The 947438-nt window shown below is 41.8% G+C and overlaps 6 protein-coding genes across 8 annotated transcripts; 3 read left to right on the top strand and 3 right to left on the bottom strand.

Annotated features, from left to right (window-relative positions):
* Nucleotides 1-96207: 96207 nt before the first annotated feature.
* On the bottom strand, nucleotides 96208-97221 carry NEUROD6 (neuronal differentiation 6). The gene has a single exon (XM_077809244.1). The coding sequence runs from the start codon at nucleotides 97219-97221 to the stop codon at nucleotides 96208-96210; it is 1014 nt and encodes a 337-aa protein (XP_077665370.1).
* A 106907-nt stretch (nucleotides 97222-204128) lies between these two features.
* Nucleotides 204129-260197, top strand: ITPRID1 (ITPR interacting domain containing 1). The gene is made up of 16 exons (XM_077808727.1): nucleotides 204129-204185; nucleotides 204311-204361; nucleotides 206520-206694; nucleotides 208654-208702; nucleotides 210056-210099; nucleotides 212750-212801; nucleotides 213633-213719; nucleotides 214331-214533; nucleotides 223439-224028; nucleotides 225553-225607; nucleotides 241489-241571; nucleotides 242660-244162; nucleotides 249411-249538; nucleotides 251746-251857; nucleotides 257992-258330; nucleotides 260168-260197. Exons 1-16 carry the CDS (start codon nucleotides 204129-204131, stop codon nucleotides 260195-260197), a joined length of 3558 nt encoding a protein of 1185 aa, XP_077664853.1.
* A 42969-nt stretch (nucleotides 260198-303166) lies between these two features.
* PPP1R17 (protein phosphatase 1 regulatory subunit 17) lies at nucleotides 303167-315541 on the top strand. The gene is made up of 4 exons (XM_077809243.1): nucleotides 303167-303248; nucleotides 305052-305204; nucleotides 305694-305855; nucleotides 315462-315541. Exons 1-4 carry the CDS (start codon nucleotides 303167-303169, stop codon nucleotides 315539-315541), a joined length of 477 nt encoding a protein of 158 aa, XP_077665369.1.
* Nucleotides 315542-330854: 15313 nt separating this feature from the next.
* Nucleotides 330855-836434, bottom strand: PDE1C (phosphodiesterase 1C). Of its 3 annotated transcripts, XM_077809239.1 has the most exons (20): nucleotides 836122-836434; nucleotides 707970-708020; nucleotides 698946-699117; nucleotides 452228-452341; nucleotides 451358-451540; nucleotides 449314-449380; nucleotides 442507-442623; nucleotides 437706-437846; nucleotides 419952-420052; nucleotides 418555-418683; nucleotides 408191-408292; nucleotides 406705-406825; nucleotides 403053-403134; nucleotides 397741-397861; nucleotides 395515-395690; nucleotides 390980-391279; nucleotides 375853-375930; nucleotides 345623-345688; nucleotides 344255-344338; nucleotides 342858-343058 (listed from the first exon to the last, which is right to left on the bottom strand). In XM_077809239.1, exons 1-19 carry the CDS (start codon nucleotides 836432-836434, stop codon nucleotides 344325-344327), a joined length of 2448 nt encoding a protein of 815 aa, XP_077665365.1. In that variant the 3' UTR covers nucleotides 342858-343058; nucleotides 344255-344324. The 3 variants fall into 3 exon arrangements, with proteins under 3 accessions (XP_077665366.1, XP_077665367.1, XP_077665365.1); XM_077809240.1 differs by lacking the exons at nucleotides 342858-343058; nucleotides 344255-344338; nucleotides 836122-836434 and adding exons at nucleotides 330855-331024; nucleotides 753942-754026; XM_077809241.1 differs by lacking the exons at nucleotides 342858-343058; nucleotides 344255-344338; nucleotides 698946-699117; nucleotides 707970-708020; nucleotides 836122-836434 and adding exons at nucleotides 330855-331024; nucleotides 575285-575311; nucleotides 606654-606754.
* Nucleotides 836435-859186: 22752 nt separating this feature from the next.
* Nucleotides 859187-866759, bottom strand: LSM5 (LSM5 homolog, U6 small nuclear RNA and mRNA degradation associated). The gene is made up of 5 exons (XM_077811062.1): nucleotides 866642-866759; nucleotides 862899-862994; nucleotides 862616-862643; nucleotides 861398-861470; nucleotides 859187-859441 (listed from the first exon to the last, which is right to left on the bottom strand). The coding sequence occupies exons 1-5, from the start codon at nucleotides 866685-866687 to the stop codon at nucleotides 859409-859411; spliced, it is 276 nt and encodes a 91-aa protein (XP_077667188.1). The 5' UTR covers nucleotides 866688-866759; the 3' UTR covers nucleotides 859187-859408.
* Nucleotides 866760-877295: 10536 nt separating this feature from the next.
* On the top strand, nucleotides 877296-946560 carry AVL9 (AVL9 cell migration associated). The gene is made up of 16 exons (XM_077811061.1): nucleotides 877296-877553; nucleotides 892988-893108; nucleotides 901588-901673; nucleotides 911251-911322; nucleotides 912758-912847; nucleotides 913253-913319; nucleotides 914097-914137; nucleotides 915346-915384; nucleotides 918685-918754; nucleotides 919650-920197; nucleotides 927201-927335; nucleotides 928620-928839; nucleotides 931093-931210; nucleotides 932164-932217; nucleotides 939472-939560; nucleotides 940552-946560. The coding sequence occupies exons 1-16, from the start codon at nucleotides 877458-877460 to the stop codon at nucleotides 940644-940646; spliced, it is 1941 nt and encodes a 646-aa protein (XP_077667187.1). The 5' UTR covers nucleotides 877296-877457; the 3' UTR covers nucleotides 940647-946560.
* Nucleotides 946561-947438: the final 878 nt, after the last annotated feature.

Below are 947438 nucleotides of genomic sequence, written 5' to 3'. Positions count from 1 at the left end.
ATTTCAGCAGAATACATCAGGAGTGATTCCATTGACATGCTGGTAAGGGAGAGGAGAATCAAGCCCTGTGTGTTAGAAGGAGATGAAAAAGGAGCAAGATCACGACTGGTGTCTGATTGCGGCATGATGAAAGAGTACTGCAGGAACACCGAAGACCTGAATGCAAAGAATACACAAGAAATCTGCATGAGTACTTGTCTGATCCTTACACTTGTGAAAAGGCATTTTCTTTGCAAATTCACTATCATTTCCAGCTACAAAATATGAACCATGTCCATACTTGTGCATTTTTTATGTGTCCCTTATTATTTGGATGCAGGTTGATACTTTATGTAGCAACTTTATCTATCTTAACTTCTAGGGAAGGAGACAGAGATAATGTTGTATCCACGCTAAATTTTGTCACTGAAGGGCCTTCTTATCTATGTCGGATTGGAAGTATGTTCAGCTGCATTTCCAAAATGATGACCGAAGTATAAATAAGAGAGAGTTAGGTCTTGTCTACTCTTACAGCCCTGCAGTGGCGCAACTGTCCTGAGGTGGTACTCCTCCCCAAGAATTGTCTACGCCAGGGGGTCAGGTCAGTATAACTACATCGCTCTGGAGTGTGGGGATTTTCCACGCCCCTGGGTGACGTGGTTATACTGACATATGTTGGTAATGTAGACCAAGCCTCGGTGTAGCAAATGACCACATAGCCAGAACATGAAAGGATCCAGTAAGCAAGAACATTGCTATAATCACTTATAGAAAGCTACAAATTATTTTTTAATGAGCACAAAGCCAAAGGATGATTGTCTCCTATTGCACTATTTAGTATCCTAGACTTGAGCCAAATTCATCCCTGGTATAATTCCACTGACTTCAAAGTACTTTTGCCAGGAATGTATTTGGCTACATGTGTCTGTTTGTACTGATAAAGTACTGAAGAAGGCTACAGACTGAGAAAGGTGTGCTGTTGTAAGGGACTGGATAAAAGAGAGAGAATAGATGCAGTATAAGGGATTGCCTAGGTCAAGTCAAGATATGGAGGGAAGGAGAGAGATCCTTATTTAATAATAAAGATATTTAATATGTCTCTTGACTCATACAAAATGATGTTGTTTGGCTAGATTAGTGACAATATACCATAAATAATCAAATCATAGAGGATCTCACCTGCTGTGTGGTGTTAGGTATTTTGTGGTTCAGATGTCACAAAAGGTTTAGTTTTTCTATATGAGCTCATCATGAATTTCTCTATCAGTTTCTTGGCACGTTCCACTGTGACTGCTCCCTAGTTCCACTTAGGATGGTAAGATTTACCCATGAAATACACTAGGACATAGCATATTTAAAAATAATAAATTCAAATTTCATTAAACCTACAGGTTTTGATCAAGTATCAGTTGGTTTTAATCAACTTCTGAAAAGAAAACCAAACCCTTATGAAAACGTAGTACACTTCAAATATGTATATAAAGTAGATATGTGCTAAAGGTGTGCTGTTTTTTTCACAAGGAAGCACAAAGATATAAATCACTTAGGGCTGTTTCTGCCATGATCAGGGTGCCCCCTTAGAGGTGTCGAGCACCCTTGACTCTCCTTTACAGTCAGAGAAAGATTTGAGACAAAACTCAGTGAATAAAATTCACCTCTGCGCAGAGGGCTAGTGTGAGGCCTATGCACTGCTTAACACCTAGCGAATCCCTATCTTGAGTGAATAAGTGATAGAGTGCTTAGGTCTTGCCTTAGGGCAAGGGTGATGGGGGAAGAGATGACTTCTTAAACGCTGCTGCAGGAATGGCACCCAATATATAGGGTAACAAAATCCTTACTACTTTGAAATGTAAACAAATAGTGAAGGACCCTCTTTGAAATCAAGAATGTTCAGGTAAATGGAATTGGCAAAAGCAGCATTGGCTCAAAGTGCAAAGGCTGCGTTTGATAATGCTTAGTGCCATCTTTCTTTGAATGTCTTCTGTTTATGGGCACATTTTGGAATCTTGCACAATTTTCAGGCATGATATTATTATCTATGTGACAATGGAATATATATGTTGTTTTCACTAAAGGATTTAAGGGAATCATAGACCTAACTTCTGCCTTCATTTAAATTCATACGCTCAGTGGGATTGCTTGGATGTAAATGAGGGTAGGAATTGGCTCACATTGTACATTGATTAAACTGGCATGAAGAGTGTAACTGCTTTGGAGCATGAAATTGCATATACAGCAGGGTACCTGCACCATTTTCACTCTTTTTTTTTTCTTTTAAAATTTCACTCCTTGTGTATTGTAAAATTGTAAATTTCTTTTTGTGAATTTTTGGTGGAAGAATGTGTTTCACTATTATCCATGTCACCTGTATTTAGAAGCTAGGTGTGCATCTGTATTCTGATTCACTTGCACTGTTTTGGAAATGTCAGGTTTACAAAACTACAACTTTTTTTGGGAATAAAAAGTGGCTACAAAATTATTCTAATAACATGACTATTCTTATCACTTTTGTCCAACTCAAATATTTTGCTTTTGATTAGTTAAAAACATTTCCTAATTGTGTACCCACTTATTTATTTATTTTTGGTATTGGTAGCCTTTTATTGAAGTCTATGCATGTTTTAAATCAGGATTAGGCTCCGATCCTACGAACCCTTATGTAGTTAATTTTACTAACCTGAGTAAAGTTAAGCAAGCCACAGGCACAAGTGTTTGCAGGATTGGGTTCAAAGTTTGAATGTTTTGCATTACTGTTAATACTCTTTGAAATTTAAGGTAATCTTCTATATTTATTTGATGAAAAACTGGGAATTTGACTACATTATGGTAAATCCGATGAAATGATAAAGCTCATTGCCATTAATTTTATGTTTGATAGTATCACATTAGCTTCATCAAACCAAACTCATTCCGGAGAACTGGCCTCTCAGAAAGGACAACTCTGTCAATGGAGCAATATTTTAGTTAAGCATGAACTTGGATGAAATTTAAAAATTATTGTAGTGTGCTTGTCAAGACTTACACTTTAGTCCAGATTTAGGAAAATTTTGAATCTAAAAGCAAGATTTTCTTTAGCTCAATCCACCCTTCTCCCTTCTATGTCATAGTATATGAGTAAAAACTGTTTTTGTCTGGCTTATCAAGCCAGTTTACTCGTTTAGTTGCCCTGTTTGTCCTTTCATTTCTATTTCTTTTTTTTTTTTTTTTACTTTTCTTTCTCTGGGTTTCATTTCAGAGTTTTCTCATAATTTCAAGGAGAGTGAAATCTATTTAATAAAATAAGAACTGGCCTTAATCTTCATTTAAAAAAAAAGAAAAGAAAAACCTTTGAAGTGAACCTGAAACTGTAAGGTCCCAAACGTTCCTCCCATGGTGAAAAAAAGGCCCTGTTTTACAGAAGGCAGCATGTCTAGTGGTTGGAGCAGGGGACTAGGAGTGAGGAGTCTGCACATCTGTAAAGATGGGATAATATCTCTCTTTTGCAACACACTTTGAAAGCCTTAGATGACATGAACTCTATGAAATCCAATGATTCTGTAAACAGAAGAGAAAAGAGAAATTCTGTGACCATTCTGTGACCAATACTGTGCTTGCAGACACAACCAGAAAGTCCTGGAAATCTCATGAGAGCCTGGTCCAGCCAAAAATTCCAGACTAATGCAATTAGTCTGAGCATCTACATTTATAGACACTAACCTCAGCTGAATTTCAAAACGTCTTTAGATTTGTTCATCACTGCTAGTGCAGGAACTCAGCTGGCTCCCGGTGTGGTCTCCTATCAATCCAGTGAGCTCGGCTTGGTCCAATAGACTGTCACTAAGTGACTGTGCTCCCTGATTGAACAGAAGAGCCAAGAGATTCCTATTTAAGCCTGGCAGCAACAGCAGGACGGGCTGCTTGATGCATTCCACCCTTGCATTTGCGCCAAACTTGCTTCCAGTCCAGCCCTTGCTCCACCGCTTGCCTGCTGTGCTCCAGCCCTAGTCCCTGCCTACCTCTGAACCCCTCACTGTTACATGTTGTTAAACATGAAACGTTAAAAACTATGTTAGGTCCTGTGACCTCTGCACCAATATGAAGAACCTGCAAGCCAAATCTGTGGGCCTCCTTCAGCTTCTCCCCACCCTTCCATGGCCTGGGTCCACCCTCTCAATGGACTCAGGGTGGAGTTACCATGCTCCTAAGGATACTCAGTTATCCTGACTGTAGTGGACCTTCTGACCAAGATGGTCCATTTTATTTCCATGAATAAACCGTGCAAGCTTTCCTGGAGTACAGTTTTTTAGTACTATGGCATACTGACATGCATCATTTCAGATCCAGGCCCTCAATTTATTTCTCAGTTCTGATAGGAATGTCTTCACCTTCTTGGCACCAAGCCCCGCACCTCTACAGCCTACCATCTCCAGACTGACGGTCAAACTGAAAGAGTCAACCAGAACCTGGTGCAATGTGTAAACTGTTTTCTGAATTTCCATGAGATTGATTGGCTCCCACTTGTCCCACCCTTCAACCCACCAGACCCTATTCTTTGCAAATTTTGGTTTTCACTCCTGATTCCATCCGGCCCTGCCTGAAAGCTCTGCCATCCCAGCAACCAGAGACCTGGTCCTTCACCTGCAGAAAACACACCAGGAGCTTAAGAAGCACTTACTTGCTACTAAAGAAGTAACTTATAAGCATTGCAATAGGGGAAAAGGTTTGGCTCTCTACTTGGAACCTGAGAACAGATTCTCCTTCCACCAAGACCGTCAAAACTTGGGTCCTTTTCAGATCATGGAGTAAACAAATCCAGTGGCCTTCAAGTTTCAACTCCCAGAATCTCTCAAGATTCTCCTCCTTTCATGTTTCTTTCCTCAAGCCATTCATCAACAACCTTTTTCCTGACCAGGTAGCCCCTCCTCCACCCCCAGTAATTGTCCATGGATAGGAGGAATACAAAGTCCATCAGGTCCTCAACTTCCAGCAAGTCAGAGGGAAGCTCCGGTATCTGTTAGACTAGAGCAGCAGTTCTCAAACTGTAGGTTGGGACCCCAAAGTGGGTCACAAACCAATTTTAATGGGGTCACCAGGGCTGGCTTAGACTTGCTGGAACCCAGGGCTGAAGCCTGAGCTCCACCGCTCAGGGCCAAAGCTGAAACTTGAGGGGCTCAAGTTACAGGCCCCCTGCCTGGGGTTGAAGCCTTTGGGCTTCAGCTTTGTCCCTGTGGGGCTCAGGCTTTGCCCCCCCCCCCCCAGGCCGTGCGCTTGGGTGGCCTCTGGTGTCGGTCCGCCCTCCAGGGGTCATGTAGTAGTTTTTGTTGTCAGAAGGAGGTTGCGGTGCAATGACATTTGAGAACCCCTGGACTGGAGGGGGTATGGGCCAGAGAAGCAGTCCTGGATTCCAGAAGAAAATGTTCACACTCTTGATCTCTTGAAGAAATTTCACCAAAGATATCCTGAGAATAGGAGGAGCCCTCGAGGGGGGTACTGTCAGGAACTCAGCTGCCCCTGGGTGCAGTTGCCTAGCAATCCAATGATCTCTTGGCCCAATAAACCCTCACTAAGTGACTGTGCTCCCTGATTGGACATAAGGACCAATGGATCCATATTTAAGCCAAGTGTATTCCATGCGAGCAGCTGCGCCAAACCTGCTTCCCATATTGGCCCTTTCTCTACTCCTTGCTTGTTCCTCTGCAGCCCTAGTCTCTCTCTATCTCTGAACACCTAATTTCTAGCCCCTGGCTCTGACGCCTGGCTTGTCTCCTGACCACGACTCCAGCTCTGCTCTTTGGTTCTGTTCAGACTCCTGGCTTTGGCCATTGGATAGTCTCCTGAGCATGACTCTGGCTCTGCCCTCTGATTGTGCTTCAATCACTTGGCCAAAACTCTGTTCTGACCACTAGGTTGCACTGCATATACCTCGGTGTGCGACAACCAGTCCTAATACATTCATTAAAAGCACTAGCCCCAAAACAAGCTCATTATAGAAAGCATTAAGGAACACTGTCTAGCCTGGATACTACTGTTACTGTATAATAAGCAATGCTACTGTAGAGAAAGGGGGCATGGGCGGTGATGTACAATCTCTGTCAAGCTATATTTGTAATGATTGACACTGTACATTTTAAATAAAAGATAAGTCACCACAGTTCTTTTTTCCCCTATGTTTTTCTTCCTGTTTTTAAAATAACCTAATGCCACTATTCCAAAAGTACAGACCCTGCATTTATTAATGAAAAATGCAATTGAGACTTCCATAGATTTAGTTATTCAGTTTCTAATATGTGCCTATTATCAGCTATTTAATAATGATAATCGAAGGAAACAATCTTAACTAATAGCATTAATTCATCCATAAATACGTAATAATGTCCTGTAATTTTACATATTTATACATAGTATATTTGTAAAGCCATTATCTTTAAGAAAGATGAAATAGAGACAACATTCCCTTGCTCATTTTACAATTAAATATTGGGGCCCTGATCTTGCACCGACATTCATGCAAGCACAGGGCTCATAGGATTAGGGCTCAAAATAGTAAAACTTTAACAAGTGATCAGGACATACAGGCAAATGAATAACAGACACATGGGCTGGATTTTAAGTGCCTGAACACAGCTTTATTTATTTAATCCTGGGAAGGATGTTATGCGCCCAACTCCCTACTCTTACATACCAGGCATTTAACTGGGTCCAATGTGGTGTTCAGGACTCCCATACTACAACCAATAACTTGGCCCACCACTAGGATTAAGAGCACTTCTGAATCCTCCCCAAAATATTAAAACTCTAACAATTGTATTTACTTTTCAGTGTTGATGCTGTTTGCTGACATTTGGCACTTACTTTATTTACTTTGTTTACTCTGCTTTGACAGTTAATTAAAGTTTTACTTTTTGTTTTTAGTTGCTTTTGCTCTCCAGGTAGTATCACCAATTAATGCTGTTATGATTCCGGTCCCAACACTTCAGTGGAGAATGTTTAAATAATAAAAAAATAAAAACTATAAAAGATTAAAAAAAATCAAGAACATTTCTATTAGTACAAAAGGTTTGCAACCTCCTTTTCTTTCCTTTCTTTTCTTCTCCCGCCCCCCCCCCCCCACGTTTTCTTTTTTTATTTCTTTTTCGCAGAACCTAAATTTAAGGCCCAAATTTCCTAACAATGTTCTGTTAAATATATATTTAGATCATTTTGACTTTCAGATATTTCTGGCTAGCTAAGATATTTACATGGTCCCTGTGCTGAAGTTTCTGAGCACCTCACAATTGTTAATGTATTTATCCTCACAGCATTCTATAAGAGAGGGAAATGCTGTTCTCCCCATTTTACAGATGGATAACTGAGGAAAAGAGAAGTTGAGTGACTTGGTGCTGAGACCCCCCTTGTGCCTGGTTGCAACACACTCACTCAAATTTGGCCTGGATGCCCCTCCCTCATGATGTAGGGACAGTCCAGCCAAACCTGAGTGGTGCTGTGATCATGTGCACCAGGCTGCAATTGCCTGAATGGGAATCCAGCCCCAGCCCCACGGAACAGGAGCTGCTGCTGCGAGGTGAGTGTTGGGTGGGCTGTCTCTCGAACCACCCCCTTCCTTTGGGGTCTCAGTTTTGGGGATATGTGCTCAGTTTCAAGTTTTGGCCCAAAAACCCTCTGTGTGGCCCTGCTCTTGCACTGGTATAAATCCGGATTAACTCGACTGGCGCTAGTGGAGTTATACCAGTCTGAAACTGGTTTAAGGGGGAAGGAGAACGAGGCTTAGCAACTACAAATTTAGAGCGGAGCATGAGCTAGCATGTTAGAAATCATGACTTTTTCAGGCTAAGGAATAAAAATCTGAGAGCATTAGCTCTGAGGTCGAGGACATATTCATTGAACTCTGCATATATTGAGGATCAACATTGCTTTCTCAATGGCAGTAGAGAACATAACCGAGTGGGTGAAAGTGAGATGTCACAGAACATGCCTCTAATGGTGGAGGGATGGAAATTAAAGCACTGTACTAATAGCACCTGAAGCAAGATGCATTTAAAATGTTTAGCTCCTGAGGAAGTAGTAAGGTCGCAGTCCTGCAAAGGCATATGAGAGTAACCTACTGACTTCCATGGAATTTGCTGGGCTAGAAACCTAAATATGGTTTTAGGCAACCATATTTTAATGTTGACATACAGGACCAAATATGGTGTACAATATTTGCTACTGTCTATAAGACTGCCAGTCATGAGTTAGCCTGACTAAGGAGTAAGACTGAATCAGACCCCAGGGTTTAGTCCATTGTACCTACAAAATGAAGGGCTTAGATAGTTTTTGCTACCATTATGTCATTAACTCACGGGCAACAGAAGAGAATCAAAATTTATAGTAAAATAAATAGATAAATCAATAGATGTCCTTTCTCACGTTAAATGTCATGGTTCTAATGCAAAGGATGAACCAGTCCAAAACTCCTGCAGGTTGTGACCGAGTGGCAGATGGTTACCTCACACAGTGGGAGTGGTACACTTAGACATACAAAAATAATAATGGGAGTTTGCGTGAGTAAAGTCTGAAAACTGAGAAAAGGACTTCAAGATATTGCTCCATAATAAATAATAAGGACCAAATCTTGGTCCCACTGTGGAGCGAGTTCTATTTTGTTTGACTTAACTGGTTTTGCTAACTAGGATCTTGACAGCACCTCTCAACTCCCACTGGCCTGATCCTGCGCCCATTGATATTAATGAGAGCTAGTCAGGAATTTTTCAACAGAACTATTTTTTGTCAGAAAAGGCTGATTTGTCAAAACTGAGACTGCGGAAAAGGGTCATTTTTAACAAATGTCCTGTTTTGAAATGGTCAGAATGGGACATTTTTGAACATTTTTGGACATTGGACATTTTTGAAAAAGTCCCACTTTTCAGGGTGAACTGACTTTTCAGTTTGAAATGTAAAGTTAATTTATAATAAAAAGTCAAAAAAATACAAACAGGAGTAACAGCAAAAGATGCTTTGGGTTTTAGCCCTCTTTGTGAATATTTAAAATGATCTCAAATTACACAGGAACCTTCAAGCAGCAGTGGTTTATAAGGGAAAACTATCAGGTAAATAAAGAAGGACCAACTAGTTTAGTTAGTATCTGAACTCTGAATCAAAGCACATTTTACTGGAGAAAGACCATTGCTTTATCTAGTGCAAGGCCAAAGGAGATATGAATACTCAAAGCAGGTCTGGGTCATGACATGTAGCTATCACCCTTGAAAGTAAAAACAAATGTTCTTCACCAGGAAAGCTTTCTCCAGGGAAAAGAAAACATTCTGTAAGCAAAGCAGGGTATGATGACGCTCTTGCAGAACAGGAATTCAGCAAACATTTTGCTTTTGAGGATTAGTAAAAGCTTTAAGTGAAGCAGCAGCTAAAATAATAACCAGAAACATTTGGGTCTCCTAATATCTCTCTTGTTATCATGTGAATGTGTTTATTTATAGGACCTAGCAATGGATTTCCTGTCCCAAGAATGCATATTGATGATTTGATACTGCCCTCTGGGGGTCACTCTAGGTCTTTTTTTAAACAAGCAAAGCACAGAACAACAATGGGTAAAGAACAATAAATGAAGTGTGGTACTTTTAACCACGCCTTTTGGGCCTGGTCTTGCAAACACTCAGCACCGGGTGTGGTGCGTACTGCCCTGAGTGGTTCTGTTGTTTTTCTGATCAAAATTTTAAGCATATGTAACTGTCGCTATGGTTAATGCCAGAATGTTTGAGGAGAGGACACATTGAAGGAAGCCATTAAATACCTAAAGAGATCTTGCACTGCTACTTGGGGTGGGGGGAAGGGGGGGCAGTCACAAAAGCTGTACATGGGCTAGCTTTCCCAAGCTATCTTAAAGTCCATCTGGTGTGAGTACCAATAGCAGTGAAGACAGTGCAGTGTATGCTTCAGCATGAATAGTACAAACCCACGTGGACCTTGGATACATACTGGGTTCACTAGCCATTTCTGAAGCCAGTGTTGTTGCTTTCATTGCTATTGTCACCCGTACAGGCTGGATTAAAGCTAGCTCGGAGAAAAAGGGAGATGGGAGTGGTTTATTTCCTGCTTCCTCCTAGAATCTATGTCGTCTTCCAGAAAGATGTCTGGATGATTAGGAGGACAGGATCAACTCAAGGCTCATCTTCCCTGCCCCACCTTTCTACCTTAGCCAGCAAAATTGGCTGGGTGTGGAGTTGACTGAATGCCGTATCTTCTCCAAGTCTGATTCAATGGCCACGCTGGTGTGAACGGTCCAGGAGCCTACGGGTGGAATTCTGTCTAAGCCAGGCTGAATTCCTCCTGGGGAGGAATTGCAATGCACTTGAGGATGCAAAAGGAACAAACCAGCCCACAGTCTAAAATAATTAATTATTTGCTTTATGAACAGCTCTTCCAGACCTCAGACTGTCAGGCCACATTGCTCTTTAAGGCTATTTCTACACTAGAGACTGGCACCAGCAGGTAGTGTACATGTAGCTACATGCCGCAGTGAAAAGCACACTGTGACTATGCTGTGGTGTGCAGCTACACGTCAGTGAAAGGCTCTGGCAGGGGGCAGGCAGCAGAGGAAGGCTGAGATTTCCCCACTGCCAGAGTCTTTCCCTACTGCAAGGAAAAGCTCTGGCAGCAGAGAGGCAGTGGGGAAAGGCTCGGCAGCGTGGAGCTTCCTGTGCGTTTCCCCACTGCCTCTCCCAGGCCAGTGCCTTTCATGCGGTGGGAGTCTTTTCCTGCTGCAGGAAAAGGCTCCAGAAGCAGGGAGCAGCAGGATGCTACCCTGCTACAAAAAGCAGTGCAAAGGGGGAGGCACTGCTTGCATGAGCAGAGAGCTGCGTCGGGTCTGTACGTGAGCACACACCCATAGGATGCGTCTTTACTCTACTTGCCGATGAAGTGAGCTGTAGCTCACGAAAGCTTATGCTGAAATAAATGTGTTAGTCTCTAAGGCGCTACAAGTCCTCCTTTCCTTTTTGTGGATACAGACTAACACAGCTGCTACTCTGAAACTTGCCTAAGCTGCGGCTCACAGGTGACGCTGCTATTTATACCCCCGGGTATGGAGGGGCTACACAGGTATGTGCTCCACATGCCATCAAAAGAAACGAGCAGTGTAGACGTACCTTAAAGGGCCAGATCTTTGGCCAGGCTCAATATGTGTAGCTTTACACCAGCTGAGAATCTGCACCACTAGGTTTGAAATTTTTTAAGTGGGAAGCTCATATTACTAATGTTTTATTTGCAATTTTTTAAAAAATGTATTTTGCTCTTAGGTCATAACTTCTTGTTGGAAAAAGTTTAAATGTAGTTTTGTAATGTGCTGATATCCGACTGTTATGATTTTTGGGCCCCTTAGTTAACTATAGTTAACAATACACTAACTCCTTCTGTGTTGAAAAGCTGATCTTACCTCCTTTTTTGAGACCAGTTTATTTAATTATGCCATACAACTGCTGTACTTTCAGGCAGCTTGGTGCCAGAGTTACAATGCACTTGATGGCATCTGTTTTTCAAAGGATTGGTGTCATATTCAGATGGACAAGTGGATTTCATGGCCTACATCTGCTCAGATTTTCACTTCCAAGGTTTTAACATTTTAAACATGCATATGAATAGAGGTTTTCATCTGAGAACAGTTTTAGTGGAAGTAAACCTGGAAGGCAGAGAAATTAATTGTTTTACAAAAGGGCAATGGAAATTATGTGTACAGTTGTAATGATCTAGCCATACTATAATTACCCATGTGTGTCTGAAGGAATTAACTTATAGCAGTATCTTCCACTGGAATTTCACGGTGCCCTCCGTTTTAATGTACGTTGTATCATTTGAAAACCAGCAACCTCTAAATGTGCAATTTTTTAAAAAGTTAGCCAGCAATTCAGCTATCGGGAAGAATCATTAATACCTGGTGAATTGGTGACCTTGAAGAGTCTTCACAGTGCTGAAGAGCCATCATATGACCATAAACTGGTACAATTCCACTGACTTCAGTGAGAGGTAGTGTGGTATAGTGGATAGAGCACCCAGCTGGGACTCAGGAGAGCTGGATTCTATTCCCACTTCTGCTGATAGACTGCTGGGTGACCTTGGACAACTCATGTCCCCTCTCTGTGCCTCAGTTTTGCCATCTGTAAAATGGAGATAATGATACTGACCTCCTTTATATAGTGCTCTGCCAGCAAGGGTCAAATACTGTGTGCCTTACACCAAACCTGTGGTTGTGCATATCATGTGTAAAGAGATCAGGAGGTGTTATCCCCAATGTTTATCTAAATTGAATAATCATGGCTGTGCAGTGTGGATTTGTTTTTAATTCTGATGGATATTTAGATGTTGTTTACAGTGTTATTTTTATGGTGACCGCAGACAAGAGAAAGCTGAATAAAAATGAAATGCTCAGTTATTAGTTAGGATCAGAATACGTGCTTCAAGTTTTAAATTCAGTAAGAAGATTGCAGCGATTTAAAGTTTCTATATATATTTTATTTGAGAGATTGCTGAAAGATAGTTAAAAGCAGAGATAAAATGTTTCCCTCCCTTCTGATTTTCAACAAGAAAAAAAAATGATCAAGAAAAAGAAAATTAATTTTAAAACAAAAGAAATTACAGTCTTTGGGAGGCCAAGATTAAGTGGCACATAAAACAGAAGGAACTCAAGTTAAATTAAAGGATCTTGTTATATCCCTTAGACCCAGGCACTGTGCCTCCATGACTATGAACTTTATTGAGGGAGGAGGCTATGCTAAAATACAACTTGCTTTGTCAACACCAGAGCTTCAAAAGGGGTTAGTCAGGCTGTGGGAGCTGACACCTTTAAAAAAAATCTTTTAACCCTAATGAAAACAAACCTTGTGCTGCTCATCAGCCCAATAGCTGCTGATTGACTTCAGGGAGGGAGAGGGCAGAGATTAAGCACTGCAGGATACACCACTGGGCACTGCTGCCCTCCTGTCCATCAGATGCCTTCTCCCTTCCTCCTTCTCCACAGGCTGAAAGTTGGGGAGTTGAAGGAAGTACCGCATGAAAGTTGGGCTTCATCGCAGAATGTCGTCCCCCATCCCTGACCTTGTACTATGGTTCATAGGCTGGGAATTTTGCTTTCTGCTTTTTGTGCTTCTGTCTGCAGTGTATAGGGTGACCAGACAGCAAATGAGAAAAATCGGGACAGCAGGTGTGTGTGTGTGGGGGGGGGGTAATATATAAGAAAAAGACCCAATATAAGACCCTATATAAGAAAAAGACCTTAAAATCAGGAGTGTCCCTATAAAATTGGGACATCTGGTCACCCTAGCAGTATATAACCTGGCCCAAGATGCCTGCCTATGGGCTTGTGCCTTTAAAATTAAACTATACCAGTTCAGTGTTAGTTCTTTGGTATTAGGGTGACCAGATAGCACGTGTTAAAAAATCAGGACAGGGGGTAGGGAGTAATAGGCACCTATTGTGACAGGGTCGGGCCAGATGGCTATAGGAGAGTAATAGAAGGCAGATACATTAGCCCCAGGCTAAGTAGGTCCCTTTTCCCTGGGTAAGGTAACAGGGAAGGTTCCAGAACAATCAGGAACCTTCTGGAGACAATTAAGACAGGCTGATTAGAACACCTACAGCCAATCAAGAAGCTGCTAGAATCAATTAAGGCAGGCTAATCAGGGCACCTGGGTTTTAAAAAGGAGCTCACTTCATTTTGTGGTGTGCATGTGAGGAGCTGGGAGCAAGAGTCACTAGGAGCTGAGAGTGAGAACGCGGACTGCTGGAGGACTGAGGAGTACAAGCATTATCAGACACCAGGAGGAAGGTCCTATGGTGAGGATAAAGAAGGTGTTGGGAGAAGGCCATGGGGAAGTAGCCCAGGGAGTTGTAGCTGTCGCACAGCTGTTCCAGGAAGCACTCTAGACAGCTGCATTCCACAGGGCCCTGGGCTGGAACCCGGAGTAGAGGGTGGGCCCGGGTTCCCCCCAAATCCTCCCAACTCCTGGTCAGACACAGGAGGAGTTGACCTGGACTGTGGATTCAGAAAAATGGCCAAGCTAACGGCTGCCTTGAAGCTCCAAGGTGAGCAAATCTACCAATAAGTGCAAGACCCACCAAGGTAGAGGAGGAACTTTGTCACACTATATAAGACAAAGACCCAAATATCAGGACAGTCCCTATAAAACTGGGATATCTGGTCACCCCATTTGGTGCACTGTTGTGCACTAAGACATTTGTGACAAACTAGGCTGGTCTTCATTCATGCTCAGCCTTTCATGTGATAAAACACACATTTTTAACAGAAGTATGGAAAAACTGAGCTCCTAGAAACAAATGCACTTAAAGCATCATTAATTATTACCTAATTACCTGTACCAGCATGGCATGGGCAGAGAAGTGCTCTGAGATGATGAAGTTGTCAATTATAGCTGATAATTAAGGGGCCAGGTGCATGTTCAATTTAACAAGATAAATATCTGCCCAGATGTTGTGTGTCTGGTGGTATGTAATCAGGTAGGTAGGTTAGAAGGTTTCCAGGCACTGCAAAACCTATTAAATGTACAACTCTGGTGTGCCAAAAACACATCTACTCCTTTAGCAGGTATTCAATTAAGAGGGCTCTATTTTTATGAAACAGATTTGGGGTTAGCATATGAAGAATATATTTATTTAACAGATCTGTTTCTCAGGCAGCCCATCTATGTCCCTATGGCTGCAGAGCTGATTTGCCTTCATATACCCTGTACACTGAATTTTAACTATTTTATTTTGTTAATTATCTGATTTGGCAGAGGTGCAGTATATTTCTGAGTGCTCGTGTACCGCACACAAAACGGACTCTTTCAACAGGTTCATAGGCAGTGTGACCATTTTTCAAACTAACGCATTGTTCAAGTGACAGGTGACTGAGACTAATTTAAACTTTGAAAGTTATACTATTAATTACTGCTAGGCCTTTAAATGCAGTCATGAGGCGGGGAGGGATATAAGCTTCTACTTCTGCTCTGGCCCTTTTAAGCAAGATAAATGGCCCAGAGCAGTGTAAAGCAGCCCTAAAAAGCAAGAGAGAATTCTCACAGTGCAGGTGCTATGGAAGACAGTCTTATTAATCTCTCCTCATATGGTAGCCATTCCATACCCCTAATCATAATTGTTGCCTTTTTCTGAACCTTTTCCAAGTCCAATATATTTTTTTTGAGATGGGGCGATTACATCTGCATGCTGTATTCAAGATGTGGGTGTACCATGGATTTATGTAGAGGTAATATCCCTTTCTTAATGATTCCCAAAATTCAGTTTGCTTTTTTGGCTGCCGCTGCACATTGAGTGGATGTTTTCAGAGAACTGTCCACAATGACTCCAAGATCTCTTTCTTGAGTGGTAACAGCTAATTTAGATCCCATCATTTTATATGTACAGTTGGGAATATGTTTTCCAAGGTGCATTACTTCGCATTTATCAACATTGAATTTCATCTGCTATTTTGTTGCCAAATCACCCAGAGATCCTTTTGTAGCTCTTCGCCGTCTGCCTGGGACTTAACTATCTTGAATATTTTCGCATCACCTCACTGCAAATTTTGCCACCTCACTGTTTACCCCTTTTTCCAGATCATTTATGAATATGTTGAACAGCACTGGTCCCAGTACAGACCCCTGGGGGACAACACTATTTACCTCTCTCCATTCGGAAAACTGACTATTTATGCCTACCCTTTGTTTCCTTTTAACCAGTTACCAATCCATGAGAGGACTTTTCCTCTTATCTCATGATGCTTACTTTGCTTAAGACCCTTTGGTGAGGGACCTTGTCAAAGGCTTTCTGAAAATCTAAGTACACTCTATCCTCCTTGTCCATATGTTTGTTGACCCCCCTCAAAGAATTGTAGTAGGTTGGTGAGGCATGATTTCTCTTTACAAAAACCATATTGACTATTCCCCAACAAATTATGTTCATCTATGTATCTCACAATTTTGTTCTTTATTATAGTTTCAACCAGTTTGCCCAGTACTGAAGTCAGGCTTATCAGCCTGTAATAGCCGGGGTCTCCTCTGGAGCCCTTTTTAAAGATTGGCATCACATTAGCTATCCTCCAGTCATTTGGTACAGAAGCTGATTTGAATGATAGGTTACAGACGACACTTAGTAGTCCTGCAGTTTCATGTGGTCGCCCCGTCTCAAAAAAGGTATATTGGAATTGAAAAAGGTTCAGAAAGGGCAACGAAAATGATCAGGGGTATGGAACGCCTGCCGTATCAGGAGAGATTAATAAAACTGGGACTTTTCAGGTTGGAAAAGAGATGACTAAGGGGGATATGACTGAGGTCTATAAAATCATGATTGGTGTGGAGAAAGTAAATAAGAAAGTATTATTTACTCCTCCTCATAACACAAGAACTAGGGGTCACCAAATGAAATTAACAGGCAGCAGGTTTAAAACAAACAAAAGGAAGTATTTTTTTCACACAACGCACAATGTCTGTGGAATCCTTTGCCACAGGATGTTGTGAAGGCCAAGACTATAACAGGGTTCAAAAAGAACTAGATAAGTTCATGGAGGATAGGTCGATCAATGGCTATTAGCCAGGATGGGCAGGGATGGTGTCCCTAGCCTCTGTTTGCCAGACGCTTGGAATGGACTTCACGGGTTATGGATCACTTGTTGTGGAATAGTCAATGTGGTTTTTCTAAAGGGAAATCATGCCTCACCAATCTACTAGAATTCTTTGAGGGGGTCAAAAAACAAGTGGACAAGGAGCATCACTCAGTACACTTTTTGACAGGGGATATGGATCAGCCTGTTCTGTTCTTTCCCTCTGGGGCACCTGGCGCTGGCCACTGTCAGTGGACAGGATACTGGGCTAGATAGACCTGTAGTCTGAGCCAGTATGGCCATTCTTATGTTAAGGGTGGATCTCTCCAAATTGCTCTGTTCTGTACACTCCCCATGAAGCTCTGGTACTGGCCACTGTTGGAGTCAGGATATTTGGCTAGATGGACCATTGCTCTGACCCAGTCTGGCAGTTTTTATGTTCTTAAAACAATTTTGAATTTTTTTCATGAAAATAGATTTTTATACTTTCAACCAGCTCTAATGATTGGCCCTCTCAATTTGAAGTTTATCATCAAAGGCTATTTTATTTCACTTTATGGTATGGGTGTGATAATAGTAAAAATGATAAGGATTGAAGAGCCCAGCTTTAGGCCCCTATGCTTGAAAATCTTAGCCTTAGGGTCTTTATTTTATTTTAACAGACACATTCTAATATTTTTAACAACGCTTCTCTTTCCAAAATTATTTTGGAATAAAATAAATACTACAAACTAAAAACTACGATAGATCCCAACTTTTTCACGTGCCTTCTTAAAACTCTCCTTTTAAGGTATTTTCTCCCTTAAAATATTCTCTGGTCATTTTGGTAGGAATGTTTTCCATGATTTAATGTTTCTTGCTCCTTTTGGCATAGCTCTTGGTAATTTGTTTTACTGTCTAGTGTTCTCCCGTCATATAGCAGACAATGCACGTCATTCCCCCTCCCTTACTGAACATATGTTACTTCAGCAGAACATTTCAGATATTCCCAGAGGAAACTTGTCCTTCAGATGCCAATCAACAACATTAACAACAACAAAGAGATGCAATGTGATTTGCTTAGCTCATCTTGAAAGCTAAGCAGCTTCTAAAGGCTAGTGAAGGACATGAGTGTTTGAAAGTTAAAGTTATCCTCCTAAGGGACATTAAAGAACTTTAATTTCAGAATGACCCGTGAAATAGCAGGGGATGACTGTTTCTCCCAGGTCTTTGTGTTTAACCATCCACTGTTATGCGAGGCTCGAATTAGTGTTTATACTTTGTTTTTCCTTTTTAACGTTTACTGTTTCCAAAGATGACCTAGTTCTGGTGAAAGATGCCAGGCTGATGGCTCTGGAAAGTGAACCCCTCTATTTATACGCAGAGCAGGTACAGCAAAGGCAACAGAAGTACAAGCTTCCCCATATTGCCCTGTGCCAAGCACCTCAGTTGTGATGTGAAACGAGGCCCCTCTGGAATGAGAAGACAGATCAGTCTCCATTCCCGTTTAGGCTTTGATCCCAAAAACACTTACACATGTGCTTAATTTACTACCGTGAGAAGCTGCATGGGGAGAGGAATGTAACATACAAGCAGGCTGAAAATCGTGGTGATTGGCAAAAGTACGGTTAGTTCTATAATTTTTAAAAAATGGCTATTGTATTGTACGACATAAATTTTGACACTGCCGCATCAATCTCAATCTACTTTAACTACATACTTTAGATGACAGATTAATATCAAGGTTTGACGTCAGTTGACATGGGCCATTCTTTAACTTTGAATTCAGATTTTATTAGACACAGCTGAACTACTGAATAAGCTCCTTTAGCCTTGCAAAGAACAGTCTACTTGAAAGTCCTCACTTTCCCCATAGTGGTGCAATATAATCCCAATGAATGATAATCTGATTAACAGAAATGTGCCTTCCAATGTAAAATTCCCGCATTCATCCAAAACCTCATTCCTGGAAATGTTTTTAATACATCCCTAAAACCTTCTCAGATAGCCAGGTCTGTGCTGCAATAGAAACAGTAAGATTGGCCATAAATATGTATCCCTGTTGTAATTCGGCTTCATGAACTAGAGGAAGAGCAATTCCGTTTAGTCTGACCTTTCCAAGTGTATTAATTCATCTATGATAGAGCCTGGTGTAGAGCAAAGCATATATGTCATGCTTCCCTTTAAGTGTGTGACAAGTCCAACTGAAGTCCTTTGAGCACATGCTAGTGAAGTGCTCCATTGGGGACAGGCTTTTCAGCACATTGTATGATCAAGGTACTAGGTCTCATTCTTGAACTACCAGGGTTCCTAATGTTTGTGAATGATTTCAATACTGATATTCTGCCATGTAAAGTGCTACATGGTTCATTATTGCCCAGTTACTGAATCCCAAATGATGCCATCTCCTGAAATAAGATACGGACAATTGTAAATTTCATGCAGGTAGATTTAAATGGATTATAGAAAACCCAGGGCAGACTTTAGAGTAAAGAAAGGGTTAAGGAGAAAGAAAGGCGGGGGTACAGATCTTCAGGTGTGTGCCTCAGCACATTAAAGAAGATGGATGTGGACAGGACACAATCAGTGGAACTACTTGTGTGAGTAAAGATTACTCATGTTAGTAAATTTGCTGACTTAGCCATTTATTGAGAGAGTGAGCACTTAAATTACCATTGAAATGTGGTCACCTGTGGGATAAAACCCGGCGTTTATTGGTGTGTTTGTTTATTTAGAAGCACAAACAACCATGCTATGACAAAAAAAAAAAAAAAGCTTATGCTCAGATAAATTGGTTAGTCTCTAAGGTGCCACAAGTCCTCCTTTTCTTTTAACCAGGCTGTGCATCAGCTTAGGATCAAAGGTGAAGAGTATGTATCCAATGCGATTTGCAATTTAGGAATTTTCCAGAGGCAGAATGTAATTAACCAAGCTGGAATCTGCCCAAGCCACTGGAGTTTGCATCCTTTTTTTGGTGAAAGTATCATGGAATCTTTAATGGCTGCACCTTCTATTGTACAACAAATCAAGGTAGAATGCTGCCTTTTATCCTTGGAGGAGCTCCCTGTAAATACTGTATCTGCAAAGCCACCTCATTGTCCACCTTTCAAGTCCCTCCTCAAAACTTTTCTGTGATGCTTGCAGAAAACTTGACAATGGTGTGCTGCAACAGCTGCTTATTGGGCTGCCCAGTATCTTCTGATTATTTCCTTGGGTTCCTTTCTTCAACCCCATCTGTTCATGTTTGTTTTATCCACCTAGTGTTTATGACTATGGAGATTCAGGGCAGGGATTGCAATAGATATGATGCTGCAGATGCAATCATTGGCTCTCAGATCCAGATTGTCTCCACACTGAATCATGAACAGAAAGGTGATGTTAGAAACTTGACATTTTCTCACTGAATTTGAAAGACATCATCTAATCTGTCACCTTTCTCTTTAAAGTAAAGATTACTTTCAGATTTTAATAGACACAACTGAGCCCTAAATGTGAGCAGAATTTAGCCCCCTAGCTATAAAGTGCATGAATGTAATTGAGAGCAGAATCAAGCCCACTACCTGGAAAGCTCATATAGCTCACAACCAATTCAATTCATTATCATCATAAGCATAGGAACTGGAGCAGCCTGCCAAAGAAATTCTGCAGGATAGTGAAGGCAGGACAGCTGTAAAATTAGTGATCAGACCAATTCTTCCCTAACGGTTGTAAAGATTAGCTGCTCTGCTTTAGCCAATTGCACTTAAAGAGACCTTGGTGAAATTTTTAGACAAAATATATTAGGAAATAAAGGTACTTAACTTAGTTTAATTCCCAATAAAAAAAAAATTATCTGGGGAAAGAAAGAAGATGAAAATGATTTTGGAAGTGGAAAGGAATGAGGATTGCCCACTGGCTTGCTGTAAACATTCCTTGCCTAGTTTTTCACAATATTCAGCACTGGAATCTCTGAGCGAACATTTTCTTCCCACAAAACTTTATTTGTCTACCTTACAGTCCAATGCTAGTGTTGTCAAGCACTACATGCCAAATGAAACACTGGAAGTAAAATCCAAACCATATAAACTCAGAAAAGCCAAATCTATATGGCTATAAAAACAACTCACTGCTATTGAGCAAATCTTCAGCAATAGACAGAATATCATAGTTACTGTTTTATTTCATGCCTCCTGTGCTAGTTTATCATTAAAAAGTAGAAATGTCCTGTTAGCATGTACAGAAATTATATAAGAGGACAAGAGTCTATCCAATAAAGTTATTAGAGATAGAAAAGAAGATTCAAGAACGTGGATTTAGTGATCCAATTTTATAGATTGACTACTATATAAAGAGGTTATTCTTTATTAACTCATGTTCCTGAGAAGAAAAGCACTCCAAAACCAAATAAGTTCAATACTTTCCTCCCCCACCCCACTATTCTGATTTAGATCTTTCATGCTAGTTTGTAATACTATAACTTCAGGACTGGTAATCTGATCTTTATTAGGTTTCTGGATGCTACTTTACCATGTTAAAGTGGTAGTAATCTCTGTTATATAAACTGGTTTGGCCTTAACACTTGAGGCCACAGGCAAAAGCCTCGGAAAGACTTCTCAGCTGGCAACAACAGTGGTTTTGGATTGATTACACATTTCATGCATTTATTGTCTTTGTGCAGACTTCAAAAAGAGTGTTACAGAAACCTAAGGTTGTTGAAGTGCTATACTTTTTCTGATGTTTTTAAAGAGTCTTCAGCAAGAAATGTCTTTTATTGCTGCCAAATTTTCCCATGCAGTTAAATACTACTAAGAAATATCTCTTGTCTTCCACCTGGGGTTCCAGCTAAAGTACTCCATAAAATTACAAAAAAACTCCCTGCACTATTCTCTGAAGCTTACTTAGCGACACTTCCCAAGTCCATGTAAAATTAATTGTTGTTATTGAATAACACTCAGAAATACTTTCTAATGTATCTGAATAAACAGCCAGGAAAAGTGGACGCCACCTGAATGTAGCAGAACAAACTGTACTGCACCCAGATCATCTTAGATTGTTGTTGCTGTCCTTGTTGTTATGGTCGTGCCCACAGTTCCCCATCTAGGTTCTATTGTGCTAGGTGCTGTATAAAAATATATGATGACCTGGGGCGAAATCAATGGGGCCAGGATTTTACCAGGAACGTCAAGTCATTGGGTCCAGGATTTCACTGATGACCCCCATCCTGAAGAATTTACAAGCCAGATTTTCTCCTTCATATTAAATGAATATTACCTGAAGAGTGGCCACCTTTTAAAAACATGACATTCCTGATATTTCTTCCCCCATGTTATGTTCCATCGAGAGACATTTTCTACTGCTTTCTGGACTTTTATTGTCCCTTGCTTTGCTTTTATTTTTATCAGTGGATATTCTATTAAATCTTTGTTTAGCTTAAAAAAATTCTGTTCCCAAAATACCTTGGGATAAAATTGGGCCTGCAAACTGAACAGAAAAAAAAAGGTAAATCTAATGGCATGTAGGGCTGAATTAGGGCTGGTCTGAATATACCTATATTTTTTCCACATGAAAATGAATATTATGCTGGTGGGATTATTTATAGAGTTTCAGGTCAGAAGGGATCATTAGATCTCCTAGTCTGACCTCCTGTATATCAGAGGCCATTAATTTTCATCTAGTTACCCCTGTATTGATGGAGGCCCCTCTCACAAAGAAGTATTAATTTGGGAAAGGGAAAGGTCCACATAAAACCAATACTAATATGGGGCCCCAATGTCACCCCATGTTTTTAGTATAGCACGTGACATCGCAAGCCCACGTAGATCCAGCGTGAAGCCAGAAGTACTGCAGAAACTTGTGCTCAGGACCAACGGGCCATTATTAGATTATACCACAGTAAATATGCACCAGTAGCAGTTCTGCCAGCTAAGACAAATGGATTTTGATTTTTCTTTGCAGCTGATTTTCAAGCCCCTGTGAGCATATTAACAAGTGTGAATTTTACAAACAAAACAATATTCAAAGAAAGTTGGTCACATGTTGAATAGCCCCTCGAATTTTAGGGAAGATCTGAGTGCCAGATCCCCAGCAGGTGTCAAACAGCAGAGCTTCAATGACTAGAATACAGCTATGCCAATGACTTGATCGCTCAAATGTTCATAGGAATCAAATGTGAAAGGAGCCAAATGTGACTGAAGAGAATTCATTTAAAAAGGCAACTCAATGCGGCCTGATTCAAAGCTCATTGAAGTCAATGAAAAGCCTCTCACTGACAGGCTTTGGTATAAGGCCCTATTTCTGGATTTATTTATTTTTGGTATTATTCATCCACTCCCCATTATCCGTGATTTGTTTGGTGATTGAAATGCACTATTTGCAGTGTGGCAGTTTGGCTTATATGTGTGAATACCACAAGTGATCACAGTGAATGAAAAGAATCATAAACATGCTCCACTTTCCACTTACACTGTTTCGTTCTACACTGCAGGAGCTAGTGAGCTGTAGCTCACGAGAGCTTATGCTCAAATAAATTGGTTAGTCTCTAAGGTGCCACTAGTCCTCCTGTTCTTTTTATTGACTTTAGTGGCGTTATTTCTGATTTCTACCCGTGTCAGGGAAGAATAATATATCAAACTTTAAATGGATGAAAATAACAGGTGCCGGTGTGAAATGTTAGGCACTAAGGGACAGAAGGCCAAAATCATGCTGGTGTAACTTCATTGCATCAGGGTAAATTTGCCCCAAGCATTCTGTTAACCAGATGGCTTAATAGGAGCTCTGAATGCTAGTAATCCTGTTCTAGGGTGACCTCTAGTGTTGTCTGGGAAAATTGTTACCTGTATTATTGGTTTCTTCTCTGCAGTTACCACTGAGATTATGGAAATGCAGCTGAATTGATTTGGATCCACTATCCTGGCTTTACTGTATGAAGCAGTACCAGCAAGTGGAGTTACATTTTTTCCTGTTGTCTGGTGCATAGTCAAAGTGTGGTATTTCACTGACTGTTTTCTGAAATCATACCAGGAGCATTAGCAAGAGGATTTTCCCCACTCTTTTAAATTAATTTTCATGTATATTCATTTCTATTAAGAGTCTTCACCTTTCAGTAGAATGACCAGATGTCTCAGAATGCCTGGAGCAATACTGGCATCAGGATATGTTGCCTCCATCCTGAGTGGATAGAGACGGGGATGTCAATATGTTCTGGTTTGTAATGGATGACTGATTTGCAAGGCTGCTTTGCTCTGATCCTCCCCTGCTTAAAGAAGCAATGGACCACTTCTATACAAAGCAGCATTTTCCTGTGTCTGGTCTGGTGGCCAGTAAATCTGGTTATATTACCTAGCTAACAGGTTGCTGTTACAATTTGGGGACAAATCCCAATCTCTGTGAGTAGGGCAAGTATCTTGACTGGGTACTGGGGCTCTCTTCATGGGGGACAAAGTGCAATGAGCTGCCCCAACAAGGGCCTGGAGAGGCAGCCGCGATATTTTACTGAGTGCAACTGTCTAGCGTAGTCTCCTTGGGTTTAAGATGTTACCTCTGCAAGGGGAAGCATTGGAAGACTTGTGTAGTAGCATCAAATCCCCTATCCTCATGGCCAAACCTCTTCATGCCTGGGGACCCCTTTATATATGCCCCGTGCACCTTCATGCTGTGAGACCATGCAGAACTTGCCCCTCCAAATCCTGTCCCACCATTGGCAGCAAAACGACACTGCCAGAAAGCCCTCCACACCCCTGAAGAGACAGGATATTTGTTCTTTACCGCATACTTTCTGCTGTTTCGGTAGGATTAGACTCCCCGGGGTGAAATCCATAAGGATGATGATTACTGAAATTCTAGTGCAGGCCAGACCTCTGTGGAGAAGCCTATCGAAAACTATAAGCCATAGACTGGAACCTGCTGACAACTGGAGAGACTGGAGCTGGAGGATGTTATAAAATTCCATTTATTTTCCCCTGCCCATTCTTTAAGAATTTGGATGGAGTTTGATCCAACAATAACTCATTTATTCATTAACCTTTTCCAGCTCCCAGGAGAGTTTAGTGCATGGTGCAAATTAACTACCCAACTTTTACAAATACTAGCAACTGAACTTCTAATTCCTCATTCATTGCAGAGTGCACTAAAGCTTAACCCATGTAAATGTTTACATTTCACCACTTTATGGCCCCTTTACATCACTCTGGCAATGTTAAGGGGCTCTAGAGTAAATGGGAATCAGGCTTTTATTATATTTTAAAGCCAAAAAAGGGGTCATGTTGATTCAGAACAATACTTGTGAATGATTTAATCTTAGGTACCAGAAGTCTTAATGCTGTGTTGCTGTTTTCCTTTTAAAAGACTTATTTTTTATTACAAGGTTATTGCTAGATTTCCTTTTGGGAGTAATAGATTTAACTGCCCAGTGGCTGGCTCCTTCTTTCACTGAACTGAATTGGCGTTTTGCCACTGAGTTCAATGGAAACAAGATTGGCTCAAATTCTCTTACTACTCTGTAATCGTATGTTTTTAGGGTCTTATGCTATTTATTATATGACTCCGTTTTGCTGGGAAACAACCTCTTTATGTCAAGTTGATATTTGCAAATACATATTCAGAGCTTGAGGTACCTGACAAAGGTAAATAATAGGGGAGATGAATAGTAAGTAAAAATGAATGTCTTGGCAGTTCCATGGCTGCATGTGAGATGGATCAAATGGAATCCTCACGAGGTTCCTTTTATGCGGAATAATGCTTTTCATCCAGAAAAAGGAAAATCCTGCAGATGTTCGGGCTGCCCCTAGAGGTCACTATGATCCAGGGATTTTAATGACTCCTCCATGGCACACAATGAGGTTTATATATGGAACATTCATAAGAACAATGTGACTTCCTGCAGGCTTGATCTGGATGTAAAATCTGCAGGTATTTCATAACTTCAGTAAAATTCCTTTCTCTGCCTCTCACTCATCAAGCTTACAACTGGGTACCAGCAGGTAGTTAAACCTTCTGTTTTTCTAAAGGATTAAGGGCTTTGTTTTATGCAGTGACGTCATAGCCGTGTTGGTCCTAGGGTATTAGAGAGACAAAGTTGGTGAGGTAATATATTTTACTGGACCAACTTCTGCAGGTGAGAGAGACAAGCTTCCGTGCTTACACAGAGTTCTTCTTCTGGGTTTCGTTTGTTGTTTTTCATTTCTTTTTACAATTCTGAAACTGAAGAAGACATAGTATTTCCAAGTTATTTTAATAATAGATAATTATTTTTCATTAGGGGTCAAATTCACCTCTGTGCGGAGGACCTTCAGAGCTCAAATGATGCCTAGCCCTGTATTGACCCTCTCTCTGTTCGGGCTTATCTACAAGGAGCGGTAAAGTGTATTAGAGGGGAATGATTTGTGAAGCGCTTTAATTTGCTGCTCTCACTGCCCCATATATACCTTGCTGGTGCGAACTAAAAGCTACTTGGGTTGCATTACCTTTTAGTTCACGCCAGCAGGTTCTACACAGAGCAGTTAGAATACAGCACATTAGCGCACTCTAGAAATCACACCCTTCTAATGCACTTTAGGTGTGAGTTTTATCCTATTTGATCAGCCTTGTAAATCTTAGATTGCATACATGCTGTTAGCCTAAGGTTAATGTAAAATAAACTCCTTGGATCCAGCCTACATTTTTGATTTCCATGAAACTCAAAGTTCTTCCTTTGAATTGCATATTTTGTAAGCAGAGCTGCGTGAAAGCAGCGTGCAGCTTTGCAAGGGGGCGTGCAAACACATTTGCTTTGTGTGAATTCACAGTTCCTGACTTCCTCTTTGACATTTGGCTTTCAAAATAGTTCACTGCTAACTTGAACTGGGCCCAGATATTCTACTACAATCAGCTGATGGAATTATTCCTTTAGATCAAGTGGCAAGAAGACATGTTTTGGTTGAAGGCCCTGGGTTCAATTCCCGTTGAAGAACCCTGATGTGCTCATTGTACTTGCAGTGTGATGCTGTCTCTGACAGCTAGTAACCCAGAGCCCCCTTGTTGTCTGGGAGACAGTGTGAGCTAGCGCATAGAACACTGGCCTACAAGTCAGGAGACCTGGGTTCTGTTCCTAGCTTTGCTACTGACCAGTTGTGTGTCCTTTGACAAGTTTACATCATTTCTCCTCCATCCCATTGTTTGTCTTGTCTATTACCAGTGTAAGGTCTTTGGTGCAGGAACTACCTCTTACTGTGTGTATGGACAGAGCCTAGCAGAATGGGGGCCCAATTTGAATCTGGTTCTTTAGGTGCTACTGTAATAACAAGAATATATAGTAATATGTTTCATTTGCAAGGACAAGACACTGATCAAGATATGGACATTATTAAAGATGTAACGAGTGCAGGTCTTGGGGATAAAGCTCTCCAAGCTTGGGAGATTAGATCAGGCAAGTTCCATATACTCTAGTGACCTAATTTTCAGCCACACACTCACCATAAAGCTAGCAGTAGAGTAATGCCAGCGTGATGGGGAGTGCACACTGCACCAGAGATAGACTTGTTGTAGCATATTCCTTCTGCATCAGAGGTTTCAGGAGGAAGATTGTGACTCCTGGATTCACATTCTCCCTTTCAAGCTACTCCAGAGGCAGCTCAACAATGGGTTGCTCCTGGCTTGGAGCTAGATTATACTGTCACGATTAAAGCTAGGCAGGGATTTTTCATGGGAATGATTTTTTGATGCAAAATGCGGTTCCTGCAAAAATCAAAATTTTCTGTGGCGACATTTTGATTTTGCTGAAAATTTTCATTTTTCCACCAGGAAAATTACCTGAATCAGAATATTTTGGTTTGTTGAAATTACCCAGAATGCTTTGCTTCAAGTCATTTCAACATTTCCCAATCATGTGCATGTTGCCTTATGAAAGCTGTAGTTCTGGCCCCCATTTTCCCCTGTTGGTCAGTATCCCTTACATCTCCTATAATGCAATGTGGGAAATGAGCTGCATGGTGCATCACGAAACTCACACTGCATTATGGGAGATGTAGTCAGGGCGGGGACCCTGGAGAGAATAGTTAAACATGTGAACCTTGATTCCACTCTGACTTGTTAGCATAGTCAGAAGTGTATGCTTAGCCAGTTGCTGAACCATTGTGGCACCAACAGCCACACGCCTTTCTTGAGAAACCTATTATATTTCACCTTACTTGAAGAGTAGCCTTTTAATCTGCTGTGAAATCTTTTTAATAGTCTTAAGGCTGGTCTGCACTACCAGGGTAAATCGACCTAAGTTACACTACTACTCCTACATGAATAATGTAACTGAAGTTGATGTAGCTTAGGTCGACTTACCGCAGTGTCTACACTGCACCAGGAATTGTTCTCATGCTAACTTCCCTTACTCTTCTCTGGGAGGTGGAGTACACTAATTGATGGGGGAGCGCTCACCATACCTGCTAAATTGACACCCGCTGAAACGATTCCAGCAGTGCCGATCTACCGGTAAGTGTAGACATGGCCTTAGCTATTGATACCATTTATTCCAATTATAATCTTCCATTGATATACCTTGTTTTGGAACACGTCTAGTGGTTAGAGCAGAAACCTGACAGGACTCCTGAGGATTTATGCCTGGCTTTGCCACAGACTCATAGTATATACTCTGGCAAGTCACTTAACCTCTTTGTCGCTTGATTTCCCTATTTGGACCAGGTTCAACAGAACTGTAGCAATAAAGAAGCTTTGTTCATAGCTGTTGATGTGCCCAGTTATTTAAAGAAAATTGGATAATGTTATATTGCAAAATGCAGAAATTATAGGCATTCAATTGCCACAAGCCATACGACTAAATATCTGTGGTATAATATCACACTAATGTGAAGTAGATGTACTGTAATGTGTGTGGTTGTTGCATGGAAAGTGGAAGAAAGGCCCACTATAAACAGTGCGTTACTTTTAAATAAAGCTGGCATTTCTAGGTTCCCGCAGATTAGCTGGATGGTAGGGGGTATCGCTGATATCAGCCTCGCCGGCCCCAAAGGCTGGCTGTGAATAGATACTTGCCATGAGAATGTGTGAGAGTTTGCTTCAGAAAGGAGAAATATATGGACTATTGGACAGCTGTGGATGCCTTTTGTTGCTTATTCTAAAAAGAAAGGAAATAATGTAAAAACATGAGATTTGTTTTCTATGAATTTATGATTTAGGGCCTCCTTCAGCAAGGTACTTAAGCATCTTCCTAACTATACACATTTGAATAGTCTTATTGAGGACAATGAAACAGTTGGCATGCTTAAAGCTAGGTATGCTTAAGTCCCCTACTCTATTAGAGCCTTGAACTCCTGTTTGAAGTATGAGTCAGTAACCTTACCTAAATGTTAGATGGGTCATTATATCAATTTAATTGAATTTTTTTTAAAAGGTGAGGGTGCCATCCCAGTAAATGATATGTCTATATATATATATATATGTACATCATGAAAATGTAACTTTCTAACACATAAAAATAAAGCTGTGCTAATAATAGACTCTCTGACAAGATAGAACTGTTTTCTCTCTTATGTTTTTAATATCATGTATTTAATATTTGGTTGTTACATAAGGAAAAACAATTGCAGTCCAACAAATATAACTGTAGTCCTGTTCCAGTGGGAAACTTCTAGAGAGCCATGGGAAGACTACTCGATAGCAAATGTCCCTCTACTGTGTTAGGTATTGAAAGCTATTTCCCCTGCTGGGCTGGCCTGCATTATGTGACAGACTCCTCACTCTGACAAGTAGCATGGGTTTTATTAATTGGCAGCATTACTTCTGGTTGACATTGTAGTATCGGGGGTATCTAAATGAAGGACCACATAGTCTTAAAAATCCAGCAGTTCTTTAACATAGCCAGTGCCCTTTACATAGCAGTGTTTGTGTTCCCACCAAACGACACCATTCCCAAGAGCACTATGCTTCTCTTTCCATTGCCCAACCTCCTTCAACCCACACTGCCTGCGATCCAGCTAGTGGGAGAAGGGAAACCCATTGCACTGCTGTTTCCTTGGACAGTGGTGTAACCTTTTGTAACCCTGTCCCATGACATATGCTGGCTGGGAACTAAAGGGCAGCTTCTCAGAGCTGCCAAGTTTGGTACAGCTCCATATGTGACTTTTCTTCCCAGTAAGGTCATGTGTGGAGAGATACAAAACTCCTCCATTGTCCATGTATGTCAAACTACCCCGAGACAGGCCTGTAGCATTCAAACAGAAGTGAGGAGCTATGGGAAAGCAACAAAACTTTGAATGGCAGGAGACCATTGGCTATCTCCAAGAGCCTCTCCAGGACCCACTCCCAGAACAGTCCACTGCACTTAACTCCTCCCATCCAGAAACAATAAGTGCTTCCCCCTACCTCATTTGGTGACTTGCTGCTTCTGCCATGTTCCTGCTGTCTCCTGTGTGTGTGGAGAGACCCTCAGTTGGGGAGGGGCATTACAGCAGAGGGCACAGGTTCTTCACTTACCAGGAGGAACAGCAGTAGCTGTGGGAGACAGGGAGCCCTGAGGAGGCACAAAGATGCAGAGGCTTGGAGGAGGTGGTGGTGTCAGAGACTGTAGGAGGCAGCTTGGCTGCTTTGAGCAGCTGCCAAATCAGCTGGCTGACAGCAGGGCAATGGACAGCTAGTTGACGAGGCAGAACCCCAAATGCCCCTGAGGCTGGGCTCACCCCTGTAGGTCAGGGGGAGAACTCAGGAGAAGGGGATCAGCTCATTCCCCTGCCCCCTCCCCCTGGACCGCAAACAAAGTTGTGAAGGGGTGGAATGTCTCCCTGGAGGATCTATGTGCAGGGAGGAGAGGGACCTGAAGGCTAGTCTGGAGATGCCACTCTGTCCAGTGGCAGGAGTTTGTCATGTCCACACTCCGCTAGCCTTTTAGAAGACAGGACCTAGCGCTCAGTGGGCTGAGCTCAGTAAAGAGACTGGTCTAGCAGGAAAGGAAGGGGCCTTGAAGATGAAGTTTCTCCTTTGGATTGTTGGATGGGGGGAGCAATGAAAGGCTGCAAAAATGTAAGATGGGCTTTGGGGGCAGACTGGTTGGTCATCCTCAGAAGACAGCGTAGGGAAGGGGATTTAGGGTAGCAGCTCCTTGCCATCTTGGTCCCTACTTATCCCCTAAAAGGATTAGTAATCATTTGCTTTGATACCATACTCTCTTCCACAGCTGAGAGATCACAGCTATTGTGTGGGATAGACTGACACTACCAAAGGGAAATGCATGTGTCACACCAGATGAGTGACACTTACCAGAACTGCTTTCTTACTAGCACTCCTGCGTGTCATTGCACTCAGCCTATCAGAGAGCTGGCATCCTGCCCCTGCCTCATGAAAAATATGGCTTCCTTGCAACCACTGAGAGGTGAATGGAAAAAAACCTCAACAACAACAGCATGGCAGCTCCTGGGACAGCTGCTGTTTTTGTTGCAAAAGAAGGGTGAGAGCCTATTTGGTGTGGCTTAGCCGTCTGGCTTGTAATTAGTGATAGGTAGATGGACAGAAACTGGCTGAGGAAACTAATAGTAGCATTTCCTTCCAAGACAGCTCCATTGTGTACACCACCTGAACCCTCAAGAGTGTTATTTGTCCTTGTTGCATGGCGCAGACTTATCAAATCCAGTTGGGCATAGTCTGTGGGATTAGTGTTAAATGTATATCCTTTATTTTTGCCCACCATAACTTACGGTTCATTTTTAGGGCGAATTGTTATCAACCTGCTTCCCCTGTTGTTTACGTACTGTATCCAGAGACGTTCCATCTCCAGTACTGATTCCAAACAAAATCTGACCCTGTGTCCATCACGTGCTGAGGTGGGAAACACCACTTAGGCAAGACAGGCTCTCTTATTTTCCTGGACTACAGTGCAGACAAGGAAATGGGCCTGAGTCTTCCCTCATTTACACTGACTTCAATGGAGTTATGCCAGTATGAGATCAAAATCAGGCCTGAAGTTTCCAGGTTGTGGCTCTAACCAAATTATTAGTTAGATAGGGCCCTGTGACAGAGTTCAAGAGTGCTTTGTGTATGTTCAACATACAGGTTGGCTGGCTGGCTGTCCTGGGGGTCGGTATTCATTGTACATTGCTACAGATTTTTGCATTTGATCTGGAGAGCAGACTAGATTAAAAGGATTATGAGTGTAGTCTCCTCTCAGAGAAATGTATTAATGTCAGCAGGCCAAAATCAGCTCTCAGTTACCCCAGAGAAACCCCATCAACTTTACTTGGGTACTTTAAGTCCCACTGACTTCATGGGATGGCACTAATGTAAATGAGAGTGACCTCAGGCCCGGGGAATGTGTGTACTGTGTGTGTTGAGCGAAGTACATAGCCTTAGCTTAGAGTTTCCCAAACAATGGTCCAAGCTGTGCCTTAGTGAGGCTTCAGTGAAAGTCTCACCAACACACACGTACGCCACTGCTCACAGTGTTTCGCCATTAAGCTAAAAAATTAAGACTTACAGTACTTCGTACTGGAACTCAATGTTATATTATGGAACTGACCCTGCGAGGACAGGAAATCCCACAGTCCACTAACATATAGCATGTTAAGCAGAATTGTAGAAGTCACTGTGGAAATTATAGCGATGGCTGACCAATGCACAGCTGCTACTGACAAATAAACAGTATGGCAATACTCTTGGCGGAATTATTTCCAAATTAAAGTGCAGTTAACATATTAATCATTTTATAAGTAACAATGAATGATCGAATTGGTTATTTACCCTTTTAAAAACTTTAAAAGTTTGCTTTGATGATTATTATCTGGCTGGCAATAAGTACCCAAGTATACACATAATACATACACAAGGTGACTGGCAGGCATGTTTATAGAAACAGTGAATCTGAAGAGAATATTCATAGAAAGTGAATTTAAAATATGTAAACAGGAACATTCATTGTAGTGGGTTCCATTTTTTGATTGATTCTGAGAGCCAATTTCACTGAATCAAGGTAAAGCAATATTACCAGGTGACCTTTGTGTTCAAGAAAAGCTGTGCAATGTTGCTCAAATTTGGCATTGTGAATACTTGTGTCAAATGGCTTGTGACCAATGTACAGCCTAAGAATTATTTATAGCAATTCTTCAGCAAACTATTTTGAATATCAAATACACTTGAGCAAAGAACAGATGTAGAGGAAAATTTCAAAGAATTGGTGGTTTTGACCAAAAATGGAAAAAAATTCATTACAAATTTAATGATTTTTTTCCTTAGAAAATATTAAACTACTCATGGACAGTTAATAGACAAAAAAAGACACTAAATTTGTTAAGAGCTATGAATTACATTCTCAGCTTCATTCAATCCCCACCCAATAAGAACTAGATTCGGAGAATCTACTCGGTGCCTTTTTTTTTTAACCTCTTTCTGCAGACAGTGAAAAATTCCTTCTAATGAGGTAAAAAAATCTACACTAGGTACATTAGGTTTTCATCTGATTTGTGCCCAGTACATGGGAAAAACACAGCAGATTGCATGTTGTGTTGACTAAAGAACATACACTTGCATTTAAATCACTTACAGCTTCCTTTTTTTATGATGCAATTGTGAATTATGTTCTTTTTGCATTTGTAATTAGAGGGCAGAACAGATGCGAAAGCTTAGTTTAAAGTGATATGTCCATTAAAATAACCTATGCTGCCAAGTGATTGTTCACTATTACAGGGGAATATACCCCCTGTAATAGTGGTTTTGTTCTATTTAAATACACTGAAAGGACACAAGCCTTCAGGAAACGTTCCCCATATTGTGGAAGTCCCAAAAACAGGGTTGTGCTGGATTAGTTTGGATTTGTTTACAGAGGAAAAATGGTGCCAACGACACCATACCTGACTCTGGAATAGAGCAGAATGGCTATTCAAAATCATAAAGTCTTAATCAGTTTAGTGCTTCTTCCCAAAAGCTTTTGTTTTCATTAACTGAAATGAAAACCAGTGTTTACCCACTACAGAATTTATAATCCAAAAATAATTTAAAATATTAGCTATTGGGGTCTTCATTCTGAACCAAGACTAAACAAGGACTCATATTTTGATCAAAGACAGCTGCCTGGTAATCTGTAGTTATGCTTGATTGAGATAGGCTCTGACAGCCAACATAATAATAGACAGACCATTCTTTAACATATTAACCCTTGTGACCTAATTAGCCATCCAAAAAATGCAAATCAGATCCTGTGCAACCTTTTTAACTATTCGGCTCTCAATGACATTTGATTTTCCTTTTGCAATGTCAGTGCACTTGTGTTAAAATTTTAAAGACGTTTAGCCTTTTTGCAGAACAGATGCACACATTAAGCTCTTGCACTGCTATAATTGGAAACCTCCGTCTTTAACCACCAGAGCTCACAGCAACATTCACAAGCTCAAGGTTGAAGATCTGAGTCTAAATAGAATATTAACCATCCACACTACATGGTTTGCACATTTTCTGATAATCAGTAACACATCTGAAATTGTAAGCTAGGAATGTGGGGAAGGCAGAGGAAAAGCTCAAAACATTTGTTCTCTGTTTACTTTTACAAAGGATGTCATATTTCTCTAAGACTACGCCATTTCAGGCTTAAATGGAAATAAGCATAGGATAATTCACATGATATAAAATCTAATACATGAGAATATCTCCTTCCAACAAATTGTTACTTTTAACTGGCATTATATCACCAGTGCATGTCAAATGTGATACAGTCTCAGTGTTTCTCTCTAAGAACAAAGCCATGAAATCCACCCTAAATATCCTTGATTTTCCAGCCAAGGAGATTCAGATCAATAGCTGCAATGAAAGGTTTGAATTCAAGTCAGAGAAATCCCAACATGGTTATGCTTCATTTTTTCCATTGTATTTCTCTAATAATATGATCATTTGCAAATGCTGTTGAGCCCGTTGCAATTGCATGCAAGTAAAGTATATTTGCATGTGCTGTTTGTCTATCTCCTTTAGAGCTTCACCTCTCGGTGTCCTTCTGGTGCACTATCCTCTGCTTCTGTAAGAGTACAGGCTGTTCTGGGAAGCCATGAGTTAGGCTGGAAATCTTTCTATGTGTAGTATGCTTCAATATCTAATCCTTTATCATCTAAACCTGAATTTGCTGTGCAATAACATACAGGCCCATAACAACTAGGCGTTTGTAGGTGATGAACCTGAGATTCATTCAACTTGCATTAAACTTGAGATGCTCAGACACTGTAACAGAAATTAAAAAAAATAATCTAAATAGTTTTGGCCATCATGCAATTCCTTTTAATACTCTTGAAGAGATATATCTTTAAAAATTCTAGTATATGTAAAAATACACGAGAAAGCAACAGGGTAGAAAGAAATGCATAAAGGGGTATTATTTATAGTAGTTCCAAACCTGATTATTCAAAAATCATGAGTCAGGCTCCCCAAATTAGCTGATTGGCCTAAAAATCATGAGATTTAAATAAAAAATACCCAAGTTTGCAGTTCTTTTCCTTTGCCTTCTGTTTTATGAGATTTAGGGCACACTGAGAACCCATTTTCCAGCTCTTGCCTGCAACCATGAGGGGTAAAAACTTACTTTTTTTGAAAATGAAAACTGAGATACTCCTATAATCCAATGATTCTCTAAGCTGGGGCTTTAAGAGAAACACCAAATATGGCCAAACTAACAATAAAATCATGAGAGTTGACAACACTGTCTCTTCACCTAACAGAGGCAAACTGGGAGTAGATGAGACCAGGCTTATGATGTTTACTCACTATAAGGAAAACTGGTGATGATTCCAGGGTTATGTGAGGTAAAAACCTTAGTTAAAAGGGGTTTTTTTTAACCTCAGACCCTGAAATGAACAGAACTTTCTCTTAGAATCCTTGGAAATTTTGGGTCAGGTACTGGACAATGATCACAAATCATATGGTGGGATACATTTTCTGATCAGTGGTAAATAAAGGTGTACTGTTTTAATAAAAGGTAGCAGGGACCAGCGTTTGCCAACAGCTGCCACGTAGTGCTGTCTGAAAGCGAGGCCTACACTAGGAGCATTTTGCCAGTATAGCTATATCTTATAGTGGCAAAGCATTCTTGGTGGGAACGCAACTTGTATCACAAAGCTGTGCTTTTACTGGTTGGCCTTATTCCACGCACACACACACACATACACCCCGCACCCAAACAAAACAAGCTATACAGGTAGAAATGCAGTTTTGAGCAGTATAACTGTGTGTGCCTTGGGAGCTTTTGCCCGTACAGCTATGTCAGTCAGCTATCACATCCTGACCAATACCTATCCCAGCAAAAAATCTATAGTGTAGACCTGGCCTCAGTGTCAGATGTGAGTGGAGTGACTTTGTGGTATCCACTGTCAACTGTTGGCTTTTGATTGGTGACTACTCTGGATTCAGAGCTCCTCACTTCTTCTTGTATAATTACAAATGTGAAATATGTAGAGTGACAGCGCATTAGCAAACTTCTGAGCCTATCATGGTGATGTACATCAAAGGGGGTCGGGATGGGAGGTCGATTTTCCCATTGCTGCATTGTTAGTGCATTTCACATGATAATCCCAAACAGCATTCCGAACATACATGCTATATTGGCGTAGTTTGAGTGCAATGCAACATTCCCCACAGAGGGAAGTTCCCCTGCATGCCCTATGGCATAGCAATAGAGAATAGGCAACGAGATTAATTTTAAGACGGTAATAGGATTAGATTTAGTTTTGTAGTATTGCCAGTCCTACTAAAACCAAACTCTACCATGACTCACTCACTGATTAATGTTACCATTTCTTTCCCCTCCCCCAATTTTATTTTTTTTACCATGTTGATTTGAGTAAAAAATATAACAAGATATGAGGTCAAATTCTGCTCTCAGTGACACTGGTGAAAAATCAAAAGTAAGTATATTGAAGTCAATGCAGTTATTCTTGAGGAATGTATTTACATAACTCTTGGCAAATTTAAACATTATTGCGGGTGTAGTCTCCATACCAGTTTGGTGGTTTGAGAAACACGGATCCCAACAGCTCACATAGTCAGCAGTAGATGCTGTGGGTATTGAAACTACCTGCCTCATTTGTGCTTGAGCCTTGATAGGCACAAACTGCCTGTGGAGGCCAGACCAGGAGCTCAGCTGACAATCAGGGCAGGACCCAGCATATAGCTTGGAACTGCCCAAGCATGTGAACTGAGCCTGGACAGACACTGTGTTTGGGAAAAGGAGTTGTTACTGGGCCACAGCCTGATTGACATGCCTGGTTGACCAAATGCAGGCCCTGGAGAGCTCGCATGTGGCCAGGTCAACTCCCCTATGTGGGTAGTGTTTGTGGAAAGAGCTCTCTCCAAGGAGTTGGGTTAGAGCAGTTGGAAGAGAAGTAGTCTAGGTGTTGCTTCCTGCAGCAGGAGGAGAGAGATGCAATTTTATCTCTCTTGACCTGAGGGCTTGTGACTGACCCAGAGCTCCCAGCTCCACAATGGGGATAGTGATCCCCAACACTCTGCTCTACATGTGAAGACTGACTGCTAGGCCACCCCTCCACTGGGAGCGAGGGGACAATGGGGGCTTGAGACAGCCGGGGTCCCTCTCCAACTAGGAGAGAGAGAGTGTGGCTTCCCAGTGCAGGGCATCATGCCTCTCATTGATCTACAACTCCATCAGCCAGCTGAGGCTTGGGGGAGACTTTGGGGGCATTCTTCTTGTTGTTCCATACTTGTGGTATCTTAAGTGTTAAATTGTTGCTATGTGATTGGTTAGTCACTCATTATGTTATCCCCGAATCCCCTGCTTTTTGTCCCTAGTTCCTGCCCTTTCCTCTTCTTTATTTTACCGCCATCTTTTCTTGGAACAAATGTTTCTTTATCTTTAACTGCTGCTCCTTGATTTCCTGTAATTATCTGTGTAACCCTTCTGCCCATCGGAGTTGGCAGCAACAAGGGCCGGGTTCAGTATCTAGGGGTTCCATTCCAATAAGACAATGCAAAACCGGCTCGAGCCCCGCCCCCCAGTGACCTGGGACAAATATATACCACCTCTGCTGGGTGCCTCCAAGAGGCAATACTTCCCCTCTCACAAGCACGGAGTCTGAGTGTAGCAAAAAGCCTTTTAATAACAGAGAGAAACAATGTGGCGTTATGTTGGGGAAACACCACCAACAGGATTCATAACACAACCCATGAGCAAAAACCCACCCCAAGCAAATTGGGGCATGTCTTTTCCCTTGGGTTCTTGAGTCCAGCAACTCCAAATCACCCAAAGTCCCAAAAGTCCAATGGCCCAAAAGTCTCTATCCCTGGTCAGGGCAGCCCAGAGTTCGAAAGTTTATCTGCAGAGTTTTACCTCCCAACCTGAGTGGAGATGGTGGGGGGTGGGGGAGAGAGGTAAGGGGCACCTTACAGGATCTGAAGCTGACTGTCCCAAAGCTCCACAGAGCTGAGCTCCGCTCCGCCAGCCGCTCCACAATGCTTTGCTCAGCGTCCCACAAGCAGCTCCCGCCGTCCCATGAACTGCTCCACCAGCCGGTCCACGAACTGCTCCGCTCAGCGTCCCACAAGCAGCTCCCGCCATCCCAAGAACTGCTCCACCAGCCCGTCCATAAGCCGCTCCAGCCATCCCGCAAACTGCTCCACAATATATCTTCAGGCTCCCCCACTACTTAACACAACACTCAGTGATTTCAGCTCTTAACCAGTTTTTAGCTCTTTTGTGATTTCAGCTTGTAGTAGGGGAGCCTTAGCGCTGGTGCACCATTAGCCCAAAGTGAGCTCAGCAGCCTGTAACTAGACTCCTAATGGAATCAACACTAGCTCTGATATTCCAGAGAGGAGGAAGTGCAATTAGCATGTAAGACCCTCACCAAGGGGCCCATACCACCAAGTATTAATACCTGTCCCCAGCCTCTCTCTATTCACAGAGTTTTGGAACCCATGTCCCTTGCCTAGCGAGTGCTACTTAGTTGATGGCGAGTCCCTCCATCATAACAAAAGGCCCAGTACAGTTCCAAGCACAGTTCCCATAATCAGGGTAATAACAATTTATTCTTCCTGCCCCAATAACAGAGACACTGGGGATCCCACAGCAGCTAAAGTGACCATTTGGGCAGCTATGGCCTCATTCTAGGTGTGGTGGGTGTGCCTATGCAAATGAGATCAGCCCCTGAAGTTCTTTTCCACAACTTGCCACACCTCACCACCAGATGTCAGGGTGGGGCTCATCCTGACTCTGCTTACATCTGTAATAGCCTAGCATTCATAAGGGTTGTCTATTAGTTACTAGCCAAAGGGTGGAGGCACTGAGCACACAGAACATAGGGGCCCAAAGTGGGTCTTGAGGAGGAATAAGAGCTCAGGAGGGGGCTACACATGTATAAGATTATATTGTTGTCATTCATCTTTTCTAATTTACCAGTACTATGTTATTGGCTTTCCCCATGGGCCTCTCTTACTGGACTGGGCTCAATAACTCTGCCTGATCTAAGGTTGGTTCTTGGACTATTGGCGGGCTGAGTCCAGGTTCTCGGCCATGCTGTGCCAGTGTTGCTGTGCTTCACTGGCACAAAGTGACCATAAAACTGGCAGATCTACCATTGGAGGATTCCACTGTAGTCGTTACTATGCCACTACATTAAGTTTTGTAACAGCTCCTAGGCCAGCCTCCTCCCACATAGGGGGTATGGGTAGAGAAAAGGGAGCAGGGCCAGGGCATTCACTTTATCCCAGTAATTCCTTGCTGCCAGAAGAGCTCTTGGATGCCATTGGCAACTGGGGTAATGTAGAGCAGGCTTGAGGCCTCTCTGTTTTGTGTAGGGGACTAGCATTGCACCTGAGCAGTCCTAAGATAAGGGAACACAAAGGTGGCTTAAAACCACTTTTCTCTTCTCCTCAGCTGCTCCAAGTGCAACTTGGCTAGATCTGGCCTTCAGAGTTGAATAATAATAAGTTTTCTCTGAAGCATTTCAATAGCACAGATATTGAACTTGAAGCAGGAATTAATACAGGGAAGTTCTGTAGCCTTTGTTGTACTGGAGGTCGGGTTAGATGATCACAATGGTCTCACCTAGCTTTAGAATCATAGAATCATAGAATCATAGAATATCAGGGTTGGAAGGGACCTCAGGAGGTCATCTAGTCCAACCCCCTGCTCAAAAGCAGGACCCATACCCAATTAAATCATCCCAGCCAGGGCTTTGTCAAGCCTGACCTTAAAAACTTCTAAGGAAGGAGATTCCACCACCTCCCTAGGCAACGCATTCCAGTGTTTCACCACCCCCCTAGTGAAAAATTTTTTCCTAATATCCAACCTAAACCTCCCTCACTGCAACTTGAGACCATTACTCCTTGTCCTGTCCTCTTTCACCACTGAGAATAGTCTAGAACCATCCTCTCTGGAACTACCTCTCAGGTAGTTGAAAGCAGCTATCAAATCCCCCCTCATTCTTCTCTTCTGCAGACTAAACAATCCCAGTTCCCTCAGCCTCTCCTCATAACTCATGTGTTCCAGACCCCTAATCATTTTTGTTGCCCTTCGCTGGACTCTCTCCTATTTATCCACATCCTTCTTGTAGTGTGGGGCCCAAAACTGGACACAGTACTCCAGATGAGGCCTCACCAATGTCGAATAGAGGGAGACGATCACGTCCCTCGATCTGCTCGCTATGCCCCTACTTATACATCCCAAAATGCCATTGGCCTTCTTGGCAACAAGGGCACACTGCTGGCTCATATCCAGCTTCTCGTCCACTGTCACCCCTAGGTCCTTTTCCACAGAACTGCTGCCTAGCCATTCGGTCACTAGTCTGTAGCTGTGCATTGGGTTCTTCCGTCCTAAGTGCAGGACCCTGTACTTATCCTTATTGAACCTCATCAGATTTCTTTTGGCCCAATCCTCCAATTTGTCTAGGTCCCTCTGTATCCTATCCCTGCCCTCCAGCGTATCTACCACTCCTCCCAGTTTAGTATCATCCGCAAATTTGCTGAGAGTGCAATCCACACCATCCTCCAGATCATTTATGAAGATATTGAACAAAACCGGCCCCAGGACCGATCCCTGGGGCACTCCACTTGACACCGGCTGCCAACTAGACATGGAGCCATTGATCACTACCCGTTGAGCCCGACAATCTAGCCAACTTTCTACCCACCTTATAGTGCATTCATCCAGCCCATACTTCCTTAACTTGCTGACAAGAATACTGTGGGAGACCATGTCAAAAGCTTTGCTAAAGTCAAGATACAATACATCCACTGCTTTCCCTTCATCCACAGAACCAGTAATCTCATCATAGAAGGCTATTAGATTAGTCAGGCATGACCTTCCCTTGGTGAATCCATGCTGACTGTTCCTGATCACTTTCCTCTCATGTAAGTGCTTCAGGATTGATTCTTTGAGGACCTGCTCCATGATTTTTCCGGGGACTGAAGTGAGGCTTACTGGCGTGTAGTTCCCAGGATCCTCCTTCTTCCCTTTTTTAAAGATTGGCACTACATTAGCCTTTTTCCAGTCCTCCAGGACTTCCCCCGTTCGCCACGAGTTTTCAAAGATAATGGCCAATGGCTCTGCAATCACAGCCGCCAGTTCCTTTAGCACTCTCGGATGCAACTCATCCGGCCCCATGGACTTGTTCACGTCCAGTTTTTCTAAATAGTCCCTAACCACCTCTTTCTCCACAGAGGGCTGGCCATCTATTCCCCATGTTGTGATGACCAGCACAGCAGTCTGGGAGCTGACCTTGTTCGTGAAGACAGAGGCAAAAAAAGCATTGAGTACATTAGCTTTTTCCACATCCTCCGTCACTAGGTTGCCTCCCTCATTCATTAAGGGGCCCACACTTTCCTTGGCTTTCTTCTTGTTGCCAACATACCTGAAGAAACCCTTCTTGTTACTCTTAACATCTCTCCCTAGCTGCAGCTCCAGGTGCGATTTGGCCCTCCTAATTTCATTCCTACATGCCCGGGCAATATTTTTATACTCTTCCCTGGTCATATGTCCAACCTTCCACTTCTTGTAAGCTTCTTTTTTATGCTCAAGATCTGCTAGGATTTCACCGTTAAGCCAAGCTGGTCGCCTGCCATACTTACTATTCTTTCGACACATCGGGATGGTTTGACCCTGTAACCTCAACAGGGATTCCTTGAAATACAGCCAGCTCTCCTGGACTCCTTTCCCCTTCATGTTAGTCCCCCAGGGGATCCTACCCATCCGTTCCCTGAGGGAGTCGAAGTCTGCTTTCCTGAAGTCCAGGGTCCGTATCCTGCTGCTTACCTTTCTTCCCTGTGTCAGGATCCTGAACTCAACCAACTCATGGTCACTGCCTCCCAGATTCCCATCCACTTTTGCTTCCCCTACTAATTCTTCCCGGTTTGTGAGCAGCAGGTCAAGAAAAGCTCCCCCCCTAGTTGGCTCCTCTAGCACTTGCACCGGGAAATTGTCCCCTACGCTTTCCAAAAACTTCCTGGATTGTCTGTGCACCGCTGTACTGCTCTCCCAGCAGATATCAGGAAAATTAAAATCACCCATGAGAACCAGGGCATGCGATCTATTAGCTTCCGCGAGCTGCCGGAAGAAAGCCTCATCCACCTCATCCCCCTGGTCTGGTGGTCTATAGCAGACTCCCACCACTACATCACTCCTGTTGCTCACACTTCTAAACTTAATCCAGAGACACTCAGGTTTTTCTGCAGTATCGTACCGGAGCTCTGAGCAGTCATACTGCTCCCTTACATACAGTGCAACTCCCCCACCTTTTCTGCCCTGCCTGTCCTTCCTGAATAGTTTATAACCATCCATGACAGTACTCCAGTCATGTGAGTTATCCCACCAAGTCTCTGTTATTCCAATCACGTCATAATTCCTTGACGTCACCAGGACCTCCAGTTCTCCCTGCTTGTTTCCAAGGCTTTGTGCATTCGTATATAAGCACTTGAGATAACCTGCTGATCGACCCTCATTCTCAGTATGAGGCAGGAGCCCTCCCCTCACAGACATTCCTGCCTGTGCTTCCTCCCGGTATCCCGCTTTCCCACTTACCTCAGGGCTTTGGTCTCCTTCCCCCGGTGAACCTAGTTTAAAGCCCTCCTCAATAGGGCTATCTATGAATCTATTAATTTCTTTTTTAAATCAGTTTTGTAGGTATCATACTATGCTTCCTTTTTACTTTTCTAATTTCCAAATGGTAAATGTAGTAGAGTGAAATAGTATTTAATACCTGCAAGGACAGGCACATCTGTAAGAGCAACTGGCAGTTGTAATATGAATTGAATTCTCTCTGTGACCTGCATAGCTATGAAGTTCAGTTCATTTTTATTAGACCAGATGGGTCAATTTGAGATTGTTGAAAGATTTTGTATTGAATTATTGCAACATCAAATAAAAATACTATCTTTAGAATGGATACTGAACTGAATACCCAAAGGGTAATATGTGCCTATTCTTCATTAGTAAATCCTTTCCTGACATGAATATAAAAAGGGGGTAGATTTAATATTAGCAGGGGCTGCTGCCATATAAAGATACATTTATTTTAAAGAGTCCCACTGTTTGTTGAACACTTACATGTAATTATTGGGTCCCTTTAATTTATTTCTTCTCTTTGATCATTATCCTTTGACAATTTTTGTTGCTATGTTAGATATTTTCATCAACTTGACATTGCTCACTACAGCTAAAACAAAAGTAGTTTGTTCAAACTGTAGGGAATACAGTGAATTAATACTAATGACTTTTACCATATTCCTGTTAACTAAAAAGACAAGTATTTTTTAAAAATAATTAAACCTTGTTATGTTTCAAAAACCTAGCAGAAAAAGACAGGACAGAGCTGGACACCTACTGTCTCTCAGTCCTGGTGTGAGAGAGACATTATGATGAGAGAATCTCATACATCCTATAATCAATATGCTGCTGTCAGTCATTGGTGACTGAAGCTATCTGAGGTTCATAATAATGCACAGCTGCTATGCAGAAGAAGTACCATAACTAAATGAACATGGTACAGCACTAATGGTTTGATTTGTTTTTAACATCTTAAAAAGCGGATGATAATTTCCTAAAATATTAGACAGAATTTCTCTTTCCAATTTATTAAAGCAATTTCAGGGATTGTTTCTGCAAGTAGTCCATATTCATGTGACTGGTCCCATTCACTCCCATGGGACTCCTGCCAGTAAGGATTGCAGGATTGGGCCTTAAGTGTTATGCACTTTGATTGTCGCTAGCAAATTTGGAAATACACTAATAACATAATATTTTCGTATTTCTCATGATAAATTCTACTATGAACCTTTTTTAAAAATCTCAGACCAGGGAAATATAGTTCCTAATCATCCAGCAAAATGAGAACTCAAGAACCATGTTTTTAATTGTTATGCAATGTATTCATCAGTCCACTGGGCAAAGGTTACAGATACAGAACAGTACATGGGGAATTGCTTCAGGCCAGAGCACTGGAAATTTGATTGAAAACAACCAAAATAGGGACCACATATAGCCATCAGTTTTAAAGCAGAACTCCCCATTAAAGTCAAGCCTTTGAAATCAACACATTAATATTGATGGCACCAGAGGGTCCCTGAATTAAGAGACACAAAAAAGGGCCTAATATAACCACTGCTGAGGAGTTTGCCATTGATTTCGATAGGAGCAGGACTAGGTCCTGACATATGAGAGGAGAAATGTGTGTCTGCAAGAAAAACAACTGATGAGGACTGACATTCAAATTCTTTTAGGATGAAATCCTGGCCCCACTGAAGTCAATGAAAATTTTTGCCATTGACTTCAATAAAGCCAGGATTTCACCGCTGGTATTTTTTAGACCATCTTCAATTTAAAAAAGCAATCCCTTTTTTTTAATACATTCATGCAATATGCACACATGCACATCTAGTGTTTTCAGTAACTCTTATTTCTTGCCTTTGGGCTTGCTTTCAAAATATTCAAATATATTTGGCTTTTGTAACTTTCACTAATTAAACCATCTAAAGCAGATGGAATTACAGAAATTACAGGGTTTAAAATATCATCCTAATTGGTTTACGATCTATGTGACACTACAGTGCCATTCAGACTGTGTAATGTTTAAGGACTGCACAAAAGAGAAATCTTGCCAATTAATTTTCTTAAACTCCATTATCCACAATTTTCTCATCTTTATAATCTTTTTCCCCTCAGCTTTGCTCGGAATAGACCTTGTTGTATAGAGGCACAAGTAACTCCACATCCATACTAGGAGGGTCTCCCTGTTTGCTGAGGAGGAAATTGCTTATTTTTCATGTGCAACAGTATATAAAAATAAGTGTACTGAAGGAAGCCCAACATAGATAGACCCTGTGGAGATATACAGAGAATTATATATGTTACAAATGTAAATGCTGCATTGTGCACTTCTGACACATCTTCAGGTGATGGGAATTTGAAAACAGAGAGTAAAATGTTCCAATCTTGAGAGCTTAATCATGTGAAGTTATACCAATATCATGATTTTCTTTTGCAGAGATTAAAAAAAAATCCTTCTGTTTCTTTAAAGTATCTCATTTTGCCACTTAGACATGATTTTAACTCACTATTCCCTTTTGTTGCTATGGTAACAGGTTTTGGCCCTCATGGTGACAGAAAAGTATCTCAGTCCTTGTTCCTGTTTGAACGCATATGTTTCTATGTATCACTGTACAGTGTAGGGAAGAGAAGTCTGAGAAGATCACACCTTTCAGAGCAAGGTAACTACTTGTTCCAAATAAAGCCTGCAACTGGAGAAATAGTCTCTAGCAGGCACAGATTTATCTCTTAGAGTCACTGCGTGGAGTAGTTCAGATTCCAGTTTTAATGATTCCAGAGAGGATTGGGGTTTTTTACCCCCTCTCCTATGTGACATTTCAGGGACATTTTATATATATAAAGCAAATATTTAAATGAAGTGTGTTTTCGGAGATTTCTGTGGAGCTGGCTATAAGCATTGCAGGGGTCAGCTAAGAGAACCAATCATCTGGTATTCGAACTTAAAAAGGAAAGAGAAAGAAAGAAAGAAAAAAGAAAAAGTGGGCAAAAAGTAATGTTAAATAGCATGGAGCATGACTAATGGCACAAGCATGTTAAAATCATTGGGAAAATGTCCTTGGAAGACAAATGAATTTTCAGCAGAATAATTAACTTAATTAACAAATTTGCATGCATATTCATCAGGCTATTGAAGTCTTTCCAGCACAGCTTGATGAGCATTGGTGTAATAATTGTCTCATTTACATTCTGCAATCTACTACAATTTGGGGCATGCAAAAAAAGCCGACCTCTTCCCTTTGACTTTCTTTAGGACCCTGACCCTCCTAATAAACACATGCAAACAACATGTAATGTCCATTCAGTAGCCCTTAGTTCAGCCCTTTTAGCAGAATCTTTCTCAGACTCTACCACATTTTCCTCCTCTCTCATTTCCTTTGCTTTATTTTTTTTCCTTTGGCCCAGGTTCTCTGTTTTGCCTCTGCTTGCTCTCCTGGGTAAATCTTGGCACCAGTTCTGACTTCAAATCTCCTGGGCCGCCAGACTGCATCATGTAAAAATTGCCATTTTCCTCTATCTCTGCAGGGCAATCTTTAAAGGCAGTAAGGTGTGACGCTCCAGACTGGCAGCTTGGCAAGAAAGAGCCCATGGATACCAGCACAGGAATCTGGAGGGCTCACTCTGACAGCCAGTCAGTACTGGAACAAAAGGAATGTTTTTTCAAAAGGGGGAAGCAAATGTATTTTTACATATTGTAGGCATATGGCCACAAGACCAGCGGAACAACATGTAATTACTAATCTCATGCATTACGGAAGAAAAACTATACAAACGGTAATAACATGTCCGCATTTAATTTTTCCCTTCAGATAAAAAAGTGAATGAGGAGTAAATAAAAGTAAAAAAGTAAATAAAAAAGTAAATAAAAAGTAAAAAAGTAAATAGAAAAAAAGGAGCCTTCCAGGGCAGCATTGGTCAGCTGTTTTAAATATAGGCCCTATCCACACTGTGGCTTGACCCTTTTACACCGGGTTTGACAACCATTTGTGAATACAATCTGTTAGTGTTATTCTAGATTAGCTTGATTGTAGCATGATTTCCATGTCAAGTGTGGACAGTATGTTTTTTTTTTTTAACGCAACTTTTCTATTTAATAATGGGATTCTTTCTATTGACTTCAGTGGGCTTTGGATCAGGTCCTTAAACCACGCTGCAAAGACTTTCACTGCTAAGCAGTCCACACAACGTTTTCTTCATTCAGTTGGAACACAGTTGACAACTAAATCTGGTGTGGATGCAAACCATGTTATAACTGTGTTTAGTCTGTAAGTCATTGTGCTGGAAGGAAATTTCACATTTGATTACAACACAAGCCTTATTATGATACTTACATCTCCCTATTCCCCACTATAAGTCAGTTATATTAAAAATGTAGCCTGTGGCTGCTGACTAAATCGTTAAAATAAAAATGGTAAAAAAACACAGAGAACAGTAGCAGTCATATAAAAAGCCAAAGTCAATACAAAGATATTGGGCTCCAATTCAGCAAACACTTAAGAACAGGCATACCTTTATGTATGTCCTCAATTGGTCCTAGATAACTATTTGCTTAAGTGCTTTGTTGAACAGTGGTGGGTATAGAGAGGAAAGATGCTCTTGCAGTTAAGGAACTGGACTGATATTTAGAAGCTGTGGGTTCAGTTTGCAGATTTGCCACAAACTTCTGTGTAACCTTAGGCATATGACTTAATGTCCCCATCAAAGGAGGATAATAACGCACCACTTCCTCCCCCCCTTCGTCTGCTTTATCGATTTAGGATATGTGTACACAGCAGCGCGGAAGTGCAATTCCCTGCTCGAGCTAGCACCTAAAAATAGCAGTGTGGCTCACGCTAGCTTTCTGAGTACAGTCTTGCTCAAACCCTGGGTATTTGGATGGCTAGCTCATGCTACCACAGCCACGCTGCCATTTTTAGGTGCTAGCCTGAGCAGAGCTATCTACCTGAGCTGGAAATTGTACCCCCACAATTGCTGTGCAGACATACTCATAGATTGCAAACCCTTTGTGGAAGGGTCAGGGCCGGGTTAAGACCTTGAGAGGCCCTAAGCACTGAAAAGGTTATGGTGTCCCACCCCATATGTAATTCAAAATAAAAACAATACTATACCGTAAAATAAAATTTTATTTTTCGAAGTGACACAAAACGTACATGTATGCTGAAATTAAATAGCTTCTTTCTAGATTTTCTAATTGCAAAATTCTGGATAAGTTCATCAAAGCTGACTCGACGAAGCATGTCCGCTTCCATACCCAATAGGGAAAGTGAATCAAGTCTGTCCTGACACATTGTTGTTTTTTATTCTTTTCGGCTGAGAAAAAGAGCGTTCTGCAGAGCAGTTAGTAATCATCAATGTTAGAAAAATACGTAGTCTGATCTCTACATTTGGAAATACACATTGTATTCCGTCTTTCAATATTGTGTCATGAAGATCAGTGTGACTGAATTTCATTTTTCCTGTTTCATTAAACTTTTTGCGCATATAACAGTGGAACTGCCGTACTTCTCCACAGAGATTCATGTTCAAGTCAACAGGGTATGAGTCAACTAGCTTTTGGGAATCTTGTGAATATTGTTCATCAGATAAGTCCATATAGTTCAGAAAAGAAAATCTATTTGATACTTCTTTGTACACTTCACTTCTCCTCTTCATATGAGCTTCAAGTGTATCAATTATAGCGTAGTAAGTAGATACGCAAAATTTGTCTCTAGGATTCAGTGCTGTTTCTGTTGCACTGCTATCATTTGCTTGTTTTTCCCTGATTCACTTGTGGGACTGGGCTTCTTTGTAGTTAGTATCAGGCAAGATATCTTTTGATATGTCTTCAAATCTTTTGAAATCATTCCTCAAAGTATGTAAGTGGTCTGCTAATGATTGACAGAGGTCTGCACATGTTTTCAAATCCAATTCTTTTTCTTGGAGAGCTTGACTTGTGTGGTAAAAGTGTTGTAAAATTTCATTCCACATGGTCGACATGAATACAAACTCTAGTTCTTGCATCTTGTTTGCAATGTTTTCTGCCTCTCGTAGAGTTTCTCCCTTTTGTGATTGGTCTTCGGCTATACTTTCTAATGTGTCCACAATCTTTGAGTAGGACTCCAGAATTGCACTTGTTGCCACTGCATGTGCCTCCCAGCAAGTATTAGAAAGAGATTTCAACACACGATCATTGCCCAAATATGTTTTAAGAATTGCCCACTGGTGTGTTGAGGCAGAGAAAAATGTATAAAGCAACTGGACTGTTGAGAAAAAACTTACTGCCACCAGACAACAATCAACAGCACTGCGGCCAACCAGATTGAGAGAGTGTGCAGCACATGGTATGAATATGGCATGTTTGTTCTGTTCTAAAAGCTGCTTCTGCATTCCTTGATAACGCCCTGACATGTTGGCAGCATTGTCATAAGATTGACCTCTGCACTTTGACAAAGAGTGTGTAATGGAGTGTAAGGAAGTCTAACAAAGTTCTGATTTTTCCCATGATGACTACTTCGATGCTTTTTTTGAAATATCAAATATCAAATTTTTTCAGAAAAAAAAAATCTCCTTTTTTTTGGTGCCCCCTGCTTTGCTGGTGGTCTAAGCACTTGCTTAGTCTGCCTGTTGGGTAATCCAGCCCTGGGAAGGGTCTGTCTCTTATTGTGTGTTTGTACAGCGGCTAGCACAAAGAGGCTTCAGTCTCAGCTGGGGAGTCTAGGCACTTTTGTAACACAAATAACATAGCTATAATAGAGCTAAAGTAAAAAGCCCTATTTTGCAGGTGTAACTAGGATGTAAGTGGTTAATAGGCCTTGTGCTGGCCCATTACACTGGAATGCATTCCCCCTTCAAGTTACAATTTTTTGGATATGCCTATAGTGAGATAGTGGAAACATTTCCTCTTGATAGATGCATTCAGCTGTATTTGGTCTGACTTTCTAAAGTTTACATGATTCATTTTTCATACAACATACATATGAATATTGACTATATTGGCTAAATAAAAATGTGTACGACAGGCTTGCAATATTATCATTAGCATTTGCTGGTTCAGTCACTAGGTCTGCTTGCCCACCCATTCTCATTAGGGTCATAATGAAAAATCACAAGACGTAAACTAATAATAATACTTAGTATAATGGAACCCACAGTCACAACTCCATAGTTAAGGCTTAGTGCTGTTTTGCACTTAAAAAAGGGATTCCACCTCTTTGTTTTGTATGAAAAATACAACTTAGAGCACTTTTTCTTTGAGTACATAATTAATTCCTGAAAATTACATGTACATCCATTAATTAGTGTGGTTAAAAACTGTGTCCTTTAAGAAATTTAGCAGCTGTGTCAATATTTTCCTTGTCCCAAATGACCTTAACAAAATAATAACGCAGACACTTCAAACTTTCCATCTAAAGTTAATTGAATCTTGTGTATAAGCTGTATTTGAAGAAATTATGTTTGTAATTAAGCTATTAACAATTTTATCTAATTGTTATTATATAGGCTATAGAGGGGCCTGGGTCAACAGCTTAGATAACTCTTAAGTGGGGCCTTTGTAACATCAGAGGTAACTCAATCAATCACTTCCCTTCCTCTACAGCACATTTCCATGCAACAATTCTTTTGTTTGTGATGACTCTGTGGCATAAGGGAGATTGGGGCACATCTCAAGAGAGATTACTGTCACTGCCCTTTAAGATCAGTCCTTTAAAGGCTCCCCAGGGCCATTGCTACCTCTACTCCAGTGCACATTGAGGTATCACTGCTGGAGGGAACTGAAGAAAGAGCAGAGGGGAAGCCTTTAAAAGACAGATACGTTGAGATTTAGGGACTATGTTCCCTCTGGCATAGTTAAGGCATCTAAACAACCTTAACTCTGCCCTGTAGAGATGCATGAATGGAAAAAAGTTTGTGTCTTTAAAAATCAGTTTAATCTAATATGGACCACAAACACTATAATGCCTATATCATTAACATATGGTTATTGCCTGGTTTCACTGTAGGGCAGAGTTAAGGTTGGTTGAGTACCTTAACTGTATTTCTTACCTTGAAATGTTTGAATTTCTTTTAAGTGTAACCTTAACACTGAATTTCCTGAATTTGTAGTGCTTGGTTTTGGGGTAATTGCATTATCCCTGTCATGATTTTTACCCTTAAGTTACTGATATGTACTCTCAACTTTAACTCCCTCTTAACTGTTTTTTTAGGGGAGAGATGTATGTTGCACTTATCTTCAAAGTGTTTTACAAACATTAACCAATCCTCACAAGAACATTGTAAGTATTAGATATATTTTCAGATGGGGAAACTGAGGTTGATACATTTGCTTAAAGACAGAGGGAAAGAGATGGAAACTCAGGATTTTCTGGCATCTTGAAGGTTCAGAGCCACTAGATCAAGCCCCCCTCTTTCTCTGAACAGGCCTCACCTCGTTCTCACAGCAAAATGCAGACCTATTCATTTGGTATGGTATGGGGTTAAAGTATTGGCACATAGTTTTGCTGAAGTCTGCAAAATATAATCGATAAGAAGCCTAAACTAGGCAATATTACCTCTCTCTTTCTTTTAGACAGGGGAAAAACAGCATGTGTCTTAGGGAAGAAGAATGGCCAAGAGGAAAAGATGTGGAGAGACACTTACAGCAGGGCAAAATTATTTTGTCAAACATGCCAGAAAGGTCATGTCTTCATCTCCAGTACTCTGCTCCTTCTGTGTGTGTTGATATCAACATGAGAGTTCCATATATTGGAGTCATGATTCCGGGTGTGGAGCTGAGAGGAAATTTTGCCTTTAATCTCTTTCAATGTTAATTCATTTGTTGCCCTCTGTCTACCAAAGGATTTTCATTTTGTTTTCTAGCTAATTAAAAAAATCCACTTCATCACCATTAATGGCCTCATCTTCCTATGCACTTAATGAAATTAAGTTTTTGGAGAGTTAGAGAGGGTTTCATTTGTCCAATACATCATGTTTTTTTAAAGTGTGCAACATAAATTAATTAGTAAGAAAGTGAGACTATTCAGGGCTCACCTCTTTGTTAATTTTCTGAGAGCGAAAATGGGACTTCTTTGCATGGTGTAAATGGCCTGAGTTGACGAATCGGTCTTCATGCATTTAGTTTTCTTTATTTGAATTTGCCTTTCCTGTAAATAAATAAATAAATCTCCATGAGCACAAACACTTAATCAGTTGTTTTACAGTATGTTAGACAATTTTCATCTCCTTAAATGTGTGGCTGGCCAATGAGAAATGAACCAAGGAGAGAATACAGGGTCTTTTCCCACAAGTCAATCATCCATAGGGTGACCATTGCTCATCCTTAATTCTCAGAATTAGGTTGTAAGAATTAGGTAATGCTAGTAAAGCACTTTGAAGATGAAAAGTTCTGTATAAGTGCTCAGTATTACTGCAGTTTTCCCTGGTGAGTATGTTTTAAGATTACACATTTTACAATAGGGATATAGATTCACTTATTAACTTGTTAGAGTTCTCATTACTGAATGGCCTTTTCCCAGAATGATCTTCTGAAGAACCCCACATCTTTGCCACTCTCCATTGATTTGTAACCACAAATTTGTTTTGTTAAATGGATTCTGACTCGTCTTTTTCTGATACAGCTCCTTCTCCTTGCTGAACCTATGTAACATACTGCTTAGCTTTGTACATGTGTTGCCTCAGGTCGTGAGCCTGAGCCTAGGAACCCAGACAGCCACTATATCCTGCCCTTCACCCAATGTCTGCTGAAACCTGATAGGCTGAGAAGCCAGAAGGACTACCCATGGGACCCCTGATTGGAGGATTACCCAGGCTTCACCAGTTGGTTCAACCATGCTATTTAAGCCAGAAGGAGGCACAGGAGTTTGTCAGAGCAACAGGGTGGTTTCCTGTTGTGGCTGCATTGGACCCTGTTTGTGCCTCCCTCCTGCACCAACCCTGTTCCTGACTCTGGCTCTGCTCCTGGCTCCTGCCTTACCCCTGTCTTTGCTCCTGTTCCCACTACGCTCCTGCTCCATGTTTGATCCTTGCCTCTCCTTCAGTTCCTGCCCTTACCTTACTTCCACCATCAATTACCAGTCCTGTCTGTGACTCCTCCCTCTGACTTCTGACTCTGGTTTGACCCTTGGCTCTAGTAATTGGCAGCTGATTCTGGTGCTGACCCTCAGCTTTGTTCCCCAGCCTGGATGCCTACTCTGCCCACTACACCTGACTCTTGCTCTGACTACTAGGCCAGACTGTCCACATTCTGGTCCATAAGAGTACATGGCCTTTAAAAATACATCTTATTTCCTGGTTTTACACACTTGTTTTGACACAGAGTTTGTGTTTTTAACTGTATTTTCTTTCCTGAATACATTCTGCCTATTTAATACCTGCAGGCCTGGAGCTGTGTCTCTGATGATACATATTTTAATATAATCGGATAGGAGCATTTATTCTCTCCCCCCTCAGGCACACATGCTCTGAAACATCCCTCTTTATTTAGCACCAGGCTCACCTACGTAATCTAGTAAATGTTCTCAACAATCCTTGGTATACTTAAGGATTGATTCTTGTATCACACATGAAATTCAGGGTATACCATTACCTAACAAATAACAGCCACTTTACCGTTATTAGAAAGTTATTTATTTTGAGCGCTGGATCCAGACTTCCTTCAGTTTCTGTGCGGGCAGGTCCTTTCCCCTCACCCTTGCCACACAGCACTCAATTGTTAATAAATAACATTGCCTTAGACTTTGACTGAGCATTGTGTTTGGGAAGTAGTACCTTCCTACCTGTTGGCTGGTTCTAAACATCTTTGCAGCTGTAGTAGCCTATCTATATGACCTCTTAATTTATTCCAAGGATCTGTCCCCACATGAGCAGCATGTGCACAATGTATTGAGAAGGCTCTGCCAAAGTGTAAAGCTGGAAAAATGTATCTTTGTGCCACCTACCACAGAGTTTCTCAGATATATGATGTCTCCCGAAGGGGGTCCACATAGATCCCGTAGTAAGGTAGAAGTGATCTGCCACTTGGCAATGCCCCAAAGTGGGATTCAATATCTAGGGGTTCCTTTCCATCGATACAACACAGAACTGGCTCGAGCCCCCGCCCAGTAACCTGGAAAAATTACACACCACCCCTGGGCGCCTCTGAGAGGCAATACTTCCCCACTCGCAACCACAGAGTCTGAGTGTAGAAAAGAAACTTTTAATAAAAGGAGGGAAGTAACTTGGCATTAATTTGGGAAAACCCACAAACAGGGTTCATAAACATAAATCATGAGCCCAAGTAAGTTGGGCACTATCCTTTTCCCCTCAGGTTCTTAGCTCTAGCAACCCAAAAGTCCCTTTAGCGTGCCCATCCCTTCTTTGCACCCCACTCACAGTTGATGTCCGTGGTCAGTGCAGACCCAGAGTTCAAAGGTGCATCTGCAGAGTTCACCTCTCATCCTGGGTGGAGGTAAGAAGGCACCTTACTTGCTCCACTGCTCGGGCACTCATCCGCTGCTCCTCTCTGCCAGCCACCTGTTGGCAGCTCACTGCGCTACTCCACCAGCCGCCCTGCTGGCTGCTCGCTCTGCCTGTCTTCTAGCCAACTGTCAGTCATCTGCTGCCACCTGCCTCTCTGCTGTGACCTCTGCACATCAATCTCTTAGTGATTTTCAGCTCTTTGCAGGCTGAGCAGAGACACTGCCCCATCTCAAGTGATTTCAGTTCTCAGTGATGGAGTATTTAAAATAACAAAAGAGGCTCCTAATGAAGCCCATTGAGCTCTTTCTTTAAATAGTGGGGATAAACAGGTCAAACCAGTCTGGGGACTCCTAGGGAGATTCCATATACCTCCTGGCTAGGACATCTGTCCCCACCCTTCTTACTTCCACAGGGTTTTGGCATTCAAGCCTTTGGCTTAACGAGGTCCTTTCAGATGAAGGTGACCCCCCTCATTTGGGACAGGTTAAGCACAGTCCTGCTTCCCTGTATTCCTACAATAATTACAACATTTTGGTAACAGCATTTCACTACCCGTGCATTCAGTACTAAACTGATTTGTACCCAACACCAGCCAAAATTTATTAATTTGACACCACTCTATTTGCTAAATATCTAAGCAGAGCAGGAGCAAACTGTATTTACATAAACACACCCAAAGTCTCTCCTTCTCCCAGCTAGCTGTCAGGGGAGCATTCATTCAGACCCTGCTTACACATCCAACAAACCCAAGAGTAGGTAAAGCAACATCTTTATGTACCTAAGGCAGGGTATAAGCATTATAATGACTGCCACCAACAGGAAGTGCAAGGGAACAAAGGTGTGGCTATTGGACAAACACCCCAAGACAGTCTGACCTATCTGCAAACTAGACCTTAGTACATGGACCCTTACCAAATGTGCAGACAAATCAACCCAGTGATGGTCACACTTTGGTTTCTCCAGCCCTCAAGATGCATCCTGTAATTCATGCTTCCCTCCTGAAACCCTTCTCAGAAAATCACTTTCTTAACCTATAACAACCCTCCTCCCCTCACCGATTCAAGATTCAGGGACAAGAGGCGCATCTCATCCATGAGATCATAGATTTCCAGATATGACGAGGGAAGTTGTGGTACATCATCAATTGGGAAGGGGGAAAAAATCAATGCCTTCCACAGGGCATACCCAGATCTAGGTAAGACTTTCACTTTAACATCACTCCCTTTTCTCTTAGCTTTAAAATGTATTTAAAAGGAAACCTCTTGTTTGGTAGTTTTTTAGCTGGTATTAAAGATGGAAATAGCTGTTCTTTTTAGGGAAAAGAAAAGACGGTTATTACGTTGCTGTTAAAGTCTGAACCCGTTTTGTGGGAGGCAAAATCAGACAGCCACACACAAGATGGGGGGGAGAGAAGGCCAGCAAAGCTAGAAATGCAGCTTCGATCTCTGCTGTTGACTCCAACTTGCAACCTTACTGCTGGAAAAACACAGGTATGGCACTTGCTCTTACTAGCCACTCCAAGACCTGGGAAACTTGTACCAGTGTTGGGCTGTTTAGGTCATTACCTTTATTTGCTTTGTTGGTCACAGACTTACATTAGTGTTGCATAATATGCAGTCTTTGCTGGCTAAGCCAGATTCTTACTAGGTGGAAGGAAGGAGGAGAGAGGTAGGAAAGAGAAGAAATAAGGTGGAGAAGGAAAAGGGCACACAGGGGTGGGAGGGGGGAGGAACAAAATATCTTCATCTTCATCAGCTCTGGGATGTGATGTCATCTGGGTTCCTCTCTCTGGTCCAGTCTGTTCAGAACATCTCTTGGAATCAGGATAATGAAGGCTCAATGGTGTTATGGTGGTTCCCCGGTCCCATGAGATGGTGGAGGTGGCAGCCATGAAGGTAAAGCTCGCTGCAGCAGTTGTTGGCAGACAACTCCTCCTTCTGCTGCTAATTTTCCCCCAAAAGTATTTTATATTTTTTAAAAGCCCTTAAAAGGAGTGATGGGCGGAATAGCCCATCCTCTCATTATTTTATTCACAAATTAGGCCTAATTTCTGACACACCAGTTTTGGTCCATTGATTTCCAGTCTCACATTTTTCTTGTTTACCAGGCATGATCTGAGCACAGCTGTCAGGGTTCCCTCCCCACTCTGAACTCTAGGGTACAGATGTGGGGACCCGCATGAAAGACTTCCTAAGCTTATTTCTACCTGCTTAGGTTAAAACTTCCCCAAGGCACAAATTCTTTGCCCTTGGAGGGTATACTGCCACCACCAAGAGATTTAACAAAGAATCAGGGAAAGGACTACTTGGAATTCCTATTCCCCCAAAATATCCACCCAAGCCCTTACACCCTCTTTCCTGGGGAGGCTTGAGAATAATATCCTAACCAACTGGTTACAAAGTGATCACAGACCCAAACCCCTGGGTCTTGGGACAATAGAGAAATCAGTCAGGTTCTTAAAAGAAGGATTTTATTTAAAAAAGTGTAAAAATCACCTCTGTAAAATCAGGATGGAAAATAACTTGACAGGGTAACAGAAGATTCAAAAACACAGCAGAACTTCCTCTAGGCTTGGTTTCAAAGTTACAAAAAACAGGAATAAACCTCCCTCCAGGAAAGGAAAAATTCACAAGCAGAACAAAAGATAATCTAACATGCCTTGCCTGATTTTTACTTACAAGTTTTGTAATATGATAGACTTTTAGGATGGTTTATAGGAGAAGGAGTTTTCTGACCTGATGCTTCTCTGCTTCCCAAGAGAACACACAAAACAAAGCCTTCCCCACCGCCCCCAAGATTTGAAAATATCTTCTTTCCCCATTGGTCCTTTTGGTCATGTGCCAACCAGGTTATTTGAGCTTCTTAACCTATTACAGGTAAGGAGGAATTCTAGGGCCAACCTACCTTAGCTGTATGGTTATGACACCTCCCCCCCCCACCCGCAAATCACAGATGGTGATGGACAGCCTGTACCACACTGGCTGTGATTTCTTCCTGGAGCTCTAGGAGAAAACAGAGTTAATAAGACACATGCACCTCTCGATATACTACTGATTATATAAAAACTAACAATATTTTCCACATTTCAAGGATGATTTTAACCAGTTGATTCTGGGAAACTTTCATGGGAGAGTGCATCAGCCACTTTGTTAGAAGCTCCTGAAATGTGTTGTATTTCAAAATCAAAATCTTGGAGAGCTAAACTCCACCGAAGTTTTTGTTATTGTCCTTGACGGTATGAAGCCACTTCAGCGCAGCCTGGTCTGTTTGCAGGTGGAAAAGCCATCCCCAAACGTATGGGCATAGCTTTTCCAGAGCATAGACAATTGCATAACATTCCTTTTCGCTGATTGACCCGTGACTTTCCCTCTAGTTTCTTGCTGAGAAACACAACAGGATGGAATTCTTGATCCGGTCCTTCCTGCATTAAAACTGCTCCCGCACCACACTTGGATACATCTGTGGTTACTAGGAAAGGTTTGTCAAAGTCTGGGGCCCTGAGCACAGGTTCAGACATGAGTGTCACTTTAAGCTGGTTAAAGGCCTTCTGGCACTCATCAGTCCACTGAACTGCATTTGGCTGGTTCTTTCTGGTTAGGTCGGTCAGTAGGGTGGCGATTTGGCTGCAGTGTGGTACAAATCGCCTGTAATATCCGGCCAAGCCTAAGAAGGATTGGACCTGTTTCTTTGACTTTGGGATAAGCCACTTTTGGATAACATTCACTTTGGTCTGTAGTGGATTGATAGTTCCTTGACCCACCTGGTGTCCAAGGTAAGTCACTCTGTTTAGGCCTATTTGACACTTTTTAGCCTTAACAGTTAGTCCTGCCTCTCATATGTGCTCAAAGACCTTCCAGAGATGCTCTAGGTGTTCTGCCCATGAATCAGAAAATATGGCCACATTGTCAAGATAGGCAACTGTAGATTCTCCCAATCCCACTAGGAGACTATCTACAAGTTTCTGGAAGGTGGCGGGTGCATTTCGCAGCCCGAAAGGGAGCACATTAAATTCATATAGCCCTACATGGGTGATGAAGGCTGACCTTTCCTTGGCAGATTCATCCAGTGGTACTTGCCAGTACCCTTTGGTTAAGTCTAAGGTAGAGATGAACTGGGCACGTCCCAGTTTCTCCAATAGCTCATCTGTGCATAGCATTGGATAGTTGTCTGGGCGAGTTACAGCATTTAGCTTATGGTAGTCCATGCAAAAGCATATTTCCCCATCCGGTTTGAGAACTAGAACCACTGGAGATGCCCATGCACTGTTAGAGGGGCGGATTACACCCATCTGTAGCAAGTCCTGGATCTCCTGTTCTATAGCAGTTTTGGCTTGAGGAGGCACCCAGTAAGGTTGGACTTTAATTGAGTGAGCATTACCTGTGTCAGTGGAATGGTATGCCCGTTCAGTCAGTCCTGGGGTGGCTGAGCACATCGGCTCAAAGCTAGTGCACAGCTCCATGATCTGCTGGTGCTGCATAAGTCTGAGGGTCATGGAGAGGTTCACCTCTTCCACGCCACCGTCACTTTTTCCTTCGTAGTAGACATCTTCAGGCCACTCGGCATCATCTCCTCCCTGGGCTGTAAGCTGACAAACCCTTAATTCTCTGGAATAAAAGGGCTTTAGAGAATTAACATTGTACACCTTAGGCTTTAGGTTTGAGGTGGGGGATGCTATGAGATAGTTAACAGCTCCCAGGTGCTCCTGGACTGTAAATAGCCCATCCCACAATGCTTCCATTTTATGGGCCTGGAGCGCCTTCAAGACTATGACCTGGTCCCCTACTTTAAAGGAATGTTCTCTGGCGTGTTTATCATACCAGGCCTTTTGCTCTTCCTGAGCATCTTTTAGGTTTTCTCTAGCAAGGGCTAAAGAGGTTTGGAGGGTGTTTTGTAGGTTGTTTACAAAGTCCAGAATGTTAGTAAACCCCTCCCATTGCTGCTTCAACAACTGTAATGGCCCCTTAACCTTTGGTCATACACAAGTTCAAATGGTGAAACCCCTAAACTGGGATGTGGTACAGCCCTGTAGGCAAAGAGCAACTGCTGCAACACTAGGTCCCAATCGTTGGAGTGCTCATTTACGAATTTACGTATCATGGCCTCCAAAGTTCCATTAAACTTCTCCACCAGGCCATTTGTTTGATGGTGGTAAGGGGTGGCAACCAAGTGGTTCACCCCATGAGCTTCCCAAAGGCTTTTCATGGTTCCTGCCAGGAAATTAGTTTCCGAATCTGTAAGGATGTCGGAGGGCCAACCTACCCTGGCAGAAATGTCTGTTAATGCCTGGCACACACTTTTAGCCCTGGTGTTGCTTAGAGCTACTGCTTCTGACCATCGGGTGGCAAAATCCATGAAAGTCAGTATGTACTGCTTTCCTCTGGGTGTCTTTTTCAGGAAAGGACCCAGACTATCCACAGCTACTCACTAAAATGGGACCTCAATGATGGGGAGTGGCTGGAGAGGGGCTTTGACCTGGTCTTGGGGTTTTCCCACTCTTTGGCACACCTCACAAGACAGGACATAGGTAGAAACATCCTTGCCCATTCCCTCCCAGTGGAATCACCTCCCCAAACGGTCTTTGGTCCTGTTCACCCCAGCATGGCCACTAGGATGATTGTGGGCTAAGCTCAAGAACTACCAACTGTCTCTGAGGATGCCAGTCTTCCTGGTGCCCACCAGAAAGAGTTTCCTTGTATAAAAGTTTAAGTTTGTATAAAGAGTTTCCTTGTGTTTCCTCTTTCTACAACAAACTGGGATCGATTGGAAGAGCTGAGAGGTGGTGGGTTGCTCCGTGCCACCATCCAAGCTCCCTGGAGGCTTTCATCTGCTTCCTGTTTGTCCTGGAACTGTTCCTTTGATGCTGGAGACATCAGTTCCTCACTGGATTGTGGACCTGAGCTTGGTCCCTCTGGAAGCAATGCAGGTGGTGGGGCTGTTTCTGTTGACTGTGAACCGCTCTCTGCTGGTGTACTATGTGGTATTTCAGGCTCTGGCTGAGCCTCTTGTGTAGGGTTATCTGCTACGGTTGCCAGTGTAGGCTCGGTGGTGCCCTTTGGTGTTGGAGCTGTAGACGGGGTTGCAAGCGCTGGACTCAGTGCTGGTAATGGTTCTGGTACTGGTTGCTCCACCAGTTCCATTTCTGGGACTGGCTCTGGCTGGGTCTCTGCGACTGGATCCACTACTGTTGTTGCAGATGTTGGCATGGGGCCCGGTTCCACCACGTCAGTCTGGATCTCTGGTAACACAGACTGGGCCCTTGTAGAAGGTGCGGGAATGGAGCTAGGTCTGAAGGTTTGCTTACCCTGGCTGCGGGTGACCATTCCCACCCTCTTGGCTAGCTTCACGTGGTTGGCCAAGTCTTCCCCCAACAGCATGGGAATAGGATAATCATCATAGACTGCAAAAGTCCACATTCCTGACCAGCCCTTGTACTGGACAGGCAACTCGGCTGTAGGCAAGTCAAAAGAGTTTGACTTGAAGGGTTGAATCGTCACTTGAACCTCTGGGTTGATTAAGTTGGGGTCCACTAAGGATTGGTGGATAGCTGGGATTGGTGGATAGCTGACACTTGTGCTCCAGTGTCCCTCCACGCAATAACCTTCTTCCCACGCACACTCACAGTTTCCCTTTGCTCTGAGGTACCTGGGAGGCATCTGGGCCTGGGGACCTTTGGTGTGACTCCGGTGTAATGAACTGCAGTCTGTTGGATTTCTTGGGGCAGTTGGCCTTCACATGACCCAGCTCATTACATTTAAAACATTGCCCAGCTGACTGGTCACTGGGGCGAGGTGGGTTGCTGGAGACTGGTGTGGGGTGATGATAAGGTGTTTGGGTTTTTCCTTGAGATGTAGGTGGGGCCTTGGGCTGCCCCCAGTGGTAGAGTGTTGTCTCGGGTTGCCCCTTCTGATAGCCGCTCCAACTGCTATTAGTTTTTTTCTTTTCTGCCACCTTCACCCATTTGGTTCCAATCTTCCTCACCTCAATTACCATTTTGGGCTTCCCATCTAGGATGTACCTTTCTATTTCCTCAGGAACACGCTCTAAGAACTGCTCCATTTGCATGAGGAGAGACAGAACTTCCAGAGATTTAATACTTGCTCCTGATATCCAGGCACCCCAATTTTTCACAATGTGGTAGGCATGTCGGGTAAATGAAATGTCCGGTTTCCACCTTAGGGCTCTGAACCGCCGACGGGCCTTGGGTGTTAGTCCCATTCTGATTCTGGCCTGTTTTTTAAAAAGTTCATAACTGTTCATGCGTTCCTTAGGCATTTCAGCTGCCACCTCTGCTAAGCGACCACTGAGCTGCAGCCTCAGCTCTACCATGTACTGGTCTGTAGAGATGCTGTACCCAAGGCAGGCCCTTTTGAAATTTTCTAAGAAGGCCTCGGTATCATCGCCTGCCTTGTAGGTGGGGAACTTTCTGGGATGGGAAGCGGGTACCTGGAGAAGGATTGCTAGGGTTATCCGGTATATTTTGCTTAGCCCTTGCCATCTCTAACTCCAGTGCATGCTTCCTCTCTCTTTCCCTCTCCTCCTGAGCATGCTTCTGGGCCTCCCGCTGGGCCTCCATAGCTCTCTCATGGGCAGCTTTTTCTGCCTCCATCCATCTATCATGTTCTTTTTGTCTCTCATCAGCTTCGAATTTGGCTAATTCTAATTTCTTTTGGACGTCACTGTCAGTCATCCTAGCCTTTCTGTGTTTAATCTAGCCTAACCCGAGAGCTAGAAAGAAAAGAAAAAAAAAACTTGTGAATTCCCCTGCAGGAGGTTAACTACCCTGCCCTCAGGCAGAAGAAAAAAACTCCAGCTGCTCACAGCTTTAAAAAAAAAAAAAAACCCTTAAAAAAAACCTCCCTGCTTTCCAAGCAGCCAAAAGAAAGAAAAAAAATTGTCCTTTTAAAATCCTACTGTGCTTTTGGTTCAAAATGATCCCACCGCGCTGCCACCATGTCAGGATTCCCTCCCCACCCTGAACTCTAGGCTACAGATGTAGGGACCCGCATGAAAGACTTCCTAAGCTTATTTCTACCCGCTTAGGTTAAAACTTCCCCCAGGCACAAATTCTTTGCCTTGGAGAGTACGCTGCCACCACCAAGTGATTTAACAAAGAATCAGGGAAAGGACCACTTGGAGTTCCAGTTCCCCCAAAATATCCACCCAAGCCCTTACACCCTCTTTCCTGGGGAGGCTTGAGAATAATATCCTAACCAATTGGTTACAAAGTGATCACAGACCCAAACCCCTGGGTCTTAGGACAATAGAGAAATCAGTCAGATTCTTAAAAGAAGGATTTTATTTAAAAAGTGTAAAAATCACCTCTGTAAAATCAGGATGGAAAATAACTTTACAGGGTAACAAAAGATTCAAAAACACAGCAGAACTTCCTCTAGGCTTGGTTTCAAAGTTACAAAAAACAGGAATAAACCTCCCTCCAGGAAAGGAAAAATTCACAGGCAGAACAAAAGATAATCTAACACAACTTGCCTGGCTTTTACTTACAAGTTTTGTAATATGATAGACTTTTAGGATGGTTTATAGGAGAAGGAGTTTTCTGACCTGATGCTTCTCTGCTTCCCAAGAGAACACACAAAACAAAGCCTTCCCCCCACTTTAGATTTGAAAATATCTTCTTTCCCCATTGGTCCTTTGGTCAGGTGCCAACCAGGTTATTTGAGCTTCTTAACAGGTAAGGAGGAATTCTAGGCTACCCTTAGCTGTATGGTTATGACAACAGCCCTTGAGTTATATCAGTAAACCTTTGTGTGTAAACTAATTCAGTCTTTCTGTCTCCCTTTTACACTTTTTCCCACCATCATTTATTGTTGTAGGTTATTGTGATATTTTGAAAGCTTACATCCACTTTCCTGCAGTTGAACTCACAGCTAGGGTAAATTTGTAGGCCCAATTATTATAACAGTATTTTATGGCTAATCCCATCCATTTCCTTTGTGGGAGGCTGCCAGGTCATGTCTCCACTCCATAGTGCAACAGGTATCGTTTTAGGTGTGACAGCCAGCTTACGAACCCACTATTCTCCCAAAAGAGCAGTGGACAACAGTATAATGTTTTCTAGCACTGGTCTCTGTGCCTGCAAATCCCAGGAGCCCTTGTGAAGATGTTTCTAATAGACTTTTGCCCTTTTCATTGTGCTACAAGATCCAAATTTGGATCCAGTCTGTTGTCAAGATTTGGTTAAAATTTGGAATCTTGACTTCTAATTTTGGTGGCATCATGATCTGGACATAGTTGGGTCAGCCCATTTCTAACCTTAATGCCAGTGCTGGGACGGCGAATGGTAAAAGAAGTTATTAACCTGCTTGAGCCACTTAAACTTGATTTCTGTGCATTTACCTATCACAATTTAAAATAGTAAACAGCACTGTCAACAAATGTAAAAATTGTTGAGATGTGTGTATAGAAACTAAGTTTATGTCTGCAAGTAGAACTTCTTGAAGAATGGGTTTATTTTTCCTCCTATGGAAAATTTTGACTTTTTATAAAAAAACAAAACGTTTCAGGCTTTTGTTTTTTGACAAAAAGTCAACCTTTTCTATGTAAAGCAGACATTGTTGGCAGAAAAATTATTGTAGTTGAAAATCCAATTTTCTGTTGAAAAACAGTTTGAGTGGAAAACATTTGAGCAGCTCTACTTGTTAACCAATACCAGTATGCAGTTTCAATAATTCATGACAGAAATTAGTATGTTCAATAATTGTTGTATCAAACATAGGTAGGCTTTTAAGAATATCAATGGACTGTTCTTATCATAGTGACTCACAGCCTTTTACAATGAATATCCCGTGTTATATTGTTTGTATGGTACAGAAGAATGAATTCCCCCTCAGATGTGCTCTGTGAAATGTATGCAGGAGAGATCATAGGTCAACAGCTAGGCGCCTCTGGCACAATGGAACTTTCTACAATAAGAGTGACACTCATCTCTGCAGGAGACAGAGTTTTTTTGCAAGGGCCAACTTAAGACTGTGGAATGAACTCCCCCAGGAACAAAGGGCCACCACAAATCTCACTACTTTCTGCTCTAAGTGCTAGGTGCATTTCTTTTACCTTGCCTTCTGTAACATAAATATATAGAAGTGTGTGTGTGTGTGTGTGTGTGTATACACACAGAGAGAGGGGGTGAGCATAGGCGCCAGTTCTCTGTGCCCGGGGTGTGCTCAACCCCTCGCTCTGCCCCAGGCCCCCCCTTCCTGCAAGCTCCTGCCCCATCTCTTCCTGCCCAGTTCTGCCCCCTGCCTGAAGCATGCCCCATCCCCGTCCCTTCCAGAGCCTCCTGCATGCTGCGAAAAGCCAGGGCGGGCAGGAGGGCATGGGTGGGAGGGGAGCATTGATGGCAGGGCAGCAGGTGGGTGGGAGGCACTGGGGGCAGGGAGAGGGGAGGTGGCTGCCAGTGGCTGCTAAGCACCCACTAATTCTGGAGCACACACTAAGTTGGTGCCTATGAGAGAGAGAGAGAGAGAGATTTAAAATATCCAAAACAAATCACTCCATTGCACGCACTTCTCCCCCTGGGGAGAGAATGTGGGAACAAACATGGTACAGATGTGTAGTCATGTTGGTTAATGCACTACTGGAAGGTGCTCAGATACTATGGTGATGAGTGTGGTATAAAAACATATGTAGAACAGAAGTATTCTGGTGTAAAATTTATCATTTCTCTCCTTCTGCGATCATCACAAACATGAGATACATGCATCCTGTGAGACTATCTCAATGAGCAAAATTAAATTAAGATTTTATCACTAAATTCATTCCACTAGATTCTCAGTGACCGATTGATAAATTCAGTGCATTTCTTTTATTATAGGATACATTTATATAGGAAGTGCAATTATCAGCCAATATTCTTATTAATTTCTCTATTGTAGGCTGTGTATTTACACTATAACACTGTGCCCTTCAGCATTGGATGAAGTTGCACATTTGCTTCTTGGGGTTTCATTCGAAAGTTGTAGGGTTTGTAAACCCAATCCAATTTATTTTCCAAAATGATAACTTCTAAGGAGTGTTTGTTCCCCATATCACCACTCCCTTCGCACATGGATGCCTATCTGACTATGGTCCTAATTCAGCAAAGCGCTAAATACAGGGCTGATCTGGGGCCTATAGACCCTGTGTCTTTGGTGGCATAGTGGCCTTAGCTGGATATCTTGTGAAGTGCTGAGGACATCCAGTGAGGGACTCTCAAATCATTGGGAGTTGAGGGCACTCAACAGCTGACAAGTACCATGCCTTCATCCTGTACAGTAGTGTGGTCCAAATCCCACTTGCCTAACGCAAGTATGTGGTCACAATGGGCCAAATTAATCTAATCCCTCCTGTAAATGCAGTGAAGTTACATTAGGGATAAACTGAGCGCATTGCCTTCAGGGGAGTTACTTATGTGAGCAAGCCAAGCAGGATGCAGTCCAGAGCACCCATGCTGTCAATGATTACATTTTGCCTCTGATGCTACAGACTGCCCACTGGCATTTCTCCATCGAAGATTGCTTTAGTTTGTTTACAAGAGGAAGGGTGAGTTTGAGTTCCATTAAGCACTGTGACATTTTTTTAATGCATCATAATTACAGAAACTCTTGTGCTGGACAAAGTAACTTTTCTGCTGACTCTTTGGACTAGATTAATCGAGTAAGTGTGCTTCATTTATTTTTAAATACTTTTAACAAACAAATGCCATCCGTAGTTGTAATCTACTTTCTTTGGAAGTTTAACTGATAATTGCAGAACTACTTGTATTATTTATATATTTATGGGAGATGGGCAATTCATAAATATTAAATTATGCTATTATCTGCCTATTTGCCATTTTAATTAAAATACAGAGCTAAATCTTAGAGATTTATTTAAGATATATTTAACATACACTGACTTCTGCAGCTGTTAGTCAGGCAAAATTCCCATTGACTTTAATGGGAGTTATTGCTTGAGTAAGGACTGACAGATTTTTTTCTTTAGGAAATTGATAGCTATAGCTAATAAGTAACTGAATAAATCACATTCATAACACGAGAAAAAAAATCTTGTGGCCCCTAGTGGCCTCTGTGAATAGTGAATTCACAATTAACACCAAAGGCACCTGCATTCTTCAAACATCTCTGCCTGTCTGGAATAGAATTTTGGAGTTAAACTAGAGAAGAGCTAAGGGCAGTATATGCCCCATCCATTCCCTTTGCAGAAAGGGAGCACACTGGACAACAGTGGTCATGGAGTGGCTATGTAGCTTGGAGGAACAATTCCTTTTCCCACCCTAGGTCTGCACTGAGAGTCTTGGCAGTTAGGAACGGCTTAAAGTCAAGTATTTGGGCTTCAACACACTCATCCCCTTCTATAACTAAACATTCAAAAATATGTAACTTGAGGCCTTAATGTCTGAGTATAATTCACAGTTAAATTTTGAGGATTTTTTTTTAGTATTTTGCCACTTTTTAGTTGTATAGATGAAGTAGTCAGCATGGGAAAGAAAGTTCCTGTCATTTTTTTCTCAAGAATCAAAGACAGTTTTCTGCCATATATCAGTGCACTTGTCAAAAGCTTTGACACAGATGTCTAGTTTTGGCAACCGCTGAATCTGAATATTGTGGCCTAGTACATATCTATTCATAGAGTCAAATTCAGAACCTGTGTAGGTGGGTGCAACTTCATTGACTTGAATTGAAAGGCAGCCACCTGCACTTGATCTGATTTTAGGCTTATGAAGTTTGCCTGAAAGCAATCTGGGGACTGTTCAAAATTGTCCTCCGAGGCCAGCTCCATCTTTGCCTGAAAGTGAAATGATATCAAATGAATCTAGGCCTTGCGAAAACAGCAACAGTTTGAGAAGGAATAAGATGTGGAAACGGATGGGTTCTTTACAGCTGATCTCATACACAACAGTGAGTCAGCTGTATTTAAAACCCACATTTTTTCATTGAATCATCTAATGTATGTAAGAGCCTAAAGTGTGTAATCATGTGCTCTTACTGCTTGTCCCTCCATGCTCTGTTGCCTTGTTACTGCCCCCTCCCCCACCACTCAGCATGTCACCTATAAAGTTAGAGCGTAAGCAGAGTGGGACTATATCTTCCCAGTTGTTTTGTCAAGCTCATGGCCATATTTTTGGGTGCTATAAATATATTAAATAATTATAAGGGCCCTGATGTCAGTTATTCCTATAGAGAGGGCAAGAATCTCCAGGATTTTTCACTTCACAGAGTTTCCTACTAAACTTCAATGGGAGAGGAAGGTAGGATTGGGCCTTCACCCTTACAGAAGGTATACAGTGTATGGCCATTCCAAAACATAAGAGAAATAGAAGTTAAGGGCCTTGATGCAGAAGCTCTGTGTCACCAGGCCAGAGCTTCTCCTCAGCTCCAAAGTATGTGCTACCATTCCCAGTCTTTTCAAGGAAGTTTATTTCTTGCACAGAGCATAGCACAGAAAACAGTCTTAACTCAATCCTTGGCCCTAGGCTTCAGGCCCACCTCTGCCCAGAGGTCTCTGACACTTCCGTTCCTGGCAGCTTTCCAGCCTCAGTCAGCTTTGCTCCCTTTTTGGAGCAGCAGCCGTGAGGCTGCTTCCCTGAGCCCTTCCTTGCTCCAGGGACCTAACACAGGAGCTAGCTTCAGTCCAGTGTAGCTTTCCTTCCCAAGGGCTCAGCCTATCTCAGTCCTTCCTCCCAAGCTGGCTTAGGTGTAGCCCAGCCCTCTCTAGTTGGATTGGGCTCACTGGTCCAAGGGAGCTGGGCTTAGTCTATCCACAGGGACCAGCTACCCTGTGACACTCTGCAAGTGGTCCAACTCACCTCTGACCACCCACTGTACTGCGAAGGAATATCCTACTACCCACTGTCCCTGGAACCTCTTCCAAGAGAGTTTCACATTGCAGAGAGGAAACGAATGCTGACAGGATGAGCCGCAATGTACCTACTACTGCCCCATGTTTGTGGTAGAGGCTGCTGCCTCTGCAACTGTCACTCCCCTACTTATTGATCCTCCACACTGGAGCATCCCTTGGGTTGCTGGCAATCCTCCTTACGTCCTGCCCAAACCAAGGTCCAGCAGGTTTTCCTCCTCTCCACCTGCAGAGGTAGAAAAGACAATAGGCCCCCATGACTGAACATTTTAATCTGGAGCATGAAAGCCGATATAGAGAGTGTTAATATTCCCCAAGAGGATGTAATTTACTGCAAGTATCAAGATCTGTTAGCCTGACTCTTGACAATGATATAAGTGTAAGAGGAAAAAACCCACCCCAGTTTGTTTTAGATATTTTTAGGATTGGAACACAGGTGTCACAGTACATCCAAATGTATCACTGTATATCATGTCCAAAGAGGAGTCTCTTGAGATTGTTATAAAGGACTGATACTCGGTGGGTTAACATACTTTCTTAGCATAAACATCATGACTTTGAGCTGCATTTCTGGTATTAGCAATACAATGTAAAATACAGGATTATATTGCAGATATCCTATTTTACTTTGCTTAGAAGATGACAATGTTCTTGAACACCAACACCCACACTTGCACCTTAACAAGCCCCCAAACATTGATTACAAAACGACCATAGTACATCTTTCATACACCACCCCCTTTTGTTCACTCGCTATAAAATTGAACAACTGGGACTAAGAGACTTTGGCCTGGGTCCAAGAAGCTAGCTAGATACATCCACACTTGACTCGGTGCCCAAACATATAATATTCAATGTGAGTTGTCCTTAATTTTTGTTTGAATCATCCTTTTTCACTTGGTTTTTTTTTTAGGGAGGGTACAGTGCCTGAAACCTGCTTCCCCATGGCTGTGTCTGATTTTACTGCCATTTCTAGCTTCTTTTTCCCCCCCTGCAGAATTCAGAAGAGATGAAACTAGCTGGATTGTAAATAAATTAAATAGGGTCCTATCACAATTACTCTTTTAAAAACATATAATGTCGTAAATAATTATTTCATTTCTATAATTTATTTTAAGCGATCTAGAGAATATAGTAGAGATCATATCCCTGTGTAAAAATTTCTACAGAAAGGTTTCATTGTCTATTACTTTCTGTAGGATTTTTCCAGACAGGCAGATTTCTTTAGCTGACAGAGAAGTAACTGACATACTGCTAATTAACAATTATAACAATGGATTCACACTAAGGGCACCCACCCTCACAGAAGAAATGGTGTGTACGGCCACCCCAAACCATCAGCGTGATGGAAGTCAGGGCCATTGTTACAGAAGTCCTATGTTTTAAGGGCCTGATCCAAAGCCCATTGGAGTGAATGGAAAGACCCCACTGACTTCAGAGCCCACTAGAATTTTGTCTGCAATTGAATTTTGCTTGGATCATTCCTGTGCTACATGGCTTATGTTACTTGAGACTGAAATAGGGAAGTACATAACATGTAACCTTTGAAAGTGTATCAGATATGAAGTCAATTCTGTGCTGATATGCACCTCTTCTCACCATAGTAAAGTCAATGTGGGACATGGGGTAGGTCAACGTTGAAGCTGATCCTTAGCCTTCAGCTGGGAAAAACATTTACCATATTCCCTGTGCTTTAGTGCAGTTATTAATGCTAATAATGCTCAGCAGCAGTACCAATTATATCAGTGTAAATAACAGATTATAATGCGGTTAGGGATAATACAATTGACAATACATGCATTTAGTAAACAAGACTGTCAGTATGTATAAAACATTAGCAACATGTTATAGCTTGATATTTCATAAGACAGAAGAGCATGGGGAGTGCTTTGAGACAGCAATTTGAAAAAACATTTCCTTTATAAATGAAACGTGTTTCAGTGTTATAAACCCCAGCAGGCAATTCACTCATTGGGGCTAATCATTTAAGATCTGCTCTTCTATGGTAACCAGCTGAACACAAGAGAAAGAGAAGCATTTTCAGAGATGTCAGTGGCTTTTTTTATGTCCACAGGACTGAGATTTCTTTATTTTGATGATTTTCCTATTGAAACATACTATGTTCTCTAGCTGCAGAATGGTGCTCAAAGTATTGATTTAATAATATTTTACACATCTACATGTATTTCATATGCAAATAATGAAAACATTTATAAACTAAAAATACTCACCGGCATCAAGCAATTTCCCTTTTTTTATTCTGAACAAATTTTGTGGCATAGAAATATGTCTCCAATCTCATTTCCCCCTTTACCCCTTCCTCCTGCTTGTGCTCTATGCCTCTTGCCTGGACACTCCTTTGTTCCCCTTCTCTCGGCATCCTCTCTGCAACTTCTTCCATGCCATTCCTTATATTTTGAACCTTTATAACTCATTTGCTTGTTCACAAATAAAATCTGTCCTCAAATTCAAGTCCCCTATTAAAAATGTGCTTCCCCCATGAAACCTTTCAGTAATTACCTATCTAATATTGTATATAGTTTTAACCATCTGATCACATGAAGTTTCAACCTTCATATAGGTATTCCGTGTGTCTTGTGCATGTATAATCTATTTGGACAGTAGTGCTCGTGGCTCGTTTTAGACTGCAAGATCTTTGGGGCACAAGTCATGTCTTCCTTGTTTGGTACAGGTGTGATCACACCTTTAGTACTTAGTGGTTAATAATAAGGAGATGCAATTTTTCAACATCTTAGGGCTGCACATACCAATAGAACTAAACATTTTGGTGAGCTGGTTTGTCTGAGCAGTTCAGGTCTATTCACAATGTAGAGTCTGACATCTTTAGAGACAAATCCAGCCCCTCACACTATACCTGAGTAGCCACTCTGGGGAAAAGTTTCTTCTTCGGAAAAACAACTCCTCCTGCAGCACTAATTGATCAGCAGGTATTCCTGCAGCCCTGAGGCTGCAATCGCCCTTTTTCTCTTGTCCTTCCCCTTGAGATCACATGAGGTACAGAGCTCAACAGATTGCTGGGAGTGTGGGTCCGGGTACGACGTCTGCAAATCCACAGTATGGTGCTCCCACATCTGAGGCCACATCCGCGGCCAGTGAGGCCACAGAGATACTCATGTTATTCCAGCCAAGGACAAACGTAGAATGTCCATTGTATGACATGGCTATATTGTTAGATCAGAGTCCGAATGTGACATTTTAAAAATTGATTTTAAGATTTAAAGTTATTATTAGGAAGAAGCTGCTTATTCATTCAGCGTTTTGAATTTAGGGCAAGATCACAATTTTTGATAAGCATAATCTGTTTCTATAAACCTAAGGGTCTAATGCTATGAAATACCTGTTTTAACTGAGAGGAACACTACGCCAGATATAAAGACTCATTACATTTGGTTTCCTCCATCTATCTGTGGCAGGCTAGAGAGCTGTACGTTCTTTTGTCTGTGCCAGAGCCTGGGTGCCGTTCTCTGCTGCCCTTCCACAGGAAAGAACATTCAGTCTCTCCCTTGTCTGAAGCACATGAGCAGCCTAAGCATTTCTAGACAGCCATCAGTAATAAGTAATACCCTCAATCAGGGAGGTCTCTCTGTGCTGCTTCTTCAGCAACTCTAGGCTCTACTCTTTCAAGGTAGTATCTGCTAGGAAAAGGGCCATGAAATCACTTTGTAAATGAAACTGAGAGTCTCTTTACACATCTGGTTCTCCCAGATCAGGGGAATCATAGGTCAGCTCTGCCATAGCACCTACTTTGCCTTGCATTTTCTGGGTGTACCCCCCATCTCGGTCAGTAGGTTAGATTTCAAAAGCACTTTAAGGCTGCTTCAAAACAGCTGACACTTAGCACTACGGCTGATATAGAAGCATCTGACCATCACTTCATTTCTCTATTTTCTCTTTGATATTGGGATCCCACAGTCCATTTGGCTATTAAAAGGATCCTCAGACTGTAAAGGAGGTTTTTCCCCTGTAAATCCAACCTCACTTGATCTTTCCACAAAGTGTGGCCTCAGAGTAGATTGTCACTCCGAGAGGAAGGTGGGGTTTTTAACTTGTATTCCTACCATTCCTCCAAAAGATTGCTTCTCACAATCCAAATGGAGTATTATGAACATTTGATAAGTGGTTATTCACTTGATTTTGTTTCTTAATTTACTTTAACACTTCAAAGTACATTTTCCCCTCCAAAGTGGTGAGTGAGAGGTAAGTGTGCAAAAACCTGATAATGAAGCATTCGAAAATCCATGGAAATCATTCACAAGTTTAGTGCCATGTAAGAATGAACTGGAACTATGGGTGTTAGTCAGTGCAAGTATTCTGTGATACGCTCAAATGAGTGTGGGACTGGATACATTTAAGGTACGCACTCAAGGTTTCTAGGCCTAAAATGTCTGTGTTGTGTCTCAGCAGGGGTCCCATCTAGAAGGTGAGCATTTTTGCCTTGTATCTTTTTCAAAATGACCGATGCCAAGGGAATAAATGTCTGAGTGCATTCATAATGGAACCTTTCACCTTTAGGTTGACACAAAGGAAGCCTATTACCTTCTCACTGCCTTCTACCAGGTTTAACTTGTCTGCTGGGTAGCTGACATTTGGTAAACATTTCTACTGCTGGTGCTGCACAAGAAAGACTTGAACCCAGCTCATTCCTTAGTGTGTTGGCTCTGCATATTAATGGGGGTGAAAAAATTAAACGCTTAATTTTGTCAAGAAAGTTTGCAGCTGTATTGAAACAAATGGAGAAGATCTGATGATCAAGTAGTACCATTATTATATAATTAGTTTTCATGATAGAGCCACACTTTAACTCTGTTTTATTCCAGGAACTTCTAACCAGCAAAGATTGTACCACAAACAATCACATTATTATAACACTACCTAAGTGTGTTCTCTCTACCGCTAGCTAACGTCTAAAATAGCTATCACCACATATTCCCTCCTCTCTGAAATATGCACTTCCCACAGGATAAATAATAGAATTCCATAATAACTCTGTTAAATTGCTTGCAGGTGTCAGTCATAAATACAGAAATGAATAAACCAGAATAATGGCTCATAATATTAAAGCTTCATAAAACAGCAAATACAGCATGAATAAAGTAAAACAGCCAGGGAGTTCATATACAGACAGTCTTTTGTGGTGTCCAGTAACAATCTCTGGTCCATGCATGTACTTTTTATGTTCTAATGCTGCAGCAAGGTGGTACAACATCATTTTGTTCGGGAGCAGCTGTAGGTGCTAAGCAAACACTAGAGTCCAGTCCAATGAAAGAAGCAAGAGCATGATTCCCATGTTCTTGATGTACTGCAGGGTGTATGTCATGTGAAAGAGTGTATGGGGGAGAAGGGTACTTTTTCTTTAAGGGATAGGCTGGCGTCTAAAGCCTGAGGATAATCAAGGAGGCCCTGACCTGCCTGTGGGGCTCAGCCATATGAACAGGAAGTGGAGCAAGGAGAGACGGGGGTGAGAAGAAGCTGAGTAGGCTGCAGTAGGTGGGAGTTGCTTTCTCAGGCACTAGGAGACCAGCCTAACCTGACCCAGAAACTTGGGTGTGGACTATAAGATTGGGTGCCCTGGGGCCTGATGACCAGTTTGTTGTACAGATTCCTGGCCTGAAACGTGGTTAAAAGGAGCTGGTGCTTTGTTAATGTGTTGGCTTCTTCTTGCCCCTAGGTTGTTAAACTGAAATCTGTTGTTGCTGCACTTGGGGAAATTAAGGTGGCACACCCCTACAGGGAATGCCCACGCTTTTACAGTTATTATGTGTTTTCTCATCTGACGTCGAAGGCTTTGGGTTCCAGAATGCAAAGTCCATCATTGAACTTTCTTCACACATCTGGGTTTAGCCACTCTTACCACAGACCACTCTGGAAGTGTGGATGCTCAGCATGACAACAAATGTCTGTGTTTAATTTTATTTTGCTTTTGTAACTGCTCCCCTTACAGACAAAGGCAAATATCCCAGCTTCTTTTGTATGGTGGCGACCTCCTTTTTAGGGTTCAACAGTTGCATTGTCTGTTGTGTCAGATTTAAAGCAGTCTGCCACAGGGGAGATGGAGATTAAACAAGTACGTTCATTCTGTGCAGAAGTGGGGAAAAGACACATCTGTTGATAACCTGTAGTTTAAAGCCATAATTGGGTTACATTAACAGTAAGGCATAATAGCCAAAAATGAGGGCTGTCAGCTTTCATAACATAGAACTCTGCAGATTCACAATAATAGTCTTCCAGCACTGTTGGTTTGCTTATTTTGATTTATTTTAACATAAACCTGTTCAAAGTTCTGTGGACATGTACACTTAATAAAATATACACTTTAGGACCAATGTCCAAATTATGAGATAGTTAGTGCATCAGCCAGGACAAACGTTGCTTGCTTTCAGTAAATCACCAAATAGACTTTAGATTTTGTAAGCTGTGTACTTTGAATCAATATCACTTCCATTCAGCAGACCTGCCATACATGTACAGAATTACACCCATCACCATAGTACTTAATCACTTGGGTGAAAATGGTAATATAGCAAAGCTGTTCATGAACATGGGTGAGATGGACTGCAGCTATTTATGCTCTGGACAGGAACATCAGAGACCAGTGTAGCCTTTTATTTTATTTAATGTGAATTTTGTAATGTGGTTCAGCTCTGGTGGCTACAGTTTCAAGCTCAACACAGTGAAAGTCACCTCTGCTACTTGTTTCAGATTTAGAGTCTCTAGGAACAAATAAAGACCAAGGATAGTGACCACACATACATTTCACAAGTACAAGGTCTAGTCTGTTTTACAAACGTTGTTAAAGTTATGATTACCCAAGCATATAGGAATTCTGTAAAGGCCTATGCACAAGTTACAAATATAGTTCTACTCACATCCTTAAGGATATTCTTAAGGTCTGGTGGCTGCCTTGCCAATTGATCATCAGTAGAGGGATGGTTCCTGATGGAGTTTCCCATAGGGAGCTCAATTTTTCTAAGCTGGGGACCCTCTTTTTATAATGTGATTCTGATTCTAGCCATTAGTATTTATGCACATAGTTCCCCCTGCAGTTAGGGCATGTGTTAGAAAAATGTGACTACTGGGTATCTTGTAAGCAAAAAATTACTTCGTATTAATTTTTAGCAGTAACCCCTGTTGGCACATCTTTTCTCGGAACCTTGTGACACAGGGTCATTCTTTGGTCACTTACTTATGCCAGGCATTTTCTTAAGCCTGTGGCCTAGGATGGTTAAGCTAAAATCTTACAGGCCTCAGCTGTGGGCCTTGTGTTTCGGCCCTACCTACTTACATACCTACCACATAATTATGCCTTCTAACTGCTAATCAATCTTATGCTTCTATAATCCAACAATTTAACTCTGTTTAGCATACAATGATTATATATGACATAACATGTTAGTTAATCATAACATCACACAATAAAGGAACAATAAACTGAAATCATTGGCTACAGCAGAGAGCTAGATCCTCCAGCTCCCTGATGTGGAGCCAGCCCTGGCCTCAGTGCAGATTAAGCCTTTTGTCAGGAAGCTTTCAGTTCTCCCACTGATGTAAGGCCATTCATGGAACAAACGATGTTGAAGGGCTGCTGTGGAGGAGCTCTGCTGTGCCACACTTCTTTCCTACTCCCGACATCCCTACTGCTCCTGAGAGGGTGGGGGCAGAAGCACACAGCAAAAATGCACCAGCAGAGAGTTCCCCTCCAACGGGAAATTATCTGCTGGGCATTTACAACCAGATCACAGTCCCTTTCTGCCACCTCTGTGACACAAAGAGGCTGCAAAACAACTCGAGAATCTGGCCTAGAGACGTCATTTCATGTACCTACTTTCAAGAGCGAGCACACTATTGGATGAAGTGTCCCTCTGTCCTCACTGATGACACTGGGAAGCTCTTGCAGGGCATCCTACTTAGATTCCTACATGCAGAACAGATCCACAGTGGAAGCATAACTTTGTTCTGATGTAATATAAAATGCTGAGATTCATGAAGCTTAGTAGGTGTGAGAATTGCTTACCATCCATCATATTGTGTGACATTCCTATGCAGGTCTGGCATTTGCACTGTTAATGGAGTGACTCCTGGTATGTTGTCTGTAGTCCTTGAGCAATTATTTTTGCCTCTGCCAGAGAAGACTCAGTTTGGCTAGCAATAAGGATGGATTTCTGTAAAGTTAGTTCTGGTTCAAGCTGTGACTGCTGGTATATACATAGAATGGCTGTCGTTTTCTCCTCACCTTGATCTCAGATACTTGAACTAAATTCCCCTAAAGCACCACTAATATATTGGTCAATAGCCTGAATTACATCTAGTGCTCGCTATCAAATTACAGTACTTATAGTTCAGCTACTTGCATACTTGGTTGCTTCCTGTACAGAGAAGATACCTTTGCCTGGAGTGGAGGGCCAGAACTGATCTTCTCACAGGGGCCTAGACCAAAATAGTTTTTTTTTTTTTATTGCCAGGTGGTAGCCCTTAGGTCATGCATGGCTTGGGGAGTTTTGGAGCTTTCAGTTAGAGCAGTCTGTTTCAAGAAAAGGATTTTTCTTAGTGTTGCAATGACTTTTTAAATGTATGCATTTTGACTAGTGGAGTGTTATTTGTAATAGTCCCTTTTGTGTGTGGCATTATGTAAATAAGACTGTGGCCTGCACCTTCCCATAATGGCGTAGAGTGGAATTAATTTTTAAGGAGTGTCTATGTAAGCATGCCACAGTTAAAGTTCTTGATGTAAAGAAAGTCACCAATTCACAAAGGAATTTGATTACCTCTATCCATTATACACACACAGTGAGTGATCGTGCTACTAACCATCTGTCATCTATTTCATTTGCATCATCAACACCTGCCCTGTTTATCTGCTACATTCTTTTCTTCACTGAATTCTTACACTGCTTTAATAAAATACAGGAATGTTATTGTTATAAACCAATTAATTTACAATCCTCCATAGAGATAGTATTACTTATAATTCAATTTTGCTTCTAATGACCTGCTTTCTTGCAAAATGACTTAATTCTTGTGTCAAAGATTAGTTATTAGACATTACCCTGCTGTACCAGTCATGTACTGCTGAGAGAGGCAAAGCAGCTCTAGGTGTCCCTGCCCATTAATCAGAACTTGAAGACATTTTCCCTTAACTCATTATAGAACCTGGTTTCACATCCACTACTCTTAACTCTTCACTCTGTAGGCTGTTTTGAATCTCTCTCTCTCTCTCTGCAGATGTTCTTAACTTCATTGTCTGGACTGTAAGAGCAGAGCCAAAAGCATAACAATGTCAAAGAAATTGCCCACCGAAGGACATACCCTGAACTTTGTGCCGGCCCTCCACTGTGGAATTCATTTTACATCTCAACGATTATGTGCATGGGGCATGAAAAGCATACTCCTTTTTCCCTACATCAGATTTCTGGAAATTAACACAATTGGATTCTCCACACAATTACAGCGCTGGGTGTGCTTTCCCTTCTTATTACAAGAAACAGTATTATAAACATACATCACAGAAGCCAACCTTCTCATGCGTTACTAGTTTGGCAAAGCATACTACCTCTAGCCACCTCCTTTGTAGGCTTAACAAAAGGAATTGCTAAGCATATGGTCAAATCCAGCAAATTCTAGAAACATCAGCTTGGCCCACAGGCTTTCAGAAGAATATCTATTCTTTCAGTTTTTGCTACATTTGCTCATTTTTATGCAATACCTGGGTATTTTGCACGTAAAACCAGTTTACATGCAAAATACCCAGGTATTTTGTTTTTCCAATAGTTTTGGCCAAATTCTTCCCTCACTTTACAGCCCAGACAAGGTATGACCTCTCTAAAACTTCACTAATGGGACAGAGTCTGCCACTCTTGCTCATGTGGGGTAGTACTTTACCTTGTGAGTACTCCTATTTGATTTCTACAGGGTATTTGCAGAGTAAGGTATTATTGCATGCAAGTAAGGAGGCAGGATCTGGCCCTGAGCATTTCAGTTTTGGAAAATATTGCAAATTCTTTATTCTACCTTCTTGCATTTTTTGTTTCTGTGGTATGAGAGAAAAATATTTGCCACTAAACTAAATTAAGCCCCAAATCTTTACATTATTTCAGTGCCCCGGGAGCATAAAATTCCATAGACGACGAAGCTGATTTGTGTAGAAAAAAGATCTAAACCTCTCAAACAATTTATGTTGATAATTACACACAGAATTTTATAGGCATAAAAAACCTCAATCCCCCTAATCTTCCTTAAAACTTGAATGTATTCTAAAATCTGAGTCTAAACACATCCAGTTAGAATCTACATTGATGTATGTAGAGAGTATAGATAGCCGTATTCTGATGTGAAAAAAGTTCTTTTTTATGTTTGCAATTAAGTCCATATACTCCCATGAAATCTAATTTTTAACATATTGAACATTTTGCAGCGTGGGTCTGCCAGCAATTTTTATTTTCATAAAATGCACTCGCTGATGGATTTGAAGCCATTCTGTAGAATGTGCGAAGCAACTTGGTATTAAAAAATGGCAACTAAGGTCTGGTCTGACTTCTTGACAACTGCATGCCACACTGAATGGATAAATGCTGCTCATTATTTTCCTAAAGCAAAAGAATTGGTTGTACAGTGCAGGTTGATGAAACTTGAACAGCTGTCTTCTAAGAAGCATTTTTTTTTTTTACAATAGATTATCAAGGGACATGTGAACAGTACACCAGACTAACTCTTAAACAACAGGCATTCATACAAATGATCAAACTCAGCTACGAGTGCCTAAGAATAACTTCCTTTGGATTGCAGGGAGGGATGTTGATTTCGGTGCATTGCAAATACTGAGGCAATATATAAAATATCTTGCTTGGTGAATTTTCTGCTTATGTGATGTAGAATACTTACAGGTGAAATCCATTAGAAACATTAACATATTAAGTGTGGAGAGTTCTAGTCCTTTGGACAATATGGTAAATCTCTTTGTACGAGCATCCTTAACAGTAATGCTTTCAGAATGATGTACACTTGGGCTTCAATCAGATTAATAAATAATTTACGTTTCTAAATGGCTGTTGTCTATGCCGGGTGACAGAGCGGAGTGTGGGGGTGGGGTGGGAAACATCCATATAGAGCCAAAATGTCTTAAAATTGTAATCCTAAAATAATCTTGTTTTTGAGTGGTAAAAGTTCATGCCTCCAGCTCAGGCAGCGCATCATCAGCATCCAGATCAGGAGTTATGCCAAAATAGCTGCAATCTAATATGGAAATGAGATGTTGGCCTTGATATTGTGTCATTCTTCTGAATGGGATCACCTGCACCCATATCTCCGAGGAGGAAATTTCAAACAGAGTTAGCTCCTTAAACCTTCTAATTAAAATGAGAAATCCCTAGGCTTCCATGACTCAGCCTCAGAAAAAGATTATTAGGAATTTAATAGGGAAAATATCACATCTCAGACCATCTGTGACCCAGTGCTCTGTGAGAATTTAGAGAAAACGGGAGGGAGGAGGCAGCGCACGCCAATGCACGCTCCAGGAGTACTTTGTTGGGGCTGCAATAAATCAACATAGTTAGAGTACAGCCTTTTTCAGATTTAATTACTGTTACATAATTATTAGCAAAGCAGTCTCCTCTGAAACTGTAAAACTCATTACATCAAAAATCCCCAAGCTCCTGATGGAATTATGAACTAGTTACTTTCTTTCTAGCTCTGGGAAAATGCAATGGAATATATTCTAGTTGTCTCCAGCTTTTTGCATGCTGAGCTATTTTATTATTGTTATTGTGTTTTGGTGAATGTTTCCTATGTGCCTTTCTTTCACTATGAAAAGAGTTTCTTGTATTCTTCTCCTGCTTCCAGTCACGACAACTGGCTTATATAAAATAAACGCATTGGGCTGGACACACTCCTACTGGGGCAAGGTATTTAAATCACATATTTCTATGCCCCTGTAGCCACTGAACTAGAGAAGGGATTCACTCCCAGGCATAGCAAGCAGCAGCATTGTCACCACCCTTTCCCAGAGCTTCTGCTAGGGGTGGGCAGCTTTCAAAACCAGCCAAGGTTCTGTTCAAACCCTGCCGGGGAGGCTGTCTGGGCAAAGTGCCAGATCAGCATATCTCCCAGCCAGCCTGACCCCCATCCCCTCCCTGGCTGGCCCTGCCTACTTGGAGAGCTGTGACAGCTGGCTCCTGGTTCTCCTCTGGAGTCGGGGCTGTGGGCACTTTGCCCTGCCCACTCGCGCTCCTTGTGGACTTCTGCTGCCATGGGCTTTCAGCACAGATTCCACGGGCAGAAGCCAAATGAATGAGTCTAGCCCTTAACGTTACAGAGGAAACCCATGGCACAGCACAACGCTAGGCTCAAGTTTTCTGCCATTTAAATGAATATGAATATTATTGTTGTCTTCAAGAGGAAGCAGGACTGGACTAATCACAATAAGCCTGTGTAGACTCAGTCTCTCCACATCACAAGCATAAATTCTCCAGCTACCTTTCTCTCTGATGCAGGGTGGCTTCACATTTGGTCAAATTGGTTTGGTGCTGCATGCAAAATTGCACAGCAGATCAGGGCAACTTTGGAGAGGTTGCTAACTGCACAGATGAAACCAGTGCTGTTTATGTACACAAAAAATATCAGTGAGATAACTTTAATCCCAAGGTTTGAGCTGTATAACTTCATTTGTTTAAGTAGAGTTGCATGGACAAAACTTAGAAAATTTGGGCAAGAAACTGCCTTACATCAAGCAGAATTGAGAAATTCATATGTTTTCACTCTGTCCTTAATTTCATCTAATCTTTCCTATATTACAGAATAATGGGAAATCTATGCAATGCAATAAAATACAACTTCATTTTGCACAGCAACTTTCAGGTGATCTGAATCCGAAAATGCTTATTAGAGTTAAATTATACTATTACTGCAATAAGTAGTAACAGGGAAATGAAATTGAGAGAGAGAAGTACAAGAGAATAGGTGCTTTCTCTGCCGAGGGAGTAGAGGGGTCAGGAAGGTTGTCTCAGATGGCACAGCCTGGAGAGGAGAGGGCTGTTGCACTAACGTTGCTGAGATTTGTATGCAATAGATGTGCAGATGGTGTTGGAGAGCCAGGAGTGGAAACAGATGAGGCAATTTTGAACTGGTTCATGAAAAGAAAGAGGAGTTAGTTATATGAAGAGGAGATAAAGTTGAGCTTTTTGTATAGGAGAAATGGAGAGCTGGATCTTGGGGAGGCCACAGGGAGAAGAGATTTGAACTAATCAAGGTATGTGGAAATAAGGGCATGAATAAAGAATCCCCCAGAATTGGATTGAAGGCAGTGACACACACAAGCAGAACTGAAGATGTGGGAGGAAGACATAACACTATCAAGGACAACAGGAATGTTGCAGGCCTAGAGGTGGGGGATCTTGGTAAGGGACAGAGATGAAATTGTGTTTGAGGATCCACCTCCATATATACTGCTGTACCGTAAGTGCTGAGTTACCTAAGACACAACAGCAATAGCAGCCCTTTCTCTGAAATGTCTTCCTTTTGAAATTGTATTGGATCCATATTTCCTGAATTAGAAATTATATAAATGAAACAATTATCTTTATCACATTGATATGTTGGAAGATATGTCTGGAATATGTAATTGGACCGGTATGCCATTTGGCCAAGGAACCACAGGGAAAGGCAGACAATTTGGGAAGGTAATGTGGTCAGATGGATAGGATACCAGATTCTGAGTGAGGAGATGAGGATTGGACTCTGTTCAGGTGAAAGGTCACCAAACACTCAGTGTCTGACCTTGAGCAATCACTACATCTCACCGTGCCTTAGTTTCCTCATGTGTAGAAGAGGAGTAATGATGTTAACTCATTTTTCTAAGATGCTTTGCTTTGCTATGCAGGCTCATACACACTATGCTGCCATGGCTTCACCATTACTGTGGTTCGAACTAGCTAGACCACAGCTAGCTCAGGTCCGTCTATATGTGCTGCAATCACATCTCTGATTGCAGGGAAGACATACACTTTGTGTTTACTATTACTATTATCAAGTATAAATGGGGAGTATTTCAAGGACAGAAGTGAACTTTGCCTATCCTTAGTGACAAATTCTGTTCTCATTCATACCTCTCTAATTCCACTGAGTTTAAAAGGCACTGTATCTGTGTAAATGAGGGCAGGATTTTGCCCTAAGGATCTACCCTTCTGTTGATGAGTTTACAAAACTTCCCGTTATATTTATGGCAATTCCTTGTGTGCACTGAGCAGAGGTTTCAGAAAAATGCTTTCTTTCCAGCTTTTCCTTGTCACTTAAATTTTCTTTGGGTGTACTTGAAAAAAACTATGTATATTCATAACCCTCTGGTAAAGTTGCTAAATTGCCTATTTTTTATTACTATATATTTTTATATAATTTTATATTGAGAGGGGGGTGTTGTTTAAATTGAAGATGTTCCCCTGCGGAGGGTCTTTGTATTTCGTCTTTGTGTGTTGATCATAACATGTGGCACTCTAGACAGCCATTCTGTTCAGAACTGAAAAATGCAAAGCATTTTCTTTAATGCTACCAGTAAGGTGTTTTTTTTTTTTGGGGGGGGGGGGGTGTCAGCTTTTTTCCCCTGCAAAGTGCAACTCTGAGCCCCATTGAGTTCTTCAAGTGACAGAATCTTTTGGAGGATAAAGGAAAAAAATGCCAGTCTTTACTAGTTACAATAAGTATTTCCAAACAATTTAAAAGGCACAAAGTCCTAAAATATTTACTAATGCACATCAGTTACAATATTCTGCAACCACGTATTGTGAATCACATAATAAATGTATCTCAATTACTATTGTCATGGCAATTACTGACAGAATCACTGCATAATTTTAAAAAACCATTAATTGTATCTATCATATTAATGAAATATTTGCAGAATAAATTATACTATAGTAATGCAGGTGGTTCATATGTGTAATCCAAACATTTAAACCAGATAATTAAATGAATGCATTGCTGTAAAATGGTCAGCATGGTATTTCAGTGATATCTTAAGAAGACACAGGAGATGTGATCCCTATCCATTCACAATTGATTTTAATGTCTTTTCTATCATATCACAACTAGGTGCATCATGGCTTGTCCTGCCTTTCACCATATCATAATGAGAAATTGCAAGAGATACAAATGTAGCCATGTAGTCTGCCAAAAATCTTCTAAATCTCTGTAAAAATCATCTGATATCATTATCTGTGTCTCTGGTAGATAACAATGTACAGCAGCAGAACAAGAGCCAAAGGCTTTAGTTTAAGTGTCTTGCCCCCCAAAATATAGGCAGTCTCTAGTTATTTATCAGATTAAAGATTTTCAACAGAGCAGAGCTACCCCCATCGGCTACTGCTGCTGGGCTGGCAGTAGCAGCTGTCTCTTACCATTATGCCCTCAGGAAGCAATGGCATTTGCCAGCAAACTCCCTCTGTGTCTAACTCATTTCCTACATTCTCTTCTTTCATTTGCATAGTCAACTGGTCCTTATGCCTCAAGAAAATCAGGAAAGCATCTGAGGAATAAGTTGTTAGAAATGAAGTTTTAAAACATCACACCAGGAGGTGTATGCACAAAGCCTCATTATATTCCCAACGGCCTGCCAACTCATGAGAACATAACAGAAAAGTGAGACTCTCTGTACCAACTGACAATGCTAGAACAGAAAGAGCAGCTTCCTCCCTCATATTTCAGGAACTTAGTGTATAAAACTCAGTGAAGTATTTCTGCAAGCCCACTTTCCCTTACAGCATGCTCACAGTTGGGCAGGAACTTACTCATACCACAAGTGCTAGAAGGAACAGGATTTTAAAAATAAGAGCTGCCTGCCTCTATTGTTTTCTTTCCTCCGTCTCCTTCTCATCTTCCCTACTAGAGTGTGCTGGGGAGCCTCAATTGGTCAAAATAACCAGATATCCTTAGGGCTGAGGACTTCCCTAGGGAGCCCTTTTTGGCAAAAAGGCTTTTGTATAAGTGTTGCATTTGATCACTTGTCCGTGCTCAGTTTGGCATCCCCAGATGGGAGAGCTGTGCAGCTCTCAAGGGCAGTGTTGTACTTCAGCCTTTGTTGCTCTGCAAAGATCTGACACAGCTTGTTTTCTTTAAAGGATTGGTTGACACTAGCCACCACAGAGTAGTAGCAGCCATTAGCTGCTGGAAGCCCTCAAATATGGCAGTGGGGTCAAGTGCCTGAATCTTTGCACAGGCTAGTTCAGTAAAAGGGTGGTTGTAGAGGTTGGTTGCTTTTGATTTTTGTGAGTCTTGGCCTCCTACTTACAGCTGATGGTGTGTTTGTGGGTCTGCTGGTACTGATGCTCTCCTTCACCTAAGGTTGTACTTACTTGCCTTGGCACATTGTGGTTTGGTGATGAGAAAGTCTCCCTTCCATCTGAGCCATGTTACTTCTTACCTTGGATTTTCTGAGTATATACAGCACTCGGATTGTGGTTGATGTAGTTTCCTAGCAATATGTGGAACCCATCCATCGATGAGCAGTTCTGCACTTGTCAGACAAGTAGCATAAGTTCAACTTCTGGTGTAAATGGAAAAAAATACTCTCACATCCATGATTTTGTCCTTATTTGTTGTTCCAGGTGTTGCACACTGTTCTACAGCTGAAGTTGGTTGCCTGGTTGCAACAATACAGAAAGCACTCTGGGAATCTCCTACAATCTCTCTAGTCCCCATAACCCTTCTTATCCCACTGATAGAACCAGCTTCTTTTTCCCCTCCCAGAAGGTATGTGAACTCTCACAAACTGGCCCAGTTGCCCCCTCTGGATTGGTACCAGCCTTTTGTGAGCAGCCCCAACTGCTGGATCCCATGTGCTCCTAAGCCAACGGGGTCTAGGCAGTGTTGGGGCATTGTTTCTCACTCTGATTCTCTCAGGGTATGTCTACACTGCAATCAGGAAATGTGATTGCAGCATGTGTAGGCTAACTAGATCAAAGCTAGCTCAAGTGACAACAGCAGTGAAGCCACTGTAGTGTGAGTGGGGGATGCTTAAGTATGTACTCAGGGTCCTGGCAGGGTTAGTCGCGATGCCTTGGTGTCGCTGCTGTTGTTATTTGAGTTACTTTAGGCTAGCTAGATCAAAGCTAGCTCGGGTATGTCTATAGGGGCTGCAGTCACTCCTCCCAATTGCAGTTTAAATATGCTGACAGGGTATGTCTAGAGTGAAGGTGTGATTGTAGCCCAGGTAGGCATAGTCATGCTAGCCTTAGTCCAGTTAGCACAGGTAACAATAGTAGTATAGATGTGGCAGCATGAGCTAGCAACCTGAATACATACCCAGGCTCCCCAACAGTCTTGTACTCGGGTTGTTAGCTCATGCCATCATGTCTACACTACTATTGTTACAAGAGTTAGCTAAATCAAAGATGGCATGGGTATGCCTACACATGCTACAATCACACCTGCACTTGCAGTGTAGACATACCCAGAGGCAAACTCTCAGATGCCGTCCATGTGTCTCTGCATCCCTTCCTTGGGATATTGGGCTCCAGAGCCCAGCCGCCTTTACCCCAGTTAGGCAAAGGAATTTCTTAACCACAGATACTTCAATCTTAAACTGCACCAAAGAGTTACAGATCTTTGGAAAATAACATACAGTCCTGAATACAATTTCATCCCTCCTGTGAGTCCATAGGCTAAGCAGCCATTTCAGCCTTCTCTCTCCTCCAGCCCTTTTCTTCTGGCATGTGGCAGTGGACTCTTTCTTGCTTAGAAAATCAGCCAGCTTTTGAAACAGTCTCTGTCCCTCCCGTTACCCATGTCCTTTCGCTGGGGAAATAGGCTTCTCCCATGAGTACGGAGTCATTCAAAATCAATGGTTCTACCAGTTGAACACCCATTGTTCCAGAAGGGAAATGTTTTCAATGTAGATGGCTTTCATTGGCCTGTGACAGCTTCTCAGACATAATCTGACTAGTAGATGTAAAGCCCCCATCACAAATTGGATGCTCAAATCCTCAATGCAAGTCACAATAACCATGAGTGTTACAATCTAAAAGGAAGCCCCTGGAACAAAATGGCATTCACAAAAAAAGGTGGAGTTCACAGTCTGCCACAGACATACCCCCAATCTGTCACATGTATCTTTTGGAACACTCTGAAAATAAGATGTGATGTCAGCAGCATATCCTCCTTGCCCTCTGGCTATGGAATTGCTCTGTCAGCATTTTCACACTACATAGTTACCTCAGGGATTGTCTCTTTCCCCATGCTATACTGCCACAGCAGAGGCACTTGAGCTGGCTCCCCCTCCTTATAAAAGGGAGGGGACGGCTGGAAGAATATAGACTCCGTGAGGGCTCTGGGACTTTGGAACTTTCTCCCCCCCCCACCACTCCCTCTGCCCACTCTGAAATAGCCTGAATCTGGTGACCTTTAGGTACACAGCAAAAGGGCTGAGGAAATGCATCCCACAACAAGGAAGGAACATAAAGGAGATTTTGTAGATGGCTGGCTGAGTTCTTGGTTGAAATGACTATTGTATTGCTGCTGGGATTTTGTATTATTAGTTACTTGTGAGGCCACCTAGAGCCTTGGATTGGCAGTTTTTTATTATTTCCGTCTAAATACATGCACTGCCAATCCCTACTATGGTATTTAGGTGTTCTACAAGGGTTCCAAAAGCTCAAGAGTCCTCCCTTCTCTTCTTGTACCATCTGCCACCCCACAGGAAATGTGCTGGCATTAATTTATTTACTCCGTCGTTATGGTCATCATTATCTTCACCTTCACTGTCTCTTCTCTCAGGAGAAGGAAAACTCTTCTGTGTGTCACCTGCAGGTAACCCTCCTCTCCAGATTCACTGACTCCTGCATCTCCCTGTGGTAGCACAAGACCACTGCCCACATCAGCTTTCACTTCTACCCTTTTTACACTGCCTTACATGCTGAGAGTGCTTTACATTAGCTAATGCAGTCGCCCAACTCCCCCGTAGTGCAACGTAATGCAGTGTGGGGCCAAGTACCTTCCTAGAATATATGTATATTAAAATTGTTGTTGTGAGGCAGTTAAGTTATTCAGTCCAATTCTCACAAGTGCTTTTTCAGCCTCAATTTGTATAAAGCATATTAGTTAGAACGTAGCCTTCTACAATGCTTTTAAAATAAAACCAAGAGAGACATGGTTTCGATCACATACTACCATCAATTAAAAAGTAACAAAGCCCTGCACTTTGCCAATTAAGAATTAATGGGTTATATAAGATGCCAAGAAAACGTTTTCCAAATTACGGCTGAATTTTCAAAGTGTGACGTGTGTGGATGTTTTCTGTAACATACGTACGTACATACAACAGCCATGATTTTTAAATGATTGCCTAAATTTAGGATCCGAAGTCCACATTTAGGCACCTAAATAAATGGCCTGATTTTCAGAGGTGCTGAAGAAAGGTCACCAGATTCAGGCTATTTCAGACTGGGCAGAGGTAGTCGGTGGGAGGGAGGAAGTTCCAAAGTCCTAGAGCCCTCACAGAGTATATCTTTCCAGCTGCCCCCTTCTCTTTTATAAGGAGGGGGATCCAGCCCAAGTGCCTCTGCTGTGGCAGTATAGCATGGGGAAAGAGACAATCCCTCAGGTAACTATGTAGTGTGGAAATGCTGACAGGTAGAGCAATTCCATAGCCAGAGGGCAAGGAGGATTTGCTGCAGTAGCTCTCACCGAGTTCCAAAGGAGGTATGGGGTGCCCAGCAGTCTTGAATATCTGCCTCCTTATTTAGGTGGCTCAATGTGGATTTAGGAACTTAACATTAGGCGCTTACTTTTGAAAATATCGGCTAGCTATATGTGTGGCATTAGCTATACCTACACACCACACAATAGCTGAAGGATATTTTTATTTTACATTTTTATGTTGTGGTGCATATACAGACATCTCTTTATTTTTATTCTTTGTAATTGGCTATGCAGTCCAACAGTTCATTCCAGATTTGGCACCAAGTCATCTGTAGTGGCAAAAACATTTTGTGAACTTTAAACAGGTGGAGCCTAATCCAAACGCCACTGAAGTCAATGAAAGACAACCATTGACTTCAGTGGGCTTTGGATCAGGCCTGCGGTGCTTACAATTCTGGAAGAAAAAAATAAACGGAGTCTTTCTTTTTATGGTTTTTAAACATTTATTTTCGACCTTCATTTCAATAAGCACTAGCTGACTTCACATGCCTACAGAGCATTCTGCAAGTGATTCTGCGGATTGACCGGGATCCTAAAATTGAAGCCATATGGAAACTTACTGTGCATATTAAATGGCATGCAGCCGTGTTAACAGCATTTTGATTTGTGGCTGCAAGTAATAAATGAATTATATTAATTTTGTAGCTGCAAGCTAATTTCTTCAGAATTACTTTTTAATAACCAGCACTATGTTCACTGGTAAGATTTAAATACATTTAGGAACAAATCCGAGGATTTTTTGCAAAAACAAGTAATGCTAGATTATCATTTTGAGACTCTGAGTTTGTTTAATAATTCCCTCTTCACCAAAACAGTTTTAGAGAAACTGCTGCACATCAACGGAGTGACTTAGGGCCAAATTACCTACATGTGTTGCAGGAATAGAAGTAACCCATGTGTGCAGTGGGAAAACGAAGCAAAGAAGGTAAATTTAGATATACTCCACATTCTGTACCACTGCAGCTACACGTTTCAGTTTTAGTGAAGCTATGGAGCTGGCTGAGGGGGCATGTGGGTTTATCCCCCACATGGATGGTACTCTTTGAACCAATGACCCATCCTTCGTAGTATATTGGCAGCTTACCAGGCACATAAACCTTGGCTACAAAAGAGGGCATTTAGCAATGCGCTTGCAGTTTGGAATTGCTACTGCCTGAAATATAGGCTCAAGTATCTTATCTTGCATGCCTTAGTCATGCGGGAACAGGATTAATGTGTTATCAGTGACTCTACGGATCTTATAACTTGCATAGAACTAGGTTGAATGTGAGGGAGAACTTATGTTCTGCTAGTCCGGCACAAGAAGAAAATGCAGCGCATGACCCCTGTATAAGGAAGATACTGCATTTGGACAGATCTCATTGTCAGGCACTAGGCAGTTAAACTGAACTACTGACGAGCTTTTGCATAAGGCTATGCCTGTTGTAGAGGCCATTACTCATGGAGGATCCACCATCTTATAGAACACGCTGACATCTGTGTGAGTACCTGAGGGTACAGGAACTCCATGATTGAGAAGGATGCAGATGTATTGTACAGCTACATGTCTCCTCTAGGGCATCTTTTGCAGGCTCAGCTGTGGTGAAATGCTGGCTACTCCAGCATGAAGGCTGAAGTAACTGTTACAGGCTGGATGACCTGTTGTGCAAAACAAGTGTTTGGTAGTATGACAGACTGCTGTTAACAGCTTCAAATTGGAGTCTGTGGAAGCCAGCACCATGGTCATTTAGAACATGTAGGGAACTGGGTGTGGTTAAGGTAGAAGGGAGTACTTACACATGCTGGTAGCCTGCTGAGTTAATAAGGTAATTAGTTCACCAGCTGGAGAATCCAGGAAGGAAAAGGGGCTGTATAAAAGGCTAACCAGGGAGCAGGAAGGGGCTCCTCATAAATGCTGCTAATGTGGTTGTATTGTACCTGGGGTGTAAGAAGGAGACAAACAATAAACTCGTGTGGTGAAGGTACGCTGGTGGTCCTGTGCACTGCATAATTCCCCAGGAGGGTTTACCAGCCAGGGGTTTTCTGGAGAGGAAGGGGGAGCCTGTATTCACATACATAATAAGGAATGGGGGGAGGGATGTCCAGGACATGCCTGCTGTCCACGCAGGACCCACCAAATATTCAGCCTGTGTACCTTGCAGCATTTGCTTCTGTGAATGCTGCAGAGATGGATTTGTGTGCCCATGAAGCAGCTCTGACCACACACACCCAAATTGCTTTGTTATTGGAAGTGATGAGCAGTGATTCTGCCCGGAGCTGTCACGGGGGCACTGGGTACATTCCAGCACTGAACTGTACTGGCATCTAGTCACCTCCCAGTTAGAGTGTCATTTTTTGGATGGGACCATAGTGACAGTTGCAACCCTTTCCATCTCAATCCCTGTTTTTAATCATTCTGAACAACCGCCAGAAATTGGCCTGAATTTATTTTCTGCCTCTTCATAGGGCAGACATGATACTATATTCTTACAGTTCTGTTCTATTTCTAAAAATAAATGTTAGGAACAGGAGCAGGCCTGAGAGGCTGCTGTGACCATGATGACTGTGGTTGGTTATAATTCTCTGAACTCTGGGTGGCTGGTGGCTAGGCATGCTCAAGGGAGAGATTCTGCTTTATTAAAACGCTCTAACTCCCCTTCCATCAGGCTCTCAGATTAGTGCCCTTCAGGCACTAAAATTGGTGTAAGTGCATTTACTCAGTCAAACATTTTCCTGACTTTTGGATGGGCTTTCCTGCCTGTGTGGGATCTGCTTACTGGTGTTGGTAAGGTGGAAGCGGCCTAGCTGATGTGATTTGTTTATCTGTTGTGGGAAGCATTTCTCTCTGTGTGTGAATTTTTCTAAAATTGTGCCCAGATGCCAAGGCAAAGGGCATCTAATACATTTTAATTAAGGGTGAAAATTGAGTTCCCTTTGCAAAAACAGAGAGAGGGCTTTGCATGGGTGATCGACAAAGCATCCTCCCTCAAAATCTAGAGACAGAATGTGGATCCCCTATAGTACTTAGACAAGCTGTACCACCATTATATCAGTCTATGGGCAGAAGTAGCTTCTCTGTGTGCTGTATCTCCCTTTGCATGGGGTTGTAGTCCAATGTCTCCTGCCGTTCCCTGGCCCACTCACAAACACACTCCTCTTCTGGTCTCTGAGGGAGACCCCAGAGTAGGCTCTCTGTTTTTCAGCCCTCTGCCCAGCACAAATGTCATTTGAGCTGCAATTTGAACATTGTGTAGCTGCTCATGGGTCTGTGAATAATTGACATCAAAGGTAAGGGAAAGTTTACCTTCCTGCCTGCTTTAGGACCCGTCTGAAATCACTGTCAAAATGCCCATTGTCTTCAGCAGGACTGGGCACTTAGTTTCCTCATCTTGTATGTCACAATTTACATTATAAACCCTGGTTTTCAGGGGCTAATAAATCAGTATTTTGGGCTTAGATTCCATTGGTTATTGCGCTTTTGTTTTTCAAAAATACAATTTTGATCTAATAAAGCACTCAAAAACTTAATATTTCAGGCTCTACATTTAGACTCATGTGAAAAATACAATTTGGTAAGTTAATAAGCTCCAATTCAGGAAAAATATCTGTTTGGCACCTACTCTGCAAACAGATGATTTTTCAAGGCTTCTGCGTGTTTGGTGCCGGTGGTGGGGCTTTCATGTTCCCGAGAAAAAGATGGATTTTAAAATCGGTCTGTTATTCCCAATATCAGATGCTTTTAAAATGTCCCCAAATACCGCCAAGTCTCAATGGACACCAAAACCAGAATATGATAGAGGTGACAATCCAGCTTGGTTTTGTCTGGTGTCTTCAATACTAATGGCATCCTAGAATTAAGTAGTAGGCATGTAGTGCAGTCACAAAGATAAATACAAATATAATCTTATAGGGGAAGTTTAACTAAGAGGAACAGCTCTGGAGAAAAGCCTTCTTGGAGAAGCTCTATGCACTACTGTGTAACAACTTCTGTGGATGAGGCTGAGACAATAGCCCATTTTAGGGCATAGATCATATGGTCACTGTTTGCTTGCATGGGGTGTCCCCCTCATTCCTCATTCTTGGCATAAATAAATAATTAATTATTCACGGGCTATGTTGCTAACAAACTTGGCTTCCCTACTCCCTCCAGGTTATTCTTGCATATCCTTGGAAAAGGCTCTAGCCGAAGGGGCCAGCCTTTTACTGTCATAATGTGACAGAATTTTGAGAGCAGACCTGGCCATGTCTGTATTGGAACACAGAGCGTCAGGAACTGGGAACCTTGACTCCTAACCCCTTATAATTTAGTTCAGCTTTGATTAAGTAAGATGCAGCAGGGCTGTCCTTGAGATTCAGTGGTATTGTACCAACTGTCCTCTGGGCTGGCCTGTTTCCCTCCTGGATAAAACTGAACCTGCCTCTATTGTTTAGTTCTGGGTCAGATCCAAATTCATGTTTTTTGACTCTGATGACATTTCATACAGAGTGATGGCCTCACAAATTTCAGGCCAAGATTTTTGTTGTGTTGTCCTGACATTTTGTGAGGCCATCTTGTGAGCTTTTGATACTGTCAAATCAAAACTGATTTGACCTTGACCATGGACGATAAAACAAAACCATAGGCTAAATGTAATCCAGATCATAATCTGGAACATAAACCCACACAGCTAGCCTCTAATTTAGGGAGAGATTGGGTATTTGCTTCTGTGTTGAAGGATTTTGCCATATGTTTCAGTGGGTAAAGGGGATAAGAGGCGAGTAAACCAAGTACAGGTGAGAAAGGGAATCACTGGTATGAAAAAAACTTTGCCTTTATATGTGTATATATATATATGTGTGTGTGTGTTCATTTTCTCTATACCTTTTAAAGACCTCCTTGCATATATCTATGAAGAGAAAGAGCACAGACAAGTCCAAAGAGAGTAAAGCCAGGAGGTTTCCCAAAATGGGTGCATGAACATGGGAGGGTGACGTGGGTCTAGACTCCATTCAGAGCTTGGCAAGGGAGGGATTAACCCTCTTTCTCTGACTAGAAGAGTGCAGGGAAGGCCAGCTGTGGGGCACTAATTAAATCTCACCCCAGCACACTGAGGGCTTGTCAACACGGTGGGGTAATGGGCCCTTGGAGGGTCTGAGATCTAAAGTGACTAATGTGTTGTGCGTTAATCATCCCACGTACCCTGCTGGTGCACATTAAAAGTTCCCTGGTGTGCTTTCAAGAAGTGATGTTTAAAACAGTGCCATGTTAAAGTGCACTAGGGAACCTTTAGTGCACACCAGCAAGGTCTACACAGACCAATCAAAGTGCAACACATTAGTGTGCTTTAGAAATCAGATCCCCATAGTGTGCATAACCCCACCATATAGACATGCCCTATAAGAAGGATGTTAGAGGTGAAGGATTTGAGGAACACGGAAATTGCCATACAGAAACAGATCTGTGGTCCATCTAAGCCAGCATCCCACCACTGACAGTAGCCCGTACCAAGTGCTTCAGAGCATGGTGTCAGAAGAACCTTGAAGTAGGCAGATGTGCGGATAATCGGTCCCCTATATTAATGTGTATATGTGTAGGAGAGAGTGTCAAATCAAGGGAATTCCTTCCTCCAATATTTCTAGTCATTCAATAACTTACCAGCCAGGGGAAGTATTTTTCCACTCTGTTTAGGATTTTTCTGTGACTTGCTTTATCATTTATTGAGCATTGGTTGTACAATTTGCAGTGCCTTGAGGAAGAATGGTGCCCTCAAAATGGTGCCCTCACAGAGCTACCAGAATGAGTAATCTGGCTGTGAGTTGCCTCTCCTCTGGTCCTGTCATGGAGTTTAGTGAGAAGAACGGGACTGGCATTGATTTTCCTCCTTCCTGGTTCTGTGGCCAGAAGGAAAGCTGAACCGTCCCCTGAGTTACTGAGTTACCATAGGGCCACAGAGCTGGAGGCCCCCGAATTGCAAAGCCTGAAGTGTTCCCTTTTGCTTAGCACTGGCCCTGCATTTGCTAAGTATATTGTGGCAGGCATTTATTTCCCTCTGTACATAGCTTTGGGGTCTTTTTGTAACTTTCCCCACAACTTACACACATTCACACACAAACACACACACATTTTCACAAATATACCATTGTGGAAAGCGCACTTTGTAGTGCTCCTCTCTGTCTCTTTGCTGTTGAAGACAAACACTTGACAATCTAAATGCATAAGGCTTCTGTTTCCACCCAGCTGGGGAACACTCCAGAAAGGTTGGGTGTTTCTGAGTTCTTCTGCCACTGGCACAGTGTGAATTGTGGGTGCCTTTTCCTAGCTCCTGTCTTGCAATGCAGTGGCAGGATGATATCTAGACATTGTGCCAGTAACTGCCTGTTTCTCCTCCTTGCATTCAGCTCGTTCTTCCTCAAATGTCCTTCTGTCACCTGCTTCCCTTTTGTTGGTAAATATTATTTGGTGTTCTGCATATATACAGAAACAACTACTAGACAAAGGGTAGCTTCTCCCTCCCCTATTTCCCAAACCTCCAGTATATTCAGTGCAAATGACCTTGATGTGATTTTTGAGGTGGTCAAAAACCAAAATCTTTTTCGGCACTTGGTCCAATATAAAAAGCTGCTCTCTGCCATTTTCCCTGTTTCCTGTCACTGATAAAAGATTGAAATAGGCCCTAGCCAAAACTGTGGAACCAACAACCCTGAGGTTTGGACTGAGATCTCTACATCTGTAGTGATAGGACACCTATCTTTATTATGGATTCTGACAAAGCAGGCCCTGGACCCAAACCAGGCTCCAACTTCAGATTTTAGGGCATTTGGATCCAGATCCAAATTTTGTGGTTTGGGCCCCTTTCTAATTAAAGAGAAGCATTTATCAGAGATCGGTCTAGACCAGGAATTGAGCATGTTAACAGCTAGAGCTAGTTGTGAAATTAGGAATGAGGCAAACGGTGCAGTTAGCAGGAGAAATCAGCCTGCTCCCTCCATAATAAAGTGAGGGTCCAAAGTTCATCAGCCATTACCAAACCATTATCTAGGGCTGTGGTTCAGTCTGTGGTTGTTCCAAGTAATTTGCTTATGCTGTTTGTATCATATATGTATAGAATTTTTTATTTTCAATAACGATTCCTCACAACTCGTCATATACGCTGTACCAAGCAAAGTCATTCTGGTCCCTTAGAAGTGAATGCTTGTCAGTAGAGTTTGTGTTTACACCTCTAAAATCAGAGGCCTTGTCTACAGGCAGAAACTGCACTGGTTTAATTTCAATCAGTTTTTAAACCCGGTTAGCTAATCCAGTGCAAACTGCTGTGCGAACACTTAGGTCAGTTTAAAAAGGTCTTGTTTCAAGTCATCGGAAACCTGTTCTTAATTGACTTAGCTAAAGTGAAATAAACCTGGTTTAAACAGAGCTAAGAGTATCTACACTGCCTTTTGCACCAGTTTAACGAAATCAATGTCAAATTGCACTTTTAGTTAAACCGATGCAACTTTCTCATTAAACAAACCCTAAATTGAACAGCAAGCAGTGGTCAGGGAATCTGTCAATCTATAGACCCTTCCCCAACCCCTATTCCCAACATCAATTCCAGATGCCAGAATTGCTTAAAGACAACTCAGTGCTATTTGTTCACTCATCTGTCCCTGCATTGTACTAGGCTAGAAAATTGTCTGGAAATACTACACTTTACTATCTTTAATGAACATATAGCTGCTTCTGTTTAAGGATATCTAAGGTGTGCCTATATGCTGGTAAGGTACGTTTTTGAATGTGGTATGTAGTAAACCCTGATAATTGTCCATGGTTTCAAAACCCCAATGTAATCAGTAAGGCTGTCCAGAAAATAATGCTGTGCAAGAAAAAACAAAAGGCACCTGTGTACTGTGCAATAATAAGTATCAGGCAAAATACAGTATCACAGCTAATAGATGTACTTTATGACTGGAAACATCTATGTTTAATCGCATTTAAAATATGTAGTGAAAAAACCACAGTAATACATTTTTATAACAAACCCTTACATCTGAAGTCAGTATAATACAAAAAAGTGCTGATACCATTGTATTATTATGTTAAAGTAACTGATGCAAAATTTTGACAACATCTTCGAAAACGTTATGTAGCCCCTATCAGCAAACACTCCAAATTTTATGCGGAATAATTCTCAGAGGTGATCACCTATATTTTTCTTACCCAAGAACAAAACAACCCCCCCCCATCAAAGAAAATAATTTTTTTGCATAGCTTTAAATATTGCTGCACTAACTCCCCTGCATCTTGCAAGACCATCTCAATTTAGGGACAGTTCTTTTAAAATTCGGAATAATTTTTTAAAATCCAGTTCTTCTCAAATACATAATATATAATTTCTAATAATTATAAATACATCATTTTACTCATCTGATTTTAATAACATGCATTTGTATAGTTACTGTACAATTGAAACAGACATTGACTTTAGACAGTGTGTATGCGTTTATGTCAATTATATTGTTTAGACACACTGTTCAATGAATCAAGCGAATAGGGTGGAAAAAAAGAATAAGTCTCTGGTTAGAAACAATTTCACAGTGTTTACAGACAAAAAAACAAAAGGAAAAATATGTATAAGAAAAAGGATTTATTAGTACATAGAAAATTCCCACAATAGTTGAAACACACTTTAGAAACTAGTAAACACGTTAAATAGAGTTGTGCCCATTATGCAGTGCACAAGCATCTGCTTTGTCTTAATTAGACGGGGAGGTGAATGACCACTGTTTATTTTCATTTTCCTCATTAATTATGAAAAACTGCATTTAATTCATCTTGCATGGTGAGAGACTGGCTGCGCAGATGTAAGTCATAAGGGAAGTGGCTCTCGGTAGGCAACCTGAACATGGAGCTCTGCCCAAGGGGACCCCTGGGTGGCACTGCACAGTAATGCATGCCATAATTGTAATTTTTGCCATAGTCCAAGGCATCTTCTTGCTTCAGGGAAAATATCCCATTATAGTTAATTGGGGGAGGACTTAAGGGACCTTCAAACTGTGGGCTGGCACACTCAGGGGAAGTGCTTTCATAGAAAGATTCGTAAGCACTGCAGTAATTGTAGGGTTTCATAGACTTGGAATTGTCAAGAGTTCCGTGCCCTGGGGGAGTGCTGAGCTCAGGACTGTGATAGGGAGGATAGAAGCTGGAATATGGTGACCTTGTGTGATGGGCACTTTCCCCCGTCTGACCCATCAAGAAACTTCTGGCATTCAGCTGCAGGCATCCTGCCACCAAGTTTGTAGTTGGCTGGGATAGACCCTTGCACAAGTTTTGGACGAACGTGAGCAGGTCAGGTCTCTTGCCAATACGCAGGATTTCAGAAAGAGCCCAAATATAGTTTTTGGCTAGTCTTAAAGTTTCTATTTTAGACAGTTTTTGTGTTTTTGAATAACAAGGGACCACTTTTCTTAAATTGTCCAGAGCATCATTAAGGCCATGCATCCTGTTCCTTTCTCTAGCATTGGCTTCTTGCCGCCTGAATTTGACCCTTTCCACTCTTATCTTGGTTGTCTTTTTTTTTCTAAGGCCCCTCCTTCTAGGCAAACCATTCTCATCCTCCTCCTCTCTGTCTTCTTCCTCCTCTTCTTTTTCTGTGTCTTCTCCAGTGGCCCTTTTGATATTCTTTCCTCGGAGTACAATCTGCTTTGAAAAGCTTTCTGGCTTCTTAATTTGCTTTTGGTCCTCACTTTCTCTGGAAAACTTTCTGCACATCTGGGATTCTGGCATTACAACAGACTCATCAAATGGTAGTGTTAACATGGTTCTATAATCTTAAGTTACCTGAAAGAATGCCAGCACAATGTTTAAATGTTTCCATTTGTAAAGCTTGTATACTTACACAAACAGCGTCACATACCTTTCACTTGTGTATATACACACGTACATGTATAAAATACACAACACAATTTTCTAACAAAATATGTTTATAACTTGCAAACGTTTTTTCTATTTAGTATTTTTAAAAAACGAGCTGCCAAAATTATAAAAACATCAAAACATGCATTATATCATCACTAAACTAAGCAAATTTAGTACGAGTAAATAAAGAGTAAAACTATGTTTAATCGTCATAATCAACTCCCTGCACATTTGTATTTTTTTAAACAAGCTTTTAGAATCCCCAACACTGTGGAATTTAAGCAAATGCAAAACATGATAAAGCAATGCGGAAATTTCATTAATCCAAATTCCCCTGGGTAAAAAATGAGAAGGGAGAGACCAGTCTTAAAAATGAAAAGTGCTATATCTCTATTAACTGACAGACAAATATTTTTTTAAATCACCTATTAACTTTCATTTTGAAGTTTGTTCACATGCATTCTTTCATGGATCAATATATTTAAGTCCAGTAAATTGGAATGGGTTAGAAAGGATTTAAATGGAAAAAAAACCTAAGACAAATGAATCATTCAGTGACTTAATTAAAATGAAGTGAGGTTTTCTAATGATCAAAATGAAAAATATATGAAACCGAGTATTTATTTCCTATTAGAAAAAGAACAGGAATGATCTAATCCTAAACGTATTCATATAAAAAAGAGTTAGAAAATAAATTTTTTCTCTCTCATTTTTTAAAGGAAAGATTCTAAATTAATAGTACAGTTTTGTTGTTGGAATTAACTTGTTTTCTTTTTTTTTCTTTTTCAATCAATCAGGGTTAAAAAACCCAACCACCAAAAACAAAAACAAAAAACCCCTCCACGCGTTAGCAGTGTTTATGTTCTGCAAGAATCAGACATCTCCCTCTAGCTAATATCTGACAGGAATGGGCTGTGGATTCTGATTGCAATTGTGCACGTGTGTTCAGAATCCAGAATGAAATGAAGAAATAATTTTCTTTTTGAATTGTTGTTTTTGTTTTCAGTCTTGAAGCAGCAAATACTTGGATCCACTGTCCTCAGAGACAAGCACAAATGAATGCAGAGACTTTTTAATAGAATAAAACTAAACAAACCCCCCTAATAAAAGACTAACTGTCTTAGTATTGCCTATACACTTGCAGTATTGCATAATCCCAGTGAAAGTATGCAGTTACATCATAAGAATGGAATGCTAGGAGAAGTTATAGGTAGTAAATAGCATACATAAAATACAAGACAATTATACTGTATCTTTAAACACTTGCATGCACACATAGCCCCAACTGAAATATATCTTTATTTATATTACCTTAGCTTTTTATTTCATTCAATACTCAGTTTTCATTTTTTGCCTTCCAAATCTTTTCAGTCTGAATGTCGCATCGTCTCCTGGAGTCTAGATCTGTGTATCTCTGCACTATCTCATTGATCTCTAAAAAGTGACATTGATGCCAACTGCCAGAGCTGGTACCCATGCCATCTGCTAGTGACGTCACAGGGCAGAGAAAACCATGTGATCCTTTCTCCTGGGACCTTCATTCTGCACTGATCATCTGGCATCCCTGTAAGTGGGTACCAGCATTCATGTATCAACACAGAAGGTTAGACTGATAGGGGGAAAAAATCTGTACCAGCATTTTACATACAGTAGGTGCATTTCTACTGGATCTGCCTCTGTTTAACAGGCAATCTATATAGATAGCCATGTCAACATTCAGTTTTATCTGTACCTACAGGTACAGCTACTCCATAGTTGTTAATATTGTATTACTTATTTAAAAAAGGGTTGTGTCATATTGATCAGAATCCCCTTTGTGCCCCATGGTACCTATAAAAAAGCAATTAAGGGACAGCTGAAATCAGAAAGAAATGTATGTACTATGACACACCTAAGCAGGTTTAGCTCAAGTGTAAGAAGTCACAAAAGTAGTTCTTGCTAATATTATTGTGAGAAATCTATGTGTGTGGTGCAAATTGCTGTGTGCTGCTCGAGAACACAAAATAACGGAAGAGTGTGTCCTTCTGGGGTCTGTGTGAGAAATCTTCTGGGTTTTTTTCTTCAGGGACTTTTTGCAATAATCCTGAAAAAAATTTGAAATCAGAAATATATTCTGAATGTTTCAAAAATATAATATTCCAATGCAATGCATGCCCCCTGCAACATCAGAAATTAGTGCGTTGCCAAAAACACATACACACTCACTTTTCCCACCTCTGATAAAATGCACTAGCTGCTTTCATTGTGATCCTTTTGTAGTCTTTCCCCTTTGCTTACTTTCTGTGTGTCTTGCCTTCTACTAAATATTTCCTTTGAAAATTAAGAAGTCTTTTCTGTCTTAAAATTTTAATTACAATTTTGTTCTTCCTTCCTGATTCTCTTACCTGTTTTTCCAACTGGCTCTTTTCCTACTTTTATACATTCTCTTTTCCTATTCTCATGTTCTCTCTCTCTCTGTCTCTTTCTCTCCTCCTGTCAGCTCTCTCTCCTGCTATCTGCTCTTTCTCCCTTAACCCTTTTGTCTCTCTCATCAACAACAGACAAGAAACTATTAAATAAAGCTGACAAAGCCTCTCAGCTAAGCCTTGCTATAGCACTTGTGACAAACTCTACCTTGTTTTTAGGAGAGAAACGTCACACACAAGCAAAATGTTATCAAGACTTAAAATAAGAACGGACTATCTTATGTAGAAAAATATTTCGTCTTTAATATTATCACATTTTGTTGCTTTTTAGTGACTAAGTAAGCTAAAAAGTGAGAGACTGAGTAAGCTTTTAGTATTAAAGTAATCTCTGGCAGGGCTGCTATTGTTATGGGTCTGTGTCAGCATTTCCATTATAAATCCTGTATTTGAAGGGTTTATAACTCATCTGCTTTAATTCACATTGGGCCCAAGCTTGCCATTAATGTTCTCAGCCCTGATCCAATTATTTTTGTTTTCACAAAGTTTCATTTAAATGTGTTTTGGACTTTTTTTTAAAGAAGAAGGCAGAAAAATTGTGTGTGTGTGTCAAAGTCAATTTCAGGAACCCTTTTATTTTCCCTTCAATTACAAAAAAACAAAACAAGACCAAACAAAAAAAAAACCCACAAGCAAACTTTTCTTTTTTATTGCAGTGAGAAATCGCAGGCCATTAGTTCTTAATCTTGAGTGGGCCTATTTTTAAAAATAAATATATTTGAAGTGGCAAAGGTCTTAAAACGTAAGTAGCTATTGCAGAAGCACAGCAAGTAAGGTACTACTCGCACACTCATTTCATTCTATATTGACTATTACAATCTGTATAATAGAGCAGAGTGTAGCATCCCTTTATTCTCAACTGGAATTTATGTATTAAGATTTATATTGTGAAAGGTCCTAGGTATTGTTAACCTTTTCACAAATTTTGCATACTGAGAATATTACAAAATGCACAATATTCTAAATATGCAAAGTCCTGAAGCACTGTTTCAATGCATACTAAAAATACTATATAAAATCTAAGAAAAGGTTGACATTGTAACAGCTGTGTGTTAGTGGAAGAACTGTAAAATTTCCGGTCACAACATCTACTCTCCAAAAAACACATTGTCTAAGATATTTTGCACCCCTTCTCTCTGTTAGACTATTTAATAACAAAAAAAAAACCCTGTAAAATCTATTTTTGCAAGTATTTTATGCTACCACTAAAATTAAAATAAATGAATTAGGATGTGGGGAAGGATTCAGTTTTGCAGACGCTTTATCCATCATTTGGCCGCTTTCATATTTTCAAATAAATTGTTAAGAAACAAAATAGCTGTGATATCAAGGTTTAAAAAGCATCCACTGTGTGTGCATAATAACTTTTCCTAAGGATTTTTACTGTGCATTTTGTATAATGGTTATATGAGATGCAAATGTGTACTGGTGTTAATATGCATTCACAGCATACACCATAACTGCTGCGTTGCTGTCTACTGTGAATGCCTGTTAAGAATAATAGGCTGGTACGTGGTGCTAAGGCTATCATATGTACTCCTGAGCAATATATACTTTTTTGTCATTTTGCTGGTTTAAGCTATCCCTTTTCCTCTGGAATTACAAAGAACCAAGCAGCGTTTCTGTAAGAAACAGTCATGTGGTTATGCCATTTTTAGAAACTGTAGTGGTGTGATGGGGATGTACAAACCCTACACTGGGCCCAGAAGGGTTAAAGGGCACTACTGCCCCTTCAGGCCTGCAGAGCATGCTCCAACTGGAGAGGAAGCTTAAAAGGGAACCACTTATCTCACAAGGGTGAAGGCTGGAAAGAATGACAGGCCTATCCTGAGGGCTCCTGGATGGCTACCTGCTCAGCCCGGTTGGGGCTGACGGTTTAGTTGTCTTTTCTTTACTTTTGCTTTCTGACATTGGACTTGGAGACGTTGCCGGAGAAGGATGGTAGGAAGTGACCCAGGGAGGCAGCTCCTCAGGGTGCTCCAGAGTGTCCAATGTTGCTGTCTGTCATCGGGACCTGGGTGGGAGCCCCATGGAGTGGGAGGGCCTGGGCTTTCCTACAAACTGTCCTTGTTGCAGAGCCATTTCCACCAATCGCCCCCCCCCCCAGCAGGGAGAGGGTAAGGATGTTGAAAACCCTCAGATGAGTCACATACAAAAGTTAGGAACTGAACCAAAGGCCCTCCTGCTGAAAGGCGAGAGACTGGAAACCAGGTGTGCTCACCACTAGGCGACCTGGCTCTCTGGGACTCTACTGCGAGGGGATTAATATCATTACTCATAGTTTGTCATGGTACATTTGGAATTTATTTTTTTCTTTCATACGCACCAACTGGGGTTGTCATATTTTTGTTACTGTAACTTATTGATACATTTAGAGCAGCGGGTCCCCATAAAAAGTAAGCAGTTTTCAGAGGTATGGTGCAAACACTTGGCTACGGCAGACATTGCCGTATAAATATATAATATTTATAAATATATAGGTGACATTCTGATCAAATTAACAATACAGGACAGTCAATGTTCACTTTGTAATGGCAATCACGGTTAAAGAATGTAAATAATTGGAAACCTTGGTTGTATTTTTCACATTATTTTCACCTTAATTCATACAGCATTTCCAGTCTCACGGACTTGTTTACTCTGTGTACCCATTTGGCTATTTCTCCCTTACTTTAGGGTCCCAGTTTTAGGATTAGACAGAGTCTTTGCTCAATGCCCATTATAAGAAGAGCTGTGTAGCTGCAAACCCAAGGAGGAGCCCTGGGATGGAATGGTGACTTCCTTTCCCAGCGGAAGAAGTAATTAGTGCAACCCTATAATGGTGCAGATTAACTGTTGGTATGGGGCCAAGATACTGCCCAGTCTCTGCCACCTTCTGCTCAAGGTGAAGGAGAAGAGTACAAGACATGCAGCTCCATCTCATCTACCATGCTTCAGCCGCAGTGTGAAGAGAAGTAATGTGGCCACACAAAGGTGTGTGTGTGAATAGATCTTACTCCCCTTTACTCTATGGCATTGCTGCATTAGAGCCACACAATTTGCCGCTAAGTTTTTTGAAGATTGAGAGCGTTGGTGGTGTAATAAACATAAAGAGAGAATCTTCTAAGGCACTGATTGGCTTGGCCCAATTATCCCCACTGTTTGTTCAAGCAGAGGGAGCCATGGAGGGGGCAGGCTTCTGAGGAGATGCCTCTTCCTCCATAAAACTGGAGCACTTATTCCCTGTGGATTTCCAAGAGCTGTGGGGCTGGCAAGCCACACTCTGGGCTTTTGGAAACATCTCCCACCTGATAGGACAATCACTTGGAAACTCAGCAAGGTCCAGCTGTTGGTTTTTCTGACCCTTCCTGTTGACTTTGTGGGAGAGCATCATCCATTCCCTAATGACTGACCACACACTAAGGACCAAAACTGGAGTCTGCACTTAGGCACAGTGCCCTATTGGAATCAATGGGAGATTTGACTGAGTAAGGACTGCAGGATTTGCCTAGAAGAGCACAATAGCACATGCTGAGATGAACAGCTTATTTATAACGGCACAGCATGCTCTAAATTAAATGCAAGACACAAGGCTGTAAAGCAGTTAAATTAACATTGTATTGATAGAACCACAGAATAAAACCTAATGAAAACATGACTGATGTCAGCTTCTGTTGGACAGGCCCATTTTAGGAGATTGTAGGGTTCATCATAGGGGGAGCTGGTAGCACCTGTATATTTAGATTTTCATTTTACACTTTCCATTATAAATTGTTGCAAACTCTTTTGAGAAGTTCTGACATTTCTATTATTTGCATCTGATCTTTGAAATTCAGTAGGGAGAAAGTACTCAGGCTAGAGAAGTGACTTTTCTTTGTACTCTGTAATTCCCATTCAGGTTTAGCTGAGCTGTAAACTGTTAAACTGCCATTTCCTTTCTCTTACTTATATTCCTCAGGTAGCATGCCAAAATACTAACTGAACACCTATGAAATTAATTTTTAAAAAACTCTATGTTAAAAGAATGCTACGCAAGTTACTAAGTAAAGCACTGGAAAGTTAGGAAAAGTCAGATTTACGATTACCCGTGCAACCTTAATTCTGCCCGTTGTGTGTGTATGCACTGTGATACTCCCCCAACAAGTGAGATCAGCTGAGGTGCTTCTGTTTACAGACCCACAATTTTAAGTCTAGGATAGTGGGCTTCAGGGCATAAAGAATCCCCACACCTTGGTTGTCTTCTAAACTCTGAAATTTGTGACATTTTGGGCAAAATCCTGTGTTTACTGAATTTTCAGCACTCTGGTTTGATGAAGATGGGTTCAGTTTCCTTATAAAGAGCAGGAAAGTCATGGGACCAGGCAACCTGTCCCATAGAAATACTATTACCCCCATTTTACAGGGAATCCGGTGGATATGGGGAAGAGACACAAATGGAGATTAAGTGACTTGCGCAAAATTACACAGAAAGCTTATGCCAGAGCAGGGATTTTAACCCAAATCTTCTAAATCCCAATCTAGTGTCTTTCCACCAGATCATTCTTCCTCCTCCCTCTATAGCTGTGATCTAATGGTAGAATTCATCAATAACTAGAACAGCTTTTCTAAAAGTCTTAGTCAAAAAGCCTCCCAGGAAGTGAAAGACAAGATCAAGTTCGGCTCTTGTATAGAATGATTTGAAGTCAACAGCAGTTGGGCCACTTTTGCCAGTGGTGAGATTGATCTAAAGAGACTTGGCCATGGCATAAAATTTGAAGCCCAGGTCGTACTTTTCCAATGATGAGTTGATAATGCTATTCTTAGGCAATTATGTGATGCATTGTATCCATCCAGTTATCTTCCAGTGTCCGATGTTTCTCACCTTAAAAGGGAATTTATGTAATGCGTTTTTCATTAGATTTCTTGAAAGTCCACAAATTCATTCAGCAGGATTGTAAATTTCACATGTCCCCATTCAAAGAGTCATAATTTCCCTAGAAATGCCTGAGAAGCAGTGGGATGCCGTCACATTCACAGTAAGGCATGCGATTCTACACTTGCAGGCAAGACATAACCTCTCACGTACGGTGCGTATGAGGTGATGCTGTGCTGAGGATGGCGGTGTGTTCAGGAGTTGTACAGAATTGTCCTGAGGAAACAGCTGGTCCTAGTGCATACATACACGGCCCACTACTGCTGAGAGGAAAAGACTGAGATGGGGGAAAATACTCTCAAGTATCTTCTTCAAATGTATGGATTTTTGTTGTTGTTGTCTGCGTTCAAAATAACTGCAGGAGACAGAGTGCTTTTGATTTTTATTCTATCGGATCTAGACAAAGCTCCCAAAACAGGTTGTTGTCTGATAACAATTCAGTGATATTAGTTAAAATCAGCAGTAGGTCCTATTGCTGTCCAAAAGAGAGAAACAGTTATCAAATATTTGGGATGCAAGCTAATGCCAACCCTACCTGCAGTAATTTGTGCCCTTTAGCATCTGTGTTCAAATAATCCCTATGGGAATTGTCTAGACACCACGGTTTGTAAGCCTCCTCATACATGGGTGTTAGTCTTGACCAGAGATGGCTGTCGTTGGCTGTCTCACTCAGTGAAGTTGAATTGATAACAGTTCTCTACAAAAGGGCATCACATTACATTATGGGCTGGATTCTCATCTGTGCTAGACTAACACTTGGAAGGCAGTCATGGCTGTATGCTGCCTTTATTTCCCACTTGAATACTGGTGATGGCCAGGGGCCAGTCTGATTCCCATCACAGTTTAGAGCAGCATTAGGTCAGTGGCAATGACTAATTTAATGATCAACAGGAATAGACAACACTGAAGGTACTAGATTTACATGCCTTTGCAAATTAGGAAAAATGTTTTGCAGTGTTTTAATGGCAAGTTTTCTTGAGTAATTTTCTCAATTTCAACCAGCTAGAGTCTGGGGTTTGGTTGTTTTTTTCTTTTACTTTGTGTCTTTGTAATCATCTTTGATTAAATTTTCATTCCAAGCAAGCTGTTTCCTTGATCTCATCTGCAGAAAAAGTCCACAGCAAATTCTCAGAATATCAACACACAAACCTAATAAGGAAAAAAGTAGCCTTGCCTTCCAGAATCCCATTTTCCTATCAGATGTAGTGAGCAGGTAAATGAAAGTATAATTTAGAGCTAACTTCCAGGAAGCTCTCACATGAAATGTTCTCTTGAAGGTGCTAGAGCGGACTGTAAAAAGAAAAGGAGTACTTGTGGCACCTTAGAGACTAACACATTTATTTGAGCATAAGCTTTCGTGAGCTACAGCTCACTTCATCGGATGTGAGCTGTAGCTCACGAAAGCTTATGCTCAAATAAATTGGTTAGTGTCTAAGGTGCCACAAGTATTCCTTTTCTTTTTGCGAATACAGACTAACACGGCTGTTACTCTGAAACCAGTCAGAGTGGACTGTGTCTTTGCCGTGAGGAGTGGAAGAAATGTTTCCTGGGCACAAGGTTGTATGACAGTGAAAGATATTCAGCAGAAATAACCTGGATATATACAGTGTTTTGTGTTTTGTCCTTTGCTTCTGTCTGTCCTGTCAGTCATCCTCAAACTCTGGGAAATTGTAAAGCAGAAGGAATTATCAATTGGGCAGAACCACTTCTAGGGATGTGCAAAGAATGCCATCCCATGTGGGGTTGGGAGGGACAATGATTCAAGCATGTGTTTTTTTTTGCTAAATGGTAACAGGGTGGAGGGGTGAGAGCATACATTACATTATCAGCCTCTGCGCTACTTGGGTCTTATCCTGAGAGGAGCTGAATGTATTCAACCTGCACTGAAGTCAATAAGTATTAAGAGTCTGCAATACCTAGCAGATTAAGGCTCCTTAAGATCTTGGAATGCCTGGGCAATACTATCCATTGGTTTTTAATTAGTGTGGGAGATTAATTATTTTCTTGTACCACACATGGAATTCTTGTAGTATCAATAAGAGTTTTGTTCAAAGTTTTTGCACAGGGTCTGTTTAAATGCACAGGCTTCAGTAAAGGCAGAAATCTTTGATAATACGATGTGCGGTTTGACCTTGAAACTAGAGCTGGTTGAAGATGTTCCAATGGAATGTTTCCGTTGGCAAATGCCACTTCATTGAAATTGAAACTTTTTGCAGGACTGTGACAATTTAGACAAAGTTTGGTTCAGAAAGAAAAGCTGAAAAAAAAGTATTTAGAAACAAACCATTTTAATTTTTAATTTCAAAACAACTTTTTGTTTTGAAAATTTGCTTTATGTATTATTTTAAAAAGCAGCATTCAGAACAGTAGATTTTATCAAAATGAAATGTTTTAATTGAGCCAAAATTTAAAAAAATAGAATTTTTTTTCCACAGGAAATTTCAAAAATCATATCGGAATGAAAACAAATTTCAAAACGCTGAAACAGAAATTATGGTTTTTCAACTAGCTCTATAAGAAACCTTGTGCCACTTGTGCTGAATCAGGATCCTACAAAGGACAATTGTCAAACTTTCAACCATTCATTTCTGGATTTGTCATGGTCATTTATTAATCTGTTCTGTATCACTTCATGTATCACAAAATTACTCCAGTGTACTACTATTTAGCTACAAATATAAAAGCTCCTATATTCCCCCCAACCCTCCCCCTTTTAAATTTAATCATCAGTATTTCTCAGTAGTACAAGTTCAGTCTCCCCCAGCCCCAAATCCATTATACACCACACAGCACAAAAAATAGCCTTTGTTAAAAAGTTTAATGTTCTTAATTAGTAGAATTGTCAGACTAATTAGAATACCAATTAGAATTGGCAGGGCTATCGTTAACTTAGAAGTGCTGTGGTCTACTGTTAATTGCTATTAAACCTTATAGTTTGTGAAAGAAAGAGAGCAAGGAGATGAATACACACAGCCCAGCCCTTTCCTCCCCTCCCACGTTAAATGTTAAGGGTCCATAACTATAATGATCTGCGCTGTCAATGCGTACTTAGGGAGTGTTTAATCCATAAAGACATTGATGAAAAGTTAATAACTACTTACACACAATTGCACCACTTCCAAATAAAAACCTTGAACTTTTTGCCTATATCAAAAAAACAAAATCAGACTAATAGTTGCAAGATTCATTTTCATATGATACTAATGTAAACCACTCTGAGATCTTTGTCTGAAAAATCCCAAGAGAAATGCAAAGGCATATTATTGCGTATAGTATTGTTAATAATACTTTGAGAGCTTTGTCTGAAAGGGGGTTTAGAACTGCAAAGTCATAGGTGCTGGAACTAGGGGTGCTGGATGTGCTGCAGCACCTCCTGGCTTGAAGTGGTTTCCAGCATATAGAGGATTTACAGTTTGGTTCAATGGCTGTCAGCACCCCCACTATACAAATAGTTCAAGCACCTCTGCTCAAAGTGCTATGTAAACACAAATTATGCTTCACATCACTCTTGTAAGATGGATAAGTATGATTATACCCATCTTACCAATGGGGAGCTGCCCAAGTCCACATTGGTGGGTCAGTGGCACAGTTGGAAATAGATTTGAGAACTCTAGTTCTAACCACTAGAACACATTTCCATCCAATCAATCCACTTTTAACTTATAAGCAACAAAAATAATTTTGAATGTGACTTTTCTTTCCCCTTGAAAAATACAGACTTATTCAAAATGTGTATTAAGAACATCTGTTCCTGACTGAAACCTTCTAGAACAAGTTTCCAGTGAAGGGCACAATGAATGCACCAGTGAAATGTATGTGCACCCATTTCATACACAAGAACACATTTGCATCCCCCAAAACACAGAAAATGAGTGCACAGGTGACTACTTAGACATGCAGTGGCATGATCTGTGTACATTTCGGGCCCAGATGTGTTTTCCAGGCACAGCTATGTTCTCATCTTTGAACTGGGCCAAATTCTGTTCTGAATCTACAAATGCAGCACCTGTTGGTGATAAGGGGAACTGTGATGAGAATGTAATGCTTTTCACTACATGGTATGTTACCTAGCCTGATTCTGAAGATACATATATCTTAGTTTTGTGCGCCTTAGGTCTTACATTTGTGCATCTTACAAATTGCACTACAGTCAAGGAGCCCTTGTCTCATTCATTGTGAATCTTGTATATTAAGGACTTACGTAGACTCTGTTTGTAGTAGCCAGAAGTAGAATATACTACAGGTGTGTCTAAGGTTGGGGGGGGGGGGAAGAGAGAATAAAAAACGTGATTATATGAGAAGAGGGCAGAGTTAAGGTTGCAGATATAACCTTAACCTTGGTATTTCTTGCCTTTTTAATGCTTAAAGCCAAATTTGATCCGAAGAGAGTAAAAATCTTAAAAATAAAAGTTAGTTAAGAAGTGAAAAAATAAATATACTGAAATCAAAATGAATCATCCAAACAAATATTTTAATTAAATTCTTCAGAAGTAAATCTGAGTCATTAATTGTGCACACTCATCCTTTTGTACTATCTTTGTTGTTTAAGTTATAGATTCTGTTCAAATGTGAAAATATCCAGGAGAGCTAAAAATCAGGAATGGACAAACAAAATTAAGCCTTCATCCTAAACCAAACACTTTTGCAGTTTTAAAAAAGATTAGTTAAATTCATAGGCACCTGCTCTAGCCTGGGCTTTTTTTTTTCATAGTTCTATTTGTTTTTCTTTTGTTTGTTTTAATCCTAATTTACTTGTGTTTCTAGGTTTTGGTTGGGAAGTGTCTGTATACCATATGAAATACTGTCAACAACCCAGTATTTTCAGCAAAGTTGAAACCATTATGGCACTTGAAATCTAATAAGAAAACTGATTCTCAAATTTTCAAGCCCTTTTTCAGCTACATGAGCTCTGCAGATTCCATTTCTGATTAAGGAAAGGTGAGGGATGCTATTAGCCTGGAAACTCTGCTGGGGCTTTTATTTTCCAGTCACATTTCTGGTGCTTCTTGTGCTAGTTTAAGAACTAAAGCACAGATTCTACAAACTCTTAAGCAATCTCATAACTTTTTAATTCTGTGAGGTTAGTTCCTTTTCACTGCAGTGGTAAATTGGTACTTATATTTATATAGAAACTTGTAAGGTACATAGTGGATGATAGGAGTAAACACATGTATTAAGTTATGCATGGGCTTAAGTGTTCACATGTTCGGGACAGCAGTTGGTTGAGAATTTCTGCAAAATCAAAATTTTCTGTGGAAAAATTTCAGTTTTGTCCCCCAAAGGTAGGAAATCCAAAACAAAATTTTTGGTCACAAATTGGAATATTCCAGTTTGCTGAACTGAACTGAAACATTCGTTTAGAGTCAGTACAACATTAAACTGCATTTCCCTATTGTGGCACATTGCCTCATGGGAGTTGTAGTTTGGGCTCCTGTTTATCCCTATGAACTGGGTGCCATGGGTTGACTACATCTCCCACAATTGAATGTAGTTCCTCTTATTGATATGGTTTCAGAGTAGCAGCTGTGTTAGTCTGTATCCGCAAAAAGAAAAGGAGTACTTGTGGCACCTTAGAGACTAACAAATTTATTTGAGCAGACGCTTTCGTGAGCTACAGCTCACTTTATCCGGCATCCGATGAAGTGAGCTGTAGCTCACGAAAGCGTCTGCTCAAATAAATGTGTTAGTCTCTAAGGTGCCACAAGTACTCCTTTTCTTTTTTCTGATTGATATGGCATTTACAGAGGCTCTTGGCTGCAGATGTATCATGGGAGATGTAGTCCAACCAGGGAGCCTGGCAGGTGAGAGAATGAATGGGTGCACTAGGCTCCTGAACTACAACTCCCATGAAGCAATGTGACGTCATAGGGAATGCAGTTTAATGTTGAACTGATTTGAAATGCTTTGCTTTTGGTCAGTTCAAGAATCTGAAATGAACATTGAGATTCAGGAATATAAAAATATTTAATTTTATTTGAAAATGTGGAAAAGAAATACTTCAACATTTCCAAATCAAAAAATGTTGGAACTAGGGTGACCAGATGTCCCAATTTTATAGGGTAAGTCCCAATTTTTGGGTCTTTTTCCTATATAGGCTCCTATTTCCCTCCACCTCCTGTCCTGATTTTTCACATTTGCTGTCTGGTCACCCTAGTTGGAACTATTCATTCCATGGAAAAATTTGGGTATTTTAACGTTTTGTCATGATTTCAGATGAAAATAAATGTCAAATTATCAGAATTTTCTTCAGAAGAGAAATTCTGATCTTTCTCTCAGCTCTCTTCAGGACCTAATAGTCAGAACCTAAGAGGCACCAGCAACACAGCTCCCTTTTTAACGTTCCGCCTGTTGAGATCAACCCCTTCTCCTCAGTAGGACGTGTGGTACCAGCAACAGGGATGTGAAGAATTTAAAAAAAATTAAAGTTGAAAAAGCCTGGGCTTTTTTTGCGCAGATGTAGCTACACTGATGTAACCTGCACCGGTGCAAGCCCCTGGTGTAGCTACTGGACCAGTGTAAAAAGTGACTTGCACTAGTTCTGTTTACTCCATTTTGAAACCAAGATATCACTGACAGTGGTTACTTTTTACACTGGTGCTGCGCATCTATAGTAGTGCTCTGCAGGATTTCAGCTACACTGGTGTAGCTGCAGTGGTGCAAAGCAAAGCAAAACAACCCCCTTGCAAGTGTAAACAAGGCCAGAAAGGAGAGCGAGAGAGAGAAAGAAACACCCCTTCTGGGAAAGATGAACTATAGAGATGAACAGAAGCCACAATTTACTTCTCCAGATATCAACTACGTGGGCAAGAAGGTGCCCTTCTTGTCGGAGTGCCTGAAGGCGAAGAGCTGTGGTCATGGAGCTGCTCAATAGACAAATGATTTTTTTTCATTTTACTGCAATTTCCCCAATCGTTATTTTTATTTTTTGCTTAGGTGGTTTGCAGTTACCATACTTATTCGTTTTATTGTTTGCCTTTAGGGGTTTCTGTGTGTTGTCTCCACCATTAGTCTGTTCTCTTTTTATTTTCTCACCCCCGCCCCCAGTGATTTAATGTAGTGTATTTTTTTATTCTAGCTTTTTTAAAATCTATCCTCTTGTCCATTGTACATACAATCGTTTCTAAAGGGATGAACATTATTAATTAATTTCATTTTTGTACAAAATGCCTCATGTATTGCACCACCTCTTCCTCAGACAATGAAAGAGTTTTTTGTTTGTTTTATCGCTCAAAAGATTAGTTGGGAGAGAACAAACCAAATTTCAAAACCCACCTACTTCCATGAGAGAGAGGATAGTTTAAGGATAGGATCCATAGTTAGGAGCATAGGAATTGCCATACCGAGTAAAACCTGAGGTTCATCTAGTCGAGTGTCCTGTCTCTAACAGTATTAAGTACAAGGTTAAAGGTGTAAGAACTCCACAGTAGACAAATGTGGGGTATCTGCCCCTCCTCCATGCTAGGTCTTATTCTGATCTCTCATTGTTAGAGACTGGTGTAAGCCCAGAAGCATGAGGTTTAATATCCCTTCCAAACATTGTGTTGTAATTAATTGATTACTCTGAATATTCTTGATATCCGTGTACATATCCAATCCCTTTTGGAATCTTGTTAGGTTCTTGGCCTCAACAACTTCATGTGGCAAATAGTTCCACAGTTTAATTACATGTTGGGTGTATTTCAGATAGGGTGCTTTATTTTTGTTGCAGTGTGCTTCTATGCCTCCATATATCTGAGCCCATCAAGCCCATTCCATTGGGGGTCTATCAAGACCATCCAGTCTTTGCCTCCTTCTCCAACACCATGGAGCCCTTTATTTCACTGATCTCTGGACAAAGATGAATGAATCAGACTCTCGTCAGAGCCCATAATTATTGTTGAAGAATTGGATAGCCAGAGTCAATTTACAGCACATTTCCTATCCCCTAATCCCTGACCCTATTCCCAGATCTTACTGGTCTAATGGACATTTGAGGACAAGTCTGCAACTCCAGTTCATTGTGTTATACCGTGTGCTGCATCTTTGCCATTGGATCAGTGCAAAGGAACCAGGCTTGATCCAGGATATTATTTCTGGCTGACCAATTCTTTGAAAATAGGAGAATAACAAATGCTGAATAGTAAATAACAATTAGCAAAATACTGCTAATAATAAATAGCAAATACTCTTGCTCATTCATTAAAAAAATTGACACATGAATATGACTATTTGTATGAAGAACAACCATTCTCCAAATCCATTTAAGTAAATAGCTAATTATAGGGGGTACAAACATGGTCAGTCCAAACAGTAGTCTGAAATTCATGGTCAAATGCCAAATGGATCTTGCAATGTTAAAACTGAAGAAAAATCTTGATTTCACAGCATTTGTAGACAGATTAAATGTCATTTGAAAGAAATTGCAGGAGCATAAATATGGGAAATGATTATTTAATTTTTCAGTCACTTTTCTGACCATAAATTTTTAAGACCTGCGAACATCTTTTGGAAACAAATGGCAACAAGCCCTCCCTCAAACCCCCCCCCCCCCGGAAAGTTTATAAGCAAGATCAAAACATTTAAGAAGTTGCTTTTATTTGCAGTTTCTGCTGCGGTAAAACCTTTTGTAATTTGCTGCTAATGAAAATGCTCTCCTTGTTTTTTTCTTTTAATCAAAACCAAAAGATCAAACATTGCCAAATTGGTCTTAAGGTACATCTCATGTTCAGATGCAGGGGCATGGATTGGTGTTCACGTCGTACTCCCCATCAGTACATGGCCCAGTCCAACTAGAGGACCAAATTCGGTGTTGAATCCTGATCACATGCCTCCTGAGGCATGTTGCACATATGCTAAGAAGATTTGAAATTAACATTTTGAAGAACACTTCCAACAGCCAGTATGGAGCCCTATTACCATCTAGTATCTATTAATTATGAAATAGTTACCTGTGGAGATTTGTCAAAAGCTTTACATATTAGTCGATGCAAACTTGTAGAATTGCAAAGAAAGCCATTTGCTAATAGCAGGCAAATATCACTGCAGGTGGGGGCGACTGTAATGTAGAACAAACAGTTCTGGGTCCCTTGTGACTCTGAGAGCTTTCGAACTTGGAAAGAGCAGAAAGCCTTGTTGCCTTTTAAATAAATATTTTAATTTGCATAATTTCTAAACAGTTAAATCATGCTTGTGCATTGGACATTTAAGCAAAGAAGGAAAAGTTCATACAACTTTAATCCAATTCTTCCCTAAATTCTTTCCCCTGTATTGCTATTTAGGCCCCTTTCCCAAGAGCTAAAAATCTGCACAAGACCTAAGGTTCTACAGCACCTTAGATCAATGTGTATATAAGGTTGGAGGCAGAAAACCCTCTCCCAGGGCTGGAAATTGTATGAAAAATATACAGATCAAGTTCTGGTTAAACCTAGCATGATAAAGGCGTTTGGAATTTAACTACCTGTTACCTCATTTGTTGTTTCAGTTTAAAGCATATAATTTAAAGCATAAAGCAAAATGTTTGCTAATGGCTTCTTTATTTTTTATTTCAGATTAATTTTAAATGTTGGATGTCTGATGCTCCAGATATTAAACCACAACATTGTTGACTCTTTGAATCTGTATCTCTATCTATTTTTCAGGATTATCAAGGCTGACAATGTACAAACTCTCAAGAAGAAGCTCAGAATGTGTTACCCAAATTTATCCAAATGACCGTATGTAACAGTGAAAGTGAAGTAAGAATAGGGGGAAAATATTCCTCTGGTTGCAGGAGAAGAGTGCACGAATGAATGACACCATTCCTGATTAGTTACTTTTAATCTCATACAAATATAAGATGGTGAATCTTCTCCCATAGCTTTCCAAACCCCTTATGAAAGAATCCAGGCACTATATGCTTAGGATGAACTGTGCACCACAGTGTTGAGTAATGAGAAGCCATATCTTCAGGTGATGTAAATTGGTGTAGTTCCATTGACTTCAACTGAGCTATGCTGGTTTACACCAGCTGGTGATCTGGCTCATTGATTCTACTGTTGTAGTCCTGTGCTGCTGAATAGTTTGCAATACTGTGGTGAATAGAAGCTCATTCTAGGTGTATAGTACCTGGATTTTTTCACAAAGGGTTTGGAACTGTGCTTCATTTGTGCCAGGACCGAGCCCCAGCACCTCTAGGCTTGGCAGTTCATAGCCCCAGCACCTGTGGGCTTGCTGCCTCAGTTATGAATATAAAGAAAATTGCTTGAGCTGCAGTACCTCTTTCATTGCAAATTAAGCACCGGTTTGGAAAGATATGAAAGAAGCTTCACTATCATCTTCATCAACTTCAATAGAGTTAAGCTGACTTGCAGCACTTGAGGATTTTGCTCAATTTGTGGAGAAATTTAATGCTAGCGAAATCAGACAGTATTAATGTGGGATGAGAACATCACTGGAAACTATGCTACTATACATTTCAAACGTCAACAGCTGAATAATCTGTGAGTGGAAGGGGGAGGATAATGAAGAGTCTGGAAACCAAGAGTGGCCCCACAGTGGGACTGTGAAAACAGGACTCAGTAGCATGTTGGTCATGATGGTGGCTACATGCAGGAAAAGAGGAAAAAAAGGAGTAAGAAGTGATAACAAAATGAAGAGCAAAGTGAGAAGTTCCCCATCTATGTCAGCTCCGAAGTGTGGACCAGGGCTGGCGAGAAGGGCTGACCAATCAGCATCCTTTGAACTCCCTTCACTGCCTCTCTTCCCCTCTCCTGACAGTTCACTGAAATGGATCTCTCCTAGAATTTAGTGAGACTCCAAGATAAAAGGGCATAGATCTGTAATGACTTTAGCATAAATGGCCTCTTGAGATCCAATTCTGATCCCATGGGGTCCACTGAGGTAAAGTGAACTGAATGCTTTCCAGATAGCTATCTTTATTTTTATTATATATATAAAGAAGCATTTGCTGCAGAATGTGTGACCTACTGAGCTTGGAGTCACAGCCTGCAGCGCAGCAAACTGGCTTTTTCTGAAGCTCATAATGTGATAATTAAATTGCTAACAGGCACCTTAGTGATGGCATTTGCTGAAGATGTGAAAGCCTTCTCACAATTGTACCTTTCTGTAGGGGACTCATCAGTACAAGCAAAGTGGTCAGAATAGATTTTTATATATATATATATATATATAATTTTTTTCCTTCAATGAGTACATTAAATTTTTATGTGGAGTGAAATGGGACAGGACTTGTTTCCCTTCCACTGCACAATGATTTATTACCCAAAAAAGACTGCAGAACTAATTAGCAGAGTAATTAATTAATATAAATTTGCATATTTGCATTTGCAATTAGTGCAGCCGACTGATTAGTCTGAAAATGGGAAGTTTGACTCATTAGATGTTAGTGTCTGCTGGACTGGAAAACGGCTGCCAGATGAGGCGAAAAAGGGTGGAATAAGCGTGTGTGTGTGTGAGAGAGTGTGCACTCATGTCTTTTGTTAGAAGAATGGAGGATGTGTGAATATCTGGCCTTCAAAATCAGAGCTTACTAATATTTTTTTTCTTTTTTAATCACTTTTGAATCTATCTGTCCCACTCACATGTTCCCTAGCTCTTTCCTGCAATGAGATACCCCAGCTATGAAATCCAATAATGCTTCTTAAACAATAATGTTTAAAGAAGGAGAGCACCCATAGAATGTCTGTCTGGTTTTGGTGTGGATAGGGGAACTGAAGGGATCCCTTTGTCTTGTGAAAGACTGAAACAGAATATTGCCCCTCGCCTTAGTGATAATGGCTAACCAATTTTCTAACCATTGAGCCTGCTAGAATGGTTCTCAGGAAAAACACGCTCAATGGTTCTCAGGAAAAACAGTGTCTGTGGGTAGCTTTCCAGGTTGTTCTGTGGTGTTTTTCCCAAAAGATTTTACCCTAATAATAGGAGACCTTAGTCCCTAAAATATATTTTCATGTATGTCTCTCCTAAATGTTCTTTCTGATTTGCACAGTAGTACAGTACTTGCTGAGAGCGACAAATATGTGCACATCAAGAGGGGAATGTAATTTTCCTTAACTTTAAGGAGACTTTTGGGAACATATTGAGGTGATCTATGTATCTATCTAATTTCTGAAGTACCTAGTTGCTGCCATAATATCATAATATCTAGGTGGCAACAAGAGGTAGTACATTTGGAAAATAGAAACAAAGAAGACTAGTTTAATTTAACACAGAAAAATAGGCCAAATCCTGAGCATCTGCAATTCATACTGGAGGTGACGATGAGTTTCTGAGCACCCGCAAAACCTGCAGGAATTAGGAGTTTTAGAATCTACTCCCAGCTCTGCTACTAATTTGCTATGAGACCTTAGGCACATCACTTAGCCCTGGTCTACACTAGGACTTTAGGTCGAACTTAGCAGCGTTAAATCGATGTAAACCTGCTCCCGTCCACTCGATGAAGCCCTTTTTTTCGACTTAAAGGGCTCTTAAAATCAATTTCCTTACTCCACCCCTGACAAGTGGATTAGCGCTTAAATTGGCCTTGCCGGGTCGAATTTGGGGTACTGTGGACACAATTTGATGGTATTGGCCTCCGGGAGCTATCCCAGAGTTCTCCATTGTGACCGCTCTGGACAGCACTCTCAACTCAGATGCACTGGCCAGGTAGACAGGAAAAGAACCGCGAACTTTTGAACCTCATTTCCTGTTTGGCCAGTGTGGCAAGCTGCAGGTGACCATACAGAGCTCATCAGCAGAGGTGACCATGATGGAGTCCCAGAATCGCAAAAGAGCTCCAGCATGGACTAAACGGGAGGTATGGGATCTGATCGCTGTATGGGGAGAGGAATCCGTGCTATCAGAAGTCCGTTCCAGTTTTCAAAATGCCAAAACCTTTGTCAAAATCTCCCAGGGCATGAAGGACAGAGGCCATAACAGGATCCGAAGCAGTGCCATGTGAAACTTAAGGAGCTGAGGCAAGCCTACCAGAAAACCAGAGAGGCGAACGGCCGCTCCGGGTCAGAGCCCCAAACATGCCGCTTCTATGAGGAGCTGCATGCCATTTTAGGGGGTTCAGCCACCACTACCCCAGCCGTGATGTTTGACTCCTTCAATGGAGATGGAGGCAACACGGAAGCAGGTTTGGGGGACGAAGAAGATGATGATGATGATGAGGTTGTAGACAGCTCACAGCAAGCAAGCGGAGAAACCGGTTTCTCACCCTGGACCTGGAGACAGTATCCCCCGAACCCTCCCAAGGCTGCCTCCTGGACCCGACAGGCGGAGAAGGGACCTCCGGTGAGTGTACCTTTTAAAATACTATACGTGGTTTAAAAGCATGTGAAAGGATTAATTTGCCCTGGCATTCGCGGCTCTCCTGGATGTACTCCCAAAGCCTTTGCAAAAGGTTTCTGGGGAGGGCAGCCTTATTGCGTCCTCCATGGTAGGACACTTTACCACTCCAGGCCAGTAATACGTACTCGGGAATCATTGTACAACAAAACATTGCAGTGTATGTTTGCTGGCGTTCAAACAACATCCGTTCTTTATCTCTCTGTGTCATCCTCAGGAGAGTGAGATATCATTCATGGTCACCTGGTTGAAATAGGGTGCTTTTCTTCAGGGGACACTCAGAGGTGCCCGTTCCTGCTGGGCTGTTTGCCTGTGGCTGAACAGAAATGTTCCCCGCTGTTAGCCATGGGGAGGGGGGAGGATTGAGGGGGTAGCCACGCGGTGGGGGGAGGCAAAATGCGACCTTGTAACGAAAGCACATGTGCTGTGTATGTAATGTTAACAGCAAGGTTTACCCTGAAAGAGTGTAGCCACTGTTTTATAAAATGTGTCTTTTTAAATACCGCTGTCCCTTCTTTTTTCTCCACCAGCTGCATGTGTTTCAATGATCACAGGATCTTCTCCTTCCCAGAGGCTAGTGAAGATTAGAAAGAAAAAAAAAACGCACTCGTGATGAAATGTTCTCTGAGCTCATGCTGTCCTCCCACACTGACAGAGCACAGACGAAGGCGTGGAGGCAAATAATGTCAGAGTGCAGGAAAGCACAAAATGACCGGGAGGAGAGGTGGCGGGCTGAAGAGAGTAAGTGGCGGGCTGAAGAGAGTAAGTGGCAGGCTGAAGACAGGGCTGAAGCTCAAATGTGGCGGCAGCGTGATGAGAGGAGGCAAGATTCAATGCTGAGGCTGCTGGAGGATTAAACCAGTATGCTTCAGTGTATGGTTGAGCTGCAGCAAAGGCAGCTGGAGCACAGACTGCCACTACAGCCCCTGTGTAACCAACCACCCTCCTCCCCAAGTTCCACAGCCTCCACACCCAGACGCCCAAGAATGCGGTGGGGGGGCCTCCGGCCAACCAGCCACTCCACCACAGAGGATTGCCCAAAAAACAGAAGGCTGGCATTCAATAAATTTTAAAGTTGTAAACTTTTAAAGTGCTGTGTGGCATTTTCCTTCCCTCCTCCACCACCCCTCTTGGGCTACCTTGGTAGTCATCCCCCTATTTGTGTGATGAATGAATAAAGAATGCATGAATGTGAAGCAACAATGACTTTATTGCCTCTGCAAGCGGTGATCGAAGGGAGGCGGGGAGGGTGGTTAGCTTACAGGGAAGTAGAGTGAACCAAGGGGTGGGGGTTTCATCAAGGAGAAACAAACAGAACTTTCACACCGTAGCCTGGCTAGTCATGTAACTGGTTTTCAAAGCTTCTCTGATGTGCGCCGCGCCCTCCTGTGCTCTTCTAACCGCCCTGGTGTCTGGCTGTGCGTAACCAGCAGCCAGGCGATTTGCCTCAACCTCCCACCCCGCCATAAACGTCTCCCCCTTACTCTCACAGATATTGTGGAGCGCACAGCAAGCAGTAATAACAGTGGGAATATCGGTTTCGCTGAGGTCTAAGCGAGTCAGTAAATTGCGCCAGCGCACCTTTAAACGTCCAAATGCACATTCTACCACCATTCTGCACTTGCTCAGCCTGTAGTTGAACAGCTCCTGACTGCTGTCCAGGCTGCCTGTGTATGGCTTCATGAGCCATGGCATTAAGGGGTAGGCTGGGTCCCCAAGGATACATATAGGCATTTCAACATCCCCAACAGTTATTTTCTGGTCTGGGAATAAAGTCCCTTCCTGCAGCTTTTGAAACAGACCAGAGTTCCTGAAGATACGAGCGTCATGTACCTTTTCCGGCCATCCCACGTTGATGTTGGTAAAACATCCCTTGTGATCCACCAGAGCTTGCAGCACTATTGAAAAGTACCCCTTGCGGTTTATGTACTCGCCAGCTTGGTGCTCCGGAGCCAAGATAGGGATATGGGTTCCGTCTATGGCCCCACCACAGTTAGGGAATCCCATTGCAGCAAAGCCATCCATTACGACCTGCACATTTCCCAGGGTCACTACCCTTGATATCAGCAGATCTTTGATTGCGTGGGCTACTTGCATCACAGCAGCCCCCACAGTAGATTTGCCCACTCTAAATTGATTCCCAGCTGACCGGTAGCTGTCTGGCATTGCAAGCTTCCACAGGGCTATTGCCACTCGCTTCTCAACTGTGAGGGCTGCTCTCATCTTGGTATTCATGCGCTTCAGGGCAGGGGAAAGCAAGTCACAAAGTTCCATGAAAGTGCCCTTATGCATGCAAAAGTTTCGCAGCCACTGGGAATCGTCCCAGACCTGCAACACTATGCAGTCCCACCAGTCTGTGCTTGTTTCCCGAGCCCAGAATCGGCGTTCCACAGCATGAACCTGCCCCATTAGCACCATGATGCATGCATTGGCAGGGCCCATGCTTTGAGAGAAATCTGTGTCCATGTCCTGATCACTCACGTGACCGCGCTGACGTTGCCTCCTTGCCCGGTATCACTCTGCCAGGTTCTGGTACTGCATATACTGTTGGATAATGCGTGTGGTGTTTAATGTGCTCCTAATGGCCAAAGTGAGCTGAGCGGCCTCCATGCTTGCCTTGGTATGGCGTCCGCACAGAAAAAAGGCGTGGAACGATTGTCTGCCGTTGCTCTGACGGAGGGAGGGGCAACTGACGACATGGCTTACAGGGTTGGCTTACAGGGAATTAAAATCAACAAAGGGGGTGGCTTTACATCAATGAGTATTTCAGGCAAGACTTCACAGAGGGTTCCAATAAGAAATGGTGCACCTAAGTAATTATTCTTATTGGAACAAGCAGGTTGGTCTGGCCTCTGATTGATACATGGCTAGATTCACCTCGTTGCACCTTCTCTGCAGTGTGACCTAGAGGAATGAGTCCACTAGACGCGGGAGGGGGGGAAGCAAATGAGTACAAAACAAATCTGGTCTATTTCTTGTTTTGATCCACTCCATATATCTTTTACATCTTTGGCTGGCAGCAGAAGGTGCAGAAGGACTGCAAGCCATCCACATCTCATGGCTGCTCGGCAGAAGATGGTGCAGTAGGACTGCTAGCCATCCTCATCTCTTGCCTGCCTGGCAGAAGATGGTACAGTAGGACTGCTAGCAATCCGTATCGCCTGCCTGTTCACCATAAGATGGTTCAATAGGACTGACTGTAGGACTAAAGAGAATGACCTGGTCAAGTCACTTCTAATGTAGTCCCTGCACCCATGTCTGCCCAGGTGCTCCTGGCCGACGTGGCCAAGAGCACCTCAGACATGACGATGACAGCTACAAGTTCTACTGCACCGTCTGCTGCCACAAGGCAAGCGGTTGCTGCTGCTGTGTAGCAATGCAGTACCACGTCTGCCAGCACCCAGGAGACATACGGTGACAGTTACCTGAGCGGGCTCCATGCTTGCCGTGGTATGGCGTCTGCACAGGTAACTCAGGAAAAAAGGTGCGAAATGATTGTCTGCTGCTGCTTTCACAGAGGGAGGGAGGGAACGGGGGCCTGACGATATGTACCCAGAACCACCCGCGACCATGTTTTAGCCCCATCAGGCATTGGGATCTCAACCCAGAATTCCAATGGGCAGCGGAGACTGCGGGAACTGTGGGATAGCTACCCACAGTGCAACACTCCGGAAGTCGACTCTAGCCTCGGTACTGTGGAAGCACTCCGCCGAGTTAATGCACTTAATGCACTTAGAGCATTTTCTGTGGGGACACACACACTCGAATATATAAAACTGATTTCTAAAAAACCGACTTCTATAAATTCGACTTAATTTCGTAGTGTGGACATACCCTTAGCTTGCCTTTGTCTTGGGCTTGTTCTACAATTAAAGATTTTGCCAGCATCACTATGTTGGGTAGGAGTGTGAAAAAAAATCTCACCTATAACCAGCATAGCTATGCTGCTGAATACCCTAATGAAGATGCAGTTATAATGGCAACAAAGTCTTTCACTGCCACTTAGGGAACTGGTTTAAGCTATACCAGCAAAAGATTTTTTGTTTGTTGGTATAAGCTGTGTCTCCACAGGGGTTGCCAGTATAGCTACACCAATATATCTATACTGGCCAGCCCTTTTAAGTGTAGACAAGGCCCCAGTCAATGGGAAATGAGAATGCTCAGTGCCTCAGAGGGCTGGAGCCATTGATTTCAATGGGAGTTGCAGGTCTCAGCAGCACCTCTCAGAACTGGACTCTTTGGAATGTTTCATCTCAAAATTACACAAGCAAATTCACAATTAAATCACACCTGTAAAATGAACAAATCATGCTTCCCCCTTTATGTATATATATTAGGGCTGTCAATTAATCGCAGTTAACTCACACAATTAACTAAAAAAAATTAATCGAGATTAAAAAAATTAATCACTATCAATCGCAGTTTTAATCGCACTGTTAAACAGTAGAATACCAATTGAAATGTATTAAATATTTTGGATGTTTTTTCTACATTTTTATATAGATTGTATTGTGTTGTAACTGAAATCAAAGAGTATATTATTTTTATTACAAATATTTGCATTGCAAAAATGATAAACAAAATAAATAGTATTTTTCAATTCACCTCATACTAGTACTGTAGGGCAATCTCTTTGTCGTGAAACTGAAACTTACAAATGTAGATTTTTTTGTTACATAACTTCACTCAAAAACAAAACAATGTAAAACTTCAGAGCCTACAAGTCCACTCAGTCCTATTTCTTGTTCAGCCAATTGCTAAGACAAACAAGTTTGTTTACATTACAGGAGATAATGCTGCCCGCGTCTTATTTACAATGTCACCTAAAAGTGAGAACAGACGTTCACATGGCACTTTTGTAGCCGGCATTGCAAGGTATTCACATGCCAGATATGCTAAACATTCATATGCCCCTTCATGCTTCAGCCACCATTCCAGAGGACATGCTTCCATGCTTATGACGCTTGTTTAAAAAATAATGCATTCATTAAATTTGTGACTGAACTCCTTGGGGAAGAACTGTAGGTCCCCTGTTCTGTTTTACCCACATTCTGCCATATATTTCATGTTATAGCAGTCTCGGATGATGACCCGGCACATGCTGTTTGTTTTAAGAACACTTTCACTGCAGATTTCACAAAACTCAAAGAAGGTACCAATGTGAGATTTCTAAAGATAGCTACAGCACTCGACCCCAGGTTTAAGAATCGGAAGTGCCTTCCAAAATATGAGAGGGACGAGGTGTGGAACTTGCTTTCAGGAGTCTTAGAAGAGCAACACTCCCATGCAGAAACTACAGAACCCGAACCACCAAAAAAGAAAATCAAATTTCCACTGGTGGCATCTGACTCAGATGATGAAAATGAACATGCGTTGGTCCACACTGCTTTGGATTGTTATCAGGCAGAACCCATCATCAGCATGGACGCATGTCCCCTGGAATGGTGGTTGAAGCATGAAGAGACATACGAATCTTTAGCGCATCTGGCTCATAAATGTCTTGCGACACCGGCAACAACAGTGCCACGAGAACGACTATTCTCACTTTCAGGTGACATTGTAAACAAGAAGCGGCAGCATTATCTCCTGCAAATGTAAAGAAACTTGTAAATCACTGTAGTGTTTTTGAAAATGCTACCCTTTGTCTAAAACTAAAGATGGGTCTGGGACAGCTCTTTGACTTGGATTCAAATAGTCATTCAGTAGTGAGCCTTAACATCCACTGCTCAGTGTGTGTTACATATCCCCCTCTGTACTCAATCCACAGAGCAAGTGAGTTTGTTACATGCAGACAGGTGTAAGCGGGGGAATAGTCCTGCACTTGTGGGGAACTTTCCTGGCTTCTGCACTACCCCGGTGAAGTTGGCTTGCGAAAGGATCTGAGTCCTCGCTCCCACTTCCTTTAACCAGTGGCCTCCCTGCCCTTGAGGACTCCCCTTCTACTCTCCTGTCTGGCAGAGTCCTCGTAACCCCAACAAGGCTGGGCCCAGGATTCCTGGGGGGCTTGACCCCCAACCCCGCTGTGGTCACCTAGGACAGGGGCTAGGGTGTCCCCACTCCGGGGTACTCTCTCTGCACTGGGCACTTCTCTGACCAAGTCAAGTGGAGTGCCCCAGGGGTCGGTCCTGGGGCCGGTTTTGTTCAATATCTTCATAAATGATCTGGAGGATGGTGTGGATTGCACTCTCAGCAAATTTGCAGATGATACTAAACTGGGAGGAGTGGTAGATACGCTGGAGGGCAGGGATAGGATACAGAGGGACCTAGACATATTGGAGGACTGGGCCAAAAGAAATCTGATGAGGTTCAACAAGGAAAAGTGCAGAGTCCTTGCACTCAGGACGGAAGAACCCAATGCACAGCTACAGACTAGGGACCGAATGGCTAGGCAGCAGTTCTGCGGAAAAGGACCTAGGAGTGACAGTGGACGAGAAGCTGGATATGAGTCAGCAGTGTGCCCTTGTTGCCAAGAAGGCTAATGGCATTTTGGGATGTATAAGTAGGGGCATAGCGAGCAGATCGAGGGACGTGATCGTCCCCCTCTATTCGACATTGGTGAGGCCTCATCTGGAGTACTGTGTCCAGTTTTGGGCCCCACACTACAAGAAGGATGTGGATAAATTGGAAAGAGTCCAGCGAAGGGCAACAAAAATTATTAGGGGTCTGGAACAAATGACTTATGAGGAGAGGCTGAGGGAACTGGGATTGTTTAGTCTGCAGAAGAGAAGAATGAGGGGGGATTTGATAGCTGCTTTCAACTACCTGAGAGGTGGTTCCAGAGAGGATGGTTCTAGACTATTCTCAGTGGTAGAAGAGGACCGGACAAGGAGTAATGGTCTCAAGTTGCAGTGGGGGAGGTTTAGGTTGGATATTAGGAAAAACTTTTTCACTAGGGGGGTGGTGAAACACTGGAATGTGTTGCCTAGGGAGGTGGTGGAATCTTCTTCCTTAGAAGTTTTTAAGGTCAGGCTTGACAAAGCCCTGGCTGGGATGATTTAATTGGGGATTGGTCCTGCTTTAAGCAGGGGGTTGGACTAGATGACCTCCTGAGGTCCCTTCCAACCCTGATATTCTATGATTCTATGATTCTATGACCCACTGACCAGTACATACAAAGCAAATGCAGGTTATTTAATTAACAATTAATTTTAAAAAGAATAAGGAAAATTGGGAAAGGTTAAAGGAAACACATCAACCCGCTCTGTGGCAGGGAACATCACAAACAGTGTCTCTGGAATGTCAGGGCAGTTCACAGTCTGTTCCTTGTAAGTCCTAGGCCTTCTTCTCAGGCCCTGGCTTTGCAGCAGAGATGCTGTGGGTTGGACACTCGCTCTGGTGGTGGCCACACGCTCTCAGGCTCTAGGTGGCAGGGCCCTTCTTCCCAGTGTTGCCCCCGCCCTGTCGGGGTTATGATCCAAGCCTGGCCTGCAGAGCCCCTTAGCTGAGGAGTCTCCCTGTGCTGGGCCTGCTGCCCAGGGTCCCCCTCGGTCTCCCCAGCTGCTCACTGCACCCAGCTCCGGACTGCTCCAGCCACAGCTGCACCACTCTGTCTCTGCACTGCTGCTGCTCTGCCTCCAGCTCCCTGGGCTGTTTCTTTGGCCCCTTTGGCTCTGGTTGCTGCAGCTCTGCTCCCAGGACAGGTCTGCTCTGCAGGCTGCTTCTGTGACTCTGCTCCCAGCACTGACCTGCTTCCTGGGCTGCTTTTCTGGCCCCTCTGGCTCTGGTTGTTGCAGCTCTGCTCCCAGGGCAAGTCTGCTCTCTCTGGGCTGTGCCTCTGGCCTTGGGGCTGTAGCTCTGCTCCCAGGACAGGGGCTGCTCTCTCTGGGCTGTTTTTCTGGTCCCTCTGGATCTAGCACAGCTCTGCTTCTGAGCTTAGCTTGGGCCCCTGCTTTCTCCTTAGCTCAGCCCCACTCTGTCTGACCCAGGCAAATCCAGCTCACATGGAGGACGGGACCTCCCTGATTAGCCTGTCTGCCCTGTCATTCAGGCTGACTTGGAGCATTGGCCTCTCCCCATTGTTCCTGGGGGACTGTCAGTCTCAGGGTCCTGATTTCCCATAGACCCTTTCCCTTTTAGTACTGGGAGCTAGCCAACCAAAACACCCCCACTGACTGTTAGTAAGGAGGCAACAGTCCCCTTACATAGGCCCTTCAGCAATGTTCAGAGATTAAGCTGATCCTCTTCTCTCTCCAGGAGATGCAAGGACTCCATTGCTCCAGTCAGATGATGCCAAAAATCAGGGGAAGCGTGGAGAAATGGATCACACTGAATTGTAACACTTCCTGATGACCCTGGAGTATGGCATCTAGGGGTACTGTTTCCTGTGCCGGTGGCCCTAAGGACAGAAGTGACCCATCTATTGTCTCCATGAGAATGGATGTAGGCTTTAAAAGGAGGGGGATTTGTAGTGCTTGAGATGCTTCAGCATCTATGAAATTATCTCTAGGAGGGCATACAACCGAGTGCCCGTTAGGTCAGGAGACAAACGGAAGACTGCCTTTTGGAACCCCTATGGGCTCTTCAAATATTTAGTAATGCCATTTGGTCTGACCAACACTCCTATGACCTTTCAACACTTCATGAACGACATATTTGGAGACATCCTGGACTAGTCTGTAGTCATCCATCACAATGACATACTTACCATTTCAGATAATCCTGAGCAGTATTAGTACCATGTTTTTTCCATCCTGGAAAGACTACGGAGGCATGACCAGTATGTGAAACTGGAAAAATGTATCTTTGACTAATCCTCCACAGAATTTTCAGGTTGTATCCTTTCCCTAGATGGCATTAAAATGGACCCCCCAGAAGGTGGAGGCCATCTGCAGTTGGGGCGGTGCCCAGGTCCTCCTCTCCCCATGACTTATGGCACTTCCTAGGCTTTGTGAATTTTACCGAGGGTTCATTCTAACCTTCTCTGGGAAATAGCCCCTATGAAGAACCTCCTCTGCAAGGCTGTCAACTTGTTTGGATGCCTGAAGCACGCCATGCTTTTGAACAGCTCAAGGCTGCTTTTACTATCACTCGCATACGAGCACATCTGGACCTGGCCGAGGCAGTCACAGTGTAAGCCTATGATGCCATTGGAGCCACACCTCTCAGAGGTACCACCCAAAGCAAGTATTGCACTGCTGTGCATACTACTTCTGAAAACTCACCCCCACTGAACGGAAATATGAAACACTATATAAAGAACGGCTCGCGATTAAATCAGCCTACAAAGAGTGGCGCCATCACCTTGAGGAAACCCAACACCTGGGTGCAAGTCTCTTCTCACAGTAAGAACCATAAATATCTGCCTAAGGCTCAAGCCTTAACTGAAAGACAGCTCAGGTGGGTATTATTCTTCTCTCGGTTCGATTTCATCATCACCTGTTGCCCAGGAACCAGGAAAAGGAAAGCTGATGCCTCATCCCAAAAGGGGGAATGCTGCCAAGGAGCCTAACCAAGAATCACCCTTTCTGCTAAAATCTCACAACTTTCTTGGTGCCACCATACACCAAGACCTGACTGAGCTAATTGATCCACTTTGTGGGGAGATCCATTAGCCCAGGAGGTGATGGAACGTCCTGAGCAAATTAGAGCCAGAACTAAAATGCAATGCTCCACAAAGGATGGGATCACATATCCCAGGTGACTCCAGCTAGAAGTGCTTCATCTCTGCCATGAAGATCCATTGGCAGGCCATTTTGACTGCCTTAAGACTTTCCACATGACTTCCTGTTTCTTCTGATGGCCCTGCATACAAGCTGAAGTCCAGCATAATATTAACTCTTGTGAACTGTGTGCATACACCAAGATGCCCCATGCTAAGTCCATCAACAGTCTAGTAACTCTGGATAACCCATCTAGACCCTGGCTCTCGATCATCCTGGATTTCATAGTGGAACTCCCCAACTGATGACCACACAGTGGTCTTGACCATTGTAGACCAAATGACCAAAATGGTGCACTTCATCCCTCGTGACTGCCTGCCCTCTGCTGAAACAATGGCTCAACTCTTGGTGGTACATGCTATCCGTCTTCATGGGTTTCCAAACTGTATCACCTCAGACAGAAACCTGCAGTTTGTCTCATGCTTTTGGCATGAAATGCTCTGGTTACTGGTCGTTTGGCCTTTTACCTCATCTATGAACCACTTCCAGACAGATGGGCAGACAGAGAGGGTGAACTAGAGTAATACTTACAGTGCTTCTTCAACTACCATCAAGATAACTGGTTCTCCCTCCTATCTTTTGCCAAGTTCTCATAAAAGAACTCCGACTATACCTCCAAGGGGCAGAATCCCTTTTTTGTAAATTATGGGTTCCACCCTTGTTTCCACCTGACCTTGCTAGCTGCCTCTGTGAACCCAGAAGCCACCAACTCTATCCAACCAATTCATCATATCCGGGGGGAGCTTAAGGACCACCTTAAAGATGCAAAAAATGACTAAAAGTGGTATGCAGACTGTCGACACCAGGAAGGCCCAGCTCTCAGAGGGGGCCAAAACACCTCCATATGAATAGGCCATCCTGCAAGCTAGACTACCAGTTCCTCAGACCATTTCAGTTTTGTCAGCAAATCACCTTTGAATTTCAGCTCCCTTGATCTCTTAAGATAATCCCGTTTTCCATGGATCCCTTCTGAAGCCTTACACGGACAATCTCTTTCCCTATTGGTTCCAGCAGCCAGCCCCACCAGTCCAGATCCAAGGACATGAGGACTATATAGTCCATGCTATCCTCAACTCTACCTACAGTGTGGGAGACTGTACTACTTCATTGACTGGGAGGGGTATGGTCCTGAAGACCACTTCTGGGAACCTGCTGCCCATGTTCATGCTCCTGAACTGGTTAAAAAAAAAGGTTCATCAAGCTCATCCAGACAAACCAGCCCCAGTGCCAGCCCAGAAGAAGGCATCCTGAAGGTGGTGGTGGGAGATAATGTAAGGATCTGTGGGACTAGAACAGAGGTCTGCAGGGCCTGGGACAGCTGACGTTACCACATCACCACCAGGCGGCCACACATAGCCATCTCCAAGGAGCACTGTGGAGACTGGGCACCACAGAAAGTGCTGCCCAAACAGTCCTGAGTGACAGGACCCAGCAACCCTCTGATTGGCATATGCAGACTATTTAACCCTGGAGGGTGCCCCAGGAAGTTGTTTGAGCAATCACACAGGCTTCTGTCCTTGCTGCGACTCCAGATGGCAACTTGCTTTTTGATCTCTGGTGCTTGAACCCAGCCTGACCCTGACTCTTGCCTCTTGATTCCAGCCTGGTAACTACCTCTGACCTCCGGTCTCCAACCCTGGCTTGACTTTGATCCGGACTGTTGCTTATTGATCCTGGCTCTTAAATTATTTCAATCCCTACTCACTGACACCCATCTCATGGCCATTCTTGACTTGTGGACACCAGCCCAAGAGTGACCACCTGTACCCTGGTCCTTTACACTATCACAGCACAAAACATCACCGCGGTTCAGGAAGGAAAAAGAGACAAGGCATTCAAAGCCAGTCCAGCAAAGAAGAATTGCTCGGGGGAATGTTGGCAATGGGATAAAGAGCCTTTTCTCCACTGGGCTTCTTGTTTTTATCATACCCAGATTGGGATTGGTCAGCAGTTGTTACAGAACCGTCTGATGGCTATTTGGCATCCAATGTGAAATGCAATAGTTTCCACTAAATGGGGAACCTGACAAAATAACAAAAATCATTACTACAACTGGAACTAATTGGCATCTCTGATGATTGTTTCAGCAGAGATGCTTCACATTGAACGGGAATGGACAATAAGGGAATAGGGAACGGAGACTTAGGGTATGTCTACATTAGAAATTAAGTTGATCTTATAGAAGTCAATTTTTAGAAATCGATTTTATACAGTCAATTGTGTATGTCCACACTAAGTGCATAAAGTCGGCAGAGTGCGTCCACAATACCATGGCTAACATCGACTTTCGGAGTGTTGCACTGTGGGTAGCTATCCCACAGTTCCCACTGTCTCCACTGCCCATTGGAATTCTGGGTTGAGCTCCCAATGCCTGATGGGGCAAAAACATTGTAGCGGGTGGTTTTGGGTACATGTCGTCAGTCACCCCTCCCTCCGTGAAAGCAACAGCAGACAATCGTTTTGCACCTTTTTTCTGTGCAGATGCTATACTGGTGTCAGCAGACGGTGCAGTAGGATTGCTAACCGTCGTCGTCATCCACCACTTCCACTGCAACTCTGCTCTGCTGCTTTTGTCTCAATAGCGAATTTTTCCATGTTGTCTGTCATGTGCTGCCGGGTACTTGTGTTCTTCCTCGGGAAATGTGCGTGGTGCTAACCATCGTTCTCCACCACTTCCGCTGCAACTCTGCTTTCCTGGTGCCATGAATCCACCTCGCAGGTCCTCTCGTTATTCTGTATAAATATCTATTCTCGTGGCATCTGTCATCATCCATCATCTGCTTCCTCTGCAACTCTGCTCTCCTGCAGACGACATATCACGGCAAGCATGGAGCCCGCTCAGCTCACCGTTGCTGTTGTGAGCATTGCAAACACCTCGCACATTATCCTGCAATGTGTGCAGAACCTGCAAAAGCAGGCGAGGAGGCAACGACAGCGGAATCACGATAGTGATGAGGACATGGACACAGACTTCTCTCAAAGCACGGGCCCTGGCAATTTGGACATCCTGGTGGTAATGGGGCAGGTTCATACTGTGGAACACCGATTCTGGGCCCAGGAAACAAGCACAGACTGGTGGGACCGTATAGTGTTGCAGGTCTTGGACGATTCCCAGTGGCTGCGAAACTTTCGCATGCGTAAGGGCACTGTCATGGAACTTTGTGACTTGCTTTCCCCTGCGCTGAAGCACAAGAATACCAAGATGAGAGCAGCCCTCACAGTTGAGAAGCGAGTGGCAATAGCTGTCTGGAAGCTTGCAATGCCAGACAACTACCAATCAGTCAGGAACCAATTTGGAGTGGGTAAACCTACTGTGGGGGCTGTTGTGATCCAAGTATCGAACGCAATCACTGACATTCTGTTATCAAGGGTAGTGACTCTGGGAAATGTGCAGGTCATAGTGGATGGCTTTGCTGCAATGGGGTTCCCTAATTGTGCTGGGGCGATAGACGGATGCATATCCCTACCTTGGGACCGGACCACCTTGGCAGCCAGTATGTAAACCGCAAGGGGTACTTTTCAATGGTGCTGCAAGCACTGCTGGATCACAAGGAACGTTTCACTGACATCAACGTGGGATGGCCGGGAAAGGTGCATGCCGCTTGCATCTTCAGGAACTCTGGTCTGTTTGAACAGCTGCAGGAAGGGACTTTATTTCCAGACCAGAAAATAACTGTTGGGGATGTTGAAATGCCTATAATTATCCTTGGGGACCCAGCCTACCCCTTAATGCCATGGCTCATGAAGCTGTACACAGGCACCCTGGACAGTAATAATGAGCAGTTCAACTATAGGCTGAGCAAGTGCAAAATGTGCATTTGAACATTTAAAAGCTCACTGGCGCAGTTTACTGACTAGGTTAGACCTCAGCGAAACCAATATTCCCATTGTTATTGCTGCTTGCTCTGTGCTCCACAATATCTGTGAGAGGAAGGGGGAGATGTTTATGGCAGGGTGGAAGGTTGAAGCAAATCGCCTGGCGGCCGATCACGCACAGCCAGACACCAGGGCGGTTAGAAGAGCACAGCAGGGCACGCTGCACATCAGAGAAGCTTTGAAAACCAATTTCATGACTGGCCAGGCTACAGTATGACAGTTCTGTTTGTTCTGTTTGTTTCTCCTTGATGAATACCCACCCCCTTGTTTGACTCTACTTCCCTGTAAGCCAACCAACCTCCCCCCTTCAATCACTGCTTTCAGAGGCAATAAAGTCATTATTGTTTCAAAATCATGCATTCTTTATTAATTCATCACACAAATAGGGAGAAAACTTGCAAGGTAGCCCAGGAGGGATGGGTGAGGAGGTAAGCACTGGGTGGGGTGATGGATGAGGGGAGGAGGGAAGGACAAGGCCACACTACAGTTCAAAACTTATTGAATCCCAGCCTTCTGTTGCTTGGGCAATCCTCTGGGGTGGAGTGGCTGGAAGCCCGTCGCCTCCCCACCCTCTCCCCCGCGTTCTTGGGCATCTGGGTGAGGAGGATATGGAACTTGGGGAGGAGGGCAGGCAGTAATACAGGGGCTGCAGTGGCAGTCTGTGCTCCTGCTGCCTTTCCTGCAGCTCCACCAGACTCCTGAGCATGTCAGTTTGCTCCCTCATTAGACTCAGCATTGTATCCTGCCTCCTTTCATTGCGCTCCTCCCTCCTCTCATCATGTTCCTCCTTTCTCTCATTGCGTTCATCTGACGCTTTCCTGGTCTTTGCCATTATTTGCCTCTACGCATTCTGCTGAGCTCTTTCAGTGCAGGAGGACTGCATGAGCTCTGAGAACATATCATCTCAAATGCATTTTTTTTCGCCTTCTAATCTGCGCTAGCCTCTGGGACGGAGATGATGGGGGAGCGTATAAACATTTGCAGCTCTGGGAGAAAAAAAAGGAAGATTAGTATTTAAAAAGATACATTTTAAAGAACAAAGGGAAGACTATTTCACACTGAATCAAGCAATTCACATTACATAGCACATGTGCTTTTGGTACAAGTTCGCATTTTCCCTCTTATATTGACGGCCTGCTGGTTTGGTGTGAGACACGCTCGGCTGGGCAACAGAATTCGGCTTGCAGGCAGCCATGGTAAGGCAAAGAGTTTTGGCTTCTTCAACCGTCATAACATGTGGGAATGGTTTCAAACAGCAGCGTCCTCCTTTCCCATACCAAGCAAAGGCTGTTGGGTTTGCCATTTAATATGTGGGGCTGCTGTTTTAGCGTGAATGTGCAGCACAACCCAAACCCCCCTCCCTCCAAATTCTCTGGGATGATCGCTTCACAAAGAGATAAAGAACAGATGTTGCTTGAATGCCACCAAAGCACGGGCCCTTTTGCTGCAATGCTTTGTTCTGCAATGATTCCAGACTACTAGCTACTGGCTTGGCATGGTAAAAGCGTCCTACCATGGAGGACGGAATAAGGCTGACCTCCTCAGAAACCTTCTGCAAAGGCTTTGGGAGTACCTCCAGGAGAGCTTCATGAAGATGTCCCTGGAGGATTTCTGCTCCATCCCCAGATACGTTAACGGACTTTTCCAGTATCTATACTGGCCGCGAATGCATCCCAAGTCTTCAGGGCAAATTAATCATTAAACACGCTTGCTTTTAAACCCTGTATTATATTTACAAAGGTACACTCACCAGAGGTGCCTTCTCTGGCTTCATGGTCCGGGAGCCCGCATTGGGAAGGTATTGTCTCCAGGGTGATAAACAGTTCCTGGCTGCCGGGGAGAAGGGATTCTCCACTTGCCTGCTGTGCGCTATCGTCCTCCTCCTCATCATCATCTTCCCCATCCTCAAAATCCTCATCCCTGTTGCGTGAGACTCCCCCCTTGCAGGTGTCCATGGACAGTGGTGGGGTAGTGGTAGGGGTGCTCCCTAGAACTGCATACAGCTCATCATAGAAGCGGCATGTTTGGGGCTCTGACCCGGAGCAACTGTTTGCATCCTTTGTTTTTTGGTAGGTGTGCCTCAGCTCCTTAACTTTCACACGGCACTGCTGTGTGTCCCTGTTGTAGCCTCTGTCCATCATGCCCTTGGAGATTTTGGCAAATATATTGGCATTTCGTCTTTTGGAATGGAGTTCTGACTGCATGGATTCTTCTCCCCATACAGCGATCAGATCCAGTGTCTCCTGTTCAGTCCATGCTGGAGCTCTTTTGTGATTCTGGGACTCCATGGTCACCTGTGCTGATGAGCTCTGCATGGTCACCTGTGCTGATCAGCTCGCCACGCTGGCCAAACAGGAAATGAAATTCAAAAGTTCCCAGGGCTTTTCCTGTCTACCTGGCCAGTGCATCTGAGTTGAGAGTGCTGTCAAGAGCGGTCACAATGGAGCACTCTGGGATAGCTCCTGGAGGCCAATACTGTCGAATTGCATCCACACTACCCCAGATTCGACCCACTCAGGTCAATTTTAGCAGTACTCCCCTCGCCAGGGAGGAGTACAGAAATCAATTTTAAGAGCCCTTTAAGTCGACAAAACAGGCTTGGTCAGTTCAGGGTTAAATCGACCTAACACTGCTAAATTTGACCTAAACTCATAGTGTGGACCAGAGCTGAGCTACCTTCTCGCTGTTGGAAGTGTTTGCTCTTGATTAGGATGAGACTCATTGGTGATGCAGGGGAAGCAGGTATTGAAGTTTGAACTTGTTTGGAGCTTTTTCTGTGGCTAAACACACAACTTCAGCTTCCAGTACTTACCATTCTGGCCTCTTCCATGAGCCAAAAAAACTGAACCAAAAAAAGAGATGTGAGGCCAGGAAGTATTGGATTTATGTTTTCCTTTAGGATAAGTACACCTCCCTCCCACCCCCACCCCCAGTCCATATGAATGAAACACACATTCTACGGATTGCTAAGTGAAAATCTAGGCTGTGAGGATAAAAATGTAGAGTTTAATGAACGAAATGACCACTTTATTGAAAAAATAAAGTGAAAGTTTGAAAAATATACTGCATACACATCTCCTCCTAGGACAAAGGAAGTGTTCAGAGGCCTTGGGGGACCATTAGATCATGCTGATAAAATAAATTAACACATTTTAAGCTATTGTACCTACTTTGTGTATTTGTGTAGTAGGGACTAGTTGTAAATATTCACAGTGAATAATTATTGTACTGTGAAATGCAAAGTACATTTAGAATTGAAAATAGTACAGTTTAGCATCCAATCCAGTGTCCCTACTTAGATTTTGTGTTAAAGGAGCAAACCAGCATCACTGACAGCTCCAGAAATGTACTTGGTTAAACCTATTATAGCAGTCCACCAATGAAGCAAGCTGCTATTATAGAGGTGCTTGCAGTTCTAGTGTTAATATTGTGTTTCATATAATAATCTCCATGGCCAGAGCTATGGAACTTGGTTGTAAATATTTGATTTGAACTACAACTCGACAAACAAGGTCGTGGTATGGTAGCAAGTGCTAGCTGTGAGAAGGATTTGTAGAGAGAGATTGAGCTGTGTCTTCTCCTACTGTAAATGGATGGTGAGAGTTTTGTAACACGTCTTCAAATGCTGCAGTCCCATTTCACATTTTGTTCAGTTTAAGCACTTTTCCATTCTGTTATGTTCTCTGACACAGGAGGTCTGATTCTCCACTGACTTGCAGCTTGTGTAATCTTTTTACATTTGTGCAATGAGAATACAAAGTGGGTAGAAAATACAAACGTTCTGACTTCGTTATGTTTGACACTCACAATCGTAAATGTCTATGCAAGGAGAAGCAGGCCCATGATATTAGAGACAAATATTTCTACATATATTGCAAACCTACATTGAAATATACTTGACAGCATCAAGGTAATTAATTAATATTAGCTATTTGTTTCTGGTAACAACCACAACATGTTAGGTATTGTACTAATGCAAAAGGAGACATGGAGTAATGTTTTCAAAAGTGCCTCAGTAAATTAGGCTCCTAAATCCCATTTTCAAAAGTAACATAGGCATTTAGGAGCTTAAGTTCCTTTGACTTTCATTGAGATTTAGGCTCTGAAGGGCCAGTTTTTTAAAAGGAATTTTGACACCTAAGGATGCAGATAGGCATTTAGCAGGATCTTCAAAAGCACCTAGGTGCCTAACTTGCAGTGGGAATTAGGCACCTAGGAATTTTTGAATATTCCAGTAGGCACCTATCTGAATCTTTATGTGCCTAAATACCTTATGGTCAGATTTTCAAAGTGCCTATGTGATTTTTCAAAATGGAACTTAGATTCCTCAATCATTTAGGCACTTCTGAAAATTTTACCCATAGCGTTTACCCTGAAGAGCCTTACATTCTATAAAGACAGAACAGACTAGAGACAGAGGAAAGGAGAACAGTACATATGTAAAAAATTAGGTGAGAATTGTCTATGTCCTGATAAAAACAATTTTAAAAAATGTATCTCACAACCTTGCCTTGATGAACAGGTTAGTTTCTTGCAGGTATCACAGCACATGTGGGTCTTCTGGACTGATTTGAATGCAGAGACAATTTGAGGGACAGCTTAGAAAGAGGATTCCACACACAATGATGGCACAAAGAAAGAGCAGAGATGTTTGTGAGCTTTATAGGCGATTATCCATCTCATTCATGTCACAAGTGAAAACCCAGAATAGATGGGGATAAGAGGATCCAATGGGTGTCACAAATCCACATAAACATTCTTGACTGTTATGTCCAAACATGCATGTGAGAAGCGCTGCCCCCCATGAGCAGTCCCATTGGAGCAAATGGGAAAACTTGTATTATGAGTAAAAATAATCAAGTGCATAATTAGAACCATAGGGTTAGAATGACAAGGGTCATCTAGTCTAACCCTATGCCAAGATGCAGGATTTGTTGTGTCTAAACCAGTGATACTCAGACTGAGGCTTGCGAGCTGCAGGTGGCTCTTTAATGTATCTCCTGCGGCTCTTTGCAGCACGTAATACTGTGTGATTTAATTATTAACCAAACAGGATGCTTTTACTATGCTATTAACCAATTGTAATTGATAAAATAATAATACTTGGCCACTGTGTAAATACTGTGTAAATATGAATACATAGTACTATAGTAAATGAAACAATGAATTCACAAGACTGTGGCTCTTTTGGGTAATGTTGATTGCTAATTTGGCGCCTGAACCACTGAGGTCTGAGTATCACTAAATCATCCAAAACAGATGGCTCTCCAGCCTCTTGTTGAAAGCCTCCAGTGAAGGAGCTTCCACAACCTCCCTAGGCAGTCTGTTCCATTGTCCTACTGTTCTTATAGGTAGGAAATTTGTCCTGAGATTTAATCTAAATCTGGTTTAGACACAACAAATCCTGCATCTTGACACAAGGTTAGACTAGATGACCCTTGCCATTCTAACCCTATGGTTCTAATTATGCACTTGAACCCACTGCTTCTTGTCGTGCCTTCTGTGATAAGAGAGAACAACTTTTCTCCATCGTTTTTATGGCAGCCTTTCAAGTATTTGAAGACCGCTGTCATGGTCCCACATTTTCTATTTGTAGCTCTGAGTTAGCTGAAAATGAACTATCAAATACATGAAGACTGAACCTTTTGACTGTGCATCTGGGCCCTGAGCCAAAGCCCAGTGAAGTCAGTGGGAGTCTTTTCATTGTCTTCAATGAACTTTGGATCCAGGACCTTGAAGAGGATTGAGTACATTGTTTGTTTTAGCAACCATATGGGATATATTGCGCTTGTGAAACATGTTCCTGATACACCCGTTTCAGAGAGTAAGGTGCAATAGAACTGCACTGAAATAAATAAATAAACTAATAAAAGAAGTCCCATAAATACTAATTGTGCTTGGATTGTGTTTGCATTCATTTTCCATAGATACTGTAGCAAACAAGTTACTAACACAGAGGTGGGCAAACTGCGGCCCGCGGGCCACATCCGTCCGCAGGACTGTCCTGCCTGGCCCTTGAGCTCCTGGCCCAGGAGGCTAGTCCCCAGCCTGTCCTCTGCTGTTCCCCCTCCCCCACAGCTTCAGCTTGCCATGTCGCCAGTTCTCTGGGCCAAAGGGCTGCAAGCTCCTGCTGGGCAGCGCGTCTGCGAGAGCCACCGGCCTGCTCCAGTGCTCTAGACTGCACAGTGTCGTGGCTGGCTCTAGCTGTGCGGCGTGGGTGCCAATCCTGGTGCTCTGAGTGGCATGGTAAGGGGGCGGGGAGCAAGGGGGTTGAATAAGGGGCAGGGAGTTCCAGGCGGCAGTCAGAGGACAGGGATCAGGGGGTGGTTGGATAGGGGGTGGGATCCTGGAGGCAGCGGTTAGGGGCGGGGGGGTCTCAGGATGGGGCGGTCACGGGACAAGGAGCAGTGGGGGTTGGATGGGTCGGGGGTTCTGAGGAGGGCAGTCAGGGGGGTGGAGTGGGAGGGAGTGAATAGGGGCCAGGCTGTTTGGGGAGGCACAGCCTTCCCTACCTGGCCCTCCATACAGTTTTGGAACTCTGATGGGGCCCTCAGGCCAAAAAGTTTTCCCACCCCTGTACTAACAGGAAACTGGCAGGAAGTTGGCAAACTGGTGTAGATTTTAAGCATCTATTCTAGAATAGCCACAGAAACTGATTTTTGAATATGCAATGGTAAGCGTAATGAAGAGTTAGTTATACAGACAGGGAAGAGACATGTGCCAGGTATCCTGTGTATCCAATCAAAGCAGCAAGACTTTCATATACCCACAATGAAATGCTCACAAACGAACTTGACAAGAATTATTCACAGAAATTATTGTGGTGAATAATTTTGAATAAATTCCAGAAAATCACTCTCTGTTTATGCACAGAAAAAAGAGCTGGAATAAAATTTGTTATTACAAAACAGTTCTTGATATAAGTAACTGTTCCCCCACACCTTCTTGGTCAAATCACACAGTGCTTCATGTAAGATCTCTGCCCCTGCCCCCAGAGCTTGTTTATAGCACCCATTAGCAGTGTTGTGGAGACAGATCTTCTACCTGAATAGGTCAGCCTGGTCTATGGCTGGTTGTGTGTCCTATGTTGTCTGCTGATAGGGCCAATTGTGTTTAGAAACTGCAGCACTGATATGGTATGTAAAATCTCTGATCTGTAACACTTACCCAACCTCTAGGTAAAATAGTGTCTTCTGAGATCTAAGCAATATTCATACCTCTAAATTGCCTTTTTAAAAATTGTTTACAGTATTGCCAGCCCCAAGTGTTCAAAAATCAGGCATCAGCCATCATGAGATTGGCCTAAAGATCAGCTTGCCAGGGGGGCTAGGGACGAGAAGAGGACTGCGGCACCAGGCCTAGCTGCTAGAAGGTGTTCAAGAGGTGAGTGCCCCCGCCCCCCCATCACAGTAACCTGGAGGTCTTCAGATCCTACAGTGTAAGTGAAGATGACCATGTAGCACCAATGCTTCATAAACTAGAGAAATATGTTATAGGGAATGATTTTGCATTGGCTGGAAAATGGACCGGCTGATCTCATAGGTCTTGTGCATCTCTAACTTCTGTGATACCATGATAAAACTTACTCAAGTATCACAATGAGAGCAGAAGAAAAATCTGCCCTAGTAACTGAAACTTTACATCAGGCAATCATTCATTTCAATGTGTCATATGTACATATAACATGAAACTATTGAGAAATCCAGCCTGTAAACCCCCCAGCCAAACCATGTATCTCAAGTTTGAACCATTTAAATTCCAAGAATATATAGCTGACAAAACTAATTTTTGGAGATTAACATTTTTCACCTGGGTTTTATATTTCTGCAAGAAATATACACTGCATTGGTTATGCATTGATCAAACTTTTATTGTGCCAGCTGTACTTCATAGACCTGAAAAAGTGATTCAGGCAAAAGAAAAGAGAACATAAAGTACAACTATAATGGTTTTAAATCCCAAAGAGGCAATTACAAGTTTGATTCCAGTGATACAGCTGGACTACATTGGAAAACTGAACACTTTACACATATTAAGTAGATATGAAGGCTAGGACTAGGAGTTTAAATAATAAATCCACTCTGCCGTTACATTTGTAAAGTACAGCTCTTTTAATAAGTTGGGAAAATAAGACAATAACATTCACACTAATTCATACGCAAAAGATAGTTTTTTACAAAACTGAGATATTAAAACAGGTTGGAAAAAACAGTAAGTTACACAATAACTAATCATTTAGATAAAACAAGTGGAAAGAAGATAAGAATAATGTGCAATGAGAATGAATTCTTTAGTCACTAAACATGGTAGCGTGTAATACAGCTTTTTGTATGCAGAGTGTTTCTTTGCCTGTTTGAAAAAGGAAGGTAATCAGGGCAGTGTGTACTGTCTCTTTCTCTCAAAAAAAGATGAAGGCAAAAGAAAAGAGGGAAACCCAGGGCATGGTATCAGGTGCCAAACCACACAATAAAAAGTAAGATGAGTTTGAGGGTTAGAAACACATAGGTCCAGATTGAAACAGGCCTTACCCAAGTGCACAGAGAAGGAGTGCCTAAGCAGTCACTCACAATGGCAGTCTTGGAGATCAGAGATATGCAAGGGACAGCTCCCTTAGTGTGCCTTTAAGGGGGCGGAGCCATCCCCCCACCACTTCTCTGCACCTGCTCATAGAACAGGTGAACCACATTGGGTGAGAGCAGAATGCACCATCCTGAAGGATGGAACAGCTTATGCAGGTCACCTAGCTGCTTGGAAAAGATTTGTGTCGACCGGAAGTAAAATCCTTTCCTGAATGCTCCATGAGGTAGGGCAGCTGTTTATTCGTGACTCTTAAGGGCCAGTGAGAGGCAGACACCACAGCTTGACTGAATGCATCTTTATTCACAGGACAGGTGTACTCTTAGATTTGTTGAGTGCCAGAAATAAAATAAAACAAAAGAAAAACTAAAACACTTGAATGAAGGAAAATGAAGGAAAGTCCTTCCATGAGCGCAGGAGACTGGACTAGATGACCTCTCGAGGTCCCTTCCAGTTCTATAATTCTATGAAAATTACAGCAAGCAGGGAAGAGGGGAAAAGGCCTTTAAGTCCAAACAGGTTTTGGTTCAAACACCCCTCTTTGTCTTATGAGTTCACATAAGATTTGGCCATAGCTGGGTTTGGGGTTCTTGCATGCTAGTGGGAGTCTAGTGGGTTTGCTGGCTTTCTGGGACCAGAGGTGAAACTAATGGGAACAGAGAAAAATACCATGCAGTGTTAGCCATGTGACCTTTCCCCACTAAAATGATAAATTTGATATTTCAGAGCAATCTGCAGCCTGGGCATGTTAATGGATAGCCAGATAATGCCAAAATATTCATATCCAACACTGTTATCCTAATTGGTGGATATGACTAAAATTTGTTTGCACAACTTCTGGTTCATGAGCACAGGTTGAATTTGGATGTGGGGTGATTTTTAAATGCGTGTGAAATTCAAGTCTAATATCTCTAGTGGATGCCAAGAGAAAACTAAAGCTAGATGGCCCCAAAAATAAAATGTGAAAAGATATTTTTCTTGGGAAATATTTGGGAACACTAACTGAATTATTAATAAAACTAGTGCCACCTATAGGGAAAACTGAACAGGCTGTTTGCTGGTTTGCATATGAAGGGCACGGGAGGAATGGCTTCTATATTTTGATGGTATTAGTTGATCTTCTAATTTTAAAAGTTTATAAATGAGTTATATTTGATTTACCTCTAGAAAGAATGTGTATTGTTGCTAGAGTTGGTTATCCTAACCTGTGGAGAAATGCAGGAGGATCAAATGAGAAGCTTTCATATGAGTCACTTTCCTTCAGAGGAACCTGTGTTTCTGATCCCTTTCTCTGTAACACAAGGTTAATGAAGCTGAAACAGTCTGGAACCATCCTGCAATGAGGCAGATATGACAAGGTTTATCACCCAGAGCTGGAGCAGGACCAGAGTAGGGTTGTGAGGAGAGGCTGGATTGGGGCTTGCTGAAAAGGGAAACCAGACCATCCTAGGGCCATCCTGACAGAAGCCAGACCAGTGTCAGGATGTTTGTATGATAAGCGTCTGAAGAAAGTGATTAAGGACCTTCTGTCAGCATAGTGGTGATTCAAACACAGTTCTAAAGAGATTTGCAGTTTGATATTCCTTTCCTCTGTTGTTTGTGATGATTATTTTAAACAAAATGCGCTTTTAGAATACCCAAGCCAGTGGTATAAAATTGCCCTTCAGAATAAATTCGAAACAGTTAAAGGGCCATCGTCAACTTGAAATCTAGTCAAGTTTCAAAAAACAAATTAAAACAGCTTGAGGTTTATTCCTGTCCCTGAGTCTGAGCCCTACCAAGCTCTGTGATTTAAATGACCATTTTCCTATTATATACAAATGCTTCTTCGCTTCCTTTGTGTGGAAGACCCTGGGAATGAACAGGGGTCAGCGCCTAAGGCACAGATTCTGAAGTTAAACCTGAGAAAGCGGCCACTTGGGCTTGTACTGAGTCCCTTTGAAGGTTCAATTAAATCTCAATAGGTCAAATGCTTGGATCAGCTGCAGTATCGGGGCCTACTTTGCTGTTCAGAAGGAAGTATACAGCCAGTTTTATTCTTTCTTGCTAGATGCTAGTACAGTTTTTAGAATTGTTTTGCAATGTTCTTCTACTGGCTTAGTATTGTTGCTGGATTATAATTAACTCTAACTCAGGTATTTGTGTGTGTATGTGATCTATCTATCTATCTATCTATCTATCTAACTATCTCTAATGTGACGAGCCTTCCTATGGAATTTTATGTTATCTTTCTTTGCTTCCTGATACTAATCTCTGGGGTTTTCCATTACACTCTTTTTTGTGGAGGGTTGTATTTTGTTTTTCTGCTGCCTTTTGTTGATGTGTGTATCTCATGTTTCATATTTCTAGGAATAAAGATAAAAGATATTTCAGTTTTCTAAACCTCAGGACATCCTTTCTGTCTGATTCTTTGTGTGTGGTTGGGCTTTTATTATAAACTTGAAGTGAGTTAGTCGTGTAGGAATTAGTAGGAAGACAGAACCAGTGTGGCAAGCTTGTTGCAGACCTCAAAGGCTTTGTTCTCTGTGTACGTTCTATTCCCTTCTGTCCCATGCTGATGAAGCTCCTAAAATTATTTTTCTAGCTTTAAAAAAAAACAAATTGAGCTATTATTTTGTTGCTGATGTTAATAAAATGTATGGTTTCTAATTTCCCAAATAATGAGGGTAAAACCTGCCTATCTGCAACAGCCATCCGTAATCATTTAAATACTGCTTCCATTAAGTACCACTTCCTAAAAGCACTGAACTGAAGTTTTGGGCTAAGACTAACCAACAGTACAAGAGGTAGCATATTGGAATATTTAACCTAGATTTATCAGCTCTTTGGGACAGAGACTGCCTTTTTATTACGTGCTTGTACCAGCACAAGGAGTCCCTGATTCCTTACTGGAGCTGCTAGGTGTTAATCAATACAATTATTAAATAATCAGTGGTACATCTGGGTGGGAAATGGTTTTCACATCCTGGGAATTTTTTCAAGATTTTAACAAATTTTCCAGTCTCAAATTGGGACAAAGAGTTAAAATCTTGAAATTTTTTGTGAACTAACAACAAAACTTCATTTTGGGTCAATTAAAATTATTGTTTTGATGATTTTGAAACACTTGATTTTGATTTTGACTGTTTTTTTTTTTACTTTAATAAGCTTAACTTTCTAACCAGAAAATTGTTATGAACCAAACTACAGGTTCTTTTGACAATTTTAAAACTTTTTTCTGCCAAAATTTTTCAAAATTAAAAATTCATAGAAATTGACCCTTTCTTACAAAGCTTTTCAGTTTCAATGCGTTGGCATTTTCCGACCCAAAAAGAAAGTTTGTCAGAAAATACCTGACCAGTTCTAATCACTGCGAACTACGAAAACAATCAGAAAGAAATCAGACTTACTTATATACTAATGCATTTGGCCATTGTCTGGGTCATCATTAGGATACACAGGAGTGTGGATAATTGCGGGAATTACTGGACAAGTGATGCGCACCTTGGGGCATGACCAAGAGTCAAATAAGAGGAAGCCTTAAATAAGGTTTGGATACGGAGGTTTGTACTTTATACTCTTTTTAAATGTAAACTGTCTGTAAAACAGAGTCTACGGTTTCCAAAGACATCAGCGTGTGTGGTAGTACTTAGCTACTAGGGTTGACAGGACCTCTCACATACTTGAGCTGGTCGAATGACCTCCTACCAAGTAGCAGGCACTCATGACAATTCTCATTGTGAGGGACAAATGAGACACAAATGTTCATGTTTTATGGTACAGATAAAAGTCTAACAGATAGTTAAACAGCTGAGGGTAGTGGAACCATGACTGTAAGATGTGTTGTGTATGAAAACTCCAGAACAGGTCAGTTGAGAACACTGCTTATGCATGCGCACATCTGCTCTCTCTCTTTTGCTGTACACTGCAGAACAGTTCAGTTGAGAATAATATTGCTAGGTGGACATGTTACACTATATCAGGAACAAGTGATTCAGACGGGCATGTTATGAAATCTGAGGCCCTGTTTAGGCCCCAGTTCTTAATTTTAACTTTTACCTCTCCATGGTAAAGGGCTCAGGATTCACCCCCAAATTGGGAAGATCCATATATCGATCCCAAGGGATTCACATAAGGTCAAGGTCAACCTTGTGGAACTCTCATATCTCTGCACCAATTCTTGCTCTCAGCATACCCATCCCCCCTCATCCCTGCTCTCTGGCACTTTGCTTCCTCTGGTACCATATTACTAAGGGCTGCAGCTGTAGTCTCTTCTTTTACTAGTTTCTGCAAGGTCAGAAAGGGGCTGAAAGGTTCAGAAAGGGCCTCCCCCCTGGCCTACCCATTTCTGCTTCAAATGGCCCAATATCTAACCACTCCCACAGCACTGACCTGGATCGCATGAAGATGCTTCTGCAGTGTAAAGGGTTGGGGGAAGATGATGCTATGAAGGCCCCTGAGTCATCCTTTGGCATAGACAGGGAAAAATCCATTCCCCTTTGCCTGTGTCTGTAGGAAACAACATGTCCAATTGTTCGGCTAGAAACAGCAGGATGCAAGACTGGATTGATAGGGTTTTACCCCATTGATTTACTTTAAAATGAAAGCTTAGGTGCAAACATTTCCAGGAGCTTTCATGCCCATTGAAAAGTGCTTTGATAAAAGCACCAAGCCTAGTGCAAAATCTGCACAGGTCTTTTTCTTCATCCAAAAAATAAATACAGAAAGCCAAAGGCTCTGTCCACACTGGGCTCAGAATTGGGCTAGCTGCAACCACGTTGCTGCTGATAAAACCACAGGGAAACATCTGCAGCCTCTGTTTACCCTTAATCCTTATTGGAATGTCATGTAATAATGTATTTAATTATAGTACTGCAAATGTGCAATAAATGACATTTTTTACCTTTATATTAATAATAGGTATTATTTATCCTTTATTACCCTGCAACATTTTAGGGACCGTTGTTAATATTTTGTAGAAATAAATGTTTATGGAATCATTAACTCTGGTTTTATTGGCCATATTTCTTGAAAAGATTCTGAGTCATGCCTTCAAATCTGCTAGAATTTGTGAGCCCGTTTTTTTGTTTGGTTTATATGTTTTGTCTGACTATGTAATTTGAAGAGAGAATTGTAGAGTGTAAGTTGGAGGCAAGTATTCTTTATTTTAATTAAAATGCTAACATAAGAAATTATCTTATTGAGTGATTGTATTATAGCAGAGCCACTTGTTCTGCCATACAGTAGTTAAGTGTGATTTGATGCTTCCATTATAAACCTCTATTCTCTGGGGTTTATAGAGTAGCCAAAAAAAATTCCCTTCTGGCTGAAACTTGGCACACAAAATCTCAGCCTAACTTCAACAGTTTGTGTTTGAAATTTAAACACCAAAACTTTGTTTTTTCCTATTTTTGAGTTACTTGGGAAACAGCTTGTGAAGGGCTTCAAATCATTTTTTTGGGTTAACTGCATAGCTCAGAAGTGCTTCTGATATTAAAAGTGCAGTGTTGCTGGCAGCTAGTTCATGATGTGAATGAATCATTGCTGATGGAGACAAAAAGAAACCAACCGCTGGCTGAATTCTTGATGGTTACTAATGATATCCTAGCATGTGGGGTAAAAATTATGGCAAATTCTTTGGCAAACGATAACTGCATTGTCGGCCCTGATTTTCTCTCATTGGTTTACACTGATGGAGTTCAATGGAGTTACTACTGATTTACACATGGATGTGAGAGGGGAATCAGGTCCATTATAATTTGAGGATACTCAGAGATTGAAGACTCCATGCAGAGAGATTGTAGGACTGGGGCCAATATATGTGTCTAATTCTTTTCAATAAATTGTGTTTGTGACTCATATCTTTTCCTTTTAATAACATCCCTTCCCCATCCCACTAACATAAACATGATGGTTAGATCTGATGTTTTGAGTACACTTGGCATGGTGCAGAACTTATATGCAAGAACAGCCCTTTGCAGTGCCAAGAGACCCATGTGGATCATTCTGACCTTTCTGTCTGTGCCCTGCTGTTCACTGTGGTATCTTTAGTGCAATACAAAGATATGTAACTCTAAAAGGAAACGTGAATTTAGGTTCTCACCACTCCACCCTCGCACAAGTAGTGGGGTCCTTTCTCCTTTCTATCCAAATGAGTAATGAGTAACTGTCTCCATTCTTATGGCATGATCCTGCAATGTGCTGAGCACTGTGGCCCCAGTCCAGCAAAGTGCTTTTCCATACTGCTTAATTTTAAGCGCATCAGTAATTTCACTGGGAAAGTTAAGCATGTGCTTTGCTGGATAAGAGCAGGGTCTTTAGCATCTTGCAAAATCAAGCCCTTAATTTTCACTCTGTCCTGTGTGGGGATGCAGGGTGATCAGAAACCAAAGGGGTACATAAGATGGTAAAAGGATATTAAGGTAGGATCCTTCTTCAGCATGAAGCAGATACAGTCCTGGACATGACTTCTCACAGGGCCTTGCAGGACTTGGGATCTGGCTTCACTGACGTTACTCAGCTGCATATGAGGAAAGGGTTGCCAGATGCTGCAGCAGATCTAGTGGTGTTTGGAGGCCAGAAAACAGAACTCTGAAAGTGACATTAGTAGCCAGATTTTCCAAATGGGAAAAGAATCCAACGTGCTGAGCTCTTCTGTGAATCTGGCCAGAAGTATCACCCTGGGAGGTGCGAGGTACTGAGCACATCTAAAAATCTGACCCTAGCAGTCTTGCTGAACCTCCAGCACTATGATTCAGGTATTTTAAGTCAACCTCTGCAATTCACAGAAAAAACCCCACATGAATTAGCTATTTCTTTTCCTACTGTGACACTGACAGAGCAGCTCAGGCTAGAGCTGTAGGCCAATTCACTTGTGTGTTAATGGGGATCAAAGGAGATGTTAATTGAATTTTTCCACCTATCTATATCCTGTTGCTTACTATTACATGACATTTACATTATGCATGCCTGGTAATTAAATAACCCTAGATCAAAGTGTGTGTTAATGTAACTGTGTAGTCAGGTGTCAGAACTTCATGAAAACTAATGGAATGTTACTTGTATTGTTTTCATATATCTATTCCTATTATAATTAAATGACAGGCATTTACATTATCTGACTAAATAACTCACTGAATGCAAATGAAGAAGAATGCAAAATTCAAAGCAATTGGTCATTGTGTGGGTACAACCACTTATCAGATGGTTGTCTGGAGAAGAAGCTATAAGTACTGAATCAAAGGAAGCTCCTTTATCTTTAGACTGGATTCTAACAGGGCAGAATAACTGAAAGAGAAGATGGAGATCCCCAGAATCATTCTGGGTAGCCCTGGAAAAAACTTTTGGGAAACTAACAGGTTACTACATCTCTGCTACCATTTTGGACTTGCAAACTTTGACTCACCGGTTACAGTTGATGCTTGTTAGTAGCAATATATCAGTGCTCTTTGGCTACGTTGCTCCTAAGCAGCTGTTGCTGTTATGGGAAGTGTTGTCTGGCCAAAGGCAGCCTGCTTTTTCTCATACATAAAACAACTACATTGCATGCTAACTATCTATAATTGTAACGCTGCGTTGTATGTTGATTATCATTGCTACAGCATTAAATTAGTATACCCACTGTACATTTTAAACATAGGCTTTGTTCTGCATATTGTATCAAGAAAGCGGTATTTAACTGAGTTAACATTATGAAAGAATCAAGCTTTATATTTTATGTTTTAAGAACAAACATCAACCATAACAACAAACACAATCTCTACTCTTACTTGAAAACCATTTTTTGAACACACACTTAACTGTAATATTTTATATGCACTGTAAGGGTGTCTGCTAAGCAACTAAATCATAATAATACTGTAATAACCTCAATTAAAGTATTATTCCACATCAAAGTGTATTCTATTTATACAGTATCAACTTGTAGGTTAATTAAGAATGGATAAACTCACCCATTTTGGGTGAAAGGACTCTGTTAATTTGCTCTGCTTCTTTTCAGTCACAATTTTGTTTTGAAGGCGGGATTCAATGTTCCAAAGAGACCCGTAGAACCTGCCCCCAAGTCCCTCTAGCAGTGAAAAGTGCGTAAGTGTGTTCAAAGCCTTCAACAGCTCTGAGTTTGTCAGAGGTGAAACTTCATCAAAATCATCCTCCCTCTCTTGATTATCCTCTTGATTATGCTATGTTTCATCAACAGAAGCTTATTTCTCTGGGCTTGCAACAACTGCAGCATTCAGTAATTCCTCATCAGCTAGCTCTCCGAACATGAGCAAATCGTCATCCACAGCAGCTATTAAGTCCTCTTTTTCTATGTTAACTAGAAGTGGATCATCATTCAGGGGGTCCTCAAACTCTTCAATATCCTTGTCTTGTACATCTTCCTCTGGCACAACAAAGTTGTCTTTCCTGAAACAATTGGAATTGTATTGTTGCCTTTACATCTTGAAATGCCTCGGCAAGGAGATTAACGCAATCTAGCACATTTACAGTTTTCAGGAGCATCTGAACATCTGCGCCAGGGTCCACATCAAGAGCAACAATAATCCAGTTTGCAATTTTTGATTGGTAATGTCCCTTCATGTTCTTAATCACACCTTGATCCATAAGTAGTATCAAAGATGCAGTGTTAGGGGGAAAGAATTCAAGCTGGTCAGAACTAGTCCGTGAGGGTGTGCGGAGCAGTTATCCAGGAAGAGGCATATTTTACGGCTTTGCGAGTGAAACTGGCAATCCCACTTTTTTAGCCAGTTGATGAAAATCTCACCTGTCATCCAGGCATTCTCTGAACTGACATAACTGAGGGGAAGTTTCCTGAAATCCCTTCAGAAAGCATCTGGGTCATTTTGACTTTCCAATCATGAACACCGGGGGTTTGTCATTCCCATCCATGTTAGAACAGATAAGCACAGTTACCCTGTCCTTTGAAGCTTTCCCTCCTTCTAGCTTTTCATTTTCCCCCCTACTTGTCCTCTGTCACAGAGTCCTTTCAGATAAAGTCCTGTTTCATCAGCACCGTAGATGTCAGATGGGGAAAATGTTTTAAGAATGTGAGGAAGTTTTTCTCATTGCCACTGCTCAGCTGCTGGTTTGTCCACTGTTGTTTTTTTGCCATGCTTTTTTTGAAAGCGACATTGAAGAATTTTTCCCATTTGGTAAACCAACCATCACTTGCTTTAAAATTGTTTAATCCAAGTGAAAGGGCAAGCTGAAGGGCTTTTTCCTTGAGTATGGGTCCAGCAAGCAGTGGTCCCTTCACCCTCTTCTCCTTAAACCATATAAAAGAGAGTCTGGTCGATATCCAGGGCTTTTCCTTCATGCCTATATTACGGCAGCTATTCGACTGTCCATCTTCATATTTAGCCAAAAGCTTATCCTTCTGCTTCCACATACAACTAATCTGTGTGACTCCCACTTGAGCGCAACTTGGTTTTGAATAGCCCCTGGAGTTTGACAGTCTCGGATAATCTGTACTTTTTCTTTCAGTGAGAGATTTCTTGGTCACAAATGTCGCTGTTATGTGGCGGTTATGTTGTTGTTACCGAGTGGACGATTCATGGTAGGGGAAATGTTCCCAGGGGAAATGTTGCTTGTAAGCAGCAGTTGCTCTTAAAAGGTGTTGCTGCAAACAGGTGTCTACTATATTATATTTTACCTGCTTTAACCTCTCAATAACTGTCATTCTTTTTCTTAGCTAATAAATCTATAGTTAGTTTACTATAGAATTGGCTGCCAGCATTGTCTTTGGTATGAGATCTGGAGTACCAACTGATGTGGGGTAAGTGACTGGTCCCTTCGGACTCAGAGACACCTGATGTGGTGTGATTTTCAGTTTTAATAACCTTTTATCACAAAGTTCAGTTTGTCTGGGTAGCAAGATAGACTGGAGAGGCTCAGGGCACTGTCTGTGACTCCATGATAAGACCGGTATAGTGTTCCAGGGGTTCACGTTTGTTACTGGTGAAATCTAATTATAGAACCTACCAGCAGTTTGGAGTGTCTGCCCTTGTTTTCTAATGGTCTGCCATGAGAGTGACATAGTTGTGAGCCACTCCAGACAGTGAGACACCTACCATAAGGCCACTGTCTAACATGTTGTTCTGGAAACACCAAGAATTTCTCGCCACTGTGTTTCCTTCCAGTTCCGCTGCTGGGGCTGTGGATAGTGTTTGCTGTCCTTCTGCTAGGAAAAAATCCTGTAGAATTTAATAGAAAATTATAAGTTTCCTGTAGACTTTTCACGTTATTTCCTCATTTAGAAAATACTTTGGGACTCTTTTGTTATTTTGTCCCTTTGTGCATTAAAAGTTGACTTTATGGTATGTATTTAATGACTCTTCATAGATAGCCATGTGATCTGTGATCTCATTGCATTTGTCAAACTAAGCAGAGGCAGTCAGGGTAGGTCAATGCTTAAATAGGTGGCCTCCATCTAGGAGCTTCTCAAGGAGCACTGGTGTTTCAGGAGCTGGAACTCTTATTTCTGAGTCAGTACTGAGCCTGGCATGGCATCACGGTTCTGCTGGGGTTGCCATCTTTCAGAAGAGAGGAAAAACAGAAGACCTATCTACTTGTGGTCATTAAAGATCATATGGCACTAAATATATGTTGTAAGTATATTTTTACTCATCGTTATTGTTATCTGCATGATAGGCAGTAGGTACCCTTTGGGACTCATAGACAGACCTTCATGGACATATTATACCATATCCCAGCTTTCCTAAAGAAGGGAGGCAACTGGAGAAGTTCCTCCATAAGCTTAAGGGAAGGACGTAACACAGCTGCACCTAGAATCTGATCCAAAGCCTACTGAAGTCAATAGAGTATTTCCACTGACTTCAATGGGCTTTGGATCAAAGCATAAAGAGGGCAGCCTCCTTGGAAGGCTGCTGCTGCTAGGGAAATGACAACTCACCACTCCCAAAGAGATTGGTTAAAACATACGCATTTTTGGGAAGCGGACTGATGAACTGTAAGACCCGGAAGAACATAAGAGCATAACAGAAAGGACTATTATAATCATCTAGTCTGATTTCTTGCATAACACAAGCCATAGAATTCCACCCAGGGATTCCTGCACCTAGCTCAGAACTTGTGATTGAGCTAAAATATATCTTTTAGGAAGACAGAAAAAGTGTACTTATTTCTTGTTACGAACCTTGTTTTGAATGTGCAGACTGAGGAAACTTTATGAAGGGACTTTTATGTTGTGCCGTCTTTTTAAAAAGAGAAAAAGTTTGTTTCCCATACCAAAAAGTCTTCTGCTGGTTTGGGAAGGATTTTACAACCAGGCCCAGCCACAATCTCATGGTTTTTATGTTTTTTTTTTTAAAGGCAGACTAACATAAATAAAATGGTGCGATTGTTTGAGCTAAAATTATGCACTATGATTTTACTGAAGTAGCTCCATAAGAATATCAGAGATGAATTAAGCACTTGCACATGGAAGAAGGATAGGTGTTAAATAATAAAGCCAAAAAGCCTGATTCTGATCCCGGTTACTGAGTAAATCAGGAGTAATTCAACAGAAGTCCATGGAGTGACGTGTAGAACTGGCTAAGTGAGGTCAGAATCTGGCTCACAGGCTTTACTTCTTTAGTATTTCCTTATTTTTGCAAGCAGAGTGAGTGAACAAGGTGTGTCAATAGTACATAAGTAAAATCGAAGCCTACAGCAATTTAAATTAAAAGCTAAAAAGATTTGGAATGATAAAACTGAATACGTTTTAACTGAACATAATTTTATTGAAGACTATTAAATTACCACAGTGGAATAGAAGCAGAAAAAAACATAATAATGAACTACCAAATGAAATTTTTAAATGGATAAACTAAAAAATTACAGGTACCCTGGTGTAAGACATGCAGAGTGCTCATGATATGAAAATATGAATTATTTATTTCATCTTTAAAATGTAGAATGTAAATTTGTGTTGAATTAATTTCTGTTGGGAAATCACTACACAGTAAAACTGACTGTCTCCTAGGACAATATTTTTTCCTTCTAATTATTATTGTTATTATTTTATTTGATCATATTGTTTAGGGAGGAGAGGAAAATGGAAAAATGTATGGTAATGCACAATTAGGTTATGGTTAAATTGGAAAATTAAGCACTTTATTTCTTGGCAAAGTTAATCAGAATCTAGACAAGCATGAGGTAACTTAAGAGCCAGAATCTTAATGATGACTTGTTCCCTTGTACAGCTCTGGTGGCACAAAAGTGCAAGAAATTAGTTTCATCTTCCCAGAGGAAGAAAGCTAGTATAGCCACCTGCTGTAGGGGGCACTTTGGGGATAGAAAGGGTATATCCACAGCTCTACTGCTCCTCTGATCCCTGGTTGGTAGATAGCTCCTTGGGAGCCATAGCCAGGTGGCATAATTTAGATCGACCTGAAGGCTGCTGTAAATTATGCTGAGGCCAGTGCAAGCACAGAACTGGCCCTAGAATTAGGGAGCCTTTGAGACACTGACCCTCACCACTGTAATGACACATTTATTCTTATATTTATTTGTATTATGGTAGCACCTATAGGCCATGGTCCTATTGTGCTAGGTGTTGTATGAACATATAACAGAGACAATCCCAGCCTTGAAGATCTTACAATCTAACTAGCTAACTGTTAGGGACAAGCAGGTTTCCACACAGCTTATGTTCTAGCTTTGTCTTCATTGTTTACCAAGGACCACACGCTGTTTGGGATATTCTATACACCGGGTGAAATGGCTGGAGCAGCATAAAAAGGCCCTAAAAGACCTGGTTTCTGCTGGCACAGAAAATTTGGAAGACAGCCACAATTTTGCCTTCCAATGACTCCCCACAAGCCCTGGCAGGGTTTGGGGGTGGGAGTGGCATGTTGAGGGTGGGGTTGCAATGTGTAATGTTGCAGGGATTTTCATCAGCACTGCAGCCCATTGGGCAGCCTCAGGAGGATGCATAATTTAAGCAGGCTGCCAGGGCTATTTTTTAACCTATTCTGGTAGATTCTCTGTCACTGACCATTTTAAAATCAAGATTGGATGTTTTTCTAAAAGACATGCTCTTGGAATTATTCTGGTGAAATTCTATGGCCTGAATTATACGGCAGGTCAGGCTAGATGATCACAATGGTTCCTTCTGGCCTTAGAATCCATGAACTTCTGAACTGCAGTATCTCAGCCTTAATTGTATCCTGAAAGCAGTGACTTAAGACCTCATTTGAGTGGAAAGCTCGTATTGGATTTTCATTAAGCATTTTCTGTACCGTAGTATTAACCCATCTTTCCTTTTTCTTTGCACTCATTGCCTGGACAGTGATTATACAATAAAATACTGACTTTAAGTTGAAAACAGTAGATTTATGTATATAATTTTGTTTTATAAACTGCACTAATTCTTTACGCTATTTCTAGCTTTGACTGATGACCCATCTGGATGTGAAGCTCATTGCTAGCTTCAAAGCATGCTCTGCCCATTCTCAGTCCTCTGACAATGGGGAAGATGATGAGCTAAAGATGTAAAGATTTTTGTTCTTATTATTTTGGAACAACTGTTCTCCCGTTTTCTGCTGTTTTCTTTTCATGGACCATTAGCAGCTTCCAAAGGCAATATCCTTTCACTGTCACACTATGCCATAGGGTGCCATTTCAACAACTTCAGATGAGGGCATTAAGTACAATTCTGGATGAGAGTCAGAGCATAACCAAATAAAAATAATAAAGGAAAGCTTGTACGAGCAATTTGGAATGCTGTCCTGTGCTGAATTCATTTGCAACTTAGCAGAGAGCTACCAATCATGGATGATCAGCACAATACTCCACAGCACCTTATTTAATTGTAAAGTATTTCATATCCTAAGAAACATCACTGCTCATTTGCTTTTCCTTTTTCAGAGATCATCTTTGCTGAATATTGAGCCGCGAATCAGTGGGAGGGGAAGAAAATTTGTGTTTCTAATTTGAGGAGAAAAAAATGGACTTCTTATTGCTCTTCTTTCCTCCCCTCGCATGAAATCTAGAGTCACCCAATCCTTAGAATAGTTTTTTTAAAAAACCTAGGGGGAAAAACCACCTCACATAAGCTTTCAGTTAAACTTTTAACGCCTAAGGGCTGAATTCTGGCAGGTGCTGCATATGGGTACATGCCAGATAATCCCCCCTTCCCCCAATCCCTGCCCAGCAGTGGAAGTGTGGAGCAGACGCTATATGATCAATCCTGTCCCCCATCAAAACTCAGGAAGGGACCATTCTACAGGTCCTTCACAACAGCCTAGGGTTTGGGGAGGGCATGGGCTGCATGTGTATACTCAAATGCCCTGTGCCTTGGCATTGGCTGATTTGGCATCAATTTCTATGTACAGACCTCTGCACAGATCATTCATGCTCCTAGCAGGGAAAATCTATGAGATGCACTATGAATGGACTGCTCAGAGCTACAATGTAGGCAGACATTGACTCTGATTTTGCAGTGCCTCCCTGTACCTATTTGGAGGTGACAGATATGCTGTTTCCTGGCTGGAATTTGGATGCTGGGATCTATATATAGTATAGCAGCTGGCAAGCAGATCAGTTGAGAGGGTTAGGTTTAGGCCTGGGGGACAACAAACCTGAGTTCCAGTCCTGGCTCTGCCACTAACTCATTCTGTGGAAGTTACTTAACATTTCACTTTCAAAGTCCTTAAAATGGGGATAATAATCTACCATCTGATGTATTTTAGGGTTTTCTCTAGCACCAGACACTGTGCTTAGCTATCTTAGCTCCAACACTGAGGGCATAGTGAGGACTGATTAGTTAATGTTTGTAAAGCACTTACAAATATTCTTTGATCTGTGTGTTATTTATTATTAACAATGCACTAGCTTCTTGCCATTGGAGAATTTAAATTTGACTTGAGTCATAAGTAAGATGTGGTTTTATACTCACCTCCTGTCCATTGATCACCATTAATCTACAACATTGGCCCAATATTACAAAACCTTCATTCAGCTTGGCATGACAATTGAAGTCGTTGCAATGGAAAGGTCTAGGGCTAAAATAAAACTGGCATTGCAGAGCAAGATGCAATGGAATATGCAGAGCCGTATGAAGAAAGCTTGCAAAAATAGGGGCAGGGATTGTCATTAACTGCCTGTACTGTCTCTAGTATGATGGGCCCCTGGACTGGCCGGGCTCTAGGCAGTACTATACTATAAAAGTTAAATCATAATGAAGTGTTGGACAACACCACATTTAGCTTTGACCTCAGCTGTGCTGTATATATGGAAACTTCTGTTACACTGGGGTTGTTAGTGTGTTTCATAGTTACTGTGGGCAGAGTTGGGTGAAATTTTTCAGCTGAATAGTAAATTTGACAAAACATTCAGAAACTATTTGTGAATTTGAGCCAGCTGTGGCAATCTGTGCCAAACAAAAATGAGGAACCATTTTTCCCCCCCAAACAGCCCAAATGGTTCATTTTGACATTTTGTTTTGAAATGTTAATTAAAATAGACATTTTGTTTAAAAACACTTGAACATTTTTTTTCATTTCAGCAAGAAAAACAAAAACAAAAAGATCAGTTTGGGTTCAAAACAAATCCATTATTTTGGGAGGGGTGAGGGGTGGGGAAGTTTGGTTCGGCCACCCAAATGAAAAGGTGTTTATTTGCTGAGCTCTAACTCGGGGCTAAACTAAATTGTGGTATTTAGCTGCACCACTTCTCGGCCCTTCTTGGGTTTGCAAGTGGGATGCAGGGAAGTCTGCCTGCACCGTCGCCCATGCTAGGGCCAGAGACAGGTTGACCCTGTGGGTCTTGCATCACAGAATCATAAACCATTGTGTCAGTCATGGAAATAACATAGCAGCTGTGACTGGGCTAAATGGGGATTAGTTGCATCCTATTGTCAGGTGACAGCTCTGTAATTAATCCATATAACCACTTTATGTACGTGCATGAAAACAAGGAGCTGTCCAGACTAATGCTGCTTCCTCTCAGTTCTGCCTCTAGTTTGCCTCTATGCCTGCTTTATGACACCACACTTTATTTGACACCTTCAGTCATTTTCCTCTTATTGTACATTCACTGCAAAAGCAAAAAAAACCCAACCCCTCTCTAAAACTGCTGGACTGAAAATGAAATATGCGATGGCTGTAGGCGATGTTTTTCTTTGCTGCAAAGCACTGCCGTGGTAATTGTGTCTACAAAAAAGAAACTACTACTCTGGCAAAAACAAAACAAAACGAAAAACAACCAACAACAGTCATCCTCTGTTTGCTTGAACCAACCATAAACTATTATGCTAGTAATTATAGAAGCCAATTGCACAACAGCTTAGTTTGACTTAATTGGTTTTTTTTAAAAGTCTGAATCACAATAAATAGTCCACAAACTCAGTACACAGGTTTCAGAGATGGTAAATTTCACTTTAGTAAAAAGCCATAGATCTTGGTACTTGACTGAAGGTGTTGGATTGTAAATCACTTTAGTCAGATATAATGTTTAAAACACCCTATTTCTTTTTTCTCTGCAATAAATGGAAATGTATAGAGGTCTCTGAAAGCAGGCTAGGCTTTGTCTATCGCTTTGAATACTGGGTTCTAAAATGAAAGAAATATTGCACTTTGAAAGATCGGTCAGAGAGGGAGGGAGTTCATTTGTCAACTTTATTATTAGTTTGTTTGGGGCCTGCTTTTCCAAAAGTGACTCGTTTTGGGTGCCTAGATGGAGAAACATTACAGCAGCCTGATTTTCAGAGGGTAGGGGCTTTGTGCTTTCTGAAAAGCAGCCCCCTTTAACAGGTCTCAAATCCCAAAAACATTAATCACTTTTGAAAATTTAGGGCTATGGCACTTTTTTTTGTTAGTGCCCACATTGTGCTAGGCACTCTTCAAACAGAAAAAGTGGCATGGTCCTTATCCTGAGGAGCTCACAATCTACAGACAGGCATGCAGACCTATAGACCTGTAGGCTAGGGGGAAGCGGTGCAACATATGAGTGGTCAAGTCTGTGTTTGGTCTGAGTTTTGACCAGAGGGATTGAGTGAGTCAATATTGTATTTGTATAATCACAGCATTGGTAGTAGGAAGTACGGTAAAATATAAAATGCTGGATTTTTGTAAAGATTAAATGTATAAAAACTTTACAAATTTACTGTGATTAACCATGAAAGCAGGTAATTGGGCCTGCCAATAGCTAATTAGCTATATACCTGGTTCAGACAATGCTGCAGCCACAGAGTTATGTAATAGAATTCAATAGGATGTTTAGCAATCTCTAGAAAGGATCTCAGTTAAATTCTACAAATTTGTAATTTCTATAGGACCATAATTGGTTGCATCCCTATTCAATTCTATAGGGCTTTCCTGTATGCTTTTTTAACCATTAAACAGGTATTTTTAAAATAGTTTAAAATGATCTTCCTTAAGGAAAACCAGAACATTGAGAAATAAATCAAGGGGAATGGATGGCCATTGTGTTGCAACCCTGGGCCCAATCCTGCAAACTATTCACCGAGGTGGTCCCCTGCACTTATATAGCGCCCTGATGACTTCACTGCTCAGGGTAGTATAAGGGTCAGCCCACGTGGCTGAGCCTGCAGCACTGGACTTTAAACAGCACACATATTTTTAACGCACAATTAATTTCTGTCAGGAATACTAAGAGTTGGACATTTAACCCCAGGGGTGATGGAAGTAGGAGTGCTGGGGGGTGCGGCAGTAATTACAATCAAAGACATGCTTTCCATTTTTAGCACCCCACTATAAAAATTGTTCCCTCACCCCCAGCATTCAGTGTTTCCATCATATACAGGGTTTACCGCTTTGTTCAGTGGCTTTCAGTACATGACTTAACATGGCCAAGTTGCACGGTTCTGGTGGAATGGGGACACACTGAACAGCACACAGCAGCTTGTCACTACACTGGGGCGGGATTCTTGATTTGATGTCTTGCCCAAAAGATGGCAGCCCCACGGGTTTAGTCCTGAATCAGAGAGACATGTGGCAGCTGAAACACCAATATCATTCCGCAGTTCTAAAAGCATAGGCTATGCTGGCATTTGAGGTTGGGGGAGTGGGTTGCAGGGCACTGACCCTATTCCCTCTCCATCCCCTGGGTTGGAGGCCTGATCTCTGGTGGATGTAGAAGGAGCCACTCCCTACACTCCGCCTGACCCAGAGACTGTTATTACCAGAGGCTGTTGTGCAGCCACACAGGAGAGAAAGCATCTTGTTCATCATCCATCTCTCTGTCTGAAATTTCCTGCGTTAAGTCAAAGTAGAAAGAAATGCAAATAGCTGTGGTCTGTTTAGGAGTCCACCATCTTGGAGCATGAGCATCTCGAAAAGTTAGAACGCAAGCTGACCAGTATATTTATCTGCCACTCATGCTGTCAATGTAGAGATTTTTTTTGAATGATCACCCTGTTCCTCACATACTGTCTATGTTATTATTAATATGGAAAAGAATTAAATGCCATGAGTCAGACAAAACTAGCACTGTTTAATTGCAAAGGTTTTGTGTAGCATTGTTTCCTAACCCACTTTACTATAATGAGGTGACACTGTCTTTAAACAAAAGCATGGCTTGTTTTTGGGCTTACCTGCAAATGCTGGATCTCCCGCTAAGAACCGAGAGGGCTGACAAGCTAGCACCAAAATTACCAGTAAAAGCTGGTGCTGTTGGAAGCCTGCAAAGCTGATTTAATGTTGGAGTTTAAATGGCCTTGGAAGAAGAACTATTTGATTTCTCCATAGTGTAGGTAAACTCTGACATCATGTGGTGAAACATACATATTTACATTATTGCTCTTTTTTAAAAAAACATATTATCTTCATAGGGAGACAAGAACCATCATCAGACTGTGGATGAGCATAATCTTACCACCCATTCAACATTTTAAATAAAACAGATTTCACTAATGCCTTGCACCTTGTGTAATCCCTTAGACCATGGCAAAGTGTCATGAAACATTAAATCAGAATGGCAGCATTTTGCACTCACTTTGCACTTGTTTAAATGATACATAGTGCAGGGTATTGGAGAATCTGGTGCAATGTGAAGCTACAATGAAATACTAGTAGAGGAAGTGAGAGAAAGAGAGGTTTCAGAGTAGCAGCTGTGTTAGTCTGTAGCTGCAAAAAGAACAGGAGGACTTGTGGCACCTTAGAGACTAACAAATTTATTAGAACATAAGCTTTTGTGGGCTACAGCCCACTTCAGCAGATGCATAGAATGGAACATATAGTAAGGAGATAGATAGATAGATATACAGAGAAGGTGGAAGTTGCCATACAAATTGTAAGAGGCTAATTAATTAAGTTGAGCTATTATCAGCAGGAGAAAAAAACTTTTGTAGTGATAATCAAGATGGGCCATTCAGACAGTTGACAAGAAGGTGTGAGGATACTTAACATGGGGAAATAGATTCAATATGTGTAATGACCCAGCCACTCCCAGTCTTTATTCAAACCCAAGTTAATGGTATCTAGTTTAACTTGCAACAAAGCCCAATGCCAACTCGGTCCACATATTTATTCAAGTGACACCATCACAGGCCCTAGTCACATTAGCCACGCCATCAGGGGCTCGTTCACCAGCACATCTACCTATGTGATATATGCCATCATGTGCCAGCAATGCCCCTCTGCAATGGACATTGCCCAAACTGGACAGTCTCAACGCAAAAGAATAAATGGACACAAATCTGACATCAGGAATCATAACATTCAAAAACTGGTAGGAGAACACTTCAACCTCTCTGGCCACTCAGTAAAAGATTTAAGGGTGGCCATTTTGCAACAGAAAAGCATCAAAAACAGATTCCAATGAGAAACTGCTGAGCTTGAATTAATATGCAAACTAGATACCATTAACTTGGGTTTGAATAGAGACTGGGAGTGTCTGGGTCATTACACATATTGAATCTATTTCCCTATGTTAAGTATCCTCACACCTTCTTGTCAACTGTCTAAATGGGCCATCTTGATTATCACTACAAATGTTTTTTTCTCTTGCTGATAATAGCTCATTTTAAATAATTAGCCTCTTACAGTTTGTATGGCAACTTCCACCAGCTCTGTATGTGTATATATCTTCTTACTATATGTTCCATTCTAGGCATCCGATGAAGTGGGCTGTAGCCCATGAAAGCTTATGCTCCAATAAATTTGTTAGTCTCTAAGGTGCCACAAGTACTCCTGTTCTTTTTGAGAGAAAGAGAGAAAGAGAAAAAAGGTTGCACCTGGCTAATCACTTTGAACAATTAATCTTAGGTTTACTCCAAATTCTCTTGCAAAATGTTGATGTCAGGGTGAGCAAGATTGGGCCTTTTAAATTGCTGAAACTCCCACTGTCACACTTACTACTGTTATGAGAGCTTTGGACTTGACATAACTCGCAGCCATCTTGTGTACTTAGCTACCATAAGCTGGAAGCGAGGATACCACGTAGCAATAGAATTTATCCTTGCTTTTTAGGCCGACAAAAACAACTGCACAGTTAGTAACTGTGTGTTACTAACAAGGATAGATACAGTGAAGTGACAGATTCATGGGAATATAAGGCAGTGTGGCTAACTGACCGTCAGTCTCTGTAAGTTTCTTACTGGTGTCTGTAATTAAAAGTTTCTTGCTGAAGTTGCTTTGCTGATAAGTAGAATAATGAATTATTATTTGCTGTTGCTAGGGAAATTGTTAGCCTGTTAGGAGCCATTATGAGTTATGTGCTTTGTCTGGAAAAAACGATAAAGAGTTTAGTGAGAGTGTGTACTTTGGAGAAGTTTGGGAGAGAAGTTTGAGAGGATTTCTGTGAATTAGGAGACTGGCATCAAACTCCCCAGCAGCTAGGATGAAGGCCGGCCACCAGAACCCTGTTTCTGAATCACTCGACACCATCTCAGACTTTGGGTAACTATATTTATTTGGGGTGCACTAGACTACTGCTATTTTGATATGTGCTTGGTATTCAGTAAAAACAAGGATCTCTGAGTGGATGCACTCTTTTGTGTACCAATCATTTGTCAGATGGAGGTTCCATGGCACCCACTGATTTATTTCTGGACACTGCCTGGAAAACAGAGATTAGTTCAGATAACCCCGAGTAACACTACTTCCCCTAAGCCAATCAAACCAACTGCAAAGTGAGATTCCAGGTAGCGCTTAAGATGATTCGTCATCTGATATCCTCACATGCAGCTGAGAACCTAGCAGACTTGAAGTCTCCTTTCAAGGAAAACAGCAGAGCAGAAGGTGACCTGGTGTTACCTGTTCAAATCTGACACATGCGGGGTATGTGATCAAATGGGGAAACTCAAAACTTTAGCATGGAATTAAATGGAGGGTCCCACTTCATAGTCTTTCTTGAAATGTTTCTGAGGACAGCTCCAGATGTTAATGGTATTGTAGTGAAATTAAATTTCTGCAAAGTACACTGATAGAACAGCACAGAGTAGCACCTTTGTTAGTGCAGTTACTTTGTGAACAGCATCCTTATTGAGCCTGTGAAGAGACTCAGCCAGAGAAAACCGTAACTTATCAAAACTATATCTTCTACCATGGGTCTGATCCTGACTCCTGCTTTGGCCCCACTCTAGTGACAAAAAGGGGACAGAAGACTACTTTAAACACCAGATTGGGACTCCCCAGGTGACATAGAGCCGATGTAGCCATTTAAACCTCCCCTTCACTCCAAGTCACAATGCTTTGTAATGTGATTTCCAATCCTCCTTTCTTTCTTCCAGGCTGGAAGTACTGTGAGACCGGTTTTTTCTCACAGGGCTTCCCCCTGAAACTAGGAAATGTAGGGGCACACAAAAAAATAGTTATCTGAACTTTCTCAAGCCTCATGAAAAGTGCTGTTTTAGTTTTGAGTAAAGGTATATGTGAGTTTCATTTTATCTGAATTGGCTTTCCGATCCATAGCAGGAATATTCGAATTTCTATGCAAGGGCAACATTGGAATTTTGGTTCCTGAAGGGCTTTATAGTCACTGAAGACTAATTTATATATTGATTTGCATACTTTTACTCTTATTTCCCATTATACTTGTCTTTGAAAAGTATTTCCCATTATACTTGCCTTTTGCCTTTATACTCCCATAGCCTAAGTAGTCATTTCTTTTCCCTGTATGTTGACATTGCCTTTGGCTAAGGTAACAACCGCATAACACCCATGTGTACACACAGTGGCATACAGAAGGTATTGACTTCTGGTTGAAATTTTTTTCACACTTAGGGTTATATTTTCTTTTCTGGCAGGAGTCACATGCATGTGTTAAAGGAAGTCTATAACCCTAACTGTTGTAATTTTGCTGAAGCATTATCAGGTTTCATGTACCCCTATCCAGAACCCCTAAAATTCCGGTGTCTAGCCATTATGGGTCAGATCGTCAGCTGGTGTAAATTAGCAGAGAATCATTATCTTAATGGAGCTACAACAATTTATAGCAATTGAGGATACGATCTTGCCCTCAATGGAGCTACACTGATTTGTACCTACCAAGGATCTGACCCTAACCTTCTATATGAAAATTCTTTCAAAATGGTCCAGATTTTACTTCTGTCAGTGAACAAGCATTGAACAAGTGAATAACATTCTGGAAACAAAGTACCAGTGTCATCCTTTTTGGGCCCTATATAATTGACCCTGAGCGGTGGTCACATATAACCTGCTATGGGTGGCATAGCTGTTATCTTGCCAGGTTATCTTCTTCTTTCTTGTTGAAATCTAATACTCTCTCCCACTTGCAGTGAGAGTAACTGTTTGACATTCTTGCTTGTTTCTGTTCTAGTTTCCTGCCATATTGCTCTTTTGTAACTACTTCAGGCTTAATAGTCTTTGGCTTAAGAAGTTTGTTTGATTTTTGGCATTCAGGAGTTGGCCTTCTGCCCAAAATTTCTGAACTGATTTTAAGAATAAAGCACTGTTTTTTTTCCCAATAGATTCATAGATATTAAGGTCAGACGGGACCATTATGATCTAGTCTGACCTCCTGCACAATGCAGGCCACCAAATCTCACCCACCCATTCCTGCAATAAACCTCTCACCTATGTCTGAGCTATTGAAGTCCTCAAATCATAGTTTAAAGACTTCAAGGTGAGGAGAATCCTCCAGCAACTGACCCATGCCCCATGCTGCAGAGGAAGGTGAAAAACCCCCAGGGCCTCTTCCAATCCTGCCCTGGAGGAAAATTCCTTCCCGACCCCAAATATGGCGATCAGCTGAACCCTGAGCATGTGGGCAAGATTCACCAGCCAGATACCCAGGAAAAAATTCTCTGTCGTAACTCAGATCCCACCCCATCTAACATTCCAGCACAGGCCATTGGGCCTATTTACCATGAATAGTTAAAGATCAATTAATTGCCAAAATCATGTTATCCCATCATACCTTCTCCTCCATAAACTTATCGAGTTTAATCTTGAAACCAGATAGGTCTTTTGCCCCCACTGCTTCTCTTGGAAGGCTGTTCCAGAACTTCACTCCTCTGATGGTTAGAAACTTTCGTCTAATTTCAAGTCTAAACTTCCTGATGGTCAGTTTATATCCATTTGTTCTTGTGCCACATTGGTACTGAGCTTCAATAATTCCTCTCCCTCTCCGGTATTTATCCCTCTGATAAATTTATAGAGAGCAATCAGATCTCCCCTCAGCCTTCTTTTGGTTAGGCTAAACAAGCCAAGCTCCTTGAGTCTCCTTTCATAAGACAGGTTTTCCATTCCTCGGATCATCCCAGTAGCCCTTCTCTGTACCTGTTCCAGTTTGAATTCATCCCGACTGTTATGATAGATATCTTGAATCCTCTGGGACGTCTTTAAAAATCAAGTTGTTTGCTGTTTGCATTGACTTTTTGCTGACCCATTTGACTACACATAGGATTTGACATAATGTGTCTGAGCTGATGTATCAAAGAGAATCACTGCAAGAAGTCACGTGTGACTTGTGGACTCTTCTCTGTTGTTATCTCACTTGGAATCCCCTAGCAAGGCAACTGCAATTTAAAAATGTGTTATTATATTGTTGTGCAAAAGCTCAATTTACAAGAATTTGGAGAAGTAGTCCATCAACAAGAGCTACCCTTTCACATTAATTCAAATAGCTATCCACCAAGCTTGGACCAAGAATGATCAGGAATGTCATGTTGCTCTTGAGTCATATTTACTTCATCTATACTTCTTTGTATAGCTCCTTGCTCTCACTACTTACAAGAACTCATGAAAGCATGTCCACTATATGAAGTTTCTTATTATGCGCCTCAGATTCTGAATCTATGAAAGAGGGAAGTTGCTTAAAATGCGTCTGCTGAAATGGGAGCCAAAAGTGCAGTGAGGTGCATTTTCTTCTATCCAGTCAAATCATCCCATATCCTAGATTGAAACAAAAACTGAAAATACTCTTATATTTTGAAGTCTGGACATGACCTCCTCAGCTGTTTTATGGGGTAATGCTCATGATTGATGGCCTTATTCAACTCTTTTTAGTAGGGCTGTCGATTAATCGCAGTTAACTCACATGATTAACTCAAAAAAATTAATCATGATTTATTGCAGTGTTAAACAATAGAATCTCAGTTGAAATGTGTTAAATATTTTTGAATGTTTTTCTACATTTTAAAATATATTGACTTCAGTTACAACACAGAATACAAAGTGCACAGTGCTCACGTTAAATTATTATTTTTATTACAAATATTTGCACTGTAAAAATGATAAATGAAAGAAATAGTATTTTTCAATTCACCTCATACAAATACTGTAGTGCAATCTTTGTCATGAAAATGCAATTTACAAACATAGATTTTTTTGTTACATAACTGCACTCAAAAGCAAAATGATGTAAAACTTTAGAGCCTACAAGCACAGTTGCCAACTTTCACACAGAAAATAAGCACCCCGATTTTCACAATAAGCCTAAAATCAAGATAATCCCATTTCAAAACAAGGCCAAAACAAGCCAGTCCCTAAGAATCCCAACACTCTATGTGACTAGAGCACCCCGGTGTGCAGTCTGGGACTGTGGTGGGCCCGCTGTGCACCCCTGACTCTCTCCCCCACTTGCTTCTGGTTGCCCCTTCTTGCCCCAGCTTGCTGGGAGCCGATCAAGAAAAAGAAGCAACAAGCTACAAGTCAAAAACTGGCCAACAAGCAACTCACAAGCCACTTAAGCCAAAAACAAGCCCAATTTCTGCATTTTTTCCGCAGTTTTGGCATGTCTGCCTACAACTCCACTCAGTCCTACTTCTTGTTCAGCCAACCACTAAGACAAACAAGTTTGTTTACATTTATGGGAGATTATACTGCCCGCTTCTTATTTACAACGTCACCTGAAAGTAAGAAAAGACATTCACATAGGACTTTTGTAGCTGGCATTGCAAGATATTTACATGCCAGGTATGCTAAACATTTGTATGGCCTTTTATGCTTCAGCCACCATTCCAGAGGACATGCTTCCATGCTGATGATGCTCATTAAAAAAAAGAATGCGTTAATTAAATTTGTGACTGAACTCCTTGGGGGGAGAATTGTATGCTTCCTGCTCTGTTTTACTCACATTCTGCCATACATTTCATGTTATAGCAGTCTCGGATGATGACCAAGCACATGTTGTTCATTTTAAGAACACTTTCACTGCAGATTTCACAAAACACAAAGAAGGTACCAATGTGAGATTTCTAAAGATAGCTACAGCACTCGACCCAAAGTTTAAGAATCTGACATGCCTTCCAAAATCTGAGAGGGACGAGGTGTGGAGCATGGTTTCAGATGTCTTAAAAGAGCAACGCTCTGATCCGGAAACTATAGAACCTGAACCACCAAAAAAGAAAATCAGTCTTCTGCTGGTGGCATGTGACTCAGATTATGAAAATGAACATGCATTGATCCACACTGTTTTGGATCATTATCGAGCAGAACCCATCATCATCATGGACGCATGTCCTCTGCAATGGTGGTTGAAGCATGAAGGGACATATGAATCTTTAGCACATCTGGCATATAAATATCGTACAATGCCGGTGCCATGCGAACCCCTGTTCTCACTTTCAGGTGAGATTTTAAACAAGAAGCAGGCAGCATTATCTTCTACAAATGCAAACAAACTTGTTTGTCTGAGCAATTAGCTGAACATGAAGTAGGACTGAGTGGACTTGTAGGCTCTAAAGCAGGGGTCCCCAACGCAGTGCCTGCGGGTGCAATGGCACCCGCTGAGGCAGTTGTGTGCGCCCGCAGAACACAGCATCACCGAAATCCCACCGAGAAGCATTGCTGTTTCTCAGCAGCATTTTGGCGGCAATGCTTCTTTCCGCTGCCGCTTCTTGGCAGCATTTCAGCAGTGGGGTATCTGGTGCCCACCACAGTCTTCTGGGAATAGGAATGTGATAGTCCCACAGAAAGGCTGGGGACCACTGCTCTAAAGGCTCTAAAGTTTTACATTGTTTTATTTTTGAATGCAGATTTTTTTGTACATAATTCTACATTTGTAAGTTCAACTTTCTTGATAAAGAGACTGCACTACAGTACTTATGATGGGGGAATTGTTTTTTTACAGTGCTAATATTTGTAATAAAAAATAAAGTACATTTTGTATTCTGTGTTGTAACTTAAATCAATATATTTGAAAATGTAGAAAAAATCCAAAAATATTTAAATAAATGGTATTCTATTATTGTTTAACATTGTGATTAATTGCGTAATTAATTTTTTTAATCGCTTGACAGCCCTAATTTTTAGATCTATACAAATATTTCATGAGCTTTTGTGTTTTTCATGGTGGCCATACTATTAACCAAGTCACTTAGTAGCATCTTAGTAGCATCTGATTTTACCATCTGATCAAGTTCAGCTTTTACTTTATTTCTTATTGCTAGCAAGTTTTTGTATAGTGCCTGTATTTTTTGAATCCATAACACTGTGATGTATATCCTTAATGCATTCCAGTCTGCTAAACATCTCATACATTCATTAAGAATATATTTTTCACCCTGCTCTGTGGACAAGTGTAATGGGATGTACCTGGCCCTTCGAAGCCCCCTGCTGGGGGCCCTGCGATCCTACCATACCCTACCCCAGGAAAGGAGTAGTGAAGGTGGGTCCTCCAGGGCTGCCTAGAGAGGCTGCATAGAAGCAGCCAACCAGAGCTTAGCAGGCTTAGATAAAATGAGCTGTAGCACCTGAGCAGGTCCATTCCTGACTGAGACTAGAGGAGGGCGTGAGCCAGCTAACTAACTATCTTCCTGTTGGGCACAGGAGCTCCAAAGAGAACCAGAAGATGGGTCCGGATGGTATTTGCAGTCAGTGAGGAGGAAGACGATCTAAGAACTTCAGCCCTGAGGTCAGGGTGAAGAGAAAGAGGCTAGGTGAGTAAAGGCCCAGGGAATAGCAGCAGCGAACTGGAGGCAGTGATACGTGGCTGTTCTGGATTGAGTCCCTGGATTGGGACCTGGAGTAGTGGGCAGGCCCGGGTCCCCCCACTGGCCACTGCAAAGTGGCCCAAACGCCAAGAAGGGGATAAGACTTATTTAGAAGCCCAAGCAAAGAGCAGGGTTTAAAGGGCCCAGAGACGGGGCTGAAGACCCTGGTGAGGGCAGATAGTTCTTTTGGACTTCTGCTACCCCTGAAGGGGTTTATCCATTTAACTATGTGACTTGACTGGAGGACTGAGCCACTAAAGACCTGCCTAATGAGGTTGACAACCTATAGGGGTGTCAGGAGAAAAAAGATTGCAGCACCACACCCAGCCCACAGGAGACATTCAGGAGAGATGACAGTCCCTCATCACAAGAAGTTATACATGCTCGATCATTTGCATTTGCTGACCATTTTTCAACTCAAGAACACATGGATCTAACTGTTCCACTGTTTCAAACTTTATTGAGTAGCATTTGGCCTTATGCAGAGAGGCCAATATATCTTTTGTCACATTGGTTCATTTACTATCTACTATATGAAAGAAGCTCTGTTTATATTTTAATAGCAGATGGACACTAATTGTGCTTTATATGCCTGCTGAGGTTAGGATGCACTCAGTTCTAGTATCTATTTGAAATTCTCTTTTTGTACATTTAAGTCCAGTATTATGAACAAGTCTCTTGTTGAACCTGCCTTGTCAATGTATTGAGAGATCCAGCCAACAAGTTTTTTAAAAAATGAAACCTACTGTATTCTAAGTTCCACGTGGTTAGAGAGGATCAACTTTGGGTTTCAATGGAAGTTGCCTGGCTTTCTTACCTGAACTATATGTTTCAGAACAGACAGGTCTGCAGATGCACTTTTGTTACTTATATGTCCTGGAAGACATCGCCTTGGGTTTATAGTCTCTAGGATCTTCAAATGTTTGCATCTAACTCAAAAAAAAATTCACCCCTTTTGTTAACAATAACTCTGTGCACTGCTCATTGATGACTAATGCAGAATACAAAGATGAAGTTTTTCATATCAAGGTTCTTTTGAGATACAATTTGAAGAAGTTAAAGGATTTTTCCAAGTGTTAAAAACCAACTGTGAAGCTGCAAGTGGGAAGGCAGTTCTGTTCAGAAAGTTTGGGGGTATGTGAGTCAAAATCAGTCTCCAATAGCAACCATGGTTTTGTTAACTATAGGAGAAATATGATCATAATTCCAAACTATTGGTATTATACATGCAGTATTTTGTCAGACTGCTAAACTACCTTTATTCATCACAATTTATGGAAATGACACTGTGAAGACTATACCCTACAGCAGTTGAGGAGTGTACACTATAGCAAGTATTAATGAAGTGGTGAAATATGAAGGGAAAATGAATCAGATAAGAGGCTGGCAGTCTTGTGGTTAAGTTATTGGACTAGGACTTGGAAGTCGTTGGTTTAGTTCCTGGCTCTGCCACAGACTTCTTGTGTGACCTTGGGCAAGTCATGTGATCTCTCTGTTCCTCATCTGTAGTGTAGGGACAATGCTCCTTCTCTTCTGCCCTTTGTCTCTCTCTCTTTTCCATAGAATGTAAACTCTATGAGATAGGGACCATCTCTTACTGTGTGTTTTTTACAATGCATAGCACAATGAGGGAACTCCATCTCTGCTGGATGCTCTATGCGCTATTATAATGCTACTAGTAATAGGGTGACCAGACAGCAAGTATGAAAAATCGGGATGCGGGGGGTAATAGGTGCCTATATAAGACAAAGCCCCAAATATTGGGACTGTCCCTATAAAATCGGGACATCTGGTCACCCTAACTAGTAATAACATAGCCAAACTCTAGATTTGCCATTTCCTAAAACCTCACTCAATTAAATGAACGACACCTTGAATTCTAAAGGATATGCACATCATGACACTCTGTGTAATCTGAAATCTTGTGCAGAGACAGACTGAAATGCTGATATTTTAGATATGAGGAATAATATACTGTCATATCAAATGGCTTTATTTCACTGATTTGCAAGTTGCCATAATACTGTAAACAAAACTAAAACCCCTCACCCATAGAAGCCTTTGAAAAAGACTGAATCACACAAAAAATACTTGTGTATTTGAGACTAACCCACATATAAGTGTTGCAATGTTATCACAATGATTTCAAAGTAAAAGGATGAAGAAAGGAAGCCAAGTATTTCATAATGAATGCAGCATATAGCTTTTAAACAGGAGTAACATATGGTCCACTAATGTGAATGTGAATGCAAATTAGATACTTTTGATTGCTTTGAAATAAAGTCAGCAGATTCCAAGCTTCAAAAAGCAAATTGTGCATATTTAACCACCTGAGTGCCACATCCAGAATACTGTTCATACAATATTTCCATATGAAACAAGGAAATTAAACTATTTTTTAAAGGAAACTTGCCCTAGGTAACTTGAAGTGTTTGCTTTCTCTAGAAATATCTATTTTTGGTTTATCTGGTTTTATAACCCCTGTTTCTTTAAACATTGGTGGGCTACACTGCAGTGATTTCACTGTGCATCTCTGCAGCTGTTCCATAGGTTAGCTATCATTTGAAGAGGCTGTGTAGCGCAGGTTGCTTTTGAGAAGAAGCAACACAACTGGTGTGTAGCTGGAGGTAGCAGTTGCTGGGAACTCCTCAGTTAATGCAGTTGGAGAAGAATGTAGCAGATATTGTGCTAGGGATTTTAACATGGTCTGATTTAGATGACTAATGGAAGATCAGAGGCTAGCACAAAAATCTTGGAGTTAAGAGATGCAACACAGATCAGCACGAAACAATGACAGGTCACTACAGACTTAATCTTTCTATGGGAAGGAGTAGGGAAACCTCAAGTCATTGCTGGTTAGTCTCTAAGGTGCCACAAGTACTCCTTTTCTTTTTGCAAATACAGACTAACACGGCTGTTACTCTGAAACCTGAGAAAACAGTTGATTTTTTCTTGATGACAAGGAAAAACAACAGAGCTGCCCAGTGTCATGTCTGCAGCATGACATTCACAAATGGGGCAGCCCTGTCACGTCTGCTTGCATCTCAACCTGAATCTCTTGCCATTGGCAGAACTGCAGGCAGGAACTGCAGTTCCAACTGTGGCTGCTAGATGCTGCTGTGAAGCTTGGCTTCAGGCAGCCTGACCACATGTCTGCCTCGCCTTTGGCTGCTCTCCTTGCTGGATCTCAGGGGGAAGGAGCAGCAGCAGCAGAAGACAGGGGACCTCCTCTCCCCAGTGAGAACAGAAGGTGAGAGGGCTCACAATCTTAGCTCCAGCCTTATAGTGCCAAGTGATGTGTCACTCCGTGTCTGATCTCCACCATTGCTTGGGAAGGCTGTACTGACCATAAACTGGAGTGTACAGCCAGATGCAAATTATTTCATCAGCTAATTTCCACATTTGCAAATATTTAAATTAGCTCATGGAATGATTTGCATAAATGGTCACACCTGGAACTGTGCAAAACTTGGCAGCTATGACAAGAAGATTCTTTTTCAAATTAATAATTGAAGAAAAAGGAAAGTAAGCAGAACACAAATACCTTTGCAGTTAAATTAGGGGTAGAGAAAGCAATTTTGAACTCACTTTAACATTGTTTAACAAATTTAAAACCTGGCGTAAACAGATGCAATCCCGTCAATGTCAATAGCATGCTACCCATTTATATCATGTCTAAATTTGGTTTCATGCTTCAAAACCTTGACTTGAATGTTACTGAAGCAGCACTCTGCTGGGGGGAGACTATTCAAAAGGGGGGCAGAGAGGAAGAGCAAGAAATCCTAATGCGAAAAGGAAAAGGAAAAAAGGAAATGCAGTATTTTGAGCTATTTGAACGTTTGGGGGTGGTTCTATCCTTTAAACCAACAGGCTGTAGCCAAGTCTCCGTGGATGTGTGCACGTACCAGCTCAGGCAGAGGTTCACCTGCTAACTCTGCTCAAGCTAGCATCTAAAAATAGCCATGTGGCCTCAGCAGCACAGGTGGCAGCCACCTAAAATATGCATTGTACTTGGATGGCTAGCCTGAGCCCCACTCATGCAGCCATGGCTACACAGAGAATTTTAGTATGCTGGCTTGAGCAGAGCCAGCGCATGCATGTCTACCCCAGCTGGGAGTGACGCTTCCCAGCTGCTGTGTAGCTATACTCCGGTGTGTTCCACAGCCACAGTGTCCACGTCAACTTGTAACCTACATGGTTGTGGGAAAAGACCTTCAAAGTATAAAGCAAGTGTAACTTAATGCAGCGCCGTCTTCATGAATCTGGAGACAGCCTGAAACAGCAGCTCTGGGAACGGCCCCATTCATCTAATAGGGTTTTAACTCTGAAACTGAATTATTACACGCTAGGGATGAGATTCCCAGCTTGCCTACTCATACTTGTGCAGGCTTGACAGCTGGTGTAAATATAAATAGTAGTGTAGCCATGATAGCACAGGCAGCAAGCATGCCAAGTACATACTCAGGGGGTTCAGGCCACAGCCCGGGCTACTGTGGCTACATTACTTTTTAAAGCCTCACTAGTTCTCATCAAGCTAGCACCAGTATGAGTACCACGAGCAAGGGAATCACACCCCAGCACATAATGTAGAAGTAGCCTAAATATCAATACCTGTCCCTATTTCACTGCTGATCGTTTGAGCACAAACATCCAGCTAATGTGCTTATTCCTACAGTCCGAAACTCTTTTTTATGCTTTCCACGGTGACAAAAGCTCCATCTATCCACTACCCAGCGACCAAAACCATTAACGTCCCCCAAACAGCTTCTATGGTTCAGGCCAGGTCCACACTACAGACTTTTGCTGGAATAGCTGTGTCAGTCAGGGCTGTGCTGAGGTGTGATTTGTGACCGACATAGCTCTGTAGGGAAAGCCCCCAATATAGCTGCAGCTATACTGGTATAACTGTGTTTTTTGGGGTTAGCTTATTTTGCTCAGGACGACTGGAATAAGCTATGCCAGCAAAAGTGACAGAAAGCTGTGTCCACAGTAGGTATAGTGCACTGATATGGCTGTATGGGCAACTTGCTCCTAGCGCAGACCTGGCCTCAGTTATTCTTTGTCAGCACAAAATTCTGTGGCATATTGAGAACCGAAAAGGTGGAGGCATGGAAAAATAAAGTTAATTTTAATATCTAAATTAGATCTGGTCAAAAAATTTCCATTGTAACTGTTTTTTGACAAAATGTGGGCTTTTGCCAAGACAAAGATGACCATTTTGGATGAAAAGTTCTGTTTTTTCCAGGGAAGGCAGGAAACCATGAAAAATGCAGCTTTTTGTGTAAAAATAAAATAGAATAAAAATTCAGCTTTTTCGGATATAGGTGTTTTGGTTTGTTGACCTAAATTTCAAATGTAGCCCAGGCCTAGAACTAGTTCTGTCTACCTGCAAAATATCCAAAGAGGCTTGCAACCCTCAAACTCCCAAAGGTTCTCTCCATGTTGATTTAAATGGCACCCAGCGTGCTGAGTACTTTTGGGTGTTACTGACTACGTTGTAGTCTGCAGTAATTAATGTACTTATGTTCCCCTTGGCAGAAAGGATAAAATTGGAAATCTGTACAGGTAGAGGAAATTATGCTGACCTAGAGGAACACAACCCTGCTATTCCTGAAGAAAAGATATATTTCTTTGCCACTGTTTCTTGATTCCTTGTTGCAGTTCTTTTCATTTTGTTTACTTTGAAATTGAGGTCAGATTAGATAGTCCCCCATAATGGTCCCTTCTGGCATTAAATTCTGTGAAATTGGAGCAGGCCTGAGGTTCACATTTTTAATTTTTTTTAATCTTTGTTTTATTTACTTATATTTTATATTTAGAATCTCCAGTGAACAAAAGCACAATAGTTCAAATATTGGCAATACCACTAGGGAAAAATATTTACATTGCATGTCTGGCATTGTGTGTTGAATTCAGAAGCGTGCACGATGTTTGCACATCCTCATTTGCCCATATCACTGCTGGGGAGTGTACCTGAATAAAACTCACTTGTAGTCAAATTCACCTTGTTTGCAAATGCACATGATGTTTGGTTAATATAATTCTATTGTGTGTGGGCACCAGTGACAGAGCTTAGTCCTGCTAAGAGCCAGCTGTTCCTGTAAGGTGCTGAGCACTCTCAACTCCAGGTCAATGGGAGTTCAGGGTATGCAACACCTTGCAGGATCAGGGCATGGTTTCTGTGCATCAAAGGTAGGCTAGATAATGACAATTGCCCTGATTTGGGAAAGTATCTCTGTTCGGGATGTGTTTAAGTCTTAAAGTTAACCATGTGCTTAAATGCTGTCATGAATAGGGATGAACTTAAGCCCATTTTTATGTGGTTTTCTGAGCTGGAGTAATGACAGATGATACTACTCAAAATTTAGAGTTTGCTTCCATTTTGTTACAAACGTGTTTGGGCCTATGTTTGTGGAGAAATAATTGAAAGATGAAACTGAGCCTATTTGCAAAGATGACTTTCCTAGCAAAACTATACAAAAACTCTTGTTAACGGAAAGCGAAAATTCAGTGTAAGAAGTAATGAGAAATGAAAAAGCGCAACAAGTTTTCTTTGTGCAGCTCCATTGTGTGCTCTTCCGATTACACTAATTTTAACCGTAGTTCACATCTTTTAAATTCTGCTAAGGACAAATGTAGAATTAAAAAAAAAACAACTCAGTGTATGTTGAGAACTAAAGATGCACAAGGATTCTGTACCCTTCAGAAAGAGTCCCTGCAGGTCCTACGGGGAAGAATCAGTGTTGCTATTGCTAGAGGAAGCTATGAGTGTCATTAGCACACGGTGTTGAGGGGTTTTTCAAAAACAGGCCACATTTTATTATTACCTATGCAGCATCCAAAATGTGCAACTGTAGATGCTTTATGGGAACAAAGACAGGTCTCCTCTGACGGTCTTTCAGTCTACCTAGAATCTAAAACTGCACATGTGGGTGCAGGCAGGCACAGTATGCGGTGGAATGGATCGAATGAGGGACTGTACATACAAACAGGAACCATTACCCATTTTTTGCACTCAGCTGCATATTTCCCCCACATAAATATTGGATGCGTGAATGCATATTTTATGGACGCAGCTTGGGTACCTTTTTTTCCCCCACTCCACCCCGAGAGTCGACATTGGAGATTAGTTTGCAATGAATGTGACTCTCTTACTAAACATTCATTGTACTTTACCTCCCAGCTATAACACGCAATTTTGTCCTCTACAAAATTCCACAAATGAAATCCATTTCCTTGTTAATCCTTCAGTCGAGCAAGCTCAGGAAGGCTGCATGCAGCTATGAAGTTCAGTATAATATGTGAAAACTGCTGTGTTTCATATTTGTTTACTCGTGTACTTCATTTATTTAGGCGTAGCAGCCTCCAAACTCTACACACATGACCATTCCATTCTATTCAATTATCAAAACACATTGTTATGAAAAAGCCCACATTGATACGGCTGACAATGAGAAACATTCTCCAATTTACATAACCCAGAACCTTCCCACCCCTGGCCTACCGCATCAGAGACAGTCTGGGAAAAGAGAGTGTTTACAATAAGCCGTGAAGGTCAACAAACTCAGCTTCTGTCAGACCAAGTTTGTGTAGGCAGGTAGCAGGGTTGCCAACAGTCCCTTAGTGCAAGAGATGTCCCTTATTTTTTCCTCTCTGTACAGCAAAGTCTGGAGTTGCTGAGCGCTGAAGAAAGCTTCAAGAAATGGCCCTGGTCAATGTAGGTGCGTGCTGATTATTAATTATTATAATTATTTATTATTGTATGTATTGATAACAACATTATTAATTATAACAATAATTATAATAATACTGGGAGGAGTGGTGGGACAGGGGGTGCTAAGAAAACAGTCCCTTATTTTTGAAATACAATATTGTTAATCCTAGCGGGTAGAGAATAAGTGACAGAGCCAAGAGCCAGTTACTGAGAAGGCCCTGCACTCCCTTGTATAGGACTGAGTGGGCTGGATCCTGAACTCAGCACAGGACAGGTGTGGGGGGTAGAGGGAGAAGTGAGATAAAGCTCACCTTTGCACTTCCCAACCCTGAGGATGCTCTGTGTAGGGCCAGTCCCCTAGCATACAAGATGGTATTGCCAACCCCAAGGATTCAAAAATCATAAATCTGGCCCCAAAAAACTCACAAGACTGGTTTAAAAATAACAAAATTGGGTTCTTTTTATATATTCTCTAGATTTTGAGCTTATGGGGTCTATTTTTCTAGCTTTTCTCTGCAACCATGAGGATTAGAAACTTTCTTCTTTAAATAAAAGCTTCGTTTCTCACATGTTCACGTGACTCCAGGTGCTGGGGCTTTAAGAAAAATACCAAATATCACATGATTCATCAGACTATCACAAGAGTTAGCAACCCTGACATGAAGGAGCTCAATGAACTGAAACTGCAGTGTAGGAGCATCCCAGCCACCCCAACTTTCCTCCAGCCATCCCCTCAAGTTATCAGAGCATCTGCCCTGCGTGGAGATGATTACTCAGGTCTTTGGGCCAGAGTTTGCCAGTGGTTCAACAAAAAGTGTCCCCATTTTAGCAGAGGATCTTGTCCACTCTCTGTACATGTGACAAAGGCAAAACCATTCTTCTTACAGACAATGTTCAAAAGTGTCTTCTAAATTTATACTTGCCAAATTAGGTGTGCCAAACCTGCCTTTGCACAAGTAAACATGTGTTCAGATCAGGTAATCAGACAGTGATTTGCTTGGGCAAATGCAGTTGCACGCACAGATTGGTACCCATGCAATATAGCAAGAGCAAATTTACCAGTCCCCTTTGGAAATGTGAACATGTAAAAGGTAATCTCTGAACAGCAATGAAAATCGTGGGCATAATTACTCTCATACCATGATGACCATTTACTTTTTATGACAAGGTCTCTCTGTAGAATTAATTATCAGCATTGGGGAAATATGGGTAGCTTTTTATAGTTTGATAATAATTTATCAGCCTCTCTCCTACACTGCTTTCCTGGCTGGCTGCTCTAAAAGCACACAGTCAACAAGAGAGCAGCGAACAGAAATATTTTCAAGAGCAGATGGGATGTACCTTCAAAAACCAGGATTGTCCCAGTGCAACTGGGACATCTGGCAATCCTAAAAAAACCAAACTAGATGAAATAAAAATTATGAGATGGAGAAAAATATGTCTTTGCCTTGATTAGCAGGCAATGTAATTAATCTCCTTCAACTCCCTTTTCAGTCCTTGGTGTAAAATGAGGAGAAATAGGGACCTTATTGCTTTACCAAGCATTAATTCTCATATAGTAATTTCAAAGCAATAAGAGTTTTAAAACTTAGAAGAAGGCATAATTCATTTATTTTTTCTTCCAAACATTTACTATAAAGTTCCCATCATACTTTTAAGAAATAAAAACAACACCTTTATATCCAGAGCCCATGGAGTCTTTCCATGGATTTCAATCCGCTTTGGATCAGGCTTATATGGAACAAACAAAAATACATGGCTGTTTGGAGAGAGATTGTGAAATAGCACTAGCTGCTCCTTAGTTAAACATGAAACTGGCATCGCATTCTGAGACTGATTTTCACCTGGCCCAAATCCATCCCTTGGAAATTTCGTATGCCACATCTCACCCCAGGGTAGTCTTTTTCTGTGAAGTTTACAAAAACATAGAAAGGGAGTTTTTAAGTTGTAAAACAAACAAATCAGTCACTCCAAGTCATTCATACTCCACTGACACATCACACAACGGGAATGTCTAGAACTCTGATGTAATTGAATGTGTCCTTGGACTTTAATCATTTTGAAATATTTTCATACATATAGGATGCAATGTATACATGTAACAATCTACATCCATTATGTTTGTTTAGCACAGTGGGGCTCTAATCCTGATTGGAGTGCTACCATAATTGAACGTTGACCGTTGAATGTAAGCTCTTTGGGGCAGGGCCCATCTTTCTATTCAGTGTTTGTACAGGGCCTAGCACAGTAAGGTCCTGGTCTGTCAATGGGACTCCTAAGCACTATCACTATACAAATAATAATAGAAAGGATAAAGATATGTTTGGTTAGGCAGTGCAAACCTCTGCAGATGTTTGTAATAATGGAAATATGGGTGGGGAAAGTAGACCTTATGGCAGAGTACATTTTTATATCCTACAACTTGAATAATCAAAACTCCCTGTGATCCTAAATGCATCTATGTGTCCCAGAGTGATTGTATAAGAATCAGTCACTACTTGTCTCCCTTATGACCTAAGCTTCTGTTTACCCAGGTAGTTTTGATGCGCCCACCATCCATTTTGGATAAATGAGTTTGTGCTGTATTATTGGGCTCTATAGTTTTGTTTTGTTTTTTCCTTATGGTCGGCAGCTTATAATTCCCCAACTTCATCCAGCAACTGCACTTTGCAGTCCCTGATTGATTTTTCATCTCTGATTCCCTTTTAAATGTACATTCTCACCTTTTCTAAAGCTAGTAGTGAAAGAAAAACCACCCATAAATCTAAGTATATATCAGTTGCACAGAGGCATCTTGGGATGAATAGAATGTATTTCTGAGAAAGAACATTTGTGTCTGCAGGCATACAGTATATGTCCCAAACACTGCTGTCAGTGACACCCACACTGCTTAGGTGATGTAACGGAAGCCAGATTTGGCCCTTTATGAAGGGACTTACAGACAGTGGTGCTGGAAACATCCAGGGAAAGAGGGGACACAGATGGATCCCATGTAACCATTGCATTTATTCTGAGATTTATAAGATGCTTTACTGTCATATGGACAAATTTGCTTCAGAGAAATGTAACTTCTCAGCACAAATATTCAAACTGCCCCAGTTGCTTAACAACTAAACTATGCCATATGCACTAACAACATAAACAATGGAATATTGTTGATACTTCACGGCACATATTGAATTTGTTTGACCAGATGAGTATAGTTTAGCAACGCTGTTTTTAGCATTCTTCTTCACCCATCCCAGGGCTCTTAGCTTTGGTATTGTATAGTCAGTGTTTCAAGATGTTTCCTTAGATAAAAGCAGGCCTTTCACGAAGCTACTTAACTTATTCTTGGGCCAAAATGACCTCTGCTGGTAGAATTTTGTGCATCTGTTCAATTGATAAAGAATCAAGTCACATGAAAATCTTCTCATGAATATTTGCCTCAAAATGTGTTGTCTATGATTTTTAGTGTGTTTCCATTATGATGTGCTTGAATATTTTAGAGGCAGAAAATTGTAGTCTATCAACTGTCCTTAGTACCAAAAAGTACAGGATAGAATAGGTGTGAGATAAAACTTGACTGCTTGGATGTCAGGTCAGGAGGTTATTAAAGAGAACACTTGGGACACAAACTGATTTGTAACTGATGTCCAACACTGACTCATGATATTTTTATCAATTTTTAAAAATAGTGATTACATCCCAGCCTTTCAACAAAAGCCTGAAACAATGACTCCCACTCCAGTGATCACCTCTCCTCTCACATGCATGTTAATTTATGTGTATAATTAATAAGCACTAGTATCACTGGATTTAGATCAAGGATGATTTTGGCCCAGGTAGATCAGCTATGTTAGCATATAATCAATGAAACACTGTCTATATGGTGGACGAATTTGATATGAAATAATATTATATTACATTTACTAATCTATAGCGCACTTCATTTCACAGTACTGCAAAAAATGTTCTAGTCTTAGAGCCTGATTCTTATTTACCCTTAATCCATTTTACACCACTCTGGAATCTAAAGGGCCCTTAAATTGGAAATAATAAAATGCAACCACCTTTGGATGGAGGGTGGCAATCACCCAATGCACAACACATATCATAACGATGGAAGAATAGAAAATGTTGGCCAACGATACCAGGGCAAAACTTTATTCTTACAAAAAGTGTCACATGATCTTTATCCCCTAAGCAGAGCAGTGAGGGCCTCAGGTTTAAAGTTTTCTTCTGAAAGGAACAAAAGATAGCTCCTTTATTAACAGACATAATCATAATGAATAATACTGGCATTCACATGATGCCTTTCCTCTGAGGAGCTCATAACTCTTTACACACACTAAGTAAGCCTCACAACTCCCCTATGAAGTACAGCAGGTATTATTCTCCCCATTATACAGCGGAAGTAACTATATGGTGGTTCTCATGGAGCATTTGTATTTACTATTGAAATTATTTTTATTTAAACGCTAGAGAACACAGCAACCGGAGGCTGCTATAATCGGCAGCCGGCGCTGTCTGTTCTGCCCCCTGCAGTCCAGAACTTGCCTTCCAAAACGGTGGATGGCCTTGGGGCCTTGTCTACACTGGCAACAGGATGTAGGATATGTATAGCTACAAGCTGCAGTGAGAAGCAGGCTGTATCCTCACTGTGGTGTGTAGCTACACACAGCAGTGAAAGGCTGTGGCAAAGGAGACTCTGGCACCAAGGAGTTGCTAGAGCCTGTCCCCGCTGCCGGAATCATTCCCTGCAATGGGGAAAGGCTCCAGCAGCAGGGCACTATACTGCTAAAAATAGCAGTGTAGACGCGGGAGGCACTCCATGGGCATGCAGAGAGCAATGGTGCAAGTAGAATTCATTTCTCACCAGTGCGCTGCACCACGGAAAGGGCAGGGGAGGGGCACGTGACCTCCCCACGTGACCCCCCACATGACTTCTCACCTGACCCCTGCAACACCCCCAGCCCTAGGTCCCGCGCTGTCCACCTCCTCTCCTCACGATCCAGCCTATGTTACTGGGGGGGAGGGTGTGCGCTCCCAGTGGGTGGACACATCACAGCTGTTGTGTGGGCTGCTAAGAGAAGAGAAGGTGTCAGGGTTCCTTCCCCACTCTGAACTCTAGGGTACAGATGTGGGGACCTGCATGAAAGACCCCCTAAGCTTATTCATACCATCTTAGGTTAAAAACTTCCTCAAGGTACAACCTTTGCCTTGTCCTTGAACAGTATGCTGCCACCACCAAGCGTTTCAAACAAAGAACGGGAAAGAGACCACTTGGAGACGTCTTCCCCAAAATATCCCCCCAAGCCCTACACACCTCCTTTCCTGGGGAGGCTTGAGAATAATATCCTAACCAATTGGTTACAAAATCATCAAAGACCCAAACCGCTGGATCTTGGAACAATGGAAAAATCAGTCAGGTTCTTAAAAGAAGGATTTTATTAAAAAAAAAGAAAGGTAAAAATCATCCCTGTAAAATCAGGGTGGAAAATACTTTACAGGGTATTCAGATTCAAAACACAAAGGGTCCCCCTCTGGGCAAAACCTTAAAGTTACAGAAAACAGGAATAAACCGCCCTCTTAACACAGGGAAAATTCACATAAAACAAAGATAAACCAATCCGTCTTGCCTGGCTTACCTATAGTGGTTGCTATATGGGAGACTTGGATTAGGATGGGTTGGGGAAGATGGATTTCTGTCTGCCCCTCTCAGTCCCAAGAGAGAACAACCACGTAAAACAAAGAGCACAAACAAAAGCCTTGCCCCCCACCCCCAAGATTTGAAAGTATCTTGTCCCCTTATTGGTCCTTTGTGCCAGCCAAGTTAGCTGAGCTTCTTAACCCTTTACAGGTAACAGGATGTTGCCTCAGGCCAGGAGGGATTTTATAGCACTGTATACAGAAAGGTGGTTACCCTTCCCTTTATATTATGACAGAAGGGCTTGCTCTCTGGAACAACAGCCAGTTCACAGTCACACCTGCTTTGGGAATTGCCAGCAGAAGAGCGTCAAACCAGCTCCCTCTGACAGCAGAGAGTATTTTTTTTCAGACCCGTTGGCAATCGAGCCCCACACCGGCAGCTCCTCCGGTGCGGCTGTGCTGCCCCCGGCCCCGCCACGCAGCTGCATCTCCCGAGTCCTGTACAGAAGCCCTGCTGTAGGACAGGGCTGGGGGGCAGAGGGTGGGGCTAAGGGCGGTACAGCTGCGCCAGAAGAGCTGCCAGTGTGAGGTCCTGCTCCTTTCACCGCTGCGGATCAGGACTCTCCTGGGAACCACAGGAGCAAAAGGGCCATATCCTATGATTCCAGTGTGCCTTTACTCTCCTAAGCTGTGCCTTGCTGTCTACACTGCTGTTTACACCTGTGCTGGGGGTGTGCAGTGTATGTACTCTACTCTGCCTTAAGTGACATAGTCTGAGTCACCTCCCCATCCTTGCATTACAGTTGCAGCTGCTTCACATAGTAGGCTTTGTCCACATTAGAAAGTTGTACCATTTTAACTATACCAGTATAGTTCAAGCAGTACAATCCCCTGAATGTAGATGCAGTTATATGTGTTTATGTTGTTACAACTGATTGCTGTAAATTTGGGGAAATAGCCATATTGATATGAGATGCCTTCATACTAGTTATGGCCCTTTAAGGCCAAAGGGGTAGTGAAAGAGGTCAGTTATCCTGTTCCATGGGTCCAGGGAGGCAGAGGACAGCCACAAAATAATTGAAGCAGTAATTAGGAGAGAAGAAGATGTTCCCAGGGAGCAGTCAGTGGCTGGCAGAGGGAAGGTATGGGGCCGTGCCAGACCATTGTTTCTTTAAGGGCCTAGGACCTGGAGCCTTGTACAATGGGCAGGGCAAGGCTCCTCTCTCTCCCAGACAGTATGGACAGATTTGGGGGGTTATCAGACCCACCCGGGAAGCATTAAGAGACTGATTAGATGACTGGGCAGGTGAATTCAAAAGAGAGTCCAAGCCCAGCTACAGAGAACGGCTAAAGGGGAAGCTGCTGAAGCTAGCTGGAAAGAAGAACTCGGCCAGGACACAGCCCCAAGAAGGATGGCTGTGAAAAACCTGAACTTTAAGGGGGAATATTCAGAGGCTGAGACTTGAAAGCAAAGCACACCATCCTGGGAAGGGGAGTTCTGCAATCCCTGAGTTTTCTGGGGAGAGTCTACAGGCTATGGAGACCAGGACTGAGGAACATAAGTCTCAGAAAGGAGGTCTGTCTGTGAAAGCCCTGAACTTAAGGAGAAAAGTACAGTCCCTAGAAGGAGGGCTGTGAAAGCCTGAACCGGGGGTGGGGGGTGCATTTGGGGCTCTTTGGGGAGCCAGATGCAGTTTAATACATTAGACCCTGGAGAGGGGGAAATTTTAGAAATTTTGGGTGTAAGTGGAGTTATTTTTAAAACCTCAGAGAGAAACGGAGGCAGAGTTCCTGTGAAGCCAGCCTAGGCCATGACATAATGACATAACAGTATCCATATTAGGGGTTGTACCAGTAAACCTAGTTCGGTGAAAAACATCACACCCCTAAGTGAAATAGTTATACCAACACAAAACTGTATGTAGAGACCAAGCTTAACTGTGGCACAGAAAGACTGTTACACAAGTGTGTCAGGGGCAGAGCTGGGAATAGAGCTAGGGTCAGATTTTCAAAGATATTTAGATATCTGAAGAGGCAGATAGGTGCCTACCTTTGAAAATCTGGCACCTAGAACTACAACTGGTTGGAAGATGGGGGGTGAGGGAGAGGGAAATCCAGCAAATTTTGGGGGGAAAGAAGGGGGTTGTCTGAAATTTTGGGATTGAAAAATTTAAATTTTCTGCTGTGACTTTTGAAGCAAAAGGTACATTTTCTTTCATTTCAAATCCCAAGACCTAAATGAAATACATTTATTTTATTTCAACTACAAGTGTTCTCTTTTGATTTTTCTAAACCACCCCCCACCAGTTTTTTTAAAATTTGAGTCATCCCCCCCTTTTTTTTGTCTTTTTTTCCTATGTGGGGGGGGGGGGAGGAAGAAAAGGCAAAAATGCGGGAATACCTGTCTATTTATTTGCATTTCTTTTAAACAGTAAAAAGGTGTGCAGAACGTAGACTTCCCTCCACTTTCTCATGTTTTCTTGTAGATCCTTAGCTTCTGCCCATGTTGAAAGTGTTACTTCACTTCCAACACTTATCAGGATTTGCACATTGTGTCACTCTTTTTCAAAGGACAAAAGTCAGGAAACAGGCAGAAAGTGGTGGGGGGAAAAGCTACTTTTCCATACTTTCTGACTATTTACCAACTTTTGCCAGTTAGAGAATAGTAACAGTGGGGAGAAAGCCTATTATATCAAAATGAAAAACGTAGGGTTTCTATCTGAAATTTTTTTTTTTTTTTGAAAATTGAAAAATGTTGAAATTGACATTTTCCTTTAAAAAAATGCCACTTTCAACAAAACCCTATTTTCTGATTGAAAACATTTTCTATGAAAATTTTCTCACCAGCTCTAACTAGAGCTCATTAATAGGATTGGGCTCATTGTGTATATATTTTTTTTTTCTTTTGCCTTGGTCATGAGACTCAGTGTCCTGTATAACAGAGATGAAGGGAAGGAGGAAGGAACAGAGGATTTACAAATAATTCTTTGTGCCGTAGGTGGGAAGAATAAAATATTATCCTTCTGAATTATGTTCTTCACCATTTTCTGGCTAAAGTCATTCAGGACACAGGAGAAATACGGCTTCAACAGTACCACGTATAATTTCGCACAGTCACACAAACGTGCCTGTGTGCACTCATGTTCTCAAATCCCCTCCTTATTAATGACTGCCTTGTTGAAAAATGTTCTCTTGTGTTTTGCATAGTGTTCCAGAAATAGCTCTGACAGGAACAGTTTTGCTTGAAAGCCATACGTCATCAACGGAACTTTCATTTATTATTTGTATAGAAGGTGTATGTGTCCTTAAATTTTCTATGCAGCAACCAGCCTATTTGCATTTTTGAAAGGGAGGAGGGAGCAAGTTTGCTTTACTTGAAATATGTTGATCAAGAAAATTTAACAGGCTGATTCTCAGACTACGCCTTGAGGGCTAAAGCCCCGATTCAGGAAAACACTTTAGCACATGCTTAAATTTTAAGCACCAGCTTAAGTTTAGCTCTAGCCAGCAAAATACTTAAGCACAAGGGCTAGCCAGAAAACAAGAATTCTGTGTTGAGAAAAATCAGAGATTTTGAAATTTGTTTTCGTTCTGCGTTGGAAGAAACCTTTAGAAACTTTTGTGAAAAAACAGAGAAAGACCTCCCCCCTCCTCCCCCCCCCACACCCCGAATAGCCACTAGCCTGGTGCTAAGGCACTATGGGGAGAGATGGAGCACCCAGGTGCAAGCCCTTGCTCTACCTGATTTGGAGCAGGGACTTGAACCTGGGTCTCCCTCTCTGTGTGAGAGTGCCTCAGCCCCCAGGCTGTCGGCTAGTTGGCTGGGTTCCCTCTCCTGTTTTGACCAGAAATTCCATCCTGGATTTGAGAACCTTGAAAATGAAAGTTCTGTGTGAAACCAGTATATTGCTGGGAGATGTTTTGGTTCTGAAAGGGGGTGGGGGGAAACATTTTGTCAAAAACGTTAACGGTGTGGTCTGCTGAATCAGAGCCTAAATTCTGTCCTCGGTTACCTCAGTGCACCTGGTGTAAGAGAGCAGAATTTGGCCCTGTGTGTTTAAGGGAACACCATATCTACTGATCTTTCTCATGGTCATATCAACAAAACTCCCATTGTCTTCAATGTGAGTGGGTATGAACTGTTATTGCTACCACTGTGCTGCCAGCATTTTAACCTGGGGCTCCCACAAAACCTCTTCCCTAGCTTGTGTGAAACACCTCTCTTGGGGTGAAAGTCACTGCTGTGTAGAGTGCCAGCAGATGGGCTAGGCACCACTTAATCCCACTTCAACCTTACTTTGAGAAGACGGAAAGAATGTATGTGTGTGTGGGAAGGCGGGGGATGTCATTCATGTGTGTTTTTTTCCATTTAAACAAAAAGATTTCCTTGTAACCATAATGACGAAAGGAGGCTGCAGTGGTTGGCAAGCACACTGCTATGAAGTATATTTGCTGGAAATGTTTATACTTTCCAATGTACTTGATCAGGAACAAGTATGAGACTCTGTCCAACTTGTCGTAAAGTAAGATTGACAGGTGGGCACTGGGCAGGGAAGGAGGTAGCTGTTTTGAGAGGAGCCTAAGGGAACCTTTCTCTAGGAATGCTTAGTTTAAATCTCTGCCATTTTGGCTAATCAGGTGCATTCCAGAGGGGAAAATGACTCTTCAAAATTACTTTTAGGAGCCCAAAGAATAGATTATGGCAGAGATGAGTTAGAATTATCCAGAGAGGGGGTAGATAGGCAGGGAAATCAGCCCAAACCTCCTTCCACTTGGTGGTAGATGTTTAGGAAGCATTACTGAGAGCCTTTTCCAGCAAACTACCTCCTTTGACTCATCATTTTATGGGTTACTGGTTCCTTAAAATTATTTAATCTGGTTGCTAAAAGCCTCCAAGTTTCAAAATATCTTATTTGTTTTTTAACTCTACTATATCAGCAACAAATAAAGAAGAGAATGAAACAATAGCCATTCACCTTATGTAACACACAGCAAAAAATATTGAGCCAGTTTCTCAGTGAATGTAATTTGGCATAGCTCCACTGAAGTCAATGAAGCTGCACTGATTTATACTAGTTGAAAATCTACCCTAGTGTCAGAGGTTCCTTCTGTTGGGTAGACAGCAGCAAACAAAGACACACTGGGCCTCATCATGAATCATGTAGTCACCGGGAGTTTAGTATGATCATGCACCATTGTGTCAATGCGAGCAGGATCATGTCCATTGTCCCAAAATGTTTGCCCATGTCATTGATGATATGGTGAAGCTGATATCAAAGAGATTTTGCAGCACAAGTGCACACTTCTAATCCACTGCTGTAGTTATGTATTGTGTACATCCGTCATTCTGAGGGTTGGATTTCTGGCTTTGGGTGGCAGCTGGAATTCATTCCCTTTTGCTACTCATCAAAGCCCATGTCTGGCAATCTTTAGGATGCAATGTAATTCCACCTGGCTTTTTTTCCAGTTTTGGTCACTAGCTGGGAGACTACTTATTGTTGGTGGGCAGGAATGGCAGAGGTAGGATAGACTGAGTTTATTGGGAATTGATTGGGGTTTGATGGCTCAAAATTCCATTTCTTTATTCCTGGCTCCCTCCCCATAATGGCCATAAATATCTCTTATCCATAATGGCGTCCACTGGAAGACTATACATGGATATGTCACATGTCTAGTTTTGTGTGTGTGTAACATATTTATAAAACAATGTTAAAAGAACATTATTGAGATTGCAAAGTCAAGCACTCAAAATGCCAAAATGCCAGTGCAACCTTAATTTATCCCCCACCCATGTGCGTCCATTACGATAATCTTTAATTACATGATCACATACTACTTTTTTCACATGACCCCTGCCCCATTCAGTGGTTTCTTGTCCAAGTCTTTTTGCCCATCTACTTCCAGTTCTCCCCCTGCAAGCAGCTCCTTGTCAGATCTGTCTCCCCTCCCTCCTCATCTCTCTTCCCCTCCCGGACCACTGATTCCTCATCCCTGTCTCCTAGTCAGCCATTCCCTTCCCCCAGCTCCCTCAGTTCCTCCCACGCCCCTGGCAGCCAATTGGGTCCCAGTCCCCCACCCCGCATATTTCTAAATCCCAATCTCATGACCCAGTCTTTCCCAGTCTCCTTGTCCAAGCAGTCCCGGCCTCCTCTTCCTCACAGCTCAAATCTTGAGACCAACTTGTCCCATTCTCCTCCTGAACTCCTAGACACAGTCCTTCTACCCCCCCTTCCAATCCCAGTCTTACCAGAATGCTTGTCTCAGTCTACTCCCTTCCCTCCCTCATCCAGCTGTTGTCCCTTCTGCATTTGCATCATTATTACTGTAAGCCAGAGTCTGAATGAGCTCTCTTTGCCATCTATTGATAAACTGGGAGGAAAGACTTTAGGAGCAGACTGTTTGTCTAGTGATACCTACCTAGGTAATCAGCAGACAAACCTGCTTTGTCAGTGTTTTGGGTTAAAATTCACTTCAGTTTCGAGTGCAGGCGTAATGAAATTTTACCCTTCACTGATACAGTAAGGATAATAACAGAACTGAACGCAACATGCCCTAATTGAGGGGCTCGCCCCACTAAGCTGAATCCAAGTGAGAGTCAGCGGTGGCATGGGCTCTATTTAAAGAGTCCTACATACCATTTGACTGTCCCTTTCTAGATTTTCAAGATGGATCTGATGAGACCTTGTTTTTGTTCAGTGATCACCACAGCTGAAATCCTTGATGAGCAGGTCTAGGGGGGCGAAGTCTTAGATGTGTTGTGGTGAAAAACAATGCAGGGGGTACAGCAGGGTACTTGTTCATGCTTTTCTTGTATGGCTAAAAGGGAGCAGAGACTGAAAGTCAAATCTCTATAGGACTCCAACAGCGTTATAGCTTTGTGGGCTATACCCCTCTCTCCTTCATAGTCACCTGCTCCTTTGTTTTCAGCAGGCCTATCTACTCCCTTTGGAAAACGTTCTTACAAATGGATGTAACATACACATAAATTGCTTCACAACAATTTAGGGCCTAATTGTCATGTACAATAAGCTCCATTCCACCACTCTGGCAGTGTAAATGGCAATTAAGCCCATCGTCTGACTGGGTTAGACAGCTGCTGAGAAGAAGCTGGTTTATTGGGGTGGTCACCTGTTTAATTTGAATTTTTCATTTAATCTCTTTACTACAACATAAAGGGTGGGATTCACAAAGGGACTTAGATGCCTAACTGCCACTTTAGGCACTGAAGTCCACCATGCTGGCGCCACTGGCATTCACAGAACCCCAGCTCAGCAGCCACCTAACCCTGTAGGCACCTAAAGTGCCTGGGCACCTAAGTTTCTACTGTTAAAGTCCTCAAAGAACCTAAATTTTGGCAGCCAGGCATGCACACAGCTGCCTAAATTCTGGCAGTAGCTCAGCACATAACTCATGCCTAAGCCCCAGAGGGATTCACAGACTAAGGGGCTGTCGACACCTGAAATGCTACATCAGCATAGCTGTACCTCTGTAGTGCTTCAGTGTAGATACTACCAATGCTGACTGGAGGGGTTCTTCCATTGGTGCAGGTAATCCACCTCCCTGGGAGGCAGTAGTTAGGTCAACGGAAAAATTCTTCTGTGGACATAGTGCTATCTGTCCTGGGGGTTAGGTCGGCTTAACTATACCTCGCAGGGGTGTGGATTTTTCTAGTGTAGACTCTAGCCTAAGTGCTTCCCCACTTATCTTACCTTGGGGACTGATCCAGTAGACATGCTCAGAGATAAACCCACACAAAAGATGCTGCCAATTCTACCAGAGGAGGTGATGCCTCCACTCCCTTTACAACCTGTAGCCCAGTGGTTAGGACACTCCCCTGGATAGCTTGTGGGAGACCTAGATTCCAGTCCTACTGCTCTAATGAATATCCAATAATTTATACACAGGGCACCGGCTCCTATAGGAGAGCTTGAGAGAACCCTGCCCTGGAATATTCTGTAGACCAGCGGCTAGAGCACACTGGTGGGAGACCCAGGTTCAAGTCCTCACTCCACATCAGGCAGAGTGGGGATTTGAACCCACATTTCCCACATCCAGGGTGAGTGCTCTAGTCCCTCAGATAAAGTTTATGGGGGGAGGGCATCTCCTTACTATCTCTCATGAAAAACCACTAACCTGACTTAAGCATCTAACTCCAGAAGAGGATTCATGGCTGTGAATCCTGAGTAGAGGGAGCATGGAACTAGGCACCTAATTTCCTTTGGGGGCAGGAGCTTGGGCCACACCTCAGTCCTTGGTATTGCTGACTCATTAGTTTAGCTGCCTCCTTGCTCAGCCTGCTGCCAACTCTCCCCATCCATTGTATAGGGGCCTGGGCACCTAACTTGGCTGTGAATTCCAGTGAGTGACAGGGCATCTAAAAATTAGGCACAGGAACACTTTGCATTGCAGCTCCTAAATCCCCCCTGTGCATGCCACCTTGGGGGTGAGATTGCCTGTACCATAACACTATAATTTACTTGGTGAACTCATCCTGGCCATCTTAGAGGCTTAGGAGGCTAACAGGATTTTGAAACACAAAAATTGTGACAGACAGGAACTGGAATTGGAGTGGCAGAGGAACTTAGGACCTCCAAAACCAGAGGCTGTGTTTGTGAGCCGCTACTTGAGGAAGAGGGTCAAAGGGATATACTTTGAAAGACCAAAGGGATATATTTTGAAAGACTGGGAGTCAGAGAGGGGGAAAAGATAAATTACTCACAACAAAAGCACCTTTTATGTGGGTTTTTTCCCCTAAAATTCATTGTAACTAGACTTAAGGTGAACCTATCTGCATAAGCTTTTACAGACTGTCAGACTAGGTTCTTTTGTTTGCATCTAATCTTCTTCTCTTGCTATTCTTAATAGTGTTTTTAATTAGACCTTTGAGCCTTAGCGTGTGGTTTGGGAATTTCACACAGACCATCCTGGAGAGGTTGCAACAGCCTTCAGCCTTTAAGACGAAGTAGAAAAGGAAGAGAGGCTGGAGCCTGCTCTATTTAGGAGTCTGGGTCAGAAAGGCTGGCATAAGAAGTGGCTTTTCACAGGTGCATTGTGCACAGGGCTTTCGGCCTCTGGTTGTGGAGAAAATGCCTCACCACACACAAGAACTGAGTTTAAAGGGGTACAGGTAACAATTTACATAATGTATTGCCACTTTCAAGTGCTACAAATACATTAACAAATCAATCCTCAAAACACCCCTTTGAGAAAAGTAAAGTATTATAGACTCTATTTTTACAGGTGGTGAAATGGAGACACGGAGAAGTCAAGTGTTTGCCCAGCCCACAGAGGGAATCAGCAGCAGAGCCAGGTTTAGAAATGCCACCCACGCACATCGGCAGGTGGGGGAAATTGATGGGGCTGGTGGTGAAAGGGGAGACAGTCCCCATAGCAAGGGAGGGAGACACTTGCCAAGGGACAATAGGTAGCTCCTCCCATGGGAGTCTCTGTCGCCCACTGGTTAGCTGCGGGAGGGGTGTGCAATCCCCAGCTCCCAGGATTTAGCCCAGTGCCAGAGCCATGTGGAGACTCTTTCGGCTCCGTTCGAGCAGCCCACCCTACCCACCTGAACTAGGAATGAGAACCCAACCAGGCACAACCTGTTTAGGGGGGTCAGGAAGGAATTTTTTCTCCTCAAGGCCAAATTGGCAGAGGAGCAGGGAGTATTTTGCCTTTCTTGCAGCACCTGCAAGCTGCAGTGAGCTAAGGAGAAATCCGCATGGTGCCTAACTGAGGCACTGGGGTGGTATTGCTTACATGTCACAACTCACGGCTGGTTTCCACTGCGGTTAAGAAAATAAAATGAATGGTTCCCAGAGGTAAAAGACGTGGGATTTTGGTGATGGGCCTTGTGCTTGTGTGGCCTTTGCTGGCCGAGGTCAGATCTTGTGGCCCACGTGGGCTGAGATTCCTGCCTTGCTGTACCCTCTGTCCTCCTCATGGGGGGTGTGTGTGTGTGTGTTAGGACTCAGAGAAAGCTGAGTCCTGGGGAGTAGACTGAGGAGAGCTTACCCTGCATTGTGGGTTATATGGTACGGAGCCCTGTAACCCCCTGCACTAGAACCAATTAAATTCCTGGTGTAAGGTTGTATGGGTGATGGGTAGGTAGGGCCCCTCCCTTGTGCTGAAAGTTTAATAAAAGTTGCGGCCTGTCACTTAACTCCATGCATGTGTCTCTCCCCAGTTTGCCTCTGTATCCACATCAATATAGGAATTGTTGGCAACCTGCCCCATGAAGCATCCATGTTGACTAGTATCCTATATATTGGTGAACCCTCAGATAATAGTGTAGGCCAAGTGTAAGGACTACTGAGAATAGCTGAACACTCTCCCTTGAATGGCATATCTGTTAGCACATATGTATTTGATAATATTGTATTACTGAGAGTAGGTTTGTGTGTTCTGGTTTTGTTGTTTGGCTGTTTGGCTTTTTTAAGTCTGATGAGAGCAGCTTTGTATGCTTTGGCTTTATTGTTATTTTCATTTGTTTTCAAGGGCTGGGTCTGTTTTTGTGAGCTTGTCTGTTTGTTTTAAAAGTCTTGTTTGTTCTTCTGATTGATGTTTGAGAGAGCCCTGTGTAATTTACATGTGTCATGAAGGCATCAGGATTTATTGTTCCTTGATTAACTTTCTCCGGGGCTTGGCTGACCATTCCCCAGGAGCTTACTGTCTTTTGGGGAGCATACAGATCTTTGTACCTCTAGGAGATGGTGTTGATTTTTCAAAGATAAACTCTTGGACTTACAGGACAAGATAGTGTATGTGTCATCATACTGCCAAGGGTTATGATAAGATCTTGATATTATAAATATCCTGATTTCCCTTGAGGAGTTAAGTATAATAAAATAATTTTAAATTAAGTTTTTCAGCCATAGACTTTATAGACATGTAAATATGTTATGCAGAGGGCCCTACTTGACTTGCGGGATGATTGTCAAAAAATTGTGGCTTAGTTGCAGACAAGCCATGGAAAATTGTGGAAAAGTAACAATGGACCTTTATTATTTGTGATAGTAAAGTCCATTATTACTTTTCTGGCATTTTCCACTGTCGGCTGCATGGGGCTGAGAGCAGGGGCTCCCTCTGTCAAAATTGTGATGGAAACCTAATATTGCAGAACCCGCAATTTCTGCAAGATCACAAATTAAGTAGGGCCTTAAGTTAGGTCACCCTAACAATTTTAACTTTGCTGACCAGGAAGGGAGAGAAAACAACAATACCCTAATGGGCTTTTAAAAATCAGTTTAATGTAATTTGGGACCACAAACTCTACAATGCCTTAATAGTAACCATATGTTTATTGCAGGGTGTCATAAGAGGGCAGTGTTAATGGAAATGCTACCCATGCCATTACTCAATATGTCTGGATTTCTTTCAAGTTTAACCTTAACTCTGGATATTTTTGTGGGTTGGAGGGAGAGGAAAAGAGGGGAAAGATAATTGCAACATCCCCATAATTGTATGTTACCCAAAATTACTGATAATGGCATCAAACTTAACTCCATCTTGACACAGCTTTGTCAGGGAATATAAAATATGTCCTTCTCTTATACTTCATAATAATCACATGCTACATAAATGATTATAGTGTAACTGAAATTAGAGGGGGAAAAGGTGTACTAAACTGCTCCCCCTCCCACAAGTACAGGATAGACCCCAGTGAGAGGATGTATTGGATAATAAAGGGCTACTATATTTTATCTTAGCCAAAAGGCCAAGAGGTAGATTAACTGGAAGTCTAGTTGAACAGAAGAATGGGTTTTAAAAAATCTGCAAAATCAGTTTTTACTTTTTCCTTCCTTTACTCCAGTGCTTTTATACAAAATCTTGTCATCATCACCTGAGAGAACACACTCACAGAAGTCACTCTCTAGGCATACCTCCTTCTTTATTCCTCCTTGTTTTCAATCTGCCCCCCTGTCCAAGACAATTCTGAACAGGGATTGATAGGTCACAACAGGTTGTGTGTGGTTTTTTTTTTTTCCCCCCTCTCCAGTTTGCATGTTGAACAGTTTACTTAGCTCACTGAACACACCATCCCTTCCTGAGAACACAGGTGTGATAATGGGAGCAGATAAGGTGTATCTGAAAAACAGGTTTCTCTTTAGAATGAATGGGTGGGGATTATGAAAATGTCAATGATTAGGCAAATGTTTGTCCTTTCTCCTTTCTTCCACTGGGAACTGTTAAAGCTGTGTCAAAGATTTTTAAAGCATGAAAGGTGTTGAGCTAAAATGGGAAATTCCACCGGAGAGCTTTATCTGTTAGTTTTCTGCTTCTAGATGAGCTTTAGAAAGTGGTTTCTGGGTTTCATGCTTACACAGGTAAGGCTATTTCCTCTCTCTCTCTCTCTCTCTGTATATATATTATTTAACTATTATAACCTTCTGGTGTAGGGCTATAAAAATGAGTGAGCCTCACAGTAATGTTTTACTACTTTCCCTAACCTCTGTTAAAGCCATGTTTGTCTTACAAATATATTATAGCTATTCCACAGCTGGCAGAAAGGTGATGCCAAGGAAAATAACTTTTGAAGGACCAAATCCTTTGTACGCTAAAGTGTGTTATGCATCTAGGGCAGTATGAATGGTGCGACCAACTCACGAGTGATGGGAATGACTGATTCACTAGTGATCTCATATGCTGTCAATTAGTTGTGTCTATGGGAAATTGTTTATTGTTGTTTCTAGCTCAGATCGCTTTGACTGAGAAAACTGCATCACCTAGTGATTAACTAGTGATGCTAGTAGTCAAACACAGAGATTTTTTGACTCTCCAGCAATGCATTATTACTTTTTTATATATAAGGACAAATCCTAAATCAAACCTATCTATTGTACTATTTTTTCTCAGTTTCCATTCAGTCCTCACTCAAGCAAATTCTCATTGACATCAATGGACATTTGACTGAGTGAGGGATGCCCATAATATGGAAGATGTAAGCAAAGTTGATTAGACTATACATATGAAAACAGAATAAAATCCTTGCCCAAAGAATTTGCAATATAAATTCACAGACAGCAGAGTTCTATAGAGTCATTTTCACATGCGGGGCCTGATGCAGTGACATTTACTGCAGTGGGCATCTTTCCATTGACTTCAATAGGCTTTGGATCAGGCCTGTAGTCTCTCAGATAAACTGGGAACGATTTAGGAAAAAATCCTATCTACTTCCTCACTTAAATTCAAAAGGACTTTTGCATATGTAAGATGAGCAGAAGTTTGACCCCTGAGGGGGAAGAGGGAAGGTGCTTGTTAAATATTCACGAGAACAAATCTACCACATAACTGTAGTATTTAACATCTGATTCTGCCACTCTTACTCACATGGAGTAGGGGATTAATCCATAGACTGAATTCTGATAGCCTTATTTAGACTGAAAAGTATCTTGTTCCACATACTCTCATCGAAGCCAGTGGAGCTGCTTGTGGACTAGGGTGCATGGGTAAGATTGTCAGAATCAGACCCGATATGAGTAAGGAAGGCAGAGTCTGAGTGTACATTTCCTGCCTTATTTATTTTGGACACCAATCAAAAATAGTTATATTCACATAGCCAATGCTGATTTTGTACTGGAGATATAAGCCAGTGTTTGCATGTAACAGGGAAGTGGGAATAGACATTGGCAAGGAAATAGAATAGTTTCCAAAAGTTTATTATTATAAATATTAATGAGTGCAAAAATATTTTAAAGTTAAGTTCTACTTTGAAAAGCAGCCCTATAAAAATGACATTGCAGGGTTCTACGTTTATCTCACAGTATTTTCTGGATTAAATCTTGTTTTTCAGTCTGAGAGTTAAATTGGGTTCTTTCTGTCTCTGACAGTACTAAAAATAAAAATAACAGGCCAAATCTTCAGCTGGTGTAAATGTGTTTAGCTCCAATGAAGTCCATGAAACTACAGTGATTTATACTAGTTGGGAACATGGCTCACTGCATATAGAATTTAGCAAGTGCGTCAATTTCAGAGAGACAAGAATACAGCCTTCCCATAGAGGTGATGCCTCTGCAGGACTAACAGAATTAAAAAGAACCACACGTTTTTTGTCACTCAAGTAAGTGGATATATCTCTGAATAGTCACAGGGAACTGATCTACTGGATGGAGGATCTAGACCAAAGTTATTTCAGAGGTGTTGGGGTAACACCTTTTCTCAATGGATTATCCACTCAGACTGACTATTTCATTTAATTAATTTGCCATGCTACTAGAGTTTTAAAAGTTTGTGTTACCGGCTGGTGAATTTGCCATTCAAAAAACAAAACAAAAAGATGCCTGCAGGAGCATTTCAAAATTAATTTTATAGCAGTGGAAAATGGGGAGGAAGGAAAGGACTCTGCTACGGGACCGAAGTATTGGAACTGAAAAGTTTAAAGTATGAGCCCAATAATTTTCAAGCACCTATGTTAGAGGGCCAGGTTCTGCCTTTGCAGACGACAGTCAACACTTGCCAATTTTGCCTGAGGGACATGGAAAAGTTTACCTCAGTATTTGCTATACTTCCCTGCCCTTGCTATAGGGAATACCTGCAACGCTGAAAACACTGGACTAGACATGCCTGCCAGGCCCAGCTGTGAATTGGGGGTGGAAGCTCTGCTGCACTGCTTTGGAGGAGAACGGGGATGTGTCGTGCAATAGGGAACTCCTTGATAGGCAGGGGGAGCTCTTGTCCTGCTGCTGTACCCCTTTATAGAGTCCAGCCTACCTTCCTCTGCTGTCTTGTCCTGATTTATGGGCCAGTGTGAAGGGAAAGGAGGGCCACGTCCTCTTTGCAATGCTGTGTGCCCTGGAAGAGTAGCAAGAGAGTAACTCCCCTGAATGCAGTGTCTAATTGTGCAGGCTTTTCTTAGGCCATGCAAGGGTAGAGGAAGGGTCTTTGGGTCTGTTCCTTTCCCCATTCTTCCCCACACTGTGTGCTCACCTAGAGGGGTTAGCAGAGGGAAAGTCCTACTGAGGGGAAGTTATCACTAAGGCCGTGGGAGGTGCCTAAAATGTGCACTGGAGTATCTCAAAGTCTTGGTCCTGCAAGGTGCCAAGCACCTCCTGAAAATGGCACTGAGCATCTCATGAGGGACATTCAAAGCCTCACTGGATCAGGCCCTAAAGTGAATGTTTCAGCAACCAGGTAGATGCTCACATCTGAGAACTGGTCCCCCAATGTAAAGTAAGAGGTCAGCTAAAAAACAAACAATAAAACCCCAACCCTTTTGCAAAGCTTCTCGCTCTTTATTTTCTTGCCGTATTTGCTCAGTAATGCAATAGCAGTTGACTTTAGCTTTCTGCGAATATAGTTGTAAAAACACATGCTGGACTAGGCATGGTGCCAGCTCCCAGGTTTAGAAGAAAATGAAAAGCAAAACACATGTGGATGGGGAGGAGGAAGAAACATATTGGGTCTGATTCTCCTCTCACTTGCACCAGTATAAACAGGGAGCAAATCCATGGAAGTCACTGGAGCTACACTGGTGTAAAACTGGTTTCTGTGAGAGGAGAATTGGACCCACTCTTTATATACCAAGCAATTCTCTCCTCTCCCCTTTCTAGCTTCTTCCATGTCAAATCTCAGCAGACCTGCTGGGCTGGATGAGAAAACCCAATTGTTGCAGATAGTGATGATCTGGATTCAGTTGTGGTAGTGGGGACTGTGCCTTTAAGGGCTAAGCTTCCCAGACAGAACATCATATAGTAAGTGGCGCTCTGCCCCAAGTCAGTATGGAATTAATGCCCTAGCAGGCATTAGGGGTCCTGTTCGCTCTTGGAATGTTCAACAAACTGAAATTCTGCTCTCTGAAGATCCAATGACACATTTTATTCAAGTCAGGATGTCTATGCCTGTTGTCCTGGTCAATTTACAATTCTGGTAATTACATTTTACCTCCCTGAATCTCCCCTGGAGTTTCCCAGGTCCTCATTATCTGTCCTAAATTGTTACTCCTGGGGGAATTCTGTGCCACTGTGCATGCACAGAATTTATGTCGCCTGCAGATTTCTTTGCTTCCCCACAGAAAAATGAGTTTCTGATTGGGAAGCAAAGGGAAGCCACAACAGCGGTCATGTGACCCTCCCCTACAGTATGTTTTGGGTGCCCAGGGCAGCTGGCAGAGAGGTAAATCACTGTGGGGTAGAGGACGGGACTGGGAAAGACCTGGCGGTGGCTCCTACCCTGCATTGGGCTCAGCTGCTAGTCCCAGCTGGACTGGGGAGGACAGGACTCCTCTTTCCCTGCACGGCATCCAGGGCTGGGTCAGACCCACCCCCAGATTTCTCCCCAACTTCAGGAAGCTCTGCAACCAACGCCTCCTCACCCTGCTTCCTGCACCCATCACTTCTCAGAGGCAGGGGGAGGAATCCCTGTACAGGGAGCTGCTCCCCCATCCACCCAACTTGCATGCATCCAGACCTCCTCATACACAGACCCTCCCACTGAGCCTCACGCCCCCACGCTCAGAGCTCCCCCGATAAGCCCCACTCCCCAAGCACCTGGATCACCCTGATGAACCACCTGGATTCCCCACACACACACTGAGCCCCAACCAGCTGCACCTGGATCCCCACCCTACTAAGCCCTATTCCCTCATCTGGACCCTCCCACTGAGCCCCCCACACCCAGACCCCGCTGCCAAGCTCTATCCCTCTGATACCCAGACCCCACAGCTGAGCCCCAATCACCTTCACCTGGACCCCCCTGCCGAGTCCCATTACTGTTGCACCCAGAACCCCCAAACAAGCCCCTGTGCATCCAGATCCCCTCATACCCACATCCTCCACTGAGCTGCCCACATCCGGATTGCCCCACACAGAACCCTCTCAACCCACACCTGGATCCCCCCACATTAAGCCCTCCACATTTGGATCCTGCCTTGCTTAGCTTGCCTGCCCACACTTGGTGCACCTGGCATGGAGGGGCAGGGCCCTGGGGTGTTTCTGGGACAGGCCCGGTCCTTGTACTGTGTCAGGGTTGGGTGCAGACTCACCGCTGAGTCCATGTCCCAGGGGGGAGCTGCACAGTGATCTCCAACCTCTGTACAGTCAGTGGCCTGTGCTCCTCAATGCCAAGCTGGATCCTCCACATGTATTTGACAAATAAAACTTGCAGAATTCTAAAATATTGTGCACAGAATTTTTATTTTTTTGGTGCAGAATTTTTAACTTTTTGGCACCCTAAGGAGTAAATAATTGTGATGTAGTCTTGCTTTACATTCTGAATCAGCTGTTCTTTTCCCAGGGCTAGATTCTGCATAGCTCTTCTGAGGCTCCAATGGTGTATCCGAGACGGAAGGGAGGAATGCGCCTCCTTTGCCTTGCATGGCACATGTAAGGCTTGGGCAGAATTGCAGCCCTAATTTACTCCTCTGGGGGAAGACAGTACCTCAGATGGTGCAGGGAAGGGGTGGAGATTAGGCAGCCATGACTCTGCCCTCCTCGCTCCACCTACATTGGCAAAGCTGGCTGGCCACACAAAGGAGACCATGTTACAACCATTAGTGATGCAGCAGTTTGTGTGCTCCCCTATACATTGGGAGGATTCAGGGAGGCCCCTCTCTTTCTGCTTTCTTTGGGGTGATCTGACTGGCACAATCCAACCCCAAGTGACTAAACAGCATTTTTAGCCAAATGTCTGTATAAAATTCCTTTTTAAACTGTATCAGATCCTTTGAAATGAGAAACCCTTAGTAGGTTCTTGTAATAACTGACATGGACTGACAAATTTGGGGCCCAGTTCTGCTCCGGCTGAAAGCTATGGGAATTTGGGTATTTACCCCAATGGGAGCAGGATTGGACCCTTTGTATCTGGTATGACATGGAATAAAAATGATGTGCTGGACTTAATGACTATAATGATAGCTAAATTTTAGTTAATAAACAGAATTACTAGTAATCAATTATGTGCCATTCCTTTTGGGGGCAAATGACAGTTTTTCACTGTGCTATTTGCTACAATGCATTCAGACTGGATCCCTGTACCTCTGTTTAAGGGATTTTTCGTTTTATTCTTTTAGCTCGTACAGCATCTTGCACACTGGGGTCTTGGTCTATGTCTAGGGCTGCTAGGCATGATGGTAATACCGGTAACAAATAACAATAATAAAAATACAACTTTGCCACTTTCATTTCCATTCCAGTATTGATAGAAATCTAGTACTTCGAAAATATCAAATGATTTATACAACCATGGTGCCAAGTAGCTACTAAATTGGAAAAAAAACAAACTGAAACTACAGTTCAAAACTAGATATCAGTAGAGATGTCGTTTGCTGGTTACAAATTCTCAAGCACGAACGAATGTATCTGTTACTTAAGAATCTGAAACCTAAATCCTTTATTTCAACTTTTGCATTGTAAGTACTAGTGCTGGTCTGTAGGTCTGGCTTTTTATTTGTGAGCTTTTACATGGACGATCAGGTGCTGTGCATCCTGAATATCAAGTTCTGTGTCCTTCATTGCTTGTGATTGTTTGCAATGCAAATGGGAGGGTTTGTATCAAAGAGAACCATATCCATGGCAACCAAATGAAGACAAGTTTGCATTACTTCCTTAGTGAAGTGTAATCCTTCCCCTTGTGCATGTGCCAAAGGGTCACACTGTGTTAAAGGGATAGGAATACATTTCTTGCAAATAAAGCAGTTTCTGCTTTTTTATTTGTCTCGGTTCTCTCTCGCACACCCCCTTCACTCTGATTTTTTTTATTTTTTTTTTTTTAAGTCTTCTCATCCTTAGGAACAATGTCTAGTCTAGGTTCTACTTTCCTTTGGCAGGGAGGGTAAGCAAACAATCATCCATCTTAACTGTCAACTCAAACACCACTTGTTGGCAAACAGCTTTCTTGGCCCTTCGTGTTGGGTTTTTGTTTGTTTGTTTGTTTTGTTTTTTTTAGTTTAATGGGGGCTGGAGAGCCGACCCATGAGCACAAGTTCCCGTATCATGGTTTTTCAGTCTTTGAGTGTGTAGCACAGCACAGATGTAGACGCACCCAGACACCAATTCCTTTTTATTAACAGCTGGAGCAAGAAATACAGGTTAGATCGCAGCTAAGTGTTTTTATTATACTACAAAATGCCTTCTGTTCTTCCCATTTAATGGAAAAATGCTGTTTTGTTTTTATTTTTCTGGTTTACGTTCCAGTTAAAAGAACTGTAGCCTTGATTTCTTTGGCTTTTTCCCAGCCTTGCAGATTGTACTTGTTTGACCAAGAAATGTTATTAATGAAAGCAATGGAATCTGGTCAAATGGAATGAATTGCTAGACCTTTGAGATTGTTGCTTTTTTATTAGTTGTTCTAGTGAACAGGTTGTAGCAAGTTTCACGAGCTCTGTGCTAAATTTTCAGACTTTCCCTGTCATGACAATATTAAAGAGGTTTAAAAATCCACTATTTCTCTCTTCTCTGTACAGTTTTACAGTGTGTTTCAAATGGAAAAAAAAAAATTGGGGGGGGCGTGCTGTTGGTTCTTATCATCTGCTCTGCTCTGTCTTCTCAATTAAGAGCTAAATCATTATGATTAAAATGTAACATTATGGTATGATTCAGCTGCCAACACAGAATTGATTCACAAAGAGCTGCATTAATTTTCCTACATTGCACTCCTACTTCTACTTTAATAAGAACAGGAGTGAAATCCTGGCCCTACTAAAGACAATGGAAGTTTTCACATGGACTTCACTGTGACCTGTAATTCACCCCAGATTTTTAGCTACAAAATCATGATAAAAATTAGGCATTTTTTTATTTTTTTTTTCCATTTTGAGTAACTGCTGTATTTTTTTAAAGTTTTCTCTTTCTAGGGTGACCAGATAGCAACTATGAAAAAACAGGACGGGGATGGGGGGCGGAGTAATAGGCACCTATATAAGAAAAAATCCCCAAAAATGGGACTGTCCCGATAAAAACGGGACATCTGGTCACCCTATCTATTTCATACCATGGAATTATTTCATATTATTATTATTTCAGCTCCCGGTATATATTTTACACTTCTACAGCAGCGTCATATAGGGATTTCAATCTGCTTAACAAATAATTAATTTAGCATCACAATGTCTCTGTAAAATAGTTTGGTATACATGGGGAAATTGAGGCACAGAGGGCTAGATCCACAAAATGACTTATTACCTAACTGCTGCTTTAGGTACCTAAATCACAGAATCAGGCCCCCACTGGGAATCTCATCGCAGCTGCTCAGCTGCACCCGAATCTTGTAGGCATCTACAATCACTGAGACTAAATTTTTGTAGTAAACAGTCCTTAGACACCTACTTTTCTGCCTCTGAGCATGTGCACTGCAGACCACACCAGGTATCCAGACACCTGAATCCCAGAGCAATGCACAAACTGGGGGAAGATAGGTGTCCCTATGCCTAACTCACTTGTGGGAGGGACATGATCCCTGTGCTCTGAGTTTACCTACTGAATCAGGCTCCTGTAGGTGAGCTTACACAAAATGGGCTGGAGGTTGGGGGAAACAAGGAGGAGTCCTCCCTCATAACTTTTAGCCCAGTGGTTAGGGTACTCACCTGGGATGTGGGAGATCCCAGGTTCAAATATCCTCTCTGCCAGAGGGAGAGAATAGATTTGAATAGGATCTGCCACCTCTCAGGGATATTCTGATGTGGGGTTCCCTTAGCCTCTCCTCTTAAAGTTGTTCCACTGTGTGTATATACTTTTAAAAGGTCATTGGTGCAGGCAGATTGGATCCTGGATCTCTCAGGGGAGTGCTCTAACCACCAGGCTACAAAGTCATTTTCACAGTTGCTTTTTCTCTACACCCAAAGATTTTTCCCTGTTATTTCTCCACAGTGGAACATCTTGAACAGGAGAGATTGAGGGAGCCCTCACATCAGAATATCCCATAGCCTGGTGGTAAGCACACTCTCCTGAAAGGTGGGAGACCCCTAGTCAAATCCCTTCTCCCCCTCAGGTGGAGGGGGACTTGAACCAGGGTCTCCCCATCTCAGCTTAGTTCCTGAATTACTGGGTTAAAAAGTTGTGAGGGAGCTATTGCTTACAAAATCAGCATAGGGACCTAATGCCAAGGCAGCTTTTGCAGTTAAGAATCCCAAGCAGAGGGAGGCACCTCCCTTCAGCCTGGAGTTAGATGCCCATCTCTGAGAGAAGGGTGGTGTGCAGCTTTGCACTTGCCCCTTGGCTTGACATCTCCCATTGGTTAGTTTAAGTGAGGAGCCGCCTACCAGGCTGGCTTTTATGAATCCCATTCTAAGGCGCCTATCTCCCTCCATTCATTTTATAGGGAGCCTGCACACCCAAATCAGGCTTTGTGACTCTCAGTGATTTTCTAGGCACTATCACCACACCAAAGTTTATTTGTAAGTCTAGCACCCAGGAGGGTATCCAGAATCATACAGGAAGTCTGGGACAGAGCTGGAATTAGAGTTCAGGTCTAGAATTCCCTGCCTAGAATGTGGAAATTTTGCTAGATTGGCTGTTGTCACAAGATTTCCACCATCTTGGTCCACCTCCAAGCAGGAAACAGGCTCCAGAAAATTAGTCCCTTCCAGTTTTAGATCTGAACCAAAACTGTAATGGTGGATTCAAATCCAGGAATTTGAAGCTGAAACCCTCTTCCACTTCAAATTCAGCAGAGGGAGGCTTGAATTTGAGATTCCAGTGTGATCCGGTCTCTAGGGCTAGATTGTGACCAGTTCTGCACAGGTGCCTGGAGGGAGGGGAAAGAGGGTGCAAGAAATCTTCCCCCTTTTTTCCCTGGGACTGGTCACTGCTGGTGCTCACCTCCCTAGAGCTGGCGGGGCTTTGTTAGAGGAATGTGCATGCTACAACCTATGTCGCTCCCCTTCTGCGCCTGCCATTGTGCATCCTGTGTCTTCTTTCTTTTTTTTACTAGGTTAGGTACATTGTGCTCCGTTCACCTGATGGAGCTATATATTGGTATATAGAGAAGAGAGAACACTCAGGGTGATGAACATGATTCTATTCTATAAATACTTTCAAAGTAATAATAGGCCATTTTTGGGGGGGGGGAGGCTCTCATTTTTTAATCCTTCCTAAATGGAGGTGATCAATTTAGAACTATATGTAATATTCCACTTACACATCCCAGGCTATACATAACTTGTTATGATCCCAACACATATGTCTGAAAATAGCATTGGCTTTTTTCACAATGGTGTTGGAGTGCAACAGTATGCTTAGTTTGCTCCTATAATGCGTAAATCATTCTGGCCCCAAGAATGTGCTTGAGTGCTTTGCTGAATGGAGATGGAATTACTAATGTGTTTAAAGTTAATCCTGTCCTTAAGTGCTTAGCTGAACTGGAGTGCCTGTGACTTGCTGCTGTCTACTAATCCGTATCTGTGTGATGTATGTCACTTTCCTCGGAGCTTAGCTTTACATTTATCAGTACTGATTTTCATTACATGCAAGCCACTGTGTTGCTCTTGTCTTGTAGTTTGTTTCTGTCCTCCTCTGTTTTATGCAAACCTCTCCATTTTACTGTTATCAGTTGATTTGATGATTGTGGAATTATATCCTGTCTCTGGATGGTCAATAAAAACATTAAATGAGATCCATTCCAGAGAGTGACCCTTCTGGCACATCACTTTTCCATTTGGAGATCTTTACATTAATAATTAGTCTCTGTTTGTCAACTAATTTCTAGTTTTCATACCTGGCAAGTATTTATCTAATTCCTTTAAATGTTTGTTAACGTGTACCATGATGAATGTGGTGTGATGAAAGGAGTTCCAGAGTAACTTGTTTTTGTGAAATAATCATTTAAATATTGTCAGTGGCAAGGAGAATGGGGTTGCTAAGTGCTGGCAACTTTAAGTGAGACTGATCATCCTGAAAACTTGCCATAAATTGTCTACATGTTATTTCAGATGTATTTATTTGTTTATTTATTTGCTTTGTGTAGTTAAGAACCTGTGTACATAGCTCATTTACAAGAGTCTTTACTTCTACCTTGTTGCCTTCTTTGTGAACAGAGCCTCCAAGATGTTCCCAATGTGTTTATCAAATGAATAAAATACACAGAACATGGAAACTAGCCAGTCATTCATTTCATCGACAGATTTGCAGAGCTAAATTTGCTTCTGGAGATAGGTTAAATTAAAACATGTAGATGATGAGTGGCTCTGGCACCCAAACTGTGATCAAGAGGACATTCTTGTCTGAAAAGATGTACCTTGTCAGATTAATCATAATGTATTATAATTAATATGAAATCAAAAGGAACTCTTCCACTATCCATGGAAAAGAAGTTAATGTTGCTAACAATAATTAAGGCTAATGGGAGTTACATGTATACATCTCCAGATACAGGGCTTGATTCTCTATTGCCCTGCACCTTGTGTAGTTATTTACACAAGGGGAAAATGGGTAAAATACACTCCAGTTTGGATTTGGTAGTATTTTACACCCATTTTGTCCAGGTATAAAGGCCAACACAAGGTGCAGGAGAATCAGTCCCCTTCCCCCTGCCCCCCACCCAGATACAAAACTTGAAAATAAGCACAGTGAACTAAGCTATATCTGAATTTTTGTCCTTTACCCTCAGGCAATCTGTGTCACAGCATCTCACCTTCTGTTTCTGCTGGAAATGGTCATGGTGAGAAAAAGGAGATTCCCCTCTCCACATTGTAAAAGGTGTGGATTTACATCCTTTGTGTGTCCCACTTTCAAAGCATTTTTCACAGCACTTTTTTTTTTCTGACAGGCATAAGGCTCCACTTTCTTGCAGGCAGTAGTTCCTGTCGTCCCATATCCTCACTATGCGCCCATTAGCGAGGCAGGCTGTGTAGCCTTGCATGAGTGTAAGGAGAAGTTAGATCTCCCTGCCTTATATGCTGGCACAGCCTCTACTGAGGTTGGGCCTGTAGGCACAGGGCTAAGGGGGCACTGCATGCCCGCTTCTCTGCCTCTCTCGGCCTAGCAGGTAAGCAGAGATGGAAAGGTATAGCTCTGTCCTTCACCCCTGTCTCCCTGCAATGTGTTGGCCAAAACCGTTCACACAGAGAAGACCTCACATGTATACCCCCAGACACTGCTGTGTTTCCAAGGAGAGAGACAGGAAGGTCACTCTGTATCCAGAATAGCTTCACTTGGAAACGGAGCCAAATGTTTTTTGCTGTGAGGAATGTTTAATTTACTTCCCTCGCAGAGTGCCAGGACTAGGACTGTGCACAAGGTGTGAGTGTGTGGGAGAAATGCTTCCTTTGTTCTCTTCTTCCCTCTCTCCATCCCCTCCCCCTCTCCCCCCATGTCCCTCTCCATTGCCTGCCATAATCTGGACAAAAGGAGTTTGAATGGACTAGACTCCCTCCAAGAATGGGTAGGAGCACACTGGCAGCACAGCATGGGGTAGCTCACGCTGGCATTGTCTGTAGTAGGCCTGTTCTCTGCATAAATAGAGGACTTCACTCTCTAGTTCTTTCGGAAGTGCCCAGGTCACCTTAGAAAGGAAAGAACTCAATGGGTAGACCAGGTCATGTAAGCCAATGTTCCATGAATGAGCTTCAGCCAACAACAAAAAAGTTGTTTCAAAGGATGTTAAGAATCGCAGTTCATTTACCTTGACAGCATCCACAAAAGACAGACAACAGAGGGATTTTTTTACACCCCAGTTACAGACACTTTGCTTGGTAGGCTCCTGCCTTTTCAGTTACGTTCAGTTCCAGGCTTATTGTGTGTAGCTCTAACAGAACAAACTTTGAAAGGGATCTTTAGGCTTTGAAACTATAAGCGTCACAAAACTGCCCCACTGTTGGCTACAATCCCACTTGAGGGGAGATTCTCTGCATGAGAAGAGGTTGAATTTCCCAGAGGAGACTGTGGATAGAAATGAAGTGCCTTAGCAAAGCGAGGAGGGGAGACTTTCCCAATGCCTGCTAAACTGTGCCTTTCTCAAGCCAGTGTTGTCATTGACAGAGAAAAAAAATCTCCAGATTAATTTATAAAATTAGAGAGAGAACCTAACCAATGTTCCCCTTCCTCTCCTTTCCTCTGTGTCTCTTATGATAAAAAAAGCTCTTAAAAGCTGCTCTTATGGGGCTTAATCCTCTCTCCTCTCTTAAAATCTTTCATGCAGTCTGGCCTCCATCTGTCATCACACACACACCGAAAAAACAATCTTGTTGAAAATGTGATTCATGACTACAGTGATCTTTGTTAGAACGTTGCTGTATTGGCGGTCTGTGGGCAGATTGAACGGCAGCACTTGGAAGGTTCAGTCAGTGGCATGATATCAGGGCCACTTTTTTTTTACTGCAGACTTAGTGGGTGATTTGCTGACTGAAATGGGGAAGGTTAACAGCTGAACCATGCTAAGCTTGGTAGAGAGTGAGATGTGCCTGCAATGCCCCTTGCAGAGATATTTTAAATTTGTATTACAGTAGCACCCTACAGGACCATCGGAGACCAGGGACACATTGTACAGGACACTGTATGCACACATAGTAAGGAACAAACCCTGTCCCAAAAACCTTACAATTCAAACATAACCACATTGCAGACAGGGAGCTGAGATGCAGAGAGGTGAAGTGACTTGCCCAAGTTCATACAGGGAGTCTGTGGTAGAGTCAGGCATTGAATCCAGGTACCCTGAACTCCAGTCCAGTGCCTTAACCCTCAAACCATTCACTGTGGAAATGCAGGCCTCTCCCACTTGAGCTAAAGGATGAGCTCTGTCTGTAGGTTGCTTATACTGTAAAAGAGCCAGGATTTGTAAAATGTATTAAACATGATTTTCTTTGTATCTGTTTTCTTAGCTCACAAACTTGCACCCTGGGATGGCTTCAGAGTCTTACTGCCATGGGACTAGCAGTACCTGTGAAATGAACAAGAGGGGTATCCTGTTATCTGCCAAAGCATCATGGACTCAACTGGATGACGATTCTCTGACTCCAGCTGTAGTAGACAACCCTCTTCCTCTTTCACAGCTTGGTGAGACCTGGGAATGGCATTCCTGGGATTCTTAAAAGCCTGTTATGACAGAGGATAATGGCATTTTTACTTGCACTGTAGTGACTGCACTAATGACATGAGTACTAAGGCACAGGCTGCACTAGCAGTAAGATCAGGCTTATAGTCACATGGCTACCTGGAAATAATTGTGTCATTTTACAATAATTCCATGGTAGACAATATGCAAACTCCAGTGAAACAATTACACAGTAATAAGCATTAATACCATTGCATTATCTCCTAATAACTCTGGTGATACAAGTTATAAACAAGCATGTCACACAGTTTTTCTGTACCAAAGAGCCTTAAGTGGGGAGTATATGAATGTCCAATAAAAGCAGTCCTTTTATTTTTGTTGAGTTTGCCTGACTGCTACATTTGCCAGTTGCTCCCATTAGGTCAGTCCCCAGTCTTGTCCCTTGTCTATTCTATATTTCATTTCTAGTTATTTTAATGTTTTATACTGCCACCTATCCCCATAGGATTTGAACCCCTTCCACATAAAACTGAGAGGAATAGCAAAGTCCTTAGTAGGCTTCATGGAGTCACTGGCACTTCTTCTTTTTCAGGATGTAAACTCTGCTTGCAGTAAGTTTTTGTTTTGTGGCTTTTTTAGATTTTATTGGTTTACTTTTTAAGGCTGATTTGTTTCAGGGTATTAACTGGTTGGTTGATGTTTATTGGCTAAAAGAGGTATCAGTGTTTTATCTACTATTTTGTTAACCCCAAACCATACACTGTGGAAATGCAGACCTCTCCCACTTGAGCTAAAGGATGAGCTCTGTCTATAGGTCGATATATTGTGAAACAACCAAGATTTGTAAGGTGTATTAAACATTAGTTTCTCTGAATCTGTTTGGGGGGGGGGTTGGGTTTTTTTGTATTTTGTTTCCATTTTAGGCCCTGATCTGTTAGCGTGCGTGCACAGTGGGAAAAGATGCAAAACAAACCTAGGCCTTCTTTACATTCATGTTGCACTGGTTTAATTTGAGTAGGCTTCAAACTGATTTTAGGCCTGGTCTACACTAGGAAATTAGGTCAATATAACTATGTTTCTCAGGGGAGTGAAAAATCCACACCCCAATTTTTGGTTTTGTTAAAATTTTATTTTTGTTGTATTTTTCTGACCCTCTTTTATTTATATTTTGGTGAATGTAGTGTCTAACATCTGACAGTGCACGAACTTCTAGAGAATACTCTTCCAGTGAACTTTAATCCTAATCGTCTAATTAATTAAAGACTCAGTGGCTAGGTTATCTTTTAAACTGATGCTTTATCTGAACATCAAGAAGCAAAAAAAAAAAAAAAAAGCATTGATACATATCAGATTTTTGTTGTAGCATTTTTAGTGATTAAATAATGGTCTCTGTGCCTCAGTTTCCCCATATGTAAAATGGGGATAATAATCCTTCCTTCCACCTACCTTTTATTCATCTTCTCCATTTAGAGTGTACCATCTTTGGGGCAGGGACTGTCTCTTACTATGATTTTGTATTGTGCCTCGCACAAGTTGCAGTGGGGGAGGTTTAGATTGGGTATTAGGAAAAACTTTTTCACTAGGAGGGTGGTGAAACTCTGGAATGCGTTACCTAGGGAGGTGGTAGAATCTCCTTCCTTAGAGGTTTTTAAGGTCAGGCTTGACAAAGCCCTGGCTGGGATGATTTAACTGGGAATTGGTCCTGCTTCAAGCAGGGGGTTGGACTAGATGACCTTCAGGGGTCCCTTCCAACCCTGATATTCTATGATTCTATGAACTCCGTTTAGAAAGAACTCAGGTTATTGAAATGAATTTACTGGCAGTCTTTCCCCTAATAGCGTTTACAAATTCTGGGATTAATGGCACTGGGAAATGAAGCAGTTCAGTCATGTGGTAAATGGCTATAAACCAATCCGCAACTGGAGCCAGTGATCCTGTATCTTGTTTATCGTTATTTTCAGAAGATTCTAAAGAAGAAAATATTCGCCACTGGCTGGATTCTGGGTTCTTGTAAGTTTTGGTCATGTTATTGAATAAGTATTTGCTGCATCATCAAATTATGCCTCTGCACTTACTGATAGCAACAGTAGAGCTGGCCAGGGATTTTCTGACGGACAATGCGGTTTCTGGAAAATTGAAATTTTCTGCAGGAAAATTGAAATTTTGCTGAAAATTTTTAATTTTGCCATTGGAAAAATCAGAACTAAATATATGATTTTTGGGTGTGTTCAAAATGTTTTGTTTTGAATCAATTCAACATTCAACTATATTTCCCTATCACTGTGCATTGCCTCATGGGAGTTGTAGTGCAGTTTCCCATTCTCTCATATGGGTTGGGGGGCTACACCTCCAAAAATGCTGTATGATGCATCATGGGAGTCATGTGATTTAGTTGGATCATGGGAGTTGTTCTCTGTCGAGGGAGTCTGGTTTATAGAAAAGAATAGGCATCAGACTTCCAAATTACAGCTCTCATGAGACAATGCACCACAAATCAACATTTTTCAGAATATTTTGTTCCATGAGGAAAAATAAGATTTTGCTGTTTTATCCAGTTTGTGAGGAAAACAAATATTGGAATTTCCCATGGGACATAAATTCTGAATTTTGCTCAGTTGTAGCCATAGCCCTGTGGATATGGTGTTTCAGTAACTAGAACTACATTCCGCCTCTTCATAGGCAGAATTGCACCGGGGAGGAGAAGGAATGGCACAGACTTAGGAACAGTGTCTGGGGACATGGTGATGAGTATAAAAGGATGTAAGAAGCATTCGTCCTATATAGTCATGCCAGCACCTTTTAGGCTTAGCGTGGGCAGGACCGTCACTTGGTCATTTAGTACAGTATTGCAAGCTAGTGACCACCCCACCACACATATTGGATCTAGTGGGAACCGGATTATGGCTGCCTCCTGTGTGGGTGCCTCCTCAAAAGGGTAAGATGTTGTTCAACCTCTTCCCTCGCTAGTCCGTGTGGACAGGGGAAGCCATAATTTTAGCCCTTGATAGATTTAGGACCATAAACTGCATGTTTTCCTTAGGCAAAATTTTCATGGACATAAACAGAGGCTTTGTCTGTGGCAAGGACTGCAAGATTGGACCCTTAGTGCTTAATTAAGGTCTCTGTATGTTGGGGAGCAGGAGAGGGGGCAAGTACTAGTAGGAATTAAGTTGGGCACAGGGAGCATTTTCCTCAACACCATACATACATGGCAGCTCTAACATACATTGAATGCCTAGTGCTGTACTTTTCTATGAAACTGCATCCCCCTACCATATCTATTTAATGAAAAAGCAGCTGAGTGTCATGCTTTTTATAGCGATTTAATTCCTTCTTTTTAAAAAGCACATCTTATATTTACAGCTTGTCTACAAGTGAAGATTTACAACAAGACAGAGAAAAAGCAGGTAAAACAGTAAAAAATCTGGGAGATCTGCCTCTCTGGGCAAAGGATTAACATTTGTCAGTAATGGTAGATATTCTGGATGCATCAGATAGCGCATCCATGATTAATAAATAATCAGTAGACGTTTCACCGTTTGTCTTGTTCCTCTGAAGAGTTGTTCATTTGTACACTACTAAAAGGCACAGCTCTCCATTTGTCTTTGCATCTGTTGTGTTGAGCCTTTCATCCATAGGTAAACTCTCCGTTCCTTCTCCCTCTGGAGTCTCAATCAGAAGACCCCCAAACTAGCACTCAGCAGAGACCTCTTTAATCTCCAGATCCTAAGTGGATATAAATTGGTGTATCTCCACTCAAGTCAATGGAGATACATATGCAGATTTCTACCAGTGGATGATCTGGCCCACCGAACTTTTGTGGTGTTTGATTTGAACTGCTTTAATTCTTGCTTTGATTGTGACATCTCTCCTAATGTACTTGTTAACTGAAGGTAACAGATCTCCGGGTTATGTCAGTGATGGGGGAACATGAAGGGGAGCCAAAAAACCCAACCCCTTGTTTCCTCTCAGATATGTAAGTCCACCAAAGCTTTCAAATCTCGAGTACCTGCTGTGGATCCAAATTACTGCTTAAAATGCTGCTCACATTCTAACATGGTATTCTCAACTTCCTATTCAAAATTAAGAAGTATAGAATTTCGAAATGAAATTTCCTCCTATCTTCTCTTAAAATCCAGCATCTTCTGTGCTGCTAAAATGTCCTAGTCCCTCTCAAGTATTAGATACTACATTTAACCCTGCAAAATGGATTCTTTACTGCACATATGTAAGTACATTTTTGCCTGTGAACACAGCACCAATTAGCGCTGCTGTTGGCTTAGAAAATCCTTTTTTGTTTTGTTTTGTTGTCATAAACTTTCTCTGACTGATTTCTAAAGGGCATTATTTTCCCAAAAGTATATTCCAGCTCAGTAATCAGATGAAATGTTTTCAGAGTCTAGAATAAATGCATTTTTAGAGATCAGGAAGCATACCTACTGTGCCATCACACTACCTTTATGGCCTCTTAGTTTGAGAATGTATAGGTCTTCTTTCTTTATATCCTGTTACAATCCCACTCTTTGCCAGTTTGGGGATCTTCTAATTAAGGCTCAAGACAGGAAAGGGAAGTGGAGAGCTCACATGTGGATGAAAGTCTACTCAGCAGGTACCCTCAGATGCAAAGATAAATGGTTCTATGTTGTGTCCCAGCCTGTTACTGAGAGACTAGTTATGTTCCATGGCTACTCAAAACACCCGAAAGCTACGATCATTTCAAATGACCATGCAGTAGCAACTTCCACAGTGCTGTCTGTACTTTTACAGGGGTGGTGCATGTGTTCGTTTCGATCCCAGTAACATACGCTGTTGAGGAGTTTACTATAAGGTAAAATTTCTGTTGGCAGGACATCAAGTTCTTTTGGAAGGCAAGGCTTGGCGAGCCCTATCAAGGAAGAACTCTAATTAAACTTCCCACCATTTTTTTCTTTTGCCTTTGACAGGCACCCAGCATTTTTATAGCGCATCTCCAGGGCTAGGGCGTTAGGGTGCTTGCCTGGGCTGTGGCTCAACTCCCTTCTCTGCCACAGGCTTCCTGGATGACCCTGGGCAGGTCATTTAGTCTCTCTGTGCCTCAATGCCCCATCTGTAAAATGGAGATAATAGTTCCTTAGCTCACAGGGGTGCTGTGAGGATAAATAAATTTAATATTGCAAGGTGATCCAATGCTGTGTACAGGAAAAGAAGACACGTTGTGTCCTGAGACAAGTAGCAGATTCGTGTGCAAGTTGAGCACAGCGTTTGCTATTAGAGGTTCTGGTTTATGTTGCCATAGCAATTACAGAATGCCGACATCCTTTTTTGTTCATAGTTTTGATGGTTATCCTTGCAGCGAGTAAACCACAAGAATTTGTGTTAGGATTTATGAGCAGGAAAGTAATCCAGTAGAGAACAAGAGACGATGCTTTTCCCTTTCTTTGTAGACAAAGCTTTATTAATAGAAAGCAAATATTTAAATCTCAAGAAAAGAGGTAAAAAGATATTGGCATGTGCCACAGAACAGCATCTATTGTTAACCACAGGAAAATATTCTGCCCCAACTTCCAAGCAGCAAGGAAGATTTCGAATCCATGAGTGTGTTATTTCATTGTTGCAAGGAGAAATGAATTATACTGCCACAGCACACTGTATCCTAATCTCACTTATTTACAGTAGTGAGCAAGTTTATTAGATGGTTTAAACAAAGTGTAGCTTATTACTCCTAATTGTAGCACCCTAGAACTCCAGTAACCAGTGTTCAATACTTCCAGTTCCTAGCCAGACTATTTCTCTCACAAAAACTGTTTCACCTGCTCTGTGACTGTTTTAACTCCTTCCCAAACACATTAAAGATTTGATCCAAAACCTAGTGGAGTCAATGGAAAGACTTCCATTGACTTCACTGAGCGTTCAATCTGATGTTAAGAGCTTGTCTACGCTGGAAAGTGATATTTGCTGCTTTTGCTATAATAACATGGTCATGCATTAAAATAAATCTTACGTCTGTTCTAGTTTGACAACATTTCTGTCCTGAGAGGCATTAGGAGTACAAATATAAATGTATTTTCTTATTTGCAGTTTCCTTGGCTAACCCAGAAATGGTGCAAATGACTGTGCAAAGCTATATGAGGTAGGTTTCAGACAATGCGTGGCTATTATTAGATACAAAGGAAGAAACTTTATATTTAATATTTTCAAAGACACCACAAAGTTTTTTCTGTAGATAGTTTTTTTATTTTTTTTTAACATTAGTACCTTAGTACAAGACCTAAGCAAAATTTAAATCTTGTTTAAGCTGTATCTTGTGGGGCAGCTTGGAAGGATAGAGAATGGACCAACTTTTCATCCATAACTATATTAATGACCCTAATCACCTTAGGTACATGTGAGTAAAGTGAAGTCCATCTATTACAGAATCATTGAATTTGTACCTTAGAAAAAGACTACCAGATTACAGAATGTTCATTCTACAATGATTGGCTCCTTAAAAACAGGCATTATGATCCAGATTATTTATTACAAATACAGTCAGAAACCCTAACTATACAAAGAACTGAGATGTAATCTGAAATTAGTAGTTCCTGCTGTTGCTACTTAGTGAGCCTATTCTATCTGAAACTTTGTTAACAGCAATTATATCCTTTAGAAGTAGGTGGCTAGAGAAACTGTGCTCCCTAAAGGTTCCCCAAAGATTCACCATCTGTCAAAAGCGAGACATTCTGCCACCTTTATAATTAGCATTTACTGGTACCTAACACCTACATTTTAACACCTACTGTAACATACTGTTCTTGAGAATAAGTGTATTGCCACAGTATCATACATGCTCTTCTTCTAAGGCCTTGATATTGTGTATCATTATAAACCAAAACAAAATGCAAATGTTTACTCTGGAAAAAAAATCATAATGACATCCCAAAGGACCCCAAGACTTCATGGTTACTTTTTCCAACTCCTGTAGATCTCTGCATCAGTTTTCAGAAACTCCTGTTATGTCAAGATGGAACAGTTTCAACTCGTCCCATTCTCTTGCTAGTGCACCGAAAAGGTTAGTAGTTTCCAGATATTTTCAATCCAAAGCGGTAGAGATTAGTCCTGCTTAGAGACTGACAAATATATGAGGATTAAAAACCCAGTAAATGGAGTGTAAAGAATAAAGATACATGACACCCAATCCTGCTCCCATTGAAGTTAATGGGAGTTCTCTCATTTACTTCAATGAGAACAAAATGGCCCTCCGCTGATTAGTAGGTACCTGATACAAAGCCCATTGACAAGCTTTCCATTGACATCAGAGGTGAGTATTGAGGCATGTTTGTGAGGCAATGTGAGGAAGGCTGAATTGCTGTAGCATGTGCCTTATCTATGATGTGGATAGAAAGAGGATTTCAATCCATAGGAACATCAACTTCTACAAATGTTCCTCTTGCTACGTACTCTAGATCCGCCTTATCTTTCCAGGCTAATGCATCCCTGGGAGAAAAAATCATGGGCCTCTGAACTGGAAGAATATAACTGCCACCTCGTGGAGGAGTGCTGGGAAAGTGAGATGGGGGAAGGAAATAGAATTTCTGAGCAAAGGCAAAACCATGTAAGAGCTAAACAAAAAGAAGGGTGATGTCAGGACAGTGATATGAATTGTCTTTGTTTTATCCACAGCATCACTGAATGGCTGGAGCTCTGGGAAAATGATCCAGTTGAGATTCTACTGGATTTGGGGTTTGGGACAGAAGAACCTGACATTTGCACTAAAATCCCTTCTCGATTTATCAATAATGCTTCCGTAGCAAAAGGAATCAACATCCGAGTCTTTCTGGAAGCTCAAAAGCAGCGTATGGACCTCGAGAATCCCAATTTATATGGTAAGTTGAGAGTGTTTTGTCAGAGATGCAACAACAGAAAATAAAGTGGGGGTTGTGGAGGCAGGGAGAGGACCTTGAGAGGGAAAATGAATGAGACCTGGGACCATATTCAGGAAACATAAACACAGTTCTGCAAACTTACAGCATAACTTCTTCCTGACATGGTAAATACAATTATGATTTTTTAACTGTATCTAACCAGGTCTTCTAACATAACTGTTTTTATAGGGTAAACAGTTGTAATATCACCTACAACTATGCTAAAATTTGCTGTCTGGGCTGTTATTTTTTAAATTTCATTTATTACTTATATAGAAACCGCAATGCACTGTGCACTTCACAGACAAGGTCTTTACACCAAGGGAGAACAATGATACAGCCATGTTAGAGGGTTTTTTTGTTTTTAAGCTTAGGTCTGGGAGACACATGTTTGGACAATCAGTGTTTTAACATATTTGCACCTAGTGTTGTTCTGTCTTCCAAGGATATTGAAAATGTGAAAGGATTCAGAAAAGAGCAATAAGAATAATTTGAGGATTGGAAAACCTGGTTTAGAGTGAAAAGAAAAGGAGTACTTGTGGCACCTTAGAGACTAACAAATTTATTTGAGCATAAGCTTTTGTGAGCTACAGCTCACTTCATCGGATGCATGCAGTGGAAAATACAGTGGGGAGATTAATTTAAGAAGATCAATCCATGTAACTAATCAAAGAGCAGGTTAAGAGGTGGCTTGATCACAGTCTAAAGGTACATATGTGGAAGATATGATGTGGAAGAGAAGATTTCAACAATCTACCTACTGATGTGGTATTTTGTGGTATTTTAAATGAAGATTGAAGGGTCTTTCTAAAAGATATGTTCTAGCTCAAACTGAAGTTATGGTCTTGATGCAGAAATTACTTGATGAAATTCGCAGGCTTGCATTTTGCAGGAATTCAGACTAGATGATCATAATGTTCCCTTCTGGCCTTACAATCGATTACTCTTTAGTATAGCCAGGATTTTAGGATTATGACCACACCTTGTAATCTCTATAGTCCAATTTCTAATACAAATTACCCCATATTTATGCTGAAGACTACCTAACTCAGCTAATAGTTCCACTGAAGCCAATGGAGCTGCATATGAAGAAGTGTTAAAGTATCTACCATGAGTAAACCTACCAAAATCTGGATCCATGTTTCTTAGTATAATCCAAGTAACTGGTATTTTGTGCCCCATAAATACCGAAGATAGATAGATCACTTCACTACATCACTTATCTTTACTCATTCTTGTCTTGCTGCCCTTTCTCATGCATGCTCTGTGGTGTCAAGATGCTGCAATCCATCTTCTTCCAACACCCTCTCAGTACTACACCCTGCCACCAGCAGAGTAATGAGAATCTGTTCTTCAGCCTCAGCATTAAAACTGGTTGACATTTTTCAAATTTTTGAAATTACAGATTTTGATTTTTTCAAAGGAAAGGGAGATTTTTTTCATACTGCGGTCCTTTTTTCTACCAGCTTTGTTCAGCACATATGCCACACACAGCTGATCACACCATTCCCTTCCTCCTCCTGTTGCTCAGACACACCTTCCTTTTTTAAAAAAATCTGGACTGTACTTCCCAAGTCTGCAATTCTTATTCTTGCACAGCTTCCACGCCTGTCCGCTGCACAGTGATAGCCAGATGACCCTCAAGAGCTACAACAGGAGAGTGGGTTTGTGGGGGGGGGGGGGAAGGGAGAAAACCTGGATTTGTGCTGGAAATGGCCCAACTTCATTATCATACACATTGTAAGGAGAGTGATCACTTTAGATAAGCTATTACCAGCAGGAGAGTGGGGTGGAGGGAGAGAAAACCTTTTGTAGTGGTAAACACCCATTTTTTCATGCTTTGTGTGTATAAAAAGATCTTCTGTACTTTCCACAGTATGCATCCGATGAAGTGAGCTGTAGCTCACGAAAGCTTATGCTCAAATAAATTGGTTAGTCTCTAAGGTGCCACAAGTACTCCTTTTCTTTTTGTGAATACAGACTAAGACGGCTGTTACTCTGAAACCTGTCAGTTTGCTCCTGAGATGCTCATCAAGGCAGGATCTCATACATACTGGCTGCCTTCCTATTCAGAAACTTCATCAAGTAAGCCGTACATTATCAAATGAGAAATGCAACAGAAATGTCCACCCTTACAGAAAATATTTCATAGACCCATGTGCCCATCTAAATGTTTACAGCAAACCCACACATCAACGGGATTGGTGTGTGAGTGAGAGAACTCCCCAGATGGAGGAGAGGGAAAGAAGAAAATCAATGAGAGTGAAAGGAGGGAGTGAGGAGGAAGGACAGATTAAAGGAGGAAAAGAAAAGCAAAAGAGTGAAGGAGAAGAGAAAAAAAGGACAGAATGAAAGAGCAAAGGATTAAGATCTAGCCTGGGAGAGAGAAAAGGAGTGGATGACAGAGGAGGAAGAGATTTGTCTGTCTGGCTAGGCGACATGGTCTCTCAAGGGTTGTTGTTATGCTCAAATAAATTGGTTAGTCTCTAAGGTGCCACAAGTACTCCTTTTCTTTTTGCGAATACAGACTAACACGGCTGCTACTCTGAAACCTAGGGTTGTTGGTTTTTGAAATCTCCCAGCTATTAATTTCCCAGTGAAGTCTTTTCTGTTTGGGTTTGCCTGTTGGTGGCTGTGGTGGGAGAATAAACTGCGGGTTTGGCTTCCACAGTAAAGTCAGATTTATTATTTTCCTGAGTTTCTAGAGCTGTTTAATTGCTGATCTGACCTTTTCAAATGCATTTGCTGCTCAGTTGGTGTATTATTTGTTGATGCTTCTGTTTGATTGGTGGTAATTGATTCTTCTATATAGTCACTGAGCCAGATTTTCAAGAGCTCAGCAATCCTTTGGGCACCTAAATAAAAGCCAGAGGTGAAATCCTGGCTCCATCTAAATCAATGGCCAAACTCCCATTCGCTTCAATGGAGCCAAGGTTTCAGCTCTGATTTTTCAGAAGAGCTCAGCAGCCAGCAGCTCCCATTGTGATACAGATGGCCAGATTTTTATAAGAGCTAAGCACCCAAAATGCTGAGCTATTTTGAAAATCGAGCTACTTATTGTGGTGTCTAAATAGGAGCTGAACTCTTTAGAAAATCTAGCTAGCTCACGTCATCCTCAGATGGGAAAGGACTTTGCTGGGAATGAATAGCCAGAAAACACAAGTCTTTAGAAGAAGAAAAACATGTCAGTCAAATTTCTCTCCTTTCTCACTCACTCCATTCCCCTTCTGTCTTCCTCCTCCTCCTTTTTGATTTTCTGTGCATGTCTGATTTGAGAAACTTTATAGTTTGTACTTATGGATCATCAATATGGAGGTTCCCCAAGTTATTCTATATCATATTCTGCATATGTTAAATACTGCATTTTTGAAGCTCTTCTAAACATCCCTGAAAGACAGTTTAATATTTTGACTATAAAATCCAGAGTGCAATATTTATTGTGTGACTCACTGGAACAGAGGAAATATTGCTTAAAGAGGAGGAGGGCATATATGTGAAGATCCAGCATCAGTTCCTATTTTGTGTTAAGTTCCTAGAGCTGTTCAAATATTAGAATTTATGTCCCATGGAAAATCACAATACACCAAAATTTGTTAATGTCAATATTTTTTGTGAGATGGAAAGTTCAAAAAATTATGATTCAGAAAGGTTGAAACATTTCATTTCAACATATTTAATCTAGGGCTGTCAAGTGATTAAAAAAATTAATCACAATTAATCCTGTGATTAATCGCACTGTTAAACAATAATAGAATACCATTTATTTTAAAATTTTTGGATGTTTTCTACATTTTCAAATATATTGATTTCAATTACAACACAGAATACAAAGTGTACAGTGCTCACTTTATAATTATTTTTGATTACAAATATTTGAACTGTAAAAAAATAAAAGAATAGTATTTTTAATTCACCTAACACAAGTACTGTAGTGCAAATCATGAAAGTTGGACTTACAAATGTAGAATTATATACAAAAAAACCTGCATTCAAAATAAAACAATGTAAAATTTTAGAGCCTGCAAGTCCACTCAGTCCTACTTCTTGTTCAGCCAATCGCTCAGACAAACAAGTTTGTTTACATTTGCAGGAGGTAATGCTGCCCACTTCTTGTTTACAATGTCACCTAAAAGTGAGAATAGGTGTTCTCATGGCACTGTTGTAGCCGGTGTCGCAAGATATTTATATGCCAGAAGTGCTAAAAGATTCATATGTCCCTTCATGCTTCAACCACCATTCCAGGGGACATATGTCCATGCTGATGATGCGGACGGACGCATGTTCACTTTCATTATCTGAGTCAGATGCCACAAGCGGAAGGTTGATTTTCTTTTTTGGTGGTTCGGGTCCTGTAGTTTCCGCATCGGAGTGTTGCTCTTCTAAGACTTCTGAAAGCAAGTTCCACACCTTGTCCCTCTCAGATTTTGGAAGGCACTTCAGATTCGTAAACCTGGGGTCAAGTGCTGTAGCTATCTTTAGAAATCTCACATTGGTACCTTCTTTGTGTTTTGTCAAATCTGCAGTGAAAGTGTTCTTAAAATGAACAACATGCACTTGGTCATCATCCAAGACTGTTCTTACATGAAATATACTGCAGAATGTGGGTAAAACGGAGCAGGGGACATACAAATTCTCGCCCCAAAGAGTTCAGTCACAAATTTAATTAATGCATTATTTTTTTTAATGAGCATCATCGGCATGGAAACATGTCCTCTGGAATGGTGGCCAAAGCATGAAGGGGCATACAAATGTTTAGCATATCTGGCATGTAAATACCTTGCAATGCCAGCTACAAAAGTGCTATGCGAATGTCTGTTCTCACTTTCAGGTGACATTGAAAATAAGAAGCGGGCAGCATTATCTCCTGTAAATATAAACAAACTTGTTTGTCTTAGTGATTGGCTGAACAAGAAGTAGGACTGAGTGGACTTGTAGGCTCTGAAGTTTTACATTGTTTTGTTTTTGAGTGCAGTTATGTAACAAAAAAAATCTACAATTGTATGTTGCATTTTCATGACAAAGAGATTACATTACAGTACTTGTATGAGGTGAATTGAAAAATACTATTTATTTTGTTAATCATTTTTGCAGTGCAAATATTTGTTATAAAAATAATATACACTTTGATTTCAATTACAACACAGAATACAATATATATGAAAATGTAGAAAAACATACAAAATATTTAATAAATTTCAGTTGGTATTCTATTGTTTAACAGTGCAATTAAAACTGCAATTAATGGCGATTAATTTTTTTAATCGCAATTCATTTTTTGAGTTAATCGCGTGAGTTAACTGTGATTAATCATCAGCCTTAATTTGATCCAAAGAAAACATTTCAACATTCACAAATCTAAAAAATTTCCTTTCATTTTAACACTCATTTGTGTACTCCTGAGCTTCCATGGTGCTTCATCTGAGTTGTAGTTTGGGTGCCTCATGCACTCATTCTTCTTTATGGGCTGGAGTCCCCAGCCAGACTACATCTCTCAGATATACTGTGGTCTTATGACTCCCATGATCCATCACAGCAGTTCAATCAGAGGGGAGACTGCAATGCATCATTGTAGAGCTGATCTGAAATGAAGCATTTCAGTTCGACAAACCAAGATGACATGAACCAAAATTAAATATTTCATTTTGATTTTCAAACTGGTAAATAAACATTTCAATTTTGCTTAATCTTTTTTAATGGAAATATTTTTGCAGAAACTGCGTTTTCCATTTAAAAAACATTTTGTTGGAAAATTTCCAGTCACCACTAGAAACTCAAAAGGCCCCTCATTCATTTCAGTGATGGCCTCTTATGAGATTCTAAATCCTTATAGTAGTCTTCTAGACAATTTACCTTGGGATTTAGGTAAAGATAAACTAAAATGTGTGTTTTTTCCTCAGCTATTTGAGACCTGACCTTACAAATTCTTAGATACTGACCAAATTACACATGCTGTATAACTGAGTCAGTGGGCTTGTTTACAACATAATTATCCTGAGACAATTACAACACAACTGCAAATTCTAGTGTCTCATCTCTATTCCTTAAGGCAGGGGTAGGCCATTATTTTTTTGTCAAGGTCCAAATTTCTTGGTCAAGGGATGGTCAAGGTCCAGGCTCCAGAGAAAATAATAAAAAAAGTAATAACAATAATGATAAGTAGTAAATAAAAAGATTTCGGGGTTCATTCAAAAAGCATCTGGCGATCTAGATTTGGCCCGCAGTCTGCCTAATGACTACCCCTGACTTAGTCTCATCTACACTACAGATTTCAGCTGTGTTGTAAATGGCTGTGGGGATAACTGTACTGTTATCAGGATCTCACAGCTATAATGTGAATAGGCCCTGATTCACATGAGTAGTCTAATTGTCTTCAGTGGGATTGCATGCATGGGCAAGGATTACTTGAGTGAGTAAGGATTGGCACGGTTGGGTCCTTAGTATTTAGGAAAAGAGCTAAAAGCTTGGTAAGTAATGTGGGCTAAATTCAGACCTGCTCATCTTGCTCACATGTTTAAACATTACTCCTTGGAGAGATCCCATTGAAATCAATGGGGCTGCCTGCAAGGGGAGGATTAAGCAATGAAGCAATGTTAGCCTGATGTGGTTCCTCCAGTGACTTGGTTGAAGTCAGTGTAGTTACACAAAGGATGGATTTGACCCTGTGCATTGATTACATTCACAATTAGTGAATTATTGCTTGCTTCTCTTTTTCCTCATCATTTGATTCATTCATTAGCTGTCAGAAACTGAGATAGTTTTTGACATGTTGTTTTGCTTTTGCAATCTATTTCAAACTATAAAAGGTGGTTCTGATTTAAATCAGAAACGTTAGACAATTCTGTCACTAATAATTCAGAAGAGATTAGAAATTGGCATTTTTACATCCTGACACAGTTAACAGCCTAACAATGTACAATACTGAGGATATATGTTTTATTTGGAGAATATGTGATGGCATCATTGATATGCAAAGCCATGAGTGAGTCATACCATCATCCCAAACTCATGCCAATAAAATCTTTATATCCCAAAATACCACTGTGTACTCTGTATACTGATAGATCCAATGACTAGTTTTTAACCAGAGCTAGTGAAAGCTTTGTCATTGTCCTTAAAAAGACTTTGCCTGATTTTTAACTTCAGCGGATTTTGCCATCCCAGTGTTTGGAAAAACATGAGTCTCAGAGAGAAATGGTAACAGTCAGGAATTATATGTCATGATATTGGTCCCTCATGCACAGACCCAGCTCAGATCCATGTTAAATATCCCCTTGTTGTCTAATCATCAGTGAAGCGGCTTTAACAGTTTGCATGCAGAATACATGCAATAAATTTGGCTGCTCACTAGGAGACACAGAAGCCAAGAATGTTAGAACTTTGCCATCTATTCCCCTCAGTGAATTTCTCAAGGAATCAGGAGCCCTTCTGACATTTTCATTGCCTCAGGAAGGGTTTGGGACACAATATACAGGCAGATGTGTTGTAGCTCCTTTTATCAATAACCTGACAACATTTTACAATGATGGAAATCTCCAAAATTCTTTGGGGTTTTTTGTTTTTTTTTTAATAAAACAGATGAAAAATTAAATCATTTCCCTAGAGCTGTTATGCTGTGGAATAATATTTGCCAGCAAATTACAGAGACTTAATAAGCTTAACAAGCTGTGGGAACCTTATGAAACTTCTGTGTGTGTGCATTCTGCTCTGTCTGTGGAGGACAATGCACTTCTTGCAAGAACAGAGCCTTTAGGGGTTGTATTGGTTAATTCAGTGAACTATTTATTGACATAAATTACAGTACTTAATCGCTACCAGTTAAAGGGTTTATACATTTATAGGAGTCTTGGATGATAGCCAACTGTAAGTATTTGAGAACTGATTCTGATACACAGTGAGTAGCACCGTACTCTGGGTAGACCAACTGAGCTCAGTGGGGTGACTCATAGTACAAATCGCTATTCAGTCTTAATACTGGAATCAGATCTGGCTTATGGTATTTGGGAAATTGAGGCTTGATTCTCCAGCCCTTACTTATGCTGAGTAGTATTAACACAAGAAGACCCAATGAGCTCAATGAAACTGCTTCTATAAGTACTACCTGATTTAAGACTTGCACAATCAAGCCATTATAACCCTGATCCTAAACCCATTTGAAGTCAATGGAAAGACTCTGGTTGACTTCAGTGAACTCTGGATCAGGCCCTTAATGTGTTCATTAACAGTGAAAAGTTTTAAAATTAATTATGCTCCAGAAGGTAGTCAATTGTTTCAAATATACAGTTCATCTTAATTCACATACATGTAACATGCATGGCCCCAATTTAGCAAAGCACTTAAGCACATGTTTATTTTTAAGCACCTAAATCCATCCCTATTCAATAAAACAGTTAGGGAGTGATTCTCATTTACACTAAGGGCCCTTTAAATCCCGTGTTAACTGCCAGCATGGATTATAGGGCCCATAGTGTAGCTCACGCTCTTTAAAGTTCAGTTTAAGCACATGTTTATATTCTTTGCTGAGTCTTTGAGTCTCAAGTTAGGCTCCCAAAGCCATATTCATGCACCTCTCTCTGTATGCCGTGCAAATTTTGGTTGCAGAACTTTGGAAACCACTCTTCAAAATTTGGCCTTTAAAATATGGATAAAAAAGAATCCATAATAAAGGGATCTGGAAAAGCCCTAGCATTTCTTTCCCAAAGCAGCCTGTTATTTGAAGAATTCCCAGTCTCTCTGAAGAAAGCCGAGGGGAAAGGCTGAACTGCCTTGACAACTGTGTGTAACCTGATAGCGTTAGTTTAGGTCATGACTGCATCATTCTTTTCTGTTTTAACAATGGACCTTTTCATCCCTTTCTATCAAACTCAAGGGCGTTTTCGACAACTGGAAGTCCTGGATCATGTGACTAGTGCCTTCTCCTCTTTGCTGAATGGTGTTAACACCCAGCAACAGAAATCAGAGGAGAGTAATGGGGAAGAAAAGAGCATGACGGACATTCAGAGGAACAAAGCTGAGGCCACACGAGTGAAGCGGAGAAGGCTAGGTCATTTCCTGAGAAAAGCTTCTAGACAGGCAATAGTACTGCAAAGGAGTGCTCAGGCTTCTGGAAATTCAGAGTCATTCAAGGATAGAGAAGAACAGTCTCCCATCTATGCTGAGATGGACCAACGCATAGCAATCAGGACTGGCTTTTCTGAAAATAATACCTTGGTGGGTCTGAGAGAGGAACAGTCTTCCACTGAGGATGATGCACTGACATTATGCCGGCTGCCACAGGCTCCAACAGGGAAATCTCAGGTTTTGTCATATATACCTATAAAGCAGCCCCAGATTCCTTCTGCATCGGAGATGGCTGTCAAAGACAGACCAAGGAAGGAGTCCAATTTGCTCTTGACTCACACGCTCAGAAGGGTGTCTGGTACAAAGGGCAAGCCTCCAGATTCATTTGAAATGGAAGAGGTAAGGCAGATTTCTATGTACCGTATAATGACAATGTGCATATACAGATGGTAAATACAAGTATAGATCTGGCTTCTCTCCTCCAAGATGAGAGCTAAAGTAGAATGTTTTCAAACATCATATCCCTGCACCAGGGAGAGAAGCCAGACCCCTTTCTCTGTGTGTTATAGACTGTTTAAGGTTTTCAATTTAGGTATAAACTACTGTCAAAAAATTTGGCACAGGTGTTACTCAAAAAGCCATGATTGTGTCAACAAGTACTATCGTATAAAATGCCAATATGCTTTCCAGCAGTTGTTCCTTAAGCTCTGTGTCCTAAAAACAAGCTCATTCAAAGAAATGGCTTGTCCTCTGATCCACATTCCATGGAATGGCTCTAGACCCTGATGTTCTGCTGTCAATACATTTTAGAAACAATGGGAAGTGGATCAGGGTCAGTGTGGTGCAGCATTACCTGGAGTGTTTGTCAATCCTAGTCTTATATAAGATCAGTGTGCAGTTGCAACAGTGGGATCATCTGGAGTGTGTCTGGTCCCATTGCTGCAGAAAGAGGTCCAGGAAGGCTACTACCCTATACTGGCCATTCTAATAGGATGCACAGAGGAGCAGGCTTATCTTTCCAGCCACCCAAAGACTAAAGATAGGGGAAGGAGGCCAACAATTAGGGTCTCCCTGAAGAACCAAGGAAATGGGGAGAGGATACAGCCAGCAATCCACTACAGACAATTGGAACTTGAGAGAGAAAGAGAGAGGTGGCATGCCTCCTCCGTAGAAGATGGCAGCAGATTCAGGAAGGTTTCCACTTTCAAGGGTCATCTTGGGGAGGTGGGATTCTGGATCCATGGAGAAGAGGCTCGTTCAGCTGAGTCCTGTTTCAAGTTTTTTCTTTTGCTCTAAGAGTTTTGTCCCAGCCTACATTCACCTACAGTGGCTAAGAAAAATGCTAAGCCCTGACTGCAAGGTTGGGGTCATGGTGCTCTCCTCCCCCATCCCAGCTTGCAGAGAAACACATGAAACACTATTGCACCTCTCTGAGACAGTGTGGTTCAGCACAGTGGATTAAAAGGTCCGAACTAGCCGCATGAGTTTTGAAGAGCATCTAGCACAATGGAGGCACCAATCCCTATATAGGAGGTTGGGGTGCTTCTCTAAATACATTCTCTGAGCAAAATCCTTCCCTTCTTTACACCTCATTGCAAGAATTTGGCCCCATAGGTCTGATTTATGCAAATAAAGGCACATTTTCTGAGGGGCATTTGTTTGAGCCAGTTCAGTGGCAAGAGTTTGAATGTATAGTACAGGGGTAGGGGGCCTTTGTCCATTGACACTTAAATATGGGAGTTGGAGGGTGACCAGGACTAGATCCTGGCTTAAAATACTAAACAGTAATAAAAACAAGAGCCACTGAAAGAAGATTTAACAATATTTCAGTTGGAAATTCTTAATTCTAAAAGGGGAAATACACTTGTAATAATAAATAAGCTGTTTTTGCTTTTGTGGGTTTTTTTTTTTTTTCTGTCTCAGATCCAGAGCTTTGAGGATGAAACTCCAGGGGGAAATCTTCATGGCAGCACTTCAGGTGGGTATTAACAAATAAAATGTAGCTTTAAAAAAAACAAAACTTAATTTTGCTATGTATTTTTTCTAATTTCTCATCTCTTGCAGAGTGCATTCTCTAGCTGCTCCTACCATCTATGCAGTTTGGATGCACAACTATAAATGTGCCAACCAAACGAGCATTAATAAAATAATGTGGCTTACAAGTATGCACACCAAGTCAAAGGGGCTATATGTGTGTATGCTTAGAGGTCTGTTCATACACAACTCATTGCCAGGCTGGGTCTGCATTAAGTGCTTAAAGGCTTAAAGTGCAAACTGGACTGACAGTAAAGTGGAAGTGTGTCTTGACATCCTGTGGGAGGACCTGAGTTTGAGTCCTGAACTCTTTCTGCTAGAGAGATGGATGGGGAGTGCTGGAGAAGCAGGCTGGAGAATGTCTAGCAGCATTCTCAAGTTCCTCCCTCTAGCTGTGTTCAAAGCAGCAGTGACAAACTCCAGAGCAGGGGAGAGTCATTATGTAATTGAGCTTGAGAGTGGCAAGGAACAGACAGCCAGGAATAAAGGGAGACACCTTGGTGGGCCTCACAGAATGATATTGATTATTTAAATGCAAATCCATATTTAGTCACATAAATAAGTGGCCTGATATCCATAGATGCTAATCATCCATACATCCCATTAATTTACCCAAGAGTTGTCATCTTCAAGGGTGACATCTTGGTGGCAGTGTAGTCAATAGCACAAGTCCCGTTGACTGCAGTAAGGCCAGGAATTCACCCCAAGTGCATAAGCTTCACTTAGTAAATGCTAGAGCTGATCAAACTATTTGCAGTGAATAATTTATCTGACAGCCTTTCTTTCTTTCTGTTTCCAAATGATCTGTGAGCAGGTTTTTGTTTGAATGAGTGTGTTAGTGATACACCCACATACTGAGTTTATTGAACGATTATGTATTTCAGCTTATGGATTGTTTGTTTTGGTCCTGTCTTTGGCTGTTCACTATGGGCCTGATCCAAAGACCACTGATATCAATGGAAAGACTCTCAAGGGTATGTCGACACTGCAATAAAACACCTTCAATGTCCCTTGTCACCTGACCAGAGCTTGTGGGACTAAAAAATTGCAGTGTAGACGTTCAGGTTCGGGATGGAGCCTGGACTCTGGGACTCTCCAGTGGCCAGCCTGAGCCTAAATATTTACCCGCTAATTAAACAACCCCGCAGGCCAAGGCCTGTGAGCCCTAGTCACCTGACACAGGCCAGCCACTGGTGTTTTTATTGCAGTGTAGACATACCCTCATTGACGTCACTGGGCTTTGGATAAGGTCCCCTTGTTTGCTATTCATGGTGTGTTAATCACCTCAGTTACATAGTATTGTTTTGTTTCTGCTTCCTGAATGACAACTGAATCTTTATAAATAGAGACAAGCTCCCACACCAGTGCATAAATAATCTTCATACTGGTATTCACACAAAGAACAGTCATTCCCTAACATTTGTGCAAAGAAAACCTCATTTGCACAAGTATTCACAGAGAGTGAACGCAGTCAAACCATTTCAGGATTTGCTAAAATGCTCACAAATAGAGTTTCCTACTATTTGTCCAGCTCCAGTGAATTACTGTACCATGTAATGACAAATGGTATTAATTGCTCCAGATTGCATAATTATACTATTCTCACCATAAGTAAAGGAATAACTAGGTACCATGCATTCTGGTCTAAAACACAGAAATAAGCATGTGCTTAGTTGTGATTTCATGGTACAGTATGTAGAATGTGATTACTTTGCCTCTACTGACGGCAGTGCTTTGTCATCCAATTAAATGGCCAACCAATATCATATAAGTAAATAGTACAAGTATTATATTAATGTCTGTGACACAAGGTGTAGTTCCAAAATGTTATTTCAGCATGTGATTTAAATTCTGATCTTTCTCTGTTGTTATGGTATTATTGATACTTGTCTTAATTTCAACGAAGACAATATGGGGCCAGATCCTCTAATGTATTTAGGTACCTAACTCAGAACTGTGGATTCCGTTGCGGGCCAGGTATCTAGAATGTTGCACCATTGCGTCTAAGTCCTCTCTGTGGATCTAACCCTAAGGCCCCAATTCACCAAAGCACGTAAGCATATGCTTAACTTAAATTGAATACTGATGAACTTAAACATGTATTTAAAGTTAAGTATGTCCTTAAGTGCATTCCAGGACAGGGATAGACTTAAGCACATGGTTAAAGCCACATGCTGAAGTGCTTTGCCGAATAGGACCCTAATTATGGAAAACAGCCCCAAAAGTGAATGTTACCAAATTTAAATGTAGATTGTAATCTCTTTGGGGGCAGGGACTGTCTGTTACTGTGTTTGTACAGTAACTAGCACAATGGGACCCCTTTCTCGGTTGGCCAGCAGGATCTATTGTAAGAAACATAAGTTACAAGCCTCTGAAAACAGGGATGGAATGGAAGCTGTTCCACTCCATTACCTCTGGAAGTAGTGCTAGGTGATGAAGAAGTAGGGCTAACTAGCAACAGAGTATTTTGCATAAAGGGAGCATATTAGAAATGGGTGACTTATTGAAGTACTTGCCCTAATGGTCTTTTCCCTGGGCTCTGTAGCCTGGCCTCAATTTTAGTCCAATTGCTTAATTTTCTACACTCCCCATGAAAGCCAATTCCCTGTCTCCTGTGTGTCTTCTTTATATTTCTCCATCATGTAGATTTTGGCTGTTTAAATGCAGCAGGCTTTATGATAAGGCTTTTTTCTTCTTCTTTTCTCTCTTGGCAGAATGCTGAGACTTAATTTTAAAAGACACTCAACCCCCCAAACGTCCCAGAATGACTTACAAGGAAAACAGTGTTTTCTAGCTCTGTTTTAAAAAAAAATTACAATTTTTTATTAGGCAATTTTATCATTGTTATAAATAAGTAATTGTACTGGGGAGCAGGGATAATCCTTATTTAATTAAATTCATCTATACTCCCAGGTTGGCAGCAACCAGACATATGTGAGACTAATACCCACAGCCTGCCTGTATGCATGTGCAATTAAAAATTCACTCTACAGTAGCACTGGCAGTTTAGTGTTGCTTTTGGCATTTACAAATTCTTTTATTTTGTGACTTTTTTTTTTTTTTACCATACACATATGCTGGAGCAGATGTTGCTTATTTGTTGTTTATTCAAATCTGTAGGCTCTGGCAGCTAACTCCATTGTTCTGTAATGAAGCTTTATTCACTGTCCTGTATTAGGACCCAGCAAATGCATGACAGGCAGAGTTAGCTCCCAGCAGGAAGCTATAGTTATTGCTCTTACTTATTGGCTGTTTATATTCTAAAGCTCACAGTCGAGAAAGCTAGCTGGGCAGTGCAAGGGACTGGTGCTGTTGTGTTCTGAGGGAAATAACTCCACTGTATCTTTGCCCTGATGGGGTGCAGGCTTGCATGTAAACTCATCTGTTGCAGGGATTTCATATTCGATACTTGACAATAGAGCTGTTCTCTCTCTCTCTACCCCCCATCGTTCCTTCCGTTTTCAATTAGCCTTTGTAAAGTATTGGGTTTAACTAAAGGATGTTTTGTTGTTGTTCATGCCCGTTAACTCAGCACGTGTCTGAAGATTCATTTGCAGCAATGTCTATTAGGGATGCAAGGGATCTGAGGTTTATTTTTGTACAATATTGTATTCGTTCACTCCCACTTCTTTCTTCTTTACTCCTCAATGCCTTTCCCCATTAGGGGAGCCACACTATTGCTATGCAGGGATTCCAATGTGGTATTGACCAAAGAAGGACCTGCCGATCCCTGAAGGTTGTGTGCCAACATAAAGGCATTAGCCTGCTGGAAAACCTCTTTGTAGCCCAAAAGGCAATCAATCAGGGAAGTAACCACCTCCATCTGGCACATTGTGACATGGAAACTCACTATTAGAGCATTTGTGATTCATCTTGTCCCAACGAATGGTGCCAGGGATCAAACTATACTCCGTCTTCGCAGCAGCTGGGAACATTCTAGCTTCCCAGGATGCTAAGCTAACACATTAGCTCCTGTGACTTATCAAGTAGCAATTCTTTTAATTATCACACCTTCACTCCTCCTACCCACCAACTCCACATACAGTGTGGCACCATGGGAATATTTCCAGAATGCAATCAGTATTTTTCTTAATTGACTGTGTTCCAACCATGTGAATCCTGTTTCTTCTTTATTGTAACGTGCATGGCATTGATTGCTCCATGCCACCATGAGTATGGGAAAGGAATCCACATTTATTTCCATGTGTTTCTGCTACATCCGGATTTTCCTGTTGCCTCTCATCATTTTTAATATTTAGCAAAATAGTAACAACAAAGAGCCAGCTACCATAAGAAAGATTCCTTCTCGCCAGCGGAAGGGGGTAACAAGGTAATTCACAGTCCTGGTTACCACTAGAACCGTCACAATGTGACTATTTACACTATGGTCCTTAAATGTCCCCACTTTCTGAACCGTCCTGACAAGTGACCTTAGTGTAATAATGACCTCCAACAGATGGGGTGAGAGAGAAGGAAATGAGAGCATTGCTGGTGGAAATCCAGTGATGGATCTTGTTGCCTGTGACATAAAGGGGGCTGATTTTCCACTCTGTTACATGGGTTTTACACTGATGTAATTCCCTTAACTTCAGTGGAATTACTTCTGCGTAAGCATGGTGTAATGGAGTGACTCGGTCCCAAATATTTTCTATACGACTGTTACTTTGCTATAGCTGTTGTGGGAGATAGGTGGGCTTTCCTGTCCTCTGTGATGACCACAGTGGACACGCTGAACAGTGGAACTCTTCTGGGTGGCTTCTTTCTGCACTGAGGAACTTGAGTTCTTCACAGAGAAGTTCCAACAGATTCAGAATGACCTCTGTGGAGCTAGGGTCAAAGTGGATACTGGGTCAAAGAACAAGGATTTGCTGTGCTGCCCCAGCCCCACCCTCCAAATGAGTCTTATGCAGTATTCTAGTAAGAGGTATTTAAGTGATTGTAAGCTATTGTGATTTGGATCTAATCCCTCCCTCAGAGAGGGAAAGCTGCAGGGAAGTTGCGAACAAATTGTGGTCAAACATACTTTAAAAAATGGACACCAATATTGTGACTTACATGTGCTGTGGTAATGCTTATGAGCCCCATTCATGCCCTAGGCCCCCGTTGCGCTAGATGCCATACAAACAGAACAAAAAATGCTCCCGGCCCCAAAGAATTAACATCGCTTTGTCCACTGCGGGCTGCTGCTGAGCCTTTTCTTTCTGGTTGAGATCATTGAGAGGGCCATGATGGGTCTAACCCGAAATCTGATATCCTGAAGTCCTTAAATCCTCTTCTAGTCAGGCTTCTGGCTGGACAATAGCGTAGAAACAGAGCTAATAGCATTCGCTGATGAGCTTCATATCAAGTCATCCATGCTGACCTTTCAGAGGTTTTTGATACCATTTAGCAGAGAGTGTTACTGGACCTGGCAGGGAAGGGGGGAATGTTCATTCTGTTTGGGCTGATTCTATAGGCTGGTTTCGAGTGACTCCTCCTCCTTCATCAGGGCACTCGGCTGTTGAATCCCACAGAAGTTCAGTCCTGTCATTTCTTTTTATTCATATCTCTCTGCAGTTGCCACTTGGGGAGATTGTGAAATAATATCTGCAATGTCATCTGTATGCTGATGACACTTAGTTCTACATCTCATTTTCATCAGAACCAGACATAGCCATCACCAGGCTCTCCCGAAGTTTGGCAGGGATTGGAAGATGGATTAAAGCCAATTGGCTGATGCTCAATTACTAATAAGATGGAGGTGATGCTGGCTGGCAAGGAAAAATACAGGGAGGACCTGGCAAAGTCTAAAGCTGTTCCATCAATTGAAGGAGGATAAAAGACCATTGCCAAAATGGGCTGTAATCTCAGGGTTTAGCTAGATTAATCACTTCTCTTAGACTCCCAAATTGTATCAAGGGCTAGAAATAATTCTGATCATGCATCACTACCTAAAACCTTTCCTCTAAAAGGCAGATCTCACATTGCTCATTCACACCTTCATTATTTCTAGACTTGCCAATGCAGTCTGTTTATGACTAAGCAAGAAAGCCCCTCAGAAGCTCTGACTAGTGCAGAAAGCAGCTGCCTACCCTCTGAGTGAAGTCGGTTGTCAGAGCATATCACACCTGTGCCCTGGACTATTCCCAGTGAAAATGTGTGAAATTCAAAGTGTTGAGCAGTATCATCAAACCTAAAATGTCCCCACCCCCGATACCTTAAAGACAATACTCTCTCGCTCTCACTCTGACCCAATTGCCCTAAGGGTGTGGTTGCTGGAGCCAAAGATGAGGCATTTTCAGTAAGGAACCCCCGCTTCTGAAGTTTGCAGAACTCAATTCTGGCCTTTCTAGTAAGTTGCAACATTTTGTTCACTCGAGATTGTTGGGAAATATTTTTTCCCCATAAAAAATTTTAATTAAACAACATTTTTTCCATTTTCATCTAAATTTTCCTTCTACAATTCTGGGGGGGGTTGGAAAACACACTAGGCATATGCTCATTTATTTTTTATAGAAAAACAGAATTTTCTTCATTTACAAAGTTGTTCTAGAGAAACTTTTCAACCAGTTCCACTCCTCATCAAGGCTTTCTACTAAATGTGAGCTATGAAAGCATATGCTCTTAGAGAGAGAGAGAGAGAGAGCGCCCTAGCCATTTCACTATTTTCTAAAGCATAGGGCTCATGAGGAACATGATGCAAAGCGCCTAATTTCTCAGGTGTTTTGGGTGGGAATAGGTTGAAAGCTGAGGGCTATGGTGATGTGCTAGTTATTCTGTGGTTGTTATATGGCTAGTTTACAGGATGTTGTGTACATTTATTTTTATTCTGCGTGATTTAATCTTATGAAATGCTTAGAGCTTGGGATAATCACTTTTAAATCAAAATAACTAAATACATTTTGCTCCTTATATGTGGAAAATATAGTTCCCTTTCAAGTTATGTGAAGCGTGCCGCTATACCACGGTGCTGGGTGTCTTATAAAAACATGCGATAATAAATAATAGCGTGTACAGTGGGAGGAAGAAAACAGGAGAGAAAATTGCACAATTATCTACAATATAGCCACCATATAACTGAAAATGTACATGACATCTTAGATGTATCAGTGTTATCTGTGATAACAGAAAGAATAACAGGCCAGACTGTTTGAGAAGGAGGGTAAGAGGGTTCTTTAGTAAAAGTAGAATAATTATACAGCAAGATCTCTGGGGACCCTGGGTGCCTTGAAGTTTTTTATTCTTGTTATAAGCTTTCTGGGGGGCAGGAACTTGTCTCTTTGCTTTGTGTTTGTACAGCACAAACAGGGTTCTTGCCTATGACTGGGGCTCCTACACAATACCAAAATACAAATAAATAATAATAATAATTGTGTTTGGTACAGGATTTTGTATGATACTGATAATATGTGGTGGATCACAAACTCAACATGAGTTAACAGTGTGATGCTGTTGCAAAAAAAGCAAATGCAATTTTAAGTTGCATTAACAGAGGCATAGCATGCAAGTCATAGGAGGTGATAGTACTGCTCTGTCCAGAGCTGGTTAGACCTCAGCTGGAGCACTGTGTCCAATTTTGTTCACCAATGCATAGAAAGGATGTAGAGAAAATGGGAAGGATCCAGAGGCAAGTGACAAAGATGATAAAAGGGATGCATTGCAACCCATATGAGCAAAGGCTGAAGGAACTGGGTAGTTTGGAAAAGAGGAAATTGATGGAGGGACATGATAGCGGTCTTCAAATACTTGAAAGGCTGCCATGAAAAAGATGGAGACAAGTTGTTCTCTCTTGCCACAAAGGGCAGGACAAGAGGCAGTGGGTTCAAACTACAGCATAGCAGATTTAGATTAAATCTCGGGAAAAACTTCCTAATTTTAAGAATAGTAGGACAATGGAACAGACTGCCTAGGGAGTGGAAGCTCCTTCACTGGAGGTTTTCAGAAGGAGGCTGGGTTGCCATCTGTCTTGGATGGTTTTTAGACACAACAAATCCTGCATCTTGGCAGGGAGTTAGACTAGATGACCCTTGTGGTCCCTTCTAACCCTAGGATTCTGTAATACTGTGTATGCTAATTTAAACAAGAATCTCACTTAATCCAAATGGGACAGGGGACATGAATTTATCTAGCTAACCTGCATTTTGAATAGGATGTAACTGATGCATCATGGGGTACATAACCCAGTTTCCTATAATGTGGGTTTCAGATAAAAGGATTTATCTAACTTCTACTGTAGTTTTGTTTAAAACAAAGATCAGTGGAAGAGCATTAATAAAAACTGTCGTTTATTCCAGCACTGAAAACTGAAGTTTTGGTTTGTCTGCTGCTGCCACCTGGTGATCATTCTCCTATGCTGATGCATGTTGTTCTGTTGTCAGGTCTAGTCATATGGCGATGCGTTTAGTTGGGCAGCCCTTACTCCGGTGATAAATCCCATTGAAATGGGCATTCCTAGAAGGCGACAGACTATAAACATGAGAGAGGGTTGTAGAATTGGGTCTCATATTGTTTCTATTGAAAAAGTAAATATAAACAAAGATTTGCTAGCACCATCCAATCTGTACATTTTTACTTCTGCAGTGGCGAAAATAAAAGTTTTTAAATGCTTCAGAAAATATGTTTGAATCATAAACTTGCTGTTTTGTATTTCAGTGACACTAAGTGTGCATGGCATGGATATTAGTACTCAGAACAGCTGAAAAACAGCCCTTTAGAGTAGGCAGAATGTGCACTTGTGGCAGTTTTGCACTCCCCCATTTTGGCAGTGATGTGGAGCTGCCTTGCACATGTGCAGCCCAGGTTAGCGAAAGACATTTTGGTCACATACCTGAGGGGCCCGCATGCTCATTTGTAAGCTGTTTATCTTTTTGTTTTTGCATCCACATGCCTAGATGAAATATTTTCTTGTACTGTGCAAAACTCCAATGGACCGGGAAGAGGCCTCGGCTCAGATAATAGTTGTAAGCCCACTGTATATCTGACAACAAATAACTATTCCAGAGGGAGTTTTACTAGATTTGGTTGTAGCAGTTCGGGGAACAGAAGAGTGTGGAGTATCAATCAGTCCGGATACAGATGATTCTTTATCCTTTATTCTAGTTACTTTAACCTTCTCCAAATGATGTTCTGATAGCAATTAGATTGAATCATAGAATCATAGAATATCAGGGTTGGAAGGGACCTCAGGAGGTCATCTAGTCCAACCCCCTGCTCAAAAGCAGGACCCATACCCAATTAAATCTGAGCTCCCTGCCTATCATGCTGAGCAATATTGTCTCATTGTTTCCTTGTAGTCTCCCCATTGGTCTGTCTGTATCCATCTGTTATCTCTTATCTCACACTTAGATTGCAAACTCTTTGGGGCAGGGACAGTGTTTTTGTTCTTTGTACGGTGCCTAGCACAATAGGCTCCTGGTCTATGACTGGGGCTCCTAGGCACTATGGCAATACAAATAACTAATAAGAATAAGCGGATCTACTCAGCCCTGATATAGCAGGTTGGTTTGGAGATAGTGGGACATAACTGGGGAGGAATTTCCTGTTGATAGATGCTGTAGGTAAGGTTTTATTGTGGTGAAAGATGGCATACAAACCTAGCTAGTGGTATTACAGTACATAGATGGGGCAGAGACACCACAGGAATCTGCAACAACTGCCACCGATAGGGTTGGGGGGTATAAATGAGGCATAGTCAGTACCTATTCCAAAGTTAATACAGCTCTAATTTTAGTAGACTATTTCTTTTGTCCATCCTTCAAGACAAAAACCAGCATTTTAAGTACCACAATGTTTTGTCTTGACATCATGAGGTGCACTCCTGCAGGTAAATATTAAGACTGACATTTGCAAACTTTGTACCTAAAGTGAGGCACCTAAAGTGTCCTGCTTTAAGTAAGTTATGGAGGTGGGGGGTACTAAAAGAGACCTGATCTCCAAAGGTGCCAAACTCCCAGTTTCACAGGCACCGACTTTCCAAAGTGCTAGGGGGTGCATGACTCCACTCCACCCCATCACCCAAGGCCTCACCCCCACCCTGCCTCTCCCCGCTCCACCCCTGCCCCGCTTCTTCGCACACAGTTTGCCCCCTCCCCCGACCGCCCCATGTCCTCACTCCTCCCCCTCCCCCCAAAGCCTCCTGAACGTGGTGAATCGTGGCGGGTGGGAGGTGCTGTGGGGATGGGAGGAGCTGATCGGGGGGGCTGCCAGGGGGTGCTCAGCACCCAACATTTTTTCCCCATGGGTGCTCCAGCCCCAGAGCACCCACAGAGCCTATGCCCAGTTTCTTCTGTTAGAGTTTTGATATTGGGCACCTTTGAAGATAGGCTTCTATATAAAAGTGACCTATATATGGATTTAGGTGCCTAAGTTAGGCATCTAAAGTCAGTTTAAAAGCTGAGCTTTAATTTTTTACAAGTCACTCTAATTTGTTTTCATGCTTGTTTGATTTTTTATATATATGTTTTTAGAAACGAGAACATCCAATCTGTAATCAAATGTTGCCATTCAAGATCCACCACCACCATGTAATAGCTGCAGGAGACCTGAATTTCATCACAGTGGTAGCTTACCGTAGTTACACTGGGACTACTCACTGCTTAGAGTTAGGCATATGCTTACGTATCCTGCTGAATCGGGTTAGATGAGGAGAAACTCATGATTTATTATTATGCAAATACCTTGAGAGCTTTGTGTGAAAGACTGCAAAGTGCTTTACAAATACAGCTGACTGAATAATTCAGAAGGACTCCTTCAGCCTTTTTTTCCCCCATACAAAATATCCCTGATCTCTGTTTCTTGGAATGTATTTATTAGTCAAATATATGTGCTGGATATTTTTTAGAAAAATGTACACTGTGTGGGTTAATCACACATATTTACAATTTGAGCCACATTGCTTGCTTGCTGTTGGGCAGATAAGTCACCTCGTATTTTTTCTCTTCTGTGACTGGATGGGCAGGTGAGCACTTTGATGTGCATTTTCATATGTGTGAATTTAAAATTCAGTTTCTTCAAATATTCATTCAACTTCAAAAATTATGAATATTTGTGCCAATAAATCTTAAGTATTCAAATGCTCATGAAAGACAAACGAGGTGTGATCATGGCCCAAGTGAATTTATTTTAAAATTCATCTGAATGGTATTGGATACTTCTTTGCTGCATTCACCCAGCATTATTTGCATTATTAAACACAACACCCATTTGAGGTCACTGCTGCGATTGATGCAGCGGTGTCGATTTTAGTGGGTCTGGTGAAGACAAGCTAAGTCAATGGCAGAGCAATCTCTCATCGATGTCTGTACTCTAGCTCCCTGAGAAGCGTAAGGTAAGTCGGTGGGAGAGTGTCTCCTGTCAGCACAGTGCGGTGTCGACACCACTGTAAGTCAACCTAAGTTACATTGACTTCAGGTACGTAACTTGCGTAACTGAAGTAGCATAACGTAGGTCGACTTACAGCTTTAGTGTAGACCAGCCCTAGGAGAATGACCATTGCTGGCAACAATTTGTGCCCCTTTGGGTGACCTTCAACCATTGTTGAGAAAGTTTAGCTGCTCATGTGGAGTGGGCCAAACTATCTTGAATACTCAATCTGTATGCTCGATAGAAACCTGGTGTACTGAGTAATTCTGATTTAAGGGGCTATGAAAGTGTCAGTGTCCTAGTGTAGGCCAGCATTATTATATATGATACAGGGGAATTTATTGAAATACTAACAGCCTGCTTACAGTGGTAGCCATTAAATAATTTACAGTTATCATTGGCAAGAAAGTTAGTTACCACAGTATTCATAGGAAGTAAAATCCACTGCTGTGCAAAGAGCCAGCATAAGGCATATCCTCAACTGAGGGCTCATTCATCAGCCCTGTTTTGAAGGTTGAAGTGAAATGAAGTGGTGCATAGGCCTAGAGTTGACCCACAACACAGGGACCAAAGGACGCCTCCAACTGCTCACTCAAGTGTAAAGACATTAAACCTTGTCTACATTAAGTGCTAAGTGATGTTTCACACAGAGTCAGCTACCTCATAATAGCTACTTAAAGCAAATGCAATTTTAGATTACATTAGCAGAGGCATAGCATGCAAGTCACAGGAAGTGATAGTACTGCTCTACTCGATGCTAGTTAGGCCTCAGCGGGAGTACTGTATCCAGTTTTGGTCACCAAGGTATAGAAAGGATGTAGAGAAACAGGAAAGGATCCACAGGTGAGTGACAAAGGTGATCAAAGGGATGAAATGAATGAGCAAAGGCTGAAGGAACTGGGTATGTTTAGTTTGGAAAAGAGGAGATTGAGGGGGTGACAGGATAGTGGTCTTCAAATACTTGAAAGGCTGCCATAAGAAAGATGGAGAAAAGTTTGTTCTCTTGCCACAGAGGGCGGGACAAGAGGCAATGGGTTCAAACTAAAGCACGGCAAATTTAGATTAAATCTCAGGTAAAACTTCCTAACTGTAAAAACAGTAGAATAATGGAACAGACTGCCTAGGGAAGTCATGGAAGTTCCTTCACTGGAAGTTTTCAAAAGGAGGCTGTATAGCTATCTGTCTTGGATGGTTTTTAGACACAACAAATCCTGCATCTTGGCAGAGGGTTAGACTAGATGACCCTTGCAGTCCCTTCTAGCCCTATGGTTCTATGATTCTAACTTTTTTTTCCAATTTTGACAAGACCACAGACTGCAAAGCAACCCCTCTTCCCGAAAACAATGTGTCCCAGTTCTTCCAAATGCATGATGTGTAAGTTAAAATGGTTTGGAAATGGTTCAGTAATCTCTTTAAAAAAATCCATTCTCACCTTGAGCCCATACCCTGAGTTTCATATTCAAATTTTACATAGTCTTGTCATAGGCAGACTCTCACTGAAGAAAAAGAGATATTGGCCTGAATAAAAGCAAAGGAAAAACCTGAGTAGCTGGCCAACAAGAGAGAAAGTCTCATCTTTGCAAAATTTTAGGTCTTCACTTATAGAACTCCTGCAATAAGTCTGTCACTTCAGTGATCTGATGTAATATGCAACCTGAACATGTTCTGACCTGAACATGCAGTTCTTTCCTCCCCGCCCCCCATTCTGTCCTAAACAAGCCATGGGTGCTTTCAGACCACAGTCCTAAAGAGTTTTTATTTAAATAAACTACAAAACAGTAGAAGACAGAATTTGGACACAAAATGGACATTAAGCCTTCGTCTATATCACAGTTTGTAACCCCTTAGTGACGTGGTTGGCTCTGTCTCCACACTCAACATAGTTAATATATTGTTGGAAATCATGGCACCTAGGCATGTGTAATCCTTGCCAACAGGCTAGGCAGGCACATGGTTGTCTTCCTATATAGCTAGGTTGTAATGCTGTACTTTGACCTGTAGTCAGCTCAGTCAGTCTTCTATCCTCCTCCCGGCATTAAGGTTATCACACAGTGCATTGCTTCCCATCCGGCTGGTGCATCTTGTGTGCATGCCTTTCAGGGACTCTTAGATTTTTTATGGCTACAAACAAGGGTAGGTAGCATAATAAGTGGTGATGTGCAAACATGATTGAGTATTTGATGGCTGTGTTGGGGGAAAAGTTCTATGGGGATGCAACTCAATGCAATTTGTTATAAATTGGGTCATACAAGAGTATGATGACATGGTTACAACAAACTTGGTAGATGGGGGGCCTAAAAGGTTGAGCCTTCTATTAATTTTAAGAAGATTCCTCCATGTAATTCCCAATAGCAATGAGTTGCCTATAAAACCTGCATACAACAGCAGAAGAATAAACATCTTAATAATCACCACTCCCAAACAAATACGGGTAACATGAAATAATATGTTCTTCTAACAGCAGTGTGAATTTCCAAACTTATTGTGGACTGACCCTATCTGGGATGGGGAGTCTTCTTCATATAGGACATCAGTTTGAGTCTAATTCAGATTGGGAATACAGCAACTGAAAAATTATTACATTTAAAAATGATGCTCTGCTTTTGTTTCTTTATTGATAAATGTGAATGGATGTAGGACAGCAGGATACATCAGAAGCAGCAGCTGGCTAAGGTGTAAAAGGTAATTGAAACAGCTTGTTAAAAAAAGTTTAGAGAAGTGGTGGAATATTTTTCTCATGGGAGAAGTTGAACTGTGATTTGGAGACCACCCATAAAGCAGAAATTTTGGAGCAATCTTGATGCAAATTATTGACTGTGGAGGATACATGCAGGCAATTCCCATTTGAAATCAGGCAACAACTGCTAAACTGACAGTTTATCTGCTGGTGACAAGAAGACAGATACCATAGTTTATGAATTTGTAATATTTAACCAATGGTCTGGTCTTGATTTTATAATTGCCTTCACTTACAAATATTGTCCACTCTTTTTTAGTTCAAGCATCAAAATGGAATATATTAAACATTTCATTATAGGCTATTGGGTGAAGGCATCTTTTTGTGTTCCTGCGTTTTGTGTTTCTTAATGCACAAAAATGAGTATTAATTGTTCTTGCCCTGGAATTACAATGGCTTTTAGAACAGTGAATTAACCCTTAGGTAACTAACTTCACATACAATGGGATGAAAATGGTTGATTTCCACAGGTTGTGGGAAGTGTTGTGTTCGACAGAAGGGAGGGTTACGTAGCTGTTGGGAGGCTGGGCTGGATCAGAACTGTTGCCTGGAGTAAGTCCAGAATGACTCCACTCCTGGGAACCCCATTCTGCCTTGGCGTGCAATCCTAAGTTGACCTCTATCCGTTATTGTGGTTTCCTGACTGCTCCCTCAGATCAGGAGCCAATAAGGAAGAAGCAGGTTACATCAGAAGCTGAGATCAGGATGGAGATGAATTGACAGGAAAAACAGAGTAGCTCCTTGCAGGGAAGTGTCACAGGCCATGCAGTGGGGACAGGCAAAGAATGTGTAGTTCTCCACATCCTGTTAGGCATTTGGCAGCACGTTTCATTGGAGGAAAAGGTAGGGAGTGTTAACATTTGATCTACTCAGACCTGACAAGGAAGTGTTTCCAGGCCAGTGAGGGAGTAAATGTTGGGGGAGTCAGGGCTTCTGGCCAAGTGAGGAGAGCAAAATATCTGAGAAAACAGTTGTCCTTAGTGCCTTAATTTTCAAAAAGTGGCCACTGATTTTGATTGCATCCATTTTGTGGGTGCCCAAGTTGGCACCTGTAAAATGAGCCATTGACAAGTGAGGAACCCAAATCACTCACTGCTTTTAAAATTTTGGCCTCATTCTGTATGCACGGAAATGGAGAATGAATGGTGCTTTAATCTCCTTCGGATTCACTGAGAAACAAAATTGTGCTGGCACGGTAACAAATAACAAATTTTAAGGTATCTCAGTCTAGACTTATGTGGTTTATAGTCTTACATGCCAACTCCCTCTCACCTTACTCATGCGAGTTGTCCCTTGAAATCATTGGAACTGTTCATGTGAGTAGGATGAGTAGGATTTGACCCAAAGTGCTTATAATCAAGGAATTGTCAAAAGTCAACAATTTTAGCAAGTGAAATAACGAAGCAATAGGAAAAGTGGTTTATTGACGATTTACATTAGTTTATGTCGAGTGTTCAGCTGATGATGACCTTTGTTTTACAGATGTGTAAAATGGAACCTGCAGGTGGTGTTTATACCTGTTGTTAAATAAATGCCTGCCCTGGTATTTTCAGCTATGCTGGGCACACTTTATAGTTCATTCTAATTGTAGACATATAACTGGATTTAGAGCAATACTACTAGGACCAGGAATATACTTAGCACAGGAATGAACATTTAAAGTTCACCCACTGAGAAGCATTTACTGATTTTTATCCTGGCTTGCTGTTTGAATCTCTTTCTTTTCTCCCCTACTTTTCTCCCTGCAGAAGTGCTGGTGACAAGAACAAACAGCTGCCAGTCTGACAGCAGTGGATTTCTAGAAGAACCAGTGGAGCCTTTATCTTTACAAGTAAAGAGCTGGTGATATTCTTCAATAAGATTAGTTAAAACTAATACCCAAAAATTATCAGGTTCATGAAAAATAAAGCAATACAGGGGGATGGAATTTCCCTGAGATTTCCTGTGGGGAAAACAAGGAGATTTTCATAAACAAAAAAACTTTCTACCCCAATGGACTACTATGTGTAAGGTCCAAAATTATACCTTGTAGAACTATTCCACCTTGGCTACCCTATATCCTATCTTACTGTATTGTATTGTTGCCCCTTTGGCTCAAGTGGTCAGCCAACATTTAGGGCTTTGCTGGGTTGTATCTGTTAGGAAGAGATGATGTGAGTCAGGTATATTATTTGGTGTAATCTAGGTTATTTACAAAAGATTTACAGAAAGTCTTTCCTGCACACAGTAGAAACAGCAGGCTGTCTCCTCACTCAGAAATAGCCCAATGTGAAAACTCAAGCTCTGAGCGGATGAAGCTCTGTCTCTCTGCATCCCTTTAGGGCCACATTTGCAACAGCTTCTCTTGCTTTCTGTCTCCAGCCCACACTCAGCTGCAATCAATATTCTAGCTCCTCTGTTTGTATCCAAGGAAGCCCCACTGTCCATACAGCTTAGCTCTGACCTACCGTGTGGCGTAGTGTACTGAACAGTAGCCTCCATTGCTTTCAGATAAAGGAGCCACTGAGCCTGAAAATGGGTGCTTGTTGGCACACCTGTCTTTAACAAGTTTCTTTTTGGATCAAAGAGCTCCTTAATGGCAGCCATTGGCATCTCTCAGCATAACGTTGTCTAGGCAGTAGCACAATTTGAGGTTTCCAAATCCCCTATATTCAAATACGTGCAGTAAGATGTAACTAGAACTTTTAATGAGAATTCAAAATAGAGGGCTGGAATGTGACATTACTCCCTGAGCCAAAGCTTAGTGAAGTCAACAAGAGCCTTTTTATTTACTTCAATGAGCCCTTAACCATATACCAAACAAAAGAGTTCTTTTTGTATTTAAAAATTCTTCAAGATAAAGTCCCATTATCCATCTCATCAAACTACTCCATGGCATTGCAATATTATATGCTTAGTGTCTTCTCATTTTCCTTGCAGAATCCACCTTTTCCAGGACAGCTGAACCTCAGCTGTGATACCCATGACCGAAAAGGAGTTCTGCCACATAGAACAGCTCTCGCTGTGTCACACCAGGATTTTCATCAAAAGTCAAAGGGCCCTGTTGCTAACGCCTCCACTGCAGATTGCAAGAACATTTCAAGGGTGTCTAGTCCAGACAGAGAACACAAGGACCAGAGGGAAGAGACCGCCCTCTCACTAATTGTGGAAGATGGTCTACATCAAGCCTTCAGTGATCAGTCAGAGGGTTTTGTCAAAGAAATGGTGTACGATCCGAATAAGCAGGAGACTAAAATTGGAAGAGGGCAACTGGAGAAAGAGGAGAGCTGCATACAACAGCAAACTGCTGGTAGTCAGGATTTAGGAGATATTGTTACCCCAGAACTTGACTGTCATTTATACTTCAGTTCAGTACCCAAAAGTCCAGCTCCAGCTCACACTGAAGAGAATGGCTCAACTCCCATTGACTTCACTGGCAGTGGAGCCTGCGCTAAACAAGAGACAAGAGAGAGACCTTTGACTGAGGAGGATGCTGGGAAAGTATTTAAGGAAAATATCCAGAAAGGTATTACAGGACATGTAAAAGGAAAGCAATGTGATAAGGAGATTTTCAGTAAAGTTGATACCCTGGTTCCAGTCACCAAGGCCACAAGTGGTCAGCAGTTTTGCAAACTGGACACTGATATAAACAGTATAAGCTGCTCTTGTGAAACAGGGACACCAGAGACCCAATGGCAGGTCTCACAAGTACAAAATGAAAGCAAGGTTATTTCAAGCAGTTTTTTACAAGTGTCTAACTTTTCTGCTTACTGCCCAGAGTGCATATCTGAATTTAGTTCCCAGGAAAGCACAGAGACTTGCTGTTTGGGTGAAATATCAGGAGCCACCAAATTGGAGAAGGATGGTTCTGTCCAAAATGTTGAAATACGCACTAACCCCTCTAAGTCAGTTACTGTTCAGATGGCTTCAAGGCTGGTGTCCACTGTGCAAAAAGTTTCCCTGAGTGAAGGCCTTGGCAAAGGCCAGTCTTTAGAAATTAAATCCATAGAGTCCCAGTGCTCTGAGAGTGAGCTAGTAATTACTTCACAACTGGCTACTTTGAAGGAAAGTCTAAAGGAGACAAGGGAAGCTTCAATTCAAACTGACACAATTGGAATAAAAACACGAAATCAGTGGTCTGACCCAAATCTTCTCCCTCCATTCTGTAGACATGGTCATCTCACAAAATCAGTCTCCCTAGACACTGGGCTTTATGGGAAATACAGATCATCCTATCATCAAACATTGGGTGCCCAGCCTGCCCAGTGCGGTCACAGCTGTCATTGTGTCTGCTGCCATCATTGCTGCTTTCAGTGGGCCTTTCCCTTCACTGCTTCCTCCAAACATCCTGGAGCCTGTTGTTCAAATCACATGACCATAGAGTTGCAGCTTTTGAAAACATTAGAGCTCCTGCAGGATACAGCAGTGAGGAGTATTTCTCCGGTAAGTATGTTTCTTGATGAAATAATACATAGAATCTGGCGCATGGAGAGTAAACGCCTGTGGTATAAGTTATTTCAAGGTCCACTGTCCACTCTGTTCAGTGTTGTAGAGAAAGTGTCAGGAATGTAGCTTAGGAAACAGATGGGAAGAAGGGACAGTCCATCCTGGACAAATTGGGGGAATGTCAGAAATATACTTTGACCCAAATTAAGTTGTGTTCGACTACTTCTCTTAATGTTGAGAGTATTTAAATCGTACCTGCTAGGTTAACAACTGACCAAGATGAGCTGGAGGAATAAGGTTTACACAGATCAAATTCAGAGATGAGTCTGAGCTGCTGTTACTTGCTGCTGCTTCCACTCTCTTCAGTGTATAAATTCTACCAATCTGGGTTCCCTGAGAGCTTCTCTACATAAAAAGTTGTTTTGCTTTAAACTATACCAGTATATATAAAGCAGTACAACCTCCCCCTCCCCAATATGGCTGCAGTTATACAGTGCCTTTACTGATACGGCTTTATTCCCAGACAGACAAGGGAATAAACTGCACTGGTATAAGGCAATTTTGTACCAATATAACTGCATCCACACTAGGAGCTGTACCAGAATAACTATTTCAGTGGGGCAGGAGGGGGGGAAGTCACACCCCTAAATGAAATAGTTATACCAGTACAAAAATGGTGTGCACTGCAAATCAGGTCTTACACTCTCTCAAACCCAGTCAGCCTTCCTTAAACTCACATCTACCTATCAATATATATACCATTATGCACCACTCTGAATTTGGCCAAGTGAGTTTGAGCCCCAAAAAAGAACCTAAGTAGTTGTGATTTCCACACTGAAGGGGCCAGCAGATAGAGTAAGTTACACTAATTCAGACTCACCTCTCTTTGGCCCTGTAGCTTTATTTTATCACGGCCCTTACCCATGGCAAAAAATAATTTAGAAATGGCTAAAGGGAGGGAACGGTTTGTAGAAAAACAAGTCAAATTTATATAGTAATACGAGGTCAGCCAGCGTTTTGAAACCAAAGAGAAACTTTATGGTTTTCTGTGAACTTATGCAGCTTAACCACTTTATGTCTGAAGATGCAGAATGCCCTCCTTTTGGTATTTATACATGCTGCTATATACTGAGTAAATAAGGGTGAAATCCCATATGACCCAATCATCCCATGAATAGACTCATTGATTTCAATAAAATTGATATGATACTTTTGAGCCCTGATTTTCAGAGGGGCTGAGCAGTGGATGGTGAGTGCCCAGTATCTCAGCAAATCTGACCCAGGTAAAATAGGGAGCATTTTAGGGTATGTCTACACTACAATTAAACATCTGCGGCTGACCCAGGTCAGCTGACTCACAGGGTCCCAGAGCCCAAGTCTAAATGTCTATACCATAATTAAACAGCCTGGTAGCGTGAGCCCCACAAGCCCAAGTCAGCTGACATGGTCAGCTGCAGGTGTTTAATTGCATAGACATACCCTTAGCCAACCTAAAGCTGTACTTACCATGAGAACCATGTGAAATGTTTGCAAAAAGAACTGAAACTACAAAAAGTCACCAGGTTGTCACTTTTTTACAAACTCAAAACTGAGGATTCAGGGCCACCTGAGGGATGGAGGGCCTCACTTGTTTGAGAGGCACCCGAAATCCATGGAACAATATGATGCAGGGCAGCTGAGGTAAACTGTAGTGAGTGGCATTTCAACATGGCATTCAGGGTTGCAGCACTGCACAGGTTTGGCCCAGCCGCCCGTTGGTCATGACAGAGGGTGGGGGACAGCTGAGCCAAAACTTAGTGTGTGTTGCTGAGATCTGGTGCACAGGCTTGCAGTGCCCCTATGGGTAAAGCAGCCCCTGCATGCAGTGTGCCACGTGCCAGGTGTTCACCTGCTCGCTACCAAAACCATGGTGGCCCTCTCGGGGACTGGCTGGGACGCAGGATGGACCCAACACCTGAAGGGTAAGGTAAGGAGTGGGGTGGGGAGGCAGGAGAGCTCCCTTGAGGGCTGAGGCTCCTGGGGGAGGGCTGGGTGTAGGTGCTTATGTGCCGGGGGGTGGTTGTCAGGCTTTTTAGAAGGGTTGGGGGGCCTCCATTTCAGATTTTGCCCTAGGCCCCCATGAACCAGCCCAGCTAGAATTGTTGGAAAGCTCACAACGTTTCTGAGAAAAGCTGGGCCGATGGATATTTCTGCACTATGAGAAATGTGAATGTTTCTCCTGGTTTTGTGTTGAAACTATGCAAACTTGGTGGTTTCAAATGAGTTTCTTCCTTTGAACCTGAAACTCAAAGTGAAACTTGGGATGTTGTAACCACAAGTGGGTCAAAAGTACAGAAAACAGATTAACCCCTATGAACTGAAATTGATGAATTTCATGTTATTGACTATATCAGTACTGTGGGGGCTTTTCTTTAAACTGTTTGCTGGAGGGCTATGAATTTTGTGAGATGTCTCTCAATTGCCACAAGATGTCAGTGTTTTAGTACATTACAGCTGAATTTACATTGTCCAATTTATTTTATCACTCCTGTGATGGTGGTGAAGGATTAACAGTGATGCTTTTTCAGTAATCTGAGACTGAGGATACTGCAGGCATTGACTGCACACTACACTATTGTTCAAGCTCTGTTGTTTAAGCAAAGATGTGTTAAATCTGGCACTTGTCTGAGGTTAATCATGTGAAATCCAGCCCCTCCATCAAGGAAAGACCCAAACGACTGGGAAAGCTGGGATTATGTGAGTTGTGTGTAAGGGACATGTAGGAAAACCCATGTTGGGGGGTCAGAAAACATTCCTAGCTTGATGTACAGTGGAACTCCATACCCATGTAAATTGGAAAGCATTAGGTATGCTGGTGTGTAGTCAGTGGGTCTGAGGCTTTACTGGCCTAAAATCTTGGGGAGTTGCAGGGAGAGTAGCAGCAGGTTGCATCAGCGGCTACATCCTGTGTCTTAGAATTGCGGGTACTGCTCCACTGCACAAAGTCGAAGATTCTGCTCCTCACTTCTTCATATGGAGAAAATCCTGTGTATGTGGGCTTTATTCTACACGACAGGATTTGGTCCGTAATCTTTAGCCCAGTCTGTCAAGGGATTTAATCATCAAACGTTTGCTAGAACAAGAGAAACTCCTGAAAGTAATCAAAATCTATATTAACTGCAACATCGTTCTTGACAGAAGTCAGTGTTAATCAAATGTCATCAATGTCATCCCCACAAAAGTAATCAAAATCTATATTAACTGCAAATAGCCATCAGATTATATTGAATTTGCATGTTTAGATTTTATTTGTCTGGGTATGACATTTTCTTGTACAAGGAAATTATTTCCCAACAGAAACACTTTATTTCCATACCTTTTGGAGGCTTAGTTGCTGATTAACACAACTTTAAACAAATTTTTTTGGTTAGGTTTTCCAAAGTGGTCATAACATCATTCTAGTCTATTTATGTTCTTATACCATATCCATCACTGAGGTACTTGAGTGATCTACAGCAGTGAATTAGGTGACATGACCGACATTTTTGATGTCTTATTCTTTCTTTCTTTCTTTCTCTCATCCTCTCCCTAGGAGGGGAAATTACATTTTTTAACATATGACATGCTCAATCTTTATATTAGCAAAGTCCAGGTAGAAGAAATACACCTTGATCTTGGCATGGAAAGTTGTGAGGTTTGAGGTAGTTCGCAGATCCCATGGGAGTTGGTTCCACACCTTTGAACCAGGCCCTGAGAAAGCTCCGTCTCATGCACAGACAAGCTTTACCCTTGTGGATAGACTGTTCCATAACATCTTGGTGCACAGGAACCGCCAAAGCAGAACATACCAGTGATCCATTGATTATTTACTCAAATGTATAACTGATCTAAACAATTAGTCTTGAATCCCGTTTCTAACTGAGGCCCATGCTAGAGTTTTAATGGAAAAATGTAATGTCCCCAGAGAAATACTGTGCTATGGGGAAATTACTTCCCAATACCCATCAATGACCACAGTTAGACATGAAACACTGTAGACATTATTTCCAAATATTTAATTGAATTTTTAAAGATACAAACATACAAATTGCCATATTAGAGAAAGACAGTTCATTCAAACCAATACCTTGTGCAAGAGAGAACCTGGAGTGGACGATTATGGAGTAATCTGCCCGTAGAAATTTTTTTCTAGATCCTGTCAGTTAGTGATTGACTTTTTTGCCATGAAGTAGGAGAGTTTATATTCTTTATAAACAAATGTGCTTTGGCCGTGTTTGTATATTCTATCAAGCAATGTTACTGGCAGGAATGTTCCCCAAAACATTGACTTGTGAACAAATATTGCAAACTCTCTGCAAAAAGCAAACTTTGAATTTGTCTTGGAAACCTGATTCCAAGAGTTACACTCATCCAGTCTGGGGACAGAAATCGTGTGTCCTGTCAAAACGGTTCAAATTTCAAATAGTTAATAATGGATACTCGAAGCAATATTTGCCAAGGACAGTTGATGAGCAATGTATTGGCTGAAATATATTTGTATGACACATTATTTGAACAGTTTTGAGCAAATGACCAAATCTGTGGGAATTGTGATGTTTGCAGACTTTTGGCACAGAAAGGACTGAGCTATATATGTCATAATGCCAGCTTGAATCCCAAAAGACTTGTATAGCCTTTGGAATTTTATCCTAGCTAGTGCGATTGCAGTTACTATTTTTATTCTTATCAATATCTGATCCTCTTTACTAATCCTTTTGCCTCCACTAGTGATATAAAAGTCAGCTCAACGTTAACGTCTACAAATGGTGGGTCAAGAAAACGTGACGATGGTTCCAGACGTACAGTGCTCAACCTGTCTTTCAAATCAGACACATGGAGCAAACTTCTTCATTTGATAATGCTGATGTAAATCCAGGGCAACTCTAGTCAGTGCTAATGATTTACATAAGTATAACTAAGCTCAGAATTTGACCCATTGTATCAAAACTATGGGCAACATCCTGTCTCCCTTGAAGACAAGGGCAAAATTTCCATTGACTTCAAGGGGAGGCCTACGTGACTTAAGAAAGAAGAGCTGATCATTTATATTCTTCAGAAGTCATCTCACTTGTTATCTGGGAGCTTGTACCTATGAATGTCTGACAAGCCTGCTTATGATGTACCTGTTCTGTGGATGAGAATAGGACTGCTGCCTCCTGGGCTGTCAGTATGATAAATATTAAAAGGAAGGTAATGAAGTAGTCCCTCTTCTTGTTCTTCTTCGTAGTGCACAATTAATGAAATAGAAGCTATGAAGAGTTCTTGCCAGAGTTTCCGGGAGAAGCTAGATGAGATTGAGCAGCACCTGACAGAGCAACAGGATCTTTTTCCCAGTGCTATGTCAGCTGAAGGAAGGTAATTACATCACTACAGCAATACACACATTATGGTCATTAAAAAAGCAACATTTTGGACCAGCTATACCCTGAGTGTGTGTGCAGAGCATCTTGCTGTATGTGCCAACTCTCAGACTTAACATTTTTATTGTATAACACAGAAGTCAGTGTTCAATTGTTCTTTATTACTTTATTACTATCCATTTATCCAACCCATAGTGCTGCTTTAAGGTTAGGTTTACAGAAGGGATTTATAATATGTACCAACGAACGTACACTCTCTTTGATACTTCTCAGACTCAGTGGCTGGGATTGTTGTACCAATAAAATAAAAACCAGCAGGATCTTATTAAAGGGAAAAAGGCAAAATACCACATTTATTGTGAATACAGAAAGAATCATAGTAAGCAGTTAGTTATAGTTATAACATTCCATTCAATCTCATATTTATTCACACATTCATTCATTCATACACACACACACACACACACAGGTTCTGCAAGGTTGTTATCATAGTTACCAGCCTTAGAGTTGCTCATGCCAAGCCACTGGCACGGTGGCCTGGACATGAGGAGGGAGCAGGGCCTTGTCAGATGCTCATCTGATGCTCCTGGAAGTTGGTTTGCAGAATCAGACCCCCAAAGTTCTCATTTTTTAGAGTCTATTTTTATAGGAATTTCTTCCTATGCCAGTCTATGGGAATTGCTGCTTCATGCTGTTGCTGAATCAATCAGCAGATAGCACATTCCTGACGGCTCCAAGATGTTATCTTGTTCTTTGGTTCTCCCATTCTTGAGGCTGTTGGGTGGATTCCAGTCTGCCCTCCGGGGGGTCCTCTGGTTATTTCCACTTGACGCCTTCTTCAGCCGATGGACACTGGATTCTTAGGCTGGCACCTCCCTGATCATTCAGTTATTATCCACACCAAGCATCCATCCACATACATCCTCTATCTCTATTTTAATCACAATTGTTAATACAACAAAAGGGCGGGGAGTCTCTGGGTGCTGTTTCTGTTGTTAGAGTATTGTTTTGAGTCTCTCTCTCTGTGAATTGCTTTGAGAACAGACTCTGTCTTAGAATGTACTAACACAGTTAGCAGCTTGCAAGTTTCACACATAGAGGGAGAGAAACAGTACCAAAAACCAAGAGACCTCTTAATTAGTAATACCCTGGAATTTGAACTATGGGGAATCAAACTCATTTGTGATTTTAATACAGAACTTCTTTAATATGATCCAACAGGATTCCTCATGAGTATGACATCCCCAGTCATGAAGTTGCCATCATGGGTATTGTGCATGTATTGTGCCCACCCTGCAAGTGAAAAAGACTTTTTATGTAATTGTGTCCATCAAAAAGTATGACTTGTCTCTATTAATTTCAATGTTCAGAAACATTAAAATTAAAAATATGGTCTATTTTAGTTTAAAATGACTTAAAATACAATGGAAATACAGGCATAATTTGCAATAGATCTAATTTATTTTGACCTCAGCTTTCCAGATGAACATTTGTGGGGCGCAGGGCAGGGATTGATGATGAGGACGTTATACAGATTGGGCCATAACAAAAGGAAGCACTGTATTCGAATCATAGTAGTAACACCATCATCAAGATTGTAAAACAGTCTCCATTATCCACCTAATTTTAAAAAATAAGTCTTTCCTTCTAATAAAACTTGTTTCTGGCTGAAATTTTTCATGTGCAGTCGCTTGGCAGAGGAGGTTAGTTTGGGGAAAGATAGCAGTTAATCAAACAAGGCATTTTTGAATGAAGAGCACTTTGAAGTGAGGGGTGGAGGCCGGAAGGTATGTCTTTTTTTGTTCGGTTGTTTTGTTTTTGTTTTTTTTTTATGTCGTAACTCAAAATGGCTGGCTCCAAATCTGTTTAGTTGGGTTGTCTGCAGTGAGAACTAGTGCCCTGGACTGTTTTTGTACAACTGAATGGTTATTCCCCATGAATTACTATACAGAAAGGTTAGAAGAGAAAGGAAAGACTTTACAGTTGGGCCTATTCAGTTTTATTCAGAGTTCTGTGGCCTGCATACTGCAATGCAGAAAACGAACTATCGGACACTAGTATTGTTAGGTTATTATTTAGACTGCAGAATGTTCTGTGGTACTGTGTATGAAACAACACTGTATTAATTGCGTGAATAAGAAATGGATGCTTTGTGGAGCATCACTATTTACCTGATTGTTTTTCTTCTGCTGTCTACTACAGGGAGGAAAAAAGACAACTGCAGGTATTACGTCAAGCTGTTCGTCATGAGGTTTCTGAACTGGAATTCCAGCTGAATGATCGCGCTCGCCAGGTTAGGGAGGGAATGCTGATGGTACGTTGTACAAGCAGCTATTCTTGTGAAACATAGGAAAAAGGAATCTAGTTTAAAGACTCTTTATCCTATTGCCTTTACTGGTGCAATGTCACAGTGAGTGGTTGCTTTCTGTGGCTTCCACATGCATTTGCTGAGAGTTGAACATGTGGCCAAACCAACAAGGTTAAATTGTGTCATCAACCTTGGGCCAAGATTTTCAAAAAGGGACTAGTGCTTCCAGGTGCTTCAGTTCTTAGGTGCCCAACTTATGACTCCTTAAAGGGCTTTGATTTTCAGAAAATGCTGAGGTCCAACCTTCTGAAAACCAGACCCTCAAGGTGCTTCAAACCCTGGATACACTCAAAATCACTAATGGTGTTGGCCACACTGTTGCTCTTTCAAAGTCTAAAAAATGTTAAATCCATCAGGTATTTTATTAATAAACTGCTGTCAGATGCAAAGCAGAAGTTTTCTCTTTGGAAAGAGAGAACTTTATATTTTGTCAGCTCTCCAACTAATCACTTGTTTCTTGCCATTTGTGATTTTACAACCAAAAATGTCATCAACTTCCCTCCAAATCAACCTCTGCAGTTATAGAATTGCTGCATGACTTGCAGTCATGTACGTGTACAGACAAAACAACCATTTCGACACTAACTTCACGGTGCAGAAATTTTCAATTACTGAAGGCTGATAAGAGCCTGCAAAAATTAACATGGCTGGTAGGTGCAGTAAGGATTCACCTGGCATGGATACCCATCATCTGCAGTTAATATGAAAGAAGTAAAACAACTGCCAGGAGCAGTCAGTACTGAAACAGTTGATGTACACAGAAAACGTATCGTAGCTATGGAGCGACTGAAAGCTGTTGTTTGAGCAGTAACTAGAGCCAGCATGAGATTAAAACCCCCCAAAAATTTAAGTGCTCCTAAATTATTTGAAGGGTATCCCCATTAAGCATAATTGTCAGCCCCATTAAGTAACAGTTGCTGCTATAAAGCATTGTACCAACCCACCTACCCCCTTCTGGGTGCTGGACACAGGATCTGGTAGATGTCCAAAGGTAGCATGTCTGCACCTGTTTCTCTTCAGGTCAGGCATAGACCTGCTTTGCTTACATGGATCTGGAAACCCCTGCCACAAAAACACCCATGTGCACACAGAGTTCTGAGATCATTTAATTAGGCCAGGGGATGAGTACAGACCCATGGGCTGAAAGGGAATGGGGGACTGAAGTCAATTCAACAAGTGAGATAATAGCACCATCCCTTCCCCTACCTCCGCAGGTGCCCAAAACCTTGACCCCACACCCACACACTTGAGCCCTCCACTCCCACCAGGGATGCCCGTAGAGCTGGGATGCACTAGCCTGGAGAAGTGGCTGCTCAGTCTGGGCCTTTGGCCTGGTGGGATTTGCTGCTCCATGGCTACTCATGCTTCCCCCATCCTCAGGATATATGCAACCCTGAGTCCCCAGTGCTCATCACCAGTTCCAGTCTAGCCGTCTCTGACAGTCCTGTTCTTGGGCTCATTCACACCCCTGCCCAGAGCAACACAGTCCTTCCTCCTCCCACAGAACTCTCTCCCTCACCCCCAAAACACACACTACTATCAGGATGGCAAATCCCTCCAGCTTCTCCCCACTGTCATGGAATCCTCCAGTGTCTTGCCCCTCTAGGCCATTGACTCCCATGATGTAGCTGTTCACATTTAGGTGCCACCTGCTGGCTTATTACATTATCCCTCACTCCCACCTTCTAAAATGATGTGCCTCCGCATCCTGCTGAAGCTACTTCAAATAGTCCTTAAGCCAGTCTGTGCACCTGCTCCGGTCTGCCCTGGGATTTTGAGACTGGTGGCTGGGGTGAGTCTTGGGAATGCCCCCCTGCTGAGCCCTACCATGACACCACCTCGGGGGTTTGCTCACACTCACGATCCCCATCTTCATCAGGCCAAGGTACCCACTCTAGGCTTTCTGACTCAGGAACATTCCTTGTGTGTAGGAACTGCAGGGGATCTGCAATACAGCAGTCCTGAGAGTATTTTGCCTGAGGTTGGGTGGTCACCCAGGGCTCCTGTGTGGGCTCAGTGTCCCTGCCCTGAATTCACAGAGGGCTTCAACTGGTTGTAATGTGCCACAAAAGTTTATTGACCTGGCTCCCCGGACAGCTCACGTAGCATCCCAGACAATTTCCTGATGCCTGTAAAAGAGACCATTAAGCTTTCTGAGTAATTTTGGACCCTGCCCCTTCCTTCTAGTCTGGTCTCATACCCACACTGAGTCTCTTAGCTCTTACACCTCTCTGATGACCCGGGCATTGTAGTATTCTTTCTGTCTTTGTGTGGCCATAGCCTGAATCCTCTTCGCAGCCTGGCTCACAGAACTCAAGTATCCTGCTACCTGTGTGACATACTTGGATGGATTGCTAAACTTGTTTTCTCCAAAAACTTCAGCTCAGTGTGTAACAGCAGTCAAAAAGGCTAACCATGTTAGGAACTATGAAGAAAGAGAGAGAAAATAAGACAGAAAGTATCATAATCTCCCTATATAAATCCATGGTGCTCCCACACCCTGAATACTGTGCTCAGCTCTGATCTCCCCATCTCAAAAAAGGATATAGTGGAACTGGAAAAGATTTAGAGAAGGGCAACAAAGATGATCAAGGATATGGGACAGCTTTCGTACAAAGCGAGACTAAAAAGATTAGGGCTGTTCAGCTTAGAAAAGAGATGACTAAGGGAGTGGGGGATATGATAAAAGTCTATACAATCATGAATGGTATGGAAAAAGCGAACAGAGAAGTGTTATTCACCCTTTCCCACAATACAAAAACCAGGGGTCACCTGATTAAATTAATAGGCAGCAGATATAATACAAACAAGAGGAAATGCACAATTGGCCCACAGAACTCATTGCCATAGGATTTTGTGATGGCCAAAAGTATAACTGGGTTAAAAAAGAACTAGATAGGTAGTGGAGGGTATGTCCATCAATGGCTATTAGCCAAGATGGTCAGGGCTGTAACCCCATACTTGAGGTGACCCAAAACCTCAGACTGCCAAAAACCCGGAGGGGAAGCCAGCTGGATGTCTCCAGAATTGTCCTGTTGTGTACACTTCCCCTGAACCTATGGTAGTGGCTTCTGTTGGAGACAGGTTACAGGGCTAGGTGGACCATTGGTTTGACTTAGTATGCTAATGTTCTAACTCTTCCAATACATCTACCCCAATATGTGTTCAACAAGCAGGCAGATCTTCCACCAAATAACATCGTATAGGGTGTATATCCTGTAGATGCCTGGACACTGCTTCACTACGCCATCCTAACATAGGAGGAAAGCTCATCTGATTGTTTTCAATCAGAGAGGGCAGCATACCAACACACGTGTGATTGAATCATTGAACTAACCTTTCAGATCGGGGGTGATGAGGTGTAGTTCATTTTTTGTGGATCTCCCAAAGGTCACACACATCTTTGAACAAAGGGAATTCAACATTTCTTCCCTGATCAGCATGCAGGGGCTGAGGCATGTGTCTATGGTAGCATACAAACCTCTTGACAAATGCTACCATCTGAGCTTCCTGATCAGGAAGGGGATATGCTGCTGCACACTTTGAAAAACAGTCAGCCACTACAAGTACATATTTATTCCCTTGGGGTGTAATGGACAAAGGTCCCAGGATAGCCAACACCATTCTTTCATTCAATGTCCGGCCTGGGTAAAGACCATTGGAACTCTGGGTTTACTTCCCATTTCTTTTCAAGCCCCACACACCCTCACAATCCCCAGCACCTCCTTATTTGGCACCACTCCTTGAATAAGTTCAGACCTTTTCCAAGTTCCTGGCAGTTTCCGTACCTGGGTTCCCTGTCTACCACTTGGCTCAGACCACATAGTCCAATAGCTTTTCAGGCATGGATGATTCTGAGTTTCATCTGGGAATTCCCCACTACCAGTTCCGTTCCTATGCCAATCTATTGACTCTATGGGAAACTGAGGCACAGAGAGACTAGGGGTAAAATTCACAAAGGTATTAGGCATCTAATGCCATTGATTTCAATGGGAGTTGGCACTTAAATACCTTTATGAATTTCTTCTCAAGTGATTTGCCCAAGATAACACAAGAAGTCTGACAGACCTGGGAACTGAACTTGGTTCTCCCAAGTCTATAGCTAATGCCCTAATCACTGAACCATCCTTCTTTCCTAGCCTATGTTGCCTCCCTAAGGACTTATCTATGCAGGGAAATTGACTAGAGCCCAGTAATGATAAAAATGACTTTATTTTGGAATATTTACTCTGATAGAGTCACTTTTATGGTGGAATAGAGTGTTCACGTGGGGAGTTACTGTACAGCAGTGGTTCTCAAACTTTTGTACTGGTGATCCCTTTCACATAGCAAGCCTCTGAGTGTGACCCCCCCCCTTATAAGTTAAAAAGGCCTTTAAGTATATTTAACACCATTATAAATGCTGGAGGCAAAGCAGGGTTTGGGATGGAAGCTGACAGCTCACAACCCCGCATGTAATAACCCCTCAGGGGTCCCGACCACCAGTTTGGGAATCCCTGCTGTAGAAGATTACTTGTTGTGCTTTAGCTGTGCTTGCCATTTTCCCCTGTTTTGGACAAGCCCTAAAACACAACTCAAATTGGGGTCAGGGGAGAAGGAAGCCCCATCTTCATTTAGTGCAGAGTAGAGAGATGGCCACCAGAGTTGTATCTCCCCAGGACTGCTCTACCTGGTTTTAGTGTCACTTACAGTAGCTGAGGAAGAACAGTTGAATTGACAAAGCAGCACTCTGTGCCTGCCCCAACATGTCCACCAGCTTTCTCCTCCACACTGGGAATTGTCCATTAGCCATTTCCAGATTGAGTCCATTCACTTTGCAGTGCCTGCATGGCACACACTGGTGAATCTGGGCCACAATTTGTTAAGATACTAAACTGGGAGGAGTGGTAGATACGCTGGAGGGGAGGGATAGGATACAGAAGGACCTAGACAAATTGGAGGATTGGGCCAAAAGAAATCTGATGAGGTTCAATAAGGATAAGTGCAGAGTCCTGCACTTAGGACGGAAGAATCCAATGCACCGCTACAGACTAGGGACCGAATGGCTAGGCAGCAGTTCCGCGGAAAAGGACCTAGGGGTGACAGTGGACGAGAAGCTGGATATGAGTCAGCAGTGTGCCCTTGTTGCCAAGAAGGCCAATGGCATTTTGGGATGTATAAGTAGGGGCATAGCGAGCAGATCGAGGGACGTGATCGTCCCCCTCTATTCGACATCGGTGAGGCCTCATCTGGAGTACTGTGTCCAGTTTTGGGCCCCACACTACAAGAAGGATGTGGATAAATTGGAGAGAGTCCAGCGAAGGGCAACAAAAATGATTAGGGGTCTAGAACACATGACTTATGAGGAGAGGCTGAGGGAGCTGGGATTGTTTAGCCTGCAGAAGAGAAGAATGAGGGGGGATTTGATAGCTGCTTTCAACTACCTGAAAGGGGGTTCCAAAGAGGATGGCTCTAGACTGTTCTCAATGGTAGCAGATGACAGAACGAGGAGTAATGGTCTCAAGTTGCAGTGGGGGAGGTTTAGATTGGATATTAGGAAAAACTTTTTCACTAAGAGGATGGTGAAACACTGGAATGCATTGCCTAGGGAGGTGGTGGAATCTCCTTCCTTGGAAATTTTTAAGGTCAGGCTTGACAAAGCCCTGGCTGGGATGATTTAACTGGGAATTGGTCCTGCTTCGAGCAGGGGGTTGGACTAGATGACCTTCAGGGGTCCCTTCCAACCCTGATATTCTATGATTCTAAGATACACCCTTTTCAATCCAGGGCTGCCATACACAGCCACAGAGGTCTGTTGGGTGGAGCGGGGGGAAGGAGGGAGGGGTTGTACTAAGGCAAATATGTCAGTCAGTCACAGTAAAATAGGATTGAAATTTATGTTACTGAAACATGAACATGGGATTGAAATTTATTACTGAATCCTTTTCACAGCAGCATCTCAGCTGCCAAATTATACTTAGTTTTTTTGACCAAGAATAAGAAATGGACATGCTTCATAACCTCTCCTGTGTATCACTGTCTGATACCTTTTATAATTCTTTATTACTACAATATGCATGTCTTCCCTATTTTCTCTGCAGCAGCTGGACCAATTACTAGGAGAACAATCCCATCTGTTTTCAGAGCTTGGACTCCCTGATTGGTGGGAAGAAAGAAATGCCCAGAATAAACAAGGTGTTCCAGATGCTGCTGACACTATGCATCCTAGAGCTGGGTGCTCAGAAACAGTAGTTCCAAGACGCCTGAGCAGAAGTGAAACATTCCCATCAACTTCATCAGCCTCAATGCCAGGAACACCAGAGATGCAGTTTCCTGCTGTGGCAACAGCAGAGCTAGACCCATGGGAACTCCCCACCAGTAAAAAGGAAATAAAAAGTCCTCCCCAGCCAAAAATTGACTTTAAGGCTTTTCTACGGAGTGTAAGAATTCATTTTATTCTGGTTGCTTGCGTATTCTAATGTCAGAACATGCTGACACGAGATTACAATTGTATTTATTACAGCAGTGGCTAGAGGCCCAGCCAAGGGCCCCTTTGTGCTAGGTGTTGTACGTACCCCTACCAAGCTATAGTTTCTGCTCTAAATAGCTTACAATCTAAATAGCCAGGACAGACAACGGGCAGGGAAGCATTCTCAAAGTTAACTGCACCGGTTACTCATGGTAATGAGGGCAATATTATTATGTGGCATCAGCAATGCCTTGTCAGTCTAGAACTCCAAGTGCGATTGGTTGAGATCTATACCAAACTGTGTGAAATTAACAGGTAGCATTAGCCTTCAAAACAGCTTGAACTATTTTACATGGACAGCAAAGGTAGTGAATCAGAGGGGTAGCTGTGTTAGTCTATATCCACAAAAACAACTAGGAGTCCAGTGGCACCTTAAAGACTAACAGATTTAATTGGGCATAAGCATCATGCTGCATCTGAAGAAGTGGGTTTTTTTTTTTTAACCCATGAAAGCTTATGCCCAAATAAATTAGTGAATTTAGGGTTTCACTGGTTTTGTGTAAAAGTGAAAATGATCACCTTTTTGACTGATCTGCTCTTACAGTTTCACCATCAATAAGAAACAGATTTTTTTTCTTTATTGTTCAAGATACAAAAGCTTAGTAAAAGAGATTAACTAGAAAGTGGTCTAGCTAAAAAGTCAGATGGGTAATCATCGTGGTCTATTACTTTTTCACTTAAGAGTATGGAACCAAAGTTTTAGGGCTGGACCCTCTCTTAAGCAAATAGCTGGAGCCAAATTCTTCATGAAAGCCTCAGTGAAGTCAATGGATTTCATTCTTCTCACTTTTAGGGTTGCCAGGAGTCGACCAGAACATCTGTCAAAAAGGGACCCTGGCGGCTCTGGTCAGCACCACTGACCGGGCCATTAAAAGTCCAGTTGGCGGGGCTGGCAGGCTCCCTACCTGGCTCTGCGTGGCTCCTGGTAGCAGTGACACGTCCCACTGGCTCCAAAGCGCAGGGGCGGCCAGGGAGGCTCCATGCATTGCCACTACCCCACGCGCCAGCTCTGCAGTTCCTATTGGCTGGGAATTGGACAGCGCCAGTGCGCGAAGGCAGCATGTACTCCTCCTGCACCCCAAACACCTCATCCTCAGCCCCACCCGAGACCCCACACCCCCGGCGGGAGACCTCACTCCCCCACACTCCAATCCCCTGTCCCAGTCCAGAGCCCTCTCCCACACCCCAAACGCCTCATTCCCAGCCCCACCCCAGTGCCTGCACCCCCCAGCCGAAGACCTCACCCCCCCATTCCTTGCACCCTGAACCCCTCATTTCTGGCCCCATCCGGAGCCTCCACCACCAGCCAGAGCCTTCACCCCACCTCCTGTACCCCAATCACCTACCTCAGCCCAGTAAAAATGAGCTAGTGAGTGAGTGTGGGGAAGAGTAAGTGATAGAGGGTGGGGAAATGGAATGAGCAGGGGTGGGGCCTCAGAGAACGGGGCGGGGCAAGGGTGTTCGGTTTTGTGCAATTAGAAAGTTGGCAACCCTACTCTCTTACCAGTTTTACACACAGGAGTTGGCCCTGATTTATAGTGGTACAGCAGAATTATCTAATCATTTCCAAGAATGAAGCCCCTGGCTTACAGAACCAAACAAGCAATTAAAGATTTCATTTAATGTATAGTGTTCCTTTATACCAGATATTTAAAGACTAAGACTGTTTAGTTATTTAGAAACTAGTTTTTAGTTGATTACTAGTTCTTAGTTATTTAAAGACTAAGACTTATTTTTCTTTTTGCCAGCTTAAGAAATCATTCCGAAATTTTCAGTAATGACATAGCAGAACAAAGAGATTGATGGAAGACTGACAACTGTGGACTTTTTTTAAAAAATAGTTATGACTTCTTCCCTACAACAAACACTTTAAACTATCTGAGGCTTTACAAAAACAGAATGAAACAGCTGTCATTTGCAGCAGGGCATTCTATATATTTTTGCAGTGGAGGCCTGCCCTGAAAGGAAACCATTTTAAGGAATTATCTTGATGAGTGGGCCATGTATTGTGCTGTTCTGTGGTCATAGAATTTACTACACGCCTTTTGCCTATCATTTGGCACAGTATTAGACGCCAGATTGTAAACTGTCATTTCAAAAAACGGTTGAGCCCTCATAGTTGTGAAGAAAATCCTGGAAAAGTGAACCAAGTAAACTGATCCTGCACTGTCTTCCTGTACCTGCACCCAGCCTGAGAAAATAACTTGGAAAGGTATTAACTGCTGGTCATTGGACTTGAAGCATCTAGCTAACATTAATCCTCCACTCCAAACTTCCTCCCACACTTTTCCTATCCAGTAAAACCTCCATCTTCTCCCGACAACTTCTATGATGGATGTATCTATCGTCGCTATAGAAATCTGCAGCAATATGTGGACAGCATACAATGTAGATTGAATTGATTACCAAAATATATAACACAGTGAGTATTGTACTGATTGTATTAGTCATTTTCATATTTAATTAATAGAAACCAGTTTTAAAATAATATAACTGAAACCACTGCAAAAAAACCGGCGGAACCCAAGAAGGCTGCAGGATCCACGGCCATTGCCTCAGCATTCTGGTCCAGTTTGCTGTGGAGTTCATAGGGCTTTGATCTAGACACATAATCTATTAGCTTGGAAAGCATGTATAACCTCACAGGCACCTCTGGTTCTACCAGCTGCGTATGGGATGGCAATACATAAAGTGTTCAATATTAGAGACATGGTATTTTGTATGACCGCTTTACATCTACAAGGATTGACAGACATCTAACCATTTGTTTAATGCTGTGAAGGTGTGTTTGTGTCATTTAGGCCTTCATCTTTTAAGTCTTTCCCCAGTGTGGAAGTGGAAGTGCAAGTGAAGGCATCACTTGCTCAGCTGTAAAATTAAGTGCTGAATGGTAGTAAAGATCCATTTCTGTCCACTTACAGTGCACAGGGTAACAAGCAAGCAGGGCAAGGCTGTCATTGGCTTAAGCAAAAGCCTCAACAAGTTAATGGGGTGTTTATTTAAGCACTACTGTTGTAGGGTGAAATGCACCCCTCTGCAGATGGCCAGCATGGGACCTGTGCACCACTTACACCCTGTTTGAAGGCATAAGAGGGACTTGTTAGCCCTCGGCACAGGGGTGAATTTCACCTGCCAGTTAGTAGGCAGTCACAGCAACCCCCTTTAAAATGTCTGTGTGTGCTCCCCTCACTCATCACTTTCTACTTTGCACTTATATGTTCCACCCTCTGAGGGTGAGGATATGTCCCGTTTCGGCCAGGACAGTCCCTTTTTTAAGCCCTGTCCCGGTTGTCCCAACTTTTTGGGCAAAGGCAACAGTTGTCCCATTTGCTCTTGCTGACTTCATCAGCTGACAAAAGCAAACAGGCCAAATGCCCATTTTTGTCAAAAAAGCGAGGTGCGGCAGGGGGAGTGGTGGTGCCAGCACCATGCAGGGGGGGAGGCAGAGCTGTGAGGATACGTGAACCCAGCCCAGTGTGGGGGAGGGGGATGGAGCAGGTAGGGCTTAGGTGAGCTGCAACCCCCAGTCTCACAGGGTGGGAGAGGCACGGCTCATGCGAGCTGTCACCCCCAGCCTTGCGCGGGAGAGGCAGACAGGCAGGGTTCAGGAGAGTCGCTTCTCAGGTCTCACGGGGGGGGACGTAGGCAGAGCTTGGGCAAGCAGCAATGCTAGCCTTCCATGGGGGGCAGGGGGAGAGAAGGGGCAGAGCTTGGGTGAGCAGCGACCCCCACCCCATGCAGGGGCCAGGGGGTCAGGCAGGGGTTGGATGAGCAGCGACCCCAGCCTGAGGTGGAGGGGGGGAACAGGGCAGGCAGAACTGAGGGAAGCAGCGACACCCCCCCACAGTCTCACATAGGGAGGAAGGGGTAGGAAGGGCCGAAGAGAGCAGCCACCCCAGCCTCGCACGCAGGGATCTAGTGAATAGCGACCCCCCCAGCCCCGCTTGGGGGAGGGAAGGGTTCGAGTGAGCCGTGACCCCAGCCTCGAGTGGCAGAGCGGGCAGCAGCAGGAAGGGCTGGGGGAGACGTGATCCCAGTGTCATGTAGGGGACGGGGACGGGGCAGGCAGGGCTTGGGCAAACAGCAACCCCCCCAGTCTCGCATGCAGGCAGGGCTCGGGCTAGCAGTGACCCCCCCCCCCCCGGCTTCACACAGGAGGGGGCAGCAAGGGCTCAGACAAGCAGTGACTCCCCTAGCCTTGCGCAGGGGAGAGGGCAGGTAGGGTTGCCAACTTTCTAGTCGCACAAAACTGAACACCCCTGGCCCACCCCAAGGCCCCGCCCCTTCTCCAAGCTCCTGCCCCCACTGGCTCCATTCCCCTCTCGCTGTTGCTCATTCTCTCCCACCCTCATGCACTTTCACCAGGCTGGGGCAGGCAGTTGGGGTGCGGGAGGGAGGGGGGGCGGGTGAGCGGATGTGGTCTCTGGCTGGTGCTGTGGCCAGAAATCAGGGGTTCAGGATGGGGGGCATTGGGCTCCGTGCTGGGGCAGAGAATTGGGGTTTGGGATGCATTGCTAGTTTCCTTAATAAAATTGATTTTTAATCTATCCTGTTATAGAGACATATGTCTGCACCTGCCTGTTAGTTTTTGAGAAAACATTTACATGGAAGCAACAGTTTTTGTAAACAAAGTTCTCTGGCTCCGGTGCTGTGGATTCTGTTATTTAAAAACAGCTTTTGCATCAAGAGATTTTTCAAGGAGGAAATATGGGCCAGAGTGAGACAAATCTTGTTGCCTTAGTCACATAAAACTCCCACTGCAGTCATTAGGCGTTTGCGTCGCTAAGGCAAGCATGATCGGGCCAGAGGTGGTATCAGGCTAGAAGTTCTACTAACAAGAGTTTGATCCTGTCTAGTCCATGTTTAGAGGGTGTAGGGTGACCATACTTTAGAGGGTGTAGGGTGACCATACTTCTGAAGGGAAAACTGGGTGGGGCCTGAGCCCTTCTCCCCCACCGTGGGGTTGGCCTGAGCCCTGCCTGCCCCTAACCCAGCACGAAGATGAGGTTGCTGCATGCCTGAGCCCTACCTGCTTCCCCACCGCAGCCCCTGCGTGACTCCGGTTGCTGCTCACCCAAGAACTGCCTACCTCCCTTCCGTGCGAGGCTGGAGTCGTTTCCCCCCTGAGCCCTGCCTGCAGCTCCCTGTGTGAGGCTGGCCTGAGCCCTGCCTCCCCTATGCACGGTTGGGGTTGCTGCTTGCCTGAGCACTGTCTGCAGCCCCCTGCACAAGGTTGGGACAGCTGCTCACTCAAGCCCTTCCTTCCACCCACCACCCCCCTGAAGTGAAGTTGGGATCACTGCTGGGCCAAGCCCTACTAGACACCCATCCACATGTGACGCTGGAGTCACTGCTCACCCAAGCCCTGCCTGAAGCTCCCAGCATGAGGCTGGGGTCACTGCTTGTCTGTGCCCTTTCTGCCCCACCCTATGTGAGGTTGCGGTGACTGCTTGCCTGAGCCAGGCTAATCCTCCTCTCCCCTGCGAGCGCCTGGGGTTGCTGCTTGTCCAAGCCATACCTGCCCCTCTCCCCCGTGACACTGGGGGTCACTGCTTATCTGAGCCCTTTGTGCCCCGCCCCATGTGAGGCTGGGGTCACTGCTTGCCTGAGCCGTGCCTGCAAACCACCACCCCCCATGTTTGGTTGGAGGTTGCTGATCACCCAAACCCTGCGTGCCCTCCCCCTGCATGAACCTGGAGTGGCTGCTCTCCCAAGCCTTGCCTGGCCCTGGCCTCTCCCCCCGCCCCGTGTGACACGGGTCACTGCTCACCAGAGCCCTGCCTGCCAACCCCAACCCCACCATGAGGCTGGGGGGGTCACTGCTCACCTCAGTCAGGCCTGCCCCTGCTCCCCATCCCAGCTCAAGGCTAGTGTCACAGATCGTTCAAGCCCCTTCCCACCCCTACGTGAGGCTAGGGTCAATGCTCGCCCAAGCCATGCCTGCCCCGACCCCTTGGGTTGCCAGGCATCCAGTTTTTGACTGGAAAGCCTGGTCGAAAAGGGACGCTGGTGGCTCCGGTTGGCACCACCGACCAAGCCATTAAAAGTCCAGGTTTGGGGGCCCAGGGCTAAAGCAGGTTCCCTGCCTACCCTAGCTCTGTGCAGCTCCCGGAAGTGGGCAGCCACCAGGTCCTTGCGGCTCCTAGGCACATGCGTGGTGAGGATGGCGCTGGGCGCTGCCCCTGCCCCTACCCCTAGTGCTGGCTCCGCAGCTCCCATTGGCTGGAAACCACAACCAATGGGAACTGCACGGGCAGCACCTGTGGGCGCAAGCGCAGTGCATGGAGCCTCCCTGGATGCCCATGCTTCTAGGTGCTGAAGGGACCTGGTGGCCACTTCCTGAGAGCTGGGGTAACCCTGAACACCCTTTCCCACACCCCAACACCCTGCCCCAGACTGCTGTCCCCTCCTGTACCCAAATTTCTCCCAAAGCCTGCATCCCAAGCTCTGAGGCCCCTCCTGCACCCCCCACCCCAGAGCCCACACACCTAGCCAGAGCCCGCACCCCCGCCCCCAGTCCAGAGCCCTCACACCCCCACCCCGCACCCTAACCCCCTGTTCTAGCCCAGAGCCCCCTCATCTCTGGCCCCTTCCCAAAGCCCACAACCCCAGCCAGAGCTCACACCCCTGCCTGTACTCCGAGCCCCTTTTATCCATTCATGGTTGATACATGAACTTCTTGACCTTTTCAATTACAACTCAAAAGAGCACTTACATTGAATTATTCTTACTTTAAAAATCACCCTCTTCAATACTCACGGTGGGCTCCTTTAAAGTGTGTAAGCCTGTGACAGGAACCTAGGGGTACAACCTGGGACTGCTGTGCCCCCTTACCTCACTAAGCTGGGTTGTCTCTCACAATGCCTTACTGGTGACAAGCAGCAACCCTTCCAGGTGCTGTTGCCACTCAGTACAACTGCATGTGGCGTCCCACACCCATCTAGATTGCATGAATGCTCCCAGAGCCACTCACCAATCACACAGAGAAAGGCACCAGCCAAATCCTCCCTGCTCCCGGTCTTGTACCTCAGGAATATTCCCTCTTGAGCAATGCAAGATTATTAATTGGTTCACCACTTCATCAATGGAAAGTGGCCATACACCAGCCTTTGTAACCTGAGCAGATTTACCAAGCACTTCAGTCAAATGCCCTGCTAAGGATAAACATTAGAATAAGTTTATTGATTTAAAAAGATGGATTTTAAGTGATAGGCAAAAGGCCCTGCAGCTTCCCGCAGCTCCCATTGGCGGGGAACAGCGAAGCGTGGCCACTGGAAGCTGCGGACAGTCAACATAAAAAAATGTCTTGCGGCCTGCCAGCTGATTACCCTGATGGGCCGCCTGACAAAGGCTGCTGACCCCTGGACTAGACAATATGTGGATTAAGTAGTTTTTCTCACGCCATTGGATACTGCAGTTTGGTTACAGTCTTTCATATGCAAGTTCTTCCTGTTAGCCTGGGGACCAGTCTCCTCCGCTCCAGTGTTCTCATTGCCTTCAGTGCAGGTGGGAGAAGAGACAGGCTAAACCATATGGCCTCTGTTCCCTATATTATATCCTTATTCCATGTGCTTGAGGAACACAAGTCCAAGCATGTCTGGTGGGCACTGATGAGTCACCAGACAAGGTTGAGCAATTCCCCTTGTGTGGCCTTGTGTAAGGGAGTCATCGAATTGTAACTCCCTTGCTAGACAATGGCTGCTGATAGTTGTTCGACACCCCTCCAGTGCTGCTTAGCTCCCTTGCTGTTGTTTCTGGGGAGCTAATATTTTGGCAATTCCCCAACTCACAACATAGTTTAGTGACAACCATACAACACAATCTCATAACTTCATATGCATTAATGATATACATATTTAGATAGAACAATGGCTTTCAGCAGATCATAGCCATTCCCATGATACCTTACATAACATGCTTTATATGAAATATCACAATTATATACAAATGATGAATATGGGAGTTACAGGGCACTCCTTCGAGGTATAGAGTGTCACAGAGCCTAATCCATGAAACAATACTTGGAGTGTACACTGGGCCAAATTAGTATCTGGTATAACTCCTCTGACACCAGGGGTGAATTTGGCTCAGCATTTTCCCCAAGCTCTCTAATGCAAGAGAGTGAAAGCACAGCTGCAATAAGACTGAAGGTTGTACACATAAGTACTGTATCTCTGTGTATAGAAGATGCATAGGAAAAATGGATAAGGAACATCTGACCAATGACTGCTTGGGCCACAGAAAGAGAAGTCTGCTTTGCAAAGTTTCTTTATCTAGCACGTACAGTGGATGTGGATCCTCCCACAGAACTGTAACTAGCTCCTTTTCAGCAGAATGGAAAAATAGTTCCACAGACAAGTCAAGCTCCATGAGAACATGTATACTGTGTTACTGAGCTACACCCAAATCTCAAGGTATGAGTAAAGACCTCCAGCTTTGATACAATAGGTGAAATTTATCCCTGAGTAAAGAGGGCACACATGGCCTATGCACTAGTTAAATCCTAATCTAAGGGGTGAATTTCATTACTAGTGAATACATGTTCCCATTTTAGCAGTCTTTGCACGTTATGGCCAATTCATGGTGCTCAATACCATTCATCATTTAAATTTAACAGAGGAATATCATACAAAATAGTTTCTCACACGATGCCTAGAATTCCAAACAGTAACAAATATATCACTACTGAAACTGTACAGAACTTTTGTGTGTTTAGGGCTAGACCAGCAATTGGATTATTTTAACAGTAAAGATGGATTATTTCAGCAATAAAAGTATTCTGAGCAACAAGAAATAGAAAAGTTGTCAACTCTTTCTAATGTACAATAATAATGATCATACTTCGTTCTAAAATGCAACTCAGAGCAATTTACAAATATCACTAGTAGCTAAAAACCCCAAGCTGTCACATGAGCATGGCAGCTGGGTCAAGTAATCCACCATCTATGCAGTTCCTGTTATACAGCCAATGAAATTGTTGCATGCAGATTAGCTGTAGAGTAAGAGTGATGATTGATTGTGTTACCTCTGATATCACAGTGGTCTAGGACTCTTGGTATGGCACACACACACACACACACACACACACCTTACTGTGCTGTCATACAGGGTAATGCATAAAGTCAAAAATGGTTGAGACCTTAAAGATTGGATGATGATAGATTGTGGATCCCAGTTCTGATTGAATCTAGTGATAATCTAAACAAAAAGTGCTCCCAACCATATTTCTGTCACTTCAGGTTCATGGCTACATGAATCCATTGGTCCGAACTTCCCAATTTAGTAGAGCTCCTTGAGCCCTGCTGAGTTGCTTTGTAGATGCTATGGTACCATGCTAGTGTCTCCAAGTATCTATTCAATACACCCTGGAGAGTAATGGATGGTTAAACATCAGTGCTTCTCTGACACATTAATGTATGTACTGCGTGACTGAGTGCCTCCTACAGAATCCAAGAAGGAGGCATCTTGGGGGTTGTTCCTACTCCCTCTGAAGTCAATGGTAGTTTTGTCATTGACTTGAGGAGAAGGAGGCTTGGACTCATAGTGGTGGAGTTGGAATTTACACTTTTCTGATTGCCACTTTACACCAGATTCATCACTGGTATAAAGTGGTCATAAAGCAGTTTGACAATTTTCAGGGAACAACTGTGCATGGGAATATCCCTAGGAAGCACAGAGTTGGCAAAGCATATGCCATACCCCTCCCCCTCCTCCACATGCGCGCCCCATGTTGGAGGGCAGGTAGGAGCATGGCCAGGTTATTCCTACACTCCTCCTATTCCCTGGAAGCAAAATAAGCCACGTGTGTCATTGCAGCAAAGTGCAAATTTGCTTAAGTGGGAAGAATGTTATAAGAAACACAGTGACCAAAAGGTTAGAAATATTATTGAATTAAAATTATAAATATTACTTGCAAAAGATACTTGCATGCTGCTATATATACTGCTGTTCACAAAATATGCCACTACTAGAACCTATAGTATGCACAACAGAAGGTGAACATATTGTTAAATAGTCTTTGATGGCAGATGAGCAACCATCCCAGAATCAGTGTTTTTGCAAGCTATTATATTTTATAAAACAGTAGCACATACATTAAGGCTGGAACCTGATAGGCTATTTTCACTGTATCTTCAATCCAGACTATGCAAGTGCTGCCACAAAAAAGGGTCTCATTGATTTATTTATGGTGCAACAGCTCAGTTTTTAATCAAATTCTTGTCATGCATAAGCCAATGCAAATTCTCCTTTTCAGGTGGATCATATACAAAATGCCATGCTCTGGAAAGTAGAATCGTGTTGGTGTATGATAACCTCAACAGAACCTTCCATCTCATGATTTCCGAGCACTTTGCAAACATTAGTGAACTGAGTCTCATAACACTCCTCAAAAAGACAAGATGGGCGAGGTCATATCTTTTATTGGAACCTGACAATCACTATGCTCTCGAATGAACTCACACAGAAAAAATGAAAGGAAAAAAAACCCTACCATATTACATGTGGGCGAACACTTTTCACAAAATAATCACTCCGCATCAGACCTCTGAGTCCTCATATTCAAAGGAAATCTGCATAACGCTTACAAAAGATGAGCCTGGGAGCTTAAATTCACAACTTTGCTAAACACTAAAAATCATGGACTCATTAACTGGAGTTATGGCTCATTACAACAACCTGTAACCCATTAACACTCCTTTGTCCTACAACTGCAAATGTGTTAACTACCCACTTCACCTTGAATGTTCTCTTGCAACATGTGTTAACTCCTTATGCTAAACAATCTGTTCCACTTTGTGTTTAGCTGTGACACTCTGAGAACCTTTCCCAGACCTGAAGAAGAGCTCTGTGTAAGCACTAAAGCTTGTCTCTCACCAACAGATGTCACTGTGTCTCTCTAATATCATGGGTCTAACATGGCTACAACAACCTTGCAAACATTTCTATGGGGTAATAGTTCTTATATATGGGGAACAGAGGGACAAAACTGTGAAGCAGCTTACACAAGTTTACACAGAAGGTCTGTGGCACACCAAGGACATGAACCTCCCGAGTCCTGACACTCAGTTTGTATCTTATCCACCAGTTTATGTTCTCACTTGTGGAGAAGTTCACTACAACAGATAAATCGCACGTTCATTTGCAGTGGGAGACTTACCCTACAAATGCCAGCTATTTTATCCAGGGGTGTCACCATAAAAGCCCAGTACAAAGTTCTTTGCTGGTGTAAATGGCTGCAATAGCTAAATGGCTAAAAGTCCGTTTGACAGGTGAAGCAAAACCTCAAGGGAATTCACAGCAGCAAATTCTGGCCTCACATGCGTACAGTTGCACTGGGCCCCACTACAGGCAATTTATACTGCCAGACCAGCACAAAGTGACCTGAAAGGGGATAGCTCCCAGCACTAGCTCTACAGCCCACTCCTCAAATGCAGGAGGAGGCATGTCAAGAGAGGAAGTGGGTATGATGGAAGCCAGATGGAGTGGAGCATCAATGAGAAACTCTCCATTGATCCCCAGCCTTACTGTTGCAAGTTAGAGCAGGCCTGTTTCAGTGTGAATACAGTGCAATTAGGTATTGAGCCCTGCATGAATTAGATTTGAGTTGCACATATCCTCTTGCTGTGATAAAGTGAATATTCCTGCATTGGCAAGGAATGGATATTGTATTTTACAGTTCTAATTTCTATTATTTGTTAACAAATGGATGGGATCAGAGCTTAGATGGCCAGCATTCTCATGATCTGTTTTTAACCCTCCTCTTTTCGTATCCCTAACCAATTATTGTAACAGTGTTCTTCCATCATCCTATAATTACTTTTCAGTGGAAACCCTGAGCTGAGTTCAGGATTTTAGGTAGTGCAACATTATGATGGATGTGGTTGTGCCTTCAGCAGAAATATTCTTAGAAATGGGCCCCAGCTGGAAAAGACCACATGTACACTTGAAGCGGAGACGGACAGAGAGAAACCACAAACACAGGAATCATAACATCTGTCCCTGAAATGTCAACACCTTTGTGGTAGAACAGAGCAGCTATTTAGCAGCACACAACAATAGAGCCCTCCTAGAGTTTAGGGCACCACATTCGGATAAGAATACAGTATAAAAGGGTTTGAATGTCTATCTGGTAGAAGTTGTGACCGGGTGCCCAGGATGGACCACACTGAGAATGCCACATTCAGGGCAGACTGCAAAAAAACAGGGCAGGCTTTCCCCCAAACCTGTGGTTTATTCTATAATTAGATTAATCAAGCCAATAAAAATACTACTTCTGCAGTACCGCAGTGGTTAACCAGGAACCAAACACAGTCCCCTATAGGCATGCCAGCCTTTGGCACCTATCCAGACCAATAGGGCTAATATAGTGAGAGGTTACTGAAAACCCAGTTCATCATATGTGAGGTTACACCAAACCCACAGGATGAGACATTTACCCCCAAGTCAATATGTATCTCAGCTCTTACCCAAATATCACACTGTCCGCCAATCCTCAGTAAACTAAATAAAGATTTGTGAATAAAAAACAGAGTTAAAATGGTTAATAGATCGTATACATACAAATGACTGCAAAGTCCTTATATCCAGTTTGTAGCAATGATGAAATAGACGGCTGGCTTGCAAAAGTCTCTCTGGTATTTTCCAAAGCTTGGTAGGTCCTCAGTTCATAGTTCAAAATACTCCTATTAGTTGTAAATCCACAGTTCAGAGAGTTGGAGCAGGAAAAAGGCAAAATGGAGGTGTCTCGGTGTCTTTTATATCCTCCGCTACGTGCATGGAAATTTACTGTGCCAAACAAATCCCACACCCCCTGTGTATGGAAAGTTACTGCCCCAAGATGGAGTCTGGGATCACATATCCACATCACATGCCCTTACATGTTTTGCTGAATCACAGGTGGTGGCCATTAGCTCCTTGCTGTCTGAGGCATCCACAGCCAGACCTCCTGGGCAGGATGGGTTCCTTCAGTGGCCCATTGTGAGAGTGGAGTGTCTTTAAATGGGTCACCAACACATAGATGTCTATCCCTGATATAAATATATCGGGGGAGGAAGGGTCATCCAGGAATACAATACATGCTTAAGATACAAGCACATAGCCAATATCCATAACTTCAGATACAAATCTGACAGATGCATCTAAGCAAGATAAACATACTTAACAATTCAGAACTTTTCTATCGATACCTCATATGACATACTTTGTATAGGATTCATGGTAACTTTGTCACAGTGGTAACAACCGTGATATAAATGGTCACCCTTCTCACACACAGCATCACAGAAGTAACTAGGGGCAGGGAAAGGTTTTGGAGGGAAAAAACCCGAAGAGCGAGCTATCTCAAGAGGAAGCTTAGAATGAAAGCTACAGTTCTTATTATTTATGTTAGTAATAAAGACCAAGAGCTGGCAAGGAGGTAAGCATGGCCTCTAAACACTGTGTACAAGCAGGAGAGGAACTTCACCTGCCTACACATCACTATTTTTTTTCAGGGCTTAATGAAATGGAAGAGTGCCAGCTGTCCTGCAGCCTGAACAGCTCCATATTATCTCAGCTGGAGGTAAATAGGACTCTTCAGTCTCCATCAGACAATATGTCTAAATGCATCTTCCATTCTCTCATTACCATATTATCACAGTTTAGCCAATTTCCTTTTCCTAGCTAATTCTCTTCTCATACAGGATTGTAGGCTGTCAAAAGTTGTTTTTTGTCCTTCATGACAAGCAGATTGTGAAGAAAAAAAACAACAACCTGACTCAACACATTCAGCCAGCAAATCAGACTGAAAATCAACCGCAATAAGACAGCTATCATAACCCTTAATATTGCTTCCCCATCACCAGTATGGATAGAGGATCATGTTCTCACCAATGTAGAAACAGTCACATATTTGGGCAGCACCATCAGCCAGGATGGTGGAACAAGGCAGGATATCCGGAACAGAATCAATAAAGCCAGGAACACCTTCAGGAGCTTAAATACAGCCTGGAAATCATCAAAATACAGCACCAAAACTAAATTCAGGATTTATCAGAGCTGCGTACTTTCAACTCTACTTTATAGTGCAAAATGCTGGGGAATGTCAAAGTATGACATGTCCAAACTGTCTTCATTCCATACAACCTGCCTCAGAAAAATTCTCCATATCTTTTGGCCCAGAACAATCTCAAACCAAGACCTATTCACACAGTGCAGCCAAGAAGATATGAGCAGCATTATGATCGGGATCCCAGTTGGGACCAGCTATGGTCACTCAATTAGGGTGAACTGTAAAGAATGAGCAGACAAACCCCCAAAACCTGGTGAATATTCCAATACTTAGATTTATCAAACCAGCATAAAACAGCTTCTTTATTACCTTACTAGTTACTCAGAAGTCCAAATAACACAGTTACCTTAAAGTGATCCAGCCTCAGGCCTCCGTCCAGGTACCTAAGTCAAATATGATGATTTCCAAAAATCTTATATCATCATATAAAAGAAAACTGTCTACCAATCCCAAAGGATGGGGCACATTACCTCCCAGATTAATGAATGTTTTAGATTTTACCCAAATACACGCTACAGCCAATTCTTATTAACGAAACTAAATTTTATTAAAAAACAAAAGAGAGAGAGCGTGTGGTTAAAAGATCAATATACATATAGACATGAGTTCAATCCATTGAGGTCCAGATTCGTAGCAGAGATGGTGAGCTTTATAGTTGCAAAGAGTTCCTTTAGAATTGAGTTCACAGGTTATAATCCAATGTCCAAATATCATATTCAGAATGTATCAGCATAACTCGGACCTCAGTATTGCAACTCAAACTTCCCCTAATGAAGCTTAAGCAGATCTGAGATGAACAGGATCAGGACCCAAGGGTCTTTTTATACAGTGTCCTAGCATCCACTTGACCACACAGTCCTGGTTAAACAATAGGCTTTTGATGTAACCTTTTGCTTTCTAAACACCACCAGTAGTTATTTACACAAATTAACGTAGGGCAATTTATCCATTAGGCAGTCTATTACAAACTTCAAAGAGACATATAGACAATGACATTATTTTACCCAAGATTAATCCAAATGTTTAATTAATTAATCCAATTAATCCAACACCTCTTATAAAGTTGCCTGGAATTCCCCCTGAGTCCTTTGAACAGGGAGGAGACACTTCAGGCAATTACAATATTTTTAAAGCAACTTGTTTTGGCTGAAAATTGGGATTCCGAGCAAAAGTAATGCTACCATAAGGTTCATGGGACCCAGTGACATTTCACTGCCTTGCTGGTCTAGAAGAAGCAGCAAGAACTGGGGAATATCCGCACATGGTGAGGTGGGCGCTGTGCTAGTTACTACCAAGCCACATCATTTCACAGCAGATCAAGTTGTTTTTTTGGGGCTCAGGTAGGCAGCGGTGCATGAGGGGGTTTCCATATTATTAGCCCCCAGTTTACAAGTGGAGACACAGACTGACTCATCCAAGACCATGCAGAGCCAGGAAAATCCAGGAGTCCTGATCCCCAGATTCCCTGCTCTACCCTCTAGACAACACTGCCTCCCCTGAGTCTTCTGTTTCTTGTTCTGAAATCAATAATCTGTGAAGGGGCCTGGTACACCAAACAGAGTTGCCTGGGGAAATCCAAAGCAGCCAGGACCAATCTAGCCCTCAGTAAGCTCATCACAGGAGATGATGTCACAATGCTGTGATGTCAGCAGCTCATGTCCAGTTGCTGCCTTAGCAGTTGCATAACATTCTGTCCCCAGAGAGCCTAGGAAAGCTGCCATGACTGCACTCAGCAATCGGATTGGGATCTGCAGGCGCAAAGATGAGTGATTAGAAACAGCAGAGAAAGGAAGTCAGAGACCTAGGAATGGGTGAGGAAGGGTGTGGAAAATACAGAAAGCTAAAGGAGTAATAAGAGGTGGAAGAGGAGCAACAAGGGAAAGGAGGCACAATGAAGACCAAGATAAGGATAGTGACAATCAGAGAGGAGCTATAAGACTAGAGGTAAGATGGACAAGGGAGATGTGAACACATGTAATACCCTTCTGCCAGGTGGTTAATAGCAGCAAGAAGGGCTGACTACAGTATATCTCAGGTCCCTTGTGACAAATAATTAAACCAGCTTGAGCCTCCCCCCAACCAGAAACCTGAACTCACCCTCCCTGGATACCCTTAGTAGGCAGAACTTCCCCACTCACAGGCACTGTAGGAATGAGTAAAATCAAGAACATTTGTATTAAGGGAAAGGGAACACAACCGTAAATTTGAGAAAACACAGCAACAGAATTTATATGAAAAAAGAGAGCAAAATGCAAACCTCTTCTAGTAATTTTGGCAGCAGTATGCCTAACTCCCTTTCCACCTGCCAGTGAGACTGTCCCACTGTTGAGTCTCTTACCTGCACTACCTCACCTAGCCACCAAACCTCACTCACGGTTTGAATCAGCAATAGTCCAAGTATCTCATTGCACGTGTCTCTCCAGTCCCCAGGGAGCCACTTTTCTGGTGCCAGTTGAACGTGCCACCATTTAACTCAGTTTATTACTTCAAGTTTATTGATGCACAGGGGAGGCAAACCTCATTAGAACCCCCTTAAATCTGCTGCTGTTCTCTATGATGATTCTCACAGCAATATTACTTGTCTCCACTCTCTTACTACAAAGTCACCATAGGAGATAACTGAGAACAATTGGAATTCCTTCTAGGAAAGATCCAAAATCCTTGAAAACAAATTCTTCACTAGTTGTCTGGGAACCCACAATCTGCCAGAATCCAATTTCATGTATAGTTATGGTGACTCTAGAAGTGCCACTAGAGGAATTGTGGGTAGGTAGCCTATACAAATGAAACTCTTTATGGCAACACTTTTCCCTTTTCACCATCAAAGCATGTGGAAAGATTTTTTGTCTCTGGCAGTAGGGCTTACACATAGACAAAAGGATCAGTGAAAGGGTGCAAAGAATGACTGAGGTGTGACAAGCAGAGATGATGAGACTCATGCACCAAGAACAGAGGTAGGACAGAAAAATGAGAAAGAAAGTATGGTGAGGGAGAACAACTGCTGGCAGGAGACAGGTGAAGCTGGAGTTGGGACTTGCTGTGTTTGGCATTATTTGTGTCCAATAGTAGTGATCTGATTGGGGTTTCCTGTCTTTCCTAAGAGTTAGTCCCCTGTTCTTTCCCTGCCCTGGCAGACTATCTGCCACTGCTGCTGGAAAGGCACGAGCACTCCACAAAGCACTTGATACTTTGAAAGAAGAGTTCCACAATGGCTCCTGGTGAAACACCCTGGTCAGAATGGGTATGTCTACACTGCAATAAAACACACATGGCTGGCCCATGTCAGCTGACTGCAGGGCTATGAAATTGCAGTGTAGATGTTCGGGCTCAGCCTGCATATCTACACTGCAATCTTACAGCCCCACAAATCCCCACAGGTGTTTTATTGCAGTGTAGTCATACCCAAGGAGGTTACAGTGCTTGGTAGAGGCCTGGGCATGGGTCAGTGGCTTCCTAATGTGCTGAATTCCTTTGTAGTCACTTTTCTGCACCTATTGTCTTTCTTTTGTTTCCCCAGGATGCTGGATCCACTGGCTTTACATCCCCCGGCCCTGCTCTAAGCACTCCCTTCTGTGCCCTGCATTGCCAATCACACACAGGCTGAAGCTCCTGAGCTCAGTTAGAGCCTAGAGAGTCTCTAATTGAATTATAGGCCAAGGTGCTATGGTTATCCCCTCCTCTATGCAGTTATAGTGTGAAATAGCTGTGAATCCAATAACAGATGGGTAGTGATTGAGTTTCTTGAATGGAAGGTGCCAGGGAAGGGAAGGAATATGGTTTCTGTATGTCTGTAAAAGGGCCACCTCCTGGGGTTTGTTTCCCACTCTTAAGAGTCACCTTGGCTTCTCTGCTGTTTCACTTGTGAAACAAAGCTAAATACTCCCACTTCCATTATGGAGCCAGGAGTGATGTGTCACATCTCAGAGGTGGGGAAAAGTTCCAAAAGTCCCCATATTACAGCAACATGTCTCAGCATTGCCATCACCAAATGTTCAAAAACCATGAGCCAGGCCTCAAAAATCAGTGGCGTGGCTTAAAAAACAAACAAACACAACAGTGAGATTATTTCTATTTGCCTGCTGGTTTCTGAGCCTTTACAGTGCACCTGGGGCACAATTTCAAGCTCTTCCCTGCAACCCTGGGGCTAGAAACATACTTTTTAAAATAAAATCTGGGATTTTCATGCAAGCTCTGGAGAAGGATTTAAGGTGAGGGGGCTCATGATAAAAATCGGGAGAGCTGGCCGAAATGGTATCTATAATTGGGTACATGGTCCCAGGCAAAATGGCCCAGATCATCAGAGGCATTTAGATAGCTAATTCCCATTTAAATAAATTACCTTGGAGGAGCTGGGCCAATGAAAGCAATACCAACATAGGTGCCTCTTAGGGTGACAAGATAGCAACTGTGAAAAAACAGGACAGGGGGTGAGTGGGGGTGATATGCACCTATATAAGAAAAAGTCCCCCAAAACACAGGACTGTCCCTATAAAAATGGGACGTCTGGTCACCCTAGTGCCTCTCTTTAGCAGGACATTCTCAGTTCTCTTTGGCATGTTGATGAAATATTTGAGGAGGTAACTTCCTGGCCCCTCCCATCTCAGCATTCAGTAATAGGGGGAGACCGCTAAGATAGAGTTCTGTTATCATTCTTCCTAGAAGCCATCTGATCATCCACCTTTTCTCTTCTGTGCAGCTGAGTCCGGAGCTGCATACACTGTTCCAAGTAGGGTCACATGCACACCTCTGATCATTTCAAAGGGTAAGCTTAATATTTTCAGTTTGCATTTTAATTAGGCAATTTCAAAAGACATGGTACACATGAGAAGGGCTACATTTTAATATTTCTTCATATTTGTTATGCTGGAGAGGATGTTTGTTTTCAGAAAATGAAGACAGGATTGTAACAGTTGATTACATTAAACATTGCAGGGGATGAAATGCACATGCTGATAGATGCCTATTTTCAGGGCGAGATATTGAAAGCACCAATTAAGAGCAAGGAAATCAAGAATCATAAAATGCTGTTCCTGATCACCAAAGATATGAAGTATAAAATGTCAAGTTTGCCCTCAGAGTGCATCCTGACACTATTATTTATCCCCTACTGAGATGAAATTTACAGATTTTCATTACTAAATCTTCCCATAATTTTATGTTTTATGCAGGAGCCAACAGCTGGAGTTTTTCAGGTTGGTGTGAACACACAGTCAAACTCTGTTATCAGATTCAAGAAGATGAAATGTGTAAAATGTGTTCTACAGGACCTCCCAAATTACAAATCATGGTTTATGCTGGTTCAGTACCCCTTTCACATTAAGGCTAGTGGATTCTGTGATAAAGTTCCTCCTCTGCTCTGGTGGATTCTGCGCTTACTGGCGGATTTGCTTACCTCAGAGGTTCATAGCAGACCTCAGTTTGGCTCCTTTTGTTAGTGGCACAAACCTGCCATTCACTTGGCTAACCTCATCACTGGCCAGCATAGGGAAAAGGAGGAGAACAATGCCCGCAGTCTCTGCTGGCCCATCTAATGGGTCGGGGAACAAGCCAGAGACCTTCCCCTTGGTGGGACCCACAGTCCAGATCAACACCTCTTATATCAAATAGGGAGTTGGGGGGGATGGGGGGAACCCGGGCCCACCCTCTACTCCAGGTTCCAGCCCAGGGCCCTGTAAATTACAGCTGTCTACAGTGTCTGTTGTAACAGCTGCGTGACAGCTACAACTGGGCTACTTCCCCATGGCCTCCTCCCAACACCTTCTTTGTCCTCCCCACAGGACCTTCCTTCTGGTGTCTGATAACGCTTGTACTTCTCAGTCCTCCAGTAGTACGTACGCTTTCTCACTCTCAGCTTCGTGCACACCTCTTGCTCCGAGCTCCTCACACAACGCCTCACCAACTGAAGTGAGGTCCTTTTTAAAACCAGGTGCCCTGATTAGCCTGCCTGTCCTAATTGATTCTAGTAGCTTCTTGATTGGCTCCATGTGTCCTAATTAGCCTGCCTTAATTGGTTCCAGCAACTTCCTGATTGTTCTGGAATAGCCCATTATCTTACTCAGAGAAAAAGGACCTGCTTAATCTGGGGCTAATATATCTACCTTCTATCACTCTCCTGTAGCCATCTGGCCTGACCCTGTCACAATTCCCAAAAGTGACTAAAATGGAACATTGTCAGAATGATGAACTATCCATCTCTTATGTGAAATAAAGGCCTGTAAGTGAAATTATTGGGCAGCATCTTTCTCAGCTCGGAGCCACCGGATAGATAACTAAGTGCAAACAACTTAGGGTTGGTCTACATTGCAATTAAAAACCCACGGCTGGTCTGTGGAAGCTGACCCATGCTCAAAGGGCTCAGGCTAAGGAGCTGTTTAATTATGGTGTAGACCTTTGGGCTCAGGCTGCAGACTGGGCTTTGGGACCCTGCCACAATTAAACAGCCCCTTAGTCCAAGCCCCACAAGCTCAAGTCAGCTGGCATGGGCCAGGCATGGGTTTTTAATTACAATGTAGATATACCCTAAGGAACAGCATAGGTGAATTTACAAACCTCTCAAGAGGATTTAACATGCATTTGACATCTTAAATGTCACTGTAAAAATAGCACAATCTGAGTCAATAAACCTGCTCCTTGTGTGAGTGTAGAGTCAGATCAGCTGACTTTAATATCTAAAATAAATTGTAATCCTTTTTACTCCTATTAGCACAGTAAAACCAAACCAGCTAGGAGAGGATGAGCCAGTTTCCAGTCCTTCTTGTCCATCAGCAACAGCACTGTTGGCAAAACTCCAGTTAGTTATACATGTGCAAAGTCACTGAAGGCAACAGGACTCCACAGGTGACACTGAGGCCCATATCCTCAAAGGATTTGGAAAGACCTCATTGACTTTAGAGGGGTCTGAATCGGACACCAAAGTCATAATTTGGCCTGCAGAATCTTTATTACTGCTCATGACGAATGGGATGGAAAATCCCACCTTTTCTTTCAGAGCCCAGGTTGAATTTGCAGTGCTGGCAGTTAGGAATATTAACTTTATATTTTAACAGCATACTTTAAATCGGGAACCCTGCAATGACATTTTTACAGAGTCACTTTCCAGCCTAGACCTGTACTTTGACAGCTTCAATTAGAATCATCATGAAAGCACACACACAAAGTGGGCCACATGCCGCATACTGTTGGCAATTTTTTTACATGAGTAAGACAAACAGGATTTGGCCTTGTGACTAAATTTGCAGCATGGACATTCTCTTTGGATTTGCAAAGGGTTTCCTTCCATCGTAGTTCTCGAAATGGGAGGGTGAGACTAAATAAAACTTGCTTGGCTTTGCTAGATTATAATTTATGTAATGAGAACAGAGTTCTATTCAACTCATTTCTCAATAGCCACTTGCCAGAAGGACTGAATTGCATTTTCTAATCTTTGATGTTAATTTCATGGCACTGAGGGATAAAAAGGGAACGCTATAGTCTTTTTTGGTGTTTAATATTACAAAAGAAAGGTTGCTTTCACCTGTATCTGCAAAATGTCCTGGTATTAACATTCATTGTTCTGTAGTTTCATTATTGATGAACAGAAAATATAGCAATGAATGAGCACTTAATTAAAGTTCAGGCAAAGGAGCTACTTCATGCAGCCACGTGTTAGGAGACTGCTTGAAATGGAACAGCCATTGTCATGGAAATTCAACAGGAATTTATCATTGAATTTCAGGTCCACAAGCACTTTTTCCCTCCATACATTTTATTCTAGCATTGTCTGTTTCACATGCCCTACGCTGTTACCTTTCACGGTATGGCTATTACTTTAAAACGTGACCTTTCCCTACAAAGGGCAGAGTTATTTCGCAAAAAACAGTTGTGTAACCCTCTCAGAGAACATCTGAATCATTGTTATAAAGGTAAAAAAAAAAAAAATCAATGTTTTATTTGACCCTACACACATACTTGAAATGTGAAGAGATCGTGTTAGTTGTATTGAACATGAGCAATTTGTGTACTCCGGCAAAGCTCTCATTCTAATGAACGTCACTTCCTCAGAGATGCCGTTCTAGCAGGGCTGCTTAAAATGCGGGGATACCCACAGCAAAGCCAATACATGCTCAATGGGAATTTTATCATTGGCTTCAGTGGGGGAAGGATTTCATCTACGGTGACATACCAGGGTACAATCCAGACCAGTGGGGGCTGTGTCATCCCTGCCCTGTGTCCTGGGGTGCCTAGCAATGACTTGCTGCTATAGCCTTCAACCAGGACTGCTCACAAATAGCCACCAGTATACAGGTCACTCCCAGATGCATTTGTGTAACTGCAGCTGCCAGTCACACCCTGGCTCTCACCAGCCTTGGCTATACTGCAGAGTGACCCCAACACAGTCCCAGTCCTGGACTTTCCCCCAGAAATGTATCTCCTTCACTGTCCAGCCCTCTCTCAGACAGTCCAGAAATATTAAGTTCACTATTCCTTTAGGGAAATAACATGCACCAGCTTATCATGATAAAGGAAGTTACCAGACACTTTAACTTAAACACAGTGGATTAGATAAAACAGTAAATCAAGTTTATTAACTACAAAGAGAGAGGTTTTAAGTGAGTACAAGTAATGAAGCATAAAAGTCAGAAATGGTTACAAGAAAAAGAAAGAAAAACACAAGTGCCTAACTTAACAAATTATGTTAGATTCAAGCAAAATTTCTAACCGTATGCTTCCAGCAAGATTACTGCCCAAACTCTTCAGGTCAGGACGCCTCCCTCCAAATCCAAGGGTTGTTTCCTTTCGTCTTCTCAGGTGCTGAGAATGTGATGGGGAGGGAGAGGTGCTTTGGGGAATCTGCTCCTCCTTTTATAGTTTCAGTCCCCCCTTGAAAAACATTTCCAGCTGAGAACCAGGAGACAAAGAGTCTGTGTGGAAGAATGTTCCCCGCTGGGGGGGGGTTCCACCCATTTGAGCTTCTTTTGTTTCCCCTTCCTGCTTGATGACTCCGTTTACTGCTTATTAAGCAAATTAAGGCAAGCACACATTCCTTTGTTTAGGCCAGACCTGTTTCCTGACTTCAGCTTGGCAGGGCTGTGGGGTTTGGAACATGTGCTAATAACATCATACAAGGGACTCATATAACTTCACATACAATGTTGCCACACATAGTTTATCAGGACAATACTGACCAGCAGATTATGAGTTTTCAAATGATACCTTACAACGTATACCTAGTACAAAGATTATTACAAGAGGCTATAGAGTGTGAATACAGGGATGTATTATGTCACACCCACTACATGGCAATTGTACTGGAAACCACAGATTCCATACGGTAATTCTATTTGCCACTACTGATAGTGAGGTCAGCAGCTCAGTGGGTGTGAGCCCATGTGCAAATCTTTTCTTTGGTTCTTCATCCACATTTCTCTTGTGAAGCAAAGCATTGACTATTGTATAGCTCTAGGGAGGGTTGATAATAAATTGTAATGCACTTGCATTGGGACAGGTGTCTAGTGGGTTGCCTTCAAACTGGGATGAGCTGAATTGAATTATACTGATGCTGATAAGCCTGGAAAAATTAAAGAAAGGTGTGGTTCTGTGGTAGAATTTTCAGAAGCATTCAGTGTTTGCCTAACTGCACCCACTGAAATGTTTTACTGTTAAGTTCAGTGGGACCCGAGCTAGGCTAGTGTTTGTTGCTTTAGAAAAATCTCATGCTGTAGGTTTTTATCTTTTAAATCTCTTATGCCATGTCATTTGTTTAACGCCTCTGTACAGCCAGCAGTGATGGAGAGATGATCTCCAGAGGAGTTCAGGCTTCTGAGCCTATTACCAGGAAACAATTTGCTTAGACCAGGGATTATGCAAGAGCTCTTACAACAGTTCCTTCCCCAATCAAATGTCCCGTCAGGTCACACTTAGAGCAGGCTTGTGGAGATCATCAGATCTGAAATTCAAGAGAACTAGTGAGACTGTGGGATAAAAGCAGTGCAAAAAATAATATATGCCTTTTGGCCATTGCTTGCCTTTTGGTAGCATGCAACATACTGTAAATGCCTTAAAATTCTGTATTTCACCTAAAATAATATTTGGTCCAACATTAAAACCTGCCACAAAGAATGTATCAGTCAGCATTTAGCATAATCTGTCATACAGCATCTGTTCCCCTAAGGGAATTCTCAGACAGAGATTGTTTCCTTTATGTTTGTGGTACAACTTGACAGGACTATTGAGGAGCAGGTGTGACATTTCATCTTCCCCACCCATTCCATACTCTGTGGTTTGCCTCATGACTTTTAAAAATTTTGGAAGTCCATTTTAAGGTTGACAGTCAGTTTCTGTGCTGTGCCTCAGAGGAGGTGAGATGTGGGCCAGGGAGCAGGAGGGCACAGATGGCCTTATACCATCTTTGCAGCTTCCAAATTCGGGGCCAGGCCAGGGTGCTGCCCAGACCCTACTGCAGTTTAAAGCTCCAGGGGTGCAGTGTTCTGGTGACATGTAGCTACTTCGATCCTACTCAGAGACTGCCCCTTCCACTCTTGGACACACTCCTAGTATGCTGTTATGCCAGATGTTGGCGAAGTGTGGCTCTGCCAACCCTATTATAGCCAGACAATCCCTTTACTCAGGCTTTTTCCCCAAGAGTTGCTCTAAATAACAGTGACCTTGCAAGGTTGCCGATGGGCCGCTCTGCAGCCTACGAGAGCTGAAGCAGTGTGCTCCAGCAACATCCCTTCCCTCTCACTGTGCAGGAGAGTAGCATAGGACTCTTTGCCAGCCTTACAACAGCAAAGGAATACCTTTACTCAACAGGTATTCCCAGAGGGCCATTCTGCACCCTTTATGGCACCTTCTTTCAGCCAGGGCAATATAAGAAGGCCACAGGAGGGGACAGAATCATTCCTTTAACTTCCCAAGGAGCGCTCAGCAGTCTGAGCAGAGAATCAAGCAAAAAGGCAAATCCCATCCATTTAAATGTGCCTCAAGAAGTGGGATTGGAAGATGTCTGACTTGACTACAGGTGCATTAGTTAGCACATTTTAGGTCCATTTTCCACCTTATTATACCTACTTAATTGAGCAATTGAAATGCCTCTGTTAAAGATCCCTAATGCTAAAAAATTAACTTTCATCCACAGCTGACTGTGTGGCTTATACTTCTACTCTGTAGTCCAGTTTAAAGAGAGCTATGTTCTGTTGGTCCTCATAGAGGGCCTAAAACCAGCATGACTAAACAGAAAATAACACCAGGGCAGTAGTTTTTTTATGAAAAGCCTTCCCTAAGAACCTAAACAGATCAGAATAGAAACTATGGCGCTGATCCTCCTCCCATTGAAGTCAATGGCAAAACTCCCAATTCTGTAACCCCTAGGCCAGGCAAAATGGAAACCAGGAGTAAAAATGGCAATGAAATGACAGCAAGAGTAAATAGCCTAAGTATCAAGGAAAACAGTACAATTATTCAAACTAGCATACACTGGGCCAAGAAAGTTGTATTTTTAATTTGTAAAAAATGTATAATCCAGGTTTGCTAAACCAGAATCAGAGGTGAGTTGGTTCCAGATTCCTTTAGGTCCCCCTCCCCCGGCATAACCACCAAAGTTAGTGAAGGTGGAATTTAAAAAAAAAAAAAAGTGGTTTTGCCCCATCTTTACATTACCATTTTTATTATTTTTTTCTACAGCACCATAGGATTTGCACTTTGCATCAAAATTGGAGGACCAGGGGCCAAATTAATCCCCAGTGTAACTACATTAGCTTCAATGGAGTAAGATGACTTTGGTCTGAGGTCATTACCCTCATGAGCTTACAATCTAAGGCCTTGATCTTGAAAGTTGCTCCTCCCACCCATGAACACTCCCCTATGCACAGATCACCAGTTAAGTCACTGGCACTCTGCCCACACACAAGGTTCTGCCTTGCAGACCAGCTCACAGAACAAGGGCTGAAGCTAGAAGTTAGTGAATAAAGATAACAAAAAAAGTAGTATGAAGATGGCATATGCAACTGTACTCTCTCTAGATCAGTGCTTCTCAAACTTTTCCAGGATCCATTAATCTATTGCAGTTTCTTACTATAACCTACCTAACTTTGTGGGATTGCAGTCACTGCAAGAAATCCTGGCTAGTTTGTGGTGCTGGAACCCTTCTGAATCAGAGCTTTTATTGCTTTGCAAATATTTTTATTGCTTTGCAAAGGCAGATATTTTTAGAAATATCTCCTCCACTTCTTGGGTTATGCAAAATATAAGACTGTTATCTCTTCCTCCAGAAAGGAAGGATGATCTTGGAAGGCAACTGAACAGGGATTCAGGACACTGGGGTTCAATACCCAGCTCTGCCTGCCACAGACTGCGTAACCTTAGGCCAGTCAGTTTCTCTGTGGGTACATCTACATATGGATAAGCAACCATTACGCAGGTTACTGACTCAGGCTCTCAGAGCTTGGGCTCCTGGCTGAGAAATTGCTATGTAGATGTTTGGACTCAGGCTGGAGCCCAAGCTTTGGGACCCTCGCAGGGTCCCAGAGCTCAGGCTTGAGCCTGAGCCCAAATGACCACACAGCAATTTTTGAGCCCACAGTCTGAGCACTGCAAGCCTGAGTCAGCTGACCTGGGCCAGCCATGGGCTTTTTATCTCTGTGTAGATGTACCCTGTGCTTCAGTTCCCCATCTGTAAAATGGGAATAACAATTTTGTCTTGTCTATTTAGACTGAACCATCTTCAGCACAGAGATGATCTCTTACTAGGTGTTCTGCAGTACCTCGCACAATGGGGCACTGATTTCAGCTGGGGCCTTTGGGTACTACCATAATACACATACCTAGTGAGGACTGGGGATTTTCAAAGAAGCCTACTCACAAAATGAAAAAAATTCCCATTGAATTTCAGTGGGAGTTAGTTCCCAATTCCCTGGCTTAAGCTCCTTTGAAAATCCCATCCTGTTCCTTCTATCGGTTGCATGCCTTAGGCTTAAAGCATTGTGGTCCAGCGTCAGTCCATTCTAGTTTCACTGATACTTTCAGTATAACATTTTCTGTATAACACATATGTTCAAGTACTCTTTGCTGTGATTCTTCACAGATGCATGAGCTACAACCATTCCCTCTCTTTTTATTTTCTTGGTTTTAGGCAAAGACATACCCAGGGAAAGGCTGGAGTTCGCTAATGAAGCTTTGCTTCTAGCTTGAGAGAGAAGCACATTTGGTGTTCAGTGTGGTTTCTTACTTTCATGCATGTAATTTTCATCCAGTAGCTCAGAGAGCAGTATTCTTCCTAGGCTTGCACTCCGGTAAAACAAAGCAGACAGTACATATTATATTAGAAGAAAAATATCAGAGGAGTTTTATAAGCTTATTTTTAACTAAAAATAAATAAAGTCTATAATTTTATTTTAAAATATAGAATTCAATGCGCATAACCAGAAAACCCTGCAATAAAGCTCATTTGGAACGTTTTACAAGAAGAACCCAGTGTGCTGAAATAAAGGGGGGAAAAACAACAATTCAATGCCTAATCCCACTGCAGTAATTTATTAGGGAGAGGGGGCAGGAATGAAAGAGGAGGTGAAGACAGAAAAAGGATGTCAGGGAAGTTGCTCCAGGAAGACAGAGAAAGGCAAGGAAACAAGGAAGGCAGCAAAGGGGCCTAGACCAGATTAGAACACTCCTTTGACTCCCTGTCATATAGGGCCTTTGCATTTGAGGTAGAAGATGAGCTGCAGGGGTCAGAGGTCTTCTGCTCCTGCTTTGCAAAGAGTCATTATCCTGATCTCTCTGGAGAATAGATTTCCATTACCATCTGCCGTTTAGTGGATTTTTACATCTGTCTTTCCCTAAATGCAGGCAGAATAAAAACTGACCCAAAGAAATATAAATGGGGCTGGATGGAAATCATAGAGTTCAAGGCTTTAAGAATACCAACTCATTTGAGAACCTTTTCCTGTAATTTGGAGTTATGTATTTTTCAAGGGTGATTGCTCTGGGAGTTTCAGGGAAGCCTGTGCTTCGTGTCAGGGATGGGAGAAATCCCTCAAAATCTGAGGCTGGCACAAATGCATGTCTTGCACACTATATATGTAGTGGACAAAATTCTTCCCAATGACACCTTTTCATCCCCATTGACTTCAACTGGGGTGCCCAGGTGTAAAACAGTAGACTTAGGCCCACTCTATTTATATTTTCCTTGGGATTTTTCTTTCCCCTGTCCATTTCTTTTTTCATGGGGCTAGATTGTGCCTCACCCTAGAAGTGGCTCCAGAAGGCAGCATGCCCCCAAAACACGCCTCTGAGACACAATTCCCTCCCTGCTTCCTCTTTGCTCTGGGAGGCAGGAGGGAATGATAGTTTTGCTGCTGGCCTGTGCCAAAAGCAAATTATAGCATCCCCTGCAATGGCTTAGCCCTGGTCCACACTACAGAGTTAGGCAGCTTATGTCGATCTAATGCTGTGAGTGTCTACACTCAAATGTAGCTCCCACTGATGTAACTTGCCCATTACACCGACTTAACTCCACCTCCATGAGAGGCGTAGCAATTAAGTTGACGTAGTTAGGTCGACACAGTATCAGCGGAGGCACTGTGTGGCTTACATCAACTCTTGCTGCCTTTCAGAAGTTGATTGGCAGGGCCGCTGGCGGGCGGGAGGCATGCGGGGAGGGGTGGGGAACTTGGCTGCCAGTCGGTGCTGAGCACCCGCTAATTTTTTTCCCGTGGATGCTCCAGCCCTGGAGCACCCATGGAGTCGGCGCCTATGGTCTGTGCAGTGATATATGGAATAAATACCATCATTTGGGCTCTCTACAGAAGTAAGTGCATGGAATTCTATAGGTCAGACTACACTATCTGGCCTCACAACCTGTGCATCAGTCAGATAGCCATGGATTCGCTTTTAAAATAAGAAAAGAATCCACCAGGAGTTAATGTCTTCCCCTCAGTTACTGACCAGCTCTGTCATATGTAATTGAGTGCAATGGTTTGCAGTTATTTAAGGCCCTCCACCTATAATGTAGATTTTCCTTTCAGGCTATAGTCCTCCACAGGGCTTACCGTAACCTGGCTAATGGCAGCTCACTGTGATTCTTTTCAGCCTCAACACCATACAGTAAGGCTGTCATGAAGAGCTGACTTAGAAACTCCATTTGCCCCTCCAGATTGAGTTGTGCTCTGCCAGTCTTTCAAGTCTCTCCTATGGTCCTGCTAACATTTGTCGGGGCAGTGGGGAGCTCAGAGGTTTGTCTACACTGCAATTAGACACCCATTGCTGGCCTGTGCCAGCTGATTTGGGCTTGTGGGGCTCAGGCTAAGGAGCTGTTTAACTGTGGGATAGACATTTGGGCTCGTGCTGCAACCCAAGCTCTGGGATCCTCCCACCTCACAGGGTCCTACAGCCCAGGCTCCAACCAGAGCCCAAAATGTCTACACTGCAATTAAATAGCCCCTTAGCCCAAGCCCTAGGAGCCTGAGTCAGCAGGCATGAGCCAGCCGTGGGTTTTTAATTGCAGTGTAGACGTACCCAGAGACTGCTCAGGCCTCAGTGGTTTCACTCAGCTTTATAACAGACATAGGTGGTCTGTCTGCTGGGCAAGTACATTTTATTTCAGAACATGGCAAAGATTTTCCTAAAGTCAGGCTCCTGTTTTCGAAGATCTGGACCTATATGCCTTGCTGCAGTGATAAAGTCAATGGATAGTCTTATAGAAATGCAAAGGAAAATAGAGAAATATCATAATTTCTGTGACAGTTAGACTAGATTCCGTGCCCAATACGCTTATCACATCCTGAATGTATATGAATAACAAAGAAGCTATGAAGTTTAACACAAGGTAAACACTAAATACATCACTTCTATTTGATGAAAGGCCTTATTATATTCATTGATCTACTAGGTGCTGATTGCCTTTTACTACCACATCAAACCATCCTGACAGCAGTCACCTAAACTATAAGATAAATCACAGTTTATTACCTGGAGAAAATTTTCAAAAGTGTCTAAGTGACTTAGGAGCCTACCTTTCACTAAAGTTAATGGATTTAAACTTCTCAATGCCTAAGTCACTCCTGAGTCACACAGGCACTTTTGAAAATTTTGCCCGATGCTATAAATTGATAAGATTTCTGTCTGCAATCAAACTTGTACTACCATAACCTCTGATCATATTTCAGCAGAATGTCACCATTTGGATGGAAGACCATGATGGAAAACATTGTTTCTGAGGATAAAGAGGTTTTTTTTTTATTTTACACTACTCACATGTCCACAATCAGAATAAAATGGAACAGACAACTCTATCACCACTCATCTTCTGAACTATCTAATGTGTTAACACTGTCACACTGTTTGGAGTGGCTCATGACTGAGTACCTACCTCAGGGCAGACTGTCAAAAACAGGGCAGACACCACAAACTGGTAGTGTGTTCTATCATTAGATTTCACCAAGCCAAATGACCATGAACTCCTGGATCACTGTAACAGTCTTACCATGGAGTCACAGACAAGCCCCTTAGGCTCTCCAGTCTATGTTGTCACCCAGACAAACTGGACTTAGTGTAAATTGTCACTTACACCAAGCATCGCACAATATTCAGGTTGCTTCCACTCCCAAGAGACCAGTCACTTACTCCAGATCAATTGATACCCCAGATCTTACACCAGGCTACAACCCCTGTAGCCAATCCTGTAAGAAACTATCTAAAGGTTTATTAACCAGGAAAAATAAATGAGCTATTTACAAGTTAAAGCAAGCAAACATATGCACACAAATTAGTTATCATCTAAATCCTAACAGTGACAGAGTTCTGTGATCTGTCAATTCAAAGTGTCCTTCAGGTTTTAGTTTTAATCTCTGGTTTTAGTTTAGAGTCTCTGGCCCTGTCAGAGTTCGAACAGCAGAGAGAGATGGAAAATTTTCCTGTGGCTTTGTTTTATTTCCTTCATTCAGCTTCCAAGTCCACAGGATGAATTTCCTTGCATGTAGCATTTCCCAGGTGCAATAGGGCCATTAACCAATCTTTCGTATTGCTATATTTCTTAATGGCTCATCTAATTTTGATGGGTGGGAGAGCAGAGGTGCTGGAATAATTTTTATAGCAGGAGTGCTGAGAGCCATTGAACCAAACTGTAAACCCTGTATATGCTGGAATCCACTTCAAGACGGGGTACGGCAGCACCTCCCGCACCCCTACTTCCAGCACCTATGCCAGCGAGGAGGGGGAAGAGATTCCAATACCTGGTTTCACAAGTTCAGAGCAAACATTTTCAAAGTTATAAAGCAAAACATACATATTTTCTTATAGCAGGGAATATGGACATTACAAGTGAGATTAATGCACGCAGCAATTTACAAGCATTTCATAGAGTCTAAACACTAAATACATTCTTATCAGACTGATACCTATTTTGAGCAAAGTTAACATAAAGGTGAATAGATTTGGTCTCCAGCTATGAGTTTGTCAGTTCTTAGCTAATGCCTGTAGCCTGGCCAAGAGCTGGCATTTGGCCTGCCAGCATCACAAGTACCACCCTCCTCTCCCCATGATATCTGAGCACATATTCAAATCAGGAAACTAATTATAGTCCCAGACAGACATATTGAAACATTTTTCTTCCTTCTTTCTGCAACGTAACTTAAACTGCTTTTTGTTGTTGTTGTTGTTGTTGTTTTTCAAATCCCCTTCATAATCTTCTGCAGTAGATCTGAGGAATTATGGAGTAACTGTTAGAACATTATTTTAAAAATAGGTCTTATTTTGTGCATCACAGCAGTGATGTTCTCAATTATCCTCCTCTCTTTGGAGAGGGCATTCCACAGTTATGATTTCTGTGGATAGATACGCCATGGTATGAAACTTATCTTTAACTCTTGTCCCCTCATCCCCATGCATACCTTCTCCACAACTCCTCATGTTTCCCACGCATACTGTCCTCTCGCCTATGCTCATGTTCACTGTTCATTCCTCATAAGCAAGCTCCATAGCCAGCTCTGCATTCATGACATTCTTTCCAGACCACAATGTCCATAAAAGAGACGTCATATTTTAAAATGAATTAACTCAGCAATCCGGCCTCAGTAAAACTTTTTCAGGAATTAATTTGGGACCCATGGTGTGGGGAGAAGGGTGGAGGATAAGAAAACACAGACCACCACATTTTACAAGGGCTCCTGGAGTCTGAGGTTTTTGCTGCCCTCACAAGCTATTTCTTGCATATGCAGGGCTCACATCTCTGGGCTGAGTTGATGAATCTCATTTACGTTTTAATCCAAAGCATTTTGCCCACCTGAGAGGTAATTCAATTTAATGCAAGGGTGATTCTAGCCAAAAACAAGCATACCCCTCCCCCCCATGCACTCCTTCCCATATATATTCTACCATATATAACTACATTGGCACAAGTGGGCGCCATATATATCACATGTATCAGCTGGCCCAATTCTGCTATCATTCACACCAGCACAAACCCGTTTAAATCAAGTATGACTGCACATTTTGGATCACTTCTCTATTTTTTTCATTATACGTATTCTTTCTTCTCCACATTCTCCTGGTTTCTTTATTCCAAATCTCTCTTTAACAAACATGAGCCTACAAGTCTTTAGAAAGCCGATTCTTGTTCCACCAGTATATATCCAGTGACTTCAGAGGAGTTACTCTGGATTAACACAGGTGTAAATGAGATCAGAATCTGGCCCTGAGCTGGAGCAGATTCAAAATTAGGCAAAATGAGTTCACTGCAAACAAAGTTATATTCAGGAAAGTTTTTACAAGTTGCTGTCAATGGCAACATATTAACATGCCATTCCTTACATATGACAGCACTGTTTGATGGATAGGTGAACTTACATTACAAAACCAGAGTATATGTCTACTATGAAGAAGACAAGCAGTTCCACTGGTATCAGGATGCCTTCAATAAATCAGCCAATGTATTATTGTTTGGCTTTGGAAGCAGTTGCAGGAAGTGATTTTTTTTTTTTGTAAAGAAGGAGATTTTAAAAGGACAAAGAGCAGATAGGTGCCCAATTCCCTTGGAAAGTAAATGGGAGTCAGAATCCTAACTACCCTTTATGCCTTAGAAAATCTCACCCTTAATTACAAGTCAAGCCAAAACCAAATAGCAAATATATTATAAATGTTTATTACATACTCCCTTTTTCCTCATAGGTTGCTTGTCTTTTTATGCCTCACCATTACAAATAGTTAAGCACACGCTTAACTTTAAGCACATGAGTAGTTCCACAGAAATTAATGGGAGTGCTCACATGCTAATTAAGGGGAGGTTCAAAGCACAGATTTACCATTTAGTCAGCAAATGTATCAGGCCATCTTTCCCTGCAGAATAATCAAACAGACAATTCTCCAGAACTGGAAGAGTTCAATCTCTTTAAGGCTCTCCAAACAGGTAACAAGAAACATAGAGGCATTTAGGAGAGTAGCACCTGGGGGTGCCAAATCCTGCTCCCACTGTGCTACTGATCTGGTCAGGATCCCCATGGAGGCAGCCCACCAGATTGCGGAAGTGGTATCCCCAGCCTCTGGATCCCTGAATGTCTGAAGCCTCCAGAGTCTGTACAGGCATTGTCCCAATCTTGGGGTCCCTGGGCACACCTTTGGAGTGTAGATCCCTTGTCTGACACTCCCTCCTGAGAGCTGAAATCTCATGTTCCCCTGCCCAGGCCCTGGAACCAAGACTCCCTGTTAGCTTGAATGGACCCTCTCTGAGAATCCCACCAAAGGTATGAGCCTTCTGGTTTTCCTCTTCAAGGGGGAACATGGTAGGTGTAACATATACTGCACACAGACACTCTGCATAGAATTCTACCATGCTGTTGCTCTTTACTTAATCACATGATCTATATAAAAAAACCCAACTCTATACACATTTCCCCACCTTCATTTCCTCACTACTGCAGGGCATTCTTTGGGCAGGGGTCAGTGTCCTCTGGGGCCGTCCAGGTCCTTCTGCTGCAGAGCTTGCCTGGAGTTCCAAAACCTATAGTCTCTTCCCACAGCTCACCTCCTCTGTTCTTGGTTGATCTATGCCCTTCCTTCTTCCTTCCCAAACTTTCTCTGAACATCTCACTTCTTTCGCCCTGTGAATCCTTATTTAAACACCTAATTTGTCACCTAGCATCTTTTGTTCTGTTCCTGGTAAATTGCTGCTCTCCACTTTCCCCCTCTGCTCAGAGAGGTTAAGTAAAACTAGTTTCCCCTAAGATGCAGTTACTCTTTTGTTCTCCCCAGGTAAGACTTACTCAGGTGCTGATAATCCTTCATAATTGACTTGATCTGGCAGAGATGTGCCACAAGCCATGCCTGTTCAGGGTAGCTACACATGCAGAGGGGCATTCATGATCCAGCAACTTCATAATACCTTCATCATAACCGCATAATATCAGCCATCACACCCTGCTCATGTAAAAGTTTCTCGGTTGACAATAGGCCAGATTCTCAGCAGGTGTAATGTCATCTATGCCGGTTTACAGCAGCTGAGGCTCTAACCAAATGTGAGTAAGCTAATAGGCTTTGATGCCCTCGCTTGCACCCACAACTCTTGGTTAAGGGCTTTGGATAACATTTTCAAAAGCATTTAAATGAATTAGACGTAGACCTGGGCAGAAAGAATTGCTATCCAACTATTTTCCTGTCCTGAATTGAGACAAAAAGTTGAAATCTTGAAAAAAAATCTCAAATCCATAAAATGTCAGTTTAGGTCAATTAAAATGTTCCTTTTTACCTATGCCCTTTAAAACACACAACTAAAAATGTACCTAAATGATGTCATTCTGACATGAAAAACAGAAATTGTTTTCATTTAGAAAATGTCAAAATAGGACATTTCTAAAATGTTGAAACTTTTCTTTTAGTTTGAAATGGGAAATTCATCAAAACTGGCCCCTTGCTGCACACAGTTTTGGATTGGACCAATTGGCATTTTTCGACAAAAAATGTTTAGTTGAAAAATCCCCAACAAGCTCTACTTGACAATTTAAGTCCCGTTTTCAGAAGTGACTTGGGCATTTAAGTCCCATTAACTTTCCGTGAGACTTGGGATCCCGAGTGCCTAACCCACTTCTGAAAAATGGGACTTAGGGATCCTAAGTCACTTAGGCGCTTTTGAAAATGTTCACCCTCCATAGTCCTGGGATAAATGCCCATCTCTCCCAGTGAAGTCACTAGGAAATCTCATCTCAATGGGTACAGAAAGAAGCCCTTAGAGAATCAAAAGTGTTCAACACCTTGAGGGACTGGACTTGAATTTCACAGACAATGAGGGTGCTCAGCAAATCCCGGACTGGGAGCTAGCACCGAACATATTTGGGCCCTTGGCACACTCGCTTTCTATTGTATGAAAGAAAACAAGACTAATTTAAACCATATGTTGCAATGCCATAGTGACAGCATGGGAATGACAGTCCAAGTGTGACAAACCAACTGTCACCAGTCCCAGTTTTATAGAACGTTTTAATGAAAGGAGCTGGGGGAAGACTTTTTCATATGGGGATGAATGCTAAAAAGGGTGCAATTCATAATACCGTCAACTGAACAGAGTGCTTCGTCTTGATTTTCCAAAGATCAGGCATGTTTATATATTTTTCCTCCTTCCAAATAACAGTCCCATCTAACGCAATGGGCTAAAATAGCAGAGACTGGGCACTGCTGGCAAGGATACAGCAGCCACAGAAGACTCCCTGCCTGACCCCCTAAATGACATCAGTGTGTCAAGCTTGTGTAATGAGTCAAGGCCACATATGCACACAAACACCGCAGTCCTCAGCTAAACCTCACTGCTGGAGACTTAATGTTTATGGGCCTGCCTCCTCGCTCCTTTTTCATCCACTGCACAGCTCTGTATGACACCAAACAACAGTCTAGCGCTCTCTCGTCTGCTTCCTCAGTGACTCTCGCCACAGCTGCTGTCTCTCTGATTTTGTTTCCAGTTGGTACACTTTAAGATTTACCATCCCCTGTTTCATTCCTTTCATTCCTCCATCAAAATGTTTGGATCATTTTCTTTGATCTCTGGTATAAAAGGTTGTTTAACTGTAAACGTTTTTTTTTAATTTCTGCATAATTATTTTTCCCTTCGTTCCAATTAAAAAAAAAACAGCAGCAACCATCACATCATCAAAAATCTGTTTAGTGCACAGGCTAAAGGTTATTCTTTTTTTTCCTTTCTCCCCAGAGTACCCTTGGAACAAAGCATTACCATAGCAACAGCCCCGGCTGCTCCCTAGATAAGGAGGGCAGGAGCACACAGCAGCCGCAGTGAAGAAAGTTCCTTCTTCAGTGAGTGCTGACCCTGTATCACACCCATCCCAGAGCCTTTCAGCGGTCGGTAAGTACGTCTGCACACATGCACTTTACCTTTGCTTGAGTAACCATTTTTTTCTTGCCAGGTTTCAGAGCAGCAGCCGTGTTAGTCTGTAGTCACCAGGATCAAGTTAGTTACAGTCATTTGATATTTTCTAGTTGCACTTCTGTAGACTGTATTATCTATACCGATGCTGAGCTCGCAGTGAAGTTCAGGACTCCAAGTACTCCACGGGATCGATTTAGAAGAAGTAAACATAGGATACCATATGGGGAAAGTTGGAGGTAGACTGAGTGGTGAACGGGAAAGCTGGGATGGCGGATGAAGTGCTATGGAGACAAATGTGTCAGTTTATTTTAATTGCATTATTTCATGGACAAATTGTCAGAATATGAAAGATTATTAGGATTTTATCCAACTAAAAAGAAATGGCATGTGTCGGGTATGTCTTGCTCCTCGGGGAATTAATCAGGCATGTTCGGTAATCTCTAAGTACAGCAACTTTTTTGGACAGAAACTCAGACATTTTATTCTGCTTTTGAGCCATTAATTCAAGTTTAGCTTCTGCTACTACAGGGCCTGATCCAAATCCCCGTGTGTGAGTCTCTCCATGGACTTGGTAGACTGTTCAAAATCAATTTTGTGAGCTCGGTGCAACATACAGAGTTATTTGTCAGAGGTCTGGGTGGACAAAGAATGCACAGTCCGGGTTTTAAACACATGCGGTATTATGTATCATAGACATGGTACATTTTGAGGCTTTGCTTTATAAAAACAAATTCAGACTACCCTGGTGGGAATTTTTGGAAACAACCACCTAGGGTTAAATGAGACTTATAACTCTGGAGTAGAAACTTTGTATAATGCCATCAGGGCTCAAGTAAAGGCAAGTTACTCTGATGAGGTGGTATAAAACTACAGTGATCAAACTGCCAGTGAAGAATTTCACTTTGAGACCACTTGAAAAAAAACTGTCAGTCTCCTTGTGTGTGGCATACATTTTCTAATCTTAATGTGCTTAATTCAAAAACCTACCAGAGGACTTACTTGTGCAGGTGGCAGAATATAATCGGGGTATAGAAGAAAGAGCCCACTCTCTAGTAACGAAATCAACTCTTGACTTCTGATCAGAGGAGAATGGACCATTCTCCACTGTCTTGCTCCTGGAATAGTCATTTTCAGCTGTGCTAAGTGAGTGCGTAGTAGGTGTAAAACACTATTGTACCAGAATGGTAGCATTTTACACCCACTTTGCACAAATGTAAATGGCTGCACTAGGTGCAAAACAGGAATGAACTGAGCCTCTGGCTCTTTTTTTAGGGCTCAATCATAAGGCCTCTTGCTTTCCCATAGAGGGGACTAAGGCGATTCCCCACTCTCCCAGGTGCGCAATCCACATTGTAAGAGCCTCCAAAGGATTGGGGGCAGGGGAGAGAAGCTACCAACAGGCAGGCAGGGGTTAGAATTCTGCCTACCCCACCTCAGAGTCGACAGAGAAGGGGAAGCACGAGCAAAAAGGCTGGCACAGCTTATTTCCCCCTTGGTGTGAAGAAGCACCAGCTTGTGATTCTTGAAGTCACAGGCCAGGTCTACACTACAGAAAAATCCACACCCCCAAGCGACAGTGGGAAGGCGTCTCCCGTTGACATAGCTACCACCTCTCAGGAGGTGGAATAGGGTTTGCACACACGAGCGTTTACTTCAGTGTAACTTACGTCACTCAGGAGGGTGGCTTTTTCACATCCCTGAGCGACTTAAGTTACACCGAAGTAAGCGGTAGTGTGGACAGCGCTAGGTCGGTGGGAGAAGCTCCCTCGCTGACATAGCTACTGCCACTTGGGGAGTAATTTTGCCGATGGGAGAGTACTCTCCAAGAGGAGAGAGCGTCGGCATTCGCAGCGCTACGGCTACGTTGGTACAGCTGCGCCGCTGTAGCGATTCCGGCGTGGAATAGCCCTAAGTACGCCAACAGGAGAAGCTCTCCCGTCAGCGTTGGAGCATCTTCACTTAAGCAGCACAGCACAGCCGCACCCGTGCAGCCTTTTCAGTGCAGACCTGCCCACAGTCCGATTCACGTCCTGCCACTGAAGTAGCGCAGCCCTTCACTGCTATGCCCATTGGGCAACACCCTATCAAATATTCATAGTTACCACGTGCAGCTCTGTAGTGCATCAAGAGCAGCTAGAAAAGCACTGCTCACTTGCATGCACACAAACACATTCTTGCACACTTGCAATCCCACCTCTAAATATAAGGCTGTAGCTGGCGGCCCTTACTCACACAACCAGTCCTCTCAAAATAAGAGGATCTGATTCTGCTCCTATTAAAGTCAGTGAAGATTTTTCCATTGGCTTCAGTGGAAGCAGGTTGGGCCCAAGGCACTATTCCCCTGAGGAGGGGGCCAGATCTTTAATCTCTCATACCCTGTTTTTCTTTTTATTGAAATTTGATTGCTAAGAAGGGAAAAAATAAACAAGAAAATAACAGGTTTTAGAGTAACAGCCGTGTTAGTCTGTATTCGCAAAAGGAAAAGGAGTACTTGTGGCACCTTAGAGACTAACCAATTTATTTGAGCATGAGCTGTAGCTCACGAAAGCTCATGCTCAAATAAATTGGTTAGTCTCTAAGGTGCCACAAGTACTCCTTTTCTTTTTAAGAAAATAACAGGCACACAGTCCTCTAAACAAGCAGTCCTGGTCCTTGCCTCAGAACATTATAATTAAAACTGGAAGAATATTTGGGGTTATAAGTCAATAGCATTTTCCTTTTAAAATACTATACAAAAGTTCACATTAATTATTGGCATGTGTATATTTTTAATTAAGTGCACTGGGTCCAGGGGAAATGTAAGTACCGTGCATTATAACTATTTCTATGGTAACATTTTTATTAACTAGCAGCATAAATATTCATATTTAACCTGCATTACTTACCACCATATAACAAAAGAGTCTTCTCAACAGCTATTATTTATGCACCATCCATGCCAACGTTTCAAAGGTCTCTTCAACGATTGCATGCGGGGGTGTTGCTCTTATTTTTCTTGCTGATCACACTACTTATGGGCTCAGACCATCTTCTGGGTGAATAGACCATCCAGGGGCTTGTGTGAAAGATGTGTGTGCTACTGAGCCATTAGAAGGCGCACCTTGGTAAAGCTTGCAAGGCTTCAACATATATTTTGTAAATCTACCCTATGCATGGAAAGCTTGCAATAGAAATTTGTAATAAATCACGTCCCCTTAATGTGAAACACTAAGGTCTATTGTCATCTACAATTTCAGCAGGGGTTAGCTTCTGTTAACATTAATAGCAATTGCAACTGTAGTCACATAGCGAAGAATAGCCCTGCTGGTGTATCATCTGACAACTAAACAGTCATTTATTACTTATGCAACTTTTTAATCTTCATGCAGTTATAGTAAAAGAAAGTCTCAACCAGTTTTAAGCATATGTAATTGTGATGGAACTTAAGGGCATGATTTTGAAAGGTGGGCCTGTGCAATTAAGCATGAAAATAGCAGAATTCAATATGCACGTTGTCCACTTAGACAACTCTGTGCACAAACATTATTTTGTTTGTACACTCAGGCAGATGGCAAGGCAATTGGGCATATGCAATCATGCATGACTGTCTTTAAAAGCTAGGCCCCAAATGACCTAGTTATTACTTATTTTGTAAGGTAACTGCTTCTAATCAGTTATTAAGAGGTACAGGTGCACTTTTAGCTTTCTTTATGTGGTGACACGTTTTATAACGTTAATAAAAGCAGCAATAGGCTAGTAATAAAACCTCAAATCCCCAAACCTTCAAATTTCATTTAAAGAGGCCTTCATATTTGACACACAACCCACCATCCCCTCCTTCATGAATCCAAAGCTACCTCTACAGTTTTAGTCCTACGTCAGAATCAAAATGTGACCAAGGCCTATTTTTTTTAATTTCGTTTCAGATGTGGTAAAAATCTCAAACAGACAGGTTTTCCTCATGAGATTTTAGTCCAGGAGTGTTAATTTCACAAGATTCCTATCAATTTAGGCAGAAATCTGTGAGAACAGCTTTCTTGAATCTAACCCAAAACCCTAGCCTGCCTATGACCTAAACTTAAAACCTGAACTAAACCAAATCTAGATTTTAAAAAACTGCTTTCTTTGCCCCATCTATGTAAAATACTCTTATCTAATTGAAAACTGAACTAAACTTCAATGGAAGATGATTTTCAATACAGTAACTTCTCGCTTAACGTTGTAGTTATGTTCCTGAAAAATGCGAAACAATGTTAAGCTAATCCAATTTCCCCATCAGAATTAATATAAATGGGGGGGGGTTAGGTTCCACGGAAATTTTTTTCACCAGACAAAAGACTATATTGTGTATATATATATATATATATATATATACATATACACATACACATATACAGTATAAGTTTTAAACAAACAATTTAATACCGTATACAGCAATGATGATTGTGAAGCTTGGTTGAGGTGGTGAAGTCAGAGGGTGGAATATTTCCCAGGGGATGCCTTACTGCTAAATGATGAACTCGCACTCGGCTGAGCCCCCCAAGGGTTAACACATTGTTGTTAATGTAGCCTCACACTCTAGAAGACAGCACGAATGGAGGGAGGGGAGACAGCATGGCAGAGAGAGACAAAGACACACACCGAGTGTGTGTGTATGTGTGTGTGTGAGTGTGAGATGCGCATTGCCCCTTTAAGTAGCTGACCCCAGTCTAAGTACATTGCCTTTTTAAGTAGATCAGCAAGCTGAGACAGCAGCTGCTGCCAGCAAGCTCCCTCTGTCCTGAGCCCTGTCATATTCCCTTCCCCCCACGCTCTATGGAGATAGGGTAAAGGAGTGGGGGGCAGAAGTGGGGGGCAAGGGACACCCTGACATTAGCACAGCAAGCAGGAGGCTCCCGGGAGCAGCTCCAAGGCAGAGGGCAGCTCCAAGGGGGGTGGGACAGCTGAACTGCCGGGCAATTGATAGCCTGCTGGGCGGCTGCTACATGGGGAGCTGCCAGTCCACCCTGGTTCCAAGCCCCCACCAGCTAGCTGCAATGGGCTGCTCTTTCTGCAAGCAGTGGAGAAAGCAGGTGGCTGCCAAACATTATAAGGGAGCATTGCACAACTTTAAACGAGCATGTTCCCTAATTGATCAGCAACGTAACAACAAAACCATGTTAACTGGGACAACATTAAGTGAGGAGTTCCTGTATAACATTAAAACCTTTCAATTTTGGCAATTAATCAGTTACTGCCAAGAGGGTGGGGAGTTTTTTGTTGTCTTTTTTTTGTAGAAAGTGTAGATGTTTTCTTTGTGGTAAAGAAAGAACATCTGGAACATCTGTATATGTACTTTAAGGTGTTTTAATAAAGTCATCCAGTGAGTCAAATTCCTGGTCAAAAGGATTGCCTCATTTTTGCTGTGTTCGCCTTGGACTGTTTAGCAATTTACTGACGCCAAAGAAGCTGTTAGCGGGTGAGATGTTCCAGGTATTCTTCATCTGCCTTTCCATCCCCTGGACATATGAAGGCCAAAATGATTTGAACTATCACATGGCCGTGACTCAGCTAGTGAGCTAATCCCGAGAGGAACTGGATGGCCTTTAGTAATCTACCCAGAGTCACTGTTTTTTTCAGTCTCTCCAGCCATTCCCCAATCCTCCCCATCCATAAGGACAGCCATTAAAATGTTATGCCATGTGCTTTCACAATTAGCAGCAAATAGCCAACCTGCTCCAAAACTGGAACTCATTAATAGCTAAAAGAGAGCACTGTGAATGCCCCACTCCCCACCCACCTCAGCCCTGCCCGGTTTCAGCCTTTGCTAACCCAAGGAATGAGAAACTAGGTAACCCTTCCGGCCCAAAAGTGTCAGTCTAAATTCTTGCACAATCCTAATTCTTATGCAAAACTCTGCATTCATGCAGAAAATGTCTCACACTGGGCCAAATTAATCCCTCCTACAACTCTGATGAAATCACTAAAGTTGCACAAAGGATGAATGTGGCCCATTATCTCTACATACATATCTATCTTAATCCATCATGTACAATAATTTCCTTAAAAGATGACTGATATCAAGCAGAGAATGCAGAATGTCATAGCATGTTGGCCAGCTGAAAAAGAGCTGCATTCAAGATGCTAAAATATGAGCTCCAGAAAATATGTGCTTCCATTTCAAAAAGGAAATTAATTATCCTCACATCTTTCTGGTCTAGAATTTTTGAACATTATTCAATAATTCACTTCTTGGGTGAATTTTATGTTATTGCTTTGTGAAAGCACATTTAGAATTCTTCAGTTATGTGCAGATAAACTGTGCATGGCTTTCCGTTCTAAGTATCATTGCACCTAGATGCTTTGAAAAAATTTACACTTCATCTCTTTTAGAGCAACCTATTGGTCTGTGATGCCACAAAGCCTCCTGCGAAGATTTTACAGCTTTCTAAAATTGAGACTAGCTATGGGCAAACCTCAAAAGGTTGAAGGGTCAACCTCATCACTAGTAGCCACACAGGGGCTCTCCAGAAGTGCGAAGTTTGAATGGGTCACATAGTAATCATTCTGTATGGTTTCCAGTTTTCCAGTTCTGTCCTGCCAAAAGTTAATGGCCCCCCATTGATTTGAAACGGTCACACTTCTTTCTACATTTTTATTGTGGTTACAAACACCACCTAAGATGGCTATAGCTGAAAGGGATTAGAGAAGCAACAAAAACAAAAAAAAACAAAACACCACACAGTTTTTCGTTTATTTTTCCACTGTGCTTAATTTGTGCATTTGACAGCGCTTCCTGCTCTATGGTCAGTGTTACTGTTTCCCCTGTACAGGCTGTTTGTTAGTCAGTTTTCCCTGTCAGTGTGGATCTGTTGCAGCAACGTGAATGAGAAAATCACTTGTAAAAACAGGAAAATGTTGTTGTAAAACCACCAACCTTCCTCCCCCACAAAATAATAAGTATTTACAGTGCCTACCACAGTGGTGCTCGGGTCCTTGCATGAGTGCTTTAAATTAATGGCTCTCAACCTTTCCAGACTACTGTATCCCTTTAAGGAGTCTGATTTGTCTTCTGTACCCCAACTTACACCTCACTTAAAAACTGCTTGCTAACAAAATCAGACATAAAAATACAAAAAGGGTCACAGCATAGTATTACTGAAAAATGGCTTACATTCTCATTTTTACCATATAATTATAAAATAAATGAATTTGAATAGAAATATTGTACTTACATTTCAGTGTATAGTATATAGAGCAGTATAAACAAGTCATTGTCTGTATGAAATTTTAGTTTGTACTGACTTTGCTTGTGCTTTTTATGTAGCCTGTTGTAAAACTAGGCAAATATCTAGATGAGTTGATGTACCCCCTGGAAGACCCCTGCTTACCCCCAGGGGTACACATCTAGGGTCCGTCTAAGGTGTGCGCCTGCACGGCTGTGCAGGAGGCCACCAACGGCCGTGCAGGCATGCACACTGCACTTGGGCGTGGGGTGAGGTAGGGGGTGAAGTGGGGAGTGGTGATGGGGAAGCTTGGGGCATGCAGGGCTGCGGCAACTCCCCAGCCCTGGGGCTGTGGCGCAGTGAGGAGAGAGGCCTTTCACCCTCAGCCTGGGGCTGCGGTGGGGCAAGACGCCTCTCCCTCAGCCCAGATGCTGTTGTGGGGAGAGAGGGCTGTGGGGAGTTCTCTCTCCCTGCCGCAGCCCTGGGCAGCCTGCACCCCAAAGCTCTCATCCCCAGCCCCACCCCAGAGCCAGCACCCCCAGTCAGAACCCTCACCCCCCTGCACCCCAACCCTCTGCCCCAGCCCTGAGTCCCCTCCCACACTCCAAACCCCTCAGCCCCACCCCCGCCACACATCACCTCCATATTGGTGCACATAACAAAATTAATTTTTCTCATCCATGTGCAGAATGAGAGGGAACACTGGTACACGTACCCCCGGTTGAGAACCACTGCTCTGAATAAATAGCATTAACACTAACACCAAAAACAAATAGCAGGGGGACTCAGAGACTGGTATAGAACCTGGAACTATTTTTAACTTACAATTAGATTTCAAGTTCACTGTGCCCCTTTAAATAGATTCATTCAAAACTAATTGTTAAAAACCCTCCCATCTGGCCTGCTCCTTTTTAGGCTGGCAGATGTTGCTTTAGAATCTGCAGCTTTGCATTCACCAGTGGGAGTGGGGAGTCGGGGTCAGAAGGCAGTTAGCCCATACACCTCACAAGCACTCCAAGAACAACCAGGCCAGCAGTGGCTGTATGGCAAAAATCACTTTGAAAACAGGAACTTCCCAGGGCTGGTTGGGAGGAACTGATTGGACAGAATATAAATATATCTGTTTTATTATGTGCTGCTTTTTGTTGTTGTAGCTTCAAGAAAGAAAAACTTTTCAATGATGTCAACTGAATATGTGCAACCACTTGATATCCCAGAAGACAGATTGGACAAGCGAGACTCACACTGCAACCGTTTAGGTAAGTGTTATTATGGTGATGTTAGTCTCTAAGGTGCCACAAGTACTCCTTTTCTTTTTATGGTGATGTCAGTGACTTGTAATTAGAGAGGTGTCTTCTTTACATCATTAAGTACTGTCCATTGGCTTTTTCTTTCCAAGAGATACAACTGAGCCCTCGTGAAACCCGATAGACTGTGCCTTCTGGTAACACATCTGTTGCCAGATGGACAGGCAAAGGGTGTCTTTCCTGCACATAATATTAGCTGAAGCTCGAGAAGGAAATTAATTAAAGAGAGGAAAGGAGAAAGAGTCATTGTTCCTTTTCGTGACAGAGAAAGAGAAGCGCTTTTATTGATTATACAATAATAAACTGGAAGCTAAGATATATCTGAGCCTTTACTACACCCACTTTCTATGTGCAATTTCAGTAAAAGATTTTAAATTTTCCTTTTGCCTATATTTGCACACAATTTTATTTTTTTCCCTTTATTGTCAATCCATGTCCTTTCTAGAGCTGACTTTTTATATAACTTTTGCTCTTGGAGTACCAGAGGCATCTCTGCTCATACATGCTTCTAAATATGAGGCTTTCAAGACTTTGATAAATGTGCCTTTTGCATATTTTTGTATTTTGCATATTCGCCTTTGCTTCACATGTCATTACTTTATTCCAGCCTTCCAAAATTGTCATGAAGATTTGCTAACCCAGGCACAAAAATCTACTTGCCTACCCATACACTGGTGATAATAATGAAATACAAATGATATTTTATTTGTCCCAGGCAAGGATAATTTTGCAAGCCTGCTTTACTCACACACAACCAAGATATCTGAGTCTTGAGCGTGATTTCACACTGGACGCACCTGAGTTCCCAACCCAGTTCAGGGTTCTTTTATGGTAGGGGCTTTATAAACACAAAATAAAAAATGTCTCTCTTCTGAAGAACTTACCATCTAAATAGACAAAACAGACAAAAGATGGGAGAAAGGAAGCATTATTATCCCCATTTTACTGGTGTGGAACTGAGGCACACAGGAATAAATTATTTTACTCAAGATCACATGGGAAGTCTGTGGCACAGCTGTGCATTGAATCCAAAACTTCTGAGTACCAGTGCAGTGCCTTAATCATAAAGTCATCCATCCTTCCTTTCACTAGTCCATGGAAGTACGATGGTGTGAAATCTAGGAAGTGAAATCAGAATCAGGCCCCTTTTGTTAAGCAAAGTTTCCAAATGAAAAGCAAAGCTGACAAACCCAACCAAAGCCAAATTTAAAAACCAAATCTCTGGTTTGTGTGATATTATTAGTGATGGGTCAACCTCAAAAGACTCAATTTGTTGAGCTTGACTACGCATCCAGAAATTTGGATAACTGTCTAGAATGTACCTAGACTATCTGATGAGTCAAGTCCTGCTTCAATATACACTGGTGCAAATCCAGAGTAACTCCACCAAAGTCAATGGGAGCTGTGGTTACAGAGGACCTCTTAAAATTAGTCCTATTATTTAGGTGTCTAAATATGGCATCTAAGAATGAAAATATTAGCTTTAACATCTGTGTCACTCTATAATATGGGTATAATTCTTCCCTTCTTCACTGTGAGGTTTAATTCTCTAAGGCCAGCATAAGGCACTTAAGTCTCACTTATGCCCTGTTTTTAGTGGTATTAAGGCCTTTGTGATGGCCTTCTGTACAGAGGTGAATATACTTTGTGTTTTAACCAACTAGGGTGGAAGTATTGTTATTAAAGCGAGCCCTTCGTTTAATTCTGAGATTCATAATTTTCTATCAGCTAGGTATTTTTTTCCCCCCCATGCAGATGACCTTTCAGAACAGTTGATTAAGAATTGTGACCTCAAAAAGAAACCAAGAAAGGGTAAAAATATCCAGGCTTCCCAGAACAGCGAGCTGGAACAGAAAAAGCCGAGGAGAAAAGATACACCTGCATTACACACCCCACCACCTATACCAGGTAACACAGCTTAGTAATACTGAAATCTGACAAACCTCTGATGTTTCCTGGTTTACTTGTATTCACTAGGAATTGAATAAAAATATTTCTGCCCTCAATTCTCCTACATCTTTGTGTGCCTACCTATGGCAGGGAGGGAGAATAGGATTCTCAAAAGCACTCAGTATTGAAATGTATGAAAAATTCACACCCCTGAGACATGTAGTTAAGCCAACTAGAACCCCCTGTGGACCCAACTAGGTTGACAGAAGAATTCTTCCGTCAACCTAGCTACCGCCTCTTAAGGAGATGGATTAACTACATAGATGGAAAAAACTCTTCCCTCACTGTAGCAAGTGTCTACACTACGGCACTACAGTGGCCCACTCCAGCACCATAGTTGTGCCACTGTACTGTAAGCATACCCTGAGTATATTAAGTTAGATGAGTGCAATTTTTATCAGTGTAGATGAGGCTTAAGTAATATTTATTGTGTATGGTTCCCTGCAGGCATGCTCTCAGACTTTTCAGAACATTTAATTAGAAGGTGTGACATCGCAAAAAAACCACAGACGGGCAAAGTGAGTTCAGTCTCTCAGCTTACTGATCAGGAACAGAAAAAACCCAGGAGAAAAGATACACCTGCAATACACATCCCACCCCTTATACCAGGTAAGAGCATTAGCACAGCTTTCAAAGGTAAAAAATAAAGGGCAGTTAGCTGGGAACACCCTCTGGTGTAAGGGACATCACTGATCTTCCCACTCTGCTTAACTTATCTAATCAGACCTAGTTTGATCTACTTATTTTTCTTATTCCCAATTGGAATTATTGTTATTATTTGTGTTGCAGTAGTGACCAAAACGTGCTAGGTTCTGTACAAAGATAGGACTCAGTCCGTGTTCTGAAGAGCTTACAATCTGAAAGAAATGGAGAAAGGGAGATCTCTTTTGACTTACCCCTGATGAGAACAAAGAATGAGTTCAGAGTACAAATTAAAAAAAAAGAACAGACCCAAATCTTTGCCCACCATTTGGTTTGAATTTGACCACTTAGATTGTAAGCTCTTTGGGGGGCAGGAGCAGTTTCTTTGTTCTGTGTTTGTACAGCTCCAAACATAACGGGTAAAGGTGAGTACTCATGTGAACTCATCCAAGCCCCTTGAGGGTCATTTATCAATAATCTAGTCTTCCAGTTTTTGTTGGGACCAGAATTTTGTTATCAGTCCTCTCCTCACCTCTCACCCATGTAGAGAATGGTGAGAGCAGAAAGGAGCATGATTTAATAGGTAAAGCACAGGACTAAGAGGCAAGAACACCTGGCTTGTTATCCTGGCTCTGCCATTGACTTACTATGTGGCCTTGAGAAAGTCACTTAGACCAAAATTTTCAAAATTTGGGTGCCTAAATATAGGCACTTGAATCCATCTCTAGGCATCTAATTTAAGCATGGTATGATTATCGGTTGTGCTGACCACCTACAGTCCTGGGTGACTTTTAGGCCCTGATCCCTCACTGTGGCCAAGCACATTTCAGGAAGGGGATGTCGAGGTGGCTGTAAGTGCTCTTGTGGCCCCTCTGCTGCCGGGCTGCAGGATTGGGGGTGGGAAAAAAGGGGTTCGAATTATAGCCAGCCCCCGGTGGTTCCAAGCATCTGTAACAACAGTGAGGGACTGTCAGAAGGCCCCAGCGACGCCCCCTTATCCAGCTGCAGGGGCAAAGCGAGCATATGAGACTATCTCACTGGAAGATCATGACATACACTGAGGTGATCTGACAGTGGTGACCATCCAGACAACAATGGCTTCAGGGCCTTTCTGTAGCAGTGGTGCAGCCGGAGAGGCCATGGAGTAGTTAACTAGCTTAGGCATCCAGAAGGACTCCGCCACCCAAATTTGAACATTGTGGCCTTAATGTCTTTGTTTCTTAGTTTCCCGATCTGCAAAAAAGATACTGCTCCTTACTCTCCCTGCACCACAAAGGCATTGTTAGCCTTAATTAGCTAATTTTGCACAGTGCTTTGAAGATGTAAAGCATCATATCAGCGTCAAATATTACTACTGTTCAGGGAGGAATGAGCTATTGTCAGTCAGAAGAAGCAATGTCTCAGCTGTTTCCAAATCACTGGGGAGGGAGGGACAGCTCCAAAACTAGTGTTAAATGGTTCATAAAGTAAGATACCACTGGAGCGGGACACTTACTAGATAGTAAGGAGCACTAGAAAAGAAAAGGCCTAAGGACCTGATTCAGCAAAGCATTTCAGTGCATGCTTACATTTAGAAACACTTGGCACACAGAGAGAGAGACAGAAAAAAGTAAAGGAAAGAAAATTATAGAGGGGAACAATGATAAGAAGCACCTTAGAAATATTCCCACAAGACAGATGGGGAAAAAAAACCAAAAAAAACTAAAAATAGACCTGAGGAAATATAAGCCCTTTGGGCCAGATTTCCAATGGTATCTCAATGCCTAAAGTTATAGATAGGCATCACCTGGAATTTACAGAATTGTCTAAACAAGTTAAGCACCTAAATGTGTGATGCTTCCCGGGGCACCCAAGGTTGGGAGGCACCAGCCCTTTGCGTGAGGAAGTCTTGTCTGTGCCTGCTCTGGGTCAGCTCCCTGAAACCACCAGCCTCTGGCAGCACAACCGCTGCTTTCCAGGCCTCACTATCTGTAGAAGCAGTGACAGGCACACACCAATCCCCGAGTCCTGCAAGCATGCCCTATTCCTTTGAACACGCACAGAACTAAATCTGCTGTTCCCAAAGGAATAGCACACACCATCTTGTAAGCATCAGCTCAGAGTCCCTGCTTTACTTAACACACAGCATTTAGATAGATTAGATTAGTGGGAACAAGAATAAATTTATTATCAAAGAACAGAGATTCAAGTGATAGAGAGTGAGAATAAGGGAAACAAATGGTTACAGATAAAACAAAATCATAACACGCATTCTAGCGACTAAGCTTAACTAACTAAGTATTCCTCCACCTCCTAAAGATAGCTTACCCAAAGTTCTTTCTCCAGGGTTTTCTCCAGTTTGGCTAAGACTTCTTCTCATCAGATCAAGCCCACTGGCATATTGTCCTCACAGGTTGAAGGAATGAGGGTTTCAGAGTAACAGCCATGTTAGTCTGTATTCGCAAAAAGAAAAGGAGTACTTGTGGCACCTTAGAGACTAACCAATTTATTTGAGCATGAGCTTTCGTGAGCTACAGCTCACTTCATCGGATGCATACTGTGGAAACTGCAGAAGACATTATATACACAGAGACCATGAAACAATACCTCCTCCCACCCCACTCTCCTGCTGGTAATAGCTTATCTAAAGTGATCATCAAGTTGGGCCATTTCCAGCACAAATCCAGGTTTTCTCACCCTCCGCCCCCCCCCACACAAACTCACTCTCCTGCTGGAATGAGGGTGCATCTCCGCATCCCTTTGTTATACCCCCAAAAGTTAATTGTCCTTACTTGTAAACAGGGCTCTCCCCTGCTGGTTCACTTTATTCTGTAAATTTCCTCTCTTTGAAGATTTCTCAATCCTCCATTAGCATTCAGCTGAGACTATTGATGGAGGACCATTGTGAACCATACAATATGTAATTTACATGTAAACAGACAGATAAATAAACATTTCATGCCTGAAAGAAAACATGGTTTTTCCCTTTCTGGTGACCAGTCCCTAGTCAAGAGTGTAACAACATAATTTTCAGTATATATACACAACTCCTTACTCAACATCCATACGTACATATGGTCATGATGAGCAGCATGACACAGGCTTTCATTAGAAGCCTTACATGGCATTCTTTTGGTGAACCCAGGGGACCCCTATACAACCCTGTACCCTCTGCCAGTTGCCATCTAGAGGTTCTTGGGACACAAACTCCTAGTCAAATCAATGGGGCTTAGGTTGCTTTTGAAAATCCCACTAGGCAACTATCTGCATCTTTAGGTGCTTAAATATCTTTGTAAATCTGGCCCTTCCAAAGGGTCCCTGGTAAGTCAGTGCATCCGGTCATGTGAGTAAGGTTGAGCATGTTTGGAAGATCAGGTCATAGAGTTTGGCAAGTACTGGAAAAAACGAATCCACCAATATCCATCAAATTGCTCTGCACAATCAGACCTTAGCACTTGTGCCACCCCATTAAAATCTAGTGTTGACTGACTTGCAGGATCAAGGCCTAAACTGAATTTTCAAACAAATTTGCTTGCACTTTTTTTTGTTCCTTTCATTCAAATACTCTAGTGAACGTGCCTGGGAGGTAGGGGAAATCAATTTTAAGTAAATATTGGAATCATTAGAGGCATCTTTGAGGACCTGGGCCCAGGTGATCTCTCCAATTGCAGCTGTTTCATTTTCAAATGTTGACTGTCAAGCACTTGTAATGAACTATTCATAAGCAAGAGATACAGACCAAAAATTACTGGGACAAATTATTTGGCAAAAAATTTCAAACAACAACAAATCTGAAGAAAAAGCCGTCTCTTCGCAGTCATTTTGAGAGCAGAAACAGAGGTACAGCTTGTCAAACCATTTGTAATAAATTATTAACCTGTCTCTATCCTAGCTTGAAAATATAGAATCTGACTCTGTCCTGTACCTTTAGCTCCACCCCGACTCACCCTCTCAGCCATGCCTTGGAAGGCGGATCGTGTGGAACCAATTTTGTCAGCTCTACACTGTTCCTATGCTGTGGATATCTCCCCTGACCACTTGCAGTACCTTTGAATCCCCTCTATGTTATTGGGGCTGCACAGAGAGACCATAATGTATGGGGCAGCAGAAACCTCCCCCCATAAATTGCTATGTAAGTGGCAGGTATTTGGTGGCAGGAATCCACAGAGCATGGCAGAGATGAAGGCGTTAAAATGAAACTGAAAATATTTTGTTCCTGTTTTTAGTAAACAGCAATGTACTTCTTTTTATGAGCACTATATTAAATATAATCTCTGCTATAGCAGGATGCAGCTACGGCTGACTTAACATTTGTCATCCAAATTCATTTAGTTTAACATGTACCTCTCTAGCATTCGCAATCTCTAGCGAGCATTTAAATGAGAAAGAGGGCCCCTAATGACTGTTCAAAGATCTTTACCGTTTCTACCCCCAGAAGAGTACTTTTTTCATTCTGATAGAATTTGCAAAGGATAGAGAAAGTTAATGGAAGTTATAGAGTAGTAGAGGATTTTATTTTATTATAATCTCCAGAGGATTTGCCAGCCAAGAAACACCAAAAGGGAATAAAGTAAAACAAAGAAAAATGCAGTGGCTTTAAGCTCTGTAAAAAAAAAAACAGTGCATGTGTCCAATTTCTAAGGAATGTGGCCGCTGATAAAAAATGACACACACCTCAGGCTTGATTTAGTACTGACGTTTTATGTCAGCAGGACACAGCTGATTTTCATTTCATGAAACTGGACTAACAAAGTGGTGAATGAGCAGGCCCCCTTAATCCCCTATGAATTCAATCCCAGTGGCCTGCTCATTACTGCCTCTCCCTAGATACAGCATTGCCATCCGAGCTGCCTCTCTATGCATACAGTTCTCCTCATGTCCCATCTTATCATCCCTATGGCATATTCTGTGCGTGTGACACAGGTGGAGTGGCTTGTGTGCCTGGGTTTGAATGTCTCCCCTTTCAAAGAAGCGTATTTTCTTTTCAGGCTGGATACTGGAGGACAGAAAGCTGATATTTAGACGTAGGCTGCAGTGGTGCATGGCTTGCAGGAAGAGAGTGACTTGCTGTGGACTAGTCCAGTATTTACAATTTATTTACTTTTAGGGTAAGGCAGCAAGGAGAGAATAAATAAAATGAGGTCTTGTAGAACAGCTGAGCAAACCAAAATCTCAATTATAGGCTCAAACCCGAGATGCCCCAGCAGGGTTATTTGCAGCAAATAAACATAAAAGGGCCTTTCTGTCCCTACTCCTCTATTATTGCAGTTGCTGGATGTGCGGCCTAAGTAGCACACTCCATGTTCAGTGCTCTCTCAATAACTTGCACTGTTGGGTGTTCCAGTTTCAGTTTTTATTTTCCTCCCTAGTTGCTACTAAAGGCCAACACTTCAAGCATTACCAAAACTACAAACCAACACTACCTATTTTAGCTTAATTAACCAATATTTTGAAAGCTGTCTTCACAAACATTTCTCCCACAGACAGAGCTGAAAATGTCGCCCCTTGGCTCCTCCCTCCATTTTTGATTAGCTGTCCTTGATCACTCGAGATCAGACCTATCCACTTTTGGGTGGCCAGAGACTCTCCAGGGACTGTCTCCGTCACACTTCTCCCTGAAATCAATGGGATTGCTCCTGGAATGAGGGGGACAGAATCAAGTCCATACTACTTTACATCTTCCAAACACTTAACAAACATGGACTAATCTTCAGAACACTCCATGAGGTACACAAGTATTTACAGATTGGAAACTGAGGCACACAGAGGTTAAGAGTCTTGCCCAAGGCTACAGCGAGTCCCCAAAGAGGGAATAGGACTCCTGGTTCTCTCTCCAGTGCTCAGTCTAGAGCACAACTATCAATACCAGCAAGCTATGCAAAAACACAGTAATGTCCAGAATTATTACTTCTAATACATCAAAACATCCCAATGAAGATCAGGGGCCAATTGTCCTAGGTACTGTGAGAGAGTCCCTGCCTCAAGGACTTTACAAGCTACATGAACAAGACTGGTAAACGTGAAGGGGAAAGCAAATATTCTTACCTCCATGTTACAGATGAGGAACTGAGTCAGAGAGAGATTAAATGACTTGCCTGAGGTCACATAGGAAGTCACTGGCAGAGCTGGGAATTCAACCCAGTCTCCTGAGTCCCAGTCTCGTGCCTAAAGCAGAAGACCACCCTTCCTCTCCAGAATAGGAGATGCATTCAAAGGGATTCTGAGTCCCAGTAAATTTGCCATTCCTGCCTCATTTTATCTTAACCTTGTAGTTAGAGATACATGTGCAGCCAATCTACTCATGGATAGGGGATCATGTGTGTTGCAATAAGTAACCCAAAGTATTTGATAAATTACGGTGGCATTCAAGATGCAAATCTTACTGGAGCAATGCTTGCATTTAAAAATCTCTCTTTTCCCCAGTATGCTATGGATAAATGTAAGTTCATCATTAGTAAGTGACATTAAAAAATAATTAACAAGTACAAAACTTGCCCCATTAGTTGTTGTTTTTCAAATGCAAGCATGTGACATCTATAGACATACATCACTTTAGAAAAACAAAAGCTATTTGAATGGCAAAAAAATCAAATCATCCCACATCTTGGACTTCTGATGGAATAAAGGAGGGGAAATGGCCCCGATCTCCATCAGTGGGAGTTTGGCACCTCAGTACCTTCAAGGATCTGGGCCAATGTAACCACAATTCTAATATAGCTTCCCCCTCCGCCCTGACTGTAAATGATCAGCATCAGATTTGAAACACCTTTTATTACTAGCCTCACTTAGCAGCATATTCAAATAACTTAATTTCTGAAGAGCCCTCTGCAAATGCAGGGTTTGACAAGAATGTAACTATTTGGGAGAACATGGCAAAGCTGTTCCTGACAAATGGATATCTGAGATCATTAGAAAACCACACTTTCAAGCCCTCTTCCTCTCCTTTGCTAAGCTAGTTTAACTGACTCCCTCAGGATTTCCCTTACACCGAGGAAGTCTCTGCGTGTTGTAGCACCAGCAAAGCAGCTCTACACCATCCCCTCTCCAGCCTCAGTTTGATAGGAATTGCCCTGTGATTGATAGACAGTTAAATATAACCTAGAGTCACCCAGAGGAAGCTCTAAGGAGCACCAAGGACCACACTGGCAACAGATCCTCTACCTGCCCTTGCTAAACTGTACTCAGCACAGCTCTGACATGGACCTTAGAGTCTGAAGCCTTTGATAGCCTAGTGTTGGGCTACAGATTTCTCATCAGCACTAGGTTCTATTGCAAACTACTACTCCTACTTTATTTATTTAGACACTGCTTTATAATTCAAAGCTGCTGGCAGACATTAATGATAGATAATCTATTAATCCTTAAAACATCTCTATGAAGCTATGCTGAATGTTATGATGCCCATTTTACAGATGGGAAAGCTGAGGCAGAGAGGCTCAGTGAACTGCCCAGACACTAAATCAGTAAGCAGAGCCAGGATTAGCACACAGGTGTTACTAATCCCACTGCTCTGCACATTCAATCTAGACCACACTAGCTTTTGCTTTTGATCTACATACCACACTGCACCAGCTTCAGGAATCCTGCCAGGATTATATCTTGTGACCACTCTCAGTCGCCACTACACTCTATTCTGATGAGCATGTGATTTACTATTATTGAATGACAACTCCTCCTTATAGCTGGGCTGCTGATTTCTGTTGCTGCCCTCCAGCTGTGCCTAGCTCCCTGGTCCTTGAAGACAATTTCTGCTAAAATTAGCTGTGGCAGGTGGAATTGCTTCAAGCAGGGGGTAATTTTGATGCTCCTAGAGTCTGGCTAGGAGCCCATTTGCTTTTTCCTCATTATTTGGTAACTCAGATAAGAACCAAGAAGCATTGGAGATAGGATTATAGATCATAGCTCTAAACTTTAGTTTTGTTTGCTATACATTATAAGCCTCCATTGCAGGCATGGAGCATTTTGGAAAAGATGCAGAGATAAAGGGATAAAAATCAATGTCTGTATTTTTGCTCTGTGGAAATTTGTTTGCTAGGGGGCTGAGTTGAAACCTGGGTGTGGAACATTTCTCTGGCTCCATCACCTTAAAATAGCATCCCTGTTACCAGTTTCCAGTAACAGCCACTCAATGGCTGTTTGAAGGACACACCATTGTGTTTCAGACTTACCTTTGAAGTGTCATCCAACCCTTTGAAATGGTTTCCCTCCCCCAGTAAAATCAGCTAATTGGTAAAAAACCCCATACAAAGAAAACCAAACCTGAATTCAAAATAGTAATTTAGGTCAGTCATCTCTGTCCTTAATTCCTCACCTCTTGAAGAGAGTCCAGAATTGAAGAAAGCCTTCCTGTGTGGGACATGGCTTCCTTTGCTCTATTTCCAGACTTCATGAACTGCTTCATTATGAGAGGACTTTCAACACAGAAAGAAAGAAGATGTGTTGGTTTGACAGAACAACTTGGCACGTTGGAGTGCACTGACAGCAAAACAGGAGGCGATTTGCTTGGCTTCAAGTCCGGGTTTCCCTCACCCTGTTTATGGAATATTTTAGCCACCATGCTAAAGACAGTAGAAATAAAACATACTGCGGAGGCTGTTAATTGTTTTTTTAATAGGAACGGGCAAAACAAACCAGTTCAGCTCGAATAAGGATTGAGTAGAACCTTTGCCTGTTGGATCCTATTGGTTGATTTTAACATTTCATTTTAGGGGCATCATTTTTTAATTATATTTTTTTTCTTATTTGCATCACTGTAGTGCATAGAGGCCCCAGTCAGTAGTGGGGCTTCCTTGTTCTAGGCACTAGGTTCTTACATTCTAAACACACTAGACAGACAAAAGGTGGGAGCTCACAAACAGGGGCAGACACATTAAATGATAGGTCACATAGGAGTTCTGTGGCTCATTGAACCCAAATCTCTTGAATCCCAGTCCTGTGCTTTAACCACAAGATCATCCTTCCTCTCTGTATTATGCTGTACAGTTCTCCAGGGCCTTGGCAATAGGTGTTTGGTTTTCTTAATTATCCTTAGTATTTATTTAGACAGATCTTCTTTGATGCATGTTCAGTTCACGAAGTTCAGTATTGCTTGTGCTGATACAATGTCTTTAGTAATGCATGGGAGCCTGTTCAGCACTGATCCAAGTTCATATTTTTATTTACATTTGCAACATGTTGCCATTAGATTTGTTTCAGTGGGGATGATATTGGATGTGTGGGAGCTGGCTGTTAAGTCTTTCAACATTTGCCCATTCTGGAATCTGCATTTGCAAAATCTAAGTAATAAACAGTCCAGTAGATTTCCGAGAATAAACCACAATGTGCTAGTTATTTGAGCAGGTATCAGCAGTGTGTGAGAATGTCCAATAATTTTAATTACAAAGTGCAAATACAGACATGAGTTTCAGGTTTACTAAATATTAGGGGCCTGATTATCCAAATTTAATCAGAAGCAACTCCACTGAAATCAGCAGAGCTATGCTAGTGTCGAAACAATTGGAAAGGATAGAAAATTAGGCCCTTGTAAACAATGAATATGTTAACATGACTAGTATTGTTTGTTTTGTTTTGTTTTAATTTTTTTTCCTGTTTAAGGTACTAACATGCTTAAAGAAGAAAAGCAGACAGTGATTGTGGAAGATGATGAAAAGGATGGAGAAAAAACTCTTATTTAAGATTATTGAGATCTCCAAAACTTTTGTAAATAATTCCAGATCATTCAAAATGGTATAACAAAGCCCATTTGTTTTTATAAATAATTTTTGAAAGCATGCACTGCATTTAAGCTAGTACCAAATGCTTATCTGTAACTCATGGAGGTCATGGCTAGCATTGGAAAAGATGAAAGTAAATAGACTTGTGGTTAGGGTTGGAAGAAATATCTTGTATTATCTAGACCTACCATGCAGATCCCATTGAAGACACATTTTTTTGGCCATCTCTAACAGTGGCCACAAGGGATGCCAGCTAGCCATTATAGCTAACACCACATAACAGGGTGGGACAGTGTGGGATACCCACTAACTAATGACAGGCTTCTCTTGTAAGAAGAGAGCTGCTATAGGTCTACCCCACAGAAGGACAGCACCAGACAGAAGTAGGCCAGCTTCTACACCACCCCCATTTTTCCCCATGGTTGTGAAAATTCGGCTAAAGATTTTAGTGTGTGTTTGTGTCCTGATTCTGTATTTCATTACCCCAGCATGTACAGTATAAGTTCAGTACCCATATTTGTAATTTTCTCCTTTGTTATAACCTGTGAGTTTGCTCTAATACCAAAAATTAGAACCTTATAAGAGCCATCAACTTTGAAACCTTAACTATTACAAAGCACACTGCTATCAGCAAAGAAGCTTCCTAAAAGTGCAACATTTGTAATTTATACTGATATGTATTATTGAATTTTTAGTGTCAACGTTCTTTTTCCAAAGTTGGTAGAATATGAACTAGTTGGGTAGCTGATCTTTTAATCTGCATGTTTTCTTTTGGTAAGTGCTTTTAATTCAAACCTAGCCTGTTAGGAGGTGCTGTTAAGATTAAAAATCCTTGTTGGAGAATTCAGAGATAATCGTACACAATAATGTTTTCGCTATATTATGTGGTAACAGTTATTTACAACTTAATTCATACAAAATGTCTCATAGTGCATCACAGACAATTACGTTCGATATAGTTCAAACAAATAGAACTAGGTACCTAAAGAATGTGACACAAAACAGATGGTCTGAGTGTAAAAACTGGGTGTTCTCATGGTTGTTCCTACTAGTCAGGTATCTACCCGTACAAAGCTCCAATGCTACTAACATCAATCTGTCCTTTATTGAGTCCTTGACAATCTCAGCAGAGAGGTCAATGACTGTGTAGCCTGGCAGACTGAATTCAATTATCCTTTTAATGTCCAACATGCTTACCTCTTTAAGAGGGCTGAGGAACACTGGCTGCAAGGAATCTTACAACATAGCTACTTCTGCTGTACCTGAAACTTCAGTTTCCAAAGCTATTGATCCAGCAACATTCACAAGCATTCAATTCATTAATATTTAGAGGCAATGTATACCTTGTATGGTAAATCAATGACAATACCATAAAAATTACATGGCAAAACTTGTACAGTAGACTAGAAGTTACTAACTGGCTATTTATACATTAATATTCAGTTAAAAAAATCTATCAATAGATAAAATATTAACAGAAACCCACATATCAAATAACAATATTAATGTATGGTGAGCAGTGAGTGTATGTTACAGGTAATGCTTTGCCATTCAAGTTACAATTCATTTCCTGGTATGGTCTGTCTACACAACAAATGCACTAATTGTTTTTGAGCTATTATTATGTAGGCCATGGTTGTGGCTCTTTATTCACAGTTTTCTTTTAAGTGGTCAATGAGGGACAGCAAGCTCTGGTCAATATCTGCACCTTTGTCCTCTTTCTTAATGTAACACGCCTTTTCCACTGGAAGAATTTCCCACACCCTATTCCAATGGTCACAATCAGTGAGGAAATTGTGTATTTGATCCTAGAACATCACAGTTCAAGTAGCCCGAGCAGGGTGTCTGGATGAGGTGGCATGGCCTAGTGGATAGAGAACTGGACTGGGACTGTGTTCTATTCCTGGCTCTGCTACTAGCCTGCTGGGTGACCCTTGGGCGAGTCACAGGGAGGTAATGTGACTTAAGTTCCCATCTGTAAAATGGGGACAGCAATATCTCCTTTGTAAATCACTTTACACCAGATAAGAGCTAGGTACTATCAGCAGTAGGAGGAGGATTAAATTCTCCCCATGACATGGAGTGGAAGCAGAGCTACTACATGGCCAGCTCTGGCAGTTCAGGCCTACAAATTGTGGGATTCACATGGTGAATCAAGATGGATGGATAGCCATCAGCTAGGCCATTTCTTCTCCCCACGCCTTGGAGTAAAGGGAGGTCCTGTGAAGTACAACCCAGCAGCATGCAGGAGCTCCAGCCACCTATATGGACTCTCCACACTTTTCTTGCCCGTATAAGGGTTGTGTGTGTCATGAATTTACCTACCTCCAAGAAACTTATAGGCTCCAGACTAAACTCATTCCTGGTTTAAGTCTGTTGATGTCAACAGAGATACAGCAGAGCTGCTAAGATTGCTGTATTGCTAATGGTCCTGTAGGCTGCTGATTATCTTGGAGCCTAGAGGCTGTTGAGCACTGCTTAAGGATGTGCAAAGAGCCACAGCCTTCATACAAAGTAGCTCTATTTCCACACTGACATGAGCACTGCTGAGTAGGGGGAAAAGTGAGTATTGAGAGGTAGACGCAGTATGTGGCCAGGTCAGAGGAACTTTAATGTGAATACAAATGGCATCTGTAATAGCACTGCTAAAGTTTTTCAGCTCCTCCTGTTGCCAGTCAGAGTACTTCCTGACTTGAGTGCACTTCAGAGCAGCCATAAAAGGACAGCCGCTCACAGAGAAAAACATCTGGGGATTCTCCGAAAACAGCATTTCTCCCAGCCAGCCGCTGAATGCCACATGGCAATTGCTGGGCACAGTGCTGACCCTCCAGCACTTGCTCTTCTCAATTTACATCATGAGTCAAAAGAGTTGCTTAGCAGCCGAGGGGTAACTCAGAGCTGCTGTCTCAACCCTCAGCTGCAGCACTGAAGACCTGAGCCCTGTGTCTCCAGGACAGTGAAAGTTCTGATCTCAGTTCCGAACCCACATGTGCTCTTGCTATGCTGCTGGATCAAGTACAGGGGTAGCAGGGAGGATCCCAAGGCATCTCATCCAACTGAAAATAAACCTGCTTCAACAGTGTCTCCTCAGCATGGCTTCAAAAGTGCAAGAGCCCTTCAACGAGACTCAGACCTGACTCTCCTGTGAAATACTGGAGGAACATTTTCATCCAATAATGCAGCCTTTCCTGATGTGTGGAGTGGGCGCCGACTGAAATCTGTGTCCGCAATGGAGCTGCCATGGCGCCGATGTAGACATTTAGATAGGTAAGCCTTTAACACCACAGGGCAGGGGTGCAAATGGGGAGAAACTGGCTTCATTTTTCTGAAAAGTTTCAAAAGCTCAGAAATGTTGACCTAGTTTGTTAGTTCAACAAGACATTTACACTTAAAGCACTGTACATTTAAGCAGGAGTTACATCCCCAGTGACACCTCTTAATTTATCATCCCCGTGTAGCCCAATGCAAAAGCCAGCAATAAAAAGCCACTGAATAAACTTCTAGGTGTAGTTCATTTTAAAATATGCAAATTCATAAGTTGTCAAATGTGCATTTACTATTTTCCACCTACAAATCTATTTGAGCAACTGGAAAGTCATTTTCCATTTGGGAAATTGGTGAACAGTAGGTTCACTGGCAGGACCAATGTGTATGTAACCCCTTTGCCAGGTGGTGTTGGCAACAACAAGGGCCAGGTTAAATATCTAGGGGTTCCTTTTAGCTGGCTCAAGCCCTCACCCGATAATTTGGGAAAATTCACCACAACGCCTGGGCTCCTCAAAGAGGCTCTGCTTCCCCTCTCGCAAACACTGAGTCTGTGTAGAACAAAATAAAACTTTCATACAAAAGGGAAAGGGAGCCCAGCATTCATTTGGGGGTTCAGAATTCAGAGCTGCATTCGTGTAGGTTCACCTCCCACCGCTGAAAAGGTTGGAGGAAGGGACAAGCAATGCCTCAGCTGCTGCTGTCATCGTTGCCACTGCCTCTGTCGTTGGCCACGGGTGTGCCGTTTTCTCTGCCATCGCTGGCCACTCACTGCCACTTCTGTGATGCTGCATCCTCAGGTCCCACAAATCAGCCCACGTCTTAGTGATTCCAGCTCGTAGCAATTTCACTGGGTAGTGGGTGAACCTCACTGCTAGCGCAGTCTGTGTTTTTCCCTGCAGCACTGTCCCCACACCAGGCGTAAGGCTTAGCCCCTAAACCTGCTCGTCAGTAATTTTGGCTCTGGTAACCACCGAACAGAAACAAGGCCTTTCAATTAAGTCTAAGCAGCTCAGTCTTTAAACACTCGAGAAGGGAGGGTCAAATGGCATCAAAGACTCTACAAGCAGAGTTCCCACCCTCTCTCTTTCACTGGGAGTTGGCATCCCTGCCCCCTGCTTAGCAAGTGAGGTTCAGAGCAGGGTGACCCCCTCAGTCAGGGTGTGCTAAGTACAGTCCTGCTGCTGTTTACTCATACAATAAGGATAACATTTTATTACCCCTGCATTCAGTAGTAAAGTGAATTGTAACCCAAAACCAGCCAAAATTGATCACTTTGGCAAAGCTGGTCTGTCTGCTGAACACCTAGGAAGACCGGGTGTGTCTATGCAAATACTTTCTGCTCTTGAAGTCTTTCCCTCCGGTTCATCATTAGATGTCAGGGGAAAGCTCATTCAGACCCTGCTTACATGTATAATTTCTCACTGCTTTCAGCTGCTCCATTACATGAAGAGAAGGCACTTCAATGGGTACTGATCATAAAGAAATCTTAAAACCTTTTAGGCCTGGCAAAAGCATCACAGTGCTACAAACCGTGCGTGTATGTACGAAGCACTGTCTCCTTCCAAATGGACTCCGAATCTGTACCTCTCCCTTGCCACAGAGGGCCGGAGGCTGCTAGAGCTGCATGGGTTGCTCTCTAACTCAAGTGGCAGTGGGTTGTCCTTTTTGAGCAGAAATGTCTTTTTGCCCCGCATTCTCCCTGGGAAGTGCCAAGTCGCCATGGCACACCGTGCAGAGACAATATAAGGTTCTGAGACAGCCACAAAGGCCCAAACCCTACAAGGTATTTCAGGGCCCACCTCTCCATACAATAGGAGGTCGGCACCTAAATACCTCTGTGGAACTAGACAATGTTTCTGTTGTGGCGCTCCCATTCTACACATCAGCAGCGTGAAAGGAACACTGACCCCGAAGTCCTAATAGTCCCAGGAGCAGGAGGAAAATCCAGCCCTTCTAAATAGGAGGATGCCGCCGTTTGAGAAGGAACTGTGCGAGCTGCATGTGTTGCTGCAAGAATGAAGCAGGCTGGGAGTTTGAGCCCAGGGAACAGCTTGTCTGTATAGACACTATGGGCCTAGGTCACTCTAATCAGGACAATAATCAATCAGTCAGAACCCAAAGGGAAAGAGGTGCTCTGATCCACTACTAAGAGACTGATAGTAAAGAGGCTGAGGGACAATTTGTTTGCTGATAAAGGTGAGTGTTGCTTATAGGGGGTTTTTTGTTTACTGCGAAAAGGAGCTGGAGTGATTTCTGGGTGAATTTCTACCTCCCCAAAAGCTGTAAAAAGGTTTTCCCATGTAAAGGAAAGGGGGTGTGGGGGGGGGGGGGGGAGAGGAGAATGTACTTAACTACCTGAGAGGTAGCTATCCCCACAACATTGTGCTTTAGCAAGCAACTTTCAACCCAAGATCACAAAAGCCTATTACGCCTGCAAGTAAAGTATTATTAGCCCCATTTTACCGATGGGGACATAGAGGCCAAAGTGTTAAGTGATTTGCCTCAGCTAACCAGTGGTGCAGGTATGGTGATATGACCCAGTATGCTGTACCAGTAAGATATTTATAGCTGGTACGGCATATCTGAAAGACACAGGAGGAGCCACTCCCCAGCCCCACCCCCAGCCCTTCCACACAGCCACATTTCCTGAGTCCTCCTGCCTGGGGTCTCTACAGCAGCCCTGCCAGAGGACAGGGCTAGGGCCAGTACAACAGCCACACCGGAGGAGCTGCTGGCATGGGGCTGCCTGGCGGCCCGACGTTCTGCTCCTTTCCCTGCCAGGCAGCTCCATGCTAGCAGCTCCTCTGGTGCAGCGGCTGTACCACCAGCCCTTCCACACAGCTGTGTCTCTCAAGTCCTCCTGCCTGGGGTCCGTACAGCAGAAATCTCTGGCCCAGCGGGAGGAGGACACAGCTGCCCCTCCCCACCAGGTAATCATAGAATATCAGGGTTGGAAGGGACCTCAGGAGATCTAGTCCGACCCACTGCTCAAAGCAGGACCAATCCCCAATTTTTGCCCCAGATCCCTAAATGGCCCCCTCAAGGATTGAACTCACAACCCTGGGTTTAGCAGGCCAATGCTCAAACCACGGAGCTATCCCTCCCACAATGTGAGATGGATGTGTATCATGGGGAGGAGTCATGTGGGGGGGGGTCACATGGGGAGAGCACATTCACACACACAAAACCCTCGTGTGTCCCTCATGAGTGCAGCATACTGGCAAGAAATGATTTCTACTTGCACCACTGAAGCGAACACAACTAATCAGTGGTAGTGACAGAAGCCATGATTCCCTCTGCTCTACCCGCCCAGCTAACACGCTTTACTGCCATAGATTAAAGCAGACATTGCAGGTGTCAAGTTTAGGAACTCAGGCACCATTGCAGGCTGAAACTTTGTCCAAATCATTTAAGTAAAATTAATAGTTATGGCTTAATTGATATTTGCATTGTGCTTTGACCATCTAAAGCAGCACGTAAATACCCGTAGTTGGTCCTCTTCCCTCACCCAAATGCAAAATGTACACATGCAAGAGGCCACATGCTTATAAAGGTCATATTTCGAAAATGTGGCCTTCTAGCACCTATACCTGCAAATGAGAGTGCACAAAAATTGCACCTGCAAGTGAAAATAAGAAAGACATCAGGCTGAGGCCCTTTAGAAAAATGTGGTTTGTTTAACCGGAGCCAAGGTGTACTTAACCAGATTCATGACTCCTTTCATTCTGATCCTGACAACGCCAAGCCTCATGGATTGTTTTAAATGAGGTCAAACCCACCAGCACCAATCGAAATGAGATTTTGGAAATGTAATACTTCTGGTCAAATGAACGCAAGAAGTGACCGTTAAAATAAATTTTCATTCCATGTAAATGTTTCTTTGATCTTAATTTTCCCGCAGGGAAATTGGTGTCCTGCATTCACTCTGTCACTGTGCTTAGCTAGGGCAGTGCTGTAAGCCACGAAAGGGATCTTTCACCCATCTTTTTGATTGAAACAAAGACCTTGAGAAGACAAAAATGAGATAGAAGCTGGGGAAAGAAGATAAACCTGGGAAACATTCTCTGGGAATGTAAATGTCCCAGCAATGGGCTGCGTTGTCCATGTTTATTCTTTTAGGTGTGATAAGCAAGAGAATGGTAAAAGCTGACTAACTGCTGTACACAGGAGGTCAGACTAGATAATCTGGTGCTCCCTTCTGGTCCTAGACTCTGTGGCCACCATGGGTAGATTCCAACGCTTGTGCCAGGGTCTCCCAAGCTGTCCATTCATTTGTGTCCTGCAAATCATTTAGGAGCCTTAGGGTCTGATTCAAAATTGACAGATGTCAACGGAAAGGTGATCAGGAACAGTCAACATGGATTCATGAAGGGCAAGTCATGCCTGACCAACCTCATTGCCACCTATGATGAGTTAATTGGCTCTGTGGATATGAGGAAAACCAGTGGCCATGATATACCTTGACTTTAGCAAAGCTTTAGATGCGGTCTCCTACAGTATTCTTGCCAGCAAGTTAAAGTAGGATGAAGAGACTGTAAGGTGGATAGAATGCAGGCTAGATCATCAGGCTCAATAGGTGGGTGATCAACAGCTTGATGTCTAGTTTGCAGCCAGTGTCAAGCAGAATGCCCCAGGGGTCGGTCCTGAGGACGATTTTGTTCAACATCTTCAATAATGATCTGGATGATGGGATGGATCTCACCCTCAACAAGTTCACGGATGACACTAAGGTGATGGGAGAGATGATGCGCTGGAGGGTAGGGATATGGTCCAGAGTGACCTAGGCAAATTGGAGAATCCCTGCACTGCTACAGGCTGGGGACTGACTGGCTAGCTAAGAGGCAGTTCTGTAGGAAAGGACCTGGGGATTACAGTGGATGAGAAACTGGATATGAGTCAGCAGTGTGTGCTTATTGCCAAGCAGACTAACAGTGTATTGGGCTGCATTAGTAGGAGCATTGCCATCAGATCGAGGGAAGTGATTATTCCCCTCTGTTTGGCACTGGTGAGGCCATATCTAGAATATTGCATCCAGTTTTAGGTCCCCCACTACAGAAAGGATGTGGACAAACTGGAGAGAGTCCAGCAGAGGGCAATGAAAATTATTAGGAGGCTGGGGCATATGACTTACAAGGAGAGGCTGAGAGAACTGGGCTTATTTAGTCTGCAGAAGACAAGAGTGAGGGGGGAGATTTGATAGCAGCCTTCAACTACCTGAAGGGGGGTTCCAAAGAGAATGGAGCGAGGCTGTTCTCAATGGTGGCAGATGAGAGCAAGGGTCTCAAGTTACAGTGGGGGGGTCTAGGTTGGATATTGGGAAAAACTATTTCACTAGGAGGGTGGTGAAGCACTAGAACGGGTTCCCTAGAGAGGTGGTAGAATCTCCATCCTTAGAGGTTTTTAAAGTCCGGCTTGACAAAGCCCTGGCTGGGATGATTTAGTTGGGGTTGGTCCTGCTTTGAGCAGGGAGTTGGACTAGATGACCTCCTGAGGTCTCTTCCAACCCTAATCTTTATGATTCTACGAAAGACTTCCAATGACTGCAACGGGCTTTGGATCAGGTCCCTAACATATTAAAAGGGAAGACAGCTCATTTGTTTAATATTGCATTCTTCTCAAAATTGTCTCCATTTTTACTCCTCTTCTTGTGTTTCCTAGTGGAATTCTCTATTTATTTTTGGAACAAATGCCATCTCCGCAATACTCTATATAGCCAGCTGCTCTTTTATGTTTTTCCTATCTTGAAATCTTACTTTACAAAGACAAACTAACTAGACTAACCAGGATGAGTTAAATGGAAGTGTGGGGCCAGAACTTTTCTTCCAGGTGTTGCCTGCTTCTCCAAATACTGGGGAGATCTGGGGCTGGATCCTCAACTGGTGTAAATCTGCATAATCTCATTGAGTGCAATGTACTAACACTGATTTACACCTTCTCCATCTGGCAACTCTCCTAGATTTACAAGAGAGCAGCTGTGGGCAGTAGATTTGTTGCACCAGGACTCCCCTGGTGAAGTTTACTAGGTCTATGGGAGGCTGGGAGAAGAAGGGCCATGGATGGAGAGGCTGGCTGAGGTTCAATGAGACAGGCCTGAAGGCAGAATGGCAAGCTGGCTGCACAGCTGAGCAGCAGATCTTGGGAAGGAATGGAGCTGGAGAGACAGGTTGTGTAGGGATTGGGGAACAAGGCTCTCCACTGCCTAGCTTGCCTTACCAGCCCCACTGCCCACCTGACTCCCTTGCTTTGTTGTATACTCACATCCAATTGACTCACAGCTCTCTCCATCTCCCCAAGTCCCCTGCTGTCCCCTAGTTTAGCTAGCGCCTCTCCCTGCTGCTGAGTCTGCTTCCTAGAGGGTATGGAAGCCACACACACAATTATTTAGATAGATACATGCACACACAATATATATGGAATAAACCCTAAAGAATCCCTCTCTCTACTCTATAATTAAGTCATAGAGAACGTAATATTTTATAATTCAGATTTTAAACAGATTCTTTAAAGAAAATCCATTGCTTTGCCAGATGAAATGTCTCTGGTGATTAGAACAATGGATGAGTTCACAAATGAACCACAAATGGAAGAAAGAACAGGAGGACTTGTGGCACCTTAGAGACAAAACATTTATTTGAGCATAAGCTTTCGTGGGCTACAGCTCACTTCATCGGATGCATGCCGCGGAAAATACAGTGGGGGGGATTTTATATACACAGAACATGAAACAATGGGTGTTCCCATACTCACTGTAAGGAGAGTGATCAGGTAAGGTGAGCTACTACCAGCAGGAGAGAAATAAACCCTTTTGTAGTGTCAACTGCTGGAAGTGGCCCACCTTGATTATCACTACAAAAGGTTTTTTTCCTCTCCTGCTGGTAATAGCTCATTTTACCTGATCACTCAGGTAAGCTGGTAATAGCTTACCATACACATTGTAATGAGTGATCTGGTAAAGTGAGCTATTACCAGCAGGAGAGGAAAAAAACCTTTTGTAGTGATAATCAAGGTGGGCCACTTCCAGCAGTTGACACTACAAAAGGGTTTATTTCTCTCCTGCTGGTAGTAGCTCACCTTACCTGATCACTCTCCTTACAGTGAGTATGGGAACACCCATTGTTTCATGTTCTGTGTATATAAAATCTCCCCACTGTATTTTCCACAGTATGCATCCGATGAAGTGAGCTGTAGCTCACAAAAGCTTATGCTCAAATAAATGTGTTTGTCTCTAAGGTGCCACAAGTACTCCTTTTCTTTTTGCGGATACAGACTAACACGGCTGCTACTCTGAAACCTGTCAAATGGAAGAAAGGCTACATTTACAACGAAGAGTTGCAACAAATAATTCAATCAGGTCTAAATGGCATCAAAGTTTCCTGACTCAGAATTCCTGCGAGTGATATTTTATTCACCGTTTCTATACTTGCAGCATCTTAGCAAAACGCAAAGTTCACTGCAATGCCAGGTCTCCCTTAAACAGTGTATGTCATTCTTAAACACATTGCTTGGAAAAATTCTTCAATAGGTACACTAGATGGCAGTGTTGAATTGGTAGGGTGACAACATGTTCAGCCCTGAGGAGTTGGGCTGCCTTGAATTATTTGATTTAACTCTAGTAGTTTTTCCCCAAAAAACAATTTGCTCCAGTATCCAGTAGTACATGGTATAGTCCACACAAGCCTCAAAAGTTTTTAGAGGGCTAATATTAGCAGTGCATCACTATATAAAGTTAGAGAATCACAACAATAGAAGCAACGAGGAGTCCAGTGGCACCTTACAGACTAACAGATTTATTTGGGCATAAGCTTTCGTGGGTTAAAAACCCCACTTCTTCAGATGCATGGAGTGGAAATTAGAGAAACAGGCATAAATATATATATTTATTTCTGTAATTTTCACTCCATGCATCTGAAGTGGGGTTTTTAACCCACGAAAGCTTATGCCCAAATAAATCTGTTAGTCTGTAAGGTGCCACTGGACTCCTCGTTGTTTTTGTGGATATAGACTAACACGGCTACCCCCGATACTTGGCAACAATAGAAGATTATCCTTATACATTTCTAAATTACATATTGTTCTACGAAGAGACAAGGTGAGTGAGGTAATATCTTTTACTGGACCATCTTGTTTTGGTAAAAGACAGGGTTTCAAGCTACATGGCATGCATCAAGAAAACTTCTTTCACCAACAGAAGTTGGTCCAATAAGAGATTGGACCTCACCCACCTTGTCTCTCTAATATCCTGGGAACAGCACAGCTACACCACCACTGCAAGCAACATATTGTTAAATGGGGCATTTGGTGACATCACTCACTCTTAGATAAAGCAGTGTAGTCCAGTGAATACAACACTGGGCTGGGACTCGTGAGAGGTGGAATCTATTCCCTGACCTGCTGGATAACCTTGGGCAAGTCACTTTGCTTCTTTCTGCCTCATTTCCCCTTCCCCCTCCTTCCCCCCCGTAAAAATAGGGATAATTACTTACCTCAGTTGTAAAATGCTTTAAGTCCTATAGATTAAAAATATATATGAACTAATTATTGTTATAATTTGCAGGGACTCTCAACCAAGAACCTTGGGTGGGTATTTACAATCTGTAGTCCTAAGTATAGGACAGAAGCCAAATCATTGGCCCCTTTTTCACACTAATAGTGCAATATCAAATATATATTTTGGGATAAACTGACAGTTTTTATTTATTCATTCAGATTTGATTACTGCACTTCCCCGCCCCCATCTAGACACATTAAAAGAGTTATTAAAAACAAAATTAAGACATTTAAATCAGACTCACCAATTATAAAAGGGGGGGAAATCTCCTGTATCTTTTCGGCCCAAAATAACTCCCAGCCCAGCCTCCACCTCAGGCTGACCCCATCTACTTCCCCATCCCCAGAAAAAAGCTCAGGGGACTGGACTGTCTTCCAGAGGTGTGGGGAGTACCAGGGTGTGTTCAACTCACTGCTGGCGGGTACCTCCTTCTGGCCATTAGCTCTGCCCCGTTCACCACCCTCTTTCTTCTCTTGTACCATTGCATTCTCATCCCACTCACAGTCCAGCGGCTTCATGACTCAGCCCTTCGGCCAGATCACATTGTGATCTCCCCATCCAGGGGAGGTCTTTCAAAATCCTTCCATGCCAGCAGCCCTCATGCCCACTGCCCTGGCTATGTCAGTCCCGCAGTGCCTCAGGCAATCTTCCCAATCACTGCCCCTAGCAATACCACTCTGCAGTGGATGATGGTAGGGGAACCATCCTCTACTCTGGGTTCCAGTCCAGGGACCTACAGCAAGCAGTTAAGGTCTGGGACTTCACCAACCCTATTGCTCTCTTCTCTGCACTATTTCCTACTAACCCCAGCCTTCAATCCCCCCTCTCTCTTAGGCCTCCTAGATAAACCCTTTCTCAGGGGATTCCAATCCCCCACTTCTGTCTTCTTTATCTCAGACTTCCTTTGGTTGCCAGCCTCCTGGCTTTATAGAAGCCATGCCTGTTCCCTCACAGGTGAGCTTTCTTTCAATTAGAAGCCTCCCCACAGCCTAAATCTCCCCCCTGTGCAGCTTAATTGGCTGATTGGGCCCACCTGGCCTAATTCAACTCTCTCAGCCCCAGTGTGGGGGAGCATATCCCATCACAGGGACAGAGAGGGGGGCCAGGAGAGCTTGAAAAGAGGATGGTGCTGGCTGGGGAATGGCCTGGGTAGGTGGAAGATGATGCACTAATTCAGCACATCCCCTTCGCAGCCTACAACGGCTAGGCTCCTATAGAGCACCCAATGGATTTTAAAGCAGTTCCCATCTGCCATAAATGCCAAGGGAGGTCAGGCAGCATCAGTCCAATATGCTTTCTCTTCAGGTAAATTCCCTTTCATCAGAAGGAGCCAGGCTGGTGCAGGAAATGTCTTGTGATAAGGATGATGGATTGGGACTTGGTAGAACTAGATTCAATTCTTGGCTTTCCCATATACTTCCTGCATGACCTCAGGCAAATCATTTAGTTTCCCTGTGCCTAATTCCCCATCCATATGAATGAGATGACCATACATCTCTACATTGCAGGAGGAGGATACATTGTGAGGCTACATCCATTTTGTCTGTGAAGTGCTCAGAGTCTACAGTGACACAATGTAAATAATAAAAAGGAAGTGCAAATTAAACTGAACCCAGGGGAACAGGAAAGTGTATCTGGCCCAGTAAATCTAAACTGGTGTCATTTGAATGCCAAGGGTGTAGACAGGTAGGGGGAAAGGTCTCAGAGAAATTGTGGTAAGTCAAGGGCTGTTTGAGAGAAGGAAATGGTACAGACACAGAAAACTCATTTGGAATAACAATATATTGCTTTTCTCTACAACCCAGTCAGGTAAAACATTTCAGGGCACTTTATAAGCAATATATATAGTAAAAATATCTGCTCCTCATCAGGCCGAGAATTCCCAGATAAAAATCAGGTTTTCAACATCTTAGTAACAGAAGACTTCAAAATATATACTGTATTTCATGACATTTAGGTGGCTGGGGAGCACAGTAACTGGAGACTCTATCAGATAAGAATTCTGATAGTGTTTGAGGAAAATAGAACATAGAAACCAAATACATAGAGAGAAGACAAAGCCAATAGGATGGAGTTAATTGACAGGCAATGACATCAGTTGTGCAGCTGATGTGCTACTTAAGAGGAAGAGAACAAAGTAATTGCAAGTAGGAGCAATATGCTGAGGTCACCTATTTTGTAGAGCTCACTGACAGCAGCCATCTGTGAAATGCTACAGGACCTAGGATATTGTGCAAAGAACTGCAAGGTAATTTCTAATGAAGAATTGCAGTGCCTATAACGTTCCCCAGCAATTTTCCCCACAATACTCAGCCCTTATTATACTATCTATGTGGCACCACAATGTTATGCACATCAAATGTAGACGTTCTGATGTCAGGCAGACTTACACATTGGTAGCCAAATGGGACAAGAGGCTAGATGGGTAACTCTGCCATCACACCTGCATGCCTGTGGGACCAAAGAGACCTGTCACCTTGTGATGTTGACAATGGAACTTCACAACTTCATGTATTATTGAAATGGGGATAATGTCACAGCTCCAACCAATTAGTTTTCACTACCTAACATCATTTGTAGCAATGCCTTTCAGAGACAGCATTTCCAGGAATGACAATTCTTAGAGCACTAAAGATGGATATGGTCCAGTTTAGTGCTCTTTACAGAGAGACTGAAGTTGAGTACACATGTGATGAGGCTGCGGCCCTCTCCTCTTCCTACCACTTTGCTTCTGTATTAGATCTACCCAGCTTCTCTAAAACTAGGGGTTCCTTCCTCCATACAATGCTTTGGAGGAGTATGGCCTCCTAGATTTGGATTTCACTTTCCATATTGATCAATGGGCCAAAAGCCAGAAACATCTATTAGTAGCTGCACAAAGCTAAATAAGCCTCATGCATTTTAATGTGATGTTATGCCTTCTTTTTTTTCCCTCATGTGTGAAATTAGGGGGGAGGTGTTCATCTCTCATTCCTTGCACTTATGTGATTCTCAATCCTTATTGTAGTATAAATGTCAGGTGTCTTTATTCACAACACGATCAGTTCAAAGCTAGGCTAGGCAGGCCCTCATGATATTGGGTTCAATGCAGAAATTACTGAGTGAAGTTATATATGCCCTGTGTAATGCAGAAGATCAGACTAGATGGTCATAATGGTCTCTTAAAATCTCAGAATCTATACCATTCTTAATTTGATAGTAACTCTATGTATGCAGATTTACTTTTGAAAATTTAAAGTAACAGCCCAATATTTTGTGAGAATGTGAGAATATTCCATCAATGAGGAAGGCTATTGAGAATGGTTCTACTGGAAGCTTCCATGGAATTATTTGGCTACATCATATACTTGCTTGCATCTTGGATTATTCCCCACTTGGTGCAGAATTAAAATGATCCATGATTATTACACAATGTCCTTCATCAGCTTGCAAAGAGCAGTGTGAACTTCCTTTCTTCTCCTATTTCCTATTCCAGTTCTGAGAAATATGTTGAATCTTTTTCATCCTGCCTCTCTGGTCGAGCAGCTTGTATCTCACCAGATGTTCCTCGGATTTCTTGTGAAAGGGTGGGAAGTGGGTTCCTGAGTGGTAACTGGGTCTCTTGAAATGGCACAGTTGAGGTTTGATGGCTAGAGATTATAAAACAAAAACAAAGGTCACTGTCAAGGTTCCTTCCCCACTCTGAACTCTACGGTACAGATGTGGGGACCTGCATGAAAAATCCTCTAAGCTTATTTTTACCAGCTTAGGTTAAAACTTCCCCAAGGTACAAACTATTTTACCTTTTGTCCCTGGGCTTTATTGCTGCCACCACCAAGCGTCTAACAAATATAACCAGGAAAGAGCCCACTTGGAAACGTCTTTCCCCCGAAAATCCCCCCAAGCCCTACACCCCCTTTCCTAGGGAAGGCTTCATAAAAATCCTCACCAGTTTGCAAAGGTGAACACAGATCCAAACCCTTGGATCTTAAGAACAATGAAAAAGCAATCAGGTTCTTTAAAGAAGAATTTTAATTGAAGAAAAAGTAAAAGAATCACCTCTGTAAAATCAGGATGGTAAATACTTTACAGGGTAATCAGATTCAAAACATAGAGAATCCCTCTAGGCAAAACCTTAAGTTACAAAAAGACACAAAGACAGGAATATACATTCCATTCAGCACACCTTATTTTATCAGCCATTTAAACAAAACAGAATCTAACGCATGTCTAACTAGATTACTTATTAACTCTCTACAGGAGTTCTGACCTGCTTTCCTGCTCTGGTCCCAGCAAAAGACACACACAGACAGAGAGACCCTTTGTTTCCCCACCCCCGCCTCCGCCTCCGGCTTTGAAAGTATCTTGTCTCCTCATTGGTCATTTTGGTCAGGTGCCAGGGAGGTTGTCTTAGATTCTTATCCCTTTACAGGTGAAAGGGTTTTTCCTCTGGCCAGGAGGGATTTAAAGGTGTTTACCCTTCCCTTTATATTTATGACAGTCACTCATTCACAAAGCTATTGTCAGATTGGTGGAGAACAACCCATGGATTTTGTTGTATCCCTGTCCACACCAACCAATACGTCTGTCTGTATAGAAGAAAGAGAAAATGTATTGTCAGATTAGTGAAAGGGGGCCTAAACGTAAAGATCAAGTCTGTATTTACCTACCTATCTAGGTATCTGAGCACCAGGTCTCCTTTCTAAATATACAGTAATTACTGTCACACTGAACCAAAGATGAGTTTGAGGCGCTATGCTCGGATTCAGATCCAAACTTCCCCAAAATTCAGGGATGGTTGGATCTGGGATTTTTGGTCAGACGCATTAATGAGATAGTGGTCAGCTGTGAAATTCATGCCTGGATCCATACCTGGCTCTGAATCTTCTAAACTTTTAAATTGTGGGTGTTTGAATCCAGGGTTTGCTTTGCGTCCATTTTTACACACCTAATGCCAAAAATGAAGCATGAGATAACCAGCTATGGGTGTGATTTGGGTTTGGTTATCAAATGTAAATGAAGTGATCAGTGAAATAGTAGCATCAGATTAATATTCTATGGGAAATTATTACTTATAGCATCAAAGAAGCTAAAGAGATGCCCAAATGTGAACTACTTAACATTAATTTCTGATGCACAGTTCGCTTTCTCATGTTAATAAATCCCAGGAGTAATAAAATGTACTATAAAATGTTCTAGTAAACAAAGTACTTCTTATGTTCCATCTCCAATAATAAATATTCTGATTCTTTCCTGTTTTCCAGGAGACTGTCAATCAGGCAGGTAGAATTAAAGTCTGCAGTGTGTCCCCTCAGTGATTTACTGCTCTTCAAGAGGCATTCACTCTTCATATTCATTCCGTTTTCATTACTCAGCATTGTCTCGGCCAAACTGTTGTTGGATTTGCCACTGCTCAGCATGGAGAAAAGTGTATTGCTAACTGGAATTTCTACCAGAGTCACTGCCAAAGGAGATGAGTTGGCTGATAAGTATATGGGGTATATCCAGAATACTGACAGGCTGTTTTTCATCCTAATTCAATAGCTGAGTAAAGGGAACATGATTAGTTCAATTTCCTTAATCATTATTGACTCCCACTATGCGGGGAGGAGGGCTATGTCAAAAGACTGGGAGTTACGACCTCTGGCTTCAATTCCCAACTTTGTCACTGACTTGACCTTGAGCAAGTCACTTACCCTTTCTAGGCTTTAGTTCCCCCATCTGTAAAACAGGGATCATTATAACTACTTAACTCAGAGTTTTTGAGAGGCTTAAATAATTATTGTTTGTAAAGGTGATTAGGTGAATGATGCTATATGAGTAGCATTATTGTTGTCTAGGCTTCATGCTTGTGAGCCGTGATCTTATAGTTTTTTTGGGGAAATAGGAAGCACCTCTAAGACAATATTACATGGCACATTGTTCCTGGTTTGGGATGCACATTCATCATTAATGAAAGGGCCTTTATGAAAGCCAGTGCTGCTGTTTTGAAGCCCCATGCTGTGGAGTGGAGAAAATGTGCTACATGGAAGCTTCATCTGACAAAAAAAAAGCCATGGTGTTAAATAAAAAGCTAAGAATAGTGCACAGAATCAGGTGAAAACAAAATTTATTACATTCTGATTTTACTTAGTCATTTTTCTGAGCAGGGCAGTGTTCCATCTGTCCAGAAAGCAGAGCCGCCACTGACAAAACTTCCACGTTGGGGAGAGGATATGGCCAGAATACACTGTGTGGGCCTTAGGCAACTGAGCATAGAGTAGCGCAGCCCTATGTCTGCTCTAAAGTATGCTGAGAGTCACACTAGCCCCTGGATGGCCCAAGGAACAAGGAGTTGAAAATGGATTGCCTCACCCTCAGCTGCATGGCATGGATGATGGGCACAGCTGAGAATTGAAATCCAAATGTACATCTGCAGGGGGTGCACCATCGCAATACAGGCAAACAAATGCAAAGGAAGTAAGGAAGACTAAACAAAAATTACTGCAGTTAACCAAGAGCCAGTGGAAATAGAGAGTGTTACGATTTCTCGTGTTCTCAGCTGATGCCCGTGACTATGACTGTAATAATTGAAAATGTCAAATCTATGCACTACTGAGATGAAAGCAATGCTGGGGCCATTTTTACAAAAATAAATCCTGAGACCTAGTGAATAAAACTGGACTCTGATTATAATTCCCCCCATTACTGATACAGATAAAAAACAAGAACATCATTCCCTGAGCCTGTAAGAATATTGTGTGGTTTTGAGCCTTGCATTAGGGTCATGTAACAACTCATAACAAATATTCAACAAAGCTGAAAAAGTACAGAAGGAAAAAAAAAGCTATTCATGAAAAATCATTTGATTAAAAGCTTTAACTTCAAGATCCTTTTATTCACTTCCATACATTCGTGAGAGTGAAATTTTGTTCACGAGAGAGAGAGTTGTGAATACTCTTGTGACTATGGAAGAGTTCACACAGCCATCTGGAAAAGGAAAATGTGCTTTGGGAAAATAAAGAAAAAAGTATGATTTATATGAATTAATGTGGCATTCAGAAGTCCAAGCCGAGATCGGGGTTGCACTGTGCTAAACACTGTACATAAACATAACAAGAGACAGTCTCTTCTTTGACTAGCGTATTATCTAAGCAGATAGACTAAGAGTTGAAAAAATGAGGTATTAGTATCTCCATGAAGGATGGCACAAAGAGATTAAGGTCACACAAGAAGTCATGAGTAGAGCTGGGTATCAAACGTAGATCTTCAGTATCTCAGTTGATTGCTTTAACCATAAGGCCAACCTTCCCTCTCGCATTAGCCGACAGCTCACATCTACAAACACAAATAGCAATGACTCAAAGCAATAGCTGCAGGAAACCGTTTGTGAACCATCTCTAAACAGAGATGTTTTTGCACAAACCATTTCTTGAATAATTTTGAAAAAAAAAACACTTTGTGAGGGCCCGCTTGCAGATCATTCCAAACAAAAAGGAACTAAATTTATCAAATTGTTTGCTGTGACCAGTTTGCCCAGATCTAATATGTATGTTCTATTTTCAGCATCACAGTCAGGGACTGGGATAAGTCACCACCTTTTACCTGGTTTTCAGTGGAATAGGGCTAAGAGTTCTGATACTTATCTATGTTCTCAAACCAGCAGTCATGAGTAGTGTATTGTGCAACTTTTCACCTACTTGCTTCTAAGTTTTTGGTACAAACCTAAAACTTCGGCCAGATTCGCCTAAGAGTGACTGAGTTTTGAGCAAACCCGGGGTACAGGCTTTAGGGATACCTGGACAGTGTCTCAGGCAAATTTATAGTATACCAGGTTTAGGTTGGAAACCATGTGAAAAAATAAAGGGGGAAATGTTGTTCATCTGAGCCACCTCCTGCCAAACCCACTCAACTTCAGATAGTTCTAGTAAAGAGGAATAGACTGAGCCACAAACTCTAGCAGAAGTTAGAGTGGGGAGATCACAGGATACTTATACAAACCACTCCTTATGAGTATCAATCATACCTAACCCTGTGCTAAATATGAGAGCTACAGGAGGGGTGATGTACAAACCTTGAGTCTGGTGTTTGCCATAGTTATTTCATTCATAAGTGAATCAACAAAATGGAGGAGAGTCCATTACTGCCACAAGTGCAGACTTTGGGCCGAGGCCTGAGAAGTGCTGAGCACCCATTACTCTCTGAGACGTGCCTCTTGCAGGATCACCGCCTTATCCAGCTAGAAGATTTCACTTTGGAAAAATTCCTATCAAAGCCATATATATAAATCTGCATATTTTCCAGAATGCTAGATGGTAAAACCTTTGCTGAAATTTTATGGAAGTGACGAGAGTGCCTATATTTTAAAATTGGATATTCAGAGTAATGTATAACGTGGACGAAGCATGGGGGAAGTACAGGGGGCAGGAAAATCTGACTCTCCATGAACTGGGAAGGTTTATTTCCGCTGTGATATGTCATCTTGCCACATTAGCATAATACCATGTGAACTGGAGATTCAAACCAGGATAAGGGCATGATTCACACACTTATTTTATGTAACCCCTTGTAGGCTGTCTATTGAGATGCATGATATAAATGATATAAAGCAGTACAGAATGAACCAGCCAAAAATAATACAGAGTAAAAAAAAAAAATCTGACACAAGAATAAAACCAACAGCCATCAAGCAAACCTCCCTGTTCTCAGAGAAATCAACTCTAAATAGAACGTAAAAGGTCAACAGATACAAATCATGTCAGGGGCAAAAAGCTGTCAAAACAAGGACTACTGAAATAAACAAGAATTGCCCAATTTCCTAAAGATGGCCAGTGAGATAATCCAGTGGTGAGCCTCTTGAAGCGGTTTACACAACTAAAAACTCTTGACTAGGAAAGACTTCTCCTCCCATATTGAATCAGGGAACTTAGGGCCAGATCCAAGGTCCCTTAAAGGCAGTGGGAGTCTTCCCATTGAATTCAATGGCCATTGCATCAGACCCTTAGAGCAAACCAGCTCTGACACCAGTTAGTAATTGACAAGCAAGGACACACAACAAGAGGCATTCATTCAAGTACATAGGGCCTGATCCTGTGTTGTACTGAGCACTTTCATGTCCCACTGAATTGAGGGCTCTTTCCACCATGCATGAGAGGGCCCTTAAACTGTATTGCATGGTGCACTGGCAGCCAGTGTAGATGGCAGAAGGAAGCGTGTAAGCCAGCCAACTCCTATTATAAAGAACAAGGCAGAAGCTGCATTCCACATTGGAGCCTTTGCATCAGCTTCAAAGGAGGCCTAATTAGAAGCACACAACAGTGACTTTATCTGGATACAGCATAAATGGATGACCATGGTGAGCAAAACAGGGAGAGTCTCCAGCTAAGGCAGAGAGGGCAATCATGCCTCTTGATCCTTTTACTGACATAGGCCTGCAAGTAAAAAGAGCAGGTAAGGTTTCCCTCCACAAGCTCTAATGGCGTTTTCTACTCCTTAACTAAACAGTCATGCACAAACTGGCAACAAGCTCTTCAGAACACTTCCCCTTTTCCACAAATATGACTTCACTCCTGCCTGGTTGAGCTTTACCCACCTGTGTGTCATCTAAATAAAAGTGAAGACATTTCTAAGTACTTTGCATGCCCATTTGACAAAGCGTGGTTTTGACAGCGAATGTTTTGTAAGCCCTGATGTGATCAAGGATCAAGTAGGCAGGATTAGATTCTCTCCTCGGTACATGTGTGTAAGTCTTACTGGCATTCAACAAGACAAAAATATTGTGCATTGATGGTAACTGTGTGACGTGAAAGTGATGATTTAAAATACCACAATAGACATGGGAAATGAGTCCTTATAGAAAATAATATAGTCAACATCAGGTGCTCAGATCCAGTGTTGATGGGTTTGATATAAGAACAGAATACAACAGTTTAATTAAAGCATTCACTGCTAGATAATTGATCATGGACATTCTGCATCTCAGCTTGAAATCTAGAAATGCAATACTGATACCAAGGTGAATTGTTGTACATCTTGATGGTATAAATCTGCATAGCTCCATTGACTTCCATGAAACTACACCGATTTACACCTGCTTAGGATCTGGCCTGTTTCAAAGAAAAGGACGCTATTACTAACAGCATGGTACTAAAGTTAGATGTAGTCACTTGTAATACTTCAAAATACTAAATATTATAACCACCAAAGCTCCTGAAAATGTTTGAAAATGAGCTGTTGGTGTTACAGAGTAATCCAGTCCCATAAGAAAAAAAGTCTTAGCTTCCAGTGGGACTGTTAAAATGACCTGGAGCAAATGTAACTGATCAACTGGGTGTTGACAGGTTGTATTCATTTTAAAAGATTGAATGAATGTAAGGCCACTGCTGCAGCAGCTGACTCAATAGCCCACGTTTACGACAGGAATTTCTGTTGTAACAGCAGTTTGGATTTTCACAGAAATACAGCAGGATCTTAAAGACCTGATTTCAGAGATGCTGAAAAATCTGAAATTGAAATTAGTGGGTTCAGACTCTTAATGTACTTAGTGTAAAAAAACAAACCCCCCACCCCCCTTTTGTGAGACACGCAGCCTCCCACAGACAGAATCCTCCCTACAGTTCAGCTTTGGATGGGCACTGGGTTATCACACTTCCATTTGAATGCACTTTCTCTTTTTATTGTTGTTATTTAGAATGAGGCAAACACAGCCCAACATCTCTGCTTACATGGAGGTTCCCTGGCAGTGGCACTAGTGTGGTTCCTCTCTGGGGACAGGGTGAGACTGGAGTTACAAGATGTCCAGCTCCAGGACGGCACCATATACAACAGCGGAAAGGAGGCCCATGGGCTGGAGAAGGAGTGAAAATCGGAAGCTGCATGGCTCCTTACCTTGCGATGGGGTACACTGGTGTCACAGGATGCCTTTGGGCTGAAATAGCCCGTGCAGCACAGATGCAGAGCTGGATTTCATTCTTGACAAAAGTACTTTTTACAGATAATCAGCACACAATATGATACAACATACACGCTGTGCCTTTCAGAGGAGCCAGCACAGTGGGAACATTTCTCCCTGGCGATGCCATCCCTGAGTGAGCCATCCATGGCACATACACTTCCAGCATCCAGGAATCCCGCAATGAAGGAGAAGCTCTTCAGCCAGCCCCCATGTTTATGTGATAACTTTCATCTTCAACTGCTATGCAGAATAGGCAAACAGAGCTCTAGTAACTGGGCTTTATGAAGGATGCAAGAATCTCACCTTCTGTGAGCAGTATAAGGTTATATAATTTCAAAGGTACATAAAATGAACTAAACACAGACTATGTTCCATAAGTATAAGCCTTCATTAGTCCATTTTCATGGATGACTACTTGGGAAAGTTACAGATGCCGTCATTTTCTAAGCTGGTATTTAGCTGTTAAATGAAGTGAGAGCGTTCAGCAGCTTTTCTCTTACTTTCTCTTCCTTTGCCACTGAACGGATCTCACACAGTAATTAGAGCAGCATCTCAAGGATAGTGGAGGAGGAGAATCAAGATTGTTCATTCATTAAGAATATTGAAACGCTCAAGAAATGTCCCATGCTGGGGGAGGGGAGAGGAATTAGTCTCCAAGTAGTTTTAAAAACATCTATGTGTTTGTACAAAACCCTTCAGTAGAAAAACTCACATGAGGGAAAGAGAAAAACAGCACCTCCCAAAACAGCATGAGGACTGCGCTGGGGTCACCAGTTCATCCAGGATTCAAACTGCTGTGGGCCTCAGTTGCTAGGTATGAGATTCCTGTATACAGCTCACTGGCTAATGTGTTACATTGCTCTCTATGCTCAGTCATGTGCTATCAGTTTGAGAGCTTGGCTCTTTAGCTCATGCTGTGGTGAGAGAGGCTTTCAGCTCTGGAGGTCACCAGTTCAACCACTGGTGCATCAGCCACGAGGGTGGATATCACACATGCACCCCCCCCCCGGACCAATATGTGCACCCCTGGCCGTACCCCAAAACACACAATTTGAGGTGTTGGGTGCTACTAGCTATCACCGTCTTTCTGCATTCAACAGAGGGGTTTTGGCTGCCAGCTGAACAGAGCAGCTTCCAGGGAATGGTCCTTGAGTCTTCTCCTCTTCTCAGAAAAGTAGCCACAATTTGGCCCACTATTTGTAAAGTGGAAATTGGCAAAACTGGTTGGAAAATATATTTTTGTTTCCAAGCCTCGGAAAATGTATAACAGCAATGAACCCAAGAAATACAACTGGTAATTTATTAACCGTATCTCTTTCTTTCCCTTGTGTGTCTATCTATCCTGCCATCCATTTCTAAGGTTCTTACAATCTATGGGACGAAGGCCCAGATTTTAACAATTATTTAGTGGATGCAATGCTCAACTGATCTAGGAACGTATGTTTCTTTTTGAAAAGACCTAAGCCTAAATACCTTTAAAAATCTGGGCCTGAGAATCAAAAGTTATAGGTAAGCTATAAAATCAAAAAACCCCAAAGCATAAAACTTCATTTCCTCTTCGGTGCAGGAAAACTGAGGGGAAAAAATAACATTGACAAGTCATTCTTCCCACTAGCAAAGTTACACAGAATAATCACCAACCTGCGCTCCTACCTTTACCCTGAAGGTGAGTTCTGTAATACATCAAATGCTTAAAAGAGTTTTCTCCATCTCTATAGCAACATGAATTCATTAGAGTCAATTAACAATGATTTTTCTTCTGCCTAGGTTTTGCCTCTATCCTAACGAAGATCTTTTTAAAATCTACAGTCCTGGAGAAGATATGAAATATGTGAAAGTTTGTTTGGGAAGGATTGTAGGGAGGAGGGGGAAAGAGTCAACCTTAAAATGCCAGTAGTTCTAGCCATGAAGCAGAAGAAATGTCCCTTTGACAAAGGGATGTTGTACTCAAATAATAGACACCTAATTATTACCATTATTATGCTGCTGCAATATACAGCACTGTATGCAAGGTTAGATATTGTTGACCTCTCCTGGGAAGCTCACAAACTAAGTCACAACAATAGAAGTGAAAATACAACCTTTGGGTTCTACCAGTGGACTTCTGCTTCCTGGCTATTTAAATTGTAAACTCCCTAGGGCATGAACAATATCATTCTCTGTGCATAGAACAGATGTGGGCACACAGTTGCTGTGACGGGGCGCCTGCCCCCAAGAAGGTTAAAGCCAGCCTAGCAAAGCTGGGCAGCAGGCAGCCAAAGGAGTGGCTGCAGGGGAAACAGTCAATTAGGGCGGCAGCTGGACCAGCCAATCAAGGCCCAGCCGGCCCATATAAAAGGAAGCTGAAGACCAGAGCAAGTTGGTTTGTTGCAGGGAACCCGAGGGAGAAGACTGGCTTCCAAGAGGGCTACAGAGAGACCAGCACCTGGGGAAGGGCAGGTGCTAGCAGGGACTGGGGGAGCTAGGGAGAGCTCCTGACGGGCTGCCAGGACTCACAGGCTTGAGGCCCTGGGAAGAGGACAAAGGAGCTGGAGGCAGGAGTAGAAGGAACTGAGGCTGCAGGGAAATGGCCCAGGAATAGAGACAGTCAGCTGGAAGGAAGAGGCAGCAGGAAGCTTCTGTTTGCAGGGTTCCTGGGCCGGGAGTAGTGGGTGGACCTTCCCTCCTCTCTCCCCCCACCCCGCCCCGCCCCTAACCGCTGAAGGTGCAGCCCAGCTGTGGACTGCTAAGCCGCTGTGAGGGGTGGCTGGACTCTTATTGGAGGAGTCTCCTGGAAGGGGGAGAAACTGGATGGTGACATGGCTATACTACGAAGCAGATGCCGAGAGAAAGGAGCCTTAATGGGTCTGCAGGTGGAGATGAGGACAGGAGAGCCACCACCATCTGAGGGCATGCCTACTGGGACTAATTCCCAAAACGTCCAACAGCAGGTGCCAGTGTGGCGAGTGACCCCATGACAGATGCTTAGGAAAAAACACAACTAACTACAGCTTCCCATTGTTTTTCAGTAGACTGTATGTAATGTCTAAGGGAGTCTGTGGATTTCTTCAAGTGAATAGAAACTTTTCTATATAGGCCAGTAAAGAGCGTATCTTGTCCTCTCTATTTTATCTTTTAGATGGTAAGGTCTTCAGAACAGACTGTCTTCATGCTGGATCTTATCCAGCCCAGAGTAGATTTCTGGCACTTAATAAGGAATGATAATAAAGCCACCTTTTTTATTTTGGTGTCTCTTTTGTTGCTGGACAACTGACCCAAACCTTTGCCCAAAAGTTCAAAGGATCCAGTTAACTTCTTTATTTGTAAGTTATTTTTCATTTTCACTCACCTTTGCATTTCTGGTTCTGGCTCAGACCAAAGGCATAAATCCAATCATTCCACAAGAAAGACTGGAAGTAGCATAAAAACAGCATGGCTAGAAGCAGGAAATACGGGAAATCTAGCAAGAAAGGCCATTTTTGTAAGACCCAAAGTGGGGCAGATAGATCCAATTAGTTTTGGCTAGTAATCCAGAGTGTTTATCTGGACTGACTATCCAGACTGTTCAAAATTCACCCATAACTTTGTTAGTATAGATTTGCATACAATGTGCTGTACACCTGCAGAATGCTGGGAATAGAATCTGTAAGGAACTTCGGCATCCTTCCAAGTGAGAGGTGCTGCAGTATACATAGCTTTGTAATTTAAGGTTTTAGTTTCTGAGAACTACCACCTTTAAATTTCTGAGTCTTCTCTTTGCTGAAATCAGCTGACATGGTGTGTGGGATTTTGAAAAGCAGTCAGCATTCGTGACACTCTACTCCTACTGAAGTCAATGAAAGATTTGTCAGAAAGAGGTCAGCTCTGAGCATTACTGACAAACACACCCTTCAAATTTAATTCACATGCGTCCTGCCACAGAGGAGATGCATATACTGTGCTCTCTCATGGAGACTTTACATTCGTTCTTTCTTGCTTTGCTGTTTTCCCTTAATCTGCAATAAAATCGTTTGAAATGAAAGTGGATAGTTGCTCTTTGTGTATGGAAAAGAAAAGAAAAGTGGTGACTGTGAGAATTGTACAATGACAAAGCTCAGAGAAAGTGAGGAGTTCTCCTGATTAAATAAAACAAACAACAAAACTAAAGTTCTCCAGCAGAGAACACGATGCATGTATGTGGAAATAGGGGTGTCCCCTCCTGCTTCTTCATGGAGCACAGCTGCCTCCAACAAAGAGCAGATGCCTTGAAACTTAATGGTGCAGTACATAAATAGCAAATCAGAATTGTCACAAAGCTATATGCCCCACAGGGCTACATAAATATTACACTTAACTTTTCCCACCAATATATCACAAGTTTGTGGGTATGAATAACTGATTCATGCCCTGTACAAAACTATAAACATTTCTATGTGAACTCCACAATGGAGTGTACAACGGTACATTATTATACATGCACATTCAGAAAATCTATTAAGTCAATGCCAAAACATACACTGATGTGGGAAAGCTTTAATAAAGAGAGAGAAAACACAGGCAGTTATTTAAGTGCCACTCAGAAGGCTTCTTTGTACAATCCATTATGAGATTATCAATACACAACGTGACAGAGCAAAGACTGAATAGGCACCAGGTTTACAGTGTATGGATCAGCTAAACTACAGTAAGACAGTCTGACGTGTTCTCCTGCTGCAAGATACATAGATAGAGCCATTGCTGCCCTCACTCCTAAAGGGGGATGTTCAGGATTGCTGGTGTTCAAGTCAGGTGACCTAACCATAGTGAAAACAATGGAAATGTTAATTAGGCAGTACACTCAAAGTAACAGCCTGAAAATCTGCTCCATTAGCACTGCGGGTGTGGGGGGTAAGGGGGGTGCACAGGGGGATGGACAGCTGCTGCAATACGCACATTTTTGCTGCTATGTATACTACCTTTATGTATCAACAGTATAAGCAGGGGTGAAAGTAAGGCAGTATGAGCCGGTACGGCATACTGGTAAAATGTGGCTGCCGGTACTGGCCCCTACCGCCTTACTTTAAGGACCTCAGGCTGCCGACAGCGGGTGGGGGGAGGGGAGGGAAGGAGCAGCTGCCCTGGGGCCAGCAATTTAAAAGGGCCCAAGGCTCCGGCCGCTGCTGCTATAGCAGCAGCTGGAGCCCCGGGCCCTTTAAATCGCTGCTGAAGCTCCGGGCGGCATGGGCCAGGCAGAGTGGAAGGGCTGGCTGGGGATGCTGACCTCCAGTCCCACCCCTTCTGCCAGAGGCCCCGCCCCTTCTGGGGTGGCTGGAGCCGGCCCCTGTACTGGTAAGTTTTCAATTTTATTTTCACCCCTGAGTATAAGTCACAAATACAGCAGTATGTGCTATAGTAGAAGTATATTAACATATTCCCTCAAGTATTTATGTATTTGAATTCTACCACTTCTGTTTAAAATAGCTCTTTTCATAGCTCTCAAAGCAATTGACCTCGAGTAAGCGTTATTATCTCCAATTGTCTTTGAGTAAGCATTATCCCCCATTGTACAGAGGGGGAAACTGAGGCACAGAGTGGTGAAGTGACTTGCCTGAGGTCACCCAGAGAATTGATAGCAGAGAAGGAAACAGAATTTATATCTTGTGTAACGCTCTCCAGAGCCTGATTCTGTGGACCGTGCTCCCTCCTCTTTTTAACTACTTTAGTTACCTACATTTAGAGAGCAAATATTATATGCAAGTAGGCAGGCAATACCTATTATGTGCAAGTGCTCACTAGCTGATTACAGCAACAAAAGTCATGGACAACATGGCTGAAAATCAGTCTGTAAACACTGCTTGTTAAAACAAGTGTATCATCAGGGGAATGGTGCAACAGTGCAAACAACAAGCAATCTAGGACCAAATTCCTTCTCTGCTGTCCATAAAAGTTTAACTTATACATTAACCACCCTTTTAAAAAAATTAATTAATTAATTAATTAAATGACATGCCTTTCCAAAAAAAGTCTCCAAATTTTGGGGCTAGTCGGTTTTTATGATGATAGTAATCTTCAAGGCAGTCCTATCCAAAGTCACCTGAAAGAGGAGCATACATATAACAATGTCAATATAAATGTACACACATTTTTCAAAAAAGAATCGCAACCTGTGCACGGGTGTTAAAGAAATGGGAGCAGGCAAAATCTACAGCTAATGCTACAATGCCTATTAACTACTTCAGCCAATAATGAGGCATTCAATACATTAAGACAATGATTGTATGGTGTCTACTGTACCGTACCTTCTATTCAGGAATCACTTCAGGCAACGTACGTGACAAAGGTCTTCAGAGGAGTGGTGTGACCAGTTTCTTATGTTTTACTTTCAGTGATGGTCCATATTTGTTAGAGGTCACAGTTGCGCATGGGGCTTCAAAGCGTGTGCTGCTTCATCTGAGAAAATTAACATTTTCCAGTCTCTCTCCATCGTGTTACTGAGGTACAGTGATCTGTACAGCTTACACTGGGTGGTACCTCGAAGAAAAGTCATCTGACTGGGCTGCTATTTTAACAGGTGAAATTATGTCATGCCACGGCCAGCATGAAGATGTCAGTCACACAGTGATGTACTATTGCATATTGATGTCCATATGCAGAGCTGTATTGTACCTTGAATACCTCCATTTCCACCCCAGGTAGGCCTCAAAAAATGAACAGCATCACTAATTCTTCAATGCCTTTCCAAATCAGACGTGAACGGCTTTCCTTGGCCTCTCTTTTTTTTTTTTTTTTTTTTTGGAGCCACGCTCCAGGTGATTCAATATGAATTTACCTGTGCACTCATCCAATATCGTCCAAAGGTGTATGTCCTTACTACCCCAACCATGCTGAGTCATTCTGAGTCACCATTTCATATTGTTTTCCCTTATTGCCCTCCTTCCTTCTGTGTGAAATTGTGAGACACAGAGATAAAGGGCCTGTGGAGGATGGTATCTTGAACATATCAAAGACAGCAGGGACTTGGGGGGAGAGAGAACTGAAAAACAGCTGCCCTGTGATTCACCGAACAAATGTATGACTTCTCTTCTACTCCTCTATGTGGGTGACAAGAACGAAGCCCGTTTTTCTTACCACATTCAGCAGACTAAAATAATTTGTGCAAAGCAATCCACAAAACATAAACTATTTTTTTAAGTTCACACATGGTCCATTCAATCGAAATCTCAGGACAGAAGTGAATTTTTGAGTTAAGTCCTACCCACTAGGGTCACAGTTAATTCTTGGAGGAATTACCATTTGAAAAGACAAAAACCCTCCTGATTACCTATTTGTGTGGCTATGCATGATACAAACACATTTGGGCATGGAGGTACCTACTGACCTGGCAACGTAAGGCGGCTTGTCATGGAACCTGTGCCTGGTGCCTCATTTGAATGTCGCTTTGAACCTTTAAAAAGAAAGAATTGTCACAGAAGCGATGAGCGAGCTGCAGGCCTGCCTTTGCGCAAATGCTTTTTATACTACCACCTCCACTCGATACTGTCAGCTTCTTTCTGTCATGTCTTCTCAGCTGGTCCTTGGCAGCTTTAGTAATGTGGGGGGAGCTAACTTCCTTACAAAACCAGGCTACTTTCCTTTGTTTGAGCAGCCTTCTTTGGCTCTTTTGATCTTAGAGGAGCCAACAGCGAACACCTCTTCACGTGCTTCTGTTCAACCTTTTTGGCAGGACATGGGGGGGGGGGGAGGAGGGGGAGATAAATGATTTTTGTTGATGGCATCCTCCTCCGTATTTTTGACCTGTTTTTTAATAGTCATTCCATTATACATTTATTCCAAAGAAGGGAATCTAAAATATTGCAAGTGGAGATCAGCCCCCAAAACACCCGGAAACTTTGTATTTGGATCTGAACTTCACAGCTGGCCTCTATAATGGGTCAGCCAAAGGCCTGGACGACAATAGGTACTGAAACTTGTGGGCTGGCTTCCTCTCTACCTGAAGGAGTTTAGGCAAAGTGCTGAGAGTCTGATAAAAGCAACAGACAACCAGAATTTAACAAGATCAATTGATACCTATTGTGCCCTCATGAAAATCAATAAAAATGACCATGTGCTTGAGAGACATGTTGACCTTATTAAAAATAAGAAAAGAAAAGCCCCACAACCTCTTAGTGGACAGTCATGAACTGTATATCCTCCATTAAGGAGAAATGGCGGAAGTCTCTCTCCAGCACTGATGATCACAAGTCTCATTGTATTAAAAAGAGAAAGGCTGACAAGATCTTTAGAAAGGGGACTAAAAGAAAGAAAAAAAAAGGTAGCCACATTCTCAGAGCAAGCCTCTGCCCCTTACTCGTGTCACAAATAGTCCTGGTGAGTACATGTGGATAACATTTAACAGCAGTAAGGGTATCAGAACCTGGCCCACGGTGAGTAAATGTAGTTGTATTCATAGCTGGAGTTTATGGATGTGTAAGCACGATATGAACAGAGGAGTCCAGTGCACGGAGATTGGCACTGGATTTCCAGGTGGAGTGAAAAGGGTTGGTTTTAAGCTAAAAAGCTTTAAAGGGCTTGGGGCCTGCCTGTCTGAGCGATTGCTTCTTTCCCAGTACAGCATTGAGGCAACTGTGGTCAATGGACACAGCTGAGCTTGATTGCTTTCGTAGACAGTGAACTACTCGCAGTGCTTTCTCTGTGAGAGCCCCTTGACTTTGGCATTCACACCCCATTGGTCTGAAAGAGCCTGATTTTGAGGACTTTCAAGATATATTTCAAAATTCTCTCTTTAAGCAGGCTTTTGAGAGTAGCCGGTCATTATGTGGGGGTGTGACATTTTGGTGGGTTCTGCTGTGCTGTTTCTTTAGAGACTGTAATTTAAATAATCTGTCAAAACAGATTAAACCCTTGGAATAGGTGTTTTATGTGTTCAAACTTAAATAAACAAAATGTGCATATGTAATGCTATGATGTGCTCTAACATTGTAACAAGGGGATCTCACAAAAGTTTCCCCTTAATCTTCAATAAACCTCATGAACAAGGGATTTATCTGCTTGCAGAGAGGGGAGTGAATTATTGTGAAATCTATTCATTTACATTCCCATTTAAACATAAGGCGTGTGTAACTAGGGTTGCCAACTGTCTAATCGCACAAAACCGAACATACTTGCCCCACCCGCTGCCCTGCTTGCTCCTTCTCCAAGGCCCCACCCCCACTCACTCCATCCCCCCTCCTTCTGTCACTTATGCTCCCCACCCTCACTCACTTTCACTGGGTTGGGGCAAGGGGTTGGGATGCAGTGAGAGCTCGGCTCAGGGTGCGTGCTCTGGGGTGGTGCCAGAAATGAGGGGTTCAGGAGGGGTTTAGGAGGGAGGGTGGGGACAGCGCGCAAACTCCACGTGGCCGCCCCTGCGCCTAGGAGCCAGAGCAGGCAGGGAGCCTGCCTTAGCCCCGCTGCGCTGCTGACTTGCCTTTTAGCGACCCCAACCAGCAGTGCTGACTGGAGCCACCAGGGTCCCTTTTCGACCAGGCATTCCAGTAAAAAACCAGACACCTGGCAACCCTACATATAATCGAGGATGAAGACGGCATTTGGATGTCACTCAGGTGAACAGAATTGTTATTTGAAACAAAAGGTTTTGTTATTGGAAGACAGACATGAGTAGAGACAAACTGGCAGGTAGGTGTGTTTGGAAACCTGGGATCTAAATCTGGATTTCCCCTAAGCCTGCTTTTTGGTTTAAGCCCCGTCATAAAAATCTGGCTCTAGAATATGATCCAAATGTCCCAAAAATGTGTAATAATCCAGAGTTCAGGCCCATCTCTCACATAGTATATATAAAATAGATAAACTCACACTAAATACATGCACATACAAATATATAGTTCTGACCTTTAGACACAAAATATTGTTTAAATGCAGAGAAAGACACCCCCCCCCCCACACACACACACACTTCTGACAGTGTTGCCTGGTGGAATGGGACGGGTTTAGCTGTCAAGAAGTCCTAAATTCTAATCCCAAATCCAACACCAACTCACGTATGCGGCCTTGGGCAAATTACCTCTACATTCTGTCTGTTTCCCTAGCTGTAAAATGGGGCCTGTACCACCTACCCATCTTTTTCATAGGGGTTCTGATGAATAATTAATGTCCAGATAGTGCTTTCAACATGAAAAGTAGAACACCAGTGTTGAGTTTTGTTATTCTGCAAAGAGACAGTGCAGAGCTCCATGTGTGCGGCAGATATAAAAAGTGACTGAACAAACCAACCCTTCCCCCATTCAAATTCAAATGAAGTGGAGACCTCATTGACTTTATTTGGTAATAGGATGGACATACATGTACTCATTTACAGAAAAACTGGAATGCTGGAAAAGTGTTTTATACATTTAGAGACTACAAGCCTCTTCTTTCAAATAGGGAGCTTAACAAAAAATGCAAAACTGAAAGGAATTGTGCCCATGTAATGGTAAGTGTTCTCAACTCTGCTGAGAAGAATTTAAAACAATATTTATTGTAAAGTCTGAACAAAGCAAAGAGGTTTTTCTCCAACAAACTTGTGTTTAACTGTTGCTTTAAAATGGATTTTGATTTGTTTTCTAATTGCTTGATGCAAAACACATATAGCAACCTGACTCCTGCCTGCCTGAAAAAGGCTCTGGATTACAGGTGTATACTACTTATATTACTTCCGTTCAACAAGACATCTCCATTATAATTTCTGCTAATATAAAGATAGTCTAAAGTGTATGTTCAGCTTTATATATAGGACTCCCTGCACAACGTCAGCTGAGAAAAGATTATGAAATGAATCCTTGCATTTTGGTTAATTTCCACATTCCCCCCCCCAAAAAAAAACAGATTGAACGTTCTCTAGATTCATCAGGACCCATTGCTACAAATGTAATGTGAGAGCAATGAAATATAGCCTTACATGTAAACTGGTAACTTACAGACTTCCTTCCTGCAGAAGGTAGTCAGTGTACTACTTTGTGCGTCTGCTGTAACTTCCTACTGATCTAAGCTGCTTCACAAGTAGCATCATAGAAAGAAAGACTGATTTTTTCCTTATTATTTAAATCCATTGTGGAGCAAGCAATGCCCACCACACTGAAGGAGGGCACCACTACCATTATATATGGGGGCTTCAGATTGAATCACCCGGCATTTAGCATGCTGTATATATGTTCTCATTTACACTTTAATGCCAGTTCCCAATGGGGATGCTAGTGGAACTGAACAGAGCTTGTGCGCAACTGCCATCAGTTTCAGTGCAACCGCTGACATGTTTGGGCCCAATGCGTTGTTTTATTTTTTTTTGTTGCTCTAAGCTGATGTTGCAAATGCAATGGCTTTTGTCTACGGAGGGGGAAAAGGGAAGAGCGAGAAATCTTAATGAGAGAATCTGGGCCTGCAGACGACCAGAAGTTCTGGTAAAACCCAATCAGAACCCTACAAATAAAAATAGCAAATATTTAAAAAAAGTGTATATAAAATTGTATAAAAATATCATCCAAGCCAGAAGAAAAGGAAAATGGTCACTCTGCCACTAGGATTTATCACTGCCCAACACCTATGGCCATAATTGATTGTTTTATATATGCACTCCTACAATCACCCAGCAAAGATGATGAGATTATATATACACATCCTCCTACCACAGGATGGCTTCTAGAACCGGGCAAAGATGAGTACACAACAGGCCTTATATACGCACGCTAATGAAATAAAAGGAATACAAAGTGCCAACAGTGTATTGTGGAGCCTGTACGTGTGTACTGTCATGTGTTTGTGTACTTGTATGTGAGACAGAGGATGAAGAGTCACAGTTCTGCTTTGTTGCCAGTGAGAAATCTCACACTATATTTGCTGTGAGAAAAAGAAAAAAACAACATGCAGGGAAGGAGGAGTAAAAAATCTGAGAAACCAGAAACAAAAGTGCCTGCTTTGCTGTTTTAATGGCAAATAACGTGATCAAATGATTTGCTTATAGCTTGGACCACAGTGATCAGAGATGGAAAAGACCTAATCACCAAACCCCCCCTACCTGCAAGAGCAGGATAATCATCCCCTGAGAGAAGATGTTTCAGATATTAAATTGACACTGCACTTGATCTGAGCCCATGGTGGGGAATATTAATTGAAGTAAATGGACAAAGTATCATTGACTTCACTGGGAGCAGGATTGGAGCCTTAGAAGTCTGAAAGTAAAGTATGCTTTTCCTATCAAGTTCTCTCATTTGGGCCCCCTCTCCCACGCTTCATTATTCAAAAATCTCACATGCACAGCTGAAGACTGGTATTGGGTATGCAGATGGAAAATAGAGGGCTATTGTTTTGTGTTTGCTTATTTGATGATGAAGTGGTGGATAAAAATAAAATAAATAAATGGACCTGACACTCCTGTTGATCAGACATTGGTGATAATCAGGAGAAACACCACTGAGGTCGTAGGAGTTACACCAGTATGAAACTCATGCAAGTGTGATGAGAACAGGGCCAAATAATTAGATATTTAGGGAAACTCCATGAAGATGCACTGATTTTCCCCAGTTGAGGCTATGGCCCTTAGCCGGGAAGGAACTCTCATTCAGTTTCTATCAATGTTTAAAGGTATACCGATTTTTTTTTTTAATTAAAAAGCAGATCTGAAATCAGTTGTAGAATTTGCGTGTACACTCCATGAGCTAAAATTTAAACTCTTTGCAAATGATTTTCATGCAACTTTCTTCATACAGAATTTGCCCATGATCAGCTGTACGCACAAATAATAAAACCTACCCATTCCAAACCTCATTTGCACACAAGTTGAGCACAAACAAGCTTTGCATGTGTAAATTCTAGTGTATGTATGTTCAGGTGGCCTTTTTCAAAAATTGCATGTCAGTTTTTTTTTCCTCACAAGCACAAAAGAGGCTGCACTGAGACCCTTTTGAAAATACACTCCCAGCTACAAATCAATGGGTATTGAAAACAGAACAATTAAAAATAACGTCTTGGGTTTCCCCTGCTACAGGACAGAACAGCACTAGCACCTAAACGTAAACGTAAACTGATGCCTCTTTATTTAAAGAGACAGTGTTGAAATTGTGACTAGTCTAAAATATTTTAAAATCTGAAATTGCAAGAGTTTTTACGCACCAAGCCCCGGAGCCAGGCATCTCGGTTTCTCTTGCGACTGTGGATAACATCATTAACACCAAATGGCATTATTTATAAGGAAAAAGCAGAAAAACCGGAGCTCACGTCCTTAATGAAAAGCTGTGCAGTTCATGTTTAAAGCTGGTCAAGTAGTGGATATAAGCATTCGACCATGTGCTTTTAAATGCTGCACCAAAATTGTTTGTTTTGACAGCTGACCCTGCCTACTCCGAATTACCTGTGCACATTGTCAGAGACAGGTCCAGTTTCCTCATCAACTAAATCATGGCTCGAGAACAGAATTGGGAACATTTACACTTTAAAAAAAAAAAGTAAGTAAATTGTGACTTGCAAATAAAATCTGCTGACGTTCCTCAAGGGGCAGCTCGGGCCTTTGGTAGGCAGAAGCGCACGCAGCATGTAATTATGTGGACCGAGTTACGCCGGTTTGCTGAAGACCCAGTCCCTTCGAAAAGTCTACATATGGACAAGCTAGCAGGGGCCCCCAAGGAAATCTCTCCCTACTTATCGGATGTAAGCTGCCTAGATTTGCTTTCACAGATTCAGAGACAGTTTTTGGTCTGGTCATCCAGCAAGGTGGTACTCTGTGAGAGATCTGACCAGCACTCTCATCTGAAAGGTTGAAGTGGGTCATTTTAGTGCACAGGTTGACTTCCAAATCCAGGTCTCAAGCCGTAACCTCCCCATCCATCCCCCATGGTTGTGCTTACATGCATGTGACTCCCACAGAAGTGACTCAGGCCTGCAGCACGGGCCTTGTATTTTCAATATTTGTAGCTTCGTCTTTGTCTCTTTTAACAGACAAGCAGAAATAAGGCATCTACAGCTTTGTTTCCCTCACACAAAGGGAGAAGCTGAATGGAAGATAACGAATTAAGAACAGATATTTATCATCATGTTTTACCCACTGAGGACATGTATTTAATTGAACTGAATTGTGTAAAGAGCCATTCATTCAGTTTCATGCACTCACAGACAACTTTTGTGAAACAGAATAGGAGACAGTTCTGCAAATTTGTTATATAAGCACACCGTAACGGCTCTCTAGTTCCCCTGGGAGATGTTTAGAGACATCATTTCTTGGTTCTCAAAGTGCTAGTACAACACTATTAAGCACTTCAGGGAGATGGTTAATTTGAGAGATACCATCAAGTGTACAGGAACGCCTCACTTAACGTTGTCGTTATGTTCCTGAAAAATGCGACTTTAAGCGAAACAATGTCAAGCGAATCCAATTTCCCCATAAGAAATCATGCAAATGAGGGGGTTAGGTTCCAGGGAAATTTTTTTCACCAGACAAAAGACTATTTTTATATATATACACACACATTTATACACATACCTATGCATATATATACACACACACTAGCTATAAGTTTTAAACAAACAATTTAATACTGGTACACAGTGATGATGATTGTGAAGCTTGGTTGAGGTGGAGGAGTCAGAGGGTGGGATATTTCCCAGGGAATGCCTTACTGCTAAATGATGAACTAGCAATTGGCTGAGCCCAATTAACTCAAGGGTTAACTCTCACTCTACAAGGCAGCAGGAAAGGAGGGAGGGCAGAAGGAGACACACCCTGTGTGCATGTGTGTTTGAGAGTCAGAGATACACATTTCCCCTTTAAGTATGAAGAATGGGGTCAGAAGTACACTGCCTTGTTAATTAGATCAGCAAGCCGAGATCTGACTGCAGCTCCCTCTGTCTGTGTCCCCCCCTGCTCTATAGAAGATGGGGAAAGTGGGATGCAGGAGCAGCGGGGAGGGGGACACCCTGACATTAGCCCCCCTCTTCTCCCCCGCCCCCAGCAAGCAGGAGTCTCGGGCAGCAGCTCGAAGGCAGAGGGCAGGAGCAGCAGACAGCAGTGGTGGGAGGGACAGCTGAACTGCTGGCAATTGGTAGCCTGCTGAGCAGCTGCTGCACAGGGAACTTAGGGGAGCGGGGAGCTGCCGGTCCACCCAGGTTCCAGCCACCCACCAGCTAGCTGCAACGGGTTGCTCTTCCTGCAAGCAGTGAACAAAGCTGGCAGCTGCCAAAAGATGTTAGAAGGGAGCATTGCACAACTTTAAATGAGCATGTTCCCTAATTGATCAGCAATGTAACAACGTCAACTGGGACGACTTTAAGTGAGGAGTTCCTGTAGTGGTTTAGGACCTGAACCTGCAAAGAGAACCACAGGGGTAGATTCTTCCATCTACACCACTCTTCGCAGTCTTTCAACATCTACAGTTCAGGGTTTTTTGTTTTTTACAAAAGGCCCTGGAGTCGTCTAGAAGTGATTTAATGACTTTTTTAAAATGTCAAAAATATTTTTAAATGTTAACATACTGCTGCTCTATATTAGTAGAATTATAAGGCCAGAAGGGACCATTAGAACATCTGTTCTGACCTCCTGTTTATCACAGGCCATTTGGTTTCACCCAGTTATCTGTACATTGAGCCCAATAACTGGTGTATGACTAAAGCATAGCTTTCAGAAAGGCATCCAGTTTTCATCTCAAAACCTCAAGAAATGGAGAATCCATCACTTCCCTGGGTAGTTTGTCACTCTCACCATTAAACCTCCAGCCTGAAGTTGCGCTAAAGTGCTCTTGCGTGAGAACCAAGAAATGGCTGACCGTAGTTTTGTTTCATTGTCCAAACAGAGTGTGTTGTCAAAAACACAAAGAGCTGAAGATCAATTTTATTTTCAAAATTATTTCAGTTTTAATAGTCTAAAGAATTTCTAGTCACTGTAAACTAGGTAGGGATAACTTTTTTTTAAAATATGTGCTGGCTCAGACCGTATTCAAGTTAAACCCCAGTGGGAGTAAGGACTGGGTCAGCAATGCAGTATTATTTATATCTTGTCAATGTCCCAATAAAGACCAAGACACCGATCCACAAAAGGTATTTCGGCTGCTAACGTCCACTGATTTTAATGAAAGTTAGGAGCTTTAGTACCTTTGTGTATCTGGGCCTACGGGCCAAATTCTACAGGTCCTATGTGTGTGGAACTTCCATTGAAGCTGATGGGGGTTCTGGGTGTGGAGCAGTTACAGAAGCAGTTCTAAGGAATTAGAATATTGTGTGTTCCTTTACTTTCTTTAAGGGAACCAATATAGAGAAGACAGCTGGAGAATTTACAATATACTGTATGCTAACAGCAGTTACTTTTATATTTCTCCCAAGGGAAAATATTTTACTAAGCATGAGATGGACCCCAACTAAACCCCTATATCTGAACAAACTCAAAGGTTGGTGTCTGAAGTAAAAACTCAGATGGGAATCTGAATTTTGCGGAGTGGGTTGAACCAAAATCCTGGATACAAACATTCCTGAGCTATGGGATGTTCATGTTCAAAATCTGAACATGGATTAGCCCCACTGCTGCTAGTGGCAGGTGAGGCCAATACAGGTATGGCAATATTTCCTACTGCCATCTTAAACATGCTCATCCCTGTTCATATGCATTTTGAACAGGAGCTGTGGGTCTTTTATCTAATATAGGCTGGTGGTAGAACAAAGTTTTGTGCTTTGAACATGGAAATGGAATACAGATGGGTTTATTTTCCTCCTGAGGCCAGTGTTTTCCACATTCTCTAAAGTAGCATGAAAGGAGTCTAACTCATAGTAAAATATGCATGTGAACAGGGCAAAACTATACACTGACTAAAACAATGAAAAACCAACTCTATATGTGTATGTTTGTATGTTGAATTTCACATGGACAGGTGAAATCAAGTTATATTGAACTGGATCCATCTTGGGGCCCTAATCCAGGACAGCATTTAAGCACATGTTTAATGCTTTCATGAACAGCAACACTTTCCTGAATCAGGGCCTGAGTTAGTTTTGAACATGTCACCTTTAAAGTTTATGGGCCTACTTCACTCCAGTGGTATATCCTTTTCCAACTATATTTTTCTTTTCCTTTGACCCATCCATTCAATCATTGATTAAAGAAATGTCACACTAAGATGAAAGGAGGAATTGATCCATCTGACTTCCTAATGCCTGCCTTCTCTCAGTACTTCTAGGTCACGTAAACAGTGGTTACAGGTATCTAAGAAACAGATGTGAGAAACAGATCATTAATTGTAATGACTAGTTATGGAAGACAAAACAAAGAGTACATTCCTCAGAGTTTTAGTGGGCAACAGCCCTGAGCAAACACTCTATTTGTGAGTCACTACTAAAACAAAATAAGGAAAGTACACAAAATAAATCGAAGATTAAATGAATTTGCCCACAGGATAAATAAAAAAATCCATCATCATAGAGTGCTGGAAAAGCTGTGTAACAGTACTAAGTCCTAGTGAGAAGTTTATGAATTTAACAGTTCACCACCTTCATAAACAAAATCCTGTGAATTGATGCTAAAACTGGTATCAAATTCTCTGCCTAGCAGATGGAAACAATAGTACAAAAGCAGAGTAATTTGAAGCCCCTTTCCACACATTCCAATTTTCTGTTTCACCACCCTAGCGTGTCTTTCACAAGCTAGGGCTTTAGCCTAGGGAAGCAATGGCTTCTGAGGAGAATCCTCATTTATTTGCTTTGCCTGTCCAGAAAGTGGAATTTTGTTAACAAAAAACCCCCAGAGAATTTTAAAAAAGAAACTACACACACACTGGGAAAAAAGTGAACACACACACCCAAACCCCAGAGTCATTAACTGTGAAGTAGCCAGTGGGAGGAGGATTGTTTTGAAAGCTGTGTAACGCCTTCCCCAGAAACTGGTCTTTGCGGAAGGAGGAGGAGGAGAGGAATGAAGAAGCTCAGCTAAAATGATGAAAAATTTGCAGTCTCTTTTTTAATATATTTTTTTTTTACTCTTCTGTATCTGGAAAAAAAAGAAAAAGAAACGTGTCAATGCTGCCTTTTCCCCCAAGTGTCAAAGGAGTGGGAAAGCTGGGAAAGGAGGGGGAAAAAAAAGGTATCAGTTTAGACATGCTCATTCCTGCCAAATATCATGGCTTTGTTTGATCTCACAAAGACCATAAAATGCTCAATAGCTAAACCCTCTTGTGCACTTGGTTTGAAAGTAACTCTTTCCTACACAGACCCAATTGTCTTCCCGCCTTAGCCAATGGAAATTTAAACACTGATTTTAGTGGGATCAGCTCAAGAGCTTGGCGTGTTTTGACAGGCAGGTTGTATTAGTCTTTGGTACAGGGCACTCAACCACCCTTGCTTCCCAGCCTTTCAGCATCTCTTTGACACTAAAAATGGGCAACCCTGTACTTGTATTTTGGGTAAAGAAAAGTACACTCCAAACGAAAAAACAGATCCTCTCTTCTAAATGGCTCTGTCACAAAGAAACAATGGCTAGTGGTAAGGCAGCTCAGTGCACAACCACAAAGTTCATGTACTTGTTGAATTCACAGTAAATGGAACACCAGTCCGACATAGCGAATTTGAAGTACTAGCTCAGATCAGATCACAAGTGAGAGAGACTTTGGTGGTCATGTTCAAATCTCTAGGAGATATTTGCTCACAGCACCACATAATACAGGATATTTGCAGTCTCTGGTCAAGATACACAGATCAGGAAAAGCAAAGGCAATGGACAAAGATTATGGGGTGTAAGCAGAGCTGGGTGTTTAAGATTGACCCAATTATAGGGTGAGTAAGGTCAAAACAATCAGCATGACATTTATGCCCAAATTAAGATAAATCCAAAGGAGATGTTACTGAAATCACTAGTTTGCAAATGGAAGAGAAATAAAACCTTCCAGTATCAGGATCTAGTTAACATAGACTTCATTCATGACACAATAGCAGCAGTACCTATTGTGCTGTGAATTTATGGCAAGCAAAATGCACACGAACAAGTCCTTTAAGACTTGTTCTTTCAAGGCAAAGACATTGGTACTTCAGCTATAAGCTAAGATCCATTTAAATTTGAATTTTATATTTGTCTTCAATAGTGATAACAGACAAAGCCACAGATTTTACTATCTCAGAGATCCCAGATGATCAGTTAAAAGCGACAATAGCTAGCTTGGCAAATAATATCTCCAAGATTCAAAAGTAAAGTATATTGGACTACATTAATCCATGACACTAACTCCATTGTCAAATCTTCACACTGAATAGATCTCCACAAGGAAGATGCTCTGCTAAAGGAAGAGGCATTTTTCATTATTTCCAGGAAAAAGAAACCACTGTATTCAGAGCAAACAATCCCTTCCTCCCCCCCCCCCCCCAGTCCTCCTGAAAATTTATAAACTTGAAAACTGTACTTTGATTAGAAAGGGGTCAAACCAGTTCTGAAACCATTATGTTCTTGTGAATATCTTTGGCACCTCTGCTTAGCCACCCATGTTCTATCACCCACTCATATCAACTAGTTGCTGCTGAGGGGTTGGATAGTTCATGCTACCTAACCCATCTCAAGTAACAATGAATTGATTTATAATCCTTTGTATGCCTCAGAAGTGACTATGTCACAAATCTCTTTCTGCCACTTTCTGAAGCCAGTCTGGTCTGTCTCCATAAAGATGACAGCTTTTCCTTTGGGCAAGGAGCGTGGGATTTGCAGCATAGGTCTGATTTCTTAACTACATCTAAGATGAATAATATTGTATCTGCTGAATACATAAAACACAGCAGTGATTGTACAGCATTGTCTGCCCACAGATTTGCCTCTTTTATTGTACACTCAGCAGAGGGATTTTGTGTTATATAATGCTCATCTGTAAATTGCTGCAATGATTCAAAAAATTTGCACATGGTATCCTATCTGCCAAGATGATTATAACATTGAGAGTTAGACTCACTGGATTTCACTGGTTTTATTTTAATTTCATTAAACATTCTCAGCTCTAATAAGTAGAAAATCTAACAACGTCAAGTAATTTATACTTTTCTTATGCCTCCCATCTAAGGAGCTCAGCTGATTTGCAAACATTAACAGTTCTCACAGGGCTGTTGTGAGGTCATATCATTAGCCCAATATTAAAGAGGAGATACTGAAGCACCAGTGGTTAATGGTATCCTTTTGCAGAAATCCTGAGCACTCCTAACTGCAAGTAAATGACAGCTGTGGGTGCTCAGCATGTCTCAATATCAGGCCCTAAATTATTTGGCTATGGTCACATAGCGACTTCTATAGCAGAGCTGCAAGTAAAACCAAGTGTCCCATCTCCCATTCCTATGCCATACCTTAATCACAAGAGCATCCTTCCTTTCCTGCTAATGGAAAGGAAAGAAATACATTTTCCCCAGACTTTGAAAGTTCTCTATGGGCAAATGGAGCACAGATTGCCTTTCACTCCCATCCACCACATTACCAGCTGTACCAACAAGAAAATTCTAGTTCTGTACTTGCCTAAAATGCAGTATAAAACTCTAATCGTTTAATTGTTTTGCTTTCAGAAGGATGCTCTTTGGTGCAGAAAATGTGTTTGCCTTCTAGCTGGATTTCTCTTTGGGTACAAAAAGGGTTCCTTACCATAATGTGGAATTTTAACACAACTTTAGCCCTGAGTAGGATTAAGGCTCATTTTCATTTCACTAACGTATACCCAAACTGGGTTCACCACAAAATTAGCACATATTACTGCAGATAAGTGAAAAAGAAATATATACCATTCTATATCTGGTAAGGCTTTAAGTAATGTCTAGGCATGTATTTCATGTAATGATCTCAAGTATGTATGTGTATATGCGTACCCCTCCAGGGTTGCTGTCAAATTTATATTTTGTCAATGCTGACTTTAGACCTGTCTCGTGATCACTACCACAAATATCCAAATGCATGGTTCTTAACAGCGACTCCTGTTGTACTCCACTTTATAACAGTACCCCTTGCAGGTCTTAGATTGCAAATTGGTACAGAACATACAATTATTAATAATTTATACTATAGTATTTTCAACTAGTGTGCATTTAACTGGTTATTTACAAGTTTCTTATGTGACTGTTTTGGATAACATATTGAAATCCACATATACTATGATACATCAATCTCACTGCCTTACGCACTACTGTGCAAAATATAAATATATCTTTACAACTATGAGGCTGGTTGCTGATCATAGAAAACCAGTGATTAATCTTCCCTATTTCGCCTCCCTCTTTTTGACAAAACAAATGTCTACAAGTCCTTGAGCTTACAAGAATTAGAACTTGAAGCAGTTGGTAGTAATTATGCCTGTCTAATTGAAACTTTAGCAATCTGCTACCCAGTAAGGCACAGGAACAGAATCTCAGTCATTCAGAGTTGGGGTGAGAGTTTAAACTGATTGAAAAACCTAAGCCTGCTATGTGTGACTCATTAAGCCAGATCCTCAGCTGGGATAAGTCGGAGTAGCCCAACTGAAGTCAAAGGAACTACGCCAATTTACACCATCCAAGGATCCAACCAATAGTAATTAATGTCTGAAGATCTGACAGCTCTGACTCTCTCTGTACCAGCTGGGTGCCTGCCCCCCAGAACTTTGGAAAGTATTACGCTTATTCCAGGAACAGTACCTCCCAGAGCGACTACTGTACTTGGTTGATGCAACTCCACACCTCCTCCCAAAGCAGTGCTGTGTCTACATGACACAGTTGGGCCTGACATTTTAAAATCTAAAATATTTTTAACATTTTCCCCCTGCAAATACAGAACACATGATAACGCAGTGTGGCACAAATATTTTATTGGCAGTGTAACAGGGCAAACTCACCTCTTGCAAGTGCTCCGCTTCCCCCCCGCCCTTGCCCAAGTGCACATGCCTTCTCTCTCTCACTCTCTCTCTGTGGTGTGTCTTTGGTGACTCAACCCTCTGGCCAAGTCACACACAGTCAGTTTGTGTAATGAAAGCAAAGCCTCTTCCTGTGTACAAGTCCAACAGGGGTCTCTCCTAGTGTCCTGTGTAATGTCTTCCTCAAGTTGTCCCTGGTCCAGGATAGAGCAGTGCCCCAGGGCTCTCTCCTTGGTGACAAAGTCTTCTCCCTCCCCAAGATAGCAGCTGTCTGCTGTGTCCCTTTATCTAAGTCGTGCTGCTGCTCTAATTCCCTGGGCCACTTCCCCATTGCCCTGTGCCATCATCACCCTTACCTCAGGGCCTCGCCCTGATGGAGTCCCTGCAACCAGCTCAGGGCTACTTCTCGCTCTCCCCGGCTTCTGGCAGCACTACCTTAGCCAAGGTCCTGCAGCTCCCTCAGCCATCTACACTCCTATAGCTCCAGCAAAGAACTGAAACTTACTCTGGCCCTGCAGCTCTTCTTATACTGACCTTCTGGGCCCTGATTGGCTGTGTCCCACACAGCCACTCTAGGCAGCTTGGAGGACCCTCTCCACTGCCCTTTTCTGGGGCAGGGTGTGGCAGGTCCTCGAGGCGTCCAGCAGGGGACCTCAGAGGGTCTGATATACCTCATCACAGGCAGTTTTTGGGATGACCTACTTGGCTGTCTTGGGTGAGTAATGTGGCCATCCCTTTTGATAAAATCCATACACTTCATCACACCATCATGTGCTCTTTCCTTTCTGTGTGATTTTATATATAAAATCCCATTCCATATATTTGATTATTTCATCACTCCTATATTCCATTACAACTATAAAAATTTCTTAATAATTATGAGAAACATAAAGGGACTTTACAAGCGTCAAAGAGTCCTGTGGCACCTTATAGACTTACAGACATATTGGGATTAAAAAGGGACTTTGTGGTTAAGGTTGCACCAAGATTTTCCTTTTAACGAGACTGTGGCTGTCTTCTAGTTCAGTTCAGTTCTGGAAAAAAATACTTACAATGTACAAATATAGTCCCCTCGCTATCATGCCATGTAATGCTTCTGAAGAGCATTATGTCACCATGAGAGAGAGAAGTATTTGCTATGCTATCTATATAACATTTTGTGTCAATTATATGAAAACAACTACAAAAGTTAAAGACATGGAAGTCGTTTCTATGCTGCATCTCCAACATATTCTGCATTCACTATCCAAGTGTACCTGGAGCACCAGAGCACCTCATCCCCTGACATATACCTTTTCTCTCTCCTGTCTCCCTAAGCACTCACATTACAGAAACCCTCCCTACGGCAGAATAGCCACAACTCGCTCCAGAGCACTGCACTGCCTTTTCTTGTGCCAGCTAAGGGTGCTAGGGAATAATGCTAAGCATCCACAACTCCTCTGGCAACACACACAATGGCAAATAACCTAAAGACACAGGTCCTGAATAAGCCATAATCTGAAAATTATTCATCCAAAACATTTTGTGACTATTTACACACAGGGGAAACATTTGCAATTAACAGGACTGGTTAGTGCAGGGGTTGGCAGCCTTCCCGCGGCCCCTGGGAGCTGCGGGGAGCCGTGCCTGTGGACGGTCAACGTAAACAAAATGTCTCATGGATTACCCTGATGGGCTGTGTGCCGAAGGTTGCCGACCCCTGGGAACGAATCACAACGTCCTGCCCCACAAAAGTCCTCAAGTTTGTTGAATTTTTGATCTGACAGATGCTATTTGACCAGCTCTAGTAATGTGCTACTGCTATCCAAAGGGATCAAAGAGACCTGGGGGAATTCAAAGAGACGCATCAAAGGAAGAGGAAGCAGCTGGAGAGAAAGTTGGCCTTTTGATACATTAGGAGGGGATGAAATTAAGTGCCTCAAAAGCAGCTTAGAAACTGAGGTCTTGTACAACCCTGTCGTTAAAGCGGGAACTGTGTTGTCTGGAGTTCTCATGTCCTGTCTTCCCTTGGACACCTGCATATCAGACAGGTCTGATCTGAGGTTGTAGCATTTGCAATATATTTGAAGGGTATAAACATCAAGGAAAGAGAGGAATTATTTAGGGTGGTTTGGAGGATGTTCTTAGAGGGCTTATTCCTTCACCCTTTTACTTCCCTGGTCCTTCTCGCATGAACAGAGAGCAACAATACCCGAAGTCTGAAGGTGCAAACAAGTCAATGTTTATTGGGGTGAACTTCCAGCAAGCAATGATTCCAATTTCCTTCCTCAGTGTCCCCTTTCCCAGCTCTGACACCATAGAGCCTTGCCTGTGTCCCTGTTCCCGTTCCCCCCACCTTAGCAAAACATTATTCCAATTCCCCCCCTTACTTTCTGATTGACTGCAGACTATATCGTAAAACTTGAGTTCTCTTTAGCTATACCTTAACCAATCATTTTACTGAAATTTAACTAACCAATCCTAACATATTGTAACATGATTATCTAACCAATTATATCCCACCACCTTAATTGGTTTACACCCAACAAAATTAATGATACAGCAGACAGAAACAATCACAGAACCAGACAGAGATTATACAGACAAACAATAGGGAAATGGGGACTACAATAATAGAACAAAGAAGAAATGAGGATTTCACACCCCAGCTATTGATAAGTGAGTTCTTGCCAGACAGGATGCTATCAAACTAAGTTTTCTTTACATCTTCTAGGCTCTTCCCTTTCTCTGGAGGTGATAGATTGGATCACCTTTTTAACAGCCCAAAACTGCCTTATTTCAGTATGACTGGTGAGGATGTGACCGTTCGCTTCCCAGCTTATGGCTGCCCCTGCTGTTTAGCCAAAAGCCTTAGCCTAAGACCAGGGCCTTAGATGATCATAGTGAGAGAAGGCCTATAAACGGGCAGACTGATTTTGATTCTTGTTTTGTACCTCTATAACTTGCTAAGTGATAAACATATACCTAAATTCTTAAAGTATAGATCTTTGCAGACAGGCCTGAATATCTATAGCCAAACACTCCACTCCTTTTTTTCCCCTTTTTCTTTTGGGATCCTCCTGCCCAGATATCTGTGGAAAACATAGGACATATGGCAACACATTTCCTGATAGGGCCAGGCATCAAGGTGGAAGGTGTCGATATTCCATTTGTCCCACTGCCCCTTGGATAATACCGTGCCCTGCACCTTCTCTCATACAGGCATACCACACCTATTCCAATTAATGTTCCAGACTTCCCATTATAGTGGGCCCGAGAAGGTTGGGTCCGGGTTGTCTAGTACACTGTGGGTGGGGGAGTGCTTACTACATTACTTATAGGTTATCTTCATATGCAATGTAACAGAAGTATACTTAACAATACAGCAGCCGCTAAAATAATCCACAGGAACACCGAGAGTCCTGACCACTGCAGTATGGTCCAACATCCGAGCCACCACCAAAACTCTGCCTCTTCTCCTTCGACAGGGCCAAGATCTTAATGTGTCCAGTTGCTGGCAGTTGCAACAAGCTGCCCCTGCAGGTTTTGCGTGCTTTTGTTCATATTATAAGTCCACTGAATGTCCGCAGAGAAATGGGTTATTGTCCAAACCAACTTAACCACTTGATACGGAATCAGGCAGTATGCCCTAGTTTGATTATTCACAGCAATAAAATTCACAGATCCATTTGTGCACCAATGTCCAGATAACAGTGTGTAGTTTGGTTATGGGCTGGTGTAATTGTGCTCCCTAGTAATATGTACATTCCCAGCAAAACACCTCATACACAGTACACCCAATTGTCCAGCCCTTGCCATAGGCCATTGGATATACTCCTCCCTGGCCATCAAGGAGGGGCACATCCAAATATCTTCTCTGGATTTACACCATTTCACACACCTCTGCACTGATTCACAGTGAGCTTCTCCCCTTCTCATTATTCCCATAGGGCTTGTGGAGACCACCTTAGTTGCCATTCCAGGTACTACAGTAGCTATTACACAGGTGCTGGCCTCCTAGTTGAGCATTTTGCATTCCCATACACATCTCCCCCCCAGGTTAGCCTTTCGAAGCCATCCCCCACCCACGTCATGAGGTTTTTCTGTTCACTGAAACACAACAATGCTAGCAACAAGACAAACACCACAGACGAACACCACAAAACATATATCCATGGTATTCTGGGTTAGTCTTCTGCTGGTGGCAGCTTGCTTGTAGAGTGTCTGAAAAACAAAAGAAACAATTTCCACCCCCCTGTCCGAAGCGATGCATCCGAGTCACGGCACCAAGATGTTAGAGGGTTTATTCCTTCACCCTCTCACTTCCCTGGTGCTTCTCGCATGAACAGAGAGCAACAATACCCAAAGTCCAAAGGTGCAAACAATTCAATGTTTATTGGGGTGAACTTCCAGCAAGCAATGATTCCAATTTCCTTCCTCAGTGTCCCCTTTCCCAGCTCTGACGCCACAGAGCCTTGCCTGTGTCCCTGTTCCCGTTCCCCCCACCTTAGCAAAACATTATTCCAATTCCACCCCCCCACACTTCCTGATTGACTGCAGACTATGTAGTAAAACTTGAGTTCTGCTTAGCTATACCTTAACCAATCATTTTACTGAAATTTAACTAACCAATCCTAACATATTGTAACATGATTATCTAACCAATTATATCCCACCACCTTAATTGGTTTACACCCAACAAAATTAATGATACAGCAGACAGAAACAATCACAGAACCAGACAGAGATTACACAGACAAACAATAGGGAAATGGGGACTACAATAATAGAACAACGAGGAAATGAGGATTTCACACCCCAGCTATTGATAAGTGAGTTCTTGCCAGACAGGATGTGATCAAACTAAGTTTTCTTTACATCTTCTAGGCTCTTCCCTTTCTCTGGAGGTGATAGATTAGATCACCTTTTTAATAGCCCAAAACTGCCTTATTTCAGTGTAACTGGTGAGGATGTGACTGTTCGCTTCCCAGCTTATGGCTGCCCCTGCTGTTTAGCCAAAGGCCTTTGCCTAAGAACAAGGCCTTAGACAATCATAGTGAGAGAAGGCCTATAAACAGGCAGACTGATTTTGATTATTGTTTTGTACCTCTATAACTTGCTAAGTGATAAACATATACATACATTCTTGAAGTATAGGCCTTTGCGGACAGGCCTGAATATCTATATCCTAACAGATGTAATTAGTGTTAATGGGATGACATTAAAAAATAGATCATTTAGGCTGTTTATCAAACTTCCTGATCTATTAAGCTGTGGAATTGTCCCCCTGGTGGAATTCCTATTGCATTGACATTTAAAATTACACCGGGCAATAAAATGCATTAGAGGGACAATACAACTACGGCCAGGTGATGGACTACATGACTTATTTGAACTTTTCCTCATCTTTCATTTCAATGATTTAGGAACATCACCAAATTTTCCACTGTGTTAGCAATTTGAATTTTATTCTATTATTTGAATGAAATATTCCTGTTTCATATATACTGTTGTGACACTCATCTAATGCACATATTTAACTTCTCTACTAGAGCAGGACCAGACTGCTCAACACCTGGCAGGACTGAGCCCCTAAATAAGTGACCTGATTTTAAAAGGTGCTGAAGTATCTGTCCCCATTGGGTGCCTAAATATGCATTTACACATGGGTCCTGGCTTTAGGCACCCTAGTTTGAAAATTTTAGCTATATTTACTTGGTTAAAGTTTCGCAGCTAGGAATAAAACCCAGGGGTCCTGAGACCCAGTGTCCTACTCCAACCACTAGATGACTCTTTGGAGTTTTAACACTCACAGATTTCTTTTAGCAGCTTTAGTTAGATTGGGAAAGCCTTTTTAAAGAACATTTAGACCACGAATGAACAACTTGCACATTTGTGAGTCTCTCTTGTTTCTGTTGTGTCAGGAAAGACAGTAAGGAAGAGGCCCAAGAGATACAGCACAGTAAATCAACCAGACAAAGAGGAAACACAACATATTATGTTTTAATTCATCTCCATTATTTATTTTTAAAGGATCTGAAATTTTAGAGTGATAATTCTTGCTAAAGAAAACAGAACATAACTTCAAGGTGACAGAGTCCTGTTTAGCCAGAAAAACTGAGAATAAACACTGAGGGAAAAATTATTGAATACTTATTTGGTATCTGATTTTAAATAACATCTGTTTGATTTAGCTGATGACCGAAGTCTTTAACATTGATTTTGCTAGGGGGAAAAATGGTATTAGCATAGAAGAGATTCTGAATTTCTGGTTTTGGCACATAATTATCCTTAAATCATTCATGACTTCAGATAATTTGATGGCCTGTTCACATTGATCTTGAGACTTGTATTTGTCTGACAGCTTCTATTACATTCGACCTAAAATCATTTTTTTGAGGGGGAGATTAGTTTATATTATATATATATATATATTTCCCCCATGATTACAAGCACATTTTGGAAATTCATAGCACAGGAGAAAAATAACGAGTATGTCAAAAATGTCTGACATTGCAATGTACAGTGAATGCACCATCATATTCCTAAGCTCCTGTACTTTGCTCAGCAATCTACCGAAACCAGTGCAGAAACTTACTATACGTTTCATGATAAAATAAATAACTTATGAATATGCTGTTGTTAATAAAGATGTGATAAAGTGCATTTCAAGAGTTGCTCTTTACAAGTGGCAGCTAGAATGCTGGTGCTGTCTGTGCACAAGGAGGGTGAATAATTTTTTGGTATCTGATTTGAAATAGCATCAGTTTGATGCACCAGTACAGCCAAGGCTAACCAAGGGTCAGCAAAAGATTCTGGAGCTGGATCCCTTGAATAGGAGATGGCACATAATAGTCTCTTGAGCCTAGACTGTGACTTTACAGTCTGTGCTGACTAAGGTATGGCACACAGCTGCAGCACTCTAAGAGTAAAGCGAAGAATGAACTGTGATTCAGTCAATTCCTCCCTTACTTCCCCCATTCGGTTTGGGTGGAACAAGAGCCTCCCTTCTAAATGCAGTATTAAAGCACCAGGCACAAAAAGCTAACTTGTAGAAAGACAGTCTACCATTCATTGACTCTGTTGAAGCTAGTCCTGGTTTGAACAAGCCAAATAAGCTGAAACATCTTTATGTTTGCCCACAAGAACAGAGCCATCCGGCAGCACAGTGGATGATGTATGTACTGACAAAGCAAAACACAACTGACAATCTGGACAGTATCCCTTTAAAATTGGACTACGGTATGCTTCCTAGTTACAGTGTTTCTTCTTTCTAGGTTTCACATTTTCACTTAGACATATCAATGCTGCAGTCAGAGGCCCAGATCCTCAAAGGTATTTAGACTCCTAACTCCCAATGAAATCAATGGGAATTAGGTGAAAAAAACACCTTTGAGGATTAGGGCCCAGAGTCTCATAGAATTTAAGGCCAGAAGGGACCACCTTGTTCATCTAGTCTGACCTCCTGCACATCACAGGCCACAGAACCTCACTCAGCCACTCCTGGAATAGACCTATAACCTTTGGCTGAGTTACTGAAGTCCTCAAATCATGATTTAAAGACTCCAAGTTACAGAGAATCCACTGTTTACACTAGTTTAAACCAGCAAGTGACCTGTGCCCCATGCTGCAGAGGAAGGTGATCCCCTTTCCCTTCCCCCATCCCCGGAGTCTCTGCCAATCTGACCCAGGGGAAAATTCCTTCCCAACTCCAAATTTGGCGATCAGTTAGACCCTGAACATGTGGGCAAGACCCACCAGCCAGACACTTGGGAAAGAATTCTCTGTAGTAACTCAGGGCCCTCCCCATCTAGTGTCCCATCACCAGCCATTGGAGATATTTGCTGCTAGCAGTTGTAGATCACTTACATGCCATTGTAGGCAGTCTCATCATAGCATCCCTTCCATGAACTTATCAAGCTCAGTCTTGAAACAAGTTAGGTTTTTTTACCCACACAGAGCCCCTTGGAAGGCTGTTCCAGAACTTCCTTCCTCTGATGGTTTGAAACAGTCATCTAATTTCAAGCCTTAACTCATTGATGGCCAGTTTATATCCATTTGTTCTTGTGTCAGCATTGGTGCTTAACTTAAATAACTCCTCTCGCTCCCTGGTATTTATCTCTCTGATGTTTTGATAGAGAACAATTGTATCTCCCCTCAGCCTTCTTGTATCTAAATAAGCTTAGCTGCTTAAGTCTTCTCTCATAAGGTAGGTTTTCCATTCCTCTGATCATCCTAGTAGTCCTTCTCTGCACCTGTCCCAGTTTGAATTCAACTTTCTTAAACATGGGAGACCAGAATTCCAGATGACATCTCACCAGTGCCTTGTATAATGGCAATAACACTCCCCTATCACTACTGGATATATCTCGCCTAATGCATCCTAGGATTGCATTAGCTTTTTTCACAGCTGCATCATGTTGGCAGCTCATAGTCATCCTGTGATCTTCCATATCTTTTAGAATAGCCATGATCTGAGGGGATGTGCAAACTTGAGACTGACTACTGGTGGGGCGGAGAAGATAAGATGTGTTGCTTCTCGTTACTAATATCTCTTCAGCAGCTATCCCATATTCTTCCTTCCATCTTGAGAAGCTTTTCTGTCTGCTTTCTATTTCAGTTATTTACCTCGGCTGTGATCTGGTTTCACTCTAAGGGCACAATCTTGCTCCAGAATATGACCGTGTGGACATGTCAGAGTAGACTTGATTGTCCCTGGACTTAGTGGAGGGAAGATACAAGGAGCACTTTCCCTCCTTGGTGGAAAGCAGGAAGTACTCTGTCTATGCACCTCTAGGGGTACAAACTGCCCTAAAATGGGTAGACTAGCAGTGGGACCATAGCCCCACCTCTCCAGGCAGTGTGCAAAGTTGGAGGCTCTGCAGGGGGTGGGAGGAATTGTCACAAGGGATTTTGCAGGTTCACATTCCCCTTATATTTCAAGGAGATGGGGGGAAGCATTGTGACTCCTGACTTTTGTATTGCAGCTCTACATCGCCTCCAAAGTAGAACTATGGCCAAATGCCAACATCTAACCTGAGTATGCATCTTTTAAAGTTACCTAGACAAACAGCACACACAAGCACTGACAGCTGATTTCTCAAGACATGCAACTGGGATGAGTGAACCAGTTAAAGTACAATAAGAACTGTGCTAGATCTTCACCCCAAAGCTGAAATCAAGACACACTGCATTTCCTAATGCCAAGTTTTGCACCCTGGCTTCAACTGAGATTGGAAGTAAAAATAACCAAGAACCATAAGAAAGTCTGTGCTTTCTGTTCTTCCAGAAGGGATTGCTGGAAATTGGGCACATACACCCCAATCCTTTGTTTTCATGAGATTTCCACCAAAAAGAAGTATGAAGAAGTATGATAGGTTTTAGTTACTTATCCAAACATTTTCTTGCTCTCGTCATCTAATGCATGGCACGATTAAACAATATACCTGAGATCAGGGTTGAACACTAAGGCTGGGTTCCTGTAACTAACTTCCCTGATCACATTTACATTCTGTTTATTACCTAGTCGACATTAAAGGAGAGTAAAAATAATAAACAGATAGAGTACATACCTTTGTCTTTTCAAATTAAAACTTGCCTTTGGTATCACCTTTTGTTAAATAAGCCATAGCTGTGCCCCAGCCCAGACTAGAGAATAATAACTATTTATTTATTTATTTATTTATTTGCATAGTTATCCAGCTAGTGAACTATAATTAGATGTTTGGATAGCAATTAAGCATCTGTGTAGTAACAAGCAAAGGTGTGTTTGGATAGCAAAATGTTACCATGCCTTCCAGGGCAGTTTTTGGGTCAGGGACTGTCTTTATAATATGTGCATAGAGTCTAGCATAATCAGCCCCAATTCCTAGATTAGCAATAGAAATAACAAATAAAGGAAGGAAGGAAGGGAATAATTTATATCCAGCAAGTCCCACTGAGATCCCAATTTTCCTTTGAAGTTGGATTGTGTTGTGTCCCATGTAGCATAGAAACTGTGAGGACCAGAGGAAAGGGGATAGCTATCATATCTGCCTCATGAACCCTGCTGAAAGCTGAACAGAATTATGCTTCTGTCAACATGGAAGAAATCAGCCTAATATTTATGGAGCTTTGGACACCTCTACTTATATGGTCTCAAATTTACCCTCATTACCATTGCCATACTTCTAGGAAGTAAGGACAAATCTTGCTCATTTACCCATTTGAGCAGTCCCATTGACAACAAGCCTACTTATGTGAGTAAGGTGAGCAGGACTTCGCCACAAGATAGAGATTCCTTAGTGCAGCAGCCTACCTTCACTGTTGGATATTGATTTTGGCTGGATAGACATATAACTCTGCACTGCAACACTGAAAATCATGCCAGTCAGGGTTGCCAGGCGTGCAGTTTTCGACTGGAATGCCCAGTTGAAAAGGGACCCTCATGGCTCTGGTCGGCACCGCTGACTGGGCCATTAAAAGTCCAGTCAACGGCGCAGCAGGGGCCCAGAGCTAACACACAGCTCCTGGAAGTGGCCGCCAGGTCCTTGCAACCCCTAAGTGCATGGGGGGGCCAGGGAGGCTCTGCGTGCTGCCCCCGCCCCAAGTGCTGGTTCTGCAGCTCCCATTGGCCAGGAACCGTGATGAATGGGAGTTGTGGGGGAGAAGCTTGTGGGCACAAAGGCAGCGCGCAGAGCCTCCCTGGCTGCCCATGCACCTAGGGGCTGAAGGGACCTGGCGGCCACTTCCTGGGAGCTGGGGTAACCACCGCCAGGACTCTGCACCCCCCAACACCCCAACTCTCTTCAAGAGCCTACACCCCCTCCCCAGCCCTGAGCCCCCTCCTGCACCACAAACCCTTCATCCCAGCCCTACTCAGAGCCCACACCCCCAGCCAGAGCCCACACCCCCAGCCGGAGCCTGCACCCCCTCCCATACTCCAAACCCCTCAGCTCCAGCCCAGAGCACCCTCCTGCACCCCAAACCCCTCATCCCTGGCCCCACCCAGAGCCCATACCTCCAGCCGGAGCCCTCACACACCCCCCACGCACCCTCACCCCTGCGCCATCCCAAAGCCCTCTCCCACACCCTGAACCCCTCATTCTCGCCCCAGCCCAGAGATCACACCCCCAGCCCAGAGCCCTCACCCACCTCCTGCATCCCAACCCACTGCCCCAGCCCAATGAAAGTGAGTGAGGGTGGGAGAGAGTGAGCGACACAGGGAGGGGAATGGAGCAAGCGGGGACTGGGCCTCGGAGAAGGGGCGGGGCAGGGGAGGGACCTCAGGGAAGGGGTGGGGCAGGGGTGTTTGGTTTTGTGCAATTAGAAAGTTGGCAATCCTAATGCCAGTGCGCACTTCAGAAGGAGGCTGCAAAGAGAGGTGGACTCTTTGATGCAGCTGATATGTTTTAATAACAGCTCCACTGTTCAGAGTGACACCAGGAAAGGACATCTGTTAACACAAGTAGTAAAATGCCCTATAGAAACACGGAACTATTGCCATTAAAATGAATTAATGCTATAGAAGAGAGCATTCTATTCACCAACAATGCATTATATCAGAAGTTCAGGTAATCACACTAACTAATCTGCCACCACAGGTATTTTAAAATCCTCTTGAAGGATACTTGGGCACAGTAATAAAAGGAATTGTTGGCCCATAGCTACAGTATATTGGGTGACTAGGGAGTGATTGCAAATAGAATCAGCAGCAAATGACTGCAAGTAGGTGTTTGCAAGTGCAGCATATAACAACATAACTGAACAGGCTATGTTAACAATATTCGCCTGCTCATGTCAGAAAACCAACTCCTGATTTCTTGTTAAGTCTGGTATGCACAGAAATGTAGATTAGGTTTATAAAAATAATAAAACATATCTATATTCTCTCCATATTCTAGGACAAATATGTTCAATAGGAGGAACGTAATATTTTTGAAATTTCTACCTGGTAAAACATGGGGTTACAATTTAGCCACTAGATGGGAGCATTGCTTATTACACACTTATCTTTGGCATGTTTTCCTCTTTCAGAGTGGCAGTTCCTCCAGCCAAGAGAGTACAGATGTGAAACTGGAGTGTTTATTACTAGAATGATAAGCTCACATGCTTAGAAGCATAATAAAATCCTTCTAATTGTCTATTATTCCTAGTTTAATAGAAATAATAGAACAAACTGTGCTTTGATCCCAAGAGCAACAAATTCCAGTAACAACGATGACCTCTGCGTAGATCAGAGGAATCCCTAACAGGGATCCTCTCCCTACTTTTTTTGCTTACTGTCTGCCATTGTGCTGTTTCTTTTGCATCCTTAGCAAGGCAATTATTCAGTAAGTAAAAAATAGGTTTTCCAACCTTCTCTAATAATATTCTATCCAAATGGAAACACTTGACATGCTATTCATGCTGATGATGTTTCTGATAAGACTGTGTTGCTGCCATTCTATATTTCCTTTCTCAGTACTAAAGATAAAGTATACATTACTGAACAGGGGGCCTGCTCCATAAGCAAGGATATTCACAAGTAAAGAACTATAATAAAGCAATGAGTGTCTGGCTGAAATCAACCAGAATAAGTTTGACAGAGTGAAGGGAGAGGAAAGATGATCCACTGTAAAGGGGCTAGCTTAGGACTTGGGAGACCTGGGTTCATGTCTTTTCTCCACCACAGACTTCTTCTGTGATCTTGGACAACTTATTTAGCCCCCGTATGTGTCAGTTCCCCATCTGTAAAATAGGGGAAATACTTCCTTACCTCACAGGGTGTTGTCATGTGCTACATTAAAGATTGCAAGGCACTCCGATACTACAGTAATGGGAACAACAGAAATACCCAAATTCTGCTAACAATTCACGCTCTTCAATCACATTCTCAGCTTCTTACTCAGGAGTAACTCCCTTTGAAAGCAGTTGGAATTATCCCTGACTAAAGACCTCAGGATTTGGCTTCTCATGTACAGGTATAGCAGTTTATATAATATGCAATGTGGAGCTTCCAAAAAGCTGGTTCCTACTCAGCTACGGCGAAGTTTCTCTTTTATGGAGAAGGAGAAGATTATGCTAAGTTCCCCAGACTCTCTGTCTACAGAATACCTTATTCTGTAAGGGCTAGTCTACACTGGCAACACTAAAGCGGTGCCGCAGCAGTGCTTTAACGTGGCTTGTGTGGTCCCGGCCGAGCGGTGGGAGAGAGCTCTCCCATCGCTCTAACAAAACCCACCTCCACGGGGGGTGCGGCTCCCCGCGCTGGTGCAGTCTCTACACTGGCGTTTTACAGCGCTGACACTTGCTGCGCTCAGGGAGGGGTGTTTTTTCACACCCCTGAGTGAGACAGTTGTAAAGTGCCAGTGTAGACAAGCCCTAAGTGACTTAGCCCCTGCACTTTCAAAGACTTATGCACATGCTTAACTTTACATATTGTGAACTCATTCTGATTACTGATAGTGCATAAAGTCAAGCACAGGTAAGCTTTTGCAAGATCAGGGTCTTATACTCTATTATAGCAGTTCTCAAACTGTGGGTCAGGGCCCCAAAGTGGATCGCGACCCCATTGTAATGGGGTCACCAGGGCTGGTGTTCAACTTGCTGGGGTCCAGGGCTGAAACCCGAACCCCACCGCCTGGGGCTGAAGCCTGAGCCCACCACCTGGGGATGAAGCCTGAGGGTTTCAGCCCTGGGTGACAGGTCTCAGGCTTTGGCCCCCCCCATCCTGGGGCAGTGAGGCTTGGGCTCAGGCTTCAGTCCCCCCTCCTGGGGTCATGTAGTAATTTTGTTGTCAGAGGGGGTCACGGTGCAATGAAGTTTGAGAATCCCTGTTCTATTACATGCAGGTGTGACTCTATTTCCCTACAGTCTCTCTCTCTCTCTCTCTCTCTCTCTCTCTCTCCAGCTTACCTGAAGTTGGCTGTGTAAATATTTCATTATTCTGCATGTAACCATGTGTCTCAAACTAGCACTTCTTTTTCTAGATCCCCCACTCTGCTAGTAAAGTGCTTTGTTCCACAGCAAGTAACAGATAAAGATGATTGAACAGTATTTGTCAAAACAAGAGAGTGACACGTGTACATCTTTTCTTTGGTTTGAAAATCATTCACAAACGTTTTCTGCTTTCTGACAATGATGTAAGAGCTGTCTGAAGTGTCTAAATGAACAATACTCAGCCTCTGGGTTGTCCTTGCATTGTTTCATTTGACTATTTACTATGTGATTGATCACCTGGTACTGGTTCTGCTCTCTAAATGGATGTCTCGCACTTTTTAACGGGAGAGTAACAAATAGTTATTCTCAACAGTGCACAAGAAATAGTAGATAATAAAACATCAATAACAGATTCACGAAGATTTGGGGATTTGCAAATACTTTCATGACCATACAGAGGTCATCTGAATATTCATGATTAATTAATAACATGGGTCTGCAAACAGTAGTGAACTGAACCTGAATCATTTAGTCATTAATATAGCTGCCTTTCTGTTTTTTTCATTATTTGACCAAGGGTTTTTTGCTGGTAGATATTTATCTCAAGTGTGTAAAGAATATGGCTTTCTAACAAAATAAGCAACTCCTGACAGACATTCCTTTTTAAAAAGATAATTTTATAAAATACATATTCATGTGTGTAGAATTAATATATGTTCTTGCATCCACTGTGTTATATTATTTATGTTGTTAGTCACCTTTTCTTTTGAATTATAAATTATCAGGACAATGTACTTATTGAGTAATTCATTCACATATATCCAATTAAGGGAATATATTTTATTTCAGTGAAATAGAAGATATAATTATTGTCATTCTTAACTTTTGCTGTAGTAGTTACAATAGGATTATTATTCTTGAGAGTCAAAACAAGATACCATATTGTGTCTATAAAGGTGAAAACTGCATTTTCTCAGTGGATTTAACTGAGATATACAGACGAGTAAAAGGTAACAGCAAGTTATGTATCCATTTATAAATGTAAATTAACGTTTATTAAATCATTCCTATAGCAATAGGCCCAGATCCTCAGCTATATTGCAACTCCATTTGGCACACCTGAGGAAAGGGAGAGTAGTAAAGGTGGCTTACATTCGCTTTTATACTTCCTTGATTCCTGGGAACCTGTTTGACTTCTGGCATAATTTAGAGCCGCCTCAGGGCGGCTCTAAATTGTTTCCAGTTGCAATGACACCCAATAGGCTGTTCCACAGCTGTGGCCTGTTGGAATGCAGCAGTATTCCAGCCATATCTCTTCTCTAGGATGTCCTTAACATGCACACTACACCAGATGGGGAAGGGGATAGCACAAGGTCATCTATACTTGTTGTATCTCACTTAGGATTCCACTACTCCAGAGGAATTCTCACATAACCAGTTAAACCAGGAAAATCTTATTTCTATATTGGCATAGTGTGATATATGATTATAAACTATAGGCTAAATTTTGAAGTCAACGAAGTTACTCTGCATTTACAGTGATGTAACTCAGAGCAGAGTTTGACCAAATTAAAGTAAAAAAGATGGAGCTAAATGTAACCATGTTCTCTTTTGAGAAGCTTAAATTATCCAGGATTTTTCTTGCAGAAATTTTGAGAGTTCATGTGTAAGGAACATGGTATACCAACACAACAATTAAGTACTGCTAGACACTATTTAGGAAAGAGACAATTTTATCTGAAGATGCCCCAAAGAGTTTTGCCAAATGTTGCAGAGTATTTTTTCCCTGGATTTCTTACACTATAATTTTAGGACAAACTATTGGCTGTCTAGAATGCACTGCACCACATACAGTGGTGGGGGAAAAAAGTGATAGAAATTAGGTCCTTACCATCTGATTTCTTTGATTCATTTCCCATACTAGACTGATCTTTCTTGTCTGACTTGTTATCATCATCCTTCAATTCACCTGGAAATAAGAAGTGAAACATATAAGCATCTTTAATATAGGCTGTAGCTCGGTACTGCCTCTAATCCAATCAAATTAAAGTATTTGAGAAAGATTTGTCTTCATGGGAAATAGCACATATAGGAATTAATTGATATTTCAGATTAGCACACTATTGTGATAAGTCACCAGATAAGATTTACACAACTCTTAACAGAAAAATTAAACTTCACAAATATCTTGTGGATTTCAAATAATTGTGGGTATCTCTTTAAGTACAGAAAGGAAGTACAAATGCAAATTTATGTGCATAACCCCTTTTAGCAATAACAGCTGTGTCTCACAATAAAATGTAGCCTTGTTCTTGTTCCAAAATCAAGACTTCTAAAATGTGCACTTTTAAAGGGCAGTAGTTTTGAGAATGGCCACGGAACACTGTTTATACATGACATCCTCCCACAGGCAAATCCCCGTCTAAAGGTGCCACCTTAAAATATCCCAAACTATACAAAAAAATGTTATTTGACTTTTAGTTACTAATCACATCTACCTGTAGACCTGTTTTTATTGGATGATGCTTAAGTTTCATAGCGGTAAGTGGCTGGGTCCCCTAGGTAGCTCTAGTCCTGGACTCTCTCTAACAGTCCAAGGAAGCAAGGCCTTAGGTGACGTACAATGAAAACAGCAATTGGATCCTTGAGGTACATTCCTACTTTATGAAGCCTGGGAATGTGCATGGGGATCATCCTCAGTCTTCATTGCCAATTATTAGGTACTTCAATCACAAACTGAAGAGAACAGATTGACAGAGCCAGGAGAGTACCCAGAAGTCATCTACTACAGGACAGGCCCAACAAAGAAAATAACAGAACGCCACTAGTTGTCACCTTCAGCCCCCAACTAAAAGCTCTCCAGTGTATCATCAAAGATTTACAACCTCTCCTGAAAAATGATCCCTCACTCTCACAGATCTTGGGAGACAGACCAGTCCTCGCTTACAGACAGCCCCCCAACCTGAAGCAAATACTCTCCAGCAACTACACATCACACAACAAAAACACTAACCCAGGAACCTATCCTTGCAACAAAGCCCGATGCCAAATCTGTCTACATATTTATTCAAGTGACACCATCATAGGACCTAATCACATTACCCGCACCATCAGGGGCTCGTTCACCTGCACATCTACCAATGTGATATATGCCATCATGTTCCAGAAATGCCCCTCTGCCATGTACATTGCCCAAACTGGACAGTCTCTACGCAAAAGAATAAATGGACACAAATCTGACATCAGGAATCATAACATTCAAAAACCGGTAGGAGAACACTTCAACTTCTCTGGCCACTCAGTAAAAGATTTAAGGGTGGCAATTTTGCAACAGAAAAGCTTCAAAAACAGACTCCAACGAGAGACTGCTGAGCTTGAATTAATATGCAAACTAGATACCATTAACTTGGGTTTGAACAGAGACTGGGAGTGGCTGGGTCATTACACATATTGAATCTATTTCCCTGTGTTAAGTCTCCTCACATCTTCTTGTCAACTATCTAAATGGCCCATCTTGATTATCACTACAAAAGTTTTTTTCTCCTGCTGATAATAGCTCAACTTAATTAATTAGCCTCTTACAGTTTGTATGGCAACTTCCACCTTCTCTGTATGTATATATATATATATTCTTACTATATGTTCCATTCTATGCATCCGATAAAGTGGGCTATAGCCCACGAAAGCTTATGCTGTAATAAATTTGTTAGTCTCTAAGGTGCCACAATTACTCCTGTTCTTTAAACTGGAGAGTGGTAAAACTACCCAGACCAAACTCTTCCTCTTTCTCTTTGAACCAGACTATGTTTGTTGTCAAACTATATTGCAAATCAATATTTAAAAAGAGTCAGACTTTGTCAGTGATCGTTCAGCTCCAGAGTCCAAACAGTAGTGACCAGAGATATGTCTCGCTAGTTGCCCAGTGAGGCAGCATTCATGGACAAATGGGAAAAGCAGGCCCATACCTGAAGGAACAACAGTGGGTCAGCATCCCATCAGTCCCCTAGCCCACCTAAAGAGCTCCAAAAGACCTAACCTCAAATAGTCATACCTGGAGTGGAAAAATATTGTTTCCCTTTTCCAACCCGAGTAGCATCCAAATTTAGGTCCCTGGGGATGTTCCAGCTGGGAGTATAAATTGGTGATAGGTATTTCTTCGATGTAGTTTTGTTCATTTACAAAAAATGTGCGAAGTCCTGTCTCTGAATGCAAAAGGAATCAAATAGCACAAAACAGCTTCTTTTCCTCCCAGAACTAGGAACTCTCTTTTCAGCTTGCACCCCAACCCCTTCCGGGGTCAGACACAGGGCTTTCAGCTGCCAGCTGTCTGAGTCTCTGTTTTTTGTCTGTTCTGTGTGCGTGCGCACACACGCACATGCACACACACACACAACTCAGCAAAAGCTCCTGGGAGGCTTTACATACTCCTTTTTCTCTTTGGTGGAGGCCCATCCTTGCCCTTATGTGAACTGAAGGTTGTGTTCACTCTTATCAATCTCAAGAAAGTTTTAACTCAACCCACAACAAGGTTTCACCCAGTTCATCGTAACACCCTATAACACAAATTTGCACATCATCCCAATGAGGCCTAACATGGTGACACCCAAAAACTTATCCCAAACACAAAGAAAATAAATACTTTAACAAATTACAAGTGAAACAACTATAGTTAACTATTTACATATACACAGTGTCTTTCTGTCAGGACAGTTTTACCATCACCTACATAAAACAATTTTATTCTCTTTGGGGCTTTTCTCTGGATTTCCTATCAGTGTCTAATAACCCCTGCCCATTCTGCTTTAAAATGGGGAATTCATCCCTGTGACAACTTTTTCAGTTGCAATTTCCACCGCTATATTCTCAGATCCGGGGGGCAGCCAACCTGAGATTCTGTCCTTCAAACCACAAGTACTAGCATCTGTATCCAATATGAAGAGGGTTTTGAAACATGGATAGACCAAGACAGAAGCAGCCCCAAAAGCCTTTTTCTACTCTGAAATGCTAAATCTCACCCTGTTGACCACTGAAATAGTTTCCCTTTCTTACGATTTACTGCTTGTCAGAAACATTCAGCACACAAACAGGGATCAGTTCTTGTTTCAGACCTGCAAGAGATTTGGCAGCTAAGATTCCCCCCAAGACCCTGCATCTGCAAACAGGTTTCAATCACTTGCCATCTTTCCCTTGCCGGAAAGCCACCACAGCATGTATTGGTTATACTTTCTGCCCGGAGGTAGGACAGTTCATTCATTGAAAATGTAAGAACAATAGAACATCAGAATGGCCATATTGGGTCAGATCAATAGTCCATCTAGCCCAGTATCCTGTCTTCTGACAGTGGCCAATGCCAGATTCTTCAAAGGCAATGAACAGGACAGGGAAATTATCAAGTGATCCATCCCCAGTTGTTCAGTTCCAGTATCTGGTAGTAAGACACTTATGGACACTACAAGCATAGGGTTGAGTCCCTGACCATCTTGGCTAATAGCCACTGATGTACCTATCCTTAATGAACTTATCTAATTCTTCTTTAAACCTACTTATAGTTTTGGCCCTCACAATAGCCCCTGGCAATGAGTTCCACAGTCTGACTGTGCATTGTGTGATGAAATACTTCCTTTTGTTGATTCATTGGATAATCCATGGTTCTTGTGTTATGTGAACAGGTAAATAACACTTCCCTATTCACTTTCTCCACACCATTCATGATCTAATGGATCTCTATCCCATCCCCCCCAGTCATCTTTTTTGCAAGCTGAATAGTCCCAGCCTTTTCAATCTTTCCTCATGTGGAAGCTGTTCCATACTCCAATCAATCATATTTATTGCCCTTCTCCATACCTTTTCCATTTCTAATATATCTTTTTTGAGAAGGTGTCATCAAAATTGCACGCAGTATTCAAGGTTTGGATGTAACAGGAATACTGATTACTTACAAACTATTTGTCTCACCTAGGCCATATCTTTAAAGGGAACTTACATGGACTGAATTTGCAAGACACCTTTCTGGGCATTTATTACGCAGTTACTAGCCATAAATGAAATCCAAGCCAATTAATAGCTCATCCACTATTTCAGCCACCCAGACTTCTTGCTCAAATGCCAGAGTTCTAATCTTCAAACCCAATTTTCAGCTGGGTGCCCTTGCCCCAGCCACCGTCTCCATTTGAGACCAGTTAGGCAGTTCAGTTTTGGATCCCCGCTTGCCTCGTCTTGTGTCTGGTTTAATAACGGTTATGTTTGAGACCACGTGAATTATTCCTGGACACATCACAGAGCCTATTACTCCTTTAGACCCCCACTATTGTTGTATAACTGCCCAGAGCTAAACAAAAACGATGTGGCTGATCAGTATATTGCCAAACTTTGCCCCTTCGGGTTGGACATTCCTTCATTTTCTGAACTGGGAGAGAGGCTTTCACTAGATGCTTGCAACAATCTGTCTTGGCCTGCCTTAAATGTATTACAATCCTCCTTTTTGTGGCTAGTTTTGTTACAGTACAAACTTGACTGTTTTCTTTAATTTTTGCATTATTGCCAGTTTCCCTTCTTTTACAAAGAGAATCTATCATTTGTTCTAATCATTCAATAAGGTCATGAACCAGATTAGGATCCCCTCTTCCATCAGACATTAGACACAGATCTCTACTTACAGGCCTCATGAAGATCAGCTTCCATCCTCCTCAACTAGTGGTTGCTTCCTCTTCTGGTGCACTGCTCAAGGAAAGATTCGAGTTCTGTGACAAATTCCATGGCCTCTTGAGTGTCTTTGGCCTCTTTCTGCTGCTTTTGATCTGCGAGTCCAAGCCCAGCTGAGCATCTATAAACTGGTCCATTGCCAATTTATCCTGGGTATGCCAGGAACACAAGCGTCCGCAGGTCCTCTGCCAGTTCAGGTGAGGTTTCTTCTTTCTCTTTCCTTCTAACTCTTAGTTGTCCCCGGGCCAGCTCAGATTGATGGCTAGCTCCAAACTGCATGTCAAAGGCTTGTACAGGTCTGGATAATTCAATCTGTTTTCTGGGATAGGTTGTGCAGTACCCTAAGAGCTGGGCCACTCAAGCTGGCTACTAGAACCACCCCTTTCTGTCCACCATCCCAGCCATTCATTTGAGCTATAATGTTGAATTGAATCAAATAAGCTTCCCAGGGAGTTTTCTGCTCAGAAATAGTGGGCTTTTGCATTATTTGAGCTGGGACAGCAAAAGCTTTCCCCTCTGGGCCTCTGTGAGTTACAAATGGGGTAGGAAATGCTGATAGATATCTCACCCAAGCTCTGACTGCCTCAATTCCTCATCCAGACAGCTGCCTTCAACTGTGGTCAGTGACCCTTTGATTTATTCTCAGCTTTTTGAATCCTTGCTGCAATTCATCTCAGTTAGCAGTTCCAAACCCACCAAAGCCTGTTTGTCTCCACTAATTCATGCAAAAACTTCTGGTATATGGCAGTCCGACTGTGGGTCACCTCACCAATCTGTTTTATCATGCCAGCCTGGGTGTGTTGCAGCTAAGCTTCCCAATCTGTCCAGGCACTTTGTAGTTGCTGTTCCAACAAGGGTCTTATCTCAGAATGCAACTTCTCGCTGGGCATTTTCTGATTTATAACTTGTTTTAAGTCTTCCTAATTTATAACTTGTTTTAAGTCTTCTCTTAACTTCTGTTGCAAAGTCTCCAGCTCCTGTTCTTTAGGTCTTGTTTTAATTCCTGCTCTCTGTTTTTGCTTTTGGCAAGTACCTCCATTATTTGTTTCATCTTGGTTCACCAAGTACACCAGGCTCTGAATCTCTCTTCTTGGAAGCTGGATCCCACTTCTCACACCAGTGTTGCCCCTTTCCAACCTGAGTAACTAGTCAAAGCTTGAGGCCCTGGGGATGTCCCACATGGGAGTAGAAACTGGTGATAGTCAGATATTTCTTTGATGCAGATTTGTTTGTTTACAATTTAAAGAATCTGCAAAGTCCTGCATCTCTGAATGCAAATAGCAGGAAACTGCTTCTTTCTTAGAAAGCGCTAAGAACACTCCTTTCAGCCTGCACCACTAGCCCATATACCTCTCCCCAAATTTCTTCCAGAGCCAGAGTCACTCTGCTTTCAGCTGCTCCCACCAGCTGTGTCTCAAGTATTTTGTCTGTTCTCCCTCCTTCCTACACAAAACATTATTTAACAAAAGATCCTGGGTGGATTCACATAGTCCTTCGGTCTTAGGTGGGAACCTATCCTTACAGTTATGTTAATTGAAGGGTGAGTTCACACCTATCAATCACAGTAGGGTTTTACTTGAACCCATAACAAGGTTTCACCCTGCTGACAATAATACTTATGGAAAGGTGGGACTTTCTCTGGCAGTCTGTTAGACCTAGTTTAGATGGCCTCAGGCTGCAGGCTCTTTAAAGTAATGAAAGCATCACATCATACAATCTCTTGGGGCACCAGCCATGGTCATGCTGTGCCAGCCCTGCATCGCAAGTAGCCTCCATCAGCAAGACTCCAATGGAAGGAGCTATGATTTAGAGCTGTCCCCTCATGATGGAACCTCTATGGGAGAGAAGACATGCAAACACTAGCTATCCTCCCGCAGGAGGTGAATCATGGGTACTGCAGAATAATCTGCTGGTGCAAGAAGTGAACTGAGCCCAGCCTTGGTTAAAAGTGGGTTTAAAAACAAAACCAAGCAAACAAAACCTCCCGCAGGAGCCCAGTCAAAGCAGGATTTAACCACCGATCCTTATTGCAAGAGTAATACAATGACAGCAAAGCAGAACCTCACTAAATCACATTAATGACTGGGAAACCCATTGCAGATGATCAAATTAAGCAAATTATCCCGATGCAACAGTGGAAGAAAGAAAATAAAAATATTCCCAGCTTCCACAATCAACACTCAGTCTGGCACTAATTCCAGGCCAAAAGACCCTCATTTTTTTATTTAAGTCACAAGCACCTTTCTCTGTGCTGATGAAGAGTAGGTTAAAAAAAAATTCTTGAACTGTGAAATGGAGACTCATATTATACAGCTATATCAAGCTGCGATCCTCATTCCAATGAAATCAACAAAAAGACAAATATACCTCCCCTGATTTCAATGGGCTTTAGATCAGGCTCAAAGGGCTCAACTGTGTCTTATTGGAGCCAGTGGGGAAGAGCCAAAGTGAATGCTAGGATTGCAACTGTTGATGGTACCAGTATGACGGGGGAACAGAGCAGGGCACTTTATCTTCTAGTTCCTCTTTGCCAAACCACTGAAAGGCCAATCACAATCTGGTCCACAGTGGTTGCAGTTAAAATCTTGATATTTACACCATGTAGATTTACTGTAGTGCAATATTAACTGTACTTAGAATGGCAGATACCACAAATACCATGTGTGACAGGGTGCATGGCCATGCTTAGGCATACGTAGTGTACATGGCTTCGTAGGGCATCCAAAAATTTGGGGCACCATTTCCCTTGCTGGCTGCAGTGCGGACTCCTCTCCTTTCCGGCCCCTCCCCTGCGCTGGGCTGGCAGGCTTCTCCCCTCCCCTCCACCCTGGCCCCTCCCCTCTGTCCACTCACTCCTCAGCTGGGGCGTCATGGGGCCAGGAGTGGACGTTTGCAAGTGAGTGAGCAGGGGGAGCCGGGCCGGAAAGGTGTCAGGCAAGGCTGGGAACAGAGCTGGGGGAATACCTGGAGGCTGGGAAGAGAAGCGGGAGGCAAGTGGGCAAAGTCGGGCACAGGACTTCAGGGAGCGGAGGAGGAACCAGGCTAGAGATGGCTCGGGGCAGTCAGGCTGGGAAAGGAAAAGAGTAGGGGTGGGTTCTTTGTCTGGCTTAGTGAGCAAGCAGGGAATGCGCTAGGGCCTCCTGGGGAGCAGACTGGTGGCCCCAGGGGAGAGCAGCTGTTCCGAGCAGCCCCACATTATACCTGCACCTGTCCCCTCTTCTGCCCACGTGCCCTGCCCCGCCAGCAACTCCCTGCAATCTCTCTCCTAGTCTCCTTTTCACTCCACCTCCCTCTTCTCTGAAGTCTAAGACGACTCCAAGATCCCCTTTGGACCGTTACCTTTCCTCTCCTCCCTTCCCCAGCAGGGATCAGCAGCAGACACAGGCTGGGAGGCAGGAGAGGCACACACATAACCAGGCTGGGGAGGAGGGAAAGTTGAAGGAAAATAAAAGAAGGTGGTGTTTGCTTTTCCTGCCCATTCACAATATTCTAGTGTTAACAGGAGGAAATTGACACTAAAACAATGGGAAGAGGGGGATGTACCTGGAGCAGAAAAGCAGCAATCAGGACTGCAGAATGCAAGGGAGGGAGCGACTTCTTAGCTGGGGAGGAAGATGGACTTGCCCTTGACAAGGCTGGAGTAGCTGAAAAAACTTTTATTTAGGAAAAAGGGAAATGATTTTTTTCTTGTGGATCCAAGTATCTCCAGGGCTGTCTCTTAAGCTGGTAGCATTTTGAAGAGGGAGAGTTCTAAACAGTGCAGAGTTGAGTGGGATTTTAAACGTTCCTCCAAGAATGCAGCACCTTCTTCCTCACCTGTGGGAAAGACCTTTAAAAACGGCCTTAAATAATCCAAAACGAGAGCCACTGTTCAAATGAGACTTGGCTGGTTATGGCTCCAACCCCACTGTTGAAGTATTGTTGAAACTGCGTGCTGAGTTATATCCAGTACAATCCCACTCAGCCGTGTTTTGCAACCAGGTGTATAAATCAGGGGAGAAAGAAAGACTGGTGCCTAAATATAATTCCTTTTCTTGTTAAGCTGCACATCCCAAGTACCTCTTTTCTTTTCAGGATTTCAGGATTAGAGGGAAATGCTCTATTTTAGGGAGAATGAAAGGCCACTTGGGAGTAGATGGTCCAAAGCAGTGGCAGGCAAGGGCCTGGATGCGGGCTAGACTCAGACATTGTTATCAGCTATTTCTTTTTTGTCATTCACATAGGTTTTGGGTAATGGCTGACATCCCAGCCATCATGTAAAATGCTTCCCTGTGGCCTTTTGAAATGCACACAGAGGTATCTCACTGCCAAGTTCCTATCCTAGGAGGGGCGGGGAGAGGGAAGGCTGCAAGGTGATCTCCCACCTCGTGCAGCCAGTGGCCTATGCTTGCCACTGCCATGCTGGAGCCTCCACATTTATTTATTGACAAAATTTTGCAGAATTTTAAAATATTGTGCACAGAATTTAATTTTTTGGTGCTGAATTCCCTCAGGAATATGAGGTGCTGGGCAGTTGAGGGGCGCTGTGAGAGGGGCGCTGGGCAGCAGGGTGGGTGTGTGTCTGTGGGTGGGAGATCTCTGGGCATAGGGATCTGTGGTGGAGATCTCTGGGTGAGGGGCCACTGGGCATGGGGGTTGCTGGGCATAAGAGGGTGGGAGGTACAGGGCAGGGGAGCAGTGTGGCGGGGCACGCTGGCAGCGCAGGGCTGGTTTGGGTTACAGGTGGGAAGGAAGTGCAGGGGTTTGGGGTGAAGGCAGCACAATTAAACTGTTTTTAATAAAGTGCATGTGGCAAGTTTTCCAATACTGTAAGCTTATGTTTGTGTTGCTTAGAGTAAGTCGGGCATAAGGGCGCCAGTTTAATAATACTGTGTAGGGCCCCATAAATCCTAAGGACGGCCCTGACAGGGTGAGTACCCCACACAGGCTCTGAATGGGTTAATATGGCTGGAGAGGAAAATTAACATACCAGGCTTGGCTGTGTTGGGGGAAGGGCGGATGAAACCCTTAATTGTGGATGAAGCCCAGCTGGGGAGAGGACTATAATCAGAGGAAGTTGAGAGCAGGAGGTGGCTGCTAGGAGGGGAGGAAGGAACTCTGCAGTTCCTCTCTTTGGGACTAGAGAGGTTGTGAGGAGAAAGTCCAGGGGGAGAGTAAACCTGGGGATCCTAGCCCCAGTAGAGAAGGCTGGCAAGGAAGAGGAAGTGTAGTGCAGGCTCTGGAGGTGCACACTGAAAGAAGGGCAGGATTTGGATGTCTAGGGGGAGAACCCGGGGTTGTGTTCAGTTAAGGAACAAAGCAGGGGAACTGGAGGTGTACAAAGAAAGGAAAAGTCAAGCCTGAGAAGTTAGTACTTTCAGTTTGGGATTTTGTTGGGAGATTCTTGGGGAGAGCCCTGGGACACCTGCCCCCGAAATAAAGGTGAACTTAGGGAGGCTGTGGGGGAGAAGGTGTGAGAAAGGCCATGGTAGGAAGAAGCCCAGAGAAGCAGCAGCAAGCAGTTGGACTGAGCAGACCTTGGCTTCTAGTTATATGGTCCCTGGCCTGGCACCTGGTGTACTGAGTGGCCCCAGGTTCCCCTACCAGCTACTGGTATAGTGGTGCGAGACCAGAAAAGGGCACAAGGATGTCAAAGAGCCCTGAGAACCACACGCCCAGAGTTGGGACTGAAGGTTTGATACAAGGTCTTGGACATTTGTTTGTTGGACTTCTTGTTAACCTAGAAGGGCTAGACTTAAATGGAGACATGGCCAGAAGGTCAACTCACAGGAAAAAGTGGACCACTGGAGGACCAAAACAGCCATTGGCAGCAGGTGCCAGATGGGGATAGAGATGCTATGACACACACGGACATGAGGAGGCACCCCAGCAGTGAGGCCAGCCTTCTATATCATGACACAATTAACTCCTACATTAAATATCAAAATGATATTTTTGTTAAAAAAATTTAATGTTAAATTAAAAAGATGTTAAAAAGATTTTAACAGCATCTACTGTACACTGTACTAAAGAACAGGCAGGCATTACTTGTTTGGGCAATGTAGAGAGAGAATCTGAAAATCATCCGTCTCCAGTACTTCTGAAAATCATGTTCCCCATCTCCATTACTTTCAGAAACCCCCAATAATATGAGGGCTCTTCTTGTAATATGTTGCATGCCCTCACAACTGCTCGGTGACTGAAGGATCACGCCCTGAGGTTTCTCCCCCACACCCCAGTATCACTTTTGATTTCTCAGTTCATTGCATACTTGAATATTAAACCCTTTAATCTTTCTCTCTTTGCCTCCTTAAGGCCTCAGTTCAACAAAGCATTTAAGCATGTGCTTAAGTCTATCCCTATTCAGCAAAGCACTAAAACATATGTTTCAGTCACATTAAAGTCAATAGGATCTAAGCTCATGCCTAAAGTTGAGCACTTTGATTAAGAGGGATAGATGGCTGAATCGAGGCACCAGAGATGAATCTTTCCAAGTTTTATAAATAATAGCCATGGGGGGAGGAGAAAGGGAAGTAGAGAGAGAAAGAGAGGGTCTGCCTATGTGGAGCTCACTGAAGGGCTGGGACCTTCTCATTGCAAGACTGGGATCTGTCATCAGAGAAGAATGCCCAGGTTCCAATGGATATGTGCATCACCCTCGCAAAATTGGCATGAAAATTTACCAGTTAAAACACAAATGTCTACTCACATGCCCTTTATCATGATTGAGGATGAGAAACTAATGACACTTTACTTGCCCACTGAAAAATAAAAATGACTTGCCCCAACTGTGTGTACACAAGGATGATGAATGCCCAAATTAATATTCTTTCATCGTGCGCTCCCTCTGAGAAGCCACCAAGGGTCTGACTGACACAGATTTCAAACTAATGTGAGGAGACATTTTTTGAACTTTCACTGAATATAATTTATTATGAAAAGGGAAAGATATGAATATTATAATAGCTGGCCTACCATATCACTGCAGAATGGTAATGATAATTATCTTCTTGAAAGGAATTACCAAACAACTGAGATAATCAGGAGAATATTTTACAATAAGATATTGCCATATAGGCATAGCATAAAGGAAGCAGTATTGAACCTAAGGAGGTGAATGTTATGTTTCATGAGTCCGAAAGGCCCTACAGTAACTATAACTCAAAAGTGTTTTCCAATAAATTAGAGCACAATTTCTTTTCTTGAGCAACATATTAATTTTCAGAAATAATCCTTTTAAAGTATTTTTTGACACTTATAGAATTGACCCAATGGGGGAAGAGAGCAGCAAAAGGAAGTTACCAAAAGCAATGAAGTGCACGTCATCCCCATATCATTAGAGAAGTATATAAAACAGAAGGCTTCAGTAAAGTGTCTTTATCTGGTGCAGTTTAATGGGATTTTACATTAATGGGATTTCACACGCTGGAGCCTCCACTTTTATTTGACAAAATTTTGCAGAATTTTAAAATATTGTGCACAGAATTTAATTTTTTGGTGCTGAATTCTCTCAGGAATATGAGGTGCTGGGCAGTTGAGGGGGGCTATGAGAGGGGCGCTGGGCTGCGGGGTGTGTGTGTGTCTGTGGGTGGGAGATCGCTGGGCATAGGGATCTGTGGTGGAGATCTCTGGGTGAGGGGCCACTGGGCATGGGGGTTGCTGGGCATAAGGGGGTGGGAGGTACAGGGCAGGGGGGCGGTGTGGCGGGACACGCTGGCAGCGCAGGGCTGGTTTGTCCGTTCTGCGCTCATTCCCATGCATTCAGATAATGTTGGGGCTTTCTACCACAACATAGGAGAAATCCTATGCATTGTAGAACGCTCCAACTCTGCTCCCAATACTTCTCCCAAGGATAACAGCTAAATATGTAAAAGGAATATCTAGTTGTAGGTGGAGTGGGTTGCCAAGTGAGATGTACACACCTTGTGCATGTGGTATGCTCTAGCTAATCAACAGCTCCTGATCTCTCTAAGGCAGTAATTCTCAAACTTTAGTAGTGATGACCCCTTTCCCATAGCAAGCTTCTGAGTATGACCCTCCCCTTATAAATTAAAAACAGTTTTTTATATATTTAACACCATTATAAATGCTGGAGGCAAGCGGGGTTTGGGGTTGAGGCTGACAGCTCACGACCCCCCATGTAAGAACCTCGCAACCCCCTGAGGAGTCCCAACCCCCAGTTTGAAAACCCCTGCTTTAAGGGGAGGATGGGGAGGAAGGAGGGGGATAGACAACATCACTAGCTGTCCATTGAAGTTCTATTTGTGCTCTGTCCTGGAAGTTGAGATCTGCTGAGCTGCCAGTCCCTAGGTTTGTAATTCTCAGGCTGGGCTTTCTCAGTGGAAGGCCCTTAGCTAGAATTTGTTTACTCATTCTGGCCTGAGTTTTGATTCCATTTTAAGGCACACTGCAAGCCTATCTATTCACTCAGGGCATGTCGACACTGCAGCTGGGAACGCACCTTCCGGCTTGGGCAGATGGACAGGCACTAGCTCTGCTTGAGCAAGTGTGCTAAAAATAGCAGTGTGGACATTGTGACATGGGCATTAGTATGGGCTTGCCACCTGTGTTCAGACCCAGGCCTGCTCCCAGCTGCAATATAAACATATCCTTGGGGTTTTCCTGAGAGGGTTATTGAGAGTGGTTCGGGAGTAGTTAGCTAGCTGACATTCACTCAGTTGGTGAGTGGTGGTACATGGCTTTATTGTCACTTTCTGTATTTCTGCCTTGTTAACAGGCATATATTTATAAAATGAGAAGGTAATATGCTTTGAACACTTTTAAGATCTCCACCAGTTTCACACACTATATTTTAGGTTATATCAATTCAGGGATTTGATATACTTACTTCAAACTAACTTGCTGAATATATTTTCTCATATTCATGCTCAAGCCCTGTCCCCCTCTGCAATTCTTGCTCTGGAAAATCTCCCTTTAAGAGAAATAGCATGGCTCAGGGCCAACTGAGAATAGCCTGATGATGTAGCTAATAATTTTAAAAAAAAAAACATGTAACAAAACCTTTCTCATCTTGAGAGTGGGGGGGGGAGGGGGAGAGATGGTCAACATTTTATTTTTTTTTACCAGGTCTATAGCTGGTTTAAAAAATGGGATGAAACGTCCCAAAAAGGTACTATTTTTAAAAATGCAATTCAATATTTCTACCAAAAAATGTTGCCAAAAGATTGAATTTCAGAGAATATTGACAAGTTGTAGCTGTTATCATGATATGGCCAATCATTACCTTTTTCCCATTTTATGTTCCTTTTCTTTTTCCTACTCTTTCTATATTTGTCTTTCTATGCTGTAAGTTCTTGAGCAGGATCCATGCCTTCCTTCCTGCTTGTACAGTGCCTAGCACTGATTCAATGAGGGGATACAGGAAACAAGGCCTGTATTTGTCATAAAGAATAGCATAACAAAGGAAACAAGTCACATGTAAGTTAAAAGCTCAAAAATTAAAGGCCCAGATCCTCTGCTTCTCCTGAAGTCCGTCTGCATCACTGGAGCAGCGGAAAGGGACCTTAAACCAGCCCTGCAGCAGTTCATGAGCTATCTTTGATTCCCTCGTCCTCAGTACAATAAGCATGCACGCAGTGAAACTGAGGATTTCTCCCAGACCATCTGTTTCAACTTCCAGAGCGCACAGTGTACCTGATAGTTGCATGTTCATGTGGAGGCAAACCTCACCTGTACATCCAATGGTGCAGGAAGGTGCAGCTTGAGCAGGGCTTCTCAACCTTTTTCTTTCTGAGGCCCCCCCAACATGTTATATAAACTCCCCAGCTACCCCTGTGCCACAACGGCTGGTTTTCTGCATATAAACGCCAGGGCCAGCGCGTTAGGGGGCAGCAAGCAAGACAATTGTCTGGGGCCCCATGCCATAGGGGCCCGCACAAAGCTAAGTTGCTCAGGCTTTGGCTTCAGCCCTGGATAGCGGGGCTCATGACCCCAGGCTTCAGCTCCAGGTGGTGGGGCTTCGGCTTTCTGCCCTGGGTCCCAGAAAGTCTAACATTGGCCCTGCTTGACGGATCCCCTGAAACCTGCTTGTGGCACCCCAGCTGGGCCTGGACCCCTGGTTGAGAACTACTGAGCTAGAGCATACAAGGGAGTGGGTAATCTGTAGAGTCCAGCTCCAAGGAGTTCCAAGAAAACTTCCCACCTGTGAAGGGAGCAATCTAGGGCAATGGAGACTACTCCAACTGTTAAACTAGAGTAGGCTGCATGGAACTGCTCCAGGACCTTTTTGCTTCCTTCACACATCTCCCCAATACTTTGCTGAGATATTTGGGCTTAGGACTGGATTCACCCCTTAATGAAACAATGAAAGGACTTACCATTTTGGACATGCTGTTTCTCCTCTCCTGTCGCTTGGTGAGACTCACGGTCCTTGTCCGCTCTAGACTCGTTTTTCCCTGGAGAGGCTTCAAGTTTGTTCACACCACTTTGCTGAGTCCCATTTACATGACCCTTGCTAGATTCTGTGCTCTTACTTTCCCCAGGATTTGGTTCTTTGCTGTTTTCTGACTTGGCTGTCATGGTATCCTCGGCTGGCTTTTTCTCCTCTTTTTCTTCTGTTTTCTTTTCGTCTGTTCCCTGATGAGCATTTTCCTCTGCTTCTTTCTTAGCTTTTTCTTCTGTATCCTCAGCAAAGGGAGAACCAAAATGAAGGGGGGAAAAATCAAGACCATCAGCAGATTTGCCAGAGTGATACTGTATCCACTTTTAATTCAATTTCAGCCATGTCCTCTCAAATGATCTTAACTAAGATAAATGTGGAAATTAACATAACAAAAAAAAGACACAAAACCAAAACGTTTAGGGCGAAATCTGCAAAGCGCTCAGCATTGGCCTAGCTGTATTCCCGTTAAAATAAATATTTGTTATCACATTTGAAAACCCCACCACTAATGCAATTGCAAATATGGACCCCAAATATTTTATTTCTATGTATTTTAAAAAGCAAATTAAGGGAAGAACAGTTCAGCCAGCTGTGTAAAGGGAGGGCGAGAGGCTAGTTTCACCCATGGCATAAGCATGTGAAAATCAAAAAAATCCGGTTTGTCTCATGCTATATTCAAAACCAGCCTCATCTGGAAAACCATGGCCCTTCAAACAGTGCAGCATGCTTCCCTCATTTCAGTCTTTCTCTGCTGGCTTCTTACACCCTTCTTTTCCTCTCACTCTTCCCCACGTTTTCCTTCCTTTCCTTGTGGTCTAATGCTCTGGCTACTAATATTTTACATGTACACAGTGCCGTTCCATCCTGAATGATCGTAAATTGCTTCACAAAAATGCAATGATATACAGTCTACACTTGCACCACAGATGTGCAGCCACCTCTGGGGTGGAATTTGCCTTGGAACACCACAAACTAGTTTAGGTCAGAAAGAGAACAGTGGAGCCAAGCGAAAATGAAAGGCAGATAAATGCAGGCCCTTTATCCCCTCTCCCCTAAATCTGCCATTGGGGGCGTGTCACATCAGAAACATGGTCATGTAATTCAGCTGGCCCCTTCCCACCTCAGCTGCCCACTAAGTCAGCCATCTCCACTATTGGCCTTTTCTTTTCCAGGGACAGGATGCCTGTCAGCAGAATTGAGTACCTTTAGGACTTGAGTACCTTGAGTACCTCTATCATTGGGCCACCTGTTTTGGCCATAGGGACTTGTTTATGAGTTTTAAAACAATGGAAGTACAGGAAGGGCTGTTAAGCATGGAAACAATCAGCCCTGAGCAATAATAGCATTTCAGATTACGCATGTAAAAGAAAGTTAATAAAGAGCAGTAACTTCCCCTTTTAAAAGTAGTCTGTGTTCACGTCCAGCAAACTGAATTTTGGGTTTTGCTGTGACAGCAAATACTTAGAACCAGTGATATCGGTATCCTGTCTCTTAGGCAGTTCTCAGACTACTCTAATTCTGAGTAGTACCACACAAATACAGAACTCTGCCTCCTTTGGACTGCTGAACAATGCCCACAAAGTGCTGAGCACTCTCAATTTAAATCCAATTGCAGTCAATGGGAGTTGAAGAGTCGCTACATCTATGCAGAAGGCGCTCTGTATCTTGCAGGATCAGACCCTAAGCAAGGGAGTAAGAATTATAAAGTGTTTATTAAACATCTTCTCACATGTAACAAAAATTCTTTTGACAACTGAATCAGAGCAATTTTCTCCGGAAAATCTACCGAAAAGAGGAACAAAACAGAAGGGGAAGAAATGTCATTTTTGTAAGAAGCATCAGTCTGTATTTCCTTGCCAGCAGCTGACAAAAGTTAATTAATTTTTAAATTAATAAATTATGGATCACATGAAAATATAATTAAATTAGATATGAGCCTCCCACACTTTATTAATCATTTCTTCAATAATCTAGTTTCCATAGATGGCTCACTATGCACATTGATCTTATGCCTTAGGAAGTATGATACAGTGAAGGCTTCCCTGATACCTCCCCTGGTTTTGGACTCTCTGAAAAGTTTGCTAACACTTTGCAACCTAATCACAGGAAACAGACAAAACTCGTTTAAAAACTGCAGGGAACATTAATTCATATAAAGATTTATTATGATACGGCTAGAAATTTGCCTGCTATTAAAATTAGTGTCACAACATGCTTACTCTGTACAGTGCTTTTATACCTTGGGGCAGATGTTTATTCTGGTTCTTAATTTATAATTATGTAATAATGATCTTTTAAGTAGGAAGAGCTGAACAACAAACTCACTTATTTTGCCCACACAGTCCAAGACATTTTCCAAAAATACTATACTCAGTATAAAAACACCACAACATATTTCTGTTGATAATATCCTTACAAAAGACACTACAGTGTTCTACAGAAACAGTACAAATCAATTTCTTCTTTGCTTCTGATCCTAAATTGTTGTGTAATGTTGCTGTGCACTAATAAATAGCTATTATGTGCTACGATAGACTGTGACGGCATTCCAATTAATTAATGTATTATTATTGTTGTTAATATTATTATGTATTTGCAGTGTAATTATGTCTAGAGGCCTCAACAGAGACTGATGTTCCATTGTGCTAGGCCCTCTACAAACACACTGAGCGACAGTCTCCGTCCAAAGAGCTTATCAGATAAATAGGTAGGACAAAGTGTCAGGAAACAGAGGCACACAGAGGTGAACTGATGTGCCCAAGGTCACAAAACAGGCCAGTGGCAGAACCAGGAATAGAAGCCAGGACTCCTAATTCCCAGTCCAGTGCCTCACTTTCTAGATCCCATTGCTGAGCCAATCCGATGACAAGTCCTGTGTTTGTAAAGGTCTTTAGAATGAAAAGCTTTGTATAAATGTGGCTATTACTAAGCACACCCAGAAATGTATGAAAATTTAAAAACTGATGAGCAGAGACAAACCAGAACCTAACTAATGGTGCACGTGTCCATTTGAATCATGTGACTTCTTATGCATGTTTCAGTAAAAATCCTCACTCAAAGCACTCACTGCAAATGGGTAGAAAACAAAGTTAAATCCCCAGGACCCATTGGGGTCTATCTAATGCATTTGTTTGTAGGCAATTTGTAAAGTATATATTATTAAGTTCCCTGATGGTCTCCCCTGCATACAGGATTTAGATAATGTCGGTGTGCACTTTTGATAAACTAACAGTATATACTATAATGATGGCAATCTCATGAAGAGCAGTCACGTGTTAAAGTGAAATAGATTGGTCACATTCATTCAACAGTCATATACCAAAAACCATCTGGCCATACTAATGACTAGACTCATTTGGTAAACTTTCATTTGTTTTCATCAGATCTTTTTGATCCAAAAAGAACAGATGAAACACGTAAACACCATTTTAAAAAGTAAGAGCTATCTGAAATCAATTGGCAAATAAATGGACTTTGTTTTTTGTTGGCAAGAGAAGCTTAAAAGGGGTTGATACTTTGTATGGTATGTTTTAACCTCAAGGAAAATTTTATTTGGTTAATAAACTTGTCCCCTTCTACCTCCTAAAGAGGGTTTATAATTGAGGATGAACAATCTGCTTCAGCTAATATAAAAACTGAGCCAAATCTTCCACTATGCCTCAAGCCAAGTCCAAATCAGTTTGGTTAAAGAACTTTCACCCATCTCTATTCCTAACTTCTAAGAGATTATTATTAATAATAATGGATATCAAAGTAGCTCCTAAAGGTCACAGTCAAGATTGAGGCCTCACTGTGCTGGGCACTATACAAACACAGAAGAAGAAAGGAGTCCCTGCCACAGAGAAATGTATCTTGCCCTACAGTGACACAGTTTGATCTTGCAAACAGTTACTGCTGGGTGTATGAGTAGTTCTGAGCTCTAGTGAATGGGAGTCTTTATGGTATTAAGCCCCATGGCTGGCAAGTAAGTGTTTGTAGGATAGGGCCCATATACAGTACTGTACAATACTACTGCCATTCAAGAAAAAAATAAGGTAATAAAATCAAACTGTCTAAATCAAACAATATAAAATATACTGTCGCAGTTAATCAAGGATCTGAGCAACAGGCATGCAGCTCTGAAGAGATTTCACAAGCTGTCAAAGTCAGATCCTTCTTCTCATTTGAGGCCTGATCCAAAGCCCACTGACTTCCCTTTCCATTCCCTTTCAATCACCTTCTCTACTGTTCTCTTCCCCCCCAACACATACACATTTCCAACACCTGCACGCACAGTATACAAAAAGGTATAAGGCTTTCAGTTGAGTTACATGGTATTCCTGGCTCCAACTGTGGTGAGTGTTGCTGGCCTCTAGAGGCAGATGGTTTGAGAAGTCAGAGCTTACTTCAGGGCTAACTGGGCAGAAAAAAAGCCTGAAGGGGAGAAGGTAAAAGAGCTTTCAGCCTTTTATTATGAGGCTTGTCTGTTACCTTTGGTTGCTTTTGCTTTCCATTTCTCCCGGTTCTGCTGCACCACCTCGGTCCAGGTGGCTTTAAAACATTTGAAGTCCACAGTGAGTATTGAACAGTTGAGTGAGGCACTTCCTTCTGACCCAGTGCTCTTGACACTTGATCTTTTAACTTCTGAGGGGCTAATGCTATTCAAACTGGGAGACAAGATCACACAATGTGATAGGAATCAGCACTTCATACACTTAAATACAGCTAAGGAGTGAAACAGACCCTAGCCATAAAGTACTATACCGTCAATCAGAAAAAGCCAATATCCAAAACTTAAACTTCCTCCCTTTGTTCCTATGCTTGTGTTGGAAGAACCATATCATGAGACCATTGGGGAGATCTATTTTAGAACTGATGAGATAATCTGGACCATTGTAAGGAACAGAGAGTCTAATTCCAATACGATTTACACTAGTGCAACTCTGTCAATACAGTGAAGTTGTTCCCAGTTGACACCAGTGTGAGATGTGAAGTCGGCTCTGAGTCTATTGATATCCAACACTGTGAATTTCATAGACTCCCAGGGTTGGAAGGGACCTCGGGAGATCATCTAGTCCTGAGCTCAATACCGTTAATACCCATATATGTTGCCTAATGGTATTAGAGTTGTGTGAAAGTTTCCATTCTCACTTTGCAAAGTTTTCATTATTAAAATGGAAATTTGTGTGAAACTGCTCACCAAAAATGTCTTGCATAACTAAATTCCAGTCACTAAAAATGTGACCCATTTTGCCCTTACATAAATAGGAATTAGTGCCCTGCAACTCTGTTCCCTTCCTGGATAGATAGAAATACTATAGAAGATGCTGGCTCTATAACCTTTTTATGCCAGCACCTGAAAAATTACTAAATGTCTCTTGAACTTTCTCTGAAGTGCCTGAGGCACAACTTATGCCCTATCTCACCTTTCTAAAGGCCCCTGACTCAATGGTGGGCTAGAGGACTGTCCGACCTCATCGTCTCTGGACAGTAGTCTGAATTGGCTCTTAGTTCTAGAGCACTGAATTAGAACCTCTTGTAGCTTCTGGCACTGTCTGCTGCTTCGGTGAATTTTATGTATGTTTAAAATCAAATTCAGATGCAAACAAATTTGGAAGGAACCCAAAGAGCTACAAATATAATTAAGGATCCAGAAGGACTAATGTATGTGGAAAATTTAAGCGCCTAAGTAATTGTTGACACCAATGACTAAGGGCTGGGGGTGGAAGGGAATGACTGACTGGTAGAGGGCTTTATAGCTTGTCTAAAAGTAGAGAGGTAGTTGAGCTGCAAAATTTTAGTTTCAGTTCCAACCCCCTTCCCCAAAGTTCAAGGGCATTTAGGATTTAGGTTCTGGTGGTTTAGATTATAGAAACACAGGCCATGGAATCCAGCTTCTGAATTGTCCTGGATTTAAGAGGCATTCAAATATGGAATGTTGGTTTGATCCAATGTCTTTAAATATCTGTTTAGTGTAAAACACCAAGGATGGAAACAAATTATTGAGTGTGGCATAAGGGATAATAAGTAGGAGGAAAGGAAGAAAAGGAAAATTCAGTTTGATAATCAGGATATACTTCTTAATGGTGAGATCAATTAGACTTCTGAATCAACTCCCAAGGGAAGAGGTTGAAACTCCATTGCTGGAGACATGTACAAATCAATGGAGAATCTAAAATGTCTGGAACAATCCTGCACTGACAAAGGGAGGGGCTAAGTGACCAAATAAGTCTTTCCTCTCTCGAATTGGTATTATTCTGACTATTCAGATAATGGTGAATAGCATACAGGCTACCAGATTAGTCCCCATTCAAGCCTTTTGAATATTCACCCTATAATAGTGCTGGAATTATCCCAGAACCTGCACAGGAGAAACCCAATAATAATAATAAAAAAAAACTAATAACTCAAGACGGTTCCTTGATAGCTCTTATGGTGGAAGGTCAGGTTAAATGAAAGTGAGACTCTTTACATCCAAATTCCAATGAATTCTGATGTGGTTATATGCATACATCGAGCAATAATTAACCAGGTCTGATTGTACTTCATGATCAATCCATTTCTACTACACTTCCCAACCATATTTCTCTTCAGGTAGAAACCAGGACAGACGGAACCAATGGGAGGTCTTTGCTAATACCCAATGAGTCCAAAACAGGAAAGTGAGCCTAAAATGAGAGACAACACTTATGCACCAAAGCAACCATAGGTACTCACCTGGAACGTCTAAATCCAGTCATGCCAGAGCGGGAGGCTTCATCAATGAGTGGTGTTACAATCTTCTCTGTCATATCTGTCAGCACCGTAAAAGTGGGCTCCACAATGAAATCAATAAAACCTGAATCAAAACACAGTGGACGTAAACAGAAGAGGTAAGTTTTTATGTTTTGCCATTGCCTGTGAATTATCTAGTGTAGTAGCAGAGTGGATGAAAAGAATTACATATTGAAAGAGGAATTGAAAAAAGGACAAAGAAGAATGATATTATGCATTAATCTTGACCCACAAGCTGATATTTTGCATGCAATGGTAGCTCCTTAAATGTTGGAAAGAAAGTGTGGAAATTCAGAATATAAACAGATGCAATAGAACTTGTTCTGCATGAGTTTTTTTGAGTATCTAAGCCAAATTCTCGGGACAGTTGAATGAGACCAAACTTGAAGAATGAAATTTCTGGAAACAGAAAAATAAAAGAATAGTAATAATGACAGACTTCTCTGGGTATCTATTCCAAGTGTCGTGGAGCTATCAAATATCAGTGGGTTTTTGTGAATATTCTCATTTGAAGGTTTGCCCCGCTTGTACTCATTGAGGGTCAAACGTATTCAGATTCTATTCATTTAATTTTTAACAAATTCATATATTATTTTTAAATCAGAAGGAGAAGGGAAAAATACAGAGCTAAATCTTTCCCTCTATTGGCTTGTGTACGAGGGGTAGGGCTGGGAGGAAACAGCACAGTACGTCTTCCTGCAAGTCAGCTCTTTGTGCAAGCAACAGGGATGGATCCACCCAGAGTGTTTAGGAAAGCACTAAGTTTTGGGTCTGCTAATATGCACGCTTATACATCAGCTTTCAGCCATCCATAGCCGTGCCCTGTAGTGACACGATACAAATAACAATAGGGTCAGTAAGGCACTTTAGTGTTTGTAGTCACAGATTAGACACACTGATTTTTAAAGACAGATTTTTCAACTTTATTTTCCCTTCATGTTGTCACTGTTCAGTAGAGTTAAGGTTGTTTGGGAGCCCTAACTGTACATTTCCATACTGTAACGTATTTGTATTTATTTTTAAATTTAACCTGAACTCCGGATTTCTTGGGTTTACAATGCCTGGTCTGGGGATACTTTACAACACCCTCTAATGTATTTTACTCTAAATTACTGATGTATACTCTCCACCTTAACATAATTTTTTTCTGAGGATTATCTTACCCCTCATCTTTACACTCTTAGATGAGGGTCCCAAGGCCAACTGCCTAGAGCAGGGGTTTTCCACTTGTGATCTGTGGACCCCAAGAGGTCCACAGACTATGTCAAAGGGGTCCACAAAAGGTTATCACCACCATAGAACAGTGGTTTTTGATCTGTGGTCCGCAGATCTGCAGACTGTGTCTAAGATTTCCAAAGGCGTCTGCACCTCTATTTGAAATTTTTAGGGGTCTGCAAATGAAAAAAAAGGTTGAAAACCACTAGCCTAGTGTTTATTTTCATTCCATGTTAAAAAGGACACCTAGATCATGCTAGTTAGCGAATAATTTCTTGAGCGACTGCCATTCAGGAACAACCTCATTTGATCATCAGCTTTTGTCCTATATCTTCTGAAGCCATGATTTTCTTTCCAGCAAGCCAAAGGACAAAAATAAAAGGCTCTTGCTACATTAATCAGCTACAAGAGACAGTGATGACAACAAAGGCTGATCTCCAGTCAAATAAAGCTTCCTGCTGCCTTGGATAGAAAGAAAGGGGCTTTAAATAGTTTAACTCTCCTGCTGAGAAATAAAAACGTTGGCCTGGTAATTTTTTGCTATTTGCTGGGTTCCCCCCGCCCCTCACCTCCACTTGACCAAAGGCCTGACTTTAAGATGTGAATCATCTCTGACTGGACTCGTTCCCAACATTTTCTTTACAAAATGAAGTGGCAGGTGAAAGAATGTGTCTCTTTTCTTCTCTTCCTTTTAAATAAATGGTTCTTGTTACATTGTTTAATTTCTGTAGAAACGACACATGCTAAAAAACCCTCTCTTTGCATTTCTGGTCATCAAGCGCGTTCCCCTGCTGTGCTCTGTGCATCCATAACAACAACTAGAGCTGGCTGAAAAACTTCTGACAAAACATTTTCTCATCGGAATCTGCCAATTTGTCGAAATCAAAACATTTCACAGTGATGGTCCTGATTTTAGCAATGTTCTGATGGAATTTTACCTGGTTTCCACCCATTTGGCTCCTCAGCAGCTCACCGTACAGACTGCCCCAGAATCAGGGACCTCAGGGCTTCTGGGATTTGTAATTCTGGGACAATCCAACAAGCAGATTGTCAGTAAATTGGGGCTTCATCCCCTTTGCAGAGAATTTCAAAAATTTTGGATTTTATTCCAAATTGGAACAAAACCAGATTTTGAAATATTGATATCCTTTGCGAAAAGGAATTACCTTTTCTGCCCAGCTCTAATGACGACCTTTTGTAAAGCAGCAAAATATAACAGAACCTTAACTCTGAGCAGGAGGGAACCTCGAGAGGTGATTTAGTTCCATCTCCCCTGATACTGTAAACAAGCTGTTGCGATAGGCCAGAAACTCTATGTCCCCCCTAGAGAGTGGACTGAGAACACACACTTATCTCACAAATGACATTCCTTTCATTAGTTGAAAATGAGGGCTGCATGCTGTAGATAATAGTACAATTTGGAATTCATGAGGTACTTACTTCTACAAAGAAACTTAGTAATTACCATTCACTGGCACTATTTGTTAAAAGCTACCAATCAGATAAGCAAATGAATAGGAGCTGAATATTTCCTTAAGAATCTGGCCTCCGACTTTGAGAGGAATCTTACCCTCAACACATATTGGGGAAAGATAAAGAGTTTTTGATTTAATGAAGGAGACACTAAAGATATCAAGCTATTGCCCATATGTTGAGCAGACTGGAATGAAAACTTTATAATGTTAGAGGGTAAGATTTCTAGAGAGATTGTGCCTGTTAATGCCAATTGGACACAGTTAACTGCACAAATTAAATATAATAATAAATAGCACAGAACTAAATAAATCTCTCTCCGCTTATTGATTGAGTGCCTGTTTCTCAAGCTGTAATTGTTTGGATAATGGTTTAATTCACCATTAATTCTGCAATGATTTGCACACTGGAGGCGGTCATAAGGGTCTTTTTATTTAGAGACAAATTCTGGCCGACCTGTGCATGGAATACAAAAGAGGAGGAAGGTAAAAGCAGCTTCTCCACACAGGCTTGTGCCCTGCACAGAAGCTGGGAAGAATTCCTCGGAGCATGGCCCCTGCTCCCTCCTAGGGCCTCTGCAAAAGTGAAGGGCCTGAAACGGGGTGTGTGGAAGGTGAGGCCTTAGCTCCACACACCTTTCCCTTCACACCAGCCAGGAGAGCTGGGAGTGGGGAACATTGTTGTACCCCCTTCCAGAGCAGCGCAGCAGCCACGCACTGCCTGGGAGTCCCCAACAGGGATTCTAGTTGAGCTGCAGTTCCCCTGTATTTTCCAGTCCCTGTCTGGTCCCCCTCCAGCATGTCTGAGGTGCCTATGGAGCCATTTTGCCCTTATTAGTAGGGCTCCTCGGAGCTGAGATCAAGGGTATTCACCTGTGTGTATCCACACAGATATGGATCTGAACTTCTCCAAAGTTCAGGGATGTTTGGATTTAGGTTTCCATTTATCCCATGACAGTGCTGGGGACAGCTTTGAAATTTCAACCTTCTACACATTTTTCAGCTTGGTTATAAAATGTTTGGAGGGAAAAACAAAGACCCCCTCCCCCCCCCCAACACCTTTCTTTAAAACTTTCTCCCTCTGTCACATATTTAGTGTCAGGGGTGTGTCTACACCGCAGTGTAAGCCCAGGGTTAGTAGAACGCAAGTTAGCAAACCCTGAGTTTGTCAACCTATGGCTTGAGTGTCTTCGCTCATCTGCAACCCCAGATTAGGAATTGTTGAACCTTGGGTCCCAACCTGGGGCTCTAGCATGTACATTGTACACTGCATTACGTGGGCCAGAGTCAAACCATCCATATCCCAGACTTCCTAACACCTGCCCAAAATGTGGTTGCTCTAGTCCTTTGCTCATGGTGCAGTGAGAGAAAACTTGACAGTACACAAAAATTGACTGTCCAGAGCTCAAAGAAAGTCAGCCTGTGGAATTTTGGGATACTTCTGGTGGACTCCCAGAGCACGAGTCCAGTGGGACTGCATCTACACTGCAAATCCATAGAGCTAGAACTCTGGGTCCTGGCTTGACTCAGGCTTAGACCCTCCACCTCTGTAAGTTCCTGTGACGTGGATCTAAGCCCTGGGTTAGTGGGATCTGTGTGTAGATGGAAGCAGGTTTAGGCTTGAGCCTGAGTTCAGACCCTGGGCTTACATTGCAATGTAAACATACCCAGTGTTTTCTCAGTTACTCTTGCTGTCCCTTCCACCCACCAGTCCCTTTCTCTTTCCATTTCCCCTGCCCCTTGTTCCTCTTGTTCCTTCATTTCCCCCATTCAGCCTCAGAAACCCGTTTCCACAACTCCCGGTATCTTCTCTTGGCCCCAGACTCCTGCACATCTCTAGGCCGCTTCTCCCCTCTTCCTTGCCCCTCCATAGTTACAGATTTATTGCCCCCTCCCCATTTCCGTGCTTCTCAACAACTTCAGGTCTCTTTCACCACTCGCCTACTGAACATTCTCCCCAGACCTCATTCACAGTTTCTCCTGCAGGAGTAGGAGTGGAAAAGGAAGCACTGTTTTGGGTCACTGCAGGATCCCACCTCCCTTGCTGGATGGGGAGTGGGGAGATGAGGTCAAGAAGCAGTGGCTGGACCCAGTATAAGGTTGGGGGTGGAGCTTGCTGACTGGAGAAGTTGAAACACTGCTGGTGGGTTAGAAGGCGAGGGAATCAATTAAATGAGCAAAACAATGACTTTAGTCAAAAACTAAAGTAACCTGTATTGAAGCCAGGATCCCCGCTTCATAGTGCAAGTGGCTTCTGCGCTGCTTAGGACCCAAGGAACAGCCACCATACAGCCAGGCATAGTGGCTGGTCCAGCAGCAGCATTTGTGAACTAAGTTTCCCTTTAGTACAACTCTCATAAATCAACTCAACGTGGTAGCTATTCAGCTCAGACTCATCCATTTCGGGGCAATAGCGTCAGTGGAATTTTTTTTTATCTTTTCCCCCCTCTCTAAACTAATTCAAAGTGATGAGTGCCCAGAGTGATCTTACTCCCATTGGGGGAGAATAATTTTTTCCCTTTAAACTGCTGCTTTGAGTCCTAAGTGAAGTACATTGGAATGACATACCTATCTGAGACTGAGCTACCATAGTAGACTTGCGGTCACACAGTGGGGAGAAAGGAAGCCCTAGTTCTGCTTCTTTGTCACCCTGGAGAAACAAAATTGAGAGCATATTAGAATACAAGAACAGTCACTTAACATCTGTAACAGCTCTGGACACTGGAAAGGCCTCTCTCATTTTTTAATTGAAGCTCTTGTTACACCCTTAATTGCAAGACTCAGCTTTTTAACGGATAGCTTTGTTTATTCTGGGCATCCAAATCCTTTTCTTTAAGAGCTTCTTGTGGACAGGTATCACCTCACTGTCCACCTACAAGCCAACCTCTTCTTGCAGCAACTGTGCCCACTCTATTCTGCATGCTCCCCCACCCTATTCTGAAGGGGGCAGCTCCTGTTTCTCTTATACAGTTTACATCACTATTAACAAAAATAAATATTCAGAACTATTACTAAATATAAACCAGAATCCTATTTCTAAAACATCTACTCCAGGGACCTCACACTTTTAATATTTTTTAAACAGATAAATCACTTTGAAGGAGATCTAGAGATTGAAGCCATCAGAGACTGAATCCTAACATTTGACTGTGTATCACTATGCTACAGGTAAATGTTGATTACACAGCACTCTTTGCCTTTTGGGTGTTTCTATGGAACACCTTGAAAACCCAAGAGGATTCTATACAGCACTTCTCATGTGAAACCAACAGGTCATGGAACCCTATTATTAGAGTAAGTCCACCAAGAGAAAGTATCTGTCAGGACTCCTCCTCCATGGTTTGAGTTCTATTTGTATTTCTTTATATACATTTGTATCTCCACAGGGTGGATCTCACCACTTCAGATTTTCCCCCTCAATAAAACACTGAGACCCTCAGCGTGCTACAGCTGGTAGGGTTGTTGCCCAAAATAAATGCTGAAACTCAGATACCTGGACACATTTTCCAGCTACCAGAACTGCATGCCCACCCCTGTCATCACACAATTATGCAGGAGATGGAGTGTTAATATTCCTTCTGTGCCAACCCTTTTCATTGTGTGCATTCAAAATACATTTGCTCAAAACACCCTTTAATTTGTTTCACTCAGAAAACTGCGAGCAGAGAGGACAATAATTTACATGAGATAACATACATCTGCCAGTACTCCCCGCTGACCACTCAGATTTAAAATAACTTGTGAAATATGCTAGTATCAATGCTTTAAATCAACATCCCACTCTAACTTTGTTGAGCACGGTGACCATGTTCCACGTGGTTGTGACTGGGAGCCAAAATATACCACAGCAATTTCAAACTACCAGAGAAATCAACGGTGAGCATGAGAAGTCCTGGATGTTTCTTTTCTGTGGTGGTACACAGCCAGACAGGTTAAATGGTGCCTCAGTCACGACTGGGGTCTTTGGATGCAATAATAAATAAGTAGCAACACTCTTCCTTTATCGTATTCCCTTTGGCCCCTGTGTATTCTTTGGTCTGCGTAGTCACCAGTTCTTCGGTGAGCTTATATGTACTCAGTAGGTGACTATTCTGCAAAGTGTACTGCCCTTCTGACTTGGAAAAGCATAAAGATGATGTGAGGTGAGATTTTTCTTAGCACGTATATCACCACTTCTTGAAAAGTAAATCACTTTAATGGTTCCAGACCAAGGCTGGTAGTGTCCTTGTTAAATTGGGACTACCGCAATATCTTTACATTTAAGGCTTTTCATAAAGCTGACTGAAAAGAGCTACAAAGGGATCTCACTAAAGTGGATGACTAAGCAACAAAATGGCAGATGAAATTCAGTGTTGATAACTGCAAAGTAATAGACCTTGGAAAAAATAATCCCAATTATACATACAAAATGATGGGGTCTAAATTAGCTGTTACGACTCAGTAAGAGATCTTGGAGTCATCGTGGCTAGTTCTCTGAAAACATCCACTTAATGCGCAATAGCAGTCAAAAAAGCTAACAGAATATTAGGAACCATTAGAAAAGGAATAGAAAATAAAACAGAAAATATCATAATGCTGCTATATAAATCCATGGAATGCCCACATCTTGAATACTGTGTGCAGTTCTGGTCGCCCCATCTCAAAAAAGATATATTAGAATTGGAAAAGGTGTAGAGAAGAGCAACAGAAATGATTAGGGATATAGAACAGCTTCCATACGAGGAGAGATTTAAAAGACTGGAACTCTTCAGTTTAGTAAAGAGACGACTAAGGGGAAATATGACAGTGGTCTGTAAAATCATGAGTGATGTAGAGAAAATGATTAGGGAAGTGTTTTTTACCCCTTCTCATAACACACAACCAAGGGGTCACTCAATCAAATTAATAGGCAGCAGGTTTAAAAATAAATTAAAGGAAGTACTTCTTCAAACAATGCACAGTCAACCTGTGGAACTCATTGCCAGGGGATGTTGTGATGGCCAAAACTATAACTGGCTTCAAAAACAAATTAGATAAGTTAATGGAGGATAGGTCCATCAATGGCTATTAGCCAGGATAGACAGAGACACAACCCCATGTTCAGGGGTCTCTAAACCTCCAACTGCCAGAAGCATCTGACACTGGACACTGTCAGAGACATACTGGACTATATGGACCATTGGTTTGACCCAGTATGGACATTCTTATATTCTTATGGTAGAAAGTTTTTAAATTTCAAAATGTTGTCCATATTTTGAAATAAAAATAAACTTCAATGGCATTTTCACTCATTTTTTCTCCCTATGTTTCAACCATCTATGGAGCTAGTCAACATTTGGAAATATTACAAAATTTTCAAGTTGGAGAGGGGAAAAAGGTCAATAAAATGTTTATGATTTTTCTTCTTTTTTTGATCAGGACTACCTTTTAAAAAGTTTTTTTGCTATTAAAAATAAATTTAAAAAAAGAACTTTTATTGTACTTAAAACAAAAAAAACAACCCTTCTTAGGATCAGATGGAGGATCTTATGAGTATCACACAGGAATCAATCATGTGTCTGGATTTATGGCTCTGGCAAAAGGGGGCCCTGCGAGAACTATAGGTTAGAGCAGTCCATATGTCTACAGAAAGAGCAACATAATTTTTGCCATTTGTAATGATATATGTCCAGCTCTGTAATCTACAATTTACTGAGCTTTATTGGTTTCCATGACTTCATAGCAAAGTCAAAATAAAAATGGAGTTTAAACTGGCATAAAAGTGGCAGCAGAGTTCGGTCAAAGAGAAATAGGAAGACTCATTATTGAAAGAAATGACAGTCTGGACCTAATGCTGAGTACTTTTACTTAGGTGTACCCAATTCCTGAAGATCTTCAATGGTTGGCAAGCTGGGTACTATGTTAGACATTCTGCCTTTTGGTCATTAGAAATTCATTCAGGGGTGCTGGGTATAGTTTTGCTGGATATCTGAAAGACTGAGAATTTCCAATATGTTGATATGGACAGCATATCAGACACTAGCTTACAATCAGACAAAGCAGTGGAATTTCACTGAAGTCAGACGAAAGAAAAATTGTATCTACTTTGCTGCTATAGTGGGCATCTTCCCTATGAAAAATATAAGTGAAAGAAGATGTTGACCTATAGGATTCATTCTCCCTCTCCCATCCCAAGCCCGCCAACTCCATCTCTCATTCTGTCAGCAAAACTACAAAATAATTTTGTAAAGTCCCAGGCTACCTGTCTGAAGAACTCCTCTAGCAAGGACATGGTCCAGCGATGATGAAGGTCCCAAGCCTTGGCTGGATGACTGATGTCTGCTGTATGCAACAACAGTGATAAGGCTTTCGGCTTGTCGATTCTGCAAACCCAAATGACTGAACAAGTTAATTGTCTGCACCAGTATTGAAAGAGAAAGAACAAAAACCCAGCTAAGCAAGTAAATGAGGCCTTCATAACCTTTGGCTGGGCTACTTATAGATTTATTTGTGTGTTTATAAAACTTGACAACTATGAAAGATTAATCTAACTTCCCCAACATAAACCTTTCCTTTGGTAATGGAGTCATTCAAAAGCATAATGGGAAACTGGAAGCATTAGCCTCGCTTATTTTCTTTGCAGAGTTTTTGTGTGAAAATGAGTGAGTTTTGAACATTCCCGATATTCTCAGTTTGGGCTGGGTTACAGTCCATGAAACTCCAGTCAGTAAATAGTTCTAGATTATTTTAGTCTGTTGACTTGGTTAAACAATTAAGGCCTGATTCTGGTCTCACTGTGATAAGCATGAAAAATAATTCCATTTAAACCATGTGAATTCTACCGGTAAAAAGCTGGTGCAGGTAAGAGATCAGAAAAGAAACTCAAACTCTTCGGAGACACTACAGATCATAGAAGGCTGAAATCTTCTTAAAGCCATGCCACTGAGGGGCTAGCCCAGGAGCCTAGTGAATTATTATCGATACTGCCATGCAGTAATCCCAATCTCTCGCTGCCCCAAACTGGCAGGAGTGCTGCAGAAGCAATACACATAGCTCCTGAGAGGAGATAGCAGCTAGTATCATCCATGCCTGATTTAGGTACAGTTTTGGCTGGCTCTGGGAAGATGTGCGCCAAGCTCTCCTTGGCTGGAAGAATACTACCCACAATTCAGAGTTCTGAGGGTTCGGATAAAATGGTGTGTGGAGGGGGGCAGAGAGAGTAGAGAAGATACTCCGGGCTCTAAGTGGCTCACAGATGATCTTTGGAGAGGAGAAGGCCTTCCTCATACTGTTTTACCTGTTCTATAGCATACACTTGCTCTCTGTGGCTCTGAGATTGCTTCCCTATTGTCTCCGATTACAGAGCCGGCTCCCTGCAGTGGAGGCACAAGCTATACTCTGTGCAGCCGGTGTTGCTCCCGGCGCCTGTGACTTGAGGCCATAATCAAGCTCTTTCAGTCATACCCTTAGCTCGATCACACATGCCCTTTATCCTGTATTGTTAAGAAAAGGAAAATGAATGGGCTGATTTATCCCAAAGCTTTGCTATTTAGATGCTGTGGCCTGCCAGAATATCATACGGGCACGTGCCTGAGTGCTCACGTGTGAATTCATTCAAAATCCAACAACAGAAACAGACGTGGACATCAAAGCGTCCTCCAGAGAGAGACTTTTGAAGTTTAATACAATTGCAAAGTACCAGCTGAAATGCAGCCCTTCACTGCACACAGAATCAGGAGGTGACTCACCCTTCTGGCTGCTGCAAAGCATTCTTCATGGCTTTGATTTGCTGGAAGTGACAGGACATATCAGTGGCCAACACCATCTCTATCACCAAGGCCCTGAATTCCCTTTTGAGCGGATATCGAGCCAAGAGAAGGGAGAAAAGAGAAAGAGAAACAAGTTAAATAACACCGCTGTTTCTTTTGTTGGGTAGCTGCAAATCACTTCTGACATTTCCACTCTCCTCCACTTGCGTCACTGAACTCTTCACGTTATCAGGGCAAAAGGGGAGAGGAAGGAGGATCTCATGTTGTAAATACCAGCCACAGAGAGAGCAATTTAGTCAGATGATTAACTCTTGCTAAGAGAAATCCCAGAGGTTTCTGACAAGTCCATTATGGTCTGCTCTTTTCAATTAAACACAAAGCTCCCAAATCGATTTCTTCTATAGGAGGCTCTTAAAAGGAAGCAAGCAGGCTGTTCAAATAGTGTGCACGCCCTGGGTAGGAGTAAGAGAATTTTGAAACACAACTGTGTATTGACTTACCTTTTAAATCCGTTTTAAAATAGATTAGTTAAAAAAAACTAAATGGCTTGTGTCGATGTCTTAATATTTGTATGGAAAGTTCATGTATGTTAACTTCATAGCTTGTGCAAATTGAACTTATTGCACACACTGGGGCTCCTTGCATCCCTCTCCCGCCCCAACCCCTGCTCCTTTTCTGTGTGACACCCTCCCATCCCCCTCTTTTCCTGGACTTCCTGAACACCCTCCCCCTAAATCTCTTCCTTGCCAGGGTCTCTGTGTATCGCCCATTCTCCCATCCCCATTTCAGACTCCTCCATTTTCCCCTCCATACAACAGCTCTGAGCAACCCCATTCCCACTTCTCCCATACCTTTCATTTTCCTCCATGGCACGGGCTCTGTGTGCTCCCCCATTCACCCAGCCCTCCATTGCAGGATCCCCATTCCTGCCCAAGGCAGGAGCTCCGTGCCTCCCTCATTGCCCCTCCCCCACAGTAGGGTCTCTCATTCTCTCCATGCCCAGGAGTTCTGCATGCCCATGCCCCTACTCCCCATGCCAGGGGATTGGTGGGAATCCTCATTATTCCCTTCCATCAATTCCCACTTTGTCCTCCATGCTAGGGTTCTCTGTGCCCCCCTTCTTCCCACGCCCCATACCTGGGTCCCCCACTCTCCCCGCTGCCAGGGATTCATGCACCCCATTCTCCCCACCCCTGTGCCTTTACACCCCCTTCTTTCTATCTGGGAGATAAGTCATTCTGAGAGTCAACACATTAAATTCCATAGGCAGGATGAGCAGAGACATCACCACACCATGCCATCCTTACTTCTGTGCTGCTGCTGGCAGCAGCGCTGCCTTCAGAGCTGGGCACCTGGCCAACAGCCGCCTCTCTCTGGCCATCTAGCTTGAGTCCTGGCACCTCTTTCGTTACAAATTAAGCATTGGTTGGATCAACAGACAATTGCAGAGGTGCTTGAGGCTGTAGCTGTACTAAAGAGCTGGCGGGAGGTTCATGTGTTCCTCATTTCTGCCTTTTGGTTTTCAGATTTCCCCCAGAAATCAGTAGGGTTCTGGCCCTTCAATGCAATGAACGTTCTCTGAAATTTTGGGATTGCACGCAGTGCTATCACGTTAGACAGACTGAGAAATGTCATTAAGTTGTGCGTGTTTAACTCTAACCCTAGCCACCCCATAGCACTTTTTTTTTTCAAAAGAACTTTCCTGTTCAAGTGTATCACACTGTGTTCCTCATATTGCTACTCAAACTATTCCACAATGAATAAATGAATGAGTTAAAAAAAAATCCTACTTGGGAAGGATCAGATTGAAATCCCTTGGAAGTCAATGTGGATTTTTTCAGAACTTTAAACAATCAAAACTCTCTGGTCTATTTTCATTGGAGGTGTTCTGCAAGTATGTCCTCAAGTTTGTTTACCAATTTTTAATGAAATTCCCTGCTTAAAGATTGAGATGCTTGACTACTATGGTAGTGAGGGCCATAAAAGTGCCTTATGGACTTTCCACCAGCAGGGGACTATATATGCATATTTTGGTATATGCATGTAGGGCAGAATCAAAGCTGCAATGTTTCCACCAGGGGACAAAAATTCTATACATTTTTGTGAGTAATACAGTAATACTTCTATGCTATCTTTACCACTGATTACTGCACCTGGAGTAATAAATTATGCATGCATGAGTCACATATGTACTGTAGCTTTATCAGTAGGCTGGGGTCATTGATCTCTAGTCTGCTTTAATTTACACACATAAATTCTTTAAAATCTCTTGCATTGTTCCAGCTGAAGACCACTTTAACTTGCTCTTTCGGACAACTGACCGGAGGACGTTCACTTCATGAAATGTTTCATAATATTTATTGATGTTTTTTTCCATGCAGTTTTTCTCCTTAGCCCCACCCCAATTTATGCTCTGTCCTTCTGAAAGAATTAAATCCCCATAAAGTCACACAAATTGGAGTGGAAAAGGCCTATTAAGGTCATCTAGTCCATACCCTAGGGCCCAACAGCAGGATTGTTGCCAACAGCATAGTGCCTTGTCCATTCCACTTCAGTCAAATGCATGCATTTTTGTGCATAGCAGAAAATTATGTATAAACCATGGATAGTGGGTCTCACTTTTTTATTCTCATGGAAAATAATAAAGGAAGGAACAACACTGCCTTAAAGGCAACATTTTCAAAGGCTGGCATTACTCACAAAAATGTGCATGCATGCACACATACAAATACCCGATTTGGACAAGAAAAATATATAATTGCTTGTGCAAATGCCTGTATATTACATGCACAAATGAAGATTATGTGTAGGCAAATTTTTCATCCTGAACCTTCGCAAATGCATCCCTAGAAGTTTCAACCAGCCTACAAAAGGCATCACTGACCTTCAATAACGAAACAACACACACAGCATTATATGGTATGAGAGATCATATACACAACTGTTGGATCACAACTCCACGTCTACTAACAATGGTTTATGAAAACTTTCATTAGACACTATTTCCTGAGCTGTACACTGATAGGAGCTGAAGAGCTCAACATTTTCCAGATGCCTTTTTTATCCTGTACTTGCCAGTAAGGGCTTGTACTAAATATGCTCTATTTCAGTAAACTGCTTGGAAATGATTAGCACAGAAATACAATGCCAGTCCATAACAGTATCTTGGAAAGCATCTGTTCTCTTTGCAATTTATTGTCTTAATTCAGTGTGATCTGTTTTAGATTCAGTTTTATAATTTACCTGTTGACTACTTTAGCAAATTGGATTTGTCTGATGAAGCAACCTATCAACTTTTCAAATATTTAACAAGCAGCAGAGTTCTTTAATGTAAAAGAGAAAATTCCAGAAAATTAAATTAAGGACTAGGCTCTTTTCTCCCTGATCCCCGCAGCAGACCTCTTCTGGGCATATCTGCTCTCCCTGCATATGCAAATGCCACAAAGAGGTCTGCTGTGCTGATTGGATAGAAGAACCTTCCCTGAAAACACATTCCCAGACTAGAAAGACTGAACACCATAAAACTGATAAAACCCATATGCACAGACAGACACATTTCCCAAGTCTATCTTCACTTTTTCTATTGCAGTCTTAAATCTTAATGTGACCTCCGTTCAGAAAAGGCACTTTAGCGAATGCCTGAGTCTTGTCCAGAATCAGAGCCCGGGCCTATTCCTGGGGGGGACATTCAAATGATCAAATAACTCAAAATGAATAAATAAATTCAAATTCGGGCATGATAAAGCTTTAAAACTGGTTAGGCTAAAATTTTCAAGAATACCTTCTGATCTAAAGGGCCTTGGATTTTTATTGCCCAGATTAAGATACTTAGGGCCTGATTTTTTTTTTTTTTCGAGTAGCTTAAATTCCTGTTGTGGTGTAATGTAATGTACATTATGTATACATGTATGTACATTATAGAATGTAGGGTTGTGAGTTCTCAGCACCTCTGGAACAGGCCCAAGGCATATTACGTTAGACACTCCAAGATGCAGGCACCCAAAATCTGAAGCTGCATTTCAAAATGTGGGCCTTATTGTACATCCGAACAATGTCCATTATTCTGCAGCAGCTTCATGTGCAGCAGCTACAAAATAAGGCCCTAACTAAGACGAAGGAAAATTAAGCAATCTGGAAAAGATTCAAACCTAACTAAACATTTTAGTTCAACCAGTTAATGTGTTTCTTAAAGGAGATGTGTTACTCTTAGAGTCTTCACACATAAATGAGTATACCAAGGAACATGCATTCTGCCTAGAGCTGGGCAAATAACTGATTTTTTCAGTTCACTGGCAGTTCTGAAAAATAAATAAAAATTCAATTCAGGTCAAACCAAATTCAAAAGAATTCCAAACATATTTGGTGAATCAAAGTCTGGTTTGGGTAACACCTTGGAACTTCTCAATACCAACTGGCAAGGGAGTGCAGAGGGGTTACAAGGAATCTCTTGGGTGTGGCATGTACATTTTAGTTTACCAAAGAGTGTCACGTGATGTCTTGAAGCTTGTGTCACTTTGGTCATGAATATCTCTGTGAAATATGTATATGGATACTATGTAGAGAGCTATGGATATATACTGAAAATGTGTTCTTACAGTCAGACTCTAAAGGCAGATGGGCCATCATGATCATCTAGTCTGACCTCCTGCACATTGCAGGCCACAAAACCTCACCCACCCAATTCCTGTAATAGACCTAAACCTCTGGCTAAGTTACAGAAGACCTCAAATCATGATTTAAAGACTTCAAGTTACAGAGAATCAATCCACCATTTACACTAGTTTAAACCTGCAAGTGACCAGTACCCCATGCTGCAGAAGAAGATGAAAACCCCCCCAGCATCTCTGCCAATCTGACCTGGGGGGAAATTCCTACCCGACCCCAACTATGGAGATCAGTTAGATCCTGAGCATGGGGGCAAGCCCCACCAGCCAGACACCTGGGAAAGAATTCTCTGTAGTAACTGAGAGCCCTCCCTATCTACTGTCCCATTGCCAGCTGTTGGAGATATTTGCTACTAGCAGTCGCAGATGGACTACATGCCATTGTAGGCAGTTTCATCATACCATCCCCTCCATAAACTTATCAAGCTTATTCTTGAAACAAGTTAGGTTTTTTGCCCCCACTGCTCCCCTGGGAAGGCTGTTCCAGAACTTCATTCCTCTGATAGTTAAAAACCTTCCTCTGATTTCAAGCCTAAAATTGTTGATGGCCAGTTTATATCCATTTGTTCTTGGGTCAACCTTGGGGCTTAACTCAAATAATTCCTCTCCCTGCTTTGGTATTTATCCCGCTGATGTATTTATAGAGAGCAATCCTATCTCCTCTCAGCCTTCTTTTGGTTAGGCTAAACAAGCCAAGCTCTTTGAGTCTCTTATCATAAGGTAGGTATTCCATTCCTCAGATCATCCTCATAGCCCTTCTCTGCACCTGTTCCAGTTTGAATTCATCTTTCTTAAACATGGGAGACCCTATATTCCAAATGAGTAGTGCCTTGTACAATGGTACTAACGCTTCCCTGTCTCTACTGGAAATATCTTGCCTGATACATCCTAGGATGTTTATACTGTCTCATTCACAATGGGTCTCCTATCACCAAATGCAAATGAAGGATTGCAGTGACTTCAGAAAGAAATTAACAGGAAGAGAAAAGGAGTGGTGTGGGAAGGGGAAGAGGGGAGAGAGAAACCCTATCTGGAGGTGTATATCAAAGGTTTGCTCCACTGTATTTGGGAGGCAAAGATGATGCCCCGTCACTTTTCACTGAGGAAGAAAAAGTACTGCGATTTTGCTTCATTAAAAAGGGGTCTCAGCCAGGCTTGGTTGAACATGCTGGATAACTTTGGATGGAATCATTTTCTTTTGACAGGAGGTTAACCTGTTAGTCAAGTTTAGTCTCTAGAAAGCTTGTTATGATTTTGTTTTATATGTAACCATTTGTTTCCAATATTCTTACTCACTGTCACTAGAATTTCTGTTCTTTGACAATAAACATATTCTTGCTTTCACCATAAATACATCTAAGTGCTGTGGTGTTAACCAAAGTGATTCTCCAGAGTTGAATCTTACAAGTTGGTGTGTACTGGTCCTTTGAGAACAGTAGGCCTGGTAACTCTGTGAGTGTTCAGTGGAGAAGGAACTGGACCCTGCAGGAAATGCTCCAAGGACTCGCGGGTGGGTACATGCCTTTTGTTAGCTGTACAAAGCATGTGGCCTGCAGACCTGCCTGGAAGGAAGTGCTTGTGCTGCCAGAGGCTGTTGGTTTCAGGGAGCTGATCCACAGCAAGCAGAGACAAGACTCCTTTACAATAAAAGCAGGTGGTGGTGAGGTGCCTTATAACCGTGGGTACTCTGGGGGAGCGTTCACATTGGGACAAACAAAATGTGTTTGACCTGAAATGTTTTGTTTCCAAGTGTTTTTAAAGGCCTAGATTCGTGCCCTTCTTATAACGTTTAGCCCAGTGATTAGGCAAATTTCTACCAAATGTATCAATAGTTTCAGGTCAACCAAAATAGCTGTTTTCCAGTGAATAAACTGTTCACCCGATGTTTTTTGCCCTGTTCTAGTTCTGACACTATGAAGAGGAGGGGGTAGATTTTTCCTCAATCAACAATGTTTTAAAGTTTCAAGACTCAGACTATTTTTAGGAAGATTGTGCTCAAACTACCAAGAATATGGTCAAAAGCAGCTGCTAAAAATCTGCTTGTAGTCAATGACACATGACCTTTTACTGTAGCCCAGAATGAATTACTGCTTTTCATTTAATGGACAAAGCAATGCACAGTTCCCCATCAAAATTAAGAGTGTAGGGAGTGGTGGTAGGGGCATCACAGTGCTATTTATTTAATTTTGTTCTCTAGGTAGAATTTTTATTTATTATCACAAACAGTTTAGAGACTGAATTATTTCCCAGTGTTGATTCAGTGATTCATAGATATTCACGTCAGAAGGGACCATTATGATCATCCAGTCTGACCTCCTGCACAACGCAGGCCACAGAACCTCACCCACCCACTCCTGCGAAAAACCTCTCACTTATGTCTGAACTACTGAAGTCCTCAAATCGTAGTTTAAAGACTTCAAGGAGCAGAGAATTGTCCAGCAAGTGACCCGTGCCCCATGCTACAGAGGAAGGCAAAAAACCTCCAGAGCCTCTTCCAATCTGCCCTGGAGGAAAATTCCTTCCCGACCCAAAATATGGCGATCAGCTGAACCCTGAGCATATGGGCAAGATTCACCAGCCAGATACCCAGGAAAGAATTCTCTGAAGTAACTAAGATCTCACCCCATTTAACATCCCATCACAGGCCATTGGGCCTATTTACCATGAATATTTAAAGATCAGTTAATTGCCAAAATCATATTATCCCATCATACCATCTCCTCCATAAACTTATCGAGTTTAATCTTAAAGTCAGATAGGTCTTTTGCCCCTACTGCTTCCCTTGGAAGGCTATTCCAAAACTTCACTCCTCTGATGGTTAGAAACCTTTGTCTAATTTCAAGTCTAAACTTCCCAATGACCAGTTTATATCCGTTTGTTCTTGTGTCCACATTGGTACTGAGCTTAAATAATTCCTCTCCCTCTCCGGTATTTATCCCTCTGATATATTTAAAGATAGCAATCATATCTCCCCTCAACCTTCTTTTAGTTAGGCTAAACAAGTCAAGCTCCTTGAGTCTCCTTTCATAAGACAGGTTTTCCATTCCTCGGATCATCCTAGTAGCCCTTCTGTTCCAGTTTGAATTCATCCTTCTTAAACATGGGAGACCAGAACTGCACACAGTATTCCACGTGAGGTCTCACCAGTGCTTCATCTTTCAAAGACAGATAAATCCAGTTTCCATGTTTTCTATTGTGTTTGTCTTTAATATAAGACTTTCCATGACACTCTTCTTTGGACAAAACTATCTCCCCCACAAATACAATATTGTACAGTTTGCTCTGTTTGTGTGGTTAGCTGATGGCCTCCATCCAAAAAGTTGTAGCATTTCAATGACTGCATGTTGTAAACTGCATTGGGATGAAAGATGTGGTCCCCAAAATTATATTATGAGGAAGAAGGAGGGTATTAAGATGGTAAGAGAAAGAGGAGAATGGAAGAAATGAAGAGAATCAAGGAAGCTGTCATGTACCATAGGCCCATATTTGAGTGTGAGGACAATGTAGTTACAGCAGGGATGAATTTGCTCCATTGTGATTTGTACATCCCAAAATGGGGGTGGGGCAAAATTTAAATTTTGACCCCAATCTGCTTAGACAACTTCCTTTCATTTTTTTTCACTTTCTCTTCTCCTCCCTCATCAGCTCCCATTAAGTTTCACAGCAAGGTACTTAAGCACAGGCTTAATGCTGAACACCAAGTAGTCCACTAACTTCAATGTAGATACATGCTTTAGTACCTTGCTGAACTGGGACCTTTATTTCCCTCATCCTTGAAATATCATCATAGGTATAGAAACTTCCATGCCAAAGCACTTCACAACCTGCATGAATCCAACACTACTGAGGTGCCATGACCACTTGAGTTATGCCAAGGAAAAATTAGGCCCAGTGTGAACAGATTTGTTTGTAGGAAATTATGTTTATATTTTATATACTGTAGGGGAATGTTTACAATTTTAAAAAAATCTGTTTTCCTTGATATCTTATTTATCTAATTTGAGTCAAAACAAGTTGTATTTAAATTTTAAAAAAATCCCTTAGAATACTGAATTTAAACACAACAGCCTCATGATGTTAACTGAAATCACTCAGCTCCTTTTCACTGTGCAAGGTGAATGAAATGCAAAAAGTAAACAGACAACCTAGAAAAGTAAATTAGATTTTAATACCATGACCCAGAGAATGAGGTTTATTCCTTTTTCAAGATTCTTGTGACACTTTCTGAGTGTTAATGTGTTTTTTCCTCAGAGTTTGTCTGCTTATGAAGCCACGAGATGTTGAGTGGCTTGTCATACTTAGCCAGTCATCCATAGCAGACATGCCAAACCCGTGAAAAAAACCAACAGAAATTGGGTTTGTTTTTGGCTTAATTTGCTTATGAGTTGCTTGTTGACTTGTTTTTGGCTTGTAGATTTTTCCTTCTTTGGCTTGTAGCTTGTTGTAGTTTGTTGCTTCATTTTTTTTTTATCAGTTCCCAGCAAACAGGGGCAAGGGGGGGAGAGAGTCGGGGTGCACGGCGAGCCCACCACAGTCCCAAACTGCATACTGGGGGGATCTAGTCACATAGATGTTGGGGTTCTTCAGGATTGGCTTGTTTTGGCCTTGTTTTGAAATGGGATTAGCTTGATTTTTGGCTTATTGTGAAAGTCAGGGTGCTTATTTACCACGTGAAAGTTGGCAACTGTGATCCATAGTGATGACTTTTGAATGAAACCAACCACATGTGGTTCTGGGGTTTAGGTCAGGTGCTCAGACAGGGGTACCATCCCTGGCTCCACCTGTCATGAGGGTTTCTGGGCTGGGAAGACTGGGTGAATATGGAAAGCAGACCCTCCCTGACCCAGCTTACCAGGGCCTGGAGAAGTACTGCTGAGTGCCCTCAATTTCCACTGAAGTCATTAAGAGTTGAATGTGCTCAGCACTTTGTTCAGTTTGAATACATACATGAACCAGTATATGTTTGTCTGCAATAACACACGATAATATGCTTTCACTCCAGTGAGAAAAAAACTCTGATTAATACAATTCATTTAAGATTCTTCTGTCCGACCCAGGTAACTATATATGTTTTATGCATAATTGCTATTTTTAAAGTGTCAGATATTTCATTTAAAAACGAGATAAAAAGCCCTCTTTCAGTCTGAATAATCTGTTATTTTAAAATGCCGATTTTTGCAAATAAATTATTTCCATCAGGAGTGCCTGTTTTAAATTAGACCTTCTTTTGGCTTTTTGGCATGTCTGTTATACCCACTTATATGCTCTGGACCTGATTCTCATTTACACTAAAGCTCATTTATAATGTTCTGGCAGCATAAAGGGGCCTTGGAGTGGTCTTAATTGTAATTTATGTTTTTGTGTAAATGAAAATCAGGCCACCAGTATATTCACCTACACAGTGATAAGTGGATGCAGGGAAATCTATGAGAGACTAACGAATAGATTCCATTATAAGTTAAATAACTTCACACATCACTTCTGAATTTAGTCCTAAGAGTACAGCAGATGAAAATGAGAGGGGTAAAAATAGGATAAAGATTTTTAAATATCCTTTCTCTTAGTAATAAAAATACAGCTGTATATTATATTTTGATGGATACTATTATTCAAAGAAACGTAGTAACTACAATTGGCCTGGCTGAAACTTCCTCAAATGGCCCTACTGTTTGTTCTTACCTCCAATCATCCTTTGAGAGGTTAGACAAAATGTTCATCTCCTCGTCATCTTGCAAAAGGCGATAGGCTGCACTAACATGGTGATTTTCGAGCACAGATCGGTCATTGTACAGAATGGCTGAATCCGACCTAGAATTTAAAAAAATGTCAAAAAAGTTATGTTTCTTTCCATTACGTGTCAGTCTCACATTCAGAAATATTACTATGATTCACAATTACAGACTATATATTGATATTTTTAAAGTAAGTGTAATGCTTATTCATTGCTATGTAGCTGGGGGAAACATTAAAACCAATGGTTGAAATTCACCTCAGGGAAAAAGCCTTTAAAAACCCCATTCACTGCTTAAGACCCACCCAAATACTGTGTTAAAGATTTAAAAGGAGTGCTGAGAGACATTTGACTGCTAACTACTTCATAAATATCAGTCATTGGGTTAAACAATGAGGCTTTTGCTCAGTTCTTACTAAAGTCAAACTCTTATTTTGTGTGAGTTAGGGATTGCAATATTGGTCCCCGTATTATTTTCTGAATTGATTATTTTAAACAAGGAATTCATAGCGCAACCACTGACACCAACAGACCTCCTGCTGAGAACACCTGACCTTTGACACAAAGGGAAACATTTCCAAAGGCACACAGAGCAGTTTGGTGCCCAGCTCTTACTGAAAGTCAGGGGAAGTTAAGATGCCTAACTACCTTTTGTGCCTTTGAAAATCTCCCCCAAAAGAGTTGTCTGCTTCCAAAATGGCACTGGTCTATCCAAGTTCTTGCCCACCTAAATGTCCTGCAGGGCTCTCCAGTGTTTTCAAATATGGCTACCACAACAATCGTTGAAGCATTATGAACACATTCTATTGCTACAGGCATGGCACTCGGCAGGGAGAGGTACTGGCGAAGGCTGCTGGTGTGTAGTTTCCAGTTCTTTGAGATTTATTTATGAATATCTATTTTCTGTTTGATTCATTCAATGAAATGTTGGCTTCTTCAAGTTGAAACAAACAGAAGAAGAAGAAACATAACCAAAATACCTCCAAACCATTCCAGCATGGCCGACCATTTATTTAGCAACTGGCAGCTTTATGAAATATAAGTTATTCGTCCAAATTCTCTTCTAAGTGGCTTCAGTGTAAATCTGAGGTTACTCTATTTGAAGTCAGTGGAGTTACTCCAACTTTATGCTGGTGTAACAGAGGAATTTGTCCCAATGAATGGAAGACATTCATGATCACAAAATATAGTATAAGTGGAAGAAACTGAGATATAATTCTTTAACCATTCTACCTATGTATATATTAAAAGAAAACACAAAACAAAAAAGAGTCCCAGAAAAGTCGGGTATAGACAAAATTAGCATTCTTCCCTCCCTTCCTTAAGTAATTTACAAAGGCCTCACCGTGTCTGAATGTGAAAGTTGTTGGTGGTTCCAGTGTGTTCATAGTCATGGACGGCAGCTGCGAAGATCATAGCAAAGATCTCCAGCTCTGTCAGCCAGTGCTGAAATGGAGATTATAGAGCAATCAGATAAGCTGTCATTTTCTCAGGCATTAAGGCTTTCATCTGTTAAGGCAAACTTTCTCTTGCTGACAATACACACGGCACATTATTGACTTTTCCCTACAGCCTGTCAGCTGTTCCAGAGCAAACTTCTCCAGCTCCTACATGAAAGCTGAACCATTGTTTTTCCTCAAGGTGGATCTAAATAAATTAAACCCTGGCAAAATATTTTAAATTTTTTTGACACTAAAAAGGCTGAAGCAAGGGGAGGAGAACATTTACTTTCTTTAAAAGGAATACGAGCAAAAAAAAAAAAAGATGCAAGCTCAAGAAAGGGAGCGTTTTCTATTCTGAGAGAAACACAAAACCTAATGATGCATGTGCAAATATACACACAATATAAAATACACATGCAATCAGCTATGTTAGCCTAGAATAGTGATGTTACAAGCCTCAAATACACTAGGACTTTGCTAATTCCCAATGACTAGGAGACCCTTTGCGAATTACTGAATTATGTGTATTGACTAAAAGGCAAACACATGCAATATTAAAGCAAGAATATAGCATCACAAAAATGTAATTCTAGTTGTTTATTTATAATTAATTGAAAAATATTGAGAAAGTCATGGGGTAACATTTTCAAAAGCACCTAAATGACGTAGGAGCACAAGTCCCATTTTTCGAAGTGCTTAAATCAATTAATCATTCTGTGCCTCAGTTTCCCCACCTAACAACATGCACCTACCTCCAGGAGTGCCATTAGGATGAAAGTAGTTAATGTTTGCATAATATAGTGAAAACAAAACAATAGATATTGTCAAAACTACTAATATAATTAAATAAATCTGCAGCTTGGAAGCAAGGATAACCCTAGATTTTGAGTGCCCTACAAGTTGGGTGATCCCTCAACCTCTGCATACTCACAGCACCCCCACCGCTGGCCATCTCCTGTGTGCCTGTAACACCACTCCCCTTCTGTGGTAATCCTGACCCTCCCCCACTGGCGAAGTTCTATAGCCTCTACTGCCCTAAAGCTGGCGTACAAAGTCAGATTTCATCCTAAAAACAATATCAGATGTCAGCAGTAAAATATTTTGCCCAGCTCTAAAAATCATCATCAGAACTGGCACTCTTGTTCATAGAGATTAAGACTGGAAGGGACCACCAGATTATCTATCCTGCTCTCCTGTATATCACTGGCCATCAGCACCATCCGGCACCCGCACACGAAACCCAACAACCCAGATTAGACCAAAGTATTATAACCAATGAGAGATTAGATTATGATATGCCACAGGCAGAGACAAGAAGGGACCGAGGTGCACCAGTGCCCAAGTCCACTGCTGTCAAGGTTCCTCCCCCACTCTGAACTCTAGGGTACAGATGTGGGGACCTGCATGAAAAACCTCCTAAGCTTATCTTTACCAGCTTAGGTCAAAACTTCCCCAAGGTACAAAGTATTCCACCCATGGTCCTTGGAATAGCCGCTACCACCACCAAACTAATACTGGTTACTGGGGAAGAGCTGTTTGGACGCGTCTTTCCCCCCAAAATACTTCCCAAAACCCTGCACCCCACTTCCTGGACAAGGTTTGGTAAAAAGCCTCACCAATTTGCCTAGGTGACTACAGACCCAGACCCTTGGATCTTAAGAACAATGAACAATCCTCCCAACACTTGCACCCCCCCTTTCCTGGGAAATGTTGGATAAAAAGCCTCACCAATTTGCATAGGTGACCACAGACCCAAACCCTTGGATCTGAGAACAATGAAAAAACATTCAGTTTTTTACAAGAAGACTTTTAATAGAAAATAGAAGTAAATAGAAATGAAGAAATCCCCCCTGTAAAATCAGGATGGTAGATATCTTACAGGGTAATTAGATTCAAAAACATAGAGAACCCCTCTAGGCAAAACCTTAAGTTACAAAAAAGATACACAGACAGAAATAGTTATTCTATTCAGCACAATTCTTTTCTCAGCCATTTAAAGAAATCATAATCTAACACATACCTAGCTAGATTACTTACTAAAAGTTCTAAGACTCCATTCCTGGTCTATCCCTGGCCAAGCACAGCATACAGACAGACACAGACCCTTTGTTTCTCTCCCTCCTCCCAGCTTTTGAAAGTATCTTGTCTCCTCATTGGTCATTTTGGTCAGGTGCCAGCGAGGTTACCTTTAGCTTCTTAACCCTTTACAGGTGAGAGGAGCTTTCCCCTGGCCAGGAGGAATTTCAAAGGTGTTTACCCTTCCCCTTATATTTATGACACGCCCCCCAAATCTCAGCTAGGGTGAAACACTGGCTGGGATTTCTTCCTGGAGCTCTAGGAAAAACAGAGTTAATAAGACACATGCATCTCTAAATATACTACCAAGTACATAAAGACTAACAATATTTTCCACATCTTAAGGACGATTTTAACCAGTTGATTCTGGGAAACTTTCACGGGAGAGTGCATCAGCCACTTTGTTAGAAGCTCCTGAGATGTGTTGGATGTCGAAATCAAAATCTTGGAGAGCTAAACTCCACCGAAGAAGCTTTTTGTTAGTTTCTTTGACGGTGTGAAGCCATTTTAGTGCAGCATGGTCGGTTTGCAGGTGGAAACGCCGTCCCCAAACATATGGGCGTAGCTTTTCCAGAGCGTAGACAATGGCATAACATTCTTTTTCAGTGACTGACCAGTTGCTTTCCCTCTCAGACAGTTTTTTGCTGAGAAACACTACAGGGTGGAATTCTTGATCAGGTCCTTTTTGCATTAAAACTGCTCCCACACCACGCTCGGATGCATCTGTGGTTACTAGGAACGGTTTGTCAAAGTCTGGGGCCCTTAGTACAGGGTCAGACATGAGTGTTGCTTTAAGCTTGTTAAAGGCCTTCTGACACTTTCCGGTCCACTGAACAGCATTTGGCTGTTTCTTTTTGGTTAGGTCTGTCAGTGGGGCAGCGATTTGGCTGTAGTGCGGTACAAATCGTCTGTAATAACCAGCCAAGCCTAAGAAGGATTGAACCTGTTTCTTTGACTTTGGGACAGGCCACTTTTGGATAGCATCCACTTTGGCCTGTAGGGGGCTGATAGTTCCTTGACCCACCTGGTGTCCAAGGTAAGTCACTCTGTTTAGGCCTATTTGACACTTCTTAGCCTTAACAGTTAGTCCTGCCTCCCTTATGCGCTCAAGGACTTTTTGTAGATGTTCCAGGTGGTCTGCCCAGGAATCCGAAAATATGGCCACATCATCAAGGTAGGCGACTGCATATTCTCCTAATCCCGCTAGGAGACCATCTACAAGTCTTTGGAAAGTGGCGGGTGCATTTCGCAGCCCGAAAGGGAGTACATTAAATTCATACAGCCCGAGATGTGTGATGAAGGCTGACCTTTCCTTGGCAGATTCATCTAGCGGTACCTGCCAGTACCCCTTTGTTAAGTCCAAGGTAGAGATGAACTGGGCCCGTCCCAGTTTCTCTAACAGTTCATCTGTGCGTGGCATTGGATAGTTGTCTGGGCGAGTTACAGCATTTAGCTTATGGTAGTCCACGCAAAAACGTATTTCCCCATCTGGTTTGGGAACTAGAACCACTGGAGATGCCCATGCACTTTCAGAGGGGCGGATTACACCCATCTGTAACATATCCTGGATCTCCCGTTCTATAGCAGTTTTAGCTTGAGGAGACACCCGGTAAGGTTGGACCCTAATTGGGTGAGCATTACCTGTGTCAATGGAGTGGTATGCCCGTTCAGTCAGTCCTGGGGTGGCTGAGAACGTTGGCGCGTAGCTAGTGCACAGCTCCTGGATCTGCTGTCGCTGCATACGCCCAAGGGTCATGGAGAGGTTCACCTCTTCCACACCACCAGCACATTTCCCTTCGTAGTAGACACCTTCAGGCCACTCAGCATCATCTTCTCCCTGGGCTGTAAACTGACAAACCTTTAATTCTCTGGAATAAAAGGGCTTTAGAGAATTAATATGGTACACCTTAGGCTTTCGGTTGGAGGTGGGGAATGCTATGAGATAATTAACAGCTCCCAGGCGCTCCTGGACCGTGAATGGCCCTTCCCACGATGCTTCCATTTTATGGGCCTGGAGCGCCCTTAAGACCATGACCTGGTCTCCTACTTTGAAGGAACGCTCTCTGGCATGTTTATCATACCAGGCTTTTTGCTCTTTTTGAGCATCCTGTAAGTTTTCTTTAGCAAGGGCTAAAGAGGTTCGGAGGGTGTTTTGTAGGTTGGTTACAAAGTCCAGAATGTTAGTTCCTGGAGAAGGTGTAAATCCCTCCCATTGCTGCTTCACCAACTGCAATGGCCCCTTAACCTCACGGCCATATACAAGTTCAAATGGGGAAAACCCTAAACTGGGATGTGGTACAGCTCTGTAGGCAAAGAGCAACTGCTGCAACACTAGGTCCCAATCATTGGAGTGCTCATTTACGAATTTACGTATCATGGCCCCCAAAGTTCCATTAAACTTCTCCACCATGCCATTTGTTTGATGGTGGTAAGGAGTGGCAACCAAGTGATTTACCCCATGAGCTTCCCAAAGGTTTTTCATAGTTCCTGCCAGGAAATTAGTCCCTGCATCTGTGAGGATGTCGGAGGGCCAACCTACCCTGGCAAAAATGTCTGCTAGTGCCTGGCATACACTTTTAGCCCTGGTGTTGCTTAGAGCTACTGCTTCCGGCCATCGGGTGGCAAAATCCATGAAAGTCAGTATGTACTGCTTTCCTCTGGCTGTCTTTTTCGGAAAAGGACCCAGAATATCCACAGCTACTCGCTGAAATGGAACTTCAATGATGGGGAGTGGTTGTAGAGGGGCTTTGACCTGGTCTTGGGGTTTTCCCACTCTTTGGCACACCTCACAAGACTGGACATAGGTAGAAACATCCTTGCCCATTCCCTCCCAGTGGAATGACCCCCCCAAACGGTCTTTGGTCCTGTTCACCCCAGCATGGCCACTAGGGTGATCGTGGGCTAAGCTCAAGAGCTTGGCCCGGTATTTAGTTGGAACTACCAACTGTCTCTGAGGATGCCAGTCTTCTTGGTGTCCACCAGAAAGAGTTTCCTTGTATAAAAGTCCTCTTTCTACAACAAACCTGGATCGATTAGAAGAGCTGAGAGGCGGTGGGTTGCTCCGTGCCGCTGTCCAAGCTCTCTGGAGGCTTTCATCTGCTTCCTGTTCGGTCTGGAACTGTTCCCTTGATGCTGGAGACATCAGTCCCTCATTGGATTGTGGACCTAGGCTTGGTCCCTCTGGAAGCAATATAGGGGATGGAGCTGTTTCTGTTGACTGTGAACCGCTCCCCGCTGGTGCACTATGTTGGGATTCAGGCTCCGGCTGAGCCTCTTGTGTAGGGTTATCGGCTGCTGCCAGTTCAGGTTCAGTGGGGCCCTCTGGTGTTGAGGTTGCAAGTACTGGATTCAGTGCTGACACAGGGTCTGGTGTTGGTTGTTCGGCTGGTTCCGGTTCTGGGACTGGTTCCGTCTGGGTCTCTGGGACTGGATCCACTACTGCTGTTGCAGACATTGGCCTAAGGTCCAGGTCCATCACCTCTGACTGGGTCCTGATAGCAGTTTCCGGAACAGAGCTAGGCCTCACGGCTTGTTTAGCCTGGCTGCGGGTGACCGTTCCCACCCTCTTGGCCTGCTTCACATGATTGGCCAAGTCTTCCCCCAACAGCATGGGGATGGGATAATCATCATAGACTGCAAAAGTCCACATTCCTGACCAGCCCTTGTACTGGACAGGCAACTTGGCTGTAGGCAAATTGAAAGAGTTGGACTTGAAGGGTTGAATCGTCACTTGGATCTCTGGGTTGATTAAATTGGGGTCCACTAAGGAAGCATGGATAGCTGACACTTGTGCTCCGGTGTCCCTCCACGCGGTGACCTTCTTCCCGCCCACACTCACAGTTTCCCTCCGCTCTAAGGGTATCTGGGAAGTATCTGGGCCTGTGGACCTCTGGTGTGATTCCGGTGCAATGAACTGTAATCTGTTGGGGTTCTTGGGGCAGTTGGCCTTTACATGCCCCAGCTCGTTACATTTAAAACATCGTCCAGCTGACGGGTCACTGGGGCGAGGAGGGTTGCTGGAGAACGGGGTGGCAGGACGATAAGGGGTCTGGAGGGTTCTTTGGGAGGTAGGTGGGGCCTTGGGCGGCCCCCGGTAATAGGGTGTGGTCTGGGGTGGTCCCTTCTGGTCTCCGCTCCAACTGCGACCAGTTTTCTTCTTCTCTGCCACCTCCACCCATCTGGCTCCAATCTCTCCTGCCTCGATTACAGTTTTGGGTTTCCCATCTAGGATGTATCTTTCTATTTCCTCAGGAACACCCTCTAAGAACTGTTCCATTTGCATTAGGAAGGGCAAATTTACTGGAGATTCAACACTTGCTCCTGATATCCAGGCATCCCAATGTTTCACAATGTGGTAGGCATGTCGGGTAAATGACATGTCTGGTTTCCACCTTAGGGCTCTGAACCTCCGACGAGACTGCTCGGGTGTTATCCCCATTCTGACTCTCGCCTTGGATTTAAACAGTTCATACTTGTTCATGTGTTCTTTAGGCATTTCAGCTGCCACCTCAGCTAAGGGTCCACTGAGCTGCGGCCTCAGCTCTACCATGTACTGGTCAGTAGAGAGGTTGTATCCAAGGCAGGCCCTTTCAAAGTTTTCTAGGAAGGCCTCAGTATCATCGCCTGCCTTGTAGGTGGGGAACTTTCTGGGATGGGAAGTGGTACTTGGAGAAGGATTACTAGGGTTTGTTGGGATATTCTGCTGAGCCTTTATCTTCTCCATCTCCTCCACATACTTCCTCTCTTTTTCCTTCTCCTCCAGTTCTTTGTCCCTCGCTTCCATAGCTCTCCTGTGAGCAGCCGCTTGGTGTTGTTCTGCCTCCCTTTCTTGTTCCTTCTTCAGCCGCATGAGTTCTATCTGTCTTTCATGTTCCCTTTGTCTTTCCTCAGCCTGAAATTTGGCTAATTCCAGCTGTAGTCGAGCTGAGGATTTGGTCATTCTAACCTCTCTGTTTTTAACTAACTTTACACCCGAGGTTTAGAAATAAACAAACAAAACTTGGCTGTAAAATTTTGTTGTGCTGGAATAGAATACCTATTCTCTGATAGTGATTGTCAGCCTACAGAAAAAGACAATTCCCTTGTCTCTGCTCTGGGCCCAACTTAAAGCAAAAAACCTCCAACTACTTGGAAACCTGCTTACCCAGCCCAAAGAAAAAGCAAATGGGTAGAACACACACCCCCTATTTACTTTTAGGAAGAAAAGAAAAAAAAAAAACCTCTGGGTTGGAAGACTGTGAATTTCCCTGCAGGAGTTAAGTACCCTGCCTCCAGGCAAAGAAAACCTGCAATTCACAAGATAATCCCCTTTTGTCTCTGCTTGGCCACAAAGCAGACAAAACAATCTGCTTTCAGTTTCAACTGCTTTCTGGACTTCCTTTCCAAAGGAAAAAATAATTTCTTTTTAAAATCTGTATTTCTAGTTCAAAAAATCTCAACTGGATCTCAAAATGATTTCAGGTTAATCCCACCACTATGCCACCATGTCAAGGTTCCTCCCCCACTCTGAACTCTAGGGTACAGATGTGGGGACCTGCATGAAAAACCTCCTAAGCTTATCTTTACCAGCTTAGGTCAAAACTTCCCCAAGGTACAAAGTATTCCACCCATGGTCCTTGGAATAGCCGCTACCACCACCAAACTAATACTGGTTACTGGGGAAGAGCTGTTTGGACGCGTCTTTCCCCCCAAAATACTTCCCAAAACCCTGCACCCCACTTCCTGGACAAGGTTTGGTAAAAAGCCTCACCAATTTGCCTAGGTGACTACAGACCCAGACCCTTGGATCTTAAGAACAATGAACAATCCTCCCAACACTTGCACCCCCCCTTTCCTGGGAAATGTTGGATAAAAAGCCTCACCAATTTGCATAGGTGACCACAGACCCAAACCCTTGGATCTGAGAACAATGAAAAAACATTCAGTTTTTTACAAGAAGACTTTTAATAGAAAATAGAAGTAAATAGAAATGAAGAAATCCCCCCTGTAAAATCAGGATGGTAGATATCTTACAGGGTAATTAGATTCAAAAACATAGAGAACCCCTCTAGGCAAAACCTTAAGTTACAAAAAAGATACACAGACAGAAATAGTTATTCTATTCAGCACAATTCTTTTCTCAGCCATTTAAAGAAATCATAATCTAACACATACCTAGCTAGATTACTTACTAAAAGTTCTAAGACTCCATTCCTGGTCTATCCCTGGCCAAGCACAGCATACAGACAGACACAGACCCTTTGTTTCTCTCCCTCCTCCCAGCTTTTGAAAGTATCTTGTCTCCTCATTGGTCATTTTGGTCAGGTGCCAGCGAGGTTACCTTTAGCTTCTTAACCCTTTACAGGTGAGAGGAGCTTTCCCCTGGCCAGGAGGAATTTCAAAGGTGTTTACCCTTCCCCTTATATTTATGACAACTGCAATGACAGGGAAATGATTAAATGAGATACACCCAGATAATTCTGGCAAGTGACCAGTACCCACATACTGCAGAAAAAGGCAAAAAACCCCAAGGTCACTGCCAATTTGACTGGGGAAAAAATTCCTTCCCAACCCCACATATGGCAATCAGTTAGACCCCAAGCTTGTGAGAAGGAATCAGCCAGTCAAGCACTTGAGAGAGAAAATATTGATGTCACTTCAGAGCCCTGGCCCTCCCCACTCAATGTCCCATCTCCAGCTGTGGCCATCCCTGATGCTTCACAGGAAGAAGATTTAAAACAAAATCCTAGCATACATTTGGGGGTGGGGAATCCTTTCCTGACTCCTGCAGGTGGCTGGCTGAAACCCTGAAGCATAAGCTTTAGGAAGATAAGACATAAACCAGAAGTGAGTCCCAGGGCTGCTGAGCCCTGCCCCCTTTTATCACAAGCAATACCATCATACAATTATACTCATAAATGTGTCCAGCTTCTGCTTAAAGCTAATTAAGTTGTTTGCCCCCACAACTACTGGGAGGCTGTTCCAGAACTTCACCCCTATGATGGTTAGAAACATTCTAATTTTCCAGCCTGAATTTGTTCATAGCCAGTTTATATCCATTAGTTCTTATGCCAATATTGTCCTTTTGCTTGAATAGCTCTTCAGTCTCTCTGGTATTTACGAAGAGCAATCATATCTCTTCTCAGCCTTCTCATCCAGTCTTCCAAGCTCGTCCAGTCTCCTCTAATAAAATAGACTATCTGTTCCCCTGATCATCCCAGTAGTTCTTGTTGGCAGTTTTATTCAGATGGACAAGGTGTGAACAGGCATGGAGATTGAACTACTCTCTTATTCCCTTCCCCGCCCCTCCCCCCCATGTTCCCTCCAGAATTAGAACAGAGTTGGAAAATGCTGGGGGTTGTGAAGGTTTCATTGTCTGTATGTTGCTGTGTCTGTCCTGAGGATAAACAGCATTTACTATTGACAAGGAAGATGACTTCAAGCAACATGGAGGATAGGTCCATCAATGGTTATTAGCCAGGGATGGTGTCCCTAGCCTCTGTTTGCCAGAAGCTGGGAATGGACAACAGAGGATGGACCGCTTGATGATTTCCTGTTCTGTTCATTCCTTCTTAAGCACCTGGCATTGGCTACTGTCGGAAGACAGGATACTGGACTAGATGGACCCTTGGTGTGACCCAGTATGGCCAGATAACCTTAAGTTACATCAGGATGGCCAGACTGCTGGTTCTCTAGGAAGTAGCATGCAATAGACCCACACTTCAATTCTCCAGACGTGGTCTTTCATTTCCCAAATGGAGGCAGTTTGCTCAGCTCCTGGAGTTCCTTCTCTCAGCTCTGTTACTACTCTGATGTAGGTGGAGAGTCATTAAACAGGCTTGAAATCCCATCAGGCCCTCCATGGTCAAACAAGATCAGCACAATGCAGGGTTTTGAAATGGAGAGGAAGGTTACTGAGGACAGGAGTAAAATGCTATTTATTGAGAACACCCACAGAAAACACAGCCTAGGGTTACTACAGAAGAACAGTGGATGGCAAATAAAATTCAACGTAAATAACGTATAGTTAAAATAGCTCTGTGAATAAAGGGGAAAAATGAAACCTTTAGTAAATGATCAAAAGTTTTCAGTCCCCACTTCAACTACAACCATAATAAAGAAAATAAAGATGATGCCAGGCAGCCGGCATTTAACAGATGCAATCTCCATCCAAGTGGAGATATTACCTTTTACTTGTGGACTTCATCTTGCAGAATGGGGCTAGCTTTAAAGAACAAAGCCGTTAAGAATGATTGAGAAAGCAGCAGGGCTCGCCCATGTGGGGGGAAAGCAGGAGGGGGAGAGAGCAAGGAAATGTGAATGTTTTTCATTTCTGAAGGGGTGACAAAAAATGATCCAGAACAAACTCTTCAAAGATGATGGAAAGAAAGAAATGAATCAAAGAATGAGCATTGGATCCCAAATGGGGAACAAAGAAAGGGAAATGAGGCATGGCTGTCGTTCACAAAGGCATAATAAACATGAAGAATCAACTACTAAGAAGAGCCACTAGAGTCTAAACAAAAGACTCACTGTGTGCATAGGGAGTGAGAACAAGAAAAGACTAGATGAGCTTCCCAATACAAAAGTGAGTGGAATGAATTGCCAGGAAACACAGGAAAATGACACAAAGAAGAGAAGGATGGAGATAATTAGCGTATTCCTTTTCTCAGAGTTTATGTTCATTCATTCCAAAGAAGTTATCAGTTTCAGATCGCATATAGTCATGATGATCGGCTTATTAACCATAAAAGCCAGCAGGTTTTTTCTCCCCATTTGGTTCAAACACAAGTGTCAGAGAAATCTTATGCTTCAGCAGTTTAACAGCTCTGCCCTATGAAATGTGCCATTATCAAAAATTGCAGAAGTACAGAAAGCGCTCTCATCGTTTACGGTTTGCATATAACTGTGTGATTGCACAAAGAGATCACACAGTAATTCCCAATAATTATCAAGATTAATCAGATAATATTCATAAAGGGGAAAAAATAATTAAGTCACACTTGAACAACAGAGGTAATTAAAGAAAGGAAGAACGAGAGAAAAACAGATATCTATGCAGTGCAACTCTTAAAAATATTTCTAAGTTGTGTGCTTGAGTATTTATTCTCTGAAATATAAACATTAAAAAAATCCAGTATTAACTTTGTACATCAAAATTAGGATAATACTGAAAATATTATACTGCCTTGATATATACTGATGACAGCTCTTCACCTCGAATATTGTGTTCGTTTCTGGTCGCGCCACCTAATAAAGATATATAAAAGGTCTCGAGAAGTACAAGGAGAATGATTAGAGGTATGAAAAGACCTTTGCCTGAGGGGAGATGGAAGAGATTAGGACTACATAGTTTAAAGAGAAAATAAATAACGGGGGACACGATGGAGGTCTCTGAAATAATGAATGGGATAGAGAAGATGAATCAGAGACTCCTTTTTACTTTCCCCCCATAATATTAGGACAGAGGTCACCAGATGAAATTAAAGGCTCACAATTAAAACTGATTATAATACTTTTTTATGCAATAAATAATACTTCCGCGGGATATTAGTGAGTTCATGACCAGATTTTAAAAATATTTAGAAACTAATGTGAACAAAAAAAATATTCTCAGTAGGAACTAAACAGAATAATGACATTAAGGGGCATACATCATCATAACAACCACTAAGTGCCTGGGTTAAGCACAAGCTTCCACTATGCCAGTGCATAATTGCCTATTACAGAAATTTTCACATTCCTGTCCGGCAACTGGAGCCGGCCACTGTCAAAGACAGGATACTGGACTACTGATCTACCCAGCATGGCAATTCCTAAGGCCTTATCATTTTATTTGGATTATATTAGTGAAAAACCGGTCATTATTCACGAGGCATAAGCCTGACCTTGCTCACCTGAAAGCCCTACAGACTTCACTTGGAGTTTCTACATAGGCGCCGACTTCCCCTCTGGCTGGCGGGTGCTCAACCCCCACCCCCGGCTCCTAGCCCCACCTTTGCCCTGCCTCTGCACCGCAAGACTTCCACTGAAACCAATCATAGTCACTGCAATCCAAGGGAATTTGGCTAAAGACAAAAAACTCAGCAAAGATTGCAGGATCTGGCAGCACTGTATATTATTAGCAGCCATCAAAATAAATAATACCAAAATGCCCTAGGGTGTACACATAGGACTCCCATTGAAATAAACACTGCTCACGTGCACATTCCCAAGGTCAGCAGTTGGCACTAATTTGTTATCATCTAATTTGTAATCACTAAAGCTCATTCAGAAAATTATTTTTAGATTCGGAGCTGGATGATAACATGAGGAAGGAAATAGATCCTATATATATTTTTATTGGGTCATTGTACATCTGTTATGTATGTCTGTTTCCCCTCTGCCTTCCCCCAAAGGAGTGGCTTGCAGCCTTACTATTAGTGTTATTGTCAAAGGAAAGTCAACAACCTCATGGGGGTTGAGGCTACTCAAGCAAAACATTTAAAATAAATTGATCTGGACATTGAACAATTTACTGTAAAACAAACACAAAAATCTTTAAGCCAAAAACAAAGGCACCAAAAATATGAAGATGAAATTCACCAGCTCAGTATAAATCTCTATGCTCCATTCTGTTTAATAACTGACAACCCAAATCCATTCTCTGTTCTTATAAGTAGCATAAATATTTCTTCTAAAAACAAAAGATGACTAGGAGCACCAGCTAACAATGCTGAAGTTAACAGACTATCACATGCTGATAAAAACCCGTAAAAAAATCTTTTATTAGCTGGCTCATGACCTACTCTCAGGAAAGCAAGAACAAGAACTAAAAAGGTCAGATCTTAATTCCATCCAAGTCAACAGAAGTTTTCCCACTGATGTCCACTGAATCGGGATCAAGCTGTTAGTTAAGATGTGGGAGAACGGATTTTAACTTAACGGTATCAGTAACAAATTGTTAAAGTGCAATTACACTCTGAAAACTGCCCCTGGAAAAAATGTCATTTTGGGGTTCCAGGATTATTTTCTCTCAGCGGACTTCACATCCAGTTTGTTCAGTTCAAAAATAAAAAGATACTTTTTTCTAGCTGCCATGTCTCATCCTTGGATTTAAAATCCAAGTTGTGCTGTATCATGTATCGTCATCAGTGACTGGTGATCCCTCATTTTCGAGGATGATCTCTGCCACGGATTTACATATGGGTCCTGAGATGACTCAGGAATCCGATCCTGGAACCGCAAATCCGCCTGCAGTAGGTACAGACATTTTGTGGCAGGCCAGTGGCCTGCTGGGAAAAAGTTATTTCTTTTTCCTTCCTTCTCTCTCTTTTCAGCTTCAAGGGCAATGCATTTCTCCTCTAACAATAACATAGTCAAGAAGGTGCTGATGCCTGGAGTAAGCGTGTCTCCAGGTGGTCTGATACTTCTCACTTAGTCTAAAGAGTGTGTTCATGATGATCAGGCCATGTTCTACACACTTGCTCAGGAGGAGGATGGCATTGGAATTAGCCTTTCCTACTCCTCCTTTTCCAATAGTGCCATTCCAGAGATCTGACTCCCACCCGACTCTAGCATTAAAATCTCTGAGGAGAATGATCTTATGCTGCTTGGGAATGTTGATCAAGACTTTGTCAAGATCTGTATAGAATTGTTCTTTGATATCCTCAACAGAATCAAGCATTGGGGCATACGTGCTGACGACAGCAGCAGACTGGTTGTTGCTGAGCTCAAGACGAAGTCATAAGACGTTCATTGATTCCTGCAGGAAATTCTGTAAGCTGACTGACAAACTTATTCCTAATTGCAAAACTGACACCATGAATATGCCTGTCCTCTACAGATTTTTCTTGCCAGAAAAAGATGTAACCACCACCTTCTTCTCTCAGTTGACCTTCATCTTGGCACCTTGTCTCACTCAGGGCAGCGACATCGATGTTATATCTTTCAAGTTCCCTGGCAATGACAGCAGTTCTTCTTTCCAGCTGTACATTATCTTTGTTACCCATCAGGGTGCGAACATTCCATGTAGCAAAAGTCACTGTCTTTTTATAGCTTTGATTGCAGGCAGTGATCCCACTGGACGCGGTAATCCAGCCAGGAGTGTATGAGACAGCCTAGGTTTAAGGCACCTCCCCATGTGGGATGAGCAGAGGGGATCCTAAAGAGGACTGCTCAGTCATAATAGTAGCTGCCGAATTGAACCCTGTCTCAGTCCTGGTGCCAGACGACCATCTAATTATCACCACCTATGTGCAGATTCATGGCTTGGGACTGCCAGATCCACTAATCCTGTCCCCGTCACCACTAGTCTGTTGCCACAGGGCTTGGAAGGTTGGAAAGATGTTATTTCCCATGATAGAAGCCTGCGCATGATTTCTTTTAACGTGGGGAAGCTGGTGTGCCTATAGCAACCACACGATCGTGACAAGTTGGAAGTCTGGGGCCCAGTAGCAGGGAAAGTCCAAGACGACTGGAGATCTCCACTTGCTGCAGCCTTCATCCGCTTTCACAGCTGTTGAGATCCGAGGACCCTCTTACGCCTGATCCACCGTTGAGGACTTGGGGGATTGGACTGTGCTTTGTCTATGACCTCTCCTCAGACCTGTTCGCCTTGGGAGACCCTACTGGGAACATGAAGCTCCCAATAACTTAGCTTTGAGGATCATTGGAACACGCAAGCCCCTTCTCCACACAAGGTGATGGTCCAAGTAATCTGTATGAAGATTCAACAGGTCAGATTCTGTGATTATACCATATCCATCAAATTCTGCCTTTTACCACACCGGCATAGCCCTGCTGTCTTCAATGGGGTCAAACAAGTGTAACAGAGAGCAGAATATGGAACTTATAGCGTTCTGTTGGTGATGCATGAGCTAGAAAAGAACACAGCTCACTCTCCCACAGCTGTGATGGTGCTACAGTACTAACATGCCAAAAATAATAAAGTAACAAATATGACCCTGAAAACACACGGGCAGTAGGTCTGTTGAATAAGTAGGAGCCATTTTTACACAGTCACTTTTCTGAGCAGAACTGCACTGTACGAAGTAGGAAGAGTGCCATCTTTATGCTGTTTGAGGAAAGGAAAGGACTCAGTTGGTTCACCATCATAATGCAATTCACATTACACATGGCTTTAATATCCTTAGTAATTATGCCCTTCAGTGGGTTTTCTTTAACCTACATGCTAAATATCTGCAGTGAAACAGTTAGGAATATTAGACTGGTTTGTAGTAGTTAGTTGTGGGTCTGAATCTTATCTCACTTACTTTAGTTAAATCAGAAGTAACTGGTAGGAGTGAGACTGGAATCCAGCATTATGTCTGTACTGAAACTTTTATTAACAGTCAGCACAGCAGATTTAGTATTTCTTTAGGTCTCTCTGTTGCAGTCTCAGAAACTATCATCATCTCCAAGATTTATCAGCTGGGGAAAAGGACGACTAAAGTCTTACCAACAAGAGAGGAGGAAGATGCAAGCATTACAATGGGCTTGTCTACACTTGAAAAGCTACAACAGAACAGAGACAGCTGTGCCACCATAGGGCTTCAGTGTAAACACTACTTACGCTGATGGGAGGAGTTTTTCCTGAGAGGTGGTAGCTTGGTTGACAGAAGAATTCTTCCACCTACCTACTGTTGTATACGTTGGAGGTTAGGTCAGCTTATCTATGTCGCTCAGGGGTGCGGAGTTTTCACACCCCTGAGTGACATAACTGGGTCCACTTAACTTTTTAGTGTAGAACAGGCCTAACAATGCTGAGTCATTTGCAACTGGGAGTTTCTTTAACTTTGTCCTAATATTACAAGTTTAATAACAAACTCTGAAGAATCAAAGGATGTTATGTAAAAGATACTTTTCATTTGAAATCTAAGGCTTTTTTGGTTTCTGTTCAAAAGTAGTACATGGATACTTGCAATGGGAGGAGTCCATGCAGAACACAATTGTATGGGCTTAAGTAGGCTGTTTCTACAGTAAATGAACCGTATTTCAATAAAAATAAAGCACAGCACAATTTTATTTAACAACATACTAGTCACAGCAACAGCAACCAATTCATTCAATTGTATACCAATTAGTGTGGGTTGGAAAATGGAATTTTTCCCTTCCATGAAAAATGTCAAGCTTTCAGAAAAAACAGTTTCATCCCAAACTGGGAAGAAAAACCAAAATGTCTATTTTGCTGAAAGAAATTTTAATTTGTGTTTTTGTTTTGGGTCAACTGAAGCACTTTGTTTTTATAAATTTGAAATGTTCTTTCAATTTCAAGCATTTTCATATAAATAAAAGTAAATTTAAAACAGACTCATTAAAAAAAATCAAGTTTCCTTTCTGAAAATATCAAAACATCCCATTTTTGACATTTTTTAAATTCCCTTTTTTCCAATTTTTTTCTGAAACAAAATTTTACCAAAATCAGTACAACTTCACAACAAAAAAATTCAGTTTCCTCCAAATAACATGTTCTGACAGAAAACTGTTTCAATGAAAATTTTTTGACCAGCTCTAATAACAATGGAAAATGTTGTAAAGTGTTTAATGCTATTTTCTATTAACCTCTTTGTCAAAGACTCATAGACTTTAAGGCCAGAAGGGACCATTATGATCATCTAGTCTGACCTTCTGCATAACCTAAACCATAGAATTTCACCAAGCCTGTAACTTCTGGTTGAGCTAGATCAGATATTTTAGAAAGATATCCAGTCTTGATTTAATGACTTCAAACAATGGAGGATTCACCACGTTACTAAGTACATTGTTCTAAAGTACATTGTTATACACTTGCACTTGACTTTCAGTTTGAATTTGTCTTGCTTCAGCTTCCAATCACTTAATTTTGCTATGTCTTTGTCTGATACATTAAAGAACCCTCTGTAATCAGAAATCTTTTCCCTGAATAGGTATTTATAGGCCACAATCAAGTCACCTTTTAACCTTCTCTTTGTTAATCTAAACAGATTGAGCTTCTTTAGTCTCTCTTGCTGTAGGTTTTCCTGACTTCTAATCATTCTTAACTGCAGGGTCTGAACCCCCTCCAGTTACCGTAGGGGCATGCATCACCTCAAAGGAGACAAAAGGAGGTAAGGCCTACACCAGTTCTATCAAGGAGAGATTGTGCCATTCTACTTCACTAGAGTTTCAGTATAACCAATCTATCGTAGATACCTGTATAGCTCCCATCACCATACTATCTGAGATTCTCATAGTCTTTAATGTGTTTATCTTCATGACACCCTTGTAAATAATATTATCCCCATTTTGAAGATGGGGAACTGAGGCACAAAGAGACTAAATGACTTGCCCAAGATCACACAGGGAGTCTGTGGCTGAGCAGGGAATTGATCGCAGGTTTCCCAAGATTAGCACTCCAACCACAAGACCATCCTTCCACTCCATGATCATTATAAACAGAATTTCACTATATCCAAAATCACTATAAAAGGAATTTCACTATATCCAAGTTTTCCAATAATACTGAGCACCTACAGAGCACTTTTCATTTTCATAGCACTTAGAAACACCAAGTTCATCTACAGTAGGAATATGTTCCACTGTATATAATCTCTTTAATGAGTGGAAATGCTGCAGTCTCATTATTCTGGTATTCACGTACTTACCGCTACACCTGTCTTAAAAAGGAGATAATGTACAGTCTGTGTAACATCTGCTGCATGCATTAGATTGTGATAAGGATTTTTATGTTTGCTGTATCCAACTTCCAGTGCTTCCACAAAGGAGACAAGAGCAGAAATGGGAATCTAAAAAAGGAAACATGAAGTTAAATGCACTGAGGACAGAATTATCTTCAATTATTAGCATTTTTATGAGTAACTTTCAGCTAGTGCCCCAAAATGTGGTCTATACATAAATAAATCACCTAAAACAGCTTAGCAGACACTGCGGAAACTGACAGTAAATCAAGAAGTTTACCCATTCCTAATCACGTCAGGGCTGAATCACACACACATACACATTAACAAGACAGTACACTACTACGTGCCTGTTTGAAGACATAATGCAGAATAAAAAACAACAGACAGCCCTTGATTGATTGCCCTTGAAGAAATGTCTCAATATAGGTCACAAGGTGTTTGTCTGTTCTCTCATGACCCATTGTTATACATCATTGCTTCACAATTCATGGCTTAGATTATTAATGGTACATATTAGAGGTAGACTGAAACATTCCATAAGAGAAGCATTATTTACCTAAGTCTCTGCTTAGTAACTATTTCCCAAATTCTGCCCTCAGACCCAGTATAGGTTTGCAACACTCACTCACTTCAATAGTAATACTATACACATAGGTGAGGGCAAAATTAAGCGATTTCCTGGGGAGGAGAGTGACACTAATCCAACCACACATTCAAGGGAATGGCAACATCTGTTCTCCAAAGTTAGTACCACATGCTCAAACCAATTTCAGAAGTTCTTGTGTGGTGGCTATCTGGATCTGTACTTTCAGTGGCATTACCAGCCAGAAGCAAACTGTACACAACTCTGCCTTGTGTGTGCATGGTGGGACTGTGTGTGTCGGGGGAGGGGGGGAGGGGAAGGCAGAATCTGACCACCCTGGGAACATCCTCTTTAGATATGGGGCAGTCCCTAAAGAAGTCCAAAGAGTGGGAGACTTGAGGGGCTCTTCTTAGAAGACAACAATAGTTAGTGGGAACCTCAGGGCAAGACAGGTGCCAGGGAAGTACGGGTCAGAGAAAGAATTTGGCCAAGGCAAAAGGGTGAAAAGTCTCATGAGAACAGTTATTTTTTCCTTGTGAGGTTTCCACCATTTTTGTTCATGTTCCAGATTTAATTGAGAATACTATCCAAGGTTGGAATATAAAACCCAGCTTCGGCAGCATCTGGAACTGGACACCACTAGGTCACCAATCTCAAATTTTGTTTTACGCTTGACTGTTTAATTCCTTTCCCAAGCTATGAAACTCAAGACTCTAGAGAATGAGGTCAGTGAAAACATTCAGCGTACATGGCACACTGGAATGAGGTGTCCTCGAAAAAGTGTGAGAGAAAATAAGGGTAGAATCATTTAGAAATAGTATCAGTGGTGCATCTACTACTTCCATTTTTGCAACAGCCTCAAGACCTCAACAGAACTGAAGGCTTGAAATGATTCATGCTCTCCATACAGCTGAAGAAGTAATATAAAGCTTGAGTGGTGGCAGGACAAGCAAAGATCTGTCAAGGAAGATAAGGATAAAGTATTTGCCTGAATGAAGAGAGAGAGAGCTTGGTAAGTAGGCCCTCAGATGTACAGTATATCTCTATTACTGTCCTGTTGATAGCTCTGGTCAATAAGACACAACTGTGCAGAAGTGAAACTTGAACAGTACAGATCTGAAAGGCTGAATGAAGCAGACATCAGTAGCTGGCTCTGTGGATGAAATTTATGTGGGGAAAGTGATAAAAGGTTTTGTGTGTTCTAGTTCAAGGACTTGATCACAGTGCTTACAAAAAACAAGTATTGAGAAAAGATTAATCATTCATAGAGCTTCTTTCTGAAAAGTACAAATTCTAGTCAGAATACATGTATCATTGTAACATTATGCTCCATATTCTTCATAGAAACATTGATATGATATGAATATGGCATAACTAAGATATGTTTTATGCAAGATGGACCATGTGAGGTATCATTGGAAAGTTATGTCAGTTATGATCTACTGAATGTGATTATCCAATTTGCATGCATGCATAATTTCTGTATCTGAAGTTAGGAATATTGACCATGTAACAATTACAACTGTGTGTGTACTTGGGGAATGCCCAGCAGACAGTATGCAATCAGTCTGGATGGGCCATTAGGAAGGATAGTAGGACTGTGAAGATACTAATCTCCCTCCTTCCTGAGAAGTTTCCTAAGATGCTGCTTTGACACTGCAGGGTCATGTGATCATTTCACCTGGTACAGGATAGCGTCTTGAAATGCTGGTACTTTTCCATGGGAAGGGGATGGGGTTCAAACTAGGAAGCAAAGCATTCCCACCATATGCAAATCCTATTTGAGGCTGGGGAGTGAGTTAATCTAGGCTTTTCTCCACAACCACCCCGCCCAAGAAGGAAGACTGCTGAAAACACCGGAAGAAACAAAGGAACTGAGCTGGGGGAGGCAGGGGCTGAGACCAGGCAAGAAAGGTCAGCCTGTAAAGGAATTGTCATAAATATAAAGGGAAGGGTAACCACCTTTCTGTATACAGTGCTATAAAATCCCTCCTGGCCAGAGGCAAAATCCTTTCACCTGTAAAGGGTTAAGAAGCTAAGGTAACCTCACTGGCACCTGACCCAAAATGACCAATGAGGAGACAAGATACTTTCAAATCTGGATGGGGGGGGGAATGTTTTTGTCTGTCTGTGTGATACCTTTGCCGGGAACAGATCAAGGATGCAAGCCCTCCAACTCCTGTAAAGTTAGTAAGTAATCTAGCTAGAAAATATGTTAGGTTTTCTTTGTTTTGGCTTGTAAATTCACTGTGCTGGAGGAAATGTGTATTTCTGTTTTTGTGTCTTTTTGTAACTTAAGATTTTGCCCAGAGGGATTCTCTATGTTTTGAATCTGACTGCCTGTAAGATTATCTTCCATTCTGATCTTACAGTGTTGTTCTCTTATATTTTTTGTTCTTCTAATAAAGTTCTAATTTTTAAGAATCTGACTGGGTTTTTTGGGTCTTAAAAATCCAAGGCTGGTTCGTGCTCATATTGTTTATTCTCAAGCCTCCCCAGGAAAGGGAGTGTAAGGGCTTGGGGGGATATTTTGGGGAAATAGGAACTCCAAGTGGTCCTTTCCCTGTTCTTCGTCTAAATCACTTGGTGGTGGCAGCATACTGTTCAAGGACAAGTTAAGTTTGTGCCTTGGGAAAGTTTTTACCCTAAGCTGGTAAAAATAAGCTTAGGGGATCTTTCATGCGGGTCCTCACATCTATGCCCCAGAGTTCAGAGTGGGGAAGGAACCCTGACAGGAATGCCTGAAGATTTAAGATGCATGTGGTGCTGTTTACCTTCAAGAAACTCTGCAACCTGCTTGAAACAACATTTAGGGTGAGAAATTATTTGTAGCCAGTATTCCTTAGTGTATTAAGATTAGTTTACGTGTTTTGTTTTATTTGCTCAGTAATCTGCTTTGATCTGTTTGCTGTCCCTTATAATCACATAAAATTTACCTTTTGTAATTAACAAACTTGTTTTTTGTTTATTCCAAAACCCAGTTTGTGCAATTCATAACTGGGGGGTGAAGGGGGAAGCTGTGCATATTTTCCTCCACGTTGAGGGAGGGAGCAAATTGCATGAGCTTACGCTGTATAGATCTCTATACACTGCAAGACCAAATAACTTTGGGTTTACACTCCAGAGGGCATATGCACCAGAGTGCTGGGCAATTCCCCGAGCTCAGTCCTCCCACAGAAAGCTGATTGCAGACTCTGTGTGATTCTACAGCTGGGTGTGTCCCGACCTGTGTGTGTGCTGGAAAGGGGCCAGAGAGCCTGTCAGAGCAGCATAGAGTAAGGGGAACCCAGGCTGTTGGAACAGGTAGGCTCAGTGGGACCCCAACACATCAGGTGGCACCCCAGAAAGGGGGTCCAACCCATCACAGTCATGAACATGGCATGCTTGATAGGAAGCAAGAGAAATAGCACTATTTAATTTTGAGGGAAGACAAGGAGGGGTTACAGTTACTATTTAGATTGTGGCAGCATCCATACTAAAAATGACACAGTCGCAGCTCTGAAGAATGGCCAAGATTAAATGTATCCTGAGATTTTAAGCCCACTGTATTCCCCATTGAAAACTCTTCTAAAATGCATTCATTGCATCAGTAATTCGATAACACTAAACATGAACCTGTAGCCAGAACAAGTTGTTCAATCAACTGTCAGTAGTGCATCAACAATGCTTGTTTGCACAGTGATTAAATCTGCAGATTTCACAGCACACAGGAGTACAGTTGGGTATTCCCAATGATCCAGGTACAGTTTAGCCAGGATCTCTCTTAAAAATTACAGTTATTTAGTGATGGACTCATCTAAGCTATAATTTCTACCATGATGAGGGACTCAAGTACAACACGGCAATCTCTTGAAATGGTGAAAACACAGCTCATTCTTGAAGAGGAAATGTGACTGAATTATATTCCAGGACTGTAATGCAGCCCTGCAAAAGTCCAAAAAAGTTTCTTGATGACTTTGAAGGGAACGTATTTGAGCCCCAGTCCAATTAAATGCATGGTTTAGCAGACATCTGTAGCGCGCAGGAAAGTATTTTAATCATATTCGGGGAACTACTGCTACAACATAATAAAAGTTACAGTAAAAGTATGGGTGGAATATAGTTTGAATAAAGTTTGAATTTATTTCCTTCAGTGATCTTCTGGGGAGTTGGGAAGAAAAGTCTCATCTCAGATTTACTAACCTTGAAACGGCTGATCAGATCGTAGCGTGTGAGAAGTTCATAGAAAATGAATTTCAGCGCATGATCCCCACTAGCATCATTCAGTGCAAATACATCAAAGGACCATTTGTCTACATTCTGCAAAGTGTGGAAAAAAGGTGTTAATACAGTCATTTATTTTATAATTATATAATTTCTGCCGCTTTAAAACTTTAACAATCAGGAAAGCATCACTTTGCGGAATATGAAAGAAATTCATCACTGCTTCTGGATTCCTCTAGTTTCATTTAATCAGCGCATGTTCTATTTCAGCAGTTCTCAAACTGTGGGTCGGGACCCCAAAGTGGGTCACGGCCCCATTTGAATGGGTTGCCAGGGCTGGCATTAGACTTGCTGCGGTCTGGGGACGAAGCCCAAGCCTCACTGCCCCAGGACGAAGCCCAAGCCTGAGGGCTTCTTCACCTGTGGTTGGTGAGGCTCAGGTTAAAAGCCCCCCACCCTTGGGCTTCAGCTTTGGGTTCCCTGCCCAGGGCGGCGGGGCTCAGGCAGGCTCAGGCTTCATTCCCCGTCCCCTCCTGGGGTTGTGTAGTAATTTTTGTTGTTAGAACGGGGTCGCAGTGCAATGAAGTTTGAGAATCCCTGCAATGTGTTATGATCATGGCAAATCTGGCAGGAGTTTAACAAAAAATGTGCATTCAAAAATGATTTTTTTAAATTATGGTCACTCATGATATCTAACTACAATCAGCAAAGGCTGAATGTCAAAAGATTTGGAATCCTGGCTTGGGTAAGCACCCCACCATTACAATGCCTATACAGTCTACAGTCGGCACTGTTGCATATTCAGCATCTACTATATCTTTGCATTGGTTGCAGTTCTGTGCTTTCTCCTAAGTCTAGGAAAAGACTGTGGGTACTGAGCCAACTTAGAATGGTGAATGTTGAGATTTTAAAGGCACCTGTTGTGTCAGAACCTCCCAAGTCTGCAGAGTCTCTCTCTGCAGTTCTCACAAGAAGAGGCTCCCCGAAGCATGAAATACATTTCATGCTTCAGTCTGACCTAGAAACACAGAAAGAGCAGTTTCTCTTGTGGCACAATAACGGAAGAAATATCTGATGCCTGAGGTCCAATTTCCACTGGCTGTTACTCAGTTTTTACTAATTCATTAGGCAAACACCCACTGAAGGAGCTTGCCAGAGAGTCTGAGTGCAAACTGAGATTGTTTTAACTGGCAAACTGTCAAACCCCAAGCACACAGGACCAGTTCTGGTTCCTACCTCTGAGGATGTAAAGGCACCCCTGGCAGAGGAATCATTACATTTCCACTGGGCAAGGGATGGAAAGGATGTAGAAGTAACCTTTGAATGACCACGTCTGTAAAACTGAAAGTTTATAGAAGGTCACAATAACCTATAACAACAAATGTTGATGGGAAAAGGTGCAAAAGAAAGGCAGAAAGACTGAATTAATCCAAACAAAAAAGGCCTATTGGTAAAGCTCATGGACTGTGTTAAGATCATGCCAAATTAAAAAAAAAGTGTGGGACTGAAAATCAATGGAACAAAATCAGTATGTCAGAAATTAGGCCTAACCAGTGAACAAATTAATGAGGGGATAGGCCATTCCACCCATTACTCCTTTTTAGGATTGTTAAAAAGAAAAAGACTTGGGGGAAATTAGCAGAACCTGATTGCAAACAACCACTGACAGAGACAGGAGAACACCTAAGGAGCAAGTTTTACCATGATGGCCGCTACCCCTGCTGTCTCCTGTGACCTACCATAATACTACTGGGCCCTCATCATCCTTATCTTGAGAGATGTCCTAACCAGGCCAGAGAGCGGGAGTCAGATGATATTGCTACTTCCAACAGCTCAATCCCAACTGGGATGTGAGTCTGACTCTCTCTCTCTCTCTCTCTCTCTCTCTCTCACACACACACACACACACACACACACACACACACACACACAGAGTGAGTCCTTTTCCTTCCACACCTTGTTTCTTATCTTTCCTATCTCTCGCCTTTTGCCTTGTCTAATAAGGGTTTGGCTTAGCTGGCCAAGACTGTACATTTTGCAACATTCCTGTAAACCTGTGACCAGAGTGGCAGATACAAGCAGTGCCCTAAATGACTCGATGCTGGTACGAGTTTACCAGGTCTCAGAGTGGCTAATAAGACCATGTACCCTACCTGTATATCTCCAGCGAGGTTGCAACTAAAGTTAATACCAGTGATGGAAGCTGCATTTTCTATTTTTGCTGTTCTTTTCTCTCCCCTCTTGCATATATTTGCCTTGTTTTGCTTTTTAAGATACAGGATCGGACTTTAACAACAGTTCCAGCTTCTCTCAACTAACTTCATCTCTTTTCCCAAAAAAGGCCAGTTATTGCCATATTTAATGCCATCTAAAAGACTGTCAAACAGGGGAATATTCATTCTAAAGACTCTACAGATAAAAGGAAAGGGAACCAGGGATGCTGTTAAAATGAAAACCTTATTTAATACTTTACATTTCAAATGTTTTAACAGTTTTTCCTTTTTTCCCTCTATCTTTAATAAAAGGTTAAATGAATTTCTAATGGTGTGTTTGCCTTGGTACTAAGCAGGCTGCGGTCTCTGTGTACCAAACCGCACATGTTGGACAGTGACTTTGTCACATTAACACCTTTGACTCTGTGGGGCCATACATTCCATCTAAATTAATACAACAGACCAAGCCCACAAAGCACAAAGTATTTACTGACAAATTTGTACATGTTCATCAGGTATAATACCCAAATACAACTGGAATATTTTTCAAGGGATGTATTCAGACCTTTAAGCTATATGTAGGCCTGCAACCTCTCCCACATCTTCCTTCCCCATCCTGCTATTTAACACTGACCTATTTACATAGCCAATTTCAAATACAACTGGGGGGACTCTATGCAGCACTGAGGTCTCTATCTGAACAAAAAAGTACCTTTATCTTTTCAATAGTTTTATTCATCGAATTAGAGAACTGTATCAAAAGTCAAACACTCAATAGATTTGTTACCTGTATATTTAATTATGCTGAATGCCCATCATTATGCTAGTATAAGTTTAGCATCAGGGAGCCTACAACTTTTTAAATGGGTGGGTTTTTATTTCAATTGCAATTTAAAGACATAAAATAAATACAAAAATATAAAAATATAAGGAATAGTGGGGAAACAATTAGATACCCTCTCCCTCCAGTAATGCTGAAAACCAGATCCAAGTGGTGTTCAGTTCATGCTGGTTTTAATATCACTCCTACGTCACACGTGCTATTGTATATCCAAGAGTTAACATGACCCTAATTTTCTTCAACTTTTTTTTTTTATACACTAAATATATTCCCTCGGGCTCTCCGGAAAACGACAGAGTAGGAGAAAAATCACAGTAGTGTTAACTGCCAACGTTGGTAAGAGGGGTAGATATCCACATTCAGTTCCCCCTGCGCCTTCTACTGAACTATAAATTATATAGCAGAGCTGAGAGTGGAGGGATGGTGGGAACAGTGGGAGTAAGCGTTAAGCTTAGTTTATAAGACTCAATTCGGCAAGATTCTGAACACTCCTGCAAAGCACTGAGCGCCATCGTCACCTTTGAAGTCAGTGGGAACTGAGAGCACTCAGCACCATGTGGGATATAGCCCATAGTTACGTTTTGTCCGAGAGGAAGGTGTTTTTGAAATGTCATGTGCCCTCCTCTTCCTAGCAAAATAAGAAAAGGTGCTAGAGAAGGTATAGCTGGGAGAATGCTATACAGATCAGCAGTGCAGCCATCTTTGGCCTGAGACCAGCATTCCTGATTGCTGACAACTTTGTGGTGCAGCCAGCCTGAGCATATTCATGCCTAGCTGATTTACACTCCTTTAACTGTGCATTAAAGATTTACATCTTTAAATTGGACGTTATCCTCCACACTTAATCTCTGTTGCAGGTTGGCTCCCAATTTCCCAAGGCACTTTAATCGAAAAAGAAAGATGATTGCATTTTATTTATGCATGCGTACGGATGGCTTTGGCGCTGCGTCCCAGGGACGAGGAAGGAGATCAGCTAGACATAACATTATGCTGAGTGTTATTAAACAACAGACTCTGTGTGGAATATTCCTTCACTTTTAGCAAGACTAAAATCTCATTGGAAATTTCACTTGTGTAAGAGACGTAGAGGCAGATCCTCAGCTGGTATAAACTGTCATCACTACATTGAAGCCATGGAGAGATGAGAATTTACACCAGCTGAGCATCTGCCACTTAAGATCAGCCCTGAAGGAAAAGATGCAAACAAGGCTTATAAGCTATAAGTACCATGCAGCCATTATCCAACTAGCAGGACAGTTAAATAAGACCAAAGTACTGTGATTACATCTGACCATAATTTGGGCCTGATCCCCACAACCTCCCACATGCAGAATTCCTCCTGGAGTGAATGGCATTGGATATAGAGTCCTTGAAGGATCAAGCTTGTGCCTCAGAGTGAAAAACCCACGCAGAGCCTGGTGAAGGTCCCAGAAAGAGTCAGAGAGCAACAGGGGACACTGGGGTCTCAGTCCTGCTCTCAGAGAGTCATTTTCACATATCTTGGTAAATCATCTTCTACACAGCAACTGATTTTACAAGCACTGAGGATGAGGTCAAGCTCTTAGGGAAGTGAGTTGTGGACTGAGCCTTAGAAGAGAAATCATAAATTGTGCTTTTGGTTTTCAAACACTATCAGTGGGACTAGGCAAGAGAAGCAAATAAACACCCCCCCTGCAAAAGACTAAGTCCAAACTCTTTGAGCTATTCAAGAGAATGGGTGGGGAATAGGAGAGATGGGGGGAAACAGTGCACAAAGCGTCCACACAGTCCTTTTAAAAGCTTCACTGGTTTTAGGTGTTTATTTTGTTTTATAAGTCACTGACACCAGTCAGGGAAGCAAACGAGTTAATAATAATAATGTGTATTTGTACGTATAGACATCCATAATTTATACAAATATTGGAATTTTTAAAATTAAAATAAGAATCATAATAATAAAAATAATATACGGCTTGATTGTGAATACAATGAGAGTTTTGCCACAGATTTCAAATGGTAAAGTGTTTGTGTCCCATTTTTACCCGGTCAGTCCTACTTTTTCATATGATGGTCTATATCCCAGGAACTTCTTTGAGAACACCTGAAATGTCCCAGTTTTTAAAGTCAGCAATCAAAACATAGGCTTTGGGTTTTTTTATAACTACAGAATTATAGTTCAAAATGTATCATTACAGCAAAGAGAATTTGCTCTGTGTTTACAAGAAACAAACAGACTAATGGAATGAGGGTTCAGCATGACAAACAGTGTTTGGAGTGAAGAGGACAGCTGAATGAGTGTAGACCCTCTCAGAGCTGTTCTGTTGCTCTGAGCACTTGTTTACACAAACACATAGTTCCCAGCAAGCTGTGGTGTGAATCTACCCTGTGATAACCTGTCACGGTCTAACTGTTCATATATACCCTGCTGATGCACATTAACAGTCCGCTAATGCACTTTGATCTAGTCCAGTTCAAAGAGACTAGCTCAAACTGTTAATGCAGATCAGCAGGGTGCACACGAACAGTTAGACCGTGGCAGTATAATGCGGGTAGATTCACACCCCAGCTTGCTGCAAACTAACTGTTCATGGAGACAAGCCCAAAGTGAAGGTTAACCATGCTTGTTCAGTGTTTCATGATAAAATAATTCAGAACACTAAGGGTGAAACCCTGGCCTTGTTGAAGTTGGGAGTTTTGGCATTGACTCTCATGGGGGCAGGATTTCACCCAAAGAAGCAAGACAGGACCATAATGCCCTACATTGAGGGAGGATTTCAAAGTGCCTGGGCTTCACTGCTCTTCTGTGATGCAGGGAAATAGTGTTCCTCTATTTTACATATAAAGAAGTTGAAGCACAGAAAGATTCTGGGTTAGATCCTGCTCCATTTACTTCAAAGGAAGTTATCCTATTAACTTCAACTGGAGTAGAACATGGCACCTATGCTACATATCTCATGACTGTGGTAGAGCTGGAAAACAAATTCATGTCTTCTGACTCATAATCCAATGCCTTAAACACAAGGCCACTGTTCAGCCCTTACCTTGTTGAGCCTATAGTAAGAAGTGAAACTATGTGTTTGTGCCTGTCTCGTTGTAAAGGGCTGGATATCCAATCTACAGACAGGCTAAACTACAGTACTGAAGTGGCAGAATCTCTTCAAAGCATATTTCAGTTCAACACAGAAAAAGACAAAGGTTAGTGCTGACTCACTCATCCCTAATATAGCAAAGACTTGTATAAAGGCATTACCCATTAGGACATCATGCCTGGTTTTTCTCAATAGTTCACATAAACTGCCAGTGGGTTCATGATCTCCATGGTCCTTGTTGACATGAACAGGAATCACAAATGTAACACATTACCACTATAACAGCTCAATCTTCCCATTTAAAAGCACACAACTGGGAACAGGTTATTCCTCAGTTAAACTCGTGCATTGTAGTTTTCTTTATTTACTATCAAAGTCTCAAGTTGATTTCAGCATCCCACTCAGTTCTCAGTTGCCCTGAGTATTGTAACCTCCCACAGAGCTATGACCTCATCCTCCTAGTCATCTTCACCACTTGAAAATGGCCAGAACCCTGATCTGTTTTTTCTCAACAGGAAGGATTTTCCCTTAGGTCAGTAAATGATTAATGTTTGTGAACTATATTAAACTTCAGAGAGGATGAGAGGGAGAGTACAAAGACCTCCCACCAAAATATCACAGTGCCTTACCAACATTTGTTAAAAGACACTTTCATCGGTATTACCTTTAGGACTCCAATTACAGCTGGTGGGTAGCTCAGGCCAACCATATTTGATGTCCGTCTGTACATTCTACCAAAATAAAATAAGTAAATGAACAGAAAAACAAAATAGAAAACCAAGGATTCATTTGAGTTCTTTTCAGGAGACATAATTTATTCACGAAAAACAGATTGCAATTCTTCTTCATCCTTCCCTGCACATATCGTCCGTATCGTTAATAGAGTCCTAAGGATGACCTCAATTTTCCTCATTTTACATCCTTCCCGGTCCATGACACATACTAGGGCCACAGTCTTCCTGGACAAGTAGGACTAGATTGGATATCACTCAGCATCTGCCTCATCTTGATCTAGCAGAGGGGCTGCTCTTCAGCAATGCAAGACTTTCCTATTCTCCTACAGCAACTGACCACACTGTGTCTTCCACCCTCTCAGTCCTTGCTGGCCCAGGGCAGAATGCATTTCAAGATAGAGCTTCAGTAAACATATCAAGTCTGTTGACTGGACTTATTCAGCTCCTGAATGGTACAGCTTTTCCTGCCGATTACTTTGTTTTTTAAAACAGTCTTGTGTTGTTTGTGTGTGCAGGTGTGCGCAAAGGGTATAATCAGCAAAGCTGGGTAAATAATTTGATTTTTGTTTTTGGCTTGTTGGCAAGTCCAAAACCTCAAAATAAATATTTGCTTTGGGTTGAACCAAAAGTGAATTAAAAAAAAATCAGTGAATTAAAACATCGAAAAAATGTAAATTTGGGTCAAATTAAATACTCTGCTCAACAGAAAACTAAGTGTGTCAGGTCAGTTTTGAGCATATTTAATATTTTTGAATTTTTTAAAAATAAAATTAAAGGAAATTGCGAAGCAAAAAGTCATTTTGAATCAAAAAAATCAGAATGCTTCTGAATATGTTGTTTTTTCTCTCTAAACAAACAACTTGGTGAAACCAACACAAAATCACAAAAAATTTTAGTATTGTCAAAGCTACATTTTTCACTGAAAAAAGTTTAGGACAAAAGATTTTGCCCAGTTCTAGTAATTAGCACCTATGCCCCAATTCAGCAAAGCACTTGGGCATGTGTTAAACTTGAAGTGTGTGCTCAAGTGCCATTGACTTTAATAGGTTTGTACAGGTGCTCAAAGTTAAACACATGCTTAAGTGCTTTGCTGAATAAGGCCATAGGTGCTGACTGCACCCTTCCCTACATGTAAACAGCATAAGACCTAATGGAAATACATTTATACAGTTATTAGCAGTGACAAGTATACCATACATGATTTCCCAGGCTTTTAGTAAATGAAATATTTCAATAACTAATAATATCTTAATACAAATTTCAAAAAACAAAATGTCAGGGAAAGGAGATTCCTCTCTAAAGACAGGTGAAACACTGAAAGTTGGATACAGGGCAGTCCTAATTCAAACAGCAAGAAGTTTTAAAAGGGTCAGATGTTTGAAATTAGGTTTGATCTAGCTCTAGAGGTGTGATTTGGTGCAAGCTGCAGGAATCAACAGTGGAGAAGACTGAGGGAGTTTCACTGGTTTAGTGGACTCCTCTGAGTTCTGAACCTTTAAACTGATTTTGGTCTGCATGTTCTCAGTGACTCATGTAATTCAAGCCGAGAATGATGAGATACAGGTTTGGTTTACATTAGCCACCTGTCCATCCCTTTATACATTTTACTGGACCACAGAGGTAGAGTTACTCCAGGGACCGAATTAGCTGCCTTTGGTTAACCTCTTATTCCTATCATAGGAATATTTGAAGCCATATATTCTTTTTCCTCCCTTTGGCCCCTGAAAGCATACATTAAAAAAAAGAGGAAAAACCAAAATGGCTCCAATTTTAATATTAGATCTGTATTATACTAATAGCGAATGAATACTTTAAGTTTCCATTTATGATCAATTATTTAGTCCCAGTTTTCCAGTCCTTGCTCACCTCTATGTAACAATAAAAACAAAATAAAATAGTCTTCATTCAATATTAAAAATACAATCTGTGATGCCTGACCAGCCACTGGAGCAGAATAATTATATCTTCCTTTACCTCTCCACGAATATCCCAGCTTGCACTGCATGGACGATGCTCCTGAACCGAGGCTTTTCCTCGGTCCTTTTAAGCATCATCCCCATCTGCCGCGTGAAGGTGGAGGCCAACCAATCCCGGACCTCAGAGGGCACGGAGTCTGACTGAATATCACTGAGCTCATCTTCTGTGTCCAATAAACGCCTGAAGGGGAGTGGAAACATGGGTAAATAGAGGGCTCTTAACACAGGGTTATAAAGTCTCATATACACTCTAAAGAAGTTGTTAAAAATTCACTCTTTTTTTGGTAATCCTAACGGAACACATTTTTGACAATCTATAACAGATTGTTTATTTTCTTGGAAAGTCACATGCCAGATTGTGAAGCTCACTCCCAGGCAGATAAACATGAGAATCAGCACACTGAAACTCCATTACTCTCCCATGATTTCTCATCTTCAGCTTTCCAGTATTCACAGTCCCCATTTTATCATCCTTTTTAGTTGGTTGAGATTTATAACATTTCCAAATAACAATCAGATAATCACTTCCTTTTAAGTTTTGGAAAGTTTGCCCAAGACGCTTCTGTAGAAGTACATTTAGTTCTAGTGAAACGGATTGACTTGATAGATTTGGCAAATTTAAGTCACCTATTTATGCACATGTCAACGGGTAGAAGCAGAAGTGTGAACAACACCCCACCAATTTGCCTCAATCCTGACATGGATGGCTCCCTTAAGAGGATAGTTCAGATCTTGGACTCTCATCTGAGAATGACAGCAACTGTGCCTATTTTGGATGCCATTAGACCACCAGCTTCCCAACTAATATGTAAATTACAACTTCATTCGAGTCGTACAAAATATCAATACACAGGTGTAGTTAACTCACCTAGTTTCATCAATGTACACTGATTCCAGAACGGTAGCTGCATATTCCAAATTCTTTTTTAGGTCTACAACCGAAGCCTCTCCTCTCTCTAATTGCTTTACCAAAGACCGCAACCTAAGAGAGGAAAACAAGAACCTGGTTAGCACTGAGAGAAATGGGTTTGAGTTTGAGTAGAAGTTCAAAATACAATCCAACATAAAACATAACCTCAAATATTGTCAAATTAAGATCCTTTGAACTTTGAAGACACAGCAAAATTCCTTAGTACTATGTTCACAAGAAAACAAATACACTTTCGATAGTCTGAGGACCCCGTCCATGTAAAGGTCACAAAATACTTTCCTTCTTGAGAGATCATTATACGTTTAGGCATAGTCTACACAGCCCCACTGAGGAGGAACCCAGCTCAAGGAGCCAAGCAGCACACAGGATTGTATTTTGAACAGTTGTGCAACCTACTGTGAGCGGCGACTCACATGGGCAGAGCTTAGAAGAGTGCCACCGCTTCTTCCCCTCCCCCCCGCCACCAACTCAACTCCTTCCTAGTGCAGCACGTCTGCTGATGCACCTGCACAGTTATGCTGCTCAGTGTAATGGAGATGGAGACAAGCCCAAGCCTCCTCTCAGTTCCTCACCAATTCCTGCCCCTTCTTGCTCAACAGAGAGGGTGGGAAGAAATGTTTGGGTTCTGCAGTGTTTGCTTCCCTTCTCAATATGTTAAGGAGGTAGGGTGACCAGATGTCCCTATTTTATAGGGACAGTCCCGATATTTGGGGCTTTTTTTTATATGGGCTCCTATTACCCCCCACCCTCTGTCCCGATTTTTCACATTGCTAGCTGGTCACCCTGTAAGGAAGGCTTTTAGAAGTCTCTGTTTCCAGATTATGCAGACTGCCTATCTGGAAAGGAAGTATTCTAGTAACAAAAGACAATTGTGTGTGTATTTTCAGGTCTGGCCAAGCTGAAGACTTACTGCTCTGTTTATGGTCTTGTAACCAGTATTGTCATCTCAGAAATAAATGGCTGTCTCCATTCCTGGCCCATATGCCTTGAACCCCATCACCTCAGAAATTAGAATATTTGCTGTGTTGTGAAAATATTTCAGTTACATGGGCTAAACTTGCATGGTTAATTTGTATTTTTAAAATTTGTATTTTTCTTGGAGTGGCATCAATTTAAAATTTGTATTTATTGTATTAGGTGCAATTGCCTATGGCTAAGATGCTATATTAATAAACTAAACTACAGCTTCCCTTCCCATACATCCTCTTACTCCTTTGTGTTGGCATGCAGGGTGTGGCCCTTAACTAGTTATCATTAATACCACCTGTAGGTAGGCTGGATGAGTTAACATTGCAACGGTGACATTAAGTTTTGCATTTCTTGCCTTTTATTTCATTGGCTGAAGCACACAGCAACTCAAATCCACAAGACCTTCAAAAATTTGTACTCAATACTAGTACAACGAGTAGCTATTAGTTTATGGCACCCACACCCATCATACAAGAAGATTACATGGAGTATACTGCGCATCAATCATCTGGCAAACCAGAAGTAACATCACTATGATGGAATGGTGTCTCACAATCAATGTTTCTCACAGGTAAAAAATTACACTGTCTTGCCTCACCATTCATTATCTACAAATACTTTTGATTTATCTAGCAGCAGCTGCTGCTGCCTGTTACGTTTACTAAATATGAGTCCAGTGACATTATCCTTAATGTGCTGAATGCATCTATACAGTATTTGGTTGAAACAGTGCTGAACAAATCATAAATGTAGTGCCAGACTGAGCTACCCTCACTCTCACTGAATGGCACCTGACACCACAACAGTCCCACTGAAGTCAACAGGGCTACTTGTGGAAGAAGGTGCTACTCACCGTTAGTAAGGTGATCAAATCTGGCCTGTAGGTAATGACAACTCTAACAGCATCTCACCTAAGTATCATGTCACATGACTATGGCCACACACAGTTTCTGACATCATAACTGAAGCCAGATTGTAGGTCAAACTATGATTGTTTGCAGAACACTTGGTGGTGATCTGCGGAGAGTTGGCTGATGACATGATACTGGCTCCTCCTCCTTATTCCACCTGCTAAATTGCATTAAAAAGGCACCTAAAACACACAAAATATTTTACTAAACACTTTTCTGTAGAAGAATATGCTGTGGTTGGCAACTTCTCTGTTAAGGTGCAGTGCACCTGTGGGAAAAGCTTGAAGACCCTCATTCCAAATGGCATATTACCACACAAGGGGTTATTTCACATTTCAGACCAAAGAATAATATAATAAAATATACAAAGAGCCCGGTCCTATGCAGTACCGAGCATTCTCAGCTCCCATTGAGTGGAGCTAAAGAAACTCAAAACGTTGCAGGAGGTGCTCAGCAACTTGTAGGATCTGTCCCCATATTCCTTCCAATGCAAGGAAAGAATATCTATACTCCAACCACCTCTAAAGGGCACTGGAGCTAAATGGGAATGGTGCTATTCAATAAGACTAATAGCATGTTGTAGGGCCGGCAGGATTTGGTGCTCTGGGAAAGTCAGATGGTACCAAAGGCTCACACAAACCCCAAAGCATCATTCCTATTCTGGTCTACATTTCATTAGTGCATTATCTTGGAGATTAAAAATTCTGGACAAAACCTAAATTCACCATGGAAGTGACACAGCTTAAGAAACAAACCTAGCCTGCCAGTTTAAACAGAGTGTGGGTAGTAGCAGACAGTGCAGTTGTTTTCAATATATTGTTAAAAGTCAGCCTTTCTGAATAACTGTGTTCCAAGCATTCCCTCCCCCTATTGTTATAAATAAAGTGATAGCTGGGTACAAATATTTATCTCCTTAGATAGAGGGCCTGTTTTTGTGGTGGTGGTTTTTTTTAAATAGCGTTGCATATTACTGCAGAGCAGATTAACACTACCAGAGTCTGGATACCAGTCAACTTTAATTAATGTGCAAAGCACAAGCATTGCCTGAATACTCAGGATCAGCTCCTCATCTGGTGTAAATCTGCTTAGCTCTATTGCTGATCCTCAGTTTTATTTTAAATGCAACTTCTCCAATTCACCACGTTTCCAGCCATACAAAACCATGTCTCCATCTGACATTTTGGTATTTGGGATCCATCTATTTTGGTATTTGGGATGTTCCTTCTGACAAGCATGTTAAGAACTACAAAGACATGAATTATTAGAGTTGATCAGTGTGTATCCCCCTACTCCTCTCTTGGTATTGACTGTAAAGAGTAAATGAAATTATCAAGTAAATAAAGCTATTCTGAATTTATACCAACATAAGCAACCTCAGAATGTGGCCTGTCAAGGTTCCTTCCCCACTCTGAACTCTAGGGTACAGATGTGGGGACCTGCATGAACACCTCCTAAGCTTACTTAAACCATCTTAGGTTAAAACTTCCCCAAGGTACAAACTATTTTACCTTTTGCCCTTGGACTTTCGCTGCCACCACCACCAAACGACTAACCGGTTTATTATTGGGAAAGAGTCATTTAGAAACGTCTTTCCCCCCAAAATCCTCGCACCCCCCCTTCCTGGGGAAGATTTTATAAAAATCCTCACCAATTTGCATAGGTGACCACAGACCCAAACCCTTATATCTTAAGAACAATGAAAAAAGCATTCAGTTTCTTACAAGAAGAATTTTAATAGAAGAAAAAGTAAAAAGAATCACCTCTGTAAAATCAGGATGGTAAATACCTTACAGGGTAATTAGATTCAAAACACAGAGAATCCCTCTAGGCAAAACCTTAAATTACAAAAAGACACAAAGACAGGAATATCTATTCCATTCAGCACAGCTTATTTTCTCAGCCATTTAAAGAAATCATAATCTAACGCATATCTAGCTAGATTACTTACTAAGTTCCAAGACTCCATTACTGTTCTGTCCCCCGCAAAAGCATCACACAGACAGACCCAGACCCTTTGTTTCTCCCCCCCTCCAGCTTTGAAAGTATCATGTCTCCTCATTGGTCATTTTGGTCAGGTGCCAGCGAGGTTATCCTAGCTTCTTAACCCTTTACAGGTGAAAGGGCTTTTCCTCTGGACAGGAGGGATTTTAAAGTGTTTACCCTTCCCTTTATATTTATGACATGGCCCTTTACAATTTATATGCAACAGCTAATAAGCTTATTCACCAACCATTCACGCCACCATATGGAAAGACAAAAGAGTCTTTTTGACTTTGCTTTTGCTAATCCTTGTTTTGCTCATCCTCAAACTCAACAAGTCACAAGAAAAAACTTTTGTGGTTTCACCCCTTTTCTCAGCAAAGCCCTAGCAGTTGTGGACAGCTCACATATTATTTGTCTGTTTTCCTATTTATAAAATATAATTATCATTATGCCTAGCTCCTATTCAGTGCTTCTCAATGTAGATTTCATAGTGCTTTACAAAGGAGGTCAATATTATTATCTCAGTTTTACAGATGGGGAAACTGAGGCAGAGAGAGGCAACATGATTTGCCCAAGGTCACCCAGCAGCAGAGCCAGGAATAGAACATGAATCTCTGAAGTTGCAAGTCCAGTGCTCTGTCATCTATGCCACACTGCATCATGTAGGGAAATCAAAAAATATATACTCTGTGATCCAACAGCCTTGATATTTTTATCATTTGATTCTTTTTAACAAAATAAATATATTAAATTATATAGATTTTTTCATATGTAAATTTCACAAGCATTTTACAAAGGCAGATAAGCACCAGTGTCTCATTTTTAAATATGGACTAAATTAAATGCAGAGTGGTGGCACAATACGTCAGTAGAAGAGCTGGGAATATCTTCTAATTCCCAGTCTCATGCTCCATCAATTTCCCTGGCTACCATTATATATACTCTGCCAAAGGTGTGCATTGCACTTTCCAAGATGTCATAGTCCCTAACTGAAAGAGCTAGTACTGTACTATAATGTAAATGTGATACTAACAATGTCAACACACCAATAACACAACCAGAGGGGTCAATGGTCTCTTTCTAGACACAGTAAACCCAAGAGAGATGCATTAATTTCCTCCTTCATTGCAAATAAATGTATAGTTGGATAATAAACAAATCTATGAAACCATTCATCCCCATGAAATGGTTCCAGAGTTGCAACTAAACACGAATGAAACAGCAGTAGCTCATTGTTAACATCAGGCCCTGAGCTGTTTCTTGACTCAGTCTGGAATGTGCATTATAGCTTCCCAAGCAAAAAATACTGTTAGTGAAAAAATGAAATGATTTCAAGGCACCCCCGTTGGTCAGATACTGTCAAACAATCCTCGAAAACTCTTCTGGTGAGCTAATATTTGTGGTTCAGAACATGGTTTCTAGATCTGGAGGTTGCAACTCTGCCGGGAGTTGCAAACAAGCCCCAAATGGCTGATGACCACCCTCCCCTTCTTTATGACTAGATGGCAATTTTTCTGTTGTAACATGAGGTCACAGTATAAAAAAGGATTGTGAACCACTGTTTTAGAGAACAGAATGGTATAGTGGGCTGACAAAAGAAGGTGAGAGTGAAAACAAAACATCAGGCTGCAAAGTTTTCCCTGGAATCACAGTTTCAAATTCCAGCAGGAGTGGCTCAGCTCTTTTTCCAAATCTATTTCCCCATGTTAAGTATCCTCAACCTTCTTGTCAACTGTCTAAATGGGCCATCTTGATTATCACTACAAAAGTTTTTTTCTCCTGCTGATAATAGCTCGTCTTAATTAATTAGTCTCTTACAGTTTTTATGGCAACTTACACCTTCTCTGTATGTGTGTATATATATATATATCTTCTTACTATATGTTCCATTCTATGCATCCAATGAAGTGGGCTTTAGCCTATGAAAGCTTATGCTCTAACAAATTTGTTAGTCTTTAAGGTGCCACAAGTACTCCTGTTCTTTTTGCGGATACAGACTAACACGGCTGCTACTCTGAAATCAGCTCTTTATATTTCTGAAGTTTATTAAGCATTGGGACTTTGGGACGAAACTTTTTAAAAGTCAAGAGCTGATCTTCATCTGGTATATACTGACAAACATGAATTTGAATTAATTAGCACTTTGCCAATTTACACCATCTGAAGACCTGCCCTTGAGGATGTTAGAGATCCTAGAACTCATTTTGTAAGAGATGGGGTTTGTCCTCATACCCTTTGTCAAGTTTCCCCTCTCCCCACTCTTATGAAATGTTCTGTTGTGCTCGTCGGTGCGTCCTTCTGTCCCACATATGGCCACATTTCAATGGGGATGTATATATTTGTAAAATAAATAATAATAAAACTTCAAATAAAAATCCTTTACAGCAGTATAACACTTTAGAATAAAAGGTGATGTAGCAATATAAGATATGATTCTAATTACTAATAATGTTTCCATAGTTGACCCACTGCAGGAATACATATTTAATACCTTTTTTCTCCAGAACAAATACAATTAAACATTATTACCATTAACTCCAATATGGGGCAATTGTGTACAGCCTTATTCAGCACAGTGATTCGTCAGTAAAAGAGACATATAATTAGACCCACCCCTGGTTACAGTGAGGTTCTTCATAAATTTCCTCCGGGCAAAAAAGAACGTCATTCCAACTAGGCACCAGTATGGTGCACTTGACTCTGGCAAATCCTTGTCACTCATTAACTCTGGAGGAATGAACCAGAGGCACCTCCTGCTATCAGTCTGTGTTTATGAAGCTTTTATTAGTCAAATTACATTCATGTAATGAAAACTCAATGGAATGATTTCAAAGACCACTCATCTGTGATGAACATCATCTTTTGATACCCAACCCCAATTGCTTTTTTAGTAATTATAAAAATAACCTTTAAACACAAACAGAATAGTAATCTGAAGAATTACTTACTGGGCCTTATTTTATGAATGCAAACTTCAGAGGGGATGAGTGGAAAGCAAACTGGAACTGTTACAAGATACGAAGATCTATTGAACTAAGGGCAAAAGTCTTTCTGACCTGCATTGCAAACCCCCTCTCATTCTGTGCAGAGCATCCACTGACATCGATAGGAAATACATGCACAAAATGAGTACAGAGTAAGCAATGGAGATATGCAATATGGAGAGGAAAGAATACTGTGCGTAAGAATGGATTTATAAAGGTAGAAATTATGCAGCTATGACTAGTGGAATAAGGCAGTTCCATCATATTTGCTTTCATGTTGTTGACAACTCTCACCACTTTATCACCAGATTCATGATATTTGGTGTTTTTCTTAAAGCAAAACTGGCCACAGAAAGACCGATTGCTGTAAGTATAAAGCAAGCCAGCAGAGAGAGACACAGGAGCTTAGAGAGGTTCCCTCACGCAGTTTGGAAAATGGGCTGCCATCAAGCTAAAGGGGCAAAGTTTTGGGGTAAATGGCATAGCCCCACTGTTCTTGTGCAAATCTGGGCAATTAAGTAACCACACTGAAAGTCTGACAATTGCACATGAACTGGGGAGTGTAAAATGCATGGGGGTTGTAGACAGTGGTTCAAATTTAACTGTTATTAGACCAGACTTGCTGGGACTGGGGGTTTCTAAAAATAAACAGCTTAATTGGTGCCAACTGAAGACAGTAACTGGGGACAAAGCACCAGTCCAAAAATGGGGGACACTGGTCTCAAAATTTGGCCCCTAGAGCTTGAACAAGAAGTCAGGGTTGCAGAAATAGAGGATGAGTTTATCTTCAGGTTAGACTTTGTCACATCTAATAAATATATTTTTGATGCCAACCAAGGCTTTCTGAAGATGCGAGCAGTGGAAATTTCCTTTGAAAATGTAACCCAGACTAAACCGACGCCTTGCAGGAGGTTGGTGTGCTGTAAAAAAGTTGTATTAACTCCTGCAACTGAAATTATTCTGCCAAACTAAATGTGTGGGAGATGTGATAAGATATCCCACCAGATAAGAGATGTGAATTTATTGACACTTGCTTTGGCAAAGAAAGTCAAAAGGGGTTTCTCACTGCAAAAGTTTTACTTGACCTGAGTCAGGATTTTTTCTGTCATATTTCTGAATGTCTCAGATAAACCTCAGGTTATCAAAAGGAGCCCTACAATAGCACAATGTGAGCCAATGAGTTTGGTAGCAGCTGGCAGAGAAAAGGACTCGGGAGGGAGAGAATGAAGCAGAGTTCCCAGAATTCCGTCTGGAACAGTTCCAGAGCAGTGCTGTCCATTTAAAGATGGAACAGCAGGGAAGTTTAAAACACTTTCTGTGGAAAAATCAGGGGTTGTTTTCCTGGTCCAGTAACGATATAGGGAAACTGTGCTAGGGCAACACATGATTGACACTGGGGAAGCCAGACCACTAAAACAGACACCCTATTGGTTGCCAGCTGAAAAAAGGGAAGAAGCTTTAAGAGTTATTGAAGAACTGCAACAGGAAGGTATAACTGGATCCTCAGTCAGCCCTTGGGCCTTGCCCATAGTATTGGTAAAGAAAAAGGATGGCAGCACTAGATTCAGTGTAGAATATTGAAAGCTGAATTAACTCATCTGGAAAGATTTGTATCCTTTGCCAAGGATAGATGATACACAGGAGGCGCTGTAGCTGCCGCCTCTCATTTGCTGTTTCATACTTCCATGGAAATGATTTGAATGTCTTGTTTTTTGTACCTCAGAGGTGGCAACCCGATTTACAAGGAGCAATCACTGAAAAACACAGTTCATTCATCAGCAGGAATTACAGGCATTGTTTTGTTTCAAGATGCAAGAAGAAGACACCTTTCTTCCTGATGGATCTTCAAAATACCTTTTTTTTAGTACACAATTCATTTTTATTATTGAGAAATAGGACAGTGGAGCTGTGATAAACATAATGGCCCTGCCATAGCGAAGTCTGGTTGGCTGCGGAACCAACCGAACCTCAAATCATGTATGCAAATCTCAACCGAACTCACTGTCCCAGAGTTCACGTTCCCCGAGCCACATCAATAAGTCCCTCACTGACACCTGCAGGAAGGGATGGACTATGCCTGAAATTACTAATAAGCTTAGGCTGAATGTGGAGTTCATAACAACAGACCAAGTAAGTCCTAACTGACTTGTTCTGAAAGAACCCACAGGTCTCAGCAGAAAATTTCTCAACCATAACTTTTCCCTCTTGGTCTTAACCTCCCTCCTTACATGTGCAAACAAACACTGGTGTTTACTTTGGTTACACAGGAACAGAAACACCAGGGACAAAAACAATCAAAGGCTCATATCTGTTAAATGTGCGGAAAATTACCATGTAATAGACAGAGACAAACATCTGTTGCTGAGCATTACAACTGCTGCTCATGGATCCTTTCTAATTTCTATTAAAGGCAATAGGAGACTTTCTCTGACTTCATGTGTGTGGGATCAAGTCAAGTTTTTGTTGTGGGAAAGGGAGACACCACCAAACTAACAGCCTGCAACAATAAATCATTCTGGCCTACATTTTCAAATGAGATCGTTAACTTTGGCTGGCTCAGTTGATGGGACCCTGGCTTGAGACACTCTAGGTCTGGTTTCTGGGGGTGTTCAACACTCCCATCTCCAATTGAAATAGATAAGAATTGTGGAATGCTCAGAATTAAAGCTAGCTCGGGATTTGTCAACAAAACATTTGTCAGAAAAATGCCAATTCATCAGGAAGGTTTTGGGGGGAGAGAGACACATGCACGCCAATAGCCTGGTAGTTAGGACACTCATGTGGGATGTGGGAGAACCTGGGTCAAGTTCTGCCTGCTTTGGAGCTGGAACTTGAACCTGGATCTCCCCCCTCCCAGGTAAGTGCCCTAGCCACTGGGCATTAGCTGGTATAGGGTGAGTTTTGGTCTCTCTCTGTCTCTAAAATTTAACAGCCTTCAAATTCTTGTTTTCCAGCCAGCTCGACTAGAATCTCTGAAAATAAGACCAAAGTGCCTCAATCTGGGAACCCCAAAACTGAGATCTCCCCAACTAAATAGCCACTTTTACAAATTTCAGTCTCTACTGCCTCTGTTTAGGTTAAAAGGTTAGCACTGATTCCAAGACACGATGACCAATAATTTCACACGAGTGTCTAAAACTAAGCATATAAATCCATATTTAGGCACCCACAATTGAGAATTTTGGCTTAAGTCCACTTTACCCAATAGCACATATTTATTCAGGTTAGGTGCATCAGAGGAAGTTAAACCTTTTGTTTTGTAAAGACTGGTTTTCTTTTCTTTGAATCCATAGTTATCACATTTCTGAGTCCTTTAGTAAGGTCATTCATCTGCACGATTCTAGCAGATTGCTTTGTGCAGCTCTCAAAGTCAGCGCTACATACTGGTTCTTTAGTTAACGCTTGCTGCAGAGATCAGGAAGAAGTCCAACAGATAATTTAAAAAAAAAATCATTGTAACCTTAGTTTCCCCCCATCTGTTACCGTTAAAATATCCGCTGGCAGAAAGTCTGTAATTATCTTCTCCTTTCCAGTTTCTAAAATCAATTATGTTCCAGACCAGCTTTTTGGAACCCGCAGGCTGCTGAGGCAATTGTAACAGTGTGTGCACACAAAGTGTGAAATTCAAACAAGAACATTTTCCTGCCTGGGCCCTGATTCCTTGCTCCAACCACGAGAGACTGAGGGTTTTTGGAATCTCATTCTTCACAGGTGGCCCTCTGCTCCAGTCTCCAGAGTCAGATGAGTACCCTACACAAGTAACACAGCCAAATGGTCAACTCCAGTATGGCACCATGGGAATTTTTTTTTAGTACAATATTACTTTTTTCATGTTTATATTGTACGGACCAGGGTGAAATCCCAGCTCCACTGAAGTCAATGGCAAAGCTCCTGCTGATTCCATTGGGGCCTGGATTTCACCCCAGATCAACTGGCATTAACTGGACTAGCACCATTGAAGTTAACCCCATTGATTTCAGTGGGGCTCGGCTGATTTATCCCAACTGAGGATGTGGCTGTAGACTTATATGCTTTACACTTTCTTATAAACCAGTTTTTTAATTGATGTTATATTTTTGCAAATTTCTCATCCACGCAAAGGTAGATGATAGAGGTTGCTTTCAACTTACTCAGGCACTCAACTCTCAGATTGGAGAGCAAAAGATTCAGCCACCTTCCTGCATGTACCACTACCTGACGAAGATTTTTGAGGTAATCAGTAGTGTCTTGTATTTCATAGAGTTTATATGTTGTAGTACCTGACAACTAAACGGCCAAAGTATTCCTCCGGGCACAAACAGGCAATGAGGTCAGTGGGAACTGTGGGCATTTTTAAGGCAGAATTTTGTATTATAACCGATTTATGGGATGAATAAACTCTGCTGGATTTTTTGTTGTTGTTTGTTTTTTGTTTTACAAGAGAGCTACAAAAGTAAGATCCAACCAACTGGTTTTATGCATTCTGTCTTGGATAGCCCTCATTATGATAATCTACTTTAGATCTTTTATAGGTTTTTAATGTTCATTGCCTTTGAAAAATTGCCTGCAGTATATTTATGTGCTCTAAAATCAAGATGATGAGCATAGTATAAGAACTAGAATAGAATATCAAGAAAAAAAGATACAAAGACAGGCATCTTCAAGAACATCTCAGACCTCAGGAAGGCAGCATCTGAAGGGCTTGGAGGGATTTTTGAAGACTTCTTGCAGAACTGGACAATCATGGTCTAACACTCACCTCTAGAAGTCAGGGACCCTTGGAAGCAGACCCTTGGCTGATGTAAATTGTCAGAGCTCTATTTACTTTAATGACAACTTACATCAGCTGAAGATCTTCTGCTCCCTGATTTCTAATCCTGGCCTGATTCCCTTCGAGCCTTGGTTGAAGTATTTAGGCCTAAGTTTTCAAAAGTGCCCATTAGTTTTGGGAGCCTGAGTGCCCACCTCAAGCCATCTTAGATGTGATTTTCAATGTACAAACTCCAACTGAAGTTAGTGGGAGCGACAGCTACTAAGAATATTTGAAAATTAAGCTCATTATATCTCACATAGGGCACCCAAAAATTGAGGCATTCAGATTAGTGGATGCACTTAAAATTTTTCTGTCTCAGTTTTCCAATCTGTGTAGCAATTATCTATACCTCAGAAATGTTCTAAGAGTAACTAATTAGTACTAATAAAACACTTGGGAGAGAAATCAACTATGAAGGTGCTCTATATGGTTAATAACATTTAAGCTTGGCTAAGCACCTTTTAGAGTCTGATGAACAACTTCCAACTGTTTACAGGTGCTCACCACACTTATTTGCTAACCGCAGTATGAGCACTTGTTAGCTAAGGCAGTTGTGCAGCACTTTTCAATATATGATTTTAATTTTGCTCTTTGTACTAAAATGCAAACAAACATATCTAAATATGAATTCTCCCTGCAACCTGCAGGATTGGTGCTAATGTTCAATAGCACTACATTCCCAATGGGTGCTTGTGACTTGGCCCGTTCTGTTTCTCTACTGGCCGTGTCCTTAATCTTTATTTTGGAGGGATGCATTCTAAAAATCACCAGCAAACATTCTACCTTCACTTTTGCAAGGGGCTGGAAATCAAGGTGCTGTCCACTTCTCAAATGCACATACTTAGGCATAGAAGTTACATGTTTGCTGGGTAAGTCATCATGCCAGGAATTTCTGACTACCTGGACAACTAGCAATAGAATCATATGCTCTGGAAAGCAACAGCAACAGGCAATTGAAAAAAATACATTATGGGAATTGCCAAGCCATAAAATGACAACAAATATAGTTTGATTACAGTTTTAATCATCTTTTTAGCCTTCACATCTAATAAATATACAAAATTGTTCTTCAACTTGTGGTCTGGGCATTGCTACTGGCTGGCGCTTTGGTCTAACTTAATTGTCAGCCTGACTACTAAGCCCTGTACTGCCATTGACCACTAACCATTCAAATTTATATACTTGATGTGTGTGGGAATTGGAGCTGTTCCAAATCCAATCTCACAATCCAGCCCATGCTTCACTAATGATTAGTGCAAGTTCAGCTGAAAGAGAGCTGGTGGGCAACGGCTGGAACAGCCAATTTCTTTGGCTCTGCAAAGCCCTACTCTAGCCCAATACTCTATACTTATTCTAGGGCTTTTGTTTTCATTCCTGAAGCAAATATTACAAGGCCAGCACAATAAAAGTCACTGAAGTACTGTCTACCATCCTAGTCCCTGTGAAATCAGTAACATGTGAGCGAAGAAGAAAGGATTTTCAGAGTAGACAGATCTTTAATCAGATTGGAAACTAGTAGAACTGCTTGAAAAGCTCGGGTAACCTTGGATTTATGATGTTACAAATAGGTGGACATACAGAGGGCCATATCCTATGGGTCTCACTCAGGTTCCCATTGAATCCAGCAGGGGTTTGCTTGACTAAACACTGAATCAAGTGCTTAGGTTTTGGCCTACAGTAAGAAAAATCCTCTTGCACTTATATAGCTCTTTACATCATAGCATCTCACAGCACTTCACAAATACTAATTAAGGAAAATAATATTACACCCATTTTATAGATGGGGAAAGTGAGGCATAGAGCGATCAAGTGAACTGTCCAATAACATATAGCAATTCAGACCAGTAGCAGAGGCCTAACGCTCAGTTTCTTTGCCTTAATTACAAGACCAACCTCTCTCCCACTGGCTCAACGATTAGCTTACCGGACTCAGATTATTAATTGAAATTGTTATGGAAAAACATTTCTAAGGAATCTTACTTTAAGATACTCATTGGGTCAAAAATAGGTTTAAGCTAATCAAAATTGGAATACAGGTTCTGAAAATAAGTTTTCTAAGGGAAAGAACCTATTGAAATTCAGAGAAACTACCATCTACATTACTAGTCATTACCACAGAACATAGCAGATCAGTAGGTAGCTACAAAACATGAAGACTTTACACTGAGAATCTCCAGAGAAAGAACATTGCTATCCAACCAAAAGGTAAAGTATGGGAGACATTTTTCATTTATGGTTGTTCATGTAAGAAAAAAATTGCCTGTGATTTCCAACACTCACTCAAGGCAACACAAACAAGGCACTTCAAAAACATCTGTTTGAAATGACCCACAGTTAAAACAGAGGAACAACACTAAATGTGTCTTTGAACACTGGTAATAAGAAAAAGATATGACAAGAAATGAGAGGAAACCTGTAAGGATTATTTATTAAAATAAACTGCTCTTTACATAGTTTATTATTGTGTTTACATGGGCATGTGTCTCCCCTATCCCTTCTCGGCATGCACAGTTAGATTCTAAATGCCATTCAGTGGTATCATGAGTTGCAGACATTTGTAAACCAATTACAAATTGCTTTGCTGTTACTTAGACAAATGCTTCAGCTCCACAAGCAGTTCAACACTACAAATATCTTCCTTCCATCACATTCCCTAACTGAAGGGAATATTAACTCCCAGGTGAGCCTTTTGCAGATTAATGCTTTCATAGTCTCCTGGTTTTGTTTTCCTTCCTGAAGCAAATACTACCAGGCCAGCACAATAAAAGTCACTGAAATACTGGCTGCCATCCTTGAAATATTTGCTTGAAATCCTGGCACCAGCACCGTTCCCCCCTTCTCCCAATGCCTGGCTGCAATTTTGTTAGCAGCATCTCAGTCGTTTACTTTGCTTGACCTTCCTATGGCCTAATTTCTGTATTATGTCAATAATATTGGATAACAGCATAAATAATGCAAAACAGAGAGCAAATACATACTGTAGCCAAGATAGGTGCTTTTGCTCTGGCTTACCCCCGCCCCAAATAAAACAAAGTATAGCGGATAAACAAAATCAAACAAAAACCTTTTGAGAATCCTGTATCCAGTAACAGAATGTGGAGGCTTTACTTTGCACCTCACAAATACTGTGCCAAATGGAAACAGGTCATATGGAATGCATGTGGCAGAAGAACAGGAAGGGGGTATAGTGAGGGGATGGAGTCATTCAGAAGCAGCCATGCTGGGAATTACAGTGAATACAGAACTTGTATGGTTATTGAATTATCAAATTCACTTTAATTTTTCACCTAACTGAGCAAAACTGTTCATGACACATACAGCCTGTCAGTCCCCCCCAAAACCCGTAACATTCACAGCTCTTATGGAACCTTGTTTGAAGTTCAAAAGAAAAAGTTCAGATACAGCTATTGCTTTTGGAAGTTCAACATTTTTGCCAGTTGCCACAGAGTGGCTTAGGACTCAACACAGTTCCCCCATATTTAGAGCAGAATAGAAAATAACTATTCTGGCAAATATAGACTTTTTAATGTTCATCATGTAACCAGTCTAATCCAGCTCAGTTAACTTATTCTTTTTTCATATACAATTCTTCCCTTCCTGATTTCAGCTGGAACAGAAAGTATCAAAATGCTGTAAGAAAGACTGTTACTGTGAGGTTTGAATAAAGCTTCGGATGAGCATCTAGAACAATATGTGTATGTATAACTAGATTTAGCCACGAAGTCTACATGTCCAGAGAGGTGTGTTGTAAAGAGCACAGACAAAGCTAGAACTCGAAGTTGTATAGAAGGCTACTGGTGTGCACCTGTACTTCATCTTAGTCAGGAAGCATTTATTATACAAAATAACTATGAACAGTGATTCCACACTTCATCGGAACTCTTGGGTGCTTATCTGAACTAAACCTCAATAAATATTAATTAAGCACCATGTTACGTCAGTAAGGAAAAATTATTATTACTCAAGCCCTAAGCAAATGTAATCATGTTGATTTCTGTCTCTTTTGAATCACCCAAGACGGCAGAAATTGTTTTAGACTCCCTGAAAGGTTAAAAAACAGCATGGAAGGACCTAAAAATGTGTCTCTAGTAGTTATTTATCTACCCAAATTAAGGGTCAAATTCTTTTCACTCTTATATTGCCGGAACTATATTGACTTTAATAGGATTAATTTCACCAGCAGTGTAAGTGAAAGAGGATATGACCTCACATTTAGGTCTACACTCTGAGCTACACAGGCCATCTCAGCAAAGTTACTCTAAATTCTGTAAAAGAAGTATATATGAATGACAGTGATACATTTTCTGGTTCCAAATCCATATAAATGTAAATCCAAAAACAACAAGAAAGGATTCCCAAGTAATGGGTCCATTTTTGAGTTTGTAATGATAGCTAGGGGGGAAAACACATTAATTTCCAATATAATTGAAAACGGCGTGATTATCTAGTGTGATTTTGACAAATAAAATTTGCAGAGTTTTAAAATATTGTGCACAGAATTTTTAATGTTTTTGGAGCAGAATGCCCCCAGGAGTACATAATGTTCTCTAGTCACTAGGTGCTAGACCAAGGGACGTTTATCAGGTCATTTTCTTCAACACTCATCAGGCAATACAGTGTTCACAGATCAACTGCTACACTCTGCAAAGTGAGCGGCAGAAACTTATATAAATATGATAAAGAGATCCAGCAGCTAGAGGGCAATCTAACTCCCAATCCATCAACACTCTGTGTGTAGCTGCATATGCTATGCTGAACCTAAGAAACCAAAAGAATCTATATAGCACTTTCAGTACCACAAGCAGGATCCTCCATTTAAAGCCTTCCTGATAAATGATTTTCTGGTTCAAAAAGGAATTCCCCATTATTGTCAACTGGAAGCTTTACTCAAAGAACCTACACGTTTCAAACTTGCAGCATTGCCAGTTTTCTTGGGAGAGAGAGTTGGGAAATATGAGGGAGGGAAGTCAAGACTTGGAAACCAAAAAGAGGGGTCTGTTTGCAGGGAAGAGGAGAGAAGACAGAGAGATGTAAAAATCAGATGCATATTTGGACTTCGGAACAAGGACACTTCCACAGCAAATACAGCAACTGATCAAGTAAAGATTTTGACAACACAATATTTTCTAATGAAAGTGGGATAGTCGTAGTCTTAACTCAGCCTTCAAAAAGACAAACTCATCAGGCTGTCGCCTAGCTGGAATACAACATAGTATACAAGGATACATCTAGACAAGAAAAAATGGTGCTCGTTAGCCTAAGAGTTTAATCAACCTCAATCCTTTTCCTGGTCTATACTCAGGGCAATACCTTTTACCTCAATTTAGCTGGTCAAGGTAGACCCTAATGGGGAGCTAGGCTTCAACACCACTAGCTTAGCATGTGCTAAGGTTTACACTGCCGGTCTATACTAGAGTTTTAGAATGTATTCATTAGAAGATGTTAGTTAACAACACACAAGACAAGGTTGCAGGGAGCCCTCTGAGTGCTGATGACGACCAAACCTTTTCACTTCACCGTCAATCTCAAAGACTCAGTATGGTGGGAGTTTCATATAGCTCTGTCCAAAGCAGTCGGCTAAAGGGATGTTCAGAGAATGATGAGAGGCACATCCTCCACTTTGCCTTCTGAGGAAGAGTGCACTACTTTTACAGAGCTTGCACCTTTTGCTGGCTGTGGAGCTAGACTGCACTTCCACTAGTTAACACTGGCAACTTGGGTTTCGGTCTCAGAGAGCATCAGTATTCTCCATTGTGCTATACAACTCCCATAACTCATTCAACTCCCTTGTGATGAGGAAGGTGTTGCATCTGTATGGTATAATGCATGCATTTGATGGAGAACATTGATATGCCATGACCCACCCCTGGTTGACAGGATGGAGTTTTGAAAGTGCAATGTCCTAATATTCAATTTGGTGCTCATACTGAACCATATCAGATCCAACATTTTGTTCTAAGTCAAGGAGGGGGAAGGTTAAAGAATGAGAGCGTACACAGATGTTACATGGCCTAAAGTGGATATTACTGAGTATTAACTGGTCAGAGAGGTGGCTGCATTTTGCTGATGTGAGCAGTAGTTTTTAATGGGTAACTTAGTGACAGTGTCCTGGGTTATTAAAAAAACAACATTTATTAAGCCTGTCAGATATTTTAGAATTGTAGATATGTCAGAAAAGAGATTTAAGAAACATCTTATTGATCCTAGATTTACTGCTTTAAACATGCTTAAAAGAGTCAAGAATCTGTCCTTCTACACTGTGTTTATACAGCACCTGGTACATTGGGTCCCTTATTCGGATCAGGACCTTTAGACCATTGTGATACAAAAACATACACAACCAACAGCTAAGAATTTTAGGGCGAATATCTTCCCAAAGTGTAAGTAATAGTTTTGCTGGTGTCATTTCCACACCGTTGCCAAAATGTGGATTTAAGTCACATGGTTTACTAAGAATTAAAAACCAAAAAAACCAAAAACAAACAAAAAAAACCACAAACAAATTAAATCCAGTATTAAGAAAAGCAGTGAATAAATAGACATTTGACCTACCTCAGGGGTTTGTTCCCTGATATTCCTGTATGGGGACAGCCTTGGTGATGCATTGTGTGTAATAAGAATATATAGCAATGCCAGTGAGTTTTGGCTTCAGCGTGAAGAGATGCTAATAGGACGAATATACGGTTTAGTTAATTTTAATGGAAGTCTGCAGGCAGTATTAATTAAAGAAAAGATAAATATGACTATTTCAGTTAGTGAACAAAACCAAGACCAGCTCGTATCTGCTGTTTACATAATTTCTTCATCTCCCCTTTCCTTTATCTGCAGATTATAGGTCCTTTATAAAGGGAAGCAGCACAAAGATCTCCACCCATCTTTGACTACACCCTTTCCACAAGCTGACATAGCAACTGCATATTTCAAGTCATACATTATTTATGAAAGTTAGAAATACTCAGCATCATTTGTGCCTAATTACTTCCTATGTGGGAACAATGTTCCTGAAATGTTTGCATGGCAAGAACTTTCTTCTTTACTTTTATTGTTTTAAAGAGCTGAGAGAAGCTGACCTATCTGCCTGGGAAATTGTGTTGTCTCCAGAATCTTTCTACTCCTTGTTTTACTCCCTTCACAACATTAGATGAATGTTACTTTGAAGTCTAACTGCATGATTTCATGTTGAGCCTCATCTTCTCAAGCAGTGGTGTCCTCAACGCCGACTGATTTTTTAATGGGAGTTGAAGGACCTCAGCATCACAGGGCTGACAAGGATGTTGAGGGGGAAGAAGGGACAATTGTACCAAGGCACTGAGCTAAGAGGGCCCTTAAAAGATCTGTAATGTCTGCATAAATAAAGTGAAATGGGAGGGGATAGGACCCCAGCAAACACGTTGTACCGGGACCCCAAAATTTCTCTCCATAAACCTGCATCTCATAACATAGAGTCCACTGAAAGAAAACTCCCACTTACTACGTTGTGCTCATAGGAAGATTGTTTAGTTTGTGAGTTGGGAATTACCTTAATCAATGATATTTTAAATCCCTCAGCATTGTGCCTCTCCCCCTTCTTATCACCTTCAATATACTGTAATATTAATTTTTTAGCTGGGTAGTACAGAGACGGCCAGGCTGGGCTGTGATATGGCAAGTTACAAGGAAGTGCTGAGTGCCTTCAATTCCCATCAACTTTAATGGGAGTTGAGGGTGCTCAGCACCGTGCAGGATCAGGCCTTCTATGAAAACTTTCCCATTAAACTGAAGCTTTTACAAATTCTACCCTAATCTGTTTGACCACGTGTTTTCTAAACCTGGTGGTTTATTCCCTAATTCTGTCTCTAGGTTCAACTAGCAGTAACAGTTTGCATAGACAATTTCTCTGCTAACCAGTTAGTTAGATTAGGATGCAGTCACCAGGATCGCTCCACTCACTTTCCATCAACAGTTAGTGCCAGTGAAAGACGGCAATTTAGTAGTAATGGGTGAATTAATCTCAAAAAAGTTCCAGTTCACATTTAGATAAGGCCTCAATACTTCTGCTGCTTACCAGAAGGCTGTCTGAACCACTTGACTTTCTAAAACTAGGCTGAGAATTTGATCTGCAGCTTCAGGATACAAGCTATCAAAGGAAGTATAGAAGTCAAGAGAGACAGAAAAAAACATGTTATGTCACCTACTTCCCACCCTTGGGATCTTGCCATTGACTTCAGTGGGCTATGGATCAGACCTATGGCAATTAAGGGAATCTGGTTATGCCTCATGTGACAAATTCAGTTCATACTCAAAATCATGCTGATAAACTCTTTATACCAGGGCATGCCACACCATCAAGTATTTTGCATAAGAGACATATATTACTGAAAAGCTGTTTCAAATGGGAAAGTTTTTAAGCAATTTATTGGGACCGTTTCTCATATACATTCCTCTGTAAAGTCAGATGCTTTAATTACCTTGTCATGAATTGTGCAGAGTTTAAAGGGAACCTTTAACACCCCTAAAATAACTACACTTAGAAATGCCATAGTTTTAAAGTCCAGTATTTCAGGGTATTCTAGAGTCAGAAATAAGTAATGGGCACTAAACGTTCGGAATCTCCCCCTTCCAGTGGCAAAAAAAAATTCCATTTTTAAGTCAGTGGGGCCATGAAAAAAGCAGATTTTAACGCGGTTCCATTTTCATTCATAGTACAGTTGCAAATTGCCCATCTTGGGCCTTGACCAATGGTAATTTTGGGGAATAAATTTTGATGTGGACACAAGTGTATCTGTTGTTCCAGGGTGGTGCATTGTCCCTTAACAAAATCTTTACATAGAGTTATGCTTTATTTTTCCCTTGTATCCTTGAAAAGTAAACAGTCACCTTGCCCACAACTGAACAAGAACTGCATGAAATAATACCCAAGAGCCAAAAAACACTAAAAAGTAATTGAACAAGCAATTGAATCATACTTTAATGATTTTTAAGCAGGAAAGTTATAAACTCTGCAATGTAAACAACCTTCCCATTAAAAATTTCTACAGCCTTTTAAAACATTGTTATATAGCTTGAAGGCACCTCAGCAGTGAACAATCCAAAACTATCCATTATGGACTCATGACTATACAGTTGTATGAAGAGACAAGGTGGGTGAGATAATATCTTTTATTGGACTAACTTATGTGGGTGAAAGAGCTCTGTGTAAGCTCAAAAGCTTGTCTCTCTCATCCACAGAAGTTGGTCCAATAAAAGATATCACCTCACCCACCTTGTCTCTCTAATATCCTTGTACCAACACAGTTACAACACCATTGCAACCAACTGAAGAAATTTTGAAGAAATGTATGGTTTTGAGTAGAAATATTTCTTGTTTTGATAAAAAGTTTTAAAACATACAGTATATTTTATATCCAAATGTTAAAAAGCTGAATTTATGCATCACCTTTGACAATTAATATTTAATTAAAAAAAAATTCAAACCAGCACCCAATCTCCTAATTCTATAACAAAATACAAAGGGGATTAAAAAGAAAGATATGCCAAGGCGCTCATAATAAAACTTACTTTTCTCCGGGATATTGCTAAGATTGAATAGTAATTAGATTAATTGTAAACTGTTGTTCAGGTAACACTGGATTTAAAAAATAATTTACCAGATTTAAGACTATATTAGTTCACAAAAACACTTATGTCATGTCAGTTAAGGTTGCTCTATACATATATACCAAATACAAAACTTAGAAATGCTAGGAAACAAAAAGTTAAGGCTACCAACAGTATATACCTACCACAACCTTCTCCATATTCCACCTCTCTATCTCCCCCACAACCACAGCAAACACCACCCCATTATGCCATCCTTTACAGTTCCATAATGTTACACACACACACACACACACACATGCTGTGTGCAGGGAAGGCAGTGCTTTAAAATGATTAAAACCATCCCATTAGTGATTGATAAATAAGACTTTAAAACACTCCCTATGTACAAGGGCAAATCAATTAACTTCAATTTAAACAAATATATCTGCATAACCAACCTCCCAGATTGGTACAGGAGTGTTCTGGCACACAGAAACTGCATAGTAAACTCATACAATTTTATAGGGAAGTGGATATGTCAACAATAAAAAGTTAAATTTCTCTCTCTTTTTGGGGGAGGGGGGCAGGACGGAGCGTCGAGGGACACAGAAGGCAGTCTCTCTTATGACCCCCTGGGACCTGCCTCCTGGCTACACTTATTCTATCAAGTAGCTAACCATATCAGTTAAGATGTGATGCTGGCAGACCATGAGCCAGCTCATGCCAAGGGCCCTAGGCCTCACTGTACACTGACAAATGCATAGCTGGAAACTAGTCTGGCTAACCTGTGTGTTAGTATTGTTAAAAGAGCTATTAAGTTGATAAGAATGTGTTTAGTCTTGATGAAAGGCTGCTGCATGTATTGATCTCAAATATAACATCTGTAGCCCATGGTATAGAGTTATATTGAGCGTTTGCATTGTAAATCTCAAATTGTGTAACTCACCGAAGAGGAAAGGTATGCATTAATTAATGTAAACTGCTCGCCCTACACACAAAAAGGCCCATTGAGACTAAATGAGCCATTGTGAAACATCAAAGGACAAAGACTTTGTTAACTGCCCACACACAGAAGAAGAGGAGACAGGTGCCGGCACTTGTTCCATTAGTTTGAACTCTGAGGGAAGGGAATAAAAATTCCTGTCCAGAAGGAACTGTATCACTATGCTGCTTGGAATTTAGAGAGGACAAGATTTCTAAGCTTAAGCAGGGGACCCCCAAGCTGTTTAGCTTGAGTTAGCCCTAAAGGACATACAAAGTTCACATATTACAGCACCTTCCATCACCTTTTGAAACCTAAAACTAACTTGTGTGTGTATGTTTACCTGTTTTAACCTGCTAAATAATGCTCATTTCTTTTTCTTAGTAAATCTTTTGTTAGTTTATTACAGGACTGGATACAGGCATTGTCTTTGTTGAGAGATCTAAGATACAATTGGCCTGGGGTAAGTGACTGGTCCTTTGGGACTGGAAATAACCTGAATGTTGTTGCGATTTCTGGTGAAAGGGACCATCTATTAGGAAGGTAACCTTGCCTAGGTGGCGAGATAGTCGCCTTGGGTACCCTGGTCTATTTGTGACTCCATGTTAAGGCTTCCGTAGTGCTTGAGGAATTCATACTTGACATTAGGTTGGTGAAATCTAAGTATAGAACACACAACCAGTTTGGGGTTTGTGCCCTGTTTCTGAGCAGACTGCCCAAGGTTGGCACTCACAATCATGAGCCACTTTAGACAGCCTGACATTAGGAAACGTGGTCCTTGAAAATTTTAACAGTAACAAGGCAAATACTGTTACAGTTCTAGAGCTACAAACTTCTAGGCATGAGTCCTTGCTCCTTTAAGACTATCTCCAAAGAGTTCTTCTATTTATAGTTAAGTGGAGCAGCCCATTCTCATGAAGTTAACCGCACTAACTCTCACTACTCCCTGTTCTCCTGAAGAAGTTTTGCTTTTCTTCTCATACAGGGGCTTGAGGTCATCTTAACAACTCTTCCCTTTTGATTACAAGATTCCCTGCTCAGCTATTGTACTTCCATTTATAACTTCTACTGAGGGATGAGGTTGATACTGTGCCTCAGTGCTAAGTGACACTGAGTTGTAGGGGAAGAAAGAAGTGAAGTTCAGTCCTTAAAGCTGACAGACCAAAAATTATTTAGACTACTCCTACTGTATTTGAAAAGGGTGATAAGACTTAAATGTAAGGCTGAATGGTTCCATCTGTTCATCTTTTTCACTCTATTCATTACAGTCTTTAAAATGTAGGGATGGAAACCGTCATAATATATTTGTACAGCTCCTACACAAGGAAAACTTGATCCTGATTGGAGCCTCTAGATTGCAATATCCCCAATAAATAAAAATAAATAAAGATCATTTTGTATCCAGAAAAATCTTTCAGTAGGGCAGTCTGTATCTCCGAGAATGTTGGAATGTATCTCAGAGAATATACAGCCATGATATATGTAGTCTCTAAGATGATTAGCTTCCTGTGTGTGTAGGTCATATCATGAAGGTCTGATCCTGCAACCCTGGCGCATGTGAGTAATCCTGTGAAAGTAGTCATTGACTTTAATTAAACTACTCTCATAAGTAAGGGTTGAAGGATTAATGCCTTTGTTTTCCTGGAAGTCTTTTCCTGGAGGTAGTGCCAGGGGTAACAGCTTTCAGTTTTAGCCAGGATTTTAGCCACACAAGCAATGGCTGCTTATGGGATCTGCTGAATCAGTAGAAACACAGCCACACACCCTTCTGTATCACTCCTTTTTGCAGCTGCACAACTGCTTCCACCCCCTCTATTTAAGAGCTGCAAAAATGAGCAGTGGTTGCAGGTACCTCAAACTGTTCCAAGTTTCCTCCCGGTTGACTTTCCACCACCACCACTGAATCAAGCCCTTGCGGCTTTAAAATATGATTTTGATCTTTTGTCTCTAATTTTTTCTTTATCCTGTATCAGTCTTGGATTATTCCTACTTAAAGGTCAACAGTCAAAGCACAAGACAAAGAAGGCTTATTTGACTTGTTCCAGATAAATTATTCCCCTCCCACCCACGCCCAGTAGAAATTAGTTTTTTTCTTGATTAAAAGTTATCTGAAAAGGAAAACTGCAACATTGCAGAGAAGCAATAATCACAGATAGGTCTCTCTCTCTCTAAACCAAATTAATGTCAATATAAGTGTAAGTGAGTCAGACCCATGAGTCTATAAGCATTAAATTTCACATTAACTGACAAAAGGAGCTTTTTAGAATATACTGTTATGTTCTGACTCTATGAATGAAGCCACTGAAGGAATATTATACAGAACACTGTCTTGGGATATGCTTGAATTCATTATTTTCTGATCTCATAACTAAATTAAAATGAAGCAAAAAAATCCAAAGGAATTCAGTAAGTCACACTTCTCTCCTTCAAACTTCTAAAATAGAAGACGCATGAAAGTAAAGACCAGGCAAACTTAATGGTCCAATCTTTAAGATATCCATTGGGCCAAATATAGCCATTGAAATCTATGAAGTTACATCAGAGATCAACTGGATCCACTGTTTCTTCTCAAGGAACCCACATTAAAATGAGGTGGAAATCTTAGACAAAGATATTCCAGATTTGCTACATTGACCAGCAATATAGTCTCATTAAAGCAAAAAACATCTTGTTGCGGAGGTATGTTGCCAGAGCTAAAATAATCTACAGGTAAAAAATCTTAGTTAAAGAGCATTCAGATACAGAGATCACTCTTAAAAATGTGTCAGTTGCCCCAGATAATGTCTTATATAGCTAAATATAATATTTGCAGTATTCTACATATTTTCTCTTTCAAGTAAAGGGATGTCTAGGTAATATTGCAAATACTGATGTACAGAAGCTGTACTTATCTATCTTACTTAAAATTGAGAAGTTTGTAGGGGGTTAACTCTACAGAGACTAAAATTATTTGCAGATGTTTTAAAACTTAGGTCAAAACTGAGTTCTTCCTTAACTATCTTAAGAAAAGGTAATCTGGTAGGAAAAGTCTCTGAATTTTAAAGATATTTTGTTTTAGTTTCAACACCCAAAAGCAAAGAATTTTTTTAAAAGGACAAATATATTCCCAGTACTGGTATTACATTAATTAGTTATTACCAAAATTTTGGATCTTCCTGAAGATACCATCAGCGATGCTAGTGCTCAGTCAAAGAAATAAGCGTTATTAATTTTAGTTCAGTCATAACAGAAAAAGAAAGTTAGCATTTTCCATCTGCTTTACATGGTGTCAGCACACTAGATTACGTGTACTTTATTATTATCATTTATATTACAGTAGTCTCTAGAGGTTCCAATCATGATTGGGGCCCCATTGTGCTAGGTGCTGTACAAACAGATAGAAAAATAGTCCCTGCCCTGATGAGTTTACATACTAAAGAAACGAAAGACAAAGGCTGGGAGGGAAAACAGACAAAGAGAGGTGAAGACATTTTCCTAAGGACACACAGAGCATAAGGGCAAAGCTGGGAATTAAAATCCACGTGAAATCCTGGCACCATTGACCAGGTCTTTTGACTCCCAAATCAGTGCCCTATCCATAGAGCACGCTTTTTCTGACTATCACAAGGGGCCATAAGATTATACAGCAGCTTCTCTGTAAATCAAAATTCCAAGAAATGAGAACCAGACAACGTGGCTTCATGAAATGCAGCTCAAAGAGCTGAAGTAAAAAGAAACCTGTTGGTTCTTTCTAGGTGTCTATACCACCCTCTAAAGTGACAAGGTGGGTGAGGTAAAATCTTTTACTGGACCAACTTCTCTCCAATATCCTGGTACCAACACGGCTATGACAACACTGCATGTATACCCTCAAATGTGGAATTTGAGCATCTGTGAAAATAGAAGAGAGAGAACTTAACTAACAAAACTGTAAAGTCATAATGTTAGCTAAATGCAACATGAGGAATAAGAAGGATATTGTGGGGAGAGCAAACAGAACAAATGAAGTAGTTCCATCAACAAATGAGGAACAGAATAAAATTAATAAAGACACAAAAATGGCCAATAGGTTGGCTCTATTTTAATAAGTTTGAACAACTAGTTAAGCAGGACGACAATGTAAAAACAACTACTTAACAAAGAGCAGAGAAGGGAATACTTGGAAAATATGAATATATACGAATTAGCCGGTCTAGACAATACAGTATATCTCTGAGGATATTAAGGAATTAGCTACTAAAGAGCCTAAATTAGTAGGGAAAATCTATAAGGCTCTGATCCTGTAAGGTCCCTCAATCAACACGGACTTCAGCAAGGGGATGGGAGCTCTCAATGTCTCACAGGATCAGGTCTTAAAATGTAAGGTGATAAGAGCTGGGGGCAGGGGTTAGCAAACTATTAAATAGCACCGTACAGTGCTCTTCATAAAGTGCACATACTTGAACTAAAATTACTTTCAATTATATATTCTCCTACAACCTTTGTTCTTCCTCCTCCTGTTAACCCCATTCATCACATCATGCCTAAATTAGAACCTGACCTTGCAAACACTTAAGCAACTGGACAGCTTTACTCGCATAATTAAAGCCACACACACACACACCACTGTTTGCAGGGTCAGGACTTTAGCTGGTAAGATCTTTGGGATAAAGTCTATGTCTTTCTATGGAGCTGAAACTGCCCGCCCCCAACCCTGCATATACCTTCTAGCACACATTTTTTGTTACAAAAATATGACAAAATAATGATAATGATAATTGTGTAATATACATTAGCACGATGTTTGTAAAAACAATTTAGCATCACTCGCATGGATACTTTGAAATTTACCATAATGGGCCTCACAGGAAAATTGCTGAAAAGTACTTAGCACACAGCATCAAAGATCTATTTAGCTATCTTAAAAAACAATGAACCGGTTACAGCTTGACTCATGCTATCTCAGCATAAAAGTCACAAAAGCATAGGAGCATGCTTTATAGAAAGGGTTACAAAATGTACTCTCTCCAGTTCATTACATATTTTATCTATTTGAGTGCCCTATTAAAAGCTTAAAGAAAAATGATCTATGAATAAAATTGACCCTGTAGTTATACTAGAGTATTGTATGGTTCACCAAAACATACTGGACTATTGGCTTCAACCATGTGGATAATCAATCACTTTTGATAATTTTTTACATACATTTGTTACAGAAAACAGAAAATAAAAAAATTACAAACCAGATAAAAGCCCAATTTGTGGTCACCCAGCTCCAAGTGAGTGTGTACACGGCAAGACTGAGTAAAACTGTACCTTTAAAAATCCGACTGAATAGTTTTCCCTTTAGACTATGGTTACGAAAATGGGTGGAATTTTCAGAAGTGCTCAGAGCTGGCCAAATTCTTCCCCCAGTGAAGTCAACAGGACTTTTACCGTTCACATCAATGGGAACGGATGTAGCCTAATGCTGAGCTCATAGGGAAATTCCACCGAACATGTTTAGTTGCCCTTCAGCCCACAGAGGAAAGCGGGGAGCATTCACTATACAATATCATCTCTTCTGACTAACTTCTATGCTGTGGCTGAATCAGTTCATCCCCATGATACCGACTGACTTCAAAAGCCCACTAAAAAAAGTCTCCACTTCAGAACTGAGATAGAGACTGAGGTGTGTGCGCTGGTTCTTATTTGCTAGCTCCTTCTTTCTTTGAATTTGTCAGGAAAGAATACTAATGCAAGGTAACAAGGAAGGTATTGATTCACAGAATACAATAAAAATAATGGAAGAACAACTTTAAAAGGACAGTTAATGATGGCTTCATTCTGGCATTGCCTTTTACCCTTCACCCTGGCCCAACTTTTTAGGCTTATCTGTTGAATATTATTGTAATATGTTAAAGGGTATATTTTCAGCAGGGTTTAATTAACTACAGAATTGTTGCTTGAAATTCAAATTCAGGCAGAGATTTCAATAGCCGAGTCCCTATCTACCTGAGCATGGGTATAAATCAAGTAGCCATGGGCTCAACTCCGCAGATTTAGGCCCAACAATTTATTTTGTGGGCAAAAAACCTGGGTGTATATTTTGCAAGTGCCAGCAAATAAGAGAATTGTTTCTTTTCCTGGATGAAATATACCCCAATGTCTTAATTTAGGACATAAACACAAAATACCTCATTGTATTTCTGAGCTGGAATATAACAACACAGCCGGTTCTGAGTGCTCACGAGCATTCAAAGCTCAGCTGCATGGTCCATGCATGGTGGATTAGCTCATTCCTTTCAAATGGCCAGCAGCTGATAAGAATGTTCCTTCAGTCTAATTACCTTTACACTCCAGCCAATGTGAGCACAAGAACCTTTCATTTTGAATATTTTGACCCAAATGGTGCCTCTAGGCTGTATAGCAGCCATCAATAGACTCCTGCCTTAACATATTTCAGAAGTGACTTTGATAATGAAAATCGATGTAAGCTAAAGGCAGGATGGCTTCTGTAAAGCACCTCATAAGCAAGGTTTCCCGTCCTCAGACTCCAGCTATGATGTTTTCCCCTCAGTGACTCATGAACTTCATTGAAATTTCACATTGCTAACTTCCCCCTATAAAAAACCCACTCATTGAATCAATGTGTGTTTGGCCTTGAGGACACATTGAAAAACTACAGGCTTATTTTTAAGAGAAATTTTAAGTGGTTTGTAAAAGTCAATGTGGACAAAGTCGTTTAAAGGAAGCTAGTGCTGGAGACATCAAGAGAGATAGAGACAACAGAAAAACAATCAATCAAGCATGAATGGAAACAGATATTCTGTCAGATGCATGCATTATGGCCCCAATTCAGGCAGGTACTTAAGCGCATGCTTAAGTTTCAGGTAGGCATGTGCTAAAATGCCGTTCTGAATCTAATACATGCGTTAACTGAACCCAAAGACAAGAAAGTATTGACAAACATATTTTGAGACTGTTCTAAAACAACAGTAATCTTTAATCATCTGAAATAAGGCAGATTCTCTTTGAGAGCAGCAGCACAAGACAGAGAGAATAAGAAAGCAAGGACATACAATCAAAATATACAGAAGCAGAATGAGGCCTGTTACTGTAGAACACTTATGAAATGGATTTTTGTATCTCTTCTCCACGATATAAAAACAGAGCAGATACAAATTAGGAGAGAAATTTTTAGATGCCAAATGTGTATAGTACATGGAGGGAAGCAAACATTACAAAATAATATTTGTTCTTTTATTATGATGGTTCTGTTAGTGCATAGTAAATCAACAACAAAGGGCTACGTTGTAACAGTCACAAATTCTCAGCCAGAAACAACTCATGCCAGCAAAAAGACAGAGGTGTAGCTTAGGGGTGTCAAACTTACCCAGCAGAGAGGTAAATTCCATTTTTAATTATGCCATATTTCCTTCTGGCATTTTAACCCAGCTACCCAGGCTCTTTTATACTTATTTTTAAAGTATTTTTTCTATTTTCTACTTTCTGGTTTGTTTTTTAACCCTTGTCTATTTTTCTGTTTGTTTTGTTGGTAGTGGGGGTTTGTGTTTAACCATTTTCTCCCAAGCACCAAGCCTTTGTTTCAGCATCTGCCCAGCACCTCTCTCTCCAGTGTAATTTCTCCTTTCCGGCGCTCTGAATCTTCTCTCCCACGCACTGTACCAGGCCACTGAAGGCTGTTCATACTGTGTCAGGAGACAAATAGCAGACTAGTCAATAGTGAGACAAAGTCTGAGAAATGTTCACTCAAAAATTATGAACCATTTTCCCCCACCAAAATACAATGATTTTGTCTGGAAAAAATTATCAGAACTGCAAATTTTGGACCTTTTTGACCAGTTCTAGTGAATAACATCCCACAGCTGTAAAAGTGTGCTGCTCAGTCCCCTTAGTACTCCTGCTCCGCATGAAACTGATGGGATTCTATGCACATAACTGATGCCAATTTGTCCAAAAATATTTGGGCGGACACAGCATCATCACAGATAATTGGTCCCAGGCCATTTACGTCTGACTTCATAATATTTGAAGCCCATGGTTATGGTTAATTTTTGCTAACAAGAAACAGTGAGCAAGGAACAATTATATGCCAAACTATCCCTCAGGAAACATCCAGTAACAAGGAATGTTTATGATTAGAGTTGGTCTCCAGCCCTCTGTCTTGGTGAGAAGGCCTGTGAGTTAAAGCAGGAACAAACACATGGTCTTTAATTAACCTCCTTTCAACTAACACTTGACTTTTTCCAGGAGATACAGTTTCTCTCCCACTTCAGATAAGAATACTGGTGATTTTGAGTGGAAAGGATTCAAACTAAAAGAACAGTGATGACCAGGGTGGATGGAAGACAGTTTCAAGATCCCCAGAGTTGCTACCAGATGGGACAATAAAAACCGCTCTGCTTATCCAGAAACTAGGGTTGCTAACTTTCGAATCGCACAAAAATGAACACTCTTGCCCTGCCCCTGGCCCCGCCCCTACCCCACCCTTTCTCTGAGGCCCCACCCTCCACTCACTCCATCCCCACTCTCTCTGTCACTTGCTCTCTCCCACCCTCACTCACTTTCACCGTGCTGGGCAAGGGGTTGGGGTGGGGGAAGGGGTGAGGGCTCCAGCTGGGGATGAGGGGTTTGGGGTGTAGGAGGGGATTCCAGGCTGGGGCCAAGGGGTTCGGAGTATGGGAGAGGGCTCAGGGCTGGGGCAGGGCATTGGAGTGCAGAAGGGGACTCAGGGCTGGGGTAGCGGGTTGCGGTGCAGGAGGGGGTGCGGGCTCCCAGAGGGAGTTTGAGTGCAAGAGGGGACTCAGGGCTGGGGCTTGGGTGTGTGGGGGGGTGAGGGGTGCAGGCTCTTTGAAGGAGTTAGGGTGAGGGAGGGGCTTCTGACCTAGGGCAGGGGGTAGGGATGTGGGAGGGGTTGAGGGGTGCAGGCTCCAGCCTGGCAGCACTTACCTCAGGTGGCTTCTGGTCAGCGGCGCATCTGGTCTAAGTCAGGCTCCCTGTCTGCCCTGGCACTGCGCGGCTCCTGGAAGCAGCCGGCATGTCCAGCTCTTAGGTGGAGGGGCCAGGGGACCTGCGCGCTGCCCATGCCCACAGACACCACCCCCACAGCTGCCATTGGCTGCAGTTCCCGGCCAATGGGAGCTGTGGAGCTGGTGTTCATGGTGGGAGCAGTGTGCGGAGCCCCTGTGGCTGTCCCTACACCTAGACACCAGACAAGCTGGCCGTTTCCAGGAGCCGCGTGGAGCCAGGGAACCTGCCTTATCCATGCTGTGCCACCAACCAGACTTTCAGCGGCTTGGTCAGCAGTGCTGACCGGAGCCACCAGGGTCCCTTTTTGATTAGATGTTCCAGTTGAAAACCGGATGCCTGGCAACCCTACCTTCAGGCTGAAGAGAAAGGTACTATAAGAAGAGCTATAAAATTATATATGATGGCTCAAAACACCTGTAGAAAGGATCTAAACAGTTATGTAGGTTACTAGAGTTATTTTCACTGAACACATCTCTATTAAGCCTATAGCACTCTTCCATAAATATAAATATATACATTCAGTGGAATATTAGGTACAGTGTAAGAAACCAATAGCAACATGCTTACAGCCTCACCTTCTATCATCAAAACATACAGGAGCTACGTTGTAAAGTAGCAGATCCATAAACCTGTATCAGAGTTCTAACAATTCACTAAACTAGCTGAAGAACAATCTTAAAATGTCTAGGAAATAAAGAAGTACTTTGGAACTTAAGACAAGAAAATCTTTGAATGAGTTATCATGTATTAGCTGGCTCCATTCATGTGATTTAAGTGTCTCATTTGGGACTTTTTACTATTTGGTTATAAAACTAGTAGTGAGTGACCTTTGTAAGGTTTGATTCATGCATGCTGCAGGCAAACTAACCAAACACTGATGGTTCTACAGAACCTGAATCTTCAAAGAAGAGGCCTCTTGTCACAGGACATACCTCTCCTCCCTGCTCAGCCTCCACTGATAGGGCTCCTCCAAGGGAGCAGGGTTGAAACAATCAGGTCACATCTTCCCTCAGAAACCACGTCAAGTAAAGTGAAGGAGGCCTGTGGAAAAGCTAGGTCTCTAAAGATTTGTGGACATGGGTTGATGGTTCACAAGTAGAACCAGAACATGAACCCACCACATTTTTTTAGGACGGTGCAAAGTCTTAGCCTATTTGCACATCACAAACCACACACATTTCATGTAACAAAGCATAAACCGAAGCAAGATACAAAACCCTCTCCTTCTTGCCCTAGTATATGGGCAAGTCTGTCCACCCTGAGCAACATTCTGATTCCCAGTGATCCACAGTAAATAGAGTAATTGATTTCATCCAAGGCTAGCCATTATTTCCTTCCTTCTCCGAACATTCAAAAATGTTAGTTTCCTACACAGTCCCCACCACAACAGTAGATGCATATGCTCTAGCTCTCCTATTCATCACTGGTGAACAAACCCTGGGGGTGATTTCTGGCCTCACTTAAGTCAGTGATGAACTCCCACTGACTTCACTGGGAGCAACATTTAACCCAAGGAGTTCAATCCTGCACTTCTTCACCACACAAATCTTCCAGTGATTTCAATGGCAGGAAATTCAGGATCCAGACCCAGACAAGGTCTATGCACCCATCAGAAATATATACACGTGGTAAGTAGTCTAGATTCCATTTAAAAAGTAGCTGGGTGAGTGTATGTGCATACATGTTAAAAATATCTACAATTCTTGAATACAGAATACAATATCAAACGCAAGATATGATGGGGGGGGGGGGAGAAGTAGGATTTAATGTCTCCATAAAATGCTTATCTAAAACCCAAACTTACAAAAAACTCAACAGCAGAGCTGGTTGAACTTTTTGGTGAAAAACTTTAAAATTTTTCCAATTACAAATCTCAACGTTTTTTGAGGTTGGTTTGTTTGTTTATTTTGGTGAAAGATACTTACCATTTTCTGACCAGTTCCACTTAACAGCTGCCCAATAAGTACCAACTTACCATTACATCCACATTTTACAATCCCCATGGTGTTCTCTGGGGAAACTCAAGAATGACGCTAAATCGGAAAATAAGAGAACCACTTGGCAGAAGGCTTATTGCATATTGATTACACCAGGTTCTTTGCATTACTTACTCACCACTTATTACTTTATTAAAGAAAATTCACTTAGAACTCTAAAACTACAATTGCCTTGACTTGCCCACGCACCCAAGGCCAAATCCTGGGACAATCTATGCAAACACTCAAGACCCAAAATGCACTAGAAACAGGGAAGAGTTTTAGGGCGGCTCACTGTAAAGTGGGAATTGTAGGTGGACTAGGGCATAACCAGTGGAACTGTACCCAACCTACACTCACTGGATCAAAGCCACACGAAGGAAAGAGCTTATCAGCCACTAACCTCTTCCATTTTTAGTACTAGTATTCATAGCCCAGATTTCCCAACAAGCTGTCTGGTTGGGGCTGACAATTCCAGTCCTTGATCCTGTGACATCTTCTTATGGAACAAAACACCCCTTTTAGTTGGATTTTGCTCAATTTACTACAACTTTGTCCTTAGTGTTTCATCTACATTTTAGCCTAGTGCAAGCTATTATTAATATTATTAATCTTAATACAAGTTTGCAAACGCAATACAACAGTCAGCCAAATAGAGTTTTAACAGGGCATTACCGATTACTAAAACTTCACTGCAACTATTGTATGGGATGTGCACACTTCTGTGCTAACACACTGATTAAACGCACACCAAAGATCATTAAAAATTATGCTTAGGAACAAGGATGCTTTTAAGAATTCAGATCAACAAAATCAATATTCAGCTAACATCTCTAAAGGCCTAATTGTATTGTTTTAAAAAATAATTCCAATGTTTTTATGGAGAGAAAAACCAAAAACCAAAATATACTCCATTAGAGCATATCTTGATTGCTTAATGTAAAACAGCACATCATTTTTGTTATATTAATGAGCAGGGGTTTTTTTTAAGTCTGACACATTTGTGTAAATATTCAATCAAAACAATTTGGTGAAAGGGATTTATTCACCCTTCCCCCACTTTAAACATATGCTTAGTATATTTACAATGCTCTTCAGACCAGAAGAGCGCTTGAAGGCGTTTGATGAAATAATGATCTTTGGGCCTTGGCAAACATGAGCACCACCTTCGAAAGAGTCCAGTACAATAAACTGTTTTTAATCCAGGTGTATCTTGAAGGCCCCCATCAGTATGAGGATGCACTTTTCACATGACTTTGCTATTTGAATTCTCCTGTGAAAAGACCAGAATTCCCAGTGAACAAGTGAAAATGGCTCTTCACTGAAGCCCTGTCCCTAACTCGGCACATGAGAAATTATTTGCTATTTCTGGCATCCCCCAAAAATAGTCATGTCACCAAACTGACACCGGAGTCAGTACCTAGGTCCCCTGTAAACTGCGCGGCAGCGTGGCAAGCTACTTAGGACCATGCAGGTCCCCTCCTCTGGCCCAGGCCCACCGGCGCTGCCACGGCTGGCGAGAGGAGTCCCGCCCCTGGCCCAGCCCCAGAAAGGGACAGGCAGGTAATTGTTGGGAGTAGGCTGCCATTTATCTGTTCAGGTACCTAATCTGATAGGACCTTCAACATCATTGTTTCTGAGCGTCTCACAATCATTAGTGGACTTTATTCACATAATACCCATGTGAGGTAAGGAAGTATTATCCCCATTTTACAGATGGAGAATTGAGGCACAGGAGTAGATTGAGCGATTTGCCCAAGGCAGAACAGGAAATCTGTGTCTGAGCTGGTAATTGAATCCAAGTCCCCTGAGTCCTACTCCAGTCTCTCATTCACTGAGATGGTCCTTCCTTTCCTAAGCTGCTGCTCCTCTAAACTGGAGCAACATGAGTACCTGCAATTCGCCAGGGAGCACTTGCTGCTGGGTGTTTCATTTATTTTGTGAATTTGGGGTTTTAAAGGTTTTCATTTTGGATGAAATGCTATTTGGATCTGGTATGTACTGGGCCAAATATTTTTTCAGCTATTCCATGTTAGTTGTCCATACTGAAGGCCTGTAGGCATTTGATCCTTTTTATTACAAATATTCAAACAATTAAAGTTTCTACAGTGTTTGGATGATAAAAAGTATTGGTATAGCATTTTATATTACTACTGCTGCTGGGCTCATAGAGATTGTTCTTGCATCATGTAGGATTTAGGCTGAATTCATCCATGTTTTGAATTAAACAGGGTCATTTTGGGCCATTCAAAAATCCTTGCTCGCAACTTCTTGATGGGGAACAAAAGCAGAAGCATTTGGCATAAATGAACACTGTAAGGATTCTGAGGGCAAAGTATGCTAGCAGAGCAACAGGAAAGGTACCTATGTAGGCAGGGTAATCTAATGTGACTGCATGCCAAAGAAAATCCTCTCTTAATCTCCATGTTTGTCATGGTCCTTGAGGACTGATTCTATAGAATGAAATTAAAACCTAGAAAAAATAAGACTTCTCTTGGCTTTTTACATTACACATTCCCTTAAGGATACTGTCACACAGGAAAAGTTATTCTGAGCAATCCACGTTTTTTGTATATACGCAAATCTTTTACAGAGCTCTCTCTAGTAATCACTTATTGTCAATCTTTCATCCATAAGCGTCAGCACAGCAAGGAATACATGTGCGAGATCTTTGCACACATTTTCCCAGTACACTCTTTCCTTATCAATCTCATTAAGACAGAATTTTCCTGATATTAAACTAGTTGCTTTTTCACCTTCCCAGCCAGTGGAACAGGGAAATAAATGCCAAATGTTTCTGACTACTCTGCTGTATGATAACTACACAGTATAACCCATACAAGGCATTCTTATATAGAGTAAAAATAAGGATGAGGGACATGCCTATGGCCACAATTGCAAAAATAAACTGTTATTCTTTTGTATTGGATGCACTGAGAAAGTGTACTGTCACTCCACAAATTAACCCTCACATAAGAGTCGTGTTATATATAGATTGTCACTCAGCCCCTAATTAATGATAATAAAATAGGGCCACTTAAGAATGTTGAGTAGTTTTATCCAATTACTCTTGCTTCTGTAACACCAGAAAGGAATATGTTAAACCTTTAGCAGCATATTTAAAAGTGTCCAAATAGCATGAAGATTTCAAGTAAGCTCAAGTGGTGGTTCTTAAAAGGATAATTTTCACTGTGGTAACATTAAGACACACAGCAGTTTGCAGCGGATACAGTCACTGACACCTGTGCACAGTGGATGTACAATGTTACTAGTCCAATTATACCTGTGTAAAGCTATACGTGACTATAGACAGTGCAAGTTTGTGGAGAGTCAAGCCCAGAATTCAGAAGCTACTAGTACAATGCATCATTATAATAAAGTGTGAGTACATTACGTTGTTTTCAAAGTTTCTGGAGGAATCTCACAGATGGCTATAGAATTTACTATTAATCAAGATGACACAGACTAGAATGCTGCTCTGTTGTTGTATTTGCTTTGGGTCCTGCTTGATACATTAAGATGTGACCAATGCCTTCCCTTTTGCCTAGATGTTTGGCCAGCTATGGAAAGCTGCTTCCATGTTACAGTGGCTGCTTACTGATCTAAGTATCAAATCAAACTTTCCACTGTACAGAACTGTACAGGCTAGTCCTGCAGTGTTTTTCCTGAAGTCATTATCCTGGTCCAAGTAATTTCTCTTGGCTACACACTGTCATACACCCACAGCCCATTGTTGTTTTCATTTTTAAAAACTATATATGGGCAGAGTATAGGAGAAAAATCAGTATTCACTGGGGAAGATGAGGAGAAAGTTCCCCTGCTTCTGGTGAAGCTTTACCTTTGGAATTAATCAAATTACACTGGTTGGGCTCGTAAGATGGAAATACGCTCTCTAACCTCCCTAGAAAGGCTTTATTCCTTCTATGCTAATTACTCATTTTAAAAAAAGATTTTTAATTTTTTTAAAAAAACAGAACAAAACGATGACCTTACTTGCAACAATAGAAAGTGATTAGGGGATGCCTCAATTTTAGGGCGTGCTATCTGACTTCCCTAAAAAGTGGCTGATTTTCAAATGGTGGGTACTCAGTCATTTCTGAAAATTAGGCCCTTTTAAGCAGTCTCAAGATAGGCACCCACAAAATAATATTAGTCACTTCTGAAAAATCATTAGTCACTTTTAAAAATGTAAGCCAAAAACCTGTGCTTAATTTGCCATTTTTGCTGAGACTTCACTTTCACAGTGGAAAATTCTCATTAATACTGCACTTAAAAGACATGCTTATAGCAGCAGAAAACTGCATTTCACTTTGATATTTCCTTTCACTTTATTTGTTGCAATTTCCAATTACCTCAGTACTGGTTAATTAAGGGCAATATTTCATTTATAGACATACAACATGCATATTGGACTTTGCCAGAAGAAGTGAGACAGATTATTCTTGCAAGGAGACAAGAAATGGACTCCCTAGATTTATAGTTATCTTCATTCTAAATTGTCACAAGTTTGTTACATTCTCTTTTAGTTTGTTTGAATTTAGTGCTGGCAAAAGGTGCCAACCTCACAGTCCTGGAAAGTGATATCATAGTTATCTACAGAACAGACACTGTACGGACAGTAGCAGTGAAAGCTGCCTACACACAGCTAATATGCTTCAGAATGAAGAACCACCCTGGGGGTAAATGGATAGCTCAGTCACCATGTGTATTCAGTCCTTCCCCTCTGATGAGATTGCTCACTGAAGTGCCAATTAATGCCAGGTGTGGGGTGGTGTGTGTGGACATTGATTAGTCTTCTGGGAACTGGATTTAGATCACCACATCCATTTCATTTAGGCCACTGAGCAATTTTTAGTATTTGAACACACTTGCTAAAAATATTATTAGGCTGCTGAATTTTTAAGTTTTCAGCCTCACAACTGCACATGAAAAATCCTTTTATAAGAAAGCAGGACTTGAGTTCCTAACGGTCCAGAGGTAGAAAATGTGCACCTATATTAGAGTTAGCTTGCATCAAATGGAATAGGCAAATGTTTTCCTGAAGTCCAAACGGATCCTTTAACATATGCCAGAACTTGAGTTAGTCTTCATTCCCTTCTGCTCTGACAGGTTTCAGATGAAATACGAAGTGGAAAATATTAAAGCACCATGAGAGAAGCTAATCTCACATTATTTCTGATCTCGCTGAAATCAGGAGGCAGCAGAAGTCTCACCAGAAATCCTGAGCACTTGAGATTTCCGGCCTGATTTTCAGATTAAAGATGACAGGATAAGCACTGGAGAAGAAATTTAGCCAAGTCAAAGTTTACAGTACCAATGACTCTTTCAAGGTTTACCCATGGTTACTTCTGTGATGCTGGTAGATCAGATGCCAGCTCTTGCCAAGGCTGTAGACATCAACTGAGTACTGACAAATTCATAGCTGGAAACTGGACCAGCTCACCTGTATGTTAGCATTGCTCAAGATAGGTGTTAGACTTGTAAGGTGCACTAGTGTTTAGTATAAAATGCTTGTAAATTGCTGCATGCATTAATCTTACTTGTAATGTCTGTATACCATATGATAAGGTAATATATAAGTTTTGCTTGATAACTAAAAATGCCAGCTCTGAACTTGTGAACCCAGGCAGGAGAGGTGGTTCCCCCACCCATCAAGAAAGACTATCAAAACTAAGAGGATCAGTGTGATACAAAGACTGAGTTGATGGCCCTCTTACACCAGTGAAGACACTATGTTCAAGGAAGCTTGTCCCATCAGCTTGAATTCTGGAAGAAGAAAATGAAGATAGCTGACATGAAAATTCTTCATCTCTTTGCTGTTTTCTAGGGTGACCACATGTCCCATTTTGGCCAGGACAGACCCCTTTATAAGACCCTGATGTTTTTGGTAAAACTGGACATCTGGCAAGAGCAAATGGGATAAATGCCCAGTTTTGCCAAAAAGTGTGGGGCATGTCTCCTTAAAATGGTGGGGAGGAACATTCAGGGGGGTGAGCGGCAATGCCAGGCAGCTCAGGTCAGCCCTGCAGGAGGAGGGGGACTCAGGCCAGCTCCATGTGGTGTCTCATTTTCACTTTGGGAAATATGGTCACCCTACTGTTTGGACTCTCACAGAACCGGAGCTAGAAAAAAGCAGAAATCCCCAGGGTCAACCTGGGCTAGCCCAAAAAGACATTCACTGCTGACAGATTACAACATCTCTGTCATCTTTTGGAACCACAGACTAACTCATTTGTCTATTCAGAGTAACAGCCGTGTTAGTCTGTATTAGCAAAAAGAAAGGGAGTACTTGTGGCACCTTAGAGACTAACCAATTTATTTGAGCATAAGCTTTCGTGAGCTACAGCTCACTTCATCGGATGCATACTGTGGAAACTGCAGAAGACATTATATACACAGAGACCATGAAACAATACCTCCTCCCACCCCACTCTCCTGCTGGTAATAGCTTATCTAAAGTGATCACTCTCTTTACAATGTGTATGATAATCAAGTTGGGCCAATGGCCATTGGCCCAACTTGATTATCATACACATTGTAAAGAGAGTGATCACTTTAGGTAAGCTATTACCAGCAGGAGAGTGGGGTGGGAGGAGGTATTGTTTCATGGTCTCTGTGTATATAATGTCTTCTGCAGTTTCCACAGTATGCATCCGATGAAGTGAGCTGTAGCTCACGAAAGCTTATGCTCAAATAAATTGGTTAGTCTCTAAGGTGCCACAAGTACTCCCTTTCATTTGTCCATATCTGTTGCCTGCTTTAACCTGTAAATAACTCTCATTTCTTTTTCCTAGTTAATAAATCCTTAGATGGTTTACTATAGGATTAGCTACAAACATTGTCTTTGGTCTGAGATCTAAGGTACAAATTGACCTAGGGTAATTGTCTCTTGGGAGTGGGATCAAACTGAATATTTTGTGCTTTATCACTATGTCCAGCTTGTCTGAGTGGCAAGATAGACTGGAGGGCCCACGGACACAGTCTCTAACTCCATGATAAGGCTGTTATAGTGTTTCCGGAGTTCACCTTTGTTACTGGCTTAGTGAAATCTGATTTTTGAACATACCACCAGTTTAGGGGGACCACCCTGCGTTTTGACTGTCTTCCCTGAGGCAGGCACTCACGGTCATGAGCCACTACAGACAGCGTGACAACCTCATATGCTAACTTATATCAACATTGACGTTTCACGTGAAATGAACACCATCAGGTACTTTAGGCCCTAACATCAGTTTGTGTGGCTATTTTTTTAAATGGTTGGGAGGGGGGTGTTTATACAATCCAAGGTTATAAGAAGTATCATTGTGTATTTCAATGTAATTGTAAATAGTTTTCCATTTGGAATTAAAACTTCCTTTACAATGTTTGCAACCCTAACACCTTAACACTATGCTAATGGATCAGAACAGCGAAGTGAAACTGACAAGTCTATTTTCATTGTCCAAGGTGAGCAAAGATGGTCAAAATGGGGGAGTGCACACACAAAAAACTGAAAGAAAATGAACAATTTTCATTCTGTTTGAACTCTTTTGTTCCCTTGTGTGTCCAGCCTGCATATAGAATGAGGCAGGGGCCTATGGCCTCTGATCATGTAATTAAAGATCATAATTCATACACACACAAGGCTGAATTAAAGTTGCATGGGCTACTGTAATGCTCGTGGTCACCACCAGCTCCCCTTATAATACACATGTGGGAAGAGTCTTTCTGTATGCAATTTCTGGGATTCAGTCATAAAAAGCTTCCTTTATTCCTCTATGAAATATTAAGGAAACAATTCTTGACCCCAGATGTTGCCAGTCTAATACTCTTCAAGAGCTGCACCAAGTCACAGAGAGAGTGGGCCTGATTCTACTCTCACTTACGCCTGTTATATTATATTTACGTAATATCACTGGATCCACTGAAGTGACGTACTCCCTGTCACAAGGCAGGACATTCCGCCAGCTTGCCACGGTCTCTCTGCCATACTCACAGACACAACAAAAACAGTTCACACTCTTCATCTCAGGCTTTCACTGCCTCTCCTCCCACCTTTTATAGCTTCAGGTGAAGCACCGCTCCCTTAACTGGCCCAACTAGGAGCATCTGCTCCTGCACAGGGGAGCTGGACCTACTTCAGTTACAGAGGTCAACCACCTCGTGACACTCCTGCTTTACTCTAGAGTAAATAAAAAGACAAATCAGGGTATAAAGAGTAAAAGGAACTAGCCCCAAGTTACTTGGATCTGGATATAGTTCTTGCAGAACAGCAGCAGAGAGTGATCTACCTAAAGCAGTTTGTGAATTCTATCGTTAAATAACTAAAAGAGGAACAAGGTTTTGCAAATCGTGTTGTACCCACTAGTGTATATTATGGTGCTGTATTTCAGTGTTCACTTTTCATAGTTTTTCTGCAATTTTTCTTTTAAGTGCAATAATTGGATTTTATGTTATACTGTGTGCTGTTGTATTGATATAGTTTGGTGTAGGTTGTTAAATGTGTACCATAAAACAAACAAACTGCAGTAGGGCCCATTGAACAGTATGACAGAAATTTCAACTTTTTAATGTTCTGACTTTTATGGGAATATAGAAATTGCCATAAAGGATCTCAGTCCTCAACAATAGCCAGATGCTTCAGAGGACGTGCAAGAAACTCTTAGGCCTTGTCTACACACACAAGTTGTAGTGCTTTAATTATACAGATATATTTAAAGTGGTACAATTCTTCTAATACAGATGCAGTTATACTGGTATAGAAGGTGTTTATACTGGTGTAGCTTGCATAGGAAAGGGAATAAAACTATACACCCATAAGTCACCTTTACACTGGTATAACTGCATCCACACTAGGGTTTGGACCAGTACTACTATATTGTTAAAAGAAACCCACACCCCTACCCAAAATAGTTATACCAGTACAAAACCCGGTGTGTAGACCAGACATTAGTTGACAACTATGTAATACAGGAAATAACTTCCTTACAATGAGTGTATCTCCCAAACCACAATGATTTATATGCCTTCTGCATTTTTAAAAACACTTGCTTATATTACAGTGGATGTTTCCATTACTTGTATGAATGGATAATTCTTTTTTTGGATCCCACCAAGTTCTTGGCCTCTTGATTTCTTTTCTTACCCTTAACATTGCATTAACATTATTTTATTACATGTAATAAATCATAGAACAGTTCATTACAGGTCCACAAAGCATTTTTCAAACATTCAGCATGAAAACATCCTGTTGTATTCTTATTCTTAGATTCATTTTACCACTAGGGAAGCTAAGGTACAGTCGGATTAAAGTGTGTTCCTCCTCTAAAGAGGGACTATATAAAAATAGCATCTTCTTTCTGAGCAGTTCTATGTATCTTTTGTATGTTGAATGTCATAGGGTAAAGCTCTGGCCCCACTGAAGTCAATGGCAAAATTCCCTTTGACTTCACTGGGGCCAGGGTTTCACCAGTAGCTTTTTACTTTAGTATAAATATAAAAGGAGGACTTGTGGCACCTTACAGACTAACAAATTTATTTGAGCATTAGCTTTCGTGAGCTACAGCTCACTTCATCGGATGCATGTAGCTCACGAAAGCTTATGCTTAAATAAATTTGTTAGTCTCTAAGGTGCCACAAGTCCTCCTTTTCTTTTTGCAAATACAGACTAACACGGCTGCTATTCTGAAACCTGTCAGTATAAATATAGTTACTGATTTTAATTCTGGCTTGAGCCAACACAGCTAAGAGAGAAGGAGCTAGGTTCTATTCCTTCTCTATCCCCAGCATCTACAGAATGATCTATGAAATTCCTATCAGTTATCCACTGTGCAAGTCTTTGAAGACCACAGAGGAAGGAAGGAAGGAAGGAATTAATTTAGCCTGCAGAGCCTTTAGTACTGATGATGATCCATGATCCAACTTGAATTTCAGAGCCCAGGGTCACTTTCCAGGGTTCACTGTCAAATAAAGCTCCTTTTTTGTTCATAGACTGACCCCATATGATATCTAAATCGTTGAGACACAAATGTGGAGGACTAAAATACCACTTTTTACAGATATTTTACACAGTAGAACACAACCATAAATGGCTTGCTGAGAGTCACAAAGCAAGTCATTGTTGTCAAAACCAGTAACAGAATCCAAGAATCATCTACATTAGTCCTCTGCTCCAAATGCTAGAGAACACGGTCACTATCATGCCTCAGAAACTGATCTGACAGTAATTTATTTTAATTTTAAAAAATGAATAAGAGCTCTCCAATGACGTGAATGCTCACTAATGGACTTTCTGACCAAATTGTCTCAGGCTGTTTGGACAAACGAGGACATGAATTCCTAACAGATCTGATTAGATTAGTACCACAGCAAGCTTTTGATAATAACTAGGTTTAATAGACCACACTGTTTAACATCTTATTTGCACAGCTTAATGAAACAGCCATTAATGTACTTTCTAATCCCATCAATACTACTGCAAGCAGAGATGAAAATATGATAACCTCAAAGGTGCTGCTAGCAAGCAGGGGAGAATCCTTATAAGTGAGAAGAGATGTTTTATTACATCTTGAAAATGAATTTGAATCTGACTCTAATGATAGCTAGTAAGAACACAATCCAGTTACCCAAAATGTTCAAGTAACCAAGATTCTGTTTTGTCCCCAGAACCTGTACTGTGCTGGCTTGTACCTTTTCACTAGGCTCCATCTTCTCTGAACCTAGCACATGTTGCCTCCATGCTCTGAATGGACCAGCTGTTAAAAAAAAAAAAAGGGCTAGGAGTTTGTAATCACTGCACTGTTGTTGGCTTATGTGAGCAAGAGCACAGGTTTCAAAGCTCACAGGAACAGAGCTCATCGCCAATTGAACTTCAGGTTATCAGAAAGTTTATCATCTTCCTGAGACTTTTAGTACAGTATAAACCCATATATCTGAAACCGTTATCTTCTTAGTGCATATAGGTTCTCTACAAGATGGTTCTTTGCTAACAGAGGCCTGAGTTTTTGGAGCTAAAAGTTTGAAAATTTTGTATCGGTAATTAGAAAATGCTGCCTCAGAATTTGCAATATTTCCTGTTCTTCTTTTCAATGATAGAAAATCGCTAATATCTGAAGTATTTCCTATAATAAATGTGAACAAGAACAAGAACATCGCTAATTCTGTGGTAACCAAAGGTTAGTCCACTGGCCCACTTCTACCACTGCCTATGATGCCGATCAATATTGTCTCACTGTTTCCTTGCACTCCCCCATCTCTCTGTATCCATGTATCATCTCTTGTGTTATGCTTAGATTGTAACTAGATGAGGCTGGCACTGAGTTACAACAGAGATTGCTTTCTCAGGTGTCTGGCTGGTGGGTCTTGCCCACATGCTCAGGGTCTGAGCCATATTTTGGGTCAGGAAGGAATTTTCCCCTTGGCCAGATTGGCAGCGATCCTGGAGCGTTTTCACTTTCCTCTGCAGCATGAGGCTCGTCACTTGCAGGTTTAAACTAGTGCAAATGGTGAATTCTTAACTTGAAGCCTTTAAGTCATGATTTGAGGACTTCAGTAACTTAGCCAGAGATTTGGGTCTATTACAGGAGTTGTGTGAGGTTCTGTGCCCTGCAATGTACAGGAGGTCAGATTAGATGATCGCAATGGTCCCTTCTGACATTTAAGTCTATGAGTCTAAGTAGAGCTGGGTGAAGTTTTTCCAGAAAAAACTATTTCACCAAATCCCAGCAGGTACCCTTTGTATCTTTAGGTGCTAAATTCCTTGGAAAATCAGGCCCCTAAGTCTCATTCACGAAGAAGCGTTAAATGTCATATAGGTACTTCTGGAAATTTTAGCTTTTATGATTTGGCCCTTAAGGATAAATTATATTAACCTTTTTATCTGATCGTACATAAAGGGTCACATTACATGGAAACAGTGCTCAGTACAAGGAAATGAGGGGTTGGATTTTTTGTTTTATTTTGGTTTTTGATCTCATGTATATGTTGCTATCAATTAGTGTTTCAATATAGCACATTTATACATCTGAGTCAGTAATTTAGCAAAACATCCCTTGAGGTTTCCTTTCACCAATAATTAGCATTGTTCAAGACAAACACCATTTCAGTTTGCTTAATAAAGCCAAATTAAAGGGCCTGGATTTCTCCAGCAATTTACTGCAATGAAAGTGAGGAGTGTCATGCTGGCTAGCAAATGACTCGGCTATCCTAAACTATACAGTCAGCTGCAGATTACAAACAGATTTCTGCAAAATGAGGGAGGTGTCTTTTTTATTAATAGTTCTATTCAATACACCAGTGTGTGTGTATATTTTATATATATTTTATATATATTTTAAGATGGGGAACTGCAGACAATGCTATCACCGTTTTTCATTCCGCATTAACAACCTGGTACAAAACCCTGCCTGCCTTCACCAACCTAAATGTCTCAGCAGTAGATTCCCCAGTTGTAGCTTTAAATCATGCTATAGGGAAAAAGCTTATCTTACAGCCTCTGAGCAGCTCACAGGATTAGATGTGCTTTATGTTTTTAACAAGTTGCTTTCCAGTTGCTAAACGGCTCTAAGGATTAAATGAATTTTCTTCAAAACAGTGTTTCCAGCCTCTGAGCTGGAACATGAAATGCTGTATATTCCACGAGTCATTAGAGAACGAAGTCATTGGAGAACAAACTGAAATCACCAGTGCAAAACTAGTGAGAGCACAGAATAGGCTCAAAATTTCTTTTATAGCTGCTGGGTGGCTTTAAAAATAGTTTTATTATACCAATTTTTTTCCCCATATGTCCCTTCTTCCCAGTGTGTTGAACAAATTCAACGGTCGTCTCTGTTAGACGAGGGCCACATGATGAGAACAAAATCAGCCTCACTTTAAATTACTGCCATTTATATCGCTCATTGCTATAAGAAGGGCGTACAGCTTTATGTCAAATCAACACCTTAACATAGCTGGCCATAGAGCGCATATTGCCCACTTACTGGCTCCCTATTTATTTCTGGGGAGGATTCAATGGATTGATACTGACCTTTTTAGTAGTTCCCTAAGAGACTATCTACCTCTTTCCCTAGGCACCGCCACAGGAGATGAGGTTTGCTGACATGCTGTATGCCCCAATCCAGGAAGGTACTTAAGCATTCACATAACTTTAAACATGTGAGTGATCATGTGGCAATAGTTGACTTCAGTGGGACTATCCATGTGTTTTAAGTTTTCAGATACACAGTGCTTTTCTGAATCAAGGCCTAGGTCCCCAGATTAAAAAATCTGGTAGCTTCTGCCAGGGGATTTCAGGGGAGGTTCCTTGAGTCAGAAATGTCTTTCTTTGGTAACTAACACAAGATAGCAACCTTGATGTACCAATGTCTTTTTGCCAATGCAGTCATAGCATTTAATGGGACAGCTAATCCTGCTATACCTGTCCTGTGGGTAAAGGAGTTCAGGCTACAGGGCTGTGAACCCAGCACCTTCATGAGCATTCAAGTCACTTAATTTTTATAGTATTTTTAAAATCTTCATCACATCATGTAACAGTTATTGGACAGAAAAAGCCTGGCTGTCTCAGCTGAAGGGCCAAATTTTATCTACCCATTAATCCATTTTAGGTACTATATTTCTAAGGAGCATATCACTGCTGTTTCCAATTCTCCTTCCATTGGTACCATTGCAACGCATTGGCCACAGCTGAATTGCACCAGTGTCCATTCTCCTAAACTCCTATTCTTCCCCAACCCACTTGGCTACCATTGTCCCCCCATCTCCTTTTCTCTCTTGAATTCACATCCTCCTCCCCTCACTAATGAGAGTAAAAAAGGGAGCTGGACATGATACGGCTCTTTTACTGCCCCCAGGATTAGTCCAGGCTAGTCTTTCCCCAGAAATCAGTAGGAGCTGTGTCTTTCTTTATTCCCTAGCCCCAATTAGGGAAGAAGAGCTAGCAAGGGAGCTGATCTTCCTATAGAAGACACACGTAGAGGGTGTCTCATTGCTCCACCTGCCAGCAGGAAGGCCAGGGGCCCCAGCAACAATTCAGCCAGGCACTAGCTCTTCCTGGTAGATTTCCTTCACATTCCCCTGCCAGGTGAGTCCTCAACTTCATAAGAAAGTGAGGAAATGGGGAGAAGAGGAATTCTGGAAGAGCGACACCCCTCTAAATCTGGGAGAGGAAGAGCCTTCCCTTTGATTGACCAGGAATTTGAACTGAATTCCCCCATATTTTCCCTTTTCGCTGTTTAATAAAAAAATGGAATGGGATTGTCATGCTCTGGAGTGCAATCCAGATCAGTGATAGCTTGTGCCATCACCTCCCTTGTAACTCTGGGTGCCTTAAAATGCGCTCTCAGCCAGCATACCAGTATACACTTAGTGTCAGTGTCATAAGCAGCTTTGGACCAGCACCTCTGACTCCAGCAGCCTGATTGTTATACTACAGCTACATACTGGTTCAAAGGAAGACGGTCACCATGCTATCTTCCAGCGATCTGGCTGACCTGACCCACCCCCTTGGTCAGGATCTCCCGCAAAATCCAAAGTGCTCAGTTCCTTTCTCTTCTGAGATAAAGGATTCTTTGCCCATCTTTTATAGTCCAGTGAACCTTTGAAATGTTTATTTTTTAAGGACATGCCCAAAATAAAGTTTCTTCAGGCTGTGAGGAAGGAGACATGGACAGGGCCGGCTCTAGGATTTTTGCCGCCCCAAGCAAAAAAATTTTTGGCAGCCCCCGCTTTTTTTTCATGCCCCCCCCAGCTCCGCCCCCTTCCGAACCCCTTCCCCAAATCCCCGGCCCTGCCTCCTCCCCCAGGCATGCTGCATTCCACCCCCCATTGCTTCCTGCGGCTCTCCCCGCAACCCCCTGCCCTAGCTCACCTCCGCTCCGCCTGCTCCCCTGAACACGCCGCAGCTCGGCTTCTCCTCCCTCCCTCCCAGGCTTTCCATGTCAAACAGCTGTTTCACGTGCAGCAAGTCTGGGAGGGAGGGGGGAGAAGCGGAGCAGTGGCAGCGTGCTCAGGGGAGCAGGCGGAGGCAAGCTGGGGTGGTGGCAGCAATTTCTAGGGGCGGCATGGCCGGCACTGGAATGCCTCCCCAAGCACCTGCTTGTTTTGCTGGTGCCTAGAGCCAGCCCTGGACAAGGAGTCTGGTGGTCAAATCAGTTACATACTGGTTTATTTTCCCACTGGTGTTTGCTAAAATGCAAATGGATCTGTTCCTGCAATCTCCTCTCCCTGCTGTGATGCTGGGTGGTCATCTCCTTCCCTTGGTAGCTTGATGTTTTGTTTAAGTTTTATGTAAATTCATTCTGATTGTCTCAATGCATCTTGGAAGTACCTTTAAGGTGGCAGAACCACAATCCTTTGTCTAGGGTGGAGTAACTAAAACCCTACCTGGCAGACACACTTTAAGAACATAATTTCCAATATGTTTGTAATTTTGCATTTCTCCTCTGTACATACACCACACAATAAATAATATTAACAATCAGTCTGATAATAGCATTCCAATTGATATCTTACATGACACCTTTTAGATATAGGTTATGACATTAATGAGTTGGGGTACACTGAACTGGTCAGGCCAGCTGATATGCATGACCAGATATCAGCAAGCCCCTGGTCCACTTACATTGGGATGCTGTTAGGGTCACAGTGATGCCCTGAGAATTGTTGAGAGGTATTTACTGCGCTTTCTAAAAGCTGCAGCTTCAAGCAAGATTCAAAACATGAATTTTATCACTTTAACTCCACCAGATTCACTCCAACCTGTGAATGTAGACCACTTTCTAGCAACATGACAGACACAGGTTATTCCCTGTGGAGCCTGTCTGTGTATTTGCATAAGCTGGAAACCAAAAGATCTCAAGTTCAACAGATGCTAACCTGCCGAGATAGAAAATAAATCCTTGAACCGGGGGCCACATTTTACTCAAAAAGAGCAATGACTCATTCTGCTTCTCGTCAGAACCCATCCCTTAGGAGCTGCAGGAAGGATAATAGGGAGAGAGAAGAAAGGGAAGCATAGAAATGTAACTGAAAGAGTGAGCATTAAATGTCTGCAGCAGAGATCTTGGTTAATTGCATTGGCAGAGTGGGGCAGAAATAAAAGACATTTGTTTTCAAAGCTCACCTACTAGGATGAGATGATTGTAACTGACATATCGTGCATCATGCACACATCATGTTAATGTCCATGCCATACCATAAAATATTAGCCCTACGGTTTATAGAAACTTTGCTCATATCCCTTTATTTTTATAGTCACCCCCAAAAGAGTCAACAAGTAAAATCTTCATTTCATGAAGCTTCCATAGTTTCCATACACAGCAGTCATCTACAGGATATACAGCAAGGGCTGTGAAATATACAGACTTTGATAAAAAATTATTCATCATGATCACCTTTCCTCATTCCTACTTACACTTTTAAAGTCCTAAGTAGAAACACTCAGGCCCTCTCAGAGGTCCAGAGACCCTTGCCATTTCCAGCTTTTGAGGCCCCTTTCAACACACACTTAATCCAGCACCAGCCACTAGTAGTGGTTTGTGTATATAATCAGCTGATCTCAGAGGACACGTTCATCAGCGTCTAACCTTGTACCATCAGAACCGATAAATTTTTTATTAATATTTATAAACATTTTTAACTCTTTAAAATGACAAAATCTATATCAGTTAAGAAAAAAATTATGTCTTTTACCAAATCACATCTCTTATTTTCTTAAATTTGCAGCTCTAAGCTGAGAGAGTGTGTCACATTTTGGTCCAACAGGGATGCTCATAAAAACAAGTTGCAAAACTTATCAAATGCCAAAAAATTAACAAGTGTCTAAATCTGAGGCCCCCTTTGAGCTTGAGGCCCAGGCCAAATGGCCCTCCTGTGCCCCCCCCCCCACCTAATTGGCCCTGGAGACACTTATTCTTAAGAATGATTTAGCAAGAGGGCTGTTTTAGTCACAGTGGCCCAGACCCTCAAAGTAGGGTGACCACCCATCCTGAACTGTGTGGGACAGTTTCAAAATGCAGAGTTCAAGTCCCAGTCCCGGGCTTACTGACTCCAGGACAGCATTTCTCCCAGATTCCCTGCAGAGCCGCTCCACACCTGCCTGAGGCTCAGAGGTGACACCAACCTCTTCCCACAAGGCCCCAGTCCCTGCTCCTCTTCTCCCCCAAGGTCCTGCCCAGGGAGCCCAGACTTTCCACCTGCCCTGGGCAGCGCTCCCTGGGGGATGGAGACTGCTCTTGGGCCCCCAGGCCTCCACCCAGGGCAGGTCAAGGGTCTGGGGCACCCCAGGTGGCTCTTACCACAGCCCGGGCCCATCTTCCAACCTGGCCAGGGGACAGGGCCTCAAGGGGGAGAGGTGGGGTAGGGGCAAGGCCATGAAGGTGGCATGGCTCCTGCACATGTCCTGCTTCTGCTTTTTGAAAAAGTGGTTACCCTACCTCAAAGGTGTTTAGGTATTGATTTCAATGGAAGTCAGTAGCCTAAGTACCTTTGAGGATCCAGGCCACAAGTATCATCATGACAATAGGTAAAGATCTATGGCAAGCAATGAAATGGTCCTTTTTGGAAACCGCTAGTGGGGAGTTCTCAGAAGAGGATAAGATTCTACTATAGCTATCAGCAGAAGGAGTGACCCCCTTAATGCTCCACTGGTTGAAACCCATGTTTTTAACAAGGACAGTCCCAGTTTCAAACCCCATTGACAACCCAACCCAAGTGAAGGGCATGGGTCATAATACTTTAATAATAATAATATTTATTACTTTTTAAAATCTTCTAAGTGCTTTAGACACATTAATCTTCACAGCACCTCTGAAAATTAGATAGGTACATTCGTATCATTAATCCCATTTTACAAAAGGAGAAATGGTGGTAAAGAGATTAGGGACTTGCCTCAGGCCATAGAATGTGGCAGCATGAAAGCTATTATTAGAACTAAAGTCCTTGGATTCAAGATCTATGTTTAAATCACCAAATCATGCCTCTCTCCAACTTTAAAACATTATATTCTTAGGGCCTGACTCTCCTCTCACTTAGTGAGAATCAGTAATAACTTAATTGATGTATGTAAAACTGATGAAAATGAGAGGAGCCTTTAATAATCTCTGAGCAACATTCAAAAAGAAAAAAAGTTACCTGCCTCTGTTTTCAGTCATAGAGGAATCTGAATTAGAAACAGGCTCCTCGGAAAATCCACAGGAATTTCCCTGAGAAGCCAGGGGAAAAAATAAATGTGCTAGACTTTAACACACTTGTTCAAAACAACAAGAAATTATATAGATCTGTCTAGCAATGACTTGCCAAAGGCAGAATGATCTTTGTTAACAAGATGGGGCACAAGTCAGCAGGCCCACAGCATTTCCTTTATTTGCCTTTTTATTAACTAAATAGCCCAGTAGATCCAGATGTATTATTTTCTCTTCTCAATTATTTATTTTTGCCTTGAAATGAAAACTGCAAATGTTTTGATAAATGGACCAAAACACTCTCCCATCCCCTGCATAAAAGCTGTCTGTAAAGTACCTTCTTATTCTCCGCTGAGATGCTATTTTGTCACAGCTTACTAGAGCTAGGCAAATCCTGCAAAATCTAGAAAGGATTCATGATCACATAAATATTACCTTTTGACCTCTTTTAGTCTCTTCTAGTTTAGGTGAGAAAAAATATTATTCTCTTGGGTGTCTGCAGAACGGATAAGGATTGCCGACACTGAGGTGAATACGTATGTGTATGAGTAATTGAACCAGAGAGGGTTTTGTGGCCATCTTGAAAGCTTTTTTCAGATTTGGCAGACATCCAACTGGGGAGCAAAAATAACCACATGTGACTTCAGGGATCAAACAGCAAATTACAACTAGCAAATACTCAAAGCTGTATTGTGGTGAGTAATTCCCAAGCATATTCATAGACTAATACAGATTCACATAAATCTTTCAACAAATTATGAATAATGATCATATAGGTCAAAATCAAAACCTGTCCACTGATCATTTAAGAACAGGGAAAAAGGATGAAATCCATCTAATTAATTACCTTAAAAGTTTCAGAGTAGCAGCCGTGTTAGTCTGTGTCCACAAAAAGAAAAGGAGTACTTGTGGCAAACTAACAAATTTATTTGAGCATTGTTAATCTCTAAGGTGCCAAAAGTACTCCTTTTCTTTTTACCTTAGAAGTGTTTGGAGTCCTGGCTGGCACGTACAGAACAGATCTAAAATTTTGTGAAGCTCTTCTTCCAATTAAAAGAACAATACAAGGAGGACTGGCATCTTTCATTCATCACTAGACTTCCCCCACCTATTCTGATCTCTAGAACTAGGACTGCTGAAAGAGAATCAGAGAAGATGGCTTCTGTTCAGACTGAGATAATGCATCTTAAGCCTCTACTCCACGCAGATACTACAATGATGGGTCTTGGGTAGCCCAGTTTGACAGGCATAACTAACAAAACAGTCTACTTGGTTGGCTTCTCTTACAGTACCATTGCTAAGAAGGACCCTGATATTTTACTTCAAAGTATGAGTTTGCTGTTTTTTTCTTATTATAGCTCTGCCAACAAAACAGTACAGTGTGAGTTTAGATTACTTTCCTAAATGGGCACTTGCCCATATTGCCCCTGCTTCCTTTTAACTCTGTTAGCTTGATTGATAGGGAGTTTATTTGGCATTCTGACAGTTAGCCTGAATAATGTTACCACATTCACTAATCCTTACTCAGAGGTCAATTTGAACATTGCAAAGTGGGTTCAGTTGGAGTTCATTACGCTGGAAAAAAATGTACATATATTCCGTTCAATATTTGGGGGATAGATGGCTTGCTACAAATTGCCATGAATAAACTCCAAACACTGAGCATTGACATATGACCTATTGTATTTTATTATATATACACACACACACACACACACACAGAGGCCTTGTCAGGTAGATAATGTGGAACTCATGCTGGCGTATGACAATTAACATAAACTCAGCCACATTCCGTAAAGACAGCATGGAATTCTTTTTAAATGTATGATTTTTTAAAGTGTTGATAACACTGAGGGAGCTGATCCTTCCAACTGAAGAGTACAATGAAAGTGAAATCAAGTCATAGCTTCCTTTCTAAAAAAAAATTGTGTCATCATTTTATTTTGTCAGACACCCTTTCTGCAACCATGAACAAAAAATATCTAAGCTGTATTCAACAGTAATGTTCCAATTATTTAAATTAATATTTGTGTAAATGTATTTTGTTCATATTTTTTCTATTAGGTAGAGTGGGCACACAAAAATTAAACTATAATTCTAACATTGTTCCTTATTGTAAGTACACGGAGAATCTCTGAAATCAGTAATATAACTAAAACCTTGGGTGTTTTGTAAGACTCAGATTTGTACCTCTGTCTCCCTCGATGAGTTTGGTTATTACACTGCTCCTCTTTCTGTATATTGTAAACATTTCTTCTGTTTCGAGTACCAGTGTGGTAGATGAAATGCACTGAGTAATGCACCATATTAAACAGATAGATTCTGGTTATTTTAAGCTACAATATAAACTGATTCCACTTTCTTATTGATTCATTTTGAATTACTGTACTTCAGACAAGATGGAAAACTGAAGTACTGATCATATGCAGCCATGAAGACTCCATAGCATTATTTGTAAGAATTCTGCTACCTAAAATATCTCCTTCACTCTAAACAACTGTTTCACTCCACTCCTCAGGAAGCTAAATAGTTTCAGTGGTGGTTGAAGTGATTCTGTACAGACGGTCATTAAACTTTGGAGTTTGCTGTCCTTTATGATTAACTGTCCTTCATGAATAAATAATTCAAGTTATTCATATATCTTAATTTGCTGGTAGTTTGGAAAATACACAACTCTTTCTAACTTCATATTCTTGATTATTCTTCTCTTCCTTCTGTCCTCCAGAATAACTGATTTAGCAATAAATCTGAAGCCAATTCGTGCAAAGGTGAGTTAGATCAATTTGCAAATAAAAAGTTTTATTTTGTTTACCTCCCAGACTTACAAACTCAGCCTAGAAGCTTAAAGTCAAGCTCACACAGTGTTTCCAGAAGTCTAGCTATGTGCCTCAATCACATCCTAACTTCATCCCTAATACACCTCATTTGGGTCAAAGTAAAGTGAAAAGATACAGACTGAACAAGCTCATCAACCAACAGCACATACTGTAACTATACTCAGTGGAGAGAAGGATTGTCCAGTAGTTGGGACACTAGCCAGAGACCTGAGTTCAAGTCCCATCTCTATCAGAGCCTTCCTGTGTGACCTTGAGCTAGTCTCTTAGGGCCAGATTTTCCAAGGTATTTAGACACCTAAAGATGCAGATAGGTATCTAGTAGGATTGTCAAAAGTGCCTAGGCACATAACTCCCAATGGGAGTTAGAAATTGTTTTCAATGCCTCTGAGCACCTATCTACATCTTTAGGTGCCTAAATACTGTTAGCTTCTCTGTGCCTCAATTCCCCACCTGTAAAATGGGGACAATAGCACTTACCTACTCACACAGCAGTATTGAAAGGATAAATATAGTTAAAACTGTGAAAAATGGAGATACTTTGGTAACAGATGCCTTGTAAGTACCATAGATACCAATGGTACATTTACAGAGATCCACACACTTTTAAAAGCTCTTTCTTTGGTCTTTGCTCTTTAATTCCATTTACGGAAATCACTCAGATTCTCTTGAAACAGTAAACACATAACTCACACACATGCTTTAGAAAAAATATTTAAATATTTTCATCTAGAACAGCGGTTCTCAAAGTTCGTTGAACCGTGATCCCCTTCGGACAATAAAAATTACTACATGACCCTAGGAGGGGGGACCGAAGCCTGAGCTTGCCTGAGCCCCACTGCCCTGGGTGTGGGGCCAAAGCCCAAGCCCCACGGACCCAGCCAGGGGGGCCAAAGCTTAAGCCCAAGGGATACAGCCCCAAGCAGGGGGCCTGAAACCTGAGCCCCGATGCCCAGGGCTGAAGCCCTCAGGCTTTAGCTTTGGCCCCGGGTACTGGGACTTCAGCCCCAGACCCCAGCAAGTCTAAGCCAGCCCTGGCAACCCCATTAAAATGGGGTCGCAGCCCACTTTGGGGTCCCGACCGACAGTTTGAGAATCACTGATCTAGAAGCACAAACATCACACAATATCCTTTAATCATTTATTTTCATCATATTAATCTGGTTTTTATATTTATATGTGCTTGCCTCTTTGCATACTAAAGTATTTCTTATGGACAACTTCAGTGAAACAAAGTAAAAGCAACAGCCAAAGTACTGTAAAGCTAAAGGATTCCCTCACCCAGACTGGTACCAAGATGACATTTTATTGCAAAAATGACCATGTAGTGAAGACCCAAACTAAATAATTAATAAACTATCAATAACAGTGATAATGATCCGAAGGAAGTGGGAAAGTGTCATAGAGCATCCATGGGGAAGAAGATTTTGGGAAGAGAAAAGAGGACCTTTGGAGAGATAAAGCACTTGGATTGGTCAAAGGAACTGCGGCATATGGGACAAAGTATGCCGGAAAGCGTGAAATGGAGGTCAGTAAGTCCGAGACAGAAACAGAGCACGTTGCTGAATGATAATTGGGGGAATAGAGCAAATAGGTGAGGACAACAGGAGTAAGGAAATACTTGGCAAGAAGTTTGAAAGGAAGGGGAAGAAGAGGTGATGGGAAAGGAGGAAAGAGGTTGATTGGACAGGCAAATAGAGAGAAAATACTGAAGGTGGAAGTATGCTAGGGGGGTGGGGAAGAATGGTAAAATGAAGAGGGAACCAGAATAAAGACAAGTTTCTTATAAAGAAAGGATTTTGAGAGCGAGAGAGAGAGAGAGAGAATGGTCTTAGACAAAAAGGAAAATGACTTTTTAAAAAAAAATAATAAAAATACAAAAAAAACATGTTTGGGAAATAGATACTGAAAAGACACAAGGAAACAAACATCATGGTATGCAGCATCAGGGAAAGGAGAGGGAGGCAAAAACCAAAAAAGGAGACATAGAACAGGTTTTTTTTTCTTTTTAAATTTAACCCAATACTAGTGTGTTATGATAAAATACACATTTTATTTAGGCCAAAACTTTGAAAGCTGGGAGCCTTGGGACAAGCACCAAAATAAGTGGTCCATATTCATAGGCACTGAAAAACTGCAGGGTTTTTTTAACTGAATGGGAGCTATAGATGCTCAGTATCTATGAAAACCAGATCACATATTCACATGTCCAACTGGTCATGTAAAACTGGATGAGCACAAGTCCCTGGGGCCGGATGCGTTGCATCCGAGAGTGCTAAAGGAGTTGGCGGATGTGATTGCAGAGCCATTGGCCATTATCTTCGAAAACTCATGGTGATCGGGGGAGGTCCCAGATGACTGGAAAAAGGCTAATGTAGTGCCCATTTTTAAAAAAGGGAAGAAGGAGGATCCTGGGAACTACAGGCCAGTCAGCCTCACCTCAGTCCCTGGAAAAATCATGGAGCAGGTCCTCAAGGAATCAATTCTGAAGCACTTAGAAGAGAGGAAAGTGATCAGGAATAGTCAGCATGGATTCACCAAGGGCAAGTCATGCCTGACTAATCTAATTGCCTTCTATGACGAGATAACTGGCTCTGTGGGTGAGGGGTAAGTGGTGGACGTGTTGTTCCTTGACTTTAGCAAAGCTTTTGACACGGTCTCCCACAGTATTCTTGCCAGCAAGTTAAAGAAGTATGGGCTGGATGAATGGACTATAAGGTGGATAGAAAGCTGGCTAGATTGTCAGGCTCAACGGGTAGTGATCAATGGCTCCATGATACCGGCTGCCAAGTAGACAAGTGGAGTGCCCCAGGGGTCGGTCCTGCGGCCGGTTTTGTTCAATATCTTCATAAATGATCTGGAGGATGGTGTGGATTGCACCCTCAGCAAGTTTGCAGATGACACCAAACTGGGAGGAGTGGTAGATACGCTGGAGGGAAGGGATAGGATACAGAGGGACCTAGACAAATTGGAGGATTGGGCCAAAAGAAATCTGATGAGTTTCAACAAGGACAAGTGCAGAGTCCTGCACTTAGGATGGAAGAATCCCATGCACCGCTACAGACTGGGGACCGAATGGCTCGGCAGCAGTTTTGCAGAAAAGGACCTAGGGGTTACAGTGGACGAGAAGCTGGATATGATTCAACAGTGTGCCCTTGTTGCCAAGAAGGCGAATGGCATTTTGGGATGTATAAGTAGTGGCATTACCAGCAGATCGAGGGACGTGATCGTGATTGTTTCCCTTTATTCGACATTGGTGAGGCCTCATCTGGAGTACTATGTCCATTTTTGGGCCCCACACTACAAGAAGGATGTGGAAAAATTGGAAAGAGTCCAGCGGAGGGCAACAAAAATGATTAGGGGACTGGAACACATGACTTATGAGGAGAGGCTGAGGGAACTGGGGATGTTTAGTCTTCAGAAGAGAAGAATGAGGGGGGATTTGATAGCTGCTTTCAACTACCTGAAAGGGGGTTCCAAAGAGGATGGCTCTAGACTGTTCTCAGTGGTAGCAGATGACAGGACAAGGAGTAATGGTCTCAAGTTGCAGTGGGGGAGATTTAGGTTGGATATTAGTAAAAACTTTTTCACTAGGAGGGTGGTGAAACACTGGAATGCGTTACCTAGGGAGGTGGTGGAATCTCATTCCCTAGAAGTTTTTAAGGTCAGGCTTGACAAAGCCTTGGCTAGGATGATTTAGTCGGGGATCGGTCCTGCTTTGAGCAGGGGGTTGGACTAGATGACCTCCTGAGGTCCCTTCCAACCCTGATATTCTATGATTCTATGAACTGTGAATTCAGGTGCCTAAACTTTAAGTGCCCAAGTTTGAAAATGTTGGATCTATCCTGTTCATCCTAGCTTTCTTCCATCATTGCCAATGAACATAAGAAAATTAAGAATGTGTATCTTCAGAACTGATTAGAATCTCACATGAAATATTTTGTTAAATGGGTATCTATTTGGAAAGTCAAACACTCATGCATTTGACATGTAAATCTGTGGTAGGGATTGGACTAATCCCAAAACATAAACCAAGTGTTCTTTTGTTAAAACAGGAATAAGTTGCACACTCTCTGCTGTGTGATTATATAATGGGAATCAGGACCTGCATACATCAGATCGTTTTTGTTTTATGAATACAGCCCTAACAGAAGCCTGAAATCTCAAGTACTCAATGTAATTACACTGAATAAATGTGATAAAGAGAAGACATCTGTGTTATTGTTTAAATATCTCAAAGTAATGAGCATTATTTTTGCTTATTCATTTTCATTAAACTCCACTGTTGACGCCTTTTCCCAAATGATATTCAAAAGAAGTCTCCATAGAGACAGCAACTAATGTGAGGAATGCAGGCATCTATTTAATATTCCATTAATCAAAAAGAAATTAAAGGGCATAGCAATGCAGACAATTAACAATTAAAATATTTTGACAAATAGAAAAACATCAGAGAGCCCAAGACTGATCTTTTGATGATATTAACCTCAGAACTACCAACTAATATTTTCTCCACATTACATAGGTCAGTAACTCATAGTTGACTCATTTGCAAAAAAGGCTCAGTTTTCTTTTATTAACACAGTCCTTTATTGGTGAGACCAATTGAAAACGTCAGTTAAGAGTGTTGCCAAGACTTTGACAAGGAGTGTTAACACTGGATCTGGGGTGCGGGGGAATGGCCAAAATGGGACAACTGGCAGGTGTAAAGTCTGTAATATTGGACTGGAAATCTAATGAAAAAAGGTTTTCTTCTCAGTTTCTGATTCAGATGAGCCAAAAATACCCAGGCTGAACAAGCTGTCTCATAGTCTTTTGCCTTTTCCATTTCTGCTCCAGATAGAAGTAGACAGTGCAAAAGTGCGCAAACATGAAAAGCATATTTAAAAGAGAAGATAAACTTTTAGAACTGAAAAGTTTTGGTTCAGGTCACTTATTTAAAACAACTGTTTCACCCATTCCTATGATATAGAGGATTCCCTCTGTCCATATCTGAAATCTGTGTTTAGGCACACCATCTGCCAAATCTTGCCTATTTGCCAGGACACTGACAATATATTTTTGGATTACTTGTCATGGAGGATATAGTCTTTCTATATAAACATACCAAAGCATAGGATTTAGAGGTCTTCTTTTATTCAGTATTATAGTGTATTTTATAGAAGCATTTACCTAGTGTAGTCTCACAATATATGAGAGCAATATAAAACGTCTAGCAAAGCTCATACAACCCTATTGGCACATTCTGTACGCGTGGTCTCCTCAATACAGCTAATCCCAAGCATTTGAAAGTCATGAGTGAGGCCCTCCCAAAACCACGAAACATGGTAAAATAAACCTGGAAATTAAAAAAATAATAATAAAATGTGGGGTTCTTTTTATTAGCTTGTGGGGTTTTGAGCTTTTAGGTCTCCCATTTTCAAGCTTTTCTTGACAACCATGAGGGCTAAATACTTACGCTGATTTTTAAATGAAAGCTGGAATGCTGATGTAATCATAGGACTCTAGGAGCTGAGGAAGTAAGAAAAAATGAGTATCATGAAACTCATGATAAAATAATGAAAGTTGGCAACAATGTTTCTCCCTGTTGAAAGCAGGGGCCCTCGTGTAAAAGAGACATGCACAAAGGCATTGCATGCAGTGAGTTAAAAAAATAAAATGAGAAAACCCAAAATAGTAGCATAAAAGAGTGTTCCATTAGTGTACTGAGAAATCTGAGCAAGAGTGACATTACTGTGGTCCACAAATGAGATCCAATTAATCCATTAAAGAGATCACAAGAGACTATTTATATTGTAAACACTGGGAACAATCAGAAGGGGTTTATGATGTCGTTTCTCATCTTAGAGGGGATGAAAAGGAAGTGTTCTAAATGCAATATAAGCCTGTTTCCAAAAATAAAAAATGAATTCTATCAAACAATAATATATAGGACCAGATTCTGCTATTCTTTTTAGTGTGTTGACTAGGACAGACTGGACTGCTCAGAGAGTAAGGTACTACTCCATGGAATAAGAGTGACAGAATCTGGCACATGTATTTTTCCTATTTGCTAACAACTCATCACCAGACTGTAGATAACCCCCCTTCTTCAACGTCACAACCTGCAAGATTGCATATACAGTACTGATTAGAGAGCTAACCAAACTCATCTTTCAGTGCAGGGCTGACAGGTGTAATGTATCTCACATGATGAGCAGCCCTGTCGTATTCCTAGAGCCCAGCTGGATTTGGATTTGAATGGTCTAGCTGAGCTACAAGGATGAACTGGAGTGCCACCTCCCAACCACCAGAACTGCTGGGGCATCAACTCCACAGGCAGTTCCTCTGCCACCCCCTTCATTGCTCCCCCTGCAGGATCTCAGATGCAATCAGGAGGAGACAGCAGCTGTAATGACAGGTCGTGAGCAGACCAATACTGGCCCTAGCTTTCTCAGCTACTTTCCTCAGATGCTCCCCACCCAGATTTTCCTCACCTACAAACCAAGACAGCACCCCCAGGCATCCAGCTACTCTCCTAGAACTCACTGCTCAGCACTCACCTTCCCCCTCCAGCACCTAAGTATTCATCCATCCCAGCACCCCCACACATCTTCCAGCATCCCCTGACCTGAGCACACCCCAGATACCGTGCACTTCATGTCCTACCCCTGCCACTGGGGGCTAAATCAGGATTCTCCCTCATCTATAGTAACCCCCACACATGGAGCTGTACAAGAACTCAGCAACTACATTAGTAGTGACTGTTTTATTAAATGATTTCTCCTAGTAAAAATAAATACAAGTACTAAGGGAGTTGCTACAATCACTACACTCCTTTAAATGGTTTGGCTTTTCAGGAGAATCAAGATTTCTCCATTTTCTTGTAAGGATAAAACAGACCTCCTCATTCACACAGCAATGCTGTTGCATCCAGACAGAGAGATTACAAAGGGATTACTAGATGGAAGTATTCCAATTTTGAAAAACTGGGTTTTAATGTTACCTACTCAAAGTATTTTTTAAAGAAATATAATGCCTGTAAGTGCCTGTTATTTATATCTTCAATCACTGTGAAATCAATCTGTAACCTCAGAGAGATGGTGACATGCATGCAGGAACAACCTCAGGTCTTTACTCCATCTTTGGCTATTAAAATTTATCAGCAATGTACATTGCTCACAAAAGCTGTACATTACCAAGTGAGACTAGTTCCAAGCACAAAAGTACATTACCAAAAGACCTTTATCCACTGCACAATTCACTCTTACTTGATGTATTTTTAATATGATGAACTAAAGGATACATTCTTTTTCTTGATGCACTGGCTTAACTCCACAGTTGTGGTAATAGGATTATGGAGACAAAGCTACGGTCAAAGGACATGCAGTTATTTTGTAGATATTCAACAGACTGTGGGCCCCAGCATATAATCTGAGTTTTGCAGATAGACTCATATGGGCCATCAAAGTTAATGGGGTTCTGCATGGGCACAGAGATCCTGCATGGATCCAGTTGAAGGACTGGCACCTATATTAAAACCACAGAGCTAAACAATAGTATTTTCATATTTAGCCAGACACTAACAAAAGATGCCTGTGTCTCTTTCCTACTGAAGTTCTCTCAAATGATTCCAGAACATCGCATTGTGGGCATGTTTACCCAGCAAAAGCTGTGCTCGGGCTAATCTATCTGAACTAGCTTGAACCCAGCTAGTGCTGATAACAATAGCAGTGGAGAGAGCACTACTCAGGCTTCAGTACAGCTGGGCCACCTGCCTGGGCCAAATCCTGGGGAAGTACTTGGCTCACTAGTCCCTTCTAAAGCCCGCACTACACTGTCTTCACTGCTATCGTTACTCTCACTGGCTGGATTCAGGCTAGCTCCTGCAGGCTAGCTCCTGCACAGGTTTTTATGTCTAGACATACCTTGTGAGTATATGTACTTCAGGAAATTTAAAGTTTGTTGAATTTTCTTCTAAAATAAATAAATGTCGGATGAACTTTTCACAAAACTGTGCCCCAGATGACTCACTGTGTTCTTTTTAATAGTATTTATGTATACTGAGTGTGTATATTGTAGTGCAATTTGGTTGAGTTCCAACTTCCATTATAACTTTCTATTTCAGTTGCTAGATACAAACTAGTACCTTTAGGTGGATTTGAATGCTTGGAAAGTTTAAGAAAAATGGCTGAGTTGCTTCTGAATTATGACGGCATGAGGGGAAAAAAATGCCCTCCTCGCCATATATTCTGATCACACATATTGCCTGCAGATGGCTCAACAGTGCCTGAAATCTGCAATTTTTACTCCAATTTATTTCATAGAGCACAAGGAGGTCTAAAATTTAACCTGCATTTAAAGTAACCCAGTCCTGTAATTTTAAAGTTATGAACACTAAATATGAGATGGCTTCAACGCCTGAAAGGTAGTTTAGGTATTACAAAATTTTTGAATGCTTAATTCTGCCTGAATTTTTCATGCGTGATTCCTTAGGAGCGCTAGTATAATTTAAGAAAGAATAGGGCATGATGTGCATTTTGCATGTTTTACAGTCAAGGCACGTCAAAAGCTTTTCAAAAGAAGGAGTAAAACATTGCCACTAGTGTGACTCTTTTAGCAAATACCAGCATGGCAGCTATTATACGCTCAAAATTAGCTCAAAGAGAGTGCAATCCTGTTGTAATTTAAGTCAATGGGAGTCTTACTGTTAACTTGAATGGGTACAGGGTGCGGTCCATAGAGCCTTGAGACTTTGAATTTATTTGGTTCAGAGAGAATACGTTGGCCTAGATACAAAGGTTCTACCAACTCTTTCCAAAACATGCCAGCGTGTCATGAGAAAAACAGCACCTCCCTCCAAAGTACTATACTGCTAATGTACGTTCTGGTTATTAGTGAGATACACTTACTTTTTTTTGTCATATTTGCAATAAACACCACTGATGCACAAGCTGAAATCAGTAAAATGATGACATCACATTTAAAGCCAAAAGATATATCACTTGCCTGAGGCAAGATTCTATTATAGCTCCGGACCTCTGAAATATTAAGCTCTCTTTCAGGGCAAATGACGCACACATTTCCAGGGCACCCTCAACAATTCAACATTTACCATCTAGTGGAATCATTCAGCAGAAAAAAAAACACAGCTAGTCTTTTCTCAAAGGACAAAGTTGATTACAGAAAGCAAAATAAGTTAACACACAATAAAATAAATAGAAAAAAAACAGCTTAAGGTTCACGCCAGTCCTTTGGCCCCTGAGTATGAAGTTCAGTTTTCTCAAGGGCACTTCTCTAGTCTGCCTCTCAAACACATTCTTCTAATAGTCTTTCTCCTGAGAAGTGGGAGAATGAAGTGGCACTGAGGTTAACTCCTTGTTCATCGGAGGGCAGGTAGTGTCCCGGCCCCTTGGCACCCCCCCACATTAGTGTCTGAGATTCCAGTTATGTACTATTCCAAATGTAAAGGAATAACAGAGTTACCTAAGTTACCATTGTGTGGTAACTGAAGGAAAATGTTGACCCTGATGGTGACTGCTGTATAAACTCACCTACAGAAATAACTAGCTACCCCATGGCTTCATTACAGTCTTCAAATTTTATAAATTGAATGTTATAAATAATATGGCAAATATTGTATCATGTAATTGTTTTAGATGAGTATGGTACAATCAGCTACTGTACAGCATAATCAAATATATTCAAATGCTAGCTATTACTATTTTAGCTACTATTAGTGTTTTTGCTAATGAAATTTCCACTTTTAAACAGCATGGAAAAAATACATAAGTTTTGGTGACTGCTTGTAACTTGTCTTTATTCTACACCTATCTTGCATGTAGTTTGGTCAAATTCATGCTCATCTTCAACTATTACTTTCTGTGAATAAAGGGGATTACTCGCCAAATAACGTGTGGAGGTTCCATAGATTCAGTGGCCTGTCTTTCAAAGTAACCTAGTAAAGAGACAAGGTCAGTGAGGTAATATCTTTTATTGGATCAACTTCTGTAGGTGAGAAAGACAAGCTTTCAAGAACCCTGAAGTAATCTAGTAGAATTTGCTAATGTGGTAGTAACTCTTTTCAACTGCTGAAAATGACAGTACCACTTAAGGACCACATCCAATGCCTATTGAAGTAAATGGAGTGTTGGGTCACGTCCTAAAACCACTACACTCTAAGATGGCCTTCCATTCAAAACTCAGGTTCATATCAATCATTCTTACAGATGTGATGGTTATTTTGACTTTGGTTAGGTGTACTTGGAGGAGGAAGAAAAGCATATGCAATTTTTCTCCTGTCTTCTTTAGAGTTCTACTGTGTGCCCTTTTATTAAGTACTTATGGCTCTTTTTACAACTGAATTTTCAGCTGCAGTCAGAAACAGCCCTACTGAGTGCGTAAAAGAGATTTTAGAGTCATGAAGCTTTCACATAACCATAGAAATGTGGGGCTGGAAGGGACCTTGAGAAGTCACCAAGTCCAGCCCCCTGAGCTGAGGCAAGACCAAGTAAACCTAGACCATCCCTGACAGGTGTTTGTCCAACCTGTTCTTAAAAATCCCCAATGATGGGGATTTCACAGCCTTCCTTGGAAGCCTGTTCCAGAGCTTAACTACCCTTATAGTTAGAAAGTTTTTACTAATATCTAACCTAAATCTCCCTTGCTGCAGATTAAATTCATTCCTTTTTGTCCTACCTTCAGTGGACATGGAGAACAATTGATCTCAGTCTTCTTCAGGTGTGTTAAGGGCTTTTATGAAGACTTATCAGCTCCCCCTCTGTCTTCTTTTCTCACGACTAAACATACCCAGTTGTTTTAACCATCCCTCACAGGTCAGGTATTCTAAGATTTTTACCATTTTTGTTGCTTTCTTCTGGATTCTCTCCAATTTGTCCATCTCTTTCTTAAAGTATGGCACCCAGAATTGTATACAATACTCCAGCCAAGGCCTCACCCATACCAAGTAGGGTGGGACAATTACCTCCTGTATCTTACAGACAACATTTCTATTAATATACCCCAGAATGATATTAGCTTTTTTTTTTGCAATTGCATCCCATTGTTGACTCATATTCAATTTGTGATCCGCTATAATCCCCAGATCCTTTTCAGCAATACTACCCTAGTCAGTTATTCCACATTTTGTAGTTGTGTTTTTGATTTTTCCTTCTTAAGTGAAGTACTTAGCACTTGCTTTATTTAATTTCATCTTGTTGGATTCAGACCAATTCTCCAATTTGTCAAGGTTATTTTGCATTCTAATCCTATCCCCCAAAGTGCTTTCAACCCCTCCCTGCTTGGTGTCATCCACAAGTTTTATAAGCATACTCTCCACTCCATTACTCAAGTCATTAATAAAAATATTGGATAGTACCAGACCCAAGACTGACCTTTGTAGGACCTCACTAGCTACACCCTCTCAGTTTGACAGTGAACCATCGACAACTAGCCTGAGTATGGTCTTTCAACCAGTTGTGCACCCCACCTTATAGTAATTTCATCTAGACCATATTTCCCTAATTTGCTTATGAGAATGTCATATGCAACTGTGTCAAAGGCCTTACTAAAACCAAAAACATCACATCTACTTCTTCCCCATTATCCACGAGGCCAGTAACGCTGACAAAGAGGGAAATGAGGTTGGTTTGGCCTGATTTGTTCTTCACAAATTCATGCTGGCTATTCCTTATAACCCTTTGAAACAGGCCTTATCATATGTATATATGAAAGTTAGCATTTCACAATAAGATGTATTTATGCAAAAAGCATTAGGGCTAAGATGGGACCTACACTTCTCCCTGAGGTCAGAGGGAGAAGGATTTAACATGTTTCTGGAAGCAGTAGCACACTAGATTCATACAGGGATGGCAAAAGCAAAAATCACTATACCACCAGGTGCTGAAACATTAACAAACAGGGCAGATGCTGTTTCAAATCACAATCTTACTGCATATAATCTTCATCAAACATTATCATTCATTTTCCTCCTATCCCTGAAAATATTTACATCAACCAGGAAATGTCAAACAACATTTTCTCCTTCTCTTTAATCATCAGTATTTTCACTCATAGTTCTTTAGGGAGAGATGACTTTATGCAAACCCACTTGTGGCTTTACTTCATCCTACCACTTGTGAACTATGAAATCATCCCTAGCTTGGGAAAATACTTTTCTTACGAACATCAATATGTGTGCACACTCCGTCTCTTGCTAATACACTTCCTATTTTAGGGCACCCCACTGTGTAGGTGAGAGTATTAAAATTCTGTTTCTGAGGCTTTCATTTATTTTTATACGAAACTTTTTCAATTCTGAGGCTCAACAAGACAGTTATCAATTTGTGCACTTTGGAGAGCACTGGCCCAGAGGATATAGAATTGAAACTAAACTGTATTTATGATCCTTTTTGGGAGAAAGAGACAGAGTACGTTTACAAACTGCATAATAAAGACCTGATTCTCATTTCACAACAATTCAACACTAATGTGATCCTCCCTCCCCCCAATTTCAGTGGAATTACTTTCAATTTATAATGGCATGAATGAGAAGAATCATGCCTATGGACAGGCTGATAGCAACATCTTATAGTTAGAAAGGTTTTCCTACTATCCAACCTAAATCTCCCTTGCTGCAGATTAAATTCATTCCTTTTTGCCCTACCTTCAGTGGACATGGAGAACAATTGATCTCAGTCTTCTTCAGATGTTGTTAATGGCTGCCTAACACTTTCCATTATGAGAGCCTATTTTCAAGGGCTTATAACTTTATTAAACTTTAACCGCTGGGACCGGAATTTTCTCAGATGAGTGTCCGCCTCACGCTGAATTTGTGTGTTTAAATTTCAACCAAAACAGTTCATCCATTTCCAAGAACAACATTAGAAAAATTACAACTGTTTTGCCCACGTAAACAAATTCTTAAAACCATTTCATTGAGAAGCTCTAGCACTGCCATGCCTTGGTGCATGGAGACCACTGCTGTCAGGATGCGCCTTTTGTTATTCTGGTGAAAATCCACCCAAACTTGACCAAGTTATAAACTTTTTGTGAAAAGTCTCAGTTTGTACATGCACTGGAGGGATCTGTCAGAAGCTTGCAGCTAAATTCTCTGAAGATTCTGACTGTACTAGGCATAATTCCCACATTCCCACAAAGCAAGTAAACATACTTTTTACATAGGTTTCAGGGCCTGAGAGTAAGCCTTTCCATGCCTTTGCTCATTCTGACAGATGGTGGCCACTGTCAGTTCTGAGTGTCTCTCTCTTGTGTCCTCAATGTCCCCACCACTGATGCCCAGGCAATGTGGAGGAGGGGCAAGGAATCTGACTCTAATACAGAGAATTAAGGAATGGATGGGGAAATAGAAATGGAGGGGAAAGAGACAGGAGCTGAGGTGGGGAGATGATAAAGAATGGGAATGGGGGAAAACCCATGATAGGAGTCAAGGACAGGTATAAGAGCAGAAGGGGACAGAAATAGAAGTTGGTATACAAAATAGGTGATGGATTAAACAAAGACAAGAATTGAGAGTGGATGTGGACAGAAGCAATGGAGCATGTGAATGGACAGGAGCAGAGGAGGACAGAGTCAGACTGCGAGAAGACGGGGTAGCAGGGATTATAACTACTAGAGTAGTCACCCTGCAGAACCTGGAATTGAACCCAGCATTCCTGAGTTATATCATTCCTCTGCTGTCTGTTGTGAAATCCATAGGCCAATCCTGCCCTAGTGGCTGGTCCACCTAGCGGATAACAGCACATTGCCACGAGCTCACCATTAGCTCAAACGGCTGAGATCTGTGCTGTGGATCTAAAAGTCCTAACTCTGCTGATGACCCAATGCGGTTCCACAAGATGGAATTTCTGATTTTTCAGTTTGCTTTAAAAAAACAAAAACAAAAAACAACCTACGAAATTGTATCCAAAAAACAACATTAGAAGAACATTAAGGTTACTATGTCAAGTACTCAGAAGTTAGGAAATGCCAGAATTAAGGTTACCTTTGGATAAGCCTATGAGGAAGTAAATAATTTTGTATTCAGCCCAGGATTTCAATGATGTGCATACGCAACCTTAATTCTGGCATTTCCTAATTTTTGCGTCCTTACTTTTGCAACGTTAACATTCTTTTAACATAGTATTTTTCTACGCAATATCTATTTAATGTGTTTTTGTATTTAACTTTTTTTTATATATGTCAACAGTTTGCAGATTATCAAATAGTTATCACTTCAACATCTCTCATATATATTATTAATAGATTTAAAAAAACTGCTCATTGTGTGTCAAGTTTCAGCCTACAGTAAATAGCCTTGGTGAAGATATAAACTCCTGAATACTGAAATTTAACTATTGTAGGTAGATTTTCAAGTCAATGGGAGCTGGGCACTCAACTCCCCTTTCTTACTTTTGAAAATCTAATGTACATTCCCTCTATAATACTAGTAGCATTGTTATGCTAATCTTGGCCAGTCCTTTTATGTCCCATAAAGCAAAAAACAGGATAAGAGACAAACTAGCAATCTGTTACTAGAGAAGGCAAATAGACAACAACCTGTACTGTGATCTAAAACCCTATTGTGACTATTATCCGGCAAACACTTACACATATACATAGCTTTTCTCACATGAGCCTACTCATGTGAGTAAAGTTATACCTGAATTCAAGTGTTTGTAGGATAGGGTCTTATCGCCAGAGTAGCTGAGCACTGGGGCTTAAACTTTGGTAGAACCTTAATAATACCCAACACATGTAGTTTCACTTTGGGTATGTCTACACTGCAATTGAGTGCACCAGGAGCTCTAGCAGTAATACAGTCATCACCACAGAACCCACTAGCAGAGCTGCAGTCTTTCCTAGATTATACAGAATACAAATAAAAGCTGTTTTCATTGTGAAATTAGACAGGTTTCCTTTCTCCAGCTAAGTCGTAACTGCAACTCTACCACACACTTAAAATGCAATTAAAATATTTTTCCACATATAGCCATGCTCTGGCATCAACAAATCAGCATACAAATTATGGCAGTGTTAAGTAATGACAGCGCATCCAGTGATTGATACTGGTGACAGAGATTTCAAGGTAGCTGTAATGTGCATTCAAATGCTGCACACTTTGGTATATCAAGCACTTCCAAGATTATTAATGACTGCATGATTTTTTATGATGGTTGCTAAATAATAAATAGTGAAGGGGTTGGATCATATTTTCCATTATAAGAAACAAATTTGTAGATAGCTCTTTTGCAATTACAAAGGGAATATGGTGGGGAGATTAATACATTTAAATATTCACATCATTTATTATATAACATCGTATGTCCACAAAATATTTCTTTAGAGTTAATAGTGTGATGAATGTCATTTATTTTCAGCAAACTTATTTTTATAAAGCCTTTGATTTTAAAAAAAAAATCAAATAGGCACTGGTTTTGGACAAAGATTCGTACAGTGGAGTAGCCCCACAGATTGCAATACTGGTCTCAACTCCCCAGAAAAAAAAAACAACAACCCTAAATGATCCTTTGCAAGTTGCACTTACTTTTATTGAAAACTATGGGCTAGACTGTGAATGTAAAGCCACAATCCCGTAGCAGGAAGCACGGCTCCGACAGGCCTATACCTAATACAGGCTCAGTGCCTCCAAGGGCTACTTGGGGAGAGAGAGCAGGCCATAACACCCTTTGCTACATCCTTTGAAAAGGAGCAGCAAACACAACTCACTTTTGTCTCACACAGCTCCACTAGCTGGTGTGAAGGGGGAACTGGGCTTCACACCTCACCTCTCCTTCTTTGGGTAGGCTACCACCAACACCACCACCAGCGTGGAGCAGTCCTTGTGCTCAGTGAGCGCAAAGACTGAAATTGTGACTTGCCTCCCTGTTCACCGGCACAAAGAGGGGAGATTCCATACATTCTCACACCCCCACACAGGGCTAGTCACAAACTGGTCCTAATCTAGTAATATATTTGGGATGGGGATGCTTAGACTATTAGGACATTGTTAATAATTTAACACACAAGTGCTTTCAGGAAGTTCTAACTGTTTAACAAACTCACAAACTCTTTTGATTTCTCTAGGCTCCAACAATACCCAGACAAAACCCTGTGATGACAAACGCTTTATGCATCAAATTATATTTAAAGAATAATGGCTGTGATAGCACAGTTGGGTATCAGTGGCAAGGAAGGATGATAATAAAACCGACATGAGCATTATATGTACTAAAATGAGTAACAGGTAGATAGGAGATAAGTAGATCAGTGGAAATATATTGTTTCATAAACCACAGATTCTGCGCTCCAGGATAGGTAATTGTTTGGCTTCTGTCCTTGCCACTTCTTCCTTCTAAGCTCTTATCAGAGAAACCAAACTATAAACTAAACCCAGAGGCTCTAGTTCTTAATTCTAAAGAGGTCTCTACTGGGTTTTAATAATAATAAAATAATGATTAGCAAATAGATGTTCATACAGAGCCAAATTAACTCGTACAGCAAGATGGAATAACCATTCTTTGCAGAAAAATTATTAATCTTGTATAAATGACCTAATAATTCAGGGCCCACTTCTACCACACTTATGCATACTGAGTAGTGCCATTCTCTTCTGTATTTGCAGTGAAATTAAGGGCATGACTACACCTCAATTAGACACCCACAGCTGGCATGGGCCAGCTGACTGGCTCACGGAGCTCAGGCTAAGGCTCTGGCTCTGTTTAATTGCAGTGTGGATGTTCAGGCTTAGGTTACAGCCCGACCTCAAGGACCCTCCTCCCACACAGGGTCCTTGAGCCTGGGCTCCAGCCCCAGCCCAGATGTTTACACCACAGTTAAACCGCACCTGAGCCTGAGTCAGCTGACACTGGCCAGCCACGGCTTTTTAATTGCAGTGTAAACATACCTGAAGAGAATACCTGCAAAATGAGGTAAATCAATCCGTGGAACTACTCACTGACTAAGGTATCACTCAGTGTGAACAAGGGTGGACAAATTGAGCCCTCTCATTTGTGCATGAGTGTAGCTAATGTAATCCTCAGCCTTTCCACATCCCTTGCAAGGCTGCTCCTTTGATATGTTGAAATTTGTGGTACAGAACTTCCACAGAAACGTCATGATTCTGCTTTCAGTTCTTTCGCACTGAAGAAATTCTATAAATACTTTGTTAGACGGTATGATAATATAAGATTAGAAATGGTAGTCACAAAGGGAATAGCAGACAGGGTTGCCAACCCTCCAGGACTGACCTGGAGTCTCCAGGAATTAAAGATTATGTCATGTGATGAAACCTCCTGGAATATATCCAACCAAAATTGGCAACCCTAATAGCAGAGCAGGCAAATAAAGGCCAACTAGCTTTGGTGGATATAAAATCAAAAGTCATTTTGTGATGGGCATGAATTTGGTGGATCCAGGACCCTGCTATATTTATCCAAAAACAGGCAACACTGTGTTTTTACTCTTTCTCCTTTCACAAGTCATGTTTCCATCAAACCACATGTCCGCAGCTTAGCCCTACTTTTTGAAGACTTTGTCTTAAAATATCCTTTATTCTTAAATATGTGAAAGTATCTTTGAGACCTGGAGTGAGACTTTATAAAAATGAGACCTCGTTTCTGTTATGTGCTCCCTACAGGCCTGATTTATCAGAGGGATGTAGAAATTTGAGACTATTCTAATGTTAAGAAATATAGCTCCTTCTAGCTTTTTACCATTTGAAATATTTTGTATATATGCACTGGAAGCCACTTATTAGCAACCTCTCGGTTCCCAGCAAAAAGTTGCTATTACCTGGAGGTTGCTAAAGGCAGGTTTGTGGGGCTGCAGCCAAGAAAGGCAGGGCTGGGATGTGCTGAGCCTACACCCTCAGTGCCAGCACAGGGCGCAGCCTGGAGAGTACAGGGAAAGGTCCAGTGCAGCCCCTCAGGGCCCCAGTGCCTCCACTTCCTGCTCCCCACGGCTGCTCTGTCTGCAGCCTTCCCTCCTTACCCACCACAACAGAACTCCGGCAGCCCCCTTGCTGGGCAGGATTGTGAGCATCCCAGCCCATTACCTCCTGTGCGGGTGGCAGGTTCCTGGCTGCAGGCAGGTTTGCAGGGCTGCAGCCAGGACAGGCACTTCCCGGCACTTTCTTCCCGGGCTACAGCCCTGCAATCCTGCCTGCGGCCAGGGCCTTTCGTCCAAAGAAAGTTCTCAATAAGCAGTGTGCTGTTGCCAGTATCTGAAGACCATTAACATTTAAGTCAATGGGACGGGATTGGCTCCCAGCAAAAATGTTGCTATTAACCAAAAGTTGTTTAATATTGGGATTGCTCATACCCTTCATCCACTGTATTAATGTACTAGCTACAGTGATACCGACCACATTTGTACTTTCATTAACACTATGCTTTGGGGAAAATGCAGGTGACCCAGTGGATTTACAGCAGCATCCACAGCACCTCTAGTTCCAGCACATATGGCAAAGCATTTCAGCAGATGCTTAAGAGGACTTAAGCCAATGCTTAAAATTAAACATGTTTAAGTGCTTTGCTGAATGGAGATGGACATAACCACATGCTTATTTTGCAAAGGGCTTAAGCACATGCTTAATTTTAACTGAACTATGGCTTGAAATTTGTTACAATCTTAACACGTACCCATTAGCCCTTTGATGAATCCATTCTATGTGCCTTTAGTTCATACATTTCCAATGTTTCCAGTAGCCCAGGGGGAAAATAGCTGTGAAAAAGAAAGCTGCTTGCATAGTACTATGCTTTAAGTCTCATCAGCCACATTGCCAGCTAAATTCTGGTTCCAGTTTCTTTATTTTTGGTGATAGCTAGTCAGACTTTTTGGTGATAGCTGGTCAGACTGTAGAGGGCCAAAATAACATTGCTTGAGTTACATGTACCAGGCTGCGCTAGCAGAGCTGGCAGTCTGAATAATCCTCTTCTGTCTGATAAATGTGGATATGGATATGGAACACTGTGGATATGGAAAACATTGATGAGCACAACACTCATGGAAAACCCAAGATATAATTTTTATAGTTGCTTTTCTGAACATAACCACTCATTAAGAATTGCCCCGTAGTGTCTCGTATAATTTACTCAAACAAATTGAAAAAAGAGGGAGAGTATGCTGGAAAAAATAAAAAAGGGAATAATTAAATTAGAAAATTCAATACATATGTGAAAGATGCCCAGAAACTGCTAGCAAGCTACTAACATGAAATGAGGAGGACAGAAATGTTACTATTTGGTTCCAAACAAAAGATTTATGAGTAGGGTGATGGAAGAAACCAGCTAATGGCTTGGTTAAAAAGAAAAAAAAAAGAGGTCACCAAATCAGTAACTGTCTAAGAGTTATAGGCACTTTTACTACAAGCCCCCATAATGTTAGAAAGATTTATGAATTTTTTCACCACTCTTGTAAAGAGACATCTAGGCAGCAATGCTGGCTAATAACTTACAGGAAGACAGCTAAGTGCAAGAAAGGAAAATATTAAAAACACTTTAGGCAATTAAACATCTTAATGGGAAAAAATATTAGAGCTTAATGGCACAACCACTAAAATGTATACACATCATGGGCCTAATCCTGCAAGCTCTCCAGGCACAGAGCTCCCACTGACATTGGTGGGATTTCAGCATATGAATGGTTTGCAGGAATGGGGCCAATCTGATGATTTGGGGAAGAAAGTGAGGGGCAGGTGCTTTAATGGATAAAGCACTCATCTGTCACCTCAGGAACCCTGGGATCAGGCTCAGTTTAAGGTCCCAAGTAAAACAAATTTGATGATCTCAGCTTAGTCCCAGAGGACAGGAGTTCTCCTCACAAAAACCACACACCATCACATAGGCACAGTCTTTGCCCAGGACTGAGGCGAAATAAAAACTGAACTTCCTCTACCCCTAGAGAGAAGGACTATCCATCCCAAATCAGGGTGGTGATGATGCACAGGGAGACTTGCTCTGTAGCTATCTGATTGTACTTAGCCTAGGGAATAGAAAGGGAAGAAAAACTTCCGATTCCACTTCGGCCAGTCCCCTTCTCTTCAAAAACCACAAAAGATCCACCAAAAAAGAAGAAGTGGGGAAGCTCGGATAAAATGAAGATCGGGGTCACTTGGAGACATTCTGAATAAACTAGCTGATTAAGTTCACTCCTTACCCATTTCATTTATTTTGCTTATCAGTGACCTGCTCTTGTATATGGAATGAGTGGATCGAATATTGGGAGGTAGTGGTATATGTACACTACAACTGAAGCTGGGAATTGGCAAGTAGGGGAAGATAAGAGAGAGAAATCCTGGATGAAGGGGAGAAGGCATTTAGTATTTACCTATGCCTACCATCACCCGGATAAACTTGTTTGAATTTGGTATTCCTTTGTCTCCTTATACATCATGCGCATTAGGTCAGGATTTGCATTTTCTTCTGCTTCGGAAGCACATAACATAGAATGAGTGCAAATTAAATGAAATAATAATAATAAAGATGACTGAGCCTTGGTCTACACTAGGAGTTGAGGTCGAATTTAGCAGAGTTAAATCAATTTAACGCTGCACCCATCCACATGACAAAGCCCTTTTTTCGACTTAAAGGGCTCTTAAAATCGATTTCCTTACTCCACCACTGACAAAGGGATTAGTGCTGAAATCGGCCTTGCCGGGTCAAATTTCAGGTACTGTGGACACAATTAGACGGTATTGGCCTCTGGGAGCTATCCCAGAGTGCTCCATTGTGACCGCTCTGGACAGCACTCTCAACTCAGATGCACTGGCCAGGTAGTCAGGAAAAGGCCCGCGAACTTTTGAATTTCAATTTCCTCTTTGGCCAGCGTGGCAAGCGACAGGCGAGTGCAGAGCTCATCAGCAGAGGTGACCATGATGGAGTCCCAGAATCACAAAAGAACTCCAGCATGGACCAAACGGGAGGTACGGGATCTGATCGCTGTATGGGGAGAGGAATCCGTGCTATCAGAACTACATTCCAGTTTTCGAAATGCCAAAACCTTTGTCAAAATCTTCCAGGGCATGAAGGACAGAGGCCATAACAGGGACCCGAAGCAGTGCCACGTGAAATTTAAGGAGCTGAGGCAAGCCTACCAGAAAACCAGAGAGGCAAACGGCCGCTCCGGGTCAGAGGCCCAAACATGCCGCTTCTATGATGAGCTGCATGCCATTTTAGGGGGTTCAGCCACCACTACACCAGCCATGTTGTTTGACTCCTTCAATGGAGATGGAGGCAACACGGAAGCAGGTTTTGGGGACGAGGAAGATGATGAGGAGGAGGTTGTAGATAGCTCACAGCAAGCAAGCGGAGAAACCGGTTTTCCCGACAGCCAGGAACTGTTTCTTACCCTGGATCTGGAGCCAGTACCCCCCCCCGAACCCACCCAAGGGTGCCTCCCGGACCCGCCAGGCGGAGAAGGGACCTCTGGTGAGTGTACCTTTTAAATACTATACATGGTTTAAAAGCAAGCATGTTTAATGATTAATTTGCCCTGGCATTCGCGCCTCTCCTGGATGTGCTCCCAAAGCCTTTGCAAAAGGTTTCTGGGGAGGGCAGCCTTGTTCCATCCACCATGGTAGGACACTTTACCACTCCAGGCCAGTAACACGTACTCGGGAATCACTGTAGAACAAAGCATTGCAGTGTATGTTTGCTGGCATTCAAACAACATCCGTTCTTTATCTCTCTGTGTTATCCTCAGGAGAGTGATATCATTCATGGTCACCTGGTTGAAATAGGGTGCTTTTCTTAAGGGGACATTCAGAGGTGCCCATTCCTGCTGGGCTGTTTGCCTGTGGCTGAACAGAAATGTTCCCCGCTGTTAGCCACAGGGAGGGGGGAGGGATGACGGGCTAGTCCCGTGGTGGGGGGAGGCAAAATGTGACCTTGGAACGAAAGCACATGTGCTATGTATGTAATGTTTGAGGAGTTTGAGGCGCAAGTGGTCTTCTCGTCCATCCTCCCCGTGGAAGGAAAAGGTCTGGGTAGAGACCGTCGAATCGTGGAAGTCAACGAATGGCTACGCAGGTGGTGTCGGAGAGAAGGCTTTGGATTCTTTGATCATGGGATGGTGTTCCAAGAAGGAGGAGTGCTAGGCAGAGACAGGCTCCACCTAACGAAAAGAGGGAAGAACATCTTTGCAAGCAGGCTGGCTAACTCCCTACTGAGGAGGGCTTTAAACTAGGTTCACCGGGGGAAGAAGACCAAAGCCCTCAGGTAAGTGGGGAAGTGGGATACCAGGAGGAAGCAGGAGAGTGCGAGAGGCAGGGCTCCTGCCTCATACTGAGAAAGAGGGACGATCAGCGAGTTATCTCAAGTGCCTATACACAAATGCAAGAAGCCTGGGAAACAAGCAGGGAGAACTGGAAGTCCTGGCACAGTCAAGGAATTATGATGTGATTGGAATAACAAAGACTCGGTGGGATAACTCACATGACTGGAGTACTGTCATGGATGGATATAAACTGTTCAGGAAGGACAGGCAGGGCAGAAAAGGTGGGGGAGTTGCACTGTATGTAAGGGAGCAGTATGACTGCTCAGAGCTCAAGTATGAAACTGCAGAAAAACCTGAGTGTGTCTGGATTAAGTTTAGAAGTGTGAGCAACAAGGGTGATGTCGTGGTGTATAGACCACCGGACCAGGGGGATGAAGTGGACGAGGCTTTCTTCCGGCAACTCACGGAAGTTACTAAATCGCAGGCCCTGGTTCTCATGGGAGACTTCAATCACCCTGATATCTGCTGGAAGAGCAATACAGCGGTGCACAGACAATCCAAGAAGTTTTTGGAAAGGGTAGGGGACAATTTCCTGCTGCAAGTTCTGGAGGAACCAACTAAGGGCAGAGCTCTTCTTGATCTGCGGCTCACAAACCGGGAAGAATTAGTAGGGGAAGCTAAAGTGGATGGGAACCTGGGAGGCAGTGACCAGGAGATGGTTGAGTTCAGGATCCTGACACAGGGAAGAAAGGAGAGCAGCAGAATACGGACCCTGGACTTCAGAAAAGCAGACTTTGACTCCCTCAGGGAACTGATGGGCAGGATCCCCTGGGAGAATAACATGAGGGGGAAAGGAGTCCAGGAGAGCTGGCTGTATTTTAAAGAATCTTTACTGAGGTTACAGGGACAAACCATCCTGATGTGTAGAAAGAATAGTAAATATGGCAGGTGACCAGGTTGGCTTAACAGTGAAATCCTTGCTGATCTTGAACACAAAAAAGAAGCTTACAAGAAGTGGAAGATTGGACGAATGACCAGAGAAGAGTATAAAAATATTGCTCGGGGATGCAGGAGTGAAATCAGGAAGGCCAAATCACACCTGGAGTTGCAGCTAGCAAGAGATGTTAAGAGTAACAAGAAGGGTTTCTTCAGGTATGCTAGCAACAAGAAGAAAGACAAAGAAAGTGTGGGCCTCTTACTGAATGAGGGAGGCGACCTACTGACATAGATGTGGAAAAAGCTAATGGACTCAATGCTTTTTTTGCCTCTGTCTTCACGAACAAGGTCAGCTCCCAGACTGCTGCACTGGGCAGCACAGCATGGGGGGGAGGTGACCAGCCCTCTGTGGAGAAAGAAGTGGTTCGGGACTATATAGAAAAGCTGGACGAGCACAAGTCCATGGGGCCGGATGCGCTGTATCCAAGAGTGCTAAAGGAGTTGGCAGATGTGATTGCAGAGCCATTGGCCATTATCTTTGAAAACTCATGGCAATCGGGGTAAGTCCTGGACAACTGGAAAAAGGCAAATGTAGTGCCCATCTTTTAAAAAGGGAAGAAGGAGGATCCTGGGAACTACAGGCCAGTCAGCCTCACCTCAGTCCCTGGAAAAATCATGGAGCAGGTCCTCAAGGAATCAATTCTGAAGCACTTAGAGGAGAGGAAAGTGATCAGGAACAGTCAGCATGGATTCACCAAGGGCAAGTCATGCCTGACTAATCTAATTGCCTTCTATGACAAGATAACTGGCTCTGTGGATGAGGGGAAAGCGGTGGACATGTTGTTCCTTGACTTTAGCAAAGCTTTTGACACGGTCTACCACAGTATTCTTGCCAGCAAGTTAAAGAAGTATGGGCTGGATGAATGGACTATAAGGTGGATAGAAAGTTGGCTAGATTGTCGGGCTCAACGGGTAGTGATCAATGGCTCCATGTCTACTTGGCAGCCGGTATCCAGTGGAGTGCCCCAAGGGTCGGTCCTCGGGCCGGTTTTGTTCAATATCTTCATAAATGATCTGGAGGATGGTGTGGATTGCACCCTCAGCAAGTTTGCAGATGACACTAATCTGGGAGGAGAGGTAGATACGCTGGAGGGTAGGGATAGGATACAGAGGGACCTAGACAAATTGGAGGATTGGGCCAAAAGAAATCTGATGCGGTTCAACAAGGAGAAGTGCAGAGTCCTGCACTTAGGACGGAAGAATCCCATGCACCGCTACAGACTAGGGACCGAATGGCTCGGCAGCAGTTCTGCAGAAAAGGACCTAGGGGTTACAGTGGAAGAGAAGCTGGATATGATTCAACAGTGTGCCCTTGTTGCCAAGAAGACCAATGGAATTTTGGGATGTATACGCAGAGGCACTGCCAGCAGATCGAGGGACGTGATCGTTCCCCTCTATTCAACATTGGTGAGGCCTCATCTGAAGTACTGTGTCCAGTTTTGGGCCCCACACTACAAGAAGGATGTGGAAAAATTGGAAAGAGTCCAGCGGAGGGCAACAAAAATGATTAGGGGACTGGAACACATGACTTATGAGGAGAGGCTGAGGGAACTGGGATTGTTTAGTCTGCGGAAGAGAAGAATGAGGGGGGATTTGATAGCTGCTTTCAACTACCTGAAAGGGGTTCCAAAGAGGATGGATCTAGACTGTTCTCAGTGGTAGCTGATGACAGAACAAGGAGTAATGGTCTCAAGTTGCAGTGAGGGAGGTTCAGGTTGGATATTAGGAAACAACTTTTTCACTAGGAGGGTGATGAAACACTGGAATGCGTTACCTAGGGAGGTGGTGGAATCTCCTTCCTTAGATATTTTTAAGGTCAGGCTTGACAAAACCCTGGTTGGGATGATTTAGCTGGGGATTGGTCCTGCTTTGAGCAGGAGGTTGGATTAGATGACTTCCTGAGGTCCCTTCCAACCCTGATATTCTATGATTCTAATATTAATAGCAAGGTTTACCATGAAAGAGTGTACCCATTGTTCTATAAAATGTGTCTTTTTAAATATCACTGTCCCTTTTTTTTTCTCCACCAGCTGCATGTGTTTCAAGGATCACAGGATCTTCTCCTTCCCTGAGGCTAGTGAAGATTAGAAAGAAAAAAAAACACACTCGTGATGAAATGTTCTCTGAGCTCATGCTGTCCTCCCACACTGACAGAGCACAGACGAATGCGTGGAGGCAGACAATGTCAGAGTGAAGGAAAGCACAAAATGACCGGGAGGAGAAGTGGCGGGCTGAAGAGAGTAAGTGGTGGGCTGAAGAGAGCGCTGAAGCTGAAAGGTGGGGGCAGCATGATGAGAGGAGGCAGGATTCGATGCTGAAGCTGCTGGAGGATCAAACTAATATGCTCCAGCATATGGTTGAGCTGTAGGAAAGGCAGCTGGAGACAGACCGCCGCTACAGCCCCTGTGTAACCAACCGCCCTCCTCCCCAAGTTCCATAGCCTCCTCACGCAGATACCCAAGAATGCAGTGCGGGGGCCTCCGGACACCCAGCCATTCCACCCCAGAGGATTGCCCAAGCAACAGAAGGCTGGCATTCAATAAGTTTAAAAGTTTAAAACTTTAAAAGTGCTGTGTGGCCTTGTCCTTCCCTCCTCCACCACCCCTCCTGGTGCTTCTCTCCTCCACCACCCCTCATGGGCTACCTTGGTAGTTATCCCCTATTTGTGTGATGAATGAATAAAGAATGCATGAATGTGAAGCAACAATGACTTTATTGCCTCTGCAAGCGGTGATCGAAGGGAGGAGGGGAGGGTGGTTAGCTTACAGGGAAGTAGAGTGAACCAAGGGTGGGGAGTTTCATCAAGGAGAAACAAACAGAACTTTCACACCGTAGCCTGGCCAGTCATGGTTTGGAAACTGGTTTCCAAAGCTTCTCTGATGTGCAGTGCGCCCTCCTGTGCTCTTCTAACCACCCTGGTGTCTGGCTGTGCGTAACCAGGGGCCAGGTGATTTGCCTCAACCTCCCACCCCACCATAAATGTCTCCCCCTTACTCTCATAGATATTGTGGAGCGCACAGCAAGCAATAACAACAGTGGGAATATTGGTTTCGCTGAGGTCTAACTGAGTCAGTAAACTGCACCAGCGTGCTTTTAAACATCCAAATACACATTGTACCGCCATTCTGCACTTTCTCAGCCTGTAGCTGAACAGCTCCTGACTACTGTCCAGGCTGCTTGTGTATGGCTTCATGAGCCATGGAATTAAGGGTAGGCTGGTTCCCAAGGATAACTATAGGCATTTCAAAATCCCCAACGGTTCTTTTCTGGTCTGGGAATAAAGTCCCTTCCTGCAGCTTTTGAAACAGACCAGAGTTCCTGAAGACACGAGCATCATGAACCTTTCCCGGCCATCCCATGTTGATGTTGGTGAAATGTCCCTTGTGATCCACTAGTGCTTGCGGCACTATTGAAGAGTACCCCTTGCGGTTTATGTACTCGCCGGCTTGGTGCTCCGGTGCCAAGATAGGGATATGGGTTCCGTCTATGGCCCCACCACAGTTAGGGAATCCCATTGCAGCAAAGCCATCCACTATGACCTGCACATTTCCCAGGGTCACTACCATTGATATCAGCAGATCTTTGATTGCATGGGCTACTTGCATCACAGCAGCCCCCACAGTAGATTTGCCCACTCCAAATTGATTCCCAACTGACTGGTAGCTGTCTGGCGTTGCAAGCTTCCACAGGGCTATTGTCACTCGCTTCTCAACTGTGAGGGCTGCTCTCATCTTGGTATCCTTGCGCCTTAGGGCAGGGGAAAGCAAGTCACAAAGTTCCATGAAAGTGCCCTTACGCGTGCGAAAGTTTCGCAGCCACTGGGAATCGTCCCAGACCTGCAACACTATGCGGTCCCACTAGTCTGTGCTTGTTTCCCAAGCCCAGAATCGGCGTTTCATTGCATGAACCTGTCCCATTACCATCATGATGCCCACATTGCCAGGGCCTGTGCTTTGAGAGAAGTCTGTGTCCATGTCCTCATCACTCTCGTCATCGCACTGACGTCGCCTACTCACCGGATTTCGCTTTGCCAGGTTCTGGTGCTGCATATACTGCTGGATAATGCATGTGGTGTTTAATGTGCTCCTAATTGCCAGAGTGATCTGAGCAGGCTCCATGCTTGCCGTGGTATGCTGTCTACACAGAAAAAAGGCGCGGAACGATTGTCTGCCGTTGCTCTGACGGAGGGAGGGGCGACTGATGACATGGCTTACAGGGTTGGCTTACAGGGAAGTAAAATCAACAAAGGGAATGGCTTTGCAAGAAACAGAATGGCCCCCTCAAGGATAGAACTAAAAACTGGGTTTAGCAGGCTGTTGATTTCACGGAGGGAGAGAGGAGAAAATGAATACAAAACAAATCAAGTCTATTTCTTGTTTTGATCCACTTCATCTATCTTTATACATCTTGCTGGCAGCAGACTGTGCAGTATGACCGCTAGCCATCGTCATCTCCTGGGTGCTCGGCAGAAGACGGTGCAGTATGACTGCTGGCCATTGTCTTCTGCTAGCTGCAGATTAAAAGACAGTGCATTGCTGGTAGGACTGAATCGCCATGAAACGAAATTTAAAAGGGAAATGACTTGGCTGAGTCACTCCCATGTTTGCCCAGGTGCCCCTGACCTCATTGAGGTCAGTTAAAAGAGCACCCTGGACTACGTCGACAATGGCTACCAGTCATACTGCACCGTCTGTTGCCAAAAGGCAATAAACTGTTGCTGTGTAGCAATGCAGTACCGCGTCTGCCAGCACCCTGGAGACATAGAGTGACGGTTAGCTGAGCGGGCTCCATGCTTGCTGTGGTATGGCGTCTGCACAGGTAACTCAAGAAAAAAGGCACAAAACGATTGTCTGCCCTTGCTTTCACGGAGGGAGGGAGGGAATGGGGGCCTGACGATATGTACCCAGAACCACCCGCGACAATGTTTTAGCCCCATCAGGCACTGGGATTTCTACCCAGAATTCAAATGGGCGGCGGAGTCTGCGGGAACTGTGGGATAGTTACCCACAGTGCAATGCTCTGGAAGTCGATGCTTGCCTCAGTACTGTGGACACACTTCACCGACTTCATGCACTTAGAGCATTTGTGTGGGGACACACACAATCGACTATATAAAAATGCTTTCTACAAAACCAACTTCTATAAATTCGACCTAATTTCGTAGTGTAGACATACCCTGAGCAAAATGCAGAGTTTGGAGATCCTGTCTCAATCTTTTAATTGGTCCTTTACATGAGAATTCATCTCACAATACACATGATCACTGTGAATCTCTTTTCTGTGAAACTTAGATAAAGGTCTTTTAGAATGTAGCTTGAACCTCAAATTCGCATAAACCAGCTCTATGGTTAGATGACCAGCCAAGGTTTACTCTGTGAAGGCCAGCAATTTGGACTTAGAAATGTCTGTTTATCACAATGTATTCTGAAGAGCATGCTCCATAGGAAATAGTAAATGCTGGATTTACTAGAGAAAGACACAGGGCTTATCTTCACTACCAGGGTAAGCCGACCTAAATTACTCTACTCCAGCTACATGAATAATGTAGCTGGAGTCAACGTAGCTTAGGTCAACTTTACCCCACTGTCTTCACTGCGCTGCATCAACAGGAGATGCTCTCCCATCGATTTACCTTAATCTTCTCAGGGAGCTGGCGCACCAGTTGATCAGAGAGTGCTCTGCGGTCAATTTAGCAGGTCTTCACTAGACCCACTAAATCAACCCCTGCTGTATCAATTGCAGCAGCACCAATCTCCCTGTAGTGAAGACCAGCCCTGTCTCAAACGGGAAGGTAATGAATTCTGGCTTTTCATGTATGGGATGGATGAGAAATAAATATATATATTTATGTGTGTGTGTGTGCGTGTGCGCGCACTATAAACTTTGCTATAAATTTGAAATTGCCTTCACAATAGGGTGACCAGATATTCTGATTTTATAGGGACAGTCCTGATATTCAGGGCTTTTAATTATATATTTCTTTCCTATTACCCTCCACCCCCCTCCCAATTTTTCATACTTTCTATCTGGTCACCCTACCTCACAGCCGTGGTGTGGCCTGACAGGACCACTCAAGTAAGTCTTTAGAAACTACCCATCATCTTATAATAAGGGAAGTCTTCCTTTATCCACAGTTAAACTGTATTGCCTGCATCTCTGTTAAAATATATACACTGAAGTAATTTCTTGATGAGCCTGAATCAAATCCTTACAAGTGAACAAGCAGTAAAGCGTATTGCTCTCTTACTAAATGTATGATTAAGGAGATGGGAAACAGGAGATTAAAAGTTATAAAAAGAAAACTTTCCCTTGACATATATAAAAACGGTTAGACTGAATTATTTAAAAGAATAATCTCTTCTTCCCATATGGGTGCATCCAAACCTGTCAAGTGATACAAAGAGGAGAGAGACTTAAGCTCTGGATAAAAAAAACACCAAACCTAATTTTTGCTTGTAAATCTGATAAAATAATGGTATCTTCAAATTATGGACCTGAACCTGACTCAGAAAAATAGTTCTATAGACATTGCTTACTTTCAAAGTAGTCACTCAGTGAAATACTATCACATCCCAGAAAAGATCATGTCCAATCGTTAGAGAGATGTGACTTATAACTGTTACATTAAAAGGGGGCTGAAGGGAAATAGCACAAGGTTGCAGGAGATTATCAGTAGCAGCAATTATTTGGTGTCATACACACGAACGCTCACACACACACACAAACACACACGACAAAGTGTTACATTTTCAAACCTACAGAACAGGTTATATATGCACCCTGACAAAATCTGCATGCAACATGTAAAGATCTGCTCATGCAGCGTGTGCAAGTGCATTTTTAGAGGCATATCTGAAGTATTTGCCCTTGAAAAATTCACCTACAATGCAAAATAATGAATGATAGGTATAGAAAAGTGGCATGAATTCAAGAGCTCTCAGAGGCTCCCTAGACTGTGGGAAAAAAGGCTACCTGTAATAACAACAACAAAACCACAAATCTATATTAATAGGGTGCCCTATCCACCATAGCCTTTATTTACCTAAAAATGTAAGTAGACATAAATAGATTCAACAAAAGCAAAGTCAACATGACTTTAAATAATTAATCCAATGCAGAAACAAAGAGAACCCAACTCAGCCACCAAGATTATGGATCGACAGCATTTACTCTATTGTGAAAGTTGTTAGATTTTCCATTATGAGTTTCACTTACAAAGCTGATTTGACCTCCCCTCTAAAATCCACAAAATAAGACAGGTTGGCCTCATAATTGGGAGGTCACATCTGAGGCTGAGGTTAAATTGTGCTATGAAGTTTGACGTGAATCATATAAAGGATTCCTAAATTCTGAAACCACAAATGTAGCAATGTTCAGGCCGAGCGGAAACTTGAATCCAGGTCTCCCAGGGTGGTGTCCTATCCACCAGGCCTTCATACACACACATACACCTCCTTCCAAACCAAAAAGCTATGATTTCAACCACAAAATGGGCATTTTGACACAACTCAGTTTTTGCAAAAATGTTCAAATGGTTTTGGGTTTGTTTTGGGGTTTGTTCCAGAACAGAACCCAAATAAATTTCAACATCCTTGCGAGTTGCCATGAAACAGAATGGCCATCCTCTGGCCAGCTCTAGAAAGTCTCAGATTAATATGTAAAGCACATATACTCTGAATGTAGTAGGTGGCTGGGGGTTTTTTTGTTTTTAATCAAGTTCAAGAAAACAGTGACATGTGATAGAAGCAGATGCAGAATGAACCTGCAAATTTCTTCGCAAAACATTTGTTCCTAACATAATCAGAACATATCAAAATGCAGGAGGACTGTGCTTCATCAGCTGGTCTTGAAAGCTATTCTCTCACCTCATTTAAATCCCTCCTGAAGATCCACTTGTTCTACAAAGCCAACAAGCCACTGGCCACTATGTCACCTACTTATCCTATTTTATGAGGAGTGAACTGTTCTTTTAGGGGCGGGAGAGGGAAGAGGAGGACAGGGGAGTAAGAGCACAGGACTTGAAGATGAAGGTGGTTGAATGGTGGAAGGAAAATTGTGGACAGATGAGGAATTAATTTTAAAAAATGTAACTAGTATGATGTGAGACTGTCACCACCCATCTCCCTTTGCTTGTACGCTTCTTCCCTGTGTTTGTCCTTGTTTTAGTAGGTTTTTAAGTCTTTAGAACAGGAACTGTATTCGGAAAGTGCCCGGCACATTTTGGGTGTGCCCATTATCTGAATAATAATACTGGTAATAGAAGAGTATGCAGGGAGTTTTGATTTTCACTCAAGACCCTGTTGTACAAATACATCTCTACCCCGATATAACGCTGCCCTTGGCAGCCAAAAAAATCTTACCGCGTTATAGGTGAAACAGTGTTATATCGAACTTTCTTTGATCCACCGGAGCGCGCAGCTCCGCCCCCCGCGTTATATCCAAATTTGCGTTACATCGGGTCGCGTTATATCAGGCTAGAGGTGTATATAATTTAGTTGTGTCTTTTTACTGTTGTAACAAAAGAAATAGCACCTGTCCCGTGAGAGCTGGGGATATGTAGCTGGAAAGGTAGCCAGCCAGGTAGTTAGCCCAAACACGCTGCCTATTACTAGCACATCAGAAAATGGCCCTGTGTGGCTGCTAACACATTTTCTTTTATTTTTACTTTTGAAAATTAATCTAGCTCGGACCCAGGATTAGCACAACTGCATCCTCATACCTGTAATGTCAGTGCTGAAGCTCAAAACACAGAGACTTTTGCCTCCCAGCCAGTAACGCTGTATAAACATGCTTAATGCTCCTTCATGCTTCCTGGCCTGCGTGCACTCATAGCCATCTGTTGGAAGGGCATGCTACCTGCTCACGTGACGGAAGGACCCTTACCATAAGACACTGGTGCCAAGGAATGAGGGGTGAAGGCAGCAATCACAACCATCCAAGTGACATCTGCTCTGCAGAAAGTTTCCGCTCTATGCCAGAGCTGTTGTGCCATATGTCTGTTGAGGCGTTATACCGCACACCTGGGGAGATGTACGTCCACTAGAATGGCAGTCAGGAGACCTGGGCTCTATCCCCAGATCTGACACCGACCTGCTGTGGGATCTTGGGCAAGTCACTTCACCTCTCTGTACCCCACTTTCCCTATCTATAATATAGCAGAAAGAATATCTTTGTAAAGCTGATGAGAGACAAGAATTATTATTTGATTATCTCATAGGCCTTTTCCATCTTTTTTTCTGTGTGTGTGTGTGTGTGTGTGTGTGTGTGTGTGTGTGTGTACACATATCCATACAGAGAGAAAGAGAGAGAGAGAGAGACAGTGTGTTTAAAATATTTTTTCAAGTTCTTTGAAAGGCTTTGGGGTTTAGTCCTTTTAATCTGGCTGCATACCTCAGTCTCCCATCTCTCTCAACAGATCAGTACAGAAGCTTATTCCTTTGCATGTATGACTTTGTCTTGGCAGATGGAAGTCACCTCTTCACCCCTTACTAGCTTTCTTCTTTAGCAGCTGTTGCTCTCCCAGCCATAGAAGCTGCGATCTGATGGGAGGACTCATTTTTATTGTAAGGCTTTCTGTAGCTCCAACTAATAACAGAGGGCCACTGCCTTTCCACACCTCCAAAGTTGAGTCCCACCATTCAGATTGTCATTTGTTTTTGCTTATCTCTTTTGAGAGCGAGCTTTTATTCATCAGGATCTACTAGACCTAAGGACATAACTCTTTACACCATCCAAATTGTACCGCACAGAGGGATCATTCAGCTAAATGGGTTCTCATTTTCCCTCAACTAACACCACTAAAGCTTTTTTGCTGCTTCAGCATGCTAGGAATAGGGTGACTGTTCCTTTATCCTAATGGGAGATAATGATTCTGTACATTCATAGGATATTTTCTGATGTAAGTGGTGCTGACTAGATTGAGCGTATTACTCTGGGGGTTAAGGTGTGGGGCTCAGTTAGTGGAAAGGGGGAAAGGATACCGATTCATATAAAAAGAACCTGCATGTGCTGTAGGTAAAAACCTCAAGGGACTGGCCAGTCTTCTTTGAATACAGCGTGGGTAATTTGTAGCTTAACAACAGAAAGCTCACCTACCCAATAAGCGCAAGGAGACAAACTGCACCACAAATCAAGGAGTACAGCTGAGCTCAAAAGCAGGTTGCCATTCACCTGAGCATGATTAGCCATTAGCCAGGTTTTTGACACAGTGTAATGGAGGATAAGAATGCAAAATAAGTTGTATTAGTTAATTTAATTAAAAAAAAACTGTAGAGGATGGTGGGAGATAAGCATCCAAAGGACAGACATTCACATCAGATCGTGATTAAGACTGAATGAACTATGCCTATTATTCAAGGCCTGGCCATGCCTGTCGTTAGAGTTTAGCCAACCAGATTGAAGTAATTTTCTTTTAATATAGAACTGTTGAAATTTTATCATTGTCCTTTCTGAGCATGCTTGGTTACACAATTCAGATGGCATCAGCATGGGCCCCGTTCTCTATTTCAGTACACAATGAGTGTGATATTTCACACTCTGCTGGTCAAGGAAGGGCTGCTCCTACAGAGATTCTAAATAAATCCAGTAGCTTCCTGCAGAGCATTTACAATGAAAGATGCTTGATTAATTTTTTCCATGTTTAGTATCTATTATAAGGGAGACATCCTAACATTTTTCAATCTGACTGTGAAGGTTATGTGCCCCTTGCTTCTGGGAGAACAATGGATGTGGAGAATTTCTGGTAGGTGTGTTCCTTACAGTAACTGAAGTAGTACTGTGCTGTAGCATTGTAAATACGTACTGCATTTTATTATTACTGAACCAGTATAAATGAAGTAAATCACAAGCATGTACCCGTGCATGACTCAACTTCAAAGTGGAGAACTGGAATAAAGTAGTGTAGCAAAACAGAAAATAAATTACATAGCATAGGAAAAGGCAAGTAATTAAACAGTGACTTTATATAAAGTGTAATGCAGGAATCCGTTAAAATACGGACAACTCAAACAACTGGGTTAATAGTAAACTCTTAGACTTTACATGATTAAATTCAGTATCCAAGTGATAACATTGAAATTTATAGGGTGAAATCTTGACACCACTGTAGTCAATAGGAGTTTTGTTATTGATTCCAGTAGGACAAGGATTTCATCCATAGATTGTAAACTCTTTGAGCCAAGGCTTGGTCTTTCTATATTTAAGTACACTGTGTAATACAATTTGGGTGCTATATATAAGTACACTGTCAATTTGAATGCTATAAAATAATATTAATATCTGATGCCTTTGCTAAAACAGGCAGCAACGGAGTTTAAAATAGCCACTTCACCCACAATGCTTTGTGCCCTAAGAACAGCCTAAACTATTTATAAAACTCTTTCCATAACACAACTGGATTGTTGTCAGGACTTTACATAAAGCATAAATAATACCATATAAAATACCTGGGCATAATTTTCAGGTCACAAAGCAGTGAAGGTCCACTGAAGTAGTAAATAAAGCTATGACTATTTATGGCAGCTATGGTACAATTAGTTATATTGCAACTATTTTATAATCAAGACATAATGAATGTGCAAATTCCATGAAGCTACAGGTACTCTTACATTCAAAATTACATTTACTGATGTTACAGGAGTGAACTATGCAGTTCCATTTGAGGTTCTAACAGTACAGGACATACAAGCAGCTAATTTCATACTCATGTGTAACATTCTTCTGCACTGCTACTTAAGTTAAGTGCCAGCATCTAGTAAACAAATTTCAATTTAGACATTGTATACATCACTTAGGATATAACTAATAGCACTATATTTAGTGTTACTGCATTTTCCCTCCAGAGGAAACCCTTTGAGCTTGTTTTAGCAAGAGGAGGAGCTAAAAGGAAATTCATTTCACAAAATACTATTCAAAACACTCACCAACTTGCTAGCAATTGCAAATGTCCTCTGATCATTAATGCATGTTTACCAAATCAACACCACCAAGTCAGAGCAACAGTGTAATTTTAGAAACACTCCCTGCAACAGCCAGCAGCAACGAAGAAGGTCACAGCCAAGGTTACTGTGCCATTTCTTCAGCATAGGACTATTAAATAAACCATAAGAGTCATTTGAACACCCCCAAGGTGAAGTCAGTGATAGATTTATTGTCAAATATCAGGAGCCAGGCCCCCCAAAATCATGAAGGTGGCATAAAAATCATAAGATCTTTTAAAATATTTATTTTTAATTAGCCTTCTGGGTTCTGAGTCTTCAGGGTTCACACTTTCAAGCTTTTCCTCACAAGTGAAGGCTAGAGACTCAGTTTTTAATGAAAGCTGGGATTCTCACATAGTCACATCACTCCAGGAGCTGGGGCTATAAGAAGAATGCCAAATATTACGAGACTCTCAATAAAAATCACAAGAGTTGGCAACACAGTGACAATATCAAATATGTGCAACAAACAGCTTGCAAACAATCCACACAAGAGTTATTTATATACATTCACATTATATACATCTATTTCAAACAATGAATAAATCTAAGAAAATCATAAGTGACTTGTGAACAATCTCTATTACATCATACGAACCCACTGAATAAATTATTCACTACAAATTAGTCATTCAGCTCTACAAATTGTACAAGTATTACTTAATCCACAACTAAAGTACAATGAGATTACATTTCCTAGAGTGAAATTTGGTTAAAAAAATTCTCAGCAGCCAGTCACATAGTATTTTGACCATGGCATTGGCTAAAAGTACCTATATTAATGACTGAAAAAAACTAAGAATTTTTAGATCTTAAAAATATTCTTTTTTTTCTGGTAAATGTTTATGGCCCATATTTGAAGGGAAGGAAATCGAATGACATGGATAATCCTGGTCATTAGATATTATCCTGGGTTACTATGTCTTCGTTCTTTTTTGGTCTTGGGACTGTATGCAGCTTTCCATTCCATGACTGCTGAGGATAAACCAGGATTTAGGGCAAGACTATAAAGTCAGATTGGACAGCACAGGCTACAGTCGTCAATTTCGAGCTAGAGAGAACTAAATGGTATCTCTGTATCCAGCAGCCACAATAAAAAACCTCCTTTATATTAATTATTACCAGGGCACTACAGTCTTCATCACAATAAGCCATCTGTATCAATTAGCTATACATCATGAGAAAAAAATCAAAATGTAAAGCAAAGAGCTAGAGAGCTAAATTTCCTTCCTCTCTGAATTTCTCACTAAGAAAAATACTATGGGGCCCGTTCCAATCCCCTCTGAGGTCAATGGAAAGACTTCAACTGACTTTAAAGGAGTTGCACCAGGCATTCAGGCAGTGTAAAAGTGTATATACATTCAATATAAGAAACAGAAATTGGTTTCTCTGTATGGATGAAGCCCTCAGGTATTAAAATATGGCATTATGTAACTAGTTGAAATGATATATATTGCTATTACTAGTTTTATTTTTTCTCATGCCACACTAAAAACCATTTACAGGTATTTTATCAATAAAAAGGCAGGCACATTGAAAAGATAGTTTCTTTTATTTAAATAAGCTATTTCCATTTTTTGAAAGGCAGAACACAGTGTTCCCTCTTGTGCTTTTATTTGTTTTCCTGGGGTTTTTCTTAGCTTTATTTATAGCAAGTCCTTTCCCTTTATGTAGGGGGAAAACTCACAAATAGCAATCTCAACTTGAAAAAGGACAGTCACTATGGATTTGTCAGTACATAGAAAAAAAATTCTAGTTTTCTTTAGTTACACCTGCACACTATACAAAAATCAAACATTTAGATACAAGTGTGGATTTAGATGCCCAATGTATCCATGTTTAAAACTATTGGTCCTACTGACTTGGCTCAAGGTCACAATGTACCAACAGTACAGGTGAGACTGAAACCCATCTCTCAGGTCCCTCAGTCCCCATGCTTTATCCACTTTATCAACTTTAACTATAAGTACCATTCATCACTGAGCTAGTTGCTTTCCTACTATGACAGAAGCAAGTTCCAGTCAAGTACATTAAGTAATTAGTCTTTTGGTAAAGTAATTAATTTATGTTACTGATAACTTCATTATTGTTGGGCTGCTTATCAGTCACACCTGTATTGTTTCATTCATCTATTCCTGCAATAAAAGCAAAAGGAAATTATGGGAAAATATAGTAAGCAATATGAAACTGATACAAGTTAATTTTTTAACTCTCCCTGTGAGAAACATTCTTGTTTACCTTTTACAGAGTTTCAGGCTTTTAAAAATAACTTGTCTCAAGAAATCCTGTGCTATGAATGGGAGGAGGAAAAAAGCTGGAACTGTGGCTTTGTAGTATGAAATTAGATTGTAAATTTAGAGTAGGGACCATGTCTCTGTACTCATTTTTACAACTACTTGCACAGCACAGCCATGTCCTCAATTGGCACATTTACAAACTACTGTAGTAATAATATTATTCACAATTAAAATTGATCCACAATTTTTTCCCCCAGAAATTTGAATTTTCAACTGAAAACTTGAAAACCAAAAGATTTAAGACAAAATCTTCCAGCAGACACCTCTTGTGAAAAATTTTGTTCCATGAACACCCCAATTTTCCCTCAAAAAACTGCTCGACTGGAAAATTTTTGATGAGCCCTAATAATAAAATAATTAATAAAATAAAATAAATAAATAATAATAATGGAAGGAGGCTAAAACATGAAAAGGTGGCTTTGCAATAGAAGTTGCAGAGAAATACATCCCTAAAACCTCAAGATCAAATCTAGGCTCAAAGCTCTAGAGGCAGATTCAAGTATAAAGCTGGTAACTCCATAAAACTCACCAATTTTGCAAAAGATAACATGATATGGTTACATCAGTAGCTTCAGTATTCCCTTGTAGTTCCCTAAACTTACAATAGGAAATACCTTAAATATTGAATGTATCTACCTTGAAAAAAAATTATGCAGTTATCCAAGGCAAATGGCTAGTTTTTAAAGAATAACTCTGTACGTTTCTGTCACCCTCTTTCAGACGATACCTCTGTTTTACCCGTAAGGATATTAAAAGCCTCAATTTCAGTAATCAGATTTACCGGTACGATTTTGTGTCTACTTGCTGCATGTACAATTGTATGCAAGGTAGGGGTATGCCCAAGGGCTTGACTAGACAAGCCTCTATCTCGGGGAAGGGGGTACAATGATTGGGGCATGGGCATTCAGGCACCAAGCTGAAGACCAGAGCCGGAGTCAGGTGCCAAGCCAAAGGTCAGAGCCAGAGACAGCATCAGGGGTAAGGCAAAGGAGCAGGCACCTGGAATGGGGCAGGACAGCAGGAAATGGGAGTAGAGAGGAATCTGGGGTGGGAGAACAGGGACCAGGAGCAGGCAGAGAAGCAGGAACGCGGAGCAGAAAGGAATGCACGGCTCAGAAGTCAGGTACGCAGGAGGGGTCCATAGTAGCAGCCAGGCAAGGATTCTTCTAGTTATCACTATATGGCAAGACCTCCCTGCCCAATTTTCTTCTGAGCTACTGCATATTTAAGTCTTTCCCATTGCCACAAAGGAACATAGGAACTGACATTGCAGATCAAAACAATGGTCCAACCTGTCGTATACTCTGTCTCCAAAGATGCCTAATACCAGATGCTTCAAAAGAAAGGTGTAAAAGTCCCATAATGGATAATATGATATGGGAGACATTTCTTCGTATCCCCAGGCTATTAGTGATTAGTTTACATCCAGTCAGAATTTAAGAACCTCCACCTCACTCTCCTTCAAGTCCACCCTCAAAACTCTCTCAGCCATAATGCCTACAGGAAACTGCAACCTGGTAACAGTTAGGCATTTAGCAGCAGTGATCACAGCAAGCCAGCTGCCTAAGAATTGCATACACCCAATTATTTTTGTTGATCTGTCTCTACCACTTTTCCCAGCCCAGCCTCTTGTGTCTTGTGCACCTGTTTGGACTTCGCTTTTAGATTGCAAGCTCTATGGAGCAGGGACTACCATTTTTAAAATAGCACCTAGCACAATGGGGCCCAGTCTGGGTGAGACTTCTAGGCTCTAGTGCAATATGACTGTTATGCAATAATAATAATGAAAGGTTGATATTCCTTAAGTTTTTATCTTAGCTAGTGTCATTATGGCCAACATTCTTATTTATATAAATGTACTCCCTTTTGAATTCTATAAGGGACTTTGACTGAATAACATCTTGCAGCAGTGAATTCCACAGATTAATTATATGTGGTATAAAATATATACATATTTTTAACAGTTTTACATGTGTTGCCCATTAATTTCATTGGGTGGCTTTTTGTTCTTGTATTATGAGAAAGCGCAACCAGGGCTGAACAACTAACTTTAAGTATATAATTCATTATTTTATATGTCTCTAGCACATCTACCCCTATGTGTCTGTAATAACTAAATTAAGATACCTTTAATTATAAATTATGATCATTTTCATTAAGTACTATATTGCAAAATGTAGCAAGGAACCAAATGTTTATGGCAGTGGAGGATATACATGTGGTGGTGTTGTTGGTATTACTATTATTATTATTTTGTGGCTGGTTAAACACGAAAGTTTAACATTCAATAGCTGTTAAGGTCATCTGTGGCTAACCCTACCATATTGCCATAAGGTACTGAAGTCAGATATGAAGCTCAGTGATGTAGTTCTTGGTACAGCAGGCAAAATAAATAAATAATGGGAAAAGACAGTAATTTTTCCCCTCAGAGTGTATCCTTAACATTTTTTAAAAAATTTCAACAAAAATCAGCAAGTTTTGACCAAGCTGGTTTGCAAAACAGAGGGAGGGAAATTTTCATTTAAATATTATCAAAATTTTCCCATTTTTTTCAAATTTTGAAATGTTGATGAGATTTCAAAATTTGAAAATTTTTGACCGGCTCTACTTCTTAGCCTGACCAGAATCAAAAGGATTGGAAAAGTGAATGTGATGCTCACAGCTCTGGGCCATTAAATGCTTTAAATTGCTATCATAGCTGCCCTTCACCAGTGGTACACCAGAAGTTTGTCGCCAGTCCCTCTATCTCCTGGATTCACATGGAGGACAATACCACAAAATGGATGTGGTTTACAGAACGGGGATCCATGCTGTCCCTTGTCAAGTGGAGGAATCCATAGCAGATGTCGAATGAGGTTTCAGAAAGCTGCCAGGTTAAAACCTCAGAATTCTGTTCATTCCAGCCATCCTTCCACAAACCTTTCCTGGCTGGTTTAATTTGGATGGACTCCCCAGCATATGGGCAAACAACAAGAGAAAGCCAGAGATAAATGTTTGAGGCTGAAAAATTCCTGCCCCTTAAAAAAGACTGGAATGTTATAACACTCAGTACTTTAGGTCCCCATCTGTTATCATATACTGTATATCAAATGTGCTCTAAGAAACTTAGGCACAAAAGGACATGACAGACTCAAGTGGGTGAAATGAATAAAGAATGACATTTGGAATGTTAATGTTAGCTGTTGAGATTAATCAGCAACTCCCCAACCCCTACTGCTTTATCCAGTAACTATTTGCATGCCAAATGAGAGGATTTTCTTCAAATTATCATTTTCTACTGCATATATCAGTTACTAATGGTGCTCTCACTAAGCACTGTGGGAGAAGAACTAAAACATCACTTGATGACTTGACTTCCAGTTTAGTGATCATCTCTCTCCTTCTCTTTTGGATTATTTCTCAGGTAACTCCTGCTCATTTAATTAAATCCCAAAGCAGGAAATTAACTGGGGAACAGTCTAGAACTCCAAATCCACATTTTACTAGGCAAAATTCTTCCTTCAACTATATTCAGAGGGCTCTCATTGAAGTTAGATGGATCTGCATATCTGCATCCAATGGCACTTTGCTTCTAAAATTGACTGAACAGCTCTTTGCTAAATTATATAACGTTTGGCATCAACATGCAGCATCAACTACAGTCAGAATGGGAACAGCAAGACCAAAATGAAATGAAAACCAGAAAAACCGTTGGAAATCCCTAATGGGCATCACTCTGTGTTTTAATAAGGAAAGATTACGGGTCAGGTTCTGCCATCCTTGCTGAAGCTGAATACTTTATTCTATGGGAAGTCCCAAAGATTTAAATGGGACTTCTTGAGGAGTAAAGCTCAGCCTGAGAAAGAGGAGCAGAGTCTGACTCCAAGATAAGTGAACTAAAAAGGTAACAAATGACTACTCCAGTCATTTTCTATGAAGAGTGAATAGCTTTGACTGTTCAGAACATTTTATAATGGAGTTCTATCAACCCAAATCTGGGCAATTCATCCTAAAGCTTCCAGAAACTCTCACTGTCCATCAAAAAGTAATAAATTGAGCAACAGAACACATTCATTTTCTCTCTTCATCTTGCCTGAAACCTTTTCTTCTTTCCCTTTCTGCTCTCTCTCTATATTTCATGCATTTGCTACACAGTATTAGTTAACAAAGTACACAACACATTCAGCTCTTGCAGCCAGATATTTCTTTTTTAAATAGACATTATAATGAAAAAAGGAGTTTGGAGGCACCAGGGCAAAATTCAACTCATGAGGGTTCACTTGTAATTTTCAACATGCTGTCAACAACTTCCAACTTTTATTGCCTCTTTGCCTTGTTGCAATAAAAGAAGGAAAAAATGTAATGAGTCTGTGGAAATTTATTTCTAATCTTTCATTTTGAAATTCATACACAAGCTCTTTATGAAATGCTAACCTGAATCAAGCTCCCATCTGAATGTCAAAGGAAGATTGTACACTTATTGAAAAGGCGTTAATTTTCTTTAATCATCTTGCAGGTTAAAAGAAGACATACAAAATCTCTTTTCAGGTTAAAAGAGATAGCTTTTTTTTATGGCATCTACTCTGAAAAAATTATCAGGAATCTTAATGGGGTCTCCAATTATTTATACAAAATGCTTTAATGATCCCCAGGATGGAACTCTTACAATTCTAGATACTTTAATATAATGTTAACATTAATACATTACAATCTTGCTAACTCTTATTCGCTAGTCCAAAAACCTGGCTGTCTCACCCCACTTCTCAGATTTAAGAGGAACCAAGTGCCAGTGGTCCGCTTATTCTGGTATCTTGCCCCCTGACAATGACCTTGAGAGGTGCAATAGAATACCTTGCAATAGAAAATCTTGTTCATAGCGGAAGTATCTTTCTAGCTCTTATTAAGGAGTGTGACTTGTGGCCTGAAATATAAAGGTGTGTATCCCTTTTAAATAATTTTTCATATCTAACTTGAAGGTGGATGTTCTCATTAACAGGAATAGCTAAAGCTCATGCTCAAATAAATTGGTTAGTCTCTAAGGTGCCACAAGTACTCCTTTTCTTTAAACCTATTCTGAATCCTATCAAACTCCTTGCCTAGAATTACACCTTTTGGCAATCATTGTACAGCATATAAACACATATTTCTATTTATCAAATTTAATTAGCTAACTCATCAGGTGTCCCATTGTTGCTGAATTATGAAAAAGGGCATATAGGAGCTTTCTTTATATCATTTGTTATTTTCTTTACCTCTAATATGTCCCCTCTTGTTTGTCTCACCTCTAAATAAACCAGTCCTAACCTTTTCAACCTCTGCTCACATGGAAGCCTCTCCATGTTTCTATTCATTTGCATCACCACTCTCAAGACCCCTTCTGTTTCCACTACATTTTTTTTTCAGATGGGGTAACCATAAATGAATATAATATTTAAGGTCAGGATACACCATCAATTTACACAATGGCATGATGATTTTTTTCAATATTATTTTCTATCCTGTTTGATTTTCTGGCCACCACTATCCACTCAAATGTTATACTTTCAGGAATAGTGGCAAGAAACAGGGTGTCCACAAAAGATAAAAACATCAACTAACAGACCTTTTAATCTATGGGTAACCCACATCTTCATGACATGTCAAATGCCAGTTCAGAAAGGCTTATTCCCATCAATTTTATTGGCATCAGAACCAAGCAGCACCCTGGCAAGTCTCCACAGCAACATATCCTTTGCACGGACACATGACAAACTGGATAGAAGTCATTAATAAGGGTTTGCCATGACATGACAAAGGTTGTTCTAGATTTGGTTTTGACAAATAAAGAGGAACTGGTTGAGAATTGAAAAGTGGAAGGCAGCGTGGATGAAAGTGATAATGAAGAGATAAAAGTTCATGATTTTAAGGAATGGTAGGAGGACAACAGCACAATAAAGATAATAGATTTCAAGAAGGCAAACTTTAGCAAACTCAGGGAGCTGGTAGGTAAGATCCCATGGGAAAAAAGTCTAAGGGGAAAAATAGTTCAAGAGAGTTGGCAGTTTTTCAACGAGACCCTATGGTACAAGCAGAGAAAAAAGATGCTCCTTTAGCTCAAATGTTAGGAGATTCTGAAACAGGGGATTCTCACCTGTCCCAGCTGCCTCTGGGGTGTTCTGAATGGCCATAGGATGCAGCACACTGACAACTGTGAAAGTCATAAGTAGCCACAGACGTCTTACAAATAACAAAGGGACAGCAGTACCATTTGCAAAAGAGGAATAGAGATAAGCATATGCTGTCTCAAAGGGAAGTACACTCCAGTCACTAGGGGAAGTGTTGTATCACCCCATAAGCTATACTTCCAGAAGCAGTACTCCAGTGTCAATCAAAACTGGTCAGCCAGGGTGCTCCCTCCTGGATTTGCCATCATTTGGAAGAGGTGCTACATGATATGTTCTATTAACCGGTCAGCTCCTTCATGTTCAGCATATCAGTACATAAGGCAGATGTTGGGGAGTACTGCACATCTATAGGCAAGTGTTTCAAAATCTGTTCATTTCTGTAACGCCACAAGAACAATCTGTTGCCACAGCTAAATAAATTAAAGCAGGGAGCAAATGCAGCAAGAGATATAATAGGTCAAGTCTGAAAAATGAAACAGTAAAGTCTAAGCAGGGTCTTAAGGATTTAGTTCAATGGGTGAGATCCAAAGCTTAGATCTCTGCTTTTGGGCACAAGAATAAATCCCCCTGTCCCCACAATATCTATCAGTTTGGAATATAAAAATCATAAAGCAGAGTAATAAAGAGAGATGGGAGGATAGCAAACAGGCAACCAAGCATGACTGATTCTTAATAGCTTGTGGTATGCACATCATAATAGGTCTTTAGAGATTCAGTTGTGTGTTGTTTATTTTGTTTTTTGCTTTTTATCTATGTATGTTTAATATTTTCCAGAACAAAATGAAGAGAACATTTGAAAAAGAACTCTTGAACCATATGACAGACATGCACTGCCAAATTCAGGCTTACTTCAAAACAGTCGACAGATATAGTGGGCCAATTTTTTCAACAGCTAGTTTAACCAAGACAGCAATATTTGTGTGTACATTTGTCTGAACATGCAAACGTGGTTAAGCAAAGTTAGATACATTCATCCATATTCATGCACTAACATCTATTTCTATGTGCACCTCTTGAGTTTTCACATGCCACCAGATGCACTCACAAATACTGCAGGTGAGTAAAGGAGGCCCTTTAAAGTTTGGCCAAGTATTTGGAAACAACCAACATTTAAATAAACTATCAAAATAAACCCTAGATAGTCTATAATGAAATGTTCTGACACAAAAGTTCTAAGGGCTTTTGTCTGTGCATAAATTATTCCGGAATAACTATTCCAGAATAATTCTCTGTGTGTGGACAGTCTTATTAAAGGAATAAGAGTGCCTTTATCAAAGTTAGTTTAATTCATTTTGGAGAGATTTAAAATGAGAAAAAAATTATAACAATACTGGAAATATTTATTGAAAAAATTATGTCCTCCACATTTAGTAAATTGTAAACCTTATGTTCAAATGACAATTCCTTCACTCACTGAATTAATACCAAAACTGATGAGCAACTGAGAATTTTACATTATTTCTGAAGCTGAGTCACCTTCTTGCTAGTTAACACAAAACTAACAGCTAAGAGGATTGTAATGTACTGTATGAATCAAATGAAACAGATGGGGAAAACATGGCTTTTTACATTTATATGCAGGGTCAATTTTCCAAAAAATAATATTTACTTGGCAGATGTCTGTTTCAGACAAAGCTGTTATTACTCCATCTCGACATGGTCAGTGACTTTTACTATTAATTATCAATGACATTCTACAGGACACCCATTTAAAAAATGCATGCAGTTACAAAGCAAGTAACTATTTCCATTGAGGACACTCTAGATTCAAGTTAACAAGCCTCTTGGATCCTTTGAAGACCTAAATAGTTGTTGGTTTAACTGATAATCTACCCAGTTTGATAGGTTGTTTTATTACAGTGTAATTTGTAAGGGGACCAAATCCTGCTTCCACTGAAGTCCCCGGCAAAACTCTCCGTGGATTTTGACGAGAACATGAGCAAGTCCACAGCATATGACAATTTATTTCTAGACTCTAAAAGCAAGTATTAAAAACATTACTGGAGCCATTCTACAGCACTGCCAAAGCTTCAAACCTCAACTTTTAAACAGAAAGGCTTCTGGTACGCTGATAAGTTACAGGCAATAAACAGATGCTGAGGTATTGTCACAGGAATGGCAACACTAAGTGACAACTCAAGCTAATTCACCACAATGCAATTGCTTTATCTCTCTGTACTTCAACAAATAACACTGCTATTATTACTAAATGACAGAATGAGGTGCTGCAGTCACATGCAACAGAAATTTGTTCACTGAAGAAAAATTAATATGTAGAATATACTCTCTGCACAATCTTATTCCTCCACATAAAGTATAATTTTCAACAACTAGGTGCTTCTGAGTATTCATAGGGATAAGGCCACCTTTCAAAGCAGGCTGTGTATTCACTTGTATACCCAAATTGTCTGCAAGGGACAGTTCACTAGGATTTGGCAACTGACAGTACAAAGCCAGAGAGTATTGCACCAAATGGAGGACTAGAAGCAATTCGAGGTGTTTTCACTTTATTATAGATAGCGAGTGCCACTAATTGTTGTAAAGAAATGTAATGAGAAGATTTCTAATAAAGTAAACTTTCAGTGGTTTTCACAGACGCTTGCCATCTTGACATGTGAGGAATCATGCATCAATTTCCATGTCAAGATAAGTCTATAAAAAGAAATAGTTACTGTATCCTAAGTGCTTCATTCAGTTCAGCACAGTTAACCATTTGTGTGGTGTTAGTCTTGTCTGTGATAAGAAAAGGAGTATTGTGGCACCTTAGAGACTAACCAATTTATTTGAGCATGAGCTTTCGTGAGCTACAGCTCACTTCATCGGATGCATACCGTGGAAACTGCAGAAGACATTATATACACAGAGACCATGAAACAATACCTCCTCCCACCCCACTCTCCTGCTGGTAATAGCTTATCTAAAGTGATCACTCTCCTTACAATGTGTATGATAATCAAGTTGGGCCATTTCCAGCACAAATCCAGGTTTTCTCACCCTCCGCCCCCCCCACACAAACTCACTCTCCTGCTGGTAATAGCCCATCCAAAGTGACCACTCTCTTTATAATGTGTATGATAATCAAGGTGGGCCATTTCCAGCATAAATCCAAGTTTAACCAGAACGTCTGGGGGGGGTAGGAAAAAACAAGGGGAAATAGGCTACCTTGCATAATGACTTAGCCACTCCCAGTCTCTATTTAAGCCTAAATTAATAGTATCCAATTTGCAAATGAATTCCAATTCAGCAGTTTCTCGCTGGAGTCTGGATTTGAAGTTTTTTTGTTTTAAGATAGCGACCTTCATGTCTGTAATTGCGTGACCAGAGAGATTGAAGTGTTCTCTGACTGGTTTATGAATGTTATAATTCTTGACATCTGATTTGTGTCCATTTATTCTTTTACGTAGAGACTGTCCAGTTTGACCAATGTACATGGCAGAGGGGCATTGCGGGCACATGATGGCATATATCACATTGGTGGATGTGCAGGTGAACGAGCCTCTGATAGCGTGGCTGATGTTATTAGGCCCTGTGATGGTGTCCCCTGAATAGATATGTGGGCACAGTTGGCAACGGGCTTTGTTGCAAGGATAGGTTCCTGGGTTAGTGGTTCTGTTGTGTGGTATGTGGTTGTTGGTGAGTATTTGCTTCAGGTTGGGGGGCTGTCTGTAGGCAAGGACTAGCCTGTCTCCCAAGATTTGTGAGAGTGTTGGGTCATCCTGGATTTGTGCTGGAAATGGCCCAACTTGATTATCATACACATTGTAAGGAGAGTGATCACTTTAGATAAGCTATTACCAGCAGGAGAGTGGGGTGGGAGGAGGTATTGTTTCATGGTCTCTGTGTATATAATGTCTTCTGCAGTTTCCACAGTATGCATCCGATGAAGTGAGCTGTAGCTCACAAAAGCTTATGCTCAAATAAATTGGTTAGTCTCTAAGGTGCCACAAGTACTCCTTTTCTTTTTGCGAATACAGACTAACACGGCTGTTACTCTGAATCTTGTCTGTGATGTAAGCAGAAGGCTTTGTGAACTGCTCTGGCAGCCTTTAATAGTGGATCACTCCTTGCTTAATTAAGCTGTTAAACTACTTTTCACATGTATTCTTCTGGTGAGAATTTAGTGCTTGTGGAACAAGTTTCCTCACACCATCTCACAAAAGTCATCTTGACTTGGGGAAACTACCTCCCACGACCCTGTCTTGGAAGTATCTGAGACTGCTCTTTGACAGTATATCGAAATAGACAAATGGTGTGGGGTTTTTTTTGTTTTTGTTTTTTTTTAAAGCACATTAGCTAACACATTTTAATAAACATGTTATAAAACCCTAGTGTAGACAGAGCAAGCTGTTTTTAACATGACAGCTGGTCAAGGTGAATCCTAGGTTCCCCCTCGCGCTGTCTACATGAGAATTTTAAAATATGTTAGTTAAAACAAGCTAGGTAACATTTTAAACCCATTTTTTCTAGTCCAGACAGGGCATAAGATGATAATTTAGGGCCAACTGTGCTAATATTTGTGATATGAACATCTGTCCACAGGGAAAAGCACTTAAGTCACTAAACTCATTTCATACAAATCACTAAGCATCCTTCACTACAACCTGGCCTGGATTTGAACTAATGAAATTAAAAACCAAAAGACCCTATAAGCCCCTTCCCTTTAGCTCGGGGTGGCCAACCTGAGGCTCCGGAGCCACATGCGACTCTTCAGAAGTTAATATGCGGCTCCTTGTATAGGCACCGACTCCACGGCTGGAGCTAGAGGGGCCAACTTTCCAATGTGCCCGGGGGTGCTCACTGCTCAACCCCTGGCTCTGCCACAGGTCCTGCCCCCACTTCACCCCTTCCACCCCCTCCCCTGAGACTGCCATGCCCTCGCTCCTCCCCGGCAGAGCCTCCTGCATGCCACAACACAGTTGATCGGGAGGTGTGGGGACAGAGGGGAAGGCACTGATAGGCTGCCAGTGGGCAGGAGGCGCTGGAAGCCGGGGGGAGGGGAGCTGATGTGGGGGCTGCTGACGTATTACTGTGGCTCTTTGGCAATGAACATTGGTAAATTCTGGTTCCTTCTCAGGCTCAGGTTGGCCACCCCGCTTTAGCTGGTGCTATCCAACCCTTCCTTCTTTCCCTTCCTCACTTTCACAGACACATGCAACACATTTTCTTTCAGTATTAATCGTCCAATAGTCTGTGACTTTCACACTCAGATTTAGGGAGGAATCACATAATTCCAATTTGTAAGAAGTACAAACATATCAGCTGCTTAGTCACTATGAAGGAATGTAGGAAAAGTGACAGCAAGTTGATTGCTTTTCCGAGAATGTATGATATATTTTGAAAATAGCCTTAGATTTCTTTCCTAAGCAAATTTAGTGCAGGTAAGAGTTGTAGGACTGACTTCTTTGAAGACCAAAGTCATCTATTTATTTACAGAGCCAATAAAGCACACTTAGCAGCAGTATAACAATGCCCTACACCACTAGTATGCCTTAATCTTCCCTGTTCCTTAAACCTTCAGTGGAGAGCCCAACACAGGCATCAATGTAGCGGCTTCATGATATAGGTCCTTAACTACTCCAAACTGAATTGATGCCACCAACTCATTTCACACAGGGCACCAAACAACATCGGATACTAATTACTCTGTCTCACAATTGATCTGGGGTAGGATTCTGAAATCTGCTATATGATAACAAATATTTCAGCCACCGCCTCATTAGTCACAAAAGTAGGCAGATCCCCAATCAACAATCGGATTAAACAGTGCTGTCGGAATTTGTTGAAATATTGAGAAGTGAGAAATGGACAGGGATGATATATATGAACAGTGTGTAGCTCAGTTAGGGTGTTATCTGATTTGATCAGAATTGGAGAAAGTCCAGAATTTAAAACTGTCCTTTAACCAGCAAAGAAATTCGTACAAGAGGATTCTTAGTATGGAATACTCTCACAACAGACGTTTATGTACATCTTTTTGAGAAAAAGACAGCAAGGTCAGGTGCCATCTGCAATGAAGATTTCCAACTGGCAACCTTACAGTCCTAACCAAAAACTGCTTTTATCCAACCTTTGCTAATACAATTCTAGACTTTGAAAAGCAGTGAGATGAGCTAATGGACAACAAGCTTAGAAGAATTCTTTGTCTTACAGAATATGCATCTTCCACAGAGAATTACTTGTACTGCACAGTGCACTGCTCTCGATAATGAACAAGATGAAGCTAACTTAAGAGTGGAATTCTTTATTACTTATCACATACTAATCAAGGAAGTAATTAGAAGCATGTTGAAAAGACATTTATGTAAATATTAGTCAGTGAGTTTTCCAAAGCAATGAACCTTAATTACATGCACCAGTAAATCTGACTGCATTGCACAGGGGCCTAGAGATAAAATACTTGTGCACGTTAGAGCTAATCACTTCAGAAAGAGATCTTGATTTATCTATACCACTTTAATTATGTTCAACCAATTATTCTTTCCTCTCTGTGAAGCTAGTGTTATATCCAGATAAGAGTGAGTCTGGGATTATACACCATGAATCAGTATTAAGGTAAGCAGCTAGTAGCTATATTGAAAAAATTCATTCAGGCTGGACATTGATATTTAGTAGAGCTGCCTAAAACCCCCGAAGTCCTGTTCACACATGCTGTCGTGATAAACCAAGGCCAAGTCATTAAGAGTAATATCTACTTAGGTTTTTCCAAAGTCTTGATTCAAAACACAGAAGAGATCTTTATAAAATATCATGCCAAATTTTAGCAAGTTAACTACCAGATTTTCTAAATTAGATGCACATAATGTGGACATATATGTACAGTTGCCTAACTTGCGAGTGCAAATAATCAAGTATTTGTGCATACACCTGGGCAGTTAGACACATTTTACTAGCTGTGTGAGTGGGCAAGTAACACACACACACACACTTCAAATATTTACACAGGGTAATTGCAAAGTCAGGCACATGCAGGCAGGTACATGCGAGCAACTGCATATACCTACCTGAAAATCTGACATTTAAACTGTACAGAAACAGAGAAGAAAACATTCTTCCACACAACAGACAGGTAAATCAGTTGGACTACAATAGCCCCAGGAATAAAACATCACTTCAGAAACTGGCCAAGTATGTATGATATGATATTCCATAATGAGGATCCTATCTCTTCTGATTTACTAGTAGATGAATGGGATTAGGAAGAGGGGAGGCACCCGCCATAAAATATAGCAAATTACACCTTAATCTTCTTCATGCTGCAATTCACTGCATAATTTTAATGAACTTATGGTCTAGAAACAAAGTGGATAACGCACATGAAATATATTCATGGGCAGCTTTTTTAACCAATGCATGCACATATAAAGCCCAATCCCCTTGGTTTCTTAAAGTTTATTTTCCATTTTAAAAGTTAGCACTATGATGCCAACCTGTCAAAAAAGTTACTAGTACCGTTCTTCTTCACATGCTCTCCATATCAGCGAATTGAGTGCTGCAGTATTTCCTCCTTAACATGCGAGAGTTCTGTGCCCCAGAGAGTGTGATGCTCACAGATAGAAGGCATGAAGGAGTGGTGAATCTGTTAATTTGTCTTCCCATCCGAAGTAAAGTGCCATATCCTAATTATAACTGAGGAAAAGTGCAGCCCTACAGGGCAAATAAAATGTACTTTACAGAAAAGGTTTCTACTTTGTTCATAGCCATTACACCATGAATTTTGCTACTACAAACACTGAGTTCAGTCTACATAAACTGAAATGAGACAGGATGAAGAACACCTTCTATGAAGTGGGGGAAAGGGGAGAGTTTCTTCACATCTCCAGGACGTTGTTTAACAAAAACTGGCCATTTGCGCCAATCTACCTTGTCTCAAAAGTGTAAAATGTGCTTGTCACAAATATTTGGATGTGCCTTGAGGGATAATTTGCCCCAAGAGGGAGTGAGCTCAACCAGAGACAGGGAAATCACCCCACACTTCCTTTCCATTTGGTGGGAGCATTTTAATAATCCCAAGGGTCACTTGAGAGCCCTCTCCAGCACATGCTAGAGGGACTCAACTTGAAAGTGAGACACATTTTGAAAGCTAGGAAGCAGGGTTACATTTATTTTCTCCATTCACAGAGAAGGTTCCATAAGTGAAAGTTCATTGACCCATTAGCCCCATGAATGTCAAATACTAACTTGTTTTCCCTTTCTCTCTCTCCCCCTCCCCCAAAAGAATTCTGTCCTTCAGCTTGACCGCTGAACTAGAGAGGGATTAAAACAACTCATTACCAATTCAAATAAAATTTGAGACAAAACAAAGACACTGGGGTTTTGAATTAGTCACAGAATTGCTGCATTTTAGGATAACTTAAATGACCAAATTTTTGTAATTACCCTAGTGCTTCGAACTTGCCTAGAACTTGCCTAGTACAGCTCATACATTACAAATGCTAAACGGTAAGGTCAATGGACTAACTACACAGTGCTGTAAGAACCAGAAGTTGGTCCAGAGCTCATGTGATTATTGGCTTAAGAATCAGATCTAATTTATCATTCTGTAAAATCCATCTCAAGTTATTTTTTATTGTCTTTCTTCTTCATTTTATTCCCCATAGACAGCAGAATGCTCAAAAAACAATGCATGGTGACATGACATAAAAGCAGTGAGTTTACTGATTAAGATCCCAGATCCTATAGTTTCCCATTTATTTTTGCTGCCTTTTTTCTTTCAGCAGACTGGGCAGGGGGGTGGAGGAGAGGAGGGCTCAGGGAGTAAAGACTAGAGTTTGTCTTCCTTGTGGCGTAAAATAAAGAAAGGCCAGTTGAGATTCACCCTGCAAGACAGGAAGCAAAGGGGGGCGGGGGAAGAGGGACCTGCTGGTGTGAAGGGAGTAGGAAACAATGCTTGAGTGAGGGGGGATTTTGGAGGTATAAATGGAGAAAGAAATAATGTCACTAAAATGTTATTGTTTTTATTGGTTTTCTGAACAGCACTGTGTTTCCAAGACCAGTGCACACATACTACAAACAGTGCCAGTATATAAAGAAAATACACTATAAAGAAAAGTAAGCCTTAGAAGCAAAATGATCTATTCCAAGCCTCTACCTCTGCTAATATTTGTACCATGTGCCATAAGAAATAAGGCTGTTGAATTGTGGTCCCAAGCAGTTATCATCCAGCGCCAGAGACTGAACCATCTATTTCACCACAGAACGCAGGTACCCAGTGTGGAAGCTTACTCCACACCAACCTACTAACGTACCTTGTACGTGAGCAAGAGGACACATCTCTACAGAGTGACAAGGGGTAGGTTAGTGTCTGCATCTGCTCAGTTCTTGGCATTTTTTTTTTCTAGAAATTGTGACCATCAACAAATTTTACCTCATTTTTATCAAATAGATTTTGCTGCCTTTGTATCTAACAAAATTATTTCTGAGAATTGTATAACAGGAAAATTATCTCTGAAGAATCCTGGGGTCATAACAGAAAGTTTAGAACATTTTTAACTGATCTCTTTATTAGGTTTCCATTATTCATCTCATAGAAATTATGTATACATTAAATACTGAGAGAGATTCTCTCTCACACACACACACGCACACATACATACTCCTAATAATCCAATGCTCAATACATTCTATAATAAAGGATCTCCAACAGCTACAATTAGAGTGGAACACTTAATATGCATTCTACCTAAGGTAGAGATATGTTCAACACGTGTAAAGGACGAAAACTGCACAATCCAAGAATAGGGCAAACCAGTCAAATCAAATAAATGCCAACCGGAACTCGATCCCAAAACTCAAAAAGAAGCCACTCTAAATCTATTTCAAGGTATGATAAGGTTCAGTTTTCTTTTCTCCCCATTGCTTTCCATTTTCACACTTCCACATTTCCTGGCTCTAGCTGGCAGAAGCAGAAGAGCCAAAATACCACAAACAAAGGCTATTCTTCATCTAATCTAACTCAGCTATTTATAGAGTGTCAGTCACCATGGTATATAAGTGGTGAAAATCAACTCTCCAGTTGCCTCTTTCCAGACCTCTAGACAACAATTCAACAACGAAGACAGAAGCAGACTGTACTGGGAGTCTCATGAGACTGCTTATTCCCCCCTTATCAGATTTCTCCAGCCCAACTTGACAGACTCAAGAGTTTTAGAGAATCATCCATACGTCTAGAAGTATATTTTACTGACCCTCTAATTGATTTCTGAAGTTCTCCTATCACAAGAACAGTTTAATAATTAAATACTGAATACAATATTTTTATCCATATGTATTATTATACAAATCACAAAAGCTTAGGCCTGATTTTCATTTCACACCAGCCAGAGGAGAATCAGGTTCTGTGAGTCTGGGACATACTGCAGAAATAACTTCTTATGAACTCTCTCTTTTCCAGCTTCTATGATTCTGCCGCATAAAATGCACCCGTTTGGGGAGGAGGTTATTATACCTGTTTCCAGGTGCTGGCCAGAATTTGACCCAAACTTTTGAAACTGCAGTATAGAAGCTTTGAAATTTAAGCATCTAATTGGTGTTGCCATGTTTCTAAACACACAGGGTGAAATTCTGTCCGGGTAGATGACAAACACAAAGGATATTTCACCTTGTAAGTTCCACTGAAATGGTACATAGGTTTTCCCTGGCCCTCCAGAGGTGCCGGAACTATGGATGCTGGGAGTGCAGTAGCATCCCATTTTGAAGTAATAACAACAACCAAATACATGCTTTCCACTTTCAGCACCTCCACTATAAAAATTGTTCCAGCACCTCTGTGGCCCTCTACACAAAGATGAACTTCACCTAATCGCGAGCATGGAAAAAGCTCAATACTGCTTTGTTCCATTTTACAACTATCTATCGTAAGGCTTTATATTGATGCCCCTCACCACAGAGTCAAAGCTGACTTATGCTAATTTTATATAAGTTTGAGGAAGCTATTGAAGTTCATTTGTGTGTAATATATCTCATTGTTAGAATAAAGTTCCCCACAATCACAGAAAAATATTTTTAAGTGACATTGGACAATACTTATGATCATTCAACATTTTGTAATACTTTTTAAGTCTTAGGATCTTGTATTTTACTGATTCACGAGTACTCAGAACTGTATAACACCAGGCAGAACAAATGATATGTAGAAATTAAAATGATAGGGGGGTTTTAAAGGGGAAAATAGCAATAAAGGTAAGAGTGAGGGTAGCTGGTTACTGTTTAATCACATTTGGGTAGTTGCTTTGGCTTTCAGAGTATTCTAAAAGACTACTGTCTTTCTCCATTTGCCCCACATTCAGAGTGCAGGTCCCATTGCTCTGAAGAGATGATTTTAATTTCTCAAGTTTGCATTTTTTTTTTTTGAAGACAGCAGTTGCTGATTACTAACAGCTGGACTTTACCAGCAGTGATTTTATCCAGGAATGATTGCACCACCTTAGCAGGGGAAGGTAGGGCAGGATTCCAGGCACTGTGCATACGGTGCACACAGCCTGTGTAGAGCCCAACTTCACAGACACTCCTTGGTATGCAGGTATTAATAAAGGGGCTGGCAGAGGTGCTGGAACAATTTGTGTATAGAATGGGTGTTGAGAGCCATTGAACCAAACTGTAAACCTGTATATCAGAGGTGGGCAAACTATGGTCCGTGGGGCACATCCGGCCCGCGGGACCCTCCTGCCCCGCCCCTGAGCTCCTGGCCAGGGAGGCTAGCCCCGGCCCCTCCCCTGCTGTTCTCTCTCCCTTGCAGCCTCAGCTCACTGGGCCGCCAGCGCGATGCTCTGGGCGGTGGGGCTGCGAGCTCCTGGGGCAGTGCAGCTGCAGAGCCCGGCCTGACCCGGTGCTCTGTGCTGCGCAGTGGCATGGCTGGCTCCAGCCGGGCGGCACGGCTCTAGCGCTGCCAGCCACCGGTGCTCCAGGCAGCGCGGTAAGGGGGCAGGGAGTGGGGGGTCTGGATAGAGGGCAGGAAAGTTCAGAGTGGTGGTCAGGGGACAGGGGTGTGGATAAGGGTCAGGGCAGTCAGAGGGCGGGGAACAGGGGGCGTTGAATGGGGGCAGGGATCCCAGGGGGGCAGTCAGGAAGGAGAGGGGGGTTTGGAGGGGTGGCGGGGCAATCAGGGGCCGGGGTTCCAGGGGCGGTCAGGAAGAAGGGGTGTTTGGATGGGGCAGGGTACCGGGGGGGCAGTCAGGAAGGAGAGGGGGAGCTGGATGGGGTGGCGGGGGGCAGTCAGGGGCAAGGGTTCCGGGGACAGTCAGGAGACAGGGAGAAGGGGTGGTTGGATGGGGCAGGGGTCCCGGGGGGGCCGTCAGGAATGAGAGGAGGGGTTGGATGGGGCGGCGGGGGGCAGTCAGGGGTGGGTGTTCCAGGGGCAGTCAGAGGACAGGGAGCGGGGCGGGGGGGGGGCGGCTGGATGGGGCAGGAGTCCCGGGAGGGGGCCATCAGGGGCAAGAAGCGGGGCGGGGGCTGGCCCACGCCTGGCTGTTTTGGGAGGCACAGCCTCCCCTAACCAGCCCTCCATACAATTTCCGAAACCCGATGCAGCCCTCAAGCCAAAAAAAGTTTGCCCGCCCCTGCTGTATATAATGGAAACCACTTCAAGCTAGGGGATGCAGCAGCACTCCCAGCACCAGCAACCATGGAGACTGGAGGGTAGAACATCTGAAGCTCTGCATTTTCTTCAGTCATTCCCACCCCCACCTCACCCCACCTCCCAGACATGTTATAGACTACGGTGTTTTAGGGCAGTGGAAGATGCTTTGGCCTAACAGTATGGCTCTTCCTGAGAAATAAATTTCCCCTACCCTTCCCCCTGTGAAATTCTCCAGAACTCAGGCAAGTAACTTGAGCTAGGCAATGTACACCAGAATTTCCCCTCAGAGAACTGAAGGACAAATTTAATTTAGTTTTGTTTACCTAGAGCTTAGATAGACAATTCCTCAGTTCAGAACTATTCAATGCCTCTGCTATCTTACTATGCTACAAAAACCTACATTAAAAGACACTTATTGTGGTTGCAAACTCAGACGGTAGAAAATGCTATAATTGAAGTTGCCTGTGCAACCTTAATTCAGCCTCTTTGTGCATATGCATTGTAACTTATGAGACTGTCTTTAATTACATTATCACCATATGTTTTCAACAGGACCCTGCCTCATTCAGTGCATAGTATGGATGGCACTCACTAAAGCTGAAGCTATTCAATATTTTATTTCCTCATCAGTCCTCAGTGTGTGTGGCCTGAGGCCTTATTTACTGCCCAATATTCCAACTTTGCTCTGAAGACAGAATTATTAGTTTCTTCACAGGTGTTTCTACGGCACTCATCACTATCGTATTTGAGTGCTTCACAATCATTAACTTATCTTAACAACACCTGTGTGAGATGAGGTGGTGGTATTATCCCAGGTTTACACATAGGGAACTGAGGCACAGAGTGTTTACAATCAAAAGTGCTCACTAATTTTGGATGCCCAAATTGTGGCACCTAGAACCTGATTTTTCATATTACTTTACATTAAAGAGCTAGGTGAAATTTTTTCAGCTGTTTATTCACTGTAAATGCAGTTTTTGGTTGACCTAAAACGATTTGCAAAGTCATGCTGAATTTGCCAGAGTTTTGACCAAACCAAAAAGTCAAAACGTTTCAGTAATGTGGAAACAAAATGTTTTTTTCTGACCTAACTTGCAATTTTTCATTTAGATTTCAGACATTTGATGCAGGCAAAGGAGGACTAGATTCACAAAACATGGCAGGAGGGAGAGAAGCAGCTCCCTTATATAACCTTTAGCTCAGTAGTTCAAGAACTCATCGGGGTTATGGGAAGCCTGGGTTCAGTTCCACTCTCTGTCTGATAAGGAGAAGGGATTTGAACTTGGGTGTTACACATTGGAGGAGAGTAGCCTTGGGCATGGGGTATTCTGGTCTGGGAATCTCTCATGTCGCTCATATCGTGGTATAGAATGTGCGGCGAACACAGATCACCGTCTAGTGGTCACCTGTATGGTGTTGATGTGCCAACAGGCAGGTAAGCCTTCTGAGATGATGAAGAAGTTTGACATCGACGCATTCCATGTGCCAGGTTTAGCCAACAGGTTTTGTATTGACGTCAGCAACAGAGTCTCGGCTCTAGCTAATCTGCCAAGTGACGTGGAGTTTGCCTGGTCCCTGTTAACTTCTACCCTCAGCCAATCTGCTGAACAGATGATTGGCTATAGGCATCCAGCACACTGTCCATGGATATCATAGGATGCTTTCCAGATAATTAAATTGAAGGCTGCAGTCCACCAGTGTGGTGATAAGTGCACTCGTAATCAACTGAAGCGAAAATTTAACACCCTAGCACTCCGCAATCACGAGGCATATTATAACCAAATGGCGGATGATGTTGAAGTCGGCTTAGCCAGGGGTGACTTGAAGCCAGCATTCCGCACCATTCGCAACCTCAGCGGTCAAGAGGTAGTCACTACAAATGGCATCCTGAACGACAGCCAAAGCCATCCATGTAAATTGGATGATGACATTCTCTCACACTGGGTGGAACGTTATCACAGTGCCATGAACCACCCTCCAGCTGCCGCTTGTTCAGAGCTGGATGATCTGGCAGTCACTGCGGTTCCAGATCCAGACATTTGTACTGATGCACCAACATTGGATGAAGTGAAATGTGCCATCTCTAAACTGAAAAACAGACGTGCAGCCGGTGTTGAAGGCATCCCCTCAGAGCTGCTAAAATGTGATATTGATCCTGTAACACAATCACTTCTGGCCATTTTTCATCGGGTGTGGTGAACTGGAACCCTGCCAACTGCCTGGAAGGACAGGATTGTGATCTCACTCTATAAGGGCAAGGGACCATGCAGTGAATGTAAGAGCTACAGGCCGATCACCTTGCTTTCCATTCCAGGGAAGGTATTTGCACATGTTTTGCTGGCACACCTGGAGCCTTTGCTACATCAGAAGAGTTTCCCCAACAGTCAGGCTTTACGAGGAACAGATCCACATTAGATGCTTTTGGCCCTTCGCATGTTGTCGGAGATACACTGCGAGTTCAGGAAGCCCTTGCACGTAGCATATGTTGATCTTAAGGCTGCATTTGATTCTGCCCCAGCCCTGAGCCCCTTCCTGCACCGTGAACCTCTCATCCCTGGCCCCATTCTTTGCTTAGGAATTGGCATTTCTTTCCTTTATTCTTTATAAGTGGTTCTTAGGCGTACATTTCTGTGGATGCTAGACTGTCTGACTTGTAGGCCTTGTCTGCACTGGGTTATTTTACACCAACATAGCTGCATTTGTGCAAGCCCCTAGTGTAGACAATCCATGCCCAGTTAATCATGACTTGTGCCGACACAGTTTATCTCAGTGTGAAACCCAAATGTGGACAAGCCCTAAGTAAGGTAAAGACAACTTCACTTTATCTAAAAAATTAGTTTTATAAAAACAGACCCTTAAGACCCACAGAAAAATGTTCCCCTTTATTCTTTTAAATTGAAATTTAAATTCCATTGAAAACACTGTTTTTACAGCAAGGACAAATTTCCATCAAGTGTTCGCAACCCAAACATAACAACACTGAGAACTTGTAAGCATATTAATTGATTTTCATTGTCCAAGATAAGCAATGTGCAGACTGAGAGTCATAAATAGGTAAAGAAATACTTGTTTACAATATATGGCTTTCAGGCTGGCCATGTCCCCAATAATAGAGTTTTGCATTTCCCTCCCTGTGCACATTAATGAAGATTTACCCTTTTAGATTCCTTTCATCTTGGTTACTAGGCTGAAATATTTGTATAATAGTTAAAACAACAAATCCAATTAAATCAGTGTACATCCCCAGTAGTAATGCTCTGCACAGCCATGTCAATAATCCAGTTCTGCCTGCTCTCCAGCCTGGGAGAGGAAAGGAATGTCTTACCGCTCAGCCCCGGCCCCATCCCAGAGCCCACAACCCCGCACTCCAACCCTCTGCCCAAGCCCCTCCTACACCCCAAACTCCTCATCTCCAGCCCCACCCCAGAGCCCTCACTCCCAGTCAGAGCCCTCATCGCCCCCCAACCCTCTGTCCCAGCCTCCTCGTGCACCATGAACCCCTCATCCCGGCCCCACCCCGCAGCCCTCACCTCCACATCCCAATCTTCTGCCCTACCCTGAGCCCCCTCCCACACTCCAAACCCCTCGGCACCACCAAATGAATTTTGTGTAATAATAATAAACAATGGATAAATTCTTAATAAAGTTACCTAGAGAAAAAGAACAAAAGGATAATTCAGCAAGTGATGGCCTGAGTTCGACACCCTGCTTGCAAACTGACGTTATACAAAAGAAAAATGCAGCAAATCTAAAAGATAAGAAAAGGAGTTTTCATCAATCTTAGCTATCAAGATTTACGTGGTTGGAGTACAATAGCGAATTAGAACTTTTGCTTTTGAGAGTTATTGATCCAAGAGTGCTTGGCTTCTTCTGTATTCAAAAGAGTATTAATAAAGTTGATATTCATAGTTAAAAACATGTTTCTTATGATAGTGATATTGTGCAATATAGGGAAACTGTTAAACGCTTACTGTTTCCAGTCCATTTTTACATTGTTTTAAAAAATATATATCAGCTTACAAGGCAGGTGGAGGAGTAGGGGACGGGACTTGGACCTGTTCTGGGCACCACCAAAAATTATACAAATCTGCCGCCCCTGCTTACCAGTTCCTCCAATTCTCACATGGAGGTTCGGATTGGCATTGCAGCATCTGCCATGGACCATTTACAACAGATATGGAATCAACATCATCTTAGTATGACAACCAAGTTCAGGATTTATTCGAGCTATATCCTTCCCATACTGTTGTACGGCTGCGAAAAATGGACACTATGCCGCTCAGACTGGACAAAGCTGGAGGTTTTCCACACAAAATGTCAACGTCGTCTATTGAGCATAAAGTGGAATGACTTCATCTGTAATGCAGATGTTTATGGTCGCTTGGGTCTACAGACTACTGGGGCCATTGTCTGCAGGCAGTGCCTTACGCTTTTCTGACATGTCGCAAGGATGCCACAAGACATCCCAGTGAACGCTGTTCTCCAGGTGGCTTGTAAATTCCAGGACAAAATTCCACCAACTGAGGGGTGGAGGTGGCCCAGAGGCAGACTCCCTATTACATGGATTCATCAAGTCTGTTTTGATGTTGGACTCTCAGACTGTCAAGCCTTTGCAGCTGCATAGGAACAGATCAAATGGCGAATGAGCGCTATGGCCGACGGTCTGGCTAAGCGTTGAAGAGAGAGAGAGAATCTCTCATGTTGAAGCTGTTCCACATTTTCTAACTCACTAACTAGTCATTGGACAAGGATGTGAACTTGGTCTCCCACATCCCGAATTAGGTGAGTGTCCTAACCACCAGGCTATAGAGTCATTCTTAGTCTCTTTCCCTGCCCCATTCATTATCCATTGCCATTATAAAGGACTATGAACTGCCACTATGAATAACCTGATCTGCAGCCTTACTAGCCAGATGTTAGTTTTAGAGCCTGATCCTGTGAGGTACTGAGTGCTCTTAACTCCTGTTGAAGCTAGTGGGAGTTGAGGATGACCAGCACCTTGCAAGATCAGGTTCTCAAAAGGATAAATGCTTTTTCTATTAGTTATTAAACTGTAATCCTCTAATGTACCATGGATGCATCATATATGTTGCTGGAATTTTGTCTGCTTATTAAATATATATTTTTAAAATTACTTAATTTGAGCTGAGCAGTAGTTTAATTACTTGCAGAGTTTAAGGAATTAAGGATTTTTTTTAAAATTTGTAATTAAGATAATTTTGCAAGGTCATTAGATAAACTATAGAAATTAAATGTCAGAACTAAATAATAGTGGACTAAGTATATTGTCAAATGAAACAAAATGCCAGATGCCAAGACTTATTCCATGCCATGCTGATATTTTTAAAGCATATTACGGACAACAGTTGCCACCTCTGACTGCCCGTTCCATCCTTTAAATAATCAACGTCCTTAAGTATAGAACTTCCATTTTTTTCCATTGCTTCACTAGAATAAAGATCAGAATTAACTCCACACATCTTCCCAGGACAACAGTACACATGGTAACAATGCCATATCCTAAAAGTATTAAGGGAAAAGATTTATTCAAGGAACATTATACTAGACCAAAACCTCAATAGGCACATAAATAAGCAATTACCCAAAATTAGGCACTTAAAGAACTAAATATTTGCACGCTTCCTTAGGACACCATCCACTTGAATATCATCTGTCCATCTAAAAGATTTATTATTATAAGTAACCCTGAAGATTATAACTAAAAAGTATTAGAGAGAAAGAAAAACATTCAGTTGGTTTGGTTTTTTTTTTGACATTTGACTTTGTATATGGCTCGTGTGACTGTTGTACTTGTGGTGGACAGACCTCAATAGTGAGGCAAAATAACATTCGTAAAACTATTTCAACTTCTATCTTTTAATATTAGGTAATTACAAACTTGTTTGTGCCTTTACTGAATATTAAGATGCACCACGAGTATGTTATAGCCAGGGTACTTGAAATAGAACAATACCATTTATATTTAATTAGTTGTGTTGCAAAATGTTCAGGCTGGTTAAAGAAATTGCAGGAGGCTTCTGCTTCTATCTCCGAAGGACAAGCAAATGTCAGGAATTTAACCAACCCCTCCTTAGCATAAAACCAAGTTTCTTACCCCTAAGAGTGCTATACCAACTCAGAAAAACTGCATTTTTAAACTTTAGTTTGCTTTAACTTTATACTAGTGTAAGCAGAGTCAGGATGAGATCTACCCTGACATCTGGTGGCGAGTCATGGTGGGTTGTGGAAAAGAACTTCAGGGGCTGATCTCATTTGCATAGGCATACCCACCCCGCCTAGATGATCACTTTGGCTGCTGTAGGAGCCCCAGTTTCTCTGTTGTTGGGGCAGGAATAAACTGTTATTACCCTGATTATGTGAATCAAGGACAGTGGAACTGTAGTTGGCCTTTTGTTATGATGGAGGGACTCACCATCAACTAAGCAGCACTCGCTAGGCAAGGGTCATGGGTTCCAAAACCCAATGAATGGAGAGAGGCTGGAGACAGATATTAATACCTGGTGGCATGGGCCCCTTGGGTAAGGGCCTTACATGCTAATTGCACTTCCTTCTCTCTCTCCACTGTAGAATATCAGAACTAATTTTGATTCCATTAGGAGTCAAGTTACAAGCTACTGAGCTGAATTCGCTTTGGGCCAATGGTGCAACAGCACTGAGGCTCCCCTACTACAAGCTGAAATCACAAAAGAGCTAAACTTACTAAGAGCTGAAATCACTGAGTGTTGTGTTAAGTAGTGGGGGAGCCTGAAGATATAGTGCAGAGCAGTTTGCGGGACGGCTGGCAGAGCAGAGCAGTTCATGGGATAGTTGGAGCGGCTCATGGGGGCGGCTGGCAGAGCGGAGCGATTCGTGGGACGGCTGGTGGAGCGAAGCCCCATGGAGAGGTGGGGCAAATCAGCTTTGGACCATGTAAGGTGCCCCTTAACCTCCCCCCCATCTCCACCCAGGTTGGGAGGTAAAACTCTGCAGATAAACTTTCAAACTCTGGGGCTGCACTGACCAGGGACAGAGACTTTTGGGTTGTTGAACTTTTGGGACTTTGGGTGATTTTGGGTTGCTGGACTCAAGAACCAAAGGGAAAGGACACGCCCCAATTTGCTTGGGGTGGGTTTTTGCTCATGGGTCATGTTATGAATCCTGTTGATGGTGTTTCCCCAACATAATGCCACATTGTTTCTCTCTGTTATTAAAAGGCTTTTGCTACACTCAGACTCTGTGCTTGCGAGAGGGAAAGTATTGCCGCTTGGAGGCACCCAGCGGGGGTGGTATATATTTGTCCCAGGTCACTGGGTGGGGGCTCGAGCCGGTGTTACATTGTGTTATTGGAATGGAACCCCTAGATACCGAACCCAGCCCTTGTTGCTGCCAACTCTGGGCAGAAGGATTACACTAATTTATTTTGTGCTACATTTAAAATAAGTATTGGTTATTGAAATTTGTGCTTTGTACAAAATATTTAATAGCAAAACAGATTGTAACTCTAAGGCAGTTGAGTCATGAGAGAACCACAAGAGTGTTTTATCTAAACTAGAACATCTCTCTTTGTATAAGATACCAGTTGGTACAAATGTAACCCTTATCTCAAGAACAGAAACCATGTAAAACATTCATATTTTAGGAAGAGACCTGATTGTGGAAAGGAATGTAGGGTTGTGTTATCAGAGCAATAAATCTAGGAATAAAGTAGGCCTATACTAACTCCCTTTTCTTCGTGTGTGTTTAAAACTCCAGGAGAAACATGAGTAGCTGGAAATGTTTTAAACCTTTTGTTTGTTTCTAAATATGAAAATGACTAACCTTTGTGAAATGCATACTTGCAAATATGTTAACAAAATGCAAAGCTCCTAATATCATTGCTATGTAAATGGCTAAATGCTTTATGTACCAACTTGGAATCGAATGACCTTGCTAAACTAATTACTGATATAAGAGGCCATTTAAGTACAGAATATTTATATTAATGGAGAATTAATTAACTGGCAGTGTTCAGGCAATATAGCTGGAGCCATATCAGTTCCAGGATATTAGAGAGATAAGGTAGGTGATATGATCTCCCAAAGTCATGAAGCCAATGAATGAATGACCGCAACGAACTTAAATTTAAACAAGCCTGAAAGAGGTATGTTTTCCCAATTTCATGGAAATAGGAAGGAAAAATGGCACATAGATGGAGGGGCAGCCAGGCCACATTTCAGTGAGTGACATTGCTACCTGGAGCATAGGATCAAGTGCCACTCAAACATCAGTAGGGGGATGGGGAAAAAAGCCTTGTAAAATTTGTTAAGGGTTTTGTTTGTGTGTTTTAACTTTCGGGTCATACATCTTAAAGGGCGCTATCAGAAACCTGAAATTTACAAAAGTGTTTTTTTTAAATCAAGTTGATAGTACCTCTTTAATGTTTTTGCATGGTCTTATTACAAAGCTTTTTTTCCACATCACAGCCACATTTTTATATAGCTTAGTAACATTTTCTGTCTTATGTTGTATCTCATGTGCATACTAGCAGCTATTTTAAAAACAAACTGATCGATAAAATCTCATGAGTTTGCTACTATTCAGTTCTTTAGAATGAGTTCACTGTGAAGAGTTGCATTTGCATCTCAATACTGCATGCAGAGAGCCAAATTAGACAATTAGCCAATGTGCAACAATCAAAATAGCAATGCAAATATTCTAATGGGCCAGACCAAACTACAGAAATATGTACCCTATGCACAGGGCCAATACAAGGACTATGCACCACTTAAGTCTCATTTTCAGAGCTTAAGTGGGTGTTAAGTGGTGCACAACCCTCATGGTGGGCTCACTGTATAGGGGTGAATTTTACCTAAACAGATGATAAATCCAATCAGGCAGATACCTGCTCAGTGCTTCCTGAAAGGTGCTGGGTGCCCTAAATATCCATAGACTTCTATAGTAATTGAGGGTGCTAAGCAGCTCTAAGGAAGTAATGAGCACTTTACAAGATCAGGCTTCATACAGTTGGGAGATATGAGTGTAATTCAGTCTCAATAATGGAACAGAACAGTCCTGTCATACGAAAAGTGACAACAACTTGGGATCTGACAGTCCTAGAAAGTTTCTTCCTCTGTGCTAGTTATTTGTTTATCTACCCTGTAAAATATCTTAGGTAACGATCTATATATATATATATAGTCGTCACTAATGCAAGGTTAACTAGATGTGAAGATAACAGATGGCCTACATACTGATTAAAATAACCAGTGTCTCTGGTCCTGCAATGACTAATTTGCATCACAGCTCACTAGTTCAGGTACTAAACGGGGACTATTGAATTTAGGATTGCTTAGATGTCTGTGGAACTGCCAAGTTTATGAAGAAAATTATATCAATCTACAGTGGTTTTAAAGCATTTGAGTTACTCTTGCAATAACTGCAATAATTGCAAGAGTCTGTATTTGCCATACCCTATTACAATTTTAGTACAACTCAGATAATATAGTGATGAGGGCCATATAAGCATACAGGTAGACAGACCATGATAGTACTTTAGATGATGATCTACATTTGAAAAAATAATAGTGCAGAAGACCAATCCAAGCTGTTGCTTATTGTATGGCAAATATGACATTGAATGAGACATGAAAACGTCATTAAGGTAGTTGAGCAAATTTCACTTGCAGGAGAATCTTTTGCATTGTTTTTCTAATAAAACCATAAGGTATATATCACAAAATCTAAAACCAATAAAAATCATGATGATTACAATCCTTCATTTGTAAGAATGTGTTTCTTTTGTCTGGATTGAACTTCTCAAGCATCCTTGGCCAGTGAATAAAAAATGTATTGACAGTGCCTAATACTTTGTACGAATTGTAAATCCAAGTAGTCTGTGTACAAATTACAGTGTATATTAGGGTGAACAGATGCATAACAGATGCATAATAGCTTCAGTCTTGAGGGCAACCATTTAATAACACTTGAAAATTTTTCATACTGTAATGTTATTAGGGCTGCCTGGAAAAAAATAATTCCATTTGGTGAAAAATGCCGAAATTTTGGCATTTGGTGTCATTCAGCATCAGGATGAAACTGAGACATTTCGAATTTTTTTGCAGAAAACTAGAGAGAGGTTTCAGCAAATCAGCATTTTCTGATGAAAACACATCTCATCAAAAATTCCCAAAGAGTTGCAAATATTACTTGAATCCATCATATATAAAGATATAAGAGAATAAAATCGAATATGTATTTGCATACACTGTAAGACTGCCACAATGTCTCACCTCAGCCAAGACAGGTTATAAGGATCCAGCTGCCCTGGGCAAAACAGAAAGCTGCCATCCTCTGTTACTCCAGTATTTTGCTCCATGACGTGACTATCTGTTCTGTTCATAGGATAGAACTGGCCTCAATATAAATCAGTCCTTAAGACTGTAAGGTGCTCAGAGCATGGATATTTCCCTCCAAAATTTTAACTGCTGCCAACGATCTATACATCACTATATAAATAATTAATAATTAACAATACTACCACAAATAGATAAGCATATGAAACTAGATGCCAAAGCAAACAAAAGACCATTACAGCTGTCGCCCTTCTGGGTTTGGTGACATTTGAAATCATAGATTCTTTTGTGTGGAAGAAAGAAAGAAAAAAGACATGATTAATGAATAAAGGAAGACTGGAATCAAATCATTTCCATATTTTTGGAAACCCCCATTCAAAAGATAGCAGCCCAAAGTGGTACCTAATTGTATTTCCATCCTACAGCATCCTTTCCTGGAAGTACTGGAGCACATTAAGCTTCCGCCTCAGACCGTCATACATATAATTTCCTTTGCAATGTGATACCTTTGTCACACAGCGAGTGGCAAATCCAAGATTGAAGCTCAAAGCCAGCCATTTTGCCTTATAGGCAAGCAGAGCCTCGTTTCTAGGCACAACGACTAATTTGCTGCAGTACACAATATTCTGGCTGACATCCATCACTTGCTAAAAAGATTATCATTACTAGAGGCTAAGTAATTGCTGTGCACAGGCTCCTGCAATGACCTCTTACCTCCATGGGGCCAGTACCAATTGTCTCATAACACAAGGCCAAAAAGCATATATATCCTGTTGTGGAAAGCGTGGATTTCACCAGCCAACAGACACTGATACCAGCACAAGACACAAACTACACACACTACACATGCAGAGATAAATCAGCAATGGAACAAAAATCCCAAAAGACATAAAACTTAACCCCCATTAGTGGTGAGAAGGAAGAGTAACTGTATATGGATTAAAAACACACAACCAGGTATGCCATAAACATCTCTCGCACATTTCAGTTCTCAGTTAAGTTAATAAATACATGGATAGTGGGCTAACTTCTATGAGCTTATATTCTAATTTACCTCTCTTCTGATGCTTACAATGGTAGCTTAGTACCTCCTCATACAAAAAACCCCACCACCTGAACACACACACTCACACCGCTGCCATAGTAACATATATAGAAAACACAAATTAGATTGTTTACTCAGGTCAATGCAAGCAATACAAAATATGTACGTAGTGATCGTTCAGCTTCCAGGAAATTATTTTCTGCCCCCTATGAACCATCTCACAGCAGCCAAACACCTCTCGCTACAAGCACACCTGTTACGAAATAATTAACTAGCGGATCAAATCAGCAGCAAGTGAAACATGAGAGAAATAGAGTTCAGCTAAACACAGACAAACAGTGCAGGTTCTACTATTGGGGCACCTACCCAGTCAGAAACATACGTTTACCTTCATTCAAATTCTTTACAACATTGAATGCTGTTTACTTAACACAATAGCTTTCCCAGATGATAAATTCATGTACAGCAGCTGTTCCAGTGTCCCACAATGTGCAGGGTACAATTGCACAGTCCAATACAGAGATCTCCAAAGCAGCAGAAGTAGGACCTCACTGGAATAGCCACAACACAGCACTGAGGGGCAGATTCAGAAGCATCTTCAGGGCTAAATCCTTCACAGTGCAAAATACCCTCAACTCCCACTGAAGTCAATGGGAATGCACAGCACTTTGCAGGATTGAGCCCCCAATCAATAATCTGATGCAGCATTACGGCAAATTGCAGTGTCACACGCTAAAACTTCGAGCTAGAGTCACCACTGCCAATCACACCATCTGAAAGCAAACAAAAGCCATGCTCCCCAGAGAGCAATGAATCAGACAACCACTATTAAGCTTTCCTACGGCAAGGACACTGTAAGATAACTCGATATTTTGGCAGTACTAGGGTCTGTTTATCAATGGGATCCCAATCTTCCTTAGGTCTCCTGCAAAGGCACATGTCATCAGCAAGTCTAAAAGCCAACAAATCCATTTTTTTTTTTATTACTGCATGTGTACTGCTAAAAGCAAGAACTGGCAGATCTTGCCGAAGGAATTGAGAGAAAATTTGTTAGGACTCACAACCAAATCATTCAGCCCTTACGCAGACAAAACTCCCACTAACGCCAATGGGAGTTTTGAGGAATAAGTACAGGATTGTGCCTCAGAGTGGGCAACTGTCTGTGAAATTGATTCCCATGATGAACAAAACCAATACGCCAGATACAGTAAAAAACAATACATGAAAGTAAATTCTTTCTTCAACCTCTTTAAGGGACAGTTGACTTACAAACACCTTCAGAGTCTTCTGTGACTTACTCTTACCTCTGTGATGTTTTCTTGTATTTTCTCCTGCAGGAAAAACATAAATAAAAGTGAGATAAGGAGGTCAGGCCTTTGAAAACCCCACAGAAAGAATGGACCAATACTGCCAAATCAGAAGCAGTCACGTATCAGAAGCTAAGGCACAGTAATCTCTGCAATGGGGAAGCTCCAAATCTAATAACCCTTTTTCTTCCCAGTGTTGGTCTGCTGAAACAAATCTTATCCAGCTGTAATTTCAATGAGTGATAAGGGCCCGGTCCCACTTACACTGATGTCAATGGTGGTTTGGTTTTTTTGCCATTAACTTCAGTTGAAGCAGGAGCAGGCATGGCATGTGTGTGTATGTGTGTGCACGCATGCGCGTGCGAATGTCCCTGTTCATATTGCTGCTTTTTGTGAGACAGGCCCAGAGCAACAAAGCAAAAAAGGTATTATTTAAAACTAAAAACCATAAAAATCAGAAAATGCATGGACACAAGGAATGGAATGACATTTTATTTTTAATTGAAGGCATGGACCCTGTATCATGGTTGCCAAATGGTAAACCCTCTACTATCTTTAGATAGTACAAATTTGGCACAACAATCTCTGTCCCATACTCAGATGTTTTTAGACAATGAGCAATATTGGACTAATTAAACTTCTGGATATTTAGTTTTAAAAGTTTGAAAATATTTAGTTAAGGCTTTCCTGTGTGAAAATTCATTTGTTAGAATCCTCACACACAAGAGTAGAACAACAAAACATTCACAAACAGTAGCATCGAGACTTAGTGGATTATTGTCTACTACTGACATTCACAAAACCGTGATATACAAAGAGAAAAGCTCAAAGTCACTTGAAGTTATCTAACACTAGAGCACTAATTTTAATTAGAGCTGGGCAGAAAACGGAATTTCTGTTTCATGGAGGATTTTGAGATTCCAAAATTTGTTTTCAATCCAATTCAGAACAGAAACCCAAAGTTTCAAAATTTTCTGTGAAAGAAACTTTTTAAAAAATTCATTTCAGATCAACTGAAACATTTAATTTAATTTATTTTAAGACAATTTAAAATTCTAAATGAAAAGTCATTTAGAAAGGAAAAACATCAAAACAGTTTGTTCAGAAAATGTTGAAACATCCTGTTTTAACACTATCAGACCTTTTTACTTCACGACAACATTTAGACAAAATTACATGATTCCACAAGGTATTTTGATTTCAACTGCATTTTCCAACCGAAAACTGTTCCTTCCAAGTTTTCTAGCCAGCTCTAATTTTAATTTCTTTAACAGAGATGGACCTACATTATGGTGCTGTTTGCATTTGACTCACATTTCACTCTTCTACTCACTTGTAGATTTCTATCATTAAAAAAAGACTCACACAGCACTCTTTCATCTGAGATCAGTATATTGCATTAGAACAGTGGTTTTCAACCTGTGGTCCACGGACCCCTGGGGGGTCTGCAGACTATGACTAAGATTTCCAAAGGGGTCTACACCTTCATTAGAAATTTTTTCAGGGTCCACAAATGAGGGCAACAAAGGTGTGACAAGATTATGATGCTCAACAGATGGCTCAGGCACTGGTGCTATAAGGAGGGCTTTGGGATGTATGGCCGTTGCGAAGCATTCATGGACAGAGGACTGTTCTCTTGGGATGGACTTCACCTGAGTAAGGAAGGAAATAGACTTCTAGGATAGAGGCTGGCACAACTGATTAAGAGATCTTTAAACTAGGAATCTGGGGGAGATGGTTGGGAGATGTCCAGGTAATCTCCATGCTGGATTTTAACATTGAGAGGAAAGAAAACGAAGTAAGAAAGGCTACAGCCGTGGATAGGGAAATGGACATAAGGAGGAAAGGTAGTGTACATACCAGCCTAATAGGTGATACTGGCGGTAGAATGTCTGTGCCTAATCGGATAAAGAATGTGAGTGAGGCCAAACAGCAAAAATTAAGATGTTTGTACTCTAATGCAAGGAGCCTCGGTAACAAAATGGAGGAACTAGAGTTACTGGTGCAGGAAGTGAAACAAGATATTATCGGGATAACAGAAACATGGTGGAATAGTAGTCATGACTGGACTACAGTTATTGAAGAGTATGTGCTGTTTAGGAAAGACAGAAATAAAGGCAAAGGTGGTGGAGTAGCACTGTATATCAGTGATGAGGTAGACTGGAAAGAAATAAGAAGTGATGGAATGGAGAAGAGAGTCTATCAGGGCAAAAATCACATTGGGGAAGAAAGCAACTAGAGCCTCCCCTAGGATAGTGCTTGGGGTGTGCTATAGACCTCCGGGATCCGATCTGGATATGAATAGAGACCTCTTTAATGTTTTTAATGAAGTAAATACTAATGGGAATTGTGTGATCATGGGAGACTTTAACTTCCCAGATATAGACTGGAGGACAAGTGCTAGTAATAATAATAAATAGGGCTCAGATTTTCCTGGATGCAATAGCTGATGGATTCCTTCACCAAGTAGTTGCTGAACCAACAAGAGGGGATGCCATTTTAGATTTGGTTTTGGTGAGTAGTGAGGACATCATAGATGCAATGGTTGTAGGGGACAACCTTAGTTCGAGCGATCATGAGCTAATTCAGTTCAAACTAAATGGAAGGATAAACAAAAATAGATCTGCAAAAAGAAAAGGAGTACTTGTGGCACCTTAGAGACTAACAAATTTATTTGAGCATAAGCTTTCGAGCTACATGCATCCGATGAAGTGAGCTGTAGCTCACGAAAGCTTATGCTCAAATAAATTTGTTAGTCTCTAAGGTGCCACAAGTACTCCTTTTCTTTTTGCGGATACAGACTAACACAGCTGCTACTCTGAAAAATAGATCTGTGACTAGGGCTTTTGATTTCAAAAGGGCTAACTTTAAAAAATTAAGGAAATTAATTAGGGAAGTGGATTGGACTGAAGAACTTATGGATATAAAGGCGGAGGAGGCCTGGAATTACTTCATGTCAAAGTTGCAGAAACGATCAGAAGCCTGCATCCCAAGAAAGGGGGGAAAATTCATAGGCAGGAGTTGTAGACCAAGCTGGATGAGCAAGCATCTCAGAGAGGTGATTAAGAAAAAGCAGAAAGCCTACAAAGAGTGGAAGATGGGATGGATTAGCAAGGAAAGTGACCTTATTGAGGTCAGAACATGGTGGGATAAAGTGAGAAAGGCCAAAAACCATGTAGAGTTGGACCTTGCAAAGGGAATTAAAACCAATAGTATAATAGCCATATAAATAAGAAGAAAACAAAGAAAGAAGAAGTGGGACCACTAAACACTGAGGATGGGGTGGAGGTTAAGGATAATCTAGGCATGGCCCAATATCTAAACAAATACTTTGCCTCAGTCTTTAATGAGGCTAATGAGGACCTTATGGATAATGGTAGGACAACAAATGGGAATGAGGATATGGAGGTAGATATTACCACATCTGAGGTAGAAGCCAAACTTGAACAGCTTAATGGGACTAAATCGGGGGGTCCAGATAATCTTCATCCAAAAATATTAAAGGAACTAGGACATGATATTGCAAGCCCATTAGCAAAAATTTTTAATAAATCTGTAAACTCAGGGATTGTACTATATGACTGGAGAATTGCTAACATAGTTCCTATTTTTAAGAAAGGAAAAAATGTGATCCAGGTAACTACAGGCCTGTTAGTTTGACATCTGTAGAGATTCTGTGGCCTGCGTTGTGCAGGAGGTCAGACTGGACGATCATAATGGTCCCCTCTGACCTTAAAGTCTATGATTCTAAAAAAGGTTGAAAACCACTGCACTAGAAAACCTTGCAGTATCATAGGTAACAGTGTTAGGAAAGGGAAGGTTGCCTGATTTTCAAAGAGCATTATTCTGTATTGGTGGTATAATTTCCACACCTGCACTCCCATTACAGTCACTTTACATATGCAAACCAAGTTACTGATTTTGTTTATAGATATATAATTTGCATGGTATGGGTGAAAACAATGTAGTTAAAGGAACAGCTGTTTACAGGCTCAGTATCACTAATGCATGCATGCTTGTCTTTAAAAGAAAAAAAAAAAACTGTGTGTCACCAACAGCTGCAGGCATATAGCAATAAATTTATGGTATTCCTGCATTTCCATCCAGTGTTACAAAAACAAAGTCTGTTGCTGCTGATCATCAAAGCTGCTCGGGGAAGGAATTGACACTTTAAAGTTAAGTTTTCAAAAACAGCCTCTAATATGCAATCAAAAATAAGAGAATTTAGACATCTACCTGTTTGCACTTGCCTCCCACACAAGATCAGGTAGTTAGGACACACAATAGCACAAGTCATAAATTAGAGGCTGATTTAAGACTCCTTTGAAAACATTCTCAGAATCCACTAGTGACTAGAATCATCAATATTCATGTGAGCTTACACACTGAAAGACTACCTTGAGTTAGCAAGCAGAAATGGTCAGGAATGAACAGCAGCTCCCTCTGCAGTTGTCTCATTTGCCTACACGTAGGGAAGGGTGGGACGGGCTACCAAATTAATCTCATTACAGGAGGAATCTGATCTGAAAGGAGAATGTTGGAACTAAATTAAACTTACTCCTTGGGGGATTCTGTGTCAAAAAATTTAAAATTCTGTGCCCCAAAATTAAAAATTCTGCAAAATTCTACACATTTTATTTGTCAAAATAACGCAATATAATCACACCAGTTTCAATTTTTTGGCAAGTTATTTAAACTACAATACACAAAAAAGTCACAATAACTATTCAGCATTTCCTTAACACATGAAAGTTAAGTTACAAACACTTGGTAACTAATAACCTGCATCCAGTTATAATCCTAGATTTTCATTTAAATTACATTACAGAACACTAAACAGAAAAAAAAAAAAGAAAAAAAAAGGAGAATGTAATTTTAAATTGCTCAGACTTTCACACATGAAAGTCATACAGTTTTGCTAATCATTGTCCTGGACCTGACTGAGTACTTTGGGAAGTGCTTGGTTTTGATTATCCTGACATTTTATTGACTGCTTGGTAAATGTATTATTTGCCCTCAAAGTCTTCTTTTTTGAAGGGGTAAGTAAAATAAATCCTGAGCTGTAATCTAACCCCATTCTGCCACTTTGGCACAGGAAAAAAGTGAGAAAGCACATAGATCTTCTTAGCTGATTCCCTTACTGTCATTTATAGGGCTTTACATCACTCTGGCAATGTAGGGGCCTTAAAACTTTTACAGGTTTTATGGTCCTAGGGGAATTGACTGAGAATGGGAAGAGTTAACTAACAATAGGAACATTAACAATGTTACTATGCAGGCAGGCTGCTACATTTCTGCCTCAGGGAATGAGATCAATTAACCATTAACAGCAACATTAACAAAATGTGGGTTGGTTTTGTTTTTTTTTTAAAAAGCTATTTTCTTTAATTTAAAAACAAACAACTTTGTAACATGACACTAATATTTAAGTGTTTTTTCAATTCTCAAGAAGTTACGCACATGTTACTAGGCAGGCAGGCTGCTACATTGCTGCCTTGGGGACAGAGCCTTCCTTCTGCATAATAAAAAGACCTACCCCACTCCATGCCCAGCAAGCCCCAGTGGCAAGTGAGAGGGACAGTCTGTCTTGCTTGTTGGCCAGCCCTGCCCTCCTGATGGTAATCAACATTTCCCCCGCAGGCATGCACACCCAGTCCCCCTCCCCCCACAGTGATTTGCATCTCTGAGGCTGCTCCAGGCACACTGGAACAGATGCACTGTCTGCGATGCCAGGGAAGAAGCGCATGTCCCCCTGCAAATTTCTTTTGCATTTTTCTATGCGGGGGACAAGGGGGCCCACAGAAATATGCGGGCCACATGAATTCTGTGCCTCCAGGGGCAGAGAATTCTGTCCGGAGTATAAATTTTGGTATTGGGATAAACCTTGTAACAGATAGCTGTCCAGTGGAAACTCACAAGAACCTCTCTTTCTACAAACAAAGGTAACCAGAATGACAGCAGGCTAGTGAAGGCAGTCATGACTAAGATTATGTCATGTTTATTTTTTGTAAAAGTCACAGACAGGTCAAGGGCAATAAACAAAAATTCACAGAAGCCATGATCTGTCTGTGACTTTTGCTGTTGAGGCTCCCTGGGTTCCCCCACCACCATGGTGGCTGGGAGTTGCAGGGTGACCATATTTCCCAAAGAGAAAATGGGACACCCTCAGCCACTCGTCTGAGGTATCTCCCCACCATCGCTGGGACCCTGAGGAAGGCCCCCTCAGGAGTCTGTTACCTGTCACTGTTACCTGTCACTGCCAGCTCCAGAGTCCTGCAGCCCCCGGGGCTAAAGCAGAGAATGTCAGGGAGGTCTCTAAAAAGAAAAGGAGTACTCGTGGCACCTTAGAGACTAACCAATTTATTTGAGCATAAGCTTTCGTGAACTACAGCTCACTTCATCGGATGTCATGGATTCTGTGACTTCCATGACCGCCATGATATAAATGTAGCCTTAATCATGACTGATGCTGCATTCGTTCTTGTTGTACATCCCATGCTGATGGCCTATGATAGGGTTCAGGGGCTCTGCCAGATCTGGGTTAATAAGGATTTGACTTGAATTCAGCTTCCCTTCTCCTTGCATGGGTGCTCTGGCAAAGGGATATAAGGATCCCATTCAGCAAGTGTTATTAATGTAAATCCATCTATTGTGGAATGCATTACTACAATAAACCGCTCTTAACTTATGTTAAAGAACATACTAGCAGAAGCTGATATCTTTTTTCATACTGAATGAAATTAAGACTCAGACTCAGTGGACCCTCTATTACTTTTATTTAAATCTGCGTAAGTCATGAGTAACTCCGCCAAAGTCAATGTTGTTACAGAAGCCTCAGAGCAGTGCAAGGGCAGACTCAGTTATAATACATGAAGCTGCCAATGGAAAAGGGTGATTCATCTGCAAAAAGATTATATCAGAGCAGAACAAAATGGGGGATGGCTACAATAAAGCCTCTGAAGCAAATGAAGTAAAGTCAATGTATCAACTGAGCCAGTTGCTTCACTATCCATACTTCTGAACAGATAAGGCAAATTTCATACCAAGGCAATGCAGAAGCAAAATGAAAGGCTCTGTACAGACCTTTGCAAAATGAGAGTCCAAGGACAGAACAGGCATTTTAGATGATTTACCCGCTCATAAGTGATTATTTTTTATTATTCCAAATCATGGTTTAGGCACATTGCTAGCATTCCTACATTGCCACTGTCCATGCTGTATCTCTCCTGCAGATAAAGAGACTACTGTATCCAGCTATGGCAATCCAGCACCTTTTCATGGATATATTATGTCACCTGTATAACTCTCCCCATACAGGTATATAATAAAACAAACATACCTGTCGCCGGCTTGTACATCTCATCAAGCATTATTGATCAGCGGGGTCCTACAGTGTGTTATATTAAGAACATACAAAGTGTTCCAGGTTTGGACCAGAATCAAAATCCATGACTACTTAAACTGTATTGAATAGTATCTCAACGGCAACGAGACTGTGTAAGAACCCTAATATCCACAGAACATTCATTTTAAAGGTGTGCTGCAGGCATAGCTGATAGAAAGTTTTGTAACAAACAAATCTGACTGGTCAAGTCTCACACTGGTGGTTACAAAGGTTATCACGTATAGCCTTTCTCTCAGCAGAGAACTTCATGAAGTTCACCAAGGTGGTTTCTCTGGTACTGTTCTGAAGGAGGAGATACTAGTAGACAAATTTTAATCATTGCAGTGTTTATTTGTTGGGATCCTAGATTCCCAAAACATTCTTCCTGCAGATAAAAATATGAATTATTTTCAGCATGAATAACCGGTACTACCTACTGTAAAGTACTGTGATGTTGAAATATGCCTCATCACTTTGCTCCCTTATGATTGGCCTAATTGGTGTAAGTCCTAACACTGCTGTAGTTAATGACAGTTTTCCTTTATCTCATGTTTTTGGGGGCCGTGCTTTGGGAACACAAAGTCTGCAGTTCTATTCCCTCTTGATGACCGTGAAGATCTAGGCAGCCACATTCATTACATTACCTACGTGTGGTCTCCTGAGTCTAACTTTTCTGTAGGTGGTTACATTAACCAATCCCGCAGGACTGTAATATATACCTGTAAACAATTTTATCCTTATTATGTGTATCCTTAAAGAGTATTTAAGTTTTAGTTTTAGTGATGGTGAAAGGAGCTGGAAAAGAACTCTGCAGACTGAAAATCCCTGTTAGCAGAAAAGTTATAGCACAGATGGTGGCAATACATATTTCACCACACTAGTTGTCAATGTAGCTCAACTCTTGCATGGAAAAGACAATTCTAGAAGTGTGATACTGCTCAGTCTCCACGTACATACATTTGTTGACCTTTACCAAGACTACCAGTAAAGGTTCCAAATAGTAATTCTCTTTTAGTAACAAGGAAAAAATGTAAATATAAAAGACAGATTCCTCTAAGTGATAAATGGATCAATATTGGTAGTGGTAATAGTGACTTGGTTAGGTAGAATTAAAGATCTACTGGAGATAAAATAATATTCCCAGACTCTGGTTCACAAAGAGATTACGAAGCATGGCTACTTAATCAACACTACTTTATTTTCTCCTTCTCTCACTACTGTCCACAGTTTGGTTCGCTCCTCTCTCTTCCATTCCAGAGATGGCTGTATTTCAGTGGTGCTTTGGAATCCTTTGAATGAAAGACACTATATAAACGTAACTTAATTTTGAATTCTTTCTTTTCTTTCAGAAATCAAATAAAACAGTGTTTAAAAAGTTGGAGCAAGATCTGGATCTACTAATCTATGTGCACTTTGAAAGAATGCTGACCATCAGCTAGCCACTAAAGCTGGGGGGCTTCCTAGAGAAAACATATATAGCAGTAGGAAAGCTTCCTTTAATAACCCTCTGGTAACCCAGCAGTTAGGACATATATACTTGAGCCATAACTCAAGGAAGGACAAAAAAACATTGGGCAAAGTCTTTGTCCTTTTCCTGGGACTTTCTCTAAGAAATAAATGACCCATTACAGGGTCAACAGGATTGTCTTGTTCTCTTACACACCATTACCAGGTCACAATGCCACTCACTCAAATTTGACAGAGTGGCAGCTGGGCCAAACCTGAGTGGTGCTGCAAGTGCCAGATCACAGTACCCAAAAGGGAGACAGGAGCAGTAAGAGCTGCCACTGCAGGGTGAGTTTATTGTTTTAATTGTTTTTCCATTTTATTTTGTGTTATCTCACATTTGCAAAAACCACAGGGCTCTACTTATCTCCATAAGTTGGGTGGAGCTGAGCACACACCCCTCTGGTCAGCATCTCCCATTGGCTAGTTTAGGCAGCTACTGCCTAGCATGCTGGCTTTTATGGACTGAGGTCTAAGATACTTAACTCAGACTTTATGAATCACAGTGATTTTCTAGGCACCTAAAAGTTAGGCACTGTGACCATCAGTGTCACAACACCTAACTGCTTTTGTGCATCCAGGCCCACATGCTGGCAACACACGAGGAGTGTGTTTATCTCAGATAACCACATTTCCATATGTTAGCCCGCTGGGAAAAGTAGTTAAATTGACTGAGTGGGGGGAAAAGTAAGGCTAAGTAGCTCTGCTAACCATGTAGGTTTTTTCCCACAAAACCACACAACTCAGAATCTTAGTTAGCTAAACGAATTGCTCCTTCACTCCTACACAGTTTCTAAAGAATAATCTGAATCACTTAGGTGACGTTTCACTCTGAACAGTGACTCCAAAATTGGCATTGTGGGGTTCCATATTTACTGAATCTCAATAACTGATTAAATAAACTAACCAAATTTGCAATTAATAGGTTGCTTTTCTCTAACTGTGAGCCCCACAAACTCACCATGGGATCTAAAAGTCAAGCAATGTTATTTCCTGCTCATGTATCATTACCAGTAATAACAATCTTGCAGGCCCCAGTCCTACACTCAGTTACACCTGTGCAGCCTCATAGTCTTCAGAGTAAGTGAGGTTAAAATTGGGGACTTGGCAAATTGCACCTTTGATAATAATTTGGATAATGATGCATGAGCCAGAAAATAATCCAATTCATTATATTCTCTCCACTGGGCTGGTTCTGCATTGCTAGCAAGCAAGGAAGGCAGTGACAACTTATTTTTGTCACTAGAGTCAGTAGATCTGGCTCTAAATACACAGAAGGAGCATGCCTGTTGTTTAAGAAGGTACCTTTTTACAAAGCCACTTTTCCAGCAGAAACACAACCATCCAATGTCTGGTTTCTGCATGGAAATAATTTAAATGGGTTATTTCATGGGTCAGAGTGCTCCTTTTCCTTTTATATTTAAAAGTGTCTTAATTAACACATTTAAGATAACAGTGGGAACTTAATCACCCATTAACAGACACCCAATAATGTCTGTCTTTATATTAGAGCCCTGTTGTGTTCTCAGCTCAGGCAAAACACAGCCATTCATCATTGCCTCTCTATATAGGCTCATCTGAACAGATCATTCAGCAACCATGAGAGATAATGAGGTGCTGCTGTATTATAAATTCCACCACATAGTATGAAAGACTTTGTTGGATCTATGCTTTTCTGCACTGCCAGAACTGGGCTTCTACTGTTACAATAGGTCCTATGGTAAGGTTGTTATAAATAGGTTTAATATTTTAACAAGCTGAAATTGAGAAGAGTAATTTATGTCTGGCAAAATAGATGGGTGAGAGTCAGGGACATCACCACCTCCAGCTTCTTCCAATGATGTGTTACTAAAATATATTGTAAACTAGAGCTGGGTTACAATTTTTGGACGAATAGTTTATTCACCAAAAAAAATGCAGTTTTGGTCAAACACAAACTATTCTCAAGTTTGATGCCAATCTGAAGAATAGTTTTAGCCAAAAAAAGAATCAGGCTATAGTCACAAAATAGTGGAGAGGGAATAGCCCCCTTTATAACTTTTAGCCCATGGTTAGGGGATTCATCCATGCAGAGAACCCAGATTCAATTCCATCCTCTGCCTGATGTGGAGTAGGGATTTGAACTTGGATCTCCCACAAGACTGTCCCAACCACCAGCCCATAGACTATTCTAGGATGGGTCTATCTCAATTTCTCCTGTTGAAGGCTGGGCTACATTGTATAATATAAATTGAATGGTCATTGGAGCAGGGACTGGAACTTAGATCTCCCAGGTTAGTGCCCTAACCACTGGGCTATAGAGTCAGTCTCAAATTCTCTCTCTGGACCAATGGACTATTCAAGTATTTTATATAAAATGGAACAGCATCAACAGGAGAGACTGAGAGAGAATCCAGAATACCCATAGCCCAATGCCTCGGGCTCTTTCTGGGGAGAGGGGAGGCAAGTTCAAATCCCTGCTTCTTATCAGGCAAAGGAAGGGAATTGAACCCAAGTATCCTAACCATGGGCTAAAAAAGTACAAGAGGCCACTGCCACCTCCTCCCCCTCTTCTTTTGTAAATCTAGCCCTTTCAAAATTCCCAGTACCTCAGTGTTTCAGACCCGTCACAATGTTAATTCAACCCAAATCAGACTATTTACCAACAATTCTGAAAAAAAAAATGGATTTGGTTCAACCCAAACCTGACTTTTTTTTATTCAGAACCACCATGAATCAAATAATCAGTTATTCACCCAGCTGTAATGGATATACCAGTCTTTACTACCAGATCCTCTGAAATACCGAAAGCAAAGGGGGAGAGAGTAAGAAAGAGGAAGACTGTTGGACCAAATATAATCCAGATGTAACTCCAATTAAGTTAAGGGAGTTAACACATATGCTGGAGATGGTTGTAGCCCTGAAAGCGAAGATGGGCCACTGTCAGTGTAATATACATTTTCATTAGTTAACGATCACTACGTATTGTTCAGAAGTAGTAAAAGCAGAAGAAAATTGTGAGGAGAAGAGTGCAAGGTGAATAAAAAAATACATTGTTATTTAAAAAGGGGGGGTTGACATATTTGTTTAAAATTTACATTTGTCTATCTCTTGACATAGATGGCTGCATACTCACTACAAACCAATAGGATTATTTAAATAAACTGAAATCTCCTCTCCCAATCACTTCAATATGCTGAATGAATTGCATATCAATTCAAGTGTCATCACAGCAAGATTAACTACGTATATACATCAAAGTACTACAGCCTATATTAATAAAAATGTATACATCAAATTTAAAAATGAAATCATATAACCTGGACTATAATTTGGCCACCAGTATCCAAATTTCATCTTAACGCTTCTGGGGGCACTGAACCTATCTTAACAATTCACTGAGGCCACCAAATTTTCCAAGAACAAGCTATCTTCCTCCATGTGATGTCTTGCTCAGATCACACAGAATTGTAAGCCACTGTGTTACTGCCTCAGTAACAGTGAGGTTTGCTGCTGCTAACCTATATGTGTGCCAGGCATACCAGCTTGTCTGCCTTGTCAGCAAACTCTTCAGGACTCTGCCAGTCCAAACCTTGCCTTGAAGGGAACAATCAGTGCGCCCCAATTCCTGAGTTCTCTAGGAGATGTCTTTCTGCAGTGTCCAGTCCCTTTTCCTAAAGACACTCACAGAAGTTTTTAAGTTTGCTGCCTCCTAAGAGACAAAGTACAGAACAGCCTGTTAGAACAGCTGAAGACCTACACTTTACTTCAGTGTAGCAGCACTGAGTTGGCTGTGTAATAAAACAAGAATAAGTTTATTAACAAAGAACATAAGTTTAAGTTATTTCAAGTAATAGCGAAAGAGATTTGCTTTCTAGTGACTGAAACTTAACTTCAGCAAGTTACAATCTTTGTCTGAGCAGGTTTCTCACCTACAGTCAGTTCCCAGAGATTTCAACCCCCTTAGCTGAAGGAACCACCTCTCTCAGATTTTGAAATATCTGGCCTCTTTTCTTCCTCAGGTGACGGATACCAAAATGGCTTTCTGTTTCTCCTTATAATTCCCAGTGCCCACTGTCTGTTTCAAGAGCCAGGAATGCTTCCTGGGAGTATAGTCTCCATCCCCCTTCATGATCATTAAGTGGACATCTCCCCCACTTGCTAGTTTGATGACTATCTTCTGTGTATATGTGCTTCCATTATTTCTGGTCTTGCCTTGCTCAATTTACACTGGAGACACAATTAAGCAGATGAACCAACATTCCTTTGTATAGGACAGGTTGTGCTCATACACTGCTTGCCAAACACCTTTCAAGAACATATTTCCAGCACACATCTATAATTCTTTATACATCACCCGTACATACACCACGCAATATTATTAATGACCGGCATGCTACTAGTTTGCATATACCTCACATGACATGTTTTAGATAGATTATGACACAGTGAGTTTGGGGAAATGAGCAAGTCAGGCCTGATGTGAGTTATGGTATGCCCTCTGCCAGTTGGCATTGAGAGGCTCCCTGGGTCACAATTTGCCATCTATTTTAATTCATTGATTGAAACAGGACTAGTTTTCATGTTTTTTCCACTCTCGTGTCAATAATACAATACCTTTATCATGCAGAGTATCTTCCATACAGGCTGTATACCAGAATTCTCTGTTGAGTTAAACAATACAGCCAGAGATAAGTGACTGCAGAGGGACAGAGAAATTAAGAGGTAGGTGAAGGAAATAAGGTGAGATATCGGCTGCAATTTGAAATGAGATGTAGGTCAGCTAAAACAGGTATGTGTACAGTTTTAAAAACAAGAAGTGGGCATTTTGAATTGGATCTTATACTGAATGGTGGCCTAATGAAGTTGTATGGGGACAAATTTCTCACTACATGAGAGAATGCTGAGGACAATGTTCGGCACACAATGAAGCCTGGGGAGTTGGGATGTGGGCTGGCAATAGAGATGGGATGTGCAACAGTCATGGTGAGCATGAGGATCTATAAGAAAAATGTAGGATCAAGGATGACACTAAAGTTTTATACATTGGAAACCAGATCTGTCAAGAATGAAGATGAAATTTGTGCTCAGGTTCTCAAATAGTTCAAATTAAGAAAATATTCTCGCTACATCAGCGGAAAACAAAAGCATGTCTATCAGCTTAACAAACTGCATCTCACTTAGCTGACCAGTAACTTCCACCAATTTAGTCATTCAGTTTTCTTTGCAACTTTTAAAAACATGCACTTTTGGAACAGTTCAACTTCAGCCCCAAAACGGACAGCGGCTGGCATGGCTGAATGATTAATAGTTGCCCATTTTGTGGCTATGTCTACCTTTTTAGAACCTTTAGCAATAGAAGAGGTGTTAACTGTTGTGTAATGATCAACTATCCACATGGATATTCTGAATATAATCAGTTTACCCAAATTCTACCTGTAGTATCAACTGGAATGGTTCTTTTTCTGTTCTCCTTGTATTAAACACATTATCAGAAGCCTTGTTTGTGCAGAATGGCTTCTACTGTTCATCCCAGAGGTACCTGCATTTCTACTGGCAGGAGATGGATCCCTATTGTAAACAATTTGCAAAATGCCTTTTGGATCTTTCAGAATGATGGACATTATGGGCCTGATTCTGTGCCCGCTGAACTCAACGGAAAGATTTTCAATTCACTTCAATGAGCGTTGGCTAGGACCCCGTATAAATATAACATGTTATCTGAAAAACTGACTGTAGATTGAATATTAGTATCAACCAGGTAAAGGTATTTTATTTTCAACTGACATAAATATGCATACATGCATAAATATGGTTTGATATGATGATTGTACTGATTTAGATTAGTTTAATTTTTACAAAATGTGCATGTAAGTAGCAGATGAAAAACATAACAGACATCAATTTATACCAAAAACATGAAAAATTACTACATGTAATTTATTAAGTTAAACCACCTCCTAAAGCCCCTCATTGGAGTCTATGGAGTTACACCACAGATGATTCTGACCCATCCTGTATTGTTATAACAGCAAACAATCAGAATGCACTTAAAGGGAAAAAAAATCTATATGGTTAAAATCAGTGACTGACTGTAACTTATCCATTATTAACTAACTAAATATTATATTTCTATTATACCTGTTTGAGCCATATCTTATTTATTTAGACTTTTTAAATAAAAAATATTGTGGTATGAAGGGCATTCAACTACAGTTCTGCATGCAAATAATAGGCCCAGTTTTGTTCCCCTTGCTGTCTGAGGGAGTTTTACTATTTATTTCAGTGAGAGCAGGATTAAACCCTATGAGCCTAATTCAAAGCCCCTTTCATGTAAAGACTCCTATTAACTTCAGTGACATTTGGGTCAGCCCCACAGTGACTAAACTACACTCATTACGAGAGCTGGTCAGAGGTCTTTTTTCCAAACATTTTTGTGTATATTTAAAAAAAAATCCAGTTTTTCAATGAAAACTGAAAATCACACAAAAATAGAGTTTTTCCACCTTTCAGAAATGAACAAAATGTTCAATTTTTTAATAAAACCACCTGCAAATTAAAAAAAAAAACACACACAAAAAAAGTTTTCATTATTCTTGAAGCTTTCCACAGAAAATTTTCTCCATTTTCTTACCAGCTTTACCTATTAGTTTATCAATAAATAATTGTGTCTTTAATAATTATGTTATTATGTTGTATAACATGGAGAGAGAACGCGAAGCATCCCTTACAGCCTGTATCAGATATTATGTGTATCCATGAACAGAGAGGTATTAGCAAGACAACATAAGGTCTTGGAGCAGGGTTCCTCCCTTGACATAGCCGGTGTTGGCACCCAGCAGGGAGATACTGATTTATTCCTGCTGACTCTCTATGGCAGTTTTGGCTCACTAACCACCATGAATGTAAGGAAGGTGGGAGAGGATTGTTGGTGAGAGAGAGGTCTCTGTAGGAAAGACCTAGAAACACAGGCAGGCTTAAGGAGCAAAATGAGGGCTACATTTTTTTTGTTATCTGAACTATCCATGAGACCAAACCAAAAACATGGCAAGTTTGAAGTAAATATACAATGGGCATGATATTTTTGAATTTCCCTTTTTTTTTTTCTTTTTTTAAAGAACTGAATGGGAAGACAACGGAAGCCGTGAGTGCTTATGACTACTCAAAAACCTGGCCCAAATTTTGTAGATTCTGTGCAGATCAGGACTCTGAGAACTATGCCTGCTTTCGATTATGCTTAACATTTTGTTATAACAACAGCTGCCTGCATGGGCCAAATCCTGAAGTCCTTATTCTGTTTTCACTCAGTTTTCACGCAGACCTTACATAGGCAAACTTCCATTTAAATTAGTGTGGATTTATCTGAAAAAGAATTAAGTAAAACCTAGGCAAAATAGAGTTATTTTGTTAGGATTTGGCCCTTTGAAAATAATATGGTCTATTGATCTTTACCTATGTTGGTATACTATAAGCAAATATTCTCTCTCACACTGGAGACAAAAAGGATGAACTAAAGGTATGTTTATACAGTACACATATGTACTTACTATGTATGTGTACATACACACTGAAAGGAACCTACCTTTTAAGGAAATAAAGGCCAAGGGTATGAAAAGTATGGAACAGAACTTAGTTTTAAAGAAGTAGTTCCCTATATGTTTTATTCATTGTGTGGGGGGTGGAATAACATTTTACCACAGTTTGTGATCCTTTGCATGATTCCTGTTTGAAAACATACTTTTTATCTGATCAAATGCTTCTTAGTAGCTGGCTATCGGATACACTTGTGGAACATTTGGCACCAAAAAAGAGATGACCCTCAAAATACAGGATGGGTGGTACCCGATCACGCATACTCTGCGACCTCTCCCATTGAAATAGACTATTAAACTTTTTGTGGAATAAGCATGGGGGTGGGGGCTACATTTCCCTGGCATTCTGTGTAGATCCTGATAGATGTGTTGCACGTTGTGTTCACATGGCAACACAGAGAGTAAGGTTGATTCCTTGCTATTACAAGGTTTTAAATAACGGGACCATATACGCAATCTTTCCTGTTCGTTGTATCCTGTTTACTTTCCTACTAAAAGAACTGTTATGGAAACATGTCATATCGACAAGCAATGTAAGAGGGAATAGTCTTGCTGAAAATGAGATGAAAAGAATCTTTGTGGAACAAACAATGACAACATGTATGTATTATGTATGTTCAAAGCAAATAAATCATGCTTTGCTGGAATCTTGTTCCAGCCAGTAGGGCTACAAGGTTAACATACTTTAATTAAATGAAAGGGTATGGATTACATTTTTCAATCAAAGCCACTATGTGACATTAGCACTTTGAAAATCCCATGGAGGCAAACAGGCAGCTGTCCAGTTTTGTTTCAGTCAGGGTGGTTTGGCGATTAGTTACAGAATGCAAGATGTTGGCAGGGAAAGAGTCATCATTCATAACCTGGATTAAATATCAAGACAGGAAACATGGATTGGAATTACATCAACCCAGTCCAGCACTATATGCAAAGTCACAAAACAAATCTGCATCTTGCCCTAAGCTCTAGTAAATCTATCAAACTGTTGCTTGTTATTGTTCCCCCCCACACAAACATCCATCCCCACCCCCACTGTCTGCTACTAGACAGCTGGTATGACGCAGAATTTTAAATCTCATGTTTGTGCCAGCCCCTCCCCTGACTCTGGGTTACAGGCTGAAACACTCGGATTACTTTTCAAAAAACCTAAAGCTGGGGTGAAAAAATTGCTGTACAAAGATGCAGTGTTCCCTTTGCAAAACAATGCTCAAAAACTCCTGCTCAGGGCATTTACTAACAGCTACAAATACATTATCCAACGCTTTCAGTGACGTTACTTTGTGCAGTGAGGAGCTTTCTGGTGTTGCTCTGGCAGTGCTTCTAATTAACAAACCAAATATTAAATATCTTGCTCGTGAAAAGACAACATGCACATTTCTCATAAACAGTGTTTACTCTCTGTGTGTGTTCACAACCATTTTGCGTGAGACTGTACGTGAGCAGGATGCAGAGGACTGGGCCTTTAAGACACCCAGCAGTGGCCCCTGGCAGAGGAAAAGAAGCTCCACTAATGTTTCTGACCTCACCAATTACATACACCTCTGGCTTGTTAACACAGATACTGTGTCAATGTATCTTCACCATTTAAAACATTAAAACAATTGTATTATATATCATTTCTTCCCCCACAGAACAACAGGATAAATTCTGCCCTCTTCTCATTGGATGACCCTCCTAGAATAGTACAGAAATAGTTCCACTGAGGAGGGGAAGACGGCAGAGTTAAGGAGACCAGATAGGAGCTGCACTGCACATCTCCACGCTCCTGCATTGCATGTTTCTGGCTCAGTATGCCTCCCCATACACTGTCATCGAGGAGTTGAGAATCCACTACTACGTAAGGGGAGAGGTTAGGGAGAGTGGAGGGGAGTAATATAGAAGGAAAGAAAAAGAGAAGGATGAATGAGTGTAGGAAAAAAAAGCCTTCCAACAATCATGCTGAGGACTGTGACAATACTTTAAGGCATGTTAAGTGCTATCATTAACTGTTCTACAACCACTTACATACAGGAGCTCTGAAAACAACGGATTTTTTGGTTCAGTCACTGAACCAAGAAAATGGGAAGGGGAATCATTTTGGATTGACACCCCCCCCCCAATACATTTTATTTGAATTTTCTGATTAACTGAAAGTAAAAAAAATAATAATAATAAGACTTCAACTTTTTCAGAATTTGGGGGGTTTGTCTTGGAGTTTTTGACTGAAACAATTTGGCAAATTCAACGTGAACTCACAAAATGTTTCAAGTCAACCCAAATCTGCATTTTTTGGTGAAAAAAAGTTTCGTCCAATTTTCTATTTATTTATTTAGGTTTGCGCATACCTCTATTAGATACCACAGTGCTAGGTGCTTTCAAAAACTTAAGCTAGAAAGAGAAATACTTAGATAGCTCCTGTTGCCCTTTCCCCATGTTAGAGCTGTGACAGCTACTCTTGTCTTTAGTTCTGCTGCTATGCCATGGTCTTTAAGGGAGGATTCAAACTGCATAGCACCCATCTGGGACTTGTGCTCCTAAGTCTCTCAAGCACTTTTGGAAATCTTACCCCATGTGTGTAAATATGCTGTGTGTGTCATACGCTTTTATTTATCATATGCTTAAAGTTAAACAAACCTAAGAAATGTTTAGATAAGGTGATAAGGGAAAACAAGCAGGAATGGCTACACTGCTATTTTTCCTTTTTTACAATAAACTTCAATCTCCTTCCTCATCCTCTTCTGTGAATCTGTTTGCTCTGCTGTATGTGATCTCCAGATTCCTTCTCTCCCAACTTAGTCTCCTTTCACTTTTCAAACCGATCCAAGAAATCTGAGTTCTCTGGGCCACACTGCGTTCAGCCCGAGTGCGGGCGGGTATGTAGAGGAAAGGCTGCCTCATTTGTTCCTCTGTGCAGGAGGGACCAGCAAGAACTGCAATCTGTTCTCACCAAAAAACAAGGACCACAGGGGACAAGTCACCCCAGAAGGGGTAAAGGAAAAGGTAGGATCTGAGCCTCTCTTGTACCATCCATCTAAATTGGTCAGCCAGGCATGAGAGTTTATGCTGTTCTCCTGTTCCCTATGCTCTGCCTGCTACTCTACAAGACATGTTCCTCTCACTCTGGTGGGGTCCACTGCAAACCAGCACTATGGCTAAAGCCCACAATACAGCCTTAGCCATTCAAATTTGAGTCAAGATTTTGTGCCATAGAATTGTGCCAAGCAGAACCGTCGGATATATGCCAGGCAGCTCTCTGACTCTCATGGGAGTTTTGTGCATATATAGTGTCTGACCCCATGAAGAAAAGGAGTACTTATGGCACTTTAGAGACTAACCAATTTATTTGAGTATAAGCTTTCGTGAGCTACAGCTCATGAAGTGCCACAAGTACTCCTTTTCTTTTTGCGAATACAGACTAACACGGCTGTTACTCTGAAACCTGACCCCATGAGTGTAACAAATCACTTTACTACTGATGTGATGCCACAGACCTAGCAATATCCATTTGTGGTGTCACATTAATAGCAGCATAACAACACAGCAATATAGGAAAAACGTGGCACACATCACATTTTAGGTCTCTCTCTCTCTCTATATATATATATATATACATACACACACACACCCCTTAATAAACCCATTCTTTGCTCTGTCTCTCTCTCTGAGAGGGAGTGTGACAAGCTCTAACATGGGTCCACTAGTGATGGGGTACAAGGACCCTCTCCCCCTGCATGCCAGTCCCTGCATTCATGAGTACACAGGGACTTCACCCACCCAGGACCATATGTCATCCCAGAGAAAGACAAGAGAGGGGTAGGATGCACTTGGCTGCTTGGGAAGAGCTCCCCTAAGGAGGTGCACCACCTAACTTCCCCTTATCTGGGCCAACGGCTGAATTCCAGAGTTTACCAGGAGCAAGTTAAAAAGGCAGTAACAAGCAACCTGCAGTGCTTGGTAATTCTCTGAGAGCCACAACTTGGATTTTCTACATTCTGGGTGAAATCCTGGCCACAGTGAAGTCCATGGGAGTTTTGTCATTGACATCAGCAAAGCCAGGATTTCACCCTCTGTCTCCTTCATGGCTTTAATTTTGCTTAAATACAAAGACACATTCCAAATGAATCCACTTTTCATGCATACATTTTTCTTTTATGAATGCAAAAGACTAGTGGGCAAGTGTCTGCTGAGGCCAGGAGTAGAGTGGGCACAGAGACTTGCTTTCATTAACCCCAGGATGAAACTTTCGGAGTTGACGCACATCTCCAGGGTATTATGGGGGAAATTCTCCACTGGCATTGGCCATGCTTTTTTCTGCCCTAAGGATATATGGCCTTTCACGCGCACTAAATTACCTTGAAAATAGTTTAACACACATACACTCCAGAGACTGTGAGCCTCATACTAATTTTACCCCTATTAACTACATAGACTTCAATGAAGTTACTCCTTCTAGTATTTATAGCAGTGCTTTGTGAGATTGGGAACAGCCTTGTGAATCCAAAAGAAAAAAAATCCAACCCCCCTATAAAACCTCTGATTTACCCAAATCTCCAACATTTTGATGGAGATTCAAATCTGAGCAGACATGTTTCACAAATTTAGTGTTTTACTAGGTCAGTCCTGATGTGAGCAGTTGGGTCTCGATTCATCCCCCACTAGACAGCAGAAAAAGCCAAATGGTTTTAGTATTACAGAGATCAGGATTGGTGTAAATTTTTGACAGAATGAGACAGGAAAACTGACTAGGAATAATCAATATGAATTTCAGGAAGAAAAAACCCTTTAAAATCCTTTTAAAAGCTGAGTTGGTTTTAATACAGTGCTTGAATCCACCAAAAGCTGGCAGATTAGGGGATGAGCTGGCCTCATTGCCTTTAAAAATAAAAAAAACACTGAATTTTTCAGTGCTCTCCCCTCACCTACTTCCTCCCTTCTCCTTCCCTCCGTCCCACTCCCTCCTTTTTATTTCAATGGTCTCAGCATGTATGGACTCCCATCTCAGCATGGTTTTTTTGTTCTGTTTTGTTTTGTTTAGAACATTCCATAAAGAGATCCTTAATTTCCCCTTGAGCCAGGGGTTTAAATTTATCTTCCCAAAATAACTTTTTCATATCCCCGCTTTCTGTGCAAGATTGTGAGTTTTACCACCCAGATATACAGCACTGATATTTAAAAAACATTCAGTTTAATGTTTACAAAAGGAGCCCCTTTCTTATACTCCACACTACGTTTTATGTGTGTTTGTTTTTAAACTGTGGGAATAAATAATTGCTTCTTAAAGTGTAGACATGATTCATTTGCACCACTACCAGAAGAGTAAAAGCTTTTTTGTGATTATGGAAAAAAAACTACGGTGTTTCTTAGTCAACATTTTCATGTGAAACACAGTCTTCCTCTCTTATTGTTACCTACAGGGGTCATTTATTGATTTAAGATTCATATAAAAAGACATGAGGGAATAAAACTAACTGAAGGGTTGAAGCAAAATTTATCACATTCTACTGAACTACTATGCCTCCAAACACTTCTTTTTAATTAACTTCTCCCAAAGCTGCTGTGCTTTTACTTATTCATTAAAAATATTTCCTCCCCGTCCCTTTTTCATTCATCAGAGAAAACTGCTCTGAGAGTCTCTCACTTCCTCTGTTCCTTCGGAGATAACATTCCAGAAAGCATGAAGTAGACTTCTGTCCTCTCACATTGTGCACTGGCCTAGTGGTAAACTTTTGGGCCTTGTCCACACTACCAACAGGACTGTGCCAACAAAGGGCCCAATCCTGGAAAAATTTAACTCAGGTGAGTTGTCCTTATTCACACGGAGAGTTCAACCAAGGTAAAGCTCAGCATGAGGAGACCCCAAATCATGTCTCAATACAGTTGTTGCTAGCAAATATAACACATTCATTCCATAACCAATAAGGACTTCTTATTCTTTGGAGAACCACAGGTACTCAAGCTGTCCTACAGATGAACCAAATATGGGTTCAGTCCTCTGTTCCCTGTGCACCCCGAACTCCTGTGTTCAATGGGAAATTGGGATACAGAGGAAATCTGGATCAGGTATAAGAGGCCTATAGTGTGGTTTCATGACAAGGTCTGCAGACAGACAATCCCTGTCCACATTCATTAGGGAAGCCTAATGTGCTGGAGGAACCAGCTAGGGGCATAGCTCTTCTTCACCTGCTGCTCACAAACCGGGAAGAATTAGCAGGGGAAGCTAAAGTGGATGGGAACCTGGGAGGCAGTGACCAGGAGATGGTTGAGTTCAGGATCCTGACACAGGGAAGAAATGAGAGCAGCAGAATATGGACCCTGGACTTCAGAAAAGCAGACTTTGACTCCCTCAGGGAACTGATGGGCAGGATCCCCTGGGAGAATAACATAAGGGGGAAAGGAGTCCAGGAGAGCTGGCTGTATTTTAAAGAATCCCTATTGAGGTTACAGGGACAAACCATCCTGATGTGTAGAAAGAATAGTAAATATGGTAGGCGACCAGCTTGGCTTAACAGTGAAATCCTTGCTGATCTTAAACACAAAAAAGAAGCTTACAAGAAGTGGAAAATTGGACAAATGACCAGGGAAGAGTATAAAGATATTGCTCAGGCATGCAGGAGTGAAATCAGGAAGGCCAAATCACACCTGGAGTTGCAGCTAGCAAGAGATGTTAAGAGTAACAAGAAGGGTTTCTTCAGGTATGTTAGCAACAAGAAGAAAGTCAAGGAAAGTGTGGGCCCCTTACTGAGTGAGGGAGGCAACCTAGTGACAGAGGATGTGGAAAAAGCTAATGTACTCAATGCTTTTTTTGCCTCTGTCTTCACGAACAAGATCAGCTCCCAGATTACTGCACTTGGCAGCACAGCATGGGGAGGAGGTAACCCAGCCCTCTGTGGAGAAAGAAGTGATTCGGGACTATTTAGAAAAGCTGGACGAGCACAAGTCCATGGGGCCAGATGCGCTGCATCCGAGAGTGCTAAAGGAGTTGGCGGATGTGATTGCAGAGCCATTGGCCATTATCTTTGAAAACTCATGGCGATCCAGGGAAGTCCCGGACGACTGGAAAAAGGCTAATGTAGTGCCCATCTTTAAAAAAGGGAAGAAGGAGGATCCTGGGATCTACAGGCCAGTCAGCCTCACCTCAGTCCCTGGAAAAATCATGAAGCAGGTCCTCAAGGAATCAATTCTGAAGCACTTAGAGGAGAGGAAAGTGATCAGGAACAGTCAGCATGGATTCGCCAAGGGCAAGTCATGCCTGACTAAGTTAATTGCCTTCTATGATGAGATAACTGGCTCTGTGGATGGGGGGAAGGCGGTGGACGTGTTGTTCCTTGACTTTAGCAAAGCTTTTGACATGGTCTCCCACAGTATTCTTGCCAGCAAGTTAAAGAAGAATGGACTGGATGAATGGACTATAAGGTGGCTAGATTGTCGGGCTCAACGGGTAGTGATCAATGGCTCCATATCTAGTTGGCAGCTGGTATCAAGTGGAGTGCCCCAAGGGTCGGTCCTCGGGCCGGTTTTGTTCAATATCTTCATAACTGATCTGGAGGATGGTGTGGATTGCACCTTCAGCAAGTTTGCAGATGACACTAAACTGGGAGGAGAGGTAGATATGCTGGAGGGTAGGGATAGGATACAGAGGGACCTAGACAAATTAGAGGATTGGGCCAAAAGAAATCTGATGAGGTTCAACAAGGACAAGTGCAGAGTCCTGCACGTAGGACGGAAGAATCCCATGCACCGCTACAGACTAGGGACCGAATGGCTCGGCAGCAGTTCTGCAGAAAAGGACCTAGGGGTGACAGTGGACGAGAAGCTGGATATGAGTCAGCAGTGTGCCATTGTTGCCAAGAAGGCCAAGGCATTTTCGGATGTATATGTAGGGGCATTGACAGCAGATCGAGGGACGTGATCGTTCCCCTCTATTCGACATTGGTGAGGCCTCATCTGGAGTACTGTGTCCAGTTTTGGGCCCCACACTACAAGGATGTGGAAAAATTGGAGAGAGTCCAGCGGAGGGCAACAAAAATGATTAGGGGACTGGAACACATGACTTATGAGGAGAGGCTGAGGGAACTGGGATTGTTTAGTCTGCAGAAGAGAAGAATGAGGGGGGATTTGATAGCTGCTTTCAACTACCTGAAAGGGGGTTCCAAAGAGGATGGATCTAGACTGTTCTCAGTGGTAGCTGATGACAGAACAAGGAGTAATGGTCTCAATTTGCAGTGGGGGAGGTTTAGGTTGGATATTAGGAAAAACTTTTTCACTAGGAGGATGGTGAAACACTGGGATGGGTTACCTAGGGAGGTGGTGGAATCTCCTTCCTTAGATATTTTTAAGGTCAGACTTGACAAAGCCCTGGCTGGGATGATTTAGTTGGGGTTGGTCCTGCTTTGAGCAGGGGGTTGGACTTGATGACCTCCTGAGGTCCCTTCCAACCCTGATATTCTATGATTCTATGATTCTAAGCCATACTAGAACCCTGTTAGCAACAACTGTGTTTAAATATGTTTGGAGCTAGCACAGTCCCAAGGTGAACAGGGCCTTAGTTTAAACCCAGACTCTCAGGAGATTCAGGAAGATTGAAACTAAGACCAAAGACAGCAGGAGTGCCTTTATCACCTCCGGAAAGGAATTAGCATATTCATATTTTCCACTTGAGAAACTGATTAATTTACACATTTGCTAACAAAGTGGTGCTTTCTGAGGGGCTTTTTTAATCTCCCCAATCTGCTGCCAGCTAGAATATCTGGGGACAAAGTGTAGGAATATTTTAGGAATTAAAGAGAGCTCTCTGTTTTACCGCTTACTTGGGCTATATGAATGAAAACGAGGCAGGCCAGAGTACTGTCAATGGGAGAACCAGCTTTTCTGTATGTGGCATTTTTAAAGATGAAAACCTAAAAATACTGTAGAACACATACCTGACTGTATAAATAAGACAAATAAATAGATACATAGAATGGTGGCACTTACTTGCAAACTTGCCCTTTAACTCATGGAAGGAATCTTCTCTTACTGAAGTCAGTTTCACAACTTACTTCAACAGAAGCAAAATTAGATCTTGAATAAGTATAGGCAATAAGACCACCTCAATATCTGCAGTATTCAAGATACTTCCTAAAGTAAGTTGAGGGAAGTACTTATCTGTACCTTAGGTGCAATTGGTTAGTTTTAAAGGATCACCAACATCTATACAATGCATTTTTATATTTTCCCTTCAGATTCTAAGTCTAGTTTCAAAATTAAATTATATCGGAGGATCAGGGAAATGAGAGGAAGGGAAGGTAGAGCATCCCATGAGAGTCCTGATTCAGGGATGGTTACTCTATAATTTCCTCTTTAACAGCATGGGAAAGTATTATAATAGATTCATAATAAGTCTCTAACTCCATCAGTTTAGCACTGTAATCCTGGCTGCAGGGAAGAAGATTAATCTCCATTTTTTCCCGATTCCTCTGCAGTGCTGAGAGGCAGATAGTGTTGATGTTGATAATACTGTGTCAGCTAGAAATCAAGGTTTTATTTTTTGCACATTCACAGTAAAAACCATCATTGAAAAATTCTTCAGACTCCATCCTCTTCTGGTACAAATCAGCACAATTACTCCGAATCTAATGGAACTCTTCTGGATTTACATCAGCTGATGATCTGCACCATCAAAGCACCATCAAAAACAGTCAAAGACCTCAACTCCTCTCCTCATTTTCCCCACACACGTAATTGCAGCCAGCCTGTACAGCAATTATAGATCTGATTACTAGATCTGAGTGCATAGTCCGCTAATTAGACATCTAAGTTAAAAAATGCACCCAGAATTATTCACACCCACAGAAAAAGTATAAGTGTAAAATCAGAGGCCATGTTTCGAAATCAGGTTTTCATGGCCATTGTCCTTTATGAGCCCTGTTTAATATCAATGGACATCCTTTGTGAGGAGCACAAGGCTGTATTTACCAACCAAAATATTGTTAGCAAGTGGCCATGGAAGGGCACAGATGAGATGGAGTTAATTACAGATTGCCAGTTTTATCGACTTCTAAGCAATTTATCAGTAAAAGATGTTAGAGCCCCTTGCTGGGCGAGTCAGATTTGAATGAAGAAGAGCCTTGTAGATTAGGCATGTACTGCAAAGAGGCGAGTACAAACCTCCTGTTTGAACATGAGGAGTCCTGTTTCTGTCACAAGCAGCTGATAGGAGCCATAAATACACACTCAGCACGATCATCAGAAATATAGTTTCCTGAAGCCTTCTAAGCTTGTCAAACTTCATGGGACAATACTCTTCAGAAATAACAGGCACCGGAGATAACTGCTCATCTATTAAATACATGCTCAACAAGACAAGTGCCACACATATGCCAACTGCATGTGGGTGCCCACTGCAAAGGCAAGACAGCTTGCTTACTATTTAACCACCTGTGCATATCGATAATGGTGCAGCGTGAGCACACGTATCGGGGAGACTAAAACTGCATGGCAATAACGGTAGGCTTCTGGTTTTACCTTGTAAGAGTCAGGAAATTCAGCCCTGAGAATTCCATCCCTGACCTACCCTGTTGCACTTATCTATTCCCTGCCCTTGTGATACACTAACATATAGCCAAGTAAATACCTCATCATTTCAATGAGTTTCAGAAGTCAAGGAAAAACTACAACTGGTGTGCCCAGATGAGGGTTGCAGCTGGCAATTCGCCGAAGACCTAACATCGTAACCTAAGTTACATTAATTGGAAATGATGGCAGGCAGCCCACAACTAACACAGAAGAACAGCCCACAGACAAGGTACATTCATTGCTTTATCTTAATCTGAGCACAAAGGCATGCATATCAATATAGAGCAGGACCTGCAGGAACCTGAAGTCTCTGTGGACTGTTCCTCCATAAGAAGGATGCCATTGGCCACAGCCTAGTTTCTAGCATTCCACTTAGCCCAGAGGCTCATTGTGTTCACCTCACCAGTTCCCCCATGCTTTTAAAAAAAAAAAAAAACGAACATTCTCTTAAGCTCCCCCTGCACCCCCTTATCCTCCATGCTTTCCCAAGCATAGACCTCCAGACCTGCGGAGAGCTCTCTGTAGGTCCAAGAAGTGCAGGGGTGATGCCACAGTGGTTGCTGACTTGCTTTTCCATGGCGGAAGGACAGGAGCCACATACAATGGACATTCTCTACATGTGGATCTTGGGATGAATGGGACTGTAGTGACTGCAAGTGCCATTCATAAAGAAATCCAGAGCTGCTCACAGTTCAATTCACCTTTTTTCATTATGCCAGAGACTCAAAAATGGGTCTACTTCTGTGAAAACACACTTTGCTGGGACACACGCTTTTTGTTTTGTTTATTTTTGAAACAAAACTGGAAGAATTGTTTCCAGTGAAGATGAGCCCATTTTCAAGTGATGGTTGTTGTCACATCAGAAACATAACAATTTTGCTGATGCAGGCTTTTAAAGGGGAAAATTTGAAATCTCTGAACTGACATTTTGGAGGTGGAAAACAAGGTAAAAGGGCAAGCTTTTCAGGTGTGAAAATCCAGCAACACAAAAATTGAATTTCACACAGCTCTGACAGTACCTCATCACAGGTACCAGACTTTTTAAAACATGTATTAAACCAATGCACACAGGCCTCTTTTCCAGCTGTGATAAATCCAGCAAATGAATAGGTATTTAGGTAAGTTATAAAACAGTCATTGTTTACAATGTAGATCTCTAATCAGAGATACATTAACAGTTTGCAAGATATAATTTATTGCCTCAGTGAGGCAATTTTTTGCAGTCTTCTACCTGAGAGAGTATTATGGCTCCATTGACTCAATATTCCTTCACATTACACAAATTTGCTGTGAGGAACCATAGAATGTTAATATGTAGATGCCAATTAAATAACATTGAGAGAAGTGTTACTGCATATGCCCGTTTTCAAATGTTAATGGTGAAGGGATTTAGACTGTACATTGACTAAAGACCAAATCCTCATGCCATTGCTTTGGCCTAGTAGCTGGGCTGAACATTCAGCAGATACTTAGGGATAAGGACAAGGAAAAGTCTCTGATGCCACACGGGAGAGTTCAGCATGCTGGTTGGCTCTTACCTGCCCTTTGCCCACAGAGCAGAAGACCAAATAATTCAAACTGCAGCAAATTCCCTAATCCCAAACCCTCCTAACCTGCCCCTTAAACACTATCTCAGAGTTCTCAACACCTCCCTGGCAGTGTGCACGACTCTCACAAAGCCTCCCTATCTTGCACAGTAGAACTGCACTAAATGCGGTCCACAGGGACCCTCACCAGGGTCAGGATTTGCTCCTTATTTAAGCAGAGACTATTCTAAGATACAGTGGTCTAAAAACAATTAATTTAAAATAGAGTGTACCAGCCCCATGCCACCTTAGGCTCTGATCTTGTCAAAGCTAAGCAGGCTCAGATATGGTTAGTATTTAGTCAGACTTCCCAGGAAAATCTAGGTGGTGATTCAGTATGTTGGTCTGCCCACTGAGTCACTACTGAGTAGATACTCCATATGGTGTTAGGGGGTACTGCGTTGCTGCAGGTGCTGTCTTTCTAATGAGACTGAGATGTAAAACTAAACCCTGAGCACCTGTGATCATTAGTGATCCCATTGCCCTTTTCATATGAGAAGCGTCATGATCAAATTCCCAATTTGGGTAATTACACTGTGCCAACCTAAAATTCCTCGGGCAGTTTCAACCAGCAGTATTCTGTTTCACGTTCTGCCTTACTCTGTTTTGTAGAGTTTCTGTGTCTATGAAAAAGCTCCAGCATTATAAGGCTGTCTGCATCCCAGAGGTAGAAGAATGGATTCCTACATTTATCACAGTATATGGTTTATAAAGTGCTGTTCGATCTCTTGAGATGAAAGCCCTTGTATAGTTGTAAAATATATAAAATAGCCACATCTTTGCTTTGAAAATTACCCCCACACATATGGAAAAAACGAGAACACTTCTGGTGTGAAACAGTATGTGACAATTTTTTTTCGCATGCTAAACTCTTGAACATGACAAAAGGAAATGGAAACACTTCTGAAGTCTTAATCAGAGTAACACAATTGGAAAGCTGAAATGTATTGTCCTACAGTGAGACACTTTACAGAAAATCAAGGAAGGCTATCTTACAATACATTGTTTCCTACAGGAAGAGAGATCATGAAACTCGCAAGATAAAAATGGTTTTTTGTGGACACACAGTATACAGTACTTATGCACACACAAGGAAAGTATACTAGCACAATGCGTGTAACGTACATAACACAGCCTGATTCTGATCATTGTGCATCTGGTATAACTTCTTTGAAGTCAGTGCAGGTACCCAATTTGCAAGGGTGTAAAATGAGATTGGAATCTGTCTGTCAGACTTCTATTGAACAACAATGCTATGGAATATTTAGGCACAGATTTGAACAACAGGTGTAGTCTGAATCAGAATGCAGCTATTATTACATTTAGCCATAAATTCATGAACTAGTAATTATACAACATGGTGCAGAGACTTGAAAATGAGAGGTTTGGTTCTGTATAGCTGTTCTATTTGGAATGGTTATGAGACAGCTGTCATCTAGTTTGATTAAGCTTCTTCATAAAACAGGCTTTCTTGAGTGAAGCCTTCATAGAAATACATATTCATGTATGACTTTTAAGCCATTAAAACTCTTACAGAAGTACTGGATGTTATTTATAAAATATGACATCATTGCACCGATAAAATATTGCTAAAAAGCAACTCAAATTTAACTTGGACTCTTAAGTTTTTGGTTGTTAGCCTATGTTATACATGTTTCTTTGGCCCTCTCCTCAGAGGGAAGAAATTTTATAATTCCAACATGTGAGGATGAAAAGAAAATCAGTTCTGAACATCTGGACAGATGCAGCCTATTATAGTACCGTTTTCTAGGCTTCATCAGAAACTGAGGAGCAAGTAAGTGGTATGTGCTTTAAAACATACAAGAAGGATGAAAGATCCTGTCTATACAACCACTCTGGACTGTCTAATTTTACGTCTGATCCATCGCAGCACCTTCCTTTAGCGAACATACTTTTTCTGTGAAGAAGGCACTAGTTAATCTCTATGTGGCAAAGTTGTGCTTAACACAGATGTATAAATTAATAAACACAATCTGACCCATGTGTATGACTATTAATAAAAGAACATGGATTTCCTGCCATTATAACTGCTACTAGAAATGTTTTCAAACTGCGCCTTCTTCCCCATTTTGTTTATATTAACCACTTTAGTTCTGGAACTGGTGTACAAACAGCAAAAAGAATGTCTTCTTAATCTAGCTATGTCTATCAACTACCTTAAAAATACCTAGGCTGTGAATTAAGTGTCACTTTGTGTATACTGAAGCTGTTCTATTATAGCAAGCAAAATAATTTATACCTTGGTAACTGTTATAATGTTCTAATGTTACAATGCCTCTTCTAATGACATTTCAGCACCCTCACTGGGAAACGTTAGTTCTGTAGCAAGCAAGTTCAGCGCATTTAAGGAAGCAAACTGCTCTTTTGTGATAAGTAAGTGCAAGTCACTGTATTTACAGAGAGCAGGTGTGGAAACTCTTGGGTTATTTTAAAAGTACACAAAAGAAATGAACAATAAAGTAAAGGAGTACTTGTGGCACCTTAGAGATTAACAAATGTATTTGAGCATAAGCTTTCGTGAGCTACAGCTCACTTCATCGGATGCATTCAATGGCATCCGATGAAGTGAGCTGTAGATCATGAAAGCTTATGCTCAAATAAATGTATTAGTCTCTAAGGTGCCACAAGTACTCCTTTACTTTTTGCAAATACAGACTAACACGGCTGCTACTCTGAAACCGAACAATAAAGTGTTACAACAATTATTTTACAACAATGGAAAGAAATAGAGAGAAGGAAGAGGGATAAGAAAGAGTATTACTTACAATCCTCGCAGACGAAGCCAGATTTTCTCGATTTGTTCCGGCTGTAGATATTTCAGAGAGTTACTCTCAAATTCTTCAATTTCCTTAGTTGGTGACTCCATAGCTGTAGGTTATCACTTTGGTTAAAGCTCAGAGAGTATGGACACCACCCCTGACACATGCACACACTCCACCTTTAACACTGACCAGGAGCAGCAAGCATTTTTACAAACACTTCCCCCACACACACATACACCTCTCCCTTCGATTAGAGGAAGTGTGTGTAGACAGCAAGAACTCCAGGTATACACTGAGAGTAGCTGTGGCAACATGCCATGGTCCTGAGTCTGATGGAGGGGATTAGAGGCTGATCTCCAGATTGAAAGCCATCACAGATTTTTTACAATAAGCCAAGGATACAATCAGTAATGCCAGCTGAACAATCTTATCAAGGAGGGGCGGAGGAACCCTTGCTGACAATTGAGCTGTCTGATGAAAGACTGGGGAGTATTGGCAGTTGTACAGTTCCCGATTCTCTGCTTCCCTATTCGCTGGACCCTGTGTGTCCTCACTCCACCGTGCTGTGAAAGGCAGCCCTCATTCCCTCCAGTGCCGGTCCTCCCTCTCCTTCTCTTTCATTTCATTCTTGTCCCCTCCCTTGTTTTCTTCCACTTACCAGCAGCTCTGCTGACAGACAAGAAAACTGACAACTGAGGAAAAAGTCGTCTGTCAGCATAGCCCAGGCAATGTTTCTCGCGTCTCTCTCTCTGTCACACACACATACAGGCACCAGAGTGAGAGAACAGTCAGCTGGAGAAAGGTTGGCTGTAATGAAAAGGGAATGAAAATTAAAGGAAGTAAATTGCACAACTCACTTCTGAGTGCAGCCAGCGGGCTTTCATGAGTGAGCAATAGGGAGAATACGCAGCAGGGCTTCAACTTGGGAAAAATTAATTGAAAAATAAATAAATAAAGCTAGTGACCAAGCACCAAAACCAGAGGAAAAGGTAATTCCTTTGCTGAAGATATATCAAGTCCAGTGCAAACATTAATAATGAACATACATCTCCCCTCCAGTATTGTAAGCTACAAAAATAATACTTGTACATAAACAACAATATTTTTAATACTTACGCACTAGAACAGAACCTACAGGTCAAGTTTAAGAGGATTATTTCTGAGAGATTAAGGCCCCAATTCTGCAATCAGATTGGGGCTGGCCCCAGGTGGGTGTAAAGGGTCCACTGGCACTGCTCAGTTGCAGAACTGGCCCATTTCTTTTTGCAGTTTGCCCCCCATGTGTTTCTATTCAGAACAAGGATGATCCAAAATCACCTTATCATAATCCAAATAGTAACTATTCTAACTTTCACCAAGAAAAGCAATATTAGCCAGTTCTGAAGTCTCCACCAATGTATCTATGTTTGCATTTTTCATTCTGATTATTTGACATGTGCAGCTGAAAACACTGGAGTGGGGTGAAAATTATTTTTAAAACTGCACCATCAGATTCAGCATGTTCTGTCACATATTGCAGCCGCTATCTGGTGTCCTTTGAGAAACAAACCCTGCAGTGGGTGAAAAAGCAACCTCTGAAAATCTGTTTGCTCATTACGCCTCTCTATTACAGCTGTACAAATCTATCAGTTTACACTAAGTAATTTGTGGCATGAAACATGATCTATTCACTAATGATCCCAATTCTAAAAACTCTTATTCACATGAGTAGCCCTTCCTTGTCATGCAACTAGTTCCACTGTCTTCCATCAAACCCCATCTGAGCAGAGTAACATTTGGCTTTCCTTCCTGGGCCCATATCCTGTTGTCTGATATGAAAGGACAGATTCTTACACTTATATGGAGTCTCAGTGGAGTCAGTGGAATTCAGCATAGTTGTAGGGGTCTGTAGGGTGCATGATTCATGGTATGAATTTGATTTGTTTTGCTATTAATTTTGCAAATTGCATGCCCCACATCCATATATTTAAGACTACTTTTCATATTTAGGAATACTGAAGTAGAACATTCACTCAGGTAAAGGGCATTTTTCACAAGTTTAAATAAATAAATAAGAAGGTTTGAGATGAAACCACAAAATGTTTTGCTTTCTGCCAAAATAGCAAAAATATGATAGTGTAATTTAAAATACAATGAGATTCTTCCTCTCCTCCCCAAACACTGAGCTCTGCTCTCTAGAAATAAATCCAAGTAAATTAATTGCAAGCCTTTGTCTTATTTGAGTTTTAACTACATGAACTCAGCATGATCTAGTGGACAGAGCACAGGATTGGGACTCAGACTTTGGTTCTTTTCCCTGTTCTGCCTCTGGCCTAATGGGTGATCTTGGGCAAGTCACTTCTCCGCCCTATGCTTCAGTTTCCCCATCTGTAAAATGGGCTTAATGATGCCAGCTTCCTTTGTAAACATTAAGATCTGCTGGTAAACAGTGCTACACATTAAAAAGAACAGGAGTACTTGTGGCACCTTAGAGACTAACAAATTTATCTGAGCGTAAGCTTTCGTGGGCTACAGCCCACTTCATCGGATGCATAGAATGGAACATATAGTAAGAAGATATTTATACATACAGAGAACATGAAAAGGTGGAAGTACATATTCTTACTACTTTCTTTTACCCATCACCTGTCCAGTGTGTGTGCTATACATTTGAAAATTGGGCCCCTTGTAGATTTAATTTCAAAGTGCAGAGTGCATAATTTAAGGCAACCATTTATACATTTTGGTGCTCAAATAGCAGACACATTCACATTTTGCTATAAGAATCCTATTTGCACAGGTCTCCCAGGTGCTGGCTCCTAAGGCTTTACAGACACAAAGACAAGTGCCCGCATAGGGACTTAAACTCGCATAGACAAAAGTATGTGGGGGCATGTAGTCTACAGTATTGTTTCCTAAGACACTTGGCAGACCAAAAGTCCCTGTCCCCACAGCTTTCTGTACTTTAAGCTTTTTTAAAATTACTTTTCATTTTATTGAAAGACCTTTAGGGTTATATTTGCTCACTTCATCTTTATAGAAGAACCCTTTCTATTAAGTTCCATTTACTACAAAGTATCATCACCGGAACAGTGAAGCATTACCATGGTGCCATCAACCATCCACCCTACAGAGAAGTATTTTTCTTTAAGTAACAGGAATATCAACTTCAATTTAGGAATAATATATACATCAAAACTTACATCATAAGAGTAATAACATGGTACGATAAGGTGTGTGGCTAAGGGATCTTATACATCTACCTCAGGTACAAGACAGGTCAGAAAAATTTCTAAAGGAACCTACAGAGCATCTACTTTGACATTTAATTATTTCCCATATAAATGGTATCCTAAATCACATTATAGTAGAGATATGAACATCAGCAGAGGAACAGAGAAAGAGGTAGGTCGGGGAGAAAGCAAAAAAATATTGTTCTCAGCTGAGATTTAAGATGATGTGGAGTGAGATACAGCAGAGAGGTATAGGAATGTTGCTCCAGATGGCAAGAGCTGCACAGAAGCATGAGGGCCATGATTTTGAGGAGAGACATACAGAAGGAAGATACTAGACAAATCAAAGGCTGTAGAGTACCATTTAAAGTTGGATATCCCATAGATTTGCCCCTCCCCCCCGCCAACCCTCCTTGCCTCTCAGATGCTTCCCCACCACCAGCACAATGACCCCCTGGCCTGTGAGCTCCTACACCCACCCCCTCCAAATTTGAGTGAGTGTTGTTGCAACCTGGCACAAGGTGTCACACCACTGCTCAGGTGGTGCCCCCAATCGCTCCACAGCCTGTGAGACAAATAGAGAAAGCAGGGAAGAGTAGAAAGAGAAATGAGGCCTATGTAGCTGGCTGGGGCATGTCCACGCAGGTTAAGAACTAGGATAATTTTGAATTGGATCCTATTGTGAATGGTAAGATTGGGTTGCTTTGAATTTTCGGCTGCCTTGCACCTCAGTGGCTAGAGTGCTGGATAATGGGGCCAATGGGGTATTATTTCCGTACATTTTTAATCTTTGGTGATCTTTAAGATTATAAACTGTTTAGTGTAGGAACTGTGTCTTCCTACATGGCTGTATCACACCAAACACATTTGGGTTCTATTGAAATAATAATATTAAGAGTACAAAAGCTAGGAGTTGGGGCAGCTGTAGGGTCCAAATGAGACATCCTTTCCAAGGCAAAAATCCCACTGAAGTCAAATGAGGTTTTCAGTATGAAGGGAATTGAGGATTAGACTGATATGGAACTGCAAGAACCATGATAAGAAATAGTGAAGGCAGAGATGAGAATTTCAGCAGAGGAAGAATTAAAGCAAAGGTACCTAAAGGCAATGGTACAGAGATGTGATATGCAGATACCGGAGATGGGGGAGGAAAAGTACAGTGTCACAAGTGATGCCAGCATTACAAGCTGTGGGGAGCAATGGAAGGTCTGAGACAAAAGACAGAGAGGAGCTGGGAATCTGTTCGAGGATGCTGCTCTTGCCAGTAAGAAACACTTCTGCATTTGAGACATGTAGCTGAAGGAAGTTGAGATCAAAGCCACAAGTTTATCTGCTTGACACAGAGGTGGTGAGCAGGGCAGCGTCACTGAAGATGCAGCAGCTGGTAAGGTGGCTTCCTGCCCCATTTGATTTAGTGCAGTCTCATGTAACTTGGGATCAGGGAGCAGGCCCCTGGTGTGACTGTAGAGAGCAGCACAACTCAGTTAACAAAGTAAATAAAGCTACTAGGAGGAGAATCTAGCATTATCAGTTTGTATTATCCCTCCTTGGTTAGTGTTTTGTACAGTAGTTCAAGTACAGAAGAATCCTAGGAAAAATAGACCCTACATGATTATAAAACAAAGAATACTTTTTCTGGGCATACCTTAAAAAAACAAAACAATCACCTAAATATAATATGGTAGCTTATTCTTCCCTCCCATAATATGAAAATATAAAGTTACTAATCCAGTGCAATACTGAATTGCAGTGAGCAGGGGACTAGTAGTCAGAATCCTTAGTTACTCTGGAAAACTTCTAATTCCATTAGGGTTTCAGTGCATTCTATCTATGTAGGTATTTATATCTCACAGCAAGTGATTAGCACTTCACATAATCAGACCCTCTATAACCTTGGTCAAGTCACTTAACCTGTGTGCCTCAGCTTGCACATCTGTATAATGGAATGAATAAGAGTTAACCATTAAATACAAAGCTTATGCAAGATAAAACATTTGTCCACAAAAAGTATAATTGCATCTTTTTTACAGAGGAGGAAATAATTAAAACAAACTCCTGCTAGCCACAGAAATGCTCCAGGGGATGGGAGCTGGAACCTTTTCTACTATTAATCTAAAGCAGTTGTTCCCAAATTGCAATCCATAGATAACTGGTGGTCTGTGGAGCAATTGCTGGTGAGCTGAACAGGCTAGCTGGTTAAATTATGCAGGCTCTTCATGTTTCCTGATGTTAAATTGTATCAGCAACACCTAAAGATACATTAAATGTTTTTTTCCTATTACTACTTCAGCAACTGTTGTAGTTGCCACAGGGATGTTATGCCACAGTGAATGGGAGGGACAGCTTCCACATGAAAATTTTTCCCTGCAGCGTGAACGTTTATTAATAGTAATCTTGTAATTGTGGTGCATGGAAGAGCACCTTCCGTCTGTGAGGCTTCTGTAGGCTCAGCCAGCAGTTGGTGCAAGGAAGGGGTGCAAGGAAACTCTTCTAAAGAGCTAACAGAAGAAAAGGGTGGTTTATATTGGACTTCTTAGCATGAGAAGAAAAAACAGTGAAATGGAATGTGAAAATATTTATTTATTTACAGAGTTTCAGTTCTCAGGGTGCAAGCATGATTGTGAAGCATTAGGAACCTTCAGTTCTAATCTTTCTGCACTTCAGCATTCATTCAGGTCTGAACTGTGTATGTCCAAGCCCCAATCTTATATTAACAACGAGCTGTCCGTGATCCACAAGGTCTCACAAGGGAGGCAGAAGGAAGTGGGATCAAGATGGAACACCTAAGGAAAACGTAGGTGTTGCGGGTAGCAGTAGTGTTAATAATTCCGCAGGTGGCTCTCTTTTCTCTAAGATGTACTGGCCAACATACGTATATGCTGTTGGAGGCACTGTTTTTCAGAGGAGACATAAAACTGAGGATTAACCTCTTGAGGTTATTCAAATCTGATGGCAATTTTCCTCAAGAGTAGAGGTGTCAATGCTGGGGTCGTGGGCAAAATCTATCTAAACTCTTCGTGCACTTTCCCTTAGATATAATAATCTTCTTCACTTCTGTTTTAAAGAGTTCCTATGCACAATTAAATCGCTGTTGTGTCAAATGGGAAGCTGCGTTTCAGTGGTGGGTCGTATAATTACTATATAAAATATCTGTCTGTTTATAAATCACTTGGGGAAACTTCAGAGTGCACTTAACTGAAAGATATTATTACAACTATTTGCACTTAAGTTTGGTGTTTCTTCTTGCTTGCTTTCTCAAGTAAGCTGTTACCCTGTCAAATTGCACTATATAAATAGCATATGCTTAGCTTTGTAGGAAATTCCAAGACAATGATTATGAATGTAAACATTATGAACCTTTTCTAAAAAAATCCAACATTAACATACCATCTAACCTGCTTTATCTTCATACTGATCTACAGTGTGCAGGAGTAATGTCCAACTGAATGATGCTTATGGGCTGAGTAAAGGGGAAGCTTTCTTTAGCTCACTGAGGCAAGATGGTGCATGAGACGTAAGAGGGTCCAATTTCCATGCTAGGGTCCATGGCAGCATGTAAATTGCAAAAACACAGGAAGTTCAGCCACAAGATGGAGAATTACACCAACGGGTTAAGTTCATATGGAGTGTCTGACCACCATTTGGCAGATGCAGCAAAAATCAACCTACTGGTGTTTCTTATTCACCTTCAGAAAGGATTAGTGCTCAGTCAAGTAAAACCTCATGTGAACTCTGAAGTACACTACATGCCAAATTTTCAGCAAGGCTTCGGAGGGTGCATATTATGGGTCATAGCAGTTGTGTGTGCATGGTATGTCTATGGTTGCTGCAGTGCTGCACAGGCTCCGACCAACTACGCTGTACCCGTGCACACACATGCAGTCACTCAGGAGAGCGTGACATGCAGCATTAGGACTCAGAGTGATTCAGTACATTTGCTTCTGCCTCCAAACAAAGTACCTGACATGTGAACAGAATTACTTGCACCCAATTCAGCCTCTAACACGGGAAGAAAAAAAATAAAAAAAAGAAGAAAAAAACCTTCACAGAAATTGTAAACATTGTTGAAAGTAAAAAATTGAAATGATAGTTCAGATCTCTCAGGTACAGTTTAAGCAAGAAGATCATGGATAGCATATGTCTGATGAACCATCTCTCATGAAATGAGGCCTGATTAAAGTTATCAGTTACAGCAATGTGAATGGAAGCTGACGTCAGTGGATTTACACAGATATAATGCAGGCCTATGGTCTCAAACCTCTATTGTAATTCCAAATTCTAAGGGTTTAATAAAACTAGATGAATTTACCAAAACCATTCCTGCATCTAATGCAAAAACTATCCTGTTAACTATCCTGCCCTGACATCAGAACCCATGGGATTATAACCCCTGTGAAAGCTGAGCTTTAAGAAAAGGTCAATTTCCATTCTGTCATGTAAGGAGACAGCAAAATACTCAAGCTAAAGTACCACCATCTCTTTCATAGCCCATGAGACTTTATAAAGATGTGAAGCAAAAAACAAATATGTAACTGGTAGAGCTAGTTGAAAACATATTCTCCCACTGCAGAAAATGTCAGCTTTTCAGCAAAAAAAAAAAAAAAATCAAAAGCCAAAAATTTTTGACCAAAAAAATGTTGTCCAAAAACTGTTGGTTTAAAACTGAAAATGTTGATTCAGAAATGCCACTCTGGTGCCTCCTGGGAATTGTAGTTTGAGTGCCTCATGCCTCCATTCTCCTCTATGAGCTAGGCTCTGTGGCTAGACATCTCTCATGATGCACCATGGTTTCCTCTCTATTTGAGGCACTGTGATGCATCATGAGAGTTCCTAGTGCAGTCCCATCATGGGAAATGACAACCAGCTGGGGAACCTAGCATATAGGAATGGGAGCGTGAGCAACCTGAACTACAATATTTCTGAATCAAAATTTTCAGTTGTAAGGTGTTCCGGTGATTTTGTTTGTTTGTTTTTTAATGAAAAGTCCAAATCTTCAGCAGAGGCAGATGCCTATGAAAAATCATGTTTAATCAAAAACTCAATTTTTGGTCAAAAGTCAGTTTTGATGACCATTTTCAACCAGCCCTAGCAACAGGTTTGTCTGTCAAATACCACTGAGTAGTAGTTTCATCAAGGCTGGTCTGCTCTGATCTCACCTGCTCAACACCATTGAAACCAGATTTATAAGAAGTCTCTGTTCAGCTCCTTCTTCATCCCCATAACTACTGTGATACTCATCAAAAACTAAAAATGTCCAAGAAGATGACACTTATATTGTTATTATAAGCTCACATCACTGCATCAACTCCATGAGGATCTTCATAAATGAAGATTCAGATTCATTCACAGCAATGGCACTTTGATGCATTACAAAAAGCTCTGACAATCTGAAGAGCACTTTGAAAAACCTATTTAGGGAGGCTTAAAAATTATTTTACTATTCATGGAAGTAGAAGGAAGGAGGGAGAGATAATAGAGAGCTGATGGCTAGGGAAAAGGGAGCTTTACAAAATCCTCAGTCAATGAAAAATGAGGGAAGCTGGATGGTTGGAATCGGTGCTATGAAGCATCATTACTGTAAGTAGGTGAACTTAAAGGGGTAAACAAATGGAATTAATTAAATAAACGTACTTGTCATTAGAGAGAAGAGTTAAATAAAAAACTCCCTGAGCTTTAGCTTATTTTTTTCCCTAAGCAAACACTCTATGAAGTTCCAGTCAATCTATTTTCTGAGGCTCTGAAATATTTGGATAGCTTTCTTGCAATATTTCCAGCTGGAAGCAAAAGAGCTAGAAATCCTCTGTCTCATGAAACAGACTGTTCTCACAGACTTTTCAGACAAAAGAGTTGGACAAATATCTGAACTTACCCAAAATGAAGTCCGGCTCAGACTGTTCAAGGGTGGGGGTGGGGATGTCCTTGCCTGTTTGCATGTTACCAGTACATCCAAATCACTCATCATTACACAGACTGATGCTGCCTCCTACACCAGAAATGTACTCTGCTTGATCCTATGTTTGTTATACAAATAACAAACAATAATAATTAAAATTGTGTATTAAAATACACCAATACTTGATATCAGCAGTGGGTAGGTGATATCTACTTATTCCACTGGTGTTAAAAATTAAATTCATAGATATCATGACATACATATTTATACACATATATTGATTTATAGATGCATAGATTCCATGGCCAGAAGGGACCACAGTTATCATCTATTCTGACCTCTTATATAACACAGGCCAGAGAACTTCCCAAAAATAATTCCTAGAGCAAATGTTTTAGAAAAGCATCCAATCTTGATTTAAAATTACCACTGATGGAGAATTCACCACAAACCTTGGTAAATTATTCCAGTGGTTAATTACCCTCACTATTAAAAATTTACACCTTATTTTCAGAGCCTGAATTTAGCTAGCTTCAACTTCCAGCCTTTGGATTGGGTTATACCTTTCTCTGCCACATTGAAAAACCCATTATCAAATATTTGTTTCCCATATAGGTACTTACAGATTGAAATCAAGTTACCACTTAACCTTCTCTTTGTTAAACTAAATAGATTGACCCCTTGAGTATATCACTATGAGGCATGTTTTCTGACCCTTTCATCATTCTTGTGGCTCTTCTCTGGCCCCTCTCCAGTTTATCAACATCCTTCTTGAATTGCAGACACCAGAATGGGACACAGTATTCCAGCAGTGGTCACACCAGTGCCAAATACAGAGCTAAAATAACCTCTCTACTCGTACTCGAGATTCCCCAGTTTATGTATCCCAGGATCACATTAGCTCTTTTGGCCACAGCACTATACTAGGAGCTCATGCTCAGCTGATTATCCACCATAACCCCCAAATCTTTTTCTGAGTCCCTGCTTCTCAGCATTGAGTCCCCCATCCTGAAAGTATGGCCTATGTTCTTTGCTCCTAGAAGTATACATTTACACTCAGCCACATTAAAAAACATATTGTTTGCTTGCACCCAGTTTTACCAAGCAATCCTGATCATTCTGAATCAGTGACCTGACCTCTTCATTATTTACCATGCCCGCAATTTTTGTGTCCACTTCAAACTTTTTTAGTGATGATTTTATGTTTTCTTCCAGGTCATTAATAAAAATGTTAAATAGTGTAGAGATGAGAACCAGTCCTTGCAAGACCCTACAAGAAACACACCTTTTTGATGATGATTTCACATTTACAATTACATTTTGAGAGCTCTCAGTTGACCGGCTTTAATCCATTTTAATACATACCATTTGTCAGTCATCAGTATATGCTAGAAAAAGAGAGAGTATGAAAATCATTTCTAAACCAGACCTCAATCTTCACTTTGCCTCATTCCCTGTTCAGCAGACAGCATCCCACATGGGCCTATCTCATTCCCAGCTCACCTTACAATATGTATCGAGTAAGGCTGTGGAAAACCAAATTATATGATACTTTTTCTTGTATTACTTGAGAAATTTCATGTGGTCACGTAATTCAAGATTGTACACACTTGCAAAGTCAAAATTAAGGCTGAACATCCCATGCTGCCGTTTCCTGACCACAGTGCAACTTTAACTTTAACTGTGCAACTTTAACTTTCTCCCAGTATAGCTTTTTATTGGTTTTTCTCATTATAATAAAGTAGCTCTATTTTATACAGGAAGAAACCCAGAAGCTAACCATGAAGCTGTGGAAGGCCCAAAATGAAGCAGAAAAAGGAAGTTACTTGTCTCTAACTGGGGGTTCCTTGAGATGTGTGGTCTCCATCTGTAATTCATACATGGGTACATGTGAGCACGAGGAGCCAGTGTCCAGAAATTCTTAGTAAGCAGTGTCCGTTGGACTACATATGTAGTTATTCTCCTCATGTTCCAAACGGAGAGTATAAAAGGCAGTGCAGACTGACGCCTCTCCAGTTCTTTATCTTACTATGAATCTAGCAGCTGGGGATAGAGAGTGGGTAATGGAATATAGATAGGGATCACATAACGCAAAGAACCCCCAGTTAAAGGCAAGTAATCTCCATTTCTTCTTCAAATAATGGTCCCTGTGTTTACTCCACATGTGGGAGATTAGTAAGCAGCAGTCGCACCGTAGATTGGTGCGAGAATGCAGATGTCATGGTTGTCTGTAAAACTGCTGTCCCCACAGCTATGCAAAGCATAGTGTCTTGCAAAGGTGTGTAAGGCACTCCAGGTGATCATCCTACATATTTCTAGTAAAGGTACATCTCACAAATATGCCATAGAGGTGACTTGTAGTCTGGTGGAATGGATTCTGACCTCCTCCAGTGGGAGAAGGGGCAGGAGAGAAATATGAGCTAATTGGTAGCAAAGGATGATGCAGATTCAGAAACATTTAGAGAGTCTCTGGATGGACAGAACCTGACCTCTCGATCTCTCTGTTATGGTAATAAAAAGTCTAGGTATTTTTCTAATTACTTTTGTTCACTGCACATAAAAGGCCACGGCATATCAGATCTCTAGAGAATGGAGCCTTCTCTCCCCATCGGAGGCATGCAGTTTTGGAAAACATACTGGTAAGTGGATGGTTTGATTAATATGAAACTCCAAAATTACTTTAGGGATGAATTTTGGGTAGAGGAGAAGACAGACCTTCTCTTTATGAAAAGTGGCATATGGTGGGTCTGCTCCAAGCTCACCCACCCTCCTGGCTGATGTAATGGTGACTATTTTGTTATAGCCGTGTTGGTCCCAGGATATTAGAGAGACACAAGACGGGGGAAGTAATCTCTTTTACTGGACCAACTTCTGTTGGTGAGAGAGACAAGCTTTCAAGCTTCTCGGGACCGAAAGAAGAGCTCCGTGTAAGCTCAAAAGCTTGTTTCTCACTAAAAGAAGTCAGTCCAGTGAAAGATATTACCTCACCCATCTTATCTCTGTAATGGCGACTACAAAAGCAACTTTCACCAAGAGACAGGACACAGTACAGGTGGCTAATGGTTCAAAGGGAGGCTTGATAAGAACCGAAAGAATTAGATTGAGTTACATTGAGGTTCTGGCTTCACCACAGATCTAATAAGTCATTTCAGGAATCTAGTAATCACAGGATGAGTGAAGATAGTACAGTCCTTGATAGGAGAATTTGCTGCCAGATGGACCCATAGGAAATTGATAGAGACACCAGATGTCTTAAGGGTAAGTAGGCAATCTAGGATAACAGGGACAATAGAGGACTCTGGAGATAACAGGTACTGTGGTGATCAACAGGAGAAACACTTCCATTTGGCTGAAAAACTTTTCCTGCTAGAATCCTTCCTGCTCTGGTTGAGGATGGAGTGACTCACGATTGAACATGAGCACTCTCCTTCTGATGTCCATCCAAACACCAGGCCTTGAGTTGGGATGCTTAATCATTCCATTATGTGACATCAGCAGATCTGGAAATGGTAGGATGTCAAGAGATGGACAGATTTAAATCTTCAGGGGCTCTGAGAACCAGAACCGACTGGACCAGTTGTGCATGATGATGACTCAAGCCTTGTCATGGCAGATCTTTTGCAGGACTTGTGGTATCAGTAGGATGATAGGGAAGGCATATCTGACGCAGTCTGCCCAGGATAACAAAAGGATATCACCCTTCAAGCCTCAGCCCAGAGCCATTCTGGAGCAGTAAAGGGGAAGTTTTCCTGTTCCCTTGTGAGGCAAAGGGATCCCAACATTGTATTCCACATTGGTTGAAGATCTCATTGAGAACAGAATCATGAATCTCCCATTCATGGTCTGTTGAAAAATGTCTCCTGAGACAGGCTGCTAGGGAGTTTTATGCGCCTCGAAGGTATATGGCTGAGAGTGTTATGTGATATCATATACACCAGTTCCAGAGGTCAATTGTCTTTACACATAGAGAGAGGGATCTGTTCTACTCCTGCTTGTTTGTATAGAAGACAGTCGTCATACTTTTCGACATTACTTGGACATGGTGGAGTCAGATGAGTGGGAGGAATGCGTTGCAGGCATGAGGGACCACCCTTAATTCCAGTAAGTGAGTGTGCATCCTGGCCTCCCAAGGAGTCCAGGTGCCTTCTGCAGTGTGATTGTTCACATGAGTTCCCCATAAGGAGGTGCCTGAGACTATAGTTGCCTCAGGTGTAAGTCTGAAGAAAGGAATTCCCACCCTAACTTTCTACAGAGTTGTCCACTAGGTGAGAGGGGCCAAAACCTGGGTTGCAATTGTTACTTTGATATCAATGTTATCTTTTTTCTGGTGAGTACATGTTCTGAAGCCAAGTTTATAGACAGTGGAGATGGAGCTTGGTAAATGGTGTAATGTGGGCACATGAGGCAATGTGGCCAAGAAGGATAAGGTAAATCCTGACTGTGGTCTGAGAGTGACTATGTTTCAATAGATCATACATGATGTGGAATCTCTCAGTGGAAAGATAATCTGTTGCTATAGTTGAGTCCAGGGTTGCTCATATGAAGTCTATGGACTTTGTAGGCGTCAAAGTAGACTTTTCACAGTCGATGCAGAATCCCAGGGAAGATAGAAGATGGAGTAGGAAAGCTGTCGCCAACTGGATTTCCCCTGCTGGATCTGTCAGTCAAGAACCGGTTGTCAAGATATGGACAGATGGTGAAACCATTTTGTCTTTCCAAGATGCCACTACTGAAAGGATTTTTGTGAAGTCCCTGGATGCTGTAAATACCCTGAATAGAAGAACTCTGAATTGGAAGTGGTCCTGTCCAGTGAGGAATCTGAGGAAAAACCTGTTGGGCGGGTGAATGTCTATATGAAAGTAAGTATCTTTCATGTTGATGACCATGAACCAAATGCCCTCTTCCAGAGACGAAATTATTGATGCCAGTGTGATGAATTTTAATTTTTGAATGAATACTTTCAGTTAGCATGGGGTAAGAGTCTTTCTCCACCCACCAGATTTCTTGGGGACAAAGAAATATAGGGTGTAGAGCCCCTTCCTCTGATGTTGGAGGCTGCACTCGTTCTATGGTGCCTTTCTGGAGAAGAGAATTTACCTCTTGTGACGAAGTTCCTCCTCTGCCTTGGTGGGTCCTGCGCTTATTGGTGGATTTGCTCGACTCAGAGATTCATGGCAGCCATCAGTTTGGCCACTTTTGCTAGTGGCTCAAACTTGCCGTTCACTCAGCTAACCTCATCACTGGCCAGTATGGGCAAAGGGAGGAGAACAATCCCTGCAGTCTCTGCTGACCCACCTAGTGGGTCGGGGGAAAGGCCAGGGATCTTCCCCTCTGTTGGGACCCACAATCCAGGTCAACTCGTCTTGTATCATATAGGGAGTTGGGGGGATGAGGGGAACCCGGGCCTGCCCTCTACTCCGGGTTCCAGCCCAGGGCCCTGTGGATCACAGCTGACTATGGTGTTTCCTGTAACAGCTGCATGACAGCTACAACTCCCTGGGCTACTTCCCCATGGCCTCCTTCCAACACCTTCTTTATCCTCACCTCAGGACCTTCCTCTTGATGACGCTTGTACTCCTCAGTCCTTCAGCAATATGCCTTCTCACTCTCAGCTCCTTGCGCACCTCTTGCTCCCAGCTCCTTGCATGCACCTCACTAACTGAAGTGAGGTCCTTTTTAAACCAGGTGCCCTGATTAGCCTGCCTGCCCTAATTGATTCTAGTAACGTCATAATTGTTCTGGAACAGTCCATTATCTTACCCATGGGAAAGGGACCTGCTTAATCTGGGGCTAACGTATCCTTCTATCACTCTCCTGTAGCCATCTGGCCTGATCCTGTCATACTCTTGACAAAGAATCTCATGAATGTGGTCCCTGAGCAGGGGCTGGGAAGGGGGTTTGTGGTGGGGAGGTAAGAAACTCTATTACATAGCCTTGGGGGATGATGGCTAGTACCCACTTGTCTGTAGTTGAGAGCAAAGTGGGTAAGGCAGCCATCAAAGCTTTGGGGGGGGCGGGGAAGGAGGCATGGCATCAATATTGGTAAATGGTCCTCGCACTTTGGATGGTTGGAGAAGATGGGTGGAGGTAGAAGTCGTCATATATCTGGGTCTTTGAACCCTTTGCTTCTTACATGGGGGTTCATATAGGCATTGATGATAGAATGTCTGAGGAGAAGGTCTGGGGCCTATAGGGTTGCTCATGATGTTTCCTCTTTGGACATGGATGTAAATCCCCAAGAAGCAGAGGGTTGTCTTAGAGTCTTTTAAACTGTGTACGTTGTATAAAGACTAGTCAGTTTTCTCATTAAAGATGTTAGATTCATCAAAGGGAAGGTCCTTGATGCTATTCTCCCTGGGGAACCCTCAAGATGGCAGCCATGACTCATGTCTCATGACTACAACTCTGGCTCTAGAGGCAGTCTTGGCTGTCTGCGCTGCTGCTTAAAGTGATGTCTTGGCCACCAGCCTGCCTTCATCAATAAAGGCTTGGAACTGTGCCTTGTCTTCCTGGGGAAGTCTGTCTTTAAGTCTGCAAATTTGGCATAATTCAGGAAATCTTATTTTGCTAACAATGTTTGGCAGTTAGGAACTCTGAATTGGAGACTGGCTGATGAGAATACCTTGCTATCCAAAAGATTGAGGTGTTTAGCACCTTTGTCAGTTGGGGCAGTCTTGGAGTTCTGCACTGTGGACCTTTCTGTAGCGGCTTGCACCACTAAGCAGTTGGTGCCAGATGATTGAATAAAAACTCTGCCCCTTTAGCTGTCATGAAATATAATTTCTCAGCTCTGTTCAGAGTAGAGGCAGTGGTCTGGTAGGTTCCAAAATGGCTTAGTTGACTGTAATGCCTATCCTCAAAGAGCTATAGGGCTGGAAGATGTCCAGTAGGTCCTGTTGTGTGCCGTGGAGCTCTTTGACAGGTATCTGGAACTTGGTTGCCATCCACTGCAACAATTCTTAGAACTGCTTGTGGTCATTGTGTGAAGAGGGATGATGGAGCAATTGCCTCATGCGGTGAGGAGGATGACATACCCAGGACAACGGGTGGATCTGGCTCAATCTCCTGCTCCACAAATCCTGACAGAGCCAGTTGGTTTTGGCAGGGAGAGGAGAGTCAGTGTGATTCCCACATGTACCCATGGTGCCTGCTGTATGGATCCCACAGACCCCAGGAAGACCAGTAAGGATCCACTGGAGGAGGGCCCCAAGGTATTGGGTACCAGCAGTTCCCTGGGTAGCCATACTTGGAAGGAGGCAGATGGTTCCAGTACCTTTCTTGGTCTATGACTGGGTTTGTTTCTCCTGGGGAGAAGCCTCATCTGGGGTATGAGATTCACTTGATGATATGATAGACTTGTTCTCCTGGCAATGCCAACGGTACTGGTGGGAGTATATTCCAGGTTGTGGACATAATAGGGAAGGATACTCTTCCCCGCCAGGTGGTTTCCCCAGACGCAGAGATGTCCCTAAGAAGAGCGGGACCTGATAGCAAGGGAGATTGTAGGTTGGACAGAGAGAAGATATCCTCCAATGAGGTAAAGACTTCAGTCCTCCTTGGTGTCTGGCAAGTTCCAGATGAAGATACTGGTGGATCCGGGTCATCTGAAGGTCTAGTGTTCTCCTGCACAGAGAATGTCGGAGCCATCAGATGGGATCCTAGCACTGAACTCTCAGACAGAACTGCTAGGTACTACTCATTAGGTTTCTTGGGAAGACCCAGAAATGATTCTGTCAGGACCTTCTTTCTTCATGCCTTTCCTTCTGAGACAGAAGGCTTATGCAGAGCTTAGTCTTTGGGACACACACACACAAGGACTCACCCAACTTTGACCGAGATAAGGGGGATCCTCTCTTTTAGAGACATATCTGTATGGAGACCTGTCCTAATGCCTATGTTCATGTCCCCTACTCTCATGAGAGGGTTTCTTAGGCTTAAGAACTTTTGCTTTGACTGCATAGCTCATGCTCAGAAGGGCATCACTCACCATCTGAGGCCATTGTATAGAGGGGTCTCAGATGGTGGTCTCCCCATCACTCACATCTGAGGCCATTGTACAGGGGGGTCTCCTCAGTCTGAATCTGAATGGAGTTTCATGGTGCTTCTGAAGATGGAGCGCTCATCCCTCATGAGTTTGAGGAGGGAAGGACCAGCACTTGGTGGTGATATGAGACTCCCCAAGGCAAAAAAGAGTGCTGGTGGTTGTCACTGATGGAAAAGGAACAGAGGCAGGGGAGATAGTTCTTGAACCCCAGAACTCTTGGCATAGTCCCTATTTGGAGAGAGAAGCTCCCTGGGGCAGGGAGAACTAAACCAACTATGCTACCTATAAAAACACTAAAATACTAACCTATTAAAAACTATTTACAAATTGTATTCATAAGAACACAGTAAAGGAAGATCAAAACAGACATAGAGGATTCCAGCTCAAATCGCACAGCCCTCTATATTCTTGATTTGGAGCATAAGAAGAACAACTGAACATGTGGAGCAAGGGACATCGCTTACTAAAAATTTCTGGACTCAGGCACACGGTGCAGATGCATACCCACATGCAGAATACACATGGGGATCATCACGAAGAAGAGTGGCTGGCATGTTGCCACAGAACAGGGTGACAGGAAGTAGAGATACCTCGGCATCCCTCTGCAACCAAGGAGTGATGATGCACTGAATCTCTCTCAAGGGCAACATGAATGGAGGAACCTCTCAGATACACCAGATTATAACCATGTGAAGAGAAGACTAGTACACTGTGGACTGGCAGAGACTATAGTCATGGCGATGAATTTATGGCCTTTGAGGGCAACTGTGTTAAGAAGAAAATTTGCATTTTATTATCAATTAAAAAACCACCTGTGCTTTCTAAACTGAAGTGTTTGAATCAGACCCATCAGACCACTTCCCCAACTGCTTTCCACTGCTTCTCCTGCAGTAGCCCTGATATGAGCTAGGCAGAGCCAGATTAACCTTTTGTGGGCCCAGTGCCAAACATATTTGTGGGCCCCCATGGGGGCAATGGAGCATGGCACGGTAAGGTCAGAACCTGGAGCGAGGGGCCGGCCAGGGGCAATGAGGAATGCCATGGCGGGGGCAGCCCCACTATGCCCAGCGCAGTGCGAGGGCACTATTTACAAACTGGCAGCCTCCAGATGCACACTGGCCCGCCCGGCCCTATGCTGCCAGTGTGCCCCTTCCACTCGGAGGTGGGCCTGTGCCACAGCACACAGCCGCCGACTCCCTATGTCCAGTGTCCCCTGCCTAGAGACCTCCCCACAGACCCCTATGCCCAGTGCCCCCCTGCACAGAGACTCCTCTCCCAGGCCCCTGTGCCCAGCGCTCCCCGGACCCACTATGTGCAGCTTCCCCCACACCCAGAGAGCCCCCCACCACAAATGCCCAGCACCATGCATACCACCACCCTTGCCCAGCACCCCTCCGCCCACAGTCTCACCACAACTACCCAGCACTCCCCACAGCCCCACCACAACTGCCCAGCACCCACCCAAAACCCCCACTCCCTAGCGCCCCAACACACAGATCTTCCCCCACCCCTCACTGCCCAGCATCCTTTCCCACAACCCCACCACAACTACACAGCACCCCACAGACCCCCCGCCACTGCCCAGCACCCCAACACACACCACCCCCACCACCACCCCCAACACAGCTCGCCCTCCGCCTAGCATCCCCAAACACAAACCTTCCCCACTGCCCAGCACCCCCTCGCAGCCCAGCTCTCCCGCAGGCACCCAAGAGACCCACTCCCCTATGCCCTGCCCCGCCAGCTGCACTCATCGGACCTGCTGGGAGCCAGCAGCGCTGGCTATTGGGCTAAGCCAGCAGTGCTGGTTCCGGGGTGGGGAAATCACCCTGGTCTGGCCCCTTGGGACTGGTGCAGTCAGCCAGGCCAGAGGAGGAAAAGTGCCTGCCCGGGCCAGGCTCCCTCAGGAACCACTTGCATGGAGGGGCCCAACCAAGTCCACCACACTGTCGTCCCCCCACCTCCCACAACTGGCCGAGACTGGTCCGGATTCTACTCCGGTCCCAGGTGGCTTGGCTCCGAGGAGGCAGGTGAAGCCCCACAACTGGCGGGCAGCAGAGACTGCTCGGAGCCAGAGCTGCACTGGAGGCCAGCCAGGGGGCGGAGAGGAGCCCTAGTCCAGCCAGGCCCTTTTTTTTTAAAATGTCCCACCCGTGCTGCTGATTCGTTGGCCTGAATCACTCTGCACATGTGCAGTGAGGACCATGCCAGGTGCATACCCCCCTGGCCTGCCTACGGGTACGGACAGTGGAGTCAGAGCACAGTGCAAGTAGAGCGGGCCGGGGCCCCTTCTGAGCATGGGCCCGGCACCCTAGCGCTACTGGTATCATTGTAAACCCGGAACTGGAGCTAGGAGCACTCTCGGCAGCTGCTCAGCAGCTTCTTTGCCAGCCACCTGCTGCTTTGCAGAGGAGGTCAGAAAACAACTCTGATTGCTCCATTGCGTGATTTTTGCCAGGCTGTGTGAACCCCAAGAAGAGCAGGGTAGGCTCTAGTTTTGTTTGTATGACCTAGGAGAGCACTTTGCAAGCATTTGCTTCCCGCACTCATGCCCACCACCCATGGAATCCCAGGAGAGGAGGGGTGGGGGGGAAGCCAACACAGCCAAGGAGGCTGCCATATCTTTTGCCCTCAGGAAATGGTCTGGTAGCAGCACACTCGTGTCAAGCCCTCTCTCTGCCCACGACACAGCCCCAGGACTAAGTGTGGCAGGGAGGGAGGCATAGGAGCCAGCACAGCTAACTAAACCAGCTTGAGCTTCTACCCAAGACTGGTGCAAGGGACTTGCAGGTGGTTTCTACTCCCTGTGCCCTGCCTGAATGATGCAAAGGGAGCTGAACACAACAGAAGATCTCCCCTATTGACTGAAATAGTACGTTCGGCCCTCAGCATGGAAAGGCCTGGCCTATAAGGAAGCAGTAGGGTGTCCAAATGCAGGCAGCACTGATGCACCATCTCCCATTACTGAGTTGTGGAGGGGTGGGAAAAGCTGGGATTCAATCCCCTCCGTTAGCCTCATATAAAGTATTTCTCTCACACAAAACCCTTTGATTCAAAGCTTTGCTCATGGGACCAGAACTGGACCTTAAATTAGTCAATTTTAAAGCATTTTTCTGAACACCTAAAGTCATAAAACCAACACCAAGTAAGTTAGCGCCCTTGCAAATGGGTAATAGCACCCGTATGGCAACAACAGATATCATCACTGCTGTCCAAAGCAGGCAGCATCAGCTTCCTCCTGCTGTCATCAAGAATCTTCAGTGATCCAGTGCTGTGGCTCCTTCCCTAACACACCCCCATAGCCTGGAACTGCCCCTAACTCCTCCTGAAGGAAAAAATAAGCAGTTGGTCTACTATCTGTTTTGAAGGGGACTCAGCTTGACACCTAAAGGGGATCAGAGCCAACTGACTTGGATCTTTGCCACTGGGGAGCCCATATTTGTGTGGGAAGGATGGCAACAAAGCTCTAGTTCTTCAGCATAAGCTGCTATTTCCTCCTCCATAACAGCTGCTCCTGCTGCAAGTGTGGAGGGGATAAGGACTCCAGAATCTGTTCATCAAAGACCATGCTTCCCCTAGCCCTGAAGGCTTTTCCTACTAAACAAGGGGCAAGGGACATCCCCCAAAATCTAAGCGAATATGTGGTCGGGGAAAGGTCAGGAAACCCTTATCAGCAATAAGACAAATACTGGCTAACTCTGAAAGCAAGGTAAAAATGCATGCAGGTAAAACTGGTTATTTCATAGTGAAGTATTACCCCCACATATCACAGCAGCTATCTTTTACACCTGGGCTATATAAACAAACAAACAAACAAACACAGAGAGAGAGAAAGAGAGAGAGCGACTATCTGACAAGGATGAGAGGGATAGGGAGAAGGGATGGGCCTGAGAAGTCAAGTGAAAAGTACAGTCTAGTGACATCCAGCTTCAGCAGCTCTGACCTATCCACCATAGAAATAGCTTTTCCTCCTCTTGATCTCCAAGGATTCGACCCATTTCTCAAGACAGCCTGGGAGCACCAATACCACAGAATGTTAAAGCAGCAGCTTTTAGGGCACTGTAAGTATCAGCACCAGGACCAGCTGATGGAACAGACTTTGTTGGCAACTAACTCCCTCTCCCTCCTTCTGCAATGAAATTAAATCATGTATACAAACAGAATTAGAGAATACTGTTCCATTGACCAATATGTTTTACAGCAATATTTCTCGCTGTGAAGACTTGTGTAATTAGACTGGAAGGTCACCACTTACTGGAACATGTAATTGGATAGACTACCCAGATGTGTACAGCTGGTTATTTTCCTTTCATTTGAATTCTGTTCAAAAAACACACCTGTCTAATCATGATCAAAAATCAAACACTGATGATTAATGTAAATGAAATTCTAAAACTGAACATTACAGTTCTTAGAAAAAAGTTGCCTTTCGACAAGGGATTTCACAAACACCTATTTTCTTATTTACCATTCTTCTAAAACCTCAGTCCACATGCTTGTAAAATTCCCACTGACTTCAGGATAACATCCTTGTGTTACTATTTAATGTGTGTTATACTTTAAGGTATTTACTTTATAGTTAAAAATCAAGATGTTCTCCCTTCCAAAGGATATCCTAAACTGCCCTTCCAGCACACTTTACCAAAATCACAAACAAACCATTTACAAGTTGCTATACCACCTTTAGTGTTTGCCACCGCCTTGTGGCATTTTACTGGCAGGACTGGAAATTGTGAACAGCTGAAAATCAGCAAAGTAACACTTCAGACCAAATCAAGCACTAGTAAAAAAGGTGCTGCTCCCAAATTGTCATTTGGATTATAATCACTGCTTGCACAGCAGGTACAGTTCTCCTTCATCTCCAACTCTCAACTCCAACTCCAATTCAGTCTCACCACTTGTGTCTTCCCCTATCCATGTCACCGTCCCTCATTTTGCAACTGGTGGATTTCAGAAGTAGCTATTTTACACCTCATAGCATGTTGCAGTGCTTAACAGATACCTAGGTACAGAGCCATGTTATCATCATTATGATGAATATTATTATTGCTGGGAAATAATATCATAGCTTTGATCCTGCAATTTTCCTGTGCCTACATATAGCCCCATTGACTTCAGTGGGGTTCTATGCAGTCACAGAAATGTACTTGTGAATTGCAGGTTTGGGGCAAAGCAACAAACAGAAAATATGTGGTAGCTTCTCAACTAACCTACATGCCCTTACAAACATATACACTATTGGATGGTGAACTTTGACACAAGTGCCCTAAAAGCATCTTGGTTTTGGCTTCACCATTTGTCAGCTCTGTAAATATAAATAGCCTAGCAAAAACTGACAGAAAGCTCCATCTTTGATGTAAACAAGAATTCTCAGACTAGGAGGGAGGGGAGAGAGATGATGTATAAGGAATACAGAACTGAGGTAACACATTTAAAAATCCATTAGTGTTCCAGCAGAATTATTTCATGATGATATGAAATGATTTACTATACATTCCATGAGTACCACATGGAATTACATATCTAGATCATGCCTGAGAAGTATGTGGGCAATGTACTTTATTTAACTCAACAAAAATTAATCTAGAAAATTAAAAAAATATATTCTTAAAACAGCCCTAATTGGGAAGGTAAAACACTTTTCCAAATATATTGTTGTCCTTTAGGACAGAATCAGCAATTAATAGAGACCTTGATTATGACCTTTCCTCAGACAACTAGCAAAATGTAATAATAAATAAAAAATACACCCCTGACAAGATCATATGAACAACAAAAAAAAAGTTGCACCAGCTCCTTGTGCTCTAATCAGTGTTCTCTTCACCCCACTGCCTCCATTTTATAAATATATGACCTGCAGCAATCAGCTGACCCTTTGGTAAATGTTTGATTTAAGTCTATCCAGCATCTGCCACGATAATATTTCAGTACTGAGGATTATTATTGCTTTTGAATAACCATGGCTTTAACTGTTGATCTAATCTGGAATGATCATTTTTCTATACTTCAGTTGAACCCATCTGTGCAATTATTTAAATTATATATAAATATTGTGACAAAGCTCTGTCCTTGCCTCCATGGGTCTTGTGTTTCTTGGCAGATTTCACTAGCCTCAGACGCTCACTGTGACCCTGCACGTAACCCCTCTCTCTCTAGAGACAAGGGTCACAGTCTACTGAGCCATTTTCATCATAGGACAGCGAGGGAGGTGAGGAGAAGTTATCCTTCCTTGCACAGTCTCTGTTGTCTCCCAGTCTGTGATTAATCAGGGGGCAAAGGTGTGGGGGAACCCAGTCCCACCCTCTACTCTGGGCTCCAGCCTAGGGACCCTAATAGTATCAGCTGTGGTAGCTGACCTTTTAGAAACATGACATGCACAATTCCCTGGGCTACTTCCCCCACAGCAGCCCTCACTTCCTCAAGCTCCACTTCACCCTTACCTCGGGGCCTCCTTCCTTGTGCCTGATGTGGTGTGTACGACACAGCCTCTCCAACAGCGCAACTTCCTCCCACAGCTCCTGACATGCACACCCACCTGACTGACTGGGAAGCTTTTAACTAGTTTCAGCCAGCCCCTGATTGGCTTCAGGTGTCCCAATCTAGCCTTCTCCCTGCCTTCTGGAAAGTTCTTAATTGGCCCCAGGTGTCTTAATTGACCTGGAGCAGCTTCCATTTCACTTATCCTGGTACCAGATATTTGTTTAGCCTGGAGCTAAGATATCTATCTCCCACTATTTTTCTATAACCATCTGGCCTTGCCCCATCACAATATATAGAGAATTATAACGCTCTACAGGTTGAACTAAAGAGTCAACCTGAGAGCTGTAAGAGACTCACATTCTCTGTGGATCTGGCACAGAACTGGACACCCAATACACATTGAGCAGTAAGTTACATGAGTGTTTGTACAAATATAATTTTAATATTGTCTATTTGTATGTAGATTATTACATACCCCCCCTCAAAAAAAATCCCATGACTTTAAAAGAATGTTAAGGTTGAAAAGTCAAGCACTACAAAATTAGGAAATGCTAGAAATAGAAGTGGTCCATGCAACTTTATATTCTTTTGCAACTGCATTTTGATTTAATTGTAAGATCACATTCAATATTTTCATACTGTCCTTTCCCTCCACTGAAGGCAGAATTATTAAATTTTCTCATGGGCCCTTTTGTGGTGCTCATCACTATAGTACCTGCATGCTTCACCAATAGTAAAGAATTCATATTCACAACACATGCGTGAGTAGATATGGCTGGGGAAAATCTGTTTTGTTCTCCCAAAAAAATTAACATGAAAAATGTTTACAGTTTCATAATATTTTTAATTGAGTTTTAAGCAAAAAATGAAAACTGTCAAAATTTAAAAAAAAATTAGTAAAAAATAATTCACTCAAACTGAAAAATTTGTGGGTTAGGCTGAAAGTTGTTTTTTTGAAGACTGAAAACAGAAAAATTTAGTTTTTCAACACAAAAACACAAAAAAATCATAGAAAACAGTTATTTCTTGCTGAAATTTACATTTTGACAAAAAGGCCATTTTTCATAAGAAAAAAGTTTCAGACAAAAAATTTAAGCAGCTCTACCTGTGAGAAGATGAAATTATTTATCCCTATTTTATAGATTAGAATCTAGGGCACAGTAAGATTAATGACAACACTGTCTGTTAATTGTGGAGTTAAAACTTGAGATACCCATGCCCTGATTTTTCAGAGCTCTTAGCATTTCTGTAACACTTTCTATGTTCAAAGCACAACACCAATAGATTTTACTTGCAGCTGTGAGCACTCAGTACTTCTGAAAATTTGGTCCCTTGTGTCTTAAATCAGGCACCCAGAAAATAAAGAACACAAAGATCACTTGAGAAAGTTTGTTTAAAGTAACTTTCCCTATCACACAGAAAGTCTGTGGTAGGGACAGGAACAGAATCCAAGATGGTAGTCAGCTTCTGTAGCCAGGAGACCATCCATTCTCTTCCTGCAGTCTCTCCTGCTTCATTCACCTCCCATCTTCCAATATCTGCAACAAATGAGGGAGCGGTCCTACAGACAATGGCCTCAACAGAAAAACAAAACAAAAAACACTCTCATCATTCATTCCCTGAGCAACATCCATCCTGTGCACTGGAAGAGACAAGGGTCCAGTGGAAAAGACAGTCTTTAATTACATGATCACATACTATCATAATGTATACACATCATAATAATAAACACTTAACTCATATAGTGTAGAATCTCGATGATTTTACAAGCATCAATCTTATAAATGACCAGTTAGAGAGATTATTTTTCCCCAGACAGAAAAAAAATTGACATTCCTTTTTTCTGTTTTTTTAAAATGAAGAACAAAGTTCACATCTCTTCACATTCCAGTGCCTTCAGTGCATCGGAAATTGCTTTAAACTGATTCAAAGAACAAGAAGAAAGCAATGTAGTGCACCACACCTACTGAATTCGGAGATGTTCAATGGTATGAACTCTTTAATCCCCAATTAGTTAATGACCAGGGCAACGTTTCTCAAATGCTGCCACGACAGCCTCCTGGGCAGTGGGGGGCGAGAAGCATCGGCCCTTTCCCCTCCCTCGTTGCTCCTGGATGCGCTGCCCTGCACCGCCTCTGGAGAGAGGTGGGGCAAAATGCTGCAGGAGCAAGGTGAGTTCTTGACCCATCTTGAAGGGAGGGAGTTTGGGTGGCAGGCTCCAGAGGTGGGACTTCAGGAGACAGGCTGTGCAGCCCCAGGCTCCAACCATGGGGCAGCAGGTAATGACCCCACCGCTCTGGCCCCACAGTCTTGGCCTCCAGCTGAGGGGCTTCAGCCTCCAGCCCCTGGTTTCAGCTGCGTGGCAGCAGATGCTGGTTCCTGGCTCCAGTCCCGGGCTCCAGCCACACAGTGGCAGGTGCTGGGCACAGGCACTGATGACCCCCAGCCCCAGCTGCACAGCATCAGGCTTTCAACCGCAGGGCTTTGGACGCCAACCCCTGGCTCTGGCCGTGGGGCAGCAGCTGCTGACTCCTTGCACCGGCCACGGAGCTTCAGTTGGCCTCTGGCCCCCCAGGTTCCAGCTGCATGGCCCCAACCCCTAGCTCTGATACCCTGTCCCAGCTGCATGGCAGCAGGCGCCAACCCACAGCTCTGTTCCTGGGCTCCGGTCACATGGTGGCAGGAGTTGGCCCCAGGTGCCGACCCCCGTCCCTGGCCATGCAGCAGTGAGCGCTGGCTCCAGCCATGCAGCGGTGCACGCTGACTCCTGGCTCCCGGCACTCAGTCCCGGGCTCCAGCACCCACCTCCAGGCTCAGGCCATGCAGCAGCAGGCACGTACCCTGGGTGCTGACCCACAGCTCCAGCTGCATGGCAGCGGGCTCCAATCCCTGGCTCCGGCCATGCAGTTCCTGTCTCCAGCTCCGGGCTCTGACTGTGGGCACTGAGCTCCAACCCTGTCCGCATGGCAGCAGACACCAGCCCCATCACCCCAGGCCCCCAAGGGACTCATCACCCAGCACCATTGCCCCAGGCCCCACTGCCTACCCTTTCGCCCCCCTACCACCACCATCCAGAGCTTAATGGGTCTTGGGGCTTGCTGAGAAAAATTATATTAAACATGCAAGTATCACTTTTCACAGCAGACTTACTAGCTATCTGTGAAAAATGATACTTGTATGTTTGTTAATATAACGTATCATTTTTCATAGCCTCCCAGGTAGCTACTATGTGTGCTGTGATATTACCTAGGATTGCCAACTTTCTAATCACACAAAACCGAATACCCTAGTCCTACTACTTCCCCAAGGCCATGCCGTCTTTTCCAAGGCCCTGCCCCCCACTCACTACATTCCCTGTCCCTTGGTGGCTCGCTCTCCCCCAACTTCACTCACTTTCACTGGGCTGGGGCAGGCGATTGGGATGTGGGAGGGGGTGAGGGCTCTAACCAGGGGTGCATGCTCTGGGGTGGGGCCAGGGATGAGGGGTTTGGGGTGCAGAAGGAGGCTCCAGGCTGGGGCAGAGGGGTTCAGGATGTGGGAGGGGGATCTGGGCTGGAGCAGGGGTGTAGGAGGGGGTGAAGACTCTGTCTGGGGGTGTGGGCTCTGGGATGGGGATGGAGTTTGCGGTGCAGGAGGGGGTTCTAGGTTGGGGGGGGAGGGTTCAGGGCTCTGCCAGGGGTTGGTGCTCAGGCTTACCTCCGGCGGCTCCCAGTCAATGGCACAGCAGGGAGCTAAGGCAGGCTAGTCCCTACCTATCCTGACTCCACGCTGCGCCCCAGAAGTGGCTAGCAGGTCCGGCTCCTAGGCCAAGGCACGGCAGGCAGCTCTGTGCACTGCTCTCGCCCTCAGGTACCGCCCCCCGCAGCTCCCATTGGCTGCAGTTCCCTGATAATGAGAGCGCAGAACCGGTGCTCGGGGAAGGGGGGGAGCAGACCACGGAGCACCATGGTCCGCCCCACTTAGGAGCCAGACCTGATGGCTGCTTCCGGGGTGCAATGCGGAGCCAGGACAGGTAGGGACTAGCCTGCTTTAGCTCCGCAGCACCACCAGCTGGACTTTTTACTGGACGGTCAGCGGTGCCGACCGGAGCCACCAGGGTCCCTTTTCGACTGGGTGTTCCGGTCAAAAAATGGACAACTGGTCCCGCTAATATTACCGAATATACCACTCCCGAAGGGGGAGGCAGCATTATTTTTATTACTGAGTCTGCCAAAAACCCTACAAGTATAAATTGCAATGATTTGGATGTGTATCTGTACATACTTAATTAACTATTTTAGGAAAAAGTAAGAGTTGGTGGCCGCAGTCTGAGGCCACCAAAGAATTTGGTTGTGAAAACCTCTGGACTAGGGGTTCTACTGCAGTGCTTTTCAGCCATAGATTAAGTGGTTTACAGAGGTATGTATACCTCTGTTTTACAGATGAGGAAATTGAGACACAGGTGGTAAAGTAACTTGACCAAGGTCACCCAGCAGGCCAGTGGCAAATCAAGGAATAGAACCCACTTCTCCTGAGACCCAGGCCAGCACTCTATCTACTAGGCCACACTGCCTCCCAACAAGGTGGCTATATTAATAATTATTATTTATTACTTGTATTACCATAGCCCCTAGAAGCCCTAGTCATGGACTGGGGCTAAGTGCTGTAAAAACACAGAACAAAAAGATGGTCCCTGCCCTGGAAAGCATAAAAAGTACAACAAGGGGCTACTGACAGTGAAAGAAGTACAAGGAAAATGTTATAACGACAACCTTTATACTGATATTCTTCACATTTGCGTGTTTAACTTTTCAACTGTTGAAGTTTGCAAAGTAATAAGCAATTGAAAATAGGATCTTCTTATAATGGAAAGGGTTAGGCAACTTTAACACACACACACACACTTTCAAAGATCCTTACTGATGAACTTTTCTTTTTCATCTGACACTCAATTTTAGTATTCCACTCAGTTACAGTTATTGATAAAGAGATACAGCAGGAAACATTTGACTACTCCTTTTACAGTTGGAGACATTTTACTCAACAGCATGAAAGTGCATCACATTCTTGTCGTGTAATTAAGTTTTCACCTTTGACTTTTTAAAATATATTAATAACCTACTCTTAGCTGAATATTGACTTACACAAATCTGACTGGTTTATCAACCCCACTATATTATGAGTTTTAATAATACATTAAATAATAAACATGCTGCCACAAGGAAACTTTGAGAACTCTTAATTTAAAAATGTACGCCTTCTAAACATAAGCATAATTTGGGCCCAGTGTGCCAATTAACTAGGTGTTTAGAATTGGGAATGCATAAGAGCTTACTACAAAAAGCCAAGCTGCTAACACTGCATTCTGTATCTTGGTAGCAATTTAGCACTTCATTATTTCATTCTGCATGACATCACCATCTACGCATAAAAGTTGAATCAATCACACTCACTATGTAAAATCCTAATTCAAATTTAAACTGCCCTAATCTGCTTGAAGTATAATAACTACACTGCAGGAAACATGAAGTGGCTCAAGCATACAGTTTGTGTCAGATATGGTTAACCAATCATGTTGAATCAATATCCTCTCTAATGACTGTTTTGTGGCATCAATTTATAGATATCCAGAGGCAACTTGAAGCAGATTTTTTTAATTTTGCAGGGAGGAATGTAGGGAAGGGGAGAAAAGAGGCAAATCCCACTTTTTATCAGCTATGACTTTACTTTAGCATCTGCACAGTTCAGTACAATCTGCCCTGAAATGGTTTGGCTGAGCAATAATAACCCACACGACCTGAAAAATTGTGACTCATACTTTTAATCGGAGCTGAGAAGTAACACTTTACAGCAACATTTCATCTTCTGAGTATGCTATGAGGAGAAAAAGGAAGGGAATACATTTTCTATTTTCAACAGAGAAGAGATTACATAATCCAAAAGAAAACTGATTGCATACAAATAATACAAGCAATTGATTATATGTGATGCTCAGATTTAATCTGTTGAGATTAGTGTCTAGGTAAACATGAACAGATACAGAGCGATTTCTTAAAACCATAAATTTTAGTAGCTGCCACACTTCCGATTTCTGCAAAAAGAGAAGAGTGAGTTCTCTTTCAGTTTGTTTGGCAGAATGCAAACATTCATGAATGTATTTGCACAAAAATAATTTATTACCAAAAGATTAAGTTCCTGAATTTGTTGTGCTTGTTTCCTATGTATGTTGTATTCTACTTATTCCCCATAGTGTCTGATCCTGGAAAAATGAATACCAGGTATAACACGGAGTACTGGACATAGTCTCATTGAAGTCAACTGGGATTAAACCTGGCAGTAACTGTTCACAAGATTGGGTCAATTAATTGATTTAGCACTTTCATAGCAATGTGTTTGATTTTTGTTTTGCCTCTTATTTTTCCCTGCATACAAAAGTTGACTACAGGATTAGGTCTGAAATCAAAGCAAGGAACCCAGTCTTACAAGCTGTGTGGTACCTTTAATGGTGTTTATCTTCCGCATTTCTTCACATATTTGTTTTATCACTAAATTTATGGCCAGCTCAATCCTCATAGAGGGTGGTCAGCATTTGGTGGGACCCAGCCCTTAACATGTATTCTCACACTCTAGAAAACTAACCAAAGTAAGCAACATTTTAAAATGAATGTGAAAGGCATGTTATCTCTCATCCCATACAGGTCCTTGGAACAGCACCCTACTAAGCCATAGCTGCTAGATTGAGGCTTAGCTCCAACTCTGAGTCATGTGTTCACTCCAAGATCCACCATTCTAGAGACCCCGACCATCAAAACAGAAGACACGGTGTGTGGCATGAGGAAAAGAGTGCAGCAAACCCAGCTCATTCACTCAAGCAGACAAGTTCAGCTGCTGTGGAGCCCATGTTGCCATCCCTGCCTGTCTGAGTGGGGGGAAGATGGAGCCCCTGTTAACACACCCGGGGATAAGTGCAGGACTCATGAAATGCCTTTTTGGGAGGGGAAGGAGGTGTGGGGGACGGTCACAGTGCAGGAGTAAGGCTGTGAGGATGGAGCCACATGGGCCCCAAGTCACAGTGTCCTCAAGACACCAGTTGCCTTACTCGAGCCCTGCCTTAGAAGGTTTTTAATTTTAGTTTGAAGTGTTTTAAAAATATATAAACTAAAATATTTCAAATGAGAAGAGTTGGTTTCATAGGCGTCAGAATTAAGTTACAGTAGCCAGACTAAGAACATCTGGAGTTCAAATAATGGTGTCAACAACAAAGCATTCAAGACAAAATATTAATTTAGCTGAGATTTCTGGGTAAAACACAAGCAAAGACTCCTGTAAAGAAGCAGCCTGCCTGATCTCTCTCTACAAAGGTCCTGTTTAACAGGCTGAGTTTTCCCATCACAACGTTCTGTACGCTTTCCAAACCAGTTAGGGAAAAATGTAGCACAATATCTACTTGACTCCTTCAATGAACCCTAAATGCCATTTCTCCAACCTTTAATCTCCTCCCACTCTCCTAATCTTCTCCTCTTCTTTTATAGAACGAAAGAATAAAACCCCAGAAAGTCTTATCAAAATTAAGCAGGATGATAGGGCCTATGATTAAACAGTACAAAATCTAAAAATAATGACTACGCGGAAGCGGAAAAAGCAGCCTTATTTATAAACACGGATCCGTAAACACATATTTAAGGCCTGGGAAAAATCATTTTCAAGTCCGCAGAAGCCTGAGCATGGAATAAAATGGGCAGTACCTGCTAGAACAGAATTGAAACCATGAGTTACTTGTTCCAAGGAATGACACATAATACCAGCCATCAACTTTGCAAAACACTTGCTTTTGTGGCACTCACTCATTTTAGCACTCTTGTGCTAAATTTCTCTGGGTTCCAGCAGTGGACACAGTCCACGGACTCTAGATTACTCTCAATCTGCTGAGAGATTCCTTGTGATGTCAGTGAGAGCTAAGCATGCAGCTGAGAGCAATACATGATCCAAAGCAACTGGTCTCAGAAATTATTGTAAATTTTCACTCCAAAATATTGCAGTACCCTTCAGCCAATGAACTCAGGTATGTCTATGCTTCAAGCTAGAGGTCTGATTCCCAGGAAACATATTCGTGCTAGCTTTGATTGAGCTAGCATGCTAAAAATACTCACCAGAAATGCTGGGTATCTACTTGGGGCTGCTAGCCCTTCATGAAAAGAAAAGGAGTACTTGTGGCACCTTAGAGACTAACCAATTTATTTGAGCATAAGCTTTGAAGTGAGCTGTAGCTCACAAAAGCTTATGCTCAAATAAATTGGTTAGTCTCTAAGGTGCCACAAGTACTTCTTTTCTTTTTGCGAATACAGACTAACGCGGCTGCTACTCTGAAACCTAGCCCTTCATGCTAATCTTGAGGAATGAATTCCACACCCTATCAAGGCCATCAAAGCAGAGGCTTCGTTACCCACTGACCCAGGGCTTGTCTTCACTCTGGGGGAAATCGAAGTTGCTGCAATCGATGCAGCGGGTGTCGATTTAACAGGTCTAGTGAAAATCCGCTAAATCGATGGTAGAGCACTCTACAGTCGACCCCAGTACTCCATCTCTCCAAGAAGAGTAAAGGAAGTCGACCAGAGAGCATCTCCCATCAACGCAGCGCGGTGAAGACACCGGGGTAAGTCGACCTAAGCTACTTTGACTCCAGCTATGTGAATAATGTAGCTGGAGTAACATAACTTTAGGTCGACTTACCCTGGAGTGAAAACAAGCCCCTAGTGTTCCATCTCCGAAGGTGCTGAGGAGCTCTTGCAAAATGCTTGGAAATCGTCAGGCGTTAGGAGACACTCAGGACCTTACAGGACTAGACCTCCAAATCACAGTGCTGAAATACCTAAAAGGTGTAGTTGCTTGAGTACGTCTTTTTGCCCTCTTCTGGTACAGAAAGGAATAAAATGGTCTACGTTTTAAAAAAACCTTAAAACATTTAAAAAATTATATGGACTAGAAACTGCAGAGCTGTCAAATCATTCTAAACGTTCAGGACACATACTGTAGTTGTTTCTGTTCTAACTACTACAGTATGTAACTATAATTCCAGATCCAAGATTATAATTCTCCATATACACTGCAATAGGCCCCGATCCTGCAAAGACTTATCAAAGATGCTCCTCAGTGCAGCGTGCACTCTCTGTGACTTAAATAGGACTGTTCATGAGAGTGAAGTTACTCACATGCATAACACATTATTAGATCTTTGAAGCAAGGAATTTGTCTTTTTATATATTTCTATGAAGCACCTAGAACATTTCTGCATACTTTAAAGATAAATTGAAATAATAGTAACATAATAGGAGATTGATGCATCATGCGAACCTACACAGAAGTTATTAATGAAGGAAGTGGAAAAAATCCAACTAAAAGCTCAACCCAAGAAGCAAATTTTCTGTACGTTTGATTATTTAGATGTCTTTGAAGAATAGGACTGTGTAACAACAAATGAGGTTTCTTTAATAAGAAAAACATGCATTGGGGAATTCATTTTACTTTTCAAGATGCCAAATGTGTGTCATAAACAGCACCTGCTCTTATAATAAAAAAATGATTGCAACCATTGCTGGGCATCATTCACTGCTTTGCAGCAACACAAAAATATAAACAATTGATTTTAAAGCATGCACTAAACAGATTTTTAAATTACCATAAATCTTCAGTATCATTCAATACAATCCTGGTGCTTTAGAAGAGAATATTGTTATGCACCCCTGGTCAAAAATGAGCCACTTGAAGCAGCAAATTGTTGAAAGCAATTGGATATGAAAGGACATGATCGGCATGTCTTCAATTTTCAAAGTTACATCGAGATGCATCCCCCCTAGATGTTATCCTTGTTTTAAAAACCAGTCATCAACTTCTAACCCACATATAACAGTGCCCTCAAAAGGCCAGCTATAGAAATCAAGTCAAAATAAACACATTTTCCATCACAAAGAGCCGTTTCCAGTCCCAGACAAGCTGAAGGTTAACACTCACACAGGTAGCAATACTAAAACTATCTTCTATTCTTTGGATTTCACAGTTATCACATGATCTAGTATGTGGGCACAGGAAGGATAAATGTCAAAAAGTCTTCCTAAATGCAGAGATTAGACCACAGATTTTCATCCATTGGTTTAAATCTAAGGCAAACTTGAGAAAAATCATGTGTAGTTAAAACCCAGAATTGCCTTAAATTTTTCTAATCTTTGTTTCACAAGAGAGTGTTGCAGAATTTATAAACTTCAAACGCGGGGAGCAATTCAGTCCTGAGAATCAGTGCCATTAATTTAGTGGCTGGAGAGAGTATATACCAAAAATATAGCGAGATTAGATGAGAAATTAAAGCTGGTGGTAATATTCATTGTGAATATATTTATTGCAAATATATTTATTTATTGAATATATTTATATATATTTGATCCTGCAAACACATACACATATGATTACATTATTTTAAGTATGCAAGAACTCCCATTGATTACAGTGGAACTATTAACATGCTCAACATTAACCATATATACAAGAGGGTTTGCAGAATCAGGGCATTGACTATCATGGGACTCCCATAATGCACTGCAGTAATGCAGTCAGAGGACAGACCAGGGTGCACAGGAGATGTAAAACAGCCAGGGAGCCTGGCCCATGGGGAGAATGGTGTCATGAAGCACCCAAACTATAAGACATTGTGATGGTATAGGCGGATTCAGATTAATGTCAAACTGACTCCAAAAAAACACATTTCGGTTAGGTGTGACAAACAGAAATGCTTCACATTTGTTTGACATGCATCTGACGAAGTGGGTATTCACCCACAAAAGCTTATGCTCCAATATGTATGTTAGTCTATAAGGTGCCACAGAACTCTTTGCCACTTTTACAGATCCAGATTAACACAGCTACCCCTCTGACAAATGTTTCAGTTCAGGTCAACCCAATCCAAGACAAAAATACTTTGTTTTGAATTTCCATTGGGAAAATCAAAACATCTAGGCAAAAATCTACATTTTTCTACATTTTCCCTTATAGAAAAATTTTATTTTGCAGAAATATTTACCATCAAAAATATTTAGAAGAAAAATTCCTGACCAGCTCTGTTACTTGTGTAGCCAAGGAGATAGATGCAAATAAATGTTGTAGACTAGAGGCACAGAAAGGTAACAAAACTGTTGATGTTGGTAAGAGCTAAAGAGGAGGAGGTTTTTTCACCAATAGGAGACTAATGGCTCTGCTGTGGTTAGAGACACCAGGTGGGAGAGGTAATATCTTTTACTGGATCAGTTTCCATTGGCAAGAGAGAAAAGCTTTTGAACTTACACAGAGCTCTTCTTCAGTTCTCTGTAAGCTCAAAAGCTTGTCTCTCTCACCAACATGTTGGTCCAACAAAAGATATTACCTCACTCATTTTGTCTCTCTAATATCCTGGGATAGACACAGTTACAACACTGCATTCAGCTGTAGTTTGGCAGGCCACTTGTCTGGTTTTAAGCCAGACAGTCCTATTTTTCTAATATTTGTTCCTGTCCAGTACTCATATATAACCAGATGTGAGTTTGTCTGGTATCATCGTAGATGCAGATGTAGCGCACTGCTCTGCCCCCTCCAACATGACCTCCTGTGCAGCGAGCGTGCAAGGTCACAGCAGGGGCGATGTGTTCTACAAAATGGCGTCCTCTAGGGATCCTCCATTCTGTAAGTCCTGTATTCTGGGGAGCTGTCAGTGGTCATCGTAACAGGCTGAGATACGATAATAATTATGTGGCAGAAGAGAGAGGAAGCTAGTGTTAGGTAAGCATGAAGGATGGGTGACAAGGTCTATTTCTCTGAGGCAGGATGCAGCAAGATCCTGGAGAGCTTTAAAAGCAGGAAGGAAAATTTATACTGGAAACTGGAATGAATCAGAAGATAGAATAATTTGAAAAGAGGGTGATGTAATCATGGTTCTTTGCAGTTATGAAAAGGCAGGTAGAAGCATTCTGCTAGTCCTCATGTCTGAAGGGCTGTGTAATGGGAGTACTAGAGAGAAAGGAGATGGAATAATAAAGACAAGAGAAGATGTGATGTATAAGAATGTTATCTGGACATTTCTGTGTACACAGTGGAAATGCCCTTCATTTCAAAAAGTATCTGCTGGTACATGTATTTCCATTTTATTTATACCATTTACATTAAATAAAATGATGCCAATAACTCAATTTTAATTTCTATAATATTTTGGCACCACGCAAAGTTTTGTTTGCCTGGGAGGATATAATGTATAGAAAAAAAATGAATCCTAACCAGAGAATATTCAGGCACCACAGAGTTCACTGGTGATATGCTCAGCAGCATCCAAAAACAAATGCATCACTGATGAAAATGAGCATTTCTTTCAAGGACAAATTGCCTATTATTCATTTAAACAGAATTTATAACACCGTTCAGCACTAACACTTACCTGTGCTACCTGTGGCTTCCAATAACGTTACAATTTCCATTTCAGATTTTCATATGCATCTATTCTGTTATCAACGGCTGAGCCCATGTTTTGCAAGCAATACACTAACTCAGGCAAAGGGGTGAAACAGCAAGTTAATTAATGCATCAATCTATCACCAGAGACCTGGGTTTAAATGCTGTCTACCTGCCTTTGGTGACAATTGAATAGGAGTTTGGCTGCCTCAGGACAGCGTATAGAAATTACCGTGCACTTTGGCATGTTTACCAATCTTCACTTAAGAGGCACCCAGGACTGCAACAGCAAGGTGGTGGAGGGTCAGACTAGAAGGGCATTGGCAGAACTGTATTGGGAAGATTTCAGGGCAATTGCCTGTCTCCAGGCAGTTCTAATGGAGTCCCCATTAACGCAAAGATTTATCTAACAGATTCACATCTCACATGGAGCATACAAAGACTAATAAGCAGGCAGATAAGGTCAAAATTTCAAGAAAATATTTTTCATACAACTTCACTTTAAAGGACAAAGCTTGCTTTAAAAGGCAACACTCCATAAAGCTTTTCCTGTGATACAAAAATCATCAGTTTTTAATTGGACAGTGTACAGTATCCTGCACAGGAATGTCAGAATACAGGACACAGTGCAGCATAGTAGTGTCTTGATATGGGAAATGGGGCATTAGGCACCACATAAGAGACTTCCTTTAAAATAAGGGATGTATGTCACCCTACAAGAATCGCAGCTTGTTCTTGCCCTCAAAACCCAACAGAATTGGAAGGCTCCGGAAATTCCTTGTTTGTCACTTCCTGTTATTGGTGAAATCATATCAAATTATTTTTAAAAAACGTTCCTGTGAATTCCATTAAAACCTCCAACAATATAAAATAAATTATTTTCCCTTGAATATTACACTTCTACACTGCCTGTCCCCCATTTTCCTAACGAGCAATTTGCGGGGGGGGGGGGGGAGTGTGATTGCCCAGAATAAAATATATGCATTAAGTAATAGAGTGTATCATGCTTGCAAAAACCCGTAGAGTAAGAACAACTTTTTTCACTCTTTGAATTATTATTTTTAGAATGAATGAGGTTTGTGCGTGTATTGAAGGGAGAATATGTTTGCCCTTCGGATATTACTGTTCCCTCTCACTATTGCAGCAATAAATTGACAGTAATCATTAACAAGGGGACTTCTGGCAAAACAAAAGAAATGCTAGAGTACATTGTTCCCAATTCATCACAAATCAAACACTGACCCTAAGACAACACTCATCTGAGTGATCCCCAAGCAGGTCCACCAATTACATCCAAAGACCTGTTTTTGTTCAGTGGTTTTACTGTAACTATTCGGCTGGCTCTTTCCCTTCTCTTCACTCCACAGAAGGACTCTGGAGAAAAGACAAAGTATCTGAGGTTTTAACTTCACTTCAGAAAAGGTATTTGGGGGGGAGAAGAAGGGGAGATTACAGTGGGACATAACACGATCCCACTGTAAAATACTATTGGAGATAAGGCACTGTAGGTTTCACTGCAAGGTAAACTAGGTGAGGGTACAGTGTTGACCTCACCTAACTACTTCACTGAAGCAGGATAGAGAGGGAGGCTCTGATACTTAGCTCTGCAATCACATGAGTGCTATGGAGCTTTCAGACTCCTTTTGACACAATGTCTCCTCTCCCTCTGGATGCTGGAGTGGAGGGGATAAGGAATGATTTATCCTCTTTGGTATCTCAACCATACTATGGTTGCTTGTGCGTGTGTCTTCTTTCCTCTGCCACTTATTTAGATCCTAAATATGGATTTAGGAATCTACCTTTAGGCACCAAGGAGATAATTTTCAAAGGCACAAATGGCAATTAGGTGCCCAATTGCCATGAGTGCCCAACTCCTGTTGAATTTCTAACTAGCATTTGTGCCTTTCAAAACTTTCCCCCATCTATCTTCAGCGACTGCTAGGGGGTCATTGTTAACTGCAGAAGATCAGGACTTTTAAAGACTGCTTTACCCATTGGCCATCCAAATGTCTAACTGGTTACAGATGATGTTATAAAATAGCAAAGTAGTGATCATTTCTTGGTGGAATGGAAGAAATCCCTTTCATTGAAATACAGTTACCATCACTAAAAACAATAAAGTTAATTTTTACCTGCTGTGATATCTGATTTAGCAAATATTTCTTTATGCTTACAATGAGAAATATTGTGGTAACAGCACTGTGTGACAATTTGTGGATAATTTTTTTTTTTTAGCAGTGATACTGTACTTCCATAAAGTTACACGAAAGCCACCGTGCTCTCAGAAGGTACCCTGTGTAGTAGTCTTGTGTCTGCTAACTTTTACATTTTTCAACCCTTGCTAGGTTCTTCCAAGCCATTTTTCTAGGCAGGAAAGGTTCCTTTTCATGGCAGGCATCCCTCTCTCTCTCTTTACCCCTCTCCCCCCACCTCTAGAATTTGTATCTTAGAATCCATTTTATTCATTTATGCTCTCACCAAGGGAATAGTATAAAATGCACTTATGCGTCTCCTAAGGTTGAGTCCCAATTCAAACTCTGCTCTGCATGTAATTTCTATAAAATCAATACACAACTAAAAATGGATGCCTAGAACGGAGAAAATGCATTTAAATGCTCTGTAGAGCTGAAAGTCATTTTAACAACAAAACACGAAATCAAAGGGAAACTCAGCTTTTGTAAACCACTGGGACACAAAACAAAAATAAAGCATGATGCTGTTTCTATTGAATTAAATGCGGAAAAAACCCTGTTTACTTCACTGAAGTAGACTCAGATTCATTGTTCTTGTTTCACTTACTTTGTCCACAACATCTGTATTGTACTATACTGTGCCACACAAAAACCTGTGATAATGTACCACTATTTCATCTTTGACAGATTTCTCTCTCTCCTCTATATAAAGCGTTGAGATTTTTCAGAAAACATCAGCTATAGTCAGATTGTAAAAATAAATGAAAAAATAAGAACCCAGTGTCAAAACTACCTTGAACTAATAACACTAAATGTGCAACTAATAAAAACAGTTCACAAAAACGTTTCAGTATTTGACATGACTAGGCTTCCAAATTTGGCAGCTGGACTGTAAAATGCTGGGTTTGACTAGCAAATAACTAGGGAGGAAGACAGAGGGGCACACCTTAGATTAAAAACTTGCAGTTCACTTATGCCTTTCTAGCCTTATCAAGCATCAGTGCTCTGGTTTGCTAGATAAATTTATATTATAATTCTCTGGAGTCACTGGCAAGTCAGTGGACAAGCACCCTTAGATTTCTGCAAATTCATCCTCATCTCAATTTGCCAGTTGGCAGGTGACATTCTATCGAATTAAGTTGTCTGTTTAAGACAACGATTAAAGATCAGTTCCCCCGTTGCAGCACCTTTGAATTAAATGATACACAACTTCATTATTTTACATATTTTTGTTTATTTAAAAAAATGAGACCTCCCTTGCACCTTAAATGTGACTCACCCTTTTTTTTTTTTTTAAGATGCTGAATGGCTGATTGTCCTCAAATAAAAATAAATGTTGAAAATGGCACACAGTGCTAGATCTTTTGCTGATGTAAATGGAGCTATGCCATCAGCTGAGGATCTGGCCATTGATTTCAGTGTAATTACATGCATTTATACCAGCTGGTCCACAGTCTTTATTTAAATACAATAAAATATCCTGCCTGTTATGCAGATAATCCCTTCATTTATTTGATAATAAATCTACAAAAATCAGCTACAACTTGGAAAACAAATATTGGTAAATTCTTCGCTTCTGATTGTATTGGAGGGTCACCATGACTCTCGCAGTCAGACAGATTTCATATCACAATACATCATACATTGCCAGGTCCTCATAATTCTAGTCCATTTCCCTCTAGACAGAGAAGATTTGTCAATGTACCAAGTCTTTGCTTCCTATAACAAAAACATGCCTTTTATTATTGCAGTACAGCTTAAGGAGTGGGAAGAGTTACAGGTATTGTAACTATTATCCACTGGCAATTTATGGGTGAGGTCAACATTAGTAAACAATATTGTGCATTCACAAATCTCTATTACCAACACAATTATAGGCTGCTTGCTAAAGACTCTGGTCCAAATTCAACCCAAGTGTAATTCCATTACCTTCCCTCGAGTTCCAAAAGCATCCCTGGTATAAAACCATTTGCTTCCATAGAGTTACATCAGGGATCACTTTGAACCATTAGGTCTATAACGTGAAATCATTTCCCAAGTGTTTTTATCAGGCTGGGAAGATGCACAAGATGCTTCACTTTCCTCGCTGTACGGGCAGGACTAAAGTGGTGCACAAGAGCTCTCCTGACCCCCCTTTGGCAAATGTTTACATGTAAAGCTTTTTCTCCACTCTTTTTGGAGTGATTTCATGCATGCATCTTTCCTCCCTAAACCTGCCTTTTCATTTTTTCCAATAAGCTGTTAATATTTTTCATGCCAATTCAAACCAAAACGTGAAATAACTTTTGCATGACATTTCAGACTCGACAATTTTTCACAGAAAAGAAAGAGTGGCCGTCCTGAACAGTTTTCTTTGTGGTGAGGCGAGATGATGGGAACAATGTCAAAAAGCACTGTTTATGTGAGAATTTAAAATCTTCCCAGGAAGAAGGCAAAATGAAAGCTAGGGGGAAACATAGTAAGACCTAAGAATACCTACCCAACTGGAAGACAGGGAGATACCTTGAATTTCATTAAATTGAAAAATGGATGCTTCAGCAACGCCACATATCTGCTAAATTTGACGTGTCAACTACCAGAAAGGTATGGTGGGGGAGAAAAACCTATAATTTGTTAGGAAATGTTCCAGTAAGGTGATGAACATGCAAGAGTTTCATGAGTGACCAGGCAAACACAGAGAAAGGCATTCCTAGGAAGAGAGTGAATTCTCACCTTTCTGGAGGCCAGAGCCTTGTTTCAAAGATGTCCCAAGATGTTCACGGCTGAAGCCTGATGTTTATAAATAGTTAGGTATTTCTGTTTTCCTTTGATATTATGCTTTTACAGTAAAAGAATGAGATGCTGCTTGGGGCATTTGCTGCTTCCTGCATTAAGTTACCACCCTATAAAATTCTGAACAGGCATTCACATTCTTTTGGTGGTGAGGAGGAGAAGGAAAGGAGCAAAGAGGCATCTGAAGATGCAAAGGACTGGGGAGCAGAACGTCTAGGGTATGGACTCACTTCAGAGGATAAACGATAAATGTTAAATGAACAGAATGTGAGAAGATTAATATGCCATTTGGCCTATCTTCATAAAAAGTTCCATTACAGTGCATGCAGTTTTCTAGCAACAATTGCAGAAATTCAAGCAAAAATGGCTTTCACATTAAAAATGTATAATTTCCTCTGTCCCAAGGCAAAAAATAGCCATTTTGTCAAAACTCTAAACAAAAGAATTCTGAGGGGTGTGTGAAATTGTGCAATGCAGCAAATAAAAAAAATAAAGTCATGCAAAATCTCATAGAATTAAATAAAAAATTAAATTTTGCATAATTCTAATAATTTTAAGTAGGCATAGATCACCTGACTAATCCCCACACATACAATGCACCTTATAACAACTGGGCTTCCGTTCTGGTTGGGATCTGCAGGTGCTACTGAAATACAATAAAAATAAAAACAACAATAAAATTATGCAATGTTCGCCATTAGTGGTCTCTAGATTTCAGGAATGGCTTTCGTTAGCAGCCACCAGCTTTCATTGTTCGAAAGGATGGTGTACTTTAAAACAGTGGATTGTGGGTTTTAAAATAAAAACTCAGCCTTTTGGAAATGTCTATAGAATGTAATATTATTTACTTGCATGGTGTTAGCACCCAGGAGCCCCAGTCATGGACCAGGATCCCATTGTGCTAGGTGCTGTACAAATACAGAACAAAAAATTATCCCTAGTGTGAGGCAATGTGATTAAAATATGACCATGTACATCATTGTTGCTACCATTGTTATATAATTGCAACAAATCTTATATGAAGTAAGTATATCAATGAAAAAGTTACAATCTATCAAATATTATTATCCTGTTAATACGCATGTATCATTTTTGTATATGAAGTTATGAATATTGACTATGTACCAGTATTTCAAAATGGTGTGCTCCTGGGGTAACATCCACCGCGTAGTTTACATCCAGTCTAGCCAGCACATTATGAATGGACTAATCAAGTTGATGCCCCATTAAAGAACACTTTGCTCACACAATAGACTATGGAAGAAGTCTTTCCCTACCCGATGAGCCTTCCTGGGGACATTTTTAGCCAGAGTATGGGTTATGGCTGCTTCTATGACTCAAAGCATGCAAGGGCATGTGACTTGCTCATATGACCCTGGACTCCATCTTGTGCCTGTAATTTTCCACAAACGAAGACTGGGAGCAGTCCCTCCACATGGGACAAGGTATTAAAAAAACCTGGAAGCATCTCCATTTTGCCTTTTTCCTGCTTTGATCTCAGGACTATAGACTTATGTATTGGCCTGGGTGTGTGGCTGATCTCTTAGGATCAGAACCCCCCTTTATTTGATTACATTGATTTTAAATAACCACTCATCATTAAGTTTAGTGTCTGGGTGGTGTAACAAGGGCTGGAGACCTAAGAAGACTGCATTTCTGACTTCTTGTTAGCCAGTGTGGTGAGACAGAAGTTTACTTTTATTACTGGCTTGGTATATCTTATGGAAGAATAACCACCAGTTGGGGTTAGGGTGGCCAGGTGCCCAGTTTTTGACTGGAAAGTCTGGTCAGATCTACTGACTGGACACCCAATGTCCGGTTACTGTGGGCAGGACAGATGGGGAGACGTGGGGTCATCACCCATGCCAGCCCCTATTCAGCTGGGACCGCCTCCTACCTCTGTCGGGGAGCTGCAGCTCCCAGGCTTGGCTCCACAGGTGAGTCCCTCCTGACCTGGGCAAGGGGATGGGAGGGGAAAAGCAGAGTGACAGGGGAGAAGGGGAAAGAGGAGTGGATGGAGGCAAGGCCTCAGAGGGAAGAGGTGGGGCAGGGGTGGTTCCAGCACTCCTGCTGGAGTGTCCGGTTTTTAAATATTACCAAGTTAGCAACCCTATTTGGGGTGGGTCTTCCCCAGTTATCAGCAGTTTGTCCTGAATTGGGTATTCTCAGCTTTGACCCACTGAGGCATGCTGACACCTTTTCTAAACAGTTTACAGGGATTAGGTCAACAGGGTTCTATAGATTAGGGAATTGCTCTCCCTTTAATGTTCAGGAGAGCTTTCTTTGTGTATCTTGTTCACAGGAAGAGAACATACCACATAGTTCACTCAAGGTACTTTGCTAATAGCATATAACAAAATGATGTTTGCTTGCAGGCAGCACCCCACCCTTTTCCCCATTTCCAGTTATTCCAGCAAAACAAGCTTGATGCCATGTCTTCTTATTTTATCATCAGCTTAACCACCTGAAACTTTCACGCGACTTGAAAATTTGTCAGTGGTGCTGACTCAGATTAAGTCATGCACCATGGTTGACTTCAAATGTCTATGTAAAGTAATGGATAACCACACTCTTGTATGATTTATTTTTTAAACTGAAAACAGCAATTCATATTTGTATCATTTCACATACATTATGCAGTGGAATCTGTTCCCCCTACCCCCACCTCCCTATCTTAGAAGCCCTTTTTAGTTGTAAATGTACGGCAATCCCTGTTAGTTGCTACAAAATCATTTTGCCTTATTCTGTCTTGTGCATGACCTTGAGCAAGGCACTTCATCCCTCTGTGAAATGAACCCAGCAAGCTTTACCCAGCTTTGTAAATTGCTTTGAGATCCACAGGGAAGTGCTAAGTACTAGTATTCTTATTAATTGGTTTCACATTCATGATATGAGCACTGATCACAGTTTCACCTAAATTTGTATGCCACATGCATTTCAAAAAGAAATTCCAGTGTCAATCAACAAGAATAATGTACATACAAACATGGTCTAAATCCAAAACAATAAATTGAGTAAAATAAAAATTTCTTTTTTCTCCCCATTACATAAGTCTTCTCAAATATAGCAATTAAAAGATTTTTCCTTCTCCAGCATTGCTGTCTCTGTTATGTTTGTGATAACTGACAAACTCCTCTGTGCTTCATAGAATGAAATCACTAAGAGCCAGACCAACCAACAAGAGGAATCCAGAGTCCAACTGCTTTGGCGATTATGCTCTAGAATGGGTAAAGTAGAAGAGAAGACAAGATTTCCTCAGTGTCCATAAACAAGGGGCTGCAATTGCTCTTTTCATTTTGTTTGTATAGCACAGCTCTATTTATTTTATTTTTCTTTACCAATGTGCTCACAAAGACGACAAGGATGGCCTAATCTCAAGACCAACAATATCCTCCTGAGATTGTTCAGCCCTGAGAGTCTGCCTGATGCTACACAGAACAAATGTAAGCCCTGCCTTCAAGGAGCTTATAATAAAAAGGCCCCTGGCAAATCCTTAATCATGTGAGCAGCCCCAGGGAATTTACTGGAGATACTTGTGTGACTAAGGATTACTCCCTTGAACAGAGGAGGAGGGCATATGAGCATACAACAAATGAACTAAAAAAAAAAAATCAGGCCATTTTATGAAACAAAGGAGGCAGATTTTTGCCCTAGAGACGCACCTGTGAATAGCTCTCTCCCCTCAAATCAGGGACTGGTGCAGAGGAGTGACACACTGTGAACAATAAGGGATCTCGAAAGGAATATTTAGACTTGTGAGACTTTATGGGCCCTCTACTGACATCCACAAGTGAGAAAAATCAAAGCAATGGAGGGGCTGAAAGGGACTTAACAAACATAGCGAAAAAAATGCAACTTTTAAAACTAGATTTCAACTTTCTTTTTTCATTACACCTTGAATGTGCAACAAGAGGTAGAAAGACTCCAGATACAGGCACACCAGATGAGGTGGTCTTGTGGGACTCACAGTAATCATAAACTGTTAGATTCTCGTGCTGCAAACTTAAGCAGCCCAACTATTATTTAATAGTAATGCATGCTGCAGTGGGGTGTAATAATACTGTGCAAGTGCTACTTTCCTTATCCATAGCTACTTAAAACTGAAAGGCAATCTGACTACAAGAGCATCCTATGATTCCCTGGAATTTGTAGAGAAGTGGAGCAAGAGTGGATTAGATTTGGGGTTGCTACTATCATCATCATCATGATCTGGTGGGCTTGTTTAGTGATGAATCTGTTAAATAGCTAAGTGATACTTTCTGAGGAGTTTTGCAGTTGTCTCATTTTCAAATTGGCATAGACAGTTTTATTTTTATTGAGCACCTAAAATTTAAAGAAAAACACCATAAAAACTGGAATGAATAATAAAATTAGAATAATATGGCACCCCATTTATAAAATGTTTAGACTGCAGCATCTGATCTGCCAACATTCAGGGAATGAACACGACACTAGTTTATTACAGAGCCAGCAAAAAAATTATGGGAAGCCATAAAACAGAATGCATGCCCCTGAAAAAACTGGATTGCAGCTTGCTGCAAATCAGAGTCAGATAAATATTGTACTAGCAAACATTTCAAACTGGAGACACAGAACAAAAATATGAAAGATTCTCTTTGAGACTGGAGCTCAAAGTCATATTTTCCCTTTTGTACATTTCTAAACATGGTTATTTTTAGCCTTTATGAGTCTGCTAGAATCATCTTATACAATATGTAATAAAGTAAAATACCTCTTCTTTACTCATGGCAAAGAAGGGTCAAAAGTGAAGATTTCACCTCCACTGTGGGCTCATCACACGTGTCTGAAAGTTGCAGTGAATTATTCAGTAGTTCAATACCACTTTCAAATGCTTTCAGGTTATGCTCACAAAGTGGGTCCGTGCAGCACATCTGTTTCTAGTCTCTCTCTGACTCACATTAGCTATCCCATGTCTGACCCGTTAAGAAAAATGAAGTGAAGAATAATAAAAAAAAAGGGGGGGGGTATTTTTTTATACACAAGCAAGAAAAGTAATTTAAGAAAAACACAGACCACGTTGTTCAGAGAGAAAACTCAATTAATTTCATAATTCAGAGACTGAGATTGGGAAATTACAGTAACTATATACAAATATTAAAACATTTCAGTTATATTTTCAACTACATTTGATACTCAGACATAACAAGAGAAAGGTTCTTTCAAAACTCTTGCCTAGTCCACAGCCCAATATTTCCAAAATTTGGAAGAAAAGTATGCAAAATATTCACATGGTCCTAACCTTCAAATGGAGGTTATTCACCAGGTTCTATCAGTAAAGGTGAAATTCACCCGCATAGAGAGGGTTCAATATGGGGCTTAAGTGGGACTTTTAAGGGGTTCATTGGCTTTTGGCTGGTACTCAGTACAACACTGAACTCACTCCAACAGAAAAGTGACTTTGGTGTTGGAATTTGTTGGATGACTACACTGAATGAGGGACTAACCCTTTTTGTTACTGTAGGCCAATGCCAACATTGCACCATTCCCTCACTCAAAAGTATGTAAATCATCCTTTTGCTAGCTATTCACTGGTGGCCAATAGACAAAATTTGAAGTATAAGAGAGAACACATGCAATGCAATGCCCAAGTGATCAGAATACCATCCAGTGAACCACAGCAACAAAGTTCAAAAGACAACAGAAGTGTGTTTCATGTTAACTTTGTAGTCTCATTTAATTGTGGGAAATTGGCTTTGCTTACTGTTGCTCCAGTCCCCTAGAGTAAGTCAACATATCAATGAACAGTTAATTTCATGGAATCTCACAAGGCACCCCTTAACTTCATAAGTACACAAAAACAGAGAGCACACCAAAGAGTCAGGGACACCAAAGAGGCAAATTCCACTAATCCCTGACACTGGATCATCTGAAGTGGGCTATTCTGCATCTCTCCAACCCATTCTCATGGGATTTCCAGTCCGGTTCAGTTGATCCAAGAAGTCTGATTAGTTCAGCCTATCATCTGAATTTTGGAATGCTTATCCAAACTGGTTTCATGAAATTCATCCATCCCATGAAATATGGGACAGTTAAATAATACTAGTTTCAGTTATTAAGTTCATTACAGCACTTCACGGCATATAGAATATTTGACATAAGAGTAAAATGTCACTTTTAAAGAGTTTTTCTTTTAAAGAATCCTATTCAAAGTTATCATTCTGAAAGTTAAATCATACATTTACGAGTTGAACCTTTAGTGCTAAATTCAGACCTGATGCAACCATCTGCAATTTCCCTGATTTCACTGGCGCTATAACTACTTACACCATATCTAAAATTTGTTACATTGGGCTGGACAAAGTGAAAGGAGGTATAATGTCAATTCACCATCTGAGGGTCCCTGGAAGGATTTTTGCATGTGCTAGGAAAGTTGGCAGGGACAAGAAGGTAGTTCCGCCTCAGTGCTAATTCTGTTCTTAAGATTGATAACCATGGTGTCAGTACAAATTGTACTGGCACTTTTATAAAAGATCAACCACATACTGCCTAAGTGTCCCAAAAAGATATTCAGGGAGAAAACTATGGCAGGGATTTTGATGCACAAATGAGCAATATGAAATTATAATTATGCAGAACATGTTATACAGTGCAAAGGCAGTCTCCATGGCAATTTAACTCTAATTTTTGTCCATGCCTGCCAGGTTAAGAAGCCATGTTTCATCTGTGGATGATTGCCGAGACTCAAATGCTAATCTCAACAGCAAATCCGGTGCATGCTTTATCACCCCCCACAATTTCCAAAAAGCAGACATCATAAGGGGATAAAACATTACTGTCATAAAGCCTAAGGTATACCATATTAATTCTCTAAAGCCCTTTTAATCCAGAGAATTAAAGGTTTGTCAGTTTACAGCCCAGGGAGGAGATGACGCTAAGTGGCCTGAAAGTGTCTACTACAAAGGGAAAAGTGCTGGTGGCGTGGAAGAGGTGAACCTCTCCATGACCCTTGGGCGTATGCAGCGACAGCAGATCCAGGAGCTGTGCACTAGCTTCGCGCGGACGTTCTCAGCCACCCCAGGACTGACTGAACGGGCATACCACTCCATTGACACAGGTAATGCTCACCCAATTAAAGTCCAACCTTACTGGGTGTCTCCTCATGCTAGAACTGCTATAGAACGGGAGATCCAGGATATGTTACAGATGGGTGTAATCCGCCCCTCTGGCAATGCATGGGCATCTCCAGTGGTTCTAGTTCCCAAACCAGATGGGGAGATACGTTTTTTGCGTGGACTACCGTAAGCTAAATGCTGTAACTCGCCCAGACAACTATACAATGCCACACACAGATGAACTATTAGAGAAACTGGGATGGACCCAGTTCATCTCTACCTTGGACTTAACCAAGGGGTACTGGCAGATACCACTAGATGAATCCACCAAGGAAAGGTCAGCCTTCACCACCCATGTCGGGCTCTATGAATTTAATGTGCTCCCTTTCGGGCTGTGGAATGCACCCGCCACCTTCCAAAGACTTGTAGATGGTCTCGTAGCGGGATTAGGAGAATATGCAGTCGTCTACCTTGACAATGTGGCCATATTTTCGGATTCCTGGGCAGAACACCTGGAACATCTACAAAAAGTCTTCGAGCGCATAAGGGAGGCAGGACTAACTGTTAAGGCTAAGAAGTGTCAAATAGGCCTAAACAGAGCGACTTACCTTGGACACCAGGTGGATCAAGGAACTATCAACCCCCTACAGGCGAAAGTGGATGCTATCCAAAAGTGGCCTGTCCCAAAGTCAAAGAAACAGGTTCAATCCTTCTTAGGCTTGGCCGGTTATTACAGACGATTTGTACCGCAATACAGCCAAATCACCGCCCCACTGACAGACCTAACCAAAAAGAAACAGTCAAATGCCGTTCAGTGGACCGAAGAGTGTCAGAAGGCCTTTAACCAGCTGAAAGCGACACTCATGTCTGACCCTGTACTAAGGGCCCCAGACTTTGACAAACCGTTCCTAGTAACCACAGATGCGTCCGAGCGTGGTGTGGGAGCAGTTTTAATGCAGAAAGGACCGGATCAAGAATTCCACCCTGTAGTGTTTCTCAGCAAGAAGCTGTCTGAGAGGGAAAGCAACTGGTCAGTCAGTGAAAAAGAATGTTATGCCATTGTCTACGCTCTGGAAAAGCTACGCCCATATGTTTGGGGATGGCGTTTCCACCTGCAAACCAACCATGCTGCGCTACAGTGGCTTCATACCACCACGGGAAATAACAAAAAACTTATTCAGTGGAGTTTAGCTTTCCAGGATTTTGATTTCGACATCCAACACATCTCAGGAGCTTCTAACAAAGTGGCTGATGCGCTCTCCTGCGAAAGTTTCCTAGAATCAACTGGTTAAAATCGTCCTTGAGATGTGGAAAATATTGTTAGTCTTTATATACTTTGTAGTATATTTAGAGGTGCATGTGTCTTATTAACTCTGTTTTTTCCTAGAGCTCCAGGAAGAAATCCCAGCCAGCGTTTCACCCTATCTGTGATTTGGCGGGGGGCATGTCATAATATAAAGGAAAGGGTAAACACCTTTAAAATCCCTCCTGGCCAAAGGAAAAACCCTTTCACTTGTAAAGGGTTAAGAAGCTAGGATAACTTCGCTGGCACCTGACCAAAATGACCAATGAGGAGACGAGATACTTTCAAAAGCTGGGGGGAGGGAGAAACAAAGCCTCTCTCTCTCTGTCTGTGTGAGGCTTTTGCCGGGGACAGAACAGAAATGGAGTCTTAGAACTTAGTAAGTAATCTAGCTAGATATAGTTAGATTCTGATTCCTTTAAATGGCTGAGAAAATAAGCTGTGCTGAATGGAATGTAGATTCCTGTTTTTGTGTCTTTTTGTAACTTAAGGTTTTGCCTAGAGGGATTCTCTATGTTTTGAATCTAATTACCCTATTAGGTATTTACCATCCTGATTTTACAGAGGTGATTCTTTTTACTTTTTCTTCTATTAAAATTCTTCTTTTAAGAATCTGATTGCTTTTTCATTGTTCTTAAGATCCAAGGGTTTGGGTCTGTGTTCACCTATGCAAATTGGTGAGGATTTTTATCAAGCCTTCCCCAGGAAAGGAGATGTAAGGGTTGGGAGGATTCTGGGGGGAAAGACGTTTCCAAACAGGCTCTTTCCCAATTATATACTTGTTAGATGTTTGGTGGTAGCAGTGATAAAGTCCAAGGGCAAAAGGTAAAATAGTTTGTACCTTGGGGAAGTTTTAACCTAAGCTGGTAAAAGTAAGCTTAGGAGGTTTTCGTGCAGGTCCCCACATCTGTACCCTAGAGTTCAGAGTGGGGAGGGAACCTTGACAATTACTAACAACAATTGTTTCATTTTAAAGGCCCAATCAATCTCTCATTCAAGTCACTGAGAGCCTTTAAGGGTCAAATCCTGTCCCAGTGAAGTTAATACAACCAGAACTGGGTCCTAAATATACCTGCAGAAGTCACACATGCACAAAGGCCACAGTACATCTACTATTAATTTCCATAAGACACGCTTTCAGTATGGCAGCTTATTTAAAATAGGATACAGTCCTATCACTGGGTACTGATGCTTTTAATTTAATGTGAGGGGCCATGCCCAAACTCTTGCACATTGTACTGATCAAAAGTGAGTTTGCTTTCTCTCCTATACCAGTAGTATGGGGTGTAGTCATTGCCAAGGATCTCTACAAGAGCCAAGTTAGAACAAAAGTCCTTTAGCACCTTGACAGATTTTTTTTTCTTACTGTAAATGGCAAGTAATTTCACCCCAAAATTCATGAGACTTGTCATCCAGCACTTACACCCTGTTTCGAGATCGGTGCATCAAATGTTAACCAATGAAAACTCCACGTTTAACCATAGTTACTGCACAGTGGTACCTGGAACATTGCAGTTATTTCTAAATATTGCGAATGGCAATGGTGGGTAAATGTTGACTTTCTAATGATGACCAACAGAGGCAAGATTTCATTACGGAAACCCATATTCCAGTACAGCAAGTTTTATCTGCAACAGGCCTATGAATGGAAGATCTTATGCTCTGCCTTCCGCCACACCGCTCCGTTTAACTTTCATCAGGCATCATCTACAGTTACATGGCTTTGAAACAGAATTGTTTGGTTTTTAAAAACATTTTAGTCCAGTCATAACAGGGTGTGGAGGCCTTTAAGGAGATTGTGACTAATTAGCTGCCTCCTACCTGAGACTGTGAGGCCAGGGATCAGGTGATAGCTTGATCATCACCTGGTCTTCATCTGAGCCAGAAAGTAGCTCAGTTGCTAGTAACAGCTAGAAAAGTCCCTGGATCAAGGGAAGAACCCAGTGTGCATGCAACTCCCAGGTAAATGGCCTGTGGAAAAAGAAAAGGAGTACTTGTGGCACCTTAGAGACTAACCAATTTATTTGAGGCCTGTGGAAAGTAATTCTACAAGGAGCAGGCTAGGAAGATGTGTAAGAGCTGCAGGGAGTAGGTGGGCTGCTGCACAAGACCTTCAGTCAGGGAGAAAGACAATTAATGGTTGTGTGTTAAAAAGAGTTTTGTGAAGAAAAAGGGACTGGAGTGCACACACAAGCTGATGAATTAACCCACCAGTTTACACCAACATTTATTTTTAAAAAAATAAACAAACAAAACAGAATTTAAGGCCACTTTAACACCAATGAAAGTTAGAAAAACAGTCAAACAGCTTCATCTGAATTGATCGCAACACATTGGTAAAATCTGTATTTCTGTAGATCACAAAAATCATAGCATACTGTAGTAGTTCCAGTTAGCTCTCCTACCCTGGGTGTCCTTCCCCCAGGCTTGGCTCTGACCATGATCATATCATCCTCTGAATTAATTTCAAGTCCAGTTTGATGCTGTATGCTAATCTTGGGTGACAGATGCTGCAATACATCTCTAGCTCCTGATGTTAAAAATAAGAATCCATGTGTTTCCTATAGCAATTTAATATTTCTGCAAGTTATCCCTTTATCCTTAAACTAAAGCAGAGAAATAGGTTCTTTGGACCTATACAATTATAGTTATTTTTTCTCCCAGTTTCAGCTAGAACTAAGAGTATTTGAGTTTGAATTATTCAGCTTCACTTTAACCATTATTTTGGAAGATTAGGTTGCTACTTGCAAAATCCAGATGCATCAATTCCTCTCTGAAAACCTTCACCAGCATTAATATTAGTCAAAGACAAGTTGTGAATAGAGCTGGTCAAATCACTGTTTTTTCTGTTTGCTGGCAGTTCCAAAAAAAATTCAGATTGGCTCAGACTGAACCAGAATTCTTGCGAACATTCAACTCAAAACAAAAATGTTTCGCTTCCAGGCATTTTAACCTTATTTAAAAAGAAATAAAAGCAAAGGAAATGAAGGGCTCAACTCACAAAAACAACCAGACAAGGAGGTGCTATTGTCCTCATGCTCAATAGCCCAGTGGTCAGGTTTGAATCCCCTTTCTGGAGCAGGAGCTTGAACCTACGTTTCCCTACTCTCAGGTGAGTGCTCTAACCACCTGGCTATGAAGTATTGTGGAGTAGCTTTTACTTAATCTCTCACTTTGTATAAAATGCTTGAATAATGTTTGGGCCAGACAGTGAAACTGAATGACTCTATAGCCCAGTGGTTAGGCCACTCACCTGTGATGTGAAAGTCCCAAGTTTATGTCTCTGCTGCAATGATTATTTAATTAGTTATGCTGAGTAGAATAGCTTCTACAGGAGAGAGAGAGATCCCCACTTCAGCATACCCCAGAGTCTGATAGTTAGAGTTCTAATTTCGGATGGGGGAGACCTGCATTAAAGTCCCTGCTCCAGAATGACTATTCAAAGCTGGGTCTCCCACATCCCAGGTGAATGACCCACCCACTGGGCTATTCACCATGGGGCATCAACTCCAGTTGTTTTGTGAATGGTACCTATGTCCCCTTCGGAATCTAGCCTGAAAAAAAAGTTGTCCAAAGCTATCCAACAGTCCAATTTATTAGCATTTATTAGCAAATAGTTTATTTGCTAGAAAAACTTCAGCCATTTCTAGTAGTGAACAGTGCCCCATTCTTTTGAAAAGAATTCAAAAGGGGGTTGTTCTTTCTGCTATAGAGCAAGAAAATACTTTGAAATAAAGAAGCAGTGTTGTTTAGTGAATGAAACAGGACTCTAATAGTAACTCCTGAGATCTAATCTCAGGACAGTCACTGAGTCTCTATGTGGTCTTTTGTAAACCACATGAGACCTCAAGGGAAAAAAACTCAGATGGATAATTTCACTAATTATTCTGGGTGGAATTCTGTGCCAAAAAATCCAAAATTCTGCATATTTTATTTGCCAGAATAATGCAATATAATCACACCAGTTTCACTTATTTTGGTAATTTATTTAAACTATCATACGGGGGGGGGGGCAGAGGGCAGGGGAAGGAATCACAACTGTTCATCATTCTCTAAACACATGAAAATTAACTTACAAATACTTGGTAACCAACACCCTGCATTCCAACTATAATACTGGATTTTCATTTAAATTACATTACCTTTATTTTGGTGTTCTGTAAAGTAGAATGTCACTTTAAATTGCTCAGACTTTCCCACATGAAAGTCATACAGTTTTGCTAATCATTGTCCTGCATTTTTTTAATAGATAAGTAAAATAGATCTTGAGCTGTAATCTAACCCCATTGTGCCTCTCTGGCACAGGAAAAAAAGTGAGACAGCACATAGACCTTCCTAGGTGAGGATTCTGTAACTGTCATTTACAATAAGGCTCCTTTGCACCACTCTGGCAAGGTATAAGAGCCTTAATTGACTAAGAATGGGAACAATTAATTAACAATGGGAACATTAGCAGCCTGCATGCTTAGTTGTTACATTTCTGCACTGCCTCAGGGACAGAGCCTGCTTCACACAGCCCTACACCTCCAAGTCTGGGATACAGCAACACCAAGCGAGAGGGACAAAGTGAGTGTCAGCATGTTCAGTCACTGAGGCCTGGTCTACACAGGGGGTGGGGGGAGGAAATTGATCTAAGTTACGCAACTTCAGTGTCTTCACTATGGTAAATTGATGGCTGACACTCTCCCGTCGACTCCACCTGCGCCTCTCGCCATGGTGGCGTACAGGAGTCTGCGGGAGAGTGCTCAGCGGTCGATTTATCGCGTTTAGACTAGGGCAGCAATCAATCCAGTGGGTTACACCGACAAGCCCTGAGACTACATCTACACTACAGTGCTGTACCACTTGTGGTGGAGATGCTCTAGGGCGATGGGAGAGAGCTCTCCCGTGGGGTTAATAGCTCCTTCCTCTGCGAGCGGCAGTAGCTATGTCGGCGGAGAAGCTCTCCTGCTGACATAGCGCTGTCTAAACTGGCGCTTAGGTTGCTATAATTTATGTCACCCAGAGGTGTTGATTATTCACGCTCCTGAGTGACGTAAGTTATACTGAAGTAACCTGTAGTGTAGACAAGGTCTGAATGCATGCCTCACATTTCCTCTTAAGCACCTCCTTTGTTCCATCCTGAAGCATCTTTGACATATACTGGGCAGAAAAGCATGCCCATCATCTTCAGCCAGAAGTGGAGGTCACCCAAACCTTTGAGAGGGAGGGAATAAAAATATCTCCCCCAAAATCCCAAAGGATTTTTGAATAAAGCCTGCCCTTCAAAGTTCCCCTGCTACTAGATGATTCATTTTGGCAGAAGAGGGTTGCAAGGAAGGAAAACAATGAAATATTCACCTCAAGAGGAATGTCATTCTTTTATTTTCTAAGCATAAGAACACAGACATGCTTTGTGAACCAGATGCCTTTCACCTTAATTCAAATGTTTCTCCTCATCTGCCTCTTGCTTATTCAGCCTTACGGTCTCTCACTCGTTCACACACACGCGCCCAGCCCCACTCCCTTAACATCTGTCCACAGACACATGCACACCCAGCCTGCCTCCCCCCAACAGTGATCTGGTCTCTGCTGCCGCTGCTCCACACAGACGCGCCCAGGCTGCCGCAAAAAGGGAGTGTGTTCCCCGCAGATTTCTTTTCTCCCCCGTTTTTCTACGGGGAACCCAAGAAATCTGCAGAAGGTAAAATTCTGCACCCCCGCAGGGGCACAGAATTCCCACAGGAGTAGACTAATGGTGTCACCAAGTCATATTTCATTGACTTCTGTGGAATTGCTGAGTTTCCCTATTTGTCAAATGAGTTAGTAATACTTCGCAGCTCTGCGATGGAATAAACAGAGCCCTTGTAAGACCCATTGTTCTCTCTCACTCTATCATAAAGAAGCAAGAGCAAGAAAGTAGTTCACTTGCAACAAATACAATATGCAATAATGATTTTGGATTTGATACAGGTGTGATGTACCCACAACTGAAAGCTCCATGTAATGTTTTTGGTTACTTAGCAGTCCTAAACTTGTTCTAATCCACCATGGTAAAAGAAGTCAGAAAGGGAAAAGGCCCTGTTCTGCCATTACTTTATCAACATCAAGGAGATACTTTGGAAATGGAGTCTTCAGTACATGTGCTTTGATATCATCTGTAATATAACAAATAGAAAAGCACTATTAGATCATCTCCTGCATCCTGGTATCATAGTATAGTCTTCCACACAGGGTCAGACAGTGCCTTTTACACAACCCTATTCTAGACTTTGACTAGCAACTCTGAGGAAATCGGAGCAGGCAGAAAGCATATTATATATAAGCACGAAAATAGCTTCTCCCATCTTCTCTTAATAAACTAAAGACTTGAAAATGAACTTAAGGCATTGCACGCAATTCAGTGGTAGGCGATAGAGTGCTTTTGGACATGCTTCACAAGCATGGGTTGTAACCAGAGAGTAGAATTAATTGGTTTGGGCCAATACTCTAAACAGCAGTTCTGTGCCTACTTTATTGACACCTACAAAATGAAACCTCTTTATTTTTAATTAAGTTTCTACCTCTTCCGTTCCTTCCAAATATGACCAGAGGTGCTGCTGTCTGAGTCTTTGGATAGGATAGCTGTCTAAAAAAGGGGTGCACTGTCCTCAGACATCCCAATGGGATGTCAATTCAGATCTAATGACGGAAATTTAAATGTCAATGTTATTAAGTATTGCATCACTGATTATTCCAGCCAATCCAAGATTGGAGGCAGTTCGAGGAACTGTGGCTGGGACTTGGGTACAATAGGGAATAGAAAAGGAATGCCACCTCTTCCCCCATCAACTCTGACCCCTGTTACCGATAGCCCATGTAATACTCAGAGGCACCATGGGCTACAAGGGAATGCTTCATTTCATAAAGGCATGGCCAGACCCCAACAAGGGCCAGCACAGATCAGCAGAACCCAAGGTTCACTTTTTGCTCATGGTTGGAGAAGCAGTTCCAAAGGCTCTACAGTAAATTATGGAAATAGGCCAAGAACTGGGTTTCAGGCACTATGTAAGTATATGCCAGTTAAAGCTGGTTTGGACCTGTAACATTTACTAATTCAAAGCCCTCTATTGTTGTCTTTCAGGCCATAATGAAAAAAGGGACTTGGTACATTACTACTGCAATATACAGGAATTTACGTTGTACAAAAGCTCTGATTAACTTTCCTGCAGATTACATGTATTTCTTGCTACACATAGATACAACACTACCCTATTTTAGCTTTCATTTAACTTTATGTAGACTGAGTTGTTGCCTAGAAAAACAAGCTGATCATGACCCATAAAAAATATACAACATATAACCTTTGAAAATGTCATGAAGGAATATGCAGGAGATGAAAAGCTTGAAATATGGTGCATCTGCCTTTGAGATCACTTATTCTTGCAGAGAAGTCAAGTTTGTTTCCCTCTCCATTTGTGTATCTTTATGGTCTTATTACCATGGTGTCCTTCAAACCACTTCGCTTGTGAGCAACAATGCTTGATGAATGTGAATGCACTGAACTGATGATAACGTTTCAGGCCTCTATTTCTAGATCTGTCTTTTTCCTCGCAACCACTACCTTTGTTACTGCTGTAAGACTCCTTGACTTCTCTGCTGGGGTACATCACAAGGCTTATTCACATTAACAGTAGTGCAGTTCTCAAATAGAATTTTTTTTTTTTTAAAGTTCATGTTTCCTTTCCAATCTCTCCCTTCCTCTTCATTCCCTCCTATACCCTTTCTCCTTTTCAAATGTTTACCCTCTCTTAAGCAGCAACAATTAGAAACTGTGATATAATGCGCACATGTATACCAGCCTAACTTGCACTGTATAATAGCATGGATGTGTAGGTACACATCAGAGGAAACACAGGGAAATCAAGAATCATGTCTTCCTCATGGAGATTTTTCTCCTTCACTTTGGCTGCTACCAACTCCTCAACCATAAAAAGCAATTGCAAGTTCTTAAATTATAAATATGCCACAAATAAATATAACCCACCCAGCTGAAAGCAACTAGTAAATGTTACAATAAAAAACTAATTTATGACATAAATGAAGAGTGCTAAGTTAGTGTTACGTTCTAAATGTAGATTTGTGGTGCATATCTAGGCTTAGTATGAAGTTACCATAATAGGATAGATTCTGATTCACTGACACTATTGGGACTCCATCTTGTTATAAGTTTCCACCCATGTGGATCCCTTTGCAAGATTATGATCGATAGTCAAAGCTAAAGTACCAATTCAAATGGATTTATTCCAGATTTTTACACCAGCATAACAGAGGAGAATCTGGCTGTAAAAACTTGCTCTATGATAATAACTGTGCCTTAATGCTTTTCATACATTTATCTGTACTTTAAGCAGGCAAGTGCTGCAAGACAGTAATTCAATTCACCTTGGCTTTATATTGCTACATAACTTGCAGAAGATGTATTGAATTCCTGAAAGAAGAACAGAAAATGTATTTATCATTGGTAGAATTTTAACAAAAAACAACATCTCATGACATTATTCAGCTACCCTCTAACAAATTATTAGTAACATAAAAGTTACAAGCTTCAGTACTGAAATGAAAAAAAGCACCTTTTGACCATAGATAATAGCACAATTCTACATTTATGAAGTGCTCGGATACCATGATGATGAGTGCAATATAAATTAGATTAGATTACATTAGAGAGATTCAATCAATAGTAATAATCAGATTTCAGCCCTGTGTTAAAAAATTAAATATTTTGTCTTCATAAAAAAAACTAAATACTAAATGTTATTCATTATAACCCATGAAAAAAATCATTACCATAGCAGGTAATCAAGTCAAATGGCTGGATATTAAAGAGATCAGTCTAATTTCATGACACAGAGTTATGCATACTAAAGTTTAATCACATTTCATATTATGCACCACACGAGTTAACAAGGAATTCCTCTTCCCCAATATGAAGTGCTGTGAAATTGGCTAGGGGCATTATGGAGTCGGCATTTCACCTTCCTCTGAAGCATCAGGCACTGGCTACTGTCAGAAGCAGGGATACCATACATATTAGACAAATGATCTGATCCAGTAGGACAAATCTTATATTCATGTTCAGTAAGCACCTGTTCCTGTGAAGTGTTCAGCACCTGCCACTCTGATTAAATGAGGTTTTACTTTACATATATATGGTGGTTGTGTTTTTGAATTAAGGGGAATAAGTTACTCATATGGAAATAAATTAGGGCTGCTTAAAAGTTTTCCATCCAAAGTTTTTCCTCAGTGGAAAATTGGGTTTTTGATGAAACAAAAATCTTCACAGAAAGGGTCTGTTTTCCTAAAAATATTTATTAATTTGTCAGAAACCAAATTTTGAGGGAGATTTGGTCAAAAGGTTTTCAATTTCTGGATGAAAAATATTTTGGTTTTTAATTTGCAGTTTTTAGATAATTTTTTTTTTTTTTTGGACAAGGTCAAAATTTTCTGATGAAACTGTAGACAGAAATGAAAAAAATAATTTTCATCAATATTTTCTGGGGGAAATCCCTATCTTCCAAGCAGTTCTAGAAATAGCACATTAACTACTACCGTGGGACACATATGAAGTTTGATAATTGAAGCTGTGCAGGCATTTCAGTTACACAACCTGACTTCTTAACAACTTACATTATAAGGGCAAGGATAGTCTTGTGGTTATAAGGCTCTGGACTGACTTAGAAGATCTAGGTTGTATTTCCAGTTCTGCCCAAGCTTTCGGCTTTAGCTAGTTAGACGAAAGTTTTCACTTTGGTTGTTCAATTAATTTCAACAGGAGCTGAACCTCTGAAAATCAAAATGCTTATTTAAGTGCCTAAATAGGGATTTAGTTGCACAACTTTGAAAATGTTGACCTAAAATTCTGTCCAAAATAAACTGGCACAGTGCTGCCAATTACCAAGCAGATCATGCTACATGGAGTTTGGGAGAGTTAAATGGGGTTTTCCTAAATTAGATGTGTGTATGTGAAGCCAATGGGATCTCTGTCATGTCGGAGGCTATTGTAATCCTTGCCCATGTCCTGTGACTGGTGACATGAATTAAAGCTCAGTCTCTTACCAGCATTTCTGTGTATGTCACATCCTTATTTCAGGGTGGGTGCCAGTTTCTTCAGTTCTTTACATATCTTGGAGACTCTGGCCCATCACCCTCTGACCCTGTCCATCTCCCTGTTTTGTGGAACAAAAGCTTTATGGCTGCCTTTCCCAGCCCCAGAGTTTTGGCAGTTGAGGGAGCGCTGCAAAAAAACAACAAACAAAAAACCCAACCCACTCATAACACGGTAATGGACATGATGTAAACTCCTTTATTAGATAGGAATGCCACACATGACCACCTTATTAGCACTTCATATTGGGGAAGAAGAATTCCTTGTTAACTCATGTGGTGCATAATATGTAATGTGATTAAACTTTAGTATGCATAACTCTGTGTCATGAAATTAGACTTTCAAGACCTCTCACTTATTATATTAGGGTATGTCTGCAATGGAGTTCGAAGGGACAATTTCCAGCTCAAGTAAACATATCCCCCAACTGTGAGAGAGCTAATTCCCTAAATATAGACATATAGTCATAGCAGCACAAGTGGCACAACAGGTTAGCTGTCCCAAGTACAATCCCATCTGAAACCCTAGGTATGTATTTCGGTGGCTAGCCCCTTCCCCAGCCATACTTCTATTTTTAGCACTCTAGCTCAATCAGACCTAGCCCAGGTATATCTTCCCAAATGGCAAATTATACCCTCTGGCTCCAGTGTAGAGATAGTCTTAGTTATATTTTTGTGTGGTACTACCTTTCCTTCAGGCACAGAAGTCTATTAAAAAACCTTTAGTATTAATATTAAAATTATAACTAAGGCCCTACTTAATTTGCAATATTACGGATCCCACAATATTAGTCTTCCACAGCAATTTTGATTTTAATTAGCTTACTTTGCACAGTGCACAATTTTGCATACATTTTGAGGTTTGCAACACTTCTTCCCCATTAGTACAGTAGAACCCCATTTTCCAAGCTGATAGCAGCTGGGGCTTAGGCTGTGAGACCCCGGCGACTGGGGCTTGTGCTGTCAGCCCTGCGCACTAATGACTACAATATAGTTTCAGCAAAATGTCTGGCTATCAAAAAAATTTGCAGGCATAACATAATTCTTCTATGTTTATATTGTTCCAGCAAATTTTTCTTAAAAAACAAATATGTCTTCTCTGGGTTTTCCAAATTGCTTCAATTAATAAAAGTCCATTATTACTTTTCTACTATTTTCCATGCCTTGTCTGCAACTCAGCCACAATTATTTGACAGTTATCCTGCAATTTGAGTAGGGCCTTAATTACAACTCTCTCAAAGCCAACAGCATTCAGAGCTAAGGGCATCAACCTGTCCTTTGCATGTTTTACTGAGTGTAAGTACTGGAGAAGTCACAAATAAAACTGCATGTGATGCTTCATTCCATATATGCTGCTGTCAGTGGGAGCCAGTTGGCTGGAAAAGACACCAGAGAAAGCTTGCCTATACTGTCCTACACACACACACACAGAGCTTGGAAAATGGGGAAAGACTGAGTTGTTGAGGTAGCTACTTTTGTAAAGTCAGTGCAGAAATGGATACAGACAGCTTAATACTTGTAACTTTGTCCATCCATGCTTCCAAAACCCAAACTTCCCAAAGACAAAAACCACCTTTATTTCCTTCTTTACTTTTTTAAAACAAATTAGTGACATTACTGTTAATGCAGCAGGTGACACGGAAGTGAAATGAAGGGATGCTAACCCTGACATCCAGGCTAAATTTGAATTTTGGTAACTACATTCTGCCCACCTTAAAAATTCATTAGGTAATTTTGATTGGATAAGGGTTGTTTTTTTTTTTAAGTTTTGTCCCTTATTGTTGCCCTGTGCTTCTATAAAAATGCCATATTTAGGGACCAATAAATGTCTGTTGAAGTCAGTGGACTTTGGATTGAGCCTTTAAAACCCCCGAGTTTGCTGCATTTAGGAATGGGTGAATGGTTCATACTTTATATTCTACACACATGCTCTCTATATAAAGTGTTTAATATTTTATAGATGAGAGATGTTTATATATGACATTCTAATTTTTATTTTACAAACACTACACCTCTTTGCATATTATTTTAATGAGACCATTTCTTCAGCTAGAACAGGTGATGAATTACAGTCCTATACAAAATGAATTCTGAGGAATGGCAAGGAGCTAAATATAATGCTAGAAAGTTACTGAAGTTTTATTGGCTCTCATTATTTAAATCTAGTGATGACTTTCCCCTTTGCCTGTTCTTCTGAGCCAAAATTCAGTAGCTACCACACAATCACATTCACACAGTAAATCATCAGATTTCAGGAGCCTTTGTTTGCACATGGATGTTAATCTATTTTTTACAGGGCAGCCTCCAGATCATTTTTAATAAATAAATCTCATGAAGAAATTAACTAACAAGAATAAATGTGATTATGCTTCTTTGAGACCGTTGGGCATGCACTTCATTTTCAAAGAGATGAATTCTTCCCTCTTTACCAAGGTGAAGTAGTATCTTCCTCTGCAAGTAAGCCGATTGACTTCAGTGGGACTACTCATGATGTAAGTACTAATCACCTAATCAAGCTGAGCAATGGTAGAAGAATCAGGCCCAAAATGAATATCCCATGAAACAATTTCCTGGAACTATGAGATTTTGAATTTCTCCAAGAGACCTTGAAGCTTAAATGGGGGAAAGGAACTCTTGAATAATAAAGGGGACACTTGTGCTTTGTAGGCAAACTTATTCTACTGCATTATGAAGGCTAGGAATGTATTTGGCTAGGAATGCCAAATCACATCCAGAATGTCCTCTGGAGTTTATTCCCCCATCTCCGAAAAGCTCAAATTAAAATTAAATTAAAATCATGTGCACTAACGACTCATAGTATTTCCATCCTCCGTGTATCACTGCTACTGTAGCCACAGAACTACTATAATTTCTCTGGCTGTTGCCGCCTCATTTCACAGGGCACATGAGGGTTGGCTGGAGTGTCTAGAGAGTCGTGCATCCAGGGGGTATGCCCCAAGGTTCTCCAGCAAAAAACAATGCCAGTTTAAAGTCAATTTGACACTTTTAGGTAGCCAGTACAGGAATGCAGGTCTGGCAATGTACGAACTGCGAACAAGTATGCTACTGCGTTCCCAACATACTAAAAGTGAGGAAGAAGCCATACTGAACATCTAAGCAATAAATGAGCCTTGTGGTTATGACTGTTGAGGTCACCATATGATAAATAAGGAGGGGATAGTTTGCACAAATTACACAAGTGAAGAAATGCACTGAGTTGTGTTCAAAACATGCTTACCTCTGAAAACTGTGTGGTCAAAACTGATGCCCAGATTCCTAATCTGATTCATTATCTCCAAGGAAGCGACACAGAACTTTACAAACATACTGGGGTGTTGTGTTGCTTGTAAATGGTAAACTTTGATTGACAATTCTTTTCTATAACAATTACAAACTCCAAGGGAACAGGTCTTGTGGTCTCCTGTCATTAATAGCTTGGCCATTGCTGTTGATTCCTTTAATTTAATAACCTACTGATCCCCACATTCATTTCAAATTTTAAATAATCTGCCTACATGTGATAAACTGCCCTAGTGTGTAATCAGGTCTCCCTACCATGGCTGGCCCTTATAGTTATTCATCCTTCTACATACTGACAGAGAAGTTTTCCTTTAGTTTGCATGGTAGAGGCCTTTGAATTTGGTACTTACTGGTTGCCATGTTCACTATTGCTAACTGTGATGTCCAATGGTTATCAGGATACAGCTCATCATGTAACAAGGAAAAATGAAAGATATCAAAGAAAGAAAAAAACAGGGAAATTCCAAAACCAAACAATTTGGCTGTTTGAAGTTACCAATTTTGACTCTGGGGTTATTTCTTGATAAAAATCTATTTCTGAAACCACCAACTGGGTTCTCAAATCTTATCAGTTACTTTTCTCCTTGGACCCATTTTTCTGCAGTTTCACAGCCCAATTCTGGAAAATTATTAAAATTAGGATAGAATCTGGGTACTTCTGTATGATTCGGCCCAAAGCAGATTTGAAAAAAGCACTCTCCTTCCATAAATGAAGCCTGCAGCTCTGAAACGGATAGGATACACAACACTTCCACAGCTACTGTACTTTCATCCACATCCACAGTCACTTACTTATCAAATCTTGAAATGTTGCCCTTGGCTGCGAGTGATAGAAAAACATCTTTTTAAAGGAAGGTGATAATAGCTCTGCTAAACAGATAGCCTTCTAAATTAAAGTTATTGCAATAAATTTATTGTTGGTGTAGCTCCACTGAATATGGTTAAGTTACACTAGGGGTGATTCTGGTCCATTTTATCTGATTAAGTTAAGGAAAGGCTTTTCCTTTGGCAGCTGTTCAGTTAATGTATAAATAAAATGCTTCACAGTCCATCAATCTAATTTTCAGCCTTCTTATGCTTCAGTATGTCTAAAGCTTATAAATAAATTATGTATTTTATTTTCCAATGCAATGTTACCGACTTACCATAAAAGTGCAACTAGAATACCAGTACATTCTATTCACTGATGAATACGCTTCAGACGAGGACTGGCAAACGAGTTCTGAAAAGTAAGAACTGGCCCAAACCTTTGCCCAAATCAAACTGAATGATTTTGAAGATTCAGGCTTGAACAATTTGTTTTATAATTTTATTAATGTCTGATTGTGGAATGTTTCGGTTGTTCACGTCTCTGCATTTCCTGGTACCAAAAGAAATGCAAATACATAGTCAATGGGGTTATACGAGGTATGATTTTGGCTCAAGAGCAGAAGGGGTGGAACAATTTGTATAGTGGAGGTGCTAAGAGCCATTGAACCAAACTATAAACCCTGTATATAATAGAAACCACGTCAAGCCAGGGCATGCGGCAGCACCCCCAAGCATCCCTAGTTCCAGCACCTATGCTCAAGAGGTTTGATTAAAGTTCAAATCATCTTCATCAAAACTTGTAAACCATCACTATTTCATTGCCAAATCTACCTTGAAAAAAATATGAACCTCCAGGGAAAACAATTTACATTTACTTCTGCCTATAATCATGACTTATGTCAAGGTACTAAATGTACTCCAGGAGCTAAAATTTACTTCATGTTAAATAATATCTTATTCTGCAAGTAAGTAGGCCCATGGAAATCAAGGGCTCCGCATGAGCATGTGTAGCAAAATCTGTTCCTTTCTGAGTGACATTTCAAAAGTATGCTCTCCTTGTACGGTTTAGTGACAGACTGTTGACAGTGCAATGTGTATTTTAATCAGTATTCCTAAAGTTGTCCTGCTGATGTAAAACTGGTTTTAAGTCAGTATGCTATGCAGTTTAACAGCTGTGGCATAATTAAATTGGATGCAATAAAACCTGATGTAGAAAGTAACTGAAGGTAAATATTCATATGATTAAGTTTGTCCTCTTTTGTTTGGTCATCTATGCAATTTATAGATAACTGCTAAAATTAATCAGAAACTTGGCCACTGTATCAACATGCAACGTATCTTAATTTTTCTAGAAGGACTGATAAAACGCAATCTAGTTTAACAATAATAGACTCTGGTAAAGTTATCAAGCATATAGCATCCTGAGGTACATAATTTTCATGTGTGATGCATTCTATATATAAAAAATGTGCCTGTTACAATCTTTCACATATTTGTATTACTCATCAAGAATTACTCGTTCATTTCTATGTGTGTGTCAATTTGGAGGAGATTTATCTTGTTCGGGCTATTTTTATTATAGCCTTCTTTGGAAACCTTATTGTCAATATCAACTGCAATTACTGTCTGCATATTTTAATCCATTTTATTGAATGACTGCTCTGAGTATCTGTATGTATAATTTGACATTGATGACCTCCTGCATAGTTGAAGACCAAAAATGTCAAAACACTTAATCTAATTGGGACATACCAGATTTGAATGTTGCCCATATCTGGCCACACTGTATCAGAAGCTGAGACTCAGGAATAAGAAGAGGAGCAAACCTGAGAATAGAGAGTAAACTGATAATGGGGGGAAGGGGGCGCGAGGGAGGAGAGAAGAGACTGACTAACCTCCTAAATCTGGATGATAATTCTTCCTTCCACAAATTGTTTTTTTATTTTGTACCCAGACTCATCTTTTATTCTTGAATTCTTAAAGGTTCTCATTTTCAGACCCTTTTGCATAATAAATTATCATGCATTTCTGAACAAAACAAATTATCTGCTTCTCCCTCCTTAGAAACACACAGCCCAAAATACACACAAAAATGCTCTATTTTATGTTGTACAAGGGGCCAATGCAAGGACTCTACACTTTGCCTTGTGCTACGAAATAAAGATCTGTGGTGGATCTCTAAGGAGGTACATATAAGGGGGGTTGGGAAATGCTGGGGTATATCAGTCAGAGTATGGCTCAGAAGGAATCGTTGTCCCAAGAGTTCAGGCAGGGGAGAAGAAGGGGGGGGGGGGGGAAATACAGAAAATCTGCTATTCTCTATCCCTTCATGCTAAAATAGCTACCACTCAGCAGCAATCCACTGGCTACTAGTTAGTCAGGGTTCAGATTTCAGTTCACACACACACACACACACACACACACTCTTACTTCTTTGAGCTTTGCGCTGCATTTTTAAATTCCTCAATGGGGGAAATCACATACATTGCAATGATACATACCTAGCTCAGCACCATCATGCCAAAGACTGAATTAGGTCATGGCTTTACTCAAGATATTTTGGCTTTTGTGTATTTTGCTCTCTCTTTAACATTAAGATAGATTTTGTGCCTAATATATAGAGTCCAAGCACGTACTATGGCTAACTATGTAGAATACCTCTAATTTTTGTTTACATCAGTCCCAGTCAGCTCTGAAAGCAAGTAAGAAAACAATTAGCATACAAAATAGTAGGTACACAGAAGACTTTATACTACTACAAGATTAATGGTGTCTTTTACACTAAGCAGCATTTTTAACCACCATAGCAAGCTGCAAAGCAATAACTAGTAATCCATACAAGAAAAGAGTTTTGTTCAGCTGCGAATTTCCATTTTCCTTAACTTTGATCATCGGTGTATGTGATACTAGCAGAGCAATGCCCAGAAACTCACGTGCAAAGAGGAATTCCGCTTCATTGTGTTTGACTCATACAGAGGGTCAGATCATGGCATGAGAAGGGAAGAGGACTGAGAGGTGCGTGTCCAAGAGCCTTGCACAACTTTACTCCTTACACTCGGGGGAATGTCCTTACTGCTCCTCAAACCAGCTGGGTAGCAGGTAGGGCCGTGCAGCTTGCACAATCCCCCCTGTGCAGCAAACCTCCTGGGAAGGGATTCTGTACATCCTTGCGGAAGCACTTGATTCTGCACTACCTCCTGCTCAGGCGGTGGCTAAATGCTAGAATTTGGTCCTGAGACATGGATGGTTTAGCAGGGCCAGACTATTGCATTTAATATTTGCCTTGCCTTGAGGTCATTGTGCAGATGCACCACCCTGTCCAGAGCACTGGCAGACAATTCTTCTTGGAAACCCCTAGCACATATTGGAAGGGGGAGGCGACAGGAGCGCATGATCTCTTCACCTCCCTACACAGCTTGCCAGTAGGGTTGCCAGGTGTCTGGTTTTCAACTGGAATAGCAGGTTGAAAAGGGACCCTGGAAGCTCTGGTCAACGTTGCCGACTGGGCCATTAAATGTTTGGTCGACGGTGCTGTGGGTCTAAGACAGGCTAGTCCCTACCTGTCCTGGCATCATGCTGGGCTCCGGAAGTGTCCAGCAGGTCCAGCTCCTGGGGGGAGGGAAGAGTAGGCATGGGGCTCTGCCCGCTGCCCCCGCCCCAAGCACCAGCTCCGCACTCCCATTGGCCAGGAACTGCAGCCAATGGGAGGTGGGGGAGCAGTACCTGCAGGCAAGAGCAGCACACGGAGCCTCCTGCCCCCACCCTCACCCGCCCCACATAGGAGCCGGACCTGCTTGCCACTTCCAGGGGCCAGCACAGTGCCAAGACAGGTAGAGACTAACCAGGGGGTGAAAGTGAGCCGGTACAGTGTACTGGTAAGAAGCTGGTACTGGCCCATACGCAGCCCACATTAAAGTGCTCAAAGTCCCTGCCCCTTTTGCCTCCCCTGTCGGTGGCCCTGCGGGTAGGGTCCGTACCAGCAGGGCCGCCGACAGGGAAGGGGCAGGAATGTTAAAGCAGTGCCCCGGCAAAGGACCATCCTTGAGCACTGCCGCGGCAGCGCTTTAACGTCGCTGCCCCTTCCCCGTCGGCAGCCCTGCCGGTATGGACCCTATCAGAGGGGCCGCCGCCAAGGGAGGCAAAAGGGGCAGGGATGTTAAAGCGGTGCCCCGGCAGTGCTTTAACATTCCTGCCCCTTTTGTCGTCTCCCCCCCGCCCCCTCCCCGGGCCGCTGATGGAGGGGGAGAAAAGGGAGCAGCTGCTCCGGGGCCGGCAATTTAAAAGGGCCCAGGGCTCTGGCTGCTGCTGCTGCGGCAGCCAGAGCCCCGGACCCTTTAAATCACCACTGGAGCCCTGGGCGGCTCAGGCCAGGTGGCCTGGAAGGGCTGGCTGGGGGACACTGACCTCCAGCCCCATCCCCCGTACGAGTAAGTCTTCGGACTTACTTTCACCCCTGGGACTACCCTGCTTTAGCCTCGCTGACTGGGAGCTGCCAGAGGTAAGCCTGTGCCCCAACCCCGAGCCCCAACTCCCTGCCCTAGCCCTGAACCGCCCCAAACCTGGAGCCCCCTCCTGCACCCCAAATCCCTCATCCCCAGCCCAGAGCCCGTACCCCAACTCCCTGCCCAAACCCAGAACCCCCTCCCACTCCATGAACCCCTCATCCGTGGCCCCACCCCAGAAGTGGCACCCCCTCCCACATCCCAATGCTCTGCCTCAACCTGCATCCCGCTCCAGCACTCCGAATATCTTGGCCCCACCCCTCAGCCTGAAGCCCACTCCTGCACCCCAAACCCCTCATCCCTGGCTCCAGACCAGAGCCTGCAGCCCCAGCCCAGAGCCCATACCCTCTCTGACACCCCAACCCCCTGCTTCAACCTGCAGCCCCTTCCCACATTCCAAATCCCTTGGCCCCACCCCCCAGCCTGGAGCCCCCTTCTGCACTCCAAACCCCTCATCCCCAGCCCAGAGCCCGCACCCCCAACCGGAGCCCTCACCCCCTCCTGCCCCACAACTTCCCTGCCCCAGCCTGGAGGCCCCTCCCACACCCTGAACCTCTTATTTCTGGCCCCACCCCAGAGCTTGCACTCCCAGTTAGAGCCCTAACCCACTCCTGCACCCCAACTCCCTCCCCCAGCCCAGTGAAAGTGAGGGAGGGGGCGAGCAAGTCACCAAGGGAGGGGAAATATAGTGAGCAGGGGGTGGGGCCTCAGGGAAGGGGCAGGGCTAGGGTGTTCAGTTTTGTGTGAATAGAAAGTTGGCAACCCTACTTGCCAGCTCTGCTGATCAGTGCAGAAACTAGGTGAGCCACAGCTCCATCGACTTTCCCCCTTTTATGGGTAGGGTTGGGCCCCATGTATCACTAGCAAGCAGCAATCCCTACATGCAGGAGAGCACAGGAACTGCAATTGTGGCTGGGCATTCCTGTGTTGGGAATACATGAGATTGAAGGCTCCTTGCTCCCTCTTCTGTATCTTCTCCCTGCCTTACACATCCACGAGAACCAGCTAGAGTCTGGTCCTGGGTGATACCTGATAACAAAAATTATAATACAGGCCAAGCAATATATAAGTGAAATGGATGATCCTTGTGCTTTCCCTGCTGGAGGAATCATCAGATTATGATTTCTTTTCTGAGAATTACACTATTCCAGTATTAAAACTTCACATCAGAGACAAAAAGAACAAGGAGTACTTATGGCACCTTAGAGACTAACAGATTTATTTGGGTATAAGCTTTCGTGGGCTAAAACCCACTTCATCGTATGCATGCAGTGGAAAATATATATATATACACACACACACACACACACACACACAGAGAACATGAAAAAATGGGGGTTGCCATACCAACTCTAATAAGACTAATCAATTAAGGTGGGCTATTATCAGCAGGAGAAAAAAAAACCTTTTGTAGTAATAATCAGGATGGCCCATTTCAAACAGTTGACAAGAATTAGCATGGGGAAATAGTTTTTCCCCTACTGTTACTCACACCTTCTTGTCAACTGTTTGAAATGGGCCATCCTGATTATCACTACAAAAGTTTTTTTTCTCCTGATGATAATAGCCCACCTTAATTGATTAGTCTCGTTAGAGTTGGTATGGCAACCCCCATTTTTTCATGTTCTCTGTATATATCTTCCTACTGTATTTTCCACTGCATGCATCTGATGAAGTGGGTTTTAGCCCACAAAAGCTTATGCCCAAATAAATGTGTTAGTCTCTAAGGGTATGTCTACACTATCCACCGGATCTGCGGGCAGCGATCGATCCAGTGGGGATCGATTTATTGCGTCTAGTCTAGACACAATAAATCGATCCCCAAGCACTGTCCCGTCGACTCCTGTACTCCACCGCAGCGAGAGGCGCAGGTAGAGTCAACAAGGGAGTGGCAGCAGTCGACTCATCGTGGTGAAGACACCACGGTAAGTAGATCTAAGTACGTCAACTTCAGCTACGTTATTCACGTAGCTGAAGTTGCATAAATTAGATCGACACCGCCCCTCCCCCCCCCAAGTGTAGACCAGGGGTGCCATAAACACTCCTCATTCTTTTTGCTGATACAGACTAACACGGCTACCACTCTGAAACCTGACATCAGAGACACTAAGTAATGGCTTACTGTTCCCATGGCAAGATAGTTATCAGTTAGTCAGAGATAGTCTGAGGAAGAAAAGGGGAGCAGAATCAATGTTTCCATATGTGATTAATGCCAATTTTTTCTCCACCATATTCATATGAATGTGTTAATTTCCCCGACATTTAGGAAGAACAAAGAAGAGATGATTTCTTAGACTGAGTGTCTAATAGGAAACGTAAGTTATCTGCCATAGAAAACAAAGAACGCAATGCTATTTTTTTCTAGCAAGATTTTGCTAAAATGGGCCTCAATCCTGAAAACACTTTTGCCTACACCTAACTTTACATGCATGAATAGTCCCAGTGAACTCAACAAATAAAGTGTACTTAAACATTTTAGGCATTCAAGCCTCAGTTCAGCAAGGTAGATTAGCACATGCTTATGGCCTTGTCTACACACAAAAGTTGTACCACTTTCACTATAGCAATATAGTTAAAGTAGTACAAGTCATCCCTTCCCCCCTCTCACACCCCCCATGGATGAAATTATATAGGACTAAAAGTACTTCATACTGGTATACACCTATAGGGAAAGGGAATAAGCTATATTTCTATAAGAAACCTTTATTCCATTATAACTTTGTCCACCCTAGGGTTGTACCAATTTAACTACTTTGACAGAAAATTCACACTCTTTACCAAAATAGGAAAACAAAAACAACCTGCATGTAGACAAAGCTCAGTGCACATTCAATGGGAAATCACATTCTTAAAGTTAGGCACAAATTTCAGTATCTTGTTTAACTGAGGCCTCGGATCACTAGATTATAAATTAAAGTGATCGTTCATGCAAAATGTATTCAGAAATAATTAAAACATTGGAAATACAAAGGAACATACCTTAGCTCTGAAAATATTTCACACTTCACTGATATTTATTCTTTATTTCATATTATTATGGTAAGTGGGAATGAATTCTCCTAGTACTATTTTGTTAGCTGAATTATTGAAACAACCTGCCATATATCATCATTTGACCGATATTCACTATCATGGTAATCATGCTGTAATTATTAATCTCAAATATATATATTCATTTCAAATACGAGAGACCCAGACCAGTGGAGTACAGGAGTCTGGTAGAAGGCAAATATATTGGCCACTGGATGAATAGTTTTCTGTCCCCTGAGTGACCAGAGCAGGGGCTGTACTCGAGCAATCAAGAACATACTAGAATCAATTATGACAGGCAGACTAATCAGGACACCTGGTTTAAAAAGGACCTCCCATCAGCTAGTGGAGGGCGTGCAAAGGGAGTGAGAAGGCATGCTGCTGCAGGACTGAGTACAAGCGTGATCAGGCTTCAGGAGAAAGATCCTGCGGTGAGGATAAAGAAGGGGCTGGGAGGCCATGGGGAAGTAGCCCAGAGAGTTGCAGCTGTAGCTGTCACGCAGCTGATACAGTAGACGTAGACAGCTGCTATCCATAGAGCCCTGGGCTGGTACCTGGTGTAGAGGGCAGGCCCGGGTTCCCCCCATCCTCCCCAACTCCTGATCAGACACAGGAGGAGTTGACCTGGTCTGTGAGCAACACCAGAAGGAAAGGTCTAATTTGGAAAGGGATCTGGCCTGTCTCCGACCCACTAGGTGGGACAACGGAGACTGTGGAGATTGTTCTCCATTTCCAAGATGCTGGCCAGTGATGAGGTTAGCTGAGTGAACAGCAGGTTTGAGCCTCTAGCAGAAGCGGCCAAACTGAGGGCTGCCATGAACCTCTGAGGTGAGCAAATCTGCCAAAAAGCACAGGACCCACCAAGGCAGAGGAGGAACTTTGTCACACAAATTATTGCTTATTTATTTTGATAGATGAGGAAACATATCTCAGTATGAGCAACAATTATACACCTACTCACTCAGCCAAGTCTGACTGCAACCTACCTTACATTTTTAGTTTGTTTCTGGAAAAAACACATGTGGCAAAAGAAACAAATTTCATTGTTACTTTCATTTCCAGGAGTGTTGTCTCTTCAAGTTATCACCCTGTAATTAATACAAAGATTATGATTTGAAAGGCTGATCACCTTTTTTATTCATTCTAGGGACTGTAAATTTATATTTATGTATAATTGAGAAATGTGAATCACATTTGGTAGTTCACAGTGATTTGTCTACTTCACACAAGCCACTATGTGCTAACAGGTTAATCTGCAACTTGCTTTATTTTTATCTCTGAATCTCTTTCACTAAACAAAGCAAATTCTTGGTGAGATTCTTCTCTTGGGTGTATAAACCAGATTATTGGCAAGATTCTTCACTTGGTTGAAAGAACATCATTTTTATTGCTTCTGTAACTCAGATGATCAATATTCTTTATATTTTAAAGATGGTAAAATCAGGTCCTGAAGAGGAGCTGTGGAGCTCAAAAGTTTGTCTTTCACCAACGGAAGATAGTCCACTGCCAGGTATTACTCCACCCACCTTCTCTCTCTCATATCTTGGGATCAACAGGGCTACAACAAGATTGCAGACAAAATCTACTCCCATTTATACTTGTGCATCCTCAGTGGGATTTCACAACTAAATGGAAATGAGCCAAAGAATGCAAACTTATGGAAATCAAAGCCATATACACAACCTCCAAACATGCCTAGAGAGAATGCAAAACATATAGTCTATTTTCTCCATCTGTTCTAAAGTGTTTGATTTTGCAATTACAATTCTTTACTCTAAAACTATGACAAAGTCAGCTATTATATCAACAGCATTTTTTCCGCTTTCACTTTTTAAAACTTTCACTGATGGTGGTGGTTGTAATTGACAACACAGTATATAGTATCAGCCTCACATTACAGAAACAGATATAAGTAGAGCCCTACCAAATTCAAGGCCCATTTTGGTCAATTTCACGGGCATAGGATTTTTAAAATAAATGCGCTGCTGCTGGCGGCGGTGCTGCTTTCAGAGCTGGGCAGCCAGAGGGTGGCGGCTGCTGATTGAGAGCCCAGCTCTGCAGACAGCAGCGCAGAAGTAAGGGTGGCATGGTATGCTATTGCCATCCTTACTTCTCTGCTGCTGCTGGCAGGGTGCTTCCTTCAGAGCTGTGCACCCGGCTAACAGCCGCCACTCTCCGGCTGCCCGTTCTGAAGGCAGTGCAAAAGTAAGGGTGGCAATACCACGACCCCCATAAAACAACCTTGTGACCCCTCTATAACTCCCTTTTTGGTCAGGACCCCCAATTTGAGAAACGCTGGTCTCCCCCGTGAAATCTGTATAGTACAAGGTAAAAGCACACAAGACCAGATTTCACGGGGGAGACCAGATTCCCTGGTCCGCAACCTGTTTTTCATGGCCGTGAATTTGGTAGGGCCCTAGATATAAGCAAAGACAATGAGACTGGTACGAGAAACTTTCTAGTCATGCAATCCCACAGCCTATTTTGAGGCATGAAGAAACAATGAGCCTGATTCTGCGCTCACACTAGTATAATCTCATTTACTTCAGTGTAGTTAATTCTGAGCAAGACAAGTTCAAGCAAAAGAGAAATCAGAGCCAAAATCCCCATAAACACAAAAGACAACACTAATGGTATATCCTCTGTTTAATAACTAGTTCCACTATACATAGGACCCACTTAAATTTCCCATGGCTCTTTGTATTTTGGGGTCATCACCAGGCATTAATTACAGCCTAGATTTTGTGGAGGCCTACATTTTCTCAATACTATTTTTTCAGTACTATTTCTTTTTCTTGCAACACTTCTGGATATCCACTGGGAAGTGTGGCAATCCCAAGAAATCATCTTGAGAGCTCTATAAAGGTTTATCACTCTACAACATAAGCTATGTACATACTTTACAAACAATGGGGCTATTAATGTAGAAAAACAAGACAAATTAGGGAGACAGTTTATTAGCATTTTATCTGCCTTGGCACATCTAATCTGTTCCGAAAATCAGGATTTATGTATATTTACCTTTATGCAAATTATGTGAAAATTATGCACATTCTCTGGTTCTAGTCCATATTGACCCCTCCCCATTGTAAAATCCACAGGACAGGAACCAAGTGTTGAGAAAACTCCTTGATGTTTACTTCATAGTTTTTCCAACAAATGCTCCCCTTATAAGGAATGAGGTTTGGGAAGCTGCACTGAAGATAGGGGAGCATCCAAAATAAAAGACAAATTATCGAAGGATATAAACTGTCAAAATGCCCCAGAACAGAGTCCTACAACACTGAAGAATACCTCTGAAAATTGTACAGAAAATGTTACAAGAAAGATTTTTTTTACCCTTCAGTCCTACTCTTGGCAAACATCAGGTACTCTGTTTGGGGGGGAAGGGGAAGAGATTTTCTTATCCTGTTATGACAAATAAGCAACACAGCCAGGAGCAGCTCCCAGAAAATAATAGAAGTTAAGATTATACTTAATTCCCATGTCTAAACCAAGTAAAATGCTTTGAATTAGAGAGTTTCAAATACATCTGGTTTTACAAAATAATGAACAGCCACATCACAGGGCCTGATTTGATCTCCCCTACACCAGTTGCACATCCATTGGTCTCAGTGGAGTTACTCCTGATTTACATTGGCTTGAAAGCAAAGTATGACTCTGTCTTCATATCTCACCCAGTGGACTCTTTGCTTTAATAATCTGCAACATTGCTTAATTTCTCATGCTGCCTTCATGAAGATGCGCCAGGTTTTGTGCTCACCCATGCAAGTCCACTGGAGTCAGTGGAATTCCTCACAGAATGGGAGTGCAGAATTAGTCCAAGGCTGGTTTCTATCATATTTTATGCTATTACTGCTGTGAAGTTTTAAAGCCTTAGTTTTGAATGTTCAGCTTAACAACAGATTATGGCTCTTGAAAAGGAGGTCACCATTTTTTTCTGTTTGGTTATAAGGTATAACTAGAGTTTTGCAAATAGCTATGATTTTGGTTCACAGATGAGGAGCTGGACAAATGTGAGGGTAAACAGATTCAGGTGGTTTTGAGTTTTAGCTTTGAATGAACCTCCAAACCAGAGCTGGTTGAATATTTTCCATAGAAGTTTGATAGTTGACTTTTTCCAACTATCTGATTTCAGATACTAGAACAGAGGATCAGCTCAGCAGCAAACTCATACTGGTAGCGGAGGGCAATTTTATAGCTATAGATATATTACAAACACTATTCTTTATAAAGAAGAATGCCTACACTTGCCTCTCCCGAGCAGAGCCAAGATTCTGATACATGAAGAGTAGAAGGGTGAGGTTGAAGCCGAATGTGTCAGACTACTTCACCTTGTGTGGTCCCTTGAAATATGTGTTACCTATTTATGCTCAGTCTTTTCCATTTTGTATTTAACTGTGACACACTGAGTAAGTTTCTCAGACCTGAACATGAGCTCTGTGTAAACTTCTCTCTCACCCCAACAGAAGTTGGTTCTGTAAAAGATATTACTTCACCCTCCTGGTGTCTCTAATATCCTGGGACCAACATGGCTACACCACCACATATACAAGCAATGGAAGATATCAAATTTTTCTGCCTAAAATGGAAACTCAACAACATGAAGAAAAAGGAAGCAAAACTTCACAGCAACATCTACTTCCTAAGCACATGCAAGAAATAAATCTCCACCCGCAGAGGTCTCACCATCTATAACCCTCTGAACCCTACATACAATTACAAATATGCTGAACAGCTCTTTAGACAGTCTTCAGAAAAACTGAGGAACCTCTTACTACACCTCATATACTCGAGAAGGGACCACCTCAAACAAGAAATCATCGCATGCTGACACATACTGGAAGGAAAAAAAAATCAAGGAAGTTATCTAGAAATCATGCAAGAAATCCAAAACAGCTGTCAAAAAACCTGATGACAACCATCCAACACAAAAATGGAACCAACTACAACTACTCCACAACTCATAGAACACTATCTCCAGGAGAAACCAAGGTACCAGTACCCACTACACGGACACTACACAACATCTGAAATCATCAATTTATCAAGACCACCCCTAACTGGAGCAGAATTATCTACACTCTCTAAGGCAGTGGCTCTCAACCTTTCTAGACTACTGTACCCCTTTCAGGAGTCTGATTTGTCTTGCATACTCCCAAGTTTCACCTCATTTTAAAACTACTTGCTTACAAAAATCAGACATAAAAAAAATACTAGTGTCACAGCACACTATTACTGAAAAATGGCTTACATTCTCATTTTTACCATTTAATTAAATAAATCAATTGGAATATAAAATATTGTACTTACATTTCAGTGTATAGTATATAGAGTAGTAGTATAAACAAGTCATTGTCTGCATGAAATTTTACTTTGTACTGACTTGGCTAGTGCTTTTTATGTAGCTTGTTGTAAAAATAGGCAAATATCTAGGTGAGTTAATGTACCCCCAAAAGATCTCTGAGTACCCCTGGTTAAGAACCACTGCTCTAAGGGACTGAACTTCTGCCCAAACACAGAATCTGATACCATACTAATATGTGGAGAACTAAAAGAATTCTTTCGCCGACTCCACCTCAAAGAATTATTTCACAACAATGACAAAACTACTCAAAATTACCGGGTCCCCACCAACAACCATAAGAAAAACAAAGAAACATTTGACTGGACACCATCCCAAAGTAGACAAAAATCACACTCTTGATCATTACATGAATTGCTTCAAGAAAAAACTAACCATGAAATCCTTAACAATCACATCCACCACAATCTCTCCACCACCGAGAGGACAGATATACAGTCCCTGAAATCTAACCACCAGGCAGTGATCAAATTAGCAGACAGAGTAGGTGCCATCGTACTCCTCAGCCACGATAACTACAAGGCTCACCAACAACTTGCCCACACCACCTACTATCAAGAACTCAAAGATGACCTTATGCCACAATTTACCCAGGAATTTAAAGATATCAAATCCTTCCCCAGACAACTCCAAGACAAACTATACAAACTCTTCCCCCCTATGAGCCCACCATAGGGACTTTCTACATGCTGCCCAAGGCACACAACCAAGGGAACCCAGGAAGACCTGTGGTATCGAGCCACAGAACTCTTACCAAAGGAATATTAGAACTCATAAAAACCGTCCTCAAACCTCTGACCACACAAAGAGCCAGCTTCCTCCAGACACAACCAACTTCCTCTACAAACTCCACAATATTAACAGCCTCCTTCAGAACACCATCTTTGCCACCATGGATGTCTCTTCCCTATACACCTCACAATGCAGCATAGCTGCCTGCCTCAAATATTTACAAGACAATGGACAACCCTCAGATATCCACACCAAACACATCGTTAGACTCATCCTTTTCATTCTCACCCATAACAATTTTACATTCAACAACATTCTCTAAATCATGGGAACAGCCATGGGTACTAAGATGGCTCTAGAGTGACCACCTTTTCAAAAGGCTAAAGCAGCACACATGCAGGAGCCCCCCCCGCTGTGGCCCCACCCTCAATCCTCCTCTTTCCGGGACCCCACCCTCTGGTCAGGCTGGAAGTCGGAGCCAAACCATGGTAAGAGCCGCCAAGGGTGCCCGGGCTGCTGTGTGGAGTCCAGTACCTTCCACCTGCCCTGGGTTGGGGTCCGGGGGGAGCCTCCCCAAGAGCAGACCCAGAAAGTGATCTACTCCAGATGGGGTTTTTGGCTCCTAATGGCAGAATGACTCCAAGAACTGAAATTAGAGCGTGACAATTTAATTCTGTATGAAAGTACAGTCCATTAAATATGATCTGATGACGACTTAATTACTTCTGTCTCTGTGTTGTTGGCTCATGCTTTTTTTTTTTCTTGCTATATTGAATAATATTTGTGACAAATTCTGTATAGGATTTGGAGAGGATTACCTAAGCACATTGACTATTTGCTGTGCCTGAAGAAATGGAAAGAGTGGTAATTTTCACCTAATCAAACACTGAGGCAACTTAACCTGGTGGATTGGTCAGTAAGACAACTATACTGGAACCCAGTGATCTGACAGGGCGGGGTGGGGAGGCCTATGTGATTTAGAGAATGTTGGTGTAGTGTGTCTGGTGAAAATGCTCCAAGCCAACAGGAGAGAGCTCTCCCGTTGGCTTAACTCCACATCCACGAGATGCAGTAGCTATATCGGCAGGAGAAGCTCTCCCACTCACATACCGCTGTCTACATGGGTGGGGGGGGTGGTTAAGGTCAGTATAACTACGCTGCTCAGGGGGGTGGGTTTTTCACATCCCTGAGTGACATAATTATATCAAAGTATATAGTGTAGACCAAGCTCGAGTCTGAGGTGGCAAGAGGATATAGTGTTACAGAAGTGCAACTCTCAGTCTAATGGGAAAGGCAAGCCCTGTTCTCTGGATTGTTCCTAATGGTTGCAAATGTCAGTGCAATAAGGAGTGGTTGGTCTTAAGGATTTTAAACAGAAAACAGAAGCCTTGAAAGGTGACCCTATCAGCCTTACCTTACAGGTGCTAGTTCAGTGAAACCCAAACATTTTACCTTGCCCCTCCCCCCGCCACTCATCTTCACTGGGATTTGACATCCCTGCCCCATGCTTGGCAACTTAGGGTGACCCCCTCGCTCAACTTAGGATGACCCCACCATTCTGCTGCCATTTACTTGTACAATAAGGTTAAAACATTTCATTACCCCTGCATTCAAATACCAGAGTGATGAGTAACCCAAACCAGCCATAATTAATTATTTTGGCAAAGCAGCTCCATATGCTGCTCACCTAGGTAGACTAGGCGTGTCTACGCAAACACCGTCTGCTCCTGAAGTCTCTTCCCACAGCTCATCACTAGATGTCAGAGTAGAGCTCACTGAGATCCTGCTTACAGGAGTAAGTGCTTAATTATACCTTCGCCATGTGAAGGTGGTATAAGGGGAGATGGCACAGATAAAATTACCAAATTAAGCTAAATCTTCTGAAGCCAGGGATACATCATTTAAGTTTGTCCACATAAAAGGTATGCACTTTTTAAAACATTGCAACTACTGTGTATAGACAAGGTCAGAGCCTTAGGGCCTATTCTCTCCTCATTTACATGGATGTAACTTCAGTGGAACTACTCATGATTTACTCTTGTGCTAAATGAAAGGAAAAATGAGGTTCATAGATCCCAGCCCTGTGACTGTCAGCAGCTCATGACAAAAAATGAACAGTGTGTGGTTCTTAGGTTTTATCTAATATTTGGCTACACTTCCAGTTATTCAGTAGTCACATAATTACTAAAATTAGAAAATGTGCACACTGCTGGTTTATCACAGCTATCACTCCCCTATCATTGGGTACTCTTATCTGAAGCTTCTTTAGTGCAATGGCAGAACAGTTTGTAATTATCTCCAGCTGCAAACAAACCACAACCACAGTCACTCATCAGTTAGCCTCCAACTTGTGACACAGAGAATAGCTCTTGGGCATGACCTTCAGTGCCATAATCACAGACTTCCATTCAGTAAACTGAAATGCTCTGAATGCACTGAAATTCAGTGCACCTCCACTGGCTCAATTAACAAAGGGACCCTGTAAGCAGGTATAAACACTGCCTCTTGCTCCAGAAGCTACATTGGTACCATAATCACAAGTGTAATATAAGTATTCTTACTGGAGCTAGGAGAGATACTCATACTGAAACAAAAAATACCCTAGAAATAATTTGCTTCCTTTCTACCTCAGAGCTTCTGTGGAAATATGGTGCTTCCTACAAGATTTTTTTTTTTTTTTTTGCATCAGCAAAAATTTTGTCAAAGTTGGGCATAATACATTTATCTCCTGACTTGTCTAGATATTGATGAAAATCCCAGTGCAGCCTCCTTCATGCATTTTCAAGTTTCAGGCTGGATTGTTTGGTTTTTCCCATATGATCTGTTTTCAGGATTCCCAATTGACTCAGCTGTTTCTGTGTAATCAAAAGGGTCGGTGAAAGCCATTTCAACACCTCAGGCCCATGTGGAAAGAACAAGGAGATAGACAACCAAAATATACAAGAGAGAGAGAGAAAAGTGGCCTGCAGTCTGCCAAAAAGGACCACTGGGGCTCTCCCCACAAAAGGATAAGGTAAGTATTGGGGTTATTGAAAGGAGGGGCTCTTGCAGAGCCTGCAATATAGAGCGGTATTGGGGGTGAGACGGAAGAGGAATGGAGGATTGTGGCCTCCGTACATTAGGATAACATTTGATGCTCTCACAAAAACTAATCCCTTTGAACTTTCTGCATTACTGTTTTTCTATGTATTTTTCCTAATTCTGAGGCTGGTTTATAGTGTGCATCTTTATACTTTTTTGTAATGTTGAGACTGGTTTCCTGGTCGATTTTATACCTATTGCTGCTAAGTGGTTTATGACATGCTTGTATGCACAGACTGTCAAATTTTGAACAAAAAGCTTTAGCTGAAAAAAGACCTTTCCATGAAGAAGAAAAAAAAGTTTCACAAATATCTGTGGACTTCCAATATAAAATTTTTTACACACAAAAAAAAAAAAAATCAAAACCCTCGTAATCAGTTTTAATTCAAAATTACTTAAAAATGTGGGGAAACAAACAATTCTAAAATGGAGTCTTTCAAACCCTGCAAAATGGAAGTTACAAATTTTTAACAGGGTTTTCCACACTGTATTTATTTAACTTTAACCAGCTCTACTTTTATACCTAGTTTTTCTTTTAAGAGTCAAATTTGCTGCATGCTCTTAACTTTCTGATTGGGTTGGCATGGTTATTTTATTTGAGATCATCTTTGCAGTTCTAGAAATATATTGCAGCAATTATTTTAAAAGAAGAGGGTGGTTTTGTTGTTTTAGCCATCTCTCCTTAACAAACCTGAGTGCTTGACTTCAAGAGTGTAAAATGCTCCACTTTCTTTTAGGCTAGATATACAAACCCAAAAACCACCTCACTGTCTCCACTCTAGAGGTTATGAAGTTGACAAACAGTTCTATTCAGCAGCTACTTTACCTTTGCCTGAGAGGTTAGGAGATGTCTTATTATTCCTTTTGCTTCCTATTATTTTAACTGTATATATTACATGTATGGTGTGGCACTGAGGCATCTGTGATACCCTGCTGCTGCCAAATATTTCATTACATTTTCATGGCTAATTTTCAATTTTGGATCTGTGTACAGTGCACAGGTCTGCAAAAAAAAATAATCACATTTTGTAATGCTTTGGCTACTCATTCAATGCAGCAGGAGACCTTGGTTGGATACATCAGGTGGTCTGTCTAGCTTTCCTGCCGCTGCCCCTGTACTAGAGGCATGAACCTGCTCCCATGTGCACTGGCACGTTTCCATAAATGTGTTGGGAACCAAGATACAGGGCTAAGTGTACGACTTTGCTGATGCTCTTGAGCTACACCCATATTGACGTGTGTCTTACCTGGCCCAAGAACACAGAGAACTTCCTTCACACAGTGTAGTTAGCACCCCATCATAAGCCTTACCCCTCATCCAAAATACCACCACCATTATCTTTATCCACAGTTTCCTCTCTTCCATCACAAAAGAGATTGTGTGAGAAATCTTGGCCCCATTTAAGTCAATGTGACTTTTGCCATAAACTTCAATAGGGCCAAGATTTCACCCAGGGTGCTTACATAAAACTAATAAATGTATAGTCCATTTCTCTCATTGTCTATTTTAAAGAAGATGGCTGCTGTCAAACTACTGATTCTACTTGAAAGTTTGCCTATCTGAAATTAAGTGAAACTGGCTTTCTGTACTTTTAGATGATTGTACGTGATCTTAGGATCAACTGCCTTAAAAATCTCAGAATAAAGAAAGACTAAGGGCATGAAATCACTCAAAATGGAACAGAAAAATGGTATATAATTTTGTGAAAAAAATTCTCATTTTTCTCACTGCTCTAATTGTTATGTTTTATGAGGATAACTGGCCAAATATTACTCTCAGTGATTCTGGATTTATAACAGTTTATTCCACTAACTCTGAATTTGCACTGTTAAAACTAAAAGCAAATTTGGCCCCATATATGAGGCTGTATCTAGGCATATATACAGATTTCTGGAACCAATGTAACCACCAAATACACAGAGGCGCCATGCAATTTGACTCTACACTGTCCAGAGAAAAGATCACCAGCTGAGTTCACATTAATCAAATTATTGTATTTGTGAGAAACAATGTCATCACATTTTGAACATCAGGTCAAATGACAAATTCTAAAGAGTCATCCAAAGGTTAAAAAAGAAAGCGTGCTTATCTTGTCTATCACTTTAACCACTCATTTCGACAGTAGAAAGGTGTATTTGATAATTTTCCATGCGGTGGGACACAATTTTAAAAACAGAATTCTCCATAGAAATCAACATAAATGGGGAGTTTTGCTTAAAAACTGCCAGCATAACATGGCCCATAATCTTTTTCTGAGAAAATATTTGTTAAACAATATATTTTTTGAAATGACATGAAGCTTAGTGGGTCTTCAGGAAATAGGTTTGTGCAGAAGCAACAAGCAGTCATCTAAGGTAACAAGTTGATTTTTATTTTTATTTTTTTTTAAGCTGTTCAAATACATTTATTTCATCCACCACAGAACAGGTCTGACTTACTGCTCATAGCTTGGGCTCTTCCCCCACAGGAATGCTAGCCTGTCCAGGAAGCCTGCTGTCCCCCACTGGAAGGCAGATAAAAGTGCCTGACAGATACAGGAAGTGATCTCAGAATTACTGCTAGATTGTAAGGCTACACTGATTTTGCTAAGGCCAACGCACAAGTTGTTTGTTTTGTTTAAGTTTCACAAACAATCTACCTTAGGACATGCCCCAATAAAAAGTTCTTTCCGATTTTTTATGGACTGGTTCGCAGCTATTCCCCTCCTCACCCTTGCATCCTAGAAATAGTTTGTTCAGACACATTTAAACTAGATTCAATAAATTGCACTATTTCCACTAGATTCTACTTTTCAATCCTAATATGAGCTGTGAACTCAGTGCCATTTTCCTTGGATGACTGGGAGATGAAGCTTGCATTTTAATAGACTTCTCTATGGAAGATTCAATTCATAAAACATGCAATTTACCTAGAATCACACATTTAACTTTTCTCTGGTTGTTTTGAAACACAGATGTGTAATTTCTCTCGGGAAAAATCCCATTCTTGGATCTGCACTGCAGACCTCTACTGCATATTGACCTCAGTGGGAGTTCCATACAGCATTTGAGTGAGGCTATGCAATAAAGAACTGCAGTGCAGGTCAGAGACCAGGAGTTTGCTCTCAGGGTGGCGACTTAGCTACACAACTCCCATAACTGTCAATGATAGTTGTGTAAATCCTGGCACACCATTCTTAAAGTGAACCCTTGAGAATCACATGCAATCATTTTAAGCTATTAGGAACATCTAGCAATTTGTTTTGCTACTGCTACAAATTGAATTAAATACACGGTGTGACAAATTTGAACTGGCTTTTACAACAATTCAAGGGAGTAAAACAAAGGTTAGAAAAAAATGCCTAGTACAGCCATTACCCACTTGGGTGTGAAACTAAGGACCATTTAGTACGCTGAAGTCCATGAGAGTTCCACGCATGACATTGAGAGCAGTTCTGTAATCCACTGGCCTTCTCCTGTTATGTCATGATAACACAGCTACTCAGGATATACCACATGAAACAAGAAAGGATGATGAAAAGCACAACTCCCTCCTTTGTGTGGTATGGAGGAACTTTACAAAACTATACAAACCTTGAGTGACACTGAAATCAATGAAAGTTAGGAGCCTAAATATCTTTGAGGATCTGAGCCAAAGTCTGCATTACAATACATTGCTTTCCAAACCCAGCCTATAAAAAGAACGGCACTTTTTGGTTCTACTCTACAGCTATAGTTGGATCAACATTATGTTAGTGAAAAAACACACACATAGTTGAAGCACAGGGTAATTATAGACTCAATTCCACAAGTCCTCAGCACAGATTTTTCATGAAAGTCAATGGGCACTCCTCAGCTAGAATGCTTGCAGCATAAGACCCAATACATATGAAATAATAGTACAGTCACCAACATCGTTAATGATGTAGCGAGAAACTCATGCAGGTTTATTAGATTTGTAATAAGAACATTAAAGAAAGAATATAAACATTTCAGTCTAGGAGCTATACTTAGAAACATTGGGCCAGAGCCCTAGCTGAGGTAAATCAACACTGCAATAACTCAACAGACTTCACTGGAGCTGATTTATAATCAGCTGAGGTTCTGGCCACTGTATTTACATTAACATTTTCTATAATCATTGTACTAAAGTATTGCTGACATTTTGGATAATCATATTATTAGCAGCATTTAAAACAATCCAGGAAATGGAGTAGCCTCAAAAGGGATGTACAGTAATAAAAATCCAATTTTATCAACTTTTCATCTTCAGATTGAGTTTGAACATTACTCTAGCAACCATATTAGAACTTAGAGCAGAGTTAATTATAATTGGTACAAGAAGTTGGATAGGATAAAAAAACCCGTCTTTTAGACTCAGACTGCAGCTATTATTGGTGACACAGTTATATGAAAAAAGTTACCCTTGTGTTTGGAAGTGCTTGAGAAACATAAAATGTTCAGTTATCTTCATCTTTGAAATCGCAGCTGCTTACAGAGATCCACTCATATAGCAGGGAGGAAAATAAACTTTGTTTTAAAATAAAAATATTGACTTTCTTTAGTAGCAAACATATAACAACCCCAGTTGGTTGACAGAGTTTGAACCCAGAACCTAAAGGCATGATCCTTCATAGTTTTAATGAAGGGATTGACTGCTCTAGGTGGCAGCTAAAGTAGACTCTTTTCCTCATATGTGGACCAGCTACTAGGAGGGGAAATAAAGACCCACATTCCCTAGTGTGGGTTATATATGTACTACATTCTATAAGAGATACAAATAACCTTAGAAAAGTTGGGATTTGGATCCAAATTCTGACCTAAACTCCACACTTCTCAGGTCCATCTTCAAACCTAAAAGTATGAAGTATATGATTTTTTTTCCAGAAAAAGAGAAGTTTGGCATCGGACCCTGGTTTTAGATATACCCTGTCAATTTATGGTTTTTAGATGGAAAGAGAGTGAAACATGACCATTAAAACAGTTTTACTGTGAGCATTTAAGTTCATTCAAAACCCAAAGTCCAGGAGTGTGCAGAGTTTGGAAATGAAATCTAAATACAAGTTTCTATGAACAACTGCAAACTAAAGTGGTTTACTGTACTATATTAGATATCCATGGGAGTTGTATTCTCAGAATATGATAGCTTTCTAAATGAGTAGTCCATAAAACAGTTTCTAGGAATTGCCAGCTGGTAGTTTACATGAACATTCCAGCTCCAGTACAGATACTATCAAATTATGTGGGTCCATTGTGTTGGTGACTCAAAGTAGCATTACTTAGGGGATTGGTCCTGCTTTGAGCAGGGGGTTGGACTAGATGACCTCCTGAGGTCCCTTCCAACCCTGATATTCTATGATTCTTACATAAGCCTTGCTATAGGCCCCAGAATTTATTAGAGTAAAATAGTTGAGGCTAAATGCTTCTATTTCTTAGTGCTTTAGCACTCCAAATATTATTGAGATGGTGCACAAGTTTAGCATAGGCACAGCCCTCAGCTAATGTTCTGGGCTTATTTTTGTTGTTCGCACAGAAAGGTTTCTGGTTCTTGTCTGAGCCTCGTGGAATTTCATAATCTATTCTTTACTAAATTAGATTTTAGGTTATTCTCTACATCTCCTGGGGGGAAAAAGTCACAGCATAAAATATATATGCGAGGTCTACTTTCCATTACCACTCTCTGGATATTTAAAAGCATTTAAAATAGTATACTGTATATGGAGTATGGACAGGTTTTATACAGGCTTCCATTTTCTGTGGCCTCCTTTGAGTTCCTCTGTTACACAAATCTAAGCAATAAAAAAAAATCTACAATATTGATCTATGATACTCTAGTTACTGTCAAGGTGTAAGAAAACCTACATCCTAGTTGCTTCAAAAGTGAAGGTTACAAAGGTCTTAATATTTAATAGAGTAAAATAACTCCATAAGTTTTTTAATAATACTTAGCTCTTTGTTTACATCAATAGATCTCAAAGCACTTTTGAAGGGAGACCAGTATCATTATCCCCCTTTTAAAAAACAGGTGGGGAAACTGAGGCATGGAGCTGAAGTGACTTGCCCAAGATCACCCTGCAGCCAGTGGCAGAGCTGAGGATAGAACTCAGCTCGCCTGAGTTCCAGTCCTGGGCACTATTCACTGGGCACGCTGCAACTCACTTCCTCTTAAAAGGAAAATACCACTGTATTGGCACAGGAGAAAAATATCAGTTTTCTGTATTTGCTGTGAGCACAGTGGTTTGGCTCAGTAGCTGTATATTACAATGAGCCCAGAAACGGAAAAGCCACCAAGCCATTGAAATTATCCTACCGTTGTACATAGTAACCTCAGACACCTTATTTGCAATCTCATGTTTGGGGTGACTCACACTGGGCTCCCCTCTTAACAAGGTATACGTGGAGTGCTGTGTGTATGAGCTCAACATAAAATATGTGGCTAACAGGGATTGTGAGGCAACCCAATTCTGCATTAGTGAGAGTGCTGCTACAAAGCTGCCAAGCTATTACTGCCTGGTAGCAGGGACGATGACTAATAAGAGTGCGTAGCTAAATGCCGCATTAGCTTCACACTTAAGGGTAAGGATCACACTTAAGCTTTTCTTTTGTTTTTCCCTCACACTCACACAGACACAAACACACACACTTTTTTACTCTACACATGCAAGTAAGGGAATGGGTATGCAGGGTCTTGAGAAATATTACTGAGTTCAGGGGAGGTGCCTAGGTATTAATCTAGTTTGTGTCCACATATAGTTCTCCCAAGCCCCACATCAGAGCATAATAGCTGAGTGATGTGCAGGGATTGGCGGATCAATGCTGTTGTATATTTGTACAAGACCCCATGCCCAGACTTAAAAGTATAATGTTATAGTAGCCCTCCTGCTGTTTGGTGTGCCTGTAACAGTGCTTAATTTGCACTGGGGCTTGCCAGGGCCGAGTCCCAGCACCTCTGGGCTTGCCACATCAGTTATGAAAGTAAACAATTGTTTGAGCCCTGGAACTGCCTTCCTTACAAATTAAGCCCTGGGCAAGACAAACATTTGCCAATTGATCACCAGATACATTGGTAAATTTTCTTCCTGTGACAGGATATCCTACCCATCCAGGCAGCCTGGCTGGAGGTAGGACTAAGGCCCACAAACCCCTTTTCAAGTGTCAAGTCTGCAGAGACATGAAACCAGAACAGGAGGGGTTAATTGGCTGAGGAACAAATGTGCCTGAGCCTTGTTACCCTCCAGGTCAGGGGTGGGCAAACTACAGCCCGTGGACTGGATCCAGCCTGCGATCCAGTTTTAAGCTGTTTTACCTGTTTTAAGCTGGCCTACGAGCTGCACCACGCGGCTCAGCCCACTCCAGCCAGGTTGCAGGGTCCAGCTCCTATGCACTCCAATGGGAGCTGCAGGGGTGGTGCCTCCGGATGGGGCAGCATGCAGAGCAGCCTGGCCGTGCCTCCGCATAGGAGCCAGAGAAGGTACATGCCACTGCTTCCGGGAACCGCTTGAGGTAAGCGCTGCTTGGAGCCTGCATCCCCTGAGCCTCTCCCCATGCCCCAACCCCCTGCCCCAGCCCTGATCCCCCTCCCACCCTCCAAACCCCTCGGTCCCAGCCCAGAGCACCCTCCTACACCCCAAACTCCTCATCCCCAGCCCCATCACAGAGCCGACACCCCCTTCTGCAGTCCAACCCCAATTTTGTGAGCATTCATGGCCCGCCATACAATTTCTATTCCCCGATGTGGCCCTCAGGCCAAAAAGTTTGCCCACCCCTGGTCCAGGTGCTAGCTGACTGTGGTGATAAGGAGGAAGAGGATCAGCAGTAGGGTAGAGAAGAAAGTCTGGGAGAAAGGCTTTGGCTGGCCCCTGAAACAGGAAGAGGCTTTTTTTTTTTTTATGAAGGTTTGGACCTTGCTTATCTCCCACAAGGAGGAGGAAGAAGCAGTAGAACTCTTGTTTCTGTTTTGGAAGTGGGCCTACTCAATACAGTAGGGAGGGAGAGCTTAGTCTGAGACACCCCCACTCCATCTGAATTTATCAACATAGGTCTTTTGAGGTGTATGATATAGTGACAATAACACTGGGATTTCCTTATCAGTAATTCATCTACCATATAAAAACAAGTATACAATGACATCAAAGAAGAGAGCCACTTTTTCAACGAGAAAAAAAACAAAACACCCACCTCATGGACTTCGGGGCATGTGCTAAGAACTAGAGTGCAATCTTTGAACAGTAATTGCTGTAAAATCCTCTCCTCTCATCACTCCCACTTTGAGTCATCAAACTTAAATTTACCGTGGAGCACGTGCATAGTTTTTAAAATGTGTAACGCACACCCAGAAGAGAATTAAAATAGGAGGTAAGGAAGCCAGAATGATTTGGGAGTCTTTCCTCAAGGAATACAAAATTTTCCTTCTTGGTTCATCATAGTGAACATCAATAATTAACGGGAATAAACAGCAGGTTTGTGTAGAACAGAGATAAATGTAGGTGCAGTGCAAATAAAACACCTCATAATGAGCCAGAGTTGAGAGAGATGCCCATCATGATGATTTTTAAGGATATTCTGGTTCAATGAACATTTAGTAAGACCTGGGTCTCCTTTAAAAGGATATAAAAACATTAAGAGAAAATGCTTGGCTTTCATGTTTTAAAAAACCAATGACTAAGCTAATTTAAAATATTACTCATCCAGGTAGCAACCCCCTACAGTACATCAAAAACAAATTAATTTAAGAAAAATCCTCAAGTGGTTGGCTTGGCATTCCATGTTTTCCTACGTGACATTATGAAGCAACAGTGCAATTTGGTGACTTAGTTTGCTACAGACTGTACTTTGGAAACTGAGGCAGCAAATTCTTTGTACATAAAATATTCCCCCAACTTTTATGCAATATTGCATAAGAAAATTCAGAGCTGTTATCTATTGTTTCTTTGCACTCTCTAGTGGAGTACCTGTCCTGCATCACTAAAATGATCGCTTTGGTAATCCCTTAATTAAACTATGCCTGCAACAGTATGCTAAAATATGTTGTGAATCACAAGTTACTACCTGCTGCACTTGAAGTAGTAGTAAGAATTGCAAATGGCTAATGATTACCATTAACATAGTTAATTCTTTCACTGTTGGGTTGCTCACAATGAAAACAGCAGATAATTCCCAGATGTGAATGTGAGACCTGGAATTCCCACCAGCCCAGAACTGCTTCACAAGTCACTCCCAGGAATGACTGTTTCTAGAGATACCAAAATGACCAATATAGGCAATGAGTACTTGAGTGAGAAAGATCTCAGCAGCACTGGAAAAAGGCTACTATGGTGCAAGTGGTACAGGTGTACCAGGACCCACAATATTATGGGCCCAGCAGAGGCTGCCCCACCTATAGGAAGACTATTGCCCCCAGCCAGCCTACCAGCAAAGTGCTCCTGCCCCTTCCCCAGGGACCTGAGGAACAGGAAGCAGTCCCCAGCTGGCCAGGCTGCAGGGGGAGTGTTTGTGTCCCCTCTCCAGGAGCTCTGAAGAGTGAAAAGCGCTCCCACCTCATCCCCAGCCGCTCTCCATCCCTGGCGTGGGTACGAGTGCAGCCACAAAGCTCAGGCACTGAGTGGCTTGGGACAGCTCTTCGTGGCACTGCCAGCGCTGTTGGGGCTGCAGCTCTTGCAGGCCCTACCCGAGCTGCCATGACCCTGGACTCTCACTGCAGCTGTGCTTCAACAGGGAGGAACTCCTCCAGAGAGCACAGGCTGGGATGGGAGGGGGTGCAGAGGACACAGGTCCCTTTGTGGTTGAGCTGAGCGGCTCCAGGGGAAGGGTTGCAGGGATGGATGAGAAGCAGGTCTCCAGCCCTGGGGGAAGGACCCCTAACCTATTGTTGCACCAGGGCCCTCTGAGGCCTTGTTATGCCCCTGAAAAAAGCCTTATAACCATTGTCCAATGTTCCTGTGCATCAAGCTGCAACCACTGTCCAATACATTTCATACACTGTTATACACACACACACACTCAAGGAGAAGGTGATCATTGGACCCAAACTGTACAAAACTATATAAAAATTAAGATCCAAAATAGCCATGTACTTTCATATTCATAGCCAGTTGTGAAGCAAAATCAAGCTACAGCACTTGCTAATTTTCCATGCTACATAACAATGAGCACTGCACAGGAGACAACACAAGATCAAATGTCAGAGGTGTACTTGGAATATTATGTAAATATCATATATTTACATGAAAGATAGCAGCAATCATAAGGAAATATGACTCATCTGACACATGAGAGACACTTTCTTTTAACTACACTAGAAATGGATGGTATGGCCACGTATTGCTCTCAGTTCACTGACATTGGTGAGTCAGAAATAGTGAGAGAGTTCATGTATTTTATTGTTTATAACAGTGACCTTATAATAAAAGGCCAGCTCCTGCTCTCATCAAAGTCAATGGGAATCTTGTCTTTGACTCCAATGGGCATTGAAATGTTAATAGTATAATAATAATATTATAATAACCTGACATCCTCTTCCATAAATACCTGTGTTATAGTCATCAACCTTCTAGTCAAGTGCAGCTAGACTGAACAACTGTTGTAGCACATTTACTCCCCCAAATGGCAAGAGAGGTGGGATGAAGCCTTCTCCCCTAGGGGTCTCCACTTGGTGTGTGGTGGGCAACAAGACAAGAGGAATAGAGAGTTTCATATTTGCCAGGTAACCATCAGCTACCAGACACACTGGACACACTCAGTAACGTCATAAGAGCTCCCTTCACAGGGCCGGCTCCAGGTGCCAGCTTTGGTGACCATGATTTCTTAAGAAAAGATTTTGAGTGAGAGAAAGATTTGTATTGGGGGTCTTGATTTGACAATTGATTTTTAAATATCAGAGAAAGACAAAAGTAGGCTAAACTTTGTTTAATTTTTTTTTTTAATCACAACTTCATCATAAAAGGCAGCTCCAGATTCTGAAACACGCAGCACTGCTCACTGCCTCACTACAAAATTCAGTCACAGAAAAACTGAAATGAAAGCACAGCAAGAGAGTTTTTGAGATACCAGGCAATGCTCACAAGGTGTCTGAGATCAGTACCTGGGCAAAGGGCTTTAACAGGCACACTAAAAATAGTGTAACTATACGAAGATTGATATCAGTTTATACCCTAGAGTATAATTAAAACCACAGGCTTTGCCACAGAGACATTTGTAAAAACAGGAAATGCTTTAGGTGTGGAGCAATATGTAATAGTAATAAGAGAGAATAGTTTAAAAACAAAGCCTCCAGAAGAAAAAACAAACACTGCTAGGTATTGCTGTGCACTTGGCACTCAGGTTTTGAAATTTCTATCAAATATCTACCCTGACAGGTACAGCTTTTCTATTTTAATTCATTTGTTTGGGAAAACTATAGTCAACAAAAGATGCTTCAAAGAAACGCTTCCCAAATGAACACTCACATGAATAAGCAAGTTGGAAGGAAGTACAATAATGTGCGTATCTCACATTTATGACAGCATAAGTCACCTGCACACAATCCCCTGTCCAGGAATCATCCTCCTTGACAAAAATATATTAACACCATATAGTTCTCAAGACTTCAGATCACCAGACAAATGACTCAGTTTGCCCCTATATCAGTACAGGATTTTATCTTTATTGTTACAATAGATTCACATGGAACAATACCAACCTTCAAAGGTGATTTCATGTAAAACTCTCTCAACAGAATGCTGACTCTCTACTGCATTATATCTGTCTAGCCTATAATCTTGTAATGAGGTCTGAGAAATGAAAGTCAGCAATCCGAACAGCATTACTTATAACCCTGTTTCTTCAATCCTACTCAGTACAAAGACACACCACACAGCAGAAGGCTCCATTATATTGACTTCTTTAATCAAACCCACAGTACAGTTGCCTAACTTTAAAGAAAGCTAATTAAGGAAAAGCAAAATGTGTTCATGTCCATCAAACCTGAAAGATGTTTTCACTAATGCTTCTGGACTGTCCACAGGCGGTAGCTCATCTGCTAAGATTTCCTCCGGAGTCCTAGGATCATGAATGATGGTTGGCTTCTGCCTTTCTTTGAGATTATCAGTAAACCCACCAATAACGGTGTTCCATATGCAGTTTTGTGACTTTGACCCTTGAGAGAGAGAGAGAGAGAGAGAGAGAGAGAGAGAGGAATAAAAAATAATTAATCAGAGTGCTAACCTGTTTTCTCAGCAGTCTGGAGAAAGAAACATAGCAAATTATGTCTTTACCATTGGGTGTCTAGAATTTGGAGCTCTACCTACAGACTTAAGTCCAAAGTGGAAATAAACACTAGCATTCAGGATGTCATTTTCAAATCCTAACCTACACTATCCTCTTTGATTAAAGATTTATTTACAAAACAAAAATAATTGTCAGTAGAAAGTATTCTTCTGTTATTCTTCACACGAGATACTCAAACTACAACTGATCATGTAATGGAACATGATTAAGTTAAGGGTCAGCTCAACACAAGACATTGGCATCTAATTATTATCTTCAGTACAATTAGTTATCGTGTTTCTAATTTATTAAGATTAGATTACAGACCAAAAATTGTCTGTCTGAGGAACTAGAGCTAGTTGAAAAATGGATTTCTTTTAATGGAAAAATTTTGATTTTTTTCAGTGGCAATTCAAATACCAAAGTGTGTGTGAAAAATCAAAATATTCAATTTGGAAGAGTTGCTGTGATGCCTCGTGGGAGTTGTAGGTCTGGTTCCTCATGATCCCACACTTCTCTATAGGCAAGGATCTGTGGTTTGACTACATCTCACATGATGCATTATGGTCTCTCCCCCCCACACACACCTTGGCAGGGGAAGGCAATGCATTGTGGCAGTCCCTCACCATGATGAATCATGGAAAATGCCATCTGGCCTGGGAATCCAGCCCACAGAGGAGAACGGAGATATGTAGCCACTGAACTTCAACTCCTATGAGGCATTGCAGCAGTATTTCCAAATCAAAATATTTCACAGTTTTCAGCCAAAATATTTTGGTTTCCAAGTGTTCCGTTTTTTCAATAAAAACAGAAATTGTCCACAGAGGAAAAGACACTTTTTGCGAAAAATCTGCTAAGTTGAAAATCCTATTTTCTGTCAAAAAGCATTCTGACCAGCCCTTTGAGGGGCATTTTCAATATGTATGTTTATCTTCAGGAAAAAAGAAAAGATTACTAGATACATCACTAATCAATCTTTGTGTGACCAGAATATCTCAGAGATGAGAACACAGGCATCACCTAAAATTCTCAACACACATTTGTAAGCTATACACCTACTTCACTGCCACCTAAAACCCTAGAAAGCCATATGCTTGGCTTAGGGGGGGTATGCGACTTTTCTCTCACTGTGCATATGGGAGAGGGTTTCACCCTTACAGTTCTTCTCAGTACCAAAGTACATGTGAAAATCCCCAGATGTCAAGAGAAAAATGTGGCATACACTGAAGCATCTAAGCTACACGTTTAGAGGAATGTTCTCACGTAAATGCATTATGATTAGAGCTGGACAGAAAACATTTTTTCACAAAAGTTTCATGAAACATTTTTGTCAAAATTCCTTTTTGATGTAAGTTTTACATTCAGCTCTTATATTGACATATGGCCAATAGCAACATTCCCACACCCTCTCCACAGTGCACAGAATGCCAAATCAGGGAACGTAGCACCTAAATTCAGATCCCCAACATGCTACAATTAGGCCTTTTGGTAAAAAATTTAAAAAGTGAAAATATTGTGACATTCCACCGCCTCTCAACAAAAAATAAATAAAATCTGTAATGGCAACAGCGTTTTGCAAAAAGGTTAGTTATTATAAAAAAAAGGCCATTTTTTAAACAACAAAAATTTGTATACGAGAAATTTCTATGAGCACTATTAGTTAAACATAGCACCTGCTTTTTAAAACAATATAATTTGATCATCTCTTCCATCTCCAGATTTGCCAGTCTTTCACCAACATTAAATTCACATGAAGACTTTTTTTTTCTTTTTTTAAAAATTAGACGTCAAGGCACAGCATTTCCCTATGTCAGGTCTTGCAACTTAAAAAAATTACAGTAAAATAAAAAAAACTTGGACAAAACTATGGATGAGATCTTCAAAAATGCCCAGATTACTTTTGCTTCTAACTCACTTCAGCACTTTTGAAAATCTGATCTCTACCACCATGCCGAAAACCTGCTACATGCCAAGTTTCAGACAGCATAGGATGCTGATGGTTTAGTTAGCAAACCCAAGAAGAGTGGTGTATAACTGAAATTAGCTATAGTAGTGCCAACAGGCATCACACTATAATGATGTAGCATTAGCCCTACTGGATTTCATAGGATAAAAAGATAGCTCCTTCTTCAGAATATCAAACCTGCTTCTGGTCTTGCTCCAGAGGCTTGTAACTTCATGCAAAATTAAAATTGGAGAAATGGGGTTCATACTGAAATTAGCGACTCACTTTTATACAGCTTTTATAATGCTTTTGTAAGTTTCCAAGCATTCCTCTGTCATTCAGAAGCAAATTGTCCAGTAGCACTGACTAAAAAGCACATGACAGAACTAACAGTTCTTAATTAGTCCTGACTGTCTATCACTATACTATATATAAAGTGGGCAGTAAAACATTGAATAAAGCACATCTTGCCACCCTACCTCCTGAGAGAATGTCACAGGGAAATATAGCATTGCCATAAATATAAAGGGAAGGGGTAATCTCCTTTCTGTATACAGAACTATAAAATCCCTCCTGGCCAGAGGCAAAACTCTTTCACCTGTAAAGGGTTAAGAAGCTAGGATAACCTCGCTGGCACCTGACCAAAATGACCAATGAGGAGACAAGTTACTTTCAAAGCTGGGGGGGAGGGAACAAAGGGTCTGTCTGTCAGTGTGAGGCTTTTGCCGGGAACAGAACAGGAATGGAGTATTAGAACTTGTTAGTAAGCAATCTAGCTAGAAATGCATTAATTTCCTTTTGTTTAAATGGCTGGTAAATAAGCTGTGCTGAATGGAATGTATATTCCTGTTTTTGTGTCTTTTTGTAACTTAAGGTTTTGCCTAGAGGGATTCTCTATGTTTTGAATCTGATTACCCTGTAAGGTATTTACCATCCTGATTTTACAGAGGTGATTCTTTTACTTTTTCTTTAATTAAAATTCTTCTTTTAAGATCCTGATTGCTTTTTCATTGTTCTTAAGATCCAAGGGTTTGGGTCTGTGTTCACCTATGCAAATGGGTGAGGATTTTTATCAAGCCTTCCCCAGGAAAGGAGGTGTAGGGCTTGGGGGGATATTTTGGGGGGAAGACATCTCCAAGTGGGCTCTTTCCCTGTTCTTTGTTTAACACGCTTGGTGGTGGCAGCATAGGGTTCAAGGACAAGGCAAAGTTTGTACCTTGTACCAAAGTTTTGAGGAAGTTTTTAAGCTAAGCTGGTAAGAATACGCTTAGGGGGTCTTTCAAGCAGGTCCCCACATCGGTACCCTAGAGTTCAGAGTGGGGAAGGAACCTTGACAAGCATTAATATTAATGTCATCTGTTCCTGTATACAGAGGTTGACAGTTATGCTTTGTCGTTATTTGTCTTATCAAAGATGTATGCTGTTTTCACCCAGGAAAAGTGATATACAGGCTTTGTCTGTGGCCAACTAATTCAGAAGATACGAGCCTGACAGGAAGAACAACCCTCCCTCCTCCCTCTCCCCTAAGTCTTTGGCTCAGTTTACCCAGCAGAGCTCCCTGACCCACATGTTTCTCAGTCAGCAGCCCATACAACTTCCTAGGATATAATCTAGCTGAGGCTGGAGCAACAGCTTCTGCAATTGTGGCTGCTCGGGGGTGGGGGGAGGAGGGAAGAGAGAAGGGAGAGTCAGAATCAGGGATGTGTGGCACACACCCGCTGAGAAAATAATTTGGGGCCTCTCCTCTCTGAATATTCTTCCTCAGCCAAGTCTCAGATCCTGACCATCCCATGCTACCCTCTCAAGAGGAAAAAGAATTACGTCTATTATAAGCTCTTTTGGACAGAGACTGCCTTTTTGTTCTGTGCCTGTACAACGCCTAGCACAATGAGTTCCTGGGTGGTTAGGCCTCTAACTACCTCAATTTTCAAAGGGTATTAAGTGTCTAATTGCCATTTGTGCCTAAAGTCACCTCAAGCCAGATGCAGAGCCTGGAATAAAACCCAGGTGTCCCGAGTCCCAGTCCAGAGCTCTATCCACTAGATCACACTGTCCCACAAACCTGCCTAGCCTACTATGTGCTCTCCCTAAATCACCCATCTCTAGTACCGGGTTTAGCAGGTCTCAAAATCCAACTGTTTGCATGAACAAAGTTTGGATCTTTTATTTGGCCTGCAGTCCCTTCTCTCCTACGTCAGCCTGCAGAAACTTCAGCGTTGGATTTATTTCATCACAAATCACTTTTATAGTAATCTGGTAGAACATGGAAAACAACAGTTTAACCAATGGCTCCAAAAAGAAGGAAAAGCTGAATTACGAGGGAGAAAACTTATTGAAACCAGAAACATTTAAACAGGAGAAAGAAAAGGTGCTAAAATTATTTACTGCATTTTGTACATTGTTTCCTTTATTTCCAAACCTGTCCCCCAATGATAGGAGTCTCTCTCTTGCTGTTTATCTCTAGGATTAGAAATTCAAAAGTCTGATGAATTTCTTTCAAGATCTACATGTTGGAGTAAGCCAACCATTAAGACAAATCTAATTCACTTCACTAGAGAGATGAAATGCCATGTCCACCCGTCTTAATTGACTGTTCAGGCTATTCATTATACATAAACAATTAGGCTTAAGTGAACTGCAGACAGCAAAGGATTGTTTTCCCCTATGGCTCTTGGTGGTCAGACATCTGTCAGAATCTTTCAGCTGTCTGAAACACTGAACGGTAAGCCTTATGGATTTAACTCCCTATAGCCACAAGCACAACTGTTCAAAGCCTGATGGTGCAACACTACTTCATAACAAAGAGGGCATGCTAAGATGCCAACTATTGCAGCGATAAGAGTAGCAGCAACTTTCACAATAGTAGCGGATCGCTAAATATCTCTTTATACAATGAAACTTGGCATTTAAAAATACATAAAATTGGCTAACATGAGCCTGTAGAACAAATACAATTTAACTCCTCTTTTATTTCAAACTAATCAGCTCCGAAGGCCATGAATAGGCAGATCATCAGTGCCAGATCCTGTGTCTAAACAGGATGGGGCACAATTTTATGGCCAGATGCAGGTGGCCAATGGCCCTATGTGTTTTTCCTCCATTATGTATAGCAACAGTCCTGAACTCAAAGCCTAGGTCCCCCAAATATATTAGCAATTTCAGATACAGGTCCACACTTCAGAGCTGGTCTCTAGCTCTATAAAAATCTGAATCCACACATAACTAAAGTTGTTGCTTTGAGACCATCTGTAACAATCCCACACCATTTAGGTGTTCCTCAATTACCAGTCCTTGAACACTTTGCTTTTTATACCATTCAGATAAGATTTGTTTTTGTATTGTACTGCTGTGTGTGTTCACTTAAAATATGGCACCAAACAGGAAATGTGGAGTAAATTGTATTGTTATTGCTACCTCCCTAAAACATTTGGGGTCCCCCGTGGCTGCAGCAGACATTGACACAATTACTGCCTGATGGATCTCTCTATTTTTGCCAACACAGTTCTAGCTCTAGGTTTTTTTCACATCCTTATAGGAGTTACTGCCTTATACTACTCCTAATGAGGGGGTAATCACCACCAAACTGACTGAGTCATTATATCTGCAGCCTGGCTACCAAGTTACAAGGTCAAACTCCTACCAAAAAAGGTCTTTTTTACCCCTTTAATTAACCGACGTGAACCCCATCTCATGTCACCATGACTATCATCCAAAAGGACTAAATTGAGTTACTGTCTATGTTTTATTAATATTACTCTCCACGAGCCAGCAAATGGCCTTGGGAACTAACTCACTTCACATGGTCAGCAAACCATTGATTGCAGCAGGGGCTCCTATGCATGGCACTTACCTGAAGGCCATGAGTTGGCTAACAATATTGAATTCAGTGGACACCACCTCTAAAAATGTGGCCTGATGTATCCAAAACTATGGCAGAACCAGGAACAGAACCCAGATTTCCTGAGGTTTAGGCCTATGCTTTATAGACAACCATCCTTGCCTTCATAAATTATGTAATTATTAAGGTCTAGTTTTGTACTGAAATGCCAGCTCAGCCCCATGTCATGACTTATGCTGGCCCCACTAATAAAAGAATATTGAAGCATAAGTAAATGGTATCCCCTCAACCCAAAAACTCAGCCTCCGGTGATATCTGAATAGTAACCTACAATCCCAGATCACACTTTTTACCAACTATAATGAACAAAAAAGAAGTTTGAGAAAAAATTCAAAAAACTTTCATGTTTTTCGTCTGCTTGTCTTTGCAGTTTCATCACCATTTGCTATTTTAGCGATGGACTAACAACGATTAATCGATGGAGTCCCCTAACTTAAGGCTCTGCTGCCTACAAATTTGGGAAAAATAAACCTTAAATCAAACTGACATGCCAGTACAATTTATTATTTTCTTACTTCAGTTTAGCCTGTTCGCTTTTCTGCATACATAGCAGTCAGTCTCTCTGAATCATTGTATCTGATATGATTTAGTCATGTTTCATCTGTACAGTGTACAATATGCTTAGAGTGCCATCATGTGACTGTGTGGGAATACTGCACTACAGATGTATTTTCTTTTGATGCACTCAATAAGAGGAAATCAATTTTCAGCCAACATACATGTGAATGACCTTAAAAGTCAGATGTATTTATTTTTTAAATGGGCACCTAAGCTTTGTGTTCTCTGGGGCCTATTTGCAGGTGCAAAGGCAGGTTTGACACATTCAGTGTGTGTGCTGTATATTGAAAAGAAAAATTTTTTTTGCCCACAGTGAGACACCAGTTTTCTGAAGGTGTTACCTATGCTAAGTATTGTACCCGCCACCGTGTGTTGAATGTTGGCAAATAATGAACCTTCTTAATAGTGACCGCAGTCTTTCTTCTGCCAAGTAATCACACAGCATCATAAAATTATACATAGTGGAGATGGAAAATTCCTATTAGGCCATCTAATCATCTCCATCCTACTTTCTAGTGCTTTGTCCCATCAAGTTTTAAATGGCCCATTGTGACAGGGTGCCTGGATGGACTGCACTGAGAATGCCATATGCAGAGCAGACTGCAAGGGATAGGGGAGATAATCCCCTAAACTGGTGGTTTATTCTATAATTAGATTCATCTAGCCAGTAACAAAACAGCTTCTGTAATACCGCACGGGTTAAAAAAAAAACATCAAATACAGTCTCCTTTAAGAATTCCAGCCCTTGACTTCCATCTAGACAGCCAAGTCTAATATAGTGAGGGATTCCTGAAAACCTGATTCACCATACGGGAAGTTCACCAGTCCCAAAGGACTGGACACTTATCCCCAGATCAATAGGAGTCTCAGACCATACACAATAATCCCGCTGATGCCAATGCTTTAGTAACTAAAACTAAAGGTTTAATAATAAAAAGAAAAAAGAAGAAAGTTGCAATTGGTTACAAGATCAATATACATACAAATATGTGTAAAGTCCTTAGGTCAGTTTAATAGTACAGATGGTGAGGCTGCTGATTTGTAAAACTCTTTCTGGAATCAATTTAAATGGTTATAGTCCAATAGACAGTCCAGGTGTGTATATATAGTCTGTTCAGATTCTTCAAGGAGAATTCCAGGTGATCCAGAGTAAACCTGGAGACCTCAGTCTTATGCCTTAAACCTTCCCTGTTAAAGTTTAAGCAGACTGAGATGGCAGGATCAGGCCGGGGCTTTCCTTTATAGCCCTGTAGCAACCTGACAAGCCTCTTGTCACAGCAAGACCTTCCCCTGAGGAAGAACAGGCAACGGTGGACCACTGCTTTGAAGCTAATCTTCAATTTCCTACATACACAGGTGAACTAGTGCATTCATTCACATAAGGCAATTAGAGTATTTTATTATAGCACAGAAAGTTAAGCTGAAGACAATGCAGATAATATTAGTTTCCTACAGGATCTTACATCTTTGATCTTAAGGTTAACTGAACCATCCTCATGAATAAGGCGGCAATTAAGATATGAAAGGGAATTAGCATCTACAAGCTAATCCAGTTACATGGTTAAACTCCTAACAAGATATAGGTAAACACAGACAAATACACTTGACTTCCATCCTTGATTTCTATTACTACAAATAAATGGGTTAATGATTGCTGGTCTAATATATCTCTTTGAAGTTCACATACAAGTAGGTTGTTCTGATTACATTTTAGTGCCTCTTGTTAAATTGTTACGGATCATACACAGGTTGGCTGTCTGTCAGTGTCAGACCCATGTGTTTAGACTTCTCCTCGTAGCCCAAGGAAGTTATTCCCGCAGCTAAGAGATGCCCCTGTTTAGGATTCATATCTGACTCAAGTTTTCTTTTGTTTAATTTACACTCCCTCTAGTATCACAAACTGAGTGTATATATAGCAAGAGGTGCTGAAAGATTTACTGATTTGGTTAAAAAGCATGCTTGCAATACTATTTTAGGGCCTGATCCAAAGCCTGCTGAAGCCAAAAGGACTTTCCATTGACTTCAGTGGACTTTGGATCAGGCAATTATTGAACATCTGTGTTTTTATAACAAAAGAGCAACTTGAAACAGGAAGGTATTCCTAGAGCTTTAAAATTCTCCCTGCTCTGAAGAAGGAATTCCATTCAATATCATTGCGTTCTTGTAACAGACACTTCCTGCAAGGTCTGCAGGAATTTTGAGGCTCCAGAACTCTATATTGTAATGTAAGCTGGGGTGCCAAGACTGGCAGGCAATATGAAGTTAATGAGATTTACCAGAGATGCATTTCTATGCAACACAGTAGGCGTAGAAGTGAATGAGTTAAAAATTGGTTACTTACGAGCAAATCGTGAAAGTGGTCGAGCATTTTTGTTGCCTGTCTCATTTGCAACTGAAAAGAGAAAAATACTATATTAAAATTTGTGGGTCATACTGGTATTTTCATTAGCATTAGACAATATCCACATGTAAAACCTATAACTAGGGCCGTACCAATTTCACGGCCATGAAAAACGTGTCACTGACTGTGAAATAAGACCCCCATGAAATCCAATCTCCCCATGCTGCTGAGCGCACCTCAGCCAGGAGCTCCTAGCTGCTAATCCACCAGACTAGGGAGGGACAGGAGATGTCCTTCCCCTGAATGGCCGCTCTCAGTGGGGAGATCAGACTCCACCTCCAGAGCCAGAGCAGAAGTGAGGATGGTATACAAGGAAGGGTGTCCTTTTGTGAGGATATCTGGTCCATGCTGCTTCCAAGCTGGACTGGAAATACCAGTAAGAACAATCTTTCCCTTACAGCATCAAATGCAAGAAAAACTAATTGTGACAAGAAAGCGGTTTCATAAACTTCCATGAAGACAACACAGTATGTTGAAACAAAATCTTTTCAAAAAAATATCCAGTTTCATTTCAGGTTTCCCCTCTTATTCTCAAGTCTTTTTACATTTATCAAAACTGGGATAGCACGTGTTATCTAAATGCTCAGAAAGATTTCAATGGAGTTTATGGGCAACTATAATTCTCAAATTAGCCAGCAGATGGTGCTATTATGATGAATTATACTGTATAATCCCTTCCATTTGATTTTCAATCTCTCTCAGTAAAGGAACATGTATAAAAGCAAGGTGATGAGCACAGGGGAACTTGATGCTGATTTTTAATGAGAACTTTGCGGCAAGCCTATCAATTATTCCTCCTTATGAGCATTCATGAGAGCAGCCCAAGAGAGGGGTGTGTAGAAACAATCTCAGATTTGTTAGGATTGCATCTGAAAAATGGAAAGGGATGGGAGAGAGGGAGTGGAGAGGAGTTCTCTCCTTTTTTTGTGTTTTTTATAGTGTATAAAATTCTCAGAGGTGTTTTCCCCCTCACATGTTTTTCACAGTGGAAATTCCAGTCTTGTTTCCCATATTTTTTCCTGAAAGACACTCTGGAGAACTGAAGAACTGGAAGGTTTGTGTCATTAGAAACATTATGAAAAGGAAACCTTTGTAACTAAGAAGGGATTTCCCTCTCCAGAGTGTTTGAAGTGCTCTGGGGTTTGTTTTATTAAGGACTTGTCTTCACTACCATGTGACATCAGCGCCAGTGCATCGATTCAGCAGCCCAGATGTAGTACGTCTTCAACAGACGTGCTACATCGATGGGACAGCTCTCTCCCGTCAACGTAATTACTCCACCTCAATGAGACCATCTCCTGCTGACATAGCAATGGAGACACCACTTTAAGTCGATGTAATTTACATTGCTCAGAGGGGTGGTTTTTTCACACCCCTGAGCAATGTAAGTTACATTGACCTAAGCGGCAGTGTAGACAAGCCCTAAACACTAACTCAAAAACCTGACAAATGCTTGAGGAGGAAGTACATCTTTGTTAGTCAAATGTGGGAAAGAAGTTGACTTTTAAAGGTCTAAGAAAGTAAGTCACCATGCACACCCAAGGAGATTGCGTGTATTTCTGTGGTAACATGTAAGGTCATGTCACCTTTAAGTCTATTTCTTCAACCACAACCTACCCCTTTTTATGTTGTGCTCTCGGCTGATTTTTAAAACCAAGCATAAGCCTGATGCAATTCAAAATAATGAGGGTCCGATTTTCATATGGTGTGATCAATAACTCTGAAAATTAGCCCCTAAATTCTGAATGCTCATTTGAACACCAGAAACAAGTAATTGGACACCTAATTTGAGGCTTCCATGTTTGCAAATTGGACCATAACGTACTGTAGCTAAGAATGATGTCTGGATTTACAATTAAAAAGCCAACTACCCTTTTAAAATAGTGTTAATGCTACCACTACAGCAATAAATTCCAAGCAAACTGGGGAAAGTCCCAGAATGACACTACTAAATTGCTACAGCTCATGTAGAAAAGAAAATATGGCATTTTGGAATCTATTCCATTAACATTAATAAGAGTAATGCACACACAAATGGTTTGCAGTTTTCAGATAATCTCCTCCAAGAACCTAATATGCAAATCATGAGGTAATATTTACTTCATTATACAAAAGTGACATTCATGAATGATGGCTGAGGGACTCCAATTTAGAGTGTGAAATCCTTGCCCTGAAGTCAATGGCAAAACTCCCAGGATTTCACCCTCAGATTTTTATTCTACTTTGTTTTTTACTACTTCTATCTTCTGCATAAGGAAAGTTGGTCCAGTGGTTAGGGCACTAACGGAGAACTTGGGATACTCTGTTTCAAGTCCCTGTTCTGACATGGGTTCCCTACATGACCTTGGGAAAGTCATTTAGCCTCTCTTTGCCTCAGTTCCACATCTGTATAATGGAGATAATAGCACTTCCCTACCTCACAGCGTTGTTGTGAGGATAACTACATTGAGATTGTGAGATGTCAAATACAGCAGTAAGGGAGGGCCACATTAGTAGCATAGATACACCTATAGTAATTTAGCTTCTATTGATCTCAAATCCATTCTACTCGCTCCCCAACAGGTGCAGAGGTCTTTTAGTGGCAGAACCATTGCACAAGGTGAGGAAGAAGAGGAGAAGATTTGGGCATATCACTAAATGGGTCCACACTAGTGTAGGGCCAACTATTCACAGTGCTGCTTTTTCTATTCACAAATTATCAAACAGACTTTTAGGACCAGATCTTTAGCTGGTGAAAGTCAGTGTAGCCCTACCGACTACAGGACAAATACATCAATTTACACCTGCTTAGGATCATGGCTTTAGACTGTACAAAACTATTTGTTGTTCAACAAATGGTTATACCAATGTAATACTGCCTATGGATAGATCACAATTGAGTTGGCACGGGGACTACCACTTCCATTATAGTGCTATTCATATTGCACAGTAGTATTTGTGCCATGTGACTGGATACCTAGATCACATGGTCTTGTTTTGGTCTCTAATGGATGACATGTGATTAGAGGGCTTTCAAGATGGTATTTACACTGTTAGTGCAAACACTCATAGAATTTCCCTTGTGCAGGCCTTCAATTACAATCCTAAACAGTTTTTGTGCTAAGCTGTGCATATATGCAGTTGTTCCTTAACTTCTGCATTCTACCCAGAGGTGGTTAAATATCAATGCTCGCTTTAGTATTACCTGTGTAGTTTATAAAGCAATTTGGGTTCTTCCTTAAGACACAAAGAGCTGCTATAGACAGTTAATGTACAATAAGTTATTCTCATTACAGTGAAAATTGGGCTAACATTCCCCTGCTATCTATAGTCATCTGTCTTAATGGGCAGCAAAATATCAGTTCCAATCAGAGTCCCTCATATCAGATGCACTATGTTTCGCAACCACTCATCACAATGTCCAGAAGTTGTACCCTTTCAGGTTTCAGAGTAGCAGCCGTGTTAGTCTGCATTCGCAAAAAGAAAAGGAGTACTTGTGGCACCTTAGAGACTAACCAATTTATTTAAATTTAAATTGGTTAGTCTCTAAGGTGCCACAAGTACTCCTTTTCTTTTTGTACCCTTTCAGTTTGTTATTATTGCAATAGTAAATATATGATATCCATAGTTTGTTCTCAGACTAAAATAGACTACTCAAATATATGTGCATTGTATGCCAGTTTAAATATTAAGCCAGTTCTCAAATTTTTAACTTCACTGGACAAGCGTATTATCTCCTTTTTTTTATTTAAAAAGGTAGCAATTTCAGCAGTATACCTCCTCAATCAATCAAGCTGTCAAAAGTTCTTTGTCAAAAATCTCTAGTACAATTCAAAGAAAAAAAATATACCAATTTGTAGTAATAACTCACTCAGACTGACAGATGAAGACAACTGCATATCTTCCCCACACTGCCATTTAACAAATGAGATGCCAACAAAAGCCACAAATCACTTTTTCAAGAACTAAACACAAAAATATTAGAAATGGACACACTGCTTTAAATAAAGCAAGAACTCTTCACACATACAAATATAAGGACACAATTCATGCAAAATTTGAAAAGAATTTTCTTTGAAGTTAAAACACCCTTTTTCTCATTTTCATTCACCTCTCCTTAAAAGCTTGCCAACTGCTTGATATAACTACATAACTTTTAACAGTTAGTATTGGAACTAAGTAAGTTATTTCCTAGAAATAATAAGTATGGGGAAAATACAAGGCAATACTGCAGACAGAGATAATCATTACTAGTTATTTTAGGTCATACTGGCCAATTTTTCAGTAACCAGGACCATAAGCAGAAGAACCACAATATGATTTTTTTAAAAAAAGCTATTCTTGTGGAGTTTCTGATCCAACCAGAAGCATATGAAATCTCATGAGACAAATCACTCCTTGTGCAATTTTCAGTCCAGTATTGAGACCAAAGCAGCTGATATCTTTCAGATAACCATGGAAACTTTATCTGAACGGAACCTCTAAAGCTTTTGAAGTTCACCCATCACTACTTAAATTCCACGCACATGATCCATGGAAAGCTAAGTGAGCTGGTCCCACAGGTCTCTGAATCAAAGAATAGTTTGTTCCCTATCTAACTCTACCCAACGTTGTTAGCTCTCCAAGGATTCCTTTTGTGCTCGAGTACAGTACCATTCAATAATTTCAGCAATTCAATATCTGAGCTGCATGGACACTACTGTAGCCAGCATTAAAGCGGATGGTGTAATACAGGAAAAGGAGTCAGCAGAGACACCACTTACTTACGGAGAAGTGAGTGTTGAATCTATGTCACATGCTATTTTTGCTGATTAAAAAAAAATGTATATCAGAATAATGCACACCTCTATGGACTAAAAAGCCTGCTCAGTTTATTAAAACTTAAGGTATTTAAATGGAAAAGGCACAGCATTAATTTAATTTCTCATAGATTTAATCATTATATAATATTTTGCATTTCCTCAATGCTTTCCTTTTGAAGATCACAAATCACTTTGTAGACATGGTTCCATTTCAAAATACTCCTGTAACAGACAACTATTATCTCTATGTACAAATGGTGAAAGTCTATCTCATGTTTTCAAAACCAATTCTAAGTGTATCTGGGAAAATATGTGCAGGCTCTCTGCTTAGCTGCCTTTATGCACATCACATGCTATACCTGCTCAATCATTGGAAGAAAGCTGTCAAATATGCTAACAAATTAAATGTTTTCCATATGAAAGGAAATTAAACTGTAGATCAGTTAGATTCCTGAAAGAAAGTTAATTTACGGTGGAAGACGCTTTGCTCCCTCAGGTAACTTAAGTGTGCATCCTTGAAAGCACATCCACTGACTCTACAAGCACAAGATTTCACATCATCTGTGTTCCACTGACAAATATGAAAATGTTTTCAGAACTGAAAGACTAGGAACACACAATAGAAGAGTAGCAGAGAAGCAAGTCCAGGATACGTGTAACCGGATAACAGCAATTAATTTATTTTGTGCCAATTTATCCATTCCCCACAGACAGAGTCAGATTTTATTTACTGGCTTGCCTGAAAAAAAGGGGGTAGGTGTTAACCAATTCTGACTATTACAGACATTCTACGAGCAGAAAGCCTCCCAGAGCTCCAGGCATACGTAAGGAGATGCTACTGGTACAGCCCTTCATAGGGTGGGGACTGCTTCCACTTCTTTAATCCCCAGTGTCATAAGCCCCTTTGGAGAGTACAAAGAGAACAGAGTGTGCTTCTCTGAGCATAGGGACTGCAAGTGTGGCGGGCTTTTTTACACAGGGAGTTGAGGGTCCTTTACAGTTTCCCCCTCCCACCCTTCACACCTGCATAACAGCCAAACACAGTCAGTCTATTAGTAAAAAGAAAAGGAGGACTTGTGGCACCTTAGAGACTAACCAATTTATTTATTTGAGCATGAGCTCACTTCAAGCTCATGCTCAAATAAATTGGTTAGTCTCTAAGGTGCCACAAGTACTCCTTTTCTTTTTGCAAATACAGACTAACACGGCCGTTACTCTGAAACCAGTCTATTAGTAAATATTCTAAAAATCTACTGACATTTCAGGACAATGTAGTGATGAACAGGAAGAGGTCTCAAATCACACAGAGACTGAAAGCAAGAGAGATGATTTTATCTAACATTCTAGCATTACTGCCATAGTAAATGTGCCTAGTCCAACTCTTATTAGAATCAATGGAAATACTCCATTCCACTTCCAGGAGATTTGAGTCAGGCCCTAGGAGAGTAGGGCTCTGAAATAATTGCTCAGCCTCACAATTTCAGGTGTTTACTTCAAATTTATTTAACACAATCAGGTTACAGCACACTAACAGCTGTTTGTGTGCCTTTGGGAATGCACTAATCTGACATCAGTAAATAAGAAACATTTGCACTGTACAGCCTCACACACTGGATGATCACTGCATGAGACAACGAATTTCAAGTGGTTCAAGATGCAGCTGTTAACTTAAGAATGAAAGCAAGAGGAAAAAAAGCAGATTTTTCCACTCTGTCATGCCTGCAGTTGGCAAAAAATAAAACAAAACATTGTCAAAAAGGATTGCAAGAAATTTTAGGAATAGGACTCCAATTAAAGTGTATTTGTAGTCTGACATTGTGGGTAGAGCTAGCCAGAAAATGGAATATTTTTTCCCCCGTGGACCACTTAAAAAATAAGGTTTGTCAAAATTTGCTATGGAAAATTCTAACCTTTTTCTCAGAACACTGAAAATGAAAAATTTTGACCACTGGTCAACCTATATGTAGAGTTAATTTCACAGCACTCTATCAGCCAGCAGCACTTCCAGGCACTTGGAGAGAAAAATCCTTGCTAAAAAAGGGATACTACCTGGTACTTTCAGAGCATGCATCTCTACAGCCTTGAACATAGTGCTATGAGTATACACCTGTGCTATGAGTATAAAATGCTACCACGAGCACAAGAGCGAGGGGAAATAGTATGAGCTGGTGGCATTTTACACCCTCACAGGTGCAAATGATGACACAAGGCAGTGGAGAATAAGGCCCTTAAAGTACAGTTCTGCTCTGAAAAATTAAAGTGATTAAATATACTCAATAAATACAAGCACAATGCTGCTACATCCTCATTGTATGAGTACCCTTTGCTCAGCAAATAGTAGATCAAATCTGGACAATCTGGATCCTGGTTACAGTAGTACTCAAGTGGTACTTGCTGGTTCTTCGCTTTCCATCTTTCAACTCAGTGTTGAGGGGCTGTCAGTTGAAAAGCGCTTGATAAAAGTCAGTAATATAGGATTTTGCAGCTTGTCACAGAGTCAACATTATCTGTCTCCAAGAAACGCATATTGATTCTTTCCTTGCCAGTTGGTTGACAATAAGAGGCTACAACATTCTTCATGGAAATATGACAGATCCATTTATATGAAATCAGATACTGATGATATGGAGACCTTACCAAGTACTTCGCCTCACTGGGACGTTATAAAAAAGACTCACTCAATTTAAAGTTGTGAATGTTTAAAAACCTCCTGATGAACCCTGGAACGCCCTACCTTTACCAATACTTCAACATCCCTCCATGTTGTGGACTTCAACAGCCACCACTTTTCATTGGGCTACAGAGAATATGATAAAAATGGACTGGCTCTCCTAGACTTCTATAAATGATCTATCTCCCCCACTCCTCCCTCCCTCTAGGCAGTCAATCACCTTTTTCTCTCCAAACAGTGGAAACAGGGCTACTCTCCTGACCTCAGTTGGGTCACTTCAGCAGGGAGCCAACTGTTATCAGCCTCCTGCAGAGTTCTTCGAAACCTCCCACACAGTCAGCACCCTCCCACCCCCTGCCTATTCTTACTTGGATAGAAATGATGATCCACAGCAAGCGCTGTCCCTAGATTGAGGTGGAAATACAGAAGAGCAGACTGGAAAAAATACTCAGAGCTGCCTGAGAAGTATATAGTGTGCCTGCCACATAATACTCTTGTAGAAAATGCCTACACTTGCATCTACAAAGCAGTCTACAAAGCAGCCACTAAATCCAAAAGACTTATATACCCTGCTTAGATGAAGAATGTCCAAAACCTCTGAAGCAGTATGAAGCATTGGGTGACTCAGAGATAGCAAACTGCCTAACAGAAAGCCTCAATGCCCGGTGCAGACAATGTGGGGAAGAAGTTACATCAAATATGGACATAAAATATAGCAGAAGAGCATGCTCATTCACAGGGAAGCTTGGAGAAGCACAGAAACCATGGAAACTTGTGCAACTGCAAATACGACCACAACCAACAGCAGCAATACACTAATGCAAGACTTCTTTAGAACTCAGAGAGAAGACAATGGACCTGACCTCTTGCAGCACTAAATGGAAGACCCAAAAGCAGAGCAAAGTCAGGTAGCAATATTGTGACAGAATACACCCCAGTATTCACCCCTACACACGCTACAGTATTGTGTTCATCTTTGTTCAAGGTATCCTTGTACGGTATCATTTGAAAACTCAATTTGCTGATCAGTACTGTCCCGATAAAATGTGTGGCAACATTGTATGTGAAGTTACAAGATTTCCCTGTATGATGTTCAAAAGTCATGTAGCACCCAATTGGTCTAACAGGCCTGTCTTGAACAAAAGTGTATATATGCCTTGATTTGCATTTGAGCCATAAGCAGAGTTATCAAGCAGCAAGGGAAAACAAAGGTACCTCAAAACAGGTGAAAAAGAAAGAGCAGAGAACACCCTTCCACACTGACTGTCTCTAGTTCCAGCTGGAAATGTTTTTTAAAGGGGGGAGACAAACACTCCAAGACATTCCTCTCTCTCTCTCTCTCCCTGCCCATTGCATTCTCTACGCCTGAGAAGACAAAAGGAAACAGCCATTGAAACTTTTGGGAGAAAAGATCCCGACCTGAAGAGTTTGGTCAGTAACCTTGCTGGAAGCATGTGCTGAGAAATTTTGGTTGAATCTAATATAGTTTATTAAGTTAGGCATTTGTAAGAGTTTTATCTTTATTTTTCTTGTAACCTTTTCTAACTTTTATGCCTCAGTACTTGTACTCACTTACAATTTCTTTTTGTGATAAACTTAATAAACTTGTTCTACTATTTTATTTAATCCAGTGTTTTTAAGTTGAATTGTCTGGGTAAGTCTATTTAAAATAATAAGCTTAAAGGAATAATGGACTTAAAATATATGTACTGTCAAGGAGCTGACTGGGCAGTACAGAACATATTTTCTGGGGGGAAAACCAGGACTGAGGGTGTGTTGGTGTCACCCTGCACTATAAGCAAATGCCAGTGAAAGCCAGGGTGAAAATGGCAGGCTGCAGTTACACCGACACTCAGAGTGTGGCTTGAATGCTGAAAAGCTGTTTGTGAGCGGCCCAGGTGGGAGCTACTTCAGCAAGCTGTTGTAAGGCACCCAAGTAGCGGGGCAGGAATGACACAGCCCCCCCCCACTGGTCTGAATTGTTCCCCAGGATGTCACAAATATGTATCTAGCACACACTGGAGTAATTTAGTACTAAAACAGATTATTTTGTAAATTAGATGGCTTAGTCCATTTGCATCAATGACAAAAACAGGAAAGCGGTCACTAGTGTGGGTTGAAAGCCAATTGCACATGAGATGAAAAACTGAACTACATTAACTAAAGTCAATGAACAAACATTTTCATTTGCTGGAGGTCCCAGCAGTCTGAGAGTAAGGAATTAATTGCATGTTTTCATCATCAACTAATCCTTTAGGCTCTCAAGATAATAGCAGAGATCTGTATACAACAGAGAAAACAATACATTCCCAAGGAAGATGTCAACTGACAAAGGTGGGCAAAAGGAAACTTTCAGTTTCACAGTGAGATTTCAGTCATCAGCTGAGGAATTTTGCTGCATCCAGGAAACTCAAAGTATAAAAAACAATATATCTATTTCTTTCCAGATTTGGTATTTTAAAGAAATATCCTCTTGCTAGTTTGAAAAGCATTCCCCCCCCCCCCCCATGTTGAACACTGAGATAATCCTATTATAACTGATCAAAATAAGAATTAAATGGAGAAATAAAAGGTATCACCAAGATATTTTTCAATTCTTGCCTAAAATTTGGTGCTTAAGTCTATATTTAGGCATCTAAATTAGTGGCCTGATCAGCAGAAGTGTTGAACATGCAGCAGCTCTCACTGAAACAATGAAAACTGCTGGGCATGCAATACATTTTATGAAAAGCAGAGATGCATAGTTGGGACAGGATGATGAGGGGCACTACCTAGTTCTCAGTGAATAAAGGGTTAAACTTCAGTGTTCCCCTCTCCTTGCATGAGAGCTCAGAAAAAGGGCTAAAACAGTAGTTTCCTGTGAGGTGGGAAGGGGGAGTATCAAGTTCTGCACCCAGCAGTCAAAGACCCCCAAGCTGGGGAGCTTTTCTGTTTACTTTCTCCTTACATTACATTACATTCTGTTTACATTTCTCCTTACATTAATATATAATATGGCTGTGTGTGTGTAATAAGTTAAATTAATATGTGTGCACACACAGTACATAAACACACACACACATATACACAAATACAAATCACTCTACCATCTTACACTAGCCTTTGTGTTGCACTGCTTACAATTTTGCATTTTCTTGCCTGTACTGACCCAAAGGCAAGCCTTGTGTTGCTGAGGTCACGTTGATTGAACAACTCAAAGGTTATCAAAATATATAACAGAATCTTTTAGTTCTGTGTCCAAACAAATGGAAAACCATGATAGATGGATGCAGGGGTGGAAATGAGCCAGTATCAGCCTGTACGCAGCCCACATTAAAGCACTACCATGGCAGCGCTTTAAGGTCCCTGCCCCTTGTGCCTCCCCTGATCAGCGGCAGCTTTTGCCAATAGACCATCAGACAAAGGGCAGGGACTTCCCCTCAGTTGTGAAAATGCAACTACTGTGGCCTGTGCCTACAGCCTTCATCTGCCTCAGCCTAGCCTCCCAGCTCCCCCTTCAGAAACTGACAGGCTCCTCTTTTCCAATCACCACTGAATTCAGGGGGCCCACCACATTCTTCCTCAAGATGGCTTCTTACTAAAAGGAGTTAGTCCCAGGGTAAAAAATTACCCTCCATTACCACTCTCTCTGGCAGGTCCATAAAATAGGACTCTACTTTATTGTCTCTTGATTCTCCTCTGACAACTCCTGCTTGAGATGTGAGCAACATCCTTTGCCTCAGGCCAGGATGTCAAGTCCAAGGCTGAGCAGCAGGGAATAATAAAATCTAAAAGTCTCTGAGGGGCTTAAACAGAAACGTCCCAATGAGCAGGATATTCCATAATTGGCCACAAGGGTTTTTGGTATTTTCCTCTGATGCAGCTGTTACCAGTCACAGTAAGAGAGACACTAATGGACTAGATGGAACACTCGTCTGCTCCACTATGTTTTTTACATATGAATTGCCATTCACTTAGTGTTCTTTAAACCTCACCTGTAAAGTTTATAACATGTAAAATTTTAACACTACACCATTTTAATTCTTGAAAACACACTTTAAGCAGCTACAGTAGATGCAAAGAAAACTGAATAACTCAAGAAAAGTAACCACATAACTGACATTGAGTCACTCTTCCTATCTTGACTTCCCATTAACAAGTCAGAAGATATTGCAGACTATCATATTATTATTTTCTGGTTATTACTCATTTTATGATTAATCCAAGTGAATTTTGCCTTATTGAAATTCAGTGTGATGCTGTAACGTAGCATCACAAAGAATGCTAGGGAGAGTCTAACATTTCTAAATATACTCAATCTGTTCCTTCAGAATAAAAAGTCAGATGAGTTAGTTCCAGATGGTGACCTTTGGATAAGCAAAGTCATTAGAAATCATGAACCTCTGTGAAGCATGCTGCAAACATGGTATTAGGCTGGCCTGCATAGAATACACACAGGTGCTTTGTTTCCCACATGTTAGTGGAAAACAAAGCTGGCGTTACATTGCTGACAACTCAGCAGTACAAGTCCTCACAGTGCTTTTGTCATTTTTAACTCAAAAATGAACTAAAAATAAGTAAACCATTTCTAATAAAATAAAAACCCTGCACTTATAAAACCAGCAACACTTAAGACTTCTAATTGGGATTGTCAAAGAAGCCTGAGACAACTAGGTGCCCAACTCTTTGAGGCTCCTTGGAAAAGCCCAGCCTCCAGATCTAAACCTTGCACCTATATCTGGTGCAGCTGAAGCTCTCATCCCAGGCTAGACAGTACTCCAGGATCCTGCTGGTTATTTGCAGGACAATAGCTTGGTTTGGTGCATGATTCAACTGCACAAGCCCATTTTTACTGCAATTCCACTGGTGGCTCCAAATTCACGGGTGAAGAATCAAAAAGGTCTTTGAAGCTAAGGTTAAACTAACAGCTTTGGATCCTCTGCCCCTATCCAAGCCCAAACTTTCGATATTTGGGGGCAATTGGGTAACTTCAACAGTTCCCTACTTGCACTTCGTTTCCCCCACGCAGAAGAACTGGGATGTAACAGCTGGGTTCTCCTACCTGATGCTGTAGGTTCTGGTAATCTCCTGTTCCAGATTGCAGTCTCTCTCAGAAGCACTTGCATAATATGGAGTGTTAGAACCTCAGTCTGTATTCTGGGGCATGAAAAATATCCCAGAGAATGATAAAGTCTTATAGCCTGTAAAACCGAGGAAGTTCCAGATTATGAAGTTTACACTAAACATAAAGGGGTTCAGAAGAGAAACTATTCACTATTGAAATTACCACCTTCTGCTGACAGAAGTAGGGCTATGGACAGTCCTGTATAAAGAGAGTCTGAGGCTTCTAATACTGCTGGGGGTAAATCTATAGATGGTCCTGCCCAACTCTCTGAATTGTATTGTGTCCTCTATATTTCCCAGATACTCTTCGTCCCCCTAGATCTATGGGATTCAAATACTTGGATCTAGATTTTAGATCCCACTGGAGAGAAACCCAGTTACAAAGAATCTGAACTTTCTCAAAGTTCAAGATTTGGCTCCAAATTTTGGTTTGAGCCTATCAATGTACATTTTTCTTTAAGGACGTTCTTCTGCTTTGTTTCAATCATCCACCCAACTGTCAAAAAATAAATTGATTCACTGAGCATGTTCATTTGAGTGCATGTTATATTAGAAGTTTGAGTCACCTTTCTTATATTAGACTGGAGAGGCCATGATTCGAAGCGCCATGCTATTCCTAAGCCTATCATCTCGGGCTGTGCTTTGTATCCAGATGCAAATATGAATGGCTCAGTTTTGAAACTGCTTCCTATTCAACCCGGTATTGGAAACAAACACAGAATGTCCGTGTTTTTCCATCTGATTTTGGAGCACTCAAGCTCAGCATAGGTTGTTGGTGGGCATAATGGAAGTGTGGTTGATTTCAGAAATGTCACCTTGAATCAAATTTATACACTGATTCACACTACATTTTGGCTCAACAATCCAAAAGCAAGAGTTACCAACTTCTGAGCAACACCATCGTATTTTCAAAGGGTAGAAAAAAAACTCCACTCTGCATTATGGCCAAACTGGGCAGCTGAATCGGATATAAGAAAAGGGGAAGCAATGGAGGATTCAGATCACATTGGTGTTTGCATTTCTATGTTTCTAAATTTACCTACCTGCTTCTGAAAAAAAATGTATATAAAAATATCTTCACAGCTAAAATGATAGAACCTAATTATGGAAAAAGCTGCGGAAATTATCATGATTGGATGCCATTCAACTTACACTCCTGCAAAGTACTGAAAAGACCTTATTAAAAATAAGCCAGAGTTGCAAATAAAAGGCTAAAAATCTATAGGATGTGGCTCTTTTTAAGAAGCAGAACAGCAGCATCCACACTTGTCACTTAATTGCTAAATTTCCTTTCAGTGCATCCATTAACAAACAGCTTGTTCTGCAAATAGCAAGTGGCCATTGTGATGACTCCAAATGCTAACTGCATCTCTTATAGGGATGCATGGAAAAATAAAGGCATTGAATCCACACAAATGAGCTAGTTTGTTTTTATTAGTTCCACAGGAAGCAGGTCCAGACTCCCCACCACACTGTATAAAAGCATTAAGAAAATAATGGAATGACAATGTCCTCTGTTTCCAGACACTGTCCTAATGAAAACAAATGCAGAGCAAAATGCACTAATTTTAGAACAGTTCAACAGTATTTGCCTTCGGGTGCTTTATGAGCGGGAGGACTAAGTCTACCCCTCACCCTTAGCAAAGGTATTGAAAGATGCCCATTATTGATCACTGACATTTAGTAATTTAGTCAACAACAGCAAGTGTTCTGTAAAGTGTCTGACAATGATAGAGAAGTCCGCAAATTCTGCAGAAGGGACACACCGCATTAAGTCACGACGATGTAGAAAAACACAATATGCATAAAAAGAAAGGAGTACTTGTGGCACCTTACAGACTAACCAATTTATTTGAGCATAAGCTTTCATGAGCTACAGCTCACTTCGTCGGATGCATTCAGTGGAAAATACAAGATGCATAATGACAGCATCCATAGCTATGTGTTTTCTACCTGTTTTTTCCTTAGGTACATCAGCATAAAGTAGTTGTATCTTCCTTGTTTTGGCCATTGGTGGACCAGAGAAGTGAGAGGAAGTTCTCTCATCCCTTAAAGATACAGGTGTGCTGAATGTTTAACCAACGGATCTCTTTTCCCAACTATTTGTGAGGCATTTGAGTTAAATAAAGTTATTAACAAAAGCAAAGCTAAAAAAAGGCTTTCAACAGCAGGTCTAAAAATTCTTTCCCCTCTAAATTCCTCAGAATTAAATTTCCTTGGTATTTGTAATATGATCATACAAGCTCTATAGCTGCCCAAAGGATCTTTGTAGAAGTAGGAAATAAAGGAGACCTGACTTATTAATGTAAAGAACTAGCAGGAAAAAAAAACTTGTCACACATTTTACACACACACCATTAAGAAACAATAGAGGACAATTATTTGATGCTTGTATCTTGGCAACAGAAAGAAAATGAAAGCTTAGAATTTGTAGTACATTGGAAAGTGAAACAAATATGTTGAGTGATGCTAAAATCAACAACTTGGATTTGTTACAGTACTAATGTGCTACCACAGATTTATAAAGTGCCAGAGAACAGCAGCACTGAGTTTCTGGGCAAAAGGAAAGAAAAAGTGCAAGGGAGAGCACATGCTCTAGCATTAAATATTATTTCCTTTAAAACTGGATCCATTAACCTGGTTGTGTGGATTCTTTTGTGTACATATCTTTGAAAGTAATGGGACATGTTAAAAATCTCAGGCTTTGCCATGAGGTATTATAGCCACAGCATCAAAGCTGCATAGCTTCACAAATGTTTAATCCGGGGGGGGGGGGGGGGGGTTCTTTTGGAAAACATTTTCCAGCAGATTCATTACACAGTTACCATGGAAACTTTTTTTCTGTTGGTAAAGCACAGCCTGACAATAAGCTCCTGTGGATGTGACCCCCTGGATTTGAATTTCGCAATGCTAGTAAATGAGGTCCCATGTGAATTTCTCGAGGGCACCTTTATTCCCCTGCAGAGCATTATTTAAAAGAAAAAAATGATGCTGTTGTTCAAAGTGTGGCTGCAGCACAACAGCCTTCAAAATGTTCACGAAAAACCACTAGTGTGACCATGAACAGCTGAAGGAAATGCAACAAATGCTAGCCCACAACTCAGCAACTAACATAGGTTACCTCTGTTTTTCCTGTGCACTGTAGAAAATAAATGCTCAGCATACTGGCACCAATGGCTTAGATTGCTTGACTGGGTATCCCAACTCATGCCAGGTAAGTATTCCTTATTAAACAAGGGGATCACTGTCCCTCCTTAAAAAGGGGTGCTCTGTCTCCTTGTTGCAACCCCAAGAATTTCCTTCTTTCAACCCTGTCACCAGCACAGCCACCACCAGACTCCAGCACAGGCTGCAGTGTGATACATACTTCCCAACTATAAGAACAGTAGGACAATGGAACAGACTGGCTAGGGAGATTGTGGAAGGCTCCTTCACTGGAGGTTTTCAAAAGAAGGCTGGATAGTCTGTCTTGAATGGTTTAGCCACAACAAATCCTGCTTCTTGGCAGGGGGTAGAGTAAGTGACCCCTGAGGTTCCTTCTAACCCTGTGATTCTATATTTGTCTCAGAAGTACCACTAGGTGCAACTCCCTTCTGAGCCCATTAATAACTCTCACTCAATAGGTCTTGGGGGTTGTTGCCTCCACCCTCCAAGCATTGAGCCTGCCATCTCCGTAGGATATCTAGCCTGAGCCAACCAGACTGGAGAATGAAAAAGTGGGAACTGAACCGATGGCCAATACAAAGCACCAGTCATTAGCTCTCCAAAAAAGCCTCAGGTGTAAAACTGCATACCATTCAATTTTGTGGGACCATCCAATTCTCTGTTGTTTCTGGAATGCAATAGTGCCACATCACTTTACACTCGCACGGTAGAATATATTAAACTGAGTGCAATACAGAAAATCAGTGCAATCGGTACTCTGGAAGCAATTGTTCTGGTCACTACGAAATACTGTATGGATACAGCCACCACCTTTGATACAAAGCTAAAAATGCGTTCTTTCATGGACGCCTGGGTAAATTTTCAAAAGCATCTAATTGATTTAGGAGCCTAAGTCCCAATGACTGTCAGTGAAACATAGGCTCCTCCTAAGTCATTTACGTGCTTTTGAAAAGCTTACCCACTATGAAAATAGAAGATGTTCTCTTTCAATAGCATGGAGACCATAAACAACTCCATACCTAAAATCTCTAATATCATTAAAGCACTAAACAAAGTTCTAGCAGGATAAAGATCTAGAGCTTTCAATATCCATGATGCAGGTATCTCAGCCCGCTAGCTATTTGCAATGATTGGGAGATAGGATCAACAACAGAAAATCCAAAAGGAAACAAACCAAGCCATTGTTTCCTGCAGTTGCCTTTTCTCCTCTGCTTCTGAAGCGATAGGTTGTTTTCTATTGCCATGCAATAAACATCTGATACTGCCCAATGTGTGTCATGGGAAAATATTGTGTGTTCTCATGTGGCTTTTACAACCAAACTGCACTCAAAAGTGCAATGAGCTTCAATGGTAGTTCTGTATGCAGAATGTACGATCATATTCTAAATTGTGTCTTTTAGAAATGGTGAGGAGAAAATTCTGATACCATGGAATGCTCAGCATCCTTCATTATCACCTTGTGGTTAATTTAAGAATACTAACGTCATTACACTAGCATGAAATTGGACTGATCTCTGTGGAAGTCCATAGTGGTGAGTGTTTCAGTCTACTAAATTTCATGGCAAAAAGGACTCCTGTCATGAGGCAAAAGGTTTACCTAGCTGGAAGGAACTACTTCTTTCTTTAACAATTTATAATCCTAAAGCAGGGATGAAGTTTTTTAAAATCAGCATGGGCAGCTACGAAAGTGGGAGCTAAGTGGTAGGCTTTTTTTTTTTTTTAAACTTATTATTGAAAGCAGGTAGCTCGGACCAGACTATAAGATACCTATAGTTAGTAGGTGATGGCTGACTGCAAGTCATTCCAAAGTATTTCAGAACATAGAAGGTACGGACTCTGAGCAGCTATAATTCCCACAAGCTTCAGCGGGAGTTACAAAAGTCTAGCCACGCTCAAGTTTTGACCCTAAATTTTCTCAGCGGGCCTGATCCAAAGCCCATTGATATCAATGGAAAATTCCTATGCACTTCAATAGACTTTGTATCAGGCCCAATAAGAAAAATCTAGGAGAGACGAAGGAAGTTTCTAGGGAGTCTTTCTAAGTAGGGTTGCACTTGCTAACTTCCAGGTTCCACCCAGGCTTTGCTCTTTTGCATTTACTGCAGCCTATCTTTATTTTTAAACTGGATGTATTACAACGGGTGTCTTCAGTGACCTCTATGGTGAAGTTTATTGCATTGTTCCTAGGTCGTCTTGTTGCATGAACAAGCCAAGCTCTCAGGAGGTTATTGTGCTGTCAGCTCTGTGCTTGGCCATCAGCTCCCAGGGGGTTCAATTTTACGGGCACAGACCTCTTGAAGCTTCACTGACATGAAACCAGGTTTTACTAAGTACTACACCAGTTGTTTTCATGAGAACCAACTATACACTGTTTCCTTTGCACTTCTATTTCTGTCTGGGATTCCCTGGGGCCACAAGGAATTAGCACTGAGGATTTAAAGAGTACTTCTGAGGGTGTTCCTTTTAGGTGTGAGTCTCCCCTCCCCAAGAAGTTCCTGGTTTTTGAGACAAGGTGAACTGCGACTCACTTATGAGAGTTCCCCCTTTTTCGTCTCCTTCATAAAGATGGCTTGAAATTTCTTTGCAAAAAAAGTTCTATTTTGTTTTTAGAGGTTTGAAACATTGGAAAGATAAGGTCTTCATATCACAAGTCTTCATATCACATATCATGGTCCAGTCCTGCCCTCTGAACAAATATGTCTGTTGTGACTGGATCCAACCACTGAATCCCATGGGCTGCTAAGCCCTCTGGACTGATCACTGTTCCTAGCTCTGGGTCTCCCAGGAGCACTCCCTAGCTGCAGACCTCGTGTCTGATCTCACCATCCTTGCAAGACATGGATTTGGTCCAAGTCCTTTAGAGAAGACAAAGTCTCACCTGCCTCCTCTCTGTCCAGCTGGTCTTCTGTTTCTGTAGATGAAATGGCTTCCTTGACTCAGAAAGCCTAAAAGTGGACTAAGCTAAACCGCACACAGCCGCTTTTAGTGAGGAGTAAGACGGTCCACATGGGGAGTTAGTGCTGCACTTTACATTCACACCCTAGCTTGTTCTCCACTACCTTGCCATGTAGACAAACTCTTAAACTCACATGCTAATATGTAATTTACACACACACACACACACACTCCCCCATCCCTTATACATCACTCAGGGCTGGTCAACACTTAAACACTGCTGGTGAGCTGCCATAGCGCTACAGTGTAGACATTACCTACACTGACAGGAGGGCTTCTTCCCTCGGCACAGGTATTCTACCTCCCTGAGAGGCAGCAGCTAGGTCAATGGGAGAATTCTGCCATCGACCTAGCACTGTCTACACTGGGGGTTAGGTCAATTTAACTGCATCACTCCGGAGTGTGGGTTTTTCACACCCCTGAGCGACGGTTATATTAACCTAATTTTCTAGGTGTTAGGAATTTGCCCTATAAAGTCTAAAGGGTGTAAGCCAATGTAATGTATGTTGTAAGGGATCAAACAGGTGAGTGCAGCAAGAAAACTAACCGAAGAGCATAAGAGGTAGGCTATCCTTTTCCACTTCCCCTTTTCTAACTCCTCAGCACCCAATTCTGTACAGCCATGCATTTTGTGTTGTGTTTGTGTCTCTGTAAAATCTGTGCACAATTCCATACATCTCTCTCACACGGGAGAGCGGGACTACAAACCTTAACTCCCCAACACTACAGTCACTATACAGGAGGCTGAAAGTAGTACTCCATTAGCTCATATTAGTGGCAGGCTGTGATGTTGCCCTCCATAATGTTTTATGGAAATATGCTTATGAGTGTGAATATAATGTAACTGGAATATGCTTCATGCAAAAGGTCTCTTGTAAGGTATCATTACAAAGCTTATAATCTACTGAGTGTGTTCATCCTATTTGTATGCATGTATCATTCTTGTATCTGAAGCTAGAAATATGAAGTATTACTCTGAGGTCCTATTGTAATTATGCAAAGTGTGGGCCATTAATTGTGGTTTGGAAGCTTGATGGCTCCCATTGACTAGGACAATTGGTTGTAAATGGTCTGTTTACTTGCAAACCTTCCTGGATGCCTGCGGGCCAGCCCTGGAAGAATGGAGGCTGAAGCTCACAGGACATGTGAACATGTCACCTGATACTGGAATCCATCTTAAACCTGGTGCTTTCCCATTTAGAAGGAGGAGTGGGGACCCAGAGAGACAAAAGATTCCTGACTTGTGCCAAAGCTATAAAAGAGGGTGGAACAGAACAAAGGGGGCTGCCAGTCATGAGAAAACCCCTGCTTTCCACCTAAGATGGCTGCTGGAACTAACAAGGACTGTACCAGGGGAAAGGATTGGGCCCAGACTAGGAAGGAGTCTAGTCTGTGAAATAAACTTATTGGAACATTTCTGAGGGTGAGATTTTACCTGTAATCAATTTCTTAATGTATTAGGCTTAGACTTGCTTGTTTTTGCTTTATTTTGCTTGGTGACTTACTTTGCTCCGTCTGTTATTACTTGAAACCACTTAAATCCTACTTTTTATACTTAGTAAAATCACTTTTGTTTATTAGTAAACCCAAAGTAAGTGATTAATACATGGGGGAGCAAACAGCTGTGCATATCTTTCTATCAGTTATAGAGGGCGGACAATTTATGAGTTTACCCTGTATAAGCTTTATACAGAGTAAAACAGATTTATTTGGGGTTTGGATCCCATTGGGAACTGGGTGTCTGGGTGCTGGAGATAGGTGACCCACTGAGCAGTTTTTGATTAAGGTCTGCAGCTTTGGGGGCATGGACCAGACCTGGGTCTGTGTTGCAGCACAGTAGCGTGTCTAGCTCAACAAGACAGGGTTCTGGAATCCCAAGCTGGCAGGGAAAACGGGCTCAGAGGTAACTTCAGCACGGCAGATGACAGTCCCAAGGGGGTTTCTGTGACCGAACCTGTCACACAGGCATCTTATCCTCTGTATGGGTCAGAGCACAATATCCCTTATAGTCCCTATATCTGGATATTACAGCACAAGCAGTGAATTCCCATTTGATGTGATGCAGGAAGCAACACACCCCTTAGGTGGGAAGATTTATCCATAACATATCCCTACATATTCACAATAAGTCTGTTCTAAACAAAGAATCCCTCCCAATTCATCCAGGATGCTGCCTCGTCGTGCCTCCCCCCCCAAGGAGACATGCCTCTAGGAACACTAGGCTGAACTGGAACAGTGGATTCCCCCAAGCTTTCTGACGATTCCTTTTGTAACTTTTCCTGTTAATCGCAGCCTTCTTGTCATTTGTTTTACACCTGAACTAGGGAAAAAATTCACGTACCTTGCAAATCCTGCCCACCCACTAGGAAGGTGTCACACATCTCAGTTTGAGAAGCTTTAAACTAAAGATGCTAATGCAACGTTCATGTTAGTCTGTTCATACAGATCCTGACTTTCCTCCCATTGACGTCAATGGCAGTTTTGCCATTCACTTCAATGGGAACAAAGACAAGCCCTAATGAAACATAGACATAAAAAGATAGAACAAAAGAAAATAACTTACTGTGTTTGCTTTTTACTCCCATTTTAGCCTGCAGATTATTATTATTTACATTCACCCTTTAACAGTTGTCATCCAGTGAATAAGGCCTCCTGAAGTAATCAACAGTTGTCTGAGGGTGGGAATTTGCAAGTTATTAGCATTCTTCACCTCTGATCTTGTAACTGGTGTTGTTGAAGTGCCAGAAGCACACACAGAAACCTCAGCACCAGAGTATATGCTACCTTTTGAAGATCTGACACAGGATTCTAGCACACATCTGAGGAGCACCATTCTGAATGGCCGGTTGTGCCATTAGAGGAAGTTTCAGAACTCCTTCCTATATTGATTAAGCTTCCTGCACTGTGCGAGGCTTCCCAAATAAATACATGAGAAGTGGGGGGAGAATTTTCCACAGCTTGTGAAATCAAGTGTGATCTTGAATTAGATTTTGCTAACATGTCTTCAGTCCATCTGGCAGGTGGCATACACAGGAAGGGTTTCCTCACAAATAGCTGTTTGCACATGGTGTTCTCCAAGAAAGGTAAACAAACATCTAATTAATAGGCCATTCAGCAACCCAGCCACGAATAAACGACTAGCACACTAAACCACTTCATAAGCCACTACCACAGATGTTAGGGTCACCATATGTCAGTCCCTTTTCTATTTAGGAAATCTATTTCTACTTGTGGCAACCTGGCAGACAGGAGTGCAGGGCTTAGGATTGATGACAATGGATATGATCCAATTTTGGAGAACAGTATCAGACAACTGAGCTACAGACAGACAATCAAGAAAGAATTGTGTATCATTCTAGTGCAGGGGTCGGCAACCTTTCAGAAGTGGTGTGCCGAGTCTTCATTTATTCACTCTAATTTAAGGTTTTGCGTGCCAGTAATACATTTTAACGTTCTTTAGAAGGTCTCTTTCTATAAGTCTTTAATATATAACTAAACTATTGTTGCATGTAAAGCAAATAAGGTTTTTAAAATGTTTAAGAAGCTTCATTTAAAATTAAATTAAAATCCAGAGCCCCCCGGACTAGTGGCCAGGACCTGGGCAGTGTGAGTGCCACTGAAAATCAGCTCCCGTGCCGCCTTTGGCACGTGTGCCATAGGTTGCCTACCCCTGTTCTAGTGCATAGAGAAGAGTGGTGGGGCACATTTTTTCCTGTTGGTGGCAGCCTGCCAGCGATCAGCTCCAGACAGTGCTCCTCAGACTCACCTTTAGAGCAATTAGCAGTGATGCAGAAGGACACGAATACAAAGGTATTGGATCTTTTAAAATGAAAGTAACATTTTTTCCACCTGAGCTTCAAGTCAAGATGACCAAATCCAAACCCGTTAAACATTGCTAACCACATAAAAGATGCGGCTAGGAACTCAGTTCTCACTGATGAACTAGGTTGAACCCATGAACTATTTATAAGATGAATAAGTGAAGCTCCCCTTTGCTGAGTGGTGAATTTGCAACATCAGATGTAGCTCCTCCTCCCCATGTTGAGAAGTTCCTTACTGAGCAGTGAAAGTTCTCCCTCTCACCCACTCTCTCTCTTCCCTCTACTACTTGCTTGCCTTCCTGGCTCCCCCAGACGATTTAATAAAGTGAGTGGGGAGAGGGGAGGAAGGAGAAAAAGAGCAGACTGACATGCCTGGTAGCTATGGTTAGCATGTTACAAGTACGGATTCTGTTTTCTGGCAGGTTTGAGTTTCAGGTATGTGTCAGAAAAATCTCAGTTTTTCAGGATTCTTTGTATATATTCTAACAAGTAATGTATATTACTCATTAGACCAGTATATACAGTGTTATGAGTATCTTTGTAATGTTTCCTGGTATGCTTTAACATAGTACTGTTTCAAAGAGCACTACATTAAAGCACATTACATTTATTACACACCAGGGTCTACACAGAACAATTGATGCACAACACATTAGTCTGCTTTAGAAATCACACACACACACACCCATAGTCTGCATTACTGCATAGTATAGACGAGCCCTTAGATACAAGTAAACATCTCCAATGTTTTTCCAGTGTTCATTGGATAAACATGGAGGGGGGGGAATTAAGTCAAGGGTTTTTTTTAATCAGTGTTTAATGGTTAAAACCAAAAATCAGAAGCCCTAGTTATAGAACAGCCAAGCAATCTGTCATGAAGAAACCTATTCTAATCTAGTAGGTGATCTACCTTTAGATTTTATACACCACAAGAGTCCATCTCTTAAAAAATAATCCTCTAAAATGCTATTACAGCATTATAGCATAATTAAGCTGAGCTAAAGATAGGGGAAAATTGTAATATTATGACATTATTATAATTCAGTGATACACATTTTTAGGAGATTTAGGTCCCATATTCATATCCCAGCCTTCACTTTCTCCATCCTCACTCTCGTGCATTAAACACCTGCACATACATTTTTAAATTCCAACACCTGTATCTGCAGCTATCAACACTTTTTGGGGGGGAGGAGAGGGTGCAAAAACACCTTTTTTGCACAGGTGTGGCTGCCTCAAAGTGTGCCAAGAGTAATTGCTAAGTGGAGGCTTGTATCTGAAAAACAAACCCTTTATCTCAAATGAGCCAGTCACTCAGCTTCAAGATTTTATCTGACACCCTCCAGCCAGTGGCCAAAACATGACACAAAACATGGACCGCTAACAAGGTCCATAGACAGTTTCCTGGTGAGAAGTCAAATCCCCCAGCTACTGAGAAGGGGAGGGTGCTGAACTCTGTGCAAAGTTTGAATCCTTCATATCTTCCTCTGGCTAGCAGGAGTCTGGCAAATTTAAAGGCCCACCCATCCCTTCCAGGGTATAAGAGTCCCATCAAATAATCTAATGACCTTACACCAGGTCTTTGGCCCAACCATGGGCTTAGTGGTCCTCAAACACTTTATATCGGGGGCTTTCATGCCACCTTCCTCAGGGGCCAGTAAAGAAACCCAGGCCCTCCCTCTACTCTCAGGGTTTGTCTACACCTAAAATGCTGCAGCTGCGCCACTGTAGCAATTCAGTGTAGACATTACCTATGCCAAAAGGAAGGATTCTCCCATCAGTATAGGTAATCCACCTCCCTGAGAAGTGATAGCTAGGTCAATGGGTTAATTCTTCCATCCACCTAGCACTATCTACACTGGGACTTAAGTCAGTTTAACCATGCCACTCACGAGTGTGGATTTTTCACACCACTGACCAAAATAGTTAAAGCAGCTTAGTTTTCTAGTACAGACCAAGCCTAAATTCCAGCCTGGAGACCCTATAGCAAGTTCTTAAGGTCTGCTTCCTCATACTCCTTGCCGCCTCCATGGACTACTTCCTACCTAGCCTGTCTCCAGGTTTTTTCCCCCTGCAGACTCTTCACCCTTTTCCAGGCTCTGCAGAGGTCTTTCCAGCTCTGGTACCAAGGAACACCTCCCAGGGCTGTCTCCCAGCCTGCCTTTCTGTGTCTCTTTCCTCTGGAAACAGGATCAGCAAGCTGCCTCCTTGGGGTCTTGCCTTTTTGTCAGCTCACCACAGAATCTTGCTCAACCCCTGTGACTTCTCAGTGTCCTTCCTGGCCCTTTGCCAGAGCTCCCATCTTGTGGGATGATCTCAAGGCCTATTCTCTCCTGGGTCTCCTGCCTCCCTTCTGCTATTCCAAAGTCCTTCTGCTACTCTGAAGTCCTTTCTTTATTAATCACCCTCCTCCCCTCAGCTGGGACTCATCCTTAATTCAGCCACCCAGCTCCTCTCCAGCCAGGCATACCCTCCATGTGCAATTGGGTGCACTAATTGCTGTCTGGCCACAGTTAATTTTTTTTCTGTCAGCATAGGCTATGCACTCCATCACATGGTGAAAATATTTGCCTACATTCGGGGGGAATTTTAAGGCTAAATTGATTAACCTCGTAAAGTGCTCTGAAATCTTCAGATTGAGGGTTTTACAAAAATGCAAGATATTTTTACTTCATATAAACTATCTTCACCAGTAAAAGAAACACAACCAGTATGACATACACTCCTTCCCCAAAGTGTCTTCTTAATTAAAAATGCCTTGTGTTAGTATATATTGAAAATTAATGTTTTAAAAGGCCTGACACACTTTACAACCAACTAGAGTCAAACTGAAACAGGAAAGAAAAGGACTGCATGAGAATATTTAATAGCTCTGAGCCTGATTATACAACCTTGGTGAAATCCCTCAGCCAAACACTTACACGGGATAATATGTCACATCATCCGTACCTTAAAAAATACATGTGACTGCTGAAATGAAATCATTATTCTAGGAGAAAGAAAAATGTCTCAGTCAGTTTTGTTCTACTGAAAGGTACTAAATGAAACTACTGTGAAATAAGCAAGTGACTACTCTTTTCATTAGCAGTACCACACAGTAGCTACATTGATACAGTAGGGATGGATTGAACAATGTATTTATACCCATTACTATGTAATTATGCCTTATTTACTGTTTGGTGTGAGTGAAGAATGTATGGTAATGAACGGAGAAATGACAACTGGGCTGGATGGTCAAGAAGGGAGTGGAGGAGTCAGGAGGCACCAACTTTATTATCAATCACACGGATGGCAGATTGACGACTCTAAAGCAAGGCATACACCCCAAGGACGAGATAAGGAGTTGAGCCAAAGGGACAAATAAAAAACAGCTGCAGATCCTCCCGGTAACAACTCAAAATAATACTAATTAAGAGCAACCTTGAATACCTTGTGATTGACAGCTCCGGCGTGTCACAGCAAAGACTTGTATGGGAACTTATCACTAAAACAGAAGGGTGTATTGCCATGGGACTTTGGGTTCATGCTGCATCAACATCAGAGCTTCGAACGTGTTTGACAGAGGCCCAGCTCACCTCCTTCGTGTGCAGTTTCAGCTGGCCACCGGAATGGACCGAGCAACACTAAGGACTATAAGATCCATAAGATCCAGCTGCAGACCCTTCTTTTTTTGGGGGGGGGGAAGGGGCGGGGGAGGGGGTGGTAAGCATGCTGATTTCAATGCCTAAATTGTACCCTCAATAAACAGGGCATATTGCTTTATCCCCTTTAAAAGATTCCATGTACTTCTTATAAGCGTAACAATACCCATACCCAAACAACTTTTTTTCTGGGCACATTGCTGATTTTGTATGAAATCATCTCTTTGCCTTTTCTAAACAATAGTGCTGTTCCAGCACTCAAAGAGTGAACAGACCACACTCTGAAATAAATCCGTGGCTGCATAACTACATGTCTACACTGCAGCAGAGAGCAAGCCTCTCAGCCCGAGTAGAGAGATGGGCTAGCAGAGCTCATGGTAGCACACTAAAAATAGCAGTGGATGTTCCAGCTTGGGCTGGATCTTGGGCTCTGATGCCCACCCCCTTCCCTAGACTTCAGAGCCCAACCACAGCTTCAAAGCACTCTCTATATAGCTATTTTTAGAGCACTAGCCTGAGCCCGGCTAGCTGGGGTCTGTTGACCCAGGCTGGAACTCTCACTTCCACTCACTCCAGACTTCTGCACAGACATATCCTTAGTGGCCACAGTGACTTCATGATTGGAAACAGAGATATAATTGGGACCTTCTGCTCCAAGATCAGGAGAATCTTGGTTATCTGTGGGAATATTAAGATTTAGGTCTTCTTTGGGGGCCAGGAGCTAAAGTAGGTGACAAGTACTTGAGATTCCATCTTGTAAAGGGTAGTGGAACACATGCTAGCCAGTATATGATAACTGAAATGATCTGCTGCCTCTTTATATTATGCTCTACTGGGTGAAATTTGAACCTCTGCAAAGGGCATAGGCCTTGTGATGGCATAACCTGAGTCCAACTTAAGTGGATCTAGGAGCAAGCTTCCCAGCCTGAATCCAGAGACTCATGCTAGCAGGGCTCCAGCTACAGTGCTAAAAGTCGTATAGACCTTGCTGCTTGGGATGGAGCTCAGTCTTTCAAGCCGAGGGAGACAGTCTCCGGAAAGTGTTTCCAGATGTTGGCAATTATGTATCCCCTTTACCATTTGTTATTTGAAAATTCATCTGCCACTACTTTTTAAAATACTGAAACTCAATTAATGCTGAGTAAGCTTCAGAAGTTTACACTAACCATCCAAAACTCTGAATACTTCTCCAAGGCTTATTTGAGATTCTTGGGTTAAGGTATCAAGATGGGAGGGGCAGGGGAAAGAGAGAGAGATTGGGCTTGTCTTTGAAATTTCAAATACCTTCCAGTAGAGTGGTCCAAGTTCTTGAGGTTTTTATCTTCCCTCCATGAAAAGTTACAAAAAAGAGTACACAGGTTGTGTTGCTTTCAACATTGTTCACATGTTTTTGTTTTTCAACAAAACAAGACATGTCATTTTTGAATTATCAGGGTTTCCTTACCCTCACTACCCCCTCTCCCACCACACCCCACAGGGATGCTTTTGCTGGTTTAAAAGAAAAAAAGTAGGGAAGGAGTGGGAAAACCCAACTAGATAGAACTGAGATGTATGAAGCAATCCAGCTTTTTTGAACCTCAGCACACATTCCATGTGTAAAAACAGTTCGCCTCTGTTCACGTTCTGGTAGAAACCCATTTCAGTTCTTCTTGTATCTGCATAGATTTGCCCATTTTTAGAGTTCTTTCTTCTTGAGCTCCAAAAGATGCTAAATATATGGCCTCACCAGTGGCCTAGTCATTTGAATATGCCTTTAAGTCTTTAACAATCAACATGCTGTAGTCATGAACACAGAAATATTTTGTACTGAATAAGACAAATCTGACCTGCACCACCTTTACCAGCAATTAATGGGATAAGATGACAAATCTATGAAATGCATCAGCTGGCCGCTCTTCAAATTAGAAAGGCAGATTTTTAATTTAACTGAGCAACAGTTCCGTAGCCCAAAACCAGTTTATGTTTACACAGAGTTTGGCTCCTTCTTTGGAGTTGACTAATAGCAGCTCATTAAAATAGGAGTGTCTGGACACACACTCTCTCTCTCTCATTCTTCATGAATTTTCAAACAGTCATCCCTGTTTCTGATTTCAGGATCCACCTGATGCCATTATGTTTCTTTAAAAAAATGAAAACAGTGATTGATAGGTCTGTTCTCCCATAATTAGTTATTTATAGAATACCTATCTTCCTAGTTCAAAAGCTCCCTTGTATCTATCATACCTAGGGGCAGGGACAAGTTTCAGAAGTGTCCAAAGGCCAGAGTTTCAAAGGTATTTAGGTGCCTAAAGATGGGATTTTCAAAAGGGTCTATGCAGGTTTGGCACCTAACGTCACTGAAATAATAAAAGTTAAGAACTTTGTCAAGATACAAAGCTTATTTATTAAACATAATATAAGACAGACATCAAATACAAGTGACTGAACATAACATGTAAACACACACAATCAGATGGGAATACATCCCTAAGGTTTCATTTAAACATCAGTGCAGAGATGGAAAAAGATAATTATGTATACAAAATGTTAGCGTAAGAAAGTGATGCCTGGTAAAGCAAAGGGCTCAAATTAGCGCTTGCGCTTCAAAGGGCAAGCATGCAAACAGAGCATGTACATAAATGACAAGTCAGTTTTCAGAATTTCACTGTAAAAAGAAACTACTTCAGTTAAATGGCATGATGAATTCTAATTAATAGAAAGCATTAGACTGAAACAAAAGGCAAAATCATCACTACAGAATAAACAGAATCTCACATTAAGGACCATTTACTCTGATGATTCTGTCAGACTGACAGCAGTAAGTGAATCTTAGCTCTCTGTGGTGCTGTGATTGGCATCCTCAGTGCTCACACACGCAGATTCAAGAACAATTAAACTCTATGCCTTAGCCATGGAGATACGACAATGCCAATAAGCACCTAGAATGACAATAAATTGTTGGCACTTCTGTGATCGAAACAAGCTGGAGTATGTTACTACAGTAGGCTTAATAAGATGTTGAAGTGTCTGTGTGGCTACGGGATAACACCATCTGACACAGATTCAAATTCAAGTTACGGCTGTGGCTAGTTTCAGTGAAGCCTACTTAAAACACTTAACAGCTGCTGGGGCCTAATGATCTCACTGAGTACATGTCTTTGCACTGCTAGATAGTGCTATTGGACCCAATCACTCCTGAGCAAACTGAAGAGGGGAAATGGTGAAACATGCATCTTAGGATCCTCCTGCACTCCCCCCTAATCCCGCCCTCCCCCATAATGAAACACAATAAAACTGGATGTGCCTGAATTGCATTCTACATTTTGGGCCCAATTCTCCTCTCATTTACACTTGTGAGAATCAAGAATAACTCCTTTTAAGTCAATGGAGTAACATAGGTTTAAACATGTTTAAGTGAGACCCTTTGTATCATTTCACCCTAATATGTTATACCAGGAGTGGGCAGACTTTTTGGCCTGAGGGCCACATCGGGGAATAGAAATTGTATGGTGGGCCATGAATGCTCACAAAATTGGGGTTGGGGTGCGGGAGGGGGTGAGGGCTCTGGTTGGGGGTGCGGGCTCTGGGGTAGGGCCAGAAATGAGGAGTTCAGGGTGCGGGAGGGGGCTCCAGGCTGGAGAGTGGGTTGCAGGGGGTGGGGGGGGAGAAGGGAAGGCTCTGGTTGGGGGTGTGGGCTCTGTGGTGGGGCTGGGGATGAGGAGTTTGGGGTATAGGAGGGTGCTCTGGGCTGGGACCAAGGGGTTTGGAGGAAAGGAGGGGGATGAGGGCTGGGGCAGGGGGTTGGGGTGCAGGCTCTGGCTCGGGGTGCAGGCTCTGGGGTAGGGCTGGGGATGAGGGGTTTGGATGCAGGAGGTGCTCCGGGCTGGGACCAAGGGGTTTGGAGGACGGGAGGGGGATGAGGGCTGGGGCAGGAGATTGGGGTGCGGGAAGAGGCGCAGCGGTGCAGACTCCGGGTGGCACTTACCTTTAGAAGCTCCCGGAAGCAGCGGCCATGTCCCCACCCCAGCTCCTATGTGGAGCCGCGGCCAGGCGGCTCTGTGCACTGCCCCATCTGCAGGTGCGGCCCCTGCAGCTCCCATTGGCTGCAGTTCCCACCAATGGGAGCAGTGGAGGTGGCGCTTGGGGAGGGGGCAGCATGCAGAGCAGAGCCCCCTGGCTGCCCCACACATAGGAGCCGGAGTGGGGCCATGCTGCAGCTTCCAGGAGCCACGTGGAGCAGCCCCCAACTCTGCTCCCCGGCTTGAGCGGGGCCATGCCGCTGCTTCTGGGAGCTCCATTGAGCAGCCCCCGACCATGCACTCTGGCTGGAGCAGGGCAAGCCTCAGACCCCACTCCCCAGCGGGAGCTCGAGGGCTGGATTAAAAAGGCTGGCAGGCCGGATCTGGCCCATGGGCCGTAGTTTGCCCACTCCTGTCCTATACTATTTATGAAAAACCAAACCATCAACTATAAAGATTATCAGGAGCCAATGTGTCTTGGCTATATTGGAATTATTTTATTAAATAAATTGCTCTAAACAAAGGATACCAATTAGCGATCTTTATTTAGGATGCACTCAGTATTAGCCCAATTCTGCTTCCTTTACAGTCAGTCATAGATTTCAGTGGGAGCAGAGCTGGCCAACCCTGAGTGCTTTTGAAAATCCCTCTCCTCTTGATTACTTCACCTGCCTTAAAATGAGCTTTCGTAAATGGATTTTAAGAGTTATCGTGTTTTCTAGTAGCAGCAGAAATTACCTCTTTTCTGTACATGACTTTACAGCAATACCAACTCTCCTCAGTAGATTATAGTGGACTCCCTGCACCTTCTAAGACACTATCTATTAGTAAGACAATTCTTCATTGTTCTTTCTCTGTGACAGTGATAAATGTATTAGATTTGGGGCATGCCTACATTGCAATGTTAAGTTGATGTAAGGCAGCTTATGTCGACCTAAGTAAGTAAGCGTATACACTACAGTGTTCCTCCCAATGCTGTAACTCACCAGCTATGCCAACCTAGTAAATCCACCTCGATGAGAGGCATAAGGCTTAGGTCGACATAGTTCAGGCAATGCAGTGTCTGTACAGACACTGTTACTTGCATCACCTGTTGGCTGTCAGAGTGGCTGAAGCCAGAGCCAAGAAATTGACAAGAATGTAAATTTCACTGCTGGTAGGGTCCCTGTTTTGAAATTGAGTGGGGGGGTGAAGTGTTCCAGCTGTGAGCCCCAGCAGTGCTGACAGTGGGAGACTCGCTGCCTGGCACTTAGAACCCAGGCTGTGGACTCCCCGCAGCTCCCATTTGCTGCCCTGTCTCTCAGCTCCCCGCTCTGCACAGAGCTCCCTCCCACGGGGAGCTGAGAGCCCAGGCAGCCCTTCTTAGGTCAGTGCAAGCGCTCCTGGTGAGGACACACATCACCGACAGGAGTGTAGTGTGGACGTGAAAACCACAGTATTTCAGTGGACGTGAAAACCACCTCACAGTGAGGTGACTCTAAATCGACCTAATGTACGTCGACTTACTTGTGTAATGTAGACATGGCCCAAGTACTGCACCTTTCTACAGTACACTTACTATAAAGAGGCAGTCATTGTTCCATCATTAAGATAATAACTGAAATTAGTGGAAAAGTCCTATTTTAGCACTATTATGTCTGGCCAAGCCAATTTTTCATGCCAAAGTCAATTCCCAGATTTACTCTTACAGCAAAGTTTGAAGGAAATAGGTCAAACTGAGTCATTAGGTCATTAGAAATTACATTGATTTAAAATTTTGACTTTTAAACTAATATTTCTTTGTCTCTCACCCCTTCAAACTTTCAGTACAACTGAAAACTCATCTGCTGGCTGTTGTTTGAAGATGACATTATAATAAAGCTTAATGATTTTGACATAGATAATTTGGGGTCTGATCCAGTTCCCTTAGCAATCAACAGGAGTAATGGGCCATTTCTACCCCAAGGAATGTCAATGGGAGGATTTTTTGCCATTGATGTCAGTGAAAGCAGGATTTGGCATGACATGCATGTGGCCCACTACTGACCAGCTACAACCTAGAGAGAACATAATGGCACTTCTACAGGTCACAGCTAACAGACCTAGTGGTAAAGACCTCATTTTTTGGCAGGACTGAGGTTTCAGTCCTGGCTCAGCAGGGTTGCATGGTTTATCATAGATTTGTACACTCTCCATATGGTCTCATTCCAAAACTGATTTTGATTCCCTATTTCATTTTTTTAAATGAAACTAAAAATGCATTTTGAAACTCTGATTTAAGACTTTAAGGTTAAAAAAAGACTTTAAAATCGCTCCACCTCCTGCCACCAGTGAGTGCAGGGCGGGGCCCTTCCCCCAAAGCCCCTCCCCAGGACTGCCATGATCTTGTGCTGCATTGGGGTGGGGGGGTACAATGCCCTCCACGTCCCCAACTCTGCCCATGGGGTCAGGGCTTCTGCCCCACAGAGAGCACCAGGTCTCAGGTATTCAGCCCTGCGCCTTCCCCAGCTTCAACCCTTCAGGGGGGCACCAGGGATTGGGGCTTCAGCCGCAGGGCCCCGCGGACCCCTTGAAAGGGCTCACGGACCCCCTGGAGACTGCATAACCCTGGTTGAGAACCACTGAGCTACAGGGTTCCTGGCAGCTGCAGTTCCCATCACACACTGAGGGAAGGAGAGAGCGACGCACAGGAAACTCTGTGCAAGCCTGGCAGCGAGCATCAGGCTGTCTCTCCCTCTGGATTCCTGAGCTCTGGGGAATATATGCAGGTATCTGGGCCAGGGGGCCTTCTGGCTGGGCTCTGGGAGGGATAGGGTGTGGGTATCTGGGCTGGGACATCCCAAGGTTAGGCTCTGGGAAGGAGGGGGGTTGGGTTTAGTGGCTGGGAGGTGCGCAGGTGGGCTCTGGGGTGGTTGTGGATGTCTGCCCCCCCCAGCTAAGCTCGGGGGAGTGGGGGCAAGAAAAACAGGAACTGGGTTGTCATACGGGTTTCTTTAACTCTCTACCCCTAGGGAAAATTTTGTGTGTGTCTGTATTGTTACAAACATACTTGCTGACAGGTATTTTGAAATAAATCACCAAAATAATTAAAACTGGCATGACTATGTAGTGTTATTTTGACAAATAAAATGTGCAGAATTTTTAAAATATTGTGAGCAGAATTTATTTTTTTGGCACAGAATGCCCCCAGGAGTAAGCAAATAGAGCCCACAGAAAGCCACGCTTCTAAAGAAGAGCACTATGTATGCTTGAAAGCTTCTCTCTCTCTCTCACCAACAGAATTTGGTCCAATGAAAGATAGTACCTTATCCACCTTGTCTCTCTAAAACACTTCATACAAGTGAGTTTGCAAAAGTCTTAAGAGAGCTTATGAGTAAAGTATATGTCCCAATGCCATCTACTGGGGCAGGACAGAACTGCTGCTATGTAGAGTTCTCTCCATTAGATGAGATTGTTCTATAACTTAAAACACGTTTCGATTCTGAAAAGCTATTGTAAAAGTGGCATTGTGGGATTTTATGCTATTATTTCTCAATTACTCTCTCCATATTAAATTTGCTCAGTTTACAAGTAAAGCTATAGGGTGTCTCTTCTCTCCTGCACGCAAGTCACCAGCCCTGCAAACACAGTCTGTGTTTTTTCCTTCTTGCACATCACCACCAGTATTAACAATCCTGCAGGCCAAATTATCTCCTCAATTTTCAGGGTTGCACAAATATATGGAGTCACTGAGAGAAAAACAAACCTTAGAACCCTCAAAGATTATATTTTTACAGAGTCATTGGGGGGGGGGGAGGATAGAACTGCACTTCAAGGATTAGTCAAGCCACAGTTTAATGATGACAGTCTTCAGTTCAAATTCCATTGATTCTTTATAGTACATGTGCATCTGGATATTTAATAAGTCCATTGCTGGGAGTGGAGGAGGAAGTATAACCCCAAACTATTGCAAATTGAGAGAAGATTTTTCATCTGTTCTCTACATATTCAGCACTCTCAGCAGTGAAAATTAACAGCCCATTATATACATTATCTCACTTATAAAAATTGGAGAGGTAGTTCTTAGTTAATATTTTCCTCAAAAAATTTTATTAATTTGGGCATGAACCATGTGTCCATAAAGAAAAGAATAATACATTCAAAGTTATATTGAGTCCAAGTGGAAGCTTCCTTATCTAGGAAATCAGTGGTAAGAGTCCCATTGACTTTAATAGGAGATGGAGCTAGCCCTTAATGCAACTTGCAATAAGGCCAACAGGCTTCACCACCTATGAATCTCAAGGGTACAGCCTATTCTTCACCAGCTATTCAGTGTCCCAAGAGCGCAATTCTGCTCAGTTAAAATTTCAGTGTACATTTTTTAAAGAAAAAGTGAGTTATTCTCCACTGATTGTGGAATGTACCTTTGCTAGGCAATTAAAGGAGGCCCCAATCCTGCAGCGGACTGTGAATGAGTGCACCTAAGTAAAGCTCCATTGACTTCAATGGGGATTCATGTGTGCACATTCAATCGCAGGATCATGGCCTGGGGACAATATTCTCCTGTTGGTGATCTATACATGTTGAGAAAGCTGAATACCATAGTGAAAAAATTATGATTATTGACTATAGGATCCACACGGGTGGTATACCCAAGAACTGGTATTAGTATTACTCTATAGGTTAGAGGAATATTTTGCCCATAAATCCTTTTCCTACAGTATATTTTCAATATATATTTTCATATTTTCAATATACTGTAGGTCTCATTATTTGCATTATTTTAACTAACGTTAAAACTCTGCTACTGGAACTTCTCTGCTGTTGCTTCATGTCTGCCTCTGTGGCATATCAAAAAATGCACTGTGTATGTATACTGGAGCATGATGGCTTAGCATTTGTTTTATCTCAGCAAAAACTCAATTGAACAGTTTTCATGGAAAGTGAATACCAAAGGGGAGGAAGAAAATTCTAGCGGAAGTTGTATTGCAGTCACCGTTTCCCTACATCTTTGGAAACCCAGTTATATTAGCATTGTGCAAGCATATCAGAACCAGAAATGAAAGACTACAAAATGAAAAGGGAAACTGATAAAACAGCATCCAACTTGAAAGAATGGCAAAAAAAATGAGAAATCCACATAAATGGGGAAGAGAATACTAAGTTAAATTTTTAGAATGATTTCAGCTTTAATGTTCTACATTAATACTAAAATAGATGACAAAATGACATTGATACCAACAGTACTCCCAATTCTCCTCTCACAAGTATAAATCAGCTATAGTTCTACTGAAGTCTAATAGAGTTACACTGACTTGAAACTGATGTAAGTTAAGAATCAGGCCCAGCATTCCTTAAATCTGGTTCAACTTACATTTACTTCTCGCTAATGTGGTCTGCTTGGGAGAACTCTGATGCTGGAAGAGTAAAGGAATTGTAGGTAAAAATTAAAGTTGCATTGGCTGAGCAATTGTTTATCCCCCAGCTGCACAACATTTGATGGTCTGTAACACTGCCTAACACATCAGTGTAAATTGTAGGGGAAGAAGGTCTTAAATGAATAGGAATAAGAAATGGCATCATACAGTAGCAGCAAACAACAAAACACCATGAACTTCCACTTAATGGAGAAAGATGATGTTTGCAGTCTTCTTTGGGGAAGTTTTCAGGGGAATGATTACAGCTGCTATGACAACAAGGAGGAGGATGTGATGTCACATAATGATCCGAGTGACTGCAGTCACATTGTCCCAGCACACCGCTCTAGTTGCCAGCTGGAAATCCAGTAGAGACCTTATTAAGTGCATCTGTTCAGTAATTACTACAACTTTCCACTCATCACATTTTCAACTTTGAAAACAGCCAGAGATCATAGGATCCAGATACTGATGTAATACCAGGGGTTAAATTCTGAGTCCTGGAAATCTCAAGTTGGTAGCTATTAGAAATCCAGGGTCAGGTTTCAGTGGAACTATTAAGTACAATCTATGTCACTGGAGAGAGCAGCTAGGAAAAATCAACACAATTGTTTATGAATTCTTGGAAATGCGCTATGGAAAATGCATATGGCTGGTAGGCTTCACCCTGTGTGATTTAATTTGCTTCAATTATAGGTCAGATTATTTTCTAAATTACTCCAGCTCCACACTAGTGTAAATCTTTGAGGCCAGATTCTCAGCTAGTGTAAATCATTGTAGCTTTCTTAACCTCAGTGGAGCTATGCTGTTTCATACCCCTTGACTTGAGTGGTGTTACTCCAGATTTACATTGGTGTAAATGAGAACAGTGTTAGTCAGCCTTTTATTTGTCTACACATAGCTACAGAACCACAAACATGCATCTACCCTGCATACGAAAAACAGGCTAATTAGCAGAGCATAAGAATTTTTTAAAAAATAGTTCTGTGGCAGAACAAATCCCAAAAGACAGTTAGATTTGAAAGCTCTCTCTCCCAGTCTCCAATTCTTGTATTGGTCAGAAATACACAACTTTAATAGAAAAAAAATCAACCACTTTCTATCTTTGATTTCTCTCATAATTTAGATTTGGTAAGAGAGGGAAACTTCCTAAATTCAGGCTTGTTTCATACCAGGTTTGTTTGGCCACCAGTGTATCCAAGGTGAATTATTTAAAATTACAGTGGCCATAACAAACTCTGGAGGAGATATTGATTAGATTACCTAAAAGTCTTTCCTTCCTCTAACTTCTGTGGTCCTACGAGGTAACCCAGACTAAGACAGCTAAATAGAAATGTTCTAAGCAGTGAATTTAAATGCTTTTCCTAAACTGGTGAGATTGGAGTTCAGGCTTCTATGATTCTCCTGCGACAATATGTGACATCTCTGATACCAAATGCAAGGAGCCGATTTCCCTGCATTCCTTACGCTACTTTAGGTGTTATCAGGGAAATACAAACACCCGAACTTGAGTCTTGTCAAGAAAAAAAGGAACTCAGTTTGAATGGTTTACATTGTATTTATTTGTAATTTTATAGTATCTGCAAATATTCTCTTACTGCTACAGATCTTAATTAGTTATTTTACAGGTCAATGGATTTAATGAGACTAATGACTGTGAAGTGCAAAACAAGATAATTTTGTTAGGCAGACATGAAACACTGACTATTTGATTCGTATTGAGTTTAGCACCTTCTGCAGGCTGTAACTTGCAGCTGTTACTCAGCTAAAAGTCTCATTGATCCCTGGATAAAGCTTAAGTAAACAGGGCTTGCAGAAGGAATCTTCCCTCCCCCAGGGTTGGAAATCATCGGTGCAGCCTCTCACTGTGCTCCCCATCCAACACCATACATAAAAGACAGAGAGACAACCCCATTGTTTATGCCCCTGAACAACCCATCTCTGCTACCAGAGACAGCCATATTGGAACACTGCTCTGTGGTTCATATACACTTATGAGCCGTGTGCTCCCTCTCTGCTTCCTCTCCCTAAAGAAGTAGCATGATCCAGTGGTTGGGATGCTAGTCTAGGATTCGGGAGACATGGGCTCAGTTCCTCACTCTGCTGCAGACTTCCTGTGTAACCTTGGGCAAGTCATTTAGTTGGTCAGTTCGCCTGTGCCTCATTTCGCCATCTGTAAAATGGGGATAATAGCACTTCCCTACCTCACAAGGGTGTTGTGGGGATAAATACATTAAAGAATGTGAGGTGCTCTATTGAAGAGTGACTCACCAGCTGACATACCCCCTCATGGCAGGGCAAAGCACAGCAGGACCTTTCCCCCAGTGGCCTTGTTCTGACAGCCATTCAGGGCCAGTGGTGATTCCGTTCTTCTAGCAACTTGTCCTTCCACCAAGGTCATGTAGTCTCAACCCTTCCAGGGTAACAATATCCCAAATAAAGTTTCCAGCAACACTAGTAGTCATCCATACAGTCTCTCTCCCCGCTCCCAGGCTCCTCTTCAATCCCACTCTTCTGCTTCCGGGCTCCTCTTCAATCCCACTCTTCTTTCAGAGTAGCAGGTTCCTGGGTTTCTCCCCAACAGAACTCAAACACCCCCGAACAAAACCACGAAGAACTTTAGCTGCTGGTACCCACCCTGGGCCTGAGTTTAGTCCCTCTGGGTTCTTTGACCCACAGGGCTACATACCTGGAACCTTGCCCCTGTTTTAGGGCCCACCACAGAGTTAGCTCCTTCCTGTAGCTTCCCCATACTTCCCCCCCCACCACAGAAGGCAGGAGCAGGCTCTCAACTGGAGATACATGTACGCTTGGGGGTACACACAGATCTTCCAGGGGGGTACATCAACTGATATCTAGATATTTGCCTAATTTTACAACAGGCTACAAAAAAAGCACTAGTGAAGTCAGTACAAACTAAAACGTCATAAATGACTAGTTTATACTGCTCTATATACACTATACACTGAAATTTAAGTATAGTATGTATATTCCAATTGATTTATTTTAGAATTATATGGTAAAAATTAGAAAGACAGACATTTTTCAGTAATAGTGTGCTGTGACTTTTGTATTTTTATGTTTGATTTTGAAAGCAAATAGTTTTTAAGTGAGGTGAAACTTGGGGGTATGCAAAACAAATCAGATTCCTGGAATGGGTACAGTAGTCTGGACAAGATGAGAGCCACTGCCCTAGACCCCTTCTCTCCTAGATCTCCAGCTTCCTGGGTCTCTCTCCTCACTGTTCTTCTGAATTCCTTCCTTTATGATGACAATCAGCTCTTCCTCAGCAGGGTCTGATAACAAATTGAGTCTACATCCCTTCCAGGTATAGAGAATTGGTCTAATTGAGCTTCAGGCTCTCATTAACCCTTTTGCTGCCAGTAAGGGTTGTACACACAATCTCATGCTCAGATACTATTGTAAGATAGATAAATCAGTTGAATCACAGTGGTGATGTTACATATCTAGAAAGTTGAGGGCAGGATTTGCCTCAGACAGTCAAAATTCAAAAAAATTATACAAGGTAATCAGAGGAATTCTCCTTAGGAGTGACAATAATGATTTTATCCACTATCACCTTTCCTCCTTGTCTAAAGCTTATGAGCTTATTTTCCTACATGCAAGGCCCAACCATGGCGGATAATGCTGCCTGCTCTCACATGTCAAAACACAGTGCAAAGGTTTTACATTTCACAGCTTCCCTTAGAAATGAAATTGACAGGGAAAAAAATACTTTAGAAGTGATCCATACTAAGGTGCCACAGCACGAATCTGATCCCGTTTCAACTCCACTGAGTTTGGCCTCAGAACTGGCAATGATCTTTCACCTCAGAATTATTTTGACATACAAGAGGTCAACCCAGGACACAGACTTTTTAATTGTGTGCCAAGATATATACCATGGGGCAAAGTGGTCTAGTACAAGAAGCAGATAAGTCCTCAGTTGGTGTAAATCATCATAACTCTATTAAAGGATTGCCAGGCCTTTGCAGTGGAAGTAAAGTAACTTTCTAGTAAAGCTCATGTAGGCTCCATCCTATAAAGTGCTGAGCACACCTATGAAATGTTGAGCCCCCTACTCCCATTGAAATCCCTCTCTCCCTTATAGATTAAGAGATTCCCAGGCCAGAAGGGACTATTGTGATCATCTAGCCTGACCTCCTGTATATAGAGCTTCCCCAAAATAATTCCTAGAGCTTGTCTTTTAGAAAAACATCCAATCTTAATTTAAAAATTGCCCATGATGGAGAATCCACCATGACCTTTGGAAAATTGTTCCAACAGGCAACTACTCTTAAAAATTTACACCTTCTCTCCATTGGATGGTGTTCCACTGTGCTCTGTGAGATTGAAGAGCCCACTATCAAATATTTATTCCCCATGTAGGAACCACAACTGCAAAGACGTAAAAGAGCGAATCATAACAGGAATTCATGTTGCTTATTATTGCAGCAGGGTGCAATTCACCACTGTGTAGAGGGCCAGCACAAGTCTACACCTCACCCACATAATTCTGATCTGAACATCCATGGAAGTGAAGTGAATTTCATGCATAGCAAACAGACATATCAGACAGGTTTGAGTCCAGCTTTGTAATTTGGGAATGGAGTTAATAGCAACTTATACCTTTTTAGATTCTCGTTCCACAAAAAGTTTCTTAGAGAGACAAGGTGAGTGAGGTAATATCTTTTATTGGACCAACTTCTGTTGGTGAGAGAGACAAGCTTTAGAGCTTACACAGAGCTCTTCTTCAGGTCTGGTAAAAACCTGAACCAGACCTGTAGAGAAGTTATGTGTAAGCTTGAAAGCTTGTCTCTCTCACCAACAGACGTTAGTCCAATAAAAGATATTACCTCATCCACCTTGTGTCTCTAATACCTTGAGACCAACATGGCTACAACAACACTGCATACAATATATTTGTTGTCAGTTTTCTTTTCTCTACAATTGTTTTTCCTTTCTTTATATCATATTGTATCTATATTGGTTTCAGAGTATTGTGACAAATTATTTAATAAAATAATTAAAATAAAGACATACATTTTTATCATATAGCTAGGTTAGTATCACAGTATCATGCTTAGAATTCCCAGTTCTACTGGTTCAGGTGGCAAGATACTTGACCTAAACATCAAAATTACTAATATCAGTTCTTCTCTATCTAAAAACAGTGGTAAGCAGAACTCTTTTAGTTGCATCACTGGAACAGGGTTTTTTAAAAATTCATGGAACAGCTTACTACTGGTGAAATATGCTGACTGAAATCTCTAGTGACTGAAGTTTTCTATCTGCAGAACAGAAACAGCTCATTCATATGCAAGCGGAGGTCTCTTCACACTACTCCCAAACTAGAATTCAGTCCTGACTTGGAAGCCCCAGTTCCAGAGGTGGAAATGTACTTCAGGCTCCTCAACGTCTCTGCCAACAGTGGTACCAATTATGTTGTTTTTCCTGACATTGGACATATCGCCTCTAGAAAATGGACTCAGCCCACGAAATGCATTTTACCTTGGCCACCAAAGAGTGATCATTTTCTTTCACAGCAATCCACAGAAGGAAAAATCTGAAAAGCCACTAAATTAGGTTAACGCATAGCATAGTTAGTGGGATGTTTGTAATCTGCTTGTATTTGGGAAGTGCAGTGCTGACTCCAGGTGCCGTCCTAATGCACTAACATGGCTCTTTAAAGAAGAGAAGTATATGTGAGCAGCACAGAACAAATGTGGGGTGAGGCACCCATACCATCTCAACTGCAAAGATGTTTTCCACCAAAAGTACCTCTTCTAAAAGCTTTTGCAGATGATCAAGCGAGCTCCAGGAGTTAACACTGCACTTCTGAAGAAGCTGAAGGGAATCCCATTGTGACGACCATGAAAAAAATGCAACCTCATTACAGGAAAGATAAATTAAGGCTCCCTACCCCCCTCCCTCAGGGGTGTCAATGTGATATAACAATTCCCTTGTTTTTCCCCCAAAGATTGAAAAAAAATTATTCCTAAGAATGTGTGGGCAATACTTGTTATCATTTCCGGTACGTAAAAAACAACTATGTATGGTCAGTCAGATTGACATTTATTTTACGTTAAGAGAATAAAAACAGAACAAAAGTAAAACTTCCATAAAAGAGTACAGTGTGGGTGTTTCCTCTGTAGCAGATAGCATCTGATCAGATTAAAAATGGCAACTGCCATCAGAAGAACTCCTAAAAATTTAAAGTTACAGTACACATAAATAGCAACTATTATCTAGCTAATGTAAAGACAGTCTTTCAATTGAACAGAAAAATAAGTACAGTGCAAACTTCGTATCTTTCTCACTTGTTTGATGCTTGATTGTCCACAACCCTCTTTGAATAAAAATCTGAACCATACATGTCAGCTAGTTTGAATATTGGAACTTCTGCTAAGAGCCTTTCAAGTGAAAATGTCAGAGAAACACAGAATCATTTTCCTCTAACAAGGAACTTTAGGGGTAAAGCAGTTTGCCTTATTCTAATAAAGCTACACTCTCACACTCTGCTTCACTGTAGAACCTTTACTTAAAAGTTCTCCAGCCCCGCTCCTGCCTGGAGTCATATGACAGATTTAAATAAACAGTGCACATATCTTCACAAGTCACAATATTTATATAACCAATGCACAAAATAGATGACCAAGGTAAATTTCTGCAGTGACCTAATAAGAACATTGTGTGTGTGTGTGTGTGTGCACTTCATAAATACACTTCCCTGGGTCACCACTTGAAATTTAACATCAAAATGGGGTTCAATCAATGAATCAGAAAATCACAGACTTTGAAGACACAGAGCAAACAGAGCTTATGAACAAATATTGACCAGAGACTGAACTACCATTGATCTGGACACAAAGCTCCCATTTATTTTAACTGGAGCTCAGCACGCAGAATGGTGCCGGAGTCCTTTTTAATGACAGTGGAGCTCAGAGAATCTTTGCCGCAAGATCTCATAAATGGTGGACAACATTATTATGAATCACACCCATAAAACCATTTATTTCAGGTCAGTGTTCCCCCCCAGTACCTAAACAATGTTGAGTTACAGTAGAATTCCCAACCAATTCAGTTACTTCTAATCGTTATAACTGTATTCTATAACGATACATTCATTAGACTCATGTGACTAGGATACTTAGAACAAAATGCTATTCAAACACTTCTGGATATGAAAAGCACGGAGTTAAAATTAGCTTTTAATCATAAAAAAAATGAACAACAAAGAAGGAAAATATAATCTTGTTGACATTTTTGTTTACCATCTTCTCAAGTTGAAGGACAGTGGGTCTGATTCTTCACTTCCTTGCATGTTTAGTTTAGTCAATTAGACCAGGTAGATATGAAACAGTAGATACAAAACACTGGCATTCTGATACACTAGTGTTCTACACTCACTATGCACCAGAGTGACAAGACATGGTGGCAAGGCAAGAAACAGGCACTGTGTTTTCATCGTTAGTCTTTTAAACTTTCAATTGCACTCTGATTTGTTTATTTCTGAATGGGGAAATTGGCTACAGAGATAATTTATCTTTCTGGAAGAATTCAAATCTAATAGCCCCACTCCAGGCAAAAAGTTCACAGACTGTGCAATGTCCAGATGGAACGGGGAGTCAAATAAAGATCTCAGAACAAACACTTACTACTAGGTAGACTTATTATCCTGAATGGTCCCATAGAAATCACTAGACTTGATTCATAGGCCCACTGTGGTCCCTTTGAATAACTCCACTAGTGCAAAAGGACCATAAACCCAATTTAAGTGGCTACTCAGGAAGTCTCCACCTGGTGTAGAGCACTACACCATGACTCCTCACAACCCCAGTTATAACAGCTGTCGCTGGGAGAAAGGAGCATAGCCAGAGTCTCTGCTTTCCTGATATTCCCAGCTGCCGGAACTGTTTCTTTGGGCCACCAGTACCGGGCTGAAAATTACAGCAGCCTTGAACTTGCTCTAATTAACACTATGGCATGAACAGGACACTGACCAGCACCAGAATGATGACGCTATGAGGGTTGCATGAATGCCTGGAACCAAAGAACAGAGTTGTGGAAAAAGGGCATTTCCCCAATCCCACACAATTTATCTTCAATATTAGGCTCAAACCCTTCTCCAAGAAAAGCGACAATAAGTCTAATTGTAAACCATCATTAAGCAAACAGCCACACAGTAAGTCATCTCCTAGCTGGAAGACAGCAATTAGATGCATAGACAGATTAAAATGTACATAGCATGTCATTTTACACAGAGTTCCACCTCAGCAGACTGCTTTCAGCCTGATATGGTTACTGTATTAGTGCCTAATCCTCAAAAGTACTGAGTTCCCACAATTCCTATTAACCCCAATAAAAGTTGTGGGAGCTCCGTATTTCCAAGGAATCACTGAGACTCTTTGAAAACCTGGTTCTAAATACCGAGGCAGAATTCTCTTCCAATTAAAAGGAAAAAACACTAAAGTTAAGACCATTCCTCATAGTTTTTAGTTGGCAGGCAATCGCTAAGAAATATTCACACTCTTCAGTACAGAAACTTACACATATTTGATTACTCAAGAATCCTTTGTGTATTAGTAATCTTAGGAAGCATGTTTGCAAAGTTATCACAAATGCATACGTCAAATCAGTGCACATTTGTGAAGCCACACAGATCCTTTTGAAATATTCCTATCATATTTTATTATTTCTACATACTATAGTGTACAATAACATGAAAATGGTTAGTTGTTTTCCTTGCTTTCCTTTCCTTCGTTTGTGCATAAATCTTGAGGAAAACATCTGTGAGATAACATGACTACTACCTTAAACCCCAAGAAGTAGGAATTCTAAATCCAGGTCCTTTGACGCAAAATCTGGTTCTGTTTTCTCTAGCATAACTCGTAATAACAGACAAATAGCCAAAACAGAAATCTTGTTGGTTCTAAGTATGTATTAATAACATTAACCACACACACAAATGCTTTGTTGCCTAAGCTAGTGATGTGTCCTTCCGAGGCCCAAAAGAGAACAGCACCATGGGAATGCTAGTCCCCCAAACTGCCACAGAGTGATGCAAAGTGATGCCAAATAACTATTTATTCATAAAGATACAAGGTGTTAAACAGGGCTTTATAATGGAATCTTGATGAAATTTTATTATGGAGAGGTGGTCGCCTCTCCACAGTTAAAGTAAAATAAAAATAGTGCATAATATTTGTGTTGTAGTTTTCCTCTTCAAAGTGCTGTATGAACATTAACATACTGCTATATGAAAATATTTCCCTGCAGTGCATACTCTAACTTTAAATAGCTCTCCCAGAAAGTTTAGGTTTTAACAGTTCAAAAGCCATTACAACTCAAGACAAAGGCTTGGAAGACGAGAGAAGGAAGTTCTCACATCCAACAAAAAGTTTGCATCCGTCATTAGAGAGTGAAATTCTGCACTCAGTTACACCGATGTAAATCCAGAATAAAACTCCACTGACTTCACTAGTGCAAGAGAGCAGAATTTGAGTCAATTTCTAAAAGATATACATAAAGTGATGGTTTCTTCCACATAGATTATCCAAAATTCCCACTTGGATTACAAAGAAAAATAAAATCGGCATGGTGGCTTGTTTTCTTTTTGAGATATACAGGGATTTGCATAATGCAGCCCAGTGAGATGTAAAATTTTGAAAGAACAGCCTGTTCAGGTTACGCAGCACGCCTAACCTTTGCACAGCAAGCCTCACAAAGAAAAAAAAAATCTGCAGACACCTGTAGCTTTGAGAAGGCTCACTTTTTCTCTCCTGCCAGCACAATGAACACCAAGCAGCAAACCCATTCCTTATGTAAACAACTGCACCAGGAACAAACATGGCCCTAGAAATTAAAACCTCTCCTGATGCACAAATCTAGAATTTTTTTCTTTTTATATATATAAAAAAAAGAGATTATATGTTTCTACTTTAACTAGAAAATAGCACATGGTCATAAGTTTTTGAAAGCCTAATAGATGAGCAGAGAAATAATAAAAAACAAACCCCCAAGCTCCCAGTGCTTATGTTACTGGACTTGTCGGAAGAAAATGCATCAAGCAAGTTAGAAACATGTAATCCTAAAACACAGGCTTTCCTGAGATAAGGCTCCAAAACAAAAAGTTGTGCAAATCTCTTAATTAAACTATTCCAAAAACACAGATAAAAGGGTTTAGAGCAGCTACTAGTCAAAGGCAAATTTCTTCGACAGAGGAAAATAAAGGAAACAGCTGGATACAAAGCAAAGCGAAAAAGTTACAGGACATCTATGCATTCCAAAAAGCATTGTTGGTGGATAAACAGTCTCCTCATACTGTGCCTAATATACAAAGAAAGCTGGAAGAAAAGGGAGGGAGGGAAATAAAACCAAGAATTAAAACAAAAAGCCTCACCAATTGTAAAGCTAAAGCCATCAATGCTGAAAGTGGCACTCCGGCATTTTTTAAATCCTTCTTTTCTACCGCTTGGCTCTGTCATGATCCTGTCAGTTTGTACTCCAGCAGCAGTAGTTCTCCCCTCGTGGAATCAGAGCTTCTGAGCTAGCAATTAGCTGTCCTTGTATCTTTGCCTGTAGCAGCACTCACACCCGACTTCACACATCTCCTAACGCAGAGAGCTGAATCCGAAAGACATGAACCCAGCAGTATTCTCCACCCCCTAAAACTGCCGCTGGCGTGTTATCGACATGCCTACTCAGAGTTTAACAACTGGTTAGAGGCTCTGGGACCCAAACTTAACAGGCAATTAGTGTAACACTCCTGAGTCAACAAGTCAATTGTCAAATTTCTGGGTAGGAGTTCAGTATACAATTAAAATAACCTGAAGTGTTGAATTTTGCTAGAATCTAAGCACTGGCACTCCTTGTATTCCATGTAGTATTGGATATATTTTGCTTTCCACAACCAACTCTCTGTACAATTTTTAATAAGTATGTACCCAAATACCTGGATGCTAATATCTAAACTGGTGACAGGTTTCAGAGTGGTAGCCGTGTTAGTCTGTATCAGCAAAAACAACAAGAAGTCCTTGTGGCACCTTAGAGACTAACAAATTTATTTGGGCATAAGCTTTCGTGGGCTAGAACCCACTTCCTCGGATGCATGGAGCTTAATCTGTTAGTCTCTAAGGTGCCAAAAGGACTCCTCGCTGTTTTTGCTAATATGCTAAACTGTATTGTTAAATTTATCCACCTAAATTTGGGTTATTGCTGATTATGCACTATATATATATCTTATGACTTTTAAAACAAACACAAAGTATTTGTGGATAATTTAAGCACTATACCCAGATTTACAGACACTCTTTTCTTAACCTGTGTATTATATAATTTTCTAACATTAGCTTTAAACCCCTGCCTTTATAACTCTCCTAGTTTATGGAGGCTTCAGATGTGCAGCAAATTATAGTGCTCAAATTCCAGCCCAGTGCTTGTGGGCAACACTAGTGTTTTAATCCCACTCAAGGTAACATGAAGACACATGCTTATAATGCACCATCAATGAACAGTTTCTTATAGCTGTATATCTCCGAAAACACATATATTGGCAGTAATTTAACCATTAGAGCAGATACAACTATGAGACAATACTAAAAGTAAATTATCAGTGACATTGAAGCATCCAGCAAAACCTCTGAAAAACTGAAAAGCCTGCAGGCTCTACCTTTCCTCAGCAGTTGCTACCACAAAAATAATACACTGCATTTAGCACTTTTGTCCAAGGATCTCTAAGCACTTTGACAATATTAACCAAGCTTTGCAATACACTGGTGAAATAAGTAAGCATTACTGCCATTTGTCCATTTTTATGAATGGACAAACTGGAGCAGAGCAGTTAAGAAACCTATGATGTTTGCATAGCAGGTTAGTGGCAGATCAAGAAGGCTGATCCTTAGTCAGGGGGCAGGGCTATCAAGAAGGCCAGGGCTTTATAAAGCAGTGAGCAAGCAACCAGGGAGCTTTGCGACCAGGGACCGCTAACAGGGAGTTTCGAGAGGGAGTTGGAAAGGGGGCAAGGTACACTTGCCATTCTTTAAAACCTTTAAACTAAACTATAATCAAAACTTCTTGATTTAAAACAAAAACCCTATCATTACCTAGGTAGCTGTAGGAGAGAATGCAGGCAGAAGCCCAGCAGCAGAGTGGGGACTATCCTGTTTATTGCACTCGGTGTAGTATGTAGGATTACCTGCCCTGTGGGCGGGTGGCATATGTGTGCATTCGGTGGCATGTGTGTTTATTGCACTCGGTGTAGTATGTAGGATTACCTGCCCTGTGGGCGGGTGGCATATGTGCTCCTGGCCTCAGAGACCATGTACGGGCTTTGGAGGCCAAGGTCGCGAAACTGGAGTAGCTAAGGGAGGCAGAGAGGTATGTTGATGAGGCTTTCCAGGACACTGTAGATTTGTCCCACCTCTGGTCATACAGCTCCTGCGCTGTTAAGGAGGATGAAAGGCCCAGAGAAGGAAAGCAGTCAATGGGAGCAAAGGGAAACCTTCCCATAGTTGGGACCCTCCTTCCAGATGATGCTGGGGTATCCTCTCGCACTGAGGTTACCTCTCTGTGGGAGGGAACTCCAGTCATTAGGAAAAGGCAGGTGTTAGTAATGGGAGATTCAATCATTAGAAACATAGATAGCTGGGTTTGTGATGACTAGGAGAACCGTATGGTGACTTGCCTGCCTGGTGCGAAGGTTGCAGATCTCTCTCAAGGCATCTAGATAGACCAGCGGTTCCCAAACTTGTTCCACCGCTCGTGCAGGGAAAGCCCCTGGCGGGCCGTGCCAGTTTGTTTACCTGCCGCGTCCGCAGGTTCGGCCAGTCGCGGCTCCCAGTGGCCGCGGTTCGCTGCTCCAGGCCAATGGGAGCTGCTGGAAGTGGCAGCCAGTACGTCCCTCGGCCCGCGCCACTTCCAGCAGCTCCCATTGGCCTGGAGCAGCGAACCGCGGCCACTGGGAGCCGCGATCGGCCGAACCTGCCTCCACGGCAGGTAAACAAACCAGTGCGGCCCGCCAGGGGCTTTCCCTGCACAAGCGGCAGAACAAGTTTGGGAACCACTGAGATAGACTTATGTGTAGTGCTGGGGAGGAGCTGGTAGTCATGGTACATGTAGGTACCAATGACATAGGGAAGGGTAGGAGAGACATCCTGCAGGCCAAATTTTGGCTGCTAGGAAAGAGACTGAAATCCAGGACCTCTAGGGTGGCATTCTCAGAAATGCTTCCAGTTCCACGCGCAGGGCCAGGTAGGCAGGCAGAGCTTCAGAGTCTCCATGCGTGGATGAGACGATGGTGTAGAGAGGAGGGGTTTAGATTTATTAGGAACTGGGGAAACTTTTGGTATAGGGGGAGCCTATACAGGAAGGATGGGCTCCACCGCACCAAAGTGGATCCAGACTGCTGGCACTTAACATTAAAAAGGTTGCAGAGCAGTTTTTAAACTAAGAGATGGGGGAAAGCCGATTGCTGCAGAGGCGCACGTGGATCGGACAGAGACTTCTCTTAGAGGAGAGTCTATTGATAGAGATTCTCTAGGTTTTAGGCAGGAGGAGAGGATGGAAGAGGATAAAGTATGGGCCAGATCAGACGAGAAACAGTCACAAAGAATCTGACACATCAGAAAAGGGCAGACAAATAAACAGTGACAAGTTTTTAAAGTGCTTGTACACAAATGCTAGAATTCTAAATAATAAGATGGGTGAACTAGCATGCCTCGTGTTAAAGGAGGATATTGATATAATAGGCATCACAGAAACCTGGTGGAGTGAGGACGATCAGTGGGACACAATCATTCCGGGGTACAAAATATATCAGAAGGACAGAACAGGTCATGGGGGGGGCACTATAAGTGAAAGAAAATGTAGAATCAAAAGAAATAAAAATCTTAAATGAATCCACATGTTCCATAGAATCTCTATGGATAGCAATTCTATGCTCTAATAAGAATATAACAGTAGGGATTTATTATCGACCACCTGACCAGGACAATGATAGTGATGATGAAATGCTAAGGGAGATTACGGAGGCTATCAAAATAAAGAACTCAATAATAGTGGGGGATTTCAATTATCCCCATACCGACTGGGTACATGTCACCTCAGGATGAAATGCAGAGACAAAATTTCTCAATACTTTAAATGACTGCTTCTTGGAGCAGCTGGTACAGGAACCCACAAGGGGAGAGGCAACTCTCGATCTAGTCCTGCATGGAGCGCAGGATCTGGTCCAAAAGGTAACTATAACAGGACTGTTTGGAAATAGTGACCATAATATAACAACATTTAACATTCCTGTGGTGGGAAGAACACCTCAACACTCTAGCATTTAATTTCAGAAAGGGAAACTATGCAAAAATGAGGAGGTTAGTTAAACAGAAATTAAAAGGTACAGTGACTAGAGTGAAATCCCTGCAAGTTGCATGGACACTTTTCAAAGACACCATAATAGAGGCTCAACTTAAATGTATACCCCAAATTATAAAACACAGTAAAAGAACTAAAAAAGAGCCACCATAGCTTAACAACCATGTAAAAGAAGCAGTAAGAGATTGTCATAAATATAAAGGGAAGGGTAAACACCTTTAAAATCCCTCCTGGCCAGAGGAAAAGCCCTTTCACCTGTAAAGGGTTAAGAAGCTAGGATAACCTTGCTGGCACCTGACCAAAATGACCAATGAGGAGACAAGATACTTTCAAAGCTGGAAGGGGGGAGAAACAAAGGGTCTTGGTCTGGGTCTGTGTGATGCTTTTGCCGGGGACAGAACAGGAATGGAGTCTTAGAATTTAGTAAGTAATCTAGCTAGATATGCATTAGATTATGACTTCTTTAAATGGCTGAGAAAATAAGCTGTGCTGAATGGAATGGATATTCCTGTCTTTGTGTCTTTTTGTAACTTAAGGTTTTGCCTAGAGGGATTCTCTATGTTTTGAATCTAATTACCCTGTAAGGTATTTACCATCCTGATTTTACAGAGGTGATTCTTTTTACTTTTTCTTCTATTAAATTCTTCTTGTAAGAAACTGAATGTTTTTTTCATTGTTCTTAAGATCAAAGGGTTTGGATCTGTGGTCACCTCTGTAAATTGGTGAGGATTTTTATCAAACCTTCCCCAGGAAGGGGGGTGCAAGGTTTTGGTGAGGATTTTGGTGGGAAAGACGTTTCCAAACGACTCTTTCCCAATAATAAACCCGGTTAGACGTTTGGTGGTAGTGGCAGCGAAAGACCAAGGGCAAAAGGTAAAATAGTTTGTACCTTGGGGAAGTTTTAACCTAAGCTGGTAAAAATAAGCTTAGGAGGTTTTCATGCAGGTCCCCACATCTGTACCCTAGAGTTCAGAATGGGGAAGGAACCTTGACAGAGATAAAAAGGCATCTTTTAAAAAGTGGAAGTCAAATCCTAGTGAGCTAAATAGAAAGGAGCATAAACACTGCCAAATTAAATGTAAAAATGTAATAAGAAAAGCGAAAAGGAGTTTGAAGAACAGCTAGCCAAAAACTCAAAAGGTAATAACAAAATGTTTTTTAAGTACCTCAGAAGCAGGAAGCCTGCTAAACAACCAGTGGGGCCTCTGGACGATCAAGATACAAAAGGCGCACTTAAAGACGATAAAGTCATTGCGGAGAAACTAAATGAATTCTTTGCTTCAGTCTTCACGACTGAGGATGTTAGGGAGATTCCCAAACCTGAGCCATCTTTTGTAGGAATTGTCTGAGGAAATTGTCACAGATTGAAGTGTCACTAGAGGAGGTTTTGGAATTAATTGAGAAACTTAACAGTAACAAGTCACCGGGACCAGATGGCATTCACCCAAGAGTTCTGAAAGAACTCAAAAGTGAAATTGCGGAACTATGGGTTGTAACCTGTCCTTTAAATCAGCTACTGTACCCAAGGACTGGAAGATAGCTAAAGTAAAGCCAATATTTAAGAAGGGCTCTAGAGGTGATCCTGGCAATTACAGACCGGTAAGTCTAACGTCAGTACCGGGCAAATTAGTTGAAACAATAGTAAAGAATAAAATTGTCAGACACATAGAAGAACATAAATTGTTGCATAAAAGTCAACATGGCTTCTGTAAAGGGAGATCACGTCTTACTAATCTATTTGAGTTCTTTGAGGGGGGTCAACAAACATGTGGACAACGGAACCCAGTGGACATAGTGTACTTAGATTTCCAGAAAGCCTTTGACAAGGTCCCTCACCAAAGGCTCTTAACGTAAATTAAGTTGTCATGGGATAAGAGGGAAGATCTTTTCATGGATTGAGAACTGGTTAAAAGACAGGGAACAAAGGTTAGGTATAAATGGTAAATTTTCAGAATGGAGAGGGGTAACTAGTGGTGTTCCCCAAGGGTCAGTCCTAGGACCAATCCTATTCAACCTATTCATAAATGATCTGGAGAAAGGGGTAAACAGTGAGGTGGCAAAGTTTGCAGAAGATACTAAACTGAGTGCGACCCCCCTTATACATTAAAAACACTTTTTTATATATTTAACATCATTATAAACGCTGGAGGCAAAGCCAGGTTTGGAATGGAGGCTGACAGCTCGCGACCCCCCATGTAATAACCTCATGACCCCCTGAGGTGTCCTGACCCCCAGTTTGAGAACCCCTGTTCTAAACTGTTGAGTAGTGTTGATATATGCTCTTAAAACAGTTTCTGTGGCTGCAATTCAGTGTTGTGTGAAATGCTCCCTGTATAGAGTTTGTGAATCACTTTGCATGGAAAGCATTGTGTGTATGTAAAATATTTATTATTAGTGCTATAAACAGCACATTGTATCCAGGGCAACATTTAACCTGTGAACACAAAAAAAGCAATTACTTACACACTTCCACCCCGCCCTTTACTTTTTTTGAGGGAGGAAGGGGTTGTATATATATTTATGAAGTATATTAAAATTAAAAATAATCTCACATCAAACCTTTGATCCATTCAATATATCATCCTGCATCAGTAGCCAGTACCAGCTGCTTCAGAGGAAGTTGTAAAAATCCCATAACAGACAATCAGGCAATACTTTGGTCTTAGCCCCAGGCAATTAGTTTATGTCCTAAAGTCTGAGGTTTTATATCCATTATATGTTTTTGTCCTAGCTACAATAACAGATCGTTTGTTCATAGTAATAGTAAGGTCTAATCCTTTTCCGAATCCAGCTAAGTTTTTTGCCTTAATAATATCTTGTGAGTGAGTCCCATAAGCTCATAATTTGTTGTGTATAAAGGTATTTCCTTTTTACAGTTCAATTGTGTTGCCTAATTTTCATTGGAGGTCCCCTGCTTCTTGTATTGTGGGAAATGGAAAAATCAGAACTCAGGTGAAAACTTGGCACCACTGGAGTCAATGGCAAAACTCACACCAACTTCATGGGGCCAAGATTCATCCTCCCACTTTTTCTTCTCTATACTATTAATACATTTTATATACCTCTATTGTATCAATACTTAACATATTCATGTCTTATAATAGCAATAATGCGTGTGGTCCTTACCACATAGCAGGTTAAATCTATAGTAACACTACGGAAGTTAGTGGGGTTACAATGGGAGGTACAATTGTACAATGAGGTTAGAATCAAGCCCAATGAGTTTATGTCTCCATTTGTACCAGTGTCCATTCTTTTTGGGTGCCTGCAACACCTGGAGTCTGATTTTCAGTGGCACCTAGAATCCACAACTCATTTGATTTCAGTGATACCTCTGGTGCTCAGCAGGGCTGTAAATCCAGCTCAAAGTAGCCATAACTGGAGACTCGAAACTGAGTCTCACCCAAAATTTACAGATACTTTTAAAAATGTAAATCTTAATGTCAGGAATGGCTAAATTCAGTCCATCATTAACAGCTGGGAAATATGTTTCTTCATGTACAGTACCAGTCTTGTAACCTCTCAGCTCCCACTGATCTAAAGGGCAATTGAAAACATTCAGCACCTCAAAAGAATGTTCAGCACTTTGCAGGACTGAGTCCTGGAAGTTGTTATCCTGTTTCATTTAAAAGACTGGAACTTGAAATCCCTGTAAATGTTGGATGTGTTTAATTTTCAAGAAGTAAAATGTGGTCACGTGCCTTATATTTGATACAGAAATAGTGATATTCTTGACTAAAAGCTTCTATGGTTTTATTGTTCCTAGAAGTACTCCCATCTGGATGCTATCTGAACATTGTCACTGTCAGGAATATTCATTAGATTTTAATTATTTTTGGTCAGGACAGCCAGAAAGCCATAGGAGTTTAATGCTCAGCTGTTTTGTTGCTTTTCACTTGTTACAAACCTCACCATTTTCTCCTTTACCAAATGAAAACGAATGGCGTATCCTCCAAAGCACTGAAATGTTCTTTGCTTAGGCTATTTTATATTTTCCACTGTGTGTAGTCATTTTATGCAATTTAAAATGACATCATACCACAGAAAAAATGCAAATGTACATGCCAAATTCTGGACACATGAAAAAACTGATTAAATTAATAATGGTCTGGATTTAATCTGAGCCATTTCATGCAGGTCCATATCTAAATGGAGACTTGTTATGGATCAGAAACAAACTGACTCCAGGTTGTGTGTAAAGAGTCATATAGTGAGCTCGTGGTCCAAATGCACTCAGGTGCAAGCAGTTCCATCGCTAACTTCACCAAACTGAGGTGTAAGATATACTTCCAATATCAATTGTCACCAACTGGGCATAAGTGACAAAGAAATATCTTGCACTGATGTCGGCATTCAGGGGGGTTGCAAAATTAGTGTCACTAGAAATAAGATGGTGGAAAAAGAGGTTGCAGTAGGAAATACAAACATGACAGCGTAAGCTGAAGCACATCCCTGTGTGAGTATACACACACACACACACACACACACACAGAGTAACTTATACCTGAACCATGCCTAATATATCTGAGGCCAATAGCAGCTCTGGCATAAGCAAGTGCAATTCCCATTTATTTACATGGGAGTTCTGCTGCTTATGCCAGAGCTGAATGAAGTCACCACAGAACACCAAATTGGTGTAAGCTACTCTCATTAGGCCAGCTTTTGCTCTCACTTACAATGGTAAAACAAAGTCACAGGTAAGTCCAGTGAAGTCAATGGAGTTAAACCAGTGTAGATATGGGAGGAAAGTTAGGCTGATTTTGCACTGGCACTGAACACCCAGGCCATGATTTTCCTCTCCATTTTACCAGTGTTCCACCTGTGTAGTTCAACTGAAGTCACTGGTTTCACACTTTAAAAAAATGGTGTAATACAGTAGAAAATCTGATTGCAAATCAGTGCAAATTACATTATTTTATTACAGTATTATTTTGCTACTTACACCTAATAGGCCAAATTCTGCCACATGACACCAGTGTGAATCCAGAGTAGCTCTACTGACTTCTGTAGACTACTCCAAATTTACATTGGTGTCATGGACAGCAGAATTTTGTCCAACATGCAACTAAGACTAGGTTAACACTATGTTGCAGTGTGGACTACAGGGATGTGAGCTGCAGAATGGACCAAAGTGTTGTGCTCTAACCTCTCCTTGTGCACTCTGCTGGTGCAACCTAACAGGTACCTAGTTCACTTAAACCTAGTCTTCCGGATGAGGTTAACATGAACTAGGTACCTTTTAGGTTGTGTAAGCAGCATCCACTAAGGGGAAGTTAGAGCGCAACATTTTAATGCCTTCTGCAGGTCACATACCCGTGGTCAACGACGTGGCACACTGTAAACAAGTCCAAAGACAATTTAGACAGTCAGTCAGTCCTGTAAACCATAATTAATGTCACTGCTGAATTTAGTCTAGTTCTTTTCTGTTACCTCTCTTCATAAGTTAAGAGTGTGGCGGTCAAGAATAACAATGACCAGTTAGCTCATGTATACAAATTATGGCATCCTGATTGGCTGCTCAGCCGTCACTAATTTTCTCTAAAGTCATTCTGCAGCTCATCAAATCATACAAAGGAAATATGTGCTTTCTGAGTCACTCATCACATCATTTGCAGTTCTTGCTGGATTTTCATCTTCTCTCCTCTCCCCTTCCCATTTAGAATGATAGCTTTGAAATATTTTATGCTAAAGAAATTCAAGAGCATGCTGAAGAGGTATTCAGTATTTGTGACAAATATATGTGGAGTGTATGCTGTTATGTTCCTAGTGGGGAAGATCTTTAGCTGGTGTAAATCAATGTAGCTCCACTGCCTGAGCTCCAATCAGCTGGACTGAGCTCGACTTCAATTGAGTTACTCTGGATTTACACTGCAGTAAATGAGATCAGCCTGGCCTTACCTCTCCAGCCAGGAGGTAGGAATGAAGCTGCCTTTGGGGCATTGTTTAAATGGTTCCCCACTGTCAGCAGATGGTACTGTAAATACTAACCTCCACACAACCCTATCCGCATCACATCAGATGAGGAGCCCAGCATTCAGGCTCCACTGGGCCTTTTGATTAACTAGCTAAGTTTTGCTGCGGAGTACCACAAAGCTAACCATCCTCCTCTAGCAGCTGAGGCATGGCTGTTATCTCTGTGTTCCCAGAGCCCCCCTTACTTCTGGCTATCTTGTGCCCCACATCCCTTCTCAGATCACAAGCATACAGGACTTCATGACAGCGGTATTCCTTGACTTGCCAAAGAAAAAATCTGTCATATAACAAAGCCACACAATAAAAAGGCACATATCCTACCAGATCACATTAGCAAACAAGGCAAAGTGCCTTCAAAATGTTAGAGCCACCCAAGTAATGTGGTCATTCATCAGCCTGCAGATATTTCAAATCACTCCCTTTCCAAGTCAGCTGCCAGTCCTTAAATCATACCAGCATGAGCAAGTAAAACAGACAGCCAGTTCCAACTTTTATGATCAGGAGTCCAAAAATAGACAGCTCAGGCCACATTCAACTCCTGAACCCAGGCGTTTTGGCCAGGCCAAAATGTCCTTGTTGCTAAATTGAATGTGGCCTATAATCTATTTGCAGTACTGGCTGTTTTTCTTATTGATATGATCAAGATTTAAAGAGTGGAAATTAGCAAAAGTTGCTGGAGAATGTATACACTTTTATTTTCATGACAAATAGAGGTAAATTAGATAATTATATATGCACACATTCTTGCTAGAAGATTGCTAAACAGCAGTACTTTATTTCTTAAAATTCAGAAAACTAACACATTTGAACTCAAAAACAGAGAGATGCAAAGCAAGCTGCTCCCTACGGCGGAAAGGGACAACTCATCCCACCATTTTCTAGGCTGGTTTCTTCCATCCTGAATTACTCTGACGCGTACTTCACTACAGAGCCCCCTAGCCACCAAGCAGGACCAGGAATGCCCTGCTCATTAAGTGATAGCTTGCAATTCCAACATAGTCCTCAGTATACATCCATACAAACATAACATTTTTCTTAGAATGTCAAAAAAAACAAAATTATGACACAATCACTTTATGATATGCCCTGAGCAAGGGGTAGTGTACACTTGTGATACCCCAGGAGTAGTCCAGGAAACAGGTTGTCATTAAGTCGCAATCTGCTTCTTGATCTCCCTGCTGCTCCAGGGAAGGAGAAAACACCACTAGGCTTATACTCAGCACAGTGTAGCATCAGATTTGATAAATCAGTTTGATCACCCTTTTATCAAATTCATAATTAGTTACAAAAAGATTCTCATCATATTTATTCATTTTCAATTAGAAACACCAATATGGCCTCTTTGGTTTAGCTATAAAGTGGGCTAAAAAATTCCATTGGAAATTGGAGTTTCAATGGTAACAACAACCTTTTTTCATGGAAAAATTTCATTGCATCATTTTTTGTCCCTTTTTCTTTTTAATTTCTTTGAAAAGTGACAAATCTGACTTGAAAAAAAAATCATTTGACATGGTGGAGAAAAACAAAACTACTCCACTTAAAATAAGACAGTTTTCTCCCCCTTTTTCCACTGGGGGGAAATAAAAGGAGAGGGAGTAGTAAAAGAGAGAAAAGGTGATAAAACAAAAAAATGATTTGTTGAAAAGAAAAAGTGAAGAATTTAATACAAAATGAAATTGATTTTTTTATTGAAAAAAAAAAAAGTTGCAACCAGCGATAGTAATTTTGGAAGGAATTAGGAGGCCAGGTCACATGCATACACCCTCCCGATAGAAATCCAGGGATTAAACAGCCCTACTGGACTTTTTGAGGTGGTGATTGAAGGGCTTTCTTTAATGCACTCATCATACTCAGACCTTTAAGTGAATGTTCATGGGTTCGTTGTTTCCAAACCACACTAAAAGGTTTGGCAAAGAGGTTTATGAACAGAACAAGCCCTCTAGAGTCTGCATAGCCCCACTCTGAACAAATGAGGCCACCTTATGAGGCTAAGACACATTACATTTCCCCCCACTATTTTGTGTATGTGCAGATGTGAGGGTGAGGAGATTAAATCTAAAATATTCTCATTTCATGTCCTCTAGGTTACAGGGTAAGAATATGAAAGAAAAAAAAACTTAAGCAAACCAAAAATCCTGGGGGAAATGGGCCTTAGCCTTCTAGGCAGCTTCTAGTGGGATCACTGACAGATAAATATATCACTAAGCCCTGGTCTACATTACAGGGTTAGGTTGAATTTAGCCACGTTAGGTCAATTTTAAAATGACTGCGTCTACACAACCAACCTCGTTCAGTCAACCTAAAGGGCTCTTAAAATCGACTTCTGTACTCCTCCTCAGCGAGGGTCGAATTTGGGGTAGTGCAGACGCATTTTGACGGTATTGGCCTCCAGGAGCTATCCCAGAGTGCTCCAATGTGACCGCTCTGGACAGCGCTTTCAACTCCGATGCACTAGTCAGGTACACAGGAAAAGCCCCGGGAAATTTTGAATTTCATTTCCTGTTTGGTCAGCGTGGCGAGCTCAGCAGCACAGGTGACCATGCAGTCCCCCCAGAATCGAAAACGAGCTCCAGCATGGATCGAAAGGGAGACATGGATCTGATTGGTGTATGGGCAGAAGCATCTGTGCAGGCCAAGCTCCGATCAAAAAGAAGAAATGCAAATATATTTGCCAAAATCGCACAGGGCATGGTGGAGAGAGGCTACACCAGTGACACACAGCAGTGCCGCGTGAAACTTAAGGAGCTGAAGCAAGCCTACCAAAAGACAAAGGAGGCAAATGGTCGCTCCAGGTCACAGCCCCATACATGCCACTTCTATGATCAGCTACATGGCATTCTAGAAGGGGACCCTACCACTACCCCACCACTGTCCGTGGACACCTCCAAGGGGGGAGTCTCACGCAACAGTGTGGAGGATTTTGTGGATGAGGAAGAGGAGGAGGAGAACGCACAGCAGGCAAGCGGTGAATCCGTTCTCCCTGGCAGCCAGGACCTTTTCAGCACCCTGGAGCCAATACCCTCCCCAGGCGGGATCCCCGACCCTAAAGCCGGAGAAGGCACCTCTGGTGAGTGCACATTTGTAACTACAGTACAGGATTTAAAAGCAATTGTGTTTAATGCTTGATTTGCCCTGAAGAATTCAGATGCATTCGCGGCCAGTACAGCTACTGGAAAAGTCTGTTAACATGTCTGGGGATGGAGCAGGAATCCTCCAAGGACATCTCCATGAAGCTCTCCTGGAGGTACTCTGAAAGCCTTTGCAGAGGTTTCTGGGGAGGGTTGCCTTATTTTGTCCTACAGTAGGACACTTTACCATGCCAAGCCAGTAGCAAGTAGTCTGGAATCATTACAGCACAAAGCATGGCAGTGAATGGTCCTGGGTTTTGGTCGCATTCAAGCAACATTCGGTCTATATCTTTCTGTGTCAGCCTCAGGAGAGTGATATCATTTGTGGTCACCTGGTTGAAACAGGGGAATTTTTGTAAGGAAACAGTAAAAGGACCCCGTTCGTGCTGGGCTGTTTGAGCTTGGCTAAAAGGGATCATCCCGGAGAATAGCCACATGGAGGGGGAGGGGTGAAGGGCTCATCCCAGAAAATAGCCACACAGTTGGGTGGGGGGAGGTGTGTGCTGCACATCCATCCGAAAACCGCAGCCCCTCCTTTTAAATGGCAAACCAAACCGGCATTGCTTGCTATGGGAAAGGAGGGCGCTGCAGCTTGAGAAAACATTTCCACATGTTATGAAGGCGTAAGAAGCCAATGCTGCGCACCCTTTGGCTTGCTGCCTGGAAACCGAATTCTGTTGCCCAGCCGTGTGTGATATGTCACCATACCCACAGGCGCTCAATATAAAAGGCAAAATGCGACTTGTACCTAAAGCACATGTGCTGTCTGCTGTGAATTGCTTGACTCACTGTGAAAGAGTCTCCCTTTTGTTCTCAGAAATGTATCATCTTAATTTTACTCTCCCTTTTTATCACCCCGCAGGTGCAAATGTTTCTATGCTCCCCCTATCAACTCCATCCCTGAGGTTATTGCAGATTAGAAGGCGAAAAAAATATACTTGCAATGACATGTTTTCCAAGCTCATGCAGTCCTCCTGCACGAGTAGGGCACAGCTTAATGCATGGAGGCATTCAGTGGCAGAGGCCAGGGAAGCATTAAGTGACCGCGATGAGTGGAGGCAGGAGGCGATGCTGAGGCTAATGGAGGAGCAAATGGACATGATGAGGTGTCTGGTGGAGCTGCAGGAAAGCCAACAAGAGAACAGACCCCCGCTGCATCCACTGTATAACCGCCTGCCCTCCTCCCCAAGTTCCATATCCTCCTCATCCAGACGCCCAAGAACGCAGGGGGAGAGGCTCCAGGCACCCAGCCACTCTACTCCAGAGGATGGCCCAAGCAACAGAAGGCTGTCATTCAAATAGCTTTGATTTGTAGTGTGGCTACAATAAGCAATGTGGCCTTGTCCTTCCCTCCTCCCCCACCCCACCTGGGTTACCCTGTCAGTTATCTCACTTTTATTTTTTAATTAATAAAGAAAGAATGCATAGTTTCAAAACAATATAGTTACTTTATTTCCTTTACCAGCTGTGATTGAAGGGGGAGGGTGGTTGGCTTATAGGGAAATAAAATCAACAAAGGGGCAGGTTTGCATCAAGGAGAAACACACACAACTGTCACACCATAGTCTGGCCAGTCATGAAACTGGCTTTCAAACCCTCTCTGATGTGCAGCGCACCTAGCTGTGCTCTCCTAATCGCCCTGGTGTCTGGCTGCTCAAAATCAGCCGCCAGGCGATTTGCCTCAACCTCCCACGCCGCCATAAACATCTCCCCCTTACTCTCACAGATATTATGGAGCACACAGCAAGCAGCAGTAACAATGGGAATGTTGGTTGTGCTGAGGTCTAACCTAGTCAGCAAACAGTGTCAGCAAGCTTTTAAACATCCAAAGACACATTCTACCCCCATTCTGCACTTGCTCAGCCTATAGTTGAACTGCTCCTTACTACTGTGCAGGCTGCCTGTGTACGGCTTCATGAGCCATGGGAGTAAGGGGTAGGCTGGGTCCCCAAGGATAATTATTTGCATTTCAACATCCCCAATGGTAATTTTCTGGTCTGGGAAGTCCCTCCTTACAGATGCTTGAACAGCTCGGAGTTCCTAAAGATGCGAGCGTCATGCACCTTTCCCGGCCATCCCTCGTTGATGTCGGTGAAACGTCCCTTATGATCCGCCAGTATTGCAGCACCATTGAGAAGTACCCCTTGCAGTTTACGGACTGGTTGGCAAGGTGGTCCAGTGCCAAGATAGGGATATGCATTCCGTCTATTGCCCCACCACAATTAGGGAACCCCATTGCAACAAAGCCATCCAGTATGACCTGCACATTTCCCAGAGTCACTACCCTTGATAACAGAATGTCAGTGATTGCATTGGCTACTTGGATCACAGCAGTCCCCACAGTAGATATGCCCACTCCAAATTGATTCCCAACTGACTGGTAGCAGTCAGGCGTTGCAAGCTTCCAAAGGGCTATCGCCACTCACTTCTCAACTGTCAGGGCAGCTCCCATCTTGGTATTCCTGCGCTTCAGAGTTGGGGAAAGCAACTCACAAAATTCAAGGAAAGTGGCCTTACACATGCAAACGTTTTGCGGCCACTGTGAATCATCCCATACCGGCAACACTATGCAGTCCCACCAGTCTGTGCTTGTTTGCCAGGCCAACTTTATTTTAAATTGCAATTTGTAAAAAAATTCAAGCTAAGGTATTTTTTTTCTAGAATCAATTCACATATTTGTAAATATGGGCATTATTGGAAACAAAGAAGGTTCAGGCATCCAGTGAAATTTAAAAAACACCTTACAAGAGTCTGTGCAGTACGTCCTTCAAAAGCATGGTTACTGAAGCCCAGCCTTCCTTTCTACAGAGTACTGTCCCACTCCATGCTAAATCCACATTCTCCAAACAGCAGCTGTAATCCATAGGTTGTGCTCTTTCAGCAGAGTACCTTTGCAGAGTCTGGACACCTAAAGGATTAGTAATGGGATAGATATTGAGCAATTCACCTCCAGGTCACCAGTTTAAATCTAGCTTGGTAGTGTCCAATACACATCACCATTCTAATGAATTTTTTTGAGACTTACAAGAGATGACCTTAGTGGTCTCAGTCAAGTTTAGTGGACAAGCCTCCACTTAAACCTTCTACAATTGCCACATTTTTGGCAGCTTTTACAGAAAGGCGAAAGGCTGAATGGGCATTCACAGTGAGCTCTTTTCACACCATCCACGTTGTCCTTCTAGGCCAGCGTTTAGCATTGGCAGGACAGTGTAGACCAGTGTTTATGATTGGCAGGATAGTATAGAAAAGATTGTATTGCTGCGGCCCATGTTGTATAGTAACTGGTTGTGGGTAAACAGAGGATTGCTGTCTCTGGGGTTGCCATTACAGCACTTCTAACAAAAGAATGGTGATAGGAATTACTTTGGGAGTTAACTAAATGGCAAGAGAGTGTTTTTATGTGTTGCTGCAATAAAGTTACATTGAAAATAATCCTTATTGATGATGAGATGTTCTTAAATCTACCCCATTGTTGATAGTTCAGATTTATGACATATATGCTCTCGTCTAATTACGTTAGACACACACACACAAAAAATCTATGTTAAAAGAAAGTTAAAGTTGCAAAGCCGAGCTCTTACAGTTAGGGAATGCCAGAATTGAGGTTGCCTGCACAACCTTATTCAGCACTGCTGTTCATATGCATTATGATATAGTCTAATTACATGATCACATGTTGTTTTTTCCATAGGATCTATGCCTCATTATGTGCACAGGCAACCTTAATTCTGGCATTTCTAAAATTTTAAGCACTTTATTTTGCAATCTTAACTTTATTTAACATAGATTTGTGTGTGTAATTTCCTAATATTTAAAAAAAAAAGTCAAAATTCTATTCTGTGGAATCATACTGATTATGGCTCATTATACCATCCACAGGAGACCAACTTTAGAGAGAGCTGTACTTAATTGCTAGCCACTTTTGAGTTTAGGAAATAATTGCTCAGGGAACGATGACCAAGCTGTTAATTCACTCACATTGCAATCTGCAAACCAACATAGGAGTGGCAAACAAGATAGTGCTAAAAGAAAACAGATTTAATCCACCTGCTTAGCATCATGTAGCTAAACTACTTGTGAGTTTATGAACTTTCTGCTTACTTTACTATATTCACATTGTGACTGCTGTAGTATAATGTTTTAATATTAGAAACTCTTATTTTGGTTAATTTACACCTACATTTATGTCTGATACCAGCAAAGTATTTTACAGAATTATTACAGAATTCTATTATTCCTGCTAATATATATAAGTGATGCAAACCATCTTGGGGCTTAGATAGATGGTGCTAGAACATAGATGGTTGCTATTTTGATATGACCATTGGGCACATAATCCTTGCTGCTTACTAGTTCCTGTAAAAATTAAGATCTTCATTTAATTTGTTCTAATCTAATTAGATAAACAAGTACCAAATTCACACACAAATTGCAAATCAGAGGCAATGGCGAGAGAGAGAAATCATTGTTTAATATTGGGAGGGTTGGATAAGAGAGAGAGACATAGCCTATAAAACAGGTTTTTAGAAGTAGGTGGTGTTGCCTGGGGGTGAGAAATAGTTCATGTTACCTCATCAGGTTTCAGAGTGGCAGCCGTATTAGTCTGTATTCGCAAAAAGAAAAGGAGTACTAGTGGCACCTTAGAGACTAACCAATTTATTTGAGCATAAGCTTTCGTGAGCTACAGCTCACTTCATCAGATGTAAATCTCAGACAGTGACAGGTGACAGTAATACAATAGATCATCTTAACTTATTAGCCTCTCACAGTTTGTATGGCAACTTCCAACTTATCAGTGTGTGTATATATCTTCTTACTATATGTTCCATTCTATGCATCCGATGAAGTGAGCTGTAGCTCACGAAAGCTTATGCTCAAATAAATTGGTTAGTCTCTAAGGTGTCACTAGTACTCCTTTTCTTGTTACCTCATCAGTTTCTAAGTTTTATCATGTCTGTTTTATTGGCAAATGTCCACAGCCATTTCGAAACATCTGTTTTTTCCAACTCAATTTTTTAGTCAGGGATCCTTTAAGAGGCTACTTGATTAGTTTCAGTGTATCACTAAAATCCCTGTCCATCCACAAGTGGAATCACACCATTGCCCTGGCTATAAAGGAGGAATGATGTTATTACCCTCTTACAATGAGGGCATACTGAATTGTATTAGGTTTCAGAGTAGCAGACATGTTAGTCTGTATCCGCAAAAAGAACAGGAGTAGTTGTGGCACCTTAGAGACTAACCAATTTATTACAGCATAAGCTTTCGTGGGCTACAGCCCACTTCATCGATGCATAGAATGGAACATATAGTAAGAAGATATATACACACATAGATAAGTTGGAAGTTGCCATACAAACTGTGAGAGGCTAATAAGTTAAGATGAGCTATTGTATTACTGTCACCTGTCACTGTCTGAGATTTACATAAAAAATTGTATGATTTCCCTGCTATGTAGAAGTTCTAGAGAATGATCTGCATGGATAACTGTAATTCAGTCACTAGGTGCCTGAGAAACACATAAGGCATAGACTGATGTTTGAAGCTGGGCTTCAACTAGTATTTAATTGAAGTTGCTTCAGGTCCCTCTCAAGATTGGGATCCATAGGAACTTTGTACTTAATTTATTCCTCACTGTGTATAGATGATGTTTTTATATAGGAGGCCAATACTGGGCCAATTTTAGGAGCTGTCAACTAGGCCACTTAAGAGGTTAAAGGAATTAACTTGGTTTGGAAAAGCAGATTTAGTGACTAGAGTGCTTCTACTCTAGCCAAAATTTTAATAATTGATTAATAAATGCATTTCCCTTTATCATCAGAAAACCAGAGATTAGCATCATCTTGGCTTTCCAGGGGCCTGGCACTTGATTGGTACATGCTTAACTAAATAAATCCAGCCCTGGGAAGAAGTGTTTTTGGAAGCATCTCATGTTCAGATTCCTAAAATTCAAGCTGCCATCCTCAAAGCTGGTGAGGTTGGGGATTTTACAGCCAAATCCACAAGCAAGAAAAGTTGCCTAAAAATGGAAGGGCCACCATCTTCAATTGAGAGTCTTTAGTATCTCTCAGAGAGCAGAGGAAAGGAGGACTGATCCAAATCTCTCATAATTGGACATGCGGTTTGGACAATCTGTCCCATCCTCCTCATTCCAAATTACCTCATCTAATCCAGTCTCATATTGTGGAGAAAGTTAACAATAAGTCAGCAGTGAAACCACAAAAGCAAGTGTTGATCTTTTAAAAACAGACAAAAATTAAATTTTATTGAAGGTCAGAATATGTTTACACAGCACCAATTATGTTTTTTGTAATGCATGAGAAGGCTGCAGATGTACTTTGCAACAGTAAATGTGAACCAAAACACTTCTGATAATGTACAACCTGTCACTTGACTTAAAAGAGAGCATGGGTGTATTCAGTTACTCCTGCGCATACACAAAAGCATGGTACTGCACAGGTTGCTATTATGCTTTTTTTGGTGCTGACAAAAAATGATTAAAGAAAGAAATACTGAAAGTGATTTTAAGTATTGATGTAACAAATACCTATGCCTCATATTTAGTAAATATTTCAACTGTTGTATGAGTCACATCCTATTAGACTAGTATAATGTTTCAATCTTGAGTTTAGGGTTTTTTAAAAGAAATAGTTACAAACACTAAAGTTGTTATAAAAATATATATTCAAGGAGAAAGATTTTGTATAACATCTGCTCTGAATAATGGAAATGTCTCCCTGGGCTAACTGTCATTCCCTTTTAAAATATTTTTAGGTAAAGCTTTGAAAAAATTGGCTCAGGGCTGGACTTCTGAGATTTATGTCCTGAATTTAGTTTGATAGTGATTCATAAGGTTTTTTTTTTAAATTTCAGAAATATACTGAGCTCTGTTTGAAGCCTCTGATGGTAAAAAATTATTCACTGTGTTTCACTGCACAGTCCATATTACAAAGAATGATGGGTTTTCTTTTATGAGTCTGGTAGAGCTAGTGAGTATAGCAGAATGCATTTAGGACTATTGCGTATCAGAAATGCACCATGATGGTAAACATTTGAATAGTTTGCTTCAAGCAAAAAAAAACAATAATACATTGTGACTACATCAGAGGTTCTTTACTCATGAGACCCTTACAGTGAAAATCAGAGGTGACCTCAAGCAATAATAAACTGGCTAGTGTGTATCCCCTCTGCTGAATAGAACCAGAACTGCCAATTGTGTGTCATGGGCCCTAGCCTGATAATAGGTAAAGGCGCTCTGGGGCCTGTGCCTTTGGATTTTGGCAATCTTTCTACTGACTTCAGTGGGCTTTGAACCATGCCCTTGGAGCTGGAACAGCCAAATTCTATCCCTGCTATCTCCATGAAGCTCCCTACAGGCAATGGAGCACTGCAGAAAGAACCAGAGTTGGTCAAATAAATCTATTTTGACGAATGTCATGATATATATTTTCCCTATTCACCTAACTTACTGAATTATGCAAATCAGATGTGAAAATTCATGAGCATATATGAATTTCACAAGTATTTTTCCATCTTCTTTCCAGCTCCAGTGACAAGTATGAAGCCCTACGTTGCCACAGATTTAGATGAACATTATTAATTAACAACGCACCACCAATCAATGAGCACTTTCAGTGCCCCAGACTCCCAAAGCATTCTTCTGTTGCCGAGTCAACTCGTTCAGCTCTCAGAATGTTCTATGAGTGGCTATTGCTACAAATCAGAAATAAAGCTAAAAATCTTTACTCAGACGCACTGAAAGAGACAACCATGCATGGCAAATAGACTTTGACAGCTCCACTTCGGGATATTCATGTCATTGACTTCACATGAAATTTAAAGAGGGAGAAGAGTGGGAAATCACAATGTGTGATAATCAGTTAATATAAACCTATCACTGTTCCAGTCAAGCTCTCCCCCAGCCCCTTTAGCCATTCATCCAACCACTGAATCCCCCGGTGTTTTAAGCCCCCAGTGTCTAAAAGGAGACTAGGTACTGCCACTGCCTTAGGACCTCTGGGCACACTCTTGGGATGCAGATCTTCTATCTGGCAGCCTAAATAGAAGAGAGTTGCAGCCACAGACTCCCCCCTGCCCAGCCCCTAGAATTGAGCTCTCAGACTCCCCCTCAGCTTAAACACACCCTCTCCCAGAACTCCACAGAAAGGGAGTCCATGAGCTTTTTGATTTACCTCTTCAAAGGGGCATATGGCAGATGAAATGCATGAAATGTAAGGGCACTTTGCACAAGATTCTCACACACTATTGCTCTTTTGTTAATAGCATGACAAATACACAGATTTATACAAAAATAATGCATTTCGCTCCCTCAATTTCTTCAACCAATCCAGACAATTCTTCAGACTGTGGTCAGCATCCTCTGGGGCCATACAGCGTTCTACTGTTACAGTGGATGGCTTGTATTATATGAAATATGGAGTCTTCTCTCTCCAGCTTGCCTGCTGTGACCTTGGTCAGTCCATCCCCTTTCTCTCTCCTGCCCAAAACTTCCTGAGCATCTCTGAGCCTTTCCCTCTCAGTCCTTTTTAAAGGCTAGCATCTCTACCAGTTCCCTGTTGAGGGAAATTGCAGAGAACTGGTTTCCCCACTCAGGCAACCTCTTTAGTAGAACTACTGTTGAGTCATTAAATTCTGATGGCCCACCATTCTCCTTGGTCTGGCAAAGATGTGATACAGCACCCACAAGCCCATGGTGGTTTTCAAGTTTACGTACAGGAATGTAGGATATGGCAATTTTCATTGTAACAACTTCATAATATCAACTAGAATTAATAAACTATATAGGCAGATTTCTGAAATCATCACACCTTTGAAGGCTATTTTTAGATGAACAAAGTCCCACATTTCAGGAACCTGAATGCCTTGATGTCGAGGTCTTCATATCTAAAAGTGCCATAAGCCAACAGTCTTAGAGCCAGGGCTAAAGCCTAACCCTCCTTATGTCAACACTGCAATTGTGCTAACCCACGGCTCGGATCTTGGGTTCTGGGATCTTGCAGAGCTGGAGGGGCCAAGGTCGAGTTAAGCCATGACCCAGTGTCCTAGCTCTATCGCTTTGCAATGCAGACGCAGCCCAGCTTGACTCAGGTCCCGGGAGTCAGTCAGACGTATCCCACAATTCCATGGAACAGCTTCCTTAGTCCTCTCTGTCCCAACAATCTGCAATCCACTCTACTGAAAACGGAAGCCACTCCCCCGCTTTGCAAATGACAGCAGTTCAATTCAATGTTAACCCATTCTCTTCTGATCACTGACCTGCAAGTACACTATCAGACTGCCTCCTGGGTTTAAAATGGAGAATGAACCAATCAAGCCATTTGCAAAATGAACTGCTTCCTAGTAAGGTGCCGGTAGAGCTGTCCTTTGGGTATAGCAAATCGGGGTGACCGCCCCAGGCCCTGCACTTTGGTGGCCCCCCGTACTTCATGAGAAGGTGGGTGGGGAGGTGAGGTGGGAGGCAGGCAGGCGAGTGGGGTGAGGAGACAGGTGGGGGTGGCGAGGCGGAGCCACACTACCAGAACCTCCCCCTCCCCCCAGCGCCTCCTGTCCACCAGTGGGCCCCACTGATCAGCGCCTCCCCCTCACTCTCAGCACCTACCGCTTGGCACAGATCAGATGTTTCACAGCGTCAGAAGGCGCTGGAGGGAGAGGAGAGGAGAGAGGGCGCAGCACGCTTGGGACATGGGGCAGAACTGGGCTGGGAAGGGGTGGGGCAGGGACAGGAAGAGGCGGGGTGTGTTGGAGTCTTGGGGGAAGAAGTGGAGCTGGGGGTGGGGCAGAGCCAGGGGGATTAGAAAGCAGATTAGGAAGTCGGTGCCTATGTCCCGGGCCCTGCACCCCCTAAAGACGGCCCTGGGTGCAGGGTGGGCAGTAAAGTTTTCCCACAGCGTGCCACGGTCCTAGGGCTTGAGTGGACACATTTTTGGGGGGAGAGGCCACACTAGGGACTCTGGAATATGGTTACTTTGACTCACATTTGCACACTGCAGCATGGATGCCAGACCGCTAGGTTTGAGTACAGATTAGAAAAAAGTCTTACATAGAGTTAAAATACAATGTAGACGCTCAAGCCCAAGGTTCCCTAACATGGATAAACTGACTCAAATCCCATTGACCCTGGGCTTACACATACACTGGGATGTCGAGTTCCTACTGACTGAAGGTATCCTGGCAAAAGCACTTGATGCTAGTATAAGCTGCATCTACACTAGAAGGGTTTGCCAGGATAGCTACACCGGCACTTTAACTTTTCTAATGTAAACTTTCTAGTATAAACAAGGCCTTTCACAAGGACTTGGGTTTTGAAATGTGCCTCTGAAAGTCTCTCCTGAAGTGACTAAGAGCATGTCGGCACTACAGTGACACAGCTACAGCACTGCACAGATGCTTCCTACAATCGATGGAATGGGTTCTTCCATCAATGTAGGCAATCCATCTTCCCAAGCAGTGGGTAGCTAGGTTGACGAAAATTCATCAGTAGCTGGGTCTACTCCAAGGGCTAGGTGGATTTAACTACAGTGCTTGAGGTTGTGAATATTTCACACTCCTGAGCAACATAGCTAGGTCAATCTAAATTTTAGGTGTAGACCAGGGCTTAGTCACATTTGAAAACAACACTTTAGCTTTAAAGTCAGTTTGTGCAAACACCTGAGTAAAGTTAAACACATGAATAAGTTAGTAATTTTTCATGTTAAGCATGTGTGTAAGTGTTTGTGAGATCAAGGTCCACATTAGCACTTCCTTCCAGCCACAGAAGTCACTCTGCTTTTAATGACAGGTTTCAGAGTAGCAGCAGTGTTGTTCTTTTTGCTGATACAGACTGGGAGTACTTGTGTCGCCTTAGACACTAACAAATTTATTTGAGCATAAGCTTTCATGGGCTACAGCCCACTTCATCGGATGCACAGAATGGAACAGAGTAAGAAGATATATATATATATACACACACACATACAGAGAATATGAAAAGGTGGAGTAAGAGGCTAATTAATTAAGATGCTGATAATAGCTCATCTTAATTAATTAGCCTCTTTCTTACTCCACCTTTTCATATTCTCTCTCTCTCTCTCCACACACTTCTTACTATATGTTCCATTTTATGCATCAGATGAAGTGGGCTGTAGCCCACGAAAGCTTATGCTCAAATAAATTTGTTAATCTCTAAGGTGCAACAAGTACTCCTGTTCTTTCTCCTTTTAATATACTGATCATTTTATTTGACAAAAATTACATTTATAAAATTTGTTTCAAAGTTAAAACCTGATATATTAACCTATGAAACTCTGAAGATGTTATGATTTTTCTAAGCATCCATTAATACATGTTTATTCCACTTATCTTTACAGTTTATACCCTTTTGACAATCACATCTCTCCACCACTCTCTTCACAACCCATTGTAGATTCAGAGTTCGTTCAAAGGATACAAAACACCTCTCTCTGAAACATGAGCTGGCCCCTCAACCAAGGGCACGTGTGGCATAACAACAGTATGTATAAGCCTTTGTAAATGCAGAAATTGCTAATGCATAGTGACCTTGGGAAAAGACATTGAACAAACAAATGAGAGAATGCTGAAATCCTGAAAGAGATTTGTTTGGTGGAGAAGCAAAGTCTATTTTTCTTACACACAAAGAATTATCTGCATCCAATAGATGTCCTAAAAACACAGCTGTATGATTTTGCTTGAATTTTTTTTTTATATTTTTTATTTTTACCCAGTGGCTGAAGAGGTAATCTTCAAGGAAGGGGTAAAACAAACTGACCAACACCCACCACCTCCCATACTTGATCTTCACAATAGCTCTGACGCCATGCATATGAATACATTTGGAAACTGAACAATAACTTGAACTCTCCCCACCACTATGTCCGCAAATAAAAGCCTGGCTTTGAGGCCACGCCAGATATGCCAAAGCAGCTTCTATAAGAAGAGAGAGATAAAATGATGAAAAAACAGAGGGTGAAAAATAAGCCTTATTTTAAAAGATTTGCTAATTCAAATAATGATTTTAAAAAATATTGCACCCAGATGATTGCTTAAAGCCTTTAATAATTCTTTCCCTTCCCAAATTCCATTTTTATTTTTTCAGTCATACGGTATCAGCAGCCAACAGTCATCTGTGCGTGTCTCTAGCATGTTTATGCTACATTTGGCAATGAAAAACAAAATCAAAAGCATCACAACATGACAGAGCAGGTGGTCAAGCTGTTTTGGCAGCCTCTGCTCAGCGGAAATCCAGAACTGTTAGAGCATAGGGTGAATTAGCAGAACTGCTTGGGGAAAGCTTGAACAATGCCTATGCACCCGACAATTGTAACAAAAGCTGGAGGTCACTAATAATCAGTTTAATCCCTCCTTTCTTCTCCTCATCCCTTCAGACGGAGCAAAATAAATCTTGCTTGTTCATTTTAAAAACACTTTAAAATCGTGCAATATTTTTGCAGACAAAGACAAAGTGTAAAATTTACAAAAGTACCTAAGTGATTTAGAAGCCTAAGTCCCATTTTCAGAACTGACTTGGGAATTTAGGAGCATAAGTGCCACTGACTCATTTTTTAACAATGGCACAGTCTCCTAAATCACTTGGACTGTGTCTTCAGTGCAAAAAAGAGGTGTGTATTTATATTAGGATAACTATTTGAAGTAAAATCCTAGTGGAGACAGTGACCCAGATCCTCAAAGATATTTAGGCACCTAATCCCAAAGGGACTTAGCTACCTAAATACCTATAGTTTTAGGTATCTGGGCCTATAGTTTCTGGGCCTATAGTTTCTACCTAGATATAGCTAGTCAATGTAAACCTCAGTGCAGGGTTTAGGGTTGACCCTGACTGGCTACAGTGAGGTAGAAACGACCCAGGGCCCTGTCTCCACTAGGATTTCACGTCAAGATGGCTATCTCAAGTTAGCCATCTCAGTGTAAAAACACCTATTTTTCCTCATCAAGATATAGCCATAGGCACTTCTGAAAACGTTGCCCCAGTTGAGCCTTCGGAAGCCTAGAGGTGGAGTATCCTGTACAGCCACACAGAGATCCAGGTTTAAATCTATCTAGCTCTCACTCAGTGAGACTCAGCCCTTATATGCAGGAATAGTTGATGTTCTCCAGCACTAGCCCCTTCAGCTGATTGAGGAATGAAAAGAATGGGCTCCTCATCCGGCCTCCTAAAGTGGGAGAATGTCATAATTCAGTTTGAATATGGTAAAACTTAAAATAGGTGTGGGCAGGACAAGGCACAAATTCTCCCTTTCACCTGCCTTTTCCTAAGGGAAAAAAATAGGTCTTTGTCTAAATAGGTAGAGTCCGCTAAATGTCTAAGTTTAAATGTCACATGTTCAGCCATTTTAGAATAGGCACTAAAAACAGGCTTGGTCTCATTATTTCCTGCCAGATTTGTAACAGATGTGGCTTTATAAAGTATCTATATATGAAATCATTTTTCATGCCCTAGCAAGAAACACTCACACACAAGAACCCCGATTCTCATTTTACTTACACCAGAGTAAATTGTGAGTAATTCCAGTGAAATCACAGGAGATAATAAGGCCCAGATCCAGAGCTGCACCCAAGGAGTACTCCCCACAGCTATGAAAGGTTGAGGTGCCAACTGGGCACTCACCTAATCCTTGGCATCAATTAAAGCAGTCTAAGAGCTTCCATGAAAAAAGGGGCCTGCTTTGAGAGCTGCATATTTTGCTTTTCATTCGGCCATTTTATAATACAGGATATTCTGACACAGAAGAATGGATTTAGACAACATCTTTTGCCACCTACCTTATTTCTGGTCATTGTTTATTCACCCTCTTACCATCCAATAAGGTAAAGACCATCAAAAAAAGAAGTGTACAGCTAGAAAATAAGTCCTTATTCCCTGTTAATATGTACAGAGATATACCTAAGGCATTAGATCAATGCAAGCATTCTAGATAAATTATTTTTCATAGCAAATTAAATTGTTCCTAAAGATACAGGGAAAGATTAGGCCATGATCCTGCAAAGCTATTCATATTCACAGCTCTTTGTTTCCATTGAATTTGTAGAATCTGGACATTATGTTCTCAGATTCAACCCTATTTACAGCAAACAATGAAAACTGAAGTTTAGCGCCTAGTTTAATATAGTAGACTTCCATAACTATAGCTATAAATCCCTGATGAGAAAAAAAATACCTCCTAGCAACAGCCCCAACAACAGAATTGCCAGGACTTCCGAAACTGAAGAGATTAGAATATGTAAAATGCGTACAAACTCAGAAAGGATCCACATCTCTGCTGAGATTCCTTTTATAAAAAGATGCAACTTTTGTACGGTTTGATGCAACTGCCCCTGAAAGTGACAATCAAAACTGTCTTTAGTTGATACTTAGAAATTTATTGGGAGAAAAAATAAACCCTAGAAGTTATACAGCTTCATGCTTTCCCCAAGCAAAAATTAGAACATAGTAACAGATTTGTTTCTCTCTTATTCTTTGCAGCAGATGTCATAAAGAAGTTTTATTATAACTGTAATCTTCCTTGTGTCTGTCATGTTTTAAACACTGTCAGGCACAATCCACGTAGGGGAACCTAGACAAACAGTCTGTTTCACAAAGATCTGATGCAAGAGAACAAGGAAAATACTGGGCCAAATTTAGTGGAGATACACCAGGCATGAATTTTGCCCCAATGCTGATAAACAACTCACCGCATAGTTGCATATCTAAAGGCTATCAAACTGATGAGGACAACGGGGACTATTCTCCCCTCAGTTCACACTCATTACTCCTATTAGCGTCAACAGCAGCTCTACATACGTAGCAAGGGGAGAAGAGACCACATTAGAGAATGCACTTCCTTAGCTGTTATGGAAATATTTGAAGCAGATGTGTTTGTACCCTAAGGATTTTTAAATCTCAGGTTGTTATCCAACACGCTGTATAAGACTGGATACCATTCGATTTTAATAGCAAAAAGCACCCTACACAGAATCCACTTGTGGCACTATTGTCAGTATATAGATCAGTGGTTCTCAGCCAGGGGCACAGGTACTCCCGGGGGTACGCAGAGGTCTTCAGGGGATACATCAACTCATCTAAATCAGTGTTCTCAACCTGAGGGTTGAGAGTCCCAGGGGGGGTGGAGGGGTGGTCACAAGTGCAGGGCCAGTGTTAGGGGTGGCAAGCAGGGCAATTGCCTGGGGGCCCATGAAGCTAAGTTACATGCTTCAGCTCCAGACAGCAGGACTTGGGCTTTAGACTCCTGAAAGGGGTAGAGTAGTCAAGAAAGGTTGAAAACCACTGACCTATATGACAAGCACAGACACATTCGTCTATCGTTTTATAATCTGTACTTCCATAGCACCTTCCATGATAGGATCTCAAAGCACTTTACAAATGTTAACTAATGCCTAATGATAACCTCATGAACCTAATGATGCCTAATGATAACCTCATGTGGTTTCTCCTCTTTTGAAAGATTCTACTGATTTGAAAGATATTCCTTATTCTTAAAACAGCGGCTCTGAGTAGGTCTCTCTTCAGTTGATAGAAAGTTTATCAGTACACCTAAAGTCAGTAAGGCTTTTAAATTTAGCTGCTGTAATGCATCCATCTGCCTCTGGGGTGGAACGTTTAACACTATACAACAGTTTAGGACAGTAAGCAAAGAACCTCATCTTCAATTTTGTAGAAACATTATCCTAATCAGAACCAGGGGAAGTTATTTGCCAGTAGATTTTTATTATTCTTGTAGTGACAAAAATCATGCTGTATATCATGAGGTTCACACTTCTCATATTTTGGACCACTACTTGGATAAAGATTCTGTTACAGACCACTTTTCTTTCTGCCCACCTTGATCCCATAGCTTCTCTGAGGTGATTGATCCATTATTTGTATAATTTTTCTATTGTCAAGTACTTTATGAGGACAGTAATAAAGAGGCATGATGAAAATAAAGTCATTTTGCACGTGTCGGGTGCAACCAGTTGGTAACATCTGTATTTTGTATGTAACCATTCTGCCAGGTGGAGCCGGTAGCAACCAGGGCCAGGTTCAATATCTAGGAGTGCCTTTTCAACAATACAACACAGAACCGGCTTGAGCCCCCTCCCAGTAACCTGGGAAAATTAACACACCACCCTGGGTGCCTCTGAGAGGCAATACTTCCCCAGACCCTGCTTACATGTATATTGCTATTTATTTCCTCTCCCTAGACATAGAATTATTTTAGAGTATTCTCATTAGAGAAATGGAGGCTGCAGAAAATCGCTTCAGGTCAATACAGAGGTTCTGTCCTCCTGTCTATTTGCTACCCCTTCCAGTCTTGGAGTCATCCACAAGTTCAGTAATGGTTGATGTAAGATATGATACAGCAGCGGGGGAAATTGGCAACAAAGTCCTCTCCTCTAGGGTTAGTGTTTGTAGAAAGTACTCTAGAATAAATATAATCAGAAAGTAAGAAATCCCCGACTTGGGTTTCTACACAGTCCTTTGCCCTCAGGTATAGAGCCCTACCTTTTCAAAGAGCCACCTTTATGCCTTTATCACTAAGGCCCTGGATGAGGGCAGAGGAAAGCGGAGATTAAATGGATTTCTTGCTCATTGGGAAACAGGTAATATTTCTGCATGCTGCTATAGTTGACTTTAATCAAGAATAATACCCAGCAAAATGTTGTGGATGGAACAAAACATTTTGTTCCACCTGACACTGACTTTTTTGATTCACCTAATTTTTTTGGAATTTTTTAATTCATTTCAATCTAAACCAGTTTTTTGTTGTTGTTTTTTTTAATTTTTCAGAACTGCCAGAAGACCCCAAAAAAATCAATTATTTGTTCAGCTCTAGTAGCAACATCACGTTCACACAGAAAAGTAATAGTTAATGGTTTAAAGTGTAGAGGCGTGTGAAAAATATGAATAAAAATTCAGTACCTCCAAAACTGAGATGTATGCATTCTATTAGGAATTTTCAAAACATGACCTGTGGCAAATTGCCGGCACTACTATGATGGGTCTCGTGCTTTCTCTTCTTTGGGGGGGGGGGTTCAGGGCACCGTTTCTTGCCCCTGAACAGGGGTATTAACTGCCCCACTAGTGTCCTAGAGGAGGGGAGTGGAGAGGGAGGGATCCGGGCCCACCCTCTACTCCGGGTCCCAGCCCAGGGGCCCTAGGGATAGCGGTAAACCACTAGAACTAGTGGTTCCTTCCCTTGGGCTACTTCCCTCTCCTGCCCTTCAGCTTGTGGGGCTTCCTGCCCTCCCTCTGCACAAACCAAGTCTAGGGTCTTGGTCTTCTTAGCCCACCACAGCACTTCTCCAAACTCTCCTCTGCTTCAACTCCTCCTCCTGTCTGATTGAAGCAGGGGGGTTTTATCATGTGACTGGCTTCAGGTGCTTTAATTAATTTATAGCAAACTTTCCTCCCTCTACAGGGAATAAGTCAGGCTTCCTTCTAACACTCTCCTGCTGCCCTCTGGCCATGCTGTATCACAGGCCCCATTTTGTGTAATATTCATGACATTTCTCTTTCCCTCCCCCTTGAAAATTATACGGAGTGAAAATAAGCCTATCATCACTCAAAAAATGCTTGCATTTTTAAGAAAAATTCAAAACATTGGACTTTGATTTAAGAAAAACCCTCATTTATATTGAAAAGTCCAACATTTCAAATTTTACATAGTTTGGTTGAGAAATGAACATTTCCTCTTTCAAATCTCACCCGAGCTATAACACCTACAAAAGACTCAGCAGTGGCTAGGCAGCTGGTATGTTGTGACCACTGATCATGACTGTCTCACTGTTACCATGACCTTCACCCATGTGTTGTAGGCACATTTGCCTCATCTATCTCATAGCTGAGCCTCAATCTATACTTTACAACATATGGTCAGACTGCTGTTCCTACACAGAACCCCACAGCTTTGGCATGGGTGCTGTACAAGACCATCCATTATCAGCTACAGAATCAAAGAGCCATATATTGAAAGCTCTTTCAGGCAAGGACTACTTTTTCCATTATGAGTGCATACAGCACCTTGCACAACAGGGCCCTGATCCCGGGTTGGGGCCTCTAGGCACTACTGTAATAATAAAAATAATAGGAACATTTCAAGTAAATTAAACTTCTAACTCATGAAATTGCCTAGAACAAAAAACATGTTGACTAAAAACTTCTATTGATTTTGCACTGTTCTATTTACTCCTGTGCAAAGAGGGCAGAACAAAGCCTTTGAACCACTTAAGTCCCATCTACACTGTCAAAATAGGGCTTAAGTCCTGGTTCCTTGTTCAGGCTCCTCTGCATAAACAGTTTCACCTTTAACACCTTTAACCTTCAGAGTTCATTTATCCATTGCCATACAGAGCACTCATATTTGAAGCATGCAGTTTTCCTATAGAAATGCCTCAATGGGCAAGATACTTTTTATCTATAATAGCTATATAAAACTAGAGTTGTGCAAAACTCTGAGTGTTCGCTTTGCAGGGGTTCATGTGACTCTCATCACTGCTTTTGAGCTCTGTAGATTTGCACCCATTATGCCTGCCTTCCCCATCACTTTTGTTTGGAGATTACATTTATGTAATGGACTTGGTTCTGATCTCAGTTAATGCCAGATTGACAGTGACCTAAGGGCTTATCTACACTACCCGCCAGATTGGTGGGCAGTGATCGATCCAGTGGGCACTCTCCCGTCGACTCCGGTACTCCACCAGAACGAGAAGCACAAGTGGAGTCGACGGGAGAGCGTCAGCTGTCGACCTACCGCAGTGAAGACACCGCGGTAAGTAGATCTAAGTACACCAACTTCAGGTACGCTATACACGTAGCTGAAGTTGCGTATCTTAGATCGACCCCACGTGGTAGTGTAGACAAGCCCTAAGTTTCCACAGTATGCATCTGATGAAGTGAGCTATAGCTCACGAAAGCTCATGCTCAAATAAATTGGTTAGTCTCTAAGGTGCCACAAGTACTCCATTTCTTTTTGGTTTTAATGGAGTTACTCCTGATTTAGATAGAGTACATGAGTTCAGAATCAGGATGGCCTATTTCATAGCAAAACTCAGAATCTCACCTGGCTTGGCATTGTTTTGCACAATTATGAAAATTAAGTTACAGTTTTTTCTCAGGATTACATGTGGATTTTTCCTGATGTTTTTCATGCCTTTATTAGCTGATGCTTAATTTGCAAGTCAGACACATTACATTATCATGATAAAAGGCAGCATGTTACAGTTGTCAGCAACTGGGAATTTGAATGATTTAATTTTGAAGTGCCCTTGTCAGATATTTAAACTAGGTTAAGACACTTTCCATTACAATAATTTCTCATCAATTTAGCAACTTGATTTTCTAATACAATGCCAGTGTAATAAAAGTAATTTGTAAGAAACACTCCCTCCCCAAAATGGCATGCAATTTAGTTTCCTCTTTATACAATCATCTATTATTCCCTATTTCAGGCTTTAAAGGCTTCCTTACTGACTGTTACTGATGTCTACTGTGTCTGGAGAGTATGTAATTTGCAGGATGTGCGAGAAAAAAGCTTAGTAGGGTTGTCTACAAGAATTTCCCCCCCAAACTGACTTAGTGTTGTATTGGTGCAATCTGGTGTGTCCCACAGTGGTGGGAGAGGGAGGGAATTGCTCTTCAGAAGTAGCTTCACGTCAGGGATAAGAATCGTTTCATTCCTGCCAGAGATAATTTAGCAATATCCAGATGGGAAGAAGAACTCCCCCACCTTTTACCCTTCAATTTCAATACTGTAGGGAAAATTCCATACACCACTGACATCAACGGGTTGATGTCAACACAGAATTTGACACAGTCAGCTTACTTGCAAGAACAACCCTCTCACCTTCCATAATTTTATTGTTCAGGACACCTGAGCTGAGGAAGGTGGGGATATCTAAGTCTTCACTACTACTACAGGATCACAAACTTTGTTGCTTCTGTAGGCCAAGCTCACTGCACGCATGGGGGGGCTCCCCTCCACCCCCCCCCCCCCACACACAAAGTGCCTGATGTGGTAGGAATGCTCTGAGTGTCCCTATGTGCCACCCTCCCATCTCTCTCTGCTCCAGGGACATGCTGCACTAAAACCCTCCTTCATGCCAGGGGCTCTGTGTGCCCCTCATGCCCTCCTTCCAATCTTCACCAAAGTCAATAGGTTCTGCCCACTTATGCCTAGAACATTCCCTGAAGTTTTGGAATTGATCAGATTCGGCATTCAAAAAGTTATCACATTACATTGAGACAGACAGAGGAATGTATCAAATTGAATGTAGGACCTAGCTTCACTTGGCCAGTTACTTATTTGTAATTTGGCTCCATTGTGCTAAGTAATGTCCAAATGTATAACAAAAAGGACAGTCCTACTCCAAAAAGCTTACAAAGTCATAATCTTAGGAATTCCTATTTTATGTGAATCCTTGACTGAAATAAGATGGGAATGGGGATGTAAAAATGCAAAATGCAGTTACTGCCTAACATGAAGCAGCTTGCAGGATCAAGCTGCTGTTTAACCTACTTTTAAAGTATAACTGAATGGGGTCGGGGAAGGGGAAAAAAAGCCTCTACAAGTTAAATGTCTCATATAAAACTTTTTACCACTCCATCTCTCAGTAGTTTTAAGAGCCATAAGAGAAGGGAGCTGCTCATATACCCTGCCTCCTCTCCTCATATGCTTTGCTGCAGTAGCAAAGTTACTCCAGCTGTTACTCTTACATACAAGTCCCAAGATGTTTCGGTGCCATGTATAAACCTGGAACATGGTAACAGTGGATTCAGAAGTTTACTTACCTGCCTTGAATGGCCGGTACACTGTTACATAACAACGGTTTCCTCCCCTCCCCCTTGAATAATTCCATTAACTGTCAACATAGTTTGCAGTTTTGTAGCTGTTCAATAGCTAGCATCTATTTGTAACCAATCTTTAACATTCGCAGTCAAGCAGCTCTTATAACATATTTAAGTAAAGCTCAGCAGCATCAGCTAGGAAAGTAGCTATACTTGGGTGGAGAGAATCTCTGAGTTATGAAAACAATGTACAGGAGAAGATGAGTATATCTATCAGTAGATGGGGGAGGTGACATTGTTGCTCGCAGTTTTGTACCTGGGTCATTAGGCCTCAGATATAATGTGGATACGCTGATATGTTTTTATTGACACCCAGGGGGTGCCTTTTCAGAAATAGCTGTTTATACCAATTGCTTATGATCTGTCAGAGAAAACTTGAGCAAATTTGACATTTCTTATTCTTGGCTTGTTTTTTTTTCCCGTAGGTCACCAATTTGATTTCTCAGATCTTTTACACACTTTGCTATTTTCATAGTGCCCATTTCCCTTAAGATGTGAATTAAATTAAGGCCACAGAATAAGTGTCCAGAGGGGGGCTTAATACATTTTAGCAAATCCACTTTAAATTCACACCTTTAGTTAATTGGATTAACTTTCCTGAATGTCCCCATGTAGACAAACACTCAGTTTTCCAGTGGGATAGGGAAGCAGCTTTAATTCCTGCTCAGAGCTCTCTGAGTGCTCCTCAGGGAGGAGGTGCTTTTTGACCATGCCACTTTCCAGCCAGCACTGGCCCCTTTTGGATCTTCGCTTTCTGCCTTTACTTCTCCCCCACCCCAGAAACTTTCCCTGTGCCATAACCTGCACGAGCAAAAGCCAGGGTCTAAAAAGAGGTCAGGGGTCTAAAAAGAGCCTAAGCCCATTCTGCTAACTAGTGAATTGCTCTGTCTATGCATCAGTGTAAGCAGGTGGCATCCCCACCCTGCTCCAAACAAAGTGCACATACCGTATCTGCTGAAACTCATGCCTCTTCCTGGGGTTTAACAACAAACAATATAACAAGTTCCAGCTCAAACCACCTCCCAGCCTTAGTTGTTTTACTATTCCTTATGACCTAGACCACAGATCTCGCTATGGAAAGGCTTCTCCCACCTCCAATTTTATCCAGTAAACTTGACACCGTGTTGTCAACTCATGATTTTTGTTGCAAGTCTCATAGAATTGTGGGTTTTTAACGTCTCAGATCTTGGAGTTATGTGAATATATGAGATTCAGCTTTTTTTTTTTTTTTTTGTTTAATAAAAAGGACTTTTCTAGCCCTCATAATTGTTGAGAAAAGCTTAAAAACATGATCCCTAAAAGCTCAAAAGCCAGAAGGCACATAAAAAGAACCCTCCAAATATTATTTTAAATCCTCCTGACTTTTAAACCAGCCGTGTGATTTTGTGGCTGGAATCATAACCTTTGAATGCTTGGGGTTAGCAGTACTAGTGACAGCAGGAACCAATTAGCATCTTCCAGCAATATTCCAACACCTGCCTAATGGGATGGGCCCAGAGAACACCCTGGTGCTCTGTGATGTGAATAGTATCCATGATGTCAGTAGGAGTGTAAAGTAATCACAGAGTGGGTATTAGAGTAGCAGCCGTGTTAGTCTGTATCCGCAAAAAGAAAAGGAGTACTTGTGGCACCTTAGAGACTAACAAATTTATTTGAGCATAAGCTTTCGTAAGTGAGCTGTAGCTCATGAAAGCTTATGCTCAAATAAATTTGTTAGTCTCTAAGAGTGGGTATGGTTAGTGGTTATCAAACTGCTAATTGCAAAACACCAGGTAGAAATCACACTCCCCCCCCCCCCCATCTAGTAATAAATACCTAGGTGGGACAGGTGCTGAATAATTTCTCAGCAACCTCATGTTTTCCTTTTGCAAGATCTGATGAAAGCATACCTCCTCTGACAAGAATTTAAAATGTTGCCCTAAGAGAACTGACAATGTCCCGTTAGACGCCTCTTTGTTTGCTAGTGTGAAATAAATAGACATCAGGGTGCACTTAGAGGTAGCTGAAATTGTGATATCACTCACAAGTCCGTGGTCTCTAGTTAGGATCCTTTACCTGAAGTAGTCTAAATGCCCTCAACTCCCACTCACTTTAAGCAGGGTCTAAGGCAATAGAGACCTAGCTGCACTGAGTCCTTTAATGCAGACACAAATGCCTTCCTGTCCTTTCAGAAATTCCACTTTGTTAGACCAAGCAGATGTACCAGGCAGTGAATAATAATAAATAATAATAATATCCTCCATTCTCCCATATTTGAACTGCTTTCATTGCCTTCAGTTTTATATCACTTACAATACCTAGTTCTTGGACTTTTTTTAATCCTACTGGTTCTCAAATCATGCTCTGCAAACCACTATGGTTCTGTGGAGCTGTATCCATCACAGTGATAAAGAACATGCTACTGCAATAAAAGGAGATCTCACCTACTTTAAATATTTCAACTGTGCGTGCCTCCACCTTCTAGCAGTGCTCCCGTGTATACCAGTTCCCAGATGGTCAGAGAAGTTTGTTAATGAACCTCTCTCTGTTGGACATTTCTGTCACAGAAGTTCCAGTGTAATCAAATTTGCAGATACTAAAATGTAAAGCAATTTTTGCAACAAACACACAGGAAATCATCCCCAAAGTGACTTGCAGAGATAACAGGCCTGATTCTCCAGCATCAGGATCCTGGGCAAAGGGAGGCAAGACTAGTAGCATGAGCTTGGCAGCTAGGAACCACAGTTCAGAGTCACAGTCAAGATGAGGGTCAAAGACAGAGTCAGGAGTCAAGCCAAGGATCAGAGACAGGATCAGGAATCAGCCCGAGAGCCAACGGTCAGAATTCAAGTCAGAATCAAGGTCATTACTAGGAGTTCAGAAGCAGGAGAGTCACAGAAACTGGCTAGAAATCCACATTGTTGTTTAAACACTTCCTGGTACACCCTGTGGGCTTATAGAGGATCAAGGAGCCAATCAGGGATTCCTAAACCAACTATCAGTCAATCACTCCAGACAGGCCAGCCTGTGGTGTGGAACCTCTGAGGATTGTGAGGCATAGGCGGCAACCCCATTATTGCAGCTGCTGGATGACAGTGTGGTGCTGCTGCTAGATACCTAGTAGTTCTGCAGACCTGGGGTCAAGTCCTGCTGTTTCTTACAGTCGTTGTCTTGCACCTTGTGTAGTCATTTATACCTGTGCAGAGTAAGCACAAAGCTGGGTAAGATACTACTGTTCTGGTTAAGTAGCATTCTCTGTGCACAGATGTAAGTCGCTACACCAGCCACAAAGCAGTGAAGAATCAGCCCCCTCATGTTTATTCAATATGTCTGTTTGTAAAATGGACAGAATGAAGTGGAAAATACTGCAACAAATTTGAAAACATAGATTTCTGCACAATCAGTTTTCCCAAGCAGGACTGCTGAGACATTCACTGCACATTGGGTTAGGCCAAACTGATATGTTAGCAATATTGCTAATTCCAAGTGTTAAAAATCATGAGTCAGACACTAAAAATCATGAGTTTTTTTTTTTTTAAATTGGGGTTCTTTTTATTTTTCTTTTGATTTCTAAGCCTTTTGGGTGACACTTGGGTCGTCTTTTCAAGTTCTCTGCAACCATGAGAGCTAGAAGTTGACTTTGTTTAAAAATGAAAGCTAAGATTCTCAGGTAATCAACTGACTTCAGGAGCTGCAGATTTAAGAAACACATCCAATATCCCAAGACTCATGATAATATCACAAGACTTGGCAACATTGGGGGAAAATAACAGTTTACCACCCTCATAACAATTTAGGGCTTGCCTAATAGTTGAGGGAAGAAATAATGCTACTGAAGATCTTTACACAGCTCCTGTGGTTAATTTATTCTATTTACAATCTATCTTCTTGAGGTTATTGAGCCAAATTCTGCCTTTTAATAAGTACATGCAATTCCTACAGACTACAATGAAAGTTATATGTACACATCTGAGAGCAGCATTTGACTGATTATTTTACCTCAAGTGTCAGAGAAGTTTAATACTCAACCATATCAATGGCATTGTTACCTAGGATATAAGAAGAACTGTCGCAAATCAGTGTAATACTGAAGTATTTGATCCTGGAAGATACTAAGCATTCTGGTTCTAACCCAGCAAAGCATTTATTTATCCACCTGCTTAACTTTAGTGGGACTACTCAGATGCTTAAAGTTAAGCACATTCTTAAGTGTTTTCCTTGATTGGAATCAGAACACTCAGCACTTTGCAAGATCACATCCCAAGAAAGAATGATCGTTAGTAAAGTGTTAATAGAAGTGTGGCATATTTAATTGCTATGTTAGGAGCAGTGTAAAAGAGGGCATGAAATTTTGCTGCTTAACTCATTGCAAACTCTAATCTTTTAAGGACGATTTCTTTACACAAGATTACTTATGAAATGTGCAGGACCTAAAGTAATTTCTTGCAAATTATTCAGTGCCTAATGGTTTATTATGTTTGAATGCTCGAATCTAAGGCCCCATTTATGAAACCAAGAGTCAAGAACACACTTGATTCCTTTATGTTCTACCAAAAAAAAAAAAAAAAGGCATAAACCGCTGGCATGAACTGGTGTGGGACCAGAGAGTAGAATTTGTAGTCTTCAGTTTCATATATTATTGAAGGTTATGGAATTTTTCTAGTGAGTTTATAAAGAGCTGCATGAAAGACGTGGCTCAAAAACTGACTGCAGATTTGAATATCAAGTGGGACCTTTTTCATTCCATTGTCTTCAGTCTTGTGACACTGCCATCTCCAAAAGAAGTGGAGAATAATGAGTCAATGTTAGCCATTGCTACCGAGGTAAAAGTGCCAAAGCTCAATCTGATGTACAAGCTGTTCACTAAATAGAACAAATTTAAGTGTAACCTTGACAATTAGAAAACATGACAACAAAAATTGAGAATAAATGTAACTTTTCATGCTAGTTTGGATAAGAAATAAGGGGCTCAATTCTCAGGCATCCCCTTTCCAGTATCCTAATCCTGCAGTCGCCTTCCCTTCCCCCATGTAAAGCGAATGTAAAAAAGCTACCAAATCAGAATGGTAACATTATGACACCCACTTTCCATGTGACTACACATGGTGTAAGGTAGTGAAGAATCGGGCCCCTCTGTTACCTTGGCGGTATCACTTATCTGCTCTATGACTTTATTTTCCTCCTCTGTAAAGTGGGGGCAATAACACTTCCCTGCTGCACAGAGATGTTGTTTGACTAAATTCAATAATGCTTGGAAAGAGAATTGAGATCCTTGGATGGAAGTCTCGGTAACATAAGTAATACTTTTTTGTTATTAAATTAGTCTATAATCATACTTCAGCTCAAACTAAAATGTCTGCTATGTCAGGTCTCCAATAACCTGTCTTCAATGCCCTTTCCTCTTGCATTTCTTATATCTCACAGCCCTTATGTCTTGTAAAAACAAAAAACTGCAGGGGTGGCGTGGGGGTGGAGAGCGAAGTAGTCAGCCCAATTTTCCCTCCAAACTAAATAAAACTAGGAGAGTACCATCTGTAGACCAATTAAACTCAATAGGTAAAAGCTTTTCACAAGAGAATACTCACAATCTACACAAACAAATCCCTTTCCATCTCTTGAGACTATTAAACAGAAGGTCACTTTCAAGTTTTTAATATTTTCTTTTCAAGCTCTTTAATTGTATACACCAAAAACAGCTCCCATCAGCCAGGATAGCAATACAAAATAAACGGAGCAAGCTAAACTATTAAAGAGTAAATTCTATTAAAAATGCAGGTCAAAATTTTCAAACATCAGTTTGTAACCTAGGCCCAGATCCTCAAAGGTATTTAGGCACCTTGGAGGATCTGGGCTGTGAATCCATATTCATGCACTTAAATGGAAGTTGCCTGAATTTTAAAATATGTAGAGACCTCACAGATCCTACTAAAGTCAATGAAAGCTATAGGTATTCAGCATCTCTGAAAATTAGATTCATTTTATTTAGGTTCTTAATATGGATTTAGGTCAACCAAATTTGGAGAGTTTGGCTATTATGTCTTCTAGATGGGTCTCATTCTGTTAATTAGCTCTTTTTAATTTTCTCATCAAATCTTCAGCTTCTTTGCAACAATCTCAGTCTCAGTTTCTCCCAGTAGGCCAACCCATCCACACTCTCTTTCAGTTGTGTTCACAATCTCATCCAGAAGGAATCTGACCAGTACAGTAGAATAAGCCTTCCTGTGGCATGTGTGCCAAGTGGGGGCATGGAAAGAACTGCAAAAGTGGGGGAGCCAAGCAACCCAAAACCGGACAAATCCGAGTGAGTGGCTGTACGACCTGCTGCATGGGGTCACAGTAGGGCTGGATTAATGCAGGGGCTGGAGCCATGAGTGCCAGCTCGCCAATGTGCCCTGTGGCTCCTAGGTGAGGGGCATTCAAGGAATCTCTGCGCACTGCCCCCGCCCCCAGCGCTGGCTCCGCAGTTCATATTGGCCTGGTGCCACAGACAATGGGAGCTGCAGGGGGCAGTGCCTGTGGGCACAAGCAGCATGCACCATGCAGAGCAGCCTGGCCCCTCTGCCTCGGGGCCAGACATGCCAGCCACCTCAGGGAACAGAGCAGTGCAAAGCCAGGGCAGGCAGGGATCCTGCCTTAGCCCTGCTGCACTGCCAATCAGGAGTCACCCGAGGTAAGCACCTCCCAGCTGGAGCCTGCACCCTGCACCACCTCCTGCACCCCAACTCCCTACCCCAGCCCGGAGCCCTCTCCTGCTCCCAAACTTCCTCCCAGACCCCAGACCCCAAACCTCCTGCTGCACCCCAACCCCTGGCCCATCCCTGGCCCCACCTTAGAGCCCACCCCCTAGCTGGAGCTGCAGCCCCTCCTTCACCCCAATCCTCTGCCCCAGCCCTGAGCCCACTCCCCCACTCCAAACCCCCAGGGGCCCCCCAAACTCTAATAACCCCGGGCCCACAGAGGAGTTAATCCGGCCCTGGGTCACAGTGCCACTCAAATTTGGTCTGGCTGCCCCTCCTTCAAGCAGGCAGGGAAGGGGCTCTGCCATTACACAACTCAGCTCTGGTCAGAGGTCAACAAGGGGGTACCTGGGCCACTGAGCACCATTCTCATTGTGCCCTGCTGAGTTTAGGTTCTCAAAAGTGGTAGAGCATGCCCCCATGTTTAAATAGGGGGACAATGGACCATTGGGCCCCCCGTCTCTCATGTCTGTGGTACCAAGAGCATTTGGGAAGATGTAATTAACAAGGGGAAATGAATGGCCAGAAACTGGGATCTAGAGTAGGCTGATCCAATTTTTTCCCAATTATTTATCTCTCAAAATTTTGACAACATTTTGACCAGGGGTCATTCTGTTATTACCACCTTTTGTAGTAACTGTGAGCCACCTGACCCATACATTTCTGCTGAACAGTTATATGAAAATAGGACAGTTGCAAGATCCGAGGTCTTTCACACACAGAACACAGTTTTGCATTTAATCCTAGCTAGTGATCACAAGTAATTAGCAGACAGAACCATCAAAACCCAACAGAATAACTGGCATAAGTGAGCATTGTTGCTGGTAATGTCAGCAGAGAGATGAATGCATAGAGACTGAATTCATCTGGGCGTTAGAAGGGAGTCTCTCCAGGTCAAGAAGTGGCACATAGGCTGGGCTATAAGGAGGAAATTTAAAAATATGCTTTATCCCTTTCTGTTTTTAAGGACTCTCCAGTAATGTTAGCTTAGCACCTTTCAGTGCTTTAACATTTTCATTTTTTGGTTCTTTAGTGTGCACAGCATCAGAATAAAAGGGCAGCTGCTAGAGAGAAAAGTTATTCAGGGCACCGATTATCCTGCAAACAATTTACAGACCTCTGTCAGCAATCACTAAAATATATTCAGATGGCAGCAAAGTTTTAGGCCTTTGATTTCCCCAGTAAAATGGATATTTAGTTTACTAGGAAGTCTTGTCTCTTTCTGAGCACCAATAGGAAGCAACTGGTGGAACAGCTGGTGTGGGGAAAGCGAGCCATAATTTAATTATCCCCGTTTATTAATTTAATTAGTACCATTCTCAAAAAGAAGGGGCCACTGGCATCAGCCAACAGAAACAAGGAAAACAGAAAAATGTTGATTAAATCCTCCATTTGATAGCCTCTCTTGCAATTTGCTGCATCTGAAACAGGAATGACAAGCTGATCAAAGATCTACATCAGTTATTGTTCAACCAGCCACCGCCTCTAGACAAAAGAAACATACTGTGAGCTTTCTTTTTTAATCTTTTAAAATAATCATCAATTTAGCTCTAGTTCTTTGGAGGGAAAGCAATGTCAGACAAATGGACTTAAATGATCTGACACATCATAAAACAATGCTGCGCTGGAAAAGACAGAAAGGTTATTATAATCAGGTGGGGGAAAGCAGGGGTGGGGGGGTAGGAGCAGTAGAATAAAGAAGCACATATTTCAGAAATAAAAAGCCTTTTTTACAGATGTAACAGCATTTTCTATATGCCAAAAGGGTAGGTCTGCCTGTGAGTCTCACACATAAAGTGCAATAGCATGAATAAATTGTTCCCAATTACCGTTGCCAACCCTCCAGGATAGTCCTGGAGTCTCCAGGAATTAAAGATTAATCTTTAATTAAAGATTTTGTCAAGTGATGAAACCTCCTGGAATATATCCACCCAAAATTGGCAACCCTATTCCCAGTTAATCTGGTCATAAAACAGAAAAACTAGAATAAAAATAACTGGGGCCTGACACATCTCAGAGACACAGTCAGTGATCTTGTTCCCTCACACGGTGAACTACCAGCTACACCCCAAAAAACTCTACACCAGTACACGTGGCAGTGACATTTCTAAGGGCCAGTCCTTTTAGCGATGGAGGAATAGATCCACAAAGGAACTTAGCCACCTAAAGCCCAGATTTAGCAACTAAATCCAAGTTTTAGGCACCACTGTGATTCACCTAACGCTGTGGGAATGTAAACTCACTCAGCGCCTAAATTTCCACTGTAAAAGTTCCCCAGGTGCTTTAGCTTCTGCCTCTAGGCATGCACACTGCCTCAGGCAGGCATCCAGATGCCTAAGGCCCAGCGCAATCCTCAAACCAGGGGAAGATGCTTATTCCCCCGCCAATCTTGCCTGCAGGGCCTGATCTGGTAGGCATGCTCCGAGTGTGCCTGTGATGTGGTTCAATTTCCCCCCTCTGCGTGACAAGGAAAAGGGTTTGAAAAGAGGGTTCCCACATCTCAGGTGAGTGCTCTAACCACTGGACTATAGAGGCATTCTTGTTCTGGCCTACTTAGTATTTAATTAAAGTTGAACAGCTTCAACAGGAGAGACAGAGACCCCCACATCAGAATATTCCATAACCCAGTGGTTATATGTTAAACTGGGGTAAATAAAAGGAGATTCAGAGCCTTAATTTACATCTCAGATCATTCATAACTTAGATATGGAGAATGCAATGTTGTCATACCTAGTTGCAGGTTTGAGAATGTACTAGAAAAATATACTTCCTGGGGCAGATCCACGGCTGGTGTAAATAGACGAAGCTCTATTGACACCAGTGGATGATCTGACTCCTCATGTCTTGTAAACCTCAGTAAAAAATTAACATTTTAAAAATATATATACTTGAAACATACAAGTAGCAACTGCGTCTACACTGTGCTATGACTGCATGCCAAGGTGCCATATAATCAATGTACGCAGTGTTGTTGTAGCCATTAACAGACCCAGGATATTAGGAGACAAGGTAGGTGAGTCCAATAAAAGATGTTACCTCACCGACCTTGTCTCCACGCAGAATCACACACGCACCCTCTGTCGGGTGGTAACCTTGTTATAAAGCCTACATTACTCAGTCACCACATCTACAAGTGTAGGACCTCCTCATTACTTCAGTCTCCAAGTTGCATATATAATAACCTAAATGGACCAGCATTCAGGATAGAGGGCAGGTTACTAGAATGGGAGTGGGGGGGAGGAAGAGAGGGAGGGAGGAGTAACATTTGAAAATGTGAAAATGTGCTCCTGCCCTCCAACCCAAACAGTCACACATAAATCCTATTATCTTTCCAATAATAAACGTAGCATGTAGCCGTCAGCCACAATGGACAGGAAAGTAGCAGAAGGGCTTATTAATTCAGAGGATGGATATCTAACTGACTATTGTACAAAACACATCAGATCTGCTCTGGACTGGACTCCATGTTTAAGTATCTTTAATGCTGTTTTTATACTCTTGTGAAAACTAAAAAAAAATTCTACACTGCATCAACTTCATCTCACACTCTGGGGGTATCTGGAATCACCAAATAGTATGATGTATGCTCTTACAGAAACTGTGGGTGGTGCATGCTATAGTTATGAGTATGTTTTACATTCTGTTACAGTTAAGGCTGCATGTCTGTCACTGCGGTCACAGAAGTCATGGACTCCCTGACTTTCCATGACCTCCGAGATTTTTGCAGCAGCCGGTGTGGCTGGCTCAGGGGCCGCCTGAACACTTGGGCAGCCCCTGGGTCAGCAGTAGCAGCAGTTTGGAGGTAGGAGGGAGCTTACGGCTGGGTCAGGGGGTTGAGGTGTGGGGCAGCGCTTATCTGGGGGTGGGCGGGGGGAGGGGGGGGCTCCCCAGAAGCGGCCGGTAGGACCCTGCAACTCCTGACTTACACAGAGGGGCCAGGGGGGTCTGCATGCTGTTGCTGCTTGCAGGCACCGCCTCCACAGCTCCCATTGGCTGCGGTTCCTGGCCAATGGGAGCTGTGGAGCCCGAGCTCATGGCAGGGCCAGCACACGGAGCCCCACAGGCCTTCCCTCCACCTAGGAGCTGCAGGGACACACGGAGCAGGAAGGGAGCCTGCCAGCCCCACCAACCCCACCCCCAGCACCGGTGGGGGTCCCAGGCCACCCCCCCAGCACCCACGGTGCCCCCAGACCACCCCCCAAGCACGCCTGGCCCCCCAGCCCAAGTTTTAGTTAAGGGTATCTAGTACAAGTCATGGACAGGTCACAGGCCATGAATTTTTGTTTACTGCCCATGACCTCTCCATGACTTTTACTAAAAATACACATGACTAAAATGTAGCCTTAGTTATAGTCCCCACCCTTTCCCCTTCCCCCCGCAACCCCCACAACTTTACCAAACTAATCCCTTTGGGGTGGAATTGTCCATTCTTTAGTTCACCTCAAAAATGAATGTGTCTGGAAACTCTGAGCAAATTAGGTTCAGCTATTTTTGAGCTATACATAGATTTTAAAAAACCAAACAAACATACATGCTCTTCTCATATGTTCCAAAAAGAAATGATGGCCTTAACCCAGAACCTGGCTCAACTAGCCAGACTGGACAATAGGCAGATACAGAGAGGTGCAGGAGGAAAGAATGGAATGATGTCAGATTGGAGGGAGGTCTCAAGTGGGGTTCCACAGGGATTTGTTCTGGGTCTGGTGTTGTTTAACATCTTTATTAATGACCTGGATGTAGGAATAGAGAGCATACTGATCAAATCTGCAGATGACACAAAGCTTTGGGGGAATTGCCATCGCTTTGGAAGATAGAGCTAAAATTCAGAGGGATCTTGATAAATTGGAGAACGGGCTATCTATAGACAACAAAATGAAATTCAACAAAGACAAATGTAGTGTGCTACACTTAGGGAAGAAAACAAAATGCACAAATACAGAATGAGGGAAAATTGGCTTGACTGCAGCACTGCTGAGAAGGATCTGTGGGTTGTGGGGGACTGCAACCTCAACATGAGTCAGCAGTTTGAAGCTGTTGCAAAAAAAGCAAATGCAATTTTAGGTTGCATTAACAGAGGCATAGCATGCAAGTCCTAGGAGGTGATAGTGCCTCTCTACTAGGCACTGGTTAGGCCTCAGCTGGAGTACTGTGTCCAGTTTTGGTCACCAATGTATATAAAGGATGTAGAGAAACTGGAAAGGATCCAGAGGCAACCAACAAAGATGATCAAAGGAATGGAATGGAAGCCATAAGGGCAAAGGCTGAAGGAACTGAGTATGTTTAGTTTGGAAAAGAGGCGATTAAGCAGGGACATGATAGCAGCCTTCAAATACTTGAAAGCCTGACATAAAAAAGATGGAGAAAAGCCGTTCCCTCTTGCCACAGAGGGCAGGACAAGAGGTTCAAACTGCAACACAGCAGATTTAGATTAAATCTCAGGAGAAACTTCCTAACTGTAAGAACTGTAGGACAATGGAACAGACTTCTAGGGAGGTTGTGGAAGCTCCTTCACTGGAGGTTTTCAAAAGGAGGCTGGAGAGCCATCTGTCTTGGATGGTTTAGACACAACAAATCCTGCATCTTAGCAGAGAGTCAGACTAGCGGTCCCTTCTAACTCTGTGTTTCTATTATTCTAATCCTCAACCACCCAATGCTGCCCAGCAACTCTTCCAAGGTTACTCAGTCCAGTGACTGGAGTTTACGCCCACAGGTCTTTACATAGAGGGGAGGATCAGGATCATACTGCTGGCAGGTCTCAACATTGTCCCAGTCTATCCAGGCCCTAAATTTAAACTGCACACTGAGTAGCGTGTGATTCTTTGCATCCAAGTCCCCATAGATCAGAGAACCACATCAATTCTCTGCCAAAGGATCCACCACAGTGGGGAGAAGGAGGCTGGAATTGTTCCTTTATTGCACATATAACTCAACTGTGGCTGATGGTGGAAATATCAAACATAGTTTGTTTTGGGTATTTCTTTGAGATCTAAGGAATAAGCCAGATTTGAAGACAGGTGGTTCAACAATTTTGAAGTAAAGAACAAGTGGGGAATGCGACGTATGTGCAGGAGAATTTCACCATGTAAAAAGCTAAAGTGATTTAAAATATTTCAGCTGCTGAGCCACTTAAGGTTTCAGGCATCTGAATCTAGAAACAATCCAAACTGTGAGAAAACCTTGTGTCTGAGTTGATAGAGGAATTTGATATGATCTTTATATTTAAGAGGTGGTCTCATGTTTTATACAGGAAAAAGTTTTAGACAGCCAACATTTTTACATGACTCTGATTCTAGTAAGACCATGAAAGCTTCAGTTAAGAATGTCTTCATTCAAGATATTAGAGAGACAAGGTGGTTGAGGTAATATCTTTTATTGGACAAACTTCTGTTGGTAACAGGGATAAGAGGCACGTCTGAAGTAGAGCCCTGTGTAAGCTCAAAAGCTTGTCTCTTTCACCAACTGAAGTTGGCCCAGTAAAAGAAATTACTTCACCCACTTTGTCTCTATAATATCCTCGGACCAACATGGCTACAACAACACTTCCTTCAAGATGCATCAGGCTGCAACTTTACATACAGTACAGAGACAGTAAACACTATGTTAGGCTACAGTGCAATAGAGACTCTATATTTAACATAATAATGTAGCAATTTAGGCACTGAAAAGTATAGTTGTCCAAATTCTCTGCGGCACTAACTTTCCACTCAATACAGCAAAAAGCAGGGTTCATCAGAGGGCTGGCTCAGTCCAGCTCTAGTACAGCCTCCAGGCTGCTTTAATATGTGCCATCTGGCAACGCCACAGTCCCCAATGGACCATCTATCAGATGGGAAGAGCCAGAACCCGGCGTATTCTAGCGACATCTGTTCCCTGCCCTAACACACTCTGTGCATGAAGGTCTGTGAGAATAGTGTAGGAGCCAGTTGAATTTGCTTTTATGCCCTCTGGGGACTCCCCCATGCTGGGAGAATCCCTAGCAGGGGATATAGGGCCAGATTCCATCCCTTTTGGGCCAGCAGATCAGGATATAGAGTAAGGTAGAAAACCTAATCTAATATGTTGGCAAATTTCAGACCTTGCTGTTGTGTTGATATATTCATAGTTTTATCTTCTGTTTTGAAAAAGTAAATTACCGTATGCTAGAAAATAATGATTTTGGTCATCTAGTGCAGTGTTTCTCAACTTTTCTAATATCAGGGACTGGCTTGCTGCCTTTCTAAACTGTGTCAGGGAGATCTCAGGGACCGGCACCAGTCCACAGACCGGTCGTTGAGAAACACTAGCGGACTAAATACAGGATGTTATTTTTAAAAAATGGGGGGAAGTTGTTTATGTTTTTTACAAAAGGTAGTGCATGTGGGACAGAAAATTTCATTCCATCTGTGCCTCCTGTTATATTGTTACATGGACCATCTTGAATTTTTGGCTACCACAAACTCGCTTTTACTGCAGGCTGTGGGCGAGTGAGGTGTGAAAGCATGGGGTGTGCCTATCATTTCACAGTTCTACCCCATTGCTACAAAACTTGTAAGGTCCAGATTTACTTAGATTTTGCTGGTAGCCTTGTAGAAAGTTTAGTCATATTTCTTTCTTTCACACAGGAAGCTAACACTATAGTGTAACTTCTCTCCAGATGTGTTTATCTCTGTATATTTGTTAAAATACCCAAGGAAAGTTAAATACAAAGCAAATTCCTAAATGATATATTACAAAACTAATCATGCTACATCCTTTCGCCTGAACACAACTTCTCATATATATAATAACTAGTAGAAGGGGGAAAAATGGCTAGCAGCCATGGAGCCATCAGTTCTGTAACTATCTATCAGTTTGTTTCCTAGTGCATTACAAATAACCATATATTGATGCAAGTTGCTTAATGTGTTTCCAGGAATCCAAACATAAACTAACACATTTGAATTAAAGGATGTCAGCATCTTTTTGAAATCAGAAATGTAAATTTCACATTGGTTTGCTTAGTTCATATCCACTCCTTGAAATGTAAATGATAGAACAGAAGCAGATGTTATGAACAAAAATGCAAATTTCAGATGAGTGATGTTTCACATTAGGTTGCATACAGGAACAGCAGATACTGATATAAAGAAACAAGGTTAGTCATGTCATTTTGTCAACGATGAGAGGAAATGTTCACAGTACAATTACTGATGTATATACTCCTGTATACCCTGTGATTTTAATGTGGAGGACCTGGATGGGGAGGGTCTACCACAGACATGCATCATTCACCCCAAGATTCTACACAATAGGTAACACAATCCCATGCTGTATCACCTTGAGTTGACTCCCCTCTGTACTAAGAACCCCCTACCTCCACCCTTATGGACAGCCACAATCTCAGAAGTCCTTTATAATGCAGCTCCATTGGTTGGGAAGAAAGTTCTACAGGCAGGCTATTCCATTGCAGGGTTTCCTTCACCTTCCTCTGAAGCATCTAGTACCAGCCACCACCAGAGACTAGGCAAAGTACAAAAGGGAGAGGAGGAAGGCCTCCTGTCCCAGTGCACAAGGCTCATCTACATTCCTGCAATGGGCTGGGGCATGCATCACAGCCAGCAATGGTTTGTGAGGAAGTCATGGTGCACATATGCAACCATGTGCAGTATACACTAACCACCTCTACCATTGGCATGCAAACTGTTCTAGCTGAGAGGGGGAGTCAACAGCATTTAACAACACACTGCAGTGGTCCACAGTGAGCCACAAGAACATGTTGTTTTGCTGTAGGCATGTCTGGTTATGCACCTCTAACAATAATGAGCTCATAGAAATTGCCATACCAAATCAGACCTGTGGTCCAAATAATCCACTCTCCTGTCTCAAACAGTGGCAAGAAACTTTAGAGGAGGGTGCAAAAAAACCCAAACCAGGCAAGACTGCCCAGAGGGGAGGTTCTTCCTAACTTGCTCAGTTAGAGTTTATATTTTGACCTGAAGCTTAAGTGTTGATATCCCTTCTATATATTTATGTTTTATTTGTATTTAGATTTTATCTAATATAACTGTGGAAGTTTTCACCACTGATATGAATATCTAATCCTCATGGCCTCCATGATGTCAAGTGGCAATGAGTTCCACATGTCAATCATGTATTGTGGTGAAAAAGTATTTTCTTTTAAAATAGTCATACTTAGCTGGTATAGAACATTTTCTGTTGTCAAAGCACTGTACAAAATTAACTAACTAATCTCAAACCCCACTGTGGAAACTTTTTAAGTCATTACAAGATTTACTCCTCTATATCCCATAATAACATATTTCACAGCTCTGTAAAAGATAAACCACTATTCATCACATCAACTTCATCTAAACCTACAACAATTTTTTTTCTGTCTTTAATATATTGGTCTTTGATCCCTGTGGGAGCTACTGCCCAAAAAGACAAGACCAGGTCCATTTTGTTAAGATTATTTCCAGTCACTGCTGATGCTCTTTTAATTAGCTCAAACACTATTTGAGCTGCATAATTACAGACTGCTTTTGAAAGTGTCTTGTGTTTGTTGATACAGTGGACAGAGTTTACAAGTTAACATCAAATGGGAAAAAATGTACACCTGAAATTCTACCTGTCAGCATGTCTAGGCATGATCACTGCACACACCACCATCACTATCTGACTGTCCCAGTTTTCAACAAGGAAAAAAGACAGATTATGTCATGTTTCATCATTATATTTGCTGTCAACTGAATCAGGGTCCAGCCTTTGGTAACTAATTTAAATCAATCACACCTTTTCAGTCTGACTATTTGAGGAAACTTTCCATAAATATAGTCCTTGAGCATTCCTTGCAGTGTTTTTGTTATATAACAGGTGCATATATTCATTATTGTATCATACATACTTGTAGCAACAGAAAGCCTTTGTTCAAAAGTTCAGCCTTGCATGTTCCTCAATATATTTCCCAAAGAAATGCCCTCCACCAAAATATATGAGACTCTGAAATAATGATTTAGAAATCATCGTCTTCCACAGGAAGACAACAAATAGAGCTTTTTGCTCTGTTATGATGACTGCACAAGAACAAAATTCAAATGTAGCCACTGAAAAGATGACAGATGCTGAAATCTATCATTCCCAAACTTCTTTCTGTAAGAGACAGACTTTATTCCTCACCTCCAAACAAATGCTGTTTCAGCTGCCAGTGTTTGGAGCAACAGCTACATGCAGTGGCCAGGTAAGAGAATACCCACTTCTGTTTAAAAATGGAAGTCTGAAACAGTGTGAACAGCCTTAGAGCAAATGCAGTAAATCAGGTCTGACTGAATATGCAAGCAAGTCACAAAACAAAATCTACTATGAAATTTAGGACTCGATTCTCTAGTCCACTAAGGTCACTTTGTGCTGTTATGGAAAATGGAGTTTTCAGTAAACAAAAAAATTGTTTTGATGATGATTTTGATAACATCGTCAATAAAAATGTCAAATAAAAACATGATGAAAATGTTCATGAAAAATAAAAAATGAAAAAGTCAATGGTTTCACACGAAAATTCTACTTTGTAAAAGGCCATTTTTCAATAACAAAGAATTGACAGCAATAGAATTACTCAAGATGTGAAATACTACTCAATGTAAGTCAGGGTGGCACAATCTGTCCCTGATAAAGAAGGAATAAGACCTCAAGCTTCAGACTGAAGATTGTGGAAATGTTGCTGCTCACTTTAAAATTGTACTACAGTATTTAGATTCTTAATGCATTTCAAAGTCTGAAGCTTAACAGAAAATGAATATTTCTTGTATTGTTATGCAGCCGCTTGTGATCAGAGTACATGCTGCACATTGAACTGCAGAGAGAGAGGGCTACTATACAGAAAGGGACAGGTTGCTCTGTGGGACATTTCTGGGGTGTTTAATTAGATGAACTGAGACTTATGTAAAGTTTCATAAAGAATGCTATGCTTCATGTCAAGTGATGAGCTAAAGAATTTAGAGCTCAGTGAAAGATGTTCATGGTTGATAAATTAATTCCCTCACTCTAGGAATTGTGATTTCCCAGAATAACTAACAATAACAAAGATATTCAAAATGCAAACATCTCAGCTGGTATACACAGATAGGTGATCTTTGCAGCAAGAGCTGTGACATTGGACATGAAATGTCACTGGGAATGATGACTTGTTTCAATAAATGGTATTCTCCTATAGCAAGCATTATTATGCTGATGAGAAAATATATTAGCAATATTAAAATGGCTAAGTGTTCTAGCTGTTAAACTGGGAAAAATGAGTCCAGGAAAAAGCTAATTCTGGGAGTTTTTACTTTAGCTGGGTGCTATGGGAATCTCTATATCTTACGTTATTTCAATTCCTATGGGACCTTAAGTTTAAAAAGTATTTTTTCCTATATTTCTTTGATGTACCTGAGGTGTTTTTTCTGCCTTTTTGCCCTTTGTGGGATTTGAGTCTATGATCTACTGTTAACACACATTAGACCTCTGTGTGATAGGCACCTAAAAGAACATGGGTCTAAATTTTCCAGATGTGGTTAGTGGTTTTGGTTGCCTAATTTGAAACATTTATAGAAGGGTTTGATTTTTTGAGGGTGGGTACTCAACTCTTCTAGAAACCAGACTTCTTTAAAGTGTCTCAATTTGGACGACCCAAATTTGAAGAATGCAGAATCATTGGTTGCTTTTGGAAAATTTAGGCCATAACCTTTAAAAGTATCAATTAGTCTTTTGGAAGACAAAATATTTTTTCTGTTTGTTCTATTTAGGATCAGCTTTTTATGCAACAGCTTTGAATGATCCCTCATTTTTGATTGATGGGAGCCTGTGTGTCTGATGAGCAAACAGTTAATGATATTTGCTAAAAATACAGCTTTAAATCAGACATGTTTATGACATTTTATAAAAACACTGGGAATGATCTGCTATACTGTGATTTATTAAATACCAGACAATTATACTGATTAATTAATTATACTGATCCTACTGTATGAAATTCCAGTCTGACACTGAGCCACCAGGGGGAGACAAGATACTGAATATGTATTAATTGTTCCTGAATCAATTTTGTATCTAGGACTCTCCTTATGAAACAGAAAGAGCACCAGCTTAGCCAAGGGCTGGATTTTCAGGGAATTTCACCCATAACCCCCAATGACTCTAACTGGAATTGCGGCTGCTCATCTCTTTGGAAAATCAGACCCTGCATATATCATTTGGTACCCAGCTGCAGGACTAGTTCAGACAATACTAACAAAGCTGTAGCTGCAGGGGTCCCCTGCAACACAGCAAATGTGATATTTACTGCTTATTCTCTAGACTAGTACCTTAACCACAGTCCATCTTTCCTTTCATTGTTACTTAAAAGGATAAAGGTACAATATGGCAGACAGATTGGAAATTTGTGTGGGATTTAAGTGATATGGGAAAGGGATCCCTTAGCAATTGTTTATAAAACAATCACTGTAGCAAGACATACATTTTATAGAAAATGTGACAGTGTATGCCTTTTTAATTCTTGCTACTGGACATCAATACAAAATAGGGAGGTTTTTTTGTTTTTTCCTTAATTTGGTTTCTTTATTGGGTAGAACACATGAGTTAAATCAAAGCTCAGAAAAATGAAGGGTTTTTATTAAACCTTCCTGACCTTTAGAAATTTTGTAATGGAAAAGTATTACCAAATCACTGTTAAGGATTCACATTGTTCAAATAAGGATTTGAAAGGCAGCCTCCAAATATGCCAGCTGGCATTTTCAATTTGCTCACCATCTCCTTTAAATGTTCTTTTCATGCTTTAAGCACTATGAGAACTTTGAAATTTTCACCTTGTTTTCAAACAAACTACAGTGATCTCTTGCAACTCAAAATAGGTCCAACTCTGCACTATGCTGCACAGAGAGAGCATTACTAGACAATAGCCCAAACAGAACATGAATGAGACCTCAGATGCTACAGTGGCAGCTTGATCATGAACCACCTGAGGGAACCAAAGTTAAAACTGCAGTGTCACTTCCAGAATCTGCAGTATCAGATATAAGCATATTCCAAGTGACAGTAACTGATGTTTTGTGTGTGTACATGACTACATTACATGGGTGAGTATAACACAATAATCCATCAGCACTGGTTAAAAACTATAGGAAAATTAAAAAAAAAAAGTTTGGGGCACTCTGTGATCATTGAGCAGAGAGGAATGACAAATATCTATCGGATTTTCTGATTTACACCAAAAGAAAATGCAGAAAAGAAATGTGATTTTCTAACTCAACAGTATTTGGCCACTGCTACACAATTTTTAAATAAAAGGGATATAAACCCACACACTTCAAAGCATAGAGGAACTACTAACTGATGGGGATAGAAAGAAACTTCCCTTAAGGGCAGGTTACCTCACGATTGTCCAGCAGAGGTTTCTTGCACCTTTCTCAGAAGCACGTGGTATGGCCACTGTCAGAGACAGGATGTTGGACTGGATGAACCATGGATCTGATCCCATAGGGCAATTTCTATGTTACTTTGCCTGGGTAAGTGAAGTTTAGTGAGGCTGCCATGGATGCTTTCTACGAATTAACCAGCTAGCAATAGAAAATAAAAATTCCATCATCACTTATTTCCTTACTGAAAGGCAGCAGAGTAATGGTGGAAGGGTGTACTGTGGGCTTATTTTCTTGTCACATGCAAGCTGCTTCTTTATAAATGAAGTTGACCTTTGAAAAAACTTCTGTACACTGCCTCTTCCTCCAGGTGTTATATTCCCCTTTCCCTTTAGCTCTTTAACTCAATCAGTCTCTCTCTCGCTCGCTCGCTAACACACACACACACACACACACACATTTCAGCAGGTACAACTTCTTAGAGACACACACAAAACTTTATTAACTTATAGCTGAGGTTGCGCTAGAGAATTCCCTATCAATTGAATCACTAATCTAAATAGACTGTCAGAATTATTCTAATTAAATATTATTAAAAACCAAAGTAAAATATTTTGAGTTATATTCATTTAAAAATGGAATGTATTTTAGAATTTAGACTTACTGTACCAGAGGTAACATCCAGCAACTGTAGAACATCCATTATCAGATGAATAACCAATCTCCTTATGAAGTGGCTGAAACTTCATTAATTTCCTTTATTGCATATTCTGCACTGTCTCTTCAGTTATGCAATTACCTAGACTTCCTCTCAGTTATACATTTCATCAATTATACTAGCTTTTCATATTGAAAAAACTATTTTTTTAATTTAACTATGAATATAGTTTATTTCTGGACTCATTTCCATATCTAAGAAATGGAAATATTTAGCAGTGACTTAAAATAAATGATTTTCTTGAGAAAGAAATAGCAGGTGAAACTACAAATGGTTTTGACAGGAAGTGAATGATTCCTTTGCAAAGAGCTGAAAGAAATTACACTCCTTCTCTAGACTAAAGGAAGTCTATTCTGAGTTAATATGTATAACTGTATCTTATTCACTAATCTTATGGGAAGGAGATTTTCAAAATTGCCTATGTGGTTTAGGAGCCCACATCCCTGTTATTTTCTGATATGTGTGCTCCTAAATCACCTAGGTATTTTTAAAAATCTTCCCCTATGTGTCTAGGATAATATATACTGCATGAAGATGCATGCATTTACTCTGTGATAGTCTACACTTTTATGTACCTCAATTCAGAAAAGCCAAAACAACTGAGCAACCCTTTAAATAGTTCAAGTTCAAGCAAATACTATTTCTTCCAGAAGTTGGGGCTCTGCTACATATTCTTCACATTAATCAGGATAAAACTCTTCATTTTGATTTACAAGAGAATTCCTGTCAGAACTATTTTCCTCTTCCATGTTCTCCTCTACAGCACGTTGAAGGGCAAAACCACAGGGGGTCAGACAGAAGGAAATGCCATTATCTGGTAGCATCCTCCCCTTCAGCCACAAAGCAGCCATTATGGCCGTCATGAGAAAAATGTGTCTCTTCCTGGGCAAGGCACTCCCTAAAGATACACTCACATCTGAGCCTGGACTGTGTGCTCTACAGGGAAACACAGCAGGCACACTTAGACTGCTGCTCTCCTTCTTTGCTAGATCTTGGGTTACAAATACCAGCAAAGAAGAAAATGAAAAAACAAAGAAAATGAAAAAATCACTAGGACCTTAAGGAAAGAAACTATGCAAGCAAACATCACAAAAGAAGGGGAATTCTATTTCAAAATCCTCAATTTGGGACCTAAGGGGAACTGACAGTGTCCCTTCAATCCCTTCCTTTTCCTACCCATCTGATCATATGGGTGCTTCAGTTAATTCCATCTTTTGATATGAGTTTGACCCCTCTGAGTAATCCAGACAGATATCTGTATTAACCTTTACACAGCAGCCTTTTCCATATCTGTCAAGCTGGGAACATTAGTGGACTTTCTCTGTAAAGGTCAGATGGTGCTCAAAGGCCTCAAGTATCAGGGCTCATCCTTCTAACAGGAAGGTGAGCACTTTATGCAACATCTTGATGTATTTCTATTACATGTTAATTTACTTTGTGATCTATAAGGCAACTGGAAGTGGAATATGATTAGTGAGATGAGAAGGCCCAGTGCAATATATCCATCACTATTTGTTGCTGTGGTTACGGTTATCAAAGGCAGTAATAAAACATGTTTTACCAGAGTTGAAAAACATTGATTGCCCTATCATTTTCCCATCTTCTTCCACAAGAGAGTTCAAATTGGTTTGAAAATTAGTGTTATCAGACCTGACTTCAAAGGGAGGGAGCATTTTATCACTCTGCTTAATTCTTGATGATTGTAATACTACAGAGTGAAAGCTCATTGGAGAAAAAAACAAAATGAGAAGACCGGAGACACTTTCATTCAACCAAGATACAGCATAAAGATACAAAACATAACTAATAAGAGCAGTAGCTGCAGACCTACCAATATCAAGGAGCGAATTTAGCTAAGAGGTTTTAGCTTATCTCGTATTAAATAATGATCTATCATCAAGTTTCATGGTTCCAGCTGTCAGATTTTAAGAAGAGAAATGCTAGCATACTGAGAAAAAGCCTCCCTCCTTTTTATACTTTCTAAAATTTTATTATTTGTGAGAAACCCCAGTTAAGACCAGGGCCTGCATTGTGCTAGTTACTTTACAAACATAATTAGAGATGGTCCCTGACCCAAAGAGTTTACAATATAAATGGACAATTCAGACAAAGAGTGTGAGGGGAATACAGAAGCACAGAGAGGAGAAGTGACCTGTCACAGGTCATACCAGTAGGTCTTTATCAGAGCAAGGAATGGAACCAGGCCTCCTGAGTCCTTGTCCAGTGCTCTGTCCATTAGACCAGACAGCCTCTCCAAGTTTTCAGGAAATCTTATTGATAAATTCTTGGTTTCAAATTTTGCAAGGATTGCAGATAAAACCTTACTGTGCTAGCATGAAGAATGAATGAACATTTCAGTTTAGTCAATTTTTGTAGTGTTTCTTAAATAATGTATGGCCTGTCAAACCTCTCTGACCAGTATATCCAACTTGCTCACTTCCAGTTCCCAGTTTTTAAATTCTACCTAATATCTTTCCTGACATCTCTTAATTCAATATTTTCTACCTGACAGTCTTTATCAAGCTAACTTTTTTTACGGCTGGAATTGAAAAGTTATCTGAGAAGGACAGTTCAGCTAACATCTTTAGCAAGGCTTGCCTCAAGGCATTTTAGATTCATTAACAATGCAAAGAGAATGTGTGTATGAGACCTGGCATGTAAAAGAAAATGGGACACTGCCAGAGATCCCACATGTTGGGACAGGAGACATTATTGCCCTCAAGGTCCAGAATATCAGGCAAGAATAACTAGAGTACACTACACATTGGCAACACCCCCTATTCCAGAAGCTGCAAGAAGAGGTAGCATATGAGCAGACTATGCCAGCACTATATCAGCTGGAGAACGAGCAGTCTTCAAGCCCCCTAGCACTGCCAGAGTAGTGCAATGGGCCAGAACAAAGACGAAAATCTGTCTCACAGATTCTATTTTAAGATACATCCACACTGGAGGTAGAGGTGTAATTTCCAGCTCGAGGAGACAAACCCACACTAGCTCTGACTGAACTAGCACGCTAAAAATAGAAGTGTAGCCATGGTGGCATGAGCAATGGGATGGGCTAGCTGCCATGCGTATGATCCCATCAGAAACTTTAGGTTCATACTTGGGCAGCTCCCCTATCCTGCCACTCACGCTGCTGCAGCTACACTTCTATTTTTAGCACACTAACTCAATCAGAGCTAGCGTGAGTATGTCTACCTGAGCTGGAAATTACATCTTCTAGCGCCAGTGCAGGCATACCCTAAGTTTCTTTCCTTTTTCATTGTAGCCATGTTGGTCTCAGGGTATTAGAAAGACAAAGTGGGTGAGGTAATATCTTTTATTGGACCAACTTCTGTTGGTGAGAGACAAGCTTTCAAGCTACACAGAGCCCTTCTACAGAAGCTCCATGTAGCTTAAAAGCTTGTCTCTTTCCTTTTTGAGGCAGACATGTTGCTGTCAGACAAGATTCAAGAAAAGACAAATACCGTACTGTAAGTCCCATTTCTATTTCCTATTCTGTAACTAAAGCTTAGCACTACTCTAGCAATGCTTTCTAAAGTATTCATATAGGCATTTATTTATGGATTTAGATTTTCTGTTTGTACAATTGCCAATAAAAGCTTCTTTTGATTAAGATCTACAAAGACCATCTGAACTATTTAACAGGGAAAATTCATGGCTGCACATGCAGAGGGAATGGAATCAGAGCTGGATTTAGACAATCTGGGACTGTAGCTACACCAAGACATGAGGCCCATCTGTGACCCCTCCTTCATGTCCCTTACCCCATGCTGTACCCCTGCCCTTTGCTTGGAATGGCTATAGCAAGGCTCTTGTCCTGTCCCTGACATCATCCCAGCATGGAGCCCATTTTTCCCCAGGAGCAGTAACAGAGGTCACCAGTACTCTCCAGAGGTGCAGGAAGTGGCTAGAGAGGGAGCTCGTCCAGTACTTATCCCGACAACCAGGGTGCATTCACTTGGGCTGGACCAACTCCACTCTTCCCCTCAGCCACACAGAGAGTCCTTTGTTGGGGTGGTTTTGGGGGGTCCCCTAGAGCAGTGAGTCTTGGAATTAATACCCTATTGAAATGCACAGATATTTTCACACCTCACAGGGCTATTTTTTCAGGTTGCCTGCAGACTCAGGCAGATATCACTGCAATCACACATACTTATGTCACATTTTAAGGTTTTCTTTGCAATCCTGACAACTAGAAACATGCTATTTTTTTTTAATGAAAACTGAGATTCTGCCCTCTTCAAGAGAACTGGAGGAACTAGAGACCTAGTCACAGGCTTAGAGTGCTTATGCCTTAATCCAACCCTGAATGGAATACTCTGCCCACTTGAGGGAGATGAGGGGGAAAAATAGGTTAAAGACAGGATACAAGGCCATAGCAACAGAAAAGTGTTTTGTAATGTTATAGCTTATTGTTGGCTTGTTGTCTATGTTGGGTGATATTGGCTGCTGAATTGTTATCTATGTAGCATATTCCTCTGAATGGTATTTTTGATGTGTGTCTGTTCAGCCAGAGCCTGGAATTAGCATCTTTTAAAATAAATAAAGAGGTTTTGGTGGTGTGGATAAAATGATATGTGTGTACCAGGGCAGCATATACACTTCCTCCTTCCTTCCCTTCTCCACTGCATGTCAGTTACAGAAGCTAATGTCAAGCTGCATATAATATTTTTCCAGCAGCAGTAACATTTATTTCCCTGGCAACCTCTTCACGTAGTCATGTTGATAACTTTGTGATTGCCTCTAGGCCTGTTATGTAATTAAGTATCATTTGCCGCTTAGGCTGCCTTATTGAAGAGAATGCTGTTTTTCATTGATTCATTGTCTGATGCTAAACAATTGGTGTATTTTGTTTATTTTTGAATACAGTACAGTGACAGAAAAATCACATGCATATTTTTAACATTTGCTACTGATTCTCCCAACTGATGAGATTAAATATCAAGGGTCATCCCAGTGAAAGATTAAAATCTCACAATTTCTAGTGATGAACAAGAGGGCTTTTATCATTTGGAGGAATTACTGCAATTTTAAAAACATAAATGGCATATTTTTCCTTCTCAAGTGCACCCATAATATTTAGGTGTACATACGTTTTGTGCATGCAAAACCCACATTTGCACAAGTAAACTAGCTTATTTTTGCCATAAATTGGTATTTGCAGGTGCATTTCCCCATTTTGCTTGTACAAATGCAGGCTTTTGATTCATAAATTAGATTTCTTTGGAGATGCAATTGAAGAAGCCCGTTAGAAATTAGCCCCAGATTTTCAACTAGTGACTTATTAATTTTAATTGTTCTCTTTTTCTCCAGCTCCAAACTTTGCATAATTATTCCATTGCACTGAGTTGACAAAGATGTAATGCCAGAAACCCTAGACACTTCTACACAAAACAGAATCTTCACAAAACAGAATCTTTACAGTCAAGCATCCACCTCCGCTGACGAAGGAAGAGCATTGCTGAGATCATGGTGGCAAGCCTGTCTGGAGGAATTAAGTTTTGCTGTTGCAATTATTATTTTTCCTACTCAGTCAGCCACATTAAGACTTTGAGATCTTATTGCCTCTAATTCATTTGCTGCTGCTGTTGCTGTGGTATCAATATGAAATAATGGTACATTATTAAATTGCTAAACTACAAGAGAATTGTAGCTGCTGTACAAGTGATGACCACATTAATTCTCAAAAACAACAAGGAATCCTTGTGGCACCTTAGAGACTAACAAATTTATCTGGGCATAAGTTTTTGTGGGCTAAAACCCACTTCATCAGATGCATGGAGTGAAAAATACAGTAAGTAGAATATATAGTCTAGCACATGAAAAGATAGGAGTTACCTTACCACTCATTTTCAGACGTTATTCTTACTGTTGATGGTGATCAAGAAGAGCTGATTGTTTCTGTAGTTGTGGATCTCTACATAAAAAAAAAAAATCCATTCCACACTATTTTAAAGTGGGGAATGAAAGGATGCAGAAATGTGCAAAAAGGTCTGATTCAGACACAGTTTGCATGGGAACTTGCAAGAAACAAATATGTTTTAGATTTAGAACTCCCCAGGTTTTGACATTATGAAGTGTATCTCTAAGCCCCTTTCTGAACATGGCATGATATACTGCAGAATGCCTGAATCTAGATTAGATGGTGAGAAGTGTTTGCATGCCAGAGCTGTGTAGAACAAGAAGCAAGAGGCAATTATTGATAAAATAAGATAATACTTTGCAAGCAGACAGCTGGGGAAATATGCCTCCACAGCCCCAACTCATAGCTGTGCCTTAAAGGAGCGGTCCAAGATTTTCAAACATAGGAGCCAAAAGTTACACACCTAAATCCATATTTAGGTACCAAGATAAGTGGTCTGATTTTCAAAAGTGCTGAGCACTAAATACACACAGAGCATTTTATCTTAAGTAGGCATAAGCAAACTGGGTCTGACTCATGGTCAAATAAAAATTCACTCACATCTTCACCAAATGAACGGGCCTGATTCTTCTCTTACTTAAACCAGTGTAAATCAGGAGTAACTCCACTGACCACAGTAAAGTTACACAAGTGTCAAACCAACATAAAGTGTGTCCTGGAGGTAGAAGTACTAATATCCTCAGGCCATGGCAGGCACTGTTTTCATGGCATCTTCAGCCCATTCAGAAACAAGAGTTCCCCATATGTCTTACCAAACTCCTCTGTTTGTGAAATTTCCAGCCTATTTCTGCAGACGTAACTGATTCAGACAAGGTGCTGATAGGTATTCACACGTCGAAGTGCTTGTTCAAACTAAAAAGCTCCTCTCTAGACTTTCACAACGTGTAAATTTACTTTCTAACACGATTGATTATGGCTTTTTGTTTTGTTTTGACAAACTAATATTGTATTTTGAGAGAACCTGATTAAATTGTTCGCCTTTAAAAGTCACAGACACTTGCAAGCTGTTGTTGACAAATGTCTTTTTTATTTTCTAAAATCAGAAGTCAGAGTTTTCTAGTTAATACCCAATTTGTAAACAACTACTGGTAAAACTGCCTTCTGGTATGTATGAATTGTTTTCCTTTGCATCATTACTGCCACACTAATGACATGCTGTCATGCCACATTGCTAAGGGTATGTCTATACTACAAGTGCTACAGTGACAAATCTGTGGCATTGCAGCTACACAGCGTAGTGCTATAATGGAGATATTTGCTACAATGAGAAGAAGGGGTGTTTCCATTGCTGGAGTAAATCCACTCGCTTGAGAGGTGGTAAGTAAGTCAATGTAAAAATTCTTCTGTCGAGCTAGTAGTATCCACACCGGGGCTTAAGTCAGTGTAACTACATCTCTCAGGGATGTGAATTTTTCAAACTCCTGAGCAACATCGTTATATTAACCTAAATTTTAGGTGTAGACCAGGGCTAAGATGCCTACTGGCTTAGAGTAGTGTTTTCATAAAAGAGTATTAAGCATTCCAGTCTCTTGCCGCAAAGTATACGGATGAGAGCAGAACAAGATTGCACAATTCGTTAGTGACAATGTGTATTGCACAGGTTAGTTTGTTGTAGAATTTCTCTGACATTTAATGTAAAAGATTATTTAATCTACCAAACTTTCCATAAATGCCACCATTTTAGTATTCAGAACATTGTTCTTTCACTTTGAATCCATGTGGATACTATGGAGTTCCCAGTTTCTAAAGGTTTCAGAGTAACAGCCGTGTTAGTCTGTATTCGCAAAAAGAAAAGGAGTACTTGTGGCACCTTAGAGACTAACCAATTTATTTGAGCATAAGCTTTCGTGAGCTACAGCTCACTTCATCGGATGCATCATTCATTCATTCATCCGATGAAGTGAGCTGTAGCTCACGAAAGCTCATGCTCAAATAAATTGGTTAGTCTCTAAGATGCCACAAGTACTCCAGTTTTTAAAGTCTAGATCGAGGATTTATTCTCAACCCATCACAAGAGCAGGATGTAGCTGCACTGCCCCAGGAAGAGATAAGAGGTGAAATCCTCCTGGCACCACTTGAATTCAATGTGGAAATTCCCACTGATTTCAGTGTGACCAGGATTTCACCCCAGGGAAGGAATTGTGATTCAGAGAAACATAACAGGTACCTACCAGCTGGAAGAGAAAGAGAGAGAGAGAGAGAGATGCAGACAGGAACTGCAAATTGAAAGCCAGACGTTGTAGCTGCCTGGTTCTGACAAACTGAAAGGCACATTGAGGAAAAGGTTGCTATAAAAAGGGCAGAAAGTTACCAGTGAAAGTGGACCACAAACTGAATATAAGTCAACACTGTGATACAGATACGTAAAAGCCTAATATCATTCTGGGATGTATTAATAGGAGTGTTGTATTTAAGACATGAAAGACAACTGTCCCTCTCTATTTAGCATTGCTGAGGCCTCAGCTGGAGTACTGTGTCCAGTTTTGGGCACCACTCTTTAGGAAAGATGTGGATACATTGGAGGCAGTCCAGAGGGGAACAACAAAAATGATAAAAGATTTAGAAAACCTGACTTATGAGGAAAGATTTAAAGAACTGGGCATGTTTAGTCTTGAGAAAAAAAGATCTGATAACAGCCTTCAACAGTCTTTTGCTTTCCAAAACTTTTGTTTGTCCAGTCTTTGTGATTTCTTCACCATTTCATGTAATGCTTTTTCTGTTTTCCCAGCTATCTTGGCTTGTTTACATTTTTCCTGTAAAGTTCTTGTTGCATTGCTTGTCCAGCTTTTCTTTGTTTGCTTATGCCTTCCAATAACTTGCTTCACTGTGTTTTGCATTGTTTCCTTGAATATTTCTTATCTGATCTGTAGTGAGATTTCATCATCACACATTAAAGGTCTGAAAACACCCTCCAACCACCACCTTGTATGTCTTCCTCACAGAGCTATCCCTTAACTTACCAAGATCAATTCTGACTCCAGTTGTACCCATCTTTGTCTTGTACTGAAACTTAATCTTTCCCATTAGTAGTTCATGATCACTGCCACACTCAGCTCCATTATATACTCTAATATCCAACAGTGACCAATTATGCCTTTTTCCGATAATAATGTGATCAATATGGTTTCTGGTTTGACTATCTGGTGAGTTCCATATAACCTTGTGCGTGTCTTTGTGAGGAAACCAAGTACCACCTTAATCAGATTGTGCATCTCACAGCAAGTTCTTAACGTTTCCCGATTATCCCAATGTGTAGAAAGAATAGTAAATATGGCAGGCGACCAGCTTGGCTTAACAGTGAAATCCTTGCTGATCTTAAACACAAAAAAGAAGCTTACAAGAAGTGGAAGATTGGACAAATGACCAGGGAAGAGTATAAAAATATTGCTCAGGCATGCAGGAGTGAAATCAGGAAGGCCAAATCACACCTGGAGCTGCAGCTAGCAAGAGATGTTAAGAGTAACAAGAAGGGTTTCTTCAGGTATGTTAACAACAAGAAGAAAGTCAAGGAAAGTGTGGGCTCCTTACTGAATGAGGGAGGCAACCTAGTGACAGAGGATGTGGAAAAAGCTAATGTACTCAATGCTTTTTTTGCCTCTGTCTTCACGAACAAGGTCAGCTCCCAGACAACTGCACTGGGCAGCACAGCATGGGGAGGAGGTGACCAGCCCTCTTTGGAGAAAGAAGTGGTTCGGGACTATTTAGAAAAGCTGGACGAGTACAAGTCCATGGGGCCGGATGCGCTGCATCCGAGAATGCTAAAGGAGTTGGTAGATGTGACTGCAGAGCCATTGGCCATTATCTTTGAAAACTCATGGCAATCGGGGGAAGATCGGGGGAAGTCCCGGACGACTGGAAAAAGGCTAATGTAGTGCCCATCTTTAAAAAAGGGAAGAAGGAAGATCCTGGGAACTACAGGCCAGTCAGCCTCACCTCAGTCCCTGGAAAAATCATGGAGCAGGTCCTCAAGGAATCAATTCTGAAGCACTTAGAGGAAAGGAAAGTGATCAGGAACAGTCAGCATGGATTCACCAAGGGCAAGTCATGCCTGACTAATCTAATTGCCTTCTATGATGAGATAACTGGCTCTGTGGATGAGGGGAAAGCAGTGGACATGTTGTTCCTTGACTTTAGCAAAGCTTTTGACACGGTCTCCCACAGTATTCTTGCCAGCAAGTTAAAGAAGTATGGGCTGGATGAATGGACCATAAGGTGGATAGAAAGTTGGCTAGATTGTCGGGCTCAATGGGTAGTGATCAATGGCTCCATGTCTAGTTGGCAGCCGGTATCAAGTGGAGTGACACAAGGGTCGGTCCTCAGGCCGGTTTTGTTCAATATCTTCATAAATGATCTGGAGGATGGTGTGGATTGCACCCTCAGCAAGTTTGCAGATGACACTAAACTGGGAGGAGAGGTAGATACGCTGGAGGGTGGGGATAGGATACAGAGGGCCCTAGACAAATTAGAGGATTGGGCCAAAAGAAATCTGAGGAGGTTCAACAAGGACAAGTGCAGAGCCCTGCACTTAGGACGGAAGAATCCCATGCACCGCTACAGACTAGGGACCGAATGGCTCGGCAGCAGTTCTGCAGAAAAGGATCTAGGGGTTACAGTGGACAAGAAGCTGGATATGAGTCAACAGTGTGCCCTTGTTGCCAAGAAGGCCAATGGCATTTTGGGATGTATATGTAGGGGCATAGCGAGCAGATCGAGGGACGTGATCGTTCCCCTCTATTCGACATTGGTGAGGCCTCATCTGGAGTACTGTGTCCAGTTTTGGGCCCCACACTACAAGACAGATGTGGAAAAATTGGAAAGAGTCCAGCGGAGGGCAACAAAAATGATTAGGGGACTGGATCACATGACTTATGAGGAGCGGCTGAGGGAACTGGGATTGTTTATTCTGCAGAAGAGAAGAATGAGGGGGGATTTGATAGCTGCTTTCAACTACCTAAAAGGGGGTTCCAAAGAGGCTGGATCTAGACTGTTCTCAGTGGTAGCTGATGACAGAACAAGTAGTAATGATCTCAAGTTGCAGTGGGGGAGGTTTAGGTTGGATATTAGGAAAAACTTTTTCACTAGGAGGGTGGTGAAACACTGGAATATGTTACCTAGGGAGGTGATGGAAGCTCCTTCCTTAGATATTTTTAAGGTCAGGCTTGACAAAGCCCTGGCTGGGATCATTTATTTGGGGATTGGTCCTGCTTTGAGCAGGGGGATGGATTAGATGACCTCCTGAGGTCCCTTCCAACCCTGATATTCTATGATTCTATGATTCTGTGATCATTTGCTGTCCCAGTGCTGTGTGGTCCTGCATGAGTCATTTGCTTACCATGTCCATTACCAATTTTTGCATTCATATCTTACATTATCAGAATCATACCATAATCAGAAATCTCATCTACAGTACTATCCAGTTGTTGATAAAATCCATCCTCTTCCTCTTATGCTTCTTCTGTTGTTGCATGTAATGGAGTCTCATAGGACCATCATGATCATCTAGTCTGACCTCCTGCACTTTACAGGTCACAGAACCTCACCCACCCACCCCTGTAATAGACTCCTAACCTCAAATCATGATTTAAAAACTTCAAGTTACAGATAATCCATCATTTACAGTAGTTTAAACCTGCAAGTGACCCATGCCTCATGCTGCAGAGGAAGGCAAAAAAAAACCCAGGGTCTCTGCCAACCTGACCTGGGGAAAAATTCCTTCCTGACCCCAAATATGGATATCAGTTAGACCTGAGCATGTGGGCAAGACCCACCAGCTAGACACCTGGGAAATAATCTACTGTAGTAACTCAGAACCCTCCCCACCTAGTGTCCCATCACTGTAGGCAGTCTCATCGTACCTCCATAAACTTATCGGGTTCAGTCTTGAAACAAGTTAGGTTTTTGTCCTCACTCTTCCCCTTGGAAGGCTGTTCCAGAACTTCATTCCTCTGATGGTTAAAAACCTTCATCTAATTTCAAGCCAAAACTTGTTGATGGCCAGTTTATAGACATTTGTTCTTGTGTCCACATTGATGCTTAACTTAAAAAACTCCTCTCCTTCCCTGATATTTATTCCTCTGATGTATTTATAGACAGCAATCATATCTCCTCTCAGCCTTCTTTTGGTTAGACTAAACAAGCTAAGCTTTTTGAGTCTCCTCTTATAAAGCAGGTTTTCCATTTCTCAGATTATTCTAGTAGCCCTTCTCTGCACCTGCTCCAGTTTGAATTAATTTTTCTTAAACATGGGAGACCAGAATTGCACACAGTACTCCAGACAAGGTCTCACCAATGCCTTGTACAATGGTACTAACACTTCCCTGTCTCTATTGGAAATACCTCACTTGATGCATCCTAAAACTGCATTAGCCTTTTTCACAGCCGCATCACTATGGGCTTACAGTCATCCTGTGATCAACCAATACACCAAGGTTTTTCTCCTCCTCTGTCACTTCCAACTGATACATCCCCAACTTATAGCAAAAATTCTTGTTGATAGTCCCTAAATGCATGACTTTGCACTATTAAATTTTATCCCATTTAGGGTCTTCGGAGGGTTAGGTGGCTGAGTGGTTAGTGTTGCTCCAACCCAGGGCCCTTGGAGGGTCAACAATGCCTGGGAATGGTCACTTCCTACTGATTCTTTCTTCTCTAAGCTTCCAGTCCAAGATAAGGCGAAAAGAAAAATAAAAGGAAATCCAACCATCAGCCCCAACTGGGCTCAGCATATAGTCTTATTTTCTCTGGGAGGCTTCTCCTGTGCCTTTGTCAGGAGCCTTCAGGGTAGGTCTGTCATCCTCCCCAGCCTCCTCCCTCTGAGCTGGGTTGCTCCCTTTTCAACCCTTTCTCCAGTTGGAGCACACTCAGTAGGGCCAGAGGGGCAGGGCTACCTGGGCCCAGCACTTTCCTTTAACCTCTTTTGGCCCCGTGTGGGGTTTGTATACCCTATCACAGTATGTAACAGCAGATCACAGTTATGCATAGTTTATTGTAGACAGTAGTAAACCTTGCTGCGACAATCTGCTCAGACACTTGTTTCCAGCTGTTCACTGAAGTAACTGTTCTCTTGTCCACTGCTATAGCAACCCCAACGCTATGCTTCGCTTGTCCACTTCACTATCTGGAGTAAAGTATAATTTCCAACTATCCTGTAACCAGCCAACATGTCTCCTGTATGGAAGGGAAGGGAAACTTGTAAATTCCTTAATTCTGCCACTACTAGCTCAGTCTGGCCTGGAGCAAATAGAGTTCTAACATTCCAGCTCACAATACATGTAATACATTTAGCTGTTATTTGAAATCCATGACCATTTCCATTTGTTAGGCCTGATAGGCCTGGATCGAAATCCACAGAAATCAGTTTGGTTTCCTACAAGTGAGTTTTGGATGTAACAGCTTGTGAGGCCAATCCACTCTATCCATCTCATGGGTGCTCAGTGGGTGCACCCACTGGCAGCTCTGAGGATTAGCTCCTCCCCTTCCCTCCCAGCACCTCCTGCATGCCATGTCACAGCCTGCTGGCTTGTTAGGAACAGATATCAGCAGTTCCACCCTAGTCTGCTTACCTTCCAAGACTAACAAGCTTGGACTGCTTGGATTTGAAATCAGAGTTTTCCTTCTCCTAGACAGACTTGCCTGAAGTGTCAACATTTGGTTCGGTTTGGAGGGAATCATTATGGAAAGCAGCCAAATCATCTGGAGTTCCAGATAAGATAATTGCAATTATTAAAGCTTCACATAAAGACTCTTGCAATGCCGTAAGAACTGGCAGCAACTGGTTCAAGTCAAAGTTTGATGTAAGACAAGGGGACGTGGAATCACCATCACTTTTCATCACGTTCTTAAACTGAACATTAAGAATGTTAGATAAGTTGGAGGGCATGACATTGGATGATCCAGAGTTAAACTCCTTAGCTTATCCAGATGACATCACATAAACAGTAGACCCATTTGAATTAATGATGATACTCTTTTCTACCTTGGAAAATTGGTGTACTCACCTTGGACTTATAACAAATGCCAAGATGACAAAGTGGTTGCATCTGGGAAAAGGGACAATAGATAAAGGGTTGAAATGCAGCTGCAGAGAAGTTGTAGAACAAGTAGAATCTTACGTGTACCTAGGAAACTTGATCAGTGCTGACGGTTCCATCAAGGACACCATTAGAAGGCAATGTGCCTTAGCAACAAGTGCTGCATAGAAACTGATGAAATTATGGACTGATAAAAACATTACATTTGGTACCAAAGTGAAAATGTATCAAGCCAATGTACTAACAGGATTACAGTATGGTCTGGAAGAGCTGCATTGAATTAAAGACATCAAAAGGCTGGAAGCAATAGAGATAAGAGTTCTTCGGAAGATAGCAGGTATAACGTTAAATGATTTTAAGACAAATGAAGAAGTTAGAAGGAGAGTAAGGGCTTTTCTACACAGTCCTGCAGTGCAGACTATGGGGAGATGAACTGCAGTGTGCACTAAAGTCTTGTGGTGCAGTTGCCTTACTAGTGCAAACTAAAGAAATTTATGTATCAGAGGGGTAGCTGTGTTAGTCTGGATCTGTAAACGCAGCAAAGAGTCCTGTGGCACCTTATAGACTAGCAGACGTATTGGAGCATAAGCTTTTGTGGGCGAATACCCACATCTGCATGCATCATCTGATGAAGCGGGTATTCGCCCACAAAAGCTTATGCTCCAATACGTCTGCTAGTCTATAAGGTGCCACAGGACTCTTTGCCACTTTTAAAGACACTTAGTTCATATTAACATAGTCCCATTACAGTGCAACACTTTAGTGAGTTCTGCAATTCACATCCCTGTAATCCACACTGTGGGGCCATGTGGACAAGCTATTAGATGTAAACTCAGTATATGGGGTTGGCTACAACTGAAAAAATTACAATGGTGGGGGCACCACAGAAGACCAACAAATGACAGAATCACAAAAAAATATTACAAACACAACCAAGGTCAGTCTGACCTAACGAACGACCATTGACTAGATGGCAGGACATCATACGCTTAATGGAGGAACAACCCATGCTATAGTGCTCCCCTTATCTGTAAAGTCGCTTTGGGATAAAAGAGAGAGAGAGAGAGAGAATGCCTAATCCAGAAATAAGATATGCTTGTTACAGAATTTCTTCTTTCCCCTGAGAAAAATATTCAGATTTATGGATTCCTATTGCCCTTTTATTTATATTTTTATTTTTTAAGAATACTGAAAAAGATAAAATTGGAATTTTGCTCTGAGAAAGCTGCCTGTAAATACTAAAAACATCCAAAGCAACTGTAACTTTCATTTGTAATTCCCTTTAGATGGTTTTATTCAGAAGCTTTAGTAAACAACTTTTTAATACCATACAGGAAATGGAGTTGATACAATTAGATTAAAACTGAAAGCCCAAATTTTTGTTCTGATAGACTACAAACTTGCAGATCAAAATCTTCTAAGAGCTGCTATTAGTACTGATGCTGCAGTCTTACTATAGCTGTGACATTTTTATCAGATGTACTTTTAATCTTGCATCAGCAATGCTTACATTTTCGGAAGTCTGTCTTGAGTTTTATTTGCTTTCAGTAAAGGGATGCTACTCATTTGACAACTGAATTCTGTTCTGATTCTGGAGATAACTTTAATAGGAAGTGTTTAAAAAGGCTCAGTATATAAACATTTTGGACATGCATCAGCATTTCCAAGAAAACATTTGCATCTACCGAAGATATGTTTTGTACCACCCACACTTTCCAAACATTAGAAAAACTATCAGTTTGAGTAAATTACCTATCTGACTCTGATAGGGGCTTGAGTTCAATCAAGCTCATTAATGTGAATTTCAACCCTCTGTTAGGGGCAGCACTAGGCCTATGCACTACTTAAATTCCACTTAATCCTTAAAATAGGGTTTCAGTGGAATTTAAGGGATGCATAGGCCTTGCAATGGCCTTCAGCAGAGGAGTGAATTTCACCCTAAGACCAAGGGGCCAGAGTCTCATCTCAGTTAACCCAGTGTAAATCCAGAGTGCAACTGCAAAGTATTACTTATATTATTTTATTATTATGAGGTCATAGGGAAATACTTGCTCTTTCTTTACATAATTAATGCACATCTACAAACATCTACAAACTGCAAATTCTACATATGATATATTCTATGTTGAACCTTTAAAAGAACCCCAGAAGCTTGCACAGAAAACTGTGGTGTTGGGAGAATACTGTATGAAAATACTACACAAGATCCCCTCCTGCCCACACCATTGTTTTTGTGGCACTCTGACATAAATGGCACCAAAAGCCAATGAGCCAAATCCCTGGGTCCAGCCTATGTCATGTGAATCCTTATTAGAGCAACTTTTCTGCCACTAGAGCAGCCCAAAATAGGGAGAGCCAGAGGCCAAGATTTGGACCAATATATACATGAGAGTAGAATGTAGGCTTAAATATGCAAATAGCTCTGTGAACAAGAAGAAAACCAAGAGGAAAGTGAATGGGGGAAGGACTCAGTGACGTGTTGTATTGGCAATTACAGAACAGCTGCAGTTGAGTTTGGTGCTGCTATATGTATTCACACTTACAGTTAATAATAACTATCAAGTTCCCTTCAAGGCCCACTGCAATAGAATGAACACATAATTATAGATCAGAACAATAACTTCTAGTCATCTCTTATTCTCTAAAAGTCACAGTCGGGCTTTCATGTAATTATACCCTGGATAGACAAATGCGATTAGCAATAGCAACTTCTAACAATTTATACATAGTGACATGGACACACAGACCAAAATGAGCACAGTAATATAAAGAAGGAAGAGGAGTTAATGGAAAAACTAGACAGGGAACTATGTCAGCAATTTCCTGCATGTGATTTAATAATTTCATTTGAATTATTAAAAGCTGCAGCTTGAAAAGCCAATATGGACAGAGTAAATCCACACTCTGCTGCTCATACTGAACCCTCTCTCTGTAAGTCTGACTGTTGCCGGCTGCTGCAAAAGAGCACTGGTGAGTGGGAGGGTATAAGGAGCTGATGATAAGCAATGTTTTCTTGTTCACTTGCATCACTAGCAGACCAGAGGAACTGCAAAAGAAGTTGCTCTGTACCAGGTCGCTATACTCTACATCTCCATAAGTGCAACAGCAATTATGTTCCCCTGGCATGCCAGGAGCTTTTTCTTTTTAAAAAATCATTTTAAATTAAAATAAAATAATAAAATGATTGAAAAGATGTCCTTCAGTGAAGAATGCAAACACTTACGCTCATAAATACTGATTTGCATGCACAAGTTTGGACTTTGCACACAAAATGGTTGCACATGCACATTCAGCAGGTGCAACATAAGTGTCTACAGAATCTGGCTCATAATGTTCCTACTTTCCTTTCAAGCCCTGCTTGACTTTTATATGCTCCATTTATGTTCTGTGTAGAGCTACTGAAATTTGGGTGATTGCATAATGTTTATCTAACCAACCATGTTTCACAAAACCAAAGGAGCATGAAAAGAAAATATCTGGATACTCATAGGCCACAACTGGATCATTGCTCCACGGAATGTGAGCAGATTGTCCTTCTGTAGCTCTGAATGGGAGACTCATTCAAATGTGACCTGCCTCCTCCGCTCCATCAGGGGAGCAGGCCAAACATGAGTGGCAGTGCAACCCTGTGCACCAGGGACCAGCTTGCAAAGCCTGGAACAGGGAGTCAAGTCCAGCCAGCCTTGAGGGACAGGAGCCGCTTCAACCGAGACAGGGATTTTGTGGATCAAAATGGGACAGTCCCTCAATATCTGGGACTGTTGGGAGGTCTGGCAAGGGCTAATAGAACATGGCATCTGTTTTGTTAAGTTCTACAGATATGGATTCCAGCATATATCTGCACGCACTCCAGCTGCATTCACAGTGTTAGGTGTAGCTGTATTGAATGCTGGAGGGATTAGTTGGAGCAACATGACAGAGTGGTGACTGTGATATGAAGATGGTGCATGTGTACCTTGAGGGATCAAATATGCCTCATTTTAGCATGGAATTTCTAAATATTTAGGTTGTGTCAATAGCAGTGTACGGGGATCTTCTTGCCATGGGTATTGCCAGCAATCTGGTGGCATACAGAGTGGTTGTCTCCAGGGTTTACAGCAGGGTAAGTGAAGGCAATGTTTCTGGACATCTGGACAAGGGTGAAGAGTGGTAACATTTAGCAAGTCTAGGGTGGTTTGGGTGATGTAGGCTGTGTAGGCGAGGTGTAGGAAGCTCCTGTTTGCTATGCCTCACCTAAATCTAACTTAACCCCTGCCAGCTCAGCATGGTGCTCTGTTCCCTTTTGGTGGTGGCTAGGCTGCTCAGAGGGTTGAGCCTGCAACAGCAGCAGAGGCTCAAGCATTTTGAGACCCAGAGTTCTCAGATTCAATCCATGATGCACACAACCCACCCAGGGGCCTGGTGTTACACCAAGGTTTGCCTTCCCAAAGTGTTCCATAGCATCTGTGAGGGGAGAATTTATGTGTACGTGTGTTATTGGCATGTTGGAGCGTCACTTAAAGAGAGCAGCGTTAAGGTTGCATTGTGGGGTGGCGTATACCTTAACTTTATATTTCCTAGTTTTCAGAGGTTTAAGTTTAACCACTTTCCACATTCTGGAAGGGTACAAGGCCCCACTGGACAACCGTAACTCTGCGTGAACAAAGTACTTAATTTCCTTGGTTTTTAAAAAATAATTTCTCAGCACCCTCATTTACCACAGTCCTACTCTCCTCTCCACTACCTCTGGCTCCTTGGCAATGATTACCCCAGCCACAGAATGCACCGGCTGCCTGTTCATCCTTCACTGCCCCTGCATCATCTCATGTCTCTGCCTGTCCTGCGGAGACTGGTTCTCCCCTCTCCCTATGAAGAGGCAGCTGACAGCATGGGACCTGAAGGTTGAGGACCTTGGGAGAGGAGAAAGGAACAGTCAGGGACTAGCATGAAATCAGAGGGAAAGTTTTTGGTAGGGAGGTCAACAAAGGGGGCACTGTTGTGAGGAGTTTTGTGGGGCAGAGAGAAAGCCACCCCAACATCACCCACTGCACAGCTCTGACCTCTTCCCAACTCTTCCCTGCATTGTTCCAACACACACATACACCCATATTCCCTCTCCCTCACAACTCCAACTTCCATAGTTCCTCCAACTGCTCAGATTTCCCCCAGCACTGCTCCAGTTCCTCTCACATTCCCTCCATCATGCCCATTTCTGTGACCACCCCACACACCCCACTGTTCTAACCTCTCCCCTTCACACACACACGCTGCTCTGAGCCAACACCACATACACACACCAGGTCTGCCCTCCTCCTCACCACTCCAATACCCTGGTAAGCTTAGAGGGTCCATGGAGAAGAGGGAAGCTGGTGGGACTGTGAGGACTGCATGTACCAGATGGAGATAGGAAGGGACGGGAGAATGGAGAGGCAGAATCCTTCCCTGCCCTAAATCTGGTCCTACTGTATGGGAAAGAGGCTCTACACATCCACCTGCAACACAGCAGGCTCAGAGAGGTGTGAAGTGGCCCATTCATCTCAAGGAGATGTTCTCAGATGAATGAGAACACCCCATGGAGAGGTATACAGCCTGACACAATAACTAGGAGAGGTGTGAACTGCTCCATTCATCACAGTGGGTGTTCTCCTCTCCCCCTCCATACAGCAAATAGTATCCCAGATAGGACAAGATGGGGCAGAGAGGGGATACAGACCCCTAGGGGGGCAGGGCCTCCCAGATCCTGGCTCACACATAGGAAGGCAGGGCGAGAGGCTCGATCCCTCCCCCCCCAGATAAGCAAAAAGATGCTGGCTGAGATGGGGGGTCGGATCAGGAGGTGCTAAGACCCCCAGATTCCGGCTCCTATGGATGGCAGGGAGAAAGCCTCAGACACCCAAGCCCACACACAGAAGAGCAGGACCCCCAGATCCCAGCTCATATGGAGGGGGAAGAAAGGGGACTCAGACTTCCCCAAATTCTTTTATTTCTGGTATGAAATATAAAATTTTCCCAATATTCTTGTGATGAGGCTCCAAAATTTTTCACTTTGTTTATGTCACCTTTGTAAAGCTGGCCAAGTCCAAGGTGGATAACATTCTAGAAGTTTTCTATATTTTGGAGCATCATGAGTGCATCTGCCAGGGATGTTAGTCTGGTAACTGGGCAACTGGACTCAGATTTTGCTTGAAAGGAGTCCTGTCTCACCCATTCTCTGTGATACTGAAAACTATCTCCTATTGATTCCCTGTACATGCTCCCTACCTGACGGCTCTTCCTGATTTGATCAAACACAGGACAGACTGGGAGTTGGATCCAACCTCAGGTGAGGAGGTAGATGATGTCGTACAGTATAATCAGGGAAGCAGGTTGAGTAGAAGCAGTTTGGGTAGACGAGTTGATGGAAAATTAGGAGGGTGTTTAATTTACACACAGAGGTACACTTTAGCTGCAGCCCAGCAACTTAATTTGGCCCAGAGTACTTCCACATACAGATTTGCCAATGTATAGTTGTACCCAGTTCCTGACCTGCAACAACCTCTTGAACTCTGCGGGAGCAGAGATTTCCTTCCAAATGAGACAAATTATGTGGTGATTCTATGACAATGGCAAGCATCTATTAAGGACCAGGATGAAACTGGTAAATGCATTTACATGTCCTAATCCCATACGAACCCCAGTAGATGCTGGAGGTCTACGCGCTGGAGTGGAAGGTCCTTGGGATATGTATCACTGACTAAGTTGAACATTTTTTGAGAGCCCCTTGTTAACATTTTGGCAGCATGCCCCCACCTATTCTTGAAAATGCCAGATCTCACCATATTGAAATCATGCCTGTTATTCAATTGCTTATCTTCTTGTGACATCTTAGCCATGTGTCTACTAAAATCACCACACCAATTCAACATTTATTTGATGTAAAATATCAGCAGCCAATTGAAAGAAATTCTACTCTGACACTTCATATTTTGGAGCAGCGTTCAGACTGCCTGCCAGTAATGAATGAATTTTACCAGCTCTTCATGCTCTTAACCATAAATAACCCTCAGGAGCCCAATTTAGAGACATACATCTCACTTGCTTAATATAAACATTGCCTCCTAAATTATTCCTTTCTCCATAAACAGCGTACACTACAGAGCGCTAAGACATGATTCCTAAGTAATTACTACAGATGAACTTTGAATTATTTTTGTATCATGGTATTGCCAGAAGTCATTCATTGTCTGCCGACTTGTATTCATTCTAGGATACAATTCTGGATGCTTCAAAAAGTTATCATCGATGCAGGCATAAAATTAGATAAATTATAGGGCTGTTAAAAATTTTAAAAATTAACCATGAGATTAAAAAAATGAATCGTGATTAATTGCACGATTAATCACACTGTTAAACAATAATAGAAAACTGTTTATTTAAATATTTTTGGATGTTTTCTACATTTTCAAATATATTGATTTCAATTACAACACAGAATACAAAGTGTACAGTGCTCGCTTTATATTTATTTTTTATTACAAATATTTGCACTGTAAAAACAAAAGAAATAGTATTTTTCAATTCACCTAATGCAAGTACTGTAGCGCAATCTTTTTATCATGAAAGTTGAACTTACAAATGTAGAATAATGTACAAAAAAAATGCATTCAAAAACAAAACCATGTAAAACTTTAGAACTTACAAGTCCATTCAGTCCTACTTCTTGTTCAGTCAATAGCTCAGGCAAACAGGTTTTCTTACATTTGCAGGAGATAATGTTGCCAGCTTCTTGTTTATAATGTCACCTGAAAGTGAGAATAGGTGTTTGCATGGCACTGTTGTAGCCGGCGTTGCAAGATATTTACATGCCAGATGTGCTAAAGATTCATATATCCCTTCATGCTTCAACCACTATTCCAGAGGACATGCATCCAGGCTAATGATGGGTTGAGCTTGATAATGATCCAAAGTAGTGAGGACTGATGCATGTTCATTTTCATCATCTGAGTCAGATGCCACCTACAGAAGGTTGATTTTCCTTTTTGGTGGTTCAGATTCTGTAGTGTCCGCATCAGAATGTTGCTCTTTTAAGACTTTTGAAAGCATGCTCCACACCTTGTCCCTCTTATATTTTGGAAGGCACTTCAGATTCTTAAATCCTCGGTCGAGTGCTGTAGAAATCTTTAGAAATCTCACATTGGTACCTTCTTTGCTTTTTGTCAAATCTGCAGTGAAAGTGTTCTTAAAATGATCAACATGTGTTGGATCATCATCCAAGTCTGCTACAATAGGAAATATATGGCAGAATGAGGGTAAGACAGAACAGGAGACATACAATTCTCCCCTAAGGAGTTCAGTCACTAAGTAATTCATGCATAATTTTTTTTAACAAGCATCATTAGCATGGAAGCATGTCCTCTGGAATGGTGGCCGAAGCTTGAAGAGGCATACGAATGTTTAGCATATCTGGCACGTAAATACCTTGCAATGCCAACTACAAAAGTGCCATGTGAATGCCTGTTCTCACTTTCAGGTGACATTGTAAATAAGAAGCGTGCAGTATTATCTCCTGTAAAGGTAAACAAACTTGTTTCTCTTTGTGACTGGCTGAACAAGAAATAGGACTGAGTGGACTTGTAGGCTCTAAAGTTTTAAATTGTTTTGTTTTTGACTTTTAGTTATGTAACAAAAAAAAGTCTACATTTGTAACTTGCACTTTCACAATAAAGAGATCGTTATACAGTACTTGTATGAGGTGAATTGAATAATACTATTTCTTTTATCATTTTTACAGTGCAAATATTTGTAATCAAAAATAAAAATATAAAGTGAGCACTGTACACTTTGTATTCTATGTTGTAATAGAAATCAATATACTTGAAAATGTAGAAAACCATCCAAAATATTTAACAAATTTCAACTGGTATTCTATTATTTAACAGTGCAATTAAAACTGCGATTAATGGCAATTAATTTTTTTAATCGTGATTAACTTTTTGAGTTACTCGCATGCATTAACTGCGATTCATCAACAGCCCTAATAAATTATAATAATCCACTGGAAAGAATGTGTGAAATATAAGGACTGACAGTTGTCTAGCTGAATGGTCATTAATAAAGCAAGGACATGAAAGTTCACATGGCAAAACACTTCAATTTCTCTAAAATAAAATCAAAATAAATCCTTACCATTTTAAATTGTTTTAATTGATATATTGAAAATATATTGCAAGTACAATCTATAAGTTTGTATTTGTGAATACTCATAGGTTAACATCCCATCTGATTCCTCCCCCTCTTCATCTCTCCTCTCCCTTCCTCCTATTTTTCTCCCTTCTCTCTCTCTCTTCCCCTTCTGCTCTCTCAGTGACACTGGAAGTAAATCATTCTTTCAGCAGCTCATTGGCAGTTGGTCGGGATAGTGACATCACTGGGTGTCTCAAGAGTCAGGGGCTGAAATTCTGCCATTAAAAATGTCTTCCACCTCCCTCCTCTTGTCCTTTCTTCTCCTTGTCTCACCTATTTCGCTCCTCTGCTGCGGCCCTATGAGCAGCTCATTGGTGAGTGATAAGATTGTGACATCAGAGTTAGGCCATTACTTCTCTCGTCTACTTTCTTTCTCCTCCTCAGTGTATTTGCATAATAAAACCCTTACAGAAGACAACTAGAGTTGTGTCTGTTTACACCAGAGTAGAATTTGTCCCCAAAAGAGTTGTTAATTGCTTTCCTATTACCCTGTAATCTTGCTAATTTAGGTCCCAGGCATGCAAACACATAAGCATGTGAGTAACTTTGAGTTCAGTATAAAGTATTCACATGTATTAGCATTTGCAGGGTTGGGATTTTGGATAGGTGTCAGTTATTTTAGTACAGGTATATCTTTACTTAAAAGTGTGTTCAATAGTTATCCATCATTTAGTTTGTTATACTCAACTCAACTCTTTTAAAATGTATCCAACGCAAATACATCACTTTTTGACCACACATGAACTACAGATGATATACTCTCTGAAACTCTGAAATTTCCATAGACTTTTTTATTCGTCTAGCAAAAGCCTGTCCTTGTTTTACTCCCACAACCACAGAAATAATATGAAATAAAAGATGACTACAATAGACCCTCTCTAACTACAAGGCTCTCTGAGTGTAAGGATGGAATTGCGTATGGTACATGTGCAGGGGCAAAGAAGGTACAGGGCATTGAGCCCACTGCGGGGGAATGGATCAACGTTCATGTTGCACTCCCCATCAGTGATCAGCCTGAGCCAGGGAAGCTAATGATCCAACCAGCAGATCAAATTCAGTGATCAATCCTGGTAACGTGCCACCTGAGGCATGTTGTGCACAAACTAAGAAGAAGATTGAGCCCTTCATCATCCTTGTCCAGACACAAACACCAAACACAATCTTACCCAAAGTGAATAAACACACACACATAAATCAAGGGTACCGCATCACAATATGTACTGTGATCATTGCATTTTTGTGATATTTCATAATGTTCAGCTAAACCTACTGTGGAATATTCTGACAAAGTAATAAAGTCTAAACAACATGAGTCCTCATCACAAAGTTCTAAATCCTTGCTATTTTTTCTGTGAGTTAAAAAGCATCTGTAGATTAATGAGATCCAGCTTAATAAAGTACAACTCTACCCCACGTGGCATAATCTAGTTTTGTTTTTGTCTCCACTCAATCCTTCATCAGGTTTTTCTTTTCCTCAAAATGTGAACACATAAAACTGGTCTGTCACAAAAGATAAGACTTGATCCTCCACACATATATAGCAGTTTATGCTGTAACAACTCCATTGACTTCAGTGGAGTTACACTATAATAAAACCAGTATAAAAAGGTCAAGAACCAGGCCCATGTTGACTATCCACATGACTTTGGATAATACCATGTCTAAGACTATCCTATAAGTTGCACTCTGCTTCACAAGTACCAATATGTCATATGGTGTAGGGATTGGTGCACTGTATCAACCATTTTCTATGTTATCTGAGGTCTTGCTATAGAAAATTCATTACAATGGTTAGAGATAAGTTAAACTTTCTTATACATATGTATTCTAACTCATTCATCTATCAGGCTGTAAATTTATACTCTGCCTGCAGTCATAAGGCCTGCTCTTGAAGTACCTATTCAAGCAACATGACTTAGTAAGGACCAGGGGACTAGGCCCTTAAGTAAGTAGGAACCATCAGAAACCAGGGAAATTTCCACTGGAATAAGAGCAAAACAATTTTTTAAAATGGCTGAACAATTTTATGTTTTCAACACATGTAATTTTTAAGATCAGATTGTGCCAGGCCCTTTCTCTGGTCTACAGGAAGGGAGAGAGCAAAAAATAAAAAAAATACAACCCATTTCCCCTCCTGCAACCACATTCTCCAGAGGACTAGGCACCATTGTAACCATTTCAGACATGACTCCCAGAGGTCCTGTGGGGATAATGAGCCTTCACACCCTTCCAACATTGACTTATGAGTATACGCCACAACTGAATCCTTAACCTTTATGCAAATAGGCCTAGACCAACTGCTACTGAAATCAAGGGGAATCTTCCAACTAACGTCAATGGAACAAAATCAGCTTCGGAATATGGCGTAAACCCATGTATTTAATTAAGCAATTACCTCAAGGCTTAATTATTGGGTTCAATTATGTTTCTTTACAACATAATTGCAGAGTTTTGAGTCTTTTTTATATTTTGTTTGACTCTGATCAGCTGGTTTTTGCACATGTGCCTGGGACAAATGTGCAGGACGTATTAAGCATATCAAACTATTGAAGTTGGGTCACACCAGTGCTGAGATCAGTAAGACAGGTAAATATTTAGATCCAGAATGTATGGCTGACTCACACACTATGAAAAATATCCTAATATCTCTATATGAGCTAAAACGTTAAACAGCAAGTCACACTAGTGATTGATACCTCCAAGCCTAACACAGCACTCCCACGCACACAATCTGAACTGAGAGTGGTTGCTCATGACCAAGGCTACAGTTAACAAGATTTTAAAGTATCTGAAGTCCACAATATATGAATCACTCTATCCACACCTCCCACTTCCTGCCCCCTCCCAGCCCTGCTGCCCAGAGTGCTGCCTGCGCAGCAGCGTGGCTGCGGGGGGAGAGGGGACAGTAGGGGAGGGGCTGGGGGCTAGCCTCCCCGGCCAGGAGCTCAGGGGCTGGGCAGGACGGTCCCGCAGGCTAGATGTGGTCTGCGGGCACTGTTTCCTCTAAGCTGTGCACGTGCACACAGATCCTAAACCCCGCGCACATGGCGGAACACCGCGTGCACAAAAATTTGCACAGAAGCACAATAATTTGCACACAAGACATTTTTTGAGCACACAGCCCGTCAAAACTTAGAGGGAACATTGCCTGCAGGCCATAGTTTGCCCACCTCTGCTCTAAATGTACAGTGGTATAAATGAGATCAGAGTTTAACCCCAGCTAAAGTGCACAGAGAATTTACATTAGTATAACTGAGAATAGAATTTAGCCCCAAGAGAGGTACACAGTGGACATTTTCTTAAAGCGTTACAACTGAATACCTTCCAGTGTAACTGGAGATATTCATCTGAGGCAGCTGGTGATAAACAGGATGGGAAGTAGGGCATTCACTTGTCTGTATATGTATCTTTTCCTTCCATACTCATGTATCTATGCCCTCCCTCATCATTTTTAACCAGTGTAGGATCCTGTCCTATGTTTTATTATTTATCAATATATTTAAAAAATAATTTTGAATCTTTCCCAAACAAAAGAGTACATTCTTCTGAAACTGGAGGACTGTACTGGAAACACACATGTTATGCAGGCACACACACAATACTGACAGACAGCATGACAAATGCTAGCTGAATAAGTGCTGACATTAGAAACATTTCCAAAAAGGCATTAACTCTTATAGTGAAGAAATTCCCAGTATTTACCAAAATCCTTCCTCATCCTGAGTCCACACTTGAAAGACAAGGTGAGAAAACTGGAAGGCAATACATAATTTTGTATGGCTTGCTATCATGCAATAACCCTTATTCCCACAGCATTATCCTTTTAGGACAGGTGTGTATTCTAGAGCAACTGTTCAGGTTTTTTTGTTTTTTAAATCTCTTAAGTCCCTTACATAAAATAGGTAGGACTTTGAAGATAGTTCCTCGCTTGTAATGCAAACTGTTTTTCACAAATATTTGATCGGTGTTCTCTGGACCCTCACTCTGCACCTCAGGATTCTCTGGTATGGGTGCAGACTTACTTAAGAAATTCAATTAAATGCATTATTTTTAAAATGAATAAGTAACAATCGGCCAGATTCCCACCCGCTCCTCCCGCAGGGCCGGATACAGCTCCATTCAGTCCAATGGAAAGCCTCCAGGGGGAGCTGGCTCGGGCCCTCAGTCCTTGCCCAGACGAAAAGTCCCCTAGACTGCAGAGGAAGTTTTGCCTCAGGAAGGGCTGAGGGTCAAGGCCGCGCAGGAAGGGGTAGCGCCGAGGGCAGGTAAGAGGAGGAAATACACACACACACACACACACACACACCCCCCGCTGACACTCACTGGCACTGCGGTTGGGGCTCGGGGGCAATGGCAAGCTGCCCGCGCGCGGCTCCGCCTTCGGGCACTTCAGCACCGCGGACAGCTCCCGCCGCTCCTCCTGCTTCTCGCCGCCCGCCGCCCAGGCGCCCGGGGCAAGCGCGGGGCTGGCGGGCGCGGCGGGGGGCGCCCGTCTGTTCCGGCGGCGGCTGTTGACGCCCCGAAGTTTGCCGCGGGCCTGGGCGCTGCTGCTCGCCTCCTGCGCGGCTCCCGGCTCCGAGCTCAGCTGCACCACCGTGTTCCGGGACCTGCTGAGAGCGGAGCTGACCGAGCCCATGGCCGAAGGAGAGAACTTGGCCAGGTGCGGGGACCTCGCCTTACCCGGCTCCTCCCCGCCGCTGGGGCAGGCAGGCGCACGCCTCTCCCCCGCCCCGCTCCTTTCCCAGCGACCGACAGACACTTCCCAGCTCGCTCCCCCCAGCTGCGGCTCCCGCGCTGCTCCCCGGCCCGGCAGCCCAGCGGGGCTTGTCCGCCGGCGGCCTCGCTCGCCGCCCTGGGCCCCCCGCGCGCGGCGGGAGCAGCAGCGCCCTGGCTCTGCGCAGCAGAAGTTTGTCCGTGTCCCGGAGAGCAAGGGGAGGAGTTGCTCTCGCTTGTCTCTTTCGGCGGGGGGGGGGCTGAGTGGCGGCCCAAACCCGCCCTCCTTGCTCGGGCACTTTGTAAGCCCTAGTCGTCCTCTCCCTCCTCGCCACCACAGCTGGAGCGGGCTGGCGCTTGGGAAGCAGGGCGGAGAGTTTGCATTTAGTTCTCTCGCGCCTCTCCCGCCCGCCCAGGAGAGCTGCTGTTCCCGGAGGAGCTGTGGTGGCCCCCTGCTGGCTTTTGGCGCCTCTCCTCCCTCCTCCCCCACGACAGTGGCGCCCGAGCGGGTGCAAGGCTCCCCACTGAGGGTGGAGTCAGGCTGGAGGTGGTTGCGCCCCCCCTTCCCGCCTCTCTCTCTCCCCTTTATGAAAGTGGAGAGGCTCATGGACTTGCTTGTTCCCTCCTTGGATGGGAAGTGGAAGAAGCCAGCCAACAAACCCTGGACATCTTCTAAACACACACTCAACCCTTCTGCAGCCCAGCCCAACCCCTCTCTGCGCTTGGGGCTGAACAGGCAGTTGATTCAGAATTTGAGACTACAGGATCCATCCTTGATCCATTTCAGGCCAGTGAGCAGTCTAATATTCCAGTGAGGAATGGGCAGTGTAATAAAAGAGTAGAAGTATAAAAATATTGGCTAGGCCTTGGATGGCTTTAACAGATGTGATCAGACTGCTGGTAAGACACCAGGAGTAAAGTAATATTTTAAAAATTTGTTGCTACCTTTGTCTTTCAATATTACATTTATTGTAAAAACAGTCAAAGAAAGAGAGAAAAATAGCTTCTGGGAGTTCTGTCATGATTATAAGCAAAGAGGAAAAATAGCCCAGCAATTCGGACCCTCCCTGGGGATTTGTGAGACCTGGATTCAAGTCCCCCATTGACTACAGACTTCCTGTGGAAATTTGAAGTCACTTAGTTTGTCTGTGTCTCAATTCCCTGCAGGTAAAATGGGGAGACTAGCACATCCCACCATCAGTGGAGTATTGTGAGGATAAATACATTAAAGGCACTGGGGTACACTGATAATGACGGGGGGAGAGGGAAGAGACACTGACGTCTATCTAAGGAATGGCTAAGATGACCATAGTAATGTGGCCACACGCTTTCCATACTTTGTAGTATTTCTCCTGCTTCTTTACACACGCCTGCTGTGCGAGAACTGGCACTAACGTTAAATCAATAACAATGCAAGTACATCAACAACAACAAAAATCCCAGCTGTTCATTGCAGCCCATCATTCCCTATGCAGACTCTCTTTCCCTTTCCACTCATATACAGAATTCATCATCTCCTAAAGAGGCTTATTTCCTTCTCCTAGCTCCCAGTTCTGAGAGCAGCAGACTCATTTCTCTCTTCTATTATTATGCTGTTTTGGTTGAGAGCAAGCCTTCCAAGACAACTCAGTACTGACGTATGCAGCTGTCAATGGGAATTTCCTTTGCTGGGGGAGTACCCTTTATCTGGACAAAAATAGTGCTTTAGTGAATAAAAAGCTAAAGGACTGGATTAGATCAACAGCCTTTTCTTTCTTTGCCCTATGTATTTAGTTAATTGTGTTTTCTCTCAATTTTTCTGTCTCTGTATCTTGTCCTTGGTTCTCCCTTCAGGGATCAGAGCCTCAGCAGCAGAGATAACATCACAGGTGGTGAAAATGTCTCCCTCCCTTAGGATGTTGCTTCACCAGGAGGGACTGTACTTTTTATTAGCACATAGAGAAGGGAATGAAAATAAAAATATCCCTTCGTGAATGACAATACCATTTCCCAATTTCCTTTGTTTTCAGGTGAGATGGGCGAGTTATTGATTATATTTATTTTAAAGTATTCACTGAAAACATAAAAATTATATAACATGAGTGAAGGGGGAGAACAAATGATCTATTCAGCATATAGCAGTGTTATAGGATTATGAAGTGGCACCTATGTTAAAGTTGCAAAGTAAAGCTTTCCAAAGTTAGGAAAGGGTAGAATTAAACTTGCCCATGCAATCTTAAATCTGCCAATATGTCTGTACACATTGTGATACAGTCTTTAATTGCATTATCACTATGACACTGCACCCCATATTCATCACAGTGATATTATTAGGATATGATTATCACATAATTATAATGTATTTTATGCAAGATAAGTCATGTGACAGGTCATTTAAAAGGTTATGATTTGCTGAATATGATTATCCTATTTGTATGCATGTATTATTTTTGTATCTGAAGTTATGAATATTGACTATGTATCTGTATTTCAAATGTAGTTTCACCTGGATAATGCCAACTAGACAAGAGGCTTAAATCTAGATAGCTCGGTGGGGAAGGGCCTATTCAGGGCAATGAGCCATTAGGAAAAAAACACAGCTGGGGAGCCTTCCTGAGAAGGCTACAGACAGCCTCCAAGTAATGACTGCTATGACTCTACAAAGACACGCGACGTGACCACATCTCTAGACTCCATCTTGGGATGTCCGTGTTTTTCCACAGACCAGTCTGGGAACCAGGCTTTGAAACAAAGGGTTCCCACCACATGCAAAAGCTATATAAGGTAAGAAGTGACATCATCTGGTGTTCTTTGCTCCCGTCACAAGAAGACTCCTGGAAGCACCTGAAGAAAAAAGACTGAACTGGGGGAAGTGCTGGACCCAGGCTAAAGGGATTTTTAGCCTGTGAATGAAACACCTGGGGATTCCAAGCTGTAAAGCAAGGGCAGCTTGCGACTTAACAATCTGCAGCCTGCTTGTATAATCTTTTAGGGTAAGAAACAGCTATTCATACCCAATCTAGTTAGTATATTAAGTTTAATTTTCATTTTTTTGTTTATTTACTAGGTAATCTGCTTTGATCTGTTTGCTATCACTTATAATCCATCATCTGTAGTTAATAAACTTGTTTTTGCTTTACCTAAACCAGTGTCTGGGAATCATAACTCAGGGACAAAAGCCTATTGCATATTCCTCTCCACATTGAGGGAGGGGGTGAATTTTATGAGTTTATGCTGTACAGTTCCCTGTGCAGCACAAGACAGTATCATTTTGGGGTTGTACTCCAGAGAGGATGAGTGCCTGAGGAGCTGGGAGTAGCTTTCGCATGCAGGGGCTGGTCAGAGAGCCTGCTTGTAACCGCAGCTGGGTATATCCCTACCTGTATGTATGCTGGTGAAAGTGCAGGCTGGAAGGCTTTGTAGCTTATCACAGCAATATGGTGTGAGAGGGAGCCCAGGCTGGTGGGTCAGAGGGCTCAGTGGTACCCCAATTGCAGGTGGCACTCCAGGGGGAACCTATCACAATCACATACTATTTTTTCTTGTTTGGGTCATCATCATCATTTGACCCCAAGGATCTTCATATACTCAGCACCGAGTTATGATAATTGGGCCTCAAATTTACCCTAACTGTAAGATCAATTGTAAAAGATATTTCAAAATTCATAAAATTCTACAGTAATCTATACAAACAAATTCTGATGGAAAGTAGGCCAAGTTGTTTTCAATAATGAATGTTACTAACAGGTGCAAGAGAACCAGACACAGAAACTAAATCAGAGGAGAGAAGAAAAAAAGCACCCCCCATTGAAAGGATTCAAGGGCTATGCTGAAGTCATGCTTGGTAAAAACAAGATGTGCAACCAGAAATGAATGAAACAACATTGATGTGTTGGATATTTGTCTAATTAGTGAACAAGTAATGAGGATGTTCTATACCACATCACTCCATTTTTGGGTCCTTAAAAAACAGACAGAAGAAAGATGAAAGTATAGAGAGGCTACTAAAGCAAGTTTCTCTATCATGGCTGCCCCCCATTCTCTCCTGGGACCCCAGACCTCCATCACCCTGGATGAAATAGGATGAAATTCAATAAGGACAAATGCAAAGTACTCCACTTAGGAAGGAACAATCAGTTGCAAACATACAAAATTGGAAATGACTGCCTAGGAAGGAGTACTGTGAAAAGGGATCTGGGAGTCATAGTGGACCACAAGCTAAATATGAGTCAACAGTGTAATACTGTTGCAAAAAAAAACAAATATCATTCTGGGATGTATTAGCAGGAGTGTTGTAAACAAGACACGAGAAGTAATTCTTCTGCTCTACTCAGCACTGATTAGGCCACAACTGGAGTATTGTGTCCAGTTCTGGGTGCCACATTCCAGGAAGGATGTGGACAAATTAGGAAGAGTCCAGAGAAGAGCAACAAAAATGATTAAAGGTCTAGAAAATATGACCTATGAGGGAAGATTGAAAAAACTGGGTTTGGTTAGTCTGGAAAAGAGAAGACAGAGGGTGGACATAAGAGTTTTCAAGTACATAAAAGGTTGTTACAAGGAGGAGGGATAAAAATTGTTCTTCTTAACTGCTGAGGATAGGACAAGAAGCAATGGGCTTAAATTGCAGCAAGGGAGGTTTAGGTTGGACATTCGGAAAAACTTCCTAACTGTCAGGGCGGTTAAGCACTGGAATAAATTGCCTAGGGAGCAGGGCCGGCTCCAGGCACCAGCATTCCAAGCAGGTGCTTGGGGTGGCAGTTAGAAAAGGGTGGCATTTCCTCCGTCCACGGCAGCAACTTCTCTGTTCCGCCCGCCGTGGCAGCAAATCGGTGGCAGCTTCTCCCCTTTGCCGGCTGTGGGGGCAAATCGGCGGCAGCTTCTTCCTTTTGCCGTCCGCAGCGGCAGTTTTTTTCACTGCTTGGGGCAGCAAAAACTGTAGAGCCGGCCCTGCTAGAGAGGCTGTGGAATCTCCATCATTGGAGATTTTTAAGAGCAGGTTAGCCAAACACCTGTCAGGAACCTCTTTAGGGCCCTTCTGAGGTCCCTTCCAACCCTGATATTCTAAGATTCTATGAATGGGCTAGATCAGTGGTTCTCAAACTAGGGCCGCCGCTTGTTCAGGGAAAGCCCCTGGCAGGCCAGACCAATTTGTTTACCTGCCACGTCCGCAGGTTTGGCCAAACGCGGCTCCCACAGGCTGCGGTTCATTGCTCCAGGCCAATGGGGGCTGCGGGAAGTGGCGCGGGCCGAGGGATGTGCTGGCTGCCCTTCCTGCAAACCCCACTGGCCTGGAGCGGCAAACCACGGCCAGGGGGATTCACAATCGGCCAAACCTGCGGACGTGGCAGGTAAACAAAACGGCCTGGCCCGCCAGGGGCTTTCCCTGAACAAGCGGCAGCCCTAGTTTGAGAACCACTGGGCTAGATAATACTTAGTCCTGCCATGAGTCTAGGGGACTGGACTAGATGACTCTTGAGGTCCCTTCCAGTCCTATGATTTTATGCATCTACAGCTGTCTGCCAGTGGGTGACACCTCAACATTTTGCATATGTAATCCTAAAGACACAGCACACAATATTATACATGCACAACAGTTTTGGAACCCAAATTAAATCATTAAAGAAATAAACAGACCTGAGAGTCGGTGAGATGGAAAAACTTAATATATAAACTTAGCAAAAATTGCAAAGACTTTTTGTCATCAATAATTTTATTTTTTGCTTTCATAGAAGATATTTACATATTAATAAGAGCCCTCACCCTGACAGCCAAGCTTCTGGCTCCTCCTACTCTTGGAATGAGGTCATCTTAACAATATGTTTATGACATCACAAGAAAATTATTATGATGCCACAAACAGCTGTGACAAGACACTGTCCTCTACACCTGTATTCTCAAACAAATAGCTCTAACACTTCTATTTTGTAGTTTATTTGCATTATCTCACCCACCTCTGCCCTTACAGTCCCATGCAGCAACTCTATTTACAGTGACATACAAATGTCATCTCCTTCTGCCAGGAGAAAAAAGATCTCTTCATGCAGAGATCTCCCTTTACCCTGGCCCTAATACCCTCTCTTTCTTTCTGCCTTTATACTTCCTTCCTGTGCACCTTTCTACTCTTTCATTAATGGGTTAACTAGCTTGCTCTCAGACTGGTCTAGTAATTAGCCTCAGCTTCCAGCAATCAGGCCCTTCTTCCAGGAAAACTAATTAGACTTACAGTGACCAGAGTGCTGGTTCTGCTGCTGGTTCTCAGCACTCTGGCCCCGTAGCATTATGACTTAACAGCAGGATCTGACAGTCAAAGATATGTTTGTATGGGTCTCTTCTCGATCAGGAAATTTTAGATGAAAGTGTTTTGCCAGAAAATGCTGATTAGACAAAACTGATTTTTTGGGGGGGAATGTATCCAGTTCAATGCGAAAAGTTTGTCAGGATGGAACTGGTGTGGGAAAGAGAAAGTGAGAATACAGCACTGTAGAATAGGCCCTAGCCTAATGGTTAGGATACTCAACTAGGATGTAAGAAATCAAGGTTCAAATGCTGGGTTCATGTTGCCCCTCTCCCATATGAGTGCCCTAATCACCATGCTATAGAGTCTGTCTCAGTCTCTCTTCCACTTTATATACATAATTAAATACTGAGTGGTCCAGAGTGAGACTCGACTGTGATAACCCAGTTAGCTCTCTCTGTTATATATGTACATTGTGACAGACCCAGACCAGTGGGGTACAGGAGTCTGGTAGAAGGCAAATATACTGGCCACTGGATGAACAGTTTTCTGTTCCCTGAGTGACCAGAGCCGGGGCTGCACTAGAACAATCAAGAACCTGCTAGAACCAATTAAGACAGGCAAGCTAATTAAGACACCTGGAGCCAATTAAGAACATACTAAAATCAATTATGACAGGCAGACTAATCAGGACACCTGGTTTAAAAAGGACCTCCCGTGAGTTAGGGCAGGGTGTGCAAGGAATGAGAAGGTGAGCTGCTGGAGGACTGAGTAGTACAAGTATGATCAGGCTTCAGGAGGAAGAGCCTGTGGTGAGGATAAAGAAGGTGTTGGGAGGAGGCCATGGGGAAGTAGCTCAGGGAGTTGTAGCTGTCGTGCAGCTGTTAAAAGAGACACTGTAGACAGCTGCAATCCACAGGGCCCTGGGGTAGAGGGTGGGCCCGGATTCCCCTCAACTCCCTATTTGACACAAGAGGAGGTGGCCTGGACTGTGGGTCCCACCAGAGGGGAAGGTCCCTGTCTTATCCTCTGACCCACTAGGTGGGTCAGCAGAGACTGCGGGGATTGTTCTCCTCCCTTTCCCCATGCTGGCAAGTGATGAGGTTAGCTGAGTGAATGGCAGGTTTGAGCCACTAGCAAAAGTGGCCAAACTGAGGGCTGCCATGAATCTCTGAGGCAAGCAAATCTGCCAATAAGCACAGGACCCACCAAGGCAGAGGAGGACTTTGTCACAATATATACATACACACACACACATAAAATATCAACTTTCAGTGGTCTTGGTTTCATGCCAAACTGGTCTTTTTCATGCCAAACTTGGTCTTGATGCCAAACTGGACTTTTTTTTCAAAATCTCAAAATTTTTCCCAGGGCAGGAAACGCATTTCCCACCCAGATCTCTTTTCTTCCCCTCTCTGCATTTCCCACCCAGATCTCTTTTCTTCCCCTCTCTTTACTTCCCTGCTCTGTTCCCCTCTCCTTTTGTCTTTCCCTTTAGTAAATCCTCTCCTAACAAAACCTCACCTCACCCCAAAAGTGAACAAACGTGACGTTTGCTGCAATCCTATTGTTCACTCTCTTTGTATTCTCTCTCTTTGCCCACCTTTTGTCTATTTTGTCTCGTTAGATTGTTCTTCTGGGCAGAGCCATCTACTAATTCTGTACAAACACCTGTCACAATGGAGACCCATTTTCAGCTGGTCTCTTGGCACTACCATAATAAATAATATAATAAGAAGAAATACAAAGTTATTTGGTTTGATGCAGGAATCACCTACTGAAATTTTCTGGCCTATGTTATGCAGGAGCGCAGACTAGATGATCATAATGATCTCTTTTAGTCTTAAAACCTATGAATGTTTCTGTTTCCACTTTATAGTAGGCCTGCTACTTGCAATTTATCAGTTTTAGTTGTCGGTTGATTTTTAAATAATGCAAAGGAGGATTAATTAAGCCATTTGGTCCCTTCCGCTTTGCCACTTGGGATCATTGCCATAGTGAGATTCTTTTTATAAACATCAGTCCAACAAAGACACACCAATTATATGAATTAAACTAGATATGTTTTGCCTGAATGCTTACCATGCTACCAGCCTTCCCTGAGGTAGGTGGAGGAGCATACCATATTAGTAAAAGTAAAGAATGTAGCATAAAAAAGTCAACAGCAAGAGTATGCATCCGATGAAGTGAGCTGTAGCTTACGAAAGCTTATGCTCAAATAAATTGGTAAATCTCTAAGGTGCCACAAATACTCCTTTTCTTTTTGCAAATACAGACTAACATGGCTGTTACTCTGAAACCCAGCAAGAGAAGGGTGATCACTTACTTGTGACAGAGAAAAAGGGATAAGACTTAATCACTAACACTGAGTTCTTTCCTGGGAACTAACTCTGAAATTTGACTCATATATGGCATTTAGGCCCTAGAATCTAAGGGAGATACAAGGATTAGATCTAGTTTACTTTCACACAAGTGAGTGTTGAAGTCAGTCTGCACAGAGCTTAATGCAGGATCACAACTTTAGCTTCATCTAAATGTTCAACATGAGCTATAAAATACTCTTCTAAAATTGAGAAATGTCATCAGTTGTAAAATAATATCCTTTACATCCTTCTGGTCAATTTTCAGAAGACTTGTATCTAATCTATTAGTTAAAAACGTTAGCAAGGATCTTAAAGCCAATATAGGGTAGAGATATTGGACAATAATGTTTATAGTATATAAGATTCCTCCTATTAGCAGTACAGGCCTCCTCTAGAGGTGAAAAGAGAGCACTTTCCTCCCGGGTACAACAGAGTCTATTTGTGAGAGGAATTACAGTAGTAATTTAAGATTGGCATAACATTTCTACCAGGCTGTCATAGGCACAGCTGTCTCATAGCACCCCTGCTGGCTAAGCATGCCACTGCAAAGCACCCTGCCTCCATTTCCTCCCCAAAGGTGGATCCCTTCAACTTTCCCCACGGAGCTGGTGTTTCTGATGTGGCTTAGCCCTCCAGACAAGTCACTAACTAAATCTTAAACAATTCCAGGGTAACAAAAGTCCAAACAAAAGAATTTTCCATTCTGCTTCCGTTCCTCTTCAGACCACCTTCTGGGCTCAGTTCCTATCCCTTTCCAGTCTCTTTAAGTCCACCTTTAAGTCTCTCTGTTCTGGGATAGAGCACTGCCTCCGGGAGTCCCAACTTCTCCCAGGACTTTCCATAGGAGCCTAATTTGCTCCCTTTAGTTCCTCTCCCACACTGAGTTATCTACCCTGTTATAAAAAGAAAAGGAGTACTAGTGGCACCTTAGAGACTAACCAATTTATTTGAACATAAGCTTTCGTGAGCTACAGCTCACTTCATCGGATGCATTCAGTGGAAAAAACCTTTTTATGAGCTCCAGGTGTTTACCAGGCTGTCAATCTGAATCCATTTTGTCCTGCCACTTTAGCCTGGGAAGCAGCTAATTGTGGGATAGGTCACATTTCCCCTTCAAGAGGCCAGTCACCCTGTGACACAGCCAAATAGATCTACCTACAGTAAGGATTTTTTAACTTTTAGTACTCTCATCCATTAATAATTTTCTTAGTTACTTGCCCTTGGTGTTCTGTATAATAGGACTACTGTTTTCTGTAAAGTTAAATTATGTGCAATTCTTCTTTGCAGGTGGTGCTCAATGTAGTAAATTGTAACTTCAATGTTAGAACTAGCTTCTGTTCTCAAGGTAGAGGAGAATATTTCTGCAAAGTTTGAAGAAAATGTCAGTGGGGGGGTTGTTTTTTTTAGTAATAGGTCATCTTAACAAAATATCCTAAATTGGAGTTTTGACTTTGATTTGTTTTTTTTAAGTCTCCCACAAATTCAAAAATGGCTTGCCGCTATCCCAAACATTTAATTAAGTCTCCTTGAAAACTCATCTACTCATATTTGAAGAACACACATAATTAAGCAAAGTTAAAGATTTTTGTTATGGATCATTTGGGGTCTAGTCCTGCTTCCATGATTTCAATGGAAATTATCATCCCAAATTGGATGTCCCTGGGTTGTTGTGTTGTGACAAAATATACATTCATCTATACTTGCTAAACATAATGTGTTATCATGTGGGCAGTGTAAGATTTATAATATCATTAACTATTAATTTCCACTCAATGTTTTAATGCTTTCATTTACTTTATATTTCTCAACCTCAAATTCGTAAAATGTATGATAAAAGAAGTTAACTGTAATTAAGGCTTGATGCTCCAAGATGCTGAGCACTCTGCCCCCAGTCCAGCAAAACACTTAAGTATGTGCTTATCTTGAATTAAATGGGAATACTCATGATCTTAAATTTTTAGCATGGATTAAAGTGCTTTGCTAGATTGTGGCCAGAGTGGTCAGCTCCATGCAGGACCCAGCCTCTGCTGATTTATTTCCCTATCCTATCATTACAAATATGAGAAAACCAGATTGAGATCACAGTGACAAAAGAGCAACAGATGTGAAAATAAAGCTCAATAAATGAGAGACCTGAGTTAATATTGACTTGGTGGTTGAAACTCAGGAAAGAAGTGTCATATCAGCAGAGTGGCCTTTGTCAAGAGGTAGCTGAAATGTACTCTTAAATTGTGAGGGTCCTTCATAGCTCCTGCTTCGTAATAATTACTGATAGAAAGGCTTCAGGTTCTGGATGAAATGAACAGATGCATTGTGGTAGCACCACCAAAGATACCTCTTTCCTTCATGAATTAGAACACAGGGCCTTTGTTGTGTCTCCACTTCAAAACCCAGCTTCTCCTCCATTCTAGCCATTTTAAGAGGCTCCTTCACTGGGATTAAGAGTCCCTTCTTACACTAGAAATAGAGTGTATGTACTTTACTGCAGGAGAAGCTAGAGATCCTAACATAGAACAAGTAACTGATTAGAGCAGCCTTGATATATAAAATGTTTGAGAGGCATTTGTTTGGGTCAGATTATCCAGTTGCCTACGACTGCTTTTAGGATTTCTTTTAATTTTGGGGGAAAAAATAGTATGCTTGAAAAACCACCAGTGGAACAAATTCATCCCTGATGGAACTAATTTTATTATTGAAGTCATCTAATATTAATAAGCATTTATTTATATATTAAACATAAGGTCATCTTTTTCTTTTCAGAGCGTCCTTTTCTTGCAAAGTAGATCCGTTTTCTATTCTATAGAGAATTAAAGTTTATATTCTATAGAGAATTAAAGTTTATAAATTTTATATAGATGTACAAAGCAACAAAAAGATTCATGGACACATTTTCTGCTTAAACCTCATGAAACCAGTCTGCAGACAAATGTTTTAACCTCACTACAAAGTATTCAGAAAATGAGCTTTTCTCCAGAGTTGTTTATACCCCAGAGTGATTTATCCTTTCAAAAGATTTTCTGAAAAATGACCAAAGCTTATACTGTAATTAAAGAGAAATATATTGTATTTTCATCTGGTGTTTTCATATTTTCTTCTAATTAGTAACAATACAGAAAAAAATTCTAGGTTGTTTATGCAAAAAAAGAAAATATTTGGTACATTCGCACTATGATCAACATCACATTTCTTCAAACAGGCAAACAATGATCACAGCCAACATCTTCTTTCATGAAGCAATATCAAATCACAAAGTACAGACCCCCACTCTATGAATATACTAATTATTGATGAATGAATGCATGAAGTTACCTCAGATTTAGAAACTACACACACTCCGTATTTTGTATATGAAATGGTCATTCTAATTTTTAGGGGTGTTATTAAAAGTGTGAAATTAAGCATTGTGCCTTCTATTTTTTCTTATTTTCCTTATTTATAGCTCTGCATTTCTTGAGCAGCTCACTGGTGTAGAGAGGTTGGCTGGATGTTTCATGGACAAACATTATCTTAGCTCAACCTAACAACCAAATTCTATCAGGAGACAATCACTGTGCTCTGATTAATATTGCAAAGTCCTGAGTGGTATGAATCATCAACTTGCTTCCACCCCAATGGACAAATGCTATTTCTTTTTCCAGTAGGAAGTTTTCTACCTAACACAGATCAGATTTAAGAGATTAGGCACATGCAACCTCGCCAATGCCTAACTGTCACACGAGGAAATTAACAGCTTCTGTGCTACTGGTCTGTGGGTAGGCTCAAGCAGCTTGCAAGTCTCCAAATTACAGTACGCCCCCTGTGACACTGCACCCCATATTCTTCATAGAGATATTATTATATGATTCTGGCATACCTATGATGTATTTTATGCAAGATAGGTCATGTAAGATATTATTGGAAAGGTTATGATTTACTAAATATGATTATTCTATTTGTATGCATGTATCATTTTTGTATCTGAAGTTAGGAATATTGACTGTATATCTGTATTACAAATGTGCTTACACTTGCAGAACACCCACTAGGCAGAATGCACTCAGTTCAGATGGCTGGCTGGAGAAGGGCCCATTCAGGTTAATGAGCCATTAGAGAAAACAACAGGCCTTAGAAGTTGTTTATCTCCCATTGGGGCTGGGGGAGAGGTCTTCCTGAGGATGCTACAAACAACCTCTGACTCATGGCTGCTATGACACTACAGGGTCCTATGACCAGGTCAGCTGGTACTGGACTCCATCTTGGGCTACCAGAGTTTTTCCACTGACTGGTGTGAGAACCAAGCTTTGAAACAAAGGGTTCCCACCATATGCAAAATCTATATAAGCCAGGGGAGTGACATCATCGTGGTTCATCACTGACTCCCCCCTCAAAGAGACTCCTGGAAACACCTGAGGAATAGAGAGACTGAACTGGGGGAGGTGCTGGACCCAGGCTAAAGGGATTTTTAGTCTGTGAATGAAACATCTGGGGATTTTAAACTGTAAATTAGTGCAGCTTGCCCCTTAAGAATCCACAGTCTGGTGGTATCATCACTTAGGGTGAGAATTTGCTATTTCAGGCCAATTTCTTTAGTATATTAAGCTTACTTTGCATGTTTTGTTTATTTGCTAGATAATCTGCTTTGATCTGTTTGCTATCCTTTATAATTACTTAAAATCTATCTTTTATAGTTGATAAACTTTTTGCTTTGTCTAAAACTAGACATATGGAAATTATAACTCGGGGCAGAAAGCTGTTGTATATTTCCTCTCCACATCGATGGAGGGGGCAAATTTCAGAATCTTATGCTGTACAGTTCTCTGTGAAGTGCAAGATGGTATAGTTTTGGGTTTACACTCCGGGGGTGGGGAGGGGGTGTACCTGAGTAGCTGTGGAGTGCCTTAGCTGAAGCCTCCCCCTGCAGGAGCTAGTTAAAAAGCCTGCCTGCATGTACTGCAGCTGGGTGTCCCTACCTGTATGTGTGCTGGTGAATGTGCAGGCTGAAGCCTGGGTGAGGGCATGGCAGGTTGGTCACAGCAGTACAGTGTAAAGGGAGCCTAGGCTGGGTCGGGGGGCTCAGTGGTACCCCAGTTCCAGGTGGCATCCCAAGGGGAACCCATCAAACCCCCTCAGGTATCAACTAATCCTAAACAAGGAGAGAAAACTTGTGCAGTAGGATCAGTAAAGATGGGAAAGACCTATGAAATCAAACAGTCAGTCTTCCTGGATTCCACTTCCCTCCATATTGACATATAAAGGAACATGATCAGGTTCATAATCCCCTTCATGAGTGGAGCATAGATGGGGTGTTAAATGACTATAGGGAAGTTTTTAAAGTCAGAAAGAGGTGTTATGTGCCCAACTCCCATTTGTGCCTTTGAAAATCTCCCCCTTAATTTCTTATTCGCTTCCTTGTGTGGATTGCTTTGTTTTGGCAGGATATACAGTCTAGCAAACTTAACTCAAAATTAACTCAGTCTAGCAAACTTAACTCAGATTTTGGTGGAATGATAATGGACATATACAAACCTCACGTTCAGAGCAGCAGATACCCCATGGAAAATATCAGTGTTCAAAACATTTTTAAGTGGTGCCATAATATTCTCTTTCATCACATCACCGGGTTACACAAATGACCTGTAGCAAGACATTTGAATTAAAGCTAACTTAATTGCTGAAACTCAATAAATGAGTCAAGTCATCCGAGACTTCAGTCTATATCATTTGATCTTTCTGGTTTTGTTTTGTTTGCTATCGTCAGTATCTTAGACATCATCATCCTGAACAGCCAACATTCCCAGCATTTCCAAGGCATTGCTCATGTGACAATACCTAGGTTACGGAGAAATTCGCATCCCTCCATACAGTCTCTCTCTCTCTGTTTTATGGCCTCTGTGCTTGGACACATAAGAAAGGTAAGTGAAAATTTTAATTTATAAATGCATGTGGGATATGATTGTGTGAGATTGTACCTGGTTTTCCATACAAGGCATGAAAGTGCAATGCAGCAGGGCTGTAAAGGATTTATTAATATGCATACACATTGAATGAGGATGGCTATGGAGCCCTGCCTCATTCAATGCTCAGTCCTGTTTACTCAGTGAAAATTGTGAAAAGAGGCAGCTGTTTGGTATTCATTTATTTTTTATGCTCAATTCTTGAATGTGTCCCCTACCTCATCACTGCACACCGATCCAACAACTTCACTGCACACCAGTGCAACACTGCAAGAGACAGGGGATACAGCCCTGCCTTATTCACTGTCCTACCTACATACTGAATAAGACAATGATCCTGCAGCAATAATTACAGACAGAATCTTGCACACCCATAGTAGGGTTTGAAAGTTAAGGATTTAGGAGCAATCTTAAGTTATGCATTTCCAGTCTATTGAGTACTTCATTCTGAAACCTTAATGTTATTTTAACAGGTTTTTTTATGGAGGGTGTGTAGGTACGTCTACACTGCGCACCGCTGGTGGCAGCATATAGGGTAGGCGTAGCTACAAGGAACAGTTAAAAGTAGATTGCATCCATACCACATTGTGTAGCTACACACATCAGTGAAACACTCTAAAAGCGGGGTTTTCCCTGCAGCTGGAGTCTCACTGCAGTGGGGAAAGGCTCTGGCAGCAACCTGTGGCAGAGAAAAGCTCCAGCAGTGGGGAGGCAGCAGGACATTACACTGCTACAAGGCATTGCTTGGGCATCTCAAGTGCCATGTAGGGTATGTACTCTAAGGATTCAGGTGTGTCTTTACTTGTCTATACAGCTATTTATACTATTGCTAAGGGGGCGTGCAATGTAGGTTTTTTCACACGGCTGTAAAGAGTATACAGTATAGATATATCCTATGTGAACTATATATGCACACATTTACTACTGATGTAAATGCATTTTCACATTATTTTCATGGGCGCGTTACACAACTCCACCTTTAATGTTCAGTTTGAAGTTGGATGAATCATACCTTAGAAAGTCTGACTGGGTAAGCCTGTAAAATTATGGATGGTCATCTCAACAATCTGAGCCTAGTGAGTTGCAAAACACAGTTTAGAACCTCCAATTACCAACAATTCTTGTAATTTGGCCTGTCTGCTGCTTCCTCATTTTTCAAATGAGGAATTCGCATTTAAAAAATTTCCAACCTCAAAGGAGGTTTAGTTCAATTTTTGGACAAAGGTTAGGGTGGATCTTTCTCCTCTCTGAAGAGGTTTCCCTATCCGCACTTTTAATCTCTGATGGGTTTAAATATTTCCATTAGTTGCAGTTTCTATTGACATATATCAGTTTAACAGAAAATACCTACAGTAGGGAAAATACAAGATTTAAGAACTGGAACACCTATAAAAAGACTTAGGGCCAGATTTTCATTTGCTCAGCACCAACAATTGAGGTCAGATTTTCAGAAGAAAAAAGGGTGTTTTAAGGCACCTAAATTAGGGCCAGATTATCAAAAGAGCTTAGCACCCAACATGAAAATGCAGTCATTATTTAGGTGCCTAAACAGCAGATAAGATCCTATGAACATGTCCCAGACTGTGCATGCTGAGCTCTAGTGGAAACCTGCCCCCATGTGTCAGATTCAGGACTTTGGCATTCAGCATTTTAATTCATGTGTAAAACATATTGGTGAAATATCCACCTTTATACAAACATTCCTCACCACCACAATCTAAAATTGCATACTCCTTCAAATCTCTCAAAGCCATGTGAAACCTTCTTGATGTGAAACCTTCCTACTGACCTCTTTATAAAGCATTTTGAAATCTGCTGATCAACAGTGCTATAAAAGAGTATTTATTATTATTCATCTCTTCACTGATGTTTCCATACCTTCATTCATCATTTGTCAGAGTACGCTTGTAGGGTAGACACCTTGTCTTTTTATGTCTTTAAAGTGCTACATACACTTCTTTGTCTAGTAGTCTGTTCACATAAGTATTATAGATCCGTGCATGTATAAATAGGCTGATTAAAGGAAGAGTCTCCAAACCAGACAGATTATTCTGTGTATCAGAAAAGAGGGGGATGCAATGATAAATGATACCCTATTCCACCTCCATGTACACCTATACAAAAGAAAACATTTTTTCCTTAAAATTTTCCTATTTACATTAAATTTTTCTTTGTGCATGTGTGTTACCTGCAATCAATTAGAATTCAAACTCTGTAGCTGTAGTCAGGGCAGAAGCAAACTGAACTACCTTTTCTCACTATGAAGCCACTTAAGCTGCCATGCATTCATTCTGCTGCCCGCTGCCTTTGAAATTAATGCATGAGCAGCAAAAACTGGCTAGATCGTTCAATACCAGACTGTTAAAAAACAAAAACCTGTCACAGTACAAGCTAGTCATTTCCCAACAGAATCTGCAAAATTAAGTGTGAGAATCCTGAAATTTGTCACCACTTAAGATACTAAAATTAAATATTAAACAAAAAACATTTCTGAAATAAAATGTTTAGAAAAACATGGTAAAATCACTTAATGAGGGGCATGACAGAAATACCAACTATAGACAGAAGAAACAACATTACAGGAGGATCTGTACTTTTCCACCGATAGGTAACAAGTGACCAGCTTTGTGCCTCCCACTGCATCTGGAGCATGCAGTTGCCTGGTAACTTATGTGTTATTGCATATTTATTGCATATACATATAGACACACACAGTTTACCTGTTAGCTTTAGCAGACAAAATAATTTATGGGGATAGTACAGGACTTTACTTCAGTGAGTTTTAAGCACATCAGGTCTTAATTTGAATGTTTTTCCACAAAATTGTTTGTATGTGCATCTAAACTCTAAACCATAGAAGCAGCAGTCTAGAAACCAAAATAGTGTCAAATACTAGTAATTTTTAGTTCTCCCAGAATATCATGGGATTAAATTTTTGTAGTAAAAGTATTTCCTTACATTCTCTCTTTCAATCTCTGGGCTAGACCCTCAGCTGATGTCAAGTGTGCAGTTTTACAGCCGCTGAAGATTTCACCCCAAATTCTTATCATGTTCCCAGTCATTGAGTGCTTTGGTTGACTAACTGCCTTATGCAAAGAGACAATATCATATTCACAAAAACAACTGTATATAGAACTATGCAACTACCCAAATAAGACAAACTAAGATTTTACCCTTCAAAATGATATTGTGGGGGTTCTACATTCATTTTGTCTCACTCATATCTAAAGTATACTCAGTTTGCAAGTTTAAAAAAAAAGCAAAAAAAAGCTCTACCAGCTTCACCAACTCAACTGGCCTATAGCAATCAAACTGGATTTCTTCCATCTGAAAAACCATTATATGTGCAGCCCTTATGCTTTTCATGTAACCTTGTTTTCTTCAGATTATATCATTAGTGACATTTGAACAAAACTTACTTACTTACCATGGGCTTTCAGTCAAGGTGGGTTCTTTCCATCTTAAGCATCATCACAACAGAAACTAAATTGGGTCATCTTATTTTTTTATGATTAAGATACTGTTTATTTCTAAGAGGCAACTAGATCACAGTGTTGAGTACAGCATATCAACCTATAGCCAGATCCTCAGCTGGTTTAAATCAGCACAGCTCCACTCCAAAAATGTGCATTCACATTTTTCTATGCTCAAATCTGGAGGCCATTCTTGAAAATTTGTCCTTAAATTCTTAATACAGAGACTCGCCACTGCACCTCTTCCTAGGCTTGCTTGATAGTGAATAAGGGTTGACAGAGCTAAGGGTCCAGTAATACCTTTAATATATATTGTATTGCTTAGTTATAGATAATTGAAAGGGGCAAGAAAGCCTGCCTTGGTTTTACAGAAAAACTTCAATAGATCATAATATCCACAGTGAAAAGCAGAACTGAGAGTATATAAACAAGTTCTAAGACAGGGATAGTCTATTTTTTTGACAAGGTCTAAAATTTCTTGGTCAAGGTATATTCAAGCTTCAGACTCCAGAGAAATATAAAAAACAACAACAATTAAATAAAAAGATTTCGGGGTCTAAGTCAAAAGCATCTGGTGATCCGAATTTGGCCCACAGTCCACCTATTAACTACCCCTGTTCTAGGGTTTTGGATTAATGGTTTATAAAGTGTTAACAGGGTCTCTGAAACACAGATTAGCCCAGAGTGCCTTAACTGGAAACATATTTCACTCAGTTGCAAGAACACTTCTAAAACCCACTATGTTTTCTTTAAGGAAAATGAGTATCATTCTCTATTAAAATTAAGAATGTAGGCAAACCATTTTATTCTATTAGTTGCATAAGAAACAGCAAGTTTCAACATCCTAATATAAACTGTTGAAGCTTTACCCAATTGAGGAAAGGATATGCACTGTATCACAAACAACTAGTCTACTCACAGGAAGATGATCAGTAAACAAGTTTTGGAACATAATCTCAGTCCCCGATAGCTACAAACATAATTCAGAACGCATAACAGATGCACAGCAGGATAACAACTAAAAATTATTGAAGATACCCCATAATGTATAAGAAGAGATTCATAGCACTGGATAATGAACTTCAGCATCAGAATGTCAAAACAAAAAAGAAATTTACAATTAGTCAATAATCATGCCTTCTAGTTATGGTTGGATAAGGCTGACATGCACAGATGACCATAGTCAACATTTACTCTTGATGTGGGGTGGTTTTGGTCAACTTTGGCTTGTTTTTAGAACCAATTCCAAGACTCCCCAAAATATTTAAAAAAAACCCTCTAAAATATATTTGTAGAGAGATTAAACTGACAAAAAATAATTGTTACCTGAAACTCTATTTGCCCTGTTCTTTTATTTTCAGTTTTCAAACAAACATCAAAGGTAAAGTCCTAGTATACCAGAAATCAGTGCACGTTTTGCCACTGATTATCATGGAACCAGGATCTGGCCTCATTTATCTTTTATTTTTATTTTATAAACCATCAAATGTTTCAGTCCGTGGGGATTTTCATAGCACACATTGGTATAGGAAACAGTCTTTTACCACAGAGACCCAGCCACAGCAGCTCTGTCAACTCTTGTCATTGAAAACCATAAATAACCGACCAATCCTGGCGTAATTTTGAAACCACTACCCCAATCATGTACCTGCTGTGGTTTTTCGCTTTGAAATCTAGTTGACATGGAAAGATTGCAGACAGCTACATTCCCCAGGACCACTGACTAGTTCTTTTCAGTCAGGTGAGTGGGGTGGGGAAATCATGTTTTTTTATAAAAATAACTCCACCACACAGCCACAAAACCATATACTCAAACTGTGTACATGTTTAGTACGATTGCTTAACTTGCATGCAATTTGGCCATGATCAGTGATGGAGCACAGTCAGAGTTCAGCAAATTAATTGCTATGCACTTGACTAATGGAAAGCTTACATATAATTTAATACTTTGTATTATATCAGGGATCTTTTCTCTGTTTCCATCTAATTTGGTAAAAGACTCTGAACACTCAAAGAAAATGTCTTCAAATAAGAATGATCAAAAACAGAAAAATCTCTGAAGTCCTATTCAAAGGGAATAAAAAAAATTTTTATAAGAATGCAGTAGACAAATATAAAACCAACTCATATGAATCTTTAGTATGTGCTTTACATCTTTATCTGCTAACAAAAAGCAATATACAAGAGCTAGGTATTATTACATAAAACACTGAGATCAACTTAATCCTGAAACTCTGAAATACAGTTCAGTTAAGACATTGGTTGTTGGGTTTTCTAGTTCTTGTTTGTGAAGTTCTGCAACTGATATGTCAAGAATATTTTGGGGGGGGGGGGCACAACTTGAGAGACAAGAAGTATAAAGAAGCTTGTGCCTGTATTAGAGAATAGTACTGTCAGAGTTTTGCTGGCTAGACAAGTTAAGGAAGTCACTACATCAGATAGCATACAGGGAAAAAACTGGCAAAAGAAAACTGTCAATATTACTTTAAACTGTGTTCATAAAACAAAATGTATTGATTTTACCCGAGTCCTACTTTAACTTTTAAGACCAAAAAGTGCAGCCCTAATTTTAGATTTGTATATTTTATAAAGCTACATCATAAAAACCTTTTGGTTCTCAGCCTTGTATAATTTTAGTTCAGATATTGTCCCCTCTAGTGGTGACTTAAAACACTGTGTTCTGAAAAGCAAAGCGGGCTCAGATATTTCTAGGGACAGTACAGTATCAATGTGATTGAAGTACAAGATTTCCAGAGAAACCAACATCATACATAATTCATTTAATTAAAAAGCTTATTATTTGCGCTTCCAAAATGGCAATTGGTATAAATATTGTTTGAGAAACTGCACTGGAAGACAAATAATGGGTGTGGAATTTAATTCTTTAGCACAAAGTTGCAAATAATCTCCAGAGCACTAACTCTGCTCCCTTGTAATCTGTGAATATTTAATACCATACGTATACACACAAATATATCAAGAGGAACATATGCAAACTTCAGAAAGTGGTATACCAAAACACTCACAGAGATAACAGAATTAGCACTTCCTCTTTATGAACAGTAAGAAACTAACAGCAAAAAAAAAAAAAAAAAAAGAATGAGGCAATATTAAATTTAGTTCTCATGAGAACACTCAATGCGTGCAGAGAATAGAATGCTATACATTTCACTCTTTATGTACTGACAAAAGACCAAATGTTGATCACTCAAAACTCTCTTTGGATCAAGTTCTGCTAACATTACTCTCCCAAAATGTCTGATTTGCATGTTCAGTTTATAAACATATATGCAAAACACCAAGTGCAATAAAGCCCGGTGAATACAGACAACAATTTATAGTACTGGATTTTGGAACAAGATTCTACAAAGTACCTCCTAACCTGCCAATACCCAAATGTGGGACACAGCATGTGACAGAGATTCAAAATGAGGGGAAAAGTATTTCAGGAAAACTTTAAAATGCTCTGAGATTCAGTCATATAGCATAAATAACTTTCTAAGTTTCTTGATTCTTTATTTCCCATGTAAACAATTTTCAACAATACAAGTCCAAATTTGTGTGGAATGTAGGTATCTTTGGGACGAAAGGTAATGATATCCTTCAAAATGAGGTACAGTTCAGAGGTATGTTTTGCACTAGCCTATTTTCAGTGTCAGGAGAGTGAAGACTAGGATACTAGAGAAGACTGAGAATTGTGCTGGCTGGAGCCAGTATCATTTAAAAGGAGTGAAGACAATTTTAGTAAATAAAAGAGAGAGTTTGGCGTTAAATAGCATGCAAAGGTAATGTTCTGATCAACTGAAAGTTAGCACTTTTGTAAAACAATACACAGAATTAAACCATTGTCACAGAAGAGGCTGGAGAGGGAAGGACAGAGGAAGCAACTGAAGGATGACTGTCACAGGCCAATCTAAGCAGGACTGACGAAAAACAATTCACACTCTCAAAACAAATACACCCTGAGAAGTTTTACTGAAATAAGGCCTTTCCCCATTTAAAACTAAACAAAGTTGCCCTCAGCTTACTTCAGCCAGGGTCCCAGCAAAGAGAGATCGTGGCTTACCTGAGTCAGATAAAGAAGGACATCATTTACTTCAGAATAGTCCAGAAGAACAATTTCTCTGGCATACTTTCCAACCTCTGGAGTCTCGTCCTTCACCACGCCCTTCCCACTGATTCTCCTTCCCTTTTCTGGTGATACTAGGCAATTCATTAGTTACCCACACCAGGGTCCATCCCTCTCTCCTGCACATCTATGCAGTAATGGCAGGCAGCTGTGATCTTTCTCCAAGGCAGGAGGAGACCAAAGGGAAAGAGTGTAAAGAAGGAATAAGCTGCAGGGGGCATACTTTAGAGCCAACCTCCATTTTTCTTGTCCATTACATTAAAGACTGCACCATTTTCTTACTTTATTTAGAAAAGCTCTAACAAACATGGAATCACATCCAATGAGCTGAGCCCTCTGGGCCTAGAGGAAAAGCATCAAGAAGAATCTACTTACTGTTGAGTGGTACTATTTTAAACCATATATAAGTGAGAATGGGCATACTTCTGAGCCACTTAGAGATTGAGTCTCAGCCTTAACTTTCTGATCTCAAGTGCCTTGTTTCTTCCTATTTTTTATTTTTAAAGATTATTATAACTGCAGATATCTTTTCTACTGCATTAAAAAAACCAACCAGCATATTTAACAAAAAAAATGTTTGTTTTATTCTGAACAGCAGATCAGTCTTTACAATAAAGTCATGATTTTAACTTACAAAGTCAGCATCAGCAATGAATCTTTCCTGAATAGGAAATTTTACCTTTTATCAAATATCAACTTCAAATGTAAACAAAAACTAAAAGCACTCCATTGAGATAACAGAATATATAACAAGAGTCTTCATAGACGACAAATGAATCAATTTACACTTCAGGTCCTTCTCCTCCAGGAACCAGCTGTATAAGAAAAGGACAATTTAAGAGATACAGTATGAAGAAACATAGTAAACGTTTGATTTCAAGATTTAAAGTGAGAATTGTCAGATATGGCTTTGTACATATTTATTATTAAACACTACTGAAAATATTTTTACAACAGATGGAAAATTTAAAGTTTAGAACATAACACACGTGTACTTTTATAGGTAAACTGACCCAATTTGAACGAAATCACCCCCTAATTCTACTCTTACAAAGAGCAGCTAAATAATCAGATAAAATGAGTGACATTATAGCTTTTATAAGACAGTGAAATGTTGTGAAACTTCCTGTGCTTGCTAATCTCCTATTCCTCTTAAATTTTCTAGCCTATATTGTGTATCATTTATACCAGGGGTCTCGAACACATGGCTGGCGGGGCTATTTCCTGCAGTCCGCCAAGTAACCCTTACACCCCCACCCCACCCCCCGCCGCGGCCTACCTCCAGGCCAGGGATGGGCAAACTACAGCCCCCACAGCACAATGTCCCTGCAGCCCGGGGTGGGGGGGAGGCGCCAGAGGGCTCCGTGCATTGCCCTGGCTTCCAGGCACTGCCCAGGGAGGGGGCAGACTTGGGGTGGGGACTTCGGGGAAGGGGTTGGAATGGGGGCAGGAAAGGGGTGGGAAGAAGTGGGGCAGTGGCGGGGCCTCATGGAAGGGATGGAGTGGGGGCGGGGCCAGCAAGGGGTGTGTGTCAGTGATGCAGCCCTCAGGCCAATGCACTAGTCCTCATGTGGCCCTTGTGGTCATTTGAGTTTGAGACCTCTGGTTTATACCATGACTGATTAGTACTTGAGCAGAACATTTACCAGTGTAAATGTTCTCATTTTATATATGTATTTTAGCCAACAAGTCATGATGGAATAAAACTTTTTCCTCACTCCAGTGGGAATCTGTTGCCACCAGATAAATGCACGCGTAGATGTTTCAGGAATGAGAAACCAAGGAATGTAGGAACATTCAACACAATAAAAAGGAATGTCTAGATAAAAAACTGCTACTAATTTTCTTTTCTTTGGCATTCAGTTGGTGGGAAGATTTTCAGTTTAAAAACACAATAGCACACTTTTAAAAGTAGTTTGCTTCCTAAATGAGGAACAGTTTTTCTGCTCCTCTCGCCTCTTCTTCTTCTTGTGTAGCAGCAACCCCAAATAGAGGTATACAGGTTGGCTGCTCATTTCCAGCTGCTTTTATAAACAGACTTGCTTTGCAGTGAAGAGCCTGGACATTCACAGATGCAGTTGTAACAAATAGGCAAGACAGCACCACGTGCTCTCTTCAGAGTACAGTTTAAGAGCTGATGCTTTAACTCAATAAATATTAAAGAAAGAAATGTAAAAAAGATATAGGAACTATCATTTATTTTACTGACATTTCTCTCTAAGAAAAGAAACAAAAATTGAAGATTTTTTTTCTTTAAAGACAATAGACAAAACGATTATCATGATAGGTATTTATTGTGCAGTCTTTAGTCCTTCAGGCCCTCATCCTACAGCACTTAAGCAAGTACTTAGTCCCTCTGATTACAGTGGGCCTTAAGCTTCTCTGGTGAAAAATCAGGCCCATACTCTCATAGCAGGCAATAGGAAAAATAAGATATTGGCTGCAGGATCAGACCTACAATAATCAATTACTGCTTCAGCCCTCATTCGCATGCATCAGAAGTATTATGTTTTAAGTTTACTGCACATTAAGATACAACTAAGTTCATGTTTACATTTTCACTTTTGTTTTCAAAACATAACATGGAACATGTGTAATCAAGAAATTTAAGACTAGGATTACAGTATGAAATTTCAAAGGATTATTCTGTCAGAACATGTGTTTAAAATTTAAAATAAATATGAGTTCAATCTTACTTGAATGAATTAGTCAATAACTGAATTCCACATATACTAAAAACCAGTCAAAAACAAGTAGTATACCTGACTTACCATTGTTATGTTATTTCCATTTAGCAAGATCTGATCTAATTTTGTGATTCTTCTTCCTTCAGGTGTGATTTCGCTGATCAAACATTAGGAAGAAAAATATTTAGTATATAAAGTTTACAAAATAAATCTGGATTTGTGGTAAGAGCTGTAGTTACACATGGCGCTATAATATGCTGGGTTATTTACCAAGAGTAACACAGAATTTAGATGAATCACAATACAGTTTTGGGACACCCTCCACTGGCCTCAACATATGAAAAAGACAGGTTTCAGAGTAGCAGCCGTGTTAGTCTGTATTCACAAAAAGAACAGGAGTACTTGTGGCACCTTAGAGACTAACAAATTTATTTGAGCGTAAGCTTTCGTGAGCTACATCATGAACTTCATCCGATGAAGCTGTAGCTCACGAAAGCTTATGCTCAAATAAATTTGTTAGCCTCTAAGGTGCCACAAGTACTCCTTTTCTTTATAAGAAAAAAAGTTTCAACTGGCAACATGAATAACGTTGCAAGATAAGGGAACAAATGCCTTCTTATCCCAGACTACACCTACTTTTTAACTCTTTGTCTATGTGTCAAAGCAAACATTAAACTAATGGAGAATTCAACATGGAGTTCAGGGGAAAAAAATCAAGGGTGCCAAACAGGAAAGGTTAAAACATTTAATATGACAAAATGCGTGGCAGCCATTCTGTGAGGCCGACTTCAGTACCCAAAAAAAAAAAAATTTAAAAAATCCTTAACCCGAGTCAACTAACAATGTGAAATTCTAGTAAAGACAAGGCAATTTATAGCCTTCACATGAGTTACCAGGTTGAGCTCAAAAACACTTTGTTTGCAGTGAAGAAGAGGTACAAGATGTTTCACCTTTTGCAAAGGCAATACATCTTTAAGTGCTCTATAGCTGGTTTTCAGATGACCTGTTATCTACCAGTCAGAATAGAGAGCCAAACCACAAAGCCTGGATACTGTGTGCTAAGCACACTCAGCACCTGACTTTGCCACCTGCCACACACAGCTATTTAAGAGCTGGCTGTACAGGATGAATTCCCATTGGATTATTTACAAATAGTTTAAATTTGAAGCCTAAATTACTCAGTTGTGTCAAACCTTTTAAAGAGGTCAAAATGGTTTGCTTCCTAATTCAATATACCTTTTCTGTAAATGGGAAAGAAAAAAAAGCACACAGTAGCCACAAAGAAACAGAGGCAATACTTACAACTCTGTAACATCCTCTAACACCATATCTGAAGTCTACCGTCAAGGAAAACAAAAAATTAAAATATCCTTGATTTAATAACTTTACCTGTATTTTCATTTTATAAAACTGGTGTGGCCTAATTTTTAAAATAATATATGCTAGTGTGGCATATTTATCCATGCAAGATGTAGAAGCATACATTCTAGCCACCTAATTCAAAATATCCAAACAAACAGCTAAATAATTAAGCTTATTCTAAAAAGAAAATTGGTAAATAGCAAATATTCCATTTAAAGGATACTGACGAAGTCATCAAATCCTAGGAGCGTGCCTACAATTTCTTTATCACTCTTCATCACAATGTGAATACGTGAACCTATACACTTGTCCACAAGCTCTGTAAATCAGAAAATATTTTATACAAGATTACAATCTAAATTTAAACATATACTAAATAGTCATCTTTTTAACACATTCCTTTCAAAAAATATGTGGCAAAATTGTACACATTCAAAATTATTGCCAAGAATACTCAAATGTATATGCAAAAATAGTTTTTATTTTTATATCCGCTATTATACGTAAGGTGCATCCTAAAATATCCGTAAAACACCTAGAACACATTGAGCACTATCTCTCTCTCTCTCTGTATATATATATATATATCGGCTTAGCAGAATTTAATTTTCACTTTTATAATTTTGACAGATGTTTATTTTTAAGCTTTTTATCTATATTTTCACAGCTTTGCAAAATTATGTGCTTTAAGCATTTCCCCTCACCCCAATTTTTAATCCATTTAAATTTTCACAGCTACAGTAAATTATGGGGGATCTGACAATTATTTAATGACAGACACTGAAATTCAAAAACTTAAAGCTTTATAATGTAAAAATAAATTGTCAAAATATACAAATATCCTTATATCAAACTCTAATAAGTTCTCAAGCAACATTTTTCTTACTTTGCCCTTGTACATTTAAAGTATCGATGGAAATATTTTTTTCATAAGTTTGTGTACAGTGAAATCAATTTTTACCAATATTTAGGGATAAAAATATAATGCTCCCAAGCTTAAGTATGTAGCAACTGACTTCGTAGTGAAGGTAGAATATTATTATTACTGTTCATCATCTGTTTTGGTAGCGCCCACAATGTGATAGGCACTTTCCGGGTATATCAATAATTTACATTTTAGGAACCTTCAACACATTTTCTGTCTGTACCCTATTAATCATAAACCATTTTTTCTTAATGTTCCTGATTCTAGGAAATCTTTGGAAGAAATATAATCTTACATAAGGAAAAGTTAATTTGAGGAAAAATATTTATTTCTGTTGGAGAAACTAACCAACCAACCATTGGTCAGCTGCCAAGAGATTGCTCACCGAGGTTACTTTTCCTACCCCAGCAACACACTGTTTTTTGACATCACCATCTCTTTGCTCGAAAGAACGTTCCCAGAACAGTTAAGAAAGTGCATTTTGCAGATTCAGTTTATTAAATGTTAAAAGAAAAGTTGCAAATTGTTTTGGTACTATACACAGTAGAACCTCAAAGTTACAAACACTTCAGGAAGGGAGATTGTTCATAACTCTGAAATGTTTGTAACTCTCAACAAAATGTTATGGTTGTTCTTTCAAAAGTTTACAACTGAACACTGACTTAATATAGCTTTGAAACTTTACTATTAAGAAGAAAAATGCTGCTTTCCTTTTTTTCTTAAGTAGTTTACATTTAACACACTACTCTACTGTATTTGGCGTTTTTTTTGTTTTGTTTTTGTCTCTGCTGCTGCCTGATTGTATACTTCTGGTTCCAAATTAGGTGTGTGGCTGACAGGTCAGTTTGCAAGTCTGAGGTTCTTCTGTAGTCACTCCACCCTCCTGTAACGACGCGTATGAGTATGTCTACACTAGAAATGCTACAATAACACAGCTGCAGCATAGAGACTTACAGCAACTGAAGGGGTTTTCTTACATTGTTATAGTAAATCCACTTCTCTGTGAGGCTGTAGCTAGGTCAATGGAAGAATTCTTCTGTTGATCTAGCACTGTCTTTACAATGGGTTTCAGGTTGGCTTAACTCTCTCGCCAGGGCTGTGACTATTTCACACCCCAAACAGTATAGCTAGGTTGACCTAAGTTTTAAGGGCAGACCAGGCGTAAGTCACTTAAAAAAATATATATATATATAACATGGAGACAAGAGAGTTCTCTTACTTGGCCATTAACAAAAGCCTAAACCCTGCATCAGATTCACACTGGGAAATCCCTTTGCCCATGCAGAGCCCTACTTATATCAATGGGTATATCTCACTCGAAAAAAAAAAAGTGTACACTTAACTCCAGTTAAACTAGCAGTGAACTCTTGGCAACTCAGTATTTAACTCTGGCTAGCAGTTTCAATTAAAGGTTATAGAGGAACCTGGGGTTAAACTCAAACTAGTCTGGTCTACACTAGAAAATTGGTCTGCAGTGTGAAAAATCCACACCCCTGAGCAGCGTTAAGGCAACCTAAATCCATTGACCTAGCTACCGCCTCTCAGGGCAAGTCTACACTGCCACTTACATTGATATTGCTTATGTTGCTTAGGGGTGTGAAAAAACCTGTAATTTGCATCACTCAGTGACCTAAGCACTGTCCACACCAGTGCTATGACAGTGGGAAAGACTCTCCCATCAACACAGCTTCCGCCTCTCGCGAAGGTGGAGTAATTATGCCACTGGGAGAGCTCTCTCAGCAGTGCAGATGCATCAGAGCAGCTGTGCCAACGTAGCTTTTAGTTAGGGCTAGTCTACGCTGGCAGTGCTTTAACATGGTTTGTGTAGTCAGGGCAGAGCACTGGGAGAGAGCTCTCCCACCACTCTAAATAACCACCTCCACAAGGGGCGTGGCTCCCTGCGCTGGTGCACTGTCTACACTGGCGCTCTACAACACTGAACCTTGCTGCACTGGGGGGGGGGCCTAGGGTGTTTTTTTTCACATCCCCTAAGTGAGAAAGTTGTAGCACTATAAAGTGCCAGTGTAGACAAGCCCTTAAACTAGCCCTCAGGAAGGTGGTTTAACTACAGCGATGGGAGAACCCCTCCCCTTGGAATAGGTAGTGTCCACTCTGAAGCGTTTTAAGTGTAGACAAGTGCTGAATTGATGAGTCTTCAGGAAGGTCTCTGCACGTGTAGCTGGGGGTATGATTCCCCAACGGGTAGAGAGACAGTTGCACTAAATCTAAACAAGTTAAAATTGGAGCGTAGCCCACAGCCGGGCACTCCACAGACGCTGTCTGGGGACTCCGACTGCCACAGCGAGGGAGCTGGGCCAGAGCTGGCGGCTGGGTCTCCTCGAGCTGGGAATCGCGGCCCCACTGCCGGAGGAGCCGGTCACGGCTAGCGGCGGCACCCGAGTTAAGAACATGCTTTTGTGGGGAGGAGGAGGCACTGCAGACACGCCGGATTGGAGGGGGGCTCCAGCAACAACCACCCCCACCTCGGCAGGGCCATCCCTAGCTATTCTGGGGCCCTATGCAGCCCCCCTTCGGGTGGGGGCAGGCCCCAGGCCTCCGCGGGGGGGTGCGGCGCTAGCTTCCGGGGCAGGAGGGAACCACCCCACAGCACTCACCGGCGGCGGGGCTGGGTTGCTGCACTTCCCGCCGCCGGTTGAGAGCAGGCCCGGACCTGCTGCAGAGCTTAGGAGCGGGGCCCTGGGGAAGCGCCGGAGCAGGGGCGGGAGCAGCACGCAGCTGCGCGGGGCAGCGGGAAATTTGGTGCCCCCGGCAGCTGCGTACTCTGCGCATGGGTAAAGGCAGCCCCGCCGGCACGCGCCGCTTCGGGCGGGCGGGCGGGCGGGCGGGCGGGTCCCGGGGCCGGGCCTTGAGACGTCAGCGCCCTGGAAGGTCCCTCTTCTTTCAAAGGGCACCGAGGGCCCGCGAGGCCCGCCCCAACGCGCTCAGGAGGGGAGCCCGAGACCGCCCCTCCCGCCAGCCTCCCCGACCCCGGACCGGAGAAGCCCAGCACCCCCCTGTCCCTGGGCGGGGGCGCTAGTTACCGAGCGGCAGGAGCTGAGACGGGTTGGTCGTCGCGTTGGCCGCCATCTTGAAACCAGACCTCACCAATCGCAGCTATCGGAAGAGAGGGCTTCAGCTCCCTCCGCCAGCAGCCCTGGCCAATGGATGGCAGAGCAATCGGGCGGCTGCCGCTCCGAGGCTCGGGCTGCAGCGGGGCAGGGCCTGAGTGGCAGAGCTGCTGAGCACTCCGCCGCCGCCTCCTTCCAGATTCAATGGAAAACGCAGGGGCTTTGACAATGAGGCTCCAAATTAGGGTTGGCTCCTGTCCAGGCTCTCCCAGGAGAGTCCCTTTTTTGTGTTAGCTGCCCTGGGAAATCCGCAAAGGTGCTGGATATACCCTGCCACCAGCTGTCCGGTTTGATGGGCTCCGGGACCTCCTGGATGGCCCAGGTTTTTGTTCCGCATGGGTGGCAATGCTACATCAAATAATCCGGCCTGGTCTACGCTAGGAATTTCCATTGGTATAGCTACATCTCTCAATCCACACCCCGAGAGACGTATCTAAACTGACTTAACCCCCCCCAGTGTGGACAGCACTAGGTTGACAGAAGAATTCTAGCAACCACCTCTCGGGGAGGTGGTGTAGGCAAGGCCTAAACAAAAATGTCACTGTGGCCTTAACTCTGCACCTGTTAGCATCAATACCATATTATAACAGAGTGCCAGCTCTGCTCTAAGTTTAGGTTAAGCTTCACTTTCCGTTTAAAAGTTGGCTCTTCTAAGTGGTCTAAAATTCCTGTGCTTACTCAGATTGGCTTGAAATTTGGTGTGCCTCATGTGGTTCTCTGTAATGTTACTGGTACAAATTTGGGATCATTTGGGTATGGGGTTCCTGAGATACAGCATCTACTATTTACAAAATCAAGTAATTCTTCCAACTTTTTTGCCCTCATCTAGGGCTGAGACTATGGCTCTGATCCTCCCTAACCTGTCACTCGGGATTAATCTCCGCTAGTGGATGGCACCCGCTGCCCCTCTGGGATGGTTATCTTGAAGAAGTTATTTGGAGTTGTTACAAAAGTAGGTGGAGCCACAAAGAATGAAATGTGCACATGCCCATGCAGCAAAACTAGGACCCTGCTGAAGCAAGATGGTTCCCAGGTAGGCTGTTGCTCCAACAGCTGGGTAGTTCAAAGGAATATGCTGTGGCTATTGAACCTAAGCTGCACCCATGCGCTGTGAATTTAAACTCTGCCTTTGTCAGAAATATAAGAATGATCAGTGGGAATGTTACTACCATTTGTCTGCATCAAAGTGGTTTTATACTTTTGGGAAATGGGCTCTGAGTAATACAGCTATTTTAGAAGTGACTCCATTTTCTGGAGGGATCCTCTCCCTGACCCTCTTATGTGAGCTGACATTTGGAGGAGCCATGCCCCCCTGAGGGAGTCTGAGCCCCTTCCCCTCCCCCCTCGTGTGAGACCCTCTCCTTAACTCCCTTCTGCTTCTGTGTGTCCAGATCGGGGAGGACGCTACCCCTCTGGATGGGGAGCTGAGAACAGGAACGTTTGGAGCACATGTGGAGGTGAAGAGTTGAGAACTGACAACATGCTTAGTGCATAGGACAGGTTCACAAGTACTGACACTGAGGAGCAGCATGAGAACACCGACTGAGTTGAATGGTGCAGTTCATACATCTCAGACCTACTGTTTCTAGCTGTATTCATCTCCATGGGATGTTCTCATTCTGCTGAGAAAATCTAATTGAGATGAATGGGCTATTTCTCACCTCTCAGCCTCTGTGCTGCAGATGGATAGGGAGAGGCCGCTCCCCATATACTGGGCCCAGCTTTGAGGTAGGACTCTGCATCTCCATTCTTCTGCCCCTTGCTGTCTCTGACTGGTATAGGCACACTTCACAGCCCCACAACTTTTCCCACCTCTCCGTGGCCCCTCCAAGCTTATGAGAGGCATGGAGTGGCAAGGAGGAAAGTTGAGTTGGGGGTGCAGGGGGAAAGGCTCAAAGTGAATCATTCTTACTTGATCAATTCCAGTGGGGCTATTGCCAACTCCTGGGAGAGCAGAGTGAAGACTGTGTTGCATGGGGAAGCATAACTTTGTATTTCCTAATTTTCACATTTGTGTCACCTTAAGTTTTCATTTCTTGGTTTTCAGAAGCTTAAGTTATGCATTCTACACATTCTGTTAGGGCACCAGAGACCACTGGACAACCTTAACTCTGCGTTAGCCAAGTTTTTTGGTCATTTAATTTGGTTAGCACTAACAACATGCATGTACACAAACTATGTGTTTGTATAAAGCAAGTTTTGACTTCCTCATACTCTGTAGAACATGCAGACATACTATTGAACTCCACTCTCTGCTATCACTAACTTCCTTGTCCTTCCTCCCCTCCATTTCCCTTGTATGCTGGTGGCTGTCTCACCAGTCCAAAGAGGAATGAATGACACACACAAGTCTATTTCAGGCCCTTATCTCAGGGCACAATTTGTTGTTTAAACACAAAACTCAAAGAATTCCCCTGACCAACATAGACTAGCTCTCAGAGGCTTTTTCCTGACCAGCCTCCCACTCTGTAGAACAATGCTCACAACTCTCCTTTCTGCTCACTATCTGCTCTTCAATTCCAGAAGGCAATTTTTTTGTTTTTTCACATGCTGTCCATCATATGGCCCTTTTGCTCTCATTTCATTCATCTGGGGAGGTGAGTTAAGCCTGGCACAGGTGCAGCTGAGTCCCAACTCCTCTAAAAGCCAGCTCACCCTGTGATATGCCCTATCTCCACACATATAATTTGTCTAAACTAGAACCAAATACAAATTCTACGCTAATTAATTCTGCAAATGGTCACACTACTAGCAAATAAACAGAATTATGTGCAAAGGTATATTCCAAAGTCGTTTGCAGTGGAAAGGCTGAAGATAAAATTCTGCTGAATTTAAGCCTTTATCTGAGAAATAGAAATGTATGTTTGAGACTTCAACGAAGAGAATATTATAGTGGATGTGGAAATGTGTTTCTAATCGGAGAAATTTGATTTAAAGCATATCCATTAAAGAAGCATCACGGCAAATAAAAAAGGGTTGGCAATTCCTGGTTGTCATTAGTGAAGAATGCAGTAACAGATAAAGAAAGTCCCTCTAATTATTGTGCCAATGGTATAGTAGCAGTCAATATTATTAAAATATGACAGCTAACCATAAGAGGGCTATGGTTAACATATGGTTAATTGTGTTGTTTGTATAATAACTATGCACAGAGTGAGTAAATTCCATAAGGAAGGTGCACTTTGCATGTGTCTGTGACTGTTCCAACTGTGTATATCACAGCATCCACCTCCCTTCCTCTTTCATAAGTATACAGGTACAAAATGAATAGGGCAAGCTGCAGAATATGCAGAGAATATGGCAAGCAAGTTGCTTTAAAATATAGCAGCAGGCTCCCCGTTTTATTACATGACCTGGCTTTTTGCAGAAGAATTTTTTATCCTTTCTATTGCCTCACATAGCAGGAAAGAGAATTTTGAACAATGAAAAAAAATCTCATTCGGAAACAATAAGTAGGATTTATCCAATGTCTACATCACAAAATGCATAGTAGTGAGAGCAGTTTCAAACTTCGTTTCTTTGCTGTACTGCATATGAAAAGTAGGTATTCCCCTGCCCTTTTTATAGTATTGAGTGATGTAGCTCATCACTGAAGGACACAGTGGCTAATATTTCATATCACTTTTCTTTCTTGAAATTATACTAACAATCAAAAAAGTGAGACAGAAAAGGCCTAATAACTAATCATTTGGCTGCCAGGGCAGATTGTCCCTACAGACTTTTGTTCCCTAAAGTATATTTTATATATAATAGAACTTCTGTTGAAGCTAAGAAATATTATGTAATTATAGGCTTTGATCTATTGTTATTGTCTGAGCCCTTGAGTATTGTGTTAATGCTGAGATTTTCCTGAAGCATTTTTTTTAATGCTTTTAGAAAGAGAGTCCTTTCATCTGATTTCCACAAAGAAGCGTAATGACTGAGAGCCTGTGTGACGCTCTGTACCTCGGGGAAATACTCTACACGCCCATGTTCATCTTTATAAAATGATTGTGTGGTATCCAATGCAAAGTTTGTCATGTTGGGTGTCTTCAGAAGGCTCATGATGCAGGCAAAAACTCTCCAAGAGCTGAGAGGCAGTTCATACCTCATCAGGGCATGTGTGGGACAAACCTAGCCCAGCCTCACAGGAACAAAGGACACTGGCCTAGACATCAACAAAATAATCTGTTGGACTCTTGAGGGAGTCACCCCCCTCTTTCTTTGGTCAGTTTGGGACTGTCATGAGGTAATGCTCACCTGACTCTGGGATGGGGGGCAAAGCCAAGAGTGAAGAAAGGACATGATAAAAGGGAGAGACATTTGCCATGCTCTCTCTCTCTCTCTCCCCCCCCGTCTACACCTACAGACACCACACCAAGCGACTGAAGCGCTGATCAAAGGGGAGAGCCTGGCTGAAGAGCAACCAGCCAGTCTGTGGTGAGAAGCATCTAAGTTTGTAAGGGCATTGAAAGTGTTAAGGTCAGCTTAGAATGCGTTTTGCTTTTATTTCATTTGACCAAGGCTGACTTGTTATGCTTTGACTTATAATCACTTAAAATCGATCTTTGATATTAATAAAGCTGTTTGTTTATTCTACCTGAAGGAGTGTGTTTGGTTTGAAGCATGTCAGAAACTCCCCTTGGGATACCAAGCCTGGTACATACCAATTTCTTTGTTAAAATGGTGAACTCATATAAGCTTGCAGCATCCAGCAGGCAGAACTGGACTCTGCAAGACGGAGGTTCCTAGGGTTGTGTCTGGGAACGGAGATATTGGCTATTGTCATTTGGTTGCACAATCCAAGGAGCAGCTTACACGCCAGAGACTGCATGAACAGCCCAGGAGTGGGGGTTCTCATAGCAGAGCAGGGTAAGGTTGGTTCCCAGAGTCAAGGATTGAAATGACCTAGCAGATCACTAGTCCAGACAACAACAGAGGGGAATGTCACAGCCTGATCCTGCAGCTCTGAATGACAATTTTACTATTGACTTCAGTGGAATATGTTCTGATCTTAAGAGAAAGCAGTTTGGTAGTACCCTGAAACTTGGAACTCCTAATTTTAAATTTTGTCTCTGACACTGAATCTCTCTGTGGCCTTTGACAAGCCACTTCACCTCTCTGCCTCATTTCCTCTATCTGTAAAGCAGAGATAATACTTACTAACCTGGGAGGCTATTGTAAGAATTGTGGACTTGTTCTTGTATCTTTTACACATTTAATAGTCTCAAGTGAACAGACTGATTGAATTGAATGTTATTACTCATGTAAGGACTATTCAAATGACTGAGGAGCTGCAAGATGAAGCCCTGATTAGTTATTGCTTATAAAGCAACACTTTGAAGATCCAAATATTATATAAAGATGTCATTATTGAAGTTTATTATCAATTTTTTTTAGTCTTCAGGAAGACTTACCGTTCATGATCTTACCTATAGAGACTAAAAAGAATCTCTCATCAGCTGTCTCTCATCAGCCTATGGCTATGGTTCTCAACTGTGGTCCACCGCTTCTTCAGGGAAAGCCCCTGGCAGGCCGGGCCAGTTTGTTTACCTGCCACGTCTGCTGGTTCGGCCGGTCACGGCTCCCACTGGCCACAGTTTGCTGCTCCAGGCCAATGGGGGCTGCGGAATGCCAAGAAGGCCAATGGCATTTTGGGCTGTATAAGTAGGGGCATTGCCAGCAGATTGAGGGACGTGATCATTCCCCTCTATTCGACATTGGTGAGGCCTCATCTGGAGTACTGTGTCCAGTTTTGGGCCCCACACTACAAGAAGTATGTGAAAAAATTGGAAAGCGTCCAGCGGAGGGCAACAAAAATGATTAGGGGACTGGAACACATGACTTATGAGGAGAGGCTGAGGGAACTGGGATTGTTTAGTCTGCGGAAGAGAAGAATGAGGGGGAATTTGATAGTTGCTTTCAACTACCTGAAAAAGGGTTCCCAAAAGGATGGACCTAGACTGTTCTCAGTGATAGCAGATGACAGAATGAGGAGTAATAGTCTCAAGTTGCACTGGGGGAGGTTTAGGTTGGATATTAGGAAAAACTTTTTCACTAGGAGGGTGGTGAAGCACTGGAATGTGTTACCTAGGGAGGTGGTGGAATCTCCTTCCTTTGAAATTTTTAAGATCAGGTTTGACAAAGCCCTGGCTGGGATGATTTAGTTGGGGATTGGTCCTGCTTTGAGCAGGGGGTTGGACTAGATGACCTCCTGAGGTCCCTTCCAACCCTGATATTCTATGATTCTATGTAACCTCAGATGTGCAACAGTCTCTTCTGAAAATAACAGATGTTGGTGAAGAACAAAAGGAGAAATTTGTGAGAGGTGTCCTTGATTCTGACGGGACATGTAGCTTCTTCAACCCAGTCAAGAAATTTTGAATCAAAACATTTGCTGACATGGCCAAGAAGACCAAATTTAAGTTTGGCAAGGGCAGAACAATCACAGAAGCTCAGTCCAGAAATTGTTTTCCACGGAGCCCTGTCCTTAGCAAGATGCAGAGATGATGTGTCAATGGCAATTGTTTTTAGTCACCAAATAGGACCTGTGCCTATGTCTCTCTTCCATGCTGATGGAACAATGAGAAGAACATACGAACGTGAATTAGAGTGTCAGCTGGAAGCTCAAGCTGAAAGAATCCATCAGCTAAGACAGGGGTGGCCAACCTGTGGCTCTGGAGCCACAAGCGGCTCTTCAGAGGTTAATATCCGGTCCCTTGTACAGGCACTGGCTCCGGGGCTGGAGCTTCAGGCACCAACTTTCCAATGTGCTGGGGGGTGCTCACTGCTCAACCCTGGCTCTGCCACAGGCCCTGCCCCCACTCCACCCCCTCCCGCCCCCCGCCTGAGCCTGCCGTGCCCTCACTTCTCCCCCCTCCCCAGAGCCTCCCAGCCGATCAGGAGGTGGGGGAGGGAGCAGGAGGCGCTGACCAGCTAGGCTGCCCGTGGGTGGGAGGTGCTGGGAGCGGGGGGCAGCTGATGGGGGGTTGCTGACGTATTACTGTGGCTCTTTGGCAATGTACACTGGTAAATTCTGGCTCCTTTTCAGGCGCAGGTTGGCCACCCCTGAACTAAGAGCATGTAACAAAGAAACCACAGTGTACATCAGAGATGTAATGGCTGTCATACAAACCACGGCTGAAGATAAAATGCACATATTTGATGAATTGGTGACTAAGTACTTGAAGCAGGTCCTAAAAGGATTTGACAAAGCTAATTCTGTAATCAGAGTCTTTGACAGATATAACAACAGAAACTCTGTGAAAACAGCAGAAAGACAGTGTCAGGCAGGATCTAAGGTTTGTGGAAGAAAAATGCAGTCTTCACTTTTATGTTGTTTGCAACAAGCCAGAGACAGTTTATTCTCAAGCAATTGCAAGGGGGAGTGTGTGCACGGACAAGCATTCCCCCTTCCTAGGCAGATCTCCACCCGATAAACAATTAGGGCAAGCATTTATACCTTTTGTTACATACAATAATGATCAGCTGCTGTGTCTTGTTTATACATATTCCTTTCTGACATCTTACTTTTCTCAGCAGCTCCTGCTACAATCTGCATTCCATTCTTATCCAACACAAGGTCAAAACAGCATCTCTTACAGTTTTCCCACTCGCTTCCCATTCGCCCAGGCCCTGCCTTAAAGTCTTGTGTTATTAGCGTTAGAGTTAACCTGACTCTTATTCTATTCCTAAGAAACTAAGATGTCTCCCTTTATCCCTTTTTTACTTCCACAGGTTGGATGAAAGAAATATCAGGTTGCTGGAGGACGCCCTGTGCCTCCATGGAAAAAGTTTTTAAATGTGATATCCAACAGTTACTTGTAAAATTCCTCTGTGACTATATGGTTCAAAATGCACCTGAGAGTGTGCAAGCTTACCCAGAACAAGAACTTCTTCTTGCTGGAGCCTGTTACAATGGTGAAGTAGCAAAATCCATTACCGGTAGAAAGTGTAGGGAGTTGAAAAAGCCCAAGAATTGTACAGTACTCAAGAGGAAGTGGACAGAAGGATACTTCTGCATGCTTTATGTGCCAATATGGCTTTTGGGTCTCTTGGTGTCAAAGGAAACATAGTAATTAGATCTGCTGATACAGATGTCTTGGTTGTTGCTTTTCACTATTTTCCAAAAATGGAACACCTAGATAATATGTGGATTGAAACAGACACCATGACCAGCACAACTGATGATCATTTCTTCATACCCACACATGCAATTTGTGGCACACTCACTCTTGACTTCTGCAACTTACTTCCTGTTATATACATTAACAAGATATGATTGTGATGCTCTGTACCTTGGGGAAACACCCAGGACCCCCATGTTCATCCTTGAAAAATGATTATGTGGTATCCAATGCAAAGTTTGTCATGTTGGGTGTCTTTGGAAAGCTCATGATGCACTGAACATTGCTATTATAGTGATGTTATAGTAATTGTTGTTACAGTAATGTTATAGGTTATAATTCCATGTGCACAGTTATGAGGCTGAAAATGTATCCTCATGGCTTAAAATAAGCCCAGGCAAAAACTCTCCAAGAGCAGAGAGGCTGTTCAGACCTCATCAGGGCATGTATGGGACAAACCCAGCCCAGCCTCACAGGAACAAAGAACGCTGGCCTAGGTAGCAACAAAATTATGTGTGGGACTCTCGAGTGAGTCACCGCCCTTCCTTTGGTCAGTTTGGGACTGCGATGAGGTAATTTTCACCTGACTCTGAAGTGGCAGGCACGAAGCCAAGAGGGAAGAAAGAACATGATAAAAGGGAGATATGTTTGCCATGCTCTTCCTCTCTTTTCCACCTACATCTACAGACACCACACCAAGCGACTGAAGCGCTGATTAAAGGGGAGAGCCTGACTGAAGAGCAACCAGCCAGCCTGTGGTGAGAAGCGTCTAAGTTTGTAAAGGCACTGAAAGTGTCAAGATCAGCTTAGAATGTGTTTTGTTTTTATTTCATTTGACCAAATCTGACTTGTTATGCTTTGACTTATAATCACTTAAAATCGATCTTTATAGTTAATAAATCTGTTTGTTTATTCTACCTGAAGCAGTACGTTTGGTTTGAAGCGTGTCAGAAACTCCCCTTGGGATAACAAGCCTGGTACATATCAATTTCTTTGTTAAATTGATGAAGTCATATAAGCTTGTAGCATCCAGCGGGCATAACTGCACACTGCAAAATGGAGATTCCTAGGGTTGTGTCTGGGACCGGAGATATTGGCTAGTGTCATTTGGTTGACAATCCAAGGAGCAGCTTACATGCCAGAAGCTGTGCGTGAACAGCCCGGGAGTGGGGGTTCTCACAACACAGCAGGGTAAGGCTGGCTCCCAGAGTCAAGGATTGGAGTGACCTAACAGATCACTGGTCCAGATAACACCAGAGGGGACCGTCACAATGATTCTGTGTCATTCCTATTTGGTATTGGGGGGAAAAACAATCTGTGTTTCATGTCAAACCAAGGGAATTTACTTGTCAAATTGAAAGAGAGCAATGGACAAGTCAGAATTTCTGCAGCAAGGAAGTTGGTAGCACTGCTGTATGACCACAGCAAGGGGGAAAAAAGAACGAAAGGGACCTGAATTACTTGTGCTTCAACCTAGCCAGCATGAAGGATAAGTTTCTGGCCAAACTCCCACCATGTGAGGACACTTTTGAAGATTATGTCAAAACATCTTGGCAAACAAAGATTTGGATGTCTTCACACGTTGGTAAACAAGATATTGGATCACCATTGCAACATAGATGGGAAAATGTGGATGATTAATTACTTCCTGTATTCTTCAAGGGCCCAATCGCTTCTGAGCTTCTTCAAGACCTTATTTGTGCCTGTACCGGTAGGGGCTTGCTGCACAATCAACTTTGTCTGTAGTCTTTCCAGCACAGAACTATGTACATGCTAAGTTCAAGGCAATGAAAACCGTGGAAACCCATGCACTCTCAACAGAGATCATGATGATGATAATGATGTTAACTAGAAATGTCACCGGTCTTATTATTTTTCAGTGATTCCTCTACACCTTGATTATTTGCTTATGTTTTATCCTTTGGATAGCTGCTGTGGTGCGTTGAGCTCACAAAGAAACCCAGTTGTATGCCTTGAAATAAGATATAGCATCAGCCACTTAAAATTAATGACTGCAACTATTTCAGAGTGGTCATTTCAACCTGTTGAGGATGTCACTGTTTACCCCCCTTTTTACAGCAACGATTTGACAGCTCGTCCCCGTGCCTCATCCGAAAGTAGACAGAATAGGCTTCCAAAGGATGTAGGGGGTGTGTGTGTATGTAGGCGGGAGGTACAGTACGGCCACCAAATGGGTGTGGTATCACATGCCGCTGGCCCTGCAGCCCCCTCTCAGCCCCTGTCCTTCTCCAGCATGTGAAGACGAGAGAGAGAGCGAGAGCAGGATGGAAGGAAGGAGAAGGAGAGAAACGAAGGAGAAGAGGAAGGCGAGGAAAGGGCCAGGCAGCAGCTGGAAGGGCAGAAGGACTCGCAGCAGGAGGCAGGCGGCCGGTCGGCCGGCCTTCGTGCTCTGCGCCGCCCCCGCCCCGCTCCACCCCCGGCGGGGCGGGCCGGGCCGGCTGCGGCGCTGCGGAAGCGGAGGAGGGCGGCACAGGCAAGGAGAGCGGAGCGGCCCTGGCCGGCTCGGGGCTTATTCCGTGTCGGCCCCGGCGCGGGGGAGGCGGGGCGCGCAGAGGAGCCCGGCCCGCTGTAAACACCCTCCCGAGAGGCCGGCGCGGGGCTCCATGGAGACGCAGGGGAAGACCCCGCCGCCCGGCAGCCAGCGGGGGCCGGTGCTGCACATCGTGGTGGTCGGGTTCCACCACAAGAAGGGCTGCCAGGTGAGGGGAGAGGCCCGGGCGCCCCTGCCCCCTCCCTCCGGCCTGCTTGCTTCCTGCCCTGTGCTTCCTCCTCCTCCTCCTCCTCCCCCTTCCCCGCCTGCCATAATTCCCCCTTCCCCACAGCCTCCCTCCTTCGCCTTTCACCCTTTCCTTCCCCCGCCCCCCTCCGGCTTTCACCTCTGTTCACCCCCTTCCGACAACATCTGCTTATCTCCCCAGCCTTTTCTTCCCCGTCTTCAGTTCTTTATCTGCTCCCCTCCTACCCTGTGTGCCTTCCTCCATCCTTCTGCCCTGCCCTACGCACATCTTCCTTTCCCTTCATCTTCCTACCCCACAGCTAACCCCCTCCGCTTTTGGGTCCCTCTTCCTGTGTCTGTGCTTGTGTGTTTCATGTTTCAGCACCAGGATGAAAGATAAAAGTGTGCCTGCATTATTGTTATTTTTGGCAGGGGTCATTTGCTGGGTGTCTCACACTGCGGGGGAGGAGGGGTGACAATATGAATGAGATTTGGAGGTTTCGCTCATTTATTGAAAATCTTGGTTGACAAATACAGCAAAATCCTTTCATCACCAAAGAGACTTTTAATGCTATCCCTAGAACTAATTTGGGTTCCTGATTTCTGTCACCCTTCCTTCCTTGAGTAGTACTTACTTTGGTGAGCAGTCCCATAGAGTTTAGTGTGAGTACTTCTGTGAGGTTGGTACACCCCAGCGTGAATAAGGGTGATAAAATTGGGGCCCCAAAGGAGGGAGACTCCCCCAGATGCATGGGATTTAACAGGTCTGTTAGTTCTGTGCATTAATTATTTGTTATTTTTCAGTTCCATGTACCATACTGGTTTCTTTCTCTTTCTCTCATGCACCCTCCTCTCCCCCTCCCCTTCAATTGTAGAGATTGGTTATGACGGTACATACGACATCTAGGTCCTACGGTTCTGGGTTTTCTTGTTGGCTGCTCAGTGCTTTTTTTCAGTGTGTATGCTTGAATTTTTTTTTTTTTTAAAAGATATTCTAGTTGAAACCAATACAAAACTTTTGTGGGTGAGGCTGCATTTGCTCTGACTGGCCTCTGAGAAGAATTAGTCCTTAGAGAAGCAATGACTCAATTTGCTTAATTGGTAAATGTTGGCTATACCAAGGTTAATATTTATTCCGATGGGTAAATGATTTTCTCTAATTTCAGACTTAAGGACTTTTTTCTGAGGATAAAGTGATCTTAAACAGAGTTGGCAGAATAGGATTTGACTATGCAGACAAAAATATTTTAAACTAAAATAGCTATTTACAATAATAGATACGGATCAGGAATGGGCTATAGGGGATGGGCATGTCCCAAAAGGTAAAGAAAGAGATTTAAAAAACAGTATTGGAACAGATAAGCATTTATAAATGGAGGACAGCTTAAAAAAATAAGAGTTGAGTAAATTCTAGCTTACTCCACCTTCTGCCTCTGATAGCCCAATATGTCACTGCAACATCACAGGCATACCCTTAACAAAAGGATAAATAGTTCAGTGGCTTCAGAATATTAAGCTTGTATTAAATGTTAGGTATGTATATCCTTCTTCTCCGCTATTTCATGATTTTTTTTTTACAGTTGTTTAATGGGGACTGTAAGGGGAAAGAGCATCATCCTTTATACTCCTTGAATTCTCTTACTTCTCCCCTTACCTTTTTCAGAGCAATGATGCAGTGCAGGACTTTGGTCCAAACCTGTGTGGTATTTTGGCCTGTGCCATAAAGCAATGACTGTTCGTTCATCTTTTGCATTGTCTTGTTCCATTGTTTAACTAAAAGAGCTTTTTTATCATAGTATTTAAATTTCTAAGGTCTGTATGATCGCTGGAGTCTGGAATGTCTCTTGTAGATGCTTTTGGGTATCAAAAGGGAGAATCAACATAAATGGCATGTTCAGAGTCGCTTCTCCTGTTGTCTCCCTGTCAAGACAGACAGTGCTATGTCCAGATTTGCAATCCAGCAATTGGCAGACTTTACTACATTGCATAACAGTGTTAAATGGCCTAATGCTGAATTACTGTTGCCCTGTAATGTACATTTGTTTACTGATTTTTAAAGTTAAGTTAGGTTGGTGAGATTAGTTTAGATATATCTCATCTCAACTCTTAAAATCCTGGACAACCTCTCTCATCTCTACTCCCAGCAAAAAACTCTTAAATAGTGCTGTCTTTTGTTTGTTACCTAAACAGTCATCAAATTAGGCTGCATTATCTTTATCTGCAGTGAGAGCCATAGTGAGACTATTTCTACTGAGTAAAAGATTTCCAAAGCTCAGTCAGTAGTTATAGTAAGCATTTTTTCAGTTATATTGTGAACTCTTGTTATGTCCATGAAAGTTATTAATGGTTTTTCTTAACACAAACAGTTCTATCATTCTTTTTGTCCATTTTTTCCCCCTCCTTCGCATTTTCTCTCATATTCACACTCTTTACAGGTTGCACTTTACCATCAAAGTGATAACTGTTCTGTAGGCAATTTATTTTTGGCAGCATATTTGGGGCGGGGAAATGAATTTTGTATTTCTGAACTGTTGCAGCTTGACACATAGAATAGTCCCTCATCCGTTTATCTACAGGACTGATTCAGCATGGACAATGGCATTGCAAGGTTCCCTACTCCATCAGTTTATGTCCATGCTGTCTTGGAAGGATCATTTCTAAAAATGAGAGTATAGTTTAGTCTCTGTGCCTATGCGATCTTTGGCTTCTGCTGAGACTCCCCAACAAGGATACCAGTTGTGATGGTGTGTTCTGTGATGTGGATGATTATTATCTGAGGATTGGTCTGAAGCCACCAGCTCATTTCATTAAGGCACCAAAGACCCATTGTTAATATTTTGGGATATGTTCTGAAACCACACAGTAGGGTAGGTAGAAAACAAAACAAAAAAGAAAAACTCATAGAACTCCTCCTCTGATCTTACTAACAATGGCTGAAGCTTAAAAGCATTCATCTAGCACAAGCTCTGCTCACTGGAGAAACTTTTCAAGTACTATGATCTGTGAGGTTCTTTTATGTTTTTTCAGAAAATTCATATAAAATTGAATCTCTTTGCAAATCTTGGTGTTATGCTGAAATACATTGGCACCTCTTAGTTGACTGTCCTTCAGTCTAAAGTAATCTCTTTTTGTTAGAAATTAAAATCTGTAATGCAAAACTGCTGCCTATGTAGATGTACATTTTATAGATATAACACTTGGCATATATATTCTGGATTCTTTGTGTATGATTATTAATAGATAGCAAAAGTAATGGGACCTTTATGTGCTCTGAGGATAGACATTTTAATTAGATTGGAATTGCTCTGTATAGATATCTTTTGATTACCTAAGTGTCTGTCTACTCCCGTTACCCTTGTTCAGGAATAGGAAGATAAATATAGGAAAAGCTAAGCTATATAGAATAGAAATGTAATTTATGTTAAAGATAATGCTGTAAATATTTTTTTTCTGGGTGTATTTTATTTTTTTCTAAAATTTTGTACAGAACCACGACTAGTTGTACATGAAAATCATTTATTTGGTGATTGTATAAAAAACCTCAGAGCATCAACCCATTTGACATGATTTTATAGTGTGAGCTTATGAGGTTAACTTGTAATTTTTGCAACGCTCTTGTCTAAGCTAATTCATCTTGTGTTTTCTTCTGGGTAAAGCTGTCTTATATAACATGAGACAAATATTTACAACACATGAAATAGAGTGTTTGCTGAATAACTAGAGAAAGCTGACAGTTACATTTTCTGGGTAGTTGTGCAAATTTCAGAATTGCCACTGACCATTGAGATAGACTTGCAGTGTGTAGAAGCAGCATGAAATCAAGAATCCTGATTTCAAGAACAGATCATGGGCATCTCTCAGGCTAGTAGAGTTTAAGCATGTTGAGGAGCCGTATGTTCAGTTTCAGTATACTTAGATGCCTGTAGCAGCAGGCATCTAAGTATACTGCTGGTTTAGCATCCATTATTGACTACTTTTGTAGTGACATTGATGAAATATTCAGAAAGAGCTACTTACCATACCTCCTCACCACAAAGAAGATGTGGATATGATAATGACTTCTTAGAATGGGAAGAAGACACTGTCTTGGAGACTAGATCCCTCTGGTATTTGATATGTTCTGCAGCAATACATTAAGAAAGGCGATAATCTATTTGAATACTGTGCTATGATGGATTTCTGTGCAGCACTTACGGGATGAGTCTACACAGCGAGCAGCATTGAGTCTCAGGGCCCGGGTCATCAACAAACTCAGGCTTTCATAGACTTTAAGGTTAGAAGGGACCATTATGATCATCTAGTCTGACCTCCTGCACAACGCAGGCCACAGAATCTCACCCACCCAATCCTGTGACAAACCCCTGACCTATGTCTGAGCTATTGAAGTCCTCAACTCGTGATTTAAAGACTTCAGGGTGCAGAGAATCCTCCAGCAAGTGACCTGTGCCCCACGCTGCAGAGAAAGGTGAAAACCCCCCAGGGCTTCTGCCAGTCTGTCCTGGAGGAAAATTCCTTCCTGACCCCAAATATGGCGATCAGCTAAACCCTGAGCATGTGGGCAAGATTCACCAGCCAGACACCCAGGAAAGAATTCTCTGTAGTAACTCAGATCCCACCCTATCTAGTGTCCCATCACAGGCCATTGGATATATTTACCACTAATAGTCAAAGATCAATTACTTGCCAAAATTAGGCTATCCCATCATACCATCCCCTCCATAAACTTATCAAGCTTAGTCTTGAAGCCAGATATGTCTTTTTGCCTCCACTGCTCCCCTTAGAACTTCACTCCTCTGATGTTTAGAAACCTTCATCTAATTTCAAGTCTAAACTTCCTGATGGCTAGTTTATATGGCTCAGGCTACGGTGCTAAAACCAGCTGTGTAGCATAAACCCCTCCCTTTGCTTCAGAGCCACAGCTCGAGCCTGAGCCCAAAGGGCCACTCAGCTGTTTTTAGTGCCGTAGTGCAAGCCTGAATCTGTCAACCCAGGCTCTGAGACTTTCTGCCACTTGCTGTGTAGATGCATTTGTTGCGATAAATTATACGGAATGTCACTTTCTGGATAAGAAATAAAATAGCAAATGTCATCCATCAACTTATGAAAGTTGCCGAAAGTCCCCAGTGGCATTAATTTAATCAAAATAGTTTTTTACTATGAATAAAATTACTTAGAATATTTAATAACATCTAATGGGTTGTTTTAAAAATATTTAATACCATTATCTTTAGTGCCTGTCTGGTCAGCCACAGAGCAGTAAGGCCGGAGGATGGATAGGAGGGAGCAGCCGCTTCCCCTTCAGCTGTGTTCCTGCCTCAGACTCTGTATAGTCAGAAAGACCAGCAGCACTTCCAAGATACAGCTTTATAAACTGTGCAGGCCTGATTCACTGCTATTCTGCACCTTGTGTAGTAGCCTGTGCCAATATGGAATGGATGTAAAATGTTACCATTCTGATTTGGTAGCATTTTACACCTACTTTGCACTGATGTAAATGACTAGACAAGGTGCAGGCCAGCCGTGAATCAGGCCTTGTGACCCTTTGTCTGAATCAGATAATCAAAACTGACTCCCCATAATTGTACAGTAAAGCACTAGTTATAATATGATTGCTCCTGCTCTTCCTTGCCTTCTGTACAGTACGGGTTTTAACTTGGCAGCTCTCAGGGTTCCACTGAGACTGGTTTAGTTGTTTATTACCACAACCTACCCACACACAAAAAATCAGAGCATGGGAAAAGTTACAAATATTAAGGAACAAAATCTTTCTTGGATTTCTCTGTTTGGCATGTAATTATCTAATTTCAGTTTGGGATGACATTCTGACACAAGATGACCAACTGGTGCTAATGTGTTACATTTAAGTTTTGGGAGAGCAATTATATGATGCCTGATTAAAAGACACTATTTTTTATTTGTCTGTGTGTGAGAGAGAGAGAGGGAAAAAAAATAGAAAAAGAAAAAGAGAAAATTTACTGCTGATGAAAGGTACCAGGTTGGCAGTCTGAGAAACTAAGCCACAGGACAGGTACAGCTTATGTAGTAGCAGTGAATGATTTCCCCCACTGCCCCATTAATGTGTTCTCCTGGAGAGATGACCTTTGGGGTTAGAAGATACCGATCTTCATGCCCAAATGGCCTCTGTGCTGGGCTTGCCAATAAGATGGACAAATTAAAATCAATCATAGTGCAGTTTTGGTGAGGTGGAAATCTTTCAACCAGGAACTGGACTGAGACCACCAAACTTCCTTCACCTGAGACTCTGAAGTCTAGGTGACTACTAACCTGTGCCGGATTCAAATCAGTGACTTAGAGAAGAAAGTAAGGTATTTTTGAGCTTGCCTCTCTCCATCCGTTCCCCCCCTCTCGCTCTCCATTTTTTGTTTGCTTGTTTGTTTGTTTTAATGTCTAGTCTGCACCATATATATATAATATATATATATATAAAATACCAAATCTGCAGATTGTGTTCGGAGTCTATATGGATGAACATGGGAGGAGGAGGGCATAAGGAGCATTGCCCCAGTTCTTGTGTTCTCCATGCAGTGCTCAAGAAATAACTTCTACAAAGTGGATGTGGTGGGTTGAGAGTAGGGCCACAGCTTCCCCTGTTTGTATGAGTCAGCGTAGCTGGCCGGGGTAGGTAGATGTGGGAGAAAGCATTGAACAGAAGCTGCACTCCCTGGAACACCAGGAGATGCTGTGCTTGCCAAGGGGGACAGTACTGCTTGGAATTCTCACTGGGGCATTTTCTGTGGACTACAATGTGTGTTCTGTGATCCACTCTGGGATATGGTGTTCAGATCTCAATCCCCTACTGTGGGATTGCTGCAGAGACTGCACGTTCATCCTCTAAGAGTTTTGCAAGACAGGCTTGTAACACCCTTCCCCCCCAAGCTAAATGTGACTTTCTGGAAAGGCAACCTTTCTTAGCTTGTAGGAAAGTCATCGGTCTGACTAGTCTTCAAGGAAAAGTGTGCAGGAAAAGGGTCCTGAAGGACTCCTCCATTTCATTTACTTTTTTTTAACTAGTGCTCTTTATGAAAGCAAAATGTTTGAGTAACTGTAATTGAGAAATAGCAAAGAATATCCGAAAACGTTACTGGGAACATTTCTGAAGTCAAATATGAAGGTTTTGTTTGTAGGGTTTTGGGTTGGGTGTTTAAGAATATTTTATTTTATCACTCTTTATGATGTTGTAATTTCATGGTCTATAACTTGGAAGGTATATAATAGACTATGCCCTGGTCTACACTAGGACTTTAGGTCGAATTTAGCAGCATTAAATTGATGTAAACCTGCACCCGTCCACACGATGAAGCCCTTTATTTCGACTTAAAGGGCTCTTAAAATCGATTTCCTTACTCCATCCCAGACAAGTGGATTAGCACTTAAATCGGCCTTGCTGGCTCGAATTTGGGGTACTGTGGACACAATTCGACGGTATTGGCCTCCGGGAGCTATCCCAGAGTGCTGCATTGTGACCGCTCTGGACAGCACTCTCAACTCAGATGCACTGGCCAGGTAGACAGGAAAAGAACCATGAACTTTTGAATCTCATTTCCTGTTTGACCAGCGTGGCAAGCTGCAGGTGACCATGCAGAGCTCATCAGCAGAGGTGACCATGATGGAGTCCCAGAATCGCAAAAGAGCTCCAGCATGGACCGAACGGGAGGTACGGGATCTGATCGCTGTATGGGGAGAGGAATCCGTGCTATCAGAACTCCGTTCCAGTTTTCGAAATGCCAAAACCTTTGTCAAAATCTCCCAGGGCATGAAGGACAGAGGCCATAACAGGGACCCGAAGCAGTGACGCGTGAAATTGAAGGAGCTGAGGCAAGCCTACCAGAAAACCAGAGAGGCGAATGGCCGCTCCGGGTCAGAGCCCCAAACATGCCGCTTCTATGATGAGCTGCATGCCATTTCAGGGGGTTCAGCCACCACTACCCCAGCCGTGTTGTTTGACTCCTTCAATGGAGATGGAGGCAATACGGAAGCAGGTTTTGGGGACGAAGAAGATGATGATGATGATGATGAGGTTGTAGATAGCTCACAGCAAGCAAGCGGAGAAACCGGTTTTCCCGACAGCCAGGAACTGTTTCTCACCCTGAACCTGGAGCCAGTACCCCCCGAACCCACCCAAGGCTGCCTCCTGGACCCAGCAGGCGGAGAAGGGACCTCCGGTGAGTGTACCTTTTAAAATACTATACATGGTTTAAAAGCAAGCATGTGAAAGGATTACTTTGCCCTGGCATTCGTGGCTCTCCTGGATGTGCTCCCAAAGCCTTTTCAAAAGGTTTCTGGGGAGGGCAGCCTTACTGCGTCCTTCATGGTAGGACACTTTACCACTCCAGGCCAGTAACACGTACTTGGGAATCATTGTACAATAAAGCATTGCAGTGTATGTTTGCTGGCGTTCAAACAACATCCGTTCTTTATCTCTCTGTGTTATCCTCAGGAGAGTGAGATATAATTGATGGTCACCTGGTTGAAATAGAGTGCTTTTCTTCAGGGGACACTCAGAGGAGCCCATTCCTGCTGGGCTGTTTGCCTGTGGCTAAACAGAAATGTTCCCTGCTGTTAGCCACAGGGAGCGGGGAGGGTTGAGGGGGTAGCCACGCGGTGGGGGGAGGCAAAATGCGACCTTGTAACGAAAGCACATGTGCTATGTATGTAATGTTAACAGCAAGGTTTACCCTGAAACGCACTGTTTTATAAAATGTGTCTTTTTAAATACCGCTGTCCCTTTTTTTTCCTCCACCAGCTGCATGTGTTTCAATGATCACAGGATCTTCTCCTTCCCAGAGGCTAGTGAAGCTTAGAAAGAAAAAAAACGCACTCGAGATGAAATGTTCTCCGAGCTCATGCTGTCCTCCCACACTGACAGAGCACAGACGAATGCGTGAAGGCAAATAATGTCAGAGTGCAGGAAAGCACAAAATGACCGGGAAGAGAGGTGGCGGGCTGAAGAGAGTAAGTGGCAGGCTGAAGACAGGGCTGAAGCTCAAATGTGGCGGCAGTGTGATGAGAGGAGGCAGGATTCAATGCTGAGGCTGCTGGAGGACCAAACCAGTATGCTCCAGTGTATGGCTGAGGTGCAGCAAAGGCAGCTGGAGCACAGACTGCCACTACAGCCCCTGTGTAACCAACCGCCCTCCTCCCCAAGTTCCATAGCCTCCACACCCAGATGCCCAAGAATGCGGTGTGGGGGCCACCGGCCAACCAGCCACTCCGCCACAGAGGATTTCCCAAAAAAAAGAAGGCTGGCATTCAATAAATTTTAAAGTTGTAAACTTTTAAAGTGCTGTGTGGCATTTTCCTTCCCTCCTCCACCACCCCTCCTGGGCTACCTTGGTAGTGATCCCTCTATTTGTGTGATGAATGAATAAAGAATGCATGAATGTGAAGCAACAATGACTTTATTGCCTCTGCAAGCGGTGATTGAAGGGAGGAGGGGAGGGTGGTTAGCTTACAGGGAAGTAGAGTGAACCAAGGGGCGGGGGGTTTCATCAAGGAGAAACAAACAGAACTTTCACACCATAGCCTGGCCAGTCATGAAACTGGTTTTCAAAGCTTCTCTGATGCGTACCGCGCCCTCCTGTGCTCGTCTAACTGCCCTGGTGTCTGGCTGCGCGTAACCAGCATCCAGGCGATTTGCCTCAACCTCCCACCCCGCCAAAAACGTCTCCCCCTTACTCTCACAGATATTGTGGAGCACACAGCAAGCAGTAATGACAGTGGGAATATTGGTTTTGCTGAGGTCTAAGCGAGTAAGTAAATTGCGCCCGTGCGCCTTTAAACATCCAAATGCACATTCTACCACCATTCTGCACTTGCTCAGCCTGTAGTTGAACAGCTCCTGACTACTGTCCAGGCTGCCTGTGTACGGCTTCATGAGCCATGGCATTAAGGGGTAGGCTGGGTCCCCAAGGATACATATAGGCATTTCAACATCCCCAAGAGTTATTTTCTGGTCTGGGAATAAAGTCCCTTCCTGCAGCTTTTGAAACAGACCAGAGTTCCTGAAGATGCGAGCGTCATGTACCTTTCCCGGCCATCCCACGTTGATGTTGGTGAAACGTCCCTTGTGATCCACCAGAGCTTGCAGCACTATCGAAAAGTACCCCTTGCGGTTTATGTACTCGGCGGCTTGGTGCTCTGGTGTCAAGATAGGGATGTGGGTTCCGTCTATGGCCCCACCACAGTTAGGGAATCCCATTGCAGCAAAGCCATCCACTATGACCTGCACATTTCCCAGGGTCACTACCCTTGATATCAGCAGATCTTTGATTGCGTGGGCTACTTGCATCACAGCAGCCGCAACAGTAGATTTGCCCTCTCCAAATTGATTCCCAACTGACCGGTAGCTGTCTGGCGTTGCAAGCTTCCACAGGGCTATCGCCACTCGCTTCTCAACTGTGAGGGCTGCTCTCATCTTGGTATTCATGCGCCTCAGGGCAGGGGAAAGCAAGTCACAAAGTTCTATGAAAGTGCCCTTATGCATGCGAAAGTTTCGCAGCCACTGGGAATCATCCCAGACCTGCAACACTATGCGGTCCCACCAGTCTGTGCTTGTTTCCCGAGCCCAGAATCAGCGTTCCACAGCATGAACCTGCCCCATTAGCACCATGATGCATGCATTGGCAGGGCCCATGCTTTGAGAGAAATCTGTGTCCATGTCCTGATCACTCACGTGACCGCGCTGACGTCGCCTCCTCGCCCGGTATCGCTTTGCCAGGTTCTGGTGCTGCATATACTGCTGGATAATGCGTGTGGTGTTTAATGTGCTCCTAATTGCCAAAGTGAGCTGAGCGGCCTCCATGCTTGCCTTGGTATGGCGTCCGCAGAGAAAAAAGGTGCAGAACGATTGTCTGCCGTTGCTCTGACGGAGGGAGGGGCGACTGAGGACACGGCTTACAGGGTTGGCTTCAGGGAGCTAAAATCAACAAAGGGGGTGGCTTTACATCAAGGAGTATTTCAGGCAGGACTTCACGGAGGGTTCCAATAAGAAATGGTGCACCTAAGTTATTGTTCTTATTGGAACAAGGAGGTTAGCCTGGCCTCTGATTGATACATGGCTAGACTTACCTCGCTGCACCTTCTCTGTGAGTGACTGCAGTGTGACCTAGAGGAAGGAGTCCCCTAGACAGGGGAGGGGGGGAAGCAAATGAGTACAAAACAAATCTGGTCTATTTCTTGTTTTGATCCACTCCATCTATCTTTTACATCTTTGGCTGGCAGCAGACGGTGCAGAAGGACTGCATGCCATCCACATCTCATGGCTGCTTGGCAGAAGATGGTACAGTACGACTGCTAGCCATCCTCATCTCTTGCCTGCCCGGCAGAAGATGGTACAGTACGACTGCTAGCAATCCGTATCGCCTGCCTGCTCACCATAAGACGGTTCAATAGGACTGACTGCAGGACTAAAGAGAATGACCTGGTCAAGTCACTCCAAATTTAGTCCCTGCGCCCATGTCTGCCCAGGCTCTCCCAGCCGACGTGGCCAGGAGCACCTCGGACACGACGAGAACGGCTACCAGTCGTACTGCACTGTCTGCTGCCAGAAGGCAATGGGTTGCTGCTACTGTGTAGCAGTGCTGTACCGCGTCTGCCAGCACCCAGGAGACATACGGTGACGGTTACCTGAGCGGGCTCCATGCTTGCCGTGGTATGGCGTCTGCACAGGTAACTCAGGAAAAAAGGCGCGAAACGATTGTCTGCCCTTGCTTTCACGGAGGGAGGGAGGGAAGGGGGGCCTGACGATATGTACCCAGAACCACCCGTGACAATGTTTTAGCCCCATCAGGCATTGGGATCTCAACCCAGAATTCCAATGGGCAGCGGAGACTGCGGGAACTGTGGGATAGCTATCTGCAGTGCAACGCTCCGGAAGTCGACTCTAGCCTCGGTACTGTGGAAGCACTCCGCTGAGTTAATGCACTTAGAGCATTTTCTATGGGGACACACACACTTGAATATATAAAACCGATTTCTAAAAAAACGACTTCTATAAATTCGACCTTATTCCGTAGTGTAGACATACCCTATGAGTTTTTACTGACAATCTATCAAATTGCAGACAATTGCTACCTCGTGGATACACTATCTCATTCTATTATTCCTCTTTCATTTGGAAGCCAAATGCTTCTCCTGTTTATCTTGATTGCTGAGTTTGAACGAAACAAGCAATCTTTTATACATTTTCAGTAGAAAGGAGTTTTAAGTAGAATCCTGGAATACAATTATCTTTAAATCAGTTACGTTTTCTGTTACGTCTTTTCTCTCTCTCTCTCTCTCTCTGTGTGTCTCTCATGTTCTTTGTGAGAAGATTATAGTGTTAAGTGCAGGGCGGCTGTGACCATAGGAAGTTTTGATTTTTCTCTGGCATTGCCTGGAGCTATTCCTGCATATGATGGTGTGAGATACAGTATGAATCGGGAATAAGCGAATTTGAAACCAACACTGCAATTTGTGAGGCTGGGTTTTTGTGTGTGTGTGTGTGTGTCGTCCCCTCCCATATAGATGTCACACAACTCAACGACATCTGGAGTAAAGGTGACATAATGGAATTCCCATTTTATTTTCTTACTGATTTCTACTACTCTTGATTCCCCCTTGTCCCTCCCACACCATTATTATTATTATTGGGGTTTAAATTTGATTATCCATTGTGATGGGGCAAGGCCAGATGGCTATAGAAAAGTAGTGGGAGATAGATATATTAGCTCCAGGCTAAACAAATCCCTGGTACCAGGATAAGTGAAATGGCAGCTGCTCCAGGTCAATTAAGACACCTGGGGCCAATTAAGAACTTTCCAGAAGGCAGGAAGAATGCTAGGTTGATTGGGACACCTGAAGCCAATCAGGGGCTGGCTGAAACTAGGTAAAAGCCTCCCAGTCAGTCAGGTGGGTGTGCGTGTCAGGAGCTGTGGGAGGAAGTTGCGCTGTTGGAGAGACTGAGTTGTACACACCATTATCAGGCACAAGGAAGGAGGCCCTGAGGTAAGGGTGAAGTGGAGCTTGAGGAAGTGAGGGCTGCTGTGGGGGAAGTAGCCTAGGGAATTGTACATGTCATGTTTCTAAAAGGTCAGCTACCATAGCTGATACTATTAGGGTCCTCGGGCTGGAGCCTGGAGTAGAGGGTGGGCCCGGGCTCCCCCCCCCCCCTTTGCCCCCTGATTAATCACTGAGACTGGGAGACAACAGAGACTGTGCAAGGAAGGATAACTTCTCCTCACGTCCCTTGCTGGCTTATGATGAAAACGGCTCAGTAGACTGTGACCCTTGTCTCTAGAGAAAGAAAGGTTACGTGGCGGATCACAGTGAGCCTCTGAGGCTAGCGCAATCCGCCAGGAAACGCGAGACCCACGGAGGCAAGGATAGAGCTTTGTCACAACTGGTATCAGAAGTGGGATTTGGTAGGGTCTCAATGTTACCTTGGCTCCAGGGATCATGCGGATACGGTGATAGGTCTCAGTCGTCCGCCCTGGTTTTGTAGAGAACACATCTCTGTTGCAATTAATCATGTTGGCTGCCTCGATCTTTTGGATCGGCATCAAGTCAGATGATATCCTCACTTGCTCGTGTAAGTTATCCTCCTGAGGAAGGGTCTCCTGCATGACTAAGCATGCCTCTTGATCGTGCCTTAACCTGGTACCGGGGATTTGTTTAGCCTGGAGCTAATATATCTATCTCCCACTACTTTTCTATAGCCATCTGGCCTTGCCCCGTCACACCATATACTATTGAAATGATTTCCTACATGATTTCTTTGCATGCTCTTCTATGGAAGTTAACAATGTTTGAAAAATACTGTACTTTTACAAGTTTGACAACTGATTGATCTTCAGCTGAACATCTTCTATCAGAAATTATACTTTTTCCCTTAATAACCTCTGCTCTCTTTAATGATAAATGAAGATTTGGCTAGAGCTCTCACTCCCTCATTGTGACAAGTTGATTTAACTATTACATTTAGAAATTTCTGTGGGATTTTTTTAATTGGCAGTATTACATTGAGTCACATTTATTATACTGTTGAAGATAGTACCCATAATGTCAGTGACTCGGTAAAGCAGAACCTCCATCTCACTCACTTTTCCAGTGATTGCTTGATTAGTCTGCACTACTGTTACTTTTGTAGAGTCTTACATTTTAAGGGTCATCCTTTCTCTTTCAATCGCTGACAAATTGATTTGTGTACTTGAATTGAAAACATTTTCTTCCCTCCACCCTCAAAACCATATAGTAGGTGTAGATTTTCAACTGCACAAAACAAGATGCTTTGTTCATTCTTTTACATTCTATTTTAACTATAACCAGTCAGGCAGAAGACCTAGGTGTCACTAGACAGCTTAATGAAAATATCTACTTGATGCACAGAAGTGGTCAATAAAAAGTTAGGTTGCATAAAAAATGGGATAGAAAGTACTGACTGTATTATAATGGCGTTATATAAATAAATGCTATGTTTTTCCCCTTGAATGTATTCTGTTCAAGTCTAGTCAACCCTTCTCTAGAAATACACACCAAAAAAAAAAGGGGTCCAGAGGTGGGCGATAAATGATTAGATGTATAGTGAGACTTCATATGAAGAGAGATTGAGAAGATTAGGATTCTTAACTAGAAAGATGATGAATAGGGGATATGATTGAGGTATTCAGAATAATGAATGAGATACAGATGGTAAATTGGAAGTTCCCATTTATCTCTTCTCCCAGTACAAGAACAAAAGGCCTTCAAATCAAATTGCAAAGCAACACTTTTAAAACTGATAAAAATAAATACTATTAGCACACAACTAACCTGTGAAACTTATTGCACCAAGAGATTACTGAAGGCAAGGGCTTAATAAGATCCAAAATAGTACTTAGTTATAAATATAGATATAGTAGAACCTCAGAGTTATGAACACCAGAGTTACCAACTGACCAGTCAACCACACACCTTGTTTGGAAAGGGAAGTACACAATCAGGAAGCACCAGAGAGACCCCCTCCTCCCCAAAAAAGGGCAAGTACAGTACTGTATTAAACATAAACTAATAAAAATAGAGGGAAAGCAGGATTTTTCTTGTACATAGTAAAGGTTCAAAGCTGTATTAAGTCAATGTTCAGTTGTAAACTTTTGAAAGAACAACCATAACATTTTGTTCTGAGTTACGAACAACTCCCATTCCCGTAACTCTGAGGTTTTACTGTAGTGACATCATCCACAAGTAGATGGTATAAAGGATGTAGACCGTCATACAGGTTGTTCACAATGGAATTTCTTGCACCTTAGTCTGAAGCACTTGGTTCTAGCCTCCAGTGGAGACAAAATTCTAGACTTGAGGCACTGCTGGACTGATCTTGTGTGGCAGTTTGTATCTATTTCTGTTTTGAATAACATGGCCTCCCCCCCTGCCCCTTTTCAGGTTGAATTCTCCTATCCTCCCCTCCTCTCAGGAGAAGGACATGACAGCCACAGTTTACCAGAAGAATGGAAATACTTGCCTTTCCTTGCCTTGCCAGATGGAGCTCACAACTATCAAGAAGGTAAGAAAGCAAACATGAGGTTACAGCATCTGAGTGGGGATCTGTGGCAGTAGCTGAAGACACTGGATCCTCCTGTGTGCTTCTACTAGGGGGGAAAGAATCCTGACACTTGAACTATTAATTAACCAGGCTTCTGACTACTTGAATTCTATTAATCTTTATTTTGTAGTTTAGTCCACAACTGCAGAAATGGATTTTACAGAAATGGAATCTGTAAAAAGAAGCAACTTAAAATACCTGCGCCTTTAAACTGAACCCTGATCATGAGAATGCATCCAGCAGCAGGAAATCTTCACTGAATACAGGGGGTTCCTTTAAAGGTTACAATCTCACTTGCCTATGGTTATAAAATAAAATAACCCACAGTCCCCAAAACCTTCATTAAGGAAATCTGGTCCTGTAAATATTTATGGAGGTAGGAGAAAAAGTATTCAAAAGCTTGTGAACAAAGCAATCTGTTTTTGCTTAAATAGATCTGTGGTTCTCAAAATGTGTTCTACAGATCCTTATGGACAGTCTGCAGAAATCATATAGTGAGAACCAACCAATAAGAAGGGCAGGAGGACTTGCTATGAAGAGTAGTGGCCTTCAGAATGAAAAGGTGGGAGAATCATTTTGCGATGTTGTTACTATTTAGGACTTAGCCAAGGCATAGCAGTCTACAGGTAAATATATCTATAGATGGTTTTGCTCTGTCTATAGATGGAAAAATGAAATATTTTATTTAACATTTTTCTCTTAATCTTGCTTTATGCTTCCTCCTCAAGAAGACCAGGTCTCTGAGAAACCAAGGATTAGTTTACACAAGTCCTATTGTCTGGGACTTGCAGTTTCAAATTCTGAATCAGTATCAAAATAGCACTATAAGCGCCGGAGAAACAGGGATCACTTTAAAATGAACACCTGAAAGTGTTTTATTTTTACAAGTAATGCCAAAGGGTCCTATAACTGAAAGATTAGAGGGAAATTTTTTGTTTCATTCCAGATTTTTTGCTTTGTGCATTTGTGACCGTACTTTTTATGTACCGTGGTACCTTTCATTGTGTACTGTGGTGCCATGTACAGTCAATTGGTCTGTTTCTTCTTTGAGTGCTTGTTCATGTCAGTTCCAATCAGGTGTGCGTGCGCTGCGTGCATGACAGCCGGAAGATTTTTCCCCAGCAGTATCCGTAGGGTTGGCCTGGGTGCCCCCTGGAGTCATGCCTTCAGGGTGCCCAATATAGGGCCCTGCCGACCCGACTCCCCCCCGCCCCCCCAGTTCCATCTTACCGCCGGTGACAGCTAGCTGAAACTTCCCTCACTCTTGCTTTTGCAAGTGCCTTTAGTAATGTCCCACTGTCAGTTGTATTTAGTTAGTAGTGTTAGTAGTTTCTCTTAAGTTTCCGTTGCCGGGGCCTCTCCCCTCCGCCCTAGTTCGTTCCCCAACACTGGGGCATGCCTCGGTTGCCAGAGTTCAAATCGTGTGAAGTCTGTGGGAAATTGATGCCAAAGAGTGACCCACATACTTCTTGTTTGAAGTGACTCGGTGAGAGTCACCAAAAGGACAAGTGCCGCATTTGCAAGGGGTTTGCGAGGACCCTTAAGGATCGCGAGCAGAGACTCAGAATTCTCCTCATGGAGGCAGCCCTCCCTCTGCAGTCCAACCCCAGATCAGCGGAGCCCGTGCCAAGTGCCGCCGCCTCTGTGCGCAGCGTACCGGTGCCGACTGCGTGTGAGCTGGCACCAAGGAAGGAAGCTAAGAATTCCCGGCACCGAGACGGCGCTGAACATAAGACTTGTGGCAGGCGCTGATCTTCATCCCTGGTGCCTCAGAAGAAAAAGAAGCAGGAGAGATGCTGATCCCCCTCCTAAGCCTAAGGAGCCAGTGGCAGCGAGGGCTCAGCCCATCCAGCTGGCTTCGGGCCCAGTGCCTCCTAGGGGCTCGTCGACTCCTGCCCTGCAAGGGGTCCAATCAAGCCCGGCCTACTACCGTTCTCCAGACTGTCATGGCTGGGACGTTGAACTCCCCTCGACTATGGAGACTTTTGAGGTGGCGCAGGACCTTCTTTGCCTGACGGCACTGTCTTCTCCAAGGAGGGACGAGGCACCAGTGATAACCCGGCCTCCTATCTGATCTAGGGGCAAGCCATCAATTATGTCACACCGCTCCCCACCTCCACTGCACCACTCCCTGGTGGCGACCGCCCACGTTGGGGGACTGCATCAATCCCCAGAGGCTCGGCACCACCCCGTACCACTCCTCCGTGGTCTTCCTTTCCGGAGACCTCGGAGTCTGAGGTGGAGTCCTAGCACTCAGATAGGTCCAGCAGCAGGAGGTCTAGATCCTCCAGCACCCTGGCCACTTCAATGGCAACCACCAGCTCAGTGGCCTTTTAGGCCCAGGGAGTCCAATCATCAAGCCCAGGGTCAGAGCCAGGCTTCAAGATCCAGGTCAGTGTCGGTTGTGTCAGCATCCTTCACCCCCTTAGAGCAGCTGGCACCGGAGACTATGCTGATACCTCCGCCTTCCGCTTGGACCTCAGCACCGGCACCAACCACCTTGGCACCAGCAATAGAGTAACCTAACAAACAGTGTGACCATCTTGGTGTCGAGGGCAGTGACCAAGGCCATGTGCCGGTGCTATCATTCTTGTCCTCCCTAGATGAGGCCGTTGGGGGCACTTCAACAACCCTGGCCTTGGAGGATAACAGAGTTCTGCAACAGTTGTTGCGTAGGGTGGCCCAGAACCTGGGGATCCAGGCAGAGCAACTGGTAGAGGATGCTGATCCCATGGTGGACATCCTTGCCCCCTCTGGGCCCTCGCATATTGCGCTCCCACTCATCAAGTCTATAAATGAGACCACAAAAACTTTGCGGCACACTCCGGTCTCTTTGCCCCCTACAGCTAAGAGAAATGAGAGATGCTATTTCAAAGGGATACGAGCATTTCTATTCTCATCCTCCACCCAACTCTTTGGTGGTGGATGCTACAAACCAAAGGGAGCATCATGGGTTCCAGGGACCCTTCCCTAAAAATCAGGAGGTGAAAAAGGTGAACTTGTTCAGGAGGAAAGTCTACTCCATCGGTTGTTTACAGCTCCACATTTCAAACCAGCATGCCATTATTAGTAGGTACTCCTTTAACACCTGCGGAGCAATGGCCAAGTTTGATGAGCTATTACCACCAGACTCCTGCACCGAATTTAATGCTTTGGTGGAGGAAGGCAAATTCATTTCCAGGACCTCTTGCAGTTGGCTCTTGACGGTGGCGACATGGCCTCCTGAACCATGGCTACCGTGGTGGCCATGAGAAGGTCCTCTTGGCTTCAGGTCTCTGGACTCCCTCACGAAGGACTCCCCTTTGAAGGTCAGGCCCTATTCTCTGAAAAGACAGACAGGAAACTTCACAGTTTAAAAGACTTGAGGGCCACCCTCAAATCCCTGGGCATACACCCCCCTGGTACACAGTGCAGGCACTTTAGGCCGCAGCCTCCTCTGCGGTTTTACCAGCAAAACAGACCATATGGTTCCCGGAAGAGGAATAGGGGAGTCAGGAAGAGGCCACACTCATCCTCAGGCCAGGGCTCTGGCCAACCCAAGCTGCCCTGGCCCCAAACCGGCCTTTTGAAGGTGTGGTTGAGGACGGCACACCAGAACAAGAACTGGATCTACCCTGCCTCACCTTTTTGTCCTTTCCCTTTCCCTTTTCTACTGTACATGGTCCCGTATCCCTTCAGACCGCTGGGTGATCCGCACGGTAGAGAGAGGATACTCCATCCAATTCTGTGCCCCCCCCCATTGCCTTCCTTCCCCATCCCTCTTCATGGACTCCTCTCACGAGCAACTCCTTATACAGGAGGTGCACTTGCTCCTTTCGCTAGGGGCAGTGGAAGAGGTTCCTCAGGAGCAGACGGGCAAGGGTTTCTATTCCCGGTATCTCCTAATACCGAAAGCCAAAGGCAGGCTCAGGCCCATCCTAGACCTGTGAGAACTCAACAAGTTCATGACGAAGCTCAAGTTCCGCATGGTCTCTTTGGCCTCCATCATCCCTTTATTAGATCCAGGAGACTAGTATACCGCTCTCGACTTGAAGGACCCGTAATTTCACATAGCAATAATTCTGTCCCACAGAAAATACCTCAGGTTTGTGGTGAACAACACCCACTACCAGTTTACAGTCCTTCCATTCGGCCTGTCGGCAGCACCTAAAGTGTTTACCAAGTGCATGGCAGTCATGGCTGCGTTCCTGTGCAGGCGGCAGGTACAGGTGTTCCCGTACCTCGATGACTGACTCATCAAGGGCCGCTCCAGGTCTCAAGTGGAGGCACAAGTCGACTTCAAAAGAACAACGTTCGACAAACTGGGCCTCCTTCTGAATGAGGGGAAATCAAAGTTGTCCCCGGTCCAGAGGATAGAGTTTATAGGGGCGGTACTGGACTCAACACAAGCCAGGGCATACCTCCTGAAAGCAAGGCTTCAGTCCCTCGGCGACACCATACAAGGTCTCAGGCAGTTCCCCACCACCGCGAGGAATTGCCTGAAACTCCTGGGACGTGTGGTGGCTTATACCTATGTAGTACAGCATGCCAGACTCAAACTTTGATCTCTTCAGTTATGGCTAGTGTTAGTGTATCAGCCAGTCTGGGACAGCTTCGACAGGATTGTAACCCTGCCCGGTACTCGACTCCCTCCTGTGGTGGCTTGACCCACAGGTAGTATGTGCAGGAGTCCCCTTCACCAGCCCCCAGCTGTCTCTCTCGCTAGTGATGGATGCATCAGCCTTGGTGCTGGGGAGCACATTTGGAAGACCTCAGGACACAAGGCCTCTGGTCTCAGGCGGAACTCGCTCTCCACATCAGTGTCAGAGTTGAGAGCGGTGTGCCTTGTATGCCAGACTTTCCGAGCCCACTTTGACAGGGAGATGTGTATCAGTTATGATAGACGACACCACGGCAATGTTTTATATCAACAAACAGGCGGGTGCATGCTTCTGTCCCCTGTACCAGGAAGCGGGACTTCTGTGTAGAGCATTTGATACATCTGAAAGCATCATACCTCTCTGGAGTACAGAACGAGTTGGTGGACTATCTCAGCAGGTCGATCCTTCGCCCGGATGTTGCAAACTCAATCTTCCATCAGTGGGGTTTTCCCCAGATAGACCTGTTTGCCACGTGACACAACAGGAAGTGCCAGCAGTTTTGCTCCCTCTGGAATCACAGCCCTGGTTCCATCGCGGTCACGTTCAGCCTTCCCATGGGAGGAGGCTGTCTCCTATACGTGTTTCTGCCTATCTCTCTCGTTCACAAGGTGCTCCTCAAGATACAGAGGGAACAAGCTTCAGTGATATTGATATTCCCATCCTGGCCTCGCCAGCACTGGTACACATCACTCCTGGAAATGTCCCTGGAAGCTCCAGTCACCATGCCGCTCTTCCCAGACTTACTAACTTAGGATCACGGTCAACTTCAGCACCCAAACTTTGAGTCGCTGCACCTCACGGCATGGAAGCTCCATGGCTGAACCCAACGGAGCTCTCTTGCTCAGACCCAGTTAGACAAGTCCTCCTTGGCCGTAGAAAGCCCTCCACCAGGGCTACCTATCTTGCCAAGTGGAAGAGATTTTTAATCTGGTTGGCGCAGCATCATTCGTCCCTGACACTCATCTCTGTGCAACTTATATTAGACTATCTTCTCCATCTCAAGCAGCAGGGGCTGTCCATGTTGTCAGTAACGGTTCACTTGGCTGCCATCTCTGCCTTCCATCCAGGCTCAGAGGTCCGGTCAATCTTTGCCAGCCCTATGGTCAGCCGTTTCCTCAAAGGTCTCGACAGGCTATATTCGCAAGTCAGGAAGCCGGTCCCACCCTGGGACCTCAACCTGGTCCTTTCCAGATTGACGGCGCTGTCTTTTGAACCACTAGAGACATGCTCCCTGCTCTACCTCTCGTACAAGGTGGCATTTCTGGTGGCAATAACCTCAGCCAGGGGGGTGTCTGAGCTCAAGGCCCTAACATCAGAGCCCCCTTACACCATGTTCTGTAAGGACAAGGTTCAGCTCGGGCAACATCCAGCTTTCCTCTCAAAGGTTGTCTCCCAGTTTCACATCAACCAGGACATCTTCCTCCAGTGTTCTATCCTAAGCTACACTCGAGGGGCAGAAAGCAGAGGCTTCATTCTTTGTATATCTTCAGACCCCCTGCCTTTTATATTAAAAGAACATAACCATTCCGGAAGTCCATTCAACTGTTTGTGGCTGTGGCGGACAGAAGGGTCTTCCAGTCTCTTCCCAACAAATTTCGTTGTGGATCATGTCCTGCATTTGACAGTGCTACAACTTGGCCCAGGTGCGAGCCCTCCAATCACTGCACACTCCACCAGGGTGCAGGCCTCTTCAGCAGCTTTCCTAGCTCCGGTTCCTACCCAGGAAATATGCAGGGCAGCAACGTGGTCTGCAATACGCACTTTCCCTGCACATTATGCGATTACCCAGCAGGCCAGAGACGACATGACCTTTGGTAGAGCGGTATTCTAGCTGGTGGACAACTCTGACCCTGCCTCCTGAAGGGCTTGTGATTCACCTGCTTTGAATTGATATGAACAAGCACTTGAAGGAAAAAACGGTTACTCACCTTCTCGTAAATGTTGTTCTTCGAGATACGTTGTTCATGTCCATTCCAATACCCTCCATCCTACCCCTCTGTCAGGGTACCCGGTAAGAAGGAACTGATGGGGGGGGGGTCAGGTTGGGTTGGCAGGGCCCTATATTAGGTGCCATGAAGGCGCAACTTCAGCGGGCGCCCAGGCCGACCCTATGGATACTGCTAGGGGAAAATCTTCTGGCTGTCATGCACACGGCGTGCACACACCTGATTGGAATGAACAGCACATCTCGAAGAACAAAAGTTATGAGAAGATGAGTCACTGTTTTTCCTCTGCACAGCAACAGAGGAGAAGAAAATTTTTAAAAAGAAGAAATTGTAAAATCCACACAAATACCCTGATACTACTTTTAGTTAGGGTTTTGTTATGTTTCTAATGCAAATTGTCTGACCCTCTAAATTTTAGAGGTATTTCATCTGGAATTGGTAGCAAAAGTATAGGAGTTGTATCAAAAGAATTTATCTTTGCATCAGTAAAAGGCCACTCCTTGACTCTGTGTTGGGTCCTGACTTTGTTTCATTTCTGTATAATTAAATATCAAATGATCTACTGAGTGCATTCTAAAGCAGGAAGTAGGAGCAGGTGAGTGAAGTTGTTTCTACATTGGCTCAGTGCCACAGTCCTATGCATGAAAGCTAAATAGTTGACTTTCTGTCATTTCATTACCACAGCAACAGGTCATTAATGCATATTTTGAAGTAAGAGAGATTGCTTCAAAGCTAGCATAGCAACAAAGCAACTAAACCTGGTGAGGTGTATATCCTTGAGTTTTATGGCCAGAAACACACTAAAGATTTCATTTGGGATTACCAAATGTATTTCAAATTAAGATTACTGTAAATTTACTATAACATATTGGGCCTGATTTTCCTGTGCAGGTTATGAGTAATTCACAGTGTAGGAGTTACTAGGGTTCCATGAAATGGGGAATTAGGCTACTTGTTTATTGGCTTGGAGAGACATTTATTAAAAATTCTACTAAACCCCTAGCCTATCTCTTTAGAATGTAGTGAAATCTATAAAAGGGACTGACAATTTTTAGTACCTAACTCCTTGTCTCAAGAGACTACTCCATATTTTTAAGTACAGTTCTGTTTCATTTCATTATTACAAAGTCAGTAACCAATTTTAGTCACTCTCAAGACAGGGTTTGCTTCATAGTGAAATGTTGTTGTGAACTGCAAAACAGAATTCTTCTAATGACTGCTTTGCCTTTGCTGTATCTGTAAATTAGCAATTAACACAGTGGCTCTCAAACTTTTTTACTGGTAACCCCTTTCACATAGCAAGTCTCTGAGTGCAACCCCCCTTATAAATTAAAAACTCTTTTTTATATATTTAACACCATTATAAATGCTGGAGGCAAAGCGGAGTTTGGGGTGGAGGTTGACAGCTCATGACCCCCCCAATGTAATAACCTCGTGACCCCCAGTTTGAGAACCCCTGAATTAACAGTTAGTGGCAGTAGTATATCTATCTGTTTGCATAATTATTAAACACTGTATAGCTTTGAAGTAAATCCTATAGGTTATAATGAAAAGCTCTTTTTTTTTTTTTAGTGCCCTTTGTCACGTCATAGCATAAATATTGCTTATTTGGCACCTTTGTATGGAGACAAAGTGAGTTGTTTAGTAGTTACTTGAGCAGTTGGGTCACAGGTTTAGACAAAAAGACTTCAGCTCTACTTACAAAAGGGTAGAGCTGGTAGAAAGTGCAATTTCTTGAGTAAGGCTTTTGTAAATGAGAGTAATGTTGAAAAAGATGACTACAGAGCTGAAAATACAAAATGTTGATATATCGTTCTGTTGGTGGCTGATGAAGCTTTTTCTCTCCTTTCTTAGATACTGTGTTTTTCCACTTGCCACCAAGATGTGGAGATCGAACCACAATATACGGTGTCTCTTGCTATAGGCAGATTGAAGCCAAGGTAATTTATAGTTGCAAATATGCAAGAGTAAAATTGCAGAAATGAATGGGTGAAATTATATGACCTTCGTTATGCAAGAGATCAACCCTAAATGATCAGAATGGTCCCTCTGGCCTTGAAACCTATGAATCTGCAGAGTAGGCACCTTCAGAGCTGAAGAAGTCTGTCCTTTCACCACCAGGATCATTGTGGTCCATGTCAGTCTCCCTACACATCCCATTATATGTTTTGGTTACAGTGAATCTACCAAGCAAGAGCTCCCAGAAGCTGAAGTAAGCTGGAAGAATCTGTCAGACTAGCTAAGAATTTATATTGCCAGGGAAATGCTGAAAGCAGGTTTAAATTATTCCAGTAGCAGCCCTTAGAAGATCTTTGGGTACCTCTATTGTCTATTGCACAGACACAAATTCTTCCTTCATGTAACTCCTTTATTTCCAGAAAAGATATTGGTCTCCTTTGCAAAAAGTAAATTTTCAAGGTGGATCAAAATTCTCCTTTGCACAGGTTTTCCATTAAATGTGGTTCTCTATTGTCCAGACCAATTAGATTTTCAGGGAAGTATTTTGGGGCTGCAAGGGTAGTAAGGAGGTTGTAGTGTGTATTGTCCCACTCTCTTTGGGGAAATTGTCTTGTACTTGATCTGATATATGTGCAACGTGCCAAGATTTTAAAAAGTGGTGGGCACATTATAAATGTTTGTAGTTATAATTACTCTCTAATGTTATTACACACTTATTTTAAAATATGTATAATAACCTTTCCAATGACATGCAACAACCTTGAATGTCTAATAGTTTTTAGAGGGAGTTCTGGATAACTTTTATTTCAGAAGTGCTAAATGACATGCTGTGTACTTTATATTGTCCCCCAATCACATTTGGATTCCGTTAAAGTCTGTTTGTTCTTGTACAATATTAAATGCATAATTGCAATTTTATTATTATTTTTGTATTGCTTCTGGTTTATTCAATATTTGTGCAATAGGGCCTTATTGTGGTAACCTGTGGTTAAAGTCTGTCTGTATTTAACTGTATGGTTGTTTTAACTTAGTTTTGTTATACTGCTGATTTCAGTCTCTGCTGTTTACTAACCACTAAGAGGGTAAATAGATTTTAAATTGAACTGTTTTGGAACAAGTGGAATATAAAGCAATATGTGTTTTATGTAGCAACAACTTCAGAATTCTGCCCAATCTGGCTCTTTGGTAGATATGTGGGCTGTAATCCACATTGTTGCTGTTTTGTACAGTATAAGAGAATCATTTGACTATATGATTTCTGTCTCTACCCTTTCTAGCCCTGCTGATAAATGTTAGAACTATTTCTTCTAGCTGAGAGAGTAGCTGACGCCACAGGTGTTGCCACTTCCATTTACAGCTGGCTAGAAGAAAATGCCCGAGCATGACACACTCTTTCCAGGCAAAAGCTTTTCAACTGGTCCCTTTGTATAGGTATTGTGTCAGAGAAGGAGGAGGGAGAGGTTGTGGCCTTTTGCTTGTCAAATCACCTGTTTCTTCCCCATCCCATTGCCTTCTATTTATGCTGGTGCCTTTTCAACAGTCTTCAGTATCAAAGACTGTGCATAGCATCTGAGTAATACTCAGCAAATTAGTCAAATGTGGTCTAGATGAAAGTACTATAAAGTTGTTGCATAATTGGTTGAAAACTTATACTCAAAGAATAGTTTTCAATGGTTCACTGTCAAACTGAGAGAGCATATCTAGTGGAGCTCCATAGGGATCTGTTATAAGTCCGGTACTATTTAATATTTTCATTAATGACTTGGATAATGGAGTGGAGACTCTGCTCATAAAATTTTCAGATGACACCAAGCTGGGAGGGGTGCAAGCACTTGGGAGGACAGGATTAGAATTCAAAATGATTTTGATAAATTGAAGAATTGCTCTGAAATCAACAAGATATAATTCAATAAAGACAAGTGCAAGTTATACATTTAGGAAGGAAAAATCAAATGCACAACTATAAAATGGAGAATAAACTGGCTAGGAACTACTATCCCACAAAAGGATCTGGGGGTTACAGTGGATCACAAATAGAATATGCAACAACATTGTGATGCAGTTGTGAAAAAAGGCAAATGTAATTCTGGGGTGTATTAACAGGAGTGTCATATGTAAGACATAGGAGAGAATTGTTCCAATCTGCTCTGCACTGTCAAGGTCAGCCTGGAGTATTGTGTCCACGTTTGGGCACCACATGCTAGGAAACATGGACAAATTGGAGAGAGTCCAGAAGAGAGCAACAAAAAATGATAAAAAGGTTTAAAAAAAACCTGACGTATAAAGATTAAAAAAACCTGTGTGTGTTTAGTCTTGAGAAAAGAAGACTGAGGGGAATGACCTGATAAATGTCATCAAATATGTTAAGAGCTGTTACAACGATTAGTTGTTCTCCTTATCCATTAGAAGTAGGACAAGAAGTAACAGGCTTAATCTGCAACAAGGGAGATTTAGGTTAGATATTAGAAAAAACTTTCAAACTATAAGGGTTGCCAAAGGAGATTGTGGAATCCCCATCTTTGGAGGATTTTAAGAACAAGTTTGACAAACACCTGTCAGAAGTTGTCTAGGTATACTTAGTCCTGCCTCAGCATCGGGGAGTAGGGGTGGACTAGATGGCTTTTTGAGGTCCCTTTCAGCTTAACATTTCTGTGCTCTGGTCTACACTACGGGGTTAGGTCAAATTTAGCCACGTTAGGTAGATTTTAAAATGAACGCGTCTACACAACCAACCCTGTTCCATCGATCTAAAGGGCTCTTAAAATCGACTTCTGTACTTCTCCCTGGCGAGGGGAGTAGCGCTAAAATCGACCTTGCTGGGTCGAATTTGGGGTAGTGCAGACGCAATTCAACGGTATTGGCCTCTGGAAGCTATCTCACAGTGCTCCAATGTGACCGCTCTGGACAGCACTTTGAACTCTGATGCACTAGCCAGGTACAGAGGAAAAGCCCCGGGAAATTTTGAATTTCATTTCCTGTTTGGTCAGCATGGTGAGCTCAGCAGCACAGGTGACCGTGCAGTCCCCCCAGAATCGAAAACGAGCTCCAGCATGGACTGAAAGGGAGACACTGGATCTGATTGGTGTATGGGGAGAAAAATCTGTGCAAGCCGAACTGCAATCAAAAAGAAGAAATACTAATATATATGCCAAAATCGCACAGGGCATGGTGGAGAGAGACTACAACAGGGACACACAGCAGTGCCGCATGAAAGTTAAGGAGCTGAAGCAAGCCTACCAAAAGACAAAGGAGGTAAACGGTTGCTTGGGTCAGAGCCCCATACATTCTGCTTCCATGATCAGCTGCATGCCATTCTGGGGGGGGACCCTACCACTACCCCACCACTGTCCGTGGACACCTGCAAGGGAGGAGTCTCACGCAACAGTGTGGAGGATTTTGTGGAGGAGGAGGAGGAGAAGGCACAGCAGGCAAGTGGTGAATCCGTTCTCCCCGGCAGCCAAGACCTTTTCATCACCCTGGAGCCAATACCCTCCCCAGGCGGGATCCCTGACCCTGAAACTGGAGAAGGCAGCTCTGGTGAGTGCACATTTGTAACTACAGTTCAGGGTTTAAAAGAAATAGTGTTTAATGTTTGATTTGCCCTGAAGAATTGGGATGCATTCACGGCCAGCACAGCTACTGGAAAAGTCCGTTAACATGTCTGGGGATGGAGTGGGAATCCTCCAGGGACATCTCTGTGAAGCTCTCTTGGAGGTACTCTGAAAGCCTTTGCAGAAGATTTCTGGGGAGGGCTGCCTTTTTTCATCCTTCATGATAGGACACTTTACCATGCCAAGCTAGTAGCAAGTAGTCTGGAATCGTTGCAGCACAAAGCATGGCAGTGAATGGTCCTGGGTTTCGGTCGCATTCAAGCAACATTCAGTCTATGTCTTTCTGGGTTAGCCTCAGGAGACTGATATGATTCATGGTCACCTGGTTGAAATAGGGGAATTTTTGTAAGGGAACAGTAAAAGGACCCCGTTCATGCTGGGCTGTTTGCGCTTGGCTAAAATGGATCATCCCAGAGAATAGCCACGCGGTTGGGTGGGGGGAGGTGTGTGCTGTACATCCACCCAAAAACTGCAGCCCCTCCTTTTAAATGGCAAACCCAACTGGCATTGCTTGTTATGGGAAAGGATGGCACTGCAGTTTGAAACCATTCCCACATGTTATGAAGGCATAAGTAGCCAACCCTGTGTACCAAAAGTCTTAACATGGCTGCCTGGAAACTGAATTCTGTTGCCCAACCATGTGTGATGTGTCAGCATACCGGCAGGCGCTCAATATAAAAGGCAAAATGCGACCTTGTACCTAAAACACATGTGCTGTCTGCTGTGAATTGCTTGATTCACTGTGAAAGAGTCTCCCTTTTTATCTCCCCCACCACCACCACCCCCGGTGCAAATGTTTCTATGCTCCCTCTATCATCTCCGTCTCTGAGGTTATCGCAGATTAGAAGGCAAAAAAACGATGACATGTTTTCCGAGCTCATGCAGTCCTCCCGCACCAGTTGGGCACAGCTTAATGCATGGAGGCATTCAGTGTCAGAGGCCAGGAAAGCATTAAGTGACCACGATGAGCAGAGGCAGGAGGCGATGCTGAGGCTAATGGGGGAGCAAACGGACACGATGAAGCATCTGTTGGAGCTGCAGGAAAGCCAACAAGAGCACAGACCCCCGTTGCATCCATTGTATAACTGCCTGCCCTCCTCCCCAAGTTCCATATCCTCCTCGCCCAAGAACGTGGTTGGAGGGGAGGCTCCGGGCACCCAGCCACTCCACTCCAGAGGATGGCCCAAGCAACAGAAGGCTGTCATTCAAACAGTTTTGATTTGTAGTGTGGCTACAATAAGCAATGTGCCCTTGTCCTTCCCTCCTTCTCCACCCCACCCAGGATACCTGGTCAGTTATCTCACTTTTTTTTTTAATTAATAAAGAAAGAATGCATAGTTTCAAAACAATAGTTACTTTATTTCAAAGGGGGGAGGGTGGTTGGCTTACACGGAAATAAAATCAACAAAGGGGGTGGGTGTGCATCAAGGAGAAACACACAACTGTCACACCGTAGTCTGGCCAGTCATGAAACTGGTTTTCAAACCCTCTCTGATGTGCAGCGTGCCTAGCTGTGCTCTTCTAATCACCCTGGTGTCTGGCTGCTCAAAATCAGCCACCAGGCGATTTGCTTTAACCTCCCACCCCGCCATAAACATCTTCCCCCTTATTCTCACAGATATTATGGAGCACACAGCAAGCAGCAATAACAATGGGAGTGTTGGTTGCACTGAGGTCTAACTTGGTCAGCAAACAGAGCCAGCGAGCTTTTAAACGTCCAAAGGCACATTCTACCACCATTGTGCACTTGCTCAGCCTATAGCTGAACTGCTCCTTACTGTTGTCCTGGCTGCCTGTGTACGGCTTCATGAGCCATGGGAGCAAGGGGTAGGCTGCGTCCCCAAGGATCACTATTGGCATTTCAACATCCCCAACAGTAATTTTCTGGTCTGGGGAGTAAGTCCCTTCTTGCAACTGCTCGAACAGCCTGGAGTTCCTAAAGATGCGAGCGTCATGCACCTTTCCTGGCCTTCCCCCATTGATGTCCCTTATGATACACAAGTGCTTGCAGCACCATTGAGAAGTACCTATTGTGGCTTACATACTGGTTGGCAAGGTGGTCCAGTGCCAAGATAGGGATATGTGTTCCGTCTATTGCCCCACCACAGTTAGGGAACTCCACTGCAGCTAAGTCATCCAGTATGACCTGCACGTTTCCCAGAGTCACTACCCTTGTTAACAGAACGTCAGTGATTGCATTGGCTACTTGGATCACAGCAGTCCCCACAGTAGACTTGCCCACTCCAAATTAATTCCCTACTGACCGGTAACAGTCAGGCATTGCAACCTTCCACAGGGCTATTGCCACTCGCTTCTCAACTGTCAGGGCAGCTCTCATCTTAATATTCCTGCACTTCAGGGCAGGGGAAAGCAACTCTCAAAGTTCAAGGAAAGTGGCCTTATGCATGCGAAAGTTTCGCAGCCACTGTGAATCATCCCATACTGGCAACACTATGCAGTCCCACCAGTCTGTGCTTGTTTGCCAGGCCCAGAATCAGCATTCCACTGTATCAACCAGCCCCACTGCCGCCATGATGTCCCAATTGCCACAGCCCGTGCTTTCAGGAATGTCTGTGTCCATGTCCTCCTCACAATCGTCCTTGTGCTGGCGTCTCTTAGCCCGGTTCTGCACATACTCCAGTATAATGCGCGAGGTGTTTACAATGCTCACAACAGCTGCGGTGAGCTGAGCGGGCTCCATGCTTGCCGTGCTATGGCGTCTGCAGAAGTAGCCCAGGAAAAAAGGCACGAAGCGGTTTTCTGCCGTTGCTTTCATGGAGGGAGGGAGGGAGGGGTGACTGATGACATGTACCAAAAACCACCCTCGACAACGTTTTTGCCCCATGAGGCATTGGGAGCTTAACCCAGAATTCCAATGGGCAGCGGAGACTGCGGGAACTGTGGGATAGCTACCCACAGTGCACCGCTCCGTAAATCGATGCTAGCCACGGTATTGAGGACGCACTCCGCCGACTTAATGCTCTTAGTGGGGACGTACACAATCGACTGTATAAAATCGATTTCTAAAAATTGATTTCTATAAAATCGACCTAATTTCGTAGTGTAGACATACCCTATGATTTTGTTTGCAACTACTGTCTGTGCAGCGAGTTAAGAACAACTGTGACCAATTGTTCTGACTATTTGTAGTGTTGTAAAGCATATTGCCTTAAGGTCTGATACTGCACCATTGAAGTCGATGGAATTTTCAGTGGCAGCAACATGGGGGGAGGGCCATAGACAGCAATGAACTAGGCGGAGTGGCATGCTGTCTATGTATGCAGCACATGCATTGCATGCCTCAGAATTCACAAAAAATGTTTTATTCTACAAGCATATGAAAGCCTTGCATGTAATTAATCTGTTCATGTTGGCTGTTGTCTTGTTTTGCTGGCAAGGCGTGCAGTGCTCCGAGTTACATCACATTGCCTAGGCAACCTGACTGTAGGCAGCTGACTTCCTGACCAGCTGTGCACTGGAAAAATTAGCTTAGGCATGCAAGTGTAGAATTGTGTCATCTGTGATTGAACAGAGCTAGCAATGTTAACTCCTCATCAGGATGGAAAGTTTTGTGCCAAATTTGTTCAATAATTCATTTAGTGCAATAGACTACAACAGAAACACACATTATAAATAATGGAAGCCTAAACCAAAATTGCAATTAGGGATCTGAAACTGTATTTCTGTGAAGCTGTGTATAATTGTGAATGGATCTGTGAGTGTGTGAAAACAAACAAGCTATACTACTGACCCTGTCTACTTTTCATCAATGAAAAGAATGTATGGAACAAGGCAGGATACAACAACCTAAAGAACCATTATAGAGCTTGTGGTTGTCACTAGTAGCCAGCAACACCTATACAGGATGTATACAGTTACGAACATTTGGACAAGCTTGCACTGATCTTCAGTTAGATGAGCTGTGGAGAAGTGCTGTGAGACAACACAATAAAAAGACTGTCAGAATCAGGCTATTTGCAAAGACTAATTTGTGTTTTATGTAACCTCATAGAACAAGAGCTTGTGTTTTTTAGGGATAACTAAACGGATGACTCCCTGAGTCATGGCAATTATGTAGAAACCTTAGAATTAGTCAGGGAGTTAGATCCTTTACTCAAGCAGCATTTGGAAACCATCTACTTTATTTTCTGGAACATTGAACAATTCAGAATAACTTCATCAAAGCAGTAAGTAATACCCAACTTAATGCCATTGCCAAAGAAATTGAGGAAACACCATTTGTTGCTATTTTACTTGATGGAACGTCAGATAGTCCCAATAAGTCCAGCTTTTGACTGTACTGCATTATGTGACCAAGAATAGTGATGTTACGGAACACTTTGTTGCTCTTAATGACATTAGTAACCATCAAACTGCAGCTGACTTTGCCAGCATGTTGAAACTGTGTGCCAGAAGTCTAAATTTGTTGACAAGGTTTGTAGCTCTGACATATGGCAGTGCAGCAGTAATGGCAGGTGACGTAGGTAGGCCTCAGAAACGTGCTCATGAAAAGTTTCTTTGTGCACTTTTTGTTCATTGCTATGTCTGTGTTTTTTAAATCTTGTCCTCAATTTTGCAGCAAACAGTAGCAGACTGATTTTCTTCAAAAATTTAGAAGGAATATCTAGTTTTTTCCTCTCAATCTTCAAAGGACTGAACTTCTTGGAAACCTAGTTAAACAGAGACAGCCTTCTGTTTGTACCACAAGGTGGAATTTTCATTCAAGGCTTGTACAAACTGTAAAATGGGCAGAGACGCTCTGACCGAACTCTTCAAAAGTGTGGTGCAGAATCCAGTAGCTTGGGATGATCAGTCTTTTCACTCAGCCATGGGTTTGCTAACTGTGCTTGATAATTTTCAGTTTGTGTTTCTCCTTTGCCTCTACAACAACGTTTGAAGTGACAGAAGTGATGTTTCATGTTCTTCAAACCAAGATGTATGATATTGGGTTTTGTATTCAGCAGACTCCCGAGATGGTCAAGCCTATTAGTCGAAAGCAACAAATTTTTGATGAGTTTTGGAAAGAGGTGTCAGAGTTAGGTGCATGTGAACCTTGAGGGGAAAAAAGAGCAAGTGAAGGCCAAGCAATGTATAAATGTCTCTTCTTTGAGGTTGTTGACAATGTCAGATAATAGTTATTGGTACAATTTGAAAGTGTAGAGAAACTTTAATTTGTACAGTTGCTGAATCCAAAACAATTCAAGGAGTTCCAGACACATTTTCTGGTTAATGCTCTCGAATCTCTGGAAGAAGCATCTTATCCAAATATTTTTTACATTAGTAGATTGTATTCCAAGCTGTGTACAAATGAGAACAGTGGCAAGAGAAAGGTACATTTGACTTGTATAGAACTATTCATGTGCTGGATTTACAAACTTGCTTCTCTAAGGTCAAAAAATTGGCTACCTTAATTCTGATTATTCCTTACTCTGCAGCCACAGTGGAAAGGTCTTTTTTCAACTTTAAAATGCATTTAGACATTCACATACAACACCTACAGTGGCAAACACCTGTCCAGCTTGGTTTCACTGACCATCGAAAAGGAACTGCTTAGGTACTTGTGCAGCTTACTAGATTTTTATGACTTTGTCACTGAGGAGTTTCTTACAAAAGATAGAAGAACGGATTTTTGATTTCAGTAGGAATGTTAGATATGTATTAGTATAGTCTCAGGTTTCATTATATTTGGCTTACTAGTATTTGGCAAAAAAATGTATTTGGTTTATTAATCACAATCTGTACATTAGAAAAAAATCTTTTTTTCTGTCATCTAAAAAGTTGTTGCATACCTTATTAAAAATGTCATTTGTATGTCACTGGGTAGGCCCATTCTCAAATAGCACATTCTGGGTTTTGTTTTCGATCAGTGGTGGTTTTCTGGTAACTGGCTTTAAAAATAATTTTAAAAATACATATATGTAAAAATATTGTAATACTCTTTTCTTAGGCACTGAAAGTGCGGCAAGCAGATGTCACCCGAGAAACAGTACAGAAAAGTGTCTGTGTTCTAAGTCAGCTGGTAAGAGAGTGACGAACAAATATTTAAACTTTTGTTTTTAAAGAATACACACAGAAAACAGGTTTGACAAATTTTTGTTTGGAAACTTTCATTATTTTAAATGTTCTTTGTTAGAAACACTTTAAAATGTAACAAAATGAGCACTGAAATCACAGCTATGTTAGAAGGCCAACGCACTCAAATTTTATTATAACTCCTTCAACTGGAGAGACAAGGTGAGTGAGGTAATGTCTTTTGTTGGACCAACTTCTGTTGGTGAGGGAAACAAGCTTTTGAGCCACAGAGAGCTCTTCAGGTTTGGGAAAGGTACTCCCAGCTTTTGCTGTGACACTAGGAGTTCCTTCTCCAGACCTGAAGAAGAGCTCTGTGTGGCTCAAAAGCGTGTCTCTCTCACCAACAGAAGTTGGTCCAGTAAATGATATTACTTCATCCACCTTGTCTCTCCAACATCCTTGGGCTGACATGACTACAACACCACTGCATGGAAAAATGCATGTACTTTATCGTGAGTCTTGATATGATCTATTTGCATTTTTAATAATTGTTCCAGGAAGCCTGTCAGTAATTGTATATTCCATTCAGTGTATGTCTATGCTGCAATTGGAAGTGTGGTTGCAGCATGATTTGATGTATCCATGCTAGCTTTAGACTTGCTACTATGACTAAAAATAGTGACACCATGATGGCACAGATTTCAGTGCAGGCTGTAGAAGTATGCTGGGGACCCTGGGTATGTACTTACTTTGCTAGCCCATGCTACTATGTCTTCACCGCTAGCTAGATTTAAGATAGCATGGGTATGCCAGCCAATGCTGCAACCATACCTCCAACTTAAGTGTAGATATATCCATGGTGATACTTTATGGTGGAGGGTGGGAGTTATACACTATAAAATTACTAGTTAAGTTATCAGATAATGAAAAACCTAACAATGGACAACTGTGAAATGAAGCTTCTTTCTAGTGGTGAGTGTAATATGTTATGTGGAATATGACGTGTCTTCAGAATACATTAGGTGTAGCTCTCAGTTATTTGGGAGTCTACATTGCGATGCAGGCTGCTTTTTACATTCAGACTATGCAACTACACTTTACAGGGAAAGAAGAGAATTCTTTATTGAGAGATGAATTCAACTGCATGAGCAAGACGAAGCAGGGAAGTTCCCGCTTATTCTGTCCCCACAACACTACTGGCAGGATATTGAGTGATAATGCACTATCTGCCAATGAAACACAAGATAAAATTGTTACCTAATTAAAATGCACAGTGAGGGCTTTTGTCTTTAAAAATTACACTTTCATCTATCTGTATTAGAACATAAGGACAGTTGGGGGATATGGAGGAAGGACACTGGAACTGGAAACGAGCAACAAACATGCTTTTTTCATCTGCCTTTCATTCATGACATAACATGTCCATTTCTCTGTCTCACAAGCCTTTGTATGGATTACTTCAAGCAAAGCTACAGCTCATTACTCATGCCTATTTTGAAGAAAAAGACTTCTCACAAATTTCAATTCTTAAGGTAACTTTTCAATATATACTAATACAGTATAATGCCCCTTGTGTATGACTATAGATTTTAAGTTATAAACATTTTTTAATCAATGTATTCTTATATGTATTGCATTTTTATAGGTGATACTTCTATTCAGCTATTTTAAATAATTACATGAAATAATATATTATCCTATTGTGAATCTGAGAAAGGAACAGATTTCTGATTAGTAAAATATATAGAAACAATATCTTCAATGACACCCTTAAAGTAACAACCCGGTTATAAGCAAAAATGTTCTTTGGTCTGTCCATCTCTTTGAAACAAATTTTATTTATTTATTCTGGTCCCTTGGGTAGCTTTTTAGAACAGGTGTTACTAATCGGATGTGGTATTCATATGCCATTAGTATTTTTTATTTAACTTCTACAGGAACTTTATGAGCATATGAATAGCTCTTTGGGCGGAACTACACTGGAGGGGTCACAAGTTTATCTTGGTAAGGGACGTTTTTACAAGCAATAATATATAATGTTATATCAGTCAAATCATTCCCTCTAAACTAGTTTGTTTATGTGGATTAAAATTTAGCACCATGGGTTTTTGTGCCTGCATGGGACTTCATTATTTTCCCTTTCATTTATGGAGTTAAATAATTTTCAGGTAAACTACCCTTTATCTGTTTTTCCATAATGTGGATCTCATTTTAGGTTGTAATCCATGATAGTTCAGTCATGCCTCTTGATATGATATACATTTAGTGAGTGAGCTGTTCAGCTCCTTCTGAAAACTATGCTTTTTTGAAAATTTTAATTGTGGAGGAAATTTTCAATGGCATAAATGGCAGTTAGGAACCCAGTTCCTCTTGACTTCCAAAGGGAGTTGAGCACCTAACTGCCCTTTATGCCTTGAAAAATCTCCCCGTACATCCTTTGCTCCACATACCATAGGAAGAATTGTGATCTAGAAAGAGAAATAAAAGTTGTTGTTTAATCAAATGCTCCCATAGTGAAATGCTTTGGCTTCAGTATGACAGTAAATAGCCATCTTCTGGAATGCAGAGTCTCCATCTTACTTTCAACTCTCATTCTTAGAAGGAAGAGAAGGTGGTTTGAATTCTTTTAATGAAATCACCAGCATGTTTTCCATGAGAATGGGAAAATATTGTGTGTCACTTTAGCTTATGTAATTTGGTCAATAGAAAAATGGGGGACAGGAAGAAAGAAGTTGATACCCTTGCAATGCTTCACTAATGGATTTGTTCTCAATGTTTTAGGTCTGTCTCCTCGAGATCTTGTCCTTCAGTTTAGACACAAGGTACGCTTTCTTCATAGGACTAATAAAGTACACCAGCAGCATGCTTTTTTTACATGGTAAAAATGTAGGTTGCATGATGAGCAACTGACAGCTAAGCGCACACACACACTTTTCATATTTTGAGGTCCAGGCTCTCTGCTGTACCTAAGGGGTGCTGCTAAGGAGCTAGATACAGCCTCCTGGGACTTTCTGGCCTCAGATGCAGGTTGATGCAACCTGGGAGTTGTTGTTTGAGGGACCATATACCATCTGGAGATATGTTCCAGCCACTCACCCTTCCTGCCACCACACACTGCCCATATTTCCTTGCCAGGAGTTGTGGGGAAGGAGGTGTAGCAACCTGCTCTATTGGCCCTACCCTTGTTAGGGATTCTCTCCCTCCCCTACTAGAAGTATCTCCCGTACTAGAAGTAGGCAGGTTTGAAGTACTCTTTACTTCCTTTATGCATATATCACAAAAAAACACCCCACAAAAGAACCCCCACATACACCAAGGAGTAGGAAATGGTGGTGCCATCCCACTTAAACCTGTTATCCCAGTGGTTAGAGGACTTACGTTGGATGTGGAAGACTCGGGTTCAAATCCCCACTCTGCTTGATAGGAGCAGGGTCTTGAACCTGACTCTCCTACATCTTGGGCTGGTGCCCTAACTGCTGGACTATAGAGTCATTCTCATTCTCTCTATGGCTGAATGAATATTTTGTTGTTTTATGCGAAGTGGAACAACTTCAGTAGTAGAGATTGAGAGAAACTTGCCTCAGAATATACCATAGTGCAGTGGTTAGAGCACTCCTTCAGGAGGTGAAGAACTGGGTTTATGTCCCTGTTTCTCTCAGGCAGAGGGGGATTTGAGACCAGGCCTTCCACCTCCTGGGTAAGTGCCCTAATCACTGGGCTATTTCATAAATTGTGGGAATTAGGAATGCTTAGAGCAGTGGTGGGCAACCCGTGGGCCGCATGTGCCCCATCAGGGTAATCTAATTGCAGGAAGCGAAACATTTTGCTGACGTTGACCATCCGCAGGCATGGCCCCCCGCACCTCCCAGTGGCTGTGGTTTGCCATTCCCGGCCAATGAAATAGCTAAGGGAAACATTTTTAATGAAAGATGAACTTATGTGTATTGCACACGTGTGCACACATGTAAATGTGTTTTTCCCCCCGTTTGTTAGTCACTCACCATGTTAATTTTCCCTTCTTATTTTGCAGATCTTAATTCTTTTTAAATTGATTCTTCTAGAGAAAAAGGTAGGGTCTGTGGGATGAAGGGGAGGGTTGAAATGGAGATGTAATTGTTTATATGACTCTATAGAGCATATGTTAGTGAAAGATAAACACTACACTAAATATGTCTGGAGTAAAACCCAATGCTCAAGTATATTTACATGCAGGTATAAATAAAACTGGAAAACTTTATCCCCTTGATTAACTGCTCTGTGTGTGTGCTGGTGTATAAATTCTTCTCACACACTATTAATTTTTTCCATTATTGACAGGTACTCTAGAGTAAAGGCAAGTAAGATTTGGTATGCTTGGGTAGGGAAATTTTCATAACAGTTTTTAATATCAGGACCTAAATAGTGCCCTCACCATTGCAGAGTGAAAATTCTTGGTGCATAAGGTCCAGCAAAATAGAACTTGATTTAAACATAAAACAAATAGTAATATAAATACCAAAGGAAGCAAGCTTTAGATTTTTTCAAGTTTTAGATTTTTGTGAATTGTATGGATACTTATCTGAAATATATATTTAGTATCCAAGCTCATGTCTCTCGAGTCATGTTAACTTTGATTCACAGTCAATAAAAATAAATATTAAAATAAATAAGTCATCCTAACTTAAATCCACAGAGAAGTGTAAGTCTCAATTATATTTTTCTTCAGGCTGTCTTACTGCCTAAAAGAGGTTCTGTCTTGGCAATTTAAGAGGAATCTGGAACATGTACAAACAGATAAGAAATAGAAACAAAAGAGTACCAATTTGTAAATTCAAATGTTGGGTCAAGATCTTTCAGTAAAGTGACTGAATATCAGCTCACAAATACGTGACCACAGGGATCCTTTTTTCCTACAATGTTTTTTTTTCATGTTAAAAGTAAACATCTTACTTTGCTCCCCCAGTGAACAAGCTAAATTATAAGAGTTCATCTCCTTGACAGAAATGACTTGTAGTTGCCTTTATAGGACAACTACAAAAAAATCATTCATTGAAGGGCAGGAAGTAATATCAACAAATCAGATGTGGGCACAGTTTTTTATCAAGGTTGCACAAAATAACTGAGATGTCAAGAAATGCATATATTAAGATTGCATGCACAACCTTAACTCTGCCCTATATGCATTGTGATAGCTTATAATTACTCAGATATAATACCACATTTTTTCTACATCCTCAAGCCTTTTCTGTACAAAGAGCGTGCTATTTTCTCTAAATCAATTTAAAAAATTGATCTAATCAAATCAGCTCAAATCTCTAATGTAGATACACTTAAACCAGTTTAACCCTTGCTTATATAGATTTTTGCTTCAGTTGGTAACTTTAATGACTCAAGGTCAACCAATATAAGCAAGGATAAAACTGGTTTAAGTGTCTGTTTTGGAGCTTTGCCACCATTTTAACTAGATTTATTTTGAGTAATTTAAAGTTGTAGAAAAAGTATTTTGGGAAACACGAAAGCGTAATTAGACAGGAAATGCCTTCATAGAAGTGGGTAAAAGTAAGATTTGATGTGCAACCTTAACTGGAGCATTTTATACTATTTTTTTTTTCATTGCTTAGCCTTGTTACTTTAACATTCTTTCAATGTAGTTTTTTAAATAGATATTTCTAGTTTTAAAATAACTAACTGCTTAAGAACATGAGAATTAGTGGCCATATGTGATGTTTGGGTGTTTTAAGCAATTCAGGCCCAAACCCTGCAATTGGATTAGTAGCATAGATTCCTTTGTCCAAGTGAAGCCCCACTGCTTTCCTCTGGGCTATGTAAAGGCAAAGGCATGTGCCCTACCAGGCCTGATTGCATGATCAAGATACCAGTGTCTCATTGTCTACTTTTTCATTTGCCAAAGCTGACGTGTTGAGTTTAATTCCAAAAAAGTGAGTAGCAGTGCCACATGGTAATCTTAGCAACAGTCTCAGAGTACACCAAAAAGCCTGTCAGTTTAAAATTACATACATAAACTCCTACATTTATTGTGTGTTATACAACATTTAGTTTCAGTAATCTCAGTGTAATGATGGGGTGGGGTTTGTTTCACTTTCCACATTTACACTGGTCTGTTGAACAGTTTCCCAAATATTTCAAAAGTCTACTACAAATATGCTAAACATTAGAATTAAAAATAATTGTTTCACTTTACATTGGTACAAGAAATGTTTTAGAAACCGCCTTGCCTATTTGATTTAAAAACTGATTATGGTAGCATTTCATAATTACAGCTAAACATTGTAGTTACATTAGTACTGAGCTATCATTCCATTCTGAAGGTGTACAGACCACAAGAGACACATTCACAGGAAAAGTGGAGAGAGAAGCTTTCCCAGGCATGCTCAAATGACTCAAACACATGAGTCTAGTCTGAAAAAGCTGGACATCTATTGAATAATGTGAGAATTCTTTCTGAATTTAGAAGTAGAAAGTGAACCATGGCATCTGCAAAAAGAGAGAGAGAGCACACTGTTTTCCTGTACTGCTTCTGAACAGCTGCTAAGGTTCCAGAATAGTTGTGGGGAAACCTGTACAGTCAAAGACCTTAAACATACTAAGCCAGTATGCCCAATAATGCCACCCATTCTTGATCAGAAAGATGCCTTTTGTTCTGTGGCTCAACTCCCATTAATCCATGGGTTGATGCCTGTCCCACAGGTAGGAGGAAGCGTGTGTCAAACTCCAACTACTGCTGGGTTGAGACACCATCTCCAGATGGTGGCCATTTGGATATTTATTTCCAGGATCACGTTATTTGCTGGCTTGTTGCAGGGGGAAAGGGAGTCAATGTGCACCCAGACAAACTAAAGGAAAAAACACACTAGAATTATGGAAAGCACTAATCTTAAATATATAATGTACCACGCCACAAACAAAACTTTGGCCGTGTGTGGGAAGAAGAGGTATTCCTTCACATGGATGGGTTTTTAAAACCGTTCTGACTGCCTGACTAGGGCAATTCTCCAGTCAGCTAAAGGCAATGTGGTATCACTCCCACTTTTCAACAGTGAGCATCAGCAAGGACCAGATTGATTGATTGATTGAATTGCAAAAATGACCTTCAGCCGTCATTACGATTGTAGCTAGTCATTCTCACCACCTCTGAAACTGATCCAACCAACCAGTATAAATTGAATCATCCAAGTATAGTAAATGCCTGGTTATGCCTTCTCTTTAAATATTTATCTGAATAAAAATGTTATGGGGACTTTTATCGAAGTGAAATTCTCCATGAACTGATTTTTTTTATTTTTTTTTAGATGTCCTCAGATTCTCTTGTTTGTTTTTCTCTCTGACTTAAGCTGTCATTTTAATTTGCCCTTCATCCCTCTCCCCACAGGTGTTGTTCTATATTTCTCCAGTAAATAGACTGGTGGGAGCACTGATGACTGTCTTGTCTCTCTTTCCTGGTAAGTAAAAGCAGGTTTCGGCTATTTCTTGCTTGTGTAATTTCTGTTCATAACTGAAACTGACAGTGATATATTTGGGGCAGGGGGAACTTATGTGATACGGGGGCTGTGTTGGTATATTGCCAGAGTACAATAGCCACAATGAATTCACATACAAAGCTACATAATATTTTTATGAAGCACACATGCGCACAACCTGATAACACTTGATACTTATGGAGTGCTCCTTACTGTAGTAATAAGAAACTAAGTCTATTTTATCTCTGCGGGCTGCATATTGGGCACCCTCGATATATCTGTGAATAAGAAGTCATTGGTTCTGTGTTCCTGACCAAATGTTTATCAAAGTTTTAAATAACACTTGCCAAGGCAGAAGGTCAGTACTGATCCATTTGGGCCAAAGTCATAGGTGCCGACTCCCTGGGTGCTCCACGCTGGAGCACCTATGGGAAAAAATGGTGGGTGCTGAGTACCCACCGGCAGTTTCCCTCCCTCCCCCCAGCACCTCCCACCCGCCACGATCAGCTGTTCCGCAGCGTGCAGGAGGCTCTGGAGTGGCAGGGGAGGAGCGAAGTTGGGGTGTGCCCAGGGGCGGGGGTGGAATGAGGCAGAGCAGGGGCAGGAAGAGGCAGGGCGGGTGTGGGGCCTTTGGGGAAGGGGTGAAGTGGGGTCAGGGTCTGGGGCAGAGTGGGGTCAAGCAGCCCCCAGCACATTAGAAATTTGGTGCCTCTGGCAGAAGTGGACTGGATTTTTAAAGTGGCAACGAAAATGCATGACAGTTGGTTTTTTTTTTTTTTTTTATATATATATATACTAAAAAGCATTTCCTACTTTGCTATTATCAAAAATCACTAAAATCTTTGGTGAGATGATATTGTGCGTGTTTGTCCTCCAGGTATGATTGAACATGGTCTTACTGACAGTTCACAGTACAGACCAAGAAAGAGTGTATCAGAGGATACTGGCTTGCGGGAAGTTACACCCCCTTTAGATGATTATGTTTCTGTGTCTGCTGCTGACATTTCAAATACAAACTCAGGAATGGGTGAGGAAGGCAGGAAGCTATCAGGAAACCATGTGCGGGAGGCTCAGAAAACAGATGTGCCTTTATCCCATTCTGAAAAGAATTGCAATGGATCACAGTCCTCCAATGGCACGGGACAACATTTGAAACCTCCTTCACGCACTTCTCCAGAGTCTTCTGAAAGCGACTGGGAGACCTTGGATCCTAGTATTTTGGATGATCCCAACTTGAAAGAAGGAGAACATGAAAATATGACATCAGAACAGACTGAAATCCTTTCAAAGGAATGCATAACATCGGGAAGCCCTCCAATTACTGTGCAACCTCAGGCTAAAACAGGACATGTGGTTCTTGTTCCAGGACTGATATCGGGGTTGGAGGAGGACCAGTATGGCATGCCATTGGCTATTTTTACTAAGGTAAACATTTTGATAATTATACTTAGTAAATATTTACCAACACTTTCAGGCCTAAGTTTTCAAAAGTGACTAGCAATTTTGGGTGCCCAACTTGAAGCCTGTTTAAAGTACTGCTCCATATTCAAGTGGAGGCTCTGACAAGTGACTTTATGTTTGTATAGTAAAAAAACCCCACTTTCCTGGATGTACTTTCCACCCCACATGCATATGCACTACTTCTCATGATTTATGACTGTTCAGCACAGCTGAAATTGGAGACACTATAGTTATGTGCATAGACGGGAAAGGGTAGGAGGGTAGAAGGAGTGTGTCTGAGCATTAGGTGAGTCTGACCTTAGTTTTCAATCTCAGGATACTCGGCATGTCTATTTAAAAAGGCTCGTCATATAATAGGACACTGATCTGCCATGACCATTTTTGCCTGATTTCTGAATCTTGGAAATGAATAATGTGAACACAAACTCATATTTTAGCATCATCCTTTGCAGCTATACTCTGAAATTCTCTGCATGTTGACAGAGCCTTGAGATGAGTTATGTCAGATATCTAAAGGTTTTTTGTTTTTTTTTAATATTTCGTGAATGTAGATGGGAAGTCATGGTAAATATCCAGTCCTTTTAAAAATGGCTTTTGTGATGGGAGTTGGGACTGATGTTGATGACGTTATATCAATGGCTTTTTAGGGACTAGTGGAACTGTTTAGAATATCTTAAACTGGTAGTCATAGAATTAGAAGTTGATTTTATTAAACTATGTTCTCAGTGTTCTGATCCCATTGGATCGTAACTTATATTAGTAACTTATATGAGAAGCAACATGTTAAATTGCCCAAAGCTAACAGCTGAAATGCAACCTTCTCTGTGCTGCCATAACTCATAATAAGAAAAAGCTCTTTATCAGTGATCCACAATTAGGTGCTTGACCAAAACAAAAGTGTCAACCTTCAACGCTGGCTCTACAGACGACCAGAGATGCAAATTACACAGCCAAAGATTTGCCACAGAAAACTCAGTCTTTGATGTTCCGGAGTTAAAATTTAAGGAATGTCAATACAAGTGACCTGAAGCTGCAATCATGCCAACTAACATAGATATATAGAGGCCCTATGAAATGACAGCCAAATGCAAAGAGACAAGGTGGGTGAGAAAATATCTTTTATTGCACCAACTTCTGATGGCAAGCGAGACAAGCTGTCAAGCTTACACACAGCTCTTCTTCAGGTCTGGGAAACTTACTCAGAGGGCAGGTTTACACTTAAAAGGTTGCATCGGCGCAGCTGCACTGCTGTAGCCCTTGAATGAAGATGCTGTATACCGACAGCAAAGAGCTCCCCCCGTCAGCATAGTTCAGGGGTTCTCAGACTGGGAGTCGGGACCCCCCAAGGGCTTGTGAGGTTATTACATGGGGGATCACAAGCTGTCAACCTCCACCCCAAACCCCACTTGCCTCCAGCATTTATAATGGTGTTAAATATATTAAAAAGTGTGTTTAGTTTATTAGGTGGGTTGCACTCAGAGGCTTGCTGTGTGAAAGGGGTCGCCACTAAAAAAAAGTTTGAGACCCACTGGCATAGTTAATCCATCTCCCTGAGTGGCGGTAGCTATGTCGATGGGAGAAGCTCCCTTACCGACATAACGCTGTCTGCACTGGGGGTTAGGTCAGTATAGCTACGCCACTCAGGGATGTGGATTTTTCACACCCCTGGTTGATGTAGTTATACCAATGCAAGTCTGTAGTGTAGACCAGACCACAGTGTCGCAGCTAAATACAAGATGGAACAGATTGTTTATCATAAGTATTTAACACATATTTCAAGGAACCGTGAAGAGGCCCATTAACACCCCTCCAGTCATTGGGAGGAAAGGAAGGGAATGGCGGGAATGTAGTTGTGGAGGGATTATTAGTGGGTTAAGGATTGTTGTAATAAGCCATAAATTCAGTGTCTCTATTCAGTCCTTGATTTTTAGTGTCTAGCAAAGTTATGAATTTAAGCACCTATGCTTGTCTTTTAAAGTGTTGTGCAGGTTATCTTTGAGGATGAGGACTGAGAGGTCAGATATAGAGTGATCGCTTTGTGAAAAGAGTTCACCAGCAGGTGATGTGGTGTTTTTGTCTTTTACCATTTTCCTGTGAGAGTTCATTCGAGAGCTTAGTGATTGTCTGGTTTCACCCACATAGTTATTTTTATTGGGGCATTTAGTGCACTGGATGAGGTACACCACATGTTTTGAAAAGCATGTGTAGGACCCAAAGATCTTGAAAGGTGTGTTGTGGGGGGTGTTGATCAGTTGGTGTGTCCTGGTCTGTGAGCAGTTTGCTTCTGATGATCACAAGAGGGAGAGGTTGGAGGGTTGTTTGTTTGAAGGCCAGAAGAGAGGGCAGGAAGGATTTTTTCCAGCCTGGAGTTCCCATTAAGTATGAGTTGTAGTTGTTTGAAACCCCGTATGGGTTCCAATGGGGGGGGGTGGTAGGTGACAACTAGGGGTGTGTGGTCAGAGAGCTGGTTTTATTTCTGTATTGAAACAGGTTCTCTCGGGCTATTTGGGTGACCTGTTCCATGATGTGATCTACTTTTCTGGTGGAATGTCATTGTTCTCTGAAGGCAATTTTGTGTGTGTTAAGGTGTATATCCCAGACTTTCTCTTTGGAGCATGTTCTGTGGTATCTGAGTGCCCAGCTGTAGATAACAGATTTCTGTGTGTGGGGTGTTTACTGGATCTGTGAAGGTAGTTGTGGTGATCCGTGGGTTTCTTGTACAGACTTGTAGAGGGTTCCATTGTTGAAGCTGATTGTGGTGTCCAGGAAGTCGATGCTGGTATGGGAGCATTCCAGAGAGAGTTTAATGGACAGGTTGTGATTGTGAAAGTTGTGGTAAAAATCTGAGTGAGTTTTCATTGTCTGTCCGGAGGATGAAAATATCATTGATGTATCTCAGGTATATCATTGGTTTAATGATAGACAAATGATATGTCTAGGATACATCGATGATATTTTCATCCTCTGGACAGATGACTGAATAAAATGGTAAAGGACAAAAATACCACATCAGCTGTGGGTTAACACTTTTCACAAAGCGATCCCGCTATATCTGATCTATCAGTCCCCATCCTCAAAGGAAACCAGCACAACACCTTCAAAAGACACTGGATTTATAGTTTATTACAAAAATCTATAACCCACTAATAATCCCCTGCCAACTGCTTTCCTCCCTGTGACAGGAGGGGTGTTAACAGGCCACTTCATCTTGAATGGTCCCTTGAAATATATGTTAACTACTTATGCTAAACAATCTGTTCCATCTTGTGTGTAGCTGTGATACTCTGAGTAAATTTCCCAGTCCAGAAGAAGAGCTCTGTGTAAGCTCGAAAGCTTGTCTGTCACCACCAGAAGTTGGACCACTTAAAGATATTACCTCACCCACTTTCTATCTCTAATATCCTGAGCTGACATGGCTACAACAACAGCTTTGAGCAGGGGGTTGGACTAGATGACCTCCTGAGGTCCCTTCCAACTCTGATATTCTATAATTCTAACGATGCATACAAGCAAATGCAAATTCATGTTTACCAGTTCAATTAGAAATACCAGTTTAAAGGGGGAAATCAGTGTTTTTTTCATTTGGTAAAAGGACAAAATCACTAATGGGGGAAAAAAATCTTGACGATTTTAAGATGGGTTTTAAAATGGAGAACTAAACAATTTAAATGTAAAAAGAAAAGGAATACCTGTGGCACCTTAGAGACTAACCAATTTATTTGAGCATAAGCTTTCGTGAGCCACAGCTCATTTCATCGGATGCATACTGTGGAAAGTGTAGAAGATCTTTTTATACACACCAAGCATGAAAAAATACCTCCCCCCACCCCACTCTCCTGCTGGTAATAGCTTATCTAAAGTGACCACTCTCCTTACAATGCGTATGATAATCAAGGTGGGCCATTTCCAGCACAAATCCAGGGTTTAACAAGAACGTCTGGGGGAGGGGTGGGGGGGTGGGAAAAAACAAGGGGAAAAGGGGAAATAGGTTACCTTGCATAATGACTTAGCCACTCCCAGTCTCTATTCAAGCCTAAGTTAATTGTATCCAATTTGCAAATGAATTCCAATTCAGCAGTCTCTTGCTGGAACCTGGATTTGTGCTGGAAATGGCCCAACTTGATTATCATACACATTGTAAGGAGAGTGATCGCTTTAGATAAGCTATTACCAGCAGGAGAGTGGGGTGGGGGGAGGTATTTTTTCATGCTTTGTGTGTATAAAAAGATCTTCTACACTTTCCACAGTATGCGTCCGATGAAGTGAGCTGTGGCTCATGAAAGCTTATGCTCAAATAAATTGGTTAGTCTCTAAGGTGCCACAAGTCCTCCTTTTCTTTTTGCGAATACAGACTAACACGGCTGTTACTCTGAAACCTGTAATTTAAATGTAGCTGACAGTATGGTTTTTAATGTTTACCTTCCATCCTACAAAGGCACTCTCTCATTCAAGTTTAACTAATGAAATCAAAGCAGAGGACTGGAAATTTCAGATATATCAATTTCTAGTGATGAGCATCCTTCAATAACGTTTAGATCGGGGTGGGCAAACTACGGCCCAAGGGCTGGGTTCAGCCCATCAGGGCTTTGGATCCAACCTGTGGGATTGCTGCTCCCGGAAGTGGCTGGCACCACGTCCCTGCAGCGCCTCGGGGACGGGAGGGGGCAGAGGGCTATGCACGCTGCCCTCGCCTGCAGGCACCACCCCTGCAGCTCCCATGGCTGGGAACGGAAAACTGCGGCCAATGGGAGCTCTGGGGGAGGTACCCACAGGTGAGGGCAGTAAGGGCCTCAGGGATGTGGTGCCGGCCGCTTTTGAGAGCGGTGCAAGGCCAAGGCAGGCAGGCAGGCAAGGAGCCTGCCCTGGCCCCAGAGTGTGCTGCTGCCACCCTGGAGCCGCTCCAGATAAGTGGCACTGGGTCGGAGCCCACACCCCAACTCCCTGCCCTGAACCCCCTGCCTGCACCCCTGCCCTGAGCTCCCTGCCGCACCCTGCACTCCTCCTGCACCCCAACCTCCTGCCCTCAGCCTCCTCCCTACACCCCTGCCCTGAGCCCTTTCCCGCACTCTGCACCCATCCTGCACCCAATCCCCTTCCCTGAGCCCCCTTGTACACCCCACATTCCTCCTCTACCCCAGCCCCTTGCCCTGAGCCCCTTCCTGCACACTGCACTTCCTCCCGCACCCCAACCCCAGCCCTACATTCATGGCCCTGCATGCAATTTCCCCATCCAGATGTGGCCCTTGGGCCAAAAAGTTTGCCCACCCGTGTTCTAGATTGTCTACTCTCAGCAAACAATTTAATTTAACATGAAACTAAACTCCATTTTAGATCTGGCAATTTTTAAATCATGAATGGATATTTTTCTAAAAGATATACTCTAATACAAGAAAATCTTATGTCCTGTGTTATACAGGCAGTCAGACTAGATGATCACAGTGGTCCCTTCTGGCCTTATAATCAGCGAATCTCTTTTGATAGGATTATTTACAAGTTTGTTTTCTTGTTTTTGTTTGTTCGTTCCATACTATGGAAAGAAAGTTTAGTCCACCAGACCAAACTTGGATGAATGAGATTGTGCCGAAAGGTCATGAACTGGCTTAATTGGTAATGCATTTCCTAGTATAAAAGAGCACAAAACCACAAGGAAAAAACAGGTTATGGATTTTTGTTACTAATTTTAGTGCCAGCTATATAAGGTCAGATGCTCATGTCATTTACACCAGTGTAAATCAGAAGTCGTCAGAGTTGCATGGTGAGTTTGGAATCAGGCCCTCTTTATTTTAAATGGCAAAGCATTTCTAAAATTTTACAACTCGTCTGGTGGTTAAAATTACATGACAATTAAATATTGCATTGTCAACTTCCTTAATATTATTTTTCTGGAAACCTAATACTCCAGGTTGGTGACTCTCTAACACAGGACTGTTATTCTCTGACAAAGACGGTTCTGTTATAGATGTTAGTATTTTTCATCTGGATAGCAACCCCCGTGTTTAATCTAGAAAAAAGGAGTAGTTGTATTCCTTTCCTCCCTGTGTTTCAAATTGCCATGTACTGCATGCTGATATACATTCACTCTTGTTGTTTTGTCCAATATGCCTGTCCTCCTTCTGCTAGTATTAGTGAATGAACTGGACAATGCTTTATGTAACTGAACAGCTGGAATTGGGCTAGTGTTTCAAGGGGTACATTGATTCTATTTTAAAATGAAAACTATAATGCTTCCAGCTGTATCACTAAAATGTGGGTGTAACCTACATCAAAGACTTAGACTTTCTTTAAATAGCAAATTTTTCTGGAAAGCATTGGTGTAATTAGTATCATAAGGACACAGTGGTTAAAAAGCACAGAGCATCATCTTTTTCTCCTGCTGCTTTTTTTTTTTTTAAAAGCAGGCATGCACATGCTCACAAAAAGTTATCCCTGGAGCCTGAAAGTCCCTGTCCCTGAAAAACATGGATAACAACAGTGAAAGAGTCTCTTAACTGTCCTGGAAGTATACCTGAGTCCTGCCAGAAGAGACTGCTGTGGAAGAGAGGATAGTCTGCTGTCCGTTCAGTTTTTGTCCTCTTTACTGTGCATGCCAAGGACACGAGAACTGGATTGAGACCACCAAACTCATTTCACATTTGTCAACTCTGTTACCATCTGAAGGCTGTTGTGACTGGTTGAAATCCAACCGACTGAGTGAAAGCTGCCATAAGCCATTACCAAGTATACTCCATTTCTGTGAAACCTGGTTTGCTTAATGTAGCAAAGCAACATCAGATTCCAGTGGCAGTGTAGCTAGGAACATGGTGCAGAGCAATAACCAGGCTTGTTCTCTCTGTGTGGTGGTGGTGTTGCCTTTGTTTAGCTCTAGCTAGAACTGTGGAGGTGGGTAAGTACAGTAAGATTGGTTTTGCCGGGGATGTTTTGCCCTTCCCCTTTTCTTACTAATCATTTAACATTTCCATTATCTTAGGGTTACCTTTGCTTGCCATACATGGCACTGCAACAGCATCACCTCCTCTCTGATGTAACAGTTCGTGGCTTTGTTGCGGGAGCCACCAACATCCTGTTCCGTCAGCAGAAGCATCTAAGTGATGCAATTGTGGAAGTATGAATTCTCTTCTTAAAAACTTTTTAAACTGAAAAAAATGGTTGCCTTATGAATGTGTTTAAGTCAAAATAAGAGCCTTTGTTTACTAATGAAGTTGTTAAATACATTATTTTTATTATTTGTATTGTGTTGGTATCTAAGAGTTCCAGTTATGGACCAAAACTCTACTGTCCTAGGCTCTGTACAAACACACAACAGAAAGATAGTTCCTGCTCCAAAAAACTTACCTGCACACTTTCTTTTAAAAGAGCTTTTGTCAGAAAACAATATGTACAAAAATATTCCTAAACTTCCAGTTAGGGTCACTGAAATTTTCTGTACTTTGTTTACAGTGGACAACTGAACAAGTTTTTATGATGTGTGTTCAGTTACCTATCTATGTCCTATGCTATGGGCTTGTCTTTCAAAGGAAATTGACCGAATCAACTGTGTGTCCACACAAAGAGCTATTCTGGAATAGCTATAGTGCTGTAAATTCACACCCTATCTTATTCCAGAACAACTTCACTCTGGAGACAAGCCCTTAAATACAATAGAGATGGAAAAGTCTCACACCTATGATGCTAGAATTCTATATACTTGCATTTATATAAGTTATTAAACAGGAAACCTTAACTTCATTCACTTTCAAAAATATTAATAAGTTTCTGGTGTAATACATTATATCCAGTATTTACACTTTATAGAATATTTTTTAAAGCTCCATATGATTCCTTGTTAGTCATGGTTTATTTTTCTCATAGTGAACTTTCATGGCTGCCTAATAAGATCTTAAAAGTAAATGTTTATAATTGAGAAGCAGACACAGTTGTGATAACATAAATATGCTCTTCCTCAGATTTATTTACTTTATATTTAAGCGGCAATAAAAATGCCCAAACAGAAAGCTGTAGATGCCCTAAGAATTAAGTTTACAATTGCATAATGATGACCACCCAACAACATTAAAAAATTATATGCAGGTAGCAAATTAACTCAGTCAGCCAATAAATCAAAGTCTCAGAAAATAATCTCTAGGAACATACTCTATAGGAATGTACCCAAAATCCTGACAAAGAACTTCCGCAGGTTTTGCCAGGAAGTTCATCAAGTTCAGGCTACTTCAGACCATCATCTCATATCCTGAGAACAGTTGAAGCATAATTTGGTCATCAGTTTCTCCTTACCTTTGGTTGTGGCTATAGGTGCGGATGAATTACTCATTTGACCAAAAATAGTACAGGTTATGTATGCTGAAAGTCTTATTTAGACTGTTTCCCCCCTTGGGATTATTTCAATCAGATAGAGGAAGCCCTTGTCCAAATCCATGATCCAGAACTCAGGAAGATCCTGAACCTCACAACTGCTGACCTGAGATTTGCAGACTACTTGGTGAAGCATGTAACTGAGAACAGGGATGATGTTTTCCTCGATGGCACCGGTTGGGAGGGAGGAGACGAGTGGATCAGGGCTCAGTTTGGTGCCTATCTTCATGCATTGCTTGCTGCTGTGCTGCAGCCAGGTAAATTCTGGTAATCTTTTTAGGGGCTGAGGTGAGGATGGGCAGGGGAGGCTGAATGCATAGTAAACAATTGCTCCATTGCATTTTCAGCTTGGCTTATACTCATCCTTTATCTCAGTTGAAATTTTTCTTTTTTTTTTTTTTAAATCCCTTGACCATCTTCATTAATTTCTTGCTTTATTCTATGTTGTTAACTCTCAATGATTTAGCGATTATTATATTCCCCCTTTGTTATCTTCTTTTGGGTATTTGTGTTAATTTCCATTACACTTTCCTCATAAATAGAAGTACTTGAAATGTATACATGCAGACATCCTGCTAATTTAGGGTCTCTCTTTGGATTTTAGCTATTCCGAATTGTTTATGCAGAGTTTAAACAGCTTTTTCTCTGAATCTTTTAGGAAAAGTTCTGTTTGCCCAGTATTAATCCTTTTAATTGCCCTCCCCTTCATAATTATTCTCAGTAGACTGCCTGTCAACCAATTCTGTGTCCACTCCATGATATTCCTGAGCAAACGCTGTATCAAGCTTCACTTCAAACATAGATATATTACGTTCTCTGGGTTCTCTGTATCTCCAGCTTTGTACTTTTATTTAAGATTACTGTTTGTGGCATAACATGCTTTTCATGAACCCCATGATAGATTTTACTTTTCCCTTTTGAATATTCTAGATTGATTTTCTGTATTTGTAAATATATTGCTAAAGGGTCATTAACATAATACACCAGTAGTATATGATGGTTCATTAATTCACACTTTAGTAACTCTCAGCTTCACCCTCAAATTGAATTTGCAGTTTAATGTAGTACAGTAAAGCAGGGTTCTGCTGTTAGGGCAGAGGTGGGAAAACTACGGCCCGCGTGCCACATCCAGCCCGCAGGATCCTCCTGCCTCGCCCCTGAGCTCCTGGCCCCGGAGGCTAGCCCCTGGCCCCTCCCTGGCTGTTCCTTCTCCCCCGTAGCCTCAGCTCACTGCGCTGTCGGCGCAATGCTCTGGGCGGCGGGGCTGCAAGCTCCTGGGGCAGCGCAGCTGCAGAGCCTGGCCTGACCCGGTGCTCTGTGCTGCCCGGTGGCGTGGCTGACTCCAGCTGGGTGGCGCGGCTGTAGAGTGCTGCCAGCCACCGGTGCTCCAGGCAGCGTGGTAAGGGAGCAGGGGGGGTTGGATAGAGAGCAGGGGAGTTCGGGGGTGGTGGTCAGGGGGCGGGGGTGTGGATAGGGGTCGGGGTGGTCAGAGGGTGGGGAACAGGGGGGTTGAATGGGGGCAGGAGTCCTAGGGGGGGCAGTCAGGAATGAGAGGTGGGGTTGGATGGGGCGGTGGGGGGCAGTCAGGGGACAGGGGGGTTGGATGGGGAAGGAGTCCTGGGGAGAGGCCATCAGCGGGCAAGAAGTGGGGGAGTCGGGGGCTGGGCCACGCCTGGCTGTTTGGGGAGGTACAGCCTCCCCTATCCGGCCCTCCGTACAATTTCCGAAACCTGATGTGGCCCTCAGGACAAAAAGTTTGCCCGCCCCTGTGTTAGGGCAAGATCAGTACAGGTGATATCATGTTCTTTGACTTGTTTCCTGCTGTCGGGTAATGCCTTGCAACAGAGCTAGGCCACTTACCTTCACTTTCAGATTCCTATGTGGTGGCACAGTGCAGTTTGGGTTCATTATATGGGGATGTTTAACAGCTTGATATCAAAAAATCAAAATACAATTTTATTCATATTGATATTTTTTAAAAAAAACTAAGTTGTATCTAAACTAAATTGTCAGTATCCCAGGGGTAGCCTTGTTAGTCTGTATCCACAAAAACCATGAGGAGTCCGTTGGCACCTTAAAGGCGAACAGATTTATTTGGGCATAAGGTTTTGTGGGTAAAAACCCCACTTCTTCAGATGCATCTGCGGTTCTTCAGATGCATCTGAAGAAGTGGGTTTTTTACCCATGAAAGCTTATGCCCAAATAAATCTGTTCGTCTTTAAGATGCCATCGGACTGCTAAGTTGTCAGTGTTCCTTTAAATGAATTTCTTGGTTGTCTGAACTCCATTTTCCTTTCCTTAACTCTTTGTGTTGGGCAGTGGCATTTTTTTAAACCCAGAATAATGAGCTTGTTGCTTTGCTAATGTTTATGGAACTGGAACCCCGTGTTCTCTGGTTGACAAGAATCGAAGAAATTTCTATTTTCTTTCAAAACCTCCCTTTCATTTCTTCTTTTATATCCTCAGTGCATTGCTACAGGTTCATTCACCTTCTGTCTTTTATTAATCAGATAACGAAAAGATATTGTCGGACTTCGGAACAGCCTTTGTAGCAACTTGGAAAAATACACACAACTACAGAGTATGGAACAGCAACAAGCATCCTGCTCTTGCAGAGGTAAATTCTAGGTAAGAAACCAAGTTCAGAAAAAAGGGGGGAAATAAAGAGTTTATTGTGCTGTTCTTATATGGAATCAGAGCGCTTTTGTGTGGGATGTTACAAGGTTCTCTTTCATTGCTCCTCCCTACAGCCTATATGAGGCAACTCTGGGAAACTTTGAGATATTCAGGACTGAAGTGCTGTAAAGATTCTGGAGGTACTTCCTTTTCTCCAGACCAGGGTGATGCAGTCTCTCTCTCATTACTAGCACCTGACTCAGATTGTGGGGCATAGTTGAGAAGAAGCTTGCTAAAGCTCTGCCTAAAGACAGAAGTGAAGCTGGTAGGAAGTCTCTGAATAACTTTGAGAGTTGGCTGTCCTCCTTACAGGGGAGGGTAAGCGTGCAGAGGCTTCATCCACCTTTCCTTAGAGATTTACAGTCTGCTGGTTCCTGTGCATTTTTGGTTGCATCTATTTTTCCAGGGAGTAGTAGTGGCCAGGATCATCATTTGACAGCAGTGTTGTTGGTTCAGAGGTTGTATTCTTTCCTTTTTAAATGTAGACTTTGCCATAGTTTTTAATGCCTTGTCACTTTAAAATTGGACTAGTTAAACTTGTACTCCATATGTTGCATTGGATGCTGTTTGAGTTCAGTTTATGGCATTTTTTTTTTAAATCTATGAAGCCCTACATGGCTACCCAAGACATCACTTCTCTCATTATGCCTCATCTTGTCAGCAGGAGGATTGTCTCAGCTGCCAGCTTTTATGAGGTTTGAAAAGAAGATGAAACATGTGTAGTTTGTAAATGGATGGCAGATTACAGGTGATTTGTCAAAATCCTACAACTGAATCACAACTGGGACATGTATAACTAGATATTTTCTTTGTTTCAGTGGAGGACAACCAGCAAATAAAACCATTCCGTTTTTTCATTATGGGAAAAATGGCAAAATTAAAACACTATATTTTTCCCCTTACAGCCACCCATTCCAGGGGCAATACTCTGTATCAGACGTAAAGTTAAGATTATCACAGTAAGTATATAATACTTTGATATTTTATTGTCTGTTGCTAAACTGAGAATATGTAGATAAATTGAGATTCTTTTAAAGATATGGGAATTGACCCTCTTTGTGAAATTATATGCTGCACTAAACTAGCAATATACAAGGATGTATACCCCAAATTAAAAAACACAGTAAAAGAACTCAGAAAGAGCCACATTGGCTTAACAACCATGTAAAAGAAGCAGTGAGAGATAAAAAGGCATCTTTTAAAAAGTGGAAGTCAGATCCTAGTGAGGTAAATAGAAAGGAGCATAAACACTGCTAAATTAAATGTAAAAATGTAATAAGAAAAGCGAAAAGGAGTTTGAAGAACAGCTAGCCAAAAACTCAAAAGGTAATAACAAAATGTTTTTTAAGTACATCAGAAGCAACCAGTGGGGCCCCTGGACGATCGAGACACAAAAGGAGCACTTAAAGACGATAAAGTCATTGCGGAGAAACTAAATGAATTCTTTGCTTCAGTCTTCACGGCTGAGGATGTTAGGGAGATTCCCAAACCTGAGCTGTCTTTTGTAGGTGACAAATCTGAGGAATTGTAACAGATTGAAGTGTCACTAGAGGAGGTTTTGGGAATTAATTGAGAAACTTAACAGTAACAAGTCACTGGGACCAGATGGCATTCACCCAAGAGTTCTGAAAGAACTCAAAATTGAAATTGCGGAACTATTAACTATGGGTTGTAACCTGTCCTTTAAATCAGCTACTGTACCCAATGACTGGAAGATAACTAATGTAACGCCAATATTTAAGAAGGGCTCTAGAGGTGATCCTGGCAATTACAGACCGGTAAGTTTAACGTCAGTACAGGGCAAATTAGTTGAAACAATAGTAAAGAATAAAATTGTCAGACACATAGAAGAACATAAATTGTTGCGCAATGGTCAACATGGTTTCTGTAAGGGGAGATCATGTCTTACTAATCTGTTAGAGTTCTTTGAGGGGATGAAACAGACATGTGGACAAGGGGGATCCAGTGGACATAGTGTACTTAGATTTCCAGAAAGCCTTTGACAAGGTCCCTCACCAAAGGCTCTTAACGTAAATTAAGTTGTCATGGGATAAGAGGGAAGATCCTTTCATGGATTGAGAACTGGTTGAAAGACAGGGAACAAAGGGTAGGAATAAATGGTAAATTTTCAGAATGGAGAGGGGTAACTAGTGGTGTTCCCCAAGTGTCAGCCCTAGGACCAATCCTATTCAACCTATTCATAAATGATCTGGAGAAAGGGGTAAACAGCGAGGTGGCAAAGTTTGCAGATGTTACTAAACTGCTCAAGATAGTTAAGACCAAAGCAGACTGTGAAGAACTTCAAAAAGATCTCACAAAACTAAGTGACTGGGCAACAAAATGGAAAATGAAATTTAATGTGGATAAATGTAAAGTAATGCACATTGGAAAAAATAACCCCAATTATACATACAATATGATGGGGGCTAATTTAGCTACAACTAATCAGGAGAAAGATCTTGGAGTCATCGTGGATAGTTCTCTGAAGACGTCCACGCAGTGTGCAGCGGCAATCAAAAAAGCAAACAGGATGTTAGGAATCATTAAAAAAGGGATAGGGAATAAGACTGAGACTATCTTATTACCCTTGTATAAATCCATGGTACACCCATATCTTGAATACTGCGTACGGATGTGGTCCCCTCATCTCAAAAAAGATATACTGGCATTAGAAAAGGTTGCCCCCCTTCATAATCTCTTTGCTAAAATGAACAGTCCCAGTCTTTTTAATTTCTCCTCATATGGAAGCTGTTCCATAACCCTAATAATTTTTGTTGCCCTTCCCTGTAACTCTTTCAATTCTAATATATCTTTTTTGAGATGGGGCGACCAGAACTACACATAGTATTCAAAGTATGGGTATACCATGGATTTATATAGTAGCATTATGATATTTTTGTCATCTTATCTATCCCTTTCCTAATGGTTCCTAACATTGTTAGCTTTTTTTGACTGCCGCTTCACATTGAGTTGGATGTTTTCAGGGAACTATCCATGATGATTCCAAGATCTCTTTCTTGAGTGGTAACCGCTAATTTAGACCCATCACTTTGTATGTATAGTTGGGATTGTTTTTTCTAGTATGCATTAGTTTGCACAAATCAAGTTTGAATTTCATCTGCCATTTTTTCACCCAGTCACGCAGTTTAGTGAGATCCTTTTGTAACTTTTTGTTCTTGGTTTTGGATCTCATTGTCTTGAATAAATACCTTGCAATTTTGCCACCTCACTGTTCACCCCATTTTCCAGAACATTTATGAATATGCTTAACAGTACACATCCCAGTACAAATCCTTGGGGGACCCCGCTATTTATCTCGCTTCATTGTGAAAACCTGACCATTTATTTCTACCCTTTGTTTCCTACCTTTTAATCAGTTACTGTCCAGGAGAGCACCTTCCCTCTTATCCCTGACGGCTTAGGTTGCTTAAGAGCCTTTGGTGGGGGACCTTGTCAAAGGCTATGTCTACACTGGAACATAAATGCAGGGTTCCAACTCAGGCTCAAACCTAACCCCCCTTCCATCTACACACATATTGGACCCAGGACCCTACAGGGGTCTGAGCCTGAATCAACATCGTACCATGGGTTCAAGCCCTATTGCTTTGCAGTGTAGATGCAGCCCCACTGGACTCGTACTCTTAGAGTCCACCAAGAGTATCCCACAGGCCAAGTTCCTTTGTCCTCTGAAGAGTCAAGTTTGATGGACAGTCAAGTTTTCCCACTCTGCACCACAAACAAAGGGCTAGAGCGGCTACATTCTGGTGCAAAGAAGTCTGGGATATGGATGGACTTGGGCCCACATAATACTGTGTAGGTGCTGGAGCCCCATGCTAGAACCCAAAGTTCAACAATTCATAACTTGGGGTTACAAATGAGCATAGATGCTAAAGCCTTAAGTTAACAAACCCAGGATCTGCTAACTCAAGTTCTACTAACCTTGGGCTTACATTACAATGTAGACATACGCTGAAAGCCCAAGTATATTATATCGACTGTGTCACCCTTGTCCTCATGCTTGTTGATTCCTCAAAGAATTCTAATAGATTGGTGAGGGATGATTTCCCTTTACAAAAGCAGTGTTGACTCTTCCCCAAAATATCATGTTTATCTGTATGTCTGATGATTTTGTTCTTTATTATAGTTTCAACCAATTTGCTTGGTACTGCAGTTAGTTTTACCAACCTATAATTGCCAGGATTATCTCTGGAGCCTTTTTAAGAAACACGTTATATTAGCTCTCCTCCAGTCATCTGGTACAGAGGCTGATTTAGGTTATAGGTTACATAACACTGTTAGTAGTTCTGCCTTCAGAACTCTTGGGAGAATACCATCTGGTCTTCGTGACTTATTACTGTTTATCAGTTTTTCACAACCTTCTGTAATGATACCTCAGTCTGGGATAGTTCCTCAGATTTGTCACCTAAAAAGAAAGGCTTAGATATGGGAATCTCCCCCATGTCCTCTGCAATGAAGACTGATGCAAAAAAATTAATTCATTTAGCTTCTCCACAACAACCTTATCCTCCTTGCATGCTCCTTTAGCACCTCTGTCGTCCAGTTGTCCCACTGACTACTGCTTCTGATGTACCTAATGGTTTTTTGTTTTGGTTTGGTTTTTTTGCTGTTAGATTTTGTGTCCTTAGTTACTTCCTTTTCAAATTCTTTCTTGGTCTGCCTTCTTATACTTTACACTTGACTTGCCAGAGTTTATGCTTCTTTCTATACTCCACACTAGGATTTGACTTTTGATCTTTAAAGGATGTCTTTTTGCCTCTAACCATTTCTTTAACTCTGCTGTTTAGCCATATTGGATCCTCTTTCTCTTTTTTATTATTATTATTTGGTGCAAACATTTAGTTTGAGCCTCCATTATGGTGTATTAAAATAGTCTTCATGTAGTTTTCAGGCATTCCACCCTTGTCACTGTTCTTTTTAATTTTTCTTTAACTGTTTTTCATTTTTGCGTAGTTCACCTTTTTGAAGTTAATTGCTACTGTGGTGGGTTTCTTTGGCATTTCCCCCCCATACGAATCTTAAATTTAATTATATTATGGTCATTATTATTAAGCAGTTCTGCTATGTTCACCTTTTGGAGCAGATCCTGTGCTCCACTTAGGACGATACTAAGAATTGCTTCTCCCTTTATGGGTTGCAGGACAAGCTGCTCCAAGAAGCAGCCATTTAATATGTCTAGAAATTTTATTTCTGCATCTGTTCTCGAGGATCATAGTTGAAATCCCCCATTAATATTGGGTTTTCTACCTTTGTATCCTCTCTAATCTCCCTGAGTATTTCACAGTCACTGTCACCATCATGGTCAAGTGGTTGGTAGTATATTCCTACTGCTATACTCTTATTGTTCAAGCATGGAATTTCTATCCATAGAGATTCTATTGTAAAGTCTGATTCAATTAAGATTTTTACTTTATTTGACTCTATGCTTTCTTTTACATAGAGGGCCATTCTCCTACCAGTGTGACTTACTCTCTCATTCATATATATTTTGTACCTTGGTATTAACACATCTCACTGATTTATCCTCATTCCACCAAGTTTCCATGATGTGGATTATATCAATATCTTCATTTAATGCCAGGCACTCTCGTTCATGCACTTTAGTACGGAGATTTCTATAATTTGTATACAAGCATTTGTTCATTTTGTCAGTATTCAGTTGCTTGCCTTTATATGTTATATATAAATGAGACTCTTTTGTTTGACTCTTCCTCACTAGCTCCTATCTGTACTTTACCAACTTCTTTCCTATCCCCCTTTACTAGGTTATAGAATTCCCCCTTCAGTAAATGGTAGGAGAGAGGTCCCAGAGGCAGGGCTGGCTCTGGGCACCAGCTTTCCAAGCAGGTGCTTGGGGCGGCATTCAGAATAGGGCGGCAGTCCGTGTCCTGTGGCAGCAATTCGGCGGCAGGTCTGCTGCTGTTGCGGCAGCAGCAATTCGGCAGCGACTGCTTGGGGCGGCAAAATTGGTAGAGCCACCCCTGCCCAGAGGACAAATTTAGGCTACTAGGTAAGAGATTAAAGGCCAGGAGCTCCATGGTAGCACTCTCTGAAACGCTTCCAGTTCTATGCACAGGGCCAGAAAGACAGGCAAAACTGCAGGGTCTCAATGCATGGATGAGACGATGGTATAGGGAGGAGGATTTAAGTTTATTACAGGAAGGAAGAGCTCCATCTAAACCAAAACGGAACAAGATTGCTGGCATGTAAAATTAAAAAGGTCATAGAGGAGTTTTTAAACTAAGAGCTGGGGGAAAGCAACAGGTGCTGAGGAACACACAGTTTGGGTGGAGACATCCCACCGGCTCCTCCCCAGTACTGCACAGAAGGCTGTCTAAATGTCTCATGAGACATGCAACTTTTTTGCACCTGGTAGGCAATTTACCATGTTGGTCTCCTGGTCATCACAAACCCAGCTATCTTTATTTCTAATAATTGAATCCCCCCTTACTGTTACTGACTCTTTCTAGTAACTGGGGTTCCCTCCCCAGGAGGGGTATCCTTAGTGGCCTTGTTAGGTGTATCTGCCTCTCATACTCAGTCTCTAAACTCCCTTGCAAAACTCCCGTTTGCTAGCTCTTCTGGTTGCTTAGGAGCTGGCTTTTTAAACCCCTGTTCTCCTTGAGTTAGCGCTGCCGTTCCCGCCCCCCGCCCTTAAGGGATACTAACTGGGTTAGGGATCTTAAGATAAGCTGGAGCCTCATTAGTAAGCTTTCAGCCCTTGGCTCAGCAAGTGTATGGCAGGCAAGCAAGCAAGCACACAACAAACTCATTCAAGGGTGTCTCATCCTTCAGCTGGAGAATTCTCTTGTTTGCTGCTCTTGTTCGCTAGCTGTCACTCTTGTCACTAAAGTTAGCAGATGTGACTTTCTAAGAAGAGGGAGAAGATCTATGGAGGTACAAAGATATCATTTTTACAGTCAATTTTTTAGTGTAGAAATAAAACCTGACTTCAAGGGACAGCTCTAGAGAGAAAAGGGTTGGTCCTTGTTGCCTGTGCTCATCGTAACAGTGGCTAGGTTTCCATGACGAAAACTGAGATCAGAAACCCATTTCACAAAAGCTACCTTACCATGATAATAGCAGTTGCTATCAATTTCAATTTAGACCTTGTTTTAGCCTGTAATCTGGAGATAAATCATCTTGTAACTCATTTCTAATCCCCAAAGCCATTGGTGTCCCCTTTTTATTTGATACAATTTTATCACCTAAACTTTTTTTTTGAGAGAGGAGACATTAACACTTTGTGAAACTCTAAACTGAATTTAAGGGGATCAGTAGGCCTTAAAGTATGATTCTAATGAAAGAAATATTCTTGCAACAACATATTTATTCTCCATAAGTGACAGTGCTGTGAAAAATGCTCACTTTATCAAAATTAGACTTTGCAAATCCAGCCCAAACTGGTACCTGAAAAGAATCTGCTCTTTATCCCTTATAATTCAACAATAAAGATTTAAGTTATTTGACAATTTGCCTGGAAGTGTTTTAAGTGGAATAGAACGCAGCTTGCTTTACTATAGCTGTATTGTTGAAGGTTTTGATACGTGTACATATATATGGGGTGGATGAGGAAACTGACGTTTTTATTTGAATGTTATATTGTAAAACCAAATGAGAGGATTTTACAACTGCTGCCATTTAAAATGAATAGAAACTAATTGCTTTATGCTTTTTTTTCCAGTGATAGTAACATAATTCTCCCTTCCTTGTTTGAAAAAGCATTAAATGAAAGGCATACTTGTTCAAAAAGTGGATTCTTATTGATAGAATCACAAAGTAAAATTAACAGTTCTTTTGAATGGACAAAGCAATGACAAACATTCAGAACCAGCCCACCAGCCACATGCTTTTTAACAAAGCTTATAGACTAAGGGTAACATTTTCAGAGGTACCTAAATGTAGATGCTGTAAAATTTTGTCTTGTAATCTACAACAGAAACGCTTCCCACAAATGTCTTCGGGTCTTACACCAAAGAGCACAGCGTGTTCCATAATGATGAATCTATTGTCCCCTTCCTCCGCCATGCCCGACACACATGTTTATGTGTGTAACTGGTCTGTGGTGGAATGAGGAGATAGATCTGAATCTTATGAGCTTGATTATACTTAATTGATATTTTAGACTAAATTTTGTCCTTTGAGCTGGTAGTGAGTCAGTTGACTAATGCACTTTCAACATTTCTCTTGCTTAGCTCTGTCCAGAACAGTGAACGTGGCAAGAAAATTGGAACTGCCATGGTCAATACCAGCCGGAATGTTATGCAAACAGGAAAAGCCGTAGGTAAGAAATTTGTCTGTAACCAGGTTGAAAGCGTGTGCAGCTAGCTAGATACTGCAAGCATGATATGCCATGGTTATTTAATAATAGTGTATTACATTTCTAGAGTGCATTTTATCCTAATGGGCTTTACAGATATATCTACCCACCACAGAAATGCAGCCACCTCTGGCTGGGGGGAGGCGGGAAGGCTGGCAGACAAGTTGATAATTGGGACACAGCACAATACACAACAATAGGACAAGGGGATATTTTAGATAAGGACACCGGAGTAAACTTCTGTTTAAAATCCAGGCTTTGCCCAGAGTAGATATCTGTTTTTTAAGGTTTCAGATGAAAGATTGTTCATTCTCAGTAAGCGCCTAAACTATTAAGCGATACACTCCAGCAATAACAAATTATTCTCATTTTGTGTTTCTCTGACAGTGCCTGATCTAAAGACCATTGAAGTCAATAGAAAGGCTCCCATTGACTTCAGTAGACTTTAGATCAAGTCTATACTGTTTTGATTGTCCAGCATGACCTCATCAAGTGGTGAAAGAGAACACAAGGCCACCAGTTAAGGAGCCTCATAAGTGCTTGTTCTCTTGTGGCTTTGCCAAAATTCTTGAACTGATTATTCAGAATGGAAGTGATCTACCTGCTCCCTCTTTCTCTCTTGGAGCCTCTGCTGCCACTGTTCTCTCTGGAGCCTCCACTGCCACTGTTCTGAGATGAACTTGGGCCCTGAGAGCCTTTCGGGCTGGGACCTGAAGAGGCAACTTAAAGACTATAATTATTGCTGGTTAGCACAAACCATTTCTTCTAAGATGCCAGCTTTAAATTCTTTGAGTGTATCTGGGTATTTACATTTTAAGTTGCAAATTAAACTGCTGAGGTGTTTGTAATCATTCTGTGCTGTCTTTTATATGTTATGGTGTATATACTATCTAGAAAAATCGTATTACACTTTCATGAGTAACTTTTTTCTCTTTTTTGTTTGTTTATAATGCAGGTCAGTCAGTAGGAGGGGCCTTCACAAATGCAAAATCAGCCATGTCTTCGTGGCTTTCCACTTTTACCCAGTCAACACAAGGCCTCGGGGACTAAAAGTAGAGTCTGAATACAGACTTTGCACTCTGCTGTTGAGTATTTCAGTTGTATCAGTTTCTCTCAGCTGTACAAAGACTGCTCCAAAATGAGGTATGGAGACTTCTTAGTCATGGAGGACCAAAATGCAGTGTGTTTGTTTACAGAGAAAAATGGAATGGTTACCCTTTGGTTTTACTAGAAGTATGAATATCTCCAAACAGAGCATGAAGAATGGCATGTAAAGCTCTTTCACAGTACATTAGTTGTGTTTTTAAATGACTACTTTTGTTTAAATCTGAGCCTTTATACTTTAGCAAACAGGGTTTGTTGCAAGCAAAATGATAGGTTTGAATTCAGACTTGTACATTGTGGATGGTGATATCTATGTAAATTAGTTGTATTTTACAATTCAAATAGTCAAACATTTGCTGTAATGTTTGTTAGGATGAAGCAGTATAATAATGCTGATTCACATTTTAGGTTGGATCTGAGGGCATGTCTGTGAACTTAATGATGCAAGCCACATTGAAACCCTTCTTAGTTAAGCTTGCTTTAAGTTCCAAACTAAATTCAACACTGGTGTAGATTGAGACTGTTTTTGATTTGTGACTTTCTTTCCCCCCATCATATACATGTATTGTATTCATCTGTATCTAATTTTCTTCTCTGTACCTGCAGACATGAGAGAGTAGACAATTGTGCAATCAGTTTTTTTTATATTGTCCTCACTCATTTCATAGGGCAGAATATAAAATCTCTTTCCTCACACTGAATAGTGTTGCCACCATACTTACCCTAGGACATAAGAGAAATTCCAGCTGAAGAGATTTCTTTACATCATTCTTTAGGGAAAATGTCAACAAAATAGTTGGTTCTCTGAGATCAAAAATTAGAGCCATAGGCAACTCTGTGCAGACCTGCTCTATTTATAAATACAGTTTGTGTGTATGTACGTACGTACACACACTGTGTTAAAATTGTCCCTAAAACTAACACAGTAGTTAACAAACTCTTGAATTCTTTTTGTTGCAAGGCAGGCCATGAAGACCCTTCTGAGTAAAAATTGGCCAGGTAGAAGACTCTTTCATTTAGTCAGGGAGTATCCATTTCACAAAACTGTTTTTGCATGAGGAAAGAGAGGCCTCTATTTTAAGAATAACTGAAGCAGCTGAGTCACAACATTAAATAAGATAGCATAGCTCTTTGTCCTACTTGGTGTGATACTCCTGTATTTTGTAGACATTCTGCATGTGTTGTAATCGGTATGGGTATTTATCCTAAAACTGGAGCATTTCCTGTTCTTCAGACCTGAATCTTTACTATTACTTCCAGTGATATATGCCTGCTAGAACCTTGATATGATACCTATTAACATACTTTCAAATTTGTATTTTCCAAATTATATTAACAAAAATTCCCACGTTAAATAGTGAAGAGATTCTCATAGCATGAAATCATGACACCACAAAGATCAGTGGCAGTTTTGCCATTCTCTTCCAAGGGGCCAGGATTTCCCCGCACATTTATCTTGGACATCCCTACTCTTGTAGTTCTGTAAGTAGGCATGGGCTGAGTTGGTTGGAGCTTCCACGAGCTTTTCACCTTTCATTTTTTGGGGTTAAACGAAGAGAGTATCTAATGCTCCTTATGCAACTCTTTACATAAGGAATTAAAATTAATAACTTGTGTTTGAAAAGCTGTTGAAAGCCATGCTTTCATCGACCAATTACTTTTCCGCCAACTTCTCTGTTCCAGTGTTGTTGTTGTAATTCTATTTTTAGCTTTGCTGCTTCCCTTTTAACAGTCTAAAATAACATTATAGCTTTTTTTTTTTTTAAAGATGATCAATTTGTTAAGCTAAATTACAAGTAGAAAAGCCATGGATTAAACTGAAAGCTTACAGCTACATGAGTAGTTTCATTTGAAAAGCAAAGCAAATAACATCTCTAGAAAGCTGTACAATTTGGTTTTTTTTCTGCTTGTCACACCAGCAAACATCTACCTTCTACTGAAATACAACTGGCACATACTAATAAGTGTAAACTTTGTTGCTTTCAGACTGTATATATAAATTTTGTTCTGTAACTTCTGCTGCAGTATTTGGATATTGTTCAGCTCCCTGTGCCCTCTTGCTTTCTTTTGCATTATTCAGTCTTCCCTTAATAGATGCTTTTATCTTCATAGAGCCTGGGGCATACCCTATGCCACATGCATATCTCTAACAGAGTTAGTTTAGGTGTGTGATCAAAAAAGCTTTTCTTGGTTCCTAATTAGCGTCTACAGAGTTTTCCAGTTTAGTCTGGAGATTAGAAAACAGCAATTTGCTATTGGGAGACACTTTTGTGAAGCAGTAAACAATATGTATACTGTTGGCCTGTCTCTCTCGTAGTTGAACTTTTTCTTATAGTAAAGGCAGTCTGTGGCCTCTGGAACTTGAGCACCTATGTTGACCACCTCTGGGACTTAAGCATTCTAGTGCAGTTTAGGCTAGGAGCTTGGCAAGTAGCTAGGATTTACAGGTACAAAGCGTAGAAACAGGGGCACTCTTCTCTGTATTTTTTTTTTTAATACCCTTGTGTCTCTCTACTATCCCTCCTTCACTTTTCTTCCTTCTGACCCGATCCTGTGTCTCCCCTTCCTCAAGAAGAGGGGCTCAGAATGTCTGAGGACTGCTCAGAGTTCTTTATTCTGTGTTGTTTCTGGTCGATATCCTCTGCAACAGCAGGCACGTGCTGCTGTGTAGTGGGACTTGCAGTACTCCAGGATCCTGCTGTCATTGGCAATCATCGTCTAGGACAGGTGCTCAAAACAGCCTCTCCCTCCCCACAATCTTGCCAGAGTTATGGGATTAGGGGTACAGGCTTCATCAAGAGTATTTTCCTTTCTTCTATCCCTCAAAAGTTGATCCAAGATATAATACTGACAGCCTTCATTTCTGCCCCTAGGGTGAATGATGCGCACAAAATAGGAGGAAGCTATTGTAGTATATATTTTTTTAATCCTCTTTCAGATGAGCTTCCTTCTAGCAATTTGGACAGAATTTTCAGACTTATTGCAGTGGATGTAGGTGAAGTGATTATTAGCATTTATGCTCATTTGAACAGCCACCTTAATTCCTTCTGGGCAGTAGAGCATGCAGCCACCAAAATTAACAAACAAACTATACAAATGAATAAGTCCTTAAGCTTTCTTAAATTAACAGTTGTAGTAACCACTCTAGTAAATCTTAGACAAACTCCAAACTGTGTTTCCACACTTCTATTTATTTAGATGTCTTAAATCCCCAGTATGAACATAAAACCAGTCCAAAGAGACTAACGAAGTGATACCTCATCTTGAAGAGTTGGAGTGCCATTTCTTCACTACCTAGTTTCTGGGCCACAGTATAACTTTGAAGACACTGCCCGTAATGACTGAGCTGTGACATTGTCGTTTAGCATGTCTGGATGTCACTCCACGGTTTGGTGGCTGTTTGTGATTCCTCTCCAACATTTTCTCTCTTCCCACTTCCTGGCTGCGTGAGTGCTCTTGTATGTGCCAAAAAGCATGGGGAGCTGTCCTGGTGATCAGACCTATAGGATATATATGAATCACATACAAGTCCTAAAGAGAGAGACTGAGTACCACTGACAGTGAAATTCTGATGGACTCAAATGTTCACCTTTCTTTCATCAGTCACTTGATGTCATAACTATAAAATTTTTGCACATCCGACATTAGATCATTTTAAATGTTACTCCATTTTAATAAATAGCATTTGAGAATCAATCTTCTAGTGCAATGGTTCCCAAACTTTTTCCGCTGCTTGTGCAGGGAAGGCCCCTGGCGAGCCGGGCCGGTTTGTTTACCTGCTGCGTTGGCAGGTTCAGCTGATCGTGGCTCCCAGTGTCCGCGGTTCGCTGCACCAGGCCAATGGGAGCTGCTGCAAGCAGCGTGGGATGAGGGACTTACTGGCTGCTGCTTCCAGCAGCCCCCATTGGCCTGGAGCAGCGAACCGTGGCCAGTGGGAGCCGCGATCGGCCGAACCTGTGGACGCGGCAGGTAAAAAAAGCAGCCCGGCCCGCCAGGGGCTTTCCCTGCACAAGTGGTGGAACAAGTTTGGGAACCACTGCACTAGTGTATTTCCCTCATTTCACCTTCTACAGTGTTTTAAGCATTGTTGTAATTTAAACTTAATATTTTACCTAAATAAAAACTTCTGATTTCAGCCAAAAAATTATTAGCAGATAAACTGTTCTGTGGAAGTATTTAATTGTAAAAGTGAAAGTGTAAATGGAATTTTTAAAAATGAAAACCTAGTATTTGATAACTCTACACTCATTAAAAATCACAACCAGATATAGTATATATGTGTGGCTTGGAAATAAATATATCAAGCCTGTTTAAAAGCTTTTACTGTCTGCTCAGAAAGCTGTTTTATTGGAAGAATTTATAAATACCTATAGATAAGTCATTTAATGAGATTAATACTTGACACACTGATAGTTGTCCATCATTCAATGGCTGATCTTAAGCCATTAATCTCTGAAACTGGTGAAATATGAAAATCAACATTAGTTTTACTGATTATTCTTGTAATATCATAATGAGGCCAACTTGTGACAAACTGTAGCTTATAGTCCATTTATACTAACTACTTGGTAAGAGATTGCTTTTGCAGATTTGGGGTAATAGGATAGTTCAGTGTGACTTTTTGAAATGTAAATACTTGTTTCATCTATTTGTGAGCTAGTATTTTTTCCCCAAGTTTCCAGAAGTGACTGAACTGTTACATCTCGTCAAGAGCTTTCCACTGAAGAGAAGTAAAACAATTTAAAACTAGATACAGCCTCCTAAAAGTTAACTTTAAATTAAACAGCCTCATAAAAATGTAGAGATTATTGAGCATTTTAAATATCTTGTCAAATGCAGGAGGCTCCAAGTGACTCTCGGCAATCAGTACAACTTGCACTGGGTTGGCAGCAATAATGTTCTTCCCCCTCATTTGCTTTATGTAACATTAAGGGTGTCTTTTTGTTGTTGTTTTTAATTTCTTCAAACATGCTGAAGACTCTGATCAAGGTAAATCTTGAAGCCATTCTCAAATATATAGAGTTTTGATAAGTAATTCGTTTCCATTAGGAAGGGAAAGAAAATAACTCCCTTGAATAACAACTTCCAAATCTGAAAGATATGCATGTATAAATAAGTCTAATATTTTGTAAAATTGTGTTGCCTTTGTATTTGTCTACCTTTCTACTGACTCTCTGAAAGAAAATATATATTTAAACTGTGTAAATGACAGGGTTATAGCTTGTTTTTTAGTATATTTATAACTGATCTCTTGCATGTATTATTTTTCATTATTGCACATTTCAGAAATGTAGAGAATGTGCACCTATCCATTTCAAGCCAGAAAAAAATTCTGTACTCCATTACAATTCCCAGTATTTCAAGTTTTCATAGAGAGTCCCTTCATGGAGATATGATAAAGTGCTAAGTTTTTTTTAATGTTAATATGGAATAGAAATTAACAAAAGGGCTTAAGTGACTCTCCGGTTTTTACTGTTTGAATTTCTTCTTTTATTTGTTACCAGATACACAGGAAGTAGTTTATTAAAGAAACATTCTGCAAATTGTTATAAGAATTCAGTGTCACTGAACAACTGTCAATTTAAATCTGATCACTTTATTGGGTATAAAGTAATGTGTGCTGTAGTATGAACCAGTTACCATGCATAACATCTGATCATAAAACAGTTTAGTATTCTTTGCTGCTATTGTAGACTTTGTAATTTTAGCTAGACAGTTTGTCAAATCCTTTACCTCTGTGACTGTTTTAAAATCAAATCATTGCCTAAATCATATACTGTGTTGAAATGATTCCATTGTATATTTTGTTCTAAAAGTGATAGAAAATAAAATTGTTCTGTTTATGCCCTTCTTGAATACATTTTACTGGTATTTATGAAAGCACATCTTATTATAGTTCAGGTATAATTACTGTGTGTCTTTGGCAGTAGTATAGGTCTTCTATTAAATCTTCTTAACTTGTCTGAGTCTACAGCTTACCAAGGAAATTGTTTCTTTCTGGAGCCAGTCCAGCATGAAGAAAATTAAATTTTTACTAGGAACTGCCACCCAGCCTCCCTCCCCATGACTAATATCCTGTTGTTGTGTCTAAAGGTGACTGGAGCAAAGTACCTGTCTTCTAAACTTTAGTGTGCTGGTCTTCCCTCAGCTTTGCCAGTAATGGCAAAAAAGAGGTTCAAGATGATAGGAGCCAGAAATAATGCCTGGCGAATCTCCAAACGTAAACATGTAGTTGTGTTGCTGTTAGTGTCGAGCTTTAGCTTACCCCAGTGAAAGTTAACCTTAAACCTCAGATGAGATCACCTCTACCACCACCTATGCCCACATGCATACTTATACTTCACATTTATTTAAAAAACACCGTGCAAATGTTAAACTTCAGTACGCTTTGGGATCATTGAGTAATATTGTCATTGGGTATCTAAGGTAACTTGCCTGAGAGTATACAGAGCTGGGATTAAAACCCATCAATACCTGGTTTCAAGGCTTTGCTCAGTCAGCACATCAGAGTTTCTCATAGAATGGCAACTTTCTTCTTTTACAGCTGAAGAATAATTTACTAGTTTGTTTTTTGCAACTGCTGCGGTGTTTAGATAATGGTATTTGGCTGCATCTGTTCAGTACATTTAGTGCTGTATAACATCTGACTTAGGGAAAATGAACCCTGCATGTAGTACCCATACTAAGCAGATGCTATTTGACTGGATATTCAACTGACTGTGATACGGTTTTATTTAT

Source organism: Eretmochelys imbricata, chromosome 2, assembly GCF_965152235.1.
Source record: "Eretmochelys imbricata isolate rEreImb1 chromosome 2, rEreImb1.hap1, whole genome shotgun sequence".
Lineage (NCBI taxonomy): Eukaryota > Metazoa > Chordata > Testudines > Cheloniidae > Eretmochelys > Eretmochelys imbricata.
Note: the sequence above shows the minus strand (reverse complement) of the source record. Positions and strands in the feature narration are given on the sequence as shown.

What these genes read in the sequence shown, in the direction of transcription:
- NEUROD6 (XM_077809244.1), bottom strand. Translation starts at nt 97,221, where the DNA reads ATGTTAACACTACCATTTGATGAGTCTGTTGTAATGCCAGAATCCCAG.
- ITPRID1 (XM_077808727.1), top strand. Translation starts at nt 204,129, where the DNA reads ATGGGTAAAATACACTCCAGTTTGGATTTGGTAGTATTTTACACCCAT. An exon ending in TCTTCATGGCAGCACTTCAG is followed by an intron (nt 225,608 to 241,488) that starts GTGGGTATTAAC and finishes TTCTCCCTGCAG; the next exon opens with AAGTGCTGGTGACAAGAACA. An exon ending in TTAGGGAGGGAATGCTGATG is followed by an intron (nt 251,858 to 257,991) that starts GTACGTTGTACA and finishes TTTTCTCTGCAG; the next exon opens with CAGCTGGACCAATTACTAGG.
- PPP1R17 (XM_077809243.1), top strand. Translation starts at nt 303,167, where the DNA reads ATGATGTCAACTGAATATGTGCAACCACTTGATATCCCAGAAGACAGA. An exon ending in CACCCCACCACCTATACCAG is followed by an intron (nt 305,205 to 305,693) that starts GTAACACAGCTT and finishes GGTTCCCTGCAG; the next exon opens with GCATGCTCTCAGACTTTTCA. An exon ending in CATCCCACCCCTTATACCAG is followed by an intron (nt 305,856 to 315,461) that starts GTAAGAGCATTA and finishes TTCCTGTTTAAG; the next exon opens with GTACTAACATGCTTAAAGAA.
- PDE1C (XM_077809239.1), bottom strand. Translation starts at nt 836,434, where the DNA reads ATGGGCTCGGTCAGCTCCGCTCTCAGCAGGTCCCGGAACACGGTGGTG. An exon ending in GTGTACATTGATGAAACTAG is followed by an intron (nt 451,541 to 452,227) that starts GTGAGTTAACTA and finishes ACTCCCCTTCAG; the next exon opens with GCGTTTATTGGACACAGAAG. An exon ending in AACTTTCACATTCAGACACG is followed by an intron (nt 418,684 to 419,951) that starts GTGAGGCCTTTG and finishes TTTAAATTCTAG; the next exon opens with GTCGGATTCAGCCATTCTGT.
- LSM5 (XM_077811062.1), bottom strand. Translation starts at nt 866,687, where the DNA reads ATGGCGGCCAACGCGACGACCAACCCGTCTCAGCTCCTGCCGCTCG. An exon ending in AGGATTTGATGACTTCGTCA is followed by an intron (nt 862,644 to 862,898) that starts GTATCCTTTAAA and finishes GGTAGACTTCAG; the next exon opens with ATATGGTGTTAGAGGATGTT. An exon ending in TTAGAGGATGTTACAGAGTT is followed by an intron (nt 861,471 to 862,615) that starts GTAAGTATTGCC and finishes ATGTTTGATCAG; the next exon opens with CGAAATCACACCTGAAGGAA.
- AVL9 (XM_077811061.1), top strand. Translation starts at nt 877,458, where the DNA reads ATGGAGACGCAGGGGAAGACCCCGCCGCCCGGCAGCCAGCGGGGGCCG. An exon ending in ATAGGCAGATTGAAGCCAAG is followed by an intron (nt 901,674 to 911,250) that starts GTAATTTATAGT and finishes CTCTTTTCTTAG; the next exon opens with GCACTGAAAGTGCGGCAAGC. An exon ending in GTAAAGTTAAGATTATCACA is followed by an intron (nt 932,218 to 939,471) that starts GTAAGTATATAA and finishes TCTCTTGCTTAG; the next exon opens with CTCTGTCCAGAACAGTGAAC.